At 29.7% G+C, this 961297-nt stretch overlaps 3 protein-coding genes and 4 non-coding genes across 12 annotated transcripts; 4 read left to right on the top strand and 3 right to left on the bottom strand.

Moving 5' to 3' along the window:
• The first annotated feature begins 175692 nt into the window (after positions 1-175692).
• On the top strand, positions 175693-691695 carry LOC129984713 (hemicentin-2-like). 2 transcript variants are annotated; one of them, XM_056094654.1, is made up of 12 exons: positions 175693-175798; positions 329062-329192; positions 449292-449630; positions 455453-455563; positions 468442-468642; positions 473804-474094; positions 494058-494348; positions 512243-512530; positions 530807-530854; positions 657917-658056; positions 679567-679661; positions 691465-691695. In XM_056094654.1, the coding sequence occupies exons 2-11, from the start codon at positions 329120-329122 to the stop codon at positions 679651-679653; spliced, it is 1869 nt and encodes a 622-aa protein (XP_055950629.1). In that variant the 5' UTR covers positions 175693-175798; positions 329062-329119; the 3' UTR covers positions 679654-679661; positions 691465-691695. The 2 variants fall into 2 exon arrangements, with proteins under 2 accessions (XP_055950629.1, XP_055950628.1); XM_056094653.1 differs by lacking the exon at positions 175693-175798 and adding an exon at positions 179227-179633.
• A 71629-nt stretch (positions 691696-763324) lies between these two features.
• On the bottom strand, positions 763325-789947 carry LOC129984323 (denticleless protein homolog). The gene is made up of 15 exons (XM_056094185.1): positions 789805-789947; positions 787201-787280; positions 784626-784668; positions 780882-780968; positions 778812-778994; positions 777716-777775; positions 775468-775562; positions 775303-775379; positions 772946-773049; positions 772476-772577; positions 771832-771944; positions 769782-769871; positions 768448-768565; positions 765226-765710; positions 763325-763527 (listed from the first exon to the last, which is right to left on the bottom strand). Exons 1-15 carry the CDS (start codon positions 789866-789868, stop codon positions 763456-763458), a joined length of 1773 nt encoding a protein of 590 aa, XP_055950160.1. The 5' UTR covers positions 789869-789947; the 3' UTR covers positions 763325-763455.
• A 2088-nt stretch (positions 789948-792035) lies between these two features.
• On the bottom strand, positions 792036-829856 carry LOC129983672 (mucin-4-like). Of its 5 annotated transcripts, none has more exons than XM_056093247.1 (16): positions 829647-829856; positions 821261-821498; positions 819777-819828; positions 818904-818958; positions 812758-814857; positions 810929-811750; positions 806352-806516; positions 804485-804688; positions 802969-803070; positions 801670-801756; positions 800728-800811; positions 800114-800151; positions 799337-799485; positions 799134-799228; positions 797736-797847; positions 792036-797103 (listed from the first exon to the last, which is right to left on the bottom strand). In XM_056093247.1, the coding sequence occupies exons 2-16, from the start codon at positions 821343-821345 to the stop codon at positions 795722-795724; spliced, it is 5532 nt and encodes a 1843-aa protein (XP_055949222.1). In that variant the 5' UTR covers positions 821346-821498; positions 829647-829856; the 3' UTR covers positions 792036-795721. The 5 variants fall into 5 exon arrangements, with proteins under 5 accessions (XP_055949222.1, XP_055949223.1, XP_055949224.1 ...); XM_056093248.1 differs by lacking the exon at positions 829647-829856 and adding an exon at positions 828906-829628; XM_056093249.1 differs by lacking the exon at positions 829647-829856 and adding an exon at positions 829085-829628 and having other exon boundaries at positions 819777-819912.
• A 12562-nt stretch (positions 829857-842418) lies between these two features.
• Trnar-ccu (transfer RNA arginine (anticodon CCU)) lies at positions 842419-842491 on the bottom strand. Its single transcript has one exon. It is a non-coding gene; the product is annotated as a tRNA-Arg (tRNA).
• Positions 842492-901598: 59107 nt separating this feature from the next.
• On the top strand, positions 901599-901671 carry Trnar-ccu (transfer RNA arginine (anticodon CCU)). Its single transcript has one exon. It is a non-coding gene; the product is annotated as a tRNA-Arg (tRNA).
• An 8040-nt stretch (positions 901672-909711) lies between these two features.
• On the top strand, positions 909712-909783 carry Trnae-uuc (transfer RNA glutamic acid (anticodon UUC)). Its single transcript has one exon. It is a non-coding gene; the product is annotated as a tRNA-Glu (tRNA).
• Positions 909784-948707: 38924 nt separating this feature from the next.
• Trnar-ccu (transfer RNA arginine (anticodon CCU)) lies at positions 948708-948780 on the top strand. Its single transcript has one exon. It is a non-coding gene; the product is annotated as a tRNA-Arg (tRNA).
• The last annotated feature ends 12517 nt before the right edge of the window (positions 948781-961297 follow it).

Raw genomic sequence — 961297 nt, 5'->3', positions numbered from 1 at the left:
GATAGAATGCTTCTATATAGAATCATAGTGAAAGCTAAAATGTTTAAGGGGCGTTTGGCTGATTATATGGGCAGTAATTTGCGATGTTACACCAGGTTATCAGAATAATTCGATAGACTGCTTCTATATAGAATCATAGTGAAAGCTAAAATGTTTAAGGGGCGTTTGGCTGATTATATGGGCAGTAATTTGCGATGTTACACCAGGTTATCAGAATAATTCGATAGAATGCTTCTATATAGAATCATAGTGAAAGCTAAAATGTTTAAGGGGCGTTTGGCTGATTATATGGGCAGTAATTTGCGATGTTACACCAGGTTATCAGAATAATTCGATAGAATGCTTCTATATAGAATCATAGTGAAAGCTAAAATGTTAAGGGGCGTTTGGCTGATTATATGGGCAGTAATTTGCGATGTTACACCAGGTTATCAGAATAATTCGATAGACTGCTTCTATATAGAATCAGTAGTGAAAGCTAAATGTTTAAGGGGCGTTTGGCTGATTATATGGGCAGTAATTTGCGATGTTACACCAGGTTATCAGAATAATTCGATAGACTGCTTCTATATAGAATCATAGTGAAAGCTAAAATGTTTAAGGGGCGTTTGGCTGATTATATGGGCAGTAATTTGCGATGTTACACCAGGTTATCAGAATAATTCGATAGACTGCTTCTATATAGAATCATAGTGAAAGCTAAAATGTTTAAGGGGCGTTTGGCTGATTATATGGGCAGTAATTTGCGATGTTACACCAGGTTATCAGAATATTCGATAGAATGCTTCTATATAGAATCATAGTGAAAGCTAAAAGTTTAAGGGCGTTTGGCTGATTATATGGGCAGTAATTTGCGATGTTACACCAGGTTATCAGAATAATTCGATAGAATGCTTCTATATAGAATCATAGTGAAAGCTAAAATGTTTAAGGGGCGTTTGGCTGATTATATGGGCAGTAATTTGCGATGTTACACCAGGTTATCAGAATAATTCGATAGACTGCTTCTATATAGAATCATAGTGAAAGCTAAAATGTTTAAGGGGCGTTTGGCTGATTATATGGGCAGTAATTTGCGATGTTACACCAGGTTATCAGAATAATTCGATAGAATGCTTCTATATAGAATCATAGTGAAAGCTAAAATGTTTAAGGGGCGTTTGGCTGATATATGGGCAGTAATTTGCGATGTTACACCAGGTTATCAGAATAATTCGATAGAATGCTTCTATATAGAATCATAGTGAAAGCTAAAATGTTTAAGGGGCGTTTGGCTGATTATATGGGCAGTAATTTGCGATGTTACACCAGGTTATCAGAATAATTCGATAGAATGCTTCTATATAGAATCATAGTGAAAGCTAAAATGTTTAAGGGGCGTTTGGCTGATTATATGGGCAGTAATTTGCGATGTTACACCAGGTTATCAGAATAATTCGATAGAATGCTTCTATATAGAATCATAGTGAAAGCTAAAATGTTTAAGGGGCGTTTGGCTGATTATATGGGCAGTAATTTGCGATGTTACACCAGGTTATCAGAATAATTCGATAGAATGCTTCTATTATAGAATCATAGTGAAAGCTAAAATGTTTAAGGGGCGTTTGGCTGATTATATGGGCAGTAATTTGCGATGTTACACCAGGTTATCAGAATAATTCGATAGAATGCTTCTATATAGAATCATAGTGAAAGCTAAAATGTTTAAGGGCGTTTGGCTGATTATATGGGCAGTAATTTGCGATGTTACACCAGGTTATCAGAATAATTCGATAGAATGCTTCTATATAGAATCATAGTGAAAGCTAAAATGTTTAAGGGGCGTTTGGCTGATTATTATGGGCAGTAATTTGCGATGTTACACCAGGTTATCAGAATAATTCGATAGAATGCTTCTATATAGAATCATAGTGAAAGCTAAAATGTTTAAGGGGCGTTTGGCTGATTATATGGGCAGTAATTTGCGATGTTACACCAGGTTATCAGAATAATTCGATAGAATGCTTCTATATAGAATCATAGTGAAAGCTAAAATGTTTAAGGGGCGTTGGCTGATTATATGGGCAGTAATTTGCGATGTTACACCAGGTTATCAGAATAATTCGATAGAATGCTTCTATATAGAATCATAGTGAAAGCTAAAATGTTTAAGGGGCGTTTGGCTGATTATATGGGCAGTAATTTGCGATGTTACACCAGGTTATCAGAATAATTCGATAGAATGCTTCTATATAGAATCATAGTGAAAGCTAAAATGTTTAAGGGGCGTTTGGCTGATTATATGGGCAGTAATTTGCGATGTTACACCAGGTTATCAGAATAATTCGATAGAATGCTTCTATATAGAATCATAGTGAAAGCTAAAATGTTTAAGGGGCGTTTGGCTGATTATATGGGCAGTAATTTGCGATGTTACACCAGGTTATCAGAATAATTCGATAGAATGCTTCTATATAGAATCATAGTGAAAGCTAAAATGTTTAAGGGGCGTTTGGCTGATTATATGGGCAGTAATTTGCGATGTTACACCAGGTTATCAGAATAATTCGATAGAATGCTTCTATATAGAATCATAGTGAAAGCTAAAATGTTTAAGGGGCGTTTGGCTGATTATATGGGCAGTAATTTGCGATGTTACACCAGGTTATCAGAATAATTCGATAGAATGCTTCTATATAGAATCATAGTGAAAGCTAAAATGTTTAAGGGGCGTTTGGCTGATTATATGGGCAGTAATTTGCGATGTTACACCAGGTTATCAGAATAATTCGATAGAATGCTTCTATAATAGAATCATAGTGAAAGCTAAAATGTTTAAGGGGCGTTTGGCTGATTATATGGGCAGTAATTTGCGATGTTACACCAGGTTATCAGAATAATTCGATAGAATGCTTCTATATAGAATCATAGTGAAAGCTAAATGTTAAGGGGCGTTTGGCTGATTATATGGGCAGTAATTTGCGATGTTACACCAGGTTATCAGAATAATTCGATAGACTGCTTCTATATAGAATCATAGTGAAAGCTAAAATGTTTAAGGGGCGTTTGGCTGATTATATGGGCAGTAATTTGCGATGTTACACCAGGTTATCAGAATAATTCGATAGAATGCTTCTATATAGAATCATAGTGAAAGCTAAAATGTTTAAGGGGCGTTTGGCTGATTATATGGGCAGTAATTTGCGATGTTACACCAGGTTATCAGAATAATTCGATAGACTGCTTCTATATAGAATCATAGTGAAAGCTAAAATGTTTAAGGGGCGTTTGGCTGATTATATGGGCAGTAATTTGCGATGTTACACCAGGTTATCAGAATAATTCGATAGAATGCTTCTATATAGAATCATAGTGAAAGCTAAAATGTTTAAGGGGCGTTTGGCTGATTATATGGGCAGTAATTTGCGATGTTACACCAGGTTATCAGAATAATTCGATAGACTGCTTCTATATAGAATCATAGTGAAAGCTAAAATGTTTAAGGGGCGTTTGGCTGATTATATGGGCAGTAATTTGCGATGTTACACCAGGTTATCAGAATAATTCGATAGAATGCTTCTATATAGAATCATAGTGAAAGCTAAAATGTTTAAGGGGCGTTTGGCTGATTATATGGGCAGTAATTTGCGATGTTACACCAGGTTATCAGAATAATTCGATAGAATGCTTCTATATAGAATCATAGTGAAAGCTAAAATGTTTAAGGGGCGTTTGGCTGATTATATGGGCAGTAATTTGCGATGTTACACCAGGTTATCAGAATAATTCGATAGAATGCTTCTATATAGAATCATAGTGAAAGCTAAAATGTTTAAGGGGCGTTTGGCTGATTATATGGGCAGTAATTTGCGATGTTACACCAGGTTATCAGAATAATTCGATAGAATGCTTCTATATAGAATCATAGTGAAAGCTAAAATGTTTAAGGGGCGTTTGGCTGATTATATGGGCAGTAATTTGCGATGTTACACCAGGTTATCAGAATAATTCGATAGAATGCTTCTATATAGAATCATAGTGAAAGCTAAAATGTTTAAGGGGCGTTTGGCTGATTATATGGGCAGTAATTTGCGATGTTACACCAGGTTATCAGAATAATTCGATAGAATGCTTCTATATAGAATCATAGTGAAAGCTAAAATGTTTAAGGGGCGTTTGGCTGATTATATGGGCAGTAATTTGCGATGTTACACCAGGTTATCAGAATAATTCGATAGAATGCTTCTATATAGAATCATAGTGAAAGCTAAAATGTTTAAGGGGCGTTTGGCTGATTATATGGGCAGTAATTTGCGATGTTACACCAGGTTATCAGAATAATTCGATAGAATGCTTCTATATAGAATCATAGTGAAAGCGAAAATGTTTAAGGGGCGTTTGGCTGATTATATGGGCAGTAATTTGCGATGTTACACCAGGTTATCAGAATAATTCGATAGAATGCTTCTATATAGAATCATAGTGAAAGCTAAAATGTTTAAGGGGCGTTTGGCTGATTATATGGGCAGTAATTTGCGATGTTACACCAGGTTATCAGAATAATTCGATAGAATGCTTCTATATAGAATCATAGTGAAAGCGAAAATGTTTAAGGGGCGTTTGGCTGATTATATGGGCAGTAATTTGCGATGTTACACCAGGTTATCAGAATAATTCGATAGAATGCTTCTATATAGAATCATAGTGAAAGCTAAAATGTTTAAGGGGCGTTTGGCTGATTATATGGGCAGTAATTTGCGATGTTACACCAGGTTATCAGAATAATTCGATAGAATGCTTCTATATAGAATCATAGTGAAAGCGAAAATGTTTAAGGGGCGTTTGGCTGATTATATGGGCAGTAATTTGCGATGTTACACCAGGTTATCAGAATAATTCGATAGAATGCTTCTATATAGAATCATAGTGAAAGCTAAAATGTTTAAGGGGCGTTTGGCTGATTATATGGGCAGTAATTTGCGATGTTACACCAGGTTATCAGAATAATTCGATAGAATGCTTCTATATAGAATCATAGTGAAAGCTAAAATGTTTAAGGGGCGTTTGGCTGATTATATGGGCAGTAATTTGCGATGTTACACCAGGTTATCAGAATAATTCGATAGAATGCTTCTATATAGAATCATAGTGAAAGCTAAAATGTTTAAGGGGCGTTTGGCTGATTATATGGGCAGTAATTTGCGATGTTACACCAGGTTATCAGAATAATTCGATAGAATGCTTCTATATAGAATCATAGTGAAAGCTAAAATGTTTAAGGGGCGTTTGGCTGATTATATGGGCAGTAATTTGCGATGTTACACCAGGTTATCAGAATAATTCGATAGAATGCTTCTATATAGAATCATAGTGAAAGCTAAAATGTTTAAGGGGCGTTTGGCTGATTATATGGGCAGTAATTTGCGATGTTACACCAGGTTATCAGAATAATTCGATAGAATGCTTCTATATAGAATCATAGTGAAAGCTAAAATGTTTAAGGGGCGTTTGGCTGATTATATGGGCAGTAATTTGCGATGTTACACCAGGTTATCAGAATAATTCGATAGAATGCTTCTATATAGAATCATAGTGAAAGCGAAAATGTTTAAGGGGCGTTTGGCTGATTATATGGGCAGTAATTTGCGATGTTACACCAGGTTATCAGAATAATTCGATAGAATGCTTCTATATAGAATCATAGTGAAAGCTAAAATGTTTAAGGGGCGTTTGGCTGATTATATGGGCAGTAATTTGCGATGTTACACCAGGTTATCAGAATAATTCGATAGAATGCTTCTATATAGAATCATAGTGAAAGCGAAAATGTTTAAGGGGCGTTTGGCTGATTATATGGGCAGTAATTTGCGATGTTACACCAGGTTATCAGAATAATTCGATAGAATGCTTCTATATAGAATCATAGTGAAAGCTAAAATGTTTAAGGGGCGTTTGGCTGATTATATGGGCAGTAATTTGCGATGTTACACCAGGTTATCAGAATAATTCGATAGAATGCTTCTATATAGAATCATAGTGAAAGCTAAAATGTTTAAGGGGCGTTTGGCTGATTATATGGGCAGTAATTTGCGATGTTACACCAGGTTATCAGAATAATTCGATAGAATGCTTCTATATAGAATCATAGTGAAAGCGAAAATGTTTAAGGGGCGTTTGGCTGATTATATGGGCAGTAATTTGCGATGTTACACCAGGTTATCAGAATAATTCGATAGAATGCTTCTATATAGAATCATAGTGAAAGCTAAAATGTTTAAGGGGCGTTTGGCTGATTATATGGGCAGTAATTTGCGATGTTACACCAGGTTATCAGAATAATTCGATAGAATGCTTCTATATAGAATCATAGTGAAAGCTAAAATGTTTAAGGGGCGTTTGGCTGATTATATGGGCAGTAATTTGCGATGTTACACCAGGTTATCAGAATAATTCGATAGAATGCTTCTATATAGAATCATAGTGAAAGCTAAAATGTTTAAGGGGCGTTTGGCTGATTATATGGGCAGTAATTTGCGATGTTACACCAGGTTATCAGAATAATTCGATAGAATGCTTCTATATAGAATCATAGTGAAAGCGAAAATGTTTAAGGGACATATTATTATTGCATTTCTACGCATTTCTATTAAATATTCATGAATGCTCTATAAATTATGTTCACTTCATGATATGCAATAAAGTATACTATTAATAAATTTTAATTTTCATGTAATTTATAATTTTGTTGCTTTTGAGTTATCGTGTTTTGGTGAAGGAAATTCGAGGTTTTAAGAAAATGGCAATTAAAGATTTCCTTTAATTCAGAAGCATTCTTCTTTAGTCCATGGTTCCATGTAGTTAAAAATTTCCCAGAAAAATAGATATATCCTTGCATATAATTTTCTTGTTTCGAAAGTGTTTTTCACTTTCTCTGTCTATATGTTTTTTTTTCGTTAAGTGTTTTCTTCTAACATCTTTTGGAATCATTAATCGGTAATTTTAATTTAATATCAATCCACTTAACATGTAACTTCCAATTTTTCAAACATTGTTTAAAACTGCTAATACAACTTCATAACTCTAATTAAACTGAAGAATAGGTAAAAATAATCCTAGTTACCTTCATATTGTTACAAAATATTTCTTCTATTACAAATACCGTCAATTAATCTTAGCACATTTAATCACTAGTCATTAGTTCAGCAACTTGCTTGCTGTCTAATCCTCCAGTTTCTTTTACTCGTCGGCGACTCCGACCACTCTCACACACTCAACTTTTTCTGAAACACACGACTCCCGAGTGCCTGTCTTTTATAGTTCCGGGAGGCGGGGCTAGAGTCTTCCAGACCAATCAGGGCGAACCTGGCTGTACCTCGGGTCTAACTAGATGGATCGTGAAACTTCTCGAACTTTCCGGTATTATCCATTTAGTCGCCAAACTCGTCAAATTCGTCGCTAAGCTCTCAGGTCATTTACGCGGCAGCTGCTGAGCACAGATCTTACAACGGTCTTTCTCACGATGACACTATTCATGGCCGAGTAGCAAAATTACAGATTTGTAACAATATTAACACTATAAATACTGTTTCGGAATTCCATAACATGTCCTCAAAATATTCATTTGCATTTTGCAGTTTTCTATGTTGGCACTCGCTCAATATTTTTTTGATCGCACAATATCTTAAAAATGGACCTTATTATCTTTATTATATACTGTAGGTGGGGGGTTTATCCTTTAAAGTCTTTTGGCGTTCATACTAGCATTGACCATCAATGCATTGTCAGTGTATATAATTTATAGTGAAGGAACATTAACAATAGTAGTATTTTGCATATCTTGAAAGCTGCCTTTGTTGCTGCAAATTACAATTCATTTGTAATTTTACAATTTATAGACGTAGCAGTAGATCAGTTTTCGTTTTTCCATTTTTCCTTTTTATATATATTTCTTAAAATTTCTGTAACAAAGCTACAACAGGTTGATATATATGCTCAATATATTCTAATTTCTTTCAAACCATGCATACCCTAAATTTGGTTTACTGTATTAAATGCAAAAACGCTGAAAAATTGTAAAATATCGCAATTTTAAGGACAATTTCGTTTTCGGAGTGTTATTTCAGGCTTGATTTTTATTTGGCAAAGCGCATTATAATCGTTGTTAAATTCTTTTCGAATATTTTTGGTGAAAGTTGGGAAACGGTTTTAGGATAAAAATATGATCTGCAATAGAAGAGTTAAAAAAAAAATTTAGAAAAATCGGTGTGGTCGAAAATCGGTGTTTATAATGAAATTGAATATAACAAAAAAAGTACAAAAATTATATTTTTCATTGTTTGCCATCATCTGGAAGTGCAAAATAACATACTACATGGTTTAACACAGTATATACGTAGACTACTGTTCAAATACTAGATTATATTGCCTTTAAGATTGGGGTAAAATTCATGGAATATCAGTAGATCAAGTGTTTAAGATATTTCCGCATTTAAAATTCGCTGTGATTTAGGCATTGAAATCAGGCAAACCAGTGTTTGTGCTATATGAATGTCCCAATATCTTATAATGACATTCTGACAATCTTATTATATTTTAATAAAACAGATTTTGGTACAAACTGCTCTCGCATTTTATATTTCATTAGACATTCAAGTTACTTTATGCATCCAAATGGTCTAAGAAATCACATATACATAACGGAAGTGAAGTTTTATCATCATTAACGCAGTAAACATTGTGAAATTCCGAAAGTGAAGTATCTTATGAAATATGTATTTCTTCTAGAGAAAGTTCACAATTACAAGTTACGAGTTTAAAGGAACTCCAGTAACAAAATAATTAAAAATATAATAATGCTATTCAATAAACCAGCAGCAGACGGTGTTAAAAAATCTTATACCATTTGTTTGTTATTTAAAACCATCTATTTCTTTGAAAATATTAATTCTTGCAACTATTATACATTAAGTGGAAAACTAAACGACAAAATATTATTTCTGTATTGGCTATAAATCAGAATTAATTATCTGTTTATTTTTTTCAAAATTCACATATATGAATAATTGATTTACTGAATTCTAGTTTTATCAGGAGTTTAACGTTGAAGCACGAAGTTTATTTCTCTGATAAATTAAATAAACATTCTTTTATCACATTAAACAGACGGTTCTTAGTTTCCAAAAACTTTACTTAATATAATTTTTTAACTGAATCCAACAAATTCTTAGTTATTTTTAAAATAATAATGGCTACAGGAACATCTCAGTTGCTCCTCTGTGTATGCAGTGTTAATTTTAAAAATATTCCGAATTTTTTACAGTGCTTTTAGATGTCGGTAACTCGGTAGCTTTTTTATTACAGTTCTATTTTTGTCTTAAATAAGGTGCTTTTAAATAGTAATTGAATCCAAAAGACGGAATAACCTCTTTTACCAATTATCTAATTAAAGCAATTACCACTAATGAGTTAATTGACAAATGATTAATGGAATTAACACTTTTTACCTAAAAACACATCTATCTTATTTCACTTCAGTTAGCTTGAAGGATAGGGTTACAGGGTTATCGTTACAGGGTTATTCCCTGGATGTTAACGCATGTAGAGGGAGAGAGGGAGGGAGGGAGAGAGAGAGAGAGATGCGTCTCTTTTTTGCAAAAAATATCGATTAAAAGGTTTTAAAATTAAATGAATTGATATAGTAACGATAATATTCTGTTGATAATTCTCTATGACATTTACTGAAGGAAAAAGAATGCATATTATTTTTTAAAATATTAAATTATATCCTTTTAGAAAATTTAATCAGAGTCTGTTTTTTGTGAAAGGACAAGAACCGAAACCTTTCTGTGCGTCAGAAGTTCATTAGCGATTGACAACATTTCAACGGTACATTACTAAGGATTTTCAAAGTTTATTAAATCGTAGAGGAAATAGAAAGATAGATCATTGATTTTTTTAATTCGTTCACAACAATACTGAAAACGGCAATATAACTATGTTTTGTCTGCTTAAAAGCATATGTTTCCATCCTATCGATTACTGCATTCCCTACTTTATGGAAATCTTAATTATTTGATACGTACTAATGAATTCAATTTAATTAAAAGTCATAGACAACTAAAGAAAATGTTTATATTTTTAAAAGAGTTATAAGAAGTGTTATTTGTAGATTTAATTAAAAGTAAATGTATTGCAAATAATTCATTACAATAGATAGTTTATTCTTCAGTCATATCTTCATTTATAATTTGCCATGATTATACGAAATTGGATACATTAGGAATATGTGTGATATCATGTCTAGATTCGAAGGCTACAGAGCAGGGCGTTTGACCTAAACCTACCAAATTTGGTATATCATATAAAATTAGTAATAAAAATCAAGTTAATAGGAAAAAAAGTATCAAAATTAAACCAAATAAAAAAAAAGAATCCGACCTGAAGACTTTCTCAGTGGTCACCCTCAGGCATGGATTCATAATAAGGGTTTTTTTCTGTGAGGAATCCAGACTAAATTGTCCAACAGAATTGACACCTCATGACCCGAAAATCCAGTGAAATTAGGCCTGAGAGATACACCATTTTTACAGAAAAGGAACAAAACAATAAATTAAAAGAATACGGCCACTAATAAGCAAAAATACAATAACTTAAAATAACTATATAATAACTCACATAACCAATTATGAAAACAAAAAGGAAAGGACATACCTGCAGCAGGCAATATATATATATATATATATATATATATATATATATATATATATATATATATATATATATATATATATATATATATATATATATATATATATATATATATTACATAAGCTGTCCCATTTTTGTTTCCCGCCCCCTAAACTGTTTTTGCTAATGAAATTCAAGGTAAAAATAATTCGAGGTTCTCAGCGCCATCTATTGAGTAAGTTAATATGCAACGGAAGGTCTATTTTTATTTTAGGTAAAAGATTAATCCTAAATCATCTCTTTATTTGGTTAAAATATTAATATTGCAATAGTTTCTGGGAAATTCATTTTTAGTTGAATTTTTAATGAGATTATTTGTTGCTTCAGTATTTGAAATTTTGTTATTACAAACTCTTTTAATCCTGTTAACTTGTGAGAAAAAAAGATTTTTGAAAATTTTAGAGTTTAGATTAGAATGTATTTACAAAGTTTCGTTATTTTTAAGTTGAATTCATCCCTTTTTATCGTAGATGCCAATTATTGTTTTATCATTAGCTATTTCGATTTTTAAATCCAGAAAGGTGGATTTTTATTCGTTTCAAGTGGATTTTTATTCGTTTCTGTTATAATTAAATCTTTTGGATAGCAATTAGTCTCAATATTAGTATTATCTAAGTTTATCAAAAGTAAGTCCTCAATATACCTCCATCCGTTTATTAAATTATATTTATTTATTTTTTCTCATAGTAATGTAGGAAAATATTAGCTAAAGCACTTGAGAAAGCTGTTCCCATCGGAATGCCCTTTACTTGTTTATAAAAAATAATTCCATTAAAAACGTAATTTTGAGTAATATTAAAATTACAAAATTCTAGCCAGTTATTTTTAGGAATAACATCTTCATTTAAATATACATAAAAGTACAAATATTTATTAATTTTTCATGAGGTAGATTGGTGTATAAATTTTCGAAATCAAAAGTATTAAGTTTATTAATGTTATTATGTTTAAGAAAATCCAGTACTTCTTTGTTGCTATTAATTATAAAGTTATCCTCATCTTTGATTTTGTCCAGGATAATTTTTAAATATTTAAAGAAATGTTTACCCGTATAGTAATTATAACTGCCAGTGCTACAAGTCATGAATATGAATATATATATATATATATAATATATATATATATACCTTGGAGTACATGTATGTACTTCGGAGTGATTTTATTAAATTTTATTTAATTAAAATATTTAGTTGAATTTTAAGACTTTGAAACTATAAATTCCTAAAATATTATTGCACATATTTGAATTTTTACACTGCCTAAAAATTTAATAATTGTTTTTAATTATACTAATTTAATTGTTGTTCAATCTTAACATTTTTGGCGAAACATATTGCACAATGTCATATTTTATAAAAGAAAAAAATCTATTTATAAATTCTCCAAATAGAATAAATTTTTTAAAACAGTAAATGATTAAAAGAATTCAAAACATCTCACATGATTTAACCAAGAAAATTATTTTTTTTTAGAACACATTTAATTCAATTATTTAAATTGTCACTTCTATATCTTTGGAACAATCACTTGCCATGAAATTATTCGGTAACCAGAAATTCGTATTTAATTTATTATAGTTTTTATTTGACTTTTTGGAAAATCCTTTGTAAGAGATTATGGCTTCTGAAAAATTCCGTGAAATTTTTGTTGTATAATTCTTAGAATTATACAACAAAATTTTTATTTAGTGCTTGCTTATAAGACTTTAATGCTGAAAGACCCTGTATGTATAAAAGAAAAAGAAGAAAATACATGCTTGGTTTCAGCAACATTAATTGCACTGTACATTAATTGGAGTTTAATCATTTCCACTTTAATGTAAAATTGAAATTTTACAGGGAAGGACAGAAAATTAGAGATACGTAGTACAATGAATAAAATGGCTTTTGGTCTACATAATAGTGTAAGTAAATTATGACTATCAAAATTTGAAGTTAAAAATATTTTGCTGAAAAATGTGTTATGATAACAAGTTACATAAAATATTTAAATTGAAAATTTTAGCAAACAATAATACTCGCAAACCGGCTAATCTTCAAAGGCGATTAGTTAAAAAAAATTTCTAGAGAAATAAACATAATCTTATAAATTGTTACTAAGAGATTATTATTATTGATAATATTATGCAGTATCTATTAAACTATACTGCTTCAAAATGAAGTAAAGAATACTTCAGCGACATTTATTTTATAAATAATTTAGTGATTTAAATATTAAAGTATGTATATTTTTTATTAATATGAAGTCATTTTATAAATAATGTAATTTCATCGGTTTGCATATATAACTAACATATTTCAACAAAATATTTAAAAATTCCAAGTTTTGCTTTGATTGTTTCTTAAACCAATTTAAATAAGTGAAAAAAAATTCTTAAAGAAAATTCAATTCTGTATCAAATATTTAAACAAGTGGAAAGAAAGGTAGCTCCCCCCCCCAAAAAAAAAAAAAATTGTTATGTAAGTCTTTGAACCTAAAATTTTATTCCTTCTTTTTAATAATTCATTTATTTGATTTAGATTTTTTCTCTTTAAGTAAACTAAAATATTACCAATTGAAAGTTAATGTTTTTCTCACATGGAAAAATTAAGAATCAAGTTAATATTTTATTGGATGTTTTAAATTTGGCTGTTTGCCAAATAAAAGAAATACGAAATTGAAAAACACGAATAGGGAATATAAAATAAGAAGAAAAATACCTTAATAAGTTCTTCGTATTTCTGAATATTTAATAAGTTTAAAGGAACAGAAACCTTACGAATGTAATTACATAAGAAACATTTATTAAGTGGAGCACAGAATGTAAGTTGTCTTGTGATGCTAAAATTTCTAATATTTTTAAAAATTGTCTTACTGAAATCATATTATTTGTTAACTAACATTAAAATCTAATTGAGTTCATTTTTAAAAAAAATGAATTCTTCCTACAATTATAGAAAAGTTTCTGAAAGTTTTAGAAAATCAGAGGAAAAGTTTTATCAGCAAAGTGCTTCTTTTAATTCAGTGAAGTAAAAGTATTTTCATTAATTACATTTCGGAGGAAGGATACAGAAATTCTTTGTTTCAGAAAAGTTAATTAAAAGCACTCGATTTGGAACTAGTAAAATTACTTTCAAACTTGTTTAAATAACATCAAAATGAAGAGTGAAGAACTCTTATTTCGCAATAGTTACAAATATGTCTCATAAATCATTATTATACAGGTTTAATGTAGTGCATTAGATTGGAATTATTATATTCTTAGATACTTGTCGGTTCTAACGGTGATCAAAAAGGCGCCAAGAAAAAAATTCGCCAATTTGGCGATTTCAATCGTTAAACTATATAGCATGAGATTCCCAGGTTTTTTTCTTCTTCTTTTTATCAATCGTATATAATTTTCATTGTTATTTTTAATTATTTATGTTTGTACATTCTCTCTCTCTCTTATATATAATATGCAATTATTTTAATTAAAATAAAATTCTCTTGTCCTACCCACCCAACTTAGAGATTTTTAAAAAATATATTTATTTGACGATGATATTTACGAAAGTTTTGTATAAATAAAAAATACAACTAAGATCAATATTTAGCAAAATACTTCAGTTAAAATTCCATACCATATACAAAATTTTGCAAACATATTTGCAACCTCTATAAACATCTTGCATGAATCAAGAATTTTTTTTCGTTTCATAATCTGAAAACCAATATCACCATCCGCATTTGGCGAGGCGTTGCTCCTCCCAAAATATGGAATGTGTGTTTTATTTTACATTCATAATGCATTTGAATTTCACATTTGATATCACTATTGTTGTGACGTATGGCACTTTACAAGCCCTCTGACAGTTATTTGTCAGTGATTTAAGCCGAATGAGCGTCTCTTGTTTTTTCAGTAGCGCCAACTAAGGCCAAGAGTACGACTTATCTACTCACGCGTCACAACCTTTTATATTGGATGGGTATTTCATTCACTCATCCACAGATCGTAATTTAGACCTGAATCAGAGAACGACCACCTTTGAACCAGTAACCCAGTGGTATTACTCTCAACAGGGAGGACTTTGTAATCGCGACAGATTTATGCGTGCACCAGCCACTACACACACGGAGAGTCTTCGGCCTATGGGGTTCGAATTCGCAACCTACGGGATGCGAATCCAACGCATTACCAACCACACTATCCCGGCCTATTTGATATCACTAAAAATATGAATTCAATTGAATCAATTTTCTGCAAATTAATAAGTGAATACTCTACGAAATAATAGTAGAAATGAAAATCCTATTATGAAGTTAATTATTAATGAAAGCACATGATTGAATTTTTGGAATGCATTAGTTTGAATTTCATCATAACATTTTAAAACATCGTTTCATATTGGATTCAATTTTTTTTTATATAGAATTTGCATCGTAATAATGCGGCATATCACAGTGCAGTCGTTCTTTTCGAAGCGTTTAATCAATCCTTCGACGCATGTTACCACAAGCTTCATTTTCACATGATGTTGCACCATATGATTTTTTCTTATACCTATGGATGAAATTAACGCTTCTTAGTCGCTACTTTGAATCAACTAATTCGATAAAAGAACATTCGTTATGTGTGTTGATGGGATTGGGGTTATTAGATGATTGTTTAGCTAGATACGTAATAAATTGTAATGTTTTTTATGTCAACGTAGCTGAAATTTTCGAATCATAGAAGTATTTGCAATTGCATTCATAAATAAAACACATACATCACCATTATCAACCTTCAATAGTAACATTCGTAATAAATTTGTTCATTTATATTTTCAATTTTTAATATCCCAGTTAATTATCTGGAGTTATTTAAAATATAATGAGAAAATAATCCTGAAATATATTTGATTAATGAAATTTTTTTTATGAAATTTACATGTTTCAAAATGCCGTATGATCCCATATTTTGGAGAATAAATTATAATGAGCAAATTTGCTCAAAATCCAACAACCAATCAACAACAAGAACTAATTAAAACTAGGAATAAAAGGATGAAGAAATATAAGTATCTTGAGCTGGTAATCCTAGTAATATAAATGTAATTTTTCGAATTTAAGGTTTATAAATTATTTAAATACTAGAAAATTAAGCTTAATTGCGTCACAATTCATTTTCTATCTTTTCAAATAAAATATATATTAATCCTATCAACTCTTTGGAACATTTTTAATTCTCCGTTCAATTAAGAAATTAATCATATAAAACCCCTTTTAATAACAGAAGATACGAGATAGAAAATGAAATTATAATTATCATTATTATAACTGAAATTTATTAATTTTTTACTTAAATATTATTTTGAGATAATATAAATTGTCCGTATATGTTAAATTTATATTCATTGTAACCCTTCGAACCATTGCAATTATTAAAGGAAATTTTGAAATTGTAATAGTTTCGTTCCTTATTCTTTTAGAAAATTTTGTAGGAAACTGAATTCCCAATTAGTGTTTTGACATCTATGTAAATAATTTTTGTAATTACCGGTTGATAAGGTAAACTAGTTTTATAAATTATATGCAGAAAATGTAAAAAAAAAAAAAAATGATGAATCAGTTTGACATGATTCCAAACAAAAACAATTGATTTTCGAATTGAGAGGGGAATTTTTTAAATTTATGCAAGTATTTTCATTAAAACAATAATATTTTTATTTGTAAATTATAAGATTCTACTGCTTTAATATTTGCTTCTTACATTTATGAATTTGGGATTACTCATAAGTGTAAGACACAATAATTAAATAAAAAGTAAAATTTAAAAGCAATGTATAATAAACTATAATTTTTATTTAATTATTGTTTATATCATTTTATTACTTCACATAGGATATCTCTTAGTTTGCAAATGAATATTTTCTATATTTACAGTATTGAAGCAAATTTATGAATATAATTAATTATAAATATAAGTTAATCATTAATGCCATGCATCATATTAAAAAATAGAGAATTTCTAATTCGTAATGGATTCTATCCAACTCTAATTTCAAATGAAAGAATTTGTATTGGTGTCTAAGAACAGGTTCTTAAATTTAAGATGTAATTTGTTTAGAAAATTATATCAATTATCATCCTTTGAATTTAATCAAACTTTTTGATCAAAATTCTTTGAAAGTTATTTATATTTTTAATATAATATCTAATACATTGCATTTTTGTGAAGAGTGAAAAAACTTTTTATCTGAAATTTGCATACATTTTAATATAATTATGAGTATGGAATTAGTGGAAGTTGTGAAAAAAAACTATTATCAAGACATTTAACTTGGAAAATAGAGATAAGCAAGTTGTAAATAATTACAACGGCCACCAAACAATGATTTAACATACAGAAGTTAAATTTTCTACATAATTTAGTCATTTGCTTATTTACCATCAAATATAAAAAAAAATTAAAAAGAATTTAATGCTTAACATTCCTAGCAAAATTTATTTTTTAGAGGATTTTGTATGTCCAAGTAAAAAAGTTTTCAAGATAGGTATGTTTGCATAAGGTAAAATATTACCAAATACAGTATAAAAATTATTATTTTGATTAAGTGATACGTATTTCTGCACCGAAAATGTTTTGCTTACGTAAAATAAAAATGATTTATTTTAATTTAGTATAATTAATTCTTATTATCAACAAGACGTAAAAAGATAGATGGATAAGATTTGGCACACAATTTTAGTATCTAAAATGCATATCTATATCAACTTTTGAACCAAATTCGTGATCTAAATCAATGTTGGTATGAGACTTTCTGAAAACAATTGCAGTTCTATTTTGAATTTAGTTTTCATTTGGTTAAAAAAAGAAATAATCTGTATATTATTCGTCAAAGTGTTTATTCGTTTTCTAGTACATTCTGGTTTGCATGCCAGTAATTAATCACCATAAGAAGAAAAAAAAAAGAATAGTCAGTGGACATGTGGGTAATACACAAATATCGTTTTTGTTTACTTCACTAAGAAGCATATAATCCTAATGTAATAAAAACATCTGAAAATAAAAAAAAATATGAGCAGCCATGGTTTTTTTACGGCCTTTCCCAAGGTCTACAATTTTATGTGAAAGGGGGGGGGGGTATGATTTTTATTATATGCTTACTTTATTATATTACACTGTATTACTCTGTAGAAAAAACAGATTCTTTTATTATAGAGTGAGCGAGAAAGTTTTGAAGACATCATTCCCATTGGTTTAATTTAACAATGGGCATCATATAAATATCCCTAGAGACAGAAATTGCTATTTTTGTCTATGTGAAATTATATTAAAGAACTCAATTATATTATGCATATATTAAAAGCAGAAAGTAGGATTTTATAACTATGCACAAGTAACTAACTTATGGAATACATGTGTTTATGTTTATCAAATATCAATCTAGTGGCACAAGCAAAGCTGTAAGACAGTTATCTATTTATAAACCACATGAATCAGTAAAAATTGACTGTCATTTAGAGAATACATTTTTGTAAATCTAGAGCAATAAAATTGTAGCCTTTATATTTTATTTTTCCCAAACAAAATCATCTTTCATAGAACCTTTCCTTTCAAAAGATACTTTGAACGAAAACAAAGGATATTGAAGCTGTTATGGATTACGAAAAAGGGCATGAAAAACAATTTTAGTAGAAACTTTATTGTTCAACCAATTGATAATAAACTTAAAGTGCCTTAAAAATCACTAAAAAAAGAATTTATTGAATAAAAAATTGCTTGCCATCTTTATTCATCTGTTCTGTAGTTTTTTTCCAGAGTGTTCAAAATAAAGTTATGTTATGGTTTAAGGATTATTTTAATAATAAAAAAAGTTTGGTTTTTGAGAATACCACGTTTCGTAAACAACTATAGTACTCCAGATATACAAATAAGAGTTTATATCATCCAAAAATATATTATTTGTAATATGATAAATGATGCACTTGATTGTTGTGATACTGCGAAATATTGATTTTGATCAATATTTCGAAAAATGCGAATTAAGTTCGTTTAAAAAAATTTGTTTTAAATAAATGAAATTGAAAATTAGGCATTAGAGAGTGTAAATATATAAAATGATACTGATTTTTTACTTAAATCGTTTGCTAATCATTTTGCTAATTAAGGTAGATAATTATGTGACCACATTTTTAATTTTGTTGATGTTTGATAATAAAAGTTAACAAAATAATTCTTATGTAACCCCAAGAGTGCAAAGGTGTCAAATGTTAAAATATTTTCTTACATTCAGCTATGCCCATACCAAGTTTCACGATTCTGTCAACGACCATACTAAAAGGTAAATTTATTGATTTAAACCATTTTTATTGATTTAAACCGGTTTTTTTTCATACTTCTGATAACTAACGTTTGAAGAAATGTTTCGTTATGAATTTCTTCTGATAATACAGCTATCACAATGAATTATTGAAAGGACAGAGTTGGAAAATAATGTATTTAATAAATTTATTAAAGTTTTTAAAAAGTGTTAAAATTAAAATCTGCATTTGCTTTTCGCAGGAAAGGTTTGGTTTGATGGAGTTTATTGGCTCAAGAATCATTTTGGATTAAACTGCGCCAAACATATAGTGAGAGTTAATCTTATTTTTAAAGTTTTAAAAGTTTGTTTCTAAATTGTATCATTTTCCGAAGCCTGTCAACCTATAAAATCTACTAATGGCATGGTAAAACATAACATAAAAGTTATTTAAGAATCATATCAAAAAGTAAAAGTCAATCATTTTTAAAAAGGTAAAAAGATGGAGATGGGGAATTTTATGAAGAATGTCTTTTAATTTGATGTGGAAAGAATGAAAGCAGCGAAAGCGTTCATAGTTAAATTTTGGGCATTCTATTAAAATTGAAGAACCATCTTAGGATACTGACATATTGCACATCGGGGTCTTACAGACAAGTCTAAAGATAATTATGAAAATCTGCTATGATTATCATTACAAACCGCTCATAGCTAACAGGTCCTTATATTACATCATGAAATCTATCAATGTTTACTATGAGGAAGAAACAAGAAAATAGTTAAGAAAAAATCCAAGAATCATAATCATACGTTTACAGACTGTATCATTATATGGATCTCCAAATATAAATGCGGTAAACACAAAAAATTACATTAAGAGACTTTGAGGAAACAGTAATTATTTCTTTGAACTCAGGAATTGTTAAGAAAAATGACTTTTTTGCTTTTGCAATAACCAGTATAACCAAAATTGTCAATGACCAAACACAAGTACAACCTATTCCAGCTCGGGGTTTTGTAACCTACACAGTATTTACAACTGCATTAGAAGGTGAAAATCCTCTTCCTTTGGATTAGAATAAAATGGAGGACAGCATCTGGAATTGATCATATTGCTATGTATGGAATAAAGAAATCACTATTATTCAAGTATCTTAATAGAACTACTCAAGTAGAACTTTAACAAATACACTAGTCGTAGCGCTTAGATATCAAAGAGATACTTTGGTGCCCTCTAAAAGATATATTTTTGTGCACAAATTCAGTGGGGGGGGGGTGCTCAAAAGAAAAATTAAGCTATAATTTTAAAAAAAAAACAAGGCAATCATAATAGCATTGCATCATTAGCTTGAAATTCAAACAGGGATTGACAAAGACTCCAAGACGAACAAAGAGAAGGGAAGAAGAAATACGAAGAAACGAAATGCAAAAACAGAGTCTAATTTTTCAAAGGAAGAGGAAATTACCAAGAAGAAGTTCAAAAGAGATAGTCAAGGAAATTTCGGCGATGTAATGAGATGAACTTAAATTGAGAAGAAGAATGGATAGTAACTCGGAAATGCCTCATTTAAGAGCAGAAATCTTACGACAGTTTAAAGGGTCACGGCAGCGATGTACAAGGTGATCAAAATTACAACACCCCTACATTGAACTCCCTATAGAACGAACTACTCAGTAAGAAGGCTCCAAAATTGCTGAACATACTACTCAAGATATGAGGAAACGGATTATGAGAAAAAAAATAATTCCAGAAACACCTATAGATTACGATGTACAATAGAAAATATGCTAAAAAGACAAAAATAATCACAAAAAAGCATGAGGTATGGAATTTTTCTTTTCTAATTACTATTGCGTATATGAAAAAAAGTCAAGAAACTGAAACTGTCATTGTGACTACAATTTCACACTGTAAGCACAAAAGTTTGCATGAACCCTTGTTTTCCTGCTACTGTTCTGAGCATAAAACTGGATAAAGCTGGGAAAATATCATTCTTAGCAGCGATAGTGTGATAAATGACTTCTAGACGCAAACACAAACGCAATTCGAATTCTTGTTTTTACTCAAACTTCAAAACGAAAGCAAAAACAGTTTTAAACTTAAAAATCTAAAGTTGAGTTGTTCCAGCTATACACAGAGAGTTGAGTTATTACAAAAGTGTAATGTGAGTATCTCGTGTATAAGCAATAATTGTTTAACGCCACAACTGAATTATCTTTTACAATAGTTCCGAGCTAAGTTGTTTTATGAAACTAATGAAATGCTGCAGCTGCACTTCGAGAATTTCACCAACTTGAGAATTTACGCAAAGGACCAAGAGGTACCAAAACATGCACAAAAATTTTGTTGTACCCCTAATACAACATGAACCCCGGGGGGGGGCACCTCGAAATGAGGATGAGATGCTTCCAGCATGGTGGTTGAATCTTGCCTCCCAGGAGGGTACACTAATAGGTGGGGGATCTGACTCCTCCCATCGATAACGGGACATACTTCCTTCGGGGAGGGTTGTACCGTGGCCGGTGTCGGCCCCTAGGACTCAACCACAGTTCCCGCCAATGTCGCTGTTGTGGCGGTCCGGTCATTCAGTTTTTATGGTTTAAATCCGTGTGGCTTCGTGGCGGGTAGGAGAGTTAGATGGCTGACTTACCCCTAATGTAACTGTACCAATGTCTTGATTCAGTTACCTTTCTGCAGGATGAAGCGCCTCTACGCATTGGACTCTGGTGAAACAGTTTCGTCGGCAACATTTTACTAATAATAGAGTAATTAGTTGTGCGTTTCCGGAAATTTATCTCGTTCTACACATCTTAATCCCTGTGATTTTGGGCTTCGGAGATACTTAAAAAATCTTCCTTATCGAGGACGTCTGGTAACTTTGACAGATTTGAACGACAGTGTCACTCTACATCTGAGAAGCATCTCAAACGACTAATTATGATCCACAGTTGAACAAGCTGTCTATAGAATGCAGACTTTACATCTGGAAGAAGAGAACCATATTGAGCAATTTTCCTTGCATCGATGATGGTCCTTGGTAATGAATGTTTGATACGCTCGAATAAAATCTGTTAAAAATGTGTATTTTGAGTCTTTTCAGCATATTTTTTGCCATCTATGAGTGTTTCTATAAATAATTTTTTTTTCGCGTAATCCGTTTCCACGTATCTTAAATAGTCTGTTCAAGAATTTTGGAGTTTTTATACTAAGTAGTTAGCAGTAAGGGTGTTTTAATTTTGATCACCTTGTATTTCTGATTTCTGGTATTTAATTGTTAATTTTATTTTCCTCTGTTTAGTAGTTTTTAGATCCCTATATTATCAATATAATATATGGATCAATTTTATTAAGATTTCTCACATTCTATACTAACAGAACACACAAGACATTACCCGAGGCATTAGTATTGCATAAATGAATTACACATTAATCAAAAACAAAACTTTATAAACAAAGTAAAAAGCCATCGGTTTCTGTTCATTTAATTTTCTTATTGACATTGATATCGCTTGGTAAAATAGGGAAGATAAATAGCGAGAGAGGTCTTTCTGAAGCTTTCGTGCCTTGGTGGCCTGATGGTAAGGTGTCGGTCTTGGAACCGGAATGGTTCTAGTTCGAGACCAGATTCCACCAAAGAACCATCGTGTAAGTGGGTATGGTGCACGTTAAATCCGTAGGGGCCAAACGCCCTTCCATTGGTGTGGTGCGTAAGTTTGGAGAAGGGATGATAGCTCAGGCGTCGTCCTCGTCATCTGACCGGGGTTCAAAATTATGAAGTCCGTTCCAAAATGAACCTAGTATTCTTTTAAAAGGGGGCGTTTATATAATTGAACTAAACTTCTGAAGCCTTCAATAAAAAGGCTCTTCGATAAAAGTACTATCTTCCTTCCATTGCATGAAAATATGATCTAGGGCAAGGATGAGAACGCTTTTTGTGTCATTTGGGAACAATAGCTGCGAAATACTTTATCTTGCAGAAGAATCTACAGTTTTTATCGAAACTATTTTGCGAGTAAATGATGTTTTTTTTTGCAATCATCGAAAGAAAAAAATATACACAGAATTGTAAGTGCAGTCACAAAATCAAATGCTTATTCACAAAAGTCATCAAGTTTATAAGTTATTTGGCTTACATCTTTTTAAAAGTATGGTCAATTATCTACTAAATTTGGTACAAAATTTGCTAAAAAATCTATATTTCAGACTCTAAAAATGCGCATTAAATTTTATTTCTACGTTTTGAAGATATCGAGTTCGCCTGTATTTGAGCAGCCAGACGAATGGATATCCTCTGGATAGAGTTCATTCATAAACTGGAAGAAACATATAAATTTTGTATCAAGACCATTTACCAAATTTCATACGACAATTTCAAAGTATTTTTGACTTACCTTTCACAAATAGATATAAAGCCAAAAATGAGTTTTTCAAATTCGGATAGATCTGGAACTTAAAGATTCGTTAAAATCAAATTTGGAGTTTTGGTGATTACTGGAATTTATCTGTATTTCGTATTTAAGAAATTAAATATCAAAACAATTAACTGGAAATGAAGATGCGCTAAAAAACGCAAGGTAGAAGAACAATAAAATTTCGAAGTTTCTTGAAAAAATACTATGAAAATTTAAATCGTATAAAACAATTTTTACCATTCGTGAAACGCGATTTTTTTTTCAAATAAGATATAAAGTTCATTAATTCATATTTTCTTCCATTCATTTCTCTCCGTTAATTCATATTTTCTGCCAGAATTCAGCATAAAATGTCTTTGTATAAGAAAATAATAATGTAAAAATAAAAATAAAAAGATATTAATTTTATCGTTCATGTTTTAAATTAGGAAGAAATATTAAAATAACCCCCTCAAAATGCTTTAAAAAATAATAATTATAAGTCTGATATAAAAATTTCAACTTTAATTTTTAAAAAATATTCCGAAAGATGTGATTATTTTTGGAATTTTCTGAAAACTAAATTATGTATGAGGACGAAATTAAATTTCTTAAAAACAATAATTACTTATCCTTGTCGACGATCCATTACTTTCATCTATAAATTTAAGAAATATTACAATGAGAAATGTGGAAGAAAAAATAATCCGAAATTACAGAAAATATTAAATAAAAATTTCTCTATATAAAATCTTAAAATCCGGGATTTTCATGACAGCGAATTGAGTACACCGTTGCATGGCTCTAAAGGTGATAAGTATTTCCTAATCTAGAAAGATCTCTCACAAACAATTTCTTTAAGTAGAAATAAAAATGTATAATATGTTTGACTAGATATTTGAAAATTTCCTTTTTTTTCCATTTTAGTATTTTCAAACAAAACAAAGAACCGGATCTTATCCAACTCTAGAGTGAAGCAAACCATTTTAGAATGTTTACTTAAACGTAAGCAAACATTTATATATTGATCGTAGTTTATTTTGTAAATGAATCATGCAAATAAATTTTATATAATAGCATTTTCAATTATTTTTGTATATTATTCATAATTTTACACTCTCTAATACTTAAGTATTTTATTTAGACCACCTTGTGTTTTTTTATATCTAAATTAGAAATATGTACACATATCTAATTGGAAATATGTATGCATGTCTGAAATTCTTTGAAAAAAAACTTTAATGCAAAATGATTTTGTTCATACTCTTAAAATAAAGTGTTTTTAGTATGGGAATCTATAATTGTGTTAACAATGAGGGAATTTTTAATAAGTGAGTCTATAAATATATATGTTACAGACTCGCAAATTAAAACAATGTGTGACAATGAATGAGTTTTTAATATGTGTGTCTATAATTATGTGTTACATACTCGCATATTAAAAGCAATGTGTGACAATGAATGAGTTTTTAATATGTGTGTCTATAATTATATGTGTTACATACTCGCATATTAAAAGCAATGTGTGACAATGAATGAGTTTTTAATATGTGTGTCTATAATTATATGTGCTACATACTCGCATATTAAAAGCAATGTGTGACAATGAATGAGTTTTTAATACGTGTGTCTATAATTATGTGTTACATACTCGCATATTAAAAGCAATGGGTAACAATGAATGAGTTTTTAATATGCGAGTTTTTATGTGTTTTATATGTGATGTAAATGTACATAGATACCTTGCGATCAAGAAATGCTTGATTGTTAAGAGTTTGATAAAATGTTTAAAATTTAATTATAATATTTTCCGCACTAAAGTTATCTCGTAAAGTATTTTAATTGCACGAGCATAAAAAAATGTAAATGATAAAGTATATATCAATGCCGGATCTAACAATATTTGAATAATAATTGGTTATCTTAATTATATCTTTTTACTTCGATATCAAATGTAGTAAGAAATAACAACAATTGAGTGGTTATTTCCAAAGTCTCGTCTAAATAAAGACAATTCTTTAAATAAACTAAAATTTAATTTTCCACTTTATTGACTTTAGCAAACATTTAAAACTTTGTAATCCTCTTTGTATATTTTGAATAAAAAATAAATATATTTCATAGAAATTTTTCCATTCCATGAAAATTGAAATGCATGCTTGTCAATTTTTTTTGAAACTATATTTCTATCGGCATGATTTTCAAATGCTGTTACTGCTTCTTCTTATGTGGGATTTCTAATAACCTTTTCATTGTCACCTTCATTGCTCAATGAGGTGTCTGCATAACATTTTGTAATTTTTTACAATACGCTATGCTTTCTAAGATATATAATAGTCATATTGTGCAAAGAACATTTGACAGATCTTCGCGTTTTGTAATTAAGTGATATGAGTTGATACGAGCTCATTTGTTAATTTAATTGGTTGTCGAAATGACGCGAAACGTTGTAATCCCGCAAAAATTTAAGTAAAATTTATCTTTTCCAATGTGGGGAATAAATCGATGTCGTTCATATTCATATTTAAGGTTTTGCAGAAAACTTATTTAAAACAAAACTTGAAAAAAAGAAATATTTTTAATGAAAATTCTACTATATGTTTTAATCAATATTTAAATACTCAAAATTAGTGAATAGATAAAAGCTTTCATTACAAAAGATTCAATTTAATACTAACTTTACGAAGGGGTCATTTTGACCCTTTTGAAATTTTTTTTCCTTAATTTTCTTCATTGCGTACTTTATGAGAATATTTTAAATATTTTTTACTTACATTTATAAAACATATAATAGCAAATATTATCTTTTTGTTTCGGAGGAATGTATATAGTATACTTACTTTTACCGAAAGGGTCATTTTGACCATTCGAATCACTATTATTGAGAATACATACATTTATATTTAAATATGTAACGGCTTGGTAGTAACGCACATAGATATAGGTATAAATATAGAAATAAATATGTGTTAGTAAAATATGTGTATATAAGAAACGAGATCACGAAGTCCAAAGTCAGTCAGATAGAAGCTATTATAAGTTGTTAGTAAGAAGACGTGTGAATCAATGTTTTGGTAGAAGAATAGAGGGTCTTGAAAACCTAGATTAGAAAATAAATACATCGGAACTGCCTTTTCATCACACCACATTTCAACAAATGTATTGTTACGAATATGTGATGGTGCTTCCCAGCATAGCTGGTTCCATAGGAGGTCCCAAAGCTAGGCGACAAACTTGGCGACCATTTGGCGACTTGGCGACGAATTTGACGGCTTTGGCGCCAAAATAGATTATATCCGAAACATCGGGGATTTTCCCGACCCGTCCAGTAAGAACCGAGTTACATCTCGAACGTTCCTGATTGGCTGAGAGGCTTCTAGCCCCGCCCCCTGAGACCTATAAAAGGAAGCAGTCCTGCCGCTGCCGGGAGTCGTGAACCAGAGTCGTCGTGAATTGAGTAGTCGGAAGCGACAGAGAAGAGTGGTCGTGGAGCAGTGGAGTCGAAGAGTAGTCGGAATCGACGGTAAAGAACTAGCCTTCCAGAGATAAGTGGAGCAGCGGCGGAGTGAAGCTAGTGCTGAACTAAGCTGTGTGCTACTGTCTGCAGTAGAGTCTGTTGTATGCAGCTGTGTATGCTATTGTATGCTTCATGTCTCGGCTGAAGATAATCGTCTTCTATGCTGCATATAGTTGTCGTGTTTGTGCTGTCCTGTGTGTCTTCGTGTAAATAAACGTAGTTGTTTTATTTTCTACTGCCGCCTGCTGATTGAGTGTTCTCCACACCATATAACTCTCACTATCCAACGAACCCCGGAAATTTCGTAACAATATTGAAAAGTAAAAAAAAAATTTTAAAAATCTAACTTAACTTCATTACAGATAGGTCAATTTATATTGTTTTTCTAATTAAATACCGAAGGGGGTCTATCAAAAGGGTCATTTTGACCCTTTTGATAGAAATAGGTATATACCAATTCATGGTGAACCTAGAGTTAATAATTATGTATATATAGTATACTCGCGGTTAATGCTATCTTTCGCTTTGTATTATATATGTCACATAGTCAAACCGTCATATTCAAATGCACACAAAAAATTTTCGTTGTATTTAATGTAATTATTACAGTTTATATTGTTGTCATTTTTGAATTAAAGACAATTTGAATGAATTTTTCAATCATTTTGAATGAAAGAATTTAATTGAATTAATCTTAAATGAAATAATGTAACACTGCTTTGCAGATGAAAATTTCAGAGCCGATTCTTTGTAAAATTTTGAAAAATCATTACTTCTTGTAAGAAAGACTAATAAATATATGTTGGTGATTCTGGCGGGAACAATGTAATGAAAAAACTTTTCAACTACCGGTAAATGTGTGATGTTCTTGATATTTTTAAAAGCAGGGCACAAAAAATTTTAAAAATACAGTGTGGTTATTATTAAAGTTCCACTTTTAAATGGTCATAAAAGGAAAACTACTGAACAAAATGCTATCAAACTTGGTAATAGTTTAAAGAATGCCATGGAAATTTCTTTTACTTGAAAAATAAAAACAAAATGTTCAAAAACTTACCCCTAGAGGGGAAAATGGCGCTGTATGCAATATTATTAAATAAAATAAGACATGAAAACATCGGTTTAAAATCTGTTTAATCATTTATGAAACGTATTACAAAGCATGTTCAGTGGGGCGTCCACCATTTCTTGAAAGCAAGTTAAATCGCATAACTGTATTCTCAGTAGTAGATATTAGCACATCAGGAGAAACGTTATGCACTTGTCGGTGTATCGCATCTGTCAATTCCCCCAAATTGTTTAGATTAATACCATATGCAGTGCTTTTGGTATAACTCCATAGCCATAAATCACAGGAGTACATGTCTGGTGACAGAGGCGGACTTCTGTTAACTGCTAGTTTCATAATTGGGCAATTTTTCTTTAAAGAGTAGTCAACAGCTAGATACCTGCAGCTGGCTTAGGGTCATAGTTAAGACATTTTGTGATAATTGAAATCTAGCAGCGTGGCATATTAGACACCACGATTTTTATGCAGGATGGGACCCCACCACACATGGGTCACATAATTACTTAAGCAATATTTCATGAATTGACGGATTATTGGCCAAACTTCCCTACTTCTTAGCCACCCTCATCACCAAACTTTAACCTCTGTGACTTCTGGCTATGAAGTTATCTCAAAAGCACTGTTTATCAATTTGGCGTAAATTAGAGATGAGATACATCGGCATGTGAGTAACATTCCTCCTGATATGCTAAGTGCTACTGTTAAGAATGCAGTATTGCGATTTCCACACTGAACATGTTTTGTAACACGTTTCAGAAACATTTAAACACATTTTAAGCCAGCGTCTTCATGCTTATTTTATTTAACAATATTTCATACAGCGTCATTCCCCCCCCCCATTGCTGAGTATTTGAACATTTTTGGGAGGGAAAGAAATTCGCATGACATTTTTTAAACTGTTACCAAGTTTGATAGCATTTGGTCCAGTACTTTTCCTTTTATGACCATTTCAAAATGGAGCTTTTATTATAAACATTTTCTATATATACAATTCCGAACAGTATATATGCGAACTAATGAGGAATAATTTTTAATAATCATCAATCAAAGAATTCTTTAATTATTGTTTTTGAAATAAATTAAAGGTAGCCTGAAATAAGAGCTTTTATTCTTTTCTCATAGTGTGATAAAATTAAAGTTGATTTTAGCCAATTCTGTTATTTTTTGGCTACTTTAGCAGAAGTTTACATTATTATATTTAGAACAAATGTGGTTATTATCTTATAAGTTCATTTGAAAGTAATTTTTCTGAAAATATTTTCGTGCATGCACATTTTATCTTTATTTTAAATGATGCATTTTTCTAGACTAAAATCATTTTTTAATTACCTAAAATATGTAGAAACTGAAAATGCCCTCCAGATTTATTTTAAAGTGTAATATAATCCTTCTGTTAACTTTTATATAATTTTCTGAAATAGTAGAACACCTGAACGCATATTTAAATCAGAGAAAAACATCGTTTAAAAGTAATTGACACTTTTGAAACCATTCACTATAATATTTATTTGATAATACATATTATGTTACTTTAATCGCTTTTAATCGTATAATTTGGAATATTATAATTAAATTTTAAATAGAAACTGAGCAATTTTTATTTGCTTTAAAATCTTCCATCTCTTTTAACATATGCGAAAATGAAGACTATGTTTACATGTTGTATAATGCCCTTCCCCTTTTTTTCGTTTTCTTACACCTGCCTTTTCGGTAAACATTAATAAAAAAATTTATTTGTCAAATCCATAGTAAGTAATGGGAATATTGTAGAATCAAAGTAATGGAAAAAAACGTTCAAATTGTTATTTTTTTTTTATTCGAAGGAATATTATTCGTATAAAAAATTTATGATTCATTTTATTTTACTTAGAGAGTATTAAAGCGGTTAGAAAAATCTAAAAGCGGGTATCTATCGAATTACATGCACGTGTAAAATGTGGAACAAAGTTTTCTTTTCCATTGTGTGTATTTTCAGTTTGCTAGTGATAATTCGGAGTAAAGTACAAGAACCAGAAAATTTAGACAAATATTTCAAATGCTGGACATATGCCGAATGCGTTTCAGGTAATTATAATGCATTCAATCTACTAAAATAAATATATTTAAGATACCCGATTACGTTTGGGAAAATATTTATGAAAATTTGGAATTTTTAATACTTTTGTTATTTTTATTTGTATTATTAATTACAAACATGAAAACGAAGAAAAGTTTTTTTTTAATGTAATATTTTTTTTTTGAGAAATAGGGAAATGTGAAGTAAATTTTTATGAAATTGGGTCAAAACAATGAACACTCTATGCCAAATGGTGATACAGCAATCGTAATATTCTCTTCGTACAAGTTATGAGGAAAATGATCTATGAAAAAACTCAATCAAAGAAAAATTTGAAATGTAAATAATGCAGTATTAAAAAAAATGTGTGAAATATGTACTTTTTTCAATTATTTACAATTGAATTGTCATATAAATACATATAAAACAAAATTAAAAAGTTAAAAGCAATTGATGAAAAAAATATTGCAAATATCTTGCCTCATTTCAAAATTTTAGTATTCACCCTGAAGATTTTAATCAAATTTTGTGCGTAATATATCACCGGATTAATTGTATGTCCGTCTGCACATTAACAGAGAGGTGAACAGGATAATTCAAAAATGTATTGGCAAAGATGTATGATATTTAGTGCATGATCTTGTTATTAAATTTGCAGCCATATATCAAATTTCGATTTTCATAGGTTTGAAAAAGACGTCCAAAATATATATTCTTTCAACTTACTGTACAACGAAGTACAAATATCTCATGTACGGGATACCTGAAAACAAAACTCTGAGCAGTTGTGGCTTTCATTGGCTTTTCCATAGTCAATATTGTAAGTGGAGGGGAGATATAACATTTTCATTCAAAGGGTAGGAGTGCAAGTTCGGTGAATTTATTTCCGCCCTTTTTTTAAAAAATTTAGTATGAGGTATTGACATATAGAATCAATATTTCATGATATTAATAAACTAATTGATAATTTAATTTCAAAATTTAAAACTTTTTTAAAATTTGAGTGGAAAATTATTGATAAAATTCCATATCTATAAACACGATTTGGATCATTTAGGAGAAGATAATTAATAACTGTTACAACGTAGAAGCATAATAAAATAGTTGATAAAATCTTTTAAAAGATAGCAATAGAAATAAAATCTTTCAGTAAATCATAATAAAATAGATAAATCATTAATAGATCCAATAGACATATAAAATATTTTAATAATAAATTAAAAAATGGACAAAGGTAAAAAGGACAAAGGATACTCAATAGAGATAAATCTTTTAACAAATAATAATAAAAGAGATAAAATCTTTTAACAAATAATAATAAAAGAGAGAAAATCTTTTAACAAATAATAATAAAAGAGAGAAAATCTTTTAACAAATAATAATAAAAGAGAGAAAATCTTTTAACAAATAATAATAAAAGAGATAAAATCTTTTAATATATATGCAATAAATATTTATAAAATGCATAATAAAATCTTTTAATGGATGCATAATAAAATCTTTTAACCCTCTGAGGCGCAGTGTTTCACTACAAGGAATGCCTAACTTTGCTTGTTTCTAAAATCATTAAATTCAACTATAAAGGGAAAAAATATGATTAAGAATCACTTTTAACCTTCATTTTTAATAATAGATGACAATTTAAATCAAACCGATCGATTACTTTAATATAGCACGTCATGTAAAAAACTAATTTTTTCCTAGAATTTTGTTATTTTTTTCTAGTAAAACATAATTTCAATGTTCTTTTATTGGCTATTTCTTAAATTATTTATTCTATACATTTTAAAGTTTTTCGTTGAGAAAGTATACGTATAATCGTTAGATAAAAATAGCTGTTCCATCAGCTATAACACTGCGCCGATTGTGTTGCTCGGTGGGATGCTATGCTAGAAAGAAAACACCTGTGCTATCATTTCCTGTTTTTTTTTTTTTTTTTTTTTTTGAGGAAAATGAATTCAGTACAAAGAACAGTGTTTGGGAAGATCACAATTCTTGGAAATGACCAACTCTTACTATGGGTCTGAAGTTTAGAGGGCGTACGTTTTTTTTTATTTTTTTTATTTACAGCCTTTGCAATCTTCACTTAGAGTTGCACACAGTTTCCTATTTTTTATTTTGAGTTTTGACTCCTTTTATATAATAGTGCAAATATTTTAAATTATATATATAAATAATTATTATAGATTATTTTTTATTTTAAATACAAAAATGGATTTTTTTGTAAATTAATTATATTAAAAATGGAGAGATTAACTAGATTTCTTCGGAACACAAAAACGCTTCAATTCAGTGCATTGCCCTTCAATATCGAATGTGAACATGCCTCCTTGTGGTGCACCTGGGATCATGCTAATTCTGCTACACATGTATAATGCAGCGCATATTAATTAAAACTATAGAGATTTTACTCATTTTCGCGTTTTACTGCAATGCTCACTTAGTCGCAGTTTGCAGAGCTCTAACGGAGCAATGCTCACTTAATCGCAGTTTGCAGAGCTCTAACGGCGCAATGCTCACTTAATCGCAGTTTGCAAAGCTCTAACGGCGCAATGCTCACTTAGTCGCAGTTTGCAGAGCTCTAACGGCGCAATGCTCACTTAGTCGCAGTTTGCAGAGCTCTAACGGCGCAATGCTCACTTAGTCGCAGTTTGCAGAGCTCTAACGACGCAATGCTCACTTAGTCGCAGTTTGCAGAGCTCTAACGGAGCAATGGTCCAGATGATGGAACACCCCGAAAATCAAAACGATAAGTACAGTCTACACAAAATTTAATCTGTATATTCCTGTTGAACTAAGTAGGTTATCTGCGATTTGTGTGTGTGTGTGTGTGTGTGTGTGTTGTGTGTGTGTGTGTGTGTGTGTGTGTGTGTGTGTGTGTGTGTGTGTGTGTGTGTGTGTGTGTGTGTGTGTGTGTGTGTGTGTGCACGTGAGTTTTAAATTTAAAGGGTAGTGAACTGCAAAGGGTTAATAGATACATAATAAAATGACTGATAAAAAGCTTTTAATAAATACGCAACAGAGATAAAATACTTTAATAGAAATGCAATAAAATAACTAATAAAATATTTGAATGGATAAATAATAAAATAATTGATAAAATCTTTTGATAGATACATAATAAAATAATTGATAAAATCTTTTGATAGATACATAATAAAATAATTGATAAAATCTTTTAATAGATACGAAGTAATGTAATAATCTTTTAATACATTTATTGTTTCAGATGGACCAATCCATCAAGACTTTTTGCATTGCTTTAATACGATTTCTCAACAGGTAAAAACCTTTTATTGTACAAAGTGGCTGTGGTAACTTAATAGTTTATTTTTTCATATCATTTGAGAATAACTTAAAACTCAAATATTCTTTAATTTCATTTACTAATATTTCGAAGCAACATTAGGGATATTTGGAATGAATCTTATAAGTTGCTCCCAGCCGGATAGTGTTGGCGGTTTAATTTACGTTACATTAACGACACGTTTTAAAGAAACACAGGGCTATTTTGGTACGTACGCCGTAATTTTGAACTGCGGTTAACAGACTTGGATGACTTCTGAGCTGGCACCATCCTACTCCAAACTTCCACCCCTCACCAGCGGGAGGAGGTTTGGCCCTTACGTATTTAACGTGCATCAAACCAACTTAAACTATGGTTCTTCGGTGTTATCGAATCTCGTACTTCAAACCCTTCAGTTCCGAATCCGGGACCTTATCATCAAGCCACCACGGCCGTCCCAGAGTGTTGGTGGAATCCGCTTCAAACTTTCTTGAATTTGTTTAGACAAGTATGTTTGTCATGGAAAAAGTGCAACATTTTACGTTATGACAAGTTTATTCGTCTGAAATAATAAGTTGTGACAATTTGCAGTTAGAATTATAATTTCTGTAAAACTCAAACTTATTCGTAAATTTCAAGATGTTTAAATTTTTTTTAAGTCAAGTCGAAATCTAAGGAACAAAAATAAGATTATTATGCGTTGTACCATGCTTTGACCAATGCCATTCTCAAACAGCAAATTAAGGAAAAAATTATTTTTTTATGTTTATTTTCGTTTATATGTTAAAAATATATATTAGTTTAAGTAAATAAATGAATCTGATTACTGAAATAAAAAAGTAAAAGTCATTTCATTTCAACATAATTTCATATTACACATACTCTGTGTTTGACCAGTATACTCGTCATTGCTAAATTTTTGGGACACAATTTAGATACGCATACAATGCTTTAAATTTACAATGAGAAATGAAATAACATAATTTACTGTTTAGTTTAAAAAATGCAACTTTTGTTTATAAATAATCAATACTTTAAATACAAAATACTTCTACTTGTAATCAATTTCTGGGATCTTTTATGGCGTTTTACATAATAAATATTTTAACAGATATATGAATTATATGACTCCCATCTTAATGCAGATATGACTTATTATTTTTATATGTCTTACTTGATTTCTTACGATAAAACAACACTATCTTGCTTATTTTCTTTTTTAATTTCTAAAACTGTGATGGTATATTCTTCTTTTTCAAAAATAGATGTATTTTTTTTTCATTTTATGGATACACAAGGTAATATAACAACTTTAATTGTGATCAGATGGCTTTCAATTTTTTTCGTAAAAGGAGAATTGACTATTAAATTGACTGTTGCGCAAAATTTTATTCAAACATTGCTTATGATTCAATACCAGGAGCGAAATTTCTTGTAAATATTTATGTTTATATCCATTTAAAGTTATTCACTTTCAAAGCAGTTTTGGGAAACTAGATGACTTAATATGCTTAGTATTATTACTCACAGTATTCGATTCCAGTTTTGTTTTAAACATTAAAAGATTCTTAAATATGAAATATTACATTCTATAAAATATTTCTGATTTCTGCAATTATATTTTTAATTAAATCAAGAAATTCTTTTGTTCTAAATAGTTTTAATCTTTTTGTAAATAATTTTAATATCTAAAAGGTTAACTTAAAAGATTTTAAGAATCACACAACTTTTCTTCAATAAGTTTATTGATCATTTCTAAGGAAAAATATTTAAGCATTATCAATGATCTATATATGTGTTTTTAGAACATGGAATAAGAAAGCAGGTATTTTCAAGAATGAACTTTTAATGTCCATCGGCCATTAAAAGAAAAATTTCCAGCATTCTTTTAATATTTACCTTAAAGGGCACTGAAATTTTATTTTCAATCTAAAGAAAAATTGTTCACTATTAAGAAGATAAATGGAATCTTTCTTCAAAAAATTATTCTTATTCTTATAGTTCAATCCTTTTAAATTTTGTTTTTCTTAACCACCGTCCTGTTTTTTACTTAAACTAGAAGGAGAAAGTACAATGGGTGCATAGCTTTTTAATTAATAAAGAATTAAAAATTCCATTTGTCACGAAATTTTCAATAATACCTTCTTTTTTTCTTAATAGTTTTGTGATCAAAATGTGCAGAAATCTGTTAAGTAATATATATGAATACTGGATTTGGTATATTTGCTGTTTCAGCTTCAATTATAAACTAACCGTCTTTGACGACCAGCCAGTATTAACGCTCCGTAAAATTTTCAATTAAATATTTTATGTAATGGTTCTCTTAGTAACTTTCTCAGAAAAATATTTTTAGTCTTCAAATTTTGATAGTCATATAATTCATTTATAATATTTATATAGGCCTTGCGCTTTGTTGTAATATATATAATTTTTTGACAACTTCCATAAAATTTCAACTTTAATTTTTTTTAATTTTAGAAATTGTACTCAATATTTCGCTACGTAAATGAAAGTTTCTACGAGTACCATACCGATTCCGTACCAAAATCAATGGACGAGTATTGCAATCTAAGCAACGAGGGTAAAGTAAGTACATTTTATTGACGATCTTTTTTTTTTTTTTTTTTTGCAATATAAATATTGTCTTTTATACAAATGGGGTAAAGTTTTTCTCCCCAATTTCATATTTGCAGAATAATGTAACCATTTCAGTGCTTAAATTAAATTTCAAGAAATTTCTTTAATTTTAGTATTACTGATTTTAAGACAATAAATTTATTAGTTCAAAGCTTTAGTGTTTTCTCATACTGTGTAGATTTTCATCCAAGAAATCAATTTTTATAGGTGGAATCTTTTGAAAAGACGTTCGAAGGATTTTTCAGTTACCAGGATGTAAGTAATCTTATTTCGAAGTGATTTTTTTTTTATCCTCTTAATATTTACTAAGTATCTTGAATGTTAAAAAACGAGATGAAAAATGTACTTTATTTCTGTCTGTATGTTATCGTGATATATAATAAATATTGGAGATTAATGTATAGATAATTAAGATACTTTTCAAATATTTTTTCAGGGTGATTTTTTTTGGCATACACATTTTAAAATATCCTTGTGTGAGTGCCAAATTTTATGACCACCCCTTCAAAACAGTGTTGACCACCTGTATCCCATAATACTGATATATTAATTTTAGCATAGATTCTTTAAGATGTTGAAAGATGGTAGGAGGAATTTGATCCCATATCCAATGAACTACACTTTCTAGTTCCTTGAAATTGGATGGAAATGGATCCAGCTATCTGTTGCAATGCACGATTTCATCCTAGAAATTCTCAATTGGATTAAGATCTGGTGATCGTGCGGGCCAACGAAGGCAGGTAAAGTCAGCGTCATGTTCTTCAAACCATCTGACGACTATACCAGCTGTATGACAAGGAACATTGTCTTGCTGAAAGTATCCATCCCCGGCAGGGATATACCATTAACATAACAGGATGTACTTAATCTGCGAGAACACTTAAGTAACCATGGATATTCAGACGTTGTTCCACAGTAATCAAAGGACCCATGCCATGCATTATTGTTGACGGTTTTAAAAATAATTATTTTTTCTTAAACTTGAAGCAAAAGTTTTCATTTCAGGAACACTAAGCATGCAAAATTTCGTGTAAAATATTTATCTAGAAAAATAATTTTATATTATTTTTTAAGTGTATGGTAGAATTTGAGTTTTTTATTCATTTCCAAAACCAATTTAGCTGATTTAAAGGTTGCAAAGAGGACAGAAGTCGGTTGGTAGAAAACACGAAACAAATGAAAAAGAATAAAGGAATAACTGTATAGGCAAGGCAAAGAAGGAATAAAAACATAAAAATAAAAAAATAAAAAACATAGAATATATGAGAGAAAAACAAATTTTTTAAAAAATATGAAAAACTTAAAAACAATGTAAAACAAATTTACATAACATAAAAGATATGGAAAAATATAATATAAAAGAAATTATGTTATTATGTTTATAAAAAAATAAAGAATTAAAATAATACAAAATATTAAAATAATATAAAAAACAAGTGATAACATACATATAAAATATAGAAATAAGTTGTAGTAAATAAATAATATAAATAAAACAAGGAAAAAAGATAGAATAATACTAACATTTTTTTAAAAAAAAGCGAAATCTCTTAAGTAATTTTGAGACAAAATATATACTAAAAAAGATGAGTCAGGCATTTGAAGACAATACATATATTTGAAACATACTCTTTATCCCATCCCTAGACAGATTTAATCGAAATTCAGCGATTTGTTCCTATGAGTCTATATAATTGAAAGCATAATAGAAAAATAGCAACATCCTTTCATATAGAATAAAAAGGGAGTCAAAAAACTTTATATCCGTCAAATTCTATAACATTCTGACAGAATATGTGTAGCGAGAAATTAATGTTAATTTGTATATAAATCCCTTTTAAATGCCTATGGGAATCATATCATTATTACTATTAATTTAGTCATATGAAAATAAATATTTGGGATTAAACTTTGTCATAACCAAACAAAATATAATTTAATTAAAAAGTTAAATTTGAGTACTAAACGAAGAACATTCAGATTTTTTTGCAACGTCTGGAAACTGGCGAAATCTGTCACTTTTCTGTGACCAAGGAATCCAGCAAATTTATGATATTTCTGAAAACTATAGAATAATAGGGGGCAAGCGACTACTGGAGATATATTTGGGACCAAGAACTTTTACAGGAAAAGAATTCGGAATCGACTCAATGGTAGTGGCGGAAGACTCTCTCATGAAATATTGCGATAGAAAATGTACAAAACGTAATTTATAACTTTCTTAAAGAGATAATTTTGGGCAAAAAGGGAAGGACAACCGACTCTTCAGGTTCAGAAACTAGGTGCGGAAATTTTCATGTGAAATAAAAACTGTAAAAATCGGTAAAGTAGCTCCGGCAGGGGTGCTCTGACCTGATTTTATCTGTGGAAGAAACACTGTAAAATAAGGTATTTTTTTGTATTTCTTTGGAAAATGAAAAATGGTGGAAAGAAAGTGATTGTTACTTAAATACGAAATACAAAACGGCGAAACCGATACTGTGGTTAAAGTTGGAGAACTCTGTTGTATATTTTCAATACAGTGAGGTAGTATTTTTGAAATTTCTCGAAAAAATGGAGAAAGGAGAACAGGTGATGATTGGTAACTTACCTAGTTGAAAATATCTCTATGCAGTGCTTAAATTAGGGCATTTAGAAATCTTTGTCAGTATATAAGCATTAAACAACATTAATTCCAATTTAATATAATTTTGTTAAACAGCTCAACATATCTTAATCATCGTAACTATAAATAAATGAAATAATTACTAAATATCTGTCTTTGGAATATGAAAAATTTGCATAACTAACTACAAAAGCAAACATTTAACTTCCTAAATGGTTCAAGTATTAAAAGGCTACAATCTAATGCAAAAAAGCTTTATACAAGCGTAGTAAAATGACGTTTCATGGCAATTGTAGTTGATCATCTATTTAAACCTTTTTCTTCAGATACTGAGTTATTTAAATAAGACATATATACGATATTTAATTAACGATAATTTTTATTATTTTATAGATGGCATGTGATTCTTCACAGATGGCAGATAAATGCGAAGCTGCAGAAACGTTTTTAGTAAGTGAATTTATGATTCATTTAAAGAAAATATATTGCTCAAAACGAAAAATTTTATTTTCTCGTCATGTTATTCTGACAGAAGATCTTCAACGTTTAATATATTTTAATAATTTTTATTCCTAGCTAATAAAATGCATTATGGTATTTAATTATATCACTAAACCTCTTATAATTTCAGTAATGATATTTTCTGGGTTTGGTTGGTTTGGTTATATTAACGTCCCGTTTGATACAACACTAGGGCTATTTTGGGACCGACCTCGTAATTTTGAACTGCGGTGAGATGATGAGGACGACACCTGAGCTGGCACCCTCCTCTCCACACCACACTAGCGGGAAGACGTTTGGTCATGACGGATTTAACGTGCAACAGACCCCCTTACACGACGGTTCTTCGGTGGAATCGGGTAACGAACCTAAAACCCTCCGGTTCCGAAGCCGAGACCTTACCACCATGTATTTTGAATGATACATGGATGATTATTAATGTTTGAAATTTAAATTTTAAGGGAAAATATTAGCATATTTTTAAATCAATATATTCAGAGATGATAATAAAATAGTATCCACACATGCGCACCAGAACTAGAAACTGTTGTTCGATTTAGCTGCTGTTTCAATCACAATAAATACACATCCGGTAGGCGAAATTTGGAAATGAGATAAATAAGAGAGGGTTAGATGATATTAGAGAGAAAGATATATAATCATATGGAAAATACAACTATTGTGAATGAATGCCATGGTGAATGTTGGTATCAGGCATTAAAGAAAGCGTTTATTACGGCCACTTGAAAGAAAGGAATCCTTCTGTTATTTTTTTTGCTAGGAGATTGCATTTATCATTATTGTGAGCAAAAAGAAGTTAAGAACGAATGAGTGGATATAAACAATCGAAAAGACAAAGAATAAATCGAATAAATCTTATTCACAATTTTATAAATCGATGTGATAAATTAAATATAATTTTGAAAAATTAAAACTTAAACGTATACTATAATTTTTTATTCATGTACGAATCTTTACGTTCTAAATGTCAGATGTTACAGTATCAGAACCCTATTGCTCATTTGTCTTGAATTTGTATCATTAGCTTCTTTTAAAAACCATGCAAGTGGAAATAATTCCCTTTCCAATTAAAACAAGTTTCATTAGACAGATTCTGAGGCTCTATTTAAAAAAAATTCACAAAAGTGAGGCTGCCTTCTATATTTCGTAATGTGATTTCACTTCGCCTACTAAATTATTCAACAGAATCGGAATTGTTTTCAACTATCCACGCGATTAAATATTTGATCTTTAAATTTTAGTGCAACTATGTAATTTGGTGGGTTTTTTTAAAATATTGTTTAAATGCAGAAAAATTTTTTTCGGTTATTAAATTGGTATCGTCCAAAAGACAATTTTTATAATCTGGAATAACTGTGAAAAGGACTTTTGCACAAAATTAGTTTCGTAATTTATCACGGGAAAGCGTCAATATTCAGTTGAATTTTTAATTTAATAAAATTTCTATTAAAATTTCAAAATATTAGTCTCATTGTACATATGTTCCATATTCAATAAGAGTTGCCCAAACAGTCCAACCTGTTGAGCGCTGACACACACACACACACACACAATTCGATTCCGCTTCGTGCTACCATGTTCCACTCTCTTTTCCTGAATAAAGAACATAATTGAGCTCTTGTTGCATCAGGGCGCTTTGGTTATAATATGAACAGCTTTATTTTGAATTAATATTACCTTTTTGGGATTAAATATATATGCCAAACCTCTAGATGGGAATTCGTTCATAATAAGGAACCTGATTACATATCTATCTTAAACCCGTTTAATTAGGATTAGAAATTTATAATGTCTGCCGATCAAAGAGAAATATAAATGAGTTTTCCCCAAACTTTTTTTTTGACATTGCATGCATCTGAAACGTGAGGCCGTTGTCCAATTTTGTGCCAAGATATTTAACCCTAGTTAATCACACAAAAGGAGCTTAGCACTAGACAAGAATCATCTATTCTGAACTTTTATGAATGAAATAATCTTAGTCTTATCAGCATTCACATTTGCTTTCCAATGCTTTAACTATTCTCACGAGATATATACAAAACATAGGAAATTCTATAAGAACACAGCATTTTTTGTGTATGTTGATTTGTGCCAGAATAGCCATATTATACATTTATCTTGGATATATTGAAATTGTAAAGTCTTGGTCCTGACCGATCAAATAAGAGAAAAGCGTAATAAACAATTCCTTTATTTACAGCCTTATATATGTACACAAAAACAACTTGTTCGCATTTAGGTTAATATTATTCACAAAGTCCAAACAACAAATGAAAGTTAATCATGAAATAGTTTCTAGATCAATTCGGTAAATAAACATAAAAACGTTAATAGGCTGTTAGCACGTACCGTTACTCCAGGGGCAGCTCCAGAAATCTACCGATCTTTATCTATTGAATCTTAACAAAGAAACACGAATCATAGGAAACTTCTCACAAAATCAGGTACACCTTTGAATACTCACCTCTCTCTCGTCTGATTCCTCCTTAAACGGTTCTCACTGCTTTTCTCTCCCCTCAAAACAAAATCCCCCCTTTTAATTTAATCAAATCAGCGCCTCTGATTTTCTCATTGGTGAACTTGAGTTCTTTATCACCCAATATCTGCTCAGCAATGCTTCCTCAATGGTCTCCAGTCGATTGTGGGAATGTCAGTTCAAGATCCATCTTTGTAGATCACCCTTCCTAAAAAAATTTTAGTTATATTCAATTGACTGCTAACATCAGTTAAAGTCCAACTGACTTCGACACAAAAGTTGCCGGTGATTGATTGTTCCTCTAAGATGTGAGGAGTCCATTCATAATAGAAAAAAAAGTTTAACATCTGGATGTTTTGACGTTCTTCAACGTTGAAGATATGATGGAACAGAGGGTAAAAATATGTTGTCCTTTATCTAGATAAAAGAAATGACTAGACACAATGACTCCACTGGTGAAGAGAATTACCATATGGCAGTTGGGAGTCACTTGATGTTTGTTGAAACATGTGACGTTACATCTAGCAACATTTTATATTGCCAAGTAATAGTATTTTGAAATTTTGTAAACTATTTGGTATAATGGGATAAGAAATGGGTTCAAAATACAATTCCGAAAAGTTCGTATCTGTTGGATGATAGATAGTTGTGCAGGTAGAAAGGTTTTGGAAAAAAGAAACTGCAGAAATAATACCTTGTATTTAAAAAGATTCATCTTAAAAAATTAGGTTTAACGTCTGAAAAGAAAGGCTTTAATGCCTCACCTTATAACAGAGAAGCTTAACGTCATGAAATATCCATGCAGGAATCATCATATTCTGGAAATGATAACTATATAGTTATTTATCTTCGATAAAAGTCTAAATTTAAGTGATAAATATGCTTATTTCATTAAATTTTATTAACATGCAACCGAATTACGAATTACATAAGAAATGACTACATATTGGTAACTGACCTTAGTTTTTTGGAAATCAGTATTGTTTGAAAATAAAATAAAAATTAATTCTTTCATTATTATTTTTTACAAATTGTGATGTAAAATAAAAGTTTAAAGTTAGGATTTTTTTTATTTGTATTACAAAATCATTCATAAATACATATTTTTATTTCAAAATTTACTGTACATAATTGCAACATGATTATCCGATTATGTATTTAACTTTGAGTGTGCTTTTATATTCACATATGCGCTAATTTTTTTTTAGAGCTGTATTTTCAATTTTCTTGATAAACTGGAGAAAGAAGATGACATCTGCAAACTCTCTTAAGATATATGTATCCCCGTCAACGATTTTTACTATAACGAAATAAAAAAAACAACCCATAATTCAAATTTGTTTCTTTATTCTGAAATAAATATTAAGGTATTTTTAGAAATGAAATTGGTTTACCCATTTAGCAAAAGACATTTAATGAGTTTGATTGTTGTATTATGATAGGAAATTATATTTTACTAAGAAAAATTACTGCAGAATCATGTGTTGCATCAATTAAAACCTTCCACTAAATTCCACCAATCACAATAAGCCATATTTAATTGGAAATAATATATTTATAAATGTAAATATTGCAAAAAAATAGAATTACTTAATTTATTTAAATATATTCTTAAATGCTCTCATATATTTAAAAAAATAGATAATATACATGTAGTGATATATCTTGATCTAATTTAAATCTTAAGTAGTTTCCAAATTTTTTTCTTAATTAGCTCATATTAACTTCATTCTGAAATGGTCTCGTATTTCCTGATCCAATTCCCACTCTTTTATTTAATGAATTATACACGCGCTCTATAAAACTTCTCACTTCAACATTTTCTCACTATCCGAATGAAGGGATGTTTAATGTTTGAAGTAATGTTTACCATATTCTTTTAAAGATACCTAAATTTCCCTTTCCTAAGACTACTAGTGTCAAAGAAATCATTATTATAATCGCTTAGTAAAACCATTGAAGGGAAAAAATTTGTTCTCTTCTGCTCCTTTGTCGCGATGTAGACTGACGTATCTTTTACCGCTTGTTATTATGTAAATTATGCTTTTGGAATAAAATAAATCAAAGATAAAAATTTCAAAAGGTTTTTCTTTTTGGCCACGAAACTGATAAATATCTCTTTTTAAATGTACTTATATACACAACACAAATATAATTCCATGCAAATGTTCCTCCAATTTTCTCGTATGTCGTAGTTACAGTAGAGCTAAGTTGTACGGTGATTGAAAGTGAGTCTTTCCATTATTTTCAGTTTTGTTGTTGATTGTTCCGACATTTTCTGCAATTTTATAATTTTGATATCAAGGCACAAAGCAGCTTACAATGAGTCTGAATTGTCGAGTTAGGTGCTCTTCAGCTGGTAGGCCGAAAGTCCTTCAAAATCGGGGGGGGGGGAGTAATACACGTGCCGAAGTCTTAAATTCCTAACTAATGTTTTCTTTTCTAAAGTTTCTACAGATTTTTTTAAGCAGATGTAAAAACATAGTCTAGATAATATTTCAAATTATCAAACACTGTCTTCCACAACTTATAGAGAATCTCCAATTCGTATAATGAATCTTATCTTAACAAGTATCGACCCAAAATAATTTCAATAATTAGAATAAATGAAGTTATTTTCAATAAAGCCCATTAGTCATTTTCAGAAGTCGATAAGTAGATAAGACCCCAGAAAGCATTTCATTCACTGGTCTTAATCTAAATGCTTAAAAGAAAAAAAAATACAAACTGTTTAATAATAGATTTTAGTCCTTCGAAATATAAAGGTCGAAAAGTAGGAGGAGGGGATGCTTAGATTAGGCTGATATAAATATTTAGACTTGAATCTCATAGTTTTTTTTTCTTATTTTGCCGCATTTATGCATTTAAAATGAATTTTTTTTTAGATTAATAACTCGCTTATTATTTTGTAGAATACAATAAATACATTTGCAATATATATACCAAAAATATTTTTGCTAATAAAGACCAACTTACTTTCTCTTTTATACTATAAATCCTAATACTATTTTCAAAATATTTGATATAAATTTTTAAAATATGAGCAAACGATATAAATTCATAATTATTTATTTCAAGGCATATTAATTAGGGTAATTAATTAGTTAACTGAATAAAGTAACTAAGAAATAATAAAAATGAGCTATTATAATTTACTAAAAGAAATATGTAATTAATAAATATATAATCATAGCAAAGAATGAATAATTAATATAAAGCATAAAAATGAATGCTGAAAATGTTGCCTTTATGCTTAGCATTGTATATTATGTTATTTTTTGGCATCAGATTCACAAATCAAAAAGTGTAAGTATAACACTACTTTTAAAAGGTTCTTGAAAAATCTTTAGCGCCAGGGCCCCTCTGAAACATAAAGCACTTTATCCAAAAATGAGTCGACAAAAAATTTCAGATTCATTTACAATTCTTGAAATAAAGCTGTGTGCCAAATTTCATCTATTTTCTTGTTGCACTTTTAAATTATTGTATTTCCAAGCACATGGACTCGAAAACTTTCTGATGGTTCATTTTTTCTAGAATTTTACAAGTTTTTTAAACACAAAATTTAGTGAAAATACAAAATTTCATTGATTTAGATTTTGACCTGAAAGACTATGTGTATTACAGACTGACTGATATGATTTCAATATTAGTAAACCAGCTGGAATGCCATTTCATTTATATATCAAATATTATCACAACATGGGGATTTTTTGAATTATTATTATTATCATAAGTGAAAAAAAAGTACTCAGTTTCAATGTTTCACATTCATACAGTTGGTTTAAAAAATTATCTAGGATTCTAGTAACAACATTTGTACCAAATTTAAGTTTTCTAGCGTATTGTGTTTTATATTTATCAGGCTCACAAACACAAAATAACAAATTTCCAACTCACTGACATATTTTTTTCAAATCTACGAATTCTTCTAAACTCCGTTGTCCTTTCCCCCCCCCAAATATAACGGTAAGAATAAACACTCCAATCTGGTAACTTTGCTGTTTACACAGTAACTGCTGTCTCTTCAGCTGTGTTGACAACGAATACGTAAACAAACATATTCCCTCAGATTCATTATGCTTTTTGACATCCTGCTTCCACACGGTATCTTGACTGGCTTGTTTACAATTTATTTATGGCTAAATTTGATAGTTCATAGATATTTTAGGTGATGACTCATAGCGTGTTAATGGTTTAATATTTTATTCATTAGACGTAGCAAGATTTTTTTTTTTTTCTATCAGATCACCTGCTATCTGTCTCTGCAATTTCAACATGAAATATCAAAAATAATACAGACTAAATATTATTAAAATGAGACGAAATAATCGTGTTGAATGCTAGTGTCTAAGAATTATTATGTTATTATAGTTTCAGGATATGTTAATATTTTCATCGTAAAAAAAGTAATTGCGTGGGCTAGAATTTTTTATGGTATTAAAACCTATATTATCTGTCAAAATCATTTTAAAATATTGAAACTGAAATTGCAAAAATTGTTTTTAAAATTATAAATAACCTTTAATATTTATTATTTATTTGATACGATATATCTTTTGAACGAAATCTGATTGTTTAGAAACTTATTTACATACTTTATTATTTTGCTGAAGTTTAAGAAACTTAATTATTAATAACACAGTTAAATCATTTTGATCCTAATATTCTTTATTTCCTTTTCTTTTTCAGTTAATTCCATTTATATATCATTATCCATTTATATATTATTTCAGTTTAATGAAAATTAAATATGTATGTTATTTTTTTAATTATGTGATTAACTCAGATAAAATTAATAAACATCAGTTCAAAATTCATAGTGAAAAGAAATGGTGAAAATGTATGTCATTTGCCTTTCAGTAGTAAAATAAAGAAACAAAATTGAATAAATTTGCAAAAACCTATTTCAAAAGCCGTTTGTATTGTCTCAACTAATAATAATAAAGAATAAGTGCTTATGTACCAATATTGGCGTTTTGCAGAGAATTGTTCAATCTCTGAATACTTAAAATTTGCAACCATACCACAAATATTACGAGTACAAATTGAAAGGAAGTTGTGCACATCAGAGCGATATTTTTTGAAATTTTAATAAGGCACAAATTTAGCAACTTTTTCGATAATTTTATCTATAATTTCACAAGATATTTATATTTTCCAGAACTTAATTTCAATTACGTATTATTTTTTTTCTTCAAAAGTATAAATTTAGATGGTTTGCTGTAAATGTGCTTATTGTCTTGGTGGAGCCAGCTTGAAGTAGTACAGTTTAAATATTTAAGCGTATGTTTACTCAGTTGCTGAGGAATTACTTTAAACATTCAAGAGAGGTTTTGGTTCGGTTGTTCTCGATGATATTTCAATGGTTTTTCTACGATCCTCAATTCAGTCGTATGAGGTCCTTCAGGAAAAAGAGGTCAAGGACTGTAATCAGCCCGAATAAAGTCGTGAAGCTCCCAACGATCAATTTTTCATCAAAATCCTTTTCGTTGTCACTAGAAATCATGGAAGCCGTGATGTCAAGACGGAGGTCATCCGTACGTTGTAGATCAGAATCAGGTTTAGTCAACAGTTGCATGTCTGGTCTCTTCAAAAGAATAAATATAGATGGTTGCTGTAAATGTGCTTATTGTCTTGGTGGAGCCAGCTTGAAGTAGTACAGTTTAAATATTTAAGCGTATGTTTACTCAGTTGCTGAGGATTTACTTTAAACATTCAAGAGAGCTTTTGGTTCGGTTGTTCTCGATGATATTTCAATGGTTTTTCTTTGATTCTCAATTCAGTCGTGTGAGGTCCTTCAGGAAAAAGAGGTCGATGACTGTAATCAATCCGAATAAAATCGTGAAGCTCCCAATGATCAACTTTTCATCAAAATCATTTTCGTTGTCACTAGAAATCATAGAAGACGTAATGTCAAGACGAAGGTCATCCTTTTGTTGCATGTCTGGCTCCTCAATTTTAAAAATATTTCTCACATATCCAGTGATTGAAAAAACAGAGGGCAAATCTCCATTGAAAGCTTTATAAACATTCACAGCAGTGTAACTCAGGTGAAAGACACCCACCGACACAAAAAACACATCCTTCGCCATGTCTTATGGCTTTCAATAAATCGTAAAATTCGCAAAGTAAATATCAAACGCACTTTTACAAATCTCAACTAATAATGAAACCTTGATAATGTTTCAGTGTTAATTGCCATTATCATATTGCATTGTCAGACATTCATTGTTTCGTAACATATTTTGTTCAGTATTCTTGTAATGCATTGTTATAAATATATTGTTTTGTGTGACAAGAATTTAGGCATTATTATTGTAAAACAATGATAGCTACATAATAAGAACAACAACAACAGGATTAATTCTTAAAACGAGCATGTAAAACACAACAAGATGAAATTTAAAGGGAACAAATTAAATGCAGAATTAAAGGCAGAATGCAGTTGATCTTTCTTTTCGCCTTATTATCTTCTCCTGAAAATAACTAATTTAAAATTAAAATTTCGTTAGTTCTGCTACTTATTATACATGGTTATCTCAATAAAAATACAGGTGGTTATCAAAATAATGGAAACACGAAAAAGTTGATCATTTCAAATACCTTGGCACAACGATTAATGACAATAATAAACTCAAAGCAGAATAAAAATGGATAATAAATGTTTCTTTGAATTGGAAAAACAACTAAGATCCAACTTAATCAATCGTAAAACTAAACTAAGAATTTATAAGACTCTTATTATGTCTGTTCTACTATATGCAAGTGAAACCTGAACTCTTAACTTGGACAATCAGAATTCTCTGAACATGTTCGAGAGAAAGATCCTTAGAACTATCTTTGGTCCAGTACTAGAGAGAGGATGTTGGTGAATTAGATTGAATTTTGAATTATACAAACTCTACAGGCAAACACAGATAACACTGGTTATCCGGAGCAATAGGTTAAGATAGCTCGGCATATCTGGAAAAACCCTGAAAATAGCGCCCTCAAAATATCCACTTTTAAAAATCCTACGGGATCCCGTGCCAGAGGAAGGCCTCCAACTAGATGGCTGGATGATGCGGAAAGAAATCTGAGTGTTATAAGGATAAAGAATTGGAAGGGAGTTTCGGGGGATAGAAAGTGCTGTAAAAGTGCGTTGGTTGAAGCAGCGAAGGTCTGCAAGAGGTTGTTGTGTTCATGAAGAAGGAGAAGAGAAATATTTAAATCTCTTTTCTCAAGCAAATACTGTTTATTGTCTTTATACATAAATCTAAATATAGAAAGATTTTTTTTTAAAATTTGGATGAACATTTTCGTGAAATTTTGTCATACGTTATATTTAAAAATTAATAACTCTTATTTAACCCTTTCTAGGGTCGTGGGAAGTATGCTTCCCACCAAATTTATCAATCTTTGTATGAAATTATGTAGGTTGGCAACAGTTCTGACAATTTTTTTTAGGAAGACAGAAACTTATATGCTTCAGTTCTTTATCTCATACAAAATGATGTGTCTTGATTAGTTATTTATTAATTAATCAAATTAAATTTATCTAATAAGCAAAATCAACCCCTTTTCTTATTCTAATTTCAAGCCTAAAAATATTTTAACAAAATAGGACTAGAAAAAAATGGCTCTTTAAAGGGTCAAACTGATATGTTATCACGGCATTCAAAATGAAACCTCGATTTTTTTTTGCTAAGTTTTCCTTTTTTCAATTCTTCTCTAAAGTAGAAATTAAAATTTTTAGCAAGTTTTAAGCGTTGTTTTCCTTTATCTTCGGTTATGTTTTGATATTGATTCAGTGACAGTTTAGTTTTTATACTGATTATTTTTCTCCGAAAATTTTTCTATTGTCAGTAAAGAAGTATTTTAATTGCTTTCATCTAAATTACTTTTCTCAATTTTAACTTCAATTTTTTTATACACTTTATCTTCAGTTATGTCTTTATTTTTCAGTATGAGTGAGTTTATTTTCTCTAGAAATTCTTCTAATGACTGCCAGGAAGAATATTTATAGAATATTTATTGCTTTTGTCACAATTTTTTATCGTAACTTTTTATAGTAATTTTAGAATCGTAAATTCGGGAATAGAGCGAATTTATAAAAGGAAATAGAATGCTATAAAGGATATATATATATATATATATATATATATATATATATATATATATATATATATATATATATATATATATATATATATATATATATATATAATCCAAATTAATTTCCAAAACTTTATCTTAATTTACCCCATCGTAACTTCATTCTAAAATATTCTCTTATTTCGGGATCCAATTCCACTTTCGGTTTAATTAATCCCTTTGTCAAAATAATGCGCCATCAGTACTACGTATCAATGAAAGTGATATCTTCTGTACCCTTCAAGAGGTGTCAAAGGTCACCAGATTGGTGCATGGCCAGAAATCCAATGTTATATAAGACTAGTGATGATTTGTTTCGTCCCTTTTCTTACTTCTGTCTTTTGACACGCTGCGTCTTCTTGTTAATAATTATGCTTTCCCGAAATGGATATTAAAACGAAATTACCAAGTCTCTTCACTGCTTCAAACCTGCATTCTACTTAAACCAAAAATATGTTACACACACACACACACTAAATGTTTAACCCATTGACCGTCAAATACCCAGCATCTGAATCTACAGAATCTACATAAAATGGTCATTATCATAGAAGGAGAAAGCACTAATAATTTTTACTTCGCAGACAATCTTAGGACAATGTTCAGAAAACGATTTATTACGTTTCTGCCGATTTTCGAATAGTAATAGAAGTTCTACGTTCGAGTCTTTATAGAAATTTTTTGGGACGATTTTCTACGTTCAATCCAGTTGAAGGGTTAAACAACAAACCTTTTAACAATAGTTTTAATGGCTAAACATGGGCAATAAAACGAAATGTCATCAAAACGGGACGCCATTTTGAAATCAATTCGTACTGTCGCGACTATGTTTTTCTGATAAAAAAAATTACCATCAATATATTGAAAGGCACAACTAATCATACGTGTTGCATAAATCCATAATATTCTATTTTGGAATTCATTAGTTTTTGAAAATAAACAAAAGTATTTGGGTGAGTTACTTTGAAAAGTGTGTAAAAACATTTGCATTTTTTTAATGCCACAGTTCCAGAAGCTTTTCGAAAAGTTATGAGTGTATATGCACTTCAGAATTAAATACACAATCATCACTAAATTTCATTCATGCATCACCTTTCAGTATTAAAATTCGTAATAAATTTCTTCATTTCCATTTTCAGTTTTTAATATTATTCTAGCATGAGTTAAATTATATGATAAATAAAAAAAAAAATCCTGAAATATCTTTGGTTAATGAAATTTTTTATAAATTTTAGATATTGCAAATTACCACAGAATCCGAATCATATATTTTGTTGAATAAATTATAATGAATATTTGTTGAAAATCTAACATGTAATTAAAAATATTCTAAACATTATCAAAGTAAAAGAACTAATTAAAACTAGGAATAAAAGGATGAAGAAATTAAGTATCTTGAGTTCGTAATCCTAGTCATATAAATGTAATTTTCCGAATTTAAGGTTTATGAATTATTTAAATACAAGATAATTAAGCTTAATTTAGTCACTATTCATTTTCTATCTTTCAAATTAAATTTATCTTAATCCTATCAACTCACTGCAACATTTTTAATTCTTCGTAATCTCCTTGTTCCGTTAATATATTTTTCCTGACAATTTAATTTAAAAGATATTAACAATTTAAAGCACAATTTACAAATTAATCTGATAAACCTCTTCCATAACAGATTATACGAGTGAGTAAATGAAGCTGTAATTATCAGTATTATAACCTTAATTCATTATTAGTATGTTACTTAAATATTATTTTGGGGTAACATAAATTGCTGTTGCCCATCAAATTTATATTTATAATAATCGTTGGAACCAATGCAGTTATGAATGGAAATTTTGAAAATATAATCGAGTTTTGTAGTTTATTATTTAAAAAAAAATATTGTATTTAACTAAATTCCCAATTAATATTTTAATTATTTATATAAATAATTTGTTATAAATGCAATCAATACCCCAACCTAGTCGGGCCTCGCGGGGAACAATTTCTTGTGAATACTGGTTGATAAAATAAAGCAATTTTATAAATTAATTACCAAAAAAAAGAGAGATGATTCCATTTGTCAAGTTGTCAAACAAAAGAAATTGATTTTAGAAAAGCGTGAAGAATTTTATAATACATGAATATATTTTTAATTAAATAATAATACTTGGCTTTGTCAATTATAAGATTCGACTCTTTTAAAGTTTACATCTTACATTTATGAATTGGGGGAAATTAATAAATGTAAGATATAATAATTAAAAAAATTATGATTTATTAGCAATGTCTAGTATTTTAATTTTCATTTCATTATTGTTTATATCCTTTTGTAACTTCAAAAAGGATATTTCTTTGTCTTCAAATGAAATGTTCTATATTTATAGTAATTGAAGCATAATTATGAATATAATCAATTATACATATAATTTAATCATTAGTGTCATATTAAAAAAATGAAGAATTTCTAATTCATAATTAATTTAAGTCTAATTCCAAATGTTGTAATTTTTTTGCTATCTAGAACAGGTTCTGGATTTTTAGATTAATTTGATAAGGGAATCATGTCATTTATCGTCCTTTGAATTTAATCAAACTTGTTGATCGGAATTTTTTAAATGTAATTATGCATTTATATTTTTAAGTTTTAATGTAACTGCTATACTGTATTTTTGTGAATCGTAAGGAAACAGTTTATCTGAAATTTGCATATATTTTAAAATGATATTAATATATATTTTAAATTAATTAATATTATTGCATATATTTTAAAACAGTATTAGTAAAATTATATCAGTAATAGAATTGCATATATTTAAAATAATGTTATATTTTAAAATAATAATAATAATAATAATATATTAAATAACTACATTTATTTACGTTAGGAAAATCTATTATGAATACATTTAATTTGGAAATTGGAAATAAGACAGTTGAGAATCATTATATCGACTATGATTAGGATTTAATATGAACAAACTGTGATTTAATATTCAGAAGTTATATTATATGCATAATTCATTCATTTGCTTTATGGCCATCAAATATAAAATTTAAAAAAAAATTAATGTTTTTTAATCTTAGCTAAATTTATTTTTTAGAAAACTTTGTAAGTCCAAATAAATGATTTTGTAATATAGGTGTATTTGTATTATATATAATACAAATACACCTATATTACAAAATCATTTATTTGGACTTACAAAGTTTTCTAAAAAATAAATTTAGCTAAGATTAAAAAACATTAATTTTTTTTATTATATAAGTATTCACTAATATATCATAAAAATATTGACTTTATTAAGTGGCAAGTATTTCTGTACTGAAAATGTTCCGCCTATATACATTAATAATGATTTATTTTAATTTTGTGATTAATTCTCATTTTACACTATAAATTATTTCTTATTTACAAGACGTAAAGAAATCGATGGGTAAAATTTGGAACACAGTTTTAGCATCTAAAATGTTTACTTATCTCAACTTTTGAACGAAATCCTTCAAGTTCCATTTCCCTCATCTCCCAATCTCTACTGCTGCATGCATTTAAACGTAATAACTGAAAACCACAATGACTCAAATAACACTAGAACGTCCGTCGGGGTCAATTAGACACCGGAGTCTTTTTAGTTTGTTCTCCTTTTCACAATTTATCAGGGAATTTGAAAATTATGAGAGACTGTTAGTCATTTTCAAAGGCGATTACAAAGAAATATTTTGTGTTTCTAGGTTAATTAGGAGAGGTTTTACAACTAATTATACATAGAACGACAGTTGATATCGTTTCGACACTAAGGCAATTTATCATTATAAATAACTGATCGTTCAACAAACGATACTTCAGTAAGTAAAACACACTTCCCAAAATGCAGTGTTATTGGATACAGCGGAAATGAATCAATTATTCTAAAATTGTTGTGTCTAAGTGTTTCGGTACACAGCATTTGCTTATCTGCTGATAAAAAAAATCATTCTAACCTTGGGCATAGCAGACACCCTGAAACGACGGCTCATAGAAAAGGTCTAAGCCCTGCTGAAATTCCAAATTTGTTGCGAGAGCTTTCTAAGAATGAATCGGATGGTACTGAGCTGTGTTGTTCAAATTTAGATTCCGATGAACACATAAGATAGCGTGAAAGTGACTGCGAGGAATCTGAAGAAATAATTGGTAAGTAATTTGTTTTGTTAGAGTATTATATGATACAAAAGGTCATTATATAAGATAATTACATGGAATAATATTAAAAAGTCTTAAAAGTAAACCCTACTGAAAAGTACTCCTGCAATTATTTAGTTATTCCAATTATTTTATATATTTTATATCGCAGTGTCGAAACGACACCGGAGGACATTTAAGGGTAATCAAAATCCCGGACGCTCTTGTAATAAATGAATATTGGTATGTGATTTTATGAATACAATTTCAGTTTTGATTCAAATTAAATTTTCAATTGGTTCAAAAGAAGTCATCCCAAGTATATATTCTTTTTCTGGTAATTTCTGATTCGCATACCAGCTATGAATCGCCATAAAATTTAAAACTAAAGAGTCACTAAAGATCACTCGGTAACTTCTTCATAATGACATATGGCAAATGCACAAGTACTTTTTTTAATTCGCTATGAAGCACAAAGCTCTCATGTAATAAAAGGCCCCAAAAAATAAAAATCTGACCATCAGTGGCCTGGTGGTAAGGTCTCGGCTTCGAACCCGGAAGGGTTTCAGGTTCAGACCAAAGAATCGCCGTGTAAGCTGGTCTGGTGGACGTTAAATCCATCAGGGCAAAACGTCCTCCTGTTGGTGTGGCTTGGAAGTTTGGAAAGAAGATGCCAGTTCAGGTATCGTTCTCGTCATCTGCCCCAAGTCAAAAGAGCCCTTATGTTGCTTTAAAACGGGACGTTAATATAATGTAACTAACTAAATAAAAACTTTGCAGCCATAGTCTGTTTACGGCTTTTCCCAAGGTTCACAATTTTATGAGAGAGGGTATACGTCTTTTACTATACAATACTTTATTACATTAAAGGCAGAAAACTTTTATTGCATAGCATGCAAGAAAATTTTGGGGAGATTCACTCACATTAATTTAATTTAACAATATACATCATCATCGATAATAATTGTCATTTTTATCGATGTGAATTTCCGTTAACGATCACAATTATATAATGTATATGCCGTTACAGACATAAAGGATTTGTAAATATGTGTAAACAAATAACTTATGAAATACATATCGAATCAGTCTTTCGACAAACATGGTCTTAAAACTCTGAAAATATATATGTACATATTTGTAATATTGTAACTTATGAAATATATAACGAATGCTTCTTTTGATAAACATTGCTTCAGAATTTTGAAAAAAAATTATGAATGTATTGAAACGAGTTGTTTATGACTACGTGCTATCAAATATCTATCCGATTGCACAAGCAAAGCCGGAAGACAAGCTGCGCACAAGCAAAGATGTTATTCCTTTACAAACCACGTGAAGCAATAAGAAGTGACTGACATTTACAGCATACATTTATGTGAATTTAAAGCAATAAAATTTCAGCCTTTATTTTTATTTTCCCCAAACAAAATCACCTTTCATAATAACCTTTCCTTTCAAAAAATTCTTTGAATGAAAACAAAAGATATCAAGGTTATTAAGGCCACAAAAATAAATATAGAAAAACAACTTTAGTAGAAACTTTAGTAAGTTTATTACCAATTGGTTGAGCAGTAAATTGTTGTTAAATCTGTAAAAAAAAATTTATGGAATAAAAAAATTATTTGCCACCTTTATTTAACTGTTTTGTATTTTTTTCCCACAGTGTCCAAAATAAAGTTATTTTAAACCATACCTTTTATGGGTTACTTTAATAAAAAAAACGAAAAAACAGTTGGTTTTTGAAAATAGCACGTTTCGCAAAGAGTTATACTTCTCTAGATATACCAATAAAAGCATGTTTCATCCTAAAATATACTATTCATAATATGATAAATGACGCACTTCTTGACTGTTGCGATAATGCGAAATATTGATCTTGTTCAATATTTTGCAAAAGCAAATTAGATTTCATTTATAAAAATTATGTTTTAAGGAATTGAAGTTAAAAATGAAGCATTAGAGAGCATAGATATATAAAATGGCACGGCATTTTTACTTAAATCATTTGCTACAAATCATTTTTTTCTTTTTATATATGAAATATACAAAGAGAAAACATTGCAATAGTCAAAAAATTCGAACACGAAATGTTCACAAATCTCTATGCCTAATTCCTGAATCCACAATTCCTATAAATTCCTGAATCCAAATAATAATAATAATATTTTTGGTATACAGTCTGTCTGTCCATATACAAAGATGATAGGTCAAAATCCTATTAAATGTTCTATCAAATTTTGGAAGAGTGTTTGTACGGTTGTTCGAGTACAATTGAACGCGATAACTCCAAAACATAAAGTGCTAAATAGATAAAATTTTGTGCTTAAGTTTAGTATCTACATAGTACTCCTGTAAAATTTTGAAACAGATCGATCAAAGAATTGGCTTTCCATAAGTCTGCATTTTTAATGCTTTTAAAGCCAATAATTTAAACATGAAATGACTTAAATGAATGATGTTGCGTATAGGACCTTGTGAACCCAATTTTATGTCGAATTTTCATTTTAATCGGCCGGAAAAGAAGTGTCCAGATACATATTCGATTTTCGGGTACTTGAGTATTAACCGCACGGCAGCGATTAATGTACAAAGTTTGCACGATTGCTTCTGTAAAAATGCTAGATTCAAGCACATTTTATATATATATATATATATATATATATATATGTAGTGTACGGAGCGTCCCCCTGGCGGCGTTAGCGGTACGGAGCGTCATCCTAGCGGCGTTCGCGGTACGGAGTGTCATCCTAACGGCCCTCGCGTCGTCTCTCAACAGCCAATAAGAAGCTATCTGATTCCCGCTCTAAGAACTGTGTTCGGTACTGTACTAGCGTCCCTCGATGTAAAGCGGCCCAGCCGTTCGTCCAGTTCATTAACATTCGTTTATGTTAAATGAGTGTGTGATTCTTGTAATATGAGCCATCTCTACGCATTAATCTCAACCGGGCCTTCCCCTAGGGCCCGTGAGAGATATTTAATTTGATATATAATCCGATTAGTAGAGGCATGTTTTTCGAGCCAGAGTTAACATACCTCTACATGTGGGGGCTCGGTCCGGAGTGCAATGACCTCGGAAATAGAAAAACAATCTTCGATCCAGTAAGAAGCTGGGAATTTCACCATTAGTTTTCGTCGAATTATCTTCGGATCGGCAGTGGCCGACAAAATATTTCAAGAAAAGTCTTCGGATCGGTAGTGGCCGACAAAATATTTCAAGAGTCTTCGGATCGGCAGTGGCCGACAAAATATTTCAAGAGTCTTCGGATCGGCAGTGGCCGACAAAATATTTCAAGAAAACCTTCGGATCGGCAGTGGCCGACAAAATATTTCAAGAAAAGTCTTCGGATCGGCAGTGACCGACAAAATATTTCAAGAAAATTTTCGGTTCGGCAGTGGTCGACAAAATATTTCAAGAAAATCTTCGGTTCGGCAGTGGTCGACAAATTTTTCAAGCAAATCTTCGCTTCGGCAGTGGCCGACAAATTGTGAAGTTCCTGCATATTATCTCAACGGATATAATTGAAGAAGAACAGGTAGGAGAATTTTCTATATCATTTTGATTAAAGAATCTTGTAAGCATTTATCTTAAGATTTGTATATTTGTGAATGACTTTTTCAAGAAAAAGAAACTGCTTGAATGTGTTTATTTTAGAAATTTCTGTTTTGAAGAAATATTAGCATTATTATTATTATCGTTATTATATTAGCATTTGTTATTAGGAAAAATAAAGGCATATTCAAAATGTTTAAAAATACAAAAAAGAAAGATTTAATTATTGTCGCTGAAGCAATAGGTGAGGTAGTTCCGGAAAAAACAAATATTGTGAAGCTTAAACAAATTATAGAAAATAGCCAAGCGGCTAAAGATGATTTGGAATTTGTTAAAGACATTATCATTTCAACTGTAGAGGAACGCGAAAAAATAGAAGCAGGGGAACGCGGAAAAATAGAGGCCGAACGAGCGCGTGAAGAGGCAGAAAAAGCGCGTGAAAAGGAAAGACAGTTTGAATTAGAAAAATTAAAACTAACTTTAGCTCATGAAGAAAGTATGAGAAACGTTCAAGCGACCGGAATAAGTAGTCCTAACGGACCTCCTCCAGCAAGTCATGCAGAATCCATCGAGCAAATAATTAAAAGCATCCGCACATTGACAATGCCAATACCAACTAAATCAGAAAATTTCAATTTATTTTTCAATATTTTGGAACGTGCTTTCGAAACAAAACAGGTTAAAACTGAATACAAAGCCGAAGTCCTTCTAAATTTGTTAGGCGAGAAATGCCGACATGTTTTGTTATACGCGAACGAAAGCGAAATAAAAAATTATGACGAAATCAAAAGAATAGTGTTAAGAGAATTCCAACCATCTGCTAAAGAATGTTGGGATAACTTTCAAGCCGCCAAAAGATTTAAAGGGGAAAATCACGTGCAATTCGTCTCAAGATTAAAAGCAAATTTCGAATATTATTTGGAACTAAGAAAAGTGAAAGATTTCGCGACCCTTTGTGAACTAATTGTAACCGATAAATTAACCAGCACTCTTGACAAGGACACATCCGAGCACATTTTGATCAAACAAGGCTCCGACTGGTTAAAACCGCTGATGTTAGCAAAAGAAATAGACATTTACTTTCGCGCAAGAAATAAAAGTTTGTTTTGGGAAGAGAGTAGATATACACATGACTACAGCTCAAGGCCGCGCGTCAATAATTCCCGCCAAAATAATGATCATGTACACGGTGGAAATATTGATAGGAAAACTTGTTTTAAATGTAATTCTACATCGCATTTAATAAAATTCTGTCCCCAAAATGTTGATGCTAGACAACATAACAATCAGGGAAGATCCCATAACTCAAATCCTGTAAACTCCATGTTAAAATCAAATGAAATTCCACAAGAATTAATAATCGCTGAGTTGGAATACGCAGATATTATTGTAAACGACGTTCCTATTAAAGCTTTGGTTGATAGCGGAAGCGTATTAATGATTATTAATCCTAATTATGTAAAGAAATTAAATTATGTAGGCCGTAGCACAAAAATTAAATTAGCGAACAGTTCAATTGTCAGTCTTCCGTTAGTGGCGATAGATATTAGTCATGTTAATAAAAAGTCAGTAACGAAAAGAGTTTTAGCAGCTGCTGATACTAATATTTCTTTTGAATGCATTTTACCATCTAATAGTTATTTAGATCTTAAAAATACTTTTCCCAATAAAAATGATAATAATTCAACTTCTCTCATAAATGAAAATAAAAAAGATTACGATTATGAGATAATACATCGCTCAGGTAGTCAAATGCGTCACGTTGATTCACTTAGTAGATACCCAACAGTCATGACTGCACTTTGTGATGATTTAACAGCGCGAGTGCAAGTGGCACAGATGTCAGATGAATACATAAAAAAATTGAAAGAATTATGTAAAGATAACAACCAAGTTGATTTCGTGGTACAAAATAACATTCTGTATAAATGTCAGGACAACCGTCGTTTGCTCGTAATACCTGAACTAATAAAACACGAAATAATTAAGAACGCGCATTCAAAAGGGCACTTCGCCGTGGAGAAAACTAAAAACATTATCGAACGTGACTATTTTTTCCCGAATATGTAAAAAAGTATTGAATTGGTAATACAGAACTGTGTCGAATGCATCCTAGTCAACCGGAAGCGTGGTAAACCTGAAGGGTTCTTACATCCTATTCCGAAGGAAAACTTTCCTCTAAGTACTTACCATGTTGACTTTATTGGACCCTTAGTGTCAACCAATAAAAATTATAATCATATTCTTACTATAATAGATGCATTCTCAAAGTTTGTTTGGTTATATCCTGTTAAAGGTGTAACTGCAAATGATGCAATTACGAAACTGCAATTGCAGGAAGCAGTGTTCGGAAATCCTATGCGCATCATCACGGATAAAGGTCCCGCATTTACCTCCAAGGAATTTACAAACTATTGCGCGAATCAAAATATTAATCACATTCAAATTACCACAGGAATACCTCGAGGAAATGGACAAGTGGAAAGGGTTCATGGAACTCTTATCCCCCTGCTTGCCAAACTGTCCATCAATGATCCCACGAAATGGTACACTCATGTTCAAGCAGCACAGCGTGTATTTAACTCTACTGCTCCACGGAGTACAAAATTTACTCCTTTCGAACTCATGATCGGTGTGCAAATGAGGCATAAAAATGACCAGAAAATTCTCGATATCCTACAGGAAGAATATGAGCAAATGCTCATCGACAACCGCGAGGACATTCGCGAAGAAGCGCGACAGAATATCTTGCGCCTTCAAGAGGAGAATAAAAGAGCTTACAACAAGCGCAGGAAGAAAGCTACTCAATATAATCCAGGTGACTTAGTGGCCATACAGAGGACCCAATTCGGCAGTGGTTTGAAGCTTCGCCCGAAGTTCCATGGTCCCTATCGCATCACAGCGAAGAAGCCACACGAGAGGTACCTAGTGGAGAAAGTGGGAATCCACGAAGGCCCCAACCATACCTCTACAGCAGTAGATTATATGAAGCCTTGGTCTACAACTGCATAAAGCATCTACTTTACAAAATCTAAAATGTTTGCAAAAATCTAAAATTTTCTTTTTTGAGTTTTTTCAGATTCTTTCTCAGATTGACGAGGACGTCAAGATCATCAGGACGGCCGATTGTAGTGTACGGAGCATCCCCCTAGCGGCGTTAGCGGTACGGAGCGTCCCCCTGGCGGCGTTAGCGGTACGGAGCGTCATCCTAGCGGCGTTCGCGGTACGGAGTGTCATCCTAACGGCGCTCGCGTCGTCTCTCAACAACGAATAAGAAGCTATCTGATTCCCGCTCTAAGAACTGTGTTCGGTACTGTACTAGCGTCCCTCGATGTAAAGCGGCCCAGCCGTTCGTCCAGTTCATTAAATTTGTTTATGTTAAATTAGTGTGTGATTCTCTTAATATGAGCCATCTCTACGCATTAATCTCAACCGGGCTTTCCCCTAGGGCCCGTGAGAGATATTTAATTTGATATATAATCCGATTAGTAGAGGCATGTTTTTCGAGCCAGAGTTAACATACCTCTACATATATATATATATATATATTATATTATTATTATTATTTTTTTTTTATTTTGGCCGCGGTGGCCTGGTGGCAAGGTATTGGCTTCTGAAACGATGGGTTTAGTTTCGAGACCCTATTCCACCGAAGTACTGTCTTGTAAGCAAACTTAATTGCATGTTAAATTCGTCGGGGCCAAATGTCCTCCCGCTAGTGTGATGAGGAAGTTTGGAGAGGGGGGTGCAAGCTCACGTGTCATCTTCGCCATCTGACCGCGGTTCAAAATTACGAGGTCCGCCCCAAAATAACCCTAGTGTTGCTATAAAACGGGACGTTAATGTAATTAAACTAAACTGAAAATACTTTTGGGCATGCATTTTTTATCTTTATTAAATGATTAATCTTAATTTATTATTTATTGATTAATATTAAATTAGTATCTTTAAAAATCTATTTTTAACTATCTAAAAGATGTAGAAACATTAGATGTACATCAAGACTTATTTTAATGTGTAACAAAGTCCTTATGCCCACTTTTGTATAATTTTCTGAAATCGTAGAAAGGTCGTTAAAAGTATTTATGGCAATTAATCGATATAATATATTTAATTTGACATATTATGCTACTTTAATTGCAGTATAATCGTACAATTAAGAGAATAAATGTTTAAATGGAGATTGAGCAATTTTTAATTGTTTTAAAATCCCTCATCTCTCTTAACAAATATAAAAATAAAAATTACGTGCAAATGTTCTATAATGACCTTCATCTTTCTTTTGTTTTCGTAAACCTGCCTCTTCGGTAAACATTAATAAAGAATTATTTTGTCAAACCTATTGTAAGTAATGGGAAAAAAATCTAAATTGTTATTTATTTTTTATATGAACAACAATTTGTGACTCATTTTATTTTACTTAGAGAATATTAAAGTGGTTTTTCTGTGAATCTGTGAATTTACGCTGCCAAGTGCAAAATGTGGAACTAAGTTCTCTTAACCATTGCGTGTATTTTCAGTTTGCTAGTAATAATTCGGAGTGAAGTACCAGAACCGGAGGATTTGGACAAATATTATAAATGCTGGACATATCCCTTATGCGATTCAGGTAATTATATCCCATGTTCTCTACTAAAAGAAGTATATTTAAGATACCCGACTATGTTCGGAGCAAAATGTTTGAAAATTTGAATGTTTTAATACCTTTTTATTATTTTAAATGCACTGTCAATTACAAACATGAAAATGAGGAAAAAAGGTCTTTTAATATAAATATATGTAATGATATTTTAAACTCTTAATTTAATACAAATTAATTTCAGAAACTTTATCTTAATGTAGTCCATCATAACTTCATTCTAAAAATATTCTCTTATTTCGTGATCCAATTCCACTTTCGTTTTCATTAATCCCTTTGTAAAAATAATGCGCCATCGGTACTACGTATCAAATGAAAGTGATACTTTTGCCTTTATCAGAGGTCAAAATATGTATTTCATATTTAATATGCACGTGGCCGGAAATTCTATCTTATATAAGACTAGTGATCATTTGTTTCGTCCCTTTTTGCCTTCTTTCTTACTTCTACTTTTGTGTCGCGCTGCGTCTACTTGTAAATAAATTGCTTTCCCGAGATGTATATTATCGAATAAAACGAAATTAAAACTACCAAGTCTCCTCACTGCCTCGAACCTTCATTCTACTTAAACCAAAATATATATATATATATATATATATATATATATATATATATATATATATATATATATATATATATATATATATATATATATATATATATATATATAACGATTAGCACTCTACGCCAGATAGTGATGTAATATTCTCTTAGGTCAAGTTATGGGGGATAATGATTTATGAATTAAGTCAAAAACTAAGAACCTTTTTGAAATGTAAATAAATGAGGGTGAAATATTAAAATATGCATTTTTCATATTATTATGTTCATTTCTTTACAATTATCTACAACTGGATTAATTTAATGCTAGAGAGTTGACCCCTTCGCATACATTGACTTGTCTAACACAACCATCGAATGACTGAATTTTTAGATTTACGTCTGCTATTAAGCGATAGAATTAGGTATTTAAAAATGCAAAAATTACTTAGAAATGATTCAGTACCTCAAATGCTCCTTATATTGTTATATCAAAAAGAACAATATATGTTCAAAATAAGATTTATTTTCAGGTAAATTAATTGAAAACATGTAATTAGGAAGTTAAATAAAATTCGTATATCAAGGGGTTAAACGCATCTCCAAATTTCCGGCCACCCTGAGGATCAAAAATATTTTATAGTTACATCTGTATTTCACTGCATCTATCTGGGAATATGATTACTCAAAAAGATGGTTTAGTTTAGTTATATTAACGTCCCGTTTTAAAGCAACACTAGGGCTATTTTGGGACAACCCTCGTAAATTTGAACCGCGATCAGATGACGAAGACGACATCTGAGCTGGCACCTCCCTCTCCGCACCACGCTACACCAGCGGGAGGACGTTTGACTAGGACGTTTAACGTGCACCAGGCCCGCTTTCACGACGGTTCTTCGATTTAATCGGGTCTCGAACCAGAAATCCTCCGGTTCCGAAGACGAGACCTTACCACCAGGCCACCGCGGCCCCTCAAAAAGATGGATGGAATTTGTATCTTAATTTGAAAAATTGACATCAAATTTGAAAATTTTATAAAATTTTAAACGTTGTGTATTCACTTGAAGTCTATCTGTCTTTCTGTTCGAATATATGCAAACAAACTCTAAAGAAATGTGAAAATATAGATGAATAAAAATTTGCATAAAATTTTAGCATTTACCCAGTCAATCCGTATCAAATGTTGAACCTAATACGTCAGAAATTTGATTGTTTGTTGGCCTGTACATTCATAGGTATGTGAACAAAATAATTCCAAAACGCGTTAGCTAAGATATGTAATATTTAGTATGTGATCTTGCTACAGCTATTTATTGCAGCTGTTTAACGAATTTCGGTTTTAATTGGTTGGAAAAAAAGACATTTAAAATGCATTCTCGTTTTTTTTTTATTTTTTTTTTTTACTACGCTGCGGAGTACAAATATATCATGTATGGGATACCTGAAAACAAAACTCTGCATAGTTGTAGCTTTCACAGTTGAGCCTTTCCCAAAGTGTACGATTTTGGCTGGAGGGAAGATGTAACATATTCTTTAACCCTTTCGCGACGGGAATCGCAAACGCGAGCTTATCGCTGAATCTGGCAGTTTCTTCCGCTAGCATCTGTCCAGGGCCAGAGGGTTTCTTGCTAATAAATTTATGAAACTACCGAAATATCAATGCTTTGTTTAATAATATTCTGTAATATATTATAGTGTTACTATCACTACTAACCGAATTTGTTTCAGAATTAATGCCTGAAATATTTTGCATCATTTCTGCTTTTTCAAGCTGAATTAAACATTTCCGACGCTTCGTCGCTTAAACATTAAGAAGCGTCGACGCTTTAAACATTTCCGAAGGAGAAAAAAAAATCATGTCTACAAGATCTAATTGTCCACTAAAAACTGGGCTGCAAACAGAAATACTCAACACTGTAATGAAAATAAAACTCCCCAGGTTACTATAATCAATTAAAATAACAATAATAAAATATTTTAATAAATAAAATCTTTTAACAGATCGTAATAAAGTAGATGATGATGTCGTGTCCGCGTTACTACGGAAAGGGGGTGCAGTAGCTTCTGAGGGTAAAGACCTCTGAGCACCCGAGGGCAGAAGTCTGACTTCTAGCTTATATGAAGATGACACACACACACATTCGCTTGCGCAACCCCTTTTTACAGAGGGGCACATTCATACACCTCACAGATAGAACACAGATGAAGAACAACCATGCCCGAACCATGATTCGAACCCGGGACGCCCAGATCACGTGGAAGATGCGCTACCCCTATGTCAGTACGCCGGCAATAAAATAGATAAATCTTTTAATAGCGATGCAATAGACACGTAATAAAATAACTGGTAAAATCTTTTAATAAATACGTAATAAAATAATGGACAAAGGTTTTTAATAGATACGATAGAGATAAAATATTTTAATAAATAGTAATAAAAAAATAAAATCTTTTTATAGATAAGAATAAAATAATTGATAAAATCTTTTTATGGATATGTAATAGATACTTAATAAAATAACTGATAAAATCCTTTAATAGATCCATTATAGTTAATAAAAGGTTTTAATAGATACATAATAAAATAATTGATAAAATCTTTTAACAAATGTATAATAACATAATTGTTAAAATCTTTTAATAGATACATAATAAAATAATTTATAAAATCTTTTATTAGATGTGAAATAGATGCGTAATAATCTGTTAATTCATTTATTGTTTCAGATGGACCAGCCCATCAGAAAGTGTTGCATTGCTATTATATGATTCCTGAGGAGGTAAATACTTTTTTTGTTCAATTAGTCGTGGTTACTTAATAGTTTATTTTTCCATATCATGTGAGCATAACATAAATTCATATCCTTCACTTTTATTTACTTCTATTTCGATGCAACATTAGAATATTTAGGATGCATCTTATAAGTTGGTCCCGGTTAGAGAGTGTTGGCGGTTTAGTTTAGGATATTAACGTCTTTTTTTAAAGCAACCCTACAACTATATCAGGACGGACCTCGTAATTTTGCACCGTGGTCAAATGACGTGGATGACACCTCAGCTGGCACCCTCCCTCTCTAAACTTCCACTCCATACCAGCGAGAGACATTTCGCCCCGGCATATCTAACGTGCATCAAACCCGCACGTCACTAACTAAAGTGTCAGAGGGCACTTTAGTTATATTGGATCTCGAACCTGAAATCCTTTCAGTTTCGAAGCCAAGACCTTACCACCAGGCCACCACGGCCCTAATACAGTGTTGACGGAATCCCCTTCAAACTTTCATAGTATATTTGGATCCGATGGATTTGAACCAGATCAGCTTTGTTAAGAATAACTCTTTGGTGGTTAAGGTGTCTAGCCTGGGATCCCACGACATTGAAACTGAAACCTTGCCACAAGATCGTTGGGACCACCAGTTTATCATTTAGAATTGGGATTTGCATTAAATTTTGCATCGCGTTTTTTAGTGCAAATCGGGCGTTAAGTGAATTGATTCCATTATAAAATAACCAATAATAGATTCTGAGGATGTGGAGAATAACTAAGTAAATTAAAAGATAATTATATGCCTTTTGTGGCTAGCCAATAAAGTAGAAATCTTAGCTTAACAACCGTTCAATTGCTTTCAAAAATAAAATAACGGAGAATAATTTTAAACTTTCTGCGTTAATACTCCAAATACTCCTGCAAACTTCCACCCCACGCTGGCAGGAGGACGTGTGGTCCCGACTTATATAACGTGCATCAGACCTACTTAAACGATGGTTCCTCGGTGTTATCGGATCTCGTACTTGAAACCCTCCAGTTCCGAAGCCATTTTGCATTATGAGAAGTTTATTCGTCTGGAAGATTAAGTAGCAACAATTTGCAGTTTGAATTATAATTTTAGTAAAACTCAAACATATGCGTAAATTTTAAGATGTTTAAAATATTTTAAGGTCAAGTCGAAATCATAGGAACAAAAATAAGGTTATTATGTGTTGTACCATGCTTTGATCCACGCCATTCTCAAACAGCAAATTAAGGTAATAAATTATTATTATTATTATTTGCTTTTCTTCGTTCATATGTTAAAAATGAATATCAGTATTAGTAAATAAATAAATGTGACTATTGAAATAAAACAGTAAAATTTATTTCGTTTCAACATAATTTCATATTACACATACTCTGTGTTTGACGTGTATACTCATCATTGCTAAATTTTTGTGACGCAGTTCAGATACGCATTTTCCGAAGAAGTCGAAACAGTTAAGTGGTTAAATATTCGTAAATAAATATTTTAAATTTGCACTTAGAAACGAAATCCTATAAATTTTCTGTTTTGTTTTCAAAAATGGAACTGATTGATAGTAAATAATCAACATCTTAAATATAAGGTAATACTTCTTAGTTGCAATCAATTTCTGTGATCTTTTATGGCATTTTACATAGTATATAATTTAACAGATGTATGAATTATGTGACTTCCACCTTAATGCAGATATGACTAATGAATTATTTTTATGTCTTGCATGCTTTCTTATGATAAAACAACACAATTTTGCTTATTTTCTTTTTTAGTTTATAAAACTATGGTGGCATATTCTTCTTTTTCAAAAATAATTGTATGTTGTTGTTGCTATTATTTTTTTTTTCATTTTACGGATATACTAGGTAATATAACAACTTAAATTGTAATACGATTGCTTTCATTTCACTTTTTTCCGTAAAAGGAGAATTACCTAATAAATCGATTGTTGCGTAAAATTTTATTGAAGCATTGCTTATGATTCAATACTAGGAGTAAAATTTGTAGTAAATACTTATGTTTTTATCCATTTATAGTTATCTAGTTTCAAAACAGTTTTTGAAAGTTATGTGGTTTAATATGCTTAGTATTATTACTTGACAATATTCCATTCCAGTTTTGTTTTAAACATTAAAAGATTCATCAAAATGAAATATTACATTCTATAAAATATTTCTAATTTCTGTAATTATATTTTTTAATTAAATCAAAAATATTCTTGTTCTAAATATTTTTAATATATTTTTGTAAATAATTTTAATATCTAAAAGGTTTGCCCCAAAAGACTTTTAAGAATCTCACAAAACTTTTTTTCAATAAGTTATTTATCATTTCTAAGAAAAAATATTTAAGCATTATCAATGATATGTATATATATGTGTTTTTAGAACATGGAATAAGAAAGCAGCCATTTTCAAGAATTAACTTTTAATGCACTTAAGGCATTAAAAGAAAAAATGTATTTTTTTAAAAATATTTAACTTAAAGGGCAGTGAAATGTTATTTTTAATCTTAATAAAAAAATTTCGCTATCAATAAGATAAATTGAATCTTTCTTTAAAATTTATTCTCGTTCTTATATTTGAATCATTTGAAATTCAGTTTTTCTTAACCACAGTCCTGCTGTTTGTTTAAAATGTAATGAGACTGTACAGTGGGCACATAGCTTTTTATTTAATAAAGAATTAAAAATTTAACTTGTCACGAAATTTTCAATAATACCTTCTTTTTTCTGAATAGTTTTGACATCAAAATTTGCAGAAATCTATTAACTAATGCATATTTATACTGAATTTTGAAAATTTGCTGTTTTTCAGCTTCATTTATAAATTAGCCTATTTCCAGTTATATCAGGACATGGGAGATTTCCTGCATATTTCCAAAGATTTGGAACAATGCAGAAAAATAAATGCATTTGTGGATGAATCGGTACTGTTTACTACTATTTAAAGGAATGCATTGAAATCTCGGAGTTAAGAAAAAAATCTGAAAATTATAAATAATGACTTAAGTACAGTACTTATGGTACCAGGTAATCTTATAACTCTGAAGGACATGATGTCAAAAATTGTCAGTTTTTTACCAACTGCTTGAAATTGTTCGGATTTCTGTTGTTGTGAAACGAGAATTTGGAGAAATATTCAGAATTTCGCGGAGATTTTCTTTTATGATGGCCTGTTCCTTGTTTAATAGGAAGATGAGGAGGAAGGACAGTAATTGATCACTTTGTGGTCAATTCCCTCGAAAAGAATATCAATTTGACAAATCGGTCAATTAAGGATGGACAATGCTAAAGATGGCATCCTGCCATAACAAATCATGTTGATGCTGCCTCGTTCAGTGGTGGCAGGGTGGTCGGCTGTACACAAGAAGCCTGTTTCCAGTATTAATTCTCGCTACAATTTTCAATTAAATATTTTATGTAATTGCTGTCTTATTCTCAGAAAAATATTTTTAAGCTTCAAATTTTGATAGTGATATAATTCATTCATACGATTTATATAGCCCTTACGCCTTTTTGTCCTTTGTACTATATATGTCTCTCTAATTTTCTGACAGCTCCCATAAAATTTCAATTTTAATCTTTTCATTTTAGAAATTTTACCCAATATTTCGCTACGTCAATGAAAGTTTCTACGAGTACCATACCGATAGCCTACCAAAATCAATACAAGAGTATTGCAATCTAAGCGGCGAGAATCAAGTGAGTACATTTTAATGACGACTTTTTTTCAGTTGCTATTAATTGTATTAACAATAATTTAAAATATAGATATTACCTTTCATACAAATAGGGTGCAGTTTTTCTCCTCAATTTAATTCTGGCAGAAAAATTCATCAATTTTAATCCTTAAATTAAATTTAAGAAATTTCTTTCATTTACGTATTACTGATTTTAAGATTATAAATTTATTAGTTGCTTTGAAATATTTAGTGTTTTTTCATACTACATAGATTATCATCTAACAAATCGTTTTTCGTAGGTGAAAGCATTTGAAAAGACGTTCGAGGGTTATTTCAGTTACCAGGATGTAAGTAATTCGATTTCAAAGTAATTTTTTTTATCTCGTTAATATTTACTAAGTGTCTTGAATATTAAAAAATGAGATGAACATATATATTTCATTTCTATCTGTATGTTGTGGTGATATATAATGAACATTGTGGATTATTGTATAGATAATTTGGATTCTACTCAAATATTTTTCAGAATATTTTATAATGCCATGATTTTATTACTTTCAGTTAAAACTCTAAATATTTTTTAAATATAAATTAGCATTTTTAATATAAAAAAAAACATTTAAAAACATTATTTCTTTACTGAAGCTTTGTGTATTATTTTAAGTGTTGAGTAATTTTTTTATTAGAAACAAAAATTTTGATATCAGTAAATCTAAGCATGCAAATTTGTGTAAAATATTTATCTAAGAAATCTGGTAAAATAGTTTTATTTTATTTTTGATACATATGATTGAATCTGAAACTTTTTTCCCATTTCCTAAATCAATTTAGCTGATTTAAAAGGGTATAAAAATGGCAAAGATCGGTTGGCAGGAAACATGTGCAAACTGAAAAAAACAATCAATGAATAACTATATAAAAAGAATAAAAACAAAAAAGAACAAAAAATAAAGAAAGAATATAAAATATATCAGATAAAAACAAATATAAACGAAGAATGTGAAAAACTTAGAAACAATATATAGAAAGCAATTACATAAAATAGTAGATATGGAAAAGCATAATATAAGACAAACTTATTCAGAAAAAATAACAAATTAACATGATACAAAATAATAAATAATATAAAAAAACAAATTACATCATACATATAAATTTGATGTAGCAAATAAATAATATATATATATAAACCAAGGAAAACCCAGAAAGAATAATATTAATATTTCTTTTTTTATTTAAATGAAATCTTTGAAGTAACTTAGAAAAAAAGAAGCTAATTGAAATATGTTATCTAAAATATGAAAAAAAAAGTTGAAGAAGATATTTGAAAACGATATATATGTTTGAAACTTATACTTTCCCACATCCCTTGACATATTCCATCGAAATTTGGCGACTTGTTCCTTAGCATCTAGATATTTGAAAGCATGATAGAAAAATTGCAACGCTCTTTCATACAGGGTAAAAATGGAGTAAAAAAACTTACTTTATATCCATCAAATTCTATAACATTCTGACAAAATAGGTGTAACCAGAAATTTCTGTTAATTTGAATATAAATCCTTTTCGTAAATAGATAAACATAGTGTAAAGTAAAGATAAAGTAATAACAACGAAGTAAACACAGTACAGGGAGGAAGGGCAGTTCACCCTACATAATGAATCTGGGAGTAGAAATTTCCATATGAATTAAAAATTGTAAAAATTGGCCAAGTATCTATAACAGGGGTACTCTGATCTGATTTTATCTGTGGAAGAAACACTGTAAAATGATGTATTTTTTGTATTTCTTTGGAAAATGAAAAATGGTGGGAAGAAAGTGATTGTTACTTATGGTCAATAACTTCCATACGAAATATAAAATAGCTAAACCGATAATGTGGTTAAAGTTGGAGAACTGTTGTAGATTTTCAATAGAGTGAAATAGTATTTTTGAAATGTATCTAAACAAAAAAAAAAAAAAAAAAAAAAAGAGGAAGGAGAACAGGTGGCGATTGGAAATATTTCTATGCAGTGTTTAAAATAGGGCATTTAGAAACACTTTATTCGTATATAAGCATTAAACAAGATTAATTCCATTTTAATATAATTTTGTGAAACAACTGAACGTATCTTAAGCGTCAAAATCATAAATGAAACAATTGTCAGATATTTGTCTTAGAATTATGTAAAACTTGCATAACTGACTATAAAAGCAAGCATGTCCTTTCCTGAATGGTTCATGAATGAAAAGGCTACAATCTAATTTTTAGAAAGGCTAAATTCAAGAGTCATAAAATTAGGTTTCATGGAAATTGTAATTGATCATCCCTTTAAAATGTTTCCTTCAGATATTGATTTATTAAAATAAGGCATATATATATCCAGTTAATGATTATTTCAATTATTTTATAGATGGTATGCGATTCTTCAGATAAGAAAGGTCAATGCGGAGCTGCAACAAGCTTATTGGTGAGTACTTTTATGATCCATTTGAAGAAAATATATTGGATGAAACGAAAAAATTTATTCTTTCATTATGTATTTTCGACAGATCATAAATGTTTAATATTTTTATGATATCTCTTCTATTTAATAAAATTTATTACTGTGAATAATTATACCACTAAATTAAAATCATTTAATAATAATATTTTCTGGGACCATTGATCCTTTATATATCATTCAAATTATATCTATACTTCTAATTGGCATTTAAATGTTAATGAGATGATGGCCAAAGTTTGCTGAACTTCACTCGTAAGCATGCAGAGATTTCTCTGTTAATCCATATAATAGGAAATTTAAACAACAAATATTTTCAAATGCTTAAAATCATACAACTAGATATTTTTAACCTGTAATTGAAAGTCATCTCAATTCAGATTGTATTTAAATTTCAAACTGAGATCACTTCCAAAGTGTTTCGCTTTTTTTAAAATATAATTTTATTAACGTCCCATTTTAAACCACATTAGGGCTATTTTGAGAAGGGCCACGTAATTTTGAATCGCGGTCAGATGGCGACGACATCTGAGCTGGCACCTCCTCTCCAAACTTCCACAACAGACCAGCGGTTGGACATTTGGCCTCGATGGATTTAACGTCACTGAACCCGCTTACACGACGGTTCTTCGGTGGAATCGGGTCTCGAACCTGAAAACCTCCGGTTCCGAAACCGAGACCTTACCACCAGGCAACCGCGTCCCAATCCCAAAAATCTTTGGATCAGACAACGAGGTACAGTAATCCTACTAGTAGCAGCTAGGATCTGATCCTCTTTCCATTAATACGATCAATCACTTTATTAATTAAAGAATAAGGAATATTATATACAGCTACTCACTGATTTTACTGAAATGAAGAATAACAAGTATTCGTCAAAAATATTCGCATATTTTTAAATCTGTGTATTCGTAGATGACAATACGTTTCCATACAGGTGCACCGGAACCAGAAACTGTTCTTCTATTTATTTCCTAATTAGTTCAATAAATAGACCTGTTCGGAAGACCAAACTTGGAAATGAGATAAGTAAGGAAGGGGGAGGGGATTATACCAGAGATAAAGTTATACAACCTTATAGAAAATACAGTTATTCTGAATGAATGCCGGAATGAATGTGAATGTTGGCATCAGGCATTGAAGGAAGCGTTTATTATGGCAACTTGGGGGAAAGGAATTCTGTGAGGTTTTTTTCCTAGGATATTATATTTACCACTATTATGAGCAAATAGAAGTTGAGAACGAATGAGTGGATATAAGTCGAAAAGACCCCCAAAAAGATTCGATCCCATTTCGTACTATGTTCCATTCTCTTATATCCAAACTAAAGAACATAATGGAGTTCTTGTTGCACCAGGGCACTTTGATTATAATATGAACAGTTTTATTTTGAATTCATTATACCTTGTTATGATTAAAATTAAATGCCAAACCCCTAGACTAATAGTCACAAATCTCAATATCCGGAATACAGTAAAATGGTCCTGCTCGAATTCAAACTGTATAAAAGTCAAAATTTTATTTTGATTTCTGTGATGCAGCTGATTTTTCTGTTGGCGATTTTCTTAAGTTTCTTATTGTGTTTAGAAGACTTATAAGCCTATTTATTAATTTAAATTCACGATCTTGGACAGATTTCATTACTAGAATAACTGAAACAAATTTATATTGCTTACGAAATGATTGAGAGATAAATATTTCTTAAAAAATTAGTTAAAGAAACTGCAGCATTACGACCATTCTTTTAACTGCAATATTGGCTATTTTATTAAGTAGATCGGATGAATTTCCCATGCTTAAACATATATTTACTACATCCATTCATGTTCACGTGCAACTATATAGTTATTGATTTCTTCAACTTGCCAATGTGTTCATCCCTAAACGTCCATTCAGGAATCGTGATATTCTGGAAACGATAGTGATTTATTTATTTTTCTATAAAAGTTTAAATATAAGTGATAAATATGCTTCTTTCATTAAATTTAATTAATATGCAACCGCTTTCATACGAATTACATAAGCAATGACTACATATTGGTAACCGATGCTTTAGTTTTTTTGGAAATTAATAAAATAATCTGAAAATAAAATAAAAATTCATTCTCTTTCATCATCACTTTTTACAAATTTTGATGTAAAATAAAAACTGAAGTCAGTATTTTTTAAATATGCATTACAAAAATCATTCATAAACACATTTTTATTTCAAAATTTACTGTACATAATTGCAACATGATTATCCGATTGTGTATTTACTTTTTAATTCACTTTGATTTTGAGTATGCTTTTATATTCACTAATGCGCTAATTTATTTTTTCAGAGGTGCATTTTCAATGATCTTGATAAACTGGAGAAAAAAAAAGGGCAAATGCAAACTCAGTTAAGATATACGAATCTCCGTCAACGATTTCTACTGTAACGAAATAATAAACCATGATTGAAAATTGTTTTTTTATTCTGTTATCAAGGTATTCTAAATCAAGGTATTTTTCTGAAATGTTGTTGTTACATCCATTTAGGAAAGGACATTAAAGGACTTTTTTTATTGTGTCATTATAGGAAATTATATTTAGAAAGTGAAATTACTGCACAATCCTGCGCTGCATCAATTGAAATAATTGAAACATTCCACTAAACTCCACGAAGCACAAGCCACATTTATTCGGAAATAATATATTTATAAATGTGAATGTTGCAAAAATTTAGAATTACTTGAATATATTCTTAATTTCCCTGATATATTTCTAAAAAAATAGATAACATACATATTAGGATGTCTCGTAATCTATTTTTTAACTTAATTAGTTTCCAAACAATTATCTTAATTTAACCCATAATAACTTCATTCTGAAATGGTCTTTCATTTCCTGATCCAATTCCCACTTTTTTTTTTTTAATGAATAAATGAATTTTATAAAATTGCCCACTTCAGCATTTTTTCACTATCCGAGTGAAGGGATAAATATCTCTAATGTTTATAATATTCTTTTAAAGATATCTAAATTTCTCTTTCCTAAGACCAGCTCATGTAAAAGAAATATTTATTATAATTGCTTAGTTAAACCATTGAAGGAAAAAACATGACAGATAAAGCGAAGGTCCTTCAAAATTGTGGGGGTGGGAGGGTTTATACATGTTCCGAGGCCTTAAATTCCTAAATAATGTTTTCGTTTCTAAAGTTTCTATAGATTATTCCTATTTAAGGAACTTTAAGTAACATAGTTTAGATAATATTTCAGATTATCAAACATTGTCTTTCAAAACTTAAAGAGAATTCTCCAATATGTATAAAGAAGCTTTTCTTAACAATTATTGACCCAAAATAATTTCAATAATTAGAATAAATGAAGTTATTTTCAATAAAACTCATTAGTCATTATCAGAAGTTGATTAGTAGATAAGGCGCTCTGAAAGCATTTCATTCCGGCTGCACTGACAACGCAACGAATACGTAAAGAAACATATTCCCTCAGATTCACTATGCTTTTCGACATTCTGATTCCACACGTTTTCTTAACTTTCTTGTTTCTAATTTATTTATGGTTTAATTTGATGGTTCATAGATATTTTAGGTGAAATAACTCATAAAATATTAATGGCCGAATATTTGTTATTCTTTGGACGTAACAATATTTTTTTTTCAGATTTTGCATCAGATCACTTGATATATGTCTGCGCAATTTCAGTTGGAAATATCGAAAATAATACAGATAAAATATGTATTAAAATGAGACGAAATAATTATATTTCCCAGTAACTAAGAGATGTTATTCAGGATATGTTAATATTTTCTTAGTAAATAAAAAGTAATTAGGATTGATTGGGCTAGAATTATTTTATAGCATTAAAAACCTATATTATTTGTGATAAAACATTTCAAAGCATTAGAACTGAAATTGAGAAATTTATTTTGAAAATGAAAAATATTCTTTAAGATTTATTATTTATTTGATTCACCCTTTGAGCGAAATCTGATTGCTTAGAAATAGATTTATATAATTGTTTCGCTAATGTTTAAAAGAAATAGACACTAATAACATTATTATATCATTTTGATTCTAATTTCTTTTTATTTTCATTTTTTGGGATATTCCCATTTATGCTCCCCTGCACTTCAGTATAATATAAATTAAGTAAATATATTATTTGTGTTAATTACATAATTAAAAAATCTTAAATTAATAAATACTATCGCCAGCTCATAATTTTGGTGAAAAAAGTTGGTAAATAAGTTTATCATTTGCTTTTTAGATGTATAATCAATAAGTACAAAATTAAATAAATTTGCAAAAACTCAAATTTCCAAATTCGTTTGCATTGTTTCAACTAATAATAATAGAGAATATGTGCGTATGTGCCATTATTAGCACTTTCATATTTTCTACAAAATCTCCATCATCTGAAATTACGACCATGGAAAAAATATTACTGTTAAAAATTAATAGGAAATTATGCGCTTCAGAACGGATAGTTTTGAAATTTTAATAACACACATTTTAAGCAAAATGTTCGATTATTTGAGCTATGATTTAACAAAATATTATAGTATTAAAAAGAGTTTTGCATCCTTTTAATGAAAAAAAACATTATTAGCCTTCTGACTCAAAATTATGGATAAAATCTTTCTGCTAAATTAAAAAATTGCGAAAATATTTGAAAATATTTTTTGAGGCAATATCTTCCAATGCCGTTACAAAAATCAAATCTATTTTATTGTTTCATAGAATTTATAGATCAGGGTATTTTCCGTTTGCGAAAAAAACCACAATATCTCTTATGCCTAAACTAGTGAAGATATGAAATGTTGGTAAGTTAATGGTTAATTGAATTATGAAATGATACTTGAGGTTTTTATCGTACAAGTGCATAAAGTAAATGTTTTTAAAGCGACTAGGTGGCAGAGTCATGTATAAATATCATTAATAAATTTGCATCATTGGTAATGTACTTTAATTTAATCGCATAACTTATTTAATTTTTGGATTAGTTAAGACATGAGTTGTTTCAAAGTATCATGAAATAAATAAAAAAATAAATCAGTTTGCTGAAAATGAATAAGTCTGGTCTAAATTTTGAGACATAAAGAGATATAAACAGCTCCGAATATTTTACATTCAACTAACTTAATGGTTTAGACATTTATATAAATCTTTTAAAAACTTTTTATGTAGGATTTTCTATGAATCAGATTTAATGGTAATTTTATTGATTTCTATTACTCAACTGTAATTTAAACTACAATAATTGCACATCTTAAGGTAATTACTAAGCATATAATTAAGCTGTTAAAACATATTAATTAAATTTTAAAAAACCCTACTACATTAGATTTTTTTCCATGTATACAAAGTAAAAATGATAAAATATTATAATCGTTAAAAATTGAAAAATTATATTATATTAGAATTTTCTTTTTCCGATGTTTCAGAACTTAGTAAATCCTAAACATAGATTTTTGTTATTTTATGTCTATCAATCCATGAACATGATACCTTAAAAAATGCTTTGAAATTGTCGAAATTAATTTGTAATACACTGAATTTGTGCAACATATAACATCATAGTTATAACCTGAAAATTATACAGGGTGGGCAAAAAGTCCGTAAAAACTTTAAAAATTCATAAAACCCGAAAAAATATCCAAAAAAAAAAAAACTGTTTGCCGGTTTAGCATTGATAGGTCGTGGGATTTTTTTAAGATAAGATAAATGAAATAAAAAACAGCCGTCAGATGGCGCGGCTATAAATGACTTAGTAGGAAATATGCAAATGAGACACGTTTGATCCAGAACCAGTTCTTCGTTGCATGCCAATCATGTAAGAGAACAATGAATCAGCGATTGTTGCACTGCGTAACTTCCGATTTCAAAAAAGAATGTGAAGACTGGAAAAGAGCCTTTAGCAGTTGCAGGCCTCATAAAGCCTGTTCAGAGATTTCAGGAAACTGGATCGCGGGAGCATCGTGTAAAGTACGAACATTCGAACATGTGGATACGTTCGGCACTTTGCAGCTGAAATGGAAACATTAGCGTCTGAAGGGATTAGCATCTGCAGGGATTAGCAGTGCACGCGAAGCTCGGGACCACCATACTTAATACGTAACATTCTTTATCAGTATCCATACAAATTACAGTCTTGCCATGAACTTTTACCGTCAGATACCGTAAGGAGATAAGCATTTGCGAGATGGGCTTTCTCCAAAATTGGACAAGATCACACCTGAGTCGTTAACATCTTATTTTTAACATTAGCAGACGTTGCAAGTTCCCATGGCCTCCTCGGTCTCCAGATCTGACACCAGCAAACTTTTGGCTATAGGGAAATTTCAAATCCCGTGTGATTCGATCCCGTCCATCCAATCCTTCGAAAGCTGTCATGTATACAACCGGACATGCTGCACTCAGCCGCTACCGGATTTGTGACACGCCTGCAATGTGTTATCAGCTGTGATGGTGTACTTATGGAGCACATATTGCTGTAATAAATGATTTGGAAACATTATTTTTGTTATTTATACGTCTTTTCTTTCACTTATGTACGGAACGTCACCTATCGGTTGTTTTTTTTTTAATAATTTTTTTCTTCGTATCTTAAAAAAATCCCGTGACTTATCGATGCTACACCTGCAAATCGTTTTTTATTTTATTTAACTTCCGGGTTTTATAATTTTTTTAAAAGATTTTACTGACATTTTGCTCACTCTGTAGTTAATAGACCACAAATGAAATGTGATATTTGCAGAACCTTAGTTTTCGTACCATCCTATTTGCAGACTTTTTTTCCATGTGTTTTACGGAATCCGGAAGAAACTCTTGACTACGTATTCTTTTACACAAGTTACTCGAAGCTAATTCGGATTGATCAGAATGCCAGCAAAACTGTTTACATTATAAAAATAAAGGGTTTTTTTTTTCAAATTTTTCAATGATCTTAAACATATTTAATAGAATTTTTATCGCGTGATATACATTTAAAAATGAAGCTTTTAACTCTGCAGCTGCTTATCCCGTGATTTCGGCGGGTTGACAATCAGTCCATTTCCCGCGTTTTTCGCAGTTTAATGTGTTTATTTTTACGATTACAGATTTTTATTATATCATTATCTTGTAACATATAGTATCAGTACACTTCGTTTGAAAAATATTTGAACTTATTAGGAAACATCGCATCTAAATAGTGATTTTAAAATTACGCAATCAGAGAGCTAAGTTATTATTCTATCTACACAGAAGGAAACGTAGACACCATCCTTCGAATACATGTACCTTAGATGTGTAATTCAATATTATGCCTTCATTAATTAATAAAAGAGAAAAGAGTATATGAGACCCAAGGTGTGATGAATTACTTTGCAACCTATGGAAACTGAATAGATGTTTTGGAGTTTTTCTACAATAACTGCTGATTTTTTTCGGACAAAACTAATTTATGTGTCATTTTAAAATTTAAAAAGTATTTGGGTTTTTAATTATACCAATTTAGTTTGAAAGCCAAATTATTTAGAATCCAGCAATTAATTAAAGATTATTTTTGAATAATCTTTAATTTTTATATAATTATTACAACAAAATTTAAGCCATATTCATCATTTCTTTAAATATATATTTGGGTAATTTCCTTCTATTGTTAAAAATCATGGAAGAAAGGATTCTTATTGTTTGTGCATGTCATTTGACAAGTGAGGGAAAAATAAGAAATGTCACAGAAAAAGTATTCTGTTTCAAATTGCAAGTTATCTAATACAATTATGTTTTTAATACTATTTTGTCGTCATGGGATTCGACTGCCTTAGGAAGGCTCATTCACAAGACGAATACAACAGGTAATAAGAATATGATGACTTGAATGCCTTCCGCAATTTGATGCTTAAAAATACTTTATTGGGGAATCAAGCATTTCAAGATATACATAAGAGATTTAATTGAAATTAAATTATTTATAACGCTTAGTGAAATAGATAGTAGCCAAAGTCAGTTAGATATTTATTAGGAAAGCAAAACTGACCCGTGGAAAGCTGTTCACCCAATTATAATTGCGAATTTTTTAAACATTTGAATTCAATCTGAAACTCTATGAAACAACATTTTTCTTCTTATTTAAATAGGTTGTTGTTGCTTTTCCTCCTTGAATTGAACACAAATTCAAACCAAGTCCAAGAGATTGGGGAAAGAGGGGTGCAATAGCTTTTGAGGGTAAAGGCCCCTGAGCACCCAAGAGCAGAAGTCTGACTTTAGTTCATGTGAAGATGACACTCACTTGCACAACCCCTTTTTACGGGAGGGGGGCTCTTTCACACACTTCACAGATAGAATACATGGTAAAGAACAACCATGCCCAAACCAGGAATCGAACCCGTTATGCCTAGATCATGGGGCGCGCTACCCCTAGGCCAAGACGCCGGCATTTAAATAGATTCTAAATTATAAAGAAGGTTTCGCACACATTCAAAACACAGACAATGCTTGTCAATATAAATAAGAAAAGTTATTTATAATTAAATTCAAACGCAATTTGAAGTGCTGAAAGACTAATATAATTTCTTTGCAATATCTCTAAAATATTTCAGTTTTATCGAACAACTTAGAAACATCATGACCATTTTTCAGCCGAGCAATCGAGGCCACAGTGGCTTAGTGGTAATATCTTGGCTTTACCATCTAGAAGTAGCTCGATTAAAAAGAAGAATCTCAATATATTGGAGTCTGCGCATATTTAATATAGTGTCTATTCTCCACACCTACCGCTAGAGGGCACTTTGAGACGGAATAGAGTTCCCATGATGCCTTTCAGTTAGTAAGTAAGACATCACTACTCTGTGATAGATTCCTAGCCATCTTGAAACGTGATGTTTTATTCTTCCATGTTAAGTATGTGTGTGTCATTTGATGTTTTGTGTGTCTTGTGATGTGGAATCTAGAAATCTCAATAAAATGATTCCAAAAGCCGGTGTTTTCATCTGCACAACATCATGAGTCTCTCTTCACTACAAAGTTAAGAGAACCTACTGCTGGTATCCTTTGGAATTTCGGTACAATGAGTGCAACCACAGATGCAAATTATGAGCTTCGTTCCAAAATATACTACATGCTCTTAGATGAAGAACAAAAACACGATCTAACTATTTCAAAGGAGTAATGAAATGATACCATGATTGAACATAAAGGTTTCTCTTGCTGGTGAGTATTTTGAAATATTATGAGAGTATCTTTGCTGATTGATAAAATATTGTCATGCCAGAATTTTGAGATTTATAATTTATTTATCATGAGTCAATTTTTGAATTCATTGTAAAGTGAAAAATTAAAGGCTATTAATGTAGCAAAATACTTGCATTAGTTGCATGTTGCACAAACATTTCAAGTATATAAAATTTCATTTTCTCTTATTAAAATAATTATGCTTCAGTCATTGTTTTCCGAAAATTTAGAAAGGTTAATTCTACGTATTTTTAAAAATGAAAAACATTAGATAATTTAATTTATAAAACAGTTTTATTTAGATTTTATATAAATTGTCTTTAACATCTATGCGGATTTAAAAATTTAAAAAAAAGCGTATTAAAGCAAATTTAAATTGGAAGATTTTTTTAATGAAAATAATAATAACACTATGGAAAAATCGATCAACTCGCACAAATATTAATTTTAAAATTCGGAACAATTTTCAGAAAGCATATTTTAAAATAAGAATATTTATGATCCTTACGCTTCTGTAGATTCTAAGATTTGAACCATTTTTTGTTTACAGCGAATTTATAAATAAAAGCATTTCGAATGCTGAAATCTGAATGTTAATTTTTAAAATTAAGACGATTTTAAAAATGTAAAGAATATTGTATTTATCTATGGGAGCATTATTGAAATAATTTCAAAAAAGAAAAATGTGACAAATTAAATAATATTGTACGAAACAGCTTTTGCGGATAACAGACAATAGCTATTTTGTTCAATTTAATTAATTTTACTACCTTTACATAATTTTTTTTTCAGAAATGCTATTCTCATATTCTCTCGATTTCTGCAAAGTAAAATGTCAACCCATTTTGGCAATGTAAGCAAAATTTCAAATCATTTCTTCGAGTAGTTTTTTCCTTACATTAAGCTGTCTATCATCCCTCTAAAATAATGTATTTAGATGCAGATTCACAAATGTAATATTATCGACTCATTTTTATTTCATATTCAAATGCAATTGAAAGAAGGGCTATTAAAGAGGGAGGGGCGACGATAATTTCAACAGTTGGAGGTTTAAATTCAATACAGTTATAAGTATTCATTGCAAACCATTCGAAAATGACGAATGATATCAAGGCAACATGATATCCATCCCATACTTTTTTCAGCATCTTTGATGTGACATTTTGAAAGTCTGCAGATATGCAGTTCTTAAGTTTGCCAATGTCCGTTAATAATAATGAAAAAAAATCACCCGATCTTTGATGTAGTCCAATAAAAGAAATCAAATGTTACCATACTGTATATGTATCTGTATGGGTATACCATACTGCATACGTATCTGTATGGGTATACCATACTGCATGCGTATCTGTATGGGTATACCATACTGCATGCGTATCTGTATGGGTATACCATACTGCATGCGTATCTGTATGGGTATATCATACTGCATGCGTATCTGTATGGGTATACCATACTGCATGCGTATCTGTATGGGTATACCATACTGCATGCGTATCTGTATGGGTATACCATACTGCATGCGTATCTGTATTTGGGGATTTGCAATCGTACCGCTTCGATATCCTTTGTGGTTATGGAGGGGCTCACATTGAACACTTGCAACTATGTTGAATTTAAACTTTCGATTGTTAGTTTTGATTTTTGTTACAGAACCAGATTTTACTTTTTTTTCCTTCTTTTCACTGACCTAAATTTGGTTATATTCATTTATAATTATTCTGTATTATTTTCCTTTGATATTTATTGTATTCTCTTTCCTTTATGTTGGAATGCTCGATTGTATCTTTCGAAAATAAGCCTTCATCCATGAAACTGAATGATGCCCTTGTTTTTTAAGTAATTAATGTACGAAAGAGGAACCCGCTTAATCGATAGCTATTAAGCAAATGTATACCCGGACATCTTTTGATATTTTTCAATAAACCTCTCTGTCTCACAAAATGATTAATACTAAGCAATTGTCTCTAATGAATCACCTGTGGATACGGCTTTTCAGTCACATTTAACGAAAGGAAGAAAAATTTTTGCAGCGACAGTCAGCAGTAATTTTGCACAGCGGTCGTTTGAGGTCCTTCAGTACTGATAGAGTTAATCTTTACCAGCCATTGAATATCCCAAAATGTATTTAGTGGCTCTATTGACATTACGAAAGGCAGTGCAAACAACAGAAATTTAACAGAACAATGATGTCGTATAGGATCGCTTCTTAAATTTATTTTTCCCAAATAATAGTTTGACATTAATGCAAAAAATCTTTATTTTAAAGGCTGTTATATAATTTAAAAATCTAAAAGTAAGTACTTTCACATAGCATAACTTTATATAAGAACAAAGCAGATCCTAGTCATTTGTCAAATTTTTATTTCTTTAAAATGCGTAAGAGATGCGAACGCATAGCAGTCATCTACGCTTCATTTAAACTTTCATTTAATAGATATATTTAAAAGGGATGAATGAATAAAAATGAACTCGAAACACTATCGAAAATTTTCCTGTAACACAAACTGAGTCTCTGACAGCCAAATATTTGCTGAACCATCCAGTTAAATTAATTCTCTTCCCCCCAGTCAAACTGGAGTTGAGTTTATTTATAATTTAATCACTCTCTGTATTCGAAGCCCTCGTCGCTCAATCGAGGCTAATTATTCAGATTTAATATAAAATGTTAGAAATCATTTTATAAAGATCTTTTAAAACGGATTTAAATATTTTCTCTTGATTATTTATGGAGAAGTTTCAGCATATTCTGTAATTCGAAGAGTTAAATTTGTGATGTGTTTATTTATGATATCTTATGCGGATGTTATGTCTGTTTATTTGAAGTGAGATTGTAAATATTTAGCTCACAAATATCCTGAAAATAGTTATAAAAATGAATTAAAGAAGACAAAGTTATCTTATGAAATTGATTCGATTCTGAAAGGAGAGAGAACTATTTTTAAAGAATATAATGCAACTTTTTTGAAATTTTTTAAAAATATCCTTTATATATAATATGTAATGTATCTATATATAATATGTAATCTATAATAATCTATATATAATATGTATGTATCTATATATAATATGTATGCATCTATATATAATATGTAATGATATCTCTTAATCTAATTTAAATCCTAATTAATTTCCTAGTTTTAAATTTAATTTTGACCAAATTAACTTCATTCCAAACTGATCTTTTATTTCCTGATCCATTTCCAACTTTCTTATATAATTAATTAACCACATATTTATTAAAATGCTCACTTCATCATTTTCCCCCACTCCAAGTGAAGGGATAAAAATTCTTAACGTTTGCAACATTCTTTTAAAGATACCTGAGTTTACTGTTCCTAAGACAGTAAGAAATCCCTATCAAAATCTATAGGGCAAAGAAATCCCTATCAAAATCTTATTATAAAATCATTGAGAGAAAAATTTCTGTCTCTTTTGCTCATTTGCTCTTATGTCGCGATGTAGACTGACGTATCTCATCGCATCTTTTTTGTACATAATATGCCTCCCGTGATGAAATAAATCAAAGTTCTAAAATTTCAAAAGTTTCTTCTATTTGGCTACACAATTCGTAGATGTCTGAAATTTGGTTATTCATCGAAATTTCTTCTAATTTGTTGAAGATTACAATACATTTTCTATATTTAGTGCACTAGAAAGTGATACATCTTTGGAAGAGATGAGATGAGAAAAAACAAACTTTCCAATTAACATAGAAAGGATCCAAAAATTGTATATTTTGAAAACCATGATCAACGTTCATATTCTTTACACATATCTATACATAGAAACACAAAATGAAATTACAGAAGCTCTGAAAACTATGCTATTAGAATTTCCTACCATTGCCAACTTCTAGTCTGAAACATCTTAGCGCATAAGTTTTTAAGTTTTTTCGTATGACATGTTAGCTTTTCAGCTATTGAATGCTTTACATGACAATTTGTACATCACGGAGTAAATGCTAATCAATACGAAGATAAAATTTAATGTTTTTGAAAGCGAAATTGAAAACTTCGTTTTGAAATTTCCAATGAAATCGATTTGTTTTATCATAACTTTAGCACTGATGGAATTCCAAGAAGGGAAAATTTAACACAAGAATATAATTGATTTGAATTTCTTTAAAAAAATAAATGTTAATTTTACAAACAATGTTCAAAATTAATTTCTTAAATTTATTAATCGAAGGAAAAATTGAGTAGAAATATTATATAATATCTAAAAAATCAAATTGCCATCAAGTATGGGAAAAAGGACTTTTGCGCAATTATATGATCACACATTACTGGGATAGAATGCTGCAATTTCGATTAATTTTTAAGAAATTAAAATTTTAACGAATTTTTTGAAAACATTTTTTATCGTATATATGGAATACTGAAGTAATTGCATGTAAATTCGTGAATTGGGATTCATCTTATTTTTTGCGTAACTATTTTTACAAAAAGCGGTTTACAAATAGTATACTAGACTAAATACAAAATCGGGCTAAATATCATATAATAATTAGTATTATGGATTCCAAAATTTTCTGCGTTTAATAAAAATTAATGTGCATTAAAAATGTAATTGAGATTTTTGATTTATTTATAAAGTATTTTTTATAAATTATGATTTATTTTTTCTTTTCATTATCATATTTTTAATGTAATCCACTTTTAAACGCACTATTTAAAAATATTTTAATATTTTATTTTTATTTTTTTTCTGTTTTTTTTATTATATTTGTATGTAGTTAATATAAATAATGCATTTATATAAAATACTAATATAAATATATAAATATAGAATCCTAAAATCATAATTTTTCTTAATTAACGATTTAAAGAAATTATATGGAAATATAAATTAATTATTTGTAATTTAAATTCTTAACTATAAAATGAACTTATTGTGATTTGAAACTCATAATGCTATATAATTTTAAATCTCTAAGGAATTTGCTATTGCAAATCTATATGTATCAAATCGGAAAACAACTGAATTAGAGCAAATGTAAATATATATAAAGGGACTCCAATTCTGATAGTAATAATTGCAATTAAGCATTTTGCGCCAAAAAGTCAAGATGATAACTTACATTTTTTTTTCACTATATTACACATATTTTCTCATCACATCTTCATTTAATTAAATAAATTAAATGCATGTCTCTTCTTTCTGAATTCGCCCACATCAGCAAGCTCATAAGTTAATGAAGTATTTCTTATTAAAAATCAGCTTTTAATCAGCATCTTTTTCAAGAACACTTAACGAGAAAATATGTACAAAAAAAACTTCTTTCTTGAATAATTAAAAGGCAACCTGCTCCTTATTTTATGGAGAAGGCGAAGTGAACAACGAAAAAAGAGCTTTAATTTGAGCAATTACAATGTTTAATTTTTATTTCTTTCGTGACGGAGACCCGTGCTTTGCAATATAGATAAATATAAACAGAAAAATGGTCTTCAAATCACTGATTTTTTTTTCTACAATCCTATTAATTCTATTATTTTTAAGAACATTAATGGCAAGCATTTTTTTTGTGTGTTCCTTTAATATTTCCATGTATTTATTTTGTTTTTTGTCTCGCCAAAGAAATCGTAATTATTTATTTTTACTCAAATCAATGTTGGTGCTATTTCTAAATTTATTATCTTTTCCACTACACTATATGTTAGAAAACGTTTGTTTTATTTTATAAATATAAAAAATTTGTCTGTGTAAAATTTTCATTCATTTAAAGCCGTTTTATCAAATGAAAAATGTTTCTGAATCTTACTTATTTCAACAAAAACCATTATAGTTAACATAAAATGCTATCACAAATTTAAAGCCAAATAAATCGTCTTTTAATTTTAAAATCATAACTATTCTTCGAAATGATATTTTCAAATATATATCGTATTAATCTATAAATTTATGAATTTAATTTATTTTTACTACCTTTTGTGTTTTTATCATGTGTGACCATGATCTTAGTTTGATTTGAGGTTTTTGAAGCCACAAATTTTACGGGCAGAAAATTGGCGATTTATCGCTTTTGAAGTATCCATTGTTCGCTTTTAGAGTTATTAGAAAATGATTAAGAATGTCCGCCATGTACCTGATTCTCCTGTATGGCCAATAAAGTGCAGGATCTTAAGTTATCATCCGAAGAAGCACAGAGAAGAAAACAGGAATGAACGTTATACAGCCAGGAGAGATATCGAAATTTATATATAGAATTTTCAATTTTGCTAACTGGCAAAAACTGTTTTGGAGATCGAACGATTTTGAGTGGGAAAAAAACCTATATCTTTTCTAAAAGTTGACGATTGCGCAATACAATAGTCATGTGATCATTCTAAACCAATTTTCTGATTTCGAGAAAAAAAAATATAATGAATTTTCGCAAAAAAAAAAAAAAAAGGTAATTTTGGAGCTCGAACGATTTTGAGATTAAATACGATTTGAGAATTTCTAAATACTGACGCATGCGTAATCTGATAGTCACATGGTTGTTTACAATCGGTTTAACTAATTTTTCGTTAGGGGAAAAATTCTGATTTCGAAAAAAAAATTATAATTCGTTTGATATGAGATTGTTCAAAAACCAACGTTTCTCTAAATATTGGTGATTGCAAAATATGAGTCATGTGAGAACTTGATGTTTTTCTGTCGGATTGATACCACGTGACTTAAAAGAATAATATTCCCACATAATAACTTGAAATTTGTGATACAAGATTTCTTTTTTTTTTGCTTTTGGTCTGTTATTTAAAACTTTTGCTGAAAATTCAACAGCCCACACTGCTGACAAAAATATCACTTTTATAAGAAATTTGCAATTTTTTAAATCATTTTTCAGATGAATGTTCTGGTTATTTAAGAATTATACTACACAGTTATACCACAGTTATTATACCACAGTTATACTACAAATAAATGGAATTAGCATGTGACCATATTTTATCTCCAAAGTGGAAATCGCACAATAAATAACCAAGCGAAGATGTTTGAGTCCATTTTAATGAGACTAGAAAGTCATTTCCCTACTTTTAATATTAAATCTGAAACTTAATAATTAACCTCGTTGTGAGAGTTTACAAATATGGAGCCTTATTAGATTAGAAATCTAACACTGTCTTGGCTGGTACGGAAAAATTAATTTTCCTTGAATGGTTCAGCAAATATTTGGCTTGTGCTGACGTCAGAAAATTTACTAGCTTGCGATAATTATTTAATTTGTATTAATTAATCACATTTCAATTTAACAAGATTTAAAGCTGAGAGAGCAAAACTTTCGCGCATAATATAATATAACTGGCAACGCGCATAATATAACAGGCAATGAAAATTATTTTATTCTTAGAGAAAAAAAATTAACTGTAAATATATTTTGCAAATAAATTTTGATAGATATTTGTTGATGTTTGTATACAGTCTTCAACAGAATTTTTTAATCTGTACAGTAGTCCTAAAATTAATGAAATTCTATAATAATAAGTTTAGTCAATATTGAGAAAAAATTAATTTGAGTAGTTGTCTTATCCGTGATAATAACTTTTGTAGTTTGCACTGCCTTTTCAAGAGGGCAAAAGTGCCGTTAAATGCATATTGTCATATTCTTCAGTAGAAAACGTCATCGTTATTGGTGATAGTTAACATTTATTCAGGATGTTTGAAAAATTTACTACACTAAAGTTAAGAGTTCGCACAAAAGTATATATGAAATTTTGAATGTCAGGAGCCGCTGAAGATGCAAAACTTTACGAATCAAAACTTGCATTTGTAGTAATCAGTTATTTATATATCCTCTTCATATTAGGCTATGAGGCAAATAATGCAATAAAGTGATCATATTAAAGATTTTGATTTAAATTAAAATTAATTTCAATTTATATCAGAGCAATCATAGTTTTTATCATTGTTTTCTTATCTTTGATTGCATGATTTTTTTTGTCTAGTATAATATAAATTTGGAATTCATATTACTTTTTGAGATTGGCAGTTCAGTTCACTGACAAATTTGGAAAAAAGTGCATGACTTAGATATTAGTTTGAATGCTTATAACAATGAGTTTAAAATAAATTTAAAAGTTAAGACTGAATTTTGAGGCAGATTAGGAAATTTAACTCAAATACATTTTATACCTTTTCATAGAAAACGATAACATTAAGGATAAGAGTTAATTCGAAAGCATTTGATCGATTTTAAGATTTTCTGAAATCTTCTGTTTCAAATAAGGAAGATTTAAAGTAAAGTGAATGTTTGATGATTTCATATGGATATGCATACTTCGTTATTATTATGAATGGAGAGAAAAAAAAGACTGAAAACGAATAAAATTTGGTGTGCTTTTTCTTGCCAATTTTGTAGATTTCCGTTAAATTTTGTACGAAAGAAAGGTCTATCTCGTTGTCAAAGTTCAAATAAACACGAGAAGCTCAAAAAGCTAGATGTACAAAATTTGATACAGATTAAGCATTTATAGTGCAGAGTTTTATCAAATTTTTAATTAAATCTGTTAAGATGTCCACTGTCTATCTGTAATTTCGCGTACCTAATTCAAAAATGTACCACGATAAATAAATATTTAGAACTGGTTTTAAGTATCTAAAAAGCAAATTTTTATCAAAATTTGAACAAAATGTGTTAGAGTTGACAGTCAGTCGATTTGTACTTTATCATGCATATAAATGTGGCAACTTAAAAACGCAACTGCTTGTACAATTTTATATGTAATATTGTAGTAAAAACCATAGTTCTATGTCAAATATTTCTTTCAATTTGTTGAAAAAATCGTCCAAAATTGCATAATCAGTTTTCTATGCTACAGTATGGAGTACGAAACATTAATATGCGAGATTTGTGGAGTACAAAACCTTGTCCAAGGTCACAATTTTATGCGACGGGAGATAAAAATCTTTATTGGAGAGCATGCAAGAAAGGTTTCGGAAGACTACATCCGCTGGTTTTATGTAAAAACATATATTTAATTATTTAGAGAAGGATTTGCTAATGGAACATTTGATTGCTTAAAAGAGCTTTGGTGGCAGAATGTTTTGATATTACTGCGTGTTTATCCTCACCTGATAAATCAAAATTGTAAGTTTAAGCATCGCTTGAATTAAACTAGATTCTTGAATTAAAATTATTTTAAATGGATACCTGTTCGATATTTAGAATGCACATATTGTTAACACATGGCCAGATGGCACAAAAAGCAAATAGAAAACCCTAAGATCTTAATAATACACGGATTTCTATCATTATCATCACATTGGTAAGATTAATTAGTGCTTGCGCTGCCAGAATTGTCTTTGCGATTCATCTGAAAATATATCATTAATATTATATAGTAGCTAGCAGTCTTTGGTGGCCGGATGTGTCGCCGAAATTACCGCGCGAGGAAAATTTCAATAATATTTTTTATGCAAAGCTTAGTTTTAATGATCCTCACAACAAGGTATCTTAAAATTTTAAATTTAGACAGACATGTAACATGTTCTATTTTATGCCCAGGCCTGTTCTGTTCCCGTCCAGTAAATTGAAGTTAATTTCAAATAGGAAAATATTATTATTGATATTATTTTAAAGTTTTTTCGAGCAATGACGAAGAGAAATTTAAGCAACGAAGAATGCTAAAAATTATAATTAAAAAAAAACGTACAAGAAGGAGGGATGCTGATAATACATTTTGCAATTTAGGACGAAACCTTTTTCAAACCTATGAAGCCTCATAATTTTAAGCATGAAATATATCCATTAATTCTACAGATAGTTCAATGGAACTTTTTCCTGTGATTTTATTACAGTATAGCATATATTTTTCTAATTGGATTTGTTTGGCCGATATCCTTTGTTTCTCGAGTTATTTTGTAACTTCCGTGTTTCGCCGTTGGAGCAATGCAACCTATCTGAATAAGGCATAGTAAACTGTCTTGATAAATTTAGTACAATCGCTTTATCGTAGGCACACATTATTTCTCTGGCAATACGGGACAGTCATTTTGAATTTAAAAGGCTTAAAAGAACGTTATTGATCTACCTGTATGTGTGTGTGTGTGTATATATATATATATAATACACAAAAGTATTAGAATCAAGTTAATAGGAAAAGCAAAAAATCAAAAAAAATTATTAAAAAAATATAAAAAAAAGAATCCGGCCTGAAGACTTTTTCAAGGGTCACCCTCAGGCAGGGATTCAAAGAAAGGGATTTTTTCTGTGAGGACATACAGACATTGTCTAATAATGATTCCTCGTGACCCGAAAATCCCCTGAAGTTATGCTCAAGAGATATACCATTTTAACAGAAAGGAAATACAAAATAACAATACAAAATTATAATAAATAATTGGTTACTATATATATATATATTATAGGAAGAGAGGGAAAAGGAAAATTAATATTAGTGAATCATCGACATTTTCTTTTTATGCCCACATTTCATTGATGAACCTTGAGTGGCAATAGTGTTTAAAACTCTAATCATTAATACAACCTTATGTTTTAGTAAGAATTGAAACTCTTCTCTGCAATGCGAATTCAAACATGGAATTATAGAATGCTAAAATTGAATAAATTTAATTGACTGAAATCGTAAGCTCACGAAATTCTAGAAATTTGGAAACGAAATTCTAGAAAACCATTTTTGAGAATAAATATGTTCACGGTTCTCTTTCAGTTATTTTAATATATTTTATCAAAATCTTCGTTTGTTAAACTGAGTCCACATTTATAATTAAGTCCTAAGATTAACCGGCCTACCATGGCATTGTAAATTTGTAATAATGGCAAAAACGCGATTCATTTTATCAATGATTGAAGAATACATGGAATGCGAATTTGTAAGTAATGATGACGCTCATAATTCTTGTCACATTAATGCCAAAATTTTTCAGAAATCACTTTAATTCTAGTAATCGCAATTTTATTTTCAAATAATTTTTAATGTAATATATAAATTTTTGTACAGAAAGTTAGTTCTCAAACGAAATCAAATAACTCTATTCAGAGAATATATAACTTTAATCAAGCTAAAGTAAAGTTATGATACATAATATTAAAAATGTATATAATAAATAATTAGTTTAATACAAACTTCTTATAGAACTGATTTAAGTTTGTAGCATATTTCATCTTTTACGAATCGAGAGTTTTTAATTAAACTTTCAGCAGAAACAAACATTTTTTTAGTCCTCCTTTCGAAATCTAATTATTGAAAATACTTTTACTCGATAGAATTGCAAGAAAGAACTCTAAGCCGAAATTTTTCAATTCCATTTAATTTCCCAAAACTCGCAAGAAGCTGCTTCAGAAATATAAGAAAATTTTATGTTATTCGAAACTCAATTAGGTCGCAAAGTTCGTTAATAAGCCATCCAGTCCGAGAGAGGTATTACTCTAAAGTACTTTCAATTTTCAAAATATGAAATATTCTAGAACACGACTCAGCTTGCTTTCGAATATCCACTTAGGAAATGCTTTTAACTCTTCAATTCGTAATGTTTTTTTTTTCGTCCGTTCCTTACATTAAAGATTTAGATTCTTCAGAAACAGATTCAAATACAGTAAAAGGTTTCTTTCTTAAGAATGATCTCCGTTTCAAGTTTTCAAATTCCGTAAGTCATTCCTATCTGACACAGAGCCAAGAACTGAAATATTTCAATAAATTATAAATGTAGTTTCATAAACAGGGTCTCGAGTGAGGATGGCTTACTTTGAAATGTCGAAATATTATTTTATTTGAAAGAAAAATGTATAAATGAATGATGAAAGAGCTCTTATTAAGATTGTTTATTTAAAAACAGTAAGTAATTGAAAGAATCTTAAAACTAAAGTATTTTTGTTGCTGTCGCTAGTACGAAGACAGAGGAAGAAAAATAAGTCTCATCATGATAAAATTCCTTACTGAAATATTCCAGCAAAAAAAGAATCGGGTAATTTTTTTTAGTATTTCTTGAATTCTGATTCAAACAACTTAGATTCCGCTTATGGAGCTATTTTACATCAATTATAGAACATAATAAATTGTTAATCATTGTTTCTATATTATTTCGTATTTTATTTTTCGGTATTTCATATGGATAAATCTTGATTTGAACCGAAATTAATAATTTTAGCTGCAGAAATGAAGTATTTTTCTCACACAACTTTCAAAATAAATAATTCCATGATTAGCGCATTCAATGTATGATCCCAAATTATAATTGATATTTGAATGCTAACTCATTATTCAAATGTCCTGTCTTCATCCTATATATTAATTGAAGGACAATTCTGATTTTTTTTGAAGACGAAAATCTCACCTTAGAAGCACAAAACCAAATAAACGGAATTCCAGTATTTCGTTCTGGATTTTAATCTCTTTCCATTGACTATTTTCAAATATTTGTCAAATTCCACGTCTTTGATTTTGAGATTACATATTGAGTTCCAATTATCTAGATAGCGGTGTATTTAAGTTATCAGTTATAAATGGAAAAGACAAACAATTATCCTTTGAGGGAATTTCTTCCAAAATTTGATATAAATTTGCGTTTTGTGTGATTATTGTTGTCAAAAAAAGAGAATTCCAATTATGCCTTTGTTATTTAGAAAACTGTAAAACATTGATTCATAAAGGTATTGGGATAGTATTCGTGTAAGATTTCAATACTTTGCTTCTTTTTTTTATTTTTCAAGAAGATAAACTAAATGTACGTAAAATACCAAAAATGATAAGTAAAAGTTAATCGAAACAATTTTTTACATTAATATATAGAACTTTGAAGACGTATTAAAAATTTGACTTAATTTACAATGCATATTTTAAATTTCTTGATTTTTCTCAATTTTGTTAATATTTTTGATTATAGCTAGAAAAACTCAATTTTGATCTAACTGGTTGTACATTAAATCTGCATTAAAAGAATCATTTCAAATTATTGAATGTTCTTTCAAGTTGCTTGAAGTTCTCTAGTATTTAATGAGTAAAATATAAAAAATATTAAAATTGTTTTTTAAAATTTTTATTTAAAATAATTAATAGCTTTAAATTCTAGCAATCTGATATATTTATTTTTTTCTATAATCAAACGTTTTTTTGTCCGATAGTTTAAATGGCATTTCTTGGGATATTCAATCTCGTTTTTTTTTTTTTTTTTTTTTTTTTTTTTTTTTTTTTTTTAGAATTTACCTTGATCCAAGAGGAAATTAAGTATTCTTACACATTTCCAGAGCCATTAATCTTTTAAAGGCATACTTAATCCGTGCACCGAATTAGAAATCTTTTGGATAATTCAATGTAATAAATTCGAAATGTTAATTCATTGAGACTCGCTTTGATCTTCCAAGAGATCTTTACGTTTTTACATAGATTTAGATAATAATTATTACCTAAAGAAAGTATATCATAAAATTTAAAGAAAAATAAATACGTAGGTCGGAGAATTCAAAACATGTCTAATTCTATTGGATATTTTTTTAAAAAAAGTGCTTTACAAGAGTAGTGTAACAAATTCCTGGTTGGCCCAGCTTTAATTCTGCTCTCATCAAAGTAAAGCAAACCACAAGTATTTTTCAGAACATTATTGTCATAGATAAAGCATTTTCTCTAATATTTTCCCCCAAATACGGACACTTTATGCAATAGTAGAAATTTTTCCTTTTAGTGACTGTTTTAAAAATGTATCCGCGGAAAACTTAATTCAACATCAACAGCAATCCTTCGATCAAAATTACACATAGAAATTACTCTAAGATAATCTCTCTTTAGTTCAGGATAAAGCACTTTTCAACGGCTTATCAAATTTTTATTAATTTAAAATACACGAGAAGGTTCGTGAGCGAAGCAGTCATTCACTTTAACTCTCAAATCTTGCATAATGAATAAATTGAAACTAGATAAATAAATAAAAATTAACTTAATAAATACAGAATATTTAACTACAACCTAATCGGGATATCCGTCAGCGAGCGATAGTCAAATATTTGCCGAGCCATCCAGGGAAAATTAATTTTCCCTCTCCCGTCAAAACAGCGTAAAGTTTATTTATAATATAATCGTGTCTAAATTCCTAGGCCCTCAGCACTCAGAAAAGATTAATTATTAAGTTTTAGATTTAATATAAAAGGTAGGAAATGGCTTTATGAAGCTCATTAAAATGGATTCGAACATCTTCTCTTGGTTATTTAGGATGATGTTAATTCATTTTGTAGAATTATGTTTGCTAAATTTGTGGTCTGTATATTATTTGGCCTTAAGCGAATGTTGTATAAGAGAATGTAAATAAAAGTTAATCTATTAAGATCGTTAAAAAGTTATATATCGATAGACGAAATTGTATTTTCAAAATAATTCTGTTGTTTATAGTGTGAAATAGTATTTTTTCCATTAATCCAAAATGAACTTTTGCTAAAATATAAGTAAAGGTAGAAAAAACTGTTAAAAATAATGGATTGAATATGCTATATTCTATCAACTGTTTTATAAGAATTCGCTTTTTTTTTAAATTTTTCTAAACAACATGCGATCGATTAATATACTAACTTATTAAATCCTAAACAATTTCAGATTGCGCTATTTTTTTATATCAGCTAAAACTTCAAAGTGCCTTGAATATTCTATCTGTAGCATTAAACCTAAGATAAACGTAAAACAAATAACTGCAAAAAATAAAATAAATTTAAGGGCATCTTTCTAAATTCAAATTAACTCAAAGAATCAAAAGGAATTCTAGAAAAATGAAAAACAAAAACATACATTAAAAAAATAATGACCACTCAAAAACCAAATGACATATTTCATTAAAACTATTTTTACTTTTAATAAAACCTACTTAATTGAAATACTGATTACAAGAATTCGTAAACAATTTGAAGAATCGTTTTCAATCTGACAGAAAAAATGAATACTTTATTTTAGAGTTGATTTGTTAAGTTATACACGCGAAGAAAAGAATAAAAATGTATTTCTTCCATTGGTTGATCATATTCGTAAACACTATAAAGTTAAATGATGAATTAAATATTATACAATATAAAACATTTTGTCTAGATTATTACTTGTTAAAAAAATTATACTTTACGTAGATTTTTAGTTAAAATTGCTTTAACTAGAGAGCTTTCACCTGTATTAGGTGAGAAACTAATTAACATTTTATTTCTTTATATTCTTTTTGTTCATTTAATATCGAAGAAAAAAACATCTGCTGCAATAAAATTGACTTAATTATAAAATAAATATTATTATTTTGCAACATTTGTTGCATGATTCAATCTGTGGAAATATGTTTATAAAGTTATTGTATTTCACGACAACAATAATCTTTTTAACTTTATTTTTCTGTCAAAAATCGTTTTTTCTGAATGAAAGAATTAAGAAACACTTGGGAATCAAAATAATCTTTCCTTTAGAAATTTCACTTCTGTCATCCTCATAATAAATGAAGAATTTTTATATATTACAATCTAAGCATGAAATTCAGAATTATTACAAAGGAAATCATAAGTTGATGCCTCCGAAACACATTGCTTAATCTGAATGAGCGGACCGCCGAGCCAGTCATTCTCGGAATTACACACCGAGTCAAGCACACTCGGGAACTAAGGTTGTGTCTAAAAGGCCAACAATGGCCAAGGTACAGCCTGTCTCATGGCAGGTACGTCCCGTCAATCGATAGGGGATAACCAACCCTACACCATTGCTGTACCTATCTGGGTACACGATCCAACAACCATACTTCAAACTTCTCGTCCTCAAATATGTGGAGCTACCCGATGGAATTTATTACAAAGAAAAGGATCATTTCAGCCAAAAAAAAGGAAGAGATTAAAATGTCCATACTGCTGTCATTAAGATTTTACCATCATTGTTTCATACATAATCTACGAAATTATTTCAAATCAAGTCAAGTTTCCCTTTAAACCTTAAAATGATTTGAACTTCTTTGTAATAAAAAAATAGCACACATTCATGATAAATCATGCCATCTTTAGAAAAATTAATGATTTCATACGAACCTAGATGAAAAGTTGCATTTGTACAGGGAGTATCAGTAACATAAAATCGAAATTTTATGTTATGAAACCATATTTTATTAGTTACATAGTTTGGCTTATAAATATGCACTGTAATATGCCTTTTAAGAAATTCTTTGGCAGATTAAGGCCCAGAATTTTTAAGCCATTTAATCTCATTTACGTAGATATGTAGAATATGAGCTATGCCTACACCTGTAAAAATGTTTGGTTTTTTTTCATCTGATACATGCGTTTTTGAATGGTAATAATACATAAATTAGCTACAAATAAAAAGCAATTCATTGTAGTGTTTCAGTAATATATTATTCCATCAACCCCATAGCAATCTTGTTTCACAAATTGTAGCATTGTAGTAAATAAGTTCTGATTCAGTGATTAATGTCTGGGCTTACTCCATTAGCTCTGTGCAAACAGCACCATTTTATCTCCAAGAGTTTCTGAATTATAAATGTTTAAACTTGCGTGCTGATCTTTTAATGTCTGTACTTTTGAATATTACATGCATATATGATCATTATCATTACGTATAGACATTAATATTTACACTTATTAATGTCTCAATTTAAAAAAGTATTTTTAATATAAGATTTATTCATAACAAAAATGTAAAACAATTAACTCATCTGACGAAAATACTCCATATTTCTCTTTTGAAACATTGTTTTGAGCATTGTAACATCTTTAAAGATTGGACCCTAAATAAAAACGTTAATTAATGCAATTCATCAACTTCTAATAAAAACTCAAGATGTTGCAATTCTTTTATTTTATCCAGTATTTTTCCCGTCTATTTCCTTATAATTAAATAAATTAAATGTAACTCTCCTCTTTCTGAAAAATTGAAATCACCAAAGCCGACAAGAACAGAAGGTAAATATTTTTTTTCTTCCAAAAATCAGCTTTTAATCAGCATCTTGCCGTTAGAGTTCTTAACGAGAAAGTATGGAAAAAAATGTCTTTCCAAAATAATTAAAAGGTTATCTGATTCTTATTTCTTGGAGCAGGGGAAATGAACAACGAAAAAATGGTTTTAATTTGTGCAATTAGAGTGCTTAAATTTTTTATATTTTTAGTGACAGTGAAACAAGCTTTGGGTTAAAGATCAAAGGAAACAAAAAAAAATCTTACGTAATCACTGATCTTTTTTATAATCCTATAAATGCTTCTATTTTTAAGAACCTTAATGAAGAACGGTTGCTGTTTTCGACCTCTTTATACATATATTCGAACCCGGAAGGTATGTTGCGTCAACCAGAAAAAAAGCATAAAGAATTAATAATTTTTGATAAGAATGATTATTGAAAATATTTTTAAACTGAATTTCTTTAGCATTCTCTTTGAAGTATTTGTTAGATTTTATAAAAAAAAATCTCTCTACTCTCAAAATCTAATACACTTAAACAAGAAATAAATTTTGGACGAAAAAGAATTTTTTTTTGTTGTTGTTTTTATTTAACCAATAATGTTTATTTTTTTTACAAAATCGTTTGAATTTGGTTTTTGTGGAAGTGACATTCATTTTTAGAGTGATTATTTTTATTTGTTCATAATTTGCTTGTTATGCTATTTTCTTCATTTAATTTTAATTTCACAAATTCTAAATTTAGACAAAAATCTTCTTTTTTAAAACCTCAAACTATAATTCAAAATGTATCATAATTTTTCAAATTTAGTGTAGTAATTTTTCAATATGTTCCGTAGCTCTTAAACTTAATACTAAGTAATTTATTCGTTTAAAAAGAGTTTATAATTGTTTGAATGCTTCATAATTTTAAAAAAAATGGAAATCTCAAGTTATTTATAAGTGAAATCCAAGTATTCAAAGACGACGGAAATGCAGCTTGTTTATAAGTTCAAAAAAGGGATAATTAATTTTTTTTATATATTATCGACTAAATTTTGAATGAATAACTTACTAAAATTTTAAACTAGAAATGTTTTGCTCCATACTTCTTTAGCCGAAAGAACTATATTTCTTCTAATTTTTTTTTTTTTTTTTATTTTATGTTATGTTGTTTTAATCTCATAGATTTTTGTATGAGTACGTTTTATGAAAAAAATTCAAATATATAAGTATTTTTAGTGGTTTCTTTAAAAGCCGAACATAAATGCATACTTTAAACCATATGGCGATTTTACGTTGAGTTTCGTTGCATGGTGTTGAAATTCAATTATGTATTTTATGGGTAATGTCTATACAGTAATATCAAAAATTGTGTAAAATTGTAACTTTAAATCTTTTATACATTTCTGAAGTGTTTATGGCTCACATTTTACTACTACTTATTTCTTTGGTGTTATTTTTCATCTTTAGATTTATAGTATATGCATTTTAAGTGTTTAATATGCATTAAAATATTATGCAAATCTTTAACTATACCTCTTAATTTTTGAAAGTTCTTTTACTGCAGAATGAAATTTGCAATTCCAATTTTTTCTGCTATTGTGTTTAATTTCATAATATGTGTTAATGTGTTTAATTTCATAATATGTGTTAATGTGTTTAACTTCACAAAGAACAATAAGGATGTAATATTTAGGATCAAAATCAATTCCAAAATATTTATTACAGATTCATCATGTTAAATTAAAAAGCTAAAAAATATTTTTAAAAAAAAATGGTTGTTAATGTTTCTGGGCATAACGAAGGACATGATTAGAATTTTGAGCGAATATAAATTAATACTCTTTTAATCAAATATTTCAACCGTTATTTTGAGTTTAGAATATATTTTTAAGATAATTAAAAATAATGAATCTATATTGGAATCCATGTTTTCTAATTCTTAAACAACTTATTTCTTATTCTACAAAATATTGAGGAGCTTGTTAAAAAAATTCTGAGAACTACCCAGATATAAATCTATGAAAATGTATAAAATACGTTCGTTTTACAAACACAAGAATATTTTCTTAGTTCATTACGGTGGATTTGAAATATAGTTTAGATTTAAGAATTATCCGTTTGAAATCTGACAGAGAATATTTCAACAGGAGTATAGAGTGCACGAAGCTCATAATTATAATAGTTATCTGTCTAGTTTATACTTTCTGAAAGAAACAAAAATGCAACTGAATCGTAACTTTGTCACACATTTCTGCGTTATTCCCAATTTTGCATATTCATTGAGGCAGTCTGAAAGCACTTAAAGGAATTTTTTGTGGTTAAAATTTGGGTTTCTTTTATTAATCAGGTTCTCAGAGCAGGCTTTTTATATCCTTATTATAACTATTGAAATAAAATATTGATTTATATTTGGAATTTCGCATCAGCGCCATCTGTGGGAATATAATTGATTATATTCTAGTTTCGTTATCCAAAAAAATCTTTCGCATCTTTTAGGAATATTTAAAATTTCTCATTTATTTAAATTTAAATGTTTAAGTCAATATTTTTTATAAATATTTTTTTAGAAATTACCATCCTTTAATTAATCCCGTTTAATCCTTTTCTCATATTATAAAAATGTATACTGAATAAAAGGATACTTTATGTGATAATCGTTTAATATAAGACTTCATATTAATTGTATCATAATGAACATTTATAAAGGATTCTAAGATAAAAAAACGAAATAAATGATTTGATTTTAAATGTATTAAAAGAACGAATTTTTAATAAATGCAAGATAAGTTTATAAATGTGAACTATATGAAAATGCTAAACATGTGCAAATAAAAAATTACACCTTGTTAATAAACTTTATGAATTAATAAATGAACTAATTGTGAAAGATATAGATAAGGAAGGTTCATAAAAATGCATGCATATTTATTCCTTAGTTAATAAAGGACCAAAATCTGAATGCTTGAAGCAATAAGTATTCAGCCTTCAGAAGTACGTATTTTTTTTTTAATGTAAAGAATTTAGAATAGTACAAATTACCTAAATCAAAGAGAAATTGATAATTAATTAAATATAAATCACTGAGAGAGAAAAACATTAAAAATATATAAAGTATTCATAAAGAATTACTTTTAATAAAATTGGCTCGGAAAAAATAAATAAAAGCGTAATGCAATGAATTAATTGAATCAGTAACGTAATTTCTACAGTTTCAGTAACGTAATGAAATCAAAAATTGATGATTTAGAAAGTTAAAAAAAAATGTACTCTCTAGGAAATTAAACTAATAGGAGTAATAAAACCTAAAATATTCATACTCTCCGAGTCCAAAAAGCGAAAACTAATTTCCAAAAAATAACTAAATTCGAAAATATTCAATGAAAAAAAAAACATTTAACTTTCTCACACTGAATAAAACTCCGAATCTTTTTCTGCATTTGTAAACAGTTTTTGTATTTACTTTCTGTCCATATTATGTCACATTTATATTGGCTGAAATGTATGTCAGTTTAGCCTTGAATCCTTTGGGGAAAAGCAAACAGGCTGTTTATTTTCCAAGTGCGCTTTTGATAAACTATATCGCAGTTATCTGCAATTACTATTTAATTTGGACTTTGAATTATCAGTTTTAAACAAGAAATCAAACACATCTTCCTATAAACACTCGCTCTTACCGCCGAAAGTGTTCCCACCGAGAGAGGAGGGGGGCATTTCAGAAATGAGAATGAGAAGCTTTTGGTGATGTAGTTGGCTCTCGCCACTCGGATAAGTACAGAAATGACTGGGGGTTGGATACCTACTTTCGATGACAGAACGTTCTTTCCACGGGAAGGATTGCACTGCAGCCGGTGACGGCACTTAGCACTCAACCAAGATTCCAGCCAGAGCTGCTGTCGCGGCGGTTTGTTCAAGTAGATTTAATCCGAATGTCTTTATTAGGAAGGGTGGAGTAGCCAGTGTGGTTACCCTATCCCAGAAAGCGCCACAAAACACGCCAAGCAAAAGAAATCGGTTTACTGATTTGAGGTACCGGTTAACGGATTACATGAACTGAAAGGTTCTTCGCCTGCATACGTAACTACTGGAAAAGAATATAAATTATATGGTTGAAAGTAAAAAGAGATCATGAACACGTTTTACTCCGATGCAAGGCTCTCTTTATTGTATTCCCTACAGCTAATTTTACTTTTATACATGGTTAAAATTTAGTTTATTGCTCATAAGTAAATAATTGTTGATTGCAATAGTATTCTACGACATTTTTGATAAACTAATAAAACTCCTTAATAATTTTAAAAACAAAACACCTTTATACTACTTATAAAACGAAAATATATTAGTTGCATCTAATTTGACTCTTTTATATGAGGATTCAGATAACACAATCACTTCCTTTGAGATTACGGAATGATTGGCATGGGTGTTTAATAATCTAATAATATGATATTGTAAATGTAATTCTAATTGAAAAGTTGGGTCACAGTGGCCTTTGGCAAGGACTCAACTGCGGATCCTGTGGATTCCAGATTTGAAACCCTTGTTTTATAGAAAAATCGCCGAGCAAAAGGACCGTCAAAATCAAATGCTTTACCACTGATATGTTGCGGAAATTTGAAGAGACTGATGCTTGCTCAGGTATCGCCATCCAACCTTGAATCAAAATTATGAATTGCGTCACAAATTATATCTAATGATGTTAAAAACATCACATGCGTATAAATTAATTCCAACCTAAGTAAGAATTTTTCCAAGAAAAATTCAAGAAAGATATTGATGTACCTTAAATTTTGCTCCGTTCCGTGAGATGAATATTTTATTAAAATAGGTGAGTGATCAAAGTAGTAGAGGAAATTTACACATAACAGTTGCAATATTTTATATTTGATTCTTAATGAATTGCATGTGAAAATAGGGTACTTTCAGTTTTACTTTAAAATGTATACAAGAAATTAATTGACTACTTAACCTTTCGTTATATATAAATGATTTCACGGATTTTTTTAATATAATTTATGTTCGGTCTTGGAACTAGTTATCAATAGTTTGATTCTCCTCTTTCTCCCTTGACGAACAAGGAGTGAAGGTTAATCATAAATGGAATTCGCTCGTTGCTAAATGTATAAAATATGGTTTTGATTTCTAAAATCATCGCTCTAAAAATCGTCTGATATAAACGCTTTTTTTTCTGATTTAAATTTTTGGAATTATCTGATGATACAATAGTGTAGTGTGGAACAGATTTGATTTGTTGACCAAATTTATTCAGAAATTGACTGATTATCTGAAAGTGAGGCAACAAATACAATATTTGAAGTGAAAAAAATGAAAGAAATTCTGGGAATGATTTAGCTGGGGAAATAAATATGTAATGATATTTTAAATTCTAATTTCAATTCTAATCAATTTCCAAAGTTTTATCGTAATTCAGCCCATATTAACTTCATTCTAAAATAATCTCTTATTTCCTGATCCCATTCCGCATTTTCTATTTAATTAATTCAAGAGAAGCTTTGTAAAACGCTTTAGTCAGTGGTTCCCACGCTTCGAGTGAAGGGATGAAATATTGCTGATCTAAAAAATTCTTCTAAAAAACCCTTATGATTCACTTTCCTGTGATTGACACGTGTTAGAAATTCCCATTAAAATCTCACAGTATATATTCACAGGGATAAAATTTTCTTTAGCTTTTCCTCATTTCGTTTTGTGGCGTTCTGTGTTGTACTCGTCGCTTCTGTTTGTACATAATTCGTGGTTCCCCGGATGCAATAAAGCGAACTATTCAAGCAATAATTCAAAGCCTTCTCTGTCTTCGGCCACGACTCTGCTTCAAAAATTATGCTTATATACCTAATTTTAAAAATTAAAAGTTTAAAAGCATGTAGGAGGAAAAAGATCATAAAATCTTTATGGTCGTCGATTATCTTCAATTATATAACATCCACTTCTAACCAATGGATAACCTTTTTTTCTCATTTGTCGTACATGAATGAATAATCTTGTTTATAAAATTTAGAATAAATTATCTATACCATTATGATTCAAATCAAAAATTATGTGAAATCTAAAAACATCTCCAGAAATTCCAGAAATCTATAGAAATTCTCCTAGAAATTTCTCTAAACTGCGCAAAATGCTGAATACAATAGAAAATGGACCGATTGTCAACCCGCGGAAATCGCGGGATAAACAGTTGGAGGTTTAATTTTATTTATTACTTCTGGAATTCTCTTTATTCTGTAAATAGGCATTAAAAACATTAATCAGTTGCCCCTAATTACTATTAGTTTTGTTCCATCTAAATTGAGAGACTTTCAAATTATTTTCTTTATTATAAAATCTAATGAATGACAACTGATTCATAACCCAGGAAAAAAAACTTATCCATAAGTATTGTACTTGATGCCACTGGAATCCCTCACAACTTACTTATTCAATGACACATATAAATTTATACTTATTAGAATAACAAATATTTTTATCTTTAAAAAAACTGTTAATATCATATATTAGCTAAAATATTTCAACTAAATAAAGTTAAATACTATTTAAATTGATGTTAAAAGTGATCCTTTGAGACGAGCATATTTTTTTTATCTTTAAATTCATAGATTTATTACTTTTATATTAGTTTAAGACCTGCAGATGGCGCCAGCAAATAATCTTCGAACCTACGGTATTAATGAAATTGATTCAGGTAATGTTACCAGAGAAACATAAGCACACATGCCATTTATCATCTCATCGCTCGCTTTCACACTCTACTGTTACGTTACATCATTTCGCTTCCTGCAAGATGCGCTATGGATTCCATATTCAAATAGGCGATGGACAATTAATGATGACTTCACGAGCATGAATTTACTTCACTTAAATTAATTATTAAAAATACCGGAAAAATATCGCAAAATAGATTTTTTCATTTCTTATAGCTATTTTTGGAAGGCGTTTGTAATAAATTTTAAATATAGGAGAATCGTTGCAACCAAATCACTCGGGACTTTTCTGGGATGGTTAAATTCATGTCCTGAGATTGCCTCAGGACATGAATTACGAAATAAAAATACGAAAGGATTCAGGATTGAAAAGCGAAAGTCTGGTAAGCATGCTTTATCAGCCTAATGGCCGAAAAATGTGAAGCAGTAAGGATTATTCGCAATTAAAATACATAAATAAAATCCAATAAAACAAAATTTAGTGACAGTTTTTTTTAAATGCCTATTATTATTGCATTAAGTTAAAAAAAAATATATATCAGCTGATAATATATAACTTCGAATTACAAGATTTTTGTCGATATTCTAAAAAATAATTATATTTTTAGTGAAATATCTTAACTCTATATGCTGAGATAATAAATAGTACTCTCAAATCTTATGAAAATCTAAGATCCTTCATGAATTTTTTCCCATGAATATTTCTAAGGTGTATTATGTATTTACACACTTGAAACTTCGAAAATCGTTCAAAATATCGAATATTTTTTTTATTGATTAATAATGTTCTCTAATCCTTTAGCTTCCAAACAATACCAAGATGATGTCAATATATGAAATATTTCTCGAGTTATAATTATTTTTCTTGAGGTGCTTTCATTAAAAACTCTAGTTACGGTGTTTTTAAAACTCATTTTATGAAGAATGATATTTCTCCACTATGTTGCTTCATTCAAACAATCATAACTGAATAACAAATTAACCAACTACAATTATTTATATATCAAAATAATCTGTATGAAATAGCGGATGTTTTGTGCCTCCATCAAAGTTATATTCATAGAAAAAGATTTTTAATAGCTATTTAAAAGTTACAGAAAAAATCTCGCTTTTTCTATTCATCGTTGATGAAAAAAATTGTTTAATAAAAACTATATATTTTTATAACTTGATTGAGGCAGACAACATGAAGACTAGTATTAGGCAAAATTTCCAACTAGAATTGTGTGTCTGTACGAATTAGAATTTAAGATATCATGTTTCAAAAAATAGGCTAATTAGCTCATTAAAAATTAATTAATTAATAATGAGTGTAATATGGTTTTTTCTCACTGAAATGAGTTTAAACATATATTAATGACCTACTGTGAAAGAACTGGATTTTTAAAGTTAAAATTAAAAAAAAAAACTTCTAGTGTGTACGTACATCTTTTAATTTCTTTCTGTCGTCTTTATCTTATCTCTCATTATACATTATTTTTTCTTTCTGGTATATGTTCGATTTTTTTCTAGAGAATAGATATATTATGAAGGAAATAGAATTATCTACAACATTTCAAGACTTTCCTTTTGATTGACCAATATATATTAAATATATGATTTAATTTATATTTTAATATTTATTTTATGTTCCTGTTTAGTTGGGTATCGGTTACAAGAGATTTTGCGAGTTATAATGGTTTATAAAATAAATATGTACAAGTTTTTGACACTCGATTTTAAGGAAAATTAAACTCTAGTTGCATTTTTTTTTCACTGTAAAAAAATGTAAAATATATTCTTTTTAGTTATTTAACATAAAATATTACTCAAAATAGGCAAAAAAAAAAATTAATAGTAACATCTCAGTAAGTCCTTTTTTTACATGTTGTGGCATGTATAATCTCATTCATTCACAGCTACAAAACTAGTATACAACAACAAATAAGAATTTTATTAACTATAATATATTCATTTATTCAATCAATACATATGACCCCCCAGGGGGCTCCTCGAAATGAGGAGGAGATGCTTCCGGCATGGTGGTTGGATCTCGCCACCCTGGAGGGCACACAAATAGGTGGGGGATCTGACTCCTCCCATCGATGACGGACGGACTTCCTTCGGGGAGGTTGTGCCGTGGCCGGTGATGGCCATTAGGACTCAACCACAGTTCCCACAAGTGTAGCTGTTGCGGCGGTCCGGTCATTCAGTTTTATGGTTTAAATCCGTGTCTTCCTGGCGGGTCGGAGAGTTAGATGGCTGACTGACTATTCAATCAACACGTACTATTATGAGCAACACATATCGTTATGAAGAACAAAAATTCACTGGGTCACACAATACGTCAATTTTTGTCATAGCAGCATGCATTACATAACTGATATGCTTTGATCTGTATAATTTTTTCACTTCTTTACGTATTCACCTTTGATATGTAGCACTGCCATCTGAATGAAAGAATTAAAGAAATATTAAACTGTATGATTATGAGTAACTTTAGCAGATTCACACACATCCCACTATGCATAAAATGTTAAGCAAAAAGTAGGACAGTTTTTAGCCCATCTAGACTCAAAGAGTTAATTCTTAATTTCTTTTATACTTGTGTGTAGAGAGTGCAAAATTAAGGAGATAGATAAACTTTGTAAACCTTCTCATTATTTTTTTCGTAATTCTCCACGTTTTATTACTGCGTTTGAGTCAAAATAAAGCGAGATAATGAGAACTTATGTATTTCAACATTATTTTCATTCAAACATACGTAGGCTGCACAGTACAGTATTTTATCGAAAACAAATTAACAAAAATAATTATTGACATGTATTTTCTACATGTTGATTATTTTTCTAAAAGTATATTCCATTACATGCAACGTATTTATTCCATCCGTTTTCTAGTATTCAAAACAGTTCCAAAAATATTATGACCGTTCCTTATTTGATGATTTCTCATATTAAAAAATAAACATGAAATATAGAAAGCTATTTATACATCAAGTTATTGTACATAAAGGGCAAAATATTTATTATGCGTACAATAAACAAAAATACGGCATGAAAATATATTTTATATTAAAATGTGGAATATATGAGTTTTCTGCCGTTAAGCCGCATAGGTCGTAAATTGAGTAAAAATGCATAGCGAAAATATGTTCCATATTTCAAGAATGAAATTTCTCAATCTGATCTTATCTATCGCATATACTGTCACATATGAATGAAATTAAATGAAATGTTTGAAATTAAATGAAAACAAAATAGCGAAAAATAAAATATAAATTTTGGGTAAAACTTTTCACCCATTGGGGTAAAACTTTTATAAAGATGGAGTATTATTGTGGCAAGGCCACATGCACAATTTCGTTAGTCTCAGCAATTGCATAATTGTAATGCCCCTCAATGCTCTGAAATCTCAAACGTACAAACAAACAGTAAGCCTTTATATTGTTACAAGTCTGTAATTTTGCTTCCCAGTACGACTAGTGTCATCGTAAGAAAGACAGTTGTACGATCTGTCCTGTGCGTGCTGAGCGGGTGCCGAGTCAATAACCTCAGGGCTTGGCGATAAACTTGGCGGCTTGGCGATGAATTTGGCGACTTTGGTGACAAAATGGATAATGCTGGAAAGTTCGAGTACTTTCACGATCCCTCCATTAAGAACTGAGATATACCCAGATACACCCTGATTTGTCTGGAGTCTTCTAGAAGATTCCTTTCGTCGCCGAAGTCGCCAACATTTGCCACCAAGGTCGCCAAATTTCTTGTCAAGTCGCCAACTTTTGTCGCCAAGCTCGGCATGTCAGGGATACGTTTTATCACTTCGTAATAATATTGATTGAATAAAAAAATCAGAATCCATTCTTAGAAAATATATCGATCTATTTGAGAGCAAGGAACATAAATGCACAAACACAAATGCAAAGAGCTGTGTACATCAAAATTTGATACATTTTTAAGCCGAAATCCGATCCAATTTTGAAGCAAATTCGTCAAATGATTGAACCTTTGTGGTCTGGTCATCTGCATACTTGCAAACGCAGAAATGCATTCTGTTTTTTTTTTTTTTTTTTTTTTTTTTTGATGATGAGAAGTTTTGGTTTTAGTTAATTAAAAACTACGCCCAGGATTCATGGCTTTTTTGCACTGTAACTTGGAAGCACAAAATGACCATGCTCAAGACAATGAATATAAAATACTGATCACTAGTGGTGTTTATGGCTTTGCTTGAGGTCCAGAAGTTTTAGGATAAAAGGAAAAGCTTATAATACCTTTATCAGGAAGTATGCCAAAAAGTCTCGTGGTGACATGGCGATGGCGATTCAGCTAAACATCGAAATTATAATTTTCAAGATTAAAATATGTTCTTCTTGTATTCGACGAAGTAACCAACGAAAGTGATCTCTCCGAAAATTTCTAGAATTCTTTCTATTAAATGTCTTATTTCCCTTTCCACTGTATAAAATTGTGGATCTTGGATTAGTACATCTTATAAAGCATTGGTGAATGTTGATTATGAAATATAGATCTTTTGGCTTGAATTCATCATTAACTATCTTCATTTCAACTTTTATCCATTTTGGCATGGATTTATCATTACCAATCTTCATTTATCATTTTATCGGATTATTTTATTTTGGCATTTATCGGAATATATCACGAGAATATGTATTTTGTACGCCTTTTTGGCGGCAGCTTGGCACCAAAATTGAATAAATTGGATACAGTTATAGACACGAGATAACATACCGAATTTCACTAAGTTACTGAATTTATGAGTTACTGCGTTTATAAGCATTCGAAAATACCAGACAGATTGACAGAATCAACCGTTTAACGGACTTGTTACAAAATTTGATAAATATCTATAATTTAGATGCTGAATCTGTGCATCAAATTTTATCTACCTAATATTTTGCATTTTATAGCTATAGAGTCTTCTTTTAATTCAACTACCAGACACACAGATTTACTCCAGATGAATTCGTTCAAAATTTGGTAGAAATCAATAAATATAATCATAATTTCATATACCAAATTTCAGCCATCCAGCTTAAAAAAACGTTTTCGAGTCATCGTATTCAGATAGACGCATAGATAGGTATAATACCGAAAATGTATTTTTCAGAATCAAGGAGGTCTAAAACCTGAAGATTCGTCAAAATCACGAGTTCGAATTTTTTCAAGATAATGATATTTCCTCTATATTTCGTATACGAGCATGTAACGAAGCAATGGCTGATGATCATTTCTATTATAAACCAAGGAAAATAGAACAATTCAACAAGAACTAGAGCAAAAATTGGAAATACTATCACAAATTAATAAAAAAACACAAATCTCAGCTTGACAAAGCCTTCTCAAAATAAAAACGAAGCAAAGCAAACATATAGCGAAACATGGTAATGATTAAGCACTTATTTGCGTTTCCCCCTTTAACTCTTTAATTATTTTCTTTACTATCTAATAAGACGACACCTTCTATTTTTCTATTTTGGGAGTATTTTCTTATTTTGATTCAAATGGAAATCCATTGAATACTTGACTTATCTATGTATTCGAAGTAATTTTAATATTGAATTATAAGCATTATGAATGGTTTATTTTTTGCTTACAACTATCAAAATTCGATAAATCGATGCACTTGGACAAAACAGTTAAGCAGTTAACATGTTTCACCATAAACAGCGGTTTCTCTCCTATATCAATTAAAATCCAATTTAAGCGATAAAAAAAGAAATATAAAAGATAATGCGGTTTAAACTCTTGTGGTCTGACAGTCAGATAAAACCGAAGGAAGTTCTCAAGACCATTAGATAAAACGAAGGAACCATTTATTGTTAATCGGTTAAACTTTAACCAATAAAGCGCTTTTGTTGAAACATCATTAATCTTTTGCTTTCTGGCGGATACTCTACATTTATATTAATATGTGGTCTTGTAGTAAAACTTCCAATCGATGCGATTCCTGAATCAAGGAATGGAGTGGTGTTTCCTCCAGTAACCGCAAAGACATGTTCTCGAGGCTCTATTAATCACTTTTGCAGCCGCCGAATTTCCAATAATGCAACACACGGCGTCCTTGGCAGGCTGCATTGTTGTGTCTTATATTTATACCGAAGTTCTTTGATGGTGTTAGTGGTAAATGCTGTCTAACCATTTAAGATACCAATTGATTTTTGAAGCGATATAAATATCTTATATACTGACATACCTTTTTATCATTGCTATGTTTGAAAATGATGTGTTAGATAAAGAAACATGGTACTTTGATGACACGTTAAATCTTAGCACCAGGTTTTGTTAGCAGTCTTGGAATAAAGGTTGATGAACGAATTTTTATGAACTAATCTTTATTCCTAATCTATACTTATAATAAAGCTCAATGTGTGTGTGTGTGTTGGCGCTCTACAGGCCAGGTCATTTGACCTACAGCTACCAAATTTGGTACATGTATACCTTAGAGGTCGGGAATGTGCACCTGGGGTCCCTTTTTTTTGAAATTTTAATTATTTCCCGCCTAACTTTCCCGCCAAAAAAATCTTCCATTTTTCCCACCGCCAACTTTTCCGCCAAAAAAATCTTCCATTTTCCCCACCGCCAAATGAGTAAGGCTTCAGTTTCTTTTTTCTCCCAACAGTAATGAGTCTAGGTTTAACATTTTTCGGCGGATTATTTCAAACGATTCTGTTTATTTTCTTAATGTTTTATGCATTTAAAATTAAACATTGTTAATTAATACATGTTTCAGATTCCTTCTGAAGTACTTTTGAATTAAAATAACACAGAATAAAGGAAATTAAAAATGTCTAATCTGCGTAGCGTTACCCCAACTGGCGTAGAAAAATTCACGCACTTGCATTACCGTAAGCGGCGAAGAAAATTCACGCATGCGCATTCTGATTGTTGCCATGACAACCGTTATCAACGGATGATTTAAATTATTTTTAGGTTAGCCGCATGCTTTTGTAAGTAAATTGTATTTATGTTAGTTTTTTTTTTTTTTTTAATATGCTTATAGTTTTAAGTACATTGTTTTTTAAGTAGTTTTTTTAAACCTGTTTTCGACCGATTATTTTAAACGATTCGTTTTATTTTCTTAGCGTTTGATGCATTTAAAATTAAACATTGTTAATAAATCGATCTGTTCATGATGAATCTGAGAAAATTTTGTTGACAAATTCTTGAGATATTACATAAATTAAGAAAGATATTCTTTAGTGCCCATAAAGTTTAAACGCTCAGTGACTCTATTATCAGTAATCATATTATTAAAAAAAGTGCTTTGTTTCAGTAAAAAAATATTATTATATTAATTGCAGATTAATCCTTTACACTTTAATTTAAAGCATAAATTCTACGAGGGGTAACAGAAAATCAGAGAGATACATATCACGTTATGACTGAAGGCCTTTATAATATTATGAGTGAATTATATGACTATCAAAATTTGAAGTTTTAAAATATTTTTCTGAAGAATCTATTAAAGTTGGAATTGCATAAAATATTTAATTATTAAAATTTTAACGAACATTAAGATTGGCGAACCGGCTGGTCGCCAAAGGCGGTTATTTCATTAATAAAACTGACATTTTTTCCCCGAAAATGTACGATTTCGATGGTTTATCTACTAATGAATGTTTGATGTCATCATCTTAAACAAATCTTTTCTCAATGTCTGCTCTTTTCCTAACCTCATCTCAGAAATTTCCAATTTATCTTCAACGCCGATGAAATTCTATTCTGACTAGAATCACTTTCTCTTCTTAGTAATCCTCAGTGCTTAACTATACTTTCTGTACATCCGATCTTGGCATCTTCCATGAGCCAGTTCTGATCGCATTTGTTCTTGGCATCTTCCAGGAGCATTTCTGATTGCATTTGTTTTCTAACGGATCTTCTCGAATCCAGAGCTTAGCTGTTTACATTGAAGTCTTTTACATTCCACTTTTCAGAAAATGAGAAGAAGTCGTGAAACTATCCATTCTGCTTCAAGTGGAATAATATTTACTCTTCAAATCTTATATTTTTTGACAGATAATGCCAAATTGTAAATACGGCTCCATTACAAGTAATAAGTCGGTTTCCTGGCATATAGGTAGCGCGTCTTCCCCGTGATCTGGGCGTCCCGGGTTCAAGTCCTGGTTCGGACATGTTATTGTTCTTCTATGTTCTATCTGTGAGGTGTGTGAATGTCCCCCCCCCCGTACAAAGGGGTTGTGCAAGCGAATGCAACGATGAGTAGCTAAGTCGTACTCTTGGCCCTAGATGGTGCTACTTAAAAAACAAGAGATGCTCACTCGGCTTAAAACGCTGACATCCTCAGCGGGCTTGTCACCGACAAGTGCCATTAGACACAACATCATGTAATAAACTAGTGATTAAATGCAAATCATTATAGTAACAATTTGCTTGTATCATATGGCCTATAGCAAAAACGAATTGTATAAGAAAAATCAAAATTTGCAAGAATGAATTATTTACTCATGCTCCACAAAAATTTAATTTCCTATTTTTTCTATTATAATTATAAATAAATTAATTGTCTCACTTATTTAATTTATAAAAATAATAGATTTTGTATTTTGGAACAGAGCCTTTGGTCTATGATTCCAAAATTTGATAAGAGTAGATCATCCATCAGTTCCGAACACTTTGCAATAACTCAAAAATGAAACGACATAGGTAAATGAGATTTGGTATGGGTTCTTTTTCACTAAAATTGTTGTTCACTGTCAGGTTTCAATTTATCGAAGAAAAACTAACTAAAATACAGGGTGGTTATAATTAAACTTTCCCTATAAACAGCACCCTACAAGGCAAACGCATTGAAGCGAAATTTGGTATATAGGCTATACACAAGATGCGCTCACGGAATTTCGGAAAAAAAAATAGCTCCAAAATGTCCACCAGGGGGCGCCTTTTCCGGAAAAACATTAAATTTAACACAATAAACTTCCAAAACGGAATACAGAAACATTGTTAAAAACCCAGAACAAGAATTATGTGTAATAAAATATAAAACCTAAAAAAGTTGCCAATTCTAGGGAAAAAAGGTCGAGATTTGCATGCTTGCGAAGAAGAGAAGCTTTATGTAAAACAGGTTAGGATAAGAAACGTTTGCAGTCGTTGTCATTTTAATGGCGATGTTTCCGGCTGTAATGATGACAGTATCTTGTTGCGACACTGAATGACTTAAAGAACACTATAATGCTTCATGTGCGAAGTGTCATAACTCATCAGTTACGATATGCTGTTGAAAACATGGTCCATCGACTTGAAAATTTGCAGGCGTTGAAGGTGGTCACATGGAGCACCTTCCCTTATATCATCCTGGACACGATTCACAACTGCTCCTCTTGTGCAATTTCGTCCTAATCTGTTCTTGTTTCTGCAAACTGAACTGTTTTTCTCAAACAGCGTACTGTTATTTTTTCCTTACCTGTATTTAATATGTTTCGATGACAAGGTGATCAGAAACTAGTCAATAAATGCTAATATTATCTGTTTTGATCGTTTATTGTGTTAAAATTAATGTTTTCTGGAAAAGGCGCCCACTAGTGGACACTTTGGAACTTTTTTTTTTTTTTTCGAAATTCCGTGAGCGCATCTCATGTATAGTGAGCGCTCTCATATATAGTCTATATACCAAATTTCGTTGCAATCCGTTCACCCGTTTGCGTTTTACGATACTATTTATAGGGGAAGTTTAATCATAACAAACTTGTACATATTCAATTTTCTACAATATATTACAAAGTATACAAGTATGACTCTGAAAGTGAAAATGTGTACACCTTTGACGTTCACGCCTTGTAGAAAGCCTAAATTTCATACGGGTGTGAGGATAATGCCTTTATTATAAAGTATGCTAGAAAGTTTTGAAGACATCACCCTCACAGTTTCTATTTGCCTTTATTTTAAAAATGAAACTGAAGTCACATTTTTTACGTCTTTAGCCCGATTGTTACATAAAGAATTAATTACATGCTGTATCACCATTATATGATTTATTCTTTTTACGTTGTGCACTTTTAGATGTACATTTTTCATTAATAAATACAGATAAATCAATATAATGTAACCATAATTTTTAGAAAAGTGGTATTTCTCAGAAACAATTTAACGCAATTAAAATATGTATAACATGTAATTACAATAACTGCAACATCTTTGCTAATGACGTTAAATTTCTGAGTAAAGCTTTTTATTTTAGTTTTATTAAGACCATTTGCTCTTTTGGGATTTGAAATAAATGAAACAAATAAAAATAGTTTTTATTATGACAAAATAATTATATTTACATAAAACCTATATTAATGAAAATAAATAAAAAAATCAGGTTTCTTATAAACACAAAAATAAAAAAATGGATTTTGAATGTATGTCTTGGGCCCTTTTTAAAATATCACTTTTAAAAGATAAAAACTTTAATTAAATCGAAATAATTTTCAAAATTGAAAAGTAGACGCGAAATAATTTTATTCTCAAGCAAATGTACAAATTCTCACCACAAAAAAGCATAATAAGTAATGTATTAAATAACTATAAAATACTAAATATTTCTGCCAAATTTTTGGTCATAAGTAATATTTAAATTTATATCGATATAAAGAATAAAAACAATAAAATACTTAAAGTATACAAAAACATTTTGTTTTACAAAAAGAACTGTACATTGTCCATTTACAAATATCAATGGAGACACATAAACATGTACTTCTCACACAGATTTGATGCAGTAAACCTTAAAATCCACGTACATTTTAGCATTTCCCGAGGGAAACAATAAAGATTTAACTCTCGTACTTCGCAAACACTTCACGATCCTTTTCTGAAGTAAAAATTGAAATCAGAACGAATATAAACATTGTGCTTCCCTTCTTTTCGAGACTCCAGCTGTCAAAATACGTAGCTGAAAAAGCTTTTACTGTTATTAAAAAAAACCCTGGTTCAGAAAAACTTTTCAATGAAGCCATTTGATTCGCTTGCATCTGAACGCAGAAAGAGTCTCTGCAAGATAAACGAGTTACGAAGCTCTCAGTAGAGGAGTACTTTATGGTTCTTAACAACAGACCTTTTTCCTGATATATCTTTACTGTTCTAGCAAAACTCTTTTAAGAGGAAAACTTTAAAATGATTTTACAAACACTGACATTTCCAACTATTTTCTAAACTATATGGTAGTTTCATTTCTATAGGAAACAGACATGAGTATTCCTCTCGTATGGCATTGTTTGGCACTTTTCGGTTAAAGGAACCTTAATCATCGCCAAACTAGCATGTTCACATTAGGCCTTTATGACTTCCAACATCCATCTCTATGAAAGCTGTTTCTAAGATTTCGCGATTTGTCGATGAGATTTTATAGATTTTGTCTGTGGTTCTGTTAAGGGGAAGATTATTCTGGCATAGACTAAACGTTCCTTGGTGCATTTATTTCAATACATTCTTCCAAGAATTTACTTCAATAAATTCTTGAATTCTCGATTTATAGACATCTATAACATAACTCATTTGCAACTTGCATTTATGGCTAGTCGGCATTTTATAAATTGATATTCGTTGTTGTATGTCTTACCTTGATATTTCATATTTTGCAATTAACCAAATTCTTATATTTCAATATTAATTATATATGTAGGACTCAAGGATCACTACTATTTTAGAACGCACATTTAATTACAGTTAGGGACAATTACATTAACATAAAAGAATTGAACATTAAATAGATTTCGTCGAATACGTCGCGTCTTTCGTTCAGACCCGTCTCGTCTCGCATGTCTTTACCTTCATCCAGATCCGTCCGATCTGCACTCCGTCTAACAAGCATCAACACCTGTTGGCCAGCAGATGGCGCTCGTCATCAGGGGTTCGTCACTACATATATTCCATTAATTTTGAATGTATTGACATTTTTTCAATCACATTTTTTATAAATTATCTTTGGTCATGACATAATGAAATATTAGAAAAACGAAATAGATAATTAGAATAAAACAATTTTGTTCGAAAGTAATTTAATTACCATGAAACGAATAAATTCAAGTTCTGTGTTACTCATAGAGCAAGAAAAGGTTTTGGAAATTCCTTTTTATTTCTTATATTTATTTGCTAATTTAAAAAAAAAGCTCTTATATTTACTTTTGGATTTGAAAAATAACTATTAATAAAGGCACTTTCAGGATTCCAAGATAGGTACTTGATAAAATCTTTTTAAATATATTTATAAATAGTTTTTATTATCAAATATAGATAATTTTTTCAATAATACAGCAAATAATAATCAGAATATGATTTTTTAAATGACTTCTAATATTTTTTTTCATTCTTTTTTCGAATAGATACATAAACTTCTTATATAATTGTTCACGCGAATGTAGTTTAACGCTAAACTTGGCAATCTTAAAATGATGGCAACCCCTTTACCCGCCCTTCCGGTCGAGTCTTTCGAGGGTTCATTAGAACGTTGACCCACATCGGCTCCCCAGCCCCCGCAGAAGCTGTAAACAACTTCAGTTTGTAAGGCTTAACAAAGCCAACCGCAATGCAATACCGCAATCAGCCATGTATTATATGAATTACTCACCGCAAAGGGAGTGTATATAGTGCAAATAAAGAAGTTTAAGCAAAAGTACAGTCCACTGCTCACTTCGAATCACGAATAATAACAAACAGTACGAAATAATAAATAGAATGAATAGTTTTTATTTAAACTTAATGTTGAAATTTCCTTCTGGATATTGAACACAAGCAAACTCTCGATGTGTACAAATATCAGTACTTAAAAAAAGCCATTTGCACTTGGAAGTGCATTTTCTTCAGCATATACAAGTGGATATATAAAACAAAATTCTTATACAGATTTAGAAACGGTAACGTTTTCATTCCGTGAATTGAGAGACATAATATTTAGCTTTTCTACAAATGTTTCACAATTCTTTCTATGAAGAAATTATTTAAATCTGGACGAGAATTGGAACTTATTGCGTTTCCACTTTCCGAGACTGCAATTTACTTGTCTATTTCGAATTTTAAAATGTTGTTGTTGTTTCTTATGGCACTTGCCACGGACAAGCCCGCTGTTGCAAAGACAGCGATTTTAAGCCGGAGGGGGAGCGGCTCTTGTTTTTAGAGTGGCTCCAACTAGGGTCAAGAGTACGGCTTTGCTACTCACGCATCACTCATTCGCCTGCATAACCTCTTTTTACAGGAGGGCACATTCACACATCTCACAGATAGAACAACGGAAGAACAACCATGTCCAAACCGGGACTCGAACCCGGGACGCCCAGATCACAGGGAAGACGCGTTACCCTTATGTCAGAAAACCGGCGGAATTTTAAAATCGATATATTACTGCATTTTTTAATTTTATGTAAATCATAAGTTGTTTAAGTTTCATGTAATTCATAAACATTCTATCATTTTATGTAAATCATAAGTTGCATTTATTGCGATTTTTGTATATATTAGGACAAATTGATAGGATGTTTTTAAAATTCCAATTTTTATAGTTTTGGCAAGAAAGAGGATTTTTGATAGATAAGCTTTCATGGTTACCTAAGAGTTTAATGGTATAAGAAATTTGAGGAGAGTTGATTATGCTATTGAAGATAGATGGATAATGTCTTCCAAAGGACGCATAACATAAATTCATACCGGAACCAAAAATTATAAAAAGAATATTTCAACCGATGATAGTGCAAATCATATCAGGACATGGAAGATTTCCTGAATATTTTTACAGATTCTAAAGAATGCAAGATAGCAAATGTATATGTGGGAAAATAGGGTCGGTTCAGTACTACATTGCAAAATGTACCGAACTCAATGAATATAGAGGAAAACTCATTATAGATAGTGAGAGATTTCACAAATTTTTAAGGTATTCATAAATACCTTAAAAATTTAAAAACGTTAAAAAATGGTAAAAAAGATTTTTAGCCTTTAAGAAACAATTTGAAGATTATTTTGAAATTTTCTTGGGCGTTATTCTCTTGTACAAAAGCCGGATATTAAATGAGCATAACAGTCAGTCACAATAAGACCTGTTTAGTTCCGTGGTAATGGAATGGCTGGCTGTAATTTAAAAAAAAGTTTAATGGGTTCTTGATCGGAAAATCTCATCTTGCAAATTTTGTCTTTTTTCACATAAGTATTGAAGATGCATACTATTTTCGACAGTAATGACGTAGATTTCATAACATTAGTACTTTAACCCTCTAACTATTTCGAAGTAAGCACTAGACACCTCACTCGGATTACCACAAGTTTTTGAAATAATTGTCTTTTGTTTCGGCAAAGAAAAAAATATTGACAGATAAGCAGTTGTATTGTTCCATGGTTGTGAGATTTTCAAGTGGTGTACATGCTGGTAGAGCTGGAAGAAGAGTATTATCCGATGACGGGTCTAAATACGTGGCAGCGTTAAGAATAAATGTATTCTTATGTAATTCTACTCTTGTTTCTTTATACTCAATAGGGTTAGGTAAAAACATACTTTCTTATTTTACTGACAATAAGACTACTATACTCTATCACAATCATGATTCGATAAATTTTGAAAAAAAAATATCACATATTATTAAAATTCATTTTCCACTAAATATTTCCCATGATGTCTCCGAGCACAGTGACACGGATATCGTAACATCACTACCCTAACTCCTCCCAAATTTTCTAACGTATGTACCACATGTAATTCATCAGTTGGTTTTCAATTCATCAGTTGTTCTTATTTATTAGTATCTAGACGGTAGCTTAATACAATAGAAGAATGCATTAGTGTACAGAACGAAGTCATAACTTATAGTCTAGAAAGACTATAAATTATAATTTCAACAAAGTAATAATTTCAGTCACATAAAATACTGTCTTGGTGTTTCCGATTTATAACACCGACTGATATACTCAAGCCGTAAGCATTAAACTTGGGAATAATATGCCCCAATTGTCGTTTGCTCTAAGGACGAACATAAACTATTTCAAAAATATGCTTTGTCTGCCTTACATTGTATAAATAACCAAATTATATTTCTTCAATGTCGAAAGATTTCACATTTATGTAGGGGCTATGTATGTTTATTTAGAAGTTGCATTAACCTTATAAAGAAGAAAAGATTGATAAAATGTATTCAAGAATTACAAAAAGGGAAATGCATTGAAAAATATTTTAAATGAAGTAAAATTAATAAACGGAAGAGCTTTATTACCTGAAGTACAAAAACTTAAAGACATGGTTAAATCCTTTTATATTTTTTCTATTTTAAGAAAGTTACAAAAAATAATTGAATATGTATTTTTTTAATTTTGAAACCTGTTTTTATAAAAATAATATTGATAAAAAATGCACATTTTTTTAACATCTATAAATAATTTATTTAAATATTTAAAACATATAAACTACCATATCAACCTATGACCAGTTCAACTTCATTTCATTCACAATAAGCATCAAACTTTACATCTAGATGCTGTAAAAGAACATATAAAAACACTTTAAATACACAAACACACATACTTTTACAAAAATATACGCACTATGACTTACTTATTTATGGGAACATATAAAATACAGTTTTCGTACGGATTTAGAAGAATAACTTTTATATTCCTCACATACTTCCAGAGACAATAGAACGGTTTATCTCTCCTATTTCCCAAATGCTTCGCAATCTTTTCTTTTCGGTAAAAATTGAAATTGGAACGGATATAAACTTTCCGAGATTTCTGCTGTCAAAATAGGTGATCATAAAACCTTTTACTGTTATTATAAAAAGCTGACCTGAAGAAATTTCACAATGAATCCAATTGATTCTTCTACTTCAGAACGAAAGAAGAGTTCATGTAAGATAAATAAGCTTTAGAGTTATCTGTAGATGATATCTTTACGGTTTTTAATAGAGCAATGCATTCTTACTATCGAAGAGGATGGTAAAGTTTGAAATGATTTCGAAAATATTGACATTACATGTTACTCTGAAATTAAGAAAGTTTTTTTGTCTTTAAGTTGTAATAGAAAAAAAATGATTAAAGGCTAATGAACTTGAGATAAATAGTCTATATAATGCTTTTTTTGTGTGTGTTTTTGAATTACACTGACAGATTTACAATATGTGTGTTGTGACTTATGGCATTTTACAAGCCCGCTGACAGTTATCTGTCATCGATTTAATACAAGTGAGCGTTTCTTGTTTTTTTTCAGTAGCGCCAATTAGAGCCAAGAGTAAGAGTTACATTTGCTTGCACAACCTCTTTTTACAGGGGGGCACCTTCACACACCTCACAGGTAGAACACAGAAGATCAAACGTGCCCGAATCGGGACTCGAACCTGGAAGCCCAGATCACGGGGAAGACGCGCTACCCCTATGCCAGGACGCTGGCAGACTTACAATATAAATATTTTTTTAGTAGAAGATGTTGTTACAAATTGAATTTGGGAAATGTCTTAATTAAATAAAAAAAAAAGAATTATCGCTGATTTTGAAATACTGGTATGATTTTAGTTCATCCCCCAAAACAAATTTTTGACAAGTTTTTTTTTTTTTTTCTGATTATTTAAATATCTCTATTTCTACCTTAACTATAATAAAAGAGAATGTTTGTGCTGTTGATCTAGAGAACACATCGTTTACTCTAGAGGTATTAAATTTAGCTCAAACATAATTCGAATGAATATTAATATATATATCCAAACGTTTTTTAATGTACTTAAATAAGCTAGATTGTGGACTTTTTTACTCAGTAAACCAAGAAAATGTTATTTTATAATATTGATTTTAAAATTATTTTAAAATTTAAAAATTGCCCTTTTAATTATAAGGATTTTTTTCGTATCATAAAATTTCCCTAAATATTGACAGTTTCGATAAAAAAAAATATATTTGTATAATTTTTAATAATGAATTTCATACTCACATGAAAATTCAAATAGTTTTCATTATTTTATTAAATATCTAGTTCCTTGAGTTACCCCATCTTAAAACGTTGAAGAAATATAATGCTTCTTATTATCTCTGATATTTACATGAGGGAACAGAAAAATTAATAAATAATTGAATTAAAACTGTTAAAATTAAAATTAAATTTAAAACTGTTAAATTAAAATTAAACAAAACCAATATTCTCGGTAATTGAAGTCGCCAAAGGCTGTTAGTACATAATAAAGAAGTTTTAAAATATTTATTCTGATTATAAGTTATTTTTAATCTAAACGAAATCGTTTAATATTTTTATTCCTAACCCATTCATTCTCCAATATTTAAATAATGTTTTCTTTAACACATATACAACATTTTTTTGCATTGAAAGGTTTTACTATTCTATAAAATAACTGATCACTGCTTCAGTCTTTATATTTCTTGCGCTGTTTCTATTGTGGTTAAACCCCATTGTTAAACCTTAAAGGGGATATATTGAGCAGGTTTAATACTATTTTTTACAGTATTTAACATTCATAAAGCACATTAAATGTTTTATATATATTACTACGCCATCTGTCGACGGATTTTTGTACCAAAATATTTTATTTAATAAATGGCAAGTGATTCATTAGAATTATCTGTAGTTGAAATTTTATCTCATTTGGACTGTAAGATAACATTTTAGAGCTCTATGAAATAAGAAATTTGTTTCTTGCTAACCATATATTTAAAAAAAAGCATTTACCACATTTAAATTAATTGCCTTTATAAAAATCTATTAAATATCGCTTATACACAAAATTATTCTTCTGCGAGAATTAACCAATTAATTAAGGACTAACCATCTCCTAGGTTTCTTTCACATTTCTCATATATTAATAATAAAAACGTTATCTCTCCTTTAGGAGATTAGAAAATGTCTATCTTGCTTCAAAACCATGGGCCATATTTTGAATTTCACGAATATTCAAAATTTCAATAATTTCAAAAGGAGAGACAGGTACAAGGCGGAAGAGGTCCTTCTTATCTTTGCGTAGAGTAACAGTCCTGTTTTAGAATTTTATGTTTAATATTGTAAAACAAAGAAAACAGAGTGCCCGTTTTAGTAATGTTCTTTTTGACCAATTCAAACCAAAACATGACTCAATTTTGTCATTTTAAAAACAAGATAACTTCGAAAATTTAACTTTTCCTATTTTTTGAGTCATCTTGAGGCAATGGTTTTTCAGACTCTTGAATATTACTACACAATACTGTCAACTCTGTGAAAGATTTAATTCAGAATTGATTTGCATTTCAGATTCATTAATCTTCGTACCAAATTTTATTCATCTAGCTCGTATATCTTTTAATTATTCTGTACTCGGGAAGACAGAGATGTTTCTTGTGAATAGATTACCGCTAACATTTGAAAGAAATACACAAGTTTGTTGTGAAGATCACACGCCAGAGTTCAACATCCTTGAATCCTTGTATTAGTTGGTACAGACAGACAGACAGACATAATAGCAAAATTTTTGATTTAGGGAATATTTGGAATATCCGATTTGGTTATACTTATTGTTCAAATATTGGCATTTGCAGCCAGTAATTCACTGAAGCAGTTTGATCAAAGCTTTTAGCCGCAAAATGGAGGCGCCTTGTTATTTTCAACATTATGAGGAAAGACAGCACGCAAAACTCGGGATCCAAAAAACTTTAATACATGAGTGAATTAAATAGAAGAATGACATATCACATATGCCTATCGGTGGGCATTGCGTGGGTGGAAAGGAAACATATTTAAGATTCTTTGCAGATAATGATATATTTTAAGTCACATTAACAATAACGATTTTAGCAGCCACTGTCTAGCATTTGAAGTATTTTCTCGGAACCAACCAAATTACATCTACCGGCATTTTGAACACGACTAAAAGGATCAAAGAATTTTAATGGAAAGATGATAACAATATCTCTATAAATAGTATGAGTAAATTAGAACATAGAAAAATATAATTTCCGAGTACAGCTTATTTAAATATACTGTTAATTGAGTCAGATATGAAGGAAAAGTGCTCTAAAGACTTCAAAATACTTCTTTAGCATTCTAAATAAAGGTATCTCGTGAAATGATTTAAAGAAAATAGTTAGTAATAATAAATTTTATTTAGGTGGAACAATTAATCGAATCAATCTGGATTATTGCAAATATTCTAATCAAAAGTTTCTTTTAGAACCGACTGAATAGCACAGGCCAATACTTAGACATAAATAAATGCTGAAAAAATATTGAAGAAAATTATTTATATAAAACATATTTTAAAAAATTGTTCTCTAACATTGTTTGGAAATAGCAAAATCAAATGATATTATTAAAATATAATGTTTTTCAATTTTAAAGTTATGTAAAAATTAGTTTTTCGCAATAATGATTTCGAGAATAATTGTGAAAAAACACCCAATTTCAATTAATTTTTAATTTAATCAATGATTTAAAAAAAATTATAATACATATTTTGAATTATCAAATTATATTTCTAGCTAATTTGATAGATTTAGATTAAACAATCTCTCCTGTAGAACACCAACAGACACAAAGAAAGACATTATCTGTTATTATTAATAGAGATTATAAATTTTGTTTTCATTAACATTTAGTTCATCATTTTCATTTCATTTTATTTCTTTGAAGACAATTAGTGTAGTTTAAAAAATTTATTTTACCTTTTCTTTATAGTTAAATATGTTGTTGCAGTAATCGCAGACGATTTTGGTAAATTTCTGGAATTTCTGTGTTTATTATTACTTTTTCTCCATTAGCATTTTATTTTTCTAGAATAGCAATAAAAATATAACTATTACAAACTATTTTTTACAGAACTAAAATTTTTTTATATGGTTAATAGATAAATTTTTGTTCAGTTGTTTGGATTTACGTTCTCGATATTAAAGTACGAATTTATCCCAATTTAATGCAAAAATTAGGATTCAGATATACGATTTATATTAGGATGTTTTTATTACGTTTAATCGCTGACGATTTTAATAAAGTTGTAGAATATCTATATTTTTTATTATTTTTATTTCATTTTTCTTGAATGGCATTAAAAATATAGCAATAAAAAATATAGGATAATGAACTAAGCAAAATTGTTAGCATTTAGAACATTTAAATAATTTTTGTTCAGTTCTTGGCGTACTGAAATAACCCTTTACCCTGAATTAATATAAAAATTAAGATTCAGATATTGAAGAAGAAAAAAGAATATTTAAAACATGAGAAAATAAGTACGTTTAAAAAGAAATGAATGTTGATTTTTATCTTAAATTTATTTGCAAATGAATATATAAATTTCTCAACAAATGCTCTGCAGTATTTTTGAAAACCTTCGCATTTTCCCGCATTTCCCAAGAGACACAATAAAGATTTGGCTGTGCTATTTCCCAAATGTTTCATGATTCTTTCTCTAAAGTAAAAAAATAAAATCGAAATGAATATAAACATTGTGCCTTTAGAATTTCCTACTTTCCAAAACTTCAACTCTCCAAATAGGTAGCTACAAAAGCTTTTACTGTTATTAAAAAAGCTGAAATGGAGAACTTTTCAATGAAGCCTACAGATTCGAGTGGATCACAGCAGAGAAAATCCGTATAAGATAAATGAATTATATAGCTCGCTCTGAATGAATGCTTCATGGTGTTTAACTCTTGTATGCATTTTGACATACTTTTAAAGAAGTAGAACATTTTAAAGAATAGAATTTCAAAATAATTTCACAGAATTGTTATTTTAAAATGTTCGGTAAAGATTTAATCATGTGAAAACATGACGCTGTTTTGGTTTGAGGTTTTTGAAGCCGCAAAATGCATTGGCAGAAAATTGGCAATTTATCGCTTTTGAGGGATCAATTTTTTGTTTTTAGGATTATTAGAAAATGATATAGAAGATTGTCAAATCTGGCAAAAAGTTACAACTTGGCACGAATGTCCGCCAAGTACCCGATTCTCCTGTATGGCCAATAAAGGGCTGAATCGTAAGTAGTTATCGCCGGAAGAAGCACAGAGAAGAAAATGGCAATGAACATGAAACAATGAAGGAAAGTATCAAAAGTTAAATATATACATAATAATATATCTTTTTTTTTTTTAATTCTCAATTTTTCTAGCTGGCAAAAAGTTTTGGCGTTCGACAGATTTTGAGAGGAAAAGTAATCATCGTTTTTCTAAATATCGACGCATGCGTAATCTGACAGTCACGCGATTATTTCAAACCGGTTTAAACTGGTTACTGCCTAAAATTAATTAACACAAGCAATGACTTGAAAATAATACTGTTCGCGCATGATAACATGAAATTTGTGATAAGATTTTTTTTTGTCCCCAGTAATCTGACATAGTTAATGCGTTTTTGCGTAACATAATATATTGCAAATCAATGCAATTAGACATCTACAAGAAAAATTTATTGGTTTGTACTTCTTGGTTTTAAGTAGTTGATGGAAAAATCGTTTTTTACAGGAAAGGAAAGGATTTTGCTGTTTTATATTTTCATTAAGTTGAAAAAAAATTCCGTTCAAATTAATTTTGTAGTAAAATTTTTAAAGATTTTTATTTTTTTGTTTCTTATATTAACATTAATTTATCATTGAAATCATTATAATACTGCTACGGAAATATTTTGCTAAGTCCGTGAAGTCAACGGGTTCACTGGTAGTAAGTGTATGGTGACACAGCCAACAGACCTCAATAACAAACAACGCAATTATTAACCCGAAAACCCACAAATAGTACTCAGTAGTAAATAGCAACCACAACAACAAAGCGGCCAGGGAGAACTCAGCAGAAGGAGGGAACGTGCGTAGCTATTTTTTAAACTCTCTCCAAACGTCTGCTATTTTCCATTGTCTCCTCGCATTAGCTGTACCCAGCTTCCAACTCGCTACCATTTGACTGGCTACTCCTCACACGACTCTAAGCCGCTTCTTGTCTCCAAGAGTAGTCGCACGACCCAATCCACTAATCGCTTGAGTTCCATTCAACGCTTGCGGTTCGCTGATCCAACAACTTCGGCTTCGATAGCTGGCCTTCTATAGCTTCCAGAGCAGGGCACAGAAGGTTCTCGAACAATCAAATATAACTCGCCTCCTAATAGTTCTACCTCCAAAATCTCCGAAGATTTCAGTATCATCCATTTAGTCGCCAAATTCGTAAAGTCGCCAAATGGTCGCCAAGCCCACGGTCACGTATCCGATATCTAATCAGCATCCAATAGAGCTGACCTTAAAACTGCCTTTCCTAAGATGGAAATAACTGTGCTAGGAAGCAACATTGCATATTTGTAAAAATACATATGACTTTTAAAAATTACTTCTATTCTAAAAATAAATATTTCTCAAAATATTGTCATGTTATTTGGAATTGTTACAGACGATTACTTCCTCATTTCTTTTTCATATATGATGTGAATAAGGAGGTTTATCAGCAAGACACAATAGCAAAATGTACGTGATTTGCACAAATATTACAAAATATTCAAAAATACACAAAAAGTTTAACTGTTTAAATCACTTGTATGAAATAGCTTGTTTTCTTTTCAACGAACTCTACTCATCTTGCTGAAATATAAAAGCACTTGATGGATATAATGCTAGATTGCTGAAAATCTACTGTAATCCTTAAAAGTGGATGTATTCTAAATATAATAAGTAATTAATAGTTTCTATTGCTGCACGAGAAATAGAAGATTAGATTTGTTCAAAGAAATAAAGAAAAAAAATTATTCAAACCCATGTTGTATTTCCACTTCAATATTTCATGAAAAGTGTGAGTCAGGAACAGTATAAGGTCAATTCTAAAGCCAATTACCATGAAAACTGAAAGGAAAATGTTCGTAACTCGAGAATCATTGCGATAATATAAATTGTAAGTCTACAAGATCTAAATATTTATGAAATCTCTAATGTTGGTCTATGAGATTTTCTAGAATCGCATCTTTCTTCCAAAACAAGACTTATCTAATGGATAAAAACAATGATAAAGACATTAAACTATGTTCAGCTTCCAACAATAAGTGCTGTCTTAACTATTTAATAACCTTGTGTAAGGTTAAGACGAAAACTATTTTACTTTAATTCATTTTTACATTTTAGATATTATTTATATTAAATAAAGTTTATCTATTTTGGCCCATGCAAATTATATTGCATTATATATGCTTTTCTTGGAATCTGAAGCATGAGCATACATCTGATATAACTTTAAGCGAGCAATTCTCGTGTATATCCATATATATATATATATATATATATATATATATATATACAAAAGTATTAGAATCAAGTTAATAGGAAAAACAAAAAATCAAAAAAAAATTAAACCAAAAAAATTATGAAAAATATAAAAAAAGAATCCGGCCTGAAGACTTTTTCAAGGGTCACCCTCAGGCAGGGATTCAAAGAAAGGGATTTTTTCTGTGAGGAAAAACAGACATTGTCTAAAAATGATTCCTCGTGACCCGAAAATCCCCTGAAATTATGCTCAAGAGATATACCATTTTAACAGAAAGGAAATATAAAACAACAAATAAGAAGAAATTAACCACAACAAAGTAAAAATACAATAACAAAAATAACAATAAAAACAAACAATAGCACTAAAATTAAAAATTAAAAACGAAAAGGCCAGTACATACCATTAACAGTCAAGAAAACTTTAAACTATTGATTGTGATTCCCTGTTTTTAAAAAAACTAGCGGTAAATTATGTAAACAGATGTAGGCTCCCAGCGCCATCTATTGAGTAATCCAATATGCAAGGAAAGTTCTATTTTTATTTAAGCCAAAGGATTAATCCCAAACCATACCTTGTTTAATTAAAAAATTGACATTACAGTAATTTCTAGGAAATTCATTTTTAATTAAATTTTTAAGGAGGTTGTTATATAATTACTTCTTTCTCAGAAACAGCTCTAACGATTTGCAACACATTTTATATTTAGATAAGGTTTAGCTTTTTAAGTTTATGTAAGTGTATTTCCTGGAAAAAAAAAACGGGATTTTACAAACAAAATATACATTTTTGTATAACTAACTATTAGAGCATTATTCTATCTGCTCTCCTGCTGAAAATGTCATATAATCGAAAATGCCACCTGGTAAATTTTTGTGGTACTTGCATTGTTGCCATAGGATGATAGCATACTGATACTTCAAAATGTTATACGATGGCGTTATATGGCATTATATGATTACAAATTAGTTAGGCTCACATCCATTAGTAACAATGCACTTATTGTGTTAACCAATTTGAATAACATGTTAAACTAAGTGCACTCATGATTTTTTTTTTTATATTTAAACGTCCAGTTCATATGCAGCTAAGGTTGAAAAATATTCATATGTAATCAGTATGTGATTTGTATCTAAACATTTTCTCCAAATAAAAAAGCAATTTTACAAAAAAAAAAAAAAAAAAAAAAAAAACATTGATAAGTATGGCTCGTTGAACATGAAGTCTGGTTGAAATAGTATCATTTAAAATTATATTGGCTATTTTAAGAAAATAGGCTAAATACAATGGAATTTGGTTTGTAGTTCTTTTTTATATTAAATATTACTTCTTTTTTTATATTAGATATTAACAAGATTTAACATGCATCTATAAAGCGCTTTTTGTATTTAAAAAAAGTGTGAAAGAATATTCAGTATTTTCTTCTTCTGAATTTCGAAGTACAACGTCATGAGACTCAGAATGTCATTTCAAAAATTCTTCTGAAAATAAGTTCGTTATGAAACTAAGACCTAAAATGAAAATAGTGTTAGAATTGAAACGATATGGCTGACCTTTCATTAAAGATATATAATTTATTTAAGTAAATATATATTTATTGATATGTATAATCCTTATAAAACAGTAATAGAAAATGCCTTGAACTGTTAAATAATAAAAAAGTAATACTTCATAAATTCCCCATAATAAATTCAACGGTGGATTTTGAGTTAAAATATTACTTTGATGTCTAAAAATATTAGCATATTTCCAAAATTTTTGCTTTTTAAAAAAAATGAAAAAGAAGTTTCATTTCGCTGAAATATTTCTCAAGTCAGTGAAAAATTTGTTTATAACATCTTATCATAAATTTTTGAAGTCATAGGTACCAATTTCTATGGCATCTCCTATGACTAAAATTTACGATAATGCATAATCCGCTATGCACTAGAAAACTGAATTCCTTCGAATTCCATCCGAATTTATATTTCACATTATTGTACTTTGCATTTTGATATAAATAAAGTGTTGCGAAAATGTAAATAATCTTCTGGTAATTCACTTCCCCAAGGTGTTCTGTATAGAAAAGAACACCAAATTTCATGAAACTTTTCATTTTTTTTTCTTGTTTTTCCTATCAGTGCCCAAAAATAGTTTCTTTAAAATTCCATACAGACTAGGGAATCTTTTCAATAATCGTTTATTATTATTATTTCTTTTTTTTATTGTAAGAACAACCTTTCTCATCGTATTTTATTTTTTAACAAAAGAAAAATTGGAATAAATGAGAATTCGACTACCCATACATTGTTAATTTCCACTGTAATAGGAAAAATACATTCTCTGGAAATAAGGACACGCCACCGGAGCCATAGATAAGAGAAATTCATGAATAAAGAATGGGACTGGCGCTCAATAAATCTCGCTTCTTGTTGAATGCAAGGGTTAATGGAACAGGGAATGGAAAATGCATTAAGCCTCTTCCGAATCATAATGGAATAAAAAAAAGTTGCATGACTTTTTATTATATCTACTTCCCCCTTCGACAGTTTTTCGAAACTCATTTTGACCTAATTTTATCATTCCCACTTTATGATAGTTATTATAGAGTGATTTCTGGATACTTAAATTATTAATGATCGTAATATTTAATCTGAGTTAATCGGCTTAGATAAAGTCTTAAACCTTTCTATTCTCAAACTTATAGAACGAAATAAGAAAGGTAATTGTTAATATTTTGAGCAAGATGTTAAAGTTTCAACTAAAGAATGTAGTTTATACCTAAAAGTAGCAAAATAATAAGGAATTAAAGCATTAAATTGAAGAAGGTTGCACTCGAGAGGGGACTCATGGTCACCATTCAAAACGGGGCATCATTTTGACGTTTTATTTATTCATTTTTTAACTTTGATTGTTAAAAATACCTATAGAATGGTAAAAATATTTAAATTAACTTTTCGGGACAATTCAACTTGAAACATATATTTATATTTATTTTTTGGAACAATAAACAGATCTTTGTATTAAGTGAATAATTTTGCATCGAATTACTTTTTCTAGCGCAAAGGGTTAAAATATCGAATCAATGCACCAGTGCCAATATTTTTTCTTTCAACTTAAGTGTAAAACGGAACTTTGTAAAAACTAGAAATTTAATTAATGATTTTTTTTTTGACTCTGACTACTTATTAACCGCTTAGGGCAAAATTGAGAAATGAGCTGAAAAATAGTTAAATAATTTTGAGATTGAAATTAAAGACTGAAATAAACTATTTAGCTTATAATGTCTGATCTAAGGTCGGTTTAAGAAATGATACAAGAATTTAATAGTCATACTGACAGTTATGACAGTTTTCTTCATTTTAAATAAATAATATTTGAAGTTGATGATAAGATTGATTCGTAATTTGGTTGAAAAAAATCCCTAAACGTCATGTGGATGTTATCATCATTTTATCAGTTTTCAGATCATTATATGTAATTTCATTTTTCGAATGTATTGTACAATGAATAGTACTTTGCCTAATTTCAATTTCTTTTCTGTATGTTTTTGCTGCAAGGCTTAAAATCAGAACTGCGTATGTTAAATACTGTTCATTTCAAAATTGTCTATCACTTTTGGATCGTTTTATTTATTTCACCATGATTTGCTGAAAGCCTTTGCTAATTGTATTCTTCATTCAGCTGTTGTTCGCCAGTGTCGATGTTCGTTTTTCAGTTTCTTGTATATGAAGTAAACAAACAAAAAAATGTTTGTAATTGTAAAAAAAAAAAAAAATCAATTTTTGTCCATAATTTCTACATTTTAGACCTCTCAATGTCCAAAATATGCCTTTTCGGAATTACATCCGTATGTGTGACTATCTGTGAATTCATTTTTGAAGTACTCAATAAAGTTCGCGAACTCAGGGATCCGGTGTAAGGTTTGGTCTGCTTCCAATAATCGGCGAAAAAAAAAGAAACTGATGATAACGATTTACAATGAGTATAGATAAGGGGTCGATTGGTGATCTTATGTCTTTGAGCAATATGAGTCAAAAACGCCCTGATTACAACAATTTGAATCTTTGTCAAATTTTGAGAGAAATTCCCTCAGAGGCAATTTGTCTATCCAGTACAAATGAGCCTAATAGCTACAAAACGTAAAGAGATACATGATCAAAATTTTGTGTGCAATATTATCATCTAGAATATAGATCCGTGAAAAATGTAGAATCTGGAAAAGACATTGTTGCAATGACATCTGTTTGTCTGTGCACATAAGTCAAAAATCCCTTGGGAGACAAAATTCTTCTACTTAATTTGAACGAAATTCCTTCAGAGGCTATCAGTTTCTGAATACATACAGTGGGCCACAAAATTGAGTATACACCTTAGAAACTTAGAGACTTTTTGCAATTACAAATTAAATATTGCTTTAAGATGATTGAAATTTTTACCTTATATACTTTAGTCTATGCTTTACGGTACTATACTAATAAAATTGTTACGTTTAATTATTTTTTACGAAAAAAATTAAAGATCTGAGACGAGAGGAAAAACAACACCACAAAAATAAGTATACACCTTTATTAATTTCCTTTTAACGTACAAATTAATATTTTGTTGCATAACCTTTTGCTTGAATTACAGCTTGTAATCTTCTGGGCATAGATTTTACTGGTGTTTTAGTGATTTCAACATAAATTTTAGCCCATTCTTCTCTCAGAACCTTCTTGAGAACTTCCTTTCTTGTGGTTTCGTGCTCATGTACAGCTTTCTCTAATTGCGACCACAAATTTTCGATGACGTTTAGGTCTGGAGACTGGGCTGGAGTGTGTAATTGCTTCCTGCAATGGTACAGCAAGTATAACTACACAATCTTCGCTGTATGCTTGGGGTCGTTGACCTGCTGAAATATGAAGCTTGACCCAAGCCCCAACTTACTGGCACTTTTTTTCAAGTTATCATTTAAAATCCCCAAATATACATGTTTGTTCATAATACCATCAATAAAAGCAAGCTCTCTAACCCCTCTAGTCGACATACAACCCCAAACGAGGACAGATCCACCTCCGAACTTGACTGTCTTAATGGTGTTTTTAGGTGCCAGTGCTTTCCCAGCTTCTCTCCATATTTTAAATCGTCCATCGCTTCCGTAAAGATTAAACTTACTTTCATCAGAAAATATTACAGTGTTCCAGAAATAAATAGGCTTTAAACGATGTTCTTTGGCGAAAATCACTCTCTTTTGTCTATTCACATACTTGATGAGTGGCTTTCGTATTGGTGTACGGCCATGAAACCCATATTGGTGAAGGGTACGTCGAATTGTTTCATCTGAGATCTTTTTCCTGATTGTAGAGGACATCGATAAAGCTAGTTTAGAGGCACTTACCCTCGGATATTTCTTTACTGAGTGAATGATCTTCCTTTTCGCTGTAGTACTCAGTATTTCTTTACGTCCTCTTCCAGGAATATTGGCCACAGACCCAGCTTTTTTTTATACTTCTGTAGTATTTTTTGGACACAACCATGAATTACACCAATCAACGAAGCGATTTCTCGAAGAGATTTGCCCTCTTTCGACCCTTTTACAACCAATAAACGTTCAAATTCAGTAGTTTCTCTACGAGAGCTCATTTTACGATTTTTAATGAGAAAAAATACTATTTAAAACCTTGGAAGTGCAATAGCACGTGTTATAAGCAGCAGCTACTCCTGAAACTCTTTAAAGAAAATTTGAAACTAAAAAAAGTGGTGGCAAAATTTACAAATATAAGAAGTGTATACTCAATTTTGTGGCATGGTTTTCTATCTTTTCTTCAAATCGCTTAACTTTTTTCGTAATAAATAAGTTAACCATAGAATTGTGTTATTATAGGATGGTAAAGCAGAGGTTGAAGTATCTAGGATAAAAAAAATTATCTATTTTAAATCAATATTTAATTTGTAATTGGAAGAAGTCTAAAAGTTTTAGAGGTGTATACTCAATTTTGTGGCTCACTGTATGAGCAAAATAGTAACAAAGCGTATAGAGCTACATGATTAAAATTTGGAAAGGATTATCATCTAAAATGTATACCCATATGGAATTTTTAAAAAAATCCTCAAGTGATTGACCATCCGTTTGCTTATCTATAAATGGATATAAATGTAATAATATATGAAAAATAGATAGTATTGTAAATATATTATAATAAGTACATATAATGACTTAAATATAAGTAATATTGTAATAAGTACGAGAAAGGAATAATTATGAAGAATTTTTTTAAAAATTTCAGAACCGAAATTTTGACAAATCTCCATATTTCAAATCACCTAAACTTAAAAAAAGAAATATATTTAAGGAATTATGTCTGTCTGTGTACACGGTAACTCAAAATCGCATTGAGTTAGAATAGATGAAATTTCGTATGTGATCACTACTCCGAATTTGTAAACTTTTATCAAATTTTGAACGAAATTCGTTCAGAGGAAATTTGTCTGACAATTCAAGTACAAGTGAACAAGAAAACAATAAAACGCAAACGACTAGATAGATAAATTTTAGTGTGCGCGTTTTGCAATTGAAATCGATTTGTATCACATTTTAAATCAGACTGATCAACTGATTTATTATTTCTAGATCTCACTTTCTCTTGCATGTGATCGCATTAACAAACATGCAATGACCTAAATAAATGAAATTTGGTGAATGATCATGCTGACATGAATGAAGGTCTGACTTCTAGCTCATATGAAGATGACACACATATTCGCTTGCACAACCCCTTTTGACAGGGCGGCTCTTTCATACACCTCACAGATAGAACACAGAATAGAGAACAACCATGCCCGAACCAGTACGCCCAGATCACGGGGAAGATGCGCTACTCCTAAGCCAGGACGCCCAGATCACGGGGAAGATGCGCTACTCCTAAGCCAGGACGCCCAGATCACGGGGAAGATGCGCTACTCCTAGTCCAGGACGCCGGCAAATAACGTTATCCATTGACACATATCCCCATTGATTCTGATTTTTTTTTCTAATTGGATGTTGTCTTCCACGATACTACATTTTCTATTTATTTCTCACTTTCAACCGTTTTTGGTGATCAACTGGTTGAAAGAGGAAATTGATCATTTTTAGTGTAATCTTTTATGCATAGGACATTTCTTTGACATTTTTAATTGAGACTTTGACATAATAGTGAGGTATCGTTTTCAAATCTAGAGATTCAAGTTAGTTACCTCATGTCAGTAAATATCCGTTACATTTCCAGGTCTCATATCCAGTATATATTACTTCTTGGATCAAATATGCTATGAATGGTATGCAAACTTAGAAATTTGGTAACTAGGGAGGTGTCGTCCTTGTAATGCCCAAGTGATTTTATTTCGTCACTTTACATGATAATAATGATGACCATATTTCGGAATTATGAAAACTTTCTAAATACCTGTTGTCTTCAAATCTAGAAGTTAATATGATTAAATTAAACTCAAGCGTAACTTAATATTACTTATTTTTATAAGATAAAACTTTTAAACATCAAATTGTGACAAATATTAAATTATTAGTATGGTATTTTTTGTATTAGTATGGTATCTAAACTGTTCATTGTTCCATCTGATCACCTATTTCATTTTTTATTCTGTTCATCTATTTATTCATCTTCAAAAAGTCAAATTCCGTGATATTATAGAACTACTAAAGACAATATTTGTCATTAAATTGACATTTTCTAGCTTTAAAACAGGACATTGAAAAAAAAAAGAATAATTATTCGATTGGTGCATAATTATCAAGCATTTCTTTGACGTGCTGTATGGAGAGGCTCACCAAAGATGACGGACCTTTTTTAGAATTTTAAAAATGTTATTGTTTCTCCGCTTTCGGGAGTTCCTTTGAGCTTTGTCTTTCGGTGTTGCTGCTACATCGATGATGTTACAAGACTGATAATTTTTCACATATACCGCTTGAGGGCGTTACAAGTGAGGCGGGCAATATGCTTACGTAACACCGTATTTGAATAAAAAATTACAATATTTTATAAATTTATGAATGAAAACATTCTTTTAGGTTGTAAAAATGCATGACGATAACCATACTCGTATTCGTCATATTATGCTGTACCACTTTGAGAAAGGATGGAAAGAACGCAGTCATTTCGCGACTCAACGAGCTAACGGTGAGAGCACAAACAGCGAAAGTCGATGCAGGGAATGGTTAGTCCGTTTCAAATCTTGCGACACTAACTTGGAAGATAAGCAGAAAGAGGTCGACTATCAGATTTCGACGACCAGGCACTTTTTGCAACAGTGAAAGGAGACGAAAGCTTGACAACTCGAATGCTGGCCGACAACTTCAATGTCAACCATCGTTCGATTATTGAAGCAGTTATTGAAGTATATGGTGACTAAGTTCCGTATTTATTACTTAAAAATTTTACTGTTGAACTTTTATGTTTCCATAATAAATAGTGTTTAAGAACGACTGATAATTATTCACCAATCTAATACTTGTTAAAATGATAAAAAGGGAAAAATGAAAAAGGCAGGTACTTTTCCTATTAAACTTTGTCCACATTGGCTACTATAATAATCGGATACTAAAAAAAAATTAAAACTTTGTTCAATGGAAACTTTTGTTTTTAATTTTATAGGATTTATCATTAATAAATATTTCTCAGTTTTAAAAACAAAGAATTGCTTAAGAATAAGTATATATTTACTTTTAAAATAAATTAGCGAAGCTTTTAAATTCTCTTATCAAAAGTTAAAGTGGGAACTTAAAAACTGAAGTTTTGTTTGCACAGAAGTTTCAGTTATTTGTTCATACATTGTTTAGCAAACAACTGAAAATGTATGCATATTTTAATATGTTTATTTTGCAGTCAGTAATTGAAACTGATCGTATTTGTTGGCAATATTTCACATATCTAAAGCTTTGTAATCTGTAAAATATAAACAAACTCCGCAAAAAATCATTATCCTTAGAAAATTGAAAAAAAATAATAATAAAGTGTTTTTTTTTTCAAATTTTTTGTATTTGATTGTGTGCCATAGCTTAAGAAAATGGCAAAAAAAATAAATAATTCTGCACCAAAATCGAACTATTATTTTGATGTCATTAGTTGATATTGTTTCTTTACATTTAGGGAGAATTAAATGAATCAGGCGAATCATGTAGATTGCGTGCATGATGTGCATCATATAATCTGTGATCATATAATTCAAATAAACATTGTCAAATACTTATAACTTTAAATATAACAAATGAAAATTGTGCAGAAAAGATATAAAGTCATTAGTTGATATTGTTTCTTTACATTTAGGGAGAATTAAATGAATCAGGCGAATCATGTAGATTGCGTGCATGATGTGCATCATATAATCTGTGATCATATAATTCAAATAAACATTGTCAAATACTTATAACTTTAAATATAGCAAATGAAAATTGTGCAGAAAAGATATGAAGTCATTAGTTGATATTGTTTCTTTACATTTAGGGAGAATTAAATGAATCAGGCGAATCATGTAGATTGCGTGCATGATGTGCATCATATAATATGTGATCATATAATTCAAATAAACATTGTCAAATACTTATAACTTTAAATATAGCAAATGAAAATTGTGCAGAAAAGATATAAAGTCATTAGTTGATATTGTTTCTTTACATTTAGGGAGAATTAAATGAATCAGGCGAATCATGTAGATTGCGTGCATGATGTGCATCATATAATATGTGATCATATAATTCAAATAAACATTGTCAAATACTTATAACTTTAAATATAGCAAATGAAAATTGTGCAGAAAAGATATAAAGTCATTAGTTGATATTGTTTCTTTACATTTAGGGAGAATTAAATGAATCAGGCGAATCATGTAGATTGCGTGCATGATGTGCATCATATAATCTGTGATCATATAATTCAAATAAACATTGTCAAATACTTATAACTTTAAATATAACAAATGAAAATTGTGCAGAAAAGATATAAAGTCATTAGTTGATATTGTTTCTTTACATTTAGGGAGAATTAAATGAATCAGGCGAATCATGTAGATTGCGTGCATGATGTGCATCATATAATATGTGATCATATAATTCAAATAAACATTGTCAAATACTTATAACTTTAAATATAGCAAATGAAAATTGTGCAGAAAAGATATAAAGTCATTAGTTGATATTGTTTCTTTACATTTAGGGAGAATTAAATGAATCAGGCGAATCATGTAGATTGCGTGCATGATGTGCATCATATAATCTGTGATCATATAATTCAAATAAACATTGTCAAATACTTATAACTTTAAATATAGCAAATGAAAATTGTGCAGAAAAGATATAAAGTCATTAGTTGATATTGTTTCTTTACATTTAGGGAGAATTAAATGAATCAGGCGAATCATGTAGATTGCGTGCATGATGTGCCTCATATAATATGTGATCATATAATTCAAATAAACATTGTCAAATACTTATAACTTTAAATATAGCAAATGAAAATTGTGCAGAAAAGATATAAAGTCATTAGTTGATATTGTTTCTTTACATTTAGGGAGAATTAAATGAATCAGGCGAATCATGTAGATTGCGTGCATGATGTGCATCATATAATCTGTGATCATATAATTCAAATAAACATTGTCAAATACTTATAACTTTAAATATAACAAATGAAAATTGTGCAGAAAAGATATAAAGTCATTAGTTGATATTGTTTCTTTACATTTAGGGAGAATTAAATGAATCAGGCGAATCATGTAGATTGCGTGCATGATGTGCATCATATAATCTGTGATCATATAATTCAAATAAACATTGTCAAATACTTATAACTTTAAATATAACAAATGAAAATTGTGCAGAAAAGATATAAAGTCATTAGTTGATATTGTTTCTTTACATTTAGGGAGAATTAAATGAATCAGGCGAATCATGTAGATTGCGTGCATGATGTGCATCATATAATATGTGATCATATAATTCAAATAAACATTGTCAAATACTTATAACTTTATAAATATAGCAAATGAAAATTGTGCAGAAAAGATATAAAGATTAATACATGTAATAATTTTTAAAACAATTAAGTTTTTTTTAAAGAAATTTAAGAAAAACACATTTATTTTTGCACAATTTTCTTTAAATTAACTCGTTTCAATCGATTAAAAATTTCACTTTTATAAAACAGAAATTTGTAATTGATTTTTCATTATTTTTGGAAAAAAAAATTTAATGTTGCATGTTATGTTAATTTATGTTGGTGCTAAGTCACTTTTTTGATAATAAAATATTAATAAGAAATTAAATATCAATAAAGCGCTTAGTTTTATCTGTTTTTCATTTAAAACAAGAAACCCAACTTTTTTTTTAATATGATAAAAATTTATTACAAGATTCCATTAATTATTAAAATTTTTATTAAATTTATAATAAAAATGAATGTGTACTTGAGCGTATGAGTGTCTGTGCATGTGTCTTTTGATGTTCAACAGTCTAGACAGTTTTAAAAGAGCTACTAAACTTGTCACATATGTACTTGGAGGGGGTGGGAATGTGTTCCTCGTAGCGAGAGTTCTAAAATTTTTATAAGAATTTTCGTTAACTAAAAAATTTAACCAAACATTATCATTTATTCACAACAACAACTGAAAATATTATATTACAAAATTTTTTACTCAGTCTTAACATTTAAAAAATTATCTTGTCAATAATAAAAAGAAATTTTATCTATAAATTAAGTTTCTATTTAAAATATTTTAAGCATATTTTCCAACAATTTATTTCACGCAAAATAAAAATATTTAAGATACACGTTATGCGTTTATAGAAAAATTAACTTTTTTTAATGTGTTGCTAAAATAAATGCTATGAATGGATGCTAATGTGTTGCTTTAACAAAAGCTTAAATTAATAGATTCTTGCCTCTTACTGCAAAATAAACTTAGAAGAGTGTAATTTTAAGCATATGTCTGAAATGAAATAAATATAAGACACAGTATTTATTAGAAAGATGAGTGCAAGAATAAAGTATCTTTAAAATATTTATATTATTAATTGCATTTTTTTAGAATTTATTTTTAGTATTAATTAATTATTTAATTTTTTATATTAATTATTTATTTCAATAAACCAATCAATTAATAAATATTTAAAAGCTTTCTATAAATCTTTAAAACATTTGCATATATAATTCAAAAAGAGAAGTTGGAAAATGTCATAAGAGAATATTTTAAAAAAATATTGTTACTTAAGTAGCTTTAAGTAAAAGCCAACTAATTTCTTAAACAAGAGACTTAACAATTTTTCTTGGCATCTCGAATTTTAAAATCTTTAAAAATTGACTCTTGGCATTTTGTTATCTGAGTGCAGATTCATTTTAAGATTATAAAATTCTACTGATAATTACATAGATAGAAATTTTTATTTCATTGCCATGACCATAAAATTTACTAAAATATTACATTACTTAACGTGTTAATTGTATTACCAGCTAAAATTCAGAAAGTATGAATTTTTTAAATCTTAAGAAATAATTACGTTTCAGTAAAATAAAAAGAATCATACAATGTTTGCATTACTGAATTTATAGGAAATTCTTCTATCGATGTATTTAAACTGCTCCTTAATATATTAATCAATTTTCAAACTTACAACGAAAAAATGGCGCTAATGGAGTAGTATTTAATATCTTCATATTCCCAGAAAAATTCTATTTACTCCATCAAATGATAAAATTTATTCTATTTTAAATATTAAAAACACATTCTCATACTTGTAAGTACTCCATCGATAAAACTCCATCGATTTGAATAAGGTGCATGATGCAGGAAATTCTTCTTACATTAAATAATAGAATTATGTAAGATTGAAAATAATAAATTTTAATGTTTCCGCTGATTAGGAACAAATGGCAATATACAACAAAAGAATGCTGAAATCTTCATGAAGAATCTATTCTATTTGGATTCTGCCTAGTCAGATTATATTTGATAAAAATTAGATGGATTTATCGTTATTCGTACATTTATTTAATAAAAGCATATTTAGAGATTAAAATTCTTAATAGTCATTGCCTTATGAGCATATTTCCCATTCAAATTTAAAGTTGCCTTAAAAGTCTCATAGTTCTATGTAATTTAATGTAATGAGGGCAGTATTTTTTTTCCCTGCTTCATATTCAATTGATTCCAAAATTGAATCTGTACCATGTCCGTATCATGCATATTTTAAGAATCTAAACTGGGTAAAGAAATTGAATTAGGTAAAGAAAATAACTTTTCTTGAGAACCTCAATAATAATATTTATAATGTAATTTTGCTTTAATGGCTTATAAAAACTGAGATATTAGTCGTATCATTAAGAATTTCCAATAGTTTCATGTTAAGAAAGAATGTTTTACAGATGGTTCTAATGGATGCTGAATGGATTCCGGATCAATGAACTCTAGAATTGGCAAGTCGGCATAAAAGAACGTTCCAGAAACTACAGAAATTTTGATGATATCACATTTAGGAACAAAGATACAATATCTTTCTGTAATCTCTTTTGTATTGTTACGAAAACTAATATATATATGAAAGACAGAAATGAAGTCAGTAGAATTGATCTCAAGTGAATAGTCTAATGTATTCTCTCATTGGAATGTTACCGTCGGCAAGTTCTCTTTGAGATCTTTGTGGAGTTTCGGTTGTTTATTAACACTTTTCAGTTTTTATGAAATTGATTTCTGAAATTTCAGTTTTGTGTACGTTTTATCCGTGTTTTGTTGCCTGTCAGGTTTTCATTCACAATAAAGACAATTAGATTTTTCACTGTTCAGTCATCGGATGGATATTTCCCTGATTGTATTTTATCACTATTCCCTTTTTAATTCTTTTAATTTCTTTAAAATGTATTGATGTATTTTCCTCTTAAATTTCGTATATACAAGTATGAGTTTGAGTTTAAATTTACAGAAAAATGAAAATAATCAATTTATTTATTTATTGTGTATTACTATGTTCACATAACCCTAATATACAAATTGGTAGTCTCTTGAATATGTGATGGGTTGTGATTCAAAATCTGATGCATATTTACAATTATAAAAAGGAAATTGTTTACCAAATTTCCGAAACTTTAGTTGAAGATAGATTTACAGTGTTCACATGTAGTGGATGCCGAGAAAGGGAAACTTCTAATTGGCGAATTTCATCGGAAAACTTAAGAAAATTCAGATTTTTAGTTCAAATACTAAGTACCAAATTTCTCTCGTCAGTTAATTGTAGTTTTCAGCTATCATGTATGTATACGGAAAAGCAGACAAGTATACATCATTCAAAAAATTCAATTCTAGGAATTCAGTTCCATTAAGGAATTAGAAAAAAGGAAACTATTACTAGAAGAACATTTTTACTGTATAATGAAATGCAATCAATGCCTAAGCTATTTTTGTACATAGTTGTCATAATTGTTGAATCATTTATCTTAGCAGAACATGAGCTTTAGTAGGCCTTTGTTGTATAAATATGCCATCTGCCTTGATGAAGAAGTGAACGGGAAATGCAGTGTCGTAACAGTGAATCGTTGTTTCTACTTGATGTTTTGGTCAACTTCTGTAAACAAAGCCTCGCTAATCAGAGACCTCCTCCTACTTTTTTCTTCATCGCAAACATTTTCACACCTTTCATAGAAACTTCGACCCCCCTCCTTATCATCGAATCACTCATCTCTTTCTTTCCATTAATTTCGCAAATTTGCTATGAATTTCAATTGGTTTTGAGCACCTAGTATTAAAAAAACGAATGGCAGAACGTAGCTCGTATACGGCGGCATACTCAACTTTTTAAAACATTTTGAATGCTCAACATGTAGCCGATGAAATACTTTAGATTCTAAAAAAAGGTACAACTGTTTTCAAATGAATCAGCAAAGTGCATGTGCATGTGTAAAATCATAAATAAAACGCCCATGCGATGAAATTTTTAAAATAGGAACTCAGTTTTTTTAACTACAGACTGTCACTCTGTCACCACAGAATTAAACCATATAAAAAAGGAATATTATGCCTGGCTGCTATTCTCATTAATTATCCAAACTTTTGCATAATAAAACAAGGGCCAACAAAAGTTCAAAGAATCTTCAAACTGTTGCTGAAAGGCTAGGAATCTTTTCCATCATTTCTTTCCATATTTTTAAATGTCCAGGGTATTGTAATATTGGGTTAAAATTACTATTCATAATGAGTCTTCCTCTAATTTCTTTGAGTTCGAAACATTCTGTTATGTAGTGCTGAACCGAGCCTATTTCCCCACTTATGCATGTGTTGTGTTGCATTCTTCCGAATCTGATATAATTTGCACTATCATTGTGTAAGCTATTCTTTATATAATTTTTGGTCCCGGTATGAATCCATATGTTATGCCACCTTTGTACTACATTATCCATCTATCCTGTCGCTACATAGTCATCTCTCTTCTAATTTCTTTAACATTTGGAATGATTTTGGGACGACTAGTTTGGGATTTTCGTTTCTAGATAAATTCTTAATAATAAATTATAAAAAAAAATTAAAGAATATAAAATAATCAAAAATGGTATTTTTCACATTACAGTACATTAATAAAATATATATTTTCAAAAGTTTTACTTTTATTTTCCTAAGATTCATACATATCATCCACAGAATTTACATTTTATGCACATTTTAGACAGCAATAACTCTTTTAAATCTAATTTATTTGAGTTTCTGAGTGAAATCGCAACATAAAAAGACTCGCCACATCTTAATGCACATACTTGCAACTGAACTTGAATTGATGAACATCAATGTAAAAGTGTGTATTCACATTCCAGCAATCAACAGAGGAAAAAAAAATACACTAAGATATTCCTACCATTTACCACAAGGTACTTACTCCAAAAGCGGTACAAACACAATTTTTCGAATCCGATCAGTAGAGAGCTCCCTAATCTCCTCCAAAGCACGGGAGATCTCATCATTTCCTCATCTGGATTCCATTTCGGCTTCATTTGCTGCGGCATTTGAATATTTAGCGCGTTAATGGCGGCTTCGGCCGACAGATAGCTGCAGTTATTCAAAGTTAACGCGACTTGACATTCGGCTGCATTGTGGAGGAATATTCAAATGACACATGACACGGCAGTCTGGTTCGGATGGGTATGGCAGGTGGAAAGGTAACTGCGGCGGGCCAGGTGGTTTATGCGAGCCCTGCTATTTTAATTAGGCATACGAGCTCACTCTAACCTTCCGAGCAATCCGTCATTGGCAGGAATCGGGGATTTTAAGTTGACATTTCGGGTAAACACGGATAGGGATGTAACGACGGATTGGAAAATGTTTCGCAGTTGACAGAATGAAGCATTCGAGTTGCATGCACATTTTAGGCTTAACGAGCGTGTTGTTTAGCATTTTCCTTATGGGTTGAATTCTGATTAGGATTATTTTCAGAGAGTCTAGAGTTTAACTATGTGTAAAAATGTATGGTTGGACTCGACATTAAATGTCTATTAAGGAAAAGAGTTTATGTCTATTAGAGTGTCTATTAAACCATAATAAAATAAGTTCTTAATCCACTCAACGTTTTGCATTAAGTTTTAAAATTATATTGAGATTTGATAATGGTAATTAGTTCAAAATCTATATAAATAAAATACTAAGGAAGAGAGTCTAATTACGATCTTTCTTTCACTGGGAGGGGGGAGAGGCATCTCAAAAATGAGGATGACCAGCTTCGGTTTGACGGTTGGTTCTCGCCACCTTGGTTGGTACAGAAATGGCGTGAACTCATAATAATTTATTTCAATTATATTTCACTGCACAATCTGAATGGAAGAGAATGGCAATTACCTTAATATTATTAACGGCTAATAATGTGATTGGCAAGCAGCTGGTCGGAGCTGGGAATCGGCTGCTTAATTATTAACAAATTTAATTTTGACTTATTATATAATCATGCAATTGCTTAAAGTATTTAACTTTCTGACAGTTCATTCTTTTTTTAATTTAATTTCAACCTGAATATCACATTTCGTTTTAGTTTATTTCAATTATGATTCCATCCAAATATAAAATCTTCCAGAATAGGAAACATTTGCTTTTGAATAATATCTAGATCTGCTTAATATCGAAAATATGAAACGGAAATTATTAACTATCTCAAGTTAAGGTTATTTTGAAAGGTATTTTCTAGATGATCACAATTTATTTCCAGTATTATTAATAAACCATACCTACACCTAATTGAAAATGACACAGTAATAATTATATAAACTTATTAACTTAAACTAAATCAACAATGAAATCCTGCCAAAATCTTTAAATTTTAGGGGTGGCGGTTTTTTTTTCTGCAAAACTGGAGGGTTCTTTTTCTTTTAAATATTTTAGTATTTTCAATCAAGCCTGCATCGGTTACTCTCAGAATTTATGAATTTAATAGAAGTTCCAGTCAGTTAAATAAACCTTCGAATTTTTTATTCCAGTTTTGCAAAATTAAAAATATTATAAATCAATTCACGCAGTAGTAGAATAAATCTATCTGATGGTCAAATTTTTTAACAAATTCACTTAGAATACAAAAAAAAAATGGGTTGCAAACACTTTAAATCAAATATATCCATCTAATTTTAAAACTCTTTATGTAAAATCCCTTGAAGGTGTCAGTTTAATAAACGGTCTTATTCGAAATATCCCTAATCTGCAAGCAAAAACACATGAATCCGATATTAAGCTGAAATTTAAGCATAATAATTCAATAATTTCATTTTTTGCAAATGAAGTAATCTCATTCATAATGATATGTATTTTATAATCATAAATGATTTTTTAATGCAAAGGCAAATATTTGTATTCAAATATCTATTAATAAACGGGAAAGGTAAAAGAGTAGGATCATTAAAATGTGTAAGTATTTTCCTTTTAGCATTCTTAATTTAATCTACTACTATGGATTAATAGATTTCTACAAAGATATATAGTATTTTCAATATAATAGCTGTCGCTTGCAGTTATCTAAATTGAAAAGATCAATCAATCGATAGTATTAAACAAAATAACGTGAGACGGGTCCTTCATATTTAAGTACCAATTCCACCGGTTCTGGTGCTCACCAATTCGTTTACAATAATCAATGTCGATGATCAGTGGAGAAAATCTAAGGGCTGGCAGTTGTACTAAATCTATCCCTCTACGCTTTGTGGTGTTCTGTCTACTTCCATTCAGAAAGCTGTTGATTGTGATTAAAGAACATTGCCAGATTCCCTATGACCAAACGTCACATGTTAATTATGAAAACAAAATGCTATCTTCTAAAAGAATATGATCGATTTTGCAGACTAAATCAGCAGAAAACTGCCGGTGTAATGAAGTTTTTCGAACTGTTTCTTATTTAATTGCTGAAAAGTAGGAATGGCAACACTCTGTTTGTCCAAGAAAATGATGAAAAATGATGAATGAAAGTGATGAAGGAATGATAGTAACATGGGATACACGATGAAGGAGTGATTTATCAAACTGAGAGAAAAGGACTGACGGACGTGTAAGTGGAGCATTGCTTCTTCGGAAGGTCGAAGTATATACCATTTTTTTCCAATAGCATGATGACTCTTTTGATAACTATCATTCATGTGAATATTTTTACCTTTTATTTATTTATTTTTTACATCATGTGTAAATTATATTTTGGTAAAATAAAATTTTAGAACCCTATAACTTTTTAAAAAATAGTTTAAAAATAAATGTATATTATTTATTTTAATTAAATACATTGTGTTCAGTTTTTTAAAAAAATGAAACAAATAAAAAATACGAATGGCTTCGCGTGGTCTGTTTTTTTTCTGGTATCCTTGTATTCCTACAAAATTGGAGTATTTTTAAGGCATTACTCCAATTTTGTACGGATCATTCTGGTAAAGATAATTTTCGCTTGGTCCCAAAGTGATCACTATAAACGGCATCTACTTTATATCTAATTACCGAAAAGGAAAACAAGATAAACGATATTTAAGTGATGCAATTATAACCCTGTAAGAAACTTCTTCGCAATTTTTGAACAAAAAAAGATACCAAGGAAGAAATTCTGCAGTGTTCCCTATGGTTTAAACTCATCAATTCTTAAAAAGTGACAATCAAAAAATGACAAACTGACATTTACTGCACAGAAAAAACTCAGATAATGCTGTTTGACTGATATTATAAGTAACTAGTAAGAAAGTTTTGCAATTTCAGAGCAAAAATAATATCTTTATGGGTTAAAAATTTTGTTTGTTCAATATTGTTACCATTTGGAGTGGTCTCCAACAACCCGTCTCGTATACTCTTGTAGCGGTATGTGATGCGCGAGGATAGAACCTGGGACCTTGTGGTTCGCAGCCCAGTAATATGACCACAATACAAAAGCAATTGCCCGTGTAACGTAGCTGTTAACTGGCTTATAAGCTTTCACCACACTCTCCAATAAAGGTGTTATACCAAGGAAATTCTCACATGGTATTGGCATACAATAGTTACGAAATTTTAACCTTTCGCATTAATTTAGTATTTTTACTGAATCTATCTTGTCGTCTTTGGCGATTTATTTGGCGATTAAATCTGGCATGCTGTTAATAACATCCGAAAATCAAATTTACATTTCAAATGCGTTTTCCTAATAAATTGAAACAATCATTTCTTAAAAGCTACATTTGTAGTCACAAAATCCCATACTTAATTTAATATATTTAAGTTATTTCGTTTTTGAGTTATCGCTTTTATATGTTTCGGAAAGTACAAATCAACAGATAATCAACGCATTATTGGATTTGGACAAAATTCGATAAGTGTCTATACTATAGATGTTAAATGTGTGCGACTAATTTTATCCATCTAGCTCTCTTCGTTTTGTAATTATCATGTTAACTTATATTCGGACAACAGGACTGATGGAATCCCTTCGGAATGGATTTTACTTAAAATTTGATAGAAATTTGCAAATTTAGTATAAAGGCGGTACACTGAATTTCATCAGTTTACCTGAAAGCGCTTTTGAGTTATCTTTTTCACAGACAGACGAACAAATTCCAGAAATGTGTTTTTCGAACTCAGGGTGGTCTAAAACGTGGAGATTCGTCAAAATGTCGAGTTCGAATTTTTTTTGACGATTACTATATTTTTCTATACAAAGTATACATAATATACCACAGTAAAAGTATCATTGAAACGTAATTTAAATAATAAAATTTATCAAAAATAGTCATTTTAATTTTGAAGAAGTCATTTTGAAAACAGAAAAATAAAAGTAAAATAAAAAAAAATTAAAGCAACGAGAATAATATAAATAAATAAATGAGAAAAATAAGTAAATAAATGGAAAAATAAAAGAAATAAAAGGGAAAAATAAAAAAAATATATACATTGGCTCAGTCTAAGGTAGAGTCCATGATTAGGAACAAAAAGCTAGATAAAGAGTTCTTTTTTGCATTTTCTTTCGTCCTTATATTCACAAGTTACTGTCCATTGTTAACAGTGCTTGATTTTCTCTGTGCATACGTTGAAGGGTTCAGGCAATGGTAAAGTCCCATTTAAATTTTGCAACTGTTAAAAAAGCATTAACACTAGAATTACTAAGAGGAATGCAGAATTACTTTACCACTAGGTATAATCGACAAAAAGCATTTTTCTTGGTAGCAAAATAACATATGGCTCTAAAAGTCATTTTTCCTTTGTAGTAAAATAACATACGAAGTCCAAAATAAGAAATATTATTCCAGATAGAAGACAAACTAGGATAAATTATTATTCCATTTGGAAAAGCTTTCTTTGTGATACAGGAAATCCAAAATAGTTTGAGGTTCTAAAGTCAATTTATTATTTCATAGAATCTGGGAAATATTTTGTTGAGGTTTAATAAATATTCTCAAGTGATGAAGAATAGGGCAATGGAAAATGTAGTGTGGAATGTCATCATAATCATTACCACATTTACAACTACAGTTTCTCAAGCTGAATCTTTCAAATGATGAAGAATAGGGTAAATGGAAAATGTAGTGTGGAATGTCATCGTAATCATTACCACATCTACAACTACAGTTTCTGAAGCTGAATCTTTCAAATGATGAAGAATAGGGCAATGGAAAATGTAGTGTGGAATGTCATCATAATCATTACCACATTTACAACTACAGTTTCTCAAGCTGAATCTTTCAAATGAAGAAGAATAGGGTAATGGAAAATGTAGTGTGGAATGTCATCATAATCATTACCACATCTACAACTACAGTTTCTCAAGCTGAATCTTTCAAATGATGAAGAATAGGGTAATGGAAAATGTAGTGTGGAATGTCATCATAATCATTACCATATCTACAACTACAGTTTCTCAAGCTGAATCTTTCAAATGATGAAGAATAGGGTAATGGAAAATGCAGTGTGGAATGTCATCATAATCATTACCACATTTACAACTACAGTTTCTCAAGCTGAATCTTTCAAATGATGAAGAATAGGGTAATGGAAAATGTAGTGTGGAATGTCATCATAATCATTACCATATCTACAACTACAGTTTCTCAAGCTGAATCTTTCAAATGATGAAGAATAGGGTAATGGAAAATGCAGTGTGGAATGTCATCATAATCATTACCACATCTACAACTACAGTTTCTCAAGCTGAATCTTTCAAGGTAAAGCGGGCAAAATCCATGGTTTATAGTTAATTGGGTTAAATATTTATTGTCAATACGTCTATTTTTTTGGCTCTGCCTTTAGCTTTTTTTTGGATCTAGTACACATGCATATGAAAGTTTTTCTTTTGAATACTCAGTCCTTTGATAGCTATTTAAATTCAATTTTTGTATTTTAATTATGAGCTTTTCACCAGTTCACTTTTGGCACATACCTAATCATCATCAGAATACATCAGAAATATAAGAATTTTTTATTCATTGATTTTAAAAAGTGAACCAATAGTTTATAATGTTTTCTTGTGCCATAAAAAAATCGGAATAGATTTTACTTGCCTATTAAACTTGATATTGAAGAATTCTTTTTCCCTTATAAACTAAACATTTCTAAGATTCATATTACGATGTTAAAAAGTTTTCTTTTTCGACTGACACCTTCTTTCTTCGTTCAGCTGAAACAAGCAAATCGGCCGAAGCTAATGACAAATACTTGACAGTTTATCGGAAATTGAAGATTTTATGGACAGCAGAATCATTTTACAACGCATTACTTTTCCATTAAGTGACAAAATTCTCCAAAGCGAATTTTGATTAAAAAGCAATTTTGTTTTGGGGCCAAATGGAGTTTTAAATGCATTTCTGAGCATCTCAAAAGAAAGGCGATTGACAATATGTTTGCATTTTTGACATTTCGGCGTTGTTTTAGGAATATTAAACTTTAATAGGAAGGGGGAGGTTAAGAAAATTTTGTCATTCCTTTATGCTATCCATTTATAATTCATTATTCGGTCAGAAAGATCGGAAAAGTTAATGCATTTCAAATTGAGAGTTTGTGAAAACTTATAATTGAAAGTATTTTTTCACTAAGATTTGGATTAGAGGAATTGTACTTATTTCTTATGAAGTGTGTTCCTTAGTTTTAATCTTTTAATTTTCGAAATGATTTGACTGAATAAAATGAATACAAAAATCTTGTCTGGTTCAAAACTTTGAGAATTATGAGAAAAATGAAAGAAATTGAAATAAAACCGAAGAGTCATGAAATTTAGTAATGCTGTTCACATTCATTATCAGTATTGTTTGTTCGTATAATAACAAACTAAGTTATCGAATTTCTAAGCTCTTTTATTTGAAATCGTATGTTTCATTTTTGTAAGGATGTAATTTGGTATTCGATTATTTATTCACTTCCTGATGTACTAGAGTTTTGAAATTTTATATATTTATTAGATTTTGATGACAATATAATAATTTAATAGTTTTGCCCTATTAAATGACACTTAATATATTAATTTATCAAAAATTAATTTCCCTGATGTCATTAATTGAAATGTATAATTTTTTTTAAGTTGCCAATATTTAGAAAATAATTACATAATTAATGTCATATCATTAAAAAATAACTTACACATTTTTTAAATTTTATAAAAATCAAATAATGACAAGGATATTAGCTGTAGTTATTAGAGAAAACAGCAAAATCTCACATAAATTTTAATTCATTATTTAAAAAAAAAATATATATCCCTGCGCGGGACTCGTTCCCCCCTTCAAAGCTTATTTATATCAAATCCGGTAGCTGAAGGTCAAATGTTCTGTCCTAAAAAAAAAAATCAACATACATCCAAAAATATGCACTTATTATTCTTTATTATGAGAAGGAATTATATGTTTTTGATTGAAATTATTTAATAATATTTTATTCATGTCGAAATATTTGTCTGAAGGTTAGCTATAAAATTAGAGATCATTTATTTTTCCCGCATTCGCAAACTTTAAACTTAAATTGGTATACGGATGTACATAATTACTCATAATCTGTTATTGAGAGGGAAATACTTTTCTGATTACAGGTGAAACGCAGAAAAATTATTGAAAATTATTGTTATCTGTGATAAAGCAATAATAGTGAAGTCAGTTACATGACAAACGTGAATGTTGTCTAACGTAACAAAGACAAATGTTGTCTAACGTAACAAAGATAAATGCTGTCTAACGTAACAAAGATAAATGCTGTCTAACGTAACAAAGATAAATGTTGTCTAACGCAACAAAGAGAAATGTTGTCTAACGCAACAAAGAGAAATGTTGTCTAACGCAACAAAGAGAAATGTTGTCTAACGCAACAAAGACAAATGTTGTCTAACGCAACAAAGACAAATGTTGTCTAACGCAACAAAGACAAATGTTGTCTAACGCAACAAAGACAAATGTTGTCTAACGCAACAAAGACAAATGTTGTCTAACGTAACAAAGGTAAATGTTGTCTAACGTAACAAAGGTAAATGTTGTCTAACGTAACAAAGGTAAATGTTGTCTAACGTAACAAAGATAAACGTTGTCTAACGTAACAAAGATAAACGTTGTCTAACGTAACAAAGGTGAATGTTTTCTCACGTAACAAAGATAAACGTTGTCTCACGTAACAAAGATAAATGTTGTATAACGTAACAAAGATAAATGTTGTATAACGTAACAAAGATAAATGTTGTATAACGTAACATAGATAAATGTTATCTAATGTAAACCAGCTGAGAGTAGTCTCCCCAAATCTTTCTCGCATACTCTCTAATAAACTTGTTATGACAGAGAACGTCTTGCATGGTATTGATGAACAACAAATATAAAATAATAAATTTTGGAGGGAATTAGAAATTTTTAGTGACTTTATCGCGTCATCATTGATGAGTGTTTTAGCTATTAATACCTGACATGCCGTTATTAGTATCCGAAAAGGTCATTTGCACATCAGGCAAGTTTTTCCCAACTGATTGGAACAATGATTTGACACATAACTGCACTTGTAGTCCGAAAATCACATACTAAATTTGATATATTCAAGTCATTGGGTTTTTATGCTTTTGAAAGTACAAAGCAACTGATAATCAACCCGTTGTTGGTTTTGCTTCAAAATTTGACAAGTATCGGCACTATCGTTGTTAAATCGGTGTACCGAATCTTATCTATTTAGCTTTCTTCCTTTCGTAATTATCGAGTTAATCCGGATAAACGAACTTTCTCTAAACATATTTTACTCAAAATTTGATAGAAATCTTTATATTTTGGGGTAAAGATACCAAATTTCAATCCTCTAGTTCAAAACGTTTCTGAGTTAAATTTGTCAAAGACAGATGAACAGACTTTTTCCAAAAATGTCTTTTTCGAACTGAGGAAGATCTAAAACATAAAACTTCGACAAAATCTCGAATTCAAATTTTCTCTATGCTACGTAAACGAAAAAGTAAAAATGATATTATTTGGCAGTCTACTTCGATGCTATAGAGATTTTTTCCTCTACAAAATGGGCAACGGATTTCGAAATTAAATTAGAGATCTTGACTTATGAACTGAAAAACAGAAAAGTAACAATCAATATGAAAGACCAATGAAATTGCTTTAAAATATTCTTATTATAAAATTGTTTACTTTCCATCGCTTTAAAATCTGCGTTTCTGTATTCTATTTTCAAAAGTCAAACATTTCTTTGCCAAACATTTAAAAAAATAGTTTCAACCATTCCGTATGAAAGTGCAATTTCCTTTTCACATTTTCAAAGCAAAAAAAAAAAAAAAGCATTTGTCATGTTAAAGTAATATCTTTTCTATAATATTCTATGCCTCATTCTTCTGGTTCTTCTTTCTATGGCTTAATATGTTGTGATTTTTTTAGCCACACGCACCTTAAATGGTCATTATTGCTCAGAAAAGATCTGATGTCTTTCGCTGACAGTACAAAAACACGTGATCTGAAAAGAATGGCAGAACTTCAAACAAACTTTTCCCATTACTTTTCCCTTTCATGACTATGAATTTCTATTGTATTTCATTATCAAAAAAGATGTATTAGCTTCATAAAGGATTCAGCATTTTACTAACAACGAATGGATTGTTATTTTGAAAAGATCTAGATATTTTACTTTAATAAGAAATTCGTATATTATAAAAGTCGAGTATTTGTGAAAGCTTTCATAATTTTAACAATTGTATATTTGCTAGCCATTAATAAAATGAGTTTATATCTATTAATATGCCCAATGATTAGTAAATTATATGACTTAAATCAGTATAATTTATATATATCTTTCCTTATATAGTCATAGCTATTCTTAATGTTTTGTCAAATACTTTTTATTTATTGCAAAATTAAAATTAATTAAATATATATTATATTTTCTTAAAAATATCATGAAAATTGAATTTTTAGCTTATTATTGCAACATTCGTAAAAATGAATTTTAATAACTAGTTCCCAGAGATTTTTGCTTATTGCATTTATGAAAACGATAACATTGCTTTGATATGCATAATTTAAATAAATAGAATATTATATTATTATTAAAATGATTTGTGTCTAAGCCATAAAAATAGACTGAAAGGATTTAATTCGTTAAAAATTAAAACAATTCTAAAATCTTTTTAAAAATATTTTCGCACATTTAATGGATAATATTATCACTTCCTTTTTGAATAATAGCATGAAAATAATTTAATTAATTAAATAGAATGAATGGAAATACAAAATAAGAAATTTAATAAATTAATTTATTTTGCAGCGAATTATTTATAATAAATTTAAAAAAAAACATCCCAGATGAAAAAAAAAAAATAGTATATTCTATTGTATCAAATTATTACTTACATTTATAACTTTTTGATGCTAATCATATAGGCAAAAATACTTTGTAAGGTATGAAACACGTTCTGACTTTAATTCTAAATTTGTTAAAGGGAGAAATTCGAGTCATTTTTTCTTGTGAAATATTTTGTTACTATTTCCAGAAAAACATTCTTTAGCTCACCACGTTAATATAAAACAAGGACAAATTCTTGCTGTTCTTTGACTTGTTGACAAGAAAATAAATTATTCTAAAGCTGAAATTTATGTATATTTGCCAAAAATAATTGTACTCTAAAACTAATGAAACCCCTTAACGCCATACCCAAATTTCTAAAAGCAGCAAAACCTTTCTCACACACTTTCTTATAAAAATGCTCCCCCATCCCTCAGAATAATAAACTATGGACTTACGCAAATGCAATGCATGGCATTGGCGAACAATTGTTATTATTTTTGGCTTATATTTCTAATTTTTGCCTTTGGTTATCGCCTTTGGCTATGTTTCTGGCGATTAATTTCTGGCATACGCATTATCTGACAATACTCGAAAGCCGAATCTATATTTTAAAAGGGTCCTTTTTAACCAATTGAAACCACAATTTTATACAGAACTATACTTTATATATATACACTCACACCAAACTTGATACATTTGGTATATTTCAATATATATATATATATATATATATATATATATATATATATATATATATATATATATATAAACACAAAATTTGATATATTTCAATCATTTTTGAATCACCCACTTCAGAAGGCTCTAAAATGCGTTCAGTTTATCCAAATGAGATAAAATTTCAACTACAGATTATTGAGATGATGCACTTTACATTTATTAAATAAAAAGTAGTACAAAATTAACCGCTAGGTGGCGTTGTATTACACCTAAAACCGTTTAATATGGTTTTTACTCGTTAAATAAAGTAAAATTAAAATTGCTCAATATGTCCTCCTACATTTTCAACAGCATGCTCTAATTGGAGAACCACATTTTTTTTTCTATAGATGACCTGAGTGAGTCAGCCAGAATATTAAGAATATGGCGTCGAATGTTGTCTTTCAGATCTGGTAGAGATGATGGCCTTTGACGGTAGATATTGTCCTTCAAATAACCCCACAACCAAAAGTCGCAAGAAGTTATGTCCGACGAGCGAGGAGGCCATGCTATTGCGAAATGACGGCTGATAACTCGTGCTTCTGTGAAATGTTGTATTAACAATCACTTTACACGACGATCAATATGAGGTGGTGCACCATCCCGCATGAAATTGATGTCTTGAAGGCATCCACGCTGTAGAAGAGTTGGGATTACAAAATCCCTCAGCATATCATGGTACTTTTGTCCTGTGACGGAACAGGTGTGGATTCCATTTGATGTTATCTCTTCAAAGAAAGACGGTCCAATGATAAAGGTAGCTGTAAAACCACACCATCACTTTATCAGGATGCAAGGATTGCTATTGGATAACGTGAGGGTTTTCTTCTGGCCAAATTTGACAGTTGTGGGTATTAAATTGACATTGAAGCAAATTCGGATATCTTAACTCCACAGAATATTCCATAACCAAGTTGTGTCAACCACCATTCGAGCAAGGAACTGAAGTGCTAAAGTTTTCCGGACCTCTAAGTCCCCGTCTTGCAACAGGTGCACATGCTTTATTTTGTATGGATAAAAATGCAAAATATGCAGGTACGATTTTTTGTACAGTTTAATACGGCATAACCAGAGCACGGGGAACAACTGGCAAACTCACACTATTATGCGGCGACTGACTGCTAGCTTCAACAAGCGCGGTCGCAACATTTTCGACGCTGGAAGACGGATTTTTTTTTCGTCCTCTACCTACCAAGTTGCCCAGTTTTCTTCAAATTTCTGCTTCATCTTGCGTATGGCACCTGGAGACATTAGACCTCTTCGTATCTGCTTCATACGACCAAATTCCTTAAGAGCTTCAATTGAGTTTTGTTGGTTCTGGTATACCAATTTCACCAGTAACACTTTTTTTGTAACGTAGGTATGACGAACAGAGAAGAAAATAATGTTCGTGCAGAATCCGCCTTCTTTTTACCCGAAGGAAAAGGGTAATAGACATGCGCTGTAAAGCAAATTATGTTTCACATAATTCAGTATATGCAAATAAATTCCATTTGTGTTATTATTTTTGTATTAATTTTTTTAATTAATAAAGATTATCATCTGAATAATCTGTAGTTCACATTTTATCTTATTTGGACCAATAGAACGCATTTTGAGCCCTCTGAAGAGGGTAACTCATTTCTTGCTAACTCTGTACATACCGAAAGTGAATTAGTTCATTTTTGATTTGGTTTTACACTTTAAATGACATAACTGCGTACCAAATTTTATTTATCTTGCTCTCTGCGGTGTGCTGTTATTGTTTTAACTTACATTAGGGCAGCTGGACAGACAGACCTTTCTGAAAAGAGGTATGGTTCTAGAGATCACAATAAGGAGAATTGTGTAAAAAATTTTATGAATTCGCTTTAAGAGAAACAATGAAAAAGGTATTATTTCCATCAGGCATCTGAAGAAAAATGTACAAAGCATGATATATCATGAAAGCAAAGACAATATCAATACATGAAACATGCATGACATGACAGACAATATCAATACATGAAAAATGCATGACATAACAGACAATATCAATACATGAAAGACAATATCAATGCATGATACATGAAAGCAAAGACAATATCAATAATTCTATTCCTCGAAATTATATTTCTATACAATGATCTAATCGGACGCTGTTTAATTGAAGTTACAATGGGGTAATCAATTATTATGCTGTGAGGGAATTTTATTATTGCCCAATAGTTTGACCTTCGTTATCCTTTGAAACAGAATAATTCTCAACAGCAATAACATTTTTAATTGTCATCAATACAAATGCTGTTTCTTTAGATATAGAAACAGCATTTGTATTATTCTATAGATTATTCTATAGATATGAGCTGAAATAAAATAAACAAAAGATAGATTTAAATTCTGCTCTTATTGCAAACTAATGTATAAATATCTCTTATTAAGATTCTAAATAATTTTACTTTCTTATCTTATTGCATCGCATGAAATATACTCGATAAATATCTTAACGCACGAAAGATAGAATAGAGAAGATTCCTATGGACGATTGAATCATTGCCTTCCAAAAACAAATTCAATACACTTTAATTAATTTATTATAAATTAGTGTTTTTGTTATTGTAATTGATTTCTATTTTTCAATAATTTAACCTTCAACTCATTATTGTAAATATTATAAAATTTTTCTATAGATTTTTTCTTTAATTTTTTCATCAGATATTGCCAAGAGCAGAATATAAAATTTCATTAATCAATTAACTTGATAAATTGGTAACAATTAAGTTCTGAAAATATCAAAAAAACATCATCATGCACTAAACATACAAAAAAAAAAATTTAACAAAAACTTTCAAAACAAACAAACAAACGTATAAAATTTCAAAATGCTTCTATAGATTTTAGAAGCATTTTCTATAGATTTCACTGAAAACGAGTGAAAAATTAATTTATAATAAAATTCTTTTTTTTAACAACTTTACAAATGTGAAACAAGTCATGTTGAAAAGAAATTTTCGTTTGAAAAAAGTCTCGAATGAAAAGACAATCTTTTAAAATATATAGATCCAGGGAAACATATGGAGTTTTAAAGAACAAAAAATTAGAATACAATAACTAAATGTATCATACGTTAATTTTCAGTTTCATGCATGAAAAGCTTTTGACAAATTTTATATTTTCTTTATATTTATTTAAATATTTTTTTAGCAATATAATATTTTTATTACAGTACTTTGATGGTAAAATCATTAATCTTCTCATTCTGATAAAGAAAAGAGTTAGAAAATTTAATTTTCTAACCCGAATACAGAAAAAAGAAATAAAAAAATAATATGGCTAATGATCCATTTGAGATTCCATTTTGTTTACATGAATAATTTATATCTCATGTTGTTGTTCATAATCACATATGATGAAAATAAATATATCCATGTCTGAACATTATTTTTTATCTTAAAATCTGTCATGTAATTTAAAGATATTACATTAGAATATGAGTGTATTACATGATGGATGGTGTCAAAAGCTGACAAACGATATTAAACGACAGGGAAATGTGACATATCGTAGCTATTAGATTTCTAATCATTGGTGGGTCTATAATTCATGAGTGTATTCCTCAATCCATCAAGTAACTATCATTTGTACTTAAGTAGATGTCATTAGAGTTTCATTTGATCCGAGTTGGTATCGAAAATAGAGTGTCATTTATTATTTTTCAGTCATTTTCTACTCTGATAAACTTTTTCCTTATTGAATTTGAATTCCTAGATATTTATCATTCTTTAAATGTAAAGCATAAAGCATTTTTTAAAATTGTATTATCAAGATGAATAAAGTAGTTAATGCATTAAAATTTCGACATCGAGTTATTATGAAAAAAAAATGCATCAACGATATAGTCAGCCATGATGAAATTGTTTTCGAAAAGTCAATTAAATTTCTTGTAGGGATAATTGTCTGCGATTATCTATACTTATATAAAGCTCAATGTGTGTGTGTGTGTGTGTGTGTGTGTGTGTGTGTGTGTGTGTGTGAGCGCGTGTGCGTGTGTTGGCGCTTTACAGGCGAGACCGTGCGACCTACAGCTACCAAATTTGGCACATGCATACATTGGGGGTCGGGAATGTGCACCTGGGGTCTAATTTTTTTGAATTTTTAATTATTAATTAAAAACTAACTTTTCTGCTAAAAAAATCTTCATTTCCCCACCTCCAAAGGAGTAAGACTTCAATTTTTTTCCCCCTCGCTAAAGAGGATAGGCTAAACAAATTTTCGGCAGCTTATTTCAAACGATTCTGTTTATTTTCTTAATTTTTGAAGCATTTAAAATTAAACATAGTTAATTAAGCGATCTTTCAGATTCATTCTGAAGTACTTTTGAATAAAAATAAAACAGAATAAAGGAAATTAAAAATTTCTAATCTGCATAGCGTTACCCCAACTGGAGTAGAAAATTCACGCATTTGCGTTACCATAGTTGGCGTTGAAAATTCACGCAAGTGCATTGTGCTCTGATTGTTGACAACTATTTTCAACGGATACGGACTTGGTTTTGAAAGCTTTATATGTTTTCGACAGATTATTTCAAACGATTCTGTTTATTTTTTTAGTGTTTGATGCATTTAAAACTAAACATTGTTAATTAATCGATCTGTTCATGATGAATCTGAGAAAATTTTGTTAAAAACTTCTTGAGATATAATATAAATTAAGAAAAATATTCTTTAGTGCCCATAAGGTTTAAATTCTCAGCGACTCTGTTTTCTGTACTCATATTTAAAAAATGCTTCATTTCTGTAAAAAATATATTATTATATTAATTGCAGTTTAATCATTTCGACTTTAATTTAAAGCATAAATTCTGCGGGAGCTAACAGAACATTAGAGAGATACATATTACATTATGGCTGAAGGCCTTTATAATATTATGAGTGAATTATATGACTATTAAAATTTGAAGTTTTAAAATATTTTAATGAAGAAGCAATAAAAATGGGAGTTCCATAAAATATTTAATTATTAAAATTTTATCGTGCATTAAGATTGGCGAACGGCTGGTCGCCAAAGGCGGCTAGTATATAATGAAAATATAATATAATGTATCTACTATTATGCTTATTAATATATCCATTTTACACTTTTCAAAAGATACATAATATATTTAAATTATTATAATTATAGTATATAAATCATCCAAAGGCGGCTAGTGAGGAATAAAAACATTCAAATGTTACAGAAAAACGATTATTTATCTGTTTTAAAGAAAAAGCGTACATCTTTCTCCAAAATCCTTTCTCTATAAAACTGAAATATGATGGTATTTTGATATTAAATCGACCATTACTTCGGCGTTTTAACCCAGATTCTTATTCGTTCTTATTAATTTGAATGTTCAAATCTTTATTTAATTTATTGTTAATTTTTGTCGAGGATTCGATAAAGATAAGAGGGAAATATTTAAAATTTATGTTAGTGATTTAATTATAATTCAATATTTAATGCCACAGCAATGGAGCTAGTATTTTTTCGGAAGGAAATTGTTTTTGTATTTTTCATTCTCTTTTTTTACAAAAAATTTCTTGATTTGTTTCCCAAAAATATAAATAAAAATTAAGACTTCACAAACTAACATTTTAATTTCCAGATTTTAAGATTATGATTACGGAGCAAGATGTTCTAAATTATTGCTACATATTCAATAATGAAATAATAATATTCAATAATATATTCAATAATAAAAGTACCTAAATAACTGAAACTTGGGATTATATGTCTAGTAAGTGCTCAGTGAAAAAGGAATTTAAGAAAATTACCATTACAAACTTTTAATTAAAATTCTAAATTTTAATTTTTCCCACATCGAAATCTGTCACATTAAATTCCTCCATCATCTTCCTAAAATTAAAAACATATATCTTTTACAGCATCAATTTTATTTCAAAACCAAAAAAAATTGTTTGTTTTATTTTAATTGAATATTTAAAAAAATTCAACGCATTTTGTTTAATATATTTTATTGTTATGATAAAATTCTAATAAATTTTATTTTTCCTTTAAAATTTTTATTCATACCTTGTTTTCTCGTAAATTAATAATAAAAAATTACTTTTATTGAAGGTTTCCTTTGCAATGTTTGATATAAGATTACAGTTAAAACTTAATGGATGACAACCATCTTAATAGTTGACGAAAAAGTTCTGATTTTGTTGACAAAAAAGTGTTTTAAGCCTATCCAAATTTATTGCACAAAACTGAACTTGAAGTCACGAAATCCTATTCCAAATTTGATATTTTTAAGTCATTTCGTTTTTGTGTTATCGCTTTTACCTGTTTCTGAAAGTTCGGATCGACAGACAATAAACACATTGTAAGATTTCGCTCAAAATTCTACTGATTCGAATTTTGAGCCGGCAAAATTCGACATATTTAACATCTATATTATAGATGTTAAATGTGTGTACCTAATCTTATCTATCCAGCTTTCTTAGTTTTGCGGTATAGTGTTAAATTATATTTGAACATCCGGACAGACGAACTTCCTGAGAACATATTTTACTGAAAATATGATAGAAATCTACAAATCTGGTGTAAAGACCGTAACCAAATTTCACCCTCAATCTCAAAGCGGTTTTGAGTTATCTTTGATACAATCAGACAGACATTTTCTAAAAATGTGTTTTTGAAATTCAGGTAAGTATAAAAAATACAGATTCATCCAAATTACGGGTTCGAATTTTTTGACGATAACTACATCTTCTCTATACTACTTATACCATAGAGAAAGTCAAGCACTGTTAACGTGGGCAGTATCTTGTGAATATTAAAAAAAGATGCAAAATGAACTCTTTTTCTAGCCTTTTGTTCCATCATGGACTCTCTTTTAGACTGAGCCAATATATATATATATATATATATATATATATATATATATATATATATATATATATATATATATATATATATATATATATTTCTTTAAAATTCTTTTATTCTTTTTTTTTATTTCAAAGTCTAAACTGCCTATTTTTGGTAAATTTTATTATTATGGTACTGTTACTGTGAAATATTATGTAGGGTCTTCTTCTTGAGCCATTTAAACTTTCTCCGATTTTTCTTTTCATACCTTCTTCTGTATTTTTTGTTCCGGCTTCTTCATTTGTTTTTGTTTGTCTTTAGCTTCTTTTGCGTCAAATGCGCATAGATATGAAAGATCTTTTTTGAATAGCTTGTATAGTTTTGAATAGTCCTTTGATAAATATTAACATTTAATTTCAATTATGGACATTTTATTGGTGTAGAGACACTTTCAGCACACACTTAATCATTATCAGAATACTATGTATATGAGAAAATAAAAAGTTGTTCGCCTAATGAATGTTTCGAATTACGAATACAATTCGGGGAAGAATTATGAGAATTAAACGAAGTTCCAATATATTTTGCAGACATATATACTGGTAAAATATTCTACAGCAAATAATAATAATTTGGGGCCATGGTGGCCTGGTGGTAAGGTCTCGGCTTGTGAGCTTTAGGGTTTCAAGTTCGAGACCCCATTCCACCGAAGAACCGCCGTGTAAGGGGATCTGTTGCACGATAAATCCGTCAAGGCCAAACGTCCTCCCGTTGGTGTGGTGTGGTGAGGGGGTGCCAGCTCAGGTGTCATCCTCGTCATCTGACCGCGGTTCAAAATTACGAGGTCCGTCCCAAAATAGCCCTAGTGTTGCTTTAAACGGTGCGTTAATATAACTAAACGAAATAAACTAAACTAAACCAAATAATAATAAAATGTCACTTCATCTACCATTTATAATACAAGAATTTCGTTCTCACAAGATACTTTATTCAATATCAATAATCCAGATTTAACACTTAATCAAAAGACTGGGTAACACTCCAGTTCTTTTCAAAATTATACTTTGCAGCGTTTCTCTCATCCTTATAAATAAAATTTGCCTACACCCCTATAAATAAGTAAATGTTTCACCCCCGCCCTCCTCAAAATGCGTCGTGTATTCAATACATCTTCAGTGACACCTCATGATCTCCCTGTTTTGATTTAAACCAAGGTGAATCTTTCGGTTTAGTGAATTTCTACGGGAAGGGCGAAGATTTCAGAGCCGGATATATGAATAAATAAACAAGCATTTCCCTACTTTCTGAAAAGTGGATATGCACAAACCGCGACTTGGCGCGCGCCAGGAAGATCATTTTTAGGCCATTAAATATTCGCGAAGCACACTTGCGAGCACCAGACCATATCTTTTAAATTATGCACTCTGTTTAGAGAATTTCAATGTCTCCTCCATGTTTTTAGCTCTTGTTTCATAAACCAGATGTGAAGGGAATGGTTTAGAGGAAGCGCAATTTGGACGAGGAGGAAATTTTAGCAGTTGGAGCCATAAAACGGCCTTCCGGTTGAGATTCTTGTTATTGCTACAGACTTGTATATTCCTCCACAAACGTTTTTTTGTTTGTTTATAAATAGGGTATATATATATAAATAAATATAAATAGGGTAGTCGTCTGTTGGATTCTTTCATAGAATGAAGATGAAAAGATGGCTCAGAAATATGAGAAGATTTTTATATTAAAGAAATATAAGAATAGGTACAAAAATTTACTATGAAGCAATAAGAGAAAAGTATGTTCAAATCATTTTATAAATAAAAAAATAATTCAAGAAGAAAATTCAACTCTTTCCTTAGTTTATTAATTCTGTGTTTTATTAATTTCTCGTATACATAAAAAAGAGTCAAATTATTAAGAGTAAAATTATATTGTAGACACCGGTTAAAGTTTCAAACCAAACCAACTACGTATTGACTGTCTCTCTGTCTTTTACTTTCAGAAACATGTAAACGTGATAATTTAAAGACGCAAATACGATTTATTTTAAAATTTTTGAGCAGTAGCTTCTGAGGGTAAAGACCCCTGAGCACCCGAGAGCAGAAGTCTGACTTCTAGCTCAAATGAAGACAGAACACACACACTCGCTTGCACAACCCCTTTTTACAGGGGGGGGGCTCATTCACACACCTCACAGAGAGAACACAAGGAAGAGAACAACCATGCCCTAACCAGGACTCGAAGCCGGAACGCCTAGATCACGGGGAAGACACGCTATCCCTAGGTCAGGATGCATTAAATTAGGTATGGGAATCATCAAAAAGCATAGTAATCGTCAAAATTTTCGAACTCCAGATTTTGAAGAATTTCCATATTTTAGACTTAGATTTAGATTTAGATTTCCATATTTCCACATTTAGAAGTTCGAAAAACAAAGCTTTGTAAAAGTTCCGTCCGTCTGTTTATCTGTAACAAACATGTTTAAATCGTCAATCAAAAACGTCTTGAACTAGACCCTTGAAATTTGGTATACGGCCTTTACATCAAATTAGCAGATTTCTATTAAACTTTGTGTAAATCTGTTTATGGGAAGACCACCTGTCTGGCTATTCGAATGTAAGTTGACACGATAACCACAGAATGAAGAGAGTTAGATAGATAAAATTTGGTACAAATATATAGCATTATAATGTAGACACCTGTCAAAGTTTCAGCCAAAACCAACAACGTGTTGACTGTCTGTCGGTCTGTACTTTCAGAAATATGTAAACGCGATCATTCAAAAACGCAGTGACTTAAATATATCAAATTTGGTACGGAATTTTGAAGCTACAATTGAAGTTTTGTGTCAAATCTTTCATCCAATCGGTTGGTCAAATGTTATTAAAATACAAATTTGATTTTTTGTTACTATTAAGGCGTACGTACACACTTGACATTTTTTTTAAAATTTTAACTTTAAAAATCCAGTTTTTTCACAGTAGGTCATTAATATATGTTTAAACTCATTTCAGTGAGAAAAAAACCATATTACATTAATTATTAATTAATTAAATAATATTTAATGAGCTAATGAACCTATTTTTTGAAACATGATATCTTAAATTCTAATTTGTACATACACATAATTCTAGTTGGAAATGATGCCTAATATTAGTCTTCATGTTGTCTGCCTCAATCAAGGTATAAAATGGTATAGTTTTTTTTAAACAATTTTATAATCAACAATGAATAGAAAAGGCGAGATTTCTTCTGTCATTTTAACATTTAAATAGCTATAAAAAATTTATTTCTATACATATAACTTTGATTGAAGCACAAATCATCCGCTATATCATACAGATTATTTTGATATATAAATAGCTCCATTTCGTTCATTTCTTGTTGAGTTATGATTGTTTGAATGAAGCAACATAGTGGGAAAATATCATTCTTCATAAAATGAGTTTTAAAAACACCGTAACTAGAGTTTTTAATGAAAGCACCTCAAGAAAAATAATTATAACTCGAGAAATATTTCGAATATTGACAACATCTTGGTATCGTTTGAAAGCTAAAGGATCAGACAACATTATTAAGTAATAAAAAATATTCGATATTTAGAACGATTTTCGAAGTTTCAAATGTGTATATACACCTTAACCATATCCCAGGGATTAATCATCAAAAAAAATCACCAAGGATGTCACGTTTGATTCAGTAAAAATGCATAATTCATGTCAACAGTTAATATTTCGTATTTATTGTGCACCAATACCACGTAAGGCGTTCTCTGGCATGACAGAGTATGCCAGAGAACTCTAACCTTCTATTGACTATTAGCCACGACTATTAGTCGTTTTTAATTTCCATTTAATTTCGTAATAACTTACATGTTCATGATTTATACCCATTGTTTTAGTCATTGAAGAAATGTTGCCTTTATTGTATTAGATTTGTTCTATATATTGTGTAAATGGACCTTTCTAATGTACTTAAGTTCCTTAATATCATAGAATGATTAAAATATAATTCTCCGGTTAATATATTTTCTACTTGTATTTTGTCTTTCGTAAAACTGTAACTTCACTTTCTTATTTCTCATGCGAACTGCACAGATAATATGCCGGCGTCCTGGCATAGGGGTAGCGCGTCTTCCCCGTGATATGGGCGTCCCGGGTTCGAGTCCCAGTTTGGGCATGGTTGTTCTTCTGTTGTTCTATCTGTGAGATGTGTGAATGTGCCCTCCTATAAAAAGGGGTTGTGCAAGCGAATGAATGATGCGTGAGTGGCAAAGTCGTACTCTTGGCCCTAGTTGGCGCTGCTATAAAAAATAAGAGACGTCCCCCTCAGGCTTAAGTCGCTGTCTTCCTAACAGCGGGCTTGTCAGTGGCAAGTGCCATAAGAAACAAACAAACAAACAACAACAACAGATAATATATAGAATCTTCACTCTTTGACTTTTTACAACGAATTAAAACAACGCCTTTGAATACTGGATGAAAAAATGAAAATGGTTTCAATTTCATTACACATTACAATAAAATCTAATGTTGAAAATTATGCAAAAAAAAAATAATAATAAATAAATAAGAAAACGAAACGAAAAGAAAAAAAAATGAGCGGAGATTAAATTGATACCATTTATAAAAATCTTCTCAATTTTAAAACTACGTCTTTTTTTTCTTTACTACAACACTTTTAAAAGTTATTGAAGAAAAGCGTAAAACTTTTACTAAATTTTTAATTAACTAAAATTCTAATTAAAATTTTTAAAAATACTTCGGGGTTTTTACCTTTTTATCAAATACGTGTGTTGAATATAGCAGTCTTTAAATTTAATGTTCTGTCATATAGAAAGCCAATATAACACGTACTTACATGTACATGAGTACTTTCTTTTGTACGGAATGTTATAAATTCGATTCCGCTCATTTTTAATAAAAGATATAATATTATTGTTTCCATGCAAATTAATCGGTACAGCTGTATTTGAAAATTTTGGTTAAAAATTAGTGTGCGACATCTAGTTAAGAAATACATAATTCCTTACCTCATATACAGTAGAAAATATGTATTTTAAAACATATTATGCCGAGTTTTGAGCCAGCATTCCCATGATTTATGGGTAAAGCATATTACATTAACTCATTGGAAAGAAAATTATATTTAAAATGCATCGATTTCTGTTGGGCATTAATAATAAACATGAGCCCTCGAATATGACTTTCATAGAATCGTTTCGATAATTTGAAATTGATGTTTTCAATACACATGACAAAGAGAAGTTCATTTTTCAGCTGTTACAACTCCATCAAGCTATTAAAGGTGAACGATACAAGTAACAGTTGAGCAATCTGAGCAAAGTATTGAAATTGGCAAAAGACATGGTAAAGTTGATATAACAAGACAATACTGGCCCACATGTTAACACATCAGTTGAAGGAAATTTAGAATCATTATGCTGGGATGTATTGCCCCATCGCCATTTTCACTGGAAGTTGCTCTTTCAGACTTCAATTCCTTTCAGTTCCGACGGAGAAACCGTTTTGAAGAAAAGTTTGATTTCCACGCATATATCGAAAATTGGCTTGATAATTGATTACGCCTGAATGATCAAGCTTTGTTTTTTACACGGAAGTTTCTGAGAAGAAATATTTTGAATAAATCGACCTTTATTTCATAAAAAAAATCAAGTATTTATTAAACCTTTATTTTAAAAAAAAATGGTGGTGTCACATTTGAACACCCACTAAATATAGGAATGTGTAAGTGGTTGAACACTGATACATATTAAGGCTTCCAATAATTAAAAAAAAATTGATTTTTTAAAATTATTAACGCTTATATTATGATCTTATTCAAAGTCCGCTCTAGAATATTTGGAGCTGAATGCGAAATTGCTGCCGCATTCCATTGTATGTATCCTATGATGATTGATGTGCTTAATTTTTGTCATCATCGAGCGTCCTCCTGCTGTTGTGGAGTGGAAGCTTAGATAAGGACTGCCAGCTCAGATGTCGTCCTCGTCATCTGACCACGGTTCAAAATTACAAGACCCGTCCCGAAATAGCCCTAGCGTTGTTTTATAAACGAGATGTCACCATCGAATTAGATATTTATATTAAATAGCCATTTATTTTGCAATGTATGGTTATATTTGAGTGTTGAGCATTTAAAACTTACACCCACCCACCAATTATCAATACAAGAAATCATTGTTAAATTGAAGATCATAAATGAGGACATAAATACATAAAAAGGAGTGTATAAGTTAACCCTAATCCCTTAAAAAATATGCCACTATTCTATACTTTTTTCCTTTATATTTCTGAGTTAGTTAGTAATCTTGTGCTTTGATCTAACCTTTTCTAAGTTAATAAACTTACACCCTCTTGCTTAAATAGTTTCAGACATAAAATAAACTACTTAACCTTAAAAAGCGTTAAAATGCATTTTACTTCAGCAATACTGAGCAGCTGTCAAATTAAGTTATTCTTGCAGAGAATGCACGATAATTTGCATAATAAGGCAATGATATGGAATCTTTCGACTCTGTTTAGGGTTAATGAGGAAGAAAGAAAAAGTTGTGCCTCGAGAATGCCGATGAGGAAAGTGAAAAGGAAGAGTGAAAAATTTAGGAAATTATAGTTCTCACTCTTTGGCTTGCAATTATGTAAATATTGTAGGGGGTTAGCTAGTTGTTAACTATTTTTAGGAAGATTCAAGACGCTCCTCTTTTATTTAAAATGCACAAAGAAATGTTTTAGAAATAAGGCTTCTTTCTATGTTATGTAACGTGTCTTGTGAGTAATTGTATAAATTAGCTTAATTATATAGGTTGATGCTAAGCTTTTAGTTTGTATTTATTCGCATGTTATATAGAAAGTAAAATTCATGTTATTTTGAAAATCTGATATTTAAGGCGATTTTGGAAACAACTAAAAAATGTTCATCTAGGATTTTCGACGTTATGTCACAAAAAACATAAAATTGTTAACAATTTATTGGGAAGAATATTTATATTGTAAGATGACATGCCATTTTATAAAGTTCTAAGTGCTCCAAATTTTGATTTCAAACATCATTTATTTTCTACAGAATTTCAATAATCAACTATGCATCGAGTGATAGAATTATAGTATTCATATACAGGATGTCTCAAAAACCTTGACCAGGGCTTTTATTTCTTAAATATTGATTATAGACATATACTGCAAATTACAAAGTTGCGTAAAAAAAGGTGTAAAATGTTATGAAATCGATTCAAATTTTCAGGGGATTAAATTTCAAAAAATACAAAATTTAAATTTTTATACGGACACCATACAAAACAATTCCCAGTGAGTAAAATGTGCCCCATCCTCTAATAAGGTCATGTAAAATATTTCAGTAATTTATCACAAGAAATCTCAAAGATATGAAACTTCATAAATGCTGACTTAAACCACTTTTGGATATGTGTCCGCAAAAAGGAAAAATCATGTCGGATATTCGTGTTTTAGGGGTCGCACAGAAATTAACAAAGAAAGTAATGATTGAATAAATAAATAATAAATTTGCTATTTATTGGTTCAAAATATTAGAAGTTTGTAGAAATACTAATTTAAAGGAAATATTACATAATTTAAAGGAAAGATTATATAAAGGAAAGATTACTTAAAGGAAATATTACATAAATTTTTTTACAAGCACATTAACTGTGCTAGTTTTAAGTTATATTCTGTAATTCATGATATAAAATTTTAAAGTATTTTTCAGAAAGCATAGATTTTAAAATTTGTATTTGAAACTAAAGATATAAAGTATATTTTATTTCTTTTTGATGCATTCCTGTGTCGCGTCATCTGCACTGAAGCTGTAAACATTTGCATTTTAATTTGTGATTGATCCTTCACCAAATTTGTTTTAACATATCTCTGAGAGTTTTCATGATAAAAATTTAAAATTTGTACATGACCTTATTAGAGGACGGGGCACATTTTACTAATTGTGATTTTTTTTTTTTTTTGTGCGGCGTCTGTATATTTTTTTTTAAAAGTTTAATCCTCTGAAAATTTTAATCAATTTCATAACATTTTGCACCTTTTTTTTCGCAACTTTGTAATTTACAGTATATGTCTGTGATTTATATTTAAAAAATAAAATCCGCGGTCAACGTTTTTGAGACACCCTGTATAAGGGTAAAGAAGAAATATAAGAAAAAATATCAAAATACAGAGTGGTTATAATTAAACTTTTACTTTGAAATTTTCATAAAAAGAAAACTACTGGACCAAATGTTATCAAATTTGGTAATAATTTAAAGGAGGTCATGGGAATTTCTTTCCCTCCAAAAACAGTTCAAAAACTCACCACCGGGGTAAAATGGCGCTGTATGCAATATTGTTAAGCAAAATAGGACATGGTGACACCTGTTTAAAATGTGTTTAATCGTTTCTGAAACGTATTACAAATCATGCTCAATGTGTGTTATCTCAAAAGCACTGTTTATGATGATAATCTAAACAATTTGGTGGAACTGAAAGAGGCGATACAGCTACATATGCGTAACATTCCTCCTGATATGCTAAGATCTTCTGTTGAGAATTCGGTAACACGATTTAACTTGCTTTCTGTAAATGGTGGACGCCACATTGAACATGCTTTATAATACGTTTTAAAAACGATTAAACATACTGTCATGTCCTATTTTTCTTAACGATATTGCATACAACACCATTTTCCCCTGGTGGGGAGTTTTTGATTTTTTTTTAGGCGGGGGCGAAAACAAATTCCCATGATCTTCTTTAAATTATTACCAAGTTTGATAACATTTGGTCCAGTAGTTTTCCTTTTATGACCATTACAAAGTGGAACTTTAATTATAACCACCCTCTATGTCAAAATTCAGATGATCTCACAAATGACAGATAAGGAAAGATGATGGATGCTAGTGTTTATGAAATAGAAAAATAGTAAAAATATAAGTGAGTCCTTATTGTACAATTAATTCTAACGTAGCTGTGAGGTCTATTCATTACGAGTAGAGGTGTCGTATTTAACTATACACTTAAGATTGTAATTAAGAGCAAAATACTAATTCCATACATAAAGAATTTAGATAAAATTTAAAGTTCTAAGATATAAAATGATAATTAAGGTGTATGTACACACTTAAAACTTCGAAAATCGTTCAAACTATCGAATATTTATTTTATTGCTTAATAATGTTCTCTGATCCTTTAGCTTTCAAACGATACCAATATGTTGTCAATATTCGAAATATTTCTCGAGTTATAATTATTTTTCTTGAGGTACTTTCATTAAAAACTCTAGGTACGGTTTTTTTAAAACTCATTTTATGAAAAATGATATTTTCCCACTATGTTGCTTCATTTAAACAATCATAACTCAACAAGAAATTAACCAAATACAATTATTTATATATCAAAATAATCTGTATAAAATAGCGGATGTTTTGTGCTTTAATCAAAGTTATATTTATAGAAATAAATTTTTAATAGCTATTTAAAAGGTGACATTACAGAAAAAATCCCGCTTTTTCTATTCATTGTTGATGAAAAATTGTTAAAAAAAAACTATATATTTTTATAACTTGATTGAGGCAGACAACATGAAGACTAATATTAGGCATCATTTCCAACTAGAATTGTTTTTCTGTACAAATTAGAATTTAAGATATCATGTTTGAAACAACAAACTAATTAGCTCAATAAATATTAATTAGTTAATTAATAATTAGTGTAATATGGTTTTTTCTCACTGAAATGAGTTTAAACATATATTAATGACCTACTGTAAAAAAACTGGATTTATAAAGTTAAAATTTTAAAAAAATCTTCTAATGTGTACGTACACTTTAATCAGACGTGTTTTTTTCATTCTCAGATCTTATCCTCGTTTTCTTAAATGAATTGTTTCTCCAAACATTTCGACCTTCAAACGAAGAGTTGGGGGAGAGAGGTCACGGAATGTCAGAACTCTGCGGTTCGTAGTACCTTTCCTTCGTACTTTCCTCATGCTTTACACTATATTGTGCAATATAAACGCGATATTGTTCAATAATCTGATTACAATAGAATATCATTAAGAATTATATACTATAAGAATCATATGCAACTAGGTTTTGTTCCACTTTGCTGTTATCTGATGTTTGCTAATTTGCTAACTCTTGCTTTATATGCAATTAGATTTTGCTCCACTTTGCTGTCATCTGTTGTTTGCTAATTTGCTAACTATTGCTTTATAGGCAATTAGATTTTGATCCACTTTGCTGTTATCTGCTCTTTGCTAATTTGCTAACTATTGCTTTATATGCAATTAGATTTTGCTCCACTTTGCTGTCATCTGTTGTTTGCTAATTTGCTAACTCTTGCTTTATATGCAATTAGATTTTGCTCCACTTTGCTGTCATCTGTTGTTTGCTAATTTGCTAACTATTGCTTTATATGCAATTAGATTTTGCTCCACTTTGCTGTCATTTGTTGTTTGTTAATTTGCTAACTATTGCTTTATATGCAATTAGACTTGCTCCACTTTGCTGTTATCTGTTGTTTGCTAATTTGCTAACTATTGCTTTTGCTATGAAACCGATGACACCAGAAAACTAAAAAAAATAGTAAAAATGATTTGTAAATTGTATTTATTATTGTATATATTGCTGAAATAGCCTCAATAAATATGTGTTCGCTATGTCTAATATTTCGGAAATATAGAAGCAACCAATTCTATTTCAAATTGTATGAGGGTAATTCGATACCCAGTAAATGAGAGTAACTTCATAGCATAAAAATCATTGAAATGTATTTTCAATTTGTTTTGTGACAAGGTTTTAATATTTTTCACACTTTCAAATGCATTTGACCGACGATTTAATAATCTGTTTAAATATATTTCTGGCGGAAAATTCAAGTTTGATAATTGAATCTTTATCATGGGGGATACTAATTTTGCTTTTTTGCATAATTTCAATCATAATTTGACAATATATATGGCATTATCTAAGTGCACAACATTCATGTGCTAAGGAATAGGTGTTTAATGCGACTCATGGAGAAAATAATTATCATTTTTCTAATATCCTAATTGAAGTGCAAAATCTTTATGTCTAAGCTTATCAGTTATAATAGTTAACTGATAAGTATTGACTGACTTTTTAGTTTTCCTGTTATTACTACTAATATTAAAAATATACAACTTATATTTGGTTATATCTATTTTTGGATCAGATAAAGTCAGTAGAGATTATATTTCAAGTTGTTGTTTCTTATGGCCCTTTACTAGCCCGCTGTCAGTTATCTGTCAGCTATTTAAACTGAATGAGATTCTCTTGTTTTTTTAGTAGCTCCAACTAGGGCCAAGAATACGAATTGGCTACTTCATGCGTCACATTCGCCTGCACAACCCATTTTTACAGAGGGGGAGGCACATCACACACCTCACAGATAGAACACAGGAGAAAAACAACCATTCCCGAACCGGGACTCGAACCCGGAATGCCCAGATCACAGGGAAGACGCGCTACCTCTACACCAGGACACCGGCTTTATTGGGTATCATAAAATGCCACATACAATATTAACAAGAAAATGGATATTCCATTAAGGACCTTTCATGAATCGAATAGTAAAATATTACTTGTAATCAAATTACTTATTTAATCCCTAACAAACTAAATTTGTTGTTTTTTGTGCTAAAATGATGAGTAGACAAAATTTAGATTCTTCTCGGCATCATTGTATCAAGCATTAACAAACAAAATTCAGACATTGTTGATCCCTGAATCTTCAAGATAGAGATATAATTATTCGCTGTGAAACATCATTCAAAATTTACGTGAGAAAACTCCACCTAATGGAGATCTCTGAGATTACTTTTTTCTGCCGGACCATTTCATACCGGAAGATGCTCTAATTTCTGCCGGATCCTGCAGGTTGTTCCCATCCAAAAATATGACGTCTGGGACCGGGGTTGACGAGATCCCATAACTCTCATCAGAAAAGGCTTAATTAAGAGCAATTACGAGGCAAGACACATTCTGCCATCCATGTTAATTACTTTCCGCTTCTCGTTATTCAAAGTAACGCTTTCACGCATCAACGGCTGCAGCCCCGCAATTACGCATTCGTGGAAATTGTGTTTGAAATGGACAAGGAAAACTTCTAGCAGGTTTTTGTTTTCACTGTGCCGAAAGTTTTGTGGAATGAAAACTATTATGAAATGTGCAAGGCTCTTAGTTTATCAGGGACACTACGTTAAGCTTGAATCTGAAATTTGTAAGATTAGATGTAAAAAGATTTTTCCATTTTTGCATGATCTATGGAAAGTTGAGAAGTGTATGTAATTCTTGGAGGGACTTGACTTGCGGATTTACTTCATCCTTCTTATTAGATGGTGCACCCTTTATGAGATATTTGCTATTATTTCAATCTAGTGGTAATTTTAGGCATGTTGTGAGCCTAGAAGAGCACTTTATTGAACCCCTATTTAATAAACTTGTAAATTTATTAACACTTTACAATTTATTTTTAACTTAACAACACTTTAAAAATTGATTTTAGATAGATTTTTATTTTAGTAGTTTCATGAAAAATATTTTTAATAGTTTATTTATTAGTTTATTATGATTCTCGAATGCAATGCATCAAGGCCTGTGCATAATTATATTTAACACTTGTTGGCCCTGGTGCTTCATAGTTAAGAAATATTAACTTTTGGCATGAAATTAGCATTTTTATGGAATCTATCGTGTGATCCTTAGTAAGTTTTCGTGCATTCTTATTGAAGTATCGTGTGCTCCAAGTGAGTAAAGAATACTTGGAATTCCTACCCTTAAAACAGAACATTTGTTTGCTATTTTTATCAGAGAGATGGATACTGCAATAGGTATTACTTTATATGGATACTACCATGATAGTATTGTCATATCAGCGATTGTCGTCGAATGTTGGGATTAAACGTTTACACTCACACAGAACAGAGATTTCTAGTTAGAACTCATAAACATTACTTAGGAGTAAGGGGATAATAATTAAAAACCAACTGCATGCTCAGATGGATGTTCGAACTTTAGTCAATGTATAATTTCTGTACATAATTAATATTTTAACTCTATTAATTTGAGCTCAGTTCAGTTAATTTTATTAACGTCACGTTTTAAAGCAGCACTAGAGCTATTTTGGGACTGACCTCGTAAATTTGAACCGTGGTCAGATGACGAGCGTAACACCTGAGATGGCACCCTTCCCCCTCTCCTAGCTTTTGCACCACACCAGTGGCAGGACGTTTAGCCTTCATGGATTTTTGTGTACCAGACCAACTTACATGAAGGATTTTCGATGGAATTGGGTCTCAAACCTATAACACTACGGTTCGAAGCTGAGACCTTACCACCAGGCCCCCTGTACTAGTTTGAAACAATATTTTGTACATTTTTCATTGTAAATATCTGTTTCAGCTGAATGGCAACAGGTTGTATATTTTGATTCGGAAAAAGTGCAAATAAACAGAGGGAATTGTAATGGATTAATTGAAGATTAGTGTGCACCCGAGTTTCTCGCCAATATTGCAACCCATCGGAATGCTTTTCTAGCAACCCTAATGTTGTTTTGTTTACTACTTTTCGCAATGGTTGAGTTGTATATAAACTACAACTATATTATGAAAAATGTTAAATAAAAAATATTAAAAAAATATCGATTAAAGATTTTAATTTTTTTCTTTATTATAATTAAAATTTATTAAATAAAGAAAGTTAAGCTTATAATTAAAAGTTATTTTCTTCTTTCTTTTTTTTAATGTGAATACGAACAGAAAATATTTATTATTTTGCAATTTTTAACTGTCAGTATTTGCTTAAAAAAATCGTTTGCATTCTCACTTTAAAAGACAGCTGCAATGGAATTCTTCGCAGTTCTCGTAATTCTTTTGGTGTTTTAACGGTTGGTTCCCTTCATAATTTGTTATGTCGGGAGTTTTTCGAACCTGTAGAATGGATGAAGGGTGAGTTAAATATATATTACGAGTTGATGAAGTTAGGAAAGGATGCTTGTTTGAAATTTTGTATTGAGAATGGTTTGATATCGAACCGGCAGAATGGATGAAGGGTGAGTGAAATATAGTATTTTACGAGTTGATGAAGTTGGAAAAAGGATGTTTGTTTGAAATTTTGTATGGAGAATGTTCCGATTGCTCCTTTCTCTGTTCTTTCTTTTCTTTTGGTTATGTACTGTTTCTGTTATCCACACAGTCTTTATGTTCAATGTGCTAGCGAAGCTACTAAGTTCCCGCTCCCGCTGCTAGCGAAGCCGTAGTTAAAAAATTCTGCCCGGTGCCTTCTACAGATGCCTTTGGCATCTGTAGAAGGCACCGGCCAGTATGAAAAAAAAATACTTATCAGTAAAAAGTCCTAATTAAATGGCGGGAAATGGTAACTGTAACTGTTCCGCGGAAGTATTTGTTTATTTTGTCCGCCATCTTTATTGGTGACTTGGCATAGTTGACGCAGCTGGGTGCACACTGAAATTCACTTTTACCATTGCAATGTCGTAAAAAAAAATATGTGTGTTATAGTCGCCTTTTCTTCTTTTAAATGTAGTTTCTTTCGTTAATTCTCACTTAAGCTATTTGATATCCAGCTCTCATCAATGGTCTCGGCCTGAGAAAATTCAGGTAGGTGCAAGCATTTTGATTGTTTTGACTTAGTGCCAAAAGTGTAGCGATATAATTCACACATGCTCAATAATCACTTTTTTATAATATATTAAATCCATACTGCTCTCCATGCCAAGCTTTCTGTAGTGAATATCTCTATCGATACAGACAATAGAGACTCGATAGATTAGCTTCAAATTATTGATTACATAATTTCCGGGCGAATTCTTATGGTTTTCTGTGAACAGAAAAAACAGATCCACGAAAAAAGAATCCGAAGGTGCATAAGAAAATATTTCTCTCTGAGAGCTGCGCGGCAAACATATGCTTCTATGAATAAGAAACATTGGGTCATTACTCTTATCCACAACGTCAGCAGAGACGTGCTGTAGAAGATTTGGTAAAACTTTTGCTACAGGCTTGATGTATATCATGTAATAAAGGAATTGGATGATGACCATAAAACATGCTTGCATTCAAAGCTTGAATATGTTATTTTTCGAAGTGTTCATCTTTTAAATAGGTACAACAAAAAACCTATTGAGCAATAAAGATTTGAAATCATAATATCCCCTTTGACTCGCCCTTTATAATACATCTTTGGTAAATATCTGGATAGTTTAAAGCACAGAAAAGAGAAAAATACTGATGTAGTTATTATCAATAGCAATTTTTTTCTATATAAAGGAGATTAAGATAAGAAAAGATTCAAATTAAATATCAGGTTGTTACAATATAAACTAAAAGCCCAAATTCGAGGTTCATCTCCAAAGCAAATCTCTAATTTAGAGTACAGTTTTCTATTTAATCAATTCATTGAATCTAATATTGCTAATTAATTAATTAACACTTGAATTAAATGATAAAAAAATCGTTGTTTATATCTTTAATGAATATGAGCTGACATTTCCATCAAAATTTTATTTAAGTATTGAATTTTCAATTATATTGGTAGAGTTTTGATTTTAAGAAAAAAAAAAAGCACGTTTTCCTGTTCGTTACCTCATTTGCTTAAGAGGTCTGGTATATTGACCGTTTAATTCATTAAAGACAATAGACTTTTCCTTAGTACGATATGAATTTTGTTGTTCAATATGAGTAACATGGCGTTTTCCTCGTCACCGGACTTAAAGCTCAAAATAAATCACACACTGCAGTGCAGGTAGTCTTAGAATAGCTTAAAATAAAGCATGAATTTAATAGATCAGTCAACTGCTTTTCAATTAGAAAATTTACACAGAACTCTTCAAAGAAATGCGCTATAGAACTTCAACGATTTGAAACAAATACAGGTAAATCCCTTGGATATTATTTATGAAACAATGTGAATAAATTCTCAAAAGTATGAGCCAATTATAACTGATTAATGTGGAACACAAGCAATTCAAAAGCAAATAATAATGGGAGGAAAATCTATTCAAATCCATCAGTGCCTACTTCATATTCTACAGAGAAAATTAAACTAATACAAATGTTTTATCTAAGAATTCATTTCACGTTTAAATCAGTTTAAAATCTAAAATTTTAATCAGAATGATTCAATATTTTCCGTACAGAAACTGTAAGTAGAGGTAGAAGCCAAAATAGACAGGTAAATATTAGCGGAAACGCCAATTGGATGCACTAGAGGGTGTTATCGGCGATCGCTGTATTCGATTTTTAAGTGAGTTTTTGAAATTTCTCCACTGTGTTCAGAAGAGATTTAGTAGTTTATAAATATTGTGATGACAAAAATGTCTTATTGATCGTACCACTTTCAGTTGCTTCTGCAAATATCAGCGAAATATTGGATACATTCGCAAATGTTCTCCCAATCTCAATGCCAGCATTGGAAGTGTTCTTCAAGGAATGGTGCAAACTTTTGGTTCATATATGCAGTATATACACCTAACACTTTGGCCGAGAAATAATCGCCAAATAATGTTCTTGTTAATTACATAATAGTTAGCTTGTTAATAGTACATAATATTTAAAGTACCATTACTTAATTTACGAATATCCTATAGCTAACCAGGATGGTGTTTCCATTCATATATTTATTGATTCTGTCTTTTCATTTCCACTAAAACTGTTTTTAGAATCCGTTTCGAATTCCTCTGTGTATCAAGACATTTTAAAGAAAAGTTGTTCTCACAAATTCAGAGAAATTACTTATTGCAAGTCACCAGAACCAGATTAACAGCTTGTGAGATCCCTACAAATTTCCAAAATCGAATATTTTTTAATTAGTTATATAAGTAGTGAATTTTCGCAAAATCAAATAGCAAAATACTTTTGTTGTATATCATTTTCTTAAAAGTTGGCTTCATTATATTTCGTTTATAACTTGCAATTTAAAAACAGTTGTAAATAAAAATGAAAAATTGTCATTTTCTTTTACTAAACTCAATCGAAATAATGTTTAACAATAGAATCGAACATCTTTTCAGCATTTTTATCAGAATTATAAAATACCAAACGTATTAATTTAAAATAACATAAAACAATAGCAAATGATAATGAAAATTAGGAATGTTACTGTTATTATTAGGAATATTACCCTTGTTAACTGGTTGTGCCGAAATATTTCAATGCAAAACGAATTTAATATAAGTTAATTACCCGGTTATTAGGTTAAATGGAAACACAAAATTTAGTAACTTTCAAAATATGGCAAAAATTATCTCGAGTCTTTGAGGCCCCCAAAGTCGTTTGGTTTCTAAACAATTACGATATAGATAATTTAATAACCCTACTTTGTAATTTGGAAATGAAATAATTATCATAAAAAAAGATAATTTTTAAAACAACTCAGTCAAATTTGAAAAAAAACTTCAAAAATTTATATTTTAAAAAATCTTTTCTTTAGTTTTAATTAAAAATGATTTTAAATAATTTTTTTAAATTAGAATTTATCTCATCAGGTATCGAGAAATATTTTAATTAAATTATTATGAATTTCAATGTATTTTCGTTTTAAATCGGATTTTTAACCACAAAAAGTAAGTCCATATAAATATTCTGTTGGTATTCGAATATTTCCAGATTAGTTTGTTATTCGTTATCCAGAAAACCTTTCATACATCCACCTTTACAAAAACAGCGCGTGCAGCGCATAATATTGTGAATTCTATGATATTCACAATATTTGTTCAATCTTGTGTCAGCATACGAGATATTTTTCTATACTCGATTATACTATCTATTCCGGGTAGGATGTCTTCAAATCTTATACCTTGCCAATAAGGAACATCGTATCCCTTTCTTACCAATGCAAACATCAGCCGACATCTAATTTATTTCTACCTTGAATTTCGAGAAGCCGCCACTTTCAAACAGAAACGGCGCGCTTCGAACGCCTCGTCCAATCACCTCGAAGGAACTGCGCTCTTTCGAAGCGCTCTAGATAGATTGGAGCTCTTTACTCCGTCGGACGGCGACTATTTACTATTTGGGAAAGCACCGAGTCGAGAACCTCTCACTCTCTCATCACCACGTGCAGTGGAAGAGTTGTGTCTGCTTACTCGTGTTATTGGTTCGTCTGCTCGAAACAGTTCCGCTGCTTATAGAGCGCCGAATATTTGGAATTATTGATTTTAATTTATCGTTTGGCTTGGAATACGAGTAAAACTGAAGGAGAATTCTATAAATTTGGAACAAGTTTGCCTTCTGCGATAAGCCTCTAAAAAATACATTTGATTTTAATATACTTTCATGTAAATTAAGTGAAGGTTTGAAGTAACTGAATTATTCTGGTTTGAAGTAACTGGATTATATATTTTATGAAAAGTGTGCTATGACTCAATGATTATGATGGGAATCTTACGAGATGGTTGGTGTTTTGTGTCATTTGTGGCTTTGGTAGTTTCGGCAAGTATGTATTTTTTTGTGTTAATTTTTATGATTTTATTGTGACATTTTTTAAAATGATTGGAAAATGGATGCTTATGTTTTACAGGAGATAGTCTGCGTGATTATTCTATTTCCAATTCTTTGTTTTTTCATAGAAGAGAGACTTTAAAAATAAGCACAAAATATAAAATTATTTACGTTTGAATGTGAAATAATTTTTTAAAAATGTGTGTGAAAATGTACTTAATTTATATATTTAAAAATATTAAATTAAGATTAATTATCAATAATCAATTTTAAGATTAAGATCAATCACCATAATTAAAATAAATTTAAGATTAAGAGTTTTTAAAAATGTCTTTAAGATACATATGCTTTTTTCATAAAGGCAAAATAAATTGCGAAATTTCAAAAATTAACTCTAACCTTACTTTATTCTATCGTGTTTTTAATGGGACCAAGTGAAATAAAATATAATTATTCTATACGCTTAATATATGTTGTATAATAGGTTTAATATACGTTCCATAACAACATTTCTTTTTTTACAACTAATGTTCGAATCCAAATATTCATTCGTAATCCTTATTATTTTAATGCTGAAATTTTTATGATGAAATCTAATTTACCTATTAAAAATTTCGTTTTCCTTATGAGTATCGGAATTATTTTAAGAAATTAATAATTTTCTTACAGAAGATGCATCTGGTTTCATTAAAATTCTTATTCTCAGCTTTAAAATTAAAATTCTTGAGAGTAGCATGATTTAAATGTGATTTTTAATAAAATAAAATTCACATTTGAATTATTAGAACTAATGATTTAAATCTGGTGATTTCAAATGATTTAATCGACAAATTAAATTATTTTAAATTCTTTAATTCTAATATAACTTTTATTTTAAAAATATGTGGATATTACTTTAAATACGCTTAAAGAATAAATTATCAAAATTTAGGAGAAGAACTGTGTTGAGTTTATAATTATTTTTAATCATTAGAAAGTTCCATAGATTAAATCTTAAATTTCATTACCTGGATATGCATTTATAATAGACTGAAAAATTAGCCTTATAGGTATTGATTTCTTTCTAAATTTAAATGCCAATTTGATATATAAAATTTTGTTAATGACGTTTAATATTAAGACATAGATATATCGATGTTTGATATATGAATTATTCATTGAGTAAATGATTGTTTTTATTTATAAGCAATGCATAATTTTGTTCACTACTGTTTTATCAGTTGTGTAAAATTTTTATATATTTTAATTCTGTTTCAATTGTATTTTAAATATTTAATTCTTTACTGCATACGCTTCAGTATTTTTGAAATGAGTTATTTTTTCTTTAGTATCGAAAAATTAAAATTCCATTATATTGTAGGATGAAAATTTTGTGGACAAAGATATATCTGAATTGTATATAAATTTTTTATTTTTATCATTTCTTTAGTTGTTTTTAACAGTAATTCAAATATTATGGAACAATACAAATGTCGAAAGTCTTGAGTCAAGCATTTAAGTATTATGTGTTAATCATTTCCCTTTTAGTTGCTTGACCGAATTATAGTTGCATTTTGTTTCGTCAGTTTTATTGTATGAGACTGAGGGGATCAGAATTTCTGAATCGAAAGATCTCAAGTTCGATTCCCGATTCCGCCTAGTATATAAATATAGAAAAAGCTTACTCTGAGCTTAATTTTCCATCGCGATTTAATGAAGTTTTGAAATTGGAAAGTGTTTTTGGTATCTTTGTCTTTGGAAAATATTTCAATGCTGTAAAACCTTTCCCCAAAAGAACTTGCATATTTTTAGAAAATGGCTCTTCAATTTGGTTTAACTTAAGAAAATATTTTTTGTTTTGTTTTTGTTGTGAAAGAAGGTCTTCTTGTATTACTTCAAAATAATAAATTTTCATGTCGTGAGTATTTTAAAAATATTCGATGGCTGACTGTATTGGGTAGCGTTTGTATTCTTGATAGTAGAGCAATGTCCATGTTAAGCGAAATTATACATGTTTTTCTTTGTTGCTTGCTAAAAACAAGTAGATACGTTAAATGCTATTAAACACGCCATTGCATGTTCTCGGTAGTTTAAAGAGGCCTTCACGTTTGAGATTTTTCTCTTGCAGTAAGGTTGAATGTTAAAATAGCATGTTTTTACTAAATTCCTGAAGTACCGTGAAAGAAAAATTTCTTGTCTATTTATTTGTATACACTTTCGAAAGTTTTGTAACTATTTTATATCTGAGTTTATATTTCTTTAGTTTTAACATTTAATGTACTTATAACATTATATATATAATATAGCGATACATTTTATAAATCATTAATATAGCATCTTTTTTGAATTAATAATCATTTCTATATTAAATAGAAAATTATTACTTTTACAATGCCAGTCGGTTTTGGTATTCATTTCCATTCTGGTATAAAATATCATGTAAAAGGTAATGAACTAACTATTGGCCATCAGATAAATTGTATAAATAGTCAGATTTATAAAAATTCACTTCTAAATGAAAATTATCTAAATTCAGCTTATTTTATAAAATTCCTTCAAATAATTATAAATGCCCTCTCTTCGAAAAATAATTTCCATAAATGTTGCTCTGAAGCCTAAAGAAATAGCGATTTTTTTTAGAGTTGGTTAATTTTTTAACCTTCCATTGGGCGCAACTAAGCTGTGAGATGAAGTCACGAGTCATGAGCATTTGAACTTGTTTTATGAAGTTAATGTGAATTTTAAGTTACGTTATTGAGAAAAAAAAGTGTTTTGGAACAATTTCATGATTTGTTCAAATTTATCAATAAAAACAGCAAAGAAAAATTAAAATGTTATCTAAAAGCCTAAATATACTCAAATGTAAGTGAAAAGTTCTGTTTAATATGTTTTTTTAACATACATTCAAAAATTGCATTAATTGAGTACATTAATCTCTTAGATGAATTGCGCCCGATCGTGTTAGGATTTGCATTGCGCCCGACGGAAGGTTAAATCATAAAATCTAACGAATATATTTATCTGTCCCATTATTTTCCATGAGTAGATGAAATGCATTATCGTAAGGCCTGAAGCTGCTAGCTATAAGATAATTTTGAGTACAATATTTGCTTTTACTTTGAAAGTAAATATTTTAGAAAGGCTTTAGACATTTTTTCTCTAGAATATTATTAAATATATATTTGCATTTGAGGCTACGTAATCATGATAAACTACTGTATGTAATATCGATACTGTTTGTCTATTATATTAAAAGTATTTCAAAATCTGTTTATAAATATGGATGCATGAAGCTGAACATTGACGAATACATCTCACCAATGGAATCATGGGTCTCCAAAATTTGTCAACTCGAAAAAATGGGGCATATAGGGTGAACTGGAAGATTGAATATTCTCCCAATCTTTGAACTGAAAGCTAGTTGGGAAATCTATGCAATCTATCAACTGCACGGCGTGAAGTTGCTAGCGTTCCCGAAGGGAACTGGGGGGAAGTTGGCTTGAAATGATCAGAAATAACCTGCCGATGAGATGGCCGAAATGGTGGAATGGCGCAGACTATTTTTACATTGATGTGATGCATAGTGATCAGGAATGATAAGTTTCAATGAACATTTAATGAAAATCACATGAAGATTAATTATTTTTAAATAATAAAATACTTAGAAATATTTTCAACCTCAATAGCACTTCTCACATCGACGCTACCTAAATACAAGCTTTAAAACCAAATAAAACTCATTGTAACTCAAGTGATAAAATTATTTGTGATTAAATTAAATTAAATTTGAGTTTCTGCATATTTATGCTATATTTAGGAAGTTTTTGATGAGGGAATGGAGATTAGTTTTATTATATTACAAATCTATTTAAGAGAATGAGGGTGATTTTTATAATTGCCACTCGTTTCAAATGCAGTCGGGATGTTTCTTCTATCTTCCCTAGTCTTAAAAATTTGAAATCTGCCTTCCTTTTGAATAAAATAACCTTGATTAATTTATTACTATGTCGTATATAAAATTTATATAGAGGGTGTATTATGATCTATAAAAAGGATAATTTTGTTGACTCTCCTAGTTTTAGATTTCCAAGTCCATACTCACCTTCTTTTTCAGAAAAAAAAATCTTTTTGAAATTGTTTGGTTTAGAATATGATAACTGAAACTAAAAAAAAAAAAAAAAAAAAAAAAAAAAAAAAAAGACGAATGAAAGTTAGTGTGTAGTGTTTACTCCATATTTGAAGTTCAGTAATAAACTTTTAGTATAAAATTGTATGTATTAAATCTTATTAATCACTTTTAAATAGACAAAATAATTCAAGATTATTTTTATTAATTCTAATTGAAGATTGTTTTGGCCATCGTATTTTGCATAGTAGTCAGTTTTATCTTTCAAAAGAAAATCATTTTAAAGATTAAATTCAAATGAGGACATCTTTGAACGTGGCTATAAGACATAATTCAGGAATGTTGGAATTGACAAAATAACTCCGATTCAAGATTTTGATGCATATGTTTGTTTTCGACAAATTTCTTTTCCGTGCCTCTTCACGCCTTAAAAAGATAAGGAATCACTCATGGAATCACGATAACTCTAAAAAGTATAAAGATAAATCGTTGGGTGCAATTTAGTATGGTTTCTTTTATTAAACTCGTGCATTTGTATTATATCCTAGCACAATTCCATTGTTAGAAAGATAGTTTATTTAAGATGAAGAAAGTCATTTTTGTTTATCAAAATTTCTAAAAACTGAGCTGAATTTCCAAATTTTTTTTCAACATGTATTTTAGTAATGACATGTTGATGATGATTTATATTTTGTTATTGAATATTTGTGTATTACAACTCGAATCGAAACAAAAGTATTTGTTTTAAAATACGTTTGGGTACATACGCTTTACCACATCGTACTGGGATAACTTTAAAAACTATGAACTGAGAATTATATTATGGTTTAGATTCAAAATAATACATTTCTTAATTCCATCAATATGTAAAAAGGCCACATGGCGTTCAACAAAACTACGGCTGGCGCTCGAGAGGTCTGAATATCTTTGTGAGATTCTCCTCTCGCTTTCATTAAATGTGATTGAATACCCGAGGTGTGTGCTTTGTCAAAGACGTTCGCCCAGATGTGTTTGGGGACAAGGAGTTTTTTTAATGACATCAAGAATCAATATATAATGTTTCCGTTCGTTTATATATCATGTTTGTATACGATTTCGAACTACGATTTTTAGAAGGTGTAGGGAATTTTCATTATCTTTGAAACTGGAATATTCTTAAGTACCTGAACTCGAATGATCTTTGGTATGCGTTTGCATCTGGGGTATGCTTTTCTTTTTTCTAAGCAATTTTCTGCGATAAATTATATTTGTAATGTAATTTTATTAATTACTAATTAAAAGATTAATGTTTTGTCTGGAATTTATTTTAAAATAAATCTCTTATTCATAACTACATTTTCATGATTATTCCAAGAAAATAATTTTAATCATATGATTGTGACAGAATCACAGCGAATTAATTTAATAGCCCTACCCCTGTTCATTATGTTTATGAACAACTCAAAGTTCAAGTCCCCTGATATCACGATATTAAAAATCATTGTTGTTGGTTAAGATATGTTCTTCAGTAATGCCCTGAGATATTATTCCCTAAGTTGTTTAAAGTATTTTAACAAATGGAAGTTTATATCTGTTTCTAATAGTTTAGAAATTATTTATTTAGTTAGAATTTGAATTATCATTCTCCATTTCCCTTACTGGCTATTTCGTGCGTAGTTGCTTAAACTTATTAATAAATCAAGAGTTCATTTTATTAGACTTTTATAGAGTTACACAGAAGTTAACAGCAGTTGTAGTTTAAAATCAATTTATGCAATCGACAGAGGAATTTAATTTTATGAATTGAATATATTTAAAAAGTTCTGCTGATTTCAAGATTTTTTTAATTCTTTCGTTTCAACAGCCAAACGATTTACTCAGAGGTGAAAACTCTGAAAAAAAAATGATGAAAGTATAAATATGCATATATACCAAAATTTGGAGAATATATTACATTTTTAAAAATTATGTTGGATGAATTGTGTATAACATAAACAAAATTAATCTGCATATTTAAATAATCTGTGAAATTACTATAATTTTTCGATGCATTTTTTAGCAATTATTCTATTTTTTAACTATTCGCTATTATTTATTGAATTTATTTTTTGAAGTTCTCCATGTCTCGTTTTTTAAAGTCAAGCTAATACATATATACACGTTACATGCAATGTCAATGGGTGTATTATAAATTTTGCAAAAATTCTTAATGCATCGAATAAGGTTTCATTTTTATTAGATAAAAAATTACATTATGCCCGTAAGAAAGATTTGGATTGACGTGTATACATGTCGAGAGCACATATGTGGTTAATACTTCAACCTTTTCTTTCCAACTATGAAATCGCAGCAATTTTTTTTTCTCTTTAAAATGAGATCTTAATTTGTTTCTACTTGAAAATGGCACGCGAACGTAAAAAGTTGAAAAAGCTTTGGCTTAAACGAAATTTATCCTTGAAATAAAACCATTTTTACAAACCATAACCGATTCGTGATGCAATTTGTTGGGAACGATGTTTTACTATTGCCTGTTTAGACACATATTTTATTGCAGCACGTGCTTCTCTAAACGATTGTAAATGGAATTATTGTTCCTCAAACAGCATTTTTGTTATTGAATTACGAAACTAAATCTTTGAATGATCGTGTTGACATTTATAGATTTGTGCTATCAACTTTTTTCTCAGAAGTTTCATCGTTAAAAATAATGAATAAAAGTAAGAAATAGGCGTAAGTTAACGAAAACTTCAGGAGAATTATAGAACTTGAAATAAAATGCTAAGAATTCAATATTTGTATTTATTTTTCTTTGCTTCTTTGCATTCTCATGAATTAGCCCTTCTCCATCTATTCACGAGTTAGTTGTGCCCCCGCCCTTCCATTTCACGAGTCAGCCGTTCTCATGAAATATTAAAAAGCATAGATTAAAAATATATTAAAAGCATAGATTAAAAATATATTAAAAGCATAGATTAAAAATATATTAAAAGCATAGATTAAAAATATATTAAAAGCATAGATTAAAAATATATTAAAAGCATAGATTAAAAATATATTAAAAGCATAGATTAAAAATATATTAAAAGCATAGATTAAAAATATATTAAAAGCATAGATTAAAAATATATTAAAAGCATAGATTAAAAGGTATATATTAAAAGCATAAATTAAAAATATATTAAAAGCATAGATTAAAAATATATTAAAAGCATAGATTAAAAATATATTAAAAGCATAGATTAAAAATATATTAAAAGCATAGATTAAAAATATATTAAAAGCATAGATTAAAAATATATTAAAAGCATAGATTAAAAATATATTAAAAGCATAGATTAAAAATATATTAAAAGCATAGATTAAAAATATATTAAAAGCATAGATTAAAAATATATTAAAAGCATAGATTAAAAATATATTAAAAGCATAGATTAAAAATATATTAAAAGCATAGATTAAAAATATATTAAAAGCATAGATTAAAAATATATTAAAAGCATAGATTAAAAATATATTAAAAGCATAGATTAAAAATATATTAAAAGCATAGATTAAAAGGCATATATTAAAAGCATAAATTAAAAATATATTAAAAGCATAGATTAAAAATATATTAAAAGCATAGATTAAAAATATATTAAAAGCATAGATTAAAAATATATTAAAAGCATAGATTAAAAGGCATATATTAAAAGCATAGATTAAAAATATATTAAAAGCATAGATTAAAAGGCATATATTAAAAGCATAAATTAAAAGGCATATATTAAAAGCATAAATTAAAAGGCATATATTAAAAGCATAAATTAAAAGGCATATATTAAAAGCATAAATTAAAAGGCATATATTAAAAGCATAAATTAAAAGGCATATATTAAAAGCATAAATTAAAAGGCATATATTAAAAGCATAAATTAAAAGGCGTATATTGAGTGTAATTAAAAGGCGTATATTGAGTGTAATTAAAAGGCGTATATTGAGTGTAATTAAAAGGCGTATATTGAGTGTAATTAAAAGGCGTATATTGAGTGTAATTAAAAGGCGTATATTGAGTGCAATTAAAAGGCGTATATTGAGTGCAATTAAAAGGCGTATATTGAGTGCAATTAAAAGGCGTATATTAAAGATGTATTGAATGTATTAAGAGGCTCACATTAAAAACATACCAGAAAATATCAAAAATCAGCATATTAAAAATTGTGAACAGAAAGGCCATCTTTTACTCCTAGCTTATTCGACAAAATTAAGAATTTTAAGTATGGTAATGCTTAATATGGAACGAATTAAAAATATTTTTTGATAGGATTGAAATATACGAATTCAATCTACTACAAATTACTGCGCGATTCAATTCCCCTACAAATTACTGCGCGTTATGTATATATTACGAAATAAAAGCAGAAGTAAAAATACTTCACTGACTAAAAACGCGAGACTGAAATGTTTTGGTAGAAGAGTGTGAATTTCACCATATTTTTTAAAAAAGTGCTATAGGTTGTGTATCAAATGGAAATTTCGATTATGAAATTCAAAAAAGGTGTATGAAATGAGATTGATACTATTAAAAGAGTAATTTTATGAATTTTAAAATAATGCTTGAACCATTTTGGAGTCAAAGACCATCATCCAAGCCATGTCTGAAGGGAAACATTTGGCGTCATGTTTTTGATATTTCTGTCAGTTGTGGAAAATATAGTTCTGTGATTAGAGAATATTGTTGAGCATAAAGGGACACGTCTTCAGATACTTGTTTTTATAAGATTCAAAATTTATAAAGAGTGTATTAAGCATTAGCACTAATTTTTTATTTAATAAATATTAAGCGCATCGTTTGAAATTTCCATAATTAAAATTTCACCTTATTTGGACTAATAGGATGCATTTTAGATCCCACTTAAGCAGGAACTTTCTTCTTTCTAATCCTGTATTCAAGTACAGGGTTAACTATATAAATCCTGTACTTGAGGAATTGAATATTTGTTTTAAAAAGTTTAGAACAAATTTTAATGTCCAGAAAAATTTTGAATTCATTTTTCCTGTTTTTGGAAAAAACCATTTATATAAGACCTCTTTTCAAATTTTGATAAATTATTCTATCTGCAAGAATTGTCCAGAACATCGGAAAAATATCAGTAATATTTGTTTAGTAATTAAAAAAAATTTCATGAACCATGAAAGTTCTAAAAAAAAAATCATGAAATAGAACTTTATTTACAATGTTTTTTCCCCTTCTACTGTCCCTATTTGGTCAGCTAAGAAGAAATATTCAGGTTCTGCATGAATCGTCAGATCATGTAACGCTATCTGATGGTATATTTATGATGACAAATACGTACTTATACCATGCAATGCTTGGTTTAGTATTTCGTAGCGAAAATGTATGGCATAATTTTGTTTTATCTGGGATGAAACATCACTCTTTTTTCCTTTGATGTGAAAGGATATTTCGCCAAATGTTGTCCTCGCTTATACCTTTATTACTGACCTTATACCTTTATTACTGAATTATAATAAATATTTTAATATAATTTTGAATAACCAAACTTGGATTTAATTCGTTAAATCATGAAGAATCCGTTGACTGTAAATATTGGTAATAATGTAAGAAATCGTGATCGTGTGATGAGAAAAAGTGTTAGTTATTAAAAGGGCAGCAGTAAAATGGATGAGTTTCAAAAAGCCTGGAAAACGAATTTATTTGCTGAATCAAATTACATCATTTGCATTTGTGATATTTCTTAAAAGTTGTATAACTATACATATGATTCGAACTGTAAGAATTCTTAAAAGTGAAGTTTTAGATCGTCTTATTTTATTCCTTGGTATTTAAAATTTCTTCGTTTTCTAATTCCGCAATTATTACTTTGAAATTGTTTACCTATATTTTGATAGAGTATCAGTAACTCGATAGATTCTCATAATAGATTTAATTTTTTACGTGATTATTTTATCTAATTATATGAATTCTTAAATTTTGGAAATGGTTCGTATTTTTGATTCAAATAATTTATAGAATATTTTAAATTTTGATGTTTGCAACTATTGTATTAAATTGCCATATGTATGAATGGTTTAACTTTTAAAAAAATGAAAATTGTGATAAATTTATGCAATGTATGGACAATCCTATTAACAGGTGTCATCTCAAGGTGTCGTCCTCGGCATCTGAACGCGGTTCAAAATTACGAGGTCCGTCCCAAAATAGCCCTAGTGTTGCTTCAAAACGGGACGTTTAGTTATATTAACTAATGACCATCATTGCTGAAAATGAACATGGCTGATAAGGATGAAATTTTCTTTTCCTTATATATCTAGACAAAGGAAATTACCTCCTTCATGCTGACAGGAATATATTGTATTGCATTTTGATTTCAATTCAAGCAAATATGTTGCTCGGAAGCAACAGTTTACTTTTACTAGAAATATATTGCAAAAATTTCTACGCCTTAACAATTAAAATAAAAACACTATTAACAAAATAAAATTCTAATAATAAACATTGTTTTAAAACAAGTAAAGTGCAATTTAGGATAGAATGAAATTCAGAGGCGCTGCTATGCAAATACGAAATGCATAAAGCGCATTTAAAATTTATAAAGCTCACTTTAATATTTATTCTAGAAAATAAGTGGAGAATAATGGGTAATGTATTTTTCTTGACATCGATTAATTTTTTTAGTTTTTGCATGACTAGGATAAAGACCAAAATGAATGAATCAATTCGTGTCTAAGGACTTCTGACCTTTATAGTTAAGGTCATAATTTCTTTATGTAAAATTAGAGCAAAAATGTGTGGCATTTTTTGAGGATGATCAAATTTGAAAATAATCGCAATAAACTTCAAATCGCCGTTTTAGAATCCCTTAAGAATATCGTTATGAGCAAAATATATTGCTGTTCTGAAATGCAAATCTCATCACCAGAAGAGATTTGCAAATAGTCTTAATTGATGTTGAATGGGATGCCAGGTCAAACACTTCTAAACTCTGCGGCCGTTTGGCGACTTTCCGACGTATTTGGCGAATAAATTTCTCGAAAATGAAGCGTTTTACCTCTATATTAATTAGGATGCGAAACGTTAGGAATCTTATAGGAAAATTCCATATCCTATTTGGATACAAAAAAAGGCAAAATTTATAATTGAGTTCTGACTTTTCGGCTTTAATATATTAAACTAAGAGCTTGATTGCAGATAACTATTATGCTGTTGCTACTATTTCCGAGTATGTTATTGATTTCAGCAAGTATTGCCTTTTTATAGGTTTTGTTATGCGAGAACATTTGTTTTGGTTTGAAGGTTTTGGAACCACAAAATGCACGGCCAAAATATTGGCGATTTATAGTTTTTTTCGCAAGAATTTTTCGCTTTTAGGGTTATTAGAAAATGATAAAGAACCCAAAAGGACGATTTATCAGCAACAGAAAATTACAACTTGGCTCGAATGTCCGCATGTACCCGCTTCTCCTAAAGGACTGGGTCATAAGAAGTTATCGTCGGAAGAAGCACATGGGAGAAAATGGGAATGAACGCGAAACAGCGAGGTGAGGTATCCAGTTATATATGTTATAATAACAATTTAATTTTTAAAAACTTCCATTTTTCCATTACTTTTTTTTTTTTTTTTTTACCTGGCAAACGTTTTGGAGCTCGAATGATTTTGAGATGAAAAGGAACCGTCATTTTCTAAATATCGACGCATGCGTAATCTAATAGTCACGTAATTGTTTAAAACTGTTTTTTTTTTAGATTTTTTTTTTTTTAATTCGATTGATTTTGAGATGTCAAATACTGTCGCTTTTCTCTAAATGTTAGTGCCTACGAAATATGAGTCGTGTGATAATGTTTTTTTGATGGATTGATGCCACGTGACTTAAAAAAATGCCCTCATATGATGACTGAAATTTGATAGATTGAAAAGATTTCAATTTTAATTATTAATTTTTTTAACTTTTTCTTTGCATCGTGTTTCCTTGTAGAATAAAGTGTCGTTAATTCTTTATCGAGTTTCCTAGAAATTTTGCATCATGTGCCCATCAGTCAAATTGCCGTAATATCATACTGATGTGCAACTGTTAATCCAAATACTTCAGTTGGAGGCGGCCGTCATTTTTTTTTCAACTGAATGAACATTTTTAAATTGAAATTTATTTTTGTAACCTCTTGAAAGCTACTGAAGACTTTATATTGGTTGTCAAAACACTTCCGGAAAACAAAGCATTTTAAAAACGAAGTTGGAGGAAAATTTAATATATTTTTGGCGAAATATGTCAAAAAGAATAAAAAAAAATAACCACAGAATACATTTTTATCTATTGAAAGGAGATTTTTTTCCCTCATCCCCAGTATTCAACGTTTTTTCTCATCCGTTATTTTCCAGGAAATGGAAAGGTTTGAGTAACAAACAAATGGAAAAATGTTGAATACTTTTTATGAAGATTTCAAAATATGAAGACAATGCAGATTTTATTTATTTATTTTGTAAAAAAAAAAAAATGTGCATCTCCGTTCCTTGCCATCTATTATTCTTAAGATTATTTAAGTTGTCTGTCCGAAAAATTCTGCTTAAAAATGTCACTAACATTGTTATTGCATGTTATGTATCAGATGAATTTGTAGGTATTCGGTTACTTCAACTATTTTATCGCAAAAAAAACTATGTATCCATATTAAACTTTGTTTATATGATCCTGTTTGAAATCAATAAAAATTTGATTTTACATCTGAATTTAATTCTAAATAGATAAGCGATTCTCCAAGAATAAAAGTTTCTGATTAATTTTTTTAACATTACAATTCTTATTATAAGACATTAATTTCTTATTTTTGTATTTTCTGATAAAATATTATAATTTCCTTGGGAATGAAAATAATGTATTCCACTATTTTAAATAACATTTTTAGTTAAATGCTAATAACATTTTTTATACAGAGTTTTCATATATTCATTATAGTGTAGAGTGACAACTCTTTACAACTTCATTATAAAGTAGATGAAAATACAGTGTCACACAAGGTGTGCAGCGTCTAATATTAATAGATTTGGATAGAACACGTCAAGACGAGAATTTTGATGTATAACGTGTGGGGGTCCCCGAATATAGCGTCATATTCTAATTAATGCTTGAAGCTTATGTTATAAGAACTTCAAAAAATAAAAGAAAAAAATAAATGAAACGAAAAATTATTTTTATTGAGAACTTTCAATACAACAGATTTTCAAAATGTTGCGACATGCCCTTCGAGCAAATGACTTAGCGAAGTCTGGAATCCGAATTGGCAGTTGTCTGCAAAACATGTGTTCCAATTTCCTTGACCTCGGTTTCAATTACTGCTCTCAAGTCGTCCAATGTTGAGGTTGCAAAATGTTATGTGTGATACGCTGTGTTTTTCAAACGTCAGCATAAAAAAAGTCGCATGGATTAAGATCCGGGGAGTAAGGCGGCCACTCTATAACGTCTGTTTTCGTAATGGAATCCAGCCTGATCAATCTATGGTAAAAATGTTCCGCTAAGAGATCGATTTTTCTCTGAGTGCTGAGAGGTGTCTAGTACCATCTTGCATAAATCAATAAGTGCTTATCTTTCGTACGTACTTTTGATCGTCGTGCCGGCGTTTATGTTGTGGTGACATTAATAAACTAGGGAAGCTTCCATGTTCTGCAATCATCGCATGCACATAATTTGGAATACAAACTGTTGGATTCATAATTTACGTTCCTCGTGTAATCAGACTACTAGTGTATTTCGTGTAATTAGACTTGGCTATATTCGGGGACCCCACATGTTATAATTAAAAATATTCGTCTTGATGTATTCTATCAAAATCGGTAGATATTAGACGCTGCATAACTTATGAAACACCCTGTAATAGACGAGTTTCAGGAACAGTTATTTAATTATTTTCTAAGTTCCACATTTCACAAGACAAAACAAACACGAACACGAAAAAACACGATACTCACTTAGAATACAATCTAATAATGGCCCACAAACGATCATGGGAAATATACCTTGATATTAAGTAGGTAACGCCATCTGTTGTAACAAAAGAGAAGGCAATAGAGTTATGTAACCGCTACAACAGCGTTTTTGCAATTTTGTTTTCCTAGAAAAATATTTTTGTTAATTTATTGCTAATTACTACATTATTCACTATATTTTCAACTTTATTTAGTTCTCTGTTCAAAATTCGATATAAAAGTAACGCACTTACGCAAATATTATAAATGAATACACAAAAAAAAATTCTAATACATTTTCAGCATTACCAAAAACATTTAATCCTATAAACGCTCAGCCACTTAAACGTTTTAGGATTAAATATTACGATGCCATAAATAATTTACAATAAATAATCATGGTGCTCTTATTTATAGCTTCTGTAGCATCTCGGCATATAAAAATATAAAAACTATCATAAATACTCCACTGTACGAAGCCACTCTTTCATAACTACTCGGAATACAGAAGAAAATTATCTTTTATTACCCCAAGTATTGCTTGCATTTGTTGGCAAACTTCCAAAGATGAAGCATAAAGTTTCTCCATAAATTTCTTTGTGTTCCGAGATTCTGTAGTGAATTATAAGCGTTTGACAAGAAGGATTTGGTGCTGCAAAACCCTAGGAAAATCTTTCGTTTTTACGAGAATATTATATAAGCATTTTTTTTTTCATTTTTTGCTGTTGTAATTTATACCTTTTAAGTGTTTGTTTTTTAAATCTATTCATCAATATAATAGACATAAAAATCGATGCATCAGTATATATATATATAAACATAAAATAATGTAAAATTTAAAATCTGTATTTATTCTATACTAGCCGCCTTTGGCGACCAGCCGGTTCGCCAATCTTAATGTTCGTTAAAATTTTAATAATTAAATATTTTACGCAATTCCTACTTTAATAGCTTCTTTATCGAAATGTTTTAAAACTTCAAATTTTGGTAGTCATATAATTCACTCATAATATTATAAAGGCCTTCAGTCATAACGTAATATGTCTCTCTCCAATTTTCTGTTAGCTCCCGTAGAATTTATGCTTTAAATTAAAGTGGAAAGGATTAATTTGCAATTAATATAATATCTTTTACTGAAACAAATCATTTTTTATAATATGAATACTGAAAACAGAGTCACTGAGCATTTAAACTGTATGGGCTCTAAAGAATATCCTTTTCAATTTACGTATTATCTCAAGAATTTGTCAACAACATTTTCTCAGATTCATCATGAACAGATTGATTCATTAACAATGTTTAATTTTAAATGCCTCAAACGCTAAGAAAATAAAACGAATCGTTTAAAATAATCGGTCGAAAACAGGTTTAAAAAAAACTACTTAAAAAACGATGTAATTAAAACTATAAGCATATACAAAAAATATATAACATAAATGCTATTTAATTACAAAAGCTTGCAACTAACCTAAAAATAATTTAAATCCAGTCCGCATCCGTTGTTAATAATTGTCAACAATCAGAACACAATGCGTATGCGTGAATTTTCAACGCCAGTTACGATAACGCAAATGCGTGAATTTTTCTACGCCAGTTGGGGTAACGCTATGCAGATTAGACATTTTTAATTTCCTTTATTCTGTGTTATTTTAATTCAAAAATACTTCAGGATGAATCTGAAACATGGATTAATTAACATTGTTTAATTTTAAATGCATAAAACATTAAGAAAATTATTATTTAACGCAACCAGGCCAAAATTCGCAAAATCGCCAAATTTGGCGACCCTAATTCTTACTCAACTTGTACAAATTTGGTGACTAATTCTTATTCAAACTTACAAATCGCGCCAACCTGGTTGCGATAATACGCAAGTACCGATCGATTAATTAACAATGTTTAATTTTAAATTCATCAAACATTAAGAAAATAAACAGAATCGTTTGAAATAATTCGCCGAAAAATCTCAAGCCTAGCCTCATTAGTGTTGGAAAAAAAACTGAAGCCTTACTCATTTAGCGGTGGGGAAAATGAAGAGATTTTTTTGGCGGGAAAGTTAGTTTTTATATTAATAGTTAAAATTGTAATTAAAAATTTAAAAAAAGGGACCCCAGGTGCACATTCCGACCTCTAATGTATACATGTACCAAATTTGGTTGCTGTAGGTCAAACGGTCTGGCCTGTAGAGCGCCAACACACACATTGAGCTTTTTATAAGTATAGATTTATTATCATTAAAGCAATGTTTTAAAAGGGCCCTAGAATGTTTATCGATATTTATTAAAATCATTTTTAAAGAGTTTTCAAGGTTCTGTCGTCATTTCTATGACTGATAGATTAAGGCATAAGATGATTCTTGGCACGCCACACTAAGATGCCTCCTTTTTTAAACTGATCAATGTATTCCATATTTTTAACATCAATTCGATGATTTACTACAATATTATACATAGTTAATATAATCTAAGCAGCCAAACGAAAGATGGTGATAGAAGAGTCCAGGCAGATCATAAAACAGTATAAAAACACTATTAACTTTTGAAAGTAATGGCGGATAAAGTGATTATGCTATCAAGAGGAAAAAATTCTAATTTAACCCTACAACCAGCTGTAACGTAGAAAATTGGTATTTGTATATTCAAACATTGTCATTTCAAGTACAGGGTGGTCAAAAAAAAACTTCCCCTATATATGAATCCCTACCGGCCTATCCGCTCAACCAATCGAACCAAAATTTCAGAAATGGTTGTTTGAAGGTATGCGCTGGAGATTGTGATGATTCTAAACAACGCAGAGCTCACGGTTACGGTTGCAGTGAGAGAATTTTGAAATTTTCGAATGGCAACACCCACTTTTTCCTTGCGCAAATTCATCAGCGTATTGAAAAACCATAAATGGCGTTGAAACGATTAACGTGTGACGAAAATTGCTGCCTTAAAGCATTTGCAAAGAAGAGCATTATAAAGGACTAATGACAACACAGAGAGGAAAGAGAAAAAAAGCTTTTATTGAAATGAAAAGTTATAATTACTGGTTTTCAACGTGTTTACCTTCGTAGGCGATAACGCATTGCATTCGGGAGATTGTGGACAACAATGCCGAACGTAACATGAAAGGAGGAATCTGCATAACTTTACGTGTTATGGCATCTTGCAATTCTGACGCATCTCGTGAGCCAGGCGTGTGCACCATAGATTTTAGATATCGTCAGAACCAGAAATCCATAGGTGTGAGTCGGGGGATGGATGTGGCAAGGAAACTGCAGAGATGACTCTATCACCAAAGTGTTGTTGCAGCACTGGTCGAACACATTGGGCGACGTGTGGAGGAGCCCAAACTTACATCCATACAATGTCCCTAATGACATTTCTTTGCTTCAATTCAGGAATAACGGAATTCTGCAACTGTGTCAGAATTGCAAGATGCCATAACACATGAAGTTATGCAGATTCCTCCTTTCATGTTACGTTCGGCATTGTTGTCCACAATCTCCAGAATGCAATGCGTTATCGCCTACGTAGGTGAACACGTTAAAAACCAGTAATTATAACTTTCCATTCCAATAAAAGCTTTTTTTCTCTTTCCTCTCTGTGTTGTCATTAGTCCTTTATAATGCTCTTCTTTGCAAATGCTTTACGGCAGCAATTTTCGTCACACGTTAATCGTTCCAACGCCATTTATGGTTTTTCAATACGCTGATGAATTTGAGCAAGGAAAAAGTGGGTGTTGCCATTCGAAAATTTCAAAATTCTCTCACCGTAACCATGAGCTATGTGTTGTTTAGAATCATCACAATCTCCAGCGCATACCTTCAAATAACCATGTCTGAAATTTTCGTTCAATTGGTTGAGCGGATAGGCCGCTGGGGTTTCATATATAGAGGAAGTTTTTTTCTTGACCACCCTGTAGATTCAGGTGTTGGTTAGCTGCTGCTTAATGAGTTAACATCTTTCTGAGAGACCTACACGTAAAATAAGCACATCTAAAAAAATCGGGAGAAATCTTATAAAATAAAACCCTTTTCATCAAGATACCTGGATTTCAATCAGAATATCATTTCAGGATACATTTTCATCAGGATACCTGTATTTAAATAAGAATGTCATTTCAGGATACATTTTCATCAGGATATCTGGCCAAATTTCTTTGAAATTTCAGATAGTTTACCATCTGAAAATTTTATTAAAAATCACTCAAATGAAAAGACTATAACAAAATCAGCTTAATTGTTACGAGGTTTTCGTCGCAAAAACAGCCCTAGTATGACCTAATTAAATTAAAGGATTTCTCTTGTCAACACAGAAGTGTTATTTATGTAATAAATATTTCTCTGCCTGATACTTATAATTAATGTCTCTTAGATCACAATATCGCGGAATGTATACATGATTCTACCAAACAAACCCCTAATATGAAAATTTCATGAAAATTAAATTTATTATTGGGGATCAGATATCTTCAAACTGGTTTGATGTAGCAAGTGGGTTGATGTCTCAAATGTTATAGTCGCAACTAGATTGTAATCGACAAATATTTTCAACAAATACCCGCGAATGGGTCCAGAAAGAAGGGTTAATCGAAAACACAATGATGCATTCTATAAAATTTATATACACGTAATATGTATACATAAAATACATGCATGTAAATATATATAATAAATTCCTGTAGGAACCACATGATTGCGATTTGTCACCTCCTTCTCCCAAAAATGGCTAAAGATCGTATGCTGCATTTAAGCAGGGTTCACACGAGGCCAATTATTGTACGCAATAGGTCATGCCTACCTCAGGAAACTCGCATGACCACAATGAGACAATGGTAAACGATAGCCCCGATGTGACAACCATTTACCATTGCCCCGTTGGTTCACGTGATGTAAGTAGGCGTGGCCTATCATTGCGTTGCAATAGTTGGTCTCGTGTAAACGCTTCTTGAGGCCAAAAATCTAATTTTTGCTACTAATGCTCGCTATTGCCATGTAGTTCTACTTTAATTAGCAATATTTAATTATAAAACGAAGCACAGATCTCTAGTGCTCGGAATTCTGAAAACAAATAGAGCACTCGTGGCATTCACAATCTTTTCCTAGATCCACAACTTTATCGGGATATGTTAATAACACCACAGATTATACAAAAAAATATTCTTGGGAATAATTCTGGTTTATATAAATTACATAAAAAGTGAATGTTTGATTTTCTTATTCTTGCTTGCAGATAGTAGATTCTACCATTTCAAATACCTTTGAAGATTTTATACTATATTCAATTTAAAATAATATAGGTTCTAAAATTGAGAGATCATTATTAAAATTCATTTTTTAAAGCTCATTTTATGCAATTTTAAATATTTTTCATTATTTTATAAGAAGCCACTCATTAATAATTTATCTGCATCTATAGCCGCAGAATTTTTATATTAGCATATCAATGACCATGTATAACTATTAATCATCTCTCTTAATAACTCACATGAAATATTTATAAAATGAATCTTGTGAAAGACTTTTGAATTTATAATTAATTAAAAATATAATCTTGTCTCTTTTAATTTTCATATCGTGATAATTAATATTTTCTGCGTTCTTCAAAATTATTTTTCGTTTGCATTCTCATAGAAGATATATAAAAATTGCTTTTAAAGTCGTCCATCTAATTTATTTCATTGTTCCCAATTCTGTCTTTTCAAGGAAAAAGAATCGATACATTATAGTTAAAAGAAAATTCCGCTATTCACTTCAAATCAGAATGTTTAAAATTTTGTGAACTAATCCCTCAAAAGTTAATTATAATGCTCTTTGAAGAAATATAATGTACCGCTGGATTATTAAACAGTGTTTAATCATTTGTGTCACAAACGATTATCAAGCTTTGCTTTACATGCCGCAGGTTAAATACGATATTTTTGCCTCGTAGTGATTTTTCAAAATATTTTCTTGGAAAAAAAAGCAGCTGTTACTAGCTTGTTATTGAATTAATCATTAGAAAAATGCGTGTCAAATGATGAATAGAACATCAGATATAATTAGTCTCTGTTATTCAAAAAGGAACCAAACAGCGTTTTTATATTTTTAAACTCAACAGTGGAAGCATGCGTAGTTGCATTTGAGTCCAGTAATAATTTTTTGCAAGCCTGGTAATATTTTATGCAATAATTAGAGTTGGAAAAATATAACATTAGAATTTAGCTAATGTTTCTTAATAACATACATCTATAACAGCTTTTCCCTTGATATCATAATATTTAAAATTACGCATTTGGGTAATAAAAATTCCCTTTTAGCTAATATAATTCCAATTCCTGAATTTCAATTCCTTATGAGAACTCCTTATATTAAGAATGAATAAAAAAAATTGAAATTTTAAATTTTATGAAACGTTGAAAGCGGTTTGGTATTCTTACAGCATTACTGTTGAAAATCAGACAAAATATATTTTTAAATTGTCAAAATTCAAGTGAGAAAATTGCACACCACTAGAATTGGTGGTATTGAAAAGAAATATTTTTAATTTTGGGAAAAGTGTAAAAATCAAATTTTAGCTATGTTTTCCGACGTTACGGCAGGAAAATTTTAATATTTCGCTTAATTTTTAATTAAAATCTAAAAAAAATATATGTACTGTTTCGAGGTGCAACTATCTCCTTTTTTAAGCACATCTATGTCGAATTTGGAAGCTCTTGATCTAATAATCTATCTTAATGAAAATATACACACACTTATTTAAATAAGTACAGATTCCAGAGAAAATTGCTTCCTTAAAATGGTATGCTTTTCGTGTTATCAAATTTTTATAAACCTCGACGTAATATTTATAGTTCATTTTCCAATAAAGACTTTTTGAAGATAAATAGATTAAAAGTTTTATTTTTTGGTTCAAATTTTAATTGTTATACTCTATAAAAGGGATAGTACTTCAATGTATACTGTCTCAGTATTCTTAATGAAAATCTGCAACAGAAATTGCAACATATGCCTTTCATCCAGAAGTGGCAGTGCTAATCAAACTTTCTTAAATAACACAGTTAATCTTTGTAAGAGATGGCTCTGGCACTCTGCGTTCAACAAAATTGAATTATATTATTAAATTTAACTAGAGCAGCTGGCATTCTCCGAGCTCATAACTTAAGTGAATTTAACGCATCGCGAAATATTTTTCATAAAATAAGTTAATTTCCTTCGTCCAATTTCAGGTTCTTTAATTTACTACCAGAAAAATGACTTTCATGACTATAATAAATCTTTAATACAGAACAAAAAAAAGTATTAAGACATCGAACTTTTATAGAAATATAAATATTTACTTGTTAGATTGTTAATTTGAAAGATATAGCCATTATTTGATGAAATCTTTCATTTTTTTCCCTCGTATTAAATTTGTCCTTATTATGGCCAGCAGCATCTTCATGAATTAGTAATTGAATATGAAACATTGTTGCATTGGATTCATTCAATTTTGCCATTAATATCGAAGTGTGATTACATTATGAATAATCCATTTTACTACTTACAAAGCTTTTCAAGCTCTTCAAGTATTTACGTAACAATCCTTTTATGGCTTTACAAGTCTTTTAACATACCTTTCCATAGCATGTTTAGTATTTCGAGGAATACAAAGAAAAATATAGTTTTTTTATAAAAAAAAATAATTCGATCTTAAGATTTTTTTTAGAAATTATTACGCGCCATGTTTTTCCAGATACATTAATGCCATTTCCGGAGATATGACCATCTTCCTACTAATTGTGAACATAATACCTGAAAAATCGAAAACGCTATATTAATGAAATTTGATACGGGATCTTTGCTCTAAGACATGCATCTTTATCAGATGATGCACAAAATAAAGCAATGGGTTGACTGTGTATTGGTTTATTTTTTTCATTCGAAAGCGAAAATTTCAATAAACCAGACAGGTGAATTTTAATATGTGATATTTGAATCTAATTTTGGCTGTATGATAAATTGTGAATGAAATTTTTTATAGTGAATAGCCTTAACATATATGTAATGATATTTTAATTCTAATTTCAATTTAATTTCCAAGATTTTATCTTAATTTAGCCCATAGTAACTTCATTCTAAAATATTCTCTTATTTCGTGATCCAATTCCACTTTCTTTTTAATTCCTCTGTAAAACTAATGTGCCATCAGTGTTACGTCTCAAATGAAAGTGATCCCTTCGGTGCCCTTGAAAAGATGTCAAAGGTCACTATGTGTATTGAATTGGCACGTGGCCAAAAATCCTATGTTATATAAGACTAGTGATCATTTGTTTCGCGCTTCTTTCTTACTTCTGCTTTTGTTCCACGCTGCGTCTGCTTGTCAATAAATTGCTTTCCAGAGATGTATATTAAAGAGAATTAAAAATACAACGTCTAGTCTATGTCTTAAAACTTGCACTCTCCCTCAACCAAAATAATGTTACATATTTAATATATTAGACTCACTTCACTAACAACGACCTGTCCTAACAAATTTTAAAGCATATTTCTCATGCTATTATTTAGAAGCCTTAAAGCATTCTGTTCTTTTGGCCATGCATTTACCAAATTTCCTATATATGTGTGTGTGTGTGACTAATTATATCACGGGAATGAACAGAAATGTTTGAAAATACTCACATTTTTAAAAATTTCGCCATTGCTATACTTTCTAGAGCTAAAATTTTGAATATAGATAAATCAAAATTACAGAAAAATTTATCAAAGCATGCCTCGTATTGAAACCAATTAAACATGAAATAAGAAGCCGAATTTTCAAATCTTGGTCATAAACAATGGTGGAAAGCCAGGATGATATATCAGTAGTAACAATGAAACCTTGTGTTCCACTTCAATAATGAAATACAGTGTTGTAAAATATACTTAAAATAATTTTTAAATAAAAACGAAAAAAAATTCTATCACAGAGAATCGGTAAATTTGAAAAAATACTATTCAAAATGATTTTTTTAAGAAGTGATCGAGTTGCATGTACTCACCTTCCAAATTATATTTATTCCAAGGTTCGTTAACTCTAGGCAAACGAAATAGGCCATCTTATAAAACGTTAATATATACGCATGCACTCACACGTTCTTTTTTATTGCAGTGGAATATAGAGATAAGGAGCCCATTTTTATTTTCAACTCATACTTAACGGAACATTGCTTTAAATTATCTTTTAAATATTCCACATAGATCTGAAAAATATGAGCAGTAAAATGAATAGCAGTTGAGTTAACACCTCCGGATCCCTTTATGGCGCAGTTTTGGCCATTTTTGGTTTTTGCGCCATTAAACCTAAATCAATGAACCGAACGACCTCTTTTGACTTTAATTTGTATTTTTGAACTGTAAAAATACAAAATCGGTATATTTTATTTTTGTTTCAAACCCTTTCTGAATTCATATCAATATAATAAAAGTAAAAGTCAACAATGGTTTGAACTCTTTAAGGAATATAAATTGCTGATAAGAATTTTCTTCAGATCTTGTTCCATATATTCTAAAGTATAAAGTCTTAGTAAAAGTTATACGACAATCGATAAGAAAGTTATGTTTTCATGAAAAAGCATTTCTTTTTACAGGAAGAGTTAATTTGTTTTATCATTGTTCTTTAATGTGATATAAATGTATTTGAAATCTTGCATTCAATTTTCTGCTACTCACAATTTTAATCCAATTTTATAATTTTTAAAAGTAATTGAATCTGGTATCTTTCTTTTTATTAAGAATAAATTTTTAGATCTTAAATTTAACCGCATTGATTTTTTTTTTACATAAATTCATTCTGTACATTGAAATCATTTATACATTTCAAAAAATGCATTCATGATTCTGCCCACTGATGTTTTTCCAAATGCTTAAATTAAGGGTATTCTTATTTCTTTGAGTATACAGTGGCTCCCAAAAGTGTTCGTACACTAAAGAAATTTGTAGAAATTGTGTTCTATACTTCTTAATAAAGCATTTTATTAGTTGCTTTTTTTAATTAGCATCTTTAAATAGTTCTTAATAAAACTGAGCAAATATTTTTATAAAAAATCAAGTAGTATTGTTCTAAAAAATAAATAAATAAAAAATGTCACAAAATTAGAACACAAAAGTCTTCGTACATCCAAACATTATTTACTTGAATTCATCATAAAAATATCTTTCGAGGCTAATTTTTCTTCTAATTGAAAAATACACTAAAATCGTTTGATTTCAGTATTTAATATCACAATTATTTATTCTATTTACATTATTCTTAGATATGACGCGCATTCGTAAAGAAACGAGTTTAGACGTACAGAAATTAATTATATTTCATTTTAAAGCTGGAAAATCAATTAGAGGCATTGCAACTATAACTAATCTACCTCATTCAACGGTACAAAGCATAATAAAACGTTACAGAGAGGGAAAAAGGATTGCAAACAAGCCTCGTAATGGTCGCCCTCAAATTCTGTCAGCTAGAAGTCAAAGAAATAGTGTGAGTAAATTTCTAAAAAATCCACGTCTGAGTGCAATAAAGTTTATTTCACAATATAATGAATTAAATGGAACTTCTATTTCCTGTGAAACTATTCGTAGAATTCTTCGGAATGCTGGTATACATGGCCGCTCTGCACGAAGAAAATTCTTTGTAAGTCAGAAGAACAGAATTGATAGGCTTAAATTTGGCAAATCTATGATAAACCAGCCAGAGAGCTATTGGAATCGTGTCTTATTTGCAGATGAAATTAAGTTTAACATCTTTGGGTCGAATGGGAGAATCATGGTATGGAGAAACAAAAACGAAGAACTTCATCCCAAGAATTTAATTGGAACAGTAAAACATGGCGGTGGAGGTGTCATGGTTTGGGGGTGTATGTCAGCGGCTGGAGTAGGCAATTTAGTATTCATTGATGGTATAATGGATCGTAGAGTTTATATAAATATTCTCAATAATAATTTAAAAGTGTCAGCACAAAAATTGGGCATTTAAACAACTTTGTGTATTACCAAGACAACGATCCTGAGCACACGGTCATGAATGGTTGTCTTTTTTGCCTCTATCATTGCCCTCAAACCCTTAAAGCACCAGCTCAATCACCGGATTTAAACCCTATAGAACATATTTGGGAAGAATTAGAGGTGCGAATAAGAAGTCACGACATTAAATCGAAAATTCAACTGAAAGCAATAATGATCGAAGAATGGAACAAGATCGGTGCAGAAGTAACCGACAGTTTAGTTAAATCTATGCCCAAACGTTTAAAAGCTGTTATAAAGAATAAAGGATATCCTACTAAATACTAAACATTTATAAAAATTTAGAAAATTTCTTATTTAGTCATGTTTTTTTAAAGTGTATGATCACTTTTGTGTCCTATTTTTGTGCAATTTTATTTGTCCTTTTTAAAAAAATAATTTGCATCGTAATTAAAATTTATTCTTCACTGCTTTATTAAGAACTGTAAAAATATGCTATGAAAAAATTTTCATATAAAAATAAGAATATATAATGGTAAATAATGAGGTTTTTAATTGATTCTTGTTGGTGTACGAACACTTTTGGGAGCCACTGTATGTATATCATAACTATAATATTTAAATTTAGTATTTGTGATATTATAGCTGCTTGAAATTCCCGCATAAATACTGAAAATTAAAGAAGGTTTCGTTACAATTCATTTAATTAATTACAATTGATTAATTTACAGTTAATTTAATTAAAAAGAGAAATGAAAATATTCCCACGCTGGACAAAGGAAAATCATATTGTTAAAAATAAAATCAGTACTATCCCTATTAGCATAAAATGACCAATAATATTGTTATATCTTAACGATATTGACCGTGATTCAGAATATTGAACATTAGCGGGGGGCACCTCGAAATGAGGATGAGATGCTTCCGGCATGGTGGTTATATTTCGCCACCCTGGAGGGTACACTAATAGGTGGGGTATCTGACTCCTCCCATCGATGACGGAACGTACTTCCTTCGGGGAGGGTTGTACCATGGCCGGTGACGGCCCTTAGGACCCAACCACAGAATCCCGCCAATGTTGCTGTTGCGGCTGTCCGGTCATTCAGTTCTATGGTTTAAATCCGTGTGCCTTCGTGGCGGGTCGGAGAGTTAGATGGTTGACTTATTGAACATTAGCGTGAATATATCTTAAAATATGTTGTGCTTTTCTTTTAACACCGGTGTGTGTATATATAAACTATTATTCAAGAAATTTGTTATGAGAAAAGATTATAGAATAATATTTATATTGTAGTCAATATGACTAAACGGCATTTGTTAATACTAATCAAACATTTAAGTTCTTTATTTTCAATTACAATCGCGATTAGTATTAATAAGAGATTGATCACAATAACCGTATTACGTGCGCGCACGTACGCACGCGTACAATCACACGCACACAAAACATGGAAGAACACATAACACGATAAAATAAAACATCGCCGGTAACAACTAGGGAGCTGAGCCTAACTACGCTTTCACTAAACAATCACATGGAGCCAACAATGAAAGAAAACACACACACACACACACACACACACACACACACACACACACACACACACACACACACACACACACACACACACACACACACAAAACACAACCTCTTGAAACACAACATCTAAATGTATAGTTTAGAATTCAAATGTAGCGCCTGTTATAGAAATCATTAATTGACATATACAGAGTCTGAATAACTATACAAAAGTAATAATTACAAATAAAATAATTACATGAGCATATACAGTTGCGGAAATTGTCAGGGAAGTACAAAAGATAAGAATTAAAAAGCAGTCAAACTCTTTAAATAATAATTGAAAAACACTGTATTTCATAAGAAAGCATATGTTGTACAAATACAGACGAAAGTGCATAAAGAATAACGGTTATAGAAACTACACTACAAGCAAAGTATCATTAGAAATAACTATATGACTCTAAATGTCCAGCGAGAGAGCTCTTCTCATGATCAACAATCAAGAAAAGAATTAGTTTAACTAAGTTGTTTTAACTTTCTCTGGTTTATACAGATATTTTGACAGAATACTGAATTTTCTGAATAATCCACGTATCTCGGATTTTAATAGAGTTATTGCCATAATTACTACATTTTCAAGAATCTTAATTTGCATCACCAAAATCGGGGATCATTGAATTGACATCCTTTTACAGTATTTGCAAGTCTCTTTTCTGCAATGAAGAAACCATATTGCATAGAATCAATATTAAAAATTCGTTACGATAACATACCACTAGAAATAACAGTTTTTTTTCCTTGATTCAGATATAACTTTTTCTTTTATTAATAGTTATATCCAGAAAGTATATTTTATTTGGTTTCAAATGAAATCATTATTATTGGCAGCAAACGTATCAGAAATACGCTAGATATTTGAAAACATTATTAACTGTTTTTGAAATAGTAAAAAAGGCACACACATATACATGAACGGAATGTATGGTCCAGAATATACGATTCGTAAGCACTATACAGTAATAAAACACATATTCGCTAGTCAGAATGAATTTATAAAAATGGAGCGAAAATTGCTTACCATAATCCTTTCCGTCATTTCCCTTGGATGATAATGCAATACCTTAGAAAGATCCCTATTTCTTTTCTTTCCCGCTGACTTAAATAGGAGAGAGAGGTTATAATAAAAGGCGTATTGCTATTCCAACACTTGCCTTTCAGCTAAATTCATATTCTCTATGATATAATAAAGAATATTCGAAAAAATATAAATTGTAAAAAGAAATCCTTTATTTAAAATTTATATGTGGATATTTCAATCAGAAATACAACCTATTTACATGATTTCCAGTGCTTTTAATTTTCTATCAAACGTCTCGATCCAAATATACGAGTATATATAATATAAAATATTGATTTTATGCATGATATAAAAAAAAAATCCCTTTCTTTAACAAAGTTAAATTTACGGGTAAAGGCTGACTGTTTCCCTACGCCTAAACATTTTTTTTTTTGCTTGAAGAATGGGCATGGTGTAAAATAATTTGTCTTTAAAATGATTTTTGAATTGACATTTGAAGGCAAAAAAAAAATTGGGATTGTTATCACTAATCTGAAAACTCTCCTCGCTTTTTATTGACTTCTAATGCATGCGTTCTCTCACGTATGCAGTAATTTTAAGGTTCATGATATAAAACAAATTTAATCGATCAATAATTTTAGTCAACTATATGCAAGATTAGTAAAAGCAATTATTTTTTACTAACTATCCACAACTGGGATTAATTGATTCACCGAGAATAATAATTGCTAAATTTTTCAATTAAATATTTCGAATAACATGGTTTTAGTGGCTTTTTCAGAAAAAAATATTTTTTCAATTTCAAATTTTTTTAGATATCCAAGAGATACCATTAGGAAAGTCAACCTTCTAACTCTCCGACCCGCCCTAAGGCACACGGATTTAAACCATAAAACTGAATGACCGGACCACCGCAACAGCAATTGGCGGGAACTGTGGTTGAGTCCTAAGGGCCGTCACCGGCCACGGTACAACCCTCCCCGAAGGAAGTACGTCCCGTCATCGATGGGGGGAGTCAGATCCCCCACCTATTAGTGTACCCTCCAGGGTGGCGAGATCCAACCACCATGCCGGAAGCATCTCATCCTCATTTCGAAGTGCCCCCCCCCGAGGGTCGATACCATTAGGAAAGTAACACTTTTTATAATGGTATGTGTTTCCCAAATTTTCTATTCCTTTCCCTATATCTTCTATTTTATAATGGGAAAGAAGAGCAGCATTTAAAAATGGTTTCGTTTTAAAACCATTTAATTATTGCTTTATTTTGAGATTATACCTTAAAGGCAATAAAATATCATTAAAAGCTTATCTTTTATTGAAACCTACTCAACATGGTTCAATAAACTGATTCTTCATATTTTGATGATCAACAGAAGGGTAAAAACTAAATTTAGTGCAATGAACAAATTGAGTTTCATTTCAACATATATTGTGATTAAATCGCAAAATATTTTTAAATCAAAAATAGAATATTGATTCATTGATGAGATGTGAAGATTGTTTTTTAATTTTAAGGTATTGTGAATTTTTTTATGCTCAAATATTTACGGAAATTATTGCTGAAAAACTCAAATTAGTTTAATTTGGAATTAGAATTTTAATCCAAAAAATGGAATTCCTCAATGTGTACATTCCCATTTTCCAAAATATATACATGCTCGAAGTTTGGGAGCTTTGAGTTAACGGATATGGTCTTCAGAGTTCCAACGCACATACACACAACTTTATTATTAGTAGAGATCTCCAACTATTTTAATTTTTTGTAAACGCATGAAATTATAAAAATAAACTATTCTTGATGGATTTTATGCAGAATAATTGAGTCGTAGTAAAGTCTCGACTCTGATTCAATCATTTTCCAATTTCAAAACAAGATTTCACCAAAATTTGGTTTCGTAATCATTCCTGATTCATCTTAAATCCGTCATCAAATGCTTTCCAGCTGATATAGTGCAGGTGCTTGGAGAGGGAGCGCCGCTCAAGCATTGCCCTCGTCATCTGATCACGATTAAAAATTCGAAGACCTATCCCAAAATAAGCTTCATGTTTCAAGCCGAGACTTAACTATAATTAAAACAAATCGGACGAGAGAAACTTTTACAGCAGAAAGAAACTTTGATTTCGAAGCATTTATTATAATGAAGCGAGTAACAACATGCAGCTTTCTCAGACGAAGAGAATCAATACATACATATTAAAGGTCTTTTTATTATGCCTTCATAATTCATTTTTAAAAATCGAAAGCATGAAATAATAATGGTTTAGCCGCATTCTTAAAAGCTGAATGGCAAGTAAAAATTAAGAAAATTTATTCCTTTATTGACTTTACCTTTTTTCGAATATTCCCTTGGGCATTTATTTTAATTACTGCATCAAAATATGTCAAATGCTAATATTAAATATGGCGTGCATCCCATTCATACTTCTAGTTTTGTTTACTTTTCTCTAAAGATTAACTATTACTTGTCTTAGCAAGCAAGTGAAATTAATAATTTCTCTTTGTTTCTGAAAGGAATGGAAGCATTAAAAAAGAACTGATAAATTATGTCTGTATTTTTCATATATTTTCATCTGGAAGTAAATTAGTGTTTGCTGAAAAATGAATATAGAACTTACTACTATGTTTATTAGCAGTTCTCTTTGAAAGTGATTAATGCAACACATTATGGATAAAAAAATCCTTTTAATAAATGATAGTTTTGTAAAATTACCTTGAGGCAATTTTTTACTTCTTATAGAATATTGCAATCAACAAAAATATTGTTCAATCTTGTGACTTTGACTTTCCATGATTGGGACATCCCCTTCGAAATGAACCTTCTTCTTTATGAACATCAAAAACTCAAAAGTCTAGACATTTAAAATTTGATACGTGGAAAATTATGATAAAAATTGCAATTTCCGTCCAAATTTTATCGTGATAAAATGGTTTGCTTTCCATATCTGTGCACGATAACTTTAAAACATTGTTGGATTATATTAAATATTTCCGTATTAGAATCGTAGGTCTATGTTAAATTAATCCATCAATAAGTAGCTTTTCAGTTGTAGATATTATTTCATTTTTATTGCCCAAGTGTTTATTAGCGATTTTCAAATTATGCCAAGAGCGCCAATCTCCTTAATTCCTGTTTATACAGTTTAGTTCTAAGGTGATTGACAGAAAATAGAAAAAAAAAAAAAAAGCGCCAAACTCCATAAAGCATAAAATGCCAAATGTTGCTTTCCTGAGTTTACTTGGAGGTTTTCAGATTACATGAAGCGTATAATGTGCCGATTTCCATGTCAAGTCAGAGAATATTCCATTTTTAAAACTGAATCATAGTATTAACTTCTTCATCGACGTGCCCGGGCCTCGTTATACAGGCATCTAATTATTGTTTCTCAAAATATATAAGCTGAATTCAAAAGAGGTTAGATACATAATGCGTGATTTACGAACAAAAAAAACCATGTATAATTTTCAAAATTTATTCTATGGATTTGTAGAGTAATACAATTCTATGAATACATAAAATTATGGTGCCAAATCTATGAATTAAAAAGTGGATTTGTAAGATTGCACAGTCTTATGGAACTTGCCATTTAAGAAAATAAATGATTTAAGGATATGATTCGTTCAAAAAGACAAGACGCCTCAACAAGCTAAATTATATCAAGTAAAAAAAAAAAAAACTGTTCTAAAGAACGTTTATTTTTTTTTTCTTTTCTTTTCTTTCTTTTTTTTTTTTCGTATTTAATATATAATTTATATTATAAATGTTTTGGAATCTTTAAAGCAATTTTTTTCTCATACCTTTTACTTGTAAAGAGTGAAAAAATTAATGAGTTAACTAATAATTAAAGTAAAAAAATAATTAATTTTTCATTAAAAAAGTGCAAGTATAGATGAATTCAAAAGTCTAGCACTTGAGAAGACGAGTGAAAATGTAATTTACATTGTTTTGTTTTTTATGACCATTAAAAAAAGTAAAGCGTAAAACCTCATGTATTTTTTTTTAAATTAAGTTATGCGGCTTCATCAAGGTAACAATGAATACTATGAAAAAAGAAAATTCTATCGGAAAGTTTGCAACGCCTATTTCATTTTCAGGTTCATGAACCGTGTTTCAAGAAGGAAACATTTAAATGAGATTTAAACCTTCAATTAAAATCATCCTAGCATAATACTTTTGGTATAATTTTTTTTATATTTATATATATATTTTTTTAATTTAAAATTAATATTTATTTGATCCTTTATGTACCCTTATTATACAAAATACAATTAGATGGTTATAATGCTTTGATAATATTTGCTGCCAAATTTCTGAAAAGATAATGCAATTACTTTGATTAGTTACCAAAGCTAGAAAATTCGTTCTCAAGAAAGGTCTATCCATGCTTTTTGAACAAATAAATAAATAAAATAAAAGAAAATTGTTTTAAGCCCAATGTATGCATGAAATGTAATATTCCCTTATTGGAGTCCCACGGTGAGCTATATAGTTATTGAAGATAAGAAGCTTCCGGCATGGTGATTGGTTCTCGCTACTGTAGTGGGTACATGAAGTGTGGGTCTGGCTCCTTCCGTGGGACATACTTCCTTAGGGAAGGGTTGTACCTTGGTCATTGATGGCCCTTAGGACTCAACCACAATTCCCACCAGTGTAGCTTTTGCTGTTGTCCGGTCATTCAAGTTTTTCCATTGTGCTTTCCGGCGAGTTAGAGTAATCAACTTGTGATTCGCTTATCGGAGCCAATGAAGTGCTAAGGATTAACTTTATGTATAATATTTATTAAATCTATTTTATTTTTTAAATTTACACTTACATTATTTTTTTAATTAAATTCTAAAATTTTCTTAACATTTTAAAATTTATTAAAATTATTGGAAAATTGCATTAGCATAACACTGATACTGCCATCATAGTATGTTTTGTACTATTATTCTCAAAAGTTACTGAACAAAATACTTAATTTTTAATTTAAGATCTAAACAAATTTTAGACCCAGCCCCCCTCGCTCTCTTTTATAACCACATACTACAGAACAATAAACTATATACTAAATATGGGAATTTTCTGTTCACCATTTTGCATATTAGTGCTATTTGAACTATTTTTTATCTTGTGTTTGGAATCGCTTTCATAACGCACGTACAGTTAATTTGGAAGTATTTTCCTTCACATTCATACTGAATTATGTATAATTATTTACAAATAATTCGCCATCACATAGATATTATTAAAAAAAACTTGATTAAATGGGCCTGCTGTAAGACAACATGCAATTATATTTTTTAAAAAATGGTTGCGATGATATAGTAAATTGTATGCATTATATAATAAGTTTATCATGTGATTATAACATTGTCAGAATTCACTGGATTATCTTGTAAATAGGGACGTCTGATTAAATGACTGGACATTTAATTAATAAATTTAAGACGATACGTCATTGTATTATCGTTAAATCAGAAATACCTAACAACGTGGCGGTCATCATATGTAATGATGACAAATATTACAAATATTTATAACATGGCGATGACATGTTTTTGCTTTAGTCTTCAACGATTATTTCAAACATATAAATAAAATGTCTGCTTTAAATAAATAAAAAATATTTTACGCAAATAATACTTATTAATATATTCTTTAGTTGATTTTGATTTATTTATTTAAACTTTAACAGGAATCGGACACTATAATTTTTAACAAAAGAATTTTTTAACAAAAAAAAATTAAATTTTTGTATTAAAACAACTCATTTTGGGTCCTTTTGTTAAAAATTCGTCTTATTTAATTGAAAATATATTAAAATATTCCAAATCCATTCAGTCCCTCCCCTTTTTTTCATCAACCAAAGAAAAAAATTAATCGCAAATTTCTTATTTAATTTTAATGTAGGTTTCTTTTAAAAAGTTCTTATTATTTCAGATACTCCTTATGTATGCTTTTACACTTTTATAATTGTTTGCATATATTTACTTTCAGTTGTATAAGCCTTTTATTTATTTATTTTGGAAATCGTGACTTTTCTTCTTATTTAAATTATTTATGAATGCAATTCATAAAAAGTACTGAATATGTCTTTGCATTTTATTTTTTTGAAATAAAATATTCAAAAAGCAAAATTTGAAATGTAACATTTTCCAGCACCATTCTTTCAATGGATATCTAAATTTGAAAAAAGGAAAGAAAAAGAAACTTTCAAAGGCAGAAATATTTTTTTGAAAAATAAGCATTAAGGTAATTAATCTTTTAAATATATAATGTTCAGTTTCAAATGTTTTATTTTTTATTTAAATCCTTTAGAAAACTCCAGAATTAAATGTGTAGGTCGTCACCAAATCTCGGCGTGAAACAGTTCATAGTTGGGGATGATAAATTGTGCAATCTTTAATATAATAATCATATTGAAAAGTTAAGCTGTTAACACACTATTCAAATCACCGATATTCATTAAAGACAAGCGATACTGTATGATATGAACTTAAGCGCAAAAGATGCAGTAACTAATATTTACAATTCAATATGGAAGCCACAAAATAACGCTTACTGTGGTGATATTTTTATTGTTATCTAGATGAGCTTTTATTTATTTTGCGTTTGCGTTTTTACTGGTCTTTTATTTCCAATTCTAGTAGTGTTAGTCTAACTGAATGGTTTTGTACATTTTGCTTTTGTCTCGAAATTATATTTTCCATCCATCAAAGATTATTTTGCTATTTATACAAACTTAATTAGGATTTGTATGAAAAACATATTTTGATTTTGTATAAAGTAGAATTTAATTACCAATTTCATTTTCTTGCTTAATTGTATTAACTATTATTTTTCATAGTTTTTTCTGCTGTTTTTATTTAATACAAACAAGATTCTGAATCTGAATTGAGCTAAACATAAATTATTTCTCAATTTGATGCATAAAATAATAAAAAAAATGTGATAAACGTTTTTTGCATAAGAATTTATTTCCAGCTAATGCTTGATTTAGAGAGCTAATTACTATGAAACAATGAATATAAATTTTTGTGTATTAAAGGATATTTTTCTTTGATGTATTCTAATTCCATGAAATCTTTTAACATTATACTTCATGCTACGTCATTATTTGTTTTTAAAGAACTATATGCAGTGTTTTATTATTAAATAGGTGAAGATAACTACCTAGAAGCACCAATACCTTTTTTCGGAGTTTCGAAATTTTACATAGTTTTCTTTTAAATTATCAGGGACATTTACTCATATTTATTCAATTTAAAATTAGATACTGAAGCTTATTTATTCCACAATAGTCCTAATTAATCATTTATACTTCAAAATATTGCTTTATCATTAAATATAATTTAGAAGAATTTAAATTATCTTTTTTTTTAAATTACTGTTACCATTTTGTGTTATTTTCAAATTTATATTTCGAATTATTTTAAATACAAGGTATTGATATCAACTATTTTGACAGTCGTCCATCATTAAATATTTATTTTAATAGGTCAAAATCTGCTACGTGAAATTACTATATTTATATATAGTTTAGTTGAAAATTAATAAAAAAAATCTAGTTTTGAAAGTTACGGAGGGGAAAAGTAGGGCATTCAAATCTTGCATTGACAAAATCCGTGGAAAGTTTAATGCGACTCTTGTGTGATTTCTGTATTTTATTTATATTAGAATAAGCCTGTTTTCAATCATGCAGCAATATAACATCGATCTACTCGACAGTTTTCGGCCGAGTAATACTACAAAGAGGGCTCTCCTCATTTCTTTATCAAATGAATGAGTTATGTTTTGAGAATTGTAACCTTTATTTTCCAATTTCTTTAATTAAATATTTCTATATACAGTGGTGGCCAAAATTGTGGACACTTTTGAAAAATTTAATGTTTTCTAACTTTGAATGCTTATAGAAAATGTAACGTTTCACAAAATGGAAACACTTACATATTATTTTAAAGAAAATTTAATGCTGATTTCAATACCAAAAGCAAAATTCAAATATTTTCAATACAAAAAAAGTTGAGAGGCAATAATTATCGAGATACATTAGATGCTGATAACTGCAGTTAGTTATCAGTGCTTGGTAAGGTAGCCTTTATTTTTTATTACAGCTTCATACTGATGTTTCATTAAGCTGATGATAGTTTTAAGCTCTTCCTTCATTATTGCCTGATGTCAGGAAACTCAATTTATCCTCTTTTATTTGGTGAACACTTCATATATATAAGAGTTTTCGAATGGTTCCGTAAGTTCTCCATAATTTTAAGTTTAGGACTGTTTCCTGGCCATGATAACAATTCAATGCTCTTTCTACTAAATCACACTCTCGCTATTTTTGTTGTATGGTAAGGAGCTGAATCCTGCTGAAAAATAAATGATGCATTGTTGGGAAAGAGATCACTGAAGGAAGGTGTAAGTTTTGACTCTAGAATAGTGTCAATGTATTTTCTTGCATTTAATGTCCCGTCGATAACAGGAAAAAGACTAATACCGTCTGCTGACATGCGTGACGAAACCATTATAATAACTGAGTTCTTCATAGTTGCCTGAATGCAGTCAGGATGTAGCTCTTCGCCTATTCTATGTCTTACTTATTTTCGCCATCGCTACCAAATAACAATATCTTTGTTCCATCACTCCGTATAACTTGTAACCACTGATCATCTGGCCAATAAATATTTTCTTTTACCCACTTTAATCTTTTTATACATTGCTGCAAATTTTTTCGTTGAATTCTACCTCTTAGTCTAACATCTAATAATCTTCTCCAGATTGTTCTTGAATTGACATAAATGCCAGCAATTGACTTCTGGTGACGGCTGATGACATTCATCGATCATGGAGACATAGTCTTTTTATTCTTCTATCATGAACAGATGTGGTGTACCTTTTTTCACCCATTTCTTGCTCTGTTTTTTATTGAATTTGTCTGTTGATATCGTAAACAAAACTTTCGGACGCCATATGTAGTTGCTGAACCACCCACCTGTTTTGCAATTTCAGCATTGGAAAGGCCACATTCATGTAAAACAATCTTAGTTCTCAGTCTAGGTGTCCAATCTATTCTTTTATTTGATGGCATTGCTTCATGACTAAATATTAGAAATATTTACAACAATTCCTACTAAATATTGAAAAGCTTAACAAAATTTCTTACTTGTGATTTGATTGATTCTGTGATTCATAAAAAACAGTCTTCTTTCTATAGAAAAAAGCACAATGATGACCTGTTCCAATTTTAAACATGGTGTCATCTTCTTCTGGCACTTATTAACATTTTATTGGTTCCCAGAATAAGAACAGTGATTGGTCTAAAAAGCTAGAAATTACAATTCACTTCATCACTGTTTTTTATTCAGATTAAAGTAAGAATAGCTTTTTTTGTATTGAAAATATTTGAGTTTTGCTTTTTGTATTTAATTCTGCATTAAATTCTCTTTAAAATGATATGTAAGAGTTTTCATTTTGTGAAATGTAACATTTTCTTTAAGCATACAAAATTAGAAAACATAACGATATTCAAAAGTGTCCACAATTTTGGCCACCACAACCACAGTAGTTATTAAAAATATATAAACTACTGGAATATTTTGATGTGTCGCTTTTTTCGCTTGAATAACTTATTTTTTTGCACTTTTAAAGTTATCCTAATTTATATCTTAATTTAACCTTTGCAGTCGAATGTCCTCTTTCAGCCACCATTCAAGACGATTCATTTTGACATTTTATTTATTTATTTAATTTTAATTGTTCATAATACCTACAAAATGTTAAAATGATGTACATTCATTTTTCAGAGAAACTCAACTTAAAACAGTTGCATGTATTTATTTTTTGTTGTAGTAAACAGGTGCATGTATTAAGTAAATAATTATACATAGAATTTCCTTTCCGATTGCGAAGGGTTAAAAATTGGTGAAAGTAAGCGAGATTGCAGATTGTTTTCAATGGAATTGAAATCCCGGTGTCGCTGAAATAATCACGGAACATTTGATACATTCCTTTCTTTGAAATAACTTTAGTTGAATATTCATTTAAAGCGAGAAATAGAATGAAAGATTATTAAAAGATGGATATAATCAAAAGTCGTCGTATAAAAGGAGACCTTATTACGAAATAGCATCATGCATTTAAAGCCTTGATTCTTGTTGTATGAATAGGAACCACAGTATCTGTTGACAAGTTTTGATTCATTCCATTGTAAGCTTTGAAAAGCAATTCTATCAAAAGATTAATATTAAATATCGCTTTAATTTTCTCAAACTTTTCTTAAATATTGTCCGAGACAAAATTCCATGTGCAGATTTTCGACAATAATCGTTCGAGACAAAATTCCATGTAAAGAGTATCTTAAAATATCGTTCGAGATAAAATTCCATCTAAAGATTATCTTAAAATATCGTTTGAGACAAAATTCGATGTAAAGATTATCTTAAAATATCGTTCGAGACAAAATTATATTTAAAGAATATCGTAAAATATCGTTCGGGCCCAAATTCCATGTAAAATATCATTCGAGACCAAATTTCATGTGGTGATTGGCCGTCCTAGTGTGGAGTGGATTATTTTAGGGGAAGGAGCCAATTAGGTATCATCATCATTACTTGACCATAGTTTGAAATCGATCACAAAATAACTCTAGTACTATATCAAATGAGATTTTTAATAAAAGTAATTTAGGAGAATTTTTTTCTCTTTCGTTAATGTAATTATCTAAGTATTTTCTTTATCAGCATTTTCTGGATAGTCAAGACATTTTGTTTGAGTCTCATAGAGCCTCTGAGACTATAGTTAAAAGATAAAACAAAGTTCATATTTACATCAGTATTTAATTCTTTAGATTTAAAGCAGTTATATTATTGCGACTAAATACAGCTATGGATATTTATTTGCCTAAAACATATAAAAAATTATTAGCAGGAAATTCGAATAAATTTAAATATCACAAACATGATTTTTCATAATTGTTTCATAAAATTTAATAGATATGATAAATTCAGAAATTCATTTTAATAGCAGAATATGGCAATTTCTAAATAAATGTCCTACGCAGGCCTTCAGAATAATTGTTTTAAAAAATTGCATTGAATAATTTGAGTATAATAAATTTTAGCAAAATAATATAGATAAGAAAAAGCAAAATATATTCTTTCCCTGATTATATTCTTCGCTTTTTTTCTAGATACCATAAAGCAACATATGAATAATTATAAAGAATATTAGATTTTTCTTTATAAAATTGTTTTGTAAAAACAGAAATTTTAATTGAAATCTGAAGCAAAGTACTAAGATCAGTTTTACATAACAAAATTTTGCACTTGAAGAGTTTCATTAAATAAAAACATAATACAATTATCTTCGTATAAAGCTAACCAAAATTTAATTAAAAGTGCCCTGAACAAATAGTTCATTTTAAGTAGTTAAAAGACTTCAGAAAAAGAAAAAAAATAATAGTTAAACCTTAATTATTATGTATGATCCCGATTCTAATAGGAAAAATTAAATTTCTGTAAAAATAACACCTGGAAATTATTAATCGACTATTTTTCCATCAAACATGCAGTTTGGATTTTTTTTTATTTTAGGAAAGAAAGAAACGAAGCTTTTAATCATATTTTTATGGGTTTTTTATAAGAAAAATATATTTCTTTAAAAATATTCTACACAAAAAATTATATTCTGCATTATAAATTTCAAATTATCCATTTAATTATTGTGAAACTACCATACCTTTCAATTATTTTCTTACCTATATTGAATATGAAAGTTGCGACAGCAAAACTATTTTCTTTTGTAGATTTTAATTTTGTTCGGTGGACTGTAAATTGGTTTACAATGCATATTCGGCTCATAGGAACTTTTACAAAAACAAAGTAAGTGACAATTTGCATTCAGACACGTGTTTGATTTATTTTGTAACAAAAAAAAAAGAAAAAGATTGTAAGTAACTGAGGAAAAATAATCGATTTTATGCTCAAACTTGAAGCATAATTAATTTTTTAATTTCATTTCAATTCCATATTGCTAATTATTTTATTAATAATTTAATCCTAGAAGTTCCCATGGGTTCCCATGGGTTCCCATATGTTAATAATGTAATATAGTTTGGTATCATTAGAAATGATGAAATAATTTCATATTTTCCCCATTTCCTCCTATAGAAAGAGAAGAATTGAATATTTGGATTGATCATGTTTCAAACATGTTTTTCAAGTTATATATGTCTTTTTCTGAATACGATAACGCTCTCATCTAGAAAGATGAAATTTAGTACATTGCTTTTAGACCAAATTTGTAGATTTCTATCTGAAAGATATTTCATATATAAGTTGATATTGCAACTATAAAACAAAGAACTAGGCGAAAAAAATTTAGTACTAAATTTTGCATTCTAAATGAAGGTAATTATCCGATTTCCAGTTAAACTCAACAAAGAGTTGATTGTCTGTTGGTCGATACTTTTGCAAACATGGGAAAGGGATAACCCAAATATACGATGATTTAAATATTTTAATTTTGGCATGTGATACTTTGGCAATAATGAGGTTTTGTGTCTAATTTTGGTTTCAGTTGGTCAGAAAATGTGTTTCCAAGATACACATTTAGTAATCTGGTTATTGTGTATTAACCGCATCTCAGTGATGAATTGTCAAATATTTCACACTAATAAACTCTCTCGTAAGTATTATTGACAAATGGCATGCAGTTAATAATATATATAGTACATTTATTAGAGAGTATAACGGGAAAGTTTTGGGAAGACATCTATCGCTAGTTTCATTCAAGATTATTAAGAATTATATTTGAGATTTTACTTTCTTACATAGAAGTGTATTTTGATTTTGGATAAAAAGGGGTTCGTTAAATTCATTTTGGATTTCAAACGAAACCTAAAAGAAGTGGCATGTTCAGCTGTTTCACCGATATCGGTGGTCTGAATTGTTGTCCATCGTTTTTTCTTTCAGAATTATTAATTTTAAAATATGATTAAATCGAAACATAACTCAAACAATTTGAATAAAGTAAAGTATTCCAAAATGTTTTATGCAAGTTATGATTCAATTTTTTTGAAGCTTGTTCCCATATTAACACAGTTGAATCAATTTTTAAAATAAATTCCATGGATATTCATAAATATTCAGTGGATTTTCTTTCTTGTGCGAATTCAAGGGCAACAAATTAATCAAAATGCCATATAATCAGGAAGTTGAATGATTTCATGTATCAGAGAATTTAAAGAGCTTTATTTTATGATTTTTGTTGATTTATAGAGAAACTAAAAGATCCAGTTTTTTTCTTAATCATTGACATAATATCCTGTATGAATTATAACACCAATTATTTTTTGACTGTTCAAATTATTAAAAAAAAATATCAATGAGACATTACCTGCATAACAACTGATTCTTAAATCATTCCAGAATGGGCCCTCTAAAACGCATTGTCATTCCCTCCTCTTTCTAAAAGGACGCATTAGTGTCCCTTTTGTCACATGCCTCTCCTGATCCACTTCTGGATTCTGTTCATGTCATGCCAAAGCTGTTAGCCAGTCAGCAAATTTTCTGCGATTCTATCGTCTAGAATTGCATGAAAAGGTTACTGAATGTAACAACTGCAACAACAGCGTCTAGATCTTCCTTCTGAGGGCAGATCCAGAAAAGAATGCGACACCAGACGCGGGATGAATAATATAGACTTTCGCAATGCCTGAAATAAAAAAGGAAATAATATAAGTCCAGACGTTTTCTAGTTAGTGTCTTTTATTGGATTTGGACACTTTGGAGTGTAAAGAACAAATGCAATAATAGAAATGTCTGAAGTAGATGTATTGCTACATTCTTTGCTGTGAAGTAAAGAGATAATGGATAATCTTTCTATAATACATTGCCTTGGATATTGCATTTATTTTATTCAATATTGCTTCATTACACTAGTTAACAAGGGAAATCATATTCAGAATTCTTACCGCTTAGACCTTCCTTCAATTGCAATAGTTAATTGAATACTTCGATACAAAAATGTAGATAATTAAATATGGGAATTACAGGGTATGGGCTGATGCGGTAAAAGTAGTTCTATTAAGTAAAATAATATTAAATAATATTATTTTACATTTCTTAACCCACTGACTGTCTACTTTTTTAAATCAGTTGTAATCAGTTTTTTAAATCAGTATGCGTAGAATATTAAATTTAGATTACTAAAGGGATTGTATGCATTACTTTTTCTATAAAGTTTCGACGAGTGCTGGTTCGTTTTTTAAATGATGAAACTAATTTATAATCAACAATATTTAATTAACAGTTCAATACTATTCATGACTGAACGCTCACCATAGAATGCCAACCACGAAACGAGACGAACAAAAACACATAAAGAAAAAAAAATCAGAATCTATACAGAAGAATGGTTGTCACAATTGGAGCACTATCATCTCACATGGCGATATTAAAAATAATTTGGTTGGATATTTAACAATGTTTTCTTCATTAATAACATATGATTGACACATGTTATAGTACAAGATAGCACATTATCTCGGGAAAATTGTTGGATGCAACTGAAAACAAACTGAATTCCATCACGCAGAAATCGGGGGATTAAATAATTGAAACGATATATTTGTTGAATATGAAATCTTAAAAGAGAATATAATAGTCGAAAAGTTCGACCTTGAAATGATGATAAATTTAGATATCGCCGAGTTTGAAATTGACTGTTATGCTCCTGGATCTATTCTTATGTCTTTGTCTGAGTGTTTGCACTTTTTTCAAAAGTGCACTGAGTGCAATTTTTTCGGATAATGATGTAAAGAGTCACATTTTTAGCTATCATGGTATGAAAGTCTACCAGAATCCGTCTTTTATTGACCGAAATAATGAATATATCTATTACAGTAACCAATTATTAAAGAATAAATTAATCTAGTTTACGAAACGTTATTATGGCACCATCTATATGTGACCTTGGAGATCAAACACCTTGTGAGGTCTTCCTTCGAAGCTGGAAACCGTTTGCCATGAAAGATTCTTCGTGTAGGTACTCTGGAGGTGTGGAGCTCTGGTGTTGATAGTCACATGCTTTCTTACTGCGTATTCGATGAAAATAATAAATTTTCAATAATAATAATAATAATAAATTCAACCGATATTCCTCAGCTTAAATCAAGAAAAAAAGTCGAATGAAGAATCTAAAATGAAATGGTGCCATTTCCTTGAAAAAAATTGAATCGTATGTAGGGAAATTCTGAAAATGCACGTTAGGAGTCTAAAATAATTTTTTTACATATTTCTTCGAAAATATTTTTATATGATCAAAATTAGACATGAATTTAGAATCATTATCCAAGATCATACGGCTGAGATCCTGTGAAGCATATACGGTAGGCTTTACAGCTACTTTTGAAAAATTTTCATATTTAATGGCTGCAGATCCCTAAATGATAAAAATCAGAGTGGAATTGAACATATAGTAAATTTATAGACAACTGTCTAGGAACGCTGCGCTGGTGTTTGGTGTAAATAGGTCGATTAAACATCTTTTATATCTAATTTCATCAATTGCCTTCACTAGTCTAGCTTTCGTTGTATACTAGTTAATTCGTCACGAATATTGCCTTTGTTTATTGTCAGATAAATCACTTAAGTATAATTTCATATAGAGACTTCCTTAGGACTTTTAAGCATCAAATTGTGACATATTTTAATCTTGATATTCTAGTAGCCTTACACATGTTCCATTCATCGTGTACGTATGGACCATCCTAAACTTCAAATCCCATTACATCATAGTAATTATTCAATCCGTCTGTCATAATTTTTGCGGTATTATAATTAAAATGTCATTTCGTTTTAAGTTTCGTACTCTTATTACATATGTAAATCTCGAATATAAAACACATTCAGAGGACATTCTATGTTTTCCAACAAATCCCATGACTTTTATCACATTTGTATCGATATCAGTCGGAAATGATTGGTTTTGCAAAATGCACCAAAAATATTATCCGGGATTTGGATGGGGGCACTCATGTGTAATAGAATATTAAAAACTATATAAATTGAGATAATCTATGATTTTTTTAAACCTTAATTTTATCCGTACAAATAATTACGGAGAATGTGAGTGTATTTGGAAGGAAAATAGTTCTGTTAAGATCGGTCTTTTGATTTAGAGTTGCTGAATTTCGTATTTACATTCTTTCAAGGGTGAAAAGTGGCCGCGGTGGTCTTTGCTTGTGAGCCGTAGGGTTTCAGGTTCGAAACCCGATTTCACCGAAGAACCGTTGTGTAAGGGGGTCTGTTGCACGTTAAATCCGTCATGCCAAACGTCCTCCCGCTGGTGTGGTGTGACATGGAGAGGGGGGTTCCAGCTCAGGTGTCGTCCTCGTCATCTGACCACGGTTCAGAATGACGAGGTCCGCCCCAAAATAGCCCTAGTGTTGCTTTCCAACGGGACTTTAATATAACTAAATTAACTAAGGGTGAGAAAGCGCTAAGCGAAGCTAATATCCAAAAAAATTTAGCTTGATTTAGGCGCATTATCGTAATAACTTCAGAAAATATTTCAGAAAAAATCATTTAATGTCATTTTAAAATTCAAAAGTATTTGTTTAATAATTCCAAATTAATCGCTTAAAACATTTTTTTCGTGAATTTTGACAATTTCTAAAATGTATACTTCTTTCATAGTTTTGAATAATTTTAATTCTTATGATGAAATTAAAACTGTTTTCGTTATTCCTTCATATGATTAATCGAGTAAATTTCTTTCATTATGGAAAGTTAACTATGAAATATTCTGTTGATTATTCTGATAATATTATCCTCTAACCACCTATGACCAGTTGATTCGACAGGAATTCTAGTTATGTTTAATTTTAATTAAATCACTTATAGATAACATTCATGTTCACGATTCCATTTAGAAACTATGTTTTAGGAGCAAATTATAATAAATTTAGAGCAGAGTCATTTCGATAGCTTAATACATGTTTGCTTCTTTTTTAGTATAAACAGTGCTAATGGAATTAAGCCTCATAACGCCACAGAACTTCTATAAATGCAATTATCCGATTGATTTCTATTAAAATTCATGGCATTGCAAATTCACTTTTTGTCTTTTAAACTACGCAGATATTAAATAGAATTTTTCTTCCTTAATATTAAACAATGTAAGAAAGTCTAAAATTGATGATCTAGTCTGTTAAATATGTAAGAAAAGTCAATTAACTATTTGGTGCAACTATGTAAAAGATATAAATCTCTTTCCAACAATCAAATCTATTGTTGGAAATTAATCAAAAATAGTTTTTAAAAGTTACTAAAATTCAGGAAAAATCTGCAAGAATATTAAATTGGCATTTTTTAAAATATTTAAATAGTGGGAATATTAACTTCGTGGAATAATAATTTAGGAAAAAAATGTCTTATTGCGTAAAAAAAAAAACGCAAAATACCGTTTTTAATTAAATTAAAAATACAGCTCCGAGTTTAGCATTACCATTCTCCAAAGTTATAAGTGCCAAATTTCATATTCTTTGGTTAAATGATCAGTCTTGTAAAGCACCGACATACATATCGACAAATAAGCTGGCACATTTTTCTTTATTTGTAAAGATTATAATCGTTTCACTAAAGAGATAATTGAAATTAAGCATTGCCAGTATCTTTGACAAACCACATGATTCTCAAAGTCACTTAATGTAATTATAAACAGTTATTGATGTATATATCATATTAATTTTAAATCGCTTTGATTGACTAATTTTGAATTACCTGATAAATGTTTTAAAAAATTATTCAAGGTTCATGCACAGGAAAATAAGCTAAATAAAAAGGAAAGAGTTTCCCCAAATACTCCTCAACTTTAACGTATTTTCCGACGATCAAAAGGTTCTGTCATCTTTTTCCCTACTTCTCAACCCTCCCGTGAATAAAATAGCAGAGATTTTATTGCTCCTATAAATCAGCATGAACTCCAAATAGCAGGCTGACGTTTACACATTATTACTTCCGAAATCACGCCAAGAGTTATAACTCATTTATTTCCGAGCAGCGAGTTTGTCGGACGCCGAATAAATGCATCGATCAAAAGCGGGGGCAGTCCAGTCACTTCATTAAAGGCCGAGTTTAAAACTTCCCTCCTTTTCGTTTTTCCCACGAACACACCAGACTCCAAGTTTGAGGAACTTTTGGTTGGCTGGAATGATTCGGTTGACGCGTGATCTTGATTTTCATGCAAGGGTGTATACTTAATCATGCCGAGATAGTTCTAAAACTTTTATAATTTGTGAAGCTTTTGAAACTTTCTGGGTATCATTGGAATTCTTTCATTAGTGTCGTTAATTAATCCTATATCGGACATCTATGTAAATTCGTGTTAAAAGATTTTAAGAATTTGATTGGTAATTATAGCGAATCCTTGATATTAGAATAATATAATCCTTCTTCTTGAAAGCATGTGTGTATGTGCGTGCGCGCATGTAATACAATATGATGAATTATATTTAAAACTTTTAAATTTTTTCTTTGCAATTTACATTGAAAAATAAAAATACTTTTTCAAGTGCCAGCGCATCGTAATTTTAATGGTGTGATTATATACAAATTTAACCTTTTATATTGTTACGAAATTTCCGGGGTTCGTTTGGATAGTGGAAGTTATATGGTGTGAAGAACGCTCAATCACCAGGCGGCAGTAGAAAATAAAACAACGACGTTTATTTACACGAAGACACACAGGACAGCACACAGAGGACAACTATATACAGCACAGAAGACGATTATCTTCAGCCGAGACGTGCAGCATACAACAAGACTCTACTGCAGACAGTAGAACACAGCTTAGTTCAGCACTAGCTTCACTCCGTCGCTGCTCCGCTTATCTCTGGAAGGTCAGTTCTTTATCGTCGATTCCGACTACGACTCTCTACTACTACTCAATTCACCACTGGTTCACCACTACTCGGCAACTGTGGGCCACTCCTTTTATAAGTCTCAGGAGGCGGGGCTAGAAACCTCTCAACCAATCAGAAACGTTCAAGGCGTAACTCGGTTAATACTGGACGGATCGGGAAAATTCTCTAAGTGTCGGGTATAATCTATTTTGGCGCCAAAGTCGCCAAAATGGTCGCCAAGCTCTGGAAACTCCTATGGAACCAACTATGCTGGGAAGCCGCATCACAGATTCGCAACAATATTGTTTCGCACAATCTACAATTAAAATAAAGCAACTCATATGAAAATTCATCGTTTGAACTTCATAATTGCAACGAAAATTTTCTGATGGATATATAGTGAAATTAATATAAGAAGTTATTTAATAAATGAAGTTTTACTTCACCAAAAACATAAGTCGTAGTAAAGAACACAGTCGATATGTACGCAAAGAAAGCACTAATAGTCCAATGCATGTAGGGTAAATTTATTTTTTTTTAAAAACTGCATTTATCATCTGGTAAATGTATGGTGAATTTAATACAAGAAGATGGATAGCAACAATGAAGTTTCGTCCCATTAAAAACAGGAAGCACAGATAATAAGAACATAGTCGAAATGTACAAAAAGAAAGCACTAATTATCCGTTGTATGTACGGTGAATTTATTACAAAAAACGGCATTTATTCGTTAAATCTTGGTGAATTTAATACGAAAAGCTGGATACTAATAAATGGAATTCCACTCCATGAAAAATACGAAGCAAAGGTATTAAGAACACAGTACGCAAAGAAAACACTAATCATCCGATGTATGTACTGTGAATTTATTACAAAGAACAGCATTCATCATCCGGTTATGGTGAATTTAATACGACAAGCTAAATAACAATAAATGAAGTTTTATTCCACGAAAAAGACGTATGAAGAACATATATGCAGACGGCAAATCGCTATTTATAAACAACAAATGTAGAAAAAAGCTCGCTATAAATCGCAATTATTTATAAAAATGTGACTTTAAAGCATACTAAAATATTCCTTCTATTCCATTTAAGCACAAGCAAATAGTATCGGGTTGTACAATTTTTCTATTTTAAGGAAGCATGTTCCGATCAAACTAATAAAAATTTGATGAATTTTTGATTCTATATGAATGGACAGATTTAATGAAACACAAATTTAAGATTATATAAAGATATATTAATTTTTTTTCAGTGCTTAATATCATATGGGTTAATATGATATATTTCAGACGATTATCTGACTTATTTACGCAACCTTGATTTTATTTATAACAAAATTAATCAAATTTTATATTTATAATTTTTATTATATAAACCAGCGGGATAATAAACTTTAATAAACTTGTCATGCCAGAGAACTCCTTGTATAGCAATGGCGTACAATAATTACGAAATATTAACTTTTGGTGTGAATTTAATATTTTTATTGCATCTATCGTGTCATTCTTGGCGAGTTGGTGGCATTTTAGTCCTGGCATGCAATTAATAACAGCCGAAAATCGAATCTGAATTTCAGATGCTATTTTTCCCAATCGATTGAAACAAAAACGTGACATAAAACTATACTTAAGATCACAAAAATCAAGAACCAGATTTGATATAATTAAATCATTTCGGTTATGAGTTATCATATGTACAGGTTAAGGAAAGTACATATCGAGTGCCAGTCAACCCCCCATTGATTTTTCTCTCAAAATTTGTTAGTTTGTTTGGATGTTAAAAAAAAAGTGTACCACATTTTATCCATCTAGCTGTTTTCGTTTTGTATCGTACTAATTTATATTTAAACAGAAGGACAGACAGACTTTTCCGAACGCATTTTGCTCAAAATTTGATGGAAATCTACAAATTTGATTGTAAGCGTGTGTACCAAATTTCATTCGTATAGCTTAAAGCAATTTGGGGTTATTTATCACAGACGGACAGACATTTTAATAAAATGTGATTTTTGATCTCGGAGCTCTAAAGCGTGGCGATTCATCCAAATCTCGTGTTCGAATTTTTCGGCAATTACTATACTTCTATAATATGTATACGAAAAAGTAAAATTAACAGAGCAGATGAAAAATGTTATTCGATAAACCAATCAAAATGCATTTGAAAAAGCAAATAAAAAATTTCATTGATTTATTTTTAAGCAACAAAAACATTTGTGGAATGAAAAATAATTCCTTTAATCTGCTAATACAAATGCAAATTTACCCTAAGATTAAGAAAAATGAATCAAATTTCGATTAATTATCAAATTAAAATGTGCTCAGTTTTATTCTAACATATCAAAAATCGCAAGATTGAGCAAAAAAATCAATTTCTTTTTTGCAACTCATCATTTCATCTTTGGAAACGAGAAATACTTTCTCTAATATTATCAAGATTCGTTCGTTCCAAAAAAATAGTAAAGCAACCTGATAAAAAGATAGAAAATGAAAGCCTACTAAAAACAAAAATGAACGCCTTTAGATAAAAATTCGTTTTTAGGTTTGAGGACTCCCCACACACAATAGAAAAATAATGTTGATAGACGAAACAAAGCTCCAAGTGAACAGTAAACACGCTGTGAAATCACTTCTGTAGAGGGCAAAATGTTATTTCCCTGAGAGCGCTTTCTTCGAACTGGAGGAAATAAAAGAATAGATTGCGGCACAAATAATCGGAAGACAGACGGGTCTCATTCAAGCAAGCCTTGCTGCAGAAATTTAAAGAAATGCGACTCCTTTTTATAGACTTACGATTCGACTATTATCTGTAGTAAAAATGTTCCAGATTTGCAGCAGAGATATTTCATAAGTTCCATCTCTATTTGATATATTATACTGGTGATAACTTAATGGAGTTTATTTCGTTCTATTTTTTTAAAAAAAAACATTGTACGGAAATATATTTTTTTACAGGTTTACTTACGTTATAACAATATATTTAAAGTATAATTTAAAACATCAAAAACATTATTGGTGACAAAAATTGACTCAAAGTATTACAAGCAAAACACTTTATTTCTTAATAAACTTATATTTAAAGTTCTTATAATATATTATGTGTTAAATGAAGACGAAATTGCTCCCTCCCAATTAAGGATATTACCAAATAAAGGTGTGTGTTTTCAATTTTCAGAATAGATTGTTCCTACAAGTGATGTTGAATTTGGCATAGACATATTTAAGGATTGGAATGCCAACTTTAAGGATTTTTTTCCCTTTTAATTCAAATTTTAAAACACTTGGATAGTAAATTTATATAATAATTACAATGAATAATTTTTGCAACATTTTAAAATTTGTAAAGAATCTAAATCCTGCCAAAATCATACAAAGTCTTATTTGCGGTTATTTATTTTTCAGTTTATGCAGGAATTTTATAAGTCTATTTATTGAATAATTTTAATAATTTTTGCAGCAGATATGCAATTTAAAAAAATATATAAAATACCGTAAAAATATGCAAAATTATTTTATGTTTTAATGAATAATTTTTGCGCCATAATATAAAATAAAATATAAAAATTATTTTTTCAATAATTACAATTTAATTGGTTTGCAGATTTTTCCTGTCGCATATAATTTTTCAAAATATTTTTACCTAATTTTCAACAATTGATTTTACTGTTGAAATAAAATTTAAATCGTATTTGTTTCATCAAATATGAAATAGTGCAACTTTTTTCCGTTGTTTAGAAGGATTCTTTTTGTTATTTGCATAGCTTATATGAGAAAGAAAGTGAAACTGCAATATTATGAAAGACGATGTGCATTTTGATCACATACAGTTATATTTTCAACAGCCCTATGATATAACATTTGATTCTATTATGATGCTTTTCTGCAATAAAAAGAAATAAATAAAACTATTAAATTAATAACTCTATTGACACTCGCAATTTGGCGTTTAATATTACGTTTTTGACTTAATGATGAAAAATAAATTACTGCATAAGGTATCTAATAAAAATTATATATAACCAATATTTAAATGGAATCAGTTTGTCATAGAAGCTGATTAGTCTGATAAAAAATTGCTATCGGATTAATTTTTGACTGTGTACAAAAGTGGAAATTCGAAGCCTATTCGACTACATGTAGTCAAGTGGAAATTGCATTTGGATTCCAATGCCAACCTCAAATTATAACTCGATTATCAAATTAATCACTGCAAAGGCATGGGAATGTTTTAATATTTTATCAGTTTTGTACATTGCAAATTTAATACATGCGGGAACCAAATTAGAAGCTCTTGACATTGTTACTGAGCTAACAATGTTTTATAGTTATCAAAATTTAATATTATTTTCATGATTTAAATTTTAATGGAAAATGGAATAGGATCAGGAATGAATGATTACTTTTGGGAAAATAAATTTTATTGGCACACATCACGAAACTCAATGCATGAAGAAGCGATCGATAACACTGGCTAACTGTTGGGGTTTAATTGCCTTGTCATGCTTTGAACATGCGTAGTTTGGTATGTTGCATTTTTTTATCAAGTAAAAGACAGCTGTTGCGCTTTTGCAAGAAATATATTGCCAAATAACAAACAGTCAAAAAATGGGTGGAAAATTTTGTAAAAAAATTTTAATTTCTTCTCTTAAAGTTATCGAATTACTAATTTTTTAATATTTGATTACTACTGCACCATAATGATATATATAAGAATTTAAGAAAACGATTTTTTTTAGATTCAAGAATAGTGTGAGACAAATCCATTAATCGACTTAACGTTAAAAGTTAGGGAGATTTTAATTTTTTAATGGTTTTTGCAACTAACGAATATATAATATCATAAATTAAAAAAAAAGGTTTCATTAAATATTTTATTTTATAAGTAATATTCTAATAATACATAATCCATTTCTAATGTATTATCAATGAATTATTTTGAATGTAGTAAATGTCTAGAATATATACTCAAACACAAAAACCATCCCGAATCTCAGTATTATCGTAAATATATTTACTTATTATCTCTAAAAATGTGCGAACAGAATCCTGAAATATTCAATTTATAATCAGAACTGTTGAGAACAAAAAATTCATAAGGAATTTTTATAGTATTGTGAAACTGTAAAATCTTAGATTATGACTTTGATTGCACTATAAATTCTTAGTTTATGTTTAAACTGCGATAGCAGAATTATCAAATAAAGTTTGGATTTTGATAATAATAATCTAGAAAATGTTTTTAATAATTTTCGTCTCAAAATTTCATTCTAATATATTATTATAATCGAGAGTTTTCTTATAAGAAAATATGTTTTATTTTTATATCTTCCTTTATTACTTTTATATTCAAATAAATTCTTGATATTATACTAGAAAAGCGCCTTTGAAAGAAAATAAAAATTAATGATTAATTCCTTAAATAATCCAATTTATTGGATATTCTTATTTTATTTAAAATAAATTTAACCTTCTTTATGTCTTATAAATTTAATGTTTTGGAATTAATGCAATAATTTATTTGTAATAAATAAAATCAGTTTTGTATATGAATGTTTTTATTGTATACTAGCCGCCTTTGGCGACCAGCCGGTTCGCCAATCTTAATGTTCGTTAAAATTTTAATAATTATATATTTTATGCAATTCCAACTTTAATAGATTCTTCAGCAAAATATTTTAAAACTTCAAATTTTGATAGTCATATAATTCACTCATAATATTATAAAGGCCTTCAGTCATAACGTGATATGTATCTCTCTAATTTTCTGTTACCCCTCGTAGAATTTATGCTTTAAATTAAAGTGTAAATGATTAATCTGCAATTAATATAATAATATTTTTTACTGAAACAAAGCATTTTTTTAATAATATGATTACTGATAATAGAGTCACTGAGTGTTTAAACTTTATGGGCACTAAAGAATATCTTTCTTAATTTATGTAATATCTCAAGAATTTGTCAACAAAATTTTCGCAGATTCATCATGAACAGATCGATTAATGAACAATGTTTACTTTTAAATGCATCAAACACTAAGAAAATAAAATGAATCGTTTAAAATAATCGGTCTAAAACAGGTTTAAAAAAACTACTTAAAAAACGATGTAATTAAAACTATAAGCATATACAAAAAAATATATAACTAACATAAATACAATTTAATTACAAAAGCATGCAACTAACCTAAAAATAATTTAAATCATTGAAAACAGGTTTAAAAAAAACTACTTAAAAACGATGTACTTAAAACTATAAGCATATACAAAAAATATATAACTAACATAAATACAATTTACTTACAAAAGCATGTAACTCACCTAAAAATAATTTAAATCGTCTGTTGAAAGTGGTTGTCATGACAACAATCAGAACAATGCGCATGCGTGAATTTTCTTCGGAAACTTCTTTTTCCTTTCCAGCTGTGTTGCCATAGAAACCGGCGCACAGCTGTTTACACGTTTATGTTTATCTATTCAGATTTTATAATATCTAATCAGAGTAACGGTGAATATCAGTGTTTTCATGTTCGTCAATAAATGTTAATTTTTTTAATAACATGATTAACGAAAACAGAGTCACTGAGCATTTAAACCTTATGGGAACTAAAAAATATCTTTCTTAATTTATGTAATATCTCAAGAATTTGTCGACCAACCGGTTCGCCAATCTTAATGCTCGTTAAAATTTTTATATTTAAATATTTTATGGAATTCCTACTTTAATAGCTTCTTCATCAAAATATTTTAAAACTTCAAATTTTGATAGTCATATAATTCACTCATAATATTATAAAGGCCTTCAGTCATAACGTAATATGTATCTCTCTAATTTTCTGTTAACACCCGTAGAATTTATGTTTTAAATTAAAGTGGAAAGAATTAATCTGCAATTAATATAATAATATTTTTTACTGAAACAAAGAATTTTTTTATAATCTGATTAATGAAAATAGAGTCACTCAGCGTTTAAACTTCATGGGCACTAAAGAATATCCTTTTCAATTTACGTATTATCTCAAGAATTTGTCAACAAAATTTTCTTAGATTCATCATGAGCAGATCGATTCATTAACAATGTTTACTTTTAAATGCATCAAACACTAAGAAAATGAAACGAATCGTTTAAAATAGACGGTTTAAAACAGGTTTTAAAAAAACTACTTAAAAAACAATGCACTTAAAACTATAAGCATATACAAAAAATATATAACTAACATAAATACATTTTAATTACAAAAACATGCAACGAACCTAAAAAAAATTTAAATCCAGTCCGCATCGGTTGATAATTCGTCAACACAATGCGAAATTCAGAACACAAAGCGCATGCGTGAATTTTCAACGCCAGTTACGTAACGCAAATACGTGATTTTTTTTCTACGCCAGTTGGGGTAACGCTATGCGGATTAGAAATTTTTAATTTCCTTTATTCTGTTTTATTTTTATTCAAAAGTTCTTCAGAATGAATCTGAAGGATCGATTAATTAACAATGTTTAATTTTAAATGCATCAAACATTAAGAAAATAAACAGAATCGTTTGAAATAATCCGCCGAAAAATACTAACCCTAGCCTCATTACTGTTGGGAGAAAAAAACCCCGGAAGCCTTACTCATTTGGCGATGGCGAAAATGGAAGATTTTTTTGGCGGAAAAGTTGGCGGTGGGGAAAATGAAAGATTTTTTTGGGCGGGAAAGTTAGTTTTTAATTAATAATTAAAATTCTAATTAAAATTTCAAAAAAAGGGACCCCAGGTGCACATTCCCGACCTCTAAGGTATACATGTACCAAATTTGATAGCTGTATGTCAAATGACCTGGCCTGTAGAGCGCCAACACACACACACACACACACACACACACACACACACACATTGAGCTTTATTATAAGTATAGATAAAATAGTATTTTTAAGATATTTCTATATTTTAATCATTAATTTATAAATCAACTAATACATGCTATAAATCGTGGAATGATTTCTTATTTAAAGGGCATTCTTATTAAAAATTTTATTAAATTTATCCATTAAGTGTAAATAAGTTCTGAAAATATTATAAATGTATCATTGTAATCTCATTGTAAATGTATTAATGTGTAAAATTTCAAAATTTTTGTACATCAGGAGAAAGTGAGAACAAATAACTATATTCAACCGTTAGATACAAGAAACAAATCAGTTTAAATGGAAATTTAAAAAAAAAAGCTTTATTTTTATTAAATTACCATCCTAAATAGCATTTTGTTACGAATCTGCAATATAATTTTCTTCCAATGTCCAACATTCTAGTTTATGAAGTTTCATTGCTTAAAATAGTGATTCAAAGATATTTTTAAAAGCCTTGAAGGGATATCAGACTAATGATCTCCAACATTGCTAACACAATTTGCGAATATTTTGCAAATTTAGGATGAATATGGTGAATTTTGTAATAAGATATAGGTTCTGGAAAATACTAGAATTTCGGCGCTAATTGGAATTGAGATCTGTGGATGTGTCTGGAAATTAAGAAAAGTTATCGGGGCTGAATTAATTGAGTTTTGCTAAATTTTGTTACTGCTTTCAATTTTTAATACAGTTTTCTATTCTACCGATTCTCTTTACTCTTGTGTTGATGATATCAGCAAGCCTGTATACCTTTGCATACGCCTCCGTAGTGTATTTTCCTATCTGTGTTTCAGCGTGATGGATTTCAACCACTATATACAAATTGTATGAGTTTTTCTTACAATATTCTGAATAAAAAATGTTGTCATTCAGTATAGTAAATGAGGCTATAAACATATTATACTGAGTCCGTAACTGATGAGAGTATTCTGTAAATAGTAAAAAAAATACTTTATTAGTCCGGTTACATGAAACAATTCAATATTTGCAAGAAAGATTAGCATCCAACTTAATTCTTCCTTAGAATCCCGTTATAAAACTCGTCTAAAAATGCAATCGACAAGACGAAAGTTTTGAAGAACTCGCTTCATTTTGTCTATTAAGACCAGAAAACTAATCCAGCTTTGTATGTCTCTAGTTAGCCGATGCTTTCAAGAAATATGATAAGAGCAAAGTCAAAGGATTTTAATTCCATTTCAACAGAATCCTATTTTCTGATGTCAATAATGTGCTTAATAGCTTAGTAGCATCTAATCCTTGCCATCAAAGGTATTAATGTTCCAGTTTAAAGGTATCCATGTTAATAACTTTGTTTATGTATAGAAGAATTATTTCCACTTGTTGTTTTCAAACACTAAGAAATTCGATGTTAAATGTGCGTACTATAAGGATACTTCTTGTTCTTATAAATTATAATCACCTCTAAATGCGAAATTGACTGCATAATTGACGCGAAACTTTTTTTTCTACTAGACATTCTGGTTGTGTTTTGAGTTGTAATTTTAATAACAACGAATTCTTTGACCAGTTATTTAAAAAGTATCTATGGGATTCCATAATGAAAAGGAATTAGAATTTTATGTCAGAATAAGTTATTTTCCATTTATTTTAAAGTTTATTATCTTTTTAGCTTTAAGATTATCCAAATGCTAAGCAATGACATTTTTACATTAACACACATATTTTTATATTAATTAAAATATACTAGTTCACAATTAGGATTAAGATTGTGTATATGCATATGTACAAATATCTCTACTAATAATAAAGATGAATGTGTGTGCGTGTAGGCGTTTTGACAGTTTGTTCTAAATTTACCAGCTTCGCATGTATAGATTTTGAAAGGTGGGAATGTAAACATTAGGTTTTTTTTGAAAAAAAATTAATTACTGTTTAATGAATCAATTTTAACTGCATTTTGTGAAATAATTTTCGAGAATAAAACTGCACGATAATAGTTTTTGTTTTGTTTTCGAATCTAAAATAATATTATTGATTTAATAAACGAACAATATTTTCTGATTTTTTTTTCTTCAATTTTTGTTGTCAACTTTCTAAAATGGATTACAATGGTGATATGAAATTTAAACCGCTTTCATTATTTCATCAAATATTTAGTAGCTTGATAATCTTCTATTCTTGAAAGCTAAGAAAAAAAAATTCTATTTCATATCTCTATAGTTTACAAGACGAATAAGAAGCTGAAAACTCAAAATTAATGGAAATGAACTGGGCAATTGCGTTTTTAGAAGTACTATGATGTTATGAAATTCTTTCTCTATTAGAAAGTACATGTCTATAATGAACAGAGCATATCCAAGTCTGTTAAGTAGCATGTATTTAATGTTTAATAATTAAACGAAATTATGTACATGGAATTATATCTAAGCGATTTCATAAAATTGAATTTATAATATGCAATTAGGGTTATTAAATTTTTATACCTAAGAAATACGGGCTTTGAATGCAATTGTTAGATAAATTAATTGAATTGCGATAAGCTTATCGAATAGCTGTTACATGTGTATCGGGCAGTTGAGAACAAAATATAATCCTTGGCTCGCCACTAACGTTGTTTGTATCACACATTATCAATCGAAGTGGGTAATAAGTTTAAGAAAATGTCTTATATATAATTGGAGATTTAGGAGTTGGTTTAGGTTCCTCTCTTCAAAAGATGACCATGATATAAATATACTAGGTCATCGTTAAAAACCCATATAACTTTGGAATATATTTGTAATAAAGAGCAATATAAAAAGTAACGATGTGTTTAATTTCTATGAGAAAACCATTACACTATTGGTTTGAGTTATGAAAAGAAAAAAAATATTGACTTTTTAGAGAAGAATAAATATTGACTAAGACTTTTTAGAGAAGAATATAGAATTTCATGTTTGAAAATCTTGAAATAGTACGAAAAGTCTGGCAATTTTCAATTTTTGTATAAATCTCCAATAAATTAAAATAAAAACTAAAAACTAAACGAACTAAAAATAAAAAAAAATTCCCTTAATCAAGAACATTTAAATGAAATATAATTGGAACGTGTGTTGTATACTGTATATACTTCTGTTGTATGTTGTAAAGAAATAGTCATGGGTTTTAAATCAAATCAATGTCCTTTTTGTATAAGTTAAAAAAATAAAGAGGTTATTGACATATTATTTTGATCCATGCTATGTTGTAATAATGAAAAATAATACCGTTATTGAAATCCTCAAGTGATTATATGGTGAGATATTCAATCAGCCTTATTAACAAATAACACAAAATTAGCACTTGCAAGAATCAAGAACATTTGTGTAAACAAATGTTTATAATGCATCGACACCAGTGCAGCTAGGGAACTTGCTTCAAAGAAAAAAGAGAATTCATTCGCATTGTCTCTCTCGTTTTTATTGTCTGCGGAACAGACTATCGAATGTTCTAGGAAGATATCTGGGTCTTGATTCTTAATAGAAATTGTGCCATAATTCCTTTTTCTAGATTTTGTCGAAAAGTGATCATTAACCAGCTAACAGTTTTTAACAAGTATATTCGTCATGGAAAAAAAACATTTTACGTTATGTCGAGTTTGTTTGTCAGGAGTAATAAGTAGTTACAATTTGTAGTTTGAATTACAATTTTAAAAAAATCTTAAACATATTCGCAAATTTCGAAATGTTTAAAATATTTTGAGGCAAAGTCGAAATGAAAGGAACAAATAAAATATTATGCATTTTACCATCCTTTGCTCAATATCGTTTTCTAACAACAAATTAATTTTGTTTCTTTTCATTTATATGCAAAAAATGTATGTTAGTTTAAGTAAATAAATAAATGTGATTATTGAAATAAAAAAGTAATTTCATATTTCATGTACTCTGTGTTTGACGAGTGTACTCGTCGTCGCTAAATTTTTACGACACAATTTCGATACGCATTTTCCAAAGAGGTTGTTAAACTGGTTCAGATCAAACTCTACTCTTTATTTTAATATTAACTGCACATTTGTAATAATATTATAGATATGTAACAATACGGAATTCAAATGCAAAACTGAATTATCAGGTTTCAATGAATTATTAGGTATATATAATATTATGTGATTCAAAATTTTACTTTCTTCACTTTAAAATATCACGACATATAATTTCAAAATATTAAACTTTCACTAAGAATCACTAGTCATCTGATACCCTGTTTCTTAATTAATATAATGATCTTAAATTAATTACTTAATAAAAGCAGGATTTTAATGAAGAAACCCGTTAGTGCAATCTAATTAAAGTTCCTGAATGGAGGCAAGGTTTAAGCTTCGAAATTGGAGCGTTCTTTAAACCGAATTTAAGTTTATCGAGACATTTTAACGATGAATCATAAAGTAATTTTAAAGAAAAGAATAACTTAAAACCATTCATTATAACCTCGGATTCTTTAGTGAAATAAGGAAATGACAGTTTTAATAAATGTTATTCAATCAGTCATCGTCTGTTCAGTTAAATTTGGTGGGATTCCTTTAATCAGTGCAAGTTGCTATCAGGGCAATAATGTTGCAGTCATTAAGAGATAATACAATTAATTCCTAGAGTTAAGAAATAAAAACTATTTGGAATGAATGAATGAAGGAATCTTGTGGTGTAAAGCAAGAAAATATAGATGAAAAATGACCACCAAATTATCATAATGTTTCTGGGAGTTTTCTTACCTTAAAATTGGAGCTTTGTAATTACAGATGAACACTTGTAACTTTTTTTTGTAAAGCGATAGTTCTCCATTTGTGATGTGTAATGTAGTGTTCAGTTCAAAATGAGAAGTTACTTTAATTAACTTTTTTGCACTGAAAACTTTTGGTTGTTCATTGAAGAAAAGAGAATGTTTTTAATTCAGTTAGAATAATTAATGGTATTCAAAATCTTCGAAACTAAATTTTTAACTTTCAAATTGTTTTGTGGTTGTTTTAAAGCATTTACATTGTTTTTTGTAGTACCATTTTAAAAACAACCCATGGAAAGCTTCTTGTAGATATATTATAACTAAATTTGGTTTAAAATTTTTCGTATAATCCCGATTTCCCGTTCTTGTATGATTATTTAAACATGCTTACTTATTTAGTTTGGCACAGAATTTTACTTTTTGATAATAGTTGCATTTTATTACATTTACAATGCGAAAAAAATGAAAATCTTGAATGATTTTTCATGTATTTATTTTAGTTAATATTTAACATTATATACAAAGGCTTAGCAGCCGAATAAGAAAAGAAAAAATATATTTTTATACCCATTATGTGGATAAAAAAATTTCTTTATTCCCCAGTTCTTAATATTAAAAACAGGATTTTCAGATCTTTCAATTGAAATTATATTTTATTTTTCGCAAACATTTTATTTTTATCAGAAGTATTCAACCTGATCATAAATATGATAATTAAATCTGTAATCTGCAGCCTTGTTTAATGCAATAAACAATGCTTGCTGTTTCCAATATAAGCAAACGATAAATATTCAAGGAATCAATTTTGTAAAATAAATACGTATCTAGTAATCTTTTGGATTAAATTTTCTCTATCATCGAGTAGTTCAGAAAAAAATCTATAAGAATTTAACTATAAATTAAAAATGATTTTTGCCTTAATGGGCTCAAAGTATTATATATAAGAAAAAAACATCTTGAATTATATTGCAACGAAGCTAGCCACATGTCTCCGTGGCTCGTTGATAAAACATCGGACTGCGGGCAAAGAGATTGCTGGTTCGATCCTCGGGAAAAAAATTTGTTATTTATTAATTTATTTTCCTTTCAGTTCTTCCAGAAGTTTCTGGAATATTCAAATTATAATTTCCTTAATCCTTGTACGTCATTTCCTCTTTAGTTAGTTCTAGGAATGTTCTAGAACATTCTACATGTATATATAAGAGCTTCATTTGTAGTAACCGAGGTCTTTGGTTGACTTTAAATAAAGTGATATTGTTCAAAAGTGTTCTCTTCTTAAGCCTATAAACGTGACAAGTTTGGTGGAGGCGCCGGGTAACTTCTCAGTCTGGAAGCGGAAGAAATACGGCGAAGCCGCAGACTCTTAAATCTTCCTCCGGAATTTGGACCTTTCGTTGTTGCCCCACGAAAACTGCCCAATCGCACGGAAATGCCGGAAAGAGAAGAAAAACCTCAACCTATTCTGATTTCTCCTGCCCTAATAAGGGAGCCTAAAAAGCCAACAATTTTTACAGGGGATCCTGGACAAGATCCGACCAAATGGATGAAAGAATACCTTAGAGTATCGAAATTCAATCAATGGGATGACACACTTTGCTTAGCTAATGTATATTTTTTCCTGGATGGGACCGCCCGGACTTGGTTTGATAATAACGAAGATAAACTGAACTCGTGGGCCGAATTTCAAGAAGAACTGACAAAAACCTTTGGTGACACCCAACTGTATATAAGGCGAGCAAAAGATCGTCTGAAAGGCCGAGCGCAAAATACTGGTGAAGCTACACAATCCTATATTCAAGACGTACTGGGACTTTGCAACCAATATATAGTAGGCCTGCTCAGACTTCATGGCCTCAACAGAACCAGATGCCGAGGAAAACCGACGTATGGCGTACCACCGACAATCGGCCAGTCTGTTTCCATTGCGGCCGCCCAGGTCACGTAGTACGCTATTGCAGAGATAGAAGATCTTCATTTGTTGACCAATTCAAGAACGACAGACGTGACGCAACTTCTTACCGGACATACAATCGTACCGCTGACATCAATCGAGAAACGGGCAGAAATCCTTCACCAAGTCCGAGTCGAGGACGATCGCCTACCCGCCGTTATAGATCGCCGTCTCCCTACAGAAGATATAGCCAGTCGCCGAACCGCCGAAATGAGGAAAACTAAGTTCCGCGACCTGTGTTGGAGGTGAGGCCGCGATTTCTCAGAATCCTCCATTTGCCGCTAAATTGCACGGGAATCGCATCGACGTTCTTCTTGACGACCATCCCGGCAAAGCGCTGGTAGACTCTGGTGCATCTTTTTCTGTCGTCTCCGAAGCATACCGGCGGAAACGGCGGAAAGTCATGTTCAGCGACTCGGAAAACATTATTCTGAAGGTCGCCGACGGCAATTATGCAAAGCCGTTAGGAACTTGTGTCTTTCAACTTACCATAAATGACCGAACACAGCCCTACCAGTTCATTGTTATGCCGAATTGCAGCCATGACATCATTTTGGGTTTTGACTTCTTAAAAGCATCACAAGCTGTCTTGGACTGTGGCCGAGCTGAACTCGCATTTGATGACGTTTTTCAAGAACAGACGGCGCCTCAGACTTTCAACTTGTATGCCGTTTCGGACTTTATCATACCTGGTTGTTCCTTCAAACGTATTATAGTGCAATCACCGGACGTACATGACGCCACTGATTTAGTTGTGGAAGGGAATAAAAGTCTAAGCATCAATCAAGGAATTGCCATTCCCTCCACTATAGCCTCTTTTTTCCAAAACAAGGGTATGCTCTGGGTGGCCAACGGGCAAACACAAGCACGCTACATCCCAAGAGGCATGTGTGTTGGTTACGCTAATTCTTTCAGCACCGACGGCCTAAATACTCTGACCGAAGTGCCTTCATTTGCCGATGTGGAAGTCTCGACGTACACTGACCCAATCGACTGTTCCCAAATGATGGCCGCGACCCTGAGTGCTGAGCAGCGGAAGCAGATGCAAAATCTGCTGCGAAATTTTCAAGATTCATTCCATGGTGGACCACAGCGCCAAAACCGCAAGATCAACGTAAAACACAGGATAAACACCGGAAACCACCCTGCGATCAGCCAACGACCTTATCGGGTATCGCCAGTGGAGCGACGCATAATCAACGACGAAGTCGATAAGATGCTGATGCGAGATATTATTCAACCATCGGAGAGTCCATGGTCGTCTCCAGTGGTGATAGTTCGTAAGAAAGATGGCAGCTGGCGTTTCTGCGTGGACTATCGTCGTCTGAATAGAGTTACTAAAAAAGACGTCTATCCCTTACCCAGAATCGACGACATTTTGGATTGCTTGAAAGGAGCTCAATACTTCTCATCGATGGACCTGCACTCGGGGTATTGGCAAATCGAAGTGGACGAGGCAGATAGGGAGAAAACGGCCTTCATCACTAGTGAAGGGCTGTATGAATTCAAGGTAATGCCGTTCGGATTGTGTAACGCACCCGCCACGTTTGAAAGAACTATGGACAATTTATTACGTCACTTAAAGTGGAAGATGTGCCTCTGCTACTTGGACGATATAATTGTATTTTCGAAGACCTTTTCTGAACATTTGCATCGGCTGCATTGCGTACTTTCTTGCATACAGGAAGCCGGACTTACCTTAAATCCGAAAAAGTGCCATTTTGGAGCCAAGGAGATCAAAATACTTGGACATCTTGTTTCCGGAAAAGGCGTGAAACCTGATCCCGATAAAGTGTCCGCTGTCACCAACTTTCCTACACCGAAGACTGTGCACGATGTAAGAAGTTTCATGGGACTGTGCTCTTATTACAGACGGTTCATCCAAAACTTCTGTTTTCGGGCTAAGCCTCTCCAAGAGCTCTTAAAAGGGGACGCTAAATTCTGCTGGAATAAAGCTCAAAAAGACTCGTTCAGAGACCTTAAATCAGCATTGACTTCGCAACCTGTGTTGGCACTTTTCGACGAAGACGCTCCCACCGAACTGCATACCGACGCCAGTGGGTACGGTATTGGAGCTGTGTTAGTCCAGCAGCAAGACGGAAAGGAAAGAGTCATTGCATATGCTTCAAGGACCCTATCTAAAGCAGAGCGAAACTATTCGACCACTGAACGCGAATGCCTTGCAGTTATATGGGCGATAGCAAAATTCCGTCCATATCTCTTTGGGAAGTCCTTTAAAATAATTACGGATCATCACTCGCTATGCTGGTTAGCTAATTTACGAGATCCTTCTGGTCGATTAGCAAGATGGGCTTTGAGGCTTCAGGAATATGACGCCTGTATTGTTCACAAAAGTGGAAAGAAGCATGCCGACGCTGATAGTCTGTCCCGAAATCCTGTGCCTGACGACAACGTGCTGAAAACAGAGACCCTGGCGGCAATGATTGATTTGGTGTCGGAACAACGTCGCGATCCATCACTGGCCCAGCATATCAAAGCTTGCGAGGAGTCGCCAGATTTATCAAGTTCGGGGTTCTCTATAGTGAATGACATACTCTGCAAGAAAAATTTTGACCCATCCGGAAAACAGTGGCTTCCAGTCATTCCTAAGAAAATGCGGTTAGAAATCCTTCGTCATTTTCACGACGAGCCTACAGCTGGACATCTTGGATTTTCAAGGACGTACGATCGTCTTCGGAGGAGGTTCTTCTGGCCCCGACTTTTTCGAAGCGTCTGCCATTACGTAAGGCATTGCAGGGAGTGCCAAAGACGAAAGACGGTTCCTCTGAAACCACCCGGATACTTGGTTCCCCTACCTCCAACCGAAATCCCGTTCGAGCGTGTAGGGATGGACCTGCTTGGTCGATTTCCGAAGTCTCAAGAAGGAAATAGGTGGATAATCGTGTGTACGGATTATCTTACACGATACGCCGTCACAAAAGCCATTCCCACTGCAGAAGCACCAGAAGTAGCAAAGTTCTTCGTGGAAGAGATTCTTCTAACTCACGGAGCCCCTAGAACCATTATCACGGACCGAGGTCAAGTTTTCCAGTCAAAGCTCGTAGCCGAAATTAACAATCAATGCAACGTGGTGCATAGGATGACTACCGCCTATCACCCGCAGACGAATGGACTCACGGAACGCTTCAACAAGACGTTAGCGGATATGCTGTCGATGTACGTCGATATCGAACATAAAACATGGGACCTAATTCTGCCGTTCGTCACTTTTGCTTATAATACGGCTAAACAGAGCACCACTGGGTATACTCCATTCTTCCTGACATTTGGGCGGGAAGCCGAAACTACACTCGATACTATGTTCCATCACCCAATCGAGGATACAGGACAAGACTATGTCACGGGGCTAGTAACCCGCGCAGAAGAATCGCGTCAGTTGGCTCGAATCCGCACCTTTGATGCCCAAGAGAAAGACCGACGTCATTATAATTCAAAACATCGCGCAGTGCTGTATCGGCCTGGTGACTTAGTGTGGATCTTTATTCCTATAAGGAAGGTGGGCCGCTCCGAAAAGCTTCTCAAGAATTATTTCGGTCCGTATGAAGTCCTGCGTCAACTTTCGGAGGTCACTTACGAGGTCCAGGACTTTGATCCAAATTCTAGGAGACGTAAGTCAAAGGACATTGTTCATGTGCTGAGGATGAAGCCCTACTACGCTCCAGAAGCCCAAGAGGATATATTTTCAGATTCCACGACCGTGGGACAGGACATACGGAATCCTGATCTAGACGAAGTGGATTTTCAGAAGACGACCCCGCCCTATACCGGACCCATGACAAGATCACGCTCTAAGGACCTTCGTCTATAACATCGAGACGCTGTTCTCTTGAGGAGGAAGCAATGCAACGAAGCTAGCCACATGTCTCCGTGGCTCGTTGATAAAACATCGGACTGCGGGCAAAGAGATTGCTGGTTCGATCCTCGGGAAAAAAATTTGTTATTTATTAATTTATTTTCCTTTCAGTTCTTCCAGAAGTTTCTGGAATATTCAAATTATAATTTCCTTAATCCTTGTACGTCATTTCCTCTTTAGTTAGTTCTAGGAATGTTCTAGAACATTCTACATGTATATATAAGAGCTTCATTTGTAGTAACCGAGGTCTTTGGTTGACTTTAAATAAAGTGATATTGTTCAAAAGTGTTCTCTTCTTAAGCCTATAAACGTGACAATATTGATTTATTAGAAAAGCATCGAAATATTATGCAAAGAGAATTGTTAAAATGACTTTAAGTGACACAGAATATTAATTAAACAGATTGAATACTTGTTGAATGCTATTTATCTAGATTGCACATAATTGTCTGCTCTTCACTTATGTGAGATTTTGAACGTTTGCAGAATATGCAGATGGCGCTAATGTACTCGAATTCTGCCATTGAGGGTCTCATTGTGTTTGTCAGCAATATTTATGAGTTCGAAAGAGATAATTAGGTTGAAGTGGAGCTAATATCATTTCTCTAAAACAATTGCTGTTATACCGTACATAACGTATCGATTTCGAAAGCTGTTACAGTAGTATTTTGGTTTGAGATTGTAATAAGCAATTGATAATTTGTATTTGGATATTACTAAAAGTATTTAAAGAGAAGTATTTTAATGGCATGAATTGAAATTTGATGCTGGTGAGAAGTTGGAATAGTATTTTCTGAAATGCAGCTGTTCCTGCATCTGGTTGCAGAATAAATTTCTAAAATAATTTACCTCAGATATTGCTTTACTATGATCAGTTGGAAGACGGAAGTGTATTGTTTCAAAGTCATATAGTAAATTCAGAATATTTAAATATAATTTGCAATATTGCATAGAAATCCATAAAATAGTAACTGGTTCTTGATTTCTTTACTGCATTTAATTCTTTAATGGCAGTTTGAAATATCTTTTTTCCACGATAATGTCTTAATGGCATTTTTCCAATAGCACTTTTTAATTCATTCAATGTATGTTAATTGGGAACTGATTTTTGTATTAATTCATGGTTTTATTTGCACCTACGGTAGTATTATATGAAATATTAGGAAATGGGAAACAAAATCACATTCTCTTATTATTAGTGATATTCTACTAAGAGTTAGTGTGTATGTGTGTATGGGGGGGGGGCTATACAAGTCAGAATGTTTGGCCTTACAGACATATAAACTTTGGGTGGTGGAACTGTGACTTTGGATCAAATCTTTTGAAGTTTGAATTCAAAGATTAACAGCGAAGTTTTCAGCCATAATTTCTAAAAAGAGTACAGCACAAAAATGATTTTTGTGCCATCTTAAAATTTAAAAAATTTCAATTTAGGTTATTAATTTTCTTGTAAATTTTTTTCTGAATTTTATCAATTAAAAAATATATTTCAGCATAATTTCTAAAAATAGATTATATTTCTGTCCTTAACTTTATAACGTTTTAATTGTTTCATCAAATATTGAATCACATGATTTTCTTCCAATGTTGATAGCTAAAAATGAAGGATTCTGTTTAATATCTACGTAGTTTAAAAGAATAAAGGAGTGAAGTTACAATACCACGAAATTTAGAAGATAATTAAACAGCACATTGATGATTTTAATAGTTTTATGATTATTATTTATTTACTTAAGTTCATATGCATAATGTGCAAAACATATATAAACCAATGAAAATTAATATCTGGAAATTTGACAGATAGATGGAAAAAAGACATTTTTTAACGATTTCATTGAAATTAAATATAATTTATATCTCCTACGAACCAGCTGAATGTTGAAGGCGAGTAGTTATTAATAAGTATGTGCGATTAATTGAGCTTATATATTCCTAACTAATATATATGATTCACTTTGAAATATAAATATTATAATTATTTGTCACATTAGAAGTACTTGCAAGCAAAATGCGAAATTGGAGAAAACAGCATTCACTTAGATTTTGTTCACTTGGTCAAAATTGTTAACAATATTTTTTCTGTTAAATTTTTTGATAAAATAACTTATAATAGCCAAATTAAAAATATGGGAATTCGATTCCTTTTAAATATTTAAACTAAATTTGCAATAATGAAAAGTACAAAATCATATATTTGGAACAAGCTTTGATTTTTCATAGCAACTCTTCATAAATTTTCACAAAAAGTAATATATTTATGATAAAAGTTGTTTCAGAATATTTTAAATGTTTACCCATTAAAATTTTAATTTAATTATCTTTTAAAATATAGAAGACCTTTAAATTACTGTCGTCTAATTTGTTTTTGAAATCAATTTGAATAAGTTTTTCAAAACATTTCAGGATTATCCTCTCTTTATTTTTCTAAACATTAGAGGATTATCCTCTCTTTCAAACACGCTCTTACCCAACTGTTTGATCAATAACACTGCAAGTCAGATATCTTTATTAACATTTCTTTATTTCGATCAGGCGATTCTTTGAATATTATAGGCGGCAATATTAGGGGAAAAGTAAAAAATTTTTAGCGATATTTCCTTAACATTCTCCCACGACTTCGAATGACACCGTTTAAAGCTACATCGTTGCTTCCAATGAATAATTGTACATTGCATAGATATTTTCTAATACCGTTTCATCTTTATCCTTTTGCATATCCTAATCTTCTATATTTCCTTTTAGAAATAAAAGGCGTCTTACGCATTCCTTACAAATAAGAAAGATGGATTTCCTCCCCATTTATTTCACCTCGTCATTATTTTGATACCCGGATGCCAATCCCTCTCGAACAATCCTTCTACAGCCAACAAACTTCCGTTCTTTTTTCCCCCTCTAAACTTTATTTTTTCCGTTGTTGTTTATAAACCATTTTGTTAGATTTCCTTGCAGGGTGGTATTTACTCATATTCTGTGTATTCCCTTCAATATCCGGTTTTAGTCCACATTTTTAAAGGGGAGGGGGGTCTTTCAGAAGTTTATGCCAAATGTACCTTAAAAGGGAAAAGTATCAAGGAAACGCGTAGATTCGGGAGGAAAGATGACGGAAGAAAGTGTAAAGTGTTTCTTGATCTTTTGTGTTGTTGTTCTTGCAGAGAAAAAAACAACATGAAAACGTGCTTTCAGTAGTTTTGAAATATAAAATCTACTTCAAACAAATCTCCAAAAGATTTACAGATGCTATATTCGGCCTTGTAATGTCTTGGTCCTGACCTATCAAATACGAGCGAAGCATTATAAACAATTCCTTTGTTTACAGCCTTATATATGTACACAAAAACCACTTGTTCCCATCCAGGTTAATATAATTAGAAAATTTATTAATTAGAAATTATATTAATTAGAAAATTTACACAACAGTTGAAAGTTAATCATGAAATAGTTCCTCGGGCAATTTGGAGAATAAACATTAAAAAAAATGAAAAACGCTAACAAATTGTTGGCCCAAGGGGTACTCCAGTTGTAGCTCCAGAAATCTACCGATCTTTATCGGGTTGATATTAACACAGAAACCCGAACTACTCGGAGCTTCTCACAAAATCAGGAACTCCTTCGAACACCCACGTCTCACCGTCTCCACCTTAAATGACTCTCACTGCTCTTCTTTTTTTTCTTTTTCCGCATTTTATTTCAGCCAAATCTCAGCCTCTGATTTTTCTCATTGATGCACTTTAATTCCTTTTTACCCAATAGCTGATCAGCGTTGCTTCCTTAATGGCCTCCAGCCGATCGAGGAAATGTCCGTTAAAAATTCATCTTTGTAGCTGACCGTTCCCGAACACTTGTTAATTGTATTCAATTCACCACTAACACCGGCTAAAATTCATCTGACTTCGACACTTAATGACAACGATTGCTGCTGATTGATCGTTCCTCGAAATGTGAGGAACCCTTCATTATGGAAAAAAAAAGTTTAACATCTGGGATGGTTTGACGTTCTTTTCCGTTGAAGATATGATGGATCTCTTTGAAATGACAAAACGCACATATATTGTCTTTTGTCTGGATACAACTAATAACCAGAAACAATGACCCTATTGGCGAGGAGGATCCCCCATCTGGCAGACCGGAGGCACTTAACAATGTGTGGGATAACAGGTGATGTTACATCTGGCTGAAATGCCAGCTATCAGGTTATGGATACGGGGAATGTTACAGAATGCCAAACACAACTTTTCATCCTACATTAAGAAATCAAAATGATTGAATAAAAATGTTCGACCTTCATTCATAAAATCAGTGAAAAATATTTCAACGATAGATCAAAACGCAATACCACATAATTAATGTAAAACTGTTATAAAAATAGATTAAATAATTTTATACAATTTTATTAACTCTGAGACCTCGCGTTATGGTCAAAAGAGATTGGAAATAATGTCGGCTGTCGGTGTCATCATGTAGTATTGGCTTTCTTACGTGTTAAACTTTAACAGGAAGAACAATAAAGACAAAAAATATCAATGGATAAATATATATTAAGATGTGCGTTTTCATCTGGCATCTAATGGCTTGTGTTGATTAACGAGTATCTATGACCACATTCGTAGAAATTTTGTTTTATTTTCATCAAATAATTCAAATAAATTCCAAGACTAGATGTATATCAAAAATAAGTTTACGTCAGTGAAAAAAACATTAGTTAATTTTTTAAACATCATTAAGTAAATCAAATAAAATGCCAATACAAATAGGACCTTCAAATGAATGTCACTATTTTGAAACCATTTTGAAAAAAAATTCGCGCTAAACAATATCCTTTTATGACCCATATCATTGTTAACATTCGTAAACACATGCAGTAAACATTCAAAATGATATTTTGGTTCCAATTGTAAATTAAATAAATATCACATTGCGAATTCTTTTACAGATATACAAGTAGATAGACAGATGCCTTATTTTCATTATTAATATTAAAAAAATATTTTTGCGTAACAAGAAAAATCTATCTTGATTTATATCTGAACCAATCAAAAATAGAATTGAATCAGATTTAACTGAATATTTTATATTTTTTGGAAATTTCTCGATAGACTGCATTAGAATAAACTTTATGTATTATATTTAAAAAGACTTCTATTCAAAATCCCTTTCCTTTTGTATATTAACGAAAAAATATATAACTATCTTTCAGAAACTAATATTTAATTTTTAAAATTAATATCAAGAACTAGTGTTTATGCCTTTTGATTTGCCATGTTGTTAAAGATCTCGTTACCTATTACTCTACATAAAGAATAATTAAACTGTTTTGTTATTGCATTTCTGTTTCAAGCTTTACTTATATCACGAAGCTCGGAAATTTTGCGTTATTAAGCAATCTATCATTAGTTTCTTCATTCGTTTGTTTAATTAGACACCGAAATCCTTATTCTTGATTCGAATTTAAATGAAAAATGCTTGAAATATTTTAATACAATTTCAAAATGAAGGGGTAAAAATACAAATTCAATGCAAATGCTATTTCTCATTAAAATTAAACTTGTTTTGTTTGCGAATAATCTTCTGAAATATATGTATTCATAATTCTGTACCTGAATGAGAATAATTATAGTAAATGCAGTTCATGCATTATTTCTGATTTATAAATTGTTTCTTTTATATCATCCCGATTTATTCATAAAATTACAAAAGATAATATTTTATATTTTGAAAATGGTTCGAAGCTTTAGTTATACCTCACTTTTCCTCTGTATGTTATTATTTCATACTTTTTAAAAGGCAACGTTTCTAAAAAGCGAGGGTAATAATTTTCTTTTTTGCTCAGCCATTTTCAAATAAAAAAAAACATTATGATTATCTTATGGCTAGAACCTGGGAATTTACAACCATTGTTTATTTTCAGCTTCTCTTCAATGGATTGATCGTCTGATGATACCATTCTTGAACCCAAAACTTATGTTTGCTCTGTTTCGCTTTTGCCCTAACATCTTATGGAGAAAAAAAGTATTTTCGTTGAAAAATAAAATTCACCTTTCAAATAAATTTAATAAAAATGTGAAATTAGCGTAAGAAATTTTCTCATCCCTTGTACTTATCTCTGATAACTATTATCCGTGACATAAAAATTTAAAAAAAATGATAATATAGAATTCAAGCGATTATTTTTTGAACTGGAGAAATTAACTTTTTATGCAATTTCAAAATACGACATAGAATTTCAAACCTGAGCGGATAGTTAAAAATATGCCATTTAGAAAGTCTTTGCAGGACAGAAAAGTTGAAGACGAATATTTCAAAAAATTTGCAAAGCAAAATTGTTGAATTGCATATAGCGAACAATATATAATTACAAAAGTACGAAAGTGACCTCTTTTTATCATCTCATGGCGACAAGAACTTTGTACATTTAAAGGTAACAATTATCATAGAGGGAAAAATTCTAAAGGTTACGTCATTAATTTTACTTTGCACTAACAGTCATAAAAGTTAAAACGGTTATAAAAGTTAAGATTTCTCTAATTATAGGTCATTCAAGGTGATGTAGAAAGATTAAAATGTTAGTTAAAATAAGTTACAGACGCAAAAAGAAACTATTTTCAGTTTAAAAAATCTTAATTATGGTTTTCGTTTATCCCAAATATTCGTTTTTATTTATTACTTTAATAGAAGAGATTACTTATAAAAGAAACTTATTTTATGTACAGCCATGTGCCTATATACATTATTTTTATATTCCAGCTGTAATATATATTCATAAGTCAAATTTAATTGGAAAATCATATGTATAATATATAAATTAAGATGTATATAAATTTTGAAGCTCTTTGAATAAAATTCGTCATTGATACATTCACTGACAATACGGTTATAATCATCTTTTGTATATATAATAATTGCACCAAGGCTATATATGTCAAAGAAAAAACTGCAAAAGTGTATTTTTTTTTTACTTGTCACTTTTTTACTTGTCACTACTTAAAACTATCACTTGTATGATAGTTTTAAGTTGAAATTTAGCAAAAATTTAATCTACATCTTCTTACCATTTCTTAGGTAATTTTATAAAAATCAAAATTAAAAAAAATAAATTAATTAAACGTCAAAATGATGCTCCGTCTTCAATGGCGAATGAGAGTCACCATCCGAGAGCAAAGGGTTAATCGTTGTAAGCAATGAAGAAAGTGTGGGTAAAAAGTGTTAGTGGAAGGAAGAGGTGTAAGTTAAATGCATAATTTCTATATCGAATATTTGTAAGATGAAGTTTGAATTTATATGTTTGAAAAAGGATGATTCGATACATATATGACACGACAACATGAGATCAGAAATTGTTTAATTTAAACAAATTTTTTACAAACTCTAAAATTTTTTTAATTTTTTTTTCTCCCCATTTTCTATATAAGTGAAGAGAAGATTCTGAATAAGACAAATGATTTCGGAATTTTTTCTTGTAGTATTTTTAAGCCAGAGGCTGGACATGATGGTCAAATTATTCCTCCCCATAATATTTTAACTAAAATTATTTAAACTATTGAATATGCCCCATTAGTAGTCAAAGGATTAAGCTATCTGTAAAATATTGTAGTAAAAATTTAAGCGTAAAACTTTTATATAAGTATATTAAAAGAACGTTCAGATATTTTTTATCAAAATGGTGCCTTAAAATTAAGAGCGCTTAGAGTGGCATTTATTAACCATCATTAACCCTAGAATGCATGATTTTTTAAATATTTTTTTTACAGAAAAAATGTATGTGCTGCATTTCATTTAGGAAAATTACTTTAAAAAAAATCTTTAAATTATATTTTTCGTGAAATTAAAAAAAAAAAATTAAAGTGTGCCAAATGGCTATATTATGAATCAAACAATATTTTTAATGACTCAAATCACATTATAACAGTACTGCAGTAAACAAAAGTTTCTTTTAACCACTATGTTATTTACAAGGCTTATTTTTTATAGTATTTTTAATGATATGACTACTCATGCAACTGCTATTTTGGTGTTTTTCCAAATTTCCAGTTCAAATCTAATTCTAATACCGATATTACTACATATCAGTCTTTTATACAAATGTTTATCAAAAAATATTTAAAAAGGGATATCCAAATACTTAATATTTCCCTTTGGAACAGTCATGTAAAGTTTGTAAATGGAAATAAAAATGGGTTGCCAAATGGCTACACAATGCATTATAGGACTAAATTATTTATTGATCCTTGTTTGTTGCCAAACTTTTAACATAAAAATTTAATGACATTAACTTTTTAATGGAATAGAAATTCATTATCAACACTAATTGAAGGCTACAGCCAAGCAAAAGTATACCATTGTAAGTGCTCAACTGTAATGATAAATGTCATTTTTAAAGTAAGAAAGTTCACGTGAAGCATTATGATAATTTTGTGGCCATACTTAATCAACATCTTCATGATTTACATCGAAGGATTCGTTCATTCAAATTAATTTATCACATTAAGAAATCGAACTCATTTGACTGTCTTAATGACTGCATCGCTGTTGTCTTAATTGCAGTTTTCGATGATTAAAGACTCCCCACTGCACTTAGTTGCAAGAATGAGAAGAATTCTTCAATGAAACGGTTGATTTATTGAATATCATTTGTTAAAACTGCCATTTCCTTATATTTGTTTATAAATACGTTGTAAAGAGTGACATTTAGGTTATTTTCTAAAAACTTGTTTTGTTTAAATGTTTAGAAAAATTTGCATGTAGTTATGAGCTCTGATTTCCAAGATTAAATTTTGTCTCGGTTGATGAATTGTAATGAATTATACTAATGGGTTACTTCATTAAACCAATGTTCAATATTAATTTATCCGACTATGTTCGAAGTTCTTATTCATTAAAAAAATATATGAAGCTATAATTTTCTGTTTTTAAATTATGTTTATGCAGAAGTTTCTTGTATATAATGTAAAATATTTTAAATTTTATTATCTTTAAATGTATGAAAGAACAGTTTTAATTTAATTTAAAACCCTCGATAAAAATTTAAATAAATGATTCTCTTTCTCTCTCTGTCTGTCTCTGTCTCTTCACCTTTATACTTACAAATACCACAGTTAATGAAATTGACGGAATCATTAAGCTAATGCATCAAATGTATCTATTCATCCTTTCTGTAGTAATTCATTTTTAGAAATTTCCAATTTGGATTTTTTTTTTGTATTTCTCCAATTTAATTGGAATGTATTATGATCTGTTTTGCTGTAGTATCAGTATATTTCGATATTTCTGCAGTTTTTATAACTTGATAATTAACCGGGAGAAAATTTTATCTGGTAATACGTTTTAATACGTCTGAAATACGTTTTAAATTATTCCATGGGTTAATTATTAAAAAGATACAAAATTGGTGAAAAATCAAAATATTTGGAGATAAGAATTGTTTAAATTTGAAACAATGTCATCAAAACAAAGAAATTCAATCTATAAACATTCAAAAATAATATCTATTTTATAGTAGAAGAAACACGTTTAAGCAACTTAATCAAAGCATTAAATTTTAATTTATAATGCAATTTATAGTTCAGCTGTTAACTTTTAAAATTTCTATAATTTCATTTCTAAATTTCTAATTATCGTAAACATACAATAACTGTTTTCGGAAAAAACATAAAAATTGCTTTTTATTGTAGGCAAATACCTTAAGTTAATTGCCTTTCATTATATTAAATGATGTATGAGATACCTGAAGTTTTTAATGTCCAGCATTTTGAAATTAATTGTGTATGACTTTTACATAAAAATATAATTAATTATTTTTAATTTTATCTTTAAAAGTCATTTTAAAAGAATATAGCAGAACTACATTTTCTTTGAGGCAGATTTGAATCACCACATACGATGTTAATAATATTCATACATAAACACGAACGATTAAATTTATACTAAATTCTTATGTTACTAAAAACTTTTAAAGACAGTTGTTCACTTCTTTTAAATTTAAATAGAAATTTAGTATGTTTTCTATAATAATTGAAATAATTTTTATTAAAACATTTTATTTACATTTCGTATTAAGAAGGGACTTTTTCATTGCTTTAATGTGATTTAGAAATTAAAGCCACGAATTAAAAGAAGCATTTCCTGTTTGAACCTTTAGTAAAAATAATAACTTTTATTTTAAACACTTTGGTCTTTATTTTGAAAAATATGCATTGAATTTTTTTAGGAATTTACATATTTTATTATTTTGAAAGAAATGCCATTTGAATTTCTTAACTTAGATATGGGTCAGAAAAATAAATTTGGATAATTTCAAAAACTTTTAGGAAACAAAGTTTTTTCTTTGACCACAATTTAAAAAACAATTATTTTTACACATAACGAGGGCACTAAGTGATGGTGGGAAATGGGAATTAAGAATTAAATATAAAAAATAGAAAATAATATATATTAAGCTCTGTATTTCTGTTTTGTCCTAAAATTTTAGATATAGCTCTAGGTTTAACTTTCTGAATGGTGGGTCATATGTATAGTTCGTCCTATGCATGTAACAAAATGAATGCATTTTAAAATAGCATATTTTTCCTTTTGCAGAATTGACCCATAATATGAGAATGAAATTTCGATTATATATTGTTGTTTATTTTCATCCACTAAACCTAATTTGTAAGGAAAAGCATGAATCTCTTTCTTGGATTAAAATCTTGTTGAAGCGTTCGCAGTAGACATGACTCACAAATATATTTCACAATAATTTTCATAATTTCATCATGAATAGAAGATAAGAAAAAAAAGTCCAATATTCTGCCAATTATCGATTATTTTAAAAATTTTAATTTATTTTTCAAATTCTTCTGATTATGATTTTTTAAAACTTATTAGCAATTTTTTTAGTAAACATTTTTGTTTATATAACAAGGGGTGTTCAAATTAAAAGATGCGAAACAACACTGTTGGTATAAATGGAGACTTTATTGAAAGTATACACCATAGAACTGAGCACAACGATCCCATTGATTAACGAGCCGACGGATTCTTTGTTTTCAGAATTCCTGCGACCGTGACGAGACCCAGTTCTTCACAGCGTCCTTGAGTTCGCTGTCCAAGGTCTACTACTTGTTGAATTCCTCGAGCACAGAAAAACCATTAACTCTGTGTATTGTGAGATACTCCGAAGACTACGCAGGCCCATCAAGAACAAAAGACCGAGGCTACTCACGGAGGGCGTGATTCTTCTCCATGAAAACACACGTCCACACACGCTGAACTGGCCAAGTTTAAGTGAGAGTAGATCGACCATCCGCCCTACAGGCCGGACATGTCTCCCTGAGATTTTCATGTGTTGGTCCTCTGAAAAAGTACTTGAAAGGGAAGCGTTTCAACTCGGACAGGGAACTCAAGGACGCTGTGAAGGACTGGGTCTCCTTTGACTCGTTAATCAATGGGATCGTTGTGCTTAGGCCTGTGGTGTATACTTTGAATAAAGTTTTCATTTATACCCACAGTGTCGTTTCGTACCTTTTCATTTGAACACCCCTTGTATTTGATTTACCATTTCTTATTCTAAAAATAATTCCAACGACATATTTGAATGAAAGTTTATTAAGCGCATATTATTATAATTAATATGTAAATAAAGTTTACTAATTTATATATAAATTAGTTTCCGTAACGAATTATCTTTTATATCTATAGAAAATTCTTTTTCAATTACTACCCTATTATACTTATTAAGAGCAAATAATTGCAATTTAATAAATGCATATCTATCACTGACTATGATATGCTTTTATTCAAATAACTAAATTATGTTAAAATTAAATTAACTCTTACTGATGCATGAATTCCATATGTAACTTATTTAAAATTTATATTTCAGAAGATTGGTGTGGAATGTATTTTTATTTAGTTGACGAAATGTAATTGAAGCTTTGTTTCAGGTTTATTATTATTTCTTCTTGAATTCTTTTTTCTGTGCAGTAATTTCAGGCCTTTATATAATACACAAATGTACTTTAAGAATAGAAAAGATTTTGATGAAATATTAAGCAAACTACGTCCGAATGAAATATTTTCTGCGTTTATGACGATAAAGCTTCTGAGTCTTAAATTAGATAGCAGTACAGCTTCAAAGAGAAAAGTAATTACAAAAATGCGCCATTATTCATTTTAGGTAACAAAGAATAGCAATTTTATGCAGAGCGTGACAAAACAAAAGGCATAAATATTAATTAATTGTTGTTTATAAGGCTCAACTTATAAAAGGAAAGGAATAGTTGCTTAGGAGGAGGTTGAGAATAAAGCTGAATAGAGTTAATCTATTATAATCTGTAATAATTGTTTATGGCAATTACCATATAATGCTAGTTTTCGATTACAATTCTTAATATTTTCTCTGATTGATCCATTAAGAATTAAAGTTCGTATTTTTAAATATCAAATAAGTTGAATGTAATGTCATAGTCGAAATCACAAATATTTTGTTATCATATTTTAAACTACTTCTCTTATGTTGAAATTTGATATAAATATATCAATGCTGACCAGGTCTTAGAAGTAGAATATTGGCTTGTAATTTAAAATTTAAATTATTACCGTCCTGTTGGACAAACCATTGCACATAGAGATGGGTAACTTAAAAAAAATTGTCTGGGTGTAAGTAATAAGCATCATGGTGCTAGTGTTTTGAAATTTTGATTGGAAGTTTAATTAATTTGAGATTTACTCAGATTTGGGGCTTTAAACATTAAATTCAGAAAATAAAAATGAGTAAAATAAGATTCCATTCCATTTTGAAATCTAAAAATTATCTTGTCAGTTACGTCAGTTTAATTACCTTGCAATATTTTCTTAAATTTTAACAATTTTTCAAAGATATTTTTTGCATTTTTTTATTCAAAAATGATTTCCATTATTGCAAAGTAATTCGGAACATAATTATTATTTCATCAGATATATATGTTTACTTTCTATCCAATGTTGAAAGTTAAAATATGGTTTAATTTTTTTGTAGTTAACATAAGCAATTAAAGTTACAAAAGATAACGCGCAGTTAACCCTTTAAAGGGTCATTTTTTTGTAGTCATATCATGTTAAAATAGGCTTGAAATTAGAATAAGAAAAGGGATTCATTTAGCTGATTATATAAATTTAATTTGATTGATTAATTAATTTAGTTAATTAATTATTAAGTAGCAAATCAAGACACGTCATTTTGTTTGAGATAAAGAACTGAAGCATCTAAGTTTTTGACTTCCTAAAATAATTTGTCAAAACTTATGCCAACTTACATAATTTCAAACAAAGATTGATAAATTTGGTGGAAAGCATACTTCCCACTGCTCTAGAAAGGGTTAGATAGAGCAAATGCGTTTATGGCGCTACAATGTCATAGGATTTATTTCTATTAGTTACTTTCAAGTGCACAATATGTAGGAAAGGTATCATATTTTTAAAATAACACGGTACTAATATCTACTGCAATATAATGCGTTGTTGAGGAAGTTTTAAACAAAATGTTCATAAAAAATGTCATTGAAATTAAATACAGAATTCTGGAGAGAAAAATCCTTCCTGTTTCTTTGAACCACATCATTTTGTTTACTTGTAGGATTCGCTTTTCGTAATTTTCTTCCACAAAAATATTCTGATAACAAGAGAGGTATTCACTATTCTGACTTTTATATTATCTGTCCATTCGTTGAAAGGAAAAACTAAATATATTTGGAGGGGTATTGAATAACCATCAGCGATTTAAAATTACTGTTATCTTTTCTGTTTCTGGTTTAAACCACGATATCGTATAGGAAATACCGTAAACGCCAAAACTCTTTTTTTTCGTCTCATGGAGTAAGGCAAAGTAAAGAATATGGTATGTGAAATCAAAGACTTTGAAGGCATCTTTTGGACCTCCTATTTCACGACCATTTTAGAGGAAAAGGCACATGGTAGTAAGCAAAAAAAAAAAAAAAAAGCCAAAGTTCTGATAACAGTAGTTGCATGTGCTGAATACGAAACAACGAAAAAATATACTGATATCGAATCGATGCTCCAATCCAAGAGAAGAAACAAACATCCCATTGTAAGTTGGAACGTTTTCGGGAAGAAGTTCGTCCGCTTTGCTGAGGATAAAAAAAAATTTCAAATATTTCATATCATTGATATCTCTGATAGAAGGAAGTTTCACTACAGATTGGAGCAATCTGTAGTTGCCTTCGATATTGGATAATGCTCCCTCTATACGGTAGAGCTTCTCAAGGACAATCAGACAGACTTCAGTTTGTAAAATATCATTGGGGGAAAATGAGGAAGTGAAGTTGGCGTTAAAAGTCATTCTTTTGATGCATGAATGTTATAATCATCTCTTTCAGTAATTGCATGGATATTTTTTAATATCGAAAGCAATGCCCTTCGATATTAGAAAAAATCAGCTTTCTTTAACACTAGAACAGCCGATGTTAAATATACCTAGTTTTACCACACACATCAAACTGACGAGTTTTTATTCATCATGGTTTTCATTGTAACTTTTGACGCAGTTTATATAAATAATAGTATAATTTAACAAATATTTAATATTGCAATCCATTAATTATTAATAAAAAAACAAGAAAAACAAATTCTATTTTCATTTATAGGATATCTTTTATATAGCTTTTAATTCTAAAATGAATCATAATCGGAGTAAAATAGATCTCATTATAACGGCTGCCGAACACTTTGGATCAATCAATATCATTTCATATGAAAAATATAATTTAAATGTTTCCAGGAAATGTCTGGAAGCGATGTATAAATGAATGTAAATGCTTATTGATGTCCATCAGTATATAGATGATCCATAAATTATTATAAACTTTGAAATTACTAAATCCGTCATTTTGACGAGTCTTGGTAAAAATAGTATAAAACAAAAGTATCTAAAACATATTATTGCAAGCCTGTAATGTTACTTCCCAGCACAGTTAGTTCAATCATTGAAAAGACCGTTTTATGATCAGCTCTGTTGAGTGCTGCTTGGGTGCCGTGTCAGTGATCTCAGAGCTTGGAGACAAACTGCGACCATTTGGCGGTTTGTAAAAGATTTTGGCGACAAAATAGATATTACTGGAAACTTCCAGAATTTTGGCAATTGAGCCAATAGCAATCTAAATACGTCTGATAGGTCCAGAACCTTCTCTGCCCGCCTCTAGGAACTATAAAAGCCCGGCAGTCTCAAGCTGCAGGAATAGTCATAAAACGAGTTGTATATCGAGTCGTTGAGAGGATAACGAAGCAACGGCGAAGAACAAACTTTGTGCTGAGCTCAAGCGATTGCTGAACTGAGTTGTGTGCCTAGTCCTGGTGTTTATTGTTGAAGCAGCCTCGAATCATGAGTGGAGTAGCCAGTCGTGTAGTAGTGAGTCTGCAGTTGGATGCAGCTAAAGCGAGGAGACAATGGAGAATTTCAACCGTTTGGAGAGATCTTAGAGTGAAGCTACGTAGATTCACTCCTTCTGCGGAATTCTGTCTGGGCGCTTTGTGTGCTGTGGCTGTTATCACTACCGATTACTACATGTGGAGCTACTGTTTTTTGTAGTGTGCTGTTGTGTGTGTTTCATATGTTCTTCTCGGCTGTATATTTGTCGTCTTCTTGTTAATAATAGCCGTCATCTGTCATTAAAAGGACTCTGTTTTCTGCAACGACCAACAAATCGGCAAAGAGTCCCGACTGAAGTATTCCATAACAATATAAAGGCTCCATAAGTAGGTATGTCATACTGATTATGGAAGTTAAAACGGCTGAGTTGAAATTGAATAGGAATATAAATTTGTTATTTCATTATAAGTCGCATAAATATTTAAAACAACATATAATTTATATCAAATTTTTTTATGCATGGAATTTGAAAACCGTCAGAATAACGGTTTTGATAGTTCTTGTGTTAAGTTCCGTTAATTTCTTTGTTGATTTTATCAAACCCATGATATATTTACATCTAAAGGTAGTTTTTATTAATTGTTAATTAACTGCGTGGAAATTATTCTTTAATTAACTACATTGATAAGCAAAATTATTTCCTTCTATTCTTCTTGCAAACAAAGCGTGTTGTCAAACACGGTCAAGGAAAAAAATATATATATATATGCCAGATAAAATTATGAAGGTTTTAAAATCCATATCATAAGTTAAAAGGACTCGCAGTGGACTATTGAATAAGTTTTTGGCTTAAGGCAAAGGCGAAGAGTTTCAAGTTCTAGGCCCGATTATACTAAAGATTTGTTATGATGTGGCTTGGTGCACCTTAAATCTTACATCGTGGGCAAATGATTTCCTGTTGGTATGGTTACGAAATTTGAAGGGAATGGTGACAGTTTAGGTGATGTTCTAATCATCTGGCTGGGGTTCAAAATTTGCAGCTTTCTATCTCTTTTATAGCAGATATTTATTACAATTTTTTTGTAAAAGAAAATTAATGAATTCCGGAATTTGATGTAATTTGAGTATTTCAAGAATCGAAAAAAAAATGTATTCAAACATTTGTTTGTCGAACTCAAGCATATCTAAAAAAATGTGACGATTCCGCTATTACAATGTAGAATTTTTTGAAGATTTCAATATTTTCTTATTGCTTAGTTGGTATATAATAAAAAAAAAAGGTCATGGAATCGGTATTTATTTTATATAAATATTTTTATAACAAATGTATTCGGTGATCGAATGACACCAAAAATAAAATATTATAACTTCAATCAGAATAAATAGCAATGAGTAAAAACATTTCAGATTTCCGAATTTATACAGCTGATTGATATATATCGATATAAAAGGAAAATCTGTATTGGTGAAATAAAAAAAAAAATCCAGATCGATCGTTTCAAATTTCAATACTATAGATAGACATATTTTAGTGATTATTTTATATTTTATTTGAAGCATTTAAACCCTATAAATGTCCTTACACTCTACAATTCTACTCAAATATAAAAATATGTGTCTACAGTATATTCAACCAATTTCATATATCGAAAAGATATGAAATATTATGATGCATCTTACTTCGAATCTGAAACATTTATAGTTCAGATAATAATAGACAAAACTCAAGTGTATAAAAAGAAATAGCACTTTACTAAAAGCGCTTCCTAATTCTATGAAAGATTTTCCTCAATGAGACCCCTCTGTCTCCCGATCAATTGCACCATAATCTATTCTTTTATTTCTTTTGGTTTGAAGAAAGCGCTCCAGAGAGAATAGCATTTTACCGTCTTCAGAAGTGATTTCGCAGCGTGTTTACTGTTCGCTCAGAGCTTTATTTCGTCCATCAACATTATTTTTCTATTGTGCGGGGGACCCTCAAACCTAAAAATGAATTTCTACCTAACGGCGTCCATTTTGTTTCAGTAGACTTTCATTATTTTTCATCTTTTTATTAGGTTACTTTAATGTTTTTTGGAAAGAACGATGCAGTAGATTTTGATAATATGGCTGAAAGTATTTCTCGTTTCTAGAAACGAAATGAGGAGTTTCAATAATATCTGAATCTTTAGTATGTAATTAATAGCAAAAATAGATAAAATGCAAAATAATCATTTACGATTTTGAATTGAATTATTTTCTATGCTTTGTGAGGTCAGGAAAATTGAAACTGTAGAAATGTAAAATGAATAAATTCTGCACTTCGCAAATATTTGTTGTTTTAAAAAAATGTTAATTATATTAAATTTTAATTTACTGTTCTTTTAGACGTTAGTCGCATCCATTTATTGTGTGTCAAAAAAAGAGGGTCAAGAAAAAGACTGGCATCTTTTTGTTTTAATTGGGCTTTAATTTTTTACTACATTATTTATTAAATTTCTTGAAAGATATTTATTGTAAATCTTGATATTTTGGAAGTAAAAAGAGCTCTTACTTTTTAAACCAATGACGAGCTTAACAATTCTTTTATTTACGATTCTGTATATGTACATGCTATTCCAGTTTATGCTCTTACTTTGGATATATCGATTTAATTATTTTTCAGTATTATGATTTTAGAATTCCAGTTATATGAGAAAACGATAAATTGTTTGCTGGGAGCTCAAATACTTCATGACTTCTTAAAAAAATATTAACATGTTTATTGTTGCTCAGAATGATTTCCATAATGTATTGTATATATTGTTAAAAAATTTTTCTATACAGCAAAATACCGTCGATCAATCGTAATGACTCAGCGCATTTAATCTCTAATAGTTCAGCAGCTTGCTTGCTGTCTAATCCTCCAGTTTCTTTACCTGTCGGCGACTCCGACCACTCTCACACACACAACTTCCGCCGATACACATACTTCTTCCGATACACACGACACGACTTCCCCGTAGCTTCTGAGTGCCCGTCTTTTATAGTTCCGGGAGGCGGGGCTGGAATCTTCGGACCAATCAGGGCGTACCTGGCTGTATCTTGGGTCTTAGTGGATGGATCGTGAAAGTTCTCGAACTTTCCAGTAGTATCCATTTAGTCGCCAAACTCACCAAATTCATCGCCAACTCGCCAAACGGTCGCCAAATTTGTCGCCAAGCTCCGAGGTTATTGACGCGGCATCCACTCAACATGCACAGGACAGATCGTACAATTGTCTTTCTTACGATGACACTATTCGGGCCGGGTAGCAAAATTACAGATTTGTAACAATATATAGTGAAACGTTCTACAGACTTAGTAATGGACAATTACACTTCATCCTACCTGAAACCATAAATACACAGGCAACAAAAAAGAGCCGAAGCGTGCACACGATTAACACATCAGCACAGCAGCAGCAAATCAGTAATAAATGACCGCGACATCTACTCTCAACTGACTGACTCAACACTCAATGAATCCTAGTTTTGTGTCTTGGCTTTATATAAGTTCCGTGACAGGACAAATAAACTTTAGAAAGGTATCGTAACTTTACTCTTTACTAATCACGAAATTCCAGCAGTTTCGGGAACTTTCGTTTTTTGTCGCCAAGTGGTCGCCAACGTCGTGGGACTCGACATGTATTCAACATCCCTCTGAGATATTATTGAAACTACCTTCCTTATAGAAGGCACTACAGTAGGAAGAAATTTTAAAAATTATTAATAATATTAAATCTTCTCATTTTGAAAGTTTAATAGTATTTTAAATGCCTAACAATTATTTCAAAAGGGTTTTAAAGTACTATTTCGCATCAACATGGAAAAAGATCCGAACAATCAGCGGGAGTAGTCTTCCTAAAATTTTCTCGCATACTCTATAATAAACTTTTCATTCCAGAGAATGCCTTACATGACATTGACATACAATAGTTAGAAAATATTAAATTTTGGCGTGAATTTGACATTTTTACTAAATAAATCATGTCATCTTTGGTGAAATTTTTAGCGATTAATCCTGGCTTGCGGTTAACAGTATCCAAAAAATCGGATTTCTGCTTTAGACATGTTTTAACCAATCGATTGGAACAAAGATTTGACACAAAACTGCACTTGTAGTCACATAATGCCAGATCAAATTTGGTATATTTACGTCACTGCGTTTTTGAATTATCGCACTTCAATGTTTTTGAAAGTACAGACCGACAGACAATTAACCCGTTTTTGGATTTGGCACAAAATTTGACAGGTGTCTACACTATAGACGTTAAATCTGTGTACCTAATTTTACCCATCTAGCTCCCTCTGTTTTGTAGTTTGCGTGTTAACTTGTATTTGAGCAGTGAGACAGACGGACTTCCTCTAAACAGACACAAAATTTGATAGGGGACCGGAAATCTGGTATAAATACCGTTTACCAAATTTGAACCGTTTAGTCAAAAATGTAAAAACGGAACTAGGGCACTTTTGGGAAGAAAATACAAAATATGAGTAATTATCGTCACAGATATAGCGTGAATTCCAACAATCGAACACTTTGGTTCTTGAACAAGGGCGAGAAAATTTAAGAACGAGGAATAAAAAAAGGGGAAAGAATAGGGCGTTGTTGGCTGTAGAAGCTTTGTTTGAAGAGGGATTGGTGTTGGGGCATCAGAATAATAACGGAGGAATGAATGAATGAATGAATGAATGAATGAATGAATGAAAAGGAAATTCGTCTTTCTTTATTCGTAAGTAATGCGTAAGATGTCTTTTATCCCTAATAGGGAATATGTATGGAAGCTTGGGAAATGTAAAAGGATGGAAAGGAATGGTATTGGGAAATTACCATGCAAGGAAAATGTTCAATTACTTGTTCAAAGAGATGATATTGAGGTGAACGACGTGAATGTAAAAAGTAAGCAATCAAATGCCAGTGAAACTTCTTCCTTATTTTTGAATATTAAGGCATTTGATATTTATAACCGGGTTATTTGTTTCTATAACAACTTGGATATTATATTTAAAAATGTTTTATTGCGATTCCATGGATTATAAGGAGTTTCTTAGTAATAGATTTCGGCAAGTCACTTTGTATGAAATGGTCAAGTACTAACGTTCAACACATTTTATTAAGATTTTTTGGGAAAGCAATCTAAATACTGGCAATTGATAATTTCTCTTTATTTTTAGAACCTGATTTGGATTCTCGGAAGAACGCTTAAATATGATAATGTCCTCAAATTAAAATGCATAAATGAATTAAAAACTTCTTGGAAAAGCAACATAGAAAACGTATAATAAAAGTTGCGAGCCAAATTTCTTCCATTTATATTTTGAGGACTATTAGTTAGTTGTTGTTAGTTGTATTATTTGTCTATTTTTAAAGGTTCATTTATAATAAAAGATATTTTTCCAATATATATTTATATATTATGTACATACCTTTAAATTAATGGCTTTCAGTATCATGCTATTTATGATTTGTAGTTGTCAAGTTCACTTGTACTCGAACACCCTGAGAAACTTCCTTAATCTGAATAGAATGTTTAAAATCGACAGAAATGTACATATTTGGTTGCAAGATCACATACCAAATTTCATCTGTTTTACTCTAAGTGCATTAAGTTATGGCGTTCATAGACATACATAATTCCAAAAATGTATTTTCTAAACTCGGGAATATCTAAAACTTGAAGGGTCGTTAAAAATAGAGTCCACATTTTTTGACGAATAATTTCTTTATACTTTCTCTACACAAAAAAGTAAAACCGAGTACTTATTACTTATTTCAATTACAATTATAAAAATTATAAATTATAAATTTATTAATTTCTGTTATAAAAATTAACATCCTCTAATTTCAAATTATTTATCATGTGTCCTCAACCGTGAAAGTAGTTATTTAATCATTTTTGCTCTCAATAAATATAAGAATATCTTTCCAAATCATGAACATTACCGGCATTCAATATGAGTTGCTCAACATAGGTTTAATTTTCCATATATTTTTTCAGTCTGCATATCGTGCAATTATTTGGAATTTACATTGCCGAAAGAAACTTTTCCACTAAGAAAATTGTTTTTGGCAAAAATGTTTTGAGACAAGATAATCAATTATCTTTGTTTCACTTCATTTTAAGGCTTCTCTGTGTCAATTTAAAATTTGAGTCTGTATACTTACGATTATTGTTTAGTTGAAAGTGCAACGTAGTGTCAAAAACATTGAAACTTTGAAAATATTAGAAGTATTTTAAAATGTTTTAAATCAAAGAGGTAAAAAGTAATTTCATGCTTTTGAACTATTTTGTAATGATTGAAAAATATCATAAGGGATTTCTGCTAATATTAAATATGTGCATTTTTTTTAAATTTTGCGTTGATGTTAATTATTCGAAAATACAAATTTAAAAGCAATAACAAAATATGTCAAAGAAAATAAGAACTGTATTTTAAAAAACCCGAAATTATTAATTGTATGTCAAATGAAAAAAATAATGTTAAAAGGATTTTTTTAAAATTTTATTTTAAAAAAGTTGTTTTAGGCAGAAAATTTGAAGTAATTTACAATAAGACTTGCAAAAAATTTTGAAAATATCTAAGTTCTGATTATCGTGAATTAAACAAAACAAATTCAAATATTAGTTTTTTTTTTTCCTTTAGATTTCTGAAATAAAACCCGTCTGAAAAAGAAGTTGATTTAGCTAACTTTTCTTCACCACTTGAATTTCATTATATATCATTAATAGATCTTTACTACTAAAAAATCTTTACCATTACATATGTTCAGTTATAATTAAGAAATTCTATTTTTAAAATAAGAAAATGCAAATGATGTAAGTTGATAATTCAATGGGTGTTTTTCTTTTGAATGCACTTGATTCAAAGACTGAATTCTGTCATTCAAATTAATTTATGGCATTAAGAAATAAAACTAATTTTATTGTCTTAATGACTGCCTCTCTATTGTCTTAATAGAAATCTGCAGCGATTAAAGGTTTCTCGCTACATTTAACTAAGAGACCGAAGTACTCTTTATTAAAACACGTAATTTATTGAATATCTTTGTTAAAACTGTAACTTAAGTATTTCAGTTTAGAAAACGAGATTAAAATGAATTGCTTTAGGTTATCATTTTCTTAAATCTTCTTTTATAATACATAGTTAAACTTTCTCGGTGAATTTGTTCGTGTTTCAAAGATAAGACTCCTATTTCTAAAATTAAGCTTGTTTTTCTTGCAGAATATTAATTAAATTTAACGAAGAGAATCATTAATATAATCTATCTAAATTAAATAATTAACTTAGCATTATTATGTCGTTTATGAAGTTCAGTGATTGAAGATAAGAAAAGTTTGAATGGATTTTTTTTACATTTTGTGTAGTAACATTTAGTAAAGATGAAACTCCAAATTTCTGGATTTTGATTTGTATAAAAATCTAACATGAAGAAAGATACGAGTAAGCATTCCAAACTAGAAACTCCCTTTTTATTATGAATTATCAGATATTAATATAATTTGTATTACCTTTTAGAAAATAAGATTAGTAAAAAAAAAAAAAAAAAAAAAAAATTCTTCAGTATTTATAAAAGTCACAATGATTTTTTTTAATTCAAGCGTTTGTCTATAATTTTTTAAAAATAAATTTCTTTAAAAAATATTTTTATTACTCCTGTATTTTTTTTAATTTTAAAACTATCTGTGATGAATTCAAATTGCATTTTATGATAAAGATAATTTAGCGAATAAAAGAGAAATGCGCCAAATGAATATTAGAAAAATTTTAGAAAAATTGGTTTTTAATAAAATAATTAGTAAATCTATTGTTCGTATAAAAATTCTTTGTTTCTTATACTGAATTATATTATGCTTATAAAGAAGAGAATATGAGATATTATTCCCTTAATTCTTGGTATATTATTTGAGATTTTTTGCAAATGCTTGTTCCATCTGAAATGCAATATTTTCAGAACACAATTATAGATTATTTTCGATAAATATTTGATTTAATATGAATGACTTCAAATACTGCTGATTTTGGGGAGAATTGATTGTAAAATTCCACTATATTACATCTTATTTAAAGTTTAAAATTAATAAAAAAAAGGTTTAAATTAGCAAGTTGTAAGCAGTTTACCAAAAATTGATTTTACTAATCATAGAAAGCTAAATCATTTAAGTTCGAGGCACTGAAAACGTAGCAATAAAGGTATTAAATCATAATGGGTGTCAAAAAATGAAAATTAATCTTAATATTTTTTTTTAATATGTTATAAATGAAATGAAAATTTATCATTATCTTGTGTACTCACACGTTTGTTATTGCACTTTTGTATTTTTGATTTAAAAAAAGATTTTTTTCCTGTATTCTAAACATACATAACTACAGTAGACTCCCGATTATACGCGGGCGGATTATCCGCGCCTGCCGCACAAAGTTTTTTTTTTGACTGATTTTTTCAAATAGGTGCAGTTTTACAGTTATGCTTTTGTAATTACATAATACATTACAGTATTAGAACAGTATCAGAACAGTATCAGTAACAGTAACAGAACATATGTATTCATTTTTCTGTGTATCCTTGACGCCTCTCGTAAATACAAAGCACTTTTCTGTTTTCATTAACAAAATGCATTTTAGGTTAGTTTTGAGTGATATACTAAAATATTAAGCATTAGTTAAACATTTCCTTCTGTTTATTTTACGTTTTATTGTACATAAAACGATTTTTCAAAGTTGGAATGACTGTTTTCTTTTTTGCTATACCCGTTTTTAGCTTTTTTCGGATTATCCGCGATTTTTGTTATCCGCGGCGGCCGCGCCACCCAATTCCGCGGATAATCGGGAGTGTACTATATTCTATTTTTCGATTGCACTCATCGATTGCATCATTTTTTTATTTTCTTGAACTTATTCTGGATTTAAGAATTAAATGGAATTTTTTTATTTAATTTCTCACCAGTGTTCGGAATAGAAATTAAATTATAACGAATTTGTGAAGTTTTTATGTAACTCCATAGTTTAACCTGTTGCTCTACAAATTTCTTGGAACATTTTATATAACACATTCTTCTTGCATTGTCTTCTTTCCTTGCGAATCAATAATAATTCCAACAAAATATCTCTCATCATCAATCTCCCATATCATCAAATTTTCATTAAAAAAAATTTTAAACATATTGATTTTTCGTTATTTTAGTTAGCCTAATAAAATGTGTTCATATTTTTTTAAAAATTTATATCAAGAAAAATGCCTAAACCCGTTAACTTCTTGAAATTTGAATCATAATCATTAGTTAATAATTGCTTTACTAATCAATAAAAACATTCAATTAGTATTCAACATGTTTATAAATGCAACGTAGCACTAAAAATCATTTTATATTTCTCTTGAAGTGTAGAATATAACTAATACAGTTAATAAATAATTGTTATTCCATTATAATTATTATTCTTTAATTTTTAAATTTTTTCAATGTAAACCTACGTTTATTCATAATATTTTATAATTCATAGAATAATTACTTCTGTGATTTTTTTTTTTTTGATAAATAGGGTAAAAACATATTTTACTCCTGCCTATGCCTTCACTTAAGCCAGCAACTCTAGGCAGCTGATAAGTCAGTTTGTCGCTCGAGGTTGAATGACGAGGACGACATCTAAATCAATTCAACTCTTCAGATGCTTACAGAATATTTTGATGAATGTTACGTATATGGGCACATTCATCATGCTCTTGTATATGATATAATTTTGTCTGAGATAGCCGGTGTCGATCCTCCTGTCTCCAATACAAGCAACTGCTATCACGTTATCAATCTGATACCTTCATACTGAAAGGAATTCATCCTATTAATATTGAAAGGCCTCAAATGCTCGTTCAATGACATTATGTTGAGCCCTCCATACGCATCAATATCACTATAAAATTTTTCCTGATTGACTAATACGCTTGGTGTGTACTGTGTTTGTTAAAGATGCTCACCAAGATTAATTGGAGGAAAGGAATGATAACTCTCAAAGGATGTCCGTTCGCTTAAAAGCATTGCATTAAAATAGAACATTTTGTGCATATCAGGTAGGTTTAGGGTCTAAGGCGTTTTAGTATTCTGTGGTAAAGGAAATCGAATGATCTAGAAGAAGAATGAGAAAATTAACATATCTTTCAATTTCTTTAAATTCGAAACTGTTCGCAATAACTCAATTTAAACGTTTTGGTATCTTCATTATGCTTGTTTATTAGTTAAATATAGGAACTCATTAATTATAATGACAGATATGTTGTGATTTTATTTTTAATTGAAAGCTAAAGATTATTTTCCAGTCTCCTCAAATGTTTTGCAAACTTTTGTTCTAAACTTTACTAACGCAGAGAATTGATATCAATAAAACTATTTACACCATTCGAGAATCTAACGACCCAATCCAATCCTTTCATAAACAAAGATTCGTGAAAGTGGCGTAAAACTTGAATACCTGTTAAACCTGAACAATAATACCTCTGATGAGGGGGATTTAGATATCAATAATGTGCTTAAAAGCTTAAAACTGTCGGAGGAAATAGGATTTTATCTGAATGGAGTTAAAATCCATTCATTCGCTCGGATTGGTATCCATACGTCTGGAACTTATGTCACCCGACTGAATGGAAGCTTATTATGACGGATTAATGCCCTGGTTTCAACAGGCAAAATGTATCGGATCCATGGAAATTTATCTCATTTCGATTGCTTTCATCGATGAGTTTAAAAAGTTCTTTTAACGAAATCTATTCGATTGGAAATTAATCATTCTTGCAGATTGTTGAGCATCATTTTTAACTACTTAATGCAAGTGGTTTATAAACATATTCCATTTGCTATATAAACGATATCCACTGTCTTTTCACATCGATTATATCAATTTAAGACACCGAATAATAAACAAATTTTTCATGAAAGATGAACTGTTTTGAAATAATAGTTAATTCGCTAAATAATTTGAAAAGTATAGAATTGGATAGAATCATAATGGCTGTTTTTGATTCTGGAACTCTTTATTTTTCAATTTTTTTTACCGCTTTATTCATTGAACAAATGAAATAAATTATTTAATCTGTTTTTATATAAATCCTTTTTGAGACTAGTTGGTTCTGTGAGATTAGTTATTTCTAAAACAATTCAATTGAAAATATTATTACACCTTTAACTTCATGGCTTCTCAGTAAAATGTTTTTAAATTCCAAAATTTGATATAAATATTAATCTTCTTATTTTAGAAAACATGCACTATTTTGTTAAAGATTTCCCTTTTGTATCTCTTTAAATTCGGTTAAATTATAGCATTGTTAAGAATGTAAAAAGAAAAAAAATCACAATTGCTTGGTTTCGAAGTGAAACAAACAGTAATTGTAAATACTACAAAATCTCAAAACATTTACTAAAATCACGTATTGTAACCACATTCCACTCAATATAAGAAAAGTTAAGCCAAATATTTTATATCTTGATCTTCAGCGATATAAAAAGAGTGACCACCATATGAAATATTAGTAGCAACAATGAAAACGATTTGTGTTTCGAGTAAATAATGAAATACACTGTTCTGTAAAAGAAATTGGCGCGTTCGAAAGATAAATTTTTGGAATTTAAGCTCGTGTGAAATCGGTTTTCAGCTGTAACAATTTCGAAAGTTATAGCGTAAAATTTCCAAAATATCGCATCATTTTTAATTTATTAAACTTCTTATTAAAGTTTCAAAAATATCGCTTTAGTGTACACAATTTTACCATCAAATACGTATGTGCCGAGTTTCGTAGCACTACGTCATACGATCTGTTATATCATCTATTGCAATTAAAAAACCGTTAATGTGTTTCAATTATTAAACTCTTATAGTTAGATATAATATTCACAGGTTTTTCGTTAAAAATTTAGTGTTCGTTTGAAAACGTTTATACGTTTTGGGAATTTTCTTTGTACATAAGACTAATGTAAATTTCGAAATAACATTTTTGTTTTTTTTTAATTAAAAAACCTTTTAATTAATTGCCACAAATTTAATTAAAACTTGCCTACACTTCAGTATTTTTTTATTAAATTGTTAAGTAGGCATTGTGAGCTGAAAGGTAATTTTTTTTTTCATAATGATGGAATTTGATAGTCCACAATGAGGCTTTAAATCTGGTAATTGGGAATGTTTGAGGTTTAAAAAAAATCAGTTTTCCAATAGTAGTCTCATATAACAGCTTAACATTCCAGAGCAAACAAAAATGTATAATTTCTATTGGTTTGAAAAATTGAATATTTCTTTAAAAAAATATGTAATCAACAAGAGCTTCTGTGATATATTTTCCCCCGTTTTCACATTAGTTTTTTTCCTTTCACATTTTGTTTTTGTAATTCAAAAAATATACTCCAACATTTTTTTTTTTTTTTGCTATTTATAGATTTTCAAGTACTACACGTTTTTTCAATATATATATATATATATATATATATATATATATATATATATATATATATATATATATATATAATATTTCAGAGTAGTAATAATCTTTTAAACGTCTATTTATAGTGAAAAATATCATTCGTGTTTTTTGAATTTCCGTGTTACATAAATTCTTTTTAAATTTTATTTTAAGTATATAAAAATAAAAATAAGTTCCTTGAATTATCTGAACCTATGCACTGATATTTTGCTTATTTTAAAATAATCATATTCGGAATTATTTCTCCGAACTTTATAGATTTATATTAGTAATCAAAAACATTATTACATCATGGTACATTTGGATTTGCTATTATAAATAAGCAATTTAAAAAAAAAAACAAATATTTTTTTGTTGCCTCATGATTAAAACAATTTATTCATTTGATATATATGCTAAATTTTACATAGCGTAAAATTCTTATTTTTAAAAAAATCTTTTATTTACATTTTATATTTGAATGATTTTCTTTGCAAAAAAAACTTTCCAGTTGCCTTAAATAACTTATTTTCAGTGATAATATTATTTTATTAAAAAAGCATATAAAATCGTATTCTTTATATTATTTGTCAGTATTTTTAATTAAAATATCTATCTCAAAACATTAGACTGTTCTAAATGATTTTTAAAATTTAAAGAAAGCTAATAAAAGCTTACATAAAACAATTGAAATTTTAATATATAATGTTCAATTGTTATAAAATATTTGAACACTACTTGAATATATATTTGTAATATGAAAGGGCGGTAGTCATTTCAATAATAAATTGCAATCTCCATTTACTTTAAAAGCAATTAATCAATTTTTGAATCATTTTTATCGGTTGAAAATCTCCAAATTATTTTCAAGTCAAACAAGCATTTTCAGGATTAATAAGGTTAAATTAAATAAATCTTGTTTAAATAATTTTTATCATATTTTGTATCGATTAAATTCAGTTTAACAATTAATCATGGGGGTCGACATGTGGTTTAATGGCACAATAACGCACAATCAAAAATTACAAATATATTTTAATTACCAAAAATTTAACTATTTAACAGTCAAGAGCCTTCCTTATATTTCATAGTGTTCATAAGGAAAATCTCAAATTTTCTGGTCAAGAGTCAGAAATTCTGCAAGAAAAGAAAAATAAAGTTAATGGTTAGTTTAATGATACTCCAAAAGATCAAATAAAAATGAAAGTGTATAATTAAATTATCTTATATCCTCCAATCTTGCCAATATAAATGAGTATAACTATTTTGTAATCGTCTATATAATAACTTAATTATCTCGAACTACCAAATTTCTTGTAGTAAAAATTTTAGGATTACACAATATCTAGAAGTGAATGCATTTTATATAAAGTGAAAGCATTTTAACTTGGTAACCGTCATATTTCGCCACGCAAGAAGATAACTCCAATGGGCATGGTGACTCCTTCAGTGATATTAATTTTTAAATGTACCGATTTCATTATACTTAACGTTATTCTTATCCATTAAATCCTTTACCTTCAATTAAAAAAAAAGCTTCGAATCTGGACTGTATTATTTCAAGCGTTTTTTTATATAAAATTAATTTAAAGATAGCAATTATTTGTTTAATTAACTATTTGTAATTGGAAATATGTGATTCATATATTTTCTAAATATGTCAAAATATTTTGTCAAAATGAAATGTCAGCAAATGAAAAGCGATCTTCTGTTCTTACTTTAGGCATTAATAATTATTCAAGGCAAAAAAAAATCCCCATTTTGAAACGAGTTTATCAAAAGTTAATTCCTCAGTTAACAGGTTAAAATCTTTAAAAAATTTGAGTTAAAAAGACAATTTTTCAATTTTATTAATATTAAAAGTATTAATAAAGACGAAAAAAGAGTCCAAAATGTCTAATAGATACAGAATTGTTAAAATTTTAATATGCATAATAATATGAAAATTATTAATTTCTCTCCAAACATTTTACTCATCGATTAACTAATTTAAATAGCAAATCCAATAAAATTCATAGACATTTTTCAAATATACATATTTTAAATATGAAAAATCTATACTACAAATGGTATTAGTAGACAAAGTGAATAAAGACAGGATATTTCTCCTGAAAGGATTCCAATTTTTATGATAAGAATTTCTTATATCAAGCCTTCTGTCTTTCGATTATTTATACCACAACTTAGTCTTTTATTCTCTATAATTTGAAGACAAAGTTTTGAGGGAAATAATATTTTTCCCTTTGCAAAAGGGATTTCACAACGTGCTTACTATACCAGAATTTTGTTTCATGTATCGACATATTTTCTCTAATATTTCTATAAAAGAATTTCTTTCTAACAACGTCTATTTTGTTTTCAGTACACTTTCATTTTTTATCCTTTTATTTTGTTACATTATTATTCTTATAAAGAAAGCTGAATGTAGTAGATTTTAATGAGATATATTTTCTCAGCTTGAAAAAAATGCATTTTTAAAAACAAAATAATACGTGGAGGGGGGGGGAATAAATTTTTCGATGTTTATAACAGAAGTTGATCAGATACCTTTGTGGGGTTGTGACTTTGGATTCTGTTTTGAATTTACTGATTTGATTATTTTTGAAGCATCGTGTTTTAGGATTCCAGTTAGTATGAGAAAACGATTACTAATTTATCATGTCTGCAAATACTTTTGTGGCTTCTTTAGGAAAGTTAATGAAAAATTTTAATAATTCTCTTCGCTAATGAATTTTGAATTAATTTCCCAAAACATTTTTCTTTAGTATTTTGTTTAATTTGTATAATATTCACTAAGATAAGTCATTATTTTTATGAAATGTTTGCTTTTCTTAACGGAAATAATATGATACTATGGGATATTGGAACGCAATATTTTATACTATTTTTAATCTTAATATTATGGTATTGACCAGCAGCATTCATAATTGGTAATATTCTCAAAATCGTAATTTTATATAAAAAAAGTGTGTGCGCTTGTGATGTTATATATTGCTTTGCCTTATTGAAAAGAAATACATTTGTACACTTACTTCTTTTTCTTGGTTTAATACACATAGATGCAAGTTTAATAGCTGAACCTCCAAGCGTCTTAAGAGATTAATCATTAAAATTAAATTGTTATTGGATAAACTTGTTATAAACTTTGGACGATTTTTAAAAATCTGGTTCTGTTTTTAAGCTGCAAATTTTTAGTTTCAGGCCGCTTTGTAAAAATATAATGTGCTATTGGTTCAACGTAGGCTAACATAAGACCGTTTGCCAGTTTCGTAGATATTTCTTAAGTAGTAGCTTTTCTTTACTCTTAGTCTAATGAATAGTATAGCTTTGATTGAAGCTATATTATTTTCAAACAACAAAGAAAATGTAGCAAGAATTTACGTCAATCATCGCGATTATCTCGCAAGTACAGATGGTAGATTTGAGAAGTTCTAACATCTCGAATTCCAAACATCGGCTTAAAATTCGTCGAAAGGAACTGCAAGAATAGCGAAAGTCATGCATTCGTAGTGGTCTTTGATAAAATGTTATAAAATGGAATTCTACTCTAGTGTATCTCCAGTGCGCATGCTTAGTGGAAGTGATAAAAAAGGAGCAGACAGTTTTATTTTCAGCATTATTTAAAAATTACCTGCTTTAGAAAATACCAGCAACTGTAGCGTGATGTGCAAATCTAATCGTGATCCTTAATTTTTAAACTTATTTTATTAAACTGTATCTTTAAAGTAAAAATGTAAGGGTATTTGTCTTGTTTTTACATCAACCTTTGAAAAAAATACAAATTATTTTCTAAAGTTGTATTTTTTATGGCTATATATATATAATGTTTTAGCAGTTGTGTAACCGAATAGAAGACACTTTTGAAATTTTAAAACTTCCATTTATTTCGTCACTAGTGGCATAATTTTACTTAGAAAGAATATGTGGTAAGAAATGCGAATGTCTACATCTCGACTCAAGAGCAGAAGTTACCAAAATTTTTCCCTTCAGTGGTTTTACAATGAGATTTAGATAGGATTTCTTTGCCATGTGTCGATTTAGAAAAGAGAATCTTGGCTATCTTGAAAAGAATGTTGTAAGCGTTAGGATTTTTATGCCTTCAGAGTATGTGAACGTGGTGAATTCAACAGTTTTATAGAAATCGTGTCGAATTAATTAAATAAAAATTGGGAATTGGATCAGGAAATAAGAGAACATTTTAGAATAAATTAATATGGTCTAAATTAAGATAAAAATTATGAAATTAAATTGTATTTAAATTATATTAAGAAATATCAATACCTATATTTATAAAATATAGAAGAACGTAGTTCAAACAATGTCACTTGGATAGTGCATGACTTTTATATCATCCTGTCTTTTTACGGAATTTTAATCGCTTAGATTAAAGTATGATAGGAATATATTCTCGAACACATAACATCCAGCCTTTAAATAGGAACGTTAAAATAAGTCCACCAAAAGCGTTAATTTGAAGATTCTATATTTTATATAATTTATATAATTTAAAAAAATAAAAATCATAAAAACAATATTTACATAAAAATTGTTAACGTCACAATCCATTTCATTCTTTTATAATAGCAATAAACTTTTTTAAAGGGATGAAAAGCATTATTAAATCTGTTCTCGAAGATACGTTCTGGAAATGCGAAAATCTGGCTGTTCTATTATGTCTAACATAAAGATGTCGTTTGCGGAAATTCTGCGAAACTGGTTTGAAGCAGGATTTATGTTTCAAAACTATTTTGAGCATCACTTTACAATTCTTTTTTTTTCTTCCTGGCAGAACATCAACGTAAAGAATCAAGGAATCCCCAAACTTGTTGTCTCCGGCCGCTTTCGCTTGCTGATCCGCGCATTTTTTGGGCACTTTTCCTCCAAACAGCAGCTTTTAAGATAATATTTCACACCAACACGGAAAAAGTCCCAAAGAAAATGGTGACGACAACGACTCATGGAAAGAAAACGCAAAATATGAGTAAATACCTCCTCAGACATTGCGTGAATTCCAACCACGAAATCGAACATGATGGTCCGCGAACAACAGAAGGGAAAGTAAAGCATAAAGAAATAAGAGAATGGGGGGCTTTGTTGGCTGCGACAGCACTGTTGGAAGGGGGATTGGCATCCGGGCATCAAAATAATGACGAGCCGAAATGAATGGGGAGAAAATTCGTCTTTCTTCTTCGCAGGCAATGCGTAAGATGTCTTTTATTTGTATACAGAAATGAGGAGCTTAGGAAATGCGAAAGAAGAGAGGAGAATGGTATTGGGGAAATTTCCATGCTCAGAAAATGTGCAATTACTTGCTGGGAACGATGATGAAGTGGTAAATAGTGCCAATCGAAAACGTCTGCAAAAGTTAAACAGGAAAAATATCGTCTGGGAAAAAATATTTTCTTATTTTTGAATATCGGAGCATTTGATGGTTTGATCGCGTTATTGACTGAATTGTATTATGGATTGCAAAGAATTCTAAATAAAGGTCACGTGAAAAGTACTAGAAATAAAAAATAGTTAGGATAAGGTAAAAGCCATTAAAAAAACTATTTTTTTATCAGAAAAAAGTTAACTCAAATGAAAATCTATTCCATATATGTGGAAGGTGATGCAATTTTAGTTGTAAATGATAAAAACGTTTTTCTTAAATGCAATAAGCTTCATAACTTGAATTTTTCTGCTTTTTTTTAATTTCCTTTTAACATAGTGTTAAAATGTGATTGAAATTATTTTTGATGATTTGAAATTTAATCTGATATAAGAACGTTTCTATTTCTGAATTATTTTCTCTAGTTCAATTCATTCTAATTTGTGATCTCAAAAATCTCATGTGGATAAGTGTTTTCGCTCTCGGATTAATCCAAAAAAATTTTATTCTATTCTTTGTAAAAGTATTCGTATTTTTAAGAATGGCATTATGCATATACCTTTATGTTCCTTATCTTTTGTTTAATAAACTGGCTTCAATAAGTCTCAGTTGTTTTGTATCTGAACCTATATTTGCTGGAGTTGGCATTATCCTTAATAATATGGATATGAGTGTATTTGTTTGATATATATGTAATTTATAGGACAAATAAATTGAAATTGCAATATCACCAAATTTAGAAGATGGGTGAATTGGACATAAAAGAGCAGTGTGTGTGTGTGTGTGTGTGTGTGACCTAGAATTTCCAAACACGTGGCTCATATATATTTTGTAGCATGCACGTGTGCACTTCGAAATGCTTTTTTTAAAAATTTTAATTACAATAATTATTTTAAAATAAGCTTGACTTTGCTATTTTTTCTCTGTAGTTTGCAAAATATTCCTGCAAAAAGAATTTTTACACCGAAGTCCAAAAAATTATTTTTTCGATAATGCAAATTTACTTGCTGTAAGATTCTTTATATTTAATTATCTTTTTAAGTATATTTCATTGTTGGAAGCTAAAATGGATCTTTTTTAAATATCTATATAGATAACAGGACGAATAAAAGAAATGGAGTAATGATAGCCCTATATAAACTTAAATATGAACTGGGCATAATACTATTATGATGTAATGGAACTGTTCTCCCTAAAAGATGGTCTAATGTACAATGATCAGAACATATGCAAGACTATTTAAATAACACGATTTGGCAGAATCATAGATGTGAAATAGCGTTTATGCAATCTAAATTACTTTCGATACAATTGACATCTCCAGTGAACCAATTAATCGCAAAAAACGACTAATAATATCATCCAATCAATGTGATTATCGATTATATATGTTAGTATTATTAACCGATTAATGATAAATAGATTGACCACATTTTTATGGTAATAATTATTAGTTGATTCATCGCAGTAACTGTACATATATACAAGCAAATATATGTACAGATTCATATTTAAAGCATAGATGATATTACTTATATTGAAAAGTAATTATCTATCATTTCATTACAGTTACAAAAATTCTGATGCAATCGTACTCCAATCGTATACAACATGTGTCATAACATTCGTTCTTGAGAAATGATATTTGCTACCATCAACGTAATTATCTCTTTCTAAATCATAAATATTACTGACAATCACAATGCATTGCTCAACGATACATTAAGAGTCTGTGTACATCAACCTAATCTGCATATTGTGCAACTGTTCAGAATTCCTCATAACTGAAACGCAAGCACTTCCATACATAATCCATATTAATAGCACTCAACAAGTTTTCATTCCGTATAATTAATTTTCGATGCCACTTCATTTCGACAATCCTTCCTTGACAATTCAAAATGGGCTTCACAATTCTTTGCTTTTATCAGTATGTTTTGTGATCAGGACTTAGTTAAAATTTCAGATGATTTTTAAAACTGATAAATAATTAACCTAAGTAATGGAAACATTTCAAAACATATATAAGATACAATTCAAGTATGTCGCTTTGCTCGGGATTAAAATCTTTAGATATATCACATTTTAGCGTAAAAAATCTACTTTTGTATAAATATTTTATCTTTTGTATGTTTCTTTTTATCGTCTGAAATCTTTATCGTCTTTTATCAACTGTTTTTGAACAAAATTATAACCAGACGATTTTTAAAAACAATCGACAGTTATTTTTCTCAACAAAGGTTAAAAAAATCATATTGTGCTGTAAATCTTGTTTAAAATGCTGCAGTATATGAAATATTACCTTCGCTTGAATGGCAAATTTAAACTTAGTTTTAATTATAGTTAAATCACTGTTTTCAATAAAAGTATTATCAAAAGGCGTATTTAAATAAGACATTTTAGCAAATAGTTTTAGCATAGTGGTTCAAAGCATAAAGAAAATCTATGTTAATTTCTAATGAATTGAATATTTAATAAATGTTTGAACTTTGGAAAATTGGCAGTATTTTTTTCATGTCTTACATATGAATTGTGCAAGTTTTTGTTGAATTTAACTCGTTCGTTTAGGAGGAAATATATAATATACTACATAATATACTATATAATATACTAAATATATAATACTACATACAGAGGTGCAATGACTTTCATTTATATTGTTGCGAAATTTCCGGGGTTCGTTTGGATAGTGGGAAGTATATGGTGTGGAGAACACTCAATCAGCAGTAGAAAATAAAACAACGACGTTTATTTACACGAAGACACACAGGACAACACAAAGACGACAACTATATACAGCACAGAAGACGAATATCTTCAGCCGAGGCGTGCAGCATACAACAGTATACACAGCAGCTCTACTCCGTCGCTGCTCCGCTAGTCCCTGGAAGACGAGTTCTTCACCGTCGCTTCCGACCACTCTTCGACTCCACTGGTCCACGACTCAATTCACCACTGGTTCACAACTACTCGGCACCATCAGGACTGCTTCCTTTTATAGGCATCAGGAGGCGGGGCTAGAAGCCTCTCAACCAATCAGGAACGTTCGAGGCGTATCTCCGTTCCTACTGGACGGATCGGGAAAATTCTCGATGTTTGGGTATAATCTATTTTGGCGCCAAAGTCGCCAAATTCGTCACCAAGCCGCCAAATGGTCACCAAGCTCTGGGACCTCCTATGGAACCTACTATGCTGGGGAGCCGCCTCACAGATTCGTAACAATATCAAGATGATTAAGGGTTCGTATTTCGGCACTATAAAGATTTAAGAAATTAAAGAAATTCTTTAATTTCTTTAATTAGGAGAAACAATCTTCTCCTATAACCGAAATCTGTTTGAAAAGAATGCCGAAAATAGAATACGTTTTAAAACAAAGTTTAGTTTGGGTTGTGTTTTTATTGAATACTAACGCTTTCAGAGACCAGTTGGTTCACTACCAATACTGGTTGTGTTTAATTTCTGTTCAATCCCGTATGCATAATTTGATGCCAGCGCTTATCTCAATGAAGTTTTTCTTTTATGATTAATTTGTTGCAGATATTTAAGTCCGTTGCGTTGAACTTATTCTGTTTATGTTCATGAACCTTGCTAATAGATTCAAGTCATACAACATATAGACTAGATATTTTTTTGTCTATCTGTATGAAATCATTTGCTATCTTTTGGGGTAATGTAATTTCATTTTTTTTGTCTCCTTATGTGCAAGGAAACAATGCACACGTTTTTTCATGTACTTTCCTCTGCAGATAATTGTCTTTTTTCAATAGCTGTCAACTACGGAAAAATCTGACCAGTCCATTAACTAATTGATCAAAAAATGGTAACGGTTTGAATTTCATTACAGTAATGAAATTCATTCTTGAAAATTCTATAAAAAATGTAAAAATTGTTCAATTTAAAAATACTTTTAACAATTAAGTTGGCACATTAAAGAATTATGCTAAATATTTTAGTTTTAAAATTGTGTGAAAATCAGTTCTGGGCAATATATTCGAAAAATTTAGCGAATAAACTATAATGTTATAATTTAAATTACATGCAAAATTTCAAAACGATTGCTCCCCTTTTACACATGTTTGCCTAATTGAGAATATATGTGCCAAAATCGCCATCGGTAGTAGTAGATCAGTTTTTCTAATAGAACGCAAACAGATGTACATAAATATTCTTTATTAAAACGATTTGAATTTCACAATACCTAATGTTTTCTCCTTTTAATGGCAATTTTATGCATAATTTTTAGATTAAATATTATTCCAAAATATTCTAAATTAAAACTGTCAACATATTTTTATAGTCTGAAAAAAAATTGTGAACTTATTATCAATTTCGAGATTATTAAAAATATATATTAAACAACAGGGATATTAGATGAGATTTTAATTTTTTATGTGCAGTTAAAAACTGAATTTTTCCGAATATACCAATTAAAATGATTTTAAACAATCTAGTCTTTTAAAATAAAATAAAAAACAGTCCGAAGTTTAAAAAAAAACATCCTTGATTTATTCTTTTCTTTGAAATTTCAAATATTTGCAAAAGAAGGTTAATTAGATTCACTTCTTAAATTCAATACAGCTTTATTGTGTGTTTTATCGGGAAGTTAACAAAAAGGAAATCTGTAAGTCACAAAATCATGTAAAGGATAGTAGTAAGTCCCCTCCCCCCCCCAAAAAAAAACACCAGCGATAACCATTAATAATTCCACAAGAAAGCACAATTTTCAAAACATAACATAGCGCCATACTGTGCCCTCGGTGCCTATAACACTAAGATATCTAACCAGTTGGATGAGCGCAAGATGGAAGGAAGGAAAAAAGAAAGAAAAATTGTTAAAAGAAAGAAAGAAAGAAAGACGACAAACCATGGATTGATCTCCATAGAGAACCCCATCAGTGTCAAATCCTACATACAAGACTGTATTCAATTTTTGGGGGAAGTAATAACTGGATGAAGGTAACACGAATACTTAAACAAATGGTGACTATGGGTTGAACTTACAGGGAAATGAGATTACTAACTAAAAAGAAAAAAAAAATGATAAATTACATTGAGAAAATCTGTATGACATGTATATGCATATAAACAACCACTGCAGAATCAGAAACCTGCAGCGTCCGTCTGGATTCTGTGGTTTTGATTTCCTTCGTGAGAACTGCACTTTTGAAGTTATAATTCCGGCTGATTTTAACAAGTGGCATTTTGTTGTCTCATATCAAGTGGCATTTTGTTTGTCTCATAAGCAAAGAACAAATCGTTAACTAAGGAAAAAAATCTTATTTCAAGTATCTAGGGAGAAGGTCCAGTGAAAAATTCTGCAAAGAAAGGATTCATTTAAATGACTAGTTTTTGTTCGCTTGCTTTTATATAGGCTTTCCGATTGGGCATGCAACTTTCTAGGAGATTCTTTGAATCTCGACTCCTAAAATGATACGGCCGAAATTCTAGCGTGTTCTAGAATGTTCATTTTTGATGTTACGGCAGACAAATCCGTTGATAATCCACCATTTTTCAGACCTTTAATCATTGACCCAGTATCCATTAAAAATATCTGCAAATTCTTTCTATCAGAATTAAGATTGACAGAGATGGAAATCAATATTACAGATTCCTAACTTTATCATCACATGATTAATTGCAAAATTCCATTTTTAAAATAATGTGTACTTTCGAGCATTATGATAATTTGTCATTTTTCTCCGTTGCTTTCATTTACAACACGGGAATCTATTGTTCAAACCAATTTCTCACGTTAACAAATAAAACTAATTTTTATTTAATTATCGCATCTCTACTGTTTTAATTGCAATTTCCAGAGGTGAAAGATTTCTCAAATGTTTAACTGAAAGTTTAGCCAGCAAACTGTAAGAAAACGGGTGAATTAATTAAAAACCATTTGTTAAATTTGTCATTAATTTAATTCAGTTCTGCAAACAGAGATTATAATGAATAGTCTCGGGTTATCCTTTTCTTAAGCTTCTTTTATGATACATTGTTAAAATAAATCTGTAAATTTACTCAGAGCTTAGAGAAGCAAGCACTGTGATTTCGAAGATTAAACTTTGTTTCCACAGAGAATAATTAATTAGATTGTCCTAATAGGATTTTTCATTAAATTTGTGCCTATATTAAGTAATTAATTCAGGGCCATTATATTCACTGTGGTATAGCAGAATAATGATGAAATTTTAATGAATGTTCCGCATTAAAAATTCATTGTAATTGTGGCGAAATTTGTACATGTGAAGCTCTAGAAATTTATTTTCTCTCACAACGGCACAAGGATTGATTTGCATAATGCTAACACAAAATTAAAAATATATTTATGTGCCATTAAGTGTTTAAATTATTGGATAAATTAATTTCATATTTAAAAGTAGGTTTAGGATGAAAATAAAATATATAAATATTCCTTATTCATATTTTAAAATCTTTTACATATTGAAACAAAAGTCGCTAATTATTTATTTTGACCTTTCTCGGAATAAAAATCTGTTTTCTTTTTGTATACAAAAAAAAACCGTTTTCTTTATATTTCAATATTGCACTTTATTCTATGAAGTGTTTAAGCAGTTAAGTGTTTTCAATCCTGATCGAAAATCCAGAACTTTGAATCAGGACTGAAACCTTGGATCTTAAAATTCTAATTGAACGAGTAGATGATCTCCATAGGGTTCCAGATTAACAGTGATTAATGACTAGTGACAGTGCCTGAATTACCTTGAATGTCTATTGAAGGTTTCGGAGAATTCCCATGACATCAACACTCCAATTAGAGTCTTCGCTTAACTATTCGATCGAGCTCAACTTAGTTATCTTTTATCTGTGCGCCTCTGTGTTTTATATCTCCATTGGAAAGGCTCGAATATTCTAGGAAATTATACCTTCGCTTCTAATTGTTGTATCTCCGAAATTCCAGCAGTTTCAGACCAAATTAATTATCAATTTGCCAAATAGTTGCCAAAATCAGGAGGGAATCATTAATCTGACATCTATTTAGTATGCACCATTTTTATGCAGCTATTTATATAACTCTTTTGGTCATTATGAAGCTAACTGTACAGGAATAATATTATATATCGCATCACTATAATATCTATAATATTTTCAAAAGCTTAAAACTGCCAGAGAAAGCAGGATTCTATAGAAAAATAAAATAGGACTTTTTATTAGGTGAATATGAGCAGAAAAAAAGTACTGATATGAATTTTTTCGAAACGTAATCCAAATATTGCACTAAACATGAGATAATCCGATTGAAGCTGTCAATTCATTGTTAAATTGTTCACTGGTATACCAATACGATCACTGTTGAAGCACTGAAACAATGACCTTTTTTTTTCTCTGGTTGTTTTTGCTGAGCTGTTCCATGTTTTAGCCAACTACTCTAGCTGTGAACTCGAATTAGCATTTTTTTTTTTTTTACCTGTATCAATTTTGAGTATTTGTTTATTAAATGCTTTATTTAAGAGACAATGTATTGATAACAATTCTTGCATTTTCGAATTTCTGATATTAATTAGATAACAAAATCTTTTAAACATGTTATACTATGCTCATCCTAAGAGGAAAGATACTAAATTCGATATAAATTGGGATTTTCAATCTTCTGATCTTTTGATAAATTGATCTTTTATGGAATATTGCTACTTAAAAAATGAATCTTCTAATAAACGGAAATTATTTTCTTCTTATTGTAAAATAAAACCACTTAATAGTTCAATTGCTATTCTGGAGATTAATCTAAAGCAGAATAAATTTCATTCAATCTAGTTGATGAGAAATTACAGAAAACCTTGAGTTTGTATTTTAACTACGTATCCATGGTTGAACGTTTTCAGCAAGAGTGCATTGGGAGGTGTCCCTCCATATTAATTTAAGCGAAGTCATACCAAGTCAGTCAGAACCGATGTTAATGAAGCATTAAACGTATTAATATTGTAATAAAATGTTATCCCTTTGTGTCTTGGGCCATAAAGTTTCTGAGTCTCAAATGAAACGGAGGTGCAACTTCGAAGAGAAAGTTAATTCCAAAAAATGGGTTCTTACTTTTTTTTTTTTTCATACAAAATGACGGATTCTCCGAGACGCTTCTCTAAGTAAAACGCTGAAATATCAATTAGATGTTGGTATATCACTTAAATATAAAAGGAGGAGTTATAAAAGTAAAAATAGATTCTAATGTTCATGTAATTTTTCTAGAAATCACAAAATTCTAGTTTATATCTAGAATAGATATTATTTCTCTTGGTAATTATTTGAGAAATGAATCAAAGTTGTGAATCATTTTTACTCTTGGATGCAAAATAGTACGCAACAATCAATTTTAATAATAATTAATATATGTACTATCGTCCTGGGCATTTTAAAATTAAGATGTACGTACACACTAGAAGATATTTTTTTAAATTTTAACTTTAAAAATCCAGTTTTTTTTACAGTAGGTCATTAATATATGTTTAAACTCATTTCAGTGAGAAAGAAACTATATTGCACTAATTATTAATTAATTAAATAATATTTAATAAGCTAATTAGCCTATTTTTTGAAACATGATATCTTAAATTCTAATTTGTACAGACACACAATTCTAGTTGGAAATGATGCCTAATATTAGTCTTCATGTTGTCTGCCTCAACCAAGTTATAAAAATATATAGTTTTTTTTAACAATTTTTTCATGAACGGTGAATAGAAAAAGCGAGATTTTTTCTGTCATTTTAACTTTTAAACTGCTATAAAAAATTTTATTTCTATAAATATAACTTTGATTGAAGCACAAAACATCCGCTATTTCATACAGATTATTTTGATATATAAATAATTGTATTTGGTTAATTTCTTGTAGAGTTTTTAATGAAAGCACATCAAGAAAAATAATTATAACTCGAGAAATATTTTGAATATTGACAACATCTTGGTATCGTTTGAAAGCTAAAGGATCAGGGTACATTATAAAGCAATAAAAAAAATATTCGGTATTTTGAACGCTTTTCGAAGTTTCAAGTGTGTACATACACCTTGAATTTGGACAATTATAAAACATTTCTGGCCAATAGTAATTGGGTCTGAAATGTTGCATTTAAATACTACATAATTTATATGTGTTTCGCATATATACATGAATTATACATGCGTTAAAAATAGTTGAAAAAAACATTTATTTATCATTGTTTTTCTGCGTTGATTCCTACTGGTGTATTTATCTGTAAATTGAAATTATCAGTAATGTATAAAGCTTAATCTGAGCATCAGATTCAAATTCATAAAATGATATTCTTCTTTAAAGCAATAATCATTTTGTTTTTATATCTTTGTTTCTTTAATAATATTTTTAAATCTTTAAGACATTTATGTTTATAGTGCCTACTTATTTATCGTTAATGTAGAATTCTGCGTTGCCATGGCGTAAAAAAATTTTAATCGAAATAAATACTGATCTTAAAATGTGACAAAGAATGCATGAAGTTATAAAATTTTTTGTTACAATCATGGGCTAAGCATGCATAACAAGTAATTTTTTTTAGTAGAACATTGGATCAAAAACGAAAATAACTACCGTTTCTGGGGGCTATAAGATATTGAAATAAGAAAATAATATGTATCAGATAGCCACCCCAGACCTACACCCAATTCTTTCGAAAGCATGAGAATTTCCTTTTGAAGCATCCAAAACAGTATCATCAATAAGGCAGGAAATATGGTTGAATCCTAAGGTATATCATCGGCCTCGGTACAATTCCTATAGTAGCAGGAGTTTTCCGTAATCGGTAGGGGATAATTCGACCCCTCACCTCTCCTAAACTCACCACGTTAGCAAGTATCAACCAATCAGCCAACCGACATAACGGAAGCTTCTCATTTCCATATTAGGAGTACGCTGGACTGAAAACACCGGATAAAATATGCAGAACATATTCATTGAAATAAAAATTCCTATTTGTTTGCTAATAACAACATCGTAAACCTTATGAATCCTGAAAGAAACAATAATAATGTTGCATTATTCTCTTATTCCAAGTATTCAAAGAACTATCCTTTTGTAAATATACATGCTTGTCATGATGTAATTGAATCCCTTTCTCCAAGGCCCTCTCCCCAGTTAATGTAACCATTTGTGTTTTTGACTCCAGATTCTATTGCAAAAATTACCGGTACCCATACCCAAGAGTTTTGCAGTTCTGTCTAAACGTCAAGTAATTTCTATAAATTATAACCAATATAATGTATCAAGTAGAGATTTCAAGCATTTATACGAAAGATAATAATGGGTAAATATAGATGTATTAAAAAAAAGTAAAATTTTAAGAGAACTTCTATATTTTTCATCAAGCCTTTTAGAACTAGATTCTTCTATATATTTGTATCACAATCTAATATCTTCCAAATATTTGTATCACAATCTATTCTTTTATTTTCGACTTTTCAATAAAATAACATTTTGTCCTTTTCAGACGTGATTTCGTAGGGTATTTACTGTTCATTCTTTGTTTCGTCCAGCGATAATATTTTTCTGTGTTGTGGAGGACCCTTAAATACAAAAACGAACTTCTGACAAGATTTTACTTTTTTTATTTATATAATAGGTCACTTTTCTATTTTCAGAAAGAACGTTACTAAATATCTTTATATTTCGGAAGAAACTATTTCTCATTTCCAGAAACAAAATGATGAGTTGCAGTATTTATTTTTATTTTTTCACTGGCTAGGGATTTTCGATACGTTATGCCAAAAATCGATAAAATGTAGCGTCTTAGCTTATGCTCATACTTTAATTCTATCATTTTCCTGTATTTTGAGGGCAGTAACGCAGTTGTGTCGAAACGAGACTAGTAAATATTTCATCTCTAAATTAGTAAATATTATTTATTTACAAATTGTTTCCAACTTTAAAGAAATTTGTTGAAAAATTATTACTAATAATTCTAATGAAAGTTTTCTTCAGAACTCTGATAGCTTTCATTGTAAAATCACAATTGATAAAATTGTTGTTATAAATCGAATTTAAATTATAAATATAGTTGCATAAGTTTTCAAATTTTATGAAATGCAAGTTTGTTCTAAAATAATAGTTTTTTTAAGAAATAAAAATTGAGGAACTTTCTGCATTCGTGATGTGAAAATCGGTTCATAAAGTAAGCATTGCTCAGTTAAACCTAGAATTGCCAAATCAGACTCGGAATTATTTTGGTTATATATGATCATTAAAGGCTTCCACAATTTGCATTAAATTTTAATTAATCATATATTAAACGAAATTTTTTTTAACAATATCGCTTTGACAAATAGTTTCTCTTCAATATCTTCAACCATATTGCTTCACAAAATTCATTCTTACATTATTTTAAAATTTAAAAAAGAAATTTTTCGGCAATGCCAGTTCCATTTTCTTAAAATTTTATTTCTAGTTGTCCATGTATATTTTTAAATCTGTATTGAAAGTTATTTTATAATATTTTTCATTTTATAATAAATGCGTTTAGGCAAGAGAATTGTGTTGATATTAAATGTATATCTTTTTTGTGCGATTAAGATTAAATCTTAAGAAAAAAAATAAAAACAAAAGAATTAAGCCTAAATCACTATTAAATATAATATTTTGGTTTTGACGATTGAATCTCTTTTAAATCTTTTATAAATATTGAAATGTAATCCCAAACCTATCAGCCAGTCGGGAGCTGTCTACAATAGCTCATAAAAAAATATAAAAGAGGAAAAGTTTCTAAAAATTGAAGACCCATAAGATGCTTTGACTAGTTTTATAGTTACCTTTATTAAAATAACAGACTGTACAGAGATTTTCAAAAATAAGTCAATGAATTAAATTCGAAATTACCATAATACCCCTTGAGAACTGTATTTCGAACATTCCGTTTGAAGCTATATAAAGATAATGGAGAAGAGCTTGCGATTTTGAGATTGTCTTCAAAATACTGCAAATCACTGCTGTTAGAACGTTTATGCTTCTAGTGACCGCTTTAATGAATGGAAAATTCGTAAACGTGCCAGATTTTTAAGGGAGTTTTTATCTCAGACTATCTGCTTCTTGACTTAAAAGGCAAAATCTTCTAAATTGTTTTTCGGAGCTTCATATAGTTAATTTTTTAGAATAATTTCAACTGAAATACAGAAATATATACTTCATGTGCTTTTGAAAGATCTAATTTAAAACATCGTATAAATAAATGAAAAAATGTATAATTGAAATTCCAATAATCAATTTTTGTTGTAAATTTACTTTTTAATGCTAGTTGATTTTAAAATACTACATGATACAATAATATTTTACTACATGGTTTTGGAAACAATAAATTTTAAAATGTAAACATTGGCCATAAAAGTGAAAAAAATCATACCCGTACTCTTGAATGCTAATTATTACAGTTCTTCTTTTATATGATTTATATATTTGCAGGAAGGTGTTTAGTTAAATTCTTTAATCGTCATTCTACGTGGCGGTTACCTTCAAGTTTTAAATACAATACTGTAATTCAAATTAAATTTATTGAATTTTTTTTCTCTAATGTTTTAAGAAACAAAATTATTTTGAAGTTTTTCAGTGAAGTCAGGTGCGTCTTAGCCCTTTAAAGGGCCATTTTTTCTAGTCATATTATGTTAAAATATTTTTAGGCTTGAAATTAGAATAAGAAAAGAGATTCATTTAGCTTATTAGATAAATTTAATTTGATTAATCAATTTATTAATTTGGTTAATTAATAATTAAATAACAAATTAAGACACAATTTTGTCTGAGATAAAGAACTGAAGCATCTAAGTTTCTAACTTACTAAAAAAAAATGTGTCAGAACTTATGCCAACCTACGTAATTTCATACAAAGATTGATAAATTTGGTGGGAAGCATACTTCCCACTGCCCTAGAAAGGGTTAATGGAAGATATAAAAATTTCATTTTCTACTCCATAATCGACTAACCTCCCCTTGTCATACAAATTTACTTAACTTTCAAATTAAATGATATATCCATTTTGGGACATTAATTCCTGAAACAATATAATGAACCATTTAAGATATTGAAGTGTTTCTAAGTGATTCTTACGTTTTTAATTACTTAATAGTTTCACTAACAAGCGATTTGAAACTAAAAATTATGTAATTCGATACACATGACAGACACGTCACTGTATATGAAGAGGTTAAATTAGTATCAATTACTTTGTCTTTCATTATTTCGTTCGAACGGATGTTACCACCGTCCACGTACTCTTTGAAAACCATCTGTTATCAAGAGATTCCCATTGCGTTTAAAACCAAAACCGACGCATAACGAATGTCCTGTTCTTGGCGTCCTTTATAATACTTCGCAATGGTAAAGAATGAATTGGAAGTACGACAAATTAATCACACTTGAATTCCTGAAAGAAAGAAAATACACTGAATATTCACAAATCTATAAATTGCAAAACTATCTGGTGAATTAAATTGTTAATTAACAGCTATTAATTATCATTTCATAACAAAATCCAAAATTAATTTTCAATTATTACAATTATGTGTAATCTTTGATTTTTAAATTACTGTGACCTTCACAATTATTCTGTATTTATTAGAAATCTAATGGAATTACAGATCTTATTTTTCATACATTTAAAAATAGGAAAACATCATAGCAAAATTGCCATTTCAATAGAGTTGTTAGTATTGAAAATATCATGATTGCTTTCTACAAGAACGAATATTTTGAATGATGTAAAGAAGTCATCTTTCAACTCAGACTTTTACAGTTATCAAATCACTATTTCTAACCATCAAAATATAAATCCGACAGCGATTCCAGACGTCGCAGTCAAAATTAGGTTCTTCCTTTCACGTGTAAACTTTCAACTCGCAATCGTTGTCGAAAAGAAATATAAAACTTAACAACAAGTCAAGGAAAAGGACTGTTCCATATAAAATGCGCCGAATTTACTTTTCTGTACTATACGGGGCCCTGTGAAAACTTCTTCTTTTTTCCATTTGTCGGGTACTTGCCAGAGCTCATTTCACATTCGATGTGCAATCGCTCGAGCAAGCAGCACAATTGGGCAGTGCATGCAGATTCCCTCGCTTCCAATCCTCTTAGAGACCCGGCGTCAAAAGCACCTGTCAGAATTTTTGACAGATATAGGATTTTTACCTTCGCCTCTTCAACGAACTTTTATTTTTTATGCCTTATCTTTATTCCGAGAGGTTGGAGTGGAGGAATAGTTGATTTCTGTTAATCCATGATAAGTTGGCAGAAGAATACTGAGGGGATATTGGTACCCTGTATGGCAGGTATTAATGCAGGAAAGCTGGGAGGACTTTAAGAATAGTTATGTTTTATTTAAAGAGATTAAAACTGGTTAAAGTTTACGAATTTATTTTATAAGTATTACTGACAACCAAAGATACTTGCTAGTTTTAAAATGAGCTCTTGGGAAATTATTACGAAAAATTACTTCGCATTGCTATTTCTTAACAACGTTTTGATTAAACTTCATTCTGCGCGAAGGCTAGTAATAGATAATGTATTTATTCAAGATAATATGAAAGAAGAAAGAAAATTAAGGGTAATTTATAAATAATCGTCTATTTAATTTGTATGTAACATCTTGTATTAATGCTGGGAAATACTTAATGTATTTAAAGAATTGTTATTATAATGTTTTATTCGAAGAGATTAAAAGTAACTAATGTTTAAGGATTTAATGCTTTATAAGTATTACTGACAACCGAAGATGCTTGTTTTAAATGAGCTCTTGAGAAATTATTACGAAAAATTATATCACATTACTGTTTTGTTATTACGTTTTATATAAACTTCATTCTGTCGGAACACTAATGATAGATAATGTGTTTATTCAAGATAATCTAAAAGTAGAAAGATAATCAGGAATAATTTATATATGATCCTCTACTCAGTTTGTAAGTAACATCTTATGAGGATTAAATGTAAACGATATCTTTAAATATTTCCTACACAAATAAGCTCTTCGGGGCTCATTTTATCAAATAGTGTAAAACTTGGTTATATTTTTTTAAAAAAAGCAGGAGTTATCTCCCATAAGTTTGTTGCATGTTTTCTAATAAGCGTGTCATGTGAGAGAACGCCTTACATGGCACTGGTGTACAATAGTTACGAAATATTAACTTTTGGCGTTAATTTAGCAATTTTACAGAATCAATCATGTCACATTTGGCGAGTTATTTGGCGACTAATCCCTCGGATGTTTCAATAGTATCCAAGAATTGAATTTTTAATTTAGAATGCGTTTTTCCTTGCTATTTTTAATAAAAATGTAATACAAAACTGCAAAATTGCTACAAACTCTTATATCAAATTTGATATATTTAAGACGTAGCGTTTTTGAATGATTTCATTTATATATTTCTGAAAATACAGACCGACATGCAGCCAACCCTCTGTTGGATTTAATTCAAAATTTTCGCAGGTGCCTACACTAAAGATAAATTTATTTACCGAATTTTATCCATCTAGCTCTCTTTGTTCTGTAATTATCGTATTAACCTATATTCGAGCAGTCAAACGGATTTCCACTGAATTTCACTCAAAATTTGATGGGCCGCGGTGTCTTGGTGGTGACGTCTCGTCCCGTTAGCCGTAGGGTTTCAGGTTCGAGACCCGATTCCACCGAAGAACCGTCGTGTAAGGGGGTCTGTTGCATGTTAAATCCGTCAAGGCCAAATGTCCTCCCGCTGGTGCGGTGTGGTTTGGAGAGGGGGTGCCAGCTCAGGTGTCGACCTCGTCATCTGACCGCGGTTCGAAATTACGAGGTCCGTCCCAAAATAACCCTAGTGTTGCTTAAAACGGGACGTTAATATAACTAACTCAAAATTTGATAAAATCTACGAATTTGATGTAAAACTCATATACCAAATTTCAAACGTCTAGCTCAAAGCGTTTTGAATTCTTTTTCACAGATAGGCAGATGGAATTTTTTTAAATTTGTGTTTTTCGATTTCAGGGAGTTTTGAAACGTCGAAATCTCGAGTTAGAATTTTTTTGACGGTTACTATACTTTCTTTTATACGAGGTAAACGAGAAAATAACAAGTGCACAAAATTTCAAACCTCTAATTTGTTAGGAAATCAATTAGAGATTGACAATATCCAATTTTTGTAATCATAAAATAAGTCAATTGTTATGAAACGGTTTAAAATTTTGAATGAATGCTTTGTTAATTTGTTACAATAGCCTTTCATTGTGATTTTTTTTTAAATTTTATATTGGAAGTTTCATTATAAATTACATACAAGCTTTATATTGTATTTTAACAAAAATAGAATTCATGAAATCGTTTTATCCATGACATTCTTTAGAATAATCAATAAAGAATATATTTTTATAAGATTCTTTAATTCTCTGTTTGTTATAATTGGTCATTTCAATTATAATATTTTATATCGTTCTTCAATATTATAAAATAGTTTTTTTAGAATTTTGATGAATAATAAAATACGAAATGTTTCAGAAGGAAAAAATATTTTCGAATTGCTCTGTTTTATTATTTAAAAAAAATCTCTTCTGTGACGTTATTGCCCTGCTTATTTTGTTTAAATTATGACAAAATCTCTGATCTAAAATTTTAAATATTATAAGCGTTATGCATGACTAATAGCAGAGGATTTTACTTACTATATTATTAGTCTGAAATGTAAACATATATGTTGTTAACAAAACAGATGAAATAGCATTTTAATATAATTTCATGTAACCTGGGAATAAACATTTTATCAGGTTAACATTAAATATAAAATTACACATTGCAATTTTTAGGATAGTTTTTTTTACTATAACAATAAAGCAGGTTTCATTGTTACATAAATGATTTTATTGTTACAATGCAGATTTCATTGTTGCAATAATGATTTTATTGTTACAATGCAGATTTCATTGTTGAAATAATGATTTTATTGTTACAATGCAGATTTCATTGTTGCAATAATGATTTTATTGTTGCAATAATGATTTCATTGTTGCAATAATGATTTTATTGTTACAATGCAGATTTCATTGCTACAATAATTTTATTGTAACGATAAAATGTGCGTTATATATTAAAAGTATTATTTTGGATGTCATCTAAGTTTCTTTTATGCGTTGAAAGAAAATGCGAGAAACAAAATTCGAATGAAAAGAAAAATCGAAAAATCTGAAGTAAATATTTATCAAAATTTCTTCAATAAAATAATATTTTATCTCTACAACGATTTGAATGAACTAAACAATATAGAAATGATCGTTTGCTTATGAATTAAAATAGAATAATCATTTAGATTTTAAATTAAATTTTGCAGTTTTTGAAGATTTTTTTTTCTTAAATCTTTTTAATATGCCAATTTATATAATATTACATATGCCAATTTAATATAATTAATATTATGTATACATTAATATAATTAATTTAAAAATAATTAAAAATAACTTTTTTATTTTAGATATGAATGAAAAATAATATTTTTTTATGATAATGCTGTCATTGAATGAGATATTGTAAATATTTATTTATTTATTCAAAATTTGGCATGTTCTTTTATACCAACCAAAAATCATCTCATCTCCGGGTTAAAAATTTAATCTGTTAGTCCTTTTCATACAAAATATTTGTAAAGAAAGAGTTTTATCATTATTTTTAATTAAGCTGTCAAATATCACATTTTATTTCATGTTTGATAAAATAATTCATTTTTAACTATCAAAATATTTCATTATAATACTGACAGTTACGATGGAAACTGATTCGTCTTCTTTCAGATTTTAATTTTTTTATGCCAAGCTTTAAATGCAATCTTGAGTAGTTTCTTCAAAGTATTTTTTTTTTCTTTCTTCTAAAATGCTCTTTTGGAATTAATTAACATTTTATTACCTCATAAAAATGGGGCAACTAATTAAAGATAATGAATGATAACTTTTTAGAGAAGTTTCAAATACTTTTAGAATCGAAAACTTTTATCCCCTGTCATTTCACTTTTTATAACACCGATAAACTATTAAAACTTTCTTCAAATCCTGATTAAAAAGATATTTTATTACAGAAAGCTGACTTAAGCTGGATGCCTGAAAGTTTATTTTTTTTATCTTGATAAGGTTTTAACAAAGTGTCTTGTTCTTCAGAATGAAAGACAGGGAAAAAAATTACTGTTCTTTTATTTAAAATTTTTACTTTTAATAGAAATTTTTAGGGATACATTGGTACATTCTTTATTGGAATTTTTTCTATTTAGTCGTTTTCATGACACAATTTAAAAAGTGCAAAATAAAGGATAATTTATGAAAATCATCGTTTGGCCAAAAGTTATACAAAGACCGTTTTAATTTTCAATCTCCAATGGATAAAAAAGATCAATAAAGAACAAAATTTATTTATTACCATAAGTTTTGAAAAAGCTTGTTTACTATTCTACAAAATTGCCTGAAGATTTGGTCATTTGTCAAATCAAAGGACACCATTTCTGCTCTCTTTTCAAAGAATGTTTCACCAGCGTTGTGAAATAGGTCTTAATGCTCTTTTGAAACTTCTCGTTAGACTGAGGTCTCTTTATTTCACATAAGAGATGAAAATCATTCGGGTCTAAGGCGTGTTCTCCATAAAAGGTGACAAGGGAGTAAGTCTTTCTTAACAGGAAATACTGCGCATTGAGGTGCTCACGTGTTTCAGAAGTAACTAAAGCGGTAGGAATCCGAAGTAACGAGGTAACCGACTAGTATGACAAACTTCGAAATTCAAACAATGAATGCTTTGATATTTCTAAATTATATTCTTTCCTTAAAAGTAAATTCAAAGAACTTCCATTCTAATAAATAACCTCAAATAAAGGTCCCCATATCCCTACCCTAGAGCCAACGTTCTTCGAAGGAAATCCGTCTATCGATATTCATCCATATCCATCGATGGATGGATATCGGGATTTACCTATAGCCATCGATATGAAAAATGACTGTCTTCAAGCCGATTTTGTAAAAAAAGTAACCATGATTGTGCATTACTTTTGGTAATAAATTTATTTTGTTGTCCATTTTTATTCTTTACTTATGGTCCATTGGAATTTAAAAAATAAAAATGTTCCTTTTTATAAAAATTCGGGCATATTATTTTGGGATATAACTAAATTTATTTTGGTTGTATTTGAATCAAGTATTAAGAGTATCAGAATTTTGATTAAATTTGTAGATGAATTTTAGTTTATTATAATCGACGATAGAAAAACTTTCGAATTAAGCTCACTATCGTCGACAACATAGCGAGTAACTGTTGCAATGCTGTTACTCGCAAGTAACTGCAACTGTTGTGTATTGAAAAGCGATTTCGAAAGTTGAAGACAACCAACTTCAGCTGTGTTTTAATGCATGTAATATTTCGTTAAAAAACCGTCATCATTTTCATTTTCTGTTACTCTCATATTTCCATTTTTATGAAAGTAGGGGATAAAACTGTGGAATGGGTGATGGAACATTTTTTTTAAATATTTCCAAATAGATGGAAGTTATCTATACTTTCCAGCATTTCCTATATTGAATTTTATATACCTCTAAAACTCATTGTTCTTACCGGCAGTAACGAATCGTTTACATTTTTTTTATATTTGTATTAAAAAAAAAGTTTAAAACAATTCTTTTAAGCTAAGAGATCGAGTATACTATACTTAATGAGTCGTATCATTTTTTTTTTTGCAAAACAAAAACAATAAAAAAAATTAAATTTTTACGGAATTAAACCATAAAACTGAATGACCGAACCGCCGCAACAGCAACATTGGTGGGAACTGTGGTTGAGTCCTAAGGGCCGTCACCGGCCACGGTACAACCCTCCCCGAAGGAAGTACGTCCCGTCATCGATGGGAGGAGTCAGATCCCCCACCTATTAGTGTACCTTCCAGGGTGGCGAGATTCAACCACCATGCCGGAAGCATCTCATTCTCATTTCGAGGTGCCCCCCGGGAGGATGGATTATAGGCATAAATACATTCAGGAAATCTCTAGGCAGATTAAACTGAAATTTAGTTTTAAATATCTCTGCAGTTTAACCACGCGTATATCATTCTCTGCAAAGCATTTTCACATTTAGAATTCATTACAACAAAAGAAAGAAAAATCTGTATCAAATTTATAGAGGAAGCACTCAGAAATATGAAATATTCATGTATGATACATAATTTTCCTTAAAGACATTTTTCCTAGCAATGGTATATAAATATATTTGAGATTTTTTATAAATTTAAAAGAACACTTTTATTTGATTAAACTAATTTTTATTAATTCCGCTTGATCATATTAAATTCATCAATTCAAAATCTTATTTTGATTATTTAATTCATAATTCACGAACAAGGAAGAATAATTCGTTATAAAATGTTGTTTTAAGAAATTCAAAAAATTTAGAATTTTATTTCATTGAAAATTTCTACCAGAATTTATGCTAACCATTTATTCAGCGTTAGATTTCAGCTCATTATTAGCTGAAAATAGATAATTGACTATTAATTTACTATTAAAAGTGTACTATGTTTTTAAAATATTAATATTTTTGTGGAGTATTAAAGATAAGAAGAGAGACCTCTGGTCGAAGTTAACAAAATAACTTAGACTGTAAATATAAAATTTAATGAATTTTGTGATATTTCCCAAAAACCTTAGAAAAGTTTAATTTCGGCTTTTATGCGTACGCTCAGTTCACGTTCTGACAGCATATTGATAAAAAGAAGAGTTTCATGTCTTAAGCTAAGGCTGACAGTGGCAAAGGTAAGAAGTTTTACTTTGAGAAAGTTTTTTTTTTTTTTTGATATCTTATTATAAAACAATAACGGAATCTAAGTCAAAACCCCATCAAGGACTATTTTGGATATTCGTTCTTAAATAATGCTTGAATAACTTTACAGAAAGAAATGTTGGCGAAATTAAGTTGAGTAGTAAACGGATGATAGAAAAAATTATATGTAACAATTATAATTCTCATGAGTTAAAGCGTCTGCAATTTTTTAATACTATTGGATTTCGCATTTTTTTATATTAATCTCCTTTGGTGATCAGATTGGCTCGCTGATAATATTGGTTGTATTTAATTACACTTAAATCATTTATATATAGATCCATGTTTATGATTCCGTCAAATATATATTAAAGCCTTGTTATTTTACTTGCAGTATATATGTTTTGTTTATTTTGTATAATGGCCTTCTTTCTAATGGATGTATATATGATGACATCATAGCGCTATTAAAAATGTAGATGCAAGATTCAATTATCTTCAAGATTGCACAATTTTTCCCCTTTTTTTAATCGTTTTATAAATTACACAGATATTAAAAAGAATCACTTTTTAGTTTTCAATAACAGAAGAAAATTCGGCGATAAAATGTTTGAAGAGAACGACCAGAATTCCATAATTACAATATACCCTATTGTTAGAAAATAGGCAAAAAAAATATTTTTTAATGCTAAAACTTTCTTTGACTATTAAATCAGTATCATTAAAAAGTCATTTTTTTATATTTTAAAATAATGTAAAGCTCTTTTTTGTGTAACAGTATTTTAAGAAATTACCGCAAAATTTTTTTTCAAAATTAACCTTAATTTTTAGTTAAATATAATTATATTTAAAAGTTTAAAAAGTCACGCAAAGTTGTACATTCCCATTCTGAAAAGTATATATGTGCCAAATTTGGTAGCTTTCAGTCAAACGGTCTGGACTGCAGAAAGTGAAAGAACGCATACACAGTCTTCTTTATTATTAGTGGAGATGTTGGATTTTATTATTTTTTATCAATGTTCGTTCTTTGTAATTTTTAGAGTATAAATTCAATTAATTTTTCAATAATTTAGGTAATCGGTTTTAAAAACATATATAATCTTTGTCAGTGTTCTTTTATAAAGATATCTTTTTAAATTTTTAGATTTGTTTTTATTTTATATAGTAAATGTGTATTTTAATAGCAAGTGTAATGTAACACAATCAAATGTGTATTTTAGTGTAATGCATTAAGTGTGATTTCTGCACGATACACTTTGACGATACAACTTACGAAATGCTTTTTTTAAAAAAGAATCTGAATGCCATAGTTCCATCCTAAATATATATCTAAAGTGACATGCAAGATGTTATTCTAAAAATAAACTTACCTTATGATTCTGCTATTTCCTTAATGATAGCTCCAAGATTTTTCATATCCAAACTAAAGTTTTGCAACAAAATCAGCCAGAGGCCAAATGGCACTCACTAAATTACCAGTAAAACCGCACCCTTGATGTTCCTATGGCTACACCTAGAAATATCGATAGAAATTACCAGGTGATATATCGATATGGAGTTCCCTTTGATTGCCACACTATATCAGGCATGACTGCCTATTAAAAAAGACATTCGCAACAGTAAATTCAGCTCTCTTTGCAAGAATTTAAAACTCGAAATTTTCGATGATGTAGTTGTAGAAAACTTACATTTTCTCCCCTTTATCGTTTTCTTGTTAGAAATCGCCCGAATAATTCGAAGGGAAATCATATTATTACCACCTGAACAAAGTTCCCTGCAGTCACTCATATTTCACTCTTAATGGACTGAAAGAAGATTGAGTAAAAGTTTTGAATTTTTCCAGACACCCATCCCCCCCCCTACTCATTCCGAATGGAAATAGTTGAACTTTTCTGGACTTTATTTACGATTCGAACTTTGTCCAGTAATGTGTGAAACAAATTTTCAACTGGTGATGATGATGATAGTTCTCTATCCTATTCAAGAATTTTCGAGATCAATTTTTGTGAGAAGTGACTGGCTGCTATATTCATTTAATAGAATTTATGCAGAAACTTTACTGGCTTTTGTTTTTAAGAGAAATAAGGCTGAAGAATTTTACCAAACTTATTACTTCATATAAACAGACATAACACCTGTAATGATATACAGATGTAATCTCGACCTGTTCTTTTATTATATGTATTATACAAGTTGCTTTATACTCTATTCAAGAACAGTGAAAGAAGTACAGTTTGAAAATATAGGTGGTATATTCATTGGGTTTATATATATTATATAATGATATAGATAGATATAATACAAAAATCATAAGAGCTAGTTCTCTAGTATCAAACGGTCTTGTTTTCGTCAAATTTTATTTCATTTAAAAGCTGAAAATGTCTAGATATGCCATCGCTTATACGTGATATTCCCACAGAGTTTGAGTAAAAAACATTATTTTACTATATATTCTGTATGGGGGGGGAAGGGGGAACCACGATAAAAACCTTCAAATGCAACTATTGGGAACTGGATCCAATTCTTCTGAATGTGGATAGATTTGTGGGTAAAAAATTTTAAGAAAATTTACTATAAACTTGATCAGGTTTGAATTGATTAGTCCCTTTTCTTTTTCATTTTCATTTTTAAAATCATTATAATTATGTAAATAACATAAGACATTTTCTGTTTCGGCATGCCTTTCTTCTGCTCGATTTTTCAATGTAATATATAATTCTTCAGATAGTGATGTGTGCTATGTGACTTGTGAGTACCGGTATTGCAAAATTGTACAAATGGCTCAAAATGCCGGTATTGCAATCCCTATGTGAAAGAACATTGCAGCTTGTTATAGCTATAAATCTATGAAAGAAGTCAATTATAGAATAAATGAATAGATTAGATCCTCTGTTCTGACTCGAGTATAAGAGAAATGAGGTATAAGATCTAACTCCATGAGTTCATATGTAGTTTTGAAGTCAATAGAGACGAACAAATAAAAGCATAACTATATTACATAAATATCGCTGTTTCAGCTGATAAAGGACAAGTTGGAAGCAGAATTTTTTTATTAATTGTATTTAAAAATATGAGAGTTTATGAATAGAGTTATTCGTCTTGATGCAGATCAAATAATATCTGTAATTCTGTTTTAATTTAATTGGATTCGTTCTTTTATTCGGAACAAAATTCAAATTTTGTTCCTTTCTAAGGCCATACAGAATTTACTTAATTCTAAATTTATGAAATTTTTAAAATGTCCCTAGTAAGCTATTCTGTTATTTCTTTTAATAACTTTGAAAACAGCAAAAAATAAAATACACAAATTCCATAATGTGGTAATGATAATTCAATTATCAAATAATTATCAGTATTTTTGATAACAGTATGCCAAACCTAGCACTAAGAAGAAGATTCGAATTAATTAACCAACTTTTTCAATAAAAGCAGCTATATTTAAAGAAACGATTTTTCTTGGTTTATTAATGAATTATTTATTAACGGAATTAATTCACAATCAAATTAATTTTATCAAGTATGATAAATAAACTTATCTGAAATCAGTATCCATTCTGAGAACGTATTACATGGTATTAGCGTATAATAGTTACGAAATATTTTTTGGCATGAATTTGGCACTTTTGCTAAATCTATCTTGTCATCTTTGGCGATGTATTTGGCGATTAATCTCTGGAATCATCATAAAATTCATTTAACGATAATCCATGTTTTATTTTTGCCAGATTTTGAAGTGTAGTCAAAGGCAGTTATCTAAACCATATTCTCGTAACAAAAGCATGCTTTATGAAAAAATAAACAACATTATTATAAATTTGTTTTGGTATATTTTTTCATAATACAGATCGTTATTCTATTTTACCTGGATTTTTATAAAAACCAGGGGGGGGGGGTTGTATTTTCAAAACATTCTCGCGTACTCGCCAATAAACTCGCGTGAGAACTCCTTGTATGGCATTGGGGTATGATAGCTACGAAATATTAACTTTTGTTATGCATCCAGCATGCTTACTGAATCTATCGTGTCATCCTCGGTGTGTTTTTTGGCCTACCGTTAATTGTATCCCAAAATCGAATTTGTGCTTCGGACATATTTTTTCACAGCTAACTGGAGCAAAGATTTGACATGAAACTAAATTTGTAGTCAAAAATTCCCATCCGAAATTTCATACATTTGAGTTGCTGCGTTTTTGAATTATAGTTTCTGAAAGTAAAGACCGACGGACAGTGAACCTGTAGTTGGATTTAGGTTCACAATTTGATAATGTTTACATTATAAATCTGTGTACCGAATTTTATCTATACAGCTTTTTTAGTTTTGAAGTATCGTGTTGAATTATATTCAAACAGCCGGACAGACGAGATTTCTCTGAACAGATTTTACTCAAAATCTGATAGAAATATGCAAATTTAGTGCAAAGGCCGTATACCAAATTTCAACCATCCAGCTGAATGTGTTGTTAATTTATCTTTGTACCTGACAGACAGAAAGACAATTTTTTTAAAATATAGGCTTTTCAAACTCAGGTTGGTTTAATATATAAAGATTCGTCAAAATCTCAAGTTCGATTTTTTTTTTTTTTTTTTGGTTACTGTACTTTCTTTATACTCCGTCTACGAGAAGATTAAAAAGGGCTGTTTAAAGTTTTAAAGCATTCGAATCTTTTAAATTTTATTTATTGAACATAAAATTTAGAATGTCTGCCACCAATACACATACATTTCAATTTGCGATTTTGTGTTTCTTAAAAAGAAGCAGATCATGTACAACGAATTATTAGACCTAAAAATATAGAATAGTTATAAAAAAGAAAAATTCATTTTTTTACATCAGCGTTGAAATCTAATTCTTCAATACCTTCCATCACCTATCTTAATTTGAAAGAAATAGTTCTTAAGCAATTTTTTTCGTCTCTATCTCTTTCTCTTTTTCATCTCTATCATTCAATCATTTCTCCCTTTTCTTCACTTTTCCTTTTCGAACACTGATTGCTTTTCTTCAGTTTGGCGAATCCATTAAAACAATTCGTGTATCCGAAAATGATTTAGAAAAAAATAGCAACCAGTGATGGGTAATGTTCTTTAATGTCGAGTAATTGGTGCTTCTCGGTGTTATTCCTTTTTTCCATCTTTATTTTTTTTACTCTAAAAACAGATTTCGCATTATCTTTAAACCGCTATTCCCTCAAGAGACTGAAAAAGACGGAGTTGAGTTGAGTTGGAAAAATTTTGTTATTTTAATGTCAAGAAAAGCATTTTCTCCTTTTTAATGCCGTTTCAGCCTTATTTTTATTCGATCGTCTGCGTATTATTTTTTATTTTTATTATTATTCGAACAAAATCTTTTGGTCTGTGAAGAACGCGATGTAATATGATTTTATTTCTTAGAGAAGAAAAGAATAATAATATAATTTCTCCGAAATCGTATTTTGTGAAAATTTGCTTAGGGAATTTTGAGGCTTTTAGAGTGTTTTTAACCGAATTTCATTCGGGACGTCATCTTGAAATATCTTTCCTGGTTGGTTAGAGATACACTACTGTTTAGAATAAGAAAATATAGTTTAAATTATGTAGGTTTGTTTTTTGTTGATTTTGCTTCATACATAATTAAATGATATAAAGCTTGTCATCTCTTTTTCGAAAAAAAATATTAGCGTAAAGAATGAAGAAGAGATTTATAAATAATCTAAACTGTCTGAAACATTTTTTTAAAAACAAATTCAATTAAGTTTTATAATCCAATTTCTGGAATAAGATTTAGTTGAAACAGAATACAGAATATGATTAGAAAGGAATATCTCAACCGAAAGTAATTTAATTACTTTTCTGAATATTTTCAAAAAATTTTTATATGTTTTAGGAATAGTATTTAATATAATGGTTCTGATGATATGACTCCTGCAATATTTTATATCTTCACCGATATCAGTCTTTAAATGCCAGGCCATCTCTTATGAAAAAAAATTTAAATACCATAAAAGTGTGTGTGTGTTGGCGCACAACAGGTAACATCGCTTGCCATAGATTTACGGAACTCATCACATACGTAATTATGGTGCCGATAATTTTGCACTTTAGAATAATTTCTTAAAAATTTTACTTAATCAAAAATTACATGAAATTTTGACTTTTCCAATTAGGTTCGAAAATTTTACAACACAAAATTAGTTGTAACGTTACTAAAATTCAGTGAATTATCATTCCAGTGAAATCAAATATTTTGCCGAACAATTTTTTTTTCTATTTTTAATTAAATTTATAAAATATTTTAAACTTAATAAGCAATATTATATATCACTGTTGAAATGAAACTCAAATAATTTTCATTGTTGATACTAATATTTTAATCCGTTTATTTATTTATTTTTGGTTCCTAATCAAGATATGAAAGTTTTTTTTTTTTCAGATTGGTTAGGTTATGTTTTTTAATATAATTATTGAATTTTTTTGCCTACAATAAGAGTTTCACTTTCGAAACCAAGTAATAAAGATTTTTAACTTATATATACCATATATAATTACTGCTACTCTTTTCTGTGATAAATTCGATCAGATCAGTCAGAAAATTAGAGAAATGCATAATACAATGAAATATGTTATGCATTTCACACAATGAAATGAATGGTATAAGGCTTCGGAAATATTACGAATTGTATGTCTTTCAATATTTGAAGTTTAATAATATTTTACAGAGACTACAAATATATTATATACAAAATATTTAATTGTAAATTTTAGCAACCATTACGGCTTACAAAACTACTGATCTAATTCATCATGTACTGTAAATATACGATACATGAGTAACGCTTTATGTGATTTGAACTTACGAATAAGATAAATCAAATAGTTTTAGTCGGATTTATATGTTTCAATATGGCTGGAAAGGTCAAAATTCCTGGATGATTCATGCGGATCAAATGGAGAATCGGTGCGAGGTTGAAACTTTCATTTACCTGAACATTTTAACTGATATGATAGAATATTTAATTTAGGCCAGTAATTACCTCATCATAATAAATACTTTTTTCATTAATTAGTGGCAAATACCATTTTTTAGTAGCTAGGAGTCGTAAATGGAGAAGATAATTTACCGTAATAATGAAGCATTGGTTTTAGTTTTCTTTTCAGATATTATCTGAAAGGTACGATGACTTCATTCTAAATTATTGGCTTCGAGATAAGAGAAATAGAGAATTCTAAGCTCGATTTCACTGAAGGCCTGCCGCTGTTAACTCTAACAATATTGAAAGGTCCTAAAACCCCATTCAACGAAGCTACAGCGGGCGCCCGAATCGCCTAGATATCACTGCCGAAATCCCCTCCCTCAAGTTTTATTGATTAAATACACGTGACGCTTGTTTTGCTCGTTAAAGATGATGCTAATACTAATGGACATGCTGAAAACTCTCAAAAAATATACGAGAAGACATTTGTTTGATAGCCTAAATGGGGTCATCTTTTATATATCAACTCCTTAAAAATATGTGCTGTTACTGCAGATTTTGATGGGAGTATGAAATTTGTCTTTTTTTTTAAAGCGAAACACAACCGTTTCAGTATTTCGTGGGGTACGTGAACTCGAATCATCTGGGAAATGACATGATTAAATTCCTCAAGCATTTAAAAATCTATAGTGGATCAAATGTCATCCATTTGTTGTGGCTCGAAATGTTTGAGAAACAGAGCTGGTTCTGATCAAAGTTTTAAAACATTTTTCGAAGTAACCCACATATTTGAAAAATCATACTTTTATTTAATTAAGCTAGCTTTCTTAAAATACTGCAGTACTTCAGATACTTTAGTAACCTTAAAGTGAAAAAAAAGAATTCCATCTTAGCCCCGTTATTTGTCGGCGAAAATCTCATATTGCGAGCGTAAGACGAGACCATACTATCCTACTTTTCTATGCACATAATGTGAATAACAGAGGCAGATTTCTGATTACGTAGAATATGCAAATTACTAAGATCGGTAGGCTGAGATGGAGCCATGACAAGGCCAATTAAATAATATTTACCTTTCAATTAATTTTTGCATTTAAAATTTTATGAATTATAAAATGTTTGAATGAAATAATAAGATAAAGGTAATAAGATAATTGAATAATAAGATAAAGAATAAAATAACGATAAAAATATGAATCTGAAATGAACATTTTGTGACACTTAATTAACCGAGTTATTCTCTCTTTCTTTGCTTTACTTATTATAATACTTATAAGTATCAAGCGTTTATTTAAATATAATTTCGTATAAAAATTATTGCCATGGAGTCATCAATCATAATAAATAAATAATAATCTTTCAAAAAAATTACTAAAATAAATAAATCAAATTAAAATGCACAGAATGTTAAGTGATAATTGTATTGAAATTTACTATTATATTTACTAGTTTTTTGAAAGAGGGATGTCAGCAATGTGCACTGCATAGGGGCGTAAAATTCCCCCATTCGCTAGTAAAATTAAAAACCTTTCGAATATTATTTCACTGTCCAACTATTGCTCTATAACTCTTATATTGGATGTGGCTAGTAAATATAATCTACAATATGCATATTAGTTTCAAAACAGTGCCGTTTTTCAACCAGTATTCACCATGTTAAATAATAGCTTTTATTTCGAAAATTGAAACCGCATACTCCAGAAAATATGTACAACAAATTTATAGGTGGTTTTCAGAAACTTTCTACAACATATTTTAAATTCGATCTCCATTTACACTAAGGTTTTGCTGTTACTATTCTAATTTTGGCGTAATATTCTTTTTTTTACGTCATAATGGAAATATATTTCTTCTTTAAAATAAACTGTTTAATATTACAGGTGTTATTAATTTGAAAATAATACCCTGAAAAAGTGATTTTTTTTAATATAAAACGATCTAAAATAGTTCATATTTACATTATTGTGTAATTGTTTTTAATTATTTATGCATTCATTCTTTTATTAAAAATACTTAATTGACCTTTCAATATTCCAAAAAGTTGAAAAAGGATTTTGTGACAAAATCAATAATAGCAGTTACGTTATTGCATAAAATTACACCAATGAGTACAATATTCATAAAAAAATTGGAAACAAAGGATACACGAAGGCGATATAAACTTCATTTAAATTAAATCCAAGACATAACTAGAACAGATATCATTAAAAGTATAGAAATTATTAACATATTTTATACAACCATTTTCCAGTAAAACAAATCCTCTCAAACTTCTACTTTGCTTATCGCCTGAAGAAATATTTATTAATTTTTTTTCCTGCTGGATCTGTTCTCACTACAGATGTTCTCATCTCTGTAACACATGTTAATATCAATTCATCATTAACGTTTACAAAAGACTAAATGATTATTCGTCTAAAAAAATAGAACTGTTACTCTCTTCTTATTTTTAATCATTAACGTTTCGTTCGATGCTTTTGTTTGGATCATTTTGCTTCTGGAGCTTTTCACAATTCTTCTTGAATGGTTTGGTAGCTTTATTTGCATTTCTTATTATCAAGGAAATATGTTCGCGTATCAGAACAAGTCGTTTTTTTGCGTTCAGATTTTGAGTTATCTAATCATTTTTTTTTATCTCGCGGAATTTGCTTTTGCTTAATTAGCCTTGTTTACGAAGAGCAAGTAATTTCAATTTTTGATATGTGGGTTTTAAAAATTAAGGCAGACAATTGCTTTTGACCTTTCTGAGACTCGATGATGTCTATTTATATTTCTTTTATTAGAATAATAATTACTTTCAAGAATAGTTCGAGAGCAATTATAATATTTTTCAATGGTTGTTGATTTCCTAATTTTTTTGGAAATAAATCTAAAAATTATTAAAAGCGCGATACTTTTGTTATGCATTGTTTATGAAAAATATTTTTTCTTGTATTAATATGTTCTAAAAAAGTTTTATTTTTATTAAACTCTATGTCTTCTTACTCATTATTAGAAAGATTAGGAAATCCAGTAATCATTTTTTCTCAAATTCAAAATCAGGTGGCGTCTCTGATATGCAATCAAATTTTATTTAATCAAGGAAATGTTTTATTGCCAGCAGTATTACAGAAGAATCCAACATATCTGAACCGTTTTACATCAGAATGGGGATGAAAAATCAAATATTGGTTCCGTTTAAGTGCAGGAAACCTAAGTTAAATAAAAAGTAGACACTTATATTTTGAATTTCAAAATAATCACGTTGCGAAATTTGCGATTTTTGGTGGGGCTTTTTTTACGAAAATTATTGAAATACACCATAAACCCAGCAAAAAAGGGTTTAGTTTAGTTTAGTTTAGTTTAGTTAAATTAACATCCCGTTTTAAAGCTGCACTGGTGTTATTATAGGGCTGACCTTGTAATTTTTATCCACGGTCAGATGATGAGGACGAAGCCTGAGCTGGCACTCCCCCTCTCCAAATTTCCACAACACACCAGCGAGAGGATATTTAGTCCCGATGGATTTAACATACACCATAGACAAGCGGGTGTGGGGTACATTATTCTGTGGAATCGGGTCTCGAACATTCCGGTTTCGTAGCCGAGACCTTACCATCAGTCCACCACGGTCTTAGAAAGAAGAGAAGGGAGCTCCAGACCGTGCGATATTAAGGAAATTCACCAAAAAATCCTGAAAAATTCATTCTTACAGGTTAAATAATATTTTCTTCTTACTACCTTATATTTTTTCTCTGAAAGCTGATCTAAATCCTTATATCATAACATTTATAGCTAAAAGAAATGCCCCCAAACCTCGAAATGTATTTAAGATTAATTGATTTCGAAATGCGAGACGAAAATGGAAAATGCATGTAGGACGAAATTGGGAGAAAAAGGGTTCCTAAAAGATTTCCTATCGTCTATAAAAGGCTTTATATGGACATTTTATAGCCTCTTGGTGGTAAATCAAAAATTATGTTACTGAAACAACAGGAGGCAGATAAAGAAAAAAGAAGATATTAATAGCAATGGGAAGCAATTTTTATTGCTTCAATTATTGCAATCTGTTTTTATTTTCTTTTATACAAATTAATAAAAAAAATTGCAATCTTTAAAACATTCGAATTCAATATTTTTATAAATCTCTACTTTTCTAAATTTACGAAAAAGATCGTTTTTAGACTTGTGAGTCTATAAAAGATATATATGAAAAACAGAAATAGCCTGATGTATTCAATTTAGTATGTTATTTTTTACATCAAAATTGATTTGTTCAAACACGTTCAAAGAGCGTTTATGTCACGAGATGTGCATTGCCGTAGCAAGAAACAATGAGAACAAAATTGAACGCAGATTTCGAATCTTTTCGCACAAAGAACTTGGCCCAAAGATTTCTGAACTAAGATGTGAATATAGGAGACAGACTACAATTCAGCTAACTATCTTGTTGCGTTTCACAATCATCGTGTTCGCATAGAGATAATATGTTCTTTAACATGTTTCAAAATTTTTCAAATATTTACTATTCTTGTGATAAAATAATATCTCAAAATAAAAGATTTAGTTCAACGCAGTTTTCAGTTCCGGTGCTCATATAGACGTGGTGGATAGACACATGGACCAATTTCATTTTCTGGAACTTTGCCAGAAACGTGATGCAGGTCAACAATTTTAGAGAAAAATTACATACCAAACAACATTCGTCTAGTTCGTTTCATTTAAAAGTTCTCGTGTTCGCATACGCATGGGTGGACAGACAGACAAATCAAATCCTTCCACTGGAAGTTTGCCAGGAATATGATACAGGTCAGCAATTTTGGTTCAAACTGTATATACCAAACGCCACTGATCAAGTTCTTTTCCGTTCAAAATCATCGAAATTCCAGACGCATAGAATTACAAATTTATTTCGTATTCAGAAAAGTATAAAATGAAATGAAATTTTTTAAACTATTACAGTAACATTTTTTTATATTTTGTGTAAAAGTAGTAGTAATTATTGCAAAGTATGCAATAATTGAAGTATGCTTGAACAAATATTTTAAAATTGTCGTCCTCTATAACGTTACTGAAAAAAGGAAACTTTCAAGGGTACAATTGAAATTACTATAACTACAAAATTTTTATATAAAATCAACGCGTAAAATTACAATTTATTTCTTATCTAGGAAAATATAAAACGAGATAGAATTTTTAAAACTATTATAATAATATTCTTTCTGCATTTTGTTTAAAGAAAGTAATAATCGTATTGCAAAGTATGCAATAACTAAAGCATTCCTAAACGAAAATTTCAAAATTATCATCTTCTATAATATGACTGAAAAAAATGAAACTTAAAGGATACAATTAAAATTACTGTAATTACAAAATTTTTATATAAAATTAATCAGAAATTAATTTATAATATAATCTAAATAAATACTAAACTAATTGCCGAGAACAATATATTGCAATTTGTGATATTAAACAGAGCATAAGTGACAATTATTCATACCATAAATTCTTTGTAGTATAAAAATGTTTTAAAAAAGTTTTCTAACTGTATCAAACGAGTTTTCTATGGTCATTTTTTTGCAGAACAAAGGACAAAGCAATAAAATTGATATATAGATGTCCAGAGGAGTTTTTTCTGTTTTTGAAAATATTCTTTTTTCTCTAGTTCAAAGAAAATAATTGCCCTCTTGGGTGCTGTGTATAAAAGAAAAATAAAGTTTTCCGTTTCAAACCAGACAACTGTAATTTTCCGCGTAGAGATGGCTTTGTTTCAGTTTTATCCCACAAGCAATTAATCATTTCTGCCTCTTCTTAATTATAAGCAAATAGTTTATCTTCGCTTGAGGAATACATTAGATAAGATATTCAGCACGTAGCTGCTTCCAAACAAGTTTGTTAATTATTACTAAGTTGGAAGTCAATTTATTAGAATTATTGTTGTGGAGGAAAACCTGAAACTGCGAGAGCACTGTAGTTAGGATGGGTTTGTGGATGAAATCGACTTTAATTTAGAAGGCACTAGGAAAAACGTTTTTTTGTTATTTATCAATATTTACAGTCGATAAAAGCAATATATATATATATATATATATATATATATATATATATATATATATATATATAATATTCAAATATGTTGATAAAAGCAAAACAAAAAATTCAAGCTAGTTCATAAATCCAATTTTATCAGGATGTTACAATTCAAAGTAGTTCACTCACAAAGAACAAATAAAATTCAAAATTCTGCGTCGCAGCGAGGGCCACGGTAGCCTGTTAGTAAAGTCTCGGGTTTAGAACCGGAGGGTGTCAGGTTATAGACCCGATTCCCCAGAAGAACCGTCGTTTTAGCGGGTTTGGTACACGTTAAATCAATAGATACTAAAAGTCCTCCTACTAGTGTGGAGTGGAAGTTTGGAGAGGGGGTTCCAGCTCTGATGTCGTCCTCATCATCTGACCACTGTTCAAAAATACGAGGTCCGTCACAAAATACCGTCACAAGTTGTAAAACGGGACGTTAATACAACTAAACTAAATTAAACTACGTAGCAGCAATAATTCCTTGATCGATATTTGGACCAATATCTAAATATCGATTTAAACATATCACAGTTATTCAATAAAAACGCAACAGTAACTCAACTTAATCAACATTTACTGGAATACTTTGATCTATTCTCTAGACACATAATTTTTTTGGAAATGAGTAGAAATTTCGCGAAACTAATTTATCAATTACATCGTCAAAAAAGGGTTGCCAAATTTATTTGTTGCTTTGACGCCAAATTCATGTCAGAAGCCGAAATATGTCCAATATACATTCATATACTGAATAGTATTCGAACTCGTAACATTATATACATTTCATTACTTTCGAAAATATTGGTGGGTGTGATAAAATTTAAAAGAACTCAAAACAATTCTATCGAACCCTAATGGCTATATCCTCTTTGTAAACAAACAAGTAAAGAAAGAAAGAAATGAAGAAAGAATGGCGCCATAGTACGGAATGAATCGTAAACATTTGTTTGTGTATGTAACCGTTCGGTCACATGTGGAGCATCCATGCGGTATTCGGTTTCACAGCAGACAGAGTTCGCAGACTTTGACAAGTCACATGCATATCATGCACGTAATTATCTAAATATTTTGAAATGATTATTTTACAGTGTAATTCAAAACAATTAATTCAAATGCTAAATGGCTATTTCATACAAGCAATGATGGGTCGTAGATATTTGAATTTAACAAGATTCAAAATTATCTTGATATATGTAATAATTGACTAGTCATCTTAATATCTACATCTTTAGAAGTCACTTTATGTATTATCATTTCATTGGAATGCGCCGTAGATTTTTTTACGGACATCAATGACTAACTGAATGAACAGATAGAAAATGCATTCTGTACTGATCAAATGCTCTAGGCCTTGATTATCGAAAATACCTCATAATTCAATTTAATTTTTTGCATATATTCCCAATATGGTGTTTGCACGTCAAACGGTCTGACGTGTAGAGCGCTGTAAATGCTGTCTCTTGTGTGTGCATCCTTTATTATATTAGTAAGGATAGATTATACTCGGATTGAAAAAGAGTGCTTCACTATTTTTCAGTCATGAATGATTCTTTTTTGAATGTTTGATACTTTATATTATAAAACAGTTCTTTTCGTTTAATTAATTTAGGTCCATTGTATAAAGTAAAATATGATACTATCATTCAAATGTTAAAATTAGGTTCGGGAGGGGTTTTTCTCAAAGAAACAAATATTTCAATGTTATGTGATATTTTTTTATTAATAAGAATAAAATGATGAATCAAAGTAAAATTATTTAAATATATATTTAACTTTTGAAGAAAAAATATATTTTGATGCAAATCCTAGCATTTATTTACAAAAACTAGGATTGTTCTAGAGAAGAAAAAAAAACTGTTAGTTTTTCATTTTTCTTTTTAACATTATATATGTGAAATCTTATAGTGTAACTAACTATTATCTAAGAATTATTTTCAAAAATAAAATCTTTGTGTGAAATATAAAAAATTATGTATGAAATTTCGGAATTTTTTTCAACAATGTTTACATTTATCATAAATCCACTTCTAGAGCATTCTACGTCAAATTCATAGTTTATTTTTTGCTTAGCTTACTAAGCCCTAATTATAAATTTCATTACGATAACTTGATTATTTTTTGAGATATGACGATACTTGAACAGTAGAATAATAATAATAATAATGCCGGCGTCCTGGCATAGGGTTAGCGCGTCTTCCCCGTGATCTGGGCGTTCTGGGTTCGAGTCCAGGTTTGGGCATGGTTGTTCGTCCGTTGTTCTATCTGTGAGATGTGTGAATGTGCCCTCCTGTAAAAAGGGGTTGTGCAAGCGAATGAGTGATGCGTGAGTAGCAAAGTCGTACTCTTGGCCCTAGTTGGCGCTACTATAAAAACAAGAGACGCTCCCCCACCGGCTTAAATCGCTGTCTTCGTAACAGCGGCCTTGTCCATGGCAAGTGCCATAAGAAACAACAACAACAACATAAGAATAATAATAATAAAACTCGTTCTTCAGAAAAGGCATTTAAAGTTTTCAAAAGCTTATAAATAAGCATCTCTTACATGTCAATAGTTTGCTATAACTTGGCTCCTAATTGACGTAGGGACAAAATAAAGATATATCTGTAAACAAAAACGTACCTATTTTTGAAACTCAAATAATAATAATAATTATAATAAAATGCAAATTTTTATCCAAATTCAGGTTTTAAATCTAGTCAGATACCTTTATCATGGTTTAACACTTTATGCAGTAGCGATTTAACTCTCATTAGTTTTGCTAATATAATGGATGAAGTATTCACAGACAAGTATTGATCTAAAATTATTTTTTTCAGAGTTAATGAGATCTGAAATGTAGAAATTAATCTAAATCTCGGTATATTTATTAGCATTTGCATGAATATGAAGAAAGAAAAAGAAACCAAAAGGAGAATGAAGCGAATCATATTTTACATCTGCAGTATTTTTAAACCTCACTCTTCCAAATTTATCATTTATATTATTGCACTCAGAATTCAAATGTCCCTTGAGGCACATGGCATTTAAATGCTTTATACCATATTTCAGTATCAAAGTTCCATTAGACGATCTGACCGCGTATTCTTTGAAGAGGGATAGTAAATTATACCTCCAATTACACTCCCACGCATCATTTATCTCTCCCTTAAAACAAACCTTTACTCTGTCATTTACTTTGAAAACACTTATCAAATTATGGGAAGCGAACGACTCGCACTGAAATATTTAATGGATTCATAAATTAACGTTGTGCAAACCGAAATACATTATTCAGTGTCCCATGCTTTTGTATTCGCACGCCACGGCAGAAGTCAGAATAAGTATTGATTTTTCACTAAGCATCTTTTCATGGTCTTGGTAATAGCTTCTGGTCTTACACGAAATCACCAATATCTCCAATCTCTTTCGTAAAAGCCGATTCCTTTAACCATGAATTTTATTTTTATGCTGCGATAAAGAGATTATAGCGAATGCAAAGTTAATTTTCTTTGGATTTGGAATCTTTCGATATATAAAAATTTTTCGGTGACGAAATCAGTTTTGAATGGTACTTTGTCCCAATAGAGATATGCATTTTGATTTATCCAATACGAGGGACAGAGAGATAAAATATTGTAATTGTAAAATAATAATAATAATAATAATTCAACCCCAACATTTTGTTTAAGCACAAAATGTCAGGTTTCCCTTAGTCAAGAAAATACATTTTTACTTTCTTATATACGTAGTATAGGGAAAGTATAGAAATCGTCAAAAAATTCGAACTCGCGCTTTTGATGAAACTCCAAGATTCAGACCATCCTGAGTTCGAAAAACACATTTTTTTTTTTTTTTTTTTGGAATATACGTGTCTGACAAAAATAATTCAAAACAACTTTGAGCTGGACGAATGAAATTTGGTAATCTGTCTTAACACACAATTTGCAGATTTCTATCGCATTTTGATTAAAATCTATTCAGAGAAAGTTTATCTGCCCGGATGTTCAAATATATATTAATACGAAAGTTACAAAATGAAGAGAGCTAAATATAGATAAAATTCGGTGCATAGATTTAACATCTACTTTGTAGACACCTAGGAAATTTTAAATAAAATCCAACAAGAGATTGACAGTCTGTCGGTCTGCACTTTCAGAAACATGTAAACGCCAAAATTCAAAAATGCAGTGGCTTAAATATATCAAATTTGGTATGGCATTTTGTGACTACGTGTACAGTTTTGTGTCAAATCTTCTGTTTCAATCGGTTGAAAAAAACATGTCCAGAACACTAATTAATTTTTTAATATTATTAATGCATGCCAAGGATTAATCGCCAAATAACTCGCCAGTGATATGATATATTCAGTAAAAGGGCTAAATTCACGTCAAATGTAAATATTTTGTAATTATTGTACGCTAAAGCACTGTAGCCAAGGATTAATCGCCATAACTCGCCAATGATATGATATATTCAGTAAAAGTGTTAAATTCACGCTAAATGTAAATATTTTGTAATTATTGTATGCTACAGCACTGTAGCCAAGGATTAATCGCCAAATAACTTGCCAATGATATGATATATTCAATAAAATTACTAAATTCACGCCAAATGTAAATATTTTGTAATTATTGTACGCTAAAGCACTATAAGACGTTTTCTGGCATGGCAAGTTGATTAGAGAGCAGGGAAGAAAGTTTTGGAGAGACTATTATCGCAGGTCTGTTTGCCAGTCAGCAAACACTATAGCTCAAAAATGCATTTATCTAGAGCGATGAAATTTGGTATGTGTTTTAATGCCACATTTGTAGATTACCATCAAATTTTGAGTGAATTCTATTTGTCTCTATGACCAACTACAAGTGAAAATATGTTTTTAAATATGTTAAATATCTTTCAAAATATGTTTTTAAAAACTAATTAGATAAAATTATGTTCGCAATTTACATTAAACTTTAATATTGGAATCAAATTTTATGTGAAATCAGTCAATGTGTTGATAGACTTCCATCTCTGTACTTTTGTATAGATATAAATGCGATGACTCAGAAGTGCAACAATTTGGATAAATCAAATTTAGTATGTGATCTTGTTACTAAAATTATAATCTTGTGTCAATTTTTTAATCGATTGAAAAAACTTTCCGAATACATGCACGATTTTCTTCATTTCGATGCAAAATTCAAAACATCATATACTAAGTCACAGCATGCGATGGTTAAAGGATGGTACGTGCTCTTTCTTGCTCATTGTGACCTTCGAGGATTTGCTTTTTATCTTTCAATCTCAATTTTCATGATATATTCCTGGAATGGATAATTTTAAAAAATGCTATTGCACAAAAATAGGGCTTATGTTGTTTCCAAATAAATTCAATTTTTAATGCTACCAATTTAATAGTACTACCACTTATTCCAGAATTTTGGCAATTTGCTAAATTTTTTTTTCGAAAAATAGACTACAATATTACCCTTCAATTCAAATCGTTTTTCTTGTTTCATCAAATTCTTAATCGCGTAATTTTATTCTATTGTTAAAATAAAAGGATTCCTGGTTCGGGAATGGTTGTTCTCTTCCTTGTGTTATTTCAGTGAGATGCGTGAAAGTGCCCCCCCCCCTCTGTAAAAAGGGGTTGTGCAAGCGAGTGTGTGTGTGCTATCTTCATTTGAGCTAGAAGTCAGACTTCTGCCCTCGGGTGCTCAGGGGTCATTACCCTTAGAAGCTTCTGCGGAAAATTTGGCTTAAATAGTCACACGAGAAAAAAAAAAGAAAGGATTTTGTTTAATTTATGTGTAATTTAAGTCAAATAAAAAATGACGTTACAATATTACGAAATTTTGAAAATTGATGTACCGGATATTTACGCTTTTAATAGCGCTATGATGCTATGAGATTTTTCTCAATTAGAAAGATTCATGTATATGATTTCACAGAGCTAAATTTGGAGAATTAAAATAATACGGCATTTTTTTATTCAATATTCTTCTGAAAAGGTTTTTTTTTTAATTCTGATTTTTTATATCCATTTTTTTATATCTGTGCAATTTACATTTAATGCTATTTTATATTTTTAATTGTTATTCTCTCAGATTTTAAATTTTAGTAAAATCTTCTTACGCTATTTATAACGAATAAAAATCTAATGTTTATTTTCATTCAAATCTGATAGATTATTTTTTAATATATTCTGCTCTTCCTGTATTGCAGAATAATCATTTTGTTTATTAAAAAAGATTTTAAAGTTGTTTTAAACCTTTATAATGAGGAAAAATTGAAAATTTTATATTATTTATCCAGTCTAGCTTCAAAGCTTGAAGTTTTGAAAAAATTTGATAGCTTATTTTTTAGTTTATGTAATATATTTCTTAAATAATCTTCAAAATTTTGAGTAAATCATTTTCATAAACTTTTTAGTTTTAAAGCTTTCACGTTAAATCTCTTTTTAGCCGAAAAAATATATTTCTTACAATTTATTAAATACTTTTGGTTTTTATCGATCTAATACAAAAATTCAGCGATTTTTTTTTCTATTGTCACGAGGCTTTCTCTAGTAATAGAGGTTTGTATTCCTTATGTTGTTTAATATTTAAATCCATCATGTGATGAAATATTTATTCACTTGTTGTTGCTAAAGCATTGATAATCTACATGCTCAATTTGTTAAATTATTAAGTTATTTAAAAAAAATTCTTAAAAATACAAGAAATCGTGAATATGGTTTTTATTTTTCAAAAACTCAAGATGTCTGCAATATTCAGAGTACATTCATACATTTGTGAAGTAAATTTAACGGTTAGAAAAGAAAATAAGTTTAAAAAAATTCAAAAAATAATGATTTCTATAATTTTTAATTGTTTTGTTAATGCTGTCATTCAAAACATTAAATAACATCTTTCAAAACATCATTTTCATCTCCATTTATTGGAAAAAGGTTTCATAGTTAAGCGAATATCATATATGACTGAGTGAATGCAGATTTTTAAAAAATACGTTTAATATTCAATTATGATTAATACTAATTGAAATCAAAATATTCTTTCCTTGATCTGACAAATAACAAAAGAGGGAGAGTCTCAATTAACTGTTACATTTCACTCTGAAGACTACTACATCTTTGTGTTATTGAATTTAATTTGCATTATCAAGACGTTTTCAAAATAAGGCGGGCAAACTCATTTTAAAAATACGCTTTGTGCACTACAACAATCTATAAAGAAAACTGGAATCTAATAAGAATTAATTCAAATAATAAACAGCTCCCTTGGCGAAAAATAAAAAAGATTTATGGCGTTCTCGCACTTGCATCTAACAAGTTGGAATAATTCGAAATACAAATTGACTTCCAAGTCATTAATTCAATTCTTTTGTTAAATTAAACTACCGCTTGACGTTGTTAAATTAAAATACTTTCTGAACAATAAGTCCTCTGCTATAATTTAGTTTTTACATACATAAATCGAAAATCAGAGACTTAGCAGCAGGGACTAACAGGAGAAAAATCACTCATTCGTGCCATTTCACCATTAAGTAAAAGAAATATCTCGCGATTCGGGAGAAAAGAGACGTCTTTTGAGCACAGTGAAAGGATTGTAATGTGCTGGAGCCCCTTTTGTATCGCTAAAATCCAAATCTCTTTCGGGGTTCTTCTTCCTGATGTAAAATTTAATGTTGTTCTTTGTTTCGATTCTTAAGTTCCATGATTGCGTTCTTTTCTAGAAACTTTCGGTGTTTCTGATGGGATGTATTAAACGTGAAATGTCCTTTTACTCGAAATTTCTTTCGTGTCTTTTGAAGTGCTCGGAGCTACTTAATAAGATTGTTCCTTTTTTTTTTTCTGAGAATTCCGAAAGATTTCTAGTCGGATGTTTTTCGGAAAATATCACTTTTTTATTTACATATCGTCTGTTTGTTTTTTTAAATGTTAGCTTATTTGTATACATCGGGTGTATTTGAAAAAAGATTAGATAATCAAATTCTTGATAAGTCAGTTAAATAAGAATTACGAGAATATGAAAGATATTTAGTAGCTTTTTGAAAACTACTAATATATTTTCATAAGAGATGTTAGTAACTTGTTTTAATTATATTTGAAGAATTACATAAAATTTAATTTTGATGAACGGTAAATTTAAGCTCATTTTGTATAGCCTCTCAATTGTCAATGAATTCATGGACTCGTTCTTTATTAAAACTTTTCATTTTACCATAAAGGTTTAATTGAGTGGGTAAATAACGCAAGAGATGGTTTTCCATTAACTTGAATACCAATATTTTCCAGAAATTCGTTTTTATTTAGTGGAATATTTATTCAACTAATTCAAATGCCAACTTCCTTGGATCAATTGCTATAATTTCAAAAAGTAATTCCAGTATAAAAATATGTTTGACCAGACAGATCATTGGGCCTGTGAATTCTTCAAATAACAGGTCAGATTGAATTCAATTCTTCAAAAGGATGTTAGAGTTTTTGTTTAGGAATTCCATATTGTGTATAAGCCCCCTTAAATTTCCTTTATCTGAAATCTTATTTGAATAATTTATTTTAAGCCTCCATCATATGTTCTTGTTTCCGTTTGTTTTAAATTTGTTTTGACATTTAAGTACCTATAACAGAAAAATTAAAAGATAATTTTTTCCTCGAAAGTTATCGTAACTGTGGCAAACTACTGTAGTTAAATAATTTTTTAACATTCATACTATTAATTAAATCGTATCAAATCATAAATCGTATCTGATCGGATAAAAAACAGGACACTTTTGGATTTACTATTTTCAGCCTTGCGTTTTGCCTAAGATTAATGTTTCATTTTAAACTATAAGTTTCTATGTAGTATTACAAAAAGATTTAGTAGTATGTATTGCATAAAGATTTAGTAGTATGTATTACAAAAAGATTTAGTAGTATGTATTACAAAAAGATTTAGTAGTATGTATTGCAAAAAGATTTGGTAGTATATATTACAAAAAGATTTAATAGTATGCATTACAAAAAGATTTAGTTTGGTAGTATCCATTTAGTATTACAAAAAATTATATTCCGGCGTTAGAATCGTAAGTCATTACAAGAAGTTTTAAAGGCGGAGTAATACTCAAGCCCTTTTATTACCTAAATTTTTATCTTGTATCATAACTTGTTTTCCAAAGAATTTCTTACTTGCACATTTAATATATAAGTAGAAAGTAGTAAATTTTCCAAAAAAATGGAAGTGAATTTGAAAGGAACGATGCGTGACCTCGTAACTGTCATTGCTTTTGAAACATACGTTCGTCTATGTTTTCGTATTTCTTCCACGATAAAGTACACCTTGGGTATAAGATGTGATTTATACTTCCACGATAAAACACATCTTAAAGTATTTAATTTAGATCTTTTTATATTTACCTATTTTGTCAATTAAAAACAAATGCACACAAATTTAGAATGCATTTCACAAGGTAATGAAGTATAGTAAAAATGCTGTTGTACACATAGTAGCGAATTTTATTTAAATATATTAATGACAACAATATAGCATGCTTTAAAATTTTAAATAGCAATAAAATTGATCCGGGGAAAATGAAAGAATATTTTGTTTTACTATCCACCTGCAGTGATTCAATGAAAGTCCAGATTTCCAGTGAGTTTTGTGTTAAAATCAGTTATCAAAAATCATTCATCTGGCCTTATATATATTGGAAGTACCGTTTTCAATGAAATATACATTTCCAAATATTTATATATTTATCTTTTTGAGTTCTAAAATTGTTATATTTAAGAAAGTTTTGAAGTGAAATTTTTCGATGATGATAATACTGTTTTTTCTCATACTTCATAACCAGAACACAAATAAAATAATAATCTCTCAACAATAAAAAAAGACCACTACTTCTTAGTGGTTAAACATTTTTTTTTTTATCAGATGGTGACGTTACCTTTCCAGATCCTCTATTGCATATTTTATATATTCTCTTTCAAAATAAGAAATGTCTCATTGCACTATGTATTTGTTGGTATTCACTGAAAAGCAAATTTAATAACTGAAAATGTTTTTTAAAAACACATTTTAATAGAAAAGTTAAGGGTTAATAATTTTCTACATTAAATCTTTAAAATCTTGTGCTTTTCATTCTCAATATCAGGTGACGCGACTGGTTTAAAATTTTATACAATTGCTTAACTGATAATTATGCCGTGAAAATCTGAAGATAGTGCATTGTCATGGGAAACGTATGCGTTGAAAATTTTAATAAAATAACATATCAGAAAAGAATGAAATAATGATTACAAAATTACATCTTTGCAAACATGAAACAAAATAAATTAAACAAAAGGGTCTAAAAATAAGTTTATATATATACATTTTAAACTTAAAAATTACTTTCAAAATAGCATGAATGGATCGGAATTAGTGAATTCTTTTGTAAGCATACAGTCTATTTTCAGTGTTATTTTCACCGTTACTTGCTGTAGTAAGATGCTTTTTAATGAAATTATATATTAAATAAATATATAATACTTTATACGACGATATTTTGGATACCACGCAACTTTATAATTTCATATAAATTGCCCTTTCTTATGTCTCTGCAGTAGGCTATTTTACGTTCTTTGCTTTTTCCTAGATATATAGCTCTAAGTTCCTAACTTAATTTTTGTTGAAAGATAACCTTCTTTTTCATTTTGAGATAACTGATTCTTTATCCAGAAAAGAAGTTGGTATGGCCTCTCAACTCCCTTTCAAAGAATAGTTTTCTTGTTGTCACTGGGAGAGAAAGTATCGCGAAGAATAGACAGAAATCTCCGAAGATCGATCTTCTTCGTTAAAATTGCTCCACTTGTGGTACAACCTAAATAACGGCTCATGGACAAAAATTCCAATTCTTTGCTAACTATCAACTAACCCTTGTTAGCACCATTTTCCTTCTGACGTAGAAAAAAATAGTGTCTTGCGGCGTTGATAAAAAGAAGCGTTTAAAAAAACTCCATTTTTTTTAAAAAAACGTTTTTTTTTTTATTTCCTCGCGGAAACTTCCACGGAAAAATTTCTTCTATAGCTTACATTTTTTTTTTTTTTTTTTTTTTTTTTTTTGCTAGAGTAACTGTTGGTAAATATTTTTTATTTATTAAATAAAAATTATTATAAATTTACTTGATAAATGTTTACATTTGTTGTAACTTATTTTTAAAAAATTGCTTGCCTATTATGTTGAGTTAGTGTTTTAAAAAAATCATTACAAAATATTTAACTTGTAAAGAAAGTATTTTATCGTTAGAATAAGAATTGGATTTTTCTGTTTTAAATATTTTCTTTTTAAACTTTCATTTATAAACCATTACTACTATAAAAATTAAAACTCTTTTCTTAAAAATGAGTTTTTCCCTCAAATTCTTAACCAAAGGCCACAAATGGATTAAAATTAATTTTTAAAGAAATGAACTGATTAAATTAACAGATATGTATTTCAGCATTAAAAAGGATGAATTTTCAAAGAGTTGATGCTTAAGTACTCAAAATCCAAGCACATTAGGACTTCATCAAAGCATTGATTATAAAATTACATCTTTTAAAAATTAAAAGAGAAAGGTAGATATTAGTGAAATATATTATGTATTAATGCAATTTGAACACTAAATCTGTTGATGGGTTTTAAACAAAATTTTATCCATTATAATTCAACTAAATAAGTCATTTAAAAAACTAGACACATGATTTGTCATTATAATCACTTTTCAATGTCAAATGTTAGAGAAAATCCATCAACTAATTGATTTTCAATCGATTTCTCTATTTGTTTGTATGCTACCGCAATAAATATAAAACGCAATAATAATGATGAATTTAATTTTATGATCAATATCCAAAAATATGTAGATATATGCCATTATTTGGATTATATGTAGATATATGCCATTATATGTAGATATGTAGATATATGCCATTATATGTAGATATGTAGATATATGCCATTATATGTAGATATGTGCCATTATTTGGATTATATGTAGATATATGCCATTATATGTAGATATATGCCATTATATGTAGATATGTGCCATTATTTGGATTATATGTAGATATATGCCATTATATGTAGATATGTAGATATATGCCATTATATGTAGATATGTGCCATTATTTGGATTATATGTAGATATATGCCATTATTTGGATTATATGTAGATATATGCCATTATATGTAGATATGTAGATATATGCCATTATATGTAGATATATGCCATTATTTGGATTATATGTAGATATATGCCATTATTTGGATCATGTTTGTAAATAAGTGGACTTAATCTCTTACATATAATGTAAACTTGAAATATATAATTCAAGAACATTAGACAAATAAAATTTCTTATATATTCCTGTCATTATAATTATCAACTTTTTGTCACAAATCGTCAACAGGAAGAGATATTAACCCTCTGCACTCGGATGGTGTCTCGCACTTACCATTCAAGAAGGTGTATCATTTAGAACTTTTATGTATTTATTTTTCAAATTTAGTTGTTAAAAACGCTCATAGAATGGTAAGCAGGTGTAGTTTCATTTTTTCAGGTTAATACAACTTAAAACAATTATATGTATTTATTTTTTGGTGTAATAAACAAGTCCATGTATTAAATGAATAATTTTGCATCGAATTACTTTTTCTAATGCAAAAGGTTAAAAGTATATATATTTTTCACTATATATCGAAGCTTAATTAGAAATGTACTATGCTTTCGGCTTTTCTGCTATTGTTCTCCGGACTTTCTCGGTTTATTATATTTCCTTCTCCTGCTTCGAATATTTTCTTTTTACTTTATTGTATACGAAAAAAGAATTGTAATCGAACTCCAGCTGTTGACCGATGTCCATTTTTCAGACCTACTTGAGTCCAAAGAAAACATTTTTCGAATTATGTCTGTCTGTCTGTGAACATAACTCAAATGCTTTGAGCTAGGTAGATGAAATTTAGTGTATGGACTTAACACCAAATATGTAGATTTCTGTAAAATTTTGAGCGAAACCCAGGAAGTTTGCATGTTCACCTGTCCGAGTACAAGTCAATAAGGTAGTTAGAAAATATAAAAAGCTAAGTGAATAAAATTTGGTTTACAGTGTTTAACATCTAGAATGAAGGTCAGTATCAAATTTGAAACCGAAAATGTCGGTTCAAATAAGTTACGTCAGTTGTAAAGAAATGCATCCTCTGTCAGTGTGTACTTTCGTATGCATATAAACGTAATAATCCACAAACAAAATGACTTTAATAAATCAAATATGGTATGAGATCTTGTATCAAATTTTCGTTTCAATTGGATGGCGCCCAAATACATATTGAATATTTAGCATGATACAGAGTGTATTATATTATGTACATACAACAAATTATATTATGTACATATACAATGATTATGTAGTTATGTATTAATTGTATTCCAGCAATTAATTGCCAAAGATGGCGCCTTAGATTGAGAAAAAGTGCTTGATTCATACGAAAGATCGATCTTTTATAACCACAATCTTTCTTAACTTTTTATTCATTAAAATTCTATTTAAATTATCTTTTTTTAAATCACTCCAAGGTATAAAGGAGGGCCGCTGTGGCCTGGTGGTAAGGTCTCGGCTCGTGAGACGTAGGGTTTCAGGTTCGAGACCCAATTCCACCAAAGAACCGTCGTGTAAGGGGGTCTGTTGCACGTTAAATAAGTCAGGGCCAAACATCCTCCCACTGGTATGATGTGGTGTGCAGAGGGGGTGCCAGCTCAGGTGTCGCCCTCGTCATCTGACCGTGGTTCAAAATTACGAGGTCCGTCCCAAAACAGCCCTAGGGTTTCTTTACAACAGGACATTAATATAACTAAACTGAACCAAGGTTTAAAGTTTCCACTTTTTATAGTAGAATCATGGTCAAATAGTCTGCCTTACAGAGTGCCAAAACTTATACATTTTTTCATTATTATTAAGAGAGTTGCAAATATGTTGTAGCTAAATATATGGAAAAAGTTTTCTTTTCCCAAACTTTTTCTATAGAATTTCCCTTCAGTTCTTTAAACTCGGATTATTGTACGCAAATCCAGACTAAATCATAGAAGAATTCGATTTACTCACCTAACTGTTTCTCCCCCCCCCCGTCATGTGACTTCAAAGAATAACTATCAATGAAAAAGTCGACACATACGATGTTTTCTTCAATATTTAATTTACATTATTGTATCATTTGCTTGTTTTGTTAAGTTCTCCCTATTACTACATTCATTCTCTAAAATTACAAAATCAATCTCTTCTTGAAATGGGCATGCAGTTGACATACAAGTGAGTGTCTTGAATGGAAAAACAGGTGGTTGTTGACTGCATAAGTTCTCGTATCAAATAATTTAAAACATTCCTTTTTTACAATGAAAAGTCATGAATAATGCAATATCTTGTCTCCAGTTCTGCTGTTTAAAATTACTTTTTCACCATATCCTCGTGTCTTCGAGAAAAATGTCATCTTTTGAGCCGAAATGCATCGATTTTTCCTTAAAATATAAACAATTTAAAACGGAAATGGAAGAAAGTCGTCTAAGGTTATAAATATTATATTGCTTCGAATGGGGAAAAAAAAGTCCTTTCACTGCGATTTGGTGCATTTTACTTTGAAAATTATTCTTTTTAAAATTGGTTTTTTTAGAAAAACACTGTTATGCATTATGCAAGAAGTTAAATCAGTGTATTTTAGAAATTTCCATCCCTTTGTTTCCAGTCTCATTTCTACTTTTGAATAATTAATGAATAAGTAGAATCAGAAATAAACGACCAAGACTTTAAAATTACACGAATACGTAATAATGTCTGTAATATTTTTGAAGCATTTTTTCTATGGTATTTTTCCATCGTTTGTCTTTTAATGAAATGTCTTTCTCTGACTTTAAAATATGTAAAATATTAAACGGACAACAGTTATTGATCAAAACTGTTCAAAGTAAATATGTGGGTTACAAGTATATTTCTAAAAAAAGAGGATACGAATTACCTTTTGAACTATAGAATGCGTGGCATTTTTCGATTTAGCTGTATAGTCTATATGTTACCTGGCTAAGCACTTCTTGATGTGAAGGAATTCTTTCATCTAGACAAGTTATTATAAGAGACAAAAGCAAATCGTTACAAATATCTGCTCGAAGACTGGTCTGTTGGTTTAGCAGGCTAAGCGCTTGTTGAAGTGAAAGAATTCTTTCATCTAGACAAGTTATTATAAGAGACAAACGCAAATCGTTACAAATATCTGCTCGAAGACTGGTCTGTTGGTTTAGCAGGCTAAGCGCTTGTTGAAGTGAAGGAATTCTTTCATCTAGACAAGTTAGTATAAGAGACAAACGCAAATCGTTGCAAATATCTGCTCGAAGACTGGTCTGTTGGTTTAGCAGGCTAAGCACTTGTTGAAGTGAAAGAATTCTTTCATCTAGACTAGTTAGTATAAGAAGCAAAAGTAAATCGTAGCAAAAATCTGCTAATAGACTGGTTTATAGATTTAGCTGGCTGAAAACTTCTGGATGTGAATTGATTCTTTCATTTAGAGCATGGACTAGTTAGCATAAGAGACGAAAGCAAATCTGCTTATAGACTGTCTCTAAACCGGATTCAAACTAATATATTCAAGTGCAAAATGAATTTTTTAAAAAGAAGGTGTAGATTCAAATTAAAATTTTTATTTCTAACAAAAACAGCAATAAATAGAATCACATACGATACATAGTGAAATATATAAAAGTCCAAATCTTTTTTTGTTTCAACATAATCTTCTGTATTTCTTATGCGACGCAAATTGAATCGGAAGTTCATTTCTTACCAACCATAAAAGAATTGGTTTTTGAACTTGCTTCTGAAACAATTTGATCTTCCAAATCTTGAAGTGAAGCAGGATATGTGGTACATACATGATATCTTTTATTTATCCCTACTGATGAATTCCTACATTTCCTAGAGCTGTGTTCGAAAGTCGTATGAATACCTTCAACATTTTCACCTGAAGTGCTGTGATTACCCATATTTTTCCATTTGCATATGCAGCCATCTTCGATAAATTTCTGTATCAACTGTAAATGTGCTTGTTAAGAGGTTGCAACTTGTTGAACTTGAACGAGATGTATGTTATAAATGCAACAACGAATTCCAGCACGAAATTCGCAGCTCTCAAAAAGCAACAATACTTGAGTCGTCGCCATTTTCTTTTTAACATTCTTCTGTCTAATGATATATCATAGATCTCTATATCTATTGTTGGTCATTAGGAATAAATATTTGATATCTACTCCTTTTTTTAATTATGATGTATAATAACTTTTATGGCATTAATTTAAAGATTCTGCAGAAAAAATTCAAATTATATTCATTTGTCTGTTTTCAATCATCGGTGAACGTAAATGGAAAAGTTTTTTTTTACTTTTCACACGAAAAATGGAGAAAGTACAGTAATCGTCAAAAAATTCGAACTCGAGATTTTGACTAATCTCCAAGTTATAGATCTCCCTGAGTTTGAAAAACACATTTTTGGAAAATGTCCGTCTGTCTGTGACAAAGACAACTCAAAAACGCAGTGAGCAGACGGTTGAAATTTGGTATACACTATTTATAACAAACTTGTAGATTTCTATTAAATTTCGTTCAGAAGCTTGTCTATCCGGCTATTTGAATATAAGTTAACACGTTAACTACGGAACGAAGAGAGCTAGATAGATAAAATTTGGCACACACGTTTAGCAACGATAGTGTAGAAGTTTATCAAATTTTAAGCCAACTCCAACGAGGGGTTGGCCATCTGTCGGTTTGCATTTTCAGAAATATATAAACGCGATAACTTAAAATCGCAATGAGTTACTTATATTAAATTGGATATGGGGTTTTGTGACTTTTAATTTAAGATTTTACTACAAATTTTTGTTTCAATCTATTGTTAAAAACGCATCTAAATTACAGATTCGAGTTTCAGATATTATTAACGACATGCAAGGACTTAATCGCCAAATAATTCTCAAAGAATGACTTGATAGACTCAATAAAAATGCTAATTTCACGCCAAAGGTTAATATTTCGTAACTATTGTACGCCAATGTCATGTAATGCGTTCTCTGATAATACCTTTATTAGATGGCCGCGGTGGCCTGGTGGTAAGTCACGGCTTCGAAACCGGAGAGTTCTAGGTTCGTGACCCGATTCCACCGAAGAACTGTCGTGTAAGGGGAGGTCTGTTGCACGTTAAATCCGTCATAACCAAACGTCCTCCTGCTGGTGTGGTGTGGAGAGGGGGGTGCCAGCTCAGGTGTCGTCCTCGTCATCTGACCGTGGTTTAAAATTACGAGGTCCTCCCAAAATAGCCCTAGTGTTGCTTCAAACGGGACGTTAATATAACCAAACCAAACCAAACCTTTATTAGATAGTGTGCGAGAAAGCTTTTTGAGAGCAATTCCGCTGTTTTTTATATATTAAAAGTAGTATCACTTATAAATTTAATATTAGCAGAATAGTTAAAATTTTCTCCGAGTCCAGCTGTAAATTAAATTTTCTACGTATAGAGAGAATATGCTTATACAATTTATATTTTATAAGGCTATTACATCTCCAGTCATCTAGCTTTAATTCATTTATAAAATAAATAATTCATGTTATGTACTTAGATGAAATAATAACTTTTATGTTAAGTTCTTTTTTCCTATTTGCAGTTTTTTCTCCCATGACGGTTGTAAAAGCCATCTAAAGATTTGATTGGTTAATTGAATTATGCGGAGACGATTATATCTGAAGTACACGATTATTGGTGCAATTTTACTCGTCATTTATTCCCCATACTCAGGTAAGTAAACGTGTTTTTTTTATAAACTGAATTATTTGTTTTTGCTCTCTATACAGATACATTTTACCCTTGGACATTAAATAATTAAATCAACCAGCCAACAGATGAATTCAAATAGAAATAGTAAATAATTTAATAGTCTCCAACTGAAAAAAGCACACGTTTTTAAGCGCCATCTTTGGTGATCAGGTGGTTCTCTGAAAACATTGTTTTACTTAATTTTATTTAAACATCTTATGTATAATTTGATAATCTTGATTTCCTGAACAAAATATTTTTTATTCTGCAAAGTGTAATTGATATTCAATATTGGTTATTTAATGGTCTTTCAATGTTGCTGCTTATTGTACATATGATGTTTCTAAATGGCGCCGAGTCCTACTACATTTTAGTTCCATTGAAAAAGTATATCTTTCAGTAATCTCTTATGTTATCTTATATGACGTTGTATTTCGCGATGTTGTAACCTGAAAGTCTTTTTTAAACTTCTTTCTTAGTAAATACAATTTTTCGTCCTTAGCTTTCTGATAGGGAAAAAAATCAAGCGATTAAATATTAGACAGAACTATGAAAACAAATTGAATTTTTTAGAAAAAATGAAATTTTTTAATGAAAATTATACAAGATATTTATTTTCAGATATTTTTATATATTTTTCGATGTACTTAAAAATACCTTTTTAAAAAATTTTTAAATTGATGTAGAATTATTTTAGCAATAATATTTTCAAATGTTATGTAGGAAAAATATCTAAATTTTGCATAATTATTAATAAATTAAAATTTAAAAAAATACTCATAAGTGCACAATCCTATACTTTGAAATATACCTGTGCCAAATAAGATTGTTCTAGGGTAGATGGCCCGTAAACACTTTTATTATTAATTAGCGGCTGTGGCAACCGGTTGGTTGACCAAGATTATTATATGCTAAAAGTTTTAACTGAATATTTCTTGTAAGCTGGTCTTAATGGCTTTCTCAGGTAGGTATTTTTAATCTGAAATTTTAACACTCATTTATGTTTACAACCCTTACGCCATTTTCTTCGTTGTGTTATGTTTTCCCTGTTATCTATATATATATTCAGTTGCATCGCAGAAAAGAAGAACAGTGTTTAAAAATAGATATACTTCAGAAAATTTTCAGTATTTCTTAATTTTGAAATTATTTGTTAACTGTAATAATAACAGAACTCCGGAAATTTTTTTAACCTGCTCATCACGGAAAAATAAACCTAATCTTCATATCTTGATCATCATTAATAAAGAACAACATGATAAAATATTAGTAACAATAATCATACTATTACTTGAAATTCCTTCAAATGAAATGCTCAAAAGAAGGTTTATTTAAAGATCATATTTCTGCCATCATTGCTTTCCATATATACTACTATGTCTCACTTGTGTGTCTCCAATGTACCTTTGACCTTTGAATGATCTGTGAGATAATGAATCACTCATGATTCAAAGATGCTACAATATGTTTTTTCATGGTGGAAAGTTTATTTAAGGGAATGCATCGTATACATAATTTGTAAGTGTCTAAATACGACGTTTTCTTTCTTCTAATCATCTTCAATCGTATTTCTAAAGATTTCTATTACAACAAGGATACATCGTAGATATAATTTGTACGTGTTAAATATGGCGCTCTCTTTATTCTGGATGGTATTTCTAAATGTTTAGTTTAATAATGTTTATTGAAGAATATAATAACCTTATCATCATTATCATTTGAACATCACTACCTTAGATGTTTTACAAAATAAATTTTAATACATAAAAATCTCAAGGAAACGAGAGTCGTAATAGTTTTTTTTATTCCTTCATTCCTGTGCTCTTTCGAATTCAGATACTTCAGAATACTAGAACGTTCGAATTTTTCTTTTAAAAAAACATTTCGGTGCCAGTTAATTTCTAAAATTTTTACTCTTAAATATAATCGAAACTAAAACACAATGCTACAATGTTTCGGACTAGAGATTTGGATCTCTTAAGTTTCTTATACCATCTTATAAAAAGACTTTGACATCTTATTTATAAACACAATCACTATTTAAAACTCCATATGGATTTCATTTCTATGTATGCAGGTAAACATAATTATTTGTTTGTATATTTTTATACACATCTTCAGCTCTTGCTCGAACATAATTAGGCAAGTTTTTAATATATTTTTCAGCTATATCCAACAAAAATATCATTTTATAAAAAATGCTGTTTAACTCTGTTTTAAAACTCAAACAATTGTTTTTATAATAAAAATACAAATTTTATTTCAGTACTATTTTTTTCTAACTAAAATAATTTTTTCATTAATATTCGTTCTTTAATAATAATCTTATGCTTATGATAAAATTTACTATTAATTCCATCTTTCCATAAAAACATTTAAATACATTCATTGCCAGTCAAAAGATTTATATAAAAACATTTTACCTTTGAATATTAACTCTAATATAGGACTTTTCACTTCCACTTTTATTTCATAAAATGTTAAATTCTATTAAATTTGCAGGCGGAATGATTTATATTAGACTGATTTATTTATTTTCAAATGATTCACCTTTTTCAAATAATAAAGCGAAATTTTAAACAAATGCATCTAAAATTAATGATTTAAGAACCGTAAACAGTACTATTCTCAACAAACTAGTCACCAAACACAATTAGTTCACCTAAAATCCTAGACATCAGAATTTCACATGCTGTTCATTCCAGTATTCTGAGACGACCACTTTTCGACGATTCTATCTCATTAAGGGGAGAGACGTGGAAGACTGAGCGCATTCCTAGAATTCTCCTTCATTTTCTGACCCTCATTTTAGCCCTATTAGATACTTTTCCGTTCAATTTTTTTCACATGTATGTCAATATTATGTTTTGATCTGATTGTATTGTTTTAATTAAATCTGAGAGTAATCCGAGTTTATTTTATTGTTGAATGTAAACATCTCCTCCTTTCATCTTTTCTCTCACCTTTATTTTGACGAATTAAGCCCACCCTAACGCATGCGCAAAAGTACGGAGTTTTTTAGAAATCCGTTGTCAAACAATACTCAGTCTTATCCTGGAGATTATATGAAGTATTTTCAAAATGCACACGCTTTTGTTTTCTCATATATGATATAAAATGTTACCAACATTCTTATTACATGATCCTAGATAATAGGAAATTTCTTTTTTTGCGCGAACAAACAAATCAAGAAAGTTACTTGAAATCCAATTAGCTCAAAATAATCAATTAGTAAATGTAATTTATTGATTATGTAAGCCATTTAACAATGGACGTACAAAATATGAATCTAATTTGCTAAGCTAATAGAGAATGTTAATAACTAATGAAAAAGACGAAACCTCATTACCAAGAATTCACTAATTAACTAATCAGTCTTTTGGAACTCCAAAAATAAACTTGTAACTAGTTAGCTGTGATAAAGTAAATAAATAAGAAAAAACATGATTAAAGATTTGTGATAAAACTTTCTGTTAAGAAAAATCCATCGTGCTTTTTCAAACTCGTTAAAGAAAAGTGATTAATTCTGTTTCTAATTTTCGTCAAAAGTTTTGAAAAATACATGTAAAACGTTTTTAGGTTTTTGAGGCAGTTAATTCTTAAATGTTTTTATTTTGTAGTTAAAAGAAAATAATCAAAAATTCAAGAGCATAAAATGCATGACTAAATAATTGATCTTACAGTTTTAAAATAATGAAATCAAATTCGGTTGGATGTTTTCCGCTTTTTTTATACATTTTGTATTAATAAAAAACATTTATATAAATACAACAGGTAGGTTCCATACAATAGGTAGAGAAAGTTATGAATTTCAAAATGAAACTTATAATTCTAGTATGAAATAAAAAGAATAGTTGTCTTTTATTTAAAATATAATTTTTGGTATTAATTAAAATATTTAAATATCGTTTGGTAATTTGTATAATATCCACAACAAACTCGTCTAATAGATCAACTCTATGAAAATTTTAAGATGAAATTTTTATATATAAATGGACTTTTTAATCCATTACTGGAGACATGATATTATTAACTTTGATCCTGTGTTAACCATATGAAATGCCAGAAATGAGCGCTTAAAAAAAATTTCGGATTATAAAATATTTTTAGAGGCAAAACTCTTTCTGTTTTTGTGGCTTTTAAATATTAATAAAAAATTATTGACAAATTCTTTTTAAAAGCAGAATTTCAAAAATCATTTATAAAAACTTGTATATATTTGTAGTGAATAGCTTATAAGCCAGTTAACAGCTACGCTACACGAGCAATTGCTTTTGCATTGTGGTCATGTTACTGGGTTGCGAACCACAAAGTTCTATACTCGCTCATCACAAACTACCACAGTGATGACCCGGACGATGAACCTTCAACCTTCGTACAGCTGTTGTGGCGCCATCTACCCAAGCAACCCAAAGTCGTTAGATTCACTTGACGCAGCAACCCAAAGTCGTCAGACTCACTTGACGCACAAAATCATCAGCATCAGCAACAGAAACCACTCACCCACATATGGTCGCCATAACGCTTTGCGCTACTCAAATGGGTACAGGCATATGGGAATCAACAGCTAATACATCACCACTCAATAGCCATATTGTTCGTCTCGTCTCCGACTCACTGGAGGGAGTGTCTGTGGTGAATAGCTTATAAGCCAGTTAACAGCTACGCTACACGAGCAATTGCTTTTGTATTGTGGTCACGTTAGTGGGCTGCGAACCCCAAGGTCCCAGGTTCTATCCTCGCTCATCACAAACCACCACATATGCATAAAAATAACTATTTGGATTAGTTAGATGTGTAAAAGAAAATTTGTAAACATAAAATTCTTATTTTAATGTTACGTGAAGAAACTATGTAAATTAATATTTTAGAGATTAATGGAATAAAATGCGAAATACTGTTACATAATATGAATTGTTTTTCATGAAATTATGTGTATTGAACGCACAACTCTCACCCCTCCCCGGTCTAGAGCAGAAGCTTGAGGCTGATTCTTACTCTAATTTTGTGTTGCTACACAATGTTGTTGAAACGAACTACTTTTATTTCAATGACAAGAGTTACCTCCTATGGAAGCGATCTATAGCGATGAATACCCTTCATCTCTCACGGAGGCTTTGAAAAGCTGATCTATCTCTAGGATGAATAGTTAGGGTATGAAAGTACAGTGGCTTTGTAAAATTGCATTCAATGGTGCTGGTTTTCTAAAGAATAAGTATTCTGTACATCATTATAAGCTGAGCAGATTTCTATAGTCTTTGCTTTGTCTTCAGGTGTCATCTATTCAAAACCTGGTATCAAATTTTGGCTCCCTATGGAATGCTGTCATATATTTTACCGGAATCAACCGTCTATCCGTTGATATTATTTGAAAGGTAAGAAAGCGGGGGAGGAGTGGATGCTATCTTCTTTTTGTATGGATGTTACCAAAATTATCTTGCCCATCTCAAAAATAATTCTGAAGTCGTTTGTTTCATAGCAGAATGCTTATCTAAACAGTCGCAGAAATTCATATGCATTTTATTGCTATAATTAAAATTTTACGTCAATACATTATAAAATAGTGAAGAAATTATCAGGATCTGGCCTTATTACTCAAACACATCTAAGTAATTAAAACTCCGTGAGCTATGGATTATTATAAAATAACCATCACCCTTTCATGTACAAGAAAATACGCCCACAAGTGGTACATCTCCGCTAAGAGATACGACCTGCATTTATGAAGATTTATACCGTCATAACTGTGTCATTATTAAAATGAGTTTGTCTTAATTCAATATCCGGCAATCTTTATAATACAATAAAAAATCGATATGCGTATAAAGATCCATCCATCCCAGAATTCTTTTCTCGATACACGTTTCTAAGAGCCAAGTCTCTAAATAGTCGTCAAGTCGCTTCGAAATGTTGTGCTAATTGAATGAATTTTATAAATCTGTATATTGTTCGTCCTCGGATTCGGAAATCCTCGATTCTTTTGCGTCTACATCACTATGTGCTTATTTATTCAAAATAGGTGTTAGGGGAGATTTGGAAGGAGACGTTTACTTTTAATAATAACGCGTATTCGGATTATCCGCGCGATCTAAAGAAGGGAAAAAAATCGCAGATAACTTTTAATATTGTCGATGAAAATACCAATTAGCTTTAGAGCATTTTTTATTAACTACTAGCCGCCTTTGGCGACCAGCCGGTTCAGCAATCTTAATGCTGGTTGAAATTTTAATAATTAAATATTTTATGTAACTCCTATTTTAATAGCTTCTTCATCAAAATATTTTAAAACTACAAATTGTGATAGTCATATAATTCATTCATAATATTATAAAGGCCTTCAACCATAACGTAATATGTATCTCTCTAATTTTCTTTTAGATCCCGTAGAATTTATATTTTAAATTAAAGTGGAAATGGTTAAAGTGCAATTAATATAAGGAAATTTTTTATTGAAACGAAGCATTTTTTTAAAAATATAAGTACTGAAAACAGAGTCGCTGAGTATTTAAACTAAACCTTATGGGCACTAAAGAATATCTTTCTTAATTTATGTAATATCTCAAGAAGTTTTCTACAAAGTTTTCTCAGATAGATTCATCATGAACAGATCAATTAATTAACAATGTGAATGAAACTCTAAGAAAATAAGCAGAATCGTTTGAAATAATCGGTCGAAAAATGTTGAGCCTAGCCTCATTACTGTTAAAAATACTGAAGCCTTACTCATTTGGCGGTGCGGTGGGGAAAATGAAAAGATTTTTTGTCCGGAAAGTTAGTTTTTAATTAATAGTTAAAATTGTAATTAAAAATTCAAAAAAATGGAACCCCAGATGCACATTCCTGACCTTCAAGGTATACATGTACCAAATTTGGTAGCTGTAAGTCAAACTGTCTGGCCAAAACAGACATACATTGAGCTTTATATAAGTACAGATAAAGAACCTGAACATTAAATTATGATGAATAAAAGGAAAATTTATGTCCTTAAAATTTTATAATTCCCTTTTTTACAAAATAATAACAAGTTTTTAAAATTAAAACACCTTTTTTTGCTATTGAATTTTTCATAACATTTTGAGATTAACAGCACTAGACAATCTTGGTCCTATTTTATGCTATTATATAAAATACTTTTCATGCCTTTCCTGAAAGTTTTTTGTCATTTTTTACTAGCCTTATAAAAAAAATCAATAAGCAATTATGAGTAGTATAGTAAGTAACACGTGTCCCACATAAATTTTCCACATACATTATAAATTAGTACAGAATATGTAAATATATTTAAATTTACATTATTTATAAATTTATTTATTTTTCAATAACTTTACTTTTAAAAAATAAAAACAAAACATTTTTCGGAGTTTAGTTTGTATTTTACTGTTATCTTAATCGTTGTGCTTATACTATATATTAAAGAAATTTACTGAAGCTATTTTAAAGCTATTTTAGTAAGCTATTTTAAACTAGAGATTACTATTTAGTAAGCTATTTTAAAACTACTATTTAGTAAGCTATTTTAAAACTACTATTTAGTAAGCTATTTTAAAACTACTATTTAGTAAGCTATTTTAAAACTACTATTTAGTAAGCTATTTTAAAACTACTATTTAGTAAGCTATTTTAAAACTACTATTTAGTAAGCTATTTTAAAACTACTATTTAGTAAGCTATTTTAAAACTACTATTTAGTAATCTATTTTAAAACTACTATTTAGTAATCTATTTTAAACTAGAGATTTTTCATACCATAACTGTTACCTAACCGTTAAGGACACGCTTATACTTTATCTCAAAATGTGTCGATATTTTAAAAACAATCAATATTTTCTTATAAAAAAAGAATCTAACTGTACTTTGAAAATGATTTATGATTTCTTATAAGAAATCATTTATACGTTATAATAGTTTATATCAAAATCTGCTTATACTTTTAAAATAGTCTAAATTATCTTATTTCTAAACTCCGTATTTAAAAAAAAAATCTTTATCATTTTACTAAAAAAAAATCAAAAGTTAGCTTTTTTCTAAACTTATTTCGACGGAACGCTGTTAATTTCGCAATGTATGCACTGACAAATCATTTGCAAACTGTAATCTCTTTTTTTTTTCTTTTGTGAATTTCGAAATCCCTTTTAAAGTTATTAGGCGTAAAAGAAAATGTTTTTAGAAGACGATTAACTTTTTGATTCGCTTTTTATTCTTATTTTCCTCGCCACCCTTCAAGAGAAAAGTGCATTCCGTCGATGTTTCCAAACCAATTCTTTAACATAAACCATTTTTAGGACTTGAAGATCCAAAATAAATAGCATCTACCAGCGTAGCTCCAAACAGGCTCCGTCAATTACTATTTATTTAGGTAAAACCAAGAAAAGCGAATTCTTGGGTCGACGGACTGACAGAAATTCCCCGCCTTCTTAACGAATTCTCTGGAAGGAAAAATCCGCGAGAGATGTTTGCTCTATTTTTCACATCAGTCCGAGGCATTAAATCCTATTTGGCAGTGATGTAGGTAATCTTTTTTTCTGCCACATTCATTCAAAGAAATTTCGATTTCTTATCGAATCCCGTTAAAAGACTCTTGAAAGCGAAAGTGCGTTCATCTGTTAGAAGTAATGATTCCGATTCAAAGTTGATAAAATAAAAAGAAAAAGAAAAGTATTTTTTCTTTATTTTTTATGTGCTTGGTTTGCTTTTTTCTAAGCATCGAAGACAAATTTACTTTTTATCTCTTCAGAAGGAAGGAAACGTTTCTGTGAGAGAGAAATGGAGTTTCTTTAGTGAAAGGTAGTTGGCAATGGAAGCACGAATTTCAGTTGAATTTCAGGTGGATATAGCAACTTAAATAAATGATCTCGAACCATTTTATTTACGTGGATTCAGTTTTTTTTTTTTTTTTTTGAATATATATGGGGATTGATTGTGTTACTTGTGGTGATTCCAAACAGGTTGTTGTTATTCCAAAGGATTTTTAGTAAGATTTTATGTGAGCATTCTGTGAATATTTATTCTTGCAAGAATTTTACGCCCGGATGAAGTTTTAAAACATGGTGCAATAAGACGTTCGGTAAAATGTATTCCAAAGAAGGTTTTATATGACTATTCTGGGAATATTTATTCTTACAAGAGTTGTTCGCTCGGATGAATTTTTAAAATATGTTGCAAAACGACGTCCGCTAAATTGAATTCCAAATGATTTTTACTAAGGTTTTACGTGAATATTCTGGAAATATTTATGCTTGCAAGGGATTTTACACCCGGGTGAGGTATTAAAATATGATGCAACAGGGCGTTCGTTAAAATGAATTCCAAATAATTTTTAATAAGTTTTTACGTGAATATTCTGGGAATGTTTATCTTTGCAAAAGTTTTACGCCCGGATGAAATCTTAAAACGTGAAGTAATAAGACGTTCGTTAAAAAGAATTCCACGTGATTTTTAGTAAGGTTTTACGTGGATATTCTAGGAATGTTTATACTTGCAAGATTTTTATGCCTGGATGAAGTTTTAAAACGTGGTATAATAAGAAATCCTATAAAATAATTCCCTAATAATAATCCTATAATTGCTCGGATGAATTTTTAAAATATGTTGCAAAACGACGTCCGCTAAATTGAATTCCAAATGATTTTTACTAAGGTTTTACGTGAATATTCTGGAAATATTTATGCTTGCAAGGGATTTTACACCCGGGTGAGGTATTAAAATATGATGCAACAGGGCGTTCGTTAAAATGAATTCCAAATAATTTTTAATAAGTTTTTACGTGAATATTCTGGGAATGTTTATCCTTGCAAGAGTTTTACGCCCGGATGAAATCTTAAAACGTGACGTAATAAGACGTTCATTAAAATTAATTCCAAATTATTTTTAATAAGATTTTACGTGAATATTCTGGGAATGTTTATCCTTGCAAAAGTTTTACTCCTGGATGAAGTTTTAAAACATGGTGTAATAAGACGTTCGTTAAAAAGAATTCCACGTGATTTTTAGTAAGGTTTTACGGGGATATTCTGGGAATGTTTATACTTGCAAGATTTTTATGCCTGAATGAAGTTTTAAAACGCGGTATAATAAGAAATCCTTTAAAATAAATTTCAAATGATTTTCAATAAGGTTTTACGTGAATATTCTGGGAATTTTTATCCTTGCAAGAGTTTTACGCCTAGATGAAGTTTTAAAAATGGCGTAATAAGAAGTCCTTTAAAATGAATTGTAGCTGTAGAAAAGTTAATACTTTAGAATGAAATTATATTAAAAATCGTGGAATCGATAATATTAATTCTAATTATTTACAGAAAATTTGAGAACAATGGTAATTTTTTTAATGTTTAACGTATTTTCGAATAAATCATAAAATTCCCTTCAGTTGATTTTCAGGTGGATATAGCAACTTAAATAATTGATCTCAAACCATTTTATTTTCGTGGGTTCAGTTTTTTGAATGTGTCAGGGGATTGATTGCGTTACTTTGAGGTGATTCCAAACAGGTTGCTGTTATTCCAAATGTTTTTAGTAATATTTTGCATGAATATTCTGGGAATATTTGTCCCTGCAAGAATTTTATTCGCGGATCAAGTTTTAAAAATGGCGTAATAAGACGTCCGTTAAAAGGGATTGTGGTAGAAAAGCAAATACTTTAATTATTGATTGAAAGAATTTATAAACGACAACTATGCATGTAATTATATTAAAAAGCTTAGAATCGGTAATATTAATTCTAATTATTTACAGAAATTTTGAGAATAATAATAATTTCTTTTATTTTTTAGCATATTTTCTAATCAATAATAATATTTTAAAATACACTAAATTGTGCTTTAATTTATCAAAGTAATGTATACTTCCGTAAAAATATATACTAAAAGGAATCCGAACTTTAACTATCCATGTCAGTATATTAAAAATTTTAGAATCGGTAATAGTAATGCTAATTATTTACAGAATTTTTGAGAATTATTATAATAATTTTTTTTATGTTTAATGTATTTTTGAATCAATCATAGAATTTATTTCAGTTAAATGTAACAAGTAAATCGCAATTAAATAATCTTCTACCATTTTACATTCGTTTATTTTTTTATTTATTTATTTTGAATATGTATGTGGATTGATTGCGTTACATACATATTCGAAATAGGTTGCTGTTATTGCAAAGGATTTTTAGTAAGATTTTTGCATGAATATTTGGTGAATATTTATCTTTCCAAGAATTTTACGCCCGGATGATGTTTTAAAAATATTGTAATAAGACGTCCATTAAAATGTATTGTGGTAATTGAAAATAAATACTTTTATTATTGATAAAAAGTATAATGTAATAAAAACTGCAAGTTTTAAAATTTTGAAAGTGATAATATAGATTATGCTAATTATTTAAAAAAAAATTTAGAATGATAATTTTATTTTTAACTTATTTTTGAATCAATCATAGAGTTAATATGCCAAAATATACTCAAAAATGCTGTAATTTATCAAAAGTAATATATACATGTCTATGTAGGTTTTTTTTTTTTGCTTTATTTAGTGTTTCTAAGCACCTAAGTTAAAAAGAATTTTTGGCTTTGCTTACTTTCTTCTAAAAAACAAAAAACAAAAAAATTTACTTAAAACTTTTTTTTGGAAAAAGAAATTCCTTTAAAAAACTTAATAAAGTTTCATAGTGAAAGACAGTTTGCAACGACAGAACGGATTTCAGGTGAATTTCAGCTGAATCGAAGTTTCAAAATAATGAATTTCAGGCTTTTCACTTCCATAATTTTATTAAATGGGAATAATATTTGAGTGCAAAACTGATAATTTTTAACAGGCTGTTGTTATTATGACTGATTTTTGTAGAATTTCACATGCGCGTTCTTGGAATACTTATCTTTTGCTGTGAGATTTTTTACCAGTTTTTAATAATATATAATATACAATGCTATCTGCGTTTTTTACAAAAAGCAACCACTAAAAAAACAGTGGCTGTATATTACAAAAAATATCTTTATTTTAACAGATAATAAAAAAAATGTATTGGGTTGGCAACTAAGTAATTGCGGATTTAACTCATAGATGGCTTCAGTTGAATTTGTAGGTTTGCAGACGTAGTACAAATCTAAAACACATTTTGTTATTTGATAGTTGACAATTAAGTTGTCAATCAGTAAAAAAAGTTTTTTGATCGGTTGCGTAGTTTTCGTTTGGCGTTCGTTGAAAAATGGAAAATCAAAAGGTACATTTTCGTCATAATTTGCTTTTTTATTTCCTCAAAGGGAAAAACGCATCACAAGCTCATAAAAAGTTATGTGCTGTTTATGGTGACGAAGCCTTAAAAGAACGGCAGTGTCCAAATTCGTTTGCCAAATTTCGTTCTGGTGATTTTTCACTCAAAGATGAAAAACGCTCTGGTCATCCAGTTGAAGTTGATGACGACCTAATCAAAGCAATAATCGATTCGGATCGCCACAGTACAACACGTGAGATTGCAGAGAAGCTTCATGTATCACATACATGCATTGAAAATCACTTAAAACAACTTTTCTATGTTCAAAAACTCGATACATGGGTTCCTCATGAACTGAAAGAAACGCATTTAACGCAACGCATTAACAGCTGAGATTTGCTGAAGAAACGTAATGAAAATGATCCATTTTTAAAACGACTGATAACTGGCGATGAAAAATGGGTTGTTTACAACAATATCAAGCGTGGAGCAGGCCAGGTGAACCAACTCAAACAACATCGAAAGCTAATATTCACCAAAAGAAGGTTTTGTTATCAGTTTGGTGGGATTACAAAGGAATTGTCTACTTTGAACTCTTACTACCCAACCGAACGATCAATTCTGATGTCTACATTGAACAACTAACGAAATTAAACAATGCAGTTGAAGAAAAGCGGCCCGAATTGACAAATCGAAAAGGTGTTGTATTCCATCATGACAATGCAAGGCCGCACACATCTTTGGTCACTCGGCAAAAATTATTGGAGCTTGGTTGGGATGTTTTGCCACATCCACCATATAGTCCTGACCTTGCACCATCTGATTACTTTTTGTTTCGATCTTTACAAAACTCCTTGAATGGTAAAAATTTCAATAATGATGATGATGTCAAATCGTACCTGATTCAGTTTTTTGCTAATAAAAACCAGAAGTTTTATGAACGTGGGATTATGATGCTGCCTGAAAGATGGCAAAAGGTCATTGATCAAAATGGGCAATACATTACAGAATAAAGTTATTTAGTTCCATGAAAAAATTGTATTTGATTTTCTAAAAAAAAATCCGCAATTACTTAGTTGCCAACCCAATATTTTAGTGTTTACAGTCTTCAAAAAATTGTGCTGTAGATATATTCTTGAATTACACAATATAGAGTATAAAATTTAATGAAGAGCTCATATTTTACCATTTTTTCCTATTTCCTATCGCATTAAAGACCAGTAAAACATTTTAAATCGCATCGTCGCAAGATATGAAGCATATCTTGGATATTCTGTCAGACTTCTAGGTGAAAACAATAATCAATAGAGTGACAACACACATCATTGCCGATAAAATGAAAAAGTAAATTTTCTAACTTCTTGGTTTCAGATAGCAGCGTATTTTGTTATTAGATTTTCTGTCCTAAAGACAGTAAATAACTCGGTGTTCCACTGTGAGACAGAATTTCATGGAATGGTTCCAAACAAATAGCTTCTATTATTATCAGGCGATGTTGTAATACTTTACTTATAGCGAAACTATAGATTGTCAGAGAGACAACACTTTGATAGATTTGGTTCAAAATTTGATTAAAAAAAACTATATTTTAGGTGTTAAACCTGGGTAACAAATTTTATCTCGCTTTATGCGTTTTGAAATAATTGAGTTCACTTGTAACTGAACAACCTGACAGACTGATTTCCTGCGAATTTATTTCATTCAAAATTTGAAAGAAATCGACAAATTTTGACTTGATTTTTGAATTTAGATATGGGATCATGTGCAAGTGTAATTTCGTGTTAAATTTTGGTTCCAGGCGATCGGATAAAAGGCAATCAAATTACATATTTATATGATGAATTCAATAAAAATATTACATTCCAAAATTCTGTATTTCGTAATTATTGTTCACTAATGTCATGCAAAAGTTTTCGACTTTAAAAATGTCTAATTTTATGCGGTGTGGGGGAAATAAAACCTTATTTAGAGGATATGCGAGAAAATGTCAGAGAGACCATTTCACCTAATCTAAATGGTTTCCTTTCTTTTTTTCATTTTCATTTCAAAATGGTCCTTTTTAAAAAAAATTCATTCTCATACTTAAAGTAAAAATTGCATCTACGAATGAAATAAAAATAATTATGAATTTGTTTCTATTCATATATGAAATTTTTAACGTCAAAAAAAATCATTTAGCAATTTAAAAATCATTTGACAATCGAAAATATCAGGGGGGAAAAAGAATAATCAAGTTGTCATAAAAAAACTTCGTAAATTCTTTTTCAGAAATCATTTAAGTTGCATGAAAGGAGCTATATGAATTTTAAATTTACGAATAACTTGAAAAATTTTGAAACTCAATGATTGGAATGGGTGTCAACAGAAAACTAATTAAAAGATATCAGGTCATTAAAATTTAATGCGAAAAAAAATCCTAATCAAAGTGAGTTATTTTTTACATGTTTCATATTAATAAAAATGAAATATAGAGGCGAATATTTAAAGCATTTAGTTTCAGTTCTTGAAATTCATAAAAACAAGTATATGTAATATTTCTAACTACATTTTTCTGATTTACGTGATTTGAGGGTGAATAGATTTTATAAACATCGAATTTCATTACTAGTATGTTTATTTATAGGAAATAAATTTCTTTTAAACTTTTAAAATTTCCTTATAAATTTATGATTGATATCATTTATGACAAAAACATTTTATTATTATTATTATTATGCTTAGGAATTTCCGTTACAATAATTTGTATTCAATTAACTAATTGTTAATGATTTATTATATTTTAATATTCATATTATTTGAAATAATCGAGATAAATAAAACCGCTTTCTAGATATTCTTTAATAAAATCGAAATTCATTTTTGCTTTCTTTGTGAAAATAAAAATGTCTGAAATAATGTCGCAACAGAATCAAGTAATAAAATTTGTCAGATAAAATATTATTGTATAATGAATATCTAAACGCAATTTTTTATAATATATCTAACTATTTGTATCATGTTAGTTTTACAAAAATTACTTTTCACCAATTATCAGATTAATATAAGATATTCGTAAATAATTCTTCGAATTGTAAATATTCTGACAGTATTAATGAAAACGTCTCATATATTTAATATATTATCTTCTTATATTATTATTTATTTCTCATATTATTAATTCATATTTTTAAGTATTCATTATAGTAATTAATTTTCCTTATTCGTTTAGTATCTTATTTTAAATCCATTTATTCAAAATGTACCCAATTCTACAAAAATAAGCAAACCAAAAATTTCTGTCAACCATAAAATCTTCAAAACAGTTACAGCGTTTAAACAAGTTACAGTTAAATCAAAAGTGTTACAGTTAGTGAAAAAGTGTTGCAGTTAATTTTACTAGAAAAATCAATATTTTTTTTAATCATCTCTCAATCATCAATTTTTAATTTTCTCTTTTCTTGTCTCCAGTCTTTTATGTCTCAGCAACAAATGTTTCGAAAAAGTAATGATCAGAATGAAAAGTAATGATTTGTTTAATATTTTACCGTTCTATATAGTTTTATAAAAAAAATACTATGCACTGAGTTATTTTATATCATTTGATCTACATTAGATTTTCTTCGAAACCGTAGACAAAATTTACCTTCGAAAACAATTCTAATATTCCTAATTTTTATTAATGAAGATATTTATACAGATGATTTGATGAACTAATTTCTGTTAGAAAGATATCCGTCGGATAGATAAATCAAGTGGAATATTCTGTAGAGCATAGATGGGATGCTCTTGGCCTGCAATTGCAATTATTCCCTCCATCCAGCCTTTCCGAATCTGAGATCTGAGTTGTTAGTGAAGTAGGACCCGCTGCCACAGAAGCTTTCCGTGATGAGAAATCTTGCTCGCCAACATTTGTGTATATCATAACTAATGTATATATCAACCTATGCATGTATGATAAATGACAACAAATGTGGATTATAGAGATATCTTCGAAGAAAAATCAGTTGTGATGAAAGACGTAGATCAGTTTATTTTGAACTTGATACTTATCATCTATAACATAACATACGACGATCGGTGTACCCAGTGTATTCAAGATCATGGATCCCAATGGATGTAATATAAATTTTAGTGTGTTCTAATCATGACAATTACTGAAGAACTATGGAAAAAATCTTTTTTGAAAATTTTATTGCAATAAAAGGGGAGGATTAGAGGACCCATTCAACTGCTATGTAGAGAACATTTCCGCTTGGAGAGTGAAAAGGAAATGAAATCAAATAAGAAGAAATATGAAATAAAAAGTACTTGAGCAGCAGTTTAAGATAGTTGAAGTTGTAGCTATCAGATTCCGAGAGACGTGGGGAATCTCGCGCAACTCGAAAGTTACTTCTATAAAGTTGAATTTCCACGAAAATGTCTGTACTATTATTATGGAAATAATTTCTCTGCACAAGATTCCATAAACTCGACGAGTTCGCTGTAATAGGTGTATGGTGGCACAGACAGCAGGACTCGGTTACAAATAAGGAGGTTTATTAACACCAATGCACAGACGATAAAAACACAGCCAAGATGTACACAAGGAATACATAGCAGATTAACAACAAACATCTGTTCACAAGAAGTAATCGGTAGTAAACAACCGTAATAGCACACAGAGTAGCCAAACAGATCTAGCAGGAAGAGAATCCATGCAGCTATTCATTGAGATCCCTCGAAACGCCTGCTAGTCTCCACTGTCTCTTCACTTCAGCTGTAATCAGCTGCCGATTCACTACTTTACTACTGGCTTCTCAACACACGATTCGAAGCTGCTTCATTGCTAAACTCCAGTACTCGGCGCATGGCTCAATTCTCAATCCACTAACAGACTGAGCTTCACTCAATACTTACGCTTTGCTGGACTGATCCAACTATACGACTGACCTCGGCTTTTTTTACCGACCTTTTATAGCTTCCGGAGCAGCGAACAAAAAGTTCTTGAAGAATCAACTTATTCCACCTCCTATTGGTCCTATCGTCAAAATTCCTGAAGATTCTAGTATTATTCAGTTTGTCGTCAGATAATGTGGGTCATTGATCCAACATCCGATCAGTATCCAATAGAGCGTGAAACTATCCATATCCAATAGAGCGTCCGTGAAACTATCTTTCCTACAATGAAATTAACTGTGCTGAAAATTAGTATTACAGATATGTCACAATATCAATGTATAGCATATATAATTCTTTTATTTCTTGTCACCATATACATGAAAATAAAAATTATCTAAATTGACTTCTAATTTATTTCATGACCAGTGATTACATAACGGTTAAAAATCAGAATTTAATCAAGAAGTTAAAAAACATATTAAACAGGCTATAGATTTTCTTGGCAGAAAGAATAACATGTTCTTAAATGACATAAATAAGATATGACAATTAGTCGCAATAGTTATTTCCATGCTTCACGTGAAAAAAAAATAACAACCAATAAGATTTCGTTTCTGTGACCGACTAATTTATTTGTATATCTAACAAAGTCAATACAAGAAAAACTGCTCAACAGTTTCACAAAACGTATGAATAATTTCTGAATTTATGTCTTTTGAATTATCAAGGAAATGGCCATAAACGTAAGCATGCATACCCATACATAAAAATAAATGACTAATTTAACAAAAGAATTCTATTCATTCTTCCCAATTCTACCGATTCAACTAGAACTAAAACTATTTCTTAACTACAATTTTCTGTCCATTATCATTGAATTCCAGTGTCAAGCTTCAATTCTGATCAGTTGCAGTGAGTGTTAAGAGATAATTTAAGGCGACGACCCATTTCCCCTATCCCATCGATATCTGGGGAAAAACTAGTTACCGACCAAATGAAAGATGGTTGATACACCGAGATATAAAAAAAAAGAACAGAAAGAGGAAAACCAACTGAATGGTTATTGGATCAGTTGATCATTTGTTATCAGATGAAGCGTTGGATGCTGTTGGAAAAGGTTAGGAATTGCGTTATCAGATCAATGCTACTTCCCGAGGATTAATTGCAGTTTGGATTGCTCTGCCAATGGTTCAGGAGCAGCGGTTGGTATCCATTAAAAAGTCATTGGCGCGAGATAAATATGGGTTCTGATTTTGATCGTGGAATATTGAAACTAGAAAAGTTTAATTTGAAACTACGATTGTAGTTTAATGATTTATACAGAAACTTCTACGTTTGGTAAAAAGATAGTGTTTAAATAAATACTATTTTATAAAGACCTTTAGCAATAAAAGACATGCATGGTGTAGCCATCGTCTATTACATAATATTTTCACATATTTGGTATGTTGCGAAACAGGGTATGTAGAACCCATATTTATCGAGAGATAAATATGGATTCTGATTTTGATCGTGGAATATTGAAACTAGAAAAGTTTAATTTGATACTATAATATTGGTTTAATGATTTATACAGGATCTTCTAGTTAGATAAAAAGATAATGTTTAAACAAATGCTATTTTATAAAGACCTTAGCAATAAAAGGCATGCATGGTGTAGCCATCATCTATTACTTAATATTTTCGCATATTTGGTATTATGCGAAATAGGGTATGCAGAACCCATATTTATCGAAAAAGGTAAATATGGGTTCTGAATTTGGTCGTCGAATATTGAAACTGGAAAAGTTTAATTTGATACTACGATTGTAGTTTAATGATTTATACAGGAGGTAAAAAGATAATGTTTAAACAAATGCTATTTTATAAAGACCTTAGCAATAAAAGACATGCATGGTGTAGCCATCGTCTATTACTTTATATTTTCACATATTTGGTATTTTGCGAAACAGGGTATGCAGAACCCATATTTTTCGATAGATAAATATGGGTTCTGATTTTGGTCGTCGAATATTGAAACTGGAAAAGTTTAATTTGATACTACGATTGTAGTTTAATGATTTATACAGGAGGTAAAAAGATAATGTTTAAACAAATGCTATTTTATAAAGACTTTAGCAATAAAAGGCATGAATGGTGTAGCCATCATCTATTACTTAATATTTTCGCATATTTGGTATTATGCGAAACAGGGTATGCAGAACCCATATTTATCGAAAGAGGTAAATATGGGTTCTGATTTTGGTCGTCGAATATTGAAACTGGAAAAGTTTAATTTGATACTACGATTGTAGTTTAATGATTTATACAGGAGGTAAAAAGATAATGTTTAAACAAATGCTATTTTATAAAGACTTTAGCAATAAAAGGCATGAATGGTGTAGCCATCGTCTATTACTTTATATTTTCGCATATTTGGTATTTTACGAAACAGGGTATGCAGAACCCATATTTTTCGAGAGATAAATATGGGTTCTGATTTTGGTCGTCGAATATTGAAACTGGAAAAGTTTAATTTGATACTACGATTGTAGTTTAATGATTTATACAGGAGGTAAAAAGATAATGTTTAAACAAATGCTATTTTATAAAGACTTTAGCAATAAAAGGCATGAATGGTGTAGCCATCGTCTATTACTTAATATTTTCGCATATTTGGTATTATGCGAAATAGGGTATGCAGAACCCATATTTATCGAGAAATAAATATGGGTTCTGATTTTGGTCGTCGAATATTGAAACTGGAGAAGTTTAATTTGATACTGCGATTGTAGTTTAATGATTTATACAGGAATTTCTAGTTAGGTAGAAAGATAGTGTTTAAGGTGTACGTACACACTTCGAAAATCGTTCAAGAAATCGAATATTTTTTTTATTGCTTCAAAATGTTCTCTGATCCTTTAGCTTTCAAACGATACCAAGATGTTGTCAATATCCGAAATATTTTTCGAGTTATAATTATTTTTCTTGAGGTACTTTCACTAAAAATTCTAGTTCCCTTTTTTCTTAAAAATTGATTTTATGAAGAATGATATTTTCCCATTATGTTGCTTCATTCAAACAATCATAACTCAACAAGAAATGGACCAAATACAATTATTTATATATCAAAATATTCTGTATGAAACAGTGGATGTTTTGTGCCTCAATCAAAGTAATATTGAGAAATAAATTTTTAATAGCTATTTAAAAGTTGAAAATACAGAAAACATCTCGCTTTTTCTATTCATCGTTGATGAAAAAATTCTTTAAAACTTGACATATATTTTTATAACTTGATTAAGACAGACAACATGAAGACTAATATTAGGTATAGTTTCAAACTAGAATTGTGTGTCTGTACAAATTAGAATTTAAGATATCATGTTTCAAAAAATAGGCTAATTAGCTCATTTAATATTATTTAATTAATTAATAATTAGTGTAATATGGTTGTTTTCACACTGAAATTTTAAACATATATAAATGACCTAATGTGAAGAAACAGGATTTTAAAGTTAAAATTTAAAAAAAAAATCCTTCTAATAAGTACGTACACCTTAAACAAATACTATTTTAGAGAGACCTTTAGCAATAAAAAGCATTCATAGACTGGCCATCCTATATTACTCAATATTTTTGCAGATTTGGTATTAACTTGTTATAAAGATGCTGCTCCTTGAAGAAATTATAAAAAGAATCATCTTATTTAACTTGTAGCGTTATTATCACTAATCTTTCTTTTTGAGCTACAATGTATTAAGCATTGCATTCAGTATTCGAAATATTCATTCCAACTATTATATTTGTATCTATTTCATTTGTCATAATTTTCCAAATGGAAAATTAGCACAAATAAATTACTTTCTCTAATATATATATAAAACCTAATAAATTATTGTAAATATAATTTTACAGATGCATGGTCAAAAAGAAGAAATTTTTGGGATAAAATTATATTTATTTTACCATGAAGGAGTATATTTTGTACATTGAAACTGAGATCAATGATAAAGAGACACGTCTGTCTACATTGCGATACCACAGCAAAGTGAAAGAAAAATTTTCCCGCGTGAGTTTATTATGTGGTTTTTATAGGGATTTTTTTGACGCGTATAGATTTAGGAAAGGGAATCTTAGGAATATTTGTAAGGAATGAATAGATTTAAGGATTTTCATCCTTCTGCTCGGAGCGTGAGAAATTGCAACAGTCATCAGTTTTCAAGAACGCGTGTTAAAAATGATTTAATAAAGAAGTAAGATTTCAATAAGAAAATAACAGAACATTTAAGAATAAAGTTAATATCGACTAAATTAAGATTTAAAAAATTAGGAAATTAAGATTCAAATTGGCCTATAAAATATCATTATAAATTTAATATACAACAATTTTTAATCCTAGCTCATATACAGCCTAGCTTAGACCTGAGAAAATGATAAACCAAATTATTATTGCAATTAAAACTAAAATTTTGTTTATCAGTTACTATAAATTAGTGTATTATTATAATGTATTTAATTTTAAAAAAATCTATAATTAAAATTTTTAAAAATTCTTACGTTGCTCGAGTTATTAAATGTATCTCTACAAATCCTACGAAATCTAAATTTGTATGCAGTTAAGCTATCCTGTTGGTCATAATTTGTGAAATAATCATATACAAACATTTTTAATATAAAAGTTAAACGCTTCAGCAGCCAAAATTGGGTGAATCATGATACTTTGAATTTCCTTAGTTTCGCCATTTTAAATCACCTCAATGGCTGCTCGAGAAATATTTTCCAATCAATGATTGCCACTTCCTGAATACAGTATAATTAAAATATTAAATAAAACATATAATAATAAGCTAAAATAATTAAATTTAAAACTTCGTAATTCGGTTCGTCTTGATGATATAAGAATAGAACTGATTTTAATTAAATATTAATCAGTCAGTTATTTTATTAATTACGTTAAGTTATTTTCCCACTAATAGAACCAGGTGATAGTAGAAGAATTTGTTTCATACATTTTTTGCAGCATGCTTAACTTACAGCATAAAAAAGAATAATTCCATACTTCATTTAAAGCAATTTTACCCATTAGCAAATTTTTTAACGGTTTAGAAATTAATTATTCTGCCACAGAGTAGAGGACACATAGAGGTTGTAATACGTAATTACTTGTTGTAATTATCATTTTTTATCGTAATTATTAATTGGTAGATAAGTTTCGCAACTTAGTTTGGATCGATGTCTGTTTTTGTAGTAATTATTGCAAGAACTATTATACTAACCGTATAATGTTACCAGCCTTCGCCTTTTTTATGAATTAGAATTAAATAGAATTATATAGAAAGTTTTACAGCATAACATAAATTAGATGGCATGGATTTTATCTGTTGACAGATTAAAAAATGTATTAACTTCTGATAGTTGTTTCTCATTATAAAAAATATTATATTTAGAACTTAAATATGTTGGTTCCTCCTAGAGATGCAATGTAGTAACTATGACACATAAGGTTTAAATTATTACGTTAAAATGAATATAAAGCATATTACCTTTAAATTTGCAATTTAATGATATTATCCATCTATTAAATAGTTGATAATTATGAAAGGAAGTTATTAAAATAATGTAATGATAATTTTTTTCTCATTAAAAATAGAAGAAAAAATTATTATTTATTAAAATATGCAAATGTAAACCCATCAATAAAAAAAAGCTCAATTTTGCTATGTAATCAAGTACATACTCTGTATAGGATTTCGACGCTAATTGTGGCTCAATAGTTAATTTTAATTTTCTGTATTAATGGCAAATTACTTATCTACGAGTGACATTTATAGCTATTAATATCCTCCAACTAAATATTTCATAATTTTCAGTAGATTTTAACCCCTTACCTGCCGAGGATTACTTGCGAGATTCGGTCCTCAGTGCCACGTATACGTATATAATTGCGAAACGTATATATACGCCAGAGGCAGTTAACACATTGACTTAGGGAGACGTATATAGAGATGCATAATCCACGATTTTTTGAATAACAAATAATATTGCTATTGTTATTTTTAAATATGCGTTCCAAATATCTGTTATTTCAATCACATTATTTATTAAAAATTATTACTTAATATTAAATATAAAATTTATTAATTGTAATTAATACTTAATTTACTAATTTAATTAACGTGTGATTGAATTAATTTATCTGTTTCATCTTACTTCTTAAATTTTATTTTTTTTTCTCAAAACTATTTATTTAATTTATTTATTAGAGTGAACCATTTTCTGGAAAAGATGAGTTAAAAATATATGTCATTTCTTTAAAATGTTTACTTTAGTCCTATATTCTACCAATAGAGGGCGCCAGCAGTAAACAGAGTACATGTATTCAAAGTCAATCATGTCACGAGCAATTAAAAATGATCTGTATGGAATAGTGCATTATCAAATACGAATATCGGTCACTCTCGTAAAGTGGAGCGGTGACTTCGTACTTTCCAGTGAAGCCTCGCACTTTCCGTTGAAATCACCGCTCCGATAAATTTCAGTGATATGCAATTCAATGATACGATACGATACGATAATCTCAATAACCGGTCCGTTCACTTTTCAATCCAATCACAGATTTCTTTCGAGAGCCTCCATTGGACAGATCGTATCGATTGCTACTTTCCAGTGAAGTCACCGCTCCGGCAAATTTCAGTGATATCGTATCGATTGTTACTTTCTATCATCATCCAAAACCTGTAATCTAAATATCATCAGTAAGATCGTATGAAGGATTTGAAGCACACCCCTCTTTGAAAAGTATTGATCACTTGTATTTGTGACTTTTTGATATTGGTTACGTAGTAACCGCTCTGAAAATATTCGTCATCCCTAGACGTATATATACGAACGTGGCAGGCAAGGGGTTAATTGAGCAAGCTAATATACTTGAAAACCGATACAATAATGCATCAATGTTTTATTGAAGTTGATAAAAATATATTCTTCGATAAATCGGAGAATAAGAATGATTTATTCGAATCCGAATTGATCATTTATTCGATTTATTCGAATTCGAATGATTTATTCTTCCCTAAGAGCGTTCGGTCATCTTTTATAGTTTGTTCTAAGACTGTTCGTATGACTTATATTATTCTTTACCAAAATATAATTAAAGCCAGAAAAAATTCAACATTCATTAAAAATAAACTTTTATAAATAAATATGTGAGATATATCAAATATTTATTTAAATAATCCGGTAACAAAATGTGAGATAAATTTTAAATAATTTTTCGCAAAAATATTCATATTGTGGATAATCAAAACAATTATTTTATTCTTATTTTTTTTTCATTAGACCGAAGTTACCTTTTGTTAAAAAAGCAATGTATATACTTTTACAGTGGAAATGGAAATTGCATAATATATTTCAATTTCTAAAACAAAATTTCTTTTGTTAAATTAATAATAAAAAAAAATCATTTAAGATATCCAAAATAACAAATAACATTTGCAAAAAAAAAAAAAAAATAAACAATTTTGTTAAATGTTTTTAATTTCTAGCAATTTTTGCAAATGCAAATTTCGGAATAAATAATTTGAACAATTTTTCTGCTGGAGTTTTGCTGTTTAAAGCTGGTAAAACTTCTATCTACAATCAAACAAGAATAGAATCTATGATACAAAAGGGACGAATAGTTTGAAAATGTTCTATTTTTATTTGCACTGCAGAGTAGCAAATGTGTGATCACCAGAACCGAACAAAATGTAATCGACCCACATGAAGAAAATTAGCTGGAGTTATTTTTCTTTTTCGAAATGAACCCCAGCTGTGGAAATGAACTTCCTCGTCCTAAAAAGAATAGAAACCTGACTTTTGTTGATAAAGAATCTTTTCCAAGCTCAAACTCAATAGCAAACTCCGTTGTTCGACATTCGGTTCTATTAAACTCGTTTCGCTTTGATCTTCCAATCTCTGGGATTGGAGAAACAACCTGCTTTGTATTCGAGGTCAGACTTCAATTTTGCATACCGTTGTCGACAGAAAGCCTCCCTCGAATATATATCCAATCAGCATCATCTAACAGAACTGCACAATATTTTCCCGTCCATTCTCATTGGCTATGCATAGGGCAATGCTGGGTATTGTTGGTCCATATCGTGAGTTGCGGTTTGACGAAGTTATTTCCTTAGATTTTTTTTTATTTATTGCGAGACAACTGGTTTAAGCAGAAGAAGAAAGGGAAAAAAAGGAAAGTTGCTGCTAAATGTGATATGAAACATGAAAAAAAAAAGAAACGGTGCAGGAATATCGAAGGAAAATTGGATCATCGTTTTGCTTCTGCTTTGGTAGGATAAACTAAGGTTGCTGTAAAGAAATGGCGTTTTTTTTTTTTTTTTTTTTTTGAACTAGGCCTAAAGGGATTCTTATTAAGCCAAATTTAACTCTGTTTTGCTTGTTTGGTTAAACTTCTTTGATTGAAATTTTTTAGTTTTGAATTATTTTTTCATTCAAATTTCTTCTAACGAATAAATAATGGAACGTTTTATTTTATAGAATGTTTCATCGAATTTCGATATTTCTTTTCTTTGTTTAACCTTTAAATGACGAATGCTGCCTTTAAGCAATATATCCAATTTCATTGTCAAAAGGTAATTAGAAGAAATTTCGAGCTCTAATGCATTTTGTTGTGAATATGATATCCACCGAAATTGTATGCTCGATGCAATAATTGCATGTTCTAAATATTATGAGAATAAATTTGAAGTTCAAATGCATTTTATTATCAATAGGCGTTTTGAGCTAACTATCATTTTTGTCTAAATTGCACCATGCAAATGGTTAAAATTTAAAAAACAATATCAAATGTTGCAAAATCAACAAGAGTTAGAAAATTTAGTACTAAAACAAGGAAGAAAAATCTGCCTTCAGAATTTAAGACGAAGCAAATCTGGAACACAAATGCAAAAACAAATGGTAAATTTCAAATATAGGAGGGGGGGATGAACTACTTTACGATGTTGGAAAGATTTGTAGAATGTATTTCATCCACCAAGTCGCGCAAAGATATAGATGAGAAAAAAACGCTTTGTCGATAGGAATTAAAAAATAGAGATTCGACCAAAATGAGGCTAATTATAAAATCAGTATTGGGACAAAATGCATTATCTTTGTAAACTGATAATGCGCTTATGAGTGAAATGTGAATTCAAACACAGTAACAGTAAGATGAGGATAATACCTTTTGCTATTTAAACCTCATTCCCTTAATCTGTTGATTCTAAAATAAGGTTCTAATATGCAAATTTTAATCTAAAAATACTGTACTAAAATTCATTTATCTAACGTGTTACATTAGTGCATTATTACATTCAAATGAAGAGGTGTTGGTGTATTGACCAGTTGTAGTATTTCGTTTGAAATTTGACTCTTGGCTAAAATTCTGGTAATACCGATTTCATCGATCACAATAATATGAAGATATCCTTTGTATGCTTTAAACTCATTCCAAGGCCAATTGATTCCACACAGTTTAAAAACAAAAATAAAATAATAAACCTCATCTATCTTGTTACATTTTTGAGTTATATTCTTCACGTTCGCAAGCATATTGACTACATTCAATCAATTGATAAATTTCGCCAAAACTCGCCAAAAGTTTATCTAAAATTCTGGTGATGCCAGATTGCATCACTAATAGTTTGAGTTATTGGGACTATATGAATAAACTTACAGACAATTCCATAAATGTGTTTTTCTTGCTCATATTGGGCTGCTTCATCCGCCTTTTAAGATCTTAAATTTTTAACAGTTATAGTGCTAACTTCTTATATATGTCGTACTTGAAAAAGTAAATATATTAGGACAAATAATATTCGATTTTTCTTTTAACTGCTGATGTAAAATATACTAGATTCGTCACAAGTGACAACTTTTTGAAAACGCGCTAAATTGCAAGTGCTTCCTTTTTTTAGATCAGTACCGTTATACAATGATAACTATACAGTAAAGCTGTTTCTTAATTTATATTTAAATATTCATCAAATTGTAAACGTTACTAAGCTGCAAAAAATAACAAATAAAAAATATCAAAAATATTAAATGCATACATTTTAAGATTGAGTATTGCTTGAATATTTTAAAGTTATTTCAGCAATTCAACTGATATTTGAATTTTCCTTAATACATTCAGTTTGAAAAGTCTTTGTAAAATTATGCAGCTCATAATTATGTATTTTTGTTTTTTTATTGCAGTAAATATAATTGGACATATTTATATCAACGTTCACTAGTTTCTCCTTTCATGTAGTATTGTTTTTTCAAAAAGAGAGATAACTTAGTCTTATGAGATTTGAATACTGTTGATCTTAAAAATGACGGATTTATTTGTAAAACTCTTTATTGCTAATCATCTCTCTGTTTCAAATCAAAATGCAAGTTTTCAATTCTTTCTTAAAGAGCTTATTTCTGTTTTATACTCAAATTGTTCATTAAACAAATATTTATCTTTTTAAACTTTATTCATAAATCGGATGTATTTTGATGATATATAAATTGCCTAGAGATGAATATTCTTGAGGGAAAACATACGTATGTCAAACTTCTAGATTTTAGCTGTTTTCGGTAGAAGAATTTCTCCACTCTAAACATTTTTCTACTATCTTTCTATAAAATATTTACTTCAGATTATTAGTCGTAATTTAAATAATGTCAAAATTCTTTATTTTATTCTAGAAAAAGAAGAGTATGACAATTTAAACATCTGTATATAATGTCTAGGATAATTTCTTTAAATTCGACAAACAACTTTTTACATTAATTATCCCTCTGTTTTATTTTAGTTTTATTGAGCGGTTATGAAAATTTAAAAGTACGACTATGCAAATAAATAAATTAGAAATTCCAAACTCCAATGATATTTTTAATACACATAATTACATTTGTATTATTTCATTCGATTGAAAGAAGAGAAAAATTTCTTTTACATTTTTTAAAATTTTCTTTAAAACATTCATTATGTTTCCCAATTTAAATTAAATTAAATTTTCAAAATGATTTTTTGAAACACCAAGTGTTATTCTTTTTTTAAAATAATTTTCCTGGACAAATTTATGTTTTGAAGCAGATAAAAGTTTTTAATGAGCAAACAAATGAAATTTAAACAGAATAAAATCTCATATAACAAAATAAAATTGGATATTATATTTAGATTCCGTTCATATACATGGTGTCAATTCTGATCGTGGCCTAATAACTAATTTCTAAATCGTTAAAGATATAACTCCAAATGGAGAAAAATATTTTTTCTAGAAAGTTTTTATTAAAACATAAAGAACTTTGTTTTATCCTACATCAATCAATAAATGTAGTACTGTGAAAAAATTACAGAACATAGATTCTATATTATTCCTTGGTGCTGTTAATCACATTTAATAAAATATTTTCACAATCTAGCATTTTAAGAAAAGCGTTTTCATATACTTCTTCAAGGAAAATTGACTTGAGTTGTGAATACTTTGATTTCAGTATTTTGAACTATTTCTAACCATTTAAGCTGTTTCTGGTTCTTTATTTGACTATATGTCAAACAAATAATGCAATTTTCTAGAGGTGCCCTTTAACTGACTTAAAACATTGAAATTCAAAACTTCCTGTCTAAGTCCTTTTTCGTCATGGAAGAATTAAACTATTTTTGTTTAAAATATTAATATATCACTTTTATTTTAGTTTCAACAGTTTATATTTCCCGATTGCTCAATTGAGCTCGTCTGAAAAGAGTTTGTAATCTTTGTAATTCTCTTCAGCACACCTGTTTTCTCCCAAATGTGCTCAAATTCTTAGTAATATCACTTCAGCTACCGGTGCGATGGGGATTCGACGAATAAATACATTAGGCTCATTCTTCTGAATTTCTAATCTTATAATATGGAAATAATTTACTTCTCTGAAGCACTCTTAAGGGAAGATTCCGTATTTTTGTCCAATAAAGAAACCACCTGCATATATGGTAATCATGGCTGAAAGAAATCGTTAACAAACAGCCATATAGTATCAAACAATGTATTACTGAAACGCGCATCGGTGGATCAGTTTTGTGTAATTAATGTAAGCAGCCCAGAACCAGAACAGAATAGAATCCATTATCCAATTATCCAAGATTTCCATGTGAAGGTTGCATATATTTATGCCATGAAGAAATTACTTTCAAACATACCGACAGCTATAAATCTACGCATATGCGTATGTTTTGTCTTCCAGGAAATCTTTGGTTGGAAGATTATAAACAATTGTACCAGAAAGAGACCATTAGCAAACAGCTCTATAATAACTAACAATATGTTATTGAAGCGCTCATTGTAGGACTAGTTTTGTGAATTCATGTAAACAACACATAAAAGAATAGAACCTTTTATCCAAATATCCAAGATTTTCATGAGAAGGTTACATATATTTATGCTATGAAGAAACCACTTGAAAACATACCGTCAGCAATAAATCTACGCATATGGGTATGTTTTGTCTTCCAGAAAATCTTTAGTAGGAAGATTATAAACAATTGTGCCGGAAGGAAACTATTAGCAAACCATTAGCAATAGTAAAGAACAATATAATATGATTCGCGCATCGATGAATCATCTTTGTGTAATTCATGTAAACGGCATATAAAAGAATGTAGCCAATTTCCCAATTATCCAAGATTTTCATGAGAAGTTTACATATATTTATGCCATGAATAAACCACTTGCAAACATACCAACAGCAATAAATCTACGCATATGGGTATGTTTTCTTCCAGAAAATCTTTAGTAGGAAGATTATAAACAATTGTCCCGGAAGGAAACTATTAGCAAACAGCTTTATAGTGACGAAAAAAATATTACTAATACTCCAATCAAAGGACTAATATTTGGTAATTTATGTAAACAGAATAACCTATTACTCAATTTCTCATGATTTTCACGAGATGATTGCATATATTTATGCCATAAACCACCTGCAAAGCAGCAACGAGTCTATGCATTTGGGGTTATTTTATCTTCCAGGAATTCTTTGATTTGAACATAGTAAACTAGTGTGCTCGAAAGAAATTGAGGACAAATAGCCCTATAGTAACAAACAGCATATTAGTAAAGCGCGAATCGATTGACCATCTTTGTGAAATTCCTGTAAATAGCTTAAAAAGAGAATAGAATCCATTATCTTCTTCCTCTTATTCATGATTCTCAATTTTACGAAATCTTACCTCACCTGAGCTATTAAGATGGATATTCGGGTTGCTAAACACATTTAAAACCATCTGAACTTTTCACTACTTAGTTGCACTTCCTAAATTCAACTCTTTCATTGTTATCACATCTTTAACAGATTTTCAAAGCATAAAAGCAATGAAGTATGGTAATTCTACTTTAATCCAATTTAATCGGCTTAGTATTAAGTAACATCTTGAAGTTTTAAGTCAAGAAATTGATTAATAATCCAATTTATTAGTATTAATGCATGCTTTCCTGCATTTATTTGCTAAGAGACCCTCTTGGTCTATTATGAGCATCTTTATAATCCTTTTATTAACAACATTATCTTCTTCAATAATTAACATTTCAGAATTAGATATTAAGAGGGTCCCAAAATTTACGCAAGATTTGAATTTGCCACCATGAATGCAGTAAAGCGTTGGTAACCCTATTAAAAGCATTTTACAGCTGATAGTTTAGAGCTAGTAAAAATGGAGAGTTACACGACAGAACAATGTATTGTTATTGTTAAGCAAAATTTCAAAAATAATGAAAGCATGGTGGCCACAGTTCAAATATTTGAGAATTGGTCCCTTAGATCGTGTGATTTAATACCACTGGTTTTCTTTCAATGGAGTCAAATATCTGTCAAATGTCTCTGACAATAAGCACGCTTGCATTGAAGGAGAAAATCCAACGCTGCATCAACGAAATTCGGACACATTTATGCAAATTGGCCATGAAAAATTTCGAAAAAAGAGTGCGTATGTGCCAGCAAAGTCATAGAGAACATATTGCCTATTTTTTTATTCCATACATAACATCATCATATGTACTTTACTATTCAATAAAAATATAACAATTTGACCCTTTCTAGGGTCGTGGGAAGTATGCTTCCCTCCAAATTTATCAATCTCTGTATAAAATTATGTAGGTTGGCATAAGTTCTGACAATTTTTTTAGTAAGTCAGAAACTTAGCTGCTTCAGTTCTTTATCTTAGACAAAATGATGCGTCTTGATTTGTTACTTAATTTTTAATTAAACAAATTAATTAATGAATCAAATTAAATTTATCTAATAAGCTAAATGAATCCCATTTCTTATTCTAATTTCAAGCCTAAAAATATTTTTACATAATATGACTAGAAAAAAATGGCCCTTTAAAGGGTTGAAGAAAAAAAAATGTGCTTTTTATTTAATTCAAATCTTGCGTTTCTATCATGTAATTAACTAACTCATTTACTAACTATCAACTCCCTAACTCTTTTTATTAACCCTAAACCATCAGATATCAAATGTTTTTTAATAGAGTTGCCAACACTTTACTGCGCAATTAATTGCAAATTCAAATATTGCATTTATTTTGGAAAACCTTTTAATGGCAACAAGGTATTCTGCAATCCTGTTTCGTATTTTTCTTTGCAAAAAATCGATTAAACTTTCCTACCAGGTTAGTAAACCTAACATTAACATATAGAAATTGTTCCAGAAAACTTCATTATTTATTCTATAACCTTCTCGAAAACGTTAACACGCTTTTTTAATACTTCATAAAGAACAAAGAACGTCAACAATTTCTCTAATTTAAATTCACACTAATATAATGAAAGAGAAACAGATTTTAATTTCCGGTTCTTTTATCACTGATAAAAAAAAGGAAAAGAATACTACGAGAATTAAAATGGATATTTCCACATGGACAAACTTAATAAACGTGTTTTGCATTGTCATCGAAGATGAGAAAGAAATAATTTATGGATAAAGGTCGCTGCACAGTCTTGGGTCTCCAGAGACAACAATGGCAGTTGGCACCGGCATTTATCAAATACGACATTCGATTGTATTTCAGATGGGCATAAAAATAAAACATTGTCTCTTGTTTACGCGAGAGTATAAGTTGTTGACAGAATTGCTGTATTTTCTAAAATAATTTTTCTTTGTTTTCCATTGAATGTAACAGTGAGTAAAATGCTGATAAATTGTTTAGCTTTCGTAAACATAAAGAATCGTCTTGTATTCAATTTCTGAAACAAATCGTATAATGAGACGATGATGATTTGTTTATATTATTTCATGTTATGTGATGGTCTATTTTTAAATGAAAAGCATGTAATTTAAATTAATTATACACAATTTCGTGTTATAGTTCTCTGTAAATACTTTATTATTATTCAAAGTCAACCCAACCCAAGTAAATTCTTCTTTATAACATTCAATATTGTTAAGGAAATCGCCTGTTAAGTGTAATATGGGTGAAATTCAACAGCCTCGGTAGCGAATAACGATTTTTTTTCCACGAGTAAATTCGAAAAACAGATAGCTAAACACAGCTAGAACACTCACAAATGCAATATTTGCTGTAATTAGAAACACCAGACAGCAAATCACTAAGAATAGTACAGCACAATTGGTCTCAGCAGAAAACAACTGAAAAGCTTACTTTGAGAACAACCTTCCAAAGAGAGAATCATGCGAATCCCTTAGCTTATATAGTCTCCATGACGAGGTTTGGAATTTTCTAGGAAGATGCCAATCATTAGTTCCTAATAAAGATGTCACCAAATTTCTGGTATTTTCTAGAATCTTCATTTTTTGTGGCCTAGGAGGAGAGTCATTGATTTGGCATCCATTCAGTATCCATTAAAATATCTGCAAGACTATCTTTTTCATCATCAGACTAAAACTGATGAGAAAGAGCTCAAGAAAGGAATGCTGCAGATTCTAATTTTATTAATAATATTTTTATTCGGACGTTCTAAAGAAGTAAACATACTTCATGTGGTTTTACCCATTTATTCTCCTCATTAAATAAAAAAGGAGATTAAGATCAGACAACTTTTTGATTTTGTGTTCAACCCTCCACATAATATGTAGTAGCCCTATTTCAGTTTAGCAGAAATTTTTGCTGTATTTCAAGCGTCGTCTATATTTGCTTGATGTACATTGTTCATCCTGAAGAAAATCTTTAGGAATAAAACACGGTAGAGAATTAAGGCATTTAAATCTTCATCATGCTAATGTCATTGTATTCGTTATGGGAAAGGCTTAATCGAGATTTATATGATTTTCCACGGCAATAAAGAGAAAATAAAAGAAATTTTTAAAAAATGTTTCCTCTAGTATTTTGTATGTCAGAAAATTTTCCTTTTTGAGCAAAATTTACATAATTTTTTTTTGGAACAAAATTAGCGAAGGGAAACAAAACACACGCTAAGATAGAAGCCTCTGTGGTTTTTAGACCTGTTTTCTATTTAAACTATTTTTGTCTTGGTCTTGTTTTGTATATCGTCTACATATTTTTATTCTTGAAACGCAAGCAGGTAGAAACTATTAGAAATTATTGAAGTCGTTTGATATAAAGAGAAATTATCCGTAAATTACACAAAGATTTGCTTCATCATTATTTGTAGTTTTATCTTTTAATATAAACTCGAAGGGTCTAATTCATACAATTTATAGATTTTTTTTTTCTCGATTTGAAATATGAAAATTAAATACCAAAATTCACAACTCCAACTAAAAAAAAACTCGAAAATAACTCAGATTTTTTTTAAATGAATTTAATGAATAAATTATTTGTCTTTATGGTTTATTTACAGAAATTATTCAATTTTTTTCCCAAAAAATAAAACAAAATCATTTAAAGAAAGGGTAAATCAAATTACAAAAATGTTTTGGATAAAAATAAACTATTTCCGTCGAAGATAATATGCTAGTTTTAATTAAAAACTTCTACATTTATTTTCTTGTATAAAATATTATATGTTACATAACGTATTTAAATGTCAATCATGTTTAAAATAAAAAGATGTAAGAATTTAACAAGTTGAATGCCATGTCACCCCATATTTGATTGATTAAAATCAAAAGTTTTCAATCAGTATAGAGTTTAATGTGAGTAAAACAAGCCTACATTTAGTTTTCCTCTCCTTGTCATCTCCGTGTGAATCACCTGTGATTCATATCTAGTATGCAATTAGATATTCTCTTATTGAGATGAAAAGAAGTAAGGAATTGATTATTCTGAGATGTAAAGAAGTAAGCATCTTATTAGACAGTAGGCCAAATCACATCACATTACGTGTTAAATTTAAAAAATAAACTCTCTTACATGCATTTTATTTTTAAAAAATTAAAAATTGTGAAATTATCTAATACAATTTTTACTACGAGCACTTTAGTAGAAATTGAATATTTTATATATATATATATATGCTTTTTTATTTAGAGAGTTACATATCTCTAATACTGTTTCGTTGTTATATCAATGTGGTGGAAAAAAAAAAAGATTTTTTTTTTTAATTGAGATCAAGCCAAATGACCTCAACCTTGGCGATTAACTGGACCATAATTAAATAACACTTATAAATTAGACGGTTTTGGCACCTAAACTTATGGTTGAAAATTCAAAAAATATTATATTATTAATATTAAAAAAAATCGTCTTTTCGTGCACTAATAAAATTTTATAAAAATTTTAAAGTATATTTTATTTTAGTGTAAATAAAAATATTGGGATTATACATCTTATCCTAAAAAACAGGGCCAAATTCAACCGAAGTTTCCATACTTATTATTTAAGACCATAAAATTTATCCGGTTACATTTAGAAAGTACCGAAGTGTTAAACTTTTATTAGAGATGAATAAAATTTAAATGCAAACGTTTTAAATTTTTATTAGAAATGAACGAAATTTAAATGAAAACATTTTTAATCCTACATCTGGTATGGTAGATCAGAAGCAGTGTACTTTCATTGGCTCTTACGGGGGATTTACAACTCATAGGTAAACTATGCCTTGTAATTGTGCCTTCGTAAATTTATGTCTGCGCAATAATTAAAATAAATTAACTAACAATATTTTTTCCAACATTTTAAATGTTTTATAATTTTTTAAAATTAAATTATATACTTGAAAACGATAGAAATGTTTTATGTAAGCAAAAAGCTTTAGTATTGGAAATAAATATTAAAAAGTCATTTATTATTTAAAAGCCATTTGTTATCATTTAAAAAGCATTTATTAAAATTTATAAATTAACAATTTGTTATAAATTATAAATTAGCCATTTGTTATTATTTAAATGTCATTTATTATAAATTATAATTTAACCATTTGTTATTATTTAGAAGTCATTTATTATTATTTAGGAGCCATTTGTTATTATTTAGAAATTTTTTGTTATAGATTATAAATTAACCATTCGTTATTATTTAAAAGCCATTTTTATTGGGTATTTTGTTTAATGGGTGTATTGGAATTCTATTGAGTGATATATCAATGATATTCTTACTTTTTTCACACACAGCGAATACTTAAAAATTTGATTACAAATATTGGAGTATAAGTGACGTTCTGACGATTTTTTTATTCAATTTATTAACCATAACTTTTTTATTACTAAAGAAAAATACATTTTTTAAAAATTCCACCTTGAACAAGTCTGAGTATTTCAGCTAATTCTTCAATATTTTTTTACTATTATTTTAGAATAATAATCCTTTCACTCTCATTATTTCTAATAAGCTATCATATACAACTCTATATCCCAGCTAAGTAAACTCGTTGCATGCAAACGAAACTCTAACAAATTCCCCAGCATTTCGCCCCGAAATCCTTGCAATGTAAAACAAGCTTTTCCATATTACCCAATGCGTCTTAATTTAACAAATCACCTTTTATCCAGTGGGCGTCCAACTTTGTCATACTTTGCTCATGAAGATTGATGAGCGCCCCCTGCCGCGAGATTTGTTCGCACAGAACGGGTGGGGTTTGTCGCCTTTTGTTACTAGAGCCTCGGGATTCAGTTTTCGTGCCAGGTTGGAAGAATAGTTGCTGCTGTCCCGTGGTGAATAAAATGGAATGAATTCTTGAAGCTAGGGATTATAGTGATATTTGTCATTGCGTTTCGTTTGATTATGAAATGTGTTTGTTTTAAAACGAATATCTGGAAGACCGAGCTTAGCTCGACAGTTTTTTATTGTAAAATCGTATTTTCTTTTTTTTTTTGGGGGGGGGGTATTTAAATATGAATCACATGATGATTACATATGAGATTATTTCAATATTAACTACACTGAAACTGGGTATTTAATTAAAAAAAATCTTAAATGCACTTAGTTTAACATCTTTTTCGAAGCACTCTGCTATACCATAGCAATCATTTCACAGTTTATCTATTATTAATTTTATTTTTGAACAAAAGGTTCTAATAATTAGTTATAGAAAAATATTATTATTATTATTTGTGTGTGTGTGTGTGTAAAATCACATTTTTACAAAAAAAAAGCATCTATATCCAGGAAGACACCGATACTTAAAATGCAAAAATATTAAATATAAATACATAAGTACAAAAGTACAGCGAAAAGCGCGAATTGAACCGACGACTGGCAACACACGCGTTATTCATATTGTTCTGACAAGTATACTGCGCTATCCACACTCCGAAGCGGAAGTTCAATATACCTATTCTAATATTTAGTTATAAAATAATGGTGCTTTTTTTTGTATGTATAAAAATGTGTGTAAATGGTATTTTGACTAATCTCCACGTTTCAGACCTCTTTGATTCCGAAAATTGCATTTTTAAATTATGTCTGTTTGTCCGTCTGTGAACGCAATAACTCTGAAGGCTTCGGGATGGAAAATTCAAATTTGGAGTACTTTCTCCGAATTTATAGAAATTTTGAACGAAAGGCATTCAGGAAAATCTACCTACCCGGCTTCGGGGTGGAAAATTCAAATTCCGAGTATTTTCTCCGAATTAATAGACTTCTATAAAATTTTGAACGGAATGCATTTAGGGAAATCTACCTACCCGGCTTCGGGGTGGAAAATTCAAATTCAGAGTATTTTCTCCGAATTAATAGACTTCTATAAAATTTTGAACGAAATGCATTTAGGGAAATCTACCTATCCGGCTTCGGGGTGGAAAATTCAAATTCAGAGTATTTTCTCCGAATTAATAGACTTCTATGAAATTTTGAACGAAATGCATTCAGGAATATCTACCTACCCGGCTTCGGGGTGGAAAATTCAAATTTAGAGTATTTTCTCCGAATTAATAGACTTCTATAAAATTTTGAACGAAATGCATTTAGGGAAATCTACCTATCCGGCTTCGGGGTGGAAAATTCAAATTCAGAGTATTTTCTCCGAATTAATAGACTTCTATGAAATTTTGAACGAAATGCATTCAGGAATATCTACCTACCCGGCTTCGGGGTGGAAAATTCAAATTTAGAGTATTTTCTCCGAATTAATAGACTTCTATAAAATTTTGAACGGAATGCATTTAGGGAAATCTACCTACCCGGCTTCGGGGTGGAAAATTCAAATTCAGAGTATTTTCTCCGAATTAATAGACTTCTATGAAATTTTGAACGAAATGCATTCAGGAATATCTACCTACCCGGCTTCGGGGTGGAAAATTCAAATTTAGAGTATTTCCTCCGAATTAGATTTCTATGAAATTTTGAACGAAATGCATTCAGGAAAGTCTACTTATCCGACTTCCGAATATGAGTTAAAACGATATGCACAAAACTAATAGTTCGATAGATAAAATTTGGTATTCATATTTAACATGTAAAGTGTAGACATCTGCCAAATATAGAATCAAATCCTTCAAAGTGTTGATTCTCAAGCATTCTGGTAGTTTTTTGTTTCAATGTATCATGAAAAAATGTAGTCAATATATTCATTATTTAAGCAATTAATCTCCAAAAAAAGTAATAAATGATCGCACATTATTAACCCCTTTTCTAATGATTATGATCAATTAATTATTATGGTCTATTCTAATTATTATGACTAAAGCAATTAGTTAATAATAACAATTAGTAATATGAGACTGCTTATTATATTATTATCTTAATAATTAATATAGGTAATAATATAATATTTATTAAATATATATGTATTATTAGTTATATTAATTAGTAAGTATACGAGAAATATCGGTAAGATCACTCTAGTTTTAATCGTTTATTAATTGCAACCTAACTTTTTAAATATTTTTTTTAGTCTCTGATTACGACAACATCTTTTATTTTCTGTTAGACCCGTGAATATTTTTTTCCGACTGAAAATTAGTCCCCAAAAGAAGAAGAAGCCTTTACGTTTAATTATGCATAATTAATAAGCATCGAAATTCGAATATTTATCCAAGTTCCTTTCTTCTTATCAGTTAATTTATGTATGATCAATGTTTCCTCTATAAAGGTCCTCCTTTTTTAGAGAAATATTTCTTCTTTAATTTTCTTTTTACATTGTTCAGAATAAAGGGAATTCGTTGTAAAATCTTGTTTGAGAATATTATTAGCTTTGTTCTGCTCGAATAAATTCTTGATGCAGCTCTTGTGACAGCGGTAGAAGCTGTCGGAAGTACTATTGTAAACGAGTTTCATTACGGCTGAAGTAATTCCATATATTATATAACTGTGACTTCGTAATTATGTTCATAAAGTGCCTGGAATGACCTTTGAGATTAGTTTAAAATCAACTTATCAAACTTTCTTTATCGACAAACTATTTTCAATTTAGTGAACTGTATCAAATTTTAAAATTTGATTTCTCAATGTAATCCGTTTTGTAGTTGAAATTTGAAGGAAAAAACGTATTATTTCCATGGAACTTATGATAGTCATTGCAGCAAGAAAGAAAAAAATTGTCACTGTGCATGTGATATATTTTAATACTTTCTCTAAATTGATTTAAAGCTTTCGAATTGATATATGGGTGCAAAAAACGACAAAATGCACCAGAAAACATTAAAAAAATTATAAATTTAAATTTAATAAATAATTATTCCTATTAGATTTACTACACGGTAAATATACATTCGACTCTTAAAACTCTTAAGTGACTTAGGCTCCTTTGTGAATGTTCATTGAAAGAGGGCTAGTTTAGTTTAGTTATACTAACATTCCGTTTTAAAGCAACACTAAGGGTATTTTGGGACGGATCTCGTAATTTTGAACCATGGTCAGATGACGAGGATGACACCTGAGCTGGCACCCGCCTCTTCACACCATGCTAACGGGATGTCGTTTGGCCCGGACGTTTAACGTGCTCCAGACTCGCTTACACAACGGTTCTTCTGTGGAATCGGATCTCGAACTTGAAACCCTCCAGTTCCGAAGCCGAGGCCTTACCACCAGGCCACCACGGCCCTCATTTACAGAGGGAACAGTATTTCTGGGATTTGCATAGCGATGGATTTTATTGAGGTCGATATCAATATTCTGCTTTGTGTCCGGATCTTGTTTAGGCTTACCTGCCTTTAGGTAATTTGCAGCTTGATTATTTCTCAATTTTAACTATAAATTTAAATTTTTAAAAAAAATTTAGAAAAATTTAAGGAATTTCTTTTATAAATAACAATACAAAAACTGACTCCAATTTTTGAAATGTAAACTTATAATACAAATTGTAATTAGTAGTTTCGAATTGAATAATATGAGGTAAATTGTAGTGCTAAACTGTCCGGTGGTCCGGCATGGCTTCCAATCAAAAAAATTATCCAGTCAAAACTTTATTTCACCCCTGTATTTTAACAAGATGCTCATTAAATTTTCTGCAGTGTATCAGACATGTTGTAGATATTGTAATGGGGGAAATTGATGAGAGAAAAATTGAACAGAAAATCATATCTTGAAAACTCGATTTTAACGCAGATTTCTCTTTATGTTGACTTGATACAATTAAAATCTCCTTTGGTGTATCAAATATCTTGCCTCAAAGGTGGAAAAGAACGACAAGAGGAGCTCTAATTCAGAATTACAAATTTTGTTCCTATATAACAATTTTTTTGCTTCGGATCAGGATGTAAATATGATTATAATGGATCAATCTTATTTTTTACAAACAGTGGCTTAAACTGAATACGCGATAATCATGATATTAAAAAAATACCAAGTTCATTTGCCTATGTGTCAAGGACTTTATGGATTGAACTCTAAGCACCTATGAATAATATAAGCTCTCTTATCCTACTGGAAATTTTAAAACTATTAATATTTTATTGATTTTAATTAGTACAAAGTAAGTAAATTTAAATAATAGATATTTTGACTAATTATGATGTAAAACATGCAATTTGGATAAACTTCAAGAGAGTTGTGTTTGGTAACTCATGCATTTTTTAAAAAATTTAAAATTAGTTTTAACTAAAATAACAAATAATCTACAAAATTGTTAAATACAATCTGGGAAGTTTGTCACTATCATCGAATTATAAATCAATTAATCAACAGAAAAATAGTTTGAGCCATATTTATCTATATAGAAATTTAGAGAAAATATTTCAAATGAAAATAGAATAAAATTTAATTGATAACTCATTTTCATATGAGTGCATAGTTTTTGTAAATTAAATGAAAGCAAAGAATTAATTTACTCTTTAAAAATAATATGTAGAAAATATGGTAAGAAAGTATGGTAAGAAAGTATCAATCCAGAAATAATCAATATGAAAATTCACTTATACAAAATTTCCTGAATCTATATAATAAAATATACATTGTATTTAGAGAGAGCTAATGCTGCTACAACTAAAACACAAAGGAACTTAATCAAATTAGAAGAATTATTATTAGAAATAAATATTAAGTTTACAGCCAAAGAATCAAAAAGAAATATAAAATGAATCCGGCCTGAAAACTTTCTCAAGGGTCACCTCAGGCAAGGATTCAAACCAGGGATTTTTTCTGTGAGAGGTCTGACTCTCGTCCAACAAACTGACCCCTCGTGACCCGAAAATCCCAGGAAATTGAAGTTTTGGAGATAAAATTGCGGCTTCAATGCAGTTGCTTAAATTGCTTGTTCAGTAGTATAAATAAGTGCTTAAAAAACCATATTTAAATATGCAAATAATCTTATGTCTATGTACAAGCGTATCTGAGACCCCCCAAACCAAAAAATTTATACGAGGTTATCAAAAGATGTAGCAATATTAAATTACGGAATTAACTTAATTATTAAAATTTCAGGACTACATATCATTCTCTAAACTTTATATTAGCATAAAGTTTACTTTTTATGAAAATCTTTAATGTTTTTAAGCAAAGTTTAAAATTTTTGAAAGTTCTTTAAAGTTTATAGTATTTTTTTATGAAAATGAAAAAAAAATCAGTAATTGATGTAAAGGAATATCAATTAGCTATGTAAAAATTATTCAGTAATTGATGAAAGATAAAAACTGATGGCAAATGTAATTCTTTAATTGGTCTAAAAATATTTTTATAATTGATATGAAAAAGATGTAGTAATTTTTCTGAAAAATATCTTTGTAATTGTCGTTTATTTCTTAAATTCTGAAATCATGTTTCTAATATATTAAACTTTATTTCTATTTCAAAACGATCTTTATATGAAATTCTTTGATTTATCGTTTTGGCAATATGTGAAAATGCCAAGTGAATAAAAATATCCCACTTTAGATGCATGGTTGAAGCACAATTTTTAAATGTTTATATTCTTTGAATCAAATAATCCTTTTCTGTCAATCTACATGAAACTTATTATCTTCATATAAAACCGTCAGCCTTCCTTGAAATAAATACATTGAAAAAAAATTTTGACATACATTTTTTTTTCTTTATGCGGAGGGAGGGATTAATCATTTGAAGTTCTAGACAAATCTATGTTGACAAAAGGATTCAATCATTATATGGAATCCGACTTCTAATACTCATATTTTCTAGTATCATGTTATGTCTTAAAGAAATCTGGTACAGTATATTTCATGCCTTGTTTATAATAGGATAATATATCAGTAAAACAACTCAAAAGAAATTGCTTTATATTTCGAAGCTTCGATCTGTTTGAGAAAAAAAGAATTAAACCTAGAAAGCATTTCTGCTACATCTTATCTCTGATGGAAAAAATCCGTGAAATGAAATTTATTTTTACTTGATATTTTCAGAAAGATACCATTTTGTTTATCAATAGAAGAATAAAAGTCTTCATACTCACTTTTTTTATATATAATATAGTTCTCGCAGCAGCTGTTTTCCATATACTAACTGATAAATTGTATTTCGAAAAGAAATGGTGGTACGAGTTTTCTATCATTTACTTCAAAGAAAATTCAATCGAAGCTTTGCAAAAACAATTTCATTTCAAGAATTGAATCAGGCTATACTGCATCTGGAAAATGTTCAGATATTTTTGATAACTTTGTTATAAGCCTGATTTAACATTAAAACGGCTTATTTCGATTCGTTCCTTTGAAATTATTTAGTGAAATATCACGACTTGAATGGTCTACAGATTTTCTGCTAATAATCATTTGTGAAATGATATTCTCAATTACTTAATTTTATAGATATTAATCCAAATACATAAGTTCTCATATTTTTTGTCAGTCAGTTTAAAATAGTTTCCTAATAAATAATTTCATTTTTATTTAATTCTTTCTTTTAAGCTAATTATTTAAAAATAAACTTATAAATTTACTAAAAATTAGTGGTTTGCACCCCTTTCTCGCTCCGCCCAGCAACACATAAGAATCAAATTGCGATTCTCATTCCAAGAATCAAGTTGCGATTTCCATTCCTAGAATCAAGTTGCGATTTTCATTCCTAGAATCAAGTTGCGATTCCCATTGCAAGAATCAAGTTGCGATTTCCATTGCAAGAATCAAGTTGCGATTTCCATTGCAAGAATCAAGTTGCGATTTCCATTGCAAGAATCAAGTTGCGATTTCCATTGCAAGAATCAAGTTGCGATTTCCATTGCAAGAATCAAGTTGCGATTTCCATTGCAAGAATCAAGTTGCGATTTCCATTGCAAGAATCAAGTTGCGATTTCCATTGCAAGAATCAAGTTGCGATTTCCATTGCAAGAATCAAGTTGCGATCCCCATTTCAAGAATCAAGTTGTAGAATCACTACGTGATCCTGGCTCGTTTTGCTCGCTAGTCATTAGTTATGCATTTCTGCTAGTAGTAACATATTGTTACAAATCTTTAATGTTGCTTCCCAGTACTATTAATTCAATCACTGGAAAGACCGTTTTGCTGTGAGCTTTGTTGGATTCTGATCGGATGCAGAATCAGTTATTCCAGAGCTTGGCGACCATTTCAAGACTTGGCGGCGAATTTGGAGACTTTGGTGACAAAATATAAAATACTAGAATCTTCCAGAATTTTGGCGTTAGAGCCAATAGGAACCAAGATATGCTTGATTGTTCCAGAACCTTCTCTGCCCGACTCCGGGTACTATAAAATCCTGGCAGTCTGGGCTGAAGAGAATTGTGGAAAGTGTCAACTGCGAATAGTTGGATTAGTCCAGCGAAGAGCAAGCGTTGTGTGGAGCTCAAGCGATTGCTGAATTTAGCTGTGTGCCTAGTTCTCGTATTTATTAAGGAAAACAGCATCGAGTTGTGTTTAGAGTAGCTAGCCATGTAATAGTTAGGCGGCGGCTGGAGACAGTGGAGAATCCAGGCGTTCGGAGAGACCGTAGAGAGTAGCTACGAAGATTCCCTCCCCCTGCTGAATTCTGTCTGGCCGTTTTGTGTGCTGTGTTACTACCGATTACTACTTGTGGGCTACTGCTTGCTGTAGTGTGCTGCTGTGTGCTGCCTGTATTTGTCCCGGCTATTACTGTCTTCGTGTGAATAAAGTCGTCGTTCATTACTAAAGGATTGTTTCTTCATCGACCAACAAATCGAAAAAACCACGAATTTCCATAACGATATTATAAATATATTCATTACTAAAAGTGAAATTAAATCATTTTAACTGTATGACTTAAAAGTGACGGAAATAATTGGCGATGCTCCTATAGTTCGGAAAAATCCTATAGTTCTCAGTTCACAAAAACGCTTTAGTTCGTTCATTCCGACTGGATCTTCATCTGAATGATTAACATTTTCATTTGCCTTAACTTTTTGATTTATAATTGTAAATGCTCAACTTAAACTCATTTTTCCTCATATGAAGTTCCCATGCATAAGTCTCACAGGAAGTTCCGCAAGCATGTAAGAAATCCGAAAGTGCGAATTGTTGCCAAATGACGATTAACAAATTCCGTCTGCTTTCGAGTTCGCATAAGTATTTTATATAAAGATATTTCAAATTTGGTTGTTTTTATTTATTTAAATTGATAAAAGAAAAAAATAAATGATTTTAAGGTAATTTCATGACATTTCTTGCCTAAAGAAATGCCACTTTTTAATTTAAGAGACTTTGTAGAAATAATTTCTGTACTTTTAACAATTTGATTTCACATTTTAAGAAAAATTAAAATGTGAAAAAGGTTGTATTCAAATATTATAAACGAAATAAATTTTCCTTTTGATTCCAGTTTAAATGGAAGTGATTAAATTTACTCTTTTATAAAAATTTGTCTGTCCTACAAAATTAAATATTTATAAATTACTTACATATTTATAAAGAGTTTGTTGAATTACGTATATAATAAGCAAGCATTTATATAAATTCCTCTGATAAAAGCACATTAATTTGATAATATGCTTTTATAAGTGGAATAGTCCTATATTTGAATATATTTTTGAATATATTATATAATTTCTGCTTAAAACGTTTAAAAAAAATAGCTTTATTTTTTTCGACCACAAATAGAAAGTATCATCTGATTCTTCAGGATATGGAGCTAAAGAATTTCTCAAAATCGTTTTGATTTTAAAATGATTCTCAAAATCTGAGATAGTTTTTATCCAAGCTTTATCATATAAATGTCTTTGAGATGGATGACGAAATATATGAAATAGCTATTCACAAAATGCGTTTATTAACCCTTTAAAGGGCCATTTTTTTCTAGTCGTATTATGTTAAAATATTTTTAGACTTGAAATTAGAATAAGAAAAGGGGCTCATTTAGCTTATTAGATAAATTTAATTTGATTAATTAATTAATTTGGTTAATTAATAATTAAGTAACAAATCAAGGACAAATCAATCATTTTGTCTGAGATAAAGAAATGAATCATCTAAATTTCTGACTTACTAAAGAAATTTGTCAGAACTTATGCCAACCTACATAATTTCATACAAAGATTGATAAATTTGGTGGGAAGCATACTTCCCACTGCCCTAGAAAGGGTGAAGGTAAGAGTATAGGGACGCCTTTTGTTCTTTTATGGAAGACGGAATGTCTTGTGATTTTTTTTCACCTTTCTTTTTGCTAGGTACCTTAGTATTTCTGCTCATTTTGAATTAGATTATTATCAAAATTAAAAAAGAGCCCATCAGTTCCCCCGATGCTCAACAGTTACCAGAAAATAAACCTGCTGTTGAAAAGCATAGTCCATATGGCCGCCCCAGCATATGCATGAATTGAAACTTGAAGTTATATTTAAAATTCTAAAATTCTAAAACTCAAAGTTCGCATTCATATAAATCATTTTAATTTTGATTAAAAAAAAATTAAAAAAATCGATATATTTTATAATTGTGATGAAGGATATTTAAAATAAAACTTTAACTCCTTCATGATATCGAAATAATTTAATAATAACAAATAAGATTAAAAAATCATAAAAAAATGTAAGAAAAATAGAATCAAACACATTTAATAAAAATAAATTTTCAAATATTATGGGTGTTTCTCAATGCATAATTTTCCTTTAACATTGAACTGAAGTTATTTGACAGAACAAATTTCAACAATAAATGTAAATTTCTTTTAAAGATTTTTTTTTCCTTGTTAAAAAATTCAAAGATGTAACATTCTTTCAATTGAAAAAGCGCAGAAAATATCTCTTGAAAATGTTACTTATTCAATGCTTTCAAACGCTGCTTTGATCCTCCAATATGCAAAATTAGATATGAATTTAAATTATTCGAATTTATTGAATAAACAAATCTTTTTCAATTTAACTAGTTGAATTTTATCTTTGCATCAAACATATAAATCTACTTTATTCTTTAAGATTTTCGAAATCTTCCATTTTTAGACAAATCTGTTCCGATGAACAAATATGTCTATCAATTCCCCATTATATGGATACCAACTTCAATATCCAGACTTCCTCCATATTAAGTTAAAGCATAAAGAAATCTTACTTTAAAAAAATAGCGAAAAAACAACTCAAGTACAATTTATGTAAACACTAAAATAACAACCCATCAAAAACAACATTAAATCCAGTAAAATATTTTCTTTCTTTTTATCTCTGATGGAACAAATCAGCGAAAAATTTCTATAATATCTGATATTCCGTTTAAGTTGCATTCCTTGTTTATGAAAAGAAAATGAAGAACTAATTTATTTGCTCACTTGTTTCTCTCATAGCATATAATTCTAGCTAATGTACTTTCAAAAGCTTTTATTGATAGATGCTGCATATAAAAGAAATGGTAAATATATCTTTCATCATTTCCTGCAATAAAATTGTAGTGGAGTTATTATACAAGGCATTATCTTTTCGGAAATTAAATTAAATTTATGCTTCTGGAAAATAAGTTGATTTTTTTTATAACTTTGTTAAAATAAGATTAAACAAAGCATCATCTGATGTATTTCATTTCTTTCCTTTGAATATATTTATCGAAGTATCATTTTCATGAGAATATTACTGAGTGATTTTTATTGGTAATTAGCTATAAAATGTTCTTTCCTAAAACTAGGATTCGTTAATTATAGAAAAAGCTTAAAGATTTTTTTTTATCTTTTATAATAGTTTAAATTCAAAACTCTATTTTTTACTAGCCGCCTATGGTGACCTGCGTGTACATGAGGCATTTCGGTTGCGTTTGCTTTGAATTAAACCTTTTATGCATAGCGTATTTTTCATTATTTCTACAAAAAAAAAAAAATATTTTTGAACAGCAGATTGTAATAGATATCAATATCATGTTTTATAACATCATAGGCTTTTTGTAAGCGTTACTGCGCAGATAATCTCTTTTCTAAATTTCCCTGTGCTATAAATTCATTTCTCTTATTTCCCATGTAAACGATACAGATATTAAACTGAATCCAAAACACGATAATGGTTTTAATTTTTGTTAAACAATAAAAATCTATTATTGAAAATAATGCAATTTTTTTTAAAAAAAATAACAAATTCATAAAAAAATTAACACAATGATTAAAAGGATATCATCAAAAAGATATTTTTTAAAAATTTTAAACGATGTAAAATTTAATTTTGTGCTACTTTTTCTTGAGTTATTTTGTAAACGGTGCCTAATTTTTAATCCATAAGAATTTTATTTAAAATTTTAAAATATAGCTTCCAAGCTCGTATTCTCGCCTTCCGAAGTATATACCTGTGCCAAAATAGGTTGCTCTAGCTCCTGGATAACATTGTATCCTATAGAGCGCCAACATATACACTTTCATTTTTATTAGTAGTAAATTGTTTTAACAATAAATGGTATAAATTTTGACAATTTCCTATTTTAATCATTTGATAAAAAAATTTACATAAAAAGTATGTTAATCTAATTACAGTAATTCCATTTTATATATATATATATATATATAAAATATCTGTAAAGTAATTTAATATAATGTTTTTTTAAAAAATCTTGTCATCCTGTTAAGAAATTTACGCGAACTTTTTTCTGTGTTTATTTTACTTCTCTTTCATATTTTCAAAAAAAGAAAAAAAAGTTGCGTAAAAGTATTTTCTTTTGATATATTTTTTCACTGAAGCGCAAACGATAAAATGTAGTTCTACTATAAAAACATTTCTTTGGGCAGAATCGATACATATATGCTTATAAAATAAGTGAATTTAATTTAATAGATAATTTAATAGTGAGCTTTTATAGCTATAAGCTTTTATAACAATATTTTTATTATTAATTTAATTCATGCTGAGAAGAATTCCACAACTAATAATACATTTTTTAATAATTGTATTTTGCTTTATTCAAAAATATTCTAAATTACATCATAGATACAGACTATGAGTCTCGACGCCAGGATGAAAAATGCCCCATTATATTTTCTAGGATATGTAAGTTAATATTTCAAAGAATTATTTTGGCCTTTGGCAATTTGCTGTAATTTTGGAAAAAAATATTTTTTTGGATTATTTTTTTAAATCATCATTAATTACTGATCAGTTTTTTCCATCATAATTTCGAGATTGTGACAAAATCTTGGATAGAACCTTAAAAAAAAAGGGTACTTGAAAAAAATTCTTACATTTTAGAGTTTTTGTTTGCATATGACTTAGAACGTTTCCATATGATCCGTCCAAATTTTAAAATGTCTTCGACTTTGAATCTTTTTCAGAATACAGACCTCTAAATATTTTTATTTATAAAATTATATACCAATATACATCTGTATAGCTCAATTATTTTCTGAGAAATTAATTCAAAATTATTCCACCAAAACAGAAACACAACTCTGACGATTGCATTTGAAATTAAACACAGATCAATAATTTTGTTGTCAAAAACTCATATCAAATTGTTTTCACTTCCTCGTTTTCCCGGAATTATTTATTTTAATATTTCTCGTATTCACATTTCCATAAATACAAAAATATTTCTTCTGGAGCAAGAAATATCATATAAAATTGTCTGATAATTTTTCATATTTTGCATACGAATTAGAACATTTTTTAATAATTCCTGCACTGAACTGATGCATAGACAATAATCATTAAAACTTATATATATTCATTATCTTTCTTAATTAACTGTTTCTGCAATATTTCTTTTGTTTCTTACCAGCATACTTGACCAAAATAAATGGAATTTATAGTTAAGGTTAATTTTAGTTAAACTTTCTTTAAGAACAACAAAGAAAGGAGTGTTATATTCATATAAATTCTTCAAATATGATATGTGACATCTTAAGAAACTCTTTAAATTGATATAATAAACGTTATTCATTTCCGTTAAAATAATTTCTGACCTTATCTTTCCGCTACTTTATCATTCTTATCAAGTGCCTAGAACGACCTTTTAGTGCTAATTTCAGAAATATTATAGAATTTTCTCTCAGTAATTATTTGGACTACGTAAAATTTTAATTTCAGTTTCTAGGTGTGATATATCTTGTAATTCAAAGTTGTCTCCAAACTCCGCTATTATTGCAGTGAAACTAAAAATTATCACTAAAAATTATTTAGTTCTTGTTTAAAAGTTTAATGAATGAATGAACTGTTTTAAAGTTTAAATACTTGATGAAACCAAATTTATAATGAACAATTGTTAGAATTTATAATAAAAAATGATTTTGTAAAATAAGATTCACCGAAATTTCATAGGAAATAATGGCAACGCCTAGGAAACTCTTCGCCTGAGCGTAAAAGTCTTAGCATACGGAACTGGAGGTAAGATGTCGCCATCGGAACCGGAGGTTTTAGGTTCCAGGCCCAATTCCACTGAAAAAGCTGGTGTGATGTGGAAGTTTGGAGAGGGGTTTTCAGGCCAGGTCTCGTTCTCATCATCTGTTCGAAATTGCGAGTTCCATAACAAAATAGCTCTAGTGTTGTTTTAAAAAACTAAACTAAACTGGTCAGACGGAATTCATTGTTTGCTGATTTCATTTTTGTAAATACATTTTAAAGATAAACATTTTGTTATAGAATGCTACGATTAATACGAAAGTATTCTTATAAGATAAAACATTAATTTAAAATTAACATATTCACGACAAGCACAAAGCAGATCTAGACAAGCGTTATATGTATACTCTTTAAATATTAAATTTATATGCAAAGTTTAAAGCAACTTATAGGAAATGGATATTCCAAACTAGATTGCAGTAGTATTTTTTTCTAAGAATATAATTTAATCCGACCTTAGAGATACCGACAAATTGGTACAGAGGTTGATGGAAAAAGTCGCCATTGTTCTTTGCATTATTGTTATTATTGATTATATTGATTGGCGTTATTAAAATAAAATTTTTGAGGTATAAAATCGATTGCAATTTTAATTTTCATATCAGCTCATTTATATATTATTTATTTGTTTCCATTTTTTTTTTCAGAATTCGTATTTATTTAATTGAACAAAATTGAATTTAAGAAAAAATTCACAAACTATAGAGAATGGGAATAGTATATTATCAAAAAGTATATATCAATAGTTTTGATAATTAGTATATTATCAAAAAGTATATATCAATAGTTTTGATAATTAGTATATTATCAAAAAGTATATATCAATAGTTTTGATAATTAGTATATTATCAAAAAGTATATATCAATAGTTTTGATAATTAGTATATTATCAAAAAGTATATATCAATAGTTTTGATAATTAGTATATTATCAAAAAGTATATATCAATAGTTTTGATAATTAGTATGTTATCAAAAAGTATATATCAATAGTTTTGATAATTAGTATGTTATCAAAAAGTATATATCAATAGTTTTGATAATTAGTATGTTATCAAAAAGTATATATCAATAGTTTTGATAATTAGTATATTATCAAAAAGTATATATCAATAGTTTTGATAATTAGTATATTATCAAAAAGTATATATCAATAGTTTTGATAATTAGTATGTTATCAAAAAGTATTATCAATAGTTTTGATAATTAGTATGTTATCAAAAAGTATATATCAATAGTTTTGATAATTAGTATGTTATCAAAAAGTATATATCAATAGTTTTGATAATTAGTATATTATCAAAAAGTATATATCAATAGTTTTGATCATTAGTATATTATCAAAAAGTATATATCAATAGTTTTGATAATTAGTATATTATCAAAAAGTATATATCAATAGTTTTGATCATTAGTATATTATCAAAAAGTATATATCAATAGTTTTGATAATTAGTATATTATCAAAAAGTATATATCAATAGTTTTGATAATTAGTATATTATCAAAAGAAATAATACATAATTTAATAATTTCTTAGAAAATGTTTACTGTTCTGTGCGCATAATTTTGATGTAAAATTAGATTTAATATAAGTAAATCAAAAACTTTGAACAACAGAGTTAAAATTATGTATTACAAAATTCATAATGTGTAACAAATTTTGTGTTAATAAATTATGTATAAGATATACTTTTTATAAAATGTCTCTTATTGAAAGATAATGCTAAATGAATCTTTGGAAGGAAATTCATGCATCATATTTATTGTAGCTATAAATACCACTCTTATTTGTACTGTCCATATTTAGATTTAAAAGTAACTGAGCTGAAAGTTGAAACCAACAGAAATTCCTCGAATAAACAATCATCTTCTCTAAAGGATATTTGAATCACAAAATATTCAACACAATATTTCCTGAAATATTTTGAAACCTTCAAGCAGCTGATAAATGTGTTTCCACCATAAAACACAAATCATCTTTAATACCAACGATTTTTTTAATATTGTTTAATCTTGGAGAAAATAGATCCAGTCTGTTTCTTGTCTTGTTTACAACAGAATGAAATTTCAGTAAAACAATTTAAAAGGAAATACTGTAAGGATTGAAAAAGCAATCCCGTCAAAAGGAAAATTGTACCCAGTAGATGTATTCTTGCTTTTTATCTCTGATGGAACAAATCAACGAAACAAATTCTATTAATACCTGATATGCTACCAGTGATACCAAGAGAAGAGAAAGCATTTCTGTCTCATTGCTTCTTCATGTAGTATAGTTCCAGCTGCAGTGTTATTTTATATATTAACTGATACTTTGAAAAACTAAGAAAATTCTGACATTCTTCAAAGGAAATTCAATTGAAGCTTTGAAAACAATTTCATTTCAAAAACTGATTCAAGTTTATGCAAGCGGAAAAGATATATATATTATTTTTAATTTATTAATAAACTGATTTTTAAAAAAGCATTTGATTTATTTCAAATTTTTGCTTAATAAATATTTACTGAAGTAACTGATTAAAAATTATTTATTAAAAATGTATTCAATTTTTATTCATCGGTGAAATGAAGTTTTCTGAAGACACTGTACTTAATATGTGCAGGGAACTCAAAACTTTGTGCAATTACCCAACAATACCTTGGGTTATAATATGAGCTCATTTTACATACCATTGTTAAATGTTTGTTGTAAACAAACCCAAAGTAAAATCTTTGAAACTGTTTATGATGTTAGAATACTGTTTAAACTGAAACTGTTTAAGCTGTGCTAAAACTTTTGTATCAACAAAGGTTTTAGCACTTTAAATCACCAGAAAATTCTTGACTGCAATGATAATTAAGATGTACGTTTTCTGTGAGTATCATTCCAGAATTCCATGAAATGAGAATTCTGTATAAGCTGTCTATTTTGGGGACCATAAAATAATCCAGCTTTAAATTCCTTTGTGCTTATTTCAAGCAGTTTTGTCCCGTATTTTTAAAGCAAGGACTAGCTATAAAGAAAATTGTTTCAGTTATCCCTGCCTTATAAATAAAGGATGCAAAATAATTCAACCTCGTCGAACTAAAGAACTAATAACATATCTTTTTTTTATCAATCATATTCACTCTGAAACGGTATTTCGCTCTACTTTTGCATAAATACAAGAAGCAAGGATATTTCATATAAACACCTTGTTGACTACAGTAAAATTGAATCTTTTTGTTAAAATCCACACAAATTATTAATTTGTGTTCATGAAACATCTCCACTGCAATAACGGGTATGTATTATAATATAATATCGTTAAATATATAATATAATATCGGGCGAATATAATATCGTTAAATATTGTACAATATTAAACAATATTGCGTAATAATGTTAGATAGTAATATAATATCGTTAAATATTGTACAATATTAAACAGTATTGCGTAATAATGTTAGATAGTGAATATAATATCGTTAAATATTGTACAATTTTAAACAATATTGCGTTATAATGTTAAATAGTGAATATAATATCGTTAAATATTGTACAATATTAAACAATGTTGCGTAATAATGTTAGATAGTGAATATAATATCGTTAAATATTGTACAATTTTAAACAATATTGCGTAATAATGTTAGATAGTGAATAAAATATCGCCAAATTTTGTACAATATTGTGCAACGTTTTGTGCAGCCTGAACTCTAAGATGTAAGATATAATATTCTATTTTTCGTTGACTGTCTGATCCACATGATTTCTTGAGTTATATTCTTCTTCTTTTCCCATATAAAATTTAAAAGTTTTCACAATTTAGCTACTTTGAATTTCAAATAGGCTGCGAACAAAAGAAAATTGTTTATATGTTCGAAATCAGCTCATCAAATTACGTAAATATCAGTCAAAATCTATCGGGAATTAAATAAAATATTTTTTATTGTCTTCTATTATAGATAATGTAGGTTTATTTATGACGTTTCGGATATAATTTAGTTGATGCTTTGCTAATCACTACAGTAGAATCATTTAAATCCGTCAAAAAGGACATCCAATCACTGTCGTATAAAATATTTTTTTGAACAATCTCTTTCGTATTTTTAGAATTTGTCTGCACAGGTTCTTAAATAAAGTCCGTAAAAATTCTATCTTCTAAACTTCTGTAGAGTATTTGATAATAAATATCGAATATAGTACAAATTATTTAAAATTGAAAAAAATATATACAAATAATTTAACTGATAAAAATACAACTAAGCAACATTTTAAAATTATTATATTAATTTAAAAATGCATTTATAAATGCCACAAATATATTTCTATTTGATTGAAAAGTGCTGCTTAGTTGTGCTTTTCTTCTTTAGATTATTTGTGTATTTTTCCGCCTTAAATGGTCTGCACTATATTTGATATTATTTACTTAATTTGATTGTCACCAGTATTTTAGCAATTCACTTTGTATACAGTGAATCTTCATAGAAAAACAATTTTCTCCGCATTTTTTTTACAAATTGTGCGATATTTTATCTCTTTTCTTCCTAGATAAGTTTCTCGGCTTCCCCTTCTCGTCATCCTCTCCTTTTCCCGGAGCATGTTTGATAAATTTCTGATCTTCGAGGAATTGTGCGAAGAAAACAAGATTATCTACATCCTCTGAAGCCCATAACTTCTCTTCTCTAGCTTATTTCAACTATTCGTATCTCATTGGGCTAAATTTTGAAATCTAATTTAAATTTTCAAAATGTCTTTATTTTTAGACAGCGGGATTTTTAGGATTTATATATTATGACAACACTTGGGATCTCCCAAATAACAAAAGAAAGAAAAATTCAATAATTCTCCTAAAGGCATGAGAAAATAATATCAAGTATCTTGAATTCTATATACTTCATGATTCTCCCTGCTAATTATATTGACAGTACGTTGTAAATATTCCTTTCTTCTATAAAAATAAAATAAAATTTATTTATTGGGTTTTTTTTTATTTCTTAGGAATCCAAATTTGTCCTCTGTTCTTCATAATCCAAAAAACGATGAACGCATTAATGAAACAAGTCTTTAAATCTATAATAAATGCAATATTTTATATTTCAAACTCAAACCGAAATTGGAAAAATGTGAAAAGAACTTCCTTCGCTTTTTTGTCTTCTGAATTTTGTATATGTAAAATACTGTTGTGATATGGTTTTCCATTTTTATACGCATCTTTTGCATTGTCTTCAGGCAACCAATGCAGCTGCAGCTAAATATATTACTTTATTAATATTTGCTAAAAAATATACGTTAATATATTATTGAACTCACAAAACTGATATAAGTATCTTTATAAGAGACTTATTTGTAAAATATATTACAAACGAAATCGAAAGCTAAAATTAGTTTTATAGTAATCAAATTTAGTTTTTGGCTCGAAAAAATGTATATTTTTTTAATTGAAGATATTTCATTCGAATTATTCTATTTTATTATATTTTGACTTTAATTCTATTCTGCTTTTTATTTTCAAAACGCATTTTCTCTACATATTATTTTAAACATTTTTTGTTTCATTTTAATTCTTTTCGTCTGACAGGCAGACGATATAAGCGAATGTTTGTTTAAAAAAATGTAAGAAATATCTTCTTAAGGAATCGAATGTCTGTAATTCAATATAAACAATATTTTTTTTATTTAAAATGAATTTTATAAGAAGAAATTATGTTTCAACTTTTTTACTATATCTTCTTTTAGAAAAACCAACATTCATCGTTAGAAGGACAAAAACAAGACTTAACTATTTGCAAGTTATAGTAGTTAGCAGTACCCTTGATCTTGAATAAATAAAGCGAATTAAAAATACGTTAGACAATATCCATTTGCAATGTTTTCCTAATATTTAATCCTTCAAGAGAATATCCAGAATGTTGAAATAGGCATTCAACAAATGTTAAAATTTTCTAATGGTATATAAAAAGATATTTTTCATAAAGATATTGAACGCTTTTATGTGACAAAAATATTTTTGTCACTAAATGATATTCATATGGCAAATTTAATCAGAAATATCATGATTTATAGTTTGCACTTATTTTGTTCAGGAGAATTTAAATGGGAATTGTTGTGAATGATGGCTTTTTGCCTTTTTACTTTATCCTTTACACTCGGAAAAGTAATTCTATATGTAATTATTCACCTAATACACAGATTCCTTTATTGCTCTTGAAAATAAATATGCATAATTGTTTCAAGTCGAATTTCTTTGAAAAATTAATCTACATCTTTTTACTACTCTGCAAATATTTTGAACAATCAAAATTAAATAAATGAATACGTCAAAATGATGCACCATCTTGGATAGTGAAAATGAGAGGCAACATCCGAATGCAAAGACTTAATAAATTGATTTTTTCTGTTCTTATTAACATAAAGTAATTGTTACAGAAAATATTTACTCTACTGCAAATAATTAAGATTGTTTTTATCCGTTATATTTAAAAATAATCTTAAAATTACAGCTATTGCAACTCTGATTTTCTTTCCAATGCTCCATACTCCATGCTTTTCTTTCCATAATGCTCTTTCCATGCAATATACATGAAAGAAAAATGCTTTGCTATTTTTTAATAAATATTTGGGGTTCAACATTTCGAGCAAATCTTTTTGTTGTGTGTAAAAATAAGTTAATAAACAAAATGTTTCCAAACTAATTGCTATAAGTAAAATAATTAATTCTATTCATTTGACGGAAAAAAACTTATTTTGAAACTTTATTTATTACTAGCCGCCTTTGGCGACCAGCCGGTTCGCCAATCTTAATGTCCGTTTAAATTTTAATAATTAAATAGGTTGAACCGGAGTTTAACCCCCTTCTTCGCCAAGTTGCGATAATGCGCCAAAGCTGGCAATCTTTATTATGCACTATAATTGAACATCTGCTCCTTTGCTTTTGAACATTTCGCAAGACCGTTGTTGGCGATTTTTAAAAATTGCGCAAGCAGAGGGTTAAAATCCGGTCGTACCATTAAATATTTTACGCAATTACAACTTTAATAGATTCTTCATCAAAATATTTTAAAACTTCAAATTTTGATAGTCATATAATTCACTCATAATATTATAAAGGCCTTCAGTCATAACGTAATATGTATCGTTCTCATTTTCTGTCACCTCTCGTACTATGAAAATAAAAAATTGGATTATCGGGGCATTCACAGTTTTGATTAAAACTACGATTTTATGCAGGTGAAGGGTTTATATCACTTTTGTTGTAGAATATGCAAGGGCGTTTTGGGGAGATAACTTCTTTCGGTTTTCGAAATCTGCCTTATCGTTAGATTTTCCCTATTTCAATTCGGCATTGAAAACGAAATCAAATTATCTGAATGATGACTTAAAATCATGGTCGCTGAAGGGTCAGATAATAAATTAATCCGAAATATATGAGGAAACAAATATCGCGATAATATTGTTTTATCTCATTTTAAAACCACAAAATCATAAACTATTATTATATCCAAATCATTAAAGCGCTAACCTTAAATATAAAAATTATATTTCAACTTTTTAAGATTGCTTTTCTCAAATTTATAGCAAGCAATACTTTTTAGCATGATTATTTTTACTCCGTATTGTATCTGTGTGTTTCAGTTTTTTTTTAAGTTTATTTCCTGCAATTTTTAACTCAAAATATATATTGAAAACCTAATATAGTCGTGATTGTGAAATTTATTACTTAGTCGAGTTTTCGTCGTTGGTAATAAAAATTAATTTCACTCAGAAATTTTGAAATATTTACAAGAATTGTTGATATAGGTTCTCACATTTTTTTTTTCCATATCAAATAATTTTGGATATCAAGATGAAATATTTGCAACAAACTTATAAAAATAGTCTTTTGAATTAATATTTAGTTTCTTTCATCACAAAAAAATTAATAACATGCAACTTTCAATCCTGATGAGCCTCTGACGCTATATTATAGCCACTATTTTTTTAACCAATTTTAATTAATTTATTTATGAATCAAGCAAAATGTAAACAATTGAAAAAATACTTATTGATATAAATATTCCTTCAGGATAAATATTTAATTAAACCGAATAAATAATATTTTTAATAAGATTGTATCTTCTACTACAAAATTCACAAATATTTATTTGTCAGTCCAGACGAGGAGATATCCTTTATTTGCCTGAAAATGTAATCTGTCTAAAGTAAACTTGTTATAATACAATACATGGCACTTTATTACTACCTGGTACCCCACGCGTTGTTGCCGTAGAAGAAATAATTTTGGGAATATATTTGAAATAGCTATCTTGTTTAATTAGGCATGATAAAAAGAATAATATTTATTTTCTTGTACATTCATTGAAAATGAATTACATAAAGGAGAAGTATAAATAACATTTATTCTATATTTTTTTTTTACTTGAGAAATAATAATTGCACTATGCTTATAGCTTTTGGGCAAGTGCAAGCAAAAAATTGGCAACGTTTAACGCAATCCGATCAATGGTACTGTTACGAAATTTCCGGGGTTCGTTTGGATAGTGGGAGTTATATGATGTGGAAAACGTTCAATCAGCAGGCGGCAGTAGAATATAAAACAAAGACGTTTATTCACACGAAGACAGCACAACGACGACAACTATACACAGCACAGAAAACTATTATCTTCAGCCGAGACGTGCAACAACACCCGCATGCACAGCAGCATACAATAAAACTCTACTGCAGACAGTAGCGCACAGCTTAGTGCAGCACTAGCTTCGTTCTGTCGCAGCTCCGCTATCTCTGGAAGGCCAGTTCTTTACCGTCGATTCCGACTACTCTCGCGCTACTCTCTGGTTCACGACGACTCCGGTAGCTGCAGGCTGCTCCTTTTATAGGTCTCAGGAGGCGGGGCTAGAAGCCTTTCAACCAATCAGGAACGTTCGAGGCGTATCTCGGTTCCTACTGGACGGATCGGGAAAATTCTCGATGTTTCGGGTATAATCTATTTTGGCGCCAAAGTCGCCAAGTTTGTCGCCAAGCTCTGGGACCTCCTATGGAACCAACAATGCTGGGAAGCCGCATCACAGATTCGTAACAGTACAATTGTGCATAAAATAAACAAAAATTCATTTTTAAATATTAGATTTAATAATTGTAATATGCCTGTAACCTTTGCACAAATGCAAACAATAAGTTGGCAAAATTTTATTGCAATCGGTTGAACGGTACGGCAGCACATAAAATATGAACAAACATTCATTCATTTTTATATACAAGATAATATCTTTTATGTTATTGCATGAAATGAAAATTCTGCATTACATAAAATGTTTAATCAGGAATATTCAAAATCGTTTTATATATTAATCTAATTCCAGTAATTTAAAAAGCTCTAATACAAAACGCTTATTAATAAATAAACTGCAAAATCCGAAGCAAAATATCCTGAAAATTAACAAAATTAAGGAACATAATTTTTCCTAAAAATAAATTTTGGATATTATCAAAGGGAATTGATAAAAAATATATGAAAATATCTTTTATATTTCATATGGAAAAATCAATTTGAACTTTCAGGCAGGATTGGTATTGTTTATTTCTTGAATCAACGCGTTTCTACAAAATATGCCATCTATATCTATATATAATATAATATATATATTTGCTAGTTTTTGGCTTCTCTCTACAAAATGTTTTCTCACTAAAAGTTTGTGCAAAGCTTAAGAAAAATAAATCAAGTGTTATCTTTGCGTAAATTCTTCAAGTTGCAGATGTGATGACTCAGGATATTCTCTGAAATACATTTAAAGACCAGCCTCATTTCGGATATAATAATTTCCGGCAACATCTGTGCGTCATTTCATTGTCACGCTCATAAATTTTCCAAAATGGCCTTTAGTAGGTAATTAAAGATGTGTTACACAACTTTCTTGCAACAATTTACCGGACTGTGTCAAATTTCCAAGTGGAGTTTCTCAGTTTGATTCGTTTTGTAATTTCAGTTTAGAGACAAACTCGGGTATTATTACCATGAAACTGATTACTATCATTATAACATACACATATGTTCTGTTAAACAACTTGCGTAAAAATTAATGGGGACCAAAATTGTTGCTAAAATGTTATGCCAAAATATAATTCTTGTAATACTTTATAACTTCGATTTTGCAATAGATTTATCTTTTTACTTTCTCATGTGCAAACTGTAGAGAGAAAATAGATCCTTTTCTGGTAATATGGCGCAAGCGCTAACAAGGCAAAACCTGGAGAAGGACGGAAAAAAAAAATTTTAGTGAAAATTCACACTTATGTCTTCTATATGTACACTTGCTATAGCATTTTCCCCTTGATATTTTGAATAGGGAAAAGTATAAAACTATCAAAAAAAATTTCAAAAGAGACAAGGAAAATGTATTGAAAAGCTAGCTTCGAAAATAACGCGACATAAGACAGAATCGTCGTTTTCTCAATGTGCTGGTAAAAAAAAATCAGTCTTTAGTGGAGAATTTGATCAAATTCTGACAGATTACATTTTACAAATCCTGATAGATTTATATTTTACAAATCCTGATAGATCTACATTTTACATTTTGTATGGTATTGCAAACGAGTTATTTACAAATCCTGATAGATCTACATTTTACATTTTGTATGGTATTGCAAACGAGTTTTTTACAAATCCTGATAAATTTGTATTTTACATTTTGTATGCTATTGCAAGCGAGTTATTTGCAAATCTTGATAGATTTATTTTATACAAATCCTGATAGATTTATATTTTACAAATCCTGATAGATCTACATTTTACATTTTGTATGGTATTGCAAACGAGTTTTTTACAAATCCTGATAAATTTGTATTTTACATTTTGTATGCTATTGCAAGCGAGTTATTTGCAAATCTTGATAGATTTATTTTATACAAATCCTGATAGATTTATATTTTACAAATCCTGATAGATCTACATTTTACATTTTGTATGGTATTGCAAACGAGTTATTTACAAATCCTGATAGATCTACATTTTACATTTTGTATGGTATTGCAAACGAGTTTTTTACAAATCCTGATAAATTTGTATTTTACATTTTGTATGCTATTGCAAGCGAGTTATTTGCAAATCTTGATAGATTTATTTTATACAAATCCTGATAGATTTATATTTTACAAATCCTGATAGATCTACATTTTACATTTTGTATGGTATTGCAAACGAGTTATTTACAAATCCTGATAGATCTACATTTTACATTTTGTATGGTATTGCAAACGAGTTTTTTACAAATCCTGATAAATTTGTATTTTACATTTTGTATGCTATTGCAAGCGAGTTATTTGCAAATCTTGATAGATTTATTTTATACAAATCCTGATAGATTTATATTTTACAAATCCTGATAGATTTATATTTTACATTTTGTATGGTATTGCAAACAAGTTATTTACAAATCCTGATAGATTTATATTTTACATTTTGTATGCTATTGCAAACGAGTTATTTGCAAATCCTGATAGATTTATGTTATACAAACCCTGATAGATTTATATTTTACAAATCCTGATAGATTTACATTTTATATTTTGTAGGGTATTGTAAACGAGTTATTGAGAAAAATCGCTTCCGATGCTGCTGACACAACATCAAGAATCCCCTGATAATTTCCTAAACGTATATAATTGACTTTTAATGAAAATATTGTAAATTAGTTCATGTGATGAATACTTCTTCTTTTTAACTTTTCTGTAGCAGCCATTTCACAATGAAGTGTAAAATTATCATTCATGAAGAGGAGTTGAAACCCAATAGCATTTCTATAAAAATTCATGTAAAGAGAGGTAATTTCGATATAGCGAAAATCAGTGTATGAACAAATGTAGCGAATATAAGTATCAGTATATCCCTCAAAGATGTAGAGCTTAGTGCTATCACCAAGTATCATACCTCTCCATGATATATCTGCTTCATCGAAATTGGATCCTTTTAATGATTTTGGGTGATGAACGATTGATGTTTCTGCTCTCTCACCAGATGTGTATATATGTCCAGAATCGTTACTTAGAAAAAAAAATCAACTTTCATTCGTATAGAGCGTTCCATTTGAATTACCAATTCGTTCAGTTTTTGCACCATGTACCTCAGAAAACGCAGTTTCTGATGAACAAACATCAACAGCACTTGCCGTATTGATCAAGATAGAAATAGAGTAATTTTATGCAGTCTCTTAGCAACGGTAAAACGTAATATCGGATACGTAATGGTCTGTTGCGTCTTGCGACTGCATCTATTGTTTGCCATCTGTCCTTTCTTACCTGCAAGAGAAGAGGTCGGTTATTTGCTGGCATGGTTGTTAGCGAATGATCATTATTAAACATTCTCTTAGCCGTTCCAAGCTCATAAAGCAATGTTAAAAGTTGCTTTCCCACATTTAACTTCTTCTAACTTCCTAATGATCCTACCCCACCAAAGTCCTCCAGTACCATCTACTGTATTACTTTATTAACATATCACATTAAAACAGCAACTTTTTGAAATTGATACACACCGTACAACTTTCATAAAAATGTTGAACATACGAATTCGGTGTGCGTTAAATCTTTCCGATATTCTTTTGGAAACATGTACTGCCTAATGAACATACTCTAACCTGTCAGATCCTGTTTCATTTTTAGGTTATTTACTCGGTCTGCACTGTCTGCTTGGTCTGCATTATTCGGCTGTTACACTAATGCCTTCACTTCATTCGAAATTTTGCACGCAAATATGTTCAAATAAACATAGAGCTTGCAAATTAAATATTGTAAATACATCCTTGATAACAATAATATTGTTACGAAATTTCCGGGTTCGTTTGGATAGTGGAAGTTATATGATGTGGAGAACGCTCAATCAGCAGGCGGCAGTTGAAAAAAAAACAACGACGTTTATATACACGAAGATACATAGGACAGCACAAAGACGACAACTATATACAGCACAGAGACGACAATTATCCTCAGCCGAGACGTGCACACAACAAGACTCTACTGCAGACAGTAACGCACAGCTTATTTCAGCACTAGCATGACTCCATCGCTGCTCTGCTAATCTCTGGAAGAGACTCGTTCTTCATCGTCGATTCCGACCACTCCGACAGCTGCAGACTGCCTCCTTTTATAGGTCTCAGGAGGCGGGACTAGAAGCCTCTCAACCAATCAGGAACGTTTGAGGCGTATCTCGGTTCCCAATGGACGGATCGGGAAAATTCACAATGTTTCGGGTATAATCTATATTGGCGCCAAAATCGCCAACTTCGTCACGAAGTCGCCAAGTTTGTCGCCAAGTTCTGGGACCTCCGACGCGACACCCGGACTCCGTTCAATACAGAGGACTGTAAAACAGTCTTTCTGGTGATGGAACCAACTATGCTTGGAAGCAGCATCACAGATTCGTTACAATATCTAAAATACAGAAAAATGATTATTAAAAAAATCTTGTTTAAAATGATTAGCAATGATGAATTGAATATTCACTTACACACAAAAAAAGACAGACATTTGTCGTAATCCTCATGGAATTCAAAATGAAAATTACCTCGGATCAGTTTTAAAACCTCGGGTCGATTTCAAATCGAAGAATTAGTAAGATATCTATTAGTGAAGTTCAGTTAATAATATTAGCAGTTCATAGAAAAATAAGAATGTGATAGTATACTTATAAATACATCTTTTAAGATTATATATCAAGTTCCACAAGAAAAGCAATTACAATTTTAAAAGAGCCTTGTTACAGATTATGGATTATTCATTTTTAAAACTAAATACTTTTCAAGTATACTAATTATTTTCTGATACTCTTAGATCATAATGAAAACTTTTCATTGAGGCACAATGAAACGTCGCATAATTTTGTCCTAGCCATCAGCTTGTCACAAATTGATGGTATGAAGTCAGAGCTGAAATCTCCCTTAAAAGCATAGCTAATTATATTGATTATCTATGCACATTGATAACTATTAATTAAGTTTCGAAATATAAATTAATATTGTGTGCTCATGTAAAAATGTAATTTCTTAACATTCCACTCTTCGTCTATTTTGACTCCATTTTCATGATCGATTATGAAGAATCCGTATTCATCTAAAAAGAAAAAGAATAAACCTTGTCATTTTCGAAAACGGGCGTGGTTGATGCCGCCATTTTTCTCGCAATCATTCTACCGTTCGTTACCTCCAAATTCGAACAAAAACAACCACCCGGCACTTTCGAGCATGCTTTCAACTATCACGCAGACGATTTTACGAGAGGGGGGTATGCATTACAGCACAACTTCCGAATAAATCTCCCGGCCTTTCCTCTTTTGACAGACCAATGACTTGCAAAGACAGAAGAGAAGTTTGTGAGGGAGGCGTACGGAAATTTCCCAGATGTTTCCCGGTAATGAAGACTCATTCTCGGGGTTACCGCTGCAGCTAGAAATGAGCTGCAGGTGCGATACAATTCCACATTCGAGCCCATCTATCATTTGGCTCTTGATCTTTCAACGAAAACTGTTCTTTTATTCATGAGTGAATTGCATCTTTTCCACCATCCCTACCCCATTCTCCAACCATTCTGTTCTCTGTCTAGCACCGTTTTCTGTTTCTACTTGCTTTCTCCCTTTCTTCTTTTTTTTATTCTTCCAGAGATAAATCTGCATAATGTTATCGAGAGAAACAGAAAGAAGATTCGATTCTTTTCCGTGAATGATTTTTCCTAACGATTCGGTAATTTATATCCGCGCGAAAAAACCACCGCCGTTCGATATTTTTCATTGCTATCCAGATCGCAAAACTCATCAATCAGAAATGGACTGTTTTTAAAGGAATGATACTTGGTGTATTTTTTTATTTTTTTTATTTTCTTATTTTAGAACTTTGCACAGATTTGTCTTTCTGTGCCAGACTGGATGGCATCTCTCATTTAGTCATTAAAGAAAGTTAGTAATTAGCTGCGTGTCCAGTTACAAACACTTAATGATTATAAAGATGTTCGAATTCTTTATTCCGATTGTTAATTCTTTTTTTTAATCATTTAAATGAAGCTTACTTTCAGACTTATTACTGAAAGGCTAACAATTAAGCTGGTTTGATGAATTTCCATGTTTTAAACGTCCTTCAATCTGAGAAATCGTTTCTGCAATTGTGTCTGTTTATCATTCGTCCTTCTGCTAGTGTGTTGACGCAGTCATTTGAAGGTTCTACGATAAAATTTAGAATACAGTTTTATTTCTAAACTAGCCGCCTTTGACGACCAGCCGGTTCGCCAATCTTAATGTTCATTAAAGTTTTAAATATTTTATGCAATTCCTACTTTAATAGCTTTTTCATCAAAATATTTTAAAACTTCAAATTTTGATAGTCATATAATTCACTCATAATATTATAAAGGCCTTCAGTCATAACGTAATATGTATCGCTCTAATTTTCTGTTAGCTCCCGTAAAATTTATGCTTTAAATTAAAGTGGAAAGGATTAATATGCAATTAATATAATAATATTTTTTACTGAAACAAAGCATTTTTTTATAATATGATTACTGAAAACAGAGTCACTGAGCGTTTAAACTTTATGGGCACTAAAGAATGTCTTTCTTAATTTATGTAATATCTCAAGAATTTGTCAACAAAGTTTTCTCACATTAATCATGAGCAAATAGATTAAGTAACAATGTTTAATTTCTAATGCATCAAATACTAAGAAAATAAACAGAATCGTTTAAAATAATCGGCCGAAAACAGATTAAGAAAACTATTTAAAAAACGATGTACTTAAAATTATAAGCATATACAAAAATATATAACTCACATAAATACAATTTAATTACAAAAGCATACAACTAACCTAAAAATAAATTAAATCAAGTCCACATCCGTTTAAAATAGTTGTCAACAATCAGAACACAATGCGCATGCGTTAATTTTTAACGCCATTTGTTAACTCAAATGCGGGAATTTTCTTACGCCTGTTGGGGTAACGCTATGCAGATTAGAAATTTTTAATTTTTTTAATTCTGTTTTATTTTAATTCAAAAGTATGAAACTGAAAGATCGAATAATTAACAATGTTTAATTTTAAATGCATCAAACATTAAGAAAATAAATAAAATCGTTTGAAATAATCGGCCAAAAAAATGTTAAGCCTAGCCTCATTAGCGTGGGAAAAATAACTGAAGCCTTACTCATTTGGCGGTGGGGGAAATAAAGATTTTTTGGCGGGAATGTTAGTTTTTAATTAATAATTAAAATTCTAATTAAAAATTCAAAAAAGGGACCCCAGGTACACATTCCCGACCTCCAAGGTATATATGTACCAAATTTGATAGCTGTAGGTCAAATGGTCTTTTCTGTAGAGCGCCAACACACATAAACACACACACACACATTGAGCTTTATATAAGTATAGATAGATAGATATATTTCTGTATCAAATTTTGGATCAAATCTTTATTTGTCGTATAAATGTGAGTACAATAACTTAAAAGCGAAAGATTGATCATATCTAGCATATTATCTGTATACTAAATTCTGTATACCATCTAATCTTAGATTAAATCTTCAATGAATAGTTTGTGTGTCCATGTTCATATACATTTGCATTTAAATCAAATATAAGTAGGGAAAAAAACTCGTATTTAGCTCTCTCTATTGGACAATTTAGCTCTATATCACATTTGGGATCACATTGTTCAAAGGAAAATACACCCAAAATGCGCCCTAGATCCTGTTGAGTATGTTGCGAAGCTAAACATAAAACACTCCATATTATGTAAGCATATAAGAAAGTCGATATTATTCTAGTTAGACCTATGAGCACATCCATATATATATATATATACTTTTGTTATAAAAACCTATTTTAAATATTCTACTCAAAACGTAGAAATTTAAACGATTTAAAAACTTAGTACTCAATGGGAATAGGGCTATACTAATGTGGTCAGGTTCTAAATTTGCATCATTTTAGATATTGTAGTTGTAAAGAAAATAAGTTGATATCTGGTATTTTGCAAGAAATCGAAGATGTTTTTAACCACTTTTTCAAAGATGTTTTTTACCACTTTTTCAAAGATGTTTTTTACCACTTTTTCGAAGATGTTTTTCATCACTTTTTCGAAGATGTTTTTCACCACCTTTTCGAAGATGTTTTTACCACTTTTACCATTAGTATAGCCCCATTAGTATATTAAAGATAATAAAAGCATACATAACGAATTATGATATAAAATTAGGATTATATGCTAAAGCAGAATGTTTGTATTTTTTGCATTAAAAGAAAAATTATTTTAGAAATTATTCTTTGATGATTGAAAGAATGTTCAGATTTCGCGCAATTAAAAGACCCTATTTCAAATTAGTCAACAGGCGAAACCTGTCGTTCGAAAATGTTACATCCTACAATTTCGGGATTTAAGGAAGGAATATATTCAGAATACAGCTGAGTGGCTCCTTTTTTCCTCTGTAACTGTACTTGTGCATTAACAACCTATTAGATCGCAATCTTTGGCGATTTTTTTAGCATTCGATCGCTGGAATGTAGTTAATATTCAAGTATGAAGACATCGAATATATATTATGGTTTTTTTTTTTCGATTATTTGAAACCAAAGTAACCGATCATCAAAAGGCCGACAGATTAGGCTCAGAAGTAAAATTGTATTTGAAAAATAATATACTAAATTTTATATATTAAGTCATCCAATATTTTAATTATTGGTTTTACATACTTATGAAAATACAGACCGACAGACGGTCAACTTCAGAATGTGGTCCTAAATTAGGTAAATATCAGCACTTAAGATGATACGTCGGTGTACCAAATTTTATTCGACAAGATCATTTATCGTATTCATTTTCTATTATTCTGCCGATTAGTTGTGTTAACTTATTTTTGATAGCCGTACAGACAGACTACCTCCTCATGGATGTCCTTTGAAATTTGACAGAAATCGATAATTTTGATGTAAAGGTTGTATACCAAATTTCCTCTTTGTAACTTAAAGCGGTTTTGACCTATCGTGTTCACGAACAGACGGATGGACAGACAGAAAGAAAGGCACTATTCGAAAATTGCGTTTATCGCATTCAGGAAATTCTGGAACCTATAGATTGTCTCTTTGTATACATATATTTCACGGGGGGGGACGCACCTCGTAATTGAGGATGAGAAGTTTCCGGTATGGTGGTTGGTTCTCGCCACCCTCGTGGGTACACAAAAAGGTGGGAGTCTGGTTCTTCCCATCGATGACGGGACGTACTTCCCTAGGGAAGGGTTGTTCCGTGGCCGGTGATGGCCTTTCGGACTTAACCACGGTTCCCGTTAGTGTTGCTGTTGCGCCGGTCCGGTCATTCAGACTTTTCTGTGTGCTTTCCGGCTGGTTGGAGTAGCCAGTTTGTGATTTGCGACTGTATGCTTCGTATACTAGAAAGCATAAAAGATGAAAAAATACTTATGCTCGGTGCCATTTACTCTAAATGCAACTGTAAATTAAATTAAACCTTACTGTGTATATTAGTTATTCATAACACGCTTTGCAAACCAAGAAAATAAATACTATGGTACTGCAACTTACAAATAGGTAATGTCGATTATTTTATATTGTTGTTGTTGCTATCGGCTTGGAACAATAATGCCGAATTTCTTAACTTCCCGACCACCAACACCATTTCACCCGCGGATAAGAAAAGTGGTCTTAACTTCCTGCCTCTACCTTCTCGCCAGAAAAAGGGGGCGCACTTAATGTTTTCCGTCGCCTTTCTGACATTTTAGAGAGAGATTCCAAGTCCATAAATCTAGAATCAAAATCCCAGAGCCCAGCAGTTTGGAAAACAATAATAAATGGCAAAACCCGACTCTGGTGACCTCGAAACCTGCGAGAAAGAAATCAAAAAGGCCGGGAATCTGACAGGAACCCGGCCGCCGTGAATATCGGAAAAATGAAAACGGGTGAAGCGAGGCAATTTCCTCCCATAGCACAGGAAACAAAATGGCGAAGAAATTCCAACGCAACAAAAGAGACTTCTTTCTTTTCTCTTGCTTCGGAGATTAAGTTTCCCCAACTTGCATAATATCAGCGCTCAATAAGTTATTAAGTTTCGACTTAGTGCTAGGGGTACTACTGCTGCATATTGGAGGTATCAGTGGCTAGAAAGAAATTTTTCAAAAGTTATATGTGCTCGGCTTTCCTTCTATTGAGATTTTTATTTTATTTTTTCAGAGATCGTTGGCCTTAAACTGTCAATCAAGTAGCAGAACTTTCTCGAGCGTATTGGTTTTCAAAGTTGCCTTTATTGCCTCAAAAATAAGCATTAAAGTTAAATATAGTATATCTGATTAATTGATGTGAATTCATTGCAACGATGGTGTTTGTTTGCCTCTATTCAAATAATTTACAAAACACTTTATCTTTTTACTTTTTATTACTGGGCCTCGGTGGCCTGGTGTTAAGGAGTTGAATTCAGGGTTGGAAAGTCTAGTTTCGAACTTCGATACTGTCTAAAACTTTGCAAATGAGTATGGTTCATTTTAAATTCGAAGGGGAAAATTTCTTTCTACTGGTGGAAATTTGGAGAGGGGATGACAGCTCAAGTAGCGTCCTCGTCATCTGTCCAATGTCCAAAATTATAAAGTTCATCCGAAAATAGCCCTAGTATTGCTTCGAAACGTAATATTAATATAACTAAACCAAACACACAGAATTAAAAATAAATAAATTGATAATTCTTTTTTGCGTTATCACATTCAGAAATTAACAAATCTTTAAAATTCCATAAATGGCGAATTTTTTAAAAATATTTTTTTGGCGAGTACAGTATTTTCTATTCTATTTGTAAAATTAAAGCAATTTTAACCATCTTTGACCAAAATTCTTGCCCTCGTGATATTCACAGAAATATAGAAATGTCAATGGGCTTTGATTAATTGCATCAGATTATTATATCAAACATGTAAAGTTAAAATACTATCCCAAATCATATTTGCTGAATAAACCATGAGTTTATTTTTAATTACCTATGCTGGAAAAATGGCGGAATCTTGTGCTTAAAATTTGTGAACTCGGTCTAGTAACTGAGGTTATAGACAAGTATTTATTTTACGATATCGTTGGAACATGTTGGACGGATTGGAAGCTTCACCACTGGCGATGTACTAAGTGTCTTTAACTTTCATATAGAATAAAAGTTGGCGAAATCAATTTTTGTAACTGGAGCTGGAAGATTATCATCATATTTTTCTTTAGAAAAATTATAATAAAATATTTTTTTTAAGATTTACCTTGAAAATACTGTGGGAGAAAGGCACAAGATTGGGGCCATAAGCTTTCACATGAAATAAAATGTAACAAAACCGGGCCAGTGTTTGAAATGAGAGATTGACTCATTCGTTTTTCTTAATTGTTTCATATATACAGATATTAATAAAGATTAGCCGGATTAATTTTTTTAATTAGATTCTGAAGAATTATTCATGTTAGAATATATATATATATATATATAATATCGCTCACACTCACGATGGTATTTATCCAATAAAGGTTAAAAGTCGAGATATCCTGAAAGAAACATTACAAGTATCTGTTTTAGGTTTTCTTTTTAATTATAAAAAATATCGAGAAATCACTGAAAAAATGTCTGACCATGTGCAGATCAGATATTTCACTATATCCGAATGCCAAGATTATGGAATGTATTCCCACAGACCTCTGATTTTGAGTTCTACTATAGATAAAACATTACATAATTTACCACAACAGAATGAAACTTGGTAAGGGCAACCCTGGTTTTTTCAGACTTGTGATATCATGAAAGACTGAAATCGTTCATATAATATTTTGACTTTCTTCCGTTAAAATTTGAGATACTTGTTAGTGCTAATGGCACAAAAATCTATTGTGCCAGCATTATAGGCTGAAACCACGCATCTGACATTTTCAGCGTCTTCTGTTGAAATTTGAAACATCTATTATTGGTGCTAATTGCACAAAGACTATATCTTCAAGCATTAGAGGCTGAAACCAAGCGTCTGATATTTTCAACTTCTTTTGTTGAAATGTGGGAGATCTATTATTGTTTCTAATGGCATAGAAATCCATGTATGCCAGCATATGAGGTGCCAGTATTATAGGCTAAAACCACGCATCTGATCTTTTCGTCGTCTTCTGTTCAAATTTTGATGATCTATTATTAATGCTAATGGCACAAAAATCCATTTATGTCAGCATGAAAGGCTGAAACCAGGCACTTGATATTTTCAGCGCCTTCTGTTAAAATGATCTATATTTGGTGCTATTAGAACAAAAATACACGCATATCAGCTTAAGAGGTTGAAACCACGCATTTGATATTTTGAACGTCTTTTGTTGAAATTTTGGAGATCTATTATTGGTGCTAATGGCATAAATATCCATGTATGCCAGTACGAGAGACTAGTACCAAACATCTGATATTTTCAGCCTACTTTGTTGAAATTTGGAAGATCTATTATTGGTGCTTCTTCTGTTGAAATTCGCAAAATCTATTATTGGTGCTTCTTCTGTTGAAATTTGCAAGATCTATTATTGGTGCTACTTCTGTTGAAATTTGCAAGATCTATTATTGGTGCTTCTTCTGTTGAAATTTGGAAGATCTATTATTGGTGCTTCTTCTGTTGAAATTTGCAAGATCTATTATTGGTGCTACTTCTGTTGAAATTTGGGAGATCAAATGCAAAAAAAATCCATGTATGCCAGCATGAGAGGCTGAATGCACACATCTGATATTTTCTGCATCTTTTGTTGAATTTTGGAAGATCTACTTTTTGTTCTAATGGCCCAAAATATCCATATAATAAAATAATATGAGTCGCGCCATCATGAGTGACTGAAACCACGTATCTGATATTTTGAGAGTCTTCTGTTGGAATTTCGAAGATCTACTTTTTGTTCTAATGGCCCAAAATATCCATGTAATAATATGAGTCGCGCCATCATGAGTGACTGAAACCACGTATCTGATATTTTGAGAGTCTTCTGTTGGAATTTCGAAGATCTACTTTTTGTTCTAATGGCCCAAAATATCCATGTAATAATATGAGTCGCGCCATCATGAGTGACTGAAACCACGTATCTGATATTTTGAGAGTCTTCTGTTGGAATTTCGAAGATCTGTTTTTGATGCTAATGGCACAAAAATCTATGTATGCTAGCATGAGTCGCGCCATCATGAGTGACTGAAACCACGTATCTGATATTTTGAGAGTCTTCTGTTGGAATTTCGAATATCTACTTTTTGTTCTAATGGCCCAAAATATCCATGTAATAATATAAGTCGCGCCATCATGAGTGACTGAAACCACGTATCTGATATTTTGTGAGTCTTCTGTTGGAATTTCGAAGATCTGTTTTTGATGCTAATGGCACAAAAATCTATGTATGCTAGCATGAGTCGCGCCATCATGAGTGACTGAAACCACGTATCTGATATTTTGAGAGTCTTCTGTTGGAATTTCGAAGATCTGTTTTTAATTCTAATCGCACAACAATGTATGTGTGTCTTACACTTCAGATAAGCTTGATATCATTAAACATAAAACGTATCGGAACAATCTGTTGACTTAGTTTATTGTAAAAATAGTAATAATCTGTCACGAAATCCATCAGAGCATTTGGCGCTTTCCAATTCTCCTCCTTTCATCTGGCGAGCAAAGCAATAACAACACACTCATTTTAATCTTAGTCCGTCGGAAGGGCCGATCGATATCAACAAACAGGTGATCCATCCGATTCTAAACGCGTTGCATTCGGAGAGCCTGCAGGTATTGCCATTTGTTAAAAGAAAAATTTCAATCGAAACGGAAAGTTTTCCGAGATTGGCAGGCAGGAAACTGAATTCGTTTTGAGCATCGAAGTTTCGTCCAACTTGAGAAAAGTCAATTGAGCACATATGAAAAGTTCTGCAAAAGTGGCGAGATTTCTTGAAAAGTTGGATTAATATCCAAACGATAAGAATTTTTAATAACTCAATAAAATTTCTTTTAAATGTCTGAATTGAAAAGCGATATTTCATCTTTAAAAAAATTATTTCTATTCTGGCAATCGAACAAAGATTTTTTTTATCCAGATAATTTTAAATTTCTTGAAAAGCTGTATGTAAATAAAAAAAATGTTTTCATAAATCAACCAAATAATAATTTAAGTTGATTGATAGACTCATGGAATATGGTATGTGAAGTAATGACCAAATTTGTGGATTTCTAGCAAAGTTTGACCTAAATCCATTCATAGGAAGTCTGTCTGTCTACCTGTTCAATTAATGACTCCAACATGCAACAACTTAGAATGATAAAATTTTGAACACAGATTTAGCAAAGAACATGTAGATTCTTATTAAATGTTGTGTTATATTTGACAAACTGTTTTAACCATCTGTCGGTTTGCAATTTCTTATACATCTAAATGCTTTGATTTAAATCAACGAAATTCGGGGGTTTTATCTTGTGACTACAATTGTAATTTTATGTCGAATTTCCTTCCGTTCGATCAGCAAAAACTCACTCAAAATACGTATTCACGCGATAGGTTCAGCAAAAATGTTAGTTTCAGCCAAAGATCTATATTTCATAACTATTGTCCATTAATACCTTGCAAGGAATTTGTAAACTTGCCCAAAATTTCTAATTTCATGCGGGTGGAGGGGGGGGGGATAAGACTTTAATTGGAGAGTATGCGAGAAAGTTTCTGAGAGACCTGGTTTACTTTAAGTCTTATTTCATTTTCATTCGAGGACAAGCCAATGTTTCACCATGACTTATAATGGTGTACCGTGCAATCTTCTGAACATAAGAAATGTCTAATTTTTGAATACAGTATCATTTTCGCATTTAGAGATAATGCGTAGAGATTCTGAGACTAGACTTACTTCATTCCAATTATACTTAATGACTAGTTGCTAGCAATTTAAGAGGTCATTGTACAATGAGTTAGGTGACAGTTTATAGTTATATAGCCCTCAAGCTGTTTACCCCGGGATTTCCACAGTTTGGCAAACAGTCCATTTTCTATTTCATCTCGCGTTTTTCGCAGTATAGTGTGTCTATTTTTATGATTACAGATTTCTATTATTATCATCTGAGAACATGATGTTGTTTTGGTTAGGAGTTTTGAATCTCGAAATCGTTTAGGCAATGAATAATGCATAAATGGCAATTTTGATCATCATCTTTTAATCGCATATATTATTTTACCTGCTTTTACCAGTATTGCATTGTTATTATGTATGCTTCTTTGAAAGCAGATGCGTTTTTAAAAAGTTGACCTGCTTTTACCAGTAATGCTTTATTATTACATATGCTTCTTTGACAGCAGATGCGTTTTTAAAAGGTTGACCTGCTTTTACCAGTAATGCTTTATTATTACATATGCTTCTTTGACAGCAGATGCGTTTTTAAAAGGTTGACGTAGAACCATGACATCATAGTTGTTATTTCATCTAAAAATCGGTCGAGCTTCAAAACTTTACTTGCCAGCTAGAAAAAATGAAAATGAAAGTTTTAAAGAAATTCTATATATAATATAAAGAAACAGAAATAGAGACCAATAGAGAAGTCTCGTGATTTTTTCAAACCGGTCTAAACTGGTTAATGACTTAAATTAATTAAGACAAATAATGACCTAAAAATAATAATGTTCTCACATGATAACTTAAAATTTGCGACCATAGATTTAATTTTAATTTTTCTCCAGTTGTTTCATCTTTTTCTTTCTCCAGTTTTTTTTTCTTTTTCGTATAACATGTAGTATTGGTTCATTTTATTTGAAAAATATTTGAACTTACTTGCAAACATCGCGTCTAAATAGAGATTTTAAAAAAATTGCGCAGTCAGATGTTTAAGCCAACATCCATGGAGTCTTCTGCGATTACAAGTCCCAGCTATGGCCATGATAAATGTTAAGATTGAGAACATCTGAATCATCTTCTTTTTTACACTCGTTTCAATCATCTCGACTTGAATTGCAGTTTTTTTATATAGATATTTTGAAATATCTCTTTTTTTCAAGTCTTTGATTTTTTTTACCGAATTTACCGCCTTTACAGTCTAAAGTTCTTTCGATAAAATTACATGATTTCTCATTATTTCAATCTCATATTACTAAAGAATAATGAAACCCCTCCTTTGCATTCGAAATTGTATTTAAGCAAATGGCGAAACTGAAAATCCATGAAAACACTAAATTTCGATAGCGATTCCATTTGTGACATAGTTTTATCATCATGCAACACCATTTATTTACTGTAGCACCCTCTGGTAGCAAAATGTAACAAATATTCAAACTAGAAGTTGAAATTTATGTAAGTTTCTTATATGATGGCGTATGATCTTTCCATTTGGATGAAGAAAAATGCTGATATATTACCATTGCCTAACGAATGGCTCCCCTCCCATATATTTTAGCAGATAATATAAAAATAAAAATATTTATTTGTTTCCAAGCGAATCTTCGGGCCCCGGTGGCCTGGTGGTAAGGTCTCGGCTTCGGAACCGGAGGGTTTCAGGTTCGTGACCCGATTCCACCGAAGAACCGTCGTATAAGGGGATCTGTTGCACGTTAAATCCGTCATGACCAAACGTTCTCCCGCTGGTATGGTGGGGAGAGGGGAGTGACAGCTCAGGTGTCGTCCTCGTCATCTGACCGCGGTTCAAAATTACAAGGTCCGTCCCAAAATAGCCCTAGTGTTACTTTACAACGGGACGTTAATATAACCAAACCAAGCGATTCTTCTTTATACAATCCTCTCAAAATAATATCTGCTGAAAAAAATATCGCTTAACCGTCTCTCAAATTTCCTATATGCTTTATATTATTCGTATTTCTTCATTATTTGAAGTAAAAACTAGTCAAAGAATAATCTTGACATCTCGCTTCTCATAAAAAACTTACTTTCGAAGAATCTTTACCCACGTACTATATAAATCAAATATAATTTTGTTGCTCTTCGCATTTTAACAAATAAAAGTATAGAGAGAAATCACGTTTTAAAAAAATCATCATTCTCCAAGAAGATTCATAAAAAAACGAAAAATGAAACCATTTAATAAAATTTAATCCATTCGCATTTTATCATTGATTAATGGTAAATGAATTATAAGCCCATTCGAGTGTCTGTGAAATCGTATAATTTGATCAACGTTCAGTGTGGAAAAAGTGCTTCGCTAATGCAATATATTTTTTTTAATTTTACATTATTTTCGAGATTTGTAGAAATTATAAAAAATTCTCTCAACAAAACTTTAATTTTAGAACAAAATCAATAGTTTTATTGGATTAAAAAAACTCCGAAACAACTGATTCGATTAAAGAATAATTTCGAACACAAAAAGCGATATCCATTTATTCATTTGCTTGCTTTAATTTTTTCTTCGCAGATGCCTCATTTTCTTTTTGCAAGAAAACGCAACAAGAATTTAATAAATTCGCGTAGATATTTTTAGAGCGTATGTGCGATTAAACAAAAATAAATAATAACAAATTTATAAGTTATCATGTGAGAAAATTATTATTTTTTAAGTCATTATTTGTCTTAATTAATTTAAGTCATTAACCAATTTTTAAACCGGTTTGGAACAATCACGAGACTTTTCTATCGGTCTCTCTCTCTCTCTCTCTCTCTCTCTCTATATATATATATATATATATATATATATATATATATATATATATATATATATATATATATGATAATTTTTTAAATTGTCATTTTTAATTTTTCTAGCCTGCAAACGAAGTTTTGGATTTCGAGTGATTTTCAGATGAGATAACAGCTATGATGTCATAGTTCTACGTCAACCTTTTAAAAACGCATCTGCTGTCAAAAACGCATATGTAAAAATACTGGTAAAAGCAAGTCAACCTTTTAAAAACTCATCTGATTTCAAAGACGCATACATAATAATAATGCAATACTGGTAAAAGCAGGTAAAAAAAATATATGCGATGAAAAGATGATGATGAGAATTGCCATTTATGCGTTATTCATTGCCTATGCGATTTCGAGCTTCAATATTCATTGCCTACGTGATTTCGAGCTTCAAAATCCACTAACCAAAACAACATCCAGTTCTCACATGATAATAATAATAATAATTTATTTAGTTTATTATATTTATTATAATCGTTCTTTAGTTGACAAAGACTTGGTTGATATTTTTACATGATAATATATATGGAAGGCAGGGAGTAGTTATAGCAAGAGTAAGTTGTAATACGCACACTACACGATGATTTTAAAAAGTTTTAATCAAAAGTTTTGCTAAACATGATTTTTGTGACGCGTCTAATCACATTAGCCCAGTTAGTGTTTAGCCAAAATGAGTACCTAGAAGTTTTGAACACTTCATCCTTTTCAGCTAGTAAATAGGAAAAAAAAAATATTTACTTTGCCTATACATTCAGTTTCAAAATGTTCCTTTATTATTATTTTTTTTTTTACTAATCTTAATATTTTAAATCAGCTAAACTGTCTAAACTATATTATGTGGAAAATCGTAACAAAATTTTGGAGCAAGTTGTAAAATTTTATAAATTACAACATTTTTCTTGTTTTGTGTTTGATTTATGTAGTTAGATATTCTTCTTTAAATATCACCAAATACCTTTAAAGATCAAATTTCTAAACAGAAGTTTATTTTTTATTAAATGAAAATGTAAGCATTTTTTTTTAAATCGTAATTTACCCACCATGTAAAGATGCAATGGAAAAAGAATATTACGACATACTAAATAAAAAAAGAAAACAAAAACAAAAAAAAAAGATTAAGGAAAGAGAAAAATGTTAAAGGAATCTAAGAAAAAACGAAAGAAAGCAGACGAAGAAGAGAATCTTGAAATAACATTCAATTCTGGAAAAAAATTGTTACAGATATATGTGCAGTTACGCTGACGGTAATATATATTATATAAACACTTCGCATAATTTTGAGTAGCTGTCAGATGACGGGAATGGCGCCTGGATTAACGCCCCCTCCCCTTTTTTTTTTATCTTATGGAGAACGAGACGAAGTATCCCTAAATATTTAGACTGTTTTACATGGCGTTTTTCGGTGAAAACGGAATTCAAACCAGGAGGTATTCCGATCGTTAGGCGAAGAATTTATTAACAGGCCACTGTGGTTCACAAATCAAATGAAGAAAAATGGATTGAAATTGTACTGGATCATTATACTGATAAAATTGTACTGATATCATTAAAAAAGTAGTGTTTTGAGTCTTAATATAAACACTATTTTTGTCGGATAATTGTTTGGAATATATGGACGTCAGTTTTCATTGTCAAGTAATACATATTACTTGACGACTAGTTTATACTTGGGCTCAATTGAACTTTCCGTCTGGTGCATATTTATTGATTTCTTTTATATTTACTTTCCTCTGGCTGAATGTACTTTTGGTCACACAGCGAACCACCTCCAGAACATTTCTAATTGTATTGGGAGCTCCATTAATTAATTACCCGAAGCGTTGAGTCAATACAACTGCAAGAACTTTCAAGGAAACAGTCTAAAATTCATATGATTGTTTGTTTACATTTGACAGTTGTCATTTGACAACAAATAATAAGAGTGGTTTCTGTGTCACGTACGTTAGTGCTATATAATGATATTTTAAATCTTATTTATTAGAATTAGAATTAGATGCTCGCTAAAATAATTCCAAATCCAATTAGAACTTTGAAATTAATTGAATTTTTAATATTTTCCTTTAATAACATTGAAGCCTAAAGGTTTCTAAAATAATTTTTACTTCAATCTTTCTGAACCGAAGCAAAGTTTCAAAACTAAGCTTTCAGTGGACAAAAATTAAGTTATTTTAGAAAAAAATATTTCTCTAAATTTGATAAATATATTTTTATATTTTAGTGAATGACTTTCAATGTTTTAGTTACTGAGCTTTATAACCACATTCTTTGCGATTATGCCGGCGTCCTGGCATAGGGGTAGCGCGTCTTCCCCGTGATCTGGGCGTCCCGGGTTCGAGTCCCGGTTTGGGCATGGTTGTTCTTCTCTTGTTCTATCTGTGAGATGTGTGAATGTGCCCTCCTGTAAAAAGGGGTTGTGCAAGCGAATGAGTGATGCGTGAGTGGCAAAGTCGTACTCTTGGCCCTAGTTGGCGCTGCTATAAAAAATAAGAGACGTCCCCCTCAGGCTTAAATCGCTGTCTTCGTAACAGCGGGCTTGTCAGTGGCAAGCGCCATAAGAAACAAACAAACAAACAAACTTTGCGATTATATTAAATACAATTTTTATATTCACATTAAAATATTGATAGTTAAAAGTTTCAAAAATCATTATTAAGCTTTTGGACTAGAATCAAATATTTCTTTTACTTTGATCTAATATAGTAAGTATCGTTTGGTGTTATTTTAACTGAAATATCAAATTTTCTTTTTTATCGTAAAATTATTATTCAATAAGAAAACTTCTCAATTTAATATGCGATATACATTATGTCAATTTTTTGTTTAAAGACTTGGTCCGTGAATGATATGACAGGGAAAAGAGCAGCAATTAATTCGAGAAAATATTTGCCTTCGATTGACAATATAAGACAACAAGAAATATTATCCGACTTTATTTTATATAAGCTCTTAAAATTAGAATAATAATTATACTACTTAATTCTAATTTTTCAAGCGTAAATAAGTACAAACTCTGACTTTGACACTTTCTATCTATGGCAGAATAATCATTCAGTTACATTTTTAAGCTAAAATCTCTTCATTTGCCCTATCATTCGAATTAGTTGCACTTGAGTAGACATGATGGATGAGAACTCATCAATCAATTTTCTCATCCTAGTTTGCTTTACATGAAATAAATTAATAGAAATAATTAATTAAAGTAAGAGCACTTTAAAGCTAATCATATCTTTTCAGAAAATACTTCATATTTTTTTAGTAACCTGCAGAAAATCATCTAAACCCTCACATGTTTTTATAAAATATTGTGTGTAATCTCTAGAGTTAAAAGTTCTTAATTCTGATATAAACATAATTTCAACTGATGTGAAAATTATTTCCATATATTTTTTGCTAGAATATACGAGAAGTATCAGGAAGCTATGTTCCGTTTTCACCTTTTCGGAGCGAAATCTGAGTAAGTGATGTCGCGCATGCGCGTTTATTTTGCTAATTCATTGGCAAATGCGATCATAAAGTCCTTTGTAGACCTCTGCATTCTGAGCGATTAAAATGTTTTTAACCGGCTGGAGTGATTTCCATACCACTTTCTCGCAAAATCACAAATAAAGGTGTTGTCCCAGAGAACGCTTTGCAATAATAGTTATTAAATATTTACTTTTGCCGAAAATATAGAATTTTTACTAAGCCTATCGTGTCATTCTTGGCTTGTTTTTTGGCAATTAATCCCTGGCATGCGGTTAATAGTACCTGAAAATTGAATTTGTGGTTTAGATAAGTTTTTCCCACCTGATAGAAGTAGATTGTTGACTTTAAACTATACTTGTAGTTACATACCAAATACCAAATTTGATATATTTAAATTAATGCGTGTTTAAGTTATCTCGTTTACGTGTTTCTAAAAGTGAAGACAAACAGATGCTCAACCCCTTATTAGATTTGGATCGCAATATGATAAGTGTCTAGAAAGTAAATGATAATTATGTGTATAGAGTGTTATATACCTAGCTCTCTTCATTTTGTAGCTATAGTGCTAACTTATATTCAAACAATTGGAGCAGACAGACTTCCTCTGAGCGGAGTTTGTCCAAAATTTGATAGAAATTTACAAATTTGGTATAAAAACTGTATGCCAAATTTCATGCTTTTTTCAATTATCTTTGTTACAAGCAGACGAATAAATGGATGGACATTTTCCTAAAATGTGTTTTTCAAACTCGGAGAAGTTGTAGTCAAAATTCGTCAAACTCTCGAGTTCGAGTTTTTTTACTTTTACTACTATACTATCACGTATGCGAGAAAATAAAAACTGTATATTCCACCATTTATGTCATCCTCTTTCTTTTTACTAAAACCTTTAAACCAATTGAATTTCACTGATAAATTTGTTAAAGTTTCGACAAAACGCAACGAGTGATGCCATGATAAGGAAGTAAGTGCGAAGTTTCAAAGAAGAAAAATGTTTACGATAGTGAAAGAAGTGGGCGGCGGTCTCAGATTCATAATAATTTGCTTATAGAAATTGAAAAGAAAATTACGGAGTTTAGTTTAGTTTAGTTTAGTTATATTAACGTCCCGTTTGAAGCAACACAAGGGATATTGTGCGACGGACCTCGTAATTTTGAACCACGGTCAGATGACGAGGACGACACCTGAGCTGGCACCCCCCTCTCCACACCACACCAGCGGGAGAAAATTACGGAGAAACCGAAGATTTATTATTACATTTTATTTTATTTACATATAGCTTACAGTACCTTATTTTCCATACACTTCATCATCGCAGGTGACATCATTTTACGACGAGGATTTACAAAATCTCGGCCCCATTGAGATAAATATGTCATCAATGGTAGCAACTATATTGAAAAATAACTGAAGCATTATACTTCAGTATGCAATAAAATTGTTTTTCTAATACTTGCTTTCTTTCTTAAAAAGTATCTTAAAGGAAACATAATTTTTGAATATAGCTCATATTAAAAAGTTCATAAATTATTGAGAACTCGAGTTATTTTGGGAAACTGTATAAAATTTGGTCATAATTATTTTTCAAGTACCACAGAGAGGTGGATATAATTCTTAAAATTTATATTTCGGACTTAGAAAGCTTTGAAACGTGAAAAAAATTTAACAGAATCTCGAGTACGAATTTTTGGATGATTAAAACACTTTATTTATGTATACTTAGTTTACAAGAAGTTAAGAACACAGAAAGGAAGATAAAAAAAATTGAAATATATATTTTATCTTTTAAAAAATGAGGCATGTATTAAATTAGACAAATTCATCTATGAAATGAGCATTTATCTATCTATTAATTCCCTTGTACGTGATCATAATTCAAAAATGTAAGAATTTTGATAGGTGATATATTGTGTGTATTTTCGTAAACAGAATTGCCGATTTGTATTAAAAGCTGCAACCATTTGGTCGGAAAAATCATGACAAAGTTTTGAATTGTTGTTTTAACCTTATATTCTGAAACGCAAAGCGATGTGGAAAGAGGGCAGACATATCACCAAATTTTACCACTATCTTTAGGTGTTTGCCACATTTTTCCACAACCCTCGTGATACACTGATGAGAAAAAATTTAAAACATCGTATTTTTTAATATTAATATGATGTTTAAATTGCATCAGATTCTGACATCATATGTTTTAAATATGGCGAAAAGCAGAAGGATAAATACTCTTACTAATTTTATCTTGCAATATGAATCAAATATGATTCATATTGCAAGATTCATATTCTTCATATTCATATTCAAGATTCATATTCATATTCAAGATTCATATTCATATTCAAGATTCATATTCATATTCAAGATTCATATTCATATTCAAGATTCATATTCTTCATATTCAAGATTCATATTCATATTCAAGATTCATATTCATATTCTTCATATTCATATTCTTCCTATTCATATTCAAGATTCATATCCAAGATTCATATTCAAGATTCAAAATTCATATTCTTCATATTCAAAATTCATATTCTTCATATTCAAAATTCATATTCTTCATATTCAAAATTCATATTCTTCATATTCATATCCAAAATTCATATTCTTCATATTCATATTCAAGATTCATATTCTTCATATTCATATTCAAGATTCATATCCAAAATTCATATTCAAGATTCATATTCTTCATATTCATATTCTTCATATTCATATTCTTCATATTCATATTCTTCATATTCATATTCAAGATTTATATCCAAGATTTATATTCTTCATATTCATATTCAAGATTCATATCCAAGATTTATATTCTTCATATTCATATTCAAGATTCATATCCAAGATTCATATTCTTCATATTCATATTCAAGATTCATATCCAAGATTTATATTCTTCATATTCATATTCAAGATTCATATCCAAGATTCATATTCTTCATATTCATATTCAAGATTCATATCCAAGATTTATATTCTTCATATTCATATTCAAGATTCATATCCAAGATTCATATTTTTCATATTCAAGATTCATATCCAAGATTCATATTCATATTCAAGATTCATATCCAAGATTCATATCCAAGATTCATATTCAAGATTCATATCCAAGATTCATATTCAAGATTCATATTCTTCATATTCATATTCAAGATTCATATTCTTCATATTCATATTCAAGATTCATATTCATATTCTTCATATTCATATTCAAGATTCATATTCATATTCTTCATATTCATATTCAAGATTCATATTCATATTCTTCATATTCATATTCAAGATTCATATTCATATTCTTCATATTCATATTCAAGATTCATATCCAAGATTCATATTCAAGATTCATATTCTTCTTTTCCTTTTGATTTAATTTTTTTTTAATTTTTAAAAATTGAGAATTGCATATAAAAAAATTCGTTTGAAAAGTTTGTTATATATATATGAAATATTTTTGAGCAATTCATATCTAAGCAATATATTAAATGAATAATCAAAGTAACAAGAGTAAGTTTCTCCGATAACAAGCAAAATGATGTGCCATTGCAAATAAACAAACTAATGAATTCACTTGAATCACATGGCATTATTAATTATGCATATGTAACATCTGCTTATTGGTCTACACTTGGTTGTGACGTCATTTTTTATTCCTACTGCGAATTGCGCCGTGTAATCCTAATTTAAATTTGTGCGCATCACGTGAGTGAGATTAATGCTATTGCCATTCCAGGAAAATGCATCGTTATATGCTTATATATTTATCATTACAACTTTCTTCGAAAAAAAAATACAAATTCTAGTTCAATAAACTAATGATTTCTTCAGCATATTTTTTACATAATGATGTGCACCATCAGAAATTAAGTTTTTTTTTATTAATTCTTTTACGATAGCTCTACAAATATAACCGTTAATTAACTTATTTTATTAGTTGAAAATGAGTTGATTCTATATATACTTGAAAAACTGGCTGAAATTTAAAAAGAAAAACCTAGTTGGAAAATTCCGTAACTAATGATATTTGAATTATTTTTAATTGCGTTTTAATTAAAGCGAATCATTCTTGAAATTAATGACATTTTTAAACAGCCCTCATCTCATTGCAGCTGTTTGAAAAAAAGTTAATTAACGCAATCATATTTTTTTTAATTCACAAGCATTTATAAGAAAGCCACTACAAATTTTAACTTGGCATAAAATTAATGAGTAAAATGAAAAAGAGATCTTCAATTAAAAAATTTCATGCTTCGAAATTTTCAAAAATGCAATTTTGTGTATAGTTATATCCGATTTATTATACTCAAATACATTCTAATTATATATAATATTCAGAATCTACTTGTTATACAAAAAGATTATATAAGTGCATTTCAGTGGCAAATAACTCAAGTAAAAGAAAAATTTCTAAACCCGATATCACTTCAACTCGGTTCGAAAATTTCGAAACAGCAAACTGTTTTTTTTTTTTTTTTTACACATAACGTTCAAAAAAGCATTAAAAACCAAAGAATACTTTATTCAAAATTAAAATGCGTACATTATGTTATTTTCACTAATACTTAACTTTTTCGAGATGTTAATTTATTTTTTCTTCGGTTTTTCTCAATGCATTTATAATGTGCAACATTTTGATGATTATATTAAACTAAAATTTCTTTAATGTTCGTATCATCATTCTAAAATGATAAGGTTTGATTCGTTTTTCTCATTTACAGCTTGCTTCTTTGTATCAGCCATTACATATTGACTTTTATATCATATTTTTTTTTCGAAAGTAATTCCACCTAAAAAAAATATGTTATTTTAATAAATACGGAAAATAAAATCCTCTAATGGAATTAATGCACAAAAACAGTAATTTTTTTATCATAATGTTAATACAGGAAAAGCACACTAGTGAAGAATTTGATGAAACGATAAACTTCATTACAACAACAAAAATCATTGATACAAACTGTATTTAATGTTTTTATAAATTCATTACAATTAGAAAAAAATGCACAGAAATAAATTTAGAGATAGTCATCGATAAGTTAGGTTTTGTATGTTGAATTTGTGTAAAAAGGGTTCTTGCGATAAAGGTCTTCAAAGTGATTCTGGTAAATAGTAAAAGAAATCGATTCATTTTTAATTGATTAAAATCTGGTGAACACCTTAGTAAATATTTACATCACAAAAAAAAACATGTCATATTAAATTTTTAGCTTTACGTTCTAAGGTTTGTTTTGTATATTACGCAGTGCTTTGCAAATGTGACTTAAAAAACTGTGTAATATTGTCTTTGTCCCTCTTCTTACTAATCAAACTTTTCTAGGTCTGACTGCGTCTCACACCTTCATAAAACTCGCTCAAAAAAATGAGAGTACACCTTACTTTTAATTGATAAATCCGACTTTCAATATAAATAACACATTACCGGGAACTGCAAACATGTTTTTATTTTTACGCATAACAAATGGTTTAATTTAGAGTAAAAATAAAGAAAAAATCAACAAAAAAACTTCTAAATTCAAAAGTTGCAGAAGCATTTTAAATAAACATACGCAGAATTTTGCCTCAAAAAATTGAGAATACACCAATGAAATTTTTGCAATATCACCTCAGACAGAATGCACGTAACGTCAAATTGTGATGTATTTTTCAATGTAAACAGCAGTTACACACACCACCACAGTACCCTGACATAAATGCCATTGAATATTCGTGGACCACACTCGAAAAAGTGGTTCAAAAACATAAAATTAAAAACAAAACCCATTTAAAACAAGTGGTGCAAGAAGAATGGGGTAAAATATCTTCAGATACCACCAAAAATGGATCGAATCGGTACTATGACGTTTAGAGGTCATTATAAGAGCCAAAAGACATGCAACTTAATAGTGACACTTTGTTTCTATGCGTGATATTGCAAACATTTCATTGGTGTATTCTCAATTTTTTTAGGCGAAATTCTGCGTATGTTTATTTAAAATGCCTCTGCCACTTTTCAATTTAGAAGTTTTTTGTTGTTTTTCTTTATTTTTATTCTAAATTAAACCATTTGTTATGTGTAAAAATAAAAACATGTTTGCACTTCCCGGTAATGTGTTATTTATATTGAAAGTCGGATTTATCAAGTAAAAGGAAGGTGTACTCTCAATTTTTTGAGCCACTGTATATCAAGAATGAGGTGTTGAAGAAATAGCGCTGAGTTTAGCATAATATTTATTAAAACATCTTTCCGTGACTTTCATGTTTCTGATGACGAACGAAGCCCCCAACTGGTCAGAACTAAGCTGTAAAATATAAAAGGATTTTATTTGTGTATATGTATTATATTATAACATTATTCAATGAATATACTATCTGGTAGGTTTTCAATTGTTTTTACAAAACTTAAAAGAACTAGTCATTGAAAAAAAATATTTTTGAAAATAATTGTTCAATGAATGAATATGATCTTATTATTTTCGCCCTTTTTAAATTTATATTCAAATTGTTCTGATGTATGAAAAGCCGTTTTGCTATTAAAATTGTTGAATAATTGTGTTTCATTTTTTTAAAAAACCGTATTATATTTGTATAAAACAGATGTCTGTGTAAATTATACTTATAATCAGGGGGTGGTCTCTCCAAACTTTCTCGTATATACTCTAATAAAGACGTTATCCTAAAGAATGTCTTGCATTGCAGTGGCGTACAGTAGTTACAAAACATTACCCTTTGGCGTGAATTTAGCATTTTTACTGAATCTACCGTGTCATCCTTGGCGAATTCTTTTAGTGATTAATCCCTTGCATGCTGTTAATAGTATCCAAAAATCTAATTAGTGTTTACACACGTCTTTCTCAATTGATTGAAACAAAAATTTAACACAGAACTATACTTGTAATCACAAAATCCCACCTCAAATTTTATATAATTAAGTCACTACGCCTTTAAACTATCGCGTTTGCATATTTCTGAAAGTACAGAGTAATAGGCGGCAAATCCCTGGTTGGATTTGACTCAAAATTTAGAAGGTGTCTAAACTATAGAAATAATTCAATGTATCGAATTTTATCTGTCTACCTCTCCTCATTTTGTATTTATCGAGTTAAATTATATTTAGACAGCCGGACAAACAAAATTCCTCTGAGCAGATTGTGCTCAAAATTTAATAGAATTCTATACATTTAGTATAAAGACCATATACCAAATTTCGTCCGTGTGGCCTTTTTTAAGGTATCATTGTCACACATAGACGGACACTTTGTTTTTAGAAAATTTCAAAATGTGGAGATTCGCCAAAATCTCGAGTTTGAATTTTTTGACGATTACTGTACTTTCTCTATGCTACATATGAGAAAGTAAAACGAAGTATTGTAAATATGTGTCTGTGGTGTCGATTCCAGCCCTAAGGGATGGGGGGGGGGGTCAGTGCACCTAGAACCAGCTTACACCTGTAATAGAATTTCAAAATTTAGTTTAAAAGTATAATATTTAATATTTTTTTTTTTAATATTTCGAGTGATTTCCCGAATATATTTATGTATGTCTAATGCTTCTATTTTAATAAAAAAAAATATGAAAATATCATTGCACCATCAGAATGACAAAGAATGTTAGACTTCTAAAAGAAACTGATGTAACACACTGAATTATTTAATTAAATTTAGAGAAGTTTTTCAAAGGTTATTTTACCGAAAAAATTAAAGAATAAAAACTAATGCTCAAACATCCGTTATTCTAATTTCGTTTTCTTTTTTCAACTTTTTTGGGGTCCTTACTCATTAAATTCTTTCTAATTTAAATCAAAAAAGAACAAAGTATCATTTTTATTAATTTTTATTTGATTGATTCGTCACGAATCCAAATTTTTTCTTTCATGCACCGTCAAGACAAATGTTACTGATCTTTTCATTTGGTAAGTTGCCAAATTAGGAGATTAAGAATTATGAACTTATTTTTAAATAGCTTAAATTATAATAACTACGATTGCAACAAATTTTATAATTTCATTTTCTTTCTCTCTTTTTTTAGCGAGTCTTCATTTTTCGCTATTTCACTCCTTTTTTTTTTTATCATCTGTAATTCACCATTTGATAACGATAAAAATAAACGAGTAGAATATTTATATTCTTTTTTTTTTCTCATAAGCTTTACTTTGTTATTGTGATTTTGATTTTGCTGATTTGGCAATAGCGTAAGATTTTTTTTTAGTGTCAGTTATTTTTTTGATATTGTCATCTAATACTAAAATAATGATGCAAAAATTAATCGCAACCATTTAGTTGAAAAGGAAACCAAAAAAAGAACTTTAATAAATTCTGCAATCATATTAATTAGTCACTAAATTTATTATTTCAGAAAGATTATTACATTATTATTTCGGAAAAATTATTATTATTGTCTCGGCGTTCATATCTTTTCAAAACTATGAATTTTCTTTTGTTTACTAAAAGACGCTCTCCTGTGAAACTTTGTTCATGTTTCTAGAAAATATTTGAAATCTATATTTTATAAACGACTGCTGTAGAAAAAAAAAGTTGTTGGTAACATTGTTTACACACGGAGAAAACGTTTCATTGGCCACTGTTAGAAAATGATTTAAGAGCAAAGTAGTTCTTAAAGTAAATATAATACTTGCATAAATTTAGCTGAAAGTAATAAAATCAGGGAGGAAAATATAAATTAAAGATTTTATGGTTGATTTTTGGAGGCTTGCCAAAAATTATACTAAATATTCCTCTGTTTTGTTTTTTTTTCCAAAATCAAACGATTCTAATAACTGAAATTAAATTTAAAGATTTTCTTTTCCACTTTTTCATTTGAAATTTTCATTGATTATATTTCGGTATAGTTACTCAAAAAAAAATGGAAAGTAAAATGGGCAACAAAAAAAGTATAAGATTAGATATATTTAATAGGATATTTTATTTATCTGCAATATCACATATAAATTAGTTTTCCTAAATGACAATGGAACGTTTCCTGAGTTCTGACAACTTATAGAAAGTGTCCTTGAAATTCACTTTTGGAGGTGTATATTTTTCGATTTCGTTGGACTTTATGATATACACTCGTTTTCTTCCAGATATGTTCGTTCGTTCCAACTACGCCCCTTGTGCAGCTTACATCACAGTAAATTTTCTGCATCATGTACAATTTTTTGTGGAACATATATTTGCTTAGAAACCATTCGAGTTTCAAATAAAATACTCATACTTGCTGCTTTTTTTATGATCAGATCTTCCGTAATGCATGTTACAAAAAACATAAGTTGCACAAGTCAATGCATGCATTGCAATATCTCACAATTCAATTATTTATGAATGATTATGACATTGTGCACGAAATTAGCCTTCTGTTCTATAAAATTATTAAAGTACGATAAAATTAGAATCGAAACTTTTCGATACGGCGTTGCTTAAATTTCATTAAATTACAAAATTCTGGTCCAAAACATCATAATATGATGATGCTTTAGGTTGGAATCGTCAGACTTGATTGCATCAGTTTTTGCAGTTTATGGGTACCTCATCTCCGTATCTGCTGAAAGAATGCCAAACTAAAAGTAGCATGTTAATAAAAGCTGAAGTGATTTTGATTTGATTTCATTTGATTTAGAATTTACAAGGAAAACATTTTGTTATCATTAAGAAAATAAAAAAATAAAAAAATCTTAGTGAATAATTTAATCAAACATAAAAAATCGGTTTAAATTTTATTTCTTGAATATTAAGCTTTATTACCAACTATGTTTAACTCAATCAGTTCTAAAATGCTTAAAATGCTTCATGTTCTCCTTCAACAAAACTACGATGGACTCCCGAGATACCTGAATATCCCTGCGAAGTTTTCTCCACTTTTTGCTAAGTATGATTAATTAAATACCCGTGGCCCGTACTCTGTTTGTTAGAGATGCTCACCCAGATGGGTTTGTGGACAAAAAAATTCTGGGTAGTCTTAAAGAATGTCCGGACATATATTTGCTTAGAAGCCATACATTAAGCAGGGCCCTCTTTTATGTATCAATCCTTTACCATCGCGTATTGTCATTTCGGTTTTAAAGGAAGTAGATAATTGGTCTTATCTTTGAAAGGGAAAGTCAAATTTCAATATTCTAAAGTACTTGAATAGGACATCCGAGAAAAAATTGATAAAAATAAAATTGGTAAGTAAAAAAAAAATATAATTTTTGAATACTAATATAAAAAGATAATTTTTAATGGTACAAAAATAGTTTTATGCGATAATATATGTAATTAGTTTAAAAAAAAGTGAAATTAAAGAAATTAATTAAACATCTAATTAAAATTTTATAAATAATTTTTGGTGTGCGTTTACTAAGAAATTGTTACAGGTCAAATGCGAATGGGAACCAATCACTTGTAGAAAATAATATATTGTAGGCAAATAACTTACAAGACTGAACTTTTTATATCAAATTTCACAAATAATTTTTTTTTAATTTGACACAAAAGTGAATATTTTTATTCCAATTTCCTCTATAATTATATTTTTAATAAGGTTCATTCTCTAATAACAGATGAAAAAATAATTCACCCCATAGAAATTATTATATTATATATTTTTTTTCTTTTTTATATCTTTTTATCCTTCATTCTGCGCTAATAAATCACATATATTAAAATTTTATACGATAAATTTCTTTGAAATAAAAATTTATTATATTTAAAATTTTTAAAAAATGCAGAATAAATATATTTTATATATTTGTTCTTTTAAAATTACAAAATATAGATCAAAGTTTTATTTGTAAAATATATGCTAATTGAAATGACATTAATACATGTCTGTTACAAAGAACACATTTCTCTTTAAACCAAAAAAACAGAAATTTTTTTACTAGACATTTATTTAAAAAAAATTTTTTTGGTTTTTCATCGAACGAATTTTATTTTTTTTTTATACTTCAGTTCATTTTACTAACTATTTTAATCTAGTATTCATGAAATAAAAATCAATTTGAATTCATTAAAAATTTTAAAATATCAATAGTTTGTCACTAATACATTTATCTATATTTCTGAGTATCGTAATTTACATTTTTTTTTTAATTTTGAAATTATTCTTCATAAAATGGCTGTAGCAAGCATCCATTATCTTCGTGCAAGTATTCACTTCCATTTGCGATAATATTCATTGTTCTAAAAAATACGTTATGGATAACTCTATAATACCGTCTTAAGGCTAGAATTATCAGGTAGCCGCTTTTGTCACTGCGACTTTAATCCGCCCAAAACTGCGAAAAAAGATACTTCTTTGGGGTTTATCCGCTAATGTCAGTTTTATCTTGTGAACGGTGAATAATGAATAAAAGATGAGGTATTAACTTTTTCTCTCCATCGCAGAATATTCTTTTTTCAATTCTTGGCATCGATCAAATCGTCTGCCCATAATGACGATATTAAAGAACCATCACGTCTTTATTCTTTTTTCCCCTTTTCTTAAGAAATTACGGTACATAAATAAACAATTTTTGTTCGGAGAAGTAGAAAGAATATAGATATTTCTAAAAACTCTGTTGATTAGAACGGTAGAACAGAGTTCGTGTTCTAGTTGTGCACGAAGGTCCAAAAAAATAGAAAAATAAGAATGCTTCGTGTTCTTTTCAGAAAATAAGAATCTAATCGTTTTTTAAATATTTTATATGATAGCTATCTAAAATGAAAATATTATTTATAGCTTCTGCAACAATTGTCCATAATATGATTAGTGGAATACTTTGAAAGTTCTTTTGTGATTACTTAATAAAAAAGGTTTTGTTACTTCGCTAAAGTATTCATATTCATAACATAAATTACAGATTATACATAAAACGATAGTATTTATCATTTAGGCTCACATTTAAATAAAGGATTTGTTTTAATTTCAATAATTATTTTTTCGAGTTCTTAGCTGACTTCTGGATTCAATCTTCTCAAAATGGCATTTCAAATTTATAATATTCAAATCTTTCCAACCAAATTCTATTGAAAAATAAATATTTGGTACATTTGTCATAGGAAAGTCTCCTTTAACAAAACAGTTTGAAAATTTATTCTTCTGTAAATATCATATGAAACATAATATAACTCGACATAATTTAAAGTTTAAATTTATTTATTAAACATAAATTTTAAAATATTTTATCTGATGTGTTTAGCCAGTTTTGTAAATTTCAGTCATTTCTTAAAAATAAATAGTACTACTATTTATAATCTGACGTCCATAAATGAAAGCAATTTGTACGAAAATTGAAGAAATTATATAAATAGAAAATGCAGACAAATTCTATAGCAATAAAATAAATTTTAAATGACAAATTTATAGAAATATACCAGAAATACAGAGTATAAAATGAGAAATTACTAAACTATCGGTTTTAGAAATACAAGTAAAGTGTCTATAAAAATATGACTACAACCTTTGTTTAGAAAACATTATATATGTATTATTATGATGTACAGATCTCTTATTGTAATGCATGCATGGAATCATACTGGAAATTCTTATGAATAAAAACTGGTCTCCATAAGTAAAAGGATAACAATATTGTTATAGAAAAATCAATCCGTACAGAGTGTGCATAATGAAAAGTTCAGCAGGCACAGTACGGAATAACGACATTTTTTTCCTACGAGAACTCGAATATATAGTAGCTAAATACATTCGAAACGTACTCAAGAACGGAGTTGGGAGTAAACAGCAGCTTGTAAGTACTGTCTATTGGCTATTAAAAAGCAGCAACGGCACAAAGTATTCAGAGACCAGGATGAGGCTCACGCGAGGCTTTGTCCAATTACTCGCTTGAGCACGTATTAACTCACTTATTAAAAACTGCTCTCAGCTTTGTATTATTCCCGTAATAAAGACATTCAGTGTTCAGAACAAACACGAGAACTCGTATCTTAGCCGAGTTACCTGCAAGAATATCGAAATATCGCGTCCTACATTTTTGTTTATTTGTTCTTCCTGTTTATTATTATTATTATTAACAAGTTTTCTGAAAGAATTATCTTCTCTTAATTCATTTTTATTCTTCAAGGGTATAAGCTTTTACATAGACTTTCAAATAGAACATCGTGTACAGACAAACTGTCTGATTTTTCTATATGTTACTCTATATGTTACTTCTATATGTTACTTCTGATTTTTCTATATTACAGCAGACACTTTACATACGTGAAACAGAACTTGGGTACATAGAAATTAGATAAATAATAGTATTTGGAAGAGATATTTAAAAAGGTCATATACATATTTGTATGACTCTTTCCCATTACTCTGATGAAATCGTATTCTCATCACTGAAAAAAAAGAGTTATAGAATTAGAGATATAGAAATAGTTATTTAATAATTAAATTTAAAAGAGTTATCCCTAATAGATACCATTCAACGACTCTTGAATTTGGTGACAAATTACGAGATTCTTGAGATAAAGAGAATGGTTCTAGAAAATGCAAGAATTAAGGCGTCATACTTTTAAACGCCAAATCTATATATCTTTCTAAAAAATTCCATATTCTGTTAGGAAACTATAAAAGACGAAACGTTTACAGGCGGAATAATTTTCTTTTTTTAAGTTTTATCGCACGGCGAGGAGGCCGTGCTCTATTGAGTGCTGTTGTAGTTTAATTTTTGATTTGTTGCTTGTGTATGTATCTGCAAGTACTTTCATTTTTTTTAAAGTTTTACCATCAATATTTCGTGTTTTCTTCTGGTATAAAGCATTGTTATATATTATCGAGCATGCTAAGATTTTTGAATTGTACACATGCCGAAATATTTTCATAGTAATATTTATTATATTCATATATCATCCAATTAAAACAATTATTGTTATTATTTCAATAGTTTTTTTTATTCTATTATAGCAATTCTTATTATTACTTATAAACAATTCTAGTTTAAAAATAATAAGTTGAAATTTTTATTCAATTTAACTTTCATGTTTCACGAAAACAGGAACATGAATTTCGACTCGTCAAGATAAACATTCTTTGAGAAAATCTAATTTCGATCCCTAGCACTTGGAACCGAGATTTTACGATCCATCTTCTGCAAGAAGTTATGGTATATATTTTTAAATTCAAATTTTTTAAGAAATTTTTAAATTTAATATGATAGAATATAAAAACAAAGGAAAAATACATTCTTCGGAATTAATGGAATAAATTTCTTTTTATAGATGTAATTTAGATAGAAAGTTCTTAGTATTTTAACAATCGTCCAACACTTGGAAATAAGATTTATTTCAATTTTGATAAAATAGCATGCTAGATTTTACAAATGTATTAAGTAAATATTTAGTTCCTATCATTGAAATAAAACATAATTCATTAAATAACTAAATTCTTCCTGCTCTTATTGTTATAAATATTTATCTTATTAAATTTATCTCTCTACTGCAGTGTTGTTGTTTATTTTTCTCGAAAGTATTATTGCATCTTTCGAAATGACGATAAATGACTTCAGCTAAAATACAAACAATTCGCATTCAAATCTAACAAAGCAAATAGCATCGAATTTACAAACAAGACAGTAATAGGATTTTGTACCGATTTGCAAACGATAATTAAATTCAGTTATTTGATTCTTTTCTAAACCGAAACTGGAAATGGTTCACTGTGTTTAACTTATATTTTTGAATCAAAGTAACTTATATTCTATTTTTCTTAAGTAAGCAAAAGTTAATGAAATTTTAATGTAATTGTCAATTTCAGTGTAATTAATTTCTATTTTTGCATATTTTGAATTTTATTTACTTTCAGCTTCTTAAAAGAGGAGATTCAGCGAAATAAAATAGGTTTGCAAAATATAGTTTTATAAGAAAGGAAGTTGCGTTAACCTAAATAATCTTTCCTATCAATTCTTTTAAGACTTTTAATGCTCCTTAATATAATTTGAGCTTTTAATGAAGAGTTGTTTTAGCAAACAATTAATTTAACGTCGTTCATTAAACTGTAAATGTAAATTTCATAAACCGTAAACAATTAATGTAGAGTTAACGAAAGTTCAAATGCGGTTTTGAGACACAACTTCAAATGATTATTGCAGTAGAAATATGTCTTCCATAAATGTATGAAACAGTTTTTCATACACTGGATTGATCTTTCTTTTTGTACAAACTCATTTATTTTTTTTCAAATAGTAGCTCCCTATTTCGAATACTTATTCAAAATTTTCATTTTAAATTAGACAAATAAATATAACATTTTGCAGTTTTTTTAAATAATTTATGAATTCTGAGTCATTAAAATTTAGAATTTTTATTTTTGAATGGTAATTGCAGTGTTTTCAATACATCTCAAAATAAAATAAACTGTTAACGAAAATTCTTTTTTTTTAAATTATAAATTAAACAATACAAAATTTGTATTTTTTTTTCCTTTTTGTAAATTTCATAGTAGTTAGTTGTATTTTTGTAAATATAAGGTGTTGTTATTTTTGTAATTTCTGTTGTAAATTAAATAAATTTTTTGAAATGAAAGCACAAAATTGTTTCTCTGGCCGAGAGTGAATTACTAAAGATTGATCACATCTTTCACTTTGTTGATTCATAATAAGAAGACACCTAAAAAATTTTAGGTAAATTATTATTTAATAATTTGTCATTTAAACAGTAATTAAAAATTTAAAAAATAATAATAAAACACGTATTTGAAAATAATTTATAGTATCGTTTGGATGAAACTTGAACAGACAAATCATCAATATTTTTGCTTCATTTATGAAAGAACGTTTAAAAAAATAAACATCTGTTTTCCATTTTTCAGCTGCTCTAAAGATTTTAATTTCAGCTTGCTTTATTAAATATTTATTGCTTAACTTATAAAGAATTATTAATTATTTTTTAGAATACAATTCCAGAATACTAATTAATTTTTATTATTTTGTAAAGAAACGAGCAAATAATATATCTTTCGTATTTTTATTTAATAACATATATCCTTATTAATGATAAACATAAAAATTAAACAATCGTTTTTAGAAAAAAAATGACGATTAAAATGAAAACGATTAAACCATAATAACGATACAAATAGAGACTTAAAAATAGGAAAGTATTAACAGCGTTCTTTTGTATAATATTGAAACATTTTTTTTTTCTTTTATATCATTTATTATTTTCAATTAAAAATTTTAATATCGGGATTTATTATTATGTTCAATCATTTAAAAGATGAAATCGTTGGAAATTTTTCATTATTAGGATTCGAAATATAGATATGTGAACGAGTTATAAAAATGCAATTTGCAGTTGTTTAAAGAAAATATACTTGGAAAATGAATGGCACATATAATATTTTACTTTAATACATTATTAGCTATGAAAGATGTTCGGATACTTTTTTATTAGAGTCAGTTTTTTTATGCTTTTATTTTGATTTAACTCTCTGTTTTCCAGCTTCTAATTTTAATACTTGGTTGTAAATCACCTATAAATATTGATAATGCGAGTTTTTTTAAATGTTTTGGAAATTTTTGCTGTTTGAATTTAGTATAAATATTAAAAATGATAATAATGAATTGGTGAATTTCAATTTGTCTAAAATGTAATACAAAAATTTTGAAATGTACAAATCTAGTAAGAGATACACTTAAATTTTTATTTTGGCAGTAGCATTTAAGAGCTTTTATATAGTTTCTAAAATCGATATTTTATAAGTTGATCGAAAGCTGTTTCATTTGCAGGTTCCGAAACTGATTTTAAAATAGAGTATAAATCGCATGAACTATTATTTTTTATAGTTAACTCTGTTAACTATAACAAATAGTGGAGTTAATATATAGTGTGTTTTCATCGCATAGAAAAATGTCGTCTGGAACAATCAAGATAATTTTTTTTTAATTGTTCGTTAATGTGATACATTTTTTTTCGTATGTTCACTCAAACGATATTTTTCTGATGGGCGTCCTTGTTTAAAACACTGTATTCAAAATAAAATATATTTTTTAATAATTCAAACAGCGTTTGCAATGACAATTTTTATAGAAAAAGATATTTATAATTTTGTTTGTAAAATATATTATTATTATAAAATACATTCTGTATGTATCATGACAAATCGTTTTTGTTTTAACTGCATTTTTACCGATTTATTTTAAAAGTTTTGAAAAAAGACTGAGAATTTATCTTCATTTTCAATGAAAATAAAAAACTAAAATGCGATACGCATTAAATATTTACTCCCTTCACAGGAATAATAGTTTTAATTTTAAATACACGAGGCGTATTTTCAAATATAGTTTAAATAATGAATGAAAATAGTTTGATATTTGAAAGATGTGAAAAAAAAAATGTTATCCGCAGATGAAATTAAATAATTCTTGATGAAAGGTCACGCATTCTGCCTGCCCTTTCTTCATTTTCAAATTTCTAAAACTATTCCTTCATTATTAAATGCTTTTTGCATTTATGCGAACTTACCGAACATCCAGATTTAAAAATCCAGCCGTCAATTTTATTGCATTCCAAGCTGGAATTCCCGTTCGTTTTAAACGTAAAATATTTGTGTTCTTTTTTAATTTTGCTCGAAACTGCATACCTATACTTTTCATTCCAATTTCTTTGATAAAAGTGCAGAATTTTCCCACGCCTATTTTTCACGTTTTAAAAGTGTTGTGAATGATTGGACATAAATTTTCCACAGATTATGATGGAAATATCAGTTTGAAAGCCCTACAATTGATATTAATTTATTTACAGGAACATGAAGAAATGCGAATTAAAAGTACTATATTTGCTTATTTCGATCAAAAGATCAGATCGGAAATATATGTAATGATATTTTAAAATCTCTTTTAAATCTTAATTAATTTCTAAATAATTATATTAAATTAGACCATGTTAATTTTATTCTAAAATGGTGTCTTATTTCCTGATCCAAATCGCACACTTTTTATTTAATTAATTATATACGCGCTTTAGAAAATTGATGTTCTCGGCATTTTGTCATGCTCCAAGTGAATCGATAAAAATCCCTAATGCTTACAGTATTCTTTTAAAGATACCTAAGATTCCCTTTCTAAATCAACACGTGTAATAAAAAAATCCCTATCAAATCTCATAGTAAAATCGCATAAGGGGGAATTTTTCACCCTCTTTTGCATTTGTATCGCGATGTAAACGGATCGTCTCTTCTTGTACATAAAATGCCTCCCGTAGTGAAATAAATCGAAGGTAAAATATCAAATTTTCTTCCATTCAGTCTCGCTACTGCTAAAATATGTTTTGTATGAAGTGGTATTGTAGCAAATACGTAAAATAATGTTTTATGTATCTAATAGTATCAGGCAGTTGCTAACAACCTAAAACAATATATATATATATACGATCCTTTTCTTCAAATCCATAAAAACTTTATTCACAAAATATTTCAGTCACTTCAAACAATGACAAATATTAGAAAAATGTTGTAGGGCTGCAAGATGAATGATGAAACGTAAAAATATGAAGTTAAAAAGTGTAGATGGCTTTTACATCTTTAAACCAGCAATAATTGTCTTCCCAAAACTTTCATGCATAGTCTCTAATAAACTTGCCATGTCAGAGAATGGCGTACAATAGATACCGAAATATTAATTTTTTGGCGAGAATTTCGCATCTTTGGTGAATCTATCGTCTCCTCCTTGGCGGTTAATGCCCGGCATGCGGTTAGCAATATCAGAAAATCGGATTTGTACTTTAGAATAGTTTTTCTCAATCGACTGAAACAAAGATTTGACACCAAATTGCACTTGTAGTCGCAAACTGCCATCCCTAATTTGATATATTTAAGTCAGTGCATTTTTTTAAATATCGCGTTAACATGTTTCTGAAAGGGCAGACTGACATACAATCAATCTTTTGTAGATTTTGTCTAACACTTTGACGTGTGTCTATACTATAGATGTTAAACTGTATAACGAATCTTATCTATCTAGCTCTCTTCGTTTTGAAGTTACCGTGTTAACCCTTTCTAGGGCCGTGGGAAGTATGCTTCCCACCAAATTTATCCATCTTTGTATGAAATTATGTAGGTTGGCATCAGTTCTGACAAATTTTTTTTAGAAAGACAGAAAATTAGATGCTTCAGTTCTTTCTCTCACAGAAAATGATGCGTCTTGATTTGTTACTTAATTATTAATTAATCAAATTAATTAATTAATAAAATTCAATTTATCTAATAAGCTAAATGAATCCCTTTTTTATTCTAATTTCAAGCCTAAAACTATTTTAACATAATATGACTAGAAAAAAATGGCCCTTTAAAGGGTTAACTTATATTCCAACAGCCGGGCAGACGGACTTTCTCTGAACAGATTTTACTCAAAATTTGATGGAAATCTGCCAATTTGATGTAAAAGCCGTACACCAAATTTTAATCAGGCTGACAAAGTTTTTGAGTTATCTTTGCCACAAATAGAAAGGCAGACAGATAGACGGACATTTTTCAAAAATGCATATTTCGATCTAAAACGTGGAGATTCGTCGAAATCTTGAGTACGAATTTTTTTTAATTCTATATTTTCTCTTACTACGTATACGAGAAAGAAAGAAGAAAATTTCCTGAAAATGAATTTATTTGGCAGTTTTACGAGAGCCACGAGTCTCGTAAAACTTTAAAAGCCAATTAATTAATAATAAGTCAATGAAATTTATAAAAGAAACTTATAAAAAAAAGTCTTTAAACGCTACTTTCATCCTTAGGCTTTTCATTATGAAACTGAACAATTTGTGCCTCATCATTTTTCGATAAAACATTTTTAATTCAATTTGAACTAGAAACATGAGTTTCTCTCGAATTTCTCATATATATATTTCTTTTTGCGGACATAAGTAAAAAAAAAAAAAAAATTAAATAATATTTTCCTTTGGTTTAAGTTTCAATAATGTTATAAAAAGTTCTTTTTATCTGGATCTCTTTTTTTTATATATGTCATAAATGAGTCTTCAAACAGTTAATGTGAAACAAAATTTCATGCAAAGACGTAAATTTAGTGTAATGACCACATATTACTTTTCATTTGTCAAACTTGTTACATTTCTGAGTAAGCATGTCTCTGTCCCATCGGAGGGGAGAGAGGACCTCAGATATGAGAATAAGAAACTTCCTATATGGTGGCTGGTTCTTGCTACACATAGGTGAGAATGGGATCGGATACCCTCTGCAGATGACATGGCGTACCTCCAACTGGAGGTGTTGTACCGTGGCCGGTGAAGGCCCTTAGGATTCAGCCTCAATTCGCTTCAATACTGTAGAGGCGATTCGATCATTTAAATTTATCCATGTGCCTTAAGAGGGTGGTCAATGTAGTCAACTTGTGATAATCATGTTCCTGTACATTAAATACACAAAAATGCAATTCCAAGAACAGTTTTTTCTGGCTCTATAGAAAGGGATTTACTAATTGAAATTTTTAAATTTCTAGGTTGAATTTCTTTTTTATAATTGCAGTACATTTCCTATGTGTTCTTCATAGTGCATTCACACGCTATCATTCACGTGATGCATTGATTACATGTTAAATATTCCATTTTATTCTGAGAATTATTATAAAAATGGATGAATTTAAATAAAATAAATTCATAATGCATATTTCATTATGATTAATAATGACTATGTGAGGCTATATATTTAATTATATTTATTTTTTTAATTTAGGAATAAAATAAGTAATATCCCTGTGAAAAAAAAAATAGTCTCATAGAGTAGCAATAATTTTCAAACAATTTTCTTCACTAATTTTCCGAAATATGTGAATTTCCAATAACTTCTTAGCAGATTTACTGTTAATCACCATTTCCGTAAAGAAAATTCTAAATCTTCTTTACGAATTCCCTATTAACAGTCAATTAAGTCTCCATTTCAAAAGTCACAAAAGTATGCTCTTAGAGAGAAGACATTATTACTTATCTGACCTCTCACCGGGAAACAATTAAAAATACCAATTTCCAAGACGTCATAAAATGGTGGCATTTTGCTTTAAAAATCCAAAAAAAGCATTCTTAACTAAACAAACTTTTAAAAGTGCAGCTAACAAAATGGCTTAATGAGCCACGATATAATTGGCCTAATGACTCAGAAATAATATCTCCGTTGGTCTCTTCTTCAACAGCGACAACAACACTCGTTCATTACCGCGCGTGAGAATACCCAACTATTCGAAAAGGTCAACAACTGATTTTTAATGAAGGAAAAAAAAAAATGAATGCATCTGTAGGGCAGGTGGTTCTATAGATAGTCACTGACGCATGCTCAGTGAAGCACTTTTGATAACTTTAACGAGAGTAATTCGAGAGTTTTCGTAATAGGGAAGCGAAACTTTTGATTTGAGTGGGCGAGGGGTCTGTTCCGATATCAGAGAATGGACGCATTTTAGCGAAATACGAGCTCCCGCTAGGCGACAGATTTCTGTGGAGGGTTTCATAATGATTCGATTTTTGACAAGTTGGGGAGGGGGGAGGAGAGAAGGTGGGGCAGGCATTGGAGGGTTATTCTAGAACCCAAATTCTTTCAAAAGATGTCAAATTAAGGGATTATCTATCGAGCGAATTTATTGAGGTAAAAAAAAGTCAAACAATAAAACTCAGCATCAAAATAAAAACCTTCGTCATTTTCATTTTGTTCTTTTTGGAATACAGATTCGTTCTTTTCGAACTTTTCATTCGTCGAGATAAACAATCAGTGAGGATTTCCAATTAAATTCGAAGGCTGACGTTTCATTCGGGAAGGTAATTAATATTAATTCCTAGTGGTATTAATTTTGTTTCGTAAACTTTTGACTTTGCACTTTTATTGTGTGGATTCTCTAGTATTCAATTTAAATTAAATCCTCAGTTTTCTTTTGTTTAGTCTCTGAATTCTGTGTTTAATGAATTTCGTTGCGTTGCAGAATGCTGAATGCAAAAATTTTGCAATTCTCTTCGTATAAAAAATAATTTTATGAATAAATTTTGAACTAATTAGCATTAAAACGATCATTAGTTTGATTTTGTTTTTAAATTTCAGAATTTTATTTTTGTTTTCACGAATTAATTTATTCCTGTTTTTTTAATTGTAATTTTTGGCATTAATTTATCCTAAGATAATCAGAGTTAGAATTTTTCGTATTTAATTTAAACATAAATTGTTAAAAATGCCAAGTAAGATATTAATATTTTTGATGCAAGAATTTTATACGCCACTAATGATTCGAAATTAGTTTTTTTTTAACAATATTATTTCAAAATCTTGTTAAGGACATATTTATATAAATATATTAATAAATCTTTGAACTTTAGTTACTTTGTTTCAGACACAAGTTTCCAAGTATAATTTTTCCAATTAAAGTTGCCTTTGTTTTTAGGTTTTTAATAATATTCGTTAATAATTATACCGTTATATTTCACAATACTGAAAAGAAAGATATAAAACAAAGTGATCGTGAAAATATCACTGTTTTCGAATTTTACACTGTAGTTGAAACCAACTGCAATAAATTCACTAATTAAATTCATAAAAAATAATTTTGGGGTAAGGAAAAAATAGTATAATATTTATTTTAAGACATTTCAAAACGCAATTAAATTAATTATATTGAAATCGAAACGTGGCTATGCATTGTTAGAAATAAAGGCAAAGTGAAGTTAATTTTATTAACGAATGCAATGGTTATTAATTGAATTCCATCCTTCACTAACAATGAAGCGATTGACTTATTCTTTAAAAAAATGTTCTTTAAATTAAATTCTTTTAAAAAAATATTCTTTAAATTAAATTCTTTAAAAAATTGTTCTTTAAATTAAATTCTTTAAAAAATGTTCTTTAAATTAAATTCTTTAAAAAATGTTCTTTAAATTAAATTCTTTAAAAAATATTCATATTTCGTTTAAAAAATTCAAATATTTAATTATACTTAGAATATTTAAACATTCATTATTAAAATATCCAATAAACAAACCCTTTGCTTCAGATTAAAATAGTTTAGTAATAGTAATGAAAAAGTATATATTATTAGCAATAAAATTTTAGTTCCATTTCCATAAAAAAGTTAACTTTGTAAAATTAATCGACAAAGCTTATATTATTTATATTCATTAGAACTCATGTATGAAACGTCTCATTCATCAAGAAATTTTATAATATAGTATACATTTTTGTAAACAGTGCTCAAAAACAAATTAGTATCCTAAATAAAAGCAAAATATGAAAGAAAATTTTTAACTTATAGATATCATTTGAGAACTCCTTTCCTATACTACATGTTTTCTTGAAGTAGATTTTTAATTTTCATTTCAAGAGATGTGATATGAAAATGAACTTAAATAGGTCTTATTAATTCGAATCCATGGACTTTTCTAGTCTATTTATTCTCTGCTCGCTTCCATTTCCTACTAATATAAAATATCGTTTTCAATTTAATTATTTTTTTGTAGTTCGAAATTAAAAATTAAATAAGATTATATTTGGTTCTTTTTTTTTCTTTTAGATAAATTCTTTTACCTGATTACAAAAGATTTCTTTTTTGTCGCTCACTTCATTCAGGGACTTTGCTGTTATTACACAATAAATTTAATCAAAAAATAACAAATTTCTGTCTCGAAACAAATTTGAATTGTTGAGATTTTGAGTTGTAGCGTTAATAGCTCAATTAAGTATAGAGATTAACATTACTTATTTATTAAAATTATTTATAGCCTAAAAATTAAAATTAATTGTTAAAAAATTATGTTTTTAATTTTTAATAAGAATTATTCTAATTTTATTTTTTTTAAATTATTGTTTTTTTTATTATATGTTATTTATGAAAATTTTTAATAAATAAATTTTTACTATCTTGTAAAAATTGGCGTTTTAGCTTAACACTTTCATTATAGGTAAGTCGACTTCTTATTAAAAAAATTTTATCTTCAAAAAGTCTGCGGTCCTTGGATCTCATACAATAAAAACAGTTTGAATATTCATAAAATGATATAATACACAAGCTTTATCATGATAACCTCCAATACGATTTTTCTGAATTAATACTTTGATCAGAAATATATATATTTCACTACAATTGGATGTTATGTATTATCCAATCAGTTGACCAACTTCAATGCTGAATTATTCACTTTTCTATAATCCATTAAAAAATGTTGCAGTAAAATTATTTTTATATTACTTGAAGTTTAATCATTTCAGTTTTAAATTAAAATTAAAATTTTAGGAAATATGAGAAAAAATATGGAGAATGCATAGCATAGTTTCAAAATATTTTACTGGAAAGGGCATTAAAACCAAGTTATATAAAATATTGAATTGGAAAATTTAGTTTTAATACCGGCGAAATAGCTATCACCTAAAAACGGTAAATCTGAATTAATAAGAAAGACAAACACGAGCGCGTGTGTGCATTTGTATGTTGATGTTTGACAAGCTCTGCAAACTAGGTAGACAGCTACCGAACTTGGCAGATATATAATTTAGATGTTGAAAATGTGCACAACCTAATAAATTTTTTGAAATTTTACTGATTAAAAATTAATCAAAATTTCGACATTCGTCCACTATAATTTCCTAAAATATTAAACATAAAAAAGATTTTTCAATCGACCTAAAATTTAAAATATTGTCTTTTCAATAATGCTATTTTTCTTTTGTTATTTTTTCCCCTATTTTTAACCAAATTTTTTAAAAAATATTTTAAATATATTTTTGCAACTTATTTCATTATTAAAGTGAACTAAAATCGTTTTCATTGTTGCTACTATCATTTCATTTCATTTGTTTTTCCGTTGTTGAAAACAGTATAAAGGCTTATTTTTCTGTAATGTATATGTTTCTATTAAAAATATGTTTTTAATTTATATTTTTCAAAATTTATTTTACTTACAAATAAACTTAACTTCGCAAGTACAAAAATGAATTTTTTTTAAATGCATCTATTGTTTTAACACTATTACTCTTTAATTTAATACAATTGAATGTTTAAAAATACATTACCTTTCTTTTTAATAATTAGCGGTGAAACAGCGAAAACTCGCCAAATGTAGCACAAACCAAATTGGCATTGCAACCCTAGAGCGTGCCTCCAACTCACGAAGAAAAAAACTTGCATCTGTTTGTGCTGTTTATAAAAAGTTTGTTGTTGGTTTTCGCCAATCCTTCACCGTTAATTAATAAGTACCTTGCTTTCTTATTATAGTGCACTGAAATTTTTTGTTCAAATAGAGAATTTTTTTTATGTTCCTTTGAGTTATTACCTCAATGCTGAACTATTCTTCTTTCTATTTTTATATTTTAAATAAAAAGTTTTAGTTTTAGAAAAATTTTGCATTATTTTACATTTAAATACTTGTTTTAAAATTTCCCATTTTCAGTGAGGTAACAGAAAATCTCGAAGAATGCTGATGGAAAGGTGTAAGACTTTAAAAATAGTGGTTATTGTCTTACTATTAGATCTGAAATTTAAGAATATTTTGCTATTATCATAAATCTGCTCAAGTATCTATAAACAGCAAATAACATAAAATATTTCTTCAAGTATCGATGTCATATCTACATAAAATACTTTGCTCATTTGCTCAAGTATCCATAAAGAGCAAACTAGAAAAAATATTTCTTCAAGTATCGATGTCATATCTACATAAAATACTTTGCTCATTTGCTCATGTGTCTATAAAGAGCAAACTACATAAAATATTTGCTCAAGTATCGATGACAAATCTGCATAAAATAATTTGCTCATTAGCTCAAGTATTTATAAATATCAACTACATAAAATATTTTTTTTAAAAAATTCATAAATGGTGTTTTGAACTAGTTGATCATCGAAGTTGATTAATAATAATCGACCAATCAAATATGGCTTTAATATATTCATCGAGGCCTTACCAGTAAAAGACAAAAAACTGAAATGAAGCTTTTGAATTAATATACAACTTAATAAATTTAACGTTCTTTCAAGATTAAGAAAGGAAAACAACTTTATTTTTAAAGCAAATGATTCAATTCAAAGAATGCTTCCTTTTTTAATCACATAATCGCACACATGATAATCATAATCAATTAATTCAGTAACACCTTTGAGTATACAAAGCGAAGCTTTCGTCGGAGGTTTTGAATTAATATAAAACCAAATAGAATTTAAATTCAGAACTGAGAAATGAAAAAGGCGCTTTATTTTTCATAGCAACCAAAATGTGTCAATCCTAAGTATCCTCTAGTGTCAGTTTCGAGTTGCATAATGGCATATATAATATCTGAGACATCTGTTGCTATTTCCGAGAAGATCTCAACGTTACTGTCATCCCCATTTGTTTCGCTCTCCTAACTTGCGACAGTTTACTGTCATCGCTTTATTTCACATATCTGAGGAAAATTTTAAAAATTGATTCATGTGAGAGCCATGCATATTTCGGAGAATATTTTTTTTCTTCGTGTCTTACCAATCCATAATCAGTTTTATTATCACAAATTTCAATTAAACTCTTGCGCATTTGTAAAGTTTATTAATAAGAATATTTTATGTAATTAAAATTTGCATTTTTTAAACAACTGAATTATTAAAAATTTGAAATAGTGACGTCTAAAATACTTCCTTAACTAATTAGCCGATAATAAGGCTTTTCCTAGTCATCAGTTAGTTTGTCGATAATTGGATAATTCATTAAAAATTTAAAAGTATTACGAATTTGATTAGAATTCTCATTTATTTTGAATAATGTTTCTTGCATTTCGAACTCCAGGTTTTTTTCTCAAAGATATTTTCAATTAAAAAAATAATAATAAACACGCTATTTTTAATTCTTAGGCAGATACCTATAAGAAGACTATTTATTGCAATGATTTTGATAAAACGATTTCGGGAAAAACTTCTTCAGTTCTTCGCCGATCATGGTCCAAAACCACCCTTTGTTCAAAAGTTTATGTAATGATATTTTAAATTTTCATTTAAATCCAAATTAATTCTCAAATTTTTATCTAAATTCAGCCCATATCAACATCAATGTAAAATATTCTCTTATTTCCTGATCCCATTCCACTTTTTCTATTTAATTAATGCAACAAAGGTTTCGTAAAAATGTTTTAGTCAGCGGTTCCCACGCTGCGAGTGAAAGGATAAAAATTGCTGATCTAAACAAATACTTTTTAAAAAGATCCCTGTGTTTCCCTTGCCTGGTTCGCGCGTGTGTTGGAAATCCCTATCAGAATCATAATAGTATATTAGCACTATGAAAAAATATTTTCCCTATCAATATCCCATGTTATATAAGACCAAGGATAAAATGTTCAAGAACTTTTCCACATTCCGCTCTGTGTTGTGTGTGTGCTCGTCGCTCAGCTTGTTAATAATACGTGCCTCTCCGGAACGAAATAAAATGTCGAAAATTCGAAAGTCTTCCCACTGTCTTCGAAACTGCCTTCTGATTTAAAAATTATATGTTTACATATATATAATATGAGTAAAATGCTTTGTCCGTGTCATCTTGTAAACAGGATATCTAGAGTAATTTCCTTTCGATTTTAGCTAGCTTTGAATGTGTTGCTAGAAATGGAAAAATCTCGAACGAGTTCGTTAATTGCCCAAAGGGGGTGGAAATGGTAGGGGGTGAGAATTTTCATTTCACTATAACTTTTTTAATATTGAATAATTTATGTTGAATCGATTTATGTTGCAAGATAGTAACTTAGATGTAAAGGAATTTAATTCCAATGCACACGCATGCCGATGAACTTTTCCTTCCAGCTTGTTGAGAATAACTTTTTAAACTTTTTAATGCCTCTAGAGTGCGTACCAAAACCTTTGCATTTGGAGGAAACATGGAGAATCAAGTGCATAATACAGGATTCGCACAAAATTATAAATTAATAGTAGCTACCTACGGCAATTTGCTGCTTACTCGCCATATTAATAACAATATTTAGTAATATCAACTAATTTTAATAAACTAAATCTTATCAAATCAAATAAAAGCATTATTTTGAATTATACATACATAATATAAACTTAGAGCATTCTATTATGTTAACTATGAGAGAAAGTGACAAATAAAATTTTCGAAATCGCTTCATTTCCAGAGATTCAGAGCTATATCAAAGCTTTATTTCGCGAAATATCTGAAAATAAGCATGGAAGACTGCCAGATGACTATTGACGGCATATCGAAGGGCCAGGTGCTTTCTTGTGAATTAACAACTGGCGAAATCGAATCAGTGTTTGAAGTTGGGGGCGTCATGAGAGAATACTTTTACGAGTCGCATTCCTATGTGATTTAGATTGGCATTTCATATCTTATAATTCAAGAACATATCTTAATGGATAAAAGCTACTTTGTACAATCATATTAGATAAAGGACTCTGTGAATAAAGTATATTGATTTTACCATGATTTATCAATTTCTTATGGAGGAATTTTCTATTCATTTTATTTATTAACACAAAGTTTACGTTAAAAAACGTTTATTTATACAAAGGATCCGAATACTCAAACGACAAATATATACAGCCGAGGCGAACACAGGAAAGCACACAGCAGCACACTACAGCAAACAGAAACTTACAAGTCGTAAACGGTAGTGATAACAGCCACAGCACACAAAGCGGAATGGCAGAATTCAGCAGGAGAGGGAATCTTCGAAGATTCACTCTACGCTCATTTAGGTCTCTCCAAACGGCTGAAATTCTCCACTGTCTCCTCGCTTTAGTTTTTCTACACGACCGACTACTCCTCAGAGAACTCAATGCTGCTTCCGCAATAAACACAAGGACTCGGCACACAGCTCAGTTCAGCTCTTGCTTGAGCTCCACACAACGCTGGCACTTCGCCGGACAATACCGCTGTTGCTTCGCTGTCGTCTCGATGACTAGTTACTTGTTTACGACTCCAACTCCGATTCCGGTTCCAATTCCAATTCATTTCGGCTTGAGACTGCCAGTCTTTTATAATTCCCGGGGGGTGGGGGGTGGAAGGTTTTCAAACCAATCAGGCGTATCTCAGCTCTTAGTGGATGGATCGATAAAATTCTAGAAGTTTCCAGTAATTTCTATTTTGTCGCCAAATTCGTCGTCAAGTCGCCAAATGGTCGCTAATCTGTGAGATCACTGATGCGGCACCCGATCAGCACCCACAAAGCTGATTGTAAAATGGTCTCGTACGATGACACTATTCGTACTGGGAAGCAAAAATTACGGGTTTGTAACAATATATTATAAAGTTGGATTTTCCTAATGCAGTACAATAATCTAATAATTTTTTAATTATCAATTAGTTGATTGATTTAATTAAATTTTGATTCTTTATCAATAGAGAATTTAAGAAAAAAATTCATTTTAATATTCCATAATATATTTAATAAAAAAATATAAATTAATGCTAAAAATAAAAAATAATTAAAATGAAAAATGTACCTTTTAATATACCGATAAAGTTTCTATTAAAACTGTTTTTATAAAATATATTTCATATTTCGTAGAATATGTATAAAACTAAATGAATTTTTTTACAATTATGTGCCTTTTTTATTTCCTCATATACGAGATATATAGAGACGAACTACTTTAATCTTTAAAAAATTCGAACTTTAGATTTTGATGAATATCTACGTTTTAGACCTCCTTGAATCGAAAAAAATACATTTTTGTAAACATGGCTCTCTGTATATATGTCTGAGTATGAAAAATCAAAAGCTCTTCGAGTAAGATAAATAAAATTTGGTGTATGGTCTGTACGCCAAAGTATAGACCTCTGTTGGATTTTGAACAGAATTTATTCGGAGAAAATCTGTCCAGTATATATAAATTGTGCTTTAATTATCTTAACTTGTAATTGTCTTATTAACTTATCCGAATATAAATTAATAAGATAATTATTAGTTTTAGTATTTAAAGCGTAAAATTTTTTTTATCAAATTTTGAATCATCTATCAGGGAACTTACCGTCTGTTTATCTGTATACTTTCACAAGTATATTGGTGAAGTAAGTGAAAAACGCAATGAATTAAATAAATGCAATTTGTTGTGTGATTTTATGACTACAATTATAGTATTATATCATATTTTGTAAGAAAAAACGCCCAAAATATATATTCGATTGTCAATTAACTCTGTAAATGGTTACAAAAATGATCCTCAGTATATATGAGTAAGATGAACGCCATATTTGACATCGAAATTCAATTATCTTCTTACTGATGTGCTGTAGAAGTTTAGAGAGGGTGTTGTAATCTGAGAGTGTCGTCTTCGTTATCTGATTATGTTTCAAAACTGCGAAATATGTCCCGAAATTACCCTCATATTTCTTCAAAATGAGTCCGTAATTTAATTAATCTAAATTAGATATGTATACTAATTTTTCAGCAGCATTTTGGTTTCCATTCTGAGTTTTTAACTAAAAAAGTATTTTTTTTAATCATTTAAGAGATATTTGATGAATTAAGAACTATTATGCCTAAGAACAAACTAGCACTATCTAAAGATTTCGTCTTCGTTATCTGGCCATGATTCAAAATTGCAATATGTATGCGAAAATAGTCTTCATAATTCTTTAAAATGGAACCTTAATTTAACAAAATATTGTTTCTTTAACCCCATAAGCATCATTAAGCAGTGGTCATCTTTAGAAGTTTCTTCAGTGGGATTTTGTTTTCCATTCTGAACTTTTAATTGAAAAAAAATGGCTATTAGTTGATAGATGTTTGACAAATTACATAATATTGTGCTAAGCACTTATGAAAATTTTCTTTTAAATTTGTTATTTTAAGTGAAAGTTTTCATTTAGAAAATATAATTCAACTACACAGCCGTTTAGGACATCCTTTACAGAATTCTGAGTAAATCATTTTCATCGGTTCATCCTCTGATGTCTATCATGGGAATTCAGGTGTCATTTTCACTAAATGTCTTCATAAATCTTCTTTTATATATGCCATTTTTAAAATTTTATACTTTGTATTGAACAATATATTTCTGAATTTCTTTCGATAAAAAAATTAATAATAACAATTCAAACTGCTAGTTCGAAACATCGCGAATTTTTAAATTTAATTGAACCGTTTTAATCTATGTGATTTAAAGTTATGATATTTTTCTCATGCAATTAGTTTTAAAGGAATTATTATATTAATAAAAACGAAAATAAAAATTCTACTTTAGAATTAATGCTTAAAGAAAGCATATTTTTTTACATCATAACATTAAAATTTGCATGGAAATCATGGATTTTATGAAACTATAAAACGTATTTGAATTTTAGTACAAGAATAAAAAGAATTTTTTAAATCTTCACTTAATAAGGAAAATTACCTATCACAATTTTTAATATGCCCACCTCAATTTTTAATATTAATATTAATATTTTGTCCTCAATTTTTAATATTAATATTTCATAGTTCCCACCAGATATGAAAATAAAATCTAGAGCATTCGTAATTTGCTGAAAAAACAAAACAAAACAAAATTTTTCTCTATCTGCTGTAAGATTTGGTAAATTGAAATAGATAGCATTACTTGTAAGTACAGAAATTTTATTTAACCCTTTAAAGGGCCATTTTTTTCAAATCATATTATGTTAAAATATTTTTAGGCTTGAAATTAGAATAAGAAAAGGAATTCATTTAGCTTATTAGATAAATTTAATTTGATTAATTAATTAATTTGGTTAACTAATAATTAAGTGACAAATCAAGACATCATTTTGTGTGAGATAAAGAACTGAAGCATCTAAGTTTCTGTTTTTCTAAAAGTATTTGTCAGAAATGATGCCAACCTACATAATTTCATACAAAGATTGATAAATTTGGTGGGAAGCATACTTCCCACGGCCTTAGAAAGGGTTAAAATCATTTTTTAAATATTTATATAAGTTAAAAGTATAAAGAAATAAATTGATATAACGAAAAAGCTAGTTTTTAAATTTTAAAGTGATGTAAAAAATACCTTTTATGCAATAAGGTCTTCCTTCAAAAAAAGAAAATATTTAAATTTTGATTAATTTTTAAATAATTGAAGATCGAAATATAACTTCGGAAAATACTTGTACAAAGGACTTATCACAAAAGTAGTAGTAGTAATAAATTTAATACTATATTTAAGGACTCAATTTTATTTTTCCAATTGCTTCAATTGTTTTTCTCTTCAATGTATTTCAAAATATAATGAATTCTTGATAATAATTTTTATTTGACATTACAATGCTCATAAAAACGATAAAAGTTATACCATTCTAAAAATATAAAGTTATATCGTATAGTTTTCATTATTAAGACTTCTTTAATAGAAATATACAATAATTTTTAAACCAATCGAAGTATCAAGATCTAAAATATCATTGTTTCATATTTTATCTGATTCCATCGAATAGTTTTTTAGATTTGTAGCAAAATCAAAACGCTTTCAAAACAGCATAGTTTTTGTTTTCTTCGAGTGGGTCTCAGCTTTTCAAAAAAATTTCTGGCTGAAATAAAAATGTGTTAAAATAGGTCGAAAAAATGAAACAAGGCTCTCAACTCCGCTTTATTTTAAGATGTATCAGCATTTTCTTCTTGAAATAAATATGAAAAAATTTATGGGGGAAAACTCGATACGAGTTATAGATTCTCTTTTGCTTGCATTTCAAAAGAAAACGAGAACCAATTGCAATTGTAAAAATTATTTTTGAGGCCATTAATTAAGTGAAAGAGAACCGAAGAGAAAGTCTGTACAAAGTATAAGTCTACGTACTGTTCATTGTAGGAGTAAATAAAATACAAAGCAACTACTTTGTTTGAAAAAATGCAATGACATTATTCATCGCCAAAATAGATTTTTTTTAACTAAACAAAATATTACAAATATTTCAATAAATTAATTTTTTCATATTTAAAATTCTTTCTGTTAAAAAAAATTAAATATTTTTAAAAAAATGTATTCAAATATCATTTGGTGGAATCCTGACGTCGCAAATCGAAAGACTAATGAGGAAGTTCAGTTTATGCTTCAATTATAAAGAAATATTTAAAAAAGAAAGCGTCTGCCTTTTGCTTTTCAGCTGCTCCTAAAAAAAGTTCTATATAATGTTATGAATTCGGGATTCTTTCGATTGGTTAGTCGATGAAGGAATAGTCCTTTAATAACGAACGATGACTTTCATTAAAGACGAAGAAACGAATATACAGACAACAAATATACAGCCGAGACGAACACATGTAATACACAGCAGCACACTACAACAAACAGTAGCCCACAAGTAGTAATCGGTAGTAATAACAACCACAGCGCACAAAGCGGCCAGACAGAATTCAACAGGAGGAGGGTATCTACATAGCTTCACTCTACGGTCTCTCCAAACTTCAGCAATTGTTAAATGTCTCCCCGCTTTAGCTATATCCAACTGCCGACTCACTACTACAGACTGGCTTTTCCACACACGATTCGATGCTACTTCTATAATAAACACGAGGATTCGCGCACTATTTGCCGCTGATCCAACTGTTCGCCATTGACTCTTTCCACAATTGTCTTCAATTTAGACTGCCTGCCTTTTATAGTTCCTGGAGTCGGGCAGAGAAGGTTCTGGAACAATCAAACATATCTCGGTTTCTATTGGTTCTATTGCCAAAATTTTGGAAGATTCCAGTATTATCTATTTTGTCGCCAAAGTAGTCGCCAAGTACTGAGATCACTGATTCGGTATCCGATCAGCATCCAACAGAACTGAACGTAAAACGGTCTTTCCTGTGATTGAACTAACCATGCTTGGAAGCAATATTACAAAATTGTAAAAATAATTTTCTTTTATTAATATTAATTGCTAGACTTATCAAGCATTTTTATTGCTTAAAATGACATGCTTTGAGAACACTAATTAATCTTCGTCTATTTTTTCTAGTAAAATCATGTATTTTGAATTCGGATTTAATAATGAATTTTTGCTCTTTGAACTTTAAAAAATATATTCTTTCTTAGAGAAATGTTGCCATGATAATGACTGAAATGAAGGAAATAGAGTAATTTTCATATATTTAACAGCCCCTAAATCTTTATTTATTGTATCTGTTTGGTAATGTAATTTTAAAATAATTTATTGAAAATTTTATATCTGGGAATCCTACAGTAGATTATAAAATATACTCAATAAAATATAAAAAAGGTAGCAAGATAAAACGCCAAAAAAAAATATCATAATACAACTAGTATATGAAGAATGGTATAAAATTCCATTTTCATTGAGTGAACAATAATTGAATAAAAGATCGAAAGAATGATGCAAAGTAAAAAATTATTAATTAAATTTAAGCTTAAAATGATTCAGAGGAAGTAGGTGTTAATTAAAGAAATGTATTTAATGAACGATTTAAATGCAGAATAATTATTTAAAATAGAACACAAATTGAATAGCTAGGCTAGAAATATATGTTGAAAACTTTCATTACAATACAGAATATCATCTTCCCACTTCGATTCAACAAATATTTTAATTTTAATTTCTTTGACAGAATGTTTACAAGAAAACAAACCCAGCTGGAAAGTTTTCTCTGCCGCACCAGTTCCTAGAACAAGGCATAAATTCATCCTATTTTATACCTAATTAGAAAAGGAATTAAATTTCTTTTTCTTCTTGCCCAATGGGTAAACATTAATGTTCTTGGTAATCAAGATTAACTCAGAAGCTTTCTTAACAACTTTTCACTCACGTTAGCAAATTAGAAAATATATTTTCTACTTCGAAGACAAATTTTCTTCAAGTGCAGAAGCTCTTTCCAAGCATCCAGAAATTAATTATTATTGCTTTTCATCCGAGTAGAATGTGAACTGCAGACAAGAGTTTCTGAACACAACTCAGCGAGCCAACAATTCTCAAAGGACTCAGTGAAACTTCTTATTTCTTGGAAGTTATTCCAGGAATAAATTAATTCCAACTAGTGTTTGCACCCACCGAGATCTTGTAGAGAGTGTAAGAAATATTGAATTTGAAGTCCTCCATTCCCATGATGCTCTTGATATTTAAGGAGATTTATACCTTTTAATTGACGAATTAATTAAAAGATAACGAATAGACTGAGATTTGTTTTCCCTCGGTAGCTATTAAAAGTTTTGTGAGTAATTCTTTAAGAAAGTTATTTTTAAATGAAGTTTTCTTAGTTTGTTATAGTCTATTATGCGATTAATTTACTTTATCGAATTCGAAAGTTGAGCTTTTCTACATTTCTAATTATAGCAAGTCTTTACATATTAAAAATCCATCAAATGTTTATATTTTAGGAAATTTTAACACTAAACAACTGAACAAGTCTTTACATATTAAACATCCATCAAATGTTTATATTTTAGGAAATTTTAACACTTAACAACTGAACAAGTCTTTAAAGTATAATGATAAGGAGAATAGATTAACCCTTTCTAGGGCCGTGGGAAGTATGCTTCCCACCAAATTTATCAATCTTTGTTTGAAATTATGAAGGTTGGCATAAGTTTTGACAAATTATTTTAGGAAGTCAAAAACTTAGATGCTTCCGTTCTTTATCTCAAACAAAATGATGTGTCTTGATTTGCTACTTAATTATTAATTAACCAAATTAATTAATTAATCAAATTAAATTTATCTAATAAGCTAAATGAATCCCTTTTCTTATTCTAATTTCAAGCCTAAAACTATTTTAACATAATATGACTAGAAAAAAATGGCTCTTTAAAGTGTTAATTTCGTTTACTTTCTCTTATGGCATATAGAGAAGTATTGTAATCTTCTATGGAGCCTCTCTGAGTCCGATAAACACATTTGGGAAATATGTTTGTCTGTCGGACTGTCTTTATAACAAAGATAACTAAAAACCACTTTGAGCTCGGCAAAATAAATATGGTACTTAGTTACATCAAATGTGTAGATTTCTATCAGTTTTTGGGCTCAAGTATTCAGAAGACGTCTGTCAGTCCAATTTATCAAATAAATGTTAACAAGATGACTGCAAAATGGAGAGAGCTAGATAGATAAAATTCGGTACACAGATTTAACATCTGTATAACCTCTATATCACCAACCAAATGTTGAGCCAAATTCAAATAGAGATCGACTGTCTGTCCATCTATACCAGTGGTCAGCAAACATCAGTAAACAAAGCCAATCATCAAGCGTTCAATGATTGAAAACTCTTCTTAGAGCCACATTTTCACTTTTTCGGTTACAGAATATAGAGAAAGTATTGTAATCGTCAAAACATTTAAACTCTAGATTTTGAAGAATTTCCACGTTTAAGACTGCCTGAGTTCGAAAAACATTTTTTTTTTTTTTTTTTTTTGTATTATATCTATCTCTCTGCCTGTCTATGAATACGATAACTCAAAATCTCTTTGACTTAGACGGATAAAATTTGGTATATAAATTCAAGCCCAAATTTGTAGAAACTTGTCAAATTTTAAGCGAGATCTACTATCATGTTTTTCTGCTTGCCCATTCGAGTAAAAATGAATTCGATCACTAAGAAATGCAAAGCTCTAGATAATTAAAATTTGGTACATAGTGGTTTATTTGTCTATATACAGACGGTTTAGAGTCTGAATGTATTGATTCCTATCAAATTTTCAACTAATTCTGTCAAAGGATTGACAATCTACTGCATGCATGTAAACTCAGCAATTCAAACCTCCGTATCTTTAATAAATGAAATTCGATGTTCTTATAATTACAGATGAACTTCTGTGTGAAATGTTGGTTTCAATCGGTCGCCAAAAAGACTTCCAAAATATATATCCGAGCGAAAGATTCGGTTTAAAACTCTACATTTACGAAAAAGATCTACAATTGGTAATTTTAGTTCGCAAATACCTTGCAAGGCATTCGTGGTCTTATCCCTGGTCTTATCTTGCGAAGAAGGGGATAAGACTCTATTGGAGAGTGTAAGAGGATTTTGTTGTGGACCCATTCGAGCTAGTTTCAGATATTTTCTTCTGTGTGCATCTAAAATATATCTTAAATCTTATTTACTTTATATCTATGAATTTTAGAGTTCTCTATATTGATGTGCTTAATCATTTTTATTGTAGATAATGAAGAAAATGCTAGCAACTAGTCTTATTTTGATTTGAAATATGCACAAAAGCTATTCATCTATACTTATAATAAAGCTCAATGTGTGTGTGTGTGTGTTGGCGCTCTACAGGCCAGACCGTTTGACCTACAGCTGCCAAATTTGGACATGTATACCTTGGAGGTCCGGAATGTGCACCTGGGGTTCCTTTTTTCGAATTTTTAATTAGAATTTTAATTATTAATTAAAAACTAACTTTCCCGCCAAAAAAATCTTCCATTTTTCCCACCGCCAACTTTTCCGCCAAAAAAATCTTCCATTTTCTCCACCGCCAAATGACTAAGGCTTCCGTTTTATTTTCTCCCAACAGTAATGAGGCTAGGGTTAATATTTTTCGGTGGATTATTTCAAACGATTCTGTTTATTTTCTTAATGTTTGATGCATTTAAAACTAAACATTTTTAATTAATCCATGTTTCAGATTCATTCTGAAGTACTTTTGAATTAAAATAACACAGAATAAAGGAAATTAAAAATGTAAAATCTGCATAGCGTTACCCCAACTGGCGTAGAAAAATTCACGCATTTGTGTTAACGTAACTGGCGAAGAAAATTCACGCATGCGCATTGTGTTCTGATTGTTACCATGACAACCGTTATGAACGGACGATTTAAATTATTTTTAGGTTAGTTGCATGCTTTTGTAAGTAAATTGTATTTATGTTAGTTATATATATTTTTTGTATATGCTTATAGTTTTAAGTACATCGTTTTTTAAGTAGTTTTTTTAAACCTGTTTTAGACCGATTATTTTAAACGATTCATTTTATTTTCTTAGTGTTTGATGCATTTAAAATGAAACATTGTTAATGAATCGATCTGTTCATGATGAATCTGAGAAAATTTTGTTGACAAATTCTTGAGATATTACATAAATTAAGAAAGATATTCTTTAGTGCCCATAAAGTTTAAACGCTCAGTGACTCTATTATCAGTAATAATATTATTAAAAAAATGCTTTGTTTCAGTAAAAAAATATTATTATATTAATTGCAGATTAATCATTTACACTTTAATTTAAAGCATACATTCTACGAGGGGTTACAGAAAATGAGAGAGATACATATCACGTTATGACTAAAGGCCTTTATAATATTATGAGTGAATTATATGACTATCAAAATTTGAAGTTTTAAAATATTTTGCTGAAGAATCTATTAAAGTTGGAATTGCATAAAATATTTAATTATTAAAATTTTAACGAACATTAAGATTGGCGAACCGGCTGGTCGCCAAAGGCGGCTAGTAATATAATATAATATAATGAGCTGCTTTTTGTAATTAAATTGTTCATTTGTTATATTGCTTTTCTGGTTGTTAAACTTTGGTATGGAAGCATTTATTCACAGTTTCTCCTTGTTCTTTGAAAAAGCAGAAAAAAATCCTTAGTATAATTCGACTGTGCATGCAAATTTTTAAAAAATCATCCCCTAAAATTCAGTAAAATATTCAAAGGTTTAAAGCAAACTCCTTTAAGACGGTATTTGTTTGCTATCTTTGGCAGTGTATTTTATTTCTGCTATCATTAGAAAACAATTGCCGGCGTCCTGGCATAGAGGTAGCGTGTCTTCCCCGTGATCTGGGCATCCTGGGTTCGAGTCCCGGTTTCGGCATGGTTGTTCTTCCGTTTTTCAATCTGTGAGATGTGTGAATGTTCCCTTCTGTAAAAAGGGGTTGTACAAGCAAATGAGTGATGCGTGCGTAGCAAAGTCGTACTCTTGGTCCTAGTTGGCGCTACTATAAAAACAAGAGATGCTCACACACCGGCTTAAAATTGCTGTCTTCGTAACAGCGGACTAGTCCATGGCAAGTGCCATAAGAAACAACAACAACAAGAAAACAACTTCCGAAAAAATCATATCAAACAATCCAAAACATTGAATAAAAATTTTGTATGTTAAATTTTAAAATTCAGGTTTCGGAGTTGCTTATATATTTTCGTGTCAAATTAGATGGTTGTAAATGCAATAGCTTTGTCTTTTCAGCGCAGATGCGCAAACATATATTTTCTTTATAAATATAGATATCTCATTTTTCTGTATGGCATACCAAAACAGAGTCCTATGTTAGAGATAATTTATTATTTATTAGTTGAAAATAGTCGCCAATAATATATTATCAGTATTATCTGTTCAATATATTTTAAATGTTAAGAATTTGCACTCATTTGTGCTGGAGTTCTTACTAATTTCATAGCATTTGCCGAAGCACTAGTCTGCATCCTGAAATTATTCCTATTTGAATTGGCCACGGTGGCCTGGTGGTAAGGTCTCGGCTTCAGAACCGGAGGGTTTCAGGTTCGTGCCCCGATTCCACCGAAGAACCTTCGTGTAAGGGAGGTCTGTTACACGTTAAATTCGTGATGACCAAACTTCCTCCCGCTGGTGTGGCGTGGTGTGGAGAGGGGGTGCCAGCTCAGGTGTCGTCCTCGTCATCTGACTGAGGTTCAAAATTACGAGGTCCGTCCCAAAATAGCCCTACTGTTGCTTTACAACGGGACGTTAATATAACTAAACTGAACTAAACTATTCCTATTTGAAAAAAAAAAATATTTTTCATTTTAAATATTTCGATCGCAGGACTCTCAGATGCGCAATTCACAGTTGGTAAAGTGAACAAATTTTTAACTCGTTATTCTGGTTTTGAAAGAAATATTTTATGTGTTGCACTTCCGGGTGAAATGTTTTTGGAATCTTTGGATAAACATAGGCAAATGGTGTTCAAGTTGTAAGAATGAAATAAAGAATACAACCACCTTGTCACATTTCGTCTACTTGAACTTAAAAATAGTTTTATAACACCACCTGCTGAAGACTCAACCCCCTGGAATCCAGAAAATGGATTTTTGGCCATCGCATTTCTCCAGAATTTTCCCTTAATAAAGTTTTTAAAAATTAAGGTCTATTTTCTTATTATAAATTATCATCCAACGAATTCTTCTTTGCAAATTTTAGCACACATAACTAAATAATAATTATACTTATCTTTGTGAAAAATCCATCGGGCAATTATTAGTACTAATAACAATTTGTAGTTGAAGTAGAATCTGTTATTGATTATTGTTATTGTAAACTCAGGAATGCCCATGTGTCCATATTTTAAATTCAAAGCATCCATTGACATAGTACAGACGAAGTGTACCAGAATGATCTGATGGGTTTTCATTATTGCATGAAAAGTGCATATCATTTTCGGCATCGGATGAGTTGTATTATCAATGGTAAAATGCCCTGTATGTTGAAAATGATCTTCTTTGCATAATGTAAGGAAAACTGTTTTGATGCAAAATGAATCTCTTCATAGCTTGGAACGTTTATGTCTATTGTCATTTGGTACTTTTTTTTCAGAGTATTAAATAGAATTTTAATGTATACCAAGTTATATCGTTTATAAACCATCGATCCCAAAAGTATTTTACAAAACATACCTAATGAATGAATATTTATTTCATTTCAGTTCTTTCGGAGATCTTCCTCGAAGCCATGGTGGACACGAGCATCAAAATGCCTTGCAGCGTCCTGCAGAAGACGGATGATAATGTCGAGTTCATCTTTTGGTACAAGAATGACGGCGTCAACGCTTTCTACACCCTGGACGCCCGAAGTAGACCACTGGGCGAAGCTTCCCACGTCCGGAACGAGACTTACGGTGACAGAGTCAGGTTTTATGTGACAGCTGCACAACCCTACCTTCAACTGGACTCACTGAAGGCAGAAGACTCCGGTGCGTACTTCTGCCGCGTTGACTATCAATGGTCAGCGACTGAACTGACAAAGGTCAATTTGGTTGTCATAGGTAAGTATCTAAATCATATTCTTTCATATATCGGAGTATCTCCACAATAATAACATCAGCAAAATCTATAAACTACCATGTTATAATTTTATTTTGATTTGTGCGTTAGTTAAAATGTTATTTACGAATATATTGCCTTTCATCAGTAAAAAGAGTCCAAACTTTCTTTAGTTTATTTTAATTATTTGATGTCAAGTTTTTAAAGCTGTAAGAGTTATGTTTTAGAAAATATCTCCCGATTTGAGCACTGTAAAATGGCGAAAACGATATCTTATCGTGCATTCCTGACTCTCCACCAGACCAGAACCTTTTACCCTCGACAAATGTAATGTTGCGATGCTGTTGCTGCGTTGAGTGAGTCTGACGACTTTGGTTGCGGGTAGATGGCGCCACAACAACTGTACGAAGGTTGAAGGTTCATCGTCCGAGGTCCCCAATGTGGTAAATTGGAATGCGCAAGGATAGAACCTAGGACCTTGTGGTTCCCAGCCCAGTAACATGACCATGATACAAAAGCAATTGCTCGGGTAGCGTAGTTGATAACTGGCTTATATGCTATTCACTACAGTAACATGCGTCAAGGTTGTACGTAGCTTTGACTTTATCAGCTTCCGAATTAAGGCCAAGATGACTTTCGTATCAGAGAGCTAGAGATTCTGTTTTGAGAATATCCGCCATGTATATGATTCATGTCTTTGTAGATTATCTCTAAACACATATATTTTAATTATGACCGCCTGTATATTATATTCTTTTAATATACAAGGAGTGATCATAATTAATCATTTAGATAATCGCAATTTTCATGATGATCCACTAGCCTATTAGGGCTCGCTATGAATTTGAATTAAACGTTGATTTAATTAGCCTCGTTGCTCGATCTTCACAGTATTGATATACTAGAGATAGAGAGAGTGAGATGCGATGTAAATATTGTCACGTAGGTGCTTTAGTATGGAACTCAATGACACACACAAGAAGTAGAGTTCAACCAATTTATTAATTCAACTCAGAACTCAGAACACAGTGAATGACAGATCTTCTGCTTTTATACTAACAGGGAAAGTTCCAGAATACTTTTCTGGAGACAGTAAGAAAAGTGCAGAACACTTCTCTGGTAAACTAAAGAAATGTCCAGAATCTTCTGGAACATGAAAAAAAGGAAAACAAAAAAAATCAAGAAATTAAATATTTACACTGACTGTGAAGCGCATTGTCTCTAGCGGGATTCGAACTTACGATCTCTTAATTAAGAGAAAATGCTATGACCATTCGACCATGGAGAGTCGACTGCTTCTTTTCAATGCGGCAATATCAACTGTATTTTATACAGCTGAAAACCTTCCGTAGGTTCTCAAACGATTAAAAAAATAGACTCACCAGAATTTTTTAAAGAAATACTTTGGGCCTACAAAATTAAACGGAAGGCCAAGAGCTGTAAAACATGTTGTTCAAAACATCAGAGCTATTTAGCCGAAAACAAACCAAAAAATAAATAAATAAAAAGAAAGAAATACATTATATTTGCTACGAATGATGCTTCATTATAACTCTTCAAATTAACTAAAAGGGAATAAACCAGTGGCCAAGAGGCAAAAGTAAATAAACTAGACAACGTAATTTGCTTGGAACAAATTTTTGCCAATATTTCTCACGACGCAAAATACTCTGTATACAAGAACAAAATCACATAATATCGAAACCAAAATACATCCGTAAATTCCTTTATCAGCATTAAGAGGCTGACCAGGAATTAATGTGACATTTTAAGGAAATAAAATTTTTCCTTTCTTTGAATAAACGAAATTGCATGTGCACGAAAGTTTTCTACTCCTCTAATTTAAATAGTTTTCTTTAAAAAATGAAAGATTAATTGATAATTTTATATAAAAATTTATGTTTTAAAATCACGTGAAATGTGACTTTAATTTGTTGGAATATATTTCATTATGATCTTTATTTTTGAGCCAATAACACGAACGTTTCGTTTCTCTTATATTTTAAAACCAACTAAATCGTTTTCTAAGACTGATTTTTCTTCGTGACAGTATTTTAGGTCTTTTTAATAAATGGATGATTATAGTTAATTATCAAATCTTAATTTGATAAACTTATATATATTAGATTCAATAGGAAGCAACGAAAACTAAATTTAAAATTATGGCCTTAAATCTTTGAAAATATTCTTGTGAACTATTAAAAAGAAATAATATGAAGCAGGATTTAAATTCTTGTAATTCTATATAAAATAGATGAAATAAACAAGAATTGAGATTTAAAAAAAATGTATAAATATCTCAAAACCATTTACCTTGCGCAATGGATTTTTATATTTTTAAAAAAACAGAGAAGCATCTAATACCTGAAGATTTTATGCCATTAGTTTTCTTTACAAAAAATAAGTTTTGTGAAGATCTAGAAACTTTAGTAAAAATACTGCGCTGAAAGTAAAAAATAATGATGTAGGGGAAAAAGAAACATGAAACACAAATTAATAATTAAGTTCTAGTGGAAGTAAATCCGATTTTCGGCTACTTTTACGTTCGTTTTTTTTTTATCCCGTTCTAGCTTCTTTTTAGTTCACTTCTTTTCGTTGTTCTTCTGATGTTTCTTTATTTCTGTTTGTCTTTGCGTATTTTTGTCGTCATATAAAAAAACTAAGACTGGAGAACTGCTACCCTAAAAAAAAAAATGTTTTAATAATGTTTACCATCAAAAAGATTGCGCACTTCTCCAAATAGCTTTTTTTAGAAATTTTCTTTTTAGTTTGTGGAAAAATGACACCGTTTACGCAAATGCTTTTTGAAGTTTGGATATTTTTTTTTTACTAATTTTGCGCTTGTTAGATTTTGATGTTCATATGAAAAATTATCCAAATAATTTTTCGGAAATATGATGACAACAAAAAGAGTTCGTTGCTGAAATAGTTCAAGCGCGATTTAGAATATTTCCAATCATTTTTTATTTTTTTTCGTGATTCTGCTTTTGCAAATGGAAAAATGAAAAATGTTTCCATATATTCAGTGTCATGTGCAATAATTTCTGTTTCTTATTAGTGAACTGTTTACAGTCATCAAATATCGTTATCGTATATTTTTTTTATCTTCTTGCTTTCAGAACAAAGAAAAAAAAAAGATTATTCGTTAAAGACTTCAACTTTAAGTTCTTAATTGTATCTTTATTATTAATATCATATTAAATTTTATTATTATTATCATATTAAATTTTATTATTATTATCATATTAAAGTTTTATTATTATTATTATATTAACTTTTTTATTATTATAATATTAATTTATTATTATTATTATTATTTCTGAGAAAAATGCATTTTTTGAATTATTTATCTCAATTTGTCGATCGTTAAACATACTAAACAGAAAAAGAGCTAGATTAATGAACGTTTGTTTCTTTAAACCTTTGCGATCGTATTAAATTCATACATAAATATAATATTGATCAGATTTATATATAACAAAGATTTTTTTTAATTTTTTTTCTATTTCACTATTGCTGGAAATTCCTAAATATGTCACTCGTCGCTTCACTGAAACTATATCACTGGCAGGGAACTTAATATAAATATTTAAAAAAAACGATATTTCATTCTGTATCGAATTCAAAGAGTCAAAATAAAGTTAGTCATCGCTATTTTTTATTTTATGGTGTTCATTTTTCGATTACTTGTTTTGCAATTATTGAAAATTATTTTTAAAATATCTTAAGATGTAAATATGAGAAATTACACTTCAACGCAATTAATAAGGTATTATTTTGAATTATATTTTTCTCCAAATTTTACCTACTTAGTATAATATAAGATCAGTTTGGTTCTGTGCTGTAACGGCTGAAAATAGACATGCGATTGGAACTGTGAAAAAAGGTTTCGACGACTGTAAGTATATGCACGAATGAAATGGTTAAAAAGTGACTGAAAATAGACATATGATTAGAACCAAGAAAAAAAGGTATATGCGGCTCAAGTAAATGCATGAAGATAATGGAAAAAAGTGTCTGACAGTAGACATACAACTTCAGCAATAAAATTGTTTGGTGTTTGAAAGTATATGCATGAATCGAATGGTAAAAAAAATACGTGACTGACAGTAGACATCGATTGAAATGGTAAAAAAAGTTTTTCTGACTGTAAATAGATGCATGAAGGGAAAGGTAATAAAGTGATTGACAATAGACATACGACTGAAACAGTAAAATTGCTTGATGTCCGAAAGTACATGCACGAATGTAATGGTAAAAAAGTGACTGAAAATAGACATACGATTGAAACGGTAAAAAAACGCTCCGTTGACTGTAAGTAGATGTACGAATGGATAAGTAATAACGTGATTGACAATAAGCATAAGACTGAAAAAGTAAAACAATTTAGAGGCTGAAAGTAGATGCAAGAAATGGAATGGTAAAAAACGACCGGAATTTAAAAAAAGTTTGTTGGTTGAAAACAGTTGCACAAATAGAATGACTAAAACAAATTTGGTGGCTGAAATTAGATGCACGAATGAAATGGTAGCAAAGTGACTGACAGTAGAGACACGACTGAAACGATACAAAAGTTTGGTGGGTGAAAGTACAGGCACGAATAGAATGTCAAAAAGTGACTGACAAAAGCCATGCGACTGAAACGGTAAAAAAAAGTTTTTGAAACCCAAAATAGAAGCACGAAAGGAATGATAAAACAGTAGCTGATAATAACGTATGAGTAGAATGATAAAAAAGGGCTTTTGTGGCTGAAAGTAGATGCACGAATGGAATGTAGAAAATTGAATGGCAGTAGAGATTCATCGGAAACGATAAGAAAGTTTGGTGACTGAAAGTAGATGCACAAAATGGAATGGTAAAAATTTACTGACAGTAGACCTACGATTAAAATCGTAAAAAGGTTTGTTGGCTGAAAATAGAAGAAATGGCAAAAAAGTGATTGACAGTAAATATATGATTTTAACGGCAAAGAAAAGTTATGGAATCTAAAAGTTAGCATATGACCACAAGGGATTAAACTATAGATCTGCATCAAATTTGTAACGAAATCCCTCTACGGAAAGTATATTTGTTTTTTCCTTCTGTTTAGATAAGGACACAATAATTCAAAAACGCAGTGAGATAGATAGAATAAGCTTATACTTTGTTTTATTTCAAACTTAGAAATCTGTGCGTTAAATTTTGTAACTAATCTGTCTTAAACTAACTTTTTGTTGGTCTGATTGTGAACTGAAAACGTTATTTTGTAAATAAATGAAATTTGGTATATGATCTTGCCATTAAAATTATAGATATGTATTGAAATTTGTAAAGAAAGGTTCTGGGTCTCTGCTGTGAAATGCTCACTGCATCCATTCTCTATCAGACGAAGTTAAACACAAAAGCTGCTATAGAGTGGAAATATGTGAAAAGATTTTGATCATACTACAATCAAATCTACAACATGATTTTTGACAAGAATTGAACATTTTAAATCCACATCAATGCATGCAATAAATATTCAATGTTTAATGAATAGCAGATGCACATTTTTTGCAATCCATTTATTAAAATTCCTTTATTTAGCCCATTTTTTTCATTTTAATCTATTCGAACTTAATATGCTGATTAATAATTTTATGTAATCACGTGATTATTTTCATTTTTATAGTATGAGTAATTTTATTTTGTATAAGTTAATTATTCCTTTCTTTTAATTTAACTATACCAACAAGTGTTGCCAGAATTGATACATTCTTCGCGTTCTTCCTTTAATATCTAGATATTGTTCCTATCTGATAATTTTTTTTCTGTTTTTATTTAGCGTTCTTCTTTTTTATTTCAGTTCCCCCCAAGAAGCTCATAATCCGGGATGATTCCGGCCAGGAAGTCCGGGATGTGGCCGGACCCTACAGAGAAAGGTCAACGATCTCTTTGTCCTGCGAGGCTCAGAAAGGTAACTATGCCTTCTTATGAACACTTCTGAACTAAAACAATCTTTTGTATGAGAAATTATTGTTTAATGAATGGTTAATGTTGAAATGAAATTAATGTATGAAGATTAATTTCATCCAAAGTGTAATTAAATTCTATTGATGCAAATCTTCTCATTTGTAAAATCTTCAGACTACTAGCCCCAATTACGAAGAAAAGTTAAGAGTATGACAAAATTATAAATGTAGAAAAGTTCAAAATACTATCCAAAGTAGGAGAGATAAGAGCTATCATTAACAATTTTTGGAAAAGGCTTGGATTTTGTTATATAATTTGCGATTTTATGTTTATAACTATTATTTAAGAGCTTAAATATTCATTCACAAAATGTATAATGTTCAACAATTTTATTTATTTCAACTATATTTGTCCTAAACTTTGCGGGCTGTTACAACTTACCCAGAATATGGAAAAATTGTAACAGAAGTGGAGCACATTATAAGAATTTTTAAAAAAATCACTTTTATTCTTTGCCATTATTTTATCGATTGATATACACACAATATTTGATAGTTATTATTACTTGGTATTGTAATAATAAATTTTATCAAGTTATTTTCAATAAAATAAAGATAAAATTATTTATCCAATTAATATAAAAGCTAGTCGTATCAAAATTTCAATTAACGCAATCAGATGATAAACTGCTTCATATCGTACACTTTATGTAGCCAAATTTTGCAAATTAAGTGTTAAACCCAATTTTATTCATGAGAACTGTGGGCAGCTTTGGGTTATATTGATTAAGACTCACTTTCTCCGAATGACCCTGAAAGAGGGTCAGTTTAATGCTCATTATATCTAGGCTGAGCACCTACTCCTGAAAGAGGAAAGGGAGTGCCAATTAAACCACTATCCTCGTCATCTGACCTTTCCTCAAAATGACATTGTCTAGCTCTAATGTTGTTTCAAAACGAGATGGAAATGAAATATATTATAAAATAATATATCCTCAGATTTCATATAATATTATGTGAACATATTTTACTATCAAGTTAAGTTTCCCTGAATGCAAAGTATGATCTAATGAGATTTACAGATGACAGGACTTGCAGACCTTGTAATCCCCTGATTAACAATTCCTAAACTTCCAAAACTGGTTTATTCCCCTGATCTGGCCTCCATGTGAAATTCTCCCAGGATAGAAATTTGCTTACGGGTCTACGATTCTCAAGTTCCAAAGAAGTACAGCGACGGGAGCATTGCAAGACATTCCAAATAAACAGATTCTATCTTTATTCATTCCGCTGTAATAAAATAGGTTTTGAAACTTTTGAATTTTGTGTAACTAACAAAACAATCAAAAATAAAACAAAGTATAAGCAAATGCTTATATTGGTAAACTAATGCAAAGATATATATAAAGTTGTATCCTAAAATTACAGGCATTTGAAGAATCGAATCATTTTAAGCCTATAATTAGAAACTAGTTCGTAGGGAATATTAGCTTTGTTTAATTACAATTAAATCTCTTACGCGTAGTTTCGTATTGAATATTTCTACAATATATTTCTAATAACATTATTTATTATTTATTTTTAATAGCCTAAATAATTTTAAATCCCTTGCAATGTTCCGTTTATTACGTACATGAACCTTTCTAATGGATTCAAATCCCATTGTATCATAGTGCAATTTATTTTGTTTTATATTCATGTCATCGTTTGCTGTATTCCATTTCCATTTTCCGATTCTTCATTTCAGTTCTACAGACAATGCACAGAAACATTCTTAGCTTTCAACAACAGAAGAAATTAATACGATTAAATATTTTATGAAACAATGAAAATATTTTGAATTTCATTATGATAAAGAAAAAGAATTGTTCAAGGATATGCAATAAAAAAAACATTTAACAAATTGTCAAATTTATTTAAATATTCGTATGACAATTAAATTGGTATCATTAGGATGACAAGTTTTTCATTTTAAAATGACGCAAAAAAAATAATTTTTTGTTGTAATATTTTTGGAATTTGTAATATTAATTTTGAAGAAAAACGACATAATTAATTCTTTTATTAATTAAAATTATATTTAAAATATCACAAATAATTCGGCAGAGTTGAGCATTTTTACCATTCAAAGTACCTCTTTCCCAAATTTAGTAGCTCTCAATCAATCGATCTTCCTTGTAGAACTTCGATAATGAGACACACAACTTCTTTATTATTAACAAAAGTTATAAAAGACTGCAAATTATTTATCACTGTTTTAACATAATGCGTATGCACCTCTGCTTAAAAAAAAGAAAAGCACAGACAGATCTAAAATGTTATCTTCCTCCAAAATAAAAAAAATATATTGTTCATAGTTATATATCTTTCTTTTCCACTCATCTAAGATTTAAAAATATTGATTCACAGCAGACTCTCCCTTGTTATTGGATTTAATTGAAAGAATACTTCTATGAAAAATCGGAAAAGAATATTTCCTTGTTCCTTCAATAAATAATAAGGGAAGAAAAGAAGTTCCGGCAGATATATCAGTAATTGACGTCGATAAATTATTGACTAAAGTAGTTTTTTTTTTTATGAAAAATGTAAGTCATAATAATAATTTATCAACTAACTAGTTAGTCATAAATGAATTGATTTCAAGAAGTCAGTAATAAATTATTTAAATTTAGTACTCGGTATTTCTCTGACTTCGAAGACGTTTTTCAAAAGATGTTGGATTTGATTTCAAAAAAGTCCTTTAACATATTTAAAAATACATACCACATGTTATGGTTTCAGGAAATAGTGTAAGCTTCTGTTTGCGTATCTTCCATAAAGCTATTTGCTAAAAATTGTTATTTTCGTTCCTTAACAGTGTATAAAATGGGCGATTTCAAAATTAATACTTTTATATAAATTTAAAAAATGTTAATAAAACACTAGGTGGTAATGCATCTGAAAAGATATTAATTTGAATATTTTCCTTACAAATAAAATACAGTTGAAAATGCTGAAAATATTTCAGTACTTTTATTGAAAAAATGTGTTTTATTATGGAGTTGTTTTTTATAACTAGAATTTTTCAGTAGATATAAATCCCGGTTTCAGCGTACGAACTAATTATTGAACATCTTGTTAGAAATATTTGATATATTTTAATAAGAATTATTATAGACATATTTGATAATAAATTATTCATTTGTAAGAATATTCTACTTTCAAATGTTTCAAATCTCTCTTTTTAATATTAGTTAATATAAGTTCATCTGTGTATTAATAGTAGCAGCATTAGCGCTCTCTAAATACAATTGTATCTTTTTTTAGTTTGATTCGGAAATAATTTTTAGTCTTTTTAGTTTGTTTTCAGAAATATAATTTAATTGAAATTTCATAATGCTTATGTTTTTGATTGTGTGTGTGTGTGTGTGTGTGTGTGTGTGTGCGTGCGTGCGTGTAAGGTTATTTCGAATCCTTTCGGTCGATTATTTTAAAGATTGTTTATTTTCTTAGTGTTTGATGCATTTAAATCAATCTGGTCATGATGAATATGAAAAAATTTTGTTGACAAATTATTGAAATATTACATAAGATAAGATTCATCTTAAGAAGAAAGATATTCTTTAGTGCACATAAAGTTTAAACGCTCAGTGACTGTTTTCAGTAATCATATTATAAAAAAATGCTTTGTTTCAGTAAAAAAATATTATTATATTAATTGCAGATTCATCCTTTCCACTTTAATTTAAGTCATAAATTCTACAGGAGCTAACAGAAAGTTAGAGAGATGCATATTACGTTATGACTGAAGGCCTTTATAATATTATGAGTGAATTATATGACTATCAAAATTTGAAGTTTTAAAATATTTTGATGAAGAAATTATTAAAGTAGGAATTGCATAAAATATTTAATTATTAAAATTTTGACGAACATGAAGATTGGCGAACCGGCTAGTCGCCAAAGGCGGCTAGTAAATAATAAAATGAGACTTGGGATAACCTAAATAATAAAGCGAGATCTGATTGATAATAAGTAATAAAGTGAGATCTGATTGATAATCAATACTTATATAAAGCTCAGTGTGTGTGTGTGTGTGTGTGTGTGTGTGTGTGTGTGTGTGTGTGTGTGTGTGTGTGTGTGTGTGTGTGTGTGTGTGTGTGTGTGTGTGTGTGTGTATAAGTGTAAGGTTGTGTGTATAAGTGTAAGGTTATTTCGAACCCTTTCGGCTAAATAATATGTAACATTTTTTTTTGGTTCAATCAAAGTGCAGGTAGATAAACATAGACGAGACGGTGTATTTTTAATTCCGTTTTATTCTCTCTTTAATATCCAGCTCGGTACAAAAGCAGAAGTATGAAAAAAGCGAAAAGGGACGAAACAAATGATCACTAGTCTTATATAACATAGGATTTCCGGCCACGTGCCGATGGAATGACCTATATATATATATATATATATATATATAGTTGTCTGTTTACGTGCCTGTTTATTTTAAATTTATACAATTCCACATTATTTAGAAGAATTAAACGATATTTGACACATATATTCTTTAATATCTAGAAGGATTAAGTTCGCTATTTAAAAAATTGATGTGAAAACCTCGAAGAAAGTAAAACGGAGATGGAATGGTTTTAGGTCTTACCGTAATAACTTCGAAATATATTATTGCACAAAAATTGTTTTTACACCGTCTTTAAATTTTTCAAACATTAGTTTTTCAGTAACGTAAACTTCATTTTCATACAATTATTTTTCTATCATTAATTTTTCAAATTTATTAAAACGCAGCTTTTAAAAATTCTTTTTTTTTTCTGTTAGAGTATTAAACGTAAAATCAAGACCTCAAATTATCTACTGAATTAAAAAATTTATATACTTGTCATTTAGAAAAGATTATTTATTATATATATATCTTATTTTTATTTTAAACTTTTCAGTTTAGTTGAAGATTTTTGAAATATATTTTGTTTTTACAGTGATTAATTCAAATGTTGGTTTGTTTTTCTGGGCGTTTCATAATTTGAGATTTCTAATGAATTTTGCATACCAAATCATTTCAATTAATAAATAATTTTTTGGATAATTTAAATCTCAGTTAAAGACAAAATTCAAATACTCACGCTGATTTTAAACTCAGAATATAGGGAATTCACAAGGGATCACTTGAGATTCTAATCTCTTATTAAATATTAAAATCAAAAACTTAATAACCTTTCTTAATTTTTAATCTTCTTAAATATTTAATTCGTACAGATCTGATATTCTTTCCTATTGTATTCTTACATTTTTTTGAAAAAAGTATTTTCTACAGAGAAAAATCATTTTTTTTTATCAAAATTAGTTTGGTCATTTTAAATATTTATTTCTTTTGTTTTATATCAGAAAAAAGCATATTCAATTATCAAACAATTCGTTGTAACATCCTGTCTGTAGGGAAAAAATAAATTTTAATAACAATGTATACAATGAATTTTAATCGAAACACACACAAAAACAGATTTTCATTAAAGATTTTTCTGAAATGTTACTTATTTTTCCCCATCGTCAATTGTTTTTATTTTTTGCATCATGTCTTAATTTTGAATCCCAAAATAATTAATTCCGATCGTTATAAAGCAATTGTTTCTTCTTTTTTAGTTGTTTCCCTAATCAAGAGCTTAAGGCTTTATAAGGCTCTCCATCCGGTTCCACTCCGTTAAACAGCTTTGTTGAAGTTCAACCATTTATTAGTTATTCATACAAAAACCTAAATAAAGAAATAAATACAATATTTTTCCCCATTTTTTTGGCAACAAATAAAAATTAAAATTCTTTAATTCAAAAGGAAGAAAGAAACGAAAATCATTCGAAGGCTAACTAAACAAACAAACTTATTTTTCTTTCTGACGTCCTTTGTTTTTTTTTTCTTTCTTCTTTCTTTTATTTATCACTTTTGTCATAATTGTTGTTAATGAGTTTGAATCCAGTTCCAACTAAGTTTTATTTCAGTGGTTAATGAAGGAAGTATTGGAAAATTCAGTTGAGTTTCCCTCTTCTTGATGTGTTCTCATAGATTTTCCTCTCGTGGATCTGTTTCTTCCATTCGTGCGGTAATTGATGCGGAGGGGGAAGTTTTCCAATAATATTTGCTCACGAATTATAACGGGAGCGCTTACATCAATATTTTGACTATGCTAATTGACGCAACTGGGGACGATTCTATCAAAAGAACAAGTGGCTAGTTCCTATTGAAGAGATTATTGGATCTTTTAATTTGGGGTTGTCAAAATACTTGAGGTTTTGATCAGTTCCCTGCTGTGATTTCCAAAGAAAGGATTAAATGAGAAAATGGATATCTGTAAGGAATTTGAAAGATCTTTATTGTTGATTATCGCTTCACTCTGGTCTTTAAATTTTATTCCTTAATTAGAATATCCGAGATTGATATGCAATTAAGTGCTTAAAGTATTTCTTGCATTTGGTAGTTATTGCTTCATATAAGTGCTAATCAATATTTTGTTTAAATACTTTAGTTTTCTTGAAACTTATGATTGGTTGCTGATTTTTTTTATTTTTCACAAACTTGATATTGAATTTTTTTTTTTTTGTAAATTTGATACATTTTAGAATGTTTCAAAAGTTCATGACAGATATTTGTGTTAAATATCTGTCATAAATATTTGTCTTTCTCTCCTTTTTCAACAAATAAAATAAATTGGTAATTGTAAGTCAATGAACTTCCATTTCTGATTAAAAGTAACAATTTTATTTTAAATTGCATTCCTTATTATTAGAAATGATGCTGCAATTTCAACTTTTTATTTTATGTCTAACACGTGCTATCATTTTCTAATCTTTATTTCTTTCTTAATGTAAAATACGTATATACAGATTAATGTTTCTTTCTATGTCTTTTACACACACGTACAAGTTTTGCTCGAACTTGATGAAATTTGTTTTTCAAATCAAGAAAAAAATCAGTCCCAGGTTTTCACTTTAGAAAACCTGGTTCATTGCCAGGTTTTAAACAAATCCTAATTTAATATTTTTTTAAATTACAGCTACGTTTTCTAAAAATATTATTTCATAAAGATGATTTTTTTTTACTCTATCTTAAAATTAAAAAAGCTTCCATTTTATTGACGGAAATTTTAATGTCGTACAATTGTTTTTTCTGCAATTTCAACAACCTTTGAATTTTATTTCGTACACAATTTTTAATAATGATGAAATTCAAATCATTTAATCGATTTCTCTGGTCAAAATAAAAATTAAGATAAAAAATGGATTTTTTAAAAAAATATGAAATCTGAAGTTGAATTTCTTTTTCCACTTTTTTTATTTACTTTATATACACTTTTTATATGCATTTTAGTATATACACTTTTCAGTTGAAGAGGCAGTAATTTGTTGTAGATTGATTCCTTTATATTTATATTTTTCATTTTGAAATTTTAGCCAAATGCATTTGTGTGTGTGTGTGTGTGTGTGTGTGTGTGTGTGTGTGTGTGTGTGTGTGTGTGTGTGTGTGTGTGTGTGTGTGTGTGTGTGTGTGTGTGTGTGTGTGTGTGTGTGTGTGTGTGTGTGTGTGTGTGTGTGTGTGTGTGTGTGTGTGTGAATAAGCTGAGAAAATGTCTTAATATTTGTTAAGTTAATATTAATATCGAATATCTTAATATCTGATATTTAAGGTATGAAAAATATTAAAATAATGTACCGTCTTTTAGAATATATAAATATGCAAAATTTCAAAACTCTTAATTGTCAGATAATAAGTAATAAATTTATTAAAAATTCCATGATTGAAAACATGAATCGTATCAAAATAAATTAAAATATATAATTGCTCTCATAATTTTGGTAAATTCTATCTATTTATAAAAATTATGATTTCGCATAGATTCTAACAAATACTGTTATTTCAAATGATAAAACATTTACAGTTTTAAAAGAAAAATTCAAAGCTGAAATGTAACTAAAAGATAAAATTTAAAAATTTAATAATTTTGCTATTTGTTACAGAACATTTTCTTGCTTATAAATTCATATCTTTTCACATTATATCAAACAAAACTTCGTCTTATTTCATAACGCCACATCAGCTACAAACCCATTTTGTACGTCTTTGGAGAAACACTAGAATATATACACATGTTTCGATAACAGCACTACTTGAAACTACTTAAATATAACTTTAAGAATAAATCTTGAGTATCTGGGAGCAACTTAAATTTTAAAATAAACGCGATGTTCTCTTCGATAATGGTGCCAAATTTGCCAGGTATACACGATTCATTAAAAGTTTAGATGCATACGGAAAGAAGATGGCACACTTAAGATTTAACACTTTATGCTTATAATAACAACTTTCACGTGGGTGTATACCTCATTATGAAACTAATAGGAAAACTTCCTTCAAGAGATTGTGAGGCGCATATTTACAAGGTAGTTAGAATTATAATATCACCATACAGGGACTGTGCCAAGCGTATATAACAGGATAGATGGAATTAAAGAATTACCAAACATACTTTCGGAACAAAAGAAAGTCCTATTCAGAATACCGTGTATCTAATTTTAACTAGTATTATAGCACAAAATGAGAGAAAAACTGCCCACTCGTTTGTTGGTGTTTACATGTGTAGAGAAAGAGAGTGGAGAAACATCTTATTAAAGAAAAGATTTATTTTTAATTCAAAATTCTTTACCTTAAACACATTAATTACATTAATATATTATTACACTAAAAAACGCATATCATTTATTTATAATGTGTCAATCATTATCATTTTACATTAATTTAAGTTTCTACTATAGATCTGCTGTAAACAAAATACTTTATGTTTAAGCTTTTGAATATATTGAATATTTTGAATATATCTATTTGAATAAAGTCGATAGTATCATTTTTGTATGTTGTTACGCATTTGTAATGTTGCTTCCTGCACAGATAGTTCCACCGTAAGGAAAACAGTTTGACAGATAGTTCTCTCAGTTACTATACAAGTAATGGCCTTGGTGACAAATTTGGCGACCATTTGGTTACTTGGCATTGAATTTAGCGACAAAGTGGAAGATTTTAGAATCTTTAATAATTATGGCGATTGGTCCATTAGGATGCCATTAAAAGTGATTTTACGAGAACCTTCTCTAACCTGTCTCGGGAACTATAAAAGGCTGTGAGGCTGAGCTGGAGTCAGTCATTTGAGTTAAACTCCTTATTTGAGTGAGTTCTTTCTCTGAGCGCTTCCAGCTGCTTATCATTGTTTTGCTACTTGTGTTCTGCAGTTTAATGGAAGTACTACTGGTTATTGCTTGCATACATCTTGACTCTGTACAGTCGTTTGGTGTGTATTTGTGCATGCGTGTTAATAAACCTCGTAATTTGTTATTGAGGCCCATTGACTGTGTCACCATACAATCCGTTTATTGCCATTGACTTACTGACATTGAGGAGGAAATTCTGTTACAATATTTTTAGATTTTTACCTGATATTCCAAGGTAAATACGAAAAGGAATTTGAAGGAATTTTAAAAATCCAAATCAGACTGTATAACATATAGAATTAGGTGCAACTCTGATAATGCTTACAAACATAATAGTAAATATAAATTACTTTATTTTTTTATATCTCAAAATCGTTTAAGTTTTTTCCAGATACTCCTATCTATATTTATGAATATTTATAATTGAAAATATATGCGTAATAATCTTACTGATTAAATATAAACAAGCTTTTTCTTTGAAATTTCTGTTTATAAAAAAAAATAGTGATTTTTTTTTCTTTCATATGCTTTAGGTCAATATATATTATATATAATATTTTTAATAATAAATTAACCGGTTTCTTATCATAAATGAATGAAAGCGCATTTTTCGACTCCAAAGTTATTTATGCTGTGAATAATAAGTGTTCTTTTCTACCTCAAAAGGAATCGATAATTAAAAGACACATACTTAAGAAAATACTTTGTTATTCAACTATTTTTAGCACTTCTTTTATATAAAATAATGATGCAGCAATAGTTACAAAGAGCAAATAATGAATCTTATCCTAATCTTGTTACTTGTGTAATATTATGGATATTCTTTTTATCCTAATGTCTGATAAAATTCAGTCTTTGTTTTTCATTTAAATATATTTGCGTCACGATTTAAATATCTAAACATAGTAATAATAAGATTATAGAATTGTGAAAAATTTATTTTAAGTGTTTTCAATTTTCGCAAATAAACAACTTTCTTTCAAGTAATAATAAAATATTCAATTTAAATTTTTAAACAGAAAAAAAAATTCTCTTATGAAAGCAATGATTAGCAAAATTTAATATCAGTGAAGAAACATAAAAACCTGGAGTTTATTTCCTATTTGATGTTATCATTATTATTTTTATTAATGAAAAGAAAATAATTAATTTTAAATCTTACCGTAATATTATGAAGCTTTTATAATTTCATTTTAGCTGTTTAAATATTAGCATAACAGTTATTGCTATTTTTGTAACTATTAAAATTATATTTTAAAAATTTATTTGTGTGTAAGAAACTGCTTAGTTTCATTAATAATTTTAAAAGAATTAAATAAAAAAAAATTTAACGCACTTTTTACAAAAAATAAAAAATAAAAAAAAACTTAAACAGATTTATTTCAATTTCAATCATTTTCTGCTTTTTTTAATTTTTAATTTATTTTTATTGATACTAATAAATATTTTAAATTCATCACCAAATGGCACCACGTGAAAAATTTAAAATGTAATTAATCTATTAAAGGATAATTATATTCTGAAAGTATAAAAATAATATGATAGCATCCAAAAAATACGAGAGTATACATATTTCGGATGACATTCTACTTGGATCGGGTAGATACATATTCTGTCCATCTATCACTTATGTATTTCCATTTCTCTTTCGTCTAGGCGAGGTAAATGTTTGGTGATACAAAATGTAACATTTAAAAAATATTGTCCTATACCGAATCTTAATAAATACTGATACATAAAAAAAATATGTTGTGGTCATTTCAAATTGTATGGTTTTTTCGTTTTAAATGACCATAAAAATCTAAAGTTAAACATTTTTTAAATTTTAAAAATTTATAATTCCACAAAATGTGATAACTGCATTTTCCATTGCTGAATTCAAATGTAATAAAAGTAATAAGTAAATCTTAAAACAATAAAGAATTTGTATTTAATATTATCCAAACGATTTTATTATTTAATAGCCGTCTTTGGCGACCAGCCGGTTCGCCTGTATTAATGATCGCTAAAATTTTCAATTAAATATTTTATGTAACTTAGTAGCTTTTTCTACAAAATATTTTTAAGTTTCAGATTTTGATAGTCATACTATTACGTGGGCATAAAACAGTTCTATTCTTTGTACTACTTATTTCTCTCTTTAATTTTCTGCAATTAATATAAAAACATTTTTTGCTGAAACCAACCATGTCTTTTTTTAAATATAAAAATTGAAAAGAGAATCGATTAGCATTGAAGTTGTATGTGCACTGAAGAATAATTTTTGTAATATATATAATATCTTTAAAAATTATTCAACAAAAATTTCCCTGATTCATCTTAAAATTCAGTTTTTAGTTTTACTTTTAAAATATTTAAATAATGCAAATAAAAATATTTTATTTTATTTCAAAGCAATAAACGTGCTTATAAAAAAATTATGAAGTTTAAATTTTACACCGAACTTTTGTCCTAAGGAATCATATTCTGCAAAATACTCTTGACATTTCAACTTTTAGTAAAATAAATAAACGTTTCTATATCTATGAAGCCTGACTGATTTGTGATGTTTTTATATATCAATTTTAGAACAATCAACATTTTTACCGTCATAGGCCAATCACTATCGAGAAACCATGGTAGAAGATCGGCGTATCTTCTTTGAGATGGTCAATGAAGTGGTCTAAAATCGTCAGTTTTTACAGAAGATTTACATTCAAATTTCATACATTAGTCAGTTTTAGTGATTGATTTCGTTGATTGGAGTTCAACAATTTTTATTTAAGATATTGGTGTCTCAAGAATATTTTGTTAAATATGATTCAAAGAGACGAGGATCTATGTAAAAATTTAAAATTCGTAATTCATCAAGTTACATAAAATATAATTATTTAGTTCATTTAGTCCATTTTGTTAGCATATATATGCCACAAATTAGTTGGGAGCTAATTAGAGTAATTATATATATATATATATATATATATATATATTATTTAAAATTTAACAAAAATATATTTAAATAACTATTTTCTGTTTTTTAGTCTTATATGTATTTAATTTTATAATTAATTTTCAACTAACTTCCAGACAAAATATATACCAAACAGACAAGAAAGCGAAGCGAGAGATATTGCATTTTTATTCAATTCTGAACTATATTTGAAGTTCCAAGTCTCTAGCTCATAGGGAAGTTAGTTTAAAAGTATGTTAAATTAGAGTTTATTAATATTCCTGATGAAATAAGAAATAAGTAAATAGATGGTAGTTTCTTGAGATCAAGATATCCCTCAAAATGCGCTCAAAAGAATTTGAAACAATTTTAAAAGCAGTGAACGCAGATCATTGCTTTTTAAGTGGTTACTCATTCCTTCTAGAGTAATAATTGCATCTAAGTATTATTTTCTATTATTGTTGACTCAAAAATATTCTGAAACCACAAAATGTGCATAATTTATAGACCTCATAACTGTCACAATAGTTAGTTTCACTCATTTTACTGCTGTGGGAAGGTTAATAAAGTTGTATATATTTATTTGTAGAATAGAGTGGTATATTGAATTCCCTCGAGATTAGATTGGAAAATATCTAAAAATCAATTCTAATCTTCCGGGTCTTTATTAAAAAAAAATTCCAATTCATAAGATAATATATATCTTTTTTTCTTTTATTGCAGGTATTCCGGCACCAAACGTGACGTGGTGGCGCGACAATAAGCTGTGGGACAACACTTTCCAGAAGTACTCTACAGGGGTGCTGAACGACATGAAGCTCGTCAATCTGAACCGATCCGACCTCTTCGCTACATTCCACTGCAAAGCACAAAACACCAAGCTCACCTCCCCCGTCGTACGGACCATCGTCCTCGACATGTACCGTGAGTCCAATAAGAATTAATTCTCACCCAAACTTTCCCAATCCCCGGGAATAAATAAGTGAATTAATTAAGATTAAAGATCCTCGGGCGTTGTAGGGGGAGCATGTATTTTTCACCGCCGCCTTCGAATAAAGAAAGGGTGCCTTGTATTGTTCCCTTGGAAATAGTTCCGGAGAAAGAGGATTCTGTGTGGTCCGGGTAAAATTTAAGATGCAGTGGTTGTTGTTTCTTGTGCGAAAGAGAGAATCGGATCTTGTCGTAGATAAATTGAGATTTTGGTTTTTAGATAACATACGAATGATATTCAGCGAAGTGATTTATAAATGAGATTAGTTTTCAAAAGAAATTAATTGTCATACGGAAGTAAAGGCATTTAATGCATTGCCTAATTATTTTTAACGATGAGAATTAAATTAAAAAGCTGCCTTTAATTAAGTAATTTACTCTTCGAGGTGCTTTATTAAAATGTCCAATGCCATGAATCGTGCCTTTGATTGGGGGCACCTATTAAGTCTTAGTAGACCCTTTCCTACTACCTTTCTAATATAGTACAGAAGAGGTAATCTAATTAGAAAGTGGGAATAGTTGGCCGGAATTAATTGGTGTTAAAGGTGGCAAGCATGTTAATTTGAAAAATGAAGAAAAATTAGTTGGATATTTCTCCATTCGACTTGCTAGGGTATTTACACTTCTATGGCAACTTTTATATTCAATTTAATAGCACAGTGATGACAATGTAATATATATTTCGGATCTTTTTCCATTGGCCAATTGGATCCCTACAAAAAGTTAAAAAAGTTAATACATCTGTGATTTTTATATCAAGTCTTCGCATCAAGTTTCAACTGTCTAGTTTGTAATGTTTTTATATTTTCATGTTCACAGACTGACATATTGAAAATTCAAACTACAGTACACTCCCGAGTATCCGGCTTCCGTACTATCCAGCCTAGTTTTCTTTTGGCATAATTAAATGAGGAATGCAAGACAAGCAGATGTCTGTTGCGATTCTCCTACATGTCGTGTGTAAAATACAAATTGTGACAGGAAAAGAGCAGCGTTCTGCTCGTTGTTCATTGTTCTTTCATTGTGCAACGGACGTCTATTAAAAACTTTATCAAAAACTTAAAATTGCAAATTTAAACTCTTATCTTAGAGTTAGTTACCTTTTCATATCTGTGCGAACATTAATCAGTGAAAAATGAAATCGGTTTGAATCTATTTTCTTAAGGATTAGGCCTATGATTTACGCTTGTGTTTTGTTTATGTTTCCTACAGTTAAGTTAAGCATTATAGAATTTATGTTAAAATGTGAACAGTTTATATCTTTTAACTTACTTCGTCTCTAATAAATTCTTGAAATGTGCAGTGCAGTATATGAACATATATGAAGTACCAGTACAGAGCCTTCTATTTTAACTCGACAAGTTACCGACAACTGCTTCTATGATTCATCGGGCTGCGGTAGCGTTCACGTTCTACGTGGCTTGAGATAAATGGAGGGCTTAGTACTCAATAAGAAGTGAGAAAATACGTATTTTAATAGTAAAATTTGGTATAAAAACTTGGGTCTCCTGGTATTGCTGGATAAAGAAATGAATTCATAAAACTCCGGCTTTTTTGTTATCCGGCTTGGCTTAAATTTAATACTTTATTCTCTGGCATTAGGGAATGACAGTTTTGCTGCTAAAAGTCCCAATTTATCCACTTCCATAATAATAATAGTTCTTTGACGTCCATATTGCTTCTTTTTGTATCGAATGAAAGTAGGAGAGAATTTGAAATATTTTCAACGGGTACATATCGTTAGAATCCCAAATTCGTAGTGCTTTAAAAATATGTTTTTACACTCACACAGAAAGGAAATAAAAATACTGAAAATTGTCAGTATAACTTAATGAAGCGAAATAAACTGTAATTTTGAAAAATAAAGTAAACAATTAATGGACAGTCTTTATTCCTGGGGTATATATTTGGTGCTGTAAGCAATAACATATTTTACACTAAATTTAAAATTCTGTTTAGGTGTAGTCAGTATCTCTTCATTCAGTGATTAAAATATAAATCGGCAATATCGAAAAATTTAATAGATGTCAAAGTAAATGATATGGTAAACAGAGAAAATACAACCTTCAAAGAGTTGAAAATTTAAAAAAAGTGGAAAGAATTCCTTGTTATAAATGAAGATTTGTTTATAATTTAATCAGTTTAAATCTTTAAATGTGACAACTTAAGTGTATTGTTTTCCAAAGCCACTAGCTTGGTTTTTGGCAAACGTTGGCGATATAAAGAGATACTAATCCACTTCAAACCAAATCGAATTTTTATTAAACGACTTTTTGCATTATCAGTGATGATATATTCAAGAAAATTTTGCTTTTATTTTAAAACTAGCAGTACCCGCACAGCGTTGCCCGTGGCATAACCTCCAAGAGGAAAATTTAGCTTTAAACTTAAGTCTAGTCTCCACCCGATATGACATGGGCATGTCAAGCAACATCAAACAAACATAAAAATATGCTTAGAAATCATCAGAAATAACTACAAAACAATTTTTATAGCACACATTTAGAAATATTTATACTGTTAAAAAGGTAAAAATATGATATGTTCATAGACAAAACAATTCAATAAAAATATACAAAAGAAAAGCTGTTTCAAAATTTAAAAATATACAAATAATTCATTGTACCCACTATTCCACACTTTTTCATCAACTATGTATAATTTGATATGAACATAAAATTCAGCTTATTTCATAACATTTCTTTGTAATCTATATTAGCTGTTTTTCCAACTGGTGGCAAAACGAACAAAAATAATTTGTTTGGACGTAACTCTAGAAAGTGCCACATAAAGTTGTCCATGGACTTCAATATACTAAAACCTTCCCCAATAAATGCCCTACAAAATGGTACAAATATCTCCAATATTTATTAATGTTTTTGGGCATAATGAGTTTTGAATCGGTAATTAAAACGTAAACAAAGAAATGTATCGCATATGCATACCACAACTCTTGCTATTAGCGCAGATGTGGATAAGTGCAACGCACAGATACTGCTGTTTTAACGCGTGCGCGAATCGTAGTAGGAAAATAATTCAAAACGCAATTATAAAACTCCTTTTCTTATTTTAGTCTGACTTCAATATATTAAAACCTTCCCCAATGCCCTACAAAATGTTACAATCAGTTAAATATTTCTCGAATTTTTCTGTTTCAAACATACGGATGCTTTCAGCAGACTTCATTTTATACTATGTATAAATGAAAATTTATATTGAAGGATATTGAGAATTGAAAAACAGCACACTCGGAGATTTACTTGAAGTGTTAAAATTTGTATATATTTTATTTATTATCGTTCCATCTTATTTACCTGCTTCAGAAAGATATTTTAGTCTGTATGAAAATTATTGTATTAAATGCATGAGACATTCTTTTAAAATGGCAAATTCAATAAACTTCTGTTTATATTTATATTTCTTTGGAAAGTACAAAATATTATTTTCATACATTTTGAATAGTTCAGAGCTGAAGTGCTTTGATGTTTAATAATATTAAAAGGATTTTCCGTACAACTTTGTTTTTTAAACAGAAAAATTCCTTTCTATGATTTTCTATGTTAAAGAAAGAAATTCTTTCAAAATCTATATTTTATCATGAAATCCCTTGTCGCTTCTTTTGATTTATGAAGCCCTCCAAAAGCTAACATTTTATATTTAAACGTCATTTTCCCTTTTAGAATTCAAATTATATTTCGGTATAAACTGTAAACTAAATAGACATGATTTATTATAAAAAACATGAGGATAAGAATAGTAAATAGCGTAAAAGATTATTTTAGATCGAAATTTTATATTAAAAACGTCGCGATGTAGTTGTAAATTAAAGCATTGGTATCTCGAACTTCTGCGTTAAAACTAAGAATTTTTTAAAGCCTAAATTTGGTGAATTTAACTTTTTTTTTATTTCCTTTACAAAATATTCTTTTAATTTCTGAAAAATAAATAAATAAAATAAAATATGAGCCTTAAGAGAAGGTTTCTTGTCCCGTAGCATATTTCTGTACCCATAGTCTAAAAATTTGCAAAACATGTTCCATTTTGTATGGCCAAAAGTAATGGTTACAAATACTTATTAAACTTGTAATAAAATGGCTCGCTAGAATAACTATAAAAAAATGGAAAACAACTTTGCAAACTTGGAGTTTGACAATCGCCATTGGCGATTTTAGTGGAAAATTGAAATTCAATATTGAAAAAAATAAATTCATTATCTTGGCATTCTTGAAGTAATCATCTAAAAAAGGACAAGTAAACCCATAAATACAGCTGTTTTTGCGATCATATGTATAATTGAGCTTGGCGATCTTGGCTCAATCTGAAATTCGTCTAGTAAACCCGGGGACCATAAAATTAAGCAAGTATCTTATTAAATTATTTATCTGAATATTTATTTAAACTTAAAAAATCGTTAAGGTAACTAACTTAACAATAAATGTACTAAAAGTTTGAAATAAATTATTTTTTACAGTGCCCTTTTTGCGTAGTATCCAAATTAACTATATAATGTGAGAGTTCAAGAAATTTTTCGCCTTTTACTGGATTGACCTAATTAATTAGCAAATTGCTTACCAATTTTTTATATTTTACAAATAATGGAAGCTTCCAATTTTTTTATATAATATTTTTTATTTTATTCTTTAGAATAAACGATTAATTGGTTAAATTGTGCTTCAAAAATATTATTGATTGATGATTTGAAGTATATAAAATTAGAGAGGAAAGATTACAATAATTTAAGTTAATATTTCGAAATCATTGAAATTATTTTTTTAATTATTTATGAAATCACTCAAAAGGCAAAAAACTCAATAATTGATCATACCAAACTTATCCGCAATAAACTCGAAGTGACCTATGCAAACAAATCAATTGGTTGCTAAGGAAACAGAGCAGTGACAGTACATTAAATTCTAATGGCAACTACAATTAACATTATCATGCATTGTCTACTTGTCATTTTTTGTCTGCATATAGTGGTACCAACAAGTAGATTTCAACGATATGGAATGTTTGATATAATTTTTTCCACCTTGAATGACTATAAAGTATTCGAAATGTTCATTCAAATATTTCGATCAATTTCTCTTTTTAGTTTACCCTCTGACAGTCCGTATCACCAGCCGGCTCAGTACGTTGGCGGCCGGACGACGCGTGGACCTTGCTTGCGAGACGCAAGGCTCACGTCCTTCCGCTAAAATATCCTGGTGGCTGGACGGCAGTCCCCTCTCCGATCATATCGAAACCGTCCACGACAACATCACCTCCTCTGTCCTGCACCTGCAGCCCAAACCCCAGCACAACAGGTCTCCACTCTCCTGCAAGGCACAGAACCCCAAGCTCTACGACAGTATTTTGGAAGACGTGAGAGTGCTCAATGTAACATGTGAGTATTTGTTGTAACGATATTTTCACTATACTTGATTCGCCAAAACATATGAATACTTTTTGCAACAATAATGTTACGTCTGCAACACTGTTTGGGATGGTTTCCTGTCCATTTTATTCTTTTAAATATATGAACATTGTTGTAACAGTATTACATCTGTAACGTTTCTTTTCAGTCCACTTTATTCGTTTAAATGTATGAATACTCTAACAACGTACATTTATAACACTGCTTGCGATGGCTTTCAATCCATTTTATTCATTTAAGTATATGAATATTGTTGTAACTATTTTAAATCTGTAAAGCTGCTTCTGATGGTTTTCAGCTCACTTTATTCGTTTAAATATATGAACATTGTTGTAACGATGTTACGTTTGTAACACTGCTTGCGATAGTTTTCAGTGTACTTTAGTCATTTAAATATATGAATATTGTTGTAACAATGTTATAACTTAACACTACTTGTGATGGTTTTCGGTATTCATTTCAGTATATGAATATTGTTATAACAATGTTACATCTGTAACACTGCTTCCGATGATTTTCAGTATATTTTATTCGTTTAAATATATTGTTACAAATCTGTAATTTTGCTACCCGGCATGAGTAGTGTCATCGTGAGAAAGACCGTTGTAAGATCTGTGCTGAGCAGCTGCCGCGTAAATGACCTGAGAGCTTGGCGACCATTTGGCGACTTGGCGACGAATTTGGCGAGTTTGGCGACTAAATGGATACTACTGGAAAGTTCGAGAACTTTCACGATCCATCCACTAAGACCCGAGATACAGCCAGGTACGCCCTGATTGGTCTGAAGATTCCAGCCCCGCCTCCCGGAACTATAAAAGACAGGCAATCTGAATCTGCAAAGAAGTTGTGTGGATCGGGAGAAATGGTGTGTGAAGTCGTGTGTATCGTCAAAAGTTGTGTGTGTGAAAGTGGTCCTGTCGCCGACTAAAAAGAGGTCTTGGAGGATTAGACAGCAAGAAAGCTGCTGAACTATAGCAATTAAATGTGCTGCGCTATTGCAATTGATTAGCGGTATTTGTTGTAGAAGAAAAAATTTTGTAACAATATAAATTCTTTTGCAACAATGTTACATTTGTAATACTGTTTGTGATGGTTTTCAGTCCACTGTATTAGTTTAAATATTATGAATATTGTTGTGACAATGTTACACTTGCAACACTGCTTTTAGTACAAATAACTAATAATACGTTTAAATATATGATTATTGTTATAACAATATTGCATATGTAACACTACTTGCAGTGGTTTTTAGTATCTTTATTCATTTAAATATATGAATATTGTCTTAACAATGCTATATCTGTAACACTGCTTGCGATGGGTTTCAATCTACTTGTTTGTTTAAATATATGAATATTGTTGTAACAATTGTTAACAACTGCTTAAGGCGGTTCCTCGATATACTTCATTCTTTAAAATATAATTTAGTTGTAGAATCCGTATGGCGGTATACGTTCCTTGATGAATGTGAACTAAATCAAACTATCAATGACATAAAATAAAATCGCATAGACGGATAATGAAAAAAATATAACGATTTCCCATTTCTATTTTTCTTCGTGGCAATAATATTCTCTAATGATTTGCAGAAGATAAAAATTGAAACAAATAACTGAAATAAGAACACCCGCTAAAAAAAGAGTAACAATTAAATAGGTTTGTTTCCATCGATGCCATTATAAGTTCTATAAATAGGATTTTCATGCTAAATCAGTAAAGAAATTAAACTTCATCCATTGAATCAACAACGAAAATCTTTAAACTCATTAGCGAAACAATTAATCAATAATGAATGAAAAACAGGTAGTTTGATCATTCTCATGCTAAAACTGAGAGTGAAATTTCAATAATGATTTCAAAAAATTTGAAAAAGAAAATGGAATTAAAATGTTGGAAACCGGAATTTTTTTATTCTTAAATTTCGAGAAAAGATTACTAGTTGAAATTTATTAAAACTCAGTAAATTACATCAAAAGTGCAAAATGTATTTTCTTTACAACGACAATTGTATGTTATCTTCTATGCTACACTTAAAACTAGCATAACTAAAAACGTTAGAAGCGATATCATTATTATTTACTAGTAGAAAAATACTGCTTGTGATGGTTTTCAGTCCACTGTATTAGTTTAAATATTATGAATATTGTTGTGACAATGTTACACTTGCAACACTGCTTTTAGTACAAATAACTAATAATACGTTTAAATATATGATTATTGTTATAACAATATTACATATGTAACACTACTTGCAGTGGTTTTTAGTATCTTTATTCATTTAAATATATGAATATTGTCTTAACAATGCTATATCTGTAACACTGCTTGCGATGGGTTTCAATCTACTTGTTTGTTTAAATATATGAATATTGTTGTAACAATTGTTAACAACTGCTTAAGGCGGTTCCTCGATATACTTCATTCTTTAAAATATAATTTAGTTGTAGAATCCGTATGGCGGTATACGTTCCTTGATGAATGTGAACTAAATCAAACTATCAATGACATAAAATAAAATCGCATAGACGGATAATGAAAAAAATATAACGATTTCCCATTTCTATTTTTCTTCGTGGCAATAATATTCTCTAATGATTTGCAGAAGATAAAAATTGAAACAAATAACTGAAATAAGAACACCCGCTAAAAAAAGAGTAACAATTAAATAGGTTTGTTTCCATCGATGCCATTATAAGTTCTATAAATAGGATTTTCATGCTAAATCAGTAAAGAAATTAAACTTCATCCATTGAATCAACAACGAAAATCTTTAAACTCATTAGCGAAACAATTAATCAATAATGAATGAAAAACAGGTAGTTTGATCATTCTCATGCTAAAACTGAGAGTGAAATTTCAATAATGATTTCAAAAAATTTGAAAAAGAAAATGGAATTAAAATGTTGGAAACCGGAATTTTTTTATTCTTAAATTTCGAGAAAGATTACTAGTTGAAATTTATTAAAACTCAGTAAATTACATCAAAAGTGCAAAATGTATTTTCTTTACAACGACAATTGTATGTTATCTTCTATGCTACACTTAAAACTAGCATAACTAAAAACGTTAGAAGCGATATCATTATTATTTAGTAGTAGAAAAAATACTACGAGCAAATACAGAAGAGTTGAAATAGTATAAAGTGGGAGTCCACAAGCATTCTAAGATCATGGCAGCCCACAAGAGTGAGTGCATCCTCTTCCCAATTCCTGCGATAATAGGCAAAATATGTGCTTTGTGATATACTAAAGAAAACTGAGTAGGCATTTTTGATTCCTTTTATCCATCGATTGAATTCAACGTTTGACAAATATCTACAAGTTTGTGTTTGCCAAATGAGTAAGGCTTCAGTTTTTTTTCCCACGCTAAAGAGGATAGGCTTGAGAAATTTTCGGCAGATTATTTCAAAGGATTCTGTTTATTTTCTTAATGTTTGATGCATTTAAAGTTAAACATTGTTAATGAATCGATCTTTCAGATTCATTCTGAAGTACTTTTGAATTAAAGTAAAACAGAATAAAAGAAATTAAAAATTTCTAATCTGCATAGCTTTACCCCAACTGGAGTAGAAAACTCACGCATTTGCGTTACCATAATTGGCGTTCAAAATTTACGCATGCGCATTGTGTTCTGATTGTTGACAACTATTTTCAACGGATACCTACTTGGTTTTGTAGGCTTAATATGTTTCCGACTGATTATTTCAAATGATTCTGTTTATTTTTTTAGTGTTTGATGCATTTAAAACTAAACATTGTTAATGAATCGATCTGTTCATGATGAATCTGAGAAAATTTTGTTGAAAACTTCTTGAGATATTATATAAATTAAGAAAAATATTTAGTACCCATAAGGTTTAAATACTCAGCGACTCTGTTTTCAGTACTCATATTTTTAAAAAATGCTTCATTTCCGTAAAAAAAAAAAAAAAAAAAAAAAAAAATTATTATATTAACTGCAGATTTATCCTTTCCACTTTAATTTAAAACATAAATTCTACGGGAGCTAACTGAAAATGAGAGAGATACAGATTACGTTATGACTGAAGACCTTTATAATATTATGAGTGAATTATATGACTATCAAGATTTGAAGTTTTAAAATATTTTGATGAAGAAGCTATTAAAGTAGGAATTGCATAAAATATTTAATCATTAATCAAGATTGGCGAACCGGCTGGTCGCCAAAGGCGGCTAGTATACAATAAAAACATAATATAATGTATCTACTATTATGCTTAGTAATATATCCATTTTACATATTTCAAAAAATACATAATATATATTGCAGTTATTATAATTATAGTACATAATTCATCCTTTACAATATATTCCCATTTTATTTTAGGTAGTTAAAGAATTACAATATCAGGCAAAAGTGATAAATACGAAACCATGGAGCACACGCACTTATCTTACATTATTATTTCACGTCAACGTCAACCGGCCGTATAAGACAGATATCATAAAATACTTGACACCAAGAAATACTTGATGCAGACTATTATGCTATGCCATCTACAACGATCGGTAGAACTTTATCCAATCTGTTGTACGTTTATTGCAATTAGCCGGCGTCGTGGAATCCCGCTTAACTAGATAATTCAATATTCTGCCGTGTATTTATATATCCCCGTCAGCAGGCTAGAAAGGCTCGTCTGGCCTCAGGCTTAAAATCATTTCCTAATAACTAATTACGATCGGAAATACCTAGTTGTTCCACAAAGTTGCTGTAGAGCACTCGAGCGGTTGAATTACCCGAAGAAATTAATGATAATGGCAAACATACGAAAGTAGGGCGCGTGTTTTTAGCGCTAATTAGACGCTGGATCTTAAAAGTCAAAGTGGTGTAAGTCATTTTTGCTGATGCTTGGTTTCAATTAGCGGCTCGATGGTGTTGCCAAAATGAAGGGGAAAATTTTTAATTTCGGTTTCAGTCACTTAAAAATATTTTCCTGGGCTCTTTAGGTGACATAGATATTGAAGTTTTTTTACTGATTTTACTGCGCTCATTGCCTCGAAATGTGCCAAACGTAATAGGAAAATGTCAGTGCTTAAAATACCTTTTTTTAGTGTTTGTTGCTACATAATACTTTTACAAAGTAATAGGACACTAAAAGGAAAATGTGGATGAAGCCTCTAATTAGCGGATATTTCACGTGAGAATCTACCGAAAAAGAGAGTTCGTTTGATGTGTTTATATTTTTAAATACGTTCATTACTTTAGTCTAAACGGTAGATATTTAATTGCAATTCTTGATTAATTGCGCATCTAAATGAGAAACTTAATAGTTTAGGTATCGTTGAAACGTTCTAAGGACAGATAATGATTCCATTTAAAATGGAAAGTGATTGCAAAGTATTTGCTTTAAAATGAATTAATAATGATGGCGTTTATCTATATGAAAGGTTTAAGAAATTAAAATTCCTCTTATGAAACGACTCTACTAAATAAAATGTTATCAGACCTGATAATAGTTTACAAAAGAGCATGGAATTTTATTTTCCGAAAAAAAAATGTTAGACAATTAACACAAGGGGGTAATGGCGTAGTAGTTTGCAATGTTGTTAATGAGCATTGGCTTGTTGTGTATAGATGAAACACATCCATATATATGTATAAAGCGCTAACATACGTGGCATAGAAATCGAGTTTATTACAAGTTGTCGAATGGCAGCAGTTAAATATAAGCAAAATATCATACGAATTTCAGACTGCTTTATTCATTGAAAATTTTTACAGTTATACTGAATCACATCTTTCGTTTAGCTAATTAATGGAGCTGAAAAATATTATTAGAAGTGTTTTGAAGATTGTTTGCAAAGTCGCCAAAACGCATATTCAGTCAGAAGGCAAAAGATGTAAGAGAAATTAAGAAATAGACTTCAAACAAAACTCTCAATCAAACGCACAAATGGCTTAACCGTTGCTAGGTAAGTAATCATGGTAAAACAAGATTAATGTGCGGTTTCCCGCCAAGTATACGAAAATCGTGCCAATCGTCCAAAAATTATCAAAAGTATACAATCCTTTTACATATCAGGAATGGGTAAAAGGGAATTTCAGTGTGCCTCTTCCTGCGTCAATAATGCCAAGTCGCCAATAAAGATGACGGACAAAATAAACAAATACTTCCGTGGAACAGTTACGGTTACCATTTTCCACCATATAATTAGGTCTTTTTACTCATAAGTATTGTTTTTTTTTTCCATATTGCTCGGTGCCTTCTACAGATGCCTTTGGCATCTGTAGAAGGCACCGGGCAGAATTTTTTAACTTAAAGCAATTTCGCTAGCCGCGGGAGCGGGAACCTAGTAGCTTAGCAAGTACATTGAACATAAGGATTGTGTGGATAACAGGAACAGTACATAACCAAAAGAAAAGAAAGAACGGTCGAAGAAGCAATCGGAACATTCTCCATACAAAATTTCAAACATCCTGTTCCCAACTTCATCAACTCGTAAAAAATATATATAGATATTTCACTCATCCTTCATCCAATCTGCAGGTTCGAAATACTGTCTTCCATCCCATTTACCCGACATCCATTCTTGCACAATTGCCTACATAACAAATTTTGAATGGAACCAACCGTTAGAACACCAAAAGAATTACGAAAACTGCGAAGTATTCCATTGCAGCTGTCTTCTAAAGTGAGAATGCAGAGGATTTCGTAAATTAAGAATTCAGACGATTTTTTAAAGCGCATACTCACAATTAAAAATTGCAAAAGAATAAATATTTTCTGTTCGTATTCACATTAAAAAAAAGAGGAAAATAACTTTGAATTATAAGCTTAACTTTCTTTATTTAGTAAACTTTTAATTATAATAAAGAACAAAATTAAAATCTTTAATCGATATTTTTTTAATATTGTTAATTTAACATTTTTCATAATATAGTTGTAGCTCATGTACAACTCAACCATTGCAAAAAATAGTAAACAAAACAGCATTAGGGTTGCTTTAAGAGCTTTGAGATGGGTTGCCATGTTGGCGACAAACTCGGGGGCACACTATTCTTCACTTCACCCCAGAAATGCTAACAAAGGATTTTTAAAATTGCAATCAAAGATTGTCACGATTATATTTGGCGAGGAATTGCTCAAAAAAATTTCAGTTTGGCGCCCGTATATTAATTTTTACTCTACCATAAGCACTATGACTTGCCTTCGGAAATTGATATTTATATGTTTCAAAACAATTATCTTATACAAAAAGCTTTTTGTTTTTTCTTAAGACTAAAAAACATTACCTTTTTAATAACATTAATTTCATTTTCGTACAATTTTTTATCTAACTTCAATAATATTTTTTATTTAATTTAATACATTATCAGAAAAAATGTTTTTAAGTAATTCAAACTCTCAATCACGGGCTTTTTCCAATCATTCAATTCGTAATAGGATTTTTATTTCCACTATTATTTCGTAATATATACGCTTTGTAAATTGCAGTAAACTGTTTCAATTGAATTCATGTGTTTTAGACGTATTAAATGATTTAGAGATTAGATGATGTTTTAAAAAAATAGATTCCATATTAATAATTTCCCTGCCAAATTAGGTAATAAAGTGGATGATAAACTAATCCCCAAAGACGGCTAGTTTTTACTTAAATGGACCACCATCAACAACATTTTTTACTTAAATGACAATAGTCGTAATTGCAGGATTTGGAAAAAATAAATCCCTTACGTTATCTACCCTATTCTATAACATTCTTGTAAAGTTACTGATTGACGTAATATGGTAGCTAAGTGCAATCAACAATCAATCAACAGCTAGGCCTGTTATTACTGCTCGAATTAAAATACTCCTTGATACCATGACAATCAAACTTCAACAACTTAGAAATTTTGACACCATGATTTTTATGCAGGTTGAGGTTGACTTCCATATTGATACATGTGCCAAATCGTTCATTAAGCAATATGACCTGAATAGAAACCGTTATTTCCCATTTCTTAACCATCTTGGTTGTCAAACCTCAACTCCTTCTAGCACCTGAAAGCTACTTCTTATAGAGATAACGAACAACTTGGTGAAATGGAAAATGTGATATACCAACATGTCCATAACATTCTTATTGACATGCTACGAGATACCGTTGTGAATACAGTCATGCGATTTAAACTGTTTTCAGATAATGGTGTATGGCAGTCATATTGAATATAGTTTGTAGCATGTTTTAGAACGATTAAGAATATTTTGAACCTATGTCTTCGTGCCTCATTTCGCTCAATAATATTGTATACAGTGGATCAACCATTGGTATGTGGTATTTATTTATTGGGAAATGAAATCTCCTGACTTTTTGCAAACTTTTACCAACTTTGACACATTTTGTTCAGTAGCTTCTCTTTTATGATCGTTGCAATGTAGGTCTTTACGTATGTAGATTCTTTGAATACGAGGACGAATGTTTGTAGCTTTTTATTGAAATCTACAGCTTTGTACAATCTTAATGATACTTGGCGTTTTTCAAAAATTTTAAAGGTCACTGTCAACTTTTCAATGTCCAAAATTAAATATAATTTAGATAAAAAGAATTAACAAATGTCTATGCTTTTCAGGTACATTTTTCGAAAGTATTAATTCATAAAAATAATTTTTACATTGTTTTACACACATTTTTTTTCTATTGGCACCAATTTTATTGCCGAGCAATTTGCAATTTTAATTCATAAAACTAAACAGAATTTTTTTTTATAACTAAGACTTTCAAAAATATTCCTTCGCAAATATAATTTATTGCAAAATAAAAAAAATGCACCACAATTTATAAGTTATCAATTTAATGGCCAAACTCTGTATGTTGCTTAAGTTTGAATATCTAATATTTCAATCGCTAACTATTTAAAAAAATGATTCTAGTTTGATCTCGAATAATTTTTCATATTAGAACTATTTATTTATAAGTAGCAGAATTTTTTAATCTATATATATTCATTCAAATTCGAAAACATCTGGAGAATTTTGCCGTTTTAAGATAAAAAGCCGAAAATGAAAGTGCTTTGGCGAGTATATAATCCAGTCTCTAAAATTATTCTGTTTTATTATTTAGTAATTAACATGCACTTTTCACAATAGAAAAAAAACCCAGCGACAGTAGTTTCCCAAAACTTTCTTGCATAATCTAATAAATTTGTCAAACCAGAGAAACCCTCACATGGCACTGGCGTTCTATAGTTACGAAATATTAACTTTTTGCATGAATTTAGCATTTTTACTGAATGTATCGTATCTGGCTATCGTATCTTACCCTATCCACCCTGGAATTCTTGGCAAATTTTTTGGCGATTAATCCCTGGCTTGCATTAATAGTATTCAAAAATTGAATTTGTCTTTTAGATACGTTTTTTTCAGTGGAATAAAAAAAAAATTGACACTAAACTGACTTGTAGTCATAAAATCCTGTACCAAATTAAGTATTTTTCCGTCATTGCGTTTTTGAATCATCGCATTTACATGTTTCTGAAGGTACAGACCGACAGACAATCAGTTGGATCGCAACTGGATTTCGTTCACAATTTGATAGGCGTGTACACTATAGATGTTAAATCTGATTACCGAATTTGATCTGTGTAGCTCTCTTCGTTTCGTAATTATCATGTTATATTTGGACAGGCGGACTTCCTCTAAATAGATTTTACTCAAAATTCGATAGAATAGCAGATTTGATGTAAAATCCGCATACCAAATTTCAACCATCTAGCTCAAAGCGTTTTTGAGTTTTTCTTTTTCATATACAGACAGACTGGCATTTTTCAAAAAAGTGTTTATTGAAGTCGAAGAGGTTTAAAACATGGTAATTCGTCAAATCTGAATTTCGATTTTTTTTTTTTTTTTTTTTTGACGATTACTAAGCTTTTTCTATGCCAATTATACGAAAAATTAAAAAAAAAAGTAGTTTTTTCGATATCAGGAATTTTATAAACGTGCAGTTTTCTGAAGATCTTTAAATCACATTTTTTGATGATTAAAATAATTTCCCATCCCATTTGAGAAAATAAAAATGGAATTATCCTCGCAGTTTTCTAAATTTATTAGAATAATTTGGCATGCTTCTGCTACTGTGGAAATAAGCCAACTACAATAAATACTTGTCAACGTATTTACCTTCCATATATGCACAGCAGGAATCAATGTCTTTCCTTTTCTTCCATGCGGAAAATCTCTGGCAGTGTTTCAATGGCGAGTAATTGTAGTAGAAAATATTTTTTGTCTTACAGAACATCCTGTCATTATTAATCCGGTACGTTCTTTGTCTAAATTGTTTATCTTTGTAAAAATGGTAACGCTGATTTATTTACTTTATATATCTTATTGTAAGTGGCTTATTTTGCGGTTTGGATATAAGTAATGGTTCTCATTACTTTAACCAATTGATCAGCAGTTTGTTAAAGATCTATTATTTAAGGTATGTAAAACTGCATGTCTAATTTCATTCATTTTTATTGTTTTCTTTTCACTCTCTGGTGAATGAATTCTAATTCAAGATTTTGAAGAATTTCTTCCTGCTTCGGACTTACCCGAGTCCCTGAAGCACGTTAAAAAAATTATCCGAATTAGCGAAATATAAAGTTTAAATTGTAAAAAAAAAAAAAAAAAAAAAAAAAAAAAAAAATGGTTTGAACACTTTATCAAGGGTCACCTTCAAACAGGAATTCAAATCAGAGATTTTTTCTGTCTGATTTTCGTTCAGGAATTGTTCCCCCGTGACCCGAAAATCCTAAGTAATTGAGTTTTTTTTGGACGAATAAATATACACAAAGCAAAGACATTAAAACCAGGAAATAAACGACCCCTCACAGAAAAAATATTTCTTGGTCTGAATCAGTGTTTGAAGGTAACCCTTGATAAAGTCTTCAGGCCGAAATCATTTTTTTCCCATCATTTTTTTTTTTGAAATTATACTTTGTATTTCGTTAATCGGTTAATTTCATCGATGTGTTAGATGTAGCTGCATTAGCACGCTCTAAAAAGTTTTTATTTCTAAAAAAATTACTTTATTGTATGGTTTTCTTAAATATTGCTTTTGATTTTTTAGTTTGTGATTTTAAAAATTGTCTGTCTGTCTTTAAACACGTTAAGTTGACTTCTCTTTAAACAAGTTAACTCTTTGAGCTAGACGAATGAAATTTCGAATGAGGTATAGAATCCAATTTATAAAGTTTTGAAGGAAATATGTTCGCTGAAAATCTGACTGAAGGTGCGTGAGCAAGATAATGACAAAATGTAAAAATTTAGACAAATAAAAATTAGTACTCAATTTAGTCTTCGATTATGTAGATCCATATGAATTTTTAAATCAAATTCGTCAAAAAGTCAAACGTCCGTCAGTCTCTACATTCGCATGCATGTTAATGCGATAATTAAAATGCAACTAATTTAAAGAAATATTTTACCTGATTTTGTACCTGCAATTCTGTAACAAATTTTGGTTTTGATCGAAAAAAATATCTTCCAAGCTACATATTCTGTTTTCTTCACTATACTACAAAGTAGGAAACGCTCATATAAAAGACTCTGGAAATAAAAATCTGAGCATTCGTGACTGAGGCTTCAAAGATTTTATGCAAGGAGAAATTAGATATATTTTTTTTTATTAAGGAGCAAATGGAAAGGATCGTGCTGATACTTTCACAGTTTACTCTTCACGTTTTGCACAAAGAGGAACCGAAAAGTGTAACCTGAATAATACTCTAATGAAATTTGTCCAAAATTAGATACTGTGATCTGCAACTCTGATGATAAATCATTGCGTCAAAATCCGTTCATTGAGCTTATTGCATTTTTGAGCAGCTTCATGTGCATATTGTTACGAATCTGTGATGCTGCTTCCCAGCATAGTTGGTTCCATCATCAGAAAGACTACGGAGTCCGGGTGTTGCGTCGGAGGTACCAGAACTTGGCGACCATTTGGCGACTTTGACGCCAAAATATATTATACCCGAAACATCGGGAATTTTTCCCGATCCGTCCATTAGGAACCGAGATACGCCTCGAAAGTTCCTGATTGGTTGAGAGGCTTCTAGCCCCGCCTCCTGAGACCTATAAAAGGAGGCAGTCTGCAGCTGCCGGCAAAAGTAGCCGGAATCGGCGGTGAAGAAGGAGTCTTCCAGAGATTAGCAGAGCAGCGACGGAGTGAAGCTAGTGCTGAACTAAGCTGTGCGCTACTGTCTGCAGTAGAGTCTTGTTGTGTGCACGTCTCGGCTGAATATAATTGACTTCTCTGTGCTGTATATAGTTGTCGTCTTTGTGCTCTCCTGTGTGTCTTCGTGTGAATAAACGTCGTTATTTTATTTTCTACTGCCGTCTGCTGATTGAGCGTTCTCCACACCATATAACTTCCACTATCCAAACGAACCCGAAATTTCGTAACAATATTATTAAACTCATTACGTTTCCGTTGATGTACCTCGTCAAAATATGTCAAGTACAATTTTTATTGAAGTTTTGGTGTATAAAGCATATTCCAAATTCCATTTTTCCATTGCGTGTTAGTGTAAGTTTTAAGAGATGCTGTTCTCGCTAAAATCGATATATTGGGAAACCTCAAGAATTCGAAATAAATCTTTCCTCGCGCATCTGAGAATCTTATTTCTGGACCTTGGGTAATGCTGCGAGGGCCTAGCATGACATTGGTGAGAACGAGTTACAAAATATAGATCTTTGGCATAAATCTATGATTTTTACTGAATTTAACATGTGAATATGTATTTGGGACTTCGATTGAAACCAACATTTGATATGTAGTTACAAGATCATATACCGAATTTCTTTAAGTCATTGCGTCTACATACGTGTTAAAGTACATAACCAATAGGCAATCAACCTTTTGAGAGCTTTGGACCAGAATTTCATAAGATGTTATTTTTTAGATGTAGCAAATTTTATATTTCCCTCTTTATACGTTTTATAACTATCGAGTTTCTCTGATATTTCATTCAGGATTTCACTATAGATTTTGTCTAAAATTGTATACCAAATTTCATTAGCTTAGCTCACAGCGCATTTGTGTTATTTTGTGCATAGAGATAGACATAATGCCAAAAGATGAGTTTTTACGACTCAGAGAGATCTGAAATGTATTTTGAACGCCTTTATGTCGACGGATTAAAATCAAAATTTGATATGAAATTGCTTAGCATACCGAATTTCATTGATTTAAATCACCCCAACTGAGTTATTGCATTTTCAGGCATGCGAAAGTACAAACTTTTTACAAATTGGAGTCAAGATTAGATTATAATCCATATTTTAACTGCATGCCAAATGTTATCTACCTAGCCCTCTGTCTTTTGGATTTATTGAATTCTTTTACAATAGATTAGCCAGTGTAAATGAACATTGTTGAAAAATTTGATAGAAATTTACAGTCGTTTCTTTATAAACAAATTCCATCCATCTTCCTCAAAGCATTTTTAAATTATTGTGTTCACAGGATGTCAGACTGACAGACAGATATAATGTCAAAAATGCATTTCTAGAATTCAGTTAAATATGAAACTTGGATGTTTTTCAAAATCTGTAGTTCGTATTTTTTGATAATTACGATATTACCTCTATACTTCGTATATATGAAAGTAATATTCTACATTTTATACCTTACATAACCATTCATATTTTCTTCGTTTCGATGCGTTTCTTTATAGATAACTAAATATGTCAAATTAATGAATTGTGTGGAGCTTTTCCCAGCTTAAGGCAGATTTCCCTAACCGTAACTATAATTCACTCCAACTCGAGGTCACTAACCTCAACTTGTTTGTTTATGGTTCGAATGTCCCGTGCGAATCGCCGCAAGCATTTTCTGCACTCTATCACCAAGCGCTCAATGTCAATACTCAACTGCGCTGTAGTTAACATGTCAAATATAATTTATCAAATTTTATGGAATTCGAACGCAGGTCAGTCCTAATCAGCACGAATTCCAGAAGTCCACTGTAATTCTAAAAGCGAATTTTTGAAACTTGGTGATCTACAAAATTTGGAAATATTTGAAGATTATTATATTTTCTCTTGGTGCACTTTGCTTACGGGAAAGTAGAAAAAAAAAAGGAGGAAAAAAAAAGAAGAAAAAAAGAAGAATCTCCAGTTTGAAGCATTTTAGTTTGATATTGTTTAAATGCTTTGAAATGCTTTTATTGTCTCTTATACGAAATATACAAAGAAGAAAATGTTGTAATTATCAATAAATATGAACAGGTGATTTTGACGAATCTTCGTGTATCAGATTACCCTGCCTCTAGAAATATATTTTTGGAATGGTGTTCAAAATCTTGTTCTGGGATTTTCTAAAGATATGTCTAAACATATCCTTGAAATTATGTCTCTGAAAAAATTCCTTTCAGAAGAAGTTGCTGTCCGGATATCTGAGCACAAGCGCATGATAACTACAAAACGCAAGGAGCCATATTGATAAAATTTGCTACACAAATTCATCATCTAAATTGTATTTCCGTATAAAATTTTGTGACAGATCCTTTGGGGGTTATCACCTTTTGGTCTGTATTTTCCCATTGTTTCCCAATCAGTGTTGAATATTTGTGAGAAATTAAAATTAATTGATGTCTCTGAAAAGCTATCAATTTAAAATGGTATAAAAAAGAGTTTTTGTGTTGATATGTACTCCTAAATTGTGAGAAAATGTAAAACTTTGGATTTATTTTTCAATTAAATACAAATTTAATCAATTTATTAAAGAAGTTTTAGAAAACTTCTTTTAATACGCTCATATTACTCAAGAAATAACTGCGTTCCTAATTCGATAAATCTTGGTATATAGGTCTGCCCTAATGTCTGAGCGTTGAATTCTGTGCATTTTACATGATATTGCACTATTTATAGTTTCTGCCCCACTTAATTTAAAGCAATTATGTTATTCATTTTTAGATCTTATAGTATTAATTATAGAAATCTTACATGACACCCTACATTATAAAATTGCTATAACATACACATTAGATTATTTTATAACATTCCTCATGCTCCGATTTATATTATAAAAATGTAAGTCAGCGTTGATGAAAGCCTTCTTAGAGAATACTTAGAATCAACAGTGAGTGCTGTGACATAATTGAAGGATATAATACTTCCCTCTAGCATATTATCCTGCCTTTCGAGAAACTGTATGGATATCTATACGAATCCTAATAATGCATGTCTGCATTGCGTCTACTTCGGATATTACAGAAAATCTATATTCAGGTAGAAAGAAGGACAATAGATATAACTAATATTCAGATATTTGCCGTAAATAAGATCCTGTAATCAGGTAACGATAATAAGAAATAATGGAGAAATTCCACTTCAATTATCTTTAGCAGTTATATCTTCTAGCAGAATGGTAAAAGTCTATACAGACTCCAGGAATAATAAGTAGCCAGCAGATTAATATTGGTATAACATATTGAATGTTGTAATAGTTATGAATTACAGCTAACCAAAGAAATGAAACGACATGAGTGAAAATGGAGAAAGGAAAGAATGTGTGTATTGTGCAAGATCCTTCATGGTAAACTATACAGAAACTAAAACCGTACCAAAATGAGGTGGAGATCAGATAAAATTAGATATCCAGTATAAAAATCAAAATTTTCCGTTGCATTGAAAATTCTTATGTCTCACAACAAATAATGATTTATCAACAATAATTCGGATTATTTCAGTATTCTGACTCTTTTTAATGCTATGCCATTAGGTAGCAACCACATTGGTGCCTTATTTATTCTATGATTTTTTTTATTTTATTTTAATTATTTAGTATTAATTATTATTTATATTATGAAAATTATTATTATTTTAACTAATTATTTATTTACTTTATAAAAAATAAAATTATGATCTCCGGGAAATTTCGAAAAACCGCCTATGACACAAGTCTGTAACAAAAGAATTCCGACTGGAGATGCGGACGGCATAGTGTTAAATATGGAGATATCAGAAATTTCTATTTTTAATCAATTAATAATGATAAATAACGAATGTTGTAACTAGAAATTTAAGGAGTAATACATTTAAGAAAACAGTATCATTAGAATCAATTCGACACTGTCTGTAAGATAGAATTATTATTCTGCAACTTTTTATTAGTTTTTATGCTTTTTATTTTTAATTTCTCGTATATCTAATTTAGAAAAAGTATAGTAATCGTCAAAAAATTCGAATTCGAGATTTTGACGAATCTCCACATTTTAGAATTCGAAAAACATATATTTGAAAAATGGTCTTCTTTCTGACAAAGATAAAAACTCTTTGAGCAAGTCGGATGAAATATGGTATAAGATCTTTATACCATATTTATGGATTGCTATCAAAATTTGAGAAAAATCCTCTCAGAGACAGTCTATCTGTCCGACTTTGTAAATATAATTTAACACGATAACTGCAAAACGAAGAGAGCTAGATTGATAAGATTTAGTACACAGAATTAACATCTATAGTCTAGACACCAATCAAATTTTGAGTCAACTCCAGAAAGGAATTGATGGTCTCTTTTTCTGTATTTTTAGAAACGTATCAAAGCGATAACTCAAAGTCACAGTGACTTCAGTATATCAAATTTGGTATGAGATTTTGTGACTGCAAGTGTAATTTTGTGTCAAATTATTGTTTCAGTCGTCTGGGGAAAATGTGAATTCGGTTTTCGGATACTATTAACCGCATGCCAGGGATTAATCGCCAAATAATTCGCCAAGGATCACAGAACAGATTTAGTAAAAATGCTAAAGCCACATCAAGAATTAATATTGAACAACTATCATACATCCATGTCTTGCAAGTTACTCTCTTCCACAGGTTTTTATATTCAAAGATTATTAAAACACCAAAAAGCATAAAAAATAAAAAAATACTCCTAAATAAGAATATATTTTCTCAATATCATATTTTTATTTACGGGTTGCACATTTTTATGTACCTTTCCACCTTCCATTTAATCATCTGAAATGAAATTACATATCTACATTCTTTAATGAATTAAATGTAATCGTATGATTACCATCTAGTCATCATACGATCATTAATTATATGGTGGCCAGATGTTCTGGATGAATTGAGAAAATCCAAATTTTGACTCTTTGTTCATGATTGGAAAAGAGTCCTAGATTATTCCTAATCGTATTTACCAACAAATAGTTAATATTGAAAAAAAATAATTTGAATTTTAAATTTTGAAACCTTTTTGTCTGTATTGTGTTTTACAATTTTTTATATAAAATAGGATCGGCTTAATTCGACTAATATGAATGAATGAGCCTGAAAAAAAAATAGATTGATAAATTGGCAAACTATTATATCTCTCTTTCTCTCTCTTGAAGGCCGCAGTGGCCTGGTGGTTAGGTCTCGACTTGTGAGCCGTATAGTTTCAGGTTCGAGACCCGATTCCACCGAAGAACCGTCGTGTAAGGGGGTCTGTTGCACGTTAAATCCGTCATGCCAAACGTCTTCCCGCTGGTGTGGTGTGGTGTGGTGTAGAGAGGGGGGTGCCAGCTCAGGTGTCGTCCTCGTCATCTGACCCTTGGTTCAAAATGACGAGGTCCGTCCCAAAATAGCCCTAGTGTGGCTTTATAACGGGATGTTAATATAACTAAACTAAACTAAACTAAACTCTTTCTCTCTCCCTCTCTCTCTTTGTAAACTTTTTAAACGTAATTTTTTCAATACTTTTGAGGCTTGTGGCATCAAAAGAATAATTTCTTTTGTGCGCACTCTTTTAGTTTGTGTCAGTTAGTATTTGACATGGAGGAGGAGGGCTAGATAAATGGCAATACAATATGAATATAAATGAAAAATGAATGAATGATTTTTAATTTATTTGGATACATTAATTGATTGATTTGAAACAAATTCGTGATTTAAAATATAAATTATTTCAAATTTCTTCAATTTTTTTATCGATAAAAATTATTTCAGCTAGAAAGCTAATTATTATTTCATAATTCTTGATTTTTTTTATTTTGTTTGTTTTATCCCATATCTATATATGAAAGTATGTTAATAGTTGCTGGTATAGATTAAGCGTACTGACTATTATTCTTGAATATGGAGAATTGAGCTAAAAAAATAAAATCATTTTATTTATGCTTCTACATATCTCTTTTCAAAAAAAAATTAAAATACATTTCATTAAAAAAAATGTCTTTCTTCTCAGTATTATTTATTTTTAGAATAATGATCCTGTAGAAAAGGTGGGAGGGGGGAACTACTAAAGATTTGAATTTCTTATTTAAGAAACTGTCTCAAAAAATAATAACAAATAATTATTTCTGTGAACAGTATCTAATTATCTCCTGAAAAGTAATCAGTAAAGGAACATGCTTTCTTCTCTAGAACTGTATCTCTTCTGGCTTAGTTGAGTAAAAATAACAAACGAGAAAATTCAAAACATTTTTTTTTATTTCCTTATTAAACGTCTTCCATTTATGTGAATTGATTTTTTATAAATTAAAGAATAACCAGAAAATGATAAACGGCTTTGAAATAGGATAGTAAGCAAATTATTATTATTTATTTATTTATTGCAAGATATTAGTTAATGGCCCCACTAATTTATTAGTTATTTTTCCCACTAGAGGGGTATCTCAGATATGGGAATAGGAAGTTTATGGTATGGTGGTTGGTTCTCACCACCGTAATAACTGTAATAATGGTGTGAGGTTTAATCTGCCTGTTGTAAAGGTAGGGCTGTATCAGGACTAGTAATGACAATCAGGACTGTTTCAGTTTATAATTTGATGTTCCAACAAAATAATCCTCTTTGGAAATGAAAACCAAGTCGAATGAGGCTCGTGCCGTTTTACATAAACCTAACTATTTCGGATAAACATTTCAAAGTCTTAAGGCTGGCCACCAATTCTTATAAGTTCAGTTTGCTCTAATAAGGAATTGCATCGCAATTTGAGGCTAATTCTGAATCGAGTTAGATATAAATTTTCGTCATATAATTATTATCTCATGATTTTAATCATTTATCGATGATTGAAGACTTCTGCAGCGTGATCGAATTTTTCAGCGCCATAAATGAAATTATTGTTATTGATGTTAAAGAAAAATAATTGAAATATATGTTATGGTTTGTTTATTATTCCATTATATAAAACATAATGTCAAACATTTTCTGAGTACACGCACCGCACAAGTTTCAGAATTTTGCACAGAATATTTGTATTTTGATGAATATTCCGAAAATGTTTGAATCTTCGTTTACATGGTATGTATTAAAGGAGAAAAAAGCTAATCCAGAGATGCACATGTAATATACAGAGTTTGAAATTTTGCATAATAACTGAAGTTTTCAATTGCTCTTGATAATACTCAAAAGTAACTCAAATATAAGTCACAATTTGTTTACTTTACCGTTTTATAAAATATAATGTTAATTTTTTTTCCAGCGCATGTACAAAGTTCGAATTTTTGCCAAGGGCACTTGCATTTTATCAAGTGTCCCAAATATGATTGGACATTAAACATAATGTTAGCCCTTTTTCTTTTCGAACACATGTTAAAGGTTCGAATTTTTGCCTAGGACATTGGTTTTTTTTATCGAATATCCCAAATATGGCTTGAAGCATATTAACATGATAACCAGTAATAGAAAAAATTGACATTTGTAAGTTAAAACAAAAAAAAAATTATGAAATCTCCCATTATTTGTAGAAATGATTTGAAGAACGAAATTGAGCATTCCTTATTCTCAATTGGTAAAATAATCCTTGTTCCCGTCTTTAAAAAAGTTAAAAAAATCCACACGCCCATAATTTAAACAAACTTTCCAAAAATTTAATTTCTAAAGAATTAATTAATACTTGTCTAGTATTATTATGGACAAAATTATTGTTATATTCAATTACCCATATCTATTTTATTTTCAATGAATATCAATATCTACCACGGTTGTTTAGAATCTTGCATATTCCTTTGTTCCAGATATACCTCAAGTGTCCCTCCGCCTGATTAAAGAAGAAGATGGCCGTCAACCCAAAGAAGACGATTACGTGCGTTTGGTGTGCGAAATCCGCGCTAATCCCCCAGTGATGAAGGTGGGCTGGCTGTTCAACGACCAACCTCTTTCCCACAACCAGTCCAAGACGGACATCGTCAGCGGGAACACGCTGGTGTTCAAACGCCTCACCAGACGAAATAGGGGAAGCTATAAGTGCTACGCCATCAACGACGAAGGTCGCGGTCTCAGTCAAGAGCTTGTTTTGAACATAAGCCGTAAGTAGTGATTACCACTGCACTAAACCTTTAACTCGACACACATTTAAAGACTCTCGGTAATCGCTTCTGGGCAGCAGTTTCGAATGGACATGAGGTGCTTAATAGGATTATTATACAGCACAGATATGCAGCTTAGTGCACATGCACTTTCCATTGAAACCGAGAATGTACAGGTTGTTTGAAGGACCCAATATTTCCTTATTGAAGTAATAAGGAAATATTGGGCAACCATATGCAAAAGGAGCTGTGTTTTTAAAATAGTTATGTTTTAAGGAAGTTATATTTTTAGGAAGTTATGTTTTAAAAGGAAGTTATATTTTAAAAGGAAGTTATATTTTTAGGAAGTTATGTTTTAAAATGAAGTTATATTTTTAGGAAGTTATGTTTTAAAAGGAGGTTATATTTATGTTTAATATTTAAGAAACTTCCGGGGATAGAGAAATAATAGCGCACAGAAAACCCTATATATTAAGACGCTTTTGCAAAATGGTTTTTGTTTTAAATTCTTCCGGAATTATATGAACCCTCATAAAAATATAATCTTGAGATCTAATTTAATTATAGGATTATTATACAGCACAGATATCATTCTTAGTGTACACTAATTTTCCATTCAAATCGATATTGTGCAGGTTGCTGAAGGGTAGTATTGAAGTAATGTGGAAATAATGGGTAATCACATATAAAGAAGTTATACTTTAAGGAAGTTATGTTTTTAAAAAGAAGTTATGTTTATGTTTAATATTTAAAAAGCTTTTTAGGTGAGAAAAATTGTTATGCACAGAAAACTCTGTATATTAAGAAGACGCTATTATAACATGGCTTCGGTTTAAAATTCTTCCAGAATTGTAGGAACGTTCGTGTAACATGTCATATTGAAACCTAATGTAACAATGGTAAGGTTCTATATATGAGGGAACTTAGATCAACATGTAATGTAAACCATATCACTGACTCTCCGATCCGCTCGAACGCACACGGATAATAAATACTGAATGATCGGACCGCCGCAATAGCAACTCTGGTGGGAACTGTGGTCGAGTCCTAAGGGCGGTCACCAGTCACGGTACAACCTTTCCCTAAGGAAGTACGTCCCGTCCTCGATGGGAGGAGCCAGACCTCCACCTTTTCGTGTATTCTCCAGAGTGGCGAGATCCAACCACCATTCCGGAAGCATCTCATCATAATATGAAGGTGCCCCCCTGGGAGGACAAAATGTAATGTATAACGTTTTTTAAAAATTGAAAGATTCTTCGTTTGAATTTAGGAAATTCTCTGGCTATATCAATGTAGAAAAAATACTTTCAGTAGAAAAAATTTCTTGCTTCATTTTAAACAATCCGCTCGCTAAAAGAATTCGAGAGTTTTTTTCTTAGTTAATGAATACTATATTTCAATTAAAAGTAAAAATAATATAAAATATTTTTTTTTAATTCTGTACTTAGGAGTAAGATAAACCTACATAAAGTTCTGAAGTTTACAGGGTGCGGCAGAAAAACCCTGACAAACAATTTTTAATGTAATTTTATCAAAAATAAATTAATTAATAAAATATAACAAATAACGATAAGAATAGACTTTTAATATTATATACGTTTAATTGGCTTCAAAGTGGCTGTCTTTTGCAGCGATGCAGAGGCGCAAACACTTATTAGAATTTTCAGGAATGGGCCACAAGTCTTCTACCTTTAATCTAACGCATTCCCCAAGGAGCAATTGCTTTAGAAAGTCCAAACTTTTGTATGGTTTAGTACAAGCCCTAGGCTCCAAAATGGACCGTGCACTGTAATCCATTAAATTGAGATCTGGCGAACAGGGGAGCTTTTCTCCAGATGATATCACGTCCGGAAAATTCACCTTGTACCACTCTTGTATCTTTTTGACCTTGTGAAAAGGTGTGGAGTCTCGTTGAAACGTCCAATTTACATTACCGGAGTGCATATTGGCCCACGAAAGTACAACAGCTTCTAGAATGCCACACTGGTACACTCTTTGATTTATTTTAACGCCCTCATCTACCAAAACTAGAGGTGTTTTGCCGCTTGCGCAAATGCCGCCCGAGACCGTGACCGACTTTAGATGTTGGCGATATTCAACAATTGCCAAAGTGCTTGAAACGCCTACAGACCAGATCCTATTGTTCTGGAAGTTAGGAATTTGTTGTACGCTAAAGAGTGTCTCATCAGTGAAAAGGAAGCTCTCCCAGAGCTGACTTGCGCCCCATTTCAAAAGTTTTCGGCAACTTTGGAGCCGCACGAGTTCGTTTTCTTCAGTGGGGAGTTGAACTTCCTGGAACTTGTAAAGCTTTAATCCAAGCTCTGTTTTTGCCATTCGCCGCACTGATTCCATTTTCCGAGCGATCTTTCTCGTGGAAATCCTCGGATATAGTTGAATTCGCTTTTTGATGTTATTGATAATATTCACCATGCGTTTTCTTCCATTTCCTAAACTTCGACAATCATTGCATTAATCCAAGCTCTGTTTTTGCCATTCGCCGCACTGATTCCATTTTCCGAGCGATCTTTCTCGTGGAAATCCTCGGATATAGTTGAATTCGCTTTTTGATGTTATTGATAATATTCACCATGCGTTTTCTTCCATTTCCTAAACTTCGACAATCATTGCTAATCTCTTTGAAACGATAGATTTCATCAGACACTGTTTGGCAGCGCACATTATGCAAATGAATGATTTTACATTGCCGTTTTCCTTTCTTTAAAAAACTTTAAAATAGCAGATCTTTTGCTTGGTATTGTAAAAAAAGCCAAAAAACAATACGTAAACTAAGACATATATTATTAAATATTTTATCATTGAAGTGGTAGACAAAGAGAAATGAATACAAATAAAAAAGAAATTCGTTAATTTCTATTCTATAATCTAATAACTTTGCTCGCGTTTTTTTCCCGCATCCTGTAATAAATCGAGTCAAAATAAAATGTTCCTCCTGCTAATTGTCTTCGTCATAGAGGATAAAAAAACACTATTTATTACAAAATATTTTCGATGAATAATATTTTGATTTTTTTTATATCATGTCTTTACATTTTAATAAAATCTATGTTCATTTTCTTCTCTAGCTCTTGAAAGTAATAACGGAAATTTATTCCATTAATATAAACTGCAATTATGTTTGCATTAAAAAAAAGAGTCATCCTCTCGTTTGAATATCAGTCACTTCTCTTCTGCATTGCATTCCATCAATGCTAATTTTTTGAGAAATATATTTACAGACTCGAACAATATACAATACAAATTTTCCCATTATTTAAAGTCTTTTTCGATTCCACCGAAGAACTGCCGTGTAAGCGAATCTGTGCACGTTAAAATCGTCCGGGCAAAGCATCCTCCCGCTGGTGTGGCGTGGTGTGGAAAGGTGGTGTGCCAACTCAGGTGTCGTCCTCGTCATCTGACCGCGGTTCAGAATTATGAGGTCCGTATCAAAATAGCCCTAGTGTTGCCTTAAAAAGGGGCGTTAATATAACTAACTAAACTAAACTAAATTTTCAAATACAGCTACAATTCTATCGTTATTTAGAAGTTAGCTTCTGGATTTCTATAAAAACGAACATTCTACTTAAAGAATTCTAATCAATTGATGTTTCTCATTATCTGTTTGTAAAAAATGCATTTCTTAAAACGGTTTATTTTATCCATTCATAACATATATTTCTTAAATTAAAGAAATTATTTTCCTTTAAATATAAATTCGAATCAATTTCAAGTACAAAAATCTCTTCTCTAAGATTGCTAAAGATATCATATCCTTAGCGTCTTTAGTCGCTAAAATTTACACATTTACAGGTCGCGATAAGCGTTAACAAACTGCGTTTACGAATAAAAGAACCAACTGTTAATGAATGTAAAGTTTATTCAAGAGAAAAATCTTGAGGAAAATTTAGTTCTCAACAACTTGTAAATTAATTAGTTTAATTATATAATTATTCAGGATTTACAGTATAATCTTTAAAATACTGGGTAATATTCCTTGTTTGCGCATTAACGATAATGAGTTCAAAAAAGTAAGGAAGAAGTTTTTCATAAACTTTATTTTTTCTTCCGAAAATCTTTTCATTGCAATTTCTTTAGGAAACTTAATCCTAAGATAAACTTGATAGAATATTGTGTAAAAATTTTAAAGAAACTAACATAATGTATTAAATAATAATTATTATAAATATAAATAACATAATTAATATAAATATATTAAATTTCAAACAGAAGGACACATGAAAGGAATTGTTGCATCAAAAAAAAACTGTAAAAGTAAAAATTTCTTTGTTTTCATAGTTATCAAATTAAAAAAGGATAAATTTAGTTAAAAATAGAATTTTTTTGAATATTTGCGTATTAAACAACGGAATGTATTTTTTATTTTAACTATCGACTATTTTTTAATTTCAAAATGAATTGTTTCTCCAACAACATTATATGACGGCGTGAACTACTATGGATAAAATTTAATTTAATTAGTTATTAACTGAGAATTATATTTTGAATATATTAAAATAATGCATTGTCATCTAGAATACACAAGCGTACAAAATTTGAAATATTCAGGCCATAAGAAAGTAAATGAAAAATCATTTACAGAATTTCCTCTTTGGTAGGACAAGTTAAATGAAAGGGATTGAAAACAATTCATTAATAGCATTTTTAAAATTTTATAACTTTCTTTCTTCATGGAAAAGTTACGGGGACCGTTTTCTTCAAATATATAATTTGATCATAACCATAATAGAAATTTAATCCTTAAGTATAATGTGGAATTTTTGAGACAATGAGATAACTCTGTGGTTTCTCTCGTCGTCTGATCATGATTCAAAATAAAGAGGTTCATCAAAATAGCGCTCTCATGTAACTAAAAAACATGATGATAATACGGATGAATTAAGAAGCAAGCTTCAATCTGAAATTGTTTTAATCTCCCACCTTCTCAAAAGTGTGGAAATATTGTTAGTTATATACCTATATATATACAGGGTGTTTCATAAAGGATGGGAATGACTTTAAGGGGTGATAGCACACATCAAGACGAGTAATAGTAAATAGGAAACCAAGTGTCCCAAACGTTTTCCGAAGGAGATAGGCGCCATCAAAGTTTAGGGCCCTAAATTTCAAATGATGATAAAAAACGGAAAAATGGATCGATTCATTTGCGGTTTTCGCTAAAATCATTCTTTAAATTAGTATTTTCTTAAAAAATTATTAAGACAAAGTTTAAAAAATGCCGATAGAGGGCGCTCTAGACTTTGAAGTACCGAACAACTACTTTTTGCCAGTATTTTTTTTTTTTATTTTGTTAAATGTTTACTAAAGCTTAGACTTTAACTTAAATTTTGAGCGCAAAATTGAAACCATCGGGAGCTGTTAAGTGGCGCAAATTTAACCGCGTTCAGGGAGTCAAAAAATTAGAGGTCTTGTGCTTCTTCTAATTCCATGAAGTAGCACAAGTGCTGCTATTATCTTGACTTAAAAGTGAAAATTAAATACTTAAGAGGATATATTCTTTTAATTTCCCCTCAAAGTTAAATAAGTAAACATTATTTTGTAGTCAATTTTAACGTAACCATTCTACTTGTAAGCGTCGCGGTTGATTGATTTAACTGTGATCCGGTAAGAAAAAATCACGCGGATTAAAATCCGGTGATCATGGGAGCCAAGCAATGAGTCCTTCGTGCTCACTCCACTTCCTTGAAACATCGAAGTGATTATGATCTTGCGGGAAGAATGGGCTGAGACACCATCGTGCTTAAACCGCATACCTCTCTTACTGCGGCTTGCACATTTTGCAAAATTTTACTGTAGGACAAGTTGCTGAAGAACGAGGTTATTGGACGTTCATGCTTTCTGATTGCAAGTAAGACCCTAAGAAATAATCATCGAGAATTCTTCCTCACAAGTTGACACCAAACCTCAGTGTTTTCTGTATACCATTAAGACAACGGTATACTGGCAAGAGTATTAACCATCGCCACACGTGTGCATTATTTCTGTTAGTATTATCTGCATGCTATTTCCACCCTCTCTTTTTGGTTTGCTAAATCATGTTCCGCTGCAACTTTTGTTCATCTTAGTATCTACTAACAACACCTGAGTTCGCCGGTCCATTACAGAACACCTGTATATAAATAGAGCTTATTCATGCTGGGGTATTAGTACAATCAGCCATCTGACTCTCTGACCCGCCACGAAGGCACACGGATTTAAACCATAAAGACTGAATGACCGGACCGCCGCAACAGCAACATTGGCGGGAACTGTGGTTGAGTCCGAAGGGCCATCACCGGCCACGGTACAACCCTCCCCGACGGAAGTACGTCCCTTCATCAATGGGAGCAGTCAGATCCCCCACTTATTAGTGTACCCTCCAGGGTGGCGAGATCTACCCACCATGCCGGAAGCATCTCATGCTCATTTCGAGGTGCCCCCCCCGGGAGTTTGGGGTATTAAAACAAGTGATCTCTAACATAAAATAAATCAGAATAAGAGAAACTGAAGAATCGTCATGTGTTACTCAGAAAAGGGATGAGGGGTAGTATTCAATGTTAGTTACGCATTAAAAAAAATAATTCAAATAGTAAATGCGTTTTAGAAGAGAAAAAAGAAACGATACCAATTATAAGTTAATTAAAAAGAAATTTTTCAAAGAAATTTTTTTTCATAATTTTAAGAAATGAAATTCAATGACACTGAATAAAAGATAATAACAAAATATTTATAATGAATTATAGATAAAAAAGCATTTTCTGTAAAAAATTAAAAGGGTATATTTTTACTTTAAATATATCTTTGAAATTGAAAGTGGAACAAAAAATAAATTGAAAGGACTATTTAAATAAAGAAAAATAGCTTCTATTATTTTTACTGTAATAAACAGATGAAAGGTAGTAAAAAAAGTCGCTTTGAGGGAATATTGGAAAAAAATGAAGTTGTATTTTGCTTTTGATAAAGAAACATAAACTAGAGAAAAAATCATATAGAATGTTTTCAAATTTATTAAAAGAGGAGGGTCCATTTCCTTTTTTTTCCATTTCAAAAAGAGCTCCTATTAAAATAACTGATCGCAAAGTTGAGTGCAGTTATTTGAAAAAAATAAATAAATAATATCTTTCAAGTGAGTTATCTATATTCTAAACAAATATTTATAAGGTATTTGACCAAGATTAGGGGGGAAAAAGCTCAAATATACAAAAAATATATAAATAAAATTTCCAGAGAAAAGTGACAAGAAAAACATCTTTCTAAATTTCTAGAATATTTTAATCTTTTCCAACATGAAAAACAGTTTTTTTCTATTTTTATAAGATTTAGATGAAAAAGAATGTATAGTAAATATTGAAAAAAAATGTATTTTAAAATTGCGTGCAAAATAATTTTGTATAATATTTTTATAAAATAATAATTTTAAAAGACTGTAAATTTTATTTGCTATATTTTTTTTATTTTAATATTTTTATCGCAACAGAAGCGAAAAACATAATCAAATACCTTTTATAACATGCATGCCATTTTCTTTTTCTATAATCCAATATCTTTTAATGCATTTTTTTCTAAAGTGTGTAAAATAATTGCTTCCTTAAAAGAAATTGAAAATTCTTGCAATTTCAACATCATTTTTCATGCTTAGCACTAATATGATTTTGTCCTTTAAAAAAACTTGAAGGGATTATTCTTTTAAAATAGACATAAAATTTATATTGCTAATGAATTTTGTAAGTTGTCTGAAGAAAAAAAATTCGAAGCGAAACTAAAACATTTATTAAAGCATACCTGTTTGAACATGCAATGTTACTTAAGAAACAAAAAATAAATAAATAATTTTTAAAAAATTATGTTTTACTCAAAATTAAAAAAGTTTCAGGAAAAAAAGCTCTCTAACAAAATGAAAAATAATTATCTTAATTATGTAATTATTCAAGGATTACCTATTATCTCTAAAGTACAGGTTAATGGTAATTATTTAAGAGCATTAACTGCAGTTAACCTAAAAAATCCAATAAAGATTAAGGCAGTTTCTTTATAAATTCTATTCCTATGTTTAAAAATGTCTTAATAAAGTACCCTAATCCCTAGATTGGGTAGTTAAAACTTCATTCACTGTTTAAAAGGAACTAAAAAATGCAGTTAAATTTATTATTCTTCGAATGCAAGATATGTAAAAAAATTGTCTTATGTATGAAAAATACAACTAGCTAGAATGCTGTCTCCTCCTACAATCCCCCCCCTACACATCTTCCAGATGAAAAGTAGAATAGTGGAAAAAATTAAATACAAATTCTACCATTATTTATAAATTTATACTACCCCCCACTTAATTTTTAAGTGTATTATATTGACAAATGGACAAACATGTATATTCACAGATCTAAAATGTAGTGATAAAGTGAGATTTGACTGATAACAAAAAATAAAATAAAATTTTGTATAGTATAAATAATAAAGTTAAACTTTCGTATAATATAAATAATAAAGTTAACCTTTGGGAAATGTAAATATTAAACTAAGATTTGATTGATGATTATTACAATAATAGTGATAAAGTGAAATTATATTTGTATTCCATACTTTTGAAGTCAACAAGCAGAGAATTTTAATAAATTTGATTGATAATCTATATTTATATAAAGCTCAGTGTGTGTGTGTGTGTTGGCGCTCTACAGGCCAAACCGTTTGACATTCAGTTAATGAATTTGGTACATGCATACCTTGGAGGTCGGGAGTGTGTACCTGGGGTCCCTTTTTTTGAATTTTTAATTAGAATTTTAACTATTAATTAAAAACTAACATTCCCGCCAAAAAATCTTCTATTTTCCCCACCGCCAAATGTGTAAGGCTTCAGTTTTTTTTATTAATTAATTTTAATTATTAATTAAAAACTATCTTTCACGCTAAAAAAATCTTTTCATTTTCCCCACCGACAAATCAGTATGGCTTCAGATTTTTTCCCACGCTAATGAGACTAGGCTTAAAATTTTTCTGCCGATTATTTCAAACGATTCTGCTTATTTTCTTAACGTCTCATGCATTTAAAATTAACCATTGTTAATATTCGACCTTTCAGATTCATTCTGAAGTACTCTTAAATTAAAATAAAACAGAATGAAGGAAAAATTTCTAATCTGCGTAGCGTTTCCCCAACTGGCGTAGAAAAATTCACGCATTTGCGTTACCAACTGGTGTTGAAAATTCACGCATGCGCATTGTGTTCTGATTGTTGACAACTATTATCAACGATGCAGACTTAATTTAAATTATTTTTAAGTTATTTGTATGCTTTTGTAATTAAATTGCATTTATGTTAGCTATATATATTTTTTGTATATGCTTATAGTTTTAAGTACATCGTTTTTAAAGTAGTTTTTTTAACCTGTTTTCGGTCGATTATTTTAAAGATTCTGTTTATTTTCTTAGTGTTTGTTGCATTTAAAATTAAATATTGTTAATTAATAGACCTGCTCATGATGAATCTGAAAAAATTTTGTTGACAAATTCTTGAGACATTACATAAATTAAGAAAGATATTCTTTAGTGCCCATAAGGTTTAAATACTCAGTGACTCATCCACTGTTCATTAATCATTTCCACTTTAATTTAAAGCGTAAATTCTAAGGGAGCAAACAGAAAATTAGAGAGATGCAGATTACGTTATGACTGAAGGCCTTTATAATATCATGAGTGAATTCAAATTTGAAGTTTTAAAATATTTTGATGAAGAAGCTATTAAAGTAGGAATTGCATAAATATTTAATTATTAAAATTTTAAAGAGCATTAAGATTGGCGAACCGGCAGGTCGCCAAAGGCGGCTAGTAAATAATAAAGCGAGATTTGGGATAACCTAAATAATAAAGTGAGATTTTGAAATAATCTTAATATTGAAGAGATATTTGATTGATAATAAATAATAAAGTGAGATGTGGGATAACTTAATTAATAAAACAAGGTTTGACTGGTAATAAATAATGAAGTGATATTTGATTGAGCATAATTTATAAAGTGAAATTTGATTGATAATAATTACGATCATAGTGTTAAAGTGGTTTGAAATACTGACACATTGAAATGTTCGATACACTTTTGACTTAATATTAGCATATCAAATTTGAGCTTAACAAAGCTGTATACATATATCTATAATTCTGGTAATAGCATCTTATGGAATTTTTCATCTATCTTGTGTTTTTGAGATATTATTTACATTTGCATGCAAATTTAAATACTTGGATAACGTAAACGGATTTTGTTCAAAGTTTGATAAAGATCCATACTTTTGATGAAAAAAATAACAAACCAAATTTCTTTTTTTGAATTCTTTGTTCAGTATCACATTTTTGAAGTTTTTTATGAAATAGATTTAATTTTTTAAATCAATTTGAAACGGGAGATTTATCAAAACTCGTGATGGAATTTTCTAATAAATTTCAATTATTTCTCTTACTAGACTTCGAAACTTATACTTTCATAATTATGAAACTTACGCATTAAAATAGAAAAGAATGTATCTTATAGAATTTTTGAGAAAGTTTCTTCCATGTGAAAATCCCAATGATGTGGTGTCATTACTTAGTTTTGCAAACTCATTTCCACTTAATATCAGTCATTTATATGGTCCTATTGTGTATTAAATTCATGCGTGCTGTATGCATCACTACAATCTTTGCTTAAAAGTTTGAAGAAATATCCACTCAGAATTTGTCTTAGCTATCAGATCATGATTCAGAATAAATTTAATAAAATACAATGTGTGCTAGAAAGTAAAATTGCTTTGTCAATTTCTGCAGATAGTTTTATTTTTTCATTCATGATTGAAAGCATTATGTAATCCTAAAACAAGAATTTCCTAAAATTCTCTAGAAAAATGATTTTCATTGATAAGAACTACGAAATTAAAATTTCACATAAATAATTAATTAAAACATTAAATGTGTACTTTAATATCAAGAATATATGTGTAACAAAATTTTAAAATGCTATTACATCATAGAGAGAAATTAAAACCGATTTATAAAACCCCAATTCCAAATACTTGAAGAAAGTCTATTTCTAAGTTTGTAGAAGTGAAATCTGGCGCAATACAGATTTCGCATTGTTTCAAAAAGGGACTTCAAAATTGATAAACAAAAAAAAATTGCTTTTCTTCCATTATTTTAATGTCATTATCTTCTAAGAAAAGTGAAATCCTTTATAATGACGATAATATATTTTACTTAATATAATTTATTTCATTAGATATATATTTCTTTAAAAAAATATTTTTTTGGGTTATCTTTCATATCGATATATTACACGGGAGGCATATTGAGTACAAGGGAGAAGCGGAAAGACATTGCGTCGATCTACACCACGACACGAGCGCAAAAGAAAAAGAAATGTATCCCTTTAGTGATTTTACCACGAGATTCAGATAGAGAATTCTTTTCTACATGTCAATTCAGGCCATTAAATAGTAGGTATCTTTTAAAAAGATGTGTAGGTGCTAAGGATTTTTATTCTTCGTTCCTGGCGTGGGAAGCGCGGAGTAAGGAATTTTGTTAAGCGCTTGTTAGAAATAATTAAATAAAAAAAGTGGGAATTCGCAATTGGCTCAGGAAATAAGGGAACATTTTAGAATGAAGTTAACGTAAGTTAATTTAAAATCAAACTTAGGAAATTAATTTGCTATATATATTAATTAGGAAATTAATAACTTAAATTAAATTAAAATATATATAATATAAAAGCACATGAAAGTAACATAATTATACAGTAATTTAACTAGTGACTAACTAATAGGAAAAAAGAATGTCGAACTTCTTGGAAGGTAAAATTTTTAAAATTAATTACTTTTTAATATTTGAGTTTAATTCTCACAAATTATGATGAAGACTCTTCATAAATATTTGATATAATGACTTAAGTGCATATCACGTTAAATTTATTCTTCATAAAAGTATGATTAAGATGTATGTACACACTTGAAACTTTGAAAATTCTTTCAAAATATCGAATATTTTTTATTGCTTAATAATGTTCTCTGATCCTTTAGCTTTTTAACGATACCTAGATATTGTCAATACTCGAAATAATTCTCGAGTTATAATTATTTTTCTTGAGGTGCTTTCATTAAAAACTCTTGTTACGGTGTTTTTAATACTCATTTTATGAAGAATGATATTTTTGTACTATGTTGTTTCATTCAAACAATCATAACTCAACAAGAAATGAACCAAATACAGTTACTTATATATCAAAATAATCTGTATGAAATAGCGAATGTTTTGTGCCTCATTCAAAGTTATATTTACAGAAAAAAAATTTTAATAGCTATTTAAAAGTTAAAATGACAGAAAAAATCTCGCTTTTTCTATTCATCGTTGATGAAAAAATTGTTTAAAAAAAAACTATACACTTTTATAACTTTTTTGAGGCAGACAACATGAAGACTAATATTAGGCAAAATTTCCAACTAGAATTGTGTATCTGTACAAATTAGAATTTAAGATATCATGTTTCAAAAAATAGGCTAATTAGCTCATTAAATATTATTTAATTAATTAATTAGTGTAATATGATTTTTTCTCACTGAAATGAGTTTAAACCTATATTAATAACCTACTGTGAAAAAACTGGATTTTTAAAGTTAAAATATAAAAAAAAAATCTTCAAGTGTGTACGTACACCTTAATGTACAAATGATATCATCAGCATAAAAAATTTATTTTTACGCAAATAAATTACTGCGCCTAAAAGGCTGCAGGATTTACTTTACTACGGAAGAATATTTTATTTATCTGAAATTTCCTTTGAAATGCAAACTGTGTGATTATTTATACAAAGATATAAATGTGGGTAACAAGATTTCTTTCGCCATCTTCTCTAATACCTTCATCGATGCACTTCTTCGGAACTTGAGAATCGTTGCTCTTTAAACAAATTATTTATTTGTGGAAATAGCCACATCAGACAAGATTAAAGAAATAAGCTGATTGTGGAAGAATCGGATTTTGGTATTTTGACACGTAATGTAATATTATGAGGTATCTTATCGTGATAGACAATACGAGTTAGCCTTAATTACGACGAAAAGTTTTGAAGGGAATAATGAGTATCTGAATTATACTTATCTGCATTGGCTCAAATATATTATGTCTAGGCACATTTTTTTGTCTTTCAGGAAATGGAATAATTAATTTACATTCGAAAAATATTCCAAAATTTTTTTAATAAAATTGTACCATTGAATGTTTAGTGTTTTACAAATATCTAAACATTTATTTCATTCAATAGTTTCAACATAATTCATTGATTCGTTTCGAATTAATAAAAGAATTTAAAATGTTTAAAAAAACGTATGTAGCATTGAAAAGAAAGGTAAATGGTTTCATTGACTTATATATGATTACAAAAGATCTGTTCAAAACATTTTACGGTGTTTTTTTATGTGAACAAAAAAATTATTTTGATATCAATAAAATACAAGAAAATATTCATACAATTTTGAGAAGTGTTATCCAATAACTCTAAGAAGAAGTTGATGAAAAAAATAGTAATAATGAATTATTAGAAAAAACTGCAAGGAAAAATGCATTTTTTTTTCTTTACTGGTGTTCTTTGAAATAATGAATGGAACAAAAAAAAATGCAAGAGCTATTTAAATAAAAGAAAAATGCTTCTTATTTATAAAAAAAACGAGTTGATAAAAAAAAATTTGAAGAAACAAATAAAAGAAAGGAAGTTTTATATGTCTTTTGGGAAGGAATTTGAAACCAGAAAATAAAGCCATGTATATTTATTTGATGTTTATGAAAAGGCTTTTTTATGTCATGAAAATTTAAAAAAAGTGATCTGAAGACTGAATGCCATTTATAAAAAAGATGAAATGATATAATAAATTATGTGAAAAAGAAAATGCTTTTTAACAAATTTATATACAACTAAGCATAACTTTGTGATGCCAAGTATTGGCTCAAAGAATTAAAAAAATTAGCTCAAATTCATTAAAAAATAAAACTTACAGAAGAAAGCGAGGATAGGAACTTTTTTAGAGTTTTAAACGCATTTTATTTTTTATACTTGACTAGAAAAGAATATTTTTATAATAATTAAGGTTAAAAATATCTCATGTAAACGCTAAAATCAAGAATATTCAAAAAAATTATTCATTTTAAATAATTTATATTTACTATAAATCACTAAACATTTTAATTTAAAATAGTTGTAATTTTTTTCGTTGTAAATTAAATATTTTAACGCACATGAAGCAAGAAATTTATTTAAAATATTAGTATCGAATTAATGATATGTCTTATTAAAATTCTACAAATCCTTTCTTATTCTTATTATGTTAAATATTTGTAGTATGACGTTTCTCAAAGATAAATAAGATTGTCCATCCATTTAAAAGTTATAAAAATCTGAAAGTTGTAGCAAGTTAAAGGAAAATTTTTATGATTAGAATTCATGTGATTGCTCATTCAAAAGCTTGGAAAATATTTTTAAAAAACGCAGCCGAAAATTGATATGGCGGCCACATTTTGTTAATGATTTCGGAAAGAAAATCTTCAAAAACAAGGAAAAGGCTGGCTAAAAACACTTGTGATTTTATGCAATTTGTTTCGAATTACGTTATTCGAAAACATAGTAGATGAAATTTTACCCAGCAGCGATTAAAATTTTTTTAACGAATCTACAGATAAAAACAAATGTTTTTAACAGATTTTAAATTTATTTATTTTCATTATATAATTATTAAAGTAATTATTTTAATAATGATTAAATTGTTTTAAAAATACTAGTTAATTTATATCAATTATAAACATTTGCAATAGTACTAATAAAAAATGTATAAGAAAAATAATAATTTTTTGATAAACATTATTTTTATTAGTAAATAGTTAATGGCAATAATTTATTTTATAAAATTCTCTAATTCTAAGAATATATTTGGCAACACATAATGGAATTTTTTTTTAAATAATGTGAAAGATATTCTTTTAGTTGTGTTTAAAATTAAAGGATATGTAAAAGAAATTTTATGAGTGGATTAGAAAGAAAAAAATTCCAGTCTTCGTAACAATCAGATATTTATTTTTAAATGTTAATAGATTTTATAAGTTTACCATTTTTCAAACAGTTTTTAATTCCTTTAATTCAATTTCTACCCACATCATAAATCTAATCCCAAATGTAGAAAAAGTTTTTAAAAAATATTATTTTCGTTGAATATTATTTAAATTTAAATTATTGCAATCTGTAATTACCCACGCATATATTAAAAAGGATATTTCAAGAAGTTGTGATATATATATATATGAAAGTATAAATTAATTGCTCTATATTTTTTATATCTCAGTTTTACAATCAATAATTTAATAAAAATTCATGCTTTCCTTTATATATCATTCAATTTCAATGAATGTATTTTGTTTATAAAAAGATAAATATCATTCTTTCTATCATTCCTAATTAAACAAGATAGCTATTTCAAATTTCAAACGATATTTCCAAAATTATTTCTTCTGCAGCAGAAACGTGCCGGGTATTAGCTAGAAATTTATAAAAAAAATAAATAAGTAGGTATAATAAATATTAAAAAAATTCTATTTAATATATACTATTTTAAATTTCAAAATTATGTGACGTTTATTTGATTGTTTCTGAACTTCTGTTTCCACAAAGGTAAGAATCATCCTTATCTTGATAGTGGGCAATACTACAGCAGAAACTAATGCAAAAATTATGCATTAGTTATGCATAGTGTTACCATGTTAATCTTGGGGTGTATTTTTTTTAATCTCTATCAAGTGACCACAATGATCATAGTATCCGTGCCTTGGAAATGCAAACAAAAGAACCAACAAAATAGGAATATTGGCCTTCGTTATGGCTTGCTTTTTCAATGTCATAAAGATCTCTCCAACCATTGAAGATTTGTATTTATTGTATTTTGTCTTCATATTGTAATGTTACAATTTCTTTGTCTTTAATTCGTGATCTTCAGACATCTATTTCCTGCAAAGTATTGAAACTTTGTTCTAATTCACCCGGAATATAGTCTTAACATCATCAATATCAATTTCTTTCTTTTGTTTTTTCATAGCAATATTTGTATTATGAATGGGATCAACTTGTGAGTCAACCAAACATCTTGTCTAGTGTAGGATTTCTTAACCTTGTGACACAAAGGAAAATTCCTGTTTAGATGAGGAATTAACCTCTATTTGACATTTCTTTGTAGTACGCTTGATACGCGGATAAGGATAATAACAGATGTTCGAAATAAAATATATTGCATGAGATTCCTAACTTTCTTATCCAAAAGAGTTTTACGCATCCTAAGTTTTCCTGCACATTTACTGTGTGTGAGTCATTTTTCTTGTCGTGTTTTTGCGCAATAGCTTCTCAGGGTAAAGACCCCTGAGCACCCGAGGGCAGAAGTCTGACGTCTAGCTCATATGAAGAAGAAACACGCATGCACTCGCTTGCACAACCCCTTTTCACAGGGAGGCTCATTCACGCACCTCACAGATAGAACACAGGGTAGAGAACAATCATGCCCGAACCAGGACTCGAACCTGTAACGCCTAGATCACGGGGAAGACGCGATACCCCAAGGCCAGTGTGTGAGTCATTCTAAAGATGATAAGAAACGTTTTAAATAAACGTTTAATAAAACGTTTAATTTAAATTCTTTTCCTAATGAATCAAAAAGGAAATTGTATTGTTTTTAGATGAGGAATCATCCTTTGTTTGGCATGTGTACGTGTACTGAATCTGGTATCATTATATAGATAGTTGGAGACGATGTCATTGATTGCTCAGTATCGTAGTCTTTGGCCACTTTATTCAAAGGAGAATTACTTTTTTAGACGAAGTATCAATCTCTGTTTGACGTGTATCTATCTACATTGAGTTTGTGTATCAACACGATAAAAGACTTTCTAAATTCATTGATCAGTATAAACTTCTCCCCCTAAATGAACGAAAGAAGAGTTCTTTTTAAATGAAATTATTTGTTTGGTGTGTACATAAATTATACAAGGTATCGTTTGAAACTAACGGAGGACGATATAAATTCCAATTCTTAATACTATTTATCGAAAATTAAGTTTCTTTTAAGCAAGATCTATGACAAAGGATACAATTTTGATGCATCGTTTGTCAAAAGCTTCGTCAAACGATGTATCTGCTACTGAATTCCTTAACATCCAAAGTAAGATTTCTTGCATTTAAAATATTTTCATTCCATGTTATTTTCATTAAAGGGTATTAATTTGATTTTCATTCAAATATTCTAGTTTCAAATATTGAATTTCCAAATGAGGCTACCGAGGTCGTTAAAGCCAACAATTTTTCTCCGAAAGATAATGCGAACGTGCCAGTTATTTACCGTGTATTGAATATACCATATTCTATTGAACGTTGAATTTTGCATTTTTATCGATAAAAATCAAGCTTATACACCTATCTCAGGGCTAGAACTGACAGATTTTTGAAACCTTTTTCACTTCAGTTCCTTTCTGGAATGGTGGTTGTTACCACCTGACCTTGGGGAATTCTATAGAGTGCCAAAGTCCGCTTTTGCTTCAGAGGGCAAGTTCACGCCACAGTTGTCGAAATTAGGCAACAGAAAACTTTAACGCTATTCTAGAATATTTTTTGCATCCTGAAATGGAATGGTATGGTGTGTTTGAACAGCCACCGTTATCACTGACTGTAATGTTTGAAATAATTACTGTAAATAGAATCCTAATCTTTCCTGTAAAAGGAACAAAGATACTGTGGTATAAGTTGCATCTTTGAACGTTTGAGGAAAACAATTAGTTTGAAACCTGTTTAAGTATATTCTTTAAGTCATCTGTGTGACTGTGATTATATTTTGCTATAAAAACATTCTGTTATTTTCTTTCAGATGCCCCTGTGTGCAAGGAGAACCAGCAAATCACTTACGCTGTCGCCTTGAACGAGAGTGTCACTGTGCGCTGCGAGGTGGAAGCCGAACCCACAGATGTCACATTCAAATGGGAATTCAGCAATACAGTTCACAAGCACTACAATCTGCAGCATAAAGCAAAAGGGGTGGTGAGCACGGCTATCTACACCCCTGTGACCCCTGCAGACTACGGAACTTTGTTCTGCTGGGCCAACAACAGCATCGGACACCAACAGTCATCCTGTTTCTTCACAGTCATCGCACCAGGTAAGATGCATCAATTGTTTGCGAAAGGCCATTATTCAGAATAGATAATGGCGTTAAATCCATTATTTATGTAGGACGATGTCTAGGGATAAAATGAATTTTGGGAAAGAAATGATAATAACCGAGTTAAATAAAGAGTTAGTTTGTTAAGGTTAAATAGAATTAAACATTTCTATATTTACAATATTAGACTATTTACAAAAAGGATATAAGGCAGTTTAAATAAAGAGCATGGTTCACCTGTGAGATGGAACGCCAAACATGGGCAAGGCCTAAAGTGGGTTTGCTTTCATTTTTTCTTTTTAAAACTGTGCACATAAGAAGCGTCAGACCTTACAAGTCCATTCCCGGTGAAAAAAAAATTGAGTGTTCTTCTCTCGGAAGCTTTTAAGACTTCTGACGTCATGCACACGTCATCTTTTCTCACTTGAGTGTTAAAATTCATCTAGATCTGATTTGATATAATCGATGTTGCCATCTCTTACAATAGAAATTAAATCTCCATTTTAATTAATTATTATCCCTTAATTGAAACAAGTTTACAATTCTTAATATTATTTTCTACATTTATTTTGATGGCGTTCTTCTTATGTTGTTGATAAACCGAAATTAACAAGATAGCAAGTTGTTTTACTTGCTTTTTTTTCCACAAGCATTTTTTCAAATTATTAGATTGTATTAAATTGAAACAGAAAACAAAGCTATAGAATGAAATGGTTTAGTGTCTTTTTAAAATATACTCCAAAATTTCACAATTGCATTTTTCAGCTGGATTACAAAGTGATGGATACCTTCTTCATAGAATTTTAATTGAGGTTTAATGAATGATGTCTATATCTTTACTGTCCAAGTAATAAAAAGGGGGACATTTCAATGGCTGGCTTTTTCAGCAGAAAAAAGCATTGAAATCACATGTGAAAGGTGATGCATATGGTTTGTGTTCCAATGCTGTCTACCAATACTTCATCAACTTGCTCTGTGTGTGAGCGGCCTATGGAGTAAAATTACTCCAGAAGATACTGGGAACGATTGTGCCAATTCGGCAGATGAACCAATGGCGGAGGATATTCTCCCACATTTCTTCATTCGTAGATGAAGAGTAACAATTTTCAAAATCTAACACCATCTGCCGTTAAAAAACGAATAACTTCATATTGTTCTTCTTCAATCGTAAACATGATATAAACGCCATTAAAATGACAACCGACTGTTTGTTAGATATTTCTTGTATACAGCCAACTACCCAGACAGCAATAAACAATGCAGTATCGACAACTTGTTGGATGCTATTGGATGATAATATTGACCGACCCCTAGTGTATATCGCTTCTTCCGTGCAATTACCTAGGAAAAGTTGATTCCACAATAATGTTTTTTTTTATCGCCCACTTTACATCTACATGCCATTTTCATTACACTACTCATAATACACCAAATTAAAACCATTGTTCCTTTTTCATTTAATGCACTGTTCCGTCTTCATTTGATTTAATTTGAATAATATTCATTTTGATATTCTGTTTTATGAAGATTCATTTTATAAATATGTTAAGAAGCTTTTACATTTTTTCTCTGATCAATTTCTAGTGAAATATAAATAAATAAAAACTTTTTCCGCCAGTTTTTTATGCATTAACCCTTTCTAGGGCCATAGGAAGTATGCTTCCCACCAAATTTATCAATCTTTGTATGAATTTATGTAGGTTGGCATAAGTTCTGATAATTTTTTTTAGAAAGACAGAAATTTAGATGTTTTAGTTCTTTATTTTATACAAAATGATGTGTCTTGATTTGATACTTAATTATTAATTCACCAAATGAATTAATTAATCAAATTAAATTTATCTAATAAGTTAAATGAATCCATTTTCTTATTCTAATTTCAAGCCAAAAATATTTTAACATAATATGACTAGAAAAAAATGGCCCTTTAAAGGGTTAAATCATATCATTGGACGTCTTAAAAAGTACGCTTGATTAATATAAATAGTTAACAAACAATAACTAGTATTGCAAAGCTAAAATTATCAGAAATGTCTAGTACCAAGCATCTCATTTTCGAAATAAAAGCCATTTGTACTTTATTATGTTAAATTTAACAACAAAACGGCTATTTTCCCGGCCATTAACTGATATGCATCTAATCTCTTGAAACTCCCAAACTGTGATTATGTAATTATAGAATTAAAACCCTTTATGCGGAATTTGTTTTTAAAAAAATGTATAAAAAGAATACTTACACAAGAAATTTGAAACTGCACTTTTCCCGAAGAAAAGCAAATTCGTTTGCTTTTTAACTTCTGAATGCCAAAATATGTTCGTAAATCCTTGGAAGAAATGATCTAATGTGTTTTCCTGTTACGATGTTCGAGATACAGTACAATTATTTCAATGTATTAGAAGTACAATTAATTATAGTACAATGTGTTAGAAGTCCATAAGATATTACTCTCTTTGATCGATATTCTATAGCTCGTTACTAAATGGATCTGCTTTGATAATGATATTATCAATCATTATAGAGTGCAGCCTACGGTTAAATTTCGCTTCCTAGATTTCGTGCTGAGGCACATTATCTTTGCTGCTGTCCATTCTCTCAAAGGAGTTGGGGACAGTCATCAAAAGAGCTTTCAGGAAATTTATAGCAGCTTTCTTTAAGTAATTTTGGTTTGTATTTTGGTATATCGTTTTCCCTGAGGTCTTGGTAACAAAACGAATTTAAAGAAGTGTCAACAATAGCAATAAATAAAGTTACTCTAATTTAATCTAATGTGTTTTAAATAAAACTGGTTAGTTCCAAAAGGATCCGCGACTTTTAACTCATTATGTTTCAAAATTTATTACAACGATAAAAATAAGTCATAGACTGACGATTCCGCCCGAAGGCATACGGTAAAACTTCAATGATCGGAACAGCAACACTGGTAGGAACTATGATTGAGTCCTAAGAGCCATCACCGGCCACGGTACGACCCCTCCTTAAAGAAGTACATCGCGTTATCAATGGGAGGAGCCAACCCCCACCTTTTCGTATACCCACAAGGGTGGCGGGAACCAACCACCATGCCGGAATCTCCTCCTCCTCAATTACGCAGGTTTCTTCCCCAGAGGGCCCACCGATGAAAATAAAGAAAAATTCAAAAAATAGAAACAATAACTTTTGAATATTTTTCGAGTCATTAAAATAGTAGTTCGTTGCTTCCTTTCGTTACGCAATGCAAATCTATACGATACAAAAATCATGTGTCTTCCTTTTTTTTTCTTACTTTACATCCATATAAAATAAAAGTGATATATATCTTCCTTTCGTTAAGCAATATACATCTGTTTGGTATAATAATGCTAGTTTTTTTTTTTTTTTTTTTTTTTTTTTATTCCGCGGGATACATCTACAGATACAAAAATAATATATATCTTGCTTTCGTTAAGCAATACACATCTTTTTGGTATAATAATGCTAGTTTTTTTTTTTTTTATTCCGCAGGATACATCTACAGATACAAAAATAATATATATCTTGCTTTCGTTAAGCAATACACATCTTTTTGGTATAATAATGCCAGTTTTTTTTTTTTTTTTTTCCGCAGGATACATCTACAGATACAAAAATAATATATATCTTGCTTTCGTAAAGCAATACACATCTTTTTGGTATAATAATGATAGTTTTTTTTATTATTATTATTATTATTTATTCCGCAGTATACATCTACAGATACAAAAATAATATATATCTTGCTTTCGTTAAGCAATACACATCTTTTTGGTATAATAATGCTAGATTTTTTTTTATTCCGCAGTATACATCTACAGATACAAAAATAATATATATCTTGCTTTCGTTAAGCAATACACATCTTTTTGGTATAATAATGCTAGATTTTTTTTTATTCCGCAGGATACATCTACAGATACAAAAATAATATATATCTTGCTTTCGTTAAGCAATATACATCTTTTTGGTATAATAATGCTAGTTTTATTATTATTATTATTATTCCGCGGGATACATCTACAGATACAAAAATAATATATATCTTCCTTTCGTTAAGCAATATACATCTGTTTGGTATAATAATGCTAGTTTTTTTTATTTTTATTCCGCAGGATACATCTACAGGTATAAAAATAATATATATCTTCCTTTCGTTACTAACTACACATCCAAATGGCACAAAAGTATAATATTGGCTTTCTTTTGTTACGTAATACTCTATATAGTATAAAAGGCATGTTACCTTACTTTTGTTTCACACTATGCATCCATATGCCACAAAAGTTATATATGTCTTCCTTTCTTTGCGTAATACACATTCTGTTTGGTAAAAAAGTGATAGATTTCCTTTGTTCTGTAGTACACATCTATTGGTACAAAAATGATATATATCTCCCTTTCATTTCATATGACCCATATCCATTCGTACACATCCATATGGTATAAAAGTAATATTGCTTTTCTTTTTATCTGCAGTACTCTATATGGTACAAAAATGATATATATCTCCCTTTCATTTCATATGGCCCATATCCATTCGTACACATCCATATGGTATAAAAGTAATATTGCTTTTTTTTATCTGCAGTACTCTATATGGTACAAAAATGATATATATCTCCCTTTCATTTCATATGGCCCATATCCATTCGTACACATCCATATGGTATAAAAGTAATATTGCTTTTCTTTTTATCTGCAGTACTCTATATGGTACAAAAATTATATATATCTCCCTTTCATTTCATATGGCCCATATCCATTTGTACACATCCATATGGTATAAAAGTAATATTGCTTTTTTTTTATCTGCAGTACTCTATATGGTACAAAAATGATATATATCTCCCTTTCATTTCATATGGCCCATATCCATTCGTACACATCCATATGGTATAAAAGTAATATTGCTTTTCTTTTTATCTGCAGTACTCTATATGGTACAAAAATTATATATATCTCCCTTTCATTTCATATGGCCCATATCCATTTGTACACATCCATATGGTATAAAAGTAATATTGCTTTTTTTTTATCTGCAGTACTCTATATGGTACAAAAATGATATATATCTCCCTTTCATTTCATATGGCCCATATCCATTCGTACACATCCATATGGTATAAAAGTAATATTGCTTTTCTTTTTATCTGCAGTACTCTATATGGTACAAAAATTATATATATCTCCCTTTCATTTCATATGGCCCATATCCATTTGTACACATCCATATGGTATAAAAGTAATATTGCTTTTTTTTTATCTGCAGTACTCTATATGGTACAAAAATGATATATATCTCCCTTTCATTTCATATGGCCCATATCCATTCGTACACATCCATATGGTATAAAAGTAATATTGCTTTTCTTTTTATCTGCAGTACTCTATATGGTATAAAAGTGATGTTACCTTCTTTTTGTTTTGGTACTACACATCTATATGATATGAAAGTTATATATGACTTCCTTTTGTTCCGCAGTACACATCTATTGCTATAAGAATGATACATACCTCAATATAGTACAAAAGCGGTATTGCATTCTTTTTGTTTTTCAATACACCTTATATGCTACAAATATGTCTCTCTTTCGTTCGTCAGGTTGTCCACATTTCTTCGGGTACATTAAAGTAAAAATTCATGATAATATGGGTCTAGAGTACATCCAAGACTGGAATAATTGTTATGCTTTGTAATAAGGTAATAAGTGTTCCAAAGCATAACACGTATCTGTCAGCTGCCACATACACAGCGTCTTTAATACTACCCCTAAAGGGAAAAATCGCAACTTATAAGATCTGAAGATCATTGGATCAATCGAAAAGGCATAAATTGTCAACACCACATCAGCCAAAGTGTCTCTTGGTATAATAAACCTCATCTTTTATTATAATACCTAATGCATTTGCGCTGTATCTTGTGGCCAGCATAGAGATAGAAGCGAAAGTATGAAGAAAAAAAATTGCTAGTGTTACTACGGAATTAATATATGCTTTTTCTTCCTCCGTCCATGTCATGCTGAAGAAATTGAATTGATATTTTTAAAGTTATTTCATTTCAAAATTTAAGGTGTATGTACGCACTTGAAACTTCAAAAATCGTTCAAAATACCGAATATTTTTTTTATTGCTTAATAATGTTCTCTGATCCTTTAGCTTTTAAACGATACCTAGATGTTGTCAATATTCAAAATATTTCTCGAGTTATAATTATTTTTCTTGAGGTGCTTTCATTAAAAACTCTAAGTACGGTGTTTTTAAAACTCATTTTATGAAGAATGATATTTTTCCACTATGTTGCTTCATTCAAACAATCATAACTCAACAAGAAATGAACCAAATACAGTTATTTATATGTCAAAATAATCTGTATGAAATAGCGGATGTTTTGTGTCTCAATCAAAGTCATATTTATAGAAATAAATTTTTAATAGCTATTTAAATGTTAAAATGACAGAAAAAATCTCGCTTTTTCTGTTCATCGTTGAGGAAAAAATTGTTTTAAAAAAACTATATATTTTTATAACTTGATTGAGGCAGACAACATGAAGACTAATATTAGGCATCATTTCCAACTGGAATTGTGTGCCTGTACAAATTAGAATTTAAGATATCATGTTTCAAAAAATAGGCTAATTAGCTCATTAAATATTATTTAACTAATTAATAATTAGTGTAATATGGGTTTTTCTCACTGAAATGAGTTTAAACATATATTAATGACCTACTGTGAAAAAACTGGATTTTTAAAGTTAAAATTTTAAAAAAAATCTTCTAGTGTGTACGTATACCTTAAGGATTACCTTATAGTGAAAGAAATATAAAAACGTTAAAACTGCATTACATGTTAGTAGATGAAAGCTGGAATTAAACTCTAACTTAAAGTTTTAATCAATTATTTATATATATAAAAAAACCTTTTAATGCTGCATGAAACACAATCGCCAAATAATATCTGTCTTAAAATGCTATGTATTATTTTCTATTCTGAAATGCTTTAAATTCAAATTTAAGTTATTCCGAAATGCTTTATAAAAGAAACAAAAAATACATTTTATATTTTTGAAGGCGTCTAGAAAATTTACAGCTTTCAAATTAAAAAAAGTAATTGGAAGGCATATTTCATGCTATATTCATCGCCTGTTCGATGAGGAATTTCATATAATCTTTGCATTTCTAAATAAACATTAACGAATAACTTCAGTATATAACCATAAAGAGACTTTTTGGTCTTCTATTCAGTTAATGTTATAAATCCATATTAATAATAAATAAAACTGACTTCAAAGCAAATTTTGGGCTTTAATATGTAAATATTAATAATGGTGCTCTTATATTTTAAGTTGATAGCAATATTTTGTATATATAAATATATGCTATAAATTTAAATATCTTCTATAATGCGAAAGATTGGAACAAAGTGTAAACATCAAATTAATATTGAAATGAATGTTGAGCTGCTGAGCAAATTAAAACATTAATGAAAAATTACCCACGCAAGACGCAATGTATTTCTAAATGCAAATATGCTTACTTTAAGTGTTTCATTAAATTCAATGACTTAATGTTTTCAGCGACCGATTATTTGCATATTATATCAATAATATTAAGTTAGATCATCTAACTCTGAAAAGATTCATTTCAGTATGACGAACCGAATAATTATCTAAATTATATTTGTACAATAAACAGCATTTTTATTGGTTAGTTACGCATGTACGGTGGTAAAAATTAACTGGCGAAATCCGTCCACTCGTTAAGGCTTTGTTGAAGTTTTATTTTGCGATATCTTTCTCATGAAGAATGTATTGAGAAATAGCGTTTTTGTCATTTTTCTTGAAACTGGGGGCTAATGTTGAGCAGACAGTCAGTAATGACATATTTAAAGGTCATAAGCTTTCATATAAAATAAAAATTGGCGACATCGAACCATTTGTACGGGCTATAAATGAAGGGATTTTATTATTATTATTTTAAATTTATTGATATTATACACCAAAATTTCAGATTAAATCAGTTACAAAATAGATTGGTGAATGTCGGAGTTCTGTGTTATATTTTTTTTAAATAAAAAGTTCATTTAACCCTTTCTAAGGCCGTGGGAAGTATGCTTCCCACCAAATTTATCAATCTTTGTAGGAAATTATGTAGCTTGGCATAAGTTCTGACACATTTTTTTAGAAACACAGAAACTTAGATGCTTTAGTTCTTTATCTCAAACAAAATGACGTGCCTTGATTTGTTACTTAATTATTAATTAACCAAATTAATTAATGAATCAAATTAAATTTATCTAATAAGCTAAATGAATCCCTTTTCTTATTCTAATTTCAAGCCTAAAAGTATTTTAACATAATATGACTAGAAAAAAATGGCCCTTTAAAGGGTTAATCCCATAAAGCTCTAGAAAGAAATATATTTAGAACAAATAATATAGTACCAGAGTTAAAGATATTACAATGCGTAGAACTATTCCTTTTGTCCCATTCAGTATCAATAAACTTGTATATTAAAATTTATTATTTCTAATTCGCCAACAGTTCGTAGGGTCGTGGTTGAGTTTTTCCTGCCTTCGATATCGGATGATTTCTTGTTCGATTCTTGGTGCCGCAGAAAATGTACCGCTTTTACGAGTACTTTATCTACATTTAACCTAAACAAAAAGTAATGCCTAGTATTCGGTAAAGAGTTTTTCTAGACGTCATCGATTCTCTGGCAGATAGAGATAGAGAGTATTACGATATTGGCACTAAAACAAAATAATGATGAACGCTTTATTATAAAATCATGACATCTTCATTAGATCATGCCGCAGAAAATGTACAGCTTTTACGGGTACTTTACCTACATTTAACCTAAACAAAAAGTAATGCCTAGTATTCGGTAAAGAGTTTTTCTAGACGTCATCGATTCTCTGGCAGATAGAGAGTATTACGATATTGGCGCTAAAACAAAATAATGATGAACGCTTTATTATAAAATCATGACATCTTCATTAGATCATGCCGCAGAAAATGTACAGCTTTTACTGGTACTTTACCTACATTTAACCTAAACAAAAAGTAATGCCTAGTAATCGTTAAAGAGTTTTTCTAGACGTCATCGATTCTCTGAGCAGATAGAGATAGAGAGTATTACGATATTGGCGCTAAAAAAAAATAATGATGAACACTTTATTATAAAATCATGACATCTTCATTAAGTCATACCGCAGAAAATGTACCGCTTTTACGAGTACTTTACCTACATTTAACCTAAACAAAAAGTAATGCCTAGTATTCGGTAAAGAGTTTTTCTAGACGTCATCGATTCTCTGGCAGATAGAGATAGAGAGTATTACGATATTGGCGCTAAAACAAAATAATGATGAACACTTTATTATAAAATCATGACATCTTCATTAAGTCATACCACAGAAAATGTACCGCTTTTACGAGTACTTTATCTACATTTCACCTAAACAAAAAGTAATGCCTAGTATTCGGTAAAGAGTTTTTCTAGACGTCATCGATTCTCTGAGCAGATAGAGATAGAGAGTATTACAATATTGGCGCTAAAACAAAATAATGATGAACGCTTTATTATAAAATCATGACATCTTCATTAGATCATGCCGCAGAAAATGTACCGCTTTTACGGGTACTTTACCTACATTTAACCTACGCAAAAAGTAATGCCTTGTATTCGGTAAAGAGTTTTTCTAGACGTCATCGATTCTCTGGCATGTAGAGAGTATTACGATATTGGCACTAAAACAAAATAATGATGAACGCTTTATTATAAAATCATGACATCTTCATTAGATCATGCCGCAGAAAATGTACCGCCTTTACGGGTACTTTACCTACATTTCACCTAAACAAAAAGTAATGCCTAGTATTCGGTAAAGAGTTTTTCTAGACGTCATCGATTCTCTGAGCAGATAGAGATAGAGAGTATTACAATATTGGCGCTAAAACAAAATAATGATGAACGCTTTATTATAAAATCATGACATCTTCATTAGATCATTTATTACATCATTACTTTCAAACCACGAAATGTTAATTTTTTGCCGCATGGCTTATCCTCGCACGCAAATTACAATCCCAACGATAGAGTTTCTGGTCATTTCTTCCCTTAAACTAGAAAATGAAGAGTCCGTGCTCATTACTTTAATGCGTAAACTCCAGTTTAGTTTAGAAGAGCACTGAAGACGAATTAGTTCATCTGCATCTACAGGATCCGTTCCTAAGCTCTCCCCACCACAACATCATTTCCTGGAGACTTGAGTAATGCCTTCATCTGCATACTAAGTAATGGGAGATTGAGATAATTTGGGTCGATTTATAGTTAAGGGACATCTGCTTTTTCTCACGGAACGCGTTCATTAAAGGGGTTTGAAATTCAACGCCTCCAGAAAAGAATATAAAACTACCTGAAACAGAAAATATTTCAATTAAATTCTAACTTTTTGATGGAAATTGTTTATTGCATTCGAATTAGATTCGTGGCTATCTTGTCTAATGCGGCATTAGAACAGACTGGGGAATATAAAAATCTTATGTGGGAATTCTATTAATAATCAGTATCAAAAAGAATAGTCTTTTTATGTCAAATCCATATATGTACTGTACTGTATTGATATGTACTGTAATGTACGATTAAAAATTTATTTCAGAAAAAAAAAAGGAAAAAGATAAAAGATTAACTAAGATCATTTTTATGATGTCTCGCTTTTTAGGGAAGCTAATTTTATAAGGTAAACAAAATGGTAAAGGAAACGTTTGATTGTTTTTTAGAAAGATGTTGAATCCTTTGCAGATCAAACTTTTACTTTTAATTAATTTTTGACTTAAAAATTTATTTAAAAAAAAAACTCTATTAATAAAAATACTATACACATTTATAGATGTCAAGGAAAATACACATTTTAAAATAAATTTTATGATGTCTCATTAAAAGCCTGTACACTCACCACATATTTGTAAGATAAATTGAATTATGGTTCAACAATAAAATGGGTTTGTAAATCTATTCTAGATGTGCAGGATGTCTAGCGTTCAGTTCAAATAAACAGTTTTGTTATTGATTATCTTTATTAGTGACATTCAGTTAGAGTCTAGTCTTAGAATTGTCTAGAAAATTTAAAGATGTTATGGTTCCGAAACATGAAATCACAAAGGAACTTATGAATTCTATCTTCTTGTTGTGTTGTCAGGCAAAGTTACACAAACATTACTTGTCCAATGAAATTTTCTCCCAAGTCTGGCTGGATACAGGAAGTATCTCTACAGCCGAAAGACAAATGTGGACCAATTTCTCTTAAAAGTCCCAAAGAAAGGCAATATTTTCCGTTTCATTGCAATTAAGACTTTTACCTCGGACGATATTTAGGTATTCAAATGTCACTTTGTTTAACGAAAGGTTGAAAGGCTTGCCTTTTTATCACGAGCGCTAGATATGTTAGCTAGAAAATGTAGGGTGAGAATCAATTTGGCATTACTATAAGACTTTTCGTTTTTGAGCTAATGTGGTATAGAAGTTTGAGAAGAGAGTGTTACCTCAGGTGTGTTTTTATCATCCATTTGCTGTTTAAAAGTATTTCCTGAAATAATTTTCAAGTCCCTCTAAAGTAGAATGGTAATCTAAGCAGAACTAACGCTCATCATCCCATTCCTAATGAATACTTACTGCTCTTTAAACAAATGGAAATATTATTTCAAAAAAGAAGCTAATCAGAATTTCTAAGTAAATCACCACCTGTTAAAAAGATTTATTTTAAAAAGACTCATCAAATCGTTGTCAATGACTCAAATTAACCTTTATCCGAAGGCGTCCAATCCGCCCTTTTCCCTCCGTGATAAACAGTGAATTACCAGCAGCATCTGCCCATCATTAATGCTAATAATTAAGCACTATCCATCATGCTCTCATTAGCCCACCCCCCTTTTGTCTGTTCTCCTCTAAAAGAGGAGGAAAATAACTCACACGGACGAAACATCCATAATAACACTCTCCCGTGGAGGAAAGGCTGTATTTATTCCGTAATAAAACAGCGATAAAATCGCCGTCAAAGCCGTCTTCAAGTTTGCGGTGGTTTGCTTTGAAGAGGGGCCTTCCGCTCCTGATCTATCAAAGTGCTTCGGGGAAAGTTTTAACTTCCATTCTTTTTCGCCTTTTATCGCGCCAACTAAACTAGAAGGGAGATTGCAGGGAGAAGTCAACAGTGCTGGGGCTGATTGGTATTTTTCAAAAATGAGGTAATGTTTGTTGAAAGAATGGTATAAGTATTACATTCAGTGTAAGGTTGCTGTGTGTTGTAGAAATTTTGTTTAATTGGTCTATTTAGTAAATAAACAAAATTGGTTATTTTTATAATTTCTCACTAAAATAAATAAGATAAGATAATTTCAAAACTAAGATTTTAAGTATTTGAGCACGTATTTGCAAGTTATTGTATTGAGATGTCTGGAGATATATTTAATTCATAGAATTGATAATGGAATATGTATAATAGCTTTACATGGTATAGTTATCGTTGAATTTTAAATGTAATATCAAATGGATATCTCTAATTCTTAGCAGATTAATAGATTTTTTACATTAGTATTTACCACTAAAAAGTCCATTCCCTTCTTCCCTTTTTCGAATACTTTTGACTGAAGTGGTCTCATGGCAGAATGGTGACTTGAGGATAGGAGGGTTTCGTGTTTAAGACTATATTCCTCATAAAATCTGCTTTGTATAAGAATCTATTACACGTTAAATATGTTGATGGCCATATTTTTTCAAGCAGGAATAGTATGGAATTTGGATGAGGAATTGCCTTTTAAAATGTTTTACTTCTTCATTTAAGAATGTTTCGAAATTGCAATGTCTGTTTCAATTTAACTCTCGTTTAGCTTCAAAACTTGGTGTTAATCTAATTAAAAATTAAAACGCTGTCACACTTGTCGGAATCCTATCTCAAAATTTTCACTTAATACCTATTGAAAACGTTTGACCTCGCTACATCACTATCATGCATAAGCCGCATGTTCTGAGAATTCTATTACAAATTTTGCTGAAGACACCAGAAATAATTTTCTATAATTCCTGATAAAACAATATAATTAAATATCTATTTTTTCAATTCCTACTATTAGCTCACTCTCTCTATATATGTATATATCTTGTTCAAATTTTCAATCGTTAATAAAATACTTTTTATTCATCCACTCAAGTTCAAATACATTTTTTTAAACTTGAAGTGGATGTCACTTGATGTTAATACAGTTTTTTTTAAATATTAATTTATTAATAAAATGTGTCTAGTAATTTCTATTTGGTCACCAAATCCGTCGTCATGGCGCCAAATGGTTGCCAAGTTTGTCGCCAAACTCTATTTTGCTACTAAATATTGCAAATCTGTCATATCTATATAAATATTTATATTAATTGTAATTATTTAATAAAAAGTAACTAAAATAAAAAAAAATTGTTGAACTAAGTAGGAATTAACTTAAATTTTTTTTTATATATTACCTCTTAATTTTTGGGTTATATTTAATTTTTTTCGTATAAGCTTTCTGAATAAAAAGCATAACCGCCCTCCTTTAAAATAAATTTTATGAAATGAAAATATTCCCATGTTTGATTATTATTAAAGTAAAAGAACCAGATGTGAACAAAATACTCATTTGCAATAAAAATTAAAGTTTTCATTTAGAGGAATGTAGAAATGTAATAAAGGAGGCTGTGAAATCAATAAAATGAAAAATTACTCAGTGTTGCCATGGGACAAAACATGTTAGCACTCAATGCTGCTTCAAAATTCTTTTATACCATTTTTGATACAAATCTAAATTTTTTTAAGATTATCCATTTTCAATTATTTTCGAGAATCTTCGCTTAATGTAGACTTTGGTTATAGGGGTTTTAGAAAAGAATGAGACAGAATCAGTACACGATTGACTAGTAATACTTGTATATTGTATTTATTTTTTCACTGTGGTCTTTTACTGTGAAAATCTAATCAGATTTTGGTTCTCATTGGATTTGTGTTTCATTCTGTGGTAAATATTAATTTTAATCCATTACAATAGTTTACCAATTGATCAGATATACTTATTTTCTACAATAATACGTCCTTTACGAATTTTTTTCAAAAATAATAATAATGATAATTTCGACAATTTTTTACTTCTTCACTACTGTTACAGCAGTAAAAAAAATCCAAGTGTTGTTCTCATTCTATGGCAAATACAAATTTTAACCCATTACAATAATTCACCAATTGATCAGCTATTCTTATTTTCTGCTATAATACGTCCCTAACCAATTTTCTGCAAAAATAATAATGATAATAATAATTTTGAAAATTTTGGAACTGCTCCTCTTTTGTAATTAGTTATTGAAATAAGCTTTATGAAAGCTTTAATTGAAGCTTTATGTTTGAAACAACTGTATTCCAATTAATCTACACTTGCTTCAGTATTCTATAAGAAGTCAAAATCTGTTAATAATCAAAACATATTTTATTAAGACAGTGTAATACTAATCTGCCTTTCTAAGCAGATCATTATATTCCGATCTTTCCCAGTGGTCCAGCTTAACATACACCCACAGAAATCCCATTCCATCTATTTTCATCTCATTAACAGACAGTGAGTTGATGAACAACGCCACCCCATAAATGCTAATAATTAAACTTGCTACAGCACGTTTTCAGTAGATCACCTCTTTTGTCTGTCCTCATTTAAAAGAAGACAAAAATAATTCTCGGACGAAACATCCATAGAAACACTCAGTGTAGCTGTATTTATCCCATAATAAAACAGCGATAAAATCGCCGTCAAAGCCGTCTTCAAGTTTGCGGTGGTTTGCTTCGACGGGGATCTTCCGCTCCTGATCTATCGAAGTGTTCTGGGGAAAGTTTTCACTTCCTTTCTTTTTCGCCATTTATCGTACCCAGTAAAATAGAAAGATTACAAGGAGAAGTCAAGGTTGTTTTGATGCTTAGGATTTTTAAAAGAAGGAGATTCTGATGGTTAGTTGGCGAAGGTTTTGATCATTATATCGTGAAATTTGTTGTGAAAAGGTACAAAGTAAACTGGTTAAATGTTAAAAAATGGGTTTGGTTAGTTTTAATTGTAGTGTTGTTGTTAAAATCTGAGTAGAAATTCCAGCGAAGAGAAATTAATTTCATTACAGGTTTCGTAAGAATTTAATTTCTCTATTGTGTGTTTAAATTCGAATTTTATGTATTGGAAGTATATTCAATTAACTCTATGACCAAACCAAAGCGCACATTACATAAAAATTTAAGAAAAAAGAAATTTTATTTCATTACGTGGGTCCCTGATTGTATATTTAAAACCGGATATATTTTTGGAAATTTATTTAGTTAATTTAATGGCTAAAAAGCACATATATTAAATTTACATGAATTATTTTCTGTTGAATTTGAAACTTAATATCGAAGGAATGGGCACCTATTATTCAAAGTGTTTGACTTCAAATTAGTATAATCAAACAGGAAGAGAGCATTCTCGTTGTTCTTGAATATAGGACCACACGATCGTCGGAAATATTCAGAATATTGATTTCAGTACTGAAATTTTGCAGGTTTTTGAGGCTCGATTCGACAAAATTTCTGTATTATAGAAGAGTCTGTATCACAGAAATTTATTCAAGAAAAAATTTTACTACTGGTAAGATGCGGAAGTTTAGTGAAGGAGGTACCGATTTGGGTGATGTTCTTTGCATTTCATTTCTAGTTCAAAATTGTGATGTTCGTATCGGTTTAACTATTTTTTGTTTCATAGTGGAATATTAATCAAACTAAACGAAATATTGAAACATGATTAGATAACGATGGGGATACTTGTACCGGTGCCCCCATCTGAGGGATTTTTTCTTTATATTCATCAATGGAAAAACATGATCCATATAAACAAAAATGCACCAGCTTTATTGACACAAGTAATCTTAAGTGGGATCGAAATTGAAACGAAAGACATTTCAAGGTCCTTATAAATATGTCTCCCCCCCCTCCTCAGACAATATTCATTATTATGAAGGTCACCTCAAAATAAAATTTACTTAATTTCTAAATGGAACTTTAACCCTTTACATTCGAAACAATAATTCAATGTCTAATTATTCACTTAGTACATGGACTTGTTTTTACACCAAAAATGAAATACATACAATTGTTTTAAATTGAATTTCTCTAAAAAAATGAATCGACATCTTTTTACCATTCTGTAGTATATTTAACAATTAAAATTAAAGAAATAAAATGTCAAAATGATGTACCATCTTGAATGATACCTGAGGGAAGACATGCAAAAGAAGAAGAGCAAAGGGTTAATCAAACTAAGACTAAACATCTTATTATAAAGATGTGATTTGCTTATTTTGAAAACGGACATTTTATCTGAAAAAATAAGACTAATCCAAATTTCTAAATAGTGTTACGAATCTGTAATGCTGCTTCCCAGCATAGTTGGTTCCACCATCGGAAAGAATGTTTTACATTCATCGGTACTGGACGGAGTCCGGTGTCGCGTCGGAGGTTCCAGAGCTTGGCGACAAACTTGGCGACCATTTGGCGCCAAAATAGATTATACCCGAAACATCGAAATTTTTCCCGATCCGTCCAGTAGGAACAGAGATACGCCTCCTGATAACGTTCCTGATTGGTTGAGAGGCTTCTAGCCCCGCCTCCTGAGACCTATAAAAGGAAGCGGCAGCAGCTGCTAGAGCAGAGTAGTCGGAACCGACGTTAAAGAACTGGCCTTCCAGAGATAAGCGGAGCAGCGACGGAGTGAAGCTAGTGCTGAACTAAGCTATGTTCTACTGTCTGCAGTAGAGTCTGTTGTATGCTGCTGTTTATGCTGTTTTGTATGCTGTTGTATGCTGCACGTCTCGGCTGAAGATAATCGTCTTCTGTGCTGTAAATAGTTGTCGTCTTTGTGCTGTCCTGTGTGCCTTCGTGTAAATAAACGTCGTTGTTTTATTTTCTACTGCCGCCTGATGATTCAGCGTTCTTCACACCATATAACATCCACTATCCAAACAAACCTCGGAAATTTCGGAACAATAGATAATGTACTTTTAGATTCATTCTTCCAGTAAAATACAAATCCTCACTTTAGCTACTGCCCAAATTTACCTACATCTGAAGCAATCCTACCCATTCCTCTTCCTTCTTCAGATAGTGAGTTGCCGACAGCGTCTGCCCATTAATGCTAATAATTAAACCCTATCCATCACACTCTCATTAACCCAACCCCTTTGTCAGTTCTCCTCTAAAAGAGGAGGAAAATAACTCACACGGACGAAACATCCATAATAACACTCTCCCGAGGAGAAAAGGTTGTATTTATTCTGTAATAAAACAGCGATATAATCGCCGTCAAAGCCGTCTTCAAGTTTGCGGTGGTTTGCTTTGAAGAGGGGCCTTCCGCTCCTGATCTATCAAAGTGTTTTCGGGGAAAGTTTTCGCTTCCATTCTTTTTCGCCTTTTATCGCGCCCACTAAACAAGACGGGAGATTACAGGGAGAAGTTAACAGTGCAGTGGATGATTGGTATTTTTCAAAGATTAAGGTGTTCTGATGGGTGAGTGGAAAATGTGTTTTAGTAATCACAACGGTAATTTTTTTTAAAAAAAATATGTGCCTTTTTAAATTTGATTTCATTGCATAAAAACTTTTTTTTAAAAAATTGAATCGGTTGTTCGAATTTATTTTAAATATTATTATTAATTTCTGAGCAAAAATTGAAGCTAGAAATAAAAATTCCTTTATAGAAGGTTTAAGAATGTAACTTCCCTTTTGTGTTTGAATCCAAAATATATTTATTGAAAGTGTTTTTTTAATTAATTGAATAGCTTAATAAAATGCTCACACTGTGCCTTTACGTAAATAACTTATGGTTTATATTGTAACAACAATTTATATTAACTATTATAATTAATTCAACTGTGGCATTTTAAAATTATTGGAATCAAAAAAAGATAATAATCAAATATTTTTAAAGAAGACTCATTATTAAATCAAATGTACCTCTTACTTGATTTTAATATTCGTCGATTGAACAGTAAACAGTTCCTGGATACTTATTTGACATATTGTATATGTATTTTCAACGGTTACAAGAGATTTTTAAAATATTTTTCATGATCTGTAAAAATTATGATTATAAAGTACAATGTATTATATATGCAATATTGGTTTTTATTTATTTATATTGAATTGCTTTATTATTTCACATTTCATTTACAAAAGGGTAATAATTGTATTCTTTCTTTCAGCATGTAAGACTGAAAATGTCAAATTAAATGCATCCAGTTTATCTAGAGGTAAGAATTGCATGTTATTTATCGTTGTGTAACACATTTTTTCTCAAACTGAACAACATTGATTATATCGTATAAACTAAAACATTTTTTTACCTTCTCTCTGTTGAGATATCTGTTTCAAAGAAAAATATTTTTTTTTAGATAAAAGCGGATAATTCTTAGATAAAAATGAGTGTATGAGATATTTTTTAATTGCGTAGCACATCATTATATGAGAAAAATTACAAAAGAAAACTCTTAGCTCAATATTGCTTATTAAGTTCTTATTTACAGAACAATCATTATATGGAAATGATGATGTTAAAAGAGTTGCCTCCTGGATTTTCTTGTAGAATTTTTTTTAGATAAAAGCGGATAATTCTTAGATAAAAATGAGTGTATGAGATATTTTTTTATTGCATAGCACATCATTATATCAGAAAAATTACAAAAGAAAACTCTTAGCTCAATATTACTTATTAAGTTCTTATTTACAGAACAATCATTATATGGAAATGATGATGTTAAAAGAGTTGCCTCCTGGATTTTCTTGTAGAATTTTTTTTAGATAAAAGCGGATAATTCTTAGATAAAAATGAGTGTATGAGATCTTTTTTATTCCGTAGCACATCATTATATGAGAAAAATTACAAAAGAATAGCTCCTAGATCAATATTACTTATTAAGTTCTTATTTACAGCATAATCATTATATGGAAATAATGATGTTAAAAGAGTTGCCTCCTGGATTTTCTTGTAGAATCCGTTTAGATAATTGTGAAGGAAATTTGCTGAAATTATCTTTTTTAATTTAAAAAGACATTTTGTGATGGAGAAATCTATTTTGTGAGTACATAATCATATTCTGCAGCATTTCTTCCAATACATTTTCTTCTAAAGTAATTTATTAATTAACCATCCTCACTTACAAGAACCTTCCCAATTGCCTCAGAAACTGTAAGGTTATTAGGAACTTGTATTTCGCCTCCTAATGATAAAAACATTTGACAGAAAGAGAGTACATTTAAAATGATGGGAAGTTTCTATATATTCTCTTAAAATGCATTTTACTGTATGTTCCTAATTTCACCCAAAGTACTGCTTTTTTCTTACTTTTTATTCAGAACTGTTGTCTCGTATTTCACGGAATGTTGCTTATGAGTGTCGTAACTATTTAAAACCTTCAATTTGGAATAATTTGCAATCACTTTGTCTCGAAATATTTGCAGAAAACTTGGGAAATGAGCCTTTACAATTACAGAAGTAATAAATATTATATAACATGAGAATGAGACATTTAAAACTTAGAAATGCAAATTCAAATTAGGAAAAATAGTCGTTTAATTTAGTGAGACAAGTTGTAACTTCTACTTCAAATAGAATATTCAATCTGCATGTCAACCAATTTTGCTCTGATATTTACTCTACCTGAAAAACAATTTACCATTCTTATCGTTTAATAATAGAATTCAGATATATAGTCTTTATTAGAAACATTGAAATCACAGACTATCCAAGAAAGCAAATTTTATTTCAGCGATAATTTTTTAATCTATCAAATGCAGTTAAACTATCATAAACACGGTTATTACGGTTATTTTTAATAACAATAATTTAATTATACCAATAATAGCAAACATACAAACAATAATGAGACTTCATTCTGACATCTTCACCCTCGTCAATCGAATAATTATTTGTATATTTCTTGAAAAATGAGCCATGCATGATTGGAGAAATGTTATTTCCTCTGCCTCTGCAGATTCCATTTGTGATTGAAAAGCGTCAAATTCATATACAATTTTCTACATAAGTATCACATTTTTATTCTTTATTTTTTGCACCAAACTGTTTCAAATTGTGGTTGACAAATATCATTATCTCGTGATGAGTGATATTTATGTAAATTATATGATAGATTTCCTTTTAAATATCAGGTGTTAATTTGGTAACAAAGATGAGCATTGAAAGCAGTATGGAACGCTGTCACAGTAAAAGGCTTAAAATTACTTTCTATTATAAAATAAATTATTCCAAATATATAAAAAGCAATTAATTACATAATTACTTTTATGTATTTTGGATTGGAAAAGCCTGTTGCCAGTTACCCCATAATGAAAATTATATGTGAAATCGAGAAGATTGCCTTTTTTTTACAATATAAAATTAAAAAATGAAATTTGATATTTTGCTGTAACCGTTTGACATTAAAGATGCAATGCAATGCATATAAAATGTATCGATTTGCCATAAATATAATTCGATTAAAGAGCGAACATTATAAATCACTTTCACTGAACCATTTGAAACTAAGGTACTTAAACGTCATCTAATAACACTGTGAGAAACGAAAATGTTTTCTTCTTCTTCTAGACTGTGTTAACCAAAATCCTTAAGATTAACCATTCTATCAGTGTGTATCCCTTAGCTGGATTCAATATCTTCACATTAAAATGCGATTTATGTTACGATCAAACACTTTTGTATCTATGTATTATATCAATGCATGTTATCGATTGGAATGATTAAATTATTTTATAAGATACATAAAATACATTTTTACTGCTATTTATCAACTTTGTCATTCCAATGTTTTTTTTATGTGAAAACATTAGAATGACATTATTATTTCAAGAAAATCATCTTCTCTTCAAAACAGCGTCATCCAGTCTTTCTTCGTTTAAAATTCCAACAGAATTTCAATTCAACTATCATGTGAAATTAAATATTGCATTTTTTTTTATTCCACAATTTTTTGAATATTTAGTTCTAATTAAAAGCTCAGTAAATTACAACATTTAAACCAACATTTTAAAGAAAATCTGTTACATTTTGAGACTTAAATATGCTTTCCAAACTCTGTATTTTTGGTCTAAAGACATGTTAAATTTCTTGGTTTTAAGCTTTTAAATGTTCAGATTCATATAGATGTAGATCTATTCAGGTAAGCGCCTATCGAAAAAGATTCGGTTATTGTTGTTGTTGGGTTCATTGGCGTAGGAGTCATTCTTGGCCATACTGCGCCAAGCGTATGCTTGAATTTCACCCAGACTATAAAATATGTAATTAAAATTTTAAAAACATACGGTATAGACATGAATTCAAATAATTAAAAAAAATATAACTTAGATATATTTTTTCACCGAAATGAGGTTTAAAATATGAAAATTTATCAAATTTTTCAATCTGAATTTTGACGAACACAATATTTTCTCTACAAAATGAAAATCGAAAATTCGTTTCAATGATTCTGAATTAATTCATTCCATAATATACAAATCGAACAAAAGAAAAGTTCGCTTCATTAATAATTCTACAAATAAATTACTATTTGATCCCTTCCTGAAATAAGAAGAATAAAGGTAAAAAAATATAAGAAAAAAAAGGATTAAAGCTAATCTTATTTCGCAATTGGTTTTCCATTCTCTCGGACAATCCCCACAATTTACATTTTCTGAAGTGTAGGACACAGCGGCCATTAGGTTCACTGTGTCATTAGTAAATCAGCAGTAAACAGTCTGCCGGCATCGCCATAATTACAATGCTCCAACGCAATTGCTCCTATTGCTCATGGGACACACTCATAGGTTTATGCTTTAGTGAATTGCTCCAATAAAGGATGTAATAGCTACTCCAAATTCATGGCATTCGGTCTCGCTGAGCTCTTTGGTATTAAGGCCGCCTGTGCGCAGAATTCGCAATACTCTGGGATAAGAATTTCAAGCCGAAGGTAAACAAATTCAGCTAATATTGAACTGTTCCTGTAATTAAGTTTGGTTGAAATGAGTTTCGTTCGTTATGAGGTTAATTTAAAACTGTAGGTTGCAGTGATCAACATGGGGAATGTTGAAATAAGTGAATAAGTATCGTTTGTTGAATGTATGATGAGATCGCGGTATTTTTCTATTATTATAAGCTAAGTTTTTAATTATATTTCTGTTAGCCTAATATATTGGTTTTTGATCTCATATTCTCTCTTGATATTTGGTTTCATATATATGTAGTAAGTACACATTTACAGGTTATCTTTTTTATCTTCCTTAACCCATTAACCGCTTGTTTTTTTTTTTTAATTTTTGGCTAAATAAGTTGTATTTATATGTGCAAAAAAGTTGTTTAATAGTATAATTATATTCAATTTTTTTGAAAGTATTTGATGCTTCTGAAAAAGGGTATCATTATAAAATGATTAATGAATTCAATTCAATAAAAAACAAAGGCTGAATCAGTAATAGATCATTACTGTAACCTCTAAATTACATATTTATGTACAGTGTTTCTTTATCATATAAAAGTCAAATCGAAAATATAATGCTTCATATATGACAATTCAGTTCTTTTCAACTTACAGACGAATTACAAATTTGATCACTTGTGTTAAAAAAAAATGTACAGAGTATACACTTTCTACTGCACATAATATTAATTGATATATAAAGAATGAAATTAATCTCTCAGGTATACCAAATATATTTTTGGCGCCGAGTGATGTACGTAAAATTTCAAAACTCCAAATAGAGATCGTAGCAGCTAATGGGTTAATACAAAATATTGTTAAAAATTGTTAATTACTAGCTAAGAGATCACAAATACCGCTATCGTCTCTTAATTAACGCAAATAAAGTATTTATTTTCAAATTTTTTATTATACATATGTTGCGTCATCCATTTTTGATAACTGCTTTTTGATTGGTTTATTATTAATTTAAATTGTCTTCAAATGTTCTTGTTTCTCAATCAATAATTTTTTATTAATTCAAATTTATTGCAAATTATCAAGGACAAAAATTCTAACCGAACATTAGTCAGAGTCGTATATATGTATCCAACTAATGTTAGTGAGATCAAAAGAAGAATTTCATCAAGACTAAGGAATGTCAGTTTAAATGTCTATAATTAATAGATAAATGATTGGTTTTTATTTTTCCTTTCTTAAAATATAGCAAGAAAAATTACTATCATTCTGAATTAATTCGACCTTGAACTTTTGAAGAATTTACTCATTTGAGCCTTTCTTCACTTCAAAAAATCATTTTTTGGAATTTTGCCTTTCTGCTGGTAAACGTAATAAAACAGCAATCACCCCGAGGTGTGAAATTGAATTTGTGGTCGAAAAACCAAAACTATGGATTTTGTATCAAGTTTCGATGAATTTCATTTATTAGGGTGTCCCATAAGTTTCTTTCCTATTTGTAATATGAAATGAATACACAATATTTACTGTTTAAAATGTTATTTATTTTGTTATATAAGAACCCTTTTGCTCTATCTCTTCTAAGTCCCATCTAAGAGACCTTCTTCTATCTCTCAGGAAGCCTTATTATGCCTTCTTTCCAAAATTATTGTGTTTTGGACAAGAAATAATCCTTGAATGGATTTAAAGCGCTTTTCGTGAAGAGAATTTTTTTAAGGACAGAAAGAAATAATAATCAGTTGGAGCGAGATCTGGGGAGTATGTAGGATGCAGTAAAACATCCCAATCAAACTGTAAGAGCTTCTCTCTTACGACTAATGTAGTATGTGGTCTCGTGTTGTCATGATGAAAAACAACGCCTCGTCAGTTCATTAATTCTGGTCGTTTTTGCTATGCCAGCTTTCAATTGATCCAGTTGGGGACAGTATTTCGTATAATTTATTGTTTCACCTTGAGGAAGTAACTCGTTGAAAATGGCGCCTTTCCAATCCCATCAAATGGACAAAAGAACTTTTTGGGGGTGTTGTCCCGGCTTTGCGACAGTTTAAGGCCTATTGTCCTTACACCAAGTGTGTTTTCTATGCACATTTTTATATAAAATCCATGTTTCGTCTCCAGTGACAAAACTCTTTAAAAGCGTAACCTTTTAAGATGAGAAAGATTATTTGAGGCACCCTAATACATAAATTTCGCTTATCCTCCATATGCATGTGAACGTGACATATCAAGCATCCAATAACTTAGATGGGTGGAATCTTATATACGGTTTGCCACGAAAATTATACATCTCTATCAGATTTTGGGCCAAATTCGTCAAAACGTAAGTAAAGTATACATTTATAAATTTGGAAGATACAAAACTTTCATGGGCTATACAAATGAAATTTGGGTGTGTTTCTTGATACTAAAATTGTTCTCTGTAGGAAAGTCTCGACCTAACTGATAGGAAAAAAACCGTACTGTATAAAATGCGAATCTCAATTATCATTGTCATATGATTAGTATTTACATCAAGATCTGTATGGAAGTTTCCTCAATATGACACACTTGGGGAAACAATACAATCTCGGTTTCCTTCATATTTCTATACGACTAGTCTGTCCATCAGATCTTTATGAAAGGTGACTTTGGCCAATCTAAGAGAATAAGATACTGTTAAAACATCAATCTCGATTATTTTAGCCATAAATCTAAGCTAAAAATAAAAAAAACATGTCAATGAAAATTTCGGGTAATTGAAATCTCAGAATTTTATATAAAAACCATAAGATCCTTCATAATCACTTCATCACTTATAGTCAGAAAATAATTATATTTCTTAAATTGTAAGCATTCTCAATAGTAGCTGGATTTTTTCAATCAATTTGAATGGTGAGATGATATTAATAAAAGATTTTTTTATCACTTTTTCTGTAATTATGTAATCTGATGCTTTTCGGTTGTAATAACAAGAAAATAAAGACAATACCAAGGGGAATTTTCTGTCTTTAAAATTTATTCCATGAGTTTCTTTTTAATATAATATGAATAGATTTTCCAGTATGTTTCCGCCAAACAAGTTCTAGCCTTTATTCAAAAGTAATTAAAATAATAGTGGTTATGAAAAATATGTCAGAAACAATGGATTAAGTAGGAAAAATTCATCCGTTATTTTTTTTTTTTTTTTTTTTTTTTTTTTGTAAAGCACATTTAAATATTGATCTTTTTACAGTGATTCATTTTATTTATGTTACTTTTCTAGAAAAGAGAAGAAAGTAAGCTGCTAAAAACTTCAGCATAACCTAATCTTTTTATAGCTTATTTAACAATATACAAATACTTTATTTGAAATTCTCAAATGAATAATTTCAGACTTTCAAGTGAAGTATTTCAGTAGTGGAATTCTAATTAGGCAAACTAGGAAATTGTCTAGTCAGAGAGGAGGCCGCTAGCAGGTCTATTAAAAAAAATTTATTTTCCTTATTGCTAAATGAATGAGTTTGTAAAATTAAAAATGCAAATTCTATGAATGGTAAAATATTAGGCTCATATAGACACTCTATCAAGTGTAATTAATAGGATTAATTAATCAAATTAATTAATATGATTCTTGTAATGTCCTTATGCTCAACTTTATTATTAGTAGAATAATTATGAAACTTAACATCTGCTTCAAAAATATTATGATAAACATCAATGCAGGCAGTCTGGAGTTAAGATAAATAAATGAAAATAAATACATATTCACATAAATGCGTTCATAAAATTAAAAAAAAATATTAGCCTAAAATAAAATAAATTAACATGTTAAAAATGTTTTACAATGTGAAACTAAATTTATTGTCTTTTTTAAATAAAAGGTCGCATAATGTGAGTTGCTTAGGGCAGCAAAAAATGTAATTCTGCCAAAGTGCTGATTAATAAAAACAACTAATATCAATAGGCTAAAAAGTGTTTTGAAAATCTTGCTTTTTTTATTTTTATTTATTTCAAGCCTCTGCATTAAAATATAACATTTACAACAAGTCAGATTTTTCTTAAATACAGAAACTTCAGAGGATTTTCCATTACCATTTTTAGGAGAAACCAGTTAGTGCTCGCTTCTGGACTTTCAGTTATAATTGAACAAATAAAGCTTATTTTATATTTAACTACTTTCTATAGAAAAAAAAAAACCACCGACTTACACAATTAGACAAAAATTTATTGCAAATCCACAATTCTAATAATAATAACAATCGAGTGTGCATTTTGAATCTTGACCCGTTGAACAGTCAAGCCTAAAAAACACAGTTTTGATGTAATTATCATATGCTAACATTTCAACAATCTATTTATTTGGCCCAAAATTTATTAATTTACATTTATGTTATTAATTTAAGTAACAACACTAATCTAGTATTCATTTTGAATCTCTTTGAATTGATCGTTAAAAATTACAATTGGGCAAAGATCTAGAATTTCTGTGTAAAGATCATCATATGTTAACATCTCGGCATCTTACTCATTTGGTCAAAAATTTATTACAAAGTTATTTATTATAATTTAGGCAACATCATTCGAGCGCACATTTTGAATCTTTCTCCGTTAATCATTCAATGTCACAATTGGAAAACGATATTTATGTTATTTTTAAATGCTAAAATTTCTTTAACTAGTTTGCCACATTTTTTTTCTTTCTCGCATAGAAAGTATAGAGAAAGTTTTATAAAAGTTAAAAATTCCAACTCGAAATTTTGACAAATTATAAATTTCAGATCTCCCTGAATTCGAAAAACAAAATTTTATAAAATGTCCATCTGTCTATCTGTGACAAAGATACTCAAAAATGCTTTGAGCTAGATGGATGAAATTTAGTACCCGGTCTTAACATTAGAGTTAGAGATTTTTGTCCAAAATTTGAGTAAACTCCGTTAAGAGGAAGTCTGTTTGTTCCAATTACTTTAACACAATAACTACAAATCTAAGATATATATAATAAATTCTCTAGACAAAATTTAACATCTATAGTGTAGAAACCTATCAGATGTTGATCCAAATCCAAACAGAGTTTGACCGTCTGTCGGTCTGTATTTTCAGAAACATATAAACGCAATAACTCAAACTCGCAATGATTTAAATATATCAAATTCGGATGTGATTTTGTGACTACAACTTTAGTTTTGCGCCAAATTTTTATTTCAATCGAATGGGTAAAACGCATCTAAAACCAAACTTCAATTTTCGGGTATAAATCGAATGTTAGAGATGAACCGCCAAAAAATTCGCCAAGGTCCATACGATAATTTCAGTAAAATTGCTATATTCACGCCAAAGGTTAATATTTCGTAACTATTGAACGCCAATGAAACGCAATGCATTCTCTAAGGTTACACCTTTATTAGAGAGTATGCAAGAAAGTTTTGAGGGGACTACTGCCACTGATTGAGCTATTTCAATCTCATAGACTTCTATAAATTGACTAATAGAACTGTCAAACACAACATTTATTCAAAAATTTAATATAGATCTATAATTCTGGTGAATATATATAAAATTTAATTCCTTTAACTTGCTAATTTTTTGTACTAATTTTGATATCCTTTAAAGGGATATCTGTTAGACTTTTTAAATAAAAAGATTCGATAAAGAGTAACCCTGTGGGTTTAAAGACATGCAAAATTCCACACCTCAAACTTTTTCCGATTTTGAGTTATCGTCTTTCAAAGCAGATAAACGTAGTTCCCTAAAAAATTTTCTTTATTTCAATTTGAAGATTCAGCGCTGCCTTGAGGTAAAATGTTTTTGTTGTTTGCAAATTTTTCCAAACTTCGTAGACTTAAAAAGTTTTATTTTAACTTAAGACTAAATTTTTTAAAAAATATGCTGAAACCGTACATATTTGTAAAAAACGAAAATGAAAATAAAGATTTTAATTGATTTGAAAAGTAATTTCATAAATAATCTTTTGAACTTTGCATTTTATTTTCTTATTTAGCATTTTATTTTAAATCAATTTTGCTCTTTTAAATACTTCAGATTTTTTTAACATGAAATTTCACTCACTATTATATCAAGAAATAGCCAATATTGCCAGTATGTTTTTCGGAATGAAATTATTGTGTACTTTTCACTAATGAAAAACCAAATATTTAAGTAATTATTATAAGGCTTTTATGCAAATATTTGACACTATTATATTTTTGAGTAAAAATGTAAAATTCTTGCATCTTAAAATATTTATAGCAAAAGATAGTTATACCAAATCAATTATTGAGAACTACATGAAACTGTTTTAAATGTAAAAGATTCTTTCTGCAAATTATTATAATAAACAAAACCTTTTTAATTTATGAAATATATTTTTTCATTAAAAATGTAAATGATTGTAAAGCCAAATAATTAACTAGAAAATTGTACTGTCCAAACAATTTTTAAATGTTGGAAACACCATTTTCTATAAAATATGAATACATTTTTAAAAACGATAGGAAGTTTATATGAGCATTATGAGTGACATTTTTATATATTTACAGCCTGTGCAAATGTAATTAGGCCTAGTATGCATTTTTGACATGAGTAAAATAATAACATGAGTAAATTTTAATATTCATCCATCGTTAAAAACGAGTTATAAAATTTAGAATGAATTTTTAGCAAACATAATGCCTCAAACACCATTTTTAAGATAAAAAGATATTATTTAATGTAAAAAAAATATATTAAAAGAAATCTTTTCAAAAGATATGATTTCTTCACATCTTTTGTTATTTCAAATTCAGTTTATTTAGCAAATGTTAGAAGTTTCCATGTTACTTATTTTCAGAATGGAGTTATAATTTTTTTTGTGTGTGTGTGTGTGTGTGTGTGTGTGTGTGTGTGTGTGTGTGTGTGTGTGTGTGTGTGCGTGCGTGCGGCCGTTAATAATCTTTTGTCTCTCACAGTTCCTTATTTTGATGAAAAATATTGAATAAAAATTGTGTTGTTGTTGGTTTGGGACTTTACAATCCCGCTGACAGTTGTCTGTCAGCGATTTAAGCCGAGTGAGCATATCTTGTTTTTTTAGTAACGCCAACTAGGGCCAAGAGTACGACTTAGCTACTTCATTCGTCACATTCGCTTGCCCAGCCCTTTTTTACAGGGGGGGGGGGGCACATTCACACACTTCACAGATAGAACACAAAAGAACAACCGTGCCTGAACCGCGACTCTAACCCAGGACGCCCAGATCACGGGGAAGACGCGCTACCCCTATGCCAGGAGGCCGGCGTTATAATTTTTGATAAATAAAAATTTATTTAATTAATTTTCCATATAACACTTGCATCTTCCTAGTTTTCGTGAAAAAAAATTATATAAAAACTTTTTTCCATTTCTGTAGGAAATAAAAATAGATCAATATTAAAAGCATTACAAAATCATTTATAGAATATCTCTCCCGTATAAAAAATGTGAATGAAATGTAATAAAATTAAGGAGTGACAGATTAATGAATGTAATGCATAATTTGTTACGTAATTAATTTTCAAACAAAAATTCTGTAGTCTTCCTTAATGAAATATTAATGTTTTCGAGCGTTAGGTAATTAACAACAGTTCCTGTTAGTTAAGTTATGATAAATTGCGTATCAAGCAGGTTTCATTAAGGCTGCAGTTGAATAGGAAATTAATTACAGAGAACAACACTTCTAACTGCATCATCTTTCATTATGCGCCACATCTACATCTCATCAGACCATCACTGTCCTTCAACAATGTCTGAACTCCCCATCTTGCATATATTAAAATTAATCATATTAATCAATATGAAGATTTTATTCTTAAGAATTAAATTAATTTTTTCAGTAGCTTCTTTGCCATGGTTCGTCATATCGCCAGTGTATGATAATATAGTGTAGTAATGCCCGAAATCCAAATTTTCTATATATATTAATAATGAATGTAATCAATATAAAGATTTTTAAGAATTTAATTGCTTTTTTAAATAGATTCTTTGTCATAGTTCGTCAGATCATCAATGTGCACTTATATAGTGCAGTAATTTCAGAAATCCGCATGCTATATGTATTAATAATGAATGTAATGAAGATGAAGATTTTTAAGAATTAAGAGTTTAATTAATTTTTAAGTAGCCCTTTTACCATGAATCGTCATAGCATCAGTGTACACTAATATATTGTGCAATGACGTCCGAAACCTACATCTTGTGTGTATTAATAATGAATATAATCAATATGAAGATTATATTCTTAAGAATTAAGAGTCTAATTAATTTTTAAGTAGCCCTTTTACCATGAATCGTCATAGCATCAGTGCACACTAATATATTGTGGAATGACGTCCGAAACCTACATCTTGTGTGTATTAATAATGAATATAATCAATATGAAGATTATATTCTTAAGAATTAAGAGTCTAATTAATTTTTAAGTAGCCCTTTTACCATGAATCGTCATAGCATCAGTGTACACTAATATATTGTGCAATGACGTCCGAAACCTACATCTTGTGTGTATTAATAATGAATATAATCAATATGAAGATTATATTCTTAAGAATTAAGAGTCTAATTAATTTTTAAGTAGCCCTTTTACCATGAATCGTCATAGCATCAGTGCACACTAATATATTGTGGAATGACGTCCGAAACCTACATCTTGTGTGTATTAATAATGAATATAATCAATATGAAGATTATATTCTTAAGAATTAAGAGTCTAATTAATTTTTAAGTAGCCCTTTTACCATGAATCGTCATAGCATCAGTGCACACTAATATATTGTGGAATGACGTCCGAAACCTACATCTTGTGTGTATTAATAAGGAATATAATCAATATGAAGATTATATTCTTAAGAATTAAGAGTCTAATTAATTTTTAAGTAGCCCTTTTACCATGAATCGTCATAGCATCAGTGTACACTAATATATTGTGCAATGACGTCCGAAACCTACATCTTGTGTGTATTAATAATGAATATAATCAATATGAAGATTATATTCTTAAGAATTAAGAGTCTAATTAAATTTTAAGTAGCCCTTTTACCATGAATCGTCATAGCATCAGTGTACACTAATATATTGTGCAATGACGTCCGAAACCTACATCTTGTGTGTATTAATATTGAATATAATCAATATGAAGATTATATTCTTAAGAATTAAGAGTCTAATTAATTTTTAAGTAGCCCTTTTACCATGAATCGTCATAGCATCAGTGTACACTAATATATTGTGCAATGACGTCCGAAACCTACATCTTGTGTGTATTAATAATGAATATAATCAATATGAAGATTATATTCTTAAGAATTAAGAGTCTAATTAATTTTTAAGTAGCCCTTTTACCATGAATCGTCATAGCATCAGTGCACACTAATATATTGTGGAATGACGTCCGAAACCTACATCTTGTGTGTATTAATAATGAATATAATCAATATGAAGATTATATTCTTAAGAATTAAGAGTCTAATTAATTTTTAAGTAGCCCTTTTACCATGAATCGTCATAGCATCAGTGTACACTAATATATTGTGGAATGACGTCCGAAACCTACATCTTGTGTGTATTAATAATGAATATAATCAATATGAAGATTATATTCATAAGAATTAAGAGTCTAATTAATTTTTAAGTAGCCCTTTTACCATGAATCGTCATAGCATCAGTGCACACTAATATATTGGGAAATGACGTCCGAAACCTACATCTTGTGTGTATTAATAATGAATATAATCAATATGAAGATTATATTCTTAAGAATTAAGAGTCTAATTAATTTTTCTAAGTGAGTAGTAGCTTCTTAGCCACGTTTCGTTCAGATATTCAGTGTACACTAATATGGTGTAGTGATGACTTAAATCCACATACTGTATGTATCAATAATGAATATAATCAATATGAAGATTTTAGTCTTAAGAATTTAATGAATTTTTAAATAGTTTCTTTCCATGATTCGTCAGATCATCAGTGTATACAAATATGGTGTAGTATGTCCGAAATCCACATGTGGTATGTATTAACAATGAATATAATCAATATGAAGATTTTATTCTTAAGAGTTTAATTATTTTTTAGTAGATTCTTAACTATGTTTCGTTGTATGATCAATGTGCTTTAATATAATACCATAATATCTGATATCCATTTTTATTAACAACTAGACGCCTTTGGCGACCAACCAGTTCGCCAGTGTTACCGCTCGCTACAATTTTCAATTAAATATTTTAAGTAACTGGTCTCTTAATAGATTCTCAAACAAAACATTTTTAATCTTCAAATTTTGATAGTCATACCAAAGTTATAATGTTGTTTAGATCGTTTCGTTCAATTTACTATATATATTTTGCTAATTTGTTGTCAATTTCGGTAAAACTTCAACTTTAATTTAAAGTGGAAATGCTGAAATTGCAATTAATATAAAGATACTTTTTAATAAAACCAAGAGTTTTATTTTATTTATCATCTTTGTTGTTATTTATTTATTATTATTATTATTGAATATGAGTATTGCAAACAGAATCGCTCGGTATTTAAGTCTTATGTGAACTACAAAATATTTTTCATAATGTATGTAATATCTCAAAGAATAATTCAACAAAAATTTCTCAGATTCAGCATAAAATTCAGTTTTTAGTTTTGCTTTCAAAAGGATTGAAATGAAATCAATAATAATATTTTGTTCCGGCCTATAAATATATTTCAAAAATTATGAAGTCTAAATTTAATGCAGTAAGGTATCATATTCTGAGAAATATTCTGGACACACCAAATTTTAAATAAATGAATGAATGTTTCTATTTTCCACGATCAACTAAGACTTATTTATAAAGTTTTGAATGTTAAAAATTTAGAAAAACTCAACATTTACATAATCTTAGGTCAATTAATCTTGAGAAACCTGAGCGCTGATTAGCGTATTTTCTTTGAAACGATCGATGGAAAATCTAAAATTATCCTTTTTTTTATTGAATAGTGATATTCAAATTTTCATAAATCAGTCAGTTTAAGTGATTGATTTAGTTGATTGGAAATTAACTCTTTTTATTTAAAATATTAGTGTTTCAAGAACATTTTGTTATTCGTGATTTCCACAGCAGAAGCTTTATGTGAAATCAAAAATTCGTTATTTATTAGAGAATTTATTGAATCTAGTTACATAACATATAATCATTTTCCATTTAGACCATTTTAGCAGATATGTGTCTTACTAAAGGTTTACAAATTAGCTGTGTGGCCCTGATTTGAATGGATATCCTGTTCATATTAAATAAAACTTGCCTTAAAATACAACTGATTTATTGGATTAATAATATAGAGAGTGTAAAAGATCATAAAATAATTTTTCTTGAATTTATTTTTTAGAAAAAATAATATTTCATATTTGTTTCATTTCCTACAGACACCTGCCGAAAATTATATTTTTGCAGATTTCATTTCCAAAAAGATTTAATTTATTTTTAATTGAAGCTTTAATCAATGTGATGGCAACACTTTGAAAAAAGCTAATTTTTTCCCATGAATGCGAAACGTGCTCGTGCAGCTTAAATTTTATTTTGATTTTGTACGAAAAAAATTGTTGAAAAATATAGTTAAAATATTTATTTAAAAATTCATTAAAAATAGAAATTTTTAAAAGATAAATTTTTGATCTTTAACTTCATGTAAAAATCTTTTTTGTGCGGTAATATTTTCGGAAGTTATAGCAGAAACACGCCAAAATTTCGCTTAATTTTTAAATAAATAAAATTTTAATTAAAAATTTGAAAAAATAATCCCCAGGTGCACATTCCCGGTCTCCAAGGTATACACGTGCCAAATTTGGTAGCTGTAGGTTGAATGGTCTGGCCTGTAGAGCGCCAACACCCACCCACCCACACACAGACACACATTGAGTTTTATTATAAGTATAGATGAATGTAATCAATATGAAAATTTCATTCTTAAGAGTTTAATTATTTTTAAGTAGATTCTTAACTACGTTTCGTTGCATGATCAGTGTGCTTTAATATAATAGCATAATGTCTGGTAATTTTTTTTATGTATTAAAATTGATCACATTAATCAATATGATGATTGGATTCTTAAAAATTAAGTGTTTAGTAAATTTTTAAGAGTGTCATAGCCATATTTTACCAGATTATCAATGTACATCAATACAATTCTCTAATATTGAATATCTACATGTTGTATGTATTAAAATTAGTCATATTAATTAATATGATTTCATTCTCAAAATTTAATTGCTTAGTTAATTTTTACGTGGCTGATTAGTCAAGTTTTGTCATATTATCAGTGAAAATGAATACGGGGACGTAATGCGCTAAATCTATATGTTGTATGAAAAAACTCATTTTAATCAATGTGCATATTTCATTCTTTAAAATTACGATTTAAATTAATTTTGAGTAGTTTTTGATACTTTTCTTTATTCCATCAGAGTACTTCTAATATGGATTCATTATTCAAATAATCATCAATTAATATCAAAGTATAATACAGTAATATCTGAATTCTATATTTTGATATACAGAATTTACAGAATTTGATATACAGAATTTATTTTTATTTTGATCAATGAGAAGATGTTTTTCTAAAAAAATTGATTATAATATTTTAATTTTACTTGTGATGATTTTATTAAATGGTTTAAGTTTTAAGGTTTAACTTCTGTAACAGAAAATTTAACGTAAGGTAAGATAGGTAAGGTTTAACTTCTGTATTGCAGAAATATTATTTTTACGCCACATTAAATTCTAGAAATTGTTTTTAATGATGCCACTATTATTTCTGTATTCAATTATTTCTCTAATTTGTATTAATGATTTAAATTTAGTTTTTGAAATACAGTTTGTTTCAATGTTCTTACGATTACGATGAAATTCAAACTAAATTTATTGTACTATCAAACCATTCAATTGCGTGTGGTTGTTTTTGTTTTTTCCGTATTAAAATGAAGGAAAACAAATGCTTTTTTTTCAACATTAACTTCAATGTAAGGTTTCCACTTTTGCTTTAATTACTACAAGCAGCAGATTTAATATACTGATACCATTAAACTAATTTTTTTTCAGTTCTATGAAATGACATAGAGAAATTTTAAATAAATGTTTTCCATATTAATAGTGTAAAAACTAAGACGCAGATATTCCGCTTTAGCAGCCAAAGACAATCAGTCTACTATAAAAATTAAATATTCTCATTTAATTTTTAAGTTGCATAAAAAAGTTAATTTTCAATTATATATATATATTTATGATGAAATTGTACAGAAATTATCATAAAAGAAGCAAAATTAAATGCTATAATCATTTTATATTTTTAAAATTTTTAATAAATTTTAATTATGAAAAAGAAACTAATTTTTTGCAGCTATTACATATTTATGGAGACATGACCTCAACCAAATACAAAACCAAATTTTAGGGATTTCTTAAAGTGCTGTTTTGATGTACTTCAGTAAAAATTCGGTATCTGAATATTATTTTAAAACTCCATAAAATTTGAAAAAGTTCTAGACAAAGAGTGCTTTCTCTATTTGCATATAGAGTACAAACAGTATATAGCGAAAACGCTGCTTGAAGTATTCCGAAAATTCCCTTTTGCAGGGAGGAAATAGGGGGGAAATGCTTCAATCGACGCTCTTTCATCGCTTGTAAGAATACATACTTTTGTTTATGCAATGCACGAAAAGGTTGTGGCGCAAACTATTTCCTTGACTAGTTGGCTGCACAAAAAAGCGAAACGGAAGAAGAAAATGCATGTAAGAATAGTTTTCTGTAAAATAAAACTTCCAATACATGGCAAAAAGACTTTCGATGCCACAAAAGGAAAAAACTGACCCAAGAAGTGGTCTAAAAAGTAGTAGTTCGATCTTTTCAGAGAGGCTCCGAGACAACTGCAGTAATACAGAAACCGTTTTACTTCTCCCAACTATTCTATTTTCTTTTGAGAATGGTTATAAGGGAACTCGAGAAAAGGTAAATAGAATAGTTATAAAAATGAATTTGGAATTTTATTATGATACAAAAAAACATCTGGGAAAATGCTTCAATTAATATCCAAGATGTTTTATTTCAATTTCCACCAAAATATTTTTTATTTAAACTGCATTTAGATAAGCAGAATGACTTTATATGATATACTGTGTAAGAAAAGTAGTGATCCAGAGGAAACGGATGAAATTAACATTTAAAAAATTATAATTGAATTTCAAACTTGATTTCCATTTGGTAGCCTTTAATAATGTTTTTCTTTCTTTTTTAACACATTTTTATGCACTTCTTTTTTCTTTTTTTTTTTCGTGCATGTGAAGATTGAATTTTGTAATCTATTTTTCACCTTCTTCCTGATGTACAAGAGCTCAAAAACGTTTTGCAGTTTTGGGTTTCCTTTAAAAAATATTTAATATTTTTTTTCTATTTGAATACATCAAATTGTAATTAAATTTTGATCCTCTATGCTCGAGCGTCATTTCATATTAAATTTGCGAAACAAAATTAATAAAGACAGTTTTGGAAAATTATCTTCTTTTAGTGAAGTATAAAAACAGAATTGAAATTAATTACTTTCTACTTTTTATTCATTAATTCATAATTCACTGTATTTCTAATATTATGAAATCTAGAAATAAAATTTTCTCCAGTTTATCTTAGTGTATAGCTTTTGCTTTGAGAAACACAACCTAACCAAATTCAGAGTACGAAGTGTCTCCATTAGAATACAATAAAAAGTTAATTAAGCTAATTCACAAATTATATTTAATTTCGGTAAATGTTTATATAGTATATTAACAACAACAGTGTGCACTAATAAGGAGTAGTAATGTTCGAAATCCACATGGTATATGTATTAATAATGAATGTAATCAATATGAAGATTTTAGTCCTAAAAATTAAGAATTTATTTAATTTTTCAATAGCTCTTTTGTCGTCATCTGACAGCGGTTCAAAATGACGAGGTCCATCCCAAAATAGCCCTAGTGTTGCTTCACAACGGGACGTTAATATAACTAAACTAAACTAAAAGCTCCTTTGTCATGGTTCGTCAGATCAACAATAAACACTAATATAAAGTAGTAATGTTCTAATTCCACATGTTTTTTGTATTAAAATGAATCATATTAATCAATAATTGTATTTTTAAAAATTAAGAGTTTAATAAATTTGTCATAGTCATATTTTATCATATCTTTAATATACACTAATAGAGTGCTCTAATTTTAGATATTTACATTTTGTATGTATTAAAATTAGTCATATGAATCAATATGATTTTAACCCTAAAAATTAAGAGTTTAATTAATTTTAATTAATTATTACCTATGTTTTGTCAGATTTTCAATGATACTAATACAATGTCATACGTAATGTTCTAAATCCACACGTTGTATGAATTAAAATTACTCATTGTAATCAACGTACATATTTTATTCCTTAAAATTACGATTTAAATTCATTTTAAGTAATTTTTAAATACATTTTTAGACTATCAGAGTACCCTTAATATGGATTCCATATTCAAAAAATCATAAATCAATATTAAGGAATATTATTTTATTGTGTGAATTCAATATTTTGTGTACACTGAAATTAGTCATTTTGATCAATCAGAAGATGTTATTCTAAAAAAATTAATTATATTATAATTTTACTTGTGATGATTTCATTAAACGTTGTTTCCGATAATTCCGATAATTCGGTTTTAAAATCAAGTTATTTAATATGATTGCAACGATTATAAATTGCTTCGGCGTTCTTGTAAATATCATCCTTTTAATAAGAATTTTAAGGTTTAACTACAGGATCTTCGGATGGTATTATTGCAGAAGTATTATTTCTTCACCACATTAAATTTCAGAAATTATCTCTTTTATGATGAAACTTTTATTTCTGTGTGTATTTATTTTTCTAATTTGTATAAATAATTTAATTTTTGTAACACAATTCGTTACAATATTCTTATCAGTTTGGTGAAATTCAAACTAGCTTTATTGGACTTATCAAACTAGTCAATTGCGTGTGGTTTTCATTTTTGCCAGTATTAAAATTGAGGGAAAAAAATTCTTTTTTTTCTCAGCATTAACTTCACAGCAAGTTTTGCGCTTTTGTTTTAATTTCCACGTGCAGCATATTTAGTAGATCGGTGTCTTAAATTCATATTTTTCAGTCCTATAAAATAACAAAGTGAAATTTTAAATAAATAGTTTCCGTGTTAGTAGTCTAACACCTAAAATGTCAGTATTGCCAGCGTATGCAAGTTGGTGACCAAATATGATCAGTCTACTATAAAAATGAATTATTCTCATTTTATTCTCTTTATTACATAAAAAATTAAATTTAAATTCGCTGTCTTTGTGACGAAATTTTGCACAGATTATCAAGAGATATGCGAAATTAATTATTTTAAATTTTTAAAATTTTAATAATTTATTTTTTAATTTTGAAGATTTGTATTCTTTTTTTAAGGCTATAACATATATTTATGAAGAAATGACCTCAACCAAATACTGAACCGACTTTTAGAGATTTTTTAAATGCGGTTTTGAGGTACTTCAGCTAAAACTCGCTATCTGAATATTATTTTAATGCTCCATAGAGTTTGAAAGAGTTCTAGACAAAGAGTGATTTCTCTATTTGCATATAGAGTACAAACAGTATATAGAGAAAACGCCGCTTGAAGTATTCCGAAAATTCCCTTTAGCAGGGAGGAAATAAGGGAAAAACACTTCAATCGACTCTCTTTCATCGTCCTTGTAAGAATGCCCACTTTTGTTTATGCAATGCACGAAAAAGTTGTGGCGCAAACTATTTCCTTTACTAGCTGGCTGCACAAAAAAGCGAAATGATAGAAGAAAACGCATGTCAGAATAGTTTTCTGTAAAATAAAACTTCCAATACATGGCAAAAAGACTTTCGATGCCACCAAAGCAAAAAACTGACCGAAGAAGTAGTCTAAAAAGTAGTAGTTCGATCTTTTCAAAGAGGCTCCGAGACAACTACAGCAATATTTGAGTCATTTTACTTTTCTCAGCTTTTCTGTTTTCTTTTGAGTATGGTTATAAGGAACTTCAGAAAAGGTGAATAGAGTTGTAATGAAAATGAATTTGATTATTATTATGATTCAAAATAAGTCTGGAAAAATACTTGAGTTAATGTCCAAGAATTTTCATTTCACTTCTCGCCAAAATATTTTTTATTTATACTACATTTAAATGTGAAGAATCACTTTACTTACTTATATGCAATATAGTGTATCTGGCAAAAAATGTTGTGGTATAGGAGAAACGAACGAAAATACAGTTATAAAATTTTAATTGAATTTCAAACTTGATTTCCATTTGGTAGCATTTAATAAGTCTTTTTTTAACTATCTTATATGCACTTTTTTTCATGCACGTAAAGATTGAGCTTTGTAATAAATTTTTCACATTCTTCTTGATGCCCTACAGCTCAAAAACATTTTTACACTTATTTGTTTCCCTTAAAAAATATTTAATGTTGACAGAATTTGAATATCAGCAAATTTTAATTAAATTTTGATGTTGTACGAAAGAACGCCATTTGATAGTAAATTTACGAAACACAATTAATAAAAACAGTTTTGGAAAACTATCTTCTTTTAGTGAAATATCAAAAACAGAATTGAAATGAATTATTTTCTACTTTTCATTCATTAATTCATAATTCACTATACTTCTAAGATTATGATATATAGAAATTAAATTTTCTCCATTATTTTCTTAGAATATGGCTTTTGCACTAAGAGACGCAACCTAAACCAAATTGAGAGTACCAAGTGTCTAAATTAAAATACCATCTAATCATAATTAAGTTAATTCACGAAATAATAATTAATTTCGGAAAACGTCAAAATAATATATTGTCAACAGAAGCATAAGATTCAAAATTCTTTTACAACAGGAAGTAAATGAAATATGCATAACAGGATTCGATTAAATATTTCAATTATTGATCAATGAAATATGCTTTTACTACTAAACAAGTCAAATTATTTATTGTCATGGAAAAATACAAGTAACTTTACACTTAATAACCTCAATACTTTAATAACCTCATTAAAAGATATTCCTTTATTTTTAATAGATTCATCTAAATATTATATATTATGCCATGGTTCGTTAGATCACTAGTGTAAACTGATGTCTGAAATCCACATTTTGTATGAGTTAATAAAGAATGTAATCAATACGAAGATTTTTCTCTTAGGGATTAAGAGATTAATTAATTCTTCTGTAGCTTTTTTGTCGTGGTTCGTCAAATCATCAGTGTAGGTACACTATTGTCCGAATCCACATATTTTACGTATTAATTAATTATTATTTTACTCTTAAGGATTAAGAGTTAAATTATTTTTTCTGTAGCTTTTTTGTAGTGGTTCGTCAAATCATCAGTGTAGGTACACTATTGTCCGAATCCACATATTTTACGTATTAATTAATTATTATTTTACTCTTAAGGATTAAGAGTTAAATTATTTTTTCTGTAGCTTTTTTGTAGTGGTTCGTCAAATCATCAGTGTAGGTACACTATTGTCCGAATCCACATATTTTACGTATTAATTAATTATTATTTTACTCTTAAGGATTAAGAGTTAAATTATTTTTTCTGTAGCTTTTTTGTAGTGGTTCGTCAAATCATCAGTGTAGGTACACTATTGTCCGAATCCACATATTTTACGTATTAATTAATTATTATTTTACTCTTAAGGATTAAGAGTTAAATTATTTTTTCTGTAGCTTTTTTGTAGTGGTTCGTCAAATCATCAGTGTAGGTACACTATTGTCCGAATCCACATATTTTACGTATTAATTAATTATTATTTTACTCTTAAGGATTAAGAGTTAAATTATTTTTTCTGTAGCTTTTTTGTAGTGGTTCGTCAAATCATCAGTGTAGGTACACTATTGTCCGAATCCACATATTTTACGTATTAATTAATTATTATTTTACTCTTAAGGATTAAGAGTTAAATTATTTTTTCTGTAGCTTTTTTGTAGTGGTTCGTCAAATCATCAGTGTAGGTACACTATTGTCCGAATCCACATATTTTACGTATTAATTAATTATTATTTTACTCTTAAGGATTAAGAGTTAAATTATTTTTTCTGTAGCTTTTTTGTAGTGGTTCGTCAAATCATCAGTGTAGGTACACTATTGTCCGAATCCACATATTTTACGTATTAATTAATTATTATTTTACTCTTAAGGATTAAGAGTTAAATTATTTTTTCTGTAGCTTTTTTGTAGTGGTTCGTCAAATCATCAGTGTAGGTACACTATTGTCCGAATCCACATATTTTACGTATTAATTAATTATTATTTTACTCTTAAGGATTAAGAGTTAAATTATTTTTTCTGTAGCTTTTTTGTAGTGGTTCGTCAAATCATCAGTGTAGGTACACTATTGTCCGAATCCACATATTTTACGTATTAATTAATTATTATTTTACTCTTAAGGATTAAGAGTTAAATTATTTTTTCTGTAGCTTTTTTGTAGTGGTTCGTCAAATCATCAGTGTAGGTACACTATTGTCCGAATCCACATATTTTACGTATTAATTAATTATTATTTTACTCTTAAGGATTAAGAGTTAAATTATTTTTTCTGTAGCTTTTTTGTAGTGGTTCGTCAAATCATCAGTGTAGGTACACTATTGTCCGAATCCACATATTTTACGTATTAATTAATTATTATTTTACTCTTAAGGATTAAGAGTTAAATTATTTTTTCTGTAGCTTTTTTGTAGTGGTTCGTCAAATCATCAGTGTAGGTACACTATTGTCCGAATCCACATATTTTACGTATTAATTAATTATTATTTTACTCTTAAGGATTAAGAGTTAAATTATTTTTTCTGTAGCTTTTTTGTAGTGGTTCGTCAAATCATCAGTGTAGGTACACTATTGTCCGAATCCACATATTTTACGTATTAATTAATTATTATTTTACTCTTAAGGATTAAGAGTTAAATTATTTTTTCTGTAGCTTTTTTGTAGTGGTTCGTCAAATCATCAGTGTAGGTACACTATTGTCCGAATCCACATATTTTACGTATTAATTAATTATTATTTTACTCTTAAGGATTAAGAGTTAAATTATTTTTTCTGTAGCTTTTTTGTCGTGGTTCGTCAAATCATCAGTGTAGGTACACTATTGTCCGAATCCACATATTTTACGTATTAATTAATTATTATTTTACTCTTAAGGATTAAGAGTTAAATTATTTTTTCTGTAGCTTTTTTGTAGTGGTTCGTCAAATCATCAGTGTAGGTACACTATTGTCCGAAACCACATGTTTTATGTATTGATAATGAGTGTAACCAATATGAAGATTTTACTCTTTAGGATTAAGAGTTTAATTTTTCTGTAGCTTTTTTTGGTCGTGGTTCATCAAATCATCAGTGTAGGTACACTATTGTCCGAAACCACATGTTTTATGTATTAATAATGAGTGTAACCAATATGAAGATTTTACTCTTTAGGATTAAGAGTTTAATTTTTCTGTAGCTTTTTTTGGTCGTGGTTCATCAAATCATCAGTGTAGGTACACTATTGTCCGAATTCACATGTATTAATAATTAGTGTAATCAATATGAAGATTTTACTCTTAAGGATTAAGAGAAATTAATTTTTTGTAGCTTTTTTTTTTGGTACACTGATGTTTGAAATCACGTGTTTTATGTATTAATAATGAATGTAATCAATATGAAGATTTTACTCTTAAGGATTAAGAATTTAATGAAATTTTAAATAGCTTCTCAGCGACGGTTTGTTAGATGATCAGTGAATACAAATATAGTGTAGTAATGATTATTAAGATTTCCTTCTTAAGACAAAATATTACTGAATTTTTAAATAGCTTCTTAGCAACGTTTCGTTAGATGATCAGTGAGCATTAATATAATACCGAAATGTCTGGTATCTACATCTTCTATGTTTTAACATTAATCATATTAATCAACATGAATATTGCATTCTTAAAAAATAAGAATTTAGTAAATTTTTTTCATAGCCATATTTTATCAGATCATCAATGTACACCAATACAATGCTCTAATAATAGAAATCCACATTTTGTATGTATTAAAATTAGTCATATTAATCAGTATGAGTTTATCCCTAAAAATTAAGAGCCCAATTAATTTTTACAAAACTTATTAGTCACGTTTTATCATGTCATCAGTGAAAAACAATAAAAGATCGTAACTTCCTAAATCCATATACTATATGAATTTAAATTACTCATTTTAATCAGTGTACATATTTTATTCTTAAAAATTAAGATTTAAATTAATTTTGAGTAATTTTAAACACATTTCATTTGGCTATCAAAGTACTATTAACATGGATTCATCAATCAGTATTAAAGTATACAGTAACGTCTGAATTCCCTATTTTGCGTATACAGAAATTAGTTATTTTGACCTATAAGAAGATGTTATTCTTGTTGTTTCTTATGGCACTTGCCATGGACAAGCCCGCTGTTCAAAGACAACCGATTTAAGCCTGAGGGGGAGCTCCTCTTGGTTCTATAGTAACGCCATCTATGGCCAAGAGAACGACTTAGCTACTGACACGTCACAACCCTTTTTACGGGGCGTTCACGCATTTCCTTCACTCATCCAGAGATCGTAATTTAGACCTGAATCAGAGAACGATCAGCCCTGATACAGTACCCGCAGTGGTATTACTCTCGACATGGAGAACTTTGTGACCACGACAGATTTAACGCGCGTCAGCCACCAAAAGCACGCGGGGAATCTTCGGCCGGCGAGGTTCGAACTCGCAACCTAAGGGACGCGAATCCGACCCTCTACCAACCAGGGTATCCCGGCCCTAGATGTTATTCTAAAAACAATTAATTATAAAATATTATAATTTTACTTATGATGATTAAATTAAATATTTTTCTTGTACTCGTCGAAAATTCGGGTTTAAAATTATATTAAGTTATTCAATATTATTGCATCGATTATAAGTTGCTCTTGCATTCTTGTACAAATCAACATTTCAGCTAATTCCTTATTAAGATTTAACTTCGGAATGCATTATTGCAGAAATATTATTCTTCGGTCACATTAAATTCTAGAAATTATTTTTTTAATGATGGCAATTTCATTTCTATTCAATTATTTCTCTAATTTGTATTAATAATTTAAATTTAGTTTTTGAAACACAATTTGTAACAATGTTCTTATTATTATAGTGAAATTCATCTAGCTTTATTGTACCATCAATAGCGTGCTATATTTTTACTTGTATTAATAATGAGAAAATAATTGCTTTTGTGGACATTAACTTCAAAGTAAATTTTCCACTTGTGCTTTAATTTCCAAGCGCAACATATTTAGTAGATTGATTCCTTAAATTCATATATTTTAATTCTTGTAAGATGCCGCGGTGGCCTGATAATAAGGTTTCGGCTTATAAATAGGAGGGTTTCAGCTTCGGGACCCAATACCACAGAAAAACCGGAATGTAAGTGGATCTGGTGCTCTTAAATCCATCGGGGCCTAACGCCTTCCCGCCGGTGTAATGTGAAAGCTAGAAGAGGGAGTGCCAGCTCAGCTGTCGTCCTCGCTATCTTACCGCGATTCAAAATTACGAGGTCCTTCAAAATATCACAAGTGTTGCTTTAATATAGCAAGGGGGACATTAATATAACTAAACTAACTAACTCAATTCTTGTAAATAACAAAATGAAATTTTTAAAAAATGTTTTCCACATTAATAGTTTAACAGCCTAAAACAGCCGCACTCAGCATGAACAAGTTGTCGGCCAGTCTTCTATAAAAGGGAAACATTATTATCTAACTTTCTTAATTACATTTAAAAAAATTTAATTTAATTTCGATATATTTATGATGAAACTGTGCAGAAATTTAATGAAGTATGCGAAATCAGTTGTTATAAACATCTTAGATTTTTAAAATTTTAAATAAATTTTAATTCCAAAGAAACTAATTTTTTGCCGCCACTACGTATTTATGGCAAAATGATCTCAATCAAATACAGAACTGACTATTAGAGATTTTTTTAATGTTGTTTTGAAATACATCAGCGAACATTCGCTATCTGAATATTATTTTAATACTTCATAGGGTTTGAAAGAGTTCTAGACAAAGAGTGCTTTCTCTATTTGCATATAGAGTACAAACAGTATATAGAGAAAAGGCTGCTTGAAGTATTCCAAAAATTCCCTTTTGCAGAAAGGAAATAAGGGAAAAACGCTTCAATCGACGCTCTTTCATCCTCCTTGTAAGAATGCCACTTTTGTTTATGCAATGCACGAAAAGATTGTGGCGCAAACTATTTCCTTTACTAGATGGCTGCACAAAAAAGCGAAATGATAGAAGAAAACGCATGTCAGAATAGTTTTCTGTAAAATAAAACTTCCAATACGTGGCAAAAAGACTTTCGATGCCACCAAAGGAAAAAACTGACCGAAGAAGTGGTCTAAAAAGTAGAAGTTCGATCTTTTCAAAGAGGCTCCGAGACAACTACAGCAATATTTGAACCATTTCACTTTTCTCAACTTTTCTGTTTTCTTTTAAGTATGGTTATAAGGGAACTCAGGAAAAACTAAATAGAGTAGCAATGAAATTGTATTTCGAATATTATTCCGATGCAAAAAATATTCTTAAAAAAATGCTTGAGTTAATATCCAAGTTTAATTTCACTTTCCAACGAAATATTTTCATTTAATTTATATTTAAATATGCTGAAGGACTTGATTTAGTTATATGCAATATTAGAGTTTGGTTTAAAACGATAGTGGTCTAACTGAAGCGGAGCAAATTAAATTTTAAAAAATTATAATTGAATTTCAAACTTGATTTTTATTTTGGTAGAATTTAATAATGTTCTTTTTTTTTTTCAACTCACTTTTATGCGCTTGATTCTTTTTTTGGTGCATCTGAAATTTGAATTTTGACATCAATTTTTCACTTTCTTGATGCATTAAATCTCAAAAACTTGACAGTTGTGGGTTTCCTTTAAAAAATATTTAATATTCACAAAATCTGAATATCAATAAATTTTAATTAAATTTTGATTTTCGATGAGACAGCGTCATTTGATAATAAATTTGCGAAGCACAATTAATAAAAACAGTTTTATAAAACTCCTTTCTTTTATTAAAATTAATTATTTCCTACTTTTTATTCATTAATTCATAATTCACTGTATTTCTAATACCAAATCTAAAAATCAAATTTTCAGTATTGTTTTAGAGTATACCTTTTGCGTCAAGATATCGCAATCAAACCAAATTGAGAGTATCAAGCGTCCCCATTAGAATAAAATCAAATCTTAATTAATCTAATTAACAAATTTTAATTAATTTCGGTAAATGTTAATATAATATATTATCAACACCACTGTATATAAATATACAGTAGTAATATCCGAAATCCGCATGCTTTATGCTTTAATAATGAATGTCATCAATATGAAGATCTTATTCTTAACGATTAACAGTTTAATTTCTTTAAGTAGCTTCATTGATTTGATTCTTGATGTTATCAGTGTACACTGATGCATGATTCTACACGTTGTATGCATTAATAATGAATGTCATCAATATGAAGATCTTATTCTTAACGATTAATAGTTTAATTTCTTTAAGTAGCTTCATTGATTTGATTCTTGATGTTATCAGTGTACACTGATGCATGATTCTACACGTTGTATGCATTAATAATGAATGTCATCAATATGAAGATCTTATTCTTAACGATTAATAGTTTAATTTCTTTAAGTAGCTTCATTGATTTGATTCTTGATGTTATCAGTGTACACTGATGCATGATTCTACACGTTGTATGCATTAATAATGAATGTCATCAATATGAAGATCTTATTCTTAACGATTAACAGTTTAATTTCTTTAAGTAGCTTCATTGATTTGATTCTTGATGTTATCAGTGTACACTGATGCATGATTCTACACGTTGTATGCATTAATAATGAATGTCATCAATATGAAGATCTTATTCTTAACGATTAATAGTTTAATTTCTTTAAGTAGCTTCATTGATTTGATTCTTGATGTTATCAGTGTACACTGATGCATGATTCTACACGTTGTATGCATTAATAATGAATGTCATCAATATGAAGATCTTATTCTTAACGATTAATATTTTAATTTCTTTAAGTAGCTTCATTGATTTGATTCTTGATGCTATCAGTGTACACTGATGCATGATTCTACACGTTGTATGCATTAATAATGAATGTCATCAATATGAAGATCTTATTCTTAACGATTAATAGTTTAATTTCTTTAAGTAGCTTCATTGATTTGATTCGTCAAATCACCCATATACACAAATATAGTGCACACTGATGTCCGAAATCTACGTGTTGTATGTATTAATGATGAATGTAATCAACATGTAGATTTTAAGAACTCAAATGTTTAATTAATCTTTCAAAAGCATTGTTGCCATAATTCGTCAGATTATAAGTGTGCCTAATATAGTACAGTAATATCCAAAATCGACATGTTATATGTATTAATAATGAATGTAATCAATATGATGATTTTTTTAAGAATTAAAAAGTTAATTTTTAAGTACATAATTTACCATGGTCCGTCAGATTCCTAGTGTACTCTGATGTCTGAAATTCACATGTTTTATGTGTTAATAATGAAAGTGATCAATATCAAGATTTCATTCGTAAGAATTAAAGGTTTAATTAATTTTTAAGTGGTTTCTTAACAACATTTCGTCATATGATCAGTGTGCATTAATATAATACCGTAATGTCTGATATACACATCTTGTATGCATTAACATTAATCATATTAATGAATTTGAAGATTGTATTCTTAAAAATTAAGAATTTAATATATTTTTAAGCTATATTTTATCAGATAATCAATGTAAACCAATACAGTGCTTTAGTATCGGAAATCTGCCTCTTGTATGTATTAAAATCAGTCATATTATTTAATGTGATTTAATTATTAAAAATTAAGAATTTAATTAATTTTTAAAAAGCTTATTAGCCATGTTTTATCGGATCATTAGTGAACTCCAATAAAATGCCCTAATATCCAAATTCCATATGTTACGAATTAAAATTATTCATTTTAATCAATGTACATATCTTATTCCTTAAATTAATTTTGAGTTGTTTTTAAATATATTTTTTATACTATCAAAATCAGTTCATCTTTCAAATAATCATCATACAATAGTACAGTAATAATGTCTGAATTCCATATTTTGGATATACTGAATTTAGTCATTTTGATCTATAAAAAGATGTTATTCTAAAACAATTAATAATAATATTATAATTCTGATGTTTTAATTAAACGTTTATCTTGTACTCACCGAGAATTCGGCTTTAAAATCAAGTTATTCAGCATGACTGCATCGATTACAAATTCCTCCAGCGTTCTTGTAAATATCAATGGTTTAATCAGATTTTTTATAAAGAATTTTGAGGTTTAACTTCAGTAACTTTAGAGTGCATAATGGCTGAAATATTGTTTTTTTACCACATTAAATTCCAGAATTACCTTTTCAATTATGCCACTTTTAATTATCTAATTTGTATGAATAATTTAAATTTAGTTTCTGAAACACTATTTGTAACAATTCTTTTACGATTACGATGAAATTCAAATTAGCTTCATTATAGTGTCAAACTATTCATTCGCATGCTTTTTTGCCAGTATTAAACTATGAGGAAAAAATTGCTTTTTTAAAAAATTTCTTATTTTGCTTGAATTTCTACGTCCAACATATTTAATAGACTGATGCCTTAAATTTGTATTTTTGAATTTTATGAAATAACAAAATAAAATTTCAAATAAATACTTTCCATGTTAATAATCTAACATCAAAAAAGCCAATAATTCGCGCTAACTAATTGGTGGTCAAATACATCAGTCTTGTAAAAATGAGATATCCTCATTTAATTTTCTTAATTACGTAAAAAAATTAAATTTAAATTCGATGTATTTATAATGACATTGTGCAGAGATTATCATGAAATATGCGAAATAAGTTGCTATAATTATCTTAGAGTTTTAAAATTTTGAATATATTTTCATTCAAAAAGAAACTTATTTTTTGTCGTCACTACATATTTATGGTGAACCGTCATCAACTAAACACAGAACCGACTATTAAAGATTTTTTTAATGCGGTTTTGAAGTACTTCAGTTAAAACCCGCTATCTGAATATTATTTTAATACTCCATAGGGTTTGAAAGAGTTTTAGACAAAGAGTGCTTTCTCTATTTGCATATAGAGTCAAAACAGTATATAAAGAAAACGCTGCTTGAAGTATTCCGAAAATTCCCTTTTGCTGAGATGAAATAAGGGAAAAGCGCTTCAATCGACGCTCTTGTAAAAAGACACACTTTTGTTTATGAAATGCATGAAGTGGTTGCTGCGCAAACTATTTCTTTTACTAGCTGGCTGAACAAAAAAGCGAAACGGAAGAAGAAAACGCATGTCAGAATAGTTTTCTGTAAAATAAAACTTCCAATACGTAGCAAAAAGACTTTGGATACCAAAGGAAAAAACTGACCGAAGAAGAGGTCTAAAAAGTAGATGTTCGATCTTTTCAAAGAGGCTCCGAAACAACTACAGAAATACTAGAGCCATTTTAGTTTTCTGAACTATTATGTTTTCTTTTGAGTATGGTTATAAGGGAACTCGAGAAAAGGTAAATAGAATGGTTATGAAAATGAATTTGGAATGTTATTACTATGCAAAAAATCTAGGAAAACGTTTGGGTTAATATCCAAGAAGTTTTATTTCAATTCTCACCAAAATATTTTTTTATTCAAGCTACATTTAAATGTGCAGAAAAACTTTACTTAATTATATCCAATTTTCGGTGTTTAGTTTTAAAAAGTAGTAGTCTAGCGGAAATGAAGCAAATTAGAATTTAAAAAATTATAATTGAATTTCAAATTTGATTTCCATTTGGAATCATTTAATAATAGTCTTTATTTTATTCTCTTTAATGCACTTTTTTTTTTCTTGCATGGGAAGATTGAATTTTGTGATCAATTTTTTACCTTCTTCTTGATGTGCTAAAGCTTAAAGATGCTTTGCAATTTTGTGTTTCCTTTAAAAAATATTTAATATTCTCAGAATTTTAATATCATAAAATACTAATTAAATTTTTAGTCAGCATGACAGAGCGTCTTTTTATAATAAATATGTGAAACACAATCAATAAGAACAGTTTTAGAAAACTAATTTCTTTTATTGAAATTAATTATTTTCTACTTTTTATTCATTAATTGTATTCTCTTATTGTGTGGTTTTGCATTCAGAAATGCACCCTAACCAAACTGAGAGTGTCAAGTGTCTCCCCTGGTATATAATCAAAATTTAATTAAATTAATTAACATATTAATCTATTTCAGTAAATGTTATCAACAGAAACATGACCTTGAAAATTCTAGTATACCGGGAAGTAAATGAAATTTGTATAACAAAATTTCATTTTTCTACCTTTTAAAAAATTAAATTATTCATTATTATAATGTAGAAGAAACAGATACAATTTAAAAGTATCCTTTAAAAATACCCTTTATTTTTTTATTACTTATTATATTCATCTAAATCAATATATAAAGTATATCATAAATCATATATTCATAAATATATATAATTTTAAGTTCGATTTATTTCATCAGGCAGTCATAGTTTGTGCAAGAGAGAAGCGATTATTAAATGGCTTCGGTTTACATTGACACGGTTAACACAAGAGCAAAATTCCTGAAATTTTTTCCTTGAGTGACTTTATTATTAGATTAGATTCTGATAGGGATTTTTTAGCCCTGTGTCGATTCACCCAAGCGAATTTCGTTTATTTTTAAAGAGATGTGCAGGTGTTAAGGACTTATTTCTTCGTTCCAGTCGTGGAAACGACGGACTATCAATTTTGTGATGCGCGTGTTAGAAATAATTAAATAGAAAAGTGTAAATTAAATCAGGAAATAAGAAAACATTTCAAAATAATGCTAACATAGGCTAATTTAAGATGGAAATTAGGGTCAAAATTGAGATATCATTATATATATATATATATATATATATATATATATATATATATATATATATATATATATATATATATATATATATATATATAATATAAAATTTATTTATTTAATATAAAGTAGTAACCAAAATTGTTAAAAGCCTTTCGTAAATATCGCATTTTTGAGATCTGATGATTCTAACAGCAATTGTGTTAAAAGAAATATTACAAAGTTAAACATCATTTTCAAAATATTTTAATCAAGTATTTAGCAGAATCCTTTTTAGAATGGATATATGTATTGGAATATAATTTATAAAGAAGAAAAAGGAAACATAGAAATAATGACTTATGCAAAAAATGTCCTGTTTTGGCAGTTAATACTTAGTTAAATAATATTTACAGCCTTGAACTGTGATCCATGGAGTTCATCAAGGCTTTTAATTCCTTTGCTATTATAATTTAATACCATGGCTGAATTATTTCTTGAATTAATAGGGTTTCATTGTTGTGTTGTTTCTGTATAACAAGTTTCTTTTGAAAATTCTCTAGATTTTTTTAATCCCTGTCATTAATCATAGTTAAATATGATTGCTTTGAAACTAATTTCTACATATAATTGCAACGTGACTTGGAGCTGAAATCTGTTGAAATACAATTTCTTCATTATCTGGAAAAACAACACGTGCGGAAAACAGCAATTTAGTTAATATATTTTTAGCCCTTTATATTCCCATTGATATCACTAATTCTTATCGCATCTTTAGCTGTTATGAAACCTCATATAATAACACAAACTGAGTATTTAACAGTAGGTGCGATGCAATTGAAATAAAAATATTTTCCGATTTTTCGTATATATTTAATGCTATCGTTTCTAGATGGTAAGATTTGTGTCTTATCATTCCAAATTGCTCTGTCCGATTGTTCTACTCTCAATGTGATTTTTTTACCCTGTTTTGTGTTTTCAAAATTTGTTTCGAATTTAATGATGCCTTTTTCATAGAATTCTTGCGCTTAGATCAGATTCTAATGTTCCTTCTTGTCTCTTAACTTCCATTGCGCTATTTCACTTTTTATACGCACGGATGTTTCCTACGACCGTGTAGATACGTTCTTTTAATTATTTTATCGTGTTTGTTGCTTACTACTAAACCAGATGTCTCAGTCTACAACTGAAAGACGCAGTAAAATGCAGTAATTATCTCTTATCATTTTTCTTAATTTTAATTAACAAATAACATTTTATAATGTTGCTAGTACATAGCCACAACTTTAACCATTTTTTTTCTTCTAATTTTTGAATATTAAATGACAACTTCACTCTCTCAAACATCTGTTTACGTTGTATTTTTCATTTCGATTTCATATGAATTTCGTTTCGAAAATTTAAAAAAAAATTAACAAAGAAATTTGAGAAAAAGGCTGTTAATGACAATTTCATCGATAAAATTCAAAACTTAAATAGGATTGCAATTCGTAGCAACCCTAATAACACTAAAAACCTGCAATTTGGAATCACTGCAGCTTTTTTTCACTGATATTCAAGGCATTAAACATTTTATGCCAGGGCAATGTCCAGCAGAGCCAACAGCTGATGCAAATATCAACATGCAAATGCCCAGGGAAAAACATTTACTAGAAAACCCATTGAATTCACTAAATCTCTTATGAAGCCAATATGCATGAAACTCTGTGATCAAAAATTGCTAAAGAATCTGTGATGAAAGCTTATAAGCCAGTTAACAGCTACGCTACACGAGCAATTGCTTTTGTATTGTGGTCATGTTACTGGGCTGAGAACCACAAGGTCCCAGGCTCTATCCTCGCTCATCCCGATCCGCCACATTGGTGACCTCAGACGATGAACCGTCAACCTTCGTACAGCTGTTGTGGCGCCATCTACCCACAGCAAACCAAAGTCGTCATACTCACTTGACGCAGCAACAGCATCAGCACCCACTCACCCCACACACGCTCGCATAACGCTTGGCGCTACTCACCATTCAACAGTCATATCGTTCATCTCACCTCCGACTCACTGGAGGGAGAGTCTGTAGTGAATAGCATATAAGCCAGTTAACAGCTACGCTATACGAGCAATTGCTTTTGTATTGTGGTCATGTTACTTGGCTGCGAACCACAAGGTCCCAGGCTCTATCCTCGCTCATCCCGATCCGCCACATTGGTGACCTCGGACGATGAACCGTCAACCTTCGTACAGTTGTTGTGGCGCCATCTACCCACAGCAAACCAAAGTCGTCAGACTCACTTGACGCAGCAACAGCATCAGCACCCACTCACCCACACATGCTCGGTATAACACTTGGCGCTACTCAAATGGGTACAGGCGCATTAGAATCAACAGTTAATACATCACCACTCAACAGTCATATCGTTCGTCTCACCTCCGACTCACTGGAGGGAGAGTCTGTGGTGAAAGCTTATAGGCGAATTAACAGCTACGCTACACGAGCAATGGCTTTTGTATTGTGGTCATTTTACTTGGCTGCGAACCACAAGGTCCCAGGTTCTATCAAAATGCCAAGTGTTTAATCATATCAGCGTCCCGTTTTAAGACTACTGAGATAGACCACACAGTTTTGAACTTTGGTCTGATTACAAGAAGACGCCAGAACTGACACGGAATTTTCCAAACTGCCGCACCACACCACCAGGAGAGTATTTGACTCTGACGAATTTAGCATGCACCACACCCGCTTATATGACAGTTCTTCAGTGAAATTCGATTTGGAACCAAGAACTCCCGGTCCTGAAACCGAAAATCTTAGCATCAGCCCACTATATGTCGCTTTTGTTCTGAAATATTGCTCTGAAACAACATTTTGTTGAGCTGTTTTTTAGTTTAATGAAGGTGGCACTGGTATATGGAGTGTACGAAATAAGTTGCCAGTGAATATTAGCAAATATGCAAGAAAGTATAAAGCGTTTTATTATGAATATATTTGCAATTAAAAAAAAGACACTCGTTGCCACTTAAAACAGTTCTCAGAAATAAAATGCGAGCCCAGCTAAAGAAAAAATGTTCAATGTATAAAGAAAAAGAAGGTTTAACTTATAAGTGGAGGGAATTTTAGACTATTTTCTAAAGAGGACACACTTTTTCACAGTAATTACAAACTTAAGACGCGTTTTACTCAAAAATAATTTTTTAAAATAAATTATCATCCATTGACATAATATATCCAACACTAATTAAAATTTTTAATGAAATTTTCAGGAAATATTTTATATGCTATTTTTAATATATTGCATACTTTTTTAATTATAGTCTTTCTTGATTAGAAAATATGTAGAAAATTTAGAATTACGTCTATATTGTAACACATAAACCTTTATAATATTTTTTGCATTTTAATCTGTCTTTTAGCTTTTATTTCATTTTAAAGATAAAAGTGCAAAGAAAATTATGATTATCCCATTAGAATTTTGTGCAAGCCCTTTTGGCCAACTTTTGTGAAATTTTAAATTTGTCATTTAAATAAAATAGGATGACAGAAATCTATTTTTTAGATTATTATTTTTATGTACTATTTAATTAAAAAACATCAAAGAAACGTTAAAAAAATAATTTTTTTCAAATAAATGGCCTCGAATGTAAGCAGTTCCTTTTATGTTAAGCGTGATTAAATAGAAAACAATTTTCTATATCAATAAGTTTTAGACCTTGTAAAGCCATAGTTTAACCTCAGGCTTAATTTTCAAGGATCGGGTCTTTTTTTTTAATTCAGAAAATAAAATAAAAAAAATCACCTCAAAGATTATATTGGTGAGATTAGTACAAACGAAAAAGTGAAGCCATTTTTACTTTTATTTTACTATAATGTTGAATTAAAACATGTATCTCAGCTTATTACATTTTGTGCCTTTGTATATTAAATAAATATCCTTACTCTTTCTTCATCAGTATCGTAGCTATATCATTGAATTATGTAATTAGTTATTATTACAAGTTATTGTTTAATTTCCATATTAAAAATAAATTCAATGTTTTAATATAAGCGTCAGCTCCTCTTTTGTTTTATAAAAAAGGAAATAAATAAAATTAATACAGATGGCATGAAATCTTTAATGAATGAGTTTCAATAAACAAAGATGAAACTTCTATTTAATATAAATGCTCGGCTGTTCTAAATTTACTTAGCATCTGCCAAAAGGAAATATTGCATAGCTTCAGCACAGCTTGCGGACCAAAGTGTAAGTAAAAATAAGGAACTTTAATAAAACTCAAAAATATTCAAGAAAAGAAAACCAATTTAAGAACTGATCCGCCTTTAGGCATTCTGGACTGCCTTTCGCGCTCGAAAGACATCTGCTTGTTCGAAAACACCCACCTGCTCTCAGTTTAGATTCTCTCAACAGATTTCGGTCTTTTACTTGCTGCAATCGGAGCGACACACAGTTTCCAGGAAGAGATAAAAGCGTGTCGAAAAGTTTCGAATGCTCTTGTGTTAAAACCGAAGAGTTCAGAGATTCTGTTGCACTGAAAGAAGATTTAACGTTTTTGTTCTCGTGTTTCCTTTTTCCCTTCTCCTTGACAACATGTTTCTAGAACCAACGGACAGAAAACAAGCAGAGAAAAAGAAGAAATAGGAAAGTTGCTTGGAAGGCCGAAGAATATACTATTTGAAATGCTTTGGAAACGTCATTTAACTGAGCTTTACATTTCAAAGTTTTTTCATCTAACAATCTGCTCTACTGGAAAGGCTAAGATAAATAGTTAGAAACAAAAAAAAATATTCTGCAGAAAAGAATATTTTTCTTTTGAACAAAAATATTCTGTTCTTTCTTTCCAGCATATTCAGCTAAGAATGCTATAAGAAATTCAATGAATTTATCTTTGGTAGAAAGAATTGAAAATACCAGATTTTAAGAATCAGAACTAAGCAAGTTTCCAAAGGTTGCATTTAGCTTGACAAAATACGCATAAATTTAATGCCAACCAACATATTAATACAAGTTATGCATTCAAAATTTAGACAATTTTTAAAATTATTACTTTTTTGAAAAATTACCTATTCCTTGCTTTTGTTATTTTTTTACTGCATCACAGTCATGTAATAAAATAAATTTTAAGGCATTTCGCTAAACCACGATTTTTTAGATATATTGGCACAGATTGTCAACCTAATCTGCAATATTACATAGCTCCAGGACAGCGTATGAATCAAAGTGTAAGTAAAAAACATATGGTAGGTGACTACGTGGAAAACGATTTTTTTTTTTTGAAAAATTAAGAAATTATTTTAATTTAATATTCTTAATGCTTTAACAGGTGTCATTATAAATCCGTTAGAATTTTGATTCTAAAGCTATTCTTTGGGAAGTAACATTGACTTTTATATTTGCATTTATTTACGTTTGGTTGTTATTTTACATCTTTATATGCTTTTTTTCTCAAATTATAATTTTTGATCGAAATTTTCTAACAAAAAAAAACAACAAATTAAAATCTAATGCATATTATATATATATATATATAATATGTTTGAAATTTGGTGTAGTAATTTTTCAACATATTTTGAATTTCCAGAACTAGAGAATAAATAATGTTTTCGTTTAGAAATATTTTGTAGTTGTTTTAAGGTTTCTTAATGTGAAAAAAATTTGAAAATTTCTTGTTATTTATTAGACGAACCCCAATATTTAAAGGATGGATAGAAATACAGCTTATTATTTTAGTTCAAAAACTGGATAATATATTTCTTAAGCTCTTTGAAAATTTGGAACGAATCATTTGATAAATCTCTAAATTTGAAGAATTTGGCTTTGTATCATTTTTTAGCTTGGGGGAAAAAAACTTTTTTTTCCAAATTTAAAAGAAAATTGGCATTAAGTTTATATATTTTGGTTTCATAGATGTTTTTTTTTTTTTTCTTAATTCGTTTTTGTGAAAATATTCAAAAATACAACTGTCTTCGAACGTTTTTGAAAAAATTCAACCCGAACGTATTCACATACAAAACTCAAAAATATTCAAAGAAAGAAAAGCAATTTAAGAACTGATCCGCCTTAGGCATTCTGGTCTGCCTTTCGCGCTTGAAAACATCTGCCAGTTTTACTTTCCCACTGCTTTCTTCTCCTTTAGTCACACATTTATGTCGCGATTCCTTCGTATTTTAAAATATTTCGATAAACCACAATCCTTTATATTGCCTTAGTGTCAATAAATAGATATAGATGTTAAACCTATTCTAAGAATAATTGATGACTGAAAATAATAAATAATGTAAGTGCCAACATTCAAATGCCATTTTAAAAATTAAAGTATATAATGAGCAATGTTTAATAATTTGGTAAATATTGTTACAAAATTTTATTCTACAAATACCGCCAATCAATCGTAATAAAACAGTGCATTTAATCGCTAGTTCAGCAGTTTGCTTGCTGTCTAATCCTCTCAATCTTTTACTTGTCGGCGACTCCGACTACTCTCACATACCACTTCTCTGCAGCTTCAGAGTGCCTGTCTTTTATAGTTCCGGGAGGCGGGCTAGAATCTTCCAGACCAATCAGGGCGTATCTGAGTGTATCTCGGTTCCTACTGGATAGATCGTGAAATTTCTCGAACTTTCCAGTATTTGTCGCCAAAGTCGCCAAATTAATCGCCAAGCCGCCAAATGCTCGCCAAGTTTGTCGCCGAGCTCTGAGGTCATTGACGCGGCACCCGCAAGACAGATCTTATTATAATTTTACAGGACAGATCTTACAACGGTTTTTCCCACGATGACACTTTTCGTGTCGGGTAGAAAAATTACAGATTTGTAACAATAACAAATCTACCTGATAGTTTCCTCAATAGTTTTAAAATGCTTGTAAAGATATCACAAATATTATATCTTTAAAGTCTGATCAAATAAGGGTGTTTTTTCTATTTTCTAATATTTCTGGTTTTAGTTTTTCGCTTGTAACTCTTAAAATAGTTTTTTTAACGTAGATGATTTCTCTTACAGAAACGCTTAGTAACGTATCTATTAGCTAAAGTTGCTAAAAGAAATGGCAAAGAAAAAAAAATAGTTTTTACAATTTGTGATTAATGCGCCTTATATTTAGGTTGTTAGAAAATCATTATATTTTAGATTGCCCTAGTGTTGATAAATTGAAACAGTTGTCTAGCCATCTTCAAGAACGCTACAAAAATAATTTCTGTTATATAATGTCTAAAAATGCTTCATGAAAGATAAAGAAAAAGAAAGTGGTTTCCCCAAAACTTTCTCACATGCTCTCTAATAAACTTTTTATGCCAGAGAATACCTTGCATGGCATTGGCGAGAAATAGTTACGAAATATTAACTTTTTAAAGTGAATTTAGCATTTTTATTGAATCTATCGTGTCATCTTTTTTGAGTTTTTTGGCGATTAACCCCTGGTATACGGCTAATGGGTTTTCGAAAATGGAATTTGTGCTTTAGACACATATATTTTAATCGATTGAAACAAAGATTTGGCACAAATCTGCACTGGTAGTCACAAAATCTCATATCTAATCTGATATATTTAAGACATTGCCTTATATAACCCTTAACTGGGGACGTGCGGTCTGTGAGAACGCTAGCGATGGATTTTCTGTCCCCCCTTATTCCATTTTTAGCTCAATTGAATGGATTGACCCTGTAGCTTCCAGTTTTGTGACTTTGAATACACGTGCACTTTTTCAACCGATTTCAGCAGATGCTTTTTAAAATAATTCAGTGATCTCTTCGAGCGCGGTCTCTAAGACCGCATCTCCCTGTTAGTGTCCCAGTGATAAACAAGGCTTAGCAGAGGGCGCTAATTCTTGGGCCCCGAAATATCATCCAGTTTACTGATACTATTATGAAGAAGTGCTCCAGACACTTTTAAATGAAGGATAAGGTGATTTTAGAGATAAGAATAATTATACAGAAGAGTTTTTTCGATGAAAGTTCGCATTCAACTGATTTTGATATGTATGTTCAAACATAATATTTCTAGTGATAATGTATTTTGAAAAATTTATAAAATATATTAATATACCAAAAGATATATATACAGAATTTATAGGTTGATTTTTGTACTAGCTCTTTACCTGTATGTTTAAAATGCCCTCGAAAACCGTGCTATGAAAGTCACACAAGCCGATAAAAAAAGGGTCAATTTTACCCACTGTCATTTTTTTTTTATTTTTCATATAAATGTTGAATTTTACATTATATTGTCTTCTACATACCTTCCTATACTGTAAAAATAAATACGATTTAAAAAGTAAAAAGTAATATGCCTTTTCAAGATTATTATTTATTGTAACATGTCATTTGAGAAGAAAATGTATGTTCCAACGCATTTACTTTTTTCAATGACAATATATTTTGAAAATTTTCTAAAACATATCTATATATCAAGAAAAATATCTCCGTAATATATTGGCAGTTTTTCATACTAATACATTCATTAGAAAATTTAATTTGAGTGTAAATTAAGTGCGGTCTCGTAGACCGCACCTCCCCATTTAAGTCCTAAAATTTCACCTCCGCAGTAAAGGGTTAACATATTTCTGAAAATACAGAGCAACAATCTGTCAACCGGTTATCGCTTTTGTCTCAAACTTTGACAGGTGTTTACACTGTAAATGATAAATCTGTGTACCGAATCTTATATATCTAGCTCCCTTCTTTTTGTAGTTATTGTGCTAACTTATATTCGAACAGCCGGGCAGACAGTCTTCCCCTGACTACATATCTGATAGAAATCTGCAAATTAGTTGTAAAGACCATATAACCAAATATCAGCCATGTAACTCAAAGAGCTTTTGAGTTACCTTTGTCACAGACATACAGACATTTCCCAAAACAATGTTTTTAATCTCGGAGAGGTCAGAAACGTGGAGATTCACCCCTCTCAGGTTCGAATTTTTTGAAAATTATTGTACTTTCTCTACACTAAGTATACGAAAAAGTAAAACTTAAATCAACATCAACTTGATGTACATTAAATATGATTGTTTTCTAAGTATTTTCATGTTTAAAGGAGCGAAGGTTTGGCATCAGAATTCAAATTTTTACTTTCTTGTGTAGAAATTACACATATTAACAATATTTTAATTATCAAAAATTCTGATTCGATCTTTTGATGAATCTCGATTTTAATATACTCCATGATCCAAACACATCTTTTAAATTCTGTTTGACTGTAAATTAGGTAATAAAAAAATGAAATCTACGATCGCAAATTTCAAGTTATCCTGTGAGAACATTATTATTTTTATGTCATTATTTGTCTTAATTAATTTAAGTCATTAACCAGTTTAAAACAATCACGACACTTCTCTATCGGTCTCTATCTCTATATGTGTGTGTGTAATGACATTTTAAACTCTTAATTTCCATTTAATTAATTTCCAAGATTTAATCTTAATTTAGTCCATGCTAACTTCATTCTAAAAATATTCTCTTATTTCATGATCCAATTCCACTTTCTCTACTTAATTAATTCAAGCGAAGCTTTATAAAATAGCTTACAAGCTTTGTAAAATTGCTGAATCGGCTAAAAGCCTAACTTTCCCACACTCCGCTTGAAGGGACAAATACCGCTGTCGAGACAAATTCTTTTTAAAGCCCTCCCTGTGTCTCCCCTGCCTCGTCCGCGCTTGTAGTGGAAATCGCTATCGGAATCGCATTATATATTAACACTATGAATAAATATTTTCCCTATCAATTTCTCTGGTTATATATGATCAGGGATAAAATGTTCAAGTTCTTTTTCCTCATTCCTCTCTGTGTCATTCTGTGTTGTGTGTGTGTTCATCGCTTGTGCATATGCCTGCTTCTCCAAAATGAAATAAAACGACGTCACGAAACCGAAAGCCTTTTCACTGTCTTCAAAACTGCATCCTGCTTCACATAAAATAATGCTTACAATTATATTATATATATATATATAATGGTAATTTTTTTAACTTTTATTTTCAACTTATCTTGCTGGCAAACAAAGTTTTGGACAAAAAGCTCGGACAAACAAAGCTCGACCAATTTTGAGATGGAAAAAAAAAAAAAACATCGTTTCTCTAAATATCGACACATGCGTAATCTGATAGTCTCGCGATTGTTTCAAACCGGTTTAAACTGGTTAGTGACTTAATTAAGACATTTAGTAAGAATTCAGAGAATGAACAATTTGGAAATCAAGTTGTAACTTTAGTTGGCGATAAATCGCCCAAATGTGGCAACCTTCTGCCTAAAAGCAAAAACTTTATGCCTCAAAAGCGATAAATCGTCAATGTGTTGCCTACGCATTTTGAGGCTTCAAAAACATCAAACCAAAGCAATATCATGTTCTCACATGATAATAACGATCTGAACGAATTTAATTCAATTTTAGTATTTTAGACTTAAATTCAGAAACTGCATCAAATTTTGATGTATCTGTCTACGTGCTTATATAAACTCGATGTTACAAAACCATTATAAGTTCGGTAGATAATATTTGTCATTCAGTTTTTTAATAAGAATTGCATATCTGTATGAAATTTTCTAATTAATCCCATGAGTCAACAATCTGTTAATTCACACTTGATCGTGGTGGCCTGGTGGTAAGGTCTCGACTTCGGAACCGGAGAATGTAAATTTCTATACCTGCTTCCACGGAAAAACCGTCGGGTAAGCGGATTTGCTGCACGTTAAATCTGTCGGGGCTAAACCTCCTACCATTGTGTGGTGCGGACGTTTGGAGAGCGGGTACCAGTTAAGGTATTGCCCTTGTCCTCTGATCGTGGTTTAAAATTATAAAATCTGTCCCAAAATAACCCTAATGTTGCCTGAAACGGGACATTAATATAACAATTGAACAAAACACACGCGAACGCGATAATGCCAATGAGTTATTAATTTGATATATAGCCTTTACAACCAATCTATATACTATCTTTGACAAACCTTGGATTCAATCGGACAAAGAAGCTCGCTTTGTTGGTGATGATATATGAAAATATACCATATATGAGAAAGTCAACATGAAAACGCTCTTGCTTTTGTATACAAAGTAAAGTATTAAAGCTACTTGCTTCATGGTCTATTCTTGCACCACCTTAAAATATTGGATTGAAGAATATTTCCTGGTTGTTTTTCAAATTTATTTTTTCAAATTCCCTTTGGCTTTGTTTGAATTGCCCTTCGTTTTTTTAAATACGTTTTCGTATATGAAGTATATTACGAGAAAGTATTGCAACTATCAAAAAGTGTGCTGGCATTCCGCAGAAAAGTCCGTTTAAATATCCATCTTGGAGTGATTTTTCATGTCATTACTATTAATGAAACCAGATTTTCGCTTTTTCGCTTTATGATTAACGAAACTATAGCGCAAAAACGTGTTTTAACAAATTAAAACTCAAAAAATTGCCTTTTCTATAATACTAACTTAATTGGTGTGCAAAATTTGTCTCTAAGTTTTGAGCTTCTTTTGAATTTGTTTGCATAATTTGAAACAATAGATTTCATTGTTGAACAGACTTTCATTTTTCTTTTTCTTTTTTCCTTAAAATACTTCATTGAGCGATTTTCTTCAGTTGTTGTAAGTTTAGGCGGAAGAATTCTGCATAATATCTGAGTAATTTACACGAAAATTGTGAAAGTGAATGATACAGTGAAAGTTAAAAGGTAAATTATCTTGAAAAATTACGTTCTTAATTGCATTGTGACATCATGGGACTCGACTCTATTTAGGACGATTCTTATACGTAATGAACAGATCTAAGTCTATTAAAATATTCCAGCTTTGATGTCTATTACAATTTTGTACTTAAAAATAATATCTTGGGCGTGTCATGATTTCTTAATTATGCTTAAGAGGTTTAAACAGAAGCGACATAAACAATATTTACATTAATAAGCTGGTCGCCGAATTTGGCAAGTTTAATTTAAAAGAACTAAAATTCAAAAATTAATAAATTAAATATATTTTAATACATATAAACAAACATTCTTTGATTTCTGTGACACACGCAACTCAAAAGAATTTTATATTTATTTTAAGGCTGATAAAAGGAATCTGGCAGCAAAATTTCCTATCTTTGTAAAAGTACACTAGATGAAATATTCTTGAAAAGAAAGTGACATAATGTACAGCAGGAGTATAAGCGTGTGCAATATGATTGGCTGTCACGATAGCATTTCAGTTCTGGGCGGGGATAATCAAATAAAGAATCTGGAGTGGCTGAAATTCCTGTCAATCGAAAGGCGTAACTGAATCTTAAACTTTTCTAGAAACTCGAAAGAACTCAGGCTTCGACGTACTTCGTTACTATAAACAGATGCATTGAAACAAAGGAAATATGCATGCTTATGAAAGATACAAAATGCTGAATAGTTACTTTCTCTTATACGTAATATAGAGAAAGCGTAGTAAAAAATTCGAACTCGATATTTTGACGAATCTCCACAATTTAGACCTCCCTTCATTCGAATTTTTTTTTCTGGAAATTGTCTGTCTGTCTGTCTGTGACAAAGATAACTCAAAACCGCTTTGAGCTAGATGAATGAAATTTGGTATGCTGTCTTTACACCAAATTTTCAGATATCTGACAAATTTCCAGTACATTAAATAATTTAACACGATAACTTCAAAATGAAGAGAGCTAGATAAATAAAATTCGGTACATAGATTTAACGTCGATAGTGTAGACACCTGTCAAAGTTTTAACGAAAACCAACAACGGGTTGACAGTCTGCACTTTCAGTAACATGTAAAAGCTATCATTCAAAAGCTCAATTACTTAAATATATCGAATTTGGCAAGGGATTCTGTGACTACTAGTGCAATTTTATGCCAAATTTTTGCTTCAATAGATTGAAAAAAATGTATCTGAAACACAAATTCGGCTTTTGTATACTATTAAGGCATGTCAGGGATTGTTCGCCAAATAACTCGCCAAGGAGAACATGATAGATTCAATAAAAATGCCAAATGTTAATATTTCGTAATTATTGTGTGCCAATGCCATGGAAGGCCTTCTCCGGCATTTTTTTTTTTTTTTTGTCGTGTGACTGTTTGAGCCAAATATTGTGCAGTAGCTTCTGAGAGTAAAGACACTCTGAGCACCCGAGGGCAGAAGTCTGACTTCTAGCTCAAATAAAGATAGCACACACAAACTCGCTTGCACAACCCCTTTTTACAGGGGGGGGGCTCATTCACGCACCTTATACAGGGTGTTTCAGTGAACTGTTTCAGAACTTCTAAGACGGGTAGGGTACATCCTGACAACTCGAAATCATAGGGCTATGTGGGGTCGGAAATGCTTTCCTGAAGGGGTGTTTTACACAGAAGCACCATAAAGAAAAGAGTGCGTAAATGAGAAATCGTTTTAATAATACATGAAAAGAAGCAAAAGGTACATCGATTAAAGTAAGTGTTCGAAGTTTCTTCCACGGGCTATAATGCACGCCTCACATCTCCAACGCATGGACATCCCAACATTCTGGAATACTCCAGGCATATCTCGAATCTCTCCGGCAGCTACTGCGATTCTTGCAACGAGCTCCTCAGCAGTGTCAACAGGGGTGTCATAAACTAGCAATTTCATATGACCCCAGAAATAAAAATCAAGACATGATAAGTCGGGTGACCGAGCAGGCCAACGCACGGACCCCCACATCCGATCCACCTTTGATCAAATGTGACATCCAGGTAGTTACGAACATCTCCGCTATAATGGGCAGAGGCTCCATCGTGTTGGAACCATATTGTCTGTTGCGTCGATGCAGAAATCTGTTCATTTCTCAAAAGTTGTTCTTTCTGCAGCAAGTATTGCCACAAGTACGTAGGTCCGGTTAGACGACCCGGTAACAGGTAAGGTCCGATGAGGTGATCTCCCACAATACCGGCCCATACACTGACCGAAAATCGATTCTGTGCTGCACGACGTCGTATTACATGCGGGTTCTCGACCGCGCCCAGATATTGCCGTTATGCGTGTTGAAAATTCCTTCCCTCGTGAAGGATGCCTCATTGAAAAACAACACTTCAGCAGGAAAAAGGGGATTTGTAGCACATTTTCCCGGGTACCACTGTGCGAAAGCAATACGAGGTACATAATCCTCCGGTTTCTGTGTTTGGACACGCTGCACGTGAAATGGATGATTGTCTTCTGCTCGGAGAATCCTCCAGACGTTGCAATGGGAAACCCCGACTGCGTTTGCTACACTTCGTGTACTCGTTCTTGGATTCCCCTGTACATGCTGCAGCACATTCTGTTCGGCGTCTGCAGTCCGTGTTGTTCTTACCCTGTCCCTGTGAGCTCTTTCTAATGAACCTGTCTCAGCTAACCTCTGGTGCAGTCTTGCAAAGAAATTATGACTGGGAATACGCCTCGTTGGATATCGTTCCGCGTACAAACGCTGTGCGGCTGGCCCACTACAATTTGCAGCCCCGTACGCCAAATGCATATCGGCTAACTCTGCGATCGTGTAATCATCCATCCTACTAACTTGGCGTTCTTGTGCGAAATGAAGATTCCCTGCACGAAAGCTCGGACTTTTCGCACAACGTCATCTACCGCCTCAGGAAAGCATTTCTGACTGCCCATGGGTATACGATTTTGGTTCGTCAGGATGTACCCTACTCCTCTTAGAAGTTCTGAAACGGTTCACTAAAACACCCTGTAGAAAGAACACAAAGAAGAGAACAACCATGCCCGAACCAGGACTCGAACCCGGGACTCCTAGATCACGGGGAAGATGCGCTACCCCTCGGCCAGAACGTAGGCATTCTCTGGCATAACAAGTTTATTAGAGAGTATACGAGAAAGTTTTGGGAAGACCCCCCCCCCGGTTTATATAAGAGATTTTTTTTCAATATGATTTCGATAATCAGTAAAATGCATCCAAATCTCAAGGTTTAATTTTTTTCCGCTGAAATACTTACGGTTCACTACTTCATTTACAAGAGACTAGCAAATCATGTTAAAGCTAATCTTGAAACATATTTTTATCTTTACTTCCTTTTTAATCATCATAATCTTGTCAATCCATCCAATTCAAACATTACCTTACTGTGTCTTAACAAATGATCCTTTAGAACGCTGTTTATGCCTGCGCAAAGCAAGGGATTGTCAGCTTCAGATGTTAATACCGTTTTCAACTCGAGCCATTCATTCTGCCGGTAATATCATCTGCTTTTCATGAATAATTCATGCGCGACCTTTCTGTGGACACGCGAGGTGTCCCGCGCTCGAATCACTGTCTTTGAATATAATCAATCTAAATTCAACATTCAGTTGTCTCACCGTTTTCTGCCATACGAAACACTGTAGTAAATGACGGTAGCACATTGCGAAGCGTTGGTATTCATCTGATTGTCAATGAGGTTCTGTTTCTATAGATATTGATAACTTCCTGTAGAGTTACAGCATCCATCTAAGTTGGACATTTCGGATGTCATTTCGATGATAAACTGAATCCTACCACTTGTGATTGAAAAGTCAAAAATGTCTAGCCGTGTAGAAAATTTAAAAGACTAAGAATATCAAATGTAAATTTACATAAGTCTGTCCCCAGAGACCCAATTTTACTCACAGCAGAATATTCCATATATTAAATGAATATGCAACAGTTTCAAGTATTGTTTGGAAATAGAATGTATTTATATACAAGGGAATCGGTAATGTTCTTTTAAAGTCTTTAAATTCAAAATAGCATATCTTATAGTATGGAAGTAACATATACCTATAGTAAATATAGTGACTATGTTGAATTTATTGAAACAGATTAGAGCGCCTCTAGCGGATGAAGTTACAAAAAGTAACTCGAAAAATAAAGGAGATGGGCCAAAGAAATTCAATAAGAAAAAAGTGGGGGGTGGCATTTTCAAAACTTTCTCGCATTCTCTCTAATAATTTTGTCATGCCAAAAAATATCTTGCATGCACTGGCGTACAAGAGTTATGGAATATTAACTTTTGGCGCGAATTTAGCATTTTGACTCAATCTATCGTGTTATCTTTTGCAAGTTTTTTTGGCGATTCATTCTCTGTACGAGGTAAATACTATCCGAAATATCTGCTTTAGACATGTTTTTCTAAATCGATTGAAGCAAAAATTTGACAAAACTGCACTTGTAGTCACAAATGCCATATCGAATTTGATATATTTCAGTCAATGTGTTTCTGAGTTACTGCGTTTACATATGTTTGAAGGTATAGACGGATAGACGGTCAACCCGCAGTTGGTTTTGGCTCAAACTTTGATATGTGTTTACACTACAGATATTAAATGTGTGTACTGAATTTTATCCATTTAGTTGTCTTCGTTTTATATCTGTATATCTATACTACATATATGAGAAAGTTAAGTAAACGCTACATCATAATAATCTAATCTGAAGATATTTTCTTCTGCCTATACTATTGTTTTGAATTTAAAAGGTTTAAAAGGACATCACTGGTCACCCAATATACCTATCGATGTCCAGTGTTCTGGCAATATTCTTGCTATATACACTCTTTTTTATCACCTGTACATATCTATCTTAGAGTACAATTGCATCTGTTTAATACATTTTTAGTACATTTTTCCTTTCTAATAAATCGTTTTTCCTTGTCATATATTCATCTCAATGTCATTTTCAGGATGTTTCAAAAATCTTGGGACTAACTTTAAGAGTATATCAGACAGACTGAATCAATTTTTAAAGAGAATATAGATTTTCATATTTAAAATAGGGCCACTACCAGGGAAAATCCGTCAGTGAATTAAGCAAAACAAAAGAATTCTTCAGATAAAATATACAACACAGATCATCTGTTCATTAGAATAAGTTCAAACATGGTATTCATATACACAATAAATAGAACAGGTGTGAAGTTATTTAAGTAATACAGCTTTCGTGTCTGTCATTATCTGATGTTTAAAAATACGTTTTCAAAGATGCATGAGCAAGAAATGATACATAAGAGATCTAATTGAAATTAAATGCAGCCTATATTGCCAATGAACAGCATATAGTTGAAATTGCATATAATCAAAAGTTTACTATATTAAAATAAAAATCTTTTTATAGATCGTTATTGTTTCAAAGATAATAACGGTTCCAAATGTTTGAAATCTTAATATTTGCTATAATTTAACCATTGGATAAAACGTTTTTGACGCTTAGTTTTCGCACTATTTAATCTTCTATGTTTTAAAATAAAATAAAAAATATTTATTTGCTTATTACATCTTCATTATAAACCACTAAAAGAATGTATTTAATATTTGAAATAACTGTTCGTGTAATTCTAAAAATGCACGAACACATCAATACAGGAATAAGAATAAAGCTGAAATCTTAATACTATAGAACCAAAAGGACATTTTATGTTTTATTTCCAACCATTTTACAGTTTACAACGGGGAAAACTGTTTTATGACATTTATAAAATGCAGATTAGATGTTCGAATGGGAGATTTGAGGTTTATTTCCTATTTATATCTAGCGTTATTCAAGTATTTTTTCTGGGAATTTTGCTTTATTTTCGCCATAGAACAGAGAATTTTCTCTCTTTTCTGGATAAGGTTATTCATTGGTCACCCCCCCCCCCCATTCATTCATAAGGCAAAAGGATTAAAAGCAATAAAATACCTTGGAATTTATGTTAATGTAAAAATAAATTGGCACACCCTCCGTAAGATAAATCGGATAAAACAATGCAACTTTTTAAAAATTACAGGAAAGTCCAATGGAATATCCCTAAAACATAAGATTGTCTTTAAAAAATGAATGCAGGCGCATGAAACAGTCGGCTGGTGTTTGGAACAACAGTACATATCGCAAGAAAACTCCCAACAATACAACATCCGTTCCTCTTTGGAATTCCAGATACCTACAAGACAACATCCACTACAGCACAGTACATATTAGGTTTCCAACTTCTACACTTTCAGTTTTAAAGAGAAACACGCAAAACTGCATTATGTAGACTTCCACTTCTGTCAAATGAAATATGTTACATCAGGCATACTGGTTGGTCTATACACGAATCGGAATATCTAAATCCAGTTCAAACATGCCTGTAAGACAAAGGCAACATCGATAATAGACTTCGAATCTACGCTGAGGGGTTAAAAGCAGAGAAGGGTGTGGAAACGATCTTCTGTGTTATGACTAATAGCATAACATTGCTCACACATGGTCTACTAGTCCCCCTTTGGGTAGTACTGTCACTTCCAGGCAAAAATAAGGCACTTCACAAAGCAATGGAGCACATTTTAGCCCTTCCAACAAAAATAACTATTTCTAGCAGTCACCAAACCAGAACCTAAGCAGAAATAAATTCAAAAAGCCATAACATTATTGCCTTGAAAATCTTTAAATAATTCTATTTCTTCCTTCACAGCAGAATGTCATGGATCAAGGTCCTTATGGTTCGGAAAAGAAAATGCTTTAAAAAAACCAGGCGAAAAAATGGCGAACATTTACCTGAAGAACCATTTGGATTACCAAAATCCTTCATCAAAACTATTATGCGCAGAAGATGAAGGCCATTTAACAAATGGATTGAAATAATGGAGATATTGGAAGATTTACTTGTAACACCATTCATAAACAGAGTGCGTTGCATCATAAAAAGTGTAAAATTGAAAACCAATTTTAAGCACCTTAAAAGTGCTTACTTTTGAAAAAAGATCCTTAAAAAATGCTTAATTTTTTTGAGAAGAGCACAGGCATCATTTTATTCATTTTGTTTCCCCACGCGTTGAATACGATAATTTGAAAGCATAGTCGTAAAAGCTTGTTTATCAGATTTATCAAGAAAGTTTAGTTTAGTTATATTAACGTCCCGTTGTAAAGCAACACTAGGGCTGTTTTGGGACGGACCTCGTCATTTTGAACCTCGGTCAGATGACGAGGACGACACCTGAGCTGGCACCCTCTCTCCAAGCCACACCACCTCAGCGGGAGGACATTTGGCCTGACGGATTTAGCGTGCAACAGACTCCCTTACACGACGGTTCTTCGGTGAAATCGGGTCTCGAACCTGAAACCCTACGGCTCACAAGTCGAGACCTTACCACCAGGCCACCGCGGCCCATTATCAAGAAAGAAAACCAAGAAAAGGGAATATTTCAGACTAGGATTTCAGGGTGAAATAGATCCAGGGTTCCAACTTATATCAAGATAATGGTCATGAAACTATTTTTTTTTCTTTATCTTCAGCAATATGCATTGCCGTGTGTTGAAATACTGCCATAGTTATCCGGAAGAGGTAGTACGAAATATATATAGTGACATACTTGTTGTGGCTCGAAACACGTTCGAAAAATCTCAAACACTAAACAAATTTTTGATGTCTGAAATGTTGAAGAATTTATTTAAGTTATGCCAGGTACCTTTTATGTGTTGTTAAAGGATACTCGGATTGGTCAGGTCAACAGAAAACAAAAGTACAGCAGGATGAATTTGATGCGTCCAAGACATATATCGAACATGGTAGAAGATGTCGTAAAAACACTTGCAGTAAAGCCTCTTTAATACATTACACATTCGATCATCATTCTCTTTAATGGGTTGTTTTGGATCAATTCCATGGGCGACTTAGATTGATTTGTTGTTGTTGTTTCTTATGGCACTTGCCACGGACAAGCCCACTGTTCAAAGACAGTCGATTTAAGCCTAGGGAGGAGCGCCTCTTGTTTTTATCGTAGAGCCAACTTGGGCCAAGAGTACGACTTTGCTACTCACGCATCGCTCATTCGCTTGCACAACCCCTTTTTACAGGAGGGCACTTTCACACATCTCACAGATAGAAGAGGAAGAACAACTATGCCCAAACCGGGACTCGAACCCGGGACGCCCAGATCACGTGGAAGATGGGCTACCCCTATTCCAGGACGCCGGCTTAGATTGATTTTGATGTACTATACTGAAATGTAATTAATTGCGGTGTGTAATTATGTTAGTCAATCATATAAAATCTAGTATGATGAGATTTTAGCCATAAGTTTTCAGTGATCGTTATTTTTTTCATGGTGTCCATTTTAAATGACTCCTTCCATTTGAAAATTATTATCTTTTGGACCAATCTCGCCAAATTTTAGTTTTTTTTACCAAAGAAAAAAACTGCTAGTTTTCTGGTATTTAAAATTTTTAATGAAATAAATAAAAATTATTGTTCAGGGTCCAGATTCTATCATTCTACGACGATTTTTTTTTCTTTTCATAATTCTTATAGAAATTCTGTTCCCGAACAAATCTCTCTTTACATATAAACGTTTGTCCGTACTAACAGAGGAGTGTGCAGCATACACCATTTAAGTTAAGAGCATGAAATGTGTGAAGTTATTTTTGGGATATTAGGAGTCTATTAAACGCGTATTTTTCAAACTCTTATCTGAAAAAATAAAAACAGAATTTTAACGTGTGTCATCAAAGTACATCATCGCACAAATTTATTTTAACGCCGTTTTAAAGGCTTAAAAAATAGCTTTTCAGTAATAAAAATTTTGTTTGAATTAATGCATATTTTCTTTTGCTTTAGTAATTTTTTAGAAATTAGTTTTGATACAATTTATAACAATAATGAAGTTCAAGCAGTGTCATTGCTTCTCCGAATCGTCACGTGGCGTTATTTTACCGTGGTTAAAGTTATGAAGAAAGAAAAAAGACTTTCTTTGTTTTTATAAAAATATTTAAAGCTGTTCATTGAATAAGATTCTTCATTTGATGAGTTTTGTTAAATTTTGAAGCAATGTGATTTATTGTCTCGGGCTGGCTCCAAAAAAATACTTTTAAAAAATGCTTAACTAACATTTTTTTTTTATTTTGATATTGCTTCTAACTACAGAATTGGCTCTTTTTTAACTTTACGAATTTTTTCCCTTATTTATGGAAACTAAGAAGTTATGAAAGCATTTTCATTTCTTTGTAAAATATATAATCATATTTTTCTGCAATTTTTAAAGCTAAAGTAAATTATATAAATCAGGGTTTTATTAAATGTTCGGAATGCAAAAACGTTCGAGAAAAGATCTTTACTAAACTTTTGAAACGATGAGACAATTTTTTATAGCCTGACCGTTCGTTCTGAACGCTGCTATTCTTTTCTATTAAAAAAATAATTTAAGAAATTCATTTAAAACATGGCATTGTACTGTCTATACTTTCATGGCCGTTTTGCCAGTTTTATGATCATAGCCATCTCGAATCTCTTAGCTCTTAACTTTATAAAAAGCAACTAAAATTTCTAAATATAGCAAGTTAGTACGGGAAGAAATTTACACTTTCCATCCCAGCTATGTCGAACCTTATTTATTGTTGCATGTATAGAAATCAAATACAAACTATTTGGTCATCCTATGCTTCTGTATCAATGTTGACATTTTCTGAAATGATGTATCCATGTTAATTTTGAGAAATACTGAAAACAAATCGCACATTTTTATTGCTAATCTTATAAAAGTTCACTTAATTTTTTTGATATTTATAGTTTTTTATTTTTATAAACGTTTATTGTTTTTGTCAAAAAGACATCATTTGTTTTACAATAGAACAGGTTGTGCAATAAAGAAATAAATATTTAAATTTTAAAAATATACATTTAAAATTAATTTTTAAAAAATCAATAAAAACTATGCATTTTTATAAAACAGGAAATGTAACATTATAAAACATATGCAACCTGGTGTATTTCCTAAACATATGTGTACATGTGCGAAGGTGCTTAATTTTTTTAGCTAAAGTGCTCAAAAAGTGCTTAAATTTTTCAGCAGTTTCTCACTATGCACCATGATAAAGTAAGCATGCAACCAACCAAATGGGACACGAAATAAAATTCTGTTTTTCGCTGGACATGGGGCTCATCGATCGTATCTCCATGGATTAAATCTCATCAAAACCCCATATTATTCTTGTAGAGAAATAGGCACCCCAATCAATTAAACCACGGAATGTCATCTTACAGCATCATATCATATGACACTATACAGCAAACAAATATAAACCAGTTGGTTCCGCAAAGTAACCAATAACACAATATCAAGAAAGAAGATTCACAACATAATTTACCAACTGAAAACCGAAGTGAGTTCTTTTTCGTTCAAATTTCATTTAATTCTATTTAACATCTGCCTTCTTTTGTCTCATTTCCTCGCCCAGTGGATTACAGTACTTGGGACTCAGTCCTAAAATTTCAATCAACTTCACAGGACTTTGGTCTCTTCTGTCGTCCCTCCATAGAATCAACCTCGTCTAAACCCCTTATTATTTGGGGAGGAGGGATAGGTACTCTAGTCCATTAGACACAGAATGTCACATTACTGCATATGGTACGATACGGCAAGCAAATATTAACCGCTTTGAATCCGCAAGGAAATTAATAACTCATTATCAAGAAGAAAGATCCACAACCGGCTCAAAACCGAAGTCAATTCTTTTCTGTCTAATCTCCATTTATTTCTATTTAAAATCAGTCTTTATTTCTTACTTTTTCTTACTTTATTTTGTTCTTACTTGTTTCATTTCCTCTCATAGGGGAATGCTGTTCTAGTGACGCAATCCTAAACTTCAGTCCTCGATGCTGTAACGAGTCCGTTTCTCGTTTACAACATCATCTTATAAATCAGCTCTCAGTTTCCCTATATTAATGTTAAAAAAAAATTCTTATTTTTAATCAGCTTCGTTGAATTCTATGCTTTATCAAGGCTCTTGCAAGAAACCAAAAATATTTGTACAGTCTTCTAAAGTTTCTCAAATAATTAAAAACTCAAATTCTTTAGTTACCAGCTTGAGGCTCAATTATACAGTTTACTAATATCTCCATTTAAAAAGAATTTATTAAAAAATACATATATTTAAAATTAAAAGATATCCCTAATGTGTTCCCGTCTCTTAAGTAGATTTCGGATCTTTGTGTAAATGATTCTAACATGAAAAACATCAAAGAATGACCATTAGCTCGCAAAGTCATGATTTAATTTCAACCAATTTCATATGAACCCATTCATTTATGAAGTTAAATCCTATCTAAATGTCATAGTTCTTGCAAGTTTCTTAAAACGTTCTTTACAAGGAAAAATAGTCTGAATGAAACTTATGTGTTAAAAGAAATTGTCTTTAAGAACAATATTGGAGGAAACTTTCCCTCTTTTTCCTTTCTTTCCAAAATATTAGGTTTCCAGCTAAATTTTTGTTCATTAACGAGGTTAGAGTTTTAAAAGAAATTCACAAAAAAAAGGGGGCTCGCAAAGCGTTTTAAACGACGATAGTCTTCCTGTTGTGAAGGCATAAAGCAATTCTTCCAAATAATTTCGAATGTTCTTTTTTTTTCCTGTAATAAAATCAGCCTGAAGAGCTCATTAAGAACCCGATCGCGTTGTAGTTTCTTTTAAGAGACAGGAAGCTCCTAACTGCTTTCTAAATTGCATCGCAGGCTTACATATTTACAATGAAATGTAATCAATAGATTTAGTTCATGACCCCATGATAAAAGTAAAAGCATTCGCACGATTTCAAATTGGGAATCAATTGGGCAACTTGCTGCTGCTGATTGTAAAATTAAAAACATTTTTTCTTCTTGGTTACTTGAACATTTTTCTTGCATATTATCCTTGGGTTATTTCGTTTACTTTAAGAGTTTAATTACTTTTTTTTTCTGCTCTTAAACTACTATTGGTTTATTTACTTTATTTTTGCTTCCATATATATATAATATGAAGTATATATATTATTATATACCGGGTGTCCCATAAATTTGTAAATACTTTAAAAATTCATAAAAATTGAAGGACTGGGTATATTTGAATGCGGTTTACGAAACTATTATTCTCATAAAGAGGGATTTTTTTTTGATACAAAAAAAAATAATTCAAAAATTTGTCAATAGAGGGCGCTGCACACAAGCAAATCAGTAGAAATATGCAAATTAAAGTCTTATGAAAGGCAGAGTGAGCGATTGACACATCATTTCTAAAGATTTGCATAAGGTTTGTATTAAGATGTTGACACTGGTGGATAAAGCACTATTGGTAAAGTTGTTTTATGTCAGCAACGAATCGGCGGCTGAAGCCTTACGAAAGTTTAGGACCCAGAAAAGATCGAAGAAAGGTTCAGGTCCGATCACTCCTGCTGGACTTGTTTCCCTAGTACGCCGTTTCGAAGAAACTGGAAGTTTGTGTCATCGGCCACGCAGTGGTGCACCTCGTTTAATAACACTCCGTACCTCCGATGTCTCTTCGCAAATGGACACGCTAAGGGAACAGTCTACAAGTGCAGTCAGTAGCGCACGAGAAGTGTCACGAATAACTGGTATACCAAAGACTTCGGTGTACCGTATCCTTCATGGTGTATTGCAATTGTACCCATACAAGTTGCTTGTGTTTAGCGCCCTCTATCGACAAATTTTTGAAATATTTTTTTTTTTTTGTATGAAAAAAAATCCCCCTTCATGAGAATAACAGCTTCGCAAACCGCATTAAAATATACTCATTCCTTCAATTTTTATGAATTTTTAAAGTATTTACAAATTTATGGGACACCCGGTATATACTATAATATAAAGTGTGTATATATATATATATATATATATATTATATGAATTAATATTATAGGGAAAGTATTATAATCATCAAAAAATTCGAACTCAAGACTTCGATTACTAGACAAATGAAATTTGGTATGCAATCTTTACACCTAATTAATACATTTCTATCAAATTTTCAACAAAATCTGCTCAGAGGAAGTCTGTCTCCCGGCTGATCGAATATAATTTAACACAATAACTGCAAAACGGAGAGAGCTAAATAAATAAAATTGGAAAAGCCAAATTTAACGTCTAGAGTTATAGACACCTATCAAATTGTGAGCAAAATTAAACAAGAGGTTGGCCGTCAGTCGGCCTGTACTTTCCGAAACGTATATACGCAAGAAGTTAAAAACGCAGTGACTTAACTATATCAAATTTAGTTTGGGGATTAATGACTACAAGTTTAATTTTGTGCTAAATTTTTGTTTCAGTTGGTTGATAAAAACATATTTAACCCTTTCTAGGGCCGTGAGAAGTATGCTTCCCACCAAATTTATCAATCTTTGTATGAAATTATGTAGGTTGGCATCAGTTCTGACACATTTTTTTTACAAAGACAGAAACTTAGATGCTTCAGCTCTTTATCTCAGACAAAATAATGTGTCTTGATTTGTTACTTAATTATTAATTAATCAAATTAAATTTATCTAATAAGCTAAATGAATCCCTTTTCTTATTCTAATTTCAAGCCTAAAAATATTTTAACATAATATGACTAGAAAAAAATGGCCCTTTAAAAGGTTAAAACACAAATTCGATTTTTAAACACTATTAACGACATGCCAGGGATTAACCGCTAAGAAAATCGCTAAGGATGTTACGGTAGATTCAGTAAAAGTGCTAAATTCAAAAATTCCCTCTAAAGGATAATATTTCTTAACTATTTTACGTCAATGCTTTGCAAAACGTTCTCTGAGATAATATCTTTATGGGAGAGTATGCGATAAGGCCACTTTCGCTGGTTCCGTTTACCATTAAAACATTCGTATTCGTTAGTTTTAAGAATAATTAATAAGATTATTATTTTATTTTAAGTCTTATTATAATTTTAAAGTTCTTTATATATCTTTTTTTAACTTAAATTACACAAAAAAAATTGTATTGTTATCATCAAAAATTTAACCTTTAGATTTTTACGAATATACACACTTCATACTTCCTTGGGTTAAAAAAAACCAATATTGAATTATCTGTCTGCTGTCTTTTCTGGTAATTCAAATGAAACGATAAATCAAACACATTTTCAATAAGACGAATGAAATTTTATATTTAGTCTCTAAATAAAATCCGTAAATTTCTATCAAATTTTGAATGAAATTCATTCACCTGAATTTTGTCTTTCTGCCCAAGTTCAAATGAACATGGTAACCAAACGTACAGAGCTGGAAATAATTTTATAGGGAAGACAGGGACTAATTGTAACAATATTTGGAAATTTTTTTAATGTATTTTGCATTCTATGATTATAACCTCTTCATTTATAACTTCAAAAAAAACATCAAACATATTGTTACAAATCTGTAATTTTGCTACCCGGCATGAAAAGTGTCATCGCGAGAAAGACCGTTGTAAGATCTGTGCTGAGCAGCTGCCGCGTAAATAACCTGAGAGCTTGGCTACCATTTGGCGAGTTTGGCGACTAAATGGATACTACTGGAAAGTTCGAGAACTTTCACGATCCATCCACTAAGACTCGAGATACAGCCAGGTACGCCCTGATTGGTCTGCAGTTTCTAGCCCCGCCTCCCGGAACTATAAAAGACGAGCAATCTGAAGCTGCGAAGAAGTCGTGTGTATCGTCAGAAGTGGTGTGTGAGAGAGGAGTCGACACGTAGAGAAACTGAAGGATTAGCAAGCAGGCAAGTTGCTGAACTAATGATTAATTAATTGTGCTGCGTCATTACGATTAATTGACGGTATTTGTAGTAGAAGAAAATTTTTGTAACAATATTCAACATTTTTGTTGATTATGTTGTATTTAATATTTTTTCAAACCTTGTCGGCTTTTACAACTTGTCCCAGGCATGGAATAAGGTGTAACAAAGATGGGTTAACAATTGCTACAGTAAACACAACAATATTCAAATTCATTTTTCATTACCATACTTTTATTAAAACACATGAAACATTTGGTAGTTATTATTCCTTAGTATAACGATAGGCAGCTGTGGCCTGGAGGTGTGTCGGAACCGGGGGGTTTCAGGTTCGAGACCCGATTCCACCGAAGAACCGTCATGTAAACGGGTCTGATGCACGTTAAACAGTCCGGGCCAAACGTCCTCCCGCTGGTATGGTGTGATGTGAAGAGGGAGTGCCAGCTCAAGTGTCGTCCTCGTCATCTGACCGAGGTTCAAAATTACGAGCTCCGTTTCAAAATAGCCTTAGTTTTGCTTTAAAAGGAGACGTTAATACAACTAAACTAACTTAGCATAACGATATTAAACAATATCAGATGGTTTACAGTAGAATATAGAAAAAAAATATTTAGCCAATCAATATATAAATTAGTCTGCATCAACATTGCAGTTAATGCATGCAATTGATAGACTGTTTTCATGCACATTTTGTACTCTTACAAAGTGAGCATTAACCCCATTTTCTTTCATCAGATTTGTGGGCGCGATGCCTTGTTTATAGTATCTTGGCTTTCGGTACCAAATTATTCGTAGTTTGTTGAATATCCGCCGTGTAAGCACGCTTGGTGTGCTCCAAATATTTCGTGATTAATGGACTTCCGTAAAGGAGAAGAAGGGGCACCAACCAGATACCATCCCTGTCATCTGCAACTGCTATGTGGTCTGTACCAGAACAATACTTATGATGGTTCATAAGAGAAAGATTGTTTAATATACTGTAATATAAAATAAAATGGTCCTTTTTTTTTTTTTTTTTTCAAAATCTGAAAGTTGATTCAAATTCCTATTTTTCAGCCGCTTTTCATTTGTTTCTCTTTTGGATTTTTTTTTCTTTAAACCTTCCCTCGATTTTCCCAATCCCTTTTTTTTATTTTCATTTCTTATTAACTATGATGCCATGTTCATTTTTCGCTGCTTCGCAAAGTGAATGAGTTAGCAATTTCAAAAAGATCCTATGATATTTAAGTTAGAAAATCTAACTATGGAATGCGAACACAAAAAAAATAAGTCTCGCAAATTATAATATGTTTTTATTTGATCCATACCATAATTTCGGATATTTTTTGATATATAAAAACATATTACTATTAATAAAAAAATAAGCTTTTTAAAACTTAATACATAGACAAAATAAATAAACTAAAACAATGTGAAAGAATCAACTAATTTTGTTTAAATAAAAATTTACGAAATGGGGTTTTTTCCCTCCATTTACAAGCTAAAACGAAGCACCTGCTTAAAACTTCTCTCTACCCTTTCCGGCTGGATACTGATTATGCAGATGTAAAGGGCGATATAAAAATCATGTTTAGCGATAATTCCGATTTAAAAACTGTAAAAAACCACTGAGTAACGTGCGGGATATAACTGACCCCTAATAGGGTTAGATTCTGGCTCCCCTACATTGTTTTATGGTTAAATTATTTGAATTATTTTAACTTTTTTCTTATTAAATTTTAAACCAAATCAGTCTTTAAATTTTCATGTATCCCAATACGATGATTCCAAAACGGGGTACCTTCGATAAATGAAATTTTCTGTATGATAGTGCTATTGAATCTGCAGTTCTATGTCAAATTTTGGTTTTTAATCACAATGGATACCGTTCCCCTTCCCTTTAATCTTTCCGTAACTCCCAAACAAGACAACTACCTCATAAATGAAATACTATACATTAGATTTTCTTTAGTTTTCATTTAATTTCAGTTTACTATTGTTAAGGCTTTCTGCGATTTAAAAGTTTTAAAGACATTTTGTAGTTTAATTTAGTTATATTAACGTCCCCTTTTAAAGTAACACTAGGGCTATTTTGGGACGGAAACTCGCAATTTTGGACCGCGATCAGATGACGAGGACGACACCTGAGCTGGCACACGCCTCTCCACACCATAACAGCTGGGGGACGTTTGGACCGAACGTTTTCACGTGAACCAGACCCGCTTACACGATGGTTCTTCTGTGGAATCGGATCTCGAACCTGAAACCCTTTGGTTGCAAAGCCAAGATCTTACCACCAGGCCATTGCGGCCTCAAAGACATTTTGTAACGTTTCCTGCTTCATTCCAAAACGAAGTTAATCTTCAATGATATTCTTGATGCGTGTGGCATGAAAAGACTTGAAAGAATGCAACAACAATAAACATATAAATTCTCACATCAAATTGCAGCTTTCTTTGTGTTGTAATCCTTTCCTTGCATAAATTGAAGACATTCCTTCCATCAAACCAGTCTCAGAATTACAACTTGACAATGCCATCATTTTTTAATCTAGATTTGAGTTAAATAAACATTCTCTGCAATTTAATCAATTGCAAGACGATTACAAAACCCCTTTCACAAGCAAATACAAATTCCTAATTCCAATCACCAAGTCACAAATATTATCAATAGCCAAAATATGATTTAAATGCAGCAGTGATATTCTTTAAAGTGTGTTAAAGACACACTTCAAACTACTTCAACAATGCCTGAAGGCGAGCATACATGATAAAGGATCCACTGGTAAGTTAATTCTTGGTAATGTACGGTAATTTGAAACGCATCGCTATGCTATCAAATTCTCCGCCGATTTTAATTCGAAACAAACTCGCATGCAAGATATAAATATTCAATTAGAATTTCAATATTCTGTTGAATGGAATTCATCTCCCGTGTCATACATAACTCTTACCCACCCTTCCGAAACAAAATCTCCTGCAAGATCTTGGAAATTACTCTCGGAGTTGGATATGAGTTCGGGATCCTTGAAAGTGAGTGGGTATGATTATCTCTTTTCTCCCATTTGTGGCCCATGAATATTTTAAGCACTGAAACGTGGAATTAAGAGTACTTAAATGGTGGAGCATTCGCTTCATTCAAGCCTACCAGCTTGCCCTGTTCAAACATGGCAATCTTATTTGAATGTGTTGAATTGATTAAGATCTTGTGCGTTGAACGAGGATACTCAAGGAAAGTGGTATTGTCTTTAATAATAATTTAAGTAAAATATATAGTTTGAGTTCAGTAAAATTTATGACAGTCTTTGCAGGCTGCGTAATTGCATGAATAGTGGAAATGAGAGATTTTGCATACGCTGTTAAGATAGAAATTGTGATTAATACTCTCTTTTCTGCTGTGTTAAATAAGACTTTTAAAGTGTATTGCTGTATTTATTCAAAAGTTAGTCCATCTAATATATAGTTATAGATTTTGTAACAATATTGCTGTACATATGCTATTATATTTAAGTAATTTGAACCTTCTATTTTATAAGCAATTTCGACCTACAAGAATTATATTATAAAGTATTCCAAGATATTATAAGTTTACTATATCTGAATAAACCTAAAAATATACGACCAAAGATACAGACTTTTGCCCAAAAGATATAGTCTCAATGATTAGCCAGATATTTAATTTAAAAAAAAAAATTTTTTTAAGTATGGAATTTCTGCTTGTTATATGCATTATCTTGGAAATATGTTTTGTTTTGAAAATTTTATTTTAAATGTTTGCAGTTATAATCAAATTTTGTATTAAGGCATTTTAAACATTTCGTTCTGTAAATCAATGATACATCTGAATTGTCAATAAATCTGCTCTTTGTAAATATAAAAAAATTATCGTAATATAGTAAAGGTGCGATTATCATCAGTTTTCTAAACCTCAATACATAGTAACAAAAATTGCACCAATATAAAAATCACCAATTATAAAAGAGAATTTGACATAAAAAATAAGAGGATTCTTTGCAAAAAAAAATTATCAAAAACTACGGTTTAAATCATAATTATATATTCAACCCTTTTTCCGAGTATAAAAATAGCTTTATGCATTTTCATATAAATTTGGGAGGGGGTCTGTATTTTTTCGGATTGGAAATGGAATTTACGTATCGAAATTTGCAAATGCAATTTTTATAAAAAATGTTTTTACAGACGGTAGGAAATAGGTAGAGTTTCTATAATTATTTAGAATCAATATGGATGTTTATATTACCTTTTTTCGTTTGGTAGATTATGTCAAATTCACTTTTTGCACTGCGAAAACTCTTCAGAATTTCTAAATTTATGCTGCTTATTCCGTTGAGAGATTACAAATTGTTCTGCTGTATATAGAAATAAAAAAAATTATAATTACACTGATCGAAACATGTGCCAAATTTCATACATATAAATCAGTAGATTTTGTAATTATTTGGACTTGAATTCACGTAAACGGAGAGAGATAAACTTCTTTTTCATTTTTTTATCCTTTCACGAGACCATAATTCGACAGAGGAATTGAATTTTGCTGCAAAAGCAATATGTAAAATTTATCCATTTATATTTGCGACACAATTGGAAACACTATTAAGATTCCCATTTTCGAATAATTTATAAAACAAAACGCATAAATAATTTTTTTTAAATCCTAATTGCATTCCCATCTAAAAAGATTTCATATTTCTCTGGACACCTTTCTATATGAAAGACGCCGTTAAACATTTTTCATTAGCTAAAGGCTTCCTGATCCAATTTATACAAATAAAATTTATATGAAAACTTCAAATTAATAATGTTAAACATGAGCTAAATGGCATAGTTATTGCAATTTACTTAAAGTTCGCGGTTAAGTTTGTCTATAGAAACTTAGGTTTTCAAAGAGATTGACTCAAGGAATAACTTCAGAGGAAAATTTGCCCTCCTTTCACTTCCTCCTAAAATAAAAATTTTCCTGCTAAATTTTTATTCTTTACCGAGATTAAAACTCTTAAGAGAAATTTTCTACTAATGCACATTAATAACAAGCATTTCGTAATTTTTGAAGGAAACAATCCAGTAAGAAATTTTATTCTGAGGTGAAGGTCCAGAAAGTGCATCAAGGACGATGAAAACTTTTTTCACACAAAGGTATAAAAACAGTTCTTTCCACCCTCCCGTAATAAAATCAGCCAAAAGAGCTCATCAAGAACCTAAAGGCGATGGATTCTTTTTTCTAAGAGACAGAAAGCTCTAAACTGTTTTTGAATTAAATCAAATATTTAGATATTTACAGTGGAATGTAATCAATAGATTTAATTCATGGTAACTTAAGGAACTCAAAAACATCTGCACACATTCAAATTGGGAACGGATTGGGCATATTGCTGTTGTTTATCTTAAAACTGAAAGCAATTTTTGGTTACGAAAAGGCAATTATATTCTTATTATTTTTTTTCTGGTTAGTATAATACTAGTTTTTATATTAAAGCTTTAATTATACTTTTAAAGATTTTTATTATTTCTTCGCCTTTGCATATTTTATTTACCATAGTTATCTGTTTATAACCGAAATATTCATTTTCGTTAGCTTTAGCATATTAAGTCTTATTCTAATTTAAATTAAGTCTTATTCTAATTTAAATGTTTCTTTTTATTATGCCTTAAAATAAATTATAGAAAGAGAAATAATTGCAATCTTGATTCGACTTTGAGATTTGACGTATCTACATATTCAGACTTCCTTGAGACCGGTAAGTTCAATTTGGAGTCAGATACCTCAACATAAATGATAGCTCAAATATACTTTCAACTAAATGAAGTAAATTTGGTATTTGGTATCTTCATTAATTACGTAGATTTCCAATAAATTTTAAACAAAATACATTCTCCAGAAGTTTGTTTGCTGTTCGAGGGCAAGTGAAAAGGATAAATAAACACAAAGAGTGAAATATATAAAATTCGGTATATTGCTTTATCATTTTAAAAATGGATTCTTATTAAATTCTGAACCAAAGCCGTCAAAAAGTTGACCGTCTTTCAGTCTGTAAATTTTTATAAAGTAAGCTTTATAAGTCAAAACAAAGTGCTTATATAAATTAAATTTCGGGTACATTATTATTACTAAAATTTAGTTCTGTGTCAAGTTTTCGTTTTTAATTACCGTATATGCTTCCTTTAATATTTGTATAGCTTGCAAATAAGACAGCTACCTAATGAACAAAATTAAACACTGCATTTTGTTTGATTTTCTTTTAATTTCATTTTTAGTTCGTTTGAGCTTTCTACAATGAAAGTCTTAAAATCATTTTATCATAATATTCCTAATTAGTAAGTATAAGAAAGAAATTCTCATAGCATTCTTTTGCCTCGTGTATATTAGAAAGATTGAATAAATACACCGACAACAACTAATAATATATAGCATCAAATTGCAATATTCTTTATGCTGTAAATCTTTTTTTAATCATTTGAAAACATTAAAATGTTATAACCGCAATTTCTCTAAAATACTTTTTAACATTATCGCCATTCTTCAATCAGCGTTTACCATTCGAATTCAACGGTAATAAATCTATACCAATTTAATCAACTGCAATATTATGACAAAATGCCTTTCAAAAACAAATACAAAACCTTAATTCCAGTCACCAAGTCACAAATATTATCAATTACCGAGATATTCTTTAAAGTGTGTTGAAGACACACACTTCAAACTACTTTATCAATGTTTGAAGGCAAGCACGCATGATAAAAGATCCTATGATACGCTTACTCTTGGTAATGTACCGTAATTTGGAACGCACTGCAATGTTATCAAATTCTCCGCCGGTTTCAATTCGAAATAAACTCCCACGCGATATAAATATTCAATTAGCATTCCAATATTCTGTCAAATAGAATTCCATCTCCTTTCTTACATAATTCTCATTCACCCTTCCATCCTTCTGAAGCAAAATCTCGAACGAAATCTTGCAAATTACTCTCGGAGTTGGATATGTGCTCGGGCTAATTGAAAGTGAGCGGGTGTGATTATCTCTTTTCTCCCATTTGGGCTCATGAATATTTTAAGCACCGAAATGAGGAATTAAGAGTGCTTAAATGGTGGAGCATTTGCTGCATTAGTCCAAGGCTGGCTAACCCACTTCAAACATGGGAGTCCTGTTTGAATATGTTGAATTGATTAAGATTGTGTGTGATGATGAAAATACTCAGAGAAAGTGACGTTGTCTTTAATAATAATTTAAGAAAATGGATTGTTTCAGCTGAGTAAAATTTATGCAGTCTTTGCAGTTTGCATCATTTCTGGCAAGAGAAGTGCGAGATTTTATATACACGGTAATAAGATAGCAAATGTGTTTACAATTTTCTTTTGCGCAGTTGTAATTCAATTCAATTTTTGTAAGGTGTCCCTGCAGTCACTTGAAAGTCCATGTCTAATATTTAAACGCAGATTCTGTAGCAATTTTTTTGTTTTTTAAATGTTATTATATATAGGTTATTTGGCCCTGTATTCAGATACCAATGAAACTTACAATATGCTATACAGCATGCCATATGATTATAATTTTTCTATTCCTAAACAATTTCGGCTGAAAAGATGGCATCGATATATATCCGATTATGTAAAAAATAATCCTGGGGATTTTTTTAATGCTGAAAAAGAATGATTTAACTTTGTTATACGCGTCATCTTGGAAATAATATTTCTTCTTCTAGATATTATTTCTAAAAGTTTTGTTTTAAAATATTTGCAATTGCAATCAAATTATGTATTAATGTACATTCAAACACTATTCTATAATTAAATAATAAATGCTTAGAGTCAATCTATTTTTTATAAATCTGAAAATCTTATAATGCAGTAACATAATAGCTCGACAAGAAAGTGTCATACAAGAAAAGAAGAAAATTTACAAATTTATTTATCTATTTATTTTTGTAATAACGAATAAATGAACTTTTACATATATATAGAAAGCTTTTGTTCAAGTTCCATATTGCTGTATAATTGCAGTCCCCTTTCTCCATATAAAAATTGTCTTATGCGGTTTCATACAAATAGTGTGCCTTTTTTATTATAATCTTTCAAATTAGCAATGGAATTTGGTTATCCACAATTGTAATTGCGCCCGATTTCGGGGATAATAAAATTTATTGAGTTAAGAAAGTATTTCAATAACCATGTTTGAATGCTTCATTCGAATAATTTCAAAAAATCATTCTTTTATATTCTTATTAATAATAAAAAAGAAGTCGATTGTACGTGCATATTAAGATATCTCTTGTCATATTAGTGGGTGGATTCAAATATTTAATAGCATTTTGACAGAAGAAAGATGATGATGATGCCGTGTCCGCGTTACCACGGAAAGGGGGTGCAGCAGCTTCTTAAGGTAAAGACCCCTGAGCACCCGATGGCAGAAGTCTGGTTTGGTTTGGTTAAATTAACGTCCCGTTTGAAGCAACACTAGGGCTATTTTGGGTCGGAACTCGTAATTTTGAACCGCGGTCAGATGACGAGGACGACATCCGAGCCCTCTCCGCACCACACCACACCAGCGGAAGGACGTTTGGTCATGACGGATTTAACGTGCAACAGACCCCCTTACACGACGGTTCTTCGGTGGAATCGAGTCACGAACCTGAAACCCTCCGGTTCCGAAGCCAGGACCTTACCACCAGGCCACGGCGGCCCCTAGGCAGAAGTCTGACTTCTAGCTCATATGAAGATGAAACTCACACATTCGCTTGCACAACCCCTTTTTACAGGGGGGGGGGCACATTTACACACCTCACAGATGAAGAACAACCATGCCCGAACTGGAATTCGAATCCGGGAAGCCCAGATCACGGGGAAGATGCGCTACCCCTATGCAAGGAAAGATGGAAAAGTTATTATATTAAAATAAAATTTGCTTGCATAAATCCTAATTTTTTTTTCAAATATAATGACGATTTAAAATATTATCAAATTATTTAAACTACAATCTTAAAATTTTCCATAATATAATAATCGGATGAGATTTTTACGTAGTTTCTCAGTAAGCATTCTTCAATATTTTAAAAACAGATAATACCTATTTGCTTATTTGATTTTCACGATAAACCAGTAAAATGAACGCATTCACCATTTGTAATATCCTCGAATATTTCAAAATAATGCATGTAGAAAAATGATTAAAATAACAGACATCGTGGGCAATTCCAAACGAGAGATAACATTTATTATTATTAATTGTTGTATGTAAAAAAATTATTCTTAACTCGGGATTGAAAAAGATATCAGATTGATATCTTATATGAAAACTGAAAAAAAATCCGGATTTCACTTTAAATAATCCTGAAGCTTTTCATGAAAACAATTTTTCAATAACATTTCTAAAATGACATCATTTTAAAAATAGAATTAGAAGATATTTCTGAAGAATTTTTTGGTAGGAAATTTATTTTATTTCCGCGTTTTTGTTTTCTCCACGGAAACTGTAGAGCTCTTTCGTCCTTTTCTGTAGAATTTCGAATATTTTTCGAATTAAACTACTTTCTTGTTTCGTAACTTCTATATCAATCCGTGTATCATCAAGATATTTAATTATTTTCGAACTAATGCTTCAAGCAAAGAAAATTAATATAAGAAAGGATCTAATTTTCATAGAAAATTGGATAAAAATATACTTTCTTAATCTATGTGTGAATAATGGCATAACTTTTTTGATAGATTCCTATAGGAAGACTATCTATTGCAATAGCATGCAAGACTTCGGGAAAATGTTTTCAGTTCTTCACCGATCATGGTCCCTAGAACCTAAAACCACCCTTCATTTAAAAGCTTATATTATGTATATATAGTTTTGCTTCCTATCATGAATAGTGTCATCGTAAGAAAGACCGTTTTACGGGGAACCCTTTGGGTACTGATCGGGAGACGCGTCAGTGATTTTAGAGCTTGGTGACAAATTTGATGGCTTTGGCGACAAAATAGATATTACTGGAGATTTTCAGAATTTTAGCGATTCAGCTAATCGGAACCAAGATGCGCCTGATTGGCCCAGAAACTTCTCGGTCCACCTCCAAGAACTATAAAAGGCTGGCAGTCTCAAGCCGAAGTCAATCGTGTAAAGAGTCTACGGTATTAGTTGGATCAGTCCAGCGAAGAGCTCAAATGATTGCCGAATTGAGCTGTGTGCCGAGTCATGCTGTTTATTGTAGAAGCAGCATCGTGTCGTTTGTGGAGTAGCCAGTCGTGCAGTAGTGAGACGGCAGTTGGAGATACAGTGGAGATTTGCAAATGTTTGGAGAGGCCGTAGAGTGAAACTACGAAGACCCCAAAAGTTAGTGGCTATAAAGTGATTTTCAAACCCTAATTTTGACTGTTTGTAATATCAACAGTTTATGCTGCCATGTAGTAATTCAGATGTAAAGGAATCTACCTTTGTCTTCCAGCTTGCCCAGAGGAATTTTAAAACCATAAGATCTTTAGAAATTGACATGACACAAACATTGAGTATTTAAATGTATCAAATGTATACACTTGCACCCAATCTTTAATAAAATTTTAGTCTCGAAAAGAAGGTAAGGATTACATGTTTCTAGCATCATCTCTTAGCTTAAATTGACTAGTCATGATTTATATCATTTGGTGGCTCTGGTCTGATTGGTACTTATTATGTAATAAATACCATGTAATTATTACAGAATTGGTGATACCTTCTTTCCTTTTCTACTTCTTTCCTCCCAATTTCGATAATGTGTCGATGAGAAACAAAAAGAAACGTATGTGGAATGTTGATGTTATATATTTAATTTTAAAGGAGCCGAGATTGATTTTTATTATAAAATGCTGCATGCTATGTTATCAAAAGATGTCGATTTAAAGCATGTTTGCTTTCTTTATTCAGATCTATGCATAGACTTTGATGTAACAGCTGAATTATTACGAAACTTGCAAATTTAAAGTTGCTCAAAAATTTTAAAGGCATTGATTTGTTATTGCTTAGAAACCTCGACATGTTACTATGTATTCAAATATTATCAAATTCCAAGTTACGAAACATCACACGCTTGCAAGACCTGTATATTTACAGCAGTCACACTGTATATTTACGTAATACAGTCGTTCTTTGATAAGAATTTATTTTAGTTTTCTTTTCTTAAGTAAATTACTTCCAAAACTGCTAAATCGACTAGCATATAAATGCATAGTTTTGCAACTCCTTTGCTAAATCAACTTTTTTTTTATCTACAATCTTAATTCGTAAATTTTATCAACAGTCGAGATTTAATTTCAACATAGTGTTATATAATTAGCATGCCGCTTTGAACTTTTTCAAAAGGAAATATACTGTATTCCCCGAAGTGCAATAAGATAAGAATTTACAGTGTTGCATAATTTGAACACATATGATAAAATTTTGTTTGGATTTCGATTCTAGAAGACGTAACACTTGAGATATAAAGTGTCTGGAGTTTCTTCCCTTTAACTTTCAACTATAACATGCACAATATTTTCGGAATTGGTTTTATTTAGTTAAAGAATAGAATATATGTTTTGGACCTGTTTTCATTGAATAATTGAAGTGATTATGAAAGAAAAATACTATTTTATATATATATATATATAACATTGTATTTTAAAATTTTATTTAAAACTTAATTAATTTCCTAATTTCTACATTATTTTAGCCCTATTAATTTCATTCTAAGGTAGTCTCTTCTTTTCTGATCCAAATCCCACTTTTTATTTATTAAATTCTACAGGCGTTTTATGAAACTGCTAGTCTCAGCTTTTTCTCACTTTCCAAGTGAAAGGATAAAAATATTTAATACTTATAGCATTCTTTTAAAGCTACCAAAGATTCCCTTGGCATAATCTACACATGTCAAAGAAATCTATCAAAAACTCATACTGAAATCACTGAAGGGACAATTTTTGGTCTTATCTGCTCTTGTGTCGCGATGTAGACTGACGTATCTCTTGCCACTTATTCTTTGTACGTAAATTATGACTCCCGTGCTTAAATAAATCGAAAGTTTCTTCTATTCGGCCACGCAACTGCTAAAATATGTTTTGCAGACACACGCACACATATATGAAATGTTAGAATAAAGACTGCTTATAGAAAATTGCTGTCGGTTTCTAAATATCACATATCATCATTACGTTCACTGTTCTATAAAATTATAAACACAGGAAATTTTAAGTTTCTCTTTTGTTTCATTCATAATTTAACTCTAAAGTAATTTCTTTCAATTGAATGAAGACACATAAATATTAAAATATTTCTAAATTTAGAATACAAATGAAAAAAATAATGTTAGTGAGAAAATGTATAACTTTAAAATCCAAGCATTAAGTGAAATTTAGAAAAAAACAATTAAAACCCAAAGATATAAAATTTTAGATTGTGATATATTTTACCATTAGAAAAGGTATATTTGTTGTCATTAGGGCCTGCTATTTACTTTAATTTTTATAAATAGTTTCAAACTGTAAAAAAATGAAAATATAAAAATTCTAGGTTAGGAAATTATAAATTATGGTAGGTTTTGTTTGCATTTTTAGATTTTATGATTAAAAAAAGTTTATCAATATTCTATAAGGTATTGTTCTTTCCTTTATTTTTCGCAAAATTGTCACGTGATAAAATACAAATTAAAAATAACAAAAAGCAACCGACTCTTTTCATTGGTACTAATTTCAAATGACTTTTTTTCTTTCGTTTTCTTTTACTTCACTATTTCATTATTTTTTTATATTCTTCCTTTTTATTTCCACTCTAGGATTTTTTTGCGTCGTTCTGCATATGTGCTGTTCGTTCTCTTGAAATATTAAAAATTGTTTCCTAATATATTGAATTCCAAACAAATTTGTATGCTTTTGCGTTTGTGATAACCCCCTGCGAGGGGGAGCACCTCGAAAAGAGGATGAGATGCTTCCGGTATGGTGGTTGGATCTCGCCACCCAGGAGGGTACACAAAAAGAAAAGGGATGTACTGTGGCCGGTGATGGCCCTTAGGGCTCAACCACAGTTACCGCCAGTGTTTCTTCTGCGGCGGTCCGTCAATCAGTGTTCTTTATCCGTGTGCCTTTGGAGAGTCAGTGATATGACTTTGCGTTGTGATTATCACAGAATGATAGATGATAAAATTTTAGAATTAGGACATGACTCAAAAATCCGTCGTCGTATTGCCATACAATACAGGTTTGTGTACAAGAATCAGTAAAACAAAATGAAAAAGATTTGCTTGCTAATGGAAAGAAAAATGAATGGCCAAAGTTTGAAAATAGAATTTATGTCTACAATGTATAGTTTTGAATTTATACATAGAATTTGAATGTTTTTTTATATGATTCATCCATTACTAGAGATCCTTTGAACCAATATGTGAATTCTCTCTTTCTTTAATTCGTTTGTTTTTCTCGCAATTTTATTAAATGACAATTTCCTATTTTGATAATCTTTTGCATTTTTCACTCAAATTATGATCCACAAAATACTAGAGATGTTAAGTATTCCATTTAATTTTCATATTGGAATTATTGGAGCACTGAGTCACGGGGATGGACTGAAAGACAAATTTCTCTTTCACATAATTCATTCATCTTGAAAGAAATATATATCATTATATCAAAATTCATTCATCTGCTGTCTTCTTCAAATTTTCAGTTCTCAAGCACATAGACAATTGTAATAGAAATATAGTTTTTTTAGAAAAGGAAAGAGAAAATGTGATAAGTGGGTGTATAAATAATAGCAGCACCATGAGCAAAATTAAATTTTTCTAGCTAATCTCTATTTTGAATTATCGTGTTTTCATGAATTAGGACCTACAGACTTGCTTCAAATAGACTGAGTCGAAAATTTGAAAGAATTCTACGATTTCAGTCAAAAGTCCACTAAAGCATTCACAACCATTTAATTCATTTTTTGAATTAAAGGATGTTCTAAAATTAACACAAGATTTGAATTTGCCACCATTCGTGCAGTAAGGTATTGGCAACCCTATAAAAAAACCATTTGATGGCTGATAGCTTAGGATTAGTAAAAATTAGTACACGAATGAACAACATGTTTTCATTGTTGAACAATATTTCAAAAATAATGAAAGTATAGCAGCCACAGTTACATTTGAGGAATGGCCCCCTAGGTAGCAGGATTTAACACCATTGGATTTCTTTTTATGGGTTGTTTGAAGTCAAAGTTCTATGCCAACAAGCCCGTAAGCACGCGTGCATTGAAGGAGGAAATTCAACGCAGCATCAACGAAATTCAGCCACATTTATGCAAAATGGTCGTAGAAAATTTCGACATAAGAGTGCGTATGTGCCAGCAGCCTTGGAGACCATTTGCTCTATGTGTTATTCCATATATAACCTTATCCTGTGTACTTTAAGATTCTTTAAAAATATAATAATTAAAAGAAAAACACTATTTTTTATTTAATTCAAAACTTGCGTTAACACATTGTTCTGTGGTGTAACATTTCCTTTTTACTAACCCTAAACTATCAGCTGTCAAATGGGTTTTTTTATAGGGTTTCCAACACCTTACAGCACGAATGGTGGCAAATTCAAATCTCGCGTTAATTTTGGGTCACCCTTTGTAAAGTTCATAGACATACATAAATTCAAGGGTACTTTTTCCGCACTCAAAGAATGCTCCAATATATAAATTCTAAAAAAACAAAGATAAATTTCCTAGGCATTTTTCACTCTTCGTTTAGGAGAAGGCTAAAACGTTATCGTTAATATTGTTTAAGAAATCCAATATATCAGTGCAATAATTTAGTTAGAGTCAAACTTTTAATATGTCAGACCTCGATGGTGAATTAATAGTATAAAATCTTTTAATTGTAAATTTTGTTTTTACTTCTACACTGCTTCAGGAAATGTTAGAATTCGTATAAAAATTATTAGAAGAAACCAAAAAAATTTATAATGTCCTCTAAAGTCTCTCAAATAATTAAAACTCAGTTCCGTCAGTTTCTAATTTGAAACTCCATTAGAAACCTTACTCAGATCTCTATTTGAAAAGAATTTCTAAAAAACACCCACCCATACTTAAAATTAAAAGTTATCCCTAATGCGTTCCCATCTCTTACGCAGATTTCGTATCTTTCTGTAAGCAATTTTAATACGAAAGACGCCATCAAGAAATGGCCATTAGTTCGCGGCACCTTAATCCGATTTATAAAATTTCATATGAAAACTTTCCATTAATGAAGTTAAAATCGATCTAAATGGCATAGTTGTTGCAATTTACTTAAATCCTTTTTTAAGGGAAAAATAGTCTGCGTGAAACTTATGGTTTTAAAAGATTTTGACTTTAAGGACAGTTTTGGAGGGAAAATTTCCCTCTTATCCCTTCCCTCAAAAATATAAAGTTTCTCTGCTAATTTTTTATTCTTTAATGAGGTTGGACCTCTAAGAGAAGTTCTCAAATAATGCACTTTAATAACTACATTTGTGAATTAAGCAATATGGCAGAAAATTTTCTTATAAGATGAAAGCCCAGAAAACGCATCAGAGGGCGATGGGAAATTTTAACCCGAAGGCATAAAAAAGAACTTTTCCGGATAATTTCAAATGAGGCATTCTTTATTTCTTTTAGTAATAAAATCAATCATAGAGTTCATTAGGAACTTGAATATCTTGTAAGAGATATATCTCTGGGATTTTTCTTCTAAATAACATTGGGAACTTTTATATTTACAATGGAGTGCAGTCAATATAGTCAATTTAATTCATGGTCACGTGACATGGTCCTGGTAAAAAAAATCATTTGTACGAGTTAAGAATTTAATGCTACTTTGCAGTTACTGATCATAAAATGCGGAGTAATTATTTTATTATTTGAAATGAAATATTCTTTTCATGTAATCTCTTTGATTCATAAAATTCTAGCTCATACATTAAAGCATTAAGTTTTTTTTTTTTTTTCTGTGTGTGTGTGTGTGTGTGTGTGTGTGTGTGTGTGTGTGTGTGTGTGTGTGTGTGTGTGTGTGTGTGTGTGTGTGTGTGTGTGTGTGTGTGTGTGTGTGTGTGTGTGTGTGTGTGTGTGTGTGTGTGTGTGTGTGTGTGTGTGTGTGTGTTTTACTTGCACATAGTATTGGAATTGAAATCTCCACATTTTATACCTCCCTTAGTTTGAAAAACACATTTCTTTAAAATGTCCATATGTCTGTCTGTAACAAAAATAACTCAAAAACGCTAGATGGATGCAATTTAGTATATGGTTCTTATACCAGTATTTGTAGATTTCTATGAAATTTTGGCTTAGAAGAAGTATGTCTATCCGATTATTCGAAAATAATTTAACTCAATAACTGCAGAACGAAGAGAGCTATATATATTTAATTCTGTACACAGATTTAACATCTATCATGTAGTCACCTATGAAATATTAAGCCAAATCCAATAAAGGGTTGACTGTCCGTCAGTCTATATGTTCAGAAACATGCAAACGCGATAATTTAAAAATGCAATGACTTAATTATGTGAATTCGTGACTACAACTGAAGTTCTGTATCGCATTTTTATTTCATACGGTCGGGAAAAACGCACAATTTCGCTTTTTGAATACTATTAGCCTCATGCAAGTAATTAATCGACAAATAACTCGCAAGAGATGACACGATAGATTTTGTAAAAATGCTGTATTCATTCCAAAAATTAATAGTTCGTAACTATTGTACCCCAGTGCCATTCAAGGCGATTACACCTTTAGTAGAGAGGATACGAGAAATGCTAGAAAGACCTCTCTCGCTGAGAGGTTTTTAAGATTTTGTTAAATCTTAAAGTTAGCGTAATTTATTACTTAACGTTTTCTTTTTGCTTCTGAATCACTCGTGTTATTTACCTTTATTAGAATTTTCGTCGTTCTTTTTTTCTGAATCTCTAGTATATTTAGTTAATGAACATAAACAATAATGTGTTGGAAAAATTTTTTAGATGCAAACGCAATAGGTTCAAACCTTCAGTGACCATGCTTTTAACTCTTTAACCACTTAACTGTTTTGCCCGAGTGCCATACGTGCATCGATTTATCGAATTTTGATAGTTGCAAGCAAAAAAATAAGCCATTCATGATGATTATAATTCAATATTAAAATTACTTCAAATACATAGATAAGTCAAGTATGCAATGGATTTCTATTTGAATCAAAATAAAAAAATATTCCCAAAATAGAAGGTGTCATCTTATTAGATAGTAAAGAAAATGAAACAGTTAAGGGGTTAAAGCATAAGGTTGAAAAAAGAAACAAAAACTAATTTGCTGTTTTACTTTCTTTATCCATAAAAAATGAAGAACAAACATTCGTTTCAATAGTTATACACAAAACTATTACACAAATTATTTAACTAAATTCTAATCAATATTAGAGAAACATTTAAAAACTATGATTATTTTCAACATTTACATCGCATATAACTAATTTTTTCATTCCATTAGCTTCATATGCAGAATTTTACTCATACGAAAATATACTCTTAATATCATAAAAGAAGATACCAAATTTTATCCGATTTTTGTCACAAAATATAATCCTGTTATTTTCTTCATAAGGGATCACTTTTATCACAGTTTCTTTTTTATTTTTTACATTTACGATGCTATTCAATGTAAACAAGGAAATAAAAGTTTATTCATAAGCTAACAATATTTGAAAAAAAAACTATTTATAAATGAAAAGAAACTTTAATTCCTAAAATTAAAAAATATTCCACTCAAATTTCATCCTTTAAAAACTCTTATTCTCATGAAAATTCGAAACTCGAAATTCGAACAAAACATTCTGCAATCCACAAGTAAATAAAGTTGGAAGAATACTTTCGACTTTTGAAAATGAGAAAAGTTTATCAAACGATAATACCAACTTTCTAACGCATTAGCATCAAGCAGTTTTTTTCTGCTAAATGCAAACGATCTGTCCTTTTCTTTTCTCTTAATAAAATCAACCAAACGACTTCATTAGGAAACTGAATGGACTCTATTGTCCTGGAGTTTTTATAAGGAATGGAATGCTTAAAATTGCGTTCTAAATTACATCGGAGACTTGGGTATTTACAATAGCCAGCAATCAATTATCCGTACGATTTCGACTAGTTAACTAAAAGTATTCACGTGAAGTGTATTTATAAATCTGCTTTAATAATAAAAACAATCTTGGCGCATCAATCTAATTTCCGGTTTGCTTCTTTTGGGCCGTAAAATTTGATTGGTTTTCGTTTTATAAACGAAACGAAATGGTGATTATCAGCGAATTGGAACGAGTAATTTACTTGTTTGTTTTTTTTCTCTTGTGATTAAAGTAACATTAGTTTGTTTTTTTTAACGTACTGATGTTATCGCTGAAAAAAGATATCAGATATGCTGAGAGATAGACACTTAAAAGTCAGAATGGGATTTTGAGACACGAATAAGACAGATGAAGGTTACAAAGGGGCAATATTACTTTTAAAAACTATGAAATAAAAATAAATTTCATGATACTTAAAATTTTAAACTTTTCTTAAAAGAAGTATGTTTACTTTTAAATATTATAAACTCCAAATGAATTTCATAATTAAAATTTTTTAACTTCGGTTTTCTTAAAAGCGTTATGTATCTCTACATATTTTATAACTTTTTTAAATCAAATATATGTGGATTGCAGTAAAATTTACAAGAAGAGTAGAGTATTAAGAATTTAAATTTTTAAAGGTTTTAGCTATATTACCAAACATCGAATGTTTTCGATAATTATTAATATTCAAAAAAAAAAATTTTTAACTTTGAAGACTGAAACTTTGTGCTGCCCTTCAAATCAAAGAAATTAATAATAATTGTTCCAAAACTTCATATTAGATCATTTCCATCTAATGAGAACGAGGGGGGGGGGGCCTTTATGGATTCAGTTCAGTTCAGTTCAGTTCTGTTAAATTATATTAACGTACCGTTTCAAAGCAACGTTAAAACTACTTTGGAACTATTAAAAGCCGTGATTTTCAACCGCGGTCTGATGACGACACCTGAGCTAGCATACCCCCCCCCCTCCCAACTTCCGCACCACACCAGCAGGAGGACGTTTGGCCCTGAGAGATTTAACATGCATCAGACCCGTTTGCACGACGGTTCTTCGGTGGAATTGTGTCTCGAACCTGAAACCCACCGCTTCAGAAGGCGAGACCTACCACTAGGCCACTGTGGTCTTTGTTGTTGGCATCAGCCAGAATTTTACCATCTAACAAATGAGATATACTACAATATATGTGCATTTTGATACTATTTATTATGAAAAATTCTTTGTTTTCAATACGGCAATCTATCATATTGTCATGGTTTTCGAACTACGTTATCTTCTGTCTTGGTAATATGAAGCTGTTTAGGTGTAATAAAGAAATTTATTTGATTAGAAAAACGAATAACTTTTCTTACTAAACTTTTAGGTCAGAAATACGCTAATATATTTTAATAATATTCATAAAGCTTGTGAATATTTAATAGCTAATTCATCGTGCTGATTTTAAAGTCTATTTCTTTTACAATTTATGTTTGCCCGTATTATATAGAAAAGTATTTTCTACTTTTATAAAAGAAATTAATAAAAAATGCGAACATTATGTAATTCAATTTAAAGAAATTATTTCTGAATCAAACTATAAAAACTAAAAAATTAAAAGCGATGCAAATGTACTACTACTGCTACTACTAGAACACAGATGAACTTAATCAAATTAGTAAAAATATTAAATTAATATAAGCAAAAAGAATAAAAAAGGGGAAAAATGATGAATCCGGCCTGAAGACTTTCTCAAGGTCTCAAGGTTTCTCAAGACAAGGGTCACCCTTAGGCAGGGAATGAAACAAGAGATTATTTCTGTGAGGGGTCTGACTTTCGTCCAAAAATATTGACACCTCGTGACCCGAAAATCCCCTGAAATTGAGGCCTTAGAGATAAACTAGTTTCACAGAAATAAAATAATAAATTATAACTTCCAAATCCAAGCGAAATTACGATAACACAACATAAACTATAACTCACAAACCAAAAATATCATTAAAACAAAAAGGAAAGAACATACCAGTAGCAGGTAAAACTCCAGACTACTCTTTAAAAAGGACACCACGCCAAACTACATTGAAGCTTCCCGCGTCCATAGCTGCGCCTGCACATTCATTCCCCGTAGAGTGCTTCGTCATTCTAAGTAATAGTTAGAGGGCCTCAGCGCCATCTCTTCATTTAATTAACATGTACTAGAAAACCTATTTTTAGTTGTAAAATAAAGCTTTGCTTTTTGCTTATATTAACTTAATATTTTTACTAATTCTACTTTTATACATATTAATAAAAAATATTTTTAATTATTGTCTTTTTTTTATTATTTTTTCAGGGCCGCGGTGGCCTGGTGGTAAGGTCTCGGCTTCGGAACCGGACGGTTTCTGGTTCGAGACCCGATTCCACCGAAGAACCGTCGTGTAAGGGGGTCAGTTGCACGTTAAATCCGTCCTGACCAAACGTCCTCCCGCTGGTGTGGTGTGGAGAGGGGGTGCCAGCTCAGGTGTCGTTCTCGTCATCTGACCGCGGTTCAAAATTACGAGGTCCATCTCAAAATAACCCTAGTGTTACTTCAAACGGGACGTTAATATAACTAAACTAAAGTTAATATTTTTCCCATGTTCGAAATCTCAAATGGTTCATCAATTTTCATGTTGTTGTGGAAAATATATAGTCTTGCGTTTATTTGAAAAAGTCTAAGGTGTAATAATAAGTTGTAATAAGGTGTAACGTAAAGTAAAGTAAAATATGGAATTGGATTCAATTATCTGTCACATTCTGTTAAAAAGTTACGTGTTCTCAGGCAGAGAGACAACAGTCCAAATATTTCGAACTTCGAGGACAGTACAGGCCATTAACTCACAGAGAAGTGGAAACTACGTCATTTTTCATTCAGAGAAAGTGTAGCAATGGTCAAAAAATACAATCACGGATTTTGACGAATCTGATCGTTTTAGACACCCTGAGTTCGAAAAACACATTTTTGGGAAAGACGTAAGAAATTTGGTATAATTTCTTTACATCAAATTTGTAGATTTCCATAATTTATAATTAATGATAATTATAATTCTATAATTTCTTTAGAACATGAATACAAGATTTTATCTGACTTTTGTTGCATTTTTCATATAGTGCAGTAAAAAACAATAATAATGCATAATACTAAAAATTTTATTTTCTTAATAAGGGATTATTTTTATAGTTTTCGATGTCGATTTTTTTTTTTACATTGACGATACGACTTAATGCATGCAAGAAAATGAAAGAAAGTTTACACTTTGAGCTAGCCGGTTGAAATATGGTATGCTGTCTTTACACCAAATTTGTAGATTTCCGTCAAATTTTGTGTAAATTCTGTTCAGAGGCTGTCCGGACGCTCGATTGTAAGTTAACACGATAATTACAAAATGAAGTGAACTAGACAGATGAAATTAGATACACAGTTTTAACATCTATAGTGTAAACATCTATCAAATTTTGAGCTAAATTCAACGGGTTGACCGTCTGTCGGTCTGTATTTTTAAAAATATATAATCGCAATGACTTAAATATATAAAATTTGGTATGGAAATTTGTGACTATAAGTGCAGTTTTGTTCCAAATTTTTGTTTGAATCGTTTGGGAAAAACGCGTCTAAAGCACATTTTCGGATTATTAACCGTATACCAGAAATTAAGCGTCAAACATTTCACCAAGGATGAAACGATAGATTTAATGAAAATGCATGCCAAAAATTAATATTTTGTAACTCTTGTACCAGTAGACGTTCTCTGGCATGACAAATTTATTAGAGAGTATGCGAGAAAGTTCTGGAGAGACCACTATCGCTGGTTTTATTTATGCATTAATTTGTAGTTTACAACTATATATTGATTGTTTGTTTGGGGAGGATAAAATCTCAAAGTGTTCAGATGTTTTTTTTTTCATATTTTCTGCTCATATCTCAAAAATGACGCATTTCTCAGAAAATTGCCTAAACATTAATTAAAGTTCGTAAAATTCTCGAATGATAGCTTATTTTTGCAAAATGAAATTAGTAATTTACAAGTTCAAAAAATGTCATTTTTTACCCTTTTTGACAAAAAGGGCAGTTTGGGTTTACATATTGAATCGAATATATTTAATTTTGTTGACTTTCTCTTTCTCCTTGACATTGAATGTAATACCGGGTTTACATTCGGCCAGACTTAAGACGGCCAGTAGGCAGCGAATAATTTCATAAGATAGATTCAGGCATCCCATGCTTGGCTATAAATTGCCATTTTGAGGTCCCTGAAGTTTTACTTTTACTGCGTATTGTATTCTGCGTATCATATAAAAAAAAGTTCATCAAAACTAAATTTGGAAAACTACAGAAAAAAAAAATGTCAAATAAAATGAAAAAAAACATAACCTCGCATCAGAAAGAACAAATGGCAAAAAAAAAATGTTGCATTAATCTTTATGATAAGTGATAAATTTTCACGCCAAAAAAAACACCAAAAAAACCACAAATGCATGCACAGTAAGAAAAAAATACAATACAGCGCATGTTGTTGTCCCGTCGGAACAATTACTTGCCATCGACAAAACAGCATTTTTCAGCCTTTCTGCGCATGCTCTGCCTACTGGCCGTCTTATAACTAGCCATGTGTAAACTCAGCATTAAAATGTGCAGATAAATCAAAATCTTGTGTTCGAATGCTTTTGAAGTTTATAATACTTTATCTTTCAAAAACACTTAACAAGACGGCATTATTATATGACTGTCCATATTTTATCAAATTTATTCAATATTTCTTTTAGATGGAACAAAATAAACTGTTACAACTACAAGAAACATACATATATTACACCATGTCTTTGATTCTCCGCAATGTAAAGGATTCTGCTTGGAAAAATAACAAAAACTTACAAATTCTACCTATAAATAATAATGGCTTTTCGTAGAAAATAATTATTTTTGAATATTCATTCCGTTCTTTCCTGGAATTGTTTGTTTCCACGAGAATATTCAAAAAGATTGAAAATGTTGAGAGTTGTCTTATTGGGGGACAGGTAAGCTGTGAAAATTCGTGGAAAGTAATAATAATAATGTTCAAATTCATTTTCGTGGAAACGTTCTTACAGATTGAACTTGTTGAGAGTTACCCACATCATACTCGAAAACAGTTCAGTTGTAAAAATAAAATTGTTCAAATAAAACAGAAAATCCGTGTGCAGATGTGATTGAGAAGATCTAAATTGTATAGACATTTTTTGTGCGTGTTCTAAGTGAAAAGTATTTTTAAACAATAAAATCTGCATTATTTGAATTTTCATCCATTTTATCTTCAGATAACGAGAGGAAATACCATTCCACAAACAAAAATCACTCGTGAAGGGGAGGGGGATATAAAGTGTGAAAATATAGCAAATTTTTTCTTTGCGAAGTTCAATGTTTTCCAGACAGAAAATTAAATTCAACAGAATTTCTAAAATTCAGACTACGAGTGCTGAAAATCCGAATTATTTTCTCCGGTTCCTTCCGGGCAATTTCCAGCGTTCAATCATATTCTTTTATTTCAGAATTTTATTTTAACTCGCTTTAGAATTCACTGCATTGATCGCAATATTCTGAATTTTATTTTAAATCATTTATAGAATTAATAATAAATTAGTATTTAACTTTGATTTTTACTGAAATATGCTCATCTCACCTGTTAATGTACTACGAAAAGAAAAACTTGGTCAAAGACTGCTCTTAAATAATCATCAAAGAATCGTAAAACTCAACTTTTTTTTTCACATTATGATATAATCATTATCTAGCCATTTTTTGTCCCCATTCATTTAAAAATGTCAATCGTTTTTATTGAATTATGTCTTATGACACTAAATGAAAGTTTTATTTAAAATTGCATTCGAGTAATAACATGGTGAGAGATCCGATTGGTCAGATATGCATACAAAGTGACGAAATCAATGGCGATTAAAATTGACGAGAATGGTTCAATTTTGGGGGTTGAAGCATATGTCAAGATTTTATGTTGGAATATGAATCGAAAATGCTGAGTGGACAGGGACAGGTGACCATTGAGATGTGTCGTCAAGCCCATCAAGGGTTTTTTTTTTTTCATGAGAATATACAGTGAAGTAGTGAGTTCCGGTATTTCCCTTGAAAATGGAGGATTCAGAACAGGTGAGTATTTATGACACATTTAGGGATCATGAGCTTTCATACGAACTAAAAATTAGCGAAATTAGTCAAATAGTTATGGCTGAAGAAATGGCTCTTTGTTTTAACAAATTATATTTAATATACAGATCTAATTCATCTTTAATGCGAAATTTAACCTTATTAAGCATTCAACAGTATTATCTTAAGACCTTTCAATATTCGGGCGAAAAGCAGTCTGAGAGAGAAAAAGTTCGTACTAAGGCATTGAAATTGTATTTCTGGCTCTGAAAACACTCAATAATTTTAACGCATATATTCGGCTTCTTAGTTCGCAAAAGAAAAGTGCTGTCAAAAGCACCGTACCTATTTCTAGACTTACACACGCGCAGTAGCAAATACATTTATCCAGTATCACAGTTTGACAAGTCAAAAATGTGATGTCAAAAATACAATACTTTCTTTCTTTTCAGATGCTTAATTTTAAACATTTTACTGGAGCAGAAAAGTATGTCTGATATCAATATATAAATAAAAATTAAATGAGATAATGTACATTTAATTGTTTTGTAATTAAATACTGCGTGCGTATTCATTTCAGTCTTGCAGCTTGATGATTTTAATTGCCTGAACGCCATTGAACAAGACCTTCAAAGCGAAATTAAAGAATTAGAGAAAAATATTTAATCATAAGCATTTTAAAATTTAACTTTTATTTATTTTTTTAAATTAGTAAGTACTTTATTATAGTTCTTTTGCTAAAATGTATTTGTATCAAGTCCAGTAAGTTAATTGTTCATGCTTGGAACTTCTGGTGGTGATGATGGTGATTTGAATCCATATCTGTCCACGTCTTTGAGTTAAAAGTTCATGCTAAAAGAAATCTATAACTTCTGTTGGTCAAACATATTCGGAATACTTTGGTATCCGACTGATTTAATTCCATTACATGGAAGTATATTATCCTCATTAAATATTTGTCTCACTTTGAGGACAACTAGAAAAACCTCCAGCATCCATTCCGGCCGCTGTGAGTAATTTTTTGCTAAAATAAGCTTACGAGTTTTTAAATAATTCTTTCTAATACTATATTTAAAAGCCATAACTAACAAGTCTTTCTCCCTACAGTTCATCTCACTGGGGGGAGGGACTTCATATATGAGGAAAAGAATCTTCTGGAATGGTAGTTGGTTCTCGTCACTCATAACATAAATGATTGAGTTCGGCTACCTTCTACTGATGACGTCCTGTGGAAAGCAAGCTTCCCACAGGAAGAGGTTACCGTGGCCGGTGATGGCTCTTAGGACTGAACTTTAAAAACTAAAGAGAAGTTATCGGGGTTCTGTATCGCGTAATATATCAAAGTATGAGAAAAGATTTTATAAAAAATCAACACTATTGAAATAAATTTCAAAAGATATTAAAAATTGTCATTTTAAAATGGATAAATAAAATGATAGATGAAAAACTTTATTTATTGAACTTCTTTAAGCAAAACTATAAAAAAAAATCCTATATACATTACAGATGTCTAACACATATACAACATATATAATTACTTAAAGTAATCAAATTTTCGCTAAACAAACTACATTTCCAAACTTGAAAGACAGATATTTGATTTAAAGTTACTTTGAAAACTTGACAAGCAAATTAGGAGATAGATGGAAAAAAAATTATTTAAATGACCCTCATAAAATTGGACTTTCTTCCAAATAGTAACGCTAAAAGACATTAGTGGTCTAATCTACATATTTAATATAATCAAAAAATGGTACCAGCCGCTGTCCGATTCATCAAAATCTAGCGGACTAGGTTTTTGTCCATTAAATTAATTTCTGTTTACATATTGTGTTTACAATAGAATAGAGGTATCTGTTCAAACTAATTTGAAACAAATTAGATCTCTAAACATTTTTATCTCCTCTCCTTTTAATTACCATCTTCTTGTCAATTTACCCAACTCAAATATTTCCTTTCACCGTCTTAACAAATGTCCCTCCAGAGCTTTTTCCGTGCTGTTGCAAAGCGAGGGACTCTTAACTTCGGATTTTAATTCTGTTGAACTCAAACTACTCATTCTGCTCACAATATCGTTTTTATTTCATTAATAATTCGTGCACTCGATTTCTATGGACTCGCGAGTTGTTCCACTCGAATCTCTGTCTCTCTCTGAATATAATCAATCTAAATTCAAAAGCCGATGGCCACACTGTTTTCTGCCATACAAAATACTGTAGGAAAAGACAGTAGTACATTGTGAAACATCAATATTCATCTCATAATGAATGAGGCTGATTGAAAGAACATCAATCTTAACAGGATGGCTGGGCATTATTTTAATGATAAGCTAAATCCTACCGCTTGTGATTTGAAAGGTCAAAAATTTGCTGTCAAATAGAAACATTAAAAGAGATAGAATATGATCGGACGAATTTATATTGGACTATCAAAAAGTCAATCTTTTTCACAGTTGTATATTGCATAAAGTCAATGAATACATAACAATATCAGTTTGTGAGTTTCTTAGAAATAGAGCACGAAATGTCCAGTGACTTAAAAGTGCATATCCAAGAAAAGACTTGCTATGCTGGATTAAGCACAATGATGTCACCTCGACTAATTTATCTTAACGTAAAGTGTTGCTATAGAGTCTTGTTTCCTTGGTCTCTATTTATTTCAATATAATTTACAGGGTGTTTCAAAAGTCACAGGGCAACATTTAAGGATAGATGGGTAGACGGAACTAATTTTTGCATCAGATTATAATATCCCAAATATAAAAAGAGGCGACAACAGAGAATTTTATTTAGAAAAAGAATATAAAAGGAAAAATAATAAATAATAATAAATTATACTATTAAGATGTATTGGTCTAAAATTAAATATACATTTATACTCTAGTGATTAATATGTATGCCAAATGTCATTCATATAGATCGTAGCACTTTTAAATTATGGTATTCATATGCATATGGGCAGGCAGATTCACTTTAGATTTCATTCAATTGCAGACAAAATTCTATAGATTCAATTATAAGACTCCATTTCATATTTCAACGCTAAGATATAATGCGAAATTTCTATGTCGAATTCTTTTACGATTATAAAAGAATTTTCTGTGCATGCTTCATAAAACTGCACTGATAAGCTATCTCGTAATTTGCGGTGGCCTGGTGGTAAAGTCTCGGCTTCGGATCCGGAGGATTTCAGGTTCGAGAGACGATTCCACCGAAGAATCGTCGTGTAAGCGGGGCTGCTGCAACGTGAAACCGTCCGGGCCAAACGTCCTCCAGCTGGTATGGTGTGGAGAAGGGGGTGCCAGCTCAGTTGTCGTCCTCGTCAGCTGACCACGGTTCAAAATTACGAGATCCGTCCCAAAATAGCCCTAGTGTTGCTTTAAAACGGGATGTTAATATAATTAAATTAAACTAACCCTCTTTCAAGGAACATTCACAAAGGAGCCTAAGTCACTTAAGAGTTTTAAGAGTCGAATGTATAGTTACCGTGTAGTAAATATAATAGGTATAATTATTTATTAAGGTGGTGAGGTCTTGGAGGTAAGGTGTCGGGACCGAAGGGTTTCAGGTTCGAGACCCGATTTCACCGAAGAACCGCCGTGTAAGCGGGTCTGGTGCATGTTAAACCGTCCGGGCCAAACGTCCTCCAGTAGGTGTGGAGAGGGGGATGCCTGCTCAGGTGTCGTCCTCGTCATGTGACCAAGGTTCAAAATTACGAGGTATGTCCCAAAATAGCCCTAGTGTTGCTGTAAAACAGGACGTTAATATAACTAAACTAAACATATATACCACGCCTCTTTCCTCCTTTTTGCTTTTGAAGGGAAAATCTTGTAAATTACTCTTGCCCTTGCTCCGGATCCTTGAAAGTGAGGGGGTGTGATTATCTGTTTTCTCCCGTTTGAGCTCATGAATATTTTAAGCACCGAAATGGGGAATTAAGGGTACTTAAATGGTTGACAATTCGCTGCATTAATCTGAGGCTAACGGCTTGCCCTGTTCGAACATGAAAGTCTTGTTTGAATGTGTCGAATTGATTAACATCTTGTACGTGGTCTTGTATATAATAATAATTTAAGTAAAATGTAAGGCTCTGGTGGAGTAGAATTTCTGATCGCCTTTGAAGGTTGCATGAGTAAAGGAAGTGCGAGACTTTGTTGACTATATTAAAATAGCATTTTGTTTAATATTCTCTTTTGCATAGAGTCAATTTAAGTGAAACTTTTCTAATGTGCTGCTGCAACTACGTAAATGTTTGAAATACATGTTTAATATTTAGGCACAGATTTGTAAGAATATTTCAGCATAAAAACATTATTATTTGTAATTGGACCTTGGATTTAAAAGTCAATTAAAGTTTTAACATATTATACAATTTTGTAAAGCATTATAATTTTTCGATTTCTAGACAATCTTGTTTGTAGATTCAAAGATGACCCGGATTTTAAAAAAAAGAAATTTCTTAATTTCTTTTTAATATGGAAAAGAATGCACTTCCTCATTGTTATATGCCTCTTTTTGAAATATATTATTTCCAACTAAATGTTTTCCAAATTCTTCTCAGAATATTTAAATTACAAATATATTCTCGCTTATTCTACTTCAATCATTTAAGTTCGTGATTCCAGATATGCGCAACCGTGTGTATGAGTCATTGGCTCACGATACATAGCGATGGACTGGAAATCTGATAGACATATATAATTTAGATATAAAAATCCATAGTATATTTCACGCTTGGTTTGGTTATATTAACGTCCCGTTTGAAACAACACTAGGGCTATTTTGGGACGGACCTCGTCATTTTGAACCGCGGTCAGATGACGAGGACGACACCTGAGCTGGCACCCCCCTCTCCACACCACACCACACCAGCGAGAGGACGTTTGGTCATGACGGAATTAACGTGCAACAGACCCCCTTACACGACGGTTCTTCGGTGGAATCGAGTCTCGAACCTGAAACCCTCCGGTTCCGAAGCCGAGACCTTACCACCAGGCCACCGCGGCCCCAGTATATTTCACGCATCTAGTCTGTTACGTTCTTCAATTTTCCTGTTCACAAACACATAGGCAAGTATAATTCCGGTGTATCTCTATTTTGGAAGAAAGAGGAAATTTGCTAAATGTCATTGTTTAGTATACTGTACTTTTTTAAAGTAATGATCATAGATATACATAGTTTAAAAAATAATTATTTAGTCTCAAAAAGACTTACATTGTAGAAGGCCCGAGGTAAATTTTCGCGGCGATGAAACACTCTTAATTCCTCAATAATTTTCCTTCTTATACGAGAAAACTACAAGATGATAGTTAATATTATTTAGAAAGAAAAATCTATAAATTAGTGCTGTAATTTTGCTTAAACACGGTCAGAATTTAACTTTTTAAGCATGCCATTCCACTATTGGGAATAAATATAAAAAATCTTATCATTGTAAATTGTGTTTTTACTTTAAAATCTGCTTCGAATAATTTTAGAATCATATTGCTCTTAAGAAAACCCAAGAAATAAATAATTCCTTCTGAAGTTTCTTAAATAATTCAAATTCAATCCCTTTAGTTTCTAAACTGAAAAAAAAAAATTACAGGAATTACTGAGATCTCCGTTCAAAAAGATTTTATGAAAATAAACCACACTTGAAATTAAGAAAAAGTATGTTCCTTTAAAAAATGTATCCCTTATGTGTTCTCATTCTCTTAAGCAGATTTCTTATCTTTCTGGGAACTAATTTTAATGCCAAAGATGTCATTGAAGAATTTCCATTAGCTCGATCCGATTTTGATCCGATTTATACAAATTTCATACGAAAACTTTTGATTAAAAGGACGGCGGGCTTTATTAAAAAATTTTATGAATTATTCACTTAGGAAATATTTTATGAATATATATTAAAATATAAATGCGATAAATATCTCCTAAAAATTCTCTAAGAGAAAATATATTTAAAAAAAATAAAATATATATATCATTTTAAAAACTTATATTCCGTATTTATAGGATAAAAATATTCCATTTTTATTTCTTTTCTCCTTATATTTCTTTATTATCCTTTAAGAATTTATTTTGAACAAAACTAAGAATAATTTGGTTATTCCAAAAAAATTATATTTTCTTTATTAAATTATAAAATTATTTTTAAATATTTGAAAAAATGTTTTATGCATACGCCTTGAATATTTATAAGAATTTGAAAAAGAACGGAAGAAGATAATTTCTAAGAATTATTTTTAAGAGACATTTTCTTGAATTGAAATTGATTTTTAATTGTCTAAAAGAACTCGTAACTTAAAGTACATAATCATTTTTTTAATCTACATTCGAAACCTTCTTTAGCAATTTCATTTTAATTTCCTCCAAAATTAATACTCTTGGATCCTTTCAAAAATATTTCAATATAATCGAAACATCATTTAAAGAACAAGTCATTCAAAATACATTTTTTTTCTAAGCGCTTCAAATATTTTTTGAACAATACATTTTTTTTTCATTTTAGGTGAACATAATCTTATATTTCGGTGACGAAAAAATAAAAATGAAATTTCATAGATTCATCATGTTTTCCTAATTGGAAAGATTGACTCAAAGAACCATTTCAGAGGAAAGGTTTTCCACCTTTACCTTCCTTCCAAAATATAAATATTTATTCTTTAACGAAATTAAAACTCTTAAGAGAAATTCTCTGCTAATGCACTTTAATAACCACATTTCTTAATTTGTGAAGGAAACAATCCGGTAGGAAATTTTCTTACAAAGTGAAGGCCGTGAAAGTGCATGAAAGGACGATGAAAAAGTTTTCACACGAAAGCATAAAGCAGTTCTTTCCGAATAATTTCAAGAGTTCTTTTCTCCTTTCTGTAATAAAATCAGCCAGAAGAGCTCATTAAGAGCCTGAATGCGTTGAGACTTTTTTTCTAGGAGACTGAGAGCTCTAAACTGTTTTCTAAATTACATTGGAGGCTTAGGTATTTAGAGTGGAATACAATCAATAGATTTAATCTATGGTCACTTAAATGTGTTTGCACGGATTCAAATTCTGAATCAACTGCGCGTCTTGCTGTTGCTTATCGAAAGATTGAAAACAACTCCTTTGTTATATGAAATAAATTATTTTTTCTAACATATTTTATTTGATAAATATAATTATATCTCCACTTTAAAGCCTTAATTAAGCTTTTTTTTATTTGATTTTGACACCGCTTAAACTTTACCTACTGTATTGACTGAAATTTTCTGTTTAAAGTAGAAACATTCGTGTTTGTTAGTTTAAACAGATTATGTATTTTTCTATTTTTTTTATCTCTCTTTTTGTCTCTCCTAAAATGAAGCTATGTAAAGCAAAAGAATTTTAATCGTCAGAAAGAAACAGTCTTTGATAATTTGATGAATCTCCCATTTCCAAACTGCCTGGAGACCGAAAAACCCATTTTTGCCATAAAGCATGTCTGTCACTTTTTCTGATAACTCAAACGAGCTTTCAAAGGGATAAATAATATTTTATACTTGCATTCTATAACAAACTCGCAGATTTCTGAAATTTTTAAATGAAATTCATTTTCTGACCAAGTGCAAATGAAAAAGATAACTAAATATAAAGAGCTAGAAATATTAATGTTTGCTATATATTGAAACAAATTTGTTAAAGGGTTGACCATTTATTAAATTGCATTTAATCGGTATACACATTTTCATGCAAGTAAACGCGATAATGCAAAAACGGAATAATTTAAATAAATGACATTTCGTGCAGGTTATAGCTACCCAAACTCTAGTTCTGCTTTAACTTTTGCTTTAAATAACAATGTTTGTCTTCCTTAAACACTGTATACCTTCCGTATAATGCAACTGCTAATGACATACAATGTGCTAGATATTGTCTTATTTTCTTTTAATTTCATTTTAAATATATTAGAACTTTCTGTGAGATAAAAGTTTTAATATTGTTTTATTGCGATTCCTATTTAATCAAGGAAACTCTTATTATTATTTTCTCCTCGCACGTGCATCAGAAAGTTTGAATGAATTCATTGACATTAAACAAACTGATAGATTCTCGCCTCAAATTATACCATGATTTCAGCTCAGAACCATTCCATGACAAAATTTAAGACATAAATATTATCAAATGCCTTCATTCAGAAATGCATCTTAACAACATTAATGATTGTTATTATGGACTATTGTCCACATATTTTATTCAACAACGGCGTAAAAAATAATAAGTTTATTTGAAAAAACATAGAAAAGAAGTTTAACTAGTTAGTTAATAATATATATATATCTCGTGAGCACTGAAAAAAAGTGCAGTTGGCACGAGCTTAAACCGTTACGTCATCTTGATGAAAGCAGAATCACCACAGTACACCCCACCCACCCACCTCGTTCTCTGATAGGGCAGCTGACGCTGGAATTAAGAAGTAACGAGGGCCAATGAAAGACTTATTTCAATGTAGTTTACAGAGTGTTTTTAAAATCATTAGGCAAACTTTAAGGATAAATAGATAAACAGAAACAATTTTTACAACACATCATAACGTCTCAAACATAAAAAAAGGCGACGGTAGGACATTTTATATCAAAGTATTAAGTAAAAAAAACGATGGTCTGAGGAAAATACACAATTGAGATATATTTATTTAAATTTGAATATGCAAGTATAATTCTGTTGATTAACGTGTTATTTCAAATTCCATCCATATACATCGTAACGTTTTTAAGTTCTGTTATTCATATACATACGGACAGACAGACTCCCTTTGAACAGATTTCATCCAATTTTGGATAAAAATATACAAATTAAATGATAAAATTGCATTAATATTTCCACGCTCAGGTTCGATGTCGAATTGTTTTATGATTATAATGTTATCTCTGTGTGTGCTTTTCATATGGGAAAATGAAAAGCGGAAAAGTCTCCAGCAACAAATAGCCAAAGTTCATGGGCATCTGTTTTCCCTTCTTTTTAATAGGATTTATCTTTAAGAACCCAGCTAGAGGATAAAAACATTTAACCTTCTTCACGCCTCAAATTAATATCAGAGCCAAATTTACATTATACATTTCGTAAGATTAAAATCAAACTCGTGCAGATTGTTAGACTTAATATTGGAGGATTGAATGTTTAAGTTCCTCCTAAACGTCCGTTCAGTGTACAATCTCAGATTTAACCCATCTTTAATGCACTCTTCAAACTTACGGTCTGCCATCTTTAATCAATATAGAAACGCTACTTAAGAAGTGAGATATTACGCACTGGATTTTCATTTGTTTTTCTTTTCTTTAGATTTAAGTGTAATTACTTAAGTGTATGTACACACACTTGAAACTTTGAAAATCGTTCAAACTATTGAATATTTTTTTATTGCTAAATAATGTTCTCTGATCCTTTAGCTTTCAAACGATACCAAGATGTTGTCAATATTCGAAAAATTTCGAGTTATAATTATTTTTCTTGAGATGCTTTCATTAAAAACTCTAGTTACGGTGTTTTTAAAACTCATTTTATGAAAAATGATATTTTTCCACTATGTTACTTCATTTAAAGAATTATAACTCAACAAGAAATAAACCAAATACAGTTATTTATATATCAAAATAATCTGTATGAAATAGCGGATGTTTTGTGCCTCCTTCAAAGTTCTATTTATAGAAATAAAATTTTAACAGCTGTTTAAAAGTTAAAATTACAGAAAAAATCTCGCTTTTTCTATTTATCATTGATGAAAAAATTGTTTAAAAAAAACTATCCATTTTTATAACTTGTTTGAGGCAGACAACATGAAGATTAATATTAGGCATCATTTCCAACTAGAATTGTGTGTCTGTACAAATTAGAATTTAAGATATCATGTTTCAAAAAATAGGCTAATTAACTCATTAAATATTATTTAATTAATTAATAATTAGTGTAATATGGTTTTTCATCACTGAAATGAGTTCAAACATATATTAATAACCTACTGTGAAAAAACTGGATTTTTAAAGTTAAAATTTTTTTAAAAAAATTTCAAGTGTGTACTTACACCTTAATTTAAGCATAATATAGCTAGCTATGAAATAACAATTTTTATATTATTTATTACGAATACCATTTAATCAATAAAACAAAATTATCTTCATGTTATTCTTCAGCCGTACATCAGAAGGATTAAAAGAATGCATGAATAACAAATTTTAAAAAATTATGTTTATAATGTCAAACACTTGCACTCATAAATGCATCTTAACAATATCATGTCACTTTCATCCTCATTTACCATTCTAATTGAACTTAAAGCGAACAATTTAATCACTCCCAAGAAGATCACAAATATCTTTCCACAAGCAAATTCTTAATTCCTATCGCGAAGTCACAAATATTATGAATAACCATGATACGATTCAAATGCCACAGTGATACATCGATAATATTCTTTAAAGTGTATTGAAGACAAACTCTTCAAACTGCATAGCCATTGCCTGAAGGCAAGGCATGCACCACAAAACTTCCCTGATAAGCTATCTCTTGGTAAGGTATCGTAATTTGAAACGCATTTCCATGTTATCACATTCTCCGCTGATTTAATTCGAAATAAACTCGCACGCAAGATATAAATATTCAATTAAAATTTCAATATTCTACTGGATGTAATTCGCCACCCGTGTTATGCATAGTTCCAACCCTCTCGCTTTTGAAGGGAAAATCTTGGAAATCATTACTCTTGGATTTGGATATGTGTTTACGTTGCTTGAAAGGGAGTAGGTATAATTATCTCTTTTCTCCCATTTAGGGCTCATGAATATATAAGACATCGAAATGTGGAATTAAGGGTACGTATATGGTGAAGCATTTGCTGCATTAATCTGAGGCAACCTGACCCTATTGAAACATGGAAGTCTTCTCTCTATGTGTTGAATTGATTAAGATCTAGTGTGTTGATGAGGATACGTAGAGAAAGTGATGTTGTATTTAATAATAATTTAAGTAAAATGTAAGATTTGAATAGAATTTTTGGTAGTCTTTGAAGATTGCGTAATACCATGGGCAAAGGATGTGCGAAACTTTGTTTACAATGTTAGGATAGCAATTTTGTTTAATATTCTCTTTTGCATAGGGTCCATTTAAGTAAAACTTTTATCATGTGCTGTTGTAATTACTTAAATGTTGAAAATTTTAATATTTAGACCACAGATCAACTGTGTCTAAATATTAATTTTGTCTCAACAACATTTCAGCATATAAAGCGTTATTATTTGTAAATAATCTAGATCTATATTTAAATATCAGTTAGAGTTATAACTTGACAAAGTATTACAATATTTCCAACTTTCGAAGTATTTGTCCCAAAAGATGTAGATTCGAAGAACATCCGGATATTTAAAACAGAAATTTCTCAATTTTTAATATGGAAAAGGCCCTTTCCTGTATGCCTTTTTTCTAAATTATACCATTTCCAGCTGAAACGTTTGGAAATTGCTCTCAAAATGTTTACAATTTTAGACATATTCTCTCTTAATGCATTTCAAACTGTGTGCGTGTGCGTGCGTGCGTGCGTGCGTGCGTGCGTGCGTGCGTGCGTGCGTGCGTGCGTGCGTGCGTGCCATGTACATCTGCCTGTGAGTGCTTGTGTGTGTCAAAGGCCCACGATACACGTGGATTTGATTTGATTTGATTTGATTTGATTGTTTTTTATGGCGCAAGGGCCAATACTGGCCAAGCTGTGCCAAGATACATGTGGATGGACAGGAAATTTAATACACATATATGATTCCGACGTAAAAATCCATAGTAAATTTCAATCGTCTAGTCTCTAAGGTTCTTCAGTTTTCCTGTTCAAAATAATTCCAATATAGCTTTATTTTGGAAGAAAAAGAAAATTTGCTAAATCTCATTTTTTAATGTGCTCTATTTTTAAGTTATGTTCATAGATATACATGGTTTCAAAACAAAATTTTTAGATTCATAGATATCTACAATATAAAGGGTCCAAGATAAATTTTATTAGCTATTAAATATTCTTCCTTTCTAAATAATTGTCCTTCTTATACGAGAAAATTACAATATGATAGTTAATATTTGGAAAGAAAAATAAATAAATTGGTGCAGTAATTTAGCTTAAACATTCTTGGAATTTAACATTTACATATGCCATACTTTTATAGTGAATACGTTGTACAAAATCTTTTAATTGTAAATTGTGCTTTCACTTTTAAATCTGCTTCGACAAATTTTAGAATCCTATTAGTTCTCTTAAAAAAACCTAAGAAATTAAGAAAATTCAATTTCTTTAGATTCTAGGCTGACTCTTAAAAATATTATTGAGATTCAACAACCATAGTTGAAATTTAAAAAATATGTGTTCCTTTAAAAAAATGCATCCCTTATGTGTTCCCAACTCTTAGGCAGATTTCTGATCTTTCTGGAACTAATTTTAATGCCAAAGATGTCATTGAAGAATTTCCATTAGCTCGCGAAGTTTTGATCCGATTTATACAAATTTCATACGAAAACTTTTGATTAAAAGGACGTCGGGCTTTATTAAAAAATTTTATGAATTATTCACTTAGGAAATATTTTATGAATATATATTAAAATATAAATGCGATAAATATCTCCTAAAAAGATTCTCTAAGAAAAAAATGCATTATTTTTTTTAAAAAAATGAAAAAATATATCATTATAAAAACTTCAAAATATTCCGCTTTAAATTTTTTTTCTTCTTATATTTCTTTATTATCCTATAAAAACTTATTTTCAACAAAACTGAGTTTAATTTTTTTATGTCGAAAACAGTTAATATTTCAGAAAACATTTTATGCTTATGCTTAAAATTGATTTTTAACTGTCTGAAAGAACTTTAAACGTAAATTACAGTTTTCTTTTAATGTTAATTCAAAATCCTCTTCAGCAATTTCATATAATTTCCCTTAGATCCTTATTTTCTCTTAGATGTATTTCCTCTTACTCTTCGATTTTTTTAAAAATATTTCAATATTATAGAAACAACATTTTGAGAACTAGTTATTCAAAATACATTTCTTTTTCCGAGATTTCAAAAAAAAATTAGAAACATATATTATCTATTTTTGATGAATATAATCCTATATTTTAGTGATGAAAAAATAATAAAGGAATATCATAGCTCCATTATGCTTACTAATTTGAAATTCCATCTTACCACCCTTAAAGTGATCAAACTCGAGCTAAATGGTAAGTTTGTTTCTATTTATTTAAAACTCGCTCCTCACAAGGAAATACAATCCACTTGAAATTTAAAATTTAAAAGAGATTGTCTCAAAGAACATCTTAAGAGGAAAATTTTCTTCCCTTTTCCTTTCCTTCCAAAATATAAAGATTCCCACTAAATATTTATTCCTTAACGAGATTAAAACTCTTAAGAGAAGTTCTCGACTAATGCACTTTAATAACCTCAGTCAGTAATTTGTGAAGGAAACAATCCAGCAGGAAATTTTCTTACAAGGTGAAGACCAAGAAAGTGCATGAAAGGACGATGAAAAAGTTTTCACACGAAATCACAAAGCAGTTCTTTCCGAATAATTTCAAGCGTTCTTTTCTCCTTTCTGTAATAAAATCAGTCAGAAGAGCTCCTTAAGAGCCTGAATGCATTGCGGCTTTTTTCTAGGAGACAGAAAACTCTAAACTGTTTTCTAAATTACATCAGAGACTTAGGTATTTATTGTGGAATGTAATCAATAGATTTAATTCATGGTCAGGTGATAAACTTAAAATTACTTGCACGGATTCAAACTTGGAATCAATTGCGCGTCTTGTTATTCTTATCGTAAGATTGCAAGCATTGCTTTTGTAACTTTATATAAATTATCTTCTTTTAAATATTTTATTTGTAAAACCTAATTACAGCTCTACATTAATGCTTTAATTCAACTTTTTTTGATTTTATCACCGCTTTAATTTCAATTACTGTAATTTTCAGTTTACTGTAGAAATATTCGTGTTTGTTGGCTTAAACAGATTAAGTTATTTTTCTCTATTTTTTATGTCGCTTTTTATTTTTCCTAAAATGAAACTATATAAACAGAATATACTGTAATAATAAAAAAAAACTGACTTTGAGATTTTGACTGATCTCCATATTTCAAACTCCCTCGAGTTCGAAAAATCCATTATTGGCATAAAGGGTACCTGCCCCTATTCTGATAACAGAAACATGCTTTCAAAGGGATGTAAAAAGATTTGTATTTGCTGTCTATATCAAATTCGTAGATTTCTGCCCAATTTTGAATATAATTTATTGAACGCAATTTCATTTTTCCCTCCGAATGCAAATGAACAAGATATCTAAATTTGAATACTTACAATATAAAATTTGATATTCTTTTTTTCTTTTATTATAAAAAATTCTTACTACATTTTAAACCACATTTCTCGAACGTTGAACATTTATTAATCTGCATTTAATCTGTAAACACATTTTCAAACAAGTAATGTGATAACGCAGAAGGGGAGTAATTTAAATTAATTATATTTCGTGTATGTTATTGTTACTAAAACTGTAGTACTGCTTTAACTTTTGTTTTCCATAATGATGTATGTCTTTCTTAATCTTTGCATAACTTCGAAATAAGAAAATTACCTAATGAAATACAATACGCTTGATAATGTATTATTTTAAATTTCATTTCGTTTTATACGTATTGGTAGTTTCGGATATAATAGTTTTAACATCGCTTTATTATAATTCCTATTTAAATCAAGAAATCGAGTAATCCTCATGTTATTCTTTTCTTCTCCCAAGAGCGTCAGAAGGTTTGAAGGGATTTATTGACAATAAACAAAATGATAGTTTCTAGCATCAAATTACACCACGATTCGAGCTCAGAACCATTCCATGAAAGAATTGGAGTCATAAATAGTATCAAATGCGTGTAGTCAGAAATGCATCTTAACAATATTTATCTTTTCTCGGTATTTACTGCTTCATTTAAACATATATAAACACACAGGATACAATTTAATCAACGCCGAGACGATCAGAAAAACCTTTTCATAAGCAAATGCAATTCTTAATTTTAGTCAAGAAGTCACAAATATTATCAATAACCGATATATGATTCAGATGCGGCAATGATACATCACCAAATATTCTTTAAAATGTGTTTAAGACCCACACTTCACTTCAAACTAAGTCGCTATGGTCTGAAGGCAATGATACGTCGTAAAAGATCCGCTGATAAACTAAGTCTTGATAATGAATGGTAATTTGAAACGCATTGCTGTGTTATCAGATTCTCCGCTGATTTTAATTCGAAATAAACTCGCAAGCAAGATATAAATATTCAATTAAAACTTCAGTATTCCGACGGATAGAATTCATCGCCCGTATGATACATAGTTCTCCCGCCTTCCCTCCCACACTTCTAAAACAAAATCTAACGAAATTACTCTTGCAGTTGGATATGTGCTCGGGCTCCTTGAAAGTGAGTGGATTATCTCTTTTCTCCCATTTGGGCCCATGAATATTTTAAGCACCGAATTGCGGGTGCTTAAATGATGCTGCATTAGTCCAAGGCTGGATGGCCCTTTTGAAACATGGAAGTCTTGTTTGAATGTGTTGAATTGATTAAGATGGTGTGTGTTGATGAAGATACTCAGGGAAAGTGATATTGTTCTTTAATAATAATTTAAGTACTTTTAAATGTGGTTTGATTTGAGTATAATTTATGATAGTGTTTGCAGGTTGCGTAATTGCATGTATAAAAGAAGTTAAGAAAGCATTTTTTTTAAATTATCTTTTGTGTAGTATTAATAAATGTAAATTTCTAAAATGTTGCTACAGTTACTGAAAACTTAAAAATCTGTGCCTAATATATAGATAAAGATTTTACAATAATATTTCTGTACAGAAACGTTATTATTTCAATTCCTACTATTAGTTCACTCTCTTCCTATATATATTTATATATCTTGTTCAAATTTTCAATCGTTAATAAAATACTTTTTATTCATCCGCTCAAGATCAAATACATTTTTTTTTAAATTTGTAGTGGATTTCACTTGATGTTAATACAGTTCTTTTCAAATATTAATTCATTAATTAAATTTAATTAATTTTTTAATACTTTAAATAGAGTTTTAGCAGTTTGTAATGAAAATTAAAATCAGCAAGCAGTAGGTCAATCGGTGAAATGCAAGGATTTCAGTATTTTTCAAGTGAAGGTGAAGAATTGAATACATATTTCAATTCTTGCAAAAATCAATAATTTTTGATATTTATTTTTTGGTACTTAATAATTTTTTTGATAATTATTTAATAAAAAGTAACTAAAATAAAAAAATTTCTTGTTCACCTAAGTAGGAATTTAATTTAATTTTTTTTATATTACTTGTTTTTATTTAATGTTGATTATACCTCTTCAAGCCGAAACTTTTTTCAGATTTATATATATTTTATCAATTAATAAATCATTAATTCTATATATTAAAACTAGTTTTAAAATCGAATGCCGTATTTCCTACAAAATAGGACCTAACAGAATAAAATAGATTTTTTCAGGATATTCAAATTACACAATCAATTCTTAAAACACGTTTCGTTTCATAACGTCAACTTGACTTATTAGAAATGACGAGTATGAATTCAAATATAACATGGATATACATTTGATAACTAACCAATAAATCAGATGAACAATTATTACTTCCTGAGTTGCAAGACTGCTTCTAGTGACAAAAGACTGAACTGCTTAGATGTTCGCAAACTCATACTCCGTAATTGTTTTGGTAGTAGATACGAGAGATTAAGGACAGTTTTCGTTTCAGGAAACGAAGTTACTAGGAATTCTGAATTTTCAGCTTTTATTATATTTTCCAATAAATGATTTGACCGCATTTCAATAAACCATATTTTTCAAGTAATGAAGCATTCATTTTTTTCATAAAGATCCGCTTGCTTATTACTATAAAAAGAGGAGTTGTCGTCAGTATAAATGTGTCAAATATCTTCTAAAAAATAATTAAGAGAAAATATATTGCTTTTTAAAATAAAAATAAAAATATATAATTTTAAAAATTTCAAAATATTCCATTTTTAATTTTTTATTAGTATTTCTTTATTATTATATAAAAATTTATTTTAAACTAACCTTGGTATGATTTTGTAATTCCAATTGAATGTTAATATTACAGTAAAACTGTTATGCATCCGCCTTGAATTTTTATAAGAATTTTGCATTTTTCTGAACTGAAATGGATTTTTCATTATCTAAAAGAACTGAAAATATAAAGTACTTGCAATTTTCTTTTAATGTACATTCGAAATCTTCTTTGGCAATTTCATTTAATTTCCTCCAAAATTTAACTTTAATCGCGAACGTCTTTTTCAGAAGAATCATTCAAAGCATATTTCCTTTCGTAAGCCCTGCAAATATTTTTTCAAAAATACATTTTATCTATTTTAGTTAAACTATAGGTTTATATTCTGATGTAAAAATAATAAACAAATTTCCCAGTTCCGTCATATTTTGGTAATTTCAAAATCCATCATAATCTTAAAGAGGCCAAATTCGCTCTAAATGTGTATAGTTGTTGCAATTTATTTAAAATTCTCTCTTCAAAAGGAAAAAATAATCTACTTGAAATTTAGGCATTAAAAGAGTTTGACTCAAAGAACAAATTCAGAGGAAAAATTCCATTCCATCCCAAATTTCCTACTAAGTATTTATTCTTTCGAGGAATTAAAACTCTTAAGAGAAATTCTCGACTAATGCGCTTTAATAACCACAATTCGTAATTTGTGAAGGAAACAACCCGGTGGGAAATTTTTTTTATTAGGTGAAGGCCAAGAAAGTGCATCAAAGGACGATGACAGCTTTTCCACACCAAGGCATAAAGCAATTCTTTCCGAATAATTTCAAGTGCTCTTTTCTGCTTTCCGTAATAAAATCAGAAAGAAGAGATCATTAAGAACCTGAATGCGTGGGTGGGATGGTTCCTAGGAGACAGAAATCTCTAAACTGTTTCCTAAATCACATCAGAGACTTAGGTATTTACAGTGGAATGTAATCAATATATTTAGTTTATAGTCACATGATAAATGTAAAAGCATACGCACAAATTCAAACTGGGAATCAATTACGCTTCTTGCCGTTGCTTATCGCAAGATTGCAAACATTTCTTTTTTTAATATGAAATAAATGTTTTCTTACATATTTTATTTGGCAAATATAATTATAGTTTCACATTAAAGCTGAAATTAAGCTTTTTTTAATTTTGTCACCGTTTAATCTTCACCTACTGTGTTTAACTACAATTTTCGTTTTACAGTACAAACAGTCGTGTTTGTGAGGTTAAACTGATTAAATCTTTTTCTGTTGTTGTTCTTTATCTTTCTTAAAATGAAACTATATAAAGAGAAAATATTTTAATCGTCAAAAAATACTGGCTTTGATATTTTGACGAATCTCCACATTTCAAACTACCTTGAGTCAGAAAAATCCATTATTGGCATAGAAGATGTCTTCCGCCTTTTTTGACAATTCAAACATTTTTCAACGGAATGAATAAAATTTTACATTTGCTCTCTATATCAAATTCTGATTATGTTTGGAACCGAATGTTCTAAGAGTTGACCATTTGTTTATCGGTATTTCATCCTTAAACACATAGTGATGTAAGTAAACGCGATAATGAAAAAACGGAATAATTGAGATAAATGACATTTCGTATATGTTATTCTTACCAAAATTGAAGTTTTGCGTAAACTTTCGATTTTAAAAACGATATACGTCTTCCTTAATCTTTGTATACATTCGAAATAAAACTACTACCTAAGAAAATACAGTATACTAGACATTGTCTTATTTTTCATTTAATTTCGTTTTACATGTATTGGAACTTTCAGTGATATAATAATTTTATTATCGCCTACGATTCTTATTTCATCAATCGAACCGAGTAATATTCATATTATTTCTTTCTTGCACGTGCGTCAGAAATTCTGAATGAATTCACTGGCAGTAAACAAAGTGATAGATTCTCGCATCAATTGCACCATGGTTAGAACTCAGAACCATGAGAGAATTGCACAAGACGTAAATAATGTCAAATAAGTGCATTCAGAAAAGCATCATAACCAATAAACACATAGATGCAACAGAATCATATCCAAAACGATCACGAAACCCCTTTCATAAGCAAATGCAAATTTTTATTTCCATTCTCCAAGTATTACCAGTATTCAAGATATAGTTCAGATGCGGCAGTGACACATCGCCAAGTATTCTTTAAAGTGTGTTGAAGACACACTCTCCCTTTCAAAATATTTCACCATCGCTTGAAGGCATTCGTGCATGATAAAAGATCCGCTGATAAGCTAACCCTTGGTAATGTACCGTAATTTGAAACGCATTGCTGTGTTATCAAATTCTTCGCTGATTTTAATTCGAAATAAACTCGCACGCAAGATATAAATATACGATTAAAACTTCAATATTCCGACGGATGGAATTCATCGCCCGTGTGATACAGAATTCTCCACCCGTCCTTCCTCTTTTCTGCCTTTAAAGGAAAAATCTTGGAAATGACTCTTGCAAATTGGATATGTGCTCGCGCTCCTTAAAAGTGAACGAGTATGATTATCTCTTTGCTCCCGTTTGAACTCATGAATATTTTAAGCACCGAAATGTGGAATTAAGGGAACTTAAATGGTAAAGCATTTGCTGCATTAGTTGAAGGCTGGCTGGCCCTGTTCAAACATAGAAGCCTTGTTTGAATGCGCTGAATTGATTAAGATCGTGTGCGTTGATGAAGATACACTCGGAAAATGATATTGTGTTTAATAATAATTTAAATGTAGTTTGAATTGAGTAAAATTTGTGACAATTTTTGCAGATTGCGTAACTGCATGGCTAGAGGAAGTTAAGATGGCAATTTTGTATGAAGTTCTCTTTTGAGTAGCGTAAATTTATGTGGATTTATAAAGTGTTGCTATAATTACTAGAAATTTGAAATTTCTTCTCTAATATTTAGCCACTGATTGTATAATAATATTTCGGGATATAAATGTAAGTAATGTGGAATCTGTATTTGATTGCCAACAAAAGTTGTACTATATTCTGTAGTAAGTCAAAATATTAGAATTATTTTATTTTTGAAAGTCTTGACCGAAAAAAATGAATAATAACCGTTTTTTTAAAGAGAAATTTATGAAATTTGCGTTGAAAGTGCCTCCTCTTTGCTGAATGCTTCATTATTCAAAAATAATTTTTTAAACTCGAAGAGGTATACCTGTAAAAAATTTTCAAAATATCGAATAAAATCTTCAGAGCGATTAGATTAGTTTTTTACATATTCGAGGAGGTAAAAAATGTGGATGTTAATACTATTTTTTCAAAGAAATCAATAAATCTTTGCGAAAGTCTTGATTATACCCAACAAAAGTTTTGAAAATACAATTTCTCGAAAATTAATAAATAGTGCATAAGATTTTAGTTGTTAATCGTATTCTTACTTTTAATCTGCTTAAGGAAATTTTAAGTCTTATCAAAGCTTTTGCAAAAAACCGAAAAAATTTGTATCCTAGTCTCATAAATAATTAAATCTGAATTTCATTGAAGTCCCGCTTTAGACTCCATTGCAAAATCACTATATAGATTTCCATTTGAGAAGAACTTATTTAAAAACACACACACATACTTGAATTAAAAAATATCCCTAATGTATTCCCATCTTTTAGTCATATTTCTTTTCTCTTTCTCGAAACAGTAATACGAAAGAAGCCATCAAATAATTGACATTAGCTCGGGACGTCTTGATCGGATTTAAAAAACTTCATATAAAAACTGTCCATTAATGAAGTTAAATCTGAGCTAAATGGCATTGTTGTTGCAATTTATTTAAACTAATTCCTTACGAGGAAATATATTTTGATGTAAAGTTTCTGCTTTAGAAGACATTGGGTCTAAGAACGACTTCATAGGTAAAGTTTCCCCCTTTTACCTTCCTTTAAAAATATAAAATTCCCCGCTCAGTTTTTATTCTTTAACGAGGTTAGAACTCTAAGAAAAATATTCATGACTAACACGGTTTTGTAACGACAATCCACCACTTGTGAAGATACAATTCGAAGGGTAATTTTCTTACGCAGGAAAGTACAGAAAACACGTCAGACAGCCTTCAAAACTTTGAGGCGGTATGTGAATGCGCGAGGATAGAACCTGGGACCTTGTGGTTCGCAGTCCTCTAACTAAACCATTATGCAAAAGCAATTGCCTATGCAGCGAAGCTGTTAACTGGCTTATAAGCTTTCACCACAGACTCTCCCTCCAGTGAGTCGGAGGTGACACGAACGATATGGCTGTTGAGTGGTGATGTATGTATTGGCTGTTGAGTTTAATGCGTCAAGTGAGTCTGACGACTTTGGTTGCGGGTAGATGGCGCCACAACAGCTGTTAAGAGGGTTGAAGGTTCATCGCCCGAGGTCACCAATTTAGCGATATGTGATGCGTGAGGGATAGAACCTGGGACCTTGTGGTTAGCAGTCCAATAACTAAACCATTATGCAAAAGCAATTGCCTATGCAGCGAAGCTGTTAACTGGCTTATAAGCTTTCACCACAGACTCTCCCTCCAGTGAGTCGGAGGTGACACGAACGATATGGCTGTTGAGTGGTGATGTATGTATTGGCTGTTGAGTTTAATGCGTCAAGTGAGTCTGACGACTTTGGTTGCGGGTAGATGGCGCCACAACAGCTGTTAAGAGGGTTGAAGGTTCATCGCCCGAGGTCACCAATTTAGCGATATGTGATGCGTGAGGGATAGAACCTGGGACCTTGTGGTTAGCAGTCCAATAACTAAACCATTATGCAAAAGCAATTGCCTATGCAGCGAAGCTGTTAACTGGCTTATAAGCTTTCACCACAGACTCTCCCTCCAGTGAGTCGGAGGTGACACGAACGATATGGCTGTTGAGTGGTGATGTATGTATTGGCTGTTGAGTTTAATGCGTCAAGTGAGTCTGACGACTTTGGTTGCGGGTAGATGGCGCCACAACAGCTGTTAAGAGGGTTGAAGGTTCATCGCCCGAGGTCACCAATTTAGCGATATGTGATGCGTGAGGGATAGAACCTGGGACCTTGTGGTTAGCAGTCCAATAACTAAACCATTATGCAAAAGCAATTGCCTATGCAGCGAAGCTGTTAACTGGCTTATAAGCTTTCACCACAGACTCTCCCTCCAGTGAGTCGGAGGTGACACGAACGATATGGCTGTTGAGTGGTGATGTATGTATTGGCTGTTGAGTTTAATGCGTCAAGTGAGTCTGACGACTTTGGTTGCGGGTAGATGGCGCCACAACAGCTGTTAAGAGGGTTGAAGGTTCATCGCCCGAGGTCACCAATTTAGCGATATGTGATGCGTGAGGGATAGAACCTGGGACCTTGTGGTTAGCAGTCCAATAACTAAACCATTATGCAAAAGCAATTGCCTATGCAGCGAAGCTGTTAACTGGCTTATAAGCTTTCACCACAGACTCTCCCTCCAGTGAGTCGGAGGTGACACGAACGATATGGCTGTTGAGTGGTGATGTATGTATTGGCTGTTGAGTTTAATGCGTCAAGTGAGTCTGACGACTTTGGTTGCGGGTAGATTGCGCCACAACAGCTGTTAAGAGGGTTGAAGGTTCATCGCCCGAGGTCACCAATTTAGCGATATGTGATGCGTGAGGGATAGAACCTGGGACCTTGTGGTTAGCAGTCCAATAACTAAACCAAGATACAAAAGCATATGCTTGTGTAGCGTTATGGCGAGCGTGGCTTTGGTCCGGGTCACCAATGAGGCGGTATGTGAATGCGCGAGGATAGAACCTGGGACCTTGTGGTTCGCAATCCAGTAACATGACCACGATACAAAAGCAATTGCTCAGTTAGCGTAGCTGTTAACTGGCTTATAAGCTATTCACCACAACTTTGTAACTGGAAGGCATAAATAATTCTTCGAAATAATTTCAAACGTATCATTTTTTTTTCTTCTATTGGCAATAAAGTAAACCAAAGAAACTCATTAGAAACATGGATGAGTTTGACTTTTTTGAAGGAGATATATCGTTATGAACAGTTTTCTAAATAACACCGGAGACTTCTATATTTATAGAGGAATGTAATCAATTCAGCCAATTCAAGGTCACGTGACTGGCTTAAGTTCATCCATTTGAGTTGAAGTGTTCACAGACATAATGCCGAAAATGTACTTTTCCGACTGATTCATGTCTGAAACATGGAGATTTGTCACACTCTCGAGTTCGAATTCTTTACGATTTTAATACTTTTTCTTTCTACATGAGACAGTCTAAAGGTTTTTATAATACAGCAATTTTTGTTTAAAATCTGAATAATAACCTGCTGCATTTTTTGAAATAGTTGATTAACCAGTAAACTGTTTCCACCTCTTCTGAAAATGCTGATCTAAATTGTCATAAACATATATAATATTAATACTATGTAAATATAATAAATAATTCATTATAAATATGTAGTGAAAGCTTATAAGCTAGTTAAGAGCTACGCTGTCCGAGCAATTGCTTTTGTATAGTGGTCATGTTGCTGGACTGCGAGCCACAAGGTCCCAGGGTCTATCCTCGCGCATACTATTCGCTATATTGGTTACCCGGTCGTGATTTGAACACACAACCTTCATATCTGAAATCAACAGCTAATGAATAATACATCACCACTCAACATATCGTTCGTCTCACCTCCGACTCACTGGAGGGAGAGTCTGTGGTGAAAGCTTATAAGCCAGTTAACCACTACGCTATCCGAACAATTGCGTTTGTATCGTGGTCATGTTGCTGGACTGCGAACCACAAGGTCCCAGGGTCTATCCTCGCGCATACTATTCGCTATATTGGTTACCCGGTCGTGATTTGAACACACAACCTTCATATCTGGAATCAACAGCTAATAAATAATACATCACCACTCAACTAAATAATACATCACCACTCAACAGCTACGATATCCGAGCAATTGCTTTTGTATCGTGGTCATGTTACTGGACTGCGAACGACAAGGTCCCAGAATCCTCGCGCATACTATTTGCTAGAAATGTAATAAATGAACTATTATATAAATATAATAATTCTGATTGAATAAACTTGTGATAACGCAAAATGTTTCACTTTTTCCATGACGAGTATACTGGTCAAAAACAGTTTACTAGTTAACAAACAATCATACATAATACCAAAAATGGTTTGTTTGTTTTTATTTAAAAGATTATTTTTATCAAAATCTTGAATTCGATTTTTTTTATGATACAACTCACTTTGAAAAAAGTAAAAGAATGTTTGCACAAAGACCATTGTCAATGAAAAGAATCTTTTATCCCCAAATTATAAATTTCACATCACATTTCAACAATTAAAATTCTTTATCCTCATTAAAATTTTCTAGTAAGACTTACAAAAAAAATTCTGTAATCCACATGGAAATAAATTTGCACGAAAAGTTACCATTTTGGAAAATGACAAAAAGTAGTCAAAGGATGATTCAAACTTTCTAATGCGCTGGAATTTTTTCAAATAAATGCAAACGAGCTGTTCTTTTCTTTTTCCTTCAGTAAAATCAACCAAAAGATTTCATTAGAAAAGTGAATGGGGCTATTGTCCTGGAGTTTTTATAAGGAATCGAATGCTTAAAATTGCGTTCTAAATTACATCGGAGACTTGGGTATTTACAATAGCCAGCAATCAATTATCCGTACGATTTCGACTAGTTAACTACAGCTATTCTCATGAAGTGTATTTATAAATCTGCTTTTACAATAAAAGCAATCTTAGGACATCAATCTAATTTCCGGTTTGCTTCTTTTGGGCCGTAAAATTTGATTATCTTTCTTTTTAAAAGGAAAACGAAATGATGATTATTATCGAATTTGGAACGAGTCATTTGTTTGTTTGTTTTTCTCCTGGTGATTAAAATAACATTAGGTTTTTTAAATGCACTGATGTTGCCACTGGAGGGAGATAAAAGATAAGCTAAGAGATCGAATAGACACTTAAAAGTCTGAATGATATCTTCCAATAAAAATAAATTCAAATGGCATTTGACAGATGTACATACTATTTTTAAATACTATGAAAGCAAGCTGATTTTTGTATTGGTATAAAATTTTAAACTTATGTTACTTGTAAGCAGCAAGTTATTTTTTATGTATTTGCTACTTTTTTTAAAAATCAGATAAGTCCGGATTGGAGAGAAATTTAGAAAAATGAAGCAAAATTTGGTATTTTAAGTTTTATAAAATTTAAATGTATAATTAAAGAATGGACATTTTGGACAAGCACTGACACTGAGCGAAGAATAAACAAGTATATAAAAAAAATTTTAAGTCAATTCTTACTTTCGCAAGGATTGAACTCGCATTCTTCACCTGCACGTGAAAAATACAGAAATCCTTACATTTTACCGATTGACCTACTTCCTGTTGATTTTAACTTTCATTGCAAACTGCTAAAACTCTATTTAAAGTATTAAAAATTAATTTAATTTAATAATTAATGAATTAATATTTGAAAACACTGTATTAACATCAAGTGTCATCTCCTATAAGTTTTAAAAAATGTATTTAAACTTGAATAGAGGAATAAAAAGTATTTTATTAACAATTAAAAATTTGAACAAGATATATAAATATATATAGGAAGAGAGTGAACTAATAGTAGGAATTGACTGAATGAAAAAGAATATGGAGGACAGCATTGTCCATTAAATAAAGTAAAACAAAATATCCAAACTTCAAAGACTTTGCTGTCGAATACCGAAATTCTGTGTAATCCGGATGAGGATAAAAGAATAAATAAAACTTATTTTGTCATCTTTTGCTTAACATAAGACATTGATCTGCTATTTCGAAACAATCTACTACAAAAAATACATTGTGTGTTTATTAGTTAAATAAAATTATTCAATCATTCTAACTTTATTTTATAATGTATTTATATATTGAGTTATTTAAACAGAATGAGATACAAGGGGTGTTCAGATGAAAAGATACGAAACGACACTGTGGGCATAAATGAAGACTTTATTCAAAGTATACATTATAGGCCCGAGCACAACGCTCCCATTGATTAACGAGCCGAAGGATTCCTTGTTCCAAGAGTTCCTTTGGCCGTGACTAGACTCAGTCCTTCACAGCGTCCTTGAGTTCGCCGTCCAAGTTGAAGCGCTTCTCTTTCAGATGATTTTCAGAACCATTAACTCCGATGTGTACTGTGAGACACTCCGAAGGCTATGCAGGTCCATCAAGAACAAAAGATCGGGGTTACTCATGGAGGGTGTAGTTCTATCCCATGATGACGCGCTTCCACACGACTGCAGGATCACACACGCAGAATTGGCCAAGATCAAATCGGAGCAGCTTGACCATCCTCCCTACAGCCCAGACATATCGCCCAGCGATTTTCATATGTTTGGTCCCCTGTGAAAAACATCTGAAAGGGAAGCGCTTCAACTCGGACGACGAACTCAAGGAAGCTGTGAAGGATTGGGTCTCGTCACGGCCAAAGGAACTCTTGGAACAAGGAATCCTTCGGCTCGTTAATCAATGGGATCGTTGCGCTCAGGTCTATGGTGTATAATTTAAATGAAGTCTTCATTTACACTCACAGCGTCGCTTCGTACCTTTTCTTTTGAACACCCCTTGTATATTATAAATATCAATTATCTGGCTGGTTCTGTTTCAGAGTTATGTTCTCAGAGATACGTTTAGTACAAATATTTTCTTTTCGGACCTAAGCAGTTGATCAGGAAACAAAAACTCAAAACATGGTTGTGCCTCCGATTAATTCGAGAAAAGTTGAAATTTCTTTCAATTTCCTTATTCACAAGGAAACTTGTATTTCGGATTATATATACTTTTGTATATATTTATTTTTGTTTCCTTTATCTCCTTGGCTCTGAGACTTGAAATGTGTTGATTCATCAAAATCTGGCAGTTAAATTTTTTAAAGATTTAACTTTCTTTAAAAATTTTAATACGACGGCATTGTTATACTATTATTATATAACCGTCCATATTTTACTAAATTTATTCTATATATCTTTCAGATGGAACAAAATAAACTTGTACAACTATAAGAACCATACATATATTAAAATATAACATACATTAGTATTATTCAGTCTTTATTCTCAAATAATGCACGATGTTTCTGTTTTGGAAATAACAGGAATTCTCTACAAAGTTAATCTATATCCATACTTATAATAAAGCTCAATGTGTGTGTGTGTGTGTGTGTGTGTGTGTGTTGGCGCTCTACAGGCAAGGTCATTTGACATACAGCTATCAAATTTGGTACATGTATACCTTAGATACATGTACAGAGACACCTGGGGTCCCTTTTTTTGAAATTTTAATTAGAATTTTAATTATTAATTAAAAACTAACTTTCCCGCCAAAAGAATCTTCCATTTTCCCCACCGCCAACTTTTCCGCCAAAATAATCTTCCATTTTCCCCACCGCCAAATAAGTAAGGATTCTTTTTTTTTTCTCCCAACAGTAATGAGGCTAGGGTTAATATTTTTCGGCGGATTATTTCAAACGATTCTATTTATTTTATTAATGTTTGATGCATTTAAAATGAAACATTGTTAATTAATCCATGTTTCAGATTCATTCTGAAGTACTTTTGAATTAAAATAACACAGAATAAAGAAAATTAAAAATGTATAATCTGCATAGCGTTACCCCAACTGGCGAAGAAAATTCACGCATGCGCATTGTTCTGATTGTTGTCATGACAACCACTATCAACGGATGATTTAAATTATTTTTAGGTTAGTTGCATGCTTTTGTAAGTAAATTGTATTTATGTTAGTTATACATTTTTTGTATATGCTTATAGTTTTAAGTACATCGTTTTTTAAGTAGTTTTTTTTAACCTGTTTTCAATGATTTAAATTATTTTTAGGTTAGTTGCATGCTTTTGTAATTAAATTGTATTTATGTTAGTTATATATTTTTTTGTATATGCTTATAGTTTTAAGTACATCGTTTTTTAAGTAGTTTTTTAAAACCTGTTTTAGACCGATTATTTTAAACGATTCATTTTATTTTCTTAGTGTTTGATGCATTTAAAATGAAACATTGTTAATGAATCGATCTGTTCATGATGAATCTGAAAAATTTTGTTGACAAATTCTTGAGATATTACATAAATTAAGAAAGATATTCTTTAGTGCCCATAAAGTTTAAACGGTCAGTGACTCTATTATCAGTAATCATATTATTAAAAAAATGCTTTGTTACAGTAAAAAATATTATTATATTAATTGCAGATTAATCATTTATACTTTAATTTAAAGCATAAATTCTACGAGGGGTAACAGAAAATTAGAGAGATACATATCACGTTATGACTGAAGGCCTTTATAATATTATGAGTAAATTATATGACTATCAAAATTTGAAGTTTTAAAATATTTTGCTGAAGAATCTATTAAAGTTGGAATTGCATAAAATATTTAATTATTAAAATTTTAACAAACATTAAGATTGGCGAACCGGCTGGTCGCCAAAGGCGGCTAGTTATAAATAAAAAGGACTTTCATAAAAAAAGATTATCTTAGAAACAATCATTTCGTTCTTTATGTTTCCGAGGGAATGTTCCAAAGATTAAATATGGTGAGAGTTGCCCTATTGGAAAGTAGTTTAGTGGTGAAAATAATAATGTCCAAATTGAAGAGCAAAACCGCGGACAGATGTGATTGAAAAGATGTAAATTGTAGAAACATTTTTTTTTCTTAATTTTTCTAAAGAATAAAATTTTTAAACAATGGAATCTATTATTAGAATTTTATATATTTTGACTTCAGATAACTAGAGGAAATATCTTTCCACGAACAAAATTTATTTGGAAAGGTTCACCTCGTTTCAGACAGAAAAAAAAAATGCAATAGAATTTCTAAAAGGCAGACTAGATGTTCGAATGAACAGAATTTTCTCCTATTTCTTCCGATCGATTTTTGATGTCAATCAAGCTCTTTTATTTCAATGCATCATTTGTTTTTATTTTAGAAATCAGTGCTGTGATCACAATATTCTAATCATTTATAAAATTAATAAATTAGTACCTAATAATTATTTTTTTCGGGTACAGGTAACAGACGATATAGCTGCTATAGTCTGTTAAAGTACAAGATCTATCCGATACTAATCTTAAATAGGCATTGAGGAACTGCGGAACTCAACTTTTTTCACTCAATAAATATAAACAATAACTAGTTACCTTCACTGACCAACTGCTCTTTCCATTTTGATAGCCCCATTGATTTAAAAATAGCAAACATCTTTGTTGAATTACTTATTAGTATACACCAAATGAAAAACTTTAAATAAATTACACTTGAATAATAAACATGGAGAGTTTTGCTTGGTTTACATAGACATTTAAAATGATGAACTCATTTGATGAATGAATTTGGCGAGATCGATTCAATTGTTCAGGCTGGAGCATATTCCAAAGTTTTATATTGCGATATATCTCAAAAACAGAGAATCGGCAGACACAATAGACCATTGATGACGTATTTCGATTTCATGAGCTTTCAAATGAAATTGGAATTGCTAAAATCGATATATTGATTAGTACTGAGAGACTTAGTATGAGAAGATTTTTTTTCAGAAGTACCTGAAGTAGTGATTTTTAAGATTTACTTCGAAAATGGAGAGTGCAGATCAAATGCGCATTTACGGCTTTTATGTAAGGGTCATAAGATTTTAAATGAAATAAAAATCGGTGAATTCAAAAAGTGGTTTCAGCTGAGGGAATGCCTTTTTGGTTTTGCTATCTATTTTGAATATGCAGATATAATTAATCTTTAATAATATATTGAGAAATCTAATAACATTGCCTTTAAAGCATTCATTATTGTACTGTGAAAAGACAACGAAAGAGAAAGTTTCGATGCCGAGATACACATTTTGGTCGCTACAGATTCTCCTTAAAATAACGCATTTATTCTCAGTTTATGAAAGGAAAGTACTGTCAAAATAATAGAACCTATTTCTACACTTGCACATGCGCAATAACAAAACACACTCCAAATTCACTCCACATTTTGAAAAAGAAATATGGTAATGTTAGAAATAAAGCACCTTCTTTCACCAATGTAATAATTATTCTTCGTATGTTTTCTTATACGATAAAGTGAAAAGTAAAAATCCCCAAAACATATCAGGGAAACAATTATCAGTCTTTTAATAAATCACAAAGACATCCTTCTCCCAATTTTTCAATAAAGTTTGTAAAGAACCCGGCCAGAGGATAAAGTCTTTAAACTTCTTCACGCCTAAAATGAATACCGTGTACAAACTTATATAATATAGTTTACAGAGTCTAGGTAACCTTAGTCAGGCGGATTAAATTTAATGTCGGGGAGTTACTGGTCCATGTATCTTTCAAAGACCCGTCCATAGAGGTCATTAAATATGTGTCTAGGCTTAGATTTAGGTAGACACTAGACTTGAAGTGGAAGTTTAAAACGCAAAATGTTGACTGAAAGGTCCTCTAATCGCTCTGCAAACTTACGATGTATGTACCCTTTAATCTTTGTATAGCTTCGAAATAGAATTGCCATCTAATGAACAAAATAATATATACTAAATTTAATTTCTTTTCTTTTCTTCTTTTAATAAGCCTAATTAAGAAAATGCAAAGCTTTTCCTGACTGTACTGAGATCATAAAAAATATCAGAAATTCATCTTAACAATATTCCTATAACTTTAATCAGCATTTGTCTTTCGAATTGTAATGAAATAAATATACAGTGCAATTAAATCAACTACATGCCTATCGCATTAATCCTTTTTCAAGCAAATGCAAATTCTTAATTTCAGTCACCAATTCACAAATCTTATCAATAGCCGAAATATGATTCAGATGCGGCAATGATATATCGCCAAGACACACACTTCACTTCAAACTACATCGCCATCTCCTGCAGGCATTCGTTCATGATAAAAGATCCGCTGATAAGCTAACCCTTGGTAATGTTCCGTAATTTGAAACGCATTGCTGTGTTATCAGATTCTCCGCTGATTTTAATTCGAAATAAACTCGCACGCAAGATATAAATATTCAATTAAAACTTCAGTATTCCGACGGATGGAATTCATCGCCCGTGTCATACATACCCCCCTTCCCTTTTTCCGCCTTTAAAGGGAAAATCTTGGAAATTACTCTTGCAATTGGATATGTACTCGGGCTCCTTGAAAGTGAGCGGGTATGATTATCTCTTTTCTCCCATTTGGGCTCATGAATATTTTAAGCACCGAAATGAGGAATTAAGAGTGCTTAAATGGTGGAGCATTTGCTGCATTAGTCCAAAGCTAGCTGGCCTCTCTTCAAACATGGAAGTCTTGTTTCGATGTGTGGAATTGATTAAGATCTTGTGCGTTGATGAAATACTCAGGGAAAGTGACGTTGTCTTTAATAATAATTTAAATATAGTTAAATGTGATTTGAGTTGTGTAAAATTTATAGCAAGCTTTGAAAATTGCTTAATTGCATGGGTAAAGGAACTGCGGGATTTTGTACGCTGAATTTAAAAGGGCGATTTTGTTTAATTTTCTGTTTTGCGTAACATTAATTTAGAGTGACTTTTTAAATTGCTCACCATAAAAGATTTTATATTGTACAGTTACTTACGTAGTTAAAAATAAGAGTCAGTCTTAATTACAGTTTTTTTTAAGAATATTTCGGAATGTGAAAGTTATTATTTTGCAAATAATGGAGCCTGATAAATGATTGCGAACTTAAGTTTCGACTTAATATAGATCTCACCAATGCTTTATAATTTTTAATTCAGAGCAATTTTACCCCAAAAGTTATAATCCAGACTCAAAAGATATCTGGATTTTAAAAAATAGGTATTTCTGATTTTTTTTTATCTGAAAAGAAATATATTTTCTTTATGCCATTTGCATAATTTAATAAATATAGATACTCCCACAGAAATATTTTTCTTTGAATCGTTTATAAATTTAGTAATTCTATATTAAGGCACAAAAGAAGATTATTTAGGCAAAATAATTCTACATTAAATTTCTATATTAATGCAAAGGTGTCAAGTAAATAAATATAATCTATTTTTTTTAAATGTTCCTTTTACTCGCATTTATTCCTTATAATACATATAAAATCTATAATTTTATAAAATGTTTAAGGAAAAAAATTGCCCTGCTCTAGTTCTCCTTCCATTTTTAACCTGTACTCTTTGAAATATGCTTAAAAAATTGACATCTTGAACTTGATCTTTTGATTCCATTTTATTGAAAAACAACAGAGATTATTTAATGATTTTTTTAAAATGTTTCCAAAGGTAATTTATTTTGAATTAAAAAGTTGATAATATCTTATAAAATAAGACAAAATACGTTTTATTTTAATTCAAGTTTTTGATATTAAACTATTAACTTGCATGTCTCAAATGTTCAGGACATTTTTCACAATTACTTATCAACAAATTCAAATTTGGAAGCCATAGTCAATCTCAATAACATTTTGATATTATTTTTACTTCTTTTATATAAATTTATAAAAATCAAAATAATTCGAAAGATTTTTTTGCATGTGGTGTTTTTCTAGACTGAAACCATAAATTCAAATTCCTTCATTCTTCTTTAAGTGAAAAGTTATCATTTGAGAATATGACCTAAAGATAAAATTAACTTCAAAAGTAAGTACCATGTGTTTCCCTGGAAGTTGGAAATATTCGAAAGAAATGACTAATATAGTTTCTTAAAATGTTCGCAATATAAGAATTGGTTCCAAAATTAGTGCAACTTGAGACTGTTAGTTATATTTATTAACAAATTCGCAATCCAAATTAAAATACAACATGCTTACACATTTGATACCAAATGAATACATTTGATGATCAGTCGTTATTTCCTGTGTTGGAAGACAACTTCTGTGGACGGAAGAACGACGTACTTTTCACAAAACTGATATTCAATCATTTATACTTGTTCGACTGATAATCATGTAATATTAAAGCCAATGCTCCCACAGGAAATGGAGATGGAAATAATTCAAAGTTTGGAACTTTATGGTATGTCCGAGTTTATAATATGACAATATTTAAATAAATGTAAACTTTTGAATTTGAATGTAAAGATAACGAAACTAATTTTTTAATAGAATTGAATGTAATATTTTAACAGGAATACGTGGGAAAATAAATCGTTTGCTGAAAATAAATTTAATGTGTCTTTTGGAACAAACAAAGATTAATTTAATACTCGATCTTAATTTCGTTGCAATTGGTTAAGAATATGCACTTTTTATTTATGAAAGAATCATATTACCGAATTATTATGTAAGAATTATATTACCGAATTATTATGTAAGAATCATATTACCGAATTATTATGTAAGAATTATATTACCGAATTATTATGTAAGAATCATATTACCGAATTATTATGTAAGAATCATATTACCGAATTATTATGTAAGAATCATATTACCGAATTATTATGTAAGAATCATATTACCGAATTATTATGTAAGAATCATATTACTTTTTTTAATTCATAAGATTTATTAAATTATTGTTGATATTCACATCATATAATAACAGAATATTTAGAAGTAATAAACAGATGCACTACCTAATTATCTTTAAAAAAATTTAAATCGCCGAAAGGATGCAAATTCACCGTTTCATTTCTCTGCCCACTATTTACATTACACAGTGGCGTTATTTTGGCAATGTTGCGTGTGTTCCTATATTTGCTATGGAAGTGATGTCACCGTAAGCACAGAACATTCAGAAGTTAAATGCATACCAATTAAGGATACCAATTAAGAAAAATGTTTCTTCAAGCTTTATATAGAACTATGCATACTTTTTCATTTAATAAATTGGCAATTTAAAGCTGAATATAAAATTTTAAAAGCCGTAATTTCGTATTTACTAAACCTTACTCTGTTATTGCACATTAAAATATTATCCAATCCCAAATTTCAAAATATTACAAGCTTATAAACCATATTTATATTTATTCAGTCAGGTACTTAAGCAATGAAATCGTTCTTTGATAAGAAAGGATTCATATATCTGTCTAAAGTAAATGCTTCCAAAGCTGCAAAATCAACGATTATATAAATGCATAATACTACAATTCCAGTTTCTAAATCGACTTATCCTTGACTACTATCCTTAATTCAGAAATTTTATCGATAATTGAGCATTAATTTAATATATAAATGCATAATACTACAATTCCAGTTTCTAAATCGACTTATCCTTGACTACTATCCTTAATTCGGAAATTTTATCGATAATTGAGCATTAATTTAAATCTAAGTTGAGCAATTTGAATGATGTTGAACTTTTACAAAAAGAAATTTGATGTTTTCTCGACATATGATGGAAGCGAAGTGGATGGAATAAATATTTACAAAGCTACTTAACCCTTTAAAGGGCCATTTTTTTCTAGTCATATGCTAAAATATTTTTTGGATAGAAATTAGAATAAGGAAAGGGATTCATTTAGCTTATTAGATAAATTTAATTTGATTCATTAATAATTAAGTAACAAATCAAGACACATCATTTTGTCTGAGATAAAGAACTGAAGTATCTAAGTTTCTGACTAACTAAAAAAAATTTGTCAGAACTTATGCCAACCTACATAATTTCATACAAAGATTGATAAATTTGGTGGGAAGGTCCCATGGCCATAGAAAGGGTTAATTTGAACCTATGTGCACAGTTTTATTTATGCACATGGATGATAATGGATTTTGGGTTTAACTTATATATTAGAATGAAGTGAACTGAATACTTACTTTGGATTTTTTCTAAATGGCTGATTTGAGTACAAAACTTTATATAAATACTCAATTTGCTTATGAAAATTTATTGCTTTTGTTTATTACGTTTTTAAGTTATCACATATAATCATAAAAATACACTGATGTACAAAAGATAAATTAGAGAAATTTGCATCTTGTTTTATTCATAATTTAACTGTAATTTAATTTCCTTTAGCGAAATAAAGATGATTAATTACAAAAGAACTTAATTTAGTATAACCTACAAATGAAATTAATGCTATTAAGGAAATGTATACTTTTTAAATTTCAACATTGCGTAAAATATTGAAGAATTTAGTCTGAGAAATAAAATTTTGATTCTTGATATCTTTCTTAGCTCGAATAAGATCAGTTTGCTGTTTAAAAATGAGTGGTATTCCTATTTTTTCCGTTATTTTTAAAAGCATAAAACGTTAAAAAGTTAATTTTAAAAAATTCTGAAGTATAAAATTTTAAATTATTAAAATTTTTGTTTGCTTAACTTTTTTTTAATTTAAAAAAATTAATCATTGTTCTACTCAATATTGTTTCTTTTCTTTCTTACCCTGCAATATTTCCATTTGATAAAATGCAAGTTAAAAATAAGATACTTTACTCCTTGGTATTAAATAAAATCATTCTAGAAATACTACTGAGAATCACTATTTCAGAAGAATTAGAAAACGCACACAAAATTAAAAAATATTCCTAATGTATTCCCATTTCTTAAGCAGATTTCATATCTTTCAGAAACAGTTTTAATACAGAAAAGGCCATCAAAGAATTGCCATTAGCTCGCGACGTCTTGATCAAATATATAGAAATTTCATATGACCTTTCCATTAATGAAGTTAAATCCAAACTAAATGGCATAGTTGTTTCAATTTACTTAAAACTCGTTCTTTACGAAAAAAAATAGCCTAGGTTTAAAAGAATGTGACTCAAAGAATAATTTCAATAGAAAAAAATCCGCTCTTTTCTTTTCCTTTCAAAATATAAAGTTTCACGCTAAATTTTCATTCTTTAAGGTGGTTAGAACTCTAAGAGAAATTATCGACTAATATACTTTAATAACTGCTTTTCATAATTTGTGACGGAAACAATTCGGCAGGAAAATTTTCTAGGCCAAGAAAGTACGCCAAAGGGCAATGGAAACTTTCTTATACGAAAACATAAAACAGTTCGAATTCTTTCCAGACGTTCTTTTCTTTCGGTAATAAAATCAAATGGAAGAGACATGAAGAACCTGAATGCGTTGAAGGAATTTTTTTTCTTGGAGCTGTAAACAGTTTTCAAAATTGCATCAAAGACTTAGGTATTTATAGTGAAATGCAGTGATTCAATTCATAATCACATGATAAACGTAAAGGCATCCGCTCGCATTCAGATTTGAAATCCACTGCACAAACAGTAATTTCTGATTATAAGGGCTTATACTTGTTGCTTCAAATAAATATATATATTTTTTTTGTATATTTTATTTTGAAAATTTAATTATAGTTCGTACATTAAGCTTTAAGCTTCTTTTTTTTAGTACTTGAACTTCAAATAATTTTTTATTGTCGTTTTTTGTTTGAATTCGAATCGTTCGTGTTTGTTAGCTTTAACAAAGTACGATCATCACGACATCAAATATTTTTACGATTATAATATCATTTCGATATATGTGAGAAAACGATAATTGAGATTTCGATATATGTGAGAAAACGATAATTGAGATTTCGATATATGTGAGAAAACGATAATTGAGATATCGATATATGTGAGATAATGATTAACACAAAACTCAAAAGTATTCTAAAAATAAAAGTGAATATAAATAAATAGAAACTTTTATTTTCCTAAAATTATAAATTCTCCTTCAAATTTCATTGTTTAAAATTCCCTTTTTCTCATTAAAATATTCTTTAATATACAAAGAAATAAAATAGTACAAAAATGTACGACTTTTGAAAAGGAAAAAAGGAAAAGGATTGTCAAAGGAAGATGGAAACTTTGTAACGCGTTAGCATCACGCAATTTTTTTTTCAAATAAATGCAAACGATCTTCTAAAATCAACCAAAAAGACTTCATCAAGGAAGTGAATGGGCGCTATTGTCCTAGAGTTTTTATAAGGAATCGAATGCTCAAAATTGCTTCCTAAATTACATAGGAAACTTGAATGTTTACAATAGCCTGCAATCAATTATCCGTACTGTTTCCACTTGTTATAACTAAAAATATTCTTTTGAAATGTATTTATAAATTTTCTTTTCACAATGGAAAAAAAATCTTAGTGCATCAATCTAATTTCTTGTTTGCTTCTTTTAGGTCATAAAATTTAATTGACTTTGGTTTCATAAAAGAACCGAAATGGTGATTGTCAGTGAAGTAGAAAGAATGATTTGCTCTTTTTCCTTTTGTTGATTAAATCAAAGTAAGGTTTTTAAATCACGCTTATATTGCATACGGAAGAAAGACGTAAAGATATGCTGTGAGATATACTTAAATATATACTTAAAGATATACTTAAAAGTCTGAATGATATCTTCCAACAAAAATAAAAGCAAATGAAGGTTGGTAGATGGATAGATTATTTATAAATATCATGAAATCAAGTTGATTTTCATGGTACTTGAAATTTTATTTAGAAGTAGCATGCTTCTTCGTCTATTTGATACTGTTTTTTAATTAAAAAATATGTGAATATGAGTGAAATATACAAATATGATGAAAAATGCATTATTTTATTTTTTTTAAGATTTTAATTTTACTATTAAACAATATATATTTTGAACAAACGCTGACACTCAGCAAAGAATTGAAGAGGAGTTAGACGGATATTACTACCCTCTACTTCAATTAACCCTTTAAAGGGCCATTTTTTTCTAGTCATATTATGTTAAAATATTTTTAGGCTTGAAATTAGAATAAGAAAAGGGATTCATTTAACATATTAGATATATTTAATTTGATTCATTAATTAATTTGGTTAATTAATAATTAAGTAACAAATCAATACACATCATTTTGTGTAAGATAAAGAACTGAAGCATCTAAGTTTCTGTATTAGTAAAAAATATTGTCAGAACATATGCCAACTTACATACTTTCATACAAATATTGATAAATATGGTGGGAAGCGTACTTCTCACGGCCCTAGAAAGGGTTAAATGAAAGTATCAGAGTTTCAACGTTTTGTACTGCTCGTTTCAATATTCTGAGATGACCACTTTTCGATGATTCTATCTCATTAAGGGGAGAGACGCGGTAGGATGAGCGCATTTCCGGAATTCTTAGTTTTTTTTTTTTTAACCTTGATTTTCGCCCTATTAGATATTTTTTGATCAATTTTTGTTCAATATCGTACAATATCATGTCGTTTCTGGCTGTATTATTTTAATTCAGTCTGCGAGTTATCCGAGTTTATTTTATTGTTAAATATAAAATCCCGTTATATCTGAATGGAATTCTTTATATCAAGCATCGACTAATGCGCAGCTCACTAAGGAATTTATTCCATCCATACAAAGACGCCTAAAGGCTAACTACTTTGACTCAAATTTTAAGCTTATCCAGTTTCTGACTGGGCATGGAAACTTTAAAGCATATTTAAAACGATTGAATTTGTCGCCTACTGATAGATGTTCGTGCTACAGTGGTGCAGTTCAGGATGTCAAGCATCTGATATTTGAATGCACCAAGTTCATTCCGGAAAGACGAAAACTCAGGAACTGCCTTCAAAAGAACAATATAACTTGGCCTACTCATTTATCTGCCTTTGTACAGTGTAAATCCTCTTTCATTTCCTTTTGTACATATATTAACAGTGTTTTTCCCCGTATGATTTAAATTTTACTTTAGTGTGTTTGCCTACATATATTTGTATATATACTTTTGTATTTGTATTTTGTATATTTTATTTGATCATGCTTATTCAATTGTTTATATCATTTACTGTATGTTTCTATGTGAGCAATTTTGTTTCATTTTTGCTTTTGTTTGTGTATTTACTTGTTTTCCCCTATTTTTCTTCCTTCTTTTTTTGCATTTGTGCCTGCGACCTTATATTTGAAATGTATTTTACTGTCAATTGCGTACTGACTTACATCTGTAAGCCTTGTGGTATACTTGTTGGCACACAAAGAGTTTATGCATAGAGAACAAATATATATATATATATATATATATATATATATATATATATATATAAAATCCCCTCCTTCCAACTTTCCTTTCACCCTTATTTTGATGAATTAAACCCATCCTAATGGATGCGCAAAAGCACGGAGGGATTTAGAATCTGTTGTCAAACAATAGTTTATCATCAAATTTATCTCTGCTGATAACAGATAAAAACGTGCCATTTGTATTTATTGATTCCACCAATGTGCTACCATTTAGCTTTTGAAAGATCATATCATTTTGACGAGATTATTACGGAACAACATTCATACTACATATCAATATTTAATCAATAATTCAATTTTCTCGCTTGTGATATTTATTACAGTTTGGTTCTATTATCGTATTGTTTACAACCCTTCTTTGCTTTTACGAATTTCATTTTGATCTCCAGAATTTTTATGAAAAAATTATTTTCTGCTGTTAAAAATACTGATAGAGGAATGTTTACATTTTTTTTTTTTTTTCATTTTCATTAATACTTATTTCATAGTCGAAACTTGGCATGATTGACAGTTTTTAATACTATCACTCTATAGATGCAATTTTGCAAATATATAAAGTATACTATAATAGAAATTAAATATGGTATAGTAAATTAAAGATTATAGTAAACTAAAAATAGTAAATTATGGTATGGTAAATTGAAGAAAAGGTTTAAGACGCCAAATTTCATTTATATAGCTGTTTTTTAGTTATGTTCTCATACAGACATTAATAAAAATTATTTTTTATGCATAGAATACTTAAAACCAAATAAATTCATCATAATTTTGAAACTGAATTTGTTTGGCAATTATGATGCTTTTATCTATATTTATTTATAAAAATATTATTACAATACTTTTTTTAAAATGGCATTTTTATACATTTATGTAACCATATTTTTCAATATTTATTCAATATATCTTTTTATGGAACAAAATAAACATATAAAATAACAAAAATCATATTGCATGGTATATAATAGTAATAATACTAAAACTCTATACAAGATATTTGTTGGTTGAAATAACCTAAATCTCTCCAATGCTACTCATGAATAATGATGTCTTTTTACAGAAAGATTATCTTTAAAATATTCAATTTTTCCTTTCCTAGAATATTTATATGGAAATCTTCTAAAATATTGAAACTGCTGAAACTTGCCGACATCTTACAAGAAAACAATTTTGAGAGATAGTATTGTTTAAACGGGAGGGAAAATCCACAGACAGTTGTGATTGAAAAGATGCAAATTGTATAGGCATTTTCTAAATTTGTTGTAAGGAATTTTGTATTTTTAAACAATGAAATCTGCATTATTTGAATTTTATCCTTTTGGACTCCAGACAGCTAGTGGAAATATCTTTCCACATACGAGATTCAATTGCGAGGGGGGAAAAAGGTATCAAGACTTATCTGAAATTGTAGAGACAGTGCAAATTTTTTCGCCACCAATTTCGATGCTTTCCAGACGAAGAAAAAAATGCAATGGAACGCAGACTAGATATTCGAATGAACAGAATATTCTCCGGTTCCTTCCGATCAATTTATGGCATCAATCACATTCTCTTATTTTCTAACTTTATTTTAACTTCTTTCAAGATCTAACGCAGTATATTCTACTTTATTGTTTAAGCAATGACCAATATAATCTACTTTACATTTTGAGCAATGACCAATATAATCTACTTTATATTTTAAACAATGACCAATATAATCTTCTTTATAGTTTAAGAAATGACCAATAGAATCTACTTTACATTTTGAGCAATGACCAATGTAATCTACTTTATATTTTAAGCAATGACCAATACAATCTACTTTATAGTTTAAGAAATGACCAATATAATCTACTTTATATTTTAAACAGTGACCAATAATTTATTGTTTGAAATGGGATTAGAATGGGATTTTTGGCAACAAAGACCAAAAGAGTTCATGTTAAAAAACTTCAGAGATTGGAGAAGGATCCGAAGATATTGCTTATTAGAAACAGCTTTTCAGATAAAAGTTTTGAATGAAGATCAACATTAAGTTTTGCAAAAAGATTTGACATATGAGTTGCGCATTTGGAACAAAACAAGATGATATGTTCACTGTTATGTTCATGATTACAAACTTTGCAGTGAGGATAATTGTGTAGACCAAATCTATTCAACAGAGCTGGAATTATAATCATCAGTGTTAAAAAAACGTGCAGTTATGATATCTTCTCCACTATTTTTGAGCCATGGATTAAGGGAAAAACATGGTGGGAACATCACCAATAGATTCTTGATATTTGCTATATTTAAAAATGTAATTTGGTTTTTTGTATGGAGATTTCCTGATAAAGAGAAAGTAAATTCTCTGAAGCAATCGAATTTAACAATGGGGGCGACTCCCCCCTTGACCATTTTGCGAGTACGTCTTGTCTTTTCATTCCAATGTATCTGTGAATGTCATAGAGACCACACCAAGCATAATTTATGATTTAAGTTTCCCCGAATTTCAATTTTGCCAGATAAACTGGGATTGACTCTTGGAGATTAATGACCAATATAATCTACTTTATATTTCAAACAATGACCAATATAATCTACTTTATATTTTAAACAATGACCAATATAATCTACTTTATATTTTAAACAGTTTATAAAGTTAGTGGAACGCTTATTTGTTTAGACGATACAGGAAAATGTGCTGAAATAAAAACCTTAATAAGCTTTTTGCTTATTAAAATAGCGAAGATAAACTAGACGAGAAGCTGCTTATGTGCGGATACTAATGAATCACATCTATGCAACTTTTTTCAGAGGAAAAATATTATTTAATAAGTTTATTATTAAAAATAATTAATAATAATAATTGCCTTAATTAATTTTACAAACGATATCTAAATTGATCAAAAATCTATTTACATTACCTTTAGTGCTTTCAACGTTCGGCAACCAATCTTCTTTTACATATTTGCAGTCTTTTATCCAACCAGGTTTAATTAGAATAATACTTGGGGTGGCACATGCAAAATAGCCATCAGCCTTAAAATCTTCACGTGCTTGATAACCTAAGTGAAAGAAAATAATCTAATTACACCTCATTAAAATTTAAATCTTAAAAATTCAAGAAATTAAAAATTTAACTGTTTTGTCTTTTTATTAATTGACATCATTTTCCAGACTTAATTTACTTAAAAACCAAATCTTCCCTGACATCACCTGTGTAATCTTTGAATAATCATTTGATGGTGTCGTTTGCACTTATAATACATTTGCATATTCCTAGGTGGCAGTATGAGCTGAATATAAATAAATAATCCACAAATTATGTATGCATATTTGTTATTTGAATTATTTAATTTTGTCATGATCATTTAATTTAATAAGAAATAATCAATATAAATAGTTAACTATTTTTAGAGATTATTATTTTCTCGTATACGTAGTATAGAAAAAGTATAGTAATTGTCAAAAAATTCGAACTCGAGATTTTGTCTCAAGTTTTGTCCAAGTTTCAGACCTCCTTGAGTTCGAAAAACACATTTTTGGGAAATGTCCGTCTGTCTGTCAGTCTATGATAAAGATAACTCAAAAACGCTTTGAACTATACAGTTCAAATTTGGTATATGGTCTTTACACCAAATTTGCCGATGTCTATCAAATTTTAAGTAAACTCTGTTCAGAGGAATTCCTTTCTGTCTTGCTGTTGGAATATAACACGACAATTAAAAAACGAAGAAAGCTAGATAAATAAAATTTGGTATACATATTTAACATCTATAGTCCAGACACTTGTTAAATTTTAAATCAAATCCAATTAGCATTTCATTGTCTGTACGTTTGTACTTTGAGGAACAAGTAAGCGCTATAATTAAAAAGCGCATCGATTTCAATCTATTTAATTTGGTACGGGATTTTGTGACTACGAGTTCAATTTTGCATTAAATTTTTTGTTTCAGGCAGTTGAGTATGGTTTAGTTACATTAAAGTCCCGTTTTAAAGCAACACTAGGGCTATTTTGGGACGGACCTCGTCATTTTGAAACGCGGTCAGATGACGAAGACGACACCTGAACTGGCACCCCCCTCTCCACACCACACCAGCGGGAGGACGTTTGGTCATGACGGATTTAACGTGCAACAGACCCCCTTACACGACGGTTCTTCGGTGGAATCGAGTCACGAACCTGAAACCCTCCGGTTCCGAAACCGAGACCTTACCACCAGGCCACCGCGGCCCACTTCAGGCGGTTGAGAAAAACGTGTCTAAGACAAACTTTCGAATTTTGGACACTATTAAAGTATGCCAAGGATTGAGTAATCGCCAAGAAGGACACGATAGATTGAGTAAAAATGCTAAAGTTACGCCAAAGTTAATATTTTGTAGCTATTGTTCGCCAGTGCCGTGTAGGGCGTTCTCTGGCATGACAAGTTTATTAGACAGCATGCGAGAAAGTTTTGAGAAGACCACTCTAGCCAGATTTAAAAGCAAATAGGCTTAAAAGTATTATTAAACCGACGTTGTTATGGTAACTGCTTTTACCATAACAAAGTCGGTCATACATTCTCATTTCTCGATTTCTCATTTTACCATCACTTTTAATTTACTTGCAGCCTTCTTCTTCGATATTCTACAGTATTTTCCATCCCTAAATATTCGTTATGCTCGAACTCTTTAACCTATTCAATATTCTCATAATGTTATTCATTACAATAAACGATTTTGTTACAAATTTCTCTTCTCTAATATTACTTAAGAACAAACATTTTTGATACATTTATACTCAGCAAAAATATATCAAATATATAACAGATAAATTTACAATCTTGTTTATTTTTATCTTTTTTTTTTTTCCTCAGATGGCAGCGAGGAGGTATGGAACCACTCTGCTATCACAACTGGTGCAGGTGTCATGGCCTTTGTCTTGGTCATCACGGCTGCTTGCATCTTCTACTTCAGAAGGATCTATTTGGAAAGAAAGCATCGTGGGCCAATGGGGGTAAGGAATTTTATCTGGTCTTCCTTCATGTCTTCTTATTGAAAATGAATTTAACTTGTTCCGTAACGATACAAATACATCATTCCAGATTAGTTTTATTATATTTACTCGTTTAGATTTCTAAACAAGCGTTGGCTTATTATTTATATCTAAATTTATACAGACATTGATAAAGTATTTTTCAAAACCATTGGAATGGTTACAGTTACAACTACTTCCTTTTTAACAAAGATAGGAGGAAAATATTTGAAGGCAATACAGAAGAAAGATTAAAACTTGACTTGCTTACGTAATTATTGGCCTAGGTAATTTCACTTGGTCACATGAGAAGCATTTATATGTAGTCTATTTCACGTCATACTCTGTGAAATATGGCCATTGATGCGCATTCGCTGGCCGTATGCAAGTTCTGAGTATGGCTATTTAAATCTTCTGGAATTACTTCCTATGTCTTCATTTCATTGGGATGTGCCTTAGAATGTTTCTTGATTTCTCTTTTGTAGGTTTCTTTTATTAAAAAAGATAGGAAGAAAAGATTTTTTAAGCAATACAGAAAACAGCTTAAAATCTTATTCGTATATGTAACAATAACCTAGATAACTTCCCTTGGTCACAAGGGCTGCTTTCATATCCCGTCTATTTCACGTCATACTCTATGAAATATGGCCATTCATGTGCATTTGATGGCTCCATGCAAGTTCTACGTTTGGTTATCTAAATCTTCTGAAAGTATATCTTCAGTAAAATATTTTATAAGTATTAAGTATTTATTATAAGTATTACTTCCGTAAAATATTTTAAATATTAAATCAAAAAAGCATTACAGACGTGTTAATTTAATAGCCTAATATCTGTTATGTTTTGTAAAAGAATTATTTTCATGTAGTCAAGCACCATGAGATAACAGTGCTGTTAAAAACTTAAGTGTCCCTGTAAAGTATTTCAAATTATCATTACTTATCTTCTGCGATAATGTAATTTCAATTTTTTTTAATTCTTTTTTTTAAATAATTGGCAGAATTTTTCTTCCTTAATTTCAACAGTGGGGAAAAATCACGTGATTAAGTAGTTGATGAAACAATATAAACGATTTAAAATTCCTCTCAACAACGGAATTAATTGTCGGAAATCATGCAAAAAATATTATTGAAAAAACTTTCAAAATTCAAAAAAAAATACTCGGCAATTAAATTGAATCATTAAAAAAATAATTACTTGAAATCTAAAGCAGTCTAAAAATTACTTTTGAATAGTATTATTTTCGGAAATTAAAGCTAAAAACCACCATAACTCATTTAATATTTAATTTTTTTCTTATTGGACATTTATAAATCCCCCGTGCACCACAAAGTATCACACGTGGCTTACAGAAGTAAGTATGTAACACATTACAAAAAAAGAAGAAAATTTAACAGTTATGAAGGATTACAGATGTCAACAATACATTTACAGAAATTTTCAAAAGCACTTCTAGTGGAAATAAGTTGGTGAAACTCTGGAGGCCAATTTATATTCATGTCCTTGAGAGCCAGTCTTAGGGGATGTCTTTCTTTGACAAACTTGGAACATAGAAGGAGCACATGTTCAACATTTTCCTCCCCACCAATATCACAATCGCAGGAAGATGACGGAAACAAATTAAGTTTGTACAAGTAACTTTTAAAGTTACCATGACCAGTTAGAAATTGGGTTATTTTGTAATCAGTATAAAAATGATGGCATGACAGTCTCTTATTAACGGATGGAAAAAATTTCTTTGTTAAGCTCCCTTTATTTGAAAGGAGCTATTCTTGATTGCAAGACTCCACCATTTTTTCACTCGTAATCTTCTTGTAAAAGGATTTAGGAATATTAACGTCAATGTCGATTTTGCGCTTAGTGGCAGCTATTTAATTCATTTAACTTTAAAAAAATCCACTATCCTGTATTTATTTCCATTTTGCAAATATATTTTTCAAATTTTCATTATGCATGTGTATATTTTTCAAATTTTGCAGGTCTAAATCAGAATGTTTGAGCTGTATAGTGCTGGCACACACACATTCTGATTTATTATTGCAAAAATGTGATTAAAACTGTTATTCACTTAGAATAATTCTATTGGCAAGGCACGCTTTTACGATTTTGTTTTCCCCTCCAAATTTTTGATAAAATAATATTTTCTTATTACTAATAAAAACTTATATACAAACGTTTATTCAACATTTAATAAATTATTCAAAATTTAAAAAATATATTTTTTGGCTCGAAAGATACACGTTTTTAAAGTAAAGAAATTCTGATTTAACAATTCGGGTGTTTAATTGATCAATTCCAATTTTAAAAAATTGAGAACAATAAAAAAAAATTAAGTTTTTCCACAACTTTTGATGAAAATTTAAAGAAATAAAATAGTTCAGCGTCAGTTTAATCAAAGAATTCTAAAAACACGTAATTGTTAGAAATGAGTAAGCTATTTCATCAAAAAAGAAAAGGCTAATGATCCATCAAAATTTGCAAAAATATGCAAAAAAAAACTTTAGAAGAATGTGCTCATTTTTAAGGTAAAAACCGAAGAAGTGCCGCGAAAACGCATAAAAGACATCTCATATAAAAATGTCCTATTCAGCATGGCGGCGAATAAAATGGCATCAAATAATAAAAAAAGAAAGAAATTGGCAGCATTCGCATTTGAAAAGAAAAACATTCTGCTGAAGAGTTTGCGGAAAAGGAAAAATACTTTTTAACAAATTGCTTCTATCCTCTATAAAGAAAATTCACGAAATGAAAGCGAAGCATTTTTTTTTTCAATTTTTTTTTTCTTTCTCTCCAGATCTGTGTTCGAATTGCTTTTTTTCACTCCCTTTGTGGAAGAAAATCTGCTCAAATAAAGAAAAGTTTTCTTTGGCCGAGTATGTAAAAAAAAAGATGGTGTGTTTCACCTTTTGCTCGAATTAAGAAAAAAAAAATGGAAGATGTAGAAAAAAATTATACATAAAAAGTCATCTATGCTGCTGTTTTTTTTGTTTGAAAAATATCTTTCACTTGAAAAAATCCCGTCTAGTAGTTGTGTTTGAAGGCAAAAAAATATATGTTAAGGAGGTGATAAAAAAATTCGGTGTTTAACACAATCAATTATTATTCAAAATTAATCATTTAACTAGTACGAAATGAAAAAGATTATTTTTTTCGATTGAATGAATGAATACTTTTGAAAAGATCAGACAAATTACGTTTTTGTATGTTATATTTATAAAAAAAATTAAGGTCCCAATAGAATGTGATAACTCAATATTAGAAGCATCGCGTTTCAAATGCGCCTGGAATATATTACAAAGACACTTGTTGCACAATGAAAATATGAGTTGCCAAATAAGGTAATGGAATTAAAAGTTGATTCCATTCACATTATGTCTTTGAAGCATAGCGGCTTCGTTTGAGTCCATGTCCCTAAGAATTGTCATAGTGGTTTCAAATGATAATAATTGTATAAAAATTTTCGAAACTTCCTAACTTGTATGCAAAATGTACGAAAATTTTTTGAAATTACCATTTTCATTTCCTTATTATGTATTTGATTTAATTTAATAAATGTCCACTTCAAATTCAGTAGTTTTATATTCTGTGCCTCAAAAGGTTAAACTGCCATGACACACTTACAATACGTATTGTTACAAACTTGTAATTTGCTTCCCATCACGGCTAGTATCACCGTAAGAAAGACCGTTGTAAGATCTGAGCTGAGCGGCTGCCACGTCAATGACCTGAGAGCTTGGCGACCATTTGGCGACTTGGCGGTGAATTTGGCGAGTTTGGCGACTAAATGGATACTACTGGAAAGTTCGAGAACTTTCACGATCCATCCACTAAGACCCGAGATACAGCCAGGTACGCCCTGATTGGTCTGAAGATTCTAGCCCCGCCTCCCGGAACTATAAAAGACAGGCAATCTGAATCTGAAGAAGCTGAAGTCGTGTGTATCGGAAGAAGTTGTGTGGATCGTCAAAAGCTGTGTGTGTGAGAGAGGAGTCGGAGTCGCCGACACGTAGAGAAACTGAAGGATTAGCAAGTTGCTGAACTATTAGAGATTTTGGAGAGGATTAGACAGCAAGAAGGCTGCTGAACTATAGCAATTTTTTTTATTTTGTAATATTTTGTAACAGTATGATCTTTTTAATTTTAGAATCTTTTGTCAATTTCAGAAGAAAAATGTGATGACAGTTGGAAGCTTCACAAGTATTCTAGTATCTTAAGACATATCATGAATGCATGACTGTATGGGTTGTATCAACTGACTATGCTCCTAACCAATATTATTTAAAAATTAGTAAACTGATATGGGAATTAACAACAAATGACTCAATGTGGTCAAGCTGATTGTTAGAAATTTTCCTTCAAGTGAAACATAATGTGAATTACTTTCTTTTGTATTCATCCAAGATGGCTGCTTACTTACATATGTGGGAGCTAAATGAAATTTCTGCTTGAAATCTTACCAAGAAAAACCACGATAACTTTCAACAATAGTAGTTATCACAGATTTCCTTTATTATGATTTCTTGATGTAAATTTCATTGGTTTATTGAAGATTTTCCTAGCATTTTATCAAGAGAATTGTCTTCTTTTCCTTATTGCGTATTTAATTTAATCAACTTCCACCTGAAATTCAGTTGTTTTATCTTCTTTACTTCAAAGAATTAAACTATCATGTCAAATCTGAATTACGAAGGCTCTTCTTAATTTTGGAATTCTTTGCCAATTTGAGAGAAAACAAATTTGATGACAGAAGCTTCATAAGTTAGTAGCCGGCGTCCTGGCATAGGGGTAGCACGACAAGTAATAACGATATGTGATGCAACAGTGTTCACTGTTAAATAATTCAGAATACGATTATTAATTCATTTAATATATATGGTTATAATTACATAAATAATTCATTAATTAGAACGCATCAATAATTCATTAATTACAACGCTGAATTTCATATCTATTGTAATTTAATGTTGAACATGAGGCTGTTTCGTCTGATGACAAGTGTTTAATTTTAATGGCGGTCGACTAAAGTTTCTTCATGATCAAATACCTTTGTCCTGGCGTGCGTCTTCCCCGTGATCTGGGCGACCTGGGTTCGAGTCCCGGTTCGGGCATGTTTGTTCTACATCTGTTCTATCTGTGAGATGTGTGAATGTGCCCCTCTGAAAAAAGGGGTTGTGCAAGCGAATGTGATGCGTGAGTAGCTAAGACGTACTCTTGGCCCTAGTTGGCGCTACTAAAAACAAGAGGCACTCCCTTGGCTTAAAACGACTGACTTCGTCAGCGAGCTTGTCCATGGCAAGTGCCATTACAAACAACAACAATATAAGTTAAGTAAGTTCATAAATATGCATATTAAGACTTGACATTAAAGAATCGTAAGTAAGTGTGTGACGGTTATGTATTGTATCCTCTGACTGTGTTTTTAACCAACATTATTCAAAAACTAGTTAATTGATATGGGAATGAACAACAAAGGCCTTAATACAGTCAGGGGGCTCTGCTAGAAGTTTTCCTTCAAGTGAATCACAAATGTCAATTACTTTTTCATGAAGTCGTCCAAAAATGCACCTTGCCCACATGTGTTGGAACTAAATGACACTTTTACTTCAAATCCTACCAACAAACTCCTTGATAACTTTTAACAATAGTAGTTGTCACACTTCGCCTTTATTATGAACTCTTGACAAATGGATTTCGTTAATTTAATGAAGGCTTTCCTGGTACTTTTCCAAAAGAATTGTAAATATGGATCTTTCCACCTTTAGCCTTACAAGAAGGCAACTTGCCATATATAAATAATATTTTTACTTCAGAGGTTACATACTCTTGGATAGCATTGACCATCAGTTATTGCTTCTGTTCCAGAAGCATCGTTAGTAAAAGGACCACCGGGTTATGGTTTTATAACGGGGTTATGCATTCTTCCTCCATCAAATCAAAAAAATATATGTTACTAGGGAAATTTTCTTCCAGAAGTATTTGGAATTTTCTCACTATTGGCACCTTTGCTTTATTTCATCAGAGACATTACGATATTAATTGTGCACTCAGCGACAGCCGATTCTTATACGCTGTTAGGCCTTGCACCATCGTCGCCAATATTTTTTAAGGCTGCGAATATTGATGAATTATACAGCAGAAAATTGCAAAAAAAATCCTGAAAACTTTCTCGCATACTTCTCATGCCAAAGAATGCCTTGCATGACATTGACGTACAATAGTTAAAAATTTGTTAACTTTTGGCGTGAATTTAACTTTTGTACTGAATCTATATCAAATCATTCTTGGCGTGTTATTTGGCGATTAATCTCTGGCATTCATTAATAGTATCCTAAAATCGAGTTTTTCTTAACCGATTGAGAAAAAAAATTGGCACAAATCTACACTTGCAGTCACAAAATGCCTTGCCAAATTTGATATTTTTAAGTCATTGTGACTTTGACTTAAGTCTTGCATACTTCTTAAAGTATAGATTAACAATCAAACCATTATTGGTTTTGCCTCAGATTTTGATAGATGTTTACATTATAGAGTTTAACTCTGTGTACCGCATTTCATCTATCCAGCTTTCTACGTTTGTACTTCTATAACTACAAGCGTAGTTATAGTGTTAACTTATATTCGGACAGACATACTTTTCTGAACAGATTTTATACAAAATTTGATAGAAATCTGCTCATTTTGTGCAAAGACCGTATACCAAATTTCAACCGTCTAGCTTAAAGGATTTTAAAATTATCTTTGTCACAGACAAACAGACAGACGGACATTTTCTAAAATGTATTTTTCTAACTCGGAAAGGTCCAAAATGTGGAGATTTGTCAAAATCTCGAGTTTGAATATTTGACAATTACTATACTTTCTTTATATTGCCGCATTGAAGAAAGACAGTCGAATATCCATGGCCGAATGGTCATGGCACTGGTCTCATGATCAAGACACCTGGGTTCGAATCCCGCTAGAGACAATGCGATTAATAGTATATGTAAATACTTAATTCCTCGATTTTATGTTACTCTTTATTTCATGTTCCAGAAGATACTGGACATTTCTTTAGTTTACCAGACAAGTGTTCTGGACTTTTCTTACTGTCTCCAGAAGAATATTCTGGAACTTTCTCTGCTTGTATAAAAGCAGAAGATTTGCCAGTTACTGTATTCTCAGTTCGGTTAATAAATTGGTTTAGCTCTTGTGTGTGTCATTGAGTTCTATACTATAGCATCTACGTGACAATATTAGATATACAAGAAAGTAAAAATAAAAAATTATATGTAGAAAATGCATCGAAACGGAAGATTACACTGCAACAATACATTTGAGTGACTGGCGCATTTTACAATTTAATCTATTGATAAAAAGTTACAAGCGCTCTTCTAGTGTCGATATATGCATGGGAAAAAAGTTTTGGACATACTGAATTATGTGACGGCTTCCATGTTTTAGAATAGACTTCAAAGCCTGATTATCTTTGGAATGCATATTAGTATGTTAGGAAAATTAGATTTGCATCATAAAACAGAAAAATCTGTCAAAAGGGATAAATAAAGCTGAATTTAACTGCTCGAATGTTTTTTATGATGTATTTATTCTAAATGGTTTACTGGAACTGACTGGTCTGGTTCTCTGAACTGGTTTATCATATCTTTCAATCAAACATGACGAGTTTGCGTCCGTTTGGTAATTTCCGCTTTTTTTTATAGCAACATACATATTTATTATAATTTAAAAGTCTTATTTTTTTTCCTTGTATTGTGTCATTGAATATTTGGAAATGGGCATGAAATATGAGCACTTATTTCTAGATTTTTAATTACTTTCCTTTATCACATTTTAATATATATACTCTAATATTCTTACGATTAAAACCATTATATAAGAGTAATAGTAAAAAACATTAAAATATTGTTACATTGTTTTAAAATAATTAATATGATATACAAATAAGATATGCAAAAATTACTACAATATAATAATACTAACAAGTCATCGTAAATTATTTCAAAGTTTTATAATTTGAACGACGGATCTTTTTTCAAAGGCGATGCTAAATTTAAACTAACTCAAATTAAGAAAATACTTAGCATTACTTGATTTGAAGATAATTTTATTAATAGTTTAAGTAATCACTTTCTTTTAATAATCTGTATAAGAAAAAATTTCCCTCTGGAATTGAAAATATGTTTATGCCCCTTTCAGGCAATGAGCTATTCAACTAGAAGATAAACAAAGTTCTGGCGGTATCATTATTATATCCCTCTCTCCGTATAGCAAATCAGGTCGCTCTATCAAGTTGACCTTGTCTTCTGTCAGCTGGATTCTTAATGCTTCTTCTGCTCCTAAACAATGAGGCTTGACTCAGAAAGATAGATATTGACTACTGAGATGGAAGCTTAACTGATTTTGTGACAAGAAAAATGCAAATGTGGATAAATTTCCCTTAAAACCTCATATATTGAAGCTGAGTCATATTTCTACCTTAGGTGTGATATCCATGACTGTTTTGATCTACAGAAGATACAACAATACTTCACGCAAATGCTTGGATAAAAATTGCATTTCAAATATAATTAGGAATCATCACACCACTATTACAAGTGTAATTAACAAATTGACCGAAATGGAAATTCAAATAAATTGGTTCAAACAAGATTAATGGTTTTCTCGAGAATATATAAATATAGTTAAAAAATGCATCAAAATAATTAATATTAAGTTCAAATTTTTTATATGCGGTCACCAATGGAAAAAATATGTTTTTAGAATCATGCCTGTCTGTCTGTCTGTGAGCACAATAAATCAAAAATGCTTTGTACTTATTAACAAATTGGCCGAAATGGAAATGGCTGTACTGGACAGATGAAATTTAGTACATGATATTTACACTAAATCTGCAAATATCCATCACATTTTGAATGTTGTTGTTGTTGTTTCTTATGGCACTTGCCATTGGCAAGCCCGGTGTTCGAAGACAGGGGGAGGGCCTCTTATTTCTATAGTAGCGCCATCTAGGGCCAAGAGAACGACTTTAGCTACACACACGTCACAACCCTTTTTACGGGGCGGACTTCATTCACTCATCCACAGATCGTAATTTAGACCTGAATCAGAGAACGATCACCCCTGATCCAGTACCCCCAGTGGTATTACTCAGGACATGGAGGACTTTGTGACCACGACAGATTTATACGCGCGTCAGCCACCAAGCACGCGGGGAGTCTTCGGCCAGTGGGGTTCGAACTCGCAACCTAAGGGACGCGAATCCAACGCTCTACCAACCAGGCTATCCCTGCCTTCCAACATTTTGAACGTAATCCATTCAAAGGAATTCTTTCTGCTCATCTGCCCAAATTCAAGTCAACACTATGACTACAAAAAGAAAGGAGTAAAATGAATAAAATTCGATACACAGATTAAGCATCTGAAAGGTAGATCTTTGTCAAATTATAAACCAAAACCGTCAATGGGTTGATCGTCTGTCACACTGTATTTTTACATGCATCTGATAATTCAAAAACTCAATTATTTAAATACATGAAATTTAAAATGTGATCTTGTCTTTACAGTTGTAGTTCCGTGTCAAATTCTGATTTCAATCGGTTGGAAAAAAAATGTCCGAAGTACATATTCGGTTTGCTGAAACTTCTGTATTAAACGCATCGCAGCGAATAGTTGGAAAAGAAAATCTCTAAATATCATAAGTTTCTTAATCTTTTCGTAAGCATTATTAGCCAGTTGCGTGCAAAAATTCAAAATGAATAATACGAAATAAATTAAAATCATCAATGAATGAAGCATTTTCTCAAAACTACAACGGATGTTCAAATGAAAAGGTACGAAACGACACGGTGGGTATAAATGAAGACTTTATTCTAGGTAAAACCAAATGCCTGACCGCAACGATCCCAATGATTAACGAGCCGAAGGATTCTTTGTTCCCAGAATTCCTGTGGCCATGACGAGACCCAGTCCTTCACAGCGGTCTTGGGTTGAAGTTGATCATCTGAGTTGAAGCGCTTCCCTTTCAGATGTTTTTTCAGGGGACCAAGTGCATGAAAATTGCAGGGTGACATGTCCGGACTGTAGGGTGAATGGTCGAGATGCTCCCACTTGAACTTGGGCAGTTCCACGTGTGTGACCCTGGAGACGTGTGGGCGCGCGTTTTCATGGAGCAGAAACACACCCTCCGTGAGTAACCTCGATCTTTTGCTTATGATGGACCTGCGTAGTTTTCGAAATGTCTCACAATATACACATCGGAGTTAATGGTTCTTTTGTGCTCGTGGAATTCAACAAGACCTTGGACGGCGAACTCAAAGACGCTGTGAAAGACTAGATCTCGTCACTGCCATAAGAATTCTGGGAACAAGGAATCCTTCGGCTCGTTAATTAGTGGGATCGTTGTGCTCAGGTTTATGGTGTATACTTTGGATAAAGTCTTCATTTATACCGACAGTGTCGTTTCGTACCTTTTCATTTGAACACCTCTTGCAAATTGTGTATTTAATAATATTCATTCCACTAGATGAGTCTTGGTCTGTATTTAATAAAATGCGCGACTCAACGGGTACTAAGCATTTTAAAATCATATCTAAGAGCATTAAAACTACAGATCCCATATTGAATTGTATCAATCTTATGTATATCAAAGATTCAACTGAATTTTAATTTCATATTTTCATGTCTACTCAAATATCTTAAGGAGTTATCTTTGATTATTTCTTACTTCGTTCTCTCTTAATATTGGTTTTCCTGCCTTTATTAATTTAGAATTATTTATATAAAATCTCACCTTGTTATATAAAAAAACTAAAAAATGGAAATAGCTACGATAACAGTATGTGTGCATATATATTAGGAAACAAAAGTGGTTGAAATTCGAAAAATCACTCCTTTTATCTTAATTTTACATTAGCAAAATCATGTGATTGATTGCTAAGGTGGTCAAATGCAAAGCAATAAAATTAATTTGGTATAAACACAACATTAAAAAAAATGTGCTTCAAATTAAATTTTTAAAAACATTATCAAAATTATAAAAAATTATACAGGAATGCATTCAGTGTCATTAAAAATAGCTTTTAAATTTAAGAATAATGAAAAAACTTTTATGAATTGATAGTTCCAATGAGCAGGAGTGGTTTTCCCAGAACTTACTCTTGTGGTGCGGTATGGAGATGGAGTTGCCAGCTCCAGGTGTCGTCCTCGTCATCTGACCGCGATTCAAAATTACGAGGTACATCCCAAAATAGCCCTAATATTGCTTTACAACGGGACGTTGATATAACTAAACTAAATTAACCCAGAACTTACTCGCATACAATGTAATAAAAGCGTTATCCCAAAAAACACCTTACATGACTTTAGTGTTCAAAAGTTAAGAAATATTTACCTTTGGCGTAAATTTAGTATTTTTATTTAATCAATCATGTGATCCTTGGCGAGAATTTTGACAATTACTTCCTAACATTCGGATTATCAGTACCTGAAAATCGAATTTGTATTTTAGATTCGTTTTCATATCGATAGAAACAAATATTTGACCAAAAACTGCATTTGTAGTAACAAAATCCAATACCTAATTTCGTATATTTAAGTCACTGCATTTTGGACTTGTTGCGTTTATTTGTTTCTGAAAGTACAGACCGACAGACAGTTAACCCGTTGTTGAATTTGATTCAAAATTTGACAGATGGCTACATTATAGAAGTTAAACCTGAGGTACTCAATTTTATCTATGTAGCTCTCTTTGTTTTGTATCATCGTTTTAATTTGTATTCCAACAGACGGACGGACGGACAAAATTCCTCACAATAGATTCCTCTCAAAATTTGATAGAAATCAACAATTTTGGTGCGAAGACTGTGTACCTAATATCATCCTTAAATCATCATCCTGTGTACCTAATATCAAAATTAGACAGATGGCTACATTATAGAGGTTAAACCTGAGGTACTGAATTTTATCTATGTAGCTCTCTTCGTTTTGTATCATCGTTTTAACTTGTATTCCAACAGACGGACGGACGGACAAAATTCCTCTCAATGGATTCCGCTCAAAATTTGATAGAACTCAACAAATTTGGTGCGAAGACTGTGTACCTAATATCATCCTTAAATCATCATCCTGTGTACCTAATATCAAAATTAGACAGATGGCTACATTATAGAGGTTAAACCTGAGGCACTGAATTTTATCTATGTAGCTCTCTTCGTTTTGTAATCATCGTGTTAACTTGTATTCAAACAGACGGACGGACGGACAAAATTCCTCTCAATAGATTCCGCTCAAAATTTGATAGAAATCAACAAATTTGGTGCGAAGACTGTGTACCTAATATCATTCTTTTACTCAAAACATTTTTGAGTTATCTTTGTGACAGGCAGACAGATAGACATTTTTTAAATCACTTATCTGTTTTATTTTCTTTACTATCTAATAAGATGACACCTTCTATTTTACAAATATTTTCTAATTTTGATTTAAATGGGAATCCATTTGAATACTTGACTCATCTATGCATTCGAAGTAATTTTAAAATAGAATTATAATCAATATGTATGGTTTATTTTTTGCTTACAACCATCAAAATTCGATAAATAGATGCACGTATGGCACTCGGACAAAACAGTTAAGCGGTTAAAAATATGTTTTCCGAATTCAGTGAGTTTTAAAACGTACAGATTCATCAAAATGTCGAGTTCGAATTTTTTCACGATTACATTACTTTTTCTATGCTTCATATACGAGAAAGTTAAAATATAGCTAAAAAAATTATGAACTTAAACCCCTTCAATTTCTAAGCCTTTACAAAATTAACATTGGTCTTTATATTGCCTTGAATAGCAGCTGCTCCAATCATTTTCAAACTTGGACAAAAATTGGTCATTTGCATAAAAAAAAACATTCTAAACCAGCTTTTTAATAAACTGATAAACTAACAGCTAAACTAACATTCATCTTTACATATGCAGGTTACAAACAGCTCGAAAATGTTAAAAAAATAGATAACATAGAATTTAAAGAAAAAATTTTATTATCAAACGTCAGTCTTAAAATATGATGATTCTTCTAAGTACCTTTGACACATTTTATTCCCCCCGAGTCTTAAAATTTTCGCAAAATGTTGCCAACAAACAAAAACATTTCTAAGTAGAAAGATCAAAGTTGAAGTTAATTTTTACTCAACGATTCTTTACAGAAACCAGGAATTTTATCGCGAAAAAATTCTCCGGGTATTTATCAGCGTTACTAATAGTGTGACTCCAGTGTGCTAAACTTCTCGAATACTTTGCGGCGGAAATGTGCGAGATTTTTTTTTCTCCGCAGCAGTCTCGGCTTAATCACTAACCCCGAGGGAGCACATTAGCCCGATCAGTCTGGTTAAGCTTTTTCTCGTCATGGCCCGCAGGAGAGTTGGAAAGAAGAATGGCCGCTGGAGGGGGATGCTACTTTGTTTAGAGAATACTTCGAGGGAAAAAATGAACGGAGAACACAGTTATTTACTTTTCTTTTTTTTCTTTTAAGGAATGGATTAGAAAATTTAACTGTTGCAATTTCAGAAATTCTCTCTATATGAATTCCAACTTCTTCTTACATTGATGTGCAGGACTACTTAATATTTATTTCTATCTTTTTAATGTAAATGCATATTGATTGAAATTTTTGATACAGACTATCAGATATTTATTTCAATCTTTTTATAGTAAATATATTTTGATATCAAGGAATTGATGATTGAAATTTTTGATACATATGATGTGCAGGACTATCGGATATTTATTTCTATCTTTTTAATATAAATGCATATTGATTGAAATTTTTGATACAGACTATCAGATATTTATTTCAATCTTTTTATAGTAAATATATTTTGATATCAAGGAATTGATGATTGAAATTTTTGATACATATGATGTGCAGGACTATCGGATATTTATTTCTATCTTTTTAATGTAAATGCATATTGATTGAAATTTTTGATACAGACTATCAGATATTTATTTCAATCTTTTTATAGTAAATATATTTTGATATCAAGGAATTGATGATTGAAATTTTTGATACATATGATGTGCAGGACTATCGGATATTTATTTCTATCTTTTTAATATAAATGCATATTGATTGAAATTTTTGATACAGACTATCAGATATTTATTTCAATCTTTTTATAGTAAATATATTTTGATATCAAGGAATTGATGATTGAAATTTTTGATACATATGATGTGCAGGACTATCGGATATTTATTTCTATCTTTTTAATGTAAATGCATATTGATTGAAATTTTTGATACAGACTATCAGATATTTATTTCAATCTTTTTATAGTAAATATATTTTGATATCAAGGAATTGATGATTGAAATTTTTGATACATATGATGTGCAGGACTATCGGATATTTATTTCTATCTTTTTAATATAAATGCATATTGATTGAAATTTTTGATACAGACTATCAGATATTTATTTCAATCTTTTTATAGTAAATATATTTTGATATCAAGGAATTGATGATTGAAATTTTTGATACATATGATGTGCAGGACTATCGGATATTTATTTCTATCTTTTTAATGTAAATGCATATTGATTGAAATTTTTGATACAGACTATCAGATATTTATTTCAATCTTTTTATAGTAAATATATTTTGATATCAAGGAATTGATGATTGAAATTTTTGATACATATGATGTGCAGGACTATCGGATATTTATTTCTATCTTTTTAATATAAATGCATATTGATTGAAATTTTTGATACAGACTATCAGATATTTATTTCAATCTTTTTATAGTAAATATATTTTGATATCAAGGAATTGATGATTGAAATTTTTGATACATATGATGTGCAGGACTATCGGATATTTATTTCTATCTTTTTAATGTAAATGCATATTGATTGAAATTTTTGATACAGACTATCAGATATTTATTTCAATCTTTTTATAGTAAATATATTTTGATATCAAGGAATTGATGATTGAAATTTTTGATACATATGATGTGCAGGACTATCGGATATTTATTTCTATCTTTTTAATATAAATGCATATTGATTGAAATTTTTGATACAGACTATCAGATATTTATTTCAATCTTTTTATAGTAAATATATTTTGATATCAAGGAATTGATGATTGAAATTTTTGATACATATGATGTGCAGGACTATCGGATATTTATTTCTATCTTTTTAATGTAAATGCATATTGATTGAAATTTTTGATACAGACTATCAGATATTTATTTCAATCTTTTTATAGTAAATATATTTTGATATCAAGGAATTGATGATTGAAATTTTTGATACATATGATGTGCAGGACTATCGGATATTTATTTCTATCTTTTTAATATAAATGCATATTGATTGAAATTTTTGATACAGACTATCAGATATTTATTTCAATCTTTTTATAGTAAATATATTTTGATATCAAGGAATTGATGATTGAAATTTTTGATACATATGATGTGCAGGACTATCGGATATTTATTTCTATCTTTTTAATGTAAATGCATATTGATTGAAATTTTTGATACAGACTATCAGATATTTATTTCAATCTTTTTATAGTAAATATATTTTGATATCAAGGAATTGATGATTGAAATTTTTGATACATATGATGTGCAGGACTATCGGATATTTATTTCTATCTTTTTAATGTAAATGCATATTGATTGAAATTTTTGATACAGACTATCAGATATTTATTTCAATCTTTTTATAGTAAATATATTTTGATATCAAGGAATTGATGATTGAAATTTTTGATACATATGATGTGCAGGACTATCGGATATTTATTTCTATCTTTTTAATGTAAATGCATATTGATTGAAATTTTTGATACAGACTATCAGATATTTATTTCAATCTTTTTATAGTAAATATATTTTGATATCAAGGAATTGATGATTGAAATTTTTGATACATATGATGTGCAGGACTATCGGATATTTATTTCTATCTTTTTAATATAAATGCATATTGATTGAAATTTTTGATACAGACTATCAGATATTTATTTCAATCTTTTTATAGTAAATATATTTTGATATCAAGGAATTGATGATTGAAATTTTTGATACATATGATGTGCAGGACTATCGGATATTTATTTCTATCTTTTTAATGTAAATGCATATTGATTGAAATTTTTGATACAGACTATCAGATATTTATTTCAATCTTTTTATAGTAAATATATTTTGATATCAAGGAATTGATGATTGAAATTTTTGATACATATGATGTGCAGGACTATCGGATATTTATTTCTATCTTTTTAATGTAAATGCATATTGATTGAAATTTTTGATACAGACTATCAGATATTTATTTCAATCTTTTTATAGTAAATATATTTTGATATCAAGGAATTGATGATTGAAATTTTTGATACATATGATGTGCAGGACTATCGGATATTTATTTCTATCTTTTTAATATAAATGCATATTGATTGAAATTTTTGATACAGACTATCAGATATTTATTTCAATCTTTTTATAGTAAATATATTTTGATATCAAGGAATTGATGATTGAAATTTTTGATACATATGATGTGCAGGACTATCGGATATTTATTTCTATCTTTTTAATGTAAATGCATATTGATTGAAATTTTTGATACAGACTATCAGATATTTATTTCAATCTTTTTATAGTAAATATATTTTGATATCAAGGAATTGATGATTGAAATTTTTGATACATATGATGTGCAGGACTATCGGATATTTATTTCTATCTTTTTAATGTAAATGCATATTGATTGAAATTTTTGATACAGACTATCAGATATTTATTTCAATCTTTTTATAGTAAATATATTTTGATATCAAGGAATTGATGATTGAAATTTTTGATACATATGATGTGCAGGACTATCGGATATTTATTTCTATCTTTTTAATATAAATGCATATTGATTGAAATTTTTGATACAGACTATCAGATATTTATTTCAATCTTTTTATAGTAAATATATTTTGATATCAAGGAATTGATGATTGAAATTTTTGATACATATGATGTGCAGGACTATCGGATATTTATTTCTATCTTTTTAATGTAAATGCATATTGATTGAAATTTTTGATACAGACTATCAGATATTTATTTCAATCTTTTTATAGTAAATATATTTTGATATCAAGGAATTGATGATTGAAATTTTTGATACATATGATGTGCAGGACTATCGGATATTTATTTCTATCTTTTTAATATAAATGCATATTGATTGAAATTTTTGATACAGACTATCAGATATTTATTTCAATCTTTTTATAGTAAATATATTTTGATATCAAGGAATTGATGATTGAAATTTTTGATACATATGATGTGCAGGACTATCGGATATTTATTTCTATCTTTTTAATGTAAATGCATATTGATTGAAATTTTTGATACAGACTATCAGATATTTATTTCAATCTTTTTATAGTAAATATATTTTGATATCAAGGAATTGATGATTGAAATTTTTGATACATATGATGTGCAGGACTATCGGATATTTATTTCTATCTTTTTAATGTAAATGCATATTGATTGAAATTTTTGATACAGACTATCAGATATTTATTTCAATCTTTTTATAGTAAATATATTTTGATATCAAGGAATTGATGATTGAAATTTTTGATACATATGATGTGCAGGACTATCGGATATTTATTTCTATCTTTTTAATATAAATGCATATTGATTGAAATTTTTGATACAGACTATCAGATATTTATTTCAATCTTTTTATAGTAAATATATTTTGATATCAAGGAATTGATGATTGAAATTTTTGATACATATGATGTGCAGGACTATCGGATATTTATTTCTATCTTTTTAATGTAAATGCATATTGATTGAAATTTTTGATACAGACTATCAGATATTTATTTCAATCTTTTTATAGTAAATATATTTTGATATCAAGGAATTGATGATTGAAATTTTTGATACATATGATGTGCAGGACTATCGGATATTTATTTCTATCTTTTTAATATAAATGCATATTGATTGAAATTTTTGATACAGACTATCAGATATTTATTTCAATCTTTTTATAGTAAATATATTTTGATATCAAGGAATTGATGATTGAAATTTTTGATACATATGATGTGCAGGACTATCGGATATTTATTTCTATCTTTTTAATGTAAATGCATATTGATTGAAATTTTTGATACAGACTATCAGATATTTATTTCAATCTTTTTATAGTAAATATATTTTGATATCAAGGAATTGATGATTGAAATTTTTGATACATATGATGTGCAGGACTATCGGATATTTATTTCTATCTTTTTAATATAAATGCATATTGATTGAAATTTTTGATACAGACTATCAGATATTTATTTCAATCTTTTTATAGTAAATATATTTTGATATCAAGGAATTGATGATTGAAATTTTTGATACATATGATGTGCAGGACTATCGGATATTTATTTCTATCTTTTTAATGTAAATGCATATTGATTGAAATTTTTGATACAGACTATCAGATATTTATTTCAATCTTTTTATAGTAAATATATTTTGATATCAAGGAATTGATGATTGAAATTTTTGATACATATGATGTGCAGGACTATCGGATATTTATTTCTATCTTTTTAATATAAATGCATATTGATTGAAATTTTTGATACAGACTATCAGATATTTATTTCAATCTTTTTATAGTAAATATATTTTGATATCAAGGAATTGATGATTGAAATTTTTGATACATATGATGTGCAGGACTATCGGATATTTATTTCTATCTTTTTAATGTAAATGCATATTGATTGAAATTTTTGATACAGACTATCAGATATTTATTTCAATCTTTTTATAGTAAATATATTTTGATATCAAGGAATTGATGATTGAAATTTTTGATACATATGATGTGCAGGACTATCGGATATTTATTTCTATCTTTTTAATATAAATGCATATTGATTGAAATTTTTGATACAGACTATCAGATATTTATTTCAATCTTTTTATAGTAAATATATTTTGATATCAAGGAATTGATGATTGAAATTTTTGATACATATGATGTGCAGGACTATCGGATATTTATTTCTATCTTTTTAATGTAAATGCATATTGATTGAAATTTTTGATACAGACTATCAGATATTTATTTCAATCTTTTTATAGTAAATATATTTTGATATCAAGGAATTGATGATTGAAATTTTTGATACATATGATGTGCAGGACTATCGGATATTTATTTCTATCTTTTTAATGTAAATGCATATTGATTGAAATTTTTGATACAGACTATCAGATATTTATTTCAATCTTTTTATAGTAAATATATTTTGATATCAAGGAATTGATGATTGAAATTTTTGATACATATGATGTGCAGGACTATCGGATATTTATTTCTATCTTTTTAATGTAAATGCATATTGATTGAAATTTTTGATACAGACTATCAGATATTTATTTCAATCTTTTTATAGTAAATATATTTTGATATCAAGGAATTGATGATTGAAATTTTTGATACATATGATGTGCAGGACTATCGGATATTTATTTCTATCTTTTTAATGTAAATGCATATTGATTGAAATTTTTGATACAGACTATCAGATATTTATTTCAATCTTTTTATAGTAAATATATTTTGATATCAAGGAATTGATGATTGAAATTTTTGATACATATGATGTGCAGGACTATCGGATATTTATTTCTATCTTTTTAATATAAATGCATATTGATTGAAATTTTTGATACAGACTATCAGATATTTATTTCAATCTTTTTATAGTAAATATATTTTGATATCAAGGAATTGATGATTGAAATTTTTGATACATATGATGTGCAGGACTATCGGATATTTATTTCTATCTTTTTAATGTAAATGCATATTGATTGAAATTTTTGATACAGACTATCAGATATTTATTTCAATCTTTTTATAGTAAATATATTTTGATATCAAGGAATTGATGATTGAAATTTTTGATACATATGATGTGCAGGACTATCGGATATTTATTTCTATCTTTTTAATATAAATGCATATTGATTGAAATTTTCGATATTGATATGCAGACTATCAGATATTTATTTCAATCATTTTAAAGTAAACACATCTTGATATTAAGGAATTGATGATTGAAATTCTTGATATATATGATTTGTTGGACTATCGGTTATTTATTTCAATCTTTTTAATATAAATGCATATTGATTGAAATTTTCGATATTGAAACGCAGACTATCAGATATTTATTTCAATCATTTTAAAGTAAATACATTTTGTTATTAAGGAATTGATGATTGAAATTTTTGATATACATGATGTGCAGGACTATCGGATATTTATTTCAATCTTTTTAATATAAATGCATATTGATTGAAATTTTCGATATCGATATGCAGATTATCAGATATTTATTTCAATCATTTTAAAGTAAATACATTTTGATATTAAGGAATTGATGATTGAAATTTTTGATATACATGATGTGCAGGACTATCGGATATTTATTTCAATCCTTTTAATATAAAAGCATATAAATTGAAATTTTCGATATTGATATGCAGACTATAAGATATTTATTTCAATCATTTTAAAGTAAACACATCTTGATATTAAGGAATTGATGATTGAAATTCTTGATATATATGATTTGCTGGACTATCGGTTATTTATTTCAATCTTTTTAATATAAATGCATATTGATTGAAATTTTCGATATTGATATGCAGACTATCAGATATTTATTTCAATCATTTTAAAGTAAATAAATTTTGATATTAAGGAATTGATGATTGAAATTTTTGATACATATGATGTGCAGGACTATCGGATATTTATTTCAATCTTTTTAATGTAAATTCATATTGATATGCAGACTATCAGATATTTATTTCAATCATTTTGTAGTAAATACATTTTGATATTAACTAATTGATGATTAAAATTTTTGATATACATGATGTGCAGGACTATCGTATATTTATTTCAAACTTTTTAATATAAATATATATTGCTATGGATGTGTAGGGTTAATCGATATTTATTTCATTCTTTTTAATGTAGATGCGTATTGATGTTGATGAATTGGTACTGATTATGTCATGTCATGAACACAAATAACTACATTGTATTCGACCTCTACATGTAACTTTTGGCATAGACTTGTAATATTATTATATGATTGCAACATATTTTATATATATCCCCGATTCTACTTCAAAAGAATCATCACTAAAATTCCATACTAGAATAAACATTATTTTTTATTTTAGATAAGATTATTAATGTTTTTTAATTCAAATAATTTAATATTCCTTCTCTGCGCGATTATCTATTTTATTGCTGAAATCCTGTTTAACCATTTCTAAACATTTTAACAATGTTTCTAGCTATTTTACAATTTACTTCCACATACCGATGTTCATTATAAACTGATTTTCTGTTTCAGCCGATTTTGGAAGAGGAAATCAGCATCTACAGCAGGGCGCAATATCATAACAATGGACCTCAGCCCCACATACTCATCACAAAGTAAGCAGAAAAGTAAGTTCATGGGTTTGGAAGTCAGAACTGAATTCTTAGCACGGTTTTTATTTTTCCTTTTTGACTTACCCTTTACAACTTTTATTTTCCTGAAAATGCCGTCAATACATCAAAAACGTGTTGGATCATGTGTAAGTATTTTGCTTTTACGTTAGCCTCATACATGCTAGCAACGTAGATTTATAATGATTTTTGGACATATGCGAATGCGAAATTAATTTTGTTCCATATTACATAATGGAAACAGGTGCAATCTATCCTGGATCGTAGTAACAACCAATAGAATGTCTCAGAACCAGTGGTAGAAACTTCTTGGAAGGACAGAATATACCTAAATGACTCAGAATCATATAGAAATACCGTGTCGGAAATGCTTTCCAGGCGCGGTATACCATATTGCATGCGCAGGATTAAAGAGCGTTCCCTAAGAAAACCCTTTTCGTTTCAGTATTCCATAGAGAAAGATATTTTTCTTAACCAATGAATCAAGGCATATTATAATTGATATAAAATTTCATGTCAGCAGATTCAAAGTACACAGTTCATATCAAAACCGAATTAAAACCAGCTGAAGTAGTCTCCCTAAAGCTTTCTCGCATACTCTTTTATAAACTTGTCAAGCCAGAGAACATCTTGCATGGCAGTGGCATACAAAAGTGAAGAAATATTAACTTAATAATATTTTACTGAATCTATCGTGTCTTCCTTAGCTTATTTCTTTCTGATTTAAATCCAGACATACCATTAATAGTATCCAAAAGTCAAGTTAGTTTAGTTTAGTTATATTAACGTCCCGTTTAAAGCAACACTATGGCTATTTTGGGACGGACCTCGTCATTTTGAACCTCGGTCAGATGACGAGGACGACATCTGTATCCAAAAGTCAAATTTTTGCTTTAGATGCTTGCGTTATTCTCAACTGATTAAAACAAAGATTTGATAGAAAACTGCTCTTGCAGTCATAAAATTTCATACCAAATTTGATATATTTAAATCATTGCGTTTTGAGTTATCGCGTTTACATGTTTCTGAAAATACAAACCGACAGACAGTCAACCCCTCATTGGATTTAGCTCAAAATTTGATGGGTGTCTATTTTATAGATGTTTACCGAATTTCATCCATCTAGCTCACTTCATTTTATTATTATCGTGTTAACTTATATTCGAACAGCCTGACAGACAGACTTCCTCTGAACAGAGTTTGCTCAAAATTATAAATCTAAAAATTTGGTATAAAGACTGTATACCAAATTTCATCAGTATAGCTTAAAGCGCTTTTGAGTTGTTTGTCACAGACAGACAGACAAACATTTTCCAGAAATATGTTTTTCGAACTCAGGGAGTTTTGAAATTTAGACGTTCGTCAAAATCTTGAGTTTAAATTTTTTGACGGTTAACTATACTTTTTCTATACTACGTACACGAGAAAGTAAAAAAGAAGTGTTTGCAATCTATTGAAAACGCATCGCACACTTCGACTGGAATTATAATAATCTTGCTTTCAGATAGATTCACTCCATACTTATTTTTCCCCAATTAAAAAACAAACAAACAAAAAATTGAAAAAGTGAATGTTTTCTTTAAATTAAAGTCTTGAAGTCATCATCGACTGAAATACCGATATGCATATGTGGGAGAGGGATAAAAAGTGTGTTTCTTACAAATGAACTATGCATATTAGCTATAAAATTTGGATCTGCTGACGTCAGTTGTGACGTAATACTCTCTCTGTATTATTGGTCTTTGTTCATGTGAAAATCATTGATTGTGATCATTCAATTTTGTTATGAAATCCAAAAATGAAGAATATCTTAGGAAATGCTTGGGAATCTAGCACTCGTGCAACGCCATCTGCCGTGTCTGACAACGTTTCCCCCCATTATTTCAAAGTGATTGCGCGTCATCATAGTGTACCCTCTCTCTTCCCAGATGTTAGTAGCCCTGGCGCTAAAAATGGTTTAAAAAGCGATGGAAAAAATAGTTGAAATCGAGAGAAACAAAGGACTGGTCTAATGAACCCTCAGACGTTTTTATGTTTCATAACTTTCACTTTTACACTCAAATTAGAAATATAGATGCTAACGTGATATCTTAGTCAAATTTCCATTCAGCAATCCATTGAACAGCAAACAAACAACAACGTACAGATTATTTGAAAGCATTAACACATAATTAAAAAACAAAATTAAACAACCTTTAAAAATTACCGCGTATTTTATTACATGAAATATATGCATTTCTAAACTAGAAGGGATGGAATTGCATTATCTTCATGTTTATTACGTTGTCATTCGAGTTTTAGAAATTCATCATAACACTTATAGAGTGAAGTTTCATAATATAATTTACTAATACGAATGAATTTCATTCAGACAATTTTGAATATCTGATTTGTTTGCTTTATATCGCATCTTTCTTGGTTTGTGAACTTGGTTCTTGAACTCCCTCACCATCATCTTTCTTCTTTACAAGTATATGTTTGATTATTTCATTATCTTCAAGATAAACAGTTTAGTTTAGTTATATTAGCGTACCATTTTAAAGCAACACTAGTACTATTTTGGGACGGATCTCATAATTTTGAACCGCGATCAGATGTCGAGGACGGCACCTGAACTAGCACCCCCCTCTCCACACCACACCACACCAGCGGGAGGACGTTTGGCCCCGACGGATTTAAAGTGCACCAGCCCGGCTTACACGATGGTTCTTCGGTGGAATTAGGTCACGAACCTGCAACGGTTCCAAAGCAGAGACCTTACCATCAGGCCACCGCGGTCCCAAGATAAACAGTGAATTGAACAAAATGGTCTATGCTCACCCATATGTAAAACTGTATCTTCACTAATACTGCGCCTTTTCTTCAATGATTTTTTTAACATTACAGACCTAAATTTCGAATTGCAAAAATATATTCTTTAAAAGGCCACAGCTTTAATACTGCAGGTACTAAAGATTTTATTATAGTGTTTTTAGAATTCAACACAAAATATTGGCTATTATCGAATGGCAACACAAGATACTCGCACTTCTTTAAAAATCAATAAAAAAACTGTATTTCATTTTTAATTTTTGAAGGAAATTTTATTCTTTAATGGTGTTTAGATTGTTAAATCATTTTGGTGGAGTCATATCACTGAATCTCCGACCCGCCCGAAGGCACACAGGTAAAGAACACTGAATGACCGAACCGACGCAACAGCAACAGTGGCGGGAACTGTAGTTGAATCCTAAGGGCCATCACCGGCCACGGTACAACACTTCCCGAAGGAAACACGTCCCGTTATCGATGTGAGGAGCCAGATCCCCCTCATTTTTGTGTACCCTCCAGGGTGGCGAGATTCAACCACCATACCGAAATCCTCTCATCCTCTTTTCGAGATGCCCCCCCAGGGATTAATCATTTTTGTTGAAATTAAAACAATCAGTGTTTAAAAAAATTAATTTTTTACACAACATTAATGTTGAGTAATTCTATTAAGCTGATTTTATTGAAGTGTACTTGCTTTCCGTATTAGTTTTTTTTGGGGGGGGGGGGCTGAATATGATTTGAAAGATTGAGTTTTGAAAGATTATGGATCATATATCTAATTCTCAGTTCCATTGAAACTTATAACAAAATAATTAAATACTTATACCTTTGCTACAGATGGTATATTAAAAAAAATGTACCAGTGTTTTCAGAAATTAAAAAAAAATGAAAGATAGATTTTTCCCAAACTTTCTATAAATATCAAAAATATTTCAATTTTATTAATTCAATTTCATGCTGCAATGCAAACTGATTTTTTTACAGCATCTCCGGATTTCATTAAAAATGCAGAAAGACTCAAACTTTCTTTGAAAGCATTTCATCATTCCTTTGCTCCGAGCTCTGTGGCGTTTCCCTCTATATTTTATTTTACCGACATTTTTGAAATCAACAAAATATACAAGCAGTATAGAACAGAATATGACACAGGGAGAAAAAAAAATTAACTGAGTTATCTTAGCTCATTTTTTTTTTATCTCTTGAAATCTTGTTTAAAAAAATATATTTTGAAAAAAAAAATTGGCATCTTGGTAAAGTTTTCTTCTCCAACTTCTCGTATCGAATGGCAGTCAGATTAAATGTACGAGTTAAAAAATTCCTGTGACGGTAAAATCACATAACAATTATAGTCGGGCATGTTCATCTAACAACTAATTATCTATATCCCCACGACTCTTTTTCATTTTCTCGTATACGTAGTACAGAGAAATTATTGTACTTATCAAAAAATTCGAACTTGAGATTTTGATGAATCTCCACATTTTAGACCTCCCTGACTTCGGGAAACACATTTTTGGTAAAGTCATATCACTAACTTTCCAACCCCCTTCCTAAAGGCACACGGATAAAGAATACTGAATGATCGGACCGCCGCAACAGCAACATTGGCGGGAACTGTGGTTGAATCCTAAGGGCCGTCACCGGCCACGGTACAACTCTTCCCGAAGGAAGTACGTCCCGTTATCGATGAGAGGAGCCATATTTCCCAACTATTTATGTACCCACCAGGGTGGCGAGATCCAACCACCATACCGAAAGCATTTCATCCTCATTTCGAGGTGCCCTACCGAGGGTAACACTTTTGATAAAATTCCGTCAGTCTGTCTGTCTGATGCAATAACAATTCACAAACGCTTTTGAGCTGGACCGTTGAGATTCGATATACGTTATATATACAAATTTGCAGATTTTTTTTACCAAATTCGGAGGACCCTCGGGGGAGGATTTGGAGGACCCTCGAAATGAGGATGAGATGCTTCCGGCATGGTGGTTGGATCTCGCCACCCTGGAGGGTACACTAATAGGTGGGGGATCTGGCTCCTCCCATCGATGACGGGACGTACTTCCTTCGGGGAGGGTTGTACCGTGGCCGGTGACGGCCCTTAGGACTCAACCACAGTTCCCGCCAATTGCTGTTGCGGCGGTCCGGTCATTCAGATTTATGGTTTAAATCCGTGTGTCTTAGGGCGGGTCGGAGAGTTAGATGGTTGACTTACCAAATTTGGAGTAAAATCTGTTTTGAAGAAAATAATCGAATCTAAGATAACACTAGAACTGCAAAACAAAAGGTGGTAGAAAGATAAAATTTGCTATACAGATTTAGCATCTGTTGTGTAGACATTGTGAAATTTTGAGCCAAATCCAACAACGGTATTTTCAAAAACATGTAAACGCGATCATTCAAAGAAAAAGGCTTAAATATAGTAATTTTTTTTTGGGGGGGGGGCTGTGACTACAAGCGCAGTTTTGTGTCAAATCTTTGTTACAATCGGTTGAGAAAAATATATCTAGAACAAAAATACGATTTTCTGATGTTATTAACCGCATACCAAGGATAAGTCGCCAAAAAACTCGCCAAGGATGACATGACATATTCGGTAAAAATGCTAAATTCAAAAAAAGCTAATATATCGTAGTTACTGAACGCCAGTGCTCTGTAGGGCATTCTCTGGCATGACAAGTTCATTAGACAGTATGCGAGAAAGCTTTATGGAGACCACTCCCGCTGTTTTAATTGCTTTAACATTCCAAAAAGTAATCAAAAATTAAATTTAGGCATCATTCTGAACATGTATCAGTACAAAAACTGATTCAATTAACTTGGCTTCTAATAAAAAGAGAAATAAAATCGCAGCGGTTTGGATGTATTATGAATATCTATCGTCGGGAACTACGAAAAATTTGCATAATGAATTAAAATAATATTTTAAAAACATCTCATTAAAAATTAGTGAACTGTTTTAATAATTCGATTATAAAACATTTTAATATTTACCACCTTATTGGAAATTCTAATATTGTGTGAGATAATCAGATTCAGCAACTTGATTTTCAATATTAAAATATGATTATTTTATGCATTCAAATATATTTTTATATTTGAAAATTCCTCTTCCCATAAGTGAATAGTGATTAACATGGTTAGGAAAATGGAGGAAATCAGTTATGGGTTCTGTCCTCTAATAGCTAACATTTTTTGAATTTTGGTAAACAGATGTGTATTTGAGCGAAGACGGTAACCATGCTGATCGTTAGAAGTTTTACTTTTAAATAAAATACAAGTAGGAAAACTGAATTATTCTTCTAAAAGGCAACTTATTCCATTTACAATGTATAACATAAAGGTTTTATATTGTTTGAACTTTAATAATTCGACCAAAAATAACAAAAATATGATTTTTTTAAATCACACCGATATTTAAAACGTTACTGACGATGTTATTATGTTGAAAATGCTCAAAATATACTCCATCAGTAGCAATACATCGTCTACAAACTGTATAACAGATCAGAAATATTCAGTCTGGTTTCCATAAAAACAGATTCACAAGCAATCATCATCAGACTGCCTGCGATTCTCACAGACAATATTCTTCGAGTTCCATTGCAATATTAATGGCTTTAAATCAGGAGATCAGGTTGGATTATCGTCTCTTCCTTGTAGACTTATCCACGTTTCGATGAATGTTCCATCTAAAAAATGCAGCATGTCTGTAATGTAATTTGACCATGCGCTATTATTTGGGGGGGGAGCAATTTTTTCTGAGTTGAGTCGGTGAACAACTAGCATATGTGCTTCCCGCAAGGTGTTAAGATATGCAGCATTTATCACTGTTCTGTCAGAAAAGTATATCCCTACAAATCCTCTGACAGGCAAACTCTACTACACATATAACCAGGAAGATTTATAGCTCATTCTTCTATAACTATAGAATTTTCTTTTGACCGGTGCACACAGTTATCGGAATCTATGGAGGACATTCCTCATCGGAATCTATGGAGGACATTTTGGATATCTTCAACATTAGAACACCATCATTAATATTTTGAACATCTTTGTGATTTAGAAAAATCTTACTTTTGTTATTTGTATTCGAGTTTTTCAAGTTCAGACAGTTTATTGATCTCATTTCTACCTTAGATGCTATCTAGATACTTCTTCCAGCTCACTTTGACTAATATAAGATGTCACATTTCATTTTTATCATGAATTCTTAGCTAATGAATTATGATTCAAAGAGGATTAGGTACAGATTCATTTTAGCAACAAGTTGCTGATAGCAATCCTGTTGGTTGCTGGAAGTCCATCTCAAACGAAAAACAAATACGAGAAAGTTCTTCTAGTCCTTCAGAAAACAAATGGATTAATTAACACAATATTGCCGCATTGAAGAAAGACATTCGAATATCCATGGCCGAATGGTCATGGCACTGGTCTCATGATCAAGAGACCTGGGTTCGAATCCCGCTAGAGACAATGCGATTAATAGTATATGTAAATACTTAATTCCTCGATTTGATGTTTTCCTTTATTTCATGTTCCAGAAGATACTGGACATTTCTTTAATTTACCAGACAAGTGCTCTGGACTTTTCTTACTGTCTCCAGAAGAGTATTCTGGAACTTTCTCTGCTTGTATAAAAGCAGAAGATTTGTCAGTCACTGTATTCTCAGTTCAGAGCTCAGTTAATAAATTGGTTTAGCTCTACCTCTTGTGTGTGTCATTGAGTTCTATACTAAAGTATCTACGTGACAATATATTGTAATAAGTTTTTACGATATTCTGAATACCTTATAGTATCGAAAATATCGCAACAATATTGTTGAGCTTTTTGTACCAATAGAATATCCCAATATGTTAGAGCTCAATCACATTTCTCCCTGAGATTTCAACTATGGGCTTCCCAGGTCGTTTGAATTTTTTATTATTGAATTCTTTGGTTGGTCAAAAAATTATATTTTCAAAGGTCATAAAGAAACAAGAAACAAAATTACTTATAAATATTTATCGAAGCAGAATGTAGCATTCCTTCATTTCCTCTCATCATAAGAACCATCCCAATGCTCTTCTCATTATAAGGTCATATTCATAAGTTACTGGCACAGAAGTATTTCATCAATGGCTATGTACATCAACATTAATATCAAAGAAAACCGCCTCCTCAGAACGAAACTAACACAGCACAGTCATCTGTTTGTTATCGTCAATATAGGAATGAAAAGGATTCTGGTAAAGCAACCTTTTCAAATACAGGATCGGATGTTTGCTATTCTTCGTGCGGAATGATGTTACTCCACATCAAATGTTTGACAAAATGTAGTGCAAGATATTCAACAGCTGCTGCATAGATTCCATTGGAAAGTGTTTGTCCTTATCTTCTACAGTCCTGGTACTAGTACCCGAAAAGTTTCCTGGCCAGAGAGCATTTACCGAATGACGATGATGTTCAAACGACTGTGACACATTGGTTTCATTTTTAGGCCATAGATTTCTTCGGCACCAGTACACAGAAATTCTACATATATCTATACTAAACAGAAAAAGAGCTGCATGATCTCTAGAAGCGGAGAGGTGTGTCGTGGTATTAAGTGTCAAGCATACAGAAATTAATTTTATGGTATGACTTGGGCTTCTAATTTGGTGGTTTTTACCTTAAGAAGTAACTTAAAGAATGTTGTACCTCTTTCAAAAAAGGCTTCTATATAATTGTTTTGAGTCTCTTTATGGTCTCCAAGAAAATTAAAGAATGTTGTATCTCTTCCAAGAAAGACTTCTGTATAATTGTTTTGAGTCTCTTTATGATCTCGAAGAAATTTACTTTCTAGACGAATCAAATAGATGTGCCAGACTAAGTAGGATTAAAACTAACAAAGAATCGACATAACAATGATGGATTTGTGAGAATTTCTACAAAAATATCTTGTTGTATATACGAAAATTTTTTTAAACTTTTTATGAATATTTATAAGCTTTAAATTAAGGATTTAAAATAGTTTATCTACTGTTATAATCTTCACCAAATGTATTAAAAATTGCAACTAAATCAGCAAAGTTGCCCTTTGTCTTGTTCGGTATCCATGCTTTATTTAAGAAAACTTCAGGCTCTGATAGGTAAATTCTAGAAGGCAATAAAAAAGATTTTGGACAAGGTTTGTTTTTTATTTTGACATCATAATAAATTCTCTGCAATTTTTTCACGTTCAACTTGCATCACAATACTCAGAACTGTCCCTTGATAAATCACTGATCTCAGTGAACTATTAAAAGCACAATGGATGTAGCTTCAGGCCACTCGATAAATCACTACTTTGTTGAGGAGAGGCAAAAAATGGAGGTAAATCAATATTTCTCAGATTCTGCCGAATAAAAACGAACTAGACATAGCAAATATCATCCCAGTGAATCATTTAATCTGTACAAGAAAAAGAGTAGAGCAAAGAGATCCTTCATTTGCGCAGTCAGTACAGATAATGCAATTTTATTTAAAGAAAAATTCATACCATCTTTGACGATATACTCTTTTTTATTATTTAAGGCGAAAAATGATGGAATATTTTAATAGCTTTTCAAGTATTTAATCCGCACAAAGAAATTGAAACTGAGATACCATAAAGCGGATCTTGTTGAAATCATGACAAGTTTTAGAAGCATGCATCTCTTTTAGCAAATATATAAATATTTATTAAGAAACGTCTGACATCGTCGATGGAAAAAAAATTCTATTAAAACTAGCTAAATTGGCTATAAAAGTCTGCTGTGATGTATGCACAGAATAAACAGATTATGATATACATATTGAAACATCTTCATAATAGAAGAGTATTAGATGATTTACTATACAAAATGTTAGTTGACAAAATTTTGAAAATTTCTTCTATAAGTTCAACTGCATTTGTTTATTCAAAACAAACAGATGTAGTTTAACAAACAGATGATTAACAGATTTCAAAACAAACAGATGATTAACAGATGTTGTTTCGATAAAATTATATTTATTCACAGTAGAATTTATCTTCTTTTGGATATTTTTGATAGGAAAAAATTAAAGAGAGTCTTATCTTTGATCTAAAACATGTTTTTATAATAATGCCCTAATGTTTGATATATCTGAATTAATATATTATTTTTAAATTTGCTCCTAACACTAGGTTTACTAAGGGGTCATTTTGATCCGTCTGTGAAAACGTTTCGTTAATTTTCTTCCAGAAAATTACTGCCTCACTTAAAGAGAATATTTTAATTAACTTGCATTTATGAGACATAATCGCAAATATTATCATTTTTAGTTTCAGAGGTATGTATATAGTATACCTATTTTTACCGAAGGGGTCATTTTGACCATTTGAATAAATATTATTCAGAATACATACATTTATATTTCAATATGTAATGGCTTGATAGGGACTCACATAGATATAGGTATAAATATAGAAATAAGTGTGTGTTAGTAAAATGTGTGTATATAGGAAGCAAGAAGACGAAGCCGAAAGTCAGTCAGATAGCAGCTATTATAGGTTGTAAGTAAGAAGACGTGGGAGTCAATGTTTTGGTAGAAGAATAGATGGTCTTGAAGACCTAGATTAGAAAATAAACACTTTTTTTAGTAAATAAACACAGAGGAACTGCCTTTTCATCACACCACATCTCTACAGATGTATTGAAAATATAAAAGTTTTTTTCCTACTTTAACTTTATAATAGATAGATCGATTTATGTTTTTTCTAATTAAATACTGAAAGGGGTCCTTTTGATCCTTTTGGTAGAAATAGGTACATGCCAACTCAAGATACACCTAGTGTTAATTATAAAGCAACCATAATATGTATGCGCCGGCATCCTGGCATAGGGGTAGCGCCTCTTCCCCTTGATCTGAGCGTCCCGGTTTGGGCATGGTTGTTCTTCCATTCTTCTATCTATGAGATGTGCGATGTGTGTAAAAAGGTGTTGTGCAAGCGAATGAGTGATGCGTGAGTGGCAAAGTCGTACTCTTGGCCCTAGTTGGCGCTACTATAAAAACAAGAGACACTCTCCCACCGGCTTAAAATCGCTGTCTTCGTAACAGCGGGATTGTCCATGGCAAGTGCCATAAGAAACAACAACAACAGCAAAATATGTATTCAAAAAATGTAATTTATATTATTATTGAAATTGATAAATTGAGTTTTTAGCAGCAAAAGCTGTCATCATGCCAGAGAGTCAGAGTAGCAAATGTCAAAAAACTTCAGTAAACAAAGAAAAATTTGAAGAAAGCGCTTATGAAAAACTTTTTTTTTCGATTGAATTTTTAGAGACAACATTTCTTGGTGATTGAAATATAATTAATATCTTTCAAACACCTGTAATTATAAATATTTTTAAATACTGTAACTAAAATAAAGAAAAATATTTTTAAAATGTTTTTTAAGTGATTAAAAATAGAACAAAAGTTCTCGAAAATAAAGTTAGTATCATTAAAAAGTTTGATTTTTAGAATTTTAAAATAGTACTTTTTTTTTTGCAATTATACTTGCCAAAATTGTTGCGAAGGCACCAACATTTTAATTTTTAATTAAATATTTAATTAAATTTTCAATAATAACCTCCTTTTTGTGATTTTCCTAGGAATAAACGAGTGATAAATTTTATAGCTTTGTGTCTACCGGTTTGATAAGTGTAGCATTTAGCAGATATATCACATATAGTAAATTTCAGTGTCACAAATGGCAGATAGTATTCAGCTTTTAAACATTATCTTATTAAAATTACTTCCAACAGAATCCAAAATTACTTTCACAGCCATTTTTTAAAAATTATCACCTACTAAAAATATTTTGCAATCTACCGAAAGATATTGATAATTGACGAAGTTGAACCGTATTTGAGGCTGGGAGACGGGTTTTTTTTTTCCCTGTATTATTTTAAATATATAGGTAATAGATATTTTGCAGATTTATTTTTAAGAATTCCATATCTCAATATCAATTAATCTAATATTTTTTTATCTTTCAGGTAAGGTTCGGATGACCCACACTTCTGCGAGACGAAGTATTGCACCGAACTGCTCAAAGAAATGGATGTTTATCAAGTTGTTCCGATGTGCGGCTGCTGCGAAATGAGACTCTGCAATTCTGTGATTCGTATTCATTTTCATTCAAGTGTTGTACATAAGAATAGGTGTCTGTTGTGTTTTGGTGTGCGGAGCAAGACAGGGGAGGTTGATATTTTATTGTCAAAGAAACTTTTGCATGCATAAAATATTTAGTATGATGAATGCCAATAAAAAAAATGGTTCTTGTTTGACTCGTGTTATGAATCTAGATACCAAAACATTAAGGATCTCAAGATTATCACTTTTCGTCGATTGTGTTTCGCTAAGGGGTGACAAGCAGAAAAATTAGTTATTATTTATACTTTTGTACTGCATTTTTCGTGAGTATAATTTACAAACAGTTCTGATATATGACTGATTGGCTAAAAGTCAGTCTAGATGGGAAAGTATTTTCTAGTGTTGGTCAATACATTTGAAAAAAAAAAAAAAAGAAAGGTTCTTCAATAAGTGAACATGATGTGGCGAGAGGGTAGCATTACCTTTCATTTTACATAGTTTTTAATTAAAAGAGCAGAACAATTTTTTAAATACAGTTAAAAACATATTGGGTAATAATTTAAAAAATAAAATAAAGCAATAATATTCTTAGGATGCATCCGAAAAAAGTCAAGGAAAAATCTGGAAATGTCAATAAAAGTCAAACCTCAAAAATGATGGCCACCCTGTTTACAGGAACATTTACTTATTTATATTAGCATAATCTTAGCATAATAAATTTTCAGCTGCACCCCTCACTTTTTCTTTCAAATGATTTTGAATAATGAGAAATTCCAGGTCAACATTTTAGACATATCGGATCAAAAGTACCGAGATATACAAGAAAAAAAGAGGATTTAGGAATTGTTTCAAGATAAAGTAACAAACAGATCACAACTAATATTTTTTTTCATGCAAGTTTTTATTTTATTCGTTAACACGGTAACTTTGCTCTAAGGTTAATGTTTTTCTTCTTTTAATTCATCATTTGGAGGAATGGTGAATAACTAAATAAGAATTCGAAATATATGCTTTTATTTACATTTAATTACAATAAAATAAATAGTAGCTAAATAATATTTTAATAAATACATATTACTTAAAATAATAATTAAAAAATTGTGATAATTTTGGTAACTAATATTTAAAAACTAAGGTAAAAGTTTTTGTAGCAGATGAAAAATGAAGTCAAGTACTTATTTTTGAAGCATTTCTTTATAAATGAAGCGCACAAGAAAAAAAGCATTATGCAGTTGCTTGGTGTGTTCAGGTTTCCACCAACGATATTTTAAATAATTTTTAAGGATTTTTTTTTTTTACATCTAACATCTCACCAGAAACAGTATTATATAAGAACAATTATTTTATCGAAATATTTTAAATCTTCTGATTCGATTTTTTAAAAAGGTATTTTGTCAAAAATCTAATGGCACTGGGTTATACACACAAAAGGAATTGCTTTAATATTTTTACAAATATCGGTTTGTTTTTTGTTTTTTTCATATGTTTAACACTGCGTTAATTTGTATTTTCTACAAAATTTTGCTTCTGAGCTTATTTTTTTCGTTAATTGCAGGCGTCATAAATTATTTCTGTAATTATTATCGGCTTCCATTTGTTCCAAACAAAATGTTTGGAATATGAGCAGAGTAGGATCTGTTGAATGTGTCATTTTTTTCCCCTCACTTTTACATTTATTTCAAAAAGAATCGAATATTTATTTTAATCTAAAATAATGTTAGAGGACATAGTTTTTATACCTTTTATGTAGTTGAGATTCCCCCATTGAAATTGTAAGTCATGCTATTTTGAAAGATTTTAGTTATTACTACACATCTTGAAAATAATTTCACGAAAAAATTTAGAATACTGAGGATTTAGTTCTTTCTCCAAAATCTCACATAAAATCTTTTTTAAAAAACATTTTAACATATAAAGCTAAAAAAATAATAAAAATATAAAATATGATTTTTATATTTTCAAAAGGTATTACTTTTGTCGTTTTTACTCAATATTTTAATATAAAATAACAATTCCCAAAAATTTATTATTATCAAATTAAATATTTTAATTGCTTATAACTCATCAATTCTTCACTTAAAATTGCAAAATATTATATGCATTTGAGCTATTTTAATCTAGAAAATTTGCGTACATATTCGAAATTTGGTATTGCTATTTTAAAAGATTTAATTGCGTAGATATAAATATGATGACGGCACCCTTGCCTGAAAAGATATTTCATACACCTACATAAAGCAGATTTTTACCGCGACAGACATTTCAAGATTTGTTGGGTTATAATTAGCATCTGAATAGCGAGAAATGATGCTCATGCATTTTTTTATTATTAACTCTATATTCAAATTAAAGATATAATATTGCATATATAGTAAAGAAATGATGTAAAAAACGTTGTTCCGTCCGTTGCATAAATGATAAAATATGCATTACCTGACTTCAAACAGATAAAATCTAAACATTAAAAAAAAATTCTAATGCTTATAAATTTAATAACAAATTATGAATTCAAAAAAAAATCTATTACCTGCAGCTATTATGTTTGTTTTGAATTACGCAATATTGACTTTTTCTTATACTTCGAGATTATGCTGATGTTTATGAAGAAAATGTAAAATAAAAAAATTCAAATAAAGTGACTTTTTTTTTTTTTTTCAATCTTCTGACAGATTTAACATCAGGCGCAGCATATTTAGTAAACACAATTTTGATACTTTATAATAATAAATTCAAATACTGCACTCTAAAAGAGGTAGATAAATAAATAAATATGTACATTAGATTTTCTAAAAGATGTTTTTATCATAATAATGCTTATTTTTCAATTCCTACTATTAGCTCATACTCTCTCTATATATATCTTGTTCAAATTTTCAACACTTTTTATTCATCCACTCAAGATCAAATACATTTTTTTAAATTGTAGTGGATGACATCTAATGTTAATAATTTTTTTTTCAAATATTAATTAATTAATCAAATTTGTCCAGTAATTTCTATTTGGTCGCTAAATATGTCGCCATGTCCGCAAATAGTCTCCATTTTTGTCGCCAAGCTCTATTTTGCCACTTAATATAGTAATTCTGTCATATGTATATACATATTTATATTAATTGTAATTATTTAATAAAAAGTAAAATTAAAATAAAAAAATTGTTGACCTAAGTAGGAATTGAGTTACAAATTTTATATATATGTTACGAATCTGTGATGCGGCTTCCCAGCATAGTTGGTTCCATCATAAGAAAGAATGTTTTACAGTCATCTGCATTGAACGGAGTCTGGGTGTCGCGTCAGAGGTCCAGGAGCTTGGCAACTTTGGCGCCAAAATAGATTATACCTGAAACATCGAGAATTTTCCCGTCCCGTCCAGTAGGAACCGAGATACGCCTCGAACGTTCCTGATTGGTTGAGAGGCTTCTAGCCCCGCCTCCTGAGACCTATAAAAGGAGCTGCCGCTGCCGGGGAGTGGTGGTGAATCGAGTAGTTGGAAGCGACAGAGAAGAGTGGTCGGAATCGACGGTGAAGAAGGAGTCTTTCAGAGATTAGTAGAGCAACGACGGAGTCAAACTAGTGTTGAACTAAGCTGTGCGCTACTGTCTGCAATAGAGTCTGGTTGTATGCTGCACGTCTCGGCTGAAGATAATCGTCTTCTGTGCTGTATATAGTTGTCGTCTTTGTGCTGTCCTGTGTATCTTCATGTAAATAAACGTCGTTGTTTTATTTTCTACTGATTGAGCGTTCTCCACACCATTTAACTCCCACTATCCAAACGAACCCGGAAATTTCGTAACAATATATATATTACTTGTTATAGCATAACATCTGCAAATTACTTCATGGGTACCAGCGGGATCAGTCTCCCTGAAACTCTCTCGCACACTCCCTACTAAATGTATATTATTAATGCAAGCCATTGGAGGACAATAATTACGAAAGAATATTAGCGTAAGATTTTTGAATTCTTTTGCCGATTATTCATAGGTTAACACACAGGTACATTATAATCAATTTTATATTTCGGACCGATTAAAACTTTATCCCTACTGATTAAAACCAAAATTTCATGCAGAACTAAATTGACCCAAAATTTCATGCCAAATTTCACATATTTAATTCCTTGTACTTTTGAGTGATCGCGTTTACGTGCTTGTGAAACTGACAGACGATCAGTCTCTTGACGGCTTTAGTACCAAATTTCATATATATCTACACGTAAAATGTTGAATTCGTGTGCCAGATTTTATCCATCTAACTATCATTGTTTTGTAGATAGCTTGCTAATTTATATTTGCATATCTGGAAATAATAATTTGACTACAACGACCCGCTCAGAGGCACACGGAAAAATCTAAAAGACCAGACAACCGCGACTCAGCACTGGTGAGGAACTAAGGTTGAGCCCTAACGGCCATCACCGGCTACGATACCACCCTTCCTGTGGGAATCACGTCCAGTCAGCGACAGAAGGTAGCCAACCCAACTATTTCTGTATCCACCAAGGTGGCGAGAACCAACCACCATACCGGAATCCTCTCATCCTCATTTCTGAGGCGCCCCAGTAGGAGGCACAGCCGAAAATACAGACTTATTCTGTACATTCAGTATTTGATAGAGATCGGCAAATTTGGAATAGACACCATATAGCGAATATCATATATCTAGCTCAATGCGTTTTTAAATTATCTTATTCACAAATAGACAAAAATATGTTTTAAGAATTTAGGGAGGTTTGAAATGTGGAGATTCGTCAATTGTTACGGATTTTCGCTGCCAGGTTCGCTTGACAGTGGGTGTATGGTGGCAAAACACAATAAGCAGGCCTCAGTAGAAAACAAAGACGTTTATTTACACGAAGACACTAATACAAAGACGACCAGTACACGGACGACGAATATTTACAGCCGAGACGAACACAGGAGAGCACACAGTAGCACACCACAGCAGACAGTAGCCCACAAGTAATAATCATCCCCAGCACACGAAGCGGCTAGACCGAATCCAGCAGGAGAGGGGATCCCCGGAGCTTCTCTCTACGGTCTCTCCAACGGCTGAACTTCTCACTGTCTATTCTCGCTTTAGCTGCCGGCTTGCTACTTTTCACAACTGGCTACTACACACAAGATACGATACTGTCTCCACAGTAGACAACAGGATTCGGGACACAGCAGCTCGCTATCCTCTCGAAGACTCGTTACTTGTCGGCGACTCCGACGACCACTCTCGACGACACAAACAGCTTGAGAGTGCCGGCCTTTTATAGTTCTCGGGAGGCGGGCCTAGAATCTTCTAGACCAATCAGACGTATCTCGGTTCCTAATGGACAGATCGACAAAATTCTCGAAGTTCCGAACATTTTCCATTTTGTCGCCAAAGTCCCCAAATTCGTCGTCAATTCGCCAAATGGGCGCCAAGTTTATCGCCATGCTCTGGGATCTCTTGCTCGGCATCCGACAACATCCAATACAGATAACTGTAAAACGGTATTTCTTATGATGACACTATTCGTGCTGGGAAGCAAAATTGCAGGTTTGTGACAATATCGAGACTTTATTATAATAATCTTCAGAAAATTCGTTTCCTTTGTTTACTTCATACACGAGAAATTAGTGTGCGCGTGTATCAGATTTAAAAAATTAAAGTAATTCTCTTTCCAATTAAATAGAGGAATCAAACCGTCAAAGTTAACCTCGATTTCAATTAAACAGATTGTCCTTCTTTCCATTTTCACGCATTCTTACATAATACTTTTTTTTTCTGTAAGCTTTGTACTATAATTAAAGATATCGAATATAGAATTTGGACATATTTTATTTGCACAATCAAGCACACAAATAGATATAGATGTACAAATTAATTGTCAAGCACATTAAAATTCATCAATCTAGCTCATTCATTTCTTATATTATCATGATTTATACAGACGTACAAACAAACCATTAGACAATCTAATCTTGAAGAATTTGATAGAAACTCAAATCTAGATTTTGAAGCAAAAATCATAACTAAAATTCCCAAATAACTGTATGTGTTTTTCACTTATAGCTTTCACATTCACACGAACGGACAGACAGACAAATAACCCATCGATGAATTTGATCCAAAATTTTATAAATGTCTGCAATTCTATTGATAGAATACAATAAATTCCATCTATCGAATGCATTTATATAATTTTGCCTAATTATCCAGAAATCTATATTAGCCACTAACTTCAATCAACTTCGAATAATTATACTCGCATGAGTATGAGTGGACAGACAGACTTTTGCTTTCATATTTTGTACAAATGTAAGACTAATCTATGATTTTGGAATAAAAATCATGCATTAAATTTCATCCGTTTAAATTTGCTGCATTTTAAGCAGATTCCTATTGCAATGGTTCTCATTACAAGATTTATAGGAAATTTCTTCGGTTCTTCACCGATCATAGTCCCCATAAAACCACCCTTTGTTCAAAAGGTTATATATAATATGCGCATAACGCTTTGCGCATGTTATCTTGGAGAACAGGATAACTGGAGTAATTTTGTTTGGATTTTAATTGGCTTGGAATATGTTGTTAGAAATGTAAAAATCTCGGACGAGTACGTAAAAAGGCCGATCTTGCTTAAAGGGGATGGAATTAAGTGGGGGTTGAAATTTTTATTTCACGATAACTTTCTTAAAACTGATGACAGAAAAATAATTCAATTAGCCAAAATAGCGCCTTATTAAGATGAAAAACTTTTGTATTTAAAGTTTTCAGTAACTGCAATATCTTAGAAGCTTGTGTTTAACTTGACTTTTACTTTTAACTTTTTTAACATCAATTTTAACTTTAACTAACATCACTTTTTTAATTTTAACTCTTTTTTACATCAATTTTAATTTTTTCAAACATCAACAATTTATGTTGCCAGATATTAACTTAGATATAAAGAAATCTATTTTTATCTGCCAGCCTGCCGATAGGAATTTTTTAGTTTTTATAGTTAAATTCAAAAATGGAACTCTAAGATCCAGATATTTATCGAATTTTCTAAATCGAATTTTATTTATTATAAGATTATAATATTTTTTTCTTTTTACAGGAGTTAATAAAAAAACCTGTTATTAATAAAAAAAAAAGCATCTTTCAATCATCTCAGATAACTTTCCAAACTTCAATGAAGTAAAAAAAAAGTTAGATTCAAATATAAATTTCATAGAATTTTAAGAGTTTAAGAGTCTTCTAAGCGCTCTACTTATGAATAAAATACTTCCAAAAGACTCATAAAGTAATGTATCCATTAAATGATTAACTAGGCTGTTCCGATCATAATAAGATCATTAAAATATTAAGTACCGCAATGGATAATAAATATTTTACTAAGCTGGAATTGTAAATGAAAAGCTTAAAACATTTCTCGTCATTAAGAATTAGCTGCTTTCTCGTGACAGATTACTCTCCCAAGTATAACGACTCCCGTTTTTGATGTTTGATGCAACATCTTAAGAGACATTTTATATCCTTTGAACTCTTCGCTTCAGAGATCTGATGAAATGGGTTGAGGGGTTGTCGCTATGCAATCTCAAGATAGTTAACCCATTAGCTACCACGATCCTCATGTGGGGATTTGGGGATTTTAAGTTCACATTTCGGCGCCAAAAATGTTTTTGGTAAGCCTGACAGTTTAGTTCATTCTGTTAAGAATTAAAATAATTGTAGAATAATTCTTAATTAATATATTACTTATTCTATAGTTCAGGAACTGCAGAACATATTGAGAAATTATTATACCAAATTTGAGCAAAGAATGTGCATTAGATTTTAATTTATGGCCCTTTTCATGAGAAAAATCTAACAAAGATTAGAATTTGAGAGAACAGCATTAACCCATTAGCAGCCACGTTCCCCATTCTGGAGTTTATGTACTCCACTCGAAGCCAAAAAATATATTTGGTACGCCTGACAGTTTAGTTCATTCTGTTAAGCATTAAAACAATTGTAGAATAATTCTAAATTAATATATTACTTATTCTATAGTTCAGGAACTGCAGAATATATTGAGAAATTATTATACCAAATTTGAGCAAAAAATGTGCATTAGATTTTAATTTATGGCCCTTTTCATGAGAAAGATTAGAATTTGAGAGAACAGCATTAAACCATTAGTTGCCACGATCCCCCATTTTGGAGTTTATGTACGCCACTCGAAGCCAAAAAATATATTTGGTACTCCTGACAGTTTAGTTCATTCTGTTAAGCATTAAAACAATTGTAGAATAATTCTAAATTAATATATTACTTATTCTATAGTTCAGGAACTACAGAATATATTGAGAAATTTTTATACCAAATTTGAGAAAAAAATGTGCATTAGATTTTAATTTAAGACGGTTTTCATGAGAAAGATCTAACAAAGATTAGAATTTGAGAGAACAGCATTAACCCATTAGCAGCTACGTTCCCCATTTTGGAGTTTGTGTACGCCACTCGAAGCCAAAAAATATATTTGGTACGCCTGACAGTTTAGTTCATTCTGTTAAGCATTAAAACAATTGTAGAATAATTCTAAATTAATATATTACTTATTCTATAGTTCAGGAACTGCAGAATATATTGAGAAATTATATACCAATTTTATAATTCGTTATTACAACTATTATAGAATTTTGAAATCAATTTTTCACAATTTCACTTCCAGATGGCGCCAGGTGTATTTAATCTGAATTTAATAAATAATCTATTAATTGATAATGAAGTTTTAACAAATATTAAAAAAAGTTTGTAACAATCAAAAATTAACAAGATTATAATTCCGATTATAATTAACCAAACTTTTAGAGTTTTAGAACACTAAAAAACGAGTGAAAACTCGATTACTCAATTCCGTTCTTACAAATATGAAAACAAGTGTTTTTAAAAAAAGGAAAGACTGTTAATATGAACTACTAAGCTAAGCTATCTATCTCTAATTAAAAATTAGCAATTTTTCGCTTTCTATTTTTCCCCCTTCTTTCTTTTTTTTCATCTGCTTTGAAGGATTTTCTATGAATTACTATTTGTAAACATTTCGCTTTATCTTGATAATTTTTGATAAATTTTCAAATATGTTTATGAAGCCAAGGAAATTTTTTAAACATAAAATTAAAAGAATCTTATTTACAAATTTATAAGAGCATTGAATTCTCTAAAAAGACCTGTTGATATTTTTCTTCAAAGACACAAAGGTGGATTAAGATAATTTTACAAATAATTATAATTACCGATTTTTTATTGGTTAAAATTTTAAATAATAATGGGAAAAAGATGTGGATTATATGTTGTCAATTATTAGATCTATTCGAATGGCTTGTAAATAAGTTTTTTCGATATAAATCAGTATTAAAAATGAAGTACAAAGTAAAAGAATTTTGATAGAAAGTCAAGGTAACTTTATCATATATAACTTCATTCACAAAAAATTTCTTATGTAGGTACATCACTTTTTTATCTACATATTTATCAATTAAAGGAAGAACAAAAAATGCCCTTTTTGTTTTCCATTTACATAATAAAATGATAATAGCAACATAATATCTTCATTAAGTGTTTTTGTTAATATCTTATACATCAAAGACTAAATTATGTCATTCTGTTATTTTTTCCAAAATTATTATAATTTTAATCTTATAAGAGATTTTAAAAGAGATGCTTGTCTCAATTTTTTTCAAAAAGCACTTATGAGTGTCATGAGATATTTAAAAAAAAAAAAGCCTGACTTCAAATTGTTGATGCAGGGCTTTTAAGACTTAAGAGATTTACTTTCTTACACTTGCTCCCAAAGAAGCTTCAAAGCAATATTTTTAATTTAAATAGTGTACTTAATTCTTAAAAAAAATTTTACAATGGAGTAACAGCTTATGTTGAAGTACTTCATTAATTACATCTTGTACCTTAAGAGGTCTGGAAAAAATTTATAGTGTGAATCAAGTTAGTATTTGCCTATTGTATGATTTTTTTTTATTTTTAATTCTTAATTTAAGTAGAATCAATTTTTTATTAAATTTTAATTTATAAATGTCTCTATATTTTAGAAGCATTATTTATTTCATTACTTTATAAATAAAAGAGCATGATTTTTGTTAATTTTTCTCGTGTACTTACACAAAATGATACGTTTTGATGTTTAACTTCTTTGTATGTAAAAGAAAATTTATTATTCCCTCTGTGCCATAATAGTAGTAAGTGAATATTTAAATAGTAATTATTGGCAAATATAACTGTAATTGTAACTGTTGTGGCTCGAAAATGTGAAATCTTCAATCAAAATCATTGTTCCATGAAATTTGTCTTTTGTTTTGACACGATTATTGTAATAGTGAATTATAACTATTTTTCTAATTCTCCCCACTGATTGAAATCAATTATTTTAGTTCAGTTGAATATCAATCCATCATAAAAGTAAGAAGAAAAAAAGAGCTTTCAAGCTAAGATCGATTGTCCAGTTCCTGATGCATCAGAAAAAGAACGAAGCGTTAAGTAGGGTTTACATTCAACAAGCTACAATCCATCAAGACCACGCGTGCGTAGAAACTTTACAATAGCAAGTACTTGTTCCATCGAGACAAGCATTTGCTATTTTTCGCTCTTTCTGCGCATGCGGGATTTTACTGGCATCTTATAATTGTCTCAGTGTAAACCCGTCTTTACAGTAAGACACATTAACTGTAAATCTATTTAGTAAAATATTAAGAATTTAGAAACGTGCTGCTGAAAATGAAATCAAGTTGAATCTTATGCTAATGTCGATTCTTTAAAAAAGAAAACTGTGGATGCAAATGGAGAGATCATGGGGAAAAAAAACTTGAAAAATTTAAACATATTCCTCGTGGAAGAAGAGGCACCATAATATCAGCAGTTCACGCCGTTGAAGCTCGAAAATATGCATTATTTCGAATTCTCAAAAAAAGGAAAATCCATAAAACGAATTTCAATCGCCATCAAGCCATTTCTTATGCAATAGAATAAGAGACAAAGGCTTTGCTACAGGGAGATCCTATCTGCAATTTAAAATACAGAAACGAAATTATTGAAAAATCCAGAAATTTTCTGAACACTCAAAATAAAAATTGGGAATAATATTTTTAATTTATTATTTAATTTAATCTAGCTTTTTGATAATAAATGCTTTGTTTTATATTTATTTTCCTTTTGCTATTATTACTAAGAGACAAAGAGCCTATTTCTTTTCGATCTATTATTTTCGGCTAAATGGATTTAGAAAAATTTGCTATAGATGCATAGTTTTAGCTTCATGTTCATATACAAATTTTCATATGTCTAAGTTGTTTTGCTTTCGAAATTTAATGTTCGTATTCATGCGGAAATTCAGAAAGAGAGTCTATCTTAGATGGATTTACTCCAAAATTACACAAAATGCTGTAACGAAAAAATTTGATATAAAAATTATATTATAAAATTCACAAATCGAGCATGTTATGATCTTAACTCATCACATTGATAATCATAATAATAGATTGATTAACGGATAGTCAATCAAATATCCTGGAGATATCGGAGCTACATTTTAATTTTTAGAGGACATTGTTATTTTTGCATGCTTTCTAGAAAACTACCGTTTTCTTAAGCTTCAAACTATAGCTTGAAGAGCATCTTAAATTCTTACAACTAAAATAATACTCCAAGCAATTTAGAATTCCATTGGCTTGCTTATTCTTTCAACATAACAGCGTATCTTACAAGCATTGCCAGATTCCCAAAGGTTTACAATTGATTATCAGCAATTATACAAAAAAATATACGAAATATTAATAAAATATATTTATCAAAGAAAAATTCAATTTGCTTTTGCCTTTCAATAATACTTTAACAGAAATAAAAATAGTAGCAGTTATAAAATGTCTGAAAAGGAATCGTCTGCTAAATGTCTATTAACAGATTTAGATTATGATATTTACTGAACAGTTATCTTATTATCGTACCACAAATTAAAACTAATGATAAACATAGCAAACATTCAGAAACGTCATTAGTATAGATTTATGGTCTTATTGGCCACCAGTTTGTTCTTCAGGATTAAAGATTGTTAATAATTTTCATTAATTATTATGAGCAATTTAGTTTTAATGACATCTGTAATTAAATATTATTAATCTTAAAATTTTAATCGACATATACAGTGTCTCACAAAAGTGATGGGACACTTGTGCTTTACAAAAGAAAACTGTAATAAAATAAATAAAAATGTACAGTATTTTTTTGGGTGTGTTTCATACTTAAAGTTAGTAACAATTATTACATAACATACATTTTGTCAAAATATTAAAATATTAATTTAATAAAAATACAATTGTTTAGAACGGAGCAAAAAATGGTTCACATAAGTGATGGGACACTTACTTTTCCATCAAATATTTATCCAAAAATTTTACTTTTTAAAAGGTTTTAATATTTTGTTGGATTTCCTTTTACTTTTAAAACATGATTTAATCTTCTTGGGATGGATTCGACTAATTTTTTTGTGATTTCTGGAGTGATTTTACCCCATTCTTCTTGAAGCACCGATTTTAATTGTTGTTTTGAAGAAATGATGTGTTTGCGAATTCTTGATTCCAATTCTTTCCAAATATTCTCTATGGGATTGAAGTCTGGAGATTGCGGTGGTGTTTTTATTATTTCAGGACAGTTATACAGCAGCCAGAGTCTAACGTTCAAAGCAGTGTGCTTGGGGTCATTGTCCTGGTAGAATTTAAAATCGTTATGAAGGTTCCATTTTCGTGCTGAAGATTTCAAATTTTGCTTTAAAATGTCAATATGCTTGTACTGATCCATTATACTGTCAATAAAAACAAGATTACCAACTCCAGTGGACGACATACACCCCCATACCATAACTCCTCCTCCACCATGTTTTACTGTTGGCACCAAGTTCTGTTTGCGAAATTCTTCCCTGGGTTTTCTCCACACCAAGATTCTACCGTCAGAACCAAATATATTAAATTTACTCTCATCAGCAAATATAATTTTATTCCAGTAATCAGAATTCTTATTTATGTTGGATTTTGATAAAGCTAGTCTGAGTTTTCTATTCTTTTCACTTGCGAAGAATTTTTTCCTGGCCACTCTACCGTGATATCCAGCAGATCGAATTATCCTTCTAATAGTCTCAGGATTAACAATTATTCCATATAATGCTTGTAAATCAGCAGCAACTTTAGGAGCACTCTTTCTTGGATTCTTTTTAATATTTCAAACGATAATTCACTTTATTCCATTGTATAGCTTTGATGGTCGGCCAGGTCTTCTTTTATCCTGAATAATATGATTCTTTTTATATAGTTTAATGGTATTGAAAACTGTTGAATGACTCAAGTTAACTGTTTCAGCAGTTTTTCTAATAGATTTTCCACGTTCAATATGCAAATTAATAACTAATTTTCGAATTTCAGGCGAAGTTTCATTTCGTTTAGCATTCATGGCTGCAAAGAGCTAAAAAACACAAAAATTCCTAAACAAACTGGAGAGAAATACTGCAGACGATTTTATAAATTATTGCCAATTGCTTTTGAGTAAAAATAAAACCACCAAAAATATTTTTATTGCTTATTTCAGACGATTTTTGTTGCATATCTAATGGTGTCCCATCACTTATGTGATCTATTTTTTGCTCCGTTCTAAACAATTGTATTTTTATTAAATTAATATTTTAATATTTTGTCAAAATGTATGTTATGTAATAATTGTTACTAAATTTAAGTATGAAACACACCCACAAAAAATTTGTACATGTTTTTTTTTAATTTATTTTATTACAGTTCCCTTTTGTAAAACACAAGTGTCCCATCACTTCTGTGAGACACTGTAAGTGATACTATATTAGATGCCTTATACCATTCTGTTCATTATGCTATAAATTTTTCAAATTTTCTACATATATCTTTGTATATTCAATTATATCACGGTAACGAACAGTACTGCTTAAAAATGGGCGGCACACTTTTCATCATTGTTTGATTGTAAAATTAAACTTTATTGTAATTGCAATTAAATTTAAAAAATTTTATAATAAAGGCATGCCTTTTACAAAAACCTACTCAACATATGAATCTTCATATCCGGATTATCACCCAGCAGGAATAGTTTCCCCAAAACTTTCTCGCATACTCTCTAATAAATGTGTAATTACAGAGAACGCCTTACTTGGCATTGGCGTATAATAGCGATAAAATATTAAACTTTGGCGTGAAGTTAGCATTTTTATCGATCATGTAATCCTTGGCGAGTTTTTTGGCGATTAGTTCCTGACATGCGATTAATAGTGTCCGAAAATCGAATTTGTGTTTGGATGCATTTTTCCCAACCGATTGAAACAAAGTTTTGACACATAATTACAATTCTAGTCACAAAATCCCATACCAGATATATTTAAGTCATTGCTTCTTTGAGTTATCACGTTTACGTATGTCTGAAAATACAGACAGACAGACGGTTACTCCCTTGTTGGATTTGCCTCAAAATTTGAAAAGTATCTAGATTATAGATATTAATTCTGTGTATCGAATTTTATCTATCTCTCTTCGTTTGTAGTTATCGTGTTAAATTATATTTGTTACAGACGGTCTTCCTCTGAATAGATTTCACTCAAACTTTTATAGAAATCTGCAAATTCGGTGTCAAGACCGTACACCAAATTTCAGCCGTCTAGCTCAAATAGTTTTTTAGTTATCTTTGTCATACAGACTGACATTTTCCAAAAATGTATTTTTCTAATTCAGAGATGTGTAAAACTTAGAGATTCATCATAATCTGAAGTTCGAATTTTTTTACTATTACTATATTTTCTCTATACTATGTATACGAGAATTAAAAATTGGGGGCAAGCTGAAATATTAGGAGCAACAATTACAGCTATTCGAGTTTTACCACAATAATGAAACTTATTGTTATAAAATACGCTTAAAATCTTTTTAAGATTAAAAAAAAAACCTTATACGGAAATAAGATTGGTTTTCATTGAAAAGATTATATAAGCATTATTTTATGTGAAGCAGAATGCAGGTTTAAAGACATTGAAGATACATTTTACATTTTTAAATTCTTTTTAATCCATCGGGAAAGCATAATTATTTATAAGCAGAGACGCGGACAAGGCACGTCCACCACAGCGCGACACAAAAGCAGAAGTCGGGAAGAAGCGCGAAATAAATTATCCTTCGCCTTATATAACCTGAGATTTTCATAGGGAAAATATTTCTTCATAGTGCTAATATATTAATAAGATTCTGATAGGGATTTCTGACGCATGTCAATCACAAGTAAGGGAAACAAAGGGATCTTTTAAAAAGAATGTGCTTACTGGACAGTTTTCGATCCCTTCAAGCGGAGCATGTGAATGTGTCGGAGTTCAGCCGATTCATCAATTTTATAAAGCTTCGCTTGATTTAATTAAGTAGGGAAAGTGGAATTGGATCCCAAAATAAGAGAATATTTTAGAATGAAGTTACTAGGGGCTAAATTAAGATAAAATCTTGGAAATTAATTAAATTGAAATTAGAGTTAAAATATCATTATTTATACTTATAATAAAGCTCAATGTGTGTGTGTGTGTGTGTGTGTGTGTGTGTGTGTGTGTGTGTGTGTGTGTGTGTGTGTGTGTGTGTGTGTGTGTGTGTTGGCGCTCTATAGGCCAGACCGTTCGACATACAGCTACCAAATTTGGTACATGTATACCTTGGAGGTTGGGAATGTGCACCTGGGGGTCCTTTTTTCGAATTTTTAATTAGAATTTTAATTATTAATTAAAAACCAACTTTCCCGCCAAACAAATCTTCCATTTTTCCCACCGCCAACTTTTCCGCCAAAAAAATCTTTCATTCCGCCAAATGAGAAAGGCTTCAGTTTTTTTTTCTCCCAACAGTAATGAGGCTAGGGTTAAAATTTTTTGGCGGATTATTTCAATCGATTCTGTTTATTTTCTTAATGTTTGATGCATTTAAAATTAAACATTGTTAATGAATCGATCTTTCAGATTCATTCTGAAGTACTTTTGAATTAAAATAAAACAGAATAAAGGAAATTAAAAATTTCTAATCCGCGTAGCGTTTCCCCAACTGGCGTAGAAAAAATCACGTATTTGCGCTACGTAACCGGCGAAGAAAATTCACGCATGCGCATCTGTTCTGATTGTTGCCATGACAACCGTTATCAATGGATGATTTAAATTATTTTTGAGTTAGTTGCATGCTTTTGTAAGTAAATTGTATTTATGTTAGTTATATATTTTTTATATATGCTTATAGTTTTAAGTACATCGTTTTTAAGTAGTTTTTTTTAAAACCTGTTTTCAACCGTTTATTTTAAACGATTCGTTTTATTTTCTTAGTGTTTGATGCATTTAAATTTAGACATTGTTAATTAATCGATCTGCTCATAATGAATCTAAGAAAATTTTGTGGACCAACTCTTGAGATATTACATAAATTAAAAAAGATATTCTTTAGTGCCCATAAAGTTTAAAGGCTGAATGACTCTATTTTCAGTAATCAGATTATAAAAAAAATGCTTTGTTTCAGTAAAAAATATTATTATATTAATTGAAGATTAATTCTTTCCACTTTAATTTAAAGCATAAATTCTACGGGTGCTAACAGAAAATGAGAGAGATACATATTACGTTATGACTGAAGGCCTTTATAATACTATGAATGAATTATATGATAATCAAAATTTGAAGTTTTAAAATATTTTGATGAAGAAGCTATTAAAGTAGAAATTGCATAAAATATTTAATTATTAAAATTTTAACGAACATTAAGATTGGCGAACCGGCTGGTCGCCAAAGGCGGCTAGTATATATATATATATTGAATTTAAAATAATGTAAAAATTATCATCCGGTTGTGATATATTCGATGGTTAATTAAAAATTAAGTCAAAATTTCAGTTAATTTTTTTCTTAATAAAGATTTTTTAAATCTCACTGAGGCACATACTTCCAGACTTCAGTGTGTAAGTCTGAAGTCTGATATCTGGCTCAGACCTATCACAACATAGAGAGAGAAATAGAGACACAAACATTCATATTTATTATTAATTAGAAGATATGTACATTGTATATAATATTGCATTTTAAAGTATATTAAAAGAGACTTTCTAAAAATTCTTAATAAAAACAATAGATTACTTATTACCAAAATTTGTAACACATATTTTAGTTGCTGCTTTACTCAGAACAATAGTTTGGGAGAAAGACAGAGTTCAGTATTAAAAACTTTCAGCGGCCATTACAAAAAAAAAAAAAAAAAAAAAAAAAAAAAAAAAATGTGAAAAACAACTTGATACAAAGAATAAAACTTCGTTGATACAAGAATTCCAACATTCGTATTACAGTGTAACATTTTAATTCTTCACCAACATAAATGTTTCTCCTCAATCATAATCAAGTCACAAACTTTCAATATTCAAAGCCTTTCTATTTTAAAAACCAACATTAGAACAAAAGAAAGAGTAATCACAATTCAAATCATTTCTTTTTTTATGCTTTTTTTTTCTTTTTCGTTCTCTGTTGCCACACACAATCAATACAACTGACTAGAATAAGTAGAAATGAATTGTACATCGCATGAAAAAAAAGAAAGGAAACGACCCTAAAAAAGGCTCCGATCAATAGCTACTGTCGAATCCAATATTACACAGAACTTTCCATCTACATCCGTTTATTCTTTATTCTTTTATTTTTTTCCCTGCCAGAAACAAAGAGAAAAGCAGTCTTCAGAAAAAGGTCATCCCGCTGTAAAAACATGAAAATTCCGCTTTGGATTTCAGGCACAATAAAGAGGAGAGGGCTTAAATTTGTCGATGCATCATATCGGACATGGGGACATTTTTTTAAATCGATAACGGACTATCCCAAACTAATATTCATCGCGCATCAGCTGCGGGATTTGCCGGGAAAAGTTTTCCACTTGCCTTTGATCCGCCATCACCTGTGAAAAGCGTCATTTAACAACGTGTTTTTTAAAAGAATAGTGTAAAAAAAAGAAAATGATTGTGCTTTATGTAATAGATGTTTTATTATAATGCAAAATTTTAACTCATTTTTTTTTATCTACGTTCCTCTTACTTGACATGTTTCATACTTGTGAAGATAAAATTTTGTAAACAATTTTCATTAGCATGATGTATCAGAAACTTGGGAAATTTTCTATACTTGTGTATTCTTTTGTTGTTGTTGTTGTTTCTTATGGCACTTGCCTTGGACAAGCCGTTGTTACGAAGACAGCGATTTTAAGCCGGTGGGGGAGCGTCTCTTGATATTGTAGTAGCGCCATCTAGGGCCAAGAGAATGACTTAGCTACACACACGTCACAACCCGTTTTACTGGGCGAACTTCATTTACGCATTTCATTCACTCATCCACAGATCATAATTTAGACCTGTATCAGAGAACGATCACCCCTGATCCAGTACCCCCAGTGGTATTACTCTCGACATGGAGGACTTTGTGACCACGACAGATTTATACGGGCGTCAGCCACCAAGCATTCGGGGAATCTTCGGCCGGCGGGGTTCGAACTCGCAACCTAAGGGACGCGAATCCAACGATCTACCAACCTATCCCTGTGTATTTTAAATAACACTTTAATATTCTAATAACTCTAGAGGATAATCATCAATCAATTGTATTAAATTTTTATTCCATTTATGGCGCCATCTGGTGGTAAATATGACAAATAAAAAGATTTCACAATTTTTTTGAAAAGATTCAGTATATATACTCACCCACCACCATCTTTTAATGCCGGGTGGAATTTTAAAAAAAATTTCCGCCCTTTTTGGTCTGCTTCATTATGGGATGCGAAATCTCAAATTCTGTTTTGGCATTTAGCAAGCGAGACGTGTCTTGTTTTTGTTTTTCAATGTTTAAAGGAATCGATTTATCGATATACGATGTTGATTCATTATATTCTTCCTTCAAGGACCAAACTGAAAAGAATTAATATTTTTTTGTCGTCCTTTTTTTTCTGTTTTGTATTCAGGGTTATATTTTTTCCCCTGTTTGTGGATTAGCATTTTTTTCAATCCGATATTAATGATTAGTTTTGATTTGCGAGTTCGTTTATAGAGAAAGAAGATCTTGCGGCAAGAAAATAAACCTTCTTATCTTATTGCATATTTAATCTTCAGAGTACTGAAACTGATTTTTTTTTTATTTCTTAAGCACTCTACCAATTATCATGATATATTCTATTATAACTTTGATTAGTTAATCTGTGGCAATCAGAACTGAGACAAGTTAACAGGACAAGTATATCTTTTAGTATTTATAATAAAGAATCATGAATTAAAGGGTAAAAACAGAAAATACTTTCAAAAATCCGCTTGTTAGTTACTAATAAAAGTATAGTTTTAAAATCTGTGTTTGTTAAATTACTACTAATAGCGATGTACAATTAATAAGAAAACTTTAATCATTTGCTTGAACAAATAATGTTTTATTTAATCTAGAATCAAAAGGATGAAAAATGTAATGTTTTGTGACAACACATTTAATATTAATGTTTTAGTAGCAGACGATAATATATTGAAGTTTAAAATTCCATTGTGAATTCTTTTTTAATAATAATGATAAGTTTACAATAGAAAACTTCTCTCCACCAATCATACAGGGAAAAAAATATCGTTTTCTCGGAACGTTAATTTTTTTTTTAATCAAGTGTGTCAAAAATTTTAAAATGAAATTATTCAACACTTCATAAAAATACATTTTTATACTATTTATTCGGCAACAAATGATTATTATTTCGAAAATGAAGAAACTACAAAACTTTAAGATTGGGAATTTTAATTCATTTTTAATAATAATCCACTGGCAACAAGAGAATTTTTTTTTAACTCAAGAGAAATATAATCGTTTTCTAGTATCTTCGAGTAAGAATTAAATGACGCTATTTAAGCTTCGTTAAATTGCATTTTAATGTTTAAATTACAGTAGTGGGCGCTGATACATTTAAAAATTTCACAATGTTGACACATTTTTAATAACAATGCATTGCTAAATATTTAAGTCATTCATATTTTGTCTTGCAGAAAGTTATTATTTACTCGAAACACTATCTTTTAATAGACATGCGATGAATTAAAATGCCTCAAAGATTTTTTTATGCTTTATTTAGAATCTTGAGAATTAAAAAGAAATTGTTTAATGCTTTGTAAAAATACATTTTTATAATAATGATTTGTTGAACGATTACTATCTCAAAAGCGAAGAAATGGATTAATTTTAAAACCAACATGTTAAATCTGTAATAATAATGATACATTGTCAATAATAGAATTCTCATTTTTTACATACAAAAGAATTATTTGCTTCAAGGTTTTTAGTTGTTTTTAAATGCGTAGATTTAAAATGAAATCAGATACATTTTATCAAAATGCGCTGAATGTTATGATTCAGTAATAGGAGTTATGCATACAGATATTTAGTTACACAATGCATATGTTTTTATTAATAATTAATTACCTTTGGCCACCGATGTTTATTTTATATTTAGAATTTTATTCTCCTGGAAATAGGTTTTCATCATTGTTTAGTTATTAATATGTGACTAATTTCTTTCGATTTTCACCTTTATTGTTGGATAAGACTGGGAAATACGAATTTAATGGAAACTGAAAACCATTTTAAAATGCATTATCTTTAACTAAGCCTGCTTTCAAAATAAATATTTTTAGGATTCAGTGGAAGTTAAATATTCGAGCTAGGCAAAATTTGCACGTAATAAAAACTCCAAAATATATCAAAGGTTGATACATTCAAGAGAATGAAAAATTTTTAACTTTTAGCACCATGGTTCAAAGAAATGCGATTAAATTAGACATCAAGTGGAATTTAATTTTTATATCTGACACAACAGATGTGATTACTAACATTCATTATCATTGTGATTAATTGTATATATTCTGACAAATATATTATCTAAGTTCTCGTCTATATGACCTGGAAGAAACTTGTTTGTATTATTAATATTCAGAGATGCGCATTGGAATAAGGTTCCTGATAATTATATTATCTAAGAATAAAGAACAAGTTTTCTGTCAAATATATTATCTAAATTTTCGTCTGGATGACTTGAAAGAGATTTTTTTTTAACCAATATTCATAGATGTGCATTGGAATAAGTTTCCTGATAAATATATTCTCTAAGAGTAAATAATAATTTTTCTGACAAATATATTATCTAAGAGTAAATAATAAGCTCCCTGACAAATCTATTATCTAAATTTTCGTCTTGATGACTTGAAAGACTTTTTTAACCAATATTCATAGATGTACATTGGAATAAGTTTTCTGATAAATATATTATCTAAGAGTAAAGAATAAGTTTCCTGACAAATATATTATCTAAATTTTCGTCTGGGTGACTTGAAAGAGATTTTTTTTTAACCAATATTCATAGATGTGCATTGCAATAAGTTTCCTGATAAATATATTCTCTAAGAGTAAATAATAATTTTTTCTGACAAATATATTATCTAAGAGTAAGGAATACGTTTTCTGACAAATATATTATCCAAGTTCTCATCTGGATGACTTGGAAGAGACTTTTTTTAACCAATATTCATAGATAGGCATTGGAATAAGTTTCCTGCCAATGAATGTTTCTAAGCTGATCACGATCTTAAATATTTCTTGAAAAATAAGCTCGAATTTCAGATTCAAGTTCATGCCATTTAACACTAAAAGAACTGAAATTTATTATATATCTATATTGCCCAAAAGCAACCAAATTGAAGTTTCAGACTAAATTATCAGAGAATATCCAATGTATAAATAAATGTAATTAAAATTAATTTTTAATATTATTTTATATTCTGAAGAAAATTTACCTCACTTTTAAAACGAAGAAGTATTTTATTGACAAACGCTGCGTTGCTTAAGATGGCTTGCATTTGATGATATTGCAGCTGACTTTTGTGGCTACTCAGATTCTGGTGAAATTTTTCTTTCTTTTATTTCTAGATTCCGCGAAAAGATGTTCTGTCAATTGAAACAAGAAAAATAAAAAATATTATTTCTTGTTTTCTGTGCAATTTATATTTTGTGGCGTTCGACGCAGTATTTATTACTGGATGAAATGATACGATGCCCGATGTATACACACACGGAGATGAACAACATTAAAGCGAAAAAGAATGCAAAAACAAAGAAATAATAGAAGTATTCTCACGAAAATATGAAGACTAAACTCTGATTTCTAAATAAAATTTACGAAATTGGATAATAAAATTCATATAATTCAGTTAAAATTCCCAAGAAGTCCGAATGGCTGTTTGGGGGCAATGTAAGTGTAACGCATTCATATTTTAGAAACAAAGAGGGGGTGAATACAACTAATTATAAATGCATTTAAATGTAAAAAATTACATAATAATACAATCTTTTAAATTTTATTTTCATAATTTTTTTCTAAACAAATTTAGAAAGCAGCCAAAATGACATCCTTGGGCCATCTAATAGTACAGAGTCTTATATCTATTCAATTCCTTGTGTTCATGTATCTGCTCATTATAATTTATTTATTGTTTCAAACTTTATACAAAAGCTGAAAAAAAAAGATGAACTTCAATTGCGTTTTCGCCGTGGTGAAACTGATAAAGGGAAGTATTAAAGCAGTGTATATATTTAATAATTTTGTTGTCATAAAAGAAGCAACGAAAATTAAATTAAAATCAAAAAGTGTCAAGCTTTTGTAGCAATGAAAAATAGCTTTATACCCCATTTTATTACCGGAATGTATAACACAGTTTAGATCTTGGCAAACGATAGAAATAAAATGATAAAAATGAAATTTTACCTATATTACTTTTTAAATAAATATGACGTCCTAATACCGGATTGCAATTATTAACAGAAAGAAATGTCGAAATTAAAGAGGCAAAGAAGGTAAAAGAATAGCCGAATCTGTAGTTAAAATGCAGAGCAAAAAAAATAATTTTAAAAATGTATAAATTTGAACTGGTTGGAATAATTTAGCATAATTAAATAAAAAGTTTTGACGATTTATCAAACGAAATAAAATTTTATTCAAGAGCTTAAAGAGCAAAAATAAAAATGTTTGTTATTAGGTCCATTAAAAATTAAAATTACTAAAATGTAAGGCAAAATTTAAAAATTTGATACAAACAAAAAGTGAAATTCAAATAGTTTTAAAAAGTAAATTACTGTGTTTGCATACTTAAAAATTACTGGTATGAGCACGTAATAATTGAGTACGCAATGAAATAAAAGAAGAAATAAAAATTATATTGTAAATTTAATGTCTAAATATTTTTTTTTTTTTTTTTTTTTTTTTTGTCATTCAATATTAGCGAAAACAAGCGATTGAAAATTTGGTGAAACAAAAAAAAATTGCATTATTTTGAAACTCTCAGAGTAGTAAAAAAATATATAATGCATAAAATTAATTTTTTTAAATTTCATTAAAATTAGAGAAATGGTAGGTAAATGATGTATGTACTGAAAAACTAATTTTAAAATTATGTAAAAGTCATTTTTGTTAGATAATAGTTTCGGAAGATATTGAGGAAAACAAACAAAATCGTGATCAATTTTCATTTCCTTTTTGAGCTTTTAAAAATTGTCAGTAATCCTTCTCACCCTTTGAAAGTACATATCCAAAATTAAAAAAGAATGTGTGATAACTGTTGATTTATATAAGGAACAAACAACATGCTCTCTGATTTAAGTATATCGATGATTAATTAAAAAGAATAAAAACGTGAATATTTATTAATTCCACATGCTCTTTTGTGATTTTGTGAATTGACATATAACCATTTAATATTATCTAATAAAAAGCTATCTTTAAAGACAAATTTAAACTTCAACAAGCACTGTATCTACAAACATTGATTTCAGCTACAAAGAAAATTTATCAGACGATTTTAAAGCAGGAATAAAATTCTTTGCTAGGAACTAAAATAAATAAAATTGTTCTGAATAAAATTATTCACGATTCTTTCTTTTTTTTTCACTAATAAAATATTAACTAATTATTCATTTGAAACAAAATCTTCATTTAAAACCCAGTTTTAATTACAGTATCTGCGAGAAAAATGTGAAGTAATTAAAATATTTATAGAAAATGTAAAATCATATCAAATTAGCTACAGTATAAACGTCATATATATAAAAAAAAAGTAATGACGCCTTTAATATAGCACAGATCGGAATAACAAAACACGCTCGCAAACAAAGAAAAAAGCAAGACTTTTCTTATTTTAATTGCTCTGTACTTTTTAATATTTATTTTATAATTCGTTATTACAACTATTATAGAATTTTGAAATCAATTTTTCACAATTTCACTTCCAGATGGCGCCAGGTGTATTTAATCTGAATTTAATAAATAATCTATTAATTGATAATGAAGTTTTAACAAATATTAAAAAAGTTTGTAACAATCAAAAATTAACAAGATTATAATTCCGATTATAATTAACCAAACTTTTAGAGTTTTAGAACACTAAAAAAAGAGTGAAAACTCGATTACTCAATTCCGTTCTTACAAATATGAAAATAAGTGTTTTTAAAAAAAGGAAAGACTGTTAATATGAACTACTAAGCTAAGCTATCTATCTCTAATTAAAAATTAGCAATTTTTCGCTTTCTATTTTTTCCCCTTTTTTCTTTTTTTCATCTGCTTTGAAGGATTTTCTATGAATTACTATTTGTAAACATTTCGCTTTATCTTGATAATTTTTGATAAATTTTCAAATATGTTTATGAAACCAAGGAAATTTTTTAAACATAAAATTAAAAGAATCTTATTTACAAACTTATAAGAGCATTGAATTCTCTAAAAAGACCTGTTGATATTTTTCTTCAAAGACACAAAGGTGGATTAAGATAATTTTACAAATAATTATAATTACCGATTTTTTATTGGTTAAAATTTTAAATAATAATCGGAAAAAGATGTGGATTATTAGATATATTCGAATGGCTTGTAAATAAGTTTTTTCGATATATATCAGTATTAAAAATGAAGTACAAAGTAAAAGAATTTTGATAGAAAGTCGAGGTAACTTTATCATAAATAACTTCATTCACAAAAAATTTCTTATGCAGGTACATCACTTTTTTATCTACATATTTATCAATTAAAGGAAGAACAAAAAATGCCCTTTTTGTTTTCCATTTACATAATAAAATGATAATAACAACATAATCTCTTCATTAAGTGTTTTTGTTAATATCTTATACATCAAAGACTAAATTATGTCATTCTGTTATTTTTTCCAAAATTATTATAATTTTAATCTTATAAGAGATTTTAAAAGAGATGTTTGTATCAATTTTTTTTTCAAAAAGCACTTATGAGTGTCATGAGATATTTAAAAAAAATAAAATAAAGCATGACTTCAAACTGTTGATGCAGGGCTTTTAAGACTTAAGAGATTTACTTTCTTACACAGGCTCCCAAAGAAGCTTCAAAGCAATATTTTTAATTTAAATAGTGTACTTAATTCTTAAAAAAAATTTTACAATGGAGTAACAGCTTATGTTGAAGTACTTAATTAATTACATCTTGTACCTTAAGAGGTCTGGAAAAAATTTATAGTGTGAATCAAGTTAGTATTTGCCTATTGTATGATTTTTTTTAATTTTTAATTCTTAATTTAAGTAGAATCAATTTTTTATTAAATTTTAATTTATAAATGTCTCTATATTTTAGAAGCATTATTTATTTCATTACTTTATAAATAAAAGAGCATGATTTTTGTTAATTTTTCTCGTGTACTTACACAAAATGATACGTTTTGATGTTTAACTTCGTTGTATGTAAAAGAAAATTTATTATTCCCTCTGTGCCATAATAGTAGTAAGTGAATATTTAAATAGTAATTATTGGCAAATATAACTGTAATTGTAACTGTTGTGGCTCGAAAATGTGAAATCTTCAATCAAAATCATTGTTCCATGAAATTTGTCGTTTGTTTTGACACGATTATTGTAATAGTGAATTATAACTATTTTTCTAATTCTCCCCACTGATTGAAATCAATTATTTTAGTTCAGTTGAATATCAATCCATCATAAAAGTAAGAAGAGCTTTCAAGCTAAGATCGATTGTCCAGTTCCTGATGCATCAGAAAAAGAACGAAGCGTTAAGTAGGGTTTACATTCAACAAGCTACAATCCATCAAGACCACGCGTGCGTAGAAACTTTACAATAGCAAGTACTTGTTCCATCGAGACAAGCATTTGCTATTTTCCGCTCTTTCTGCGCATGCGGGTTTTTACTGCCATCTTATAATTGTCTCAGTGTAAACCCATCTTTACAGTAAGACACATTAACTGTAAATCTATTTAGTACAATATTAAGAATTTAGAAACGTGCTGCTGAAAATGAAATCAAGTTGAATCTTATGCTAATATCGATTCTTTAAAAAAGAAAACTGTGGATGCAAATGGAGAGATCATGGGGAAAAAAAAACTTGAAAAATTTAAACATATTCCTAGTGGAAGAAGAGGCACCATAATATCAGCAGTTCACGCCGTTGAAGCTCGAAAATATGCATTATTTCAAATTCTCAAAAAAGGAAAATCCATAAAACGAATTTCAATCGCCATCAAGCCATTTCTTATACAATAGAATAAGAGACAAAGGCTTTGTTACAGGGAGATCCTATCTGCAATTTAAAATACAGAAACGAAATTATTGAAAAATCCAGAAATTTTCTGAACACTCAAAATAAAAATTGGGAATAATATTTTTAATTTATTATTTAATTTAATCTAGCTTTTTGATAATAAATGCTTTGTTTTATATTTATTTTCCTTTTGCTATTATTACTAAGAGACAAAGAGCCTATTTCTTTTCGATCTATTATTTTGGATTTGCTAAATGGATTTAGAAAAATTTGCTATAGATGCATAGTTTTAGCTTCATTTTCATATACAAATTTTCATATGTCTAAGTTGTTTTGCTTTCGAAATTTAATGTTCGTATTCATGCGGAAATTCAGAAAGAGAGTCTATCTTAGATGGATTTACTCCAAAATTACACAAAATGTTGTAACGAAAAAATTTGATATAAAAATTATATTATAAAATTCACAAATAGAGCTTGTTATGATCTTAACTCATCACATTGATAATCATAATAATAGATTGATTAACGGATAGTCAATCAAATATTCTGGAGATATCGGAGCTACATTTTAATTTTTAGAGGACATTGTTATTTTTGCATGCTTTCTAGAAAACTACCCGTTTTCTTAAGCTTCAAACTATAGCTTGAAGAGCATCTTCATAAAACTAAATAATACTCCAAGCAATTTAGAATTCCATTGGCTTGTTTATTCTTTCAACATAACAGCGTATCTTACAAGCATTGCCAGATTCCCAAAGGTTTACAATTGATTATCAGCAATTATACAAAAAAATATACGAAATAATATTAATAAAATATGTTTATCAAAGAAAAATTCAATTTGCTTTTGCCTTTCAATAATACTTTAACAGAAATAAAAATAGTAGCAGTTATAAAATGTCTGAAAAGGAATCGTCTGCTAAATGTCTATTAACAGATTTAGATTATGATATTTACCGAACAGTTATCTTAATATCGTACCACAAATTAAAACTAATGATAAACATAGCAAACATTCAGAAAAGTCATTAGTATAGATTTATGGTCTTATTAGCCACCAGTTTGTTCTTCAGGATTAAAGATGTTAATAATTTTCATTAATTATTATGCGCAATTTAGTTTTAATGACATCTGTAATTAAATATTATTAATCTTAAAATTTTAATCGACATATACAGTGTCTCACAAAAGTGATGGGACACTTGTGCTTTACAAAAGGAAACTGTAATAAAATAAATAAACATGTACAAAAAATTTTTGGGTGTGTTTCATACTTAAAGTTAGTAACAATTATTACATAACATACATTTTGTCAAAATATTAAAATATTAATTTCATAAAAATACAATTGTTTAGAACGGAGCAAAAAATGGTTCACATAAGTGATGGGACACTTACTTTTCCCATCAAATATTTATCCAAAAATTTTACTTTTTAAAAGGTTTTAATATTTTGTTGGATTTCCTTTTACTTTTAAAACATGATTTAATCTTCTTGGGATGGATTCGACTAATTTTTTTGTGATTTCTGGAGTGATTTTACCCCATTCTTCTTGAAGCACCGATTTTAATTGTTGTTTTGAAGAAATGATGTGTTTGCGAATTCTTGATTCCAATTCTTTCCAAATATTCTCTATGGGATTGAAGTCTGGAGATTGCGGTGGTGTTTTTATTATTTCAGGACAGTTATACAGCAGCCAGAGTCTAACGTTCAAAGCAGTGTGCTTGGGGTCATTGTCCTGGTAGAATTTAAAATCGTTATGAAGGTTCCATTTTCATGCTGAAGATTTCAAATTTTGCTTTAAAATGTCAATATGCTTGTACTGATCCATTATACTGTCAATAAAAACAAGATTACCAACTCCAGTGGACGACATACACCCCCATACCATAACTCCTCCTCCGCCATGTTTTACTGTTGGCACCAAGTTCTGTTTGCGAAATTCTTCCCTGGGTTTTCTCCACACCAAGATTCTACCGTCAGAACCAAATATATTAAATTTACTCTCATCAGCAAATATAATTTTATTCCAGTAATCAGAATTCTTATTTATGTTGGATTTTGCGAAAGCTAGTCTGAGTTTTCTATTCTTTTCACTTACGAAGAATTTTTTCCTGGCCACTGTACCGTGATATCCAGCAGATCGAATTATCCTTCTAATAGTCTCAGGATTAACAATTATTCCATATAATGCTTGTAAATCAGCAGCAACTTTAGGAGCACTCTTTCTTGGATTCTTTTTAATATTTCGAACGATAATTCACTTTATTCCATTGGATAGCTTTGATGGTCGGCCAGGTCTTCTTTTATCCTGAATAATATGATTCTTTTTATATCGTTTAATGGTACTGAAAACTGTTGAATGACTCAAGTTAACTGTTTCAGCAGTTTTTCTAATAGATTTTCCACGTTCAATATGCAAATTAATAACTAATCTTCGAATTTCAGGCGAAGTTTCATTTCGTTTAGCATTCATGGCTGCAAAGAGCTAAAAAGCACAAAAATTCCAAAACAAACTGGAGAGAAATACTGCAGACGATTTTATAAATTATTGCCAATTGCTTTTGAGTAAAAATAAAACCACCAAAAATATTTTTATTGCTTATTTCAGACGATTTTTGTTGCATATCTAATGGTGTCCCATCACTTAAGTGAGCTATTTTTTGCTCCGTTCTAAACAATTGTATTTTTATTAAATTAATATTTTAATATTTTGTCAAAATGTATGTTATGTAATAATTGTTACTAAATTTAAGAATGAAACACACCCACAAAACATTTGTACATGTTTTTTTAATTTATTTTATTACAGTTCCCTTTTGTAAAACACAAGTGTCCCATCACTTTTGTGAGACACTGTAAGTGATACTATATTAGATGCCTTATACCATTCTGTTCATTATGCTTTAAAGTTTTCAAATTTTCTACATATATCTTTGTATATTCAATTATATCACGGTAACGAACAGTACTGCTTAAAAATGGGTGGCACACTTTTCATCATTGTTTGATTGTAAAATTAAACTTGACTGTAATTGCAATTAAATTTAAAAAAATTTATAATAAAGGCATGCCTTTTACAAAAACCTACTCAACATATGAATCTTCATATCCGGATTATCACCCAGCAGGAATAGTTTCCCCAAAACTTTCTCGCATACTCTCTAATAAATGTGTAATTACAGAGAACGCCTTACTTGGCATTGGCGTATAATAGCGATGAAATATTAAACTTTGGCGTAAAGTTAGCATTTTTATCGATCATGTAATCCTTGGCGAGTTTTTTGGCGATTAGTCCCTTGCATGCGATTAATAGTGTCCGAAAATCGAATTTGTGTTTGGATGCATTTTTCCCAACCGATTGAAACAAAGTTTTGACACATAAATTACAATTCTAGTCACAAAATCCCATACCAGATATATTTAAGTCATTGCTTCTTTGAGTTATCACGTTTACGTATGTCTGAAAATACAGACAGACAGACGGTTACTCCCTTGTTGGATTTGCCTCAAAATTTGAAAAGTATCTAGATTATAGATGTTAATTCTGTGTATAGAATTTTATCTCTCTCTCTTCATTTGTAGTTATCGTGTTAAATTATATTTGTTACAGACGGTCTTCCTCTGAATAGATTTCACTCAAACTTTTATAGAAATCTGCAAATTCGGTGTCAAGACCGTACACCAAATTTCAGCCGTCTAGCTCAAATAGTTTTTTAGTTATCTTTGTCATACAGACTGACATTTTCCAAAAATGTATTTTTCTAATTCAGAGATGTGTAAAACAGAGATTCATCATAATCTCAAGTTCGAATTTTTTTTACTATTACTATATTTTCACTATACTACGTATACGAGAATTTAAAATGGGAGGGGGAGCTGAAATATTAGGAGCAACAATTAAAGCTATTTGAGTTTTACCACAATAATGAAACTTATTGTTATAAAATACGCTTAAAATCTTTTTAAGATTAAAAAAAAATCTTATATGGAAATAAGATTGGTTTTCATTGAAAAGATATTATATGCATTATTTTATGTGAAGCAGAATGCAGGTTTAAAGACATTGAAGATACATTTTACATTTTTAAATTCTTTTTAATCCATCGGGAAAGCATAATTATTTATAAGCAGACACGGACAAGGCACGTCCACCACAGCGCGACACAAAAGCAGAAGTCGGGAAGAAGCGCGAAATAAATTATCCTTCGCCTTATATAAACTGAGATTTTCATAGGGAAAATATTTCTTCATAGTGCTAATATATTAATAAGATTCTGATGGGGATTTCTGACGCATGTCAATCACAAGTAAGGGAAACAAAGGGATCTTTTAAAAAGAATGTGCTTACGGGACAGTTTTCGATCCCTTCAAGCGGAGCGTGTGTCGGCGTTCAGCCGATTCATCAATTTTATAAAGCTTCGCTTGAATTAATTAAGTAGGGAAAGTGGAATTGGAGCCCGAAATAAGAGAATATTTTAAAATGAAGTTATTATGGGCTAAATTAAGATAAAACCTTGGAAATTAATTAAATTGAAATTAGAGTTTAAATATCATTATATATATATATATATATTGAATTTAAAATAATGTAAAAATTATTCTCCGGTTGTGATATATTCGATGGTTAATTAAAAATTAAGTCAAAAAATTCTCTTAATTAAGATTTTTTAAATCTCACTGAGGCACATACTTCCCGACTTCAGTATATATGTCTGAAGTCTGATATCTGGCTCAGACCTATCACAACATACATATATATAGAGAGAGAAATAGAGACACAAACATTCATATTTATTACTAGCCGCCTATGGCGACCAACCGGCTCACCAGTATTACCGCTCGCTACAATTTTCAATTAAATATTTTAAGTAACTTGTCTCTTAATAGCTTCTCAAACAAAACATTTTTAATCTTCAAATTTTGATAGTCATACCAAACTTATACTGTTGTTTAGACCGTTTCGTTCAATTTACTATATATATTTTCCTAATTTGTTTTTATTTCCGGTAAAACTTCAACTTTAATTTAAAGTGGAAATGCTGTGATTGCAATTAATATAAAGATATTTTTTAATGAAACCAAGCGTTTTATTTTATTTATCATTTTTATTGTTATTTATTATTGAATGAGTACTGCAAACAGAATCGCTCGGTATTAAAGTCTTATGTGAACTACAAAATATTTTTCATAATTTGCGTAATATCTCAAAGAATAATTCAACAAAAATTTCTCAGATTCAGCATAAAATTCAGTTTTTAGTTTTGCTTTCAAAAGGATTGAAAGGAAATCAATAATAATATTTTGTTCCGGCCTATAAATATATTTCAAAAATTATGAAGTCTAAATTTTATGCAGTAAGGTATCATATTCTGAGAAATATTCTGGACACACCAAATTTTAAATAAATGAATGAATGAATGAATGTTTCTATTTTCCACGATTAACTAAGACTGATTTATGAAGTTTTGAATGTTAAAAGTTTAGAAAAACTCAACATTTTCATAATCTTAGGCCAATTAATCTTGAGAAACCTGCGCGCTGATTGGCGTATTTTCTTTAAAACGATCGATAGAAAATCTAAAATTATCCTTTTTTTTTTTTTTTTTTTTTTTTTGAATAGTGACATTCACATTTTTATAAATCAGTCAGTTTAAGTGATTGATTTTGTTGATTGGAAATTAATTCTTTATTTAAAATATTAGTGTTTCAAGAACATTTTGTTAAATGTGATTTCCACAGCAGAAGCTTTATGTAAAATCAAAAATTCGTTATATATTAGAGTATTTGTTGAATCAAGTTACATAAAATATAATCATTTTCCATTCAGACCATTTTAACAGATCTGTGTCTTACTAAAGGTTTACAAATTAGCTGTGTGGCCCTTATTTGAATGGATATCCTGTTCATATTAAACAAAACTTGCCTTAAAATAAAACTGATTTATTGGATTAATAATATAGAGTGTGAAAGATCATAAAATAATTTTTCTTGAATTTATATTTTTAAAAAAATAACATTTCATATTTGTTTCATTTCCTACAGACACGTGACGAAAATCATATTTTTGCAGATTTCATTTCCAAAAAGATTTAATTTATTTTTAAATGGAGCTTTAATCGATGTGATGGCAACTAGGGATTGCAATACCGGACCAAAATTTCAATACCGGTATTCGGTATTTTTTAGATCTTAATACCGGGATACCGGTATTAATACCGGTATTAGAAATTTTAGAAAAAGAAAGAAAACACAGGTGTTTCTTTGTTTTATTTACCAGTTTTATAAGAGAGTGTAAATATCACAAAAAATAATATGTTACTTATAAATTATAACAGTATATAAAGAATCACAAAAAAGTAAAGGAACAACTTATTTATTTAAATCACAAAAAAAGAGTAAATATCATCATCCAGTCTGTGCTGCTATTGCAAATTTTTGAAAGGTGATCTTAAAAAACATAACGCATCCATTGTACTGTCATTAAGCCTGAAAAGTTATTTTGTGTGAAAATGACCAGCTGTCGAAAACGCTCTATCGGCATCTACGCTAGTTGGTGGTACTGTTAGCAATGCGCGATATACTTTTTCCAAGTATTTACCTCTAAATCCGTCATCTTCAAATAAACCGATTTCTCGTCGGATGGTTTTGGATATAGCTAATTTCAGTATTGTATTTTGGTTCGTTGAATTTTTTTTTATTTATAGCTAATTCTAATTTTTGTTCAAGAGACAATTCCATTTCACTATCGACATTAGTGTCATCATAATCTTCGATAACTGAACCGAATTCTTCTGAATGTGGATAGGGTAAAAAATTTTAAGAAAATTTACTATAAACTTAATCAGATTTGAATTGATTATTTCCTTTTCTTCTTTTTCATTTTCATTTTAAAAATCATTATAATTATGTAAATACCATAAGACATTTTCTATTTCGGTATGCCTTTCTTCTGTGCGATTTTTCAATGTAATATATAATTCTTCAGATAGTGATGTGCGCTGTTCTTTCGTGAGTGCAACATGAAATTTATTGTTGCATTAGCTGTTAATAAATTAAAATCTCTCCGACATAATGCCTCTATTGTCAGTTTTATTGGAAGTAGAGCTGATATAGTTCTGGATATTAAGTCGAATTCACTATCTGAAAAATTAATTTACAGGTTTAAGTCTATTATTGCTTTTTGGATTAGATTTCTAAATTTCAAAAATCGTTCCATCATTAGGAGTAAACTGTTCCAAAGTGTCTTAGAATCTATAATTAAAATATATATCGTTTTATTTTCAGTTAGTATATATTTTTGTAATATGGCCTTTTTTTGTAAAGGAACGTTTAAATATCTTTACAATTTTTCGAACTTTATAAATTATAGGAAGCAATTTTTGATGGATTAATATTTCATCCTCATTAGCAATATCTTTTTCAACAATTATATTGTCATTATCTTCATTGTCAATATCACTCTCACTCTTACTGTCTTCAATGTCAGAATCCGAATTTTCTATATCCACAGTATTTGGATTCTTCTGCTCTTAATTTTTTTGGTATAATACATATATTACTCCTAAGTGAATTCCATGAACATAGCACAATTGCTGATTTGCACCAATCAACTTTCCAACTCTTTTCATAACTGTTGCTCCATTAGTCGTTATGGATACAATATCTTCTTTCAGGGATAATCCATGTTTCTCTAATTTAGATTTAAGCCATTAATTAGCTAATTAATTTCGCCCGTTTGGGAGACATAATAACAAAAACGTATACTTTTTTGCTGTGTTGGCGATCCCTGAACATAGAGTGGAGACAATTTAGAAAATTTCTAGTAAATACCGAAAAACCGGTATTTAAACTTGTGAATACCGGTATTACAAAATTGTACAAATGGCTCAAAATACCGGTATTGCAATCCCTAATGGCAACACTTTGAAAAAAGCTAATTTTTTCCCCATGAATGCGAAACGTGATCGTGGAGCTTAAATTTTATTTTTATTTTGTACGAGAAAAATTGTTGAAAAATAGAGTTAAAATATTTATTTAAAAATTAATTAAAAATAGAAATTTAATTTTAAGGTTAAAACATTGGTATCATTTAAAAGATAAATTTTTGATCTTTAACTTGATGTAAAAATCTTTTTTGTGCGGTAATATTTTCGGAAGTTATAGCAGAAACACGCTAAAATTTCGCTTATTTTTTAAATAAATAAAATTTTAATTAAAAATTCGAAAAAATAACCCCAAGGTGCACATTCCCGGCCTCCAAGGTATACACGTGCCAAATTTCGTAGCTATTGGTCGAACGGTCTGGCCTGTAGAGCACCAACACACACACACACACACACACACACATTCACACACACACACACATTCACACACACACACACATTCACACACACACACATTCACACACACACACATTCACACACACACACATTCACACACACACACATTGAGCTTTATTATAAGTATAGACTAACCGCCTTTGGCGACCAGCTGGTTCGCCAATCATAATGTTCGTTAAAATTTTAATAATTAAATATTTTATGCAATTCCAACTTAATAGATTCTTCAGCAAAATATTTTAAAACTTCAAATTTTGAGAGTCATATAATTCACTCATAAAAAAGGGGACCCCAGGTGCACATTCCCGACCTCTAAGGTATACATGTACCAAATTTGATAGCTGTATGTCAAATGACCTGGCCTGTAGAGCGCCAACACACACACACACACACACACACATTGAGCTTTATTATAAGTATAGATTAATTAGAAAATATGTACATTGTATAATATTGCATTTTAAAGGATATTAAAAGAGACTTTCTAAAAATTCTTAATAAAAACAATAGATTACTTATTACCAAAATTTGTAACACATATTTTAGTTGCTGCTTTACTCAGAACAATAGTTTGGGAGAAAGACAGAGTTCAGTAATAAAACCTTTCAGCGGTCATTGCAAAAAAAAAAAAAAAGTGAAAAACAATTTGATACAAAGAATAAAATTTCGTTGATACAAGAATTCCAACATTCGTATTACAGTGTAACATTTTAATTCTTCACCAACATAAATGTTTCCCCTCAATCATAATCAAGTCACAAACTTTCAATATTCAAAGCCTTTCTATTTTAAAAACCAACATTAGAACAAAAGAAAGAGTAATCACAATTCAAATCATTTCTTTTTTTATGCTTTTTTTTTTTTCTTTTTCGTTCTCTGTTGCCACACACAATCAATACAACTGACTAGAATAAGTAGAAATGAATTGTACATCGCATGAAAAAAAAGAAAGGAAACGACCCTAAAAAAGGCTCCGATCAATAGCTACTGTCGAATCCAATATTACACAGAACTTTCCATCTACATCCGTTTATTCTTTATTCTTTTATTTTTTTCCCTGCCAGAAACAAAGAGAAAAGCAGTCTTCAGAAAAAGGTCATCCCGCTGTAAAAACATGAAAATTCCGCTTTGGATTTCAGGCACAATAAAGAGGAGAGGGCTTAAATTTGTCGATGCATCATATCGGACATGGGGACATTTTTTTAAATCGATAACGGACTATCCCAAACTAATATTCATCGCGCATCAGCTGCGGGATTTGCCGGGAAAAGTTTTCCACTTGCCTTTGATCCGCCATCACCTGTGAAAAGCGTCATTTAACAACGTGTTTTTTAAAAGAATAGTGTAAAAAAAGAAAATGATTGTGCTTTATGTAATAGATGTTTTATTATAATGCAAAATTTTAACTCATTTTTTTTTATCTACGTTCCTCTAACTTGACATGTTTCATGCTTGTGAAGATACAATTTTGTAAACAATTTTCATTATCATCATGAATCACAAACTTAGGAAATTTTCTATACTTGTGTATTCTTTTGTTGTTATTTCTTATGGCACTTGCCATGGACAAGCCCGCTGTTACGAAGACAGCGATTATAAGCCGGTGGGGGAGCGTCTCTTGATTTTGTAGTAGCGCCATCTAGGGCCAAGAGAATGACTTAACTACACACATGTCACAACCCGTTTTACGGGGCGGACTTCATTCACGCATTTCATTCACTCATCCACAGATCGTAATTTAGACCTGTATCAGAGAACGATCACCCCTGATCCAGTACCCCCAGTGGTATTACTCTCGACATGGAGGACTTTGTGACCACGACAGATTTATACGGGCGTCAGCCACTAAGCGTTCGGGGAATCTTCGGCCGGCGGGGTTCGAACTCGCAACCTAAGGGACGCGAATCCAACGCTCTACCAACCTATCCCTGTGTATTCTAAATAACACTTGAATATTCTAATAACTCTAGAGGATAATCATCAATCAATTGTATTAAATTTTTATTCCATTTATGGCACTATCTGGTTGTAAATATGACAAATAAAAAGATTTCACAATTTTTTTGAAAAGATTCAGTATATATACTCACCCACCACCATCTTTTAATGCCGGGTGGAATTTTAAAAAAAATTTCCGCCCTTTTTGGTCTGCTTCATTATGGGATGCGAAATCTCAAATTCTGTTTTGACATTTAGCAAGCGAGACGTGTCTTGTTTTTGTTTTTCAATGTTTAAATTAATCGATTTATCGATATACGATGTTGATTCATTATATTCTTCCTTCAAGGACCAAACTGAAAAGAATTAATATTTTTTTGTCGTCCTTTTTTTTCTGTTTTGTATTCAGGGTTATATTTTTTCCCCTGTTTGTGGATTAGCATTTTTTTCTATCCGATATTAATGATTAGTTTTGATTTGCGAGTTCGTTTATAGAGAAAGAAGATTTTGCTGCAAGAAAATAAACCTTCTTATCTTATTGCATATTTAATCTTCAGAGTACTGTAATTGATTTTTTTTTATTTCTTAAGCACTCTACCAATGATCATGATATATTCTATTATAACTTTGATTAGTTAATCTGTGGCAATCAGAAATGAGACAAGTTAACAGGACAAGTATATCTTTTAGTATTTATAATAAAGAATCATGAATTAAAGGGTAAAAAAAGAAAATAATTTCAAAAATCTGCTTGTTAGTTACTAATAAAAGTGTAGTTTTAAAATCTGAGTATGTTAAATTACTACTAATAGCTATGCACAATTAATAAAAAAACTTGAATCATTTGCTTGAACAAATTAAGTTTTCTTTAATCTAGAATCAAAAGGATGAAAAATGTAATGTTCTGTGAAAACACATTTAATATTAATGTTTTAAAAGCAGACGATAATACATTGGAATTTAAAATTCCGTTGTGAATATGTTTTCAATAATAGTGATAAGTTTACAATAGCAAACTTCTTTCCACCAATCATACTGGGGAAAAAAATATCGTTTTCTCGGAACGTTAATTTTTTTTTTTTTTTTTTTTTTTTAAATCAAGTGTGTCAAAAATTTTAAAACGAAATTATTCAACACTTCATCAAAATATATTTTTACACTAATTATTCGGCAACAAACGATTATTATTTCGAAAATGAAGAAACTACAAAACTTTAAGATTGGGAATTTTAATTCATTTTTAATAATAATCCACTGGCAACAAGAGAATTTTTTTTTAACTCAAGAGAAATATAATCGTTTTCTAGTATCTTCGAGTAAGAATTAAATGACGCTATTTAAGCTTCGTTAAATTGCATTTTAATGTTTAAATTACAGTAGTGGGCGCTGATACATTTAAAAATTTCACAATGTTGACACATTTTTAATAACAATGCATTGCTAAATATTTAAGTCATTCATATTTTGTCTTGCAGAAAGTTATTATTTACTCGAAACACTATCTTTTAATAGACATGCGATGAATTAAAATGCCTCAAAGATTTTTTTATGCTTTATTTAGAATCTTGAGAATTAAAAAGAAATTGTTTAATGCTTTGTAAAAATACATTTTTATAATAATGATTTGTTGAACGATTACTATCTCAAAAGCGAAGAAATGGATTAATTTTAAAACCAACATTTTAAATCTGTAATAATAATGATACATTGTCAATAATAGAATTCTCATTTTTTACATACAAAAGAATTATTTGCTTCAAGGTTTTTAGTTGTTTTTAAATGCGTAGATTTAAAATGAAATCAGATACATTTTATCAAAATGCGCTGAATGTTATGATTCAGTAATAGGAGTTATGCATACAGATATTTAGTTACACAATGCATATGTTTTTATTAATAATTAATTACCTTTGGCCATCGATGTTTATTTTATATTTAGAATTTTATTCTCCTGGAAATAGGTTTTCATCATTGTTTAGTTATTAATATGTGACTAATTTCTTTCGATTTTCACCTTTATTGTTGGATAAGACTGGGAAATATGAATTTAATGGAAACTGAAAACCATTTTAAAATGCATTATCTTTAACTAAGCCTGCTTTCAAAATAAATATTTTTAGGATTCAGTGGAAGTTAAATATTCGAGCTAGGCAAAATTTGCAGGTAATAAAAACTCCAAAATATATCAAAGGTTGATACATTCAAGAGAATGAAAAATTTTTAACTTTTAGCACCATGGTTCAAAGAAATGCGATTAAATTAGACATCAAGTGGAATTTAATTTTTATATCTGACACAACAGATGCGATTACTAACATTCATTATCATTGTGATTAATTGTATATATTCTGACAAATATATTATCTAAGTTCTCGTCTATATGACCTGGAAGAAACTTGTTTGTATTATTAATATTCAGAGATGCGCATTGGAATAAGGTTCCTGATAATTATATTATCTAAGAATAAAGAACAAGTTTTCTGTCAAATATATTATCTAAATTTTCGTCTGGATGGCTTGAAAGAGATTTTTTTTTAACCAATATTCATAGATGTGCATTGGAATAAGTTTCCTGATAAATATATTCTCTAAGAGTAAATAATAATTTTTCTGACAAATATATTATCTAAGAGTAAATAATAAGCTCCCTGACAAATCTATTATCTAAATTTTCGTCTTGATGACTTGAAAGACTTTTTTAACCAATATCCATAGATGTACATTGGAATAAGTTTTTTGATAAATATATTATCTAAGAGTAAAGAATAAGTTTCCTGACAAATATATTATCTAAATTTTCGTCTGGATGACTTGAAAGAATTTTTTTAACCAATATTCATAGATGTACATTGGAATAAGTTTTCTGATAAATATATTATCTAAGAGTAAAGAATAAGTTTCCTGACAAATATATTATCTAAATTTTCGTCTGGGTGACTTGAAAGAGATTTTTTTTAACCAATATTCATAGATGTGCATTGCAATAAGTTTCCTGATAAATATATTCTCTAAGAGTAAATAATAATTTTTTCTGACAAATATATTATCTAAGAGTAAGGAATACGTTTTCTGACAAATATATTATCCAAGTTCTCATCTGGATGACTTGGAAGAGACTTTTTTTAACCAATATTCATAGATAGGCATTGGAATAAGTTTCCTGCCAATGAATGTTTCTAAGCTCATCACGATCTTAAATATTTCTTGAAAAATAAGCTCGAATTTCAGATTCAAGTTCATGCCATTTAACACTAAAAGAACTGAAATTTATTATATATCTATATTGCCCAAAAGCAACCAAATTGAAGTTTCAGACTAAATTATCAGAGAATATCCAATGTATAAATAAATGTAATTAAAATTAATTTTTAATATTATTTTATATTCTGAAGAAAATTTACCTCACTTTTAAAACGAAAAAGTATTTTATTGACAAACGCTGCGTTGCTTAAGATGGCTTGCATTTGATGATATTGCAGCTGACTTTTGTGGCTACTCAGATTCTGGTGAAATTTTTCTTTCTTTTATTTCTAGATTCCGCGAAAAGATGTTCTGTCAATTGAAACAAGAAAAATAAAAAATATTATTTCTTGTTTTCTGTGCAATTTATATTTTGTGGCGTTCGACGCAGTATTTATTACTGGATGAAATGATACGATGCCCGATGTATACACACACGGAGATGAACAACATTAAAGCGAAAAAGAATGCAAAAACAAAGAAATAATAGAAGTATTCTCACGAAAATATGAAGACTAAACTCTGATTTCTAAATAAAATTTACGAAATTGGATAATAAAATTCATATAATTCAGTTAAAATTCCCAAGAAGTCCGAATGGCTGTTTGGGGGCAATGTAAGTGTAACGCATTCATATTTTAGAAACAAAGAGGGGGTGAATACAACTAATTATAAATGCATTTAAATTTAAAAAATTACATAATAATACAATCTTTTAAATTTTATTTTCATAATTTTTTTTTAAAATTTAAAAAGCAGCCAAAATGACATCCTTGGGATATCTGATAGTACACAGCCTTATATCTGTTCAATTCCTTGTGTTCATGTATCTGCTCATTATAATTTATTTATTGTTTCAAATTTTATACAAAAACTGAAAAAAAGAGATAAACTTCAATTGCGTTTTCGCCATGGTGAAACTGATTCAGGGAAGTATCATAGCAGTGTATATATTTAATAATTTTGTTATCATAAAAGAAGCAACGAAAATTGAATTAAAATCGAAAAGTGCAAAGCTTTTGTAGCAATGAAAAAATAGCTTTATATCCTATTTTATTACCGGAATGTATATCACAGTTTAGATCTTGGCAAACGATAGGAATAAAATGATAAAAATGAAATTTTACCTATATTACTTTTTAAATAAATAAATATGATGTCCCAATACCGGATTGCAATCGTTAACAGAAAGAAATATCGAAATTTAAGAGGCAAAGAAGGTAAAAGAATAGCCGAATCTGTAGTTAAAATGCAGAGCAAAAAAAAATAATTTTAAAAATGTATGAATTTGAACTGGTTGGAATAATTTAACATAATTAAATAAAAAGTTTAGAAGATTTATCAAACGAAATAAAATTTTATTCAAGAGCTAAGAGAGCAAAAATAAAAATGTTTGTCATTAGGTCCATTAAAAATTAAAATTACTAAAATGTAAGGCAAAATTTAAAAATTTGATACAAACAAAAAGTGAAATTCAAATAGTTTTAAAAAGTAAATTACTGTGTTTGCATACTTAAAAATTACTGGTATGAGCACGTAATAATTGAGTACGCAATGAAATAAAAGAAGAAATAAAAATTCTATTGTAAATTTAATGTCTAAATGAAAAAAAAATTTTGTCATTCAATATTAGCGAAAACAAGCGATTGAAAATTTGGTGAAACAAAAAAAAAAATTGAAATGTTTTGAAACTCTCAGAGTAGTGAAAAAAATATATAATGCATAAAATTAATTTTTTTAATTTCATTAAAGTTGGAGAAATGGTAGGTAAATGACGTACGTACTGAAAAGCTAGTTTTAAATTTTAAAATTATGCAAGTCATTTTTGTTAGATAATAGTTTCAGAAGATATTGAGGAAAACAAACAAAATCATGATCAATTTTCATTTCCTTTTTGAGCTTTTAAAAATTGCCAATAAACCCCCCTCACCCTTTGAAAAGTACATATCCAAAATTTAATAAAGAATGTGTGATAACTGCAGATTTATCTAAGGAACAAACTCATGCTCTCTGATTTAAATATATCGATAATTAATTGAAAAGAATAAAAACGTGAATATTTATTAATTCTACATGTTCTTTCGTGATTTTGTGAATCTACATATAACCGTTTATTATTATCTAATAAAATGCTATCTTTTAAGATTTAAATTTCAACAAACACTGCATCTACAAACATTGATTTCAGCTACAAAGAAAATTTAGCAGACGATTTTAAAGCAGGAATAAAATTCTTTGCTAGGAACTAAAATACATAAAATTGTTCTGAATAAAATTATTCACGATTCTTTCTTTTTTTTTCACTAATAAAATATTAACTAATTATTCATTTGAAACAAAATCTTCATTTAAAACCCAGTTTTAATTCCAGTATCTGCGAGAAAAATGTGAAGTACTTAAAATATTTATACAAAATATAAAATCATATCAAATCAGTTACATAGTATAAACGTCATATATAAAAAAAGTAATGGCGCTTTTAATATCACACAGACTGTAAATGACAAAACACGCTCGTAAACAAATGTTTTTTAAAATGTTGATATAATTTTTAATGCTTAAAACTGTCTTATATAAAATATTAAATTACAAACTATATATAAAGTCCTTTTATAGTCTAACTTAATTTTCAATGCAGACGATTCTTTTATATGAAATATTGTAGTGAGCAAAATCTTTATACCGTTTTCAGTTTTATTTTTAATTAAAAGGGAAAAAAATCTGTTTCTCTAAGGAATTTTAATGTCTTATAATTTTGAAAAAAGTACGATTTTGTGACATTATATTAAACAATGTATAATTTTTCAATAAATTATTATTAATATTTGAAAATTATATTATATGTAAGCATTGTGAATGACAATTTAAATATGCCTTTTCAACAAGGCATGTCTAGTCGTTTTCCAGAAGTATCTAGTTCAAGGATATTTATAATCTAGTTGTGAATCACTTTTTTTAAGAAATAGGAATACTCAAAGCATTGAGAATATATTTCGAGTAAAGAAAATATCTTTCGATCTAAATAAGTAAAAAGACATAGAAATAAAATATCACTCTATACTATACTTTTTTTATTTTACATTGAACTTAAAAAATCGAATCTTAAATTGAATTTACTAAAAAAATCCTGAGAGATGCAATCTTGTTTGAATACTGAATGATACTAGTTTTCAATGAATAAAAAAATATTTTATGATTCATTGCCACCAAACCTTCTCAAAATTCTTCCTTTTGGCTCATTGCATATGTAAATAAAATTTGAAGTAAATCTATAGAATAGTTTAGATTTCGATTGGCAACAAAAAAAATTAGTGTTTCTTTCAGTTTATTTTGTATGGATTAATTGAATGCTTACCATAAATTTAACTAAATAATCAGAGAAAAAGTTTTAAAAAATATTTCTTTTTACAAAGTTTCATTATTTGCTTAAAAAATTACAGATTCTCCCAGTTTGCAAAAAAGTATATAAAAATTTTTTTTTAATTATAACCAAGAAAAATAAGCTCGCGTTCAAAGAGTGAATACTGAAATTCTCGAAGATTTCGATTTAAAAATCTGTATTATCCTATTTATATAAAGTAATTATAATATTATTTATGCAAAATAAAACATTATGTTATAACGGAAATATTGATTCATTAAATAAAAAGGCTAACTTTTCATCTTACTGGAAAAAGAAATTTTTAAAAAAACTTCTTGATTCAAAACATTTTTTTAAAAAATTAAACTTTTATTAATAATTATCGTTTATTCACTTTACCAATCATTATTGTTTTTTTTTTTTGATTTCTCAAAAAAAATCTAAATATCGATGCCATGTTATTTCAAAGCGTGAAAATCAAAACAAGGATCAAGAAAAAAGTTTTGTTTCGTTTTAAACTTTTTTTAACAATTTCCTTCTTTCATATAGTTTTTAGGTGTTTAAAAATTGATTACTTGTTTTGAAAAAAACTCATTATCGTCTTTTTTTTAAGAGTCGAATTCATTATAAAAACTATTCAAAATGAATAATATTTCCATGAATTATATACGAACTATCCAATTATAAGCGAAACATTTGGAAAAGGAGAATTTCGAATTATTGATTTCAAGTATATTAAGAGTGTATTTTGAAATAATAAATGGCATACTAAAGTACAGATAGAATGTTGCTTTTTTTTTGTAACAATATAATCACCCTTCGGGTTTTTTTAAAAAAAAATTTGTGAAAGTAAGAATCCCTCCTACCCTTATGTATATTAAAATTTGGAGGGGGCCCCGCATTTCATCATCAATCTATCTTCTAAAGTTATTTTATAAGGAAATTAAATCAAACTTTTTGGGCTTTTTATAGATTATTAACAGAGCACGCTAAGTGTTACTCGTGATATGCTGTACATAAACGAAATCAAAAATACAACATAAAATATAACTATGAAAACGAACAGAAAAAATATTCATTTTGTACGATTATTTTTTTGTCCAGATATTAATATCATCCTGAGAATTACAGACGATAATGCCGGGTTTACACTCGGACAGTTATAAGACGGCAAGTAGGCAGCGCGTAAAAAGGTTGAAAAATGCTGTTCCGTTGATGGCAAGTAATTTTCCCGGCGGGATAACTACTAGCCGCTGTATTATATATATTTACTGCGCATGCATTTGTAGAATTTGGCGGCTTTTTTGGCGAGAAAAAATTGATCACTTATCGTAGATTAGTTCCGACATTTTTTGCTATTTGTTCTTTCTGATGCGAGGTTGTGCTTTTCTTAAAATTTTATTTGTCCTTTCTTTTCTAAAGTTTCCAAATTTAGGTATGTTGACCTTTTGTTAAAATGTATTTATTTATTTATTTTACCATACTTTTTTTTGTAAATATTCATCCTTTTAACACGATACGCAGTGAAAAAGAAAAATTCGGGGAAGCCAAAAGCATGGAATGCTTGAATCTATCTTATGAAATTGCAGTATACATAAATTAGTCCCTTTCTAAGCATGCGCTGCCTACTTGCCGTCTTATAACTGGCCGAGTGTAAACCTGACATAAAATTCGAATCTAAATCAAACAACTTAAAATAATGATGCACTAAAAAAATGTGGAAAATAAAAGAGAAAAGGTGAGACAGTGAAATTAGAAAATATCCTACTCATAATGCCACTAACATTTAAATTATATGAAAGTGATTTTCTAATAAGATTCCTTGCCAAATCGTTGAAATAAAACATTTGAAAAATAAAATATAAATTTCAAAAAATAAAATAGTTTAAAGCCTTACTTTTCTTTACTCGCAGTTACTAGGAATATTTATAAATTTCATCATTTCAAAATCATCTATATCTAATTCAACTATTTATTAAATTTTTAAAACTTAATTAAAAGAAAATTTTCATGTAAATGAATTTTTCATCATTGAAAAGATAAAATTTTGTATTATAAAATGGTATAAAAATATTTCTTACTGGTTAAATTTCTCCTAAATTACTGAAAAAAATAGCAACATTTCGGTTAATTTGCAATTAAATTTTTAATCAATTTTTGCATTTACAAATTCGTTAGAACTCACTTTATCTTTTCTTAGAAGACTGATTAAATTCGTTCCAGACTGTTTAAGAAGAGATGTGGTACATATACAGAAAATGACTTTATTTTAAAATGGCGTTATTTATTTCTCTAGTAATTTAAATCACACTTATAAAAGACTAAATTTAGATTCATGGAAGTAAATGTGTTGAAAATTATCTATAATGGAAAAAGCAAATAAATGAGGGTTTTTTTTTTTTTCTGAAAGGCCGATTTTGCAGACCTTATATGTTTAAAAAAAGGCGAATAAAATGTGGAATAACCAGCAAAAGATATCAAAACGTTTGCATAGAATATTGATAACAAATATTTTTAAAAAATGATTCGGCACTTTAGATATCTATGCGAAATACAAGATCTTAAAAGGATTTAATATTGAAGATATTAAATGCATCTCGTGGTATGAATTCTTTCATTCGTTATTTTGAGTTATATTTTCTTTAATCTCCCAAGAAACGTGTTTTCGAACAGAAAGTCTAAAACGAGATAAAAAAAGATCGCAAATCAGCTCAGAAGAAAAAATAATAAGCTATTTCTAAAAAGGAAACATACTAAAAAGAATTCCGTATGCACTTATTCTCTTGGTATAAGATTATTTGCCGTTAGCTTCCATCAACATTTTTTGTAATTTTTTTTCATGTATTGATGTCTGACTGAACAATCTTGAAACCGTTTTATTATTAATGCTTTTCCGACTCGCTGTGGGCTTACCAGAGTTGTAAGGATCCATTTGGAGTAAAAAAAATTTCAGATGAATGAAAAAAATAATAATAAGCAAAACGAAATGATAAAGTTGGAAAAAAAGAGCAATTCCATTTCAAGATATTTGTATTTCTGTTAGTCCCGTCACACAGAAGAATGATCGATGGTTCAAAACCATGAAAAAATAACGAAAAGGAACAGAAAAAAACATTAGAGAAGAAAATTTTAAATTGTTTGCTCAATTCGACCACCGCCATCTGTTGACGGTTACAAAAACCATCTATTTGTTCCGCAAGCTGATTCCAAGCTTTCAAGCGAGAAAGAGGAAAAGAAAAATGTTTTTAAAAATGGCAGACGATTACTGACATCTGACAATGTAAAAGAATTGTTACAACGCATTTAATATTTCAACAAAAATAGAATGCAATGGATTTATTCATTCATGTCTAAACTTGTCAAAAAACGAAAAAACGATTTGAATTTCAATAAAATATTTCTAAAAAGATTACATGATTAAACAAATAAATTTTCAACACAAGCTGAAACATAGTTGTTTTTAAAAAGATGTCAACAAAAAAGATTTATATGGATTTGCTGAACAAATTGTAAGTCAGTCGTGATATTAAAAGACTAAAGGGTAAATAAAAGTATTTTAGAACAGAAATTAGCGCATATTTCTATAAATATTTCGTATAAACATGTTTATTATAGTAAAATAACATAATTCTAACTGAAAATACGACAGAAATTCCCAGTAATTCAGGACTTTAACGAATTATATAAATCTAAATTATTTCCATTTATTCAAAATTTTACTTTATTTAGAAGGCAGATAAAATTTTAATAAATGTACAGGACGAAAGCTTTAGTTATAAATATCATTAACTTCAAAAAATATTTTTTGAAAACTCATCAAAATCATTAAATACAGCATGAAAAGTGAATTAATATTTATCCAAATTTGAGAATTAAAACGTTCTTATTCATTATTTTATTTATTGCATGGAATCGATATATAAATGACATCGATAGTAAAATAATTTGTTCCAATTCTTATTTTAAAGTTTCCTTAAGTAATTTTTCTACTTGCTTTTGAAACGTTATTATACAGAAAAATAAAAATTAAGTTATTCGTAATAACCATTAAAGCCAGCATAAAATCAGACATTTTGGTTCCAAATACAATTACATTTGTGCGTATCAGTATTGAAAGAGATAAAAAAAAATATTCATAAACTTTTATTAGTTTTCTTAAATGAAATTCCGGTCACTCGTTTACTGCTTATGTCATAATGTTACGAATTGTACTTATAAAAACAGTACTTTCAGAAATAAAAGATACGCTGGCAGACAACAAAACTCCAATTGAACGGCAGAGAAATACAATGACACTCAGCGTAACACAACGTGAGAACTCACATTTCCATTAAAATTCCAAAGAGAGAATTCAATATAATTTTTGACTCTCGTGTGCACACCACTGTTTATATAGCTTCTGTAACAAGTTATGAAAATTTCTAGAAGAATTTATGTTCTCGGATATATCCTAACAGAGATATCTCTAAAATTCTTGCATTTTCGAGAACCTTCATTTTTTGCGCCATAGTCAACAAATGTGTCTCGACTGTCGGGATCAGTGTGTGTGTGTGTGTGTGTGTGTGTGTGTGTGTGTGTGTGTGTGTGTGTGTGTGTGTGTGTGTGTGTGTGTGTGTGTGTGTGTGTGTGTGTGTGTGTGTGTGTGTGTGTGTGTGTGTGTGTGTGTGTGTGTGTGTGTGTGTGTGTGTGTGTGTGTCAACTAGTCAGTCAATATGATGTATCAGAGATAGCAAAAATATATTCATCGCAACACGATACTTCACATTTTTTGAAACTGTGAATAAAGACTTCATTAATGATTAAGCAAAATCAAGGCGATCATTGGTGATAACATTCGAAAATATTATCGAACAGAAATCAATTTTAAACCACCTATAAATGCAATAACCGTTCTTTTTCATGATGTTTATATCCACTAATGTTATAGTTAGTTATTATAGTTAAAAAGTAATTTTCTTTCTACTTTTTCCCTCTAATTGTAACAAATTTTTAAAGTATTTATAAATTGCAATAAAACTTAATTGCCTTGAAAGCTAAGGAAGAAAGATTCTTTTATTATTTAATCAATTTGCTTGATATAAGAAAGTGAAGTTACAGTATCACGAAAGACAGCACACAATTCATTCATAGATAAACCATTTGTTCAGTTACGTCTTTAATAGCACTGCGACGTCATGGACTTTGGCTCCATTAAAAAAGTTCATATACGTAATAAAGAGGATTGATATACAACTATTAAAATAGATCATCTTTAATGTCTATCAAAATTTGATCCTGAAAAATAATTTTTTGAAGAAATCAAATAATCCAATAAACTATAGTTTAGTTTATTTAGTTATATTAACGTCCCGTTTGAAGCAACACTAGGGCTATTTTGGGACGGACCTCGTAATTTTGAACCGCGGTCAGAGGACGAGGACGACACCTGAGCTGGCACCCCCCTCTCCACACCACACCAGAGGGAGGACGTTTGGTCAGGACGGATTTAACGTGCAACAGACCCCCTTACACGACGGTTCTTCGGTGGAACCGGGTCTCGAACCTGAAACCCTCCAGTTCCGAAGCTGAGACCTTACCACCACGCCACCGCGGCCCTTCCAATAAACTATAAGAATTTCAATTGTAATTAAAGTATCGATTAGGTTGAAAACATGAATTTGGATTTTAAAAAAATTCCCCCTCCTTTTTTTTTTTTTTTTTTTCAATTTTAAAAAAATAGGTACGTTTCCATTTTCAGTGATATCTTTATTTTTTCTCTATGTTAATTAGAAGCCAAGTTATAACAAACTATTGATATGTAAGTGATTCTTATTTAGAAGCATTTAAAAACTTTAAATCCATTTTCTGAAGGACGAGTACTTTTAATAATTCTACTGCGCAAATATCGTTATATCCCAAGAAATAATCAAGATATCTTCATGAAATTTATAAGTAGTGCTCGTTATGTTATGTAGAATGAGATGATATTAAATGCTTTAGAAGTGGATTTATGACTAATTAATGTAAATATTGTTAAGAAAAATCCAAAATTTCATACATAATCTCGCATTTTAGTCACATTTTATTTTTATTTTTGAATATAATTCTTAGATAGTAGTTAGTTACACTATAAGAAATAAAAATGAAAAATTGTAATTTTTTTTTCTTTAGAACAATATTAGTTTTTGTAAATAAATGCTAAAATTTACATCAAAATATGCTTTTTCGTCAAAAGCTACATATATATTTAAATAATTTCATTTTCATTCATCAGTTTATCCTTATATTAATTAAAAAAAACATTATATAAACATTAAAATAGTTTGTTTCTTTAAGTCCCCTTCGAACCTAATCGAATAACTTAAATATAACCAATATTACCGACAAACTACCAGGCCAAACAAAATCGGATAGTAAATCAATTGGTAAGAATATGTTTCAGCTAAATTTGCCATATTCAAATTGATGTTACCTGTTTATACACCATTCCCAACATGAATATTGCTAAAATGGCTTCTAGGAAAACCCATTTTGGGGGAAAGGAAGGTAGGATTGTTCTAATAAAAATTTTGCATCGAAATAACAATCTTTCTTTCTTTTATTGTATCAAAGCATCGTCTTTTCGAAGTGGATTTCAGTTTATAGAAGGGAATAAAGTTCATAATGTCGAAACTAGAGAACTACAATCAGCTATACTTAGAATGAATAAATAAATATAGAAGAGAAATGTTGTATTGTGAGATATTCTATTACAACTAGGGATTGCAATACCGGACCAAAATTTCAATACCGGTATTCGGTATTTTTCAGATCTTAATACCGGGATACCGGTTTTAATACCGGTATTAGAAATTTTAGAAAAAAAAAAGAAAACACAAGTGTTTCTTTGTTTTATTTGCCAGTTTTATTAGAGAATGTAAAAATAAAAAAAGAAATTTGTAACTTATAAATTATAACAGTATATAAAGAATCACAAAAAAGTAAAGGAACATCTTATTTATTTAAATCACAAAAAAGTGTAAATATCACTATTCAGCCTGTGGTACTATTACAAATTTTTGAAATGTGATCTTAAAAAAAAATGCATCAATTCTACTGTCATTAAGCCTGAAAAGTAATTTTGTACAAAAATTAACAGCTGTCGAAAAAGCTCTTTCGGCATCTACGCTAGTTGGTGGTACTGTTAGCAATGCGCGATATACTTTTTCCAAGTATTTACCTCTAAATTCCTCATCTTCAAATACATCGATTTCTCGTCGGATGGTTTTGGATATAGCTAATTTCTGTATTGTATTTTGGTTCGTTGAATTTTTTATATTTATCGCTAATTCTAAATTTTGTTCAAGAGACAATTCCTTTTCACTATCGACATTAGTGTCATCATAATCTCCGATAACTGAACCAAATTCTGAATGTGAATAGATTTGTGGGTAAAAAATTTTAAGAAAATTTATTATAAACTTAATCAGATTTGAATTGGTTAGTCTTTCTTTTTTATTTTCATTTTTAAAATCATTATAATTATGTAAATACTATAAGACATTTTTTATTTCGGTATGTCTTTCTTCTGTGCATTTTTCAATGTAATATATAATTTTTCAGATAGTGATGTGCGATGTTCTTTCAGTGACTACAACATGAAATTTATTATTGCATTAGCTGTTAATAAATTAGAATCTCTCTGACATAATGCCTCAATAGTCAGTTTTATTGGAAGTAGAGCTGATACAGTTCTGGATATTAATTCGAATTCACTATCTGAAAAATTAATTTACATGTTTAAGTCGATTATTGCTTTTCGGATTGAATTTCTCAGTTTCAAAAATCGTTCCATCATTAGGAGTAAACTGTTCCAACGTGTTTTAGAATCTAATATTAATATATATTCTGTTTTAGTTTCAATCAGTATATATTTTAGTAATATGTCGTTTTTTATAGGGGAACGTATAAATATCTTAACAATTTTTCTAACTTTATAAATTATAGGAAGCAATTCTTGATGGGTTAATATTTCATCCTCATTAGCAATATCTTCTTCAATAATTACATTGTCATTATCTTCATTGTCAATATCAATCTCACATTTACTCTCTTCAAATTTGGAATCCGAAGTTTCTATATTCGTAGTATTTGGATTCTTCTGTTCTTTATTTTTTTGATATAATACATCTATTACTCCTAATTGAATTCCATGAGCATAGCACAATTGCTGATTTGCACCAATCAACTTTCCAACTTTTTTCATAAATTTTGCTGCATCAGTCGTTATGGATGCAATATCTTCTTTCAAGGATAATCCATGTTTCGCTAATTTAGATTTAAGCAATTAATTCAGCCATTAATTAGCTATTTAATTTCGCCCGTTAGGGAGACATAAAAACAAAAACGTATACTATTTTGCTATGTTGGCGATCCCTGAACAAATAATGGAGACAATTTTAAAAATTTCTAGTAAATACCGAAAAACCGGTATTTAAACTTGGGAATACCGGTATTACAAAATTGTACAAATGGCTCAAAATACCGGTATTCGGTATTCCGGTATACCGGTATTGCAATCCCTAATTACAACGTAGAAAGAAGCAATGCAAAAAAAGAATTTACAACAATGCAAGATATAAAGTTTAGTTTATTCGGCAAATATATTCAATCTTATCAAAGTTCACAAGATCATATTATATATCTTTTAATCTAATTAAAATCCTCATTAATTCCCTAATTTTTCTTAATTTAGCTCATATTAATATCACTATAAAATGTTTCCTTATTTCCTGATACCATCCCCACTTTTTCATTATTTTTAACACGCGCTCTAGAAAACTGGTGACTAACATTTTCTCACACTCTTAGAGAAGGGTTAGAAATCCCTAATGCTTACAACGTTCTTTTTAAGACATCTACGATTCCCTTCCCTAATTCCAAATAAGTCAAAGAAATCCCTATCAAACTCTGTTAATAAAATCACTGAAGAGAAAAATTTGTCTCTTTGGCTCTTTTGACCCAATATAGACTGACGCATCTCTTATCGCTTTTTCTCTGTACAAATTATGTTTCACGGGATGAAAAAAAATCGTAATTAAATTCTAAAAGTGCCCTCTTTTCGGCCACGCATCTGTATATATAACATTATTTTGGTTGAAGCAGAATTCAGGTTTGACAAGCAGTGAAGAGACATTTTGGGTTTTTTAATTATCTTTAATATCTATCTCGGGAAGGCAAGTTATTTACAAGAAGACGCAGCGCGGCACAAAAACAGAAGTAAAGAAGTAGCGAAAAGGGCAAAAACAAATGATCACTAGCCTTATATAACATGGGATTTCCGGCCACGTGCCGATGGAATACATATGTTGACCTTTGACAAGGGCAGCGGAAGTATCACTTTCATTTGACACATAGAACTGATGGCGCATTAATTTTTACACAGTTTCAGTTGAATTAATTAAACCGAAAGTGGAACTGGATCAAGAAATAAGAGAATGAAATTACTATGGGCTAAATTAAGCTAAACGTTTGGAAATTAATTTGGATTAAATTAAGAATTTAAAATATCATTATATTTATATATATATATATATATATATATATATATATATATATATATATATATATATATATATATATATATATAGAGAGAGAGAGAGAGAGAGAGAGAGAGAGAGATTTTCAGTACAAAAAGTCAATTTTTAAATGTTGAACGAATTTTCATCGAAAAAATGATGAATATATTCAAGGATGTCAGAAGTTGAAATACAAACATCATTTAAAATCGTGTAAGTATTTCGAGTTTTGAAAATTTATTTTCTTCTATAATAACATTAATATTTATAACTGAGCATTTTCTATAAAAAAAAATTCTGAAATGTAAAAGACCTAGTTTATAATGGATGTTTGTTGTTGCTATTGCTGCAGTTTTCCAAACGAGACAAGAAGCACTTGAAATGCTCTGTTGTTTCTGTTATACATAAACCCTCTACATATTCCAAAGCTGATTGCAATCGCTAGCCGAAAGGCCTGAAAATGATCGTAATGAAAATCCTACATAATCTGTACTTATAAGATTAAACTTTTGTATGTTCGATTCAGATGAATCTATTTTATTCACAACCATGAAATTTAGCCCACAAATGATCTTATTGGTGATCCTTTGGACCTGAAGTCTTGAATTTTAAAATTTAATGTTAGAAAATTTTCTGCTTTAGTATATTATGTTGTTTTCCACTTGGATATTATGTTGTTTCCACTTTACCTGCAGTATTCATTTTCGATGAATGTAGGGAAAAAAAATATTGTCCAAAATTATGCAATATATTCAAAAAATTACCAAAATTTAAAAAAATTGCACAAGTAAATATAGCGGTTTAGTTTTCAGTTTCAGTTGTATTAACACTTCGTTTAAAAACAACATTAAGGCTATTTTAGGGCAAATCTAATTTTGACCCCCAGTCATATGAGAAGGAAGACACTTTATCTTGTACTTTTTCTCCAAACTTCGTAACATGCCAACGTAAGAAAGTTTTACCCATGACGTTAGACTTGATATGAACCCCCCCCCTCCCCATATATGTTGTATCTTTATTGGACGGGTTTCGAATTTGGAGCTCAAAGGTCAAACCTTATCATTAGGTCACTGCCATCTTTTGAAGTTATTGCTGAAAAATGTTAAAATGACACTTAATTTTTAATTAATTGAAATTCGAATTACTTTTTCAAAACCATTTCCGAGGTGTCTATTCCCATCGCTCAAGCTCTAAGTCAAATGATCTGTTCTACAGAAAGCCAACGTACACACATACTCCTATATTGCGAACATACCATCTATAGTTAGTTGTTCTGGAATGTTTCGTTTGCAAATTTTTCCTACCCATCCCTGAAAATAGCCGGATCATTGGCATTCGAATAACTGGAATTGGAACAATTATTCTACAATGAGATAATCACTAATATATTAAACATTCTCCTTTCGAGTATCTATACAAATTAGAATTTTATATTTTAAACTGATATTCCACTATATCTTAAGCAGATCTTTTCTTCTTCAAAGCCATTCGTCCGATACAAGTGATGGCCTAGAGGGAAGGTTGCAGTTTTGAAGTTAGGAATGTTCTGGGTTCGAAAAATCCAATTCCATTAAAGATCCACCTTTTATGTGGAACTGATACACGTAAACCCTTAAACATTCTCGCATGACATTCGTGTATTTAATTAGTACTTCTTAATTAAATACACGAATTCTGAATTAAATCTCGTATTAATTAGTACTTCTAAAGTTTTTCAATTATACCGTAATTCGATGCAGCAGATATCTATACTTATATAAAGCTCAATGTGTGTGTGTGTGTGTGTGTGTGTGTGTGTGTGTGTGTGTGTGTGTGTGTGTGTGTGTGTGTGTGTGTGTGTGTGTGTGTGTGTGTGTGTGTGTGGCGCTCCACAAGCCAGATCGTTCGACCTACAGCTACCAAATTTGGCACATTCACAACTAGAAGGTTTTTTGGATGATTCTGTTTATTTTCTTAGTGTTTGCTGCATTTAAAATCAAACACTCAAACACTGTTAATTTATCGATCTACTCATGATGAATCTCAGAAAATTTAGTTGCCAAATTCTTGAGATATTACATAAATTAAGAAATATATTCTTTAATGCCTATAAGGTTTAAATGCTCAGTGATTCTGTTTTCAGTACTCATATTATTAAAAAAAATGCTTTGTTTCAGTAAAAAAATATTATATTAATTGCAGATTAATCATTTCCACTTTAATTTAAAGCATAAATTCTACGGGAGCTAACAGAAAATTAGAGATACATATTACGTTATGACTGAAAGTCTTAATATTATGAGTAAATTATATGACTATCAAAATTTGAAGTTTTAAAATATTTTAATGACGAAGCTATTAAAGTAGGAATTACATAAAATATTTAATTATTAAAATTTTAACGAGAATTAAGATTGGCGAACCGGCTGGTCGCCAAAGGCAGCTAGTACACAATAAACATCTCAGTATTCCATAATTTTTTTGTTTAATCTGTAAGCAGCATATTTTTTAAATGTAAGGTGTCATCTAAATAAATGATGGACAAACAAAAGCAGTTAAAGAGACAGCATTTGTCAGAAAAGACAGGCAACTGTCTGGTGAGACGCGGAAGTTTCGTTGGTACGGAGAGGAGCAGCATTATATCAATTTCCGCCCTCGTTATCTGAACACATTTCAAACTGAGGAGATCAATCAGAAAATAATTATTCTATTGTATCATAAACGGATTAGATATAGAACGTAGCTGAACTAAAACACCTAGACGATTGTTTCTATTAGAACGCATTGGTAATTACAATAGCTTAGCAGAAAATTTTCGTTACATTTGCCGTATTCATTTTTTCTTGTAATACTTATCCGCTATTCATAGAAATCTTTTAAGCAGAAAAACTGAGTGAATAATATAAATGTACATTAAAATGTGTAGGTATACAGATAGATACATATAAGAGAAATAGAAGAGCAGACTTAGGAATTTTTAATTCGAATATCCCGATTTTTGTACGAATATTAAAGAAACCCAAAATATCGAAAAACAATACTCTTATATAGTGTATATCATTGGCATACTAATTATAAGGTGAGGACATGATAAACCAGTGGGAATAGTTTCCCCAAAACTTTCTCGCCTGCTCTCTAATAAATGTACATGTGTACTATTAACCACATGTCATTGGCAAACAATAGTTACGATTAATCGTTCGGATGTGGTTAATAAACAAATATCAGAATATGTATTTAGGAAGACATCTTTCGATCGGTTCAAACCAAGATTTGGCACAGAATTGCATTTGTATTAAAAAAATTACATACCAAATTTCATGAATTTAGATCATTGTGTTTTTGTATTACCACATTTACATGCTTATGAAAGAGCAATCAAACATTAGACAGATTTGGTTCAAAATTTGATAAAAATCTACACTTTAGATACATCTATCTCTCTTCGTTTTGTAGTTATTGTGTAGACAAATTTGAACAAATGGACGAACAGACTTCATCTGAATAGATTTCTTCAAAATTTGACAGAAATTCATAAATTTGGGGATAAAATCATGCACCAAATTACATATGTTTAGCTCACAGCGTTTTTCAGTTAACGTGTGTTTATAGGTACACATAATTTCAAAGATGTATTTTTCAGATTCAGAGAGCTCTGTAATGTGAAAATCCGTCAAACTTTTTCATTGTATGTTTAGTATATAAGAAAATTAAAAAAAAAATCTTTCAAAACACTTTATAGGGCAGACCATCGAAATTTGAGCTAACAAATTTGGCGCCTAGTTACTTCTTAAATAGTAAATGTTCACTAACAACTTTTCTAGATTTTTAAAAATTAATAAACATTTTAATTTTTTTTCTCAATAACTTTGAAGAATCTAATTACGCACAAATCTTTTCTAACTCCATTTAAAACTTAAAAATTAATGCATTTTTTTTCTCTAATTTTTCTTAAAAATTTTAAACTATTTTCTAGCACATTCTACAAAAATACGTTTCATTGTTTTGATTATTGGATTTATATTAACGTACTTTGTGTCGATATCTTATGCATTTTTTTTATATATACGTTATTGCTGCTCTATGATTCTCGAGTAAAAAATGAAAATAAAATAAAGATAGACTATTTTAAAATAAAGTATCATCTTGGTAAGAAGTTTCCTAATAAAGGTTCAGACAATCCTTAAATTACATTTTTTTAAAGCAAAACGTATGTTTGTGAAAAATTAGAATTATTTACTGATCCAAATTCTTTCATTAATCGCTTAACTGTTTTGCTCGAGTACCATACGTGCATCGATTTATCGAATTTTGATAGTTGTAAACACAAAATAAACCATTCATAACGATTATAATTCAATGTTAAAATTATTTCGAATACTTAGATAAGTCAAGTATTCAATGGATTCTTATTTGAACCAAAATAAGAAAATATTCCCAAAATAGAAGGTGACATCTTATTAGATAGTAAAGAAAATAGTTAAGTCTTCTATTGCAAATTCAAAATCATTCAAATCTCAACAATGCATCTCAAAAACCGAATTCTAAGCGACTTCTGTAGTCAAAACTTGAAATATAACAATTGGTGAGTAAAATTTCAATAATAGCTGTTTCACATTTAAGTTCAGAAAAGCACTGGTATTCAAACAAAGATATAATACAAGGATGTGCTTGCTAACTGTGGATAGTGAATCAGTTTCTGGTGAGTCATGACAAGATCTTGAATGTAACATGCAACTTGACACAATTTGCAAAAATGTGATTGGGACTTAAAATTTTCATGAAGTCACGCTTTAGAAATATTTTTTATGTGAAACTGTGATGAATAATAAATGCTATTTTTCTTTAGAAAAATTTCATTTCGGCCAATCAAATCTCTATTAAAAAACGAACACTATTCATCTTTGAAAAAATTCAATTTGCCGAGAATGAAGTGGGTAGATTCTGCTTCTAAAAAATGGAACGCAACGTTTAAAAGTTTAGGAACTTCTGATCTAAGTCAAGTTAATAATAGTTAAATATTATTACACAATTAAATTTTAAGTACATACCTCTTAAGATAATAGCCAAACCTTTTCTTCATCCTAAAGGATCTGTGCAGATAACAGTAATTTCACTTAGTCAGTATCGAAGAGTGATCTTCAGTTTTGCAAAGTTAAAGTTGAAGAATTATGTTTGTGCTGTTTGAGAAACTAGGCTTAGTCAATGATCCTTTATTTTCACTAGTTATTCTCCAACCAGCTGCAAACAAATCGAATCCAAAATTGAAACGAATAATTCATAACAGTTACTTAGTCAGTGTTTCTGGTCTGTTTTTACAACTAATTTGTCAAGTAGAAACAATATTATGATTGTATTTCTACTAAATGATTTCATTTAACAAAATAATGAAATCTGTTAAACTCACTGAAGAAAGAGAAACTTAAAAACACAATATGAAATAACAAACAAAAGTTAAAAACACAATAAGACGTAATGTTGCCACCAAAAGAAATTTAACCGCTTAACTATTTTACCCGAGTGCATCGATTTATCGATTTTTGATAGTTGTAAGCAAAAAATAAACCCTTCATAACGTTTATAATTCAATATTAAAATTACTTCGAATACATAGATGAATCAAGTATTCAATGGATTTCTATTTGAATCAATTTAAAACATTCCCAAAATAGAAAGCGTCATCTTATTAGATAATAAAGAAAATAAAACAGTTAAGATGTTAAAGAAGATTCGAAGCCGGCGTCCTGGGTTCGAGTCCCGGTTCGGGCATGGTTGTTCTTCCTGTTCTATCTGTGAGAGGTGTGGATGTGCCCCCCCCCCTGTAAAAAGGGGTTGTGCAAGCGAATGTGATGCGTGAGTAGCTAAGACGTACTCTTGGCCCTAGTTGGCGCTACTAAAACAAGAGACGCTCCCTTGTCTTAAAATCACTGACTTCGTCAGCGAGCTTGTCCATGGCAAGTGCCATTATAAACAACAAGAAGAAGATTCGAATCTCTAATTCGAAATCTTGCTTGACTTGTAAAAAGCATGGGATATTTGGTTTAGAATCACCTCTAAACTACTTCCGGTGTGGAATAGTGGATTCTAAGGCAACTTTTTATTAATATGCAGTACATTTGATGAGCATAGGAGCAAACTCCGAGATTCTCTGGATATTGGTGTGTTCCAATATAACTGGATATGTAATATATCATTCTTAAACAAGAAAATCTATTCACTTATTCTGAATTTTCTCCAAATCACTAATTTTATTTAAACTGTCAATTTGTTCAGAGGATTACTGGCAAAGCCTGTTTTATCTTATGGCATAGGCCAATAAAAACACACTTCAACTTCAACTTCATGGGATAAATAGAAACAAAGGTTGCCAAAGGTTCATGATTGACAAAAGGTAACAGTTAATGGATGTCAAAGTGCTAAACAGCTCGAATGAATATGGTTAGATGATTTTATTGGTAAAAGCTTAAGGGAAACGAAAAGAACTAATCTGAAACTTCGAAGCATGAAATGTTTTAACCTTGATTTGTCTACATGTATTTTATTTTTAAAATTTACTATTAATTATATAGCATCAACAATGGACTCGCACAAAAAGTGTGTTTAATCCTGCCTCAAAGCTTGTGCATACAAATACAGCAACTTAAACAATGAAAGGTATTTGTAAGATATGCTTACAAATGTTTTTAAAAATTAATTAGAAAAAATTGTAAAGAAATGAAACCAATATTATTGAAAAGCTTACTTTTTTTATTTTAAATTAGTGTGTGTGTGTGTGTGTGTGTGTGTGTGTGTGTGTGTGTGTGTGTGTGTGTGTGTGTGTGTGTGTGTGTGTGTGTGTGTGTGTGTGTGTGTGTGTGTGTGTGTGTGTGTGTGTGTGTGTGTGTGTGTGTGTGTGTGTGTGTTTGCAGTAATATGTTTCGAAGTTATTGTACAAAAACGTTAAATTTCGATTAATTTTTAATTATAAATCTAATTAAAATAATCAAAAGACCCTTCCTTAGAACTCATCACATCCTAAATAAGTAATTACATGTTAAATTTGATAGTTCTAAGCCCATCAGTCTAGTTTGTAAAGTGTTTTGAAATATTATGACACATTGCAATTTATCGATAATATGCGTGGCAATAAACGTTACCGTGTTAAAATTAAATTATAAAAATCAAATGATAACGAATAAAAATTACATAATATTTATATATTCTACTTTAATTGCACGGGAGACTTCAAAATATTTATTCTGATTGCTCAAAATCTAGATAATTTATTGCATATCTCCTGAAAAAATGAAATTATTCTCGTCTGTCAATAATTTCACTTGAAAATGAAAAACACAGAAATTTTTGTCATCTGACAAACGATAATTAAATCCGGACACTGTTGAGATCAATACAAAACTTTCTTTCAAATATCTGGCTCACTGAAAAAGAATTAAATAAATTTTTCACTCCATTGGCAATTCACTAGAAAGCATTTTCCGAAGATTACGAAACCATTTCATTAGAATAAAATAAGAGATTCGAATTTGAAGAAAATCAACAAGCTACATTGATCATTTCAAAGAATTTTTCCGGGAGTTTTCCAAGTAAGACGGAATTAGAATGCATGCAAAAGCTCGTAGATGCTTTATCGCAGCTGAATTAGTCGCATATTAAAATGAAATAAAAAACAAAAACCTTCGTAATTTGCAAACCATGCCATCTGTCATCTTTGAAGATGAACTAATCAATTAATTCTGGTTCATAGACGATCATAAATTTCATTTCGTATGATAAATTATTATTTCGGCATACTTTGTGTAAATTGTTTTGCGTAACCAGTAGAAGTGGTCTCCTAAAAACATTTTCGCATACTCTGTAATAAACCTGTCATACTAGTTCTCTGGCACTAGTTTTTAGTACCAGAGCACCCTTTGCATGGTTTTGGGATTTCTAGGCCCCAAATTCAAATTTCTCGAAATGTAAGAAAAATTTCTCTCTTACCTTGTCATTCCGGGATCTTCTAAATGAAACAGAATTCCAAGGTGAATTAGATCACATAAACATCGAAATCATTAATCCAAGAGTTCTCATTTTTGTCATCTTTTTTATTTGCAGGACGAGGACACAGGCACAGATAATTATATACAAAATATTTACATATATTTCATTTTACGTGCACGAATTTTTTACACATCACAAAACCATCTTTGGTTCCATCATACACACTTCATCCATCCAAACTCGAATCTCAACATACATCTCCTATACTCTGTGGGATCATGGGAAATTTTTTCCTGGCGTCACCAGCGCGCATGCGCTAAAGGTTATATATAATTAGGGTTACGCCAGGAATCCCAACACATGGCATTAGCGCCCAATAGTTACAAAATATTAACTTTTGGCGTGAATTTAGAATTTTTACTGAATCTACCTATCATAATTAGTGAGTTTTTTGGCGATTAATCCTTGGTATGCCGTTAATAGTATTTGAAAAAAAAAATCCGCTTTAGATATGTTTTTCTCAACCGATTAGAACAAAGATTTGACATAGAACTGTAATTTTAGTCCCAAAATCCCATACCAAATTTGATATATTTAAGTCATTGCGTCTTTGAATGATCGTGTTTGCATGTTTCTGAAAGTTCAAACTGATAGACAATTAACCTGTAGTTGGATTTGATAGGTATATACACTACAGATGCTATATCTGTGTACCCAGTCTTATCTGTCTATTCCTCTTCGTTTTGTATTTAACGTATTAACTTATATTCGAACATACGTACTCCCTCTGAATAGATTTTACTCCAAATTTGATGAAAATCTGTAAATTTGGTATAAAGACAATATAATAAATTGTAACCGTTTAGCTTAAGCGCTTTTCAGTTATCTTGTCACAGACAGACATTTTCCAAAAATGAACTCAGAGCGGTCAAAAACGCGGAGATTTGTTAAAACATCAAGTTCGAATTTTTGATGCCTGCCTAAGTATATGAGAAACGATTTGATGATATCTGTATACTACGTATATAAGAAAGCAAAAAAACGTAGAAGTATATAACTTAATTCTCAAAAGATTGAGTGCAATGGTCCGTAAAACAGACCACTCGATCTAAAACTACTGATATGGTGCTTAATTGTCTCTTGAAAAGAACGTTTCTCACTAAGAAAGGGATTTTCATAATTTTATTTGGATCTTTGATTACTGAAAATGAATCAAAATTTTGATATTTTTCCTCAATGACTTAGAAGCATATTATTAGTTCAAACTCTTTTGTAAAACTACTATTTACAATACTTTAGAATTTTTTTTTTCATCTTCTTTACTACCTTAGATATCTACTTTAGATTTTTTTTTTTTTTTTTTGAAAAAATAGCTTTTTAGTGATAATAACTTTTTTATATTAATATTTCTTTTAAAAAAATGAACGCAATTTGCAACAATTCTTTTTATTTTTGAAATGAAAATCAAATGTCTCAATACCATGTTTACAGCATCATTAATATGATAAAATATATATACGAGGGTTGGAACTTTAATAGTGGCAACTATTTATTTACATGGAATACAAAAGTGATTCATGTCAACATGATTTACAGATCTTCAATATAGTCGCCAGCATTGTGTATAACCCGTTTCCAACGATGTGGAAGTCGCAGAACACCTGTAGCAGCGCCTGTTCTGTTGATAGTTCGAATGGACCGGTCTACTGCCGCGAGAATCTCTGGAACAGTTTTGAAGCGAATGCCACGAAGTGGTTTCTTCATTTTAGGAATTAAGTCAAAGTCACAAGAGCTTAGATCTGGGAAATATGGTGGATGGTAAAATATTTTCCAGCTCCCTAGATCGGGCAAAATCAGCCACAGCTTGCGCTGCATGCCGCCGAGCATTGCCATGCAAAATGATAGGGACATTCTGCAGAAAGTGTCACCTTCTTTTCTCAAAGCTGGTCTGAGATGGTGCTCCAAAAATGAACAGTAACACTGCGCATTGACGGCGGTATGTGTTGACGGCGGACGGCATTGATGGCGGACTGTGGGGGAACGGCATGTGTCAGGATGACACCATCACAGTCGTGCATGAGAATCAGCATAACTTCCACATTGCTGGGGTTCTGAAGAAATTTCGCTCTTCGAGGTTACCTATGATGACGCCATTTGATTGATTGGCTTTTCAGTTTCGACTGGTACGATCAGGCCAAGTCTCATCCAGCGTAATGATACGGTGTAAAAAAGCCTTGCCTTCGCGCTCCAGGTGGATTCGAGTAGCATCGTATCGTAGCCATTTCTGCATTTCCGTCAAATGATGTGGAACCCATCGTGAAGCAATTTTTCTCATGCCTAGGCGTTCCTTCAGAATGTACAGCACAGTCGTATGCACAAATCCTGTCTGTCGGGCCAGCTCACGAATGGCTTGGCATCAATCACTGTCCATTAGTGCGGCAGCAGCACGTACTTCTGCTTCGCTGACACTAGGACGACCTGACATGCCTGCCACATTTTGGTGTCCTTCATTGAAGGCTTTTACCCATCTTGCAATAGTTCTGTAAGGTAAAGCAGATTTCCCAGCAAGCCTCATGAAGCCCTGCATCATATTGTTGTGCTGTACGACCTCTGGGACATTCGATTTTTATCTAATTTCGTTGTTTTTGTTTTGAAAACATCCTGACAACACTTACTTTAGACCGCAAGCTAATACAAGAATCAGTTCTTCGCGTCACTCCGCATGCGCGTGATATAGGAAGGACGGGTCTTTTTGCTGAGAGGTAAGGCAGATATGTAGCTAACGTGTGGTATACGTGACATTCTTTGGTTTTGTTGCGTGGCGTTTTAACAGCAATGTTGCCACTATTAAAGTTCCAACCGTCACTTGTAGTGATCGTTTTGAAACCAAAATAAAGTGATCACTGCATCCAAAATGCTTTAAAAATTAATATAATTCGATAAGAAAATCTATACAATGTAAAAGATTGAAAAATATTCAAGCATATTTAATTTTTTTTAAGTTATTGAGACGACTGGATTATCGAACATTCACTGTATAAGAATAACGTTCAGAAAAAAGGAAAAGAAAAAAAAAAAGCACGGTATTAGGATGATCTTAAGAGTCGATGGGATCACAGAATTTCGTGAACTTATAATAATTTCTGGCTCCTCTTCGTCATTCTCCTCATGCTATACGCCATCAATATTTCGATTCATCAATGTATGACAAACTATTGTCCTTTCTCTCAATTTACGCCAACATTCATTCACCTCATAAACTTCGGCAACGTCTGCTGACTTCAAAGAATCAGAATCATCTTCTTTATTAATCTTAATAAAAATATCCAGGTTGAACCGCCTCGATACCACTACAAGCGAATTGGTGATCACTAGAACTGATGGAGTTTCCGTGTATTTAGATAAGGCAGATTCTTTCCTCTCTATTTCGATCAGATCTACCGAATGATCGTTACACACAGTGAATAAATGCTATCTTTGGACATTCACTTCAAAATGGAATTTTCTTTTTAACATTATCATGCTTTTTCGGCTGACATTCTTTCTTTGGCATGCATGACGCAAAATTCGTTAACAGCAGAATACAACGGCTGGCGCAAATAAGTCTCATGACAAATACGAATCAAGTTTAGAATTTTATTATGTTGCGATATTTCGGACTAGATATCAAAATTTCTCTTTATAGGCACCATTTTTCTACCGTGATAAGCATTATTTCATATTGCGGTTGGCAAATAGGAAAACACCGTTAGATGGATTGCTGATATCAGCTTTATGTCAGCAAGAATATAGCATAGAAAAACTTTTCAAACGCCACGTAAGCAATATGATGCTGATTATTTGTCGAACAATTCGCTGCTTCAAATACATGGGATGGCCTTCCTTTCCTCATTAATCTCGCCATTTTTCGACATAGAAAGAAAATCCTAAATTAAAAAAAAAAAAAAGAATCGAGGCCGTAATTACCAGTGGGGCAGTGACTCGAGGCTCAAGCTTAGAGGGCCCGCGAATGAGGAATTATATATATATATATATATATATATATATATATATATATATATATATATATATATATATATATATATATATATATATATATATATTAGAGTACTTACGTATTAACGCCACCGCGGCTACAGATTTGGCGGTTTTTGCGAGTCACGTTGAATTTTGAAAGTGATTGGCGGCACTTAAAAACCGCTAAATCTTTAAAAATTGAAAAACTAAATTACACTAAGAATATTAAATATTTTCACTTTTTAAGCCGGCTAATTATTTATCTAAAAAATAAAATTAATTTCTAATTAATTAAAAGAAATATGCCTGCGAATACCTCATTAATGAGTCGCACTGCTACTAGATGTCACTAGTATACAGATCAACTTGGACGAAAGGCTTCTGGACAAAGCTAGTCAAAAAGTACGGAGGTAAAAGCGATACTCAATAAAATGTTTTAGTAGAATCCAATAGTAAAGATAAAGTATACTAATTAATTTACGAGTGAACATTTTATCTAAATTAATATTGTATATATCCTATATTAAGCTCTATATGACATCAAATTGTTTCGGATATCAAGTTATTTTTTTATTTAACAGGAATCAAAATAATATCGAAGCAACGCATCAAGAACATATTTATCGAAAAGCTTTCATTTCTATTTAAATGTATATACTTTAATTATTTAGAAATGATCAACCAAAATTTTTAAGATTGGCTGGAATAATAAAAAGGGGTTCAGAGTCACCAAGTCTGTAGTTAGGATCCGGAATAAAATGAGAAATTTATATAGCAAATAATTTTTAAAGATCTTTACCATCACTTCAAAGTTCTCCAAATCAAATAATAATAATAATGTTGAACCATATGATTCAGCATTCAAAAACTTATATGACAAATGGAATTGTGCAAACCAGCCGACATCCAAATGAATGCTTTTACTTGTTATGCTGTGTGAAAAAACAGAAAGAAAAAGATATCTGCGATATCATTTGAATTTTTGTGCACTTTGACTTCATGAATAATTTCGCAAATAAGCAGGGCTGATATTTTATCGGCTTTCTTTCTTATCAAATCTGACTTTGAGAAGTGATATTCTGACTTTTGTGTCTCCGTGCTGCCCCAAAAGACTGATGTCAGGGAATCCACACTCCTCCTCATCTTAATATTGCATTACTAAGTAAAACATAACTTTTTTTTTATTTTCTCATATAATTAAATTTAGTTTTATATTAACGTTCCACTTAAATCAACATTAGGGCTATTTTGGGACAGACCTAGTAATTTTGAACCACAGTCAGATGCCGAGGAGGACACCTGAGCTGGAACCCCCCCCCCTCTCCCAACTCCCATACCACACCAATGGGAGGGCATTTGTCCCCGACGGATTTGATGTGCAACAGATCCGCTTACACGACGGTTTCTCGGTGGAATCGGGTCTCGGACCTGGAACTCTCGGGTCCCGAAGGCGAGACCTTACCACCAAGCCACAGTAGCCTATTTTCGTGCATTAAAAAAAAAGAAAACATTGTAATCGTCAAAAGTTCCGATCTTGACATTTTCACGAATCCCTATGTTCCAAACTTCCCTAGATTCGAAAAGCATATTTTTGAATTTGTGCCTGGTCATCTGTAAACATGATATCTCAAAATTATCTCTCTATAAACATGAAATCTCGAATTAGTTTTTGCACCAAATTTGCAGATTCCTATTACAAAAATCTGTAGAAATTTTGAATAAATTCCGTTCTCTGGGAGTCTGCAAAATAACTACAAAATGTAAAAAGCTAGATGGATAAAATTTGGTACACAGTTTCAGCAATGAAAGTGCAGATTCTATCAAATTTTGAATAAAAGGGGTTGAGCATCTGTTGGTCTGTAATTAGCATGCATGTAAACGTTATAATCCAAAAACACAATTATTTAGATAAATAAAATCTAGTATGTGATTATGTTACTAAAATTGTAGTTCTACGTCAAATTTTGATTCCAATCATTCTACAAAAAGATGCCCAAAATGCATATTCGTTATTTGTTTCTCCCCCACTATACTTCAAAGCACAAAACTATCAAGTGCGAGACTCTGAAAATAAAAATCTGAGTATTTATGGCTTTCACAGCCTTGTCCAAGATCCCACATTTTTATGCAGGGAAAAAGTGGGATACCAAACAGTATAAGAGATAGTTTTGGGAAGATCATTTTTACAAACAGATTCCAAAATAAAAAAGACGCAACGCATTTAACGTGCATCACGTGAGCATGAATTCCATTAATATTTCTGTAGCATCACATTTCATTAAAAAAAATTTTTTTAATCTCTTTTTAAGGAAAGCCTTAGATTCGGCAAAACTATTCCAGGAACAGATTTTAAAAAGCTTCGGATGCGATCAATGGATTTACTTGAGCAATAAATCAGATATGAAAACAAAATAAAAATCTCGGAACTTCTGACAGCTGAAAGTTTTCTTGAGTAACGAGATTTCTTCCCCGACTTTATACCCATGTCCTCTGCAAAAGTATGGAAGCCGAGCTTAAAAGAAATAATTGGACAACACAAATACTCAGAGACGTTCTAAAAATTGTTCTGCTTTTTTTTTTTTCTTGTAGGCAAGAAATAGACTTAAAAATTAATTTTCTTTTCTTACCCCTTTGGACCCATACTTTTTTTTCCCTCCAACAATAAAAGTATTGTCGTTCAAATGATGCCGCCCATTATTCTTTTTCCCTTAAAAAAAGAGAAAATGTTGCAATTCTTTAAAAAAAAAAAATTTAATTGGGTATGGGCAGTACGACTTCTAGATTTTGATGAATCCTTTCGCTTTAAACCATTCCAAGTCAAAAAAGAACATGCCAGTAAGTGAACACATCTCGAAAACAATGCGAACCAAATTAATGAAATTTGGTAATAGACCATAACAAAAATTACAGATCTCGCACAAATCTTGATTCAAATATATTAATAGGTTGAATGTCTTTCGATTTGCCTATTCGATAGTTCCAGAAAAGTTACATGGATTGTTTTTAGTACATAATCTTCACTAACAGATCATAGATTTATACCAAATTTCGGACTTGATATTTTTCAAAGGATAGACCTACATCAGTGCAATATGAATTAGATTGCTCTCAAATGCAGTCAGTAAAAGAGATAAAATTTCATATGTATCCTTGACTCAGAGGCTGTCCAAATCACTCCTTAAAATTATTTTAAGAACTTTTTTGTTTTTTCGTTATTATGCTTGTTTGGCTATTTTTCCATATTGAGAGTTCCGTAAATAACGAAAATAGAGAGAAAAAAAGAAAAGAAATCAATAAGTAGAAGATACGCAATTGATATCTGTTCGAGGACATCAAGAGGCCCAAAATTTGTTCAGAACACAATAACGGAAGGCATAAAGCAGAGATTCTTACTGAATTTGACTGCGACCGAGCTACTCTGGTTGCAAACCAAGTTTGGCGCACGGCCAACTGTGTGACGTTCTCTCCCCGACCTCCCCCCTATTATCACATGAAATTTAATTATTTATTTGCTGAAAACACACACACAGAACGAACTACAAAACAAAGAAGTATTTCTGCTCAGATAGAACTTTGAAAGATGGACAAAGGGTAAGAAAAGGGGGGGGGGTCTCTAAAGCATTGCAAAAACCTAATTTTTGAGTATATTTTATTTTTTATAGTCTGAAGTAATCAATGAATGACATGAAGGGACAAAAAAAATGAATACTGCGCACAAGTTATGGCAATAGTTTTGCCAGTGGTGGTATCAAAAGGAAAAATAGAATACATTCAAAACTGTTTACCATCTCAGCACTTTCATTCTATCCGTAAATCAGAATGAAACTTCAATATTCTTTTATGTACATATATTTTGTACTTAAGAATAACAAAACAACTTGTGCGCATCAAATGTTATTTTATATAACTGCAGTATAATAAATAAATAAAATAAAATTTTCGAAAACTGAGAAATGGTAATTGGAAATGTCTCCCCTTAAATGCACCTTTGGAAACGTATTTTTAACCGAAAGAAATATTCTCCCCACAATTTATGCATATACTGACATCGCATTTGAATTAAATTTTGCTGTGTAGTGTAGTGAATTCACTGTGCTTCTTTTGGACCTCCGTGGCTGACTATTTGGATCTCTTCCTATTTAGCCATAAAGTTCAAAATTTGATATATTTTGATGTCAATATCATATATCACGTATTATTTCTTGTAGCACACTTTTACTACTAACTAGTCGCCTTTGATAATCAGCTAGCAATACTGGAAGTGTTTAATTTCAATTAAATCTCTCATACATAAATTAATGTACATGATTCAATCGATAAAGTATTTTTAAGCATCAAATTCTAACAGAATCAAAGTCATGCTATTTTAATAGCCTTACTCATGTTCAGTTTATTGTGCGCATGAACATTAATAATGGGAACGAAATCTATGATATAAAAGCAATACAGTAACGATGGGAGGGGGCAACAGGGGATATTTGATGCCCCAGATATCAGTCTTATGATCTGCCATCAGAATAAAACATTAGAGCACTGATACCATTTTTTGAAATGAAATATCATGAAGAGGTGAATAAAATAATGCCATGCTCTGGCTTATGCAACAGATATATTTACGAAACTATTCTAATGACTGAGAGGGAAAAATTTATATAATGTCCTGAACATCTATTACCCATGCTTTGTTATAGCATCATAGTGACATTAAAAATACAACAGTCCAAATGATCCATCTTTTCCAATGATTCTCTTTCGCATGTTTAGAAATTCACTGTCCTGTTTATCAAATAACCTGCTTAGATAAGCACATAATATACAAAATCTTTTTTTCTCAGAATTTAACAACAGAAAAAAAATCAAACAAATTGCTTGATGAAACAGCTGAATTTCATTGCAACAATGAAATGTATTGTTAAAAATTATGCAAAAAAGTAAATTTTAAAAAAAATGACAAAATTGAGGAAACATTTGCATAATAGGTGAACCGGCATAAGAAAAAAAAAAATTAAAATTTTAAAACGGTGTAAACATTTTTTATGCAGAATTATTTCTGGAACTTATGATAAAGAAATGCCAAAATTTCACTTAATTTTTAATTACTTCTAATTAAAATTTCGAAAAAATCCGACTTTCCCACATGATACATATTTTTAATCTCCAAAAACTTTACTGCATCAAATTTAGTAAATCAAGGTCCAACGGTCAAACATGTCGAGCGATAGACAAGCATAAATAAACATTTACCTTTATTGTGATTACATATGCATTTTTTTAAACAAATCTGCAGACAATCAACAAAATGACACACAATCCAGAATTTAATCCTAATCTATAAATGTAAGCATAAGAACACTTATCAAATTTTATCTAGCTAGCTTGCTGTACTTTTGAATCCTTGCTTTTACATGCATGCGACCAGATATATCACTAATAAATACATTGACCAATTCATTTAAAAATTTGACACTAATCTAAAACTTGAATGTCAAAACTATTTACCGAATTTCATTTTCATCTAGCTCTTTTAGCTTTTGAGTTATAATGTTCACACACATATAATTCAAGAAACGATTTTCTTGGGCTTGATCTGAATTCTGTAGATACATTAAAATCGTATCATTTTTTTTTGTTTACTTTTATGGTACTTTTTCCCTTTTTATCACTCTTCAAGAAAGTAATTCATACGAAAACACCATTATACACAAAAAAAAATGTTGTCACTGCATTTGTTTATAAATAATAATAATTTTATACAATCTTTAAAATGAAATTAAAGTAATCATAAATCTGTATTTTTAACCTGTTTTGTAGCATTAGTGGAAGTGTTCTCTCTTCAGCTTTCAAAACACATGCCACTTTTTGTTCTTCGTAGTATTGTAAAAATGATTACAGATTACACTGAAAAGAATGGTCAGAAATTGGCATACATTTACAATGCTGATGACAAACCACATACCGAATTTCATACATCTGGGTCAGTGTGTTTATCAGCTATCTTATTTACATATTCACAAATACACAACCCATTGATAGATTCAATCCAAAATGTGATGCAATCAATGTCTAGAATTTCAATGACAAATTCACAGTTCAAACAATGTAGTTATTTCAATTTTCAAATACTATGTTCACATGGATGGATGAAAATAGAACTTTCCATTGATAGATTTTGTTCAAAGTCAAATAAAAATTTGCAAATTTATTGAAAAGTGTACATACCATATTTAATGCCTATAGCTCATTGCATTTTTGAGTTATTGTACAGAAATGCAATTTTAAAAATAATATTTTCAAATTCAGAGAGTGAAGATTCATAAGATATTGAGGTCACATTTTTTTGAAAAAATACCTTCATTTTGATACTTCAAATACCAGAAAACATTTTTTTTTTTCTATGAAAGAATAAGTAAAAAACTTCACCTTGAAATTTTTAAAAATTATGATACACCTTTCATTGTTGTAAGATAAATATCTTAGGAGAGAAAATTCAATCTATGAGAAAAATGTTTACTAATTAGTAATTCCAAACAATAATTCTAACAATTATTTCACAGAATCTTAACATTTTTTAAAATTATTTGAAAATTCTATAATTTTAAGATGTGTGAAATTAAATGTAGCTTATTTAATAGATTTAATAGATAAAATGTTCTAATAAATACACTCAGAGAATAGAAATTATAATTGAATAAAAATAACGACAAAACTTTTAAGTTATAAGAATATATTTTAATGTCCTATTCACAAAAATGATTCTACATATATTCTAATGAGATTATACATGCAGGATTATTAACCTGCATGTAAATAAGGAGAGATGGGCATATATTAAATATATATATTTGTTATATACAAAGTACGAATGATTTAATTATTCTCCTGACGCTGGGCTAAAGTATGCTTTTATATTATGTGGGCTAGGTCGGATGACAATTTTCTTCCCCTGCAAAATAAAAATATAGTTATCAGAAAAAAAAGTTTTAAAATACAAATTAGTTTTGGGAAATAAGTAATAGCAAAAACCTCATTTTGTTGATTTTAAAATTAAATTTCTAATATTTTTAATTAAAATCATTTTTTTAAGTAGTAATTCCAGATTCAAAGTCAAAGTGAAACACATTCAAAATAAATATTCTTCCATTTGATAATTCAAAATATAATTTAAATTTAAAAAGGAAGAGGCATAAAAAATAATATAGGGGGAAAAAACTAAGTTATATTTTAGTAGTTAAAAGATAGGGTTTTACTTATTGTTTTTTGCTGCATAATTTCAATCATTAATATAATAACTAGGGATGAACCTAAAAAGATTTACAGATTCATTAACTTCAAAGATATTACTTGAAATATATATGTTTTATAACACATAATAATCTTATTAAATAGTAAACTTTAAGGGAAAAGACATTTCCATAAAGATTAAGCATTATTCAGTTAAAAATATGCAAAAACAATTTTTGACAAAAATGCAGTTTTTTTTTTTAATTTATTTATTTTTAATCTTTTATAATTTTTTTACAGCATTTAAGGTATTTTAATTTTTTTTAAATATTTTTAAATTAAAAAAATTGCTTTTATTAACAGAATAAAATTTAAGACTCAAGGTGCAAAATAAACACATTACAGCACATACAATAGGAGTTAATGGTATCGTAATATTGTAATATTTTTGCAGGAAAAATAATTAGCAATATTTTGCGACATTGCATATAGACATACAATTTCAAAATACAAAACTCTCTTTTCAATCTAAGCTTCCAATCACTTTTTCAAAGTTTCAAGATACTGAAAAGTACAACTAAATGGTTTCCATAACAATTTAAAAGCAAACTCCAAAGTTTGGAAGACAAAATTTAATAAGAACTAGGCTTTATTTTTTAAGTAACTGTTCACTCATTAAAGGCCTATCTTGGTTTATTATTTTGGTAAAAAGAATTTCAATAGAGACCTTTAAAATGAAATCACAAACCAAAACGAAGACCAATATCAAAGTGTCCCTAAAGGAGGAAAGTCATTGCATTAAGATGGATTTTTAGAATGCTCTTGTTATCACTATGTAAAACCAAAACAAAAAAAATCATGCATCTTTTTATCTAATAACACAAAAAAGTGAATAGCAGCAATAAGAACTTTAGATATTTTGTTAGGATGCATCTCTAAGTTAACAGTGCCATTTTCAGCTTCTAAGAGAAATTATTTCTTAAGATATTAATTTAAATACAGAACAGGGTTTTGACTTATTCTTAAATAAAATTACTAAATTAAGTTAAAGAAATAAGAACTTAAACATGTTATTTCTAGAAAAAATATATAAACTTCCATGGAGTGCAAAAAAAAAAAGCATTATACTATATTGTATTACTATTATCGTTACTCCAAATATTTTTTTGTAAATGCAATAGCATTTAACACAGCTCGCCAACAAATGAGATCTCATTAACAGAGATGCAACCAAGAAAGAATGAGTTCTGAATCTATCCAAAGTAGAGAAGAACAAAAGAAGTAATTTGCATTGTATAGTTACATCTTCCTCATAGTCATTCACCAATTGGTAAAACTTTTAATTAATTTTTAAAAAACTACCCTGTTTTTTGAAAATAAAATTAATTTAAATAAATACATCAGAGTGTATAGAACTTACACATCTGGTGTGCCCTCTTGTTCTTCCACAACCTCGAGGATGATACCTGCAGATTCTGTTTGGTTCCGAAGCTTTTCTTTTTGACTGTCCATTACTCTTAGTAATAGAATTAGAGTCCATAGTTGCCATTTTCACCATACTATTTTCTTTACCATGAGGAGTAGACTTGGTAGGGGAAGGTGAGGTCATGTTTGACCCTGGCACATCACTGTCATTCTTTAACTTACAAGGGGATCTTGGCTGATTGGAAGCAACAGGAGTCCCACACTTACTGGGATCAGTGTGACTAGAGGATGGGGAAGTGATCTGTAGACTATCTTTGTTTGTAGCAGACTGAGACACAGGTTGTGTAACTGGCGAAAAAAAGCTCTTGATTGACTTCATATTTTGTCCAGATTCAACTCTTGGAGATGGAAGAGTTGTACTCATCCTTTTTGTAGATTCAGTTGACTGAATAGCATGCTTAGAGGGGGATATGTCTTCTTCTATAATAAAATAGGTGTTAAAATTAATCCAATATTTCATATACATAATTTAACTCATTTTAATAAAAAATATTAATAAGAATGAAATTTATAAACTTTTAATCAACTACCTATATAAGCAAAACCTTGATGAATATTCAGTAATATAAATATTTCTGGCAATATAAATATATAAACAATCTGTTATGTATAGTGCAATTGATTGTTCTATTAATGAAAATAGCACAATGCACGCATAAATAAGCTACAGTCAAAATATTAATAAATTAACTGTGTTTATAAAATTAGCATTTATTGGCAAATAGTTGTGCTGATATCTTGAAATGTTATTTGATTTGTTGAATTATCTTCTTTTCAAGTTAAAGTACTGAACTACTTAATATTTTTTGAAAGTAAATATTTAGGGTATATCAAAAAAAGTTGTTGAAGTTATTTGTATTACTTTTCAATGAGAAAAATAAAAAAAAATATAAGAACTTTTATTTTGTAGTATTTCAATTTTTTAACTAATGGGATTGTGGAAAAATAGTTAAATTTCTCTACAGAATGAAATGACAATGCATGCATATATAATCTTGTGCAGTAAGAATATTCTGATAGAACGAAATTCGATGTTGCCAATTTTATTCTTGTTAATAATGCCATGTCTCTTTTTTTCACTCATTTTATAATAGATGTTGACTTTGTATGTAAACTTTTCTGTTGATTTAGAATAATAACATTTTCTTTTTTCTAAACTATTTCCCATGCTTTAAAACAATCTCATTATTATTTTGCAACTATATAACCCATATTTGTACAGATAAAAAGTTTTAACATATGTAATGGAATTCATGAATAGAAGCAATTAAGCTAGTGAATTCTAACACATTTGAAACTATCTTACAAGTTAAGCTCATAAAATTTCTTTGAAGCCTTTGAAAAAAAAAAAGCCTTTGCATTTCCATTTCTTCACAACTGAAGTAATTCAATTTATAAAAGCTGCATTCTTGATATTTTTAGATTAATACATGAATTAATGAGCTACAAAAGGTACAATTGATATTAAAGATTCAAATTTATTATATTTTTAAGAAAAATTAAATCATTAAACCCAGCCTTAGTAATTATATGTGAATATGTACCCTTTTAATTATCACTCAGAAATCAAAAAAAAAAAAAGATTGGGGGGGGGGGGATTTAGAAAAAAATTTTAAAATTACATTTCAGGCATTTATATATAAATATATATGTTTTAATTTCAAATAATATTACATATTCCGTGACATATTTTCTAATTAAAAAATTGTGAATGTTGACAGAGTAGACTTATTTTTAGATTATCTTTATTGTTTTATCTCTAATACTAATAAAGATGAACGTCTATTTGACAGTTAGTAATTTACAGAATAGATTGAGGAACCTAGAACTTGAAAATTTGACATATATATATTCTTTGAATGTAGATATGTACAGCTTGACCCCATCCACTCACCGCTCTTTCAGATTTTAACCATTTAGAATTTAAGTCAAAATTACATCTGAAACACAATTTTATACCCTTTTTATGTGTAAAAAAGTATTTTCCTAATAATATTGGTTTAAATTTGTCTTTCTTAAATTATTGTTCTTTTAGTCAGGATCATTCAGAATCAAAGCTTTAAGTAATAATAAGAAAAAAAAATATGTTGAATAATGGGTAACCAAAAAGTAATCGTTCTATTACTATTACACTTAAAACAAGGTAGCTTTTTGTGAGATTTTATAACAAATCTTTAATCTTGTTTCAAATTATATGTTGCACCAACTTTCAGCAATTTCAATTAGATAAATACTCAATTTTAGCAAATAAAATGGACAATTAAACTAGAAGCATTTAAATAATTTTTAATCTTGATAAGTGTATAAAATTATTAATAATTTCTATTGCATGTGATTATCTTTTAAAAACTTACCAATATTAGTTTGGGTTACAGAATTATTGTATTTTTTATTTCCAATAATAGCTCTTTCTTTATGAAACTTTTATTTGAAACTAAAATAACTTCAATTGTTTTCCTTGCCAAAAAAGTTTAAACCAGTTTAAATAAATATTTGAAAAGTATTAGCAGATAACTGCATTGATTTACATCAGATTTGATTTACCCATTCAAAAACTTGAAATCTGGAGATAATTTTTGATTCATAGAAGCATTTGAATTTAATTTTGGATATTGAAATAAATTTTTCCACCTAAAAATTCAATTTTTTGAAGTAATTTAATTTATTTATAATAATTGATTAATAACAGCTCATTATATTCAGATTTTCAATTGAACATTTGTACTACTCTCATTTTAAATTACTGAAATAAAGTACAGCAATAACAGCTTTAAACAAATTACAAATTATATAATTAATAATAAGATTAAACTAATAGCTTGCCAAAGATGGCAAATTCATACAATACATTCTGCATAGGTTAGATTGCATGACCTTGAAAATTTATCTTTCATTTTCACTCATTTATTTACTAATTTTGCTCACTCTTTGCAATAAAAAATTAATTTCTCAAAATTACAAAAAACAAGATTTCCAGACAAACATGAGCTCTTTCTAAATTCACACTTATAATAAGAAGGATTATTTATGTTTATAAAATCTGAAACTTATTTTTATGTTAAAAAAGAATTTTTCAAAAGTATATAAATAAAATTAGACTTCCATTAAATTTAGCCATCAAAATTTTTAAAAATGATTCACAAAGACATTCACATACCTTTAGTATAGATTTTTGCTGATGCTTCAACATTATTATCATTGACATGAATGTTTTCTTCTTGGTTTTTCATTACATTCCATAGAAATATCTTATTATCATCTCCAGAAGTTACAAGCTACAGAATAATAAAAATATGCAGCATATTAAAGAAAGTACTTTTGAAATTTATATTATATTATATATATATATATATATATATATATATATATATATATATATATATATATATATATATATATATATATATATATATATATATATATATATATATAAGCATATATTTAGTATCATAAAAAAAAATTTTAAAAACTGAACAAGACAAATTTTTCTTAAAAGTTCAGAATTTTTAATATGTTCAAAACATGTTTAATTATTTTATTTTATACTACAGTTCTCAAATAAAGAAACCTTTTGTGCTTTTGCAAATGTGTCAAAAAGCACTTATTTTACCAAGGTAAGATTGAGATGAAAGAATATAATATGTATCCAATAGAGTGGAAGTTCAAGGTGAAGAATATAATAAAAAATTCAGGGAATGAACACTTATTCTGCATACCATTTCTTTGTGAAATTAAATTGTCTAAAAATGCTAATCTCAAGATCTTGAAATGAACAGTATATAATGCCCTCTCTTCAGTAATTGAATTACTTGAAAATACAGAAACTGTATATTTTTTTTAAACCTTCATCTTCACGTATTTAACAATTTATATACAGTACACTCCCGATTATCCGCGAAATTAGGTGGCGCTGCCGCCGCGGATAACAAAAATCGCGGATAATCCGAAAAAAGAAAACAGTCATTCCAACTTTGAAAAATCGTTTTATGTACAATAAAACGTAAAATAAACAGCAGGAAATGTTTAACTAACGGTTAATATTTTAGTATATCACTCAAAACTAACATAAAATGCATTTTGTTAATGAAAATAGAAAAGTGCTTTGTATTTACGAGAGGCGTCAAGGATACACAGAAAAATTAATACATATGTACTGTTTTAATACTGTAATGTATTATGTAATTACAAAAGCAAAACTGTAAAACTGCACCTTTTTGAAAAAATCAGTCAAAAAAAAAAAAAAACTTTGTGGGGCAGGCGCGGATAATCTGCACCGCGGATAATCGGGAGTCTACTGTATATTTAAAAATCTACAGAAAAGTTATCAATAAATGTATTACAAAAAACTGCAATTTCCATACATGATAGCAACTAATTTTATACAACAGTAAATGTCAGATATAATTTAAGACAATAAAAATGAAATTCTATATTCATTGACTTTTTGGCCTAAATTAAAAAACGATCGCAATATTTATAAAGGAAAGTCACCTTAGTAGCATTGAAGGGGCTCCAAGCTACAGAAGTAACTTCAGCCGAATGGCCTGGCAATGCTAATATTGGAGATCCTGGTACGCTAGTCTGAAAGAATTCATACAAAAATATAGTAATGTTTACTAATATGGCCATCAAATATTACAAAAATCTAGAATAATGTTAAAGTTCATTTTCTCTCAATATAAATTAAGTTCATAAAAAATTATATTAAGATAATGTACAGTTAAAAATTTTTGAAATATAAACTTGATTTTAAAACATTAAACTTTGTTTGATAATAAAAGATTTTTGTCTTAAAATTAAGTTTTAATTTAATGTCACAGCCAAAAATAATTAATTGGGAATTTAAATAACTCATAATTAGATATTTCTAATTCATTCTATTTTATATTTATAACAATTGCTGCGGTGATGTCAGAAAAGAAGCATTAATTTAGTAATACTGAAGAATAGAGAACTAAATCAGAAATTTCTGAATCAAAGCAAACAGCAATTGTGTATTTAAAAGAATTCACTACACTTCACAAAAATTATTTTAGAAAGAAAGCTTTTACATAAGCTTATGAAATGTATTTGCTGTAGCTTTAAACTAAAACTAAAATGGTAAAAAAATTGTGTTGAAACATCATGATGTTTCAGAATATTAGATTATTAAAGGATTTCATAAATTTTACAAAAATACGTTATGAAATACAGTAAAAATTTATAATAATGTTGCCAAAAAATAGGATCTCTGTAGCTTTCAACAATGGAAGAGAAACGATTCAATATTATTAAAAAACGGAAACAGTTAAATTTTTACTACAATAATGAAAATCATTTTTTTTCCAAGTATTAAATATAAATATATTTTAAGGAAATTGTTAATATCAGGAGAAATTGGATTTTTGAAACTGGAAAATACTGAATAATAATTAAGATAACAAGAAAAAATATTTTTGGCCAATAAATTGATATTTCTGGAGAAAAAAAAAATCCAGCTTTACTGATGTATAAAAATTATTTTTGTATGAATTTATCTTCCAAATTTTTTTATTAAGAAAAATGTAAAAATTTTGGTTAATTTTTAATAAAAAATTTTTTAATATTCCTCTGAGTGCTTTTATACTAAATTAGACCATTCAAAATAATCTTTCAAACAATCTTCCTTGCAGAGCATGGAAACATATTTACTTTTATAATTATAATAATCGTTTTTTTTTTTTTATCTGTTACTTGCAAAAAAGGATTTACCTAAAACTAAAGTATTTTCGTCAACCAACTGTATCTCAGTTCTTAGTGTATTGCATGTTATATAAGAACAAAGTAAGATTTACCTGACTCAACAACTCATATAAACAAAAAAAATTTTTTAAAAAAGCATAAGTTCAAAACATTTCTGAAATTGCTAAAATAGATGCTCCTCATGAAATGGTATCATAACTCAACTGAAATGGATAACTCATTAAGATAATATTGAATCTGTAAGTTACATATCAGTAGAAGTTATTTGTAAATATAAGCAAATTCTAACTTAAAATGCTAATGGTGGAAATGATAGAAATTGATTTGGAAAGAAAGAAAATATTAAATTAATATTTTTGTTCTAGATAAATAATTTAATTCACATCCGTAAATTAAAAAAAAAAAACATTTGGGTTATGATTTTTTTTTTATTATTATTATATATGAAATTGTTTTATTACTTACAATCCTAGCTTAAAAACTCTATAAAAGCATTCTATCTCTGATCAACCAAAGATAAAAAAAATGTAAAATATAAATATGTTCTTAACCATTAGCATAATTAAAGCATAGATACTTATAATAATATCAACTTTGAACAAGAAGGAACTACAGTTTATAATTTATATGGAATTATAATGTGGATTGATCTTTGAAAACAAAGGAACAAGATAAACTGAAAGGATCAGAAATAAAGCATTATAATATTGCATTTTCATTAGATATAATTCATTACATATGCATAAAGCATTTCAAAATGCAAAATAATTTTTACTTTATATTAAAATTTTAACATAAATTTTTTCTGATTAAAACATACTTTCCAAATATAAGCTCTGTTATCACTGGAACCACATATTAAATATTGGTCATCAGGGCTGATAGCTAACTTCACGTAATAGGAGTTGCATTTAAATCCACAGTATGTGACAACTAAACAAAAAAGATCAAAATTACTTTCAAGACAATTTTTTAAATTATGTTTTATATTTATTACGAAATTCTTTCATCTCTAAATAGCACAAAATTACTAAAGATAATGAAGGACAGGAAAAACTATGTGTAGTAAACAACATGTTTGGATTGCATTCAACAGTGAAGTTGAATTTCACAAACATCATTAATGCACACTTTTATACATACATAAATAAAATAATACAGAAAATAAATATTAAAAGAAGGCATTATTATAAATATGATTTGATATGAAAATTCTTAAAAGCATTAATTTCATTAAAAAAAAGAACTAGAATTTTAAAAAAATTATAAATCAATTAAGAAGACCTACTTTGCTTAATTAAATTCCTCTAATATAAAAAAATAAACTGGTATTACTAACATAAAAGTAATCGCTCTTAAAAGTAAAAGCTCTCTGAATACTTGAAATTATGAAATGTGAATGTAACGACAACACTTTTTGAAACTGTAATTTTAAAAAATTTATCTGTGATTTAAAAAACTTACCTTCATTGCTGTATGAGTGAAAGTCAAACTGGTATATTAGATTGGCTGTTCCACAACAATACAGCTTCTTGTACAAAGAATCAAAAACTAAGCTTGTGCAACCTAAAATAATCATAGGAAGAAGTTGTTGAATTAAAATTTTTATTCTGTCTTACAAATAAAAATAATTAGACTAAAACCATAAAAAAAAATATTTCCAATTATCAGACTATGCTATTTAAAAATGGCCATTATTTTCTGTTTATAGATGCAATTATTTTTTAAATGACTTCATTTCATTTAGTTAATTATTACCTAGATTTCTTTATATAATTTTTTTATTTTTTTATGATTAACATAAAAAAATGAATTATTAATTAAAAAAAACTTTAAAACATTCACACGTATATCCATAAATTAATAATGTATTAATATATCAAAGATAATAAAATACCGTTAGAACAAAAGAAATAATTAAATTTTGTGCATACCATGTGTATTCTTGTCATTACTATACTTTAACTGGTAACGTGGCGTATGAAGGCGAGTAGGATTACTAACATACGTTTTTCTTAGATCCCACACTTTTACAAGGCTAGAAAGAGATAAATAATTAAGAAAATATGGATAAACCTAATAGATAAAGAAATTATGAAGAATAATTTATTTTAATTTTTATTATATAATTTAGAAATATCTACACTAAAAAATACTAAAATATTATGAAAAATTAATGCAATCTTATCAAGTTTTCACAATTTATAACATTATGGCATAACTTTTATAGGCTTTAACTCTTTCAAAAATAGTGGTTTATTTCCTGAACCTTCTATATCAAATTATTTAATGTTTTCTAGTTCAGTTTTTTAACCACTTAGTGGAAAAGTATACTTTTAGGCTTTAACAATATATTGTTTAACTTTAAGAAATTTAAAAATTAATAAAAAAATTAATTAATAATTTAATTCGTGCTTTAATATAAATGGTTCAGAAAATAAATTACCATTTTTGAAAGTGTTATAAAAAATCAAACATATTATATTTGGGAAATTAACTCCACGAGCCAGTAGCCAGTGTTCAAAAGTTCAGAGTTTGCAGAGAGAGGAGAAAGAGAAGTCAGCCGAGAAGGGTGCGACCGAAAATCGAAAGGACATGGTACTTTGAAAAAGGCCGAAACTGAAATTTTTGCATAGAAAAATTCATCTGCAAATGCCTAATGTACCATGCGTAGGAGGGAAAGATCATTTGAACATCAACTGTCCATCTTCATGTAATATAAATTCCTTCTTCATCATTGAATTTCCACTTCTAAGAATTATCATAATCCTCCTTTGTTGATCAAGAAATAAAATGATTAAGCTAATCCAAGTGAACTACTGCATTAAAACCCATCACACCCATATATATATATATATATCAATCAATATTTCAAAGACAAAATTAAGATTTATTGGTCCAAGATCAAGTAAACATGATGAGTGGAGTTAAAGATTTCACATGAATTCAAGATTCTTTGCATTATTAACAAAGAAATTTGATATTTGATAATGAGAGAAAAATATAAAATTTTTGCCAATTCTTCACAATTAGCTTTAAAAAGGGAGATGAGGTAATTTTCATTATGTATCTGCAGTAGATATTAGATTGAAAAGCAAACCATAACCTGTTTCAAATAATAAGATTTAACTTGTATTAGCATTATGGTTTTTTTTTTTTTTTTTTTTTTGATTTTTTGGTTTTTTTTAAGCTTTTATAAAAAGTTTTACTCATAGGCAAAAGGTATTGTTTTTTCAATGTTTGTCAAGATAGAATTAAAACATTCCTTTCAAAATTAAGAAATCTTTCTAAATGCTTTGGTTAAAATTTCAATTTTTAAGTTACAATTGTAGTACAATTTCTTGATTTTTTAATCTTTCGTTGAATAAAAGGGGGGGGGGGATATGGCCCAAACTTTTCTGAAACTTATGGAACACTGAAAACACAATACTATTCCTAAACTTATCAAAACAATTGTCCCTGTTTCTTTCAGGAATTCCAGGTCTCTGCTTTAAAATCCTTGTGGCACCTTCCACTTAACTAATATATACATTTCATTCCAAATGGCTGAGATAAATGGCTTTGGAACAGATTTAATAGTTCCAAACAGAGATCAGATGGCAATGATGATACCTCAACCAACATCTCAATATCAATATTAATAAGACGATGTTTGGCCCATTGCTTTAATGTGCTTCAGGCTTCCATATATGGAGAAATGGAGTTGTGAAGCAATAATCTGATAACACTCTGCTATCAGAACTATTAACATTTTAATCACAGAATGGTGTAGCCTTAATGCTTCACCTACTGGTACCTTTATGGTGAGACAATAGTGCTATAACATGTTGTAATGTTAAAGGAAAACCATCAGCACCCAGACCAAAAAATAGTGCTCTGAATCTGTATTAAATTTTTAAGAAATTTTGATTTAAAAATCTAAAAAACCTGATATAAATCAAAAATTATCAATCTATTAGATATTTCCTAAAGCTAGACAAAATAACCACAATATAATAGCCCATTTAAAATATATATAATAAACAATATAATATTTTTCAATAATAAATTCCATTGCATCATTTAATAAACTGACAGTAACCTGATTGACCAACGCTTATTGTAATCTGCAGTAAAAATGTGCTAAATTGGAAATTATGAAATATTTTACACAATATTTCGTTTTTAAGCATAACTCAATTATTAAAATATTTATTTTGATAAGAATTTACACACCATTAAACAAAGTGACTAAAAATCATCAACTGATTTAAAATGCTTTAAAAAGATTTTTCACAAATTCACCACTTACCCATCCCCAACACCAACAGAAGCAAGTTTATATTCCTCTTGAAAAGCCACAGCAGAAACACTGCTTTTAGAATTATCCTACAATATATACAAGTAAATAAATTCAAATACAATAAAATAAGAAATAAGTAGCCTTAAATCATTCAAAATTTAATTAATCACTTACTAAGGACATAGAGTTTCTTTTGGAACTACAGCTCACGTGCTTGAGACTGTGTGCTGACTGGATTAAAATAGATGGTTTGTCACAATTTTTCCCACCTTTGAATGCACAGAAGATAAATAAAATTATAATTTGATAGAATTTTATCAATATAGCTTTGCATAAATTTTTAAATGCAATAAATAAAAAACAGTACAATTTCAGGTAATTTAAAAAAAAAGATAGCTTGATCAATAAAGACTTCCAAAAATCAATTTATTCTAATATTTTTAAAATGTTTAAAATGGAATACTGAAATAAGGAAGAGGGAAAATAAAGATAAATTCACTGGGTAGAAATCTCCTTTTATTTTTTTAAATTCATTTATTTTAACTCTCTTACAGAGTATAGTAATTAGCTAATTATAAACTAGCTGTTTTCAAAAAGTAAACATGCTTATATATTTTACTCTTGTCTACTAGACTAATCTATCAAAATCGACAAATTATTTATCTTACAATAATTATCCACATGATAAAATGGTCAATAAATAAATGATTTACATATTAATGCAGTCTTTCATACATTCCCATTTAGGTTAAAATTTCCGACTGTTATTTATGATGGAAAACAACCATTTAATTCTTACTAGCAGTTAAAATTTAATATACGTTATTAAATTTTAATTTTAATAAAGTGAGCTAAAAAACAAATGTAGCAAGTCTTGACTTATATAAATTGTGTGATAACAGCTTTTAATAAATTTTTTGAAAAAACATATTTCAAAGCACAAAAATCAGAATTATGCATGCTACTATTTTAAAAAAATCAGTATATCATTTTAATAAAAAAATGATTACAATACAAAATCATAATAAAGCATAGTCAAATATAAAATAATTTTGTTTTACAGCAATAATCAACAAAATTTCAAGTAATAAGCAGCATTCTTTATATCAAAATATTTCATATAACTAATGAGTGAAATATTATGTAATCATTTAAGAATCTTTTGTCAAAAAAACTTTTCACAAGACATAATTTAGTTGAGGTTGTTAATATTGCAGTCAAAGTCCATAATGGATATAATGTATGATACTTTATACTATAAATTAATACAAGAATTTGAAAAAAAATGATTAAATAGTTTTAAAACAACAAAAAAATTTATCATAAAGTTTAATCATAAGCACAATTATCTTCAATATATCTCATATCTTTAATTCTGAGTATACTTCTTAGTTCTATATGTTAACACATTTGTAGTTGATATGCTAGAAGACAAGCATTTGCATTAGCGAAACTCGTAACAACTTACCGGTGGAAAAGAATGTTTGTGAAAGTATTAATTAAATTTATTTTCCTTTATTAAAAAAGAAAAAAATAAGTGATTGACACACAAGACAGCATCAATTTTATCCTACTAGTTAAAGTAAAAATGACCTACCAGTGGTTAGAATGTTGTGAAAGTGTCAATAAATTTTTCTATCATTTGTATGCAGTAATAAATGTTTTAATTTTCAAACAAGCATCAAAAGTCTAAATGAGTTTAAAAAATTACTTAACCATTAAATTTATGCTGAATATTTTAATTATTTTATAGTTAAATTATTTAACAAAAATAATTATTCTGCAAATAGTTTGTTAAGATTATTAATAAACCAGTTATAAATTACTTCTTATGTTGTTTTAAAAATATCATTTAAAAAGAATCAACTGCTGGTAACAAAAATAAGGACTAATAATGTAAATAAAGTAATACTTTTATTGTAATATTTAACTTTTTATCAATTAAAAAATTATTATAAATAAACCAATACCTATAAATGTGTACAAAATTATAATATTATGATAAAATGTGTATATAAATTTGATATATTAAAAATGTTACAATAAATTAGTCATAAACCAGTAATACAAAAATATTTCCTAACTTTAGAAATATTAATTTAAAATTCTGCAAATAAGAAAGTGTTAAAAATTAAATTTAGAATGAATTCATACACTTTAAACATTAAATAGAGCATAGCTCATACCTAATTCTAATAACAGATACTTCGTCAGTTAACCAGAAGTATAGTTTTGCTCATTCAAAAATGTATTACTAAAAACAAACTAACTTAAGACAGTTCAACACTATATGTTTGAAAATATTGACTTGAAGGGGGAAATAGAATCTTATGAGATATTTATACTAGCAATATAGTGCTAGTATAAATATCTCATAAGATTACAACAATAACAAAATGAAATTTCTGAAGAATAAACATACTTCTTTCTCTTCTGTCCCAGACACTTATATTGCCATCCCTTGATCCACTAGCAAATATTGCTAAAAAAAAAATATTTATCATAATTTCAAATAAACACAGATTTCAGTAAAATAAATAAATATGACTATTGATTAAATGGAATCGTATTCTAAAAGATATGCACTTTTGTTTTAAATTTGAGATGATTATTAATAAAAAGTACAGTTATAAGCAAATTCTATTTTCAGCAGAATTTCAAGAATTAATAAATAATTCCTTAGTTTAAAACATTTAATTTCTTAGTATTACAAAGAGAGAAAATTTGCCTGGCATCTGGCAAATCAAAATTCTCGCACACAATTCTGTAAATAAAAAGTTGCAGGTATTTAAAACATTGCAGGACATTTAGTATAATAAATATACAGACATTATGATAGTATATGATGGATCTACTGAAGAAACTCATAAAATAATAGCAATAAATTCAATGATTCATGAATTGATTGCTAAACTTGATCAATTTTTTTAACTTAAAAACTTAATCAATAATTACTTATTTAATTATAATTCTGTACCACATTTTTCACTTTAAAAAAATTTGATTTTTTTTTTTACTCAAAATAATAGCCACTACATACAAAATTAATACAAAAATAAACTAATTCTGAACTTTAAAATTTATCAATATCTAGAAGAACATATATTTCAAAATTATTACTTCATAACTTTAATATCATAATTATTTTTGATAAAGAGTTTTTTAATTAGCTTTATAATGTATTCTTACCTAATTAGTTTCCTTCATTAATAAACAAAACAATTAAAAGGAAAGATAAAAGCAGAAAATGATTTATCAACATCATATTATTTTTAGTATAAACTATTTAATTTTTAATTTTAAAGAAACCAGATAATTTATAATTCATTGGTTTTTAATATCAAATGCAAAATATAATACTTTAAGTCATAATCAACAGCTTGGCAGAAATAAGGTTAAATTCTCGTCTAAACCTCAAATCAATATCAATTTACAAGTCAAGTATGCGAAGATAATTTTAGATGAATAACTCAGAAAACAAAAAATTGTAATAATGTATATTTCTTTTAAAAACTTACCATTTTGTGTATTACATACATCTACACTTCTAACAGTGGCTGTATGTCCTTTGTAAGATGAAATCAACTGACAAGTAGAAGTATCAAATAAACGGCACAAGAAATCTCCAGCACCTGTGATGACTGCATCTTTGGTAGGCAGCCAGCAAATGTCAAAAATGGCATTATGATGAGCAACAAATGCTAGAATAATTTTTAAAAAACACTGAATATAAGACACTTTTAATTTTTTGAAATTTTTATATAAATTCAATTTTAAAACATTAACAATCTTTAAATTATTTAAATTGAATAAAAATAAAACACATGTAATTTTTAGGATAAAAAAAAGAAATGAATAAAATTATTCTTTTCATTTTTTTAATTTAGAAATCGACAAATATAATAAATTAATACTATAACGTTATGGGCAAATCAGAGGTTATCACATGGATAAAATTAAGGAGGAAATAAAATCCATTATTTAAAAATGATAAAAAAAAATAATAATACCTCACTGAACATCAATACTACTTCACAAAAACCTTATATTTCACACAAATATAAAATTCAGCATCTTATTACAATAGTGTTCAAATTATAAGAAAAACTACATGCATCCATTAAAAATTCCTCGGTATATATATATATATATCACCCACTGCTATCTGTAATGCTGAGTGGAGTTTTAAAATATCCTTATCCTTTTGGTCTGTATCATTCTGATGAGAAATCTCAATTTCTGTTTTGGCTTCTAGCAACTCAGAGATTTTTATGTTTAAAGTGATTGATTAATCGGTGTGTGAATAAGTATGAATAAATGGTTATGTCAATGAGATGAAAATAGAAAGTTTTATTACTTTGTATTTTGTTTTATGGAACAAATTGACGATTATAGCAAACATTTCCATTTAGCAATTTTTTATTATTATTTTATTCAACATTGTATCCCCCCCCCCCACGTTAACAGATCACTATTTGTTTTGATCTGATTCTAGAGATCAATTTTGATTTGAGAGTTCTTGAATATGATGAATAGATAAGATCCTATTGCAAAGTAACATAATTTTTAATGTTATCATATATTTACATCTAAAATGCATTTCAACTCATTTTCTTTTATTTATTTATTTATTAAGTAATCTGCCAATATTTTCGTTAGCTGTTTGTGACTTTAAGATCTGAAATATTGTTAACAGGTGAACAATTCACCTAAATGGACATAACTTCTATCTATCTCTCTCTCTATATATATATATATATATATATATATATATATATATATATATTCTAATTATCTATTACATACATATATATATAAATATATCAAACAGTTAACAAACAATTAATTTCTTTAAACAACAACAGATAAATTTATTAACAGGACCTTTGCTTTCAAAAGTACAAAAGAAAAAACTGTAAAATTATATTTTACAGTTAATCAAGATGTCTCTAAAATTATATTTTACAGTTAGTCAAGTTGACTGTAAAATTATATTTTATAGTCAACTTGAATTTTTTAACTTCAAACTTTTCATTACATATGTGCAATAAAAAAGATTCAAAGTTTGTTCACCTCTTGATGCAATTAATGTGATATAATTTAAGCAAATTTACTGCAAATACTAATGAGTTTCTTTATTAATCATTTTTTCAAAAGGACAAAATTTTATCCAAAATACTGCTAAATGATTTATACATATCTAAACAAGTTATAATTATTCAAGAAATCCATTTTTAAAAATTAAACTAAATTTATTTTTTTTAAATGAATGCTTATACTAATACCGCTATTAGAAATATAAGTTACTGACATATTATATATATATATATATATATATATATATATATATATATTACTGAAAAAAGCAGCAATTCAGAATTAATTTAGTTTAGAAAAATTAGCCACCAGAATATTGCATAATTAAAAATATTAATTTGCAATGTTTTACTCACTGAAAACTACCCAGGCAAAATACTAAAAGGAGAAATATTTTATGTTTTTCAGAAACTATTGAAATAAATGAATATCATGTAAATAAATAATATGCATAATAATCTGTTGAGAAAGAAATTATTCTTGAAACTTACATTTAATGACTTCATTCCTATATTCTGTATCAATTAAAAGTATGTTGCCTTCTTCAGTAGCAACAGCTAGCAAATCTAAGTCCTGAGCTGAAATTTTAAAAATTGATTGTGATTTTAGATTATTAGAAATATAAACACACAAAAAATCATGTAATAACACATCTTTTCAAGAAACTATAAATAAAAAAAGAAAGTAAAAAGAAACAAACTTTCTGATAATTTTACAGCATAAAAGCCCTAATCTAAATCTCACAAATGTTTAAGTTATTGCAATTTCAAAATATTCACACAGGGAATACAAAATAAGAAAAAGTATTTTTCCATTAGCTAAGCATACGACAAAAACCACAAGAGATTAGCAACAGATCACTACATTTTAGTGATAATTTACCAAATCATAACAACTATTTTAGTAAGGAATGCCATACCCAAATAAAACAATATTAACATTTCAGATTAACAATACTTGTAGCACCATTGATAGAAAAGTATCTAAAGAACTTAATAATATAGAATGATTACTAATGTTGCCTTTTATTTTGATGAAAAAGAAAAAGCAGATAAATGCATGGATAAAAAATATTTTTTATCCATTGAGAAAAGTCCACAAGTAATTTGCTGGTCAGTTATAACATATTTGAAATATAGGCAACATAAAATAATTAAAATAATTTGACAAAACTAAATTTTGAATTGCTTTTAGTATAAAGAACTGAGAAGTATGATTTCAATATGGAAGACATCAGAAATCCTATGAAAAAAGGACTGAATACTGAGACTGTTAAGATTATCATTAATCTGTTGCCACACATTCTTTTTACTGTAAAATATATTTACATCATTAGCCCAATAATTAAGTACTATTCTTCGATATATTAGTTTGAACATCTTTTTAAGTTTTTTCCTGTCATACGACAAAATACTGTCTTTTGCAAAACTTGAGAAAAGTGCCAGGAATGATATATCATAAAATATGGGATGGTGTCTTTCTTTTCAACAAATAATGAAATATATTTGACATTAATTTATTCTCCCTTTATTTCATAATATATTCCTCTTTGAATTTTGAAAACTCATTTAATTTTCTTTTTATCAATTTTTAAACAAAACCTTAGAAAATTATCAGATGGGCCCATCATTTCTTGCATAGATAAAATACTTTCAGCCATTATTAAAAAGGTTAAAATTATTGAAGAGCAAAAAGTAGCATAGTGATAAAAAAGGGGGGGGGGCAATAAGAATGTCTAGGCATTGGTCTTAAGAGAAGCTGCAAGGACAAAATGTCACTCAAGTTGTTTCCCTTTTTAAATCCAAAGGCTAAACTAACTTTTCCTTTTTTTATATATATGTTCAATTAAAAAGTAAATAATTTCTTTAAATTATTTTTTTTCTTAGTATTTCATGAATAAATTATTTTTAAGATTTCAAAGATTTGATTAAATATAAATAAGTTTGATTTATTAATTTTAAAGGTTATTTTTCAGAACTTAAAGTTATTAGATTGGAAAAAGTTGACAATGAGAAGATAGTCTATACTTATAATAAAGCTCAATGTGTGTGTGTGTGTGTGTTGGCGCTCTACAGGCCAGACCGTTTGACATACAGCTACTAAATTTGGTACATGTATACCTTGGAGGTTGGGAATGTGCACCTGGCGTTTCTTTTTTCGAATTTTTAATTAGAATTTTAATTATTAATTAAAAACTAACTTTCCCACCAAAAAAATCTTCCATTTTCCCCACCGCCAACTTTTCTGCCAAAAAAATCTTCCATTATCCCCAGCGCCAAACGAGAAAGGTTTCAGTTTTTTTTTCTCCCAACAGTAATGAGGCTAGGGTTAAAATTTTTCGGCGGATTATTTCAATCGGTTCTGTTTATTTTCTTAATGTTTGATGCATTTAAAATGAAACATTGTTAATGAATCAATCTTTCAGATTCATTCTGAAGTACTTTTGAATTAAAATAAAACAGAATAAAGGAAATTAAAAATTTCTAATCCGCATAGCGTTACCCCAACTGGCGTAGAAAAAATCACGTATTTGCGTTAAAAAACCGGCGAAGAAAATTCACGCATGCGCATTCTGTTCTGATTGTTGCCATGACAACGTTATCAATGGATGATTTAACTTATTTTTGGGTTAGTTGCATGCTTTTGTAAGTAAACTGTATTTATGTTAGTTATATATTTTTTGTATATGCTTATAGTTTTAAGTACATCGTTTTTTAAGTAGTTTTTTTAAAACCTGTTTTCAACCGTTTATTTTAAACGATTCGTTTTATTTTCTTAGTGTTTGATGCATTTAAATTTAAACATTGTTAATAAATCGATCTGCTCATAATGAATCTAAGAAAATTTTGTTGACCAACTCTTGAGATATTACATAAAAATAAAAAGATATTCTTTAGCGCCCATAAAGTTTAAACGCTGAGTGACTCTATTTTCAGTAATCAGATTATAAAAAAATGCTTTGTTTCAGTAAAAAATATTATTATATTAATTGAAGATAAATTCTTTCCACTTTAATTTAAAGCATAAATTCTACGGGCGCTAACAGAAAATGAGAGAGATACATATTACGTTATGACTGAAGGCCTTTATAATATTATGAATGAATTATATGATAATCAAAATTTGAAGTTTTAAAATATTTTGATGAAGAAGCTATTAAAGTAGAAATTGCATAAAATATTTAATTATTAAAATTTTAACGAACATTAAGATTGGCGAACAGGCTGGTCGCCAAAGGCGGCTAGTATCAAATATAATAAAACTATGCAGCTATAAGCAAGTATTTGCCCTCCTAGCTTTACAACTATTTTCTCATTTATATAATGATTGAATTGAATTTAAGAGGATATAAACATACAACAAGGAAATAAAAAAAAATGACTTACATGAAAAATAACCTAAAAGATCTAAAATTTTTCTGCATTTTGTTAAATAATCATTTGTTTCTCATGCATAAAATTAATGTTACACTTCTAAGCTTTTATTCTTTTTTGGGGGAGGGTGGAAAGAAATTACATTAAATTATAAGAAAAATCTTTAAAAAATTGTGTCTTAAAAAATTGCCTGTAGTTACATGTTTAGAGCCTATCTATTATATCAGCAATTTTGATAGCAATTCAAATAATCATGTAACTTGGAACATGATAACCTGCTAGAAATATTTTTGGTAGTCAAAAAAAAAAAAAAAGCTTAAAATATTAAATGGTCTCCACTTCAGATGGATTCTCCCTGAATTGAATGATAAAATTCAAAAACACTCAAATATCAAGTGAGTTTGTCAATCTTATTTGGATTTATGTTACCTCTACATTCAAATTGAAAACCTCAGTGAAAGAGAAAAATGGATTTTCAGCTCAAAAATGTGTGACAACTGTACTTCAAATATATTAACTTACATTAAATGATAAACAAGAATCTTACAACAGAAAAAAAAGAACCATGCTAACTTGAAATTTAATTGATAATTTGATAAACAGATTTAATTCAATTTTTAATTTGATAAACAGACATGTCTGCAGTTAAAGATAAAAAAAAATTCTAAAAGACAAACTCTATATACATGTTAAAGAAAATAAAAATTTTAAAAATATCAAGATTTATAATTAAGTATCAATTATAAATCTTGATATTTTTAAAGCAAAAGAATTTTTGAATATTTTGATTACTGGCAAAATATTATTCTAAATAACAAATGTTTAAAAAAAATGTGAGAAATATCCCATGGATTGAATTACCTTTCCTAAATTTGCAAGCAAATGGAGGCACAGGCATTCCTATCTGGAAGAGATAAAGTTATGATAAAGCATAAAATAGATTGTACTATTTGCTGATTACAAAAATTTAATCCATTCAGCCATTTTGCAACTAAATTAAAATTTCACACATTAATTCCAGATAATAATAAACCTATTAAAGCAAAACTAAAATATAATTTTTATGGGGAAAAAATAGAACTAATTAGTTACAATAACAAAAGGATGCTATTCTCATTGATAGCTATGTTATTTTAACCAGTTTTCCTTTTCTTTGTAAAGATTCTTTAAGATTATATGTAGATGAATTTTACATTCAGTAAAATAGATTTATTTTTAGATAATTAAATTTAGGACTTTTTTTTTATATTTTAAAATTTATTTGCTGACCGACATGATCCTTTTTTTTAAGCCATCAGTTTTACAAAAGCGCTAAAAAAATGCATCATTTCCAGCATAGAAATATGGTTTCTCTTCCACTTTGTCGAGGTCCTAAGCAGCTATAAATTCTCATTGTGCAAGCCAGACCTTGCACAGAAAAGATTAGTTATAACAAAAAATTTATAATCACTTGTTGGAGGAAAGGCATAGGAAGTTTCATCTATTCTCTACAAGAGCATGTTCCTCCCTTTCTCTTTCTCACATACACATCCCAAGAGTTCATACTGTTTTATGTGTAAAAGGGCCAACTTGTCATTGTGTAAACTGATAAGTCAGCAATTGGTGTAATTCGATGACACCTTAGGACTACAGCATTTGTAAAAAAGGTATAGTAAAAGAACCTAATAGATTTATAGCAGAATTGGGTATCTTGTCTAGCGAATATTTTTAATTCTACTTTGCCAGCAATTTAAATTTTTTGTCTAGCCACTTGAATTCCCTCTTAATATAACATTAAAATACTGTCTGCAAGACAAATACATTTTATACAATTTAAAGATAAGCCTACAAATTATAACGTTATAAAAAAAATTCTGAATTATTTTTATTTATTTAATAAAGCAGATTTTATTTTCCATAGTAATCTTGAATAAATAGCATTTTAAAATCCTTAAGTCCTCTGCACGCTTAACTACTATCTAGTGTATCCAATAAAGAAAAAAGTAACAAAAAATTCCTTATCTTTTCTTACATTGAAATAAATTTATTGTAATTAATATAATAAAATTATTAAAATTTTTATCAACAAATATTCTTATGTTAATTTTAAAACTTTATGGTTTATTTATTCATTATGTTCTATTTATTAAAATCGTTAAATATAATGAACTTTTAATTAATAGAATTTTAATTTAATTTAAAATTTATTTTTTCTTACTATCTTAGTAGAAGGAGTCTTTTTTTAAGTCATATTTTGGATAAATCCTTTTTTTTTTTCGACAACTTCAAATTAGTCAAATCTTATTTTTTGCAACATTTTGCATTGCTCTTTTTTTTAGATTATTTGCTTACAAAAACCTTATTTGTTTTAAAAAATCTGTAAATTTAAACAAGATTTTGTGAAATAAATTAAAAATGTTCAAATGCTTGGATGAGAAATATCGAGTCCCCCCCCCCATTCAAATGCCACAATGAGGAGAATAATATATTATGATTATGATTATTTTGTCCTTAATAGAAATTTTTATAGTCTGAAATATTCCAACTCTCAACAATTAAACTCTTTTCATTTAAATATTAGTAAGAATTTTGACTTAAATTTGAAAAATATTTATTTTTACAAATCAAGCATTTGATACATATTACTTATTCCTCTTTCAAATGTACTTTGGAATGGAAATCTCAATGAATGTAATTAATGGAATGTCTTTCTTTGTAATGCAATTTTCATTCAACTTTGTAATTGTACATGTTTGTATTCTTTATGACTATACACAATGTTAGCTTTTCTAGAATTTACTTATGAAATGATATGCCAATTTACTTATATTTTAACTCCATGTTAATGATATCATTTGATAGAAAATATGAGAATAAATTTTTAAGATTCAGTAGTGTGTGTAATAATATGAATAACTAAAATAATAGTATGAATAACTAAAATAATAGTATGAATAACTAAAAAATAAAAAAACAATTGAAACAAAAAAAAATCTATTTCTTGTTCCTGGTAAACATACTTTTTGAAAAACTATTTCCTTTCCTTATTAAATTTATTTGTATGCTAAGAAAAAGTCAGCTGAGATCTGCATACTATCAAAAATTATTTCCAATGGAATCCCAAACCTCCTGCAATCAATTAATCCAAAGTGAATGAAAATTTAATATAAAATTAAGCTATTTGATTTGATTAATTATATTTAATAGATTATAAAAGACTAATAATTCATAATACATAAGACAATTTGTGTTATAATAACAAATATAACATAAACTGAGCTAAGATAACCAATAATAACCAATTCTCAAAACTGTGATGGTCGTCACAATCCAGCTGTTTAAAACTGTTTATATGAACTGTGTAATATTACATAGCAAAATTGATGTAGTTTAATGGAATCTCAAGAAAGCAAAAAACTTAAAAGTAGACATGAAATTCATGTTAAAAGTATCTTACCGTTCCCTGCGAGTCAAATACATCAGCTTGCAGACAAACTAACTTTGATAATAAATTATCTAAATTTAGTTGGAAATTAGCTGAAAAAAAGATTTAAAATTTATTATTTAGCTTTTACAAATTATTACAATTGCTTTATTAAAAAAAATGTTATTAGTAATTTTACAATTTAATTATTTATGAGAAACAATGAATGAAAATTATAATACACATGAGTAAAAATTTATAGCAAAGTATATTAAAAGAATATAAATATAAATATTCTATATATATTTATATAAAGAAATAGCATGTATTAAGCATATTTAATTATGTTCTTGCCATATCAAAATTATTTAAAATAAATCTAAATAATATTGAAATAAAAGATAAGTGAATCATAGAAAAAAATGTCTGGCCTGAGTGTTACCAGAATTCTTACCAAGAACATTAAATAAAAAGTTAATTCTTAGGATATAAGTACTGAAATTCATTTTGTAATCACTAAAACATTTTGCAGTGAAAATATTAAAAATGTTTATTTTTATTGGCAGAATTGCAATAAAAGTGAAAATTTGATGTGCCCTATTGAATATTTGCAAACTTCTTAATTTGCTTAAACCATTTATAAATTTTTTTTTAATGACAAAGAATTTCACTCATATTAAAAATCACATTTATGGTATCTAAAATTTATTCACACAGTAAAAAAGAATACATCAAGTTGTTGCAAGAATAATCAGAAATAAATGTACTTTCTAAAATGATAAAATCATTAGCATTTTAGAAAATATTAATAATTTTAGTGTTTTTAAAAAAATTTCATAAGCATCGTAAGATATCGATAAATTTGCAATATTTTGTATAATTACTGAATAAAAAATAATTCCATTTTTTTAAGCAAAACAATTTATGACTTTAAAATTTTATAACACAAAAAAAATTACAACTTAATTCTTTTCTTTCATCTTGATCATAAAAATTATTACTTCTGATAGCTTGAATATGTTTTTAAAAAAATCAGGATAATTTTTTCTCTTCCTCTTTAGAAATTTATATAATATAAAAATCTGATATTTATATTTTATTACTTTACTTAATGTTTAGAAATATACAATATTATCCACATACTCTGCTTGTTCCAATTTCCATTATGGATTTTATAAAATGTAACAGTAATTATCAAACAAACTAAATATTTTTGTAAAAGAGCGTTTTTACAATAATAAATTTCAAATAATTTTGTAAGGAATATTAAAATGCCTTGCAATATACATGATTATTTTAATATATTTCATTTTTAAAGAAGTGTAAATCAAATCCATAGGTGTGACTGTATTTTCAAAAGATTTAATTAATGGGACATAATGTAAAACTAAGAAAAAAAATTATAAAACTTAATAATGCGTCACAGCACTATTTTATCCGGTTGTGTATCTATTTCAGGAAAAGTCAGTAATTAAGTCAAGCAGTCTATTTATACAGCAAATTATCACTTCACTGTTTATTGTAGGTAAAATCCTTATCAATAAGATTCTACGACACAATTTTTTATCTTATTGGATAAGCATAAATAAGATTTAAAGAAATACATATTTCTTTTGTTTAAAAATCAATATATATATATATATATTGCAAATCATATCATATATAGATAGATACAAATATATGCTTATTCTTTATATTTCTTAGTAAATTAATTATAAATTCTTTATCCTGCTATAATTAGGATGGTTTGATGTGTCTGTTCTTTACTATGCTACTACAATATTGTTATTTATATTTAATAGAATAACTAATAATATCATCTATTTAATGTATAATGTAACTGTTTAAGATTTATTTCATGTCATATGAGTTGTTAAAAAAAAAACTATACAACTGAATACATGAGAAAAAGCAAAACATAGAAAGTTGGTGAGACTTTAGATTGCTCGATTTGAAACATACCTTTCTCCAATTAGTGCGAAATCAAGAAGGTACATTTGGAAAAGAACATACTGCAGTGTTTAAATCTGCACAATATTTGTTATTAATATCTAAGGGTATTTTCCGTTCTCTCAGGCAAATCATCCTTATAATTAATATTTGGATTATATATTTAACTTAAAATAAAATTGGAGAAAACTAATGACCACATTTCGTTCTTGTAAAATCGGATTTGAGAAAATTAAAAATCCGGATTGTACCCAGCCAACCCAAGATACTGATTAACAAGCGGAGGTTATAATCGTACAGCGTCAACTTCCTGAAGAGAAGATTTATCAAGATTCAGTTATTTTTTTATATTATAAAGGAAATATAAAATGATTATTAATGTAATAATCTAAGAAAATGTAAATTGTAAATGTATTGTAGAAGAAGAAAATGTAAAAAGCTAAATAATTCCAAATGAATAAAAAAATTTTTCTTCATCAGGCAGAAGAGGCTAACATTTTTAGTCTTTAAAATAGAAATATTTCAGCATTACTTTTTAAAAATGAACATATGGCAGAGAACATTAAATTCCCATATAACTATAACCATAAATAGAACGCCGTTTAAACTAAATCAGAGAATTTTATTTTTATGTAATTAATAAATTTCAATAAACATAAAATTAGACAAAAACATAAAATGACTCACAAACACATAAACCTCTTTGACTCAAGCCAAGCTGTCGATTATTTAAATATGATAAAATAAACATATTGTTCTAAGAACTTTAATTTCTCAAATTATTAACTTGTAAACAGAGAAGAAAGAAAAACCCGCGGTTCTTCTTTAGATGTGTTGCCAAAGCAGAATATTTAAAAACGCCGTAAAATATTGTTCAATTTGATTACCACGAAAATTTATTTTGAAATTAGATACTTGAAATGTAATGAATAATGAGTTATTTTCAATAACACTGAATTTTTATTAAAATAAGAATATACTTAAATAAAATAAAATGACGTTTTAATATGACTTTTAGCAATGCAAGCAACAAACGATCTTCGGTTATACATGATGTCTTGCAAATTTTAAAGCATAGTTATGTTTTATAGGCTTAGAAACACTATTACTATGTTCCAAAAGATTATATTCACATATGAAAATTATAATTTATTAATCGCTTCGCTCTAGTGCGACATGAAGAAAGTTCAGTGATATCTTCTCAATACTTTCATTCAATGAAACGAGAAATTTTGAATCATAAAATATAATTACTGTTCTTTCTGGATGTAAAAAAATATGTTCAAGTTCATTCGTTAAGTTGTATGCAATATTTTATGGAATTACTACTATCAATTTCGCAAATCATATCCATTATTAAAACTCTGATATATTTCTTCTTTATATACATAGGAATAAATTTTTATTTTTTGCTAAAATTATGAGTAAAGCATGGTGAATCACTAGAGATTTTTTTTTTTTTTAAGTTTCATTTTTGAAACTTCAATATACATTTTATATGTCAAAGATTGGATCCATAACTGTAACGAGCTTTTTTTTTTTTAATTGCTTATTTCGGTCCGATTTTATTTTGCATTCTTTTCTTCTGCACAGCTAACTTTAAAAAATAATAATGATAAACTTTTGGTGATTTTAGTGTGAGTTTTTGCTCCTGTGAAACTCACTTTACACTACCCAAATTTACACATTATATCAATAAGAGAATATTCAACAACAGACTCCCTCTGGAGTAAAAGTTTTTAAATTCCCTACAAAATTATGGGACATTCCTAAATTAAAATCAAGTTTTTTCAATAATTTTTACTTTTAAAGAACACTGTTTTCTTAATTGTTCAATTTAATTTTTTTCTCAAAAGACAAAAGAAGAAAAAAAAGGTGTTCTGAAAATGAATATAAAACATCTCAAGCAATATGCAGAAAAAAAAGTCACATATTCAATATACTATTTTTTTTTATTGCCAAATGCTCAGTTATTTTCTCACATAATGCCTTGTATTTAATTTAAAATTTGATGCTACCAATAGATCTACAGTTATTATTAATCTCAACATTTCTCTTGTGCATAAATTTTTCAAAAATACTCTTGAAAAATTTAGTGGATTGGTAAATTATTCATTCTATTTGGGTACATGTAATCAAGATTTTTATGTGAGAAAAAATGTGAATTTATTCAATAAATACTTTTTGATATATTTCCCTAATCTTGAATGAAAATTGAATTGAGACAGTAATTCCACTGAATTTCCCGCAAAGTTTGCCACAGCAATTGCAAACAATATATAATAACTAACATATTTAAGAAATTATTCATTGAAAAATAATTACAGAGCTTTCAGAAGATTGCCTTATTTCTATACTTTAAAATTTGTATACATGATTATTGCTTTTGTTCAACCTTCATGGAAATAAAAAAAAAGAGTTAAAAATGAATTAATAACAAGTCATTGTGTACTTTTGGCATTTATTTTAACAAGTGTTATTTTTCTCTTTTAAGTCCTAATAATTTCTCTTTAAGTATCTAATATTCTTCTTTAATGTTATTTCCTATAGAACCTAAAACTTCATCTAAATGAAAAGTGCTATAAGAAAGCCTGAGCTTCATGAAAAGTTAATAACTTAAATTCATTTCATATTAAATTTCCTTTCGTGATATATAAAACAATTTCATTATAATATATATTGTTATAAAATTATTGTACTAATGTTTGAAAGAATATTAAATTTAACCTCTGTTTCAGACCATAAATGATCAACAAAAATTTATTTCAATTTTTATGGGCTATTATTTATCATTATTTTGTTAAATAAAATTTCAAAGGATTAAATTTCTAACAATCCGAAATTCACATTTCTAAACCTTTATATGTACTGAATAACGAGTGTGTCTGTAATACTAGAGAAATCATAACACAAGAACATTTCTTTTTAGATGTCCGTGACGTTTAATAAAATATTTACAACCATCAAGTAAAAAAATTTTCACATATCATTCTGTACAATCTCTTCAGGTAATGACTTCTACCCCTGAGATGCTACATTTAATTTGAAGATACATATTACATATTTATATATTTTGAGCTTTATCACATATAAACATGTACATGCAATCAATTTCAAGTGATGTCATCATAGCCTTTTCCATTTTCAGGGGAACAATGTTTGAAGCCAGAGGATGGCACTACCATCTTCAGCTTGAAATGAAAGACAAAGAACTGGCACCACAGATGATTATTAACATTGGTGACTTTTTCTCCAAAGTTTTCACCTCGGGCAAAACTACATCACAGTCAAAAATGTGCTTTTTCCACACAGTAAAATATACATCTATCTTATCTTTTAATATGTATACATAATATGTAGATAGATATACACATGTTGATATATATATATGTTGTGTCTGTGTATGAATGTGTAACAGAAAGAGACTGTAAAATAATTTGTACTAATAAGAGGGGTGAAAATTCCCTTCCAATTTTTAAACAAACACAATAAGGAAAGCAAATTATATTGCATATTTATTGGATTAAAAATTTAAATTTTATAAACCTACTTTTCTCACTAACAAAATGTTTTAATATGAAATAAATTATTTAAGTACAAATGCAACTTTATCTTAACTATAAATAATTTATATTTAAACCAAGTTCAACCTTTACAGTCTCCACAAAAACGTGAATTTATTTAATTAAATAAAAAAAATTAGTAGTGTAGCAGTATTTGATTGAAAGTAGTTCATTGGATTAGATAAGAATTTATAAATAAAAATAAGTGTATTACATGAGAATTAATCTAATAGTAAGGGAGGGGTAAAAAAGAGTACTCTACCAAAAATTAGTGTGACTGTACTTGGTTTTATAATATCACATAAGAACATTTACATTTAAAATGCTTTGTTGTCTTAAAACATTACAAAACAGAAATCTGTAAACTCAACCATTTATTTTTATATGACTGATTATTGCTGTTACACCACTAATTTTCAAACGTGTGAAAATTGCATCAAGCCATTAGGCACTTTCTAGAAAAACATGAAAAATATTTACAATTTCTTTCTCGTTATTTTTTTTTCTTTTTTTTTTTACAAATTGGGCAAGGGGGAAACCCAGAGAGATCACCACTTTGTTTGTAGCACACAAAAAGTACATTGGCATCACCTTTCGAAGAAAGCTGTCACAACATTCAAGATAAATTACAATAAGGCAAAGGTGCAAGCTGCCTGCTTTTATGCACAGAAAATTCATATTGGTCAGCAATAGCAGTATTTCAAGATGATATATTTGGAATTTTCAGAAACAAATTCCAGATAAAATAGATCAACACAAGATAAGCATACATATTAGGAATGCTCTCAATACAAAATAAGTCTATTTGTTCATTGATGTTAGTTCCATTATTATAAAATAAACATTTTCAAGGGGAAAAAAATTTTAACATTTATTTTTTAATCTATAGACGAATCTTTCTGTAAGTGTAATAATTAAATTTAGAAAGAAAAAGATAGAAAATCCAAAATAATCATTTATCAAAAAAGGGTAATGGTGTACCTGAATTAACTTAAGGTCTCTGATTTAAATACATTTTCTTACATTTAGTATTTAAATACTATACAAATTGCTTCAAACTTATCTAAATATTCAAATTAAAATCAAACTTTATGAAGCATAAAAAATACATAATATACATGCTAAGATTTTAACCCTACATAAGAATTCCTCTAAGTATTTTCAGTACTTCCTATTTTCATCAAAATTATCTACTTCAAAATTACTAAATATTGTTTGAAATAAATATTGTTTAAACATGATGGGGGGGGGAGTAATAATTACAAAAACTATTTTTTAAAAAAATCGAGCTATTTCAAAATATTTTAATTTTGATTTCTTTTTTTAAAAAAACAACCATTAGTTTCATTGTTAATTTACAATTAAAATTACAGTTATTATCTTAAAATGAACGAGTTACAAAGAAATTTTCAATTCAAATGGTACTAAATGTTGTAAATTGCCTAATATATTAAACTTGAATACTATTACTGCTGACTACACAATGATAAAAGCCATATTACTTGATAAATTTTTTTCAACTGAACAAGCATTAAAAATATTTTCATCACAATACTGTATTTCCATAAGTAAATGCTATAAGCTAAGATGACGCATGGTATGAAATTCAAAATTATGTATTACATTTTGGGACTTTTAATATAAGAAATTGTATATAATAAATTATAAAGATCAGTTAATCACATCAATGAATTAAATATTTCTTTATCCTTAATCTGAAATCTCACTAATATAAAGTACTTTAATTGCAAAAACTGATCAATTAAGGATATTTTTTTATGAATACATAAAAGTACATTTGAATTTCAAAAGTACTTAAAGTTTCTGGTTATCAACAGTTTATAGTTAATTGAAATGACACATTTTGAATGTATTTATGTAAAAGAATCAAAGAAAAAAACCTTCAATATTTAACATTGTAGTTCCAAATGGAAATAATGTTTTCAATTCCAATTGCATGCATTCATGATCATCAATAAAGAAAATAAATCAATACCTAGACATTTTAATCAATACGTTCACAATAATTTTAAACTGAATGGATTGATTTCTCAAATTATTTATAGCAACATACTAATTAACATTAAAAGTAGATAAAAGATAGTTCTATATTGTACAATAACTTACATTATAAAACCTAACAATAACAATTTTCATATATTTTATAAAAAATAAACTATTAAAATGGTTATCTTTTTTTTTTAAAAAAAAAGCAATAAAGTAATTCCTACAATAGAATTTTTTTTTCAGTTATGAGAAAAATAGATAAAATGAAAACATGTAAAACTACAACTTTTTGTTCTTTGATTTGCATTTGATCATCATTAATATATCTGAACCAAGGAGAAGCACGAAGGAAGTTTCAAAATTTATAAAAGTACCCCTTACTTCAAAATGATTCAAATGCATCATAATTACTCACTAAGCACATTATATACAAGGAACATTAAGATAAATTAGCAGGTTCAAGTAGGATCAAAGTCATTTTGCATAGAATAAAAATGAGCAAGATTAAGTACAAATGCTTGAGCAAATTTTTAATCCTCTGCGAATCACAACAAAATGTTCGAGCAAAAAATATTACACTAGTTTGTACTGAATCACTATAACAACACAGAAGTAGGTTGAACAAAATTATTTAATTCACAAAAAAGTCTGAATTCAAATACATGACAGAAAAAGACTGGACAATGGATTGGAAAACAAAGGGCTTTTTTTTACATTTACCCCTTTAACTCTGAATTTATTGCTTGTGAATATTTTCCGTTCTTTATTGCTAAATTGAGGAAGTAAAAAAGCATCTAATTATTACAGTTACTTTCATTGTCAATTTTTACATACAATAAATTCACCATAAAATTCTAAAGATTTTTATGCTTTTTTAACCAACTTATTAGAAAATTCTTATATCACAAACTATACACAGAGAATGAAATCAATAGAACTCTTATATAACAATCATAACAATGAAAATAAATAATTGCCCTATGACACCTGGGCAGGCAGCTTGTAGAAATAGACGAACGAAATCACTTTCCATACTACATCAAAATACTATTAACTGCTTCATCCACATCATGTTGCCTTCTTCTACTGGTGGAGCCTATGCCAGAACTTGTGCTACTGCCATAGCCACCGATGTGCGCATTCTGGCTGTGCCTATTAAGAGACATGAAGTCTGTATGCGTATGGACACGATCATAACGCGAATCTGCTTCAGTAATACTTCTAATGGCACATTGCACTTGGTCTCCGGTGCCAGAACAGTTACTTGCAGGTTGCATAGGAGAGTCCTGAAACCTCTTTTGATGCTTAGGAATAGAGTAACCAATATAATCCATTTCGTTTTCCACAGATGTCTCAACATCTTGGATCCCATTTGGAATGCAATGTTGACTATCATTCAAATGATCTTCCAACCCATCTAACCCGGACAGATCCAAGTCAGGATTGTCTTGATTAGTTAAGATGCTATTTACAGCCAAGTCTGACTCACTAGGCTGATGGACTTGTCGAACATAATCCTGCGCCCAGTCATTCAATACAGTAAAGCTGTACTTATCGGTACAGTTATTTCTTAAACTACTGTTATACAACAAATTTGAATCACATGATTCCTCTGTCCGAGGAACGGGAGGATCAAAGTCCACAAGATGATTGACCCCACTGGAAGGATCAAAATCTACTATATGTGAACCCACCCGAGTATCATCATCCATCTCCATAGGAGACATATTGAACTCTTTCCTCAGTTCAGTTACCATGTCACCTATCCTAGTATCACTTTGGAAAGGTCCACTCATAGATGGAACCTTGTGATTTGTCTTATTTAACACAAAATCACTTTGCTTTGTAACCTCTGGCCTATGGATAGGATTAAAACTACTCAATTCAGGTTTTGTAGTGTTTAAATACTTCTGAGATGATGTTAAATTTGACACTGCACTATTATTGAATTTCACACGTTTCCGCACAGGCGACTGGTCCTCAGAATCACTTTCATTACGTCTTGTGGGTTTAATGACTATTCTTTTAAGCGTTGGAGGGCTCCTTTCAACGTTGTCATTGGGTGGCACAACAATATCTTCACAACTATCAATCACAGGTGCTTCAAGGTTATCATCCTCTTTAAACAAAGGATCACTATCTTCTGGGTGATCACTGGCTTCTCTGCACAGGCAATCATGATCATCTTGATCATAAGCACACCTATCTTTTTCAGAAAAGCGGTGAACTGGAGATGGGGAATGTTGAACCCTCTCTTGTTCTGCTACCATTTCTGAAAAATTACCATGCTCAGAAGATGGGGAACTGCTAACTCTTTCCTGCTTAATTGCCACTTCACATAAATCATCATTAGCTGGAGATGGAGGACAGCGAATTCGTTCTAGCCAGGCATGGCGGGAAGGTGGGATTGTTATAGCTACACAAAGAAAAAAAAGTTTATTTTAGTAATCAGAAAGAAAGAATGCCAATGTTTAAATTATTGAAAATCCAACAAAAAACAAGTTTTACAATATATTCAATAGTTATCATAGCACACTAACTGCTCGAATCAATTTAAATAATGGAATGAATACTGGAATTCATAAATAGCTATCATCAGGCAACAGTGCTTCAATCCTCTGGAATACAATACATGTCAGCTACAAATATATAATCTATTCAATAATGGCATATTTAATATTAAGAAAAATTGATTACTATACACACTTTATTGCTTACTAATTAGATATATTTAAGGTATTACTCAATAAGTCTAGTATAAAATCTTTGATTTCAGCCACTGATATAAGAATTATAAAATAACAATGAATAATACTCAAAACTAGTAATATAATATATAAATTCATTAATTACTGTATTACACAGGGAAGAAAAGCAATTACTTAAAAATAAAAAATACAGCTTGTAATCAGACATTTATATAAAGCAATAATAAAAGTAGAACTCATATTCTAGGTTTTACAATATTCTCCACTGTAAATGGCAAATAAAGAATAAAGCTTTAATGAGCATAAAATTGGACAAATATCTTAAATAGTAAAAACTTACTTCCTCCTTCTGCAACAATAGCTTTTTCAGCATCCAAAGCTTCCTGCTCTTCTTCAATGAGCAATCGTTGTATCTGCACAGCTTCATGAGATGGAGTCTCACTTTTTGGATGCTGTAAATTATGAATTTACTTTTAGAAATTTATACAAATTCATGAAAAAAATCAATTGAAGTTTGAAGTAATTTGAAAAATCAAAATCATATCTGAATCAATTCAAATATAAATATTTGAAGAAAATTATAGACTAGCTTAATTTTACTGGACTTAAAAATTAGAGACACCAATATACCCCATATTATACAAAGGAATAATATAGAGATACTAACAAAACAAATAAATCAATTCCTTGAATTTATTCTTGCTCCTAACAAAGCTGTGCATGTGTAATTGTGTGTGGCACTCTACAGGTCAGACCATTTGACCCACAGTTACCCAATTTGACACTTGTATATCTTGGAAGATGGGAATGTACACATTGAGGCTGCTGCTTTTTTTTTTTTTTTTTTTTGAAATTTAAACTATTTTTAATTAAAAATTAAGTTGAATTTTGGAATTTATTCATGTTAAACTTCCAAAAATATAATCACACCACTAAAATTAATTTTACACCATTTGAAAATTTAAAAAATTGCTCCTTCTATAATACCAATTTCATAGTGATGTAATAAATTCTTGCTAAACTTTAGCAATATCTTAAAACTTTTTTTTTTTTCAAAATTTTCAAAAAGTGCCCTGTATTTCAAACTAATTTCATTGTTTCATCAGCTATCTAATCGTACAATTTTCTTCCACTATAACAAACTTAAAGGTTTTGTTTAATATCTATATAAATTATGAGACATACGTTATGCAGGCATCAGTGCAATTACAATACCACAAAATTTATAAGATAGGTAAACGACACATTTACATTTTTAATAGCGCAATGATATCATGACTGACTTCCATTAGAAAGTTTCATGTTCACAATGAGTAGAGCATATGCAAAGCAACTGAAGTGTGGCAATTCCATGGTATCATGGGTTTCTGAGGTTAATGATAACCAATATTCCAGACAACTGGCCACCAAAGGTGACTAGTCAGATATAAAATGAATTCATTTACATAAATTAAAGTGAAATATGAATGTGAAATTTGTTAAAAGAATTAGATATAACAATAACAGGATAGAAGCCATATTCTTTCCAATTATGCTTTATCTATGAAAAAATGGTAAAGATTTTTATTATTTAAATTATCTATGATTAAATACTATTCCTCAATACATGGTGAAGTATATACAATTAAAATAAAATTATATACAATCAAAATAAAATTAAAGCAAATACATGCTACTAAAAAAATCAATTCTGCAACAGAAATATGTTTGCTTCTTTAAAAAATTATTCTACACTTACAGTACTATTCTTGCTCTGAGCAGCAAAGAACCTGCCAAACAGCAACTTCATTTTGCGCATCACATTTTCTGATCTTTTCCCAAACATCCTGTCTTCTACAGGATAAAAGCAAATAAAAAAATTAATTACTCAGAAAATTTAATTATTTTTTTAATTAGAAGCAAAAAAAAAATATTTCTCTTCTTTTTAAACTGTGAACATACCTTCCTCTAGCTGCTGTTCTGATGGTTCTCGAGAATTATATACATGATAACTTAGAAGTCGACGGCATGCATCAGCTTTGGATAAGAAGGGACTATTAACATCTGGATTCACAGCATTGTTTTGATCTTTCTTCAGTTGCTCATTAATTCTAAAAAAGGGGAAAAATACATTACAAAAATTTAACATGAAAAATTGAACTTATAAAATTATATATCAAAAAATGCCATAAGCATTTTACTTTTTTCCAAATTTATAAGATATATTTTCTTTGCATTAACAAAATGCATTAAGGCAGAAGTGGAATTTAGTAATTATAAAATGGTTATGTTTTCATTTCTTGAATGAGGCAGAATCAAAAACGATTAGAATAATATTTATTTAATAATTATAATTATATTAATCATTTATTAATATAATTCAGTATAATTAATAATAAAAATTTATTTAATAATTGTTAATATTCTTATTTGATATATTTTTAGATTAATATTTTCGCAAAATATTTGTATATTTTGTTTCGGTTATTCAACTAACAGATTTTTAATTTTCATCTAAAAACTTGTTTGCTGAAATGATCCTTATTTCATAAGTCAAAAGCAAAAACTTTTTTAGAAATAAGATTACACATTTCTCATTTCATATGAATATTTCGTTTAATTTAAAAATCATTAATAATATTATTGTGATTGCTTGATTAAGATAATTGTAATCACTGAGCGAACAAAACAAATCACTTAACCATAATAATAAATTAGACAGATAAATCAAATACTTACAAGACTGTGTTAACAATACGTTTAGCAGGAGATGGAGCCTAAAAAAGACAATAAAAATTTCATATATCTTGTAGCACATAAAAGACTGATTTCGAAATATTAAAAATCATTCAAATAAACATGAATATTTCCCCTAAAGTTTAAGAAATAAAATGTCCATGATGGAAAAAGCAATGTGTATAAGAAATAAATAAGCACAGGAAAATAATTATGATTATGTTTACTTTTTTTTTTAATACCTAGAGTAAAAACTAATCATTACAATTAATTTCCAGAACAAAGAAACTTTTCTAATCTATTTAAAACTTTAGTCAAAAGGGGGAAAAAAAAAAAGCAAAAATCTGAGATCATTTGGAATTTCAAAATCAGTATAATATAATAATACTTTAGAGTGATTTTATTTTGCTATATTTATCTTAGCTCAAACCAAAATATTTTTCTTCCAAGTCGAAAGTAATACCTTATTGTTCAAAAGGATGTTTTTGTAATCAAATTTTGAACAAGTTCAGAAGTGGGGAAAAAAAAAAAAAAAAAAGAGTAATAGTAAAAAGAATCAGTGGCCTAATTTTTAAAATTGACACTCAAGTATTTATTGAATCAACACTAAGAAATACCTTTCTTTGGACAGTATTTGAAGAAGATTGGACGACATATTGTTGCTGTACTGGTGGCTTCTGAAGACGTACAATTACCTGCGGCTAAAAAAAAAAAAAAAGATTAAATTAAACCAAATTAGCAGTAAAACAATGTTAACTAAAAAATTTCATGAACTTAAATGTTTCCAAAATGAATAAATTCAATTGTAGTTTTTTCAATTTTTAATTAATTTAAACTTGGATTAGCCAAATTTTCAAAATATTTCAGAAAATTAAAATTGCACCTTGAGTCATTTGTATTCAATGATTTGTCATAAACAAAATGCAATCTAAAAACTGATTTAAGAATATGACATATTGCAATAATACAAAGAACTGCTTATAATTCCAACAAAAAATAAACACATTATTAAAAACATATTTGGCAAGCATATAAGCTCACTAATTTCTAAAGTTGCAGTAAATATTTCTTATTTGAAAATATTAATAAGTTTTTAAATTCCGGTATGCATATTTTTGACTTTTTACAAAACCATTTAATGAAATTTTTTAAAGAATTAAATTGTACAATTACTTTTAACTGCCAGCCACTTTTGCATAATGTGGATAACATAGCAAGAAAAATAAAAATTTCACTGAAATATAAATCTAAAATTTTTTTAAAGATACAGAAACTGAGAAAAATTAAAGCAAGCACGAGCCATATGTTAAATGCTAATATAGCAGAATTTTTTTGAGGGTTTTTTTTTTTCTTTTTTTTTCCCTTTATTCTTTTTGAAAAACAGAAATTTCAAACTTTTAAAAAAAAATAGTGAATGTTAATTTCATGAATTAAGTTTATTCCAAAAATGGAACCCAATGAAACTATTAACACAATTTCATATCCGACTAGCGAATTTAAATAACATTTTATCAAAGAAAAATCCGATGCTAAATTTCTTAGCATATTAAATATTTTACCTGTGTAACTTCACTAGATGTCTTGGGAGGCTGATGATGATGAGAATTTTGTGACTTTGGCTGAGTGGGAGCTGGAACTTGATTGGACTGAAAATACATTTAATTATGATTTTAATTTCACAAATTATAATACAATACAATTAGAAAATCATAAATAATCAACTTTTATAATTATTATATAAACAAAACTAAAAAAACAGATACTGCACTAAAATGCTAAGCAAGACTAATGAACAGCTTTGTAGTAAAATAAGTGAAAATCAAAGAATTTTAAGAAAATTAATAGGATAATATTTAAGTTAAATAATTTCTGATTTTTTAGGTTAACCCTTAATGATAGTAAGTCACCTCTCAGGTGACTTTGCTGTTGCAAACGTATATAACATAGAAGGTAACAAGATTAGGTCATTTCCCATGATTACCTCTATCAGACCCATTGAAACTTTGTGTGTGAATTGTGGGCATGTCTGCCTGGTCAGTTAAGCATCAGGTCAAAGTAATTCATTTCTCTAATGATATATCACTGCCTTTTATAATCAATTTTTAATATATTCAGCCCAAAAATTAATTAAGAAAATTTCATAAATTTCGATAGTGATAGTAGAAGTGAAAGCTTTGAAAATAATTCTCAAAATGATTTTGATTCTAGTGATAAGATATTATAAATATTTGATAAATAGTTATGTTATTAATTAGGAATTTATGTTAAACTGAAAAGGTGAAATCATGCAATAAACAACATCATTAATCACAGACATTGAGGAAATATTAAATAGAATACATATCTTATATCTACATATTTTATTTACATGATATTACATCATCTACATATTATATATTAAACTACTTATTTATCTATCTACATATCTAGCCACTATGTGCTAAAGGAAAATATAATGACTGTTTAATAAATTCTAAATGTAAGTTATCTGGAGGGAAAAAACGACAATATACTTCTATGAAATTAGAAGAGAAAAACATTATTTAATGTTGGAGTTTGTTTGGAATTAAAAATATACATTTGAAAATCATATATTTGTATTACTCTTTCAAAAAACGAATATTTTTTTTTACAAAAATGTTATTCTTAAAATACAGAAAATGTCTCATATATTTGTCAAAATCAGTTAAAACCTAGTGAGAATCATGTATAAAAAGCTAGATTATTATAAGGGTAAAAAAGTTTCCTGATGTAGTTCAAAAATTATAGAATTAATGTAATAAATATTATCCAAGTTAATATTATTTCAATAAAATAAAATTAATGATATCATTATAAGTTCCAAGAAAAGAATTTACCTTCTGATTTACAGAAACAGATGACTCTACTGTAGTAGTTGTACTATCACATGCAGCAGTAACAGTTGTAGTCGTAACATGTGCCGTATGTTTTGGTGGAGCCTAAAAAGTTCAAATAAGTAAGTATTTTATTTCTCAAATATTTTATTGAGAAAAGACAACAGGCTAATCAGCTAATTAAAACATATTGTGAATCCTGTAGTGTTAATAATTACTTTAGCAGGCTTAATTATTATTATTTGGATCAAAGAGTAGTAACTATTTTATTTTAATATTAATTTTCAAATGCACAAAAAATTTAGATTATAATATATACATACTTCTAAACTAGTAAATTACTTTATACACTAAATAAAACTAACTATTTAGAAACAACTATAAGATACAAGAAGTTTTTTTCCTTCTTTTTAAAGTAAGATATTTCCTAATAATAAAAATAATTAAATCTTTCCCAAAAACAAAGATGCAGACACACACACACACACACACAAAAAAAATGCTTTTAAAAAAAAGCCAAGTATTTTTCCAGGAATTTGAATACAGCAACATAAAATTCAGAGTTTTCAAGGACAATTGGAACCTGGCCTATAGATCAGATCAGCTCCATTTGCAGCCAACCAATATTTAGTTATATTTACTACAATTACTAGGTATAATTTTTTTTTTTAAATAAAATGAAAATGAGATATTTTACCTCACCATCTTTTAATTAAATCAAAATTATAAGGAACTTTTACAATTTGGATTAAGAACAAATTTTAAGACTACATTCAAAGCCTCATTCATGATATCCTTACTTCTGATAATCTGTCAAAAGAATGTTTAGAATGTCAGAATTAGTCTCATTATTACATTTCAATATAAATTGCATCTTCATTTCCCTTGAAATATTTTAAAACAATACGAAATGATTAGTTCCTATTTTTTTCCAAATGATATTTGAACACTTTTAAATAAATTATCAAATGGCAATAATTCATTTACTTTCAGCTAATAATATTCAGAGCTGTATGATAAAATTTAGATGAGTATATTGAAAACCATTCCATTAAATCTGAAATAAAAACTTTGCAAAATTTTATATCCTTTTAAGACCAAAGTGGAGTAACTTAAAAAAAATCAAACTATTCAATTTTTTTTTTTTTTTTTAATGATATAAGCTACAGGACAATCTGTATTTCTTTAGCATGTTGATTCATTTTCAGTTTTATTTTTGAGCTTTAATAATTTTTTTTCAACATTTTTATTGATTACTAACCTCTCAGAATCAAAAAAAAAAAAGAAATTCTCAAACAGGGATAATTAGAAAAACAAAAATGCAACTTTAAAAAATAATTTCATGGAATGCTGCTGCAACCCAACCCTAGTGGATGAGTCAATAAAACCAAAATGTATCTAGTTTGAAGAATTCAACTAGAATCTTAAAGGATTAATATATATTTTTCTAATATATATCAGAGTATCAACATACTCTGAAATTCCTGAAATAAAATGAGAACAATTATCTTTTACTTACACAATGTGGAGGATTCTGTTTCAGAAGATTTACTAATTGCAAATTGTGGGAATTTACAGATTTAGAATTTTGCTGTTTTTCTGTTTGACCAGATTGCTGAACATTCAAAGCAGGAGGTTTCAACTGTTGAGGAGATACACTGCGTATGGAATGACTTGCTTGGGCTCTCTGAATAAGCTTCTCAATTTCATTTTCCATTTTAAGCTGTAAGAGAAGTAAAATATTATATTCCTTATTTCATTAATGCAAGTTAACTCATAAAAATTAAATTAAAAGTCATATTTTGGAACAAATTTCTTTTATGCTACTGCTATACATTTCATACAAAATTAGAAATATTAACATTTTTAAAAATATTTTTGATGGAGGGCTATCTATGATATGAATTTAAAATATGATTGATCTTATAATTAATTACATTACAATAAGTATAAGTCACACTAAAGTTCATTTGCTTTCTAGTTTGTTTGCTCTTTGTTTATTGAAACCTTTTAACACAATATTTTATTTCTGCTACAAGTATGTCAACTGAAGAAAATTACAGATATTTTATTTTGATAGCAGCCATTTATTATAGAAACCGTTTCGCATTGCTATTCATTGCATCTGTAAAAATTTTAAAAAGCTATGCTGGTCCCCAAAACAAGGAAACATCAAAAGCAAAGTTAATGAAAAGTGTTTAAAATATGAAGTGGCTCTCTTGAAAAAAATAATATTTTTATTCGATATTTATCCATATACAAATTGAAAGTTTTGGCACTACAAAATAAAATGTCTCATTGAAAATAACCACATTTTCAATCACAAAGTGAAGTAGATTTGAAAGCATAGTATTCATAAGCTTGCGACACAACTATTAATCAATATATATATATATATATTTTAAATATTTAAACTTTTATTAGATACCAACATTATTATAAAATTTGAATATCAAATATGGATAAAAATTGTAAAAAACAAAATAAAGATATATACGAGAATAAAAATTTTGAAAATATTTTATGAGCATTAATGCTGCAAAAGATATTCAACTTGGTAACTTTTACCAAAATTAACCAATTAGTATGTCTTTATTAAGAAAAAAAATTGAGCTTATAAAGAATATCATGGAATTTGATGAGAACAGTTTAAGATATTTTAAAAATTTAATTAAAATACCAATATTTATGAATACCAGTCATGTTAAAATGCATAAATTGCAAGCAAACATTTTAAGCAGAGAGAAATAAAAATATTTCTAATTCATTTGTATGTTACTTAAGAAGAAAAAAAATTATAGTCCTATTCAAAACTAAACATTATTGTCAAAAATTTTCATTATGTAAATCCTTTGATTTCACTGTTGTTCTACTCGCTATAGAATGTTTCATTTAAGCAGTAAACACACACACAAAAAAAAGCTTAAAAAAACTTTTAATAAAAACTTTAGGCATCAAGGTACACTGAATTAGTATCAATTTGTCATTAAAATCTAAAATTTACATACCTCCAACAAAATAAACAAACAATAGTAAAATTATACAAAATTTTTCAATTCTTGAAACTTTGATTATAAAATACATTTAAAAAATTAATTCCATTTTTATAAAATTTAATTATAATATAATAAACTGATAACCAGCTCCTTATCGAAACAAAAATGCCAATATACAGTTGGAATTATCACGAAGTAAATAAAAATTATCTAGCGCATCATTCTGAAAGAAACTATTAGTGCTTCATGTAAAATGTGCATGAGACACAGCTCTGTTTATCAAAAATTTGTATAATAATTGTTTTAAATTTAAACAAAAAATATATAATTACTCCAAACATTAATGAGAATATGGTTTAATAACACGCAGAGAGGAAACAATATATATACCTGATATTGATTTTGATTTGCTCTATTTCCTCGGCTTTTATTGTTTTGCAATGTATGCAGCTTTTGCCGTGCAGTAGTAAGTTGTTGAAGAATCTTCTGCTGCTCTGGACTGCGAATCCTCACAGCTGTAAGTTCATTGATCTCCTTCTGTACTTTTGAAAGAACCTTTAATACAAAGTTTTTATAAATGATTTATACTAAATGGGAATTTAACTATTCAAAATATTTTAAGTTATTTTTAAAATAAGATTCAGGCTATTCAAAATATTTTAAGTTATTTTTAAAATAAGATTCAGGATTTCCCTTTTTTTTTTAAATAGATGGCATGTAATGATAAACTAAAATAGGTAAAATTTTAAATTAGAATAGGCACTTCTGCAAAAAGTAAAATTAGAACAAAAGAATAATCAACTTCAAATGAGTTTAAAATATTGGATATAAAAAAATGGTATCTGTAATTGTTCAAATATTTCATTTGGTTCAATTTAGATTAATTATAATTAAAAGTCACAACCTTTATTTTTATTTGTCAAATAAAAGACAAAGGTAGAATTAACTTAGGGAATTTAGAATATACTTAAATAAAACTATAGAATATACTTTTAGAAGAAACTAGCAAAATAGAATTTAATATAATCTAATACAAAAATCATGAATAATCCTTAAGAGCCAGATTTAATATTAATGCTTATGTATTAACAGCAGGTCATTGGTAAAAACATCAACAGACTAACATGGCAACTTTGGAGATTTTTTGATAATTAAAGCTATAGTTGCATTGAAAAAAACATTTTTTGGCACTTTTTTGTTGTTGTTGTTGTTAAGCAACAAAATAATTTAATCAGAAAGTTATTTTGTCACTGGTATATGCCAAATACTAATATGTATAAAGCACTTCACTACCTCTCTTCCCACTTAAGAAATTCATCAAAAAACTTGCCATTAAATTTTTCAAAAATCTTGACTCGCATGACAACGAAACTATTCTCTCTATTCCTAAATACATTCCAAATCCATGAATTAAAAGAACTCATAATATTCTACTTTAAATTTCCTTTTCTATTTATTTAATTTTTTCAATCAATTTTATTTACTTTGCCCTAACTTTGGCCATATTAAAAATTGATTTGCCCTAGCAGTACACCTTCATTCCTTGTTGCATCCTGTCAGACAATGAAAACTTGAGCTTCGTCACGCTCCTCCCACTACATCTCCTGTTAGCACTATAAAAGAAAATGCCACGGACTTTCGAAGATGGTCACGTCAACTACTGAAAGCCAGGCCTTTTCTAAGTCTTCAATCTATCGGAGATAAAGCCCCCCGACCGGGGCTAGGAGTTCCGTGAACCATGTCATTATATTATTACTTGCATGTAGTTTATACATTAGTATCTCAATATCTTATACATGCTACACTTAAAATCAAAACTTAATTTTAAAGAAATATCAGCAAATGGCAAATATTTTTAAATTGCATTTTTTTACCTTCAAATAATTCAAAACCGAAATAATCCTTTATTTTCACCCAATGAAACAAGCATAAGACATGGAATTATAAATATGAGTTGGTTTTCTTTTATGGCATTAATGTCACTTTTAGTATTGCTCTGCCTTGATCATTTAAGAAATTAAATTCAACTGCAAAGCAAATTATCTAAAAGTGACAGATCAACATGATTTATTTGATGTAGATATTTCTAACTAAAAATTCAGTTTGAAATAAATAATTTTAGAAAAGTAAGTGAAGAAAAAATACAAATGGATATCATAGAAAAATACATGAATATATTTTATTTATTATTTGTGATTATTATCATTTGCTGCAACTCTCATCTTTAAAATGAAATGCAGTTATTTTACCAAGCAGTTAAAAAAAAAAAAAAAAAAAAAAAAAAAAAACAGATTTCATGCAGGTAAAAAGAAGCAGATTAAGGATTCAGTATCTCATTATTTGACAGAAAAGGGATGCTATACAAATGATTTTTTTTTTTTAAATAATTCTTTCTAAGCCCTGGCACTTTACTTTGAAAAAGAAATTATACATTTCAAAGTTTAATTTCTAATATGAATGAAGTATAATAGCTCATCCTCTAAAAATTCAATGAAACTAAGTTTTGAAAAATAATGAACAAAATTTATCAACCATGCAATATTTAATTTCAGTTACCACATACTACATAATTAAAAACAAATCTTGAAGTTTAACATATACATACTGAAACTGTAATAAGTATTTAGCTGGTAAACCATAACTATTATGAAACAAAGAGCAACAAGAAATTAAATCTAAATAAATGGTAATTGGGAAAAAATTTAAGAGAAGGAAGCCTAAATTATGAATTACTACCTTTGCTAGAAGAGAAGGTGAAAGCAAGTTCTAAACTGAAAGTTTATAACTTTTACAAATTTTAACTTTGTTAATAATAAAACAAAGAAATTTTAAAGGATTTTAAGTAAAATCTTTTTGAAAATCAATAACTAAGACTATTAAAATAATTAATCAACTTAGCTTATTGTGAATCCAATAAATCATAAAATATTATGTCGATAGCAAAACAAAAATAATAAAGGTGAAACATCCAGAAGGTTAAACTATTTAAAGCTCAATAAAAATATTGGAGAAAAAAGATTTAATCCTTGATTTCAAATATACAAATGCTAGAGGTTTTTACAAGTTAAATTCTCAAAATGAGTCCAGACAACAGTGTCTAAAACAAAATTAATTCAGATATCTGGTTTTTCAAAGACAAAATAAATACAGGAAACCTAGGTACATCTACTTATAAAACTTGAACTTATCCCTTCTAATTTAAACCTATTTGGCATATGTTAGTAGAAATTTTATTTCAAGAAGACAAAAAATATATATATTATTGCAATATTTACTTATTTAAATCATGCAAAGTAAATAATCTCGCAATACATTGTGGTGATAAGGATCAGTTATAATACCAAGCACAATATTAATTGTTATAAGGTTCCCAGTCTTTTCTTTCTTATAAATTTGCCTTTTTAAGAATTTCTTTTAAAACTATTCTCTCTATTTTTAAGGCAATTTAGAATATAATGATTTAATAAATTAGCAAAATAATTTTATTTGGAGATTTTATTTCAAGAAGTCAAAAAATATTACTACAAAATTTGCATATTCCAATCTTAAAAAGAAAACAGTCTCGCAATAAATTGTGGGATAAAGCTCAATTGTATATCAAGAACAATATTCAATATTGCCTTTTTTAAGGATAGTTTTAAAACTATTTTCTCTAATTTTAAAACAAATTAGAATATAGTGATTTTGTGAATTATTAACAAAATATGTATGTTACAAGAAAATATACATGAAATTTCCATATAGACTAAAATAATATCCGAAGGCTTTATAAATAATTTAATAAAATGAAAAAATTAAATTATGAAGAGAAATATACAATTTAACATTTCAGAAATTTATTAATTTTGAATGTTTCAAAAGAATGACCATTATTTATGGTTTCATCTCAGCTGTACTCTTCATAACAAAAAGTGCAAGAGATATTACTTTTTTCAGAAGTCGGAAAACTTTGACAAAAAATTATTATCAATAAAGAACTTGAATTGATACAAAACAAATTCTGGGGCAATATCCACACTTTTAAATTTTTAATCATTTTTTTATTCATAAGTTTTTTGTAAAATCCAAAAACTAAATACATATTCACAAAGAAAAATGAAATAAAGAATTAATCATAAATATAAAAAAAATTATGTACTTATTTAAAAAAAAAAAATTTTAACTGATTTGGGCAAGATGATAAAAATAAACAATAAGGAAGGAAGGACAGAGAAGCAGCCTACTTCAAAACATTTTATTTTCTTTTGCCAATGTACAATTAAAGATTATATTATATAAGTGGGGTTCATATATCTGAAAGGAATTTTTTTAATAATATTATAATCCATTCAAAAAATTTTCCCATGTAACATCTTAAAATTTATGATCTCAAGTGCTATTGTAAAAACTGTTTCTATATGGTTGGGCTATTTGTTTCTAAATTATTCGGATATTACATAATTTTAAACATCCTGCGGATGCCAAGTTCTTTTCAAATTAATTTATATATATATATAAATGTAATTATAATTTAAACTCTTAATTTAATCCAAATTAATTTCCAAAACTTTATCTTAATTTAGCCCATCGTACTTCATTCTAAAATATTCTCTTATTTCTTGATCCAATTCCACTTTCGGTTTAATTAATCCCTTTGTAAAAATAATGCATCATCAGTACTACATATCAAATGAAAGTGATATCTTCTGCACCCTCTAAAAGGTGTCAAAGGTCACCATATTGGCGCCTGGCCAGAAATCCTATGTTATATAAGACTAGTAATCATTTGTTCGTCCCTTTTTGTCTCCTGTGTTTGCGCCGCTCTGCGTCTTCTTGTTAATAATTCTGCTTTCTCAAAATGGATATTAAAACTACAAAGTCTCTTCACTGTTTCGAACCTGCATTCTACTTAAACCAAAATATGTTATTTATATATATATATATATAAGAAAATATGCTATTAGAAAAGTTAGTAATGCTTTACTTACATTATTTGGCACATTAGATGAAGTTACTGGATGATTATGGCTTGGCACAACAGCACCATTGTCAACTTCTGTTGCTCTTGATTCTTTGTGACCAGCTTTCTGCACTACAGACTGCACACTAGGTGAAGTTGTAGTACTGACTGTCCCCACATGAGAAGATTGCACAGTTTTAGGAGGGAGCTGCGACATTGTCCTTACAGTATGTTCATTAGGAACAATAATTGCCTGAAAAGGACCAGAATGATTCACCCTATTTTGTACATTTTGAGTGGAGGAGCTCGATGAGATCACTGGGGTAACATGGCTCTGTGTAGTGTGCACATCCTCAGTCACAAACACCCTGTCACCTGCAGCACTTAATGTGTTCGTCCTTTGTACAATATAACTGCTGGCAATTGGAGTATTTGTCACATTTAAGCTTTGGACTAATGGCACTAAGGTTGTAGTATTGGAGGTTGAAAGAGTAGTCGTTCCCGAAACCGACGAAAAAGCTAGAGACGACACATCAGGAACAGATAGAGCAGGAGCAGCATTTAATCTTGCTATTAATGTGGAATGATTTCGAGGAGTTGATTCAGTAGTAACAGGAACTGATGCTGCAGATGATACTACCGCTGTCGGAAAAATCATGGAGTTAACAGTAGTATTTACAGTCCTCCCTTGAATTTGACCAGAAGAACCATAATGATGAACAGTAGGATTGTTAGGAGTTGATTGAGGGTGAAGTATAACACTGCCATCTTGAGCTATTGCTAGATTGCATAACTTTAGATTACAATCTTGAGTTAATTTTAAATGAGGTAAAGATGCAGTACCAGGTGACTGAAAAATAGAAACAGACAACATAAGATTGGCTTTATGCAAGTGGAAATTAATTAAGGTAGAATAAAAACTATCAATGGCAGTAAAAATATAAATTCATATAAAAAGAATTTTAATAGTAATTACATAAAATATAGCACCAACTATCAAAATTTTTCAAAAATAAACTAAATTTTTCATTACAATAATGAATATGACTGACTTTTTTTGTTGTTGTTGCTTTTTTTACATCTTAAGTAGTTGTACAGTTTTAAGCCCATGTGAAAAATCTGTCAAGTTTATTATTAAATGAGAAAAATATTCCTCTTCCCCCCCCCCTTTCTTTTTTGGAGAGTCAAGATAAATGATGTTGCTTGTTAAGTAATGCAATATTACTGTAAAATACATCATAATAGAAATAAATCAATATATCAATATTTGTATTTAAAAAAAGGACATAATAAAAGAACAATAAGGATCAATTTAGAATTTCATTTCATTAGAAACAAGACTAATTCAGAATTTAAAATATAGCACAATATCTTAAGCAACATATGTAACATTACAAAAAAAAAATTTAGATTGTCATAATTGGTTATTGTAAAGTACATAAACAAATTTTAATAAAATTTTAATTTAAAACAGCTAAAGGCTATAATAAACACTAAAGATTAATTTAGAATTTTAAATATGAATTTAAAAAAGGTTCAGAATTTCAAATATACCACAAAATCTTAAGCAACATATGTAGCAATACAAAAAATTTATTTATAATGTCATAATCAGTTATTGTAGAGAGCGTAAACGAATTTTAATAAAACGAGTTTAACACAGTTGCCGAGAGTTTTGAAATAAATAATTCAAATAACTTATTCTATTAAGCAAATGAATTAATGATTAAAATAAATATAAAAACTTCATGAGTTTAAAATACATTATTACAACAGAAGCAACATACTTTATTTTTAGCAAATAACAAGCAGAAATGATAGAAATTACAAGCACAAATATATGAAGCTTTAATTTACCTGTTCTAGAACAACTTGCTGAGATTGTTGCAATGCTGTAATCAGTTGTGGGGAGTTGACTATTGCATGAGGAACTGATTCTTCAATTATTGGAGAATCGCATTCCGGAGAAGGAACAGGCGAATCAGGCACAATACCATGCTCTTTTAACAGTTCTTCTAAATTCAGTTGTGGAGCTTTGGCCGGTTTTTGAGGAGATGCAGGTTTGGGTGAATGTTCAATTTGTTGAGGCTGATTTTGCTGTAGATGACTTGGGTGATTGGTTTGGACTTGGTTAGGAGTTAAAGGCTGTGGCACTTGCATCACTTGAGGTGAAGACTGTTCTAAATGATTTGTGAAAGGAACTGGAGTACCAAATAAAGACTGTTGTTGTTGTTGTAAGGCAGATTGTGGTGCATGTGACTGGAGGGACAGAACTCCTTGGCTCGTCATTACAGTTTGCATAGGAACAGCTGTCACAGGTGCTAACTGTGCATTACTCAAAGCTTGCAGTTGTGGAAGAGTAATGGTCTGACCAGAAGTAAGAGCTAAAATAGGACCCGATGGTGTTTGAATTTGTTGAAACTGAATACCTTGATTTCCCATTAATCTTGTAGACGAAAGAATAAAATTTGGTCGGGCCAAAAAGCTTTGTCCTTGCGAAGAGGAAGATAGGATACCACTATTTGGTATAGCTGCTGTTGTCAGATTGAGATTTTGAGAGGCTAAACCAGGATGCAGGTTATTATTAGGAATCACAATAGTTTGAGGGCTATGTATTGTTTGTTTTGCTGGAGCAAATAGAGTTTGTTGACTTGGATTTTGAAGAGCAGTAATTAATGTTGCATTATTTGGAGAGTTTGTTGCATTAAGTGTTTGTCCTGCTGAAGGATTAGTAGGCCTTAATAGAAGACTAGGCAAATTTCCATGGATCAAAATTGGACCACCACTAGGAGGAACACCAGGAATTATTTGGTTAACTAAAATAGTACCTGAAGTCGGTCCCGAAAACACTCCAGGTGGTGCTTGATTGAGAACTAATGGAGCAGTCCCAGGCTGAATTCCAACACCAACAGTTCTCTGTGCTGTAGTCACAGATGTAGATGAAGTTTGCTTAGGAGTTGGAGTAGGAGAAACAAATTGATTTGATGCGCTACATGCAGGTGGCTTTGGTCGTATGTTGGGTATTTTTGGTTGAATGGGACGAGTATTGTTATGAGACGTCCTTGTTGTAGGCACATTTACATTAGATGTCTGTGCTTGAATTAAATGCAACATAGAAGCTGGAACTGCAACAGTTGTCACCACAGGAGTTTGTACAGCAGTTAGTCGAGGAATAGATTGTTGCTGAGAGGCAGGAGGAAGCTGTTGCTGCAGAAAAACTTGTTGTTGTTGTTGCTGCTGCTGCTGCTGTTGTTGTTGTTGCTGCTGCTGCTGCTGCTGTTGTTGTTGTTGTTGTTGCTGCTGCTGCTGTTGTTGCTGAAGAGTTAATTTTTGCACAGACTGTGGCGATGTCAGAGCAGTAACATATTGCGCAATATTACAAGTAGTCTGAAGCATCTGATTATGTGTTTGTTGAAAAGCAACAGACATAGAAGGCATAGACTGAGATCGAGGAGCGGCAGGAGATAACACAGGTGGTACAGGAGACCAAGCTGGAGCTGGTGATGGTGTATGAGATGGCAAAGGGGATCTAGTTTGCTGCAATGGGGATGGAGGAGGCATGCTATGAACAGAGGATGGACCCATACTGGGTGATTTTATATTATGAGAAGGTGTAACAGACCTGGCTGATGCAGGAGAATGAGGATGAAGATTTACATGAGTAACTGTTGATGGTAAATGATGAATGGTGGCACCACTAGATGATGCATGCTGGTATGTTTGTGGCCCAGTAGATGAAGCCACAACCAGCGGCATGCCCCCTAAGCCTGCAGCAGTGGAGCCAACTCCACTCTGCGCTAATAGCGCCGGCCCATCTACAGCAAAGCTGTACCCCATTTGATCACTTGTATCGATTATGTGATCAGCTGATGGAAGGTGATTTGCAAGTGACACTTGAGAGTTTGACACTTGAGGACTTTCAACAGCTGATTCAGAAGAAGTCCCATCCTGTGGATCCTGAAAAGGAAAGATAATAGGTATGAAAAAAAAACTAAATTAAATTATTTAAACTATTGCAAAATTATTTATATATGTGTGTAAATATTTAAAAAGATTTCACCAAATAGAAGCATTAAAAAATGGGGATAATTAAATAAAAACACATATATTATAGCTCGATGGACATAAAAACATAGATTTGTAAAATAATTTAACACATCGACATGTTATATACATATATATATATTCATAAAAATTAAATATCATGCAGGTTCAAAATTTAGCAATTTTTTCAAGTAAATTTTGAAAATTTATATATTTAAAACATCAAAATATATCAGCTATAAAAAGCCATTAAAATTAATTAGATTAAAAGCCATTAAAATCTAATTTCTCCTATTTTAACAATACAAAGATAACTCCTTGCTGCTTAATACATATATTTTAGCAACTAAAACACTACAAAAGAAAAAAATAGAATGAGGTAGTTTTATAGGGATGCAATTTTTTAAATATTATCTTTTGTTCAAAAAATAAAACGCTGAACAACTTTTTATATATAATGAAAGTAATAATTTAGGATCTAGGATATATTCAAAAGTATATGAAAGGTTTCTCTCAAATATAAAATGGATAATTAAAAACAAAATTAAATTAAACAATTTTGTCACAAAACTTTTAACTCTAAAAAATTGTTGTTAGTTAAAAAAAAATGTTCAATAAAAATTACTATGCTTACACTGGTGTAATAAAGAAATTCTTGAATACTTAATACTTTATTGCAACACAAAAGAAAATAATTTTGGCTGCCCTTGATTAAAACTCAAAGAATAATTCAGAATATATGCTTTGTGTCACTTTACATTAACTACAACAAAAATATAGCTCACTTTTCTCATCTACAAATGCAACATTCAATAAGACAAAAATGTAATACAAATAAAATCTTTTTCAAACTGTGTCAAAGAAAGCTTCAAAACTAATGTTTAAATAGAATAGCGAGAAATGGAATTAGTAAGAAAATAAGAGGAATGCAGGGAGCATTAGAGAAAAATTAGCTGCAATTTATGCTTTCATTAGAAGAAGCCATAATGCTGTTCATTCATATTGCTTTGGTCTAGATTTCAGCAGTTAATGAAATAAATATTTAACTATCCCATTTTCTTATTACATCACCTTAAAAATACAGAGCACAACTTCAAAAGAATAAAATTTTCATTACATTAAAAAAAATTATTTTAACTAATGTTTCAGACATTCAAATATGGATTTTCAAAATTTTTCAGAATATTTTGTATTTGTTTAATTCACAATGTACAAAAATATTTTTGAAAACCTTTTTTTTTTTTTTTTTTCAAATGCATAAATAAAAATATTCTGATCTTATAAATTCATTTCAAATGTAAAAATTAATCTATTTCTTGCAAGAGTTTTTTTTTTTCTGCATTTTTTTTTTTTTTTTTTGACAAGCTGATTTTTTACATCAAAAAAATTCCAAGCTTTATAAAATTTTAATGAAATCTTATAATTAAAGCTATTTGAGAAAATTAGCATAAGTCTAGAAAATTTTAATTAATATTTTAAGAGTCTGCACAAGCCAATACCTCCCTTCCCCAAAACAACCCATATAGTTTTAAAGCCAGTTTAAGACGTCCTTAACTGGCCTTAATACCATACAGAAATAGTTAATAGAATTTCTGTATAGCTATAAACTTACAAATCCAATATAGATAGAATAAAACAATATTACATGTTAATTATTCTTAAACAAAATCCTGCAAAACAAAATGGGACACACTTAAAATCCTTCTACAATTAATTTTGAATAATCTTAGTTTAAAGTACATATTTGTTTTTTAATCTAAAAAACATTTATTAAACAAAGTGTGCTTTTAAGTGTAATCAATATTGAAATTCAAAATTAAATATTTAAAATAATTGAAAATTACTCAACTTTTAATGAAAATAAAACATTAGGATTAACGAAAACAAATAAATGATAATAAAACTAAAAATTATAAGTTTCAATGTTTTACCAAGACAAATATCCTTCATTTTTATAGTTGGAAAAAGAGGGATCAAAATTTATCTTTCCTTCGTTGCTAATTTTCAGATTTGTGAAGGAAGTATTGAAGAAATGATTAGCAACTGGCTATTTGTGATAAACTTTAGTAACTTTAAAATGCAACAGTATTTAAAAATAATGCAATATATATTTGTTCTTATTCATTAAAAAGTTGAATAATGTTATATAAATGTTGAAATATAAAATCAGAGGATTTAGAATCCAAAGCCAGATATTAAATAGAGATTTTAGAGACATTTTTTATACTATTTATTTTCATTTTAATCACAAAACCAACGTTTCCTTACCTCTAAATATGGTATGTCTCTCAAAGCCTGTAAAAAGGCATATGGATTTTTCGCCATAGCTTTACCATAGCTAAAAAGCAGCTCAAAATATTTTGAGAAAAAAAATCTGACTAATTTTTTTTTCAATTTATGAAATATTTTTCATTAACAAATTTCACATAGTGGGGAAATTTAGATGAGATTAATTTATGACATATGCATCTGAAAGTGGAAAACAAAAGCAAAATTAGGTCAAAACTAAAGGAAATAAAAAAACAAATACATCCAAAACAGAAATAATAATCTGGACATTTTAAACAAAAAAATAGCATAAAAAGCAAATTATATTTGAAACAGAAATATGCTAAAACACAAGCATGCATTTGAAAAACAAACATATAATTTCATGCATAAAAACAAAACATAATAACACAATGTCTTTGATCTGCTTCAGAATAATAACAATAAAGCTAGGTTTAAAGACTGTTAGTAACACAAAAAAGCTATTTTTCTGTTGCTTCATTGTTAAAAATAATTAGCTTATGAAAAACTTCAATAGAAATTGTTTAAACTGACAAATTTTTAATTTTTCTTTAGTTTTCAAAAAGGAAATCTTGGAATTATTTCTCAACATAAATATATGAAAAAAAAAATCACATAAAAGTGATCATACTATCAATAACTCTTAGCATTTGTAGTACATGTTTTAACAGAATCAGTCCATATAAACAGGATAATTTGAAATGTGACCAATTAAACTAATAAGCAATAAAAAGTAATCTTAGTACTAGATAATTAAAATATTTGACAAAGACAGCTATCAAACTAATCTTTAAAAATTATGAATTCAAGAAATTTTCATATTAAGAGTTAAGACATTGATAAGCTTAATTAAATATATTTAAAACTTTCATGCAAATTAATAATAACAAATGAAAAAACAATAGCAATATAAAAAAAGCAGCCAGTTTAATTTTCAATGCTCAATAATTTGCTAACAGGTGTTATTCTTTTTTTAAAAGAAAACAATAAAAAAATTTTAATTTTCTTTGAGAGAAGGGACAAGAAAAATTCATTTTCAAGAACCACTGATCACAAGAAATAAAAGACCAATTTGTAATTACTCATTTACTTAATGCACTTATATGTTGATGACATTTCTGTTTATGTTGTAAGTAAATAATTCTCACCAATCAATGAGAACAAATGAAAACCATATGTATTTAAATACCAGCATGAGTCATTCATAAACTATGGAATACAGAATTTATTAGTAAATCAAAATATTTTTTTAAGGAACATATTTAAAAAAAGAAAAAAAATTTTTCTTGTATTATATTTTTAGTTTATGAGAAACATGAAGTATTTATAAAATCTATTTATATATAAATTCAGTTGTAAAATGCACTTTTTATTCAAAACTATAATTACATTTCTAAATTAGAAAATTTTCTGCACAAATGAAAAGGCAAACGTTAAAACTCACTTAAATTTTAATATATTATAAATGTTCAAGTAACAAAATTTGAATTTTTTTTCGAATGGGCAAGCTTATATTTAATATAAATCTCAAGATATTCACTTGCCTATTAGCTGAAATGATCTCTGAATGAAAACTGTATCAACCTATATGCTTTATAGATTATCAGAAATTGATGAGGACCTAACAACCTTGTGGACCTAATTAAAAAAGAAAAAGCACTGCTACTTACCTTTGAATTTTCATCACTTCCACTTTCTAAGAAAGATTGTAATAACTTTGGATCACTAAAAAAAAATTGAATAAATTTCTATCAGAATACACTAATATACAACTGCATTTTCAAAATAATTTAAGTATACGAATTTTATTATACACACTCTTAAAATTTTTAATTGCAATTTCTAAACTACAACATCTGTTTAACAACAATATCAACAAAAATTTTTTGTTGTTAATGTTGGGTTTTTTTCCCCCAATATGGTAAATATTAAAAAATATTCAAACTAATATTTTTAAATTCACATTAACGATTTAAACTATTACATATTACATATTCAACCTTCTAAATATAAACTATTTAGATTAGATATAACAGTACAATAATTTACAACCACATTATTTATTAAAAATTAAGGAATAAATTTTGCATCATACTATATTGATTATTATACTAGTATAATAATTAAAAAAATGCCCACCTTAAAATCAAATTCTAAAACCAAAAAATATCTAACAGTTAGTGCAGTTTTCTTGTCCCTGGTTGATATACAATAATATATCCAACAGTAATTGGATAAATGGATTCTGTGTGTTAAGCTATAATTTTTTAAAGATAATTAAATGTCTATATTTAGTTCTGATAGAGAAATTAGTCCTTAACTGTATAACAATTTGAAATTTGAAAAATTACTGCAGATTTTATTAATGCTACAAAATTCAATGCAAAATTAATGTTTTATAAAGAATTTTCAGATTTTTGACTAACATCGCTTCTACAAATTGCAATTATAATGTACACTCTGACTACATAAATAAATAAAAAGCAACAAGGAAAAAAAGAAGAAGACACAACACCTACATAACTATTTAAAAATGCACTTACTTAATCACGTCAAGCAGACAACGACCTCCATCGTCCATCGCCAAACTGCATGCTTAAATGGAGATGATAAAGAAATTAATCAGGTGCAGCTATCATGCAAATATGGCTTTTTAAATATTTTTACATATATACACTCCTAAAAATAAAGAACAAAATATTCCAATATCAATCAAAACTCAAAGCATAAAAAAAATTAATAGTATTGTGAAAAAAATGAAAGAAAAGTCAAATCAAAGCATAATTTAAAAAAAAAAAATGAAATGCAACAGAATAGAAACTGAAGAAAATATCTTAAATTATATATTTCAGTAATCTTATTTTTAAATAATACCTTTAAGAAAACTTAACCCATTTTTAATGGAATATAATGGAGTGTTTTCTATAAGTGTAATGTAATGTGTATATACATTACTAAGAGTACAATTTTAGGAAAGAATCTTAAAGAGATAAAACTTTAATTATTTTCAATTAACTAGCAAAAATAATTTTTAACAAGATTGTTAATTCTTAACTAGCAAAAATAATTTTTAATAAGATTGTTAATTCATACTAGATATAACATTATTGTCAACCATGTATTCATTTTGTACAACAAAATAAACCAAGGCCTGAAAATTTTAATACCAATTATTATAATATGTTATCAGAAAGCTATTATATTATGTCAGAAAATACTAAAGACCATCATAATAAAATAAATATAATCAGCAAAATGAAAATTATAAAATAATTTTAATATATAAGGAATTTTGACTTTAGCCAATAATTATTGATTATATCTTTATTGCTTCAAAATTTATCTTTTTGAAATTAAAATATTGAAATGTTGAAGGGATGAATTTTCAAGAGCACATAAACTCAGCGATCACTATGACAAATATAGTAGGGACACTCCCCCAGGCTGATCAACATTTTGAGTCTTACACGGCACATGGGAGAGGCCATTCACTAAGACAAAGGAGAATGATTTAAAAACAGACTTGGTAAATTATACTTATTTTTGTAAAACAATTAAATGATATAAAAAGTGATTTATTAAAAATAGATCATAATAAACTAACACTCCACTATGTAAGAGATACAGATTAAATAATATCAAACTGAATGAATTTTGAAAAAATTATATCATTTAAAAAATATAATTCATAAAGATGTAAAAGATTTTTATTTAGTCATAGCATGCAAAACAAAATTAAGTATCATAACTACATTTATTAAGCTATAAAAAATAAAGTTTATAAAGTTCATATATTACCTTTATAATAATATGAAATTTTTTAATAACATTTTCTAAGAATCAAGAATATAAAAACACAACAAGAAATATAAGAAAGCTCAATAAATCATACCTTCAAATTCTGTGAATAAATTTTAAAAAAAAATGCTTATAATATTCAAAAAGAAACTCATTCAACCAAGTCATAATTAATAATCCATCAAAAGGAACATGGAACTATAAATTCAGATATATTACAACTACTTACCTCTAAAGCTAGATGTTACTACAGTTTTACGTTGACTTGAATATGCAGTTTTTACTTTCATTACTTTGCTGATTTTTATCTTCATTGTGACTCACATTGTTCATTCTAAACCACAAGTGTCCATAATGGACACTGATCCAAATCTGTCTGAACATTGAGAACATGGAATAAATAACAGGGCAGGGTATGTCTGATGCAACACCCTGCCTTCACTTTTCAATATCACGTATCAGCATAACTGAAAACAAAAAGATAATATTTATTCCTATGCTCATATAATGAAATAAACATTTAATCTTACAGAAGAACTATCCAAGACATGAAACCTACTCTAGTTGATTAATTTAGAAACAAAATTTAGCAAGCCATTTTTAAACAGCTAATCAAAAATTCATTTAATATTCTTAAATCTATATTAATTTTCTCTTTAGCAATAACCAAAACAATCTCATGCAAGAAATTTTTTTTAATTCTCAATAATAAACATCAATGTATTGAAAGAAGGAAAAGTCCTGTCATATTCAATAGTTTACTCTGAAGTAATAAGAAAAACAATCTATCAAAACGTGACTAGAAATTAATTCATAATAAACATACAATAATGCAATGTGAATGCAGCAATATTTTCCTAAACATGACCTGCCTATGATTATCTTAAGATTTAGAAATTGAAAGCTGTAAACAAAAAAATTAGCCTCTGTTACGATTCTCAATGAGATAAATACAAATTATACACTATGGGAATATTAATATAAATGAATAATATTCATGATAAAAAAAATTTAATATTTTTAATTCAACATCTAAAAATATTTTAAACTATACCAGTGTAAATTATTATACAAATTGTTCTATATTAAAATAATGCAAAGGATTAATACTAGATCTGGTCTTGTTTCCAGAAAAAAGATACAGAAAATATAAAGTACAAACAGTAATATTTTCAAACAATTACATTTGAAGTTAACTGCAATTAAAAATAACATTTCCAATTTAAAGAAAATATTAAATGAACTTAAGTATATAACCAATACTCAAATCTATCACTTCTTTTTATTACATGTGGCTTCCTCTATTACTACAAGTGAACATAGCATACAAATGAGTTAATAATAATAAAATAAAACCAATATGCATCTAGTATTGAAGTTATGCAATTACAACAGTGTGGTGAGATTTTTTATTTAACATAAATGATTTTGAATACAGACTTCTAGAAATTAAAAAATTTAAAAAAATTGGATAACTGCTCAAGAAAGTCAAATCTTGTATTCAGTTTTATGTATTTAGAAAAATGTGATTATGAAATACTGCATTTTTACTCTAGTTCTGTTATAGAACATTTTGATCATACTGTATAAATAACTTAGCCAGCTGTTTAAAATTTAATACTTTTTTTATAATGCCAAATTTAAAACTGCATTTAACAAATGAATAAATGGGTTTCATTTAAAGCCCATTTATAATTAGTTTTTGAATGCATGTACAGATGAATAAAAAAAAACAGAGTATTCAGTTCTTATTTCTGAAAATTAGTTAACCTCTCAGGCATTACAATCCTATATTAAAATTTCTCTTTTCAACCTGACCATTTTTGTTTATGTTTGATCAGAGGTAAATTTTAGTATTTTTTAAAATAAATTCTATAAAATATTTTATAACAAAAAATATTGAACATCATGCTACATTTAAGGAATCAAAATATCTTAAGGATCTAAAATTAAAGACAATCAAGGAATTTCCTAAAAAATTAGAGGACAAATTCTATCAAAAAGTGGGTACAAGCACAAACACTGACAACCACCCCTGTACCCAACAAAATGACAAATAGTGAAGATGGAATGAATGGCCAACAGAAAGGATTATCATTAGAATAAATAAGCCTAATTAGTGTTCTTCTCTTCTCGCTCTACTTTCCTTTATACTATTAAGTGCAATGTTAAAAACTAAAACAAGTGTGAAATCTTTTACCATAGTTTAACAGTCCTATCATACCTAACATTAGGTGCAAGTCACATTTCATTTCACTAATCACTCACCTTGCAATTCTAAGCGGAAAATCAAAGTCCCCCCTGAGTCTGGGCACTTCCCAATTCCAGTATTATTGGTCACTGGATATTTAAACATTGCATTCTGTTTAATTATATATTGCAGATTGAGGCGGTGAGCCTTTTAAGGCATTTAATTAGTCTTAAAAAGATAATTATGAGCAACAATCAATTCATATTTATCATGATTAATTCATGTAATTTGTGATTTTCGGATAAGTAAATATACAAATAAACATGGATTTCTTATATAGTTGGTTATACATTTATTTGTATTTAAAAATCACAAGAACTTAAGAAGTCATCATGTATATCAATTTTGTCTGAACAATATTAATATATTGACTATTTTATTTAAAAAATCAAACATTCAAAAATTATTGATATGCATTTTACATTTCAGAAAAATTTCCATTAAAAATATGAGAAATATAAAGACAACATATGCAAAAACCAAAGTCACCATTTTAAGATAAAATAGACAAATTTCTTAAGAAATATTCTCAGCATACTAGTTAAACAAATACTGTGGTTATATTCAACATTAATAATTAAAGTAACTTGATTCACTTTTCATCAAAAAAATTTATAGTTATATGTTATGACTTTCAAAATAACACTAGAAATGTGAATTTAAAATTAAGTGTTTGACTATTTAGATTTTAAAAAAATCAATTTCTATCTGAAGTTTAAATAAAAATTAAAACAAATACTTATCAGAACATTGGGAAGTCATCCATATAAAAATCTTAGATATGCTATAAGTGGTCATAAAATTGGGGCTTTCTTCTAATATTCTAAATTAATGAATTATGAAATTATGATAATTAGAAAATATGTTGATTTTCCCTCCCACCCCACATTTTTTCCCTCTCTTTAGTTTATATTTTAATTAATATTTAAATTTTCAGAGAATTGATCAGCATTGAAAGATGGACATCAGAGAATTGATGAAAAATGCAAGCCCTATATTAATAATCACTCATGATAACAGATATAAAAATATAAACATTAAAAGGAGGTATAGAAATCAAATGCAGAATAAATACGAACTGTCATTAAATATTGGATATATCTGCAACTTGTCAAGTAAAAATTATTTTATTACATCTGTTCCTGAAAAACTCTTTGAAGCTGTCCTGATAAAAAATATCTTACATATTAGTCAAGCATATGATCTAATACAATACAGTACAAATGAAAAATCATTTGCTTGATGCTAAAGCCAATAAATTAACCAGTGACCAAAAAGGCCCAGGTTTAGACAAAAATGTCTCAAATAGTCAGCTGTTATTTAAATCTTTTAATTTCACTTAATTAAAAAAAGATAAATTTATAATCTATTCATTTTGTTCAATACAGGCAATTTAAAAACAAATTTAATTTTTTTTTAAAAATATTCAAATTTTGCCTGAAAAAATGTAAACTAAACATGATTCAATAAACATTTATTTTTATTGACAACTGGGTAAAGTAAATTTCTTTTATCATAGCTGAACATTAAAAAAAAGTACTTCTCCCTCAATAAAGGGAATTTAAGGACTTATCTCCATCAATGAAAAATGTAACCAAACAAAAATAATAGGCAGAAACCAAACTATATTTAGAGATAAATAAGCTTAAAGTGATAAAAATTAACGAGTTCACAAATTATTCATTAAAGTTATAACTGATAATATACATCTAATGAATCCATTTTTATAATTTTACAAAAAAAATAATGCCCATGAAGCTTATCAAAATATTTAAATAAAGTAAGTCTTAGAAACAAACTACTATTGTATAGCAGGGACACATTTTTATAAATTATAATGCTTTGGTTATGGTAAATTATTAAGAAATATTGTGTATATCTCTCAGCTCGTGCTTTATTAATAGTAGAATCCAAGACAAAAACTTGCCAAATTTTAGTAATAATAATACATCAAACTTTAAATAAGCGATGAATGTTAGTACTACCAGAATAAAGACATCACTCAGGCATGGTGAAGATTAAGAGCTTTACTAATAAGAATACATCATAAATTTTTATAATTTTAAAGAATGGTGGAAAATCAGAATGCAAATGAAATTTTTTTAAAAAAATAAGATTAAATAGTAAGCAGTGATTATCTGTAAAATATCTAGCAAAAAAAAAATATGGCATAGGGATTAGGCAGATGAATACCTAACCCTATAAAATTATATAGCTAGGATTTTTTTTTTAATTTGATATTTCTCAAAATTTCCACACAACGTATGCCTTACTTTCATATTTTTTTGTTATTATTTATAGAATCAAGTGGTTTAATCGTTTTACATCCAAGAGTTTTCCCTTTTCGACTCTTGAGGTTTTCTTTTATAATCACAATAATCTCATCTAAAAATTACAGAAGACAGATTATTTTTTTAATAACACGTTTCTTTTTTACTTAGCCAAAACTTTACAAAAATGATAAAATTAAAAAGATAACAAAAACTGCTACACAAGTGAAAATAAAAAGTATGTCATAGCTTACAAAACTGCTTTTCTGAAATTGCACTAACAGAAAGACATGAAAACATTCAAGAGAAGGGAAAAAAAAATGTATTCTAAAAAAATTTAGTTTATATTTTTCAATTTAGAACAGGGCATAATGAACAAGCATGACGTACATAGAACTCATATGCTTCTAAATACTTTAGATCTCTAGATTACATAGTGAATACAAAAGAGATTACTCTTTACCCATTCTAAATTTTTAAATATTGATGCTTGCAATTTATATAAGAGGAAAAAATATCTACGCCACCAATTCAAAAGAAACAGCCAGAAAAGTAGACGTTAGATAGCAAATATGGCCTTTGAAAATTAAAAAACGCACTTGCTGCAACTCCTTTTTGAACAAACAAAAAGAATAAAAACTGGCTCGTCTTCAACAAAGTTGAATAAATTTAGTTCCTTAAAATAGAAAACCCTGTCGCAGTGAGAAAAGAATTCACGGAATGGACGTACACATTAACAAATACTTTTACTATCTATTCGCTCTACCAATATTGATGCAAAAGAATGCAGAGATAAAATGAATAAAAGCAAAAATAAGGCTCAAAAGAACCATGCCATTTCAAGGTCACAAATTTGACTTCTATAAAAGATTTTCAGTAAAAAAAAAAAAATTAGCTCTAAAAATAGTTTAATAATTTGAAGATTTCAGACAAAAAAAAAAGCAATATTTTAAAATGATTTCTAAATGCTATTACAATCTTTTACACATTACTTTCACCGTTTAAATATTTAAATTATTATTATACTATGAACATATTTTATAAATGTTTAAAGCACAGAAGTGCAACTAAAGTAATCATCTGACAATTTTTTTACTTCCCTAACGAAAGTTTAAAATATAGAGCATAAACTTGTAAAATAAACCATGATAGAAACAGAACAGTTTCTGTACTATATGCATTTAAAGCTTCATAATACCTTAATCTGTTTGACATAAACAATACAAACAATGTAACAAAAAGCTGCAAGATGATTTTTGGACAATTGCAACAGACTGCACATCTAAATTATTTGTCTTATTGTAACAAATTAGCATATTTGACAACTAAAATATTTTGCAATATTTCTCTATCATAATAAAATTTCCAGGCTTAAAATTAGATTAAATTATATTTACTCATACTATATTATGAAAGCAATAGTAATCTATACTTAGATAATATTTATGAGATTAGGCAATATCAACTTGTCAGATTAGGTCTTACCTTTTTGAAACTATATGAATGTAGCAGTCTTATTTATCTATTTGACAACAAAATAATGAATATATTACTTCAAATAAAAATAAAAAACTTCTTATTTCTACATGATACATACATAAAATAAGTTTAAGCCAGCAAATAAATTTTAAAATAGTTATATATATTCACACATAAGATAAATGTTAAACATTCACTTTCAGAAATATATAAATAGCTGGTATATTAATGCTGCAAATTCAAATTATTTTATAACCCAGAATGTGATCAAGTTACTGATTTAATATCAATTATTTTAGTATCAGTTTTGAAAATGCTAACATATTCACTTTTTCAGCTAGCCATTGCGGATGTTCACCAACTTTTGAGTTCTCTAAAATAATCAGAACTAAAGTAAAATCCTTATTATTTAACTTCAAAAAGAAAATTTATTTTAACATATGATATGTATATGATAATACTTCCAAGAAAATTTAATCATGGCTTTGATTATTCTTTAATAGTTCTTTCAACATGGAAAAGTGAAAAATATTTACTGTCGAAGACAAAATATCTGCATTCACGAACATCATATACATCCTAATAAATAGAAATTGCATATAAAAAATGTTGCTAGAAGGCAAAATGAATAGCATTTATCAATATAAATATTTTAAACAAATAACAATATTAAATTTTGCATTTTTATGATGTTATTAATTTACTAATTAAAACTTCATTGCAGTTATCTGAATTTTGCTTCAAATTTTTTATTCATTCAGTACTTATTGGGCTCCTTTATAGAAACAGTGAAATTATAAATAAGTAATTTAACATCAGCATTACAGCATTATAGTATAAATTTTATATGTCTTCAAACTTTTAAAATATATAGTAGTAATGTGAAATAAATCTCCAATTCTTTTGTATGAAGAGGATATAAATTCAGGTTTCGAAAGATAAAATCAAATATACATCAATCAACTGCAAAAAATTTTACAATATTACACAAATTTTTCAGGAATTATAGTGAATTTTCTTTGCTTTCTAACACTTATGCATTTATTAAGTAATTTTTTTAATTAAAAAACAAAGGAGTATTTATATTTATTCAATCCATTAATTTCAAGTATACTTAGCTTTTGAAACCAAACAAACATTGATCAGAATATTTTAATCATTGTTTAAACTTATATCATAAAATAAGATTTAAGTGTTGCAAAGATTAATTATATATTTTTCTTCAAACAAACTAGTTCAGATATCTTTCAAAGGATCAGTGAAAGCAATTATGCATATAAATTTTGCAATGAAATACAATCAAATATTTCACTGCAATATAAATAATATCTAAACATAATAATGCTTTCTTTTAGTAATTGCTTCTATGCAAAAATTAACAGAAATCTGTCAGAAAAACTAGTGCACTATGATTAAAAGTTTCTGAAATTTAAATAGCAGTACTGAAAATAGGTAAGTTAGACGAAGTTTTCGCAAAAAACGATCCTCCGAAAATACAACAGTATTTGTTAAACAATAAAAAAAAAGTTGGTTTAACTTTACATTTAAACTATCGATCCAAAGAGAAAAAAACTTATGAAATAATCTTCAGTATTATGTTATCAGTGATAATCAAAACAAGCGTTACCGACACTAACCCTATAATAATGTTTGCGTATTTTTATCGTCAAACAATAATGCATTAAACTAATAATCGGAAATTTAAAAATATGTAACATTTTTATATTTGAATATGATTCTAACTCCAAATCATCGTATACACAACTTAGTAATAATGATGTTTTCATTCGATAAAACAAGGACTGACATGTAAACAACAATAACATTTTAATGCCACATCAAAAAATAAACAATTATTCAGTTTATAAATGTACCTAAATTTATGATTAAATAAATCTGCATAATCAATGAATTCATTTAAATGCATTATATTAAACATGTGAAAAGCTGCTCCAAATCGTACGCTCGAAATAACGTTTCACATTGAACAATCACAAAATACAAATTTAACTCAATGTTTCGACAAAAAAAAAAGCATTAAAGCTACACATACTTATTTAACTCGATCCCGATGTTAAAAATAAAGTCACTTGAGTGGGATGTATGATCGGCTACAAGCAAAAAACTCAATGTTTACTCCTCCATAAATCAACTGCGCCTTACAACAATATCTATGGCGGCCATAAACACTTTACATTCTGCATAGAGGTTAATATGTTCCTTTAAAAAGAGTTCCGATTTCTTCACGCCGTTGATGCTTTCAATAAATAAAATAGCAACTAAAAACCACTGACAATTATTAAACCGGAAATTTATTCTTAAAAAAACTACCACTTTATTGATGTTTACGATTTTTAAAATAAATCAAGGAGCATTTAACATAAGCACAGCTGCATCTACACCCGAAAGTCAGGACTAGCTTAAAGTGGCGGGAGCGAGGATTGGCGATAGTGGCTAAAATTAACTGTCTCACCGATATGATGAGCGGAACTCATCGGATAATCAGATTTGTAAATGAAAACCGTAATTTCAATCGTTCGTACGATTCAGAGCAGCTGTACTACGTGTTTACCCTGAAAATTTTATCAGCAAAATAATATTCAGAAAACACTCACCCGTCATGTAACATGCCAATGTCCGACGGGGTTCTCATTGGCTGTTTCAGGGAGTGCTTTACCGCAACGACAAGTGACGTCATTACCGTAGAATAGTTTTATAATTCAGTTTTATTTAATTCTTAGTGTGGATCAAATATGTCAAGCGCAGTGGGAATGGATTGTTGTGATTGTTGGTAATCATGTAATAGATGTTTTGGTGTGAATTGGTGTGGTGAATGAGCTACAGTCGATGTAAACGAAGGTGGGAACAAATTGATGACGTCACGAAAAAGAAGTGTAGGTCGGCCATGCGCCAATGCGAATCGGCGTCGGAGTTTTCGTTGGTCGCTTAGACCTTGGCTCCCAAGTAGCAGCCAGCGAATAACGTGAAGGCTGAAAATGTACAGGTACTATCTTGCGAGAAATGGAGCAAAATGCGAGAGATTACAGAGAAACGAAACTCGGAAGAGGGCTTCTCACGCTGAGGACCACCATGTGTCCGTAGTAAAAACATATCACGTTTCTTTTTGTTTACTCACTTCCGATATTTCAGGGTAGAGGGAAGTGGTGAGGCTAAAAGGAAAAAAAAGGGCCTTTCCGCATTCCCTCCAAAAGGGTAGAAATCACATTTATAATTAATTCTACGTATTAACAATGCGATTATTAGTTTATTTATTTTGTTCATCTACAAAGAATTTGAATTTTATCTGAAAAGGAAAAAAAAAAAGTGAGGGCTGACTGGATTATGTTATCAGTTTCTTATCTCAAAAAAATTAGGAAAAAAAATACTTAAGCCATTTTTTTTTCTTCTTTATCTTAAAACGAACTATTTAAAAAACAATTTAACAATAAATTAAAAAGTTATAATAAATTTCCATACCTGATCCTGGTCACTATATTGGACGAGAATTATTTAAATATGAACCAGAAAATTTTTAAAGAATTTCTTTAACTCTCCCTTCTGAAGGACAGAAGTTAAGGAAGGTATTACTCATTTACCTATTCGTGGAGTAGCCTTCCTCTGGAATTCTCTGTCTCCCCAACCCCTCCCCTAGTAAAGTGAATTGGGTTTGGCCCTGACCTTTCAAATCCCCCCTCCGCTAACGTAGATAACGGTGAGACGGATTAGATAGTGTCTATTGCAGTGTCTTATATGAACTTGAATCGATAAGGAATCTCTCATATTAACGTTGATAATCTTGAGTGCGCTATTCTCAGAGACTAAGCAAATTAATAAATCTGCTCAAATATTCGATTTGAACTTTTATGAAAAAATAGTAATTTTAATTCATATTTTTTTTTTATTTATGATGAATGATTTAGAATAGCAATCTTTTTTTTTTTTTTCCTAACATTAATATATAAAAAAATATTAGTTGAAGCAGAAATTATTATTTTCCTTTCGTAAAGAATGGCTAATATTCTTATGCGTAAATTAAAAACTGGGCTTTTTTTTTTATTTAGTGATATCAAATTGAATTCGTTGTGTATTTTTATTGTTAAATTAATTTGTGGACATAATTATTAAAATTTAGCAAGAAGAATTTTTAAATAATTAAATCGAAGTAATAATATAAAAAAACTTTTATTTAATTACGATATTATCTTTCGTATGTAATAAAGCCAGGCTATAATTTCCTTATTTCTAAATGCTAATAAATATTATTATTCCCATTTTTCTCACAAAATAGTAAAGTTTTGATGTTGTTTTTTATTCAATTATTTCGTTGCCTGCCCCCGGCTTCCATGCTATTACCTTTTTAATAAAAATATATTTAGAAAAATTTGCAAAATGAGTGATAAATCTTAAAAATTTAGAGACAGAGAAAGAAAAGAAGTTCGGTTCGAGTGTAAGAACCATTTAATAATGATATTTTCAATATTATTTTTATAAAACTTCTAACGTTGAATTAGATTTCTTCTAACTAAAATAAACAAATGTTAAAATTTAAATTCAATTTTTGTTTATTATTTTATTTCATTATTTAATTTTTAGAAAGTTCTAGAAAATTTATAAAGCAGTTGAATTTCAAATACAATGCAATTCAAATTTAATTTATTTTATTTTTACAAAATAAAGTTTAAAAATTATTAAAAATAAGTTTTATAGTTTTTTTTAAAAAATTTTATAACAGCTACAAATAAAACAGAAACAAATATTAAAAATAAGTTTGATAGTTTTGTTCTGTTTTTAATCATATATAAGTCGAAGTGTAGCAATGTTAGAATCAATTAATTCGTACTGATAATGCATCTCAACTGTTCTGTTATAATTTAATTTTAAAAATCTGCTGTACACATCTGAATTGACAAATTGACATAGCATCACACATCATCACAACATGCTATACATAGCTCCATATCATGTCACAATGACGTCACTATATTGATCGCCATGATGTTCGCAATAATGATCATAGAATCTATATGAGAAAATTTAATATATATTTAATATAAAATAAATATATATATGTAAGCCATATGAAACAATTTTTAAAGAAATTTTAAAATTGTCTCATTTGGCTTTCTGCGGCTAATTATGATAAATATCTATTTAAATAATCAATTAAATAAAATCTGTTTTGTTTTTTATTGACCTGAATAAAAGTTAGCAGCTAATAAATAAAGCTGGAACTGATGAAGTTTTTATCGTCTGAATATTCTTGTTACATAAATTCTCTCTCTTGCTCAATAAATTTTTCAGACACAATTTTATGGCAAATATGTATTTCTTTATATTAATACAAATTGTTTTTGGTTTTGAATAAAAGGAATCAATATTAATAAAGATAAACGACAATTATCATTTCAACGTTTAATTTCTTTATATTAATGCAAATTGATTTTGGTTTTGTATAAAAGGAATTAATATTTGAATCAATATTAATAAAGATAAACGGACAGTTATCATTTTCACGATTAATTTCTTTATATTTATGCAAATTGTTTTCGGTTTTGAATAAATATTTGAATCAATATTGAAATTGCCGTTTATATAAAGATAAACGGCAGTTATCATTTTAGGATTAATTTCTTTATATTAATGTAAATTGTTTTCGATTTTGCATAAAAGGAATTAATATTAATAAAGATAAACGGAAATTATCATTTTACAATTAATTTCTTTATATTAATACAAATCGTTTTTGGTTGAATAAAAGGAATCAATAAAGATAAACGGCAGTTATAATTTTTTACGATTAATTTTATTTATATTAATGCAAATTATTTTTGATTTTGAATAAATATTTGAATCAATGTTGATAAAGATAAACGGAAATTATCATATTTATGATTAATTATATATGCTTTTTAATTTTTAAAATAGTTTTTTTTTTTTCATATTAATAATTCTTCGACGAAACCTTAGTTTATTAAATTAAAACTGCTTGTAGAAATTATACACTCAGAAGTTGAATATAGTATCCTATATATTTATCACTAAGCCGACTACTGAATGAACGCACTATCTTGAATAGCAGACTTGCGATTTTTCCCCTTTCCTGCGATACCTGCATTCAGGATTTCGAAAATCCTCCCAAATCCGACACTTTTTGGCGGCCAAGGTCAATGTCAATGTCGTTACTCTCGCCGCCCCGGGTGACGCTCTGAAAAATTACTGTCTTTTGCGTGTGGCGAATACACGTCGCATGAATAGGAATATCGTTGGCTAGCATTTATCTCGTAGACACCATGAAGCGGCAAATCGTCATCATCTGGTGATTCCAAAACGTGTTTTGAATAGTGATGTTCAGACCTACTGTCCGCAGAGGACTTGTCCTACATTTGCGGTAATTGTGTCAATCAGTTTCCAATAAGTCAACACTTCTTTATTTGGGTTGGAAACATTGACTTGCTGGAAGACTTTGAAAAAAAAAAACATTCCATTTAAATACTTTTGTTTTTGAAAAACTGTTAGTAATGGCTTTAATCGTTGATGTTTATTGTTTATAAAGAAAATTTATTGAAAAAGAATTTTCTCTCTCTCTTTCTAATTCCAATGGTTTCCTACCTACTACGACTTACATCTTATATTTATTTATTTTTTGTGGGGGGAGGCTTTTTTATTTTATTTTATTTATTTATTTTTGAAGTGTAATTTTATTTTTAGAATACAAACATTTAGAATTTTACTTCTTTATTTATTTTTTCTTTAAATGCAATCCTATATAAGATCATTTGAACTTTGTAAGATAATTTAAATTAAATTCATTTTTGTTAGAAAAGATTTTTAACGACAAAAAATATTTACAATTGAAAAGACAAAATGAGAACATTAAAGAACGATTGGTAAATCTAACTTAACTCTCTATTTAATTAGATCTTATTGAATCCAAGGAATATTATTACTTATTTTTGTCTAAGAAGATTAAAGAATTAAACACGAACATGTTACTTTCAATACTTATTAAGACACCATATTTTTTGTATGGTTTATAGTAAAAGCATTACAAATAATTAACAGAAAGTCACTAATGCAGATAAAGAATGTAACTATTTTTAAATGATCTAACATCAAGAATATATTGAAATAAATATTTAAATTTTTCAATAAAAGTTAAAATTTTTATCCTTTAGAATATGCAGAATATTTAAAAATTAACTGAGCTATTTACATTATTCTGACACAAAGCACTAATATCAATCATTAATAAAATGACTCAGAATTTTTCTATTTTGCAGTTGGTTTGCTGACATCCATCTTTCTGCAAACGATTATTTGAAGATTTTGAAAATAATTAGTTCATAATGGCCAAATTTATGAAATTCGGAGAGTCTATGCGAATAAAGGTTTGAAAATTTGCGTCATTTCAGCTCAGAATGGCGAATTTAAATGTCAAAGTCCCAGGGAAACTAAAATCTACTTTTCATTATTATTCGAACAATTTTTATTGATTTTCAGAAATAGGAATACTGTTTTAAATCACTTTGAAAACGATATTTTAGATCAGTTTATAATTCTTGTTCTCGAATTCAGAATACATAGTAACAAAATAATAATGGATAGGTTTCTTTGAATATCGTTATTATCTATTATGAATATCTGCTTATTAATTATTTGATGATTTTAGATATTATTCTAGTCGTGAGCTGCGTACCTTATAATAAATGTCTAGGTCATAAGACTTCTCATTTTTAACGTTTCGAATAATGAGAAACGTCAACTGAGCATTTTCTGTACGAAATTTAAGCTCAGACAAAAAGTATTTGTTTCAGACTAACTCTCAGAAAGTCTAATAAATATAATTCATTGTATAATCAAATAGTTCTCATCTGATAACTTCTTAATACTGTATTAAGTATAAATCAATGAGCCATTTAAAGATTAAATAATTTAATTACTTCTAAATTGTTCTGCTAATCAAATCTTGAAAAAGCTTCAACTTCTATTTGAAAAAACAGGAAGTCGTAAAAAATTCATATATAAAAGTCACTCTTTGACTGAATAAGCATATTAATTAAAACTTATGCCGCACAAATAAAAAGAAACAGAATTTTTAAAATTTTATTTTTAGACAATTAATTTTTTAAAAAGCCAGAAAATTACTTAATGAATTTTTATGTAAAATTTGGAAAAAAAAAAAAATGTTTTCTAAAAGATAATATTAAAATAGGAAATTCATCGAAAAATTGTATTTAAACTTATAGCCTTATAACATTAATTATTTCCAGAGAAATACACTCTTTACCATATTAAATTCTTCTATACAATTCTTCTATGCAAGGTATATACAATTTAAAAATGTGTATATTGAATGTTGGAATAGTAATAACAGTCTTAAGGAAATTTAAATTAATTAATATATTTTAAGCAAAATATTAAAAGAGTTCTTTAAATACATATATTAAAGATTTTAAATAAACCAATTTCCCAAGGATTAAGAATTGAATATTCATATGCGAATTGACAAAATTATTACATTGTTAATATTTTTCAAAATCGAGTAAAAACAAAACTGTACATTAAAAATTATATTTTGAGAAATTAACTAAAAATTAACGTTCAAACTGATATAACTAAACAGTAAACGCATATCCATAACATAAATTTTCTTTTAAAATTACAATTCGAACAAACTTGAAATTAGATTTTTGTAGCAGATTTTGAACAAAAGAGAACAAAAATAAAACTCAAAACTTTCGATTTGAAAATGTGCTTAAAATAATATGAATCACTAGAACAAAAGCAAAACTCAAAACTTAAATTGGTATAATTAAGAAATTTAAATATATGCTTGACTTAATACATCGATTTTTCATATTATGCTCGTATCTTCACACATTCAATAAGATATTTTAATTAGGTGAAAAACAAGTTTAATTCGGGTAATTTTGTTATGAAACTTCAATTACTTTTTGCTCCACTTACTAGACACACAACTTTTAAAACTTAAAATGACACTTATACTGTAGATAAAGAAAACACAGATAATTTTCTAACTTATAGCTAAAAAGTATCAATGTATATAGCTACACAGGCAGTAAATATTGTTACCTAACTGAAAAGTAATTTTTTTAGCAATATTATTATTCGATTAAAGAATAATTAAGTACCAGAGAACATGTTTCAAAACATAAACACTTGTTCAGTAATATGAAATACAGCTTACCATCCAAAATGGTTATCCAAGAAGAGACCGCAAAAAGAAGACACACGACACAACGACTTTAAGTTGCAAAATGACCAAAAGTTGGGACGTGAGGCAAAGCTCGCCTCTTATTCCCCAACCCCCTATGCCTTTTCACTGACCACCATTATATCAGGTGAGGGTCGAGCGGTTCAAAAGGATTCTTTTCAAAAGATTTTGGGGAGGCAAAATTCCCCCGAAACGGGCGACGCCAGAAGGGGAAGTTGATACCTGCTGTGCGAAAGGCGAGGGGTAATGGAGGTTTGACTACGGTTGTCTTAAGCCGAAAGTTATATGAAAACAGGTGCAGCAATCTTAGAAGAAAATATTCGTTCATGCTGGCATGTCACAGTGAGAAACAGTATGAAATTGCGATTCTCACATTTTTGATTTATTTTCATAATTTTGTTTTAAAAAAGTACAATGTTGATGAAAGTAAATATACCCCAAACTTTCGATTATCCGCTGTCATCCACTTTTATCCATTTATTTTTCCCCTCCTTCCTTAGTATTTGATGGGAAAGAAGTAATGCATCACTTTTAAATAAAATTTTGCTCCAAATATATCAATCGCAGGGAAAACCAGCTGGAATATTCTCCCAGAAACTTTCTCGCATACTCTCCGATAAAGGTCTCAGGACCGCGGTGGCCTGGTGGTAAGGTTTCGGCTTTGGAATCTGAGGGCTTCAGGTTCGAGACCCGATTCCGCTGAAGAACCGTCGTGTAAGGGGGTCTGATGCACATTAAATCTGTTTGGGCCAAGCGTCCTCCTGCTGGTATGGAAGTTTAGAGAGGAGGGTATCAGCTCAAGTGTCATCCTCGACATCTGACCACAGTTCAAGATTACGAGGTTCGTCCCAAAATAGCCCTAGTGTTACTTTAAAACGGGACGTTAATATAACTGAACTCCACCCAATAATCCGTCTTCTTCCATATAAAATTGCTGACTTTGATAAGATTGTGAATAACTAGCATAGCATAGGGGAACGATACAAAATACATTAGCATAAATTTATCATGCGAATGCGTATTTTGAACGCCTTTTTTAACGACCGAATAGAATCAAAACGAATATGGAACTACAGTTGTAGATACAAGATAATGAACCGAGTTTTATAGATTTAAATCAATTTGTTTGTGTTTTATTGCGTTTACGTGAGTGTGAAAGTACAGATCGACAGCCGGTCAACCGTTTGATGGATTTGGTTGAAAATTTGATAAGTATCCATATTTCAGATGCTAAACTTTTGTACCAAATCTTATCTACCTAGCTCTTTGCATTTTGTAATTATAGAGCTCACTTGTATTCGAACAGCTAGACAAACAGACGTATTGCGAATGGATTTCGTTTAAAATTTGATAGAAATCGACAAATTTGGTCGTAATTCTATTTACCGAATTACAGTCATCTAGCTCAAAACTATAAAGTTTTTTTTTTCTTTTAAGTTTTCATGTTCACATATAGAGGGTTAGACATTATTATTATTATTATTTTAAACAAAGAAGTCTGAAACGTGGAGATTCGTCAAAATCTCGAGTTCAGTTTTTTTTTTTTTTTTTTTTTTTTTTTAATTTTTACAATACTTTATATAAGATAAAATAAGAAAAAGGAAGTGTTTCCAAGCAAATAAACGCTTATAATTGGCAGCTTTTTAATTTTTAGCTTCTCGCTTACGAAATACATAAAGAAAAAAATATATATTGTTATCGTCAAAGGAGGATATCAATCTTTTCCGAATCCACCTTGCTATATATTGCAATTCATAATTTAAATCTGCTCCATCAATATATAGAAAATTGCTGCATTAAAAAAAAAAAAAAAAAAAAAAAAAAAAAACATTCTTTATAGCACTTTTCAGAAGATATTTTTTTTGCAATTCAAACATACATTTGAAACCCAACGTTTTCGTTTAATACAGATAAGTATTATACATATTGGCAATAGATTAAACATAAATTTAATCTTACATTTTTGTTTTGAAATTGCAAGTACACTGTTTCCTTTCCTATGCATTGAATGGACTTCTTACTGTCTCGTATAAGAAGCACACACGAAGAGCGAAGTACTGTTATTGTCAAAAAAAATCGAACTCAAAAATTTGCCGAATCTCCACTTTTCAGATCTCTCTGACTCCGAAAAACATGTTTTTGGAATTATGTCTATCTGCCTGTGATCTCAAAAACTCAAAAATGCTTTGTGCTAGACGGATGACATTTGGTATGTGATATTTACACCAAATTTTTAATGAAACCGTTCAAAGAAAGTCAGTCCGTCCGGTTGTCCGTATAACACGATAATTACAAAACGAAAGAGAGCGATGTGGATAAAATTTATTGTACAGATTTAATATCTAAAGTGTCGATACCTATAAAATCTGGAATTAATTCTGTCAAAGAGTCGATTTTTTATCGGTCATTACTTTCACGAGCACGTAAACAGGATAATTAAAAAACGCAGTGAGGAAATTTGGTATGTAACTTTTGTGACTATAATTTTAATCCTATATCAAATTTCAGTTCTAATCTGTAGAAATGAAAAACCCGCCCAAAAATTCATATTTGGTTTTCTGGTATAAATGTATTAACAAAGGTCAGTAGTATGAGGTGATAGACAAGTTCAATTAGAGAGCATATGAGAAATCATATGTGTGAATCCACTATTGCAAATAAAAATTGCCCAAAAGCCTTTTCGTCTTAATTTGTGCTTATTATAGCCATAAGTAATGTGCCACACAATTTCTAAGTAATTCCAAATTAATTAATTGGTTGAAAATTTCTTGTACTTGCAACGTAGTAATTGTATATTCTCTCTCTCTCTCTCTCTCTCTCTCTCTCTTCCTCATATACAAAAAGAAAACACTGTAACCGCCAAAATTTGAATCTGAATCAAAATTTAAAAAAATAAATTAATTAATTAAAAAAGTTTTTTTAAGCTGTGATTTGTTTATGAACAAAACTGCTGGAAAAGGAAACGAGCTAAACATATGAAATGTTCAAACAATTTTCTCTGTTCGTAAGTGTCTCTGCAAGCAGGATTACCCAAAAATTACCCAAATGAGCTAGATAGATAAAATTTGCCACATGTTTTATCACCAGAAGTGAAGCTCTGTAGTAAGTTTTGGTCCAAATTGACAGTCAGAGGAAACAATGTTTATTGATATACATTTTCATGTTCGTGTGAAACTGTTAACAAATTAAAAAGATGAAGTATGTAACCATAAAATTTGTAGATTTGTAAAGAATTTCCGATTTTAGCAGTAACAAAAGAAACAGTTTCCCTTCTCCTCAAAGTACTAAGAACTAAAAAAACAAAGCCATATTTAATAAATATTTAAAAAAAAATTGAGACACAATATTCCCGAAAGTTCGTTTCCAATATTAGTAACCATAAATAATTAAAAGATTTTGATGAAATTTCAGTACTTAATTATATATTTTTTCAACATAAATTGTGTGGAGCTGTGTTACTTTGCCTTACTTAAGTTCTTTTTATTGTGTATATATAATCTCTGTAATAGAGATGGTCCCATAACATTATAATATTATTACGAATGTATATATCCGCTTTATTTCTAAATTTCACGATAGTGTAACTTCATTTTTGATTATTTTCTCGTATAGTAATACAGTGAAAGTATAGTAATCACCAAAAAAATTTGACCTCGACATTTTGACGAATCTCCACGTTTTAGACCTCCTTCATCTAGAAAATCACATTTTCAGAAAATGTCCGTCAGCCTACCTGTGACAAAGATTATTCAAAAACGCTTTGAGCTAGATGTTTGAAATTTGGTGTATGGTCTTTACACCACATTTGCCGATTTCTGTCAAATTTTGAGTAAAATATGTTCAGAGGAAGTCTATCTTTTCGGCTGTTCGAAAGTAAATTAACGCGACAATTACAAGCGAAGAGAGCTAGATAGATAAAATTTGGTACACATATTTAACATTTATAGTGTATCCTCATCTGTAAAATTTTGAACCAAATACAACTGTAGGTTGACTGTCTGTCGGTCTGTACTTTCAGAAACATGTAAACGTGACAATTCAGAAACACAATGATTTAAATATATCGAATCTGGAATGGGATTTTGAGACTTCGTTTGTAGTTTTGTGTCAAATTTTGTTTTCAATCGGTTGAGAAAAGCATGTTTAAAATACATATTCGAATAACGCATTAATCTAAGATACTAATCGCCAAATAAATCGCCAAGGATGACAAGAGTGATTTAGTAAAAATGCTAAATTCGCGCCAAAAGTTAATATTTCGTAACTATTGTACGACATTGCCATGTAAGGCGTTCTCTGGCCTAAGTTTATTAGAGAGTATGCGAGAAAATTTTAGGGAGACTATTCCTGCTGATAAACTACAGAAATACGCAATCCTTATTTAGCTTTCCAGGATAAAAAAAATTCACATGATTAATTATATGATTAAACAATTATATAATAAATTCACATGATTAAATATTTGATTAAACATTGAAAGCAGTTTGTATTTCGGAGCAAAGATGTAATCGATTGCTAAAAATTATACAAAAAAAAAAATATTTTAAAAATTGCCAAATTTTAATACAAAATACACCATAATTTAATTGGTATCATTAAAAAAGCAAATTTTGAAATGTTGGAAAATTCACTTTTGCTCAATGATATTTTTGAAAATTACTATGCGAAGGAACGCCAACTTAATTTTCAATCAATTAAAATTATAAATATAATATAAAATATCGCTCTGAGGTGCACATTCTCACCCACCAAGTTATAAATGTGCCAAATTTGGTGGCTGTGTCAAATGGTTTGGCCTAAGCGCGCCAACACACACAAACACACGTGGACATTCATTTTTATTAGTAGTAGAGATAGAGATGACAACGGATTTTGAAAAAAATAAAGATTGATAAAGAATTTCTGTATTTTAAGCATATAGTCGAATTTTGAAAAAGAATAAGGAACTGTTCTACTTATAAACCAGTGGAGGTTGCTTCTCTGAAATTTTCTCATATAATCTCCAATAAAGATCTTGTTTCCCTCTTTCCACAACAAACTGTAGTCCTTTGGAGATCAGTATGGTATCGGTGTATGTCAATGACAAGCAGTAGTTACAAAATACTGATCTTTGGCTTGAATCTAGCATTTTTATTGAATCTACTACGTGAATATTTATGCATCTGTCTATCTGTATTTTCGCATTCATGGTCCTAATGCCAAATGTGCAGATTTCTATTAAATTACGAACAAGATCCATTCAAAGAAAATGTATCTGTTCAACTGTCCAAATATAAGTTAATACGATATAACTACAAAACAAAGAGAGCTAGATGGATAAAATTCGGTACACAGACTCAACATTTAAAATGTAAATATATATTAAACTTAGAACAAAATTCGTCAAGGAGCTGACCGTCTGTCGGTCTGTATTTTCGAATGCATGTAAACGAAATAACTCAAAAATTTAATGATTTAAAATTAAAAAATTTGGAATGGAAATTGTGAATTTTTTTCATACTACAATTATATTTATGTGTCAAATTTTGGTATCGTTCGGTACGGGAAAAAAATAAAAATCCAAAGTACGCATTCGGTTTTCTGGTACTTGTGTATTCACCACATTTGGCGATTTATAATTTCGTGATAAATCACCAAAAAAAAAAAAAATGCCAAAGGTTACATTCAAACAGAATTGTTCGTTAAAACATGCAGTTAATGATGTATAAGTGTATTTATTCGAGAGTAAGAGAGAAAGTTTCGGGTAAAAAACTCTTGCTTGTTTTGATTGTCGTGTTTCCAGCTAATTATAATCGCAAAAACTATTTTCCCGAGAAGGAGGAGATGCCAAAGATGTGAGGATTCATTGCTATCTTGAGGTATAAGCATTTAATGATTTTTGATATACGCGAAATATTTTAAAATGCAGCAAATTATAACATAATTACTATGTTTTAGTTAAAATTTTATCATTTAGTCTTTTTTCTAATTAACTATTGAGCTAACTGAATGTACTAAAGCTAACTGAATGTACTATGAGCTAACTGAATGTACTAAAAAAATCTGGATAAACATTTTTTTTTCTTAAAATTTTAATACAGCTTAAATTTATTTCTATGTTATTCGAGTGAGCAGATAAGGAAGGCCTAGTTCCACGTTAAAATAATTAAAACTACCCTCGGCGGGACTCGAACCCGCAATCCCCGGTTTAGGAGACCGATGCCTTATCCATTGGGCCACGAGGGCTTCGGCTATTTTTGTTTCTATCCAGGCGTCAGAATCTCATTCGTAAAATAGTTTCTATCTGGCAACAGTTCAGGAAAAGATTACAAAAGTCAAAGCTAGTTACTATCCTCTAGCTGCAGATAAAGAGAAGTTAAAAGTTACTCAGTTATTCTAGTTGTATTTGGCATCTCTTACGAACAGAAATGTATCATAACTTAGCAACTTTATTTAGCTGCCTTGTAAGACTGTTTATTTCATTCAATATTGTTTATTTCAATTCCTACGACGAGGGGAGGGGAAATCTAAATTTTTTTCAAAAAAAAAAAAAAATGAAAAGAAGGTACAAGAATCGAATTACCAGAAAAGTCAAGCCTTGTAGGGGTCCTTAAACATTATGAAATTCGGGGTTTTCATTCCTTTCCTCTATTTTCAACAAATATACTTTTTTTTATTGATTTTAATTTAAACTCAGAGTAAGAAGTTTCAAAACAATAAATATTGCGACAAATTGAAAAAACAAAAATTAAATTGCAGAGAAATGATCTTCAAGAAAATTCATTTCAGTATTCTGCACATTATCAAATTATTAAAATTTAAAAATAATTTTAAATAAAATGATAAATAAAGTTACAAATATTTTTAACCCATTCTAAGTGCTCCATCAAAGAGGCAAGTTAAAAGTAAGAGTGGCAGAACTGGCAAGATGCCCAAAGGAAACGTTCTTAAAGAGGCCCAGAGCTTAAGAGATTCTTAGTATAAAAATTGCATGTATATATATATATATATATATATATATATTTATATATATGATCTGAGCAGTAATTGTAAAATATTTTTGATTACATAAATAATAAGTAGAAGTGGTCTCCTGGAAACTTTCGCTCGTTATCTAATTTGAAACCCTCCGGTTTCGAAGTCGAGACCTTACCACCAGGCCACTGCGGTCCTGATTATCATTAGGAATATATATATATATATATATATATATATATATATATATATATATATATATATATATATATATATATATATATATATATATATATATATATATATATATATATATATATATATATATTAGGAATATAAATATCCTGATTATTACTAGGACTTTTTAAAACATTTTTCCCTTTAATCTAGAGCATAAATTATATCAACCTGATTTGTTTCACAAAAAAGGTGGGGAAAAGCATGCAAAGGAAGGTTAACGTTAATATCGACAGTGATATAAAGAACCTTAAACCGTTCCTTATCTATAGCATTTAAAGAAAATCGTATCAAATGATACAGCATACATTTTGCTGTCTTGTTATCACACTTAACTGATAAATAAGCTCGACAGATGTTAATCAAGATGTGGCTGACCACCTATAGTGTTTACCAATGTCTCAGGGGAGGCGATTGCAGCTGCCCCCCCCCCTTCTTCGAGGCTATGATTCACTTTGTTAAATCACATGTCAAACTTTTTAAAATAGTTTGAATGAAGTGTCCATCTCAAGCCAATCCACTTAAGTGAAAAGTTGGATTTAATTGAAGATGTAAAATAACTGTTCCATATTTTGTCCACTATGTCGACAGCGGTTTGTTTGCACACAAGTGTTCCGATTTCTTTTCAGGGCTGGTTTAACAGCAGGTGTGTGAAACATTAGTCAATTACATTAACTGAGTTAGTCGTGAATGTGAAAAGGGCAACGGAAGTTAAGTGAAAAGTGAACACAATTGCTTCTCATTATCAGTACTCAGATGGTATGTTGTTATCTGTGGCTACAAGATGGATTAGATTGAAGAGTTTAGAAATCTTTTCTTCATGCACCCAGCCTTCAGCAGAAAAGATTTTCTAGGAAAGTTAGATAATGAAATTAGAGAGTTCACTGCATACGATGCTGTTAGAATTTAACTAGTGTGAAAATGATTTTTTTGGTTCTTTAAAGATTAAATCTTATTTGTCTCCTTGCCAAATCAACAGAACCGGATTAAATCAGTGGGGATTCTTAGGCTTCGCAATGTCCATGTTCCTTTCTTCACCAAACTTTCAAAATCTAATATTTTTTATTAGTTTGAATTTAAACTTTATATAAGTAACCTTTATATAAGTAGTTTTAAGTGGTAACGCACTGAGGTAATAAAATGCTTAATTGCCGCTCTCTTTTTAAAAAGTTGTTTCAGTATATCGCTTATAAAAAAAATGTTTTAATGAAATTTAGAAACAATTTTACGCAAAATAGTAAACAAAAAAAATGGAATCTAAATAATATTTGAAGATAGGATAGGATATTTTAAAAAAATTATAAATACCAACGTTTTTTTTAGTTGTAAAATAACATAACATAAAACCTGCGCGGAGTTATATCGTGTAATATCGCATATAAAAAAAGCATAATTGAAATTTAAAAACTATTTATTCAAAGTAGGAAAAAAAACCCCTTTTTTTAACGAAATCTGAATAATAGTTGAAAATAGAAAAGAACATTTTTTAAAATTTATTTCACTTATTTTATTTTTTAACTTTTACGTTCCACATTTTTTAAATTATAAAATAATATAACATTAAACTTACAAGGAGTTATGATATCGCCTAATATCGCATATAAAAATTACATAATTGAAATTTAAAAACAATTTTATGCAAAGTAGCGAGAAAAACATTTTTTAACGGCATCTAAATAAAATTTGAAAATAGGAAAGGACATTTTTTTAAAATTTTAAGTTCCGCATTTTTTAAGTCATAAAATAACACAACATTAAAATTATAAGAAGTAATTAAATCGCGTAAAGATGCGTATAAAAATGCATTTGTAAGCAATTGAAAATAAACTTTAAAAATCGATAATCAGTGCCGAAGAAATTGGCAGATAATTTCTATCAATTGCAATAAAACTCTATAGAGAAGAAAAAAATTCTATAGAGAAAAAAAATAGACACAGTTTTTTCATTTGTAATTACATAAAACTAATGAGATATTTCATTTTTGACGACCAACTGTTCCGTCGGAGATGTTAATTATATTTAATTCAAGTTAATTACTTAGATATTTTTTATGTCCATGATTTCGCCAAACTGTAGAGCATTAAAGCTATGTTATTTTAATTGTCTTTTACATATGCTCTGTTTATTGAGTACATGAGCCTTTATAATGAAGTTAGTCTTATAACATCATAGAGAAATTAAAAATGCAAATTTGCGATTAATCGATCTTCTCAAAATTAATCTAATTCGCGAATCGTAACTTAATTTTTTTTATTCGTCTTGAAAACTATACAAACATTGAAATTTTTTTTTCTTCGGGCTTCAGTAATGGAAGAAAACCACGCGATTAAATATTTGATGAAACAATGACAAAACAGTTTGAATTTCAAGACAACATTGTAATCTACTATTAAAAATAAAGCAAAAAAAGTCAAAATTCAAGAAAAAAAATACATAAACTGTTATAAAATTTGTGTCAAGAAAAAGACAATCATTTATTTGAATTTTGTAACGGTGTAGATCTCTTTTTTTTTTCAATAATATTTTTAAAAGTTTTTGCGAAAAAAACATCAAAAATTTGTTTAGTTTTTAATTAATTAAATTTTTTTTAAATAATTCCGATGTACACATTCCCACCTTTTAAGGTGTATATGTACTAAATTTAGTACTTATAGGTCAAGCGGTCTGCTCTGTAAAGCTTCAGCACAGAGAGAGAGAAAGAGAGAGAGAGACAAGCAGACATCGAAGTCGAATTCACTTCCATAATCTATACTATATGCCAAGAGATAAACATGGATGATGATTTATCGATAAGACAGTATCGGACGGATTATGGAGACAGACGACAAACGACGCAAGGGAGGGACAAAAAGATAAGAAAATTCGTTAAGTAGCAGCAGATTATCAGAAATAGTCAAACATAATTGATGACTTTGTATAAAGATCCAGTGGAAGTCATCAGAATTTTTTTATTCCAGATATCATTACTTTGTAGCATAATGTATCTTTTTCTTCTGCTTAAAAATGTTTGTAATTTTTACCTAAGTAAATATGCTAGAATCACGTTCTACAATAATTTGAGCTTTTTATGGTCTACTTTAAATTGAAATGTTTACTTTTTTCTATGTATTCTCTTTGTAAAAGCAGCGTACAAAGAAAATGTTTTATTACCATCGACGACGACATGATGAGTGTTTCGGCGGAGCACCTGGACTCAATGGTCCGAAACCTTATAACTTTGCGAATATAACCTGAGATTTATGATCTGAGCCTAGATATTTGACTGCCTGGTTAACTATTGAACTGTAAGGGAATTTATTATTAAAAAAACATAGATGGATAATAGACATATTAACGTTAAATACAATAGCAATAATAATTATGATTAAGTAACGGCATAAATTATTATCGTCAAAATATTTGAACTCAAAATTGTGATGAAACTTAACATTTCTGATCTCTCAGAAGACCGAAAAAAAATCATTTTTGGAATTATGTCTGTCTGTCTGTGCACGCGTTATTTCAAAAACGCTTTGAGCTTGATGGATGAAATTTGGTATTCGATCTTAACATCAAATTTGCAGATTTCTATCGAATTTTGGATAAAATCCATTCAGAGAAAGTAACAAAAGTGTTTTCCCCGAAACTTTATCGTTTCTCTCACTAAAAAAGAAGAAAATGCGAGAAAATTCCCTCCCTCCCCTACATAATGCTTTGGATCTTGGGCAAAGCCGTAAACGTCATGAATGCTCTGATTTTTATTTTCAGAGTCCTGTATGTGAGAGTTTTAAATTCTCGATGCAGGACTTTTCGATTTGAGAATATAATAAATATGACTTTGATATATTTTATCAGTAATACTTTAATATAGCATTGTAAAAATTCAAAATATAAATTCCATTGTTTTTGTAGTCATTAATGTGTTATAAGCAAATTTCTTACTGCCCTCCAAGGAAGACTCCCTTCTTTTTTTTCCAATTATTTTGTCATAAAAATCGGATCTGGACACAATAAATCCGAAAATCTTCACTTGATCGGGTAGATTCCCTAAGTGGGCCATAATTAAGTCCACGCTGGTTGTAAAATTTTGAAACATTTTTAAATGTTTCCAATTTTCCCAATGTGCTATCATAAAATGTGTTTTGATTAGAAAGTAAAAAATATATATATAAATAAAAATTTTAAAAAATTAACCCTTTTGTCCGAAACATCGTAGTATTATAATAAATTAGGCTTGATTTGTCTGATTTGGCTTTATATAGTTTGATTGCATCAGCCTTCATGTTTTCTACGTAGCGATGCCTACAATATGTAATCTGCAGAAGAAATGCTAGACCAAAAATATTATCATGCCTTGAAAATCGAAAAAGAAAATTTTGCTTGATGTTTAAAGCCCAAAGATTTAGGTTACTAAATCTTTATGCTCTTAATTATCTTAGGGCTTAAATTAGGTTAGGTTAGGTTAGATTCCTGTACATGTTTTTTTTTTTTTTTTTTCCTATTCTTTTTTTAAATCATAACCTTTATACTGACTAAAATATGCAACTAACAAATTAAATGAAGCAATATAATTGGTCTTAATTTCGCTAGAACTCTAAAAAGCGTTCTTATAAACTGTATGTAAAATTAATATAGTAAAAGTAAAAAAATATTTAATGGAAATAAAATTTGTATAGTTCAAAATCTAAATTTAAAATTTTTTAAAATGGTGTTAAAAAGTTATTAAGTTATTGTCTTATCATAAAGTTCAAATTTATTGAGTAGAAACTGTAGAATTTCGCTTAAATTTAGATGATTAAAATCTAACTAAAATTTTAAGAAAATCTTTTTTAACTGACCTCTTCCCACCAAGATCTCACCAAATTTGGTAACTAAAGCAATCTGCTTTTTTAAGCATTGGGATGATATTTGGATTACACAATTTATAGAAGGAATGTCAACCTGAAAACTTTATCATGCCTTTATAAAAAAGCTAATCCCATTCCAGGAATTAAGCCTGGGCCGCTTGGCTGAAAGCCAAGAATCCTAACCACAAGAAACTAGGAAAGCAATAGATAGAGAAAAAAACGTGCCGTGTAAAATGATATCAACATTATAATAAGAGAAAAAAAAACGTGCCGTGTAAAATATTATCAACATTATAATAACATTTAATAATTATAGATATTCTTATCAAGAGATAGATATTCTTATCTATATTAAGGGCATTTCAAAATGCATTTCTTAATCACTGAGAGCGCATACGGTTTATTTCAATAACAATTTCGTTCTTTGATATACAGCCGAATCACTTCACCCCTACCCCTCTTTCCACAAACGAGAGTGATCCACTTCCTAGAGGTAAAATGAGGTTCTAGGAAGTTGCTGGCAAGAACGATACTTTTAGTACAAACCATGCAGACTCCATAATCGGCTTTGAATGACCGCTGCATTTCTCTCTTCTTACCGCAGCTTTTGTAAACTGTTCTTTTTTTTCGAGTTGAAAAGAATCCGAAAGAGGGTGAGATGGAATCTTTGAACACCTGTCATTGTGTGCCGAATTTCATTGACTTTTGTTGGTCTTTTGTGTTTAGGAGCAGAGAATACCTATACTTAAAGGATTATTGTTCGCAGAGGATTCTGTGGAGATTAGGTTGTCACCGAAACCTTTACGGCAAACTCCGGTGACATTAATACTATCGCATACACGATTAACAGAATGGAATCACTAACGAATCGCATTTGCACGTGAAGAAATGGCAGATATTTTGAGTAACGATAATTCATTTTCCGTTCATTCATATCTAGAATGTCGTAAATGTGGAAATTGCATAACAAAATTGGATAAAATAATACCAATTATACGAATTACCTTTATGTATACGAAATAAATAATAAAAAATATTGTCTAAATATTGATAAAGTATTGTAATCGTCAAGAAATTCGAAACCGATAACCTAGAGCACGAACTAACTCAAAAAGGCTTTAACCGCTTAACCGTTTTGCCTGAGTGCCATACGTGCATCGATTTATCGAATTTTGATAGTTGTAAGCAAAAAGTAAACCATTCATAACGATTATAATTCAATATTAAAATTACTTCGTATACATAGATAAGTCAAGTATTCAGTGGATTTCCATTTGAATCAAAGTAAGAAAATATTCCCAAAAAAGAAGGTGCCCTCTTATTAGATCATAAAGAAAATAAAACAGTTAAGTGACTAATCTAGGCAAATGAACTTTGGTATAGGGTCCTTATACCTAGTTGTTGTTTGGTATTGGGTCGTTATACCTTTAAACCTATAACAACTAAATGTTAAAAAAACAATCCATATGGATAAAATTTGGTACATAGATCTAACACCTAAAGGTAAATCAGTTTCAATTTTTGGAATTAATTTGATTATTATTTGAGATTGACGTCTGTATTTTTGAGTACAAATGAAGACGGTAACACACACACTTACATAAAAAGGCAACTATTCAAATAAATGAAATGTGAAACACTATTTTCGCATCTAAAGTATAGATCCTTATGAAATCTGGCAACAATTCTGTGAAAAGATTGACGTTAGTAAGCGAACTCAAAAAACAAAGCGAATTAAATAAATGAAATTTAGTATGTATTCTTGTATATTCGATTTCCTTTATTATTTATGAAGTGGCTTTGTTTAAAATTCACAATTTTATGCGTATGGAGGTTCAAGTTCATTGCTTTTTGATAGAATATGTGAGGAAATTTCTAGGTGATTATCCCCCTTCAGATCTCCTTTATATATACAGTGGCTCAAAAAATTGAGAGTACACCTTACTTTTACTTCATAAATCCGACTTTCAATATAAATGACACATTACCGGGAAGTGCAAACATGATTTTATTTTTACACATAACAAATGGTTTAATTTAGAGTAAAAATAAAGAAAAATCAACGAAAAATTTCTCAATTGAAAAGTTTCAGAAGCATTTTAAATAAACATACACAGAATTTTGCCCCAAAAAATTGAGAATACACCAATGAAATTTTTGCAATATCACGCATAGAAATAAAGTATCATTATTAAATTGCATGTTTTTTGGCTCTTATAATGGCCTCTAAACGTCATGGTACCGATTTGACCCATTTTTGGTGGTATTTGAAGATATTTTACCCCATTCTTCTTGCACCACTTTTTTTAAATGGGGTTTGTTTCTAATTTTGTGTTTTTGAACCACTTTTTCGGATATGGCCCACGAATATTCAATGGCATTGATGTTGGGGTACTGTGGTGGTGGGTGTAATTGCTATTTACAGTGAAAAAGACACCATATTTTGAAGGTACGTGTATTCTGTTTGGGGTCGTTGTCTTACTGGAAAATGAAATTTCCATCTAAATCCAAATTTTTAGCACTTTTCTTTAAATTGCTGCGAAGTATATCAAAGTAAACCGTATCATTTATAATGCCATCTATAAAAATTAAATTTCCTACCCCGGATGAAGCCACATAACCTCAAATCATCACGGAGTCACCATCATGTTTAACTGTAGGATGTAAATTTGTTGGATACAAAGCAGTATTAGGTTTTCTCCACACAGTAAGATAGTTGTCACTGCCAAAAATGTTGAGGTTTCTTTCATTACTAAATATAGATTTCTACCAAAGGTTGTTGGTCTTCAATTGATGAGTTTTTGCAAACTTCAAATGCTTTTTCTGAATTTGCAAGCTGATGAACGGTTTCTTTCTAACAATACTACTTTTATATCCAGCTTGTCTAATGGCATTTAGCACAGTTTCAGCACTTACACTTCTGCCTATGATTTGAAAAGTTTCTGCAACAAGTTGGATGAACCATATGGTAGCAGCAATCTAAAGGAAAGTGGTAAAAATTTGAGTTTAGTTGGCAATTCCATTTTCCAGCAAGACAACGACCCCAAACAGAATGCACGTAACGTCAAAATATGATGTCTTTTTCACTGTAAACAACAGTTATACACACCACCACAGTACCCTGACATGAATGCCATTGAATATACGTGGGCCATACTCGAAAAAGGGGTTCAAAAATACAAAATTAGAAACAAAACCCATTTAAAACAAGTGGTGCAAGAAGAATGGGGTAAAATATCCTCAGATACCACCAAAAATGGGTCGAATCGGTACCATGACTTTTAGAGACCATTATAAGAGCCAAAAGACATGCAATTTAATAGTAACACTTTGTTTCTATGCGTGATATTGCAAAAATTTCTTTGGTGTATTCTCAATTTTTTGAGGCAAAAATCTGCGTATGTTTATTTAAAATGCTTCTAAAAATTTTCAATTTAGAAATTTTTCTTTATTTTCACTCTAAATTAAACCATATGTTATGTGTAAAAATAAAAACAAGTTTGCACTTCCCGGTAATGTGTTATTTATATTGAAAGTCGCATTTATCAAGTAAACGTAAGGTGTACTCTCAATTCTTTGAGCCACTGTATATATATAATAGTTTATATGAGATTTCCACAAATGGAATAGGCAATGTGATTTTATTATCTTATTTCATATTTCAGGAACAGTTTATCTATTTCGTTCAGGAACGGATACAAAAATACCTAATTGACTCAATGGGGAGAGTAATCGATGTTGCTACCTAAATTCTGTTTATGGTGACAATTCCAACTGAAGAACTAAAGAAGGAAATGTGAAAAAAAAAGTTTAAAATATTCTGTCAAAATAAAAAAAGAAATAATGTCAAATATCTGAAAAATGGCATGAAGACATTTATATGTGTGTGTGTTTAATCATATTTTAAAATCTAATTTAAACTTAATTAATTTCCCAATTTTTAGCTCAATTCAGCACATATTAACTTCATTCTAAAATATTCTCTCATTTCCTGATCCCATTCCGCTTTTTCTGTTTAATAAAGAAGCAGAAAGCTTTGTAAAAATGTTTTTGTCAGCAGTTCCCTAGCTCCGAGTGAAGAGTTAAAAAATTGCTGAACTAAACAAATTTTTCTAAAAGATCCCTATGATTCCCTTGGCTGGGTCGACGCGTGTAGAGAAATCCCTATCAAATTCCCATAGTATATAAGCACTTGGAAAATGTTTTTTCCCTCTCTTTTACGCTAATCTGCTCTTGTATCGCTCTGTGAACGGACGTGTTTTGTCCGTGCTGCTTGTTCATAAATCATGCCTCCCAGGATGGAAATAAATCGAAGTTAAAAATTCAGAGTGTCTTCTCTGACTTCGGCCATGATATATATATATATATATATATATATATATATATATATATATATATATATATATTTGAAATATCCAAAGATGAATTTTTTTTAACTGTTTAGAAGGAACAGCGCTTATAAGATGCGCAATTAATAAAAATGATCTCTGTATCATCTTATTTGAAATATCATCAAATATAGTTAAGTTCTTTGAATAACGCCGAAACTTATTTATTTCTGTTTTAAAAAGTTTCAAATAAATATTACGTGTCAACATTGTTTATCTTTAAAATTTACTCTCCATATAATTTCTAGATATAACAGTTAGATCTTATTTTCAACCTATTTAACTTTTTTTCAATAATGTAATTTTATAAACCAATTATCATCCCGGGTTCGAGTCCCGTTTCGGGCATGGTTGTTCTTCTTCTGTGTTTTATCTGCGAGATGTGTGAATGTGCCCCCCTCCTATACAAAGGGGTTGTGCAAGCGAATGTAACGCATGAAGTAGCTAAGTCGTACTCTTGGCCCTAATTGGCGTTACTGAAAAAACAAGAGACGCTCACAAGTAAACAAGAAACAAGAGACTGCGGGCTTGTAAAGTGCCATAAGTCATAACAACAGCAACACAAACTAGTTATGATTAAAATATATATATATGCTCTTCTGTTTCATCTATACTTATAATAAAGCTCAATGTGTGTTTGTGTGTGTGTGTGTGTGTGTGTTGGCGCTCTACAGGCCAGGTCATTTGACATACAGCTATCAAATTTGGTACATGTATACCTTAGAGGTCGGGAATGTGCACCTGGGGTCCTTTTTTTTGAAATTTTAATTAGAATTTTAATTATTAATTAAAAACTAACTTTCCCACCAAAAAAAAATCTTCCATTTTCCCCACCGCCAAATGAGTAAGGCTTCAGTTTCTTTTTTCTCCTAACAGTCATGAGGCTAGGGTTAACATTTTTCGGCGGATTATTTTAAACGATTCTGTTTATTTTCTTAATGTTTTACGCATTTAAAATTAAACATTGTTAATTAATCCATGTTTCAGATTCACTCTGAAGTACTTTTGAATTAAAATAACACAGAATAAAGGAAATTAAAAATGTCTAATCTGCATAGCGTTACCCCAACTGGCGTAGAAAAATTCAAGCATTTGCGTTACATAACTGGCGAAGAAAATTCACGCATGCGCATTGTTCTGATTGTTGTCATGACAACCACTTTCAACGGATGATTTAAATTATTTTTAGGTTAGTTGCATGCTTTTGTAAGTAAATTGTATTTATGTTAGTTATATATTTTTTGTATATGCTTATAGTTTTAAGTACATCGTTTTTTAAGTAGTTTTTTTTTAACCTGTTTTCAATGATTTAAATTATTTTTAGGTTAGTTGCATGCTTTTGTAATTAAATTGTATTTATGTTAGTTATATATTTTTTTGTATATGCTTATAATTTTAAGTACATCGTTTTTTAAGTAGTTTTTTTTAACCAGTTTTAGACCGATTATTTTAAACGATTCATTTTATTTTCTTAGCGTTTAATGCATTTAAAATGAAACATTGTTCATGAATCGATCTGTTCATGATGAATCTGAGAAAATTTTGTTGACAAATTCTAGAGATATTACATAAATTAAGAAAGATATTCTTTAGTGCCCATAAAGTTTAAACGCTCAGTGACTCTATTATCAGTAATCATATTATAAAAAAATGCTTTGTTTCAGTAAAAAATATTATTATATTAATTGCAGATTCATCCTTTCCACTTTAATTTAAAGCATAATTTCTACGAGGGGTAACAGAAAATTAGAGAGATAAATATCACGTTATGACTGAAGGCCTTTATAATATTATGAGTGAATTATATGACTATCAAAATTTGAAGTTTTAAAATATTTTGCTGAAGAATCTATTAAAGTTGGAATTGCATAAAATATTTAATTATTAAAATTTTAACGAACATTAAGATTGGCGAACCGGCTGGCCGCCAAAGGCGGCTAGTATGTAATATTTGAAACAAATGAATTTAACTGACATAACTAAGGGCATGGAGTAAGGAATTCGAATCCATTTTGTAAAAGAAAATCTTTATTAAAAAATATAAAAAAGGTGATACGCCAAATAGGCATGAAGACAAAATTATAACAGAGCTATCATCGCCAAATGAGAGAATTAAACAAAAAGAAGCGGCAACATCAATCAATAGTGTTGAAATGGCATAAACTGCTATTGTTCTCTGCACTTGCATCCAACACTAAGCAATTATCTGTTGTTTCTTTTATGTAGATGAATCGTGTGTTTCGCAAGAAGATTAAGCAATTTCGTTCAATTTATGCTAGAGATATTGAGGAGATCATACAAACTTTAAAGGTTTGATAAAATGAGGAAATGCAGACATTTTCTCTTTTTATTTTCTCGTATATGCGTAGTCTAGAGAAAGTATGGTGAGCGCCAAAAAATTCGAACTTGAAATTTTGACAAATCTCCAAATTTCAGACCTTTCTGAGTTCAAAAAAAAAGACATTTTTGGAAAACATCCGTCTTTGTGTCTTTGACAAAGATAACTCAAAAACGCTTAGATCTAGAGGGAAGAAATTTGGTATACGGTCTTGATATCAAATTTGTAGATTTCTTTCAAATTTTAATCAAGATCCTTTCCGAGGAAGTCTGTTCTTTTTAGATATTCGAATATGTAATATTTTAACACGGTAGCTACAAAACGAAGAAAGCTAGATAGATAAAATTCTATACACAGAATTAACATCTATAGTCTAGACACTTATCAAATTTTGAGCCATACATTGTAAACAAAGTATTTATAATGGTTTTAATTTTAATATTTAGCAGCACTGATTTCTGATTTTTAAGTGAATAATTTATAAATAATTAATAATAAATCAGTACCTTTTTAATTAATAATTAACAATTCCTTATTATATTGTTCTTTTACTAATCATTGATTATTTTACTTTTCAGTTTTGTGGCCCTGACAAAATATGTCTGTAAAAATAACTCGCGAAATGTAAAAGTAGTGAACTTGCAGACGAATCAGTCTTGTAGCCAGTCTAGACAGGGGCCAGTCTGAGAGGATTGCAGATAATGCGAGAGGATGCATGAAGCCCCGGCCCATACCCGAGTATACAAAACATCTGAATATTACCAAGGCTGGGGGGTTGTGGGCATTTCATGCTCACTAATACAGGATAAGTAGTAGAGTTGGGAGTGTAATCTGTATCCGGGCGCCCGAAGACTGGCCCCGAAGCAGCAATATTTCATTTGACCTTTGATCGGTAAGCCACTGAAGGTAAGTTGGATCTTTTAAATCTCACTACTAAACTGAAAATAATAATAATAATAAACAAATTCTTGAGATCCAGAATTAATCAACAACGAATTACCTTCTTAGAACATAGTACATATAAGATCCAACAAAGGATTAGACAAAAAAAAAAAAACCTACATTATGCTGACATTATTAATGAATTTTTGATACAAAACATGTAGAAAAATCTCATATTCTTGCAATTCGCATAATTTATAAGGCTACTAAGCAATCCTATTTGTTAATAACAATAATTTAAACTACTTTTGTGAGGCAGAAACTAATTTCATTATTTATCATTTCCAAGCTCTCCTAAAGTTCTTGTTACACCAATTAGTACAATATAATAAAATAGTACACTGGCATAAATTATTATATTATATTCAGCAATTTGTTTCATGGTCCCATACATAAGCTTTGCATCATGCATCGCTTTTTTGTTCGGAAAAGCTTTTGTTTGGCCATAGAGAATGAAGAAACAATATGTTTGCTAATAAGAAAAGGAAAGTTTTTACTTTAGGTAAACCTTGCATTTACAACTAAATGGAGATGTGTTCAGCGGTCACATTAGTAAATACATTTGAACTAAATTCTCTCATCTGCTGATAACTTTATTCCCATATTGTCTTCAATTAAGCGATGTCTAAAACCTATTTTCATTGGATGGATTATGCTGACTATAACAATCAAACCAATTGAGCAGATTCGTCGCGCGACTTGACCAACGCCGGCATAGCCAGGACAGAGTATCTTCAATTTCTCTCTGAATTGTGAGACATCTGGTAAACACTACAGGTGGTTTACAGCACAATGGTCCTTATCAATCTCGCACTCACAAACAAGCATTCGATTTTCATTAGGTCCAGTTCTGGTCATAGATAATAAAAAGCCACATGTTTAAAGATAATGAAAGAACGCTTAAGTTCACTTTTCCCATTATATTTCATTGTCATTCCGACCTTTCTAGCCATATCAGCAAATGCATTCAGACTAATTTTCTATCCCCTCTTCCTTGCTTTTAGCCCAATCTCTCAATACCCACAATTAAGAGATGTTTATATCTAATTTTCCCTTAAATAGATTGGGTTGAGCCAATCAATCACATCATTTGAATAGATTTGATACGCGGCTTGAAGAAAATGGACATAGACAGGAAGACACAGATGTATCTAATTTCCTCTTGAGGCGGGTAATCAGTCATAACATGATAGATGCTTATTAAGCTCAGTAATCATTAACAATCAAGTGAATTATATTCTGTAACTTAACTCACTTTTTACAAATGACTGAAGATAAGAAAATAATTCTTCATCCGACTTAGCGATGTTCAGCTATCTGAAGAAGTTGTAACCGGCTTTTGATGTCTTATAAAACAACGTTTGAAATATATCCTTTGGCAAGTCAGAACATGATAGCTCAATTGTCACTAACAGCGCCTAGAGTATTGTATTCTGTAAGTTGTAACGATTTTCACAAATGAGTGAAGAATAGAAAATAATTCTTAGCCTCTGACATAGCATTGTACAACGATCTAAAGAAGTTGCAAATGATTTCAAATATTCTATGAAACAACGGATTAAGGCTTTAGGGCAATGCAAACTTCGCTTCCAACTTCTTTATCCCCAAATTCTAACATCCGTAATCTGAAATATTTTAGTAATCACAAATTAATCTCAATATATGAAGCTTTAAGTAGAAAAATTGTTAATTCGAAATAGCAATATATTTACCCAATACCATCAGGGTATCAAAATTGGCATTAATTTCTAGAGTGTAAAAAAAATCTACTTTTAAACAAAATGTTAAAAATGATATAACTCTTTTTTTTTTTTTAGCTCAGTTTCAATATTATAATAGAACGTTTATCAGGAATGCCGATATGGAGTCAATTAATTGCTAAAAAAAATCTGCAACCAATTATAGAACATTTAAAAAAATCCTAGTTTAAATTTTAAAATGATGTTTATTTCATTTGAATTAACTGCCTTAACCGATTAGTTGTTCGCATATTATATTAACAGTATTAATTTAAACAAGTCAACTAACTTTGATGGGTTACATTTTATCATAACCGAAGAAAGTTCCAATTTAAATCATGCACATACAGCATTTTAATTGGTTTTGTATGTTCTTAAAATAATGGAATTAATTGGTGAAATCAGTCCCGTTGTTGAGGATAAGGGTTCTTCTGTTTTATTTTGTGGCATTTCTCTTTTATTTACGTCATTTCTCCTTAAATTGCGACATCTCCTTTCTTTTGATTTTTTATTTTTCGGAAATGGTGGGCTTTCGGTTGCAGGCGATCATTGATCCCGTATCTCGAGGATTATAGGCTTTCAGGTGAATTCAAAATTGCCAAAATCAGTATAATAGTCGGATCTGCGTGACGCAATGTTTTTCTTTCGGATTAGAGAGCGGTGGGGTAGATAATCATGGATTAAGTATTTGAGCTTTTTTTTTTTTATGAAAGTACCTAAAAAAAAAAAACGTGCTTTTATCGGAGCTTTCATTCATTCATTCTTTTTTTTTTTTTTTTTTTTGTAAAATTGTCAATAAAATCCTAACCTATGGATCGTTTAAGGTTAAAAGCGAAATATAATTAAATTGCAAACACAGGATCGAAATGAGAAAAAAAAACAAAAACATGGGAGCCCGAGGCCCTAACCACTACTCCATCTCTGACACGCTTATGCAGATCATGTATAGCATCATGCCAATAAAAAATTTAAAAAAATGCTTTCTTTTTCTTTCGTTAAATCGGCTTTTTTTCCAAGAAAGACACCTATATAAATAAAGAGCAAAATCTTATCTAAATATAAAGTTTGAAGTTCTAAACAATTGCCTAGTTGAAAGTTTTCTATTTGATATTCCAACTCTGACAGCATATAATGTTTTCATATGCTCTTTGTGTATTTTTAAAACAGCATTTTCAAATATAATGGGTTATGAATTTTACTTCTTAAATTGTAAAGAAAATCAAGTGTTTTGAGGCAATCAACGGCTTCCAATAAGCTGATCAACTAGATATCAAAATTGACATAGATCTGTATTTGGGTGCAAAAGGAATGCCAAATTTAATTTAACTTACTCATTGTGCTTTTGAATTACCATGCGGACATACATATACAGATGATTGTCTATCCAACGACAGATAGATGACTACTTAGAAAAGTCGATTTTTTGCGAAACGATGATTTTTTTAAATTTAATATTCTTAATGTTTGAATAGGTTTCTTTATAAAACCATAATAATTATTTTTTTTAATATTCTTAATGTTTGAATAGGTTTTGTGTGTCACTCAACATTGTGTGTCAGTCAAAGAAATATCTCTTTTTATGAACATCAATGTAGGAATCGAATTTATTCCATCCTTTTTGTAATTCGAGTTATCAAAGATTCCGTTAATTGAATTATATTATATTCTTAATGGGTTGTATACAATAGCCCACCTCACTTTTCTTTTCAAACATTGTTTAAAATAGATTGAAAATAACTCAAGACGGCTTTGATCTGAATTCAACTCCGATTTCTGGCCAATTTGAGGATAAAATACTGAACGAATGCGTCAGAAGTTGCTTGTTCCAGATCTCTACATTTTAGATGCCAAAACTGTGCAACAAATTTTATCAGGCGATTTTTCTACGTTTGTCAATTATCGTTTTCACTTGACATGAACTAGAAAACAGATAAACAATTTTTTTGTATATGGGTTTCTCTGAAAATTCGATAGAAATCTTGATCGTAAATTCATATACAAAACTCCACCAATTTAGCTTAAAGCATTTTTTGAGTTATCGGCCTTCAAATAGACATAATTCTAAACATAACTTTTTCAGATTCAAGGAAATCTAAACATTTTGAGTCTTCTAAACCTCCAGGTAATATTTCCTGACAACTATAATACTTTCTCTTTGTATATTTCGTTCATGTTATGTACAAATATATCAAAAAGGAAAAGCGCAAAGAACAAGAGAGATGAAATTTATCATATTACTAGAATGAAAAATCTGCATTAACTGGAATTAATAGGAGCGTGTTGAGGATAGGTATGATTTTTGAATGCAAAAAATTTGCATAAGCTGTCCGATTGATCATTGTGCCATTTTTTCACGTTGTGCCCATCATCTTAACATTATTTTAAAGGAAATTAGATAGAATTTGTTCATATCAAAAGTTAAAGAATTAAACTGTTATTTATTTATTTTTCTCTCTAGAATAATTTTTTTATATATTAAAAATAATCTACTAGTAAAGAATATTTATAAGCCTTTACATCATAAAAATCAACTCCAATAAGAACAGAAATTATTTTTTTTTGAAAAACTTGTCACCTTTAATTTAAAGGGGTAAAAAACGATGTGTTTTTATATGGTACCAGCTCGCTTAACAAATATCTCGGTTGATAGATGTTCGGATAATGTAGATTCTTTAATACTGTAATGATACATTCATTCTGAGAAAATGATTAAAAGAAATAAGGATTGCTATACCACAAATGCCGAAATTTAAGAAAGTTAAAAATTCGGAAATCTGTCTGTATCCTTTCGTAGTTATGGTTGAAATTTTAATGTAAATAAAAATCATTGTGACTGCTATGTTTTCATATTCCATATCTGCTCCTAAACAATTGGAGCGTATTATTAACTCAATTAATTTGGAATTAACCGAAATTTTGCCGCGCTTCCACAATAACTTCGAAGCGAATTATCGCAAAAGAAATACAGATATTTTTATACCAGCTAAGAATTCAAAATTTTACCATTTGAACAATACCAAATTCCTTTCGCCAAGCTAATTTTTTTAAAAAAATTTAATAAATAATTGAATAAATGCAGACGATAATAAAATAAGGAAATTTATAGATACTTCACTGCTAGGCAACCATGAAACTTTGAAAAATTCTACCTTTATTTTTGATATTCCTATTTTATATTTTAAAATATTTTTGACGCGTTTTTTCCTGGTTTAGAAAAAAAAAATCTAAAGTTTAGTTATTAAAAAATAAAATTTTAGTGAAAAGAAAGATTTTGTGTACTATATTTTATGAAATGTAAGAAACTTGCTATTAACTCGTTTGAATTTTTAAAAAAATTAATTAAAAAGCGTTTTTTTTCCATCTCGTTGGACGACTACATAATTAAAATTTGATCGCAAATACTTAAGTACAAGCAAAATTTTAATAAAAATTTTATAAAAATTAATCAAACCATATTTTTTTATTTAAAACGTGATAATTTCATCCTGCGCAACGTAGGGTATTTCAGTCATATTTTTGTATAATTAATGCATTGAGAGTAAAGTTTCTTTCAATTTATTCCAATCGAAATGCTTCTGAAATTATCAGTCTCTTTTGTCAAAGGATTTAAATAGTAGATTTCCATTTATGAATTGATTTTAAATCCTTTTTCCTTAATTGGTGTAGTGTTGAAATTAAAAGATCTGATTCCGGATTTTGATTTATTCTTGCTGTTTTTATTGCATTTCAGAATTACGACATTCGATTTCTTAATTATTTCTTATGTAAATTGAAAAACATATTTTTATCCAACAAATACTTGAATTTTAACATTTTATTCTCAATTATGGAAATTTAAAAAAAATTATATCGTTATATGCTTGAGATGATAAGTGCACTCTACTGCAAAATAAATGGTAGTTTTGCTAATTTAACGGTAATTTCATATATCTATCTTATGATAAAATCACAAGAATACTTTATATTTTCAGTGACATTTTAAATAATGATTGGCTAATACAAGTATTTGCGTTTTGGTGTTTCTTGGTGCTAAAATTCTTGGCTACTCCGTAAAAAATTTCAACATTGTATTTGTGCAAGTCTCATTGTCAGTTATTAAGTTTTAAAATAATTTACCCTCGCATGTTTTGAAGTTTTTTTCTATGTAAGATATTCTTTTTATACTTACAATTATCATGAATTTATTAGACTGCAAAATACACAGCGCGTTTTCATCTTACGATAAAAAAAAAAACTGTGTATGCGAATTGACCTTGTAATCTATCATGATTTATTTTATTTTTTGAAATTTAATTCTTTATAAGATATTTCAAAAATAAAATCTCATTAATAAAAGACATACATAATATGAAATATAAACCGCGATTTATAAAATTAAAATATGCACTATTGAAATTTTTATGTATCCAAGGGCATTTTTAAGGAGTTTTATAAATTTAAATATGTTGATTTTCTTACAGACTGTGACAGCGAAATTTAAAATTTTCCTCAAATCTGGCATGGAAAGTTGTTTCTGAATGTTTGTAAATGATATCGAAAAAAAAAAAAAAAAAAAAAAAAAAAAAATCTGCTATAAAAATTAAAGTAGTAAAACAAAAACCTTTATTTGAGGTCCTCTCTCAGTCCGGTCCCTTGGTGTATCTCCCTGGTGATAACTAACTGCATTGCATTAATCTTAAGCATATACATTAAAATACAACAATCTTTGAATTATAGAAGCTAAATGTAACAAAAGAGATTGTCTGAGGAAATCGCAGTTTTAAATTACTGTAACAAGTGCAATAAATATTTCACAAGCTAAATATACGACACATACGGAACTAATGAGCCGAATTTTAAGAGATGGTAAAGTTTACTAAAACCTTTATAGTTTCAACTATCCACAATCAGTGCCAACCGTTTATCCCCGGCTTGGAAAACAGACACTTCATGAAGAATTCCACTCAGGCACTTCATGATATACCTACACTTCGTACCCCTCTGACTACCAGGACATTTCAGCAACATATATCAGGTGCCGAAAAAAAAAAGAATACATTATTAGCTGCTTAAATGCTGAATTTTATTTTATTTATATTGCAAATTGAACGGTTCAGTATTAATGAGCCAATTCAGGTTACGCTTTAAATAAAGAAAGTTTGTGTTAATGTCTTATCGAAATTGCAAAATTGAAAAACGGAATGGAAAGACAATTTTGAAGAGAACTTCAGACTGAGGCGCCAGACGTAACTAGAGATAAATGTAATGCAGTTCAAACTGTTTAAAAGATTCAGAGTCAACGTTTCGCAAGACCAAATTTATAGAATCAAGGAAGTACTGAAAGATATATATATATATACATTGTCGGAGAACATTACTTTATTAGGCTGCTAGCGATGTATGAATTCCAAAAAATACTATACATCGCATCTTTCAGTTATAAGCGTAAAATTTATTTATCCAGGTTAAAACATGGTCTCAGTTTGGGTGATCCAGATGGGAAATTTGAATTTTATTAATCGTATTTGGCAAAACTTTATAAAAGTTAGGAATTTCCTTAACAGTTAATTGGAACAATAAAATTTTGGCACAAAAAAATAATATACTTTTTTTTTATAAATATTCAAAACAAATTACAGAATAATTGGTAAATACTTTACAAATAATTAAAGCTTGATGATGTTTTATGCACAATGTCATTGATGCACAAAATCTATAAGTTGAAACGTAAATTGTTCCTTTACTGCTACTGCTGTCAAGTACTTTTCACGGCAGTGCTTGTAACAGTTATTTAAAATTGGCACCACTGATGTTAACACGCATCTCGTCATTCTAAAAAATAATAATAATATTAATTATTCACTCTTGGCGGTCAGTTGTTTCGCCGCGAATAGTGTTCATATTTAATTTCTATCAAATTTCTTATTCGTGACATTGTTTATGAATCCTTCAACAAAGTAATTTTAAATGTCAAATTTTGACAGATATATAAACCCTGTTATTTTATAGCCATACAGCTATCTTATTCATTGTGTAATGAATATCTAACTTTAAGTTCATTTCTTTATTTCTATATTAACCGCATGGATAAAAAAATAAAAAAAATCCTAGCTTTCAGTGATGGAAGAAAATGACGATTAACTATTTGATGTTTGATGGAACAATGAAAAAAGGATTGAATTTTATGGAATAATTAACTCAATTGTTAATTTAAGTAAAAAAATATTTTTAAAATAAGGAGACATTTTTTTTTTAAGTCGGTTAAATTATTAACATTACAATTTTAAAAGGATAACTTTGTAAATTTTAAAATGATGCGACAATCAGGGTTTTTTTCGCATTAAAAATTTCGACAATTATCGAAGGAAAACGTTTCGCTGCTGCTTAATTTTTATTAAAATTTTTTAAAAAAATCTCCATGAGGCAAAGATTTTTACCCTAAAAACATATCTGTACCGAAATTGGTAGCTCTCACATTTAAACAATTCTTTCTGTAGACCGTCAACACACACACACACACACGCGCGCGCGCGCACGCAAGCAATTTTATTAGTAATAGAGATTCAGTCACAAAATCTAGAGGCTCAGCCAAACAGATTTTATCGGTAGCGATGAAACTGAAGTTTGGATCATTTTGTTATTATTTTCCATACTTATCCATCACATCTGACTTCATGTAGTAAAATAAATGCAGTTATATTTTCTTTTTACAACAGCTGTCATCAATAATCTGATTGTCAGAAGCATAACCCTTTATTTAGTTTCGCGGAGCCACTACAAATAGATTATAAGTGGTGAGTGACTCCTTTGTCATAATATTTTTATATTTGTTCTCCTTATATATGCCAATATAAAGCGAAGTCTTTACATCTCCCTTCTTCTATATTGGAGCCGGAAATGTATACCTCCCGTGTGCCCGTCCTGTCGGTAAATTCTGTAGGCCATATCATTCAAGAGATTAAAAGCATTCACGTAGACCCCTTTCTGTTTGAATTATATTATTTTATCCAATAGCAGTCGTCAAACCGCAATTAGTATTTAAATGCCAATCTATCCCTTGCCCTTTATGTGGCCAAACAATGAATAGCACACAGCCCGTCAGGCGACTCGAGGCATTGAATACATTTCAAGACACCTGGCGCTAGAGATGGTCCTTCCTTCCTCCGTGTCCTTCTCCTGGACACGGAGAAAGGCGTGAGTACACGAAAAAGTTTTTAACACAAAGCAACCCTAGATGAAGTTGAGTTTTGTGAAGTGAGGCTTTCCCGCAGACAGACAACCCGGTTGTAGAATTTGACAAATCATTCCAATTACTGAAATATTTGTGATGGATCCGCTTGCAACTTTTTGTCCGTTTGATTTAGGGACAGTCACTAAGACGCCATCATTGTTTAAACATCATCCATCTCTCTTGACCTTTATATGGCAGACAGTCGAGTACCGCGTAGTTCGTCAGGCGACACATTACCTGAATAGAATACTAGTTCGTCTCTGGTAATTTGAGTCGGACTTTGTCATTGGCGTGGGAAATTCGGAAGGGTTTCAAGGCTGATATCACTAAATTCCTTCCTCAAATTCTTTTCACTCAATGAATTACATCCACTCAAGATGTCCCTCTACTCAAATTTTTCATCTCATTGTCCATCATATCAGACTGCAAACCTTTTTGCTTGCTTCACTTCAAAATTAGAACTTTGACAATTGGATTCCCCCCCCCCTTCTCTGCCTGGAGACGCATTTAGCCCACCGAATCACAGTTCATAGAAAGGATTGTTCTGGGGGAGGGTCGTAAAATCATCTTCAAGGGGAACTATCACAATGACATTTGAGGAAGGGGGTTGGTAAACGTTTAACAACATGTTACATGTAAGCTGTGCTCTCAGAATTCCGTCTTGCAACGAAAAGGGCTTCATTGACTAAGATTAATGTTGTGACTTGTTTATGAGACTTTCCAGTAAATGCTAGGATGGGAGATTGGTTCGCAATGATCCGCTAGCGAATTTGAGAATCTCACATAATCTTCACTGTCATTTTGTGAAATTTGAAATATACTTGCCTTTAGTTCGAGTTCATAGTCTTTAAAAACGAAATGTGAGTACAAAACTTGATTTTCCTCAAAATACTGCAAAAATATGCCTAGGTTTTGTGGCCTCCTGTGGTTGGAAGTTTCTTAGGCTATTGCCTATTTGATAATTCAGCCCTGGTTGCAACTGAAATAAAGAGAAACAATGGCTTATACTTATTTCACAAAATGGAATGATATATACAGCGGTGCAACAAGAATAAGTGACACCAGAGAAAATTATATGATTATCCCACTGTAATTGCCATCAATAGAATCAGTAGAACAAGAATAAATAGTGTCTGGGATATAGGCATTATTAATTAACATTTTCATGGTGTTGAATTTTAAAATGTAGCATACATGCATACTTTTTGAAATTAATATGTAGCATAAACTCGCTATATTTTGGCATTAATATGTGGCATAAGCGCACTAGAATTTGATATTATTATGTGACATAAATCTGCTCTTCTTACAGAGGAAACGATAGCTCTACAAAATTTATGACCCAAATTGAATATCAGCGCAAAGGATGTGTATTCACTGCCTTATGAATACTGTCTATGCTACAGTATCAAAGTATTTCAAAATATATAGAGAAAGTAAATATTTTATACATAAATATATAAACACAATTTTGCAAAAAATTCTCAGAAATATTATTTTAGTAAAGAAATTTTCTTGGTTTATATGAACACAACCAAAGCTTTTAAACAAATAAAAATTCCAAATATAGTAATAAATGAAACAAAAATAAATAAATAAAAAATAGAGCAATACTTAAAAAAATAAAGAAGCAACATTAAACTATGATAATCAATGATTAATTTATGCATTTTGCGATTCTAGGCAGTGCTTATGAGGTCTCTTTTTTTAATTACTAGCGAATTTATTTTCACATTTCAACACATTTCTAACTTAATTAACACATTAATGATCTATTTTAGTTTAATTTTTAATAAATTAACCGTAATAAGTAATTAATTATTTAATAACTTATAAAAATAAAAGAATTAAATTATCATGATAAAAAATAAGGAAATAATGCACTTGAAACAAACATAACATTAAAAACTATTATGTTGCAGGGTTTTTCAAGTGGAATATAATATAAAAAAGTCAAATGAATAAAAAATATAAAAGTGAAATTAATATTTCAACTTATTATAATAATTCAGAGTACATATGACATATTTCATTATCAAGGAATCTTACAATCTTTTTATAAATTTGTTTATTTGGAAACTAAGTACTTTACATTTGCAATTGACTTGTCTTAATCTCTCTTCAACCCACGGACCCTAGGCAACTACCTAAGATTCCAAGTTCTGGTTTTACGTCCTAGGACTTAAAGTCTATCTAATCAAACAATCGCCACTCTTGATAATCCCGAGCAAAACGAAAATATCGATATAAAACTGTAGGATGTCAATACAGCAAAGATCATATCATATAAAGAGTGAAATCATCACTAATATGCAAATTTTTCAGCATTTTTACTAGTAATACATATCATGCAGAATTAAGAATCGTCAAGAATAGAATGTAAACAGTCACTCAAAATAAAAGATTCAAAAGTATCAAAATTCCGGAAATGTCCGACAAAAATACATCAAGGAAAAAAACGGACAAATAAAAAGAAAATAATAATAATAATAAAATTAATCTAATATATAAAAATAAAATTTTGTTTGTTCCTATTTTATGTATTGCCATACCGTTCATCCGGTGGTGATAAAACTTTGCCAACTTATTGCTTTGAACCAAGAAAATTCATGTTTTTTCACATGGTCAGTTGTATGTTGGATGCTCACGAGTCGGATAGCCAAGAAATTTATTTTGTTTTATGCATGAAGACGGAAAACAAAAAAATATTGTTTAAAATATATTTGAATAATAAAATCAAAGTAATAGAATAAATATTATTTATGCTTCTTTTATTACATATCATTCGATTTCAGTGAGTGTTTTCATTTTCAGCAAAAAAATAAATATCATTCTTTCTACCATTCCTAATTAAACAAGACATCTATTTCAAATTCCAAACGATATTTCTAAAATTATTTCTTCCGCGGCAGTAATGCATCGGGTAACAGCTAGTAAAAAATAAAAAGCAGGGACAAAAGCACGAAATGAAGTATTGTCTTCAGTTATCTATCTATGATGTCAAGACAGCTTGGAGAGAAAGCATTACATAAATCATAAAAATATTTTATAAATAGTCATTTAGATCCAATGTTTACATTTTTTTTTATGAATAACCTTAGTACAGTGTCTGTGATAAGAGATACATAAAGAAATTTCGGAAAAAAAAATTATAAGAAGAAAATTCTCGTTTGTCATTTGTTATGTCAACATATCAAAAACAAACAAACAAAAAAGAGTATCTAGTTTCTGGAAAAATTCTTTTTTTTATATAAAGATAAATGAATTGAATTTATTCAATGCTTTGTTTCTACATTTGTGAAGTACAGTTTTTTTGTAAAAGAAATCGGAACGTCGGGATAAGTGAAAATAAAGCTACTGAAATAAAACAAAAGAAAAATCGCTTTATTTATTTATTCAAAAGAGAAAAAATCGCTTTTAAAATTAGCAAGTAGTTTGAATGGGGATGGCAGGTAATTCGAATCTGTAGCTGAACTTCAGAGAACTTTAAATTATGTATGGGAAAATTTTTGCCAAATGAAATTCAAGGTTATATGATTCGGTGCTAAACCGAATCTTTGAAGCGGTATCCAACTTTTTTCACAAAGTATGAAATACGCAAAACTGATTTTTTTTTCAATAGTCATTGACTTGTATTTTTTGTTTCAGAGTTCAGATTCACTTATCTATGAGTAAATAGAACTTAAAAGTGTTGCTTATTAAATTGCCCTTAACAAAAAAAAAAAAAAAAAAAAAAAGGATCTTTACGTATTTAACAAAATTTTGTGTCCTTCCACTTTTTTCTCGTAGTGTAGTATACGCATTAAGGAGTAAAAATGCACAACTCGGGGTGATTTATTTTAAAAAAAATTTAATTAATTAAAAACTAAATGAAATTTAAAAATGTTTCTACGATAACTTCCAAAAATATTACAACACATATGTGATTTTTAAATCATCTAAAAATTCAAAAACTTATATTTTCCAATTATATCAATTATTATTATATTTTCAATGACTGAAGTAAAACTCAAATCACTTTCATTGTTGCTACAAATATTTCATCCTGGCTTTTTTTTTTTTTTTTACATTGTTCATGATCTAGATACAAAGATTCGGCATTTTTTTCATGCTGAAGATATTTTCTGTAACCCTTTCTGGCTATGGGAAGTAAGCTTACCACCAATTTGTCAATCTTTGAGTGAAACTATGTTAAGGGGGTAAAAGTTTTCGTAAATTTTTCAGTAAGACATAATTCTAGATGCTTCACTTTCTTATCTTACTTAAAATGATATGTCTTGGTTTGTTTATTTAGTTATTGATTAACCAAATTAATTAATAAATAAAATTAAACTTATCTAATAAGCTAAATGAATCACTTTTCTCAAAGCAATCTCAATCCTATAAATATTTTAATATACCACTACCAGAAAAAAAAAGGGCCTTTTAAAGGGTTAAAAGATATCTAACATTAAATTCACTGATTCTCCACTCTTTATTTTCCTAAGACTAGTTATCTTTTACTATTTGATCTAACATTTTTGACGATGTTTTTTAAAGTTACATTTTTCCTGCAACTGATTCTCTTCTTCTTTTGAAAAGTATTGTTAAAGTAATGAAAAGTATTGTTCTTCTTTTGAAAGTATAAGAAATTTCCGGGGTTCGTTTGGATAGTGGAAGTTATATGGTGTGGAGAACGCTGAATCAGCAGGCGGCAGTAGAAAATAAAACAACGACGTTTATTTACACGAAAACACACAGGATAGCACAAAAACGACAACTATATACAGCATAGAAGACGATTATCTTCAACAGAGACGTGCAGCATACAACAGCATACACAGCAGCATATAACAAGACTCTACTGCAGACAGTAGCGCACAGCTTAGTTCAGCACTAGCTTGACTCCGTCGCTGCTCTGCTAATCTCTGGAAGGCCAGTTCTTTACCGTCGATTCCTACGACGACCCTGGCAGCCACGGCTGCCTCCTTTTATAGGTCTCAGGGGGCGGGGCTAGAAGCCTCTAAACCAATCAGGAACGTTCGAGGCGTATCTCGGTTCCTACCGGACAGATCGGGAAAATTCTCGATGTTTCTGGTATAATCTATTTTGGCGCCAAAGTCACCAAATTCGTCGCCAAGTTTGTCGCCAAGCACCGGGACCTCCGACGCGACACACGGACTCTGTCCAGTACAGATGACTGTAAAACATTCTTTCCGATGGTGGAACCAACTATGTTGGGAAGCAGCATTATAGATTCGTAACAGTATGCAAGTTGATAAGTTCGGATATATGACTGAATATTTAAATAAATTTTTAAAACAACATTTGAGCTCATATATATTTGGTGTAGTATAAACAATAATAATTTTGGCAACAGTAAATCTCATCAAATCAAATCAAAATCTCAGCAATGCTACTATTAGTACTATTAGTAAGTAGCTGAGGCACTAATGCTACTATTAGTACCTCAGTTACATATCCTACTCTCGTAGATCATAGTTGCCATATTGGGCATAGTATTATCGTCCCCCCTCCCATAAAGCCCGTCATTCACAATCATTCCGCGCCACACAAATCGGCCTGAAAATCCCGTTAGAGTGCATCCCAAGACTCTTATCCACATACCTACTACGCGCTATATTTCCCTCACTCTAAAAGCGGCAGTGCCCCATTCGAGTGAATGAAGTGAAGAAAATCTGAAATGGATGAATATTCCATGGGCAATTTCACGTGTCACCGCATCAACAGTAGTGTCTGTTTTGCATACTTACGCTCGATTTTGGCGAAAAGTGGAGTAGTCATAAATGTTTCATATATATATCAGGGATGGCGAACCAGTGGCACGCCTGCCACTGATGGCCCGTGACACAATATTGTGGGCAAGCCGTCGATCAAAGCGGTTTGCATTTTACGGTTTGCAAAACGACTTGCATGTGACTTCATTTGATAAACCGAACTTGTCCCAATTCGATTGGTTGGAAATCAAAGAATTTGAAATGTAACTGATTGATTTCCAGTCTGGTTCTCTATGGAATCAAAAATTTATTGAAACAAGAAAAAAGTTGAAATTGATTGAAACAGAAAGATTAACAGGAAACATAACTACAGAAAGATTAACAAGAAACATAAGTAAAAATCCCAGTAACAAAATTTTGGAAACATGGAATTCGATTCAAACATTTAACTGTTTGAAGAAGCTGGCTCATTCTATTTTAAGCATATTTTCATCTATGCCTGCGAGTCATTTTCAGAGAGGAATGACATTAAAAACACTCGTAGAAACTGTTTGGCAGATGACTCCAATTCAGCGTCAGTCTACATCGCGACACAAGAGAAGAAGAGCAAAAAAAGCAAAAAAGGGCCGAAATTTTTTCTTTCGGTGGTTTTTATAATGAGATTCTGATAAGAGTTTCTTTAATATGTGTAGAATTAGGAAAGGGAAATTTAGGTATCATTAAAAGATATTACTTAGGAATTTGTGTTTCGTAGTATAAAAAAGAAAGTGGAATATGCATTTTGAGTACTTTTTTTTTTCAAACATTTAAACCGAAAGTTGACAATTGAATTGATTGAAGTACAATTTTATTAACAAGATTGGGTACCAAATTTCATTTATCTAAACAATGACATCCTTCAGTTATTTGCGTTTACATGTATGCGGACGAAAGAATTAAGGATTTCCATCCCCTAACTCGGAGCGCGAGAAAATGTCGAGACAGCAGTTTTATAGAGCGCGTGTAGCATTTATTAAATTAAAAAAAATGAACTGGAGCAGGAAATAAGAAAACATTTTAGAATGAAATTTATATGGGTTAAATAAAGAAAAAAATTCGGAAATTAATTAAGATTTAATTTAGATTTTAAAATATCATTACATATCTATATCTATATATATGCTCAATAAATTCTAGTTTGTTGAATCACCAGGAAAAATTGTTTCAAATGAGCGAGAGTATTTTCCCCCCAAACTTCCTTTCATATTTCCTAATTAAAGTGTTATTTTTCTTCTGCTTGCATAAAAATTATTGATATTGGTCAAGTTCGAAATGCATGGTCAGATTTTTATTTTCAGATTCAAACACGTGAACAATTCGTGTTTTGTAATGTAAGGAAGAAAATAGAGTATACATTTTTAGCACTATTTTTCTTACATTTAAACCAAAATTTGACATAGAGCTAAAATTTTAGTAAAAAGATCAGACACCGAATTTCATCTACATAAATTGTTACATTCTTCAGCCATTGTGTTTATATGTGCGAACGAACAGATCGACAGGTTCAACTCGATTCGGGATAGTCTCAAAATTTACTACGAATAGTCATATAATTAATAACATATTAAATCTTATATATATATATATATATATATATATATATATATATATATATATATATATATAATTTTGATAGAAATTTTATGTTAAGATCGCATACAAAAGTTCACCCAACTAGAGTTTTTGATTTATCAATTTCAAAGACAGACTGGTAGATAGATGTACATACAACTAAAAATATATTTTCTAAAAGGTAGAGATTCTTCTAAATCTCAGAGTCAATTTTTCTGGCAATTACAATATTTTCGAGGGGGGAATAAAAGCAATTTTATTTTTCTGTTGCCACTTCAACTAAGAAAGAAAATAACATTAAAACAAATGCTGCAAAATATATATCGCTAGGATTTAAATACATGCAACAAAAATATATTCTCTTAATAAAAAATATTTACATTTAGTACAAGATGTTTCAATTTCCCGTGTTTTATCTGATTCTGTGCATGAACTGAATGATCATGCCATAATTTTGATACTCGTTAATTTTTATTTATCTTTTGGCAGATAAATAAATACGGCAGATTGTAGTGGACATTCTTTTTTTTTTCTCGGTATACGTTATATTGTCATGCGAACTAAACGATTTTGCTTCCAGATTTGTTTTGCAAAATAATGCAGTTCAAACATGGCCCTGCTTTAAAAAAAAAAAAAAAATCCGGTAGTGGTAAAGTTCAAGAGAAAGGTAACTCACAAAAATGCAACAAAATGGGATTATCAAATGATTTCATCTGCATTTTTAGATAGATCAGGTTTTTAACTCTTCTTCCTTTTGCAGTAGTTTTATTTGATACAAAAAGTCCTTTGATGTCTTCAACAGTACATTTAAAACTTTTTTTCGATCCAAAGTATTCACTTAATTAGGAAAACCCAATGGAAAAATTGCGTATTTATCCAGTGGCGTAGCGAGAGTATATGGCACCCCTAGCAAAATATGCAATTTTTTCGCCCCCATTCTTTATCAGTAGTTTCGTAAAGGCAAATGACGCCTGCAGATTAGCATTTATTTTTATTTTTATTTATTTATTTATTTTGCCTTTCATGATCTTTTACTTAAAAAATCACTAATATTTTGTTATCAAGGAGCAGCTCAAGACTTGTGCCCAGAATCTGAACATTTAGTTGTTTCCCTTTCTTCTCGGTCAATAGGATGTGTTATTGATCAAAGATAAACAAACATAAAAGTGTAGTTAAATTTGTTATCTTTATGAAATCTCTATGAAATTTGTTAATGCAAAGTATAATATTCTAAAATACAGAAATGTGCACGATGGAAACATTTGCTCCTAACAATACATGACCTAAAATTCCTGAAAATGATCTCTCTCGGGAACTGGGAATATAATACAATAAATCTTATATCATATGTTGACTTTTTAGCATCAGGTTGACATAAAAAAAAATTTAAGTTGCAAGAACTTCCTGAGACTTTTGTCTTTTCTAACGCAAAATAGTTCAGAAAATCATCTTGTTGTAACAGATTTCATTAAAATCTGCAACTTGTCTAATTTCAATTCACTTTCAAACATCATGAATCAATATTCCATTTTCTGAATTATTTTTTAAGTTAAATTTATTTTGGTCGAAATTTGTGAAATAATGGGGTTGCCATCCCCCCCCTCCCCACCAAGGGACTCAATTGGCAAAAATGGATAAAATTAAACAGTCCTCAAGTCGGCAAATTTTCTGAAAAAAAAAACATTTTTTGACAAGGTTTTGAGTTTTTCTGAGCAGCAAAGCTTTGGTGCAGATCTGCAATTAAAAAGAGTATTTTCTATTAATATAAAGCCTGTGAATATAAAGCTTCTTTGCATTTTTTTATGAATATAAAGCCTGCATATTTTTTAAATATTTTTTTAATGAATTCGTTTGGCTAAAGCAATTTAATAATTCTTTAATCAGACATTCAAATATTGTCTGATATTATAAAATTTTCTTTAATTACAAAGCAATGTTTGTAAATTATTAATGAATAGAAAACTATGTTTTTTATTTTCATCGAACATAAATACTTTTGTTCTAATATTTATCTAGATCCAAGATTCTAGAGCTTCGATTAGAATAATCGAAGATAAATATTATTCTCCAATTCAAGAACGTTATAAAAGCTTGAAATCGTATGCATTTTGCGGCAATGAAGATTATCAGACCTCTCATTTAATAAGTTGCTCTATTTAATTTGACATTTCTGAATTACTTTAAATTTAATCAGTATGCTGATAACAATTTATTTGGGCTAGTTTTTTTTTTTTTAATTTATCGACTTCGTGAAAATGTAGATGTTATTTATTTATTTAATTATGATTCATATATGACTGTGCGGCATCTACAATTATATATATAATATAATTTAACTAAGCTCTCAACATTTTTAAATATAAATATGTTTAAAAGAACGCAATAAAATACTTGACTAATTACACTTGGAAAAGTTACCCTGCTATTTTATTCTAATAATATTATCTTTAGATTCCTTAATTTATTGGATTTGAGTTTTCTATGGATTTTTTTATATGACAAATAGTTTGGTTTAAAGCAATTTAGAAATTCTTTGATCAGGCATTCAAATATCGTCTGTTATTATAAAATTTTCTTTAATTTAGAAATTTTTTGAAAATGTAGAGGTTATTTATTTATTTATTGTGACTCATGCATGACTATAGGATATACACATTTGTATGGAATATTATTTAAACAACAGTTCTGCATTTTTAAATCCATAATAATTAAAAGTATACAATTAAACATTCGACTAATTACATTCGAAAAAGTAGTTATCCTATTATTTATTATCGTAATAACATTATCATTAGATTTCTTAATTTATAGAATTTGAGTTTTCTATGGATTTTTTTATATGACAAATAGTTTGGTTTAAAGCAATTTAGAAATTCTTTGATCAGGCATTCAAATATCGTCTGTTATTATAAAATTTTCTTTAATTTAGAAATTTTTTGAAAATGTAGAGGTTATTTATTTATTTATTGTGACTCATGCATGACTATAGGATATACACATTTGTATGGAATATTATTTAAACAACAGTTCTGCATTTTTAAATCCATAATAATTAAAAGTATACAATTAAACATTTGACTAATTACATTCGAAAAAGTAGTTATCCTATTATTTATTATCGTAATAACATTATCATTAGATTTCTTAATTTATAGAATTTGAGTTTTCTATGGATTTTTTTATATGACAAATTGTTTGGTTTAAAGCAATTTAGAAATTCTTTGATCAGGCATTCAAATATCGTCTGATATTATAAAATTTTCTTAAATTTGGCAACTTTGTGAAAAATATAAAGGTTATTTATTTATTTATTGTGACTCATGCATGTCTGTAGGATATACACATTTGTATGAAATATTATCTAAGCAGGCGCTGGGCATTTTTAAATATAATAATAATTAAAAAGACGCAATTAAACATATGACTAATTACATTCGAAAAAGTTATTCTATTATTTATTATCCTAATAATATTATCGTCAGATTTCTAAATTTATAAAATTTATTCCATTAATAATTATTTTCGTTTTTCTACAGATTTGTTTTATATGAGAAATTATCTCATGAAATCTTTTCAATCCACTTGCCCGCGGCAATCCGTAACTCAGACGCTTTAGGCAGCAGTCTGGACAGTTTAAATGGAAATTCTCCTTTTATATGATATGCCAAAAGATACGACAAATCTGATTCTTAATAATAAAAGTTAAACTTGGAAAAAATTTATAATCGAAAAAAGAATTTCAAAAACGTATTTTAAAAAGAAAAGAAATTTTGCAAATGTCTCTAAGATAAGATATATACTTTTAAATTAAAATCTATCTGTTCAAATAATTACGATGACATTAAATTCGCCATTTCGATTGTAAATACAAAAAATAAAAATGATTGAATTTTGAACTCGCCCCTCAGAAAAATACATTTCTTCCCCCCCCCCCCCCGACTTCCTTTCCTTATACATATGGCAGATTATAGACAACAATGCAGATTTCTTCATCTTCTGAAAAATGGACAAATGTTGCAAAATTTGAAAAAAAAAAAAAAAAAAAAAAAAAAGGTGGGATATAAGCAAATGAATGCAATAAAACGAATTTAATTGCCGTAAAGAAATAAATTTGAACTTTACTTCAATTTACTAATGCTAATGATATACTTTTATTAAATAATCACTAGTGCTTATCCATACACTTATATTAATGATTTACGAATGTTTAAAGGCATAGTTACATTAATTATTCATTGGTACTTAAAATACAATTTAATGAATAATACTAAAAATTATTTTTTATTTTTACTCTATTTAAAAGCAATCTTGATTTAACAAGCAAATATTTTTTATACCTAGTTTGTTGTTATGCGGTTATATTTAGTTATTCCTTAGTTTAGCTTAGTTTAGTTTAGTTATATTAACGTCACTTGTAAAGCAACTCTAGGGCTATTTAGGACCTCATAATTTTGAACCGTGGTCAGATGACGAGGACGATACCTGAGTTGGCACTTCGCACCAAACACCACCTATAATTCTAAACGGTAAATTTGTATATATATATATATATATATATATATATATATATATATATATATATATATATATATATATATGAGCCTTTTTCTTTCTGCTCTCATGATGACAATGTCATATAGCGCCGTCTCAGACCCGATTTCACCATGGTAAAACTGAATGCAAGTTAAAAAATATGAGTAATGATAGATAAAATGTAAAATGAATACTGTAATAAAGCAGATTGTTTCGAATAACCTGTTAAACTAAGTGCATTCATGATTTTTTTTAAAATTTAAATGACCTGTTCATATGTAGGTAAGATTGAAAAATATTCATATGTAATCAGTATGTGATTCGTATCCAAATATTTTCGTCGAAAAAACATGATTTTACGCACACACACACACACAAAATGAAGAGCGAAGCTTGATTTTCCAGATATAATATTCTATATAGATAAAAGAACTTTTTTTTTTTTTTACTTCGGGAATCAAGAACCCTTGCACCGGCTTTGGATAACAATATTACTATGATAAAGTATGATTTTACACACATTTACACACACACACACACACACACACACAACTGCCGAGCGAAGCTCGTTTTTCCCGATATAATATTCTATATAGATAAAAGAACTTTTTTTTTTTTACTTCGGGAACCAAGAACCCTTGCACCGGCTTTGGATAACAATATTACTATGATAAAAATTAAGATGTACATTGGTAAATTAAGATAATAGTAACCATATAAATCAGTTAGAACCCAAAAGTGTTTTGTCAATTTATTTTATGAAGTCAACATTGTGTAAAAAGTGCGGCAACGTCTACCGTATTTGCGACCATTGTCAGTATTGTTCAAAATAGTAAACTTCCCTTCCCGTTCAATCCACTCGGAATTTTTGCTTGCAGCACTTATGCACAGTGGGAGGAGAGGGTTGATAACCACTGGAATCGTCATCATTAGCATTGACAAGTGTCATTTCTATGTTTGACCCTTTCAAAATACGGAAGGGAAAGGGTGAAGTATTATCGACGGGGTTTTATTAGTCCGTATACTCGCAACACCGGAGGTCTTGTACCTCCCACAGACAGCAGGCACAGGGGTGAGAGTAAACTTGTTTGCAGTCAATAATTTAAAGGGGGTGACGGATTATGGATCAATAATGAAGCTTAACTCAGAAGTGTCTCTGAGAGGCGTTCGACATATATAGGGTTCGATTTAGATGTGTGCATAAATTTTCAACACGCTGACTGCCAAATTAATTTGAAGAAATATGTAATTTGTACGTTATATTGCTACATCTACATTATTACATCTACATAGATAAAATTCGGCACACAGATTTAACGCTTAAAGTACAGACACCAATCAAATTTTGTACCAAATCCAAGAAGGAGTTGACTGTCAGTCGGCCTGTGTCCTAAGAAACATGTAAACGCGATAATTCAAAAAGCAATGATTTAAATATATCAAATTTGGTATCAGATTTTTAGACTGCAAGCATAGTTTTGTGTCAAATCGTTGTTTCAATCGATTGGGAAAAACGCGTCTCACACACAAATTCGATTTTCGGATACTATTCATCGAATATCAGAGATTTATCGCCAAAGAATTCGCCAAGTATGTCACGATGCATTCAATAAAAATGCCAAATTTACACCAAAAGTTGATATTTCGTAACTATTGATCCCCAGTGCCATGCAAGACGTTTTTAGGGATGGCACCTTATTGAGAGAATGTGTGAGAAAGCTATGGGCGATCACTTCCGCTGGTTTTATCCAATAAAAGATATAATACTCAAATATAAAATATTATCATCAAAATAGGAAAGTACTGAGCAGAAATAGTAAGCAGTCGGTGGCTTCATGACTTCTAAGCTTGAAAAGGCCACCTGATTTAAGCACAGATGTTTTGGAATTCATATGTCAATTGTCTGTCTGTCTGTTAAAGAATAAGTGAGTTCGATAACTAGAAAAAGTAAAGAGCTAGATTGATAAAATTTGTACACAGCTTTCCAATCTAAATTTCGGATCCCAATTAAATTTTGAATCGAATCTGTTCACGGTTTCACCATATGTCGGTTTATGCATTCGCAAGCCTATGAACGCAATAAGTGAGAGGTGCGACAATAGATAAATGAAATTTGGTGTATAAACTTGTTATTAAAATAGTAGCTCTATGTCAAATTTAGTTTTCGATTGGAAGCCAAAAAGTTGCTCAAAAGGCATGCTCGATTTTCTTTCCATGCTACGAAGCACTAAACCTTCATGTGCCGAGTAAAACAGCATTTACAACCTTGCTCGCCGGCGTCCTGGTATAGGGGTAGCGCGTCTTTCCTGTGATCTGGGCGGCCTGGGTTCTAGTCCCGGTTTGAGCATGGTTGTTCTTCATCTGTGTGATGTGTGAATGTACCCCCTTGTAAAAAGTGGTTGTGCAAGCGAATGAATGATGCGTGAGTAGCAAAATCGTACTCTTGGCCCTAATTGGCGCTACTAAAATCAAGAGACGCTCCCTATCGGCCTATATCGCTGACTTCGAAACAGCGGGCTTGTCCATAGCAAGTGCCATCAGAAGCAACAACAGCCTTGCTCAAAATCAATTTTTATATTACTGCAAGAGGTAACACCTTTCTGAGGGAGCATGCAAAAAAGTTGTGGGAAAAACCACTCACACTGCCTGCATTTTGCAGAGTACTATCTTTGAATGTTCTCTTTCTTACTTTTTTTTTTTTTTTTGGAAAAAAAAAAGACTCATTTTACCATTTGTAAAATTATAGAACACATTTTTTAAATTTCTAGAACCAAAAAAATATTAGGAATGTGATTTCATTTCATAATTTTTTTGAAATATAATATGAATATTTCCACATTGATAATTTAGTGAAAAGAATATGCAGACGATAATTGTTGCCGCTTGTAATGATTATTTGAACCCAAGCGAAAGTGAGCACTGCATTCGAATTATCGATACATCCAAAATACATTCGGAAAAATATAGTAATGTTAAGTAAGAAGGATAGCAGAAAAACAAGTCACACATCATTTTTACTATTGGTTTTAATTAGAAACCGAAAAATCAATACTTTGTACAGGACTGAAAAATATTTATGCATATTTAATTAAAAATTTAACGAGGCGATTGAGTTATCAAGCATTCGTCAATAAAACTTTCATAAGAATTATGTTCAGCGAATTCGAAAAAACTTCACATGCATCAAGATAAGTTTATTCAGTCAAAATTGGAGTGAAAGGAAAATGAAGAAATGTTTACATTTAATAATATGATGAACTCGGATTATTCGGGAACTTGGGAAGTGTAAAAACTGCGAATAGCTAGTAAATATATTGTTGGAAAAAGTTTTAATTCACAATAAAATGCTTTAGAGCAATTGTTATTTACTGTAAAGGGCCTAAGCATTAAGTTATTCTAAAAAAAATGGAAAATTGCTATTCTTAAAATTTTGAATTCGCATTTTACAAGATAACAATAATTCTTTTTACGTTAAACACTTTTTTGTTATAGAATTTTTTGATAACATTTTGATACTAACAATAGCAGATAATGTCGGTCACATATAATGATATTATTAAAAAAAAAATTTCTTGCCACATCTGAAAGCTTTTTTGCCACTTTAACTATCCATATAAACAATCAATAAGTAATTTTGAGTTAAAATAAAATAGAACAACAAGGAACGACACGACACTCATATAGATTTGCTAAAAAATAGGACGAAAAAGCATCTAACAGAGCGAAATTCGAAGTCACAGAATTCTGGAAATGCTTTCAACCTTTCGTATCTCACCCTTTATCTAAGTAGAATTGTCGAAAAGTGGTAGTCTTGGAATATTGAAATGAACAGTAAATCCGTTATAGTACTCCGATCATTTTGAATTTGATTTAACAAAAATGAAAGTGATAGAAAGAAGAGATAAGGTGTTTTTTAAATGAAATATATATATGTAACATTATTTTGTTTGAAGCAGCAGGTTTAGCAAGCAGTGAAGAGACTTTGTATTTTTAATTTCGTTTTATTCTCTCCCGTTTGACAGGCATGATTATTTACAAGAAGGCACAGTGCGGCACAAAAGCAGAAGTAAGAAATCAGGGATGAAGGGACTAAACAGATAATCACTAGTCTTATATAACATGAGATTTCCGGCCATGCGCCAATTCAATACACGTGTTGACTTTTGAGAAGAGCAACGGAAGTATCACTTACACTTGATACGTAGATTGATGGCACAGTACCTTTTACACAGCTTCAATTGAATGAATTAAACCGAAAGTGGAATTGTATCAGGAAATAAGAGAATGAAATTACTATGGGCTAAATTAAGATAAAGCTTTGGAAATTAATTTGGTTCAAATTAAGAGTATAAAATATCATTACATATATATAGAAACTTTTTACGGCTTTGGATTAATAAGAAACTGTATAATTCAAAATCAAAATGATAATCAACATAAAAGAACAGCACAAAGAAAAACGTGCCGACCAAGTTCTGAAACGAACACTACTACTATTTTGTAACATCTACATTGCCCGTGTTCCCAAGTTATTATGAAAATAAAAGTAGTCCACTCTATTCAAGGTCAAATAATCAAATCAAAAGCTTACTTGTTTATAATTATCTTGATTGACTGAATACAAATAAGTTTACAATTTTTGTTGTATATTTAGTTGAGCATTTGCACATCTGCCTTCGGCATTGTTAATGTAATCAATCCAATTAGTATCCTTTTTTTTTTACTCGAAATCAATAATCCTTTTACAATCTGCATATGTAAAATCAATACTAATCTTAGGATGTTCCCTCTGACTTCTGGTTCTTCGACTGTATTAAATATGTTTGCGAAGTGGACCATCAGCGAAACAAATATTTGCTCCAAAGAAAATATTATGAATTATTTATTTTAAATGATATTTTTCTTTTATTCTTTAATCTCATGAAAAATTCGACTTTGTTCCGAAATTTCATACATAAACACTCAATCCAAAAAGCTTTCTTCCATTTCATTAGGTATTTTGGTTTCGTGATATTGTACGTGAAATAGTAACGACAAATAATGTTGGATTCAAAATACCACTTTGCCATTTCATTATATTTCGCTTTATAAAGTGAACCAAACTACTAACACTTTGTTGACATGATGTTTTTTTTTTAATGCCATGTCCAGTGACATAGCAAGGTCAAAGAACGTCCAATCCTAAATATTTTTTCGTTATTGCATTAAATATTACTTTATAAAGTGAACTAAGCATTAGGCATAGGTATAGATTTACTCTCTCGTGCCTTGTCCAGTGGCATAGTAATGACAAATATTGCTCAATTCAAAATACCATTTTGTAATTTCATTATATTTCGCTTTGTAAAGGGGCCAAAATAAATAACATTCTGTTTTCGTAGTGTTTTTTTATGCCATCTCCAGTGCCGTAGAAAAGACAAACAGTGCTCAATCCTAAATACTTTCTCGTTATTTCATTATGTATCATTGACAATCCACAAAACAAAATATGAATATGAATTAACCCTTTAAAGGGCCATTTTTTTCTAGTCATATTATATTAAAATATTTTTAGGCTTGAAATTAGAATAAGAAAAGGGATTCATTTATCTTATTAGATAAATTTTATTTGATTAATTAATAATTAAGTAACAAATCAAGGCACATCATTTTGTGTGAGATAAAGAACTGAAGCAACTAAGTTTCTGTCTTTCTAAGAAAAATTGTCAGAACTTATGCCAACCTACATAATTTCATACAAAGATTGATAAATTTGGTGGGAAGCATACTTCCCACGGCCCTAGAAAAGGTTAAACATACTCACATTACGTTTTCATGATATGGTTCGTGCCTTGTCTAGCGGCACAGTAATGACAAATTTCTCTCGATTCAAAATATCACTTTGCCATTTCATTACATATCAGTTTATAAAGTGAACTAAACTTACAAACATTTTGTTTTCGTAATATGGTTTGTGGATTGTCAAATAGCATAACAAGAACAATAAAGGCTATATTTAGCTTTTTAAAGTGAACCAAACTACTAATATTTTGTTTTGAGTATTTTATGCCACTTCCAATGACATAGCAAGGACAAAGAACGCTCAATCCTAAATATTTTTTTTTTTTCATTTTATTATAATTCTCTCTAAAAAGATAACTAAATCTACTAAAATTTTGTTTTTCTGTTGTGATTGTTTGCGATGGACACATCAAAATTAACCCCAGGATCTTCTCCTTCAAGTTCAGCGTTCCCTTCATTTCAAGTAGGATGCACTGGGCTCTTTGAAATATGCTCCTGAAAAGAATCACCGATAGCTATCCCATTGACCTTGAACGGGTCCGAAATTTTTCGAGAAGTGAGTGCACTGTCCCAGGAGAAAAGAATAAAAGGATTCCTCTAAGGGCACACAAATTCTGAGCACTTCCCGGGGTGGGAAAGCTCCTGCACACCCCTGAAACACCTGTGAAGCTGATACCATGAAAATAGTGACGCGGAAACTTATTACTACGAAATGCTTTTAACAACAGATTGAAATCCTTGCCCATCCCCTCATCCTCTCAGACGCAAAGTGAATAGAAGTGAGTAGGCAAAAAAGTAAATAAAAAAGGAGGAGGGCGGGGTGGTATTTGTTGTTGAAACCATAATCCCTTTACTGCTACAAATTTCCTTTCTGCAACTGCCAAAAGCAACCTTTCTTTTCAGACATAAAATCATTATTCTATGAAGGCAGAAAAGATTGGAGTAGCTTATCAAGAATTTGTATCTCGTTTTAGAAAAGTAACAGATTTACACTACAGTAATATTTTTCGATTGCTTCTATATAGTGAACAGTTTGTTGGAAACCAAACTATAAAAATTTTAAGTCCTCTTCGCTACTCTTATGTTCTGATATAACATTGATAAAGCACGCGTGGTCCAGTTTCCATCTCTAGCTTTCAAAACGATGCTAATTTAATTATCCTGTAATCTTTGATAGGCAGGAGGGGAGATGACAACATTAAGGTAGTAACGTCTGATAAAAAAGTCCTCTTACAATAAAAAAAGAGCGTGAGCCCTTTTCATAGAAAAAAAAATTAAATTGTAAGTCCAAATTGAGATTTAAGGTATCCAACTAAGTCCTAGGGGATTCCTATAGTTCTCGACTATCCTAGGAGATTTTCTAAAAAAAATAATTAATGTTTATATAATGTTTTTTTAATAATCGTTTACCACTGTATTCGAATTATGAAATCATCGACATGAAATTTTATTACGATTACTATATACGATGATTACTAAACTCTCTATGAGGATATTTCTCAGCCCGGAAATAATCACCTTCATATCAGCTTTAGATTGATTGAATTTTTTATCTTGGATGCCATAAAAAATAATAATTATGATCATAAACTCAACTATTATAGTAAAAACGAATGTATATGCATACGTTTGCCTGTTTGTTTGTTTTGATGCTCTACAGAGCAAATACATAAGTACTAAGTTTGGTACACATGCCAATATATATATATATGTATGTACCAATTTGGTACATACATATTTAGGAAAATAGGAAGGTGCATCTTGGTTCGATTTTTTTTCAAATTTTAATTAATTAATAATTAAGAAAAATTTTGAAGTTTGTCATCATAACTTTCAAAAATATTTCAGCAAAAAAAATTACCTAATTTTAACATTTAAAAAAATTGCTCTTTATATTATATTAATTTAATTACCTTGAAATTGTTCACCCTATATAACTGTATTTTTTAAAAATTATTTGTAAAATAATTTTTAACGAAAGATTTCATTGTTGAACCGAAGTTCCGTTAAATACTTTATCGGGTGATTTTCTTCTATTGTTGCAGCCTAAGGAAAATGGCTCCTGTTTGTTATATGTTTCGCTTTTACACGAGAAATAAAAAAATGCCCTTACTATACTCTGAAGGTTAGAAGACAAACTGAAAGTTACCTTTTTTATACACATAGAATTGAGCATATGTAAGATTATTAAAATAATGTATCTTTGATGCTTGTCATGATAATTTGATGCTTACAACTATTTTCTTGAGTGAATAATGACCCATAGGAGTGTTTATGCATATGAGATTTAATTGGAAATACTATAAATAATATTCCTGGCATAACCAACTGGTCGACAAAGGCGGCTAGTAACAGATTAAACTATCAAAAGTAACAATAATGAAACAGTCTGTAACATTTACAGATTAGATAATTACATTTACTTACAAAGTTTTTACGTCGTTTTCTCAAAACTGATTGGCAAAACGGAAGTTAAAGATAAAAATTCAGTTACAGAAATACTTTTTAATTTTAATAGAATTATATTCCTTTGTGCCCCGTCATTTCATTTTTGGAATGCATTTGCTTATCTTAGATTAATTTACTAGCAAAAGTACATTTAGATTTTAAATGATAAGTGCCATTGTATTTAGTTTCACGGCTCATTTCACTTGAAATGCCTTCACTGAAGGCTTCGAGCGAACTTCAGCTATTAAGTTTTTCTCTTTTTTTTTTCTTTTCATTCTCATTTATGCTTATACTTATTATTTATTTATTTACTTATTTTTTTTCAACATGTATTTAACAGGGGATGGATAAAAACCAAATTATATTTATTTCAGTCATATAAAAATTTTGTTTTGGAGCCACACTAGGGCGATCTCAGAATGGTCCTTCTAAATTTGGTCAGATGATGAAGATGTGAATTGCCACTCCTTTTCAAAACTTCTGCGTCCTACTTTCGGGAGGAAATTTTTTAACATACGTGAGACCTGAATGCACGACAGATCATCAATGGAATTGAATTTATCAGTAGTACACCATGGTTATAAAAAAAAATGTATAAATTCCTTATACATTTTTTTTTCTCCTTATTTTCCACCTGTTTTGTTTCAAGTGAAGTGATTAGACAAATTTATTCGAATTTTTATTCTAAATAATTTTAAACCAGAGGCTGAGACATAATAGTCAAAGAACCCCAAGTAAACTATTTTTTACTAAGAATTATTTAAATTAACTTTAAAAGATTAGTCGGGTGTATGTGTTATGTAAGTAGTTAAAGAGTTGAAATAAACACGGTTCAAGACTTATACGATAAGCAGGGTAAATAACAACATCGAAAAAAGAAAAAAAGACACAAACAAGTGCACAAGAAAGTTCCTTCATGGAATTGGGTCTCGAACGTGGAATCCTTTAACCCCGCAAACATATCATCAGGACATAATCAGGAATGATTAATACATATTGTGTAGTTACAATATAATCAGCAAATTTTAATTCACTATATTTTAAAAATATATATAATGGCTATTAAAAGAAGCAACCTCATAAGAAATGAAAACAATTATTTTTCGTTGTGCAAAATGAAATGTTTACATAAGATGTATTCTATATAACTCTTTCATTGAGTAACTTACTTACATTTCTCTTTAGAGGTATTACAGCGCATCATTGAACATATTCGTAAAAGCTCTGTTTTTATTTCTGGAGTTTATTTAATGGTAATGATAACATATACACAATGTTTATCACTGAAAGTCCAAAGAAAGAAATTGTAAACCGTAAGATCTGAAGATATAGATTAGACAAGAGGCATTATTTACTCTAATCCAGTGATGATGATGTCGTGTCCGAGTTACCACGGAAAAGGGGTGCAGTAGCTTCTGCGGGTAAAGACCCCTGAGCACCCGAGAGAGGATGTCTGACTTCTAACTCATATGAAGATGCAACTCACACATTCGCTTGCACAACCCCTTTTTACATGGGGGGGGGGCACATTCACTCGTCTCACAGATAGGACACAGATGAAGAACAGCTATACCCGAACCGGGATTCGAACCCGGGACGTGCAGATCATGGGGAAGATGCGCTACCCTTGTGCAAGGACGCCGGCTCTCTAATCCACTGTTTCTTTACACAAATAAACCTCTTTTTTCATGTTATTATTTAACGCGAAAGTGTGCTTAAGCTGCATTTGTAGGCCTATATTAGTAATTGCCAGTACAATGAAACAATATTTCATATCTAATTTTGCCTCTCAGAAATTAGATTTGAAAAATACAATCAATATATTTAAAGTTATATTATTAAAAAAAACCCACTGATGATATTGTAATTAACCTTTATTATAGGACGCAAATTAGCAAAAAAAGAGAAAAAGAAAGAAACCAGAGAGAGAGAGAGAGAGAGAAAGAAAAAGAAAAAGACACTGATTAAGTAATTTCTGTATAGAAAGTCTACTGAATACGAAATGGAAACAGCGGTTTTTCTATTAAAATATAATTTACTTGTTCTGCTAGCTCCAACATTGCACCTAGAAGCTTACCAATAACTGAATAAAAATATGAGTGTCTTTTTATACCTTAGTATATCATTGAAGATGAACTTTGCTTTGAAATCTATAGGCTCAGTATTCTCACGCAATACGATAACAGGAACATAATACCTGCTTTCTTATTGTGCAACTGATTTTGATACATCTTTGCAACATGCAACATCGACTAGTCAACCAAAAAATTGACATATTTTATTTTAAAACCATCAGGAGTGGTCTTTCCGAAACTTTCCGACATGTTTCCAATAAATTCCTTAATCCTCTTCAAAAACAGTGGACTATGAACGAAGCCGTAAACGCCACGGGTGCTAAATTTTTATTTTTATACATAATAAGTATACATTCTATACATAATAGTGCTCTGTATATTCTGCATGCCATTCATGACTTAAGGGGGGATTAATCGCTGTCTTGAGGTTAATATACAAGCACATAAACACCCACTGTGCATTTCCGGCGCCTTCCATCAGACCGACTAAAACCAAAATTTGACTTAGAGCTATAATTTTAGTCACATTTCATTCATCTAAATCGTTACATTTTTGTGTCATTGCGTTTAAATACATGCGGAAGTACAGCCAAACAGATGGTCAACTTCTGAACAGGTCATATAAAAACTATATGTAATAAAAACATAATCAATCTATACTTATAAATAAAGCTCAATGTGTGTGTGTGTGTGTTGGCGTTCTACAGGCCAGGTCATTTGACCTACAGCTACCAAATTTGGTACATGTATACCTTAGAGGTCGGGAATGTGCACCTGGGGTCCCTTTTTTTGAAATTTTAATTAGAATCTTAATTATTAATTAAAAACTAACTTTGTCGCCAAAAAAATCTTCCATTTTCCCCATCGCCAAATGAGTAAGGCTTCAGTTTTTTTTCCATCAGTAATGAGGCTAGGGTTAACATTTTTCGGCCGATTATTTCAAACGATTCTGTTTATTTTCTTAATGTTTTATGCATTTAAAATTAAACATTGTTAATTAATTCATCTTTCAGATTCTTTCTGAAGTACTTTTGACTTAAAATAACACATAATAAAGGAAATTAAAAATATATAATTTTCATAGCGTTGCCCCAACTGGCGTAGAAAAATTCACGCATTTGCGTTACCGTAACTGGCGTTGAAAATTCACGCATGCGCATTATGTTCTGATTGTTGACATGGCAACCATTATCAACGGATGATTTATATTATTTTTAGGTTAGTTGCGTGCTTTTGTAATTAAATTGTATTTATGTTAGTTATATATTTTTTGTATATACTTATAGTTTTAAGTACATCGTTTTTTAAGTAGTTTTTTTTAAACCTGTTTTCGACCGATTATTTTAAACGATTCATTTTATTTTCTTAGTGTGTGATGCATTTAAAATGAAACATTGTTAATGAATCGATCTGTTCATGATGAATCTATTTTGTTGACAAATTCTTGAGAGATTACATAAATTAAGAAAGATATTCTTTAGTTCCCATAAAGTTTAAACACTCAGTGACTCTATTATCAATAATCATATTATTAAAAAAAATGCTTTGTTTCAGTAAAAAATATTATTATATTAATTGCAGATTAATCATTTACACTTTAATTTAAAGCATAAATTCTACTAGAGGTAATAGAAAATGAGAGAGATACATATTACGTTATGACTGAAGGACTTTATAATAATATTATAAGTGAATTATATGACTATCAAAATTTGAAGTTTTAAAATATTTTGATGAAGAATCTATTAAAGTTGGAATTGCGTAAAATATTTAATTATTAAAATTTAAACGAACATTAAGATTGGCGAACTGGCTGGTCGCCAAAGGCGGCTAGTATCATAATAAAACATAAGAAAAAGTTTCATGGAGTTATCTGTAAAACTGACAATGATATTTAGGATTAAAATTATGAATATTCCATAACTGCACAATTCTGTCAAATATTCAGCTGCGGGATTTTTTCATTCCATTATTGAAATCTAGGTAAGAAGACTTTTACTTAATAAATCTGTGTCGTTTTCGTAACGGATAAGAAAATGAATCCATACTGTCAAAGTTAGACGATACATTATAGAGGCAGTTAAGTTTTTAATATCACCATTATGTCATGGAGCTTTACTCTATTAGAATAGTTCGTGTATTCAATGAACAGAGTAGATGTAATTTTATAAGAGTAGCATCGATTGGATGTTTGTTAAATTTAATAAAAATATTTTCTTGGAAGAATAATGAAAATTAAGTTAAGCGTAAAAAAAAAGAGTTAAATTTATTCAATATTACCGCTGAACCAAAAAAAATAAAAAAAAATCACACAGTTAAAAATTAGACAGATTCATGAAAACAATTTGAATTTTAGCTTAGCAATGAAATGCATTATCAAAAATTATGCAATTTTTTGTAATTTTTTTTGAAAATTTAAATTTTTTAAAAATTTTAAAGTGGGTTACAAATCAGTTTTGTGCAATAATATTTTCGGAAGTTATTAAAGAAAAATGCCAAAATTTTCCTGAATTTTTTAATTAATTAAAATTTTAAAAAATGATACGAGATACAACACCATAGATGCAGATGGAGAAGAAAATAAAATGACAGTTACTAGCTTAACAGAGAAAAAATTTAATTTAAAACATTAATTTAAAAAAGACAAATTAATTTAAAACCTTTCCAAAAGGTTTTAAAGTTTGGAGTCAATTGACACTATAATGATGATTTAAAAGAAAGGAATGAAAAAATAGTATGAACTTGTGTATAAATTTTCGCAGAAGGGAAAAAAAGTTTTTGAGTTATTAGATGAATTCATTGCATTTAATGGAGCTATCTATATCCAAATAACTATATTTTATGCCCATATTTTGTATTAATTTGATATCGGTGTGAAAAATTGAATTTTTTAAATCATATTATTTATCTTTAGCGACCAGCCGATTCGCCGGGAATATGGCTTCTACTTAATTTTTAGCTTCTCATATACGAAATATATAGATACCATTGCAATTGCCAAAAAATTCGAATTCGGGATTTTTATGAATTTCCGCGATTTTGACCTTTTTGTGTTCAAAAAACACATTTTTGGAAAATGTCTGTCTGTCTGTGACAAAGATAACTCAAAAATTATTTGAATGAGATGGATGAAATTTGGTAAATAAACTTTGCACCAAATTTGTAGATTTCTGTCAAATTTTGTGCAAAATCGATTCATTGAAAGTCCATCTGTCCAGCAGTTCGGATATAATGTTATGACTACAATATGAAAAGAGCTAAATGAATAAAATTTGGTACCCAGGTTTAACATCTAAATCGTTCTGAACGTTTGTCGTCTGTAATTTCAGGAGTAAGTCATATCACTGACTCTCTGACCCGCCCGAAGGGACAAAGAAAACTGAAAGACTGGACCGCCGCAACAGCAAAACTGGCGGGAACTGTGGTTGAGTCCTAAGGGCCATCACCGGCCACGGTACAACCCTTCCAGAAGGAAGTATACGTCCTGTCATCGATGGGAGGAGCTAGATCCCCCACCTTTTTGTGTACCCTACAGGGTGCCGAGATCCAACCACCATACCGGAAGCATCTCATCCTCTTTTTGAGGTGCCCATCCCCGGGGGTTTACTTTCAGAAGTATGTAAACGTAATGATTTAAATATATCGAATTTGATATGTGACTGCAATATGACCAATCAAATTTGGTCTGTGTCAAATTTTGTTTTCAATCGGTTGGGAAAAAAACGTGCCTAAAACATAAATTCATCATCATTACTGAATATGCAAGAAAAATTTGGGGAATTCACTCCAACTGGTTATTAAATGTCTACTGTATAACTTGATCTTTACAATCCTCACAAGGAGGCATTTTTGTCCATCAAATTATGGTAAATATTAAAGACAAGTTATTTTAATAACTAATATCTTGTTTGTTTTCGTACGAACCTTCCTATTTGAATCGATTCCCAAGACGAAATACTATTATTGAAAATTTAAACATTTGATTAATTTGTTTCAAACTGCAAACTTTATGTTATTTTACTGTCATGTAATTTCACTTTTTGATTTCTCATGTGCACTCTAGAGATGATGAACATTAGCTTTCTTCTTTATATTTCAACGTTAAAAATAAATAATACGATTAATTATTTGAGGAAGCAACGGAAATGGTTTGAATTTCACTACATCAATGAATTCTATTGCTAAATGCAATACATTTTTTTTTTTTTTTTTGAAAAAGAAATTACTGAAATTCAAATTCAAGACGAATTCTGACATCTAAACTGAACGGTTTCTAATTCACTAAATACTTTTTAGTTTTAAAATGATGCAAGACTCTGTTTTGATCATGAATATATCGATCTTTTGATCTTTCGAATATTTTGATCATATATATTTATTGAGTCAAAATACCAAAATCTCATTAAATTTTTGTTGAATTACAATTTCAAAAAATTTCTCTAAGATGCACATTTCAACCATCCAAAATATATCCGCGCCTAGCTCTAGACCAAATTGTCAGTCTTGTAGAGAAACAGAATCTTTTTTTTTTACACACACACACGCACTATTCTTTATCATTAGTAGAAGTTTACAATTAAGCAGCTCTAACTTATTGAAATTCTTATGTACTTACATGTAAAAGTAAAGCCCAACTTACGGTCCAATTTTGTACTTATAAATAATAAGAAAATTAGATACGATTTATATTTGATGTCCAAATGAGATCAAATACATTTATTTTTACTACTTTAAACACTTTTGATGCCTGATTCTTAATGCATGTACTGATATATCAAATTAAGATTTATTTTTACACGTTCTATTTTATAATAATCCTTGAAATGTGTCGTGTAGGAACGAGCTTTTCTGACAACGTGCTGTAAACGTGATATATGATTAAAATCAATGCAGCTGTGCAGCTGAAAATTACGTTAGAATATGCAAACACGGGCCAGCTGTATCTATATGCAATAAAGTGGGAAGATATCACGGAACGTTGAATATCATCTTGGCATTATAAAAGAATTAGGTTACTACGAAAATTAAAAGGGGTGTAAGTTTCGATTTTCGTTAAATACCAGTCTGGGAAACGATGCATGTGTAATTGCCAAATTGAAAATTGAAACTTCTTAATTAATCGTTTGCTTTATCTATATAATAAAAATAAATTTATTTTCTTCCATTTTATAAATTTTGTGGAAGTATTATATCGTTTGGTTTCTATGGTTTACACACAATGTCTTTATGCTATAATGTACATTTTGATCAAACATCTGAAATATTTTTTAAAAATAATTAATATGTTTGGAAAAAATTTAGTACTATGATAATATTAACCACGCAAATCATACTAAAAGCTATGCAGCTTTTAACAATTTATAATACTATTTTTAGTATTTTTTAGAAAACTTTCAATAAGTTCTTAAATTAAACGTAACTTCGAGATGAGATCATAAAAACATATACAGATTTCGAATTTACGTCACAGATGATTTATTTAAAATCCTTAGAAAATTATTCAGTGAAACTTGAAGCATCTAATGTATAACTAGACAGTAAAAATAGTCATAAACTATAAAGCCAAATGGTATTTTACTAAACAAATGAATGACAGTTGATTTGCAATAAAAAAAATTCGCATGATTTTTTTATTTATCAAATTTTTAAATCGTTTTCCTATTGTTGAAAAAGAATATCATAACTCCGAAAATTTTTAAATCAAGAATTTTATTTTACTCTTAAGCAATTAAAGGGTAGTAAAGATATCCTTTCCTGTTTCGAAATGTTTTTAAACATAAGGTAATTGCTTGTAAAGTGTTAAATTTGTCAGGTATTATTTATAAAGAATACACGAAGTATTTAGAGGTTTTTCATTACTAACAATAGCTATTTTTGGCTTCGTATTTCATAATCAAATGAAAATTCTCCTTATTTCATGAGTTAAGGAATCTGTAGCTACCAATTTACGCCGTTCTTTACACGATATAATCAAATACGTCATTTCTTATCATATAATAAATGTAATTATTGAAGTTACCATTATAATCCTGTGTGACATTAATGGGTAAAAAAGTTATTATATCCATCAAATTTATTTTCCTAACAAGAAATAAATTTTTTTAGATGTTTCCAACGTATGGTTAAAACAGTTTTTTTTTTTTTTTTTTCTCCTGTGCATTTATTATGATGACATGAGGTACTTGTCAGTTGTAACGGCGACCAAAACCAGCGAAGAAAAAATTTCGCCTATTTGGCGATTTTAATAGTCAAACTATATAGCATGTGATTAGCAGGTTCAAAGTTTTTCATTATAAATAATAAAGCGCATGAGTATATTTTTATAATTTGGCGAAAGTTTTTTCTTGCAGCTTTTTGGTCGTCGTTAAAACCGCATTGTACCTCTAAGATAACATACATTTTAGAATTATATTTGGTATGCAATGTATTTATTTAAGTAGATGAATGATTTAGATAACTACTATGGCTATTTTTTTTTAAAATTCTAGATAATATATTTAATTGTGCATTTCATAAGATGCCAGTTTTGCTTGGTTTCAAAGTAAAATCATCCACAATAATTCATTTGTTCTTTAAGTCTATGTTGTGATTAGCGGATATATGCATGTATAGATATTATATTATTTATTAATTATTTTATTTTCTCATGCATGGATTTTTCAATTTTAATTTCAAAAATATTACATCGATATTTGCACATTTATAATATTTTGATTTTATTTGTACATAATTGAACTATTTTTTTAGTGCTCTAAACTTGAGAAATGATTGGACAAAAATTACCCAACTTCAACCAATGAGTTTGTAATTAGCTAAGAAATATGTAATTATTAGAATTTAAATTAAATTCATGTTTGATCAAAATGATAAACATTTCTTATTAAATCTCCTACTTTTAAAAAGCCATCCTTTCAAGCACCTTTTCAGTAGCAAAATATAAAAATCTAAAACTACTGACTGCAAACATTAATTACATTTTCATTTTGATTATGCATCATAATTTAGCATTAATACACTATTATTTTGTCACCTTATTTTCTAATTTATTTCTTGGAGTACTTTTTGCACCAATTATTACTTCAAGCGTAACAAAAATTTTATTATAAATTAAATAAAATGTTGATATGATACGCTTATATACGTAAGTTATGCACTTATGTTAATATTTATTTTCACGCAATGTATATGCAAGTTTTTAATTAAAATTGGACCAAATACCATAATTGCATTAATTTCATAATGTTAACATATGTTTATGATGTTTTGTTTGCAATTTGTATGGATTTTGTCTCATTTTTTTAATGGCCAATATTAAATACCGGAAAAACTAGTTATTAAAAATGCTTCATATATAATTTACAAAAAAATTATTCAAGGTCTTCTCAAAAAAAAAAAAAAAAAAAAAAAAAGAAAGAACCGGTTTATATAATGGCACATATTTTAGTACATATTTGAAAATAGAAAGATATCAATTTAATGCCAGAAACTGATATTTAAAATTGCAAATCTTTGCATTAAATCATAATTTAAAAATTCTTTCTAATAAAAAATAAGCGATTGCTCATCGATTTTAAATTTATAAATGGAAATATATGAAACTAAAGAATACAGAAATCCAGGTCAAAGAACACTTTAAAAAACAAATTATTAGCAATTTCCTTTATCCAATTAGAGCCAGCAGTTGATAAAATATAACTTGCACTAAATATTGATTTTGCATTCTTTTCACTAAAATATTGAGGTGAACTTTTAACTGGGATAAGATTTTACAGGAACCTTCGACATACATTGTTATAACGGAAATAATACTTCAAGAATTTGTATCCAATCTTTTACTGAATTAAATCTATAATAATAATTCAATAATCTATGTCTTAATCGTTGAAAGTATAAAAAAAGATTACAGAATAGTGAACAAAATCTTAACATTTGATACTACATAATTAAAATTTTTACTAAAACATTAATTTTTTTAAAAATTTAAAAATATTTTTTTAAATTGAATGAAAACAATAAAATTAAAATGCTGTATTTTTTAACATAATTAAAGTAAAAATTCCTCATTTCACTTCGGGATTGAAAAATATTTTTAATTTTTATGAAATTTACACTTTTTATTTGTGTTTTGGATTTCAATGAGCTTATGTAATTGCAAAGGAGTTACATATTCAATATCTAGATAACCAAACTTCGATCGTTATAGTTTTTTTTTTTTTTTTTTTTTTTTTTTTTTTGCAAAATTGTAAATAAAATCGTATTTTTGGGTTAGTTTGAAGTTATAATCGAAATCCAATTGAATTGCAAACACGCGATCGAACATAAGAAAAATGCATGCGAGTCCGAGGCGCTAACCATTACTCCACCTCGGGCACGTTAGCACTCGTCATATATAGACAGCCACATGTCAATATTTAATTATAGAAAATGTTTTTCTTAGTGTGTGTAAAATCGTAAGATACCTATATAGATAAACTTAAAAAGCAAAACCTTTTCTAAATATAAAATTTGATTCAATTCGGTTTATACGACAGCTTCCGACTTATACGATAAAATTTAATTCCCGGTGAAGGATCGATTTTAAATACAGCTCTAACATTTCTTTTGGGAAAAATGATAAATTTTTTTTTTTTAATATTTCTCGTTTCGTTATTATTAAACTGATTGCGAAATGCATTCAATCCAGTCTTAAGAAGCAGTAAAAATATCCGATGAATAGTTCCTTGTTTTATCCATTTGAATGATTTCCAATTAAATATTTCATCACGCCGTTTGTTTGTTTTTTATATTGAAAATGACATCTGCGCTTAAAATTTTTATTTTTTTAATGAAATTTGTTTTCGGTTCTTCTGATTCAACTTTATTTATAGAATTTCTAAGCAATCTATTAGCTTTTTCAAAACACCATTTTTTTTTTTTTTTGCTGATTAATGTGAAGGTTTGATGAATAAAAATAAGCTCTAATGAACTTATTTACATCAAGTTCGATGCCATGCTGATTATTTTCCCTTACGCTCCAATTACAGGACCTGGAAAATTTAGATTTATCAAATTAAATTATCAAATTCTATTTACAGGATTAGTTTATATTATTGGGATGTAATTGTCAATGTTTATTATTAATAATGAAAAATATCCTCGAATGTTTATGATTCGATTATCAATGCTAGATTGATTTTCGTTTCGATGTTATTCGATTGTCAACAAAAATTAAATTCACCAAAATTCGAGATAAATGGAAATATTGATAAGAGAAAGAATAAAAACAACTATAATTTTTAAGAATTTGATAGGGCACCGGGCTCTGCCTCTACCACTCCAATTACGCCACTGTTGATGCACCACTTACGAAGATTTAATTTATTTATCCCCGTTGAATAGATTTTAATATAAGGGTTGCTTTTAATGATTTTTTAAAATTTTGATGTATTTACAATAAAGTTTAATTTCAGAATCAAACAATGGTAAAAAGTTTTAAAGGGTATCTATTTTTAAATATTGCTGTTCCTTAATATTATTAGTGATTTGATCGATGCTTAATTGTATTTTTTTTCTGTATCATCCCTCATTTTAACAAAATTTCTTCATAGAAATGCAAATAAATCAGAAAAATTGATTCTATCAAATTTTGAAATTACAAAGTATTTTGCAGCGGAAGCTATTAAGATGAAGTCACAAAAAAATATTTGATTGAAAGTTTTGGTAACAATTAATTTCATCGAACCAACTGGTCACCAAAGGCGGCTGTTCCTTTGGATTTGTAGAGATTTAATCGATGCTTAAGTGCTTTTACTATATCATCATTCATCTTCACAAAACTTCTTTATCGAAATACAAATAAATCGACTTTAACTGAAGTAAAAGTTTCACGATTAGCTTGGCAGTAAATAAGATATTAAAATTTCAAAATCTTAATGTCTTTTCGATTTGTGTGTGTGTAGCGTATGAGCAAATGTTACATCCTTTCAGCTCAAAAATTTAATACCGAATATAAGAAATTCTTAATTCTGTTTACTTAAAACTCCATTGTACTTTAAAAAATATTTTTTTTTTTGCACGTTGGAAATATTTTAAAATTCATGTTTAATGAGCCTTCATGTGCTGATTACGTTTATGCATCTGATTTTAATTTTCTTATTTGTACTAAACTGCTATTTTAAGCAAGGATTCAAACACTGGGTTTCAGCATCATTTTCTAAATTTATTTCTTTTCTTTCTTAAAAATTAGCCTCTTGTTCTCTGAAAGTTTTTATTTATTATTATTTTTTTCATTTTCAGGATCATTATTTCTTTGACAGATTTTATACATAGGGTGTCCGTTCTAATGATGGCGTAGAAGTTAATTTCAAAACTATTCAAGATAGTTATTATACTTTCCGCTGAAAAAAAATTATAAAATTTATTTTGTTTCTGTTCATAAATATATTTATGCAAAAATTATAACTATTTTTCACAAAGTCTGAACACTATTTTTACACCAAATTCACACACTAAAGTCACACTATTTTTCACAATACTAAATTTCACATGAATTATTATGAATAAAATACTCTTGGCACTTAAACATTTTAATCAAAAAAAAATTTTCATCTTCGGTGATTAAATTTGGCAGAATAAGGCACTTTTAAGTTTTATTATTTTAGGAAAATCAAAATTTTATAATTATTTAACTTGGAGAAATTCTCGCGCTGATTGGAATATCTTCTTCGAGACGGCGAATGAAATGGTATAAAATCTTGCAATTTTATAAAATTGTGATGTTAAAATTTTCATAAAGCAGTCAGTTTTATTCACAAAGGAGTATAATTTTTCTTATTTAAAATGTTAGTGTCTCAAAAATATATTCTGAAATATGATTCACATGACCGTTGTTTAGAATAAATATTTAAAATTCAAATATATTTCTTTATTTCATTTTGGATGTTCCTTCAATTAGATGTATTACTTATTATACTATTACTGATGGTTTAGAAATTAGCTGTTGAACCCTGATTAAAGATATTAAATTGGATATCCTGAATATAAAACAAGGCTTGTCTTAATTAATGATGTGTTATTGAATTTATAATATATTATTGTTATCAATTTAAATGATTGATTTTAAAGTGAATATTCTGTATGCAAAATAATGTTTGCTTTAAATAATGCGGTATTATTGAATTGATAAAAAAATTATTATTATCCATTTAAAGGATTGATATTAAAATAGATACCATGGGCATAAAATATTTTTTTTTTTTTTTTTTAATAATGCGATATCGTTGTATTGATAATATAGATCATTTAAAGGACAATAGAAAATTCTTTCTTGCATTTATTTTTCTAGAAACTATCACATTTCATATTTATTTCATTTCATACATAGGCATATGCTGAAAATTATAGATTCCGAGATTTAGTTTATACTCAGATTAAACTTAATTTTTTTATTTGGAGCTTTTATTAACGTAATGACATGCTGATAAAAACTAATTTTTCTCATTCGCGCCTAGTGTAATCATGCAGGTTAAATTTTATGTTCTTTTTTATACGAAACATATTGATGGAAAGCATCCTTAAAATATATATATATATATTTTGAAATTAATTTAAAATAGAAAAAAAAATCAATTTTAAAAGAGCTGTAGTTATTGAAAAAACAATTTTTTGAATTTTAAGGTAATGAAAAAATTAATTTTATGTTATTAAATTATTAAAAATTTTAATATTATTTTATGTTATTAAATTATTAAAAATTTTAATATTATTTTATGTTATTAAATTATTATTATTATAAAACTAATTATTAAAAATTATTTTCGGATGTTACCTAGGTAAAACATCGAAATTTCGCTTAATTTTTATTAAAACTCTAATTAAAAAAAATCACTCCGAAGTGCACATTCGTACCCTTCAAAGTACAAGTGCCAAGTTGATAGTTCAAGGTCAAATAGTTTGTCTGCAGAGCACCAACATACACGCATATTCATCTTTATTATAAGCAGATATAAAACATTATATGTTTCCCAATTTATGATTATGTCTATTTTGTAATATCATATTAATTATAATAATATAAAAGCCCTTTTTTTCATAATATGAAATATACAATAAATTATCTGCGAATGTAAACAAAGCTGCGCTGCTACTTATTAAATTATGCTTTACTTACGCTTAATCCTATATCGTATATGTTTTGATACTTTTCATAAGTTTATACTGATTGTAGAAAGGAAAATGTCAAAACTTTATTTTAAAATTATTGTGATACACAAATAATCCTTGTCTTATTAAACCTTCTAGGCGATGAAATGTAGGGACCCGTTTCCTTTCCGGAGTTTCAGTCAAATACCTCCCCCCCCCTTTTCCCCCCTTTTGTCGATTCCAATTCAATCTTTCCGCAAATAGATTTAAGTAACAAATTCTGACTGACTGCAATGTCAAACACTTAATTGCAAATCACTTTCTAAAAAGTTGGTTGCAGTATACTGCATTTAAAAAAGTTCCCAACTGAAATTTAAAAATAAAATAACAAAACATATCTTAATGAAATCTAAATCTTATTTAATAAAAAAGATCGAATTTTTTTAAAATTATAAAGCACCTATATATTTTTTTTAATTATAAAACAACATAATATTTGAAACGAATTTCAGATTACTTAAGAATATCACTTGAATAATGTTCCAAAATTAATTTTAACAACACCTGATTTTAATCGGAATAAGTCAATTATCTTCATAATTAAATGAGCCTTTATAATTTAATAATACAAAGTTAAATAGTTTTCAAAATTCCGCAAGAAATCTCGAGGTGTTCGAAGCTTCCTAAATTTATGGACTCTTAGGGAATGCCAGCTTTGTCTATTTAAAAATCTGGCCCTGCAAATAACACATATCGCAACTGAATTCAAAGATTCATAATTTGACCGTCAGATTCCATTCTGAATCTTGCTTAATGAATTAAATTTAAAATTGATGGAAACAGATAAAAACGAAATTTCTAATAAAGGAAATATCCTTAACGAAACTAATAAAGGAATCTGTTTCCTTTATTAGAAATAATAAGTTTCTAATAAAGGAAACAGAATTGCTTGATTTGAGGCCAATCTTTTGAATACTGAAGGTAATTATTTCTTTTGAAATGCAACTAAAATAATAGACTACTAGGAACAGAAATTCTTCTTTGGATTTAACAATATTTTTATACACCGTTTTAACATCGAACTTTTCAATTCGAAAATAAATAAAAATCCGGCAAAAATTTGAGAGAATCTTTATTTTAACCCCTCTCATCCATCGGACTGACCTATCTCCCCCCTCCCGTCGGGCAGACTCTGATGCCGCTCCAGCAAGCACTGCACAACAACCGATTTTGGTATGATCAGACAATGATATCTTAAACATAGTTAGTAAACATCCAAAATATAAACAACTTTTATTTTTCTTTAAATTGGTATTTCAGGACCGAATTTCTTTTTTTCTCCTAAAATATCTAACTTGCTAGAATACTTAAATACTTAATACTAATGTTCTAATACTTAAATACTAATACTTAAAGGTCTATTGTATTTGATGATTGCTAAAGTAAAAAATATTGCAGTAAATAAAAAAAAATAATGTTACAATTAAGACAAAAAATTATTACAACAATATATTAGTATCATTAAACGATATTTGTACGAGATTTAAAAAGGTATAAAAATTAGATAATATTTTGAAAAGATAAAACATTTGTTTCCTTTTTAATCTGTGGGAATTTTAATTAATTTTTGATCAGTGAAAAATTGACAGTTTCTCTAGTTTTGAAGAGAATATGTGCTATATTTCTTGAAATTAAATAATAACTGTAGGTTGTATAAGGAATAGGCAAAGATACATTTTCTTCTTTATATATACATAAGTTGCAAAAACCCTCAGTGGCTTCAATAATATTCAAAATTATCCAAATTCAGCTTATTCTTTTCAAATTAAGTTGATGCATCCCTTATTTTATTTTCCATTTTTTTTCAGTTCATTCATTTGACGGTATAATCCATATTAAAGAAATATTAAAAACACAGCAAGAAATGTTTCGCTTATTTCTGTGTGAAAGATAAGTGTTAGATACAATTCTTAAACCGGAACCGGAACGGAAAACGGTTTCTATAAATAAATATAATTCAGATTTACACCGCCTGATAAATAAATTTTTAAGATCAAACACAGTCGAATGATTTTATATCACAATGAATTTCAAATGATCCATTGAATATTTAGTACATGGGTAACAGCTTCATAATCAAGTTAAATGCCCACCAGAATTTATATTTGCACAAAACAACTTAAAATTCCTGAAACTAGTTTAAATTCTGTTTTTTTAAACTTATTTTTTATTTTTTTTTATTTTGGACACGCATCTGTAGAGATGTTAAAGTGTGTGTGTGGGGGGGGGCTTATATTGTTAAGTGGATTAAAAACGGTTTTCTGCGCAGCTTGCTATCAATCCAAATTATGCAAATCGATTTTTCAGACATACATCTCTTCATTGCAACAGATATCAGGAGCGGAAGCTTGAAGCCCTCGTGGCCCAACGGATAAGGCATCGGTCTCCTAAACCGGGGATTGCGGGTTCGAGTCCCGCCGAGGGTACTAATTTTGGAATGTCTGCGAACCTGTTTTGGTGACTCACTGTACAGATCCCTAGGCTGATAACCAGTTAAGTTGGTTCTTGTGAATTATGTATCATGTTAACGTTAAGGATGCTCTATTAGAATGTCATAAAGTCACTGTGGTCTTGAGTTGTTAAACATATTAATAATCAGAGATATTAATCAGCATATTTTTTTGTAAATCAATTGTTTATGAAAATAGATCTTATTGATAATTGATGCAGCAATGATTTGTATATTCATGTGTATTTGTATGCTTTTATAGTATCACTAGTAAAAAACAAATATTAAATAATGCCATGCTTAATGCTCATCCATGCTTAGACTTGTAATTAAAAATATAGATTGAAAGATAATTTCGAATCATCTGGATGGGACTTTAGCTGACTTGGTGGGTGAGAATTACCACCCGAATATTTTTAACTTTTTAAAAGCTATTCAGCTCTATATCCACATATGAATTATTTTTTGTTTAATTTTTTTTTATTTGTACATTTGAAATCATTGTTATGTTTGAAAATGATACATTCATTGTTACTTTTAAAAATGTCTAATTTTTACTAGAATCGTCTGCTTTTAAAATTTTAACCACATAATTTTTAGGATGGAATTAAACCATATGTTTGGCGCAGTATAGCCAAGATTGGCTCTTGCGCCAATAACCCAACAACAACAACAACAAATCTGGATGGGATATCAAGCAAAATCTGCCTGGGTGATCCAAAGACTTTGAGAATTTTTGTTTGTTTGTCTATTCAGGAAATTTAATTCTGTGCTTTCATGTTCCTGTACATGGGTCGTGGATTCGAACTTATTCAAATTAAAAACAAATATTAATTAAATTTAAGGACATTATCTTTCAATTATTTTTTTTCTAATTTTTCCATTTTTGCAGATAAGGGGACTAAGGGTGTTTTTTTTATTTATTTTTCAATCTCTTTATTATAACTTTATTATAATTTTCACACAGAGTTAAGAAAAGGGGGGTGATTTTGGATTAATTTACAAAAAAAATAAGTTAAAAGTGTTTTTTTTTTTTTTTTTTTTTGTAAGAGAGATCACAAAACCTACTCTTATAAAAATGAATTTCGAACAAATGTTTTCTTATTTCAACCAGTCACAGCATTGTGATATTAAAAGCTGCTAAAATAAACCAAGAGGTGTGGTCTTCTGGAAACTTTCTCTCATACATATCAAAATTGGTCTTATCCCCCCCCCCCCTCTTACCGCTTAAAATTGTGCAGCTTAGATAAGGCCGAAAATGCCTTACATGAATAATAATTACGAAATATAAATCTTTGATGTGAATTTAGCATTTTTACCGAATCTAACTCGTAAATATGTGTTTTGGACTTCTTTTTTCTGAACGACTAAACCAAATTTGACATGGATCGACAATCATAAGATAGGATACCAAATTTAATTGATTTAAGTCATTGCGTTTAAATGTATATGAAAATTAGGCAGTGTAATTTTGATTTAAAAAATCTATATTTTAAATGCTGAATCTGTGTCTCAAATTTTATCTACTTAATCTACTACAAATTTTATCTTTCTATCGTTAGTAGTTACCTAGTTTAGTACTCGAGCAGCTAGACAGTTAGACTTTATGTGAAAGGATTTCGTTGAAAATTTGACAGAAATCTACAAATTTAGTCTAAATTTCATATACCAAATTTCACCCGTCTAGTTCAAAGCGTTTGTGGTTATTGGGTTCACAGACAGATAGACCTAATTCCAAAAATGAATTTTTGATCTCAAGGTCTGAAACGTAAAGATTCGTCAAAATACCAAACAAGAATTTTTTTTTTTTGTCGATTTTAATAGTTTCTCACTATTTCGTACACAAGAAAGTAAAATTAATTAAAATCATTAAAATATTTAGTTTCGAAAAGTGTGGTGGGAAAAGAGGGTCCTCGAAAGTAATATTTTCTCATTGTTCCTACTGAAATGAATCCGCAACTTCTGCTGGAGTATTCTTTCAACTACTTCCACGAATAATTTTAACCCCTTACCAACCGAGGATAACTTGCGAGATTCGGTCCCCAGTGACACGTATATATACGCATATAGTTGTGAGACGTATATATACGCCAGGAGCAGTAAACACATTGACTTAGGGTGACGTATATATACGCCCGCGGCAGGCAAGGGGTTAAAATATAGCAAGTTTTATGTTTAGCTTCGTGAATGAAGGAAATGAATTGTTTATAATGAAGCAAATGGAGAATGCGATCTAGCCCTTTCCGGTTACCCAATTGGATCCAAAGTGTGACACTTAGTTCGGCGTTAAGTCCACAAATAATTTTATTTAATGGCATGTTGGAAAATACTTGTAGTTAAGTTGACCTGTTTCAAACTTGTAATAATTGAATTTTCTAATTAATTTTACTCTAAATTTTTTTACATAGCAGCTGCTGCTTAATGCAATCATTCAAAGCTTAGCATTTAATAGTTTAGCATTTTTAGCTTATCATTTTTAATAGCATTAATCGACTGAAAACAATAATCGAATTCGGTGAAATCAACTATATTTGCATCACGTCAAGGGAAAAGGAAACATTCACACACCCATACACACACACATACACACACACATACACACACGCACACACGCACGCACGTACGCACACACGCACACACTTATCTCAGGGTTACCTATAATATATTTCAAAAATAATAAACTTCTTAACCACCTCTGATTGACAACTATTCCTTAACTGTTTATTTCTGAATTAAATATTATTATATATAATATGTATTATTCGTAATTTATTCTTTTCTTTTCGTTTTTAAGTTACTGAATAATGCTGTACCGTGAGTTTCAAATGAACAAATGCCTGACTCATTTCGACGTTCTTTGAAGGGATTTCTTCAACACATTAATTCATGTTGGAATCAATAATTCTCTCTCACAAGCAGTTCATGATTTTTCGAAGAACAGCCTGCGAAATTTTCAGTTTTGTCACAACGTTGTTCTGACTCACTTTAGGTAAATTGTAATATCTGTTCAGAATTCCAGTTTTATCTTTAACATTTAAATCAGCATTCTGTTATACATTTTTTCCCCTTAATTCAGTCTTTCATAATTTCTTCTAAATGCACAGGCAACGATAATTCAAATAATTTCAAATCCGAGCTACATCCAGGTATTTGTCCATATATCTGTCCATATCACTCTAAGACTGACAAAAGAATGTGAGCCCCGTAACATGGGAAAGATACTCAAATATATCCTTGCAATAGGAAAAAGAAATTTCAAGAATGTGAATCGTTAACACCTGTTGAAAGGAAAAGACTGGTTGATTCTCTACTTCAAACTTGGTAATATCAGACGATGTAGTGATCACATTAAACAAATTTTTTGTGTGTGCATTTTAATACTTTGGTTTAGGGCCAGATGCTTTTAATAATAGAATGATATAGTTAACTGCGACTCACGTTAAGCGACCTCCATTGTACCATTGTTTCGCCAATTTTTATATTTTCAGGAACTTAAAATCATTTCGCGAGCGACCCAGCTGTTCTGTTTTGCCATCGCGCTAGAATTCACATCTCTCTCTTCCTAAAAATCACTGGTTTCACTGTTAAAACAAACGATCATATTCCAACAACTGTGAGTCATCGCAGCATTGGTATTCCTCCGGTTACGTCATTAAAACAGTGGTTCCCAAGTTGCTTAATGGAGGCAACTCAAGTGACGCCATTGTCACGTGACTCGCATTTTTCATCTATCGGGTTCCAAATGGCATCGCGATAGATTTCAAAATTCAAATGTCGCGCAGCTTTGGAAAACACGCTATCACGATTGATAAATCAAGTGAGAACAAACTGATTTCAATTTATTCATATAAGAATGCTGTTCGCAAGTTTCTTAATAGTTTGATATTTTGAACTTCAAACCTATTTTCTCTTAGCAAAAGAACACATGCTCATGCTATTTTGCTCGAATTTAATTAAGGTACCAAGAAATTTAATAAAAGATCTAAGTAGCAGTAATTTAATTAAGATTAATCAGTAATTATGCTAAATCAGTAATTTGTGAGGTCTGTTTGTGTTCTGCCCAACAAAATGAATGTTTTAAAGTTTGATTTTCTATTATTTCATTTAAATTTTTAGTAAATTCAAAAGCAGAATGCAGTGTTCTACCAATAAAAATTTTGTTATCAATGTTTTGATCAGAAACATAAAATTTTTTTAAAGAATTATTGAAGTGCACGAATACTTTTTTAAAAAAAGAAAAGAACTGCGCTTTTAAATGGTTTTAATTAACAAAATGACTACTGTTGTTTTTGTTGCGGTAGTTGAAAGTAACAAATTAGTAGCAATTAATCGAATTCTTACTTACGAATATTAATTTGGACTTAACGTTATTACTGGAATATTTAGGAAGCTATTGTATGAGTAGTAAAATACAGTGAATATAATGCAGCTTGGTTTTGAAATTATAATATAATATTTACAATATACTTACAGATTCTTTGACAAATATAATTCGTAAGATTCCGGTTAAAGTCTAAAGTGATATTATAAAATATACAAAAAAAATCGTTAAAATAATAAACATAAGTTATGTAGAGCAAAAGACCGAAATTTAAAACTAAAAAAAAGTTTAAAAACACCCAAACGATATTATGACGATTCTTTTTGATGATTATTAATTGAAAGTAAAAAATAAATAAATAAATTTAAAAAAAAACCAAACGATAAATTAGTAGAACATTTTGAAGCTGACGTCACTTCGCAAAAACGCCGAACAATAACAAATACTCATTGTAAATATTTTAACTTGTAATGCAAAAACCATTTTTTTTTTTAATTTGATGAACCATAACAAAAACATGCGTAGAGAGAAAAAAGAATTTACTACCAAAAATTGTATACAATCATAGTTCCTTTTCAGTGTAATCGCCTTGAAGATTCAAGAATTTGCCATATCGGTGAACCAGATTTCTTACCCAATCATCGAAGAACGCTGCCGCCGGTGATTGAGATGGGACTTTCCTTTCCTTTGAAGCACCCGATTAGTCCAGAAGTCTTTTGAATTTTCTTTTAAGACAAGAATATGGAGTAGGAATGCCTGAATGTTCATTTTCCGAAATTTAATTTGACATGCTGGTTTGTCAGTTTGTCAAAGTCAGTGTTGTTTTGGTTTTAGCATACTCTATTTCTTTCGAACGCTTTGTTCAACCATGAGCCGTGTGATTTTCAACTCTTTCTTTAATTGAAAAATTGGATAGAACGTTAAAATAATAACTCCTTACTGATGTGGAGCTTCAAATCAGTGTCTCATATCGCTGGTGGCAATGCTTTTCTAAGAGGAGATAGACAATCTGATCCTCCGATATGACTGAAACTTAAATCTTCAAATTAGGCGATTGCACCAAAAAGTAACTACACTGCAAATAATCTTTGATAATTAATTCATTTTTTTCTACACTCTTATCTTTTTTTTACGGTCCATTGGAGTTTGAGGAGGTAGGAGAGAATACCAGTCCTCGTACTTTTTTAAAAACTATATTTTCCATGCCCTTGGAGTTCTGCTTCCTGGCATTTACAAAGCCAGCACTCTTTATTATTAAAAAGGAAAATAGTATTTCATTTGTATTATTCTTTGATTTAGTAAGGAATTTTGACTCGTACCTCTCTCTTACAAATTGCACGGATCCTACAATGGGCTGGTAATAAGATTCCTGTTTTCTTCTTAGATTAGGTTATATTAACGTCCCGTTTGAAGCAACACTAGGGCTATTTTGGGACGGACCTCTTAATTTTGAACCGCGGTCAGATGACGAGGACGACACCTGAGCTGGCACCCCCCTCCCCACACCAGCGGGAGGACGTTTGGTCATGACGGATTTAGCTTGCAGCAGACCCTCTTACACGACGGTTCTTCTGTGGAATCGGGTTTCGAACCTGAAACCCTCCGGTTCCGAAGCCGAGACCTTACCACCAGGCCACCGCGGCCCGTTTTATTCTTAGAAGATTCTTAATTTGAAACCTAAGGAGTCTCCATTAAGTGGGTCTAGAGCATGTTAAATCTATTGGTTTGGAAGGAATGCTTGGAGACAGGCTTAGGCTCGAAGTCGTCTCGTCATCTGATTAAAATTCCATTCTAAAACAGCCTTCATATTGCTTCGAAAATGAGATGCAAATATAACTAAACTAATTATAATGAAGTTGAGTTTGAAGGATGTTATGATATCGCAATAGGTTTTATGCCGCAGTAGCACATTTTGGAATCAATTCGTGGGCGCAGGGACACAAGTTCGAAAATTTGTTACCACGGAAAATATGCTATGTGTATAGGTTTGGCGTTGGTTAAATCTATTGAGAGAAAACGCTTTCGGCTGGTAGTGATAGATATCTGAAGACTGAGATGTAGGTTTAAAGTAATATCTTCACCGTCTGATCATGTAGAGATGTTCATAAAGCTATGCTACGTTGGTTTATTTGAACCAATAATTATGAATAAAGAATGAAACAAAATGTTATTGCTTGTATTTATTTTAAGGGACGTCAAGAATGGAACTGAAATTTAAAAAGCAATTTAAATTCTGAAATTTGATGTTTTATTCTTGTGGATTTGAATCTCCATTTCGTAGACAAAAGAGACAAAGTCCTTGAAACCGGCGAATTGTCTGGTTATGATTGAACTGGTAGGGTTATATGTGGTTTTCCAGAATATTTTTTCATCCAAAAAAGACAGGGGGTTTGGGCGAAAAAGCAAAACTGCCATTAATATTGATATTGAATAATTTGATTTATTGATATATATTATTTATAAATAGGTACAATGATAACAGTTTAGCTATATAGCCTAGGTATATTTGGTCATTGTTGTTGCTTCTAATGGCACTTGCCATCGACAAGCTCGCTGACGAAATCAGTGATTTTAAGCCGATGGTGCGTCTCTTGTTTCTTAGTAGAGCCAACTAGGGCCAATAGTATGTCTTAGCTACTCACGCATCATATTCCCTTGCACAGCCCCTTCTTACAGGGGGGCACATTCGCACATCTCACAGATAGAACAGATGAAGAACAACCATACCCGAACCGGGACTCGAACCCAAGACACGGGAAAGACGCGCCATGCCAGGGCGTCGGCATTTGATCATTAAAAAACTTTAGTCGACCGCCATTAAAATGAAACACTTGTCATCAGACGAACCAGCCTCATGTTTAGCATTAAATTACAATAGATATGAAATTCAGCTTATTCATGCGCTTTAATTAATGAATTATTTATGCAATTATGATCATATATATTAAATTAATTAATATCGTATTCTCAATTATTTAACCGTGAACACTGTTGCATCACATATCGTTATTACTTGTCGAATACATCGGTCAAAAAATCATAAGAGCCTTGGCGGATTTAGGCATTTTGCAGCCCCAGAATTCCACAGTTTTGAGTCCCATCATTAAATAATGTTTTAATTTGGTTCCACTTCTCAACATATTTTTGATGTTAATTAATTACCTTAGTTAATTTTTTTTATTTTGATATGAATACATATATATATATATATAGTATATGCATTTATATTTTTAAAAAATACATATCTTTTGAAAAATAAAATAAAAAAAATCAAAGTAATAAAATTCTTGAAAAATTAATTATAATTATTAGGCAATTATTTCCTTACATATAAAATTGTATTTCATTCCTTATAATATATTATGGGGAAATATTAAACAAACATATATAACATTAATTTTTTTTTATTTTACCGGATGCATCTATCAATTGTAAAATATTATGACAAATGAAATAATTAATTAATATTTTTATATATTATAAATAATTAATAATGATACATTAATGGATATAATAATACTTTTAATAATTGATTGCGAACACAAATTGTGGATCTATTACTTTATTATAGAACAAATTCTTTTTCAACTCGCAAGTAAATTAATAACACTTTTAAATAAATCTTATTGCGACTTCTGTCAACTCAATCTACTTAATTCTTTTTGCTCCAACATTTCTGCTCCACTTTTCACCGTATCCCATGTGGTCTAGTGGTTAGGATTCCTGGCTTTCACCCAGGCGGCCCGGGTTCGATTCCCGGCATGGGAAGATATTTTTCTTCGATGCAAAAATAAGTTTTATATTTTATTCCTTTTAATAAAACATTTTATTTGCCATGAATATTTAAAAAATATGACAGTACTAGTTGAACATTGTACTCTGTAAAAACCCAAAGTGAATACATTTTTTTTCTTCCTTACGTTCATAATTATTCTCAGTATAAATTCATTATTAGAGAATGGCTAAAATTACTATCGTCATTAAAATTATTAATGGCTAAATCATTAAATTATTACTAAGATTATTTTATTAATGAAATATTCTAATTTTAATAACAAAATTCAGTATTAATGAATGGATTGTAAAGATTTCAATTCTACGTATATGTCTTTCGTTTTTAAAAAATATAATTATATATTTTTAAAGATGAATCCAGTTTTAAAATCTTTATTTTAATAATTTGTAAGTTAAAACAACTTGCATTTTACTATTATTAGGCGACGTTCAATATTTTCTCCGGTCAACTGTTCAAATTTAAATTCTGGAATTGAATCGGGGTCATTGTTTAAAGTAAAACCTATGATATACTGCTCTAAATTCTCATTTATTAACGCTCAACTCTAATATATTACTCTAAAATCAACATTTCACCCTGAGGTTTCACGCTGAACATCAATCAACTTCACATTCAGTCCATAAATATTTCCTCAATAATATAAATAAAAAAACATTATACTGAAGAAGTTATAGATATTGTAGTCCATCAACTTAGTTATTCACCAGTCCAGCAAATTTCGCTTTCATGTCATGCAATTATATCAAGACAAATAGACACGATCGCGTTTATTTAATTCTTTCCAATGATTTTAATAGCTACTTCACATGAAAAATTCATTTTTACCTTATTTACATTCATTGTCACAGTTTTATATTTGCAAAATGAATGAAAATAATAAGCAAGAAATTGAATATAACTCTACATCTATGACATGAATGTTTTACATCTGTTTCTTTTAAATTTCTATTCACTTTATAAATATTCATAAAACCAGTGAAAGCTTTTTCCTAAATGCTTGTTATTTTTTAAAGACTCTTTATTCTTGCAGACGATTATATATTATTATATATAATCGTCTGCAAATATATATAATAATATTTATATATATTATTATATATATTTGCAGACGATTGAATTTTGCATTCATTGTTCTACTTTATTTGATTTGCATCAAAAGTTTATGAGCTGCAGTTTAAAAGTCAACTTGCTTGAAGTTTTACATAACATTCGAAGTATATTATATTCCTGTCTCTACTTTTATTTATAACTAGCCGCCTTTGGCGATCAGCCGGTTCGCCAATCTTAATGTTCGTTAAAATTTTAATAATTAAATATTTTATACAATTCCTACTTTAATAGCTTCTTCATCAAAATATTTTATAACTTCACATTTTGATTGTCATATAATTCATTCATAATATTATAAAGGCCTTCAGTCATAACGTCATATGTATCTCTAATTTTCTGTTACCCCTCGTAGAATTTATGCTTTAAATTAAAGTGCAAATGATTAATCTGCAATTAATATAATAATATTTTTTACTGAAACAAAGCATTTTTTTTAATAATATGATTACTGATAATAGAGTCACTGAGCGTTTAAACTTTATGGGCACTAAAGAATATCTTTCTTAATTTATGTAATATCTCAAGAATTTGTCAACAAAATTTTCTCAGATTCATCATGAACAGATCGATTCATTAACAATGTTTAATTTTAAATGCATCAAACACTAAGAAAATAAAATGAATCGTTTAAAATAATCGGTCGAAAACAGGTTTAAAAAAACTACTTAAAAAACGATGTACTTAAAACTATAAGCATATTCAAAAAATATATAACTAACATAAATACAATTTAATTACAAAAGCCTGCAACTAACCTAAAAATAATTTAAATCATTGAAAACAGGTTAAAAAAAAACTACTTAAAAAACGATGTACTTAAAACTATAAGCATATTCAAAAAATATATAACTAACATAAATACAATTTACTTACAAAAGCATGCAACTAACCTAAAAATAATTTAAATCGTCCGTTGATAATGGTTGTCATGGCAACAATCGGAACACAATGAGCATGCGTGAATTTTCTTCGCCAATTACGGTAACGCAAATGCATGAATTTTTCTACGCCAGTTGGGGTAACGCTATGCAGATTATACATTTTTAATTTCCTTTATTCTGTGTTATTTTAATTCAAAAGTACTTCAGAATGAATCTGAAACATGGATTAATTAACAATGTTTAATTTTAAATGCATCAAACATTAAGAAAATAAACAGAATCGTTTGACATAATCCGCCGAAAAACGTTAACCCTAGCCTCATTACTGTTGGGAGAAAAAAAATACTGAAGCCTTACTCATTTGGCGGTGGGAAAAATGGAAGATTTTTTTGGCGGAAAAGTTGGCGGAGGGGAAAATGGAAGATTTTTTTGGCGGGAAAGTTAGTTTTTAATTAATAATTAAAATTCTAATTAAAATTTCAAAAAAAGGGACTCCAGGTGCACATTCCCGACCTCTAAGGTATACATGTACCAAATTTGATAGCTGTATGTCAAATGACCTTGCCTGTAGAGAGCCAACACACACACACACACACATTGAGCTTTATTATAAGTATAGATAAAGAAAATTTATGTATGTACTTTGATGTTCAACATATTACATGCTTTGTAGGATGTGAATGTGAGCGACTTTTTTGAAATTTTATTAAATTATTTTTTGCAGTTTTTCGTTGATAACTTCCGAAAATATTATTGCACAAAAAATTATTTTTACATCATTTAAATTTTCAAAGAATTGTCTTTCCAAGAATACCAATTTAGTCGCTACAAAACTTTTGTCTAGATTTATTTATCATTTGAATAGCATTTTTATGTATCACAAAAATATTTTCTTTGTTGAAAATGAAGTAAAAATCGTTTTCATCGTCAATACTAACATTTCATGCTGTTATTATTATTGCTGGCGATCACGATGTAATTGGTCTTTCTTTCCCATTTGACTTGGTTTCTTTTTAAAGTGGGTTTTTAATATTTTTGAATATTACGCAATTACAATTGATCCTTAATAATAACAATTCATTGTTAATACTAACAATTTCATGCTGTTTTAGTATTATTATTATTGCTGGCGATAACGATATAATTAGTCTTTCTTTCCCATTTGACTCGGTTTCTTTTTAAAATGGGTTTTTAATATTTTTGAATACTATACAATTACAATTAATGCTTAACTTCAGGAATAAGCAAAGATAAAAAAGGTTTTAAAGTTCGATCATTTTAAAAAGAATTTGTAGGATCACCCAACTTACTTGATGTTTTTACTAATTGTTGCATGGTGATTTTTTTTTTAATATTATCGGATTTTCAAGGGTTAATCCTCAAATATATTACGCAATCGTGAAATATATTCTGTAGTTAATACAAAATTTCAATGCTGAATTATTCGTCTTTCTGTTCATGTATTTTTTGAGCATGCATCAATTCCTTAAGTATGTTTCCTGATAATTTGAAGCTTAATCACTTCCCTGTTTAAAATTAAATTTCAAATTTGAAGTTAAATAAATGGCAGAAAATTAGTGAACCATTTTATGTAGACTTCCACACTAGGGTAGGCAAGGCGTTTATTTTTGTTTTTCTTAGATCTTCATCGAATTCCAGGAATAAAGAGAGATAGAGTCAATTATCATTTATCCTTAATTTTACAGTTTTTTCTATGGATTTTTAATATAATTTTTATACCATTTTTAAAAGGAAAATTATTCAATTAACGTACTTTGTTTCCTTTTAACGCCTGTTGAATGGTTAAGATAATGAAATTCAATTGTTCATAACACAAACAATTTTGGTTGCAAAAGAGTGGAATTTTTTTAAAAAAAAGATTATTAATATGCGGAAAATATTTAATTAAATATGACTAAAAGAGATCGGATGACTGAATAAAAATTTTGATTTCTTAATTTTTGCATACGGCGTAATGAAAATATTGTATACGATTTCAAAAATAAAATAAGTGATTTCTTTGCCAAAATTTGAAGTTAAAAAATTTTTTTGTTGCGGAAGACATTAAGATTAATTTGCGCTAAAAAAATTCATTTGAAATTTAACTACCTAATAAGCCGGTGAACCAGCTGGTCTCTAAAAGCGGCAGTTTTAAATTAAATAAAAGTGAAATTAGCGGTATTTGTTGAAAAATAAATATAAAAATGCTTTTTTTTCTGCTTTCACTTTCTCGAACTTGAAATTTTGATGAGATTTTATATTTCGGACCTCAAGAAAAACCATTTGCGTCTGATTTCGGACTAATATTTCTAAAATTTTGACCTTTTTTTTTGTATATTCAATAGGATATGAACACAATTATTCAAAAATACAATTAAAAATAATAAATAAAATTTAAAATTCGAATTTTTCGCTGAAACTGTATCCTTGTATCAAATTTTAAACAGAAAAAATTAAAGGAAAAAGGCTCTAAAAGCAAATCCTCCACTATACAATGAAGCTAAAGGCAAAAAAGTGCCATATTATGTTAAGTAAACTGTGAAGTCTAGAAATGGTTAACATTTCTTCTGATTTGTCAGTGTGATTCTTTCTTTGAAATTTTATATCCTATCAATGAATTATACAAAATTGAAAATAAAATAAAAAGTTCATGAAATTATTTTTCTTCGGATATATTAAAATGGATGATTCGGATTATATGCGTAAAGTACAAAACGCAAAACGCAAAAAAAAAAAAAAAAAAAAAAAAAAAAAAAAAAGTGAGAAAGAAAGAGAGAATATTCTATTCACAGAATATGTAGGACGAAAATGAAATTTTAGAACTTCCAATCTCAAGATTAAGATTCTTATGAATTGAACGATAGAACACTGGAGTAGTCAAAGAATCTTGAGAATTTACCTAAAGATTTATAGAAAAGAATAAATAGTATAATATCAAATTACATAAAAGAAAGCTTCTCAACTCGTATGATGGCTGTCTAGACATTGCAATCAGACAGAAAAAAACGCTCCTTAGATATAGGCTGAGAATTGTATCTCTTTTTTGTTTCTTAATTTCCATATGTACATTTCCCTATATTTACATACGGAATGAAATATAAGTTAGACGGAAAACAGGAATGAATAAAAGAGATTGAAATGTTGAGAAAGTATTTGAAAATTTTCAAATGAAACTTAGTTTATGAATAATTTCGAAATGAAAAACTTCAAAGCTATGTACCAGCTATAGAAACTGCTGAAGTTGGGTTTTAAGTTTACCTAACTATAAGTCTCTCAAACGATAAATTAGATCTTAAAAATCATTATTTTTAACATTATTGTTTATTTAGTAATTAGTATGATTTATGTACTGGTTTAATTTTTCTAATTTTCAGTTTTTTTAGATGACTGCAATCTTTTTTAGTTAGAATAGGACTAGAGAATGGAATTTTTTAATTAAATAGAATTTTTTAAAGTTCTGCTTTAGTATGCTTACTACTAACAAAGGTGTGAGTGTGTGTGTATATTGGCATTCTACATTTCATATCGTTTGGCTACATTTGGCATAAATATATCTTGGAGGTCAGAAATGTACGTCTTGGAGAACTTTGTTTTAAATTTTAATTGGAATTTTAACAATTCAAAAATTAAGTTAAATTTTAGCATTTTCCCCATATAACTTTCGAAAACAGTAATGCACAAAAATAAATTTCATACAGTTTCAAAAATTATTTCAAAAAATGCTCAATGCTTTTAACCTGAATTTTAACATTTTTTTAAAATTATCTTTTGGCCTAATTTACTATAGATTAACTACAGATTAGGTTTTTACCTTAAAATTAAAACCGTTTTTAATGTTTCATCAGATACTTATATTGTGTAATTTTCTTCCATTGTTGAAAGCTATAGAATGAAAATTAAATCAATGAATTAAATGTCTATGTAGTCTACAAAACGAATAAAAAAAGCTAAATTACGATAATTAAAAATCAAAATAACTTAGAAGACAGACGCACCAGACGTTTAATAGGGACATGATGTTGTGGAATGGATTTCTACTACAAAGGTCACGTAGGTTCGTTAGTATGGAACTCAATGACACACACAAGAAGTAGAGCTAAAGCAATTTATTAACTCAACTCTGAACTGAGAACACAGTGACTGACAAATCTTCTGCTTTTATACTAGCAGGGAAAGTTCCAGAATATTTTTCTGGAGACAGTAAGAGAAGTCGAGAACATTTGTCGGGTAAACTAAAGAAATATCCAGTATCTTCTGGAACATGAAATAAAGGAAAACATAAAAGCAAGGAATTAAATATTTACATATAATTAATATTTATTAAATATAAATTATATGTAAATATAATATTTAATAAAAATTAAGATTCACATAAAATATTTAATAAATATTAAGAATTAATATTTATGTAAATCGCATTGTCTCTAGCTGGATTCAAACTTACGGTCTCTTGATTATGAGACAAGTGCCATGACCATTCGGCCATGGAGATTCGACTGTCTTTCTTCAATGCGGCAATATATACAATAAATAGCGTATATGTATGATAATTAAAACAATACGTCTTTAATGTTCCGCAGTTTAACAAAGTCCTAGAAATAAAGTTATATCTGCGCGATTTAACTTTTTAACTGAAATTAAATGCAGGCGATCAATAGATAATTGAAAGATGTCTCTTTTCCAAAATTTTTCATTGATAAATGCTGCCAGACATCTAGGATTAAAAAAAAAAAAAAAATTTCGATTTGAAGTTATTTCGGTGTCTAGCTTAATAACAGAGTAAAGAAATCAAAATAATTTATGTCAAAAATAATTTATTTGGCCGTTTACAACAAGAAGACGTTTGGTCATGCAAGAAAATTCAAGGAACTCATTTTTAAAGCTTGAAATCTTAAATCAGTTAACATTTGCGCAACCAGAAATTTTAATTGTGCCTTTTTAGAAAATGTCCGTCTGTCTGTGTCAAAGATAACTCTAAACCCTTTGAACTAAATGGTTCAAATTTACCATATTATCTTTACATCAAATTTGCAGACTATCTCCAAATTTTGAGCAAAATCAGCACAGAGTGTCTATTCGGCTGTTCGAATAAAAGCACATTAATTAGAAAACGAAGAGAGCTAGATAGATAAAATCGTATTAACTAATCGTGAAATATCTTGCCAAGGATGACACAATAGATTTAGTGAAAGTACTGAATTCACGTCAAAAGTTAATATCTTGTAAGTATTGTAAGCCAATGTCATGTAAGGCGTTCTTTGGCATCTAAATTTTTTAAAGAGTGTACGAAAAAGTTTAAGCCCCCCCCCCCTGGTTTTTTTAAGAATGTTCATTTAATTAACGAACTCTGTTTCGTATTGATTTATGATCTGCAAATCGTAGCTTACGAGCCAAATATGGCTCTTTGTTTCCTTGAATGTGGATCTTCCTCACATTAGTACATGCCGGAGCGCACAGGAATGGGTGTGCAATGGGCCATAATAAGCGCACAATGAGCCATTGTAATGATTTCAGTACAATTGTACCGACAAGAATAACTTGAGATCCGCGGTCGATTTTTTTTTTTTTTTTTTAGTCAGTCTTGATGCGACGTTCCTTGAGTGTGGCTTTTCCAGCAAATAACGATGGAGGCGCGCGCACGTAAACTGGGCCATTGTACAGATTTCAGTAGAATTGTACCGACAAGAATATCACTGGCCTCCGCGCTCGATTGTGTTTCTACCTCGATGCGACGCTCGACGCTGCTGCTCCCCTCCCTCCCAAATAGCGCGTGCAGGCGCGCGTACATAGAATGGGCCATTGTACCGATTTCAGTACAATTGTACCGACCAGAATAACATTGACATTCGCGTTCGATTATGTTTCTGCCTCGATGCGACGTTGCCTTTTTATGATAGAGGCTCCCTTATCTCCGGCGATGCGCGTATAATTCATTCACGAGACAAGTGAGGGTTATTTTGTGAGCCAGGCAGTCAGGAGGCTTGTTATGGACTATGATTGACTAACATTTGATAACTTTTTGTGTACCAATACGTCTGCACTATGCTTTTAGCGCTTATTATTTAGTCAAAAACAAAATGAGATGGACTTGGAGCGAAATAAAGCAGAGGGTAGCAGTTGTGAAAAGATGATCAGAAGAAAGAGGTAGGTTACACAAATTCGATTTAGCTAGAGGTAGAGTATAAGAGGCTTGAGGGGGGAAGACCATTTTGTTGTGACTTAGGGGAATTTATATTTGCTGTCGGAGTGAGCGGAGAAGGTGCTTATTGTGAAGTGATTAAAGCAAATTATAAGTAGGATTTACATTCAGCCAATTACAATCCATCCAGTAAAACTAAGCATGCGTAGAAACTGTACTGTAGCAAGTACTTGTCCCTTTGAGACAACCCACTCTCTCTGCGTGATCTTACGGTAATCTTGCAACTATTAAAGCATGCCTAAGGATTAATCGCCAAATAACTCGCCAAGGATAACATGATACATTCAGTAAAAATGACAAATTCGGGTCTAAAGTTATTTCGTAATTATTGTACGCCGATGCCATGTAAGGTGTTTTCTGACACGACAAGTTTATTAAAAAAGAAAGTTTTAAGGAGACCACTCCAGCTGGTTTAAAGAACTTTTTCATACTACTGCAATAGAATTATATTTTCTCTTTTTAATTTTAACATTGGCAACTCCGAAATACAGTTACTGGATTTTAAAAAAATAAATAATTATGGAGCATCAAATTTGAACGTCTTAGCACTGATATTTGGAGAAAAACAATTGTGAGCTTCGTGCACAGCACGAGTGACGTGTTTTTCAAGACTTGGTGAAGAACGATATATTAATTTTTAATACATGGAATAACATTCCTGACTCATATTATCAGCTGAAACCAATGAGAGTAATCTCTCCAAACTTTCTCGCATACTCTCTAAATAAATTTTCATGCCAGAGAAGGCCTTACATGGCATTGGCGTTCAATAGTTACAAAATACCAACTTTTAGCATGAATTTAGCATTTTTACTGAATCTATTGTGTTATCCTTGGCCAATAATCCTTGGCATGCGATTAATAGTACCCGGAAATTGAATTTGTGCTTTAGACACGCTTTTCTGAATCGTTTGAAACAAAAATTGGACACAAAACAGCACTTGTCAAAACTAATATGTTATTTTCTAATAAAATATTAAATTTGACATATTTAAGTCATTGTCTTTTTGAATTATGGCGTTAACATATTTCTGATAGTACAGACTGACAGACAGTCAACTCCTAGATTCCATCGATTTGGCTCAAAATTTCACAAATATCTGTACTATAGAGGTTAAATCTGTGCACCGAATTTTATCTGTTTATCTCTCTTTGTTTTGTAATTATTGTGCTAACTTAAATTCGAGTAGACGGACTCCCTTTGAACAGGTTTATTCAAAATTTGATAGAAATTTGCATATTTGATGTAACTACCATATGCCAAATTTTATCCATCTGGCTCAAAGTGTTTTTGAGTTATCTTTGTCACAGACAGACGGACGGGCATTTTCTGAAATTTGTTTTCCAAACTCATGGGAGTCTAAAACTTGGAGATTCATCAAAATCTTGAGTTTTTTTGGCGTTTTTTTTTTTTGGCGAATTTTTGTGGCGATTATTGCACATTCTGTCTATCACGTATACGAGAAAATAAAAATGTAGCTCTCAAAAGAATTTTCAGTCTTTGAACTGTTGATAATTAGCCCTATTGACGAATGGGTTTGCCAACCACTGTTATAGACAGACAGACAGTTATTCTCTGGTTGAAGGTGGCTCAAAATTTGATAAGTGTGTATTTAGCATAGAAGATAAATCTGCGCAACGAATTTTATCCATCTAGCTTATTTCGTTTCGTAGTTATTGGGTTAACTTTTATCTGATAAACCGGGCAGACAGACTTCCTCTGAATACATTTAGCTCAAAAATCGATAGATATACACAAATTTGGTGTAACTATATACCAAATTTCTTTCGTGTAGCTCAAAACGTTTTTCAGTTATCTTTGTTACAAAGGCAGATCGACAGACAAACATATTCCAAAAATGTTTTTTTCGAACTCAGAGATGTCTAAAATGTGAAGATCTGTAAAAATCTCGAGTTCACATTTTTTGACTATTATATTACATTCTCTGTATTTCGTATACGAGAAAATAAAATTTTATTTTGATTTAAAAATTTCGCAAACAAATGCTCACTGGATTTTTCAACCGCTTCTCTGATTCTGTGTCGTCGTTTCACATTTTTTTTTTTTTTTTTTTTTGCTGTTTTTAATGATTTTGTATGCAAAAAGGTTGCCGAAGACATTCGTTTCAAAAAATTTTAAAATTGATTTATAAAGAAAACAAAATGACTGATAAAAATTAATTGTAGAATTCTTCTACAAGAATGCGTGCTTCAAGAGATAATTGACGGGATTTTTTTTTTTTTTTTTAACATTCAGATGTGCCATACATCTTTAGCACTGTATTTTTTTTTTTTTTTGAGAATACACGTGCATAAAAAGAAACAATTATGAATTATTAACATATAATAAAGCAGGTGTACAATTCCGTAGCTTCCCGAAGCATCTGTGATATAAATTTATTCAGCTTCATGATGAAAAGAACTAAATGAAATGATTTTTTTTTCATTCCGCTGGTTTACTCATCTGTGAAATTACGAAGTGACACTATAAAACACAAATGATCATTTTAGACAAATTTCCATGCGTTATTGTGACAATTTAAATTTTGATGTACACAGAATATACAGCTCAATCGTTCAAATTAAAACATTTTGTATATAGAATCTGTGAAGATGTGACATTTAAAAGTAAAATATCAGACATAAATACAGGAAATATATTACGTTAAAACTATATATATTAGAAATTAGAAAGTTTAAAAATGCTGTAGTAAATACAAAGATAAACGATTTTATGAGGGAAAAAAAAAACAAACGATAAATGGTAAAAAGACGAGAACTTTATCCAGATGAAACTCCAAAGCAATAATAAACATTGCAGTCTTTTTCTTATTATTCTTTATCAAAAATGATTCGAAATTAAAACTATTACATTTCTTTTCGTAGTAGAAAATAGATGTTATATATTTTATTGCGTTATTGTTTGTTTTAAAGTAAATTGTCGGGTAATTAACAAACAGATTGATTAATTGTTCATACATTAATTATAAATATTAGCTTTCGCTTCTTCGCAAATTATTTTTCTTTAAAATAATTTTTTGATTGCATTCGCTGGTCCCCAGAAATGTTCACTCCCCCCCCCCTTACTTAAATGCTTTCATTTTGATTGAACAGAATAAAAATTTCAGTCATAAAATCGCATGCCAAATTTTATGTATTTAAATCACTACGCATTGAGTTATTGCTTCTGAAAGTATAAACTGATAGACAGTCAAACTCTTGTTGAATTAGGCTCAAAATTTGATAGGTGACTACACTATAGACGTTAAATCTAATCAACCAAATTTTATCCATCTAGTTCTCTTCGGTTTGTGGTTATCGTGCTAACTTTTATTTCAATAAACTGCACAGACAGACTTGGCTCAAAAATGGATAGAAATCTACAGATTTGGTGTAACCATATACCAAATTGCTCCAAATATACCAAATCTCAAATCATTTTTGAGATAGACGAACAGACATACAGACATTTTTACAGACAGACAGACGGAAAGGCAAAAAATGGGGCCAAAAAGTGGAGAATCGTCAAAATCTCGAGATCGAATTTTTTTTACCATTATAATACTTTCTCCAAACTTTGTATACGAAAAAGTAAAAATTTATTTCGAATAAAAAACTTCGCTTACAAGTGATCGAGGGATCTTTCAATCGCCTCTTTGATTCTGCAATGACATTTCACAAATATTTTATTCAGCTTTTTATATTTTCAGCGCAAAAAGGTTTTCGAAACATTTCATTTCAAAAGTTAAAAAAAAAAAAAAAAAAAAAACGAATTTATGACGAAAACAAATGACTGATTAAAATCAAATGTAGCATTTTCCTGTTACAGGAAAATCTTCAAATGTAATGCTTGAAGAGATAACAGACAGGAATTTTTTTAACATTTAGCAGGTGACATACATAAAAGTCTATGACACAGTCTTTTCTTTAGGTTTTGAGATATGCAAATATATAAAAAGGAACAATTATGAATTATTAACATATTATAAGCAGGTGTGCAATTCTGTAAATCCTCGAAGCATCTGTGATATACATTTATACAGATTCTTTAAGAAAAAAAATTAGATGAAACAAGTATTTTTTTTTTTCTGTCGTTTCGGCTGTTTACTCATCTGTGAAATCAAGAAGTGATATGTTGAAACACAAATGGAAATTTTAGACAAATTTCCATACATATTCTGTGCAGTTATCTCTAATATCTCTTGAATACACATGGCATTTGAAGATCAAAGTGAAGGGGGGGGGATCTGAATAGCTACTTAAAAAAAAAAAAAATAACATTGAAAGAACTTCTTTTTTGGCATGATAGATACAGGGTTCTCTTCGATATTGTGACAAGTTAAATCTCGATGCACGCAAAATATATAACTCAATCGTTGAAATTAGAAAATTTTATAGATAGTCAGTGAAATTGAAATTCAAATGTCGAATATCAGTCGTAAATATAAGTAAATACTGATCGTTTCAATATTCCTGGACTACCCATTTTCGACGATTCTACTTCTTTAAGGAGTGAGGAACAGGATAACCTCCTTTCCGGAATTCTTTATTCTTTGACCTTGATTTCCTTCCCATTAGATACTTTTTCACTCAGTTCCCGGCCCCCACCTCAAAGTTCATGTGAGTGTCGAATCGTTTCTGGCCGTACTATTTCATTTTAACTGAAAATTGCGTATTGATTTCTTAGATGGCTAGTTCAAGTGGCGAGCAGGTTTTCAGAAATGATACAAAGAATATTTGATTTAATATCATTAAATGTGACCGAAATCTGCCTCCATTTGTTAATTTAAAAATGTTATCAAAAGAAAATTCAATAACAAATAAAATAAAAAAAGAAATGTTTTAAGAGAAAGGTGATTATTATTTTTTTAAAAAGTGAATTATCGAATTTAAAAAACAGAAAATGTCCTTTTATTTATAAGAATTTAGCGTTTAGGCTTCTTACAATAAATAAAAAATTATTATAAAGTATTTTATTGCGAATTAGAATCTTTTCCACATAGCATTACGAGTTATCCGCAATTCTTTCACTTTCTAAGTCTGCAAATAATTCGAGTTCACTTTCTTCTTTTCATCTTTCCTCTCACCCCTATTTTGACTAAATAAACGCATCCTGACGCATGCGTAAATGCGTGGAGTGTTTTTGAATCTGTGAATGAACAGTGCGTTATGCTAAAATTAAAATATATATGTTACCGTTAAAGCATATAATGCAGTTATTTCATAGAATACCTAGTTATTCCATGAAATAACTGATCGTGTCCGTTAAAGTGCGTAATATGTTATTAATTTGACCCTTTAACTAGTTATTCTATGAAATAACTAGGTATTCTATGAATTAACTAATGAGAGACAGCTAAAGTGTAAAATAAACAATTTATCTAAAATGAAATTAAACTAATGATAGACAATTAAAATGAAAAAGAAGCAATTTATCTAATTTATGCAGCGTATAAATAGTATTTATGGAAACGTACCATAAAATCATTTGTTACAACAAGGATTACTAAAATGCACTTGGAATTACAAAGAACATTATTTCTAAAACAAAAACATTTTTTATTTCTAAAACAAACAAACAAAAACATAAATGCAGTAGGAGTGGAAGGTAAATGTATTTGTCGTGCGAGATATATGATATAGATTATTTTACACTTTAACGGGCTGCAGATCGTTATTCTACGAAATAACTAGTTAAACCATGAAATACAAGAGAGTTTTACATTTTAACGGACACGATCAGTTATTTCATGGAATAACTAGGTATTCTATAAAATAACGGATTTCATACTTTAACGGTAATATATATATGTATATTCTTAACTAAACTTCAAAGATCGGTGGAACGATCAGAAATTAGAAGGTTCAGAAATGCTGTAATCAAAACCCAAAACAATAGTAAATATTTCAGTCTTTTTCTTTTATTATTCGAAGTTCTTATCAAAACTGATTCGAAATTAAAACTATTGCATTTCTTTTCATAATAGGTAATATATGTTATCTATTTTATTCCTTTTCTGTTCGTTTAAAAAAAAACTGTATGATGATGAACAAACAGGTTGATTAATTGTTTATATATTAATCATATATATTAGCTTTCTCTTGTTCCAAAACTGCTTTTTTTTAAAAAATTGTTTTTAGATTGTATTTACTGGTATGCAGAAATATTAATTTTTCATTCCTTACTCTACCAAAGAAATAGCAGTTACTAAATCGTCGGTTGATTAAAACGTTCTTATTTGACTTCAAAATGCAGCTGATTGGAATATATTTACTGTGTTCAAATTGTTGCCAAATTCCTTATGATAAATCATATCTTTTTATAAGTTGAAATTTGATAATTGATGTAATGTATGAGCCTGTAGATCCCGATGCATTCTTTAAAATCATGGAATGAAATTGAACATGATCAATAATTTTTCATTATCGAAGATTTTTTTGCGTAATCGTTTGATTTTATGATCATTTCAACCAGAAAAAAAATCTTGCTCTGCAAAAATAGGAAGTAGCGAATAGAAATCAAATTCATTGACTTGTAGCACTTGGGAATGGATATTCATCTTTTAATGATAACCAAAACTCAAATGAAAGATAATTAAAATCTGCCTTTAACACTTGATCCTTTGCATAATGATATAATTAGAACTTGTAGTCAATTTCATTGCCTTAAGAAACACCCATTATGAGGCCCAGTTTTAATGACTGGTTCCATATTTCAACACAATTTTAACTTAATCAGCATATAATTGATTGAATAGTTCTAGTAGCTTTTCAAGTAATATATACGCAGATCATATCTTTTGATGCACAAATTTCAAATTTGGCTCGTACATACCTAAGAGAGTGGAGATGTGCAAGACGCAGCAATTTTTTTTTATAATTTTAATTAAAAATTGCGCTGAATTTTGAATTTTTCCGCAATAATTTTCTAAAATATTGCTACACAAATATAAATTGCTGCTTCAAAATTTATAAAATGGCCTTTTTAATGATAATCAATTTAAATTGCGAGAACTTTTGCTAAAATTTGGCAATTTAATATATATATATATTTGCTTAATTTCCAACAAAAAAATTACATTGCTGCGTTGAGTTTCAAATTATTTTCATTGTTTCATCAACTATCCGATTGCGCGATTTGCCTCCATTTCTGAAAGTCACAGAATAAGGATTTCTTTTAGTATTTGTATAGTTTACGAGACAGAAAAAAAAAGTGAAGTTACATTATTATGACCCCCCCCGGGGGGCACCTAGTAATGAGGATGAGATGCTTCCGGTATGGTGGTTGGATCTCGCCACCCTGGAGGGTACACTAATAGGTGGGGGATCTGACTCCTCTCATCGATGACGGGACGTACTTCCTTCGGGGAGGGTTGTACCGTGGCCGGTGATGGCCTTAGGACTCAACCACAGTTCCCGCCAATGTTGTCGTTGCGGCGGTCCGGTCATTCAGTTTTTATGGTTTAAATCCGTGTGCCTTCGTGGCGGGTCGGAGAGTTAGATGGCTGACTTACATTATTATGAAAGTTAGATGAACTAGATAGATTTTTCTAATAGCACTGTGATGTTACGGCACTGTCTCTATTAGAAAAATCATGTATACGATATATATAATTATTATAAACAAAACTTAACAAAGACAATTAAAATAATACGGCTTTAATGCAGAGAATATGACGGAATAATGAATGTGAAATTATAAGAAACGATTTATTTTAAATCAAATATAACCTATATAAGCGGCGAACCAGCGTACTTCCTGATTTATATATATATTTAAAAATATATATACTATAGAAAAAAATTAATTTCAGTTATAAGTTAATATTTTATATTTTTATAAATGTAAACATTAAATTGCTATAAAAATTTTGCAAAGAAATAATAAGTTTCAAAGAAATATTAAACTACACATTATTATTTCACAGTATCTTTTACTAGTTAGTAATTAATATTCCAATGTATTATAAAAATTAATTAATTATTTTCAATCAATGATTCTGATAATTAAATGTATACACTCAATATAGTCTTAATATTTTATAACTTAAAAGATTTGAAAATCATTCAAATTTATTTATTTAGCACATAATCTTGTAACATTTTAAAATCTAATTGTTTTCGACATCCATTCAGTCTAAGAGCCCTTGAATGTAGCTTTATAGGAGATCAGTCATAAAGCAGAATGGGCTACAAAGAACGGATAGCAAATTTGATGTTCTTATTCCTAATTTTTTTTTTGGCAATCTTTTTTTTTTTCTTCTTTTTGCAGATTCCTTTGGGAATATGAAAATTAGACAACCCGTTACTAGAGTAATAGGTTATTACTGTAGATAATCGTAAACATTATATAGGAATGAAAAGTATCCACTATCTAATACAGCTTTGTGCAAACTTCTTACTTTTTAGTAAGCTTTTATCTACGCTTGACAGTAATATATGACCAATAATATACAGCATATGAAAACAGCAAAGTTTTAAAAGAATAAAGTGCGGAGGATGATTGTTAGAAAATTTTTTCGAGAATGCTGATTGCAATTGTGACCCAAAAGCTGATAATTAAACCGTTCGCCGATGTGAGGATTGTGTCAAGGAGGTTTTGAACTCAAGGTTCTTAACCTTCCGGCTTAACAAGTGATATGGTTGTTGACATGACATTGAGATTATTTAGTAATAGTTAAACCGTTAGAAATAGCCATACAATTTTAATTTGGAAAAATGCTTTGACTGGTGTAAAAAATAATATTTTGTATTGTCTTAATCGATTACCATGCAGCAGTAAATAATCGAATTCTGAATTGTTATACAGAGCTTATCAATCATTTTTACTAAAACACTTTTATTATAAAAATATTTTAATCAAAAAAATGTTCTCGCGTCATTAAAACCGGCACAATTATGAAGCTTTGAATAACATTACTTTAGACCATTTCAATTGCTACCTTCAACTGTTTTTAATAGAATTCGTCTCCTCGAGGCAGCCATTAATTATAATAAAATTCAAGGTTTCATAACTTCGTCAGTTTTATTAGCAGAAGCATAGTTTTTTTAAACAAAGTTTTAGTGTGCTAAGAATTTCTTACTAAATAGGATAATAGAACTAAGGAACTGCATAAAAATGTAGCTTTTTATAATTTTATCAATAATATAATCATTTCCATTCAGAACATTTTTCTGATGTGAAGCCTATGTCTACCATTAGCTACTTAAGGAACAAGTGACTAGATAATAATTAGAGTGGGTACCTTGTATGTTATTCTTAGTGGCACTTACAAAAAGGTATCGTACTTCCATTTGTTTCAGAAAATGCTATTCTATTTATTTTGAAATATAGTTTACAAGCGTATTCTTATTAAAGTTTATAAATGTGCGACAAATAAAATTTTTCAATTCCTAGCATTATCTGCTGGCTATGAACAAAGCTGAGCAATATATCGATGTTATTAAACTGAATTATATATTTGGAGTTTACTTTTTAAATTTCTGTTATAAAAGAGTGTATTTGGTTATTGATAATAAAATTTCAATATTATACGAATTGTAAATCCTCTATAAGTTCATGCACATATAAACAAATGATCAAATTAACTTTTCTTCAGTCACATATGCATGTACTCATTTTCTGTACAGGTACAAGCATGAAAACTTTTTATAATATGGATTTCAAATTTGTTTTTAATTAATTTAAGCTTTTATGTTAAGTCTAAATATTCAGCATTGCGTGCTATGTAATGTTATAGGTTTTATTAACAAAAAAATTGTCACAAAACTAATTGAATTTCAAAAATATTTCATTAAAATCATGCTTAAAATTCAAAGTTTGTGTATAAAATTTTAATTTTCAGTCATATACGAAAATTTAAGAATCCATTTAATATTAATAACACGACGGAAAGTTCAGAGTTCATGAGCTAACGATTTTTAAATAATTTATTTTTAGACCAAAAGATTATTTTTATAAAATATTATAGAATGCAAAACATTTCTATCATTTGCGTTGCTGACGCTTTTTATAATAAGGATGAAAGTATGTGTAAATGTCAGTGTGTTCTTACTCCACAGGCTAAACTTTTAAGTTAACAAAATTGTACATACATGTGTACAACGTTTATACATCAATGCTACTCTCTTTTTTGTTCATATAGTTTTAAACAAACATGTTTTCTTTTAGCAAAAATGTTTTTTATTAATTAAAATTTAATAACTTCCGTATCAAATTAAAGTTAAATTTTTTAAAAAGATAGAAAATTAGGAAAAATATAGATATAGAAAAAAATAGTAAAATGTGTAAAACGATGTTAATCTTCTATGAGTTATATAGTTATAAAAATTTGAAGCTTAAAAATATTTAGTTGAAGAAGCCATTAAAACTAAGTTATATAAAATGCTGAAGTTAAAAATTTTAATGAGCATTAATATTAGCAAACTAGCTGATCTCCAAAAGCTATTTTCCATTTAAAAAAAACATAATTTTTAAATAAAACTAATATATAACGTTGCCAGAAAATATTTTTAAAAATTAAACAGAAATATAAATAGAAAAAGTTGAGTAGTTCAAAGTGTCATCGTTGCCCAGCAACAACAGCGTATCTATAAATATCTTTATTACAAAATCGTTTGCATGTATTCATATAGTTGATAAATATATTTAAAAATTGCAGAGAAACAAAAGAATACTATTGAAGAGATATAGTTTTGAATGTTAATACGGTCTAAAAGTATTTTTAGTGAGCTATAAGCAAGTATTTATTAGTACCAACTATCTTCTTTAAATTTTTAAAAGAAATTCATTTTTAATTTCATATTCGAAATTTCCTGCAATTCTTTTTTCCTAAAAATAATTTTTCGAAACTAAAAAATGCGATTACTCTCATAATTGTTTTATAAATCTTTCCTACTATGTGTTCAAATTTAGCAGAAAAAAAAATATTATATATGACTCTTTGAAAAAATTCGAATACAAATAAAAAGAATTATAAAAAGAATTAAAATTAAACTTTCCTAAATATTTTTAGAAATTTAAATCAGTAAGCAATTTTAAATAATTGCAAAAAAAGTAATAGAAAATAGGGTACAGTAAACATTGAAACAAGAAGCTTTTAGGTTACAAGCAATAACAAATTTATAGTACTGCAATCTTTAATTGTTTTTTTCCCCAATTGGATTTGTAAAATATCTTATGATTCCTGTAAGAACTACAAATGTTTTGAGAAAATTTAGCACATATTATTCAAGGCCGCTACCAATCTTACCAAATTTAATAATAAATTACGTGTTGTTTTATTTAATATATGAAAAAGTGTAAATAAAGGAGAACAAAATAAGGAAAATAATTTTGGAATGCAAGTGAAACCAGATTTTTTCATTCATTAATTGAGTAATTTTGAGTATTACTGCAAAATTTTCTCAATCTTTCTTATCAAATTAAATATTATAAAAATATGAGATATATATTGTTATGATAAAAAATTTAAATTAATGCTTTTAGCACCAAGTAATTGTTTTTCTCTATTCACATATTAAATATCGCCTTAATCAATATAAAAAAATAATGCATAGCAGCAGAAAAATAATGCTCAAAATTTTTGCATTAGAATTAAGAAATATAAAATCTGGCAATAAATTTAAAAAAATACAACTGCATAGCTGGAAATGAAAGGAAGTCTGATTTTCATTCTAAAACCAATTAAATAAAATAACTGGTACCATTTCCTTAAATGACTTTTAAGGATGATTTTGAATCAGGATAATCAGGAAGGATAATTTTTAACATTCAAAGATAATTTTCTTTTTTATATGATATGATAAAAATTAACAATCCTAAAAATAATACCTTTTCTATTCAATGTAATAAAAAATTATCATTACTATATTACATTTAAATGCATATCAAAGAATAATAAGGTAAAATCGAAAATAAAATAATCTATTACTGGGTATTTTCGTTTATGTTAATATGAAATCATATTTTTATACAAGAACATAATTTCTTTTTTATACATATTAAAAAAATTAGTTGCGCAAAAATTAACAATCCTAAAAATATCATTTTTCTTATTCGGTTTAATTAAAAAATCATCATTACTACTTTACAATTAAATGCATCTAAAGGAATAATAAAGTAAAATAGAAAAAAAAATTATAGATAAATTAAGTTTTTTTTATTTATTTTAATACGGAATTATATTTTTATACGATATGATTTTATTTTTATACATATATTTAAAAAAAACATTAAAAAAATTAGTTGCTTACCTTTTAATTTCGCAACTTCTCCTATCTCATTTGAAGTACGCTACTTAAATACACTTTAACAAGAAAATTTCCTCACCATAATGATAATTGAAGATGAGAAATTATGAACTTATGTAATGAAAAATGGATTCAATGATTATCAAATACATTTATTGACACACGACTTTTAGACCATTACAGTAAAAGCATACTGTTTACATATTCAGTGTCTTCAAGACTTCCTTTTTATACATGATTAAGTATATGGAGCAATTAAAGTCACAAATATCACAAACTGGATTCGTAGAGGCATCATCTATACTTAGAGTATTCATCTCCTCCTCTAAGTCGGTTGAATCAAACTGGAAATGGGATCTGCACAACTTGCGCGCTAACACATCAGGGAGAATTCCTGTGAAATCTGTTGCTAACACGAAATCCGTGTCGTCGACATCTATTAAGGTGGCCAACGTGCAGCTTACTTGGAAATGGAAGTCTTCCGGCAGCAGATCATTTCCATCTGGGGGAAGGAGATATGGATTTATCATTTGGCAGTACTGGACGAAACTTTCAGGCCCATGCTCCTTCTTGAACAGCTGCTTGTAGCACTTATCGTAAATGACTTTAAAACAAAGCGATGTCATCATTGCAAATGTATAGCAATGCTGGGTGCTAAACATATGAAATACGATGCTTTTGGCCAAGCAGCAGACTATTATAAAACTGAAAAAATTCGGCTCCAAGGATAACTGAATGAACCGCAATGAAGTAGCTGTCAGGAAAGATTTATATCCCAATGCACTCTCGTTAGATATTTTTTCTGTAATTACTCGAAAATCCTTTTCGAAAATATGGCACAACTTGTAAATAACCTCTTGAACATCTATTGAGTTTCTTGTCAACTCAAAGCACTGCGATGGAAGAAAATCGGTGCTTTGTGCTGCGGTGCCATGTGCCAAACACAAAGCCAAAGAAAACTTTTTGATACAAAATATTTTTCCCATTGGGATTGAGAATAATTCTTTTTATAAAGTATCGTACTTCCAGAAATTCAAAGTCCTTGCAAGTAGAATTCAACAGCTTAATAGCTTAGATGTGCAGAAAGTTGCAAATTTTGATCTGCTTGGTATTATCGCTCACAGAATACTGTATGATCTTAAGTATTCCAGGAAAAGGATAACAGGTGGGAAAAATTGTACTCAAGTTCTTATTGGTCAAGTTGTCAAATTCTTATTGGTTCTTACCGGGAGAACAGGAGAAGAGAGAATTTCGGGGAGAAAAGAATTCTTATTCATTCTCCATTTATCCGGGTTCTTGGAGGAGGTGTTTTACCCCATTTTCCTCCCCCCCCTCAAATTTCAAAGAATTTGTGAATACACCTTTACCTGGGAACTAAACATGATGACCGGAATTCCTGTTTCTAAAGGGAAGGGGAACTTTTCCCATTATCAAGTGCGACCTCCCCCGACCTCTCCCTCAGTTCTTTTTCCCGGTTATCAATTAAAAACATTATTTGAAATTGATGATATAAACAGTAATTTCTTTATTTTTATATTGCTTTTTTATATTAAGAATTAGCCGCCCTCGGTAACAAGCCGCTTTTTTCTATTTCATGAATTATATTAATTTGTATTATGTCAATAAGATAGATTTCGTCAGTTTAGTTAATTTTTATAGAAAACTTTAATTGCAACTAAAAACCAAAAAGTAAATTTGCTGACCTCAAAAAGAAGAACAGTAGATTAGAATTTTATTAATATTTCAGTTTAATTTTCCTGCTTAATGTTTTGACTATAATGAAATAAATATTTTTTTTTCTATTCTTTTAAATGTTAAAATTGTTGAAGAGAGAAAGATTCTTAAATTATCTATCTCAAATTTATAATCTAATACGACTTGTTTGAAATTAGTTTAGCAAAGAATTTTTGTAATTTGATTCATATGTAAAAAGATGAATAGTGTTTTTCTTTTATACAAATCTATACGTTTTTTCAAACGATTTTGTTTGAAATGAAATGTTTAGATTCTTCAAAACTAGAGAAAAATCGTTCACAATTTCTAAAAGTTAATCAAAATTTATTCACCGTTTTGGCATTTTTTATATAATATCTTTCCAAAATATTATCTCACAAATATTGTTTTTATACCATCTCCAAATTTTTTTTTAAAAAAAAAGCTTTTAATGAGATATCAGTTTAATTGCCTTGCAATTTCTCTCTTAATTTTAATGAATGTTTAAAAATATTTTTTTCGTGTTTGATTACAACATTTTTAACTGTTGTAACGAAAAATCAAATAAACTTCATTATTTAAACAAATCGTTTAAACGCTTTAATTTAATCGTTTTCTAGATATGATCAACAAAATTTGTTTTCTTTGGTATATGTTTATACATTAATTCCAACTTATATTTACGTATGTGTTTTCAATAAAAACTTTTCAAAAAGAAAAAAATTTATTTCATTTGATAAATTTTGTATCGTGATATGTTCTAATTTTAAATGGATACTTTTGATAATAACAAATCGGATACTTCTTTTAATTACATAATTTAGTTTAATTTTTCTTTTGTAATTATTAGGGCTTTTACTTTTACAATTCGGCTTTTTTCCTTTTAGACACCTTAACTGATAAAAGCAAATGAATATACATATATATATATTTGTTTTTTACAGAATATATTATGTGAAAAATTCTGGCTCTCAGCTCTTTTAAATAAAATGTTTTTTTTTTTTTAATTCAGTTGTTATTTTAAGTTATTTCAGTTTTTCAATGCATCTTATACTTTCAACCAATATATGATAAAGCATGTATATATGCAGCATCTTTTATTGCATTTCTAATCCGTATATATTTATTTATAATTATTCAATTTAGCACAGAGACTTAATTCAATGCATTTAATTGAAATGCTTCATTACTTAAGCGAGCAAAGAAAAAAGTAATAAAATTTTTCATAAATTTCAATTTTGATTAAATTTATATTTTTTAATCTTATCAAAGTAGTTATCTAGTAGTTTTATAAATATGCTAGTATGTAACAGTTTTTCTATGAACTAGTTCTAACTTGCACGTACCTATCATACATTCAGTTTTCATATATAAAAATCTATTATTTTCGTTATTTCGCTAAATGCCCTTTTTTATCAATTATTTAATAGCCGGTTTATGAGCAAAAAGATGGTCTCCAGAGGCGACTAGATTTTAATATATTAAAATACAACCAGAAGCTATTATGGAAAATAAACGGTTTATAAAGTAAACTTATTCGTTTGGTTTCTTTCATATTCTATGTTTAAGAAAATAAAATATAAGGATGTAAAATAGCATTAAAATGTATGTAAATACAAATATAAATATCAGTATAACTTCTAAAAAAAACAGACTTAGATACAAAATTCCAAGGAATTTACAAAGAAACCTGTTCTACCATTAAGAATATTAAATTTAAAAAAATAAAAAATCATAGTTTCGCAAAAAAATCGACTTTTTAACGTAGTCACGTGCCAAGTTTTTTTTTTTTTTAAATGTTAAAAGACCAGCGTATGATATTGTTAATCCTGAGCTCGAGGAAAAAGTATAGAGCTGCAATTAGCAATTTTTATACAAATTTTCCGTCTGTAAAAAGACCGTGAATCAGACGCATTATCGCCATTCTAGAGGATTAAATTTTTCAAAATTATTTCTGTTTCGAATCTAGATAGCTACGATGTGCTACACGCGTGAGATTTTTTTTCTGGGAGTTTTTCAACTTAAATAAGCAAGGCAAATAAATAAATGAATAAACCAGTCTTTAATAGAAAGACACATTCCATTAAGAATCTCCGTTTTTGAGTTATCTTTGTCCCAGACAGACAGAGGAACATTTTCCAAAAATATGTTTTTAGACTTCAGAAATGTCTAAAATGTGGAAATTCATCAAAATCTCAAGTTCGAATTTTTTGACGATTACTATACTTTCTCGATATTACGATATTACGATATTGCTATACATTCTCGATATTATATCTGCTAGAAAATAAAAAAAATGTGTTCATTCTTAAGATGAACTAATATAATTCAGCGATTATATTGGATTTTAAAATTAAAATAAATATTTTTTAACGAAGACTGTTTTTTGCATTATTGAGGCTTTTTGAATAAGAAAACATGTCCTTAAGAAACAAACCGTTCTTAACATAAACTTGACTTATCCGTACCTGAAAAGATCCCAATAAAAATTTAATCCACTTAAATAATTAGAAAAAAAAAATCAAGAGCCAACCCTAAGCTCTACTACTGGTATCATTTCACAAACTTTTCTGTTCAATGGATGTGCAGACTCTAAGATAAATTCTCTATAGATCCATGCCCCCCCCCCGTATCTCTTCCTTTGTTGTCGAGAGGATTCTGAAAGACATAAAAAAATTATCCAATGTACATTGAGTTTATGATTCTTCCTTAACTAAATATCGGAAAGAAGTAAGCACTAACGCTTCATTATCTTTGCAATAATACACCAATTTCCTGCAGTTAGTCTTAGTCTACCTTTACTAAATGAGTATCGTTACTTAAACACTGCTGTGCTAGTCGCATAGGAAACCTGCGTCGGAACTATACATATTAAGATAAATAGAAGACAACAACATTCCTTCGTCAATTGTAACCACTGCATGGCCGATAGCCCATTGTAATATGGATGCTTTTCACAAGTGAAATGCTTTTCTTAAATAAAGAGGTGTTCATTGTTCTCGGTTCCGTCAGAGCTGGTTAACGAAAACCTGAGCAGACCCCCTGTTTTTTTTCCAGATTTGACTGATTGAAGAGTGTCATCAATACCCCTTAAATGTTTATTTCAGTGGCAGTATGGAGTAATGCGAAAAAAATACCAGGGCGAATATGTTCAACACCGAAACTTTCTCGCATATTTCCTATAAAAGATATGCATTAAGCTGCAGATCATAGGCAAGACTATGAGTGCCTCGATTTGTATTCTCAGAGTCCCAAGCATGAGCGTTTTCTACTTCGTATTAAAGTAGAAAAAAAAAAATCGAGTACGTTTTCTGGAATCATTTTTTTTTCGACAGATTGAAATAAAAATTTAATACAGAACTAAAATTTTAGTAGCCAGATTACATACTACATTTCTTTTATTTAAATTATTGCGTATACATGCAACTGAAAGTACAGACAGACAGACGGCCAACTTCTTGTCGGATTTGGCCCAAAATTTATGACGAATCAAGACTTCAGATGCTAAATCAGGATATAAAATATTTGTAATCTATCCGAAATATCCGAAAATAAGTTAAAACGATAACTACAAAATGAAGAGAATTAAATAAAACTAGCCGTCTTTGGCGACCAGCTTGTTCGTTCAGAAAATTAAGCTTTTAAGGTATTAAACTATTAATAAGGAATGCATTTTTCAAAAATAAATCACCTTTTTATTTGTTAAAATGGAAAAACATGAACATAATTGAATCAATATTCCACAAATTACAATAGGTGAAAATTAAAAAGTACATATACTATGAATTAAAAGCGAAGTGAACATCAACCTTCAGAGCTAATGTAAAAAAATGCATTTTTATTTAGTTTTAACATTTACGGAAGCATGCGATTGGAAAGCTTGATAAACGAGCTTGAATTTCTTCATACATTAATTTTTTTTCAGAGATATATCAGATTAAATTTTTAAAAAATATCATTAAAACAAAAAAAAATTATACGGAATTGAAATTTATATTATTAAAAAGGTATTTTTTTATAATTTAAGATAATGCAAAAATCATATTTGTCGAATTTTAAAAAATATCATTAAAACAAAAAAAATTATACGGGATTGAAATTGATGTCATTAAAAAGGTATTTTTTTAAATATCAAGATAATACAAAAATCATATTTCTTAGACTATAGTATATATATATGTATATAGTATATATATATGTATATAGTATATATATGTATATAGTATATATATATATATATATATATATATGTATATGTATATATATATATATATATATATGTATATGTATATATATATATATATATAGTATAAAAGTATGAACATCAATTTCCAGAGGCAAGTTATAGCAATTACCTATCCAAAAATAGTTAATCTATTATTGTGCTCGGTTAAACTTTCAGTTTGGTGGCACCTACTTCAGTCATCACTTTTTTTTTTTTTTTCTGAGTAAATTGAGTTTCGGTGATTTTTTTCCCCCGAGAATTTTCGATGGTATTTTGCAGTCCAAATTATTTTGAAGCTTTAAACTACAAATGTAAAAACGTTCATTGAAAAAGTATGAAATATTCATATGGCAGTATATTTACATTTGACTGTTACCACTATACTACAAATAACATGAGCGATGTCTGTGCCAAGTAGCGTTTATATATAGAGACTTTTACACAGAAAATCGAAAGCCTAGCCATCAAGAGCCTGATCGTCTTTCGATTGTATTTCGTTTACGAATATGTAAACACCACAACTAAAAAACTCAATGACTTAAATAAATGCATGTGTTTTTATTACTAAAATTGATGTTCTGTACAAAAATTTGCTTTCGATCGGCTGGGAAAAGACGGTGTCCAAAACATTTTCGTTTTTCTGGTATATGTATCTCATTCTTAATTAATCGCCAAAGCTCGTATGCTAAAACGCTCTTTAATTATTATTGAGAAAATGCATTGCACACATGCATATAATTACATATATGTGCGTATGTATAATAGAAGAAGGGTCGGTCATCTGAGGGGGGCACCGGGGCTCTGGGCCAATGGGGGCCCCAATATAATAAAGAATTACAATAATAGTCTGAACAATAATTGTGGTATAGGAAGAGGAAGAAATTTAACTGGAAAAATTGATGAGTTTGGAAATATACGAAGTTTACAGATATATTGCAATCTAGTGCAAGTGTGTAACATATTATAAACCTATGATAAGTAGATTTATGGTTATTTGCTAGGTTAGATTACTTATAGTATTTTGATAATTCATACCATAAAATGCATACATTGTTAGATATGATCATATTCATGGCAAGGAAATATCCTTCTGGGTATCAAAAAAAAGGACCAGAAAGGGGGGGGGGAAATGAGAAAAGTTAAATTTCAAGAAGTCACAAGTAGATCTACAGGGTGTTCATTAATTATTGTCGAAGGTTTCCGTACCTCATAACTTTCGAATAAAAAAAATTATGCAAAAACCGATTACGTATTCGTAAATTACAACTCAAAATAATTTTATTAATGATATTAAAGTGTAAAGCTTGCACAATTTGCACTTTGTAGGCATTCAGCTGAAGGCGATTATATATTCGTAAATTACAACTCAAAGAATTTTACGTGGCAACAATGCGAAGAGGTGGACCAATCACCAGATATAACACCGCTGGACTTCTTTCTATGGGGGTTTGTCAAGAACATTGTGTACAAGACCCCTGTGCCCTCCCTTGATGAACTGAAGCGCAGTTACTGCGATCCAAAATGTTACCCCACAAATGCTGGAGAACACTTGGAGGGAAATCGAATTTCGTCTCGATGTGTTACGAGCCCAGAAGGGCAGCCATGTGCAAATTCATTAATCTTTTTAATATCATTAATAAAATTCTTTGAGTTGTAATTTACGAATACGTAATCGGTTTTTGCGTAATATATTTTATTCGAAAGTTATGAGGTACGGAAACCCCGACAATAATTAATGAACACCCTGTATTTTCTTGTCTAAGAAGTAATTCTGGCAATGGTATTGCTTCGATTTCAGGAGTTGCAATTCGAAATTCAACTGGAAAAGAATGTTCTGCACAAACTAATCAATCTTGTAATGAAAATGTAAAAACTGTGAAATTAGTTTACTAAACTTCCTACTGATTATTTTAAAACGTTTGTAAAGTATTGCAACAACAATTTAATCAAAACTTGATCCAGAAAAATTGGTTTGCTACGGAGTTGATTTTGAATAAAAGGGATGTAAATAACTCACAGGATACACTGTAATACATACTAAATAATGATTATAATGAATTATTTCTAAATGCATTAACTGTGTTAAAACTTTTTTTTGACGTTACCAGTTACTACAAAGAATGCTGAGTGCTCTTTCAACAAATTAGAAGTAGTAAATTATTGCCTTTTATCAAGCGTGTGTATAGAACGCTTAAACGCACTTGCTATATTAAGCATCGAAAAAAAATTTTTAATGTAACTTTTCTGAAATAATTAATAGCAAAAACAAAATCATGCATTAAATAAACATGTAATAGTATTATATGTTCATGTTTGTATTTTTTTTTTTTTTTTTTTTTTTTTTTTTGCACTTTTCTTTACCAAAAATTTAAGACCCCAAATGGTTTCTTAAATCCAGGTCCCTTTATAGAGAAGGCCGGCTCTGATTAGAAGCATGTAAGAAATTTTCAATTACATCAACGCCGCCGATCTTGGAGTAAGTTTTCAAGAGATTTTTGAAAACAGAACAGAAAGGTTACAAGCTGGGGAGAGAGGGGGGTGGAAGCGCAGTTAAGATAATTGTATGGCTACTATTGTACGCGGTTTGTATGGCTACTATGTGAGATGATTATTGTGTCTGTACACAACCCCCGATAGATCATACTCACGTCACGTTTCCCTGACCTTGAGAACTAACAAAGACGCGTACTACTCCTCCGAAAATCCACCCCATTTGGAATCCTGTTATCAGATAATTAAAGTTGAAGTATTCGAAAGTCCGGGATTGACATGGCCATTTAAGCAGACCGAAAAATTCTATGAAAAGTGAAAAGTTCCTAAAGGGGATTGCAGTCATAAATAATCTTCAGGTGGGAATTCGACAGGTCTGTCACTTTTATAGCCCACCTGCACCATGCTTTTATTGAAATGATAATGCACCTGACATATGTTTTCTTTAGTGATCGATTCATTATTGGTAATTATATAGCAGTATCCTTATCCAGAGTAATTCCTTTAGTTGAAGTCCGATGGCATTGGTAATTGATGACTTTCAGATCAAACCGAATTGATTGAATACGAAATTTGAATACAAAAGAAATTTCTGTGTGTGACAGAAGATAACTAAAAATTCTTTTGATAAAATATATTCAGAGGAAGTCCGTCTATCCGACTGTTTGAATATAAGAAAACTCGATAACTACAAAACGAAGAGAGCAAGAGAGATCAAATTCGGTACTTAGATTTAATATCTACAGCATAGACACTTGTCAAATTTTGAGCCGAATCCAACAACAACTCTCAGTTAACTATCGATCGATCTGTACTTTCAGAAATAAGTAAACACGATAGTTCGAAAACGCAATGATTCGAACAAATCAAATTTGATTTGGGAATTTGGGACTACAAGTGCAGTTTTGAGTCAAAAATTTGGTAGAAAGTTTTTACACCATATTTGTAGGTATCTGTTAAATTTTGAACAAAATCCATTCAGAACAAGTCAGTCTGTCTAGCTGTTTGTTGACACGATAAGCACAAAACGAAGAGAGCTAGGTGAATGAAATTTGGTGCACAGAATAAACATCTATAATGTATATACATATCGTATTTTGAGCCAAATCAAACAAAAGATTGATCTATGTCGGTCTATACTTTCAGAAACATGTAAACCTGTTCAAAAACGCAATGACTTAAATATATCAAATCTGGAACATGATTTTGTAACTACAAGTGTAGTTTCGTGTCAAATTTTTGTTCTAATCGGTTTCGAAAAATGTCTCTAAAACTCAGATTGGAAACTATTAAAGCATGCTAAAGATTAATCGCCAAATAACTCGCCAAGTATCTCACAATAGATTCAGTAAAAATGCTAAATACGAGCCAAAAGTTAATATTTCTTAACTATTGTACTTCAATGCCATGCAAGGCATTCTCTGGGATAACACTTTTATTAGAGAGAATATGAGAAAACTTTGGGAAGGTCACTCCTGTTGGTTAATTAATACAATTAATTAATTAATTGCACATCAAAAAAATATTACATAATATTTCTTTTGGGGATAACACTTTTATTAGAGAATATATGAGAAAACTTTGGGAAGGTCACTCCTGTTGGTTAATTAATACAATTAGCTACTTTCTGGTTAATTATACAATTAATTAATTAATTGCACATCAAAAAAATATTACATAATATTTCTTTTGAGGATAACATTTTTATTAGAGAGTATATGAGAAAACTTTGGGAAGGCCACTCCTGTTAGTTAATTAATACAATTAATTACTTGCTGGTTAATTATACAATTAATAAATTTCTTTCACATCAAAAGGAAATATTACATAATATTTGATTTATTGCTTTTGTTTATTTGAGGGCTTTCAACACTAAAGAGACAATAACAAAAATAAATTTTTTTTCTTTGGGAAATTTTTATGACTAAAAAAAATTTTAAAAAATTGTAAATGTTGTTTAACGCACTGAGGAAATCTAGAATAGCAATCACATTTTGAATTATTGAATGCGTATTTGATTGATTTTTGAAACCACATAAGAAAACACTTCGTCGGAAAATGTCTACCAAATTTATTATCGGGATAACATCAAAACTGCTAAATAATAAAAATAAAAGTGAGAAATCAAGTGAAGAAGGAATATTTTGTATGATTTTACAGAATTTTAACCCTGCAAATCGGGACTTTTATTTATATGACACATAAGCACACTTAATTTTAATGACAACTCGTAATTCATATACATTTGTGAAGTATGCAAAAAAGTCGAAGAGAGAAAAATTTCAGTTTTTTTTAAAACGATTTAGGTCTATTTTTGTGACTAATTATTGACTCCTTTACACGTAGAGTATGCAAAGAGAAAGCATTATATTCTTCAAAAAAAAAAAAAAAAAATCGAACTTGGAGAATTTAACGAATCTCCACGTTTCATATCTCTCTGTCAACGAAAAACACATTTTTGAAACGATGTCTGTGAAATTTGACACGTATTCTTCAGACCAAATTTTTAGAATGTTTATCAAGCTGAAAGAAATCCATTCATAAAAATTATGTTTGTCTTATTAACCGAATACAGTAGAATCTGATAATTACAAAATGTTAAAAAAAACAGAAGGTTAAATCTCTACGTTTGAGACCTCTCTGACACCGAAAAACATATTTTTGGAATAATGTCTGTCTATCTGTCCTGTCCATGAATATAACAATTCAAAACCACATTGAGCTAGATGTATGAAATTTGATATACTGTTTTCACATCAAATTTACAGAATTTTTTATGAAATTTTGAACAAATTCTGTTCACAAGAATTTTGTTTGTCTTGCTACCGGAGTATAGATAAACCTAGTAACTACAAAACGTTAAAAAAAAAAAAAAAACTTTTGTTCCACACTTTTTTGGTACCGAAGAATTAATTTTTGGAATGATGTCTGTTTGTCTGTCTATGAGCACGATAAGTCGAAATAACTTTGTAGAATTTTTATCAAACTTTGAGCAAATTCGATTCACAAACTTTTTGTTTGTCTTGCTGCCCGAGTAGATCTAAAACTGATAACAACAAAATGTAAGAATCATAGAAAGATAAAATCTGGCATACAGAAATTAAGACGATTTAAAACGTATACAGTATAAAATTATGAGCCAAATCTGACTAGGGACTCATCATCTTTGAGTTTGTTGTTTCGCATATATTTAAATTAAAAAATACAACATGAAATTGGGTACAAATGTTTAATGTCTGAACTAGAGAAATATATTTAATTTTGAATTGATAGCGAAAAGGTCGTCCGTCTGTCAGTTTGCACACTCTCAAGGGTATAAACGATATAATTCAAAAATGCAATGACGTAGATAAAGGAAATTTGGTGAGCGATTTTTTTCGCTTGTATTGTAATTATATGACAAATTTTTGTTCTATTCTGTAGAAAAGAGTGTCAGAAAAGCATACTCCCCCCCCCCTTATTTCTTGCTTTCTCCTGGCTTCCGCGAAAGTTTCATGGAGACCATTCATTCTGATTTTCAATTGGACATCTAATATTGGTTCAGAAAAATATGCTGACTGCTAAAAATAAATAAAAATATGCTAATATTTGTTATGAAAAATATTTCATTTTCTAATCATATTTCCGATGATTAGGAAATGAAATCCACTGAAGAGTTCTTCCTTCACCTTTTTTATATATTTTCGCAAATCGGTGCATTTTGTACTTCATTGTGAACAGTGAAAAAAAAAAACTAATAATATCTTTCTTCTTGCCGATTAAAATGTGATACGGAATTAAAAGGTTAATAACATGACTTACCGGCGTCCTGGCATAGTGGTAGCGTGTCTTCCCCGTGATCTGGGAGTCCCGGGTTCGAGTCCCTATTTGGGCATGGTTGGTCTTCCTCTGTTCTATCTGTGAAATGTTTGAATGTGCTCTCATGTAAAAAGGAGTTCTGCAAGCGAATGAGTGATGCATGAGTAGCAGAGTCGTACTCTTGGCCCTAGTTGGAGCTACTATAAAAACAAGAGACGCTCCCCTAATGGCTTAAAATTGCTGTCTTCGTAACAGCGAGCTTGTCCATGGCAAGTGCCATAAGAAACAACAACAACATAACATGACTTCATACTAAATTTCATTTGTCAAAATCTTTGTTTTCAAGATCATATATTCGCAAATATGCAGGACCGAGAGATGGTCAACCCTTAGACAAATTGGGTCTAAAAAATGGATGCAGATATGCAGTATTATATATTCTCATAAATTAGGAATTATTATATTGATTATTTATTTAATATAATAATTATTATATTATTCTGGAATTATTTTATTTTGCTTTATTTTATTTTATTAAAATAGGAAATAACAATTACATCAATATGATGAACAGCACGACTTAAAAGCTACCTTGAAATAATTGTCATTGAAATGAATCCCTATTAATATTGATGACAGAAGATACTCTTTTACGTCATGGTCCGATTATAACACAAATTAATTTGAGCGATCATTTGTCTTATTCATGCAGTACGAAAACTTTAAGAGAGTCAGAATTTCTGTTTAGCATTCACTTTGGTCTCTAAAATCCATTCCGAAGGCATTAGTCTACAAGATTTAACTTACGGAAATATCCAATATTACGGAGACTTACGGAAATATCCAATTCCTTTCGGATGTAATATATCAATAATTAGCCATGAATTTGTAGCCAATACAATTTTTGTTGTGAAACTTTCCTTTGACTGTTACTCTTGTAGCTAATATAAATGTGTGGCCAATGTGATTCTGCTTATAAAACTTCTCTTGGAGTGTTATTCTTGTAATCAGTACAAATATATGAGCAATTAATTCCATTAATTAAATAATTAGTTAATTAAATTAAATTTCCATTCTTTGAAACTGCAGCCCACATCACTACAGAATTTTTGATTCCTGAAAAGAGATTAACTGTTCGAAAAATTCAGTTAAAGCCAGGAATCTCTTTCATCCCTTGTGTGAACCGCTGACTTAAGCATTTTTACAAAGCTTCTGTTCAATTAATTAAATAGAAAAAGTGGAATGGGATCAGGAAATAAGAGAATATTTCAGAAAGGAGTTAATATGGGCTGAATTAAGATAAAACTTTGGAGATTTATTAGGATTAAATTAAATTGAAATTTAGATTAAACTTCAGAAATAGAAAAAGAATCCATTTTACCAAAAAAAAAAAAAATCTTAGTTTTTGGAGTGTTATAGCATTTAGCCACATGTATAATTCTAACGACTCATTTTGATCATTCATATTTTTGTGTTTCGCATAGACATAGGCAACTAAACTTAGAGATAGACTTCTTATATACAGATTTCGTCAAAATTCATCAGAAATCTGCAAATTGAGTGAAAATAATATTAAATTATCTGTCGTATATTTTTTCACTTTGAGTTATCGCGTTTTCATGGATATGACTAAGCATAGCTTCAAAAATATGTTTTATGTATAGGAAATCTGAAATTTGACGATTTTCAAAAATCAGGAGGTTGAGCTTTTCGACGGATGCGATATTTTCTCTCAGAATGTTTCTTACACGAGAAAGTGAAAAAGGCAATATTGAGTTGCACACTCAAACGAAATCTGTCCAAAAGATTTCCTTGTCTAGTCCCCTGCAAAAATCGATGAATTTTTATATATATTTTTTATTATCTTTTTCGTTAAAATAGTTTCTTATTTCAGCTTGTGTTTTGCCGGTTCATATGTCATTTTTATCACAAGACCCGGATGAAAATGGCAATACCTATTCCTGGTGCTGATCACGTAGTTGCTATAAAGTGAGGGTAAGCTATATGACCTTAAAGCTTTAATCGTTAATTCAGTTCTTTACAGTTAGGGACGTCACATGTGGTGAAAGTAACTGGTCATGGCATTTAACACTGTTTGGAGATGGCTGCGCTTTGACATTTGGTGGATACAATTCATATAATATCATAGACACATGACAAACGTAATAGCGCATGTCTTGTACCCTGGGCCAAATTATTGAATTAGTGATGAGTTAGCAATCCCATAATTTTGTGTGTGTTTGTGGAAGGGGGGGGGGTATCATGATTTCTTTCTCTTTCTTTTCTTCTTTTGTTTTTGCGTCTTTGTAAGGTGATTAAATTTCATGCTTTATTTAGCTTTTATCAGAGCTTTGTAAAAGCCTTATTAAAATCAACTGTAGTTTAAATTCCAGAACACTATTCTTACGATTAGTTTTTTTCTTTTCAAATTCGATTGCATGCCAGTGCAAATCTTTCTTCTTTCTTGTAGATGAAAGATATAAAAAGAATCCATCACAAACATATATGTATTATATAAAAATTTGTTTGTAAACATCACGTTTTATTCGCTTTGTGACTAGTAGATAGAGGGTCACCTACCCATGATATTTTAGGTTTGTTTTGCCAATTCTGTCTTCACTTTTTAATGAAAATTATTATTACGTTCATAGTAAGCATTTATATTGCATTTGAAAATGAAATGGTGACATATAAAGGAGAAGAAAATCTTTAATGAACTCTAAATTACCATCAATTGAATTTAAAACAATATGATTTTTAATTCTACTCTTAAGACACTGTTTGTGGCAACACTAACGAATGGCCATTCGATTTGCGCATCTTTTTCGAGTTAAGGAAATTTTTCGTCTGTCGGCCAGCTATCGTCTGAATACCAAAGAATTTACGTGTTAACTCTGCATTATTTTTTAAATAGCAATGGGGCGTCCAGCGATATCAAATAAAGAAAAAATAGGAAGAATGATCGAGCGAGAATTTGACAAAATTTGTCTTGAAGCTGCTAAATTGGTTTCAAAATGTGAAAAACTGATTCAATATTTAGATATTGGAGATACAAGCAAAGAATATTCCCCTTGTGGGGCTTTGAATTTTGAATCGGAAGTAGGTCGATCGGAAAATGTATGTTCTTCTCATGAGAAGATTAAGTTTCCGACATTGAATGAATGACCAGTGGAGTTTAAAAACTTGCTAACTTGAACATCGCTTACAGTATCGGACAACATTGGGGTTGGCGAACGAAAGCGAGCAGGACCCAGAATTCCCAATTATATATATATATATGTAATGATATTTTAAACCCTAATTTCAATTCTAATTAATTTCCAAAGTTTTATTGTAATTCAACCCATAGTAACTTCATTCTAAAATAGTCTCCTGTTTCTTGATCCCATTCCACCTCTTCTATTTAATTAATTCAAGAAAAGCTTTATAAAATGCTTAGGTCGGCAATTTACACCCTCCGCGTGAGGGGACAGAAAAATGTCCAGCAAGCACATTCTTTTAAAAAGGATCCCTGTGCTTCCCTTATCAGAATTGATATCCGTCAGAAATCCCTATCGGAATCTTAATAATATATTAGCACTGTGAAAAATATTTTCCCTGCCAATATCTCATGTTATATATGTAGGATCGTGTCCTCAATCGAAAGAAGACTGCACGTTTGTCTTTTCCATATTTTAATAAACGAACACAGGACTACACGAACATTAAGCAAAAGAACAAAAGTATAGGGTTGGTTGCAATTCAGGCGAACATAGCATGGCTGTTATCCTTCAACTTCGAAGCTCACACACTCTCGCACCCAGTGTCTCTTTTTTGCCGTTTGCCTCACTTATACTTCTAGTTGGAACACTACTGCTATCTGCCGGCGAGGTAGAGGGAGTAGCATAGGGGCTCATACTACATATAGGACGAGGGATAATTAATTTCTCGCTCTTCCCTTCTCTTGCCGAATCTGTTGCTATGATCGGACATGCTTTGTCCGCGCCTCTTGTAAATAAATCATGCCTGCCTCCCGGGAGAGAATAAAACGAAATTAAAAAGGCAAAGTGCCTTCACTGTCTTCGAAACTGCCTTCTGATTAAAAAATTATATGCTTACATTTATATATATAAAATGCGAACACAAGAGTTTGTTGAATTTTCATGTTTCATATCTCCTTGATTCCGAAAAGGCATTTATATTTGTCTATCTTTGAGCATAATAAAACCATCAAAACCATTTTCAGTGAAACCATTTAAGCATGAAAACGTTTCGAAAATAAAAATCTTATCACTCACAGCATCTACAAAATGTCCTCAGTACAAATTTTATGCGACGAGGAAGAAGGCTAACATCTTTTTCAGAGAATGCGCGCGAAACTTTAATGGAGACTATTTCTATTGATATTTGTAGTTAGCTGACTAATTCAGAAGTCCACAGTTCTGGGAAACTTTATATTCCATCAAGTTTCAGGAAAGTTTAAAGTTTAGAAATAACATTTTTATACACGGATCGATAAAAACAACTCTTTTGAAGAGGATTCGGAAATAATTGTATAACAGTTACTTGAATATGTCATAATGTTTGTTATAATAAACACTGTACGCCAAGTATAGAAGAAATATTGTAATCGTCAAAAAATTCGAATTCGAGATATCGATGAATCTACATTTCTGAAATTATTCAATTCTGAATTCGAAAAACCATTTTTGGCATTATGTTTGTCTGTGAACACGTTCTTAAAAACATTTTGAGCTAGGCAAATAAAATTTAGTACGTGGACTTTAATCCAAATTTCCAGATTTCTGTCAAATTTTGAATGAAATCCATTCTGAGGAAATCTGTCTGTCTGACTGTTCGATTAAAAGAAAACTCGATTACTATAAAACGCAAAGAGTAAGGCAGATAACACAGGTTTAATTGCTAAAATATAGTCTACTTATATTTTGTGCCAAATCCATCAAAACGGTTGCTCGTCTGTAACCTGTACTTTAACATGCATGTAAACATGCGAACCTCATAAACGCTATGATCTAAATCCATGAAATTCCGTATGTCTTTTTGTGCCTGCAGCTGTAATTTCTGGTCAAATTTGATTACAATCAGCCAAAGGAAATATATACAAAATACATATTCTCATGATAAATTTAATAAAAATGCTACATTTACGAAAAAGATCGATATTTCTTAAATGTTGCTCGCCAATGCATGGCTTGAGTGAAACACCTGTGGCTTTATCCAAGATCCATAATTTTATATAGAGGAAGAAGTATAAGACATTTATTGGAGAATAAATATTAAAAGTGTCGGGGAAACTACTCGCCTTAGTTTATATAAATCCAGTGCAGCAAACGTAGAATTTATGAACGACTATAAATTCATTTTTAATTATTCAAATTTAGAAATCCTCTTAATCATTCTAGCTTTATTAGAGAATAATCTAAATTTAAATTCAGATGAAAATTATGTTACATATAAAAATGCGGCATTCAAAACAGCGTAATTATTTAACAAAATTTGATTAAACTAATTTAAAAATAAGTAATATAACAATTATAAAGCTTAATAGAAACAGAAATATAAATAGGCTTTAGATGATAATGGAAATAAAAACATAAAGGCAGGAAGCACTAAGAAACAGAATGTGAAATCATTATTATTATTTTGAAAAGGAAGTGTTGGAATTATTGAAATGCAAACACATATATATATTCAGAGGAACCCCCCTCCCCCAAGAAAAAAAAAAAGAACTTTTTTTCTGTACCAAGTGGTTTCAACAGGTTTAATCCACAACTGCAAATAAAGAAGTTTTAATTTGTTAAACATTTATCTGTTTACACTAAAGCTCCTCATTATTAAACTATCACTCAAGAATTTTAAGAGTTCTGTTAAAACGTCGAAGAGCCCCCTCCTCCCCACCCTTTCAAAAAAGTAATATTGCCATCAATTTTTTTTATTTAATAATTTTTTTGAATCTGTTATATAATATTAATTTTTTAGAAAGAAAAGTATCGGAAAAATCAATGGCTGACAGAAATTAAATACGACATTTTGATATTTGAAGCCATTATAATAAAACTAATTTTTTGTGCTTGAATTTTCAGTTAATTAGTTATTGAAGGCAATTACTGAATAAAAGGATAAGTTTGCCATGATACAATTTGTATATTCTATATGTGTGAACTTCATCTTTCGAACGGATTCTTTTAGTTCCTTGTAGAGCTTTATACATAAAAGATTGCACACGAAGCCCTCGTGGCCCAATGGATAAGGCATCGGTCTCCTAAACCGGGGATTGCGGGTTCGAGTCCCGCCGAGGGTAGTTCTGTTTTTAAATTGCAGATGAGCGAATTCTCACTAAATCTGGTCTACAATTAAGTGATTCCAGTTTCAAGTGAATTAGATGAATACCAATGCATATTGCGATGAAATTATTAGATGTTAGTAAAACAAAAATATACTGAAGCAGATATGATTTGAAATTTGTGGTCGAATTATATTAAGAGGATCAGTTTTCGAACGAATATATGAAGCATGGATACATAAAAGACGTTCACTGTTATCATAGCTCAGCTGTTCATTTTTAAACCATTAGAAATAGCTATATACTGTTCGTTTCAGTATTCTGAGATGACCGTTTTTCGACAATTCTATCTCATTAAGGGTTGAGACGCGGAATTCTTAGTCATTCTTTGACCTTGATACCCCACCTTTTAAATACTTTTTATTCCCAATTTTTTTTCACGTGTATGTCAGTAATGGGTAGGTTCTGACTTTATTATTTTATTTTAATTTAGCCTGCGAGTAATCCGAGTTTACTTTATTGTTAAATGTAGACCTTTCCTGCTTTTATCTTTCCTTTCACCCCTATTTTGGTTACCCCTAATTAAACCCATCCAAACGCATGCCCAAATGCGCGGAAGGTTTTAGAATCCTTTGTCAAGCAATAGTTCCAGCTGGGGAAAAAATGCTTTAAATGACGGAAAAAATTGCACTTAATGTTGTTTGAATCAACAAGTATATTTCTCAAAAAATAACGAAATCTAATTTTTTATATGTTCCTCCGATCTATCAGTCATTTTTAGGATTAAAAAAAGGGTCCATTCTGAAATATACAATAAAAAAATGCATCGATTTTATGATTAAAGTTGACCGAATTGTTTGTTCAGCTGATTAGTCTGAACAATTTGCGGATTATTTAAAAATTAATTTTAAAGAAGAATTTGAAAAAATAAATACAACGATACATAATTTCAATTTGCAAATCTCTTTCGAAGCCGCGAAATTGTATGAAAAATTCGTCTAAAATAGTAATTTTCAACATTTCATAAATTGGTCAGTTTTAATCATAGAACTATGATTTTTTTTTGTTTGTTTAAGATGTTACAGTATCAAAAAAATTCTCCTAAATCTGACTGATAGAACCGGTGAACTGCATAAAAAGTTAAAATTCGTAACTTTTTCAGAAAAGAAATAAACTCATTTATAGACTCAAACGTCATAAAACATGATTCTTTACGTCATTTAAGACATTTTCCAACTATAACTGCATATATATATATATCCAATTCCTACTTTTATATTTAATTAAAGCTATACGCTCTCGAGAAAACTGTAAATTCAGCAAGTTCTCACGCTCCAAGTGAAGGGATAAATATCCCTAACATCTATACATTCCAGTCAAAGGTACCTAATACTCCCTTTCCTAAGTCGACTCGTAGCAAAGAAATTTCTATGAGAGTCTCCTAGTAAAATCACTGAAGGAAAAAATTTCTGCCTCTTTTCTCTTGTATCGCGATGCAGACTAGCGCATCACTTATGCCTTTTCTTTGTACGAAAATTATGCTTTGTGTGGTGAAATAAATCGAAGCTAAAATTTCAAAAGTTCCACCTTTTCGGTCCAGCACTGTAAAATTATGCTTTTCTTTACAAATTTTTCTTATACAAAGGCATGTTCTGTATAGATGGGTTGTCTTCTATTAACAATATCTCCAAGCAGATTGTCACTTATAACATGATTAAAGTTTTAATGGAAAATCTCATACACATTGGCAGAATGCTTAATTTTTTTTTTTTTTTTGTAGCATACTTCAGCCATGAAAGTATAGTAATATTAAAAGTAGGCAATAAATGCTCGAAATTATATGAACTGAGAAGCGTCACGAACACTTATATAAAAACTAATAATTAAAAACGGATCGAAACAAATAGTGATGATGTAAAATGATGTAAAAGAAACGTGAAATTGTAATCTTATTAATAATTTTAATTCAAGCTGAGCTTTATTCACATATGATAAATGAGTTGTTTTAAACATAAAAAAGCAACCTCTCGCTGAGTTATTTGACGCCAAATAGAAGCTTTAATTTGCGTATCTAAAATGACTCGGAGGATGGAGATATTTTGAAACTCCACTCAAAGTTATAGATGGCGGTAGGCGATTATATTATAGATTTTGGAATAAAATAAAAAAACTCACGAATGAAGAAATATTTTTAAAAATAATTATTGCTTTCATTTGAATGAAAATTTAGATGAAATGTTTAAAATGAAGATGACTTCTTTTATTTATTTTTATTACTTATGCTTATTAATGCCGAAAAATTTATCGGATTCTTTATTCCAAGAGTTAAAACTTCAAAATTTTGATACCTTATTTCATATGAGCAGCTACTTCATTCTCTATCAATATTAACATAAGTTTTTTCCCTTCTTAAATATTGGATACCTTTATGAAATAGAGAACAAAAATAAGGAAAGAGAGAGAGAAAAAAAACTACAATACATATTAATTTACTGCGACATGAAATAAATATAGAACTGAGACATTTTATTTCGTCCAAGAATGCTTCCAAAACTTCTACTGTCAAAAATTTCTGGAATCTGGGAACGGGCGTTCGGGTTTCACTGAGGACAGTTGGTAATCAGTTGAGTGGAATCCAACCTATAATCGAACGGTTATGAAGAAGTTCTAAATTGAATCGATCTAGGCAAGTTATACAATTCAACAGGTTTAATTTAATACTTTTATACCTTTAACTTTCTTCCATACAATGTATAGAGAATTGTCGAAAAATTCGAACATGAGATTTGAGAGAACATAACTTTCTTCCATACAATGTATAGAGAATTGTCGAAAAATTCGAACATGAGATTCTTTCGAACATGAGATTTGAGAGAACATAACTTTCTTCCATACAATGTATAGAGAATTGTCGAAAAATTCTAACATGAGATTCTTTCGAACATGAGATTTGAGAGAGCATAACTTTCTTCCATACAATGTATAGAGAATTGTCGAAAAATTCGAACATGAGATTCTTTCGAACATGAGATTTGAGAGAACATAACTTTCTTCCATACAATGTATAGAGAATTGTCGAAAAATTCGAACATGAGATTTGAGAGAACATAACTTTCTTCCATACAATGTATAGAGAATTGTCGAAAAATTCGAACATGAGATTTGAGAGAACATAACTTTCTTCCATACAATGTATAGAGAACTGTCGAAAAATTCGAACATGAGATTTGAGAGAACATAACTTTCTTCCATACAATGTATAGAGAATTGTCGAAAAATTCGAACATGAGATTTGAGAGAACATAACTTTCTTCCATACAATGTATAGAGAATTGTCGAAAAATTCGAACATGAGATTTGAGAGAACATAACTTTCTTCCATACAATGTATAGAGAATTGTCGAAAAAATCGAACATGAGATTTTGATAAATCTAGAATTTTCAGATCCCTTTGAGTTCGAAAAAAGTAACTTTGGAATTATTTATGCCTGTGAAGACGGTAATTCAAAAACGTTTTGCGCTAGACTGATGAAATTTTGTATATGAAATTAGAGCCCCATTTGTAGGTTTCTATCAAATTTTGAACAAAATCAAGTCAGAGGATTCTGGCTGTCTCTTTGGCTGTTCCAAGACATGTGAACTCGATAATTATAAAGCAGAAATAGCTACATAAATAAAATTGGAGACACAGAATTTGCATTTTAGACACATCCGAAATGTAGATCCGCTTCTAATTTTGAGCAAAATGTGTCAAAAGGTCTATATTATCATATAAGAACAATAACTTATAAACGCAATGACTTAAGTCAATGAAATTCGATAAGTGGCTTTTATGATCACAAAAATAGTTCCATGTTAGATTTTAGATCCAATCGGTTACTCATATGACAGGTTCAATAAAAATGCTTGATTCCAGCCAAAGATCTATATTGCAACCTTGCCCGAATTTCACAATTTTATGAGGGAGGAAGAAAATAAGACTTTTATTGGAAAATAATCAAAGTTTCAGGGGACCACTCACGTCGATTGTTTCTCACTTGAGTATTGTTATTATATTTTATAGAATAAAAATTTCTTGATTTTTACAGAGATTGATAGTATGTAGTACTACTTAAATTTAGGCTTTCAGTTCATTTCATTTAATTAACATCCCATTTTAAAGCAACAATAGGGCTACTTTAGGACGGACTTTGAACCGCTTGAATTTTGAACCGCTCTCAGATGGCATCTGAGCTGGCACCCTTTCTTCTAATTTCCGCAGCACACCAGCGGGCAATTTAGGCGCAATTCGGAGTCAAATAATTACCCATTCCATTCCAATTTAAAGCGAATGATCGAGTCAAGGTGCTTCCCCAGAACCTCGCTCCCCACTATCGCAATTTTGTTCTGGAAAAAAAGTGCCAAAGACCAGAATAATAGGCTGATTGAGGAAATATCGGAATATAATGTTCTGACAGGCAGTTTCATACAAATAGGGAGCTTATTGCACTGGTGCAACCATGAAAGATCTTTTTCGCAACTGGAAGTTTTAAAAACCTGTAATCTTGACCCACGCTCATATTCCGTAGGTGCTTGAATATGATGAAAGTTGTTCTGTTTGTTTGATCACAAAACATAGTTCGTTCATAGTGGCTAGATTATTTTACATTTGTAAAATATTTCCAAAATTTCTGGGCTGTTTGAATGTGCGCGGCCGGACCGAGGGTGCGGTGAAACATGTAAGTGCACAATACCGTTTCCGAAGGCTCCGCAACTATGACTGACGTTGCAAAAGGAAAATACCCGCATGAAACAAGGAATTTTTTAGATCCTCCGAGAACTGCAGTAGTCTGGTGATATAGTCTCGGCTCCAGAACCAGAAGGGTCTAGTATCAAAAGCCGATTTTTCCGAAGAATCGCTGTGTAAGCGGGTCTATACTCATTAAATCCGTCGAGGTGAAGCGTCTTCTCGCCAGTGTGTTACGGAAGTTTGGAGAGAGGAATATCAGCCCAAATGTCATTCTCGTCATCAGACTGCAGATGAAAATTACGAGGCCCATCCCAAAGAAGCTTTAGGATCGCTTTAAAAAGAGAAGTTAATATAACCAGATTTGTGTTCCAACGAGAGAAAGTACAGTACATTTCTAAGGAATTCTGCCAAATAAGGATGACAAACGAACAAAACGGATCCAAGAGTAAGATCAATCAGTGGGGTTACACTCGGGGAATTGGTTTTCACAGTGATCCGGTAAATGAAATATAAATTTCCTTCTAGAGATTCTACAAAAGTTAATTAAAAATATGTAGAGATTCGGTATTTTATTTAAGGATGAGAAACCAAAGGTACAAATATTATGATATATGATTATGATATGTTAAACTCCAAATTAATTTAATCCAAATTAATTTCCAAAACTTTATCTTAATTTAGCCCATCGTAACTTCATTCTAAAATATTTTCTTATTTCGTGATCCAATTCCACTTTCGGTTTAATTAATTCCTTTATAAAAATGTGTCAAAAGTCACCACGTGTAATGCATTGGCGCGTAGCCGAAAATCCCATGTTATATAAGACTAGTTATCATTTGTTTCGGCCCTTTTTGCTTCTTTCTTACTTCTGCTTTTGTTTCGCACTGCGTCTGCTTGTAAATAAATTGCTTTCCCGAGATGGGTATTAAAGAGAATTAAAAGTACAACGTCTCATCTATGTCTTCAAACCTGCACTCTGCTTCAACCAAAATAATTTTACATATTATTTAGCCGACAGGATTCGAAAAGTGTTTCATATATATATATATATTACAACAAGGATGTATGATAAAACTGCAAAATAAGGAACTGTCAAGGTGTGTAAAAACTGAGATTTGTTTTTTACAAGCGTTTTGTTTTCACTTTCTCGTATATGAAGTGTACGATGAGAAAGTATAACAGTCATTAAAAATTGTAGATTTTTTATGAGTCTCCAAGTTTTAAATCTCTATGATTCCGAAAAACACATTTCGGAATTATATCTGTGTGTCCGCTCGTTTGTCTATCTGTGAACACGATAGCTCAAAAACGTTTTGAGCTAGAAGGGTGAAATTTGGTGCATAGTCTTTACGGCAAATTTGAAAGTTTCTACCAAATTTTGAACGAAATTCATTCAGAGGAATTTTGCCTATCCAACTATTAGATGACAAGATAAATACAAAACGAAGGTATTAAATTCTTTAAAGGGTTTACCATCTGTCAGTCTGTGCTTTCACAAACATGTGAAAGTGATAATTCAAAAATGCAAAGGTTTAAGTATATGCAATTTAGTAAGTCATTATGTGGATTTAATAATAGTTCTGTCAATCGTTTCGTTTCAATCGATCGAAAAAAAGGCTCCCAAAGTACACATTCGGTGTTCTGGTACTTGTGGATTAACCGTATATCGACGATTCATCACACTCCTAATAGGCTGTATCGCAGCTATTATTCATTAATGGCATGCAGTTAAAAGCTGATAATTATATTTATTAGAGAGTTTGTAAAAAAGTTACGGAGAGATCAATCATGCTGATTTTCAGAAAAATCTGATTTCGTGCTTTCATTTGATTTGAGGAATTATGTATTCTACTTTAATCCAAATAAAATCAAATATCATTTAAATTTCAATACAGGATCGTTAGGATTTGTTTTTAAATTCACTTACAAACTAATAAGGTAGCAGTTTGTTTATTTTCCCGTAACTTTTATGTAATTCATGCTAGGAGCTGTAGAAAATAGCACAATCAAATAGCATTATCAATATTTTTACCATTTTGTTTTAAATTACTGAAAAATTACATTTTTTTTACATGTAATGTATTCAGACTCTTATAAACAAAACCTCATTGAAGCTGGTCCACAATGATTTCAATTTGTCATAGTTATTGTTAACCTAAAAACTGATTAAAACTGCTTACAAACAACTATATATATATATATATATATATATATGTAGTATGAGCCCCTATGCTACTCCCTGTACCTCGCCGGCAGATGGCAGTAGTGTTCCAACTAGAAGTATAAGTGAGGAAAACGGCAGAAGAAAGACACGGGGTGCGAGAGTGTGTGAGCTTCTAAGTTGAAGGATAATAGCCATGCTATGTTCGCCTGAACTGCAATCAACCCTATACTTTTGTTCTTTTGCTTAATGTTCGTGTAGTCCTGTGTTCGTTTATTAAAATATGGAAAAGACAAACGTGCAGTCTTCTTTCGATTGAGGACACGATCCTACATGGGAGCTCTGGCCGGTTGGATTTTGGCCACTCAATACCCTAGACAAGGATGATGATCATACAAAAGTAGTATCTTCCACAACGGCAAACTGTGAGTAAAACTTTAATTGATCACTTTATTCGAAAAAAAATATTTGATGCTTAATCTAGAATTTTGATGTAATACAAACTCTTAAATTTGATGAAAATTACAAGTGTAGGAAAATTGAGGAATAATTCGTGAAGTTATTTGATATTGAAGAAACAAATGTTCTTTGAAGAAATTTGTTGATATTAATCGCCTATTTGATGTTCCTTTGATGCTGAATTTAATTCTTCTGTTTTCTTCCACTGTTATTTCATTTTTGAAGATAATTTTGAATTACTAATTTGAAGATTTCCTAACAAATTTTGAATTACTATTTGATGTTGTATTAAAAAATTTGTTTAGAAGAAAATTGTGAATTTATAATTGGAAGATTTCGTAACAAATTTATAATTACTATGTGATGATTAATTAAAAAGTTTTCTAGAATATTTAAAATAATATTGCTGCTTATAATGAAGTTGATGCTTATTTGAATTCATTTCTTAAGATTCCTGGAATGAATATTCTTTGAACGAAATTTCGAATTAATACATTGCATCAAAATATTATTTTTTCATTTTTGAATTTATCTTGCATATTTTCTTAACATTTGTTGATAGCATATTCTGATTGAATATTTGGTGTCTTCATTTTGAGTGTATAGTAATCGCATAAATTTTTGAATAATTCTGTGAAAATTGTCTAAAAACATAGAATAATGGCTACTCTTAACGATTATCCACAAATTGCAAAGTCTTTAAAAACTAGTAGTACGAATAACATAAAACTTCTGCATCGTCTCGTTTTTGGTGAAGACGGCGATAGACAAAATCGATCAAGATTAAGAAAATTTTCGGGATTTCCAACTCCTTTCAATCTAGAGGAAACAAAACAAAAAATACTCCAAGATTTCTCCCTTAAAGATTTAATCGCGATTTGTAATATACTCCATTTAGAATTCTTTACTGATTTGGAAAAATGTTGTGATGTTATCCTTACTAATTTATGTGATATCTCATTGCTGAAAACGGAAGTTTCCGATTTGAGCACTGACAATGACCTTGAAACGGAGCCACAACAAAATCCTAGCCATAACGAAATTCCTGATGCATCGAAAGAACTTCACTCTGAACACCGGAAATCGCCGATTGATTTAGATGCGCTGACTCAGAACTTTCCCCTTTCCTTGAATACTTCTGAGAGTTATTCCGAAAAAACTAACAACACTTTTTCTGCTTTTAGCTTGAAAGATATTGTCGAATTAATAAAACCTTTTTCGTCTCGTGATAACTATAGTGTGGAAACTTTCATTTCTGATGTGGAGGATATTTTTGATTTATACCAAATAAAAAATCCAATTCATCAAGTTATTTTTGTAAAGAAATGCTTAACTGGCCCAGCTTTAACTCTAATAAGGTCTATTCGCGGAATTAATAATTGGGAACAAATGAAAAAACACTTGATAGAAGAATTTTCTCAAAAAATTAATGGTCTTCAATTACATAATTTGATGCAAGCTAGACGTTTGAAACCTACCGAAACTTTGCAGGAATACTTTTTGGCCATGAGAGATTTAGCACATAAAGGCTCTCTTGATGAATCGTCCTTAATAGATTATGTTATAAATGGCATTCCTGATTCTTCAAACAACAAAATTATTTTATATGGCTGTAAATTCATTTCTGAATTTAAAGAAAAATTAAAAATTTATGAAAAACTCTTTTATGCTTCAAAAACTTTTAAACAACATGTAGATAGGAAAAATGATGATCACACACATGATGCAAGGCTTGACCACAAACGTATCACGCAACCACAACCCACTTGTTACTCATGTGGACTTAAAGGTCACAAAAGTACCTCGTGCACAAATAAAGAACGTGGTAAGAAATGTTATGGATGCAAAAACTTCGGCCATATACATGCTAATTGCCCCAAAAATTCTACCAATTCTATATCAACAGCTAATCGCAACACCTCCACCCCTTCGGATAGAACTGTTCACCCAATTTCTGAATCGTCTGGACAAATTTCCGCAAATCCGATGCATATTCCCATAACTCTTGCCAAAATTCAATTTACTGCTCTTTGTGACACCGGTTCACAAGCCACTATAATTAACGACAAAACATATCGAAGCATTGGATCCCCACCATTGCATCCTTCATACATAACATTCTCAGGAATTGGTCGAGACAAAATACACAGCATTGGATTTTTTCAAGATTTTATTACAATTGAAGACACAACACTCCCTGCCAAAATTTATGTTGTTAGCGACACTTCAATTCCCCTTGATGTCATCATTGGCATGGACTTTTTGCAACAAACCGAGTTTACATTTGGTAAACAGGGCATACGTCTATGTAACAAGAGTACGGATGACATGTTAATTGCTATCGCTAATGTCTATGAAGATTCAGCATCTGTTGTTGATCTTTCCCACATTATTAATAACAAAATTCGTGATGATGTTCAAAACTTGATAAATAGTTACAAACCTAACAAAATTAAGGACACTAAATTGAAAATGAAAATTGTTTTGCAAGATGACATTCCCGTTTGTCAAAGGGCTAGGCGACTCTCTTTCCCTGAAAAACAAAAGGTAAACGAACAAATCACCGAATGGTTAGATAAAGGAATTATTAGGAACAGTTGTTCCGATTACTGTTCTCCACTAGTGTTATGTAAAAAAAAAGGATGGCAACTTAAGATTGTGCATAGATTATCGTAAATTGAATGCTAAAACAATTAAAGATAGGTATCCGTTACCGTTGATTGAGGAAGTTCTTGATCAATTACATGCCGGAAAATTTTTCTCCACCATTGATCTAAAAAATGGATTCTTCCACGTGGAAATGGAGGAAGACAGTAAGAAATATACCTCATTTGTCACACATGATGGTCAGTACGAATTTAACAAAGTACCATTTGGCCTTTGCAACAGCCCAAGTATTTTTCAAAGATACATTAACAATGTGTTCCGTGATCTCCTTAAGGAAGGCATTGTTATTATCTTTATGGATGACATCATTATACCCAGTTCCAATGAGTTGGAAGGTATACAGCGCTTAGCCATGGTATTAAAAACTGCATCTGAATATGGATTGGAACTAAATTTGAAGAAATGTAAATTCTTAAAATCAAAAATTGACTTCCTTGGCTATATAATAGAAAACGGCAAAATCACTCCCTCTTTGGATAAAACCGCCGCTGTTCAAAATTTTCCACAGCCCAAAAACGTCAAACAAATTCAAAGTTTTCTCGGACTCACTGGCTACTTCCGAAAATTTATCAAAGATTACGCACTAATAGCCAAGCCATTAAGCGACTTACTTCGCGCCAACACAGTATTCTATTTTGGTCCCGAACAACAATCAGCATTCATAACTTTAAAGCAAAAGCTTTCTGAAAATCCTGTATTGCATATTTACAGACAGGGTGCAGAATTAGAATTGCATACTGACGCAAGTAAATTTGGCTACGGCGCAATTCTCTTGCAGCGATCTGACGATAATAAGTTTCACCCAATTCACTATATGAGCAAAAAAACATCCCCCCAAGAAGAAACTAACTCAAGTTACGAACTTGAAGTTTTGGCGATTATTGAAGCTTTAAAAAAATTCCGCAACTATTTGATAGGCACTAAATTTAAAATTGTAACAGACTGTTCAGCTTTTCAAAAAACTATGAGCAAAGCACAGCTCACACCCAAAATTGCTAGATGGGCATTGTTTTTGGAAGATTTTCATTATGAAATTGTACATCGCCCAGGGAAGCAAATGAAGCATGTAGATTGTTTAAGCCGATATCCTATTATGATGATAATACATGATGACTTGACTTCTAAAATCGTCCACTGTCAAAAAGCTGACGAATATATCAATTCCATTAAACTACTTCTGGCAAACAAACAAATTAACGACTTTATTCTGAAGAATAACATACTGTATAAAATTGTAAACGATTCTGATCTCCTAGTGGTCCCTCAACAAATGCAAGCTGAAGTCGTTAAAAATTTCCACTCTAAAGGACATTTCGGTATAAATAAAACAGAAAATAGTCTAAAACAAAGTTTTTATTTCCCAAACATGCGTAAATGCGTAGAAGATGTCATATCGAATTGCATTGAATGTATTCTCGTGAACAAAAAGCGAGGTAAAAGTGAAGGATTATTAAACCCCATTCCAAAAGACGATGTACCTTTCAGTACATACCACGTTGACTTTTTAGGACCCCTGCCTTCGACTAATAAAAAATACAACCACATTCTTACAGTAGTCGATGCATTCACAAAATTTACTTGGATCTATCCTGTTAAATCTACATCTTCACAAAACGCCATAGAGAAACTCAAACAACAAGAAATAACATTCGGAAACCCAAATCGGATCATAACAGATAAAGGCAGTGCATTCACATCTAAAGAGTTTCAAGAATATTGTGACACTGAAAAAATCCAACATTTAAGTATTACAACCGGAATTCCCCGCGGTAATGGACAAGTGGAAAAAATTCATGGTACAATTATTCCAGTTTTAGCCAAACTTTCTATTGATGACCCCACCAAATGGTTCAAATTCGTCCCCGCAGTCCAAAAGACACTTAACTCCACAGTTTCAAGGAGTACACAAAGAACACCTTTTGAGCTTTTAACAGGAGTAAAGCTCAGAACCAAACAAGATTTACAAATCCTTGAGCTTCTCGAACAGGAGAACATCAACGCTTTTATAACTGATCGTGAGAATATCCGAGATGAAGCCAAAAAGAACATCCTAAAAATTCAAGAGGAGAATCGACGTACTTACAATAAGAACCGAAAAACTGCTCATCAGTATAAAAAAGGTGATTTGGTGGCAATACGAAGGACCCAGTTTGGTACTGGCTTAAAACTGCGACCAAAGTTTTTTGGCCCGTATGAAGTGCTACAAGTCAAGCCTAATGACCGCTATGATGTTAAAAAAGTTGGTCAGCACGACGGACCAAACTCTACCTCCACTGCAGCCGACAACATGAAAATTTGGTGCAGAGACACTTGAAACACCGACTTACTGCACTAAACAAGAAGCATTTGTGTTTTTTTTTCTCCATGTTATTGTCTACGTACTTTGTCTGTTTTGGTTTTTTTGTTCCTTTCAGGTTTTTCTTCAAATTCCCTCTCCGCTGTGGGCAGCTGGAAGTGTCAGGACGGCCTGTAGTATGAGCCCCTATGCTACTCCCTGTACCTCGCCGGCAGATGGCAGT

This window comes from Argiope bruennichi, chromosome 9, assembly GCF_947563725.1.
Source record: "Argiope bruennichi chromosome 9, qqArgBrue1.1, whole genome shotgun sequence".
NCBI lineage: Eukaryota > Metazoa > Arthropoda > Arachnida > Araneae > Araneidae > Argiope > Argiope bruennichi.
This window is presented reverse-complemented; position numbering and strand designations above follow the sequence as displayed.

Bases quoted from the DNA above. Each gene is read 5' to 3' on its own strand.
- LOC129984713 (XM_056094654.1), top strand. From the start codon at position 329,120: ATGCGGAGACGATTATATCTGAAGTACACGATTATTGGTGCAATTTTA. The intron at 449,631-455,452 runs GTAAGTATCTAA...TTTTTATTTCAG, and splicing joins GGTCAATTTGGTTGTCATAG to TTCCCCCCAAGAAGCTCATA. The intron at 658,057-679,566 runs GTAAGGAATTTT...TTTCTGTTTCAG, and splicing joins AGCATCGTGGGCCAATGGGG to CCGATTTTGGAAGAGGAAAT.
- LOC129983672 (XM_056093247.1), bottom strand. From the start codon at position 821,345: ATGAAGATAAAAATCAGCAAAGTAATGAAAGTAAAAACTGCATATTCA. The intron at 819,829-821,260 runs GTAAGTAGTTGT...TCTCCATTTAAG, and splicing joins AGTAACATCTAGCTTTAGAG to CATGCAGTTTGGCGATGGAC. The intron at 800,812-801,669 runs GTAAAATATTTA...TTTTTTTTTTAG, and splicing joins CATCTAGTGAAGTTACACAG to CCGCAGGTAATTGTACGTCT.
- LOC129984323 (XM_056094185.1), bottom strand. From the start codon at position 789,868: ATGTTTATTTTATCATATTTAAATAATCGACAGCTTGGCTTGAGTCAA. The intron at 775,380-775,467 runs GTAAGTGATTAA...TATATATTGTAG, and splicing joins AAAGAAACTCTATGTCCTTA to GATAATTCTAAAAGCAGTGT. The intron at 763,528-765,225 runs GTAAGTTCTATA...TTTATTTTGCAG, and splicing joins CAAGAGGGCACACCAGATGT to GGGAAGAAAATTGTCATCCG.